Here is a 1,153,433-nt window from a genome sequence, read left to right as displayed (position 1 = left end):
CACAAGAGTTATATGAAGTAATTTAGGGTACTTTGCTTTCCTGCTCAACCCAGAGGTTATACATTCATATTATTACAATGTGAGTCCAGTATTTCCAACCTGAGCAAATAAAGAATTAAGTAAAAGGGGCCGGGCGCGGTGGCTCATGCCTGTAATCCCAGCACTTTGGGAGGCCGAGGCGGGTGGATCACGAGGTCAAGAGATCGAGACCATCCTGGTCAACATGGTGAAACCCCGTCTCTACTAAAAATATAAAAAATTAGCTGGGCATGGTGGCGCGTGCCTGTAATCCCAGCTACTCAGGAGGCTGAGGCAGAAGAATTGCCTGAACCCAGGGGGCGGAGGTTGTGGTGAGCCAAGATCGCACCATTGCACTCCAGCCTGGGTAACAAGAGCGAAACTCCGTCTCAAAAAAAAAAAAAAAAAAAAAGAATTAAGTAAAAGAAGGCTTCAAGAAAGTACTATTTGAGAATGCCTTTTCTCTAATAGTATGCAAATGCACTTTTAAATATGTGAAGTCTTGCCTGACTCTGCATGGAGCCCCCAGTTCAAATATGTTGGTTCAAATAATATTGAGGCAGAAACAATTCCTAAAATATCATTTCATAGACATTAGAATGGTTTGACAGGTAGATATTATTAGTATGGTGATGTTGGGTATTTCTACAATCTCCTGCCTCTGTGTGGAATTTAGTTGGATGGGGAAGGGAGGGGTGATCCTGCTGTCTTAGTTCAGATTCCCTAGAGGCAGAGCCTGAAATAGACAATTTTGTGCAAGTGGATTTTTGATGATGTGCTTCAGAGAAAGGGAATAAAGAAAAAATTAGGCGAAAATATGACCTCAAGGTAAGTCTAGTCTTAGCTGAGTCCCCCAGGTAGCTGTGGATGTGAATTACCCTACAGAGCTAGCCCACCTTGAGTCCAGGGATTTAGCCTTTGTAGCCTCACACTAGTGAATTCATGAGTGACTGTAGGCTTTGAAGAAAGGTGGACAATCTCCAAGATGAGATGGTTCTGCTTTCTTTTGTTTCCCCCAAGACCAAGTCTTGCTCTATCTCCCAGGTTGGAGTGTAATGGTGCAATCTCGGCTCACTGCAACCTCTGCCTCCAGGGTTCAATCTATTCTCCTGCCTCAGCCTCCTGAGTAGCTGGGATTACAGGCACCCACCACCATGCCCAACTAATTTTTTTTTTTTTTGTAGAGATGGAATTTTGCCATGTTGCCAGGCTACTCTCAAACTTCTGACATCAAGTGATCTGCCTGCCTTGGCCTCGTAAAGATTACAGGCATGAGCTACCATGCCTGGGAGATGGCCCCACTTTGACCCAGGACAATTCTCAGAAGAAGGGGACACCTGAAGTCCAATACAAACAGAAACTGGGGGATGAATCCAATAGCCCAATAAAAAAAATCTGTGTGTGATACCAATATCATCTGCTATTCTCACCTAGGAAAGGAAAAAGGAAGAACAAATGACAGGCTGGTTTATGAACCAAGTGCTATAATAAAATAGCACAAATAATGACATTGCTCTGATGAAGTAGTCTTGGTTACAAGGACATTTTGGTTCCAGTTTATTACTAACCTTTTCCTTTAGAAGTAAGTTAAAAATTAATCCACTTATAATCCCATACTTGTTCATGCTGGTCTCAGCTTAAAATATGGTAATGGCTGTTACATCTTTGGAGGAAGTTGACTAGGGAGGAACAGCCTCATGCATCAGATGACAGAACTGAGGGGAGACATTGTAGTAAGTAGATGAATCCTGGGTCACTGAGGTGAGCCCATCCCTTCCTTGCTGGATGGAAGTCTTCCATAACAGGAGAACTCCTCTTAACATTTCTCAGACATAACCTAGGTAAGAGACAGAGCCTTTAAAGCTCTGGTCCTCAGGGGTAACTAATACTGCCATCTGCTATCAGCCACAGCCAAATGAAGGAAAACCTAGATGGTGGAAATATCCTGCCTGGGAACATGAGTGCAAGGATTGGTGACATTTTTTTTCTTTGCCCATTATCTTATCACTAAGTAGTCCTCTATTTTTCTTTTTTTAAATCATTTAGGATTCACAGGTATCTCTCTCATCAGTCTGCAGCTGCAGGTCAAAGAGACTTGGGGTAAGTCCCCTGTCTTCGGTTCCTCTAGTTAGAGTGGAGGGTGTCCACAACAGTAGATGTGGTGCTTTTTATAGGCTGATCATCTTTCCTTTTTCCTTCCCTTCCTTCTTTTAGTCTTTCCTTGTTCTCCCTTTTCTTTTGTTTCCTTCCTCCTCCCTTAAATAAATTAATTTTGTTTGTAAATTACTTTACCTCTCTCTTTTATTCTTGCCATCTCTTTTTTCTCCTCTCTTCTTTCTTCCCTATTTTCCACCTTTATCTCTTTCTTTTTTCTCCTCCCATTTTGTATGTTAAGTTCCCCCTTCTGCTCCCTCCCTCTTCACTCCCCTTTCTTCTGCTCATTCTTTCTCTCCTTTGCTTCATTCACTTCCTCCTCTGTCTTCCCCTCTCCCTGCTTTGGTTTTCCCAGCACGTCTGTCAGTTCCCATGCAGCAAGTATACCTGCCATATTCAGAGCTTCTACTCAGGCTCCAGTCTGACCCAGAGGTTCAGGAAAAGGGACAGGGCTTGTTATATTTAATTTGGCAAATAAGATACAACCAGATGATCTAAATGCTTATGTTTGATAATTCAGGCAAAGACATAGAGAATGTGAGGGCAAGGGAGGTAACTCAGCAGGGCTCTGGCCTTCCTTTCTCTGGCCTTCTTCCCACAGGGCTCTGGACAGCCTCCCTTAGCATAGGCTGAGCTCTACTGGCCCCTGACCCTCCAAGTCGCCAGCCTTTCAGATGAGCAGTTCTTCTATACTTAAGGATTCTTTGTCCAATCCCCCAATTCTCAATGCCTGGTGTTCTTTGCAGAGCTCAGATCATGCTGATGTAAATTCACCATCCTCACCAGCCAGCATTGAGCAGGATCTGCCTCTGTTGCTTCACTCTCATTACACATCCCATCTGTCTGTGGTGCCTCTTTGGCAGTCAAAGAGCTTAATGCATTATGCATTTCACAGTATTAGAGAGATTATTTTACCACCAGGCTATCAAAACCAGAAGACCAGAAATAATGGCAGCATCTTTTTCAAGGACTTTCCCTCAGTTTTAATGTCAAGGATGATAAGAGTCTTGGAGAATTTTGAATTGTGGAGAATAAAAACACACAATTATGGACACATAACATACACATAACCTCCTACCTTTCTAAGGATTGACTTTGTCAGTTTGGTTTAAGAAAGTAGAAGTATTACATGTCTTTTGGTAAGAGCCTCCCAGAATCAATTTTGTGATTAATCAATTTTGTGATTCAACAAAAGCCCATAAATTGCCAAGGGTATTGCCAGAAGGAGGTAGTTTATGTACAAATAGATGGAAATAGAGGATACTATCTCTTTTATGGGTGGTTTAGCGATACCCTTAGGGTGATATGTTAGTCATTCGTGTGAATATATAGAAGGAATAAACATAAATAGCATTGTCAACTGTCTACTTTGACTAGGTTAGTCACGATTTTATACCAGAATGTTTGTCACCTGCCCTGGGAAAGCATCACTTCAGGCTGTACTTCACTCTTTAGATTATTCTAATTATTAGGAAGAACCAAGCAAAATAATGTATAGCAGGGTCTTATCAACAGTAAGTAGGCATAAATTCGATGAACACATGTCAAATGTTGTAGTGCAGAATATGAATACTAGGTGTTCAGAGGAGCAGGGCATCAGAAAATCTGATAAGGATGGTCACTAAAGTGAGAAAGGGTGCTTATCAAGACTTCAATAGCCTCAAACACAACCCTAAAAATCCAGCGTAATTACCTTATATGGTTGCAAAATCTTTATTTGCTAAGTTCCATCTTCCAACATTCAGGTGTTGGTTATGGTTTAGAAATTTCTCACAGAATTCAGCAGTACGCACTTTGGTCTCCTGCAGTACAAGAATGTTATTAGGAGCCAAGCATTTTTATTTTCACCTTCCTCTAGAGCTACAAGTTATCTGCCTCTTTCTGTTTTCCACATTTACTTTCAGAAGAGGAAAGCCTTCTTCTTCACCTGTATATGAACAGCTACAACTCCCCTTAAAATGGTACTTTTGGCCAACAAATTCATATCTTCTTAGAAGTCTCTTTCCATAGACAAATGTCTCCATCTTTCCCAACACAAGTGTTCAAATAGCAAGGTAAAACATCTGATTGGCTCAACATGGCTCATCTAACTACCTCTGGTCCAATCAGCTATGGCCAAGAGACAGTGCAATATGGTATACCTATGGCTGTGCTTACCTATTTTGTGGAAGAGAGAGTAGTCTTCAGGAAACATAGTTGTGGCTGGGAAGATACCTCAAAAGATGTCTACCAAATTATTGTGATATTCCAAAAGTTGAGATAAGAAACAACATTCCAAAAGTTGAGATAAGAAACATCAATGATAATGAAATAGAATTGTAAAAGATGAATGAACTTGGAATCTTCTCCTAATTTAAAAATAATGTTCTAAGAGCCTTAAGCTCTCTGTGAATACGTGAGTTACACACAAATTTTAATTTATAGGAATTTAACATAATCCTCAAGGCAATGTTCACAAAGGCAAAAAACTTTCTATTTGACACTAAAACAGTTCCTTTAAAGTAAAAAAAAAAAAAAAAAAAACTATTTGATAGTGTTGAGTGGATTTTGCTATGCTGAATTAAATGTTTTTAAAATCATATTGAACAATGAACAATATTTCTAATTTTTTGACTATTTTAATTAAAAAACGTCCTCTCTTCTCTCAATATCTAAGTTAAATTACCTTCTCATTTTCTAGCCCTCTACATTCCCCTTGAAGAAATTGTGTTTAATTCTCTACCTTTCAGGTTGACTTCATACTGAGCCAATAACTTCTTAAATAACAAAAATGACCTGCAATAAGCCCTGAGATATGAGTTTTATAAATAACATCTATACCTCTGTCATTGCTGCCATTCATTCAAGTGCACAAATCCATAACTCTTCCTTCTCCAACCAAAATCAATCAGTCACCAAGTCTTGCCAATTTCTCTTTCTTGATGTCTATCAAATCCATCTCTTAAAATATCTTTTTCTTTTGATCTTTAGTGCACACTGCTGCTCCACGAATATACCTAAGGCACAGCTTTGCCTTTATCCTTTGTGCTAACAAATTTGCAGTAGTTCACCATTATTTTCAAAATCAAGTCCATTTCTACCACTTGAGTGTGCCAGAATCTTCCTAACTCTCAACCCTTACTTCCTTTTGTCCCCTACTCCCAGCCCCCTTGCTGGATAACTCAGGAACATACTTTGAATGTGTAGGAAATCAAAGATGTCAAAGAGTATGAGTAAAATCATTTTTGAAATAGTTTTATGCCTGTTAAATTTTTAAAAGCATCAAAGTCACTAAGGAAAAAATTAAGACTTTTTTAGATTTCTTTATGCTTCTCATACAGTTCAGTATTTGGAGTATGTATGAATTGCTTATATTAAAAAATCATGAGTAACTTCTAAGAGCTTTGGAAGTTTTTAACTGGACTATTTCCCATGATCCTTCTTTAATAGTAAAGTCTTTGACTAAGTGAGGTCTTTAATTTACTGTTCCCTAATCATTCTACACGTAGAGCTTCATCGTGGAAACTTTCTGCAGTGCATCCTCCCAACTCCCATCTAGAATTTCTCACGTCCTTTGGCTATCTGAGTCCTTCAATTCCTAGAGCTTAGGACTGTGTAACTACTTATCAGACTCCCACTCTCACCCTTTCCCTACAGTCACTGTAGATGATCCATGGTTCTTAATACGTGAACCATTCATTTGGCCTAGAAAGGCACTTTATGTTGTTACTTATTTGTTTTTATAAAGCAGTCATTGTGAAGTGGAAAGAAAATTCCATTGTGAATCAGACAGCATTGATTATCAAGGTTGTTTAATACATTTTACTTTCCTAGAATCCATTGCCTCTTCTGGATGACTGAGCCCTGATCTCCCTCCAGTTTCTTCTTTACTACATTTTGTCCTTATGCCTTTGGGTAGAAAAGATGTCTGTCCATCCTTAACCTCCAGGGGCACTTCCCATTTGGCATGAGCCAATTATCATGGGTATCGTCCCCCCTGCCTGGCCATATGGATCAGTCAGGGATGTGCTTTGCAAGCAATCAGAACCAGATAAATGCACAGAGGCACTGGGCTTCTGGGAAAGAGAAGTCGGCTTCACCCTCAAGCACCACAGAGAATCTCCCATGCTTCAGTCATCAGGGGAAGGACTGGAGCAGCATAGGAAACTCTGTGGAGCCTGAGGATGATGTCAACACTGTAAAAGGCAGAAAAAGAGAGAAACAGTGTTGGTGTCATGGGTTGGCCTGCTAACACACACCCTGGATCACACATCCTCCCTAAAGCAGGTAGTTTTGACACTTTCATTTCTACGAACCAACTAATGGTCTAGGTTAGGATGCTTGTCTTTTATAAAACATAGATTCCCATTGGCTATAATGGTCTCGGCAAACTATCAATTTCCTCCTCTGTAAAATGAACGTGGAGATATGAATACTTTCTTCAAGACTGCTGTGAAGATTAAATAAGGCAATACATTTGAAAGTATCTAATAAAATGGGTTCTTAAAACATTTGCTGTATTTGTATATTTTCCTTTTTAAGCAGTAGAAAGGCCATGGAATTTGAAGTCATATAGAATAGACTTGAGTTTAAAGCTAGTTCTGCCTTTTTTTCTAGTTAAGTAAATGACTTCCTATCTCTGAGCCTTGATGTCTGCTTTTGAAAAAAAAAAATGGGCATACTAATGATATTTATCTTGAAATGTTGTAATTTCTAGAAACAGAGTACACTGTTTGCCACAAGGTATGTATGCAACAGGTACTATTTCTCTTCTCTTCTTACTTCTGTAATTCTCCCTACCCATGTATATAACTGTTTCCCTAGATGTACTAACCTCTTTGAAGTAGTGCTAGGAACTTAAATGTTTGTTCACAGTAGAACATGGCAACATGAACATTGAGAATAAGAATTACTAATAAGAATTATGTAAGAACTATATTCTATACACATACATTATTATTTTATCTTTATATCAACTATTATCTGCTAAGAAATACCACAGTTTATAGATGAGGAGGAACTTGCCCATGAATACATAAATATCACACTCAGAACTAGAATCTGAATATAAATCATCTTTTTGATTGAGAAGCTCCTATTACCTTGCCAAAGAGAACAGAAAGTGGAAAAAGAAGAATGGAAAAGAGAGGCAAAGTCTGGTATGGAATCATGTGGCTGGCTCAGGTAATGAAGCTATATTCGTGCAGCCAAATGAGAAGAAATCCACCTGTCTTTACATGATTTGTGTTGTTTCACATTTCTAGTATCTTTCTTTATTGACATACTGCTCCCTAAAATGATTTCAGAGCTTCTCAGTAGCTTCTGAATGAGCCTCCTCACTGCTTTGCCTCCTTATCCATAACATATCATGTTGCTCCGTTAGGGGATGAATCAGGCAAGAGTGCCAGATTTGATTTAAAAGCTTTTCCACTTCTCCTCTTAAAATCCCTGGTTCTATAATAAATGTTAGTTTACATTTGCTCATAAAGGTATTTTATGGAGGAAGTGCTTTGCAGTTATTTCATTATTCTTCCAACTGTAGGGAAGATAAACTTTGATGTCTTTGTTTGTTCTCACATAGTCCTGTGTGTACATTTAAAGTTCTTTTTTAAAAAAGGTAAATATACAGAGATAAATTAATTTATTGTAAGAAAAGAATTGAGATCAGAGATTGCCCTGGCATCTAGCTTGTGGTGGGGAATACAAAATCTGTTTGCTTTGTAATTAGGAAGACCAGGTATGGTGGCTCATGCCTATGATCCTAGCACTTTGAAAGGACAAGGTGGGAGGGCTGCTTCAGCCCAGGAGTTTGAGAGCAGCCTGGGCAACATAGCAAGACGCTGTCTCTAAAAAAATATTAAAGAAAAAAATTAGGCAGGCATGGTGATCTGCACCTATAATCCCAGCTACTCTGGAGCCTGAAAAGGGAGGGTCACTTAACCAGCCAGGAGGTCAAGGCTGCAGTGAGCTATGATTGTGCTACTGCATTCTAGCCTGGGTGACAGAGTGACACCCTGTCTCTAAAAATAAAAAAGAAAGGGAGAAAGAAATAAAGAGGAAAAAATTAGGGCCCTGAGCTTGTTCCCATTCCTTTGCTCTCAGTTGAAAGTATAGGGTGTGCATAATCACCTTGAAAGCACCGTGTTCCTGGAATGTGCCAGCTCTCCCGGTTTCTTGATTCTCTAATTTGCAACTCTTGCAGAGTTGACTGTATCTACCATGGATTCATTCAGCAAATACCTATTTCGAGCATCTACTATGTGCCAGCTAGTCTTCTATAGGTACCAAAATCAAAAGTAAAAATGAACATGGAGGAATTGAGATGAAGTTTTTGTTTGTTTTTTGAGACGGAATCTTGCTCTGTCACCCAGGCTGGAGTGCAGTGGAGTGATCTCAACTCACTGCAACCTCCACACTCCGGGTTCAAGCAATTCTCCTGCCTCAGCCTCCTGAGTAGCTGGGATTACTGGCACCCACCACCACGCCTGGCTAATTTTTGTTTTGCCATGTTGGCCAAGCTGGTCTTGAACTCCTGACCTCGTGATCTGCCTGCCTTGGCCTCCCGAAGTGCTGGATTACAGGCATCAGCTACTGCATCTGGCGAGGTGAAGTTTTATACACATATAATTAAATCCCAAATCTGTTTTCTATTAATTAACCAAGTTCTCAACATGTGGTTTACATACTCTCAGTGCTTCTCTGAAAATGGGGAGTAGAAATAAAAGATTAGCCAGACATGAAGGAGCCTCCCACATACAGATAATCAATACATGGCCAGGGCCTTCAGCCTTTATTTATTCTGGAATTTGTCTACAAGTACCAATGGTAGGTAGAAACAGGCATTGTCCAATGTGTATCCCTCTAATACAGAACAAACATTCATTAAGCCCCAACTGGGGACCGAATATCATGCCAAATGCTAGAGATGCAACTAGAATCGAGACATAGGCCCTTCCTTTAAAGCTCTCACAGTCCATTAGTTGCATGGAGGAAGGAGGAATACACATACATGAACAAATACATATGTGGCCAATAGAGTCTTATCCACTTCCTGACACTTCCATTTCTCTCTATTCTTATTCCTGGTAAGGAGGAATGTCTTTTGGCATAATTATTCTTAAAACTTATAATGTGAGAGGTGATTGATATTTCTACTACTTTAATATAATTAACAATGTAACAAATAATAACTCTCATTTTTGAACATGTATGTGACTGACATTGTTCTAAATGCTTTCTGTATATTACCTTCTTTATGCTTCTAACTACTCTATGAAATAGGTACTTTCATTACTTTTTTTACAGTTATGGAACTTACAGCACAGAAATATTAAGTTTGTTGCTCCATAATTCAAGAGAGTTTGTCTTATACAATGTGAGGATTGACTCTTGCCAGCCTTGGACACCTGAGGCCAAATCCACTCTCCATATGAACTGCTAAGTGCAGCTGAAAGTATAGGTTTTTATACTTTAACGCATAAAGTTAAAGTACACCTCTTTAAGCATGTTTTGAGTAGATCAAAGAAGAAGAAAGATACCTAACCCATGTTTTTGTGCCTTTGAACTTCTCAGAAAATGGCAAACTGTGTATTGCTCCCAGAGCAGATGGAAGAACACTTGCAGTTTATATTTACATCTCTGAGAAATCCTAACGATTGAGTGGTTTACCAGTACTTCTGTTTTGTGTGCAGTAAAAGTCCATTGGTCAAATCAAGTCTCAGTGCTGACTATGAAGACAAAATGTGCTGATCTATCTCATCACTTTGTTATTAATGAATACCAATTTCATGTCGAATTACACACTGCATAGGTGTTGTACTAATCACTGTGGAAGTTGTAAAAATTACTACTACTAATACTACTAGTACTACTACTAATAATATGATAGGAGACAAAATGTATTAAGCAATAACTTGTGTCAGACATTTTTCTAAATGCTTTACATGGATTGCCTAATTTAATTCTCTCAAGAAAATGCTAAAAGGTAGACGCTGTTATTATTTTTATTATACTGATGAGAAAACATGCCTGGAGGGATTCAGTATGAAATTACACAGCTAGTCACACACAGGTGTGGCTGGGATTTTATATTTGTCTAACACTACAGCCTAAGTTTTTAACTTGACACACAAATAATTAGGATTCTAATTGGGGATATAAGCCAAGGAGATAGGGAAGCAATAAAAATATCACAAGAAAGATGCAAATAAGTATAAATGGCTTCAGAAAAGAAAGGTGACCATGATTAATTTGGGAAGATTAGGGAAACCTTTGAATGGGAGAGAGTACTATGTCTTAGGTTGGGTTTTATTAGAAGCAAAATCTGAGATGGAGGGTAAAGTATAAGTAGTTTATTTTGTAGATGATCCTAGAATATTACAGCAGGGAACTGGAGAAGTCAGAAGGGAAAGCAGACCATTGTGAACATTTCTAGAACAACTTACTGCTGGGGACACCTGAGGCTCAATCCCACTGGGAACTCTAGGAGGCAGTGCAGAACATATGCTTCAGAGTAATTCTATCCTAAAGGTAAGGAAGCTGTGCTATTTATTCCCCTGCACCAAATCTATAATTGACTGAAGGCTTCACTAACTTCCAGCATTTCCAGCCAGTCCCAGCCCAGAGAACAGCCTCAATGCAGTGAGTATCCAGTGCTTGCAGTAGGATGGGGTTGGAATTTCTTGGAATGGTGACGCCTGAGGGGAAATGAACCAGGCACCAATAGTGTCAGTTATTATATTTGAAGTATGGACACTCCTAGTTGAAAAGGAGGTGAGATATGTAGTCTTTTTTTTATTTTGGCCCAACTGTGTGCCCAGCTAAAAAATCTGGGGTTCTGTTTCTAAAGAAGAAAGAACGAATATATAGTGATACATCTCTCAGTCTCTGCCATGATGGTGTTAATGAAATAGTTCACAGGGGAGATGTAATTGGCTTAGGAAGACTAGAGATGGTTTCCCTGAAGAAATGTTAACTGAGCTGAGCTCAGAAAGCTGAGACCAGCCAAGGTTTCCTGTGTGTATATGTGTGTGGTATGTGTGTATATGTGTGGGGTGTGTGTGTGTGTGTGTGTGTGTGTGTAGCAAGGAATGATGATAGCAGCTAAGAGCTTGAGGCAGAGGAGAAGATGGTAAATTAGAAGACTTGAATAAAAGCCAGCATGACAATAGTCAGGAGAAGAATAGTTACAATGGAGACTTCAAAAGATGGGACACCAAACAGGGCCAGGTTAATATGAACTAGCCTGTGAACCTGATGTCCTTAAATATTCACCTCAGATAAGGAATTATGTTGTCCTAGTTAACAGTCAGCACATCAGAAGATCCTTAAGGAATGACTGTAGTTATAGGTACGGGAGGTTCTGTAGCCAGCCACAGGTGAGATACCCAGATGCAGTCTGCCACTCAGGGCCCCTGAACACATACCAATTGAATTGCTTGCCTACATTCCTTAAGGATGCATTTGGCTATAAAGAAACTGTGGCTTAAATTAACTGAAATCCAAAGAAAATGTATTTCCCATAAAGAGGTATGTGATCAAGCTCTGGTGATCAGGGATTTGGATGCTTCTCTCCTGTCCACTTAACTCTTTCCTCTATTAACTTTGTATCAGCTTGGCTTTCCTCAGAGTCGCAAGATGGCTGCCAGCAGCACCTGGGGCAAATGACTGTGGTTATAGTGGGAGAGAGATAATCCTTTTCTCTCACTCTAGGATAAATATTCCTCCCTTCAGTCTTACTGAACTGACTGATATATTGAGCTTATCCTGGAACCAATGATAATGACCAGGAGAATTTCTAGAGTAGGTTGGCTCAAGCTTGATGCCCAGTCGCCATCAAGACTAGGGTACCACATTTGGCTTAGACTAATTAAGGACCACTTCTGGAGGTGGAGATAGAATTAATTATTGGAACAGCGTGAATATCTGAACAAGAATAATTGTTTTGAAAGGAAGGAGGGAAGAAAACATGATGCTAGGTTGACAAAAATATTCACTCCACTACGAATTTAATCTATTCTTCAAAATAGCCACAGAAAATACAGGACTGATAATTGATCAATTTCAAAGCATAGCTTTCCTTGAAGATACTCATCTGTAGCAGCTAAGCAGTACGGTTAAATGCCAGAACTGTGGATCTGAGTGCTTGGCTGCAAATCCAGGCACTACCATGTACTGGATGTATGATTTTAGACAATTAACTTAAATTCTTAGTTACTAATTACTTATATACTCTTCCACAGTGGGTTGTGCAGATGCTGAAATGAGATGATGTTTCGCTGGAACAGTCCTGGGCTTATAATAATAACTCGATACATTTAAGCTAATATCATCACCTGTTTGCTTAGTACAAAATGCTTCTCTGCCACTTAAGCTAAAATGAAACTAGAACTTGGGATAAGAAATTTCTAGCTTGAAGACATCTTTGGGAATTGGCAGAATTGATATGAATTTAAAATGATTCCTTCTAAATATCCAGTTTCCAAATCTAGGTTTTGAAAATGCGATGAAGGCCGTAAAAAGAACCTTCTCAATATGAAAACATAACCAGAATATTAGAGTTTCCAAGGGTAGACATTACTGAGCCCCTTCAAGGAACAGATGGACTTACGTATGAATGAATGAAGCGATAGCCTAGGTATAATTAGTGGGAAAGCACAATGACATTGTTATTAGACTGGGGACATGTAGAATTAGAGAAGGTTCCAAACAACTTTCTTTCATTGCCCCAAAATCATTAAAGGAGGTTGGGGCTGGGAGAGCAGGAGAACTAGCTTCCTAAGATGATTCCATTGCTTATGCCAAATCACAGCCAGCCGTTGCATAGTTTCGCAAATCTCCCTCCTGAGAGAATAAGAAGATAATTTTCAAAGCAGCTAAGATCACATAAACACTAAAATGGAAAAGAAATTAATGGAATAGATTTATATTCCCTCTTACACTCATCTATAATAAATCACAGAAAGCCACAGCATTTCTGCATTTGTCACACAAATAGTCCCTTTCCTCCTAATGGCCATGCTCTGTCTTTAAATACAGAGAAATAGATTCACTGCCTAGAGTCTGGGAAAAGCCTGCATTTGCTCATAAACAGCTATCAAAGAATAATGCTCGTGTACTCCAACTGGCATTTGCCTATGGAACTGTTAGGCTGTGGGAGGATGTTCAAACAAGAGAAGTGCAGAAAAAGGCCCAGCCTTCCTTAGAGCTTGGGGCCAGTCCAGCAATTGAAAGTGTACTCTTCCACTGTCAACTTCTTGAGAGAATCCACATCTCAAAGCCATCTCTTTTAATCTTTCCCCTCATAACTTACATTGGAAACTGAAAGGATCAGACCACTCAGAGGCTCTTGAAAAAAAGTACATTAGTCCAGAAGGAAACAAATGGAAAAGCTCTCCAAGAACAGTAAATATTCTTTGTACTGATGTACTACTTTCATCTACAATGTAAAAGGGCTTTGTGTATAAGAAAATATCACTCTCATTTCCTACCAGAGGGCCAAGGTAAACCCAGACAAGAGGGCTGAAAGGACTCTCACTTGTCCTACTTGGTCTTTAGAGTTTAATTTGCTCCTAGGTTGAAATTAAGCAAAGAAAAAGAATCTTGGATTGGAAATCAAGAACGAAATTGTTTGAAAATGGTGGTGTTTGCCCAAGGCTATATTTCTCCAACTCAGGTGCACATGCTCCCTGGGGGGTCTGGCCTGGTGTGCCTGGTGATATGTGAAATCTCAGGATAAAGTAAGTCTATTTTATGCGACTATCTGTTCTACCCAAAGGTTACCATGTCAAGTAAAAATGTATTTGGCTGCAAGTAACAAAAACAATGGTTTAAGCAAATAGGGGCTTAGTCTGACCACATAATATCTCCAGAATTAGGTGTTTGGTGTTTTTAGCGACCTAGAGTCTATCTTTTCATTCTTGGCAGCCATCCAATAACCATCCTTAGCATATCAGCTTTTGCCCTATTTCTTGCCCTTTTATTGTATGACTTTTATACTTTCAGGGCTGGAGTCTGTGTAGAAGATGGAAAGAAGAGAACAGGTTGTTGAGTAGCACTTGCTGTCTCCATCCTCTTTTTAAAGAAAGCAAAACTTTCCAGAATCCTCCCCATAAAAATTCCACTTCACTTTCAGTTTCCAGAATTAGATCATATTTCATTCTTGGTTGTATTGACCATTACACATCAGAAATCAGAATTTCAAAAAAAAAAAAAAAAAAAAAAGAAAGAAGGAAAAATTGCCTCAGTTGGCTTAGGACACTGATGACCCTGTGTTTGGGACTTATATCACATCACCATCTTTAACAAAATTAGGGCTCTTTCAACAAGAATAAAATGTCTATTTGCTACTCAATTAATGGGGTTAGCACCAGTGAATAATTGAGAATATTTTTTAAATGCTAGAACATGGCAGTATACGTAACATGTCAAAATGCAAAATTTCCATTACATTTTATGACAATATTTGAAAAAAAAAACGTATGCTTTCAACATGCCACAGCAAGCCCATGTTTGGGATAACTGATCTCCCTCAGCCCTTGCCCTTGACCCACTTCCCATCCAGAAACATGGTAATCTTTGAAGATACCCTCTGAATATGTTGCTCCTTTGCTTAAAATCCTTCGATACCATTCCAGCAGGGCTGGAATAAAGTCTAAAATTTTCCTGTGACTTTCAAAATCCCTCAGAGTCTAGCTTCAGACTTCTCTCCAGCTGCATTTCTTACCACTCTTCCTACTCACTTTTGAAGCTCCCATTGCTCAATTTTTCAACAGAACTAAGCTCTCTTGCCATTGAATCTGGTGCATGCTGCACCTTCTGTCTGCATCCCTCTGCTCCAACCTCCTGAAATTCGATTCCCCTGGCCAACTCCCTGCCATCTTTCCAGATGTTACTTCCTCTGGGAAGCCTTCTCTGATGTCCCCCAACTGCATTTGATGTTCCTGCCTTATGGTCCTCAGTACCCTCTCATTGCATTTAGAGTTCTTTATCAACATTGCTGTACATTCCTCAGAATATGGACTTTTCCATCTTCTCCATCTTGTTCACTATGTTTCCTCTACATTTAGCATATTGCCTGGTAATCACTAGGTGTTCCATAAATATCTTGATTTTTAGTTTGTTTCTAGTTGCTTGAAGTTTGTTGAAATAATCCCAACTTACTGACAGCATACTAACTCTACAGGGGAAGCTCTATTGTTTTTTAAAGAGTTTGAATAAACAGATAAACCTAGACCTGAAGAAAGGAATATAGGATATTCAGAAGCAGAAAGAAATTTGACCAGTGGTCTGTGGCACAGGTGCCCCCATTATTAGAAGGATTTAGTGGAGGATAAGCATTTTATCCTAGTCACTCCTACAAAAACTGCCTTTCTTTTGTTTTCCTCCAGGTTTACAAGTGAGGGTGTGAGGCCTAGAATACTCATTTATGTGGTGTTTCTTCTCTAAATTCTCTGACCATTTTTTTGTGAGCCTTGTTAGCATCTCTCTCAGGCAGGCTGGAACTATGTAGAAGGAAAGGTGGCACCTGAGAGTTCCCAGGGAACGTGCTTGTTGTTGATAACTCCAGATTCATGGTTCATGTTTCAGAAGGAAGACAGACAGAGAAAGGATCATCTGAGCTCTCCAATCCAGCCATATCTGAACCCAGTAGCTCCTCAGGACTTCCCAGGTTTATGAGTCTGCAAATGTCCTTTCTGCTTTAGCTATTTGAAGTTGAGATTTTGTCATTTACAAATGAATAGTGAATGCAGGATTTGAAATTAGAAATGTAATAGTTAATTGACTTCATGTCTCCTGTCAACCCCTGTGGCTCATGGTGGGAAAAGTGTTATTCCTACCAAAACCACTGAAGTCTTCATTACCAGAAAATGGAGAAAGAATGTCAGGAGACAAAAAGCAGCTAAAACAAAGGTGTCTATTTTGTCCATGTGACATTGATACGGAAGAGGGGAAGAGAAGTGCTAGGAAGAAAATGGCATGGCCCCTGGTGGGGGCTCCACTCCCTGCCTGTGCCCGCAGACCCAGGTGAGGATGGGCACTCCTGCCTTTGCACCCAAATGTTGCATTCCCCAAGACTACCCTGGCCTGCAATGCCCCTATCCTGTGCCTTTTATGTCTATAAAAACTCCGAGGTTCTAGTAGGCAGACACACAAGTCGCTGGATGTCAAGAGGAACACACTGGCAGAAAAAGACAAACATGGCTGGATGTTGAGAGGACATCGAAGGGAACACGCTGGCAGAAAAGCACAAGACAAATGTCATGCCAGAATGCCAGCAGGACATGGACTGGCCCTGGACTTTGTCCGGGGCAGTCAGAAAAGAGCCCAGGCCACTGAGTAGCCTGACTCCAGGGTAAAACCACCTTCCCACTCCATCTCCCTTCTGGCTCCCACATCTGCTGAGAGCTACTTCCATTCAATAAAACCTTGCACTCATTCTCCAAGCCCACATGTGATCCGATTCCCCCTGTACACCAAGGCAAGAAACCTGGGATCCAGAAAGCCCTCTGTCTTTGCAATAAGGCAGGGGTCTAATAGAGCTGACTAGCACAAGCCACCTACAGACAGCTAAACTAAAAGAGCACCCTGTAACACATGCCCACTGAGGTTTCACCTGTAAACATTCACCCCTACTCACTGCCGAGGGGTTGGAGCCTCACAACCTGCCCATCTGCATGCTCCCCTAGAGGTCTGAGCAGTGGGACACCAAAGAAGTGGGCCACTTCCCCTGTCACATGCCCTGAGAGGGAGACAAGGGAACTTTTCCCATTTCAACGTGTCTCTTTTTCACTGCAGCTTCAGTTAGCATTTGTAAGCAATTAGTAAAATTTCCTTTATTTCTGAGACCTGGAACTTTCTTTGGGACAGTGGAAGTGGACAACTTTCTGAAAATTAATTTTCTGAATGTTAGTTTGATAAGGCTAGTGCACTGATAGCCAATTTGTCAAAAGCCAATTGTAAGCTTTAATTTAAACTCAAAAGTAAATAAAAATAAATAATAATGACCCAAAATATAACATATAATAAATCAACAGTAAATAAACATTTCCATATTCATACTGAGCATTTAGTGCCAAGCAATAAAATGTATATTTTTCTGACTATTATATTTGATAGCCAAAGATGAACATTTATGTTAAGATGGTTAAGTCTTTTAAAATTTTTACAAAATTACAATGGGAAAATTTGGTATATTTGGCCAATTGATCATTCAATGACTAAGCTTCTTCCCTTGGCCAACAGCTAGAGTAGGTGGCTGGAACCACTGACGTTCTTCACAGGTTTATTTGAAAAACTTGAATTTATACCAATAAGCAGGTTTTTTTTTTTTCTTTTCTTTTCTTTTTTTTTTTTTTTTTTTGTGGACAGGGCAGGAAGCCCAATGCAAGTGGAAAAAAAAGTGCAGACAAAGGAGGACATCTCCATAGGGAAAGGTCTACTCAGGCCACAGCCATTCAACACTGCCCTCCCTTCACCCCACCGGCCAAGTCTCTGATCTGATATTAAGTTGCCCCATTTTTAAGATAATTTCCACCTTCTATAAACACTCTGTTGTGGTCAAAGGGTCTGTTTTCCAGTACTGACCCAATGTTTTACTAACAGTGAATTTGTATAAGTCAGAAGAAGCTAGGTTATGCTGTAGTAAGGAATCTCTCCCAAGTCTCAGCACCTTAATGCAACAATGTTTCGTTTCTTGCTCATGTTACATGCCTGTTGTAATTGTCACTACTGACAGATCCCACATAAGCTGTATTAACATAAAGCTACACAACTTGAACCCCTGGCTTCTTTGGTCAGCTCAGCAGTGGAAGAGGGGGCACAGAAGGTCAAACAAAGGCTCTTAAATACTTCCACTTAAAAGTGATAGTTCATGTCCACACACATTCAACTGGCTAAAGCACATCATAAGGCTAACTTCTACTTCAAGTGGGCAGGGGACTGTAGTCTTCTTTGTCCCTGATTAAAAGAGAAATAAATATTGGCAAACATTAGTATTGTCAAATGCAGATAATTAATTGTTCTGTGCCTCTGTTAACACATCTGTAAAATGAGGATGATAATATATCCATGTCACAGAGCTATTTATGAAATGGAAAATGAAAGAATAAATATACAAAGCCTGGCATTATACTTGGTAGTCACAAAACAATAAAATTACCTATGATTCTTATTATTAGCATTAATATTTATCTTTAGGATAGACTATTACATTGAGTAGCTTCATTCTAGGTCTTTTAAAAAAGTATTTCATATATAACGTCAGATTAGTTAGTTTTCTTTGGAATAAGTTGCATAATCACGAAATTTGTTTCTTTTCTTCTTTTCTGTAAATGACATAATCACCTATCCCATTTACTCAAGCTAGAAATTTTGGCATTATTCTTGATGCCCCTCTTTCCTCACCTCCTTAATTCAATCAATTCACCAAGTCCTATGAATTCTACTTTATGAATAATTTTCCACCCCACCGCTCTCCCCTATTTCACATTACCATCATTGTTACATACTGAATTTTTGTGTTCCTTCCCACTTCAAATTTCTATGTTGAAACCCTAACTTCCAATCTGACAAGCATAAATGGTTTTTTTTTTTTAAAGGTGGAAATGGAACTTTGAGAGATAGATTTACATGAGATCACAAGGGGGGAGCCACCACGATTAGATTAATACCCTAATAAAAAGAGAAAGATATATCAGAGCTCTCTGCCCCCTATGTGAAGACACAGCAAGAAGGCGGCTGAACGCAAGTCAGGAAGGGAGCCCTCACCAGAACCTGACCAGGCTGGCACCCTTGGGCTTCCACCCTTCAGAACTGTGAGAAATAAATGACTGCTTTTTAAGATATGCATTCTATAGTGTTTTGTTATGGCAGCCCAACCTGATTAGGAACAATCATTTTTTCCATAGACTACAGCAATTCCCAACTGGCTTCCCTGGTATTAATTCTGCTCTTCTCTAACTCTTATTCACATAGGAGCCAAAGTGATTTTACTTTTAGCTTAAACATGGTTAAGCTTCTCTCTGGATGATATCTTTTAATAAGTTGTCATTTTATGTTTTATGAAGGCCTACAAAGCTCTCTATGGGTATAAGAAACTTTTCTGCCTTAAATGACATTCTAGTTCCCCAGGGATGAGGGAGTCATCCATATCAGAATCCCTCCCTTGAATTTCTATGATTGCTTTAATTATTTCTTAAAGAGAAGATGGGTTGGTGGACAGGTAGAAGAGGAAAGAGAAGGCTTGGGGAATCCCATCAAATATTTCCTGCTCCTTTTTATCTCCTGAGTACCTTCCTGATGAAGTAGTAGTTCAAACACTCTCTAGTTAGGTGTTTGAATCTGAAAGAAGAAATGACAGTGTCTTTCATTTTGTGCTTCAATTTCAATCTGTTGTTAGTGATTTCTCAAAGGATTAAGGTGAGAGGGTTAAATGCAGCTCGGTGTGAAAAAGCATTGAGATTATTTAGTAATGTCTGCCACTGGTGAGAGAGTAGTGAATAGTGACTAGTTTTGTCACCATCATCTGAGCCCTCCAACCTGAATAGCCTTTCTCTGACATCTGAGGAATTTTTTTTTTGAAGAGCTTTCTCTCAAAACCATTAGAAATCCTAGTGACCACTTATTTTCTGAGAATGTCAGAAGGTTTAAATGCTGATAAAGTTTAAAGAAAGTGCATCATAATGCTAGACAGGTGTGATATTCATTCCGTGTCTTGTAATCTGCTTTCACTGCTGGAAACTTTTATTTCTCTCTTACGTGGCACAAGAGCAACAACAACATTCTGGTTGAAGCAAAGCTTTTTATTCAAAGGTCTTAGGGTGTAATGGGTAAAAAGTTGGAAAATGCCTGCGGGAAATTAGCAGCACAACTTGCTTACTCGCTTTCAGCCTATTAAAATTTTCCTGAAACTTATAAATGGAAAATGTTTTTCCTCAAGGGTCTGCTTGTATCTTGCTTCAGCTTTTAGAAATAATTCAAGAAAAGTAAGCACAGGACCTGGGAAATCTGCAGAAAAGTTTCAACTAAGATGAAAAACTCAGTTAATTTTATTATTTTGTTTCCTTTCAAAGCCCATAGATCATACCACACTGTTCTTTCTGTAAAACAGTTAAGAGTTAAGAGTAATTGGGGGTGTTTACATTCAATGTCATCATGACAGAAGCAGCATTATTATATTGCAGAGGGATGATTAATATATGGTGGGGATTAAAGATTGCATCGCAGCAGGTAATCCTCTTGTCTGATATGTCATTTCACTGATTACAAAGGAATGCAAATTGTATAAACAGAAATAATGTTTTGCTCTTATGCTAATTTTAGCCTAGCCCACCTGTGCATTAACTCATTTTCAATTAACTGGAGAAAGGTAAATACCATTAGGTTTGCCAAGGTAGATTTCTGCCTTGTCAACCCACCACAACTTATTTTAAAAATTATTATTTTCTCTCCCATTTAAAACTTGATGTAAAATCTGAATTTTGCATGGGTAAGAAAGAAAGAAGACTGAAATTTGGGGAAGATAATTAAGCCCCAGAATCTGAGGGATGTGGTCGAAGGCAGAAGAGAAGGAAGGGACAGAGGAATTAGGGGATATGATTTGTATAAAGATTCAAATCATTCTTTGGGGTAAGTTAACTAGACAACTGAAGAGGGATGACCATAACCAGGGAGGGTGTCTGAGGCAGAAGGAATTGTGTTTGTTCTGCTCTAGTTCTTAAACTCCATAACCATCATTTCGACAGAGCCAGGCGCAAAGCATGAAAAGCAGGTTTTATTAAGAATATTAACAAAGGAGGAATTTCTGGTTCCTCTTCACCAAATCCCCAGGCATAATGAGGCACACTCAGCCAGACCGTAGCGCATATTCACCCAGAGTACAATTAGAAAACAACTGTGAAACAATACTTATTAGATATAATACACAAAAGACTTGGCTACCAAGATCTTCTGAAAACACTAATTAGATGTCAGCTTAGACCACTTCCCTACACAGTTCCCTAGACGGCCAATAGATTGGAGCTAGCATTAAAAGATAAAATATTTTTGCTCTCCCTGGTCTAATTATCATGCTAGCATGTTAAACCATTCTCCCTTACTCTGTCCACAGAGATGTGTCCTCCACTAACTTCTATATGTTGCTGCTAGTTTAGACCTTTAAGACACCCTTAATAAGTCTCTCTCCTCTCTGAGATGTCTTGCCAACGTTAGAAAATTTATGTGTGTAAAAACGGGGGGACAAAAAGGATTTTAATTGACTTAAAAAGTTGATACGGAAGGGTAGGGGATTACTGGGAAAGTTATATTTTTTAGAATATGATCTCATTACGTTTGTGTAGGTTTTTATTTTTACCAAAAAAACAAGGCAGGTGTTACCAGCATGGCAAACACTAGAAACTAGAAGTCCCTTCACTGAAGTGCTCCAAGCAGTTATGAGTCCATGTGGCTGTCTTTTCTGGAGCTTAGCCTGCACCAGTATGGAAGTAAGTTCTACTTCTGGCCTTCCTGAAGCCCAGGCACACTGCGGAGAAGCCAACACACAACTCTGTTGGGTGAGCAAGCCTTTTAAAGCTAGCCCAGCAGCACTGAGTATTCCAGGTACACTCAATTATCTCCTGATGAAGTCTCAAATTCCCCGTCTCTCATTACTCTCTATTTCTTCTCCTCTGATTCTTCTCCATTAGTCTACACACAAACTTGAGACTACTATTTACTACTTTTGATTCTGGACAAGTTCCATAACCTTACTAAGCCATTATCAGGAATTGCACAGATGAAGATGAGGTAAGCCAGACCTTTAAAACTGAGTCTGAAAAGGGGAAAGCCTGGGAAATCAGTGCGTTTTAACCAGCAGGCGGTTCTAACAATGGAGAAAGTTTGGAAAACACTTTTCCATTAATGTCATAATGCTTTGTTAATATGTGGCTGAATCACCTGAATACTTTTTAAACAGGCAGCTTCCCCTGGTCTCTCCAGACTCGCCTAAGACCCACTAACGGACCAAGGCAGACTCTCTTCATATGTGCATATTCTGATGCAAGGCATCTGCAGAAAGCACTTTGTGGACGCCTAGTTGAAAACTGACAGTGTGCTCCTTGTCCATCAGCATCAACATCACCTGGGAGTGTTCCAGAACTACAGAAAATCCTAGGTCCTATGTCTTCTGAATCAAAGTGCATTTTAGCAAGACGCCACCTCCCTGCCCCAGGCAATTCTTATGCACGTTACCCTTGAGAATGGATTTTAGTTAGGGTTCTCCCGAGAGACAGAACCTACAGATGTATAGAAAGATATATGGAAAAGGATTTATTAGAGGAATTGTCTTACTTGCTTATGGACGCTGAGAAGTCCCACAACAGACCTTCTGGATGCTGAAGAACCTGGAAAGCCTGTAGCATGGCTCAGCCTGAGTTCGAAGACCTCAGAACCAAGGAATTCTATGGTGTAATCTCAGTCCAAAACTGAAGATAAGAGAGCCTGGTGGCACACTGGTGTGAGTCTTGGAGCCAAAAGCCGGAGAACCTGGAGCTCTTGTCTGTCTACAGGCAGGGCTCTTCTCTGCGGAGACTTCGTCCTTTATCTGCCTTTTTGTTCTGTTTGGAGCCTCCAGCTGATTGGATCGTGCCTGCCCACGTGGAGGGTGGATCTTCTTCATTTAGTCGAGTTTCCCTCAAAAGCACCCTCAGGGACGCACCTGGGGCAGCCCAATTATTCTAATCAAATGCTAAACCACCTGGGTTTCCCTTTCACCAGAAGAGGGAAGGGCTCATTATCTACTGAAGCATGGAGAGTAAATAATGCTTTCCCAGGTAAGTATCCCTTAACGCAGTCAAGTTGACACCCAAAACCAACCATCAAGAAGCTGTTAATTAAGCCCAATAGTGAATCCAGAATCAATATTCTAAAAACGATTCTGTTCTCAAATGTTCACAGGCTGATTTAAAATGTCACTTAACCTACTTAATATCTATCTCTAGATTTTAAAAGTTAGTGCACAGGAAACTTTAACAGGTAAGTAGTTGTCTATCTTCAGAGCTGAGGTCTGTGTGGCCAGGTGAACTGTGTCTGGTCCACGTTCCCATTTGGAATGCCAAGAGCTCTGCCTACCAGCTGGTTTGGGATGTCTATGCCATTTGGACCTTGACAAAATAAAAGTTCCTTAAAGGGAAATGACTTCTTATCTTAGGTCTCAGTTTCTCTGTTTGTACAGGAAGATTACCATGCCCACTTCATAGGTTTGCAGAGAAGATCCAAATGATGTATGTGAAAAGCAAACTCAGTATGAAGCACGAGGCCATGTTTTATTTGTGAAAGGGAATGGGTAACCATGGAGGCAGGAAGTAGTGGTGAATGTCTCTGGAGCTATGTTTTAAGGCCTCACTAGCAAGTTCCCTCTGCCTGGCTATAGTCAAAAAAGGAATAAGCAACAATTGTATCCATGCTTCAGTAGATAATGAGCCCTTCCCTCTTCTGGTGAAAGGGAAACCCAGGTGGTTTAGCATTTGATTAGAATAATTGGGCTGCCCCAGGTGCGTCCCTGAGGGTGCTTTTGAGGGAAACTCGACTAAATGAAGAAGATCCACCCTCCACGTGGGCAGGCACGATCCAATCAGCTGGAGGCTCCAAACAGAACAAAAAGGCAGATAAAGGACGAAGTCTCCGCAGAGAAGAGCCCTGCCTGTAGACAGACAAGAGCTCCAGGTTCTCCGGCTTTTGGCTCCAAGACTCACACCAGTGTGCCACCAGGCTCTCTTATCTTCAGTTTTGGACTGAGATTACACCATAGAATTCCTTGGTTCTGAGGTCTTCGAACTCAGGCTGAGCCATGCTACAGGCTTTCCAGGTTCTTCAGCATCCAGAAGGTCTGTTGTGGGACTTCTCAGCGTCCATAAGCAAGTAAGACAATTCCTCTAATAAGTCCTTTTCCATATATCTTTCTATACATCTGTAGGTTCTGTCTCTCGGGAGAACCCTAACTAAAATCCATTCTCAAGGGTAACGTGCATAAGAATTGCCTGGGGCAGGGAGGTGGCGTCTTGCTAAAATGCACTTTGATTCAGAAGACATAGGACCTAGGATTTTCTGTAGTTCTGGAACACTCCCAGGTGATGTTGATGCTGATGGACAAGGAGCACACTGTCAGTTTTCAACTAGGCGTCCACAAAGTGCTTTCTGCAGATGCCTTGCATCAGAATATGCACATATGAAGAGAGTCTGCCTTGGTCCGTTAGTGGGTCTTAGGCGAGTCTGGAGAGACCAGGGGAAGCTGCCTGTTTAAAAAGCATTCAGGTGATTCAGCCACATATTAACAAAGCATTATGACATTAATGGAAAAGTGTTTTCCAAACTTTCTCCATTGTTAGAACCGCCTGCTGGTTAAAACGCACTGATTTCCCAGGCTTTCCCCTTTTCAGACTCAGTTTTAAAGGTCTGGCTTACCTCATCTTCATCTGTGCAATTCCTGATAATGGCTTAGTAAGGTTATGGAACTTGTCCAGAATCAAAAGTAGTAAATAGTAGTCTCAAGTTTGTGTGTAGACTAATGGAGAAGAATCAGAGGAGAAGAAATAGAGAGTAATGAGAGACGGGGAATTTGAGACTTCATCAGGAGATAATTGAGTGTACCTGGAATACTCAGTGCTGCTGGGCTAGCTTTAAAAGGCTTGCTCACCCAACAGAGTTGTGTGTTGGCTTCTCCGCAGTGTGCCTGGGCTTCAGGAAGGCCAGAAGTAGAACTTACTTCCATACTGGTGCAGGCTAAGCTCCAGAAAAGACAGCCACATGGACTCATAACTGCTTGGAGCACTTCAGTGAAGGGACTTCTAGTTTCTAGTGTTTGCCATGCTGGTAACACCTGCCTTGTTTTTTTGGTAAAAATAAAAACCTACACAAACGTAATGAGATCATATTCTAAAAAATATAACTTTCCCAGTAATCCCCTACCCTTCCGTATCAACTTTTTAAGTCAATTAAAATCCTTTTTGTCCCCCCGTTTTTACACACATAAATTTTCTAACGTTGGCAAGACATCTCAGAGAGGAGAGAGACTTATTAAGGGTGTCTTAAAGGTCTAAACTAGCAGCAACATATAGAAGTTAGTGGAGGACACATCTCTGTGGACAGAGTAAGGGAGAATGGTTTAACATGCTAGCATGATAATTAGACCAGGGAGAGCAAAAATATTTTATCTTTTAATGCTAGCTCCAATCTATTGGCCGTCTAGGGAACTGTGTAGGGAAGTGGTCTAAGCTGACATCTAATTAGTGTTTTCAGAAGATCTTGGTAGCCAAGTCTTTTGTGTATTATATCTAATAAGTATTGTTTCACAGTTGTTTTCTAATTGTACTCTGGGTGAATATGCGCTACGGTCTGGCTGAGTGTGCCTCATTATGCCTGGGGATTTGGTGAAGAGGAACCAGAAATTCCTCCTTTGTTAATATTCTTAATAAAACCTGCTTTTCATGCTTTGCGCCTGGCTCTGTCGAAATGATGGTTATGGAGTTTAAGAACTAGAGCAGAACAAACACAATTCCTTCTGCCTCAGACACCCTCCCTGGTTATGGTCATCCCTCTTCAGTTGTCTAGTTAACTTACCCCAAAGAATGATTTGAATCTTTATACAAATCATATCCCCTAATTCCTCTGTCCTTCGACCACATCCGTCTCTTCTGCCTTCGACCACATCCCTCAGATTCTGGGGCTTAATTATCTTCCCCAAATTTCAGTCTTCTTTCTTTCTTACCCATGCAAAATTCAGATTTTACATCAAGTTTTAAATGGGAGAGAAAATAATAATTTTTAAAATACGATAAATGACAACTACTCATTACCTTGTAATGACTTTCCTCATTACCTTGTTCTAGACTTTCATTTTACTCATTACCTTGTTCTAGACTTTCCCAATAAGGATAGTTCTAGACGTTTTCTTTCAGATTTTGAATTTATACTGAGATTGACAAATACCGATTATATTTTAATTATTTGTTAAAACTTGTTATAGTAGTTAATCTTAGCAAATGTTTTATTGGTGGGCTTCAGGTGAATATGAACTCATTAATAGTTAAACTTATTTGTATTATTCAAATTTTGTGTATCTTTACTAATTATATTTGTCAGCTTTATCTCTCAATTACCAAAAGCTATGTGAAAGCCTAAGGCTATGTTGGTAAATTTTTGATTTCTTCTTAATTATAGTCAAGTTTAGAACTAATGTAGCATCTTAGTAATTGAAACTTTATGATTATGTGATCTTCATTGTCCCTAATATTTTTACCTAAATGCTATTTTGACTGATACAAATACAAACTCCCAGATTTTTGTTTTAGCTAGTATTTTTTTTTTTTTTAAGTATATGCTTTCCATCCTTTTTCCTACCAATCTTTTAATTTCCTTATGTTTTGGCGTGTTCCTTCGTGGCATAAAGCAGCATTATAAATCCACTATCTGCCTTTCAAATGACAACACAGTTGATCAATCTTAGTTGTGATTATTGTTGTTTTAAACTTTGTTTCCATTGTCTTATTTAATGTGCTTTCTTTTTGTATTAGTTTTTAGAAGCTTTTTTGACTCCTTCCTTGTCTCTTCTTTTATTTTTGAAAATTCCATTTCTCTACTAGTTTGAAAATTACATAATCCATTTGTAGTCTCAAACTTGACATTTCCCTATGTATTCCTAATTTTTATGAAGCCTGAGGTCAATCAAAACTTGTCTCACCTCCTGAGCAATATTGAAACTTTAGAATGTTTAAATTCTGATTGTCTAAATTCCTTCAAGTACATATTTTAAAAGATTGTTTAACGAAGGTTTGTTGTGCTGAACTCTGTTTTTGTTTATCATATCATTTTGTCTTAAGAGATTTTTACCAGAGACATTTCTAATTGACAGCTATTTTCTCTCACACCTTGGGGCATATTATTTGAACATTTTATTTGTTATTTTTGTGGGCCTTTTTCCTTAGTTCAGCTAGAGATGAGGGTCCTTATCACATGGTCATGAAAAATTAGACTTGCAGACAACTTGAAGGGTCAGTAAGGCAGGCTTTTATTGGGTGAAAAAGAAGAAAAGGGGAAACAGGGACTCTCTGCAGACTGAAAGTCCTGCTTGTATTAGTACCCTGTTTCCCTCCTGGCAGATTGAATCCTAGGATCCACCCAGGAAGAGGAGGGGCCAGGCTCCTCCTGGCTGCAAATGGCCGGAACTTCTGTGGCTCCACCCCAGTACGTATTCCTTGAAGTATGCAGGCGTGCTGAAGTTTCTCTGGGGAGTCGCTTTCCACCTGGGTGTCTCATTATTATGAATGCTTCCTGATTTCCATTGTACTTTAAAGAAATCTTCTATTTATTACTCCTTTTATAAATGATTTGTTTTCATTTTAGCTGCTTTTAAGATCATTATCTTTAGTGTTTTATAGTTTCATTACAAATATCTAACTTTTGATTTGTGATTTACTTTCTCAAAACTCCCTGTGCTTCCAAAATTGGAAAATTCATGTTTTTCCCCCCTCAGGCATTAGTTTGGTGAGTGAGCCACGTGCAGTTGAAATAAAATATGCAGTCTGACATGCATTGTAGTGTTCTATACATGTCAACTAGATGAAGTCGTTTGATAGTGTTGTTCAGCTATTCAATGATTATTAATGTTTCTGTCTGCTTTTTCTCAATTTTTGAGAGGAGTGTTAATCTCCAACTCTAATTGTAGATAGATCTATTTTTCCTATTAGTATTGTCAGTGTTTTGAAATTGTTAGGTGCATATACACTTAAGACTTTTATGTTTTTTTAATAAACTGACCTTTGATATCATTATTAAATATTTTTTATCTGGAAATTACTGTAACCCAAAGTCTAGTATGTCTACGTCTTATCTAAGTCAATGTTCTCATTATTAGTGTCTGCATGCTATATTTTTTCCATCTATTTTAACCTATTGGTGGTGGTGTATTTAAAGTGCATTTCTTTCCAACAGGATGTAGTTAAGATTTGATCTTGCTTGGGAGAAACTATCTGTCATTTGGAATTGGTCCAAAAGGTGTAACCAGATTACCAGCCAGATTATAATCTTTTTATGTTGGTGATTAGGAATTTGAGACTGAGAGAAAGTTACTTGGTCAGGATCACACAGCTAGTAATTGCAGGTATGAGCGTAGATTTAGACACATGATGCTCAACTCTGTGGTAATCTTGTTGCTGCACCGACCTTGTTTCATTGTCTTCATTGATATTGGAGGGTTCCCTAGTTTTCTCACTTCTGATTTTCAAAGGTGTATTTCAACATTATGGTCAGTCGGATGAAAACCATTGTTCTAGATTCATGGAAAGCCTTTGGTTTTACCTGCTTTAGTGACTTATTCAGGATATTCACTCCTTAGGGTTAAGTAACTCCTCTTACAGCTTCAAAGATTTTTGGATAACTCCAAACCTTTGTAGTGTAAAACCATGCAGTCCAGAAGCCAAGTGTCCCTTTAAAGGAAAGAGAAAAGTCTGCCCAGGAGCACACTTGGCCCCTGACCTCTTTTGATGTTTTTCCTCTGAGAATGCAGATCCTGTTGATTTTAGCCCCTCCATACTGATAGGGCTTCAGAAATTTCTCTCAAATCCTCCATTCCTTTTTGCGTCTATTTAAAATAATTTAAAAAAACACTTAAAAAATTTTTCTCGGATGAGGCATTTGCTATGTTTTGTTAAAGGTGGTTGTCATGGATATAAAAACTTGTCTGCCTTTTTGAAGTTGAAATTAAGAATCGTTCAGAAATTAAGGAAACTCACAGTGAATGCAAATTTAAGTAAATTATAAAGTATCTGAGCTACTTTAATTTAACAGGTAGTCTCTCCTAAACTCAAAACATTATTTTCATTACTTTTATACCATTGCTCAACTAACTTTGGGAATTTGGGGAGGGATGCCTCATACAGATCAATGAGCATGCTTTTCAGAAAACATACTTGACTTTCTTTGGTGTGTCATTGGCCCTTCCTAATTATGTCAGCAATGTACATGTAAGCTATGCTACTGCAGTGGTAGAGGCAGGAATCAGTGCCACAAATAGTTTACTGATAGCAGATTCCATTTCATTAACATTCTAAGGGTGGAAAAAAAATCACGTACTTCAAAATAATACCTTATTTGGGAGAGTGATCATGGTGAGCTTTAGAGTAAACTTTGATTTGAAACTTGGCTGCTATGAATTAGCTTTGCATCCAAGGAATAGAGACTTGGCTAACTTTACCAGGCTTTCATTTATTTATATGCAAATAGGAATAACAAAATCTAATTCTGCATGTTCGCTATATGGTTAAATGACTTGATGTTTGGTGAATTACATCTTATGTTTGGTATAAAGGTCACATTCAAATGTTCATTCCTTTTTTTTGTTGTTGTTACCCCTTTAAAAGTCACACATTTTAACATTGGAGAATTTGGAAGACACATTGGGAACTGCATGGGTCTCAGTTATAGGAAATATTGCCTTGTTGTTTTAGTTTATTGGGGAGCTTGGGAGTGGAAGCTTTTCTCATGCTCATGATTTGGTGACTCTTCTAAATGCAGATTCATTAGGGATAAATTCATACAGTGGATGTCAACTGGTTGTCATGATAGGGTTGGGGCAGAGCGTGAGTAGCAAAGAGAAAGAGACAAAAAGGGTACGGGCTCATGTAAATTAATGAAGCCTTTCCAATCAGGATGGTTCACAAAAAAGCTGTGAGATCCACAGTTACAAGTGACAGGCATGTATACATGGAGATCCACAGGGGTCCTATTGAATGGAGCACACTGAGGGGAAGCTTCCCTCTCGCAGACCAACTCAGGAGGAGGTGGAAGACAAAGGGTGAGCATGGGTGGAGAAGGCAGAGAGCTGTTATTCTGTTCCATTTAATGATGTGACTTCCTTCAGTTATTTTAGCATTAAAAGGAAATAAGGGGTTCAGATTTGAAAGAGGATGGTGTGGGTGGGGGTGGGGTGCGGAATTGTCAACAAAGAACACTGTAATGTGAGAAAAGTGTATTTTTGTATTAAATATTGTTCGATTTTAAAAAAGTCACATGGCTGTAGTCATCAATTATGATTCTCAAAAGCTTTTTTTAACATATGAATTAGTGCTTCAGACTATCTGGTTTCTTCTCCTGAAGTAGTGTCATAGGATTCATAAGTATGACAGAGAAATTCGCCTGGAATATGTCAAGAGAATTTGGAGGCTACATTTGGAACAGCATAGATCTCAGTTGTAGGAAATATTACCTAGCATGACAGGGACTGAAAAGAATCAGGTAGCCCTGTTTTTCCTGTCTTTTTCTGGGCTATCTGTGCTTCTATCTCTACTTCTCTGAGATTGCTCTATTCTTTTATTTGCAGATACGAGTTAAACAAAACTTTATTTCCTTGTTGAATTGTATTTTTCTCTTCTATGACATGGCACTTCTCTAGTGTTTTTTTTTTTTTTTCCTTACCTAGCCTCATTTTCTCAGTATTGTCTTGCTGCATTCTTTTCCTCTGCCAGACCTGCATGTTTATATGTCCTAAGGGCATGGGTGTCACCCCTGTTATTCTCCAAACACACAGTTTCCCTGGACAGTTTGATCTACTGCTTTGTCCATTGCCTCTCAGGTTGTTTTCTGCCGCCCCCTAGTCCCTGAGCTCCAGGCCAATATATCCAGCCTCCTACTGATATATGTAGTTGAATGTCTAATAGGCCCCTCAAATTGAACAAGGCCAAAATAGAATTATTGGTCCCCAATCTCCTTGCATCAACTCTGTTTCTTTCTTGTAATTCAGAGAACCCAGTTTCTCAAGCCAAAAGCAAGAGAATCATTCTTATTTATTTCTTCCCTTTACCATTACATGAAACTCATCAGCAATTTCTGATGACAAAAATGTAATCTGAAGCCATTTTTACCTTTCTGTTGCTACTCTGGTCACCCATATGGACAAAATTATCATCTGTCCCCTAAACTTTTACTGTGCCTCTTAATTTGTCTTCATACAGCTATTGCTGTCCCCTTAACAAAATTCACCCTCCATACCTCTTACTAGAGGGATAGGGTTAAGATTGAAAACCTTCCAGGATCATTCCCCTGCTTAAAACTCTTCAGCTGCCTCTTATTACATTGAGAATAATGGCTATTTTTTTTATTTTTTATTTTGGCACATCAGGCCCTACCTGATAAGATTTCTGTGACTTCTATAACCTAAAATGAATGGTTTCTTTCCTTTCTTCACTATAATGCTCCGGTCACCTTCCAGGCTTTCATTTTGTTCCTTTATTTCTCTTTTATTATTTTCTTTTAAAATAAGCAACACTCTTGAAAGCATCAGGGCATTTGTATTTTGTCTCTGGCTTAAGTTCCCACCTCATAGATCTTTGCAGAGTTGTCTCTTCATATTATGAGACCATTCCAGAAAACTTAGAAGAATAAATTATACAATGATAAAGGTTAGCAAAAGGAGTGGTATAAGGTATGAGAGCATAGATGCAATTACTGAGTTTATTTTTTAACATTCTTACTTTGAAAGTATAAATTTTAAAATACAATTATGTCAATGACAAATATAATCTCTAAAATTAAAAACAAGCGGAAGCCACTAGCAATATACAGTGGGAAATGGAAATTAAAAAGCAATTCTAGGGACTTCTACTTCCAGACATGATGGAGTAAGAAAGACCATATTCCTTCTTTCTTTAAATAACAAGAAAATAGACAAAACATATAAAACAATGGTTTACATACAATCATTGGAAAACATAGTATAGGAATGTGATCCCAGAGCAAAGAGAAGAAGCTGAAGACAGTCTATCAGCCTGCAGAGAGTTTCCAAGTAATATCACAGGAGACATAATTCAAGAGGCCAATATGGCAGCTATTTGTTGGGGCAGAACACCAGAGAAAGATGGAATTCATAGAGAGAGGGCATTCTGGTAATTTGCAGAAGCATCCCCTCTGGTTTTGGATTGAGTACTGGTTTTAGAGTGTATGAAAGGGAACTCCTTAAGACTAGGGATAAAACTTTTGGAAAGCAGTTTAATAATGCTAGGAGCTCCTTGCAAGCTGGGAATATTTTCTGTTCTAATAAGGAGTTTGGAAAGGCTTCCTATACATGGGCATTGGTTCGAGTCCTCCCATAATTACAACTTCAGTGTTGGGATAAGTTAGCCTTAGACCAAATGCTGCCTTAGATCTGTCCTAACAAAGCTTAAGTGCAAGCCTTAATACATTAAATTATTTCCGAGTAACTTAACTGTGTACTAGAAAAAAAATCCCATAATGTTGAAAGGAATAAATCTATGTCCAGGAACTGACAAGATAAATTTCCAATGTTTAACATCTAATAAAAAATTACCAGGCCAGATGCAATGCCACACACTTGTGGTCTTAGGTACTTGGAAGACTGAAGCTGGGAGTATTTTTATTATTATTTTGTAAGGTAGGGTCTTGTACTGTTGCCCAGGCTGGAGTGCAGTGGTGCAATCATGGCTCACTGCAGCCTCAAACTCCTGGGCTCAAGTGATCCTCCCACCTTAGTCTTCCAAGTAGCCAGGACAATAGGCACATTGCTACCATGCCTAATTTTTAAACTTTATTTTAGAGACAAGTGTTGCTTTGTTGCCCAATCTGGTCTTAAATTCCTGGCCTCAAGTGATCCTCCCACCTCAGTCTTTCAGAGTGTTGGAAATACAGGCATGAGGCACCCTTCCTGGTCACTGGGGGATCTCTTGAACCCAGAAGTTTGAGACCAGCCTGGGCAACATAGTGAGACCCCATCTCAATTTTAAAGAAATACCAGACATCCAAAGTAACAGGAAAACATAACTCCTAGACATAAGAAAAAACACTCAGCAGCAACAGACCCAAGCACAACAGATAACAAAATTAGTGGGCAGGAGTGCGAAAATATCTATTAGAAAGTATGATGTATGTATTCAAAAAAAACAGAAAAAAAGATGTAAATAAGTTAAATATATACTTAATACATGACATCAATCCTGCTCATTTAGAGGATAAATGAAAATTTATGTTGACATGAAAATCTGTACTCAAATGTTCAATGACTCCAGTGTAATAGCAAAAACAAACAAAACTGGTAACAATGCAAATATACATCAACTGGTAAAGGAATAAGTAAACTCTGGCATACCTATACAATGGCATAGTACTCAGCAATTACAAGGAACATAATATGATACATGCAAAAGCCTGGATGAATCTCAAACTGATCATCTCAGTGAAATAAACCATTTCAAAAGGCTGCCTATTGTATGATTCTGTCTATGACATTCAGAAAAAGAAAAAGACAAAAAATACCTTAGGGGAACACAATTGAGATCAGTGGTTAACAGGAGCTGGGGACAGGGGAGGGCTTGACGATAAGAAAGCCAAGAAGAGTTTATTGTGATAGAACAAGTCTATTTATGGATTTTGATAATCCCGTGATTATACCTTTGCCAAACATAAATGGAATCCAGAAAAGGTAAATTTTAATGTATATAACTTGTATACCATTAAATTTGATTTTAAAAACAAAAAATATCAAGTGTAGGTAACAACATGGAGCAACTGGAGCTCATGCTTCTGTGGGGAGTGCATTAATAGCTACTTTGTATAGCCACTTTGGAAAACAAGGCAACATTTCTTTTTATTCTTTTTAAGTTCTGTCATTCACGTGCAGGTTTGTTACATAGGTAAATGTGTGCCATGGGGCTTTGCTGTGCTATCAGCTCATCACCTGGGTATGAAGCCCAGTATGCATTAGCTGTTTATCCTAATGGTCTCCCTCCTCCCACCTCACAGGCCCCAGTGTGTGTTGATTTCTTCCCTATGTCCATGTGTTCTCATTGTTCAACCCCCACTTATAAGTGAGAATATGCAGTGTTTTGTTTTCTCTTACTGAGTTACTTCACTGATGATAATGTCTTCCACTCCATCCACGTCCCTGCAAAGGACATGGTCTCATTCCTTTTTATGGCTGTGTAGTATTCCATGGTGTATATGTGCCATATTTTCTTTATCCAGTCTATCAGTAATGGGCATTTGGGTTGATTCTATGTCTTTGCTATTGTCAGTAGTGCTACAGTGAACATACACATGAAGGTATCTTTATAATAGAATGATTTATATTCCTCTGGACATATATCCAGTAATGGAATTGCTGGGTCAAATGGTACTTCTGGTTTTCAGTCTTTGAGGAATCACCACACTGTCTTCCTCAATGGTTGAACTATTTTACGTTCCCACCAAAAGTGTAAAAGTGTTCCTATTTATCCATAGCCTCACCAGCATCTGTTGTTTCTTGACTTTTTAATAATCATCATTCTGACTGGCATGAGATAGTGTTTCATTGTGGTTTTGATTTTCATTTCTCTAATTATCAGTGGTGTTGAAATTTTTTTTCGTTTGGCCACACAAATGTCTTTTGAGAAGTGTCTGTTCATGTCTAAAAAAGGGAACTTTTCTTATGAAGCTGCACATAAGCCTACCATACAACCCCATACTCCCACATATAGGTATTTGTCCAACTGAATAAAAATATGCAGTTAAACAAACACTTATATGTAAACATTTATAAATTTATCCATGTAAACAAAGTACACAAACACACACACACCCACACCCCAAAAGCAACCAAAAACTGGGAAATCCCAGATGTTTACAGCTGGTGAAAGAATAAACTGTCACAGAGCCATACAATAAAATACTACTAATTAATCAAAATACATTAACTACTAATATAGGAACAATATGGATGATACTGAAAGGTTACTGCCATAAGTTATGTATAGTCATACGTTTTTCTTTAAAAAATTTTCTTTATAAAAATATCTAGAAAGTAGTCTATAGAGCCTGACAATAGGTCAAAGGGGAAAAATGGAGTGTTCCTGTAAAGGAGCATAGATGACCTTGGGTAATGAAATTAGTCTGTATTTTGATTGTGGTGGTGGTTTCAGGAGTGTTTTTTGTTAAAGCATATCAAATGAGTGAATTTCAATGGGTTTTATTGTTTTTAAATTATGTCTCATGTTGATTAGAAAATAGATGTAATTAGAGCTAACTGTATAATAAACACAAAAGAAACTACTATTGGATAACTTTAAATCAACTAGATTACAAGTTGGTAGGATATTTTTAAGGTTTCTAAACTTAAAAACAAACTAGAATATATTAGCAAATGAATCTAAGTATATATCATCTGTAAGCAAAGAGCTAGTTCAAATGATTTTTGATGTATTACTGATTGCATCTTTAGTGAGAAATAATATTCTAAAGAAAAAAATTGCAAAATTATTTAAACAACACAAAGTAAATTTGATTTTAGGAATAATGTTGGTTTTGCTATCTAGAAGCTGCTATATTTAAGCTACAGAGTAAAGTAAATAAATAATTTTACTTGTAATTGAAATATTGTATATTGTAATTGAAAACCATGATTTCCAATGCAAGCAAAATGCAATATAAGCATAAAATGTTAAGTCAAATTATGCACTAAAAGTTGACTTGTCTCAATATGAACATTGTAATTTTTAAAAGATAAATTTCCTAGATTCATAAAACAAACAATAGCTTCCTAGGACCAGTGATCACTCCTGACATTTAGATTTTGTTCTCTAAATATCATTTCTTTCTTTTTTTTTTTTTGAGATGGAGTTTCGCTCTTGTTACCCAGGCTGGAGTGCATTGGTGCGATCTCGGCTCACCGCAACCTCCACCTCCTGGGTTCAGGCAATTCTCCTGCCTCAGCCTCCTGAGTAGCTGGGATTACAGGCACACACCACCGTGCCCAGCTAATTTTTTGTATTTTTAGTAGAGATGGGGTTTCACCGTGTTGACCAGGATGGTCTCGATCTCTTGACCTCGTGATCCACCCGCCTCGGCCTCCCAAAGTGCTGGGATTACAGGCGTGAGCCACTGCGCCCGGCCAATATCATTTCTTATTAAGAGAATTTGGATTCCAAGGAATCACTGATTTCAGGCCTAATGAAGAGAATGCCCTGGGTATTGGGATATTCTGTTGTTCTAGAGAGCAAAGAATACTTAAAGACTAATATGATGACTTAAAAAGACACAAGAGTGCTCATTAGTATCCACAGTTGTTATAATCCAAATGACAGTAAGAATGACTATAATTGATTAAAGTATAATTACTATATGAAATTCCATGGTCCTGTAGTTATTTTCATAAAAGCAATCCACATTAAAAACAAATAATGACAATTTAAAAATCCAACAAGGATTTAAAGACAGAGAGAGGTATTCTCCCTTTTCTCTGCAAACTGCATGACAGAATAATCAAATAACCCCGTTTAATGAGAGAAGGCTCTTTTTTGATTTTTGTTTTTAACAGAAGACTGTTGACTGATAAGAAATAAATGCATTAGAAAAATTATATCTTTGAGGGCTGGGCCTGGTGGCTCCTGCCTGTAATCCTGGCAACTTGGGAGGCTGAGGCAGGTGGATCACCTGAGGTCAGGAGTTCCATATCAGCCTGACCAACATGAAGAAACCCCATCTCTACTAAAAATACAAAATTAGCTTGGCATAATGGTGCATGCCTGTAGTCCCAGCTACTCGGGAGGCTGAGGCAGGAGAATCGCTTGAACCAGGAGGCGGAGGTTGCGGTGAGCCAATATCACACCATGGCACACTAACCTGGGCAGCAACAGGAGCAAAACCCCATCTAAAAAAAAAAAAAAAGAAAAAGAAAAAGAAAAATTACCCCTTTGAATTCTCTAATGGAATAACTGAGTCAGTCATTCAAAGATCATCAACTAAGCCATTTCAACAATGAAAGACTATTAAAGAATTGGATACCTGTGTGCTGTCATATTCCATACATAATACATTCTGCTTTCAAGTCAGGAAATGTCGCTTGCCGAAGGCAGGATCAGTCTGTCACACCTTAACCTAGAAGGTTTAAGGTTGGTGGAGGAACATTTGGATGTGATATGTGTTGTGAGGTGATTTAACATGAAGTGCATAGAATGACCTATGAAGTAGTCTTTTAAAAATTTTTTGAGTCAAATCAAGCTGCTATACCTAACTTCCAGTGTATATAAAATACATAAGAAAGAGCAGCTTAAATGGTACCATTGGAAACCATTAGGCAAATCCAACTATCCCAGTATTTTAACTAGTCAATATCATGGAGAGAAACAGAGTAGCAGGATTCTTAAAGAGGAAAAGATGTTGGATCTCATTTGAATCTTTTAACAGAGTAGTTATAAAATATTTTGGGGGAATTAGATTGAATATGGTGTGAGAATTTGACACTGAGAAATCATCAATTGTGTTTCATGTGTTAATAGAACTGTAGTTATGAGGAGAAATGCCCTTGTCTAAGATTACAGAATTTAAGGGGTAAAATATCTGTAAATTGCTTTAAAATATTTAATAAAAATAATAACATATATAGCAAAATATTCTATTTTCCTGAATCTTTGAAAATTTTCTTAATAAAAAGTTGAAACCTCTACTTATAACCTCAGAACTTTTCTGATTATCCTATCCATCACCCTGTCACATCACTTTATTTTCTTTATGGCACTAACCAAGGTTATAAAATCTTTTATTTACTAAGGATTCTGACACCCTCACTAGGAATGTTAGGTTGATCAGGGCAGGGATCTTTTGTCACTAGTCACCAGTGTCATCTTAAGAATGGTACCTGACACATAGCCATTTTTTAAAATATTAAATAGAACAAATAACTATGACCAATAAATAAGAAAGGAGAAGATGACGAAATGCTAAGAACAGTAAGATACAAAAATTAAACTGTAGTAATTAGGCAGTGAGAGGTCTCTGAAGATTTTCAGCAGGCCAGTGACATGATTTAAATTAGAACACGATCTTTTCACCCCTCCAGAGATTTTCAAATCATTGATCCAGGTGCTTTGCATAGGAAGCATGGCAGGTAGACACCAAGTTTTTTGGGTATTTCCATCATGACTTTGTAACAGACAAGTAATATTTTATGGAGCCATTTAACATTGTGTAGCAATTGATATACTCATAACCTATGCAAATACCAAACCAAAAGGGACTTTTGCATTTCTGATTGAAAAGTTGATGAAAAAAAAACAAGTTTTAGTTCAAAATAAAAAACCCAGGTAGACTTTTTGAAGTTGTTTGTGGGTTTCTAGTCCTTGGAGATAGCCTCTCAATTTTGTACAATTGTAAAATGCCAAGCACTGTAACCTCCAGTCCTACCACAAGGTACTTTTATCTCTTTCAGTGATTCTTCTGAATACCCATAATGAATTCTATTGGAGTGAGTACAAACTGTCTTCCTGCTCCCTTTAATCTCTTCTGACACTCCACCCTATATACTCTTCCCCAAGATAGTTGACATGAGCAGCAGACCACCAGGGAAGGGAAGAGTACCATAGCCTAGAGATGGAAAAAAAAAAATCTCCTTAATTTGCACTTTTAAATTGAGATGAGATAAATATTCTAATTTATTTCTATATAGCAAATCACTGTAATAGTGGCATAAAATAACCACTTAATTATGCTCACAATGTGTGCAGGTCAAGAATTTGAACAGTGCAATAGGAAAGGCTAGTCTGTGTTCTACATACAAGGTCTGGAACCTCAACTGAGAAGGCTTAATGTTTTGGGGATGGAATCATCCACAAATTTTCTCATTCATATACTAAATCTGGGATGACTCAACAGCTCATCTCAGCTGGAACTGTTCAACACAGTGCCCACATGTGACCTCAGTTTCTTGGGCTTTCCCACAGCATAATAATATATATGTGGTTGGACTTCTGACCTGGTACCTCAGTACTCCAAGTGTTCTAGTGACCAGGGGTAAAAGCTGCATGATATGGGCACACGGTGTCACTTCTACTGTGCTATATAGTTGAAGCAATCATGAGTCTGCCCAGATTCAAGAGGAAGAGAGTTGAACTCTCAGGAGGAGGAGTCAAATTTGCAATCATGTTTTACAACTGCTGTGATTGAAGAAATGATACACAACCAGAAATGCTACCCTGGAGTGACTGCTTAAAATCAGCATGGTTGTTCTCAGTTTCATGCAGATTTGCTGTGAGGCAAAGCAAACTTGAAGCAGAGCTGTCTTCAGCACATTTTAGTCTTCTGAGCCTTAGTTCTTGTTCTGTTGTTTCCTTCTCATACAGTGAAGAATAGTACATAAATTGTATCATTTAAATAGGATAACTAACAAAATTTTCTAATTACAAATGAGGATGCAACAAATTCTGGAAATCAAACGTTGTTAATGGGTCATTTGATCAAATGACTAATGAGCAATGGTTCTTCTCAGCTGTAGTCTCATTTTTGAACTCACTTTCTTCAAGACACTTAAAATCAATTGTAACAGCTCACATAACCTGGTATTTTGCTGTACATGGTTCAATCATGATGCTTCCACTCTGGGCTGTTGGCCTTCAGAAGCATGGACAGTAAACAGGGACTTTTCAAACTGTACCAACAATCCAGCCTAGTACGTTAATTATTGAACAGTCACTACCAAATGCTGTAGACGTGTGCAGTTTGACAAGGCTGCTATAATGTCCAGCCCTTTCAGGAAAGTAATTCTGTAAGGAAATTGCCTGCAATAGAAGTTATGGGACTCAGCTGGATGACAGCCATGTCGTGGCAATCAATACAGAAACAAAAAAGTCAAATATTAATGAAAGATGGATTTGTTCAGGCACAGGATTGGTATTTTTCGTAAATGCCATTTTACTTCCACTGTCTGTTTCCAGTCAAGGCTTAGTATAAGCTCACTGACACTAAACTCAAGGTGACATTTCTCATTTCAATTATTTCCTAAAGTGTCTTCCTCCTCCTTTTTCTCCTACCTCTTGTCAAGAACTGCAGGCAACATAATGAAATACTCCATCAACTATGGAGTCTAGGGTCTGAAGGGGCAAGATAGCATTTTCTTGTGATTTCTGAGTATAGAATACATCCTAATTTGAAAGCCAATGTGAGTTTTGGAGGAAGATCTTGGCTTTAGGAAAAAATTACCAGGATAATTGGAAAGAAGTCTGAATACTTAGCAAATTCACTGTTAATTACGTATAAGTTGGCAGATTTCAAGATATGAATCATAGGGATGACTATAATAATAGCTAACACTTATTGAGCACTTATGCTAGTTGTTATAAAATCTCTTGTTTTCTGAATAACTGGTGGCCAGTTTTAATCATGTTAATGGGATCTGCCAGAATTTTGCTTTTGATTGCTTGTTCTGTATAATATAGAAACACCCAGAAAAATTTATGAAGGGGGAAAAGACGATAAGATTAATTATTTGATATTTCTTAGGCAATACCTCCTTAAATATTTTCTGATTTGACTGTTTTGACTCACTTGAACAATTAAGTAACTGTGTTGAAGGACTATCTAAAGGAATTGAGCTGGTTGATTCCATTAAAACAAGTAGATGCCACCAACCATTAGAAACATAGAATACTTGCCAGTTATTGCTATTTTGGTCAGTTTCTCAAAGACTCCTAAAATAATGACTTTTCACTTGATTTGGAATAGATGATTATTACTCATTTCACATGGAATGTACAAAAGGAAATGGTTCTTTACATCCTTAACAATGAAAGATGATATATCTAATTAACAGAGGACAAAGAAAAATTTGGACTGACCATACTGTTTTGTTAACTTCAATTTGACTTAAAAAAAATGTTAGTTGAAGATAAAAGTGGCCAATAGGTTCAGGAATAGACAGTGTTGCAGTGCAAAAATCTTTTTCAGGCTTTTACTAGTAGCCTAGTATAAAAAGGAGAAATTGGGAGAAAATTCCTTTTTTTTGTCCCTTCCTTTCTCTTTGTCTTCCTGGTTGTGGTAGAGAGTGAATAATGGCTCATCAAAGATGCTCACATTCTAATCTCCATACCTGTGAATATGTTACCTCACCTGGTAAATGGGACTTTGCAGATCTGATTTAATTAAGAATCTTGACATGTAGAAATTATCCTGAATTATTGAGGCAGGCCCATTGTAGTCACAATGTAACCAAAATGCAGGTTCAGTGGATCACTGCTTGCAGAATCCAGTTGACAAGAGTGAGGTCTGGTATAAAGAAGTAGTACAGGCTTCCTGCCTTAAGGGTGCCACCTTCCTTTTGGAGTAAAAAGCAGGTGAATTTGAAAGGGGACATGGCATGAATGGCATATAGGAGAGCGGAATAACAGGTGGGAATCCATGTGACTTGCTTTGGTGCCTTTTCTACTGGGTGGTCAAGGTGGCACCATCCAGGCAGAACTAAATGGCACTTTTGGTTGTAAATTGACTTTTATCTTTTGAGGCAATCTCCTAGTGGGAAAGAGTTCTGCTGTGGTGCTTTTAAGTAAGCAGTTAGAAAAGCTTGTCCTGTAGGGAGTGTCTAGTGAGATGAAGGTAAAAGGTTATAATTGCATTTCTAATGAGCTAAGTAGAAAGTCAGAGAGAGTAGAAAAGAAAAAGAAAAAAGAGAAGAGAGAGCAAAAAATAAAACTAGCTCTTAGTAAACTGGATGTACTTGATTACAACAAGTGTTCTTGTGAAAAGGGAGGCAGGAGAGTCAGAGTTCAAGAAAGGGGAGAATAGAGGAGGAATGGATAGAGAGGGCTATCGCAAGAAGAAACCCAGGGATGTGGGTGGCCTCTAGAAGCTGGACAAGGCAAGGAACCAGGGTCTCCCTTACAGCTCCAGAAGGAGCTGCCGACACCTTGGTTTTGGCTATATGACAGCCACTTTCGGACTTCTGACCTACAGAATTGTAAGATAAATCCATTCTGTCTTAAGCCTCTAAGTTTTTAGCAATTAGAGAAATATTAATACAATTTCAGTACCCTCCCTTCTCTTCCCTAGCCCACACCCTCTGCTCTCCTTCCTCTTCCTTCCCACTTACTCTTTTTTTCTTCTACCAAAATTTCTTAAAATATATAATAGTGGAAAAAACCAGCTAACACTTGAACCTTTGTAGGTAAATGAAGTAGAGTATTTGGACAATAAGCAAAAAAGCAGGAAGTATTACTTTCTTTGGATGCTTTGAAGGGAATAAACAGCGGGGAGAGAAAATGGGGATTGTGCTTGCTTTATTTACGTGGTGGTTTGTGAAGATCTTGCTAAGGAGGTGACATTTATGTGACGATGTCCACACTGAGAAGGAGCTACATAGAAGGAGCTGTGAGTGGGTGGAACGGGCTGCGTAGAGGGTGTTGACTATCTTGAGAAACAAGGCCAATATGAATCGGGAAAGAGTGGGAAAAGGAGTTCAGGTTGCTTTCTAGGAGTGAGACTCAGTCTTGTTAAAGTAATCTCTCTTTTAACCATAGTGAGTATAAAAGTCTCTCTCTCCTACACAGAGTTTCAACATTAAGCTCAAGCTACCAAAATTCTTATTCCTCAAGAAATGGAGGATGTTTGATTAGACTGGTCCAATAATGTCTAGTAATAGTAAGGTAAAGGTATAAGAGCAGCAGTGAAAAGCTGACTTGGCTGGCTTGGCTTTGAACTTCACTGTTAAGAAGGCTATGGCTGCTAAGCATGGCCTCTTATCTCTCACCCTGCATGATTAGGGGCTCAATGGATGATGTAGTAGATTATCTTTCTATTTTTTTCCATATTTGAATTTTTTAGTTTTCAGTTGTGTTTGAACTTCTGTAATAGAACAATCTCTAGAGGCTTCACGTTCTCTTGATGAGAGTTTTTATTCCAGTATGGTACCAGGTAAAGGTTCTGATGCCATCGCCCAGGCTGGAGTGCAGTGGCACCATCTCAGCTCACTGCAACCTCTACCTCACATGTTTAAGTGATTCTTGTGCCTCAGCCTCCAGAGTAGCTGGGATTACAGGCACCATACTACCACACCAGGCTAATTTTTGTAGTTTTAGTAGAAACGGGGTTTTACCATGTTGGCCAGGTTGATCTTGAAGTCCTGACCTCAAGTGATCCACCTGCCTTGACCTCCCAAAGTGCTGGGATTACAGGAGCCACAGTGCCCAGACTTCACCTCAGCTCTTAATTCTACAGCATAAAGTGGGATTTGAGGGGATCATGGATAATTTAAGTCACTGAATGCTTTCCTTTGTATTATTAAAGTAATTGTAACCAATGGGTGCTTTGAGTTGAGTTACATGGATAATAATTGCCCTCTTGTTTAATTTTATATTTCAGACTTTGACTTATTCTTGCAACAGATAGCAAGGTATTACATATAAATAATAAAAGAACTAGAATAACCACTGAAACTAAATCAGGTCATTTATAACCTAACTTTGCATTAATTGCGTTAATGCATAATTGCTTTGTTTCTCTTATTACAGTCTTGAAATTGTCTTGTTTAGTAGTTGAACTGTCAGCCTCACCACCCACTTACTGCTTGACTTTTCCTGTTTGCTCAAACTTTTTTCTAAAGGTCTAGGATGCCCACCTAATAATAAAATTTGGTAATGTTACATCTCTCAATTCTCATAATTTATTTTACATATGACATTACAGATATCCTTTTCTTCTTAAAATATTTTCTGCCGATAGCTTCTCTGATGCTTTGTTTTTGTTACATATTTACTTTTCCGGATTTTCTTCTTCCTCTTTGTATGTTCCTTGTCTGGCTCTTCTTCATCTTTAAATACAAGGATTCTTCTAGGATCTATCTTTGATTACATTTTTATATCTTTGACTTAACAATTTCATAATATGGCATTTCTCTGTATGTATCACATTGCCACTTCTTTTTTTTCTTTTTTTTTTTTTTTTTTTTTGAGACAGAGTCTTTTTCTGTCCCAAGGCGCTGGAGTGCAGTGGTGTGATCTTAGCTCACTGCAGTCTCCGCCTCCCAGGTTCAAGCAATTCTCCTGCCTCAGCCTCCTGAGTACTGGGACTACAGGCACGTGCCACCATACCCAGCTAATTTTTGTATTTTTTAGTAGAGATGGGCTTTCACGAAGTTGGCCAGGATGATCTCAATCTCTTGACCTTGTGATCTGCCTGCCTTGGCCTCCCAAAGTGCTGGGATTATAGGCTTGAGCCACCACACTTGGCCCACATTTCCACTTATTATTTCCAATATTAACTCTCAATAGGGCTGCATTTCTCGCTGCCTGTATTAGGTTTCTACATCCAAGAGTCCTTCTGGTGCCTGTTAGGGGCTTGAAAAACTCTTACCATTTAGCTTTCAAGTGGATCTAGCCCTCTAAGCAAGCTATTCTATGGCACAGGTTTTGGTATCCTCACCTGTATATTTGGAGTGCCATGTGGCTTAAATTTTAGGGCTCCAAGCACCATGGCCTGGAAGCTTCATCACAGGAAGCGTCTACAGTTTTCTGTAGGCTAAATTCTGCAAAATCACTAAAAATGATTGCAGGAGTTGTCCAGTGAGAGACAGAAGCATATAGGTATTATGGCACTGTGGGCACACACAATGAATATATCATTTTACTCCCAAGTGGGGAGCAGTTTTATCTGGGCCTACCCTTGATAGGATGTGTTCTCTCATTCTTTTCCTGCTTCATCTTCCCAAGCCACTTCCGGTCACAGGTTGACCACGTATACATAAAAGAAGTCATACAGTGCTCCTTTATCTCCTCTTTTCCTGTATCTTCCATTATGAATGAAGGAAATTGGAGTTCCCTGGAATGATGCAGTACATGATAACTTGGCCTTTGTAGACATGGTCCCATGGAACACAAGTGGTCAGTCCTACAGTGGGTCTCTAGCTATATAGTGCTTTAACTCAGTGTTCCTCCAAATAAACTAATGATTTTACTTCCTAATAGGCTCCCCAAGTGCATTTCTTATTTTTGTCAGTGGAGTGATTGACTATCCAACCAATTTCTTAAGCTGTTAATAGTAAAGCTGTCTTCGTTCTCATTAGCATGCTATTAAAATACTATCTCTGTGTGATAGGATTCTGTCTAAACTGAACTGAAGTCATGACTATGGGAATGGAGAGGGAGGAACAAGTGCACAAAATAAATTAAATGATGAACCTAATGATACTTGAGAGTTCATTATGAAGAAAGGATGAAGGAGAGGGTGGAGTTAGATACCAATAATATTTAACAGTCACTGAACTTTTATGTATGTGCTGGGCATTATTCCAACTTCTACCCATATTCTCTTCATTAAGGAATTGTAGATTAGTTAATGTTGAAGTTTTAACCTGAACCAGCTAGTGGCAAAAGTCAGTGCCACTCAAAAGAAGGTTCACAAATCAATGTAGGTCTGTAAACTGCACCAATCCATGACATAACTGTAAGACTGGCTGCCTCACCGGGAGTTAAATGGACACACTTATCTCTCCCCATGCCAGCTTCTCCATGCTGACACACTTATCTCTCCCCATGCTGGCCTCTCTATGCTGGTTCCCCATACCCACTCCTATCTGTTCTCTCTATGCAGGCTCCACACACCCGCTCCTGCATTCCTTACTCGACCCCTTCAAAATTTAAAAAGCCCACCAAAGATTTGTCCAACGGCAGCTTAACATTGACCTCTCCAGCCGGTCAGCCCACCAGTAGTCCCGCCTGGCAACCAATGGCAGCTCACCCCATCAGCACCTTGACTTCCCCTCACCAATGAAACTCTCTGCTCTTTGTTTCCCTAGTAATCAATCAAACCCCCTCACCAATAAAACTCACCAATGAAACTGTCTTCTCTTTGTTTCCCTAATAATCAATCAATCCTCCTCACCAATGAAACTGTCTGCTCTTTGTTTCCCTAAAGACCAATCAATTACCTCCACTTCCTATAAAACCCCACACCCTGAGAAGCCCAGTGTGACTTCTCTGGCCCCTTCCCGGACCACAGAACCTCGCCCGGGAGCTGAATAAATTGGATTCTCATTTTCTCACACTGGCCTCAGTTTCCTCATTTTAACTCAGCAATATACCTTACAATAACAAGCACAGTAACTGAAAGTAAGCATTAGAAATGTTTATGGCAAGTTGATGGAATGACTTTATGTCTTTTGAATGTAATGGTAAACATGTTGTCTTACGTTTTATGCTTTTGTTTTTGTATTTTATGTTTCATGTCATTCATTTTTATGGCATTTCACACATGTATATGTTAAATTTATATGCATATGGTATTCTGACAGGGATCATGACACGTGTCATGATCAGAGAACAGATTATTTATTACTCAGAATCTTGGCACCAGTTCCCTCAGCCTCAGTCCTTTGTGGATGATACAATGAGAACAGGTGTAGAACCCTGAAATTAAGAGACTTAGAGCTTACATAGAGTGACTGAAATATTGGCCTAGCCTACCCTCCAGAGAGAGAGAAACCTTTATTCTGAACTATAAACTAATATTCTCCAGGGAAGCAAGAGGAATGTGGTCCATAGCTTCCCTAGCCTGGAATGTAAGTCAGTGGTTCCAGGAGAGCTAAATCTCTGTATCTCTCCAGAGAAATATGCTATCTTCAGCTTCCAATGTATATGTTCCATTAAATCATCTTTTATTTAAGCTCACCCCAGTTAGCAGAAAGTTCAGACAAAACATAAATGTGAAAATATTCATGGAGAAGAATCTCCCAAGAGCATAAAAAAGTCCCACTCAAGTAGTTTGTGAAGCACTAGAGTAAGTAGCAGACAGAAGAAAATTAAGATGTAAAGCTCAGTTTGCTGAGGGTCAGGGTGAAGAGTTTGAGTTAGATGACATTTCCTAGAAAGATAGCCCAGAGCTGAGAAGAGAAGAAAGACAGACTTTTACAAGTCATCCTTAGAGTGACATTTGAGACCAGAATGAGTAGAAAATGCCTCTAATATACAGAGAAGAAGAAAAAGAAGAATGTTAAGAAACAAAACTTGGATAAGCATTGGGGTTAATGGCAAAGGGGTATTTTAAGAGGAGTGCCCAGAAGAGGTTAGGGTGGGTATCTAGACAGAGCCAAGGGAGGTTAAAAGACTGTGGTGTAGCCATTGTCAGAGGCCTGGGAGCAGACCATTGCCTTTAGCCAGAAGACTCCTCACTGGATACTTTAAGATACCAATTGCAATTCCTTCAGCCCATGTCATGAAGTCCTCTCTGTTTTGAATGCTGTTAATAATTCTGGAAATTAAATGTCTGCCAGAACTAGTTCTCAAATTAGTTTCCTTTGGTTAACATTTGAAAACCTAGAGCTTTCTCATAAAATTTTACATTTTTGGCTTCTCTCTCTGAGAAAAGAGAGATCTATCACACTGAATCTGCATTCTCATTAGATAAGATTTCTGTTATCCACAGTTTTGTTACCTCCAACAAACTTTCTATGGCCTTGAACCTGAATGTCTCCTGCCAAGAGATAAGCATCACGTTTTCTTTCATGCTAGCTTTACTTATACACATGATTTACCTCGCCACTTTAATTAATACAGTATTTTTCCCTAGAAATTTTCCTTTTAACATATACATTTGTATCTTTAAAAGTATCCAAAACAATTTGATGACAGAAATTGATCTAGCAGTGACTTGAAGGGGCTAATGTTTAAATCTCAGCTCTAACATGCCGCATTTCTGCAGACAGGGTGGCATATTGCTAGAACTGGTAGCTTCTGCTCAGAGTGGTGAGTTATTGCTGGAAAGTGGTTGCCCAGCCAGATGTCACTTTTTTTTTTTTTAAGCTCTTTTGCATCTAGGGAAATCCATGTAATTTGTGCTGGGCAAAAAATGTGTGAGGCAGTCGCATGTGTCACATCATAATCTAGGAAGTCTAAAAATTGGGTGTGTTTTCTCCATACTCAATGCTTAGCAGTGGTGGTCTCAGGCCATATGTCAAAGCCTTTACCTTCATAAAATGCACCAGACATTCATCCCTGAGTCATTGCTTGTAAAAGAGCTCTCCAACAGGGTTGGAGTTTGCATGACCTGGAATATTTGAAATGGACCACACTGGAGAGAGAAATACATGTTTAGTATGTTAAGTCACTAAGATTTTAGGATTGTCTGATATTGTAGTGAGCCTCTTGGCTAAAATACCAGTTATATTATTTTGGATGAGTTAATTTACCTCTGTGCCTCAGTTTTCTCATCTGTAAAATTGAGAGGAAAAGACAGCATACCTCATAGAGCTGTGAAGATTAAATGGGGTGACTTGTCTAAAACACTCAGAAGAGTGCTTGCCAGAGTGTAGGCATTCAAAAAGTCTTAGCTGTTGCCATTCATATCTCTGTTATTTCTGCTTCATTACTGTAGCCAAAGATGGTCTTTATAGAAATGGGACTCATTCTATTTCTTCCCAACATATGGTCAGACCATACAGCCAAATTAGGCAAAGCTTAACATTTCCATTTAGAAATCAGAGTAGGTATTTCCACCAAGGACGTAGAAAACTTTGTATTTTAACTTGCCACAAGAATCTAGGTAACTGGATAGGATTTGAGATGGCCATTCTCTCTACATTCTTTACTTTTTGTTGTTTGGGTCTATCTAACCACCAATGGGGAAAAATGTGTCAGAGTCTGATGGAGAAATCCAATTGTTATTCTCACTGTTGGGCAGGGACACCACCACCAGAGAAATGACCATTGTGTTGCCTGTCTCAAATCTGATCTTCCTGTGCCAGGAACCTGCATTTAGGAGATATGGGACCTCAGTGTAGAGGACTCTTCTCATTAGGATGACTGACTGAGGGCTTGGGCATCCTCAACTCTGAAGCTTGTGAATTGTTGTCTTGTCTCACACATTCTATCCTGCTGCCATCCTGGGTGGTTCCCGTGGTTCTCACAGGTATTGGCAAGGATGGAGCCAGGGGACAGCCCTTCATGAAACTCTGTGCAGCTGGAATGCCTTCCTGTGATGTGAGAAGATATGAGGAAAGAAGAACATGGGGACATTTAGAAGGGCCGCTTCTAGAAACTCCAACAAGTTGTAGGAACCTATCTCATAGGATAAAACCTACCCATTTTTTCCCTAGTTAGGCTGAGTCAGGACTGTGATTATTTGAGCACTGATACCCCGTAACTGACTCAACCCTTTTCTTCCCTTCAAGTTGATTTTAATCCATGTTTCTTCTTTAAGTGAATGTACTTTTCTGTAGCTTAATTTAATTAAAGATCAACCCTGGATTTACATAAGCTCATATGGAACTCGCAAGTAGTCAACATATCCATCACTTCATTTATGATTTGCTTATTTGTTAAAGGACCATGAGGAATGCTCCTGAGCTGGTCAGGTAGCCTCCGAGCCCTGACCCCAGCAAGTCTCTTGTGTCCTCTCCCAACCTCACACTGGTTTCCCCCCAGCTGGCAGTTCTGGAAGAAGCCTGTCAGCACTGGGAAGGAAACCAAGTAGATCATCAGGAAATCAGATGTTCACCAGGAATGGGTATTTCGAGTCAGCAAGTTCAATTTGCCAGATAATTTGCTTCCCACACTCAGCCTTACCTACAGCACAATGAAATACATTTCAATTTAAACTGCTTCCCAGCTCCAATCAGCATTAATTTAATAATACATATTCAACAGATATAAACACTTCAAATGGTTAGAAAATGTGAACAGATCCACATGTTTATGCAGATATTGATGCCTAAATATGATATTTATCAGTGATGGCAATGGAAATGTTTTTCCTTTTAATTCCCCGCTCCCAAATAGGAATATGAAATCATCTGCAAGCTGCTAAGGGATTTACATACTGGCTGGGGTAGGAGAGTTTTTGGCTACTTTGCTTTGCATTTCTGTGTGTTCACTAAGGTTTCCTCTGCTGGCCTTCACTCTAGTCTGATGCATTTCTTCTCTGGTCAGGACACAGCCTTTCCTCTTGTAGTTGGTCTAGAATAACTCAGCTCAACCCTCAGGGGTGCTTTTTCTTCCTCCTTTGTGGAACAACAAGGGCAGCTGTGGAGCTTTAGAACATTTTTACCATCAAGACAAGAGGGCCACACGACGGTTTTTAAGACAAAGAGAATGTCCCAGAATAGACTGCAGGATTGTCTGAACTGGAGAAGTTATCCTGGAGGCTGTGCCTCTCATGTTGCAAATGGAGAAACTGAGGAAAGGAGGCTGGCCTAGAATGTTAGGGAAAGCAAGGACCAGAAGTCAGGCTTCCTGACTCTAAGACAGCAGACATCCCAAAATGCAGCTTTCACTCAGGTAAAAACAAACAAATAAACAAACAAAAACCAAAACACTTAGAGTGCATGCACAACAAGGGTTTTGTTTGGTTGTTTTTTCTGAGATGGAGTTCCCTCTTGTTGCCCAGGCTGGAGTGCAATGGTGCAATCCCGGCTCACCACAGCCTCCGCCTCCTTGGGTTCAAACGATCCTCCTGTCTCAGCCTCCCGATTAGCTAGGTTTACAGGCATGCGCCACCATGCCTGGCTAATTTTGTATTTTTACTAGAGTCAGGGTTTCTCCATGTTGGTCAGGCTGGTCTCTAACTACCAACGTCAGGTGATCTGCTCATCTCAGTTTTCCAAAGTGCTGGGATTACAGGCCTGAGCCACCTTGCCCGGCCTTTTATTTTTTCTTTTTAAGCCAGGCTCAGAACAGTTTTGTTCAAAGAAAATAATATAGCAGTTGAAAAAAATAATTAAATTTGAGAGTTTAATACAAAAGCTAATGGTAGTAATAATGGTGGAGGGAACTATACGTTCTTTGTCAAAGCATGATTTTCAAAATGTTAAAAACATGACCCTGATACAAATACATAACGTCAGTTTCAATTCATTAATAAAGGAACAAATGAGATGATAAAGTTGGTTGCAAAAGTATTTGAAGTATAGGGAATTTATAGAAAATTTTTAAATATGAGCATACATTTGCTTGGTTATATGAAAAAAAAAATACTGGTTAATGTTTCACAGAGCAATAAACCTTAAAACCCTGATGTTTGGGACATCTCTCTTACTAGACATAAATCAACAAATTAACACGTAACTTCACACTGTCTGGGCTCCTGTCAAATACTAAATAGCTATATCAAACACAGATACAGGCTTCCACAGAATTAAGTAATCCTTGAGTAAACCTTTTAGGCAAGACCTTGGTATGTTATTGATAAAAAACACCCCCTTCCCTCACTGCACACCTCCTCCATCAGCACCTTACTTCCAAGTGTTGAGTGATTATTCAAAGCAGATATCTAAGTTTTGGATCACAATCATAACAGAACTTTATAATTACACTACATTTTTCTGTCTCTCATACCAAAAACTGCCTCCCCAGTCTCATGCATGCCATTACTGTCTTTCCACTTCTTTAGACTTAAATCTTTAGGCTGCTTGGGCTCCTACCTTTCCTTCTTTATCTCACTGGGTCCTATCTCCACCATCTTCTTACTCAGTAGCTCTTTACCTTTCCACTGTTACTCTTATAGGACCCTCAGACTTTTAAAATCCTTCCTGTTCTGGATCTCCCTGGTGATCACAAGGTCAAAAACTTTCATGCTAAAAACAATTTAGTGATAAAGGTGAACAGTAGGGTCCATCCTAAAAAGCAAACACAAATTTTGGGAGTTGAGGAAGAAGGAAAACGTGGGAAAGAAGTTAAGAGTATGCAAACGTTAGATAACTTATTGTGTTAACTGTGTTACACCAACACAATTCCCACCCAGCAATGAACCTCTCAGAAGTGCAAGATTCTGGGAAGGATGCAAGATTTGGCTTTCCCGGGCCAGTGTACTGATTCAAAGTATCATCAACCCGTTCCTATCAGTGGTATACCTTCTCGAATTATCCCTGTATTTAAAACCACTTTGAGGCCAGGCGCAGTGGCTCACACCTCTAATCCCAGCACTTTGGGAGGCCAAGGCGGGTGGATCATGAGATCAGGAGATCAATTGAGACCATCCTGGCCATAGTGAAACCTTGTCTCTATTAAAAAATACAAAAAATTAGCTGGGCGTGGTGGCGTGCACCTGTAGTCCCAGCTATTTGGGAGGCTGAGGCAGGGGAATCACTTGCACCCGGGAGATGGAGGTTGCAGTGAGCCGAGATCGTGCCTCTGTACTGCAGCCTGGGCAACAGAGCAAGACTCCATCTCAAAAAAAAAAACAAAAAACAAAACAAAACAAAAAAAAACCCAAAAAAACACAACACACACTTTGAAAATTCTTGGCTTTCCAGAGTAGTTTCTTTGAATGGTTGTGTTTATTTTACCACTCAGTTTTCATGGATATATAGTTATTGACCATTTGGCTCCCTTATGCAGGCACATAAACATCAATGGCAAAAGCAAGTTCTAATATTTTTTAAAAAGTGATTTTGAAGAAGACATTTCTTTGGATTTCTTTCAGGATTGAAGACATGGAATGCATTTGCCGGGTGTAAATAATTAAAGACATCCCTGCTTTCAACTGGTGTCAGTAAGTACAGAATTTATTTTTTTAAATAGATCAAAGAATTGGAAAGGGTGTGAGACTTGAGGTTGGAAGACCTGGGTTGTCATCTGGAAAGACTCATGGGTAGCTGTGTGGCCTAAGCAGGCCCAAGAGAGGAAGTGATTCCTTCCTTGCATCGCACAGGGAGTAAGTGATTGAAATTCTTTGTGTGTGAAGTAGACGGAAAGATAGGGCATTCATGGAAACCCACTCTCCCATTTCTCAGTGCATGGTTTCTTGGAGTATTGCACATTATCTCTGGAGAAGGGATATCAAGGATTCTCCTGCACTTTATTTTTATATTAAATGTAAAAGGTATCATTTAGAAAGCTGTGTTTTGACTGATCGGCAAAAGCTGTAGGAATAGGCAATGGCTATGACCTCTAAACATTCAAATACACAATTTACTGGAGGCCACTACCCTATCCCTCTCCCTGTTAATCCTGAGAGTTCCTCTCCTACCCCTGAGAGAATGATGGCTTTGAGCAACGGGACTAGAAAGAAGCTCATGGACTCAGTTCAGTCCATGAGTTTCCTAGACTGGATACCATGTTCCGGGTGTATTATGAGAAGTCTTTCCCACCTGTGGGATGTCCAGCCCCTCAGCCAATTAATTCATTTAGAGAAGTTGTAGGCAGGGAATGTTGAAGTGCTGCTCAGTGATGCACCCACAATCTCTGCAGCTTACATTCCTCATCCCCCTCATTGTAGTCAATCCTGATGAGCGTGTTTTGTATTTCCTAAAAGGAACATGTATATCCCCCATAGGTACAAGTTACTGGGATTGTGATTCTGGAAATTTGCTGAGCTCAGAGAACTGAGGCTGATTATCTGGGCTCCATAACAGTGTAATCCATTTCTGTTCTGTATTTTCTGCTATTTGGTAACTTTCATATTGGAGATTCTGAGTTCTGGCTCTTGACCAAATTTTGGCACAAATGACATGAAGTCATCTCCTATCTCTGTGTTGCAACTATTAAAGTATATGGGATGCATATGCCATTAGAATTTGTACAGATCAGCACATCATGGCTTGGGGGAGGGTGTCTGTGGTCTTTAAGATTTCTCATGAAAGGTGAGTGCAAGCTGTTTGTTACATAGAGAAATACTTTTCAAACTGTGATAAAGGGCCTTTTTTTAAAAGAAAGTCCAGTCCACTATATGCTAACACTCTTACAATACAATAAAAGTAAAAGAAAAATGAGACCGGGCACAGGGAGGCCGAGGTAGGTGGATCATGAGGTCAGGAGTTCAACACCAGCCTGGCCAACATGGTGAAACCCTGTCTTTACTAAAAATATAAAAATTAGTGGGGCATGGTGGCTCATGCCTGTAGTTCCAGCTACTCAGGAGGCTGAGAGAGGAGAATTGCTTGAACCCGGGAAGTGGAGGTTACAGTGAGCTGAGATTGCACCATTGCACTCCAGCCTGGGCAACAGAGTGAGACTCTGTCTCAGGAAAAAAAAAAAGAAAAGAAAAATGAAACAAAAATCTATACAAAATATAATTTGTTTTTATTAGGCATAAAATTATTCTTTCAATCTCTATAAATTCTGATTTATTTTTTCCCTCAATGTCACTACTTGTTGCAGACCAGTAATAAACAACTGATAGGCCAGCACAATGGCTCATACTTGGAGAAGCTCTGGTTGAGAGAGTACATAGGAAGGTTCCATCTTTTTTATAGTGTAGGGGAAAGGTTGCCTCAAAGTTGTGAAGCCCGCTACCCTACCCATTCCCTCCAAGGGTTAGAACCCATATACATAGTCTATTCTATGCAACTACCATGCAGAAAGACATTGTTTATACAAATGAAATTGAGTTGAAGATTCTTGGATTCTCTTGGAATCTTTCATAAGAATGAAAATAAGTGGCTTTCACCATCCAGACAACCTTTATTTTAGTTTATCCATTACAGTCCTTCTGGAGAACCTGATTCTTTCTTTTCCTAGCCAAATTTACATTACCTTAAATTACCTTACCATGACAAATGGCTTAGGTCTGAGCACTGCAGCTTCAGTTTAGTGGCCACTCAAATGAAGGAAGTGGGAATCATTTAAGTCAGCCTGTGTTTTCCAAACATGCAATTTAAGAAGGTGGCAAATTCAAATATGTAAATGTTATTTAAAATATAAAGAGATCTGTGTAGAAGCCAGGCACTTTGAAATGGAAATAAAAAAGCCAAAGACTTCAGCTAAGTGCTTCAGATAGCAACTCAAATATTACATGAAACAAGGAAGATAAAAAGGAGAAGCAGAATTCTGAAACTTTGCAACAGCTGATGTCCTTTGAAGGAGATGGACTTGAGTAAGTACTAATCTTTAGAATCAGATGCATTTACATTGTTAACGGTATCAGAATCACTCAAATTCTTTTGTCACTCTACTGAGCACTTTCTTGATGGTTAAAATACTATATCATAGCATTAACTAAGTGTATTTACCCATTGCCTGAAATTAGTGAAAAGTCAAGAAGATTATAACTGATTTCGTATAGAATTAGGGGAGATTTACTTCTGAGGCTGAACTATGTAGACCAATTAAATGAAAAGATAATACCATTATGTGAATAAACTCACACAAAAGAAACTATCACAAAGATGAAGGTGTACAATGAGGTTTTGTGAATTATCAGAGAGAATTATGTAGATGGGCACACTGCAAAAGTGTTGTTTTTAAAAATCTAACTAGCCATACTGAAATGGGAGAGTTCCCTGACCCCTCTCACAGGATTGTGACAGGGGTGTGGCTTGTTGCTGCTCAAACCCCTTACAGGAGAGGGGAGCACACAGACAGGTGCAGGAGCCCAAATGGGTGTGTGTTACAGTGCGCTCTTTTAGCCTTACAGTTTGTGAATGGCTTCGGTATTAACTATCTCAGTGGACCCTCTGCCTTTTTGCAAGGGCCGGGGGACAGTGTGACAGCTTTCTGTATCCTGAGCTCTTGTCCAGTGTCCCAGAAGAATAAGGTCACACACAGATTTGAAGGATGGTGAATGCTAGGTTTTATTGGGTGGTGGAGTGGCTCTCAGTGGGAGAGATGTGGAGGGGAGTTGGACAGGGGATGGAGTGGAAAGATGATCTTTCCTTGGAGTTTGGACATTCAGCTGCCAATCCTCTGATCATCCCCAGCTGAATTCCTCCTGACATTCAGACGTTCTTTCTCTGCCATCCCATTCTGCTGTTCTTCTGCTCATCTCCTGCTTCTAAAGCCTAGAGTTTGGGGTTTATATGGGTACAGGATATGGGGCATGGCAGACCAAAGGGCAACTTTTTGGGCATATAAACAGGAATGCCTGATCTAACTTAGGGTTGCAGGTTTTCAGGCTTAAGGGTGTGGCCTTTGCCAGGGAACCACTCTCTTCTACCCAGTATTTCCCTATCTCCTGTCCATATCAATACTTAGCAAGACTAATTAATACTGAATGCATGATGCCTGCCTCTAAGCAAGACTAATTAATACTGAATGCATGATGCCTGCCTCTTTGATGCCCTGACCAAACATAACTTACTTTACATTTACACAAATGATGTGATAGAGATAATGCTATAAAATACTTTAATAGAATGAAAAAAGGTCTTGCAGTTATTAGTTTTACTGGGCTTCAGAGTCACTCAGGAGGCTTATCAGTTAATGTAGATTCCAGGGTGCCAAACCCCAGATATTTTGAGTCATCAGATATGGGCCAACATAAACTGCCTTTCTAAGCATACCAGGTGAGTTTGACACAAGTGACTCCTAGAACACGCTTTCAAAATTCACACAACTTCCTCACTGTATGAATGAAGAAATGGAAACTGCTTGGCTGTGTGACCTTGGTGAGGCCACTTAAACTCTTAAGAGGCAGAACCAAGACTAGAATACAAGGATTCTGTTCAATTCCCCATGCTGGATCTGCAGCTAACCTGTATTTCTGTACATTGCCTTGGAAGCAAACACATCTTTCTCAATTTATAACTAGAAGGATTTACCCTAACCAGGGGTGACAAAATAAGTCAAATATACAGTAGGTCATTGAGGTTGCTTTTAAAATTCTGCTTTAGATTTTTATGGTAACTGCTTTGTATCTCCATAACCTCAGACACAGCCCGAGGATAGAGGGTGCAGACAACCTCTCTGTTTTTGCTCTGGGGAAATCTATTCATCACAAGAAAAAGTAGAACTAGAGAACTCTTACCAGCTCAGTTACCAACATATAAATGAAGGCTCAAAATGAAAGCAGCTGTATTCTGTGTCATTCCAACAGCAATGGAATGACACCAGCTGGAGTCTTCAATTCAATTCAGATAGTAACTACCCGGAGCTAGCACAGACCCCATAGGATGGGGGGCTCAGTCCCCCTACTTCACATGCCAGCTCTCAATTCCAGATGTCCCCAAGCCATCTGTACTTCTGCCCAGCTGGTGACATTTGGAAGTTTTCATGAAGTTACCCCATTAGGTTTGATGATTTGCTATAACATCTCACAGAACTCAAGAAAGAGCTGTACTTATAACAGTTTTATTATAAAGGATATAACTCAGGGAAAGCCAAGTGGAAGAGATGCAAAGGGTAAGATATGGGGCTGAGGGAGAGTCTCAGCGCTTCCATGCCCTCTCTAGGTGTGCTAGCCTTCTAAACACAATGTGGTCACCAAGGGGGGCTTTCTACAAGTCTCAGTTTTCTGAATTTTTATTGAGCTTTGATAATGTAAATGTGATTTTTGAAGTCGCTGGCCATATTATTGAACTGAATTTCCAGTTTGTCTTTTATCTCCAGTGACTGGAGGATAGGGCTAATAGTTTCCACTCTCTAAACATGTTTGGACTTTCTGTAACTAGCCCCTATTGTGAAGCTCATTGAGAGGGGCTTGTCATGAGTCTCCTCATTAGCATAGAGGCAGGCATGCTCTAAGGGGCTAATTGTAAATCACAAAAGATATTTCTACTGCTGAAGAAATTCTAAAGGTGTTAGGAGCTTTGTGCCAGGAACTCTGGGACAAAGATGAAATATATAGTTTATACTACATGTTTCTTATGTGTGTGTGTGTGTGTGTGTGTGTGTGTGTGTGTGTGTGTGTGTATATATAAAACTGCGTTTTAGGTTTTGGGGTACATGTGAAGAACATGCAAGATTGTTGCATAGGTACATACACGGCAATGTGGTTTGCTACCTTCCTTCCCATCACCTATATCTGGCATTTCTCCCCATGTTATCCCTCCCCAAATCCCCATCCCCCACTATCCCTCCCCTAGTTCCCCCCTACAGACCCCAGTGTGTGATGCTACCCTCCGTGTGTCCATGTGTTCTCATTGTTCAACACTCGCCTATGAGTGAGAACATGTGGTGTTTGATTTTCTGTTCTTGTGTCAGTTTGCTGAGAATGATGGTTTCCAAGTTCAGCCATGTCCCTACAGAGGACATGAACTCATTGATTTTTATGGCTGCATAGTATTCCATGGTGTATATGTGCCACATTTTCCCTGTCTAGTCTATCATCGATGGACATTTGGGTTGGTTCCAAGTCTTTGCTATTGTAAACAGTGCTGCAATGAACATTTGTGTGCATGTGTCCTTATAACAGAATGATTTATAATCCTTTGGATATATACCCAGTAATGGGATTGCTGGATCAAATGGAATTTCTATTTCTGGGTTCTTGAGGAATCGCCATACTGTCTTCCACAATGGTTGAACTAATTTACACTCCCACCAACAGTGTAAAAGTGTTCCTATTTCTCCACATCCTCTCCAGCATCTGTTGTCTCCAGATTTTTTTAATGATCGCCATTCTAACTGGTGTGAGATGCTATCTCAATGTAGTTTTGATTTGCATTTCTCTAATGACCAGTGACGATGAGCATTTTTTCATATGTTTGTTGTCCTCATATATGTCGTCTTTTGTAAAGTGTCTGTTCATATCCTTCGCCTACTTTTGAATGGGCTTGTTTTTTTCTTGTAAATCTATTTTAGTTCTTTGTAGATTCTGAATATTAGTCCTTTGTCAGATGGGTAGATTGCAAAAATTTTTTCCCATTCTGTTGGTTGCTGATTGACTCTAATGACTGTTTCTTTTGCTGTGCAGAAACTCTGGAGTTTAATTAGGTCCCAATTATCTATTTTGGCTTTTGTTGCCAATGCTTTTGGTGTTTTAGTCATGAAGTCCTTGCCTATGCCTATGTTCTGGATGGTTTTGCCTAGGTTTTCTTCTAGGGTTTTGATTGTATTAGGTCTTACGTTTAATTCTTTAATGCATCTGAAGTTGATTTTACTGTAAGGTGTCAGGAAGGGGTCCAGTTTCTGCTTTCTGCACATGACTAGCCAGTTTTCCCAACAATATTTATTAAACAGGGAATCCTTTCCCTATTGCTTGTTTTTGTCAGGTTTGTCAAAGATCAGATGGTTGTAGATGTGTGGCATTGCCTCTGGGGCCTGTGTTCTGTTCCATTGGTCTATATCTCTGTTTTGGTACCAGTACCATGGTGTTTTGATTACTGTAGCCTTGTAGTATAGTTTGAAGTCAGGTAGTGTGATGCCTCCAGCTTTGTTTTTGCTTAGAATTGACTTGGCTATGCAGGCTCTCTTTTGGTTCCATATGAAGTTTAAGGTGTTTTTTTCCAGTTCTGTGAGGAAGGTCATTGGTAGCTTGTTGGGGATAGCATTGAATCTATAAATTACTTTGGGCAATATGGCCATTTTCATGATATTGATTCTTCCTAACCATGAGCATGGAATGTTTCTCCATCTGTTTGTGTCCTGTCTTATTTCATTGACCAGTGGTTTGTAGTTCTCCTTGAAGAGTCCTTTTACATTCTTTGTTAGTTATATTCCTAGGTATTTTATTCTCTTTGTAGCAATTGTGAATGGCAGTTCATTCTTGATTTGGCTCTCTCTAAGTCTGTATTGATGTATAGGAATGCTTGTGATTTTTGCACATTGATTTTGTATCCTAAGACTGCTGAAGTTGCTTATCAGTTTCAGGATATTTTGAGCTGAGAATATGGGGTCTTCTAAATATACAATCATGTCATCTGCAAATAGAGACAATTTGACTTCCTCCTTTCCTATTTGAATACCCTTTATTTCTTTTTCTTGCCTGATTGCTCTGGCTAAAACTTCCAATACTGTATTGAATAGGAGTGGTGAGAGAGGACATCCTTTTCTAGTGCCAGATTTCAAAGGGAATGCTTCCAGTTTTTGCCCATTCAGTATGATATTGGCTGTGGGTTTGTTGTAAATAGCTTTTATTATTTTGAGATATGTTCAGTCAGTACCTAGTTTATTGAGAGTTTTTAACATCTAGAGCTGTTGAATTTTGTCAAAGGCCTTCTCTGCATCAATTGAGATAATCATGTGGTTTTTGTCTTTGGTTCTGTTTATGTGGTGAATTATGTTTATAGACTTCTGTATTTTGAACCAGCCTTGCCATCCCCGGGATGAAGCCTACTTGATCGTGTTGGATAAACTTTTTAATGTGCTGTTGCAATCAGTTTGCCAGTAGTTTATTGAAGATTTTTGTGTCTATGTTTATCATGGATATTGGCCCGAAGTTTTCTTGTTGAGTCTCTGCCAGGTTTTGGTATCAGGATGATGTTGGTCTCATAAAATGATTTGGGAAGGATCCCCTCTTTTTGGATTGTTTGGAATAGTTTCAGAAGGAGTGGTACTGGTTCCTTTTGTATATATGATAGAATTCGGCTGTGAACCCATCTGAACCTGTGCTTTTTTTGGTGGGTAGGCTATTAATTGCTGTCTCAACTTCAGCCCTTGTTATTGGTCTATTCAGGGTTTTGACTTCTTCCTGGTTTAGGCTTGGGGGAGGATGCAAGTGTCCAGGAATTTATCCATTTCTTCAAGGTTTACTGGCTTATGTGCATAGAGTTGTTTGTAGTAATCTCTGATGGTGATTTGTATTTCTGTGGTATCTGTGGTGATATCCCTTTATCATTTTTTATTTTATCTATTTGATTATTCTCTCCTTGCTTTTTTATTAATATGGCTAGTGGTCTATTTTGTTGATCTTTTCAAAAAACCAGCTCCTGGATTTATTGATTTTTTTTTTTTTTTTTTTTTTTTTTTGTGTCTCTATCTCCTTCAGTTCCACTCTGATCTTAGTTATTTCTTGTCTTCTGCTAGGTTTTGAGTTTTTTGATCTTGCTCCTCTAGCTCTTTCAATTTTGATGATAGGGTGTCTATTTTGGATCTTTCCTTGCTTCTCATGTGGGCATTTATTGCTATATATTTTCCTCTAGACACTGCTTTAAATGTGTCCCAGAGATTCTGGTATGTTGTGTCTTCATTCTCATTGGTTTAGAAAGACATCTTTATTTCTGCCTTCATTTCATTGTTTATCCAGTTAACATTCAAGAGCCAGTTGTTCAATTTCCATGAAGCTGTGCGGTTCTGAGGTAGTTTCTGAATTCTGAGTTCTAACTTGATTGCATTGTGGTCTGAGAGACTGTTATGATTTCCATTCTTTTGCATTTGCTGAGGAGTGATTTACTTCCAATTATGTGGTCAATTTTAGAGTAGGTGTGATGTGGTGCTGAGAAGAATGTATATTCTGTGGATTTGGGGTGGAGAGTTCTGTAAATGTCTATTAGGTTTGCTTAGTCCAGGTCTGAGTTCAAGTCCTGGATATCCTTGTTAATTTTCTGTCTTGTTGATCTAATATTGACAGTGGAGTGTTAAAGTCTCCCACTATTATTGTGTAGGAGTCTAAGTCTCTTTGTAAGTCATTAAGAACTTGCTTTGTGTATCTGGGTGCTCCTGTATTGGGTATGTATATAGGATCATTAGCTCTTCTTGTTGCATTGATCCTTTTACCATTATGTAATGCCCTTCTTTGTCTCTTTTGATCTTTGTTGTTTAAAGTCTATTTTATCAGAGACTAGGATTGCAACTTCTGCTCTTTTTTTGCTCTCCATTTACTTGATAAATCTTCCTCCATCCCTTATTTTGAGCCTTTGTGTATCCTTGCATGTGAGATGGGTTTCCTGGATACAGTACACCCATGGGTTTTGGCTTTTTATCCAATTTGCCAGTCTGTGTCTTTTGACTGGGGCATTTAGACCATTTACATTTATGGTTAGTATTGTTATGTGTGAATTTGATCCCACTATTTTGATGCTAGCTGGTTGTTTTGCCTTTTAGTTGATGTAGTTTCTTCATTGTGTCAATGCCCTTTACCATTTGGTACATTTTTGGAGTGGCTGGTACTGGTTGTTCCTTTCTATGTTTAGTACTTCTTTCAGGAGCTCTTGTAAAGCAGACCTGGTGGTAGTGAAATCTCTGAGTAATTGCTTGTTTGTAAAGGATTTTATTTCTCCTTTGCTTATGAAACTTAGTTTGGCTGGATATGGAATCCTAGGTTGAAATTTCTTTTCTTTAAGGATGTTGAATATTGGCCCCCCACTCTCTTCTGGCTTGTAGGGTTTCTGCTGAGATATCAGCTGTGAGTCTGATGGGCTTCCCTTTGTGGGTGACCCAACCTTTCTCTCTGGCTGCCCTTAGCATTTTCTCCTTCATTTCAACCCTGGTGAATCTGACAATTATGTGCCTTAGGGTTGCTCTCCTTGAGGAATGTCTTTATGGTGGTCTCTGTATTTCTTGGACTTGAATATTAGCCTGCCTTGCTGGTTGGGGAAGTTTTCCTGGATAATATCCTGAAGAGTGTTTTCCAGCTTGGAGTCATTCTCTCTGTCACATTCAGGTACACCTATCAAACATAGATTAGGTCTTTTCACATCATCCCATATTTCTTGGAGGCTTTGTTTGTTTCTTTTTCTCTAATCTTTCCTTCTCATTTTATTTCATTGAGTTGATCTTTGACCTCTGATATCCTTTCTTCTGCTTGATCAATTTGGCTACTGAAACTTGTGTATGCTTTGCGAAGTTCTCGTGTTGTGTTTTTCAGCTCCATCAGTTCATTTATGTTCCTCTCTAAGCTGTTTATTCTCATTAGCATTTCATCAAACCTTTTTTCAAGGTTCTTAGTTTCTTTGCATTGGCTTAGAACATGTTATTTTAGCTTAGAGAAGTTTGTTATTACCCACCTTCTGAAGCCTGTTTCTGTCAATTCATTAGATTCATTTTCCATCCAGCCTTGTTCCCTTGCTGGTAAGGAGTTGTGATCCCTTGGAGGAGGAGAGGTGTTCTGGTTTTGGGTATTTTCATCCTTTGTGCACTAGTTTCTTCCCATCTTTGTGGATTTATTTACCTGTGGTCTTTGTAGTTGGTGACTTTCAGATGGGGTCTCTGAGTGGATATCCAGTTTGTTGATGATGAAGTTATTTCTTTCTGTTTCTTAGTTTTCCTTCTAATAGTTAGGCCCCTCTGCTGTAGGACTGCTGGAGGTCCACTCCAGACCCTGCTTGCCTGGGGATCACCTGCAGTGGCTGCAGAACAGTAAAGGTTGCTGTCAGTTTCTTCTTCTGCTATCTTTGTCCCAGAAGAATACCCGCCATATGTCAGCCTGAGCTCTCCTTTGTGAGGTGACTTTTTATATATGGAGGTCTGGGAGCTGCTTGAGGAGACAGTCTGTCCTTTATAGATGCTCAAGTGCTTAGCTATGAGCTCCATTGTTCTGTTCAGAGCTGCTGGCAGGTATGTTTAGGTCTGCTGCAGCAGAACTCATAACAGCCTTTTTTTTTCCTCCCCCCCTCCAAGGTGTTCTGTCCCGGGAATGTAGGGCTTTATTTATAAGTTTCTGTCCTGCTGCTTCCTTTTTTCAGGGATGTCTTGCCCAGTGAGGAGGCAGCCTAGTCACAGTCTGTCAGCTGAAGCGTTGCTGAGCTGCTGTGGGCTTCACCCACCTACTGTGTGAACTTTCCTGCAGTCCTGTTTATAGGGGTATAGTTAGAACTGCCTCAGCAATGGCAGCCCACCTCTGTAATGGTGGACTCTCTCTGTAATGGTGGACTGCCATATTTCAATTGTGTTTTGAATAAATACTTGTCAGAGTATTTGTCAGAGCGGGCCATTTGTGTTGTTGGCTAATCTGTAGCTTTGTGCAAAGACATATTTACTATCTAGGTCTGAACTGTGATACATAAGAATATTAGAAAGGATTATGTGTGCAGTTTGCATTTCTTATATTAAAAATGATGAGAAACAAGATGGCTTTTGTAACTGCCTAAATGCTATTATTATATGTAAGGGATAATAGATTTGTATAGGATAGTACCTTGTTAGGAATATTAGGCTGTAGTAATAAATAACATCCAAATGGCACTTCACAGCTTATAATGTACTTTCATAAGCATCATAATAAACTGCTAACATTTATTGAACACATCCTTGGGTCATATTCTGTATGAAGTGTTTATATGCATAATAACTCTAGCTTCTATGCTTCATAACTCTATTAGATAGGCAATATTACTGTCCCCATTTTGCTAATGAGGAAACCAGTGTACATACCAGGTTAAATAACTTGTTTAAGGTCACAAATTAGCATCACAACTTGAACCATAGTTCATTTGACCCAGAGCTGTAAAATATACTTGCAATCCCTATGCTATATAGCCAGAAAGTAGAAAGCAGAGAAGAGAATCCCAAACTAATAGGCAGAGTAGATTCTAGTCTTCGTTACAGAGACTTTCTATTTGACCTTGAGCTTCTGAACTTGTGATTTCTCCTTTCACTTTCTTGGGCAGGTCACAGGTTGAGGTAGATGCTCTCTAGCATTTTGAGCTTTGTCATTGGTGATCTGAAGTCTGAGGTTGGCTTCTGCTCTGGTTTTGGGGGTGGTAGTGAAGCAGCGTTGTCGTCTGAGTTAAATACTCAAGATCAGTTGTCTCACAACCACAGAAAACTAGGATGTGCACACTTAAGCGTGAGGTTCAGAGCAGAAATGTAATAGGCAAAAGAAAGAGAAAAGCTCTCTCACTACAGAGAGGTCTCAGAGAAAATGAGTTGCTACTTCCACAGTGAAATGCAGAAGGTTTTAGAGGTGAGCTTGAGCAGGTGGTGTCTAATTTACATAAGGCACGAAAGGTTGGTTGGACCAGGTGTGTATTTGTATAGCATGTGAAAATCTGGCTCATCTTTTATCATGCAGATGGGTTCTTTACCTGGCTGGTGCCATGTTGCCTGTTTCTTATTGTACATGTAGTGACAAAAAGGAAGATGATGCTTACATGTTGAATATGCCTGTCTTCCAGGTAGCCCTTTTCTATTGGCACAGCTGTCGGCATTCCCCCATGAAAGCTTCCAGCTTGCTTATCTGTCTGCAGCTCTATTTTTCAGGCTGCTCTTTGTTAGAAAAGAAATGATTTGGGGGCTGTTTTTTTTTTTGTTTTTTTGTTTTTTTTTACAGAGCACTAGACTAGTTCACATAGATCTGAGGTTTTGCTTTCTAACTCTTTTACCAAGAGCCTTGATCTTGGGCAAGTAGCTTAACTACTCTTAACCTCAATTTCTTCATGTGTCAAATGATAACACCCACCTCAAGGGATTATCAGGAGGATAAATGAAAGAGCTTGCTAAAATAAAGGTTGATGACTTAAATCTGGCTTGACCCTTTTCAGAATAACACTTTACCCCCTGCCCTTCTCCCTTTCTCCTAAGCCCATAATCAGGAATATGCAGGGGGTCTTGGGCAGCCTGCTGGACCGAGGTGGGGCCTGCACTTGCTCTTTCCTCTTTTATTTCCCAAGCTTTCACCACACATCTCAGCAGGACCCTATTAATAGATGGAAAGGAATATCCTTCAGATTAGGTAGATAATTATTCCTTCCTCTTCAGTTCAGAAGCAGACTTATTTCTACCATGGAAACTTTTCCCCATTGCCTTAAATGGCAAAATAAGAAGCTCACAGGTGCTCTGAATGAAAGATGATCTTGAATCTCCATCCTTATGGTAGATGTAACCTCTGAGGAGAGCCTCGGGAACATGACACATACCTGTATAGACTTCTAGGGCTTCAATACCCTCAGAGGGTACCTTTCTACCACAGCAGATACGAGAAAGCCCAGATCCCCTTGCTGAGGAAGGACTGATGCCTCACCAGAAGGCAGTGTGATCTAGCAAGTATTTGAACTCTGATGACAGACTCCCTGGATTCCAGTCCTGGTGCTGCACTTAGGTTACTTACTTCACTTCCCTGTGCCTCAGTTTCTCATCTGTACAATGCTGATAATGGTAGCTCCCTCATAGAGTCACAAAGAGAAATGTCTGATGTGTTAAACAACATGTGCTTTTGCTACTCAATATTTATACTAACATGAAGTAACCTATTTCCCTAGTACTCTTCATACTTCAATAATATAATAGTAACATTATCAAGAATCAGAAAATTATGGCAAAGTAGAGTTTGTACAAGCTTTATTTGGTTTCCTCAAAGATGTTATAAAAGATGATTCTGGTTGATATGAGCACAGACTTTGTTTTTCTTAATTTTTAATTTATTGTACTTGGAAAATTTTGAATAATCTATCTAACCCATGAGTTCATGGGTTTTCTCTGGATGAGGCCAAAGTTTGGTGGTGGGAATATAAGGCCCAATTTGAGTGAGGAAGAATTTCCTTTGGAGGATTTCAGGTTGTGCGATGTTCTTGATTGGGATTTATGGCTTTGTCAATTTTGAAAAGTACTTTGAGAAGAAAAATGCCATCTTTGTAGCTTAATAAATAATATTAGTTTTTGTTTCTGGTTTCCCCCCCCTTGGGCAGTGTTTCAATGACACTAAACAGATTCTTTTCCCAAGGCTAGTTCTCCATTTGCTTAATGGTAAAAACACCTAAGTAGAATCCCCTTCATTGTTGCTAAAATCCTGTTTCTGAGGATAAACTGTCATTTCAAAGTGAAAAATAATGCAGGCATGATTGACTGAAGGACACAGAGGGCTTGGTGCAGTGTCATTCACATTTACTACTTCTTTCTACCCATTTCCCAGAGGATGGCCTAATGGTGGACTTGCTGTGATATGCTGGAAGAACAGTTGCTGAGAAAATTCATTGGTTGTCTCTTCTGAAGGCAGGGATATATAGAGAGCATGAGATTGACAGGAGACCTGGGTTCTCTTTCCAGTTCTGTCCGCTAAGTGTCTGACCTTCGGTGGATCACTCAAATCTCCTAGGTGTCCATGCATAGACAGGAAGTAGAGCTAGCACAGAGTTCAGAGGCATCCAGGTGTTGTGTCTTAGATGGTAAAGTTCCCCACCCCACAACCGCGCTGTGAAATGCTTTTGTTTCCCCCTGTGCAATGCTATAAAAAGAAATGTCACATGAAACATTTGAGAGTTTTCCCTCTCTTTGAGACTTGGAAGATACTATGACCTTGGTCCTACTCAGCAAAAACACACTAGTGATGTTGCCCATTTTGGATACTGCATCCTTGGTCCCCATCATTCCTGTTGACTCGCATGATTCACATGCCACATCAACCTGGCCTCTTTGGTCATGTGCATTTGTGACTTCTAGAAATCTTTTTTGATTGATCAAATATTTTTGATCTACCTTCTTGGCTGCTTCAAGAATAGACTGAATTTGCCAGGTAATCAGTTTCTGGATAAATAAAACACTTGTATTAACATTTCACAATTTTTCCATATACATAATAATTGGTCTTCATAATAATGCCTATTAACTTTAAGATAAGTTCAATTAGGTTTAGTGTACTTTAAAAAAATCTGTAATTTTTATGATGCTGGAGTTTTCACTTAAAAATGATTGTTTTGATGTAACTTTGAAATAAGATCCAAGTTTCTTTAATTCTCTTAAATTATCAAAGGAATAATAAATAACTTACAGAAAGTGGCAGGGATAGGGGAAGCACTGGAGCTCACTGTTATTTGCTAATGTATTGCATTCCTGCTCTCTATCTTTGGGGAGTCTAGGAAAATATAATTGTTGAGGAGAAAGAGCATCAGGTAGGAGAAAAACCAAACAGATAAAGAAAAATAAAATGAGAAGCACTGATTTAATGATGGAACATTATAACAATATTATTCTATAACATATATGTGCTTCTCATTTTATATGATTACATACTGTATATTTTATATAGTTACATATAGTGGAGAGAGGGTTATTTTTAATTTTAATTGTAACAGGAAGCAAATATGGCATCCACTATGATTTCAACTCATTTGAAAGTTCTGAAATTTGAGCAATATGCTATGTTACACAGTTTTTTTTCAGGCATATCTTTGCTTTAGAATTTAGAATAAGAGAGTTTAAAATTTGCCGAACTCCATATGTTATGCAACTTTGTCTCAACTTCGTATATGACTTTAGTAACCCAATACAATGCTCTTGGAGTCTGTATTGCTGGGTGGAGAAAATCACTGGATTGGGTGTCAAATTGGACCTCTCAAAACCCTGGCTCTAATACATGTAAGGATCACAGAGACAGTAAGTTCTTAAGGCACATTGAGCATCAGTCTCCTCCTTTGTAAAAAGGGATAATATTGGGATTTACAAAGGTTATGAATACCAAATAAATCAATCCTCCTAAATCACTTAACATAGTGTCTAGCATTACAAACAAACAAACAAACAAAAAAAAACCACCATTAGATGTTTTTAAATTGGGCCCAGACAATAATTATTAGGACTTTTATACTACTTCAATTCTCACAACTTTTAAGAAATCATCTTGTTTTATTTACATATATATTTTGACTATTTTTAAGCAACAAATGATATCTGTTCGTGATTATTGCTTTCTCCTACCAGTAGTGCATAATCAAAATTTGTGAGCAGGTGTAGGTTACATTTATCCTCACGTCCGAACAAGATTTTATCATATAATAGCCTCCACCTATTGTAGAAGTCTAATATTTTGCAGACACCCACTGCTAAGTAAGAGATGCTGACCTGCCTGATCTCACACAGCTGTTAGAATATCCAAGTGGCAAGGTCAGGAACTAGAGGCAGGCAGGATGTTTCTTTTGTTGAGATTGTTGTTAAGGTTGCCTCTTAATACTAGTAAGCCCTTAGGCAATGGTGTGGTATCATGGAGGCAAAAGATCTGCTTGGCTGCATCTTCCACCTGCCATCTCATTGTTATCGTGTCCTATTATTTGGTATAATCCCAGTTTTCTGAATTGTTAGGAAGAATTAAGCACTAGGTAGATCAGTATGCTATAGGTATGTAAACTGCTAACATCCTAAATCCAAAGCAATGAGAAGTACTTTAAGAAGTGAAAATTCAGCATGTGGTTGCTCTTCAGACTTACAAAGAGCACTTAGAAGTAAAGGTTGCAGAGAAACCTCAGAAAACAACAAAACCCATAAAATTCACTAGAGTGCAAATCAACACTTTTAACTCCAGCCTTTCAAGTTACTCCTTGGTTTCCTACTCAATTTGATTCCTAAGTTGCTTAAAGAAGAAAAAGTTGGCCTGGCGCAGTGGCTCACGCCTGTAATCCCAGCACTTTGGGAGGCCGAGGTGGGCAGATCACGAGGTCAAGAGATTGAGACCATCCTGGCCAAGATGGTGAAACCATCTCTCTACTAAAAATACAAAAATTAGTTGGGTGTAGTGGCATGCGCCTGTGGTCCCAGCTACTCAGGAGGCTGAGGTGGAAGAATCGCTTGAACCCCTGGAGGTAGAGTTGCAGTGAGCCCAGATTGCACCACTGCACTCCAGCCTGGCAACAGAGCAAGACTCCATCTTGAAGAAGAAGAAAAAGTCAACAGTAAAACATCTATAGAGGCAAAGGGAACCATTCTCTTTTGGTTTTCATTTGGAGGAAGGCCACATATTTATTTCCTGTTCTGTAGAAATATTGAAGGTATTTCTTTATATTTTCTTTGTTCCTTATTTTGTTTTAACCTTTCTTTATGCTTTGTTTCAGTTGTATATATTATAGGCATCCTAGAGCTAGCTATTATAAAAAAAATTGTAGTGATTTTTTTTGCTCAGATTATGTTTATTTTTGTATTTTCCAAACTTTGCATTCATAAGGTTGATTAGTACTTTTTATTATCTGCTAATTTGGAATTTTAACTACAGTTTATATTTTGTTAGTGCTTAGTTTTATATTTTAAGTCACATTTAACCTGCTTAAAAACCTTTTTCCCACATTTTATCTTGAAAAATTTTTATGCATATAGTGTAGTTGAAAGTACTTATAATGCACATCTGTATATTCTTTACCTAGATTCTACAATTAACTATTGTACTTGCTCTAGCAATGAAGATATTCCCTTATGAAAACTTACTGGTACTGTTTGCAATGGTGCTTCAACATTTTTCCAACTAAAAAAAAAGTGCATTCAGACTTTCATAATGTCTATCCAAAAAGGGGTGGTTGGGTGGCTGGGAAGATGGTCGAATAGAGATAGCTCTGGTCTGTAGCTCCCAGCAAGATCAACACAGAAGGTGGGTGGTTTCTGCATTTCCAACTGAGGTACCTGGGTCATCTCATTGGGACTGGTTAGAGTATGTGCAGCCCATGGAGGGTAAGCCAAAGCAGGGTGGGGTGTCGCCTCACCTGGGAAGTGCAAGGGGTCAGAGAACTCCCTCCCTTAGCCAAGGGAAGTCCTGAGGGACTGTGCCATGAGGAATAGTGTACTCTGGCCCAGATACTATGCTTTTCCCAGGGTCTTCACAATCTACAGATTAGGAGATTCCCTCGGGTGCCTACACCACCAGGGCCCTGGGTTTCAAGCATTCAACTGGGTGGCATTTGGGCAGACATGGAGCTAGCTGCAGGAGTTTTTTTCATGCCCTAGTGGCACCTGGAATGCCAGCTAGACGGAACCGTTCACTCTCCTGGAAAGGGGGCTGAAGCCAGGGAGTCAAGTGGTCTGGCTCAGTCAATCCCACCCCCATGGAGCCCAGCAAGATAAGATCCACTGGCTTGAAATTCTCACTGCCAGTACAGCAGTCTAAAGTTGACCTGGGATGTTGAGCTTGGTGGGGGGAGGGGCATCTGCCATTACTGAGGCTTGAGTAGGTGGTTTTCCCCTCACAGTGTAAAAAAGCCACTAGGAAGTTTGGACTGGGTGGAGCCTACTGCAGTGCCACAAAGCCAGTGTACCCAGACTGCCTCTCTAGATTCTTCCTCTCTGGGTGGGGCATCACTGAAAGAAAGGCAGCAGCTCCAGTCAGTGCCTTATAGATCAAACTCCCATCTCCCTGGTACAGACCACCTTGGGGAAGGGATAGCTGTGGGTGCAGCTTCAACAGACTTAAATGTTCCTGCCTGCTGGCTCTGAAGAGAGCAGCAGACCTCCCAGCACAGCACTTGAGCTCTGCTAAGGGACAGACTGCCTCCTCAAGTGGGTCTCTGATCCCCATGCCTCCTGACAGGGAGACATCTCCCAGCAGGGGTAGACATACCTCATACAGGAGAGCTCTGGCAGGCATCTGGCAGGTGCCCCTATGGGACGAAGCTTCCAGAGCAAGAAACACAGGCAGCAATCTTTGCTGTTCTGCAGTCTCTGCTGGTGATACCCAGGCAAACAGGGTCTGGAGTGGACCTCCAGAAAACTCCAGCAGACCTGCAGCAGAGGGGTCTGACTGTTAGAAGGAAAACTAACAAACAGAAAGGAAATGAAATGCTAACAAACAGAAAGCATCTACATAAACAAAATGAACGTCCATGCAGAAATGCCATCTGAAGGTCACCAACGTCAAAGACTAAAGGTAGATAAATCCATGAAGATGAGGAAAAAAACAGAACAAAAAGACTGAAAATTCCAAAACCAGAATGCCTCTTCTCCAAAGGATCACAACTCCTCACCAGCAGGGGAGCAAAACTGATGGAGAATGAGTTTGAAGAATTGACAGAAGTAGGCTTCAGAAGATGGATAATAACAGATGCCTCTAAGCTAAAGGAGCATGTTCTAACCCAATGCAAGGAAGCTAAGAACCTTGAAAAAAGGTTAGAGGAATTGTTAACTAGAATAACTGGTTTAGGGAAGAACATAAATGACCTAATGGAGCTGGAAAACACAGCACGAGAACTTTGTGAAGCATATACAAGTATCAATAGCCAAATCTATTGAACAGAAGAAAGGATATCAGAGATTGAAGAACAACTTTCATGTTCAGCCAAACTAAACTTCGTAAGACAAGATTAAAGAAAAAATGCAGAGGAATGAACAAAGCCTCCAGGAAATATGGGACTATGTGAAAAGACCAGACCTATGTTTGATTGGTGTACCTGAAAGTGACAGGGAGAATGGAACCAAGTTGGAAAACACTCTTCAGGATATTATCCAGGAGAACTTCTCCAACATAGCAAGAAAGGCCAGCATTCAAATTCAGGAAATACAGAGAACACCACAAAAATACTCCTTGAGAAGAGCAACCCCAAGACACATAATCATCCGATTCACCAAGGTTGAAATGAGGCAAAAATATTAAGGGCAGCTAGAGAGGAAGGTCGGGTTACCCACAAAGGGAAGCCAATCAGACTAACAGTGGATTTATCCGCAGAATCCCTACAAGCCAGAAGAGAGTGGGGGCCAATTTTCAACATCCTTAAATAAAATAATTTTCAACCCAGAATTTCATATTCAGCCAAACTAAACTTCATAAGTGAAGGAGAAATAAAATCCTTTACAGGCAAGCAAATGCTGAGAGATTTTGTCACCACCAGGCCTACCTAACAAGAGCTCCTGAAGGAACCCCTAAACATGTAATGACAAAACCAGTACTAGCCACTGCAAAAACATACCAAATTGTTAAGACCATCAACACTATGAAGAAACTGCATCAACTAACAAAATAACCAGCTAGTATTGCAATGACAGGATCAATTCTCAAATAACTTTATTAACCTGAACTGTAAATGGCATAAATGCCCCAATTAAAAGACATAGACTGGTAAATTCGCTAGAGTCAAGACCCGTTGGTGTGTTGTATTCAGGAGACCAATCTCGCATGCAAAGAAACACATAGGTTCAAAATAAGGGGATGAGGAATATTTACCAAGCAAATGGAAAGAAAAAAAAAAAGCCAGGGTTGCAATCCTAGTTTCTGATAAAACAGACTTTAAACCAACAAAGATTAAAAAAAAGACAAAGAAGGGCTTTTTACTATTATGTAATCATAATAGTAAAGGGATGAATGCAACAAGAAGAGCTAGCTATCCTAAATATATATGCACCTAATACAGGAGCACCCAGATTCATAAAGCAAGTTCTTAGAGACCTACAAAGTGACTTAGACTCCCACACAATAATAGTGGGAGACTTTAACAGCCCACTGTCAATAGTAGATCAACGAGATAGAAAATTAATGAGGATATTCACGACTTGAACTCAGCTCTGGACCAAGTGAACCTAATAGATATCTACAGAACTTTCCACCCTAACTCAACAGAATATATATTCTTCTCAGCACCATGTCGCACTTATTCTAAAATTGACCACATAATTGGAAGTAAAACACTCCTCAGCAAATGCAAAATAACAGAAATTGTAAGTCTCTCAGACCACAGTGAAATGAAACCACACAACTATATGGAAACTGAACAACTTGCTCCTGAATGACTACTATAAATAAATTAAGACAGAACTCAATGAGTTATTTGAAACCAATGAGAACAAAGACACAATATACCAGAATCTCTGGAACCTAGCTAAAATAGTGTTTAGAGGGAAATTTATAGCACTAAATGCCCACAAGAGAAAGGAAAGATCTAAAATTGAGACCCTAACATCGTAATTAAAAGAACTAGAGGCTGGAGATGATAGGACATGCCTATAATCCCAGCACTTTGGGAGGCAGAGGCAGGCGGAACACGAGGTCAAGAGATTGAGACCATCCTGGGCAACAGGGTGAAACCCTGTCTCTACTAAAAATATAAAAATTAGCTGGGTGTGGTGGCATGCACCTGTAGTCCCAGCTACTCAGTAGGCTGAGATAGGAGAATCACTTTAACCCAGGAAGCAGAGGTTGCAGTGAGCCAAGATCATACCACTGTACTCCAGCCTGGTGACAGGGCAAGACTTCATTCATCTCTAAAACAAACAAAACATTGGAGAAGAAAGAGCAAACAAATTCAAAATCTAGCAGAAGACAAGAAATAACAAAGATCAGAACAGAACTGAAGCAGATAGAGACACAAAATACCTTGTAGAAAAATCAAGGAATCTAGGAGCCAGTTTTTTAAAAAGGTTAACATAATAGTTGGACTGCTAGCCGACTAATAAAGAAGAAAAAAGAGAGGAGTCAAATAGACACAAATTAAAAATGATAAAGGGAATATCACCACTGATCCCACAGAAATAGAAACTACCATCAGAGAATACTATAAAAACCTCTACACAAATGAACTAGAAAATCTAGAAGAAGTGGATACATTCCTGGACACATAGACCCTTCCAAGACTAAACCAGGAAGAAGTCAAAACCCTGAATAGACCAATAACAAGTTGTGAAATAGAGGCAGAAATTGATAGCTTGCCAACCGAAAAAGCCCAGGTCCAGACAGATTTACAACCAAATTCTACTGGAGGTACAAAGAGGAGTTGGTACCATTCCTTCTGAAACTAGGCCAAATGATAGAAAAAGAGGGACTCCTCCCTAACTCATTTTATGAGGCTGGCATCATCCCAATAGCAAAACCTGGCAGACGCACAACAACAAAAAAATTCAGGCCAGTATCCCTGATGAACATCAATGCAAAAATCCCCAATAAAATACTGGCAAAACAAATCTAGCAGCACATCAAAAAGCTTATCCACCACAATCAAGTTGGCTCTGTCCCTGGGATGCAAGGCTGGTTCGACATATACAAATCAATAAACATAATCCATCACATAAACGGAACCAATGACAAAAACTACATGATTATCTCAATAGTTGCAGAAAAGACCTTTGATAAAGTTCAACAGCCCTTCATGCTAAAAACTTTCAATAAACTAGGTATTGAGGGAACATATCTCAAAATAATAAGAGCTATTTATAACAAACCTACAGCCAATATCATACTGAATGGGCAAAAGCTGGAAGCATTCCCTTTGAAAACTGGCATAAGAAAAGGATGCCCTCTCTCATCACTCCTATTCAACATAGTATTGGAAGTTGTGGCCAGGGCAGTCAGGTAAGAGAAATAAAGAAAGGGTATTCAAATAGGAAGAAAGGATGTCAAATTGTTTCTCTTTGCAGATGACATGACCATATATTTAGAAAACCCCATCGTCTCAGCCCAAAATCTCCTTAAGCTGATAAACAACTTCAGCAGTCTCAGGATGAAAAATCAATGCACAAAATATCACCAGCATTTCTATACACCAATAATAGACAAATAGAAAACCAAATCATGAGTGAACTCCCATTCACAATTGCTACAAAGAGTACAAAATACCTAGGAATACAACTCACAAGGGATCTGAAGGACCTTTTCAAGGAGAACTACAAACCATTGCTAAAGGAAATAAGAGAGGATGCAAACAAATGGGAAAACATTCCATGCTCATGGATAAGAAGAATCAGTATTGTGAAAATGGCCATACTACCCAAAGTAATTTATGGATTCAATGCTATCTCCAACAAGCTACTATTGACTTTCTTCACAGAATTAGAAAAAACTACTTTACATTTCAGATAGAACCAAAAAAGAGCCTATATAGCCAAGACAATCCTAAGCAAAAAGAACAAAGCTGGAGGCATCATGTTGCCTGACTTCAAAGAACACTGCAAGGCTACAGCAACCAAAACAGCATGGTATTGGAATCAAAACAGAGATATAGACCAATGGAACAGAACAGATGCCTGAGAAGTAATGCCACACATCTACAATCATCTGATGTTTGACAAACCTGACAAAAGCAATGGGGAAAGAATTCTCTAATAAATGGTGTTGGGAAAATTGGCTAGTCATATGTAGAAAATTGAAATTGGATCCCTTCTTTACACCTTATACAAAAATTAACTCAAGTTGGATTAAAGACTTAAATGTAAGACCTAAAACCATAAAAACCCTAGAAGAAAATCTAGGCAATACCATTCAGGACATAGGCATAGGCAAAGACTTCAAGATTAAAACAGCAAAAGTAACGGCAACAAAAGCCACAATTGACAAATGGGATCTAATTAAACTAAAGAGTTTCTGCATAGCAAAAGAAACTATCATCAGAGTGAACAGGCAACCTACAGAATGTGAGAAAATTTTTGCAATCTGTCCATCTCACAAAGGGCTAATGTCTAGAAGATACAAGGAACTTAAATTTACAAGAAAAACACAACCTCATCAAAAAGTGGGTGAAGAATTTGAACAGACACTTCTCAAAATAAGGTATTTATGTGGCCAAGAAGCATGAAAATAAGCTCATTATCACTGGTAATTAGAGAAATGCAAATCAAAACCACAATGAGATATCATTTCATGCCAGTTAGAATGGTGGTCATTTAAAAAGTCAGTAAACAACAGATTCTGGAGAGGATGTGGAGAACTAGGAATAATTTTACACTGTCGGTGGGAGTATAAATTAGTTCAACCATTGTGGAAAACAGTGTTGCAATTCCTCAAGAATCTAGAACCAGAAATACCATTTGACCCAGCAATCCCATTACTGGGTATATACCCAAAGGAATATAAATCATTCTACTATAAAGACACATACACATGTGTGTTTATTGCAGCACTGTTCACAATAGCAAAAACTTGGAACAAACCCCAATGCTCATCGGTGACAAACTGGATAAAGAAAATGTGACACATATACCATGGAATTCTATGCATCCATAAAAAGGATGAGTTCATGTCCTTTGCAGGGACATGGGTGAAGCTAGAAACCATCATTCTCTGCAGACTAACACAGGAACAGAAAACAAAACATGCATGTTCTTATAAGTGGAGTTGAACAATGAGAACACATGAGCACAGGGAGGGGAACATTACATACCAGGGCCTGTTGTCGGGTAGGGAGCTAGGGGAGGGATAGCATTAGGAGAAATACCTAATGTAGATGATGGGTTGATGGATGCAGCAAACCACCATGACATGTGTATGCCTATGTAACCTGCACATTCTGCACATGTATCCCAGAACTTAAAGTGTTTTTTTAAAAAAGAGGTGGTTGAATTACAGTATGCTTTGCTCATTGAATTTATGGAGGGACACCTAACCAAGGCCTACACAATTCATCCTCTCTGTACAGTGACCTCAAAAAAGATTAATTATCCCAATACCAGGCTTTCTGAGCTAATATTATGCTCACTGGCAGACCAGGCTTTCTCAAATTTTCACCTTGTGAAGTTAAACTTGTTTGTTAGATATAATTAGATAGTCATCTGCCATTTCCAGGGAAAAGCCAATTGATCAAGATGCTTGGCTTTATATATTTGCCAAAAATTGATAAATTTTTTTTTTTTTTGAGACGGAGTTTTGCTCTTGTTACCCAGGCTGGAGTGCAATGGCGTGATCTCGGCTCACCACAACCTCCGCCTCCTGGGTTCAGGCAATTCTCCTGCCTCAGCCTCCTGAGTAGCTGGGATTACAGGCACGTGCCACCATGCCTAGCTAATTTTTTGTATTTTTAGTAGAGACGGGGTTTCACCATGTTGACCAGGATGGTCTCGATCTCTTGACCTCGTGATTCACCCGCCTCGGCCTCCCAAAAATTGATAAATTTTTAAGTGAACTTTCAGATGGTAAAGTATCAACCTATTTTTTTTTTGCTTCTTAGAAATACCTTCTTTGTAATAAGTTTGAACTGATAGCATTCATTTAATATCTCTTAAGAACATCACTATGATATTTAACAAAAAATTAAATCTGCATTGTTAGATGTTTAGAATGAACTAGAATTCATCAAATTGTAAAATGTAGCATCTGGTTTCAAATACTGAAACACACATAAATATTAAAACATTGTAAATAGAATCATGAAGAAAAATAATTAACATGTCAAATGTTACTTAAAAGCAATGTCATTTATAATCAACTACTTTAGCATCTCATTTTCAATATAGTGAAAAAATATAAAAAGTATAATCTAGGGAAACTTTATAGATGTGTTTCAATAGTCTATACTAAAATTAATAAATAAATCCTTTAAATGCATTTATGAATATACATGAATATAAAAGTCCTAGGTCTGCAAAATCACTATATATACCAGATTCCCATTCTAGGCCAAAGATAAACTTGATTTTCCTATGTAGCCTTCAAATTCTGTTTGACCATAGCTTTTACAGTGTCTTTGAATGGTGGCTAGACTTGGCATAGAGTATTTTTTTCTTTTGTTAAAGTAGCATAATCAGAATAAAGGAGACAAATCAAAGTCTCTTGTCTTCCCTTTATTATAACCTCTCCTTCAACTACTATTGTATCTTTCCTATTCTTTACAGCCAACATGCATGAAATTGTCATTCTTTGCCTCCATTTCCTCATCCTGCAATTACTTGTCAATCCACCATTAATCTGGTCTTTGTATCCTAAAGATCACTGAATCTGGTCTTGCTAATGCCAAATTTGCTTGAACTTTGTGCAGCATTCAATGGTGTCAATGGCAACCTTTTTTTCTTAAAAAAAAAAACTTAAAAAAATGTTTTTGGGATTCCACATTGTTGCTTCTCATGGGTTTTTCTCCTAATTTCATGCCTGTTCCTTCCCATTCTTTTTCATAGATTCTGCCCAACCCTTCAGTGATGGTTTTTCTTATGAGCTCTGTTCTAGGGTGTCTTGTCAATCAACAATTATCCTTGAATAAAGTCTTTAATTCTTTCTCTGCTCTTGGCATTCATTTCTAAATCACTAACTCAGGCTTCTTTCTTCAACTTAAGACTTATATATCCCAAAGCAATATTGGCCATATCCACCTAGATGTCTCCAGGCACCTGAAAGTCAGCATGTCCCAAATGAATCTATTTTCTAGTTTCCCTCATCCAGAAATTACTCCCTCCCATTGCTTTCATATTCCAGTAAGTGACTCTGTCCACCTCATAGTCTCCCCCTTTTCTATTTTTTTCTTTGAATAGATCATTCAGTTCTGTTAACTCTGTTCCCCACATGTATCTTAAACACTTATCAATTTTCATCATTGAAATTCCCAATATCCAACCGCGCCCTGCCCCCCCGCAACGTGTCAACTCCATTACTAGTTAAATTGTTTTCAAACAATATCTAGTTGCTGTCTTCATGGGCCTCCAAACTATTCTACATATTGCACCCACTGAGTTTTTGCTAAAGTATGAATCCAACTACAATTCCAAAATTCTTCAGAGAATGTTCATGGTTCTTGAGCATTTTTACAATGACACTGTATGAATTCACTCCTACCTACATTTCCAGATCCACTGCCCACTGTTGTCATTCTCTACCTCAGCACCCCCTATACTACATGGTATTTATTCTAATAAACACTCTGAATGTAGCTCACTTCCTCCAACCTACATGCCCTCTTTATCTTCTGGCCCTTTACACATTGTTTCCCTCTACCTTAGCCATTCCCACCCAAACTAGCTGATTCTTGTTCGTCCTTCAGTGCTTGCGTAGACATTGCTTGCTCTGGGATAATTTTTCTATGTAGCACATCTTTTTTGTAATTCAGATTTGAGGAATACACATGAAATTTTGTTACATGTATATAATACACAGTAATCAAGTCAGGATATTTAGGGTGTTCATCATCTGAGTATAATACATTTTCACTGAGTATAGTTGCCCTACTCTGATATAAAACACGGAATTTATTATATCTTACTGTTTGTGTCTGTTAATTCACTTCAGCCTCTCCTCTCTCCTCCATACGCCCTTCCCTGTCTCTATTATCTATCTTTTCACTCTCTACTTCCATGTGATCAAATTTTTTAACTCCCACATGTAGGTGAGAACCCATGATATTTGTCTTTGGGGCCTGGCCTTTCATTTAAGATAATGCCCTTCAGTTCATACATGTTGTTGCAAATGAGATTATTTCATTCTTTTTTATTGCCGAGTATTACTCCATTGTGTATATATACCACATTATTCATCCATTGATGGACATTTAGCTTGATTCCACATCTTTGCTATTGTGAATAATGCTGCAATAAACATGCAAGTACAGGTCTTCTTTTGATACATTGATAATTTGATTTCCTTTGAGAATATTTCCAGTAGTAAGATTGATGAATTAAATGGTAATTCTGTTTTTAGATTTTTTGATAAATCTTCATACTGTTTCCTGTAGTGGCCGTATGAGTTTATATTCCCACCAAGAGTATCCTTTCCTGCACATTCTCACCAACATCTGTTATTTCATTTTGCCTTTTTAACAATAGTCATTCTGAATAGTGTAAGATATTTTATTGCGGTTTTGATTTGCATTTCTCAGATTAATAATGTATTGCCCATTTTTTTCTTACACCTATCGACCATTTGTATGTTGTCTTGTGAATTTGTGTGTTATTTGACCACTTTTAAATGGTTTTTTTTTTCCCCCAGTGAATTGACTTCCTTGTGTATTCTGAATATTAGTCCCTGTCTAATAAATAGTTGGCAAACATTTTCTCTCATTCAACAGGCTGTTACTTTACACTGTTGATTATTTTCTTAGCTGTGAAGAAGCTTTTTAGTTTAATTCCCATTTGCCTATTTTGGCTTTAGTTGTCTGTGCTTTTGATGTCTTAGTCATAAATTATTTGTCTAGGCTAATGTCCAGGAGACTTTTTTTCCCTAAGTTTTCTTCTAGTATTTTTATAGTTTCAGGTGTTATCCTTAACTGTTCAATCCATTTTGAGGTGATGTTTGTATATGGTGAGAAATAGCAGTTCACTTTTATTCTTCTGTATGTGGCTGTCCAGTTGTCACAGCGTCACTTAATGAATAGTTTCCTTTCCCCAATTGATAAAGTGTAAATTCTTGTCAGCTTGGTCAAATATCAGTTGACTGAAAATATATGGCTTTATTTATGGCTTCTTTATTTGGTTCCATTAGTCTACGTGTCTATTTTTATACCATGCATTTTGATTAGCCTTATAATATATTTTGAAGTCAGATTGTGTGATGTCTCTAACTTGGTTCATTTTCTTCAGGCTTGCTTTGGCAATTTGGGCTCTTTTTAGTGCCATGTGAATTTTAGGATTGGTTTTTCTAATTCTGTAAAGAATGAGATTGGCATTTTCATAGGGATTGTATTGAATCTGTAGATTGCTTTGAGCAGTATGGTGGTTTTAACAATATTCTTCTGATCCATGAGTGTAAGATATTTTTCCATTTGCTTACCTTATCTTCAATTTCTTTCATCAGTGCTCTACAGTATTTCTTGTAGAGATCTCTCACCTCCTTTGTTAAATTCATTTATAGGTATTTAAATTTTTTGTCACTATTGTAAATGAAATTGCCTTCCTGAATTCTTTCTTGGCTAGATTACTATTGTTGTATGAAAACACTACTGATTTTTGTACACTGAGTTTTGTATACTGCAACATTATTGAATATATCAAATCTAAAAGGTTTTAGGTGAAGTTGTTAGGTTTTTCAAGATGTAAGATTATATCATCGGAAAAGAGATAATTTTACTTCATCTGTGCCAGTGTGGATACCTTTTATTTCTTTCTCTCCTCTGATTCCTCTAACTAGGACTTTCAGTACTATGTTGGAGAGGAGGAAAGAAAGTAGACATCCTTGGCTTGTTCCAGTTCTTAGAGAAAAGGCTTTCAGCTTTTTCAAGATTTTTCAACTGCATTTTGTATTTTCTTCTGTGAATTCTTCAGTTCCAGAATTTCTATTTGGTTCTTAAAAAAATCTGTTTCTTTGATGACTTTCTTAGTCATATCCTGAATTATTTTTCTGACTTTTTAAATATTTTTCAGAATTCTCTTGTAGCTCATTGAGCTTGTTAAAATCAGTATCTCGAATTGCTTATCTGGGATATTGAAGATGTCTTTTGATTAAGATGTATTGCTAGAGAACAATTGTGTTTTTCTGGAGATGGCATATATATTTGCTTTTTCATGTTTCCTGTGTCCTTATGTTGATAACGGTACAACTGGTCCACCAATCACGTCTTCCTATTTTTGAATTTACTTTTGTAGTGTAGAACTTTCCTGAAAATGTATCTTTGGTGTTGGCTGGGTAGGGAATGTTTTGATTCTTGTGTTTGCATTAGCGTAAGCTCTGTATGATTTACTTGGCTGTAAACAGTGTTTGCTTTCTGTGACTTTTTCTCATAACGTTAGGGGTCAGTTATTGGTAGAGGCTGTGAAGAAGCTGCACTGGAGACTAGGAAGAAAAGTGGGCCAGTTAACGGCCCTCAGTGGCATCAGCAGTGGGCTTAGCATGACTATCTTTGTTCCCTAGATTAGTGTACACTGGCATCTGGGTTGGCAGTTACTGGCAGGTGAATTCTTCGGCCTCCAGGTGGTTTGCTCATATGTGAGTAGTGGCAACAGTGGGCCGGGCAAATGAATAGGTTCTTGGGTCTCTGAGCAAGTGTGATGTAGACAATGTCAATAACAGTGGTGGGATGACCCTCTGCTGTGGGCTGGTATTGGCAGTGGCTGTGGTGTGGGGTTGCAGTCACCACTCACAGCCCCAGTTAGCCACTGGTTCACCCATCCCAGCCTGTAGCAGATATAGGCGCTGGTATGCACAGAGAGAAGAGGGGCTTCCGTTATCTTCTTGAGACCAAGCATAGAGGCTGCTCCACTCATGGGAGGGGATTTCACTTTTTATGTGCAAAGCGTAGCACAGAGCTTCTGCTGCTGGTGGTAACCGGGCCATTACTCATAGCTCCAGACAGGGAGCTCTTGAACTCTGAAAACACATGTCTTGGTTTCCTTTGTCCCAGAAGTTTACCTTGGTGCACTGAACTATCCTTTTCTCAAGGATGAGTACTCCCTGTGGTTAGAGCAGCAGTCCCCAATCTTTTTGGTACCAGGGACTGGACCAGTTTTAATGGAATATAGTTTTTTCACAGACCGTTGTGGAGTGGCTTTGGAATGAAACCATTCCACCTCAGATTGTCAGGCATTTGCTAGATTCTTATAAGGAACCTAGATCCCTTGCATGCACAGTTGACAACAGGGTTTGTGCTCCTATGAGAATCTAATCTGACAGGAGGCAGAGCTCAGGTAGTAATGTGAGTGATGGGGAGTGGCTATAACTACAGATGACACTTTGCTCGCTTGCCTGCCACTCACCTCCTGCTGTGCAGTCCAGTTCCTAACAGGCCATGAACTAGGCTGTACAGCCCAGTTCCTAACAGGTCAGTACCCGTCACCACCCAGGAGTTTGGGGACATCTGTGCTAGAGCACTGGGGACTCTGTAGCAACTTTGGGTCTGACCAGCACTATGCTGCGAAGCCATTTCAGTGGATGCTGGGATATGTCAGTGGGAGCACCCAGGAAGTGGATATATAGAGGCTGTGTTTCCCAGAAAAGAATGTAGTCCAATGACAGCAGTGCTCCCAAAAATGGCGTCCTGCCACAGATGCTCAGGTCTCAGGGTAGGGGTGAGTGCATTGCATCAGCATGGGTTCCCTCTCTGGCACAATGCTTTCATGGGGTCTCCAAATCACTACCCAAACTAGTGTTAGGGTTCCTATGGGTAGTGGAGCTCTCCTGTGGTTCAGTGCACCGCAGTGTATGGCAGAAATATGAACCACCAAAGCTCTCACTTACCCTCTCCTTGCAAAACTTAGTCTCTCTGGGCTCTGAGGCTGAGCTGGCTGCTCGGTTTCTTTTTCTCTTTCTTAGGTATTTCCTTTAAGTTCTCTGTTATACTTTACTGTGCTCTCCTCAGTGTTCTATTTGAGGCATGATTGTCTGTTTATAATTTTGTTTCCTCTTTCTGGAGAAGGTGTGTATCTCATGTTTCTAGTCAGCCATCTTGGACCAGAATCCTCATGGTGCATTTCTTCAATGTTTTCCTGTATATCCTTGCTTACAACACATCAAGTTGTATGATGTTTCCCTGTTCCCTTATCTGTTGCTGTCTTCGCAGGCCTCCAAACTATTCTACATATTGCAACCAGTGAGTTTTTGCTGAAGTATGAATCCAATTACAATTCCCTCTGCTTAAAAATTCTTTGGAGAATGTTCATGGTTCTTAAGCATTTTTAAAACAACTCTGTATGGTATAACTCCTACCTAGTCTAACATTCAATCAAACATTCTGGTAATAAATTTTAAGACAGCAACTGCTACTAATGCTTACTGAATGCTCCTTTCAAACAAGCCTCTGTTCTTGGTGATTTATGTGTGAGGATTAAATGAATTAATTTAACAATTGTATATGGCAAGTGTGAATAATATTGTGGTACAGATGAAACGGGCATAGAGCCAGTAAGTCAATTCCCTAGGGTCTCATAGCTAGAAGTGGTAACACCAGTATTTATGCCCAGACAACTGGACCTCAGGACCCACGGTTTCAACCTGTTAAGACTGGGGTCTCATCTGCCTTATTGCCACTTCCTTAGTATCTAGCATGGCTCCAAGCGCATAGCAGGAACTCAATCAATAGTTAAAGAATAAATGAGTGATGGCTTGGGGCAGAGTGTTAAAGTCATCAGAATTTACATACAAAAAATTACTGCACACCATGCCTGATACCTTCTTGTGTTACCAGGTTGCTAGGTAAAACATTCTTAAGCACCAGATACCATAGTTTCCTCTTGCTTCCTCCCAAAGCACATATTGCCCTGTAGGAAACTGGGCAACTCTAACTGTGTGTTGGCACTTTTTCCTACCAAAATATGCTCTTATTGGAAAATAAATGAAACCAACTTTGATTTAATGAATCCCAAAAGGTATCCTCTCAGAATGCTTTTGGATAGTACATAGAATCAATGGGAAGGGAAGGTTTGCAAAACAGGCCAGAACCAAGACATACTGGGAAAACAGGTATGCATGTGATCCCTCTAAGTGACCAGTGTGTTCATTCACTTAAAACTGCTGTTGCTGGCATCTTCTCCATTGACCCTTATCCACCATAGGATACTCATGTGGCTGAGTCATCACAAGATTTTTGAACCTCCTGTTGCCATCACCCTGAAAATGTCTTTATTGGTAATAGATACTTACGTTGATTCTTTAAAATTCATTGTCTTGTTCAAGTGCCTATGATTGGCTACTGTAATTCTCATGACTTTGCCCTGCTCTAGTCCCCCCTCCTATGTCCCACCTGCTACTGTTTGAAGATTCTTCAAATAAAAAATAATGATAATCTAGATGCCTGATTGTCCCATTCTGTCCTCACCAAAATATATAGGTGGAGACTGTGAATTCTGTAACATTGCAAAGAGAAAAATGGTAAATTGAAAGAAATTTTATACTGCTACCAATTCTTATTCATTCTCATTTAAAGTCAAGGTATTTAGTCTGGAACAGTCCATCCTCAGTAACATGGTCTTGTACTGTAATAAGTGCTTCTGTCACTACTATGTGTATATTAAGTAGCTCGTATATGTTAGACATGACTCTTGATGCCTGGTGGAAAGAAAAGACGGTGTTCCTGTTTCCATGGAGCTTGTATGGACCAATGAACAGTGAAGTTCACTGTTAACTTCATTAGCCATCAGAAATCAAGCAGTCTTACCAGAGTGCAGTTAAACTTCAGTGGAGTGTAGAGGGTTCTGAAATTCAGATGACTAGTTTAACAAAATACAATTCATTATTTTTTGTTTAAAAAGATCTGGAGACAAGTTATTAGATTCAGTCAAAGACTCTAGAAGGTTATTTCTGGCTCCTTTGCTGTGAGGGAAGTAGCTCACTATCTTCTCAGCAGGCTAAAAGCCATTATGGCAGATGGTCCTGAGCTGCATGTGCCAGACACAGAACATGTGCCTGGGTATTTGAACATGGTGCTGCTCTTGTCTAAACATCAGTCTATCCAGGTAGAGTATTTTCTGGTGCTCTCCAACAGAGGATGGGGGATAAGGAAGTGTCCATGGCAGTAGGTCTAGAAGTGTTTTTTCATTTCTGGTCCTCTGCAAGCAGGCTCACAGCTTGGCAAGCTCAAAGCAGAATGAAGGGATAAACAGAATCCTTAGAAGTCCATGGCAATTGGTGAGCCCAGACACAATATCTGCTAGGCATATTTATTGGCAACTGATCTTCTGGCTGTCCCTGTATCTCTGGGTTGTGTCTTATCTGGAGTCAAACTAAGCATTTAAATCCCAAACTACTACTCAATCACTGTTTGTGCCTGACATCTCAGCATTACCATGCAGCTTCTGTTTTAAACCTGGTCTCTTGCCTACTCCACTGGACCTGTACTACAAGACTTCATTTAATAATAAATTAAACTATTATTTTCTCTATAACATTATTGACTACTTCTGGTTCAGATTTTAGACTCAATTGTTGTTATTTAATTTAAGCTCTTCACTTAACTACACTGAACTTTGGTCCACATCTATAAAATTGGAAGAAGAAATCTTTCTCATTGGCTATTGAGAAGATGGAAATTAAATAGGCATAAAAGCATTTGTAAATGATAAACTGCTTTCCAAATATTCATGTTGCAACTATTATTACTATTAATCATATGATGAAGGTAACATGATTTAAAGATAATATGACTAAAGGAGACTGGGTGAAAAAAACACAGGGCTCTAAGGGATGCATGCATCTGAGCTAGTTTTCTTTTCTGTATTATGGGGATGTTAACATCTAGGCCATTCTGAGTGACATGATCACTCAGATTACTGGGTTTATATGTGAGGATTAGATGAGATTATTATTAAAACTAACCATAAATCTCTACTCTCATTTCAACTCTGGCTCTGGACAAGAGTCATTTAATCTCTCTGAGACTTCTTTTTCTCATTTTATTTATTTTTATTTCAATAAGTTTTTTGGGGAACAGGTGGTTTTTGGCTACATGAATAAGTTCTTTAGTGGTGATTTCTGAAATTTTGGTGCACCCATCACCTGAGCAGTATACATTGTACCCAGTACGTGGTCCTTTATCCCTCATCCCTTTCCCACTATCCCCGCTAAATCCCCAAAGTCCATTGTATCATTCCTGTGCCTTTGCATCCTTAGAGCATAGCCCCCACTTAGGAGTGAGAACATATGATGTTTGGTTTTCCATTCCTGAGTTGCTACACTTAGAATAATGGTCTCCAGTTCCATCCAGATTGCTTCAAATGCCATTATTTCATTCTTTTTATGGCTCAAGAGTATTCCATGGTATTATATACCACATTTTCTTTATCAAATTGTTTATTGATGGGCATATGGGATGGTTTCCTATTTTTTGCAATTGCAAATTGCACTGCTGTAAATATGCATGTGCAAGTATCTTTTTCTTACAATGACTTCTTTTATTCTGGGTAGATACCCAAGAATGGGATTACTGGAACAAATGGTAGATCTATTTTTAGCTCTTTAAGGAATCTCCACACTGTTTCCCATAATGATTATACTAGTTTACATTCTCACCAACAGTGTAAAAGTGTTGCCTTTTCATCACATCCCCCCCCAAACAACTATTATTTTATTTTTTGACTATGACCATTCTTGCAGGAGTGTAGTGGTATTGCATAAGGGTTTTGATTTGTGTTTCCCTGATAATTCGTGATGTTAAGAATTTTTTCATGTATTTGTTGGCCATTTGTTTATCTTCTTTTGAGAATTCTATTCATGTCCTTGGCCTACTTTTTGATGGGATTTTTTTTTTCTTGCTAATTTGAGTTCCTGTAGATTCTAGATATTAGTCCTTCGTTAGATGGATGAATTGAAGATTTTCTTTCACTCTGGGATGCCTGTTTACTTTGCTGATTATTTCACTGAGAAGAAGCTTTTAATTTAATCAACTCCCATTTATTTTTGTTTTAGTTGCATTTGCTTTTGGGTTCTTGGTCATCAAGTCTTTGACTAAGCCAATGTCTAGAAGGGATTTTCCAATGTTATCTTCTAAAATTGTTATGGTTTCAGGTCTTAGATTTAAGTCTTTGATTTATCTTGAGTTGAACTTTGTAGGGTGAGAGATGAGGATCCAGTTTCGTTCTTCTACATGTGGCTTGGCAATTATCCCAGCACCATTTGTTGAATAGGGTGTCCTGTCACCACTCTGTTTTTGTTTGCTTTGTTGAAGAACAGTGACTGTAAGTACTTGGCATTAATTTCTGGGTTCTGTATTCTATTCCATTGGTCCATATGCCTCTTTTTATACCAGTACTATGCTGTTTTGGTGACTATGTCCTTATAGTATACTTTGACATTGGATAATGTAATGTCTCCAAATTTGTTCTTTTTGCTTAGTCTTGCTTTGGCTATGTGAGCTCATTCTTGGTTCTGTATTAATTTTAAGATTGTTTTTTCTAGTTCTGTGAAGAATGTTGGTGATATTTTTATGGGAATTGCATTGAATTTGTAGCTTGCTTTTGGCAGTATGGTTAGTTTCACCCTATTGATGCTACCCATTCCTGAGTATGACATGTGTTTCCACTTGTTTGTGTCATCTATGTTTCCTTTTTTTTCTTTCTTTTTGTTTTTTTGAGATGGAGTTTTTATCTTTACACCTGATCTCTTTCCTACTCCACTGGACCTGGAGTGCAGTGACATGATCTCAGCTCACTGCAGCCTCTGCCTCTTGGGTTCCAGTGATTCTCCTGCCTCAGCTTCCTGAGTAGCTGGGATTACAGGTGTGTACCACCACATTCAGCTGATTTTTTCTATTTTTAGTAGAGACAGGGTTTTGCCATGTTGGCTAGGCTGATCTTGAACTCCTGACTTTGGGTGACCCACTTGCCTCAGCCTTCCAAAGTGCTAAGATTACAGGCATAAGCCACCATGCCTGGCCATCATCTCTGTTTTTTTTGTTTTGTAGTTTTCCTTGTGGAGGTCTTTCAGTTCCTTGGTTAAGTATATTCCTAAGTATTTTTTTTTTTTTGCAACCATTTTAAAGGGTTTGAGTTCTCAATTTTATTCCAGCTTGGTTGCTGTTGGTTTACAGCAGAGTTGCTGATTTGTGTACATTAATTTTGTATCCTGAAACTTGGCTGAATTCATTTACCAATTCGAGGAGCTTTTCGGATGAGTCTTTAGGGTTTTCTAGGTGTACAATCATGTTATCAGCAAACAATGAGAGTTTGATTTTCTCTTTACTAATTTGGATGCCATTTATTTCTTTGGTCTAATTGCTCTGGCTAGGATTTCCAGTACTATGTTGAATAGAAGTGGTAAAAGTGGGCATCCTTGTCTTGTTCAAGTTCTCAAGGGGAATGTTTTCAACTTTGTCCCATTCAATGTAATGTTGGCTGTGAGTTTGTCGATTTGTCATAGATGGCTTTTGTTACCTTAAGGTATGTCCCTTCTATGCCGATTTTGCTGAGAATTTTGATCAGAAAGGAATGCTAGATTTTGTCAAATGGTTTTTCTGTGTCTATTGAGATGAGCATGTGATTTTTGTTTTTAGTTGTGTTTGACATTTGACTTGCAGATATTAAACCATCCTTGCATCCCTGGTATAAAACCCGTTTGATCATGGTGGATTATCTTTTTGATATGCTGTTGGATGGATTTGGTAACCTAGAATTTTGTTGAGAATTTTTACATCTATGTTCATCAGGGATATTAGTCTATAGTATTCTTTTTTTCTGGTATGTCCTTTTCTCATTTTGATATTAGAGTGATACTGGTTTCATAGAATGATTTAGGGAGGATTCCCTCTTTCTCTTTTGGAATTGTGTCAATAAGATTGGTACCAATTCTTTGAATGTCTGATAGAATTCAGCTGTGAATCCATGGGTCCTGAACTTTTTGGTTTTGGTAACTTAATCACCATTTCAATCTCACTGCTTGTTTGTCTGTTCAGAGTTTCTATTTCTTCCTAGTTTAATCTAAGAGGATTGTATATTTCCAGGAATTTACCCATTCCCTCTAGGTTTTCTAGTCTATATGTGCAAAGGTATTCATAGTATCTTTGAATAACCTTTTATATTTCTGTGATATCAGTTGTATTAATAATATTTCCTGTTTTGTTTCTAATTGAGCTCATTTTGATCTTCTCTCTTTTTATTTGGTTAATCTTGTTATTGATCTATCAATTTTATTTATCTTTTCAAAGAACCAGCATTTTGTTTCTTTTATCTTTTGTATTGTTTTCTTTTTCATTTATCTTTTGTATTGTTTTCTTTTTGTTTCAATTTCATTAGTTCTGCTCTGATCTTGGTCATTTCTTTTCTTCTGCTAGGTTTTTTTTTTTTCTTGTTTCTTTAGTTCCTTGAGGTGTGACCTTAGATTGTCTGTGTGCTCTTTCAGACTTTTTGATGTAGACATTAAATGCTATGAACTTTCCTCTTAGCACCGCCTTTGCTGTATCCCAGAGGTTTTGATAGGTGGTATCACTATTATCATTTAGTTCAAATAATTTTTACATTTCCACCTTGATTTCATTGTTGACCCAATGTTCATTCAGGATCAGGATATGTAATTTTCAAGTATTTGGCTGGTTTTGAGGGTTTCTTTTGGAGTTCGTTTACAATTTTATTCCACTGTGATCTGAGAGAGTTTTTAATGTAATTTTGATTTTGTTAAATTTGTTGAGACTTGTTTTGTGACCTATGATGTGGTCTGTCTTGGAGAATGTTCCCTGTGCTGATGAATAGAATGTATATTCTATAGTTGTTGGATAGAATGTTCTGTAAATATCTGTTAAGTTTATTTGTTCTAGGGTATAGTTCCCATTGTTTCTTTATTGACTTTCTGTCTTAATGACCTGTCTAGTGCTGTCAGTGGAGTACTGAAGTCCCCCATTATTGTTGTGTTGCTGTTGATCTCATTTCTTAGGTCTAGTAGTAATTGTTTTATAAATTTGGGAGTTCCAGTGTTAGGTGTGTATATATTTAGAATTGTGATATTTTCCTGTTGGATAAATGATTTTATCATTACATAATGTCCCAGTTTGTCTTTTAAAACTGCTATTGCTTTAACATTTGTTTTGTCTGATATAAGAATAGCTACTCCTGCTCAGTTTGGTGTCCATTTTCATGGAATAACTTTTTCCACCCCTTTACCTTAAGTTTATGTGAGTCCTTATATGTCAGGTGAGTCTCTTGAAGACAGCAGATACTTAGATGGTGAGTTCTTATCCATCCTGACATTCTGTATCTTTTAAGTGGAGCATTTAGGCCATTTATGTTCAATGTTAGTATTGAGATGTGAGGTACTATTCTATTCATCAAGCTATTTGTTGCCTTAGTACCCTGTTTTGTTTTTTTTTTTTTCATTGTTATTATATTATGGGGCCTGTGAAATTTATGCTTAAAGGAGATTCTATTTTGGTGCATTTTGAGGATTTGTTTCAAGATTTACAATTCCTTTTAGACATTTTTACAGTATTGGCTTGGTAGTAGCAAATTCTCTCAGCATGTTTGATAAAGACTGTGTTTTTCCTTCATTTATGAAGGTTAGTTTTTCTGAATACAAAATTCTTGACTGATAATTGTTTTGTTTAAGGAGACTAAATCTAGGATCCCAATCCTTTCTAGCTTGTATGTTTTCTGCTGAAAAATCTGCTGTTAATCTGATAGGTTTTACTTTATAGGTTACCTGATGCTTTTGCCTCACAGCTCTAAATATTATTTCCTTTACCTTGACTTTAGATAAGCTGATGACTATGTTCCTAAGCGATTATCTTTTTGGAATGAATTTCCCAGGTGTTCTTTGAGGTTCTTGTGTTTGAACATCTAGACCTCTAGCAAGACCAGAGTTTTTCACAGTTATTCCTTCAAAATGTTTTCCAAAATTTTAGATTTATCTTCTTCCTTGGGAATACCAATTATTCTTAGGTTTGGTTGTTTAACATAATCCCAAATTTTGGGGGGTTTTGTTATTTTTTATTTTTATTTTTTGAAATGGAGTCTCACTCTGTAGCCCAGGCTGGAGTGCAGTGGCACGATCTTGGCTCACTGCAACCTCTGCCTCCCTGGTCCTGGCTCAAGCAATTCTCCTACCTCAGCCTCCTAAGTAGCTGGGATTACAGGCACAAGCCACCATGCCTGGCTAATTTTTGTATTTTTTTAGTAGAGATGGGGTTTCACCATGTTTGCCAGTCTGGTCTTTAACTCCTGACCTCATGATCCACCCACCTCAGCCTCCCAAAGTGCTGGGATTACAGGCATGAGCCACCGTGCCCAACCAACTTTGTTAATTTTTTAAAATTCTTTGTTCTTTGTCTTTGTCATAATGAGTTAATTCAAAAGCCTTGTCTTTGAGCTCTGAAGTTCTTTTTTCTACTTGATCAATTTTATTGCTGAGATTTTCCAGTGCATCTTGCATTTCTCTAAGTGTGGCCTTGATTTTCAAAAGTTATTTTTTTATTTATGTTATTTCACTGGAGATTTTTCCATTCATATCCTGTATATCATTTTTTTGATTTCTTAAAGTTGGACTTCAGCTTTCTCTGGTGCCTCTTTGATTGGCTTAATAATCAACCTTCTGAATTCTTTTTCTGGCAATTCAGAGATTTCATCTTGGTTTGGATCTATTGCTAGTGAGCTAGTGTGATCTTTTGGGGATGTTAAAGAACCTTGTTTTGTCATATTACCAGAATTGTTATTCTGGTTCCTTCTCATTTGGGTAGACTATGTCAGAGGGAAGATCTGGGACAAGGGCTACTGTTCAGATTCTTGTGTCCCACAGGGGTGCTCTTTTTATCTGGTGTTCTCCCCTTTGCCCTAGGGATGGGCTTCCTGAGACCCCAGACTGCAGTTATTGTTACTTCTCTTCTAGATCTAGCTACCCAGTGGAGCTACTGGGCTTTGGGCTGCTCCTGGGGAGTGTCTGTAGAGTCTTGTGATGTGATTCATCTTCAGGTCTCTCAGCCTTGGATACCAGCACCTACTCTGGTAGAGGTGGGAGGGGAATGAAGTGGACTCTGTGAGGGTCTTTAGTTGTATTTTTATGTGTACTGGTTTTGTGTTGGGTGGCCTCCAGTAAGGAGGTGGCACTTCCAAGAGCACATCAGCTGTGATTGTATAGGGAGGATACGAGCTTGCCCTAGGGTCACCTTTGGATAAGCATTCAGGTTTCTCAGGTAGTAGGCAGGGTCATAGATCTCCCAAAAGATTATGTTCTTTGTCTTCAGCCACCGGGGTGGGTAGAGAAAGACCATCAGGTGGGTGCAGGGTTAGGCATATCTGAGCTCAGACTCTCCTTAGGCAGAGCTTGCTGTGGCAGATGGGGATGTGGTTCATGGGCCAGTTCAATTATGTTCCTGGGGGGATTATGGCTGTCTCTTCTGCATCACACAGGTTGCCAGGGAAGTAGGGAAAAGCCGGCAGCCACAGACCTCACCTAACCTCATCTGACTCCTTCTCAGCCCATGCTCCCAGCCCCACCCAAAAGCACTGTGTTGATTTCTGGGCAGCTGATGAGCAGGGCTGACAACTTGCCACAGGCTACAAGCCTCCCAGCTGAGAACGCAAGCCGACTCACAGTTCCTTGGTTGTCCTATGGAGCCTGCAGTGGCAATCTATCACCTCCAAAGTGTCTGTGGATTATCTCGGCTTTCCTGGTATGTTCCTGTGATAGTTCTTGCAGAAAAAGTTGGCGATGTGGGTCTCCACGTGCTGCTCTGTCCCTCTGAGTAGGAGCTGCAAGTTTGTCCTGCCTCCTCTCTACCACTCTCCCTTCTTTTTCTCATTTTAGTAAGGAAGAACAGAATATCTACTATTAATCTCTGCTGAAGGAACTAACCAAGATAATTCACAGAATATGTCTGGCCTAGAATAGAATTTTAATAAATATAAAGTATTTTCACCTTCTAGTTTTATTTATCAGAGGGAAAAGCATTCCCAGAGTTTTCTGAGTGATCATGGCAGAAGTAGGCATATAACCTCATCTTATTTTATTTTTTAACTTTTAGTTTCAGGGTACATGTGCAGGTTTCTTATATAGTAGGTAAATTATGTGTTGTGAGGATTTGGTGTATAGAGCATTTCATCACCCCAGTAATAAGCATAGTACTCAATAGGTAGATTTTCCTCACCCTCTTCCCACACTCCACCCTCAAGTAGGCACAGTGTCTGTTGTTCCCTTCTTTGTGTCCATGTGTACTCAATGTTTAGTTCCCATTTGTAAGTGAAAAAATATGGCATTTGGTTTTCTTTTCCTGTGTTGACTCACTTAGGAAAATAGTCTACAGCTCCATCCATGTTGCTGAAAAGGACATGATCTCATTATTTTTGTATAACTGTAGAATTCCTTCATGTATATGTACCACATTTTCTTTATCAAGTCTACTATTGATAGGCATTCAGATTGATTCCATGCGATTGCTATTGTGAATAGTGCTGTGATGAACATACACGTGGATGTATGTTTATGGCAGAATGATTTACATCCCTTGGGGTATATACCCAACGATGAGATTGTTGGGTCAAATGGTAAATCTATTTCAAGTTATTTAAGAACCTGCCACACTGCATTCTACAATGGCTGAACTAATTTACATTCCCACCAGCAGTGTATAAGTGTTCCCCTTTCTCCACAACCCTGAGAGCATCTGTTATTTTTTGACTTTTTAGTAATAGCTGTTCTGACTAGTGCGTGATGGTATCTCATTGTGGCATTGACATGTATTTCTCTTTGTGGAAGATCAAATGGTTGTAGGTGTGTGGCATTATTTCTGGGCTCTCTATTCTGCTCCATTAGTTTCTGTATCTGTAGCCTTGTAGTATAGTTTAAAATTATGTAACATCATGCCTCCAGTTTTTTTGTTTCTGCACTATTTAAATACTTTTTTTTTTTGGTTCTACATGAATCTTAAAATACTTCTAATTCTGTGACGAAAGTCATTTGTAGTTTGATAGAAATAGTATTAAATCTTTAAATTGCTTAGGGCAGTATAGCCATTCTAACAATATTGATTCTTCTTATCCATGGGTATGAACTGTTTTTTCACTTGTTTGTGTTGTCTCTGATTTCTTTGAGTAGTGTTTTGTAATTCTTGCTGGAGAGATCTTTCACTTCCTTAGTTAGCTGCATTCCTAGATATTCTTTTTGTGGCTACTATGAATGGGATTTTGCTTTTGATTTGGATTTCAGGTTAAATATTGTTGTATAGGAATGCTACTAGTTTTGTACATTGATTTTTTTTTTTTTTTTGTATATTCTTAAACCTTGCTGAAGTTGTTACATCAAGAAACTTTTGGGTAGAGACTATGGGGCTTTCTAGGTATAAAATCATGTCATCTACAAACATAGTTTGCCTTCCTCTCTTCCTATTTGAATGCCTTTTATTTTTCTCTTGCATTATTGTTCTGGCCAGGATTTCCAGTACTATGTTGAACAGGAGTGATGAGAGTGGGTATTCTTGTCTTGTTCTGGTTCTCAAGGGGAATGCTTTGAGCTTTTACCCATTTAGTATGACGTTGGCTGTGGGTTAATCATAGGCAGTTCTTGTTATTTTGAGCTATATTCCTTCAATGCCTAGTTTGTTGAGTGTTTTTAACATGAAGGGATGTTGAATTTTATCAAAGGCCTTTATGCATCTATTGAGATGGTCATGTCCTTTTTGTTCTGTTTATATGATTAATCATACTTGTTGATTTCTGTATGTTGAACCAACCTTGCATCCCTGGGTTAAAACCTACTCGATTGTGGTGGAATAGCTTTTTGATGTGCTGCTGAATTTGGTTTGCTGGTATTCTGTTAAGGATTTTTGCATTTGTGTTCATCAAGGATATTGGCCCGGAGTTTTCTTTTTTTGTTGTGTCTCTGCCAGGTTTTGGTGTCAGGATGATGCTGTCCTCATAGAATGAGTTAGGGAGGAGTCCTTCCTTTTCAATTTTTGGAATAGTTTTAGTAAATCTAGTTTCAGCTTTTCTTTGTACAGCTGGTGGAATTTGGCTGTGATTTCATCTGGTCCTGGACTTTTTCTGGTTGGTAGGCTTTCTATTACTGACTCAATTTTGAAATTATTAGTCTGTTCAGGGATTCAATTTCTTCCCGATTCAATCTTGGGAGGTTGCATGTTTCCAGGAATTTACCTATTTCCTATAGGTTTTCTAGTTTGTGTGCATAGAGGTGTTCATAGTAATCTCTGAGGGTTGTTTTTGTATTTCTATGTGGTCAGTGGTAATGGCCCCTCTGTCACTAATGATAGTGTTTATTTGGGTCTTCTCTCTTTTCTTTATTAGTCTAGCTAGGAATCTGCCAATCTTATGTATTCTTTCAAAAAACTGGCTTTATTGATCTTTTGTATGGTTTTCACATCTCGGTTTCCTTCAGTTCACCTTGATTTTGGTTATTTTTCTTCTGCTGGCTTTGGGGTTACTTTACGCTTATTGCTTTAGTTCCTCTTGGTGTGATGTTAGCTTGCTAATTTGAGATTGTTCTTATTTTATTATGTGACCATTTAGTGCTATAAACAACTCTTTTAACAAGGCTTTAGCTGTGGCCCAGAGATTCTGGTATGTTGTTTCTTTTTTCTCATTAGTTTCAAAAAGCCTCTTGATTGCTGCCTTAATTTCATTGTTTACCTAAATGTCATTCTGGTGCAGCTGGTTAAAATTTCCATGTAATTGTATGATTTTGAATCATTTTATTAGTATTTATTTCTATTTTATTGTGCTGTGGTCCAAGAGTGTGGGTAGTTTTATTTTATTTTTATTTTTTGAGATGGAGTCTTGCTCTGTCACCAGGCTGGAGTGCAATGGCACAATCTCTGTTCACTGCAGCCTTTGCCTCTCAGATTCAAGTAGTTCTCCTGCCTCAGCCTCCTCGAGTAGCTGGGACTACAGCCACGTGCCACCACACCAACTAATTTTTGTATTTTTAGTAGAGATGGGGTTTCACCATGTTGGCCAGGATGGTCTTGATCTCTCAACCTTGTGATCTGCTTGCCTTGGTCTCCCAAAGTGCTGGGATTACAGGTGTGAGCCACTGCTCCTGGCCTGATTTCATTTTTTAAAAAATTTCTGAGCGTTGTTTTATGTCTGATTGTGTTGTCAATTTCAGAGTATGTACCATGTGCAGATGAGAAGAATGTATATTCTGTTATTTGGGGATGGAGAGCTCTGTAGATGTCTGTTAGGCTCATTTGGTCAAATATCAAGTTCAGGTCCTGAATATCTATGTTAGATCATCAAAGCAGAAAACTAATACTGTCAGTAAGACATTGAAGTCTCTTTATTGTATGATTACCTAAGTCTCTTTGTGGTTCTCTAAGAACTTTATGAATCTGGATGCTCTTGTGTTGGTGCTAGTATTACTGTGTGATTACTAAGTCTCTTTGTGGGTCTCTGAGAACTTTATGAATCTGGGTGCTCCTGCATTGGTGCATATATATTTAGGATAGTTAGATCTTGTTGAATTGAACCCTTTACCATTGTGTAATACTCTCCTTTGCCTTTATTGATCATTGTTGGCTTAAAATTTGTTCTTTCTGAAATTAGAATAGAAACCTTTTTGTCTGTTTTTCATTTGCTTGGTAGATTTTTCTCCATCTCTTTACTTTGAGCCGATAAGTGTTGTTGCAAGTGAGGTGGGTTTCTTGTAGACAGCATACAGTTGGGTCTTGCTTCTTTATCCAACTTTCCACTCCCTGCCTTTTAATTGGGGTATTTAATCCACATACATTCAAAGTTAATATTGTGGAGGTGTGATCTGTCATTGTGTTGCTAGCTGGTTATTATACAGACTTGATTGTATGGTTGCTTTATAGTGTCAATGGTCCATGTACTTAAGTGTGTTTTTGTGGTGGCTGATTATGATCTTTCCTTTCCATATTTAGCACTCCCTTTAGGACTTTTTGTAAGGACAGTCTGGTGGTAACAAACTACCTTAGCATATGCTTGGCTGAAAAGGATCTTATTTCTCCTTTGCTTATGAAGCTTAGTTTGGCTGAATATGAAATTCCTCGTTGGAGCGTCTTTTCTTTAGTAATAATGAATATAGGCCCCAATCTCTTCTGGCTTATAGGGTTTTTGCTGAAAGGTCTACTGTTAGCATGATGAGGTTCCTTTTGTAGATGACATGCCCCTTCTGTTTAGCTGCCTTAAACATTTTTTCTTTCATTTTCACTTAGAGAATCTGATGACTATGTGTCTTGGGGATGGTCGTCTTACATAGTACCACACAGGGATTCTCTGCATTTCCTGGATTTGAGTGTTAGCTTCTCTAGCAAGGTTGGGGAAATTTTTATGGATGATATCCTCAAATATGTTTTGCAAGTTGCTTGCTTTCTGTCCTTCTCTTTCAGGGATACCAGTGAGTCATAGATTTGGTCTCTCCACCTAATCCCATATATCTTGGAGGTTTTATTCATTCCTTATTTTTAAAAATTTTTATCTGAGTTATTTCAGGAACTAGTCTTCTAGGTCTAAGAGTCTTTCCTCAGATTGGTCAGTTCTGTTGTTAATACTTGCAGTTGTATTATGTAATTCTTTTATTTTGTTATACTTTAGGTTCTGGGGTACATGTGCAGGTCATGCAGGATTGTTGCATAGGTACATACATGGCAAGGTGGTGTGCTGCCTCTATCCCCCTGTCACCTGTATTTGGCATTTTTCCTCATGTTAACCCCTCCTCAACCTGCCCACTCCCCACTGTCCCTCTCCTAGCCCCCCACAACAGACCCTAGTGTGCAATGCTCCCCTTCCTGTGTCCATGTGTTCTCATTGTTCAACACTCGCCTATGAGTGAGAATATGCAGTGTTTAATTTTCTGTTCTTGTGTCAATTTGCTGAGAGTGATGGTTTCCAAGTTTAGCCATATCCCTACAAAGGACACAAACTCATCATTTTTTTATGGCTGCGTGGTATTCCACGGTGTATATGTGCCACATTTTCCCTGTCCAATCTATCATTGATGGGCATTTGGGTTGGTTCCAGGTCTTTGCTATTGTAAACAGTGCTGCAAGGAACATACATGTGCATGTGTCTTTATAATAGAATGATTTATAATCCTTTGGGTATATACCCAGTAATGGGGTTGGTGGGTCAAATGGAATTTCTATTTCTAGATCCTTGAGAAATTGCCACACTGTCTTCCACAATGGTTGAACTAATTTACACTCCCACCAACAGTGTAAAAATGTCCCTTTTTCTCCACATCCTCTCCAGCATCTGTTGTCTCCTGATATTTTAATGATCGCCATTCTAACTGGTGTGAGATGGTATCTCAATGTGGTTTTGATTTGCATTTCTCTAATGACAAGTGATGATGAGCATTTTTTCATATGTTTGTTGACCTCCTAAATGTCTTCTTTTGCGTAGTCTCTGTTGATATCCTTCACCCACTTTTGAATGGGTTTGTTTATTTGTTTCTTGTAAATCTGTTTTAGTTCTTTGTAGATTCTGAATATTAAACCATTCAGGCCATAGGCGTAGGCAAGGACTTCATGACTAAAACACCAAAAGCATTGGCAACAAAAGCCAAAATAGACAAATGGGATCTAACTAAACTCCAGAGCTTCTGTACAGCAAAGAAACAATCATTAGAGTGAACTGGTATTTTGCAATTCTTAAGCGAGTTTTTCAGCTCTGTCAGATCAGTTTCCTTTGTTCTTAAAATGACTATTTCATCTTTTATCTTCTGTATTGCTTTATTGTATTCCTTAGAGTCCTTGCATTGGGTTTTGATTTTCTCCAGAATGTTGATGATCTTTATTCCTGTTCCTATTCTGAACTCTATTTCTGACATTTCAGCCATTTCAGCCTGAATAAGAACCATTTTCAGTGAAGGGTACAGTCATTTGGAGATCAGAAGATACTTTGGCTTTTTCAGTTGCCAGAGCTCTTGTGCTGGTTTATTATCTGTGTGGGCTGATGTTCCTTCAGTCTTTGAAATTGCTTTCCTTTGAATGGATCTTCTTGCTTTTACCTTCTTTGGTGCCCTTGGGGGTTTGATTATGGTATAAGGTGGGTTCAGTCAACTGGCTTTAATTCTAACCTGTTCCTAGGTCTTGAAGGAGTCCTCTTTGGTTACTGTCTTTGTGACACTGTTACTTTTTTGAGGTGTGGTCCACAGGGCTCCCTTAGGTTAGGGGCCACAGTTGGTAGATGGGCTATATCCTTGCCAGATCAGTCCTATTCTACTGTTCAAGTGCTTTTCAGAGAATACAGGGTTGTGCCTGCCCACAGAGTTCAGGCAGGAGTAGGACTGCTAAACTGGAAGCTCTAGCAGTTGTAGTTTGCCCAGCTATCAGCAACAGAGGTGGGTGGGGACTGCCCACACTGCCATACAGTTTCTTCTTGGGACACAGGAGGCTGCACCCACCTGTTGAGTTCACATAAAATTGGAACCACTAGGCTGGAAACTCTAGCAGACATTGCCTGCTTGGCTACCAGTAGCAGGGGTGGGTGGGGTCACCCCACCCTGCTATCTGAGCACTTCTCAGAGGAACCAGAGAAATGTATCATCTGGCAGTGTCCACACAGCAGCAGTATTATTAGGCCAGAAGTTATAGCAAGTTTTGCCTGCCTCGCTACCAGTGCACAGGGGTTTCCTACCTTGCCACCCAGGCACTTTCTGGGACAATAGGAGGCTGTGGCTGCCAGCTGAGTTCAAACCAAAGTAGAACAGCTGGGCTGGAAGCTGCAACAAGTCCTTTCTGGCAAGGGCATGGGGTGGAGCAATGCTCTTGTTCCCAGACACTGTGACTGCAGCCTCTACTGAGGCTGTGGTGCCAGTGCTGTTCTACTCTGGGGCCCAAGGCTTGTAGAGATGCTCTTGAACTTGAATTGCCCCTATAGAATGTCCAGAGGGCTCTCTACCCCAGTCTAGAAGGAAAGGTGCAGGAGGTATAGGGGGAATCTCTCATTCCCAGGAGAGGGTCCCAGACAGGTCCCTGTAGAGGGTGGTGATCTTTCATTCACTCACCCTTTCCGGCTTTTGAGAGGTCCTCCCAGCTCTGTGCTAAGCCGATACAAGCTGGTTCCCAGGCTAACTCCTCTAGGCTGTCTCTATTCCTCTGCTACCTTGATGGAACCTGACGTAGTTTCTCAGATGATTCGTCTGCAGGGTCAGTGTTGACCACCCCTCTTGTTTCTTCTCTATGAGAGTGGCAGACCTAACTGCTTCTAGTACACCACCTTGGCCTAACCCCCACCTCATCTTTCTCCTTCCCTGCCCTTTTTTTTTTTGAGATTAAGTCAGATTGTCACCCAGGCTAGAGTGCAGTGGCACAATCTCAACTCACTGCAACTTCTACGTCCTGGGTTCAAAGGATTTTCCCAACTCAGCCTTCTGAGTAGCTGGGAATACAGGTGTGTGCCACCACCCCCAGCGAATTTTTATATTTTTAATACAGACTGGGTTTCAACAAGGTGCCCAGGCTTCAGAGCTCAAAGAGATCTGCCCCCCTCAGCCTCCTGAAGTGCTGGGATTACAGGTATGAGCCACTGTGCCAAGCCCTTCCTTTCCAAACATTATAGGAATTACCTGTCCCTAGTAAGCTGTTTATAGATAGAAATAACTGCTCTTAGCGTTATTAACAAATTCTTTTAAGGTAAACTCCATGAAGAAAGAACAGTTAGATGTAAAAACAAAAATTGGCTCTATGTATTTCACCACTATTTTTCCACATCTCCTGTTATACTCTTCCTAATTAACTGACAAATTATCTTGCTATGTTTGATCATAGACTTAGACATTGTGATTACAAGACCCCTCAACTAGTCGTATATAACTAGCCCTGAGTTCTGGCATTTTTCATGGATTGCTACTGGCACTTTCATTTTTGTTATGCAAATAAACTCAAGGCAGTTGAATGACATTTCCCTCCATCAGCTTAAAACAGGATGAAAGACATGATTCAATAGCTTCCTTCCTATACCCAGGCTCCACACAATTTCCTGTTGCTGTTTTGTGAAGACGCTTTGATATGGTTTGGCTCTATCTTTCCACCCAAATCTCATCTCAAATTGTAATCCCCCAAGTGTTGAGAAAGGGACTTGGTAGGAGGTGATTAGTTTAGCCGGGCAGATTTCCCTCTTGCTGTTCTCATGATAGTAAGTTCTCATAAGATCTGATGGTTTCAAAATGCGGCACTTTCCTGCTTGCTTTCTGTCTCTCCTTCCTCCATGTAAGAAGATGTTTGCTTCTCTTTTGCCTTCTGTCATGATTGCAAGTTTCCTGAAGTCTCCCTAGCCAAGCAGAACTGTGAGTCAATTAAACCTCCTTTCTTTATAAATGACCCAGTCTCAGGTCATTTAAAGCAGTGTGAAAACAGACAAATACCAACTTCATTAACAATCTATTTCTTGACATTTGTTCTCCCACCACCCCACGCATCTTCATTATAACTACCCTCTTCTTAAATACCCACATATCACAAATTTACTGCTTAAACATAGTTTTTTCTCAAGTTCCATGTGCTTTATTTCTGCAATAGTGATAGGATTTGTGAATCTTTATTTTTTTTAAAATAAATGGAATTTAAGAGAAAAATGAAAAGAAAACCATAAACATTTTTGAACCATCTGAGAATAAGCTACATATGATGTTCCATGCAATATGTTGAATACTTCAGCCCAAATTCTCCGTGAACATTTTCCTTGTTTATAGAATAATCATAGAATTACCACCAAAATCAAGAAATCAACATGCTACGTTACTAACAGTCATTCAAGTTTTGCCAAATATCCCAGTAATGTCATTTATAGCCAAAGGAACCAATAAGAGTCACATTTGACCCACAGTTTCATATTATTTTAGGCTCCTTCAATTTGGAACAGTTCCTAGTCTTTCCTTGAAACTTCTTGAAGAGTGTAGTAGAGTTATTTTTTAAATAGAGTCCCTCAAGTTTATCTGATGTTTATTTCATGATTGAATTCAGGGTTTGCCTGTTTGGCAGAAATGCCACACAAATGACTCCTCCTTCTTCTTGCATATTATCAGGGAGTACGTGATTTCAATTTGACTCATCAATAATCATGTTCACTCTAATCACTTAAGGTGGTGTTTGCCAGGTTTCTTTAGTATAACGTTTTTTTTCTTCATGTATTTTATAAATACAATTATTCTTCAGTAACCCTGGGGGATTGGCTCCAGGACCACCTGTGAATACCAGACTCCACTGGTACTCAATTCCCTGATAGAAAATGGTGGAATGTTGGCTCATAATAAGCTTGTCCAACCAGTGGCCCAGGATGGCTTTGAATGCAGCCCAATACAAATTTGTACACTTTTTTAGAATATTGATTTTTTTTTTTTTGGAATTTTTTGAAAAATTTTAGCTCATCAGTTATCATTAGTGTTAATATATTTTATATGTGGCCCAAGACAATTATCTTGCAATGTGGCCCAGGGAAGCCAAAAGATTGAACACCCCTGGGTTATAAGCTGTGCACATCTTCTCATATACTTTAAATCATAACTAGATTACTTATAATACCTAATATAATATCAGGGTTATGTAAATAGTTATATTGTATTGCTTAGGGAATAATGACAATATTTTAAAGTCTGCATGTGTTTAGTACAAATGTAACCTTCCATTTTTTTTTTCCCTGAATATTTTCAACTTGTAGTTGGTTGAATACCCAGATGTGGAGCCTATGGATACAGAGAACTGACTGTGTTTGGGGAAATATATTGAGACTATATAAATACCCTATTACCCATCAGTCTTTTACCAACTACCACTGGCATTCATTTCTACATTAGTTAGAATTCTCCTCTGAGGTAGTTGGTTATTTCCCTTAGTTTCTTAATGTATTAACATACTTATATCCATATAGACTCATGGATGCTGATTTTATCTTCAGTAGATTATAAACCATTACTGTAATTTATTTTGATGCTCAGATTGTCCCAGATTTGGTCTGTGGGCATTACTTTGTTAGCTCTGGTGTCTAACACATCTCCACCATTCTTTGAATACATCCTTAGATGCTGTCACAGCAAGACGTTCAAGTTCTTTGTGTACTTTTCCTGTCCCAGGTCTAGAATTAACTCTATCTAAAAATGCTGGTTCTTTTCGGCAAATAATTGCTTTTATAAACCAAGACACAGGTATAAGGTATGCTTATTGGTACCAGGTTCTCATTGTGGACAGAGTTAAGATATAAGTGGATATGTGTGTGAATACCCACATTTACATCTGTATTTCCCCATCTTTCTAATCTATCAAACCATGAGTTACTATCATTCGGTTCCAATCTAACATCACAGTGTTCATTCTAGTTTTTCTCCCTTTCTATGTTTGTAACTCCTTCCTTCAACAGTGAGAAACCTGGCTGCTGTGATCCTCTCCTCCATTTTCTTGGCATAGATTTCCTTCTTGGAGCCAGTCTTCCAAATCTTCTGGAGCACCACCTTTCTTATTTCCCTTGCACCTGCTTTGACCCTAATAACTTTTGAAAGAAGAGACAGAAAGGTAGGCAGGCTAGCTGGCTCCTAGTGCATTTGTATATCAGTATTTTGACGCATTGCATTATGGCAGATTTGACTATATGTGTACATCTGGCTCTTTCCATCTCTTTTTTACTTCCATGCTATGGTTGGGGTAGAAGTACCCTAGAGCATCTTCTTCCCTTTTCCTTCTTGATACTGGCTTTTGGATTTATACCATGCATGAGTCGTTTCTTTGGACTCTAATGTCGCTCTCTTCTTTGATATGTGGACATTCCCTTTATGCAGTATCTCATTTATTTTTCATGTCATAGATCTTATGATATTGCAACATCCCTCTTAGAACATTTAATAACTGCTCATTTAGGGTTTTCAAAGTTTTCTCTTAGAAGTAGATACTCTTTTTCAAATGACATCACAGGTGGAGGACCAATGTAAAACAAAGGCCTTTTCATAGCAAGGCAGTCTTTCAGACCATTCTATGAAAACTGCCATCTATATAAAAAATATATTTTTCTTTTCAGTTGTTCCACAGTTGCATGGCATTTGTTTATTCTTAATAATTGGCTCACAACACACTTGTATCATTAGTCTATACATGGCCTGCATTTATTCATTTATTTATTCAATTTATTGCTTTTTAAAAATAAGCACCTACAAACTCACCACCCCAAACAAAAGCTTAACACCTTAACCTATATTAACCTTAGTCTCTTATCCCACTACATCCTTTTATTATTCCCAAACTAAAAATTCACTATCCTAAATCTTTGTCCGTTGTTTGCCTTATTTTTAATAGCTTTAATGACTCTATATGTACTATTATAAAATACTATTTTATTGTAATTCCTTTTCACTTTATTATAAAAGATATATAACTTTATTCACTTAATATTATATAGCTAAGATTCATCCAACTTGTATATCTCTCGTTCATTTGTTCTGACTGATGCATAATATTCTGTTGGGTGAATACACCACAATGTATTCTGCCATTGAGAGGCGTTTGACTTATTTCTAGTCTTTTCTCTTGTGAGCAGTGCTTGTATAAACATTTGTGATGTCTCCTCTTGTAAATGTGCAAGCATATGCTGGGTACTTATTTAGGCATGCAATCTTGATAGATAACTAGTCTTTAATAAAAGGTTTCTCAAACTTGGCACTGCTGAAATTTGGGACAGATAATTCTTTGTCATGGGAGCTGTTGTGTGCATCATAGGATGTTTAGCCGCATGCCTGGTCTCTATACACTAGATGCTGGTAGTGCCACCTCCAAGTTGTGACAAACAAAACTGACTCCAGACATTGCCAAATACCCTGGGGCAGGAGTTGCGCGTATCACAACTGGCTGAGAAACACAACTTTAAAGGATAAAGCTGAGGCAGCTTTACAAAGTGATTATAGCAGTTGATACACTTGCAAGGAATGTGAGTATATCTTATGTATCCCTACTCTTTGTGACACTTACTTTTGCCAGACTTCTGCATTTTTGTCAATATTCTTTAGCATGACAATTTATATTCCTAATCCTATGCGTAATTAGCCAACTTGTTCTCCTTTGATTCAATTAACTCAATATACTTATTTGTTTATTCATCCTGCAAATATTTGAGTAGAAACATCATATCCAGTACTGGATAGGCATGAGATAAAGTAATAGCAGAAAACAATGCATGCCTGCTCTCAAGCAGCTCACACACCAGTGGAGGAAATAAGCATTAATACATTTACCACACTGTTCAATAGGAAAAGATGAGAATCTAGTGCTGAAGATCTGTAATGGGGGAATTTGACCCAGACAGCAAAATTGGGAGCTCACAAGAGAATGGAAGAGCATGAGTGTTTCTGGTAGATAAGAGTGACGGTGATTATTTTATGAGGTCTTATAGGAGATGGAGGGGAAGGCCAAACTGTGTAGGGCCTCTTGGGTCAAATTGAGGAGTTTGGATGTTAGTATAAGAAACATGAGAGGCCTTTGTACTAGTCTGCTCAGGCTGCTGTGATACAATACCACAGACTGTCAAAACAATGGAAACTTCTTTTTTTTAGAGTTCTTGGGGTCCAAGGTCACCTTGTTGTCATGGTTGGCCTCTGGTGAGGCCTTTTTCCTGGTTTGTAAATGGCTTTCTTCTTGCTGTGTCTTCACAAGGCCTTTCTTCTATGTGCACACACTCCTGGTATCTACTTATTCTTCTTATAAGGACACCAGTCCCTGTTGGATTAAGGCCCCACCCTTACGAACTGTTTAGCTGAATCACCTCCTTCAAGCTTCTATCTCCAAATACAGTCACATTGAAATTGGGGCTTAAATACATGAATGGCTTCATTCATTTTTTAAAATTATTCACTCACTAATTTATTCATTTAATAATTCAGTCATTCATTCAGTATCTGCTAGGTAATAAGCACACTTCTAGGTGCTGGGAATATAGCAGAGAAAAAAAGCAGATAAAAATTCCTACCCTTGGAGGACAAACCAGGCTCCAAACCTGAGCAACGGTCTGTTAGTGATGCCCAGTCCCAGGTGGATGAGGTCAGTAGCTTCCTCATTCTTTTAAGCAGAATTTGAGAAGAAATAGGAAGAGATATGAGAGCAAAGACGGTGGTCGTGATACTGGAAGGAAAAGAATGCAGATTTATGAGAGGGAAAGATGTGGAAAATAAGTCTGTCCTTGGAAGTCATCACACAGGGCAACAAGAACATGGTACCTGCCTAAGGGGTGACTTTAGTGAGATGAACTGTTTCCGCCTCCTCTGGTACAGAAGACACTAGTCTATGAGAAGAGTAGGCCAGTCTAGCTGATCTCTAAGGCACTCAACCTCTTACAATTCCTCTCGTGATGTTGTGAACTATGGAAAATGGGCATACATAAACCCTTGCATTACACAGCAAGGGCCTAGGAATCCTAGACGGTCATTAGTTATCCTAAATTTAAATATTTACTTTCCAATAACCAAACCACCAACTCACTTTCTTGATTGGTGCCCCTCCTCAGTCCTTCTCAGAATAAAAGTCAGATGACAGTTGATTAAACATCTAACATTAAAACAATTAGGCTTTAAAAAATGCTGCAATGATGTAATAAACAAGATAGGATGTATTTGAAATTCATTGAAGCATAAAACTAAATTAAGTAGATAAGTGTGTATTTTTAATTTGAAGCTACATAAAGACTGCTATTTAGGCATTAGTTCTTAAACAAAAGGCTGCTGTCAGGGTCCTAAGATAAATAGCATGTGTTCAGAGGTAAAAGGAAGCCCCAAATTAGACAAATTTAAATAATCTAGACTGCTCAAAGAAGACATAAATATGCATTTGCCTGCATTCCTTGGGAAGTGAGATGAATGCCTGCAAGCTCTGAATAAAGAATGTTGACATTTTCTATCCATTCATGTTAACTCAGATGTAATTTAACGCTTCACCTCTCATAGTATAAATCTCCCCTTCTGTTTATTTACTCACTAATGTGGATTCCAAAATAATTACTTCAAAAAATAAATAGAAAGCATTCTCTATAATAATTTAAGAGGAAGAATCTTTTCTTGAGTAAAATATATATCACAAATAACAGATCTTGTGAATCTCTTTCTTGATGTTTAACTGGTGTTGGGGATCTGTACTGTAGCACCTCATTAACATAGTTTTTCTACTTGACATTAATCATTGGGAATTGGTGCAGTTCCCCAAACTGACTTTCCTAGCACCAGAAACATGATTGTTTCAGAAAAGATACTGATACTTCACATATGTAATCTGTGGGTGGTAAGGCTAAGGTTATGTTGTGAAAAGTAATTAGGAAGTCTGGGTTCTTGCAGATCGTAAAATCTACTTATGCTGATTGAGCAGAAAAAAAATTATTACAGAGAATTAGGTAGCTTACCAAATTTCTGGAGGACCAGGAATCAAGCTCAGATCTATGTAACCAAGAACGTGAAGTCAAGAGAAATGCCCAACCATCGCATAAAATGTTCTGACCCACTCCAGACCTTCACGTCACTTGGTACTAGTGTGAAGGAAGCCTGTCTTTAGAATGAAACCAAGTAGGAACAAATAGAGATGAGAGTGAGAGAGAAAAGAGGAAGGGTTGAGGGGTGGGGGTAAGAATCTGTTCTATAGACCCTCAATCCCAGCTCCAGTTCCAAAGGCGTGTACCATCCTGGAACTCACGTTTCCCAGCTTAGAAACCCCATGAGAAAGAGTACCTCTTTCTCTGTAAACTGTATTTCAATCCCAGGAAAGCACTCTGATGGACCCTACTTGAGTTATATGCCCATCCAGTTCAATCACTGCTACTGGAAGATGGCCAACACCAAGTAGCTCTACCTGGATCACATGTCTTCCTTAGGGATGTGTGAGTACAGTATTTTATGATTGACTGCTCCATTAAAGCCATATTTCATAGATTCTCTTCTGGTGGGTAATGTGGCTATCAATATTACTGTATTCACATTCTCAGAGTATATCATCCCCATCAGACTTTAATGGAGTACCTGTAATGCTTGTTCAAGATACTAACTGTGAGAAAAGTATACATTTCCTAATCCATTAATATCAAGTTTGGCCATTTGACTTGTGGTACCTTTTTCTGTGGAAGAATTAAAGTTTTCACTTCGTTGATACCAGATTTGGATCAACAAAGAAATCTTGATTTTGAAAGCCATTGGGGTATGGTACTTTGTTACAGCAGCATAACTGAGCCAAAGCTAACTGACAGAGACAACTTTTCTTTTTTTTTCAAACCTTTCTGTATTAAACTCCTAGAAGAACTCTATTGGTTCTGCTGTCCAGATCTTGACCCAAATACCATCTTTGGAAAGTAGCAGGAAATAATTGGCCAGCTCAGGAGGACACTTGTAGATTCCTTTCACCAATGAGGAAAGCTTTAGTTGTTTGTGGGTGGGATGTGGAAAGGGCTCTGTTGACAGCAACAGAATTTATTGATGAAGGAGGGAAGTTATAAGATTCTCAATGGAAAAGGAAGCATTGGTGGCTAAAACTATGTATTCATTAGAATTTCTTCCTTTCTCATATGTAAAATTCCAAAAATTTCCTCACCTCTACCTCTCAGAGTTGCTAGATTCTCTCCACCTATTCACAAAGGGTCATAAACAGATTGTTACTGAAATGGGTTTTTTTTGGAATAGAAAGAGAAATACTATTTTGTTTGGGATTGGCCTGTCCTGTGTTAAAAAGGCAAAAGTTTATTCGTTCTTTCTCTTTCAGGAGGCCAGAGCTGTCCTACATTCCACTTTCTGATTTATATCAAAGACTAAGGGACTGTTTCATCTTCTTTTATAAACAGGATCCTCGTTCCCCATTTCAGTTCCCAGAAGGCTTGATAAAAGCTAAAGCTGCAACCTCGAAGAAAACACAGCTGTGGATTCTTCCCTTCACCTCCATAAATATAACCCTGCTTCGTACCCTGTCCTAAGTGTCTTTACCTTGCAGAAGCCCTGAGACTGGACCTACTTTGAGTAGAGAGTGTGTGCTATCAGCATGCTTAAGACCACCTTGCCTCTGTGGCAAACATTCCCTTCAACAATTGTGCCTTATAGAAGACTGCCAGACTGATGTGGGACTACTAGTTTATGCTGGCATTTGTGGTCAGGGAGAAATTGCACGCTAGCCTATTGAAAACACAATTTTAATTAAAATCTGGACCCTTGTGACATAGGACATAGGTTCATGTGACATAGTACATGAACATCAACTGCTACTTTGTATTGTTGGAGCCTTCAGTCTACCAAATGCATTTCCTTGGGAGTTGCTTTTGGGATTTTAAACCTGAATTGGATTATTGTTGGTAAAATGTAAATTTAGGCTTTTTCCCCACAATTCAGCCCAATGTATGCAGGATAGGTCTGTTTTCCTAGCAGGGTCAATCTTATTCTTAAGCAGAGGTGATTCAATAGCACAGAGTCCTTACTACCTTCCTATATGTAGTCTGGAGCTTGTTCCCCTTTAAGCCAGGTGGGCCCACAAGTGCTCACAGAAGGGCTGGGATGGAACAATTAAAAGATGGCATTATATTTTCTATTCTTACTGACGTTAATGTTCAATCCATATGGGAGCTAAGTTTTTTCTTGGACTGTGCTGTATTTCAACTTATTATATCTTCCTTGCAGAGCAGAAATGTAGTAAGACAGGTTTTAACTTCTGGAAAATGGGAAATAGTCTAATAATTCCACGTATATTATACATGAGGAATCTGAGGTCTAGAAGGAGGAAGTACTTGTGTGAGGTAGATCTGTGGCTTAGTAATAGTCAAACTGGAATAGGTATCCAGTTATTTTGTCTCTTCTTTCTGCTGCACCAACATTCCCCAAAGTGTGGGCTTCCTATTACTGGTAATCCTATGGATTTGGAGGGTTCCATGTCAGAGGAGGAATTTTCTTTTCAGTTCTTTCAGGCTTTCAGACTCCACCAAGAATGATCTTAGTTCAAGGTCATAATTTATCTTTTGTGACTATTTACCAATCTTCATATAACAGAGACAGTGAGCATCATTAAATTCTGCTAAACAATATAGCTTTGTTTCTCTTTATTCTCAGGTATGTTCTCTGTATAAGCGATACTGCTTTTTATTTTCAATATGTAGTGCTTTTGAAATTTTAAATAAAAATAAAATTTTAAAATAAAAATATTTTAGGGCCGGGTGCGGTGGCTCAAGCCTGTAATCCCAGCACTTTGGGAGGCCGAGGCGGGTGGATCATGAGGTCAAGAGATCGAGACCATCCTGGTCAACATGGTGAAACCCCGTCTCTACTAACACAAAAAATTAGCTGGGCATGGTGGCGCATGCCTGTAATCCCAGCTACTCAGGAGGCTGAGGCAGGAGAATTGCCTGAACCCAGGAGGCGGAGGTTGCGGTGAGCTGAGATCGCACCATTGCACTCCAGCCTGGGTAACGAGTGAAACTCTGTCTCAAAAAAATAAATAAATAAATAAATAAAAATATTTTAAAACAAGATTGTAAAATAAGATACATTTTATTTTAAAATAAAGCAAGTTGATATAAAGAAAAACATTAAGAAGTAGAGGTAGCCTGAAAATGTTAGTTTCCCCAGGGATCAAGATTAGGAAACAGAGATTTACTATATTGTTCTTCAAATAGACTTCATAAATAATTGGCTATTAGTCCTTACCATTATGTATATGTATATATAGCCATAATGATATATAGATAAATTAAACCTTTCTTAGGCTACAGCCCCAGTTTTTTCCTGATTGGATGAATTTCATCCAGGCTTTGCTCCTTTCATGGCAACCTCAAGGCCACTCTCATATGTAATTGCAGGAGAAACTTTAAGCAAACACATCGGCCAAAAAAAAAAAAACCCAATAAATAATGGTTTTGCCTACTTAAAAACATGTGCGTGCTCATTGGGATGTAGAGAAAAGAAAATTTTGCGAGAACTTTGTTTCCCAAGATCTGCATTTGTATAACTAGGCTTGCCACCTCTTCATAGCTCCCTCATCCATGATCCCATTGTGAAGAATGACTGAAATGAATGGTGTCCCCAGTAAGAAACTCTGCCTAACTTTCCTGAAGCTTTCAGTAATATTTACTCAGCCCCCAGGAAATAGGAAGCTGCTCATCTGTGTTTGGTAGGAGTGGAGTTTTAGGTTGGCCCCTGTGATAGTAGTAGCACCAAGGTACAACTTTTTATTTTTATTTTTATTTTTTTAATGGAGTTTCACTCTTGTCACCCAGGCTGGAGTGCAATGGCATGATCTTGGTTCACTGTAACCTCCACCTCCCAGGTTCAAGCGATTCTCTTGCCTCAGCCTCCCAAGTAGCTGGGATTACAGATGCCATCACCACACCCAGCTAATTTTTGTGTGTATTATTAGTAGAGATGGGGTTTCACCATGTTGGCCAGGCTGGCCTCAAACTCCTGACCTCAGGTGATCTATTTGCTTTGACCTCCCAAAGTGGTGGGATTACAGGCATGAGCCACCGTGCCTGGCCAAGGTACAACTTCTAAAAAGCCCATGTAGCTATAATTTCTGGAGTGCTTTACTGGTCACCATGCTCAGAGATGAGCACTTGGCACATGTTGTCTTGCATAATCATCTCGATGTATTTATGAGAGCTCTATTCTTATTTTATAGCAGTGGAAATCGAGGATCCCCACTCATCGTATTGTCTCTCCTTTTTTTCCAAAGACCATATTGCTACATTTAGATCATGGCTACAGTTCTTAGATTCTGTCCTAGGAATTTACCCATGACCCATATATAGGCTAAACAGTTTACTAAACACTTGCTAAGTGCAAGTGGGCTGGGAAAACAGAGACAAGTCTTGAAACCAAACTCTCAGTGACTGAGCTGTCCCAAGACACAGGAAAGTAAACAGATTCATCACAATACTGCTTGGGTATAATTTGAAGGAAGTCAAATTTGAACTTGATCTTGAGAGAAGATAGTGGATCAGGTAAAGAGAAAAGGAGGAGCAGTGAAGGTACAAATTGACTTTCTGTGTCCAACAGCCACAGTCATGCTGATAACAGCCATTTGTTGAATGTCTACTACTTTTCTAAGCTGGCACTAGGCACATCACATCCTTTGCCTCATTTAAGACTTTAACTCCTATGAGTTAGTATGTTAGCCCAATGTGCATTGCTATAAAGGAATACCTGAGGTTGAATAACTTATAAAGAAAAGTTTATTTGACTCACAGTTCTACCGGCTGTACAGGCATGGCGCCAGCATCTGCTTGGCTTCTGGTGAGGCCTCAGGAAGCTCTTACTCATGGAATAAGGTAAAGAGGGAACAGGTGTGTTACATGGTGAACGAGGGGGTAAGAGAGAGGAAGAGGTTCCAGTCTCCTTTAAACAGCTTGATAGCCTCTAAACTCATTACCATGAAAAGGCCACCAAGCCATCATGACAGATGCACCACCATGATCCAAACACCCCACACCAGGCCCCACCTAACACTGGAATCACATTTCAACATAGGATTGGAGGGGACAAATACCCAGGCCATATCAGGTATCTAGTAGCACACCCAATTTTTGAAGAGGAAAGTGATGATTGGATAATATAATCCAAAGGTGTCCTTTCATAGAGGAGACACATGTAGGTGGCAGCAAGATGCTAAAATCTGTGTCACCAGACAGTTTCTGATATGCTTGAATGGGAATAACTTCTGGAATCCTGTGTTGAGAGGCACGGTGAGGTTGCGTCCAGTTCTCTAGAAGGGGATGTCGTAATAACCCTCAGTTTGGGGAGTGAAGAGTAACAACGTAAATGGTGTATGATCCCAGAGAAAAGTGACATTGTGAATGGCTCATGCAAGAACCATGAGGAACAAACCTCCCCTGAGAAGTTGGAAGAACGGAACCTCCCATGAACTAATACCCCTTTCAGGCCTGACCATTTCATGTTCACAGTTCTCTTCATCCACCAGTCAATCCCCCTGCCCTCCATCTCCTTCTCTAATACATTCTCCCTATCTCCACCAGCTCATTCTTTCAAAAGTACTGCTTTGGCCAGGCATGATTATAGGTTTATGTGTGTAATCCCAGCACTTTGGGAGGCTGAGGCAGGTGGATCACTTGAGGCCAGGAGTTTGAGACTAGCCTATCCAACATAGCCTATCTCTACTAAAAAATATACAAAAATTAGCCAGGCATGCGGTGGCACATGCCTGTAATTACAGCTACTTGGATGGCTGAGACAGGAGAATTACTTGAACCCAGGAGGCAGAAGTTGTAGTGAGCTGAAATCATGCCACTGCCCTCCAACCTGGGCAACAGAGTGAGACTTCATCTCAAAACAAACCAAAAAGCACTGCTTTGAGAGTTTCACTTCCCATTGACTAAAACCTGGACTTAAATCTTACGAGATGAATCTGTGGCCCCTTTTCTTTCACTGTGAAATGTAATTCTCTAGTAAGTTCTTCAGACATTGGCTGTTTCTGAACATCTTCCCCTCCGCCCCCCATCACCATAGAAACACCAAGTCAAGCAAGCCTTTTAAAAGTCATTGTCTAATTTCCTCTTATTTCTAAAGAGGAGCTTTTGGTTGCACTTTGTCTTGATGTGACAGACATTATAACCTGTGATTGAATGTCTAATCAATTTATACTTACAATTCCTCGAAGGTAATTTCTGTGATATTGGCAAAGATAGAGAATTAATTTCCATTCATTAGTCAGGAACTTTGTGAACTGTATCTTTCTGACTAATGTCAACAAAGTGAGCTGCTCACCTCTGAGGGGGTTTCCTTTGCTGTCCTGTTCTGCCCTGGTACAGTGTAGGTAAATCTATCTAACTGAGAGGGATATTACAAAGAACAAGCTGGTCCACAGATTAAAGCGACAGTCTCCAAAGAACTTTGTCAGTAATACATGTGATGTTTTGATCTCCCTCTGTGCATCTCCTGTGTCTTAATCCTTATTTGATTCCTGCCGTGGTCACTTGCTTGTTTTCTCAGTTCTTTCTCTTGTGCATTCCCCCGCTTCACTGTAAGTGACCTGACCCTTTGAGCTACCCTTTTAGCTTTGTCGATACTGACAGCCTTTTTACTGACTTAGCCAAAGATAGAACCAGCAGGATGTAGGAGGACAGGAAGGGAGGAGCTGTGGTATTCTCTCTCTCTCTCTCTCTCTCACAGCCCAGGGCAGAATGTGCAGCAACAGCTGCTCAGATACCTTGGTTCCAGCTCCCATCAGCCAGCCACTGCCTCTAAGGGTTGATGCCTTCGATACTCCAGTGTCCACTGCAGATGCCCACTCCTTGACTCCTCTAACACAGTCTCTTCCTTTGTCTCTGCAGTCCTCGATCTAGTGATAAGTTCCTCCAGATGCTGATCTGTAGATCACAATCCCTTTCCACATCTGTTCTTCTTGCTCTGCAAAACATGGCAGTATCCTCATACACAATCTTCTCTACTGTTACCTTGTGAGGGTTTTGCTTTCCTGCCTGGATTTCCTAATGAATACAGTTTCAAATTCAGGAGGAGGAAAAATGGATTCTGAACACTTAATTAACCACCTATAACCCCATCAATATCTAATCCAAAGTCCAGACCTGTCTGGTGTGATATGACATCATTGACTAAATCCAATTATAATCCATTTATCATGCCCTAAAGGTGGGCCTGGAAAAATGTGTTGTATTAATGGTTTAAATCAAAATGTATACATATACAAATAGTATGGGAGAGCATTTTTGTAATCATGGCAAGAAGACCTATAAATCTTTATTTCATTTTATAGCAGGTATTAAGACCCTGCAAAGGCAATGCTGGTCTCATGCATCATCTATTTCTGGAAAGCAGCATCAGGCTAAGCACGAGGTGATGCAAAATATTCTCTTTGAGTAGATGATACAGTTCTGTGTGTCTATCTGTAACCCTCAGGTGTCACAATAATGAAACTTCAATGATAGCTTTGGAACAGAAAGATAAACTTAAATGACACATTCCATTTGAGAGAAGAGAGGGGCATCCTTGACTTTCTAATAAGAGTCTTTCATCCTACATTTTAATGTATAATTCATGACACTTGTGAATGTATTCTTAATTTTTATACTGATTTGGCTTCACAGGTGCTAGCTGACATTTATTAGGCAATATTAGTTAGCATCTTCCTTGGTGCAATTGCTCAGTTTTATTCATCCATTGTGAATGAAATATAACTGTGTATATATATTTTCTGATATAGTGAGCATGTGGAGTTTGCCAGCCTCTGCGCTAGCTCTGAAATGAATCAAATGCTTGCTCTCAGTGAGCATTCTGTATTCTGGACATTTTATTCTTGCCGCCAAAATATTCATTCTCCATCAAATAGTACAGTCTTACGGTAGCACTTTACTTTTCCTTCATAAAAATGTTACAGCATTTTTGAGGGGTATAAATTATTTTCCCAGGATAGGCCCCAGAATCTGGGTTTGAATGATCAAATTAGAGGTCCACCAAGTCCTTCATATGGCATGGTCAGGAAGTGTTCTTTAACTCTCGGACTTTTCAAAGGTAATGAAAGGACTAGTTGCAAGTGACCAGACCCTTAGCAACTGTTGTCCTACATTATGTGATTATGATAATTATTTAGCTATTTAAGAAATAACACTTTTACAATTTCTTTTCAATAAAAGGTGGGGAAAGGCTTTGGCCTACACCAAACTATCTTGGCCAGATTTTTCTTTGTTTTCCATTGCTGTACCTCTGCTGCTCCTTCAGTGTGACATCATGCTATCCTTACTCTGTCTTCCATTCAGGAGCCACATTCCTGACTTGCAATCCCGCCCACCCTTTTTCTTTATTTCTTCTTAAAAAAAAAAAGATACATGTACAGAATGTGCAGGTTTTCTACATAGAAATATGTGTGGTATAGTGGTTTGCTGGACGTACTTACCCATCCTCTAAATCCCCTTCCTTTACCCCTCAACCCCCCAAAAGGCCCTGGTGTGTGCTGTTCCCCTCTCTGTGTCCATGTGTTCTCATTGTTCAACTCCCACTTATGAGTGAGAACATGTGGTGTTTGGTTTTCTGTTCCTGTGTTAGTTTCTTGAGGATGATGGCTTCCAGTTTCATCCATGTCCCTACAAAGGATATGATCTCATTCGTTTTTATGACTGCATAGTATTCCATGGTATATATGTACCACATTTTCTTTATCCAGTCTATTATTGATGGTCGTTTAAGTTGGTTCCATGTCTTTGCTATTGTAAAGAGTGCTGCAAGAAACATATGTGTGCATGTGTCTTTACAGTAGAATGATTTATATTCCTTTGGACATACATACTCAATAATGGGATTCCTGGGTCAAATGGCATTTCTGGTTCTAGAGCCTTGAGGAATTGCCACACTATCTTCCACAATGTCAACCCCCCTTTTCTTAATCTCTGATTATTTATTTTCTCACAGCTCATTTTAAAGCAAATATTCTGTATTTGCTTTAAATATTCTGTATTCTCATTTATATTGCTAGAAAGATTTGCTTTTTTCCAGTTGTACCCTGAGAGGTGCTCCTGAGTATGCACATATTCTGTGGAAATGGCTTCTCTTTCATTTTTTATCTTGATTTTTAATTTAATTTTTATTATATCTTTTGATAACATATACATGGTGAAATTAACATATCCATAGTCTCACATGATTACCTGTTTTTTGTGGAAAAAGTACCTTGATATGGTTTGGGCATGTTCCCACCCAAATTGTAGCTCCCATAATTCCCACGTTATTGGGGGGACCTGGTGGGAGATATTTGAATCATGAGGGTGGTTTTCCCCATACTGTTCTTGTGGTGGTGAATAAGGCTCATGAGATCTGATGGTTTTATAAGTGATTTCCCCTTTCATTTGGCTCTCATTCTCTCTTGCCTGCTGCTGTGTTAAGATCATGTCTTCTGCCTTCCACCACGATTGTGAGGCCTCCCAAGCCATGTAGAACTCTGGAATGTGGAGCAAGGAAGCCAGTCTGAGTCCCAATGCTGAAGGACTTGGAGTCTGATGTTCAAGGGCAGGAAGCATCCAGCATGGGAGAAAGATGTAGGCTAGAAGACTAAACCAGTCTAGTCTTTTCACATTCTTCTGCCTGCTTTTATTCTGGCAGTGCTGGCTGCTGATTAGATTGTGCCACCCAGATTGATGATGGGTCTACCTTTCTTGATCCACTGACTGAAATGTTAATTTACTTTGGCAACACCTTCACAGACATACCCAGGAACAATACTTTGCATCCTTTAATCTATCAAGTTTACATTCAGTATTAACCATCACACCATACGCCTACCCCATGAGTTGTTCAAGATACCCACATTAAAGGAATGGTTATGCACCCATATATTGTGGTGAAAAGAGGAAGTTGAAATTGGGTCTGAGCTGCAAATGTGTTCCCCGCCAACCACCACTGGGCAAAAGCAAGAGCCCAGGAAGCACATGGGATACTAATCATCCTATCTGGTGGCTATAATTTACTGTAACCATTGCATGCCCATCACAGATCCACATGTACTGATAATGGTGCTACCTGGAGTTGGCTTGAAATTGGATTTGGGTTGCAAATGTATTATCTCCCCCACTGGACAAGAGCAAGAGCACCAGGAAAAACATGACATGTTATCATCCTATCTGGAGGCTGTAATTTACTGCAAGCATTGCATACCTATCAAAGATCCACATGTATTGATAATGACATTACTGGAGTTGGCTACTGTGCAGTCCTGGTGCCCAGTGTCTTTTATAGCACACATGGACTTGTGGTTGAGTATGTTTGCATGCCCCTATGTGTGTGTGTATGTACATATACACACATATATGTATGTATATACATATATCTACATATATAGAAAGATTTTCTTATATTTACCAAGTACCTACCCAATTGTAATGGTTACAGACAATTAGCAGTTGGGCCCACAAATATGTATTATATACAATAAGCATCTGCTTTGTGCCAGGATTTGTTAGGCGATAGGGCCAGGAAGGGGACAAACAGGTCCCTGTTTTCTTGGCGCTCACATTGTGGATGTGAATCAGCCTTAACCTGGGAGAAATTCAGGGCATGTTGATGGGACTATGTTTAGTGTACTTTTAGTGGAAGCAAAAGATGTGTTTACAACATGAAATAAAAATGTAAAGAAAAGTTGTGGGAATTAGGACTGAACTGATTGGTTGGGAGTAAATATTGAAGTGTCTTGAATGGTGTGAGAATCACTGAAGGTTTGCTACTTTTAAATTGTTATTAATAGTATCTGTATTTTTAATATAACAAGGTCATGGAAATTGTAACATGGGCATTTTCTTGCTCTTAGATTGAAATTAACAGATCATTTTGACAGCTGTCTAACTACATTTTATTCTTGAACAATAGCATATGCATCAATTTAGGCATATTTGCCTAAAATGAATATTTGTGATTTTTGTATTTCAAGTATATGTTCAAATAGGAGTCAGAGTTCTGCATTAATTTGTCATTAGTAAAACAATGTATTTTATGGTTGACCTTCCTGGAAATACCACTATAGAATTAATTTCTATTTAAATGAGACTTAAAAAAAACCTAAAACTGACATAATTTTGATAGAAAAATTTATTCTTGTGAAATGAACTAAGTCTATTTTTTTCAGGACTATAAACTAACCAGCCAGTCAAAGCAGAATATTGATATATGAAGCATGGATTTAACTTAAAATTGTCAATATCAGAATAGTAAAAGAAAAAAATCTAGGTACTTTCTCCCGCAAACTCTGCTTTATGAGCAGGAGAGTGACGTATTCAAAGCTCTCTCTTCCACATGATAGTACTTCAAATATTTGAGAATGACTGTCATATCTCTTCGAAGCTGTAATGTCAAACTGAAACACACAGATTCACAAATTTAATCACTATGGCTTTGACTTATATATCCAAGGCACCACATCATTAACATAGGTCATTGAATATTATCTGTTGAGATGCTGGCCTTTCCAATGAATTCTCATCCTCCACAGATTCCTCTTTCTACACATTTCTAGAACAGAATTTCTAGAATAGTGCCGTGAAATCTCAGTCTAATTTCAAAGTTTCACCTTGTTCATAGGTTTCTTATGGATGAAGTACATTGGTTGTGTTTTTGAATAACCATGATTTGTAGCAGGGGCATAGCATCTGTTTGGCAGGTTAAAAGTATCTGAAGAGCACTAAGACCCTATTCCCTAACTGTGGAGGACTGAGAAGCAGTTATTAACTAGCAAACATAGACTTTCAAAACAGGAGCAAGTAATGCTAATCAGGAAATATAAATACCAGCTTGTTTTGGTGAAAGCCTGATTGATTTCTCCCCAGGTGGGCAGAGGCAATTGGCCTGCAGTTTTCACACTGTATTTTGTTTGAATTGTTGAAGAAAAATAAAGTTGTTCATTGATTAGCGTTTGAAAAACCAATTAGTACTTAGTTTTCTGAAAGACAAAACAAGTGCAAGGTATCAGAACCAGATGTAAGCATTTCCAGGACTAACAAGCTCTCTAGGACTACTAAACCAGCCCTAAAATATCGAAGAAACTGTGTTCAAATGTGAACTTGATTTCAGCCAGAGCTCCCAGGCTTGAGTTCTCACTTTGGGGGCCAATTTTTGACCCTTTTCATCATTTGGCCATGGAGTTAATGCACTATGCATATATCTTTGGGAAACACAACAGTTTTTTATTTGTTTTTATTATCATGTATTTTTCTATATCACCTTTCCTCCCCTAGTCTCTCTATCTTAGTAGAACATGGTGAGAAAGTTGCCATGAATGTAGAAAAAACCTGGAAATCAGCAATTTCTAAAATATAACACATGAACACTAGTTCCAAGAGATTAAAAAGTTATATGAAGGAGAGTCTGTAAACAACGAATTTAAGAAGTACTGGGTTAAACATAGCTTACTAGAGAGCTTTGCTGAAAGACCTATAGAGAGCCTTTAAAATGTTAATGTAAATGGTGGCTCTCAAAAAAGAATTTAGGGTTTTCCTAAACATTTGAAGCTTCTTAGAATACATCTTACGGGACCAGTGTTGCTAGGAAGCTGCTTCGGGAAATGCTGTGGTATATCCTGGATAATTTTAACTTGCCATGAAAAGTTTGGGAATGGGTAAAATGGACTGTCTTATATATATTCTTTCCTTCTCCTAGTCCTGTCTGTCTATCCATCTGTGTATCCATGCATCCATTTATGCATTCATCAGTTCATCCATTCATATGTCCATCCATCCAATAAACTACTGTGCAAGGGGTTGAGATGACTTATTGTGGGGGCAGAGAAGAGGTAAAAGAAAGAAAACAAAACTAGGCCTAATCCTGATGGTATTCAGGACTTCTCTTTTGGAGGATCTGTCTGGTTATGCACAACTTTTGTTCCCTGAGAATGTTAAGGTTTTTGTTGTTGTTTAAATTTAGATTAGAGATACTTTTTTAAAAAATTATACTTTAAGTTCTGGGGTACATGTGCAGAACATGCAGTTTTGTTACATAGGTATACCCATGCCATGGTGGTTTGCTGCATCCACACCCTGTCATCGACATTAGGTATTTCTCCTACTGTTAGCCCTCCCCAACCCCCCACCCCCTGCTATCCCTCCCCTAGCACCCCGTACCCCTTGACAAGCCCCGGTGCGTGATGTTCACCTCCCTGTGTCCATGATACCTTCTTGTAAGCACTATTGGCAGTGGAACTCTGAGTTGGGTGTGCCTGGAGAGAGTGCAGCCAGGGATTCTACCTCTAGTTTCAGTGGTGTTTAATAAGCAATTTAAGAGCCAGATCCTGGGGGTCCAAAGGTGATGAAAACCCAGCCCTGGCTCAACTAACAGAGTCTGAGGCTGTCTATTGCCCAGGAAGCTAAGTTCAGTAGGGGAGTGAAGAGGAGCCAGAGAGAGACTCAGGGCATAAGTTCCCAGCATTTATTATTGTTTATGTGTGCATGTCAGATAAGAGCACAATGGCAGGAGCCCCTTACCCTGTACAGGTGAGCAAGACTACATGTAATGATGACGTAGAAAAGAATTTCCATATCCATTAGAAAACTCAGCTCCTAGATAGCACAGACTGAAAACAGACATGCATATTAATTCTTGAAATGAAATGTTTTGAAGTGGATAATTTGGTAGCAATAAACCTGAAAGGACTCAAGGCTTGCAAAATGCAATACATTTGAAACTTCATTGTTATGAGCTTAAATAAATCAGTAAATAGGGATTGTTCCAACTGACCCAAACCTGAATCCACTTGTCCAATCCAGGGGCTAAAGCGAAACTCCCCCATATTCACCCAAAGTTGGGTTACCCAGAGACAAATCTACTCTCACTCAAGAATGAGAAGAGTGGGACCCTCGTGGGCCAGGATCATCATGTCCTATAAAAACAACATACTCACTCTAGAATCAATTGTGTTTTGTCATTACTTTTTTGATTAGGTTATTATAACTTGAGCTGTGTGTATTAATCAAATTAGTCCTCTCCAAAGAGTTTGTCTCTTGCTGAGTAGTTAATACTTTTGTGTCCTGCTGAGATTTGGAAGAAATGCCATCTTCTGAGGCCCAATGAGTTCTGGGGAGAAGGCAACTTCAAAGCTTTCTAATTCAGGACAAATCAGACTCCAGGGTTTGGGTCTTGCAGATAGCACAGTGACTATGACCTCTTCAGTATTTTAATGTGTTCAGAGCCCGAGGACCTCATATGGCATCTTAAAGTGGGCAATTGCCTACTTGATGTTTTTGCAGGGTTACCAAGAAAACTACCTTTGCTCCTCCACAAATCTGCTGGCTGACTCTAATTCAGTTATCTTATTGATATTCTCACTCACGGCGTTGATCCTAGAGAACATGAATATGTGCCAGGGCTTTGGATGGAAAGCTACCTATTAGTTCTTCATACTATAGTGTAAATGTGCTTCATAGCACTTCTCCATGTCAGTGAACCCTCATTTGAAAAGTACATACCGATCTGTGCTAAGATACCTTATTAGGCACCTGGGGATATGTTAAGAACAAACAAATGTGCCCCCTGACTTCATAGGCCCTTCTATTTCAATGATTTCATGATCCTTTAAAACGGGTCAGCAAACTAGAACCTCTGGATCAAGTCCAGATGGCTGACTGTTTTTGTAATTGAATTTTATTGGAGCATAGCCAGAACGATACAAAACCATTTGTTTATGTATTTTTATGGGTGCTTTTGCACTACAACAGCAGAGTTGAATCATGACAGAAAGCACAGTGCCTGCACAGCCTAATTTATTTATATAATATTTGGCCCTTTACACAAAAGGCTTTCCAACTCCTGCTTAACATTCCAGGTCTGGGAGCCCCATCCCAAGGTATTTTGAATGAGTTGATCTGCAGGTGTGTACCTGTTGGCATGCATAAAGCCTCATGCCTGCAGACCTCTACTGTACACCTTCTTTCTGTGCAGTGGTTCTCTAAATTCGCTATACCTGCCTTTGATTTTTCCTTCAGCAGCTTCTCCTCCCTCGCACTCTACTTCCTAGGGTGAATGTGCCCCAGCAGCTTATTGTCTGTCTTCCACAATTCTCCTTGGCATTTTCTATGTCTTCTACTATCCTCCTGGTGTTAAACTATTCCTTGGTGATCTCTCATAACTGCATTTTTAACCCTCTTGTCTTACAGTTTCCTCCCTATACTTCTGTTACCTGGATGAGAGGACCCTCTGAGCTCTTAGTATGTCTGAAATAAATTCATCATCATTTCCCTTAAGCCAACTCACAGTTTCCAATTTTCTGTTATTGGTAACATCAGTCTCCCACTTTTAGATCTGAGTCATTAATAATAATGATCATATTTGTTTCAGATTTTACCTCCTGGTCCTGAAAAACAAATCTAGTTTCAATTGGAACCTAACTAAAAATAATGAAGGGTAAAACTCAGTATAAAGTTCACAAAGCTTACCTGATATACAGACTTCTTTTTCTTTTCTTTCTTTCTTTTTTTTTTTCTTTTGAGACAGAGTTTTGCTCTGTCACCAGACTGGAGTGGCGCAATCTTGGCTCACGACAACCTCGGCCTCCAGGGTTCAAGCATTCCTCTGCCTCAGCCTCCAGAGTAGCTGAGACTACAGGCACATGCCACCACACCCAGCTAATTTTTTGTATCTTAGTAGAGACTGGGTTTTACCATGTTGGCCAGGATGGTCTCGATCTCCTTACCTCATGATCTGTTTGCCTCAGCCTCCCAAAGTGCTGGAATTACAGGTGTGAGCCACAGCACCCGGCTGGTATACAGACCTTTTTTTTTTTTTTTCAAAATAACAAATTTTTATTTTATATATATATATATTTTTAATTGTGTTTTAGGTTTTGGGGTACATGTGAAGAACATGCAAGATTGTTGCATAGGTACATACATGGCAATGTGGTTTGCTGCCTTCCTCCCCATCACCTATATCTGGCATTTCTCCCCATGTTATCACTCCCCAACTCCCCATCCCCCACTGTCCCTCCCCTATTTCCCCGCAACAGACCCCAGTGTGTGATGCTTCCCTCCCTGTGTCCATGTATTCTCATTGTTCAACACCCGCCTATGAGTGAGAACATGCGGTGTTTGATTTTCTGTTCTTGTGTCAGTTTGCTGAGAATGATGGTTTCCAAGTTTGGCCATATCCCTACAAAGGACACGAACTCATCAATTTTTATGGCTGCATAGTATTCCATGGTGTATATGTGCCACATTTTCCCTGTCCAGTCTATCATCGATGGACATTTGGGTTGGTTCCAAGTCTTTGCTATTGTAAACAGTGCTGTAATGAACATTCATGTGCATGTGTCCTTATAGTAGAACAATTTATAATCCTTTGGATACATACCCAGTAATGGGATTGCTGGGCCAAATGGAATTTCTATTTCTAGGTCCTTGAGGAATCGCTACACTGTCTTCCACAATGGTTGAACTAATTTACACTCCCACCAACAGTGTAAAAGTGTTCCTATTTCTCCACATCCTCTCCATCATCTGTTGTCTCCAGATTTTTTAATGATCGCCATTCTAACTGGCATGAGATGGTATCTCAATGTGGTTTTGATTTGCATTTCTCTAATGGCCAGTGACAATGAGCATTTTTTCATGTTTGTTGGCCTTATACATGTCTTCTTTTTCCCATCTCTTGGTTGCTGATTCACTCTAATGATTGTTTCTTTTGCTGTGCAGAAGCTCTGGAGTTTAATTAGATCCCATTTGTCTATTTTGGCTTTTGTTGCCAATGCTTTTGGTGTTTCAGTCGTGAAGTCCTTGCCTATGCCTATGTTCTGGATGGTTTTGCCTAGATTTTTCTTCTAGGGTTTTTATGGTGTTAGGTCTTATGTTTAAGTCTTATAGACCTTTTTAAAGAAACTTTTCCTAAGGAAGAAACAAGGAGGAAAGGAAATCGACCCTCAATAGGCATCTACAATAAGCTTGATGCTGTGCCAGCCACTTTTTCTACAAAATACACATAATCCTTCCAATAATCCTTTGCTAATTTTTATGATTTAATGAGAAAGCCAAGTCTCAGAGATTAAGTAACCTTGCCAAGTATCACATAGCTAGTGACTCATGGCCTGGGAGACAGAGGGTGCCCACCAGCCTGGGCTTCTGGGAGAATCCAGGCTGCTCCGGTTCTGACCGACTTCTTCTCGGTCTGCACCCCATGACAGTGTCCTGGGATTCCAGCTGCTTCTCCAGAAGGCCCCTTGGAAATTTGCCAAAACTGTGAATTTTGAATTTTGCTCTGGCAATGTGGCCAAAGGGAGACTGTAGAGGTGAGGTTTTGGGGCATCCTAGCTCTCCGTCCCCTGAGGGTCTGGAGCTGCCCCCTCCCCCGACAGGGTCTCTCCCTGCAGGTGGCCAGTGATTTAGGCCTAGGAGGAGGCACCTGACAGACCCTGGAGGAGCCCGCCTTTCCTGGACTCCAGACGCACTTTGCTGTGAGAAGAAGCACTAGATCCAGATCTCACTTTTATTTCTCGTCCCCTTGTGGCATGTAAAACACAGATTCTAATCTTTAAAAATATCTCGGTTTTATGGAATTGGTATATTGACTTGGTTTTTGCTAAGTTTCTTTTTTAAAATATATATGAATCAAAACTGACCAAATTCAGTTAGTAGTGACTGTAATTTTAAGTGTTCTTGTTCTCCACTAAGAAGTGATGATGATGATAATGATGATGATAACAGTTGAGTTTTATCGAATGGTGCACTGTGTAGGCACCCTACCGACCACATTATATGAATGCATAGTTTTTATTTTCATTTTTATCCTGTAATGCTGGGTCTTTTGATACCTCCATTTGACAAATAAGGACACTGAAGCTTGAGAGATTTAATAAGTGGCACACAGTTACATAGCAAGTAAGTGGTTGAGTGTAAACATAAGGGCTGATAGACATTAGACTTTAACATTATTATCTGTTAAACAAGGATATGCTGTTATATGTAACTAACGCTTGTTTGGGAGGGAGGGCAACTTGTAGCACTTACCAACTTCTATGATATTTATACTATTACTCAACATGGCTAATTTCCAGCTATCAATGTGATATCACTGGCTCATAGTAAATCTGAAAATTTAACAATCTGCTCTTAGGATCTTGCCTTAACTGGCTCTGCATCACTCCAGAGATATGTACTGTGTTGACTTATTAGGGAAATTTATTAATTTGCTTAGTGATTCAATATGCTAATAAGACAGAATATGCTTCAGTGCCATGTAGTTGGGTAATATTGGTGTGAACTGAGTTGGTTAGTCTTGGAGCGAACAATGGAAGACCTTTAGGGAGGTAGAAAGGGTGTCCCAGGTGCGGTCATGAGCCAGTGGGAGGTTCTCAGGAGACAGTAAGAACATACTGGCCTGGAATAGAGAATGGCTTGGGAAGAAGAGTCTAGAAAGAAGCCCATTCAACAGAGGAACATGTCATTTAGGGTCTTAAAGGGGTGGGTGACTGAGATCTTCAGCTTCTGTGGTTGGTCTATGGAAGAGGTCGTGATACCCACCTAGGGCAAGCACCTCTGAACATTGGCCTTTTATGTTTTCCTGTGAACCACTTTGAGTGCTCAGATTTGCAGCATCACTTTGAACCAAAATCTTCATTTTCACAGGGTTGCTTTTCATGCAGATATGAGTGATATACATTTGAAATTAACTTAAGGCAAAAAAATTTTAAAGATGCTCAGTGCCTCAAATTTCAAAACAAATCCCTAAGTTGATCTATTTATTTTTTATTATGGTTTTAAAATTTTAAGCCATCAGGATACAGAAAGTATAAATCATGTTAATGTTATTATCCCATGGGTGTACCACTTGAGTCACTGAAGTGGAGAGAACCCATTTCCTTTGTTAGAATTCTATGTATCATACTGTCATTTATAGTCTCTGAATATTCTGCAAATGATAATGATGTTTAAGTTAAAACTGCAGCAACTGTTAACATGGTCTTTTTTATATGTAATAACAATGTCATGTATGTGGTAATATTAATTTCAGCCCTAGATAATACATCCATAGAACTAGCAACCCTGACCTGGAAGTTGAATTTGGTAAATCAGTATGCCATGGTGTTACTTGAAGACCAAACAGTCTGTACAATATAAGAAATGTACTATAAGACAGTATTAGGTTAGATGTCTATATAAATTGGCATGGCTAGTGAGGTTAAATGTCGTGTGTGGTAGTATTAATTTCAGCACTCGATAATACATCCATAGAACTAGCAATGCAAAACAATTCTGTTTTCTGTTTTTTTTTTTTTTTAATCCATAAAAACAGAATTGGACAAAAATGCAATCATAGCTACAGATTTATGGTCTGGGAAAATGTGTTCCTAATTTTACCTAATTATTAAACTATTTAATAACAAATACCAATTTTGAATTAGAGTTGTTAATTATGTGAGATCTTGGGGAATGCATGGCTCCTGTTGTGACCACCACATAGTTTTGTCAAGGGGGTGATTCTGTGCCTTGTAGGGACCACTCTGTTACTCAGTAGAAATTTTGGAGCTTCCCCCCAGGTGACGTCTCTGCCAAGGAGAAGCTAATAAATGTGTGGCTCTATAATCTTTGCATATAAAACTTAGATGTTTATTATGAAAATGTTCATGGACTGTGACCATTCATTCTCTTCCTAAGATACGTTTCTTGCATAAATCTTCTGATACAAAGTTGTCTGCAAAGTGCCAGGGAAGAGCTGGGCTTCACACAGTTTGCAAGCACCTGCTGTGAATGCAGTGCTACTTTACCCACTGTGCTTCATGCTGGGAGAAACCAGTAGACAGCAGGACGTTGTAATTGTAAGGAATCTTCTCTCCCTCTTTAAACTCCTGGCACTCTTAATTATTAAAAACGCATTGTTTTGGCTTGTTAAGAGCTACTCAAAAACAAAGAATTACCACTGCCCCAGACTGGGTGATAACCTCTTTGAGGACAAGGAGTCATTCATGTGTATATCTTTTTATCTGATCCAGCATTTAGCATGATGCCTACTCAGATACTGACTACCTGATTGTTTTTTCTATTAGACATTATTTCCAAAAGGATTGCTTACTGATACTTTTACTTTTTTACTTAAAAAATACTTCTTTAATAAAAAATCCGTATGTAAGATTGATTATTATGTAACATTTTACAGACATTTAACCTCACTCACTAGCTATACAGATTTATATAGACATCTAACCTATTTACAGACGGACCTGTTTACTCATTTGTAAGGTAAGGTGGTAAAGCTTAGTATTGTATGAGAGGCAACTTGGTCTCCAGAGATGCCCTGTGGAGCTCCATCTGCTCAACACTTTTATGAGCCATGAGGATATGGAAGGCATTCTGATAAACACTGCAGAGGATGTGGAGCTGGAAGGTGTGGATAATGTTGGAATGATAAAAGCAGAAGATAGAATGATTGCAGCAGTTTGAAACAATGGGCTCAACATGCTAATTCTTCCTCTAAATATAAAGCCTTTAATGTCAAGTCTTCTATAATGGTGTGAAATGATTAAGAACAAGACAAGAAGTTCTGTCTTATCCTTAATAGTTTCAGAACAAGCTTCAAAATAACATCAACTGGTGAGACTTGGAAAAATTAGGCAACAAAGTCAAGGTATAATAGGGCTTCAACAAAAAGCTTCACTTCTGTGAGAACATCAGATCAAGGACATAGGATGCGACCAGATCAAGTTAATTTCTCTAAGACTGAGGTCTTCACCTCTAAAGTGCAGATGGTCATCATAACCACAATTTTGTAATTATCTCCTATGAATCCTAAGTACCTGCCACGTGCTTTGCTTTGCTTATCTCAGTAATCTTCACCAAAGTTCTGTGAGAGGTAAGTGCTAAAAGAATGTCCATTTTATGGATGATGAAGAAACTGAAGCTTAGATTATTTAGGTAATTACCCAATACCACACAGGTAGAGTTTGGACAAATATCCAGCTCCTTTTTACCTCAAAGCCTAAGCTGTAAAGTACTATTCTTCACATCTCTCCCTAATGTTTAAAGCATAGAGGGATAAATGTGGCCATATATTCCTGGCATATGGTGCCTGTGTTCAAGTGTAGAGTCAGTGCTAATATTATTCTCTCATGCTCACTCCTCTCTACTTCCATAATGACAGAATTTTAGCCGAGCATGTACCTCTGGGGATTATTTTGAGTCTTCAAGGGTAGATCCTTCTCACACACAGGAGCAATCTTTGCATGGCTTCGCCTACCTAGTTTAATTCCTTTTCCTACTTCAACACACGTCATTTGCACCCAGCTCTGTTGGAGACTAGCTAGTAATTCAACAATAGCAGCAATACTTACCTCTACATGTTCATATTCAGGGGTTGCTGAAAACATCTGTGAGGGGTTTGAATTTGTGTTGCTGAAAACATCCCATGGAGGAAGCTAAAACCTCTCTGCCAATAGCCAAGTAAATGACCTCAAGAGAAAATAATTTGTTAATACCATGTCAAAGATGCAGTTTGAGTCATAGGCATCATCAGTGTCCCTACAAAATAGAACAGCTTAACTCTGAGGAATATCAACTCTGTTATTTTTTCTATTTTTATTTTTTTTCAATTTTATTTTTATTAATATATTTTATTGTGTTTTAGGTTTTGGGGTACATGTGAAGAACATGCAAGATTGTTGCATAGGTACATACATGGCAATGTGGTTTGCTGCCTTCCTCCCCATCACCTAAATCTGACATTTCTCCCCACGTTATCCTTCCCCAACTCCCCACCCTCCACTGTCCCTCCCCTAGTTCACCCCAACAGACCCCAGTGTGTGATGCTACCCTCCAATGTGTTCTCATTGTTCAGCATCCACCTATGAGTGAGAACATGCAGTGTTTGATTTTCTGTTCTTGTGTCAGTTTGCTGAAAATGTTGGTTTGCAGGTTCATCCATGTCCCTACAAAGAACATGAACTCATTGTTTTTTTATGGCTGCATAGCATTCCATGGTGTATATGTGCCACATTTTCCTTGTCCAGTCTATCATCGATGGGCATTTGGCTTGGTTCCAAGTCTTTGCTATTGTAAACAGTGTTGCAGTGAACATTTGTGTGCATGTGTCCTTATAATAAAACGATTTATAATCCTTTGGATATATACCCAGTAATGGGGTTGCTGGGTCAAATGGAATTTCTATTTCTAGGTCCTTGAGGAATCACCACACCGTCTTCCACAATGGTTGAACTAATTTACACTCCCACCAACAGTGTAAAAGTGTTCCTATTTCTCCACATCCTCTCCAGCATCTGTTGTCTCCAGGTTTTTTAATGATTGCCATTCTAACTGGCATGAGATGGTATCTCAATGTGGTTTTGATTTGCATTTCTCTAATGACCAGTGACAATGAGCATTTTTTTAATATGTTTATTGGCCTCATATATGTCTTTTGTAAAGTGTCTCTTCATATCCTTTGCCCACTTTTGAATGGGCTTGTTTTTTTCTTGTAAATCTGTTTTAGTACTTTGTATATTCTGAATATTAGCCCTTTGTCAGATAAGTAGATTGCAAACATTTTTTCCCATTCTGTTGGTTGCTGATTCACTCTAATGATTGTTTCTTTTGCTGTGCAGAAGCTCTTGGAGTTTAATTAGATACCATTTGTCTATTTTGGCTTTTGTTGCCAATGCTTTTGGTGTTTTAGTCGTGAAGTCCTTGCCTATGCCTATGTTCTGGATGGTTTTGCTTAGGTTTTCTTCTAGGGTTTTGATGGTGTTAGGTCTTATATTTAATTCTTTAATCCATCTGGAGTTACTTTTACTGTAAGGTGTCAGGAAGGGGTCCAGTTTCTGCTTTTTGCACATGGCTAGTCAGTTTTCCCAACACCATTTATTAAACAGGGAATCCTTTCTCCATGGCTTGTTTTTCTCAGGTTTGTCAAAGTTCAGATGGTTGTAGACGTGTGGCTTTGCCTCCAAGGCCTCTGTTCTGTTCCATTGGTCTATATCTCTGTTTTGGTACCAGTACCATGCTGTTTTGGTTACTGTAGCCTTGTAGTATAGTTTGAAGTCAGGTAGCATGATGCCTCCAGCTTTGTTCTTTTTGCTTAGAATTGACTTAGCTATGTGGGCTCTCTTTTGGTTTAATTTGAAGGTTAAGGTGTTTTTTTCCAGTTCTGTGGATAAGGTCATTGGTAGCTTGATGGGGATAGCTTTGAATCTATACATTATTTTGGGCAGTATGGCCATTTTCACGATATTGATTCTTCCTAACCATGAGCATGGAATGTTTCTCCATCTGTTTGTGTCCTCTCTTATTTCTTTGAGCAGTGGTTTGTAGTTCTCCTTGAAGAGGTCCTTCACATTCTTTGTTAGTTGTATTCCTAGGTATTTTATTCTCTTTGTAGCAATTGTAAATGGCAGCTTGTTCTTGATTTGGCTTTCTTTAAGTCTGTTACTGGTGTATAGGAATGCTTGTGATTTTTGCACATTGATTTTATATCCTGAGACTCTGCTGAATTTGCTTATCAGTTTCAGGAGATTTTGGGCTGAGATGATGGGGTTCAACTCTGTTTTTTTTTTTATTTTTTTATTTTTTTTATTGCATATTAGGTTTTGGGGTACATGTGAAAAACATGCAAGGTTGTTGCATAGGTGCATACATGGCAGTATGATTTACTGCTTCCCTCCCCTTCACCTATATCTGGCATTTCTCCCCATGCTATCCCTCCCCAACTCGTTTTTTTTTTTTTTTGAGAATTTGTGGCACTACTTATTTCAGAGAATTGGCGAGATTAGTTTCTGAGAAAAGAGTATAATATCCGAATGTCTGAAACAAACTTAACTATCAGCTGCTATATTTCAAGGAAGGCCAAAATCTCTCTTACTCAGTCCTGGTTTTTTAAAAAAGTCACAGCCATAGGTTTGTCCCAAATCCTGAGTAGCATCTACCACTAAGGGAAGGGTGCATGTGTTTGGGGTGTAGCCATGAGGGAACTGATCACTCTCGGAAACAGCAGCAGAGCCAAACCTTCTTGATGAAATGATGTTCCTCCAACTGTAAGAGATTTGCCTCCACCAGTAGCTCCCAAGATTGTTCTCTGGAATCAAACATAGGGATAAATCAGAGTTTACGTCCCTTGGGAGACTGAGGGCTCCATGACTTCCCTGTCCAGAGGTTGAAAAAAATCATATTTTTCCCATACAGGAAACAAATTTTCTAATGCACATAAGCAAAATAATTAAAAAAAAAAAATAAACCAGGGCCAGACACAGTGGCCCACACCTGTAATCCCAACACTTGGGAGACTGAGGCGGACAGATCACAAGATCAGGAGTTGGAGACCAGCCTGGCCAATATGCTGAAACCCCATCTCTACTAAAAACAGAAAAAAATTAGCCAGGCATGGTAGTACATGCCTGTAATCCGAGCTACTTGGGAAGCTGAGGCAGGAGAATTGTTTGAACCCAGGAGGTGGAGGCTGCAGTGAGTCAAGATTGTGCCACTGCACTCCAGCCTGGGTGACAGAGTGAGACTCTGTCTCAAAACAACAACAACAAAAAAAGTAAACCAAACTTATAAACGAATGAAAAAGAAACTCTCTTTCTAAATATCTTAAGACTGTGAGAAAAGAGCAAACTGTTAGCAAGGGTTTCCTCTATGTTCATTGTAGGCAGTTTAAAATTTTTTTCCTTATTTTTATTTTCCAAATTGTCTGCAATAAGAAAAACATTCTTCTATAGTCACAAAATATAAATGTGTTTTTCAAAATAAGGTCTTAACAGTAATAAAACAAGCTGCTGTACTTATGCCTACAGAGGACCAACGAACTGGCCACAGGTGACACAAGCACACTGGGCTCCTATGTATCAACTCTCTGACCTAGTATAGCCTTTTGAGTAGGAACAAGCCTTTGCAAGGATGGCTGTGCTTGTGTGTGTGAAGTCACCTGTCAAAAGGCACTTAACAGTGAAGATTTCTTTCTCTCTTTTGGAATACTATGGAGGCTGTCAGATGCTGCTGAGGAAATCTATTAACATTTACTCTTTTTTTTTTTTTTTTTTTGACAAATCATGACAATTTTTAAGGAAGAAGACTAGTAGGCCTTAAAGAAGAGATGCTAAAATTTCACAGTGTACCTAGTTTGGATGATGGTAGAGAAATATCATTGAGATGCTGCTGCTATGGTAAATGAGTGAGATGAACCTCTCCCAAGACTGTATGTTGATGGAGCAGCACATTTGGTACCTGTATTATAGAAAACAAAGACCTTGCATTGGGCAGCTCAGTCTGAGAAGTTAAACTTGAGTAAGATTGCATTAAAATCTGAAGTTGCTGTGTGGGATGACAGTTGGCACTTAGTTCACAGAGCACTGTAACTTACTTGATCTCTCAACCTCGTTAACTAATGTTATCCCACTGACAGTTTATAACACCAGTGCTTCCTAAGATTTTACAAATGATTTTTGAAATGTATTACCCAATCCCATACAAGCTTAAGGGGCCTGCAGTTACTGCTATTCCCATTTTACAGCTGAGAAAAATGACACAGAGGCATTGAGTCCCTGGCCCCAAATCACCCAGCTGGTGAATACTGAAATTAGGATATGAATTCAGGTTTTTCTCACTCCACACTCTGCACTCTGTGCTATCTGCCTCCAGCTAGCAGAGAGAAGGGAAGTTTCTTGAGGAAAAGGGGCTGTTCAAGGACTTAGTGTGCCTCAAGGTCAGTCTGACAAAGAAGAGAGTAAACTTGAACCTTTCTTACTGTTTTTGCCACACGCCCATTCTGGAATTTTTGCAGTTGGAGAAAGAAAGAATGTGTCTGCTTCAGACTGAAACTGCCTGAACATTTTTTTTTTTTTAATTCTTAGCTTTATTAAATTTTCGAAACAGACCAGACAGTAAAAAAAGAGGAAAAGACAGAAAATCTAACTATTATTGTTTCCAATTCTAAATGAGAGTGAATCTTGTCATTGGCAGCTGATGAAGCACCTCCCAGGTTCCTCTCCTGATGCATAGATGAGAAATCAATGTCCAGCAGAAATTACTAATGATGTTCTTTATGGGTTTTTAGCACAAGTACTCAGAAAGTGACCCTTCCTGCATTTTTTTTCACTGACTTGCTCATTGCCTGCTATGGGACCTCCAGGCTTCTCTGCACAGCATGCATGCAGCATGCCCAAATGCTGCTCTTACCTCAGCTCTGACTTCTCCCAGCACATGCGGTAGACCCATCAGTCTCTGTGGTGCTGCCTGTGCTCTTTGCAGATGTGTCCACTTGGCCATGTAGCACCTTTCTTTCTTGATCCTTCTCCATTATCACCTCTATCCCCCAGGGAAACTTTTCTAGTGAAAATTTAAAGTTTTTTGATTGCCTCCTTGTGAGAGATGTGGAAAGAACAGCAGGTGTTACAAGTAAGAGTATGGAGAATTTACTGACAAAATGATCACTGAGGTATTGCTGAATATGTTTGGGATGAATGAGGAAGTATGCTTAGTTTTATAACTTTATGTGGAATGCAGATCATCTTATTCTAGTTAGTATAACATGGTTTTAAGAACTTTGGTTTTTTTTTTGTTTGTTTGTTTTGTTTTTGAGACAGTCTTAGTCTGTCACCCAGGCTGGAGTGAAGTAGTACAATCTTGGCTCACTGCAACTTCCACCTCCCAGGTTCAAGCAATTCTTGTGCCTCAGCCTCACAAGTAGCTGGGATTACAGGTGCACACCACAATGCATCTGGGATCTTTTAATATCAAGATATGTAGTAGAGTAGTAAGGACTTGATTTGGAATAAGATTTGTAAGTTCGAGTTCTAGTTATAGTACTTATTCACTGTGAACCTTAGTTTCCTCATCTGTAAAACAGAAATAAAAATAATACACCTTTATAGTATTTATGTGAGGCCAAAGAGATTTGAAACATTTTGCAACGAGTTAAGTGCTTTATGTTTGCTATTAATGCCAGTTATTTAAATTTTAGAGAATATCTTCTGTCAAGAATGTGTTTTTGGCTGGGTGCGGTGGCTCACACCTGTAATCCCGGCACTTTGGAAGGCTAGGGTGGGTGGATCATGAAGTCAAGAGATCGAGATCATCCTGGCCAAGTATAGTGGAAACCCATCTCACATGTACCCCAAAACCTAAAATGCAATTAAAAAAAAAACTTTGGAAAAATCTAACACCTATTAAAAACCCATCTCTACTAAAAACACAAAAATTAGCTGGGTGTGGTGGTGCACACCTGTAGTCCCAGCTACTTGGGAGGCTACGGCAGGAGAATTGCTTGAATTCGGGGAGGCGGAGGTTGCAGTGAGCCGAGATCGTGCCACTGCACTCCAGTCTGGCAACAGAGCAAGACTCCATATCAAAACAAACAAACAAAAAAAAAAACGTGTTTTTTTCTGGGCTTGACTTCATGGTTTTCATGATCTAAGTTAGGATTGTTGCATCTTTTGATTGGTACTACAGAGGAGACAAGAAAGTGCCCATAACTGATGAAAGAAATGAGCCAAGTTCATGGAAGCACAGATCATCATAATCCATGTTGTTAACTCTTATAACAGGCTGTTTCATATTGATAGACACGAATAGATTTACTGCAGCCTTGTCCATCACTTCCAATGCGTGTTGTGCTAAGTACTAACATTTAACTTGAAGATGGAGAGTCTGTGGTTAGACTAGAGCTGGTGGGAAAGTCCCTTTAGACTTGATGGCCTTGCAAAGTATGGTTTCATATCCTCTATGGCAATCGGCAGTTTTGTTTCATATTAGGCAAATAGAACTGCTTACTTTGTTTAGAGATTGCTTTCTTCAAGCTGCAAACAGAAGCCTTTTATGTCTCAGGAAATCCAAGTCCTATTCTTACCAGGCTGTGTTACCTTGGGGCTAGTTCTATAACCTCACAGTGTTTGTGTCTCTGCTGTTTTTAAAAAACAGAGAGTGAGTCAGATACAGATTCATCGTTGTGAGATCCCTTTCAGCTTTAATACTCCATGAATCTACAAAAGCTATGAATGTGCACTGATTTCCCTGGAGCTGTGCAACGTAAGGTGCATATCCAGGGCATTGTTATAGAGCATGCTTATTGGCTTTTCTGCAATGAGTCTTAGAGTGTCAGTGACTCCATGTTTACATTTCACAGTATGATTAGATTGTAAGGGCACAAATCCAATCCTGGTCAGTGAATATTGGGCTGATTTTAGCTTGTAATACACTCTGACCTCTAATTTTTTCTCCAACCTGACCCATTTACTCAAAACTGGTCATCATCCACCTTTGCTCATTTTGATTTCCAACATTCAATCTATTTTAATGTATCTGGAAAGCATCATTTTGCCTTATTATTCAAGATTACTTTTAATTCCAGTCTTTTTATCTAAGCCAATACTAACTAAAATAGTTGAAGGACTGGGTTTTTGTTTCAATTTTCAATCTATTATGGACCTATACTTATGAAATCTTGCATTTGGATGCTGTAGCGATGCCGAATTACTATAAATCTTTCTAAATGCTTCCTCTCAATTTTGTATATTTTCTACTCATATGCATGAATCTGTTTTCGGATTCTCTAATTCTGTTCTGCTGGTCTATTTGTCTGTCTGTACTCACATTACACTGTCTTCATTACTTTAGTTATATAATGAGGCTTAAGATTTGCTAAGACAAGCTCCCTCTCTTCCTAGCCAACTTTTTGTCAGGAATAACCAGTTTTTTCTTGTTTTTGTCTTGTCTATGTAAAATATAGAATTAGCATGTCAAGTTTCACAAAGAACCTTAATATGATTTACACTGGAATTTAATTCTTTATCAGTTTGAGGAGAGTTTCGTTATTTTCAATGTGTGTTTTTTTTTAATCTATAAACATAGTTAATTTTCTAGTTAATGAAACTTTCATAAAGTTTTATTTATTTTTTTCTTTTAAAAAGTCCATGCATGTCTTTTGTTTATTCTTAGGTCACATATAATTTTGTTGCTATTACAAATGCTATATTTATAAAAGTTGTTAGAAAATACACTCATATTTTTGTGGCAGTTTAACAAGTTTGCAATTGATTTTGGTAAATTAATTTTATGTACAACCTTGCCCAATTCATCTTCAAATAAAACAACTTTTCCCTAGATGCTTTGTTCTTTATATAGTTGTAATTTGTGAATAATAACAATCTGTTTCTTTCCAGCCCTGGTATTTAAATTTGTTTTCTTATTGCAAGTATGGTAAAATACTGTTGTAATGTTGAGCAGTGACTCACACCTATAATCCTAGCACTTTGGGAAGCCGAGATAGGAGGTTCACTTGAGTCCAGGAGTTCAAGACCAGCCTGGGTAACATAATGTGACCCCAGTCTCTATTTTTTAAATAAATAAATTTGTATTACAGTCTAGGGCTGCCATGTACAATTTTGCCTCTATCTTCACATGGCCTTCTCATTCTCTGCCTTCTCCTTTTCTGATAAGGATACCAGTCATTGGATTCAGGGTACACTCCAAATCCTGAGTGATTCCATGTTGAGATGCTTAACTAATTACAACTACAAAGCCCTATTTTTAAATAAGGCCACATTCTGAGGTTCTGGGTAGACATGCATTTTGGGAGATATTACTCAGTCCACTTACCAAGAAGACCTTCAGTTGAGAAATAGGAGGGTTTGGAGTGGACATCCTTATCTTACTCATAAATCTTTTTTTGTGTGTGTGTGTGTGTGTGTGTGTGTGTGTGTGTGTGTGTGTTTTATGGCCTCATCACAGGTCACTGGAGCCTCAACCTCCTGGGCTGAAGCCATTCTCTTGCCTCAGGCTCCCAAACAGCTGGGACCATAGGCACGCACCACCATATCTAGCTAATTTTTGCATTTTTTGGTAGAGATGGGGTCTCTCTATGTTGCCCAAGCTGATCTTGAATTCCTGGGTGCAAGCAATCTTCCTTCATCTGCCTCCCAAAGTGCTGAGATTATAGGCGTGAGCCACTACACCAGGCTTAGTCAAATATCTTAAAAGAATGCTTTTACTATTCTAGAATGACCATTGTTTGTTGATTCGAACACAGATAATTTTGCCCATTTCAACAGCTCTGAAGAGCATCTTAAGAATTCTGATCAGAGATTACCACAGTCTAATTGGTAGCATTTTTTTCTTTCTTTGTGGTATGTTTTATAAGTGGTACCTTAGATTTGATACAATACAGTTTGTTTTTCTGTAAAATTAGTAGATTAAGAAGTCCCTCCCCTTCTGTATTTATTTTCATCAATTGTTTTTTGGTTTGTTTTCCCTTTTAATCATGAGTAGATGTTGAGTTTTATTGAATGCTGTTCTCTTCTCCTTTTCAGGTAATTATGTGATTTAATAATAAACATTTTAACTTTAAATTGGCTTTGTATTCCTTTGGTAAGCCCGACTTGGCTGTATGTATTACTTTGTAATACATACAAAGCATTGTTGGCCTCATTTTTGCCAATTATAAAATAGCTTTGCAACATGTTCCTGAATGATACTATCCTATACTTTTTCGTCATCTTGTTATTAATGACTGATTTTGCAATCAAGATCATTCTACTAAATATATTCGATGGAATTTTCCCTTTTTATTCTTTGAAAAGTTTAGCATTGAAATTATCTATTGACTTTCATTCAACTTGCCTATAAAACTATCTGGGCCTGCCTCTGTGTGTGTGCGTGTGTGTGCATGTGTGTGTGTAGTGAAGATGTGTAAATATTTGCTCAATTTTTATAACAGATGAAATATTGAGATTTTGTTTTCCTTTTTGATTTAGTTTTGTTAAGTAGATTATGTCATTTTCTGGTTTTCAAATTTGTTAACATTGAATTGGTCACAGGACTCATGTAAGATTCCTCCTGTGTCTCTAGTGATGCCTCTTTGGTGGTTCCTGATTTAGTTGCTCATTTTATTTCATTTATTTACTTTTCTGGCCAGTTTAACTTTGGTTTGTCCGCTACTTCATATCTTAACTGACTCCATGAAGGTTTAGCTCATTGCTATTACCTCTTCCTTTTTCCTTCTTTCTGTTTTATCTTTAGTTATGCTAATAGCTACTTGTGTAATTTTAAATAATATAAATACTTTACCTTTTTAGTTCTGTCACCTTTTGAGAGGGGTGATTTGAGACAATGGTCCTTCCTTATGTCCTTCACGTACTTACAGGTTACTTGCCCAGCCCACCGACAGTAACACTCTATGTTCCCTTACTTTTTCTCTCTTTTAAAAGCACTCCAGATACAGCTAATGTACAATCAAAGCCCAAAGTAATATACAGATTCAATGCTATCCCCATCAAGCTACCAATGACCTTCTTCACAGAACTGGAAAAAACCACCTTAAACTTCATATGGAACCAAAAGAGAGCCCGCATAGCCAAGTCAATTCTAAGCAAAAAGAACAAAGCAGGAGGCATCACACTACCAGACATCAAACTCTACTACAAGGCTACAGTAATCAAAACAGCATGGTACTGGTACCAAAACAGAGATATAGACCAATGGAACAGAACAGAGGCATCGGAGGCAACACAACATATCTACAACCACCTGATCTTTGACAAACCTGATAAAAACAAGCAATGGGGAAAGGATTCCCTGTTCAATAAGTGGTGTTGGGTAAACTTTCTAGCCATATGCAGAAAGCAGAAAATGGACCCCTTCCTGACACCTTACACTAAAATTGACTCCAGATGGATTAAAGACTTAAACATAAGACCTAACACCATAAAAACACTAGAAGGAAACCTAGGCAAAACCATTCAGGACATAGGCGTAGGCAAGGACTTCATGACCAAAACACCAAAAGCATTGGCAACAAAAGCCAAAATAGACAAATGGGACCTAATCAAACTCCACAGCTTCTGCACAGCAAAAGAAACAGTCAATAGAGTGAATCGGCAACCAACAGAATGGGAAAAAATTTTTGCAGCCTACCCATCTGACAAAGGGCTGATATCCAGAATTTACAACGAGCTAAAAAAGATTTACAAGAAAAAAACAAACAAGCCCATTCAAAAGTGGGCGAAGGACATGAACAGATACTTTACAAAAGAAGACATACATGAGGCCAACAAGCATATGAAAAAATGCTCATCATCACTGGCCATTAGAGAAATGCAAATCAAAACTACATTGAGATACCATCTCACACCAGTTAGAATGGCAATCATTAAAAAATCTGGAGACAACAGATGCTGGAGAGGATGTGGAGAAATAGGAACACTTTTACACTGTTGGTGGGAGTGTAAATTAGTTCAACCATTGTGGAAAACAGTGTGGCGATTCCTCAAGGACCTAGAAATAGAAATTCCATTTGACCCAGCAATCCCATTACTGGGCATATATCCAAAGGATTATAAATCGTTCTACTATAAGGACACATGCACACGAATGTTCATTGCAGCACAGTTTACAATAGCAAAGACCTGGAACCAACCCAAATGCCCATCAATGATAGACTGGACAGGAAAAATGTGGCACATATACACCATGGAATATTATGCAGCCATTAAAAACGAGGAGTTCGCGTCCTTTGTAGGGACATGGATGAACCTGGAAACCATCATTCTCAGCAAACTGACACAAGAACACAAAATCAAACACCACATGTTCTCACTCATAGGCGGGTGTTGAACAAGGAGAACACATGGACACAGGGAGGGGAGCACTATACATGGGGGTCTGTTGTGGGGGAGTGGGGGGGACAGCGGGGGGGTGGGGAATTGGGGAGGGATAGCATGGGGAGAAATGCCAGATATGGGTGAAGGGGAGGAAGGCAGCAAATCACACTGCCACGTATGCACCTAAGCAACAACCTTGCATGTTTTTCACATGTACCCCAAAACCTAAAATGCAATAAAAAAAAAAAAAAAAAAAAAAAAAAAAACAAAGTTTCTCTTTATTTAGAAACAGGTTAAATAGAATCTCATTTTCAGCAAGTCACTAGTTGTATGTCATAGATTGAGTTTCACCCCTTCAGGCTGTTTCCTCATCTGTAAAATGAGAATACAGCTATTTTTGCATGTTTCTTGTAAGAATAAAAGTAGGTGATGGTTAGCATACCCTTCATAGAGTAGGTGCTCAAAAAATGTTATTTTTCTACCTACCATGATGTAATTTCTCCTATTACAGCATGCTAACATTTGCCTGATAGTAAAAATTGATCATTAACGTTTTTTAACAGTACTTATTTAGTAAGCTAATTAAATTTGTAGGAGTGAGTGAAGAGAGATCTTTTCTCTGCCTATGTATATATATTTTATGTAGCAAAGGAAAAATTGTGAAAAATCTAAGTAGTTCTTTTATATGTTTTGTTATATTTAAGAATCATAGGTTATAATATCTTGTGTATCACAGATGCCTTTGAGAATGAAGTAAAATCCATGGATACTATCTCCTCCCAAATGCAAAGGTATACATTCTTTTTACATATAGTTCTATATTTGATATCTGGAAGTTAGAAATCCTTTGAAGAATATCCATGAATGGAGAGGTAAGAATCCCTGTTTTAGAAAGTAACAATTTTCTTTAAGGTTAGCTGAATGTCATATTTTTGACAACACTGATGTTCTCATTCCACACAGACTAATATATCCTGATTTAGAAGGTGAGTTTGAAATGGACAGGTATATTTTTTTGACATTGTTATTCCTTATGATGTCAGTCATAATGACCCTGAAAGGAAACTGGAAACGGCTTATGAGCTTAAACAGAATGTGAAGACATTTTTCAATTCTTAGGATGTTCTAAAGAATGTGCCCCTTGTGAAGTCCTAATAAATCTTAAACTGAATGCATTTAAAACTTTTAAAACTCTTCTTCTTCCCTTTACTTTGAATTCCATATTTTCCTTGTATGGCTTTGTATGAAAGCAGCATCCAGGTGAGGACTGTGCTCAGTATGTCAGTAAATAAGAGCAGATGCCCTTTATTTCTGTTTTAAAAACAATTGGTGTTTGTTAAACAAATCACATGTACATACATACAAAACAGAATGAAAATTGATAATGGCACACATTTTGGCCTAATGCTCAGAAATAGAAAAAGTCCAAATCCAAAACGTTTTCAAATAGCTAAAACAATGAGGTATATACCATAATGTAAAATGCAGAAGAAATGGATTTGAAGCCTTTAGTTTGTCTTTAAAAATAATAAATGACTATAATATATTAATGGTGTGGGTACTGTGCTACAGAGATTTACATGTATCATCTTAACCTTCACCACAACCTTATAAAGTATACTCACCAAGAATGTCATTAATTCCTCTTACTAAGAAGATATTTGTTTATAAATCACTAGGCTCTAGTGTCTCTTGCTGCTGCTTTTGTAAAATGAATAGTGAAAATATTTGTGCTTGGGAAATGGTTAACCTTCTCAAGTGAGAAGGTTTGTTTCCTAGAATTTGAGAATTTGATAGAACCATTTGTTTATGAAAAAATTGTTTGTTAGAAAAATATCACACGAAGTAGTTATGAGCACAGAGTATAGGCTTCTTTAATCTTTAAAGATGATTGGAGATAGGATCAAATCTCAGAGAATCTTCAAAGGCAAAATTAGGCTTAGTAGTGGCAGTCCTAAGTGGGGGCACAGGAAGATTGACTGTTGGGGAGGTGTAGGGGATGGGAAAGGACATACTTAATAAAAATAGCCACTGATTTACAACTATTAGAATCCAGGAAACTTATAAGATTAAAAAAAAAAGTCCCATTCATGAAGGACTTAAATAATGGTGGGCAGAAAGTCCTGCATTAAGAACCAAGTCTATTCCTAGTCACTAAATTGTTCTGGTGTGCAAGCTGATCTTCTTATAGCACTGCTAGACTTTGTGTTCTAAATTTATTAAGGCGCATCCCTAAAGATGTTTACTCAGAGACTCCCTTAAAAGAATCAGTGGTTATTATTGTGTAGTAGATAAGAAGACAAACTTGGATTTCAGAACCAAAATCTAATTGTGAACTTTTATTTGGTAGCTGGATGCCTTTAGGTCAGCGGTTTAACATTCTCCAAATCTGTTTCCTCATCTGAAAATGAAGATTATAAGATCACTGACTTGATAGGTTTCTGAGAGCATTAAATGTGGCTCTATAATGTTTAGTGCACATAGCACAGTGTATTAATCTGTTTTCACACTGCTATAAAGAGATACCTTAAGACTGGGTAATTTATAAGTAAAAGAGATTTAATTGGCTCACGGTTCTGCAGGCTGTACAGGAAGCATAGCCGTTTCTGCTCAGCTTCTGGGGAGGCCTCGGAGATTTCAATCATAGCAGAAGGCAAAAGGAAGAGAAGGAGCTTCCACTGGCTGGAGCCAGGAGGAAGTGGGAGAAGGTGAGGGTGCTGCACACTTGTAAACAACCAGATCTCAAGATTACTCATTATCAGGAGAACAGCACAGGGGATGGCGATAACCAGTTCCTGAGAACTCTGCCCCTAGGATCCAGTAACCTCCTACCAGGCCCCACCTCTCATACTGGAGACTGCAATTCAACTTATTTGGGTGGGGACACAGATTCAAATCATATCACACAGTATGTAGTACATAAAAAGCACGGAACATATATTAGCTGCTATTGTTGTTGTTGTTTTTATTTTTAAGCTGGAGTCTCACTCTTGTGCCCAGGCTGGAGTGCGATGGCATGATTTTAGCTCACTGCAACCTCTGCCTCCTGGGTTCAAGTGATTCTCCTGCCTCAGCTTCCCAAGTAGCTGGAATTACAGGCATCCACCACCACGCCCAGCTAATTTTTGTGTTTTTAGTAGAGATGGGGTTTCACTATGTTGGCCAGACTGGTTTTGAACTCCTGACCTCAGGTGATCCACCCACCTCAGCCTCCCAAAGTGCTGGGATTACAGGTGTGAGCAACCATGCCCAGCCCCACTGTTGTTGATTAATTTGACTTTAATCAATCCTTAGACCCCAAGGAAATTAGTTGAGAAAAAAAAATAGAAGGTAAGATAAGCCTTAAAGGAGTAAATACACTTATTCCCAGATATCTAAACAAGGAAACAGGAGTATTGCATACATGACTTGCTACATACAGAAAGTGTAATACTCAAGTCAAAAAATGAGGTGAGAAAATTCATAGTCATTTCTTGAAGTAGGTAGGAGAAGGTGAGGAACATTTAATGGTCTTCTCAGAAAGTAGCACTGGATGCCTTTCCAGGAGTAGCATCACCATGGACAACCCACAACATTTCACTATTCATTTGCTTTTATCAGAACCAATTGAAAAAGTCATAACTATATAATTATGGTGGTTGTAATCAAAATTTTAATGCCTTCAAGATGTGTGCAATGGTATTTTTACAAATATCATTTCTCTGTCTTAAGAGGTAAACATAGGAAGATATATTGGAATACGTAAATGATTCGCTAACTCTCAAAGGAGAGTTGAAAAATGCATTTATATTGGTCATTTACCATCCATTTAATACTAAAAAGCAAGTTACATTTATCTCACACTTCCCATGTTAAACATTTAAACTATTCCTATGTGAGTGATTTTTGTTAGCAGTGATACTCGGGGGTGGGGCAAGAACCAGCTGATAGAAGACATCTCTGCACCTTGACACCATACTTGCTGAGCAACTGTCTCCTATATTTCACGAACATAGTGTATGCTATTATTATTGTAAACTTCTATACTGGTTCACAGATTGCTATGCTTCCTAGACCCAGAACCTAGTAGAAAATACCTTGACCTTAAAAGAATAGTGCTTTAGGAAAGTGAGAAATTAATAAAATAGAAATTATAGAGGATAGCACTGGGGCAATAATAGTCACCTTTGCCTTCCGTACATAACATGCTTTGTCCAAAATCAATTGTAAATTGACACATGAATTAATTCAATCAATATTTATTGAGTACCCAGTATGTACTGGATAAATCATGTATATTGAAACCTTATCCTTGTGTTTGAGTGTCATTTAATACAGTGGTGGTGACAAAGTTACAAGCAGAAATTACCGAACACTAAGGCATGTGTAGTGACAGAGATGGGCACAGAGTATATCAGGAGGAGGGACACCTAACTTGTCCTGAAGTAGTCACAGTGGAGATGAAGCTTAGAAATGATATTCAGTGTACATTGTTAGGGTTATCTGTTGTTTACAGATATATACACATTGTTAGGGTTATCTGTTGTTTACAGATATATACATAATGGTGCCTCTCTGCCAGTGCCACATGAAATTTAAAATAATTTTAATATCACAGACTAAATTTTATGGACAAAATCTTAAAGAACTTTTAGTAAAATTTGGTTAGGTAAAAAGAAAAAGTGGTGGAGTATAAGGGCGTTTAAAGCCAAGGAAATGGAGTGAGCAAAGGCTGGGAGCCAGAGACAGCAAGAGCGAGTGTAGAGAATTTTAACTCGTTCTTACTAAAGTTTGAAGTATTAGATGCAGAAGATAAGGTTGCTAATGTAGTCAGGGCAAGATAATGGATGTCCTTGTGAGCCATTGCCTCTGGTGTCCTTTTTCATGTTTGCCCTATTTTCTCGATGTCAAGTTTGTCCATGTGAATTGTTTTGGTCAGTAAGAATGTGAGCAAGAAGTGAGTTGTGCCAAATCTGAGTGGAAAATTAAGACCCATTCTATAATCGTGTCACTGCTCTTTTTTACATGCATCAAATCAGAAGGCAACCCACGATTAACATATACATGAATGAGAAAAAAATGTTTGCTATTGTAAGCCACTGAGATTTGTGGGGCCATTTGTCAATATAGTTGATCTAAGTTGACTATTATAGTAATATTAGACTCTGTTGGGCAATGTAGAGATTTTTGTATCTTTGTGGTTTTTTTTGGAGACCGAGTCTCACTCTGTGCCCAGGCTGAAGTGCAGTAGTACAATCCCAGCTCACTGCAACCTCTGCCTCTTAGGTTCAAGCGATTCTCCTGCCTCAGCCTCCCTAGTAGCTGGGATTACAGGTGTGTGCCACTATACCCAGGCTAATTTTGTATATTTAGTAAAGATGGGGTTTCACCATGTTAGCTAGGCTGATCTTGAACTGCTGACCTCTGATGATCTGCCCGCCTTGGCCTCCCGAAGTGCTGGGATTGCAAATGTGAGCCACTGTACCCAGCCGTATCTATTGTACTTTTATTGAGATATGGCAATGTGCAGAATTTGAGTGTACAGACTGAGAAATTATGCAAGAAGCATATTTACATGATGTTCATCCTGGTTTAAAAAAGAAAGAGAAAAGTTACCAGAAGTTTGAGTTCTACATACACCCTCTCTTTTACATTAACCACCTGTTCACTAAGGATAACCATTGTCCCAACTTCTATGTTACAGACTAATTTCAACTTCCTATAAATATAAAGCTTAGATTATCTACTCTCTGAATACTTTCACAAACATTTATGAGATTTAGGTCTATTTTACATAGGATACATCGTCCATTTTATTCATATACAGTTTTTCATTTTATTAATGTGTCACATTTATGCTGCTAGTCATGGTTGTTTCTAGTTGTGATTATTTAAAATAGTGCTGTGAATGAATATCTTTATATGTGATTTTTGATGAATTTATGTAGGCACTTCTATTGTGAATATACTATGGAGTATCATATAGTATGCCTATCTTCAACTTTAGTAGATATAGCAAAATAAATTTTCCCAAGTGGTTGTACAAATTTCCATTCCCATGAGCAGTGTGTGAGTGTTCAAGTTGCTCCATAGTTGCCATTGTTCATTCATTTTATTTTTAGGCAGTCTGGTTGGCATGCAGCTATATATATATATATGTGTGTGTGTGTGTGTGTATATATATATATATATTTTTTTTTTCATTTCTCTGATGACCAGTAAGCTTAAGGATCTTTTCAGCTATTTAGTTGCTATTTGGATATCTGCTTTTGTGCCATCTATAGTCCATTTTATTGTGTGTAATATTTTTCTTGTTGCTCACAAGAATCTTGTACATATTGTCAATTGATATCTTCATCAATAATATGTATTAAAAACACATTTTCTTTTTTTTGGCTTGCCTTTTTACTATCAATATGTTTTTGATATGTGTAAGTTCTTAAAGTTAATGTAGGAAAGTTTATCTACTTTTTTTTCTGGATGATAATGCCTTCTGTGTCCTGTGTAAGACTCTTAGCCAAACTCATCAAAGAAATATTTATATATTACAACTCATCTTGAATTAACTTTTGTATATGAAGATTGAAAACTATCAATCAAGATTTTTTAATTCCATTAGAATATCCAGTTGACTCAGTCATGTTTGTTTAAAGCTCTATCCTTTTTTCACATCTCTATATCAGTGTTACTTCTGTCATAAATTTAATGTATCAATATGTATGGATTTATTTTTAATTCTTGTACCAATTCTATTGTATCTAAATTACTGAAGCAATATAGGTCTAGTTATCAGTTAGTAAAAATCAACAGCTTTATTCTTGAAAATGGTTTTGAATCATCTTGGCCTTTTGCCTATCCACTAATGGAATCACCTTTTGAATTTGCATACAAAATCACAACCCTGCCAAAATTTGATTGTAATTGCATTGTAACTATATTTCAGCTTGAGAATTGATATAACAATATTGACTGTTTCAGTTAATAAACATGATATGGCATAACCCTCCATTATTTAGATATTTAATTAAATCTCTTAATGTTTTGCTTTTTTATTTGATTTAATTTGGATTGGTTTTCTATGTAGAGATTGCATATCTTAAATTCATTCCTAGTTATTTGGTTAAAAAACTTTATGGTATTAAAAGTTTGTCCTATAGTTTTATTGCTGCTATTTAAAAATTATACACACACTCTCTTGCATTCAACAATCTTGCTCAAATTCAATTATTCTACAAGTTTAGTTTTAGTATCTCGAGATTTCTAGGTACCCAAAACTATTATTTCCAAATAATGATGATTTTAACAATTTTTAAACTTTTTAATTGGAAGTAATTTTAAACTTACAGAGAAATTGGAATAATAAGTGCAAACAATAATACTCTTTACAAATTCATTTCTTGTTAATACTTTATCCTATTTTATTTGCTCAGTCCTTCTCTCTCTCCCTTTCTGTCATATGGGCATGTTTCTTTCTAATAAAATTGAAAGTAAGTTGCACACATAATGGGCTTTTACCTCTAAGTTCAGTGCATATTTCCTAAGAATAGGGATTATTGTCTTATATAAATACAGTGTAATTATCATCTTTAGTTAACATTGACAACATATTTTAATTTACCAAATGATTTCAGTTTTGTTTATTGAACCAACTGTATTATCTGTAACCCTTGTTTTTTCCTCCAGTACAAGATGCCATCTCAATTGAGAAACATTTTTGACTTCCATGTCTTGTTAGTATTTGATGTGGAATATTTCCATAGAATTTCTTTGTCTTTTAGAACACTGACATTTTTGAAAACTATAGTTCCTGGTTTCGGTAATAGGATGTTTCTCATTTTCGGCTTGCTTATGTTTTCTCATGATTAGATTCACATTACATGAGGGAGGTTATGTCCTCAGAGCATCATATCAGGAGGCACATGGTGTTCATTTGCTTCTTGCTGGTGATACGAACTTTATCACTTTGCCAAGGAATTCAGTTTCTCTACTGCATAATTGTTATTTCTTCCCTTTTAATTGATAAGCATTCTTTAGGGAGACACTTTAAGGCCATTCAAAGAATCTGTGCCTTGTCACAAATTTTCCCTGGGATCTATCCATTGATTTTTGCCTAAACCAGGCTCTAGGCTTTCCTATGAAAACTGCGAAATGGTAACTTTAAGTTAGCATTGTCTCTGTATTTGCCAGTTGGTGCTGAGGATTCTAGTGTATGAAAGAGCCCTTCTTCCTTTTTTTAAGTTTATGTATTTGGGCATTATCATCATGGACTTGAAGATTCCCATTCTCTCATTGGCTTAACATTTATTATAGTATTTAATTATTTTGATGTTCAAATTATCCCAAATTTGGCCAGAGGATATCTGAAAGCTATATTTTGTTTAAGTTCCTCCTATCCTGTACTGTTTTCTCTGTACATCCACAAGCTTGCTATGTGGCAAGCAAAAAGGGGAACTTCGTTGGATTTCTTTTCCTCTTATAGGTAATTATTATTATGACATCTTCTTTTTAGTAAAAATGAAGGCAAAGTGTATGTGTGGTGTGTGTTCTTCTTGATTTTAAGATTATGGGAGGGCTTAAGGGAGATTCCAAATCAAGTAGCTACCATTTTCTACAAATTCTTACGTCCAACATTTGAAATATTTCCGGTAGTTTTATTTTTTCAAGTTTAATTCATTCATTTTCTTACTATAAATGAATATATTTTCTTACTATATATTTCAATAACATTGTTAACTAAAAATGATATCAGATGTCTTCATCTCATTTCTTTCACAATCTCAAAAAAAAGATGATGTAGGCCAGACATGGTGGCTCATATCTGTATTCCCAGCACTTTGTAAGGCTGATGTGGGAAGACTGCTTGAGATCAGGAGTTCAAGGCTGCAGTGTGCCAAGATTATGCCATCACACTCCAGCCTGAGTGACAGAACAAGGCTCTATCTCTTTAAAAAAAAATAAAAGGATAAAAACAATGTAAATATTTATATTTCTTCATTAATTATAAAATATTTTGTAGGCTTTTGGCATATAATCATAATTAGGTCAAGGAGTTATACTATCCAATGAAGCAGTTATTTGAACTCTGGAGTTTAATTTTGATAGGGGTTTTTGTTGTTGTTGTATATTTGTTTTTAATTTTCTGACTTAATCTCTTTCCTATACATAACTCTATTCAGATAGTCTGTTTCATGTGTCAATTCTAGTAAACTATTTTTTCTTAGATTTTGTCTTTTAATAAAAATGTTCAAATATATATTCAAAACAGTTTTTTTAGTCATTTCTGATTATCTTTGTAATATCATTAAGACTCCATAGTGCTATATCCCTTCTAATGTCTGTAGTTAGTGATTTTTCCTTTTTTCTTCTATTGATACATAATAGTTACGGGATCCATGTAAGTGTCGCATGCACAGAATATGTAATGGTCAAGTCAGAGTATTTCATATATACAATACTGAGTATTTATTATTTTTATGTGTTGGTATCATTTCAAGTTCTCTCTTCTAGTTACTTTGAAATGTACAAAATATTGTTGCTAACTAATTATTTCTTCTGTATCACTGTATGTGTGTACCTATTAAACTACCTCTCGTTATGTCCCCTCCCACCTACCCTTCCTAGTTTCTGGTATATATCATTCAGTTCTTTATGTCCATGTGATCAAGTTTTTTAGCTAACACACATGGGTAAGAACATGCAGTTTCTGTATTTCTGTGCCTCACTTATTTCACTTAACCTAACGACCTCCAGTTCTATTGATGTTGCTGCAAATAACATGATTTAAGTCTTTTATGGGGCAAATAGTATATACACATATACATATAATGATGTGTATGTGTGTGTGTGTGTGTGTATATATATATACACACACACACACTATATTTTCTTCATTTGTTAATGGACAGTTAGGTTGATTTCATATATTTGCTATTGTGAATAATGTTATGATAACCTTGCATGTACAGCAATCCCTTTCTGATACACTGATTTATTTTTCATTAGATAAATATCCAGTAGTGGGAATACAGGATATCATGGTAGTTATTGTTAGTTTTTTGAGAAACCACCATGCTATATTCTATAGTGGTTGTACTAATTTACATTTCTACTTACAGTATATGAGTTCCCTTTTCTCTGCATTCTTACAAGCATCTGTTACTTTTTGTCTTTTTAATAGCCATTCTAACTGGAGTACATTATGTCATTGTGACTTTAATTTGCATTTCCCTGGTGATTAATAATGTGATCTTTTTTCACATATCTGGTTGGCCATTTGTATATCATCTTTGGAGAAATGTCTACTCATGTTCTTTGCCCATTTTAAATCAGATTATTTACTTTTTTATTGTTGACTTCTTTGTATATTCATATTAGTCCTTTTGTAGATTAATAGTTTGCAAATATTTTCTCTCATTCCAGAGGTGTTTTCATTATTCTGATTATTTCTTTTGCTGTAAAGAAACATTTTAGTTTAATATAGTTTCATTTGTCTGTTTTTGCTTTTGTTGCCTATGTTTTTCATCCTTAACCATAACATTTTTGCCTAGACTAGTGTCCTGAAGAATTTCTCCTGTTTTCTTCTAGTAGTTTTATCATTTATGTCATTAATTCATGTTGAGTTGATTTTCCTATATGGTGAGATACAGAGATTGGGTCTGGTTGTTTTCTTCTACATTGGTTATTTGGTTTTCCCAGCACCATTAAAGGAAATGGGTGTCCTTTCTCCAATATATACACTTAGCAGTCTTGATGAAAATCAGTAGGCTTTGAACGTACAGGTTTATCTTTCAGTTCTCTGTTCTGTTCCATAAGTCTGTGTTATTTTTATACCAATACCATGCTGCTTTTGTTACTATAGACTTGTAGTAAGCTTTGAAGTCAGGTAGTATGATGCCCCCAGCTTTGTTTTTCACTTAGGGTTGCTTTAGCTATTCTGGCTCTTTTTTGGTTACATACGATTTTGGAATTATTTTTTCTGTTTCTTTAAAAATGATGCTGGTATTTTGATAGGGATATGCTTCGAGCAATATGGTCATTTTAATGATACTATTTCAGTCCACGAACATGGGATGTCTTTCCATTGTTTGTATTCTCTTCAGCTCTCTTTTGTGGCTAGGGTAAACAGAATTACATTCTTGATTTTTAAAAAATATAGTTTGTTGTTCATGTGTAGAAACACAACTGATTGTTGTGTTGATTTTTGTATCTTGCAACTTTACTGAATATTTTTCAGGTCTATGAGGGATTTTTGTTAGGTTTTTACATTTTTCTACATATAATACCATTTTGCCTGCAAACAGGGATAATTTGAGTTCCTCCTTTCTGATGTGATACTCTTTAATCTTTCTCTTGCTTGTTTACTCTGGGCCAGTACTTCCAGAAATATGTTTAATGAAAGTGGTGACAGTGAGCATCCTTTTCTTGTTCTAGTTCTTAGGGAAAAGCTTTCAGTTTTTCCCCAGTAAGTATGATGTTAGCAGTAGGTTTGCCATATATAGCCTTTATTGTGTTGAGGTAATTTCCTTCCATACCTAATTTATTGAGAGTTGTATTATAAAATGATGGTGAATTTTATTACTTTTCTACATTCATTTAGATAATTGCGTGGTTATATTGGCCTCACAGAATAAGTTAGAAAGAGTTCCTTCCACTTCAGTTTTCGGAATAGTCTGAGATAAACTGGTATGTATTATTTTTTAAAGGTATAGTAGAATTCACAGGTGAAGTTACACAGTCCTGGATATTTGTTTGGAGAGTTCTTATTACTGACTCAATCTTGTTATAGGTTTGTCTGTGTTTTCTGTTTTTTTATTGGTTCAATCTCGGTATAATATGTATCCAAGAATTCATCCATTTTCTCAAGGTTTTCCAAATTACTGGCATATAGTTGTTCACTGTGGTTTCTAATAATTCTTTGTATTTCATTCATATTTATTGTGGCATTTCCTATTGGGTTTCCATTTACATTTTCTCACTTTTATTCTTATTAGACTAGTAATAATTTATTGGTTCAGTTTATCTTTTCAAAAAAGCCTTTTATCCTTGATTTTTGTACTTTTTTTTCAGTTTTTTTTCTGCTCTGATCTTTATTATTTCATTTTACTAATCTTGGGTTTGGTTTGGTTGGTTTGGTTCTTGTTTTCCTACTTCCTTGATATGCAGCATTGGCTTTTTAATATAAAATATTTCTAGGTTTTTGAGGCAAGCATCTATTACTGTAAAATTGACTTTTAAATATGGCTTTTGCTCTGACCCATAGTTTTTGTCATGTAGTATTACATTTATTTCAAGGAATTTTTAAGTTTCATTCTTAATTTTTACCATCAACCATTGGTCACTTAGGAGCATGTTGTTAAATTTCCATGTATAATATTTACAGAGTTTTGAATGTTTTTCTTGGTATTAATTTTTAGTTTTATTCCAATGTGGTCAGATAAGATACTTGATTTAAAAAAATTTTTGAGACTTGTTTTATACTGAGCATGTGGTCATTTCTGGAAAATGTTTCATGCACTGATTAAAAAAATGTGTATTCTGCAGTTGGTGGGGAAAATGCTCTGTAAATGTTAGGTCTGTTGTCTGATGCAGTTTAAACCTGATTTTTGTTGTTGTTGTTGATTTACTGTCTAGATGATTTGTCTGATGCTGAACGTATGAGCTCAAGAAATAATTTAAAAGGCCAGACATGGTGGTAAATGCCTGTTTTCCCAGAAAATTGGGAGAGTGAGGTGGGAGGATTACTTAAGCTCAGGAGTTTGAGACCAGCCTGGGAAACATGGTGAAACCCTATCTCTACAAAAAATAAAAAAATTAGCCCAGCATAGTGGTATGTGCCTGCAATCCCAGCTATTTGGGAGGCTGAGGTGGGAGGATTGCCTGAGCCTGGGAGGTTGAGGCTACAGTGAGCCCAAATCCAAAATTGCATCTCTGCACTGCAGCCTGGGTGACAGAGTGAGACCCTGTCTCAAAAAAAAAAAAAAGTGTGTTGAAATACCTAAATATTATAATATTGAGGTACATTTATATTTCTCCCTTTAGGTCTAATAATATTTGCTTTACATATCTGGGTGCTCCAGTGTTAAATGCATACACACACACACACACACACACACACACACACACACACACATATAATTGTTATATCTTCTTGTGAATCGATCCATTCATTATTATATTATTACATAGTGGCCTTCTCTGGCTCTTTTAACAGTTCTTGACCTGAAGTATGTATTGTCTGATATAAGTATAGCTACTCCTTGTGGCTATTGGTTTCTATTTGCATAGAATATCTTTTCCATCCCTTCACTTTCAGTCTGTGTTTCTTTACAGGTAAGGTAAGATTTTTATAGGTAGCATATAGTTGTGTTTTTTCATCTATTCAGACAATCTATATCTTTTAAATGAAGAACATAATCCATTTACATTAAAGTTTATTATTGATAGATGAGGACTTACTCCTGGGATTTATTGACTGTTTTCTGGTTGTTTAGGTATATCATTTTTTCCTTAAGTGCCATCTTATTTTGCAATTGGGTGGTTTTCTGTAGGGATAAGGATTCTTTCTCTTTTTCCTTTTTGTATATCAGTTCTACCGGTGAGTTTTATAGTTTTACATGTTTTTATGATGGTAGTTACCATTTATTCACTTCCAGATGAAAGAATCTCTTGAGTATTTCTTGTAAGGCTGATCTAATCATAATGAATTTCTTTTGTTTTTCCTCATCTGTGAAAAAATGTATTTCCCCTTCATTTCTGTTGGATAACTTTGCTTGGTATAATATTCTTGTCTGGCCATTTTTGTTTTTGTTTGTGTTTCAGTACTTTAAATATATCATCCCATTCTCTCCTGGCCTGTAAGCTTTCTGCTGAGAAATCTGCTGTTAATCTATTTGGGATTCCTTTATATTTGATGTGCCACTTTTCTATGGCTGTTTTCAGAATTATTTCCTTGTCTTTTGACAATCTGACTGTGATGTCATTGGAGAGGACCTCTTTGGGTTGAATTTATTTAGGGAGTCTTTGAGCTTCCTAGATCTGGATGTTCATATATATCCTATGACTTGAAGTTTTCAGTTACTATTTTATTTAATATGCTTTCTATACCTTTTCTCTCTTCTTCTGGAGCACCCATAGTGTGAATTTCTGTAAGCTTAATGGTATCCTCTATATCCTGTATGCCTTCTTTATTATTTTAGCTCTTTTCTTGTCTGCTTGTGTTTCTTTCAAAGATTTGTCTTTCAGTTTAGAAATTATTTCTTTGACTCTATCTACTCTGTTGTTGAAGGTCTCACTTGTATTTTTTATTTTCTTCACTTAATTCTTCAACTCTAGGATTTCTGTTTGGTTCTTTCTTATTATATCTATTTCTTTTGTTGACTTTGTCATTCAAATCATAAACTATTTTCCTGATTTCATTGAATTTTCTATCTCTGTTCTCTGCTATCTCACTGTTTTCTTAAGATGATTATTTTTAATTATTGTTCTGGCGTCTAGTATATCTCCTTTTCATTGAAATCTGTTACTGGAGAATTGTATTCCTTTGGAGATTTCATGGTTCTTTACTTTTTTATGTTTGATTTGTTCCTTAATTGACTTCTACACATTGGGTGTGACATATGCCTCTTCCAATTTTATGAAGTAGATTTTGTAGGAAAAGACTTATTCATATAGCTGGATCTTGGGTGTTGTTTTAGTGGAGTGTGTTTGCTTTGGTTCTAAGTGGATGTAATAGTGTATCTTCATGTAGTAACTTCAGCTGTAATTTGTTCTATTGACATTTGTCAGTGTCTCAGTGGCCTAGGCTGAGAGATTTTGTGGTGGTGATGGTGTAGCTTTCCTGGAAGAATGATTTTCTGTGTTTTTCAGGTCAGGGGCACATGTGTGCATAGTGTGGGTCAGCCAACTTGGGATCTGGCTTGCTGGGTTTAGGATCATAGGCATTTTCTCTGATGAGGGCCTTGGGTATGTGGTTGTTCCACAGGCCTAGGGGTACACTTGCCAGGGGTGGTTCACAGAGATGATTTGCAAGACTAGGACATAGGTTTACAGCTGCTTGGCTGGCCAGGGGTCATTTCTATTGGAGTCAGCCCATGGGCTTGCTTCTCAGGACTGAGATGAAGATCAATTGCTGTTTGGTTGGTTGGGGGCATGTCTGCCAGGGACAGCCCATGAAGCTGTTTCTCAAACCCTCATTAGAGGCACAGGGCCTTTGGGAAGGCCAGGAGTATGCCCACAGTGGGGGAGCTGGCTGACACATAGCTGTTTCTCAATGGCTCAGTGCATAGCTGCTATGCCAGTCTGGGGCATACCAGCTGCTTAGTGACTCAAGAAACATTTATGCTTTGGGGAGAGCACACAGTGGTTTGGCTGACTCAAGTCAGGTTCACCTGCCAAACTGTTCTCCTGGCTGGAAGTGTGGGTGACATAGATTAGCTTCCCTGCTGTGCAGGATCAGAGTCATAGCTGATTGTGGGTCCAGGTTGCACAGAGCTGCGGTTGTGGCTTTCATCCACCTGTGTAGGATTGTTAGAATGAAGATGGAGGCCCTCTTCCCCACAGTGTTGGAGAGGAGCAGTGGCTGGCCCCCTGAGGAGAGTGTGCTCTAACAGTGGCTCTCATCTCAAGGTCACAACATACTGCCACAGCTTGGCTCACAGGGGTTGGATCGAGAGTGGGAGTGTACACCTTGCCCTACTAACCAGGGTTTTTTGAATTCCTTTACATCTCCCCTAAACTGGGTTCAGGGCCCATGAGGACTATGGGATTTTTGTTCAGTGTAAGAACTGTAAGTGTTTGCAGTGACAATGGGGGCTCGTGGGGGTTCTTCTGATTAACTATTCCTTGCAACAGGAAGTCTCTCTTGAGTCTGGGTGGATTTGATCTGGATGGGAGAGGCAGGGTTGTAGGGGTTAGATGCCTCCGCACTGTCTTCCTGATCACCACAGGTACATCTCTACTTCCCCACTGTACTGCAGCACCCTCCCTTCAGCATTCCAGTCAAATCTTGACTGTTTGTTTATTGTCTTGGTCCTTTCTTGTGTGGGGAAAATGAGTGCTGAGTATCTCTAGTAAGCCATATTTCTGATGTCCTATATCCTCTCTTTTTGAGGGATGCTTTTGTGGGGTACACAATTCTAGTTTGGCAGTTATTTACTTTCAACTCTTTTGACATATTTCTGTAATCTCGGTTCAGAATTCATTTATCTTTTGTTATTTATCTTTTTTATATTATTTCTCCATTGAAGTTGATATATTCGCACCAGTACTTGTAAGATTTTTCTTTCTTTTTTTTTGTTTCCAGAATCTTTACTATGAGGTCCCAAAGTATAGTTTTCTATATCTTTATCAGCTTAATGATTGTAGTGATTGCTACAATCATTCTTAATTCTTTTTCAGACTTTCTGCCAACCCTAATAACATATAACATTTTTGCCAAATCCCTTGTCTTTTGTATTTCTATCTGTTAAAAGTTTTTTTTGCTTTAGTATTTATTTCCTATTCATTGATCTAATTTACATATTCTCTCTTCAGCTTTATTAAATCTAATTTCAGTTATTGTATTTTTACTTCCATGACTTCCATCTGAATCTTTTAAATAGATTCCAGTTTTTTCCTGAAATTCTTCATCATATCTTCTAACTATCTGGCATCACAGTTATTTTCCGGTACCTGATAGCTTCAATATCTGAGTCTCTTTTTTTTATATAGTTGTTTGCTTTTTTATCCTATTGACTATTCAGTACTTAGTCTTGATTACTAGTAAGTTAAATAATATACATTTTTAAAACTTTTTATTTAATTTCAGGTATTTTGTATGAAGAAATGTAGAGATAATTTAGTGGTCTGATAATGTTACCTTCTTTCAGATAAGATTGAAATTTGTTTCTGTCAGTTGGGAGAATTGATCTAGTTTGCTAAAGCTGGAAGCAGAACTGTATACCACTGATTTATGTGACAGTATCAGATTATAATTTTAGAAAAGATAAGGCTGGCTAAATCTGGGGCATAAGGTGAGACCCAAGATTAGCTAGAAGCATTCACAGATAGTCACATTGCATTTTTATTCATTAGCAATGTTTTTGATTAAAACAAAGATTTTAAACCCGTTATAAGGTGAGATTCTTTTCATTCTCTTATTTTAATAAGTCTTGAGACTTTATATTTTCTTAAGTGAGACACATTCGTTATTTCTCTACCTCTTCTTGTTACCATTAGAGATTTTAGAAATCTTTTTAAGTTTAAGAGGAGAACCTGATTTAAAACAAAACCCACTCAGGCCTGTGAAAATATTGGAGAACCACATGACTTTCTTTTTTCAAATCAAGTGTTCCAGGAAAGATCCATTTTTGAAAGATGATTTGCTGACACTTCGGATCTTGAATCCAAGGTGCTGATTCATGCAGTTTGAAGTTCAGGGAAGTGCTTAAAGTTATAGCTTCCTAGAAAATAATCATGTTGATGTCAGAGGAAGTTTGTAGAGCTATGAATAATTGTAATTACATAGTCTACTGCTAGGTACCACAGTCTGATAGACAAGGGACAGATTTAACAATGGTGCTGACAGCTGAGCTGTTATCGATCTTTTGTTTTTAAAGCTAGCAATGATGTATCCTGTGCTATAACTTCAATCCAAATCCACATAAATATGAAATTGCTGAGGTGAGAAGAGGACACAGAGCCAAGAAGTTAGAAAATGTGACCATCTATTTAAAACTACATGACAAAAGTGCATCACTGATAGCTGGAATCAATTATTGAGCTAATCTTTTCATATTAGATATTTGTAATAAACTTTATATTTTTCTGGGATGCTTTTTTTTTTAAAGCCAATACATAATATTGTTATATTATTAAGTTATACATTAATCAAAAATGTAATTGTTGGGCAGCTTCTGAAAAATTGCTTAAAAATATCAAATCTATCATATTTTTTCTATTCTAAGGTATTTTTCCACATTTTTGTCATCCCTGAAATTAGTACATGTGTTTGTATTTGCTGTGATCTGAATTCATGTAATCACCTAATCACCAATATGATATTAGAAAGTAAGGTCTTTGGGACATTTGACGAGGAGAGGAGCGACTTCATGAATGGGAATAGAGCCTTTATGGAAGAGACCCCTGAGAGCTGCCTTGCCCCTTCCACTATGTGAGGACACAGTGAGAATATGACAAAGGGCAAGGAAGACACCTGATCTGCTGGCATTTGCTCTTAAACTTCCCAGCCTCCAGAACTGTGAGAAATAAATTTGTTGTGTACAAGTCACCCAATCTGTGGTATTTTTTATAGCAGCCTGGATCAACTAAGACAGTGTCTCTTCTGTACTTCTTTGGAAATAAAAACTGTGAAATAAATTCTGCCCCACAGATGGAATAAATCAATATAATATAAGAATAAGAGGGAAGCTTACAGTTCTTCCCTTTGCAAAAAAGTTATTTAATTTTGTTCATGAACCATTAGGGTAATTATGTTGTTAGGACTTTTAAGTTCAGTAAATTTTTATTTTATTAAAAAATTTGTACACAAAAATGCACAAAGGAAGACATGTATCACTCACAAGCAGCTAAATTACTATTTTATAGTATTTTCTTACAGCCATTTTATGAAGTAAAACTTTACAAATGCAGCTAAAGTTTATTTTTTTCATTATTTCTCTCTTTTTTGCTTCTCCAAATAGAAACTATTAAGGTTGGTGACCATCGATTCTGTATAAAATCAAGTGAATTGTATATATTGAGAGAGAGGGGAGAAGGGGAGGATAGAGAGAGAGAGAGAGGAGAGAGAGAGAGAGAGAGAGAGAGAGAGAGAGAGCGAGAGGAGCGGCTGAAGTTTTAAGCTTTGAGTTATTCCCTCCCCATTCATTTCTTGTCCAGTGTGAGTAGTTCTTTCAGACTTCCTCTAGGGTGATTGATCTTTGACTCTGATACCAGTTTGGCTACTTGTTTTACAACCCTGAGTTACAGACCCCTTCCTCCCACAGCTTTCCATGGGAATTTGGGGCCAAAGAGCCCTACCTGGCTTTCTCCCTCTGCGGGCAGATCAGACAAAGAACTTTACCTGACCCGCATGGAGGAGGTGCTCAAAGAGCCTCAGCTGCTGAGGCAGGAAGTGAGGAAATTCCTGCATTTGAAACCATGCCCCTCGTGGACCCAGGAAGAGAAGTTTCTTTAACACTGTCCCTGGGTAGTATGTTGCATAGCTTAAAATTATGTAAATAGTATGATGTTATATGCAACTTGTCCTTTCTTCCATTATATTTTTGAGATTGACTTATGTAGATGCATGTACCTCATTAATTTATTGCCTCATAAGATTGAATTTATGAATACGCCTTTTAATTTTTATCTTCCCCTAATCATAGTCAATTAGATCGTTTACAATTTTTCATGTTTCAAACATTGTAATGAATATACTTGCACAGGTCTCCTTATGAACATTTGTGAGAGCTTCTCTAAGTTATTTACCTAGTGGCAGAATTCAGTTAGAAATTGCTAACTTGCTCTCTAAAGTGGTTGTGTAAATTCATACATCACTGCATGATTTCTCATTTCCTTACATACTCACCAGTGCATGGCTTCTCAATAAAAGAAGCTTTCAAGACACCACCACCCCCAGCCCCTGCTTTGCCCATGACCAACAATCAGAATGACATTTTTAAACATAAAAAGTAGAAGAAACAAAGCTGTATACTTTAATTTTTACATATTAACAGAAGACCATTTCTTTTCCCAAGCAGGCTTTCCTGGTTAGAAAAGCAACATCACATCTCTCATTGTTCGACAAATGGTCATTGCTGGCCTTCTTTCTCTCTGATGATAACACAATTTTTCTCTGTAGTCGTGATAAATATTTTATCTGGAAATATATTTAGCCAGCAATTCCCCAAACATACAGTTTATAACAATAATCTGAAAAAAATTTTCTCTAAAAAATCCATCTGGGAAATGATATTTGCAATATCCTTTTTCTGAAATTTAACAAAGCCTCTGATAAGTCCTACAGTAAGAAAACCTGTCTTATTTAACCCAATATTTCTCAAACTTAAGAAAAAAGATCTAAGCCCTGCTAATAGGAACACACTGAGAGACACTAATCTAACCTCCTTCAGCCTGTGTTAACACAGAATTGAATATTAGAAACCTGGGGTTAAACTCGGACTTTACCATGTTTTTTCAGTTTTCTTTTTTTAACTTCAAAAAAATTGACAAATAATAGTTGTACTTATTCCTGGGGTACATAATGGTGTTTCAATGTAATTAGCGTATCCATCATCTCATTTATGATTTCTTTGTGTTGGGAACACTCAGTGTCGTCCTTGCTATTTGAAACTTATAGTTATTGTTAACTATAGTCACCCTACAGTGGTATAGAACGCTGGAACTTATTCTTCCAATCTAGCAGTAATACTGTATCCTTTAACAAATCTCTCCCTATTCTCCTTCTCCCTGCCCTCAGACTTGACCATTTTTTGGTTCTTTTATCTTAGGCAAGTTATTGGCTCTTCATGTAACTTGGTTTTCTGATCCATAAAAATGAACATCAAGTTGTCTTTACCAGTTAGGGTAACTAAGATTTTACATGAAGCACCTAGAATAACCTGGCACATAATAAACACTTAATACATGCAGAATTATCTCTATTTCCAACTTTCTGAGATAGCCTTGTGCGTTTTGCTCTCCATTGCAGCGTAGTCATTTCATTTCTAAAACTATTTTTCTCATTCATATATACGCTGTCTGCTATAAGTTGGCCAGGATTTAGAAAATCATAATGGGTTCATGATTATATAGACCTTGGTCATAAAAGCTTTAATCTTTTCATTCTGTCCTAGCAGGGCAGTCCTCAGGCTTTCTTGATTACAATTTAGCTTCTGAAGATTTTTTTTTTTACTTTTTTATAAGTTGTTAGATCTGCAGTAATAAGGACTGCCTTCAGTATTTAATCATTATATGGTATGTTTCAGAGCCTCATGAAATAAACTAAGAGATTCCTGCTTTTATTTTTTCATTCCCATAATTTTCAAAAAGAAACTGAAGTTCAAACAAGTTAAATGAGAACATTTATTTAAGGAAATTATTTGTTGTTAACAGTTCCATGCCCTGTAGCTAATTGCATGGGCCTTCGACTCAATCTTGATTCAAATATCAACCCCTTCACATGTGACCCTACAAAGGTTATATAAACTCTCATAGCCTCGATTTCCTTGTATGTCAAATGGGCAAATCAATGTATGTACTCCAGTTTGTGCTGCAAGGAATGAATAAGGTAATGGAGCACCAGGCATGTCAAGGATGCTTAACAGATATGTGTTACTCTATTGGAGATGCTTAACTTGGGGGGCCTCGCTGTGCTCCAGAAGTCTGTTGAACTCCTATTGCTTTCAGACCCTTGAGTTCAAATTCAGTATCTAAGTGCTAGTTGAAAGAATAAATCTGGCGAGGGTCTTGGAACAGAACTGATGATGTTGCATTTAAGTAAAAAGTGTGTTGTGATAATTATCATAAAGCTAATCCTGATGTCAATAAGGTGTATTCTAAGAATAGGAGGAATGCATTTGATAAGATTGATAATCAGAGCACTGTATTACTGTGTGTAAAACAGCTACAATTTATTGAGCATCTGCTATAGCTGGGCACTATGCTAGAAACTTTCTTAGAAGTATCATTCCCCATGGTTTTGTAGAAATTAAAATAGGGAAAAAAATATCTCAGCACAAGATACTGTAATAGACTAGGAGGGAGGGGTTGGTAATTCCAACACTAGTGCATCTTAGTTATTTATTGAGTGATCATTATTTGACCCACATTATGATTAATATCTAACGTACTTTATTAAATCTATTAAAAATATACAATACAACCTAAGTTATCACAGAGGGGGAAACTGAGGACTAGACAGGTTGAGCAGTTGTTCAATGTCATGCTGATAATAAATGTTGTAGCCAGCATTTGAACCCAGCTCCCTCTGACATAACGGAGGTGGCTGCCAACTGAGAGTCCTTGAAATATGACATCCACAGCCTTGATGCTTTTTTCTTAGTCCTGCATTGAGCACTGAGGTCTATGAACTTAGAAAGTGGATTCTATTTACCCCATTAATTCAGAGACGTACTTTTCTCCACAGTTAACCTCTCCCAAATCAGTATGTGATTCAGTGCCTCCTGTCACCCCCATCCACCCACACACCTGGTATAAAAAATAGCAGTGCCTCTAGCATATTTGATTCAAAGAAATTTAATAACTCATTAATCCTTAAGTCAATGCTTTGAGAAGTACATATCATTATCCCCAATCTGAAATATGGAAACTCAGGCATAGAGATGCCAGTGGACTTGCCCAAGGGCAAACAGTCAATGAATGGCAAGGTCAGGATTCCAACTCAGGTAGCTGAATCAGAAAGCCCTGGCTCTCACGAATACAACTGCAATACCTATAACATTGTGTTAATAATGTACAAATTAAAATTTATCAATGATAAGAACCAAATCATTACAGTTCAGCAGTTACATGCTATCTTGGCTTGAGCTCTGATTAACATCCCCCTTCCATTCTTACCAAATACTTCCACTATGTCTTCTTAAGACGGTGGAAGATTAACAAGTTCATGAAACACATTGAGTTTCAGAAAGTACAACTGGGAATTGAGTTCTTCTCTATCCATAATGTGATGGCAAATATTCTGTCTTCACCAGTGATTAATTTATAATAATGGGGTCCACTGTCATTTCCTCCTTTAGATTTTCCAGTTTAAGAAACCAATGGAGTGAATGTTGCATGCAAAAGAGATTCAGAACAGCCTTCAAGGGTTGGAACACAAATCTTAAAGGCACGCCAGAGAATTTCCAAGGGTGATAAATGTAAAAACTCAGCATCTCTTAATGAGGGCAAAAGGGAAGGTTACAATTTATTGTAAGGTCTTTGATGCTTCCTTTTTGTTAGGAACTTCTCGGCTTTAAACAACTGATCAAGACACCGAAGCAGAGGGAGCATATGGCAGAATAGAATGTAATCATATCAGCAAGTACTATTGAAATGACCACTGGTAGGAGCCATCTTGCATGTAAGAATGCTCATTAACTCACATGATTTATTGAGATAATACTTTAGACTATAGCCATTTGTGGGATTTTTAAAGAAAAAAAAAGCATGAAATTGTGTTTCTCTTATTTGGGTAGCCTATTGTTTCCATTTTCCTAGCTATTTACAAACAAAGGTTAAAATACCAGTTATATGTTATTATAGCAAGAAGATGTTTATGATTTTTGTTTTTTCAATTGTTTTGTTACTTTGTACCTCATGGTAGATTTATTACTGCATAGAGTTCCTTGAGATATTGTGTTAGCTACAGACATAGTGTATATTATTTAGCTTTCAAAACTGTAATAAACCACCCTAAAACATAATGACTTTGAAACAATACCTATTTATTTAGTACATGGGTCTGCAGGTTGACAATTTGGGCTAGCCTTTGCTGGGTAGTTATTCTGGTTTCAGTTGGGTTCACTTATGTACCTTTGGTATATTGTTCGGTTTGAGCAGGGACTGGCTTATCTTAGATGGCCTCAACTTCAATAGCTCACCTCTGTTATATGGGGTCTCTCAGGTTATAGCAGGTTAGCCTACAGTCTTCACATGACAACTGGGCCAGTTTCTAAGATATTGAGGGGAAGCTTGTAAGCTTTTAGGCTTATGCTCAGAACTGGAGAAAAAAATGTCATTTCTGTCCCATTCTTTTGGCTAAAATCACAGTGTCAGCCCATATTCAAAAGGAAGATAAATAGACTGCATTTTAATTGGTAAAGCTTCAAGCACACGTTGCAAAAACAAGGATATAGGGAGATAAAGACAAATGGCCATTGTTGCATTGTACCACACTTAACCTTTCATTCGTCCTGTTCTTTCTTGGTACCATTCATGAGTTTATTCTACAAGACCGCCTATCATGAGATTTGTGTGTGTTGGGCAGGGGGAGTGGTGGGGAGAAAGGGTTGAAAAACATAAAGACAAGTTTCTCAAATGGACAACTCTTTGTACAATGCCTTGCTACCTGATGGTGTCAGTGATTACATAATCACTACAAGTAATCCTATCATCAATTCAACCTCTTCCTCCAACCTACCACAGTAGCTATAGAAAAGCACCATTTCAAAAGATAATGGGCCCCCTATGGAAGATGAGTTCTTGACATGGCAAAGGAATTGGGGCCCATAAGATGTGAAGGGCAGTTGAAGGAACCTAGGAACTAGTAATTAAGGGAAGAGAAGTCTCAGGGTAAACACGGATATCTCAAGACATAAATTAGGCAAGGTTTAAATTGGTTTTATTTGGTCCTAGAATACTGAGCTGGTACCAAGTAGCAGAAATAACAAGTGTCAGGTTTTGTCTTATTATACTGAGTGTTTACTTCAAACAATTAGTATTTTTCAGAACTGAAAGGGATGGTATCAGCATTGGTTAATACCATGGTAAGCCTGGAGTCAGACTGATCTGGCCTCAAGTATGTTGTGCTTCTTAGCTGTGATATTGGTCATGCTGACTAAAATCCATTATCTTTGAAATGGACCTAATAAGAGTGTGTACTTTCTAGTATTATTATGAGGACTCAATGAGTGTACATGGAAATCCTCATTGTAGTCATTGGCAACATAAGTGCTCAATAATGCTTAATAGTTAACAAAAAATATCTACATACCTAAAACTGGCTAAAGCCTCTGCAAACAGGGCACAGTAAGTGAAGTACCAGGCAGTCAACGATACTAGCGCTTCCGTGCTTCCTGGGTAAATGACAGCTGTCTATGTTATTGGAGATTCTCTCCTACACTGTTACAATTGCCCCTGGCAATTCAATAAAAATCTGCTTTCCTTTCAGTCTATAAAAATACATTATTATTATTTTGGTCCAAGTCTAATTACTATGGACTGAGCTGTATTTCCTCTTGTTAGAGTAATCAATAATTCCTAGTGTGCAAAGATGTCTACCTCCAACTATGACTTTATATAAAAAATCATTATTTTAATGATCATAACATTTTCTTCCTTTTTGCCAATATCATTCTTCACCAGAACATTGCTTTAGGTGACTTAGAAAAATCAATTCGAAGGAGAGAATTCAGTGTCTACAGGAGGGCAGAGTAATGGTGGATAGTGCCCAAAGCAATGGCTTCTGATTACCAATCTGCTAGAGTGGGCCTTGGGATTGGAAACAGATTATTCAGCCAATGGCTGCCTTATCAGTTTGTTTGTAAATTGGGGCTATTGGAGTCACAGGACATTGCAGAGCTTCAGCTGTGCTCTTAATGTGCTTGGGGGACTTGGTTGAAAGATGCTAATAGCATTACTGAGCAGGCCAGGGCATTTGAGTGATCACCTGCTGACTTTTGTTAATATAGGCCAGCAATCAGGAGAATTCAGTTGCAGGAAAAAATCCATTTCCTGAATCCAGCCTACACTGCTTAGAGAAAACTCCTGTGAAAATGTTCATGTCATACCAGACAGAAAAATACCATAGCAAGACTTTGAATAAAAGCTGCTATTCTGGGTTGCGTGTGTGTGTGTGTGTGTGTACACACACATACATATTATATATATATGTATATATATGTGTGTATATATGCATATATATGTGAAAAATAGACTAGTCATCAATTTACAAAAGATGCTACAAAAAAAGCATAATTGTTATATTGCCCTAAAGGTTGCTTATAAGAAATAACACTCAAGTTGAATTGCTTGAAAAAGAGCAGCCAATAGCTTGGATTTTACAAGTGTAAAGTCTTAGTTCTAAGGCTGCACACTAGAGCCACACTGATACTGCTGCACTGACCAAAGTGCTATCCTCTAGCCATAGATAGCTACTGAGTGCTTGAATGTGGTATTTCAAATTGAGATATACTTATATGCATATAACGTATGCTAGATTTTGTAGACTTAGGACAAAACAAGCTGGCAAAATATCTCACTAATTTTCCATGTTAATATTGAAATGATACTATTTTGAATATATTAGGTTAAATAAAATATTATATTTCAATAGATTTTTTTTTTTAATGTGTCTACCAGAAAATGTAAAAGTACACGTTTGGTTTGCATTAGTGACTCATGTTTGATTTCTGTGACACAGTGCTGGGCTAGAGCATCATTACTCAGTAAGGGTCCTTCAGACCAGCGGTCTCAGCATCCCCTGGGAGCTAGTTAGAAATGCAGACACTCAGGCCCAGTCTCAGACCTACTGAATCAGAATCCTCATTTTAACAAGATCGTTGGTTGATTCATATGCACGCATGTGAGAATCACTAGGCCAGAGTGTAGTAGGGCTAGCGTGATTGAGAAGAGAGGGCCTCCTGAGCATCTCTATGTCCTTGCTTCCTCTGAAATGCTGTTCTTCCACTTTCTTCCGGGTGTGTCCAGCCTTGTCCACAGGGATCTTCCATGAAACCCTGTTCATGATTTTATGATGGAAATCAATGGGAAAAAAATGAGGCTCAAATAGCAGAAAATGCACCTTATGGTCAACTTTTTAAGAGTGGCTCTTTCAGAAAGCAGAATTTTGACTTGCTTTTTCTGGCTGTCCTGTTTGATGGCTATCTAAAAAAGGCAGGACCCAGGTCTCTTTGTTAATCCCTTTCATCTTTTGAGTTTTAACTCTCATGTCCAAAAGGCCTTCCCTGACCACACCTTCTCTTTCCCGCTACCCTGTCACTTCACATCCCATTAACCTGTCTTAGTTTCAAAGCACTTCGCTTTTGCTGAAATTCATATTATTTCTTTACATGCTTGCCTTCTTTGTCTACTAGAATAGAAGTTTCATGAGGTTAAGGGCTTTTTCTTGCTCACCCCTGCAACAACTTCTGACACTACTGTAACTTAGGCCATAGCTTACGGGCATGGTCCCTATAAACTGCCCTCCCTTCAGATACAGCTGAAAGTTTGGGGGTCCCCAGACCACTTCACTTTTGACCAGCTGACCTCAAATTTGGGGGTTCCCACTATCCCCTCAGGTTTGACACTGCTAAAATGGCTTGTAGTAACTATAGCATTTTCCTGAGTTTTATGACAGTTGTGTCACAGCAAAAGGATACAAATTAGGACAGTCAAAAGAGGAGACACATGAGTAAAGTTTGGGAGAATTCCAAATGTGAAGCTTCTGTGTCATCAAGAGCACGTCACCCTCCTGTCACATCAATGTGTGACAATACTCAACAGAATATTTACAACTACGAAAGCCTTCTTGAGCTTTAGTATCCAGAGATTTTATTGAGGTTTTATTATGTAGGCATGATGAATTCAATCAATGGCCATGGGGTTTAACTCAGCCTTTAGCCCCCTTCTTCCTTGCAGCCCCCAGGTTGACTGATAATACGTGGCTCAAAGCCCTAGTCTGCCCATCACTCCCATCCTGAGTCATCTCCTCAGCTTAAACTATCTACGGTCCCACTGCAAGTCACCTTGTGACCATAAAGTCAGGCTCACCATGAATAACAAAGATCCTTCTATCACTTAGGAAAGTTCAAGGATTTAACCTTCTTCCCAGGAACTGGGAACAAAAGCCACAACCAAACAAATTATTTATTACACAGGCACCTCTCTATTCCTAATGCCTATAACAGTGTCTAGAAGCTGTCAAATATTTAGATAAATGAGTTCCCAGTGTCTAACAGTGCTTTTCACTAAATGAGTGCTCAATAAAATTCTGTTGGTAGAGTGAGTATGCTCTTAACTCTTAGACAGTTACACATACTGTCTCAGAGTCAGACCAAAGATTCAGTCTTCTTAGCAAGTAGACTTCTAATACCTCACAGAGATATAGATTATTAAACAGAATTAACTACGATAATAGAGGTTAAGTATATCAATCTTTTACTACTACTTTTAATGCCAGTACCATGTTAATAGAGGGAAATTAGCTCTATAAAATGACTGCAAAATGGTGTTTGAGCCTTTTTCTTCTGTAATTAATTATTGACAGTTTACGCTCATTACACACTTTCAGGGAGAAAAACAACACTAATAATTAATGTTTCAAGAAAACTCCCACAGATGAACCGTTTTTGATGAATATTTTGTTGTCCTCAAAAACAACATTGCTGTATCAATAAATAGTTGCTATTACTTTTTTCATTCGCAAATTATTGGTTGGAGTTGCTTAAATGCTGACTCTGTCAGTAGAGGCATTGAGGGCGGAGGGGGAAACAAGTTTTTGGTTTAAATAGGATTAAACCAGGCATGATATTGAATCTGTGGCCTCATGAAGGTTCAGAACCCTCAATAATTTCTGTGAAAGGAAAGAGAGTCTACAGAAAATAGGAGTGGATTGGAAATCGGGGCAAGGGTAGGATGCAAGGAGAGTCACAGTGTGTGGTTTGGGGAGCAGCCTCCTACTGTTTGTTAGTCTAGATCAAACCTACAATACAGTTTAGGAGAAATAAACAATTGAATCCTTTTGTGTTTATAAATCTAAAACCTTGCTTTAGCACCTGTTGTTTAAGTGACTTGAAGTGAGCTACTTAAAATCCTGACATTGGTTTCCTCATCTGAAAAATGGGGAGAATAATTCCTATCTGAAAATAGCATCTGCCTGGCAGGACTGTGGTGAGAGCTCAATGGGCTGTGCACATAGTGTTCTTAAACAGCATGTGGTACAGAGCTGCAGCTCCATAAACATCAGCTCTCTCCTTTTTGATTTTCACATGTTCTCTTATTGGGATTTGGATGGTAGAGCTCAGCAGGACTTCATGACACTTGGTGAGATGTGGATGTTGAACAATTCTCTAGAAAATTTTCAGTTTAGACCCTTTTTTCCCTATCACTGCTTCTTACCACTATCCATTCTTCATTAAGCCTGGTATAGATATTCAGGTTTACCAGCTTCTTCACATCTGTATATTTTATGTAGTTTCCTGTGTCACATAAAACTTGCATTAGATAAATGTGTATGTGTTTCTCTTACTAATTTATCTTTTGTTATAGGGGCTTTAGCCATGAAACTAGAATGAGTAGAATGGAAGCTATTTTTCCTCCTCTATAGTAGCTAATATTTGTCCACTGTGAACTTTCCAGTGGTAGCTTTAACCACCAAAAAAAGGACATCACAATTGTGTTCACATCGGCTTATGCCCGTTCTCAACAGCAATGCTGAGAATGGGAAGGCTAACTGAGGAGGAGTTAACCTTGAGGAATCAGGACACTGTGATCAAGGTAGAAGGGGGCATGAAGGAGGGGAGAGGGTGGCTGGTGGTCCCATAATAGAGAATACCATACCGTGATGGACATGGATGGTGCAGGCTGAAAGAAGTTTGGAATTGTGTAGAAAGTGAAGCTTTGCAAGAAGGGAGCAAGTTTGGGGCCAGTAAGGGTGTGTGTAGTCAGGTTCACCATGAGCAAATATCAAGTAATGCTTCCATGGGACCCAGAACTCCATCAGGAGAATTTAGTTTATTTCGGGAGGAATTAGACAAATAGCATAGGGAGCAATCCTTTATCCCTCCTTAATAATGGCAGTTGGTTATTGAAGGGATCTGTAGGACATGAAGCAGGGAACATAGAGTTCGGACCTGTTACTAGAGCTAAGATTCAAGGTGAAACTCGTGTTTATGGGAAATAGTAGAGACTCAGTTATTATCCATGTGTTGCCAGATAAGAACAGATATTTATATTGAGCCATTGAGCAAGGTCTCTTAAATCCCTCTGTGGCTATTGATCATATTGGTCAACAGGAGCTAAGGGGATCAAGGAGTAAAGCCATTAGGTGGAATCTAGCAAGAACCTGCTTCCAGTTGCTTTTCTTCCATGGACATCTCACGGTGTCACTTGATAATTTACTGTTATTTCAGTTTGTTTTCTCTCCTTGTGTTGTCATTCTTTGTAGACATTTTTAATAATTTTTTTGGGGGGCGTTTAAGGTTATGTTACTGAAATAATAACATATATTACATGATAGTATGTTCCCTTTGGGGCTTTTGTTTTCCTAAAGCCCATTAAAAAAAAATTAGATATGACCAAGGAAGATGCAGGCTAAGAGGAGAGATGTCACCAGAGAGAGGAGATAATACGAGTCTGCTATGCCTATAAACCTTGAGGACCCATGACCTGCTCCCTGACATTACTCTGAGGAGATATACAAGTCTCCACAATGAAGAAAATTTGGAATAAGCAAAAAAGAGTGCTGGGTGATTCCAATGGGAAACAATGCATATAATTGTTCAGTTATATCATTCCAGATTTAGTTGCTTTTGAGCTATTTTGCAAGTTGTAGATAGTTAATAGTAATGTGAAAACTTTTCTACATGCACGCAAATAAATTCTGTCCTGTGAGAGGTCTATTGGCATCTTTCCCCCCCGCTGCATCTATTTGTAAATTCACTTCAAATTTCCTTTACTCTATATAAATGTATGCTTCTTTGACTTCTCCTTTGAACTTGTAACGGCTTCCCAATCCCCTCATTAATAATGGATTAAATAAAATCTTTAACATGACTTCATTTTATATCAGTTTAATTGGTAAAGTTGTGATTTTGCCTTTCCTTAAATGTATTATTTAACAGCAGGATGGTGGCATGATACATCTAGTGTGTTTAGGTGGTATCCCACAAGGGAGCCTGTTCCTGTTTCAACCTTACATAACCCACTTGAATGTCATGTTCTTTTGGAATATATCTAATTGTCCCCAATAATTACATTCAAAGAGTAGCTTACCTCCTTCCTTATAACCTAACTGCTAGAGAGAATGGCTAATGACAACCAGTCCCAAAGAGACTGTGCCACGTGTGCAAGCCTTGTTGGCAAATAGACACAAGGAGGAATCGCCAGTTCCTAGAAACCCAGTGAAGTATTCACTTGGTCAAGCACCTTGCAAGAGAGTTTCACATTGAAGCAGATGAACCAATATTCTCAAAGCTGGATCAATTGGCCTTCTGGTTGAATTCGATGATGTCTTAGTCCATTCGTGTTGCTATAAAGGAATATCTGAGGCTGAGTAATTAATGAAACAGCAGTTTACTTGGCTTATAATTCTGCTGGCTTAAAGATCAGGCATGTGGTGAAACCCTCAGGCTACTTAGGTGGAAGATAAGAGGATTCAGCATGTGCAGAGATCACAAAGTGACAGAGGAAGCAACAGAGGAGAGGTGCTGGGCTCTTTAACAACCAGCTCTTGTGGAAACTCAGAGAACTCACTCATTGCCATAAGATAGCACCATGTCATTCTTGTGGAATCTGCCCCCGTGACCGAAACACCTCCCATTAGGCATCACCTTCAACACTGAGGAACAGATTTCAATGAGGTTTGGGAGAGACAAATATCCAAATGACAGCACGTGACAAGAGTTTCCTGTGAAGGAGAAGGGAAACAGGACCATACAGATTATTCTATCCTAGGATATTACTCCAGAGTTAAACTACTGGGGTCACCAGACCCTTGAACATTGCTCATTGAGGGCAGAAGTTCTCATTCAGTCTTTCTAGTTTCATGTGTTCTAGCACTCCTCATTTCAGCAAAAGTTCCTACTATCATCCCTGATGCTACTTCTCAAACCCTTTGTTGCCAATTTGGTTAGAGATATTTGAAGCTCTTTCCATGGCTGCCCTTGAAGTGTGATGTCCTGGTCCTTCACATGTCAATGGTCTGTCTGTAGGGTGTACAGTAAAATGAATTGGCACACCCATATGCATGTCACTTTGTACTGATATCTGTTAAGATAAATTTCAGAAGAATTTTTGAACAAGAGAGTAGTGTGATGTGTACTTAAGGGCAATGTTTGTGCTACCTCAATGCCCCCATGAATGAATATACTTAGGTTTTTATTAAAATACATGATTGGATTCAGCAGTCCTGAAGTGGAGCCTGATACTTTGCAATTCTAGCAAACTTTCAGGTGCTGCTGATGTTTCTGGCACATGGAGCACACTTTTGAATACCAAGAGCTTAGAATAGGGATCTGCAAACTTCTCTGGAAGGAAGGGGCCAGATAGTAAGTATTTCCAGATTTGTGGATCATATGGTTATTTTGTTGTTACCACTTGCCATTATAGCGTGAAAGTAGCATTAGACAATATGTAAATGAATGGATATGGCTGTGTTCCAACACAATGAAAAAAAAAAGGGCAGAAGGCTGGATTCAGCCTTCAGGCCATAGTTTATCAGTCACTGGTTTAGAAATATCATTCTGTCAGTAGTATGTAAATGAATTGGAAGGATGGAATGGTCATTGGAGACAGGTAGCCCACTTAAGAGGAAGGAAATGCTCATAAACACTTATAGACTAAGGCAGAAAGATGGGAAGAATAAAATGAAAAGAGAATTGATAGGACTTGACAGAGATGGACAAAATATGCAGAGTTGACATGAATCTTGGATGATTTTTGGGTCCTCAAGTAATAAAGCATGAATTTTCCTGGGCACCTTTTTGGGAGGATTAGTTTTTGGCTTGTTGCTTCCAGGATTTGACAACTTCTGTTACTGACATTCTTCTGGATTTATGAAAGCCCAGAGAGCTTTATGCTCCCATTAATGACACATAATTGAAAAATATTTAATATGAGGTTTCAAGAGAAAAAAATCATTTAATTACATTATATTTCTACTGTTATATGAGCAGATTTGTTTTCTACATTAACTGCGGTTTTTAGAGTTAAACGATTTATGGCAGATGTTAAATAACTGAGTTCTTCTGTTCAGGGACTTCTGGTAGGTGATAAGGTATATTCAAAACAAGCATGAAGTGTTTATTGTGTTTCTGTAGTAGGTGCTTATGATTAAAAAGATGAACTTTACAGACATGCCTCAAGCTTGAGAAATTTAGTGTCTTTGAGGGGAGTGAGTATAAGACAACTATCCTCAAGCTGAATAATAGAATTCAGCTTGGGGAAACGTTGCAATGCAATATTTCCCCAGTTGAGTCTCAATAAATACTAGTCCTGAAGTTAAAAATTTAGGAAACATTGCTACGTACTTCAGCTTTCAATTTAAAAAATGGCATACTTCTCCATGACTAAATACTACTATCTACCCCATGAAAATTTAAAAATCCCATAATATTTAACTTCCAATTTTTTCTCCAGATTTTCCCAATAGGTCCTATAAAATCTTATAGTTTGTATATTTTAAAATATGTGTCTTGTCTAATTTCATGTATCATATCTAGTTGTTACGTCTTTTTAGTGCAGTGTTCTCAGAAGTTAATTACTGGACCAGCAGCATCAGCATCTTCTGGAAACTTGTTAGAAATACAAATTCTCGAATTTTACCCTAGGTCTACTGAATCAGAAACTCTGGAAACTCAGCCAAGCATCTGTGGTTTAACAAGCCCTCCAGCTGACTCAGAGGCTAAAGTTTGAGAACTACTACTTTAGTGCAATCTTGATTCCTAGTCTTGGCTGCTTAATAGAATTGCCTAGAGTTATTTTAAGAAGACCCAATATCAGTTGTAGACCAGGCCAGTTAGATTAGAATCTCTGGGGGTGAAACTTGGGCACAGGCATCAGTATTTCTTTTCTTTTCTTTTTTGCAACAAAGTCTTGCTCTGTCGCCCACACTGGAGTGTAGTGGTGTGATCTCGGCTCACTGCAACCTCTATCTCCCAGGTTCAAGAGATTCTCCTGCCTCAGTCTCCCAAAGCTGGGATTAGAGGCACATACCACTGCGTCTGGCTAATTTTTTGTATTTTTAGTAGAGATGGGATTTCACCATGTTGGCCAGGCTGGTCTTGAACTACTGACCTCTGCCATCCAAAGTGCTGGGTATTTCTAAAATTCCCCAGGTGGTTTCACTGCGTAGCCAAGACTGAAGACCCTTGCCTAGTTTCTGTTAACCTTGAACTGTCCTTGCCCCTTTCATTGAATCACTCTGACTTTTATCTTGCTAATTTTCTTGTAGAAGGGCCCATAATGTATACTTGTTTGATCATATGCCTGTTTTTTTGTACCCTATTGGGAATTATGTGTCTCTTCTAGTGCCTTTCCAAAATAGATTCGGGCTTGAATATGCCTTTCAAGTAACTTAGAATAGATCAACTTCCTCCATCTCTTTGTATTTTTTTTTTCCCAACCAAGTGCATCTCCTCTCTGCCACCTATTTGTTCCGTCTTGCTAGGCTGGATTATTACCGTCTTGCTAGGCTTTCAATTCTGTTTTTCATTTCCAAGTTGACTTTTTGTGGAACATGTCTTGCAAATTTTGCCCTTTCTGGCTTTTATCAACTTTCTCCTGATAGCACACACTCATCTGTTTCACTTATCTTGTTCTTCTGTTTCAAGCTGTGCTTTATTAGAGGATTTGTTTTCAATATCATCTGGCCATCCTATGTATAGTATGGAGTCTTTGTTCTCACGGGTTTTTGTATTTTCCTTTTTTCTCCAGCTGGTCGGTATAGATTCACTGAGATGCCCACTCTCAAAACTGTTTCTGCAGCATCTGTCCTGACAGTTACACTGAATTTCTTTTTGTTCAGATTTGCAGGACAAAGCTGTTTAGAGTTAATATGTTTCTACATTCTCACAGGTCTCAGCAGTTGACCCACTTTTTTTCAACCTAAGATGTGGCAACTCTTCAGTATTATACAATGCATGCCACCTGCCTATGAAAGTAAATCAAAGCATCATTCTACCAGTTTACATCCACTATAATAAAGGTGGTTGAATGTAATGAAAGGGAAATCAGAGTCTTTGATGCCTCATGTGCTGACAGAGTGAGTGAGCCAAACAAAGTGAGATTTTTTTTATTCTTTCATAGTAATAATCAGCAGTATTAAAGGATAATTTTCACATACCAAGATGTAAAATCATGACTCTCCTACAGATATAAAACAAGCACGTGTTAAAGATTGTACTTAACTCATTAATGAGGAAATCAGACAGATATTATAACAGGTTCTCAGGAGAAGTCTAAGAAGCACAAAATGATATAATGTACAGGGAGGTTGAAATGAATGTGCAAATGGATGCCACACTGTTTCTTCCCCCAGTGGGAAAAGGAGTGAAGTCAGCTGAACCCTCTACCAGATGTAATTTATTTGAAAATCTATAAACAGGATTATTTTGCATTATTTTTAGTTATTTATAACTTAGAGTTGTAACAGAGCTCTATGGCAATGAAAGGCTAGAAGCAGATAATTTAGAAAAGTAGGCTCTAAATATTGCATCATAGTCCATGGAAGATACCCAGTAATTGTTCTTATATTTTCAAATGTCTTTCCAGTGACATCATTTGTAAGAAACTTGATGGCTTATGAAGCAGTCTGAAATAGATGCTTTTGACCACCACTTCAACCTAAGCAGATAGTTTAGTGCATCTTCTCATAACTTACCTCAGGGAGTTGAATGATGAGAGCATCTAGCATGGTGCCAGGCACAGGATAGGTGCTCAGAAATTCGTAGTAGTTGTTAGAAGAGAGATAGTGTTGAGTAGGGGTTAACAGTGAGGACTTTGGAATCATTTTGTAGATCGTACCTTATTCCTCTCATCTGTACAATGGTGACAGTAACAATGTCAATCTCCTAGAGGTGTTAAAAAGCAGTAAATGAGTTAATTCGTATGACATACAGTGAATACTGTGTACACTGTGGCCCTGAAGCCATGTGAAGAGCCCAGGGAGCCTTAGCAGAGTTGGCACCAGGGCTAGAGAAGTGCAGAGAATGAGTCTCGGGCTACATGAGTCCACACCACACCCAGCCATCAAGCAGGAGGTCAATGGATGTTGTTATTGTGATGGAAGGAAGCCTGCTGTTTTCCTGGCTCATAGAACTCTGTTGCTTGTTTAATTAGAGTTTTGGGGCCAGGGAACAGGTATCTTTTATTTCTCCAGGTGAGAGTGCTATCATGCATAGACAATAGCAGAATACATTTGTAGGGTAGGAAAGGTTTGATTGATACCTTTTCTCACCTATCATAAAGGTCATGGCCAGCACTCCTATAACAGAAAACAGGTTGACATGAGAAAAGCATAACAAACTTATGTAACGAAAGTTTTTACATGGCATGCCTTTAGAAGTAAAAACCCCAAAACTCAGGGAAAACCATCTATTTTTATGCTTAAGTTCAGTGTAGAAAGGACAGCCAGGTAGAAATGTGATTGGATGAAAGTGGAATATTCTCGTAGTAATAAACTGAGTGAAAGAACCTAGCAAGTCCATCTGCCCAGATTCTTCTTGACCTCGCTGCACAGTATTCCTTACTCTCAAGCATAAAGCAGGACTCCTCTGGAATGAGGTCTTAGAATCTACTGTCAGACAAGCCGAGTCAGAGAATTTCTTTATGGTCAGCTCCTACACAGAAAGATGTAGGGGGAAGGTTAGAGTGTAATTTCTAGTTTCTATGACTCGCCATAGGGAAGAGAAATTCCAGTTTCTATGACCTACCTTAGTAGAGAAAGAGCCGGAGAAGGTCACAAAGAGACTGCTTTGAGGCCCTTTCAGTTTTTCAATTCGACGTACTCAGCATAATCAGGAGATCCTGGGTTTGAAACATAGGATGCCAAAATGCCATACTCTGAAGTATCATTTTTGAAGCCCTAGAATCTCGTGGTATCAGAGCTGAGCCTTAAACCCAGTGTGTGTTTGATTCCAAAGCCTGCGTGTATCTCCCAGTCATATCCTAGCAATCATTTTTTTCTCTTCAGGCTCCCTTGTACTTTCCATTATTCAGGTTTTCAGCATTTCATCCTAATTCTTTGTTCCTTTATCTATGCATCCATCATTTAAATCAAAATATTTAGTGCTTGGCTTGCTGTGTGCAAGGCACTGAGCCTATAATGGTGCTTGTGAGCAGACAGAGACTTGGCCCTGATGAACCTTCTAGTCGAGGGAATGAGAGACAAAGTGAGTAGACAGATGGATGAAGGACACACAAACTATACTTAGTATGATGAAGGAGGAAAACGAGGTTGAGATAGGGCAAGAGTGGTGGAGGAATACTTAAGAGCAGCCAATAAAGATATCTTTGAGGATGTAAAAGCTGAAATGAGACTTAAAGAATGAGACGTGATGTCCATGGAGACCTGGAAAATAGTTCCTTAGACCCAGGGAGTAGCAAGTGCTAAGGCCCTGAGGCAGAAACCAGCTTGGCACCTTTGAGAAGCAGCTAAGTGGCCAGTGTGGCTGGGAATTGGAGTCAGGCAGGAGAGACAGGGTTGGAGATTTAGGTAGGGGTCAGATCTTGCAATGCCATGGAGGAAAATTTGAATTTTAACTTATGTTAACAGATGACATCTATTGAAAAACCAACAACATGCTCATGATAAGAATTTATTATGCCTACTATATGGCTATCATGTAACCAGGTACTTCTCACAAATCATGTCACTTTTTCTCCCCCAAATTTGAGAGATAGAGATTTCGAGCTGTCTTAGAGCGTCTGTTTACTCTTACATTTATAGCATTTATACAGCAGATTCCCTCTTCTTCTTCTTCTTTTTTTTTTTTTTTTTTGAGACAGAGTCTTGCTCTGTTGCCAGACTGGAGCACAGTTGCATGATCTCGGCTCACTGCAACCTCTGCCCTCCAGGTTCAAGTGATTCTCCTGCCTCAGCCTCCCAAGTAGCTGGACTACAGGTGCACGCCACCACGCCCAGCTAATTTTTGCATTTTTGGTAGAGACGGTATTTTACCATGTTGGCCAGGATGGTCTTGATCTCTTGACCTCATAATCCACTTGCCTAGGCCTCCCAAAGTGCTGGGATTACAGGCATGAGCCACCATGCCTGGCATGTTCCCTCTCCTTAAGGCAAAATGCTAGACCCTAGAAAGATGATATTTGTTCTTAGGGAGCACACAGTTTAATAAAAACATCTGGTGACCAAGGCCCATGCTAGTAGCTCTATGCCCTAGCTTCAGCTTCTAGCCACACTAGGCTTCTCTTTACTCCAGTGGGGAAGTAATAATTTCCCCATTGCAGGTGATGGTGAAGATGAGAAGGGTCAACAGGCAAGAAGTGCCTGGGCCACATAGAGGCTTATTCACTGGGGATTGTTAGGAAAGTCTTGATGGTGCTCTGATTCAAGCCTGCTCACAGTGCACATGGCAAATGAGAGGTAGCAAGATCCTCTGGGAAAGAAGAGACAGGAAAGGCTTGGAATAGAAGAGGGAACTGAATCTTGAAAGAATGGTGGGCATTCCCCAGGCAGACAAGGAGGAGAATGACAAAAATTCTATTTTCATCAAGCCTGATGCAAGATAGTTCTTTTAATGAAAATTATGGGTGAAGAACAAATGCACCTGCGATTTTGGTAAAAATGGGCTATGCATCTTAATTTAATATCTAAAATGTCGACACTAATTTGTAAAAGATACCACTTACCAGTCATTGTTCTGCATGTAGTTTTAATCAAGATGAGAATAATATAATAAATATAAGCTTATTCAAAGGCTTTCTGTTTCCAAAAATGTAGCACTATCTTTTCTTTCAATAAAATAAATAAAATGTATGTCAACTTGCCCTCTAGTGACAATATTTTGTATTTCACTCAGGTTCAGAAAATAAGCTGCTCCTCCTCCAACAATGTTCTTTTTATAAGGCAGAAACTCATCCTGTATAGATAATGCTATACAAAAGAAGTAGAAAACAGTAACCTCTGGGAAGTTTCTTCGTGGTAGCCTATCATGGTCACTTCTAGGCTGCTTACTCCTGAAACTTTGGGCAAATTACTGAGCAAGTAACTTTGAGCAAGTTGCTCAGGACGTGGTCTCTCTACCTCGGAAATGAGTTAGCCAGAATGCCGTATATTTACTTCTCTGTTATGCCTGCTAGAACGGAAGAATGCAAGCTTTGTGAGCACAGGGGCTTTGTGCACAGAACAGTGTCGGGCTTGTAGTTGGCACACAATACATGCAATGTAAGAAAAACGAACAATGACAAGTATGAATATTGAAAACCATGAGTTACAAAAATTGCTGGAGTGTGGTCAAGTAGTTAGTGGCTGCTTTACCATATGATGGTGTCCTCGCTTCCCTGGCTCCTGTCACTTGTGTTTTTATTTTGTTTTATATCAGTTAGACTTACTTCTCATGGGCTGTTTGTTTCGTTTTGTTTTGCTGTGTGTCTAGGTGTGTGTTTTTAAACCCTTTTGAGCCAAAATTTGGAAGAGACAGGGAAGAGGGAGTCAAGGATGAAGGTTGGTTTATTTTTTCAGATTTGAAAGACAGGTAGACAGTTTGCTGACCTTTCCTTCCAGTTGATGACATTTCAAATTTAACCCCTTCCAGAAGGCTGTCTGTGTTTCTTCATGATGTGCTTTTGTGCTAAATTTTACACACATGCTGGATTCTGGAGATCTACTAGATCTGTCTCATGGCTGTTCACTGGTCAGTGTCCCTGGATTTTTTAAAAAGATTAATTTTTTTTTGTTTTTAGTCACCCCATTCATAATTGTTTGGTTCCTTTCACTGCAGGTTTGTTACTCACTTCTACTTTGAAAAGCAGGACCTGAGAGGCTTTAGAGATGAAAAAAATGCAGTAGCACTTTTCCATGATGATGGATGAACATGTTGCTATTTCAAATGCTTTTTAGGAGTGTTCATGCTATGGTGTAAAGTAGAGTGAAGAGAGGAAGGGGACAGCTCTTCATGTGTTTTTTAAAGGTCTTAAGGGTCCAAATCCTTCCTTACACAGTAACACCCCTGGAGAGAAGAGAATGTGTCTTTTAAGTTTCTACCCAGCATCTAAAAGCCCTCAGAGTTCTATCAATTTGGAAATGATGGTGAAAAGATACCCTTTGAGAAGTGATGGTGAAGAATGGATATTGATTTATCCTTTTGATCCATGATGGTCTGCAGCTTAGAAACAAGTAATGCTTCCCAGTGGGTAGAAGATGAAGTCCAAACTTCTTAACTTTGAATTTAGAGGCTTTTGCGAACCAGCACCAAATTATCGTTTTGACCTCCTCTTCTAAAATTCCTGCCATGATGTTCTGCTCAGATTATGTTCCCTCGCTGACCTCCAGCTAGGCTCTGTGTTTTAGAAATTTAATTACATTTATTGGTCAGGGAAGGATAGTTTTGATTGTTGGGAAAGAAATCTAAAAAGTAGAAACAAGTACAAACAGAAGATGACATTCATAATTCTATTTGGAATTAATCTTTGTTGGTAGTTAGCCAGTCATTTCCTGTTTTTTAAAATACACAAGTCTATGTATAATTTCTATGTTTATAATTTTTTATTACAAAAATGATACAGAAAATGCATACTCCAAAAGAGAATATTACAGATAAACTAAATTTTTGTTCAGTTACCATTTCCAATCCTGATTCCCTATCACCTTCCCCTGAAACAACCACTATATTAGTTTTGTTGTATATTTTTTCCAGTTTATGTTTAGAGCAAGTAATTGATGATATTCTATGTTTATTTTGGCTCACATAGATAACATCATAATGTGTTCATCCTTCCATAATTTGCTTTTTTACTCAATTTGTTTACATGTTTAGAACAAGCTTGTCCAACTCATAACCCATGGTCCGCGTGCAGCCCAGGACAGCTTTGTATGGAGCCCAACACAAATTCATAAACTTTCTTAAAACATTGAGATTTTGTGTCATTTTTTCTTTATTTAGCTCATCAGCTATTGTAGTGTTAGTGTATTTTGTGTGTGGTCCAAGACAGTTCTTCTTGTAGTGTGGCCCAGGGAAGCCAAAAGATTGGATACCCCTTGTCTAGAATTATTACTAACCATTGTATATTCTGTTTATCCATTCGCCTACTGATGGTATTTGGGCTTTTTCCACATTTTTGTAAAGCAGCAGAGAAAATGAATGTGATTATTTTTATGCACACATGCAAATATTTCTCCAGTATGCATCAGAGGGATATTGGAGGGTCATAGTGTCTGTGCATCTTAGTGTTCGTGGGTGTTGCTAAATTTTCCTATCACTTTGCTAGCTTACATGCCCAAATAGAGTGGGCAGAGGGAGAGATTTCTCAGGCCGTTCCTTCTTTTCTCCCTCAAATTTTCCCAGCTTAGTATTTCCTTTATTCTTTTCTCTCATGGAAACTGTCTGTTTTTCAAAATTCAATAGAGATAACATTTGTTGTATATTCCTCTCACTTGACAATAACTCTAGATTTTGACTATTTTTATTTTACTTGTTTATGTCTCTGGCCAGGTGAGTAAGTAAGCTTAGAAAGCACACAGGCTGCACACTCCTTTGTATTCCACAGTGCCTAGCCTACTCTCTTACCCATGGTGAGTGCCATGTACAGCAAAGTCTGATGTTGCTTGAAATTTAGGTATATAGCCAGTTGAAAGGTGAATATCCAATATAGTAAAAATTACTCTCAATTTAAAAAAATGCCTGTAGAATTTCGTATCTAAATTAGCTACTTGGCACTTTTTTTCTGCAGCATTGCACTTAGTCAATGCAGTTAACACATAAAGGTGATAGACCCTATGTATGACAAATACATCCTGTAATTTTTAAACACCTTTCACATGTATTTCTATTCCATCTATTAGGAGAAGCATGCGGAAAGTGTAACTGACAGCACATGCAGCAGATGAACATTCACCTTGTCCTCCTGTAGGGATACCTCTGCTTGCTCACTGGAGGAGAAGGAATCACTTGCATTATCTAAAGTGCAAAGTCCCATTTTTCACCCCTACATCTCAACACACACACACACACACACACACACGCAAACACACATGCACATGCACACACTCCTGTACTCAGTGCGCTTTGTGGTGTGGCCTCCCTGATCAGCACCACAACACAGGCAAACACACTTCTGCCTCCTCCTTCTTGCCCACTCTCTCTTTGTTCCCACCGAGAGAGAAGGAGGGGACTGAATCAAGCAAATACGGCAATAGAGCAGCTCTTCTGTAATTAACATCCTAACTCCCTGGGACTTGATGAGATGAAAATAATTTGGTCTCAAACACCTTTTTTAATTGTTGTTGTTTTTTATATGACACAGTATCTTGCTATGTTGCCCAGACTGGTCTTGAACTCCTAGGCTCAGGTGATCCTCCTACCTTGGCCTCCGGAGTAGCTGGAACTACAGGCATACGACTTTATGTTATCTAAAGGTCATTTTTCACTTGCTGTTGTAGGGACCATTTTGTATGAAAGCCCCAGGAAGCATCCCTTGGTGAGGTGTTAGTGAGGGAGTAAAAAAGTGCCCTGAACAAGAATAGGGAGTGTTCTTCTGTGCTTCCAGCACTCATAGTCCCAGCTTATTCACACAGTGTGGGAGAGATTGTTCATTGATTATTTTAAAATGTTTTATTTTTATCTTGGTATGGCCAACAGATCATGAGATGACTGCCATTGAAAAGATATCTCCTTACCCACGGATCTCAAGAGGAAAGCACACCCACCAAATGGGCCACATGGGAAAGTACCAGGGTCCTTCAGGAGACAGGGGAGATTGAAGGGAAAATGGAGGCGAGAGCTCTTATTGTAATTTCCGTGGGAAGGAATGGACAAGGCTAGAGATGCAGGATTAGGATTGGCTAGTCTGAACAATTCTCTTGGGCTGTGGAGTGTAGAGGGTGTCTTTAGTTTTCTGGTACCTCGCCCTGGGGTGATTAGAGTCAGGGAATAGTGACCTGGAGTGTGAAAGCCTAATCAAGGAGGTGGTGGGGGGTGTGGATTAGTTGTTTTGCATATGACAGGCAAACTTCCATGTGAGCCTTGGCTATCTCTAGGAATTGCCTAACCCTGGGAAAGGCTACTCCTCAAAGGTCAGCAAGGCCCCAGATGTTAAGGTATCAGAATACAAAAAAAAAAATAAAATCAATGGTATTCTCCAGGGGATATTTCTCTGGGTGTGACTTGGTCTCAGGTATCCATGTATTGTGTTTTTTGCCCTTCTGTGAAGGATTTAAGTTGTTAAACAAATGAGCAGTGTGAAAGGCCACAAACTGGGTATCAATAATGGAGATACAGAGGAAAGGCTAAGGGGGTGAAGCAAAGACCATGATAGCTGCATAGGTTCTGACCACCTCCGAGATGCCTTCTGTACTTAACTGTCAGAAACTTCACAAACTTATCTGTTTTCATCCAAATTATTAAAATTTTTGCACAATTATTTTTCTTTTTATGAAAAGAGATGGCACACCAAAATTAGGAATGAAATCGGGGACATTACTTCCAATTCTACAGTAAAATTATAGAATGAAGAAGTTTTATGAAAAATGTGATGCTAACAAACTAGAACATTTAGACAAAATAGACAAATTACTTGAAAGATACAAATTACCAAAAACTCAAGAAAAAGCAAATCTATTCATACTCATCAAATGAAGAAATTAAAAAAAAAAAAAAAAGCCCTTCACAAATAAGTCTAGGCCCAGATTGCTTCATTGGTGAATTCTGTCAAACATTTTAGAAAAAATAATACTAATTATATGCAAACATTTTCAGAAAAAGAACAAGGAAACACTCCTCAACTAATTTTATGATGCCAGTATTGCTGTGAAGTTAAAACTGGACACAAAAGTCTTAACAAAATTAGAAAAGCAGGTCCATAAATATATGTATAAAACATTTACCATGACCAAATGAGTTTATCTCAGGAGTTCAATGTTGCTGTAACACTTGAAAATCAATTAATGTAATATGCCTTAAAAATTGGAAAAAATCCAATTTTTATTCATGGTAAGAGAAAAAAATTCTGAACAATCTTAGAAGTTAACTTTTTCAACCTGATAAAGGGTGTCTATGAAAAGACTGCAGCTAACATCATTTTTAATGATGAAAAATTGAATTCTTCTCCTTTGATTAGAAAACAAACAAAGCTGTCCTCTCTCATGACTTCTACTTAGCAATGTACAGGTTGCTCTAATCAGTGCAAAAAGGCAAGAAAATAAAGCCATACAGATGGCAAATCTAAAAACTATCATTATTTGTAGATGACCTAATCTTGCATGTAAAAAATACTGAGAAATCTATAAAATGGCTATAATTAATAGTTAAGTTTAGTAAAATAGCAGGATTCAAAATAAATAAGCAGAAATCAGTTTTATTTCTACATACTAAAGTCTGAAAACAAAACTAAGAAAACAGTTCAATTTACAATAATATAAACAAGGATAAAATAAACAAGAATAAATTTAACAAAATGCATGGAAGACCTATACGGTGTAAATTATTAAACATTGCAGAAGAAAGTTAAGATTTAAATAGACATACCATGTTTATGGATTGAAATACTTGATATCATTAAGATGGCCTTTCTCAAATTTGTCACTAGATGCACTGCAGTATCTATCAAAATCCTAACAGGCTATTTCTGACTAGGATACGTTTTGGTTACATTTAACATGTGTTCTGTAGGGACTTTTTTTTTTTTTTTTTATAACAGAGTCCCTGTCACTCAGGCTGGAGTGCAGTGGCCTGATCTTGGCTCACTGCAACCTCTGCCTCCCTGGTTCAAGTGATTCTCATGCCTCAGGCTCCAAAGTAGCTGGGACTTTGTGCGTGCCACCATGCCCGGCTAATTTTTTTTTTTTTTTTGTAGTTTTAGTGGAGAGGGGTTTTGCCATGTTGACCAAACTGTTCTCAAACTCCTGGCCTCAAGTGATCCTCCCGCCTCGGCCTTCCAAAGTGCTGGGATTACAGGCATGAGCCACTATGTCTCTATGGGCCCTTTGAATACATGGATTCAAATTTTCTTATGTCTAGAAAGGTTTCTTGTAGCTTTAAATATTCATTGGGTCCCCAATCTTCATTATGTTTTCTATTTCAAGCTCAATTTAACTATTTTTCAGCTTATTATAACTTCATATTTTTTCTCAGTAGAAGCATCACCCAGTTTCCTCCTCTCAAATATTCCTGCTATGTAGAGCTAGCTAGAATAATTATGGATCAGTGACTGATATTTCTTGGCTTCATTTGTGTTATTCCTCATTGGTAAATGATTATCCCAAAGAAAGGATCCAGGAAATTGGCGATGGCATTTATAACCTTTCTTGAAAGTATTAGTCATCTAAAGCTACCATAACAAAATACCACAGACTAGATGGCTTTAACACCAGGAATTTATTGTCTAACAGTTTTGGAGGTAGGGAGTCCCAGATAAAGGTATTGGCAGGGATGGTTTCTCCAGAAACCTCTGCCTGCGGCTGGCAGACAACTACCTTCTCCCTGTGCCCTCACATAGCCCTTTTCCCTGTGTGAGTTCCACGGTATCTTTTCCTCTTCTTATGAGGACACAACTTCTGTTGAATTAGTGTTTCATCCTTATGACCTCATGTAACCTTAATTACCCATTAAGTCTTGCATCTCCAAATTGACTCATATTAGGGGTTAGGGACTAAACATACGAGTTTTGGAGGAAGATATTTCAGTCCATAACACTGAAGGTAAGTGTTTTCTGATGAAACCCTCGGTGTATTCATGATTCCCTTCTGTGTTCAATGGAGTCTTCAACTGGTTCTCCTTCTCTCGTTATTCCACATTAGGGCACCTCAGTTGTCCTTAAGTAGCTAACATACTGCTCTTATTGTGATTGTTAGGTACTTCTTGAAACATTATAAATATTCTAATGCATTAAATCATTTGTTACTGTGGTTTTGATTTCTAGCATTTCCTTTAGATTTTTTTTTCTTTTTTCTTTTTTTTTTGAGACAGTCTCTGTTGCCCAGGCTGGAGTGCAGTGGTACGATCTCAGTTCACTGCAACCTCCACCTCCTGGGTTTAGGCGAGTACATCCGGTTGATTTTTGTATTTTTAGTAGAAATGGGGTTTTACCATATTGGTCAGGCTAGTTTTGAACTCCTGACTCCTGATCTAACCACCTTAGCCTCTCAAGGTGCTGGGATTAAAGATGCGAGCCACCATTCGTGGCCTCCTTTAGATTTTTTTCTTAGCATTTCCATCTCTGTTTTCATTCTCCATCTGTTCTTGCATGTTATTTACTTTTTCTATCAGGGTCCTGTCTTATCTATTCATGATGCTATAAAAATGGAGACTGGGTAATTTGTAAACAATATTTATTTCTCACAGTTCTGAGGTTGAAAAGTCCAAGATCAAGGCAGTAGGTTCCGTGTCTGCTGTGGGCTGCTCTCTCTGCTTCAAGATGTGTCATTGAATGCTATGTCCCTTGGAAGGGATAGACACTGTGTCCTCGTGTAGCAGAAGAGATGGCAGGGCAAAGAAAGTCTGAATGCCTTGCAAAGCCTCTTTTATAAGGGCCTTAATCCCGTGTATGCGGGAGAAGCTCTCATGACTTAATGACTTCCTAAAGGCCCTATCCCTTAATACTATAACACTGAGGATTAAGTTTTAAGATTAATTTTGGAGGGGACAAAACATTTAAACATTAGTAGGCCCTTGCCATATGAATCACAGTTATTTTAAATTTCCTGTGTCACGTAAACACAGCCTCTGATTCTGAGACTTGCTTTGCCTCTTAAGACTTTTGTTGTTTTTTGACATGCCTTGCAATTTTTGTTGAAAGTCAGATACATTGTATTGAGTACTAGAAATTAAGACAAACAGGCTTTCATGTGAGATTTCATGTTAATATGGCTAGGAGATGGACTGTGTTTAATCTTTTTTGTTAACTATAAATGCCAGGGTTGACATTCCTCTTGAGATGTCTTTGTTTCTGTCTTCCCTATTGACCTTGAGCCTCCTTAGGTTTACCACCTCAGAGTTGGCACCATACTCGCCTAATATGGGAGCCCTGTTGATGCAGTGCTAGCGTGTGGGGAGGGAGAATGTTTTTTAGTCTTCTGATTAAATCTCAGTTTTTTAGTGAGCCTGAAACTCTGGGGTATGACTGTAACAGAAGTGTCTCCAGGACTTCTGCCCCCATCCCTTACCCCTTCCCTGGATGCAGTATTCTGAATCAATTTCCTTACAGCCCTGACCCATGTTGACCAAGTTATTTATTCCTTTCAGTCAAACAGGATGGCTAGATGATACATAGGAGAAATGCCCTTCTCCAAGCTGAAATAAAGTCTCCAAAATCTTTAATGCTGTAGGGAAGGCCTTTCCGATGGATTTCATAATGGTCACTCTTGACCTGCTTCTGTTGGAGCTCAGAGAAGAGTTTTCTTGGATATTTAGCTTGAGAATCTCTTAGCGTTCCTGGAAATAAAGTCCAGAAAGTTTCTTTCTGCCAACCGAAACTGCAGCCCTTAAGGAATTAAAAACAAAAAGGAAATTTTCACACAAAAATGTCTAGGTTCAGATAGTTTCACTGGTGAATTCTATCAAGGAAGAAATAATAGCAATCCTACACAAACTCTTTCAGAAAAAGATAATGAAGAACACTCCCCAACTTTTTTTTTAAATAATGCCAGGATCATTGTGATATGCTAGTCCACAATAGACCTCCAGCCATTAATCAACCTGACCATTTGAGTGTTTCAACCAGTTTGTGTCTCCATTGGCTCCTGTTCTAGGCAGGGAGATCTTAGCTGTGATCCTCTATGTGCACCTGACTCTCCAGCTTTCAGGGTGGTGGTTTGCTCTGCAACCTCCGTTTTCCAGTAGGTCCAAAATAGGACACTAATTTTTCATATATCCAGCTTTCTCCTATTAGAAGGATGGGAATGATGACTTCCAAGTTCTTTTCATGTCAAAGTTGAAACTGGGAACCCATATATACTTTTTGGTCCTGTAATCCAAAGAGGGAGATAATGTTACTATCTCCATTTTACACCTGTGGAAACTGAGTGCAGAGAGATTAGGATTTTGCCCTTGATGGCACAATGGTCAGTTGCAGAGTCAGGTTTTAAATTAATTATATTTATTTCCTTTTACTAAGTATCCTGAATACATTCCCTGTTTTCTATATACTAGATTAACTCCATTAATTCTTCCTATGGTCATTAATGCCTAGTCAATGCTGTTTTCTAGTGAGCATTAAATATGTTTTTAAGTATTTAACACAGTATTTGACACACAGTAAGTGATCAATAAATAATGGAAGTGCTGTCTATTGCTCTTACTACATCATTTATTCCTCACAGTGACTCTAGGAGATAGAGTTCTCTACCTGCCATTTACAGGAGAGGTACCACCCCCAGTGTCTGTTAGAATTGGTCTGAGATACACCCTAGGTATCGCAATTTTTAAAAGATGCTTGGAAAATTCAAATGGGAAGCTAAAATAGAGAAGCGCAGCTCTAAAAGGTATGTTGATCAGCTCATCTCATTGGTGTCAAGAGGAAGGAAGGACGAATGTCGCTATATTTATATATATATATTTCTAAAACAGATGCTAAAAATTTGAGTCACAATGAGAAACTTCCTAACTAAAAGCTGTCTCTAAACTTAGATTTAACAACACATAGAATTCTGAAAGCTCAATATGGGACCGATACTTGGCAAGCGATGTATTTGAAGTTAAGTTGTAGAGCCCAGTTGTCTCCCTGATTATATTAGAACAGTGGTTCTTAAAGCATGGAACATGGACCAACAGCATGAAGCTCAACTGGGAGCTTGTTAGAAAGGCAAATTCTCAGACCCCAGCCCAGACCTGCTGTTACAGACATTCCCACTCTGGGAGTGAGACCCAGAACCTGTGTTTCCACCGGCCCTCTAGGTAATGCTGATGACCACTGAAGTTTGAGAACCACTGGATTTTTATTATTTATCATTTTATCATGTTGTTCTTGCTTCCATAGTAATAGAGGCAACCAATGAAAGAACAAACAAAATAGTCATCACAACATCAAGCTTCAACTGAACCATGAACTGTGGGAATAGGGAGTTGCAGGAGAGGCAGAGCCCTGCTTTAAATCAGGTTTGAAATCCAAGTCAGAGAAAGCTGTACTGAAATAGATAGTGGCACTTTAATTTGTTCAGATCCCACCTCTGCTTTTGCATCTCAAAAGGCCTATTAAATCAGCTCAGTGCAAGATCTGCAGGAAGCCCCCTACCATTTCAGCTACTTGAACTACAAAGGGAAGGGAAGGAGTGTGACTATGGTTAGAGCAGGGAAGATTATGCTATAAAGGAGGTGAGCCATGGAAAGTTTTTACAAGCTAAGTAATAAAATATTTAAACAGAAAAGTGATAATTGAACTGTGTATTCCAGACTCCATAGTTTCAGTATATTAACTTCCCAGGTTAAACACACAGACACACACACTCACAAGATCATACTCACAAACATACACACATGCATTCACACAAATATATGGTGTGTAAGATGTGTGTGTGTAGGGGAATGCATGTGGAATATTCTATAAGAACTGTGAGCAGCTGATGTAAACTCTTCAAGCCAGAAAATGTTTCAGGGTACAGAATAAGAGTGCTGACAAAATTTCAAAATCAAACTAGCATGTGAATTGGAGGCTTGACAAGAGCACATTGCCATTGGCTGCTTTTAGCCAGATCTGTGGTGTTGCATAGTAGTTAACTATGGGTGCTTTGGATTCAGACATCCAAGATTTACCTTTTGCTTCTTCTTGAGGGGTAATTGAGTTTGGAACAGGTAACTTATGCCATCGGTAAAACTAGACTAATAAAAAGTTTTTGAAATTCTGTGTGTGTGTGTGTGTGTGTGTGTGTGTGTGTGTGTGTGTGTGTGTGTATGGTAGCAGCTACCAGTTAGCACTTACAGGGAAAAACACTTACTGAGTGCCTATATATCAGACACAGTGCTAAGCATTTGGGATACTGCTTGCAGTAGCTTATTCGGGAAAGATATAGGCTAGGCAAAGAATTATAGATATACAGAGTGTTTTTAAAAAGTGAGGCTGCTATGGGATTGCAATGGGAAAACAAATCAGAGTCTGGAAGTGACGTAAACCTTAGTAAACGGTATTGGAAGGTAAGAGAAATGCTAGGTCAGTTGCTGTCTACCTTTGGTGAATGGCAGAATCTCCTGAAATACTTGTTAGAAATGCAAATGACTGACTGCTTCCAGTGCAAGTGCCCACACCTCCAGTTGCTAACTCCTGAGAACAAGTAATCTAAAAAGGCAACAGGATCATTAAGGTGTTAAAGCTGATCAGAATCTTAACTGTGGTGGTGGGTACCCAAACCTACTCAGATGAGAACATTGTATAGCATGAAACACACACACATGCACACATATATGTCAGGATAAATACAAATGGAAAAATCTGAATGACAGCTTAAAAAGAATCCTGTGGGCAGATCTTCTTCCTGGAGATTTGGGAGTTAGAGTGGGGTGGAGCTGGGGTATCATATTTTTTAATATCTCAGATCATTCTAATATTGATCCAGAGTTGAGAGTCATTGTGAAGAGTAATGGAAAGCCACAGTAAAATTTAACCAGGGATGTGTCTTGATCAGATTTTTGTTTGAACATCACTCTGGGCATACTGAGAAAATGTAATACAGAGCAAGAACAAAGAAGGAAGTAGGAGGTCATTAAGGTAATCCAGGGAGTGATGATGTCTTGCAAAAGCAAAATGAGAGTAGGGATAGATATGTGGGTTTTTAAATGTTATGACTGACTGATCTATTAATTGATATGAGATTACAGAAGAAGAGTTTTTGAGACCCACCTGTTCTGACGCTTCCGAGGAGACTGGAAGTTAAAGAAGAATGATTCTGAAGTTAAAAGTGAAGTTTATTAATCAATGAGAAAGAAATGCAAAAGACCCATTTGAGTCTGTGACTCGCAAAGTCCAGAATCAAAGGAAAGAGACCAAGATGTGCCACTGAGGCATGAACTCTACAGCCAGAGGCCAAGACAAGTGTTTTAGGGGACTTGGACTATGACTAGGGAGAGTCTTGATCCTATAGCTTTCCCTAAAATGAGCAAGAAGAGGACACAGCATGGTGAAAGTACTGTATAATCGTGGCTTGTTAAGAGGTAGGGTTCCCAGAGGAATGGACAGAGGATAATTAGAAAAGGGAAACTGAAACTGAAGAGAGCTGCAAGGAAGCTAATTATAATAGCAAGGTGTGGAGTCATTACAGGCCAGAATTAGAGGGATAGCAATGAGACTGGAAGGAAGGGGGTAATTACAAGTGGAATTATAAGGGGAAAATCAGCAGGACCAGATGGCTGATTGAAAGTGGAGAGCCATGGGAAGGAGGCCAAGAGCCAAAAGGACATAGAACCATGGCAAGAGCACAGAAAAACAGGAAGTAGGATGGGGGTAGGTTTTGGCAGGACAATAGAAGAGTTTAGTTTGTGATGTGTTAGTTGGAGGTGATGGTGGGGGAGACAAGTGAAAGTGCCCATTCAGGATGACAGCTAGAGAAGGCATGGGGTGGTGGCCGAAGGGTGTCCTCAGGGCAATGGCCAAGCACACAAAGAGCCCAGGTTAAACACCACGTGTGCTCCTTGTGTTCACTGTTGGTCTAGCACCACATGAACTAGAGAAGGCCTGATTCACCAAGATTAACAAGGATGAGCCTTTGCTGGCAGGTTTCTGAGCAGTTGCAGGATAGCAGATGCTGAGGCAAACAAAAGCAGAGGTCGTCATTTGCAGTGTAGGTCTTCCATGAATACATTAGGGAAAATGCCAAAGAACAGCGGATGCCCATTTGAAGTGGCAGGGGAGGAGGCTGGTTTATGGTGCTGCTGCTACCCACCATTATTCATGGCTGCAAAACACAAGTTTTGGTGTTAAGTTCATGGGTTGGCAAAGTACTGCCGATATTCCAAATCCAGCTCACCCCACGTTTTGGTAAATCGTTACTGTGACACAGCCGTGCGTGCTCATTTACATATTGCATGTGGCTACTTTTGTGCTACAACAGAAGTTAGAGATGCTACAGAGACCATATTGTCTGCAAAACATAAAATATTTACTACCTGGCCCTTTGCAGAAAATGGTTGCTAGCCTCTCTATTCATTGATGTCTACTCCAGTATGTGGCTTGGAGAGTCTTCAACACTACCAATTGCCTCCACCGTCAGTTTACCCAGTACTATGTCCGTCTGTTCATTCTTGTCCACCAGATTATTTGCTGTACACTAGGCTTGTCTAATCTTTTGGCTTTCCTGGGCCTCACTGAAAGAAGAAGAATTGTCTTGAGCCATATGTAAAATACACTAACAATAGCTGATGAGCTAAAAAAAAAAAAAAAAGAAAAAGAAAATCGCCAAGAAATCTCATAATGTTTTAAGAAAGTTTACAAATTTGCGTTGGGACACATTCAAAGCTGTCCTGGGCTGCCTATGGGCTGCAGGCCGCTGGCTGGTCAACCTTCCTGTATACAATATTATTTAAAATTTTATGCAGACTAAGTCTCCCAACCTGTGTGCATGGAGCAAGTGGCTGCCCCTCAATTTTCATCCATGTTTTTCCTATTTGGGTGGGGTTGATCCTGTGACTAATTTCCACTGTTACTAATTTAGAGTCAGCTCTTGACCCTTTAGGGTGAAGTTCAGTTTGAGGAGAGTAGAGAAACATTCTCTCTTTCTGTGTATGTGGATATCAAAGGGTTTAGCCCCAGGAGCTGCTGAGAGACCCCAGACTGAGAAGGCTGGAGGAAAACACCAAAAGAATGTTAGGGAGATTGAGCCATGATTCCTAAACCATCAGAAACCTCAGATCAAACTGAACCCTGCCTAGCCTCTGGGCTTTATGGTTATGGTTATGTGAACAAATAACATCCTTCATCATTTCATTCAGTTTGGACTGGATATCCAGTGACAGGCCATATAATGTTGAAACCACCTTTGCAAAATTATAACGGAGGAAGTTATGATAGTGAAAGAAATCAGACCTAACCAACTCCATCTTCTAATTTAAGCTGTTCTTGTTCATTACTGGACATAGGCTGAACTACCTTTGGGAAGGAAATCAGTTTATGGTTTGACCCTGACACAAAATTGATAATAGCCCTTTCCTGAAAAGACACCCTTCTTGCATAGGGGCCAGTCTGCCTTTGCAGGACTAACAAATTAGCTACAAGATAAGAAATTACAGTTTAGGGGTCATGCAGCCTCTGGCTGCAAGAGTCTGAACCTTCCCAAACTGCTCCTAGAGATAACATCACTATTGTAAAACCTAAGATCAGTGCTTGAGATATTTTGCAGACCCTGCAGTCAGTGAATCAGCTGACACCACCCGGATCCGTAATCTGGCTCAACCAGTTACGCCATGGCTTTCAGGAACAGAAGACAGGAAGAAAGCCTCACTTTGACCCCCTATGATTCCATCTCCAACCTGACCAATCAGCATGCCCCACTTCCAAAGGCCCTACCCACCAAAGTATCTTTAAAAACTCTGATCTCCAAATACTCAGGAAACTGATTTGAGTAATAATAAAACTCCAGTCTCATGCACAGCCGGCTCTGTGTGAATTACTCTTTCTCCATTGCAATTCAGCTGATAAATCAGCTCTGTCTAGGCAATGGGCAAAGGGAACCCAATGGGCAGTTCCAATGAGTCTTAAATGACTACCATAGATACATCTAACATAGATACTGCTCAGTTTACCTGAGTGATGCCCCTGGGGAAGCCCCATCCCCTCCCCAGTGCTTAGCAGGAAACTTGTGAGAGCCGTCCTCACAGTGCTTTTCCTGGGCTCAGCCCTCTACCATCTGCATTGGCCTCCATCCCTGCATGTGGCTCAGAATTGCTTCTGGCCTCTGTACCACTACAGGGTTTATTTTGGTCAATGCTTGGATGTTCCTCCTGCAGGTTGGTCTTACTGAACAACTTAGCATCAGCATTCCTTCACTGTTCAGGCACTTGGTCCTTTCATTTAGTTAAAACATCGTTGGTAAGTTTCCTGTGGTTCTAAGGAGCAGCAACTGACACTGGCAGTTTTCAGGGGAAAAAAAAGATCTGTATTATGGAAGGATACTGGGTAGCTCTTATGATGGAGAGAAAAGCTGGATCATCACTACAGCTTGGAAAGGGCAGAATCATGGAAGCTCTCAAAGACCAGTAAGCAAGAATTAATGGACATATTATTTAGGATCCAGGTGTTGAAGCCACCCCAGCCCTCTTGTTCCCTTATGTCTGTGCTCAAAGTTCAAGTTCCCAAAGGAAGAGAGGCATTGGGTTATGTATGAAGGCAGAGCTTTGTGGCTAGACTCTCCAAAATCATTTGCGGTGGAGGAAAGATGGTTAGCCAAAATGAATTTTGCCATACAACCAAGAGAGGGGAGGTGGAGGATGTGCAGGAAAAGAATTGCTGGTGATAAAACTCTGATTGCACAGGGGCCTTGTTCAGGGATACTTTTGTCACTTAAATCAGCAATTCTCAAACTAGTATGCCACAAGATGGCCTGGAGGACTTGTCACAACAGAAATGCCTGGATTTCTCACCTGCATTCTGATGCAGTCACCCTGGGGTGAGGACCTGAGATTCTGCCTTTCTAGGAAATTCTTAAAAATTATACTGATGTGGCTGGTCAAAGGCACAGACTTTAAGACTCACTATCTTGTATACATTGAATTATTTTTCAGGATTTTAGTTAAAAAAAATTTCCTAGGAATAATGCGTCGACATTTGTGCTTTGAAGTAATTTAAGCTCTCTTCCTTGTTATAGCTCAACAGTGTTTTAACTCCATCTTTTACTTGTTAGTGGTAGTGGGTGGGTGTCTTTTAAATTTTCTCTGAATATACCTCATGTAATCTTCTTGAGAAGGTGCCTTTGTTTTTACCCAGCTTTAATGTCCATGTTAAAACCTATGGTGTGAAAATCAAGTCCTCTGGTGTGTTGAAGTCTATCCATTTTGACAGCTACAGTCAAACTCCAAATAACTTCACAGGACTTGAGGGAATTTGTTCCTGAAGATATTTTAGCAGGGGCTTATTCTTTAAAAAAAAAAAAGACATCTGAAAAATATCTCCTCAACCATACAGATTATTTGCCATTGTCATAGAAAGAGGGAAAGTAAGTTAAGTTGAAAGTGCTACAAATTTTAGTGAATCTCTAATAGATTGCTTGATTTATAGATGATGTTCAAGGCCCAGGAAGGAATGCTGATGGTGCTCTGGTGACATCATCTTTTTGAAGATAATGTCCAGAGAGGGAAAGTAACTTTTGTTTGTTTTGCATTGCTATAAATTACCTAACTGGGCAATTTATAAAGAAAAGTAGCTTATTTGGCTCAGGGTTCTGCAGGCTACATGGGAAGCATGATGCTGGCATGTGCTTCTGGTGAGGCCTCAGGAAGCTTGCAGTCATGGCAGAAGGCAACAGGAGAGCAGACATGTCACATGGTGAGAATGGAAGCAAGGAGGAGAGTGGAAGGTGACAGGCTCTTTTAAATGACCAGCTGTCACATGAACTCACAGAGCAAGAGCTCACTCATTACCACAAGGAGGGCACCAAGTCATTCGTGAGGGATTCACCCCCATAACCTAAATACTTTCCACCAGGTCCCACCTCTAACATTGGGGATCACATTTCAACATGAGATTCAGTGGGGCAAATATCCAAACAACATCACAGCTTGATCAAAGATCACAGTAAATAAAGGTTCGAAGTGCAGCAGGATTTCATGTCCCTGGTTCCAGGCTTTGAGGATGATGGCAATAACAACAATGGTGGTGTGATTACTATCGCCACTATCATTCTTATGGGGCACAATAGCAGTGGTAGTTACCATTTACTGAGTTTACAGTTTGTCCAGATTATGTTAAGTGCTTAATATATCTTTTATAGGTCAGGGGCCAGAATACAGTGTCTGTGTCCCATTTCGGTAAATAAATCTTCAAGTGGCACATGGCCACGTTCATGCTTTTGTGTATTGTTCTCTGCTGATTTCATGCTACCATGGCAGGGTTGTATAGTTGCAGTGGAGACCATCTGACCCTCAAAGCTTGAAATATCTACTGCCTGACTGTTTATGGAAACAGTTTTCTGACTCCTGCTTTGAGTCGTTTCTGACATCAGCCTGTGGAGTCAGCATTACTATGCCATTTTACTAATAATGAAATAAAATCAAAGAGAAACTTGCCCCCAGATTATGAGCATCATAGAGATGGGATCCAAATTAAAGTCCATCAGCCTCCAAAATTAGTTTCCTGTATTTCTGCGCAATCCCTGATGAATTTGGTTAATTGTATGGATCATATCTTATTGCGGTAATTAATGGATTATAATGTCGTGACATTTTTTTCTCCCTTGAACAAAATAAAGTGACATTTTAAAACCAAATAACAAGAACTGGTCTTTGCAGGATAATCACATCACATTGGCATATTTACTTTTAGGAGTAAATGATGTTTTATGGTGGTTGCTAAGTTAATGAAATGATCATACTACCAACTAAGTGGATTTTATTATCCCAGGCCCCAGGCTTTTTGCAGGACACCTGAGCCTTGACTGGTGCTCAACAACATAACTGATTGCCAAGAGGGAATTTGAACCCTGAGGCGTGACTCACCACGGTAGCTGTATGCTTGCATCTAGGTGGTGCTAATTACCTCATTCAAGCAGGTGTTCTGTGTTGCTTTTAAAATTTCTAGCTTGATCTTTTAATTCAGGGAATTTCAATCTTTATGTTCCATCACTGTCATATGGGAATGATTTACTTTAAAAAACATGTGTATATGTATATTTATTTCAATGTGAGGCCAGTGCTGAGGAACACTATGAAGAATGCTTTTAGCAATGGCATAATATTTGAAGTCCTGCACCCTGGGTTATGATCCCCTTGGTAGCAGGCAAGTTAACAGTTTCTTACTTGAATAAGCAGCAAGGGGATTTTACATATTGTCATGAAGTTTTTATTTCCCCCTCTGTGCATCTATTTCAATTTGTTCTTATCCGTGGTCCACGTTCACTTGATCATCTTTAGGAAAAAGGACTAGATAGTATAGATTGGAAATGTAAGTTAGACACAGTCAGACACTAGTTATCAGGGGAAGGAGAAGGGGTGAATAATCCAAAACCCAAGGAAAGTTAGAACATTGTTTCTTAATTTATTAGATAGAGAACAGCTGCTTCCAAATTACTAGGAGCATTGGTTAAATTGCAGATTCCTGGGCCCTACTCCAGATCTACTGAATTAGAATTTCTAGGGAGGGGGCCTGGGGAACTATATTTTTTAAATGTTGTAAAGGTAGTTCTGATACATACTAAGTTGTGAGACTAGAGTATATCAAGACATAAGTTTCTATTGCTCTGTGAATGTTCCTATGTTGAAAGAGGGAAGGAAAGAAAAGCACACAGGTATGTTCAGCTCACAAAATGTTCCATTCATATGTATCATGTGTTATGTATCTGCACATACACATTACACATACATCTGCATGCACACACGAGTATATTTCATGTGGTCAACACGAATGTGCTCATACATTTGCACTGTACTTTCCTCTGCCTAGAACAAGCTTTTGTATATCTGACTCATCTTATTCAAGTCTCAGCTCAATTGTCACTTCCATAGAAAGGCTTGACTACTGTGATAGATTTATTGCAAACAGAACCTTAATCTTCATTCCTCCTGGTATCTTTGCCTTTTGCAATGTTACTCTGTAGCTTCTTTCATTAAGAGGTGAAGTCAGTTTCCCCTCCTTTGGAATCTAGGCTGGCCATGTAAAATTACTTTGTCCAAAGAGCAACCAAACTCCTAAGGTACTAGCTACAGACCTCAAAAGATATATGCCTCTCTTAATCTCTTGAAATCCTGTTTCTACCATATAAACAAGTCTAGGCTGGCCAGCTGAATGGTAAGACGCACATGCCCAGTCATCTTATCCCAGCTGACAGTCAGCCAACCTCCAGACACAGGAGCTGAAGCCATTTTATACAAGCCAGATGATACCTGATGACTTACCTGAGAGCAAATTCATTAGTGAGCCCAGACAAGATCTGTCATACGTGGTCCAGAACAACAGAACTTCTTAGTTTATACCTAACTCATAAGAAATGATAGTTGTTATTTTAAGCCACTCTGTCATGGGGGTGCTTTGTTGCACAGCAATGGCTAACCAGTACAACTATCTTTTCAAAAGGCCTCACTTCATTGTGTCACCACTTATATATAGTCCTCTACTTCCCTTTCATTATTTGAGATTATCTTGTTGTTTTTTTCTTTTGCCCTATAAATACCTTTATATCCTTATCTTGCTCTATAAGGATATAAAGATATTAAGGATAGTCTTTAGCTTGTTTACTGATAAACCTCCAGTACCTAAACAAAGACTTATTGAATCAATAAATGCATCTAGGCATCCCTGGCAGATTCAGCTTCCAAATTCTGTATTCCTATGGTTTATGTTGAATTTACTCATGTGGAGTCTAACATGGGAGCTAATGGGAGGTTTTAATCTAGTATGTATATCAGGTCGCTAAGAAATGCCAGTTTGGTAGCTAGTGTGATACTTAGAAGGTTGAAGAGGGAGGATTACTTGAGCCCAGGAGTTTAAGGCTGCAGTGAGCTATGATTGTGCCACTGCACTCCAGTCTGGGAGACAGGGTGAGACTCAGTGTCTAAAAAAGAATGTCTATGTATATATATATGTATATATATATGTGTGTGTGTGTGTGTTTATACATATATATATATATATATATATATATTTTATGTAATATGTATGTAGATATATATAAAAGAAATGCCACTTTGGGAAACTAAGCAGGCTACCCTCAAGGCACAAAGCTCCCCAACTGAAATACTGAAACACACATGCTTACCTTGTATCCCAAGTGGGTCATGCTATATTGTTTTAATCCCAAATTCTTTCTGCTGCATTGGCTTCTATTGACTCTTTAGATGTTGAGAAAATTTTTCAAAGATATTAAATCCAGAGCTTTATGTGTTCCAAGAAACTCATTGTCAGTGATACTATGTCCAAACCTTGTATTACTTGTTTTCTGTGCGTTGAACAGAAAATCTCATGGTATGGCTTATCTTCAGCAAGTATGTTAAATACTGGATCAGATTAAGCCCTTTTCTGCTGGCTATGTGTGTCTGACAGTGTGTCTCTTCTCTGGGATACATGACTCTCTTGCCTCCTCTTCCCAATCTGTCTTCTTCCAGAAGTGAGATATTATAATGGTTGAGGACTTTCCTTTGGAAACTGATTTCCAGAGTGGACATAGGCGCTCCACTGCTCATTCTCTGACCTCAGCCAAAGGACTTAGCATTTCTGTGCTCCAGTGGGGTAAGAGTACCTACCTTACAGGAATATTGTAAAAATGGACAATCTAATATATGTAGATCTCCAACTAGAGACTGGGAAGATAGTAAATACTATGTAAGTGTTAACTGGTGATAGTTTTTTTTTATTGGCATTCATTATCAGTCTTATTCCTGGAGAATAGTTTGGTCAGAATTGAAAAATCGATCTTAGAATCTTAAGTTGATGATCAGATTCCTATAGTGGAGTTATTAAACATGATTAATTTTATTAGTGACAATAATTACTTTTGCTGTCTGCTTACCTTGTAACAGATTGGAGGCTGAAATACTTTATATTCTTACATACTTGGTTCTTTTCACAGTCCCATGAGGTTGGCAAGATTGTTGTCCTTTTACATATGAGACAATCAAGGCTCAGATGGACTAAGAACCTTGCTCAAGTTCACCCAGACAGTAAGGCAGGATTCCAGCCTAGGCAGTCTGACTTAATACACCACCCAATCCACCCACTTTTGACTACTCATAAAGGAAACAAAATATATTAAGGTATAAAACACCTCACATGAGAGACCTGTCTTACTGATGATCCTGTTTCTATAGAAGGATGGCCATTTACCTTTACAAAGGACTTTGCTGTTTGTGAAATGTTTTCACATGTGCAGTGTCATTTACTCCAGTTCTCACAGCAGTATAGGAAGTAAATGAGTCCACATCTTCAACACAGAAGGAACTGAGGGCAGGAGAAACTCAGTCACTTTAATTCCCCAGCCATCAAGTGACAATATTTTGACCATAATCTGGAGGCCCTACATCCAAGTCCTACCTTCTTTTGATGATGACTTGCTGTGCTAATATACTACCAGTGGCTATTTTATTTGCATTTCTGTTTCAATCTGCAAGGTTAGGAACATATGGAATACAGTTTTATAATTAGGACAGCAGGCATTCTTAAAATGCATATAGGCTTAAAATATCACTCTAAAGGGGGATTTAATCTACTGAGAAGGACAAAATATTTTTAGATACTTTAGATAATGTATTGTCTATATCTAGCTGACATTTTATAGAAGTCAATTTTTAAAATCTGTTAATGAAGTAAAATCATTAACTAGGTCCTAAGTCTATTTTTTTGGTTGTCCCTCTAATGTCATATGCTACAAAGACGTGTTTTCTCAAAGGCTGTTTAAAATAGACTTTAGATGGGAAAAAAATATATAACTTGTTAAGATATGGTACTAAACAAATTTCTTAGTACCTTAAGAGCCTTTTCTGTGTTAACATGTGCTATGATGCTCAGAAAGCTGATGGCCTCACAAGTTTATTAGACCATGAAAACCCCTAGGATGGGGAGTGGCAGACTACAGTGTGTGGGCCAGATCCAATCTGAAGCCCGTTTTTGTTTAGCCTGTGAGCTGAACAAAATAACTTTATTATCTAATCAGTTTATTTAAACAAAGAATATTCAACGGACTGTATGTGGTCGATAAAGCCTAAAATATGTACTGTGTGACATTTCATAGAAAAAGTTTGTCAAACTGAATTCTACCCTGGAATGACAGTATCATCACCATTGCCAGCATCATGCTAGCTTGACTCTAAAATGACCATCAATCCACCCTCTTTAAACATGCATGTGAATCTTCCATCAACAGGTGGTGGCTATCCTCCCACCCCTTGAGTCTGGGCTGGCCTTTATGTTCTTTGATAAAGTAGAAGGGTGACTTTATGGCAGTTTTGGACCTTGCCATAAAGAAACTACAGTTTTCACCTTGGTTTGTTGTCATTCTTAGTCACCGTGTAAAAATGTCATTTGGCCAAGAGCATCTAAAATCTAGTTATGTAACAGCCCTAGTACAATACAATGTGATTAACTCTCTACATATCTGCTCTTTTGTATCCTTTAACCCACATCTCCCCATTTCCTTTCCCTGTCCTTTACCATGATAACCACTGTTATATTTTCTGTGAATTTGAGCTGTTGAAAAATATTCTTGTCACAAAAAATAACTATGTGAGATGATAAATATGTTAATCTGTTTCACTTTAGTAACCATTTTACTATGTATGTGTGTGTATATATACATAACATTATATTATAAGCCTCAATTATACACTGTAACTTTTTAAGGCTATTGGAGATGGTGAGTAGCCTGGCCCAACCCAGCTTTCCAGCCATTCCCATCAAGGTACTAACTGTATTAGTGAAACCAGCCTAGACCTTAAAGACCAGTGCAAATGCCAAAAGGTGTCACCCAACTGGTCCTGCCTGAATAGACCTCCACAATTGTGAGATATGATAAATAAGTTGATATTTTAAGATACTAAGTATGGGCATAATTTGTTACATAGCAATAATTGAAGCAATCCTCATGTTCGTTCTCATCATTCGCTTCATCATCATTTTGCAAAGAATCTCTAGGGCTAGTATCCCATGGCACTCACTTTGAGAAAAATCTGATTTTGAGAGTACAGTGCTGTCTTCACAATTAGGTGTTTCTACTAATTTGCGTAGACTATTCTATGAAAGGTCTGAATTGGTGTACGTTGGCTTAGTAATAAGTCATTTTGTCAAATATCATCTTATGTAGGGGACTATGTCAGCTGTGATACACCTGCAGAGATAAGATAGCAGCCCAAACATCCGAACCCCTTCATCTCATATCTCCAACCATTTCTTACATCCTCAAAGTGGAGGATTTCAAAGAGTGAAACCTCGGCTATCTAGCTATAGGAAAATCTCTTTAGGGGTTACAAGATCACATCAGGAGAAAAAGATCTCTACATATGCACCAAAGCCCAGCACACTACAGATGTTCAATGATAGTAACGTGTGGATGTTAATTTCAAATTCAGGAGAGCATCTTCCTTTACTGCTAGATGGTTGATGTTTTCTCCCATAGTTGATGATTCTGCTACACAAGCCCTGCATAAGCCACGGGGTATCCTGATGGCTTGTTTTAGCTTGTCACACTCCTGATTACAAATCTTTAGCATCCCCACTGTCGGAGAACCGCTCATTTCTCCAGCTGTGCACATGTGCCCTTCTGCAATCTAGCCCCAGCTTATTTCCCCATCTGTTGCCTAAAAAATGTTACTGAGTTTTTTATTGTTCCTAAAATGTACCACACCCTCTCATATCGCCATGGCTTTGCCCATGCTATTCCCTCTCCCCGAACTCAAGTCCTGCTTTTCCACCTAATACATGTCTTTTCACCAGGGTACTACCATCATCTCCTACTCGATTTGAAAGTTTTTCAGACTCCCTTGGGGGAAGTCTTCTAGGTATGTATGTATACCTCTGTTATACCCCTGTTACAGTGTTTAGTTTACATAGTTGGTTAAAATTTATTTTCCATACATAAACTTTGCTTTTCTAGGCTGTAATTTTTTCATCTGTGAAATGAGTATCCTATGGCTTGCCTGCAGGCTTGTGTGAGAATTAAAGCTGATGTAATATATATGTAAGCACCTAGCAGCTGCTAAGGAAAAGACCCTTTATAAATCTTTGCTGTCTTCACTTTCTGTTTATGGATGACAGTCTTTCCCTTCCCTACCTCCTCCGTCACATTCTGAGCTGCTCAGGAGCAGGCAAGACACTTCTGATATTGTCCTATCCACAGTGCCTGGTGAAGACCACATGCTTGGTAGGTAGGTGTTGAATGTATTATTCCATCTAGTCTTCTTACTTATCCTGACTAGTTGCTGTATTTTGTTTAGGACAGCCGGCTGCCTGTGAAGGAAATGAAAGAGGAAAAAAAAATCCCATACAGTTGCAAAAGCCTTTCATTTAGTTCAGGGACATTGTAATGTAGGGAAAACACCACAGCATATGTGGTCATTTGTCCGTCCCCGTTGGTGGCAACCATGCACAACACCGTTTGGCTGTAAGTTGTTTTCCTGTTGGAAGGCCAAAGACAAATTTGGGCCCAGTCCCAATTCCCAAAAATGACTCAGTGCACTCCTTGCAATGGAAAAGCAACTGTGAGGACATACCACGCTCACATTTTTTTTTTTTTGCAGGAGTCCAACTGAAGGATCTTCATTGTGATTTATCCTTTCTTGTTGTGTTACTCCTACCTACACAGGGTAGATTAGAACAATAGATTGAGGTTCAGCTTCATTTAGATGTTCTTGCCTTCTCTACTAATTGATTTCAAGATTTGTCTTTTTTTCTTCATGTAATTTCTTATAAACTCAGCTGAGGTTTTACTTAACACATTTTGTTCTTCATTATCTTGTGAAATGACTTGGACTGAATACCAGGAGAGTCACCTGGTGCGGGTTGGCTTTGTGGGCAGAAGGCAGACAGTTTGCATGGGCTATCTGGCCCCTCAGCATCCTTCAGTGACGGGGTGGTTGGGCTGGAGAGCAGCTGGGTGAGTGAAGGGGCTGTGTAAAGGCAGAAGGACCTACTCCTTGTTGCTTTCCCTTTTCTTACAGGGCCACAGACAATCACATTGTTTGAACTCCAGTCAGCCTCAGCTTAGGTGCCAGAAGTGTAAGTGAGTGCTAGGAGATACCAGCTGCAAAGCACTGGGAAACCTGGGCCAAAATACTCTGCAGCAGACCCATTAAAGCAAGGTGGATGCTTGAGGGGCTGCAATCCCACGATTGCCCCTCCAGTTAAGGTAGGGTAGTAAACATCCTAGAGAGCTTGTTGCCAAGAATCTCAGAGAAGGAACTAGGAGAATTCTCATTCATTGGAGAATGCTGCTTGTCTCCATATGAATTTCTGTTGTTGTACTCCATCATTTGTATATATAAATCCAAAACAAGTGTCTCTTAAAGTCTGATCCTGTAAACACATATCACAAAAGCCAGAGTTCAAATAGCTTGTATACAGGTAAATACAAGTGAGAATTTTAATATTTTAAAACTGAACAGGTACCACAAAGGGTAGGTGTAATAGATGTGAATTTGCAGGAGAAACTCCAATTTTTAAAGCCCTCTCTCCCATTTTCTTGCTTTTTAAATTTGACTGGCCATGGTTATTGTATTGCCTTTGATTTCTGTGATGTTGACAGCATAGTTAATCAATATGGATTGCTGAGTTCATATATTATAAAGTAGGACATTATTTGTAGCGGTAGAACATATACAGTTACCATCACTTATTGACATCTGTAAATAAGCTAAGGCGCTGTCAGGAAAAAATGTTAATTGCAAATGTAGCACCCAGGAGCAAAAGGAATTGGTGTTTGGCCCATGTTCTCTGGGCCCTGCCATCATAATTTGATGGTTAATATTGAGTGTCAACTTGATTGGATTGAATGATACAAAGTATTATTCTTGGGTGTGTCTGTGAGGGTGTTGCCACAGGAAATTAACGTTTGAGTCAGTGGACTGGGAGAGGCAGACTCACCCTCAATCTGGGTGGGCCCCACCGTCTAATCAGCTGCCAGTGCTGCTAGAATAAAAGCAGGCAGAAGAACATGGAAAGAGCAGACTCACTGAGTTGTCTGGCCCTCATCTTCCTCTTGTGCTGTATGCTTCCTGCCCTCAAACATTGGGCTGCAAGTTCTTCAGCTTTTGGACACTTGGGCTCACACCAGTGGTTTGCCAGGGGCTCTCAGGCCTTCAGCCACAGACTGAAGGCTGCACTGTCAGCTTCACTATTTTTGAGGTTTTGGGATTCAGACTAGCTTCCTTGCTCCTTAGCTTGCAGACGCCTATTGTGAGACTTCACCTTGTGATCACGTGAGTCAATTCTCCTAATAAAATTCTTCTTCGTATATACATCTGTCCTTTTAGTTCTGTCCCTCTAGAGTACCCTAAAACAATTGTGCTTTCTGACTAACTTTAATTTCATATGTTAGCATCTGCTTCTCTGCATAAAGAATTTTTTTCTAATGGGCAAGTCCATTCTGCATCTGTGCATGGTAGACTGACGCATTAGAAAATGAATGCCTCCTGAGAGCAGCTCTCAATAAACAAGCAGTGGAGACTCCCTTGCCTCTGGTGGAATAATTCTGAGGTACAAATCTGTGTGGTTCTCAGAGATCACAAATGAGATTACCCTCCACTCACTTCCAGTGGTGAGTTTCTTGACAACACCCTCTGTCTTCTGGCTACTCCTGTTTGTCTCATTTCTCCCTTAACTAATGGCGATGCACGAGATTCCCTACCAACTAAACTACTAGTTTTCTTATTGTTTCCTGAGTGTCTGGCTATGAGGGAAACCAAACCAAGACTATGTAGCGAAAAATTATATGTGCCTTGAAAGGGAGTCTAGAACCTAAAGAAATTGAGTGGAATGGTACCATGAAAAGGCAAAGTGACTGAAATACCAACCTTAAGAAGAAATCTAGGAACATGGACTGATGGTCCCAGTGCACTCCAAATGTACCCAATTGTGAGGAGAAGAGAAACTGGAATCACTCGAATGGAGCAACTTTGCAGATAGATTCCTTTCTAGGATCTGGTTCACAGCCTATAAAATCTGGGTGATGAACAATGAGAACACATGGACACAGGGAGGGGAGCATCACACACTGGGGTCTGTTGGGGAGGGCAGGAGAGGGACGGGGGGGTCTGGGGAGGTTGGGGAGGGGTAACATGGGGAGAAATGCCAGATATAGGTGACGGGGGCATGGAGGCAACAAACCACATTGCCATGCATGTACCTATGCAACAATCCTGCGTGATCTGCACATGTACCTCAGAACCTAAAGTGTAATAAAAAAAAATCTGGATCTTTTACGTCTCCTAGTGTTGGGAGTGAGTGGGAAAGCCTATCGCCTTCCCAGCATTAGGAAGGCCCAGAGCTACCCCAGAACTTGTACATTCTCTCCTATACTTCTTCTCTTGTTTTTAAGTCACATAAGGTACTGGAAGAAAAGTACAACAAACCACTTTTCAAAAGACTACATGGCCCCTGTTGGAAAAAGTTAAATAACCCTAACTTGTATTTTGGAATTTGAACCTAATAATAGGGATACAGAATTACAGAAACTCAGTTTTAGGAGGGATCTAGAGGCTCCTCCAGCCCAAAGCTTCATTTTGTACCTTCATACCTTTCTGATGCACTGTTATATACTAGGTAATTATTAAATATTCTCTAAGTGTCTATTTGAATTAATTAAGTGTCCTTCTGACAAGCTTGAACACAGTTCATAATTGAGAGATGGCTCCCTTCCAGGACAATGGTCTCCATCCCCACATGTAGTAATCAGCAATCTTTCCTTTTGCTCTCCTGTGGCTTCAATTAATTCATCCTAATTCTACTATTTAAGATCCTAAAAAAGAGAATTCAGTGCAGCTCCATCCTTCAGCAACATCCTTTTAAGTCTATTTTCTAAGAAACACATCCACTAATATATTAGCTGTTCATCAAGTGATCTGCTCATGCATAATTTTTGCCACATCTCTCTGAACATATCTCTCCATACTTAATTGCCCTTAAAGTATAGCTCCAGGTATTAAGTAAAGTGCAAAAGGCCAAGTGTGATGCTGGGGTTATGGATTAAAAGTGATAGAACCATTCACAGGGAGAGAGAACACTGAAGGAAGACCACGTCTGGGCATGACTTTGATGAGTTTGGTTTTGGATAGGTTGAGTTTGAGATGTCTTGGAGAGATCCGAGAAGAAATATGACAAATGTATTTGGACATATTAATCCTGAGCTTTAGAGGAGGGTTCTCAACTGAAGAGAGACATTTATGAATCATGTGCAAATAGGTGATAATGGATATGATAATTTAGGAATACAGTATATAAGAGTGAGAAGACCAGAGGCTCTTAGACCAGGCCTTGATGAAATCTTACATTTATTTTCTGGGTAGAGAAAAACGAATTCATTTTAAAAATAAATATCAATCAGAGAAGTAGAGAAACTACATGAGATTTCTATATCACAGCAACTAAAATAAAATATTATTTTAAAAATAAGGGACTGATGAGTACTGATGAATATCCCTGAGAAACCAAGTTAGAGTTTCAAAGAATGCCCTTGGAATTTAGTGGTAAGGAAGTCTTTGATCAGCTAAGCAAGGTCATTCTTGAAGGTGAATAAAATTTCCAAGCTTTGCTGTTTCTGTACGTAAACTACAGGAGTTCTAAAACTGGCTCTAAAAGCAGATCCCACAGAGAACTTTTTTGGATATTGAGACCATGGCATCACCATTTGAATAAAAATGCAAAGTGCTATGATTGCCTGGAAGGCAAGGATGCTTCTGTTATTTATGAATTCTGGTGAGTTTAGGAATTTATAAATTTTCTAGCTAACTGTCCCAAATCAAATTAGTCATTCCTTTGCTCAAAAGCCTCCTAAGCCTCCCTTTTGCTTATGGTCCACTTAATTTTATATGGATTTTGTAAGCTGCTGCTCACCTTGTTTGTCTTATTTGCAGTAGTTACCCAGACCCCCTCTGTGGAGCCATACCAAACTTTCTCATGACCCCATGCATTTGCTGTTCTATTCCTTTTGCAAGGCATATGTGTATTAGTCTGTTCTTATGCTGCTAATAAAGATATTCCTGAAACTGGGCAATTTATAAAGGAAAGAGGTTTAACTAAGTCACAGTTCCACATGGCTTGGAAGGAATCAGAATCAGAATCATGACAGAAGGAAAAGGAGGAGCAAAGTCATGTCTTACATGTCTTACTTATGCAGGGGAGCTCCCTTTTTATAAAACCATCAGATCACATAAGACTTATTCACTATAATCAGAACAGCATGGGGAAAAACCACCCCCATGATTCAGTTACCTTTCACCAGGTCCCTACTATGATACATGAGGATTATGGGAACTATAAGATTTGGGTGGGGACACAGCCAAGCCGTATCAATGTGTATTAGTTTTTGCATTGCTGCTGTAACAAATTGCTGTAAATTTAGTGCTTAAAATTATACAAACTTGTTATCTCACAGTTCTGTAGGTTAGAAGCCTAGATATAGTGTACCACAACTGGATCCTCAGTTTAGAGTCTCACTAGGCTAAAATTGAGCTGTTGGAAAGGATCCATTTAATTTTGGAGGCTCCGGGAATGAATCACTTCCAAGTTCATTCAGGTGGTTGGTCAAATTCAGCCTCTTACAGTTACAGGGCTGAGATTTTCATTTTCTTGCTGGCTTTAAGCTGGAGACCAGCTTTTGTTCCCAGATGCTGCTCACATTCTTTCTCATGCTTTCAATGCCCCTCTACTCCAGTCACCCATAAATGTCAGCTTGTGTCCCTCTCTGGCTTCATATCTGTCCACATTTTTCTTTTCTCTCTTGGGGTCAAGCCAAATAGAAGCCCTCTGTTTTTAAGGGATTTTGTGGCTAAATTGGGCTATACAAGATAATCTAAAATAATACCTTTACTTAAAGATCTATAGTGTTAAAAAATTAGCCCCCCACCCCTTTGACAAGTTGGGTGACATTCACAGGTTCTAGAGATTAGGGCATGGGCACTTGGTTGGTAGGATGAGTCTGCCTACCATAGCATACCTTTCTTCCTCTTTCTCTCTTCATGTGCACCTACTTACCTTTCAAGTCCTAGCACGAATACTACTTCCTCTATATACATTTCTACTACTGTCCCCACCTCCAGGAAGAACCAATTGCTCTCTATCTGTGTCTCCTCAAACCTTTGATCATACTTTCACTTTTATCTTAATGTGTAATTCTTATGAGTGCATTTGATCTACTGCTAGTCTATTGATGTTTTGAGGACAGAGATAATGACTCATTTGTCTGTCTCCACACCTCAGTGCATTAGAGTGGGTTCTGTGGGATGTGTGAGGTATCTTGGATTTTATCTCTCCATTTTTCTACATTTCCCTGTCTTTTCTGTCTCCCTTCTTTCTGTGACTCCAAATTAATCACGACTATGAAAATGCCCCATTCTTACTCCCAGAAGACATAAAACTGTGTGTTGAGTTTCCTTCTTTGGTTTTTATTCAGTCCAGTGTTTCATTCCATCTCAAATTCCCTACAGGTCAAGTGACAGAGAATCAGGATCTGCAAATCACCATTGAATAAGCTGTTGAATAAGGTGGTTGTCCTTCTAACAACCTCTTGCAATGGGTATAGACTTTTCCTCCTCCTCTTCCTTTTAGATAAGGAAACTGAATTGTGAATGGGTAAGGAGGTTGTCTGAGCTCATGAGATATAGTTGAAAAAGTGGTTATTCTAAATTGAGGCTCCAGGTTTCTGGGTCCATGATTCTTTTTTCTATCTATAGTATTTCAGCATGCATTATTTTCTGTATTATTCTCTTGGCCTCCAAAACGTCTCCACTCAAGTGCTCACTGTCATTTTTGTCACTGTGTCAACCAAGTGTGAAGTTTGGAGTTGCCTCCTGTCATCCTTCTTTTCCTACTGGGCCTCATGACTCCTGGATTCATTGGTCCAGGTCCTACCTTTCCATCCCAGCAGGTACTTTTAGATATGTCTGGTTCATTATGGTCTTCACACCTCAGTTCATCAGACTGGGTTTTGTGAGATGTGTGAGGAATCTTGGATTTCAGGACAGAGTATGCCAGAAGTGCAAGGCATGTACACTATCCACGCAAGGGCTTGTTAAGTCTCCTTGGAGCAAGAAGCCCTGAAAATGACCCAGATCATTCTGTACACACAAGTGTCTCAGAAGGAAAAAAGGAAAAGAAAAGTAGAGAAAGGAGCAGATTTTGTCTCACATTATTAGGCAGCAAACTCCTGTTTCAGTCTAGAAGGAGAATGGTGCCTTGAGTCTGTCATAAAAGTTTCATTTTCATTTACATTTTAAACCTTCTTTATCATAGACAACTTTGGTAAGGGTGGTTTGTTTTTTTTTTCATTCTTGAGATGGAGTTTTGCTCTTGTTGCCCAGGCTGGAGTGCAATGGTGAGATCTTGGCTCACCACAACGTCTGCCTCCCAGGTTCAAGTGATTCTCCTCAGTGGAGGAGGTTTTCCACTTATGAATACCACATCCTGTTAGTTGTTCCTCCTCCCAAGTAGCTGGGATTACAGGCACCTGCCACCATGCCTGGCTAATCTTGTATTTTTAGTAGAGATGGGGTTTCTCCATGTTGGTCAGACTGGTCTCAAACACCTGACCTCAGGTGATCTGCCCACCTCAGCCTGCCAAAGTGCTGGGATTACAGGCATGAGCCACCGCAGTGCCCAGTCCTTTTTAATTTTTTATGTTTATTTATTTATTTTGCTTTTAACTTTCTTTTAATATAAATAACAAATTTTCATTTTTTAAGCTGTTGTTTTCAAAGTTGATTAAATTGTCCTTGAACTTTTGTGCAACTTTAGTCATCTACATAGCATACTATGTTTTCATAGAATTTTATGATCTGTAGGGCGCTCCTTCTTTACTCCATTTGGAGATGTGCTAATGTAATTTTCTTGGTTTCTCACTCTCACAGCTTATTGGTACTTTCACATCAAGGTATATAGGATATAACACTTAAAACTTGCCCCAGAAACTGCGTTAACTGGTATTTATGGCATAAAAGGGAGAGGTTAAATTGTTCCATTTTCTGTATAACTTTGAAATGAGTGTAACTAACGGGATGCAGTATTCATGAGTGCAAAGCCTCCTCCAGATAAATAAAAAATCCTGTTGACTATACTGTGATTAAGGAAGAACAGGAACCAGAAGTTTATACATTTGATGCTTACTAATGCAAGTTCTAAAATTTCGTTTTTGCTGCATATGCTCATTTTTGTGTGCAGTTATCCACTGTGGAAAATCAAAATGCACAATGGGAGAGGTAGAATACTAATTCTTAGATCTAGTCTGTCACTAACTAGATGTGTAGGGCCTAGGGCTGGGGACATGCAACCTGTTAGTGACAGAACCAGAATCAGATTCTGTTGAGCCATATGGAAAAATGCATAAACTTGAGTGGAGGTTGGACCAACCCAGGGGTCTTGAATACTTATTGTAGTAATCTCTTATTCCCCATCTTTAGTCTCTTCTTTTAATCTGTTTTTTTCTTCAAAGTAACTATAATACATGCAGAATTTATGAGCTGTTATTCATGGAACTCAATCATCTTGTGTTTGGAAGGGTTTTAAAATCATATCCAACTTGCATCATTGCCCCAGCATTACTGGGACTGCTGGCTGAGGAGCTAAGACAGCTTTTGTATGTGAAGCAAGGGTGATGCAGATGAGAAGAGTGTGGCTGGCCCATGGCTCTGTGAGTCTCTTCACATTTCCCAGGGCACTGCCACAGATAGGGACTCTATGCACATGGATGAAAAGAAGTCAGCTCGCTGAACTTCCCAAAAAACCAGAAGGCTTTTGTGCAGTTGGATGCCTTTTAGAAACTTGGTGACATGAAAGGATGAAACACTGCCCCTTGAAGAAATGGCAGCTGTTAATGTAAACTGGATAGAGTGAGGGTAACATGCGTTAGCACCAGCTGAAGCTGGTAGAGCTAAGTTGTGACCTTCACATTCCTGATTTCTACTGCCTTATAGAGATGCCCACCCAGGTATCACCCTGTGCACTATATTACAAATCCATTTCTTCTCTTGCTTCATATTCAAGATGTTATCTCTTAACATACAACTTCTCAGAACACCCCCAGATTCTTTAGCAAGTATCATCTGTCTCCTAATGACTATGGTGCAATATGACACTTGATTTGGGATTAGGCAGACCTGATTTTGAAGCTCCAGCTCTGCCATATCCCTGAGCATCATTTTCAACTTGTTTTCTAGTTTCTTCATTCATAAAAAGAAATGATGACCATGAGGGCAATCATAGCAGAATATTCCATTTATTAAATGGTTACTTGATGCAAAGAATTGTAGTAAGCTGAGTACAGAGATTTTCATTTAATTCATTAAAACAAAATCTATGTCACATTAGATGGCATTACATGCATTTTGAAGATGGGAAAACTTGAGGTTTATTACACTTACATACTTTATATAAGGCTGCCCAAATAACAGCAAAGCAAGAACTGAAACCCAGTGCTGTCTGAGTTTGGTTGTTGTGTGAGTTTCCTGGGGCTGCCTTAACAGAGTATCAAAAACTGTGTGACTTAAACATGAGAAATTTATCCTCTCGCAACTTAGGGGGCTAGAAGTTCAAAATCAAGCCTATGCTCAGCAAGCCCATGCTTCCTCTAAACTATGTGGGGGAGAGTCCTTGGTGTCTCTTAGTTTCTGGGGTTTGCAGGAAATCTTTGTGTTCATTGGCTTATTGATGCATAATTCCAGTGTCTGATGCCATCACTGCATGCCCATCCTCTCCTTTTGTGTCCAAATTTTTCTCTTCCTATAAAGACATGAGTCATATTAGATTCAGCGCCCATTCTACTCTAGTATGACTTCCTTTTAGCTAATTTTACCTGCAACAGTCCTATTTCCAAATAAGATTCCATCCTGAGGTTCTGGGACTTAGGACTCCATATCTTTTTTAGAAACACAATTCTTAGTGTATAGCCTCTTGAAACAACTGCCTGCAGGACTGCCATGAGGAAGAAATGAAATAATACATGTAAAGTACCTGGTAGGCAGCAGAACTCCATAAATTGTAATTTTTCCAATAAGGTTATCTTAGGAAATAATGTCTTAATCCAAAATATATATTCAAAAGGTAGGAACTGGAGGCTTGGTGGCTGGCCAATAGGGAAGGGTTTTTGGACATGGAGTCTTTTGATCCCCTTAAAATGTAATGACATCAGGAAGGAATGACATATTTGATCTTTCTTTCATCTATATAGTTTAAGACACTGTAACTATTGAATGCAAGCCCATTTTTTTCTGTCTTCTTCAGCAACTCTCTTTGTAAAGTTAAAAAGAGGAAAAACAAAGTTTCCTAAAGTTATGAACACTTTTCTTTGACCATAAGATAAAATGGGAATGTAGACATTCCAACAAGAGGAAACATGTAAAAGCCAAGAATGTGTGTGACCAGTTTAAGCATGAGGTCATGGCCAAGAAGATGTGGTCCAGCCATCAAAAGGTAGTTTCAAAATAAATTACTCTCCTGAGTTTCTAAATTACCACAAAGGAAGAAAAGAATCCATTGCATTATTTCTTATAATCTCCTTCCATTTTCCATTTATTTCCCTCATGCCCCAAGCCCCTTTGCTTCTTTCTCTTCTAAACTTCATAATCACCTCCTCACCAGGAGCTTGCCTGATGCCCCTTGTCCCTTCCCTGATGCCTTCCGGTTTTGTCACTTTCTTTTGATTCTTCAGTTTCTACGTCACAGACTCTCAAACATCCAACCTAATAATGACAGAGCCCTGAGTAAAAGTTCTGGATGATAAGAAACAAATTAGGCAAAATCCACAAGCCTCTTGAGTCAGCAGAAGGCAAGGGCGTGTGGGGAATAATTGCAGTTGCTTTGCTTCCTCACATATGAAAGGGAATTATCCTGGGCTGGAGACTATGTTAAGCTTGATTCATCTATCCACCCTGCTCATTTGCCAGGAGGCTGGAAATAAAGGCATCTGTGGAGCATCAATTTGGCGGCTGTTGGCATATGTTCTCCATGCAGGGCACTGTGCTAATCACTGAGGATGTCCAGAGACTTTGTAAACTGGCATCACTGCTGTCAAGTCCGAGGCTTGAGGCCACAGTGAGTTCCCTGAGCCTCGTGTGTGTGCCAGCCCTTAGACCCAGCTCAGAGCAGTATGACAACAGAAGCAACTATTAAGGTCAGGTGCAGCACTCCACCTAAGATTCAGAATGTAACACGAAGGGATGTTCTTTATGTTTGTGCCACAGACTCTTAAGTGGATCAGACTTCATGAATTGCAAATTTGTGAATGACACAAGTTTTGAAGGAATTGTGAAATTATTAGATTCTAGAATCAGTTTCTAAAATGATTTCAACTGGCTGGGAAACGGGTCCAATGTAAGAAGATTAAATTTAACAGGGATGAGTCTAATTTCTTGAGTATAATCCCAAAGAAAATTTTAACTAAGTCCAAGAATGAGGGTAGAAGACATCATTTTGAAGCATCCAAGGTTTAACAATGACATAGAGTTTACATTTGCTGTTGGTACACTGATATTCCTTCATTGGTGTTATGCAGAACAAATGTAAATGTTATCTGAGATGTTGTTGATGCTCACAGAATGGACCAGCTACTTCCAAAGTAGTTTGGTTAGTTCTCTTTGTTGTGCTTGAAAAGAAACATGTAAAAAACTGAGCTTGTTTGGTGGAGAGCATTGTAAGTAAGTGGTAGACACAAACTCGTCTGTGTAGAGCGAGGATGGCTTGGCCCGAGAGTGAAAGACCATCTGATGGGTGGTCCAGGGTCATGCAGTCTGGCCTGATGCAATTTCAAAGGGAAGAATTAGTACCAATAGGAGATGATCTAGTAGAAGTAGACTTTAGCTTAGAGAGCAATGGTTTAAATGCAAGCTGTATATCAAGGAAGATTTTTTTGCCTGCTCAGTGTGTCAGAAGCCTGTTTCTCTGCCTGTGGGAATGTCATGTTCTCCCCAGAAGGTGTAGACTCCCTCCCGTTTGGTTTCAGATGATTCACTTACAAGGCCTTGGTGTACATAAGATGCTTGACTAAGCAGCTAAAAAGATGAAGAAATTTAAAGCACACAATTAAAAAATAATACTTGTTGGGAGGCTGAGGCAGACAGATCACAAGGTCAGGAAATGGAGACCACCTGGCCAACATGGTAAAACCCCGTCTCTACTAAAATAGAAAAAGTTAGCTGAGCATGGTCGTGCGTGCCTGTAGTCCCAGCTACTCAGGAGGCTGAGGCAGGGGAATTGCTTGAATCCAAGAGGCAGAGGTTGCAGTGAGCTGAGATCGTGCCACTGCACTCCAGCCTGGCAACAGAACAAGACTCTGTCTCAAAGGAAATAATAATAATAATAACAACAACAACAATACTTGAAGTTCAATGCTCTATTTCCTACTTCCAAGTACTCCTCAGTTACTTTCACGGGTCAGGATCTAGTACCCCACCTGGTTGCTCAATCTCCCTTTCTCCCCTCCTTTCCTTTTCTCTGTCCCCTCTTTCTTTCATGCAGACATATCTGGCTGTGTCTCTTCTTGTCTTATTTCTCACCAATCCTGAGCACAGGGTCTTGCCTGCTTCCTCAGGTAAGGAGCTTCTCAAGATTTGCCTAAAGAGAACGTTACCTCCCTATAAGGATGGCTGGTGTGAGCCATAATACTAATTCATTGTTCAATCCCATTCCATTTCTAAGTTGATTTCTGTGAAAGGGAAATGAGGTGCTTCAGGAAGTGCCAGCTTCCTCAAAAGGGAACTAACGAGAAGAGCTTGTACATCATCTTTGTGACCACCCATCTGGAATCTGGTAGTTGTGCTTCAAGGTTTCATTGAAGGGTGAGACTTGGGCAGTCTCCAAAATGACCCTTGGTCCTGACAGACCCTTATTCTCTAATTTAGGTCTATGTTACGAGTGGCTGATCATTGCTTTGTGTGGACCATAAGGCAACTTGGTGGGGGCCACTGTTATATTGATTAGGATTATTCGTTCAATAGGTATTTGTTGAGCCTTCCCATGAGCCTTCTATGGTTCTGTAATGCTACAGTGTAAAGTAAGAGGACACACTGGACTTATTTCTCATGGAAAATAAGGCTGGTGTGTCCTCTTATTTTACATAACACCATATCACATGGGAGGGATTCACATGGATCTTTGAGAAAGACCCATGATGGAAGTTTGGTGGGAAAGAAACTTATTCCACCGAAGGAGCCAGGCTTATGTGACTTTTAACATTGTTCATTGTGGATATGTGTTTCCACACTCCTCTATTCTTTCCTAATGAGACATGGGATTAAGACCACTCTGGCCAAAATTTCTAAGTTTTATATCCTGTTTGTACTATGTTAGATGGTGAGTTAGTGATCATGCATTCATGTTGTATAGTTATCAATAACATATCAATTGACATGATCAAATCTATTAACCTATGGGCTCTGTGAATGTGAATGTTGTTTTCAATGGAGAAGCCATACCTGAAGTTAGGAGCTTAATGTTGTTATCAGTAAGATTCACATTCACGGAGCCCATAGGCTGATAGAACTGACAATGTCATCTCAGGAAGCTCCCCAGTGCAGGAATTACAAATGCAGTACAGTAATTCTCTTCCTTTAGAAACATGGCGTATGTAGCCTTGATGACACAATTTCCAGAAAAAGTTGTTGGAGTACTTTGTATTAAAGGAATGTAGTAAGGTGAAATCACAAACAAAAATGGAAAGTAGCCCTTTTGTTTTGGGTAGAGAAAGCATAAAAAAATAATTAATTTTTACATTCCTAAAATGTAAAAATGGCAGTGTTCTTTGATTGAAAAAAGGAGAGGCAGTGACCTCAGAAGGGGAACTAGCTTTTTAAAGGTGTATTAGTTGGGCTTTCATGAGAAAATCCCTCTAAGTATTTTAGCAGGAAAAGATTTAATCCAAGGGCTTAGGTGCTTACAAACTCATCTACTGGGCTACAGGAGTGGTTTTGACTGTGTCAAGAAATATAACCTCACTATCAACCAGTGAACTGTAGGTGAGGGACCCCTCATGTTCATGGCCTCCTTCCTGGGTTCTGGGAGGTGCCCTGAAAGTTTTCTATTGAAAATGTATATTCTTTTGCTTAAAGGGACTTATACAAGTAAATATTAGCCCAGCAAACTATGGCTTGGACCCTGCTCCTAGGACAATAAAGAGCCAGTCATCTCGCTGCTATGTCTGGAGCCATAACTGAAGTTAGGAGCTCAAGATATCTCCTCCATAATAACTAGGACACAGAAATGAAGTCTCCAGAACTACACAGTGTCCTCTGCCACTATTAAGGCTGGCTCTTGGCCCCCAGGAAGGAGAAGAATAGACACTAAAAAGCTGCTTACAGATAACTTTGTGATCCCATGACCTTACTTCTAGGAGAAAAGGCAAACAGCAGAAAAATAGCTATACTTTCTTTTCCTTTTATCATTTTGAAATAACTGCTTCTCAAGTAAGAAACAATACTAGAGATATGAATATATAGTTACTCCAGCTTTCTTTTGGTTGGTTTTCCAAGGTCTATCATTTTCTATTTGTATTGGTTTCCCAAGGCTGCTATAACAAATTGCCACAAACTTGGTGACTTAATGCAGCACACTTATTCTCTGACAGTTCTGGAGTCTCGGAAGCCTGAAATCACTGGGTTGGAAAATCAAGGTGTTGGCCTAGCTCTGTTCCCTTCAGAATCTCCAGGGGAGAATTGGGTCCTTGCCTCTTCTGGTTCCTCTGGCTGCCAGCTTTCTATGCCTTGTGGCTTTATCACTCCAAGCTCTGTCACCATGGTCACACTGCCTCCTCTTCATCTGTCTATGCACAACAAATGTCCCTTAGCCACCCTCTTAAAAAGACACATGTGATGACATTTGTGGCATATCACGGAATTACATGATTTGGCTGTGTCCTCACCCGAATCTCATCTTGACTTGTAGCTCCCATAATTCCCACATGTTATGGGAGGGACCCAGTGGGAGATAATTGAATCACGGGGGCAGTTTCCCCCATTCTGTTCTTGTAGTAGTAAATACGCCTCAAGAGACAATGTGGCTTTATAAGGGGAAATTCCTTTTGCTTGGTTCTCATTCTGTTTGCCTGCTGCCATGTAAGACATGCCTGTTACCGTCTGCCATGAGTGTGAGGCCTTCCCAGCCATGTGGACCTATGAGTCCATTAAACCTCTTTATCTTATTACCAGTCTTGGGTATGTCTTTATCAGCAGCATGAAAATGGACAAATACACATAGACACATGTGACGGCATTTATAGCCCACCCAGATAATCGAAGATAATTTCTCCATTTTAAGAACTTTAACTCACGTCTGCATAGACACCTTTTGCAAATAAGAGAGCATTTACAGATTCCAGGATTAGGACCTGATATCGTTGGAGCCATTGTTCAGCCTATCAGACCATTCTTTGACTTGCAACCTTTCTATGCCCTGTATTTAAGGACTGTCTCTTGCAAGAAACTTAAAGTTGTTTTTCTTTTATTTTAAAAAATCTAGTAGTCTCTTTAATTGGCATACATAACTCATTTATATTTACCAAAGTTACCGATTTACTTAGGTTAAAGCCAAACATCTTACTAATCGTTTTCTTTTTGTCCTACCATTTTATGTTATTTTTCCCTTCTCTTTTCTTGCCTTCCTTTGGATGAATAATTCTTTTTTATTATCTACCACACTTCCCCAAGTTCTATATGTGTGCTTTTAAATTATGAAAACTAATTTGCATCCAGAATCTTAGCTGCAAAGGCATCTGGGAAATGTATCATTTAACTTTTCCACCCTGCCAGTCAGAGGAAGCATAGAACATAGTTGAGAGGCATTTCACAGCAGCCAGCACACATAGTGAGTGAACAGTGCTGTGACTTTTCCCACTTACCCTTGCCATCATTACATAGCATGAGTCCCACTGTGTGTTTACAAGCTTTCCAGTACAGAATATACAGCATGAGGGACTTAGATGGATACATATAAGCCCAGGCATTGAACTTGGTGATAGGTAAACTGAAGCATCATGACATCTTCGTATTTTTGTAATTCTTCAGTGGTTTACAGAGTGAAATGAACTGGGAAAATGATTGCATGTCTCTTGTTTTGACTTTGATGGGCTGTCAAAAAGTCTAGTAAGGTGATTAAAAATGAGAACAGAAATCAGTAAAATACTTTTAAACTCTTTCAATCAGTGGACTATCTACACAAAAACTAAGGTCTAGGCATCTGCTTGGATGAAGATGAAAATGCAATTCCTTTACCATATCTTTAGTTCTGCCTCCATTTTAGATGAAAACATATCACCTCAATTTAGGATTATACCTAATTTTAATTTTGGTTACAAAGCAGTTGAGAGTGGACTGCAGCAGGGAGGGGCAGAATTAGATCCATGCTCAGTTCTGTTCCAAGACAGTTTGGCACAGAAATCACAGCCTGAAATGGGACATCGCATTGCAATTCCTCATGTGCTAGTAATAGAAACTGAATAGAAAATTTGCCTTAAAATACAATCCAGAATGGGAGTGAATCTGGGGACAATTGCTGCTACCCAGAGAGTAAGCAGGCTTTTGAAACAGCCTAATTATCTGTGCAACATGAATTGGAGTAGTCCTTACTAACCCTGATATTTTCTTGTGCTGAGTTTTAGTTAAGCAACTCTGGGGATGGTATACACTTAAGCACCCTTCCAAAGACAGCTCTGTGAAAAACATCCTGCCCAGACCATCCTCTCTGTGGAATTCTCATTGCTATTTCCTTCAGAGTCCACATATGACCCTCTCTTTGCTCTCTGTTTAAACACTTAAATTCTTGGCAAGTTTTATAGAATTTAATAAGTTGTTTGGAGATCTCCAAGATTTATCTTATTGGCATTAGTGACTATGTGCTGAGTCTTGTTACCTGCCAGATTAAAGAAGTTGCTTAGGCTGGGCGTGATATAATCCCAGCGCTTTGGGAGGCCTAGGTGGGCAGATCACCTGAGATTGGGAATTCAAAACCAGCCTGACCAACATGGATAAACCCCCGCCTCTCCTAAAAAAACAAAATTAGCTGGGTGTGGTGGGGCATGCTTATAATTCCAGCTTGGGAGACTGAGGCAGGAGAATCACTTGAACCCAGGAGGCAGAGGTCGCAGTAAGCCGAGATCATGCCATAGCACTCCAGCCTGGGCAACAAGAGCAAAACTTCATCTCAAAAAAAAAAAAAAGAAGTTGCTTAGGAAGAGTTTCTATGACATCTCCTGGGACATTCGTTTGAGAGTTTTCTCAGCTAAGATGCATTTTCAGTAACTTACTTCTGTTATCTACTCTATAATTGGAAGCAGCCAACATTCAGGAGGGGCTAGGTGATGTGTTTGGGGTCAGAAAAATTATAAAGACTGTGTGAGAAGGGTGTCGTTTCCTGAATAAAAATATAAAGCCTCAGGAAGAGGGAATTCTGTAGCTTTTTAAAAATGTTTTTCACTTGGATCATGGATGTGAAGTCTGGAAGTGCAGCAGTCATTTCATGAATTGAGGATAAAAGTCACGTGCATCAAAGAGAGCAAAGCAGGAAAATACAAATAATTGGGCCAGGCGCAGTGGCTCATGCCTGTAATCCCAGCACTTTTGGGAGACTGAGGCGGGTGGATCATGAGGTCAGGAGTTCAAGACCATACTGGCCAACATGGTGAAACCCATCTCTACTAAAAATACAAAAATTAGCTGGGTGTGGGTGGTGGGTGCCTGTAATCCCAGCTACTTGGGAGGCTGAGGCAGGAGAATCGTTTGAACCCTGGAGGCAGAGGTTGCAGTGAGCCAAGATTGTGCCATTGTACTTCAGCCTGGGCAACAGAGTGAGACTCCATCTCAAATCAATCAGTCAATAATCCAGGTTATTGACATTTACCTTAACCAGCTGCAACAGACCTCAACTGTTTGTCTGAAGACATTACCTTGTTTCAGAAAAATAAATTCTTACGTGTTCATTGCGTTTTCTGTTGCTTGCAGACAAATGCAGTCCTATTTGAAACACTTTGTTGAATACTTTAAACTTCTTTTCAGATTTTTATTCTCCCATATGATACTTCCTCAATAACAGCTCCTCACTTAGTTCACCCCAATACATTCTACCTCCCATCACCACACTGAACCACTGACAAACCCATCCCCAACCCTATAACACCCAATGTTTAAAATTTTTAACATTTTCATGTGTGTCCCACATACATTATTTCAATTACATAATTCCTTTAAAAACTTGAGAGGAAAAATATAATTCATTTAAAGTGAAGGTATTCCTGTGTAACTCCAAATATGCCTGGAAAAAAAAAAACCAGCTTATTGGAGGTTGGATATTTTTCTCCCTGAGATTTCAATATAAAATTTTGAAGCATATAAAAGTAGAAAAACTATACAGTGAATACTCACACGTTATGCATAACTTCCACAGTTTACATTTCACTGTATTTGTGTTACTGCATGACTCTCACTCAGGCTATCATCACTTGAGAGTTGATCATCTAAGTGCCACTAGCAATAGATGGGTAGAACTCCATGTTTGTAAGTATTAAGGAATCTTTAAGAAGTATTTGCAGCTCTACCTTCCAGAGGTATATATCTGGACTTGTTTAGATGTGAGACCACTGAGCTTGGGGAAAAACATTATTTTCCTACCCCTTCGAGTGCACTGTTTTCAAAGTGTGGTCTTTCCTGAACAGGATCAGCAATAGGTACTTGCTAAAATGCAAATGTTGGGTTCCATTCCACTGCTAGTAAATCAGAAGCAGTGTGCATTGGCCCAACAACTTGTCTTCGAACAGCTTTCTATCTTAGTCCATTTGGGGTTCAATAATGAAAAACAGTAAATGAATTAGCTTATAAACAACAGAAATTTATTTCTTACAGTTCTGGAGACTGGGCAGTTTAAGATCACATCAGCAGATTTGGTGTCTGGTGAGGGCTGTCTTCCTGGCTTAAGAAGGTACCTTTTCTCTGTGTTCTTATGTGGTAGAAGAGCCAAGACAGCTCTCTGGGGCCTCTTTCATAAGGTCATAATCCCAATCATGAAGGCACTCACCTCATTACCTGATCACTTTCCAAAAGGCCCCATGTCCTAGTTCTATCACCCTGGGAATTAGGATTTCAACATACTAATTTGGCGGAAACATAAATATACATATCATAGTGTCTTCCAAGGGGATCTGATATTCCTTAAAGGCTGAGTATTAGAGAGAAATCAACTGTGCCATTGTAGGTAGTGGAGGTAAATAGATGGCTTGTATTACACACTTCTTCTATAATTAATATTCTTTGAAATATGCTACACAATGTTTTCCTTATAAACATCATCATGTCAGACAGCTTGTTAACATTATATGAAAAGGAAAGTGCAATCCTATTGGTTCCAGTGGATTCTCTGCCTGTGTGACTTCTGTAGACTAGGTACACCCCTATTGCCAGATCTTCCTGAATATTGATTATCTTCATTAGTGCAATTGATTTTGTTGTCTAGATAAAATGTAAAGCAGCAGGCTTGGTAAATATATAAACCACTCCCTCTTGATTGCAAATGAGCTGGGGACAGGTGTGGCCTTAGTTTCCTGATATGACAATTTGGGGGGAATTCCTGCTTATATATCATTTGCTCAGGGATATTACATATATTTTAAGTTCAGGGATATAATTACAGTTTTGTTACGTATGTAAACTTATGTCATGGGGGATTGCTGTACAGATTATTTCATCATCCAGGTATTAAGCCTCGTACCCGTTAGTTATTTTTTCTGATCCTCTTCCTCCTCTCACCCTCCAATAGACCCTAGTGTATGTTGTTACCCTCTGTGTGTCCATTTATTCTCATCATTTAGCTCCCACTTTTAAGTGAGAACCTGCAATATTTGATTTTCTGTTCCTGTGCTAGTTCACTAAGAATGATGGTCTCCAGCTCCATCCATGTCCCTGAAAAAGACATGATCTCCTCCTTTATGGCTACATAGTATTTAATGATGTGTATGTACCACATTTTCTTTATCCAGTCTATCATTGATGGCATTTGGGTGGATTCCAAGTCTTTGTTGTTGTGAATAGTGCTGCAATGAACATACATACACATATCTCTTTATAATAGAATAATTTATATTCCTTTGGGTATATACCCAGTAATGGGATTGCCGAGTTGAATGGTATTGCTGTCTTTAGGTCTTTGAGGAATCACCACACTGTCTTACACAATGTCTGAACTAATTTACACTCCCACCAACAAAGTATGTTTTTCTCCACAATCTCCTAATTTTAATCTTTTAGGGATCACCAGGTAGAAGCACAGGATTCATGCTTCTGTATGGGACATGGCAGAATGTTAGGCTAATGAAACAAAGGACTGAGGCTTATAAAGGGTCATAATTTTCTCTCATTAAGAAAAGCTATAACTTTCACTCTTCATTGCTTCTTAATCATGAGAGTGAAAATGATGCTAAAGATGATATAGATCCAGGTGATCTGCCTGTTGTTGACCTGGTGGCTCTGATCCTCTTTCATAAATACACACAGACCCCTTCTAGCAACCCTATCCCCCATAGAACCTCTGAGATGTCTTAGAAAAGAGAGTTTATTTTGATTTACAAGTCCTAGATTTAAACTTTCACTCTTCTACTTACAAGCTGTAAATCTAGGGTGATTGGTATAATTAATTTGATTGTTCCTCAGTTTTCTCTACTGTCAAATGGCAATAGAACCACATTGTTAACTGTTAAGTCATTTATAGGAGAATGGCTCAGTAAATGATCCCAGAAGCCCAATAATCATTATTTATAGATGTAGAGGAGGAAAATTAGAATCTTAATTGTAATTACTATGTACATATTTTGTGTGTTGTCTCAAAGGCACTTGACGTAGTCCTCATCTTTGTTATGTGAAGCATTGTCATTATTGGTCCACACGCACTCTTCTTTATGTTTTAATAATATAGTTAGAACCTGCTAACATATCCCCAGCCCAAGAACTATAATAGTACCAATAATTCATATCTGTCTATGTACTTCTTTCTTATCCCATCTCCTCTTTTTCTTGTCTTAAGAGGTAACTATGGTCCTGAATTTTATAGATAGTCTTTTAGGACTTACAGATCGTCTTTTAGGAAATTCAATTTATAGTACTGGATTTCACCCCATATGATGTTGCTATGATTTATACAATGATTGCATTGTTCCACTGCTGCATAGTATTCTATTGTATTACGGTACTGTGGCTTACTCATTTTCCTGTCAATGAATTTTGGGTTGTTTGCAGGTTTTTGTCATTATGAACAGTACTACTACAAATACCTTCATACATGTCTCCTGGGACACTTAAAAAAAAGCATCTCTTGGGTCAGTGCTAAGCAGGAGAGTTGCTGGGGCTTGGAGAATGTGAAGGTTAAACTTTATGAGATGGAAATTGTTTGCCAGTGGTGCAGTGAATACTCAGATTAGCACTATATGAGATCCCTTTGACTCATACTTTATATACTTTCTCTTTTTTTCTTTCTTTTATTTTTCTTTTTGAGACAGAGCTTGCTCTGTTACTTAGGCTGGAGTGCAGTGGCACCATCTTGGCTTACTGCAAACTTTGCCTCCTGGGTTCAAGATACCTTCCAACCTCAGCCTTTCAAGGAGCTGAGATTACAAGCAAGTGCCACCACATCCAGCAAATTTTTTTGTGTGTTTTTGATAGAGACAGAGTTTCCCCATATTGGCCCAGCCTGTCTCGAACCCCTGGCCTCAAGTGTTCTCCTCGGCCTCCCAAAGTACTGGAATTACAGGTGCGAGCCACTGTGCCTGGCCTCGTTTATTTATTTTTTTCCAACATTGCCAGTTAAAGCAGGAGAGATAGCAAATGCTCTTTTGCTGTGGTCTTGATTTACATTTCCCTGATTACTAATGAAGTTGAGCATCTCTTTATATGTTCACTAATCATGTGATTTTCTTTTCTGTGATGCAACTGTTCTTTGTTCTATTGAGTTATTTGTCTTTATCTTCCCGATTTGTAGGGGGAAGATATTAGCCATAAAGGAGGAGATCATACATATTTATAAGATTTTATGTGCATTTGTGTGTGTCTATGTGTGCATTCCATATATACACATAGTCTTCTTAGCCTGGGGCTACTATAAAAATGTGCATATACTGCATGACTTATAAACAAGAGAAATTTCTTTCTCACAGTTCTAGAGACAGGAAGTCTGTGATTGGGGTGTGGGCATGGAGGAGTTATGGTGAGGGACTTCTTCACAGATGCAGATTTCCTACTTATGGTACCCTCTTTCACGTGGCAGAGAGAAGAACAGAGCAAGTCAGCTCTCTGGTATCTAAAGGACCCACATGACTGCATCTAATCCTAATCATGTTCCAGAAGGCCCGCCTCCTAATAACATCATGTTGGTGGATAGAGGTTCAATACATGAATTTTAGGCAAGCACAAATATTCACTCCATAACATATATATATATGTACAACACACAAATCCTAAAGTTTATGTTCCATGATTATATGTATGTTTATTCCTAGAATATATCCTTAATGTAATCCTTTATTGGTACAGGTATTGCAAATATCTTCTGTATTAGTTCATTTTCATGCTGCTATAAAGAAATACCTGAGGCTTGGTAATTTATAAAGAAAAGAGATTTAATTGGCTCACAGTTCTGTATCACTGGGGAGCCTCAGGAAACTTACAATCATGGCAGAAGGCAAAGGGGAAGCAAACTTGGACCTTTTCACATGGTGGCAGGAGAAAAAAGAGTCAATGGAGAATAATCCCTTTTAAAATCATTAGCTCTTGGACGATCCAAGATGGCCAAATAGGAACAGCTCTGGATTGCAGTTCCCAGCGAGAATGCAGAGAGTGAGTGATCACCACGTTCCCAAATGAATTTTTACTGCCCACAGACCACGAGATTCCCGGGTGGAAAAGCACCTTGAGTCTCCAGCATGGCTGTTTCAGCTGGCGCAGCAGGGCTCTGCACAAAAACTCACACAAATCCCGGCACCTTTTCAACTGGTGACTGGAACACCTGGAAGACACTTGCCTGTTCAACTGAAAAAAAAGGGGGCTGAAACAGGGAGCCAAGTGATCTGGCTCAGCCGATCCCACCCCCATAAAGACTAGCAATCTGAAATGCTCTGGATTGAGAGTTTCACAGCAAGCACAGCTGGACATGGGGTGGTCCAGCTCTGTGGGGGCAGGGCGTCTGCCATTACTGAGGCAGTCCACCACTACAGAGGCAATCCACCATTACTGAGTCAGTCCGCTATTACAGAGACAGTCCGCCATTACAGAGACAGTCCACCATTACAGAGACAGTCTACCATTACTGAGACAGTTCTAACTATACCTCTATTAAAAAAAACTGCAAGGAAGTTCACACAGCAGCTGGGCAGAGACCATGGCAGCTCAGCAACGCTTCTTCTGGCAGACTGTGACTAGGCTACTTCCTCGCTGGGCAGGGCATCTCTGAAAAAAGGCAACAGCACGTCAGGAACTTTTAAATAAAGCCCCACCTTCCCAGGACAGAGCACCTGGGAAAAAAAAAAAGCGGTTATGAGTTCTGCTGCAGCAGACTTAAACGTACCTGCCCAGCAGCTCTGAACAGAACAACGGATCTCACAGCTCAGCACTTGAGCTCCTATAAGGGACAGACTATCTCCTCAAGCCGCTCCCCAACCCCTGTATATCCAGAGACACCTCATAAAGGAGAGCTCAGGCTGACATCTGGCGGGTATCCTTCTGTGACAAAGATAACCGAAGAAGAAACTGGAAGCAACCTTTACTGTTCTGCAGCCACTGCAGGTGATCCGCAGGCAAGGACATTCTGGAGTGGACCTCCAGCAGTCCTACAGCAGAGGGGCCTGACTGTTAGAAGGAAAACTAAGAAACAGAAAGGAATAACTTCATCATCAACAAAAAGGATGTTCACTCAGAGACCTCATCTGAAAATCAACTACAAAGACCACAGGTAGATAAATCCACAAAGATGGGAAGAAACCAGCACAAACAGGATGAAAACACCCAAAACCAGAACACCTCTCCTCCTCCAAAAGATCACAACTCCTCATAAGCCAAGGGAACAAGGCTGGACGGAGAATGAGTCTGATGAATTGACAGAAACAGGCTTCAGAAGGTGGGTAATAACAAGCTTCTCTGAACTGAAAGAACATGTTCTAATGCAATGCAAAGAAACTAAGAACCTTGAAAAAAGATTTGACGAAATGCTAATGAGAATAAACAGCTTAGAGAGGAATATAAATGAATTGATGGAGCTGAAAGACACAAGAACTTTGTGAAGCATACACAAGTTTCAACAGCTGAATCTACCAAGCAGAAGAAAGGATATCAGAGATTAAAGATCAACTCAATGAAATAAAATGAGAAGGCAAGATTAGAGAAAAAAGAGTAAAAAGAAATGACCAAAGCCTCCAAGAAATATGGGATTATGTGGAAAGACCTAATCCACGTTTGATGGGTGTACCTGAATGTGATGGAGAGAATGAATCCAAACTGGAAAACACTCTTCAGGATATTATCTGGGAGAACTTCCCCAAACTAGCAAGGCAGGCCAATATTCCAGTCTAGGAAATACACAGAATACCACAAAGATATTCCTCAGGAAGAGCAAACACAAGGCACATAATTGTCAGGTTCACCAGGGTTGAAATGAAGGAAAAAATGCTAAGGACAGCCAGAGAGAAAGGTCAGATTACCCACAAAGATTAGTCCATCAGACTCACAGCGGATCTCTCAGCAGAAACCCTACAAGCCAGAAGAGTTGGGAGCCAATATTCAACATCCTTAAAGAAAAGAATGTTCAACCTAGAATTTCATATTCAGCCAAACTAACCTTTATTAGCAAAGGACAAATAAAATCCTTTATGAACAAGCAATTGCTCAGAGATTTCATCACCACCAGGCCTGCCTTACAAGAGCTCCTGAAAGAAGCACTAAACATAGAAGGAACAACCAGTACCAGCCACTCCAAAAACGTACCAAATAGTAAAGATCATCGATACAATGAGGAAACTGCATCAACTAATAAGCAAAATAACCAGCTAGGATCAAAATGGCAGGATCAAATTCACACTTAACAATATTAACCTTAAATATAAATGGGCTAAATGCCCCAATCAAAAGACACAGACTGGCAAATTGGATAAAATGTCAAAATCCATTGGTATGCTGTATCCAGGAAACACATCTCACATGCAAGGATACACATAGGCTCAAAATAAAGGGATGGAGGAAGATTTACCAAGCAAATGGAGAGAAAAAAAAAGCAGGAGTTGCAATCCTAGTCTCTGATAAAATAGACTTTAAACCAACAAGATTAAAAGAGACAAAGAAGGGCATTACATAATGGTAAAAGGATCAATGCAACAAGAAGAGCTAACGATCCTAAATATATACACAGGAGCACCTAAATACATAAAGCAAGTTCTTAATGACCAAAAAAGAGACTTAGACTCCCACACAATGATAATGGGAGACTTTAACACCCCACTGTCAATATTAGGCAGATCAATGAGACAGAAAATTAACAAGGATATCCAGGTCTTGAACTCGGACCTGGACCAAGCAAAACTAATAGACATTGACAGAACTCTCCACCCCAAATCCACAGAATATACGTTCTTCACAGCACCACATCACACCTCCTCTAAAATTGACTACATAATTGGAAGTAAATCACTCCTCAGCAAATGCCAAAGAATGGAAATCATAACAAACCATCTTTCAGACCACAGTGCAATCAAATGTGAACTCAGAATTCAGAAACTAACTCAGAACCACATAACTTCATGGAAACTGAACAACTATCTCTTGAATGTTGACTGGATAAACAATGAAATGAAGGCAGAAATAAAGATGTTCTTTGAAACCAACGAGAATGAAGACACAAAGTACCGGAATCTCTGTGACACATTTAAAGCAGTGTCTAGAGGAAAATTTATAGCAATAAATGCCCAAAAGAGAAAGAAGGAAAGATTTAAAATCGACACCCTATCATCAAAATTGAAAGAGCTAGAGGAGCAAGATTAAAAAAACTCAAAAGTTAGCAGAAGACAAGAAATTACTAAGATCAGGGCAGAACTGAAGGAAATAGAGACAAAAAAACCCTTCAAAAAATCAATAAATCAAGGAGCTGGTTTTTTGAATAGATCAATGAAGTAGACCACTAGCCAGATTAATAAAAAAGAAAAAGAGAATAATCAAATAGATGCAATAAAAAATGATAAAGGGGATTTCACCACAGATTCCACAGAAATACAAACCACCATCAGAGATTACTACAAACAATTCTATGCACATAAACCAGTAAACCTGGAAGAAATGGATAAATTCCTGGACACTTGCATCCTCCCAAGCCTAAAACAGGAAGAAGTCAAAACCCTGAATAGACCAATAACAAGATCTGAAGTTGAGACAGCAATTAATAGCTACCAACCAAATAAAGCCCAGCTCCAGATGGGTTCACAGCCAAATTCTACCAGACATACAAAGAGGAGCTGGTACCACTCCTTCTGAAACTATTCCAAACAATCCAAAAAGAGGGAATCCTTCCCAAATCATTTTATGAGACCAACATCATCCTGATACCAAAACCTGGCAGAGACGCAACAAGAAAAGAAAACTTTGGGCCAACATCCATGATGAACATAGATGCAAAAATCTTCAATAAAATACTGGCAAACCGATTGCAACAGCACATCAAAAAGCTTATCCATCACGATCAAGTAGGCTTGATCCGGGGATGCAAGGCTGGTTCAATGTATGCAAGTCTAGAAACGTAATTCACCACATAAATAAAACCAAAGACAAAAACCACATGATTATCTCAATCGATGCAGAGAAGGCCTTCAGCAAAATTCAACAGTCCTTTATGCTAAAAACTCTCAATAAACTAGTTATTGACAGAATATATTTCAAAATAATGAAAACTATTTACAACAAACCCACAGCCAATATCATATTGAATGGTCAAAAAATGGAAGCATTCCTTTTGAAATCTGGCACTGGACAAGGATGTCCTCTCTCACCACTCCTATTCAATATAGTATTGGAAATTCTAGCCAGCGCAGTCAGGCAAGAAAAAGAAATAAAGCGTATTCAATTAGGAAAGGAGGAAGTCAAATTGTCTCTATTTGCAGATGACATGATTGTATATTTAGAAGACCCCATCGTCTCAGCCCAAAATCTCCTGAAACTGATAAGCAACTTCAGCAAAGTTTCAGGATACAAAATCAATATGCAAAAATCTCAAACATTCCTATACACCAATAACAGATTTAAAGAGAGCCAAATCAAGAACAGACTGCCATTCACAATTGCTACAAAGAGAATAAAATACCTGGGAATAGAACTAACAAAGGATGTAAAGGACTTCTTCAAGGAGAACTACAAACCACTGCTCAGCGAAATAAGAGAGGGCACAAACAGATGGAAAAACATTCCATGCTTATGGTTAGGAAGAATCAATATCATGAAAATGGCCATACTGCCCAAAGTAATTTATAGATTCAATGCTATCCCCATCAAGCTACCTATGACCCTCTTCACAGAACTGGAAAAAACCACCTTAAACTTCATATGGAACTGAAAGAGAGCCCGTATAGCCAAGTCAATTCTAAGCAAAAAGAACAAAGCGGGAGGCATCACGCTACCTGACTTCAAACTATACTACAAGGCTACAGTAATCAAAACACCATGGTACTGGTACCAAAACAGAGATATAGACCAGTGGAACAGAACAGAGGCCTCGGAGGCAAAACTACACATCTAAAACCATCTGATCTTTGACAAACCTGACAAAAACAAGTAATGGGGAAAGGATTCCCTGTTTAATAAATGGTGTTGGGACAACTGGCTAGCCATGTTGCAGAAAGCAGAAACTGGACCCCGTCCTGACACCTTACACAAAAATTAACTCTAGATGGATTAAAGACTTAAACATAAGACCTAACACCACAAAAAGCCTAGAAGAAAACCTAGGCAAAACCATTCAGCATATGGGCATTGGCAAGGACTTCATGACTAAAACACTGAAAGCCTTGGCAACAAAAGCCAAAATAGACAAATCAGATCTAATTAAACTTCAGACCTTCTGAACAGCAAAAGAAACAGTCATTAGAGTCAACTGGCAATCAACAGAATGGGAAAAAAATGTTGCAATCTACCCATCTGACAAAGGACTTATATCCAGAATCTACAAAGAACTAAAACAGATTTATAAGAAAAAAACAAGCCCATTCAAAAGTGGGCGAAGGATATGAACAGACACTTTTCAAAAGAAGACATCTGTGAGGCCAAGAAACATGAAAAAAAGCTCATCATCACTGGTCATTATAGAAATGCAAATCAAAACTACATTTAGATACCATCTCATGCCAGTTAGAATGGTGATCATTAAAAAATCTGGAGACAACAGATGCTCGAGAGGATGTGGAGAAATGGGAACACTTTTATACTGTTTGTGGAAGTGTAAATTAGTTCAACCATTGTGGAAGACAGTGTGGCAATTCCTCAAGGCCCTAGAAATAGAAATTCCATTTGACCCAGCAATCCCATTATTGGATATATATCCAAAGTATTATAAATCGTTCTATTATAAAGACACGTGCACATGTATGTTCATTGCAGTACTGTTTCCAATAGCAAAGACTTGGAACCAACCCAAATGCCCATCTATGATAGACCGGACAGGGAAAATGTGGCACATATATACCATAGAATACTATGCAGCCGTAAAGAAATGATGAATTTGTGTCCTTTGTAGGGACATGGATGATCCTGGAAACCATCATTCTCAGCAAACTGACACAAGAACAGAAAATCAAACACCACATGTTCTCACTCGTAGGTGGGTGTTGAACAATGAGAACACATGGACACAGGGAGGGGAGCATCAGACACTGAGGTCTGTTGGGGGAAAATAGGGGAGGGACAGCAGCAGGTGGGGAGCTGGGGAGGGATAACATGGGGAGAAATGCCAGATATAGGTTATGGGGATGGAGGCAGCAAACCACATTGTCATGTATGTACCTATGCAATAATCCTGCATGTTCTTCACATGTACCCCAGAACCTAAAGTGCAATAATATATATATTTAAAAAGATATCATTAGATCTCATGAGAACTCACTCACTATCACGAGAACAGCATAGGGGAACCACCCTCATGATCCAATCTCCTCCCACCAGGTTCCTCCCTTGACACATGGGGAATATGAGGATTACAATTGAAGATGAGATTTGGGTGATGGTATAGCGAAACCATATCATCTTCTCATGGGTTGTATCTTTATTTCCACTATTTTTAAAGTATTTTTTGATGAACACTTGTCTTGATTTTAATGTAATCAAAATTTCCAACTGTTCCTTTTATGGTTAGCTCTCTTTATACCTTTTCAAAGGAACCATTCCCTATATTCAGTGTCAGGAAGATACATCCCCAAATTTTTTATGAAAGGCCTTTTGTTTGTTTCTCTTTTGACATTTTTATTCTCAGTCCATCTGGAATTGATGATTTTGAGTATTATAAAGCAAATATTTCAAATTTTTTCACATGATTAAGTGCTTTCTGAAATTTCTGTCATATAACAAAGATTCATGTGTACAACTAAATCTCTGGATCTCATTCTTGCCCACTGGGGGTATTGGCCTTTCTGGCAATATTTGCTTGGAACAGGTAAGAGCTAGAACTCTGCTGGGTGGGAGTGGCTCTTGTTCATAATCTGCAGTGTCCATGCAATTTTTAGTCCCTGGTAACCATGTTTATCTTAAGAATATGCTCTGGGGACTTATAAATATATATTAATGCCTAGGTCTTCCCACCAAATTTCTGCTTTAGTTTGGCATGAAGCCTGTGCATCAGTATTTTTCAAAAGCCCTCAGGCAATGTGATTGTAGCTGCAGGGTTCAGACCAGCTGCTCTCGAGTTTGTGTCCAGAGATGACTTTGAGTTGGGAGCCAACATCCTTTGTGTGCTATTTGCCATTTTAGCAGAAATCCATTGAATGATTTTAAAACTAACTTTTTCCTCTGAGCATAAATATAGCACATGCTTATTGCAAAGGAAATGAAAAGTACAGGGATAAAATTGAGTAAATAATACTTCATAATTGCATAAACCATTTTGTGTATTTCTTTCAAACTTCTTCTTGGCATGTATATGTGCATTTATGTGCTTAAGATCATCTTGAAAACAACTGTGTGAGCACTTCTCTATAACATTCATTCTTCTGAATCACTTTCAGTGCTGTTTAATAGTCAGTCTTAGTACAATCGTTATTATGTTCTGTCCACACATAGCTTCTCTTGTAAAAAAAAAAAAAAATCTTATTTCATTCCGGTTATAGGTTTATTACTTTATATATGTTGATTGTGATTGCTATTCTTGGGCAAGTAAGAAATCATGTTCTGGGCATTCTAATTTAGTGATAATATAGAGTTCTGGGCCGGTGAGATATGAGTTCAAATCCCAGCTTTGCAAATTTTTCATCTGTGTGACTTTATGAAAATTATTATGCCACTTTGTCCTTTTATTAAAATTAGAATAATATTAGTCCCAAAATAGAACTGTTTTCTTTCGGGTTTAAATGGGGTGATGGATATGAATTGTTCGGCACAATGCTGAGTACATTACTCTCTATGCTGTCTCTATGAACCAAATGTCTGGGTAGTTCCAAAGGCAGCTCCGCCTCATTGGCTCAGAGACCAGTCTGAGTTGCCTGACCCAGTTTTACTTAGTTGTAAATATTCACTGGGAGGATGGCAGTTACTAAGATGTACTCAGTCATTGTTCAGCTCAGTAGCCAGATGCAGATTTTGCAGGAGAGCCCTGTTTGTTAGAAGAAGAAGGTTAAAATAAAATGCCAATTACACCAACAATGGATGCTGCTAGCTGGCTGGCTGACTCAAAGTTAGAATAATTGCTCCCTAGGAAAACACTAGTTCTCTTTCTCATAGTGAATAGTTTCCTGACGTTGAGAGACAAAACAATTTCTCAACTATGAAGCCAGGTGTATGGACAGCTGGGGATCTGCTTGCTTGGATCTTCATGTCTCTTTGGAGCCCTCAGGATGGTGGGCTAAAGCATAAAGTAATAGCAAACAAAGCATTGGCACATCCAAGTTTTCTAAATAGAAGTGAGAGCACAGTAGAGAAATGGGAGAAATACAGTAAGGAAAGTAGAGCTCTGAGTTGGAATGTTCTTCAGTGGATCTGATTTTGCATCTTGCAGCAGTCACCTCTGGATAAAAGTGGATAATTTGAGAAATGCTGACCATATCCTTTAGAATGCCAGCTGCTCTATGGCAGGGGATTTTGTTTCTTATGTAACTGCTGTGTCTTCAGGAATGAAAGAGAAAATAATTGCTTTTTCTGAATTTTATTTGAGCCAGCAAGGAGGACCTAGTGAGGAGTAATCTTGGAGGAAAAGACCAGTGCCATCAGAGCTCCATAGCCAGGAGGTAGTGGCCTGGGCATAGCCAAATGGACAAGTGATGCTTTGGAGAGACAGATTTCAAAAAGGCAAAAATAACTGTGGTAATGAACTTGAGACCAGAAGCAGGAAGATGGCAGACCTAAGGGAAAGAGAGGGCACTTAGGAGTAGAATTCTAAATCTCTAGTCATGACCCCAGGGAATAGGAACAGAGAAAGGATTTAAAGAGATAAATGTGGATACACAGCAAACTTTCCGTGGAGCCATGTTAGAACCACATTCTACAAAATCTGGGAAGGGCTTAAATGCAGATTCCTGTAAAACACTGACAAGAGACTACAAGGGTGGTGTCAGGAAGCCTAAAGTCTGGGAGTGAAGGTTTGCAAGATGTGTTTGAGTCAATGAAAATATTAGGTTTGGGTTTTGGTTTTATTTTATTTTTTGCTTGATTGTTTTAACAATGTGTGCAAGGTAGATGTTGAAAGAGGAGTTTGGTAGCTTGGATTTTACCAAAGTATGGTCTATGGACCACAAGCAGCATCACCATCATCTGAGAGATTGTTAGGAACGTAAATTATCAGCCCCATCCCAGACCAATTGAATCAAACTCTGGGCATGGGACCAGCACTGTGTTATTATAAATCCTCCAGGAAATCTTAATGCTCACTGAAGTTTGAGACCCACTAGTTTGGAATACTAATCCTCATCCCTCAACACATTAAAATCACCTGGGAAACTTGCAGAGAATAAAATGTCCAGACCTTATCCCAGACCAACTAAAACTGATTCTTTGAAGTAATGTCTGACCATAGGTATATTTTAAAGCCTCAAGGTGAATCAAATGTACAAACCAGGGAAAAAGCCAAACTGTAGTTCAGGAAGAAGCAATGTGAACATCTCCAGGGAGCTTATTAAAAATGGAAAATCCTGGGTCCTTCTTGTTGCATCAGAATCTGCATTTTACCTTGATCTCCAGGTGATTCACAGACACATTAAAGTTTGAAAAGCATTTGTATATGATACAATTTTTAGGAAATAAATTAGAATTTGTATTTTCCCTTCACCTTCTCTTTATTGATCTACTGACCTCTTTTAAATAGGAAAGGTACTAGACAGGAAAAAGAAAGAAAACTCAGTGGTGTGTAAGTCACAAAGCAGTGAAGGGTGAAGGTCAAAGAAAGGCAATTACCAGGTAGAGTGCATGAATGAGAGAATTGGGTGCTCTGTACAACTGACTTAGTTATTGGAGTTGCCTACAGCTCTTTGGACATTGCTCACATTACCAGATAGCCTAGCAATATGCAAACAAAATAAATGCACCAGGTAAAATTCAGAGGCAGCAACCAATTTGTGATTTCAGGCATTAGTAAGTTTGTGAGTATGAAGATAAGTTTGCCCTGTATACCATGAGATATACCCTGTCCTCTTCCCTTGAGAAGTCTTGGAGAATGGGAGCTTTGTTCAGTCAAAGGGGAAAATCCTTGGGAATAATGTGTGAACTTGATTTTATTCTCTGGTGGGATTCCAGTGAAGAATATCAGGCAGATTATTTTGTGAACACTTGGAGAGAAAAGAAGGGAACCCTGAGGTTTTCAAGGTTAATTGATAATATTGTTGATCTGATTTATTCTCTTTTGTGATGGAAAGTCAGGGAAATGTAGATACAGTGTCTTCATTTTCACAATGCCTGATAGATGCCCCTTGTATTGGTGTGTTTCACTATTACTATGTGCAAAAGAAATAGACTGTTTTTTTCCTGTAGTGTTTTGGGTATTGTAAATGGCAAAATAACTAAACCTATACCTGTGTAATGATGATGAATGCACCAAAGTCACTGGTTTCTACTGGTTTCTGGTAGAAGCTTCTGGGACCCTATGGTAGGCACCATCATCTTCCAGAATGTTATCTCTGTACCTTAGCTGATGGTTGGCAAGGCAGATTTATCGCTAGAATAGAGGTTGGAAAAATAGAGAATGGATATGCACTTTAGGATCTAAACAGACATTGTGACAAGGTATGATAAAGCAAATTTTACAAAAGGATAAATTATAGTGAAATGGGGAATGATAGAGCAGTAGAAATTGGCAGAGGGATTATGGGATTTTAGTCCATTGGAGCCTGGTTGTTTTGTTTGTGTGGCTGCCAAATGCACCGACGGATACCTTAGGCTGCCTTAACTGTGTTCACAGCAATAGAGTGACTCTTCTCGCTGCATGGGACTCCAGCTCCTGCCTCCAACATGCTTTACCTTATTATGTTCAGTCTTGATTAGCACATACTAAAAGCAAAGCTAGCATCCTGGAACAAGTCCACATAGAGTCAGCCGGTTAATAAAAGTACTTGAATTCATGTCCTACTGCCACTGTAGAGGCGAATATACAGAGAATCCCAGGGGTGCATGGATTAACTGATATTGCAGAGCTGGTAGGTAGTGGAGCTTAGTGCTCTAATGCAGGCATTCTGATCCTGAATCCAGTGCCTTCCTACTGTAACACCTTCCTGTCTTTTCCCTTCCTTCTTCAGATGACAGTGTTTGTGATTCAGAATATCTATCAAGTTCCCACTTTATTTATCAAGAAGACTGGTTCATTTTCCAATGAAAAGAAACCCCATCTAACAGCAGTAGCTTCTTCCTTACTACTGAGGCTGAGTGTAAAACGTGCACGCCTTTTCTTTCTTTTCCTCTTTGTTACCTGAGTCTTGTTTGCCCTGAGTCCCAACTCTAGTCCTTCTTGATGTGGGGCTGGCTAAAACTGTTTGGCAACACAGGCTCCCTCAGCCTTTCTTCAATATTCTTGAGCTCTTTCACTTCATCTATTCATTCTTGCTTGCATCCATTTACTTGCAGATATTTATGGAGTGCCTACTACTTGTGTTACAGGTAGTTAGACAGGCATAGGCTGGGTTGAGTAGGGGAGGGAGGGTAGGAGAGGGCTTTCCCCCCACCAACCAGGGAAGTCAGGCAATTATCAGGTGATGATTCAATAGTTATCACATTGCCTCTCTAAAAATGATAATTTGGTAGCCGGCACCAGGGGAAGACTATCTCCTGATGGTCCACAGCTGTCACAGTAAAGTGTTAATTAAATACAGACACCAGGGAGGGACAACTTCCCTGGCATGCACATTAAATGACAAAATGGTAGCGTATAACCTTCTGGGGGCACTCCACCAGAAAAGGGAAGAAAGCCTCCGAAGGGCATGCATAAAACTTCCTCACACAGTGCACATGCTCACTTCCCAAGGGTGAGGAGGGCACTGTGCATCTGGGCAGCCCACCCTAAGGGAAGAATTATGGGAAAGGGGCTCAAGACACTGGGAGTGGGCCAGCCTATAGAGTCCTAGAATCAAGGTTAAATGCTGCACTTGACCTTCTCAGTACCTTCTTCCAAGTGCACTTTCCCTTCTTTCCTGCTCTAAAGATTTTTTAAAATAAATCTCCATTTCTGCTCTTGCCTTGATCTCTTTCTCTACCTTATGCCCCTCAGTCGAATTCTTTATTCTGAGGAAGCAAGAATTGAGGTAGCTGCAGACATGTATGAATTAACTGCTGGTAATTCAGATACCTTCTGCCCTTAACACTTGTCAAGCATTGTTGTAAGTGCTAGGATATTATGGTGAGCAAAACAGAATATCTAATTTCCTGGTGAATACTGTAGAAAGGGACTGATGAAAACAAGAAAGCAAATCTGAAAAGTAAGATAATCATAAGCGTTGTAAAGAAAAATGAAGCAGGTTAATGGGTTCAAGCAGGTTAATCATAAGCGTTGTAAAGAAAAATGAAGCTGGGTGGAGGACTGTACTTTTAGATATGGTCAGAAAAGACCTTAGACATGATGATTAAGCAGAAACTAGAAATAAATGAGAATATTGAATCATGCAGCTATTTGCGGGGGGCAGTGTAGTGTGTTAGCCAAGAGAATCATGAAATGTCAACAAGACTCTGAGGTAGGGTATGCTTGGTATAATTGAAGTGCAAGGAGACCTGTGTACCTGAGGGGAGTGGGTATTCATTATACTGCCTGGTATTAATAATGTTACCCAAGCGATCTGTTCTATGGCTACAGAACACCTTAACTACTGGGTTGGAGATTCGTGTTGTGGAAGATGATTGGAACTGCATTTTGAGGACTAAATAAATTGATATACAGGGTATGCATTGTAATATATGTAGTATGCATAAAGTATCTAAAGTATATTATACATATAAATAACAATTCCTTACAGTGCTGCAGAAGTTTTAATTTTTGTTATTGTCACTATCAAAATCAGTATCTCAATTCACCCTTTGGAATCCAGAGGAAAAGCAAAGGTCTTTGAAAGTAACACTTTTCAATTTTAAATGGAATTGCTTTGCTATGGCCCTGAATGCGTGGTTGCACATTTGAGTATTTGGGAAAGACTCTTAGGTAATTTCTTTTTGAAGGAAATGATTTCTACCACATGCCACAACACAGCCTAGCTTACTCATGTACTCTTTTAGATTCTGTTTCCGTGTGTGGAATGCGAAGCATAGCATACTTGATTTTATTTTTAAAACAATGTGTAGCAACCATGATGATGCTGATAACTGGTGGTCATAGCTGGGGTGGTCATAATAGCTAACATGTATGGAGAGTTAACCATTTGCCAGGCGCTGTTGTTAAGTCCTATGCATGGATTTTCTCTTAGCCCTCGTAATATTATGAGACAGGTAGCATGATTAACCTGTCATCTGCCTGAGGAAATGGAGAATTCAGAATGTTTATGTAACTTCTCCAAGGAAAGTTGGCAGGAAGAAGAGCCAGATTTTATACCACTTTGGCCTTATGACTTGAAAATGTGGATCACCCAAAACTCATTTCTGCTTTGATTTCTATTTTCCCATGGCCTATTCGTTGAGGGGTATTTAAGGAGTAGGGAAAATACATTTGATTTTCTTTAGTTGGATATTGAAAAGAAAGAATTTCTAGTGTCTCTAAGCACATTTCTTGGGCTGTGAGAGCTAGGGAACAGTAGGAAGAGTTTGGCAGATGCCAAAGTTGAGAAGCTGGTATGAGTTTTATTAGTCATAGCAGAAAATAAGTCACAGTTAGATCCACCATAGAACCTTTAAATACATTTTACTGTTTGGGACTCAGTCCTGAGTACTAGGAACCAATGTTTTCCCCTGAAAATAGACAATCTTCTGAGTTCCTGATGGCCCAAGGTGCTATGGATTCATTCTGAGGATACTTTCTGCAGTTGAGTTTTGAGAATCCCAAGTCTGAATCTCACCACTGACAACATTGCCACCATATTTGTTTGCAAACACAGACAGAGGCAACATAGTAGCTATCTTTATTTACTTATGTCCTTTAGATAAATTTTGCAGAAATATTTATCTTTTCACTCACTTGCCCCCAGACTATTATTTGCTTAAGCTAATATTTCCTCTTCATTTTCCTCTTCTCCTACCACTTCCGGTGTTTTTGATAACTTGCTGAGTAAACATCTGAGAGTTACCAGGTTTTAATTTCAATTATGAAGAAAAAAATATTGCATGGACATTGTGATAGTTTTTTTTCTGCGAGACAAAATAGCAGCTCTGAGTTTTTAATATATCTTTTAGAAATGGCTGTAGTTGGGAGCTAAATCATGTTACTTTAAAAAGTTGGGCTGTCCATATGGCTCTCTAACTTAAGACTTTATGAAATAAACTGTAACTAAAAGGGGAAAAACAACTAAAAATATTTATTGCAGAAAATAAAAAAGTTAACCAAAGTATTTTATTGATACATTCTTGGACAATATCACAGAATTGAAAGAGAATGGAAAGAGGGAATTTTTCAGCAAGGGTTGTTTTTTCCACTAAATTGGCACATAAGCAGCAAGATTAACGAAAGTACTTATTACAAACAGTAAAAAACATACATGCTTTTTTTTTGAAGTCCTTATCACACTGATCAGTCAAAGGGGGCATGAACAAAACCTCAAGACATGAAAAATCCATATTCTTTCCTTCAAACAGCTTAATAATTATTAAAATTATTGCAAAATATTCATATACCCTAATTAAAATAACAAAAAGAACACAAATACAAATATTGAACATAATAAACATGTACTGTAAAATACATTACTGGCATGCATTCCAAAGATCAAGACCTCTATTCAGTTCAGCCAATACCTTCCTTTTGTGTAACCTGTCATATACCAAAGATAGGTGGGGCATACTTTCTCAGCACAGTTTTTGGTCTTTAAACATCTTTTTTGTCTTAAAAAAATAACATGATGTGCAGTGGTACTATAATCATAATTATACAGTCATGTACAGATGTACGGTTTTTTAGTCTGCCGAGATCTCTTTAAAATCTTGTTTTAAAATTTTTCCAAATATTCCACCTTCTGAGAGAATAGGGCTCTATGAAAACAAGGCATTCGAAAACAAACAGTGAACCGAGGTACAACATCAGATGGCAAAGTGCAAAAGTCCTCACAAACTGTACAGAAAATTTCAAAACCTTGCAACCTAGAAGTACATACGTAGTAAGACAGGTCAGCCCCAAAACGGTCCTGTGGCTCTCAGCAGTCCATCCTAAAGAGCCGGGGCGGGACTTAAGTTTCAACACTCCCTTTGGTAGGGAAGGTCCAAAATTGCAGCCGAGTTGGCAGTGCTGATGTCAGTGACTTATTAAGCCAAGATAAAGTAAGGATATTTCATAAAGCAGCTGTTTAGGTCACTTGGATCCTCTAACATTGGTCTCCCGGCCGGAAGCTCCTCCGGTGATGGGAAGCGGGTAGGACCAAAGAGTCCTATGCCAGGTTGGGTGACAAAATAACTGAGGGTCTTCCTCCTCCATAGTTCCATGGGATGGAACAGGTTAGATAACCAGGTTATTATAACTGACATACTTCTTTTTTGCAGCAGGGCCTGAAAGAAAAATTAGAAAGTGTCAGTTGCAGTAATAACCCTGTTTGCAAAGGTAGAAATAGAAGTAGAACTTTTCACTTGAGGTGCGAAGTCAAGTGGGGTGATACAGCTCTGAAGAACACACACATAACCTTGGATTCCTCTGACTCTATGGCTTTGGCCACCAAAATCTGCAGTTCCCAGTGATTCTCAAATCTTCTGCCTTCTCTTTTCTGAGATGTCTCCAACTTCCCTCTTTATACTCTATAAGTAAATTTATCAGTGTTTGTTATGCTTTCTAATCAACCAACCCTTAACTTAAAGGGTTCACTCACATTATGGTATATTTCTTGTGTGATCTTCTCACAGACCTTTTCATAATAAATGGCCTTTGCTTGGAAGAGTTCTGTCCTGGGTCACTGAAATTAATTGAGGTTGAATTCAGATGAGGTCAGAGTGTCTCCTTCAGTGCTGATTCACACAATCAAATGACTACATATGGACTTGCATAGTGTTATCATCAGTAAGTTGTAAATGGTCATTTGCAGAACTATTTCCATGAAGATGAAAGCTCACTTAAACCTGTCAGGTGTCTGACACATGCACACTCTACATTTATTTTCCTTAAATGTAGAAATTATTTTTCCACTTGGTACCGTGACTTTAGGACTCACCTTCACCCACTCACTCATGTAGTAAGTATGTGTCTACCGTATGGCAGCCACAGGGCTAGGCACTGATGACCAGCCAATGAGTACAGCAGATTTGATGTCCTCATGCTGGAAACAAAGACACCAGGATCCCAGAGTGTGCCTTTGCTTCAGGTTCTAGTCCTCAATACCAAGTAATACAGTTGCATTCTTTATTCATTAAATCTTAGTAGTTTTGCATCAGTTTCTGTTGGGCACAAAGTAACTTTCATGTAGCATTTACAGAGGGCTTATTTTGCTTACTGTTTTTAGGTTCTAAATAGAATTATTCACTCAAGACAGAAATGTCAAGAGCTCTTCAAGAACTCCTAAGTAAAGATTCATAGACAATTTTGGAGGAACTGAGAAGTCATATTAACATACTAAGAGAGAGTTTGTATTTGAACTTTGAATAATACAAGTAGTATGTTACAGATGCTTAATGCTTGTAGATATTACACAGGATACTTTACATTACACAACAAGTCTAATCCTTTCTGGATTAAAAATTGGGACTGTGGCAAACTGACTTAAAGACCCATTTTTATTTGAAACTCATTTCTATATTAAACCATACTGTATTTATGAACTAAAATATAAAAAAGGTAAATAAGAATAGAATTTTATGAAATTCAGGGCCTCCTAGAAAATCTGGTTAATGGAATTGAGTCACTATATGTCCTCATTTGATAAACGCATGGCCTCAATAATGCACAAATCTTCCAAGAAGTTTCCCATTGTCACAGTGTTGTCTTCATTAATATGCTTGGTTTGGACACAAGGAGGAAAACTTTCAAAAGATGGTTCTTGACTCAATCTTATTTTCAGTGTCATAGCTAGAAGATCTCAGCTGACAGTTGCAAGTAATAGTCACAGCATGCCTTGTAAAATGCCAATACACTAATTATCCTTAGGACAAAAGTGGGGAAAAATGAAAACCCAGAAGCTGACCTAAATATCTGATACCATCTTTATTGTGTGATTAATTAAGACTGTTTTCTATAGCATAACTGTCTAGTGAAAACAAAAATGAATTTCCTTAAATTGGTTACTATAAAATGCTAATTACTCAGGAAGAGTTTTTACCAAAAGAATAAGCACGTTAGAAAATATTGTTCCCAAATTGTCAAGCTGAGCATTTACTAGGATTAAATTAAAATCAAGATGAGGTTATGTTTAAAAATGGAATGTAAAAATAATGGCATTTCATTGATGCTTTGCTTAGATTATCTTCTTGTGTTCCACACAGTCTTGAGATGAGTAGTCTTTATGATCTCCATAGGAGGGGTCTGAAGCTCAGGGGAACAAGCATTCCAAAACTAGGCTGCCTGATGCTTGAATCTGTATTTCTGTCTCCATGCTATAATAGGAAGACCATACTGCAGCTGGGCTCGTCTGACCTGGGTTCTGATTCAGCTTCATCACATACTTGAAATGTAACCTAGCCGAGTGCCTTGAGAATGAACTCCTTGTAGCCTTTGTAAATTTGGGAGAATAATTGTTACCTGGTGCACTGTTGATATCACCAAAGTGCAAAATACCCCAGATTCTCATCAGAGAATATAATGTATACATGTATTTTTAAATTACAAAGTTCCATACAAATGATAAGCCTCGGTACACACTTTCCTTGCAGAATTGCTAGGAACATTGTCCCAAAATTATAATGAAGTTTATGCAGGTCCTAGAAGGGCAATTTGTGTACTTTTCACAATGTATTATGTTTATTTTTAAACCATCCTAGTCCTGTGAGTAAATAAAATAAGTGCCTGTAGTGTCTGATAATTCCATTTATTTGACTAGCAATGTAGTTTATGGTCAGGAAAGAAAATTACTGAGCTCAAAATAGTTGTGCAATGAAGTACTTGCTAAGGAAATATACTTTTTAAAAGAGTATGTTTTCTCATATAAAGTTACAGATTTTAAAGAAGAATAATAGTATATAGCATTGTCCCTATTAACTTTTTAAAGTTATATCTACTTATCTACATAAGTAATTTTCAAAGCAAGGTATCGCGAAGAGTTGATGTTTACAGTGAGGTAGTGTTAAGAATATTAGTCGGTGAAATGAATTAATAATACACCATTGCTACTTAAAAAGGTGAGACATTCCAACTCATTCTTGATGTCTTGTCAAAACCAACAATCAGTTTGACATTAACTTTATTGAGCTACTTGTTTTCTCTTTGCTTTTCCCTGTCTTACAAAAATTTCATTCCATGAAGTGCATTCTATGGAACACACATAACCCAGATTCAAGGAAGGGAAGAAAAAAATAAAAAAGAAAGCCTCCTGATACTCTGTTGAGAAACACTAAATAAGTAATATTAAACAGGATTCTTTCCTGTTTCCACCCCATATTTAATTTCTTTTTATTTTAAGTAATAAGAAATATTGTAGATTATTAGCTACATACCATGTGTTCTCTTCAGCTCTTTCTGAAAAATGTGTGTATAGATGTGTATATGAATAAGAACATGTATGAAGTGACTTAAACATCCAAAAAGGATAAGAACCAGATGAAACTAAATATTATATAAGCCCTGAATAGAACACATTAACATACCGACATCTTGTTTCAGGTGCTCCTCCATCCATTCATAGGAAATAAGATGCAGTCAAAGTCCTTCACACTCCATGTTCCTCCCTGTGCCCCTGTGATATCTACTGTCCTGAACTTGGGATGTCCTACTGCTAGATAGTATTGATTTATGTGTTTTAAGTTGTGCAAATGATTCCATGCATATCCACTTGAAATCTGGTTTCATATTACATTGTGTTTTTAAGATTTACTTATGTTGATTTAATAATCATAGTAACTATGTAGCTTTCTATATGTTAATGTTAGCATAACAGATTTTCTGTAACTCTTTTCCTATTGACAAACCCTACTTTCCAATGTTTTTGAAATAATAAGCAATGCTGGAGTAGATGATATCTGCAAAACAATATTTTTAACAAAGTTGAATGACAATGCTATAGGCCAGGATAAAATATTTGTCATGTATTTAACTTACAGATAATTGATATGTAAGTATTATTAACTTATACAAAGGAATAAATAAGAGACAATCTAATTTTTAAAAACATAGATGCAAGATAGACAATTTTTAGATGAATAAATACAAATAAATGAAAAATGTTCAACCTCATCAACTAGAGAAATGCAAATTAAAACATTAATAAGATAGCATTTCATGCCTGTACCATTACAAAAGAAAAAGTGAACTAATACCAAGCATTGGTGGGTGTGAAAAAGTGAGAACTTTCAGACCACACTAAGGTAGAAATATAAATTGGTAAATTCATATGGGAGAGCCATTGGAAATACCTAAAAAACCTAAAGGTATGCATACCACTGAATCAGCAATTTCAATTCTAGATCTAGACCTGAGATACTTTCACATGTACACATAGACATGCTTAGGATTTCAGAAGCCTTTAATATAATAATTTCTCTGTGGATGCTCCAAGAAAAAAAATTCTCTTATAGAGGCTAGGCACATAAAGGAGCAAAGTAGGCCAGGTGTAAGATATTAAGGAAGGATCCAGACCATAGTGAACTAGAAAACACCTACCCCATCTAAAAGGCATAATTGTGTGGGATGCTACCACAATCGGAAGATAGTACATTTTTTGAGGAGGAGCTTGACCCTATAATTTTATGTAAAAGTTCATTTTTTCACTTAGCCATCTAACAAATATTTATTGGGCACATATTATGTGTTGGACCCTATTCTAAGCATTGGAAATACCTCAGATTTTAATAAAAGTTTTAAGATCATATTAAACTCAATTAGCAAGTCAATAAAGGAATAGAGACCAGAGGCCAGAGAGCATCTCTAGGCTGCTTGTTTTCAACTCTGTGATCCTGCCTGCACTCCGTTCTTCAAATCTACTTGATTATAAAGCACCCTCTCCTGCTCCCCCGTTTTTAGTAGGTCATTTTGCATTATGTAAGAACATACTTTTGGAAATACATGGGGATATTTCTTAAACCTTAACCCTGCCTATCACTTTAGTCATTTGTAAACCTCACCAAACTTGTGAATATTGGTTTATTACCTCATAGAACTTTGTCCAAACTAACTTTCCTATACAGCCATTCAAAGCACTGTTGGTGCCTTTTGCCCCACCAACTCCGCCAACTATTGCTTCCCTATCAAACACGATTCAGAGTTGTTTACTTATAAATATTTCAACTGGGAGGGATTCTTTATATTATGGTTTTCAGTTACTAAAACAAAAAGAAATTCTTTTTTTTGTAATTACTTTGTAATCAATAGCCTGTTTTCTGCTTGTTCATTAGTAAATTGCCCTTAGCCCATCACTTAATGGCAAAAGAGCAGATGTTATCTTCAACAGTTAATTCTCATTTGAGATTTCAAAAAAGCTACTAAACTTCCTATATTTTGCAAAGAAGTAGTAATTCATTTTATAATGATTTATCTTAAAAACCTTTTTTAAATTTGCTACTCAGTGTAGCACATTACTCAACTTGAGAAGATACAAAGCTGAACGAGAGTGAAGAACATGATTACCAAAAGAATGAGGCATTCCCAATTATACTGGTTCAACTCTGAACTATAAAACAATTGATACTTTCTACATCTCCCAGGAGAATGCTAAGCTATTGCTCTTATGTTCAGAACCTGGATTTGTTGACAAAAGAATCTTGGCAGGAGTAAAAACATGATCAGTCAGAAAAACAACTCAGTATTTCAAATCACCATTGTTTACAATCCAGTTGCAAAAACTCCCAAATCTGGATTTGTTGATCTACTCAGCCATTCATCTAACGAAATATTATTTAACACATATTTAGTACCAGGAACTTTAATAGATGCTAATGTTAAAGCAGACATGGGAATCTGCAAGCTGTTTACTCCTCATTCATTGTATATTCAGATTATTTAACAAATATTTATATAAAGCTGCCATGTATCATCAGCAAGGGATTGGCGTATCCTTTTTTTTTTCCCTACTTAATGAGATAAAAATAAAGCATGAATATATAAACTAAACTCACATTGAGAGGAAACCCCCAAAGCAAATTGGCACCCCTCCCTAATGCTGAATAACAGAGGTAGCTCAGTGGACCATGAGGCAGCAAACCTGTTGCCATATTTGGAGACAATAGTGATCCAGTTCAAGAAGATGGAGAAGCATCAGCCTAGATAACCTTAGAGAAAATTTGTGAAGTGTTTGCCCCATTTTTACCAGGGACACAGAAATGAGTCGTATACAGTTTTAATTGTTGTAGAACTTATACGATAATGCAAAAAACTATTACATATTTTAATGAGTGCTTAAACATATTTTACAAAGACTAATTTATCTTACAAGAAGATGTACTGTGCTAAGCCTGGGAAGGCTTTTCAGTGAAAGGAGCATTGATTTGGCCCATACGGTATGAGACAATTTAAGAAGAGGACAGGGCAATATAAAGGTATACTTTATTTCCAAAGGTACATGGAGAGGAGGGTTAGACAGTGCTAGAACTTAAGGCTGGAAAGGTAAGCAGAGCCACATAAATTACTTTAATAAATAAAACTTCAATAAACCTGCAGGTTGTCATACCAAATTCAGGTGCTGTCAGAGGCATTTGAACCAGAGCAACTCCATCTTGAATAAGGACTGGGTAGAAAAGGCTGAGACCTGCTGGGCTGCATTCCCAGGAGGTTAAGGTATTCTAATTATAGAGGCAGGAGGCAGAGAAATGCCTAGGCAGATCGAGAAGGGTCCTCAGAAAATCTGATCCCGCCCCGCAAGTGTTTACAACAGATGTTTTGTGCAGACAAGGGAATCTGCATAGGTGGCTTCCCTGGAGATCCCTGCCGTGGACTGGAGACCCACATGCACTGGGGAATGGGGTGGAGCCACCAGGAACAAACATCTTATTCAGGGGAGAAGCCTGGCCTCTTCAGCTCCTATGTGGTGACCCTGGTATTCAATTTGTGAGGTGGAAATCTGCTTGCAGGACCCCTCTCTTTGCTGAGAGCTTTCCTTTCACTTAATAAATTCTGCCTTCTCACCCTTCAGTGTGTCCACATGCCTAATTCTTCCTGGTTGTGAGATAAGAACCTGGATTTAGCTGGACTAAGGAGCAAAAATCCTATATCACTAAGTCACAGGATGAGATAGGAGGTCCGCACAAGATATAGGTCATAAAGACCTTGCTGATAAAACAGCATGCAGTAAAGAAGTTGGCCAAATCCCATCAAAACCAAGATGGAGACGAAAGTGACCTCTGGTCATCCTCGCTGTTACCCTCCCACCAGTTTACAAATGCCATTGCAACATCAGGAAGTTACCCTATATGATCTAAACAAGGAGTGGATGAATAATCAAGCAGATAATAAATAACCATAAAAATGGGCAACCAGCAGCCCTTGGGGCTGCTCTGCCTGTGGACTAGCCATTCCTTATTTATTTACTTTCTTAATAAACTTGCTTTCGCTTTGCACTGTGGATTCACCCTGAATTCTTTCTTGTGAGAGATCCAAGAACCCTCTTTTGGGGTCTGGATCAGACAGTACCAGTAACAGTCTGGTCCAGGAGCAGTACCAGAAACGGAAGACTGAACAAGTCAAAATTCCTCTGATTATTTAGCTTTCTAATGGAGGTTCTCATAAAAAGCCTTTAATGCTAAGCTAAAGCAATGGTACTTGAGAAGACACAGGGGAATGTTTATGATTTTGAAGAGGATCCTCACACTTGTTTTTCCCTCTCTGCAATGTTCTTCTCTGCCATTTTTCCTTAATTGGTTTCCTGTTCTTTGGTCTGGTTGGTTTTAGTTTCTAGTCACTTGCCCCAGGTGGCCTTTCCTATCCCTCCAGACAAGTGAGATGTTCCTTTTCTAGCCTCTCGTGACCTCTCTACTATTCCCTCCTCATATACAACCAGGGTGAAGCACTAATTTCTCATATATGTCTCCAGTATTAGAGCCTTAAGTATCAGGATGGTAGAGGCAATTTTTTTCTAGTGCTTTGGAAGTGTGCAATGCATAGTTGGTGCTCAATATTTTTGGGATGTGTCACCATAGAAGAGCTTTTTGTAACTGCCGTTCCTGCCCACTGCATAAAGAAAGACCACGACATTGTAGTAGAGAAATAATTCAGTAGACACGAGGCTGGCCACACCACGTAGGAGACGGAGTTTGCATTCATATCATCTCATTCAGAGCTCACAGGCTAGGGGTTTTTCAAAGGCAGTTTAAGGGAATGGGTGGGGGTGGCCAGGTGACAGGTGCTTGCTGCTGATTGGTTGGGACAGAGATGAAACAGTGGGCCAAAGCTGTCTTCCTGAGGATGGAATTGCTTCTGGGTGGGGCCACAGGAGCTGGGCAGGGCGGGGTGGGGGGCCGCTAGTGATCCAGGGGGAACCATGAGTGTCAGACATATCAAAAGAAAAAGAGAAAGATACCTCAAAAGGCCAGTCTACAATCGTCATGTTATTTGCAGGTGTAATTGGGGAAGTTTCATGTCTTAGATCTGGAATAATGGCTGATAATCATTCATGTCTACACCTTAGCAGGACTCAGTCTCCTCTCCTCCGTCTCCCAGCCTGGTGCCCTCCCTTTAGCTTTACAAAAGTGGTTGAGTTTTGGGCAAGGCCTATTATCATTTAAATTGTAGCCTAAATTTCTTCCAAAGTTAGCTTGTCCCAATAGCCCAGCAATAATTAAGGGAAAGGCAAGATTGGAGTTGAGTTAGCTCATTTACTGTTAGAATTTTCTCACTAACATAACTTTTGCAAATGCAGTTTCATTTTGCTCCCTGAAGTCATTGTCAGCTCTAGGAGGGTCTTAGAGATGAATAGAACGAAAAAATCTGTGGGAACTTCATGAGCTTTGCCATCTTTTTTTTTCCATCCCTTTTCTCACTATTCTCCTAGGGTTTACTGTATTCAAAGCTAACCATTATTATAACTCCTCAGATTTCCTTTGTAACTTTTCGACCACAGTATTTTTTTTTCCCCTCTCCTTTTTCATCTAAACGTGGCCAAAACAGCCTGGCTAAACTGAGAAATCAATTTTCAATTCTGTCATGAAATTTGTACATTCTAGTGTTTCTTAAAAAAAAGAACAAACAAAAAAAAAGTTTGAGTGTTTCTTAAAAAGTAAATGAACATTCTAGTGTTTCTTAAGATGAAACTAATTTGTACTTTAAGATGTAAAGCATCAAACAGAGGTTTACATCATTCTTAAATGACATATTTGAAACAAATAGACAAAGTATCTATCTTAAAACATCTTTAAGCTTGGCAAGTTAAAATCTAGGTAATTTGATGCTGTATATGTTTTACTTTGGACCAAAAAGATACGTACTAAATTACTGCATCAGATTTCTCTACTTTTTCTTATGCACTTTGGGCACTGAAAAGCTTTTGTGCATTTTACAATTTCAATATATTATAGATGCGAGCATTCTGGAGGATATTATGAATGCAGTGCAATCATACATCAAAGATTGAAGCTATGAACTAAAGTCTGTCTTAAGGCTAATGTTACAAATAAGGCAATAGTGACAAAATAGCAGCAGAGTGTTATTGGTGTTCGTGGATGAAAAGCTCCTGCTGAAATTCAGGCCTTGCTATTTCTGGATAGGACATTTATAGTCTCTTCACTCATTCCTTAATACATTTATTCAACTTTTACTAAGAACTCAGAGTGTACTAGTATAGCCTGGCTACAAGCTAGTGGCACAGAGGTAAGAAAAAATAGTTCATACCCTTGAACAATTCTGGTTCAGTACAATTCACATTATCTGTTGAGCACCTACTATTTGTCAGATACTGTTTTTGGCAATCAGGATGTAGCCATATTACTGTGCTGGTTCAGTTCCTGCTTTCATGGAGCTTAAATTCTACTTGGAAAGAGATCTTAAAAAACACAAAAGTAGATGCAACCAATTCTCTTTATTCATGGCGCTCAGTCTATAAAGTCACCACAAATACTGCATTACTGAATACTGAACCACTGCTCCTAGAGCAAATATGGCGTTAGTTACCTGCAAGCCTCCAGTCACAACATAACCTTATTTTATGCATATGTTTGGTTAAAAACACTTTATTTAATACATATCGTTGAGTCATTAATACTGAATTCAGAGCTGATGAATGCCTATAAAAAGCTTCTCTAACACATGTACTTTCTCTAGAAGGCTGTGGCACATTATAGCCTTCTTGTGCTTAGGAATACGTTACAGAACTTTAGTATATGTATGGAAGTTTAAACAGTAAAACCATCAACCAAAGGCACAGGTGTTACATAGACTGAGAAAAGGACACTTGTTCAAATATGAAAGCTGAAATAAGAAGGTAGAACATCACCTTTTTTTTTTCTTTAAAGACAGAGTCTGACTCTGTTTTCCAGGCTGGAGTGCAGTGAAACAATCTTTGCTAATCACAACCTCTGCCTCCCGGGATCAGCAATTCTCCTGCCTTGGCCTCCAGAGTAGCTAGGACTACAGGCATACGCCACCATGCCCGGCTAATTTTTTGTATTTTTAGTAGAGACAGGGTTTCACTGTGTTGGTCAGGCTGGTCTCGAACTCCTGACCTTGTGATCTACCTGCCTTGGCCTGCCAGTGTTCTGGGATTACAGGTGTGAGCCACCGCGCCTGGCTGCATCACTTTTTTTTTGACCTCAACTGCAAATGTGTGCATTGGGTGACTCAAATAGTTTGCTGAACTGTACATTCCTGTGAATGCTGTGAAAATGCCCTAAGTATTGATGTTGAAGTTACCAATCAATTTCAGGGTGTAGGTGAATTTGCAAATACAAAAATCACTAATACTAAGAATCATCTGCATTATGTCGGGGAATCCCCCAAACTAAAAAAAAAAAAAAAAAAAAAAAAAAAAACAGGCTGAGGGCATTATACTGAGGTTGCTGTCCAAGGCGCAGAGAGGATGACTGTTTCTTACTTATCTCCATAGGTAGGAGGTGGCAATTACAAAAAAGACCAGATAGGAATTGATGGAATAATTAGGACTATGTGTTAAATCAAATTCTGAGTCAGTACTACAGTGAGGTTCTAAATGAACAGGCATATAGAGATGCCACTGCTTTCAGCAACACCATGTGGTGTGGCAGGCCAGTTCTTCCTAACAGCCACGCAGACAGGCCTCCATAACACTCCAGTTATATAGGCAAACTTCTGCAGCATCTGCCTACATTAAGTTAATAACTAAGCCTAGGAAAATCATTGCCTGGGCACCAAAGCCAGAGATGAAATGTGTTCAGTAAGAGCCTTGCTTAGGCTTCCTATGAAACCTGGGGCAAATCAAGATAATAAAGAGAGCCCTGTGTTCCTTGTGCCGGGACCTATCTTGGGTTGAATAAATTTTGGAGGGGGGTCTGAAGTAACTCTCCAGACCCAAATTGTAGGTAAGATAAGATAGAAGTAATCCCTCCAGTACCAGGGCCCTCATAGGTTAAGTAGATTTAGGGAAGAATTCTGGCCTCTGACCTTTTGGTTACAACAAAATTAATCAGCTATAGACACTGGTGAGTATGATACTACACATAGGCATATAGTTTGAAACACATATAAGCACTGGAAAAAGTTTAGGATTCTGAGTTGGTCGGGTGAATTATCTCCAACCTTCTCCCTGTACCTGGTTACAGACATAAACTCTCTTCTTCCTCAGTTTGCCTGCATCTTGTTATTGGGCTGCAAGAACATGTAGCCAGACCTGGTTTGGTCTGGGAACAATGTCCTTTTATGAAAGCATCCTTGAGGCTGCAGCTGTTTTTTATTTTGTTTGTTTTTAACGTGAGAAGGGTATGTGTGTGCCGTCACAGTCAAGTCCTGTTAAGATCAGTGGCTTCTTGTTTTGACTGCAGATCTCAGAGGACCAAGAGGGCTCAAAGGAGAGGAAACCAGAAAGCTTCTTAGCTAGGAAAAGAGAAGAGATGAAGGGAACATTAACTATTTTTCCTTTCTTGGAATCCAACTGGGTTTAACCTGACAGGCAAAAGATAAGAGCCTCAGAACTACAGCTCTGTCTAGGATTGAAGATGGCTGGAGATTCCCAAGGACTGTGTATTTTGGGATCCTGGCCATGGGAGATGGAAAGATTGAGACCTGGGACAGATAAGAGAAGTCAGACAAAGCTCGACCAATGTAAAACAAATATCTACTAAGTTTTAAACGCAGGTTGCTGGGAATACATTGGGAGTAAGACGTCTTTGTCCTCAAAGATTTATCAGACCAGAAACCTATGTGATTAAATTGGATTGGCATTGACAGTGAAGTTTGAGAATGTAAGTCACTTCTCATACATAGGCTCTTCTGTGTATGAAATTGACCAGATCACACTCAGTCTGGGACCTAATGTGTCAATCTCAACACCAGAACTTTGGAGTGATGGAGAATTCCTTTCTTGTTCTGCTGATATTTCAATTTGTTAATTTATTTAATAGCAACTCCTTTGAGTCAAAGAAATTAACATTAAAACAACAGTGAATTTCAGAGTATCTTACTGTTTTTTGTTTTAATGTGAATGAAAATAGTTTTTAAAAACGTAAATAATCTATGATTTAGTACAAGCAACATGCATTTGAAAAATAGTACGTATTAAGAATGTTAAAAAAGGACCTGTTATCTGCATTAAGATGTTCATGATGATGTACAATATAATTTGCAATTTTAAATAACCCAAATGCCTAACATTAGAGGGTGATTAAATTCTAACACTTTTTTTGATGGGGCATTTTAAACCTGTCAAAGGTGATAATGATGATTAAGAATATGGAACAACATGGAAAATGCTTAAGCTATATTGTTAATAATATTTAGTACAAAAGGATAGGTTTGAAAATTGTAAGTATTCTGTAATTATAACTGCATCAAAAATATGAAGGAAAATAAATCAAGATTTTAAAGGCCATAAGAAAACTGGTAACCTTTTCAAATATTTCAACATTGTAAAAGAAAACAAAATGTTGTGAGACTGTTTTAGACTAAAGGAGACTGAAGAAACAAAAAGATTAAAAATGCATGAACCTCGATTATATCAGAGATTTTTTAAAAAGGAAATGACCATATTGGGAAAATCATATTTTGATTTTATAGCAAATAATAATACATCAATATTAAATTTATTGGATGAGAAATGGTATTGAGGTTTTGTAGGACCAAGTTGTTCTTAGGAGGTACATGGTGATGTATTCGAGGGTATTAATGTCATGATGTGTGCAACTTGCTTATAAACAGTTATATGGGGAAAACATATATAGAGAGAGGAGAAAATGAATATGTCAAAATGTTAGTGAATGTGATTACATACTGTTGTTATTCATTTCAATCTATTTGTAGGTTTTAACTTTCAAAATAAAAAGTAGGGAGACTTACAAAGCTCTATTAGGGTAGTTGAATTATAATTTTTTTACTTTATATATTTTACTTTATACATTTACTTTGTAGATTTTACTTTTAACTACATTTTCTATAATGCTATATTTTTATATTGAAAGGAAATTAACTTAGTTTTTTTTTAATGACAAGATATAGGTAGATGACAATGACTATCTCTCAGGCCTGAGTAGCCACATCCCTTTTCTTCTTCTTCTAGAGTTGCTTTAGGATGAAGGGGAATTTCTTGTTCTACCAATTTTGTCCTGTAGCTCCTCCAAAGTAATCTCTGAAGAGGCCTCTAAGGGGTGACTCTTATACAGTCTAATCCCCCCATTTTGTCTTATGTCATTTTTTTTGTTAGATTGACCAATAAAACCACTGTTACATATTCTGACTCATTATTAATCACAAAATCACCTTTTCTTCCAGGCATTTGGGAAAATAGCCCTAAGAATTTTGTCTAGTTTTCATTTTTCCCCCCATACAATGTATGTCTACTTTATATCATAAATGGCTTCCTAAAACGTTTTCTGAGGCATTCATATGTTGAATACACCTATGAAAGACTTTTCCCCCTAATGTTAGAATGAAAATTTTTTTTTCAATTAAATATCTCATAACTTTAGCTTTTAAAATATGTAAATCATGATGTCATGTCGCAGAAGGAGAAAGTGCTGGAATGGATTGGTAATGTCTATTGAAAATAGGAAGTGGACAGCATCAGCCAGGTAACTGACTAATCTGGACTAAGTCATGCATCTCTTAGTACGCTAGAACTTGTTGGCTTATCCTCAGAAGAAACACAGGTGGGCACATTTATCTACAGAGGGTTGGCTTCCCTCCCACAGAGCAGTATCACTGAGATGCAGTGACAAGTAGAACTGAAAATGTAAATACCATGCCCTGGGTCAGAAGGATAATCAATGTCTACGACCTTTCCTGGCTCTCCCGAGCCAAGGCCTTTACTTCTGTGTGCGTGTGCGCCTGTGTGATGTCTCAGGACTTGATTTAATTAAAGGATTGAGAAAATGTACAAATGGAAGGAAGAAGTGAGGAAAGAATTCTGAGTTTGGCCCCAAAGCTTATACAGAGAGAATTACTTCTCCATAAAACCCAGGCCAAAAGTATTCACAGGAGAGGAAAAGAGGCTGTAGAGGCAGAGATACCCTTTAACTATCTGTTCCAGAATGTTCTTCCCCAAGATACTCCTGAAGATGGCTTTTTCTCTCTCTTCAGGATTAAATTTGAATGTTACTTCCTTGGGGAGGCCTTCCTTCATGCCTTCTGTAAAATAGCACTTGCCAACCCCCAAGCTCCCTAGTTAATTACAGCTTATTTTTCATCACATCACTATCACTCTCTGAATTGTTCTAATTTGTTTACATTTTAATGTATTTTCTTGGTGTGCCCTCTGGAATGTAAACTGTTCATGTCTTGTCTTGATGAACATTATATCCACAGGACTCAGAACTGTGTATTATTGCTTGAAGCTGGGAGTTCGAGAACAGCCTGGGCCCTAAAGTAAGGCCCCATCTCTGTAAAAAATAATAATAATAAAACCAATAGCTGGGCATGGTATCAAGTGCACCTGTTGTCCCAGCTACTTGGGGAAGCTGAGGCAGGAGGATCGAGTGAGCTCAGGAATTCAAGGCTGCAGTGAGTGAGCTACGATTGTGCCACTGCACTCTAGCCTGGCAACAGAGTGAGACCCTGTCTCTAAAGAAATAAAAAGACAAAAATAATGGAATGGGTAAAAGGTGAGAGGTCCTTGGTTTGGAATTAGTAGGAAATAATGACAAACAGCCCCCAACTCAACATTCTGTCTTATATTCCTTAAAACTCGTGCCTTTGAATGTATGCTTTCACCCAGAATTGTCACCTCCTTTTTGAGATAGATGCAAAGTGTTGAGGAAACTGACAATGCTGTTCTTATCTGCTTCCATGAGTAGGAACAGCCTCTGATTCTCCTAGCTGCTGAGCATTTCTTCTAGTTACCTAATCAGAGGAGAAAAGAGTTATTTATTGCAGGGAATAATCAAGAGTATCTAAAATTATTGACTGAAGAAAGTTGAAAAGAATCTGTATTCTGATAAAGTATGGATAGAAAAGGTTCCTAAGAATTCCATGCCTGAATTAGGAGAGTGGCTTCTATTGGATACATAACATTAGAAATAGGTTATGGCTGTGGATGTTTCAAGCATGGTGAGTTGAGGGAAGAAATTGAGGGCAGCTGTGGCGTGGGCCTCACTAACAAAAATGTCCTTGCTTCATTGTTGCTTTCTCATGGAAAGGGGATTTGACAGAGTGTTTAAAACGGGCAGGCATGGTTCTACAACTTGGGGCACCCGTGGCTGATCAGAGCAACACAGCCTGTGCCCAGCCGTAATAGACTCACAACAGTTCCGTATTTTCCATCTTCACTGTTCTCTGTGGATGTGCTTTCTGTCCTCTTCTCATGCATATTGCCAGTCTATTGCTTTGAAGCAAGCTTAAAATCCAGGTAGGTGATGGTGGATTGAAATTGGCTTGCCAATAAATATATTAGATTCAAAGAGTTTTAGACTACTTAAATTATTTTAGGGATATCTATCAAATTCCTTATTTTTTTGTCTTATTTTAAAATCTTTTTTTTAGGAGGCACTCTCACTCTGCTGCCCAGGCTGGCGTGCAGTGGCCCAATTATAGTTCACTATAGCCTCAAACTCCTGGGCTCAAGCCTTCCTCCCCGCTCAGCCTCCCAAGTTGCTGGGACTACAGGTGCATACCACCATGCCCGACTCATTTTTAAATTTGCTGTAGAGATAGGGGTCTTACTATGTTGCCCAGGCTGCTCTTGAAATCATGGCCTCAAGTCATCCTCCCATGTCAGCCTTCCAAAGATCTGGGATTGCTGGTATGAGCCATGTGTGCCATTGTGCCCTACGTAAATTCCTTATTTTAGATTGATAGTGTTACAGCCTTTCCTTAAACATACTCTGCTTGCTGTGGTGATGTCTAGTGGGCCTGCCCACACTGTCCATTCCTTTTTGCAGTTAGAGCCAGACCACTTGTGATGTAATTTGAGGGATCTAACAAGATCCTGGAATTCTCCATCAGTAGAATTTAGCAGAGGTCTTACAAAAGTGAGCACTTAGCTGGATTGAAGGCATTGAGTCTGGAGAGACTGGATTGAGGAAGCTTAGGAGTGTCTTCCATTAGGAGGAATAAAGAGATCCTGAAGATGAGAGCACAGGGGTATTAAATGACATCAGAGAATTACTGTTAACTAGGTTGGATATGATAATGGTATTATGATTATGTTGGAGAATTGCTGTATTTTGTGATAAGCTAAAATAATTTGGAGTACTGGTGTCTGGAGGTAACTCTAAAATGTTTAAAAACAAAAATACATAGGTATAGATGAAACAAACATGGTAAAACCTTAAAAGCTATTAAAGCTTGGTAGACAACATGACTGTTCTTTTTACTTTTCTGAATGTTTGAAGTCTCATGATAAAAAAATTTGAAACCTCCTGTCTCCAAAGCAAAATTTATACTTCACAACTTTTCTGGAGCTTGTCACACTTTTATCTCCTAACATCTACCACCAAGAATTAATACTGTCAAGGCGGTTTTCTCTACGTATCTCAGAGTGCCACTGCATTCCAGCCTGGGTGACAGAGTGAAACTCTGTCTCTAATTCAGGAGTGACCATCAAAATAGCCATCAGGATGAAAGAGCAGTGGTAAAACACAATGGATTGGGCGTGGTGGCTCATGCTTGTAATCCCAACACTTTGGGAGGCCAAGGTGCCAGATCACTTGGGCTCAGAAGTTTGAGACCAGCCTGGCCAACATTGTGAACCCACCTTTACTAAAAATACAAAACTTAGCCGGGGTGGTGGTGCATTGCTGTGGTCTCAGCTACTTGAGAGTCTAAGGCAGAAGAATCTTTTAAACCCAGGAGGCAGAAATTGCAGTGAGCTGAGATAGCAACTGCACTTCACCCTAGGCAAGGGAACAAGACTCTGACTCAAAAATAAATAAATAAATAAATAAATAAAAACCCACAAGCATTGTCACCATTCAGTTGTATGACTCTGAACGAGTTACTTTATCTCTTCATGCTTTGATTTTCTCATCTGAAAAATAGACAAAGTAATAGTACTATAGTATAACAACTCTAAGGTTGTTCTAAGGATTGAAGGAGTTACTCTATTTAAGGAAATTAGAACAGAACAGGGTTTGGTAAGACTCGTACTCAATATATTTTAGCTATGTTTCGTCTTCTGATGCATTTGGAGAATTTCTCTGCATACACATATTACACTGACATGTGTTTGCAAGTACTTTTCCCTTGACTGAAAGGGGTCCTTCCAAAGCAGGTCAGCCTGCCTATGAAATGAGACTAAATTAGTTGTTTGTTTTTTGGACCCTGTTAGGGTGCCAGCAACTGTCCTTGAGAAGGTTTAAGGAGCTGTCAGAGCACCTAGTGCATTCTATTCATTTATTGAAAAAGGAGCCTGTCAAATCATTGTCAACATGTTTTCACTTCCATGCATGCATACTGCCATTATTAGCTACTGTTCTACCTCTGTGAAAGTGTGACCGACCTCGAAATCTTGTGCTTTGAGAGGTTGTATTATTCAACTGGACTCAAAGAGGAAATCAGGAAATATATGATAGTATTGTATACATAATCAGTGGCCCCTGCTAGTCTTGCATACAAGCATGTCAACTCTGCAGTATTGGAACTGGAATCACTGAGTTTGAGAACTCTCATTGTAGTGGTGATACACCATTTGCAAAATCAGTTACTGGAGACTATAATTGACCATTTATTTAAATATTTTATCCATTTTGGTTTAATAAATTGGATATCTACTGATTAGTGCTGGAAGAATGTCAGTTCGATTAGCTGAAGTAAGTTTATTCACTACTCAATTGTGCAGTGAAGAATTGATCTGTGTCTACATTGACAAAGTGAAGACTGGGACAATTACTAAACTGATTCTGTCAAAAACACTATAATCAAAGCTATCCATGCACATCTCTGGTGTATGTCTGTATATACATATTGAGCCCATATGGCTTAGGTTGATTATCAAACAGATTCAGCAGTGATCACTCAAAATTCCACATTTCCCAGTAAACTGTATGTCTCCAACACCCAAAACAATTGTTACATCCCAAAGAGAAGTCTACCCTATAAAATTTGACCAAAAACTGAAAACTGTGTGGGGTGAATCTTTGTGAAAGAAACCAACATTGCCAAAATAATGGAACACTAAAAAAATTTTCTCTTGATAGTGTTTGTTCCTAGAAATTAAGAAGTTAAATATGCATCCTGTTAAGAACTTAAGCATGAGTCCTAGACGATGCAATAAACAGTACAAACACTTGCACTCTGAATGTAGTAGCATCTGTTGAGCATTTACTATGTGCGAGAAATGGTGCTAAGCATTTCATATTCACAGGCCCTTTGAATCCTTCCAGCAAGCCCTATGAAGTAGGTACCAGCATTATCTTTACTTTACCAAAGTAGTCTGAGGCTAAGAGAGGTTAAGGAATACATCCAATGCAATTTCAGATATCCCACCTTTTCTGAATCAATGGTTTTGATAAAACAAGAGAGGGCTAAGAGAGAAGGTGCTGACCTCAGGAACCAGAGGTAATTCTCATTCAACAAACATTTTCAAACTGTCTGCTATGTGCCAGACATGACTGGACAATAAATACCAAAAAGTCACGGACAACATTATTGTTGCTCAGTTCTTTTTATCTTTAGCACCTATCACCTCTTGATTACTTTTCTGAAATTTTCTCTCCCCAACTTCCATGAATATTCAGGTTGTTGCAGGAAGCAACAAATTCTCTGAAGTGGTCAGGGAGTTTTGGTGGTGGAATTATAAGCATGGATATTTAGATTACAGGAGACTGAGGAGCACCCTTATAGGCAGTGAACCCCCGGCAACAAAGCCTGGCACGTAAGATTCCACTGTTCATCATCACCTTTCTTCTCCCTCAGGGACCAGTGCAGGACAAACACTTTGAAAAATAAATGCAGGATTTGTTTGGGCTGGGAGGGAAGATCTGAAATAAAGAATGTAATCACGGGCCAAATTTAAATTTCTCTTGAACTTTAGAGAAATTGTTATGGCTGGAGGAATAAAAAAAGTTAAAGATTGCTTAACTTTTACATTCCTCAAAAGAATATGCTATTGTCTAGGTCACTGATGTGAGAGGCAGTATGAAGTCATAGTTAAGGTGAGGCTGCTGATGTCAGAGTTCCTGGATTTAAATCCAAGCTTTGCTGTGATCTTGTGAGAGATCATCAAGTCTTAGGTTTCTTGCCTTTAAACTGTCTATAAGATGAGGACAATGATAATAGTGCTTGTTGGGAGGATTCAATGTGATGCTGTATGTGAAATGTGTAGTATAGTGCTGGATAGTTAAGAATTTGCTCTTATTATGATCATCATCACCATCACCACTACTACAACCACTATCTCCATTTCCTTTATGGTATCACCATCGTAATTATTAGGAAAAGCTAGCTATCTATATGAGACAATCCAATTCAGAAGAGTGACCATAAGAACTCAACAGGAAGTTCTTGTTTTATAGGCTGAACTCCCTTTGTAGGTTATCATTTCAACATGAAATTGATGGAAGACTTAGGATTGCCATCCTTTGCTATTCCTTACGAGAAAGGTCTTAACTCTGAAATTGATCTTCAATATAATCCCTTAGGCCTTTGGTGAGAAGCTTTCCAAAACTGTAATAGTGTGTAAGAAGACTGTTCTTGCAAAGAAAACACAGGAGCACAGTTAGACAGTAGACCTTCATATCACTTCAGAGAGTGGCCATCTATCTCTAGATTATAGAGTTTGTATAAAGAAATATTTTACTTTTAGAGAAACTTCCAGTTTTCTGTGGCAGCAACACGGGTAATTCTTAATATCCAGGCTGTCTAGAAGAAGCAGGGTTGTTGTATTGCTAGGGAGAAAAACACTCTCTTTTTTGACAAGTACTTCCAATAGTTAGCGTTCCCCGGGATAGTCACCATACCCTGGGGTCTGTCATCTCAAGCCATCTCATTGTGAGAAAGAGGCAAAATATCAGACAACAAATATTTACCAAATCTCCAATGTGAATATTATACCAGGTTCTAGCACTGTGATAGTTGCACAAATATATGAGGCATTGCACCAGTCTTCAAGAGACTTCTAAGTGGGACAGGAACTAAACCACTTATGAACACACGAAGGTCTCCAATGTTAGCAAGATCATCATCAAAGACCCTGATGTTCTAGGGGCAGTGATTTCTGAAAAATCAGTCCTACATGACCTTCTGCCCAGGAAGTTGTTTCCTGAAGCAGATGTAGAGGCCAATATGTCAACCGCCTCCCAAGTAGGAAGTCTAGACTGTTGACTTGGCAGATGGTCTTTGGAGAAGTCTCCTCCCCAGGTAGGCCTGGTCATCTGCCTGGCTGGCTTCTGGCTTTTTAAATTTCCATATTTATATCTGATTCTATTCTTTGTGTGCTGTGAGTGAGCTATCTCAATTTTCAAATCCCTGGTATCTAAGTGAATAATTTTCTCTGCTTTTTGGCTGTATTCCATTAATGCCACATTTCCAAGTCTGACCTCTTCTGGAGGCTTGGGTTTATTTTTCTGCAATCTTTTTAGTGTTGGCTTGGTCAAAGGCTTTCTCTTTTCTTATCCCTAACCCCTTTATAAACAGTCAGTGAGTTACAGAGTTCCTTTGTTTATTGTAAAAAAAATATACAGGGGAGGGAAGAATGGGATGAAGCTAGACAGGTCTCAAGGACTATTTGAAATGGAAGGGAAGAGATTATATTACATGGTTGATGAAAGAGAGTTTGCTTAATAGGAGTGATGGTTAGCATTTATAGAGTGTGTCCTATCCTGAAACATAGTACTAAGCACTATGCACAGACTGCCTCATCAACTCCCTGAGAAGATGCTTTCATTCTCCCATTTTGCAGATGGAAAAAGAGAGGCACAGAGAAGTTAAGTATAACTCCCAAGGCCCCAGGTTTGGCTGATCCAGGCCATCCGACTCCAGAGTTCATGTCTGAACCCTGCAAACCTCTTCTTTTAATAGGAGATGTCACTCTTGCTAGTCCACATCATTTTGGAAAATGAAAATATTGCAAGGCAGAAGGGTGAAGGAACTGAGCAGATTTAAGGACATTTAAGTTCCTTTCTTCTGGCTGTGCCCTACCATACCTCTGATACCACAGTGAGTGATTTTGATAAAACACAGGAATGGGTTTGAAAAGCAGAGAACAGAGTTTGTCCATAGTAAACATCTTTGGCAGAATTTTCTATCTTGAATACTCTCTCCTTCCTCCCTGCCTCTGAGAGACCTCATACTGGGGCATAAAATCTCATTTCTGTCTAGTACTGGAGACCCTCTGCTTCTGCTGCTGATGGGCTATTGCATCTGGCTAGCAACAGGTTGCCAGCAGATATCAAGAAATAAAGACGTATCAGTTGATGGTACAAAAGTTTGATTTACCTTTGGCCACCTTGTATTTGAATCAGGTTTCCATTTAGCTTGTTATATTTTCTAATTTCTGCCTTTGAAATAGTATATCCATTGCCTCTCTAAAGACCAGTTCAGACAGATGACATTGAAACAGTCATAATATGAAAACCCTGTGGCTGGATGGCTGACTCTTTGTTTCCTGGTAGAGTAAAAATACATACCAGCATTTTCTAGACCTTCCATAATCACCTGTGGAAATTTTTTTTAATCAACCTGATTTTAGCTTTCTAAAACTGCAGTCAGCAAGAGGATTGTGCTGTGGATCTGTCTCCTGGAAAATAACTTTGTGTGATTTAATTTTTTTTAAGATAAAAGTTTTGGAAGTCTTTTCTATTTTTTGGTGATTTCAAAATGAAAACTAAAACTGACCCATCTATAATTCATCTATTTTTAGATAGGAAAGAAGAAAATGAGTCATAGTCACCATTTTGAAAAGGGAAGGGAAAAACAACCTAGTTTGAAGAAATTAAGACAATCCCAGGAAGATGTACACTATTCTATCCTTCCATACTTAAAGTCTTTGTACAGTTAGCACCAGTGATCAGAAAAGTGAACTAGAGGCCCTTTCAGAATTCCTACTTGAGCAAAAATAGATTAAATAATGCTCAGCATGCCTCATCAAGTAAACAGAGCAAAGCGATATATTTTTGAAAACAAGGATTTCAGTCATGTGAAATGAAACAAAGGGAGGATTTGGGTAACCCAAGGTCAACCAGAAAATTCAATAAATCTCAAGCACACAATTTCCTTTGCTCACTACTTACTTAATCAAAGTGTTATTGGAATTGGTTTGAATGAATCTGCTTACTTTTCAACTGACTGTACTGTTGTCCTGTAAATACAGCCCAAATATCAATTTCTATAATAGAGCCAACCATAAAAACAAAATAAATCAACAGCATCATTCAACCCATGGGAGTAGGATGTCCAAATGTTATGTATTCAGGCTAGACTGGGGCTGTTTACTTTATTCCATTTTTGCATCCTCTGTGACACTCTGTAAAAAAACTCAATCACTGCTTTGTCCATGCCATATTTTCTTTTTCATAAAAACCTATAGATGCTTTCCGATATCTTAATATATGCCCCTAGCTTTGAAATGTTGACAAAGTACTAAATATTGGTATCACTTTTGCTGGAAATAGTATTAGATAATGTTCAATTTACAAACTCTAATTCATATTCTGAAAAGTATTATTTTTCCTGTAGGCAGAAAGAAAGGGAAATGAGGGCAATATATGTATGTCAGCCCTTAGGTTATGGAACAAGTTAGTTATGGAACGAGCGTGGGGAATTGCTGGCCAAAGGAGCGGATGTTTTAGAATGGATTGTAAGAAGGAGACAGCTTGTGTGCCATTAGCAGAATGCAAATGGACATGGATACATCCATCCCATATGTCTCTGAACTAGGAAAACATCCCCCCACAGCATGACTAGAAAGCTCTCTATTGGCTAAAGATTCAGACCTCTGAATTAGACCTTGGGGTTTTCTCAGATACCCCCACATTCAAGACAGGTGATGGGTTCCTTGGAAGGGGAGAGCGTGGTGGTGTGGGAGAGGAGGCTGGTAAGGAATTAGATGGGGAGAGAATAATACTGGGGAGGAGAACCTGGCTTGGGATTAGGCATGGGCTGTTGAATCCCTGCAGCCTCTTTTTAGGAATAGGTAGAAATGAGCAGAGGGGGAGAAGAGACAAAAACTCGCAGTAGGAAGTGAAGAAGAAATAGAAAAGAGACAAATGATTCAAAAAATAAAGGCTGAATTTGAAACTTTTATGTCACACTTATTTCTCTGTGTATGCCAGATGTATGAGTGGAGTGTTCATATGTGAGATTCAGGAACCCAACTGTTGGGAGTCTGAGTCCCTGTTCTGCCATTTACTGTGTGACTTTTGGCAGGCTGGTTAACCTCTCTGTACTCTTCAAGAAGAGTTTATTTAGCTCTTTAATAAGAATAACAACAGAACATTCTCACTGAGTGGTGCTGAGGATTATATAAGTACAGTGTTTTATAAACACAGACTCTTAGTAGACATTTAGTAAGCACATGCTATTAGTATGTCAGTCCTTGATAAATATACGTTACCGTTTCTCTCCTCCATTGCTTTCTTTTCTTATGTTTGTTTTGAGACAGGGTCTTGCTCTAGTGTGGAGTGCAGTGGCGTGATGATTGCTCACTAAAGCCTTGAACTCCTGGGCTCATGTGATCCTTTTGACTCAGCCTTCTAAGTAGTTGGGATTACAGGCACATGCCACCATGTGTGACAATCTTTATTCATTTAATTTTTATTTTTGTAGAGATAGGGTCTTGCTATGTTGACCAGGCTGGTTTTGAACTCCTGGCCTCAAGTAATCCTCCTCCTTTGGCCTCCCCAAAGTGCTGGGATTACAGGTATGAGCCATGCACCCAGCTACCATTGCTTTCTTTTTGTTGTAGACAGAGCAGGAGATGTGACACAGATAATTTCCCATTGGGTCATGCAGTGAGAATTCCTTTAAACCTTACTGAAGCAGAAAGTGAGAAGAATGGGCTATTTATCTCCCAAATTGAAAGGCATATTTATGTTCCTGCAAGAGCCGTGAATGCCATGCTTTTGGCAAGAAGAAGCCTTGGTTCAGCCATTGCTTTGGCTTGGAAGAGAAGCTACCAGATGGGTGACTGTTCATTGCCATTGGCATAAGAACAAGGTCAATTTAGCATTTTGCACCTGCAAACTTTCATAGGTGGGAACAAAGCTATGTTCCAGTTTAACACTGTTGCACCAATAGACTCCTGGTTTGTGATGGTGTCCTTCAGACTTGGAAGGAAACGAACTCTGTTACAGTACCCAAACTGTTCTTGGATAGAGGATTTATCCACAGAGGAAATTATGTGCTGGTGGGCTCTTGGCTGGTGCAGCCAGGCTGCTGAGTAGATATATGCACACGAAGTCAGCATTAGGCAAATTGGGAGAGCAAACTTATGCCAAAGAGCATATTTCAAACTGTAATGTGCAGAAGAATCACCTGGGGATCTTGCTAGAGTGCAGATTCTTACTTAATCCGCAATGGCACCTAAGTGAATACGTTTCTAACAAGCCCCTGGTGACACTGATGCTACTGGTCCACAGTCAAAACATTGAATGTAGCGAGGTAATAGAGAACATTTCTAGAAATTCACACCACTGTCAAGTTCTGTTTATCACTCTTGGCCTTGTTGGCACACACAGTTCAGAGGAGAACTGGCAGTTTTCACATGACTATTTAAATCTGGGAAGTTGAGACAACTGAAGAGATCCAGGTTGGATTTCATTGTTTGTTTGGAGATAGGGAAAAAGTTGCCTCAGTTGTCCTACTCTTTAGTACATATGTGTGAAGAGACCTTGTGCAAATACCTTCTCCCCAAGTTTGATTTGTTTAATAAAGCCTTCAGGTTAATTTCAAGCCTTCCGTATGGCACAGAATAGTGTTTTGTTCTCCAACCCAGCTTCTTTCACTAGATAACCTTGGCAATACATATTCATTGCAATGGGATTTTAAAAACCCAGAAACCCAAAACAGAAATGCATGCTTAGCTGAGACTGGTTTTGCCTTCCAATTTTGCATTGTAAGGACTGATGCAAGTGGCTCCCTCTGCTTACTTTCAGGAAAGAAGAGACTGTGGATGTTTCTTAGGAATGCCCTTTTTGTTCCCATCAGCTACTTGACTAAATGTGTGCTTCCACTTCCCAGGCAATGTGTGGGTGGATGGCTCAAGGCCAACTCAACACATTGCTTTAAAAAAAAAAAAATGCATCCATGACTCTTTCTATTGAGAGCAGGCCAGGAGCAAACTCTGTTTTATACCTTTCTTTTTTTGCAGCTTTATAATTGTTATGTGGTTAACATGCATTATTCAAAGAACTTGATTTGGTACTAATCCCTGAACTACTCTCTGAGCTGGCTATTATTTTCCCTGTTTTAAGATGAGAAAACTCAAATTCTGATCAGGGAACTCATTCAAGGCTGCTGTACAATGTGGAGGTAGAACCTGGATTTACACTTATATCTGCTCTACAGCTCTAAACTCTTACTACTACTCGGAGTTTGACAGAGGCCACATTATGGGTTGAATTGTGTTCTCCCCCAAAATATAGTGAAATCCTGGCTGGGTGCAGTGGCTCATACCTGTAATCTCAGCACTTTGGGAGGCTGAGGCAGGTGGATGAATTGAGGTCGGGAGTTCGAGACCAGCCTGGCCAACATAGTGAAACCGTCTCTACTAAAAATACAAAAATATTAGCTAGGCATGGTAGCGGCCACCTGTAATCTCAGCTTCTTGGGAGGCTGAGGAAGGATGATCACTTGAACCTGGAGGCAGAGGTTGCAGTGAGCCAAGATCTTGCCACTCCACTCCAGCCTGGGTGACAAAGCAAGTGTCTCAAAAAAAAAAAAATCCTAATTATCTCTATCTGTGAATATGACTTTATTCAGAAGTAGAGTCTTTGTAGATAAAACCAAGTGAGAATGAAGTCATACTGGATGAGGGTAGGCCCTAATCTAGTGACTGACATCCTTACAAGAAAAAGAAACCTTGGACACAGGCAGATGGGCACTGAGTGGGAAGGCCATGTGAAGACAGAAGCAGAGACAGGAATGATGCAGGTACAAGCCAAGAATCACCTGGGGCTACTAGAAGCTGAAAGAATAAGTAGGACCTCTAGTAGAGGCTTCAGAGGAGGTACGGCCCTCCCAACACCTTGATTTCAGACTTCTAGCCTTCAGAATGGCATCCAGTTCATTATGCTCTCTTCAGGTAACACAGGGAAACTAAGATAGGCCAGGATCATACACTTAACACTTTGTTAAGTGTATAGATCTTAGCTTGTGTTCTTACTACAAAAAAATTAAGAAAAAATAAAACAAAAATCAAAATAAAACCAAATACTTAACCAGGGTGAGATTGAAGGAAACCAGCAGTTGATGGGGCCTGTTATTAAGTAAAAATGTACTTGGATCTACTGTAATTCAGGAAAGCAGAAAGGAAAGAAATTGTAGGGGTGAGGGTGGGAGGAGAGGGAAGGAAACTACAAAAAAAGTTCAAGGGTAAGAGAGAGAAGGAGAGAGGAGGGAGAAAGAGAAAGTCATCTTTACACAATAGACCTTTCTGCTGGGGATGCCATCAGGTCAGGCCCCAGCACAGTCCTATAGCCCCCACCCAATCTATGTTAACAAAGTATCTAATAAATGGCGTGCACTTCATAGGTCTTATTTATATAATACACATTTTGAGAAAGATGTGATTTACTTTCATTCGTTTTTATAAATGTGAAAAGTGAGGCCTAGAAAGATTTACTTGCCCAAAGCTTCCTAAATGGCAGAAGATAGAGCTGGGTTCCTTCCGTCTGGCACTCCCCTCCACTGAGCCTGGCATGGGGAACAGGAAGGCATGCCCTGCTAGGGAGGCTGAGTTTCTCCTGGAGTGCCCATAAGTGAAAGGAAAAAGAGCTATGGTGGGTACAGTGCAGTCTGCTGTGGCTCATTCACATGTCATGATGGCAGAAATGCTCTTTTTATGACAGTCACTAGCTGCAAAAATCTTGAAATATCTTCTTGAGCCTATTCATTAGTTTAGTTACAATGTAGCTCAAGTGGGTACAGAAAGAACAGGAGGTAAGCCGACTGTCTGTGCTCACTGTTTTGGGAGCATACGAAACACCTTGGACCGGCTTGTCAGTTTCTGCTGTTCACAGACATTTCTGTTTGGCTGGAGCTGATCTTTGAAAGGCATCTGTGAGAGTGGTGATAATGCCGCATGTGTTACACACAGGCGAGGCATCGAGAGAACTGAAAAAAGGCGGATAGGGAGCCTGGCCCAAGGTCAGTGGTTGATTCACTGATTCGGAGTACAAAGCTTTGGTGCTGTCTGAGTTCCAGGCACCATGTCTTTGAGAAATGCTGTAACGGGAGTTAGAGGTAGCTTAGGTCACATTACACTCTTGATTATAAGGCTCCAATGGCTTCCCCTTAATCTCTGGAACACAGACTGAATTTTTCTCACTGCCAAGTGGGCCAGTTTCTACCTGAAGCTGAGACCTCATTCTGTTCCACTTTCCTGCTCACTCACTACGCTAGCCTCCTTGCCATTTGGGTGCCCACTAAATCTGTACCTGCCTCAGGGCCTTTGCACTTGCTGTACATGAATCATATCTTCACTGCCTGAAATACCTTCCCAGGTATCTTCCCATGATTTGTGCCTTCTCCTCATTCAGTCTCATCTCAAATGTCACTTCCTTGGTGACATCTTATAGAAAATAGCAACCCCAGACACACTCTATCTTGATCCACTGCACTTAGGATTTTCTGCATACATATTCTTTGTCTTTTTCACTGAACGTAAGTGCCGCATGGGTAAGGATTTATCGTGGATACCACTGTGTCTAATACTTGAGGACAACTTGCCAATGATGGGTTGAATAAATGAAAGAGCAACCAGAATAAAAATGTGAGAGAGGTAGGTTAAGGGCTATGGGAATGTGTAAAAGGGATATTCCTGACTTAGGAAGTTAAGATCGGAGACATGCCTAGATAAAAATGAATCTAAGCAGAGTGCTGAAGCCAACATGAGGTAGAGATAGGTGAAAAGTGTAGGGAGGAACTTGGCACAGACAGTGGGTAGTACATTTGAAGGGATAAATACGATATCACATTATGGGGTGGAGATTATGGCATTGAGAAGGGGAGAGATGAGACTAGGGTAAGATCTTTCAAGAGTTTTATATCCTGTGCTGATGAGTTTGGGTCAATATATTGTATGCAGTGAAGGAAAGAGCCCAGCATCGTGTGGTTTGTAAAGTTTTCCGGGACAGGATCAACGCCTCAACCTTCCTCCACCCTGTCATTACTTAGGTAGAAGCTGTCTGGTCTGAAATACTCAGTGAAGCCTCAGATTTATCCTCCGGTATGGGGCTCAGGTTGCTTTCCTGATATACACCTCGTGCACGATCTGGCAAGTTTCCAGGAACATGAGTGACAAGGCAAAACAAGGCACCCTGAAATTACCTATAATGAAAATGACTGGTAATCTCCAGCGATTACTGTGTTTGTGAGTGACAGGGCTGCACTTTGTGCAAAATCTGTTGCTAGGGCAAAAATAAGTTCTGTGGCATTTTCAAGTTGAGGTTTTTGGGTTTTGTTTTTAATGAAAATAGCTTCAGATCTTTAGCATTATGCATTCTTCGGCCTTCATAATGAGTCTGATTACAGATATCTAATGTGCTATTTGAAGAGATATGTGTGTAAGTCTTAAAAAACATAAACCCAAGTTAAAATGAAAGCAATAGTATAATTCTTACACTATTAAGAATAGTATACCTTTTATACTGTAGTATTTTTATATATAACATATACACACACGCCATATATATACTTATGCATAGTACTTTTATACTATATTTATAATTACAAACAGTGGGGCAGCATTCAGATTCCAGAGGTCCCACCCATGACCTGTCTGAATTTTTGGAGCACCCTACAAGTCACAGGAGAAAAAAGGGAGCTTGGGTCAGGAGGGGGCCTAACGTGCATTCCAAGGCTGAAACATGGGGAATGAAAGGTATATCTGGATATCCTGATTGTCTGTCTCCACTGAAACTCATGGTCTTCTGTGGAAGGCAGCTTCCTATAATGGAGAAAAGGGGTCCAGGAATAATCGGGCACATTCCCTGCTCCCCGACTCCAGAAACACAAGTTCTTCCAAACCAACACAGGAGTTTGGGGCTGTGTTGATTTTTCCTTGAGTTTAAGAATACTGAACTGCTTATTGAAAGCAGAAGTTTTCACAGTTGTTTGGAAGCCTTACTCAAATGAGTCCTACTGGGGAACCCAAAATATACAATGGATGATGGGGAACTTGTTGTGGTTGACACAGAGGGGAGGAGCCCACTCAGCCACCCACATCCCCTCACTCCCTGGTCCACTTCCTGATGACCCTAGACTGTTTTTCTATCAAAGTTTGTAAAAAACATATACATGCATGCATATACACAATTTTAAAATTATATATAACATATGTTTTATATAATTATATTTCTATATTTGTTTATGTTTAAATTATGTTTAATTTTGATGAAAACATAAATGCTACATGAGTAAGGATTTATCATGGATACCATCTTGTCTAATACTTAGGGACCACTTGCCAAGATGGGTTGAATAAAAGAAACAGGACAACCTGTTAAGGTTTTTTTCAGAGGATGGATGTTGACTTTGACTACAGAAGTGGTAAAAGGAAGTGGGAGGAGATAAACAATGTAACAGAGGTAAAAGTAACAAGACATAGTGATTGAATTGACTTTCAATTTCACTTTTACACAGTCTTCAAAGTCTCAATTTTATATGCATACACAATTTTTAAATTACATATAATACATATATTTTATTAATATTTATATTTTTATATTTGTTTACATTTATATATAAATTGCATTTATTTTTTCTGGTAAAGAAATTCCACCCTACCCCCAAGCCATCTCACATCTCATCTGAAGTACTTCCCTGGGATCCTACCAGGCTGCTGAGAGAGCTAGGGAAGATCATCCAACCACAGAACGTTGGGATGCCATGCTATTACGAGTGACTGATTTCCAACCTCTACTACTGCCTTCAAACTCTCCATGCCAACTGGCGTCTGTCCCTCTTCCTGGCGAACTCCTTTGTTCCTATGAATGAAAGTTTAGGCTAGCTCTCCAAACCCTATTACCTTCCGGTCCCTGTCCCTGTATAAAGTTAAATACACCTTACCCTTTGGGTTCTCCAGCAGACCATGACCTTCCTCTCTGTCAACCCTGATCACTTTGAGACACGGATCAGGTGCCACCTCTCTCAGGAAGCCTCCTCTGGCTACCTCCGGCAGAATGAGGACCTTTCTCCTCCCTGCGCCTATAGCACTCTGTGATTTCCATGCAACTGGCCAATCTACCACCTTTGTGATTATATTTTGCCATGTTTGCTTACTTATACTATTATTTGATGACTGTTTTCTGCATATTAACCTTAAATCAACTCATATTTTTAAGGAAAGTAGGCTTTTATAACAAAGTACATGAAAGCATGTGCTCAAAAATTAAATAAGATTTGGTGAGGCATATAAAATGACAGAAACCAGTTATATCCTGTAAAATCCTATAATTATACAAAATTAACCAAGACGAGTGTTCCATGATATTCTCAATTTTATAAGCACTCCAAATTCAATTTTCTGAATTTGGAAGTTAAAAAAGGGCTTGCTTTATAGAGCATGGGAAGTTAAAGAAAAAGGAAATCTTTACAGCAATATTTTCTATTGTGGTGCCATAAAAGTGAACTCTGATAAGAATGAAGTTAAATGGCACATAGGGCAAACTATAAGCATACAGCACAGGAGAGCACAGTAAGTACCATGTGCAATGGTTCTGGCTTGGTCAGAGAGCTCATAGTAAAAGAGAGGACAAAAGGAGCTTGAAATTTTTGTGGCAGAGACAGTGAATGGTAGACTAGTTCCTGGGATTGTTTTGGAGGCATCTGACCTAGGAGATTTTGGAAATTTCTGGTAATCCTAAAGGCTCCACCATCTGCTGCATTTTTGTCATTTTTTTTTTGTTTTGTTTTGTTTTTGTTATTTTTTTGTTTTGTTTTGTTTTTAAGACAGAGCCTCACTATGTCACCTGGGCTGGAGTGCAGTGGTACGATCTCAGCTCACTGCAACTTCCACCTCCTGAGTTCAAGCGATTCTCCTGTCTCAGCCTCCCAAGTAGCTGGGATTACAGGTGCATGCCACCATACCTGGCTAATTTTTTGTATTTTTAGTAGAGACGGGGTTTCATCATGTTGGCCAAGCAGGTCTCAAACTCCTGACCTAGTGATTTGCCCACCTCGGCCTTCCAAAGTGCTGGGATTACAGGCATGAGCTACTGCGCCCAGCCATCTGCTGGTATTTTGTAAATAGTATTTTCATTTTCCTTTAAAATAAATTGTTTCAATTATTTAAAAAAAATAGATGGCAAACCAATGACTATGCCAACTTAACATGGTGATCTTGATGATTGCTGTCACTTAAGCATTATTCAAGTGTCAGTCTCCATGGAAACTGCTCGATTGTAATGAATGGCAAAGCATACATGGGTAGTCATGCTAAACAGGAAATCAACCTGCCTGTCAGTTCCCTTGTGACTTTTCCTCAGATACAGGAAGGGAAGACCTTAGGATCTGGCCCATTAACTGACTCAGTAGGCAAGAAATGACTGAATCAAGAAACTCAGACTGTAGAGAAAGGTTAATGCTGAAATGTAGCCCAGCTTCCTGTTTTTGTCAATCTTCTCAAGAAATGCATTTTTCTCTTACTTGGCAACAAGATAGAATTTTTGAGGCTAGCAAGTGAGGAACCATAGAGAAAGAAGTTTTCTATCTAAGTGGTGCAAAACTTAGTTCTGGGCAAGCTAGAATGTAACTTCAGTTAATTTAAGCTGCTTATTATGAGAAAAGTAACATGTTTTTCTATAAGCTTATACTCTCATTTCAATTCAGTATTAATTTTTAATTTCATTTTCAATGTCAGTCACATAAATCATTGATTTTTGATGTTATTGGTGTATTATACATAAAGAATTTAACCTTTTCCAAAGAGAGGTCTGGCTCTTGGGAGATGATCTTCACTGGTCTGTGTGTCTCCTCCAGCCAGATAGTGACAATGTGATTTAGGGTGGTGATTGGTCATGCAGAAAAGACCACATTGTGATTTATGGCAGAAGCTTTGGGTCACATGGCGTCGGTCAAACTAAAGACTGAGTTCAACCACATAGGCAATTAATCAATCATGTGAACATAATAGAGCACCAATAAACACTCAGAACTCTGAGGCTCAGTGAGCTTTCCTGATTAGCAATACTCTGTGCATACTGTCACACAAAGATACAGGAAAGTAAGATGTCTATGACTCCTTGTGGAAAGGACCCCACATTTGACACTTCCCTTGAACCCTGTCCTATGCACTTCTCTTGGTAGATTTTAATCTATATCCTTTCCCTGGAGACAAATTGTTAAGTATAACAGCTTTCACTGAATTTTGTGAGTCCTTCTAAGCCAATTACCAAAGCTTATGGTAATTTTGAAAAAATCTCCTCCCCAGTCTTGTAATTGGGGATAGTCTTAGGAAGTGTTCCTTTTAAAGTTTGTAGCTCGCTTAAACTCTTGACACACATACAAAATACGACTTTCTGCATAGGGTCATACATGTAATATATAGACAGAGATATCTTTGAAAAGATCTCAAAATAATGGCCTTGTGTATTGGAGAAATTTTCCTCTTTTCCATAGTACAGATAAACGATCAAAATACAATCAACTTAATTTAGGGAATATGGCTCTAAAGAGATATAAGCAACCTACTTGTGTTTTCTATGCCTAAGGGTATAGAAGTCAATCTGAGTATGTAGGTAAGCTCTGAAGTTCAAGTCAATGGGATTTATTATGGGTGGTGAAGTGGAATTGAAAGTTGAAACCAGTGTTGTTGCTTTTACCTCTCATAGATCGTGCATCTCCTTCTGCTTCTTTCCATCTCTACCACCACCTCTGCAGTCAAAGCCAACACTGATACTTCAACTTATAAAATATTTCCAAGCTGAATTGTTCCATGTGTCAGCTAGAGTGATTTATTTTAGAAACATAATTTAGATCATGGTACACTCACCTTCTGTGTTTAAAACTCTTAAATGTCCTCCCAGTGCTCTTAGAATAAAGACAAAATATTCCTGAATTTGTCTGCAAATATTGGTGCCACTTGATGCATATCAATGTCCCAGGCTTTATCTTGAACCACACTCCCTGTGGCTCTCTTCTGTCTAGTCACACTGGCCTTTCTGCAGTCTTTTACATTTACCATATTTCTACAGCACGGTCTTTACACAAGTTCTCTTTGCCTAGCTTTCCCACTCACTTTGTGTTTACTAATGCCTACACATTGTTCATGCAAACCTTTCTTTTAAGAAAACTGCTTTGGGGCCAGGTGGGGTGGCTCACGCCTGTAATCCCAGCCCTTTGGGAGGCCTAGGTGGGCGGATAACGAGGTCAACAGATCAAGACCATCCTGGCCAACATGGTAATACCCCATCTCTACTAAAAATACAAAAATTAGCTGGATGTGGTGGTGTGTGCCTGTAGTCTCAGCTACTCAGGAGGCTGAGGCAGGAGAATTGCTTGAACTCGGGAGGCAGAGATTGCAGTGAGCTGATATAGTGCCACTGCACTCTAGCCTGGTGACAGAGCGAGACTCCACATTAAAAAAAAAAAAAAAAAGAAGCTGCTTCTGACCTCTGTAGCTTTGTTTTATAATTCCCTATACTTCTTATTCAGAGGTTTTTCACAGTTGCAGTTTTGTATTTGTTATCAATTGGTAACCTGTGTCCCCAGCTAGAATGAGTGCTTTGGAGTTGGGTGGATCCATGGTTCTGCACTTTTCACAATGATCTCATGTCATTTTTATGTAGGTAGGCTTCAGACTGAACTTTGTTTAGATAATTATTGTGAGGTAGGATGCTAGCAGCTGCCACTCTGAAGTTATTAGCTAGAATGAGTAATCATAGACTAAACATTGCCACCCAGAATCATAATTTGTATCTAAGAAGTTCTTTCAGATGTGTTTTGCCCTGGTTGATTTTCCCTGAGCATTTTTTTTTAAAAAGAGAGACCTTGGCATTCCAAGGATGACATGGGTAGGAGAGTTGGCCAAGGTGGTGCCATTTTGGGCTTCAGTAATATGCAGAATGTATAAGATACTGATCCCTCTAGACCTTGGCATGGCTAGTAAAGGACTGGGATAACCTTGCTTAACATGTCAAGCCACCAGAAGTCTTGTCTGGGGGTCTGGGCTCTCTTGAAGGCGTGAACAGAGAAGGAACTGGTGATTTGTCCCAGGGTTTCCATAATTAAGCAGAACAATTAGGATATCCAACTTTTGCTATTCTGCCATAAAGTGTGGCCAAGGAGGTACTCTATCCACCTGGACATGAGGTTCAGTACATGTGTTCAACTGCCCAGGGTGAACAAGAGCCCTGTGGATCTCCAGGATATGCCCAGAGAGCCAGGCAGTTGGGAACATCATGGCATGATGGCTGGATGGGCGTTCTGGCAGGTCTAGGTCCAGTTGCTGATCCATATATTTGTGTTCACATATATATCCAATACTTCTTTCTATTGCAACTGATGTACCATTTTAATAGTGTCCTGTCTAGCTCCATGACAACTGCTGCAATAATCCAATGTATTCAGCAAATTAAAATATCATTATTTTAAAAACTTGAAAGAAAAAAATGCTTGACTAGGATTCAAAATTCATTCATATTATCAAAAGATATTTTAATATATTTTTCAATAAAAGAGAAGCTATTGGATTGTTCAAATATAAATTCAACTGTTACACATTTCTGAATTGTAGAAAAAAACCTTCAAATTTTTTATCATTCACTCAGGAAGTTTTTCATTTATGCTCTCTATAAAGAATTAGAAGAGAGTATAACCAAAAAGTCTTGACAAGAAAATTTTTATAACCCTTTATGTATATAAGTTGATGTTAAATAGCTGTTCATGGAAGCAAGCCTGAGTTTTCTTTTAAAACTTAGAAAATGTTAGGTTTTGAAGTTTGATACAAAATAAATATTCAATCAGTTCTTTAAAACTTTTGAATTTAGTAATCATAGTTAAATAACATGTGACTTTTTTTCAGCAAGCTTTACATAGTTTCCCAAAATCCTCTCCAGTTTACCCAATGTGCTTTATTGATATTATCATTTTTGTATGAACTAAGACAGGAAAAATCACTGTTTTAATGGATGCATGGAATGCACAAACGACCTAGTCTATTTTGTGTGCTGGTCTATAGAACCCAGCAGAAATGATGGACAGGGTTAGAAATTGGCTTCAAGGAACAAGAGCTACTTATTTTGGAGGCAAGATAGTATGAAGGGACAGTTTCATTTTGACAACAGCTTGTCGGTAATCATTTTTGAAAATGAATTTTGTAGGTGGCCTCAAGATACAGAACTTGGTGCAAGCTTTATAAGAAGCCATGTGACCTCAGTAAATTATACAGCTTCTCTAGGCCTCCATTTCTGCAGGTGTCAATTATATATTATAACAACTAGCCCAAGGGTAATTGTCAAGCATGAATGAATTATCTTTGTAAAAAGCATGGTATAGCACCTGTGCCTAGTAAGCAAATGGGAAAGACTGGGCCAGATGGTAGTATGTTCCCTATCACTAGAAGTACTCAAGCATATTATGGAAGGTCACATTTTTAGACTGGCACAGTTGCAATCAAATCTTTAATAACCCTAAGAGCCTCTGTATAGCTGAAACTCCCAGACTGGAAGTGGCAGAGCTGTCTCTAGAATAAACACCACAGCCTGGGTTGTAGGTTTTCCACCAAAAAAAAAAAAAAAAGTCTTAATGTGAAATCTTTCAATGAATCCCCATGAGAATTTTTTAGTGAGAACGTTGATGAAGACCCTTGCCTTTCTTAGGAAAGAACTTATAGTAGCATGCATTAGACTTACGTTGGGGGCTCATTAAAACACAGATTAATGGATCTCAACCTCAGAGTTTCTGATTCAGCAGGTCTGGAGTGGGACCTCAAAATTTGAATTATTAATAAGTTTACAGACGTTGCAGATGCTTCTGGTCCTGAGATCAGAGTTGAGAACATTAGAGCAGTGCTACATTGAAACAATACTTCTCAGGTGTGGCTGACATTAGAGTCACCTGGGAAGATATTTAAACTTAAATCTGTATGGAAATTTACCCTAAACCAGTTATGTAGAATCCTTGGTGATGGAGCCCAGGCACAGGTGTATGTTAAAAGGTGTCCAAGTGATTCAAATGAGCAGTCAGTGCTGAGAACCACAGAGACAGAATATCCATATTTTAGCTAGTGATCATCTTGCCACTAGATCCTAATGTTGGGTTAATTTTTCCATTAGTTTTTTTTATGACTGTCTTTCTCTTTTGTATTTCTTTGTCTTTTTTTTAAATGTCACAGTGACATTTGCGAAAAGAAGTGTTTTTGTTCTCTGAGTCTGTTCCAATAAGTTGCATCCCCTCCTCTTCCTAATTATTCAAGAGCTGACTTACTGTTAGCAATTAGATGAAAATCTGTAGCCTGTAATTAAGATCAGTATATATGACAGTACAGATGGAGTTTGAATATTTTATTATTTATGCTTTTATTACTTTGTGTTTTTAAATCATTGTGCTTATATGAGTAACTTAAAGCATCTTTTAAGTGAAATTGTAACTTGCAGTATATTTTGTTTTCTGCTAAGACAGAAACACCTTCAGATAACAATAGCCAATTGAATTGCACCAAGTTTTCATATTTCATTTTTAAGGTAGTTATACAACAGCTCTTTGAAGCCAGAGTAAAATGTTTATGACTAGTGGACTCACATCTGCCATAGGGGTTAGGTTTTTAAATCAGCACACATGGCAAAGGCTGTACATTTCAAAATTTTCTTTCAGAATCCTTTAAATCTACATTATCCAGACTGTGCTCCCAAGACCCACATTATGGGCATCACCCAGGAGACTGTGAAAAATGTGGTGTCTCCACAACTTATTGGATGTACACCCACAGTTTAACAAAATCCTTGGGTGATGTTATGGACATTAAAATTTGACAAGCATTGTCTTATTCATTAATCACTAAGGCCTGAGTTTTCAGTAGCTGAAGAGTTCACAATTATTTACTTGGTTTCTCTTTGCAGTTTAATTGAGGCTTCATTTTTCCTTTTGAAATGGAGGCCTGACTCTGGGTTGGACAAGGAAAGTAGGAAGAACAGGTTTTTTATTTCTTTCTTCCCTGTGCTCTCCCTTTTCTTCTATATTGATTTTATGTGGTCCAATACATGTTACCTGAAAATGCATGCATTGAAACTCCCTTGTATTTTATATGATTGTGTAAAAAATGGATTGCCCATCTACAATAGGCTTGCTGATGAAGATGCAATGGCAAATGGTTCCCACTGTCATGGAGCTTAGTGTTTGAAAATGTCTAATTGAAGACCATCAGTGCTTAGCAGCCCTTCAATACATGAAGAATACTGTGTTCTGTTCAATTTAGTGTTCTGTTTCCAAATACCTCTAGTGAAGACCATCTGTTAGGAATCCCTGTGAACCGACCATCCATTATTTTCGCCAAAAGGGAGTTTTCTGAGTGAAGCTCCTACCCTACTACCACCAGTTTAATTATACTTCTTCAATTCTTACTGAGGCCTGAAGGGACAACTTGAAATAAAGGCAACCTCATGTATCTTCTGTATGAGCTTCTAGAACCAGGCATCCAGTGGTCAAGGACAATTAATGGCATTGAGAATGAAAAGCATCTTTGGGGACAGACTGGGCAGTGTACCAAGGGGGTGCCCTTTATCATTGTGCCAAAGCTTCTTACTCATGCCCAATCCCAAGCATGTCAGGATGTTCACGGTGCCAGTTCTACATCTTATATCGGCAGTCTCCAAATATTCTAAAGAACTTCATGCATCTGTTCCCCGGGGAAAAGGGAAAAAATGGGCTTTATTTTTCACTACCCTTATGGGATTTTATTGATTGCATTTTTTGGATTCTTGCTTTCTGTTAACAACTGTCTTGAAGAAGAAAGCTTGTCACCTATGAAGGGAAGGAAAGAATGGCCTGTGAGATGAGGACTGATCACCTAATCCCAGGATCTGAATTTCTTACCTCTTAAAACTATTTACATTCCTGCCAGCTGTTGGCTGTCCTTAAAATGCCGCAAGATACTTGTCAGTGTCCTTTCTTTCCTAACAATGTGTGGCAGATGTTTGGGGTTTCATGTCTTTAAATACCTTTCATAGTGCAGAAACTGCATTTCCTGGTGGCTGTTATCCCGTACAATGGCTGTTGTATAATGATTTATCGTGTTTAATAAGAAATTACAACTTGCTTCTGAATAAAAGGAACAAAGCGCATATTACAGGATATTTGTGACTAAATCTATTTACTATTTATAAAGAATGTAAAAGCTTAGCAATCTGCTTCAAAGACAAACTGTCAAGCTTGAAAAAAAAAACTGCAGTTGTTTAAAATTTTAAATCTTTAGCCGAATGACTGATCTAGACTGAGACACTCTATTTGAGTATCTTTTTAAAACAAAGCTGTTGAAGACAATTTTCTCTGTTACCTATTTTCTTTACTACACCGCAAGCTGAGAGCTTGGTGGTGTTCCCAGGAGAATTGCTGATGTTGAGATGCTTAGATCCTACAATTCCGGCTTACACAGTCCTTCTGGCTGTCATTGAGACCACAGAGATGTGTTGTTGGGAGAGAGGGGCAGGTTTCTGCTTTGAGTTCAGGGGCATTCACTGAGTTGTGGGGATATGCCCTTGTTGAAAGCAGGTTGTTTTCTTATTTGAACACAAGAGATTTCTAAGAGGTTCCAAAGGAGATCTGATCTCCCAAAAGTAGTAGACGATTCTCCTAAATGCTAGTTGACAAGGGATACCAATTTCTGAGTATCAGGTATGCATCAGATCATATCCTGGGACTTTAGTCTGTGCCATCTTACCCAGTCTTGAAATAACTTCCTTACAGAGGGTACTGAAACCCTGTGTTGACAGATGAGGCAGCCTAGATGGGAAGATGTTTGTTTCAGTGTTGTGCCCGGTCCAACTCCAAAGCCTATAACTCTGACCCTAGACTGGCTCTCTAGTCAAAGATAGCTCACTTGCTTCCTCTGGGATCGAATAACTGTTTTTAGGCAATTAAGTTATTCTTTTTAAGAAAAAAAATCTGTTTTGAAACTATAAAGTTGGTTAGAAGCTTAGAACTGCACTAGATTCAAAATGCTCATAGCAGTCTTACAAAGAGGGCTAAGAAAATACTTCTTTGTAATCCTTCCCAATAACATGATTTAAAAAAAAAAAAGGAGTCAAAACAAGTAGCAGGGGAAAAAAAGCTGATTTTTGAAAATAGATGATTTTCATGATTAGGTCAGTGTTGTCTACTCACCACCAGAGGCATAGTTCAAATGAGATCAATTTGAATCACAAATTTTCAAAGTAAAAAAAAAATTGTTTCATAAAAGTAACTCATTTATTATAGAATTTAGAAAGTACATAGACTTTTTTCCTGATTATAAGAGCTGCTCTAAATACTTTGGTTTGAAATGTGTATGTAGAGAGTTGAAGGGAGAATACATCTATTTTCTCCTATTGTCACCAATTTCTAGTAAATACTTCTGTAGAGATGTCCTCTCTAAACTTTATGTAACTATGTTCACATTTACATGGTGACCTGGGGTCTGATGATGGGGCTTTCTCAGAAAACTAGGTGGTCAGTTTTTCCCCAGACATAGCATCTTTCTTACCTGAAATCAAACTCTGAGCTTTGAGCTTTCAGGTCAGGATTGACTGTAACCCAGGGACCACTAAGGTGAAGTGGTTGCCTGAACTTTTCCACTGTTCTGAGAGATTACCCTTTGCCGTCAGTAGCTTTGGGATTTTTGAGCATAGATTTTTATAAAGTCTGTGGACATACCCTCTTCCTAAGCTAAGATCTGCACATGTACCCCAGAACTTAAAGTATAATAAAAAATAAATAAGTGTAGAGTCTCTGAAAATACCTCCTGCCCTAATGCTTCTACATACTATCTTTTCTGCTACTCATCAGTTGTTAAACCCCAATTGGCCCCTTTATCTCTATGGGGTAGATTCCTATAGCCTTCAGAAGAGAATTTGTGAATATTCACAGCTGAGTTCTAATTGTTTTCTCTGCTCTTCTCCAGGCTTACACATCATATAGTAGCCCAGTTGTACTTAACTGGGAGTAATTGTGCCCTCAGAAAACATGAGGCAATTTCTGGAGATGTCCTTGGTGCTCGGCATTGGGGTGGAAGTCAAAGACACTGCTAAACACCCTATGATGCAGAGTACAGCCCACTGCAACAAGACTTGTCCAGGCCCACATGTCAGTAGTGTCATGGTTGAGAAGGCCTGTGGTCTAGCTGTACTGGAAAACAGACCTTCCACAAACACACCATGTATTTACCAACCACTGGAAGGTAGTCCATTCCTTAGAGCATGATCTCTGGGCCCAGACGGCCTAGGTTTGTCTCCAAGATCCCCTACTTATTAGCTTTGTGACTTTGAGAACATTATTTAATATCTCTGTACCTCAATTTCCTTATCTGTAAAAGGAGCCTAATGATATCTATCACATACAGTTGTATAATTAAATGAGTTAATACTTATTAAGTACTCAGAATAGTAGCTGGTGCATGGGAAGAACCCAATATGAGAGCCCAATATAAGAACAGCATAGCTGCCACTGCTGCTGCCACTTTATGTGTTTGGACTTTATTTAGGACGATTCTTCTGCGCAGAACACCCTCTCCCGCATTGCCTCATTCTTTAACCCATAGTTAGAATTTCCCCTTGCAAATGGCCCCCGTCAGCCATCTTTACATACTTCTAGTATAAGTGGATGTATAGTGCCTGGCAAGGAGTAATTTGTTCTCCCTTCACCTTTTAACTGTAAGCCCTTGGAGTAGCTACAGCTGCTCTATCTCAGCTTTACATGCAGAGTTTCTCACAAGAGTAACCACTCCATAAATTAATAGCAAACTTTTCTTTCTTTGCAGACTTAATATAACCATTTTAGTAAGCCCCACAAGGCTATTTTTTGAACACAAGAAGCCTGGTTTTAAGTAGAGCATTTGCAGTACCTTTATAACCCCTGCGGTAATGGCAGAACCTCCTTAATAGTTGGCACTGAAAGCCAGAAGCATAATGAAAGTGCAGAGTGGAATGCTATTTCCTCCCTCAGACACAAGACAGACACTCATCTTCAGCTATGTCAGCCTTCTGGCCTTGGGGAGGCATACACCATGAACTTCTATGTAGAGCTAATAATTTGCTCCTTCTTTTAAAGCCCTCTATCTTGATTCTCCATTCTGGTTTGAGCTAGATAAGGCAACGAGTGGCTACTCACTGCAATGATCATCTGTGAGTAGAAGAAACCAAAATAATTTTGTATACTGCATTGTAAATCTGAATCTTCTATAATGAGATAACTTTTTGTTCTTTCTTTGGCTTAAAATTGTTTTTTTCTGTTCAAAAATATTATGGCTCTTTAATGAAGAAATGCTGAGGTATAAAGGAATCAGAAAGATTTCTAAAACTTCTGTCATTAATACCTTGGGTCATTTTCTTAGCCTCCCTGAACATTACTTTATACTTCTATAAATGAAGATAATGACACCTAACTCAGTGAGATACCCTGAAGATAAAATGAGATGCTGAATTTACAAGCACATAATAAAACAAAACTATAAAATGTTACATAAGGGCAAGTTGATTGTAATAGTTAATTGATATAATTTTAAAAAGTTATATATATCTTTCTTTTTGCCTATTTTGTACTTCAGGACACAAACTCATTGAAGCTGTTTCATTGAGAAGATTTAGAAGTCAATACTTTTTTGCAATGTATAGCAGATATACAAATTCATAGAAAGAAAGACATCTTTCTCTCTCAGTCCTTTAGCCATTTAACAGCTTGAGTTCTGTCTGGAATGAGACCTGAGATGCTGAGGGAGGTTTCTCTTTAGCTGTAGTGTACTCAATCCGATTGATAGGACCGGTCTGGAACTGGGATTAAATATCTTTTGCTGGTTATTAGTAGCTTTCCATGCTAGTTTTAAATAAAAACTCTCCCAATATATAAATTGATAGCAGAAACTCCTCTAGTCAATGTATAACATTTCTAACTGTTCATGATTCACATAAAACTTCCAATCATTGAAAAATAGCCATCTTCAGTCCTCAGCTTGAATTGTGTTTTCCCTTTCAAACACTTACAAAGCAACTGCCAGACAATGTTGCCAAGGGCTAACCATGCACAGAAAAATATAAGACATGTCAATTTGACTTTTTGAGGAAAAACAGAATTTTGCAGCTGACACCAGAATCCCAAAGTTGGCCAATCACAAGTGAAAAGTGCTTGAAAATGCTCTGTTTGAGGTTGGGTGAAGCCTCTGTTCATATCCTTGAATATTTAATTTGGCTTTTCTGCTACTGAGGAAACATGGCATGACAAGTGAATATGCACATTACTTCCATTTGGGTGGTGACTAAGAAAACCATTCTCTCTTAGACACAGGGCCTTACTGTAGTCATTCTTCATGTGCTGACCACAAACTTGCCATCTTGACTCCTTTTCAAGAATTAGGTTCAACTATAGAATGAATAAATAGAAAGCATTATAAATAGCTTGTGAAAGGAATTAGGGAAACCTTCTCAACTAAGAAAACATTTCTGGTAAACTATTTTTGTTAGCTCACAGTATATATTGTACACTCTACAATATAAATGGCTTTTTAGTAGAAGCTACAAAAGAAATGGGTCTAAACACTCTGAGAGACCTATAAACAATACTCATAAGCAATGGAGAGTGTTAAAAAAAACAAGAACTCTTCTATAAAAGACATTTTTATCCCTCTTTTTACCTTCTCTAAGCTATGGCTCAGCGCTGTTTAACTTTTTGTGACAATGGAAATGTTCTTTAACTTTGCCGTCCAACATGGGAGCTGCTAGCTATATGTGCCTATTGAGAATCTGAAATGTGGCTAGTCCAACTGAGGAACAGAATGTTTAATTTTATTTAATCCTAATTAATTTAAATAGCCACAAGTATCCAGTAGCTACTGTATGGATTGACAACTATACCTCAGTTGGTGATAGTCATTAAGGAATAACAACAAATTATTTAGCATTCTCTTACATGACAAGCACTGTTTTAAGCATCATTTCACATGAATTAACTAATTTAATCCTAATAACTGCCCCATGCAGTAGTTACTAAGATTGTACCAATTTTACAGATGAGAAAACTGATGTACAGAGTAGGCAACATGCCCACATCACAATCTGGAGAATGACAAAGTTGGATTTAGAATCCAGGTGTATGGGCTTAGTCTTAACCTGGGCACTAGTCTTAACCTGGGCACTAGACTGCTTCTCCACAAGATCATGACTGATTTATTAATAGCAATAATTACTGAAGACTGTCCTGACCATTTTTACTACCTGATTGGGCAGAAAAGCATAGAAAGCATAAATGAAGATTTAAAAATCATAATCTCTTTGGGGACTTCAGGGCTAAAAAAAATGTGGAGTTCCTCTGCTGAGTGACTTGATATGATTGCATAAGGTTTATCAACACACTTTGCCTACAAAGGGCCAGGCCTTGTGGCCGACTGAGTGCAGAAAAAAAGAATATTGACCCAGCTTCTTATTGAGTGTTGTCATAGAAATTCAGTTTTAAACAAAGATGATGCTATGTTTTTCTGCTCCAGTCACAGAGCTCAACAATTAGCTTCAGCTTTATTTAGTCTACAACACCAGTCTAGAGAATCTCCTGAGAGAGGACCTTGATATAGCTTTCACAGTGCTAGCCTACAGTGAGGGGTGACTTCTTGGGGATGTGGTAGATGCCACTTGTGCAATAAACCAAAATAACTTTTCAAAAATCAATCACTTTAACACCTTGGAAAACACTTTGCTCTGTAAGTGATCACCATCACACCAATACCATATTTCACGTTTCTTATCAAGGACAATTTAAAAAATAAAAATGTTTCCCAAGCCTGGATGTGCATCAGTTTCACTGGGGAAGCTTGTTAAATACAGGTGACCTTTTGATGCCCACCAGGTTGGGGGAACAAATGATTTAAATTAGACTGACGTATAAACTGAAATGTACTTTAGAAGGTTTGCTTTTGGCAAATATCTGCCATACATAGGATTTTTTAAATTGGTCATTGGCTTTTCCTTAAATATCTGAGTACTAACAGGTACTAATTTTTAAACATCACCATGATGGTGAAAATGTTGAATGTATTTCTGCCTAGAGTCAGGAAATATGTGTTGTGTTATGAACTTAAATGAAGACTAAATGTGTTTAAATGTGATTTCCCAGATAGCTCATTTGACAATACAGCGAAATTTTGGCTTTAAGGCACCATTGCTCCAAAAATGATCAATACTAAGTAGGTTGAAGACAAGACGGGAGATGTATTGATATTTCAAGATGTATTAGAAAATCCTGCAGGTTGTTCCAAATAAAAATTAGATGCAGATGGATTGCTTGACATTCTTAAACTTTATTATGTGTGGTACAGGAAGACAATGGGTACAAGAGATCAAATAGAAGAGTATCAGATGGGAATCTCCAAAATCCTTTCCTAGAGGAAATAGAAACAGAAAATCCAGTTAATTTCAGGTGACACCATCACAATACTGATGGTTAACATTTGAATAGCTATTGTGCCAAGTTCTGATCTAAGCCCTTTACCTTTATTTATTTCTCACTACTACCATACGAGGTTATATTTTGCAGATGAGGAAATTGAGACACAGAGAGATGATCTTTTCTAAAGAGTCAGCATTTTCTTGTTTGGCATTAATGATAAAGTTTCACCTACTGAGCCCTTATTTGATCTTTCCCCACCTGAATGCTACTCTTCCTGCTGACTTGACCCAGAAAAGACTGAGAATCCGGTACCTAGGAAGAGACTGGCTTTTCAGTATTGTATCACAGTAGATCACAATAGATTACAGTAGGGATCTCTTCATCATTTGGTATCATTGATCTCTTCCTTAAATAAAGCTCCTAGACAAGATTCTACTGCACCATGATCTCAAGACATCTTTAGTGCAATTTCCTTAACTATGTTGGAATATTGAGAGGATGTTACTGGCATGAGAACTGCCCATGACTAAACTCATGCAAATAGGATAAAGTATCTTTCATTCATTAAGTTCATTGGTGGGCTGGGTGGCAAAGCTTCCTCAGGACACTTAAAAGGATAGACACTTGCCTCAGACAGTCACTTGACTAGATGGCAGCTCAGATGGTTAGTTGCAGTTGCACCTTACACCTGAATAAAAATAACAGCTCAAGTCTCAGTCTGGACTTTGGCAAACCATGGGAAATTAAATGCAAATGAAATTTGCAAACATGACAAAAACAAGGGAAAGAGGAATTAAGTTCCAAGAACAAAAATGTAGCATTTTTCATGCTAACCCTAGGATACCAGCTTAATCAAATTTTCAGCTCAGATTGATAATGACCCTTGCGGTCAGTTTCTTTTATAGAGTTTTCCCATGGCAAAAGCAGAGAGAGAAGCAGGTGATGAAGGGGTGTGGGGAATTATCTTTTCTCATTTTTGTTCCAGGGAATTGCCATTTTTTAATGCTAGCATATCTTCTGAGTTTAATTACCTTTGCTCATGTTTCCATGCCAAACTTGATTACCTGAAGCAGAGGCAAGTCTGCTTATAACCATCTGTATATGAAGACTCATGGTTTGATTTCTGAATGGCTGAACTTCATTCCAGATGACCAGTAGATGTCAAATATGATCATCAATAGATGTCAATGAATTCGGAGAATTAAACATTTCCAGCTCTAGGAGATGATGTTTTTTGTATAATAACAGGAACTACAGTGTTAAATTTTTTAGACTACTAAAAAAATCCAAGAGGAAGTGAAATTATATCTAGTGGTCTTTGCAATACTTTCCAAAAAGAAAAAAAAAAGGAAGATGCATCTCACTTTGCAGTGGCCCTGAAGTCAGATTATGTTTCCCTCCTTGAAACCCTGGAGGACCTAACTAATCTTTAGCAAATTGAGGGCCTCTAGAATCAACTTATGAGAGCAAGAAATGATGATGAGCTAGATGATGTAGACTGGGACATTTTACCCTATTCCATTCCATTTCAGAAAAATTCACTAGAAAGACCTCTGGCCACAAGACCTGAGTACAGGTGTCTACTCTGCCACTCACTGGTGTGTGTTACTAGGAAGTTAATTCACTGCTCTAAGGCAGTTTTTCCACCTGTCAATAAGACCTGCCTTAATGGATAGTTGGGTACATTCTAAACTTTGCAGCAATAGTGAAAATATGATGAAATTAACATAATTAATATTATTATTAAATTGCTGTAAATGACCATGATAGGCCCTTAGAAGACTGAGATAAATGAGTCTGGCCTTCCAGGGCAGTCCCATATTTAATATAAGTGCAATAAAAACCAAACTTCAGTGTACCAAGGAAGATCTTTGAGAAGTTTTGTTTATTGATTTTTTTGTAGGATCTTAGCCTCTAAAGGAAACCGAATGTGTTTTCATGAGCTAGGATTAAGGGAATCTGTTCCGCTCAGTCATTATTCTATCACTCAAGACATACCCCAGAACTATTATTTGTACTTAAAATGTTTTTCAGCTTGCCAGCCAGCCAGGAGCTACCTGTCGAAGTTAATCACATGTAGTGGTTCATATATCAGACGGTATGAGCCTCTCTGTGCCATAGCACCCTTGCTGAGTGACTGATAGCCTTCTCTGTCAATTTCACCAAGCCAAAAGACTACTAATGATGCATCAAAAGGCTCCAGTAAACTATCTTGAAAATAGAGATTGTTGTACCTAGAGATAAGGTTGCCTGACTTTATTGGCAATCTAGATATCATGGCTTCCAATTCTGAGAGTCTATGATAGACAAAAAATGTAACCAAAACAAAAGGAGAAAGGAAAGCCAATTAAAACACAGATGAGCAGAGACCAACAATGTTATTTTATGTACCCTGTCATATCCGCAGCCAGCTCTTACAAAAGAGGGTTTTCCTATACAGAATCTCATGTTACCTCTATGGTACCTCATCAAGATTAGCTTATTTCCATCTTACGAAAGAGGAAACTGAGGATTGGATAGCATGACTTATCCACAATCAGAGATCCATTGCATGATGAAGCTTATGCTACCCCAAGTAACAGAGCCAGAGTGGGACTCCCAGTTCAGTTTTTCTTATTCTTGACCAGAGAAAAGGATAGCACATGCAAGGCTATAACCGATACTTGGACCAACACTTACAGAAAATGGGGTTGCTGATCCATGTCATATTTTTCTAAGTGTTGGGTCAGCTCAGGAAGAACAAGCTTTGGAAATGTTTTCTCAATCCTCTTTGTGCAAGCTGAGTCCTCAAAGGTTACTATGAAAGAGGGCAGAGATATAAAGGGAATTGAAAACTAATCTTCAACTTGAAATGAATGAGAATAGTCATGTAGATCATAGAGAGAAATAATGATTACCTTTGATTCCTAGAGAAAGTTAATTTAAAGTGTATCCAAGTTCCATTGTACAGCCAAAAAAAAATCTGCAAAGTTGAGATACATCTTTAGTAGATGGAAACAAGAGTCACAAGGGTCACCATCTCTTGAATATTGGGAAGATGCTCATTCACAATAATTGGGGGAAAGAAAGATTTCAGAGATTAACTGATCTTGGTTTAGGATACACAGTTTTTTAAAATGCAAATGACATTTGATAAAAGACAAATCTGTCCTACATGACAGTCTTTAAGGAAATGCACTCAATAGTCAGAAAACCACCAATTTGATTGCTTATGTTTTTGTGTCTACCATATTAAAATCCATAATTATTTGAAGCAAGTCCTGAGGATCCATGTCCAATGGAATCTTTCAAGTTCATGTTCACTTTGAAAGAAAAATGGTATAGATATCTGTAGTCCATGAAATAAAATAGGCATAAAACTTTCTTGGTTTATAAATAGGTTTAGCACAACAAAACAAATTAATTGCAGAAGCCCAGATGTAGCTCTGACACCCATTTTAGGAGCTGTACATTACAACTACATCATATTTTTGAAACTTGTGACATCAGTTTAAACATTGTCTTTTTAGAATTGTCTTTGTGTCCTTATAGGCTTTATTTGGAAGACTATAATTCCACGTGCTCAGGTTGTAGAGTTGATATTTTATTATTGCTAGTAAATATTTTCTTATAAATGTTTACTGTGCACCTACCGAGTTCTAGGTAATAGGAGCCTTTGGTATGGGAGGTATTGTACTGCACTCATTCCAAGCACATTTTCTCACAGCCTGGTGCTTACTAGCTCTTGTACTTAAAGGCACGAAGACAAAGAAGACTCAGCCTTTCTATGCTCAGTTGCTTTCTGCATTTCATTCCCTAAAACTATCTGCCTCAAAACCCGATGGTCTCACATAACTGTTTTCTAGTACCAGAACGTGTCATACTCTCTTCTACTTCAGGTTCTTTGTGTATACTTCCCCTACCTTGTGTGCCATTCCATATATGGCTGCCTTTATTTTTTTATTTTTTAAAGCAGCTCAAGCAAAGCATACTGGGTGATGCTCTCCACCTGTAGCTTGATGATACTTCGTACATACCTTGAGGAAGAGCCCCTGTTACCTTTGAATCTATTACTTACCTTCAAGTCTTCCATAAGATCTGAGCTCCCTGAAGGCACTGTCCCCTCCTGTCCCCGACTCCTAGTCAGTTCAGGGATGGCCCAGAGGAGAGGTGTTTTGCAAATATTTCTTTGATTGATTCAATTTAAGGACACTCACACAGTAAACAGTCTTGACCAGATAGGGCAGTGCAATGCATATAATGTAAAACTTGACATAGTTTTTGTGACTTTGAGGTATGATGTGTACATTTCTTTTATGCAAGGAACGAGAGAAGTAGTATCCATATAAACATTCATCCATCCAGTTACGTTGAACTCAAGTTGCAGAACCAAGACAGCAGATATCAACTGAATTTTGAAGATATGCTGAGATATCAAACCTTGGCGAGAGAAATGATGGTGTCTCAGAAACCTCTTAGGCAGAGAGAAATATGCCAAAATGATTTATAGCTGCATTTATTCCCAAGGTGATTCAGTGTCAAAGGTCAGATAACATGTATTCTTTGCTATACTTACAGTGTCCCAAAATGAAGTTTAAGTGGAGGTGGTCTCCCGTTACAGCAGAGATATCACATTGAATGCTAAAGAGGGAGAGTCCCAACATGGTACTAAAACTTGCACTGCACAGTTTCAAAATGCTTAAAATTGCCAAATCTTCCCATTCGTTATAAGAAGCCAAAGATTATTAATTTTTGTAATACCATTCAATAATGGATGTCAATAATATAATTCAGGTACTTGGCATTCTCGCAAGGCTCAATTATACTCTCAAAGGTTTTTTAATCAAAATACCATCCTAGAATGTGAAAATTTACCTCTTAACAAAACTTATTTCCTGACCTGGTGATGGTGATGATGCCAGGTGCATTGTGCTTTTTATTTTGTACCTAATTGCATTTCGACATAATGTCATTAGGTTGATAACACGTTGCAGAGTTTTAAAATTTATAAATATTCATGTAAAGGACGCAGAAAGTATTGATTCTGCTGATGACTTTTAATAACTAATACAAAGGTGAAGTGGCTCCTCCCAAGTAGCAGTGCTGCTGGGGCCTGGCCCAGCCCCAAGCTCACCTCTTAAGCTCCCAAGCAAACCCTGATGCTCCTGCCCCAGGGGGAAACTTTTCCCTTTAGAGGTTCAGTGTCCAGGGAGCTCTATGATTGTGTGAATGAGGTGTTTGTCACATGAGAGTGCTTTTAAACAGAGGCATGTTATGGAATGCATTTTTAAATCAGGCTTAGCTTATGTTCCATCTGAATTTGAACCTACTTCCTTCAAATCCCTATAAGCAAATGTTTGATTTGCTATATATAGCGTTCCTTTGTTGAGACATGGTACCTGACACTGAATTTTAATAGTGCAGTAGTATGAAAGTTTACTCCTGAATTTATGGTTAGCTTTTTACTGTTTTGTCTCCCTGAAAGCAATCACTTAGAAATGGATTTGAACACATAACATTAAGAGACTTCTTTTATTGGTCTCACAAGTTTACTAGTCTCATTATTGACCTGAACAAGTAAATCACCTGCTCTTTGAATTAATGTAACTTAAACCAACTTCTATTCCAAATTATTTTGAAATAGTTCTACAAAATGTTTATCATTAGTTTCTAAAGCCATATTTAAATTGGTCAGAAAAGGAGACCAAATACAGTTATTATTTGTATTTGGAATACCATTTCGAAACAAAGATGAGAAGAAATAGAATAATGAACTAATGAAAGCCCTATGATATCAGCATAGGAAACAGATCAGTCCACATTATTAAGGAATTATTCCTCTCTCTTGGTATGACCTGCTTTCTATCATCAGAATCTCTGAAGTGAGACAATTCTAGCTAACAGTTTGAATTTACTTCTTAACCTGCATATCCTGAAAGTATTTTTTAACCAAAAGATTGACTTAAAATATTTTCATCTGACTCCCTTTAAACCAAAAGGGATCAACTTAGAAAAGAACAAAAGAGAATTTTTAATGGATTGAGATTAAATCTATCATTTTTACTCAGGGAAAATCCCTTCTTATTTAGTCTCAGTCAATCTCATGTAAAAAAGACTATTAAAGTGATGAGCTACAGTGTTTTGACAAGCACTTGTACTGCAAAAAACTTGAAATCTCACTGGAATACAGTTACATATTCACTAGGAGAAAAGAATGCCCTATTTAAAAACTAGGACAGATCATGTTGATAAGGGTAAAGGAAACAACTATCTGAACAATATACCCTAAATTAAAGGCCGAGTTGCTGGCATCCGTCTAAAGTCAACAGAAAATGTAATTACTCTTTGGAATTACACTTATCCTGTCTTACCATGCTAAACGGATAAAAGAGAGAGAGAGAGCAAGATATTATTTGTATTTAGAATACTATTACACAAACAAAGATGAGAAGAAACAGAATGGTGATCTGATAAAAGTCTCATGTTATCAATGTAGGAAAGAGAAAGACTAGTCTACATTTTTAAGCAATGTTTTTCCCCCTCCTGTGGTATGACCTCACTGCTTACTCTCTTGGAATCTTTCTAGAGACAGGACTTGCTATTTTCTAAGTACAATAGGAGGTTCAGAGAAAATAAAAAGAGAATTTTTTATTCAAAGCTACCACGTGACTCTAATAACTTAATCCATGTTCTCTACTGTATGTTTTCCATTGTTTAGAATGCCCTGTTCCATGTGGATGAGAATGCTTGCCATAGCAAGTGTTGTTTTCCACTGTCTTGTAATATTGCTTAGGCTGAAACAGGGTGAGGATAATATTCTTTCAGAGTATATATTCTTGAGTGAGAGTCTAAAGCAATATAGAAGCATCTGTGGTGAATCCATTATTATTCTTATGCTAGCCCACTCATGCGGCTGGTTCACACATCACACAATACAACATAATTTTCTCTAATTTATTTATTTGAACACCCTTGGTATTTCTTGGTATTTCCTGAGCGTGACCAATATTGAAACTAACCTTTAGACCCTTGTGGTCTTTCATTGACCCTTTCTCTACTTTTGTGTGATGACTAAAGTTGTTTCAGTGTTTGTCAAAGGCAGAACTATGAGCCACAAATCATCATCAACATATTATCAATCCAAAACAGTAAACCTATTTATTTTCTGCAGAGAAGGAACCAAGACAATTTTGGGTTAAAGATGGTAAGGCCATTTGCTGCTATTTCAATGGATACTTTTCTGGGAATGTATACACTTCCTTGAATGTATTTAGTAAAAATAAACCAGAACAAACATTTTACTAAGATTGCATTTATTAAGCATCCCCCTTCTCTCCTTGTAAGTTTTCCACATTACCTTCTAAACCCAGAGTAGGAAATCATACATTGAGAAATAGTTTCTCACCATGGAAGTTTTAAAGTAGAGAATGTGTCAGAATGACTTGCACCAGTTCTCTGCAATTACTGCCTGGTTGTTCAGGAAAGACAAATGTGTACATACTCATAAACACGTCCTTTAGAAAATTAAGCAAGCATATTACCAATGGCAGCTGCTGGCACTAAGCTTATAAAATAGATCATCTTTGAAAATTCATTTCTTCCTATAGACATACTTTCAGGTAATCATGCACAGTTTCCACTGAAACATTTCTAATTCTCATTGGAGACAAGAACACATAAATAAATAAGAATTAGATTGTTTTCTTACCTTTTGGAAAGCAGTCAAAAGCTATACTGTTGGTGGGATAGTGTACCAAGTAACAGACTTTTGTACACTTTTTCTTACTGGTGGTATACAGTCTACAGGAAAAGTAAATATATAGGTATGTATAAAATAAATGTGCATACAATATTACTTATTATTATTTTCCTTTTGGGAAAAGGCTGCGATAGAGACCATACACATTATGCCCACTCTTTTGGTGGGTTCAATAGCCTTTAGTAGACCAGGTCACCTCAATTCAGGTACCTCTGAACATGGGAGTACTGGTGCCTCTTGAGTTAAGGGAGTTGGGTTTTACTTGATTGAGTTAGAACAGCTGTGGGAACCAGCCCAAACATAATTTATCTACCTACTCAGAGCATTATTTTCTTCCTGTTGCCAGCCCTTTTTTCTCAGCCTAGTCCAGATACACTTTCCAGCCTGTGTGGTTAGTCCAAAAGGATGAAACAAGTAACATAATGTTGAGAATGTTAGGGATCCAAACAAATGAAGAAGCAAAACAAAACAAGAACCATAACAAATTAACACAGCACAGAAGTATGTTCTAGAATTTTCTAGGCACCATTATTTGTGTAGAGTTTTGGTGCCCACATCCATTTTCCAGCAGTCTGAGTTGTTGTTTTTTTTAATCACATAGCTCCTTATATTGACAGTTTTATTTTATGTAATAAATTTACTTTGTTGATAACAGCACAAGTTGTTAGTTATGTATTCTCCTTATAGTAGATGCAAAAATAGTAGGGCAAGAAAAACACCATCAGAATACAATTCCATATTTTAAATACCTTATGTTATATTTTAGGTGCAAATTGTTACTCTAACATGTGCTTCATCGTACAACATGTCAATTGACTTCAACCAGTCTTTTATGTAGTATATGTCCAGTCTTTCTCCCAGAGTGAGTTCATCAGTCACATCTCCACATTCAAGAAAAGGGTGTGTCCCTCGCTGTCCACCCACCTACCATCTCTACTTGCTGCTGACCTGCCAGAGTAAACTCTCTGTATCTAGCTAAGGTCGTTGAAGTATTTCTCTGCACTGCTTGCAGGGCATTAGCTTAGAAAATGGATGGTAGCTTAAGACAAAGGTAGCTTAGGGCCAGGCCTCTCTTCACTGTGCACTGTGATCTGTTACCAAAGAAAGCATGAGAGACAAAGACAATTTACAGAGCATCTTCTAGTTGATACCAGTCCAGGTGAAGAAGGCTGCAGTTCTTATCCACCCATCCCAATAAAGCCATGCTGCCTCTTAGTTAATATTATCCATCCAACTTGAAAAGGATTGTCGTGGCCATCCATAAGCCATAGCCCAAGCACAACCATGGCATCTTGTTTATCTGGCATCTACAAGTTGGCCATGAACATACATCTACCAAGTGAACTGTGGAAAGTGCAGGGAAACGTGCCAAATTCAGGATGCAGGTGGGAGAAGCAGTTTGGGGTGCCCTTCTTCTTACACAGGAATGTGAGAAGGCATCATCTTGGCCAGATAGAAAGCTATCCAAATGAGGCCAGGTTCTTTGAAACTTCTAGCCATGGAAGTCTTATTTGCATAAACAAAATTCTCTAAGTAGTTGAGCTACAGCTTTATGCCCTCTGAGCTTGCTATTTTTCAATCTAAGTGCAGGGACCAGAAAGCATTGGCCCGACTCTGGGTATCTAATATGCCAGCAGTGCACAGATACATTAAAATTTTGAGATTTACTTTTTGTTTATTCCACACATAATGGAGTTTTTCTTTCATACAATGGACTGTTAGCTAAGGAAGCAAACTAAGAGGATAATTACATTTCTTGAGGAAAAAATATGGTAGTTTAAATGCCTGCCCATATTAAGTCAGCAAGCAAATTCATTTTTATGTAGACATGTAGTTGCAGTGTGAAGTTGGATGAGTAGAAGCATGCATGCACCAGATGGCAAACTGCAATGATGGAGCAGAGCTGTTAAAAATGAAAACACTGAAGATTGAAGTACATTGAGACTAAGTGTTTAGAGCAACAATGAATAAGAGGACATTTCTGTTCCACTATTTACTTTGTAGCTCATAGTATAAACTCTACTTCCTCTCAGACACCCTCCCTCAGAAAATATTCTACAGAATTTGCCCCTTAGACGAATTCCCTTTTTCAAGTGCATGGGCTGTTTTTGTTTGTTTTTAAGCAGTCAGCTTAAATTCAGCAAATAATGTCATTCATCTTGGTTACCAAAGTTTAGATATGGGAAATAATTTTAGCTATATTTGGTATTAGAATATTATAATGTTACCTAGTGTAGCATAGTCATGTCTGTTTTTATTAATTGAATTTTTCACTATTGTTCTTTTCCTATATACAGGCATTTTTGCATTGCTGGGGACTGGTTTTCCAAATGTCATTGCTGTCTGTGATGTTACTTTTTCCTTATTAGCGGCTCCTTATGAGATCATTTTAAATGACTATATGTTGTATGTTTGTCTCATCTCAAATGCTTTATTTCTTTGAGTTGACTTTGTCCTAGAACAGTATCATTGCTAAAACTTTGTAAGCTATATCCAATGTGGACTCAAATTGAGTGTCCTAGAATAAAAGCCTTGTCAATTTCTAGAGTTACACTGTCCAACATAGTAGGCACAGCCACAAGTGTGTTTTTAAATGCACTGAAAAGTTTATGTAATTAAAAACTAAGTAAAATAACAAATGTATTTTTTCAGTTGGGTAGTCATATTTCAAGTGTTCCACAGCCACATGTGCTAGTGCTTACTCTATTAGACAGCACACACGTAGAACATGACCATCACCGCAGAAAGTTCTATTGGACAGCTTTTGTGCAGATAAGGTCTTTGGATTCTTTTTTGGGACCTTTGAGAGCTGGGTCATCAGAAACCCCAATGTTTGGAGGTACATGAATCTCCTCCTATGGTTCAGCAAGTATCTAGTTAAAGTTTTCATGGTGTTTTAGGGCGTGTCTACACAATAACAAAAGAGCTAAAGCAATTAAAAAATCTTTTCAACTGGTGGTGAGAAAAAGGCTCTATTTTATTTTATTTTTCTGAATTGTTTACCTTGGCTCTATGTAGACACTAGAACAACAACAACAACAACAAAAAACCCAGTGAAACTTTTTCAGGGGAAGAGATACCAAATGAATTCCAAATGGAATCACTGGAATACAATTTTTGAATTAATCAGATGAGGCCTCTACCTGGGCAGCCTTCTTTGAGCTCAGGTTACTCTTGTCTTTGTAGACAACACAAGCAGTAATACATTTTACCGTATGTTTAAAGAATCTCCCACCAAGCATCATTATATTCTGCATATACAAACTATATTACCAAATAAGGAAACCAAAAGAGTAATTTCTGCATTAGAATTTTGACATGCCATTCATATTCTAAGAAACAGAGGAGCAAAGAGGAACAAGCGTGGGTTGAAAAGTCAGACCTGGGTTTTAGTCCAACGTCTGCTGTTAACTACACGTGTGGCTTTGGTAATGTCACTTAATCTTGTGAAGCCTAAGTTTCTTCAGTACAATGAGAATAACAATTTCTATTCTATAGATATACTGTGAGGAGTAAGTGAGATCTTCCACACAAAGCATTCTGCATAATGCCTATTTCAAAGGGTACCTTAGGCTAACATTTAGATTTTAACAACCAATGTCATACCCCAAAAAGTCTCAACAAGGATTGTACCTCATAATTAAATAGCAACAGTAGTAATGTTTTTTGAAAGTTAATAATTCTGAAATAGCATAGTATTGAATTGTCTAAATTCAAAACTTTTAATTTGGTCTCTTTTTCCCCAGTACATATAGGCTTCCAATTATGTTTCCTGCTTATTGACTTTAAACAGTATCTAGTTAAATTTTGTGTGTGCTTGTGTACAAAAATAAAGCTGTTATTGGAATATTTGTAAGATAAGGGTTTTGTGAAATGCAAATTTGACAAGACAACCTATAATAAAAAGCCACTAATTTTAAATAAACAGGTATATTTATTAATACAGGTATAGGTATAATACATACACATGTGTTCATGTAAATTCTTCTTTTGAGGAATTAGTTTTGTCTACCCCATGGTGTTTAATCTACATTTAATTGCACCTTTATATCTACTGTATCTTAATAAATTACACTGAAATTTATTTCTAAGCAAAGCTTTTTGCCTCTTTAGGAATGGAAGGACATTGACATTTAGTTGATATAGTATTTTCTAGAAATAATATTTTATGATACACTTATGACATAATTCTTATCTCTTTTGTAAATAATTATGTTGAGTTTTAGAAAAGTTCAGTGACTCTTAAAGCCACACAGCTGGTAAATAAAGTGGTTTAGATTTGAACCCAGGTATGTCTCAACCCAAAGCCTCTTCCTGTATCACACTGAATGCCACAGCAATTCACCATCCACTTGCTCCCCTCTCAATGGCCCACTTTCTCTGGAGACACAACAGAGCCTATCATTCATTCTGTTCCTCCCTTCTCTCAGTACGTTCCTTTAGCCTTGTCCTAGGATCTCTTCTGTCAAAAAGTCAACGTGGAGCCCACAATGTTGTTAATTAACTTTGTTACTTTGTCCACATATTTTCAAAGTATTTCACAACATTCACTCAACTACTCATAAATAGAGATGGGCCAAAATCATAGATCTTTATGTAGTATTTGTCAGGATCAAACCCAGTTGGCCTCTTGGTTTTTAAAGATCTCTCTCTTATTTGCACAGCAACAAGGATTTCCTCAAGAGTATTTAAAATTGAGACTTCCTTCTGTTTGGCATTAAGCCTTTGACAACAAGATTAACTTATAACTGAAATATAATATGTCATAAATGGCTTAATGAATAACCTGAAATCCCTTCTGCCTTAAAAACAAGAATTATCACAAATATTTGAATCTGTATCACTCTACATGCAACTAGCCAAAATATTCCTGGAAAACAAATCTTAGAACTAGTATTTTAAATCAAAATTTATTCTTATCACCATATTGTTAGTAAAGTTAGCAATTGGGAATACTAAGCATTTAACCTTTGAGCTTGTCTGGTCTTGTGTTATTTACAAAGTGATAGCTATGTATCCATTTACCTGGGCACATTTGCAGGCATGACTAAAGGCTGCTAGGGTTTTGCAGATGTGCCATATAATAGCATCTTAAATTCAATATTTTTTCCTTAATTTCTTCCATAAGGTTTGTCTTGCACAGAATAAAACTCTCCTCCAGTGATGTGGTAGATGTTTCTCCCTCAGGACGATGCCATTATCATGGTAGTGTCTGGCCCTGTGTACCTGGATTAAAGTTTGACAACTTTTTCCAATGTTTTATACGTTTGTTTCTAGAAGACCTACTTAGTAAAAAAAAAAATAGCTTTCTCAACATGCATGTGCTAGGAGAAAAAAGATATGCTTCCAAAATTCTTATTTATTCCAATTTTCTTTCTATGGATACAGTTCCTTAAGTATGGAAGTTTCCCTAACACAAAGTTGTTTCCTTAGAGGAAGGGTGCAGGAACGAGCAATCTGATAGGCACATTTATGTCAGCTGTAGGATTCAGTACCAGAGGACAAGCAGCAAGGGAAGCGGGAGGCTTCACACTTCTGAAGCAGAGCCTCCAAAAGCTTCTTTCCAACAAGGAACAAAAAGAAAAGGAATGAGTCAAACTCAAAAGAGCAAAAGTTAGTGTTCACCAAGGCAAACCACTCCATAAGACAAGAATGGTCATAGTATTTCTCCAGAGAGGCAAACACACCCCACATCTTCTAGAGCTTCCTGATGCAGGATGGGAAGATGAAAGAAAAGGAGAGTTACTTACTGTTTGGGTCTACGTTTTCACAGAGCTCTGTCTTTGCCTCACCGTTGGGTCTGTCACTGGGTTTGTGTGACAGCCTCGATGACATGGTGGCTGCTGTGACTACCGCCTTGAAGCTTCGCTTCCGTTTCTGGACATTGAGTTCAGGGTGAAAAATGATGATGTACACTTTCGGCATGTATAGCATCCCCAGCGCCACTGATGCACTTAGGTTCATGGAGATTGTAAGTGTGGTAGTTTGTATGTAGAGCTAGGAGACACAACACACAAGGCACTATTACAAATAAAATGACCGCAGAGGGAGTCTGAACACTTAAAATGATGTCAAGAACGACTATGGCTAGAAGATAAAGCAATCTTCCGGGCATTTTGATAAAGGAAGACACAATGACTCTGCACAGTTATTGAAGCTTATATGCATATATTAATTGATCGAATGCCACTAGGTGAATCCATGCACATGCTTGCCCTGGAGAAGTCTTCTATATTAAATTTCAGAGTAGACCTTTAATCATATTTGAAGGACTTCTAATCAGAGCGGCAGCTAAATATGAAGACATGAAGACCATAGAAATCTGTAATCTTGACCACTTGTGGTCAGCTTTTATCCTTCATACACATAAAAGAGGGTTCACACTCCATGATTTCTTCCTACATTGAGATTCTGGGGTCTTTTGAGGAGTCTTTATCTTATGTCTTTTTTATATTGTTCTTTAGAAAGGTATACCTTTACCATATCTGCTGAGTAGTGAGTCGAGTTTCTCCAAAAGCTCAGACCGTCTTGCTTAATTCTGTCTTACAAAACACAAATGACAAGTGAACAAATCTAGTAATCTAGTGATGTTGTCTTGTCCACTCTTTATATTGTCAGATTACTAAGGGGATGCAAAATTTCATTCTGGAGTTGGGTGATTTGTAGTTTGGATGGTGCCCCTATTTCTGTCCTTGTCTCCTTTAGTTTCCTCAAGAAATCAGTAGATCAACTAATTGCTTGCTGTCCGACATGTCAGATCATTGCCTTGGCTGTAAATATGAAAAAGTGATGGTAGAAGGATGTAGGGAGGTGTATGATCCTTAAGAGCAAAGCTACAGACAACTTGCCTTGGTCTAGTTGTCTACAACATGCCCTACCATGATCCAGATCCCCCACTGACCCCACTCCCAATGTGTTCAGGCACATTTGTGTTTTGCATGACTTCTAGAGGCTATTTAAATGGAACAACCAGCAACCATTGCCTTTCTGTCCATGGAGAGCCTAGTTCCTTGACAACATATTCAACCATGGTATTCCATAACTATGCCTTCTCATTGATCTGATGATAAAAGCCCAATTCTTAAGAGAGTTCACAAGGGTCCTCATGGTTTGTGCTTGCCTGCTTTTTTAGACTAATTGTCCACCATTTCCCACCTCCCTGACTCCCAGTCCCCTGCTTTGCCTTCCCAGGGCTCCATCCATTTGGGCTGTCCTTTAGCTTGCAAATAAACTGTACTCATTCAATCACAGAACTTTGCTGCATGCCCCTTTGCTTTACTTTTGTTTTCCTACATATGGAACACTCCTCCTTTTCTTCTTAGCACCCATCCCAGGCTGCCCTCACTCACAGCCTCAAGTCTAGGCCAGCTTCTTTACTGACACACTCTCAAAGGACTTCTTTAGATCATTTGTCTCAGTTGTAATTATGAACTCAAAACCTCGATCATTTTTTTGTCCCTTGTTTCTGCTAGGCCTTAAGTTCCATGAAGGCAGGATCTGTCTCTCTGGGACACTATTATGTCTGTGAAGAAGGCCCTTGATAAACATACAATGGATAGGCTCATGTGTTTGTCTAACTGACACCTTTTTCCTAGCTATACGTCAGTGGTTAAACAGCCTATCTCTAAATATCCAAAAACTTCCATCAGACCTATTGGCTGCCTGGATATTTCTGATCTTAATTGTTCAAACTGAGGCTCCAGTGAAATCAAAGATAACTTTGCCACCTTGTCTAGAAGGAATACAGTTTTCCAGCTAACATTAATTTGAATATGTATGTCTCCAAACAGTTAAAAGGAGCTGCCAGCTGCTGAGTATAATACATAATGAATGTAAAATAGAAAGAAAAAACGTTGAATACATGATTCTTCAAATTGTGAATTAGTTCATATTTTAAATTTCATATTTCCCTACTAGCATACCTTTAGACTTTTAATGTCATTACACCCTGCCAGCCTACACTGTTTAAGAAAGACTTAACATGGTCACAGGGCTTTATAGACATAGAAAATTTTTTCACCACTATCACTGTACTTATGGGAGCTTTGCAAACTATGGCTTAGTTCAAAAAGGAAAGAGATGTCAAGAAAATTATGGGATCTTAGGTTTTGTTTGTGTTTCTCTGCTCATGAGTGAATTTTGCAGTTGATGAAATTATTCAGAGTTCTTATTTCATTATTTATATATAATTATAAATTATACAGGCATATATGCTTATGTATGTTTGTATGTGTGTATACATATGTTTTCTTTTTTCAACTTTTAGATTTGGGGGAACATATGCAGGTTGATTACAGGCGTATATTGTGTGATGCTGAGGTTTGGCCCAATATTTACTTTTTCAACCCTTACCCCCTCTTCTATTAGCCCCCATTGTCCACTGTCATCTTTATGTCCGTGAGTACCCAATGTTTAGCTCATCCTTATAAGTAAGAACATGAGGTTTTTCATTTTCTGTTTGTGTTAACTGGCAGAGGAAAATGGCCTACTACAGCTCAACATAGTTCAGCTCAACATAGTTTTGTTCTTTTTTATGGATGCATAGTATTTCATGGTATATATGTGCCACATTTTCTTTATCCAGTCCACTGCTGATTCCATGTTGTTGCTGTTGTGAATAGTGCTATGAGTGCATGCATCTTTTGGTAGAATGATTTGTTTTCTTTTGAATATATACCCAGTAACATACATACTTTTTCTTAACAAAGACTACTAAGTAATTTAGAACTCTACAACTATGATGTTTATTTTATGAAGTGTTTAGTTTCATCATTTTTAAACCAGAGACCATCAAGACTTTTTGTTTAGAAAATTTTGCAATCTCTGGTGACACTTCAGAAGTATGTTGAAAACCAAAATAAACTTCACTGATCACAATTTTTCTATAGCCCCTCCACCCCGAATCCTCTTTACACAGCATACCAGATAGGAATGTAGATTCTAGAGATAGTCTACCTGAGTTCAATTCTCATTTACTAGTTTTGTGACAAATTACTTCTTCTCAGCTTCTACATCTGCAAAATGGACATAATAATAGTACCTACCTCAGAATGTTGTCTTGCTTGATGATTAAATATGTATGTGTAAAGTGTTTAGTGTAGGATCTGGCAAATAGTATTATTAATAAGTACTATGAAAGTATTTTTAAAAAATACAGTCACGCATCACTTAATGACAGAAATGTGCTCTGAGAAATGCATTATTAGGTAATTTGTTATTGTGCAACCATCATAGTATACGGACACAAATCTTGGTGGCATAGCCTACTAAAGTCAGGCTACAAACCTTCACAGCATGTTACAATACTGAATCCTGTAGGCAGTTGTAACAATGGTATTTATGTATCTAAATATAGTTAAACATAGGCCAGGTGTGGAGGCTCACACCTGTAATCTCAGCACTTTGGAAGCCTGAAGCGGGCAGATCACCTGAGGTCAGGAGTTCAAGACCAGCCTGGCCAATATGGTGAACCGCCCCCCTGCCCTGCCCCGGGTGTAGTGGTGTGTGCCTGTAATCTCAGCTACTCAGGAGGCTGAGGCAGGAGAATCACTTGAATCTGGGAGGCAGAGGTTGGAGTGAGCTGAGATCACACCACCACACTCCAGCCAGGGGAACAGAGTGAGACTCTGACTCGAAACAAATAAAATGATAATAAATATATATATATAAACATAGAATAAGTACTGTACAAATATATTATAATCTAAGGGACCACCATTGTATGTGCAGTCCTTTGTGTATCAAAATGTCATTATGTGACACGTGACTGTATGTAGGTATGAAGGCTGAGAAGGCTTCAGTCTACAGAGATCTTGGAGGTATTGGTCCACAGGGAGCTGCTCCCACTAAGCCTAGAAGAGAAGATAGGCCACTGACTCTTTGGCTTTTGGTGAGATGGGAGGCTCACATTGAAGTTACAAGTTTTCATCCCAGCATCTTTTTAGTAAATTCTTTCAGTAAATTATAGCATATCTATATTTATTCTTATGGTTGTTCTTATTTTACCTGATGCGTATTGTATAATGCATTACCCTGTTTAAGCTTAGGTATTTCACATCACTTTCTTATATTTGTAATTTCTTTAGAAATATAAAGGAGTTGGTGATCATTATCAATTCCTTTTGTCAAAGTATAGGTAAAGGGGTTCTTATGTACACTGTTTTACTGAGACCGGCCTCTCCCCCAGAGCTGTCCTCCAACTGAGCTTAATCCAGTTTTGGATGTCCGAGGATCATTCCCAAAGGAAAAAAGAGCTTCCCCACCCTGGCCAATTATGGATGGCCCAGGCCTGTGGGAAGGACATAGACTGCCTTGGAATTTCCACATCTTGATAATTAAGCCCTAATTTTATCATCAACCTAAATGAATTTTCAGAATCTAGTTTCCACTCCTGGGTCACATATGGCTTGTCTAACTTAACCCACTATGCATAATTTAGGTCAAATAACTAAAGAACATTTAGGCAAGGAATTCAGAGCCAAACCAGCAGTGAGTTATGTTCAATGTTCTAGAATAGTTTTCTTAAAAGTCTGATGTGCAGAACCCATAGCTATAACTATTCTCTCTGTTTTTCAGTTTTCTGAAGTGTAAAATGAAAATCATAATAGTTTGTATCCCATATGGTCATTGTGAAAAAGTAACTGATTAATATATGAAAATTATTTAGCAGAGTGCCTGGAAAATAAGTATTCATGAAATGTTATCTGCTAATATTTATGTTCTGCCAGGCTAGGTTTCTGGGGTTTAGATCTAAGGATAAGGTTTCCACTGTAACCACTTTTATATATTTCAAATTTTTATGTATAGGTTGTTGATTAAGTTATAGTGTTTATAAAATCCACTCCTATTCATGTCTAGCCAGATAGAAATGTACCAGCAAATATACTATCGGAGTGCACAGGGATGTGGTGAATTCAATGTCAGGCAAAGCTCAGTTGAATGTGCTCCCTGGCCTTTTCTCATCTTGGCCTAAATAGTTCATTGTTGGATATAATATGAATGCATATGATGAGATGCCTTTATTGCTTTATAAGATGGTATAACATTTAGTGCTAGCTGAGTTCCTTGTCTAATTTTCAATTGCTAAGATGTTAGATAGTGCTCACAACCAACTCTGGAATTTGCCAACTCTCCTGTGTAGGTTTCAGAATCAGTTTAATTAAAGAATATTTTGAGAGATTTCAAGGAAAGCTGTTAATAGTTGTAATAATGGTGGGTCTTCAACTTTGAAAACTGTAGTATTGTTAGTACTATTCAAGAAAACAAAAAGGAACTCATGAAAAAAAATTTACAGGGCATAGAGATAGATATAAGACTTGAACTATCAGGAAAACAACAATTTCACATTTTTGTGAAATCATCTTATTTCTACTGATGTCTTTAATAATTATTATATTTTATAAAAATGAACAATATATAAATACTAATGAATCACCACTTTTATCCATATAAAAATTTAATTAATTTACTCAGAAAAGTGTTATGCAGCTATTTGGTGGTGTCAAAACATTGGGTTAGGGGATGATTAATGCTTGACCATGTTTGGTAAATCACTGTTAATTGTAGTTTTCAGATAGGCTGTATATGAAATACCTTACTTTCCACTACTTGTACATTCATTCATTTATGGGTTTTCCATTTTTTAAAATTTTTTAGTTTGGGTGAAGAACTCATGATGCACTATTTGCTTCCTAAATCGTTTCTTCATAGTATACATTGTCTCTTGTTTTTCCTTCCTCTTGTAGTGCAGTCTGCTCACTGCTCGGTCCCTGACACTCTGCATATATGTGATGCTCAATCTACAGGCATCCTCTGCATAAACCATTCCCCATCTCCTGAGTCAGGACAATTTCTTTTTTTTTTTTTTTTTTTTTGAGACGGAGTTTCGCTCCTGTTACCCAGGCTGGAGTGCAATGGCGCGATCTCGGTTCACCGCAATCTCTGCCTCCTGGGTTCAGGCAATTCTCCTGCCTCAGCCTCCTGAGTAGCTGGGATTACAGGCACGCGCCACCGTGCCCAGCTAATTTTTTGTATTTTTAGTAGAGACGGGGTTTCACCATGTTGACCAGGATGGTCTCGATCTCTTGACCTTGTGATCCACCCGCCTCAGCCTCCCAAAGTGCTGGGATTACAGGCTGAGCCACCGCGCCCGGCCCAGGACAATTTCTTTGTTTGTCCCTTTCTGTAGTTATGGCTCAGATAATATTTAACCTGGGCTACTTAGGAGAGGTCAGTCTGTGTGCTGTGAAGTTGCTTTGAAACTGCAAATTCATCCCGAAGAAATTGATCTATGAGGGAGCAATTTGAAAATACCAAAAAGTTCATGTTTATAAACATGTGATCTCCTCTGCAGGAAACACTAGGTGAACATGGTAAGCTGCTTCCTGCAGAAGTCAGCTATGTGGGAATACACAAAATGCACACCCACACCCATGCTTCAAACATCTGCCTGCTAGCCCCTTCCACAGTTTTATGGTCAACTTCATCAAGCAATCCTTCTGGCATCCACTTCCATAAACAAACTTTAGATCACTTTTTATCAGGTAAAGTGATATATTTATTGCAGTATTCATGAGTTTCTTAGCCATTAAACATGTAAAATCATGTCACTATTTTGACTAGGTTCCATTTTTGTTGTTGTCATTGAGACCAAGTCTTGCTCTGTCACTCAGACTGGAGTGCAGTGCACAATCTCAGCTCACTGCAACCTTGGCCTCCTGGGTTCAAGCAGTTCTCCTGCCTCAGCCTTCTGAGTAGCTGGGATTGCAGGTGTGCCACCATACCTGGCTAATATTTACATGTTTAGTAGAGACAGAGTTTCATCATGTTGGTCAGGCTGGTCTTGAACTCCTGACCTCGTGATCCACCCACTTTGGACTCCCAAAGTGCTGAGATTACAGGCATGAGCCACCATGCCAGGCCCTGGTCTTTTATCTTTTTTTCTTAAAGTGTCACTGATGATGTTTCTCCCTGTTATGTCTCTAACCCGGTTTCCTGTAAGTCCTATGTTTTTTATGGCAAACTTTTGCATGGCATGGTGATCTTTTAAGAACACCTATGTCATGCTACAGAAGAGATGACTGGAAAATAAACACAATGTCTGCTGCAGAGTGTGTATTTATTAAATTCTGGTGAATCAGAAAGTTCTACACTTGAAGAAAGTATTAGGTATGATCGGTATTCTTGGCATTTAGCACTGTTTCAAGAAAAGCTATTATTTGTAGTCTGTTAGTAGCTTTTTTTTCTATTATTTGTGTTCTTCTGTTTCCTCATTACTAGATTGGAGATGATAGTAACATCTATCTCATAACGTTGTTGGGATCAAATAATGGTCTCTGTGAATACACAGAAAGGTTACTAGCATGTGACAACCACTCATCAATGATGTTAGTGTTATTGATTTATTTATTGGCTGTAACATGCACTAACTTATTTTCTACACTGTTATTTTTTGTTCAATCTTAATATCTCTTAAAATGATTCACTTTCTATGAAATCTACTAAAAAACAGCCTGTTTTAGGGGAAAAATCTCACTTAGTTCGCTTCCATTTGTTTGAACGTTTATTCAAACTTCTGTTTCATCTGTCATTATTTTATGAGAAATAACCAATTTTGTATGTTCCCAGGTGACAGTTGAGAATTGGGACAAAAAGGCTTTAATGGAGTCTATCGATGTTATCAGAAAAGTTTCACAATTCTCATGAAATCCCAATGACTGTGTAATAAAAATAAAAAATGTAGCCCATGTTGTCACAGTAAAGAGGAAGTGTACATTATTATCTGACAGATGTTTGAAACATTCACATTATTACATTGAAATGAAAGTTCCTAGCAGTTAAGACCAGTGTTTTCTGTCTTCACTACCTGTATCTGTTGCTTCCTAATTAGAGTGCTCACATATTTGAGAAATATGTCACATAGCTGAGAATGAGACAGAATGTTTGTAATTGGGATTCTTTCAGCCATCCTGAAGGTCAATACCCTGAAGGTTTTTGCTTAGGTATGAAATAAAACATGATGATGGAAGAATCCAGTATATAATGGGAAAAAATTACTGTTTTCCACCCCCAACCCCCGCTGGGGCAGGGGCAGGAGTTTGCATCCTTTAGAAAGATGATTCAAGGGAGGAAAAATATTTTTGTTGTTAGAACTGATTTCAGATTTTTGACTTGGATTATTAGTGGGTGACTTGGGCAAGTTACTTCAGGCAAGTGATAAAATCAAGGTTCATTGCTAAGAAGTTTGTTACCAGAGTGTCTGGTATAAACTCCTACTCATTTAATATTGCCACAAAGACTTCCTTACAGTTTTGAAGATTAAAAGAAAGCATGTATAAATATTAAGTAACACAATCCCTGTTACGTGATGGTGCCAGAAATTGCAAGTGTCATTACTAGAGTAGAAGGACTTATACTCTGCAGATAATTTTTATGCTATTCTACTTAGAGCTCCTAACTTTGAATTGATGCCAGATAGATGACAGAGAAATAGAGAGACAGAGAGATGATTGACAGATAGACAGATAGATAGAGATATACTCACATACCAAATAGCATGGGAGAGTCATCTGGTCATAGAATTATAAATAATGGAGGGAACTAGATGAGTGTTGGACAAGACCTAGTTTTACTGTGTTTTGTTTTTCTCATTTAATATCTCCAGGCAGACATGATATTAAGGCTACACACAATTGCATTTTTTATTTGGATAGACATAAGGCAAATGCTCCAGGTGAATGCAAATCAGTTTCTGTAGCATGCAATAAGTGATTATGTTCATGCTTGAAATCACCTGCATCTCAGTGCCTTGCTTTCCTGACTGGAAGCCTGATGCAGTGTTTATTCCCAAATAGTGTAATCAGAGAGATGCTGTTATTCCAATTGACCACATCCTTGGAAAAGTTTAGTGTTCATCCCCACCCCATGCCCTCCTAATAAGCTGCAGGCCATCCTGATGGCCAAGTCTTCCAGGAAAGTCACTTCTGATTTTGCTGGGTATGTGCAAGCACAGCCTACACACTCAGTGGTACACAGAATTTCTCTTCCCTAGCAGCAGCAGCTCTCTGACTCCTCAATTTTAATTTCAAGATGTTTTCCCTCTACAATTGCAAAGTAGGAGTTTTACTCTTTTACATAGCCAATACTGGGTACTATTGGCCCTTTTGTGTTATCTAAAAGATTATTTACCATTGCTGCTGGTTTGAGAGCAATAAAAATGTTAGATCTCTGCCTTGCAGTGATTTAATGTACACAGACACAACATTTTCCTTATAGTCAGCCTGGAGAGATGACTTCTGCCAGAATCCATGGGCTCCCTTTAATCCTCTGCCATATTCATCAAAATAGAACCTAACAGCCTTTTTGTAGGAAGCTATGTCAGACTCTGTCTTATAATGTGAAAATGCTGTCTTGTACCTCACTGGGGAATACATTGGGTAATATAGCATGACATTCTGTATTACTTTACAAGTCAACCAGTAATTTAAAAAGAAATTTAGTCTGAATTTAATCAGCTTCTAAAGATGTGAAATATTCCATTTGTATAAGTACAATGCTGTCAAATCTTGCCAAATTTTAAAGTAATCTTTATAGTTCTAATGAACATAAAAAGAGAAGAATCAAATGGAAAACACTGATGTCAAATAAATAGTTAAAAAGCAAATGTCCTAAGCATTTCTTGGGCCTTTTCAACTTGTACAGGGTTCATTAAAACTAGATCCAACAGTGCCATTGACAAGAAGACAATGTCCAATTCTCACAGAAACAAAGTATGTTCTTAACTCAGTTTTCAAAGTCATTGACAATGGCTTTCTGATGAGCTTTGACAGGCTTTGATGATCATACTCAACCCAGCCTTCTCTTTCCTCCTTTTAGTTCTGGCTGTTTGTTGATCGCGGTTCTCTGTTGCTTTCGGACTATATCTTTCCTGTCTTCCCACCATCTACGATAGCTCCCTTCCTGCTCTTCAGCTTCCTCTTTTCACCTTGCACTAGTCCACACTTTTTCCTGTGTATGTCTTCACTTTCCTGCCTTTCCATGACCACCACTGTGGCAACATGGTTACTGGTAGAGGTAGGCTCCCCTGTTCTCCACCCTGAGCTCCTGGCACACTGAAGCACCCCTAGTTAATGTGCAGTTCATGACTTTGATCATGCCTTCCCAAGACCCATTTTTCTTTCCTCTTGTTACCAAGGTGTTAGATCAGGGATCTAAAAAGTCCTATTTCCTAACCACTTACTCGTTAGGGCCTGCAGTCAGGCTTCTATCCCTTGACCTCCTCTGAGTTTGTCTTCCACAAATTCTTAGACTCCTTGCCAGAACCTGAGAGGCAGGATTCTTCTAGGTCTCATTCTTTTCTTCTTTAAAACTGTCCTGCTGCAGTAGCTCAAATTTCCACCACACTTTGGATGAAGATAAAATTCCTTAACATGGCCCAAAGAACTCAGTGGGATCCCCCTTCTGACTTCCCTCACCTTCTCTAAATCCCTAAAATAAGCCATGCGCTATCCATCCTGAAGTCCTTTGCACATGCTGTTCCTTCCACCTTAGATGATGTTCCCACCGTCTTTACCTAGCTGCCTCCTACTTGTCTTTCAGGACTCAGCCTTACTTTCCTGGGGAAGCCTTTTCTAGCTGTCAAGTCTAAATTGTGCCTATCTTGTTTTACTTGCTTATAGGATGTATTATATCCCTTTGTTCCACTAATCACAATTTATGATTATTAATTCATTGCCTATTTCTTTTATAGGTGTCCCCTTGCTAGACTGATCATTGCATATGTTCTACATACTGCAGAGCAAAAGATAGGGCAAGTGCAATAGAATTGGATTCAGGCATGCTGGATTTGGATGCAGGCTTTTGCCACTTGCTAACTGTGTCATCTCTAGTCTGGGCTTGAATACAAAATGAAAAGTAGTAACATATAATAGGTACAGAACCAGAATACATTGCAGGAGTTAAGGCTTGAGGGAGCATCTAGAAGTGATGAAATCAAAGGCATGGACCATGTTTAATTTATCTTGCATCTTAGTACCTGGCACTAGAAACAAGTTCAACACATGTTTGATGAATGAAGTGGTCCTCATTCATTTGAGAAATCCATGCAAAATTCAAAGTCACTCCGTTTCCATCTCTCAGATCATGATGTCCCCCACAGCTACACTGTCCTCTTTCATATTCCTAAATATGCTACACTTCCTTCTGCCACAAGGCGTTTGCTTATGCTTTCTTATTCCCCTGGTATGTTCACCCACCTCAACCACCTTATTATCTTCTATTCATCCTTCAGATCGCCACTTTAGCTTCACTTACTCAGTGGAAACTTTTCTAACCAAGACTAGGGGATACTGTTATTTTAGGCAAGTGCTCAAAGCAAATTTTGCCATCCACATTTAAACATGTACATGTGTGTGAGAGAGGGAGAGGGAGAGAGAGTGAGTGAGTAAGTAGTATCTCTCTCCTCCACCAGGAAGCATATCTGGTTAGTTCACCATTGTATCTCCAGTATCTGTCACTGTGGGTAGGAAATAGAGGAACTTAATTGGTGAAGTTAAAAAAGGAAGTCTTGGACACAAAGAGATAGAGATTCCATTTCCAATCTTTGGCTCCATGCCTGGCATAATCACAGAAAACAGAGAGGCAAAAGGTATTAGGTGGGAAGGAGAAAGAGCCCGAGGCTCCCAAGGCAGGCACCTTCCCTGCAGTAAGTATGTCCTGAACCGGCTCCAGAGGAGGAGTGTACTCTGCTGTCCTGGGGGTGGCCACCTACAGTTTCTCTAAACCATCTTTAATATATTCACTAAACGATAAAGCATAATTATCAATAATAACTCCTATAGAGGCTGTGGCAACAATGAAAATCCAACAACTCTGCCTCTTTTGTAAAGACAGGAGTTTATCTTTCAAACAGCTTGGGCTAACACCCAGGTTAGCACCTAATTGTCTCACAATAGAAAAATGAAATGGTTGTCATGACAACTCAGTGATGAGTTCAGGTACTAAATTTTTTTTTTTTGACATAAAGCTGCTGACTTTCACTTAACTGAGACCCTATATGTGTTTTGTTTTTGTAATGCTAATTTCTCATAGAGTTTTAAAGAAATTATTAATATTTTAAAAACTCGCCTTCATTAGATAGTATAAAAGTGATCCACAAAAGAATAAGAATGTGAGTAAACTGCTGTCTTGCCACAACTCGGATCTCTCCATAATATCTAGGTTCATTTTATAATTTAGGAAAAAAAACTTAGAAAAAGTTCTGTTGTTTCATCTGACTTCTGAAGTGAAACTACAGGAAACTCTGATGTAATTCTAAAAAATTGATGGGTGAATTTTTAAAAATAAATAATTTTAATGGCAAATTCTCTATTCAAGTTTAGCTTATGGGATCACCATGCTGTTTGTGTGTCGGTGGTAGAGGAAGGAAGAGACATAAAATACAAAAAGTCTCCTACCTAGTGTACTCAAAAATGTCTATAGGGATGTCAGACCAACCCACCAGAGTGCCTGCAGAAGTGCCTGAAAACGTTATTCTCATTTCCGTACAACTAGATGCTTATCTTTTTTTTTTTCTTTTAAAAGACAGAGTCTCACTCTGTCACCTAGGCTAGAGTGCAGTGGTGGAATCATACATCACTGCAGCCTTGAACTTTCGGGCTCAAGTGGTCCCCCCCTTGTCTCAGCCTCCCAAGTAGCTGGGACTACAGGCATGCGCCACCACATCTGGCTATTTTTTTGTTTTTTGTAGAGACAGAGTCTTGCTATGTTGCCCAGGCTGGCCTCAAACTCTGATGTTTATTATCTTTAGTGTAGGGATGATCATCTCCAACCTCACAGGTCTGGTGAGACAATCAAACAGACATCTAGCTCTGCAATGCGCCTCTCCACAAATTTTCCTTTTCTTGGGAACTGTTACCTCCATCTACCTGGTTGCACAAATTGGAACCTTAAGTGTTATTCTTTAACACTTGTATTTCCCTCACTATTTATACCTCATATCAGGTCGGTTTTCTGGTTGGCTAATGTTACCTGTATTATAAATAATGCAATATATAACATATGTAATAAGTAATAAAACTCATACGTGTAATATTTCTGGAATTTGTTCCCTTCTCATCCAGTGCCCTCACCTGTCTCAAATATGTTTAAACAGTTAATATACGTAACACACAGAGACCAGTGCCTACCATTTTTAAGTTCTAAAGTTTGGGCTATTATCATTGTTATCATTGTTCTAATGCATTTGCATCATGCAGAGGATGCTATAGTAGCATCCCAACTGGTTTCGCCACATCCATTTTTGCCTCCCTCCAAACAATTCTCCGCAGGTCTAATGTAAAACATCCTTCAAAGACTTCCCATGGCCCTATAGTCTCTGGCCTGGCTATGTTTCAAATTTTTTAGCTAGTCTCTCTTGAATATGACTTATCTATCCTGGCATTCTTGGGGGATCCAAACTCAATTGCTGTGAAAGGACTCAGTGTATATTATTCCCTCTGCAAGGAATGTTTTCTGTTTGTTTGTTTTGCCTCAGTTCTCCTAACTCAGCCTTCGTGTATTTTCTCTGATGAAGAAATGTAGACCACATGCCACCCCACCAATTTGAATTTTCTCCTTTCATGATGTTCCCTAAGAGCAGCCTGCTCTTTTCATTCACAGTATATATAATCACCAGGAATTTTCATTGCAGTCATAGGTTCAGTTATCTAGAGTCCTACTCTCTCACTAGAATTTAAACTCTGTGATGACCAGGGGTACACCTATCAAAAATGAAGCCTTCAAAAAATAATTTTTGAATGAATAAAGAGCATAATAATTCCAAAATACAGTACACATTAAAAAGTCCTAATGACTAAAATCAACCCTCTTTTTGAGGTGTAACTATGTAATTGGTAGATTTAGAGTCTTAAAATGAATATACATAGAGAATATATGTTCAAAATCCTAAGTTTGCAGAGAGGTTACATGACTTGGGCAGAGACACAGTAATCAGGAGCAAAGCTAAGAAGAAAGTTGAGGTCTTTGGGATTCTAAAGCTCATTCTACTACATAGATATTCACTTTCAACTAAAACGCCTATTTAATAAAAGAGTAAATTGTAAAACTGTTTAATTTTTCATTCCCCATAGCTTTAATTGCCAGTACTTAGAAAAACAAACACCTCTAAGTATTTCTAAAGGGAACTGACAGAAAATTCTGATTCTTTACCATAGAGTACATATTTGTGTGTGTGTGGTTTATATTTAAATTCATATTTCCTGTTAAGAATCATGGGCAAACACTCTCCATATGCATTTGAAACCGTGTCCAATTCCCTTAACAAATACAACTTTTTGTCAAGAGAATGCATCATTACTGTCTTTTCCACCAATGGTGCAAACACACCCAGGCAGATGTCCCAAATGATAAAAGATGTGCTTGAGCAGGCAGAAAGAAAAAAGAATGAAAAATAAATAATATACAAATTAAATGGAAATATGTGAAGCATGAAGACGTTGCAGTACCTGATGGTTCTGCTGATGTGTGGTTCTATGAAATTTACTAATTTGAGAAGGTCAAGAGTAGACTAAGAAAACTAGGCATAGAGCAGGAGGGAGGAGCTTAAGTCACATGAGGTAGATGAATTGGAATTATCTGAATTTCAAGTAAGCATTGACTGCCCCAGTATCTTCATGATTTTCTTTCTGTGGTAGAGCAGTACTACCTGTCTCTATTCATTTTCTAGCTATTTAGCTTATATATAAGATGGAATAAAAATAGAAGACAATTCCAAAGCAGAGACTTTGCCCATAATGCATGAGATACTCGGAAAGGGGCCCCAGCTCTCCAGTGAGAAAAGTCTGACCCCTTTACAGACATACAGAATGGATCTGAATCAATACCTATATCAGAATGAGGAAAAGGAGTGGAATCCTGTGAAGTAGAGCCAAGGGAATTACAGAAATGACAAAAAAAAAAAAGGATTTACTCCACAATGACAACAAAAGTGGCTGCCAGAGGGGTGGCCTCAAATAGAAAGACCCAGGCCTGTTGAGGAATTGAGGGAATGAGTTGACTTTAGAGGAGGAACACTGAGCTCCACAAGAAATAGGACTCTCATCTTGGGTTGAGAATTGTGGCTGTAACCTTAAAGAAATGACCATTTTACACATCCTTGTAGATTCTGGAAAGTTTGACTGGGTAATTATAGGATTTGTAATAATGAACTATCCATTCTGTTTCTTCCACTATAACCCTGTAGCACAGGCTTTGCACCCATCAGAGATGTTTAAGGACAAGCTTTCCTTGTCCTGTGGTCAGAAAGGCAAGACTAAAGTTTGCATTAAGGCATACGGTTAACAGATATATCCCAGGTATAGGGATGAAACCACTGGAATCAGGTGTCAGAAATCCTAAATTCTAGTTTTTACTCTTTCACTTAATATTTGTGGGAATTCATATAAAGGCTGTTTATAAACCCTTATGTGCCAATGTATTATCTTCACTTTGCCTTTGAATATCAGAAGCATATGATTGTTTGATAAACCTGAAAAAAACAAGCAATGGGGAAAGGATTCCCTATTTAATAAATGGTGTTGGGAAAACTGGCTAGCCATGTACAGAAAGCTGAAACTGGACCCCTTCCTTACACTCAAGATGGATTAAATATTTAAACATAAAACCTAACACCATAAACACGCTAAAAGAAAACCTAGGCAATACCATTCAGGACATAGGCATAGGCAAGGACTTCATGACTAAAACACCAAAAGCAATGGCAACAAAAGCCAAAATAGACAAATGGGATCTAATTAAACTTAAGAGCTTCTTACAGCAAAATAAACTATCAATAGACTGAACCGGCAACCAACAGAATAGGAAAAAATTTTTGCAACCTACCCATCTGACAAAGGGCTAATATCCAGAATCTACAAAGAACTTAAACAAATTTACAAGAAAAAAACAACCCCATCAAAAAGTGGGTGAAGGATACGAAAAGACACTTCAAAAAAAGATATTCATGCAGCCGACAAATATAAGAAAAAAAGCTCATCATCACTGATCATTAGATAAATGCAAATCAAAACCACATTGAGATACCATCTCACACCAGTTAGAATAGTGATCATTAAAATATCTGGAGACAACAGATGCTGGAGAGGATGTGGAGAAATAGGAACACTTTTACACTGTTGGTGGGAGTGTAAATTAATTCAACCATTGTAGAAGACAGTGTAGCAATTCCTCAAGTATCTAGAAATAGAAATACCATTTGAACAAGCAATTCCATTACTGGACATATACCCAAAGGATTATAAATCATTCTATTATAAGGACACACGCACACATTTGTTTACTGTGGCACTGTTTACTATAGCAAAGACTTGGAACCAACCCAAATGCCCATCAATGATAGACTGGATAAAGAAAATGTGGCACATGTACACCATGGAATACTATGCAGCCATAAAAAGGATGAGTTCATGTCCTTTGCAGGGACATAGATGAAGCTGGAAACCATTATTCTCAGCAAACTGACACAAGAACAGAAAACCAAACACTGCATGTTCTCACTCGTAAGTGGGTGTTGAACAATGAGAACACATGGGCACAGGGAGGGGAACATCACATACCAGGGCCTGTCAGGAGGTGGGGTGGTTAGGGGAGCGATAACATTAGGAGAAATAGCTAACGTAGATGATGCAGGGATGGATGCAGCAAACCACTATGGCATGTATATACTTACGTAACAAGCCTGCACATTCTGCATATGTAACCCAGAACTTAAAGTATAATAGTAATAAAAAAGAAGGATGTCTTCTTTCTCAAGCTAACATATTTATTTTTAATAAAATCCATGGTCTCTATAACATGCCATGAATTGAAGAAAGTTAAGACACATGCTCAAGACAATTAGAATTTTGAAATAATATGTTAACAATGTATAACATTTATAAATGATATGTCAATCATAAGTATTACAAGCAATTATTTATGCATGCCTTGTATAAAAAGCATTACCAATATAAGAAAGAAACCCAGAAGCAGTTTGGTATGAATGTTGTGCTGCACCCTCCAGAGGCATTCCACTTTGAGGACTGAGGGATCTATTAACGCAGATGCTGGAAAGTTCATTAGCTGATAGCTCTCTTTGGGAATTGCCTTGACTCAAGAGATTCAGCTTGCCTAAGGTTATACCCCCTTCCCCTGGGCATCCTGCAAATCGTGACTGGGAGATACTGGTAAATAAAGGCTTGGTCCCTTGTCCCAAGTGGGATAGCACTGTAAGGCAGCTTCTGAGCTCCTGGAGGGATGCCAGCTGAGACCTGTTGAGTCTGCATCCCAGTCCAACTTCTCTGTCAGTCCAGTCTTGAATTTTTCCCTTCTGCTCACTGGTGCTGATACTAAGGGCATTTCCAAATAAATCTCCTGCACTTGTGTTCCCTGGGAGTTTAGCCAGAATTAGAGTGTCACTTAGAACCCTCATGGGCATCTTGGTTCCCATTAAAATCAAGAATATTCTAAATACATTTTATTCTATAATTCCCTTTCCAGCACTTACCTCAGTGATCAACTGAGTACCCTGCAACATTTATAGCAAGTACTAAGTCACATCAGCATCTCTCAGAAAAGACACATCCTTTCCCCAAAACTTGTTTCTCTATTCCCATGACTATGAACTGAAACATCCCATGTCACTTTTTGTGCCTAGATACATGTAAGCATATACAATACATATATTTTCCCCCAACTTTTATTTTGAATACTTCCAAATTTTTCAGAAACTTTGACATAGGACAAAGAACATCTCTTCATGCAGATTTACCATCTGTTCATTTCCTGCTAAAATTGCTTTCTCTTTACTCTTTTTGCTAAACTATTTAAAAGTCATGTATATGATAATACTTCACATTATTTCTGTATGCATCACCTAAGGAAATAGACATTTTTGTGCATAACCACAGTACCATTATCCCACCTAAGAAATTTAACAGTAATTTTATATCATCCAACATGATACAAAGTCAAATTTCTCCATTTGTTCTAAAAATGTCTTGTATGAATTTTTTCTCAATCCAAAATACAATCAAGGTTCATGCATTGCATTTGGTAATGTCTTGTTACACTTATAAATTAGAACAATCTCCCTGCCTTTGGTTTTTACACAGATTTGTTGAGGTATACCCAATAAGCTGCACATATTTAAAGACTAGGACTTGATACATTTGACAGATGTACACCAGAGAAATCATCACTACAGTCAAGATAGTTATCAGCATCACCTCCAAAAGTTTCCTCATTCCTCTTTGTAATTCTCCCTCACCCCTTTCCACCTCCCCCACCCCCAGCCAACCATTAATTTGCTTTTGCTCGCTGCAAATTTGTTTTTGTTTTCTAGAGTTTTATATAATTAAAATCCTATGATATCTCCTATTTTTGTCTGGCATCTTTCATTCAGCATAATCATTCTGAGATTCAACCATGTTATTGCATGTATCAATATTTCATTACTTTTTATTGCTGGATAGTTTTCCATTTGAAGGATACACTACAATTTGTTTTTCCTTTCATCTGTTACAGACATTTGGGTTGCTTCCAGTTTTGGCAATTACTGTTGCTAATATTCACGTGTAACACTGACTTTTCATTGCCCGGGAATAAATACTTGGAAGAGGAATGACTGGATCATATGGTAGGTGTATGTTTAACTTGTTAAAAAAAACTGCCGAAGTATTTTCCAAACTGATAGTAGCATTTTACATTCTTACTTGCAGTGTATGAGAGTTTCAGTTCCTCCAAATCCCTTCTAACATTTGATGTGGTCGGTCTTTTTTAACTTCAGCCTTTCTAATAGGTGTGTAGGAAAATTCAATTATGATTTTAATTCTTGTTTTTGTAACAACTAGGGATATTGAGAAAATTTCCTGTTGCTATTTGTAATATCTTCTTCAGAGACATATTCGTTCAAATCTTTTGGCCAGCTTTTTATTGGGTTGTTTGCCTCTTGCCAAAATTTGAGGGCTTTTGATTCTGAATATAGGCCCTTTATCAGATACACACTTTGCAAAAAACTTTCTTCTGGTCTGTATCTTGTCTTTTCATTCACTTAACACTATCTTTTGAAAAATAGAAGTTTCTAATTTTGATGAAGTCCAGTTAATGTGTTCATGTATAAATCGTGTGTCTGATGTGACACCTAAGAAATCTTTGCCTAACCCAGCGTCACAAAGATTTTCTTCTAGTCTAGAAGTTTCATAGTTTAGGTTTTGTGTTTAAATCTATAATCTACTTTATGTTGATTTTTATATATGGCACTAGGTATTGATCTGTGTGTATTTATTTATTTATTTTGGATATTACTATCGCCCTAGGATCATTTGTTGAAAAGGCTCTTCTTGCTCCATTGTATTGCCCTTCCACTCTTGCCAAAACCAGTTGTTCACATATTTGTGGGTTTACTTCTGGACTCTACTCTGTTCTATTGAAATATTTTTCTTACATTCTATTGTTTTGATTTCTAGAGCCTTATAATAATTCTTAAAATCAGATTATATTAGCCCTCCATTTTCTTCACAGTTGTTTTGGCTAGGTTTTCTGTATTTTTGTATAAATTTTAGATTAAACATGTCAGTTTCTATAAGAAGCCTGTTAAGATTTTGATTGGTATTGAATTTATATTATAATTTGAGGAATGGATATCTTAACAATATTGAACCTTCCAACCCATCAACAAAGCCCATTTCTCTATTTAGGTCTACTTTAATTTCTTTCAGAAATATTTTATAATTTTTCATATGTATACATCTATAATATTTTGTTTCTCAAGGCATTTGACTTTTTTGAAGATCCCAGGCCCATGCCAATGTCTTATAAAATGTCCTACCTTCTAGATTCTTTTGTTCTTTCCTAGTTAAATTCAGGTCAAATGTTTTTGCCAATGATGCTTCATGGGTGATACTATAGGCATGTGAATGTATCTCCTGTCAAGAGGCACCAATTGTTAGGCAGCCCTGCTATTGGTGATGCTAAATTTGATCATGTGGTTAAAGCAATGACTGCCAGATGTTACCATTAAAAAGTTACAGTTTACCTTTGCAACCGGGAAATAATCTAGGGATGATACATTCAGACAAAATGTATTTTGAAAAGTTAAACCATAAGGTTTTAGTTGATATTTTCTTTTTTAGCTTACATTCTATACTTTATCTGTATATTTTGTTTTTATCTATTCTGCTTGGTAAACAGAACTTCAGTTTTCTCTGTAGATTAGAAAACAGATGCTACTACTTCTTTCACCCTCACTCCCCTGAAATAATGTACCATTAGAAATAATATACCACTGGAAATAATACGCTGCTAGGAAATGTTTGTCTAGCCCCAGTACCAAACACCCAGTGATTATAGTATTAATAGTGGAGTTAGTCTGAAGGAAGTGTGGGATGAGCTCCCAAGAGATTAGAATAGGGAAAACAAAATCCTCACCCTCTTTAAAACATCTAACAGTGTTGATAATACACATTCTCATCATATCTCAGTGACACCTTGTCACTGTGGAGCCGGCCAGAGTTTGATCACTTTTACAGATTTATAAGCTAGGAATCAACCTGTTTTATAGGCCCTCAATCAACATTAAATAAAACCAGATGTCTCACTTACATAATGGTGTGTACTACCTGTGAACAGATGGGGCTTCCAATTAGTGATTACTTTTTCTTTTTCACACAGCATGTATTTTATACCCTGTGAGGAGAATTCATATCTATTGAGATTCTACTATGTGTCAGGCTTGGTGCTGTTTGACTTACATATGTGATTGCTTTAAAATAGTCTGGACGTTACTGAAGTTACAAGAGATGCCTTGAAATGATCATTGGGGCCCCACTAGAAGCCTCTTTCTCTTTCCCAATACCTCATCTCCCATAGCTATAAAACATGTTTCTGTATAATAACATTCCAACTCATAGGCTTTCTCCTGTACTGCATGATGCATGTGTCCCCATCCCTCTTTGTCCATGAAAATGGGAGTAGATAGGTATTCTGAAAATTGTATGGAAGCAGCAATATGCATTTCTGCTCATGGGGAACATTTCCAAGATTCAATAAGTTACAGCTAACGTTCATTTAATTTGGCTTAAATCAGAGCAGGACTTGAAATGAGACAGCTCAACAGAAATATGAGCAATTCAGACAAAGGAATATTCAGTTACAGAGTTGATAAATAGGGATTGCTTCCAGTATTTTAAAAGTTTGGTTTGCAGAAATCTTAAAATCTTTCTGAAAAATGCGAAGAAATTTTTGGTATATAAACTCTCAATATTTATGTAAAAATGATAGTATTCATCTTTCAAAAACGTTCCTGCTTATGATATTTTTATAAATTAGAATTGCAAAAGTAAAAAAAAAAAGCTGAAAAGCATATAAACAAATGGGTGAAAAATTGTTGGAAGAGTTCAAAGATTCAAATTGAATATAGGTCATGTATTTATAGTCACTATCTGATGTTTTCATTTTATTTGGTGTTTGACATTCTGTGGACTATTCTATAAACAATGGTATGGATTTTCCTAAGATGTTATTCCTATTTACAGAATTCTTTATTTCCCTAACATAAACTGCCAAGGCAGCATTTTTTCACAGAGGGCATCGTTAACTTGCTTTATATCAGCTCTCTAAAAATTGACTGTGGGTCAATTTCACTGGATTTTGTACATGCTTGCTCCTGGGAATTTTTGCTGCAGCTAGCTTTCATTAAATGTCAGGGATTTCATGAGTGGGAAAGGTAAGATGAAGCCAACTAAAATTACTGCCAACTTTTATCTAGGCAAAAGGCTACCAAATAATGGCAATGGAATCAATCTTCACTTTCCCAAAACTAAGTGGTTCAAGTTTTACACAATCAAACATTTTCCCTCTCTGACTTTTCAGAACATTCTGTACTCAAAAGCTATATAGTGAGCACTTATTTGGAGTTTTAATACTGCATGCTTTAAATTCATTAGCAATGTATTGAATTTGTCTTATAAAATTAACCATGAGATCCACCAAGACTGAAGGAAATGTAGGATGAGCTCCCAAGAGATTAGAATAGAGAAAAGATTCATTTACATTTTCAAAGATTCATTTAGATTTTAGTGTGTTTATATGGATGTATACACACATACCCATTCTTCTTCCATGCAGCCATAAGAAATACCTTTTGATGCACATAAACTTGAGAATTAAATAGGGAATATTTCATGATAGTGTTCTTTATCCTTAACAATTCTGGCTTAGTAATTAATTTGTGATTATGGTCTTTAGTAATTCTGTAGGAGTGGAGACATATACTCAAAAGCAGAATGCCCTCTCTAGGCCTCACTTAATTGCTTAGAAGTGAGTGTTTCCTTTAGCTGCCAGCCTGGTCCGTATATTGAGACTAGTGTTCCGACTCTCAGTGGCCAGGACTGAATGTCAAAAGCTAGCTAAAGTTCAGGTTTTCTTCAGTATCTGAGGAAGAGTAAAGTTTTCCCTCTATTATCATTACAATAATTCATAACTTATCTGTTTCTGCTCTCCTCACAACCACCACTACACTTAATTGTGAGGCTCTCCAAAAACATGTGATTCATTCTGAAAGCTCAACTCTTCACATTCATAACTAGCAAAGTGATGGGCACTCACTAAATGTTTATTTTTTTTAATGTAAATAAATTCCTATTTGAAAAATATGAAGGGAATTCTTGTTCTCTTTGCCTTGATATTTCATAGTTCTTTTCTTCTTCAGTGGTAACTAAGATTAAATGAAACCCTCTTCCAAAATCATGTTGTAGCTGCTTCAATACTTTTTTTGGGGGGTTGAATTAATGGGATTGGATAAATAGTAACACATGAACGCTGCCCAGATGTTCAAATCAGGGTTTGTATCTGATAATACAATTTCCTTTGATTTCTAACAAACATATTCTGACATGACAGAGGCATGACTCAAATAATTACCATTTATCTTCTTTTCCCCCAATTTTGACTGTTTCTACTTAACATTTTTTTTCTCACTTGGAGAATGACAATGATATAAAAAGGCATGAACTCTATAAAAACACTACTACTACAACCAGGGTATTTTGGGTTCTATAACAATACTCAGGTCATCACTTCTGCTGAAGAATGTAGGGAGTGTGAAAAATTGGCTTTTTTTTCACACTCCCCGATGCAGAAAGTTGCCATTCTCTTGGCACTCATTACCTGGTTATTAGTCACATTAGTGTGTAGAAAAACAGTGTATATTTTCCTCTGATAATTTTAAAATATCTTTGTACTTCACTCAAAGAAAATACTTATTATGCTTTCAGTAGAATAAGTGTTCAAGTGACAGCTGCCAATGTGAATTCACTTACCTCCTCCATTGCTAGGGAATTATGTCCATTTTAGGTAATCTCATACTTCAGTTGATAAAAATAGCTTGATATTTCAAGGCACAGTGTGAAAACCCCAGTTATTTTATTTGATTCTCTAGGACCTCTCCTTGATCATTTTTTTTAAAAGTGCTTCATTTTTCAAATGAATTTCCTGAGGTAGGTGGCAATTTACACTTTTAAGTGGAGCATCAAGTAGCTTGACTCAGTTATAAATGAATGCTAATGTTCCCAGAGAGAGACTTTAACCTCCCTGCTCTTGGGGACATAAAACACTATCTGCTTTTCCTCTGTCTGCAACAGCACACTTTGTGTGTGTGTATATGTATGTATATATGTGTGTTTGTAATTTTTTTTTGACAAAATCTTGCTCTGGCTCCCAGACTGGAGTGCAGTGGTGTGATCTCAGCTCACTGCAACCTCTACCTCCTGGATTCAAGTTAATTCTCCTGTTTCAGCCTCCCAAGTAGGAGGGACTACAGGTGCATGCCACCACATCCAACTAATATTTGTATTTTTGGTAGAGATGGGGTTTTGCCATATCGGCCAGACTGACTGGTCTTAAACTTTTGACCACAGGTAATCCAACCACCTCCACCTTCCAAAGTGCTGGGATTACAGGAGTGAGGCATCGCACGCAGCCAAGAAATGCACATTTAGCTACACACGCTCACCCACAGGTTTTGATTAATGGACAGGATAGAAAGAACATCTGAAGTAAAGATATGTACCCATGCACTGGACAGAACCCCTAAAAGATCTCTCTTCAAGTTGCTATTATATGCCAACCACAGTGCCAGATGGATTTACATTTATTATTACCCTTAATCACCTGAAATAATGTCATCATTCTCGTTTTATGGGTCGGGATGCTTAAGTTCTTTATATTACATGAATATGATCACATAGATGTAAGTGGTAGGACCCAGATTGTTCTTACACGTGGTTCCTTCATAAAGAAATTATGAAAATTGATGCATTTATTTTAGATTTTTCCACATGTCCAAAATTCCTGAAAAGTGCATGGATGAACAGATTTCTATTCAAGATGAGAAGTTGTTTCTCCAGTTAGAAGCCAAGTAGTGCTCTGGGGAAGCAGAAGTTCATAGAGGGTCTCTTTCCTGTTACAAAATCCTGGGTATCTAGGAGGCATGACAATTGGCAAACATATGTGAAGGTGATAATAAGGGAGATAGATGCCTCACCCTCAGATCCCTCTCTATGGGCAATACACTTTTTCAAAGATACCTCCAAGGCATAAAAGTGCACTCTCAAACAAACAAGTCATTTGGAGGTTGGCCAGTATGATGGATTATATAGTGACCCTCAACTCCAATCCTGAATCTTTGAAAGTGACCTTATTGGAAAAAGGGACTTTGCAGATATAATTTGGTTTTGTGGTTTTAATTTGCATTTCTGGGATGGGTTCTATACTTCCAATCCTGCATAGCCATCTCAAAGGATAGAGCCACGTGCTTCATCTTGTTATTGAGTGAAGAGTTGATAACTTTGAATCTTGGGTTATTAGACATGGCTATCTTGATGACCAATACAAAGCTGCTTTTTATAGCTTTGAAGATTTTGCAAGAAATTATTTTCTCTTCTGCCACAAATTTGACTATACATCTCATTTAGGTCTTTGAAAACAAGGTAAAGCAAATTCAATTTCCTGGTGAAATTTTGACATCAATTTACCTGTTTTTCTATTTTTCTTTGAAATAACCCACCATAGATGTCCTTAGGGCTGGCAGGTCACAACCAGGCATGAGCTGGGCTTGTACTTAGCTGACCTCTGTTATTAAAATGGGTCTGTTCACAGAACTAGAACCACAGACAATTGAGGCCGCTGTTAAGAGAATCCTCATGTAAGTGCATTGAATTCCCACTCCAGTGTAAGAGGAGAGGGAAGAGAGGAAGGTGGGAAAAGGGAGAGAAAAATATGTGTGTGTGTGTGCGCGCGCGCGCGCGTGTATGTGTGTATAATTTTTTTTTGAGACATAATCTTGCTCTGTCTCCTAGACTGGAGTGCAATTCCAGTCTTCTTAGTTACTAGAGCTGATCAGAAGTAAAATATAAGTGTGGGCCACCCTGTGTGATTATTTCCTAATACAGAATTGAGAGTTAAGTTATGGATAGTATTTCATAAAAACAAATTTTTTGGCTACTATGCTTAAACATTTACTATGAGCCAGGCACTGAGATTTGTATAATGTACTTTACAGATTAGCTCATTTCAGTGCTATGTTATCAATCTCAGGTGAGTCTCATTTTTTCAGATAAGACCCATAGATTTAGAAGGTGGAACTAAGTTCACACAGCTGAATAGTGGAGAAGCTGGGCTTCAAACCCAGAGCTTCCTAGTTCCAAAACCTATGTCTTAACCTCCTCACTGGACTGGAAACAGTCAAAGTAATAAAATGGAAGTGTTACTTGTGAAACAGTGCAGCAGTAGTAACAAATCCAGGAAGGACAGCTTCTGAGTGCCTCCATTTGATACTTTATTAATTTAAGAAAAAAACTTCCTAAGGCTATTCATTTATAAACAAAAGACAAAGTAAGGTAGAATAATTATAGAGCTAGCGCAGGGGCTAAAGATGTCACTCAACAGATGTGGGGGTGACAGATGAGGCTAGTTACACTGTGCTTTGTCATTATGATGTTGAGGAGGCAAGTTTACTGAAAGGACAAACTCAAGTCCAGGTTCTGTGGCATTTTCACAGTATCAATTACCTTGCAACTTATTTAGGAATCCTCTCTACTTGGACAAAGGTCTTTTTCAAAGGTGTTTTGAAGTGGCTTACCACAAAACTATATGAACTCAGAGAAAGAGACCAGAAATCAGCAATATAGAGGGAGTGGGGGGAGAATTTGAAGAGGAACCTAAGGTACTACAGCTATTAGCTATTAGCGTTAGGGCATGATTGTAAGTTTTCTGGCAAAATATGAGAGAAGGCAGAAGCAATGTCACATCAAGATGATTTAAGGAAGGGGGCAAGGGAACACTGGGGATGCCAGTAGCATTTGGAAGCAGCACTAGTCTTAGAGCCCTGGCCCCATATTTTAGGTGAATTATTTGTCCTGTTTCTTTCTGTATCTGTAAAATGGGTGTAACTTTACCCACACTGCCTACTCTACAGAACCAAGATGAGACTCAAAAGAGTCAGTATTTGTGAAAGCCCTGCTCTTGGGCAGGTTTGATTTGGCCAAGGCTGTCTGTAAATTTGAATCTGAATGCCTTTCTTTGGAACATGCACCATCCACTTAATATTCAGCACTCATCTTGTTTTGCATCCTGCTGCTTCAGGAATTTTAGCTTGTGGACTCAAAACCCTTGGTTTAATGAGACTAGCCAGCCATGTAATGTGAGCATATTAATCTGTTTACATCTGATGGCCATAGAGAGACTTGAGGGGCAGGGGTTAAAGGCAGACTAGTTCCGAGGACTGGACTTTGAGATAGCCTAAAGCTCTAGGCAAGAGTGGACATGACCCTCAGAAACAGACCTTCACCAGATAAATCCAGTGGGTCCTCAGATCTGTTACACTTTGTAGATTTCCTAAGTATCTGACCCTGGATTGTATCTGAACACAATATTCCTATCTGGATCTGAACCTCAAAATTACATATTTTCTGAAGACCAGCAGAGAAGCTTTAAAAAAATTAATCATAATCATCATAAATTATGCCATTTATTGAATAATGCCTGTCCTAAAAGTATTTATAGTTATGTAGACTAAGAGGGGAGAAAGATGTAAAAAAATAAAATAAAACAAAAAAGATAAGTATATAGTATGCTACAGTGGAAAGTGCTATAGAACTATAGACTGTAGGACTGAGGAAAGCAGGCTAAGGAGATGCTGGAAGGCAGAGGAGGTTTTGTGGTATTCAGTAAGGGTAGGAGCTCACTGCAAAGGGGTAATGTGAGCAATGATGTGGCAGCGAGATATTTAGCCAGGTAGGGAGCTGGAAGCAGGACATTCCAGAGAGAGCCTATGGTTCAACAGGGATGTTGGGTTCAGCCTGAACCAGGGACGTGCCTGATGTGAAAAACTCCATTGTCCTGTGGTGCATCTGGTCTCAGAAAACACTCTAATTTTTAATGATCTGGCCTTTATTATCATAATTTCTGTAAATTTACTGAAATGGGTTTTGCCTATTTTGACTGGTATGGCCAACCATAATGGGTGGTTTCAGTCAACTTAATTCCTTGAGAAAACATATCCCTACAAAAGAGCCATAGGGTGCAAACTGCAGGCTGGGTGGAGTCCCATCTAGGGTCAGCACTGAGTGTTTCTGATGGCAAACAACAGCCTTGTGAAGGGAGCTGTGGTTTGTTCTCCTCACTTGACAAATGAGGAAACTGAGGCTGACAGCAGTGAAGGGACTGACTTGCCTCATGAGAAAGCAGCAGAGCTAAGCAAACACACATCTTCTACCCAGAGCTCTTCCATGAGTCCATTTATTGAACAAATACACTTTAGCAGGTACTGCTCTAACCCTGCCCAAAATGGCCCTCTCTTTCCTTCTGAGAACTTTCCCTATCCCTTCTTAACTTCCCAGTCCTTGGGCTGAGCAAGTGGATTCATGCGACATAAGTAGAATGACTGTCCCTTTTTGCCAGGGATGGCCCTGTTTATACCCGTGTCTTGGCTTGATTGTTACTGTTTTCCCCCTTTACTCTCAAACATGTACCAGTTTGGAGGACTAACTTCATAGTCATTCTGGATAAAATATCTCTATGTTATTCATAACAAGCCAGCTGCCATTCACGGACTTGGTGCCTTAACTTAAAGCATGGTTTGCTCAGGTAAATGTACCACTCCTCACAGTTAACGTTTTATTTTTTTTTCCCCAAATGTTGGCCAAAATGTCCTGTTAAGAACTTGTTCAATTCTAAAGGAATTGAGGTAGGAGAAGACAGGGACAATATTCAAGATATTTCCCAACCTTGGCAGGGGCCTAGAACTTGAGCTGTATGTGTGCAGATAGGCTTGGCTGGGGAAAGGAAGAAATTTCACTCCCCACCTCCAATATTTCTCCACTGGCTGGAGCTTTTGCTGTGGACTTGCCATTGGACCACATCCGTTAAGCCTCTTCCTGTCTATGAACTGCTATTTCTTCAGCAAAATGAGGGATGGAACTCTGTTATCTCAAAACCCCACAGTGCTGTGTATTTACAATTGCAGCAAGACAGAGGTGAGCACCAAATGTTGGGATTTGGTTGAAATTTCCTCCCTGGAAACTGAGGAGCAATTCCTCTCACAGAGCCAAGACTGAGGATTCTTTGCCAAGGAGATATAATGAGATGTATGTAAATAGCTCTCCCCTTCTTGCTCTTTCTGCCTTCAGCCTCCTCAATTGTAGAGCAAGAGCGTTGCCAGTTCGCCTGAGTTCTAAAAATTCACCTCTTCGGTCCAGCAAAACAAGCATTAAGAAGTCTATAAATAATCATCTTATTCTCACATCTCTGTAACAGCAGGGAGGCTGGTGCTGCAAAAAATGAATTGGCAGTTCATAGACAACTCAAATGAATATTGAAGGGGGAGCCTTACAGGAGGCATTTGGAAGTATTTTTTTCCCTTAATACAGGAGAATCAAAAGCAATTCCCCTTCAGTCCCACCTATCTTGTGGCTTTAATTCTTTTCACAGTATAAGGATCACAGCTCAGTTTCTCTCTTTGAGATGCTGAAGCTAAACATGAGAAAGGAGAAAGAAACCCTTTGGGTCCCTGAACTGTGGGATCTTGTCATTTATCAGGATAAGATGTGAACTGTATAAACACCCTGTGCTATTTAAGCTTCATGTGTTGAATAAGAAAGAAGCTGCCTTCTTTCCCCCTAATTTTCCTTCAAATCCAAAAATTACAGCCAGAGCTGGGGTTTGAGGGTAGGATCAGGAGGCAGTCTTCATGAATTTTCATTAGTGCCCTCACTACAATATTTTAAGAACCCTCTGACTGTTCCTTTTTAAAATGAGGCCAAATATTATTATGGACTTTGAATTTTCTCAATCTATTCCTAGAAAATGACCTGTTTGCCCTCTGTAGACAGAAAGGAATGGCACACTTCATAGTGCTATTCTAATCAATAATTTTACTCATCTGAAACGAAGTTAGAACCAGATCCTCAACAGGTAACATAATTCCTTCTGCAAGGTAAATTAAACACAAAAATAAAAACAAAACTTTTTAACCTTTTTAACCAGCAGCAAGAATTATTTAGAAACTTCCATTTGGCTTGACACAAAGCACAAAGCCATCTTTTGGTATAGTAACTAGTAGTGGGTTCTGTCCACGGTGGCTTATATACAACATCTCACTTACACAGCATAAGAGATAGGTAGATGGGTATTACTATTATCACCAGGGATCAGATCAGAGAGGGAGGCTCAGAGGACTTATGTCCTCATTCAAGACTATAAAGCTGGGAAGGGGCAGAGCCAGAATTCATACCGGAGAGAGTCTTTACTCTGTAGCTCATGGGCTTATAGGAAGCAGCTTTTGACAAACACTAATGTTACTTAATAGCACTGACCTCAAAACATCATTAAGTCATTTTTTAAATGACCATATTTTCCTTGTGTAGGATAAAAGGTTTTTCTTCCTTTGCTGAATAAGCTAGATATCTAGACACAAGCATTCAAATACAAATAATGCAGAAAGGAATATAAAAACAAATAACTCACCCTATAATTAAGTCCTCAAATTTTCCATTTGAAGCCTAGATAATGATGTGCTATAATTATAATAAAAATAACAATCTATTATCACCACTATGAAATTAGCTGTTATTATAGAATTCTTATTGGCTTGGAACATCTCTTCTTATTAAAGAAGTACCCTCGCCACAACCCTGTTCCCTATTTTTTTTTCCTTTTACTAGGAGTAGAAATAAATTTGGGGGAAAATTATTGTTACATGATTAGGAATAGTTTTGGGGAGGAGGATGGTAAATAGTTGAATTCAGCCAACAATCATTCTTTACCTAATTGTCAATGACTCCCCCATCAAAAGACAAATGGACTGTGTTACAAATTTGATGGTGTAAAAGTAGTAAGCTCATGCAAGTTAGCAAGGGGGTATGTGTGACACTGTAGTATATACCAATTTTATTTGTGTATCTGTCTCTGTCACATTGAACCACTTAGCAAAAAAAAAACCTAAAAGACAAAAATAACCACTATCAACAAGAAGTCAAGAAATTTAATTTTATCTGAAATCTTTATCAAAAAGGTTTATTTTACCATCCTGGCTGAATGAAACACACAGTAACTTAAGGAAAATCTGAATTTCATCTGAGGCTGTCATTTTCCCTGTGGCATGAACTCGGTACTATCTGGCAGACACACAGTGCCAAGGTGCCCAGGGGGAACCATGAGTGCTTCTTTCAGTTTGTTTCTTTCACCAAACTCTCAGGCCACTCTGACTGAACTGTAGGAGACACTGGCCTGAGTATTAGCAAGCACTACTTGACTAAATCCACTAGTCAAAAGGAACACCACAAAGTCTGGCTTTTGCCACGTCCTAGAAGACCTGTTTTTGTAGTCTTAACATGACTGTCACTTTGGAAAACAGCACACTTTATGTAATGTTTGGCTTAGCTGCATCTGAAGCTATTTGATATTTTGATATTTTCACATTAGACTTCTCTGCCTAGGTACAAGGGGAAGTTGACCTCTTCTTGATCCTTCTTTTTTTTTTATTTTTATTTGAGACAGAGTCTCACTCTGTCACCCAAGCTGTATTTCAGTGGTGCAATCTCAGCTCACTGCAGCCGCCACCTCCTAGGTTCCAATGATTCTCCTGCCTCAGCCTCCTGAGTAGCTGTGATTACAAGCACCTGACACGATGCCTGGTTACCTTTTGTATTTTTTAGTAGAGACAAGGTTTTGCCATGTTGACCAGGCTTCTCTTGAACTCCTGACCTCTGGTGATTTGCCTTTCTCGGCCTTCCAAAGTTCTAGGATTACAGATGTGAGCCACCACGCCCAGGCTTGATCTTTCTGGTGTCCCAGATATTCAAGTCTTGCTTAGACTATCAAGATGTTTTTTTTTTCTTCCTCCTCATGACTAATTTTTTTTTCTTTTACAAACATCAAAAAATAAAGAAAAAAAAAACTATCCATAGCTACTATTTAAAATAATAGCCACATTAAGAGAAAGAAGGTAAGGGGTACTCTCATTTCTTTCCTTTTTAGAATCTTTTTTGGGAGTCCCCAGAACTCTCAAAGGAGAATGAAAGCTTTAGGTACCGCTCTGGAGGTCACTGCCACGCAAATAAGTTGTGTCCTAGTTTACATCTAGGCCGTCTACTCAACAATGGGGGCACTGTTGTAAAATGCAGTTAGGCCTAGTGAGCTTCAAAGGCCAAAAAAAAAAAAAATCTCCTCTGGTGGAAATACTCCTTTTGTACGGCTATATAAAAACAACAACAATGAAAATACAGGGAATATTAATAATGGAAATGGACAGCATCTCAAGGAGACTTGGGCATTTTTTATTTATTTGTTCTTTTTCCTGCTAACTCCAAATCCATTTCTCCCTTGGTCTACACTATCTCTCTAAAAAGCAAGGTCATCTGCTCAAGTGACTCTTTCCATCCTCCATTCCCCTCCCCACCCGTGGCCTGGAGCACATTTGTTGTTTGTTGACTGTTGATTCCAAAACCACATCTCTTGAGTCTGTCTACTTAACCTTCACTGCCACCATCGCTTGTCACCACCTAGAATACTCTTTAGTGGTCTCCATTATTCCTTCTGTCCCCTCTATAATTCAGAGTGATGTTTTTCCTTACTTTAAACAAAATTATGTAGCCCTCATGCTTCCAACTCCCCTTTGGCTTTCTATTATATTTGCCTTAAATTCCAGCCTCCTCAATATAGTCCACGTTGCTTCTGTACAATCTGACCTCAACCTCTTCGGGTGCCTTTTTACCTGCTCTGTCCTAGTATACCAGCCTCCTTCTAGTTTCTTTAACAGTTCAGTCCCTTTCCCAGTTGAGTTAGTTGGTCAAGCTGAATATGTTGCATGTATGGGCCAAGTGGGCTAAAGCAAAAAAGAAAGCTGCTTTCTCAGAAGTGGGAGGAAAAGGGAAGTGTCTGCCCCCATTCTTTGTAAGAGCAAGGCAGGGGCCAGTGTGAAGCTGACCAAAGAAGAAGTCAGAGTTAAGCTCTAATTCTTTGGCTTGGAAGCACAAGGAAACAGAGGTTTTCCAGGCTGATTCTTACTGGCTGAGTGTCCACACTCACTTCCTCATACCCACCTGGGTTCTTTCCTTCCATCTATGTAATCATCCATTACCTATTTAGCAAACTTCCATTGAGCATGGACTGTGGGCCAGCAGGATAAAATGCCAAGGGGACATTATTAGGATAAAATGGATACACATGGATCAAATTTTGGCCCTTGACCCAGCTCACCTCTACAAGCATATCTGGTAATGCAGCCCAGTGACACAGACCCTTTTCCTGCCTCAGCCCTTGAGAATGACCTCCAGAATACAGACTTCACATGACTGCCTGAGGATATGCTGTTCTGATTAATTAAAGAGCCCAGCTGTGGAATTACTTCTTTTAGATGAGAGTCTTTTTTGGCCTGAAGAGGAATTGCAATCCAGAACCATTCATTATCATCAGAGACTCTAACTCCACCCTCCAAATTTGATACATACACACGTATACACATAACCTTCCCCCCAAAATCACCATGAAGCACAGGAAGATTTGTGGCTATCGTTTTTTGAATATGAGAAACCAGGCAAAGGCTGTCGACAAAATATTACAAGCATATCTTTGGGCCCACGTGTACTACATGACACTAACAAGGACCATCAAGAGGTTAGATATTGGAACTGACAGGACTAACTGCACCATGATGACTTAAAAATTGACTGTGGTCCACCCAGGCAAACACATTAGAATAAGGGAGAAAGCAACCAGTGTGACAGCCATGGTGCAAGGACCCTGCATTGACACAAGACTTCTCTTTTGTATTAGGTTGTGAGCTGCTCGTTAGACTTAAGTTCAAAACCAAGAGAAAGAGAAATGAAGAGATGTAATATGCTGATAGATATTTAAACATGCTAATGAGGGCTTAGCAAAAAGTCCTTCTGATTTAAAACATCCAAACAGACACTCCCTAAGTAATGACAAAATAAAATAGCTTATTTACTCAAGGACTGGGAGTGTTAAATTCTATCTCAGTGTACTCCTAAACAGCAGGAGGCTTTGGACATAGAAAGGAAAATCGGGGTCAGATTGGGGAAGATTACCACCTGCAGAGGCTAAATGCAAAGGCTTATAGCTCAGTCATAAACAGGTCCACAAGAGCTTATTTTCAACACTTCCTCCCAGGAGCACACAGAGCCACACTGCTGCTTCCAACACTGCACTCCGGGAGCCAAGTTAAGATTCTGACTTGACTCTATGACTATGGCTCATAGAGATTTGCTTGTCAATTAGGTTTCATGGGTCTAGGGAGATAGGAAATGTAGCCTTTTTTATTTTATTTTTCTCGGGATTGGCAGTAGGAAATTCAGCTTCTTTGGAGTTTGCTTTCCATGATCTCTTTTATTCATCTAGCTCAGTTTAGGAAAATGTGAGGTACAGGGAAGTAATCAATGGTTTCTGAGCCAGGGTCTGAGTTATTCCTCCTGTCTAGTGGTAGGCAAAGCTCATTTTTGGGAAAATAGGCAGGAAAGCCAGAGCTTTGAGTAGGGATGTGAAAACTAGTTCTTTTCTATTCACTATTTCCATGCTCAAGGCACAACCGAAAGGGCATCTGCAGAAAGATGTTCCTGGTCAGTGAAGCTGCAAGGGCAGCCTGTGAGTGAGTCTCAGTGGAGAACCAGACAGGAGGCTGATGGGCAGGGAGCTCTGCTAGGACCAGGCATAGGACACTATGCTCTGGTCCTGACCCAGAAAGGGAGAGTGAAGTCAGTGCAGAGTCCTTTGGGGTGGGCAAAAAAAAAAAAATAATAAATGCACAAATTTATGTAGACTGTCCAGACGGTCTGGAAAATTGTCCCCAAGACTATAGATTATCAAAATCTTGGGGACAACTTTCCAGATAAAGTTGGCCTCAAAAATCTACATGGAAAAATCCAGATAATTGAGGCTAAAAATTTTTCGGTGATAATTTTTCAGGATAATGGTTCACATTCTCATTTTCCCCAGCTAGCATTCCCAGGACTACCCTTTCAAAGACTGAGAAGGACAATACCATGTTACATTATTCAGCATGGTGAGGAATGAAGATTGAGGAATAAAGATTTTTCCTCAGTTTCTGCATGTGTTAATATTCTAAGAACTTATCTGGGAGGGAATTGAATTATTTAAACAACTTGACAGGAAGAATAAAGAAAAATCATATTACTCTCTAACATAATATACATCAAATCACAACCAGGAGATAGCTGAGGAATTAGGCCTGTGCTATTAAAACTATTTCTGCAAATTATACTATCAGAAGGTCTGTAGTCAGAGAAACATGTTCATGCATGTCCACAACTTCCTCGCCATTCTTATTTGTGTTCTTTTGCATCTTGTTCATCACACAAACTTTACTCTAAATCATGCCATATATATATATATACACATATATATATATCAGATTGTGATTGTGATCTGTGATAAGATTATATATATATATGTGGCGCACATGTGCACACACATACATACACAATCTGATTATTTTATCTCAAGACTCCATGTAGAAAAGCAAGACCATGGAATGGCCCAGCCCCTTAAATGACCATTATTCATATCTCACACAGAAAAGATATGATAAGGGAAAGAACGTACTGCTTCTAATGTGAATGGGTAAATGGATTTTAGAAAGAAATATCCTCCTTTCTGTCCTCCACATGTAAAACACTTAGGCACTGTGGGACAATAATTCTGATGGTGATAATGATATTAATAACCTCTTACTTTGATGCTTGATGATTTATAAAGTGCTTTTCACTGACATTGTCTCTGACCCCTGCCACACAATTCTGTATGGTAGGTGTTATTAGCCTCATTTGACAGTTAAAAAAAAGAAAAATTAAGGATTTAAGATAGAGTCCCTAACCTGTTGGCCAGTGGACAGCTTCTGACCTATACAACAATATGCACAGTGTTTTAAAAATTGTGGATAAATGACTAGCATTTTAAAGTCCCAACTTTTTACGTAAAACTCTGGATTCCCAACTTCTCTTTAAAAATCTCAAGGCCTGTCCACCCTTATTCTAGCGGGATGACTCTTTTAAAGCAGGGCATGAATACTTCAGTTTTCCAGAGTCCGACTGTGCCCTATCACCCATTAGTGCCCTGTTTTCGTTTGTTTGTTTTTCATTAGGCTTCCTGCCTAGCCCTTGTAGATACTGAAGTTGCAACCAGTTCTCAGAAAGCATCAGAAATACGCTTAAGATCAAGCAGCCGATAAATGGCAGAAGGAGAAATTGAAGCCAGAGCTCTGGTACCAGGCTTCTGTCTCTGACGGTGGCTGTCAAAGAGAATGACCTGAATTGGATGCTGAAATCTCAAGTATGGGGTATAGGGATCTGCATGTTGAACAATCACCTGGAACATGATGTGATTGAAATCCTTGCAGTCTGTGACAAACTGCAAGAAGCACTGTCCTAAGGACTCAGGAGGCTTGGGGATCTCCTTGATTCTCTTACTAAACTAGCCTGTCTCTCAGTATTGAATCGTCAAGTATTTGGGCACTAAGTTCTATGTTCTCTGCTTGTGGATAATGTAATTGCTGGGGACCATAGATTCATTCATGACCTATAAAATGAATCCATAACATGTGCTCATTTCTTTCCTTGTTCTCATCAATGAGAAACAGATTTTTCTCATTTATTCACCAAGTATTTACTGAATGCTTACCTTGTAATTTGTGTTATGTTTGGCTGTGAAGATCAACATGCCAGTTAAGAAGTGATTGTTCAATTGAGTTCTCCAACTAATGAATTCAAGTGAGACTGAGCTATCGGCCTGAATTACCTCAAAAGTACTTTGATACTTAACTTATATTGGTAAGCACAGGCTTTTTAGAGCCTGCATGGAACTCACGTGGTTAATACAGTCCTATGACCTTATTTCTTTCCTAGTGGCCATTGTATTTAGACTTACTTGACTACATGTCTTTTACAAAAGAATTTAAGTATTTCATTTTCTAGACAATGCATGATGAAAGCAGGAAACCACTCAAAATGTCAGATTTTAACCGTCGATATTTCATTTGTTTGTATGAGATTGAGAATAGCTGAAATATTTTTTCTTGTCTATGAGAGTACACAGTGCACATGTCTACATTATGTCTTACATCTCCCTCTCCCACTTTTTTTTGAGATTCTTAGGGAAATAAAAGGCAGATACAAACTCTAATCTCTCTAAAGTTTTGAAAGTTGACTAAGTATTTGCTACTCAAAATGTAGTCACAGGACAAAGTGTGTTGGTGCTTCCTGGAAGTTTGCTAGGAATGTAGATTCTTAGGCAAAAATGTACATTTACCAAGACCCCACGTAATTTCTATGTACACTAAATTTAGAAAAGCAAGCCCTGAGTTAAGTTCCTTGTTAACAGTTCACTAGATGTGGTTGTTTTGGTATATAGATTTATTTCATAAGGACTTTTAGATGCAGAAAAGCTAGGCAGTACAAAATAGGTGGTATGATGTAGGTACACACTAAACTGTCTGGAAAATGTTGATTTTTTTTTAGTGACCTTTTTCCCTATCTTGGTTTCAAAATAAACATGGTAGGAGAGTGTGAGCAGAAAATACCAAAACAAAACAAAAGGAAAATGTAGAAAATGTGATCTTATGAATTTATAAGGATTTCTTATGTATTAGATATTAAGACTGTGTCATTCATCTGTATGTCCAGTATTGCCTCTATTTTTGTTTTGTTATTTCATGTTTTTATGTAGTCACATCATTGGGCATTATTTTCTTTATTATTTCTTCTTTTACTTTTAAGATCTATAGTTACTAGCCTTGGCTGCACATTGGAATCATCTGGGGAGCTTTGAAAACCATTGATGCTTCGATTCTCCCCATCCTCCTCTCTGCTGGACATCCCAATTTGATTAATTTGGTGTCCTACATGGGTATCAAGATTTTCAAAAGTTCCCAAAGTGATGCTATTGTGCCACCAGGGTTAAAAACCACTGTCTTAGAAAGTCCTCCTCTATAGCAAGATTAGATAATGTTCAGCCATAAATTTCCATGGTTTTATTCTTCACCTGTTTCTTAGTTTGTTATATAGTATGAATTTGGATTCAACCCAGGACACATTGAACACTTTGAATAATATACTGTCAGTTCTTCTTTGTAATTCCTATTTTATCTTTTCCTTTTAGTTCCAACAGATAATTGACCTCACAATCAAATTCCAGATGACTTATTACAATGGCAGAGGGTCAGAAAGTAACATTCCAGAAGTAAAAAGTTCTAGACATTTCTAGTCTCAGAGTTTTGGGGAGAAGTAGGAAGAAATTGAGTTTACTGCTTCATCTGCAAACAATCACTAGGAAATTTTGCCTTTCACTGACTAAATCGGTTAACGATTGAGTAATTTATTCAGTTTAGATTGAGTCAACAACAATCTTAACAATAATCACCAGAGAGATGAAGTGGAAACTTCCAGGGATTTAAACTTTACTCTTTAACAGTTTCTCTATAATTATGATTCCTCTACTGAGTGGTTTGTGAATGGACAAAATAGCTGTCAGAGGCAGATGCATCTAGTGGTCATTGTCATGGCTTAGTTGAAAGTCAGAGGTCTTGACATGGAATTATATAGTCCTGACTTCACTTAGGAGACAAAGCAATTCATCCTTTACCCAAAAATACAGATGATATTACTCCAGAAAGCTACACATCATTTTCATAATTTTTATAGTTTTTCAAGTCCCATTAGATTGCCACTCAGTCCTAAGACTTCATAAGCTTAAAGTGCCAGGCTATAGCTATTGCTATAAATAATATTTCTCAGACTTTCCTTAGATTCCATTTACATACAAACTCAAATAGCAAATGGAATATATTTTCCTTCTATATGCTTGACTGGCATCATTTGGATTTTAAATTTTCAACATGGATCACATTACATTATTAATAGAGAACAAGTAGAATTTTTGACATTTTAGTTTAAAATTTGTGCTCATAAAATCCACAGAATGCAGAGCATGGTAACCTATTCCAGGCATGTGAGCCTGTCAAAATGCAGAATTTCATCACACAAAGCACTGAGCCTTTGCCATCAATTCTCACAGAATATAAGGTACTGTAGGTACTGCACTGTCTTTCTCTTCACATCATGCCCAATAAACCCTCATTGCTATAGAACACCTGTCCCAGTGGCATGTTTGTTTGACACAGATCATGCTATCTTGCTTCCATGTGATCTTTATAGCTGAAATCCTCTAGTGAGCTAAGAATGAAATTGATCATTTACACAACATGTGTTGGTCATCAACTATATGTACAACTCTGTATAGGGCATTGTCAAAGACAGGAGGATAAATTGGTGTGGAACCTTGCCCAAAAGAGGTCATTTGTTAGGCAAGAATGTCTTATACAATGGGGCAAAAAGTATTTCAGGAGTACAGGACTGTATATACATTGTGACATGATGAATCTCGAAAAATAAATTGAGTGTAATTATCTAGACACAAAAGTGTATATACTGGATGAGTTCATTCATATGATGTTCAAGCACAGGCAGATCAAATCAGAATAATGGTTATCTGAAGATGGGTCCTGAATAAAAAGGGACATAAGAAACTTTGAGTGATGGAAATCTATATCTTGACGTGGGTGACAGTTACATAAGTGTACACATTTGTCAAAATGTATCCCAAACACATTTAAGACTTGTACATTTCACTGCTTTATGATATAAATGTAAAATATACACATACTGCATACATATATCACATGTACTTTTCATTAGTGATGCTGCATATATAGCATCACTAATTTAAAAAGGACATAGAAGTTTAAAGGAAGGAGAAGTTTTACGCAAACTTGTGAAGACTTAAAGAAGGTGATAATATTAAAACAGGCCTTGAAGAGTGAATAACATTTAATAGAGAGCACATCTATGGGAAGAAAGAAAACAAACTAGAGAGTGTTTACTGAAGGGTCAGTAACTCTGTAAGCCTTGCACTTTCAGGGCAGTTTTGAAAGGAAATCTTTGCAATACATTAATGGAAAAAAAAGAAGGGCAGCTTGGGGAATTACACTAAAATCCCTAAGCTGTTCTTCCTTCTCTCCCATTAATGTATTGCAGATAGTTCCTTTACCTAATGTATTGGCAAATGGGAACCAGTAAATGTTTTTGGGCAAGGGAGAAATATGACTGTAACTGTGCTTGGGCAGGATGGGTCTGGCCACATGGTGTCCACAGACACTCATAGGAGGGAGAGGAGTGACAGAAATATATTAAAGTTAAACTCTAGAGAGCTGCTGGAGTTTCTAAAGAAGCAAAATTAGTGCTGGACATATTGAATAATAGCAAAGAAAGCGGGAGATGTAACACCTTTAATACACACTGTGTAGGATTGTCTGAATTGTCTGCATATTGGAGGTGAGGGAGACAGAGAGGCCAAAAGTTTTAAGTTTGGCTGTCAGGAGGGGGTCAGCAAATTAGGAAATATAGTGGAAAATAACCAGTTCATGAGAGGGTGTTGGACATCCTAAGTTAGAGAAAAACCTGGGAAGACAAGCAAGCACATTTTGGACACATATTCAACAGCCGGCAAAGCTGAGAAGCTCAGACCAAAAGCTTTTGGGAGATTCCGACAAGTCATTAGCTCTCTCTTCCCCTTGATTTCTCTTGACTTCCAATCCTTGACCGAGCCCTTAGATACAACCAGTGCAGGGAGCATACAATAGTGGTGTCTTTGTTTCCACATTGTCTTCCTTGTGCTATGATCCCTCTTGATATTATGATGACTCATCTTTCAAACTGTTCAGGGCAATCCAAAAGCTTCTTTTAAGAGCATACCCTGAAATGGCCTTCCATCTGGATTGCGGCAAAAGTCCAAACTCATTGGCAATAGCATGCCAATTTCAGAAAAATTGACATATCCAAACACTAGGTCCATTTTTTATTTAGAAAGAAAAGAAGTGCTCCTACAGGAAGGCATTGTTGCCTTAGGGTGAGGTGGGTATGACTGACAGTAGGAATGTGGAGACCTTAGTGGGCATCCCACCTTTATTATCATCAAACTGGATCTTGAGCAATCTTTTACAGTCTACGATTTAGCTTTCTCTTTCACAAAAGGGGATACTGATGTCTCCATTAGATAATTATTTTGAGTATCAAGTAAATTGATGTCAAAATGCATTACACACTGGAAATTACTGAGTAAAACTGAATAGTGGGTATTCAGTTTTATAATGACGTAGTCCATACATGTTGTGGAGCTTCTACTTTCTTCATCATTGAATGCATTCCCAGGACATTTCAAAGGCAGATTAATCTTTGCAAAGATTAATTTGTGATTCTGGAACTTGACCTTACCCTCCCCCCAAACAGTGTGGCCCTATCAAGGAAGTGTGGAAATAAATGAGGAAGAAGTAGATAACTGTTGAACTTACAATCGATCAATACTCATGCCTCTTTCAGGAAGATTTTCTTTCTCCTGGATTCTTAACTGGTGTCTCAACTCTCTTCCATATGCCAGAGAGAAATTACAGAACTTTGCTCAAAGGAATAGTCAGTACCTGGACACTGGTGTTCCTGTAGTGGCAAACACAGTTTACTGAGTCTGCTAAGATCAGTGTCAGAATTGTCAGATCAGATTCCGTGACTGCCGCTTGTGACTAAAGAATGCCAAAGAGGCTCCTGTGGGAGAGGCTGCTCAGAAACACAGCCTACTGGTCTTTGCCTTTGCATTTCACTGCTAATATTGCACTAGCTGTTGCTGTCATTCTTGCATCAAGTTCACATGCCTCAGTGACAGGGCAACACCATTGTTTAGGTTGACCAACCTGTCACCACAGCCAGTGGTCCACCATGAGCATGTCCCCTGATAGGTGTGTTTGCCTAAAATGACTTCAAATCATATTTCAAACAGGTGTGCCTCCTCTTTATCTAACAAGTGATAGGCTCCTGCAAAGCCATGTTGGAGAGAATTTCTGTAAACCAAATTTTATTTTTCCATTGATTTCTTATGGAAATTTAGGGAAGCTTCATGTCTGATGGATATTTTAATAGAGGGTTGTGCCTGGCATCTCAGGATTGCTGTTCTTTGTCCTGAATGACAACAACAAGAAAGTCATGTGTTTCTTTGACTCAATGTCTGTCTTAATGTGATTCATTCTTTTGTAAGGAAACATATGATCAAGCCACCTTCTACTATACATCTTTTCAGGAGTTTGGATGCTATTTAAAGTGAGCATGGTGGCTCATGTCTAAAGTCCGAACACTTTGTGAGGACAATGAAAGAGGATCTATTTGAGTCCAGGAATTCAAGGTTACAGTGAGCTATGATGGTGCCACTGCACTTTAGCCTGGGTGATGGTATGAGACTTTGTCTCTAAAATTTAAAAAATAAGTAAATGAAAAATAAAAGGGACATGTCTGCAAATTTTCCTCTTCCTGATTACAACATCTCCCCATGCATTTCTACCAATCACTCTTAAAAAATGGGGCAAAAATTTAGAATGCCTCAAGTCATCTGGAGTACTCTCATGTCATGACCACTAAGTTAAAGGATATTTCCATAATAGAGAGGAAAGATCATTTCAGGGTATGCTTTTTGAGGACATAATTGCATCTTATAGAAACCATTGATTTGTTCCATGAAATTCTTTCCAGGAAATAGAATGCCTAGTGTTTTTATAATTTGCTAGTAACCCTGACAGGTCTGCAGCATAAGATGGGGTTTGTCATTTTTCCACCATGCAACATTGAATCTTGAGCACTGAGAGCTTTGGGTGTGATCAGTTAGGGCATGAGCTGAGCTTTTCCCCAGCACTCAAAACATTACAACCATAGGGTTCTCTCTGCATCTACACCCACCTGCTTTATGGGGAAGAATGTCAAAAAGTGCCTGTGATTAGAGGATTCTCTAAAGCATCTGAACATTTGTGTCTTGAATGCCAATGATCAATTACATTTTTTAAATAAAAATTCTTGAATAAGATTTATAGGACCCCGCATGGTCTATCTCCCCAGTCACTTTCCTGATGTGGACAAACAAGACTCTCCTTACTACCTGACCCTTGGAATTTTTCTATCATGTTCTCATGGAATTATTCTCAATGTTCTTGTAACTTTAGAGTGAACATGTACTAAGTTTTCAAACACTGACAGTGTGTGTCCAGGCACCATTAGATGCTCAGGAAAATAAATAGTACAGGGTCGCTCTCTTCATTCAGCTAAAGTCCAGTTAGGGAGATAAACAAGAACAGTCATTGCCGTGTCTTGTTATCTTACCATGATTTGGGACTTGGGAAGTGGGGTAAGAGAAGACATTACAAAGATTTAGGCTCAAGTTAAATCTTGAAGAACGAGTAGAAGTTAGCCTAGTGGACACAGTTTAGGCAAAAGATAAGCATGCATCAAGATGAACAACCTCTAGTTAGAATTCACCATAAACCTATTTTAAAGAAATTCCTGCTCTAAAATTGGCTAGTTTTGATAATATATTTTCAAAGCGATGAATAATTTAGATGTGCTATTTTGAAGCAAAGTGAATTAGCTTGTAAAGATGTGAAGCATCCAGATGCAATGACTCACACCTGTAATCTCAGTTCTTTTGGAGGCTGAGGCAGGAGGATCACTTGAGGCCAGGAGTCTGAGACAAGCCTGGTCAACATAGTGAGACCCCATCTCTACAAAATATTCTAAAGAGTTAGCTGTTTGTGATGGCATGTGCCTGTAGTCCCAGATACTCAGAAAGCTGAGGCAGCAAGATTGCTTGAGTCCCCAAGTTTGAGGCTGCAGTGAACTATGATGGTGCCACTGCACTCTAGCCTGGGCAAGACCTTTTCCCTAAAAAATAAAACAAAATAAAAAAAGATTTGCAGCCACTCTGGGTTGGCTCAGAGTGGTGTTTGATAGAGGACTGTGGGCCTCGGATCAGTGAAACAACTCCCAACAAGGGTTGAGGTAATTATCTACTGAAGATACTACATGCAAAGGCAGTGGGGCAGACTGTAGCTTTCAGTGGACAAATAGTGAATGTCATCTTAAACATGAGTGATGATATCATATTGAATAGTTAATTAAAGATGCCACTTTATTAAGGAGTTAGATTGGTATGACAATTCCATACTCCAAAGATCTCGATGAAATGGAGACAGTAAACATCCCTCAAGTTCTGCTTGACGTCAGCCTAAGTTTTCTTTCGTCACAGGAGAGATTTAATCCATGTTCATCTTCCAAATCCACTTTCTGAGATTTTCCAAGTCCCATCTACTCTCTGATAGTTATTTCCTTAAAGTTATAAGTTCCTGGTTTCTTCTTACTTTTATTCCAGGAAACTATCTATAGCTGTGCTGTTCCAGATGGCAGCCATTAGCCACATGTTGCTGTTTAAGTTTAAATTTAAATTGATTAGAATTAAGTAGCTCATTCTTCAGCCCCACCAATCTCATTTCAAGTGCTCAATACCCACGTGAGACTGTGGCTGCTACATGGGGCAATTCAGATAGAGAACATTTCCATCATCACAGAAAATTCCATTAGGCAGTGCTGATCTATGTACAGCTGTGGTTAATACCACCTGTCCATATGTAAGAATAGTTTTTTGGTATCATTATTTGATGCTCTCTGAGAAAGCCTTTATATCTTGTATTGGTTTTTGTGGCTAAAATATTCAAAATTTGGCTGAAGTACCATAGCCTTGAAAGATCTGCAGATTTTTTTTAAGTGCAAAGGTGCATTTCCATCACTCCTACCCTTAGTGGAAATTTGACAATGTGTTTAATGGTATAGGCTTTCAGTTGGCAATGGGAAAAACGCTTGTGAATGTTTTTGTTGCTGTTTGTTCAAGAAATAGGCTCCTAATTGAGCTAGAAAAGAATGAGATGATATGTGACAATTTAGCTGATCAGCAAGCAGTTGGTGGGAGTAAATAGACGAGGAGTTTTGGCAAACTACTTGCTTTAGCTAACTTTACTAAGATAAGATTAGTTATTCCGTTTTGAGCTCAAACTCACTTTTGAATTACTTTATTAGCCAAGTCATCCAAGTGTAATTCTGAGCATGGAAAGAAGGGAAGCAGGAAATGGACATTTGGGCAAAATACCATGTGCTGAACACAATGTAGGAATTTCCACATATGGGATTTTATTCCAGATGAAGTGAGATCTACAATGCTTTTTGAATACCAAATTAATAGAAGCATCTTGTGAACAAAAGGCAAGCATAGCACACAAGATAAATCGGGTTATTTTCTCTTAAACTGCTGACAATGTCTATTGTTATTTGTATGCCCCAAGGTCAAGGATTAGGATGCTGTTAATTAAGAAAAAGCCCTACTTATTGGAATGTCATTAAGTTGATGAGAATGAGAAGTAGCCAAAGAAGAAAAAAATTAAAAGGTCAGCTTGGATGGGTCTTGTTGATAAATCAGACAGTACATATAAACAAATTAAGTAATAGTTATGCCTTGTGGGGAAAGAACATCAATAATCATTTTGGAAATTTTTGTTAGTATCTTCTATTAGGCTATTGTTCATAGCAGACAAAATGGAACCAGTTTGGCTTGGAATTAGAAGCTTCAGGAGTAGTGGAAGATAGAAGGGCTTCAGTATTTAGGACTACACTAATTCCAGTTTCATTCCTCCCTCCTCCTAAACACCCCTCCTTTTCCACACACCCTGCTATGCACACCAGCCCCACTGGGCTGCTTGCAGTCCCAGTTTGTTCTTCTCACTCCTATTTTCCTCTTTTTCAGGAGTGTATCTTAATGGTTAAGGCCCAGACTCTGGAACCAAAGTTCTGAATTTCAAACTCTGGCTCCATATCTTGCTAGCTCTGTGTTTTGGGACAAGTTACTAAATTTCTCTAGGTCCTAAGTTTCATCAATAAAAAGTGAGGATAATAATACCTACCTCATTATGAGCATAGAATGAGTAATAGTATCATGACTAGTTCTTATCACATGACAAGTGTCTAAAGAGTGTCTACCATTGTTAGCAAAATGTCTTCAGTGAAGCTTGGCAGCACTTGGCCAGAAATCCACATTTTCGTCCTGTGATGATTACAAGAATGCATGTCTCCTCTACCCTTGCACTGGCCCAGGCCATATTTAAAGTCTTATACCCATTGCACCCCAGCACCAAGTATGTACTTTTTTCATAGTAAGCATCAATCCATATTTGTGAATCAATGACTGCTTGGGACAAATTACATTTAGATTCTGTTTCTATCAAAAATATAATCAAGTTTTCTTTTATGGTTCTTTAAAACCGGCTATCAACACTACACATTATATTAAGAAGTAAAATTATTCAATTGAAGCAATTCTTTGCTCTATGACTACTGTTTAAAGACATAGTGAAATCTTTTTTTTAATGTTTAAAATAATTAAATGCAAATTTTCATTGCAAAGCCCAGCTGGGAAATACATTGTAGGCTGACAGTGCTCAGTACATATAGGAAGTAAGATGTGATATTTACATGTAAGAGATTTATGCTATTGTTATGGATAAAAACAATTAAAATAACTATATTTGTAACTACCATTTTAGGGATTTGCTCCCATCACTACAATAAGGCTTCACTTAATTATCTCAGTCTTCATTAATCCATGTGTAATACATTCTATTTTGATCTTCATTTTACAGATTGGAAAACAGCCCCAAAGCAATATTCAGATGGCTCTTATCATTTTGCCGCTTTGATTTTGTACCATCAGCATTTCCTTTTAAATAATGGTATTTAAGATTAGCTTTTGCTGCACATTAATTTCTCCATATGGATGAGGTTCTTCAACATTATCCTTTATTCCTTTACTTTTTGTATTCCCCTAAGCGTCCTTCGTATGTACACAAACATGCAAAGTGCCATCACACAACGGACTGAGAATAATAATGGATACTCATGTCCACTCCATTCCATCCTTGCCAAATATATTCTCTATACCACAGGGGAGATCTTATTGTCCTTAAAGTGTAAATCAAGTCATGTATCTTTCTTGCTTGAAACTGTCCAGTGCCTTCCCACCATACTTATGATAAAATCCATACTCCCTATCACAGTTTCTAAGGCCCTGCATGATATGACCTTCACCTGCCTCTAGCCCCTGCACTTACACAGGCCTGCATTACTTTCCTGAATGTATCAAACTCTGTCCTCCTGCAGGGCTTGTGTACCGTTCTTTGTCTGTTCTAGAACATGCCTATATTCAGTTATATTCCCTATCTATATTCAGTTTGGTCTCCTTTTTTTTATTGAGATGGAGTTTCGCTCTTGTTACCCAGGCTGGAGTGCAATGGCGCGATCTCGGCTCACCACAACCTCCACCTCCTGGGTTCAGGCAATTCTCCTGCCTCAGCCTCCCGAGTAGCTGGGATTACAGGCACGCGTGGTCTTCTTTTAAATATCATCCCCCTAAAGAGATTTTTTCTAACCACCTAAGTTACTTCCATTCTCTGACTCTCTCTCACCTATTTTCGTGTTTGTTTCCTTAGTGATACTTGTTATAAATTACAGAGACAGACACCGACATACACATTCTGTTTATTAGTTTCTCTGTATTACAGCATAGCTTAACCCAGGGCAATTTTACCCCTACTCTCACCCTGGGGAACATTTGGCAAGGCCTGGAGGCATTTTTAGTTGTCACATCTGGGAAAGAGGGGTTGCCAGTAGCATCTAGAGGGTAAAAACGTAGAATGTTGTTATATATCCTACAGCGCACAGGACAGTTCTCCTTCCCATCCCATGAATTACCTGGAGCAAAATGTCAATAGTGCAAAAGTTGACAAAGCCTTGTTTATTTCACCACTTCCAACATTACACTTAAAGCTTCATGAACACAGGTCTCTTCACTGGCTTCCTAAATAGCATGGTCCTAGAATCTAGCAAAGAATCTACTGAATGAATGAGTGAATGGGATAAAGGAAGGGGAAAAAAGTAACATCCTTAATATCTCAAGGATCTCTAGGGGCCTTAGAGTCCACAGTGGCTTCAGTTCCCCTGTGGTGGTCTCTGTTGAAATAAACATCCTTCTGTGCAGCTCCTGAATAATCCCCACTGCCAGGCTTCTTCTACCTGAGGCACCAAGTGTCCCTCTGTTTGAATCTTTATCTTGTACAAAGATTTGCAGCAGAAACAGGCTTACTCGAAAGTAAAACTGCAGGGTATAAAGAGAAAGTACAAAGAGCCCAGCTGGCTGACTGCCCACTGGTGCGCTGGAGCAGCAGTGTCACTGGAAGGGTGATTGTACTCCTGCTGTCTGGTCGCCACAGCTGAAATGACAAATGTTCTCTGACCCTGAGGCCAGAGTGTTTGGCAAGCAGAAATCTCTGCTAGGAATCAGAACACAGATCCAGAGAGGACTGAAGTGATGGCTTCAGAGTAATTTTTTTTTGTTAACATCCAAGGGTTGCAGTGATAATTACAGTAGGCACTTCTAGGAAAGTCACATCATCATTCAACAAAAAATTAATCCTATATTTTTTGGACTTAACACGTAACAGCAATACAGATGATCAGACAGAAGATTAATCTATGTAACATCTACCAAATGCCGACTAATGCTCCATATGTACTTACTTCCTGGGAGTCAACGGTTTTCTCCCAAATCCATTGGTCTGTGATTTAGGGAATTGTGTCACATGCTTAACTGTTTTTTTTTTTTTGTTCCACTTTTTTTTTTTTTTTTTAATACTTTAGGTTCTGGGGTACCTGTGCAGATCATGCAGGATTGTTGCATAGGTACATACATGGCAATGTGGTTTGCTGCCTTCCTCCCCCCATCACCTATATCTGGTATTTCTCTCCACTGTCCCTCCCCTAGTAGCCCCCAACTGACCGCAGTATGTGATGCTCCCCTCCCTGTGTCCACGTGTTCTAATTGTTCAACACCCGCCTATAAGTGACACCAGGTGGTGTTTGATTTTCTGTTCTTGTGTTAGTTTGCTGAGAATGATGGTTTCCAGATTCATCCATGTCCCTATGAAGGACACAAACTCATCATTTTTTATGGCTCCATAGTATTCCATGGTGTATATGTGCCACATTTTCTTTATCCAGTCTATTGTTGATGGACATTTGGGTTGGTTCCAGGTCTTTGCTATTGTAAACAGTGCCGCAGTGAACATACATGTGCATGTGTCTTTATGATAGAAAAATTTATAATTCTTTGGGTATATACCCAGTAATGGGATTGCTGGATCAAATGGTATTTCTGTTTCTAGATCCTTGAGGAATCGCCACACTGTCCTCCACAATAGTTGCACTAATTTGCATTCCCACCAACAGTGTAAAAGTGTTCCTATTTCTCCACATCTTCTTCAGCATCTGTTGTCTCCAGATTTTTTAATGATTGTCATTCTAACTGGTGTGAGATGGTATCTCAATATGGTTTTGATTTGCATTTCTCTAATGACCAGTGATGATGAGCATTTTTTGTTGGCATGTTTTTTGGCCTCATATATGTCTTCTTTTGAAAAGTGTCTGTTCATATCCTTCGCCCATTTTTGAATAGGCTTGTTTGTTTTTTTCTTGTAAATCTGTTTCAGTTCTTTGTTGATTCTGGGTATTAGCCCTTTGTCAGATGGGTAGATTGCAAAAATTTTTTCCCATTCTGTTGGTTGCCAGTTCACTCTAATGATTGTTTCCTTTGCTGTACAGAAGCTCTGGAGTTTAGTTAGATCTCATTTGCCTATTTTGGCTTTTGTTGCCAGTGCTTTTGGTGTTTTAGCCATGAAGTCCTTGCCTACGTTTATGTCCTGAATGGTTTTGCCTAGGTTTTCTTCTAGGGTTTTTATGGTGTTAGGTCTTATATTTATATCTTTAATTCATCTGGAGTTAATTTTAGTGTAAGGTGTCAGGAAGGGGTCCAGTTTCTGCTTTCTGCACATAGCTAGCCAGTTTTCCCAACACCACTTATTAAACAGGGAATCCTTTCACCATTGCTTGTTTTTCTCAGGTTTGTCAAAGATCAGATGATTGTAAATGTGTAGTGTTGCTTCTGAGGCCTTTGTTCTGTTCCATTGGTCTATGTCTCTGTTTTGGTACCAGTACCATGGTGTTTTGATTATGGTGGACTTGTATAGTTTGAAGTCAGGCAGCATGATGCCTCCAGCTTTGTTCTTTTTGCTTAGGACTGTTTTGGCTATGTGGGCTCTCTTTTGGTTCCATATGAAGTTTAAGGTGGTATTTTCCAGTTCTGTGAAGAAGGTCATGGGAAGCTTGATGGGGACAGCATTGAATCTATAAATTACTTTGGGCAATATGGCAATTTTCACAATGTTGATTCTTCCCAACAATGAGCATGGAATGTTTTTCTATTTGTTTGTGTCATCTCTTATTTCCTTGAGCAGTAGTTTGTAGTTCTCCTTGAAGAGGTCCTTTACATCCTTTGTTAGTTGTATTCCTAGGTATTTTCTTCTGTTTGTAGCATTTGTGAATGGGAGTTCACTTTTGATTTAGCTCTCTGTTTGTCTGTTACTGGTGTATAGAAATGCTCGTGATTTCAGCATGTTGATTTTGTATCCTGAGACTTTGCTGAATTTGCTTATTAGTTTCAAGAGATTTTGGGCTGAGACAGTGGGGTCTTCTAAATATACAATCATGTCATCTGCAAATAGAGACAACTTGGCTTCCTCTTTTCCTAATTGAATACCCTTTATTTCTTTTTCTTGCCTGATTGCTCTGGCTAGAACTTCCAATACTATATTGAATAGGAGGGGTGAGAGAGGGCATCCTTGTCTAGTGCCAGATTTCAAAGGTAATGCTTCCAATTTTTGCCCGTTCAGTATGATAATGGCTGTCATAAATAGCTTTTTTTATTTTGTGATATGTTCCATTGATACCTAGTTTATTGAAAGTTTAGCATAAAGGGCTGTTGAATTTTGTTATAGGCCTTCTCTGCATCTATTAGGATAATCATGTGATTTTTGTCTTTGGTTCTGTTTATGTGATGGATTATGTTTATAGACTTGTATATTGTGAACTAGCCTTGCATCCCCAGGATGAAGTCTACTTGATCATGATGAATAAGCTTTTTGATTTGCTGTTGCATTCTGTTTGCCAGTATTTTATTGATGATTTTTGCATCGATGTTCATCATGGATATTGGCCTGAAGTTTTCTTTTTTAGTTGTGTTTCTGCCTGGTTTTGGTATTAGGATGATGGTGGTCTCATGAAATGAGCTGGGGAGGAGTCCCTATTTTTGTATTGTTTGGAATAGTTTCAGAAGGAATGGTACCAGCTCCTCTTTGTACATCTGGTAGAATTCAGCTGTAAACCTGTCTGGACAAGGGCTTTTTTTTAGTTGGTAGGCTATTAATTGCTGCCTCAACTTCAGCCCTTTTTATTGGTCTGTTCAGGGTTTCAACTTCTTCCTGGTTTAGTCTTGGGAGAGTGCAAGTGTCCAGGAATTTATCTGTTTCTTCCAGATATACTGGTTTGTGTGCATAGAGTTATTTGTAGTAATCTCTGATGGTACTTTCTATTTCTGTGGAATTGGTGGTGATGCCCCTTTTATCGTTTTTTATTGCATCTATTTGATTCTTCTCTCTTTTCTTTTTTATTAATCTGGCTAGCTGTCTATGTATTTTGTTCATCTTTTCAAAAAACCAACTCCTGGATTTGTTGATTTTTTGAAGGGTTTGTTGTGTCTCTGTCTCCTTCAGTTCTGCTCTGATCTTAGTTATTTCTTGTCTTCTGATGCTTAACTGTTTTTGAGACAGTGTCATGCTTTCCTGTGATAGAGATTGCTTGGCTTTGCTGATAACATTAAATGAGCTCGTCGGAAACAGAGGCAGAATGGGGCCACCTTCTAATGGATCCTAAGGTCAAGCCAAACCTGTCTTCCCCATTCTAAGTGATTTCCAAAAGCCCAAGTGAGAGAAGACCTTTTAGGGTAGTAGCAGTCCCTTCCCCCCGTTATCTTTCCGCTGAAGGAAGAAGTGCATGTGGCAGGTCTGGCAATACAGGGAGTGAGCTCAACAGAGATACAGGTCACCACTGACACCTGAGTTTACAATCACAGTCATTTTTATATTTGCACAACATCGTTGCCAGGTGTTGAAAACACTGTGGCAGCTGGGATGATTCTTTTGTTGTGCTTGTTTGTGTCTACTCAGACATCTCAGGGAAGATTCCTTAGCTTAATAGAATGGGTAAAAATTCTCTTTTCCTGTAATCTGTTTCCTAAGGGGGCCTTGTTTCATGAGTTTCCCCCACACCACCACCACCCCCAGCCCAAATTATGTAAATTTGAGCTTGGAAATAATTCTTGTCATCTGAAGTGTTAATAAAAAAAAAATACATGCAGAGTATCAAACTTATGTCTGGCTGTGTGCCTGAGGCTAAATTTTAGGTGTCGGAATTTACTAACAATGTAACTTGCTTTAAATACCTCATTTCCAACTCTGAAGAGAGTCTAGTGATTAATTCAAATTAAACTACTCCAAAGCCAAAGTGGTATGTGTTACAAAACACGAAGGCAAACAGGCTGAAAAATTTTAATTTTCCCTACTTATTAGCTATCTGTTCTGGGAATAAATCAAAGGTGCTAATTTCCAGGGTTTCAAATCTATTTTTAAATGTACTAGGCTGAGAGATTTTTTAAAAATTGGAATGTGAAGCAACTTTTTTATCTTTGAAACAAACTTAAGAAACTTGGTTATATTTTCAGAATTGTGCTTGCTTTTAAGATACCGTTTTAGTGTTTAGATGGCAAGTTCTGGCTACCTGGTCCAATCCACATGATACTTAGTATAAGGCAGTGCTTAAAGCTTTGTATCAAATTGCTATGGATGAAACTGTCTCCACACCATTTGTATGTGGAAGCCGAAACCCCCAGTACAAATATATTTGAACATAAAGCCTATAAGGGGATAAATGGGGTCAAAAGGGTAGGGCCCTGGTCCAATCTGTCTGGTGTTCATATAAAAAGAGGAGGAGTTTGCAGAGTGCTCTTTTTGCACTGGGGAAAGGTCATGTGAGGACACAGTGAGAAGGCAGCTATCTGCAAGCCAGGAAGAGAGGCCTCACCAGAAACCAATCCTGCTGGCACCCAGATTTTGAACTCCCAGCCTACAAAAGTGTAAGGGGAAAAAAAAAAGCCTACCGTTTAAGCCATCCAGTCTGTGATATTTTGCTATGTCAGCCTGAACTGACTAATACACAACTCTGCTTACCTCTTTGCTTTGGTTATATAGTATTGTCTATTACAGTAAAATCTCATATATATCATGAGTTTCTTGGGCAATTTAATCTACCAGGAAAACCCAACATTAATGATGAAAACAGCTATCCAAAAGCCCACGCATTTTAAGCTGTAGTGGTCAAGTTATCTCCTTTTTTGTAACAGAGTCTTCATAAATAATATTACCTGTTAGGCTACTAGAATTGTGCCTTTTCTAGATTATTGCAAAGTTTGAGGATGGGGTAGGTAAAGATCTGCAATATGTATCCTCATGCCTACTCTAACCAGGATATAGTAGAGAGTGAACAAAAACGAACAGTGAGTATCACCTAAGGCCAGTGATCTACAGGGCCAATTGTGATACACAGCTAAGCAGTCATTGTGTAGTTAGTTACCTCTGCATTTTCCTGGAGGCAAGCAGTCTTACGTTGAAATATCAGCATGGCTGCTGAGACCTGGGCCAAGTTCTGGGAGCTCACTAGCACTGCTATCACTTTTTATCCTCCCACTGCCAAGGGTGCCCCTCTCTCAACTCGCACTTATTCTTGGAGATGACCCTCAAATGCCTTCTCCTACAGGAAGGTTTCTTGGACTCCCAAACCTGAGTTAGACATAGAATTATTGGAAGTAACCTTAGAGATTTCTGGCCCAAATTATTTTTTTACAATAAAGAAACAAGGTAAGTGATGTTGTTGGCAATATAATATAGAATAAGGATTCACAGTTCAACATGTTCTTCTCTCAACACTTTGAAATATTTACATCCAAAATAGTTTTAAATATATAATTGAGAGAAGGCAAGAGACTAGTTTGCAATGATTGCTAAGTAAGTTCCAGGCACTGAGGTACAGAGATGAATAAGAAATGGTTCCAGTTCTTTCTGAAGTTGTGACCTAGGCAAGCTGTGAAATATGACGGAGGCTGTTAGAACTGAAGACGGCATTCTCCAGGCTGGGCACAAAGCAGGCCCTGAGGAAACGTGTGTCAAATCAATTAGCTACTATTGATGATATAATTAAAGTGTATGCTACCGATTTTAAGTGGAAGAAAAGAAGACCCTAAATATCTTGATATTTCTAAGACAAAATGGCTCAAGTTTTTAAAAGATTTTGAGAACTCTGCTTTGAAGTTCAAAGTAAATGGTAAATGTATTTTGTGTATCAAGAGGAAAAGGACATGAATTTGCATGGGTGGCAGAGGGTGGAGTGTTACAGGCTGATTTGGCTCTTACACAATTCACATGTTGAAGTCCTGTTTCCTAGTACTTCACCAGAATGCTATTGTATTTGGTGACTGAAACTTTTAAAAGGTAACTGACTTAAAGTCACTAGGGTGGGCCCTCATCTAATATAACTGGTAGCCTTATAAGAAGAAATTTGGACACAGATACACAAAGGAGAAAGACCATGTAGAGGCACAGGTGGAGGCAACCGTCTGAAAGCCAAGGAGAGAAGCCTCAGAAGAAGCCTATTTTGCTAATACCTAGATTTCGGCCTTCAAGCTTCCAGAACTGTGAGCAAATAAATTTCTGTGGTTTATATCACCCAGTTCATCATAGTTTGTGATGGCAGCCCTAGCAAACTAATATAATAAGAAACATATACTTTGAGATTCAAGTTCAGGTGTTTTCCAGTGAACTACAATAAGCTTTCAACTCTAGCTAGTGGAGAGATTGTGGTTTTAATACCATGTGAATGTCTGTCATGCTGACCTTTCTGCACCTACAAAGGAAAAATTCTTAACATTTTCTGGGAATATGAAATGTTACTATTTCAAATAAGAATCATTATTTCCACATATATCTAACTTTAGTAAGCTAATGAGGACCTCTGAAACAGGGGACATGATCTCTGTTCTACATCTGCAGTAAGATAGAGTGCTAATTTGTACTCCAGGTAACAGTTTTGAGATTAATTTGCTACCTAAGGCATGAGCATGATCTCAAACAGGTGCTGATCAATAAGAGGAGAAATAAAAGTCACAAAGTTTCTTTTTGTTTTTGTATTTATAAACTCAAAGTGATTTTAAAAATCACATTGCTTTACAGCTCTTCCAGTCTCTACTTGCATTTTATTTGGTTTGGACCACAATACTTCGAGTTAGAAGGAAGAATTTCTAATGTATAGATGTGGAGGCTGAGACCCAAAGCTCTGCAGCCTGATTATGGTTGAATTAAGATATCAGTCCAATGATCTTTCTTTTTTACCCAACAATCAGCCCTTTTAAAATGTCCAAAAGAAGGCAATATAGTCATTATGTGTTTCTAGAAAATGAAAAATAAAAGAGGTGTTCATGTAGGCTTTTGGACCTGGGCTATTGCAAACATTAATAATGTTAGGTCTTGACATGACAAAATATTTGATCTTTTTTATGCACTGAATTGTGTTGCCCCAAATTCATATTTAAGGTCCTAACCCCTCATGCTATAGAATGTGACCTTATTTATAAATAGGGTCATTGAATATGTAATTAGTTAAAATGAGGTGATTAGGGTAGGCCTCTAATCCACTATGGCAGGTATCCTCATACAAAGGAAAAATTTGGACACATACACACATATGGAAGGATCACCACTATGTGAAGGCAGATTAAGTTAGAGTCATGCTTTTCATAAGAAACACAAAGCATTGCTGTCTGCAGCTAGGGAGAGGCATGGCACACGTTCTTTTTCACAGCTGTCAGAAGGAGCCAACCCTGCTGACACCTGGATTTCAGACTTCCAGCCGCCAGAACTGTGAGACAATACATTTCTGTTGTTTATGCCACCCAGTTTGTGGTATTTTGCCTCAGCAGCCCTAGCAAACTAATACAGTCTTTACAAAGGATGCCTACATGGTGATTTTAGAGCCTATAGAGAATTGTCCAGCCTGTGACCCAATAAGTCTAGTTGTCTTTTGGATGTTCCATGTTAGAAGGTTTAATGCATTTACTTATTCCATAGAACTGCTATTTCTAGAATGGCTAGCTTCCACCCAGTAGCAATTGTTGAGCCACAGTGTCAAAGTTAGGCTCTGGGAGGGAGGCACAGGGGCTCAGAGGACTCAGGCTGGATGACCTTCAGAGCAGGAGGTGCTGCCTGCAGGAATCAGCTCCTGATATACTGTCTTTGTCTTTTGTAATCTGGCCTCTGGCCATACTAATGTCCTTAAACAGCTCCCCTTCTTCCAGAAAAATGGCTCTCGGCTGCCTAAGAACATGCTTCCCATGTTTTTGAAATAGTTCCTTTCTCAGGTCTAAGGACAATCTGTAACCTGAATGTTTTCTCCTTTCTTGGCTAATTCATTGTTCTCTTTTAACCCTAAGTCCTTTCTCATCCTTTTCTGTACTTTCTGATATCTTCAGCAAAATGCTTTGAAACAAATGCCCTTCTCCAGCCATGTCCTCTCTTTGGAAGTCCTACCTTTTAACTGCATATGATATATTCCTAATTGGATATCTCATCATCACTGTAACGTGCCCCTATAAAGCTAGGCTGTGGAGAAGCCAGAGCAGAAACAGAATATTTTTCCATCCCTGATTCTTTTTAAAATTTATTCATTTTAGACACAGGTCTTGCTCTGTCAACCACGCTGGAGTGCAATAGCACCATCAAAGGTCACTGCAGCCACAAATTCCTGGGCTCAAGGGATCCTCCCATCTCAACCTCCCACATAGCTAGGGCTACAAATGTGTGCCACCATGCCCAGCCAATGTCCCTGTTTCCTGACCTCATGAGTTGGGCGATTCTTTGCAAACCACTTCTGAAACTCAATTTCCCTATCTATGCAATAAGCAAATAATTTATAAGGGCTTGTTTAGCTGTAAAATTTTGTCATTAAAAAAAAAATTCCCCTGTATGAGCTGCTTGCTTTTTGTTAGCATTTCATTATTATTATTATCATTTTTTTGCTCTGTAGGCTGTGAACTTTAAATTCTTCCCATTACTGCTTCTTCTAACAAATTTCGTTTGTTACTTCTTTGAAAGGCCCTTTGCATGCATTGGATTCAACATTCCAAAGGCACCACTGCATTGCTGGCCTCACTACAACACGACAGCTACCAGAGGTTTCTAAAGAGTCTCTTTCCTTGATTTTTGCCAGTGATCTAAGGGGCCAATTGTGATACACAGCTAAGCAGCCATTACATAGTGTGAATATTGCGTCTGCATTTTCCTGGAGGTGAGAAGTCTTGGGTTCAAATACCAACACAACTGCTGAGACCTGGACAAAGTTCTGGAAGCATCTTAGCATTGCTATCACTTCTAATCCTTCCACAGCCAACAGTGCCCCTCTCCCAAATCTCACTTATTCTTGGAGATGACTCTCAAATGCCTCCTCCTCCAGGAAGGCTTGATATGTGTAAACAGCTCTTTCTAATGCTTTGCTTTTTTTTCCTGCTCAAATCCTCCTAACGTTGCCAACCAGATGAAGTCTAACCTTTGAAAAGACAAAGGGGAACAGCCAGAAGATTAACGTTAAGCTCATCTACAGTAAGATTTCTAAGAAAAACTAACGTTTATTGAATCCCTAAGGTGCTTCAGACCCTGAGTTAGGTACTTGCCGTATATTATCTTATTAAGTTTTTATAATTACTCGGAGATTGTAGATTTTATCTGAGTTATGACAGAAAATTACGATAATAACTAACTTTGTAGAATACATAAACTCTTCTCGCATGTACCATTACATTGCAGTTTTGTAGTGTCTGAGAATTATTGTGCATCCTGGAAGTACTATATGGGTTTTATAAAAGTATTAGAAATTTTTGTTATTATCAGAAACTTGATTATTTATATCTAAGTATAATTACATAGTTTACCCAAAGTCAAATGTAAATGACCTATAGTTTTGGAGTTTCTCAGTACGTTACAGGTGTAATTATGGTTTTCTCTGTAGAATCCTACTTCACATCCTTAACCCCTGATCTCTACATGGCATCCCTCATGCTAAGATAGCATCTTCTTGGAGATGCCTTCCCAACTCCGTGTATGAAACTATAACCACCCCACTCTGATCCTCCAACCTGGTTTACTTTTCTTCATAACAGTCATCATCAGCTTACCTTCTACATCATTGCTTGAATATAACATCTAAGACTATTGAAATTCTCAAAACAACCTTCTCAGTTAGAAATTAGTTCCTCTATGTTATAGAAGTCCTAAGTTCAAAGGGCTTTAGTGACTTGTGCCAAGATTCTAAGCTCAATCTGATAAACTAGGCCGCAGATGCTCATCTTCTGTACCATATGACACTTTCAAAAGTCAACAGGCTCTGCTTTCTGGAATGGTAGCCAGGTTCTTGACTGGAGCTGCAAATACCCACCTAGGAAATTTTGTACATTGCCCTTCTAGGTCATGAGGTTTCCCCTTCTTTTCTCTGTATAATAAACTACCATTCATCTTGTAGGATGCTCAGTCTTCTTGGGACTTGTAGATTATGTATATTATTCCATCATACATACCATAATGTGTGTAATAGTTTCACTAGTGCACATCTGATTATGCTGGCAAGTTGATAACTAACACCTTGAGGACTGAACTCCCATGTCATGCTTGGTGTCCCCTCCCATGTATGTCCTGGTGTAGAAGATGCTTCAAGACAGATGGTTGGCTTGATCTGTAGTCAGCCACGTGAGCAGGTTGAGCTCATGAGAGAGACTCAATAGTCTCAGAGTCAAACTTCATTGCTTCATTGTGTGCATTCAGTAAACATGAATCTAGTGCCATTCAGCTTAAATGAGTTCTGATTCGATTTCATTTTGGCCTAGCTTTATGAAAATTTTGCTAGAGGGATTCTAAGACAGCAACTGAATAAATTGCAGTATTTTGTTTGTAGTTAAAAATTTAAGATTCATGAAGGAGAGTTTATTCTCCAAAATCTTCAGTGAAGAAACATTGGATGGGTAGAAGAAACTACCTATGGGAACCAGCAGTCTCTGTTTCTCTTTAATTCTGCACGCTGGTCCCCTTCATTCCCTCCATGGCTGCACATCATCCTTCAGGCCAGAGCCTTGAACAAATCATTACCTCTACTTCTTGTGTGTGCCTTTGTAACATGTCAACTCAGCTAGGCTGAACTGATATTTCCCAGATTTCCCTTCCCTAGATGTTTCCAGTTAAGGTAGATCACAAGAAAGACTCCTACGTGGGATTTGGAGAGCAGGAGTGAAGCATGCACAATTTCTTGGTTAATCCCTATAGTTACCTTATCTTCTGGGTCTGCAACCCTCCACTTTCCCCTGGATCATTCCTTCAGCTTCTTTGACTTATAGGTACTGGGGTGTGTGGTTAGCACTATGACATCTCATCAAGGTGAGAGGAAATAACAGCAACACAGGTTTCAGTCTGCCCTCGTGGACTCTGGTTTGTCCTTGCTCTCCTTCACTTTACATCCCTGCTCTAAACTTCTTCACTGGCTGACTTGTGGGCTTCAAGTTCCAGCATCAGACACCAAGGCAGCCTTACACGCAGTGTTTAACCGGCTCCTACAACCACCTACAGGTTCTACCTCCCTTACTGACCCTGGCTAAGCTTTCTTTGGGACTGCAACTCCATCCATTATTGAAAGTATGTCAATTCCACCCTATTTTATATGCCACAGTGCCACATGCCTCTCCTTTATGGCACTTAACACAGTTGCATTTTTGTATTTGTGGGATTATATAAAGGTCAGCTGTCTCTGCCATCTGACCACAGCATCTTGAAAATGAGAGCCATGTCTATTTCACCTGTCATTATAATGCATCCAACTGATATCTGTAAAATGTTTGAACACGGAAAGCAGATCTGTTCACAGCTAAGGCAGTCTGTTGCATTTAGAAAGAAAAGGCATCATGACACAGAGACAATATGAAGGGAAGGCTCAGGACTGGAGTTTTGCTCACCTTTTTATCCCATGTGCCTACCACAAAGCGGGTGCTGAATGCCAGAGTTTGTTGAATGACCCAACAAACTGACACACCTAAAATCCACCCCTGGCTCTTTACAAACTCTGGTCTGGAGCTTTTGGGCCAGGAATGGCCCTGGCACGGTGATTTGGGTAAATCATTTTGCCTCTTTAAGTCTCAGTTCCCTCATCTGAAAAATAGAGCCTGTGACATCTTTGTTCCCAGGACTGCGAATGCTGAGAGATAATGGATGTAGACAAACACATAAAGTCTGATGAGGATAGAGTAGTTGTTCTAGCATTTGCCCAGATTCATAAGTAGAATTAGCAACCCCACCCTCATTTATCTCAACCCAGTCTATCATATTCTTGCTACTCTTGATGTAAAGCCCACCAGACTTTCAATGATGTCAAGACATAGCTGGCTGCCAAGGTTATGCCTGTGTCAGCTTTTTCCATTATAAATTCCTATTTTCAGGATCTCAGTGTGTTAGTGGCAACTCTGTGGTTTCATCATTTTCTGTAATTGCTGTGAGCTATAACCTCCCTCCATGTGAAATTTCATGTATTTTACTGGTCAGAACAGCAAAAAAAAAAAAAAAAAAAAAAAAAATGCCGCTTTCATCAGTGCTGTTGTGTTTCATTTGAGGATGCATCTTAAAAATAAATTATGAAATAGTCCTGTAACTGGATATGGTTAAGAAAGACATGTTTAGAATACACAGGCATTTCAGCTCCCTCACATGTCTCCTCCCCCAGCTGACAGGACTAATGCAATTCACATTTTACAGGTGCATTCCGGTAGATGCTAATTTCATCCATAATTCTTTTGGCAGAGTCCACGTTTGTGTTTAATTAACTAAATGACTTGAGCCATCCAATTCTTGTTGCTACTAATGTATCACAATTAGTGCAAACGGTAGCCATGGAAACCATTGGCTTCATCATAATTCCTAAAACAAGGATGGCTTACTTCTGAGCCCATGCAATTCTCGACTCTCCACAGCATACATTTACGGTTATTGCTAAATTGGGATCTGGTCACTTTGGAATGTAATGTGTAGCTCCTCATTTCAAACAAATGTCATTATAAGGAGTCTGCCATTTCACTGATGTTTGCCAAGTTCCAATCACTCCCATATCCCTAGTAGTTATGTTCAATTAGGGAGACATTGCAGTCTATAAAAATAGGTACGAATTCACTGTGGGATGAGAAATGCATCCCTTTTCTACAGTATAAAAAGGAGGAGATGAAAAGTCTGTGTTGGGCTAAGACTGTGACAACCTGGAAATTAATTATTTACCCCCTCCTCTATAACAGGCTTTTCTCCCCACTCTCCTGTGGCAAGAATATTAAGTTGGTACAAAAGTAAGTGTTGTTTTTACCATCACAAGCGTCTGCTCCTCCACTGGGAAAAAGAGGTACACTACTGAAATTCTGGACAAGGTTGAGCTAGCAAAAGAGGCAAGAAGATGGAGTTTGGTGCTCCCAAACAAGAGTTGCTAATGGTAGTTTACAATTTGGGTCATTTTAAGGCAATTTTTGTACTGTATAGCCAGATGTAAAAATGAAAAGAAAAGTAACACATGCCACGTCTCTACCAGCATATAAAAGTCATTTTGGAAATAAAGCCACACACATGTCTTTATATATACCACATATATAATATTGGTTCTGGGCCCAAGAGCCTCACTGCCTGGTATGGTGTAACTATAAATTAAGACTGCTTCAAACATAAAATGAGGACTGCCATTCTTCTAATTTCATTCTTCTCAGTGTCGCTTTGTTTCTGAAAGTAATATAACTGTGGCTATAAGTCATAATTCACTGAGACCTTCACTTAATATTTAATCTTTCTAGTAGCCTAAAAAATAACCCTCTTTCCCCAACATGAGTTCTATTTAGTTGAGCAAACAGATAAAATTCTTATTTTATTTGTCAGATACAATAGTGAACATTCTATTAAATTAAATTCCAGATAAACAATGGATGCATTTTTAGTATAAGTGTCCCCTCAATAGTGCATATTTTACACTAAAACATTATTCATAGTTTTATTTGCTAAATCTGGCAGTGCTGGAAGCAAAATTTTTGTTCAGATAATGTTTCTTTCAGTCCCAAAACGCTGTTAATGAGTGTTAATCATCTTTCTCATCTACTTCTTCAAACCACTGGTGAATAGTCAGCTCTCCCCAGAGGCCAAGCAAGTAAGTACGTGTATAGTTAGACTTGGATGAATAAAGTCTAAGGAGTGGTCAGGAATTCTGGTCTATATTCAGTTCACAGGCTGTCACTTCTAAAATAAGGCAAAGGCAGAATTTTAAGAAAAACGTCATTGGACTGCAGAAATACTTTGCCAAGAGCTCTCTCACTCGTCATGCACAATTAAGGACAGAGCCAATGAACACTGAAGAAGGTGAACTTAGAATAGAAGGCACAAAATGTTGGGGACTGTTGACAAAACACAAAGCGTCAATAAGCCTTCTTTGTCCCAACTTTTTTTTTGTTTTGTTTTACTGTAAGTTCTGGGGTACATGTGCAGATCTTGCAGGATTGTTACATAGGTATACACATGCCATGGTGGTTTGCTGCCTCCATCCTACCATCACCTACATTAGGTATTTCTCCTAATGTTATCCCTCCCCAATCTCCCCAGCCCCTGCTGTCCCTCCCCCAGGCCCCACCTCCCAACAGATCCCAGTGTGTGATGTTCCCCTCCCTGTATCCTTGTGTTCTCATTGTTCAAAACCCACTTATAAGTGAGAACATGCGGTGCTTGGTTTTCTGTTCTTGTGTCAGTTTGTTGAGAATGATGGTTTCCAGCTTCATCCATGTCCCTGTAAAGGACATGAACTCATCCTTTTTTATGGCTGCATAGTATTCCATGGCGTATATATGCCACATTTTCTTTATCCAGTCTATCACTGATGGACATTTGGGTTGTTTCCCAGTCTTTGCTATTGTAAACAGTGCTGCAATGAACATATGTGTGCATGCGTCTTTATAATAGAATGATGTATAATCCTTTGGGTATACACCCAGTAATGGGATTGCTGGGTCAAATGGTATTTCTATTTTTAGATCCTTGAGGAATTACCACAGTCTTCCACAATGGCTGAACTAATTTACACTCCTATCAACAGTGTAAAAGTCTTCCTATTTCTCCACATCTTCAGCATCTGTTGTCTCCTGATTTTTTAATGATCGTCATTCTAACTGGTGTGAGATGGTATCTCAATGTGGTTTTCATTTGCATTTCTCTAATGACCAGTGATGATGAGCATTTTTTCATATGTTTGGTGGCTGCATAAATGTCTTCTTTTGAAAAGTGTCTGTTCATATCCTTTGCCCACTTTTTGATGGGGTTGATTTTTTCTTGTAAATCTATTTTAGTTCTCTATAGATTCTGAATATTAGCCCATTGTCAAATGAGTAGCTTGCGGAAATTTTTTCCTGTTCTGTTGGTTGCCGGTTCACCCTAATGTAGTTTCTTTTGCTGTGCAGAAACTCTTAAGTTTAATTAGATCTCATTTGTCTATTTTGGCTTTTGTTGCCATTGCTTTTGGTGTTTTAGTCATGAAGTCCTTGCCTGTGCCTATGTCCTGAATAGTACTACTTGTTTTTGTCAGGTTTGTCAAAGATCAGATGGTTGTAGGTGTGTGGCATGACTTTCGAGGCCTCTGTTCTGTTCCATTGTTCTGTATCTCTGTTTTGGTACCAGTATCATGCTGTTTTTATTACTATAGACTTGTAGTATAGTTTAAAGTCAGGTAGCGTGATGCCTCCAGCTTTGTTCTTTTTGCTTAGGATTGTCTTGGCTCCAACTTTATCAGTTACGCATTCCATTGGTTTCTTTAAATCTACCTTCAGTAAGCACCCCACACTGAAACTAGGCATAAGTAGGTATGTGTGTCCCCCAGATAGATTTGCTTCCTTCAAGCTATATCTCTGGATAATTGCATGTTCACTGCTCTTGCTCAGAAGACATGAAGAAAACGGCAGTTGACAATGATCCTTGCAGGAGTATACACTCTACAGCTTTTGAAGTCACCTCCAAAGTTTGCATTTTGTTCAAAAAATCCACTGTTACATTATATAGTTTAGTAAATAGGCCTGGAATGTCTTGGTCTGGGCCTTGGCTTAATCCCCTGAGACCAGTCATATCTTTCTATGCCAAGGCCGGCCTTTTTCTGAAATCTACCCATTTCTCCCTACCTTGTAAGTGTACACAGTCTGACTTGGAGCCACTGTGCTGTCCAATTTAAATTTTTATTGACACCTGACATTTGAGTAACATCCCAGTTCTTCAATTTCATCAGTTAGAGCCAATTTAGTCTTCACATTATGTTGATAACCTAAATTGTTGGCAGGAGCTGTGTCACCACTAGAGAGGAGAAACTTGTCTTCAAATTACATTTAATTATCTTCATTAAGCACTACAGCATTTCTTGACACATATTTGCAAAATGGGCTGAGTAAAATAAGCCTAGTGCTTCTAATTTCCTGAACATCTAAGGCTCCACCTCTTCTCCTGTCCCATCTGTGTCTATCCTTGTCCTCTCTAGCATAATAGTCAAAGGAAAAGCCACCCACATCCCCATTCTGGGGGAAGATATAACTATTTTCTGAAAATAAATTCTTTTTTTTTTTTAATCTCTGAACCTCTGGTGATAAAGACTTTTACAATGCAACACTCACTAAATAGCTGCATTCTTCTAACAGACTAGCAGTTGGCACTTTCTACTTGCAGGTAAGTTCAACAGAATTGGACCTTCTAATGGCTTTTCTGTATTATCAACAGGAAGTTGTTGTTGGCACCTCCAGCCTACTGTAATTGTCACTCTTCCAGGCCTGTTCTCCTAGAGGAGTGAGGAGATTGAGCAGTTGCTTGATAGCTTCTGGGAAAGAGATGTGCCTTTGTGTTGGCTAGCCATGCAGGGAATTTTAGGTTATGGTCAAAAGAGACTTTGCAAAAGAACATTCATCCAGACTCAATTTAGTAAAGTCCACTATTAATTTGTGATAATTGGGTTCCTTAAAATCACAGATAGTAACAGGAAATAAACTACCATTAAACACAAATTTAAAAAAATGCCCCACCCCCAAATAAAAACCCAAGTTGTCTTATTTCTTTTCCCTAAACATTTTGAGAGTGGTCATGTTTTCTAAATGTTCCTTTACCATTTAAGCTCATATTTTTGATTGCTAGAAATATTTTTGGCTAGCTAGCCACAGTATTTTTCTTTTAACAAACACAATTGGCACTTGCTGAATACCATGCAAATACAAAGGTAAAAGAACTTACTAAATATTAACTCATTTAATGATCATACTAACCCTACCTAACCTTATTTCTCCGTGTTACTAATGAAGAAACTGAAGCCTAGAATGATAAAGTGGTTTACTAAAACATACCCCCAGCTTCTTAATGCAAGAGGAGTTTTGGTTCTTAGCTCTAAATAAAATTTAAAAATGAAAGTAATAATTATATCAGCCAACAGCTATGCACTTGTTTGCTTGCCTCTTAGCTAAGCATTGTTAGCTCTTATCTTTAATAATTCTGTGCTACAGGTATTTCTAACCATTGCCCCTCCAACTGTGTATGAAAACTCTATGAAAACTCTAAGGCATAAGAGGGTTTAAAATATTTGCCCAGAGTCTGTATTTGCATTCAGACACAGGAATTCAGCACTAGCACTTTTAATTGCAACATTTGAAGCCCCTTCCTCCACATTGTCCTGAGCTATTTATTAATAGATTGAAGTTGTTTTGACTGATTTAAAAACAAATCTTATTCTTTAATAAAGGTCAATATTTGGAATACTTTGTCATAGAGACTTCCCCAAGTCCCCTCCAAATTCTTTCCTATCTCTGGTAAGATATTAAATGTCTTGATACTTGCACTGTTTTATTCATAAGGCCATACCAACACTGTTCACTCTATCTCAGAGTTTTGTTTCATTTATTTACTTTCCTTACTATATTTTGTTTGCCTCCCTTGCAGGAATTCTTTATTTTTTCTTGTTTCTTTTGTTTGCTAACAATATTTTTGTTCATTCTGTTGATCATTTGCTTTATGGCTTCTGGGTTATTATTTTTCTTAGAAAGTTATTCTGATTCCAATACTTCCCCAAATTTGTGTTATATTTCTGTGATTTTCTCTTTACTTTTAGCTGTTTCATCTAGCTGTAGTTTCCATTTTCTGCAAGACATGAATTATGGGTTGAAATTTTTCTCCCTTCCTTAATGGCTATCTAGCACACCCAACATTATGCATGAAGAAAAACATCTTATCTTTATGATTTGCAAAGACACTTTTATTATAAACCAGACGTTCTCATTTGCATGAGTCTGTTTCTATACCCAATATTATGCCTGGTGTTCCATTATTGGAATGCTAAAGTTGGGGGGGGGTTATTTATAGCCTAATGCTCAAGGTCATATCCAAGGTCTGATTTTTTATACACACAAAAATTTGCAATTTCCGGCATAAACAGGTTAAGCCATTAATCCATCTTTAAACCAACAGTCTAATTATGCTAGCTTTGATCTATCTTCACATGTAATTCAATAAGTCACTAACATTATTTTTCAATTTTATCTTTATTATTTTTTAAATGTATTTATATATATTTTTCCAGGTAGCTGTATTTTTTTTAATATATACTTTAAATTCTCAGGTACATGTGCAGAACGTGCAAATTTTTTACATAGGTATACATGTGCCATGGTGGTTTGCTCCACATTAGGTATTTCTCCTAATACTATCCCTCCCCCACCCCCCAACATACCCCAGTGTGTGGTGTTCCCCTCTCTGTGCCTATGTGTTCTCACTGTTTAACACCCACTTATGAGTGAGAACATGCAGTATTTGGTTTTCTGTTCTTGTGTCAGTTTGCTGAGAATGATGATTTCCAGTTTTATCCATGTCCCTGCAAAGGACATGAATTCATTTTTTTCTATGGCTGCATAGTATTCCATGGTGTATATGTGCCACATTTTCTTTATCCAGTCTATCATTGATGGGCATTTGGGTTGTTTCCCAGTCTTTGCTGTTGTGAACAGTGCCACAATAAACATACGTGTGCATGTGTCTTTATAATAGAATGATTTATAATCCTTTGGGTATATACCCAGTAATGGGATTGCTGGGTCAAATGGTATTTCTATTTCTAGATCTTTGAGGAATCGCCACACTGTCTTCTGGATATTAGCTCTTTGTTGGATGGGTCGATTGCAAATTTTTTTCCCATTCTATTGGTTGCCAGTTCACTTTAATGGTAGTTTCTTTTGCTGTGCAGAAGCTCTTAAGTTTAATTAGATCCTATTTGTCTATTTTGGCTTTTGTTGCCATTGCTTTTTATGTTTTAGTCATGAAGTCCTTGTCTATGCCTATGTCCTGAATGGTATTGCCTAGGTTTTCTTCTAGGGTTTTTATAGTGTTAGGTCTTATGTTTAAATCTTTAATCCATCTGGAGTCAATTTTTGTATAAGGTGTAAGGAAGGGATCCAGTTTCAGCTTTCTGCACATGGCTGGCTAATTAATTTTCCCAACACCATTTATTAAATAGGGTATCCTTTCCCCATTGCTTGTTATTGTCAGGTTTGTCAAAGATCAGATGGTTGTAGATGTGTGTCATTATTTCTGAGGGCTCTGTTCTGTTCCATTCGTATATGTATTTATTATTATTTGTTTTCTTTTTACCAATTAACTTCAGAATTAGTTTAATTCCATTACAATTCTTAGAAGAATTACATTGAATCTATGTATTAATTTAGAACTAATCATCTTCTTTTCATCCTGAAAGCCTTTCAATTAATTAAAAATTTTCTGGTTTTTCATCCTGAAGTCATTATTTATCCCAGTAAAATTGTAGTAAACCTATTAACTAAGTTAGTGTTTCTTTTAATTAGTAATTTTAGATTTTCCATTGTTGTGATCATAAGATTTTTGAAGCCCTTTTATATGTCTTACCTATTTTTAAGAATTTTATTATAAATCCAAAGAAAAGGTCAGCTATACATAGTTTCTTGTTTCAAAAAAGCAAAACATCCAGAAAAGAACTGTATGATTCCCTAGTGAATGAATGAACACTTGATGATTGTAGCAGGAAAGCTCAGTGTGTCTGGAGTCATAAAAGATAGCTGCATAGATGATCAGGAAATTAGCTGCTTCCTGATGGACCTATGGAAAGTTTTGTGCAGTGAGTGAAACTATCTAAATATTAGTTGGACCAGACACAACATACATTCCAGATTATCATCCTGAGACTCACTCAGTATTTCACAAAGGAGAGGTCTATGTTAGGTGTAGGAAGCACATGAAACATGGATTTATGCACTCAAAATTATTCTAAGTGGTAAAAAAAAAAACTTAATTGGTGGGGCAGAAGGGTGCACTAATGTTTAAAGAATTGTATAGTTTTCATTGAAGAAGTTTCAAAAATTTGTGCAAAATGATGCTGGCAGTAAAGACTTTTAGCATGAGACATTGTTTTGTCTACTTAGAAAGCAAACTTGTTTTTTCATTTGACCTTCAAATAGAATAATTTCTAAATAGAGCATTATTGAACATTGCATTTCAGGACACTTCTAATAGCATACTATCTACTAAGATCAACCTTTCTACTGGAGGACAACTAGAAACCTGAAAAAAATTAAATATATATCACCATTTATCTACTTATATATATACCTGTATATATACATATAGTATATATGTACATATATATACATATATATACTTGTATATATACATATATATACACATATATATACTTATATATACATATATGTATATATGTATGTATATATACACATATATACGTATATATACTATATATATGTATATATACACATATATATACTTGTATATATATACATATAAATACACATATATACACTTATATATACATATGTGTACATATGTGTATATATACATATATATGTATATATGTAGTATATATACACATATATACGTATATATACTATATATACACATATATATACTTGTATATATATGTGTATATATATACATATAGTGTGTATACATATACAGTATATATATACGTGTATATATGTATATATATACACACTATATATATACTTGTATATATAGTGTGTATATATATACTTGTATATATAGTGTGTATATATATATACTTGTATATATATACTGTGTATATATATACACTATAGTATATACTATATATATACAAGTATATATATACACTTTATTTTATATAAGTATATAATATATATTATATATAAGTATACAAGTATATATATACTTTATATCAATATATATTTACTTGAATATATATACAAGTATATATATATACAAGAATATATAAAGTATATATAACTATATATAGTTATAACCATATATATAACATACTATGTATAAATTATATATAACTATATAACTATAGTTATATCTATATAAGAATATATGTACTAGTTATATATATAGTTATTTATAACAACTATATATGTATATATAACTATATGTATATATCTTTATAACTATATATATATAACTATGTATATATATGTATAGTTATATAGATATATAACTATATATATGACTATATATGTATATCTATATATACATATATAGGGTTATGTGTAATTATATAACCATATATATCTATATATATCTATATAACTATATTTAACTTACATATACTTATATAACTATGTATAACTTACATAGGTATACTTTTATATAGTTATATATACTTATATACAATATATGCATGCATACACACATAAAACCTTCTTAAAGGCATTGAAGTGTTAACAAGATGGAAAGGAATCACAGGGAAAAGATCCCAAGCCAGAAAAAGAATCAGAGAGAGGCAAGTTTGGTATTTTGAGTAGTGCCTCCTCCCTCTCCTTTCTATTTTGTTTTTCCCTAAGAGCCATCTGCTTATTCGGGAAAACCTTGTAAAATTTAGGCTTTGGTTTAAGACCTCAAAGGGCCATAAGCTAGGAAGACTACATAGAAATATAGAAATATATACACCTTCATAAAAACTAGCCTTACTCAGAAGCAGAAGTCAGTCTTCTATAGGAAAAATATTATCTACTACCTCAAATTATCCATATAACCTATGTTATACAGTATTCAGCAGGTATTCAAGATGATGTGATTAAAAAGAAATGGCAACAAATTCAGAATTTAGTGTAAAGATTCTAATGGCAGAATAAAACAGAGCTCAAGAGAAAATGAGCAAAACCAGAAATGTGTGAAACCGTAAGGGAGAAATAAGTAAGGCGTTTAAATTTACCTAAACTTAGAGTCCCAGTAGAAACTGAAAGTGGGAATGGAGAAATAATATTTAAATAGATAATGGCTGAGAATAACCAAAACTAATAAATAATGATGAAAGATAGTGACACACAGATTTAAAAAACGTTACAAACTCTAAGGGAGGAAGGATACACACATATTCATGCATATGTACATATACACGCATGCATACATATAAAAAAGATGAAATCTTAAAAACAGGCAAATAAAAAAAGGCATATTACTTTCAAGTAAAAAAGAAATTGACTGAGTTCTCAGTACAAACAATGTAGTCAAAGACCCCAAGATGCCACCTTTAAAGTGTAACTAAATTTCCAAACAAACACTGCCCAAAGGGTATGACGCAGATAGAATGAAAACTGAATTCAGATCACAGCTCAGAGATTCAAGAAGAACTGGAGAGTCAGAAAGAATAAATAGGTGGGTTAATACAAATGAATCTATTTTGCAATGATACTGACTTTGGGGTTTAAAGTGTATGGCACAATGACATACAAATAAGGAGGGGGGTTGACTAAATTACTCTTCCAAAATACTAGCATTATCAGAAAATTGATGAAAGTAATTATTTTTATTAGAATTGAAGAATTCTTGTAAATTATAATTTTCAGAGTAACGAACAAATGTGTCTAACAGGTTAGTGTAGAAGAGAAAAATGAACAAATGATATATTTGTTCAATGTTTCTATCTTGCTTTCTGTTGGATTGCTCAAGAATAATAAACTCAAAATCAAATATTAAGTTTTCTGTCTAGACTATAAAATAAAACCCATCTATGTTTTAAGCATAAGAACACAGTTGAAAAGAAAGCACTAAAAAAAAGATATTCTTCTTGAACTTGGCCATTTCCTATAAATCCATCTGAGGAATGGGCCAAGATTGAAGATTCTGGGTTCTTCCTTGCAAGTGCATTCTTCTCCAAAGTACTGAGGGATGGTGACTGGAAGTTGGGGAAAAAGGGCACCTCTGGGATATTAGCAATGTTCCGATTATTTACCTGGGATGCCGCTTATTAGGATATTTCTATTTATTTGGAGACGGATTCAGTCACCCAAGCTAGAGTGTAGTGGCACAATCTCTGCTCACTGCAACCTCTGCCTCCCGAATTCAAACAATTCTCTAGCCGCAGCCTCCTAAGTATCTGGGATTACAGGTATGTACCACCATGCCTGGCTAATTTTCATATTTTCTATCAGAGAAGGGGTTTCACTATGTTGGCCAGGCTAGTCTTGAACTCCTGACCTCAGGTGATCAGCCCACCTTAGACTCCCAAAGTACTACTGGCATTACAACCATTGTGCCCAGTTGACATTTTTATTTTTTAAAAAGCCAATGACTGCCTGTATGGTTGAGGCAATTTTATACAAGTTAAACAACAGTGGTATCAAAACCTTGTTCTAAAAATGTTTTCCCAGAGTTTCCCTACACCAGGACTTACAAGATTCAGTATGTATATCAGTCAAAATGCTGCAACATGAGGTCTTGATGACAGAAACTGAGACTTAGTATCTTCAGAAATAGTTTAGAAAATGCTATCCTAAGATGCTCATCTGGAAGGGGCCTTGGAGAGGGAATTAAGGCCCAGATCGTCTAACTTCCCCAGGAAGGGGTCATATAAGTTCAGGAGAATGCTCAGAGATGTCCTTACTTTGTCCTTCCTTGTTGTTAAAGCAAAATGTAAACACTCTGAAACTTCCAGGGGAAAACAATGCTATACACTGAGGAAATGTGAGCATTTTCTTCTCCACTTCCCTGCCCTGGGAGAAGTGGTGCCTTATGTTTATTTTCCAAGTGTCAGGGATGAATAATGCCACATATTTGGAGTGTTCACCAAAAGCCCAGCCACCATCTGGGCTAGAATCTAGCCGCCTTTACAAATGTTTTGTCAGCTATAATTGAATCTTGTTGAAATATGCATGACATATGTACATTAGGGCTGGAAATTTGAATGCATAGACTCAATCCTATCTAGCAGTTTGAGAACAGCAATGGAGAGAAATCTCTTATTGATAAACCAAATACTTTTTTACTATTTATATGTTTATTATCTAAGCAAACTTTACTAAACTGGTAGCCACTGACCCTAAATTCATGCCCATGGAGACTAAGTGAAACAAGTAGAATTTAAGTTGGCTCATGAAAAGTGTTTCCCGGGAAAACTCAAAGGGTAAATATGTTGGGAGATAGTTTTTAATATCTTTACATAACATAAATATGTTTTAAAAAAAGACTTAGAAATCTTATATATTCATGTTGCTGATAATTGTTAACATTATCTGCTCATTAAAGCAGCTTATTAGTTTACTCTGTAAGAGTAATTGGTTCAAGTTACTCTGCAGAATTGAAAGAAATGAAATCCTGCTTCTTTAAAGATAAGCAATGGATCTTTCACTGGATCTAATTGGTCCCCTTTACAAATTAATTCAAGTTCATGCAGTTTTACTGAAGCTGTCTTCAAGAATTCTTCCTTGGTGCCCAAATTACTTTTTCTTCTCTAAATCTAACTCTTCTCTGATATTAACAAATCTGGATGGCCATTTCCCAAATATTTACTAAGTTATCCTTCCAAAATCCCTTTTACCCTTCATGCTAATTCTTCCCTCTGATGCCACATGGAGAAGTCTGAGCCTTAACTTCATGCCAGCCCACTGTTTGTTTGAAGGCAGCTATTACATCTTTTCAGCTTCCTTACCTTCTCCAAGTGAAATATGCCCCATTTCCTCCATGAGTTAGAGGTTAGTATTTTCCTGATCCTCCTGAACATGGCTGTGCACTATAAATCCAGACCTACACTAATGCCATTTGTTCCTAGAAGGTTCAGCTCAGAGCTTCTTCCTCAAAGGCAGGGACTCATCTTTGACTTCTACACAACTTAGTCCAGGGCCTGGCATAGGAAATGCATGTTGTCCAGTGCTTTTAGGCACTTTATGATATATCAATTTAATTCTGAAAATAAACTGCAGGAAGTAGTTACTACTGTTGTCATACCTATCTTATAGATGAGACACAGAGAGGTTAAAGAAACCTGACTAAGGGCACCTAACCCCTAAGTGACAAGCTGGTATTGTTGCCTTTGGAATCTGGCTCTGGCATCCATGCTCCTAACTGCTGGGCTACTTTCTAGCCATTTTACCATGCTGTATTACTAATATCATGACAATAGAATTACTACTCAAGACTTTCAGAAGGGTGTGAGAAGGCATCTAGTAAAACCATAAAGATAGATGAGACGTCTGAGAGGACAAAGGACCTCAAGATAACAAAAGTCAGAACCAAAATTCTGGGCTATTGGTTTTAGGTCCATAGCTTTTCCAATAATACTGTTCATGAGCATTGTGAATTTTTACAGAGTGGTTCATAGATTCTTAAAAACATGTATGATTTTGTATTCTCATGCTATGAATTGACTTCAGTGTTTCACATCTCCAGATTTCGCTTTGCAAGATGAAGCTGTGCATTTCTGCCTCTAACGGGCATACGTAGATCACCTGGCGATCTTGCTAATATGCAGATTATGATCCGGTAGTTCTAGTTAGGGCCTGAGAGTCTGCATGTCTACAGTGCTCCCAGTTGATGCTAATGCTTTCAATCCATGGGGCAACTTTTATGAGCAAGAACAGAGCTACTCTAGTTGGGCTCCAGTTTCTTTATCCAGTTATTGGGAAGCTTGACCTCAATAAATAATCACAAAGGCCCCTTTCAGCTCTGGCAAGTCTATGACAATTGTCCCCATTTCTCTCTGTCATCTATATCTTCTTGGTTGACTATTAGGCACAATGATGATAGGTGGGAACAGTGGAGATACGGAGAACAGAGGGATGGCAGATACCTTGGAGGAAGCACTTGATCCAAGGCCATTGTTTCATAAGGAGTCTTCTGCAGCCCCATGTTTTTTCCCTATATTCCTTCTCACTACGCATAGTTCATTTCTCTACCAAATTATAGGCCCCTTGATATAATAAGACAACAGTTTGATGATATAATGATTATTGGCACTCACTATTGCCCAGGCACTATTCCAAGGCATTTAGGGGTATGGATTCCTCAAATCTATTACAATAATCCAAGAAGATAAGTACTATTAGCATCTCCACTTAACAGGTGAGAAGTATGAGGCTCAGCAAACTTAACTAATGTGCACAAGGTTTGAACTCATCTACATTAGAATTAAATTGGATGTCATCCATGAGGTAAGACACAAGGCCTTTCTACATATTCTCTAGCATCACTTTGCATATAAATGCTATTTACATATTCAAGGACAGACAGAATACCATTGGCTCAGCTATGCCTAGGGAACCAAAAAAAATTATACATTAACTATCTTTTTGTGGTTATTTGTTCTTATTTTTCAGCTGGTTGGCCCAGGATGGCCAGAGTAATGTTTCAGCCAACCATATCCTGTTGGTTGTAATTTTTCACTCCAATGCATAGTGTGATGACTACAGGGAAAACTGAAAAAAAAAATCTTTCACCTCTAAGAACACGTGGCCTTGGGGATTATCAGGAGACCGTGGAAGCCTAAAATTTGGAAATAATGTCCGGAATCATAAACATAAGAAACAAAATCATGAGATGCTTCCTTTGGATATACCTCATACCTAATCCATGTTACCACTTTTGCAATAGCTGATGTTTGTCCTGGTGTGGTTAGGTGAGTTATCCATGGAAAACTAAAATTTCCCTCCAAATATATAGTAGGTCATTTAATTCTAAATAGTTAATTCAGGGCCATAGCTATATATTTTAATAGAAATGAGAACATAAATGAAAATACCTTATGATACTGCAGCAATTAAAAAATCCTATCTGATTGTTATTTCATCAACAGAGTAATTACTTTGTTTAACTAGACTGGAACCAATGACAACAAACAGGGCTGCTGGCAATGCTTGGTAATGAGCTGTCATATTAATTGGTGTTGGGGGGGTCCAATTAATTTAAAAAGCATCTCTATTATGGCCAATTCTTTATTCAGCAGACAATTCATGAGTGGCCTTGCACATTTTTAAAGAAATGATTCCAAGAGATAACTGCCACCGCTAGGGAGTAAAGTCCCACACTACTTTAGACTTAAAATTTAAGCACCTTTTAGTCCAAGACAGTTAACCAAGAATCCTTCCAAGTGCCTAACCTTCAATAAGACAGATGCTCAAAAGTGCTTGTTGAATGACCACTGCTCTTTCCAAAATGGAAGAAGGAAAATTGAAACATAAACATCAAGCATACGAAGGCACTCAGGTCTATTTTATTTAAGTAAAACCACGCCAACCAAGAACCAGCATCAAAAGCTTGGGCATCTATTTGTCATAAATACCCAGCTATGAATTGAATGGCTACATCCAGAACCTAATTCTTTCTGGTGTCACTCCATGATCATACTATATTTCTAGTCCTGCATGCTTTTATTCTCTAGGTGATTTCATCCATTGGCCCCTCTCCTCAAAAGCTCAGCATCTCCTTCCCTGGCCTTGATTCACTGTGTTTATGCTTCACAGAACAGAATTTTTTCCACCAGCTTCTAACCCCACCTACCCACACCTATGCCTGCTCTGTTTTCCCTTCTGCTAATGTGAAGGAGCTGCTCATCTTCAGTTCCACGAGCTCTTCAAGTTCCACTTGTGGTCTAGAGCTTCTCTACTCTGCCTTATTCAAGAATATCATTCCAGCAATCCCCAAGTCCACCCTGAAGCAACATTTCTTCCTCTCTACTGGATTATCCCCATCTATATACTAATGATGTGCTGTTATTTCTCCCAGCATTAAATTGCATTTATGGACCCCACTTTCCTCACGATCTAAAATATGACTTCCCTGCTTCTCTATGGTTTTAGATGTCTACATCATTTCTAAGAACAGTGAATTATTAACTTCTTTCGTTCCTCATTTAGAGGCTCTATCTTTGGTCCCTGTAAATAAATGTGTTCTTTCTTACCACTTTGAGTTGTATGAGGGATGCATGTAGCAGTAGAAAGTTAAGTGTATAAAATGCTACAGTAACCAAAACAGCATGATACTGGTACAAAAACAGGTAGGTAGACCAATGAAACAGAATAGAAAGCCCAGAAAAAATAAGGCTGCAACTGTATGACCATCTAATATTTGACAAAACTGACAAAAACAAGGAATGGGGAAAAGACTCCCTATTTAATAAATGGTGCTGGGATAACTGTCTAGCCATATGCAGAAAATTGAAGCTGGACCCCTTCCTTACATTATACATAAAAATCAACTCAAGATGGATTAATGACTTCAATGTAAAATCCTAAAATATATTAAAAAAAAAAAAAAAAAAAAACCCTGTAAGACAACCTAGGCAATGCCATCCTGGACTTAGGAACTGGCAAAGATTTCACGACGAAGACACCAAAGCAAAAATTGACAACTGGGTTCTAATTAAACTTAAAAGCTTCTGCACAGTAAAATATACTATCAACAGAGTAAACAGAAAACCTACAAAATGAATGAAAATATTTACAAACTAAGCATCTGACAAAAGTCTAATATCCAGCTCCTACAAGAAACTTAAATTTACAAGAGAAAAACAACCCCAATACAAAGTAGGCAAAGGGGCCAGTTGCAGTGGCTCATCACTTTAATCCCAGCACTTTTTGGGAAGCTAAGGCGGATAGATCACCTGAGGTCAGGAGTTTGAGACCAGCCTGACCAACATGGAGAAATGCTGTCTCTACTAAAAATACAAAATTAGCCGGTGGCACATGCCTGTAATCCCAGCTACTCAGGCAGCTGAAGCAGGAGAATCACCTGAACCCAGGAGGCAGAGGTTGTGGTGAGCTGAGATTGTGCCATTGCATTCCAGCCTGGGCAACAAGAGCAAAACTCCATCTCAAAAAAAAAAAAAAAATGGGTAAAGGACGTGGACAGACACTTCTCAAAAGAAGACCTAAGTACAACCAACAAGTATATGATAAAAAGCTCAATATCACTGATCATTAGAGAAATGCAAATCAAAACCTCAATGAGATACCATCTCACACCAGTCAGAATGGCTATTAAAAAGTCAAAAAATAACAGATGCTGGCAAGGTTGCAGAAAAAAGGGAATCCTTATACACCGTTGGTGGGAGTGTAAATCAGTTCACTTTTGTGGAAAGCAATTCCTCAAGAAGCTAAAAGCAGAATTACTGTTTGACCTAGCAATCCTATTACTGGGCATATACATGGAGGAATATAAATCATTTTACCATAAAGACACATGCACGTGAACATTCATTGCAGCACTATTCATAATAGCAAACACATGGAATCAGCCTAAATGCCCATCCGTGACAGAGTGGATAAAGAAAACGTGGTACATACACATCATAGAATACTATGCAGCCATAAAATGAATGAGATCATATATTTTGCCAGAACATGGATAGAGCTGGAGGCTATTATCCTTAGCAAACTAATGCAGAAACAAAACAAAATATGGTGTGTTCTCACTTTTAAGTGGAAGCTAAATAAGAAGAACTTATGAACACAAAAAGGAAACAGACACTGGGGTCTACTTAGGAGGGTGACAGGAGAGAGAGGAACAGAAAAAGTAACTATTGGGTACTAGGCTTATTTCCTGGGTGATGAAATAATATGTACAGCAAACCCCTATGATACTTGTTTATGTAAAAAAAAAAGCTTCACATATACCCCCAAACCTAAAAGAAAAGTTAATTGCTCATAAGCTCTGTGAGTCTGCTGAAATGATCGTGCATGAGCGGCCATCCTCAATCAGTCACCTCTCAATTTTCTCTGTGCAGCAGTGGCTATTTACTTTGGATACAAGATAAAATTTATGTAAGTGGTTGAGACTAGTCTTAGGAACACTAGTTTCACACAAAAAAATGAAACTATAAATATTTGTGTTTTTTCCAAGGCAAAGAGTAGTTTTGCCCTAAGATAACAGTAATCGGTATTTTTTTTTTGCTTCTGTTTTGTTTTGGTCTTCTTAACACTCTTAAACCACTTTATACTTTTCACATACCTTACTCTCTTGTACTCTTAAAACTTATTGAAGACTCCAAAGAGGTTTTACTTCTATGTTGTAAATATCAGTACTCACTGTTGGAAACTGAAACAGAACCACTATTACAATGCTTTTATAATGATGCAAGGGAAGATAGCAAAGATAAAAGCATTGCATATTAATAACATCTCGGTAATAAGATAAAATTAGTTCTGGTCTCATGGACCTCCTGAGATCTATCCTAAAATCAAGTGTCAGTTTTTTCCAGAATATGAAAGAGAGGAACCACAGATACAACTTGGAAAGTAGAACTTATTTGCCTTGGATTTTATAATACCTAAATCTGGAAATCTATAAAACCTGTTAAAATCTGAGCGAGGCTTTCTCAATTTTGATGAGCTTATTTTCTTTGTTTAGTAATATCTTCATCTGCATATAAAGTGTTAACATTTTTGTTGTGTGTAATCTGTCTAGATAATGAAGATTCTGTTCTCAACAGAGTGATTTCTATGCTTTACCTTGACATCATTATCCCCTTGATTATTAAGAAAACAAGGCCTGATCAAGTGGTTCATGCCTGTAATCCCAGTGCTTTAGGAGGCCAAGGCTAGGGGATCACCTGAGATCAGGTGATCCCAGCTACACAGGAGACTGAGGCAGGAGAATCGCTTGAACCTAGGAGACAGAGGTTGCAGTGAACTGAGATTGCACCACTGCACTCCAGCCTGGGTGACAAGGTGAGACCTTGTCCCCCCAAAAAGGAAAAGAAAATAAGCAAACATTCCTCAGTCATGAAACAGTTAAGGTTTTCCATAATTGTATGATTTTCTATGCTTACTTGTGTGTTTTACTGTCATACTTAGCTGTCCAAATCACCCATCTCTGATTTTTTTTCTTAATTTTGCCTTCCTCCAATCAGATTTTTAATGTATATTTAAAAAAAAAGCTATCAGGACATCTTTTACATATAAAACTATCTTTGAAATTTCTTACAGGGTTCCTGGAAAATCACAAGGATTTGTTCTTTAGTCTTAGTAATCTGATTCATTTTCTCTATTACTTCTATGAGTTGTATGGGAAAAGTCAAATTAGAAGAGTTGCTCTGCCTTCCTGAGATGAAATTTGCATAGAAGAATATTATTAATGTCAATATTCAGAAATTATATTCCTTAGGGGAAGTTCTAAGAGATCTGTCACTGTCTTTGCTGTGCATGATGTGTTTTTATTTGTCAGAGTCTTGGTTATGCTTTCTCTGATGACTCAGCCACCGGTCAATATGGACCATCGCCTGTTTCTATAAAGTTTTATTGGAACACAGGAAAGCCCACAGATTTGCATATTATCTATGGCTGCTTTCGCACTACAACAGCAAAGTTCAGTAGTTGTGATGGAGATGTTATACCTCACAAGCCTAAAATATTTACTAATTGGCCTTTTACAGAAATATTTTGCTGATGTCTCAAATAGTGTTATATGCATAATTTTAGTTATTATTAAAATGCTTACTTGGCCACAACCTTACTTTTTAAATTTAAGTCTAGCATGTTTTAGGCCAATAGACTTCAACTGGGGATGCACATCAATGTTACCTATGGAGTTTTATAAAATTGCAGTTATCTAGAATCTACTGCAGACTTATGTAATCTCTTTACTTGACATTCTTGCTATATTCTTGGTATGCTAGGTATATTATGCCTCAGGATTATTACATGCTATATATCAAGATTTTTCTCTGCTATGAAAATTATGTTCATTATTTATATAAATCACATATAGCACTCCCTGTCTTCTTTGAAAATAGCCTTAATTGTTATTCTTAGTGACATTTTATCAAAAACATTTTTCGATTGCCTTTATTATCTTGTTTTGCATTCCACAGAAACAACCAGATTTCCTTGTCAACCGTATTACTCTTGATATGAACTCTCATTAGACCTTTCACGTTTGCAAATTGCCAGTAATAAAATAACCACAGCCTTTTTGGGTCTCTGTCATCTACAGATAGCTTTTGTTTTTCTGTGACTCTTCCCTGAAAGCTCTACAATATCATCAGCTCTCAGGGCCCTGAGGCAAAGGACTGAATCAGACTCGCCATCATTTGGGCAATTTTTCAGACTGTACCAAAATTTTCAGATTTCTTTTTAATCAAAAGTATGCTCCATGATACTGCTACCCAAAAGGCCAGTGGAGCAACAATTAATTACCTAGGACTGAATGAACTAATCAAAGAGATGTTATTGCATTATTTGTTTGCAATATTTTTGCTGTTAGCCTAATATCCTGTTTTGATTAGATAAGGAAGCACTTTTCTATTTTCTTAAGCTTTTGATAACTCATAACAATTTGGTAGCCTCTGTTTTTGTAAATTGAAATGAAACATTTGCAAAGGATGTCTTATTTCTACTTTTTCAGGACTCTCCTACCTTCAATTCAGAAACTTTTACTGAAGGTATGTTTTACTTTACATGACGATATGTTTATTTGCATGGCTACAATGAATCTGTCTTCCTTTTCTAACAGAACATAATATGAAATATTGGTGTGCCTCCAAAGCCTTGCCTGGTATATCATATTTGAGAATGATGTTCTTTTAATCAGGTATACTAAGCCACATGTAAGGAAGTAAGATGGACTTTTAGGAAGCCTTTGTAAGAAAACTGAGTATCTGGTTTTACAGGGTCTGAGCATTATGGGTAATGAATGTCATTTTCTAGCAGGTCAAGAGTGTTGAGGTAATTTGGGAACCTTGAGAAGGGAGAAACTTGCCCAAATTCATAGATAATGCCGGGAAAAACAGAGAATTTCTTGGGCTTGGCCTCCTGGTCTTTGGATAGCAAATGACAGAGCCTTTAAAAATCCAGTCTGAGAATCCTCATAAAAACTTCCCGCAAAGCAAACTTAAGCTATCCTGTATAGTAAATGAGTCCTTCCTCTACCTATGTAGATAAATTAGGGTAGGCCTGAGACCAGTCTTATTTTATGATCACAAAAGTAACCTTTTTTGAGATTATTTTTGGTCAAAAGGAGGAAGACGGTACGAAACTGGTAATAAGCAAACTAATGACTGGTATTTCCAATGGAAAGTTAGGCTTTTTTTTTAGAACAAACCCTTCTAAGTTATCGAATCTGTCCTCTTTCATTACCTTTGTACAATTTTATGAGTCTGTAACTTGTAACTAATTTACAGTAATGAAAAATGTCTTATCTATAGACAAACAGATAAATTCTGCCAATATATTTACAAAGTCCAATTGACTTCTCTGTCCCCTATCCCAAGGCAAAAGCAAATTTTGTGTGTATTTACACATTTGTTCCAATGTTCTCTATTCCATATAAATGTGTGCTGCTTTTATTTCTCCTTCGGATTGTAACATCTTCTTTGTTCTCATTAAAAATTAGTAATATAATAAAATGTTAAACATATATTAACATTTTTAAAAAATTGCCTCCAAAGTTTCTTTTCAAATTATCAAATTAACTTGAATCCCACCTCCCAATATAATTGAAACCTATGACAAATACAGTAGTAGGAGGGGAAAAAATAAAACAAAAATCCTAACATTCCAGATGTTAGGAGAAAATAAACACATAAGTCATACAGTGTATTTGAAGGTGATAGTGTTATAGAGATAAATATAAGTCACCAACTCTGTGAGCTGCTGTTCTGGAAATTTAACTTGCTTGTACAGTTTTTCCCTGGGATGTAACAAAACCTAGAACAATAACCCTTGAAAATCCTCAGTGCTACTTACGGCCTATCAGGGGTCTTGATCTGTGTGACATATGTCATAAAACAGTAGAAATTTGGGGTCTGTGGGTACTAAGACAACAGCAACAACAATTTTCAATAAGTGACATAGTATACCAACTAGTGATAACCTTCCTCCCCTTAGGTTACAAAAGACATCATCAGGCATGTGGGTTTGAGTGATTATTTGACAGACTGAGAGGTTTTTTTCTTCATTAAATGACTAAAAGTTTATACTTTACCATGTGTGCCCAGTTCTTTAAGAAAGAAATCTAAGCTCACTGTTATCAACTGAAAATAGACAAGTGTGATTGAAGGTCATCTATCTGGCATTAGAGCAAAATTCAATGGTGGTGGCTCTAACTGGGCAGAATTATTAAGTACAGTCTGCATTACACATTTGTAGGAAATCGGAGGCCTGTGATTTTCTTTACCATTTCTCCTAATACAATGCATTCATAAAATATCCCTCAGTCTGTCAGTATTTTGCCAACCAGAATAACACACAACGTCTAAAAGCTTAACTTACGAACTCATACCTCATATACCAGAAGGCCTTTGGAAATAGTATAAATGGATAAAATAATTACTAATCTGTGGTAGTGATGGCAGAATCACCTGATTTTAATACAAGACACATCAAAGCACAAAACTTTCAAACTTCAAAGAATTCCTCATTGACTACCAGCCTACCTTAGAGAACTCTAACTTCTAAAAAAGTAATTTCTTCTGAAATAACTACATTATGAAACAGTAACAGACAAATTACCTACAATCACATCTTCATAAAGATTTCTAGTCTGAGGACTACATTTTCTGGAAGTCAATGGAAGGCTAATTATGCCCAAGTAGTCCCTGATGCTGAAAGCCTGGGTGCAGGGGAGAGCACAGAAGAGATGTGGATTGTTTCCTCTGTGAAATGGTATCTCTCTTTTTAGTGGTAGACATACGTATCTGTAAGCAATTACAGAGAGAAGCATTCTGACTTTCAGTTCTTTCATCTCTGTAGATGATAATCAGAGAGATGGATACTAAATTAACATGAAGAATAAAACATGAGAAAAGAGAAAAGAGCTGTGTTAAATTTTGGTGTTCATGCTACAGCCTTTATTTCACAGGCTGTAAAACCTGATTCACAAAGTGTCACCTGACTAGGTGGAGGGCTGGGGAAGCTTTCTTCAGAAGAATGGGATGCCTCTACTTTCCTTGTCTCTTCCACGTGCAATTCCATTCCAAGGGCATCAAAGCCAGGGCTGCTCATAGGCATTATCCCTTTATTTACATGCTCTCCCTTTATCCTGTTTCCCGAAAATAAGTGTTTAACAAACAGAATGACTGTTTTTTTTTCCCCTGCTAATAAGTGTCCTCTGGTTGAGACTTCCTGAAAAGTTGTGTGCCATTTACTCTGCTGGTTTTCTTCCCAGTATTTCTCCCTTCCTCCTTTTCAGCATGCCTTGTTGTTTATTATTATTATTCTCCTTGGCTGCAGAGATGGACACTGATTAGTCCTATCCAATGAACACATGGCATTACCTTGGCAACTAATATTGGTCAAGGAATGACACTTACTCTAATTCGTCTCAAGGAAGCTGATAGGAAAATTTATTTCCCCATGCTTGAAAGTTAGGGTCTCTCTTTTCTACCAGACAGAAACGAAGAGGTACATGGCTTCATTTGCTCCCGCAGCATATTTTAAGCATGAATTCTTGAAGACTCCTGGAGAAACTGACCACATAGAAGCTAAAACCTGACTTCCTATACATGAGAACACACACATCTCCTTGGTACCTTGAGCCACCTTGAGCCATGTTTTTGTTCTTTGCAACCCAGAACACTTTAAATAGAGACAAGATTTGGTGTACCTTTTCTTCTAAGAACTAAGCCTCAGAAGGTTAGGTCAAGTAACTAGATCTCTGATTGAAGGGTTATCTATTCCATTTATTTACTACCTGAAGTCTACCAAGAACCTTGATGAACACAGCCAGATAGAACCCTTGTCTTTCTCACGTATGGTCTAATGTAGAGGTTCTTGGTGCCAAAGACCTCTTTGGAAACCTGGTGAAACCTATGCACCCCATTCTTTGAATGCCTTAGATGCATAAGACAAAATGTACAGCATTACAAAGGAAGTCAGAAGTCAGGCATGTTGAAAGACTAATCAAAATGCTTTAAGAATTGTGAGACAGTTATATATACATGCTTCTCTATTAATGCCTTAAATAACAAGATCAAGGCATCAGGTTTAATAACCAGCATAATTGTAATGATGAACATAAATGATATTTTGAGATAACTGCAACAAATGTAATGTGATGTGAATCTGTGAGTTTTAACATGTGCAAAGACTCCATGGAAGGGAAAATCACAGCAAACACTAGGGATTGAAGCCAGTGTGCCTGTATCACAGAGAGTGGCAATGAGGAATATGAATGAAGTTGCATGATAGACATTGGCTATCTGTTTTATTTCTGTCTGTTTCTCTCTCACACACACACCTCCCACCCCCAAAATAACTATAGCAAGAAAATTGCATACAAAATAACAATAAAATAACGGTATACAAGAAATCCCAGATGTAGTTTTTGAAATGAATGTGCCTATCTATTCCATTAGATATAAATTTCCCCAGAGATGCTATGCTGTCAATTATAATAAAAAAACTCATATGGGCAAATTATAAGACATTTTAACAGGTAACTTAAATTCTTAAGTCATGCATTAAGGCACTGTTGAAAATCCATTTTATGATGGGGAAACTGGTATCTAGAGAAGAGGAGACTATCACCAGAGGGCACACAGGTAGACGGGCAGAATTTCCTGCAGCCCTGGCTCTTTGACTCTATTTTGCTATACTCTTTTGCTTCTAAATACCCCGTTCAACAGGACAGGCATAACTAGGTCATTTGTGTTACTTATCAAGAGCTTTTATTGACAACTAAGAGCTCTAAGGAGAAATCCAAACAGAATTATCAAATTCTAAACTTGTCCCTCTGCCAGTCCCATCTCACAACCTCAACCTCTGGGATCTAGAATGAGAATTTTATTTGGTGTGTCTCATTTATTCCACATTTCTCTGTGATAAAGAAAATCCATTTCCCACTAAATTAAAATTGCTTTTTCATCCTAACAAACACTATACCCCTGGTACACACCAGAATAAAAATAAATTGATTTTTAAGTATCCACTGGAAAAAAAAAACAAACAATAAGAAGCATAAAAATCATGGTGCCTTTGTGTGCCTTTCGAACAATTTAGCTATGAAAATGGATTCCTGTCCTGCAGATAGCAAGTGTGTCTATGACAGCAACATCTTTGGGCAGTTTAGTAGCTTCAGTAAAAACTTCAGTCTCTCAGATATTTTTCATTAATGATGCTAAATGACCTGTTTGAATTATTGCTAAGGTGATAACACAGCTAATGAAATAAACCACTGTATCACTCAAAAAAGAGCAACTTCCAAAGGGCCTCAATAGCCTTATGTCCTCACTAGGACCCCCATCCCCCTCAACCATGTACATCTGGGTCTAAAAACCAAGCATTCCATTTTGTACTTCCAACTCAACAGCAGGTAATTGACACCTTACTTAGGGCTTCATGATTTCAAGTTGTCTTTAGCCACCTGATTTTCAGGAGAATAAGATTCTTTGTCAGTTAATCTTATCTTTCCTTCTGACAATCCCCCCTCCATAATAAGGCTGTAAAATACTTTATCAGTCAAACAAACACTGCCTCTTTATGCAGTGTTTTCCTAGTTACAGAGTGGACATCTTTCTTTGGATGCTGAAGCAGGCACAGATGTCCCTATGTCAACCTAAGGATATAAGACCAGAGACAAGCACCTACTTCTGAAACCCACACACCAGGTGTGACTGTGAAAACTGAATACAAATATTTTGAGGACTAGGATTTCTCATCACTCGGGATTCAGGGACTAAAGCTTAAAAAGATGTCCACAATAGATCATCAAGTGATCTTCTGAACCTCTTTGGAGACCTACAATAGGTAGGTTGAAGTAAATGTATTTCAGTTTTAGGAAAAGAAACAGACCAATAAAAAGATATTTAAAATTCAGTGTTGAATTTTGTATGGCAAACATTAATTTTGTCATAAAAAATCAGAACTAAAAATAATGGAAATGTCAATATGTAAAGACATCAAGGTACTCTAAGTGCATTATGGGAAACATACTTTGCATATATCCCATTAAATGAAATCAGTTGCTGCCACTGATGATGGGCCCCTAGGAAAGTCATTGAGATAGAAGTCTCTGTTCTCAGATCTGTATAATAAAAGGGCTGAAGTAGATCATCTCTACAGTCCCTTCCAGTTGAAATACCTGAGTAGAAATTCTCTTTCAAGAGGAATATATGGAGATTTAAGAAAAATATTGAAGTCCCTGCATTCTTGCCCTTTAGTCTCATTAGCTATAGATATCAAGGTATGTCTGTATCATTATATTCAAGCTTGTAGTTCTTCTGGAAAGAAATTCGTGTCTCAAGTCATCAATGGTCCATTTTTAATCCACCCAATTATTGATTATTTTACTATTGATGCAAACACTTATTTTTTCATCATGAGGCCCTCCTGTGCTGTCAAGAAGTATCTGTACCCAGCACACCTTGAAGTGTACCTCATTAAACACAGAATTGCCAATAGGATTTTCAAAAGCTTCAGCAAAGATGGCAAAGTATTTTAAATTAATTTTATAATTATTCCAAGGATTATAAAGTCCTACTTAATTTTCTTATAAAGGACAACTTCAAGACCCTTGCAATCAACCCTCACAAGCAAGAGATTCCTTTCATGATAACTGATTAAAAATATTTTAAAGAACGTTTCTTTACTCTATTATAGCATTTGGAGTCATTGTATCTTTGCTGGGGAGAACACTGGATAAATGGGTTAGATATGCAAGCTGAATCCACCTGTGTTATGAAAAGACAGGTTGTTGGTGTCAACATTCGTTATGGCAGAGATAGTGCTCACCAGATATCCATGTGCTCCTCAACCTCCCCCAGGTATTCTCTCACTGCTTCTCTCACTGCTCCTCTACTCCTGCAACCTTGAAGGATATGTGTCCAAATAGCACAGCTGGAGGACAGAGAAGAGCTACCCAACTTTCATGAAAGTTTACTTCATTATCTGCCACTGGAATGTGGGGATTTATCCCTGACTGCATCATACCTATGCAGCTCTCTGTTCCTTATCTGCGATATGTCAGAGTAAGATGACCAAAGAAGAGAGTCCTAACCAGAGAGGCTTCTAATTTGCATGCAGGTTTCACTGTTTACCAGGATACAAATACCTGTATCCTAGGGTCAAGGAATTTGTTCCTTTGGTCTTCCTGAGAATGAAGCTTTCCCTCATGCTCTGCTTAGGAAAGTAGGAAATGGGATGAGGAGAGAACACTGCCTCAAATATAATAAGGGATCTGTTGTTCATTACCAGCTTCCCATATTCCTCATTTATGATGTGTCTTGGTCAACTGGGGACTATGCTGCTTCTTAGCCTAGCCTTCTTGCATTCTTGGTACCTGCCAGCACTATAGGATCTATTTGTTGAAACTTGTAATTCTAACTTCTAATGGCATCCATGATCCCAGCAAAAAAGATACGTTAAGATCTCATCCTCATGGAAACAAACAAACCAAAAATGAGCCACACCAATAAACAAAGGGACCCTGGATCAGAACCCTTTTTATGTGCACTAATAGATGGAAACATCATATCCTTCACTTGCACAACCCCAGGACTGATGTGCTAAAACGAGTATATTCAATTCTGGTAATGGAAGATCATGGATAGTCTTCTGGACTGCAGGGGTCAGCAAAGTACAGCCCATGGGCCACTTATAGCCTGTTTTTATGTGGTCTATGAGCTAAGAATGGCTTTCACATTTTTTAAAAGGTGGTATGGTTTGGATATTTGTCTCCTCCCAAAACTCATGTTGAAGTGTAATCCCCAGTGCGGGAGATGGGGCCTGGTGAGAGGTGTTTGGATCACTGAGGCAGATTCCTCATGGCTTGGTTCTGTCTTTGCAAGAGTGAATGGGTTCTCACAAGATCTGATAATTTAAAAGTGCACGGCACCTCCCCCCACTCTCTCTTTTGCTCTTCCTCCTGCCATGTGAGATGCCTACATCCCCTTCGCCTTCCACCATGATTGAAAACTTCCTGAGACTTCCCCAGTATCAGATTTTGCCATGCTTCCTGGAAAGCCTGCAGAACCATGAGCCAATTATACCTCTTTTCTTTATAAATTGCCCAGTCTCAGTTATTTCTTTATAGCAGTGCAAGAATGGCCTAATATGGAAAATGTCACAAAAACAAGCAAACAACACTGTATTACAGTGATATTACTGTGATACACATATTACAATGATATGTAATGATCTCCTCACTCTTCTGAATTTCTCCTCTTCTTGCAAGATTACTGTCTTCACCAGACAAACATTTAAAGACACTTTCCCTTGATCCTATAACCCCCTCCACCAACTACCTGGGTTTTCACAGCTGTGCATGTGCTTTATGGAATCATGGCAGTGAAACCCCATGAAACCCTTTCCTGTGCTCAAAGATGGAGATCTCTCTCCTCCCATTCTCCCTAGCACCATTCTAGCCAGGCTTTCACTGACACCACTATCAAATCACTCTTGAATTTTCCAGTAATGACCCCATTGCTCAATGTGATGTTCATGTACTTATAAGCAGCATTTGAAGAACAGTGGTTTAATCTCTCTTCTTCCTTACCTTTTCCTCACTCACTTTCTGGGTAACTTTTTCCTCCCATTTCCCCTCCTCTCTATTGTGATATTCTTTTTCAGCTCCTTTGCTACTTCCTCTTCATCCCTAGTTCTAAATATTGGAGTATCTTGGGCATCATTCTTATTTTTCATAGAAAAGTAAGAATGATTTCATCTAGTCTCCAGGTTTCCTGTATCATTTGCAGTCGGATAATTCCCAGCATCTCTCCTGAATTCCAGAATTGTATATTCAACACCTAGCTGATATCTTCACCACTGTTCATAGGCATCTCAATGTTACCATGTCCAAAGTTGCCTCTCTCCTGTCAAACCTTCCCTCTCCTCTAGTCTTTCCTTTTCAAAAATGACCCTACTGTTGGCACAGCTGTCCACACAACATCTGTGGAGTCATTTGGATCTGTCCCTTTTGTCTGTACCTCACATAGCATCAATCACCAGATTTAGTCTAGCTTATCTTCACATCTCCCTAATCAAGTCATTTTTCAACACCTCTAACTCATTCCTCCACCCCAGGCTACCATGGTCTTTTGCCTTGATTACTGTAACAATAAACAGTACCCTGGCTCATCTTCCTGCTTCCACTTTCACCTATAGGGTCTGTTCTTCTCCAGGACAGAGTGGTCTTTTTAAAATGTTTAGTCAGATGATTGGCAAAACCATCCACTGACTTCCCACACAATGCAAAATAAAACTGTAATTTCCTTTCATGGCCTATACAATGTCAAGGGATCTGGATCCTGCTCCCTCCTGGACTCTTTCTAGCCTGTTCACTGCAGACACAGGAGCCTCCTTACTGCTCCTCGTGCCAAACATACCCCTGCCTCATCGCCTACCTGTCCTTGCATTTGCTCATCTCTGGCTGACACTCTTCCCTAACCCCATCCCCAGTTATAGTCATGACTCCTTCTCTTGCTTTATTCTCTATTAAAGAATACCCCCACCTCCTAGGTGGCCTCCCTGACCACCCTCATACTCTCCCTCCCATCATATCACAGCATTTAAGCAATTGACATATTACACACTCATATTTGATTTGTTTACTTTATCCCATAATGTACACGTTCAACAAGGATTTGACAAAAAAGAAGAAGAATGGAGAGGAAAGTTTCTAGCACACCCATGTAAATAAAGAAGTTTAACCCATTATGTTTGCTTCTGGATCCTTCTCATCACTAATTCAGCTCATGTGTCACCTCCTATCTGAAGCCTTTCATGACTACCAATCAGAAGTAGCCCTGCTCTCTGCAGCCATTCTCTATTCCCATGCCCCTGCTTTTGTCCCTTCAGAGCACATATCATTATCCAAAATGTTCTGTAGCTTTATCCAATTAGTATATAGATTTCATGAAGCACCAACCTTGTCAATGTTGTTCACTGTCTCCAAGGCCTAGATAGTGCCAGGAACAAAGCTGATATATGTAAATACATATTGAATAAATGAATCAATCAACAATTGACTGAAAAGATCATTTCTTTGCAATAGAAGGCACAAAAGGACATAAGAAAATGAGGACTGTATCAGAAATACACATGTACACACACACACACACACACACACACAGAGAGAGAGAGAGAGAGAAAGGAAGACTGAGTAATAGAAGGCATTTTTACCCACCCTTCCACAATGATGAGTTGACACTTTTAACCTAGTAAGAAGTCTGGCAACTCACCATCTGCTGGCCTCTCCTAGACCATATATCTCTTCTTGCTCTCTGTGTGAGGGCCCTGAGCTTTGAGAAGAGCCTGCAGATGCTTTCGCAGAGGCCCAGATGGTGGTCAGGGATGTGTCTGGAATCTCAGATCAGCCCTGGCTGCAGATCACCTCTTTTACCTGCTTTGATCTGAAATGCTTCTGATGGGTTTCCAGAATGAATACTGCTGAGGCCTGTCAAGAAGACAGGTTTGGAGGTTTTGCGTTTTTGGAAGTGCACCCTGCTGTCAGTACCCGCCACGTTTTAGTTAGAGGATGTTGAAAAACAAATGACCACATTAGGAAGCCAAGTAAAAGGGCAATCACTCTAACCTGGGTACATGGTGAACTGAAAGTATCATGTCTCTGTCGTCCCTATCCCCAGTGCCTAGTGCACTGGCAGGGCTACAGGGTGCAGTTGTACGGGCAACACATGGTACAACTCCATGGGGTGGCATTCTCATCATAATCTATGTGAATAGCAGCCCCTGGCATTATGCAGTACACAAAATAAAACCTGCATGGTCCTACATTTTGGTTATGATTCATGGCATCTGGACACAACAAGGTGCTGAATAAAATTCGCTGAATAAATGAGGGATTGAGAAAAAAGCCTAGGAGGTTAATTTGCTGTCTGGGGACTATCTCAGATGGCCACTGGACAAGTAAATGAGACTTGGAATAGTCACATCTTTTTAGAAGAAAAGAAGAAAGAATTGGGGTCAGTAGCCTTGGGCTACTGCCTGTAAGATTTGTCCACTTCCTGGAAGTTGTAGAACCTTACCTACATAATTGATTTTATAAAAGGAGTCCCCAAAGCTAGGAAAGTATGATACTTATTTTGTGAGTAAATCACTTTCAGTGTTTTTTTTTCCCCCCCTTTCTGTAGATTGTGTCAAGAATGTAATTTTGGAAGCTCTATCTAATGTGCAGGTGCTGGGAAACTTCCATCTGGCCTTCCTGATCCTACTCTTGCTCCTCCACAGTTTTCTTCTTAGCAACAGTCCAAGTGGTCATTCTAAAACATAAATCAGTTTCTAAAGCTTTCCATTTTTTCCAGTGTTGCTCAGAACAAATTTCAAAGCCCTACATAAATAGCCACTGGCTACCTCCACCACATTCTATTTTCTACCTCCATCCTCTACACTCCAGCTTCTGATTCCTCAAGCCAATCACATTCTCCTCTGAGCGCCTTTTCTCTTACTTTTCGTTTTGCTATCTCATTTCATGCAAGTTTCTGCTTGAAAAGCACCTCTTCCAAGAAGCCCTCCTGACCATTCACATCTAATACAAAAGTCCTGGTAAGATTTATCTCCCATCTTCCTCTACTTTTCCTATGTCTTCCTATCATTTTCTATGTGTTTGTTTGCACATTGTCTCACTTTTCCATAGAACGTGATCTCCATGAGGGCAATGAATTTATCTTGTTCACCTTTCCATCCCTGGCACCTAAATACATACCTGGCACATAGGTGGCTTTTTGTAGACATTAGTGGGATGCATGAATAAAGGTTTGAAAATGGAAACTGCCAAAACCCAGTAAACTGGATATAACCACAAAATCACTGGAAAATAAGCCTATGAATATGGGGCCATTCTTTCATTATCTGCTACCTGATAAAATTGTACTTTAATGATACCAAAAGGAGAAAATTTGTGAGGCAACTGCCAGAAGAAATGATCTCATCAAAATAGTATTTTAAATGCAAAAGTATTAACGTTGAGTCAGAGCTGTACAGAGGAATGCATTTTGAAAGATACTCTATCTGCATGGAAGTGCTCTTACTAGATGCCGTTACATTATTGTGTAATTATGTGTGGGAGCCTCATTCTCTCTTCCAAGAAAGAGGTTACCAGTCCACTTAGGTCTCATGTTTTAACTGTTCCTAGGCTAAGTGCAAGGGTAGGGCTGGTGCTAGAATTCAGTTTCCCTGTGTGTGTGTGTGTTTTTTTTTTTTTTTTTTTTTAACACAAACTAGTTTCTCTCCATCATCAGTGGACAAATGGCATATACACAAGCCTGTAAGGGAATGAAGGAAGGTGAAGGTTTCCCTGTTCCATATATATATTTCCTGAAGAAATTGTGGGAAATGTATTGAAGTTAGAGGATGATGATGTTAATACTGCAAATAAAAACATGTAACCTTTATTGGCCTCTAGCTAGGTACCAGACACAGTTTTGAGTACTCTACATGAAATTATTGAATTTGGGAGGATCAGTAAAATCGTTGTGAAATCTGTCAGATCATGTTGTGCCTCCATCCGAAATCCTTAAAGACTTTGCATGTCATCCAGTCTGATTCTGCATGAGCTGGTGCTCTGCCTGCCACCTGACCTCCAGGCTCATCTCCTACCATGCCTATCCTAGCTCACACTACCCTTCTGGTCATTTCTCAAATAGCATTGACATGCTTCTGCCTCAGGACTCTTGCACTTGCTGGTCTTTCTACCTGGAATGCCCTTCTCTTAGATCTTCTCATGGTTTGCTTCCTATGTCTTTGTTCAAAAGTTGCCTTCTCAGTGAGGCCTGCTCTGAGCCCCTATTCCTTACTGCAGACTGTGTGCCCCATCATGGTATTTCCTCTCCTGTCTACTGTTGTTTTTTTTATTTGCTGCAGTCTGATATTCTCTTTATGTGTATTTATTCATTTAAAGTCTGTCTCCATCCCCTAGAATGCAGACTTGGGAATTTATCTTTTGCTTGTTGATGCCTCCTCTGCATGCACCACAGTGCCTAGGACATAGCTACGCACACATATGTATGTGCATATTTTAATATAGATACATACAGAATGAATTAACTTATTCAATCCTCATGATAACCTTATGAGACAAATGCTATTGTTATTCTCATTTTACAAACAAGGAAACTGAAACACAGAAAGATCAAATAATTTGTCCAGGGTAAAATAATTGATCATTTTTATTGTCCATATCCCAGAGCATTATGTGAGTTGGGTCCTAATAAACAACTTTCTTTGTTCCTTTCTTGCTCCGGGACCTTAGAAAAGTCACTTTACTTTTGTAATCCTCTGTTTTCTACTCTGTAAATGAGGATGATATCAGTCCCAATTATAGTTTGGTGTAGAGTTTCCAAGAAGTAATCTACATGAAGTGTTTGGCCTGGTGATTGATACACAGAAAATATTCAAAAATTGGTGTTCTGGACTCTGATTTGCACCATCATTTTTAACAGTTCTAAGTAGTATATTATGTGGAAGTTCTATAATACACTTAACCAGTTCCCTTTTGTTAGTGACTTAAATTCTGGTGAACATTTTGGTACCTCTATCTTTGAGAATGTTTCTAATTTCCCCCCTTACTAAAAATTCTAGAAATGGAATTACTGGGCCAAAAGTTACTCATATTGTAAAACCTTTCAGTATGCAGCATAAATCTACCCTCCTTAAAAGATTTAATCAGTTTGGACATTCATTTGCAATAGATAAGTATATCATTTTCCCACATCCTCACCATCACTGTATATTAGTGTATTTTTTTATCTTTACCATTCTGAATACTAAAAATTATGAGATTGGACATTTTGATGTATTCACTGGTAATCAATTTCAACTTCAAAATCAATTTCTTAACTTTAGACAGTCTTTTTTACCAGTGCTTGGTCATCCTTGACTATTAGCTTTGTCTGCACAATTTTCATGGACATACTTCCTCAGCAAGACTGATCTCACTCAAGGCTGTTTTTGCTATAAAGCTATTTTCTTATTTTCATAGACATTAGTGTAAGACATTAGTGTACATGGCTCTCTCTACTTCTAAACACTTTATTGAGGGTAGGAACGGTATCATACTCCACAACAGATTTATTCATTCATTCCTTCATTCTCCCATCCATTTCACAGGGATTTATTGAGCACTTACTAGGTACCAGTCACTGCTTGGAGCTCTAGGGATACAAAGCAGAACTAGAGACAGACCAAGGTCTTGTATTTAAGGTACTTTCATTGTAATGAGGAGATACAGGTAAACATGAACAAACCAAAAGGGAAATAAGTTATGATCAATAGGAAGAAACAGAACATGACTGGAGTGGTGCTTACTTGAGCTGGGATGGAAGAGAGTTAAGGAAATCATGATATGTGTCTGCAGGCTGAGCGTTGAGTAGGGAGAAGAACATAGCATGAGAAGGTTTGTCTGACAGCTTCCTAAAAAGAAGGCACATCCTGAACAAAGGTCCTGGGAAGGATATGGCCCTGGGGTTTTTGGGAGCAGAAATAATAGCAGCAAGACTGAAGAGAAGCCAGCAAGGATGAGAAGAAATTGGAAATGAAGGTCAGAAAGCTAGGAAGGTAACAGATTGTCTAAGGTAGGTCCAGCAAGCTTTTCTGGTAAAGTTCCAGTTTATAAATATTTTTAGCTTTGCAGGTCATATGATCTCTGTCACAGCTATTCAACTCTGTCTTCGTAGCAATAAAAGCAACCATAGGCAGTACGTAGATGAATGGATGTGGCTGTGTTCCAATAAATCTTATTTATAAAAACAAGTTATTCACTGGACAGGCCCATGGGCTGCATTTTGTGATCTTGAGCTAAACCTCATGGGCTCTAAGAAAGAGTCTGAATACTGTCCTAATTGTAATGGTGGCAAGGAGGCAATGACAATAATAGTAACAATGAGAAGCCACTGGAAGGCTTTTTTAAAAAGCAAGTGATGTGATTCTCACTGGTTGTGGTCTTAGGTCATGATACAGGTGCTTAAAAATTGATTGTTAAATAACAGAGGGACATTCTGAACAAAAGGGAAATAATTTTAAAACTCTCTCTCCTAGAATATCTAGCTCAGGGGTGGTAGGCACTGAAGGAATAAATATAGTATCACTATAGAGAACAAAAACCTTCCATAGTTGCTGTTTCAGTACATCTATGAGTCAGGTTTTTTTTTTTTAGACCTCCATGAAGGGAGGCCTTGCATCAAAAAAATCACCGTTGGTTATAAGCCAAGCAATCAATTGGAACATAAAGCTGAATGGGAGCACATAGGCACATTAGAGAGACAATTTTCAATTTTAGGCATCAGAGGACCTGTTACAGACACTGGTGCTTCTGCATCAGCCAGACTGATTGTCAGTGTCACCATTAAGAAATCATTTCCTTACATTTTCTTTTCCTAACAACTGCAATGGGAAACTGGATTTCTATGAGAAAATCAAATGATGATCCTGTTCATTTCCCAAAGCCCTTTATTAGGATCTAAAATTAAATAAGCTTGCTTACCAATCATCCGCACAGCTATCAACCCTGGAATAATATGGGACATCTCCTCTTATATGGCCATTTCTAGAGATTTCAGTCTATGACTGTGCCAGCAACTTGCCTCTACTGTTTATTCACTGTGGCCATACTCTCAACATTGAAGCATCTTAAGATTCTGACCCATTCCCAGTACACTGTAACTGGGTAATGTCCCAGTTTAGAAATCCATACAAAGGTGCCAAGACCTTATAAAATCCTTATCTCTGTGCCATATACTCACTGAAGATTTGAGGGGAAAAAAATCAGCATTTAAGTTGAACCTCAGTATATGCAGTAGAATCCTCTATGTGGTTCCTTACTTCTCAGTTAATTTCTTTAAGAAATGATGTACAAGGGGGATTCTGCCAAGATGGCTGAATAGGAACAGCTCTGGAGCACAGATCCCAGAGAGAGAGAGATGTAGAAGGTGAGTGATCTCCACATTTCCAACCAAGGTACCAGGTTCATATCAATGGGACTGGTCGGACAGTGGATATAGCCCAAGGAGGGCAAACTGAGGCAGAGCAGGGTGCTGTCTCACTCGGGAAGTGCAACTGGCTGGAGGATCAGGGACTTCTCCCCCTCTGGCACTCTGGTTCAGATACTACAACTCTCCCACAGCCTTTGCAACCCACGGACTAGGAGATCCCTGCTGGACTGAAAAGTGCCATGAGTTACCAGCACAGATCTGAGTGGCAGCTTTGGCCAATGCCAAGGGTTGTCAGCAAAGACCTGGGCAGGCATTTTGACTAGCGCCTAGAGTGCCTGCAGGAGAGAGCTACCCGCTCCCCAGAAAGAGGGGAAGCTGAAAGCAGGGAGACAGGTGATACAACCTGGCAGGTCCCACCCCGACAAAGACCAACAAATTGAAGTCCTCTCACTTGAGAGTTTCACAGCCAGCACATCAGTTCGAGCTTGACCCAGGACGATTGAGCTCAGTGGGGAAAAGGGTGTCTGCCATTGTGGAGGTGGTTCTAATCTCACCTGTGTAAACAAAAGCCAGAGGAAGCTTACACAGCAGCTGGACTGAGTCCTTGGCAGCCCAGCAGTGCCTCTGCAGGCAGACAAGGGACAGACTGCCTCCGCAAGCAGCTCCCTGACCCCAGTATCACCAAAAAGGTGCCTCATACAGTAGAGCTCTGGCTGAAACCTGGCGGTTTCTCTTCTGGAATGAAGCTACCAGAGGAAAGATCAGGCAGAAAATCTTGCTGTTCTGCAGCCCCTGCGGGTGATTGATTCCCAGGCAAGCAAGGTCTGGAGTGGACCTCCAGGAGTCCTACAGCAGAGGGGCCTGACTGTTAGAAGGAAAACTAAAAAACAAAAGAAAATAGCTTCAATATCAACAGAAAGGATGTCCACTCAGAGATCCCAATTGAAATCACCAACTTCAAAGATCAAAGGTAGATAAATCCATGAAGATGGGAAGAAACCAGTGCACAAAGGATGAAATTATCAAAGACCAGAACACCTCTCCTCCTCCAAGGGATCACAACTCCTCACCAGCAGGATGGAGAATGAGTTTGATGAATTGACAGAAGCAGGCTTCAGAAGGTGAGTAATCACAAACTTCTCTGAGCTAAAGGAGCATGTTTTAACCCAATGCAAAGAAACTAAAAACCTCGAACAAAGGTTAGACAAAATGCTAACTAGAATAACCAGCTTAGAGAAGAACATAAACAATTTGATGGAGCTGAAAAACACAGCATGAGAACTTCACGAAGCATACACAAGTTTCAATAGCTGAATCAATCAAGCAGAAGAAAGGATATCAGAGACTGAGGACCAACTCAATGAAATAAAACGAGAAGGCAAGATTAGAGAAAAAGTGAAAAGAAATGAACAAAGCCTCCAGGAAATTTGGGATTATGTGAAAAGACCTGATCTACGTTTGATCAGTGTACCTGAATGTGACAGGGAGAATGAATCCAAGTGGGAAAACACTCTTCAAGCTATTATCCAGGAGAACTTCCCCAACCTAGCAAGGCAGGCCAATATTCAAGTCCAGAAAATGCAGAGAACAATACAAAGATATTCCTCGAGAAGACCAACCCCAAGGCACATAATCGTCAGATTCACCAGGGTTGAAATGAAGGAAAAAATGCTAAGGGTAGCCAGAGAAAAAGGTTGGGTTACCCACAAAGGGAAGCCCATCAGACTCATGGCATATTTCTTGGCAGAAACCCTACAAGCCAGAAGAGAGTGGGGGCCAATATTCAACATTCTTAAAGAAAATAACTTTCCACCTAGAATTTTATATCCAGCCAAACTAAACTTCATAAGTGAAGAAGAAATGAAATCCTTTAAGGACAAGCAATTGCTGAGAGATTTTGTCACCACCAGACATGCCTTACAAGAGCTCCTGAAGAAAGCACTAAATATGGAAAGGATTAACCAGTACCAGCCACTGCAAAAACATACCAAATGGTAAAGACCAACAATGCAATGAAGAAACTGCATCAACTAATGGGCAAAACAACCAGCCGGTAACAAAATGGCAGGATCAAATTAGCACATAACAATATTAACATTAAATGTAAATTGCCTAAATGCCCCAATCAAAAGACACAGACTGGCAAACTAGATAAAAAGTCAAAACCCATCAGTGCGGTATATTCAGGAGACCCATCTCGTGTGCAAAGACACATATAGACTCAAAATAAAGGGATGGAAGAAAATTTACCAAGCAAATGGAGAGAGAGAGGAAAAAAAAGCAGATATTGTAATCCTAGTCTCGGATAAAATGGACTTTAAACTAACAAAGATCAAAAGAGACAAGAGCATTACATAATTGTAAAGGATCAATGCAACAAGAAGAGCTAACTCTCCTAAATATATATGTACCCAATATAGGAGCACCCCGATATATAAAGCAAGTTCTTAATGATCTGCAAAGAGACTCAGACGCCCACACAATAACAGTGGGAGACTTTAACACTCCATTGCCAATATTAGATAGATCAATGAGACAGAAAATCAACAAGGATATCCAGGACTTGAATGCAGATCTGGACCAGGCAGATCTAATAGACATCCACAGAACTCTCCACCCCAAATCCACAAAATATACATTCTTCTCAGCACCACATCACACTTACTCTACAATTGACTACATAATTGGAAGTAAATCACTCCTCAGCAAATGCAAAAGAACAGAAATTATAACAACCAGACTCTCAGACCACAGTGCAATCAAATTAGAATTCAGGATTAAAAGACTCACTCAAAACCACACAACTACGTGGAAACTGAACAACTTGCTTCTGAATGACGACTGGATAAACAATGAAATGAAGGCAGAAATAAAAATGTTCTTTGAAACCAGTAAGAATGAAGACACAAAGTACCAGAATCTCTGGGACACATTTAAAGCAGTGTCTGGAGGGAAATTTACATAGCAATAAATGCCCACGTGAGAAGCAAGGAAAGATCTAAAATCGACACCCTATTGTCACAATTAAAGGAACTAGAGGAGCAAGATCAAACAAATTCAAAAGCTAGCAGAAGACAAGAAATTACTAAGATCAGAACAGAACTGATGGAGATAGACACACAAAAACCCTTCAAAAAATCAATAAACCCAGGAGTTGGTTTTTTGAAAAGATCAACAAAATAGACAAATTGCTAGCCAGACTAATCAAAAAGAAAAGAGAGAAGAATAGATACAATAGAAAATGATAAAGGGGATATCACCACTGATTCCACAGAAATACAAACTACCAACAGAGATTACTACAAACAACTCTATGCACATAAACCAATATATCTGGAAGAAATGGATAAATTACTGAACACTTACATCCTCCCAAGACTAAACTAGGAAGAAGCTGAATCCTGGAATAGACCAATAGCAAGGTTAGAAGTTGAGGCAGCAATTAATAGCCTAGTAACTAAAAAGAGTCCAGGTCCAGATGGGTTTACAGCTGAATTCTACCAGATGTACAAAGAGGAGCTGCTACCATTCCTTCTGAAACTATTCCAAACAATACAGAAAGAGGGAATCCTCCCTAACTCATTTTATGAGACCAACATCATCCTGATACCAAAACCTGGCAGAGACACAACTAAAAAGGAAAACTTCAGGCCAATATCCATGATGAACACTGATGCAAAAATCTTCAATAAAGTACTGGCAAACCGAATCCAGCAGCAAATCAAAATGCTTATGCACCACAATCAAGTAGGCTTCATCCCAGGGGTGCAAGGCTGGTTCAACATCCACAAATCTATAAACATAATCCATCACATAAACAGAACCAAAGACAAAAACCATATGATCATCTCAACAGATGCAGAGAAGGCCTTTAAAAAAAATTCAACAGCCCTTTATGCTAAAAACTCTCAATAAACTAGGTATCGATGGAATGTATCTCAAAATAATAAATACTATTTATGACAAACCCACAGCTAATATCATACTGAATGGGCAAAAACTGTAAGCATTTCCTTTGAAAACTGGCACTAGACCAGGATGCTGTCTCTCCCCATTCCTATTCAGTATAGTATTGGAAGTTCTAGCCAGAGCAATCAGGCAAGAAAAATAAACAAAGGGTATTCAATTAGGAAAAGAGGAAGTCAAATTGTCTCTATTTGTAGACAACATGATTGTATATTTAGAACACCCTATCCTTTCAGACCAAAATCTCTTTAGGTTGATAAGCAACATCAGCAAAGTTTCAGGATACAAAATCAGCATGCAAAAATCACAAGCATTCCTATACACAAATAACAGACAAACAGCCAAATCATGAGTGAACTCTCATTCACAACTGCTACAAAGAAAATAAAATACCTAGGAATATAACTAACAAAAGATGTGAAGGATCTCTTCAAGGAGAACTACAAACTACTGCTCAAGGAAGTAAGAGAGGACACAAACTGATGGAAAAATATTCCATGCTCATGGTTAGGAAGAATCAATATCGTGAAAAGGGCCATGCTGCCCAAAGTAATTTATATATTCAATGCTATCCCCGTCAAGCTACCATTGACCTTCTTCACAGAACTGGGAAAAAAATGACTTTAAACTTAATATGGAACCAAAAGAGAGCCCACATAGCCAAGACAATCCTAAGCAAAAAGAACAAAGCTGGAGGCATCATGCTACCTGACTTCAAACTATACTACAAGGCTACAGTAATCAAAACAGTGTGGTACTGGTACCAAAACAGAGACATAGACAAACGGAACAGAACAGAGGCCTCAGAAGTAATGCCACCCATCTAAAACTATCTGATCTTTGACAAACCTGAGGAAAACAAGCAATGGGAAAAGGATTCCCTGTTTAATAAAAGGTGTTGTGAAAGCTGGCTAGCCAAGTGCAGAAAGCTAAAACTGAACTCCTTCCTTACACCTTACACTAAAATTTACTCCAGATGGATTAAAGATTTAAGCATAAGACCTAACATCATAAAAACCCTAGAAGTGAACCTAAGAATACCATTCAGGACATAGGCATAGGCAAGGACTTCATGACAAAAACACCAAAAGCAATGGCAACAAAAGCCAAAATAGGCAAATGGGATCTAATGAAACTTAAGAGTTCCTGCACAGCAAAAGAAACAATCATCAGAGTGAACCAGCAACCAACAGAATGGGAAAAAATTTTTGCAAGCTACCGATCTGACAAAGGGCTAATATCCAGAATCTACAAAGAACTAAAACTAATATACAAGAAAAAAACAAACAACTCCATTAAAAAAGTGGGTGAAGGATATAAACAGATACTTTTCAAAAGAAGACATTTATGATGCCAACAAACATGAAAAAATGCTCATCATCACTGGTCATTAGAGAAATGCAAATCAAAACCACATTGAGATACCATCTCATGCCAGTTAGAATGGCGATCATTAAAAAATTTGGAGACAACACATGCTGGAGGTGCTGTGGAGAAATAGGAACACTTTTTATATTGTTGGTGGGAGTGTAAATTAGTTCAACCATTGTGGAAGACAGTGTGGTGATTCCTCAAGGATCTAGAAATAGAAATTCCTACTGGGTATATACCCAAAGGGTTATAAATCATTTTATTATAAAGACACATGCATACATATGTTCATTGTGGCACTGTTTACAATAGCAAAGACCTGGAACCAACCCAAATGCCCATGAATGACAGACTGGACAAAGAAAATGTGGCACATATACACCAGGGAATACTGTGCCACTATAAAAAATGATGAGTTCATTTTGTAAGGCCATGGATGAATCTGGAAACCATTATTCTCAGCAAACTGACACAAGAACAGAGAACCAAACACAGCATGTTCTCACTGAGGCAGGTGTTGAACAATGAGAACACATGGACACAGGGAGGGGAGTATCACACACTGGGATCTGTTGAGGGTTGGGGGGCTAGGGGAGGAACAGCAGGGGGTGGGGAGGTTGGGGAGGGGTAACATTGGGAGAAATGCCTAATGTAGGTGATGGGGGATGGAGACAGCAAACCACCATGGCATGTGTGTACCTATGCAACAATCCTGCAAGATCTGCACCTGTACCCCAGAAGTTAAAGTACAATAAAAAAAATAATAATAGTGTACAAGATACTTCCATACCTCAAGATCTAAAACATAAAACAAAAAGATAATGATCTGGTGGCTGGGTTAAAACCAAGGACTCCATTCATCTGGCATTTGGTGTAACACCAGGCAGCAGCCTTCACCTCATCAACAATGTAATTTGGCCATGATGCCTTAACCTAGTCACTTTGACAGGGAACTGGGAAGGTTACCAGAGAAACACAACAGAATTGATAGAATTGGAAGGCAGATTTTGCCAGCCTAAATATCGGGCTTTGATGCTAAAACCCAATCATTACAATCTGATATAGGGCTTTGGGTCTGTTAGCCAGAATCTCCTAGGTGTGAACAACTGACTCCTTATGTGTAAATCAAGGCTGTTTGGAAACAATCGAAGTCCTTTGCAAGTGATAAATCACTAAGGCGAGATCACATCTAAGTTGAAAGGGAGGATGAAGAGCCTGCAATATGAGAAGGAAATGGGATGTTTTGTTTCAGTCATTCATTTGTTGGTGGCAACAGATTTCTACTGATGACTCACTGAGTGAGTTTCCTCCTTGAGGTATATAGAGACATTGATAGCCTCAAGGGAGTGCTACCAATGAGATCAGTGGCATTAACCTGCCTTTTACATTCCTTGCCACAGTATACCTCTCTCTATGATCTCTCTATTGACTATCTGTAACCCTTTTACTTCCCCAACACCATCATGTACACGAGACTTAGATGGAAAATGTGGCTTTTGTTGAGTTGGGATATTCCACTGGGTTCCTCCTTGAAGCCTGCAATTGGATGCCTATTTATTTGAGGTTGCTCACCTCTCAATGGCTTATGACCAGAAAACTTTATGGCCAAACCCAGTCGGACCAAGAGAGCCAAATGTGGTCCTGAGCTGGGTGGGTAGAGAGCAACCAAATGTATTATAAAATGTAACAAGCTGAGCCATCTGAAGGTGTGTAACTCCAGAGCAGGTGGCGTGTGCCCTGAACTCTTACACCCCACGTGCCAGTCATTTGAGGATAGCTTTATTCATTAGGAACTGCTTGCACTTTAACAGCCAGAGATCCATTATACTCAGAAGAAACTAGTGTTGTGGTAATGCAGTGAGAATATACCAAAACAAGGAAGGCTGTATATGGGCAGTATTTCTAGTATACGGATACTCTTCGACAACAATTCTTATGATTCCCTGTAATATACAAACATTATTATGGTGTTTCAGTCTCATTCCAAAGTCTCATGCTTTACTTGGGGAGGGAGGGTATAGACTGAAGCCAGCGTTCACGTTTCCTCCCCACCAAACATCCTATGAAGCAGAGATGAGAGGAAGATCATATGCTGAGTTCTCATCTAATGTTCTTTGCTATAAGGGGTTTGCTGGCCTCTTTCTGAAGGGGGAAGTAAAAGTACTATAGGTGACTTCCAGCTCTGATTCAATTTTTGCTCCAAGAGACTATTCTCATTCTTTCTCACCCTTGAGGTTGTGCACTAACCTGGGTCTAAAAATATGAACATAAAGAAAGTCCATTTAAATCATGACTGGTAGCCACTGCCTGTCTTCCCAGGGTAAAATTTCACATCTTAACTGTCAAGCAATTCCTTACTTACAAGCAATAAGTAGTTTTCTAAAGTGTAAGCCCAAGCGTGTTGCACACTGTCCCATAAGCCATTGAAACACTTCTCCCCTTATTTGAAAAATAAACTCCAAGCTCCTAAATATGGCACACAGGGTCTTCCAGAGCTTTACCTCTACCCACCTCTCCAGTGTCAGCTCTTACAGTCCCACTAACTTAAAATACAGCCTCTACTGACAGTTCTCCCAGATATATGACTATTTTACCTTCTGAGGACATATTTTGCTGCCAATGCCTAGATAGATGTATTTTGCTAAGGGGAACCTAGGGTAGAAGAATAAAGTTATCCTTTACTGAGCATTTACCAGGTAGAAAATGTTTAAAGAGCTTTACATACTCTCATTTGCACAATTCTAATATCATTACAAATATATTTCTAGGTTCAGTACTGTGCAAATAGGCCAGTTGGCATAAGGCAGCTTAATGATTACATTTCAAGTAAAAAAGAGGAAGAGGAGAGAAAGAGAAGGGTTCTGAATAAAGCAATTTGTAATGGGTTTATGGAGATATAGTTAATATATAATAAACTATTCATGTTGAAGTATGCATATTGATCAATTTTGACTTATAGATCACCACAAGCAGGAGAGTGAACACATATTACCCCCAAAATTTTCTCATGCCCCTTGTAATTCATCAGCCCTTCTCTGCTTATTTATAGGCAACAACTGACTTTTCTGTCACTATAGATTAATTTGAATAATTAAAAATTAATATAAATTGAATCATACAGTATATGTTCCTTTATGTCTGGGGTCTTTTAATCAGCACTTTTTTTTTTTTTTTTGAGACAGAGTCTCACTCTTGTCACCCAGGCTGGAGTGCAGTGCTGTGACCTCAGCTCACAGCAACCTCTGCCTCCCTGGTTCAAGCTATTCTCCTGCTGCAGCCTCCTGAGTAGCTGGAATTACAGGAACCCCCTACCACGCCTGGCTAATTTTGTACTTTTAGTAGAGACAAGTTTTCGCCATACTGGCCAGGCTGGTCTCAAACTCCTGACCTCAGGTGATCCACCCACCTCGGCCTCCCAAAGTGCTGGGATTACAGGTGTTAGGCACTGCACCTGGCCTTAATCAGCATCATTTCGAGATTTATCCATGCTGGTGAATGCATCAATGATCCATTGCTTTTTTTTTTTTTTTTGAGCTGGAGTCTGGCTCTGTTGCCTATGCTGGAGTGCAGTGGCGTGATCTCAGCTCACTGCCAGCTCTGCCTCCTGGATTCAAGCAATTCTTGTGCTTCAGCCTCCCAAGTAGCTGGGATTACAGGCATAAGCCATGTTCTCAGCCTGGTCCATTGCTTTTTACTGCAGAGTAGTACTCCATTTTGTGGATAAACCCACCCCCAATTTTTTATCTATTTACCTTTTGAGGAACACTTGGGTTATTTCCAGGGTGGGGCTATTAGAAATAAAGCTACAAAACAAAACACAAACCTCACGTACAGGTCTTTATATAAATACACTATTTCTTTTCTCTTGGGTAAAATACATAAGATGAATGGCTGGAGCGGTATGGTAAGTATATGTTTAATTTTTAAAATACCTGGCGAGCTGTTTTCCAAAGCAGTTGTAGCACATTTTATATTCCTACTGGCAGTATATGAGTGTTCTGGCTGTTCTTTATCCTCATTATCATCTTGTATCATCAGTCTTTTAAGTTTGTATGCCAAGCAATCTAAAGATTTTATTTTCTCTTAAACCTAGAGGTAGAAACGAATAGACCCATGGTGAAGAGGAAAGAAGTGAAGACCAAATAAGTTAAGTGATACATCCAGAATGTACAATGATTAGGATCAAAGCAGTATAGGATGATGGGGTTGAAGAAAATGCCCCCAACAAACCAGCTTCTAGGACCAGAAGAAAAGAAGGCAAAAGAGGCTGGCAAGAATTCACAGTTGGGCCAGTATTGTGACCTATATCTATTGAGCCCAGGATTTGACAGACCCCTGACTGCTCAAGAGCAGGCCATGCTCTCTTATGGTTTCCTGTGCTTTGAGAGAGACTCTTTCTGAAAATGAGAGATGGTTTCTGATGCTTTGATAAAAGCTAGAGAACAGAGATGTGTTAGTTTATCCTAGTTCTGTTTATAAATGTGAGGCCTGGGTCCCTATGGCTGTGTCTCTTAGTGGCTGAGTTCTCAAAGTGCAAGACACCTATGGGGAAAAGTGAGCTGCAGGGAGTTCTCCATGGGAGGTGGCGGGAAGATTCAGGTCTGTTGTTGAGTCTTCCCTTTTAGCAGGAATTTCTCTTTCTGAGTATCACTCTGTTCAAACTTCCACTGATTAAAGCCTTTCTTTTAATGTAGTAAGTTATTCCCTTTTTAGTTCTAGCTCAGTTCAGTTTTATAAAGGCCCTTTATTTTTACCTGCTGAAGTAGCTATTCTAGCTAGAGTAATGGTCCAAGATGGTTGAGACTCCAGTTATCCTAAGTGGCTGAATCTGAAGTTAGCTGATGCATTATGGCAGGAAGAAAGAAGACTGCACCATCCCAAGCCACTGGCTAACACCAGCCTTGTAAACAGCTGGCTTCTGACAGCTGTTTAGAGAGAAGCTCAGTTATCACCAAAGTCACAGCAGGCAACAGAAAGGAAATAGTTTCATAGGCTTCTGGTAGGAACATGAACAGACCAAACCAAACGGCAGAAGCAAAATCTCTAAATCAGTATGAATTCCTATCGCGGCGTGAGTACACAAATGGCATCAGCAAAAACTATGCACGGGGACACCCCTCACTCCTGTGTTCCAAAGCAAGGTGAAGGTTCTTACTAAGCACACTAGAAGAGAAAATATGGATTTTTGTTTTCAAATAAGTTTGGGTATGTGTGTAAATGTGCATATGTTTATATGGCTAGATGTTACCACAAGATGATTGGACAATGATTGTCTCTAGGGTGTAGGATAATAAGAGTTATCTTTCTTTGCTTAGTTGTTGTTGATTAAAGAAAAAAAAGATTAAATAGTAGGCAATGTTATTTTCAGAATTAAACAAATTTTCAAAAATGTATTTCTATTGACATAACAAATCAACATAATTCACATATTTTTTTAATGCTTAAAAAAGTCCAAAATAGCTTTCAAACCTACTCCATCCTTTCCCATCCCTGGTTTGAACGATTTCTTCAAACCAGTGCTATCTACCTTTTGTCAAATTATTATAATAGATACTCAACTAGTTTTCTTACATCTAGCTGCTTTTCACCCTTGTTCATCTTCAAGCACTGTCTCTAAAATTCTCATTTCAAAATACCTTATGCTCACGTTTCTCCTACATTTAGAAACTTCTGCTGACTCTTCGTAGATTTAAGGAGAAAAGTAAAACAGAGCTCTTCACAATTTGGCTTTTGCTGCTTTTTACTACATCTTTGCCTCTGCTATGAAGTCCAGCCCCACAAAACCACAGGGTAGTGGATCGCATCAGAGGAAAGACCATGCAGAATTCAACATGCACGTTAAGTCCATATTTCTTTTTAAGGTAGACAAAGAGATACTTCAGCTTACAAGCTAGAATATTTTAAATTAACTTGGCCCACTACATGGAAAATATATGAGTCTTGCCAAAAGTTTAATTTGGGAGAGAAACAGTGGGATTCACATTGTTCCAAAATTTGCACATAAAATGAGTTTCATTAATTCTGGTTATTATACTCTCACATTTTACAAGAGTCAAAGTTGTGTAAGTGCAATCTGTCTCCTCTCTGTGTCATGTGTTGAAAACATTGTCCCTCCCTTTTTAACATGTGATATAATTTCTTACTACATTGTCATGCTACTTTCTCTGCCTCTAAACTTTCTCTAAATATGACAATTCCACTTGTCATATTGTCTGTGAAGCATAAGTGGAAGCTCTTTCTCCGTGTTTCTGTCCTTTACTCTTTTTGCTACAACTGTAACATTTCTCACCGATTCAATGTTTGTTTGAAGACCTATGTTGACCATTAGTGTAAGAGTTCCTAATGGAAAAGAACACTGTTTTCTTTATCTCTGTCTGCATCACAGTCCTAAACAGAGTACCAGGGGCAGAGTACATGTTTTATCATTGTAAGTTTAATTACTGAAAGACCATGATAAAATTTTAATCAAATCAAATAGTATGGAAGCATAAGTAGAGTAATCTTTATAAAAACTATCATTGCTTTTCACACAATGAGAGCAAACAGCTGAATGGAAAGTGGTATCAAGAATCTGAAACTAAATCAGAAATAGCATATGGATCTCAAATTCATTCCAGTTCTGTTTTGTTAATAGTCCTTGTCTTAAAACTGTGTTGAAAAAGATTTAAAGACCATACCAGGGTACAGGGGAAGTGTGCCATAACTGATTAGTGATGTCTGCCTTAGGCATGTAGGAGAAACCTTTATCTACCTGCCAAATATTTCCGATCCCTGTATTAGTTCTAGGCAGATTTTACTTTGTGTTCAGATTCTGAGGGGCTGTCTGTTACATGCAGAAGATCAAAAGTTCTTGGTCTATATTCTCAGCTCCCCAAGAAATACCCCTGGGGAACACCAGTGTCTACCTACTCTATCACTATCTCTGGTCCCAAGGCCAGTGACTTGGTCCTGACTTTTTAATGGTCTCTGGCTAAAGTCTTGGGAGTGATGCTTCATTCAGATATTCTAATCCTTGGCTTTGTCTTTGACTGTGGATTAGTGTCTTTCTGATCTCCTGGTTCCTTGATTTCTGGACCTCCCCTTTGCTTGAAATGAGAGTTAATTTATTCCCTAAGGTTCTGAAATTAAGAATCAAGTAAATATTTACAGGATGTCTTCTGTAAATGGGAAGAAAGTAGTGAGGCTTTTAAAAAGCATGGTTGGCATCCATTGGCATTTTTCCATAAAGCTTGAAAAGTGAGAATATAAATTAGTTCAACCATTATGGAAGACAGTGTGAGGATGCCTCAAGGATTTAGAAATAGAAATACCATTTGACCCAGAAATCCCATTACTGGGTAAATAAAAAGGATTAGAAATCATTCTATTGTAAAGACACATGCATACTTATGTTTATTGTGACATGGTTCACAATAGCAAAGACTTGGAAACAACCCAAATGTCCATCAATGATAGACTGGATAAAGAAAATGTGGCACATATACACTATGGAATACTATGCAGCCATAAAAAAGGATGAGTTCATGTCCTTTGCAGGACATGGATGAAACTGGAAACCATCATTCTCAGCAAAATGACACAAGAACAGAAAACCAAACACCACATGTTCTTACTCATAAGTGGATATTGAACAATGAGAACACATGGACACAGGGAGGGGAACATCACACACTTGTTGAGGGGTGGGGGACTAGGGGAGGAATAGCAGGGGGCAAGGGGATTGGGGAGGGATAGCATTAGGAGAAATACCTAGTGTAGATGACGGGGTGATGGATGCAGCAAACCACCATGGCATGTGTATACCTATGTTAGAAACCTGCATGTTCTGCACATGTACCCCAGAACTTAAAGTATAATAAATTTAAAATTAAAATTAAAAAATGACAAATGTTTAAAGTGAAGATATGGTATTATCCCAATTTGATCATTGTATTATCTACATGCATTAAAACATCACATTGTACCCTATAAATATGTACAATTTTTATGTCAATTACAACTTTGAAAATAAAATAGTTTTTCCTGAACAAAAAAAAAAAGAAAAATGAATAGTTCTATGCCCCATTCTAGACCTGCCAACCAGTAGGGGATTACAGGGTTGGGGAGACAGGCAATAATTTGTTAAAAAAATTCCTCAGGGGATGATCATGAACACAACTTGAAGAACCACTGAGATAAGAACCCTTAACTGGCTGAAAGTTAGCCAATAATTGCCCCAGTTTGGTCATTTAGAGACCGAATGCTCCAGTGGAAATCAAATTATGTTTTTAAGTTTTACATTTTACCCTGGTTCTGTTATAATATGAACAGAACAGTGACCTGTGGGTGTCATTTTAGAGGACATGATTCTTTCTTCAAGCCACTATTCCTTTTTAGCAATTTTCTCTGCCCTTCAATTGCCTCAATCTTTTTGTTTTTCCTCTTCTCACCATCCTCCTATCTAAACAAACACACTTATACACAAAGAAAGACCACTGAGAACCTCTGATCCCATTCATTATGTATCAAGATCTATTTTCCCTTTGTAGAGTCACATTGCAAAAGCAGTGTCTCCCTGCCTGTGTATAAGGATATGTTAACTCACCTAAAAAGCTTGTCTAGCAACAACTGGCTAGAAAGCTCTAGATGAACATATCATCTATAGACTTTTTCAGATTTTAACAGGGTAACCTGTATTTTCTCTACCTAAAGCATACTTCTTTTTCTAGATGTGCAACTCCCCATATAGATACAACCAGAAGGCAAGCTTTTGCTTTTTATAGAAAGCATTCTAGTCTTCAACAAAATAATGGGATGTTGTCACATCACACTGGGCCAGCCAGCTTCTACTGTGCTATTGATGTACCAGTTTTAGTGTGTTCTTGCATCATTACAGTCACCTAAATATAATTCCTGAAGCAGGAATCATTCTCTTGTGGTTAAAGTTCACCATTTCCATCCCTGGCCATGAGGTGAGATGCTCATTCTAGAAGTCATGGAATTAACAGTGATAAAACAAGATAGCAGTAGTCTCCTATATCCTCCTTAACAAAAGCAAAAATAAACTTCATGGGGGTTAATATTTCACAAAAAAAATAAGAAAAAGAACACTGCTTGCTCTTTATGTTGTGCTAATAAATTTGACAGAAATTTTTACAGATATTCCTAGCATAATCAATGTAAATTCAATTTCTTGCTTGAACTCACTGCCTAATCTTATTTTTTTGTTATAATATAATTCTTTGATTTAAAACACTTAAACTGTTAGATCTAAACAAAAATGAGAATGTTGTGATTCTGTAGGTTGCTGGCTTAGCAAAAATCCCTTTTGCTATGATCTCCTTGTTACATTTGATAATTTGCCACTTTCCAAAATTTAAATGCCATGGTTTCATGTATATGCGCTGGTATTTTCTCACTGGTTGTTCATACTTCTCTAGCCATATGCGTATGAAAAGTTCATGTGCATTTTTATATAATTTACTGTTTCCATTTGGCAATTCTGTACCTTTAATTGTGTCAATCAACCACATAAAACTTCATAATCCATCAAGAATACACAAAGAAAAACACGTTCCTTCTAAAACTCCGGGATAAAAAGCACACTACTCGAAGACAGCTTAAATTTCCCCACACTCCAATTCTACAAACACAGTGTTCTCTAGAACAACTAGAATTCAACTCCTGATACCTTGTTTCATTTTCAGGTTTTTAAATGAATGTGTAAATTATGCCTGTGACCTTATTGAAAGATCCATAATCATGACTAGAAATGAAAAATGAAATGGTAGAGACATATATTGTGAAATAGGCATTATAATCAGACTCATCTATAAAACCGCTATAATTATTTTTCCTTCTTATATTCCACAAGAATAAACTTACGGGAAAGGTTTTAATGTCTTTAACTTGTTGCATGAGGTATTGAGTTGTTTTAATAACAAAACAATTATCTCCATAGGCTTTTATGATACTCATCATTCCCTATAAAAATCTGAATAGTTATCAACTTACCGGCATATATATATATATTTTCTTCTCTCTATTGTATTTTACTACTCTAACTCTAACTCATATTTTACTATTTCTGTGGCTCAGGAATAGACAGAATAAAATGATATTCAAGTTGGTTTCACAGACAGTAAACATGCATTATGAAATTGAAACATGCTATGCTTATTGAGCATATATTTTAGAAGAACTTTCTCTAAAATACTTTATGACTAAAACTATAATCTGGAATCATTCACTGTCCTTGATTTTAGAATTCTGTGTGGTTTCATGAAAATTTACTTTTTTAAAAACATGGTTCAAAATTATAGCCTCTGAATTACACAATTTAGGTAAAATATATCTTTTCAGCTGGGAAATTAGTAAAATACCATTAATCTTTTGCATGATTATATGGAGAACAGAGGTAACAATGAAAAACTAGATTAATCTAATTTCTGGATACACAGACTGTTACAAATTTTTAGACAGTCTAAGTCAATCCCTGTTTTCCCGTTTAAGTCCCTGAATGTTTCAGAGATTTGTCCAAAGTAACATGAAACCAGACTAGACCCTCAATGCCCTAACATCTAGTCAAGCTATCCCTAGATCCTCTTGTGCAGAATATGTCAGTTAGAACTCTTAAGTCACAGGTGTACCAACCTGCCAGAGCTGCCTACATCCAGTGAAAGATACCATATCTTATCAGTATCAATATATTAAGTTGATATTACACAACACTACAGCCATGTAGGTGAGTATAGGAGTCAGATATGTATAAGAATCATGTCTAGAATCAATGCCATAGGGCTGTCTAAATCAAAGATTCATAAGACTTATAACTACTCTGAAGGTGCATGTGCACTAGCAAATATGTTGGCCACAGAGTTTCACAGCTTGATGACACTCCCTCTACACCAAATACTGCCTCTTCCTTTTTTAGAAAGTTGCACCTCTGATCTCACTATGAATTGCTGGACATGATTAATGTCTATCTAGTTGTAGGGAGCCTATGGTGAAATGCTAACCAAATCTTTCCTATATTCACCCATCTGGGTATATATTGTGCATATACAATTGGGCAACTCTACTTTGTTGTATAGCTTGAGTGCTAGATCCAATGGACAGTGATAGCCTAGGTAGCCACTAGGAAGAGAGAGAGAGCATTTACACTGGTGATAATAATGACCATCACACATTCTCACCTGGAGGAGAAGGCACTATGCTCCTCTTTTCCCATCCCCTAAAAACACGCGTGTAAGTAGAGAAGGTGGGGAATGAATGATTATGAAGAGTTGTTTTAGGTAGATTAGACAATTTTATGCTAGATAATCTCTCATTACATTTAATAATTCTATAATAAATGTTAATTTGAAAAGGCTACATCTGGTTGGTTTCCAGTGGAATGAATGTGGCACAGTTTTAGATTCTTGTAGCACTGAAGCCTACTAAGCCTTGAGTTAGTTCTCTACTCTTGGGAATACCATTCTGCATATACAAAACTTTCTTACTTTATACAATCAATTTAGTTTCAGCACTTACAAATATAAACACATTTTTAAAAAACATGTTATGATGTGCATTTTCACTTACCTTTTCCGCTGATTGAGCAGTGCCAAAAAAAATTGGAATGAAGGCAAGCCATACTATACACGTCGTGTACATAGTGAATCCAATGGGCTTGGCTTCATTAAAATTCTCCGGTACACCCCGAGTCTTGATGGCATACACAGTACATGTGACCATGAGAAGAATGCTATATCCCAAGGAGCAAATGATTTGGAGATCTGTAATGTCACACTTGAGAACTCCTCTGGCTTGCTCAGGGTTCATTGTTTTATGCTCATCATAGTCTATGATGATATTGGGTGGATCAACACCAAACCAAATGAAAACCCCTAGAAGCTGAACTGATATTAAACTGGAAGTGATTGCCAGTTGCGATGTTGGGCTTATGAGTCTGGGAGCTGTCACTGATTTCTTGCCCTGCTCAAATATGCGGTAAATCCGATTTGTTTTCGTCAAAAGGGCTGCATAACTGATGCACATACCCAAGCCCAAGAAAACACGCCGGAATGAACACACTGCCACATCGGGTTTGGCAATCATCAGGAAAGTGATGATGTAGCAAAGAAAGATGCCTGTCAAAAGAACATAGCTGAGTTCCCGCCCAGATGCCCGGACAATGGGCGTGTCATTGTAGCGGATGAAGGTGGCCATGACAAAGATGGTGGCAATGATCCCCAACATCGCCAGGAAGACAGGAATCACGGCCCAGGGTGAGTGCCACTCCAGTTTGATGATGGGAATATCCTGGCAACCGGTTCGATTTTCATTGGGCCTCTGGTCATAGGGGCAGTGTTGGCATGTCATCTCATCAAACTGATACTGGTAACCATCACAAGGCTCACAGGTCCAACAGCAAGGAGTTCCTTTCTGTGTCTTCTTTCTCTGTCCAGGCTTACATGGTAGTGTGCACACTGAGGAGGGTATCTCTCGGACTCCTTTACCCCACTGCATATCTTCTATCTGTAACATAAGAAATAAGAAGGTGAATCAGGCAGATTCTTCAAGAGAATAGAAAAAGAACACCAGCAAGAGATGGTACTCATAGCAAGTGACATTTGAGGCTTGACAAGGTTGAAAAGCTTACCTCCAGCTTGCAATAGTTACAAGCATGATTTGAGCCCATACCAGATGACTCCAGCATCCTCACTCTTCACCATTAGAGTGTTTTCAACATGCCAGGTCTTAAGAATTCCCTGAGACAATACAAATTCCCCCTTTCCATTCCTGACTTTATAAATATGAATATCCTGAAAAAGAATCTTAGGGACTGTATTTATAACAAGTGCCCAAATGATTCTTGTGAGCAGATAACTTGAAACGCACTGGCATGCACTCTGCTGTCTTTCCCTGGACAGTAAGTGTAAATGTCCCAAATCCAGTAAAAAACAAAAACAAAAAAACTTTGGCAGTATGAAAAACTACACTCATCTATTTTGTTAGGTGTTTTATTTTAAAAATGTTCTAAAATTATTTTGGATAATACTACAGTGCTGGCCACCTTCCCTAAAATTCTGTAAGCATTACTGTTACTTTCACTGAGAACTTTTGCAGCAATGTGAATCTATTATCACAGGGGAGAAGTTGGGCTTTCTAGTGAAAGCTTTAATTGTATTAGTCTATTTCCTCTGAATTTGGGAAGTATTTGATAAGAAAATAATATGGTCAGGAAACCTTTCAAGGTTGGCCATCCCCTATTTGCAGATGAAATTTAGACTATCCTAGAGGAGAATGTATTTGCTTAATTGAAACTTTGGTTTTCTGGAGGGGAACATAACCAGCAGTGTTCTGAGAAATAATGGAATTAGAAACAACGGGAAACCTTACTATTGGGCGGAAATCTCATTAGAGTAGGCATCTCTCCTTTTTGTCAGCACAGCATCTGCTCTTTATCTTCCCTGGTATCAGTTCCTCAGATTTCTTTTCTATATGCTTTCTGTGGGTTTAAACTTACACTGAAACTCTTGGGTTGCGCACATGACCCAGGTCTAACCAATTAGTATATTGTAGTGGTTTTCAAAATTGAGAGTGCATCAGAATCATATGGACTTGTTACAATAGAGTTTGCCAGATTTTCTGATTCATTAGATCTGGGATGTGGCCTGAGAATATGCATTTCTAACAAGATCCCAGGCAATGTTGCTGAGGATTGTTCAGGGACCACATTCGTCAACCACTGATACATTCCAACCTCCTAGCCACAGAGATTGGGTCAGGGATGGTATCATTATGTCCCAGATCATAAAATTTAATTTCATGACTTCTTCTGAGATCACACAGGATAAAAATCTTTGTTTTCACTGGACTGAGAGTTTCCAGGATATAAAGTGGCTAGAGCTGATGGCTAAAAGAAGTAGTTTATTACAGAAAGAAGCCGACGCAGAGTGGAAAGTCCAGTGAGCTTGTTTGAGCTCCTGGATATAGCTATGTCTGAAGCAAGAATTTTCCTAGACCATGGCATTATGTAAGCCAGTAAATTTATCTGTACTAGAATACTGTGAACTTCATTTGTATTACTTGCAACCAAGAGTCCTGAGCAATATATTCATGAAATAGTTTTAGTATCCACAAGTTACAAAAGATGTACTAAGTCTGCAAGTTATTATACAGAATAATTTCAATTAAAAATTATGGCTGATTTTTCCCATACCTAGTTAATTTAATTTTAATACAATTGAACTAAACAATGGATTAGAAAGTTACTGGAAAGTCTCAGACATTTTTTTAAGTACATAATTTTAAGAGACAAAAGGGAAAGAAAAATAATATACTGCATATTGGAATTTCAGATTTTTGTTAATATACCGAATGAAATACATAACAGAGTGTGATTCTTCCATCAATATTTGAATGTGAACTACATTCAAATTCTCAATTGAATGTAGCTAACTTGGAAAAATAAATGGCTCAGGAGTTAAACTTGGTAAAATAGCACAACCTTCTAATGGTTAAATTTAAACTTTAACCAGAGAACCAAGAATGTTTCAAATGACTCCAGTGTTTGCCTAACTACAAAACCTAAATCAGCACCAATAAATCACTAATTACGAAGCACAATCTTTTCTTTCTCAGTATCATTTTTGAGACAATACGTCACTGGAAGCCATCTCAAAGTCATAAAATTAGGGAAATAACTTATAATAAGAGAGAAAGATAGGCATTAATTTTACAAATGTCAAACTCCAAGAGTTGGAACCCTAAACAATTGATGGTACTAATACCAGTGTTTTCAAACATCAGAATGAAAGGTCCTCCTCATGGCTACCAGGAAAGATTAACAATAACAACAACAAAGATAAATACACTTTATTAGCTAAACTGGAGATTGCTTGATTTCAACACTAGTGGCTACTAATGTGCCACATAATTAACTTTATCTATAGGAATAAATGTAGGGCCCATTCAAATACATAAACAAATTATCATTAAATGTAATAGTTTACAGTCAGTTTCAAATGCTGCCAACTCACTATTTTTCCCTCTTGGAATAAAATAAAATATCTGGCAATGCGGCACAGCTTTTTTTTTTTTTTCTCAACATATCCAAATATACACAAGAGCTATAACCACAAACATCACATTGACTGATCATTTAATTTGTTTTCAATTTTTGTTTAGAGCAGATTTCAACTCGATTTAATTGTGTATGTTGAATCAACAAAGTTTCCTCTCGCTCCAGAAGGACAAAACTCTAATTTACTCACTTTGCCAACAAAAATCATTATTGAAAATATAATCTCTGTCCCATGAAGGTACTGACTAACCTTAAAAGCTCCAGTAAATGACAATTTTGTTAATGTGATGTATATCATTTGTATATATCTCTACCCATCCACACAGACAATGTGCCTTGTTTCCTAAGAATCAATCAGCTGCAAATGCCCATGGGCATCTATTTTAAAGGAGGATAATTATTTAGCGCTCTGAAAAATCAAGTCTAATATCAATTTACTTTGCAAGAAGGCTAACAGGAATGTAACTTTCAAGTTTCTCCTGAACTCTGCAAAAAAACTGTTGCGGTTAGCTGGAAAGTCAGATGCAAGGTGCAGAAAGATTAAGAAAAAGACTGGTGTGTTTATCATCTTCTTCATTAGAAATTGCAAGTTTACATTCCTCCATAAGTATGCATTTTCCTAGTACATCCAAAGTTTATGGTTTTTTGGTATCTGGTCTGCTTAATAGGTGGCTCCTGGGGAAGAGCTATTGAGATCCTAGCTTTTTGCAAGAGAACAGAACTTTACATCTCCATCTCCTACCAAAAATTGACATTCTACATGGCAAATAGATTGCATAAATAGGTGAATCAATAGTTTAGGAAAAGAGCAAATTATGCAGTTCTGGTCAAAGAAAGCAAGAGTAAGCTTTGTAGAGTCTCAGGAAAAGTGTTGTAGAGTCCCAGGAAAGTGTTTTTCATTCTTAAATAAGAGGAACAAAGAACGAATATGCTATTGTTAACTTAAAAACTCAGACAACAGACAGGCTGTCTAGAACAAAATATTTCATTTGAGAAGACCAAAGGGTTGTCACCCAGGGTGTGCAGCACACCCAAGGAAAACTGAGACAAAGGAAAGAAGCCCACACAAATCGCTTTGAAAGAAAGCTCACTGGTCTCAGAAACTCACTGCAGGAGTTGTCATTAGTTCACTGGGGGAGATAGTCATTGGTAGGCTATGGTCCTGATCTGAGGTTCTTATTTGAAATACTACAGGCCAGAGAAAATTCCTATGAGAAGCTCTTCTTGCTTTTTCCAAGCTATGAGCAAGACATTCAAGGTTTTCAGGAATGCAAGCATGACAGCTTCTTTTTTATGGTCCTCACTAACTCTATTTTGGTTAGCGTTTTGACATGTGACTCTTTTGTACTTACTTCCATACTGCCTTCAGCCTTTGAACTTTGATCTGTGTAAACATGATGCCTGGAGCTATAGTAGCCAATTTGCAACAAGAAAAAGACAAGACTAAGAGACAAAACTCATATTGCTGAGGATGGCATAAATATAAAGAAGTCAGAAAGATAGATGAAAAGAATTTACATCTTTGATAGAAAAATTATGTCTCCAAATTAAGTAACACTAATACAACTGTTTCCCAAAATTTTGAACATGAAATGATAAACTGTCTTTAATGGCTAATCAATTCTCCATGGGCAGTCTACCAATTGCAGTCAAGCATTCTATCAAATATATTTTCTCTTATTTCTGCATTTGGTACATGCAAACCTTCTGAGAGTGTCAGAAAAATTCACTAATAATTTAAGTTCTTAGCTGGATAGTAGGCAACTCTAGAAAGAAATGGAAACTTAGAATCGTATGTAATTAGAAACACCGGTGTTTGTCTTCTGAGAATGCTCAGAAAAATGTGTGGTAAAGTACTGAATTCAGGGAATCAGCATTGACTCCATTGCTTCAGACTCACACAACAACAGAGAAAAAGCACCGCCAGCTAAAGTTTTCTAGCACACGTGTTGGGGTTAAAAAATGGTGTCTGGCTCTAGTAGAGAGACAAAGCTACTCCACAGGGAATGTGCAGACCTTATAATCACTGGAATTTTAAAAAGAAACTAAATTAGTTGCTATCTTACTGTCAAACACAATGACCAAAGAAATGGAATTGTTATAAACACTGTTAGTGCATCCATTTTTATGGAGAAGAGATCTGTTCCTTTCCCCACAAAGATGCACTCTAAAAGAAAATTTTGTCACTTCAGGGATATTTTTCTTGGTGAAATTCCATTTGCATATTTCCAAAGCTTACTCCATAGACCAACCTGGCTGGTGCTTTTATTACATAATCCTCTGCAATATTATTTTTACTTGTTAGAAACTTAATAGAATGAGCTAATTTTAAAAAAGAAATTTCTTATTAAAATGCCATTTGTTCATTAAGATACATTTGTCCTGTCTAATTTAAAGAAAAAAAAAAAAAGCTTTTTAAGAAAAAATTTGTAGGAATGTTGAATTTTCAATGCTAGGAAAGAGTCAGGTTTTGGTTCTGGCGAGGAGGGGTGAGGGGTGAGGAAGAGGAGCTAGCAAGTGCTTGGCAAAAAATTCTGCAGCACTTTGAGACCTTTTTAAATTCAGCCCCTGTTTTTAAACATTAGTAGCATAACTAGACTGTGAATGTAATTTGGGGACTCTGTATTACAATAAAAACATTGCCAGTTCAGATTCTACTTATTTAAAATTTATAATTATAAAAATCATCCTTTTTTAAATGTACTCCAGGAAGAAAAAATTGTATACAGCATTATTGGAATTTTTTTAAATGCAGTAGACCCTGGACATCCATGGAAGGATTCAGAACTTTATTTCACTGCAAAGCCCTAGGGAATCCTAGATGGAGAAGACTTCCCTAAGGTTTCTGAGCCTCGACTTTGAATTGAGGCAGTAATTCCTAATTTTGTTGCACATCTGAATTACTTGGGGATCTTCTATAAAATTCCAGAGCCTGTACTACACCCTAGATAAATTAAATCACAACCTCTGAGAGGTAAATAATAGGCATTCATGTGTTTCAAAGTTTTTCAGGTGATTTCAGTATGTGGGCAAATTTGGGAACCACCGAACTAAGCTCTCCAAAAGGCTGGGATGCAGAAGAACATCTTTGTGCTGTTAAGTGAAATAGTGACTATAAAAGGACTTTGGCTGATATGGTTTGGCTGTGTCCCCACCTAAATCTCATCATGAATTGTAACTCCCACAATTCCCATGTGTCACGGGAGGAACCCAGTGGGAGGTGACTGAATTATGGGGGCACATCTTTTCTGCACTATTCTCATGATAGTGAATGAGTCCCATGAAATCTGATGGTTTTAAAAATGAGAGATTCCCTTCACAAGTGTTCTCTTTGCCTGCTGCCTCCATGTAAGACATGACTTGCTCTTCCTTGCCTCTCACCTTCTGCCATGCTTATAAGGCCTCCCCAGCCATGTGGAACTGTAAGTCCAATAAATCTCTTTCTTTTGTAAATTGCCCAGTCTTAGGTATGTCTTTATCGGTAGCACGAAAACAAACTAAACAGTAAACTAGTACCAGTAGAGCGGGGCAGTGCTGAAGAGATACCCAAAAACGTGGAAGTGACTTTGGAACTGGGACATAGGCAGAGGTTGTAACAGTCTGGAGGGCTCAGAGGAAGACAGGAAAATGTGGGAAAGTTTGGAACTCCCTAGAGACTTGTTGAATGGCTTTGATCAAAATGCTATAATGATATAGACAATGAAATACAGGCTGAGGAGGTCTCAGATGGAGATGAGAAACTTGTTGGGAACTGGAGCAAGGGTGACTCTTGTCATGTTTTACAAAAGAGGCTTGTGGCATTTTGCCCCTGCCGTAGAGATTTGTGGAGCTTTGAACTTGAGAGAGATGATTTAGGGTATGTGGCAGAAGAAATAGCAGCAATGCATTCAAGATATGACTTGGGTGCTGTTAAAGGCATTCAGTTTTATAAGGGAAGTAAATCATAAAAGTTTGGAAAATTTGTACCCTAGCAATGCCATAAAAAAGAAAATTCCATTTTCTGAGCAGAAATCCAAGCCAGTTGCAGAAATTTTCATAACAAAGAGCTGAATGTTAATCCCCAAGACAATGGGGAAAATGCCTCCAGGGCATGTGCGAGCTATTCATGGTAGACCCTCCCATCACAGGACTGGAGGCCTAGGAGGAAAAAGTGAGCCAGGCCCAGAAACCCATGCTGTGTGCAGCCTAGGGACTTGGTGCCCTGCAGTCCCAGCTCTTCCAGCCATGACTAAAGGGGCCAACGTACAGTTCAGGCCATGGCTTCAGAGGAGCTTAGCCTTAGGAGCTTTCATGTACTATTGAGCCTGTGGATGCACAGAAGTCAAGAATTGAGGTTTGGGAACCTCTGCCTAGGTTTCAGAGTATGTATGGAAACTCCTGGATTTCCAGACAGAATTTTGCTGCAGGGGTGAAGCTCTCATGGATAACCTCTGCTAGAGAAGTGCAGAAGGGAAATGTGGGGTGGGAGACCCCAAACAGAGCCCCTACTGGGACACCACCTTGTGGAGCTGTGAAAAGAGATAGATCCACTGACAACTTGTACCATGTGCCTGGAAAAGCAGCAGACACTAAACATCAGCCAATTAAAGCAGCCAGGAGGGAGGCTGCACCCTGCAAAGTCACAGGGATTGAGCAGCCCAAGGCCATAGGAACCCACCTCTTGCATCAGTGTGACCTGGATGTGAGACATAGAGTAAAGGAGATCATTTGGAGCTTTAAGATTTGACTGCCTGCTGGATTTTGGACTTGCATGGGACCCTTGTTTTGGCCAATATCTCCCATGTGGAGTGGCTGTATTTACCCAATGCCTGTACCCCCATTGTATCTAGAAAGTAATTTTTTTTTTTTTTACAGGCTCATAAGCATAAGGAACTGTCTTGTCTCAGATGAGATGTCGGTCTGTGGACTTTTTAGTTAATGCTGAAATGATTTAAGGCTTTGAGGGACTGTTGGGAAGGCATGATTGATTTTGAAATGTGAGGAATATAAGATTTGGGAGGGGTCAGGGGTGGAATGATATGGTTTGGCTGTGTCCACCCAAATCTTATTGTGAATTGTATCCCCCACAATTCCCATGTGTCATGGGAGAAACTTGGTGGAAGGTGACTGAATTATGGTAACAGTTCTTTCCTGTACTGTTCTTGTGATAATGAATGAGTCTCATGAGATCTGATGGTTTTAAAAACAGGAGTTCCCCTGCACAAGCTCTCTCTTTGCCTGCCAACATCCATGTAAGATGTGACTTGTCCCTCCTTGCTTTTCCCCTTCTGACATGATTGTGAGGCCTCCATGGCCACATGGAAGTGTAAATCCATAAATCTCTTTAGTTTATAAATTGCCCAATCTCGGGTATGTCTTTATTCAGCAGTGTGAAAACAGACTAATACATCGGGTCTTTAATTCCTTGATACTATGATGAACTATTGAGACGACACAAGGACCCCTCTGGGGCTTGCCTGTCTCCCTTCTTCCCAAGCATGGAAACAAAGAAAAATTCTGTGTCCCATCAAGGGAAATTCCAGGCACCTAGCTAGCCCTGCTACCAGCAATTAGGGAAGTGAATGAATAACTTACTAAGCAAGATGATTGCAATAGTCACCCAAGTAAGTCAAGAACATATGTTCCTGAGTTGTTTTTCATAAACCAGGACCCCCTGCCAGATGAAAACTGCTGACTGCTCTCATGTAGACCTCACACAAACTGGAACTGAAAAATAAATGCAGAAGTTCCCAGAATGCCTTCATCCTCAACTCATTTTGAAAACCCTCTCATCCCTGCCTTTATAAACCCTTGCATATAAGCATATAAGTCATCGGAAGGTCTCTGGGCTTAAGTTTCATGTTATTGGTTAAACAACTTAAAATGCCTACAGAAGCTGGGCATATAAAGTAAACAAATGAAGTGAGTGTGTGTAAGAAACATTTTTCCCCACCTCAGACAACCAAGTCTAATGGAACACAAGTTTGTTAAATTATACATCAAGAACGGATTTCATTGTAGTTCTTCCTAAACAACCTGTATTTACTGTTTTCATGCTTGATTATCCTCAAAAACAAAAAAACTTCCCGTCTCTACTAAAAATACAAAAATTAGCTGGGTGTGGTGGCGTGCACCTGTAGTCCCAGCTACTCGGGAGGCTGAGGCAGGAGAATTGCTTGAACCCGGGAGGTGGAGGTTGCAGTGAGCTGAGCTTGTACCACTGCACTCCAGCCTGGCACCTGGCAATAGAGCGAGACTCTGTCTCAAAAAAAAAAAAAAAAAAAAAAAAACTATGAGGTAGGCTCTTTTCTTAAATTTGCAGAATTCAAAACTCCAAGACGAATTGAATAGTTGGCCCCAAAAGTAAATCTAGGTCTGTCTTTGTAAAACCTTTCTATACCCCTAAGTAAAACAGACCCATTTTACTTGATTTCACAACTTTTTTTTTCCTGGAAGAATCAGGGGAGCCTTATGGGAAATCTTCAGTTTTTTTTTTTTTAACAACTTCTATGCCTTTTTAAAAAATACTATATAGATATCTTTTTTTTTAATCAGTGTCACAGCTTAAGTTACCCCTTAATACTTCTTCCAGTAGAGAAGCCATCTCCTTGAAAACAATTTATTTGCTAACTCTAATGACCTCCTATTTATTTTGCCTCTGTGATAGTTTCCTAAAAGATGTTTAACAATCAAAGATAGATATTTCTTATTCTAATTATTAAATACATTTGAAGATACTTCTTTAAAAGCCTGAATTTAAGAATAATATTATAGTGTAAACATAATTCACATGAATGTCTCAATGGGAAAGAATTAGGTGGGTTCTAATATTCAATTTATTTCTAATTAAATTTGTTCAAAACTGGACTCATAATCTGTACCAGGGGCTGACAAACTGGCCTATGGGTCAAAACATGTCCATTGCCTCTTCTGGAAACAAAGTTTTATGAAACACATCCATACTCATTGATGTACACATTGTTTATGGCTGCCTTTATGCTACAACCATGGTAGAATTGAATAGTTGGGAATGCATAGCCAGAAAAGCCTCAAGTATTTACTATCTGGTCCTTTACAGAGAAAAAAAAAAAGTAGCTGATTCAGATCCAAAGAAAACAGAAATACAAATCCCTAGTGCAAGGTAGCTTTATCTATTCATAAGCCAGTAGTTAGGTGTCATCTTTGGTATCTCCCTTTCCCTTAACCACACGTTTAAGTTACCAACAACTTATGTCAGGTTTATGTCATGCAATAAACTATTTATATCATCCAAAAAACTATATATGGAGTACTTACTAAGTTCTGGACCTGGTTGAGTTGCCAGGAACAAAACAGATAAACGTTAGTTCCTTAGAGAGTTGAAGGATCTTTTCTAATCTTTGCTACCACACCCTCTTCAGCAAAAGCTTTCAGTCCAGTTTCCTCACCTCCCTTTCTGCTGGTCTTCTCCTAAGCCAATTATTGCACAACATCCAGCACGATCTTTTTAGTAGGCAGGTCTAATCATGTTGTCCTTTTGGTTAATATCATCAATTACTTTTCATTGCTTTTATACCTCCTATATAACTATGCATATTCTGGCTGACACACCCATCAACTGGCTTCACTGTCCTGGTTTTATCTGAATTCTATGAAGTTTCCTGGCTCACGGTGGCTTTTATGCTGCAATATACTGCTCAGCAACCCTTAGGCTCACCTAGGTTTTGTTCAGTAAGTCTCTATACCAACTGGAATGAACATTGTTTTATTAATTCATAAAGATTCCTTTTCATAGCACTTAACACAATCTGTATTTACCCACAGATAAGAGTCGATTAAAGTTTATTTTCCCAACTAATGTGTGTATGCTCCATGAGAGTGCAACCTCCATCCTCTTTACCCATTATTGAAATTAAATATCTGGGAAGGGATGCAGTAGCATTGTTAGATTCAATAGGTAAATGATGGCATGAAGGAAAGAACAGACTGACCGCTCTTTTAGAAGTGATTTTTCTCTACTCAAAATTTGAGTTTAAGTGTAATTAGAAGTGATGAAAGGATTCATAATTACTTGTGTGAGTCTCATCAGTTTTCTGATCACTTAATGCATATCTATGTATAAAATGAATGTTTGCAGTTGAAATGTCCTTGACATTTTTTTAAGGGAAGGAAGGGAATTAAATATGGAGCACTCAATTGCTAGATAGAGGACAAATGAACACAATTAGCACATTAAGAGGCAGGAGAAAAACAAGTCATGTGCAATCTGCGGCCAAGGACAGAACATGATTTCAAGAGTCCCTGACTTCTCTGAACACTCTCCTTCAGTAAGCTTAGGTACAGCTCAAAATAAAAAGAGTGTAAGTTAGGAAGTCAGGCTGTCCTGGGATCAAAGCCTGGCTCCCCCACCTCCAGAAAGTATGGCCATAAGCAAGTAGAGAATATGGAATCTCAGTTTCCTTGTTTTTTAGGAAGGAAGACTAAATAAGATGACATGTGTAAGGAACAGCATGATGCCTGAGACATGGCAGTTACCTAAATAATTATTAATTTTTGTTAAAATATATTATGACTCCAATGATCAATATATTTCATGCAAAGGACTTTAATATGAATATTCCTCCTCCTCCTCTCTCTCTCGAGCTTCAATTCTTCTAGATGAATAGTGCCGGTATTTAACATCATAGTGGCCTTTCAGACCCTGGAGATGTAAAACTGAACACATCTTCTTCCTTTTCTTTCTCCAGATCTCCCCACAACCCGTCAGCCTGTCTTGATGGACTAGAGTAGATAATAACATGAGCACTAGAATCAGATGAATATGGGTTCAAATCCTAGCAGGGTGACCTTGGCCAAGGTATTTAAGCTCTTGAAAGCTCATTTTTCCATCTGTGAAATGGAGACAGTAATAATTACCTCCTAGACTTATTGAAAAAAGACATGCAAGGAAGCATATTGTCTGACACATAGATGAGTTCTATTAAAATTATTATTAGTGCCAATACAGTCATCTTTGACTCTATACCTTGCTCCCTTCAGAGAATAACAACTGTGAAAATTTATTTATGAGAGAAAGAAAGTTTCTCCCATAAACCCTTTTCTTCTTTGTCCCCAGTGATGACCATTTATTAAAACCATCCTTATTGGGTCCACTTAACTGCTGTCTCTCTCTCATTTTAGGTTTTCCCTTCCTTCTTATTCCTTTACTCTGCTTTATTTATCTTCATGATAATAGCTATCTTAAACATCTGGGTGCTGAGTTCTGTGTCCATCTCCCTCTACCTGAATATGGGTCAGAGATCACATCAGTGTTGTTATCTAATGTTAATCTGTGATTAAAAACAGCAGCTCACAATGACTATTTGCCTGAAGTTGCCAGACTGCCTTCTTGGAAAGCAAGTGTGAGTTTACTACATCCCGGATTAAAATCTTAAATGTCCCCAATTCCCACCTGAGATAGTGCAGACATTTCATTTGATTGTTCATGTCACTCCAAAGCAGACCTCTACAACTCCACTCCACTATCATCTGCCTCTTACAGAAAAGGGCAGTGATTGGGTTTCCCTTTAATACCAGAGTCGCTATTTATATTATTTTATTTATACTTAACCTTTCAGCTGTCACTTTTCCCCCTAATTCTTCAGCCATTATCTTAAATGTCCAAATCTTTCCTGATGCCTTCAAGCTGGAAATGGCCTTTCCGTTGATTGAAATCTCTTAGCATTTCATCTGTTATTTCTCTTCCCTGTACTTACACTTTGAAAACTGGGGCCATTATCTGTTTTGTTTAATCCCCTACAGAGCTGAAAAGTAATATGGAACCTGGGACAGATTCTATCCTGAGAAAGAACTTTTAGGATTAGGATATAAAAGGATAAATCCTCAGTGGAAAAAAAAAGTCTTCTTTTTATGCCTTTGAACACTTGTTATTCTTCTTTTGTGCTTGAGCCTTTTGTATCTGACTAGCTTTAAATATGACAAACTATACAAGCAAGAACAATAGAAATCCTCAAATCACTGAAACTAAATCTTCTTTTCTAACCAGCTCAGCCATTCATCTTAGGTTTTCACACTCAAGACAACTTGCAAATTGCTTTTCACCCACTCGTCTGGGTTGAGTCATGCGGTCTGCCAGGTAAGTGAAGAGTGGCTTACTAGGACAAGAAAGGCTTTCGATTACTTTTTTTGGTCAGTTATTCCCCGCTCCTTTCTATTTATGTAAGTCTTGAATCTCTTGTTTCCCTTTTCTGAACTAAAGGATAGAAACTGTTTTCACACAGGTTATTTAGGGTAGTTATCTCACATTTCATTATAATGAATACTAGCCCTGCAAATTATCTTTTGAGAAAAAGAAACCACTCTATCCAATACAGACACATCAGAGAAGGCAGGATGCATATTACTAAATAGAAGACTTTGAGATGTTTCACTATTAAGGAAAAACGAGGCCTTCTTGATTTAATCTAGTGCTTTCTAATCCATTTGAGTATAGAATAAACCATTCTTTCTTTTCCCCGTATAATACCTATCTACCTCTCAACCTTCTGTGGAATCTATATTTCTTCAATAACACTGTGGAAAGCAGTGATATTGCTTAATAATACTTTGGTTGGGATTCTAGCATCAGCTTTCAGGCCGCCTTTGTTCCTGGGCTGGAAGAACTTGTGGGGTCATTGCAGATCTTAGAAAACATGAACTGGGTTGTGAATGTTCTCAATTCTAGCTGGACCACCTTGATCAAGTCATTTAACTTCTGTGAGGTCAATTTCCTCATCAGTAAAATGGAGTTACAGAAAAACCAAATATGACTGTATATATGAGAGTATTTTAAAGCAGTAATAGTCGATTAAAACTAGTATTTTTATTTTTCTCTTTAAAAAATATAAGGGGGGAAATAAACTATCATTTCACATGGATTTTAGCTTTTTTTCTGGCTCATTGCATCCATGTCTTTGTTCATGCACCTCCTGCCGACTGGCAAACCCTCTCTCCAGTTCAAGTTAGCAAGACTGAGCCAAATACTTCCTCCTGCTGAACACCTGGCAAGAAAAACTAAAAAGTCAACCTCCATCTTACCAGGCAATGGGTTAATGCTCCCTACAAAAAAGCATAAATCAAAAGCTTTGTTTTAAAGCATGTGCTATTCAAAGATGAATTGGGCAATCAGTTCTTTAACAGTTAAGGAAACAAGTAGTTTGAATTTCAAACTCAGTTGCCAGCTCAGGGGATGTGGCAATGACATATTTGGGTTAGAGGGTTTGTAGTATCCTTCATGTCACTTCTATGTGAGTCACCACCCACTGCCAGTGAATTCTGTCCCATGCCCTGTGGAGTCTGGCAGAAGGCTGTTGAAGTGTATGTTCACTGATGCTAATGTTTACTTTACATGAATATATTTAAAAATTCAATCAGACTATTTAACAGAATTTACTATCTCACAACCTTTAAGTCCACGAAGCTAAGAGAGAAGCGGCTTCTAAACGAAACAAGCATATCTGCATATATTTTGCATTGAGAAGTTAGGTTAACTTCACAGAGTGAGACAAATATAGTGTTTATCTGATTCCCATTATCTTCCAGGACCGCTGGAGGACTAAAGGGATATAAAACGTTGCTTTTTCGTCAAACAAACATATGCTTACAGTACAAAGGGGACTACGATGTCCTGGAAGGACCTTCCATGCCAACATTCTGTAGCAGGCACAAATGGACTTGATCCCATCCTTCTAACATCACCTTGTAATTCTCCTATCTCATAATTCAAATGCCACTCACTGAGAAGTTTCTGTGTTCCATGCACTGTATTAAAAAAAAAATACAGGTATGAGAAACACTTATTTTCTTTCCCTCCATAGGATCTCAGTGTCACACCAGAAATTTGCTTGTAACTCATACTAAATTCAATGTAGTTTAACAGGTAAGTGTGGCCCGGTTGGTCCTTAAGCACCCTTTTCTGGAATATTGCAGCAGAGACTCTTAGGATGAATACGAGTGCTTTAATGAAACAAGATGGTAAAAAGGCATTCAGAAACAGTGAGTAGCTTCAGAAAATGCAAGAAGGCATGAACGCACTAGATTCACAGATGGTGATGAGGATGAAGATCTGTAAGTAGTTTCAGTTGAACTGCAATATAAAGTGCGTGCAAGGAAGAAGGAAGAAAACATTGGAGACTAAGACACAGGCAGGCAACAGATTATGGAAAAGCAATTTGCTCATTATTCATTCAAGAACTATCAGCCAACTATGCAGTATGTGCCTTATGATATCCATTAGGATACAATTGTTGAACAAATTGGATATGATTCCTGACCTCAAGGAACTTAGAGTAGGAGAGACAGCTAAAGCAAAAATAATATAACAAATTAATAAGATGTATTATAATAAGTGTTAAGCAGGAAATAAATTATGTGCTAATAGAAAAAATTACCTGAAGGCAACCTTTCCAGTAGAAAATGAGAGAAGTAGCAAAGGTGATTTTTAAGCTGTGATCTGAAAGGTGAAAACATGGGAAGTAACAGGGCATGTGTGCAAAGGTCCTGAAGCAGGAAAGTCTCCGGGTATTGGAAGAGTGCTTCTCAAACTTGAATGCACCAACAAATCTCCTGTGAACCTTGTTAAAATGCACATTTGGAATCAGTTGTTCTGGAGTGGGCTTGAGACTCTACATTTTTAACAAGCTCCCAGATAATGTTGTTGGTCTGGAGAGCAAACTTTAAAAAGCAAGGTGTTAGAGAAACAAAAATCAGAGAATGTGTCCAGAGCTCAGTGGTGAAGATAAAACACTCTACATGAGAATTAAGAGAAATAAAAGTGAGCTGAGGACTATCACATATACCATTGGGAAAGATATGATTAGCAATAAACTGGCAATTCATTCTCCTCCTTCACAGGGGACGGGAGTGAGGAGGATATGGGAGCATTCTCCAGAAAAACAGAAGAAAGGTAGCTTGGTTGCACATTCTTTTTTGTATGTAGACAAACACATTACTTACAGACCTAACTTATTATCCTAGGTTAGACCAAAAAGGAGGTAAACACTTAGGTATGATATGGTACTCCTGTCTGTCTCCCTACTTTGCCTGTGTCTCACAATTATTTGAAACTCTGGAATTAAGGGTAAAGTCTGATAGTGGGGATTATGCATTCAGTTGTGTCCTCCTACTGCAAAGTCATAGGTGAAATTCCTAGCCCCCAGTATGACTGTATTTGAGCATGTTGCCTTTAAGGAGCTAAGTAAGGTTAAATGAGGTTCATACAAGTGGGGTCCTAATCCAGTAGGTGAAGAGATAGAAAAGGCCATGTGGGGATGACATGAGAAGGAGGCCATCTGCAAGCCCAGAGGAGAATCCTCACCAGATACCAATGCTGATGGCACCTTGATGTTGGACATCTAAACTTCAGAACTGAGAGAAAATACATTTTTGCTGTTTAAGTCACCAAGTCTGTGGTATTCTGTTATGGCAGCCCTAGCAGATCAGTGTACTAGGTAAGGCCACTGATTTGTACAAATCAGATTTGACAGTCGAACTGTTTGTGTTCAATCCCCTTCACAGAGTGGAGGAATAATACTGTAGAGTGATTGATGGCTTAAAGCAATGCTCCTTTCCCCAGGATATGTATTAGGAACATACTGAGAGACTCTGAAACACATCCATGCCAAGATTCTCTCAGAAGGGTTCATTTTACTGGTCAGTGATGGAGCCCAGGCACTGGTATGTTTCCAACCTTCCTATGTGGTTTTTATGTGCACCCAGAGCTGAGAAATAGCAGGAGAAATTATGCTTTTAAAGATGCTTATGGCCACCCTGGAGGCAGCAGTAGTAGATAATGTGCTTGTAAATAAATGTAGGGTATACACCTTGGTATTTGTGCTTCTCCAGACCTGACAGGTGATAAATAAGAAGCAAAGTTTCCCTTCCCTTTAATCCTCAGCATGCTCACACTTCTAGAACATCTGACTTTATCTTGGATGGGAAGCCAAGCAGCTGTCTTGGGCCACATATCCTGTTGATGCCCTCAGTGCCAGGCCCCTTGGTAATTGCTCATTTTTATGAAAAAAAAGTCACTGTTAATATACATGCATTATTGAAATGCACTCGCCAATCTTTCTTGCCAAACTGCGTATTTTTATAATAAGCCATTTGTTCAGAGCTCAAGTATTTTCTGATGTTTGATTAAACAAAATCAACACCAAAATAATTCCATTAGGGTTAATTGACATCTTCTTACAGGAAAATTAACCACTTTGCTGGTCATGCTTTTAATAACAAGGTTCCCAGATTTCAATGGCCATATTTGAACACAATTCTTGTGAACTACTTCAAAGATTGAATATAATCTTACAGATTTCTTTTAACAAAACAGTTACTATGTCAACAGTTCAAACAATTATTCAGCCTTATGGATGGCACTGCAATATTCATAAGGCTTGGCAGCTAGGATTTTACTATTAAAGCCTTATAATTAGTTTCTTAATCTAGAGCTTGAAAATGATAAGAGTTTAATGCAAAGACTATGTCAATAACTTTTAGGGAATACAATTTACCAAAATATGTGGACCTCTAATTGTCTTATTAAATATACTGGGACAAAAATCAAATTAGCATTGGCCTAGGTCAAATAAACTTTCTGAGCATTATAATGGACCATTATTATTTTGTTCCCTTCCCTCCCACCTGGATAAATTTGCTGCACTTGCAGAATTCTCCTGCACCTAGAAGTACTACATCAAATCTACAGGCTCTTCCTTTCTTTTCCTTTTTAAATACTAGGTTAGTGTTTTACTTGAAAAACCTTTTCAGAACTAAAACTTAGCCACAGCATTTTATTTCACTATAGTATATCAAAAAAGGATTTGCTTTTCAGTAATAATTGAACATGCATTCTATGTCAGGTATTAAATACACACTGTCTCTAATCCTCATTAAAAACTATACAAGGTAAGAATTATTCCCCTGAACTTGGAATGAGCAAACCCAGGCTCAAGAATTAAGCATCTGAGGCCATGTCGGTGCCTTTTATGCCACAAAAACAGCAGATTTTAAAAGATGTATCCAAGTCATACATCTTCTACGATTTCATGAGGTACATAGTCGCATACCATGGAAAGATAACCTTCTTTCCATATTTGCAAACAACTTCTCCAAAAACAAATGCTGTTACCACTTTTCTATGCACGTTTTAATGCATTTGTGACAATATCTTCACTAATTGCATTGCTTATGTTAATTTTAATGTCACTCCCTTCACTCTCTCTTGAGGAGAGACAGGAGAAAATAAAACAGCTCCAAGGCATTCAAAACATCCGTGATTTAATACTGATCATGATTATTTCTGAGGGACACTCCCCATGTTGCTCAACTCTAATATTCTCCCGGGTGATCCTGCCTTATTTGGAAAAGCCTGGCTTAAGAGAACAAGGAGGAGATTTACATTTTCATGTCTCTATTCAGAATTATTTTCAATAATATTAGTTATACATTATTTGAAGATTGTTAATGAGCTTAAGTTTTTTACTATTGCCAAGTATGTTTATTTTGGTTTTCGGTTACTGTTTTCATGAGCAAAGTTAGGTTTCTAAAGATGGGAAAGAGCTCTAGCAGCACTAGCATGCTTTTACTTAGCTTCTTTCTTCTTCCTCTCTCCTTTCCCACCGTCTCTGTTTGATGTGTCTATCTATCCCACAGGGGCCCCGGTGACATCTGCCCCTTCATGTATCCTTTAACCCTGTCCAAAATGGATCTCTTTCTTTGGCTCATGCAGAGTCTGTCATCTCCAGAAGGTGTGGAGCAATCCCAAACCATCTCCTCTATAGACCCAGGGCATCTTGTGTGAACATCCAGTGTGGAATTCTAACCAGCGTCTTCCTAAGAGATCACTGTAATTCCTTGAGGCAGGTCAGGACTCCCACATGTCCCTCATAAAGTAGTTACAGAGGAAATATTCCATGGTGGAAAGACTGCAGTAGGTTTTTATTTTATACAAGCTTGTAACAGAACACATATCTTCCTTATTATTAACTGCATGTTCTTAGGCCGGTCACTATATCTTTATAATCTTTATAATTTTTTGATGTGATTGATCCCTGAGGACAGTGTCTGAATTAGAAGTTGACCAGAGGATAAACCCTGAAAAACTAAAAGCACTCAAAACATGAGGATGATAAATACATGGCAAATTTATTTCCCTTTTCTTCCTTGCTCAATACATGTGTTTGAGTTGACAAATACTGGTATTCTAATTTGAAATTAACATTAATTTCAAATTATATTCAAACTGGAAAACTACATCATGATGTTTCCTCCCAGACCTATCAATATCTCCATATGCCATTTAGCAAATCAGAATTTTAGGGAGTGTCTTTCAACATTTCCTCTTTGCATCTTCTATGTCCAACACAAGACCAAGTCTTATCTATTTTATCCTCGAAGTACCTAGAATAGCCACCTACATTTCTCATTTTGCACCATTACCTTCCAGAGATTGAGCCCAGTGGATTCCTCATGCAGGCCCAGAGTTTTAGAAGACCCTTCATTCTGGTTCACACACATCTACTAGATTTAATCCTCCAGACACAGAGGTCTTTTCAGAAGGCAAATCTAATCTAGTCATAGTAACCCTACTCTTTTCTGTTTAAAACCCATGAAATGGGTTTTCATCACTCATAAGTTAAAAACCCTAATTCTTGGCATGGCCTATAACATATGCTTCATCCCACATGCTGCAATTCTAGACATCCTTCAAAGGTTCACCATAGCTGAGCTCTACAACCAATTTTTCTTTTTATGTTAGAGACCTTGGTGGACCCATTTATGAAACACATACAAGAAGAGGCTGGAGAAATGGGCCACCACCCATGGTCAGAGGCCAGCTTGGGAGCCCGCTCCTGTAGACGACCTCAGTGCCCACACTGGGAGAGCAGGGAGGGGCTCTGCACTCCAGCTGTACAGCCCAGCTCAAGACAGACAGTTCCTGAATCTTCAGAGGCAACTGTGCCTCTTGGCTCCGTATCTGGCTGGAATGTCTCTGGTCTGGAAGGGCAGGTGCTGTTGGAGCCCTGCTGAGACACCTGTCAATCTGCCATCAAGTATGGGCAGTCTGTGGGCTTGCAGCATCTGGAGTGCTTTGGAGAGCCCCCAAGGGCACAGCAGTGCCTCCCAGCTGTGTGTTCAGCTGGGGTTGTGGCTACTTCCACCTGGCAGGTATGGTAGGAGTTTACCTGGGACTTCCCTGCCCCACCAGCCTGGTACAGCTACACTTCCAGGTCTGCTTACCCTCTAGTGAGAGCTCAGAGATGGAGAAGGACAGGGCTGTCTAGAGAGCATCTTAAGGGGCTCTGAGGTCAACTCATAGGCTCAGGTCCCGCCACACAGAATGGAGGCAGTGGGGCTCACAGGAGGCAGGAGAAAGCCTGATTGTCAAGGGGAAGTAGACAGCATTCCTACTCTCTATTCCATTGTTAAAAAGTGTGAGGGCTCAGGGTGTGTGTGTGGAGCGGGGTGCAATTTTGATTTTGATTGTCTCTCATGGATGGCTTTTCTTTCCTTTGCCCAAGTTAGCTCCTGCTCCATCCTTCATCCCTCAATGCCTCAGTCACTTCTGCCAGGATACCATTTCTAATCTCTCATTTAGGTGAAACTGCCTTAAAATGGAGTCTCATACTATCATTGTCAAAGATGTAGTTTCATGCTATACATGATTATCATCTATTCTCCTTGCCAAGTGCCAAGTTCAGTGAGGGTAGGTACAATGCTTTGGTTGACCAGTTGACTCCTCATCAGCTAGTACAATGCCTGGCTTCAAATAGACAACCAACCAATAAGTATCAGTCAAATAAATACCAAAATAATTGCTATTTACAACAGAGGGTAGCAATTACCCCTAATAGCAGGTAGTTTTCTATGTGCCATGCAATTTTGGGGGCACTGCAAACATGCAGTCTCATGATGAATCTTTGCACTAAATATTATATCTCTTAAGCCCAACTTTACGGAGGTGAAAATAATGAAACCACAGAAGTTGCTGTGGTCTGAATGTTTATATCCCCTAAAATTCACACGTTGAAACCCAAGCACCAATGTGATGTTATCAGGAGGTAAAACCTTTGGAGGGTGATTAAATCATGAGGACAAAGACTTCATGAGTGAAATTACTGCCCTTATTTAAAGAGAGGCCCCAGAGAAGTGCCTTGTCCTTTCCACCGCATGAGCATCCAAGGATAAGGCATTGTGTATGAACCAGGAAGCCAGTTTTCAATAGACTCCAAATCTGCCAGCACTTTGATCTTGGACTTCTGTGAGAAATAAATTTCTGTTGTTTATAAGCAGCTCAGTTTATAATGTTTTGTTACAGCACCTCAAATGGAATGAGACAGGTTAATTCAGAGAGTAATATATGCTAATCACCTAAAATACCAGTTCCCCTTTAAACATTTAAGTTAAAAAATAAGTTTTACTAAGATTAGCAATGCTTTTGGCCCTTCCTATAGGGTGTCTTTTAAGTAAGTAGATATAGTGGCTTCTCACTGCATAGTGAGACAGCTGCACAGATGGCAGGCGTGTGAGCTGGGACTACAGCACACACACAAAAAGTTAGCAGAGTAATGACTTGAGGTGCTGCTGAGTGTTCCACTGTTATGAGTAATGTTTTTTGAGTTACTACTTAACTGTAAGCATCTGCCTTAAATATAAGTGTCAGTGGGTAAAAATATTTGCCAATTCAAGATTCCTACTGCCAAACCCAAATCCTAAAATTCAGGCAGTTGTAACAATGTTTTAATTTGCCATTGAAGGGTACACAGATTGTTAGGACTAAAAAGAATCCCGGAGAATAGCTTGTAGTTGAACACATCATTTGACAAGAGAGAAAAGCAACAACAGCTATTGCAAAATGTGAGTTAAAATGAAAATCATGTATCTACCCCATCAGAGTCCTTGTTTGGAGGCTGTCATGGGGGCCCTGAAACAGAAATGTAGGGGAAGAGATTCTATAGAGCCAGTTAACAAAGGATCAGGTGAAAGTTTACATTGAGATGGCTTGCGGGGAATAGTAACAGAACTTAGACAACAGTGTTTTAAAATTTCAAAATTCTAATTCCTTCAGATCCCATCTTATTACTACTAATGACAAACACAATAATAATTTAACAATAATGGTACACTTAGAATGAACCAATCAGACCTGTGCTAAATGTTGCTTATGGATTGCACCAGTTATTTCATTTAATTTCTCACAAGTGCTCTATTGTTTTCCACATTTTGCAGCTGAGAAGAATAAGGCATGGAAAGACCAGGTAACTTAACCAGAAGTCCCCAGCTGGCAAGGGGCAGAGTCAGGCCGAGACCCTGGACATCTGTCTGACTTCAGTATATGCGCTCTTAAGAAATCTAAGTCATTTCCTGGGAGATGCCTTTTCTGACCACCCTAAGACATCACTCTCCTTATTCACTACCACTCTTCCCTTGGGGCAGGAGGCAACTTGAGACTCTTTTAGACATTCAGCTGAACTGCATTTCCAAGCCCATCATGGATTTATGCTGTAAGCAGCAGTGACATGGACCACTGGCAGACCATCCATGGGCTTTCTATGTCAATGCCCTGCCTTATGGCTATCAACTTGCTGATTAAAGAGAAGGGAGGAGGCCCTCAAAATGGCAGCACCAACTAACAGAGTCTGGGTTCATGAAAAACTGAATGGAGCCCAGGTCCTACCATCCCCACACCAACCCTAATCCCCACTGTCTGTCCACACTAGACTGTGACATGCGTATAAGAGATAAATCAACTTTTATTAGGCTAAGCGGCTGATATTTGGGAGTGGATTACTTACCCTAGCTAATTTCACACTGTTTTTTTCCTTCATAGAGCTGATTACAATTATATTTGTATTTTACTTGTATATCACTCATTCAATATTGTCACATTTGCTCAACTGTAAGCTTCTTAAGAGAGTGATTGAGTCTATTTCATCTACTATCATAGCGAATGCCTAGCAAGAGTCCAGTCTGAAGCACACATGTATTTGTTAAATGGATGCTGGGAAGATGGAAGCCAGTGCAACAAAATAAATGGGTATACCTGATCACAAAGTGCTTCCTCCCCAGTGTGATGTGGCTACCTTTAACAGGGTTTAGGTTCAAGAACCAGGAGTGCCAGCATCTACAAGCATATTCCTAAATAAAAGATTTAGGTTAAAGGACTGTATATACTCTTCTACAAGATAGATATTTCTGTGGAATCAAAATGCAGGACCAAATTATGTTTCTGGATCTAGCAACATTCTGCTTTGCATGGCTTCATCATAGCTTTGCAGCAAAGCTTTGCACAGAGGTTGGGGCACTGGAATGATGCACTGAGACATAAGGCCCCAACCCCTTCCCTATTGGGCTGCTCTCCATTAGCTGAGTTCTTGAAAACACACTGATAACTTAATCTACGTTTATAATGTGTTCATGGCTCCTTCCTTTCATAGTTTCCTCAAAAAGATACAATACGTGAAAAGAAAGCTCTTCTACATAAGAGCTGATATGGGTTAGGCTTTGTGTCCCCATTCAGATCTCATATTGAATTGTAATCCCAATAATTCCCATAATCCCCAGGTGTCAAGGGAGAAACCAAATGGAGATAATTGAATCAGGGGGTGGTTTCCCCAGTGCTGTTCTCATGAGACTGAATAAGTTCTCATGAGATCTGATAGTTTTATAAAGGGCTTTTCTCCCCTTCTCTCAGCATTTCTCTTTCCTGACACCTTGTGAAGAAGGCGACTTGTGCTTCCTCTTCACCTTCCACCATGATTGTAAGTCTCTGGAGGCCTCCCAAGCCATGCTGAACTGTGAGTCAATTAAACTTCTTTCCTTTATAAATTACCCAGTCTCGGGAAGTTCTTTATAGCAGTATGAAAATGAACTAATACAGTAAATTGTTACTGGGAGTGAAATGCTGCCATAAAGACACTTGAAATTGTGTAAGTGACTTTGACACTGGATAACAGGCAGAGGTTAGAACAGTTTGAAGGGCTCAGAAGAAGATAGAAAGATGTGAGAAAGTTTTGAACTTCCTAGAGACTTGTTGGATAGCTTTGACAAAGATGCTGGCAGTGATATGGACAATGAGATCCAGGCTGAAATGGTCTCAGATGGAGATGAGGAACTTGTTGGGAATTGATGCAAAGGTGACTCTTGTTATGCTTTAGCAAAGAGGCTGGAAGCATTTTGCCCCTGCCCTAGAGATCTGTGGAACTTTGCTCTTAAGAGAAATGACTTAGGGTATCTGGCAGAAGAAATTTCTAAGCAGAAAAGCATTCAAGCAGTGACTTGTGTGTTCTTTTTTGTTCTTTTTTTTTTTTTTTTTGCCTTTCCTTTTATTTTTATTATTTTTTATTGCATTTTAGGTTATGGGGGACATGTGAAGAACATGCAAGATTGTTGCATAGGTACACACATGGCAGTATGATTTGCTGCCTTCCTCCCCTTCACTTATGTCTGGCATTTCTCCCCATGCTCTCTCTCCCCAACTCCCCACCCCCTGCAAAAGTTCCATACTAGCGTCCCTGGGTGGGCTTGAACCACCAACCTTTTGGTTAACAGCCAAACATGCTAACCCATTGCACCACAGAGATGGGTGTTCTTAAAAGTATTTGGTTCTGTGCATTCACAGAGATGGTTTGGAATTGGAACTTATGTTTAAAAGAGAAGCAGAGCATAAAAGTTTGAAAAATTTGCAGCCTGATGACAAGATAGAAAATAAAAACCCATTTTCTGAGGAGAAATTCAAGCCATCTGCAGACATTTGCATAAGTAACTAGAAGCCAAATGTAAATCACCAAGAGAATGTGGAAAATGTCTCCAGGGCATGTCAGGGGTCTTCACAGCAGCCTCTCCCATCACAGGCCCACAGGCCTAAAAGGATAAATGGTTTGCTGGGCCAGGCCCAGGGCTTTGCTGCTTTGTGCAGTCTCAGGACTTGGTGCCCTGCATCCCAGCTGTGACTAAAAGGGTCCAATGTACAACTCACACTGTTGTTTCAGAGGGTACAAGCTCCAAGCTTTGGCAGCTTCCACATGGTGTTGGGCCTGTGGGTGCATGGAAGTCAAGAACTGAGGTTTGGGATCCTCCACCTAGATTTCAGAGGATGTATGGAAATGCCTGGAGTCCAGGTAGAAGTTTGCTGCAGGAATGGAATCCTCATGAATAACCTCTGCTAGGGCAGTGCAGAAGAGAAATGTGGGGTCAGAGTCACCACACAGAGTCCCCACTGGGGCAATGCCTAGTGGAGCTGTGAGAAGAGAGTCACTGTCTTCCAGATCCCATAATGGTAGATCAACTGACAGTTTGGATTGTGCACCTGGAAAAGCCACAGACACTCAACACCAGCCCATGAAAGCAGCAGTGTGGGGGTTGGAGTGTGTGCTGTACCCTATAAAGCCACAGGTGTGGAGCTGCCCAAGACCATGGGAACCCACTTCTTGCATCAGCATGACCTGAATGTGAGATATAGAGTCAAAGGAGATCATTCTGGAGCTTTAAAATTTGACTGCCTGGCTGGATTTCAGACTTACGTGGGGGCGGTATCCCCTTCATTTTGGTAAAAGCTCTCAAGGAAGAGACCAGGTAGAGGTGATTGATTTATGGGAGTGATTTCTCCCATGCTGTTCTCATGATAGTGGGTGAGTTCTCACGAGATCTGATGGTTTTATAAGGGACTCTTCCCCTTTTCACTCAGCGCTTCTTCTTGCCACCTCGTGAAGAAGTTGTCTTGCTTCCTCTTTGCCTTCTGCCATGATTATAAGTTTCCCGAGGCCTCCCCAGCCATGCTGAACAAATAAACCTCTTTCCTTAATAAATTACCCAGTCTCAGGCAGTTCTTTATAGCAGTATGAAAATGGACTAACACACAAGCCTACCATGTACCAGGCACTATGATACCATCATTCACATTTATACTTTTATTGATTCTCTGGTCAATCCTCTGACCCAGGGAATAAATAAGAAAAATTGATATTTATAGCTCCCACTCATTGTGCAACTATTATGGACTAGACATAGACACTGTCGTATGTACTTTATGTAATTAAATGTATATAATAATATACTACATTTAATTATTACAACAAATATATGAAGTAAATGTCAAGAATTGTGAAGGATCTGAGATTTTACCGTACTTTCAAACTAACAAGTTAGCTTGCACAGTCTCATGAATGTTGGAAGAAGACATAAGTCTCCTCGATCAGAGACAAAGGACAGGTTACCACTCACAGGAATAGCAATAAACAGTGGCTTGGTTTCCCAAATCTCAATTCCCACAGAGTGTGAAAAAGATCCAGATGTGTGCTGTACAAGCTGTAAGTTGTTTTGTAAGTGGAAAAACTCTGAGTTTAGGAAACCACATTATTTTATAAGGGGCCTGCATGTGAAACTTTGCACTCTTTAATGTGGGCATAATTTTTATTATCCTTTATTATTAATGTGGGCAGAAACCAATTTTTCCTCTGCTCCATAAGGAGAAACTTACCTCTATTTTCCACAGTGTATGCTATGTAAATAATCTTGGAAATATGGGTTTCAAAACAAAAGCTGAATTTCTTCATTCATAAGACATGCAGAAACGTGAAAAATTGATGGAGAATTGTTCCCATTTTATAAATGTGATAACAAAGCTAAGAATCACTAAGTAATTCACCTAGTTAACTAACCCACAGGAAGATGAATGGGGATTCTAACCCTGATGTATCTAACTCTAAAACCCACACTAATATCCACTGTGAAATACTGCTTCCACATTTTATCAAGCAGAAGACTTGGGCTTAGAGAAATTAAAGATTATGTCAGTTGAGGTTGAAGGAGCTTGTAAGCAAGGGAGCTGGGATTTAAGTCCACATAATCCAACTACAGACCTGGTAGTCTTGTCACCGCACCACAGCTGTTGACCAAACACCAGTGTACCTGAGTTTGCTGGGTGACCCGGAACATTTCAGGAAAAGCACACAGAGCAAAGAAAGGTCTGGAGAAAGCAGGACGCCCAGTTTGCTCAAGTGAGGTGAGGAGGCCTCAATGTGATGGAAGTAGAAAGTATACACAGTGAGAGAGAGAGAGGGAAGAGAAGGAAGAGGAAGAAGAAATAAGGGAGGGAGGGAGGGAGGGAGGAGGAAAAGGAAGAAGAGGGAGATGGGGTGCGGGGAATAGGAGGAGGAGGAGAGAAAGTGGCCAGAAATGAGTTTAAAGGTTGCTTTCTACCTTCAGGGTTTTGGGTTCTGGGCAGTTACCCAATTCTTAAAAAATGAAAAAGCTCTCTATGCACTTATATGGAGAGCACTTAAATCTATTACTAAGTAGGGAAAAAGCAAGGTATAGGAGATTAATCACATTACACTATACTTTATGTAAAAAGGGGGAGGATGATGGTGGTAAAAAATCCATATTTATATTTACTTGGATATGCAAAAAGAAACTGGAAGGATATATAAAAAGAGCAGCAGTGATACTGGTGGTGTGGGTATCAGAAAGAGGGCAGATACGTTCATTTCATAGCTTTCTAGACCTTTTGGTTTTCTGGACCATTTGAATACATTTAAAAAACACAAGCACTACAGATACGTGTCTCTTCCACAAGGTCAATTTTTAGGATTAGGAAAGTTTGTCTCCTCGGATTTTCACAGGCGATTTCAAAATCTTCTGGCATCATCGTCACTTATAAAAACAGCATTGATTTTGCCGTTAGAAAGTAGGGCATGGACTCTGGATAGTTACCAGATTTCCTTTCTCAGCATCTTGCCGATTTTGAACAAGATATGGAGAGAAGGTTTTTCTACCCATGCGGTTCTGTAAGTAACTTTTGGAAAAATCTTCCAAGTCGTAACCTACTGATGTCTTTCCTGATACTAGTTAAGGTATTTCAATTGTACTCATATCTTCTCTCCTCCCCACACAGCAGCCCAGAAGTGTGGTAGTAAATGTTTAAAACTAGCTCCCTGAGAGAAAACACAAAAATAAAAACACCCTGATTTGTAGCATTTCTTGATTTCCATACTATAAACTCTATAATTGATTTTAAGGTGCCCATGTGCTATATGAGGCAATGTAGCTAGTATACAATTATACAGTATTTCTACCATACAAATTCAACAGTTTCAAATAAACTCAGGGGAAGAGAAAAGAGTAAAATATAGTGAAATAATTAGGAAATGATGAGTTTTGTTTATTGCTTTTGCTTTTAACTTAATGTATTAAACTGTAATTTGATAGTATTTAATTTTGATAATGTTATTTTTATAAACTGACAACATTTCTAAAAATATAATTGCTCTCTCATAGGTTAGTATGTTATGGTAAGAGCTGGGTCCAACCTGCTACTGCCAGGTCCAAATCTCTCCTCAAATACATATACTTTCTCACTCTCTACTCTGCTTACCAAGAAAACTTTGGGAAAATTGAATAAGACATCCCAGACAGGCTGAGTGACTAATAACCACCACCACCATGTACTGAGTCCTGCAGAGTTCCAGGCACTGTGAACAGTGTCCCTAATGTATTTAATCTTTGCATTCACCTTGAAAACCTTCAAATATTGGTTCCCATCACAAAATGCAGAGTGAGGCTGGCAGTTCTTAGAAAGGGGGAACACCCAGAAATGCAACCCAAGCCATGCACTTGCCTCTTCCTGAATGTTCACACACTACTGCCTTAAAATGGCCTTAAGAGTTGATTTATATTGAGTTAGATAAATGAGAGGTAGTCCTAGGGGATCACAATTGGAAGAAGAACCAAAAATGTCTTTACATGATGTAACAGATGCCTCTGCTTCCCCTCTCCCCAGAAAACACATTTTCTAGAAGATGCATTTTGTCTGAGATTTTCCATTAAAATATAGTCTGGATTTTCTCTCAGAAATATTTCTTTCAGACATTGTCTTAGTCTGTTTGTGTTGCTACAGAGAAATACCCAAAGCTGGGAAATTTATAAAGAGGTTTATTCAGCCCATGATTCTGCAGGCTGTACAAGAAACAGGGCTGGCATCTGCTTGGCTACAGGCAAAGGCCTCAGGCTGCTTCCACTCAGGGCAGAAGGCAAAGGGGAGTTGGAGTATGCAGGGGTCCCATGGCGAGGGAGGGAGCAAGAGAGAAACAGGGGAGGTGCCAGCTTTTTCTTAACAAACAGCTCTCATGGGATTTAATAGAGCTGGCACTTATTACCTCAAGCATGGCACCAAGACATTCATGAGGAACCTTCCCCTGTGACCCAAATGCTTCCTGTTAGGCCTCACCTCCAATGTTTGCAATCAAATTTCAACATCAGATTTCAAGGAGACAAACATCCAAACTATAGCAGTTATGCTCTGGGGTGCCAAGTGCTGGCCAGTTGTTCAAGATCCAGACTTGCCCTTGCCCGCCTCGTCTTCTTTTCCCATTCATGCCCACTACTCTGCCTTTTTTGAGCCTCATTTCAGAATCCATAGTCAGTCCTCTCTCTTTTCCAAACAAGCTCTTCTGGAAAGGATCTCCAGTTAGTGAAATGATTCACTTGCTGTTAAATCCACTGTATTTTAAATATACAAAGGAATGACACTTCTTACAATGGTAGGTTAGGGGAGCATTTATTCTTTTTCCGGTTAATTTGCTTTTGTTATTTTGCTTGGTTATTTTCCTTTTGTACATGCGAGAGTCAGATGGGCAAAAGGATAATTTTCAAGGCCACCATTATCCAAACTTTGCTACATATTGGAATTATCTGGGGATCTTTAAAAACTACTGATGTCTGGCATACACCCTGACCTGGAATTTCTGATTTAATTGATAAGGTGTTGGACCTGGGCATTATTTTTTTTGAAGCACCATAGCATTTCTTATGTGCACCAAAGTTTAGCAAACATTCTTCTAGCTATTAAGAATTCATTCTCTGGGGGCTGTGCTGAGAAAGGCCACTGTGCCAGGGGCTTTCTCATGGATGTGGCATAGGATGGGTTCATTAATTAACATTTCAATTAATTGAATTTTCATTGAGGCCTCCTTTCCTAGTTTAGACCTCTGGGGCTCTGTCGGATTCAGATTGCATTCTGATTTAATTTCCCAAGGCCTCCCTGCTTCAAAACAAAAGAACACAAGCATCCCACCTCCCAAAAAAGAGCTGTTGACTAAATAGAGTGTAACTCAACTGGCAAACAAGAATGTTTTTCGATGGCTTATTAAGTTACTCTAACATCGACATTTACATGCAAATAATTAATGGGCCAATTACAAATTATTTGGTTTTGTTCATTAAAGCAGAACCACGATTTATTAAAGTGGGAACCAAAACAAATGCTCTTATTGTACAAATGCTACATAGTTGTTACGGAAAAACTAGAAAATGGAAACTCAGCTTATTTGCAAAAAAAAAGAAAAAAAAATCTCTAGGCTTTTCTGTATCCATTCAGTGGAACATATGACTAATTCAAGGTCAGTGTTAATTTCTGAATTAAAAAACTCTTGGGGAGTATTTACGTCTGCTGCATATACTCTTAGGCAAGCCAAGGTCAGGAGAAGGCTTTGTTTTTCACTTGCTTCTCTGCGGGGCATAGTAGCCTTGAAGCTGTATTACCCCCATCTCCCACGGCAAGTTCTCTTGTTTACGGACTGCTGAGAAGTATGAATATGAAGGCTTGAATTATTCAACAGAAGGTGGCCCCATTGGGCAAGTTCAGCCAGTCTTCCTGAAACTAGCACAACTGTTTTCCTTACTGTTTCCTTAGTAGTCCCCATCCTAGGGCCATGATCAGGTGTCTGTAACAGAAGTCCCTGAGGGATGAATAGATGAATGGCTACACAACGAAGCAAATCTAGCAAAATGTTAGGTACAGAATGCAGATTGTGAGTCTAAGAGCATTCACCGTACCATTCTTTCAACTTTTCTGTATCTAAAAAATTTTATGATGAAATATAAGAGGATAGGGGAGTATCACATCTTACCCTGTTTTCTGAATTTAGACTTACTGCATATGAATTAACAGTGATGGACACTTTTAGTATGGTCTTAATAAATTTGGGCTGAGTTAATAATGATAATAACTAATTAGTAATAACTGATAATTAATGAATCAGATACTATACTAAGTGATTTCTTTACTGTATTTAATCCTCACATCAAACCTGAGAAGTAAGTGATATTATTAGGAAGAAACTGAGGCTCAGAGAAGAAAATTGACTTGCCTGAGTGTCTGATTTTCAAAAGGTTAAGACCTTATTCATTGGCCTCATTATTCTTTCTTTTAATTGTGCCTCTAGAAAAACACACAAATTTTAAGTGTATTATTGTGAATTCTTACAAAGTGAGCACACCCATATAATCAGCATCCAGATCAGGAAATAGAACCTTTCCGGACCTTCAAAATTCCCTTCTTCTTTCTCTCCCAATCACTACTCCCTTCCCCCAAATCACCTCCTCTGTTGACTTCTACCTCCATATATTCAATTTACTAGACCTCATTCTTCTTGTGTTCACATTCCTGAGGCATAGCTCTCTTTATGCAAAGCAATAGCATTCTTATCCGAAAGACTTTCTGATTAAAACCTAAGTTGAACAAGCCACTAATGTATTGTGCAAGGTTGCTTTGTCCTTTGCCTACAGAGGGCTTTCAGGTAGCAGAACAAAATAATTGTAATGAGACAGAAACAGTGCCTGTGAGCTAAGGTATCATGTCTCCTTCACTAGTGGGACAAGCACTAGACTCTTGGAATTGTTCCAATCAAGGGTGAGTTAAACCCTACATTTTAATGCTTCCTTTCATTTATTAATTCATTAAATACTTAACATAGTACAGAACACAAAGAGCATCAGGCAATTGGCACGTGCACTCAATGTGTCAACAGTCAGATTAGAGATAAAAAGAGGAAAATAAAGATCTGAAATAATTTTGATCAACGCTACTGGAAGATTTTGACAGGTTTCAGAATTGGAAGCAAATGTATATATTCTATGTGCTCTGTAGCAGGCATAAGTCTAAGCAATTTTTTTTACATGGCTCTGTTAATCCTCAATCCATCAATTGATTTATCCACTCACCATCCAATAAACATCACTGTGCACATGCTACGTGCTAAGGATACTGTTCAAACAAGACACATATTTTCTGTTGATTCACAACTTGCAATATTAAGCATGCATTTTTCAACAAGAAATGATAATGTCCCCAAAGGGGCAAAAATTGGTTTTAGAGGGGCAAAAATTTTTAGAACTTACAATGCTTTATATCCTTCCAAGGAATCACATGGCAGAAAGTGATATACAAATTCATATCTATGGTATTTAAATCATAAGGAGGGGAGAACAATTAGGGGAATAAATATCAATAATACTGCTTAGGGGGTAGTATTGAAAAAAAAAAGTAAAGAAATACTTGCCTAAGGAGGAAAGAAACAACATAAACATATTATGATTACCATTAAAAAGTGGGCAAGGGATATGAACAGACTCTTTTCAAAAGAAAACATTCATGCAGCCAACAAGCATATGAAAAAAAAGCTCATCATCATTGGTCATTAGAGAAATGCAAATCAGAACCACATTGAGATACCACCTCATGCCAGTTAGAATGGCAATCATTAAAAAATCAGGAGACAACAGATGCTGGAGAGGATGTGAAGAAAAAGGAACATTTTTATACTGTTGGTGGGAGTGTAAATTAATTCAACCATTGTGGACAACAGTGTGGAAATTCCTCAAGGATGGAGATAGAAATACCATTTGATCCAGCAATCTCATTACTGGGATTATAAGGATTATATAATCCAAAGGATTATAAATCATTCTATTATAAAGACACATGCACACATATTTTTATTGTGGCACTGTTCACAATAGCAAAGGCTTAGAACCAACCCAAATGCCCATCAGTGATAGAGTGGATAAGGAAAATGTGGCACATACACAACATGGAATACTATGCAGCCATAAAAAAGGATGAGTTCATATCCTTTGTAGAGACATGGATGAAGCTGGAAACCATCATTCTCAGCAAACTGACACAAGAATAGAAAAACAAACACGGGATGTTCTCGCTCATAAGTGGGAGTCGAGCAATGAGAACACATAGACACCAATAGGGGAATAACATGCACTAGGGCCTGGGGGGTGGGGGCTAGGGGAGGAATAGCAGGTGTGAGGGGGATTGGGGAGGCATAGCATTAGGAGAAATACCTAATGTAGATGATGGGGCGATGGATGCAGCAAACCACCACCACAGCACGTGTATACCTATGTAACAAACCTGCATGATCTGCACATGTACCCCTGAACTTAAAATATAATTTAAAAAATGAAAAACATATTATTATTATTAGACTCAAAGAGGTACAGTAACCAATGAAAACAGGTAACTGCGAGTCCTGTATAAGCTGAGACTTAGAAGTGATCTTAGCTTGCCACCTGAAGGGATTCTTGGAGTATCAGCAACTTTGATGTACAGATGGGACATCATAGTGCTTAGCAAGGTTGGGAACTACCCAGGATCTTCCATCCAGAAGGTAAGAGGCAAATCTGACTTCAAACCCAGGGCCCTGGAAGTTGGGTGCTTCTCCAACTTCTCCTAATTTATAATCCCGGCACATTGGGTGGCCAAGGAGGGAGGATCACTTGAAGTCAGGAGTTCAAGACTAGATAACATAGTGAGACCTCATCTCTACAAGAAATTTTAAAATTAGCCAGGGATGGTTGTGCACATTGTAGTTCCAGTTACTCAGGAGGCTAAGACAGGAGGTTCCCTTGAGCTCTGGAGTTTGAGTCTGCAGTGAGCTACCTGCCACCTGCATTCCACCTGGATGACAGAGTCAGACCCTGTCTCTTAAAAAAAAAAAAAAAAGTAAAAATAAAATAAACCCAGGGCTCATACTGCATGATTTATGCTCAAGTGTGAGTGTGCTCTCTTTTCTTAGAAGCAATAGTACTGGGATCCTATCTCGTTTGTCCTCTCTGAACAATGAACTAGCTCCCTCCTGGCTTGAAATCAATCAGGAGCTTCATGTCTAGATTTCCTGACTTAATTGTGGAATTTATACAAGTGCCTTTTGATAGTGAAAGCTCTGATTAAGGAAAATCTATTTTTCTTGCCCAGAGAGTACGTTCAGACTCAGCTTTTACTAGGTCAGTATAAGCCCGGGGTTGAAACTGTACCTCTCATTTAAAGGTAACTCAAGTGCAGAACCATCCCCAGACTTGTATTTTGTCTTCTGTCCCTTGAGGCAAGCGCTCACCAAGGCTACAGGTTTTTGTGTTGATTTATTGCTTTGGAAAGGTATACGTATAGAATTCTCTCCTCCTATTAAATTTTGGCAAAATCTTCCTTCACGACCTCTTGCTAAGTTTTACTCCATAAAAACAGAAGTGTAGATCTTTCCCAGTTCATGGATTGCTGTCTTTTCACTTCAAGGATGTGAACTATTATCCGAGAGGGACAGGTTTCCAGGCCTGCAGCATGGTGGCAGAATTGCTGCCAAAGCAATTAGCTGAATGAATGGCTGGAAAGGGAAAACGTGGCCTCAGGATGATGCTGTCCTCCAGGTTTTCAGAGGAGGCATGGAAGCTGCATAAGACAGGATTGGTCTTTTGGGAACTTCCTGGCCAGCCCATCTTATATATTTGCTTTTTGATACATTGCCAAATTTTCTTCTCATTGTCACCTCCACCACCACTTGTGCTACGGCTACTTCACCTCCTCCTAATTTACTGGGCCAAATTGGTACTGTGATGAACCCTGTTTTATAGATACTACAATCAAGACTTAGAATAGTCAAGTACCTTGCAGTAGGCACACAGTAAGTGGTGGAATTTAAAGTTCTGTCTCCTATTAACCTCTCTGCTCTGAACCATTTATGTAAATCTGACTCCCTAATAGGGATGTATATTTCAGATAAGACACATCATAATTGCTTCTGGCTTAGTCATTCATTCATTCGTTCGTTTGTTCATTCATTCATCCATTCAAATAAAAACTTACTGTGACAAGCACTGTGTGACAAGCACTGTGCTGCAATTGTGAACCAAAGAGTCATGATGCCGTCCCTTCATAGAGTTTATGTTTGGGGATATGGTGAGGGTGGGAGGATGGGGAGCAGAAAATGGGCAAGTCAATAATGAAATATTTACAAATAAATGTATAATTTATAACTAAAAATTGCTATGCACGAAACTCAGGGAATTATAAAGACAAAGAATGAAAAAGTAGAATAAAGGCATGCTCAAAGAGAGTAGAATAGAAAATGTATCTCAGAGGAGGTGTTATTTTAAATTAAGACCTAAAGACAGAGAGGGAGCAGGCTGTAGGAAGGTCATGGGAGTTTGTTCTCAAGACATTTTGAATTACTAACCCTCAGTACTTCAGAATGTGACTTTATTTGGAAATAGAGTATTTGCAGGAGTAATCCAGTTCTAGTGAGGTCATACTTGATTAGGGTAGGTTCTAATGCAATATGACTAGTGTCCTCATAAAAACAGAAAATAGAGACAAAGAGACAGACACACAGGGAGAACACCATATGATGCTGGAGGCAGAGGGTGCCAGGATGAACTGTGAGTCAGCGGATGCCAAGGATTTTCAGCCACCCCAGAAGCAAGGAAGAGGCAAGGAAGGTTTCTACCCAGAGTTTCAGAGAGAGTGTGGCCATGCTGTTGATTTAAGACTTCTAGCCTTGAGAACTGTGAAATAATATATTTATATGCTTTAAGCCCCTCTAATTTGTGGTACTGTGTTACAGCAGCCCCAGGAAACTATTACAGCCTTGAAGAAACCAGTAAGAAATGCAGATTTCTTTCTGAGTGACTGAAGGAAAGCCAAGGCAGCCAGGGGAACACCAGAGATTTGTAGTAGCCAAGACAAAAAGATAATGGTGGATTGGATTAAGGTTGTCACAATACAAATGGAGAGAAAGGGCCAGTTAGGTTTTTTATGTTGGAGCCAGTTTTCTGCAGAAGACAGTGGAAAACACATATAAACCACCACTAACCCACTCAACATCACTTCGGGTAAGTTCTTAAAATTGAACTTTAGATTTTCTCTGTAAAGGATGAATCATAGAGTTGCTATAAAAATGTACATAGTGGCTGGTACATAATTCACATCTAATAAAAATAAGCTATTATTACAAATATTACTACTATTTTAATTTCACTCCCACTAAAATCTAACAATGTGTGGTATAAAATATGGCACCAAAACATGCCCTGAGTTGAATTTAGTGTTAAGTTTTGCTTGAAATCTCTATTTTACTTACTTAAAAAAAAAGTTTGAATAATATATAATTTCTGATATTTGACTATTTTGACTAAGAAAAATAGCATTTTTACATGGTTTTTTACCTAATGTCATACTACGTCTGCATGCAAAAAACGTACACTATGAAATGATGCTTGATCTCTAGCATACTTACACTTCATTTAAGAACCTGAATATTGCCAAACTCCTGACTTTTCCTGACCCTATATTACTGTAATCACTAACCCTTGGTTTTATTTTAAATATACATATTTTTTACATACAAACATATCTGTGAATCTGTTTCCAAGCTTTATTAACACATTGAATGATCTGTATGTACTTCTTCAACTTGATTTTTCTTCTACTGAATGTTATGTTTTGAAGATTCATCTAGGTCCTTGCCTATACCTGTAATTCTTTCCTCTTTACTGCTGTGTATTATTCTATTGTGTGAATATGCTGTAAATTTTTAATAATCCATTCTTCTGCCAATGGATATCACTTGCTGGATGAACTAAATAATTTCTCAGGGATTCTATTTTGTCTTTTTTTATATGCCTTTTTGTAGTTGATATATAAATCACATACATCAAATTTGCCATTTTAAAATATGCAATTCAGTGGCTTTTAGTAGTTCCAAAGTTGTGTACCATCACTATTATCTAATTTTAGAAAATTTCATCACTGCAAAGAAAACCCCATCTTCATTAGCAGTCACTTTCCATTCTTATTTCACCTTAGCCCTGCCAACCGCTAATCTCCTAACTTTATGGATTTGTCTATTTGGACATTTTATATGAATGAACTCATATATATTTTTTGTGTGTCTAGGTACTTTTACTTAGCATAATGTTTTCAAGTGTAATTCCTATTGTAGCATGCATCATTGCATCATTCCTTTATCATCAAATATTTCATTGTATGAATATACTACATTTTACTTGTTCACTCATCAGTTGAACAATTGGGTTATTTCCACTTTTTGGCTGTTATAAATAATACTGCTCTGAACATTTATGTACAAGTTTTGTGTGGACATATGCTTTCAATTCTTCTGGGTAGATACCTAAGAATGGAGTTGTTGGGTCATCTGGTTATTCCATTTTTAACCTTTTGAAAAAATAAAGAACTGTTTTCTAAAGCAACTGTTTCATTTGGCATTCTCAAAGTGACATATGTGAATTATGATTTCTCCACATTCTTGTCAATACTTGTTAATGTCTATCTTTTGATTATAAATATGCTTATTTTTATAATGGAATTATAATAAAATCCATTTTGCAAAGTTATTAAAAGGAACATATATGATAATAGAAATACAAGTGCTTTCTAAATTACTGGTTAGCCTCACTGATGAAGGCAAGGAAAGTCCATACAGAGGGTATTTCTTTAGTGTGCCACAGAGATAGACACAATATTTTAATGATTCAGTAAGACAAGCCACCTTTGAAATTCAATTCAGTGCCAATATCATTTACACTTCCAATGAACTATTGAAGGTAAAAGAACCCTTGTGTTTAAAGACTTTAACACCTCCTCCTGCATTTCAGTGGTCTGCTTTTACCAGGTTGTCTGTGATGGATGAGAGACTGGTTTTAAAGAAAGCACAAAGAACTTCAGCAAGACTTTTAGAAGAACTTCCTAATCCTAAAGTGTAAAGCACATCTTTTTCACGGAATTATGCACAGTGTTCTAGTGACATTTTTTCAGAAACTCACATAAAGCCTTGCCAGAGGCTGTGGAATAAATGCTAGAATGAGGGTTTGGTGGAGGGCAGTGTAGTCTACCCAACTATTGCAGCCTCACAGTTCTCTGCCGATCTAGGTACAATAAATCACCCCAACAGGCATGGTCTATGGCCTTTGCGTATTTAGAATTCCAGATCTCATCTATAAGAATCAACCATCTGAAAGTTAATTTTAGAGGTCTATGAAGAGGAACCAAATTTTGCATCATTTGGCAAAGGGACAGTTAAGTTTGGAGTGGGGGCTGCTAAGAGTTCCTCTCAAAAACATAAATGCACAGTGCAGTAAGAATTTGGATTTTCTCTTACTAGTTGCAGTCAAGCATAAAATCACATCCTATCTACCAAGTCCCTATTCTGATAACCTGCTTAATAACCTAAGTTTATCTGGCATTTGTTCACTTGATTTTGTTATAAAAAGGACAAAAACAAAAACAACAAGATCCATGATAGCTAGCACCTCCGAAACAGCCAATATGCCTCCTGAATCTTCGAAAACCGATTAAACAGTGTTTAACTGTACATGCTTTTTATCTTTTTTTTTTCTTTTTTGGTTGCTGTGGTACAGCATATTGCTATAGCACTCAGACAACCTGCAGGCACTCAGTGATGTTTACTGATTTGAATACACTTTTACCAGTACTTGAAAAACTGCCAACATGTCTATATGCTTTTACTAATGAAGGCTTCTGATTAAAAACCCCATCTCTACTAAAAAATTACAAAAATTCACTGGGTGTGGTTGCACATGCCTGTAAGCCCAGCTTCTCTGGAGGCTGAGGTAGGAGAATCACTTGAACCTGGGAGGCAGAGGCTGCAGTGAGTCGAGATTGTGCCACTGCACTCCAGCCTGGGCAACAAGAGTGAAACTCCATCTCAAAAAATAATAACAAAAATAAAATAAAATGCAGTAATGACCTAGGCAGGAACCCCTATTTAATCATGGAATCAGCATAAACAAGTAGATGATAAGCTCAAACCAGTTAAATTTTGGATACTGCTGCTCAGAACACTCCTTCCAAATACTATTTTCATCTTGCCCAGACTATTCTAGGGAGAAACAAAACAAAGCAAAACTAATCATAGCTCAGCTGAAGCTTGATTTTTTGCCATGTTGATTCAAAGTGTAGACCATCCTGGCCTACATCAGTACTTCTTACACTTTGGGGGGTCTATTAGTCAAAAGCGATAGACTTTCTCTTCTAAAGATATACATCTGCATGCCTAGTTGAATAGTCTACACTAAAACACTCAGTTCCTGAACCACCTTCCCTGCCAGTCTGAGTTTCAAAGGCGAGTAAACTTATGCATCCCGACTTTGTGGAATAGGCCCTCCTAACCCAGTGCCTGCACAGATTCAAAGTACTTTATGGAACTCACCTGAAGTCTTATCCATGCAGCAATTATATTGGTAAATACAACATGAAAAACAATTGCTTGTGGACCTTTACATTGAGACTGGGGTAGTAGTTAAACATAATCATTTGCCTTATAGATTGACTAATTGATAGATTTATTTTTGGAAGAGTTCTTGCCAAGTTCCTTGAATCTGCTATGGTGGACACCACTGTCTGTCCCAAACCACGCAGACACACTGAGGTTCTAAAGCAGCTTCTTAACAGAACCAAAGATTCACTGTCGCTTTGCTTAAGTAGCCCTTTTGGGTTAGCCTGAGCCGAGAATTGAGAACCCTAGTTTTAGTTAAGAGGGTAAATTCCTTCAAAAGTCAATCCATCAATAAATAAATAAAGGGGAGGAAAGAAGAAGAGAGTAAAATCAGGAAGTGGAAAGGAAGAGTGGGGCAAAAAAGGAGAGAAACTCAAGCTCAGAGGTGTGAATAATCATGATCAAGTTTACACAGCTGGCCTGGTGCCTGTCCTCTCACAGTCCTCCAGACATCACCTGCAACTCTGAAGAGCCATTCTGGTATGTGCTGTAAACATTTTCCTCAAACATCTGAGCCCCTTTGCCTGATGATGTTCTCTGGTCACAGGAGCTTGTCTTGCCCATGGAAGCAACATTTCAGAAATGTTGGAAAGTTAATACCATGTATGAGTTATCTATTATTCCACAAAATGTACCCCAAGTGTAGTAACTTAACAAATATTTATTATCTCACACCATTTATGAGGGTGAGAAATCTGGGCAAAACCTAGTCAAATGGTTTTATCTCAAAGTCTCTCATGAGACTGCACCTTGAAGGGCTGGTCACAGCTACAGTGATCTGAATGTTGGATTGGGGCTAAAGTATCCACTTCTAAGATCACTGACTCAAGGCTGTGGGCAGGAGGCCAATATGAGCCAAATGAGCCTCTGCACTTGGCTTCCTCAGTGGCAGCTGGCTGTTCCCAAGCTAGTGATCCGCAATGCAGAAGTCATGCAGTCTGTTAGAACCTAGCCTCAGCAGTGACATTCTGTCACTTCTGCCATATTCTTTTGGTGGCACAGACCAATCCTGGTACATTAAGGGAATAGATTACACAAGGGCATAAATACCAGATACTAGAAGGCAGAGATTTTTGAGGGTTATCTTGTTGGCTGGCTTCCATATGTCCCCAGATTAGTCCTTATTTAATAAGAAATAGGAGTCATTGGATTAAATACCCCAGTTTTTGTTTCTTGCTGAGACAATTCCAAGTTGTGTCCTACAAAGCCCTTCATGTAGATCCTGGTGAACTGAAGTCCTAGCTGCCAATAGTGGTAACAGTCATGGGTTTTCTTCTGTTCCCCATTATCTTACCACATTTCCTGGGATTATCTAACAAACTGGTATCTGATCTCAAACTTTTACTCAGAAACCCATATTAAGATAGCAAAAAAGGAGCAGAATTCAGAAACCAATTCCCAGCATTCTGATTCCAGTGCCCATTGTCTGAGCCACCACACACTTTTGGTACTAGAAGTGAATTAAAAAGAGTTAGAAACATTTGCCTACCATTCTTGTACACTGTCTCCCAACAAGTCCCATTAAAGGAGCACTAGTTTCTCTCCTTAAATATCTTGAGGAGCAGGGCTCCTATGAACCCACACGTAGATTTTTAAAAGGCACTTCCCACCTTGTGGAGATGCAGAACCCTGGATTTGTGGCTTGAAGGTGGATAATATCCTTGTAGGATGATGCTTTCCTCAGGGTGGACACAAGTATCTGCCAAGGCGCATGGTTTGACAAGTAAAACACGGGCTGGATCTAAATCCCCTTGTAGTTTGGGTAACCTTACACAGTACCTTTATTGAGTATAAATCCCCAGGTATGTTTTCTGCATAATTGTATGGTTAGAGAACTAGTTGGTCTCCCTGTGCATGGAGAGTAAAGAGTCCAGTTCTTCAGTGCCTGACAGAGACTTCTACTATGCAGGGAAGGAAATTAGAGCACATGGAGGTTAAGTGTTCTTCCCAGTACTGCAAAGGCAGTAATTGGAAGAGCTGTCAGTTGAATTATGGAGGAAGCAGGGTGAATGGAGGTGCCTCCTGTGTCTATGGTTCTGAGCTTCCCTTGGGCCTACCATAATTTCCAAGCCTCCTCCACACCCAGTAGTGGTCACCCCAGCCAGCTCCTAGGACTACTTTATAACTATATTACATTTCTTACTGAAACAATCAATCCTCTTGGCCATCCTCCTAATGTTCATTATTTCCCATATCTGTTCCAAATGAAACTGTTTTTTTTTTCTTTTCCTTTTCTTTTTCAGGTATTCATCCTCTTCTAGTTGCATCAGCCTTGTCGGGTGGGTCCTCTAAGTCCGTTATGATTATCTCATTTCCTGAGACACCAATAGTTTGGGGAATTGGTATATACAGAATTCTAACAAAAGGCTCCCTAAAACCTGCAAAGAATATTTGGGAAAAGTTTTCTCACTTTAAAAAGAAAGATACATAGGAAGAAATGGTATTTGATCCTTCAGTGTATGGTCATTTCTGGATTTAACACCTGATACTCCCACAAACATTCTGTAACAGTAAGAGAAGTTAGCTGAAGGACAAATAGCAAAACAAGAGTGGAAGAGTGGAAAGAGTGAAATAACCTGCATATGCATTCTTATGGCATTGAAATGTGGAATCAGCCGGCCCCTAAAACACCCTATGGTCTTCCCGTTATATAAGAAAATGCATTTTTTTAGAGTTTATGTCTATCTAAGCCATGTTTTTCTGTTGCCAAAGGTGTCTTGATAGATTCGTCAGTTGTGACACCTCTGGATTTCCACATATTGTATTCTGTTTTTACTTACTTGTCATAGTGCCAACAAGTAGACATATACTCTGTAAAAATAAGGAGTGGGTCTTCAACTATATAATCCCTATGGAATTAAATAAGGGCCTTGTTTATTATAGCTCCTTAATAAATAGGACAATCACCACCACTGAAATTTAACTCACACTTTAAAGGGACTTTTTAAGGTGAAATAAAACACTTAGATTCTGTGTGTGGTCTTGGAAATATTATTTCTGAGCCTCAGTTTCCTCATCTAAGAAATAGGAGGTAGTAAAGAACAGTGGTTAAAAACACAAGATATGGAATTACACAGACAAATCTTGATTCTACAATGTTAATAGGGCAGGTTTTCTCACTTCTCCAAGCCACAGTTTTCTCATGTATAGAATTAGACAATAGTACAAATCTCAATATGTGGTTGTAACGCTTCAATGTGATTGTATATTTAAAGTATTTAGCACTTTCGGCTGTGTGCCGTCGCTCACGCCTATAGTCCCAGCACTTTGGGAGGCTGAAGAAGGCAGATTACTTGAGATCAGGAGTTCAAGATCAGCCTGGCCAATATGTTGAAACCGTGTTTCTACTAAAAAATACAAAAATTAGCCAGGCATGATGGTGTGTGCCTGTGGTCCCACCTACTTGGGGGGCTGAGGCAGGAGAATCACTTGACCCAGGAGGCAGAGGTTGTAGTGAGCCAAGGTTGTGCCACTGCACTCCAGCCTTGGCAAAAGAGTGAGACTCCATCTCAATTAAAAAAAGTAGCACTTTCTATGCCACATTTTAAATACTCAACTAATAAATCACTGGTTGGTTTGCTGTATGAGCATGGTAAAAATGTACAACATAACATCTGCCATGTGGTAGGAATGTAGTAAATCAGTAAGGAAAAAAAATTACAGGCATGAGTCTTGGCTATGAGACTGAGATGGCACCGTTCCTATTACCCTTTGGAATTAGGGAAAGTTGGCAGCTGAACACAGGCCATGGCAGTATCTCTTACCAGTGGGAATTAAATATTGATTTCATTTTCACTTCATTGAGTCTCCTATTGATTTCAACAAGGAAGATGACAGTCAATCACTAAACAGACACTCAGTAAATATCAGGAAAGTTTGCTTTTCCTTCAGGATTGGGGTTTCCTCTGGATTGCCAGAGCCCTTTTGTGAGGCTACATGGCTTATTGGAAAGCCTGGCTTGCTCTTTGGAGCCAGAGGCATAGAGACGAATTAGCCACCATAGTTGCCCTTAAGTACCTAACATGCTCTAAACACTGCTTTAGCTGTGTCCCAGAGATTCAGGTACGTTTTGTCTTTGTTCTCACTGGTTTCAAAGAACTTATTTATTGCTGCCTAATTTTGTTACTTACCCAGTAGTCATTCAGGAGCAGGTTGTTTAGTTTTCATGTCGTTTTGAGTGAGTTTCTTAATCCTGAGTTCTAATTTGATTGCACTATGGTCTGAGAGACTATTTGTTATGATTTATGTTCTTTTGCATTTGCTGAGGAGTGTTTCACTTCCAATTATGTGGTCAATTTTAGAATAAGTGTGATGTGGTGCTGAGAAGAATGTATATTCTGTTGATTTGGGGTGGAGAGTTCTATAGATGTCTATTAGGTCTGCTTGGTTTAGAGCTGAGTTCAAGTCCTGAATATTCTTGTTAATTTTCTATCTAATATTGACAGTGGGGTGTTAAAATCTCCCACTCTTACTGTGTGGGAGTCTAAGACTCTTTGTAGGTCTCTTAGAGAACTTGCTTTATGAATCTCGGTGCTCCTATATTGGGTGCATATATATTTAGGATAGTTAGCTCTTGGTGTTGTGTTGATCCCTTTACCATTATATAATGCCCTTGTCTTTTTGATCTTTGTTGGTTTAAAGTCTGTTTTATCAGATATTATAATTGCAACTCCGGCTTTCTTTTGCTTTCCACTTGCTTGGTAAATATTCCTCCATCTCTTTATAACACTAAATGCCCACAGGAGAAAGCAGAAAAGATCTAAAATTGATGCACTAACATTACAATTAAAAGAACTAGAGAAGCAAGAGCAAACAAATTCAAAAGCTAGCAGAAGACAAGAAATAACTAAGATCAGAGCAGAACTGAAGAAGATACACAAAAAGCCCTTCAAAAAATCAATGAATCCAGGAGCTGGTTTTTTTTTTGAAGACATTAATAAAATAGATAGACTGCTAGCCAGACTAATAAAGAAAAAAAGAGAGAAGAATCAAACAGACACAATAAAAAATAAAGGGGATATCATCACTGATCCCACAGAAATACAAACTATCATCAGAGAATATTATAAACACCTCTATGAAAATAAACTAGAAAAATCTAGCAGAAATGAATAAATTCCTAGACACATACACCCTCCCAAGACTAAACCAGGAAGAAGTCAAATCCCTGAATAGACCAATAACATGTTCTGAAATTGAGGCAGTAATAACCTACCAACCAAAAAAAAAGCTCAGGACCAGACAAATTCACAGCCAAATTCTACCAGAAATACAAAGAGGAGCTAGTACCATTCCTTCTGAAACTATTCCAAACAATAGAAAAAGAGAGATTCCTCCCTAACTCATTTTATGAGGCCAGCATCATCCTGATACCAAAACCTGGCAGAGACACAACAACAACCAAAAATTCAGGCCAATATCCCTGATGAACATCGATGCAAAAATCCTAAATAAAATACTAGCAAACAGAATCCAGCAGCATATCAAGAAGCTTATCCATCACGATCAAGTCAGCTTCATCCCTGGGATGCAAGGCTGGTTCAACATATGCAAATCAATTAACATAATCCATCACATAAACAGAACCAATGACAAAAACCCAATTATCTCAATAGATGCAAAAAAGACCTTTGGTAAAATTCAAACCCCTTCATGCTAAAATCTTTCAAGAAACTAAATACTGATGGAATGTATCTCAAAATAATAAGAGCTATTTATGAAAAATGCACAGCCAATTTTATACTGAATAGGAAAAGCTGGAATCATTCCCTTTGAAAACGGGCACAAGACAAGGATGCCCTCTCTCACCACTCCTATTCAACATAGTATTAGAAGTTCTGGCCAGCACAATCAGGCAAGAGAAAGAAATAAAGTGTATTCAAATAGTAAGAGAGGAAGTCAAATTGTCTCTGTTTACAGATGCCATGATTATATATTTAGAAAACCCCACTGTCTCAGCCCAAAATCTCCTTAAGCTGATAAGCAACTTCAGCAAAGTCTCAGAATACAAAATAAACGTGCAAAAATTGCAAGCATTCCTATATACCAATAATAGACAAACAGAGAGTCAAATCATAAGTAAACTCCCATTCACAATTGCTACAAAGAGAAGAAAATGCCTAAGAATACAACTTACAAGGGATGTGAAGGACATCTTCAAGGAGAACTACAAACCATTGCTCAAGGAAATAAGAGAGGACACAAACAATTGGAAAAACATTTCATGCTCATGAATAGGAAGAATCAATATTATGAAAATGGACATGCATACTGCCCAAAGTAATTTATAAATTCAATGCTATCCCCATCAAGCTACCATTGACTTTCTTCACAGAATTAGAAAAAATGACTTTAAATTTCATATGGAACCAAAAAAGAGCCCACATAGCCAAGACAATCCTAAACATAAAGAACAAAGCTGGAGGCATCATGTTACCTGACTTCAAACTATACTACAAGATTACAGTAATCAAAACAGCATGGTACTGGTACCAAAACAGAGATATAGATCAAAGGAAGAAAACAAGAGGCCTCAGAAATAACTCCACACAACTACAACCATCTGATCTTTGACAAACCTGACAAAAACAAGCAATAGGGAAAGAATTCCCTGTTTAATAAATGGTTTTGGGGAAACTGGCTAGCCATATGCAAAAAACTGAAACTGGACCCCTTCCTTACACCTTACACAAAAATTAACTCAAGATAGATTAAAGACTCAAACCTAAGACTGAACACCATAAAAACCCTAGAAGAAAACCTAGGCAGCTGCATTCAGGACATAGGCATGGGCAAGGACTTCATGACTAAAACGTCAAAAGCAATGCCAACAAAAGCTGCAATTGACAAATGGGATCTAATTAAACTAAAGAGCTTCTGCACAGCAAAAGAAACTATCATCAGAGCAAAGAGGAAACATACAGAATGAGAGAAAATTTTTGCAATCTATCCATCTACCAAAGGGCTAATATCCAAAATCTACTATATCCAAATTCTACAAGGAATTTAAATAAATTTACAAGAAAAAAAAAAACAGCTCCATCAAAAGGTGGGCAAAGAATATGAATAGACACTTCTCAAAAGAAGACATTTATGCAGTCAACAAACACATTTTAAAAGGCCCATCATCAATGATCATTAGAAAAAGGCAAATCAAGGCCGGGCGCGGTGGCTCAAGCCTGTAATCCCAGCACTTTGGGAGGCCGAGGCGGGTGGATCACGAAGGTCAAGAGATCAAGACCATCCTGGTCAACATGGTGAAACCCCGTCTCTACTAATACAAAAAATTAGCTGGGCACGGTGGCGCGTGCCTGTAATCCCAGCTACTCAGGAGGCTGAGGCAGGAGAATTGCCTGAACCCAGGAGGTGGAGATTGCGGTGAGCCGAGATCGCGCCATTGCGCTCCAGCCTGGGTATCAAGAGCGAAACTCCGTCTCAAAAAAAAAAAAAAAAAAGGCAAATCAAAACCACAATGAGATACCATCTCATGCCAGTTAGAATGATGATCATTAAAAAATCTGGAGACAACAGATGCTGAAGAGGATATGGAGAAATAGGAACGCTTTTACACTGTTGGTGGGAGTGTAAATTAGTTCAACCATTGTGGATGACAGTGTGGGATTCCTCAAGGATCTAGAAAAAGAAATCTCATTCGACCTAGCAATCCCATTACTGTGTATATACCCAAAGGATTATAAATCATGCTATTATAAAGACACATGCACACATATGTTCATTGCAGCACTGTTCACAATAGCAAAGACTTGGAACCAACCCAAATGCCCATCAGTGATAGACTGGGTAAAGAAAATGTGGCACATATATGCCATGGTAAACTAGGCAGCCATAAGAAGGATGAGTTCACGTCCTTCGCAGGGACATGGACGAAGCTGGAAACCATCATTCTCAGCAAACTAACACAGAAACAGAAAACCAAACACTGCATGTTCTCACTCATATGTGGGAGCTGAACAACGAGAACAGAAGGACACGTGAGAGGAACATCACATACCAGGGCCTGTCAAAGGTTAGGGGGGCAGTGGTCTCCTGATTTAAAACAACAAAAACAACAACAATAGCTTGAGTCTTTTGAGAATGGCCATAATTTTTCAGTCATGCCAGGAGTAGTCATTCTTAGGACAAGGCTAGTAGGGGTACCAAGATCAAGGGTTTTATTTGGAAGATGGAAAGTAGAAACAACATCTTAAGGCAGGTTGATCAACCTTAAGCAACATGCAAAAGTGTTCAGATATTCAGGGAATCATACAGGCAGTAGGCTAGGAACCAAGTTATAAGAACCAAGAAGAGCCTGCTAAAAAGCCATGGAGCAAGAACATTTGACAATAAGTATGCATTAAGAGTCTCTATAATGTTAATGACCTTGATCCAATAATTCTACTCTTGAGACTGTCTCCTAAACAAATAAGGAATTTTTGCCCATATAACAAACTCTTCTTGTAGTGTCTCTTTGCTATGCCAAATCCGAAAACTTGCATGGATGTACAAATAAACAGCTGGCTTGCTAGGTGGACAGATGGATTCTTTCATTCCAAAGTGCCTCTTAAGAACCATAAGCTATCATAAAGATTCATTCAACAAACGTTAACTGGAACCTATCATGTGTTAGAAATTAGGCTACATACTGGAGATATATTAATTCATTGCAATAATTATTTGATGACTATCAGGAACTGGGCACTATTCTAGAAAATATGACACTCATAATAAAGGGCTCTTAAACTTTATCACAAAATATTTTTGAAAGATTCCTGTCAAATTTTCAGTTTCCAGGCTTCAACACCCCACTGACAGTATTAGAAAGATTGAGACGGCAAATTAACAAAAAAGTTTTTAAGTTTGACACTTGACCAATTGGACCTAATAAATATCTATATAACATGCTACCCAACAATTACAGAATATACATTCTTCCCACCTGTATATGAACATACTCTAATATTGACTGTGTGCAATGTCATTAAATTAAAAAAAGCTAAATCATACCAACTTATACTCAGATCGGACTGGAATAAAAATAGAAATCAATACAAAGAGGAACTCTCAAAACCACACAAACTACATGGAAACTAAACAACTTGTCCTAAATAAATTTTGGGTAAACAACAAAATTAAGGCAAAAATTTAAAACATTATTGGAAAAAAACAAAAATGCAGACACAACATACTAAAATCCCTGATATGTGGCAAAAGCAGTGTTAAGAGGGAAGTTTATAGTGCTAAATGCCTACATCAAAAAGAAAGATCTTAAATTGATGATTTAAATTTGCATCTAAAGAAACTATAAAAACAAGAACAAACTAAACCCAAAGCTAGCAGAAGAAAGGATAACTAAAACCAGAGCAGAAATAAAACTGAGATCCCAAAAATCATAGGATCAATGAAGGAAAAGTTGGTTCTTTGAAAGTATAAACGAGATCAATAGACCACTCTGGCTAGATTAACAAAGTAAAAAGAAGACTCAAATGAGCAAAATCCGAAATAGTGAAAGTGACATTACAACCAATTCCACAGAAATACAAAAGATCCTCAGAGACTATTAGGAATACCTTTATAAACAAAAATGAGAAAATCTAGATGAGATTAATAAATTCCTGAAAATTCACAACATTCCAATATTTATTTGGGAAGAAACTGAAACCCTGAACAGACCAATAATGAGTTTTATAATTGAACTAGTAATAAAAAATCTACCAACCAAAAAAAGCCCTGGACGAGATGGATTAACAGCTGAATCCTACCAGATGTATAAAGAAGAGCTGGTACCAATCCTACTAAAAGTATACCACAAAATTAAGGAGGAGGGATTTCTCTCTAACTTCTTCTGTGAAACCAGTATTATTCTTATACTAAAATCTAGCAAAAATGCAACCAAAAATAAAACAATGGGTCAATATCCCTGATGAACACAGATGTAGCAATTCTCAACAAAATACCAGCAAACTGAAACCAGCATCACATCAAAAACCTGGGGTCTGTTGGGGAGGGCTAGGGGAGGGACCACAGGGAGTAGGGAGGTTGGGGAGGGATAACATGGGAAGAAATGCCAGATATAGGTGACAGAGGGGATAGGGGCAGCAAACCATATTGCCACATATGTACCTAGGCAACAATCCTGCACGATATGCCCATGTACCTCACAACCTAAAGTACAATTTAAAAATATATATATATATATGCCAATTCAACACAATAAAGTGGGCTTTATTTCTGGCATGCAACTTTAGTTCAACATATGTAAGTCAATAAATGTGATTTACCACATAAACCGAATTAAAAACAAAAATTATACAATCATCTCAATAGACACAGAAAATGCATTTGATAACATTCAATATCCTTTCATGATTAAAACCCTAAAAAACTAGGCATCAAAGGAATACTCCTCAAAATAATGAGTCATTTATGACAAACCCATAGCCAATATCATACTAAAACAGCAACAAATGGAAGTATTACCCCTAAGAATGGTAACAAGGCAAGGATGTCTACTCTCTCACTCCCATTCAATGTAGTACTGGAAATCCTAGCCAGAGCAATCAGGCAAGACAAAGAAATAAAAGGCATCCAAACTAGAAAAGAGGAAGTCAAATTATTTCTCTTCACTGGTGACGTGATTCTATACCTTGGAAATTGTAAAGACTCCACAAAAAGATTTCTAGATTCAATAAACAACTCCAGTAAAGTTTTAGGATAAAAATCAATGCAAAAAAATAGTAGCAGTTCTATACACCAATAACATTCAAGCTGAAAGCAAAATCAAGAATATAATCCCATTTATAATAGTCACAAAAAGAATAAAATACCTACAAATACTGTGTATATTTGTGTTATATACAAATATAACCAAAGAGGTGAAAGATCTCTAGAAAGAGAACTACAAAACATTGCAGAAATAAATCATAGAAAACAAAAACCAAAAAGTCCCATTTTTATGGAATGGAAGAATGGATGTTGTTAAAATGTTCATACTGCTCAAAGCAATGTATGTATTCAATGCTATTCCTATCAAATTACCAATATCATTTTTCACAGAATTAGAAAAACCAATTCAAAATTTTTTATGGAACTATAAACAGCTAGAATAGACAAAGCAATCTGAAGTAAAAGGAACAAAACCAGATGAATCACATCACCTGACTTCAAACTATACTATGAGGCTACAGTAACCAAAACATAGTACTGGTAAGAAAAAAAAAAGGACACATAAACCAATAAAACAATATAGAAAACTCAGAAGAAAAGTCACACACCTACAATCAACTAATCTTTGACAATATTGATAAAAATAAACAATAGGGAAAGGACTTTCTGTTCAATAAATGGTGCAGAGAAAACTAGCTAACCATATGCAGAAGCATAAAACTAGACCTCTACCTCTCACCACATACAAAAATTAACTCAAGATGAATCAAAAACTTAAAAGTTAAAACTTCCTACTATAAAAATCCTGGAAGAAAACCTAGGAAATACTCTCCTGAACGTCAGCCTAGGCTGATGTTTTTATGACTAAGTCCTCAAAAGCAAACAAAAAGAAAAATTGAAGAACTAGTTAAACTAAAGAGCTTTTGAACAGCAAAAGAAACTACCAATGAAGTAAACAGACAACCTACGGAATCGGAGAAAGTATTTGTAGACTATGCATTTAACAATGGACTAATATCCAGAATCTATAAGAAACTTAAACAAGTAAAAAAAAAAAAAAAAAAAAAAAAAAAACCACTAAGAAGTGGGCAAAGAACGTGAACAGACACTTCTTATAAGAACACATACAAATAGCTAATACATACAGGAAAAAAATGCTTGACATCACCAGTTATCAGAAAGACACGAATCAAAACCACTATGAGATATCTTCGCACACCAGTCAGGATGGTTGTTATTAAGAGGTCAAAAAATAACCAATGTTGGCAAGTTGGCAAAGAAAAGGGAATACTTATACACTGTTGGAATCATTAGTTCAGACACTGTGGAAAGCAGTTTGGAGATTTCTCAAATAACTAAAGATAGAACTATCATTCAACCCATGAATCCCATTACTGGGAATCTACCCAAAGAAAAATAATTCATTCTATCCACAAGACACATGTACTCATATGTTTTTCACAGTATTATTCACCACAGCAAAGACCTGAATCAATTCTGGTGCCGATCAATGGTGGATTGGATTTAAAAAATGCAGTACATAGATGCCATGGAATACTATGCAGCCATAAAAAAGAACAAAATAATTTTCTTTGCAGGAATATGGATGCAGCTGGAGGCTATTATCCTAAGTGAGCTGATACAGAAATAAACAACCAAATATCATATGTTCTCACTTATAAGTGGGAGCTAAACATTGGATACACATGGACATAAAGGTGAGAACAACAGTTACTGGGGAATCAAAAAGTGGGGAGGATGAGAGGAGGGAAAGGACTGAAAAACTTCCTCCTGGGTACTGTGTTCCTTGTTTAGGTGATGGAATCAATAGAAACCCAAACCTCAGCATCATTCAATATACCCTTGTTAACAAATCTGCACAGGTGCACCCTAAATCATTCATTCATTCATACATACATATGTACATAAAAATGTAAAAATTACATTCTTAGCCAGGCTCTGTGATGGATGCCTGTAATCCCATCTACCTGAGAACTTGAAGCAGGAGGATAACTTGAGTCTAGGAGTTTGAAACCAGCCTGGGAACATAGGGAGATCACATCCCCCCAAAACAAGTACGTTTCCCATACTCCATTCCCAAAGATTTGGATTCAGTTTACCTGGGTTTGGACCCAATACACTATTTTTAACAGCAGAGAATTCTGACACATGTGGCCCATAGACTTTCTTTGAGGATCAGTGAATAGTGATTCAGAGTGTTATCTGAATTCACTTAGGGCTCATGCTGAATTCTCAGATCCAGTACCCTCCTAATCTCCATGATCTCTCTAGGAGCAAGATAGAAGAGGGGCTTTTTGAGACACACACTGGAGCTTATTACCTTGAAAAAGTATTAACACCAAACCCCAGAAATTTATGTTGAGAGACTACCCATAGTTACCCTTAAAGTCTTGTATAAAGTCCTCTGTTTTTCTCAAAGTCCTATTTCCTGGAATCCTTCTTCTCCCCATCCCTGCATTTCTATAACTAAGTCCTTAATCCCTACTATCTCTTGATCCACCCATCTGCTAATGCAACAGTGACCATGCCAGTCACAAAGGCAAAATATGATGACTAGCAGTAAGATGACTATGTGGTAAGTTGAATAAGAAAAACAGTCTCTTGTTGAGATCTTGAAGATTTTCTCCCCTTTCTTAATGTCTTTTCTTGATGATATTATTGTCAGGAAAGTACATCCCTTGTAGTCTTCCCAGATTTGTTCATTTCCCTCAAATTTAAATGATGCATAACTGTAAAGCAGCACATTTATTATTTAAGTGCTATTAGACCTAGTCTTTGATCCACACAATGGAATACAGCAGGAGTGCACCCTTCTACCAGCTCAGAAATGCCTGCTTACCAATATGCATTAAAGTCCAGCCCAGCAAAACAGTGCACATTGCCAGCAAAACGTACTTCTACATTCTTTTATGTTGTTTGCTACAAGCAACCATGAAGCTTGGTTTCAAGGATTAATTAGGGGAGAGGAAATAGTTGAGCAATTTTACTATGGAGAAAAATTTTTCTAAATATCAATTGCACCTTCCCCTTTTCTGATCTAACTTTTTGTTGAAAGGCACAATGGGAGACAAATGATGACAGTGTCTTATCATGTTTTCTGATTCTTAGATGTTGCCTTCTCACTGTGACCTCACATGGTGAAAGGGGCTAGGGGGCTTCCTTGGGTCTCTTTTCTAAAACCACTAATCACATTCATGAGAGCTTGCCTTTCATAACCTGATCATCTCCCCAAAGGCCTCACTTTCTAATACAATCACCTTGGGGATTAGGATTTCAACATATGAATTTCAAGAGGACACAAACATTTAGACCATAGCAATGACCAAGAACGGTGGCTTTATGTGGCCATGCGCCAAGGCTAGGGGAACATCTAAGGCACTGGGAACCTGGGAAAAGATGGGAAGCCAGGAGGCTGGACTGCCCAACATCAGGTTCTACCACACAGTGAAGCAGGAAATATATGTTTATTCATTCAAAAATGATTTTTTGCACACCTGAGTTTTTGAACTGATATTTCTATGCACTGCAGCTGAACAATTATTATCAATTTGACTCATTAGGAACAATAAAATCTGGGTCGGAACCCACCTACATCTGAGTTGGGAGTTGGGGAACATACAGTAGGCATCAAAGGAAAATGGAAAGAATCTAGGATATGTCAGGAAGGGAAATCCTCAAGCTTTAAATGTATTGCAGGGTGTGCAGCAAGGATGTGAAAACTAGAGTTGCCTTCACAGTGAAGTGTCATACTACATATAAGCTGACAGGAGCATTTCTGATGCCCTACTCAGGAAAATAGACGAGTTGGATGATTTCTCTCAGGGAAATGGGATCTATTTTAAATGGGGATTTTAATGCTACAATTACAGCTCAGTTGTCTATGTAACAGCATTATGAGCCTTAAACAAGGGCACAATATGAATCAGGCCCCAGGAAACCTGTCTTCTACACCCTGATCCACCTTACAAAATAAAAGAGAAATAACTAGTAAAATGTGAACTTGAGTTAGCGTCAGTCTCAATTCTGAGTTTTAGGCATTTTAGCATGACGAACAAGATTAAGAGTCCCATGGTGTTTTTTTGGGGGGAGTGAGGGGGTCTAGGGAGTCACTTGAATTTCGAACATAAGCCAGAATACAGGAGAATTAAATAATGCAAGAAAGACCAAAGTTAGTAGGATTAATAAGGACAATATATGACTTTATGTGCCTAAGCTGAATACATACCTGGCTGACCACAAAAGTGACTGTTAACCTATTAAGTTCAACAAGAACTTGTACGTCTCCTTCTTGTCTTCTTGCCTTTCCTTTAGGACTCCAGAATCCATGGTTAATGAGATTACCCAGCTCTTCTCGGAAGACAATGTATTCTAATGATGGCCCATTCCACATGCTGTCTTTTTTAGTGACACTCCTCTCTATCCACAGGTAAGATCTATGTACCTTTCCTTAGATCTGGGTGGGGGACTAAAATTACTCCATCCAATAGATTATGGTAGAAATGTTGCTATATTGTTTTCCAAGGCTGAATCCTTGGGCTATAGCTTCCACCTGTCTCTCTTGATCGCATTCTTAGGATGTGTGCCTTGAGCAACCAGCAACCACGCTGTGAAGAGGAACAAATCAGCCTAGACAGATGAGATGGATAGGCTTACATGGAGTGGAACTGAGGTCCCCAGCCAGCAGCCAGCATCAACCACCAGCCCAGTGAGTAAATGAAGCTCAAATGACTCTACCACTCAGCCTTTGATCCACTTTAACTGTTGCAATGTAGAGCAGAGATAAACTATCCCACTAAATCCTGATCAAATTACAGATTCATGAGCAAAACAAATTTGTCTTGTTTTGAGTTACTAAGCATCAGGACATTTTTATCACACTTCTAAAGGTAACTGTGACTCAGCAACAGGTCTCAGATGCCCGACATTACTCACACAAAATGATAAATTCATTTTGAGACCGTTAAAAAGTGACTAATTTTGCTTCATTGTTAACTTGGAATTATCTATAACCTCTTCAACCTCATGCCTTCTGCCCCAGTAAATCCCAAATAAATGAATATTATTATCTGAATTGAATATTAACATTAACTGAGAAGTCTCATATAACAGCAAAAATTCTAGACGCAGCCTGTTTCACAGATGAACATACAGATTTCCAGCAGGAAAGAAAATATAATGGCCAAATATATTTTTTTCTTTTTTGACAAGTTCTCATTCTGTCAACAAGGCTGGAGTGCAGTGGTGCTATCTCAGCTCACTGCAGCCTCTACTTCCCGAGTTCAAGTAATTCTCCTGCCTCACCTTCCCAAGTAGCTGGGATTACAGGCATGTACCATCACCCCTGGCTAGCTAAGTATGTTTTACAGTGGAAGTAAAAACTGTTAAGTTCTATCAAAAAACAGCTTACTTGAATGAAAAGAGAAGTAAAAATATAGTGAAAAAAACTGGATTGAAATTTTCACACAGTCATTTTCTAGCTGAGCAAGTCACTTAATTTAGCCAGGCCTCAGTTTCCTCAAAAGCAAAACCCAGTGGGGAATAATAGCTCATTGGCACAATTCTTGTGAAGATTTAATTCAATGGATTAACAGACAGAAAAGTGCTCTAGATTATTACATGAAAGAAAATAGTGAATAAGAATTTTTTTAAATGATATTTTCAAAAAGCACCAGCTAAATCTTACATGTTAAAACAGCCAGCTAAATCTTAACATTAATCAGAGGTCTACTTTTCACTAAGGAAAATTAAGGACTTATTTCATTAACCTATATTTAGAGGTAGTACATGAAATTTATTTTCAATTTACTGATAACCATCTTACTAATTTCTATTTTGGGCAGCTGTGGTTTTAAATGTGCCTGGCTTCTTAGAGTTTCATCAGCTGATGCTTGGCAGTTATCCAAAACATAAGCTACAGGGAATGAGAGCTGGCAGCGTGGTATTATATTCTTGATGTTTGAAAATCCCAACCAGTTTAGAGATTTCTTTAATAAAGCATTTTAATATCAATGAATTAACAGCTTAATTTCAGGAACAAGGTAAAACGAGAGAGAGAAACCTGGATATAAAACCTTTTCCTAGGAAAAAAGATCCCAGTAACTGAAACCTTTTTACACTCTTGTTTAAAACCTATCATACCTGAATTAAATAAAGTGTCATGGTGGACAGAATTATTCTGTGATGCTTTCTGGTGCACTTGACATAAGAATCATCAAATGGCATTAACTTGCAGCTGCCTTCACCCTAGGCTTGATTTCGCAGAACTTCCATTATCATACTCACAATTCCCTGACCCCTCGGAAATGCTGCCAAGGCTTTCCTGGTTGAAGACACTGAAGCCTCTTGCTGAAGAAGAAATCACACCAGAGCTGTGCTCCCTTGGGGCTTGTGCTGTGTTGAGAACTAAAGCCCCACAGTTCTTACAAGGGAGGTCCAGGAACCATGCCTATGAGCTTTTTGAGACTGTTTGAGAAATCAGTTATCCTCACTGTAATGCACAGAAGTAGGAGTGAGATTTCAGCTGACTACCGCCATTCCAACCAGTCCTCTTTTATGACAAAATGAGTGAAACATCACACATTGGCATTTTAGAGGCTACATCTGGGTTTCACCAGTTAGATGTAAGGGTCCTGAGCCACCGTAAATATGTGCTTTGGGTAGCAGTTCAAATCCCACTTTGGTCATGTGTCACATGGATAAGCTCAGGAAAACTACTTAAATTAAAATCTGCTGTTAAAAGAAGTTTAGAATTTATTGAACCATTATGAAGATGAACTAGGATAATCCTCAGACAGTTTTAATACCTGACCCATATAAGCCCTAAAAGGCAATCAGCAGTTAGTACCAAAAAAAAAAAAAAAAAAATTTAAAAAAATAACCAGCCAGGCATGGTGGCTCACAGCTGTAATCCCAGTACTTTGGGAGACCAAGACAGGCGATTACTTGAGGTCAGGGGTTCGAGATCAAGCTGGCCAACATGGTGAAACTTCATCTCTACAAAAAATACAAAAATTAGCCAAGTATGGTGGCAGGTGCCTGTAATCCCAGCTATTCGAGAGGTGGAGGGAGGAGAATCGCTTCAACCCAGGAGGCCAAGGTTGCAGTAAGCTGATATCATTCAACTGCACTTTAGCTTGGATGACAGAGCGAGACTCTGTCTCAAATAATAATACTAATAATAACCACTGTTATTATTACAATATCATACATTTGTTTATTCAAACAAACATTTTCTGTACAACAAATGTTTATTAAATGCTAATTACATGTAAAGCAAGGACAAAGCAACTTCTAAGAAATTAATACAAAATAAATGGCCAAAAATTTATCTGCATCTACCTCAATTTTACCAGGAGAAAAAGATACAGGACATTTGGGGTCTCAGTGTGATTTGTGTAGCTTTGACTTTTCCACTTTCTCCTGTTATCTTGTGAACATGATGCCAAGAGAGAGGCAGAGTGTGAAAGAAAGCATCATGCCATAGCCTTGCTTGTGAAAAGAGTATTTGAAATATCAACTGTGCTGAAGGGCGGGTGATAGCAGAGAGACTGACTGTCCAGTGGGTTGGTGGGGTCAACAGGAAGGTGCATCTCAGGAACCTAGAATTATGGTTCATCTATAAACCACCACCAGTTAGATTCCTATAATAATTCACAAAGCCATCCCAATGCAAAGAACAAAGCTCTAAGTCTAACAGGACCTGATTAAAGTTAAGTGAAAAAGTACTGAAATGCTTGGTCATCAATGGAAGCAAAGAGTCAGGTTGCAGAGGCAAATATTGGCAATCCCCTTCACAGAACTAGCCAGTGTGCTTCTCTGGTCCACATCCCTATTGTAGAAGGAGACAGCAGGCTCTGATAGCTTGATGCCATTCAACACATCAGTGCTCCAGCTCATGCCTCTAGTTGTCACTAAATGCTCAACAAGGATCTCCCTTTTTGATATTGGCTTGGTAAAACACTGAAAATATGATTTCTTGGTTTGATTTTACAACTTAATGCCCTAAAATTACAGGCCAAGAACCAGGACAGTGCTCCGTAATGGGGTGATTTTTGCCCTTGAGGGAACATGGACAATGTCTGGTGACATTTTTGATTGTCACAACTGGGCGGTGCTACTGGCATTTAACGGACAGAGGCCAGGGATGATGCTAAAACTAAACCTGCTACAATGCTTTGGCACCTTTCTCCCTTCCTCGCTCAAACACAAAAATTATCAGGCTCAAAATGTCAATAGTCCTGAAGTTGAGAGAGTGAGTTAAGAGAAAATATTTGGTGTCTTATTTTTTTCTTTCTACATTTGATACTGCACTCATGTTTTAAAGGAACAGAAAACTGGCATCTCCTGAGTATTTCACATGTGTAACAGGGGCTCTCAAGTGTATTCCTAATTCTCACAACACTCTTTGAGGTCTTTATCAATATCTCCATTTTACACATGGAAAAACTGAGGGTCACAAAGGTTGAATGACTTGCCTAAGGTCACAGAGAACCAAAAATCAAATCCAGTTCTATTTGAAGCATGAGATATCTTCTGTGACTCCACAGTCACAACTTGAATTCAGAAAAAACATTCCAGCTAACTGAAATTAGGTGGAATTTTAAAACCTAGGAGTTAACTGGGAATTTTAAAATCTGAGAAAAGTTTCATTGAAGTGGACTCTGGAGAATAACATCATCTCCTTGCGCTTTGCGGAAAGTATTTCACTGAGCTCTACAGTAGGTAAAGGGTCATGCTGCTGCCTTCAATCATGGTAGACACTTAGATCAAGATCAGGCTTACAGTGGATTTATATTGTACCATGCAATGATTTATGTTAATTATTCAATTCTGCAAATGAAATAGCCCTATAGTTTTTACAAGGGAGGTCCAAGGAGCCATGCCCATGAGCTTTAAGAAATTGAGAAATCAATTATCTTCACTGTGGTGGATAGAGACAAGAGAGGGATTGCAGCTGACTGTACCGACCCCAAGCAAGTCCTCTTTGATGACAAAATGAGTGAAACATCCCACATGGGCATTTTAGAGCCTACATCTGGGTTTCACCAATTAATACACTTTCCTTTGACCAAACTTCTGAAAATGTAGCTTGTATCGGAATCATCTGAGAAGCTTACTAAAGATACAGATATTTTGAGATTCTATCCCAGAGACTCTTATTCGACAGGAATTTGGAATATTAATAAGCATTTCATGTACTTTTATTGCTATGGGTCTTAAACCAATCTACCCTGCAAGTTATCTAGAGTAAGTATCTATCTCCAACTTTTTGTTCCTTTCTAGGATTTCTCAATAGAATTACATATTTTTATATGTGTTTCAATTATTTCTTAAAATAGACAAAAAGGATATAAAAATTGTATTAGTAGCCAATGTCTGAGTTCAAACTGCACACCAGAGTCTTTTCTGGATGGTTCATTCTCATTAACTCAATACTCACTGCACACCTATAAATTGGTGACCCCCAGCTTACAGCAGAGGAAACAGACTAAGTCACTAAAGGCACACACAGTTAGTAGTGAAGTGATTTAGCTCTAATAAAGTGAAATATTCCCTTTAAGCAATTTTATACTGGTTGAAAGATCAGGCAAATATGAAAATAGCTATAGATAGGAAAGATGAAGTGCAATAAAAGAAATACTTTCTTTGCTCTGGAAGTTCAGAGAAGCAAAAGAGAAGACACTGAAGTGATCAGGTAAGAGGTGGTTTTGGCTTATGGTTGCTGATGTTCTTCTCTAATTTTTAAAAATTTTTAATTATTCATGGTATATCAGAGTTACATATGTTTACAGGGAATATTATGTTTTGTTATGTGCATACAATGTTTAATGATCAAATCAGGGTAATTAGGATACCCATCACCTCAAGCACTTATTATTTATTTGCAATAAGTATATAACAATTCAACTCTTTTAGTTTGAAATATACAATGAATTATTGTTAACGGTAGTCATCCTATTGTGCTACCAAACACTAGATCTTATTCCTTCTATGTAACTGTGTTTTTGTACCCAATAGCCATCACCTCTTCTTCACTGATTATTTTAATCCATGCAGTAACAACTATTTTCAGGGTCCATTCCTCCTATGAAAACACCAGGAGAAAGGTGAGAAGGTGGAAATTGACGACACTACTAACTGCATAGTCCTAGAGGGAAATATTTTTCAGCCTTTATAGGGAATCTGTTTTCTCTGCAAAGACTTTCTTAGGCTGAATTCACCAGTGCCTTTTCTGCAATACTCCTAGGAATTGAATGCAATTCCCTACTCCCTGGACTCATTAATTTTCTCCAGGCACTGCCTGGTAGCCATCTGTAACTGTAAATAATAGTTCCATTTGGGGCAATTAAAATTGATTTTCTATTATGCTAAACTCACTTAATTGGTATTCGTTCCTTCTCCACATTGATGAATTTTTTAAACATGGCATCGGGTGTCTGGACAGGGGAAAGACACCATCAGAGTCCAGACTGGTCACCTCACGTATCTCTCCTCCTTGTCCCTTCTCCACTCTCCCAAGAATATCTTTCTTCTTCTTCTCAAGGCACCCGCTGCTAGGTCCTTTCCCAAGTGTGCTCCAGGTTGTATAAAAACATTTTCCCCAACATCAACTAAGGGCTTTTCAAGATAAAATGACTTTATTTCATAGCTTGACATGAAGAAAGAACCCACAAGCACTTTTGCATCAATCTCTCAAATTCCCAAAAGTCTCTCTTCGGCTTAAAAAAACAAAAAAATAGACAAACAAGATCCCTACATATCCATTTTCTTCCAAAAAGATTTTTAAAGTATTTGTCTTTATCTGATAATCAAAAATAAAGAATAAATATTTTACTATTGCATACACATACACAGAGGCTCATTCTCTTTGCTGTGTATGGGCTCTGCAGAAATGGCATTTCATGCAGAGAAACTCTGACTCTCACACTAGAAGGTAATTTATCAACCTCTTATCTATCTGTTACACTTCACTTAAAAAATAATAACTGAATTTTATCTTTTTTTCAAGCTTAAAAATTATATCTCCTCATTCTGCTTAGCATAAGCCTCCAAAGAAGCAAAAGTAAAAAGGAAAATAAGCTTGCCACTGAAACTGCTGCTCATAGACTTTCTCATGGTCACTGAACAGTCGTTTCGTTTTCCTTTCCTTTCCTTTCATTTCCTTTTCTTTCATTTCCTTTTGTTTCCTTTTGTTTTTATTTCCAGAGCAGGGTCTCTGTCACTCCGGCTGGAGTACAGTGGTGCAATCCTATCTCACTGTAGTGTCCAGTTCCTTCCTTGGTTCAAGTGATCCTCCCACCTCAGACTTTCAAGTAGCTGGGACTATAGGAGTGTGCCACCATATCTGACTAATTTTTTATTGATTTTTTTTTTTTATGGAGACAGTATCTCACTATGTGGCCCAGGCTGCTTTCAAACTCCTGGCCTGAAACAATCCTTCTACCTTAGCCTCCAAAAATGCTGAGGTTACAGGCATGAGCCAGTGATCCCAGCACTGAATGGTCATTTTAAATTTTAGGCAATAGCTCCTGAGGATAAATACTGGACATACACTGCTGATGTGATACCAAGACATCCTGTTCTTCATCTTACACCTATTTAGACAAGCGCTAATGCCTTTATAGTCTCATTGAGAAATCTCCAGGATAGCTCTATTAACAGGTAGTTTACCACAGTTTTGGAACTAGGTTGAGAAAGTCAAAATAAATTTTTGAAAAGGGGCTCCCAGGTGTTCAATCACTTTGGCATGAGATGGTACACGTCTGGATATGATCATCTTCAACAAAATGAAGCTGAAGAGATGAGAGGTAACACTCTGATGAATGCAAACACAGTCTGTAATGAGGGGTCCACTCAGTCTTAATGACAAGCAGTCACAATGTCTGTGGTGCATTCACCACTGTGCAGCAGCCTCTATATGTGACCAGGTAGCAAATGACTTCTGTTTATGTTTGAAGGGAAAAGGGAACAGGCTCAGGTGTGATTTTATCTTGGCCTCACTGTTCAAGTACTGTAATGATTATGTGTTCCTTTTTCTAAGTTTCTGTATAATGGGGACATTAATCCTTCCCCACAACCCCTATAATCAAGGAGCAGACATGTAACCTAAGTTAAGCTCCTTAGGCTCACTTTTACTGGAATTTGGAAACTGAGTTGAATGAAATTAGGAGGTGGGTAATCAGACTCACTCTGCCAGTGACACCCCAAGTAATTGTCTCTTCCTTTCTGCTACCTAGATTCCAAGGCTTATCTTGGTTTCTTAATTCCCTAAAATATTCTAACCACGCTAAGTTCTTGTTGCCTGGTTGGATTCCATGTGCTAACTTAGGGATTGGCAAAGTTCTGAAAAGGACCTGGGAGTAAATATTTTAGACTTTTCCAGATGTGCATTCTCAGTCACAGGTATTCCACTCTGCCACTGCAGTGCAAACACAGCCATAGAAAATATGCAAACAAATGGGCATGGCTGTGTTCCAATAAAACCTATTTAAGGACACTGGAATTTGAATTTCATGTAATCTTCATGTCATGACATATTATTCTTGCTTTGATTTGTTCAACTATTTGTAATTTTAAAATCTATTCTTAGCATGTGGGCTACACAAAGATAGACAACAGGACAGATTTGATCTGACCTCAGAGCTATATTCTTGAGCTGACCCATCTCCTTCCAATAACTTCCTTTATTTTACCTAATCTTACCCAAGGCAATTTTTGTTGCCTGCCTCTGAAGAAAACTGACTATAATGTGTCTTCAATTTGTTTGTATCTAAACAAGATTGGCTACAAGGTTCCCCAACACTATTCATTTCTTATTTGTTCATTCATGCATTCAATCTGTGTTGAGCACCTCTTATACTCAGGGGACTGTAATAGGCACTGAGAATACAGCTATAATTTAGGCTAATACAGTCCTGCCTTCCTGAGGGAGCTTTCTCTGTAACAGGCACAGACAATCCTGATGAGAGACAAAGGAGGGCATTTAAAGAATTATTTGTGGCTGTATGGGATGTTCTCAGGGGAGGCTGAATGTTCAAAAGACATGCTCTACAGAAAAAGAAAAAAACGACAAAGTCCAAGATGGTAATAATAGGGTGACCACAGTCAGGTGCAGTGACTCATGCCTGTAATCCCAGCACTTTGGGAGGCCGAGGATCACGAGGTCAAGAGTTGGAGACCATCCTGGCCAACATGGTGAAACTGTCTCTACTAAAAATACAAAAATTAGCTGGGCATGGTGGTGCATGCCCATAGTCCCAGCTACTTGGAAGGCTGAGGTAGGAGAATCACTTAAACCTGGGAGGCAGAGGTTGCAGTGAGCCCAGATTGCACCACTGCACTCCAGCCTGGCAACAGAGTGAGTGAGACTCTGTCTCAAAAAAAAAAAAAAAAAGAAAGAAAAAGAAAGACAAAAGGTGACCCCAAACCTCTAAAAGAGGACCAGAGAAGTTTGGCTCTGAAATAAGCTGAAACTTACTGGGGGGAAGGTAGGGTCTACCTTTTAAAGCTCTTGCTTGTAGAGAAGGAATAGGAATAAGCTATTAAAATCTCAAAAACCAATGTACACATGATGCACTTGGTTTAAGGCATTATTTTGTTCATTAAAAACAGAAACAAATAAATATTACAGATGACACTGGCTTACCTTCAAAGTTCTCCAGGTCCAGCTCTCTTTTTCCAAGATAAAAGATAATTAAAAAGGCAAAATCAGAGTTCTTACTTTTCAAGTTTTCATTGGTGATTCCATATCCTTCCTCTCCCCTGTTATTTTTTTAATCCCCTGATACTCAGATTTTGGAGGTCCTAATATTAAAAAAAAAAAAAAAAAAATCTCCCCAGCTAAAAATATAAACCTTGCCCACCCCTGTCATGTACTCAGAGAAAATGAGTTGTGGCCGCTTTCTCTACCACGCCTTTCTAAAGTGCTACTAAAGAAAAACTGTTACTTGCTTGACCCTAAGGCTATCATTTTCTAGGCTTGATTCACTTCGGTTTCCTAGAGGAATTATAGGGAAAGTCCATTATGAAGTGGCTTATCAGATTGTATCTTACTTAGTTTCCCCTTATCTGCAGGGGATACATACATACATTCATACAATACATCTAATTAGTTTCCCCTCATCTGCAGGGGATACATACATACATACATACAATACATCTTATTAGTTTCTCCTCATCTGCAGGGGATACATACATACATACATACAATACATCTAATTAGTTTCCCCTCATCTGCAGGGGATACATACATACATACATACAATACATCTTACTAGTTTCTCCTCATCTGCAGGGGATACATACATACATACATACAATACATCTTATTAGTTTCTCCTCATCTGCAGGGGATACATACATACATACATACAATACATCTAATTAGTTTCCCCTCATCTGCAGGGGATACATACATACATACATACAATACATCTTACTAGTTTCTCCTCATCTGCAGGGGATACATACATACATACATACAATACATCTTATTAGTTTCTCCTCATCTGCAGGGGATACATACATACATACATACAATACATCTAATTAGTTTCCCCTCATCTGCGGGGGATACATACATACATACATACAATACATCTTATTAGTTTCCCCTCATCTGCGGGGGATACATACATACATACATACAATACATCTTATTAGTTTCTCCTCATCTGCGGGGGATACATACATACATACATACAATACATCTTATTAGTTTCTCCTCATCTGCAGGGGATACATACATACATACATACAATACATCTTATTAGTTTCTCCTCATCTGCAGAGGATACATTCCGAGACCCCAGTAGACACCTAAAATCCCAGATAGTACCCAGCCTATGTTGCCCAGTTGGATTTCATGTGCTAATTTAGGGATTGGCACATGTCTACTATGTTTTTCCAAACTCTATGTGAATACTTATAGATAAGAATCATAAAATAGAATAATTATGACAAAATACTGTTAACAAAAGTTACATGAATATGGTCTCCCTTTTGTTCTCTCTTTCTCTCAAAATATCTTATTAGACTGTACTTACCCTCTTCTCCCTGTGATCTGTTGATCCGAAAACTGAGATAGTTACTAAGTGACGAATGGGTGGGTAGCATATACAGGATGGTACAAGGGACAAAGGAGTGATTCACATCCTGGGCGGGATGAAGCAATACAGCCCCAAATTTTGCCATAATATTCAGAGTGTGTGTAACTTAAAACTTACTATTTCTGAAAATTTCCATGGGTTAGCGAAACTATGAAAAGTGAAAGCACAGATAAGGAGAAACAATTGTCATAAGGAGCAGAGAGTTCCAAATTTCTGGTCTTGGCTTGCCAATGCAGATGAACTTAGGAATACTTATTTCATCAAATGGAGATGGTGCTGGACTTACAGCAAGAGCTAAAGAAATAAATGGTAAATAATATTTTGAGCTGACTCTAATATGACATTGATACATTCCTAAAGATTTTTTGAATGCAGAACCTCTTTTTCATTTTATCCCCTTTAATTCTCTTGCAGGAAATGCCGTAAGAACCATTTTCCAAAAAAAAAAAATAATTTTTCAATGTACTAAAATGAAAACAATCTAGCTAAACAAAGATGACTAAAGATACACTTGGAAATATATTCCAGCCTCACCATGATATTGCTCAATAATGGAATTACAGAGTTGTAAGAAAATCATTCATGAGTATTTAGCAGATCATGTGACCAATAACCTTTTTATCATTATGACATATATATTCATGTGTGTGCATGTGTATATAATTATACACTAATATTATTTACTGTATAAGTGTTTATTGACCAAAAATCCTTTGTGTTTTTAAATATAAAGTAAAATATCACTTGAAGGAGCATTAAGAAAATTAACTTTAAGCCACAGATGGGTGCCTTCTCTCAAAAAATCTCAACTATTATTTACCACTCCCTGGTTTAATCTTTATTTTCCATTTTTTCTCACATGGCTAATTATAAATCTGATTTTGACTTCCAATGGTATTTTATTACTAAACCCTATCCCACGTATTCTGGTTTTGAGAGGCTCACTACAGCTATCACCCGCATCATTTCTATTCACAGAATCAACCAGCACTAAAGAACTGGCAAGTATCTGAAGAAAACTATCAAGATCAGAGCTTTTAGTACACAGACATTCAACATGTGACTTTAGTTTTTAATCCTCCAGGTAAAAGAAACAATATTATAGATTATATTTTTTCTGCTCTCAGAAGCTATGCATTTATTCTTGGAATAAGCATGGGGGAGAGGAGTGATTTCCCAAAGAAAAAATTCAAGGTGTGTTTATATGAAGAATGGAAATAAGTGTTGAGCAAGCAAAAGCTCACCAGAACTCACATATATTCTCAGACCAAATTAAGGCATAAAAATATCGAAGCATTATATCTTTTTGGAAATAAAACTGAGCCCCACATTTCACAGTACAAATTATTTAAGAGAGAAAACACACTGAATTATAAAAATAAGCAGTATTTTTAAAAGCACAACAACTAGAATAATCTAGTGCTTCCTCAATGATAACTACCAATTAATAATCAACTCAGGTCTATTCACTCTGTCTTGAGTATCAAAAGTTAGTAGAACTATACCTGTTCTAAAATTGGACTATGCATTAAGAGAGGATTTGGCCTTGGCTTTTATCTGCTGATAGGTTAATTGGTTTAATTAGCTTGCATACCTTATCAGAACCAAAATAGTTTCTTTAGTCTGACAAATCTTTGGAGCACAGCAAAATTTTTTTTTTTTTTAGACGGAGTTTCGCTCTTGTTACCCAGGCTGGAGTGCAATGGCGCGATCTCGGCTCACCGCAACCTCCGCCTCCTGGGTTCAGGCAATTCTGCCTCAGCCTCCTGAGTAGCTAGGACTACAGGCACGCGCCACCATGCCCAGCTAATTTTTTGTATTTTTAGTAGAGATGGGGTTTCACCATGTTGACCAGGATGGTCTCGATCTCTTGACCTCGTGATCCACCCGCCTCGGCCTCCCAAAGTGCTGGGATTACAGGCGTGAGCCACCACGTCTGGCCAGCAAATTTTTTTTTTTTTTAGAAGCAAGTTTTTCCACAAGATAGATACAAAATGCTGTAGCTTCTTTCCTTCTTAGGACTCAGTTTGACTCCCATATGTTCACACTTCTCTATGTGGAAACAATTCTAGAAGTATCCAAAATATATAATTGGTATTTACTTGTCCCTGTAGCTGTGTCCTGACCAGACACTCTGCTATGAGCCCACTGCTGTGGTTCCTCTTTCCAAGTTGTCTAGACTGTATTTTTCCCTGCCTCATTCTCAGCCTGGTTCTCTAGGCTCAAAAGGGAAAATTTCATTTAATCCCCTTTTCTGAAATTAACCAGAGTCAATTTCTGCTGCTTACAATAAAATATCCCTATCTGACAAATCATTTATCCAACTAATGTTTTTTAAATGCCTACAATCTGTCAGGCACTTGTGATTCACTGTTGGGTAAACAATAGGTCTCTGCTTGTAGGTGCTCACATAGAAGACATAATTATAAAAATGGTGATATAAAGGCTATCTGCTAAAAGATAGTAGGTGTGGGAGCTATGGTATGTTTCTTTAAATATGGTATGATGGTTTGAATGTTTCCCCCAAAAGTTCATCTACTAGAAACTTAATCCCTCATCTGTCACTAATGGATTAATGTTGGCTCTGCCCTCATGAATAGATTAGCAGATTAATGAGGGTTCTGCCCTCATTCATATTGTTATCACAGGAGAGGGTTTATTAGTGGGGAATAGATTTGTTGTAAAATTAAACTGTATCTGGCTCTCCTGTTCTTGCCTTTTTGCCATATGATGCCCTCCGACATGTTATGACACAATATAAAGGCCCTTATGAGGTGCAGGCACCATGTTCTTGAACTTCTCAGCCTCTAGAATGGTGAGCTAAATAAACTCTTTTTTTCCTTTGTAAATTATCCAATCTGTAATTTCTTATAGCAACAGAAAACAAATTAAGACAGAAAATTCTACCAAGAAGTGGGATTGTTGGTATAACAAATACCTAGAAATGTGGAAATGGCTTTGGAACTGTGTAATGGGCAGCTGGAAGAAATTGGAGGAGTAGGCTAGAAAAAAGTCTTTATTATCATGAATGGAGCCTTAGAGTGAATCTGGTGAAAGCATGGAATAAGAGAAGACTAAGGAAAGTCTGGACCTTCTTTGGGATTACTTACGTGGTTATGACTAGAATGTTGATAGAAATATAGACAGAAAGGGCTATTCTGATAAGGTCTTAGATGAAAATGAGAAAGAAGGTGTTGAAAACTGAAATCAAGACCCGTTCCCAGCCTTGTTATTAGGTAACAAAGAACTTGGATGAACTCTGCCTGTGCCTGAGAGTGTTTTAGAAAGCAGAATTCAAGAGTGATAAATTAGGATATCTGGTCAAAGAAATAACTAAGCTACAAATCACTCAGGCTGCTTAATGTCTATTTTTAACCACTTACAATAAAATATAAAGGAAAGAGCTGATTTAAAGACAAAATTTATAATTAAAAAGGAAGTAGAGTGCAAATATTTGGAAAACTAGCAACCTGATGAAGTGGTAGAGAATGAAAGAACATGGGACCAATTGAGAAGGAGATTAATATGTATAAAAGAAAGCCAGAGGCTATCCATCAAGACATTGGGAGAAAAACTTGGAAGGCATTTTAGAGATCTCTGAGGCTGCCTTTCCTATCATACGCCCAGAGCTCTAACAGGGCAGAACGGTTAGGGTGATGGGCAGCTGCAAAGGGCCACCTCAGGTCTCTGCTCTCTGCATTCCAGCACATGTTGGCCTCTCCATCTGTGGCTCAAATGGCCCCAGTACTTCAGAAAGTATAAACTGTAGAAGGTATAAGTCATAGAAGGCTTAAGTCATATATCTTGGCAGTGTTCATGTGGCTGTAATTCTGCAGGCATGCAGAAAGCAAGAGCTGTGAAAGCATGGCTTCCTCCACCTGGATTTCAAAGTATATCACAAAATCCTGGAGCTCAGATATAGAACACATAGTGGTTATTAAAGAAGTAGAATCACTGCAGAAAGACTATAGTCAGGCAAAGCTGAGATAAAAGTTGGGATTGGAGTCTAAGCTGCCACAAAAAGCCCCATCTAGGGGAATGCCTGCTAAAGCCACAGGGTCAGGGTCACCCTCAAGACTCAAGAACTGTAGAGCTACCAGTGTGCAACACCAACCTGTGAAAACTGCAGGCAATGGACTCAGTCTGTTAGAACTGCTACATAGGAGGAGCCCTCTAAAGTCACTGGGGTAGATGTCAGAAGCTTTGTGGAAAAGGGGATCCTAATCCCTACTGTGTCCCAGAGGCAGCAGAGTGAGAAATCATTCTGAAGCTTCAGTGACTAATATTGTTTCTCCTGTAGGATTGTTGGCTTACTTAGAACCACTTATCTATCCCGTTTTTCTTGCTTCCTTTCCTCCTTTTGGAATGGGAATGTTTATCTTATGTGTGTCCCACAGTTATATTTTGAAAGTAGATAACTTGTTTTGATTTTACATGTTCACAACTGGAAGAAATTTGCCATGGGATGAATTATGCCTTGAGTCACCATATCTTATTTAAATGAGACTCTGGACTTTGACTTGATGCTGGAATGAGTTAAGACTATGGTGCTATTAGGATGGAATTAATGTATTTTGCATGTAAGAAGGACATGAATTTTGGGGGCCAGAGACAGAATTCTATGGTTTAAATGTGTATTCCAAAGTTTATGTGTTGAAAGTTGAATCCCTCTATTTTCATGAATGAACTAATAAATTAATGAGGCTCTGCCCTCATGAATGGATTAATATTGCTATCATAGGAGTGAATTCATTTGTGTGGGACTGGCTTTATTATAAAAAGCAAACTCTTTGTGGTTCTTTTGCTCTTGACTTCTAATCATGTGATGCTCTCTGCCATGTTATGGCAAGCAAGAAGGTCCTTAGCAGATGCAGACACCATGCTATTGAACCTCTCAGTCTCCAGAACTGTGAGCTAAATAACCTTCTTTTCTTTATAAACTACTCAGTCTGTGGTGTTCTTTTATACTAAGGGAAAGTAAACTAAGATATATGCTGATAGAGGAATTACTCTAAGATGGGGGAGTGTAATCTTAGAGCTCAGATCTATCTTAGGATAAGGAGGCATTTTATTGGAGAGCTGAGGCATGAATATTCTACTCGGAGGGAAGAACAAGTACAAAGAGCAGGAAAAAGCTTGGCAGTTTCAAAGAAAGTGGTTTAGCCATCTGATCTATTAATATGCCCTGGTCTCTCCTTATTCTCGTTCTTCTCAGTTACTTGTGGTAATAAAATCCGTATGAGGTAATCCTACTCCAAAAATGATATCATCTTTCTCCAAAAGTATTTTACTACAAAATTTTTATTGAGTCTCAAATTTTTTTTGTACATTTGCAGTTTTCCACCCAAGATAATTTTAAGTCTTTTCAGAGTTGCAAATATGTCAGATAATTTGTTTATATTCTCATATATTAGGTACAAGGGTAGTTAGCCTATAAAAGTGCATCCATTGATATATTCTCAGTGTCCATCCACAGAGAACAGTTTATTGTTAGTCTGGTACCACGTGAGGCAATAATGCTATAACAGTGTTGCAGTATTTTGCTCTATGAGTTGCCTTATCTCTGAATTCATTAATTAAAGCAATTAGAATGAAGATTCTTTATATATCTCATCTGGCCTCAAAAAGCTGACAGTTCAATTGGAGTCACTGGCTAAGTCCCTAAAGTTACAAGCTTTTATAATTAGCAATTGACTTCAGAGGATTTAACAAACAATGACAAACATGCCAACATTTACAGTCCCTTCTAACACACAGAAGTGATCATCTATAATACACCACATTAGCATCCTCTACATAGAGTGCGTGTACAGAGTGGGAGATCCACTCTGTAGTGAATGATTAAAAGATAATGTTTTCAGCAGAATCAATTTGAAAAGAAGGAGTAATCACTAGAGAAGTACCAAATGGTGGGTATGTAATTTGCCTGGAATAATTCTGGAAGTCAAAAGAACTAAAATATATTGCATTTGATATGATATGTAGGGAGATCTCAGGCAAATCCTGAGAAATTGCGTGTATGTGTGTGGGGGTGTGTGTGTGTATTTTATCCTACTGGTGGAAAGACCACTGTCATCTATAAAAGAGCCATTCCCTTGTTTTGTTCCCATGACACCGAGAATCTGGACAGGAGAGATATGACAGAAGAAAATAAAGAAGAGAAACATTGTCCAGTCTCTCTTTTCTCAAGAATTATTAATTTTCAATACATTTTGAAATTTCTTAGAACATGTGATTTTGCCAGAAATACTGATATGGGGAATTTGCTTGCTTCTGGGGAAGCAATCACATCATCCTACAGGGTTTTCTTCTGCCCAGCTTTCTAGACACTCCTTGTGATAGTAAGAAGACAAAGTATAGTGACAGGAACATTCATAGCCCATAGAGCAAATTATGTGTATAAGTTATTACTAAGTCTATTATACAGGCAAAGAAGTGGGGCAGAAATTTAAACTGATAATCCTAAGTCACGTTTTAACACTCAATGGAAATCATCTAGGCACTTGGCCTCTCAGTTTCTTCATCTGTAAAGTGGAATTTGTCACACTTCAGGGTTGCCTTAGAATTAAAATGATGTTGATGAATATGCAAACAACAGCAACAACATAAACTGCCATCTATTACCACTAACATCCTCATCCATTTAGGAAACAGTAGCTATTTATTGAGCAGTAGAGAAGTATTTTAGTGTATGCTGGTTAAACACCAACATACCATCCATTTTCTCTGAGTTTCTCAGGACACAGAACATTCTGTGAAACAGAAAAAATAGTGACTCTATTAAGTAGGGCAATCATACATCTGTGCATGTGTATGTGTGCGCGCGCGCACACACACACACACATACACACGAGAATTAAAATTTGCCCAGATTTTTCATCTTTGAATCATGTTTTTTTGTTTGTTTGTTTGCTAGTTTTGCCAGTTGGTTTGGTTTTTAGACCTAAAAGAAACCAAAAGTTTCTGATACCTAAATGTCTCATTTTAATGTGAGGAAACCGAGACCCAGGGAGAGAAAACAGACTTGTTTTGTGTCTTGTGTACTCTCAACTGGTATTGAAAGTCAACTAGAAGAAGGTGTTTAATTCTAAGTGGGATATTTTTAGGAGTAATATCTTCAAAGAGGAATATATCCAAAGATAAATAATGAGGGGACTGGATATAATTCCTTTTAAGAGTTGTTGTTGTTATATGACTTACTGACTGTTTATTGTGGCAGTCATTGAGATGAGGGTTTTCATACATTTCACCCTCTACTCTCTGCAAGAGTGCAATGTTAGCTCTACACTTAGGATTTCATAGATAAGGATAGTGAGGTTTAGCAAGATGACATAGCTAAGTGAAATTTATATGCAGCAGGAAGGAGGGCCAGAATTTCAGTCCAGTTTTGTCTGACCTCAAATCCAACTTTATACAAAGTGAAAAACACAATGTAAGGCTGCATTATTCATGAAATGAGGCAATAAGTTCTTGGTTAGGATATAAATCTCAACTGGAGGTTTTATATGAAGTCCCTTATTCCTTTATGCTGTATGACCAGGGGACAGCAGAACCTGGATTTTCTGACACCCAGTTCCAAACTGTTTCCAACTGTTTATTTCCATTACATTGCAGTGCCTTGAACATAGTACCTTGTGTCAATCTGTAATTGCAAAAGATGTTCAAATGGCTTGAATATGAAATATATCCTTCCTTCAAAGAAAATGGTTATGAACAACCTGTAGGAATCATGGTAAATCATGCAGCAAAGGAATAAGTACCATAATAGGTAGCTTAGTGTAGTAGATAAGAAGTCAAGTCCTGTGTTAGAATTCTAGATGTCAGCAGCAATCTGTGTGACCTTAAGTACATTGCTTAACCTCTCCAAACCTCAACTGTCCTTCTATAATATAAGCGGATAAAACTAGTGCCAAACTCAGATGGCTATTGTGCATTAAATGACATGATCAAAGCATACAGTCTGACTCAAGTAGTCAATGAATGGCAGCCTTAATCATGCCATGCCTACATGATACTGGCAAAATCAATTCTTAAAAAGCTGATGCTGTAAGTTTTCCTCAAGAATTTCAGAAACACCTGCTTTTATGATCTTAGTAAGAACATCCAAATTTCATTTTAGTGCCATGTTCAAAAGAGCGAGTTTTGATAATTATTTGAATCATTTTCATCAAAGGCAAAAACTTAAGCCTCTGAAATGAGGATAATGATAGCATATACTATCTAGGCTTGTTTTGGAATCAAAACAGGTAATGCATGGAACATGCTTAGACAGTATCTGGCATCATATTTTAGGTACTTAACAATAATAATAAAGTCAACACTCTATATAGTCAATAAAGGTTAGCTGTTACATTAGTTATCTTTTTATTTCATTGATACTGTGAAACAAAAACCTAAAATCCTCAGTGTCTTGCATGGATGAACATTTCTTCTCACCCTCACAGATCTGTAGTTTGACTGATTTGGTTGAGGCAGCTTGCTCAGCGGGACAACTCCTTCATGAAGTGGGATGACTGGATTTAGAAGTAGGGTGCAGGTTGGGCTTGAGTCTGTACTAAGTATTTCTCATCCTCCTTGTATCCCCCATGCATGTCTGTGGCATGGCGAATGTCAGGAGTGTAGGCTTCAGCCAAACTATACCTCTGCTCTAGTCATGCTTGATAAGCGTCCACTGACCAAAGCAAGTCGTATGGTTCAACTCATGTCAGCAGGAAGTGAAGTACATCTGCCAAAGGGGCTGAGAGATGTGAGTTAAGGTTTGACAAACAGTCCAATCAATCACTGTTGGATTCCAAGTATCCATGATTCAGATAAACAAATTTAATCAGTATCATCCAATATCAAATGAATTCCCTCTAGGCCTCTGGACAAACAACCAGGAATGGAGATGACTAGATAAGGTCAGGTTCAATTCTCCTTCAAGATCCTCTCCTGCATACCAAATTGAAAGAAACTGGCCCTCTGGCATAAAAGCTGAATTTGGAATTCCATTTAAAGAAAGCTACAGCTTAGGGCAGTGCATCTTGAAGCAAATACCGACTCTGAATTCTTATCATCATTGATGGGATGACACTTCTAATACAACTCAAACAAAAATAATTTCCTTCCAAATTTGATGATGACTGATACATAAATAGAAGGCATTTGATGCAATAGGCTATTTTATATACAGTGGACCCAAAGGAAGCTAAAAACAAAAGAGACAAGAGCTTTTATGAGCTTCATAGTGAATTCAAGAAGATACCTTAACCTGGTATGCCAAAACAAATTTGTAAAAATAGCTTATAAGTAATAATGTGAGAGTTAAAGATGAAAGGATGCAATGGTGGAGGGGAATCAGAAAGAATGGTGTCTAGGCCAGCTCTACAGTGAAACTGTTAGATTTTTGGCTGAATCGCTGCTATTTCCACTTCAACAGTTTTATCTTGGGAGTGTTCAAGAGTTGAACTTTAATTGCCAACTCTGCCTTTACACTCTGTGTAATCTGGAAGCATTTTCATCTCCTGTGACCCAGTTTCCTCATCTGAAAATAGGTACCTATGCATAATTTTGTGAGAATAAACATGTAAAGTATTTAAAATAGAGCCTACCAGAAAGTAATCTCCAAGTAAACATTAGCTTTTTGATGTCGGCAGCATTATCATCATTAAGCATTATAAATGGATTTACTCCATCAGGGATCTCTAGAATACAGCATTTGATGGTTTTGTAAAAGGTCTGCAAATTCATTGATCATCAAAAGGCAGTATCTGTGCCATCTCCCTTTAAAACTGGGTGGTCCTTTGAGACTACCCAGAGGAACAGCACATTGTGGAAACTCCATGTGTCTCCCAAGGCTTGGTTAGAAAAGGTCTGCATCTTCTGCTGGTTTCTGCTGGGATACTCTCTGGGAGCGTGAAAGTGCCATGAAAGAAGCCCAGGGATTTTTAGGCCACCATACAGAAAGATTATCTATGGGAAGTAAGACATGTCCAAGGCATCCCAGTTCTTCCCACTCAGACACAGACATGGAGCAAAGAAGCGTTTGAGATCTCCCAGTCCCAGCCACCAGGTGACTGCAACTGCATGGCAAAATCTGAGTGAGGACTGCCTAGCAGAGCCTAGTCAACTCCCAGATTTAAGGCAAATTCAGCAATTTTTAGTGTTTTCAGTCACTGTTTTCCCATTATTTGTTATATAGCAATAAATAACCATATTGCAGCAATTCTGCACAGGTGACTCTGCATCCACCCCAGTGGAAGGAGGCAGCCAAAGATGACAGAAAGTGGAGGGCTCTGGCCTAACCCACTTTAAGTCAAACAGAATGGCTCACTTTTACAGATTGAAATTCTATGTACATTTTTATATAGGCAAAAAACTTTTTATAGCTAAGAGGAAATGTTTGAAACCACTGAACTAGATGATGTCTCAAATGCCTTCTAGAGCTACAGTTTCATAAAAGAAGTTATGTTCAAAATACTGACTATCTACTGCTAGCCATAAACACTGATCAAGTGCTTTATGTACACTGAATCGTTAAATCCTCATCATGTCCCATCAACCTAATATCAACCAAATGTGAAACAGGAGAGTTAGGATTCAAACCTGGGCAGCCTGGCCTCAGAACCCACACTCCTAATTAGAACACAAGAACTAAACTAAGCTATTTTGCTTAACAAGAAACAAGGTTCATGCTTCTCAAGGATACTTGTGAATGAGGGCCAGGTCGACTTGTAAGTTAAATGTGAGCTACATGGCACAATTGGCTTTTAAAGTATTGCCCAACCCAAATTACTGTCCCCAACGCTACACCCTGTAGGGCAAACGCATTGCAGGCTATTGCCCCATGAAAGAGGTCATTCATTAAGGTATTTTCATAAATTAATTACTTCAGTGCACAAACAATTATCTGTAGGGACTTCAATTAAAATAAAAAGGCAGACAAGGTTTACTTGTGGGAAATACTAGGAAAATATTTTCTCTGAGCAAGCTATAGAAACCCAATAAGCTATTTTTGTATATACTTGAAGAGAGTATACTTCTTTTGTGTAGAAGAACTAGATGATAAGGAAATCTGGGACTAATAGAATTAAAGAGTTCTTTGAACAAAATTTCCTTATGGATTGTTTTCAAAAGACTGGACTTCCTGGAAGAAGAATCAATAATACAAATATTATTGATGTTAGTAATATCTGTTGAATTCCCACCATGTCCTACAATTTTAAATATATGATCTTTAATCTTTACAGTCACCCTATGATATGGGCATTAGTATTTGCATTATGCACAAGAGAAAACTGAGGCTCCAAAAAGTTAAACCTTTGTCCAGGCTACAGAGCTAATAAATGGTGAAGACAGCACTTAAATTCAAGATTCAATGACTGATTTCAAATTTATGCTCTTTCCTTAGAGACACCAAGGGTGAGATTATCTCTATTTAATTATACAAATGAGGCCCATATGTATGTCAAACACCCAACTCTCCTATTTCTTCTTATAAAAGGGCACAAAAGAATTACATGAAAAAGAACATTCAGACATTCTTTGCAAACTGGAAGTGCTAACATATAATCTGTAAGAAAACATGAATCTGAGAGAAAAAAAAAAATCGAGCCAAGCACTGAAACCTCCCATGTTGGTAGAGACAGTAGTAAATCTAGAGAAATCTAGGATCAAAACCAACTGGGAAGAAAGAGGGATTCATGGAACATAATAGGTGGGTTTATACTCCATGAAAGAACTATATGTGGTTTCCAAAACACCATGGGAAATGTTGTCACTTTTACTTATGGCCTCATATGACAGCTTGGCTGTGACTTGATGTCTGGACACCTCTAAAGCATCTCAGTGCTTATTTATTGAGGTGACATAAATTGTAGGTTTACACATGACCGAAAGTAGCTCACATCCCTACCCAGGGCTCTCAGACCTTCAAAGCCTGGCCCTAATTATGATGGCCACTTCATGACCAAGAGAACCACTTCATGACCATGCTAGACATGGCTACAAGTTCTAAAGAACCCGATGACCTTCTCTAGTGCCTGGTAAATCTTAAGTGGATGCAGCAAGGGCCAGAATGCTTATTCCTAGATTTTTCTATAGTGTCTATGAGAACAGATGTATTAGTACTGACCATATTTTTGATCTTTAATTTTTATTTTTCAATATTTTAAAACTTACATAAAAGTTGCAAGAATGAAACAGAAAACGTCATATATCCTTTCACTAATTAACATTTTGCCACATTTTTTAACACATTCTCCTTCTCTCTCTGTCTCTTCTAAGTATGTGTGGGTATAATCACATACATCTATATCTATATCTATACACACACATACATCTATATCTATATACTTTTATATCTATAATTATATTTTTCTTAAATCAATGCAGTTGCCTCTCTTTATCCCTTTAAACGTCAGTGTATTTTTCTTAGAAACAAGTGCATTCTATTACATAACCTCAGTAAAGTTACTAAATCAGAAACTTCAACAGTGACACTCAATGTTAATCTACTTCCGTGTCACAAATATTTTATTTGTCCCAAAAATGCAATAATGTTCTTCTTAGCATTTTTCCCATTATAAGATCTAATTCAGGATTGTGTTTTGCTTTTAGATGTCATGCCTCTTCAGTCTCTTTCACTCAGGAAAAAGTTCCTCAGCTTTTTTTTTTTTTATGTTATTGTCATTTTTAAAAAAATATGGGCTCATTCTTAAAAAAAAAAGTAATTTGTCCCTTGTTTTGACTTTGTTCTAGTGTTTTCTGATGATATGAGTACTCTGAAGGTATTCTCAGTATATCATGTCCAGAGGCTCACAGTATTCAGTTGTCCAATTGATAATGATAAATGAGCCAAGATGTTATTGGGTTTCTTCACAGGGTAGATGATGTTTTACTCATGCAATAGAATACATGGTCTATGAAGAGATACTTTAGTAGTGCTGATTTTTGAGTACAAGATTAAAGGTCAGACCACCTCCTCACAATACACACATCAGTTGCTTACAGGTCTTTGCCAAGAAGCTTCCACATTCTACTACTGATAAGAGGGAAGCAAGATGAGCTCCATGGATAAAATATTGGGCATCACTTGATAGAGGCAAAAAGTGACAATAAAAATATATTTTATACTTTCTTTCTGGACAAGTGGACATAGACCCATTTTTCTCAACTCTTCCTCATTAAGCACAACTATAAACTCTGAAAGAGGTGCAATTGAATAACTTTAAAAGGTCGTAAAAGAAAGTGATCTGCTTTGGGAACCGAGGACTAGAGGAAAAGCCAAAGGGCAGACCACTTACGTCCTCCTATCTAACAGAAGGTGACCCAGACTCAGTATTTCTAGACTCATAACCTAGCAACAGAAGACATTCAAGGTATTATTCCCTCTTCCTGTAGGAATCCCTCTGACAACATCAAGTGAGACTAACATCTGTCAAGGGAGACCTACTGGGAGTCCCATGAGAAATAAGCAATCAGGAGAAGGACTCTTTTACCTTGCTGGTCCTGAGATTCTTCTTTTTCCTTGAGAGTTACTGAGATGGGCAGGGGAGGCCAAACCAGCAAGAGAGACCCGGCTGCATCAAGAGTTTGGTCCAGGAAGCCTCTTTGTCAACACGTGTCTAAGCTTTTTATTCCCCATTCAGGGACACTGAGGAGGGTGAGTGAGGGACCCAGTAACAGCAAGGAGCCTGGCGCCTTTGTCCCTGAGCCTCTTTGAGCTTCTTTGTGCCTACAGGCCCATGACTTTTCTATTTCTTTGCTCCATGACCTAGAAAAATTGGGGTTTGAGGAGAAATAGGAAGACCTCATCACAGCACTCCCCACCAAGCAGCCTGACCTGGGAAAATTGCTCTTCTCTCTCTAGAGTAGCACCATCAGGAACTAATGGGAGCCCGAGCAGTAACTTATAAACAAATCCAGCAAAATTAGCTCTGCGAAGACTCCAGAAATTAAACTGCCATTGGAATGGCAGTCCACAAAAGTAGGCCAACACCCACACACCAAATTTTAACAGTGTCTACCTCCTGCTAAAATATATGTAAGACCCATTACCTCCCAACATAATAAACAAAATTTCAAGCATAAAAGTGAAAATCACCCACCATACTAAGAACCAAGAAAATCACAACTTGATTGAGAAAAGATAACCAACTGATGCCAATACTGAGACAAAGCAGATGTTGGAATTATTTGACAAAAGTTTTAAAGCAGTCATCATAAAAATGACTCAACAGTTAAATGAAAAATTTCACACTTTCATCAAGGGAAGTAAGGTTATAAAAAGGAACCCAATGAAAACAATCTAGATTAAAATTACAGTGATAACAACAAAAATATTGGCTCAATAGTAGAGATGACAGAGATAAGAATCTGTAAACTAGAGGACATATCAATAGAACTTACCTAATGTAAAAACAGAAAACAGACTGAAAAAAAATGAACAGAGCTTCACTAACCTGTAATAACGAAAGATTCAATATTTGTATTATACGAATCCCAGAAGGAGATGAGTGAGTGAAGCTAAAGGGTATTAGAAGAAATAATGGCTGGGCACTTTCCAAATTTAACAGACACAATCCTAGAGACTAAAGAAGCTGAACTAATCTCCAAAAGGATAAATCCAAACAAACATGTCAAGACATATCACAATTAAACTTCTGAAAACTAATAAGCAAAATACCTTGAAAGCAAAGAGAAATGATGTGACCTGTAGGAAATATCAATTTATTTGACAGTATATTTCTCACTGAAACCATGTAGGCTAGAAGAACGACGCTTTGCAAGTTCTGAAAGAAGATAACTGCTCACTGTAAGTTCTGTATCCAATGTACTCTTCAGGGATAACAGAGACATGGAAGCTTTCTAAGATAAATAATATTAATAATGTATTGCTAGTATATCTCTGAAAGACAGCTCTTTAAACAGAAAGGATATGACAAAATAAGAACTCTTGGAGTATCAGGAAATAAGAAAAAGTAGAAATATGGGTGCATAAAATAGTCTATCATTTTTCTTTTAAGTTTCAGAAACCCTATTTGATAACTGAGACAAAATTATAATACCATGTGACACCCAAGATAATGACAAAGTGGAGAAGAGAAAGGGATCTAAATGGAAGATTTCTAAGTTTCACACAAAGTAATAAAATGTAGACTTTAGTAGACTATTAAAAATCATGTACATATATTTTAATACCCAGAACAACTATTATGAAAAATATACAGATACACTCACAAAAACTATAAATAAATCAAGATGTAATCCTAAAAAATGTTCAAGTAACCAAAAGGAAGACATAAAAGAAACAAAAGAGCAAGTACCAGAGAAAACAATAGAAATACATAATAAAATGGCAGAACAAAGCACTAATATATTAATTACCTAAAGTTCAAATGGTCTAAATATGCCAATCAAAAGACATATCTTAGTAAAATGGATAAAAAATATGACCCACTTATATGCTACTTAAAAAATGGAAACTCACTTCAAATTCAACTTTTAGGTTGAAAGTATAAAAGATGTAAAAAGATATACCATGTAAACATTGTTTTTAAAAAACAGCAAGAGTGGCTATATTAAAATAGACTTCAGAGCAAAGACAATTACTAGACACACAGAAAAATGTTACAATAATGAGAGAGAAAAAAAAGGATCAATCAATGAGGAAACATCATGGTTTTAAATATGTATGCACCAAAACACAGAACCTCAAAATATATAAAACAAACACCAATGGAGCTGAAAAGAGTAACAGACAAATCCAATTACAGATGAGGAGTTCCATATTTCCTGTTTAGTATTAAACAACTAGACAGAATTCAGCAGTAATATAAAAAATATGAACAATATAGTCAACCACAAATATCTAATTGACATATATAGAACACTTCATCCAATAAGAAAAAGATACGCATTTTTCCCCAAGTACTCATAGAACATTCACCATGGTAGAACATGTTTTTTATAAACATACTTCAACAAATTTGAAAGAAATAAAATCATGCAGAATGCTCTAGAATAGAAATCAAATAAATTCTACACTCTAAAATGAAATCAAACAGAAAAATCAGTAACAGAAAGGAAACAGGAAAATCTTTGAATGTGTAGAAATTAAACAATACACTTGTAAATATTTCATGAGTTAAAGAAGATTCTCAAAATAAAAAATAAAATATCGTGGAAGTGAATGAAAGCAAATATGACATATCAAAATTTGTGGGATGCAGCTAAAGCCCAGCTGAGAGGGATATTTATATGATTAAATGAATACATCAAAATGAGAAAAGTTGTCAAAATAATACTCTGAGTTGCTACCTCAAGAAATGGGAAAAAGAAGAACAGAATTAACCCAAAACAAACAGAAGAAATATTAAGAGCAGAACTCAAATAAACTGAAAATAGAGATCTATAAGAAAAAAAATCAATGAAATAAAAAGGTGGATCTTAAAAGTATATAAAATAGACATCACAAAACTCATATAGAGAAGACACACCAAATCACCAATATCAATATTTTAATCTATTACTATATATTCTGCAGTCATTAAAATATAGATGAACAGAACCAACCAACAACTTTATATTCATAAATACATCCAACTGAAAAGAAACACACAAATTTTCTGAAAGCCATAGACTACCTAAACTCAATCAAGATTGAGAAAAGATAACCAACTGATGCCAATACTGAGACAAATCAGACAAGCCGGGCACGGTGGCTCATGCTTCTATTCCTAGCACTTTGGGAGGCCAAGGCGGGAAGATCATGAGGTCAGAATTTGAGACCAGCCTGGCCAACACAGTGAAACCCTGTCTACTAAAAATATGAACCATTAGCTGGGAGTGGTGGTGGACATCTGTAATCCCAGCTACTACGGAGGCTGAGTCAGGAGAATCGCTTGAAGCTGGGAGGTGGAGGTGTCAGTGAGCTGAGATTGCGCCACTGCACTCCAGCCTGGTGACAGAGCTAGAGTCCATCTCAAAACAAAACAAAAGATTAAGTAGACAAACTGAACAGTTCTATAACTATCAAATACATTAAATTTGCAATTAAAAACCAAAAAACAAAAAGTAAACTTTTAGGCACAGATGGTTTCATGGGAGAATTCTACCACACATATAAATAAGAATTAATACCAATTTTGCCTGTTTTAGAAAAAAGAAGACAGGGAAGCTCATTTATAAAAGCTAGTATTACTCTGATACTAAAACCCAGCAAAGACAGTACATTAAACTATAACCACAGACCAATATCTCTTATTAGTTTGGATGAAAAATCCTCAACAAATATTTGCAAATTAAATCTAACAATACATAAAAAGAATTATATACCATGACTATGTGGGATTCATTCTAGGTATGTAAGGCTGGTTCAGCATTAAAAAATCAGTCAATACAATCTACCATATCAACAAGCCACAGAAGAAAAACCATATGATTCCACTGTCGCTCCTTGGTACCTGGGTCCTTGCCAGGTAGAACAGGGCAACTCAAGAGACTTGCTGAAAAATGGCGTGTTCTCTTATATATGTAGTAGAATCTGTGAAATGCTGCTTCTCCTTCAGGCATTTATAGATACTATGTACTAAGCACTGTATCTGGTGTTTTCATGTTTTATCTTATTTAATCCTTTCTATTGTCTTTCCAAATGAAGAAAACAATTCAAAGAGGAGAAGATGATTTGCCTAAGATCATACAGCTCTTGTGTAGAGGAGCTGGTGTCCAATTCCAACTGCCACAAGAATCAGAAGCTAACACATCATCTGGTAAGTTTAAAAGCTGAAAGGACATGTAGAGTTTAAGAGGCCTCCTTTACCTTGTCAATGAGAGGCGGAAGCAAAGTCCCAGGCTTCCTTTTCGGGAGCTCAGGGAAATGCCATACACACAGAATGAACACATATTTTATGCAAATTAAAACTAGAGAAACTTACTTTGAAAGGCCAATTCCTAATAATCTCACTATATATAGCCCATCTAAATCATTTTCTTTAATATTTTATTATGCAAATAGAACTCTAAGAACTAGATAAAAAGTACAAAATAATCCATCCATTGAGAGCTCCAACAAACAGCTAACAAATCATTCTTCTTATTTATTTCTACTTCTGATTTACCTGACTATATCATTTTTATAAAATTATTTACTCATTTGATACATTTTAATTGAATAAGTAACATAAGCAAAAAAACTTTGCTGGACTTAGGGAATATAATGAAAAGCAAAAACAGACAACCTCTACCCTCATGAAGCTTAGTGATAAGTAAATTTTTATTATAGAAATGTTTTTATTTGTCTACATAATTAATTTTGAACCACCAAAACATAGTTCATTCAGGTAAACAATTTTCTTACTTATTTGTAATGTAAACTATTTTAATTATTTTCATATTTTTTCTACTTTAGATAACACAAATTTTTGCTTGTTTTTCTTTTGTTTTAGATTATTTATCTTAAACTCCAAGGAGTAAGACTGTAGAATTTCAAGGCTATCAGTATCTTTATAGCATTTACACATATTGCCAAGTTTATTCCTGAAATACTTGTCCATACTTTACACAGCTACCAGGAAGATACAGTGAGTCTTATCATATCTGTCACAACTCTTGGTATTATTGAAGTTTTTGAAAACTTTTTTAACAGAAAACCTTTTCAAACATAAACAAAAATAGATCATCTAATAGATCCTCATGTCTAAGACATTCAACTTCAATAATAATTAATAGCACTTTTTGAACTATTTCTTTTATATTAAGGGGCACTAAGGGGATCCATTTTTCCCCACTCAAATCACAATAAACATGCCACAACAAGTGATATTTCAATATTATAGTTTCAGGCTAACACAAGTGTGGCCATTTACTCAACAAGCCAGTTTCCAGTTAGAGAACATCACATGGAGAACATTTGAATTGCATCTTGTTCTGGATGAATCTGAAATGGTGCTTTGCTTATGTATGCCCTAGAGGAGGTTTAAAGGAGAATAATGTGTGCCTCTTCAGTTCATATATTTCAGACTGTTCTTGTGTGTAGCTTGTATTTTGCCCTAAAGCCTATACATTTTGTGCTATATCTTTATTTTTAAGTGAAGTTTAAGTGCAAGATGCCTATGTTACCCCAAAGGTAAAAAACACTGGGAAATAAAATGGTTCAGAAAAAAGAAAAATAACAAATTTGTATTATATTATCTTTTATGTATAAACTTTGTATATTAAATTTCAATTGACAGTTTATCAGTTTTCTAAACTTGGTTTTTAAAATTCAATTGATATTTTCTGTTATAATTGTATAAATGATAATCTTTAGTTAAGATGGATTTCAACATATTTTTGTCAGATTTTCACCTGTTAATATTATAGTATATATACATATTTTAATTAATAATATAGAGTATGTAATGTTATGCTCCATTTAATATTATATGGTATATATTATACATTAATGAATGCGTTATATGTCATATATATATTATTCATGATATGCTCTTGTGAGCTGCCTGTATTTTTGTCCTAAAGATTGTATATTCTTTGCTATAACTTTAAGTAAAGTTTAAATTCAAGAAAGCTGTGACTTCAATATATGAATATATGGAGAACATATATTCATACTATATAATAGCTAATAATCAATTTATGATATTGTATAGTAGGCAATACTATACATACACACGAAATGACTCATGCTACTGTGCATCCATATCTTCTACTTAAAGAAACTGACTAAACCATAGGAACACTATACAGCAAGCTACATAGTCACCTGAAGCACCAACCTTACAGACTGATGTCATGTCTGCCATGGCTTTACAATGCAGGGTGAAAGAGCCAATGTTTTAAAATTGACAGATCTGGGTCCAAATCCTGACACTGCCTCCTATTAGCTGGTCAGTACTCATGTGTGATTTAAATTCATTTTCAGAGCTACACTTGTAAAATGGGAATAACAACAGGTGTATCCCAAGGATACTGTGGATACTAAATTAGATAATGTAAAGTGGTTTCAACAAATGGTGGTATCAGTGGAGGGGGAATAAGATGAAGAAGAAGAAAGGTATAACATTTTCCAGTTCATAACCAATTTTTTAATGAAAAAGAGCAGAAGATACTTTTCTTCTAATGTTTGTATTTGGGTCATGTTGTGAAATACATTTCTTAAGGTGGACCACAGGCAAATACGTTTTAAAATATATATCCATGAAGGCACTTTGATACTGTGAGGATGGTAGATGTACTTCCCTCAAAGTGGCTATTAAATGACTTTAACCAGGTAAAGTATTCAAAGCAACACCTGCACAGGGCAAGCAACCAAAAAGAATTAAGTAAGTATTACTACTTGTTGTGGACAGTGTTGGTGTTAGTGATATCTATCACCCTGTCACCGTCTATGTGAAAAGTATCATTTGATACACACTCTATGTCGTAGTGCCTTCTTCCAAAAAAAAAAAAAAACCTAAAAACTGTTCTAGATCAGTGGTTTCCAGAATGTAGAACAAAAAGTGGGAAGGAAAGTCTGAAATAAGACAACCAACTTTTTAACTGGCTAAGAACACAGTCTTAGTCTGCTTAATGTTGTAATAACAGACTATTTGAGGGAGAGTAATTCATAGAGAAAAGAGACAATTTCTCTCATTATTCTGGGGCTGGGAAGTCCAGGAAGTAATGCAACAGCATCTGCTTGCTTGTTGGTGGGGGCCTCATGCTGTATTACAATGTCATGGAGAAGTGGAAGGTGAAACAGGAATGTGTAAAGAGAGCAAATATGAGGGCCAGCCTCAACTTGCTCTGCAGAAATGAATTCAGTCCAGTAAAAGTGAGAAGTCACTCACTCCTATGAGACTATTAATCCCTTCATGAGATTAGATCCCTCATGACTCAAACATCTTTTAAAGGCATCACCTCCCAACACTGTCACATTGGAGAGCACACTTTAACATAAATTTTGATGAAGACAAACCATATGCAACTATACACCCTTTGCCCTCCACTGAGGAAATTCACGATCTCTTCACAGTGCAAAATACAATTATTCCATTTTAATAGTCTCCAAAGTCTTAACATAGTCTAGCATCAATTCAAAGGGTCCAAAGTCCAGGTGTGGGCCTGTGAAATAAAAAATAGGTTATCTAGTTCCAAAATATGATAATGAGACAGGTATAGGGTAAATATTCCTATTTCAAAAGGGAAAGACAGGAATAAAGAAAGGAGCAACTGGAACAAAGTAAGTCCAAAACCCAGCAGGGCAAACATCAGCTCTTTAAGCTCCAGAATAACCTTTCATTCCATGTGCCAACTTCTGGACACACTGTTACAAGTGTGGGCCTCCTATGGCTTTGCTGGGTGCAGCCCACATGGCTGCTTTCAAGGATTGGGGTTGTACACTGGAGCCTGTGGTTTTCTTAGGCTGGCATTACAGACTGCCAAAAACTCTACAATTCTGGGGCTGTGAGGGTGGCTTTGGCTTCAGCCTTGCATATCCACTCAGCATTGCTTTAGTGAGGGCTCTCTGGGGTGGCTCTGCCTCTGCCACAAGTCTCTGCCTGGGGCTCCAGTCTTTTCTATCATCCTTTGAAATTTGGATGGAGGTGCTGTGTCTCTTGCATTCTGCACATGTGCAGAATTAGCACCACTTGATAGAGAATGGCAACAAGGCTTACACTTGTGCCCTCTGGAGCAGTGGCCTGAGTCACACTTGGGATCACTAGAGCCAAGACTGAAGTGTCTTGGATGTGAGTTGGATGTGAGGAGCAGCAACTAGAGGTGGCCCTGGGCAGCAAATTTTTGGAGCACATTCTAATCCTGTCCCCTGAAACCATTTTGTTCTCCTAGGTCTCTGGGCCTGTTTCTCATTGTCCTGATGCACAACATGTGAATCCCTTTTATCCACGCTAATATCTAGCGACTTGTTGCTGGGCCACACCCACCCTCAGCATTCTCCTCAGAACATGCCTTTTTACTATTTACACAGTCAGTCTGTATATATTCCAAATTTTCACACTCTACTTTCCTTTTAATTATAAACTTTGTCTTTAAATTACTCTTTTGCTCCTGAATCTCAGCTTAAGCAGCCAAAAGTAACCACACAGTTCCTTCTATATTTCGCTTAGAAATCTCTTCTGCCAGAAATCCTAGTTCAACACTCTTACGTTCTGCCTTCCATAAAGCCCTAGGACAGGGAGGCAATGGTTCCAAGTTCTTTACAACTGTGTTTTAGTTCAAAATCCCAATAAAACATCCCTTATTTCTATCTGAGACTTCATCAGAATGGCCTTCACCGTCTATATTTCTATCAAGATTTCAGTCGCCACCACTTAAACAATCTCAAAGGTGTTCCAAACTTTCCCTAATATTCTGTTCTTCTAAGTCCTCACAAGAATCTAAGCTTTTTCTAGTCTGTCACTTTAAACTCTTTAAATCTTGGCAATTACCCAATTCCAGAGCTACTCCTACATTTTCGGGTATAGCATCAATCCCACTTCTCAGTCTCTATTTTCTATCTTAGTCTGTTTAGTGTTACTGTAGTAGAATACCGGAGCCTGCATAAGTTATTTTAAAAACAGCATTATTCGTCTCACATTTCTGGTGGCTGGGAAGTCCCAGAAGCATGGTACCAACATCTGCTCTGCTTCTGGTGAGGGTCTTGTGCTGCATCAACATGGCAGAGAAGTGAAAGAAGCAGGTGTGTGCAGAGAGACCAAACTTGTGAGGCAGGCTTGCTGTATAGCACCCTACTTTTTCTGGTAAATAATCCAGTCCAGCAAAGCAAGAACTCACTCTCTCCCCCAGTGACTGCATTAATCTCTTCATGAGAGAGAACCCCTTATGGCCCAATTACCTCTCAAAGGTATTATCTCCCACCACTGCCACACTGGAGACCAAGCCTCAGCATGAGTTTTGGTGAGGCCAAATCATATTCAAATCGTAGCAGAGATAGAAACAAATAAAATAGTCTTCCTACCTTTTATCACCATCGTCGCAGTTATAATTATCATCAATTCTTAGGAAGCAAGAACACTTAAATACAAATAAAACAGGGGAAATAGAAGTAACCAAAAAAAGTATACAAAACTCATGATATTTTACTTGTTTTTTTTCTATTTTTAGGGCAAAATGAAATATATTCTAAGATCAGAGTCAGTTCAAGAAGCAGTATTTAAAATCCATATTCTTATCTCATCCTTTGACTCTTTGGAGAACTTTAAAGTTCATCTCAACTTCTATAAGATGTGGTGCCTATTTCTAGAGGATTTTATCACATTTACTGTATTTGTTTATATATGTACACTTACACATTCATTTATGTCTTAACAAGTTAAAGTCACCTTAAAGTACAGCTGCTGTCAGCTACTTTTTAATTGCTGGGAAAAAATATAAAAATTTAAATACTTCAGCTTTTCAGCTTGACTCTTACATGTGACCAGAGGTTTTGAACATGAATTAATAATCTGTGCCATTAACTTCCATGCAGTGGCATCAGTGATTCGCTTGCTTTGTTTCAAAGGACAAGCAATATAAATATTTTTTATAGTCTCTGTAAAAGCAAAACTTAAAACAGCAGAAAGGCTCTCTGGGAAAACAAGGAATACTGCCACATCTATTGGAAGAATCAGAAATTCCTGAAATCTCTTAAGTATTTTCTGATATTTTGGGAGGATTTTATGTTTTATCTTGCCTTTGAGTTTGAGTTTAAATCTTCTGTATTTAAATTTCTTGAAATAAATTTTTCCAACTTATTTGGAAAGGAAAAGGTATGTGTAACTTGAATGGCACAATAAAGCAATTATGAACAGATCTCTCTCACAGAAACTTAGGGACTTGTGGTATTAGAACTGATGAGGCCCCTCCACCTGTTTATACTGTAGACTTCTCCAACTTGATGAATCTAGTTGATATGAACAGTTAGGTGAGTTGAGAAACTCCTTAAGGAACATTTCACTGATAATTTCTAATTCTCTTGATACTGTATGCAGTAAAGACAGCTAAATGAAGGCATATTAGTTATTGACTGCTGTATAACAAATTGCCCCAACATTTAGTGACTCAAATCAACAAGAACGTATCTTCTCTCGTTTTCTGTAGATTAGAAATCTGGACACATCTTAGTTGGGTTCTCTAGTTCAGAGTCTCTTGTATGGCTATAGTCAAGGTGTCAGTGAGGTCTAAGCTTCATTTCACGGAACAAATGGGGAAAGATTCACTTGCAAGCTCATCATGTGGTTGTTGGCAGGATATAGTTTCCCACGCCTATTGAAATAAGGGCCTCAGTTCCTTGCCATATGGGTCTCTCCATAGGGCAATTCACAACCTGGCAGCTAACTTCTTTCAAACCAAGCCAGAAAGAGTATGCAAGAAGGAACCAAAGACAGACACCACAGTCTTTTTGTAACCTCATTTCAGAAAGGAGCATCCTACCACCTTTGTCTATTTCATTTGTTAAGAATGAGTCACTAGCTTTGACAGATACACAAAAAGAAGGGAGTGCACATGGGCATGGATCCCAGGAGGCGAGGAGCACTCAAGACCATTTGAAAGGCTAAATCAGAAAAGGAGTTTAACAGGGAATTATGCACACATACTAATACCAGGCATATTTTATTTTCTGTTTTATTTACTATTGCATTCCAGTTCTAAGAACTGTGTCTGGCATATAATTGAATAAAGGAATGCACAGAGGATGTACCAAGCCACATCCCCTGTCTGGGCCTTCCTTTCTTCGATTATCTTCACAATTAGGAGTTTGGAGTGATATAATTTCTACTCTATGGTTCTTACAGCTCTGAGCATTGGAAGAAATGTATTCTTACACTTTATGGGTATTGACACACACTCTACTCACAGTGTATTGATATTATCCAGTGTAAATTAATCCCCAGTATGAAGGAATGGATTTTTAGCAGACAGTCACAACAGAACCTTGGAAATAAAAAAATATTACTACTGGCACAAGTGAACAATTAGAAAGTGGCAAAGCCTCCACTTCTCTCATTTCTTCTCCAGCCTCACTGAAGAGTATATTCTCTCCAACAAGACCTGACAAAGTCCACCAAAAAACAAACCCACAATGTATCAGAAATTGGAAATACAGATTGCTCCGCTCTTGTTAAAATGTACCTTACCATAAGTCTTTATTATATATTTATGGATTGTTTCTTTAGAAGGTACTTTCTCAGTTGTGACAACCATTAAAAATTATTCTAGAAATTATAGAATCAGATCTTTAAATCTTTGCATCAAAAAGTGTGAAGCTAAATGTTTTTTTAAAAAGCATATTCAATTATATTACTCTCACTAGAATATTAATAGCACTTTCAATAGTAACACATTAGTATAAGCACATGTTTTAATATGATAAATCATGTAGAATGTTTTTTCTCTTTAGTTGACAATTTTTAATGTCAATTTTTGCATGTTTTATAATATTCCTAAATAATATAGTATTCCATATATAATACATATGATAATATATATTATATGACATCTATACATAGATACAGATACATAAGCATATCTATCAATATATATCTCTCATCTGGAATAATAAAACTAACTGGATTTCTTGCTGTTGCTTTTAGCCCCACAACTCCATCTCCTTCCTCAAACCACAGATTTAACTGAGATCATATTGTTTTCCTAATTACAATCACCATATGTCTTTCTACTGTACTTTTAAGAAAACTCAAACTCTTCTCCAGGCCCAAGATAGACTGGCCTTTGTCTATCTCTGAGTTTGTGACCTGTGCCCCTACCTCCTATTCACCTTCTCCTGTCAATCACATTGGCTTCTTTCATATGCCAGGCCTTCAGGGCTCTGCACCTCTCTTGCTTTCTGTTCCTTTCAACAAGTCCATTCTTTCTCCAGATCAGTAAGCCTGGCTTCTTTATACTCACATGTCAACTCAAATGTCATGTTCAAAAAGAGGCCTGGCCTTCTAAACCAAAATATCCTTTGATATCACATCACCTTATTTTATTTTCCTCACAGCACCTATGTCTATCTCTTTATTTATTTATTGGTTTATCACTGTTTTGTGCACTCAAATATTATCCTCCATATGAGCAGAAACCTCCTCCCTCATGTCCAAGGTTGCACCCTCAGTATTTACAATGCTACTTGGCATAAAGTAGTCATTCAATGAATATCTTCTGGGTGAATGGGTGACTCACTGGATATGCTGAAAAGAGACTCATTATTCACCTCCTTGTTGCTTCTTTCCTTATTTGCAAAATGAGAATTCCAGAAAGACCTATTGCTTAGAATTGTTAGGAGTATTGAGCGAGATAAGTAATTTTAAGTAGTAGGAAAATAAATGTTAGCTCTTTCCTTTCTCTCCCCAAGGAATGTGGAATTTATTTAATGTCATTTATTTTTAAAATTCTCCAAATGACACAACACAGCACATGAATCCTCAGAATCAGAAGAACCAGATCCTGAATGTTTCCCTAAAACACTTCTGAGAGCTCCTTGCTTAACCTCACACTAGTAAAGGCAGTTCATTCTCTCACTTTCCACACTTGAACTTTTTCTTTGAAAACTTTTATCTCTAGATCAACTTTCTTCCAGGAAAGAGCCCAGTCACCCAAATTTGCTATAGAGTGTCTTTCACAATTGGGCTCACAGCTGACCTATACATAGCATTGCCTCCTTTATATCTTCTAGCCTCTTATACCACTTGCTTTTTCACAAATCCGGGGGGGCTTTATAACTCCCTCTCTAAGGACATGCCTCCTGGCATTGTCTCCCTTCAAAAACTACATCTCACACTGACTTGCCACGTACCTTCCCTAGGTCCTCCAGAGTTCAATTGCTGGTACCTTAATGGGACATGGTTATCTACATAGCAATTTTTCCTCCCATCTGCAGCTACAATGAGGTAGGTACTTTTCTTCAGCTTATGTGAGTTTATTTGGAAGCAATCAAGTGGCAGATTCTTTGTCTAGAGCAGGGTTAGTGTCTATGGGATTGAGACGCATGTAATCAAATTTACAGGGTTTATGGGATCTGACTTGCCTGTCATGGTGTGAAATACTAATTTCTAATTAGCAAAATGTTTTGACCTCTGAAGTGCATTCACACCTTCTATGCTTTCTGCAGCGCACAGCAGGCAGTTTGCATTGCTGAGGATAGATGCTCAGCTACACTGAGAATATCTCCTCCATGTTATCTAAGAACCTTACATAGAGAGTATGTACATTTAATATCTACATTAATAAGCAAGAGTTCTTTTCCTTTCCTGAGACAGGATTCCTCCCCCAAATTACTGTAAAATATACTGAGGACTTGGTCACACATAGTGATAAGGTTATCATTAATCCTTAAAACAATCCTGCTACCTAGGTCTTATTTCTCCTTTCTCAACAAAGGAAACTGAGGCTCAGAGAGGCCACATAACTTTTCTTAAGGCCTAATAGCCATTATTAACAAATCTGGAATTCAACTCAAGCTTATCTTACTTGCTGCCTACCATTTGCATCAGATTAAATAATGCATTGAACTTGCTTTGAGAACTATGAAGCCTGATGTATAAAGACTTTCTTGGCCAGGTGCAGTGTCTCATGCATATAATCCCAGCAGTTTGGGAGGCCAAGGCAGGATCCCAGGAGTTCAAGAACCCACTCAAATGCAGGAGTTCAAGACCAGCATGGGAAACAGGGAGATCCTGTCTCTACAAACAATTGAAAAATGAGCCAGGCATGGTGGCTCATGCCTGTAGTCCCAGCTACTTGAGAGGATGAGGCAGGAGGATCACTTCAGCCTGGGAGGTTGATGCTGCAGTGAGCTGTGACCCTACCACTGCATTCCAGCCTGGGTGACAGTGCAAGACCCTGCCTCAAAAACAAACAAACAAACAAAACAAAAGAAAAACCAAAAAACCCTAAAGACTTTGTATTTACAATCAAATCTTGCAGCCCAATGGCCCTGCCCATGTTTGCCCACACACTTGCATACTTTCATATTACTCTCCTCTAGGTAGTCATGTTGGACTTAATATATTCTCATTTTTAAATGTCTCCTTTTAAATATATTTTGTTTTTCCATGGGTAAGCACTTATTTCATGATGATTAGCTGTATGCAGCTTAATTCTCAAAGTGTGGTCCACAACTCATCTGAACAAGGTTGCTTCAACAGAATCAGAATTTTAGTGGTGGTGGTAGGCTCTGGTAACTTCCATTTCAACATGCATCCCAATGATCTGAATGTATGGCAAAGTTTGAAACCCATAGTTCTAAGCCCTACATTAAACACTAGCAATACCCACATTCAAATCTGCAATAGTAATACTCAACAATTTATCTCTGCAAACCCAATGAATTACTACTCCCAAAGTGCAAGCAAATAAATAGATATAATATGTATGAATATTGTATGCCATTTTGGTCATTTGCTTTTTAGTTAATGTTGCAACATATTGGTGAGGTGGATGTTATGGAGCCGATTTCAGATTCTGATGGTAAATCTCAGAGTGCTTAAGTCAATTTTAAGACAATTCTAAACCTAAAGTCCCAATTTAATTCAATTGCTTTGGGGCTAGTTTACATATAACCAACTTTCCCTTCTGTAAGTGGGGAGCTTGGTCCCTTCCTTTTTCTATATACCACTCCCCTTAAGACTTCTTTTTCCTGTGATGTTGCTCTAAATCTGCATTTCTACCAGCTAGAACCTGAAGAATACATTGCAGGAGAGAAGGAAGTCCCCAACTCTTCTACCTTGAGGGGGCCTAACTGAGTTGTACATGCATAGTTCTCATTTTTCCACCTAGGTAGATAACTGTGAGCATGTTTCTTGATTTCTTCTCTGGTTAGACTCTGTGATGGATGGGACTGTCTCCCCCACTTCTTCTGCATCTCCTAACAGCTCTGAGAACAAAGCAGTGCACACAGGAGACCTTCACTAACTGTTCTTGGCTAATGACTGCATCTGTGTCTGACAAGCATGGTATCCATTGTGCACTGCAAATGAATGAGCTGAGTTTAAATTAAGAAAAATGTCAAGTTGTTCCTGTGGTCATATAAGTTGCACAGTAGCAAGGTAAAAACAAGAGTTAGAGTTAGTTAACTTTTATGTGAGTTTAAAAATCTTTCCAGCCTTTTTTTTCCTATTACTGATGGAGAGTTAGTATACATAGCAGTTATGACTGTGAACTATGGAGCCAGAAAACCTGGTTTTATTCAGCATTTATTTATTGCCTATAAACCTAGACCAATAGCATTGTTGGAGACTTCAGGTTTCTCATCTGTAAAATGGGAATAAAAATAGCACCTACCTAATAAATGAGCTGTGAGAGCTACCTAATAAGTAAGCTGTGAGACAGCATAGTGACTGGCATACAATGGGTGATTAAAAAGTTAACTATTTTCAATTATTGTTCATCAATATATATTTAGAAGGCCCTATAGGTTAGACAACAAGCTAGCTCCTTTGCATACATTATCACAGAAATTCTGGCAGGGAAGTATCTGTAGCATGTGCTGTCATCTGGCAGGCATTTTCTGTACAGGTCAACATACTCAACATATGTGCTAACATGGCACACTCTTGGCCTCTCTGCTTGAGAATGGTCTCTGGCTATTGTTAGGTGTAAGTGCTGAGGAGATGACCTCCAAGGAGTATCCCTCAAATAGTGAGGCATGAGAGTTGCAGATAAGTACCCCAGCTTCCTTACCACAATTTTGAGGTTTTTCTAGACATTCCCTACATCTCATGTCACCAGTGAGATGCAGCTCTAGGTGCCCAGAGTGACAGCCTCCTCATCCTCACACTCTGTCCTGGCCTCTTTCCCTTCCTTGCCTCACTCACCTACTTCCTTACATGTTTGTCAGGATCATTTCCCAAGTTCTTGTCTTGGAATCTTCTTTTGGGGAAAAGCAGATAAGACAGTATAAATGTCCCGAGTTTACATACGAGTACACTGAGGTCCAGTGACTTCTGAGCTGGACTTCTGAGGCTATGCTCTTTCCACCTCTGTACTATAATTGTCTTCTGGTTCTCAGCCTATACTCTTGGTACCATAAAGTCATGCTTAGGGTGCTCTGGGGACACTGCATAGGGACCAATTAAGAATTAGGGAAGGTATTACGGAGTGAGTAAAACAGGAGCTAACCCATCAAATATGTGCAGGTGACTGCATGCCTGTGGGGAGGTGGGTCAAGACCGGAATAATAACTAGTCATGTACACAAGAGTGACCTTCGGGTACTAAAATGCCTTCACACTGGTTGATAAGTAGGACTCCTCACCCTACTCCAGTTATCCCTATTGTTCTACATTCCCAACCTTTCCCTGGGATGCCCATGGCCTGCCCATGATCCAGTAACTTATAGGTTAATAAGATAGGAGGCTTCAGGACCCTATTTCAGCAAGAGATATTCATTATATTCATTGATTGGCCCCCAGCTTTTACTGATTTTTAAATATTTGAAATGTAACCCTCTTGGCAAAAAGAATGAAGACTAGCAAAGATATTTGCTGATTAAATTCCATGCTTTTTTCTCTCCCCTTCCTTTGCAAAATGCTCCAGTCATCTCTCAGCTGAAAAAATAAATGTCTACTTGATACATGGGCCAATATAAATTTTTAATGGCATGAGCAATTACCCAGTGAGTACCATATGACAAGAAGTGATAAAACAGAGCCCAGCGCTTAGTGGGAAAGACTTCCACCTAAGACAGCAGAAACATATGGTTTTTCAACAGGTCAGTGGGTCCCCAGATTTCCCTCCAGTTGGCATGGGAAAGACTAAGCCTGTAAATTCATGGTTCCTGAGATGTGCTGTCAGCATGAGCTTCAGTGAGCAGAACAAAGAAAAATGCCTATAAGGAAGGCATAGTCACAACAGAGTAACAAGGAGGGCCAAGTTCATGTTTCAAGCTGGGAGAGAGAAGAATGATTATTGGAGCTTTTAAAAGCACCTCTGGTGAAAATTCAAAATAATGCATTCCCATTAATAAAGTGATCTTTTTGAACTTGCTCTTCAGGAAGGGCACATTGGATTGTGAATAAGGACAAAGAAAGTGCCACTTATAAATGGTCACCAAAGACCCTTTGATACCATGCTTTAGGACAGAAATTGACATGGACCAAGTTATGCTGAATATACACTTGTGTGTGATTTTACTTTTTAACTGGAGATAGAGTCTTCATAAGGAGAGATGGAAATTAGCAATTCCATGAGAAATGGCTAGAAGAAAGGGTACAAAAACATTCAAATGATATATATTTAAAAAGAAACATACGGTGATGTTTCTTTATGTTGATCACAGCAAAGAGAAACAACAGGAGAATAAAGACATACATCTCAGAAAGAAACAAGCAAAGTGAGATGCAGCCCCAAAGTCTGGTACTCGGTGGAGCCTTTGCTCTTACAGAAGTCATCTAACATAGCTAAATCTCTTACCTCTGGTCACAAACTCATGAACGCCTTTTTGAAAATAATTATCTTGGGTAGTAACTGATCTCTACCTATTCATTCTGGAAGCTAATTTGCAACAGGGTTGAAGAGGTAAGATTTCTTAAGTATACACCAGAGTTGGGAAGGGTGAGAGAGGTGTGGTTAGTGCTTCCTTAGTGTCTGTCTAAAGAAGACTTTCTGTGCCCTCTTAGTCCTCCCTAGGGGTAAGATTGAGCTTCGAGGTCCTGATGAATGAACGCACACTAGGCAACTGGTTACTTTGCTCTTTTGAGTGCATTTTTTAAAAAATTTCCACCAGAGGTGCTTTTGAAAACTCCAATAATGACTCTTCTTTCTAAATTGTAGTTACAGAGCTCTCTGGACAAGGAAAGTTAGTAACAAAGAAGAGATTCAAGTTTTTACCACTTTACACTTTCATTTTCAAGCATCAGTTTGATGTCTAACACTCTGCTAGGCCCTGGAAGAGACAGTGCTCTGAAGAACTTCATGGAAGTGGTTAAAAAACATTGTTGACATAGCAAGATGGAAATTTCCACTAGGGACGTTAAGGAAGACACAATCATTTATATGAGTCTTCACAAGTAAGGTGGAATGTGTCCAGTGGCCAGTGTTCAATTTGGTGGCAGAATATGGCATTTCAGATGATATGTACAAGACACAGAAATGTCCGAGAGAATGTGACAGATTCAAGACAGTCAGAGAGGTCTTTGAGACAGAAGCATGGGTGTGAGCAGCAGAACCAGGGCAGAGAGGTATGGGGCAAAGGCAGGAGGTGGGAGTGGCCATCTGATCTTGGAAAGAGGGAAAAGTGGTGGGAAGTTTTGACATACAAGAGTAACATGACCTTATCTGTGTTTCAGAGAAAGCGGCAACAACAATATTAGTCTCAGCAAGTATTTATTGTACCAGCCACTGTCCTAGTCACTTTTCATGTCATTAACTCTCACAACAATCTTGTGGGTTAGGTCCCAATATTAGTCCCATTTTGCAGATAGGGGGAATGAGGCATGGAGAAAGGAAACAAGTTACGTCGTAGAACCAATAGGTGGCGAAACGTGGGATTTAAACCCCAACAGCTTGCCTCCACAGCCCACGCTTTATAACATTCTTCATATCACCCCTTCTGAAATAAGTGTCAGCCCACACCTGTGAATACTGATCTACTAACTCCTCTCCAGTTTTCAGAAAGTAGAATTTAGCCAAAGAAAGCAGATTTGACTCAAGAAATTTTCACAGAAGAATCAATAGCATTTTCTGTTTAAAAATAATCCTATCACCTCCATAGTAGCTCCAGATGTTTTTTTAAAAACAAATTTAAATATAGAGCAGAGACCAGTGAAAGAAGGCATTTCAACAGAAGTACCTAAATCTTGAATACACCATGATAGAAATGCTCACAATACTGGATATGCCTAATAAGATCTTGACAGTGAAATTTGCAAGGCATCCAGAAAATCTTCAATAGTTGTGCAGTAATGTCAGGTAATGAGTATAAAGCAAATCAGTTAGTCTTCTGCTCAAGCCTCCTTTCATTATAGACAATCACCACAAGTGGTAATGACACTCATTTGTGTAACAATAACAGTGATGAGAAAGTAAAGAGCTATGAGTTCCACCCCTTCTTCCCAGACTCCTGCCATTGTAATCTGCCATCCTTGATTGAATCCTGTAAACTGGCACTTACAGCCAAGGTGATCTACACAGTTAACGGAAAAAAATTAACTTTCAGGAAATATGCACACGAATCATGTAACTGACTATTTACCAACGTCAATGTTAGCTTCTTATTGAAGCATAAACGATTTCAGGGCAATTTCCAAAAGCCACTTACCTTTCCAATGCATATCCATCAATGTATTAAAGCTCGCTTTCAGAGTGTGATTTCAAATGGCAGGCATCAAATTCCCTGCTAAGATAAAGGTGCTGGTATCCTATTCAGTCATCGTGAAGGCTCCCTTACAGTATCACCACAGAATTAATCAAGAACACATTTGTTATTGATGAGAAACGTAGACTTCTTTGTATTTTCCCACCACATCCTTTCTGTCTTCCTTGTTCTGAGCTTGTTACTTCTTTCTCTTTGTCAGCCGCAGGAAGACTTTCAAGTAGAGCAATTGAAAATAGCCCCTACAACTGAATAGTTGTGTGTTTGTTGAGAAGTTTGTAAGGAATGCACACCTATTGGCCAGAGAGCTGTGTTTAAATGTGAGGCTATCTTCAACACACAAGACCAAGTCAACACTTTGTATTTTACAATTTACAAAATCATTCTTTTATATATGACTGGTTATTGGTTCTACCTCTACCTGCCTTCCCCCAGGCATGTAATTGCCTATACATCTTTGAAGGAGCAGCTCTTATTTCACTTACCCTGTAAAATCTTCCCAGATTCCCTATTGGTTCCTATTCATGTACCCAGAGTACTGTAAACATGACATCATGGCACACAAAAGTATATGTGAACTCATTTTCCAAGAAGGACACATATTAATCTTTTTGGGCTTCAAAATCAGTCAAATCTAAGAGTTTAAGGATGACACCACTTTTATGCTTAGTAAAGGGAAGTTAGTTAGCTGTACAGCTGTGCGAAGATCAGCTGGAACTTGTTTCCAGGAGTGGGAGACTCATTTACGTATGTGTACAACTGAGGGATCAAGGGGTACTTTGCTCATTTCAGTTTTTCTTTTGGTGGGGGGTTACTACTCTCAACTGTAGATTTTTTTTTGAGAAACTATTTGTATAAATGATGCTACATAAAATGGCAGAAAGAAAGGGGGACTGATCAAAGCATCCCTAAGAATAGTAGGGCCTACCTGAGAGGACAGGGCATAGGGTAGGGGACTCTAGCTATGGTTATTAGAAAAATGATCTCTTTCAGACCAAAGCCCCCACTGAGGACATGAACACTAAAATTTCAACAGAGGAATGCTATGACAACGCCAGTTATAGAATTGTCTTGCTTAAGCAACAACAGTATATTGGGATGACATATAGCTCAGTGGCTGTGCTATTTTGGTTCAGAAAGTTATAGTAGAAAAGGCAGATAAATTTGACTTTTTATTCTGGCCATAAGTGATGACATCAAAAAATCCCTCACTAGGTATCACAGAACTCTATTGAAACTGACCCTGCACAAAGCTGATACCATAGATTAAAAGATTCTAACTTGGCCTATATCCTCGGAACAAATTTCCTGCAATCACTCAGCTAAATAGGATCAAGGAAACAAAAACTGTCTACACTAATAGGATTTTACTATTATAAGAAATTCTTACCCAGGAAGATAAAGTTACAAATAATTTTATGGTTTGTTGTTGGAACTTCCTGAAAATCCACTTATTTGAATAATCAGTCAGGAAAATAAGTTAGCAGAGGGAAAACAGTCCCTTTTGAGAAATATCACTCAACTGGGCCAACCCCCAAAGAACAGTTTACTCAAAATGACTTATTTCAAAATCCCCTTTGCTGTGTTCACCAATGCAAAACTATAACATCACATGCTTTCACAGTTCTGATCAAGCTTCCCTCATTGAAGGAAGTGTCTTAATTCAAACCTCCAAATCTTAACAAATATCTGCACTTGACTTCCTTTTTCTGAGATATTACAAAAACTCTGTAAGGTGGTTTTCTCTTACTCTCTCTCTCTCTTTCTTTAGAAACAGGGTCTTGCTCTGTTATGTAGGTTGGAGTACAGCAGTGCAGTCATAGCTCATTGCTTTCTTGAACTTCTGGGCTCAAAGGATCCTCCTGCCTCAGCCTCCTGAGTAGCTAGGACTATAAGCATGTGCCATCACAACCATCTATATTTTTATTTAAAAAATTTTTTGTATAGATGGGGTCTTGTTTTGTTATCCAGCCTGGTCTCAAACTCATGGCCTCAAGTGATCCTGCTGCCTTAGCCTCCCAAAGTGCTAGGAGTACAGGTGTGGGCCACTACCCTGGGCCTAGTGTTCTCTCTTACTGCAGTAAGCAATAAATGTGACTTTGTTTTATCAATAAGATATTTTGGTAGCTTTCTCAGGGACTCAGCAATCAAAACTCCAAATCCCAAGCTATTAACTACTGTGTGCTATTGCTACATTGCCTTTCACAGCCAGAGAATGTGAGAGTTAGGTATATACCTAGAAGTGGAACTGCTAAATCACATGCTCACTTTATGTTTACCCATTTGAGATACATTTTGAGGAAATGCTCTGCATTTATGTTTTGTCCTTGAAAGAGATCTAATGCAACAAAAGCAAAACATTGATGAATCTGGGGACTAAAATAGGAATAAAATATCTTAACTGGGGGCAACGGGATTGGAAAACATTGGCATCACCAAGTTATCCTGGTTTAAATGGAAGCTGTAAATGAGTTAACATAAGGTGAGATCAGAGAGATGAGAGAGTATTGTTATTGTCTTCCTCATTTTGATCAGGTTTCTGTAAGTGGTGACTTTGTGGCTTCATCTCTCACTACCCTTTTGGGAGTTCCACTCAGTTTCAGTAGATGGGGCCATGCCATCTGCAGGGAGCCTGAAAAATAGCTAGAGTTAACAGTCCTCTTTCTTCAAGCTCATCTAATTCTCCTATGATGCTGGCATCACTTACTCTTCCTATTAATCTTCAATCTTGCCCTGCTACTCAAAGGGGATTCTATATGTTTATCATGAAAGCTAGGGTTCTTTCCAAGCTTCCCGGAAATGTGAGTGAGAAATTTATCAAACAGACTAGTTCAATTACATATCAAAAGTATTTCAGTATAAAAGCTTCATAACATTCCTATTTACACAATTATGTTAACTCTCTTCGTTTGTTTTATGTTTCTATACAGGAACACCTGAGACTAATTTATAAAGAAAAAAGATTTGGCTCATGATTCTGATACATGAAAAAATCAAGACTGGGCATCTGGCAGGAGCCTCAGGCTGCTTTCACTCATGGCAGAAGGTAAAGAGAAGCCAGTGTGTGCAGAGATCATAGGGAGAGAGGAAGCAAGAGAGAGGGAGAGGGGAAGAAGGTGCTAGGCTTTTTAACATGCAGCTCTTTTAGGAACTAATAGAGTAAAAACTCACTCAGCTCTGAGGAGGGCATGAATCTATTCATGAGGGGTTTGCACCCGTGACTCAAACACCTCCTTTAGGTCCCCCGCCCACACCACCCCACTAGGAATTAAATTGCAACATGAGGTTTGGAGGGGACAAACATTCAGAATATAACACTCCCCATTTAAGAATGGGAATTTGGGGAGTGGGGGAGAGATAGCATGGGGAGAAATGCCAGATATAGGTGAAGCAGAGGAAGGCAGAGAATCACACTGCCACGTATGCACCTATGCAACAATCTTGCACGTTCTTCACATGTACCCCAAAACCTAAAATGCAATAAAAAATGGGAATTTAATATGGATGTTATAGATCTCCCAGAAAAATAAAGTTATTTAATACAATAAAGAACTATGGTAGGCAAAATAATCCATTCTTCTCAACTCCCCACAAATATGTCTATGTTCTAATTTTTGGAACCTGTAAATATGTTATATTATATGGCAAAAGGGACTTTGCAGTTTGAATATGGTCACATACCTTAAAGTAGAGAGATTATCTTGAATTATGTGGGTGACCCAGTACAATCATATGGGCCTTATAAACTGGAAGAGGAAGACAGAAGAATCAAGGAAAGAAATGCATTGACAGAAAAAGAGGCAGAAGAGACTAGATGCTCAGAGAAACTTGACCTGCCATTGCCAGCTTTGAGGATAGAGGAAAGGGGTCACAGGTCAAGGTGTCAGGGCAGCCTCCAGAAGCTAGGGTCCATCCACCGCTGCCAGCAAAGAAACAGGGACCTCAGTGCCATAACCAAAGAGGACTAAATGCCTCCAACAACCCAAATGAGTAGAAATAGATTCACCCTAAGAAAGAGAAACAAAGAAAGAAGCATAGCCCAGGTGCCACCTTGATATTAGTCCTGTGAGACCTATGTTGGACTTATAGCCTACAGAACTATAATAAACTTGTACTGTTTTAAGTCACTAAATTGGCGGTAATGTTTTTATAGCAGCAATAGAAAACTAATACAGGAAACATAACCACAAATCTCATATGCATTCTTGTATCAGGGAAGGTATCACTATTCATTTTCAAATTGTTCTTATGAGGTACATATTTAGCTTGACTTGTCTTTATTTTATTTTACTTTTTTTTAAATACAAAAGGGAACTGTGGTTCAGGAATGTCAAATGATTTCCTCAAGCAACAAGCAGCAAAGGCAGGACTCAAACGGGAGCCTTTTGACGATGCCCCACTTTATGAAAAAACTTATGAAAATTTTTTCCCAGTTGAAGGGAAGCACTTTAAATCTACTTCCTATATTTTCATTTGAAAATAACCAGATCATTCTAGAAGGTTTTTGCTTCCCAAACAAAAAAGACAGATCATACATTAACTGACTTTCTTTCCTTTCGTAATTTTGGGTTGGTGATAACGAGTGAGTCTGTGTATAAGAGTCCAGCTCTCCAAACTCATTCATCTTGTTGTATTTCTTTTTTCATATATATTTTGTCTGAGCCAAAAATACAGATAGTAATGGCATTCAACAGTTTACAAATAATCTGGAGTTTATTAATAAACATGAAGTGATTTGCTTGAATGTCTAGAATGCAAACAAGTATTTATGGGCGTTTGGGCTCTCTAATGTACATGTTTGTGGAACTATATTGATAATTATAGATATTATTAATCTTCCAGACATTCATAGAAATAACACAGTTATACACCATTGATTCCTAGGAGAGATGCTGACAAAAGAAGGAAAATCTGTTTCTTTCATCTCCAATGTTTCTCAATACGTACAAATACATGTTTCCAAACAAAAGCACTTTTATTTTTCACTAAGGCGGTCTTCTCTTTCAGGCTGCTAACCCTTTCAGGAAAGTATTATTGCATATCATGGAGTGTTTTTTGGATATTAATAGTATTGATATATTATTGTTGATTTTTAGAAACCAATTTCCAGAGACTATCAATAAAAATTAAGCATACGTTCAAACTAATTTCTGAATTAGTGGAAACAACTTAGAATTTACTCAAAGTCTAGATTAGGTGAATGAAATAAAATGCTAGTGGGAGTTAGGCGGATTATGTAAGAGAGTGGAGTGGTAGGAAGTGGGGGGTCTGTGGTAACACAGAGAGCACACAGCTTGTATCAAGTAGAAAGCTGTTCCTTTGATTTAGCCAGCGTGTGCTGCCTGGGAAGTAAGGGCACATCACTGCCAGATCTGATTTTTTAAAGAGAAGTCAAAAACATATTCATCTGTTATTTCCCGATGTTTAAAATATTGGCAAGTCATTAATTTTTGAACCACACCTGCTGTCTGTAATCAGTTTGGGGTCTCTCATCTCAAGTTAATCGACAAATGGGAAGCAGTACTTAATTTTGATTTATAAATTAACATAGCAGTACTATTTTTGATTTATAACTATCTTTCATAAAATATCACAGATTCAGAGATGCTGACAAATAAAAATAACTCTTGTTACTCTGGTGTCAGGTTGAATGCTTTCTTTCCAGAGAGACCTTCCTTGTCCCGGTTCACAGATATGATCAGTAACAGGCAGGGTGTGATTAGAGACCAAATCCTAAATTCTTTCCTGTTTTGATGCTTCCTGTAATGTAGCATTAAATTGTAGAGAAGCAGGTGGAAGATACAACTAGCTTCAGTGGTCTGATGATTAGTTAACTTTAACTTTAGCAATAAATGGCCAATGAGTCCAGAACCTGATTCCACAAGAGCAGCAATTTCACCTCCTGTTCTCAAATAGCCACTGATGGGTTTCTAAAAATAATAAAACAAAAACTAATTATTCTATCTCTTTTCCTCCTTTTCTTCTGATGTACCTTAACATTTCAACACCCAACTAGTCTAGTTTTGCACTTGGAACAAGCTTACAGACCACTTAGGGGACCCTTAAGGAACCTATTTGGAAAATCAAGTTCTCAAATGAATCCCTGAATCATGCAGAATTGCTGACTCAGGTAGATGTTCGGTTGAATCCTCTGATCCATTCATCCAATAGGCACTGGAATGCTAAGTTAACAATGACACAGTCCCAGGCTTTAAGTAATTCATATAATTCAATTGTTTGTTTATCTCTGTCTATTTAATATTTAACAAGCCATTTCTATATGCTCAGCATTATGCTTGGTGCTGGGGGATACAGAAAAATAATCCAGCTAACTGCTAGTAATGATGTTTTGAGCAATTGTGGATCGTGTGTATTAGTCTGTTTTCACACTGCTATAAAGAAATACCTAAGACTGGGTAATTTATGAAGGAAAGAGGTTTTATTGGCTCACAGTTCTACATGGTTGGGGAGGCCTCAGAAAATTTACAGTCCTGAAGGGAAAGCAAGGATCTTCTTCATATGGTGGCAGGAGAGATAAGTGAAAGCAGGGGAAATGCCAAACACTTATAAAATTCCAGATACTTATCATCAGATTTCATGAGAACTCACTCACTACTATGAGAACAGCATGTGGGAAACCACCTCAGTGATACAATCACCTCCCTTCCTCGACATGTGGGTATTTCAGGTCCCTCCCTCAATATGTGGGGATTATAATTCGAGATGACATTTGGGTGGGGACACATGAAACCATATCATCATGTGATAAACTAAGGAAGTGAAATTATTGTTATTTTTGTTGCTGTTGTGGCTAACATTTGTTGGACATTTACTATGTGTCAGGCCCTGTTTTTAGCATGTTACACATATTATTTATTACATGTAATGCTAACAATAACTCAGTGAAATAGGTACTACCATAACCTTGCTTTATAGCTAGTAATGAAGAATCTGGGACTCAGATCCATTTAATCAGTTCAGCTTTAAAGCCTGCTGCACTAATTACTAACAATAAAACTACAAATTACAAGAAAAGAGCTGCTAATTATGATGGGCATAAAAGAAGCCACTAGATTGAAGCTGAAGAAGTACAAGATTTTGACACCTTACATATGTTTCTCTTTGTCAACATTGCCTTGATTATTGCTATTACATACCTCATGTAATACATTGTAAATTATGAGTACAATAAGATTTTAAAAACATTTTACTGTTGCAATTATGAAACAATAGAGTGATTAGCAGTTTTATAGACAGGCATAAGTCCATATTGATTTGGAAATATGTAATTGTATTAAATAGTGATTCTGGCAATCAACTGTTTCTCTTATGTCTTCAGTGTCTGTGACAGCCTAAATTCTAACAAGTATGAAAGATTCAATATGGAACAAACATTACAACTTTTTAAATTAATTTTAATTACCTCAGTTTAATAAAATCTAAAAATTTTCTACTTAAAAGGGGGTAGCTGATATTTTTTCTTTTCCATCCTGGGCATACTAAAACAAAAACCAATTCCTATTTTTTAATTTTTGGTTACTATAGTGAATAAGATTTTAAATAGAGTATCTTACATAAATTGTCTTAATTTATTGATAACTAAACAATCCAGAAAGCATTACAAATGGCTTCTGGTAAGGATTTCCTAGGGAATAAACAATATGACCTAGATCTAGTTTCTCTTTTCAAGTTTTGACTTCTCTTCCCTGAAGCTCCTACATGGTGGCCTCAAAATGGCTCCCTAGGAAGCCCCTGCCTCCAGGAAGAGCATGTTGGTGTCTCAGATTGGCCCTCAGACATCCAGTGGTTCTTGTTGATTAGACAGATGTAGTATGGGGGCCCATCCCCATCACTAGGCCAGTGATTGGCTTAGACTGAATTAGTTGACTTTCCTGGACTTGGGAAACACCCAAGGCAAATCACATGGCTAAAAAGAGAAACTTGGGTGCTCTTCTCAGAAGGAGGAAGAGTGACTAATGGCTGCAAATAATTGCCATCATTTAGAAAAAGTACATGTTCATTATACATGATTTTATATATTAACAAAAAAATAACAAATGCCTACTGTGTGCTAGGTACTGTGTTTGCAGGCATCCAAGCAATGACTAAAACATGGATCCTACCTTCAGGGAGCTTTCAGTCTCTAGGTGTGAAGTGTAAGCTCAACAGAGAAAAAAAATTACTGAAAAAGTTAACAAGCCCCATATACCTCAGAAGATCACAAAGTTGGTCTATCTTAAACAATGGCAGAAAACTGAGGTTTGCAGGACTTCAGTTATCCAGAAAAGAGGAAGTAATATTCATTTAGTCTTCTATTTAAGAACATACGCAGTTCACTGCAGGAAGCTGCAATTAAGACTACTTTCTTTCTAAAAATGCTTTAATTAACATTTTGGTATTTTAGAGAATTCTAGTTATTTGGAAAGTGAACATTTTTAACACACCTGAGCTTCCTGAACTTCTGAATTTCAGCTAAATAAAAGATGACAAAGTAACCATCACAGTTTCCATCACACATAATACAGTTTACTTACAACATAAATTTAGAATTTTTTAGGCATTCACATTCCATTTCTTGCCTTTTTCAGAAATATCCCCCTACCCTAATTTTTAAATATTATTGCATTATTCTAAAGCATTTTTTTAAAACTTTATCTCAGGAACTACCATTTAAACTTCAAAAGATCCATTTCAAATATAACTCTGTGGTGGATGTATCTAAACCAGTGCCTGCATGTAGCCCTAAAATGCAATACATCTACTACAGAGCCCTCATCCTAGACTGTGAACTTTGAGTGCAGGATCTGCCCCTATTTATTCTAATATCTCCACAAGCTATCATCTCTCCTGACACACTGCAGAGAAGCAATCATGTTTGTTGCACTGTTGCTTCTTCTTTCTCCCAGGAAGAGTATTTTATAAAATCTCTAGATAGTTGAATAGAAACCTAAGCAATTAAATTAGGGTTATTTCTGAGTAGACGTTACAACTAGAAGAGTGAATGGTTTTGTTGGTTATGATTTCCTTCCGCAGAATTCTTGTTCAGCAGAAATATCCTAGTAGCCAACCATTCAGTCATCTCTTGGGTCACGGAGGAGACAGTGTAGTGAGGGTACATGGGCGTTCTACATCAGACAGCACACTGCTAGGCACCTGAATTCCAGAAATTGCATGTGGAACAGTGGAGCAGTCTGATCTACAGAGCTGGAATTCTAAGAACGTAAAACTGATTTCTTGGCTCAGAAATTCATTTGCAATTACAGACCACAGAGAAAGCTACTCCTGGAAATTTCATTTGCTTAAGAAGGTGTAACTCGGCCGGGCGCGGTGGCTCAAGCCTGTAATCCCAGCACTTTGGGAGGCCGAGACGGGTGGATCACGAGGTCAAGAGATCGAGACCGTTCTGGTCAACATGGTGAAACCCCGTCTCTACTAATACAAAAAATTAGCTGGGCATGGTGGCGCGTGCCTGTAATCCCAGCTACTCAGGAGGCTGAGGCAGGAGAATTGCCTGAACCCAGGAGGCGGAGGTTGCGGTGAGCCGTGATCGCGCCATTGCACTCCAACCTGGGTAACGAGCGAAACTTCGCCTCAAAAAAAAAAAAAAAAGAAGGTGTAACTGAGAACTGAAAAAGTACCCATGAATCTTTGTGAGCAGATATACACTCTTGACTTGAAATATATATATTTTGTTGTTCTGTTGACTACAAAAGCAAATCTACAGAACTATTTGCCCAAATTTACAAATTATAAAGACCATTTATAGTACCTTTAACAAAAACACAGCAAAAGGAACATCAAAGGCAGGATGATGTTGGAGAGGAATGAACCATTGCAGAGGACAATTGAGCTGTGGCTCTAGGTCCCCAGGTGAGAGGGTTAGGGTACCCTCTGGGTACTCTACTCAACTTTTATTTTCTTTTTTATTCCCCTGCATACAATTCAAATTAAATTTCACAATAAAAGGTTTCAACAGGGTGACATCCTACCAAGTCCAGTTATCTCAGCAGCCACACTAGTTGAATTAAACCTATCCTCTTATCCCTCTAAAAATGACCCCTTCATGGCTGTCATTCACTCCTTTAGGTCCTATGCAATACTGAGTACAAACTACTACATCTACCTGAGGGTGCTTGTGTTTCCTAATACTTCAATCTCAGCATGACAAAGTAGAATGAAGAATGCTCCCACTTAGTTTCAAGCCAAAAAAAAGCCCCTGACTCAGCTAGCATGAACACAAACAAAAATTGAAAAAATCGCAAGTATAAGTTAACCAAACTCCCTGGGAAAATTAAACAGAATATTTTGAACGGGCGCTTTTTTTTTTTTTTTGGGAGAGAGACTTAGAGGGGCTGGAGTACAGTGGTGTGATCTCGGCTCACTGCAACCTCCGCCTTCTGGGTTCCAGTGATTCTCCTGCCTCAGTCTCCCAAGTAGCTAGGACTGCAGGCACCTGCCACCACACTCAGTTAATTTTTTGTATTTTTAGTAGAGATGCAGTTTCACTATGTTGGCCAGGCTGGTCTCGAACTCTTGATCTTGTGATCTGTTTGCCTTGGCCTTCCAGAGTGCTGGGATTACAGGTGTGAGCCATCATGCCAGGCCGGAATTATGTCATTTTCTATGAGGTTTTCAAGGCCTTGGGTTCTCTACTCTTCTCTTATCTCTCTTTCTAATGGATTTAAAGGCCATGTATAGGTTAACAGTTTACACTGTCTTGTAATTATGACTCAAAACTATTGTCGGAGCTTCAGACCTAAACCCATGTCATTTTGGCTATAGTATATTTAAGAAGCCTCACATATGTAAGTATCCCAACTAAAATTCTTGATTTTCTCCCTTCCACTCCCAGCAGCCTCCCTCATTTCCTGTGTTGCTATCATCCACACAGTGCCTCACGCCACATACGCATTCCATTCATTTGGCTTCATCTTCACTATCACATATGTCTCTAAACCAGAGGTTCTCAAAGTGCCGTCAATATTGCCCAAGGACTTCTGAAAAAAGCAAATATTGAGGCTTCCTGCACTTCTATTTCTTCTAAATAAGCTTCTTTGAAAGTAGGGCCCAGTAATATATGCTGTTATAAGCCCTCCAGAGGGCTCTGATGCACACTGCAGTTTGAGAACCACCTCACTTAGCCACCCTATTCTAGCTAGACACCTGCAACAGACTCATAATTGGTCTTTCTACTGCTACTTTTGCCCCCTCCATTACCTTCTCAGCAAATGCAGTAATTTTATTCCCAAATTTGATGCAGCTACTCCCTCTCTTCCTTGCTTAGTACTTCTTAGTGGCCTTTAAATGCACACAGAATAAATTTTTTAAAATGTATCATGACATATAAGGGGCTGCATGAATATGCTTCTTAACTATTGCTCTAACATCTCCTCTTACCCTTCCTCTCATCTCCCTTGCTGATCAATCCATTGCCACATCAGCCATCTGATCTGCTGGTCATTCTACTTTTCACATTGCTGGCTTCTCTTGTAGAAGGTCCTTCCTTTCCTACCTCCATTATCCTCTCTACCACCTTCTTCATTATCACACTTCAGAATTTGCATGTACATATCTGTTTACTGAGTACCATGTAACTCTATCCTAGATGCTGAATTGTGCAAGAATAGGGACCACATTTGTGTCATCTCCATTATGTACCTACGCATTGACTCTCACAATTATTATAACATGATAGGTATTTAAACAACAAAACCTTGTTGAATGGCTAATCAAATGCAATCCTTATAAAGGATAAAATACAAACCAAACTAATAAAAACAAAATCAATCCCAGCACTTTAGGAAGCTGAGGCAGGGGGATCACAAGATCAAGAGATTGAGAGCCTACTGGCCAACATGGTGAAACCCTGTATCTACTAAAAATACAAAAATTAGCTGGTCGTGGTGGTGCACACCTGTAATCCCAGCTACCCAGGAGGCTGAGGCGGGAGAATCGCTTGAACCCAGGAGGAGAGGTTGCAGTGAGCTGAGATTGCGCCACTGCACTCCAGCCTGGAGACAAAGCAAGACTCCGTCTCAAAATAATAAAATAAAATAAATTAGTGTTAATGTTGGTTCTTAAAAATAGCATGCTTAAGAACTCCCACGTAAGATCCGATCTGAAGTTGGTGAATGCTACTTGGGAACTTTTATGGATATTGGAAAAATTATATGTGCCAGAAATTTAACAATAGTGCAGGGTTTATGCTGGAAAAGATTAATGAACCTATTTAATCCAATTGATCTTACAATAAGCCCTGAGCGCTTCACCTATGTACCATAGTCCTTGACTCTCTACCCTTAGTTTTGGCTGACTTAGCTTATAGCACATGGCAGCACCCAATAAAAACACACTTTCAGTGTCATCCAGGTTATACTGCTTTGATTCTGCTTTTGATTACTACCCCTTGAGTTTACCTTTTAGGTTTCTGTTTTGTTTTTATTTTCCCTTTTTACTTGCAAGTTTAGCATGACTTGGATTCAGAATAATCTTAACTTCTTTTTTGATCTTGGCCGTTTGCGTTTATATAAGCCATGGATGGTATCTGTTGATTCCAACCATTCCTGAATGCCAGAGCGTAATTCTTTTGACCCAATTTTAGTGCCAGTTCACATGTATGGTGCACCTCACGATGGGGAGAACTGGATAGGTGCAAGCAGATCTATGCTAAGGCTATGTGCAGATGAAGTAATTGGCCTGTAGTGACTTCACCCCTCCCTATGTGAACAACTGTTTCTTCTTAGAAACCCCAACATAACCTTCCACTTTCCAATAAATGGATTTGCTTTCTACACCCAAGAAACCTTGTTCTCAATAATTCCAGAAGTGTCTCCTAAGGTATAGGATACCTATAATAAAGGGTAATGACATAATTTATTGCTTTACAAAAGACATTAAAGGAATTGTCTAGGATACAGACTGTGATGGTTAATCTTATGTTCTACTTGACTGGACCATGGACTGTCCTGATAGTTGGTCGAATATTCTGGGTGTGTCTGTGAAGTTTCTGGATCAGATGAACATTTGAATCAGTAGGTGAGTAAAGCAAATTGCCCTCCTACAGTATGGGTGAGTCTTACCCAATTATTTCAAGGCCTGAATAGAACAAAAAGGCTAAGAGAGAAATTTCTGATTGTTTTGAAGCTGGGACACTGGATGATGGATTTGATTTGACATAATCTTGCGAAAGGAAGTGGCTGCTTACTTAAGGTCACATTTTACAGAAAGTGGGAGAGGTTACAGAAATGCCTAGCACTGCAATTACTTAGATTATCTAATTATAAATATCACATAAAGTGATACACTAAATGTCTGAAAAAATAATAAAAAATCACTATCACCAAATAAAGATGGAAAAGGAAGGAAGAAACAGTAGGGAGGCAGAAGAAATAAAAAGTATAATCAAGAGAAGGATCTTGTGAAATTGTTAGATGGTAACAATTTTACCTAATCCATTTGCTAAGTAATCCTAGTCTCAGATTAAATGAGATAATTCACACAGGTGATGAATATAATGCACAAAATTCAATACACATTTTCCATCATCATCATCACCATCATTATTATTGGACATCAGTTTCTGCTGATGCTCACAACAAATTGCATGCCCTCTTGTATATACACACAAACATTAAACAAGCAACACTTGTTTAACCGACCAAATTAAAAGTCTGTTCATTCATCTCAACAAGGGAAGAAAGGAAGCAAGCAGAACTCACATTGAGTTGAAGTTCATCTGTCCACTGCCCGATCAGACGGTAACCAGGGTTGCTGGTGTTTGTGGTCTGGTACTGAAAGATGTCATAACGCCCAGGTGCATCCCCGTTCTTGTTAAACATCACTGGAGTGCCAGCACTACCTAAGGAAGACAGAAAAAATGAAAGATTCTAAAGTTAAACAAGATTCCTTTTATCTCTTGTACTATGAGTGACAGGCTGGAGCCCTGCTGAGGAGCAAGGTAGTTAGTAGATATCCCCTTTAATAGATTCCCCTAAATGGCCCCTGGAATTCATAGGCAAGTTATCACTATGTCCTGTGGATTTTAATTATAGAAGGTGGAAGACTACTTCCCCTTTTGAGTAGTTTCACTGTTTCTCGATATTTTTTAAAATTTTATGCTAATCTCTTCCCCTCCTGACAAATAAAAACTATATGCATTATTTTTAAGAGACAGCCTTAAGTTTTATTATGGTGCTGCTGCTGATAATTTTAACTATTATTTTAGTTTCCATCTAACACTAAGTTGTGGTCAATAAAGAACAATTTCAAAAATAACAAATTAATATTAAGAGAAATGCAATTTAGAAAACAAGAAGTAAATAAGAAAAAATATATTTAAATGTACTTTTCTACTCATTGTATTTAAAATATCTTTTCTGGCGATTTCTAATTTACTTTATATGATAAACAGGGTAAAATGTTTAGCAGTGCGTTTGGTGGGTGTTCAAATAAATATTAGTTCCTTTCTCAATCTCTCATTCGGATCTTCTTAAAATGTCTATCTTATGACCAATTATTTTGGCAGAATTGGACTTTGGAGTTAATTTTAAAGGGCCAATGTATTTATTGAGAGTGTGTGTGTGTGTATATATATATATTCTCTCTCTCTCTCTCTCTATATATATATATACACACACACACACACACACACACACACACACACACAATACATTGGCCCTTTAAAATTAACTCCAAAGCTAATTTATATATAAAAGTTAATATATATATACACACATACACTCTCTCTCTATGTGTGTGTGTATATATATATATATATATCTGTATCTATCTGCCCATACTCAATATATAGTGTATATGGTTGGATGAGTAAAGAACCCTTAATATTAACGACACAAAACAACTGGAGAACTATACACAAGTAATGCAAGACATGAGTTTTGGTTACTTTCAGCAACAGTCACAAAAGAATCACAAAACATCAGTAACTGAGTGCTATTTCTTTCATGATCCTCTGGAATTGGGAAAAAATACCACTGGCCACATGCTATATGACTGCTATCTGTCTATAGCCTAATACTGGACCAATATTCCTACCAGAAAACAATGCTCTATTTCCTGCCATTTACAAATTGAAAAGGTGCTTTGGCCACACACAGATTCAGCCATTGACTCAAACTAGTGGGACCAAAACAATGTTGCTCTGAGAAGATCAGGTCCACTCCCAACGTGAGCCCCAGCTTGCTATTTGGAAAATAAAAAAAAAGAAAAGTTTTTAGTGACAGAGAAATTGAAATTAGATAGAAGAGGGCAACTCTGGTGCCTTGAAAAATACATCTGTCTGGGTAGCTGAAAGCACTGTTATGTCTGGTTTTGAGGTACAAGCAAGTAAAGCAATTATAAAAATGAAAATTATAAAAATCATTATTGTCTATTAAACATGTATTTTAGCAACATTCTTGTGTTAATTGTTTCTGTGGGGACATTCTCAATATCATGTCTGCTTCTTCAAGGTTTGGCATCTTTGTTGTTGTCGCTTTTACCTCTTTTTTTTTTTTTTAAAAAAAAGCTTTTTGGCTTTTAACTTTTTTTTATTTTTAAATTGTACTGTTCTGGTGTACATGTGCATATCATGCAGGATTGTTGCATAGGTACACCCATGGCAATGTGGTTTGCTGCCTCCTTCCCGCCATCACCTACATCTGGCATTTCTCCCCATGTTATCCCTCTCCAGTCTCCCCACCCCCACTGCTGTCCCTCCCTCCCCTAGCCCCCCAACCCCCAACAGACCCCAGTGTGTGATGCTCCCCTCCCTGTGTCCATGTGTTCGCATTGTTTAACACCCACCTATGAGTGAGAACATGCGGTGTTTGATTTTCTGTTCCTGTGTCACTTTGCTGAGAATGATGGTTTCCAGATTCATCCATGTCCCTACAAAGGACACGAACTTATCATATTTTATGGCTGCATAGTATTCCATGGTGTATATGTGCCACATTTTCCTTGTCCAGTCTATCGTCGATGGGCATGTGGGTTGCTTCCAGGTCTTTGCTATTGTAAACAGTGCTGCTATGAACATATGTGTGCAGGTGTCTTTATAATAGAATGATTTATAATCCTTTGGGTATATACCCAGTAGCGGGATTGCTGAGTCAAATGGAATGCCAACAAATATATGAAAAAATACTCATCATCACTGATTATTAGAGAAATGCAAATCAAAACCACATTGAGATTCCACCTCATGCCAGTTAGAATGACAATCATTAAAAAATCTAGAGACAACAGATGCTGGAGAGGATGTGGAGAAATAGGAACACTTTTACACTGTTGGTGGGAGTGTAAACTAGTTCAACCATTGTGGAAGACAGTGTGGTGCTTCCTCAAAGACCTAGAAATTGTTTTTACTATTTTAAGCATACTTTTCCCTGTCTGGTTAAGATGCTGTCATAACTTTCATTGACATGAATATTGCCTTGATATCCATCTCGTCCTGTCTCTGTCTTGTGACCCTTGACCTACATATTTGAAGGCAGTCTTCACCCATCTCCTGCTTTTGTCTTCTAGACAAACCAGGCCCTATAATCTGAATCAGTTGAGAGCCTTACTCTGCTCCTGGAGGTCCCAAGAATGGGCTTACTGGGTTCCCAGGCTTATACTCACATACTCTTCAAGTTAATACATCCAACTTTGTCACAGGAAACATACCTAGGTAATACCCTGATATGGTTTGGCTGTGTCCCCACTCAAATTTCTTCTGATTATAGCTCCCATAATTACCATGTGTTGTGGGAGGGACCCAGTGGGACATAATTGAACCATAGGGGTGGTTTCTCCATACTGTGCTTGTGATAGTGAGTAAGTCTCAACAGATCTGATGGTTTTAAAGGGGGTTTCCCCTTTTGCTTGGCTCTCATTCTCTCTTGCATGCTACCATGTAAGACCCGCCTTTTCTCTTCCACCATGATTGGGAGGCTTCCCTAGCCACATGGAACTGTGAGTCCATTAAATCTCTCTCTTTTTTTTTTTTAATAAATTACCCAGTATTGGGCATGCCTTTATCAGCAGTGTGAAAATGGGTTAATACATGCCCTGAACCCCGGTGAAGGCTTTGGCACACCGGCTCCTTCTGCCCTCTCTGCTCCCAACCTGCTGGTTAAGTGCTTATACCTAACTGGTATCTAATTCAAATTTCTCCAACACTATAAATATTTTTTATTTTCCAAACAGCAAGCTGGGGCTCTCGGAGTGAACACTGATCTCCTGCGAGCTACACTGCTTTGGTCTCGCCAATTTGAGTCAATAGCTGAATCTATGTGTGGCCAACGCATCATTTCAATTTTTTTTTTCTGTCTATTACCTAGACACTATCCCCATAGACCACAAAGACACCTACTTCATCATAATAGGGATCTCTTAAGCCCACCCGCTGTATTTAAGAATCAACACAAGTCTTTCTAGTATAGGGAGAAAATAATAACAACAAAACATCAATAACAACAAAAGATTTTTAATACTGGCTTTCTGCTTTCAACAAGCCTTTTGAGTATATAGGAAGAAAAAGTGAAATCGGGATTTCACATGTTATTAGCAAAGAAATGAGAATCCTGTCAGTTTGCACAAAGACATTATTATTCAGATACTCACCTTTTTCTTTCACATTGGATACTAGGATTCATGTTGTGCTTTGCTGTAATTCTACAGCTACTATTCATTAAACAATATGATTTGAGCTTTTCATAGTCTTTGAGAGGAGAGAAGAAGAATATTGGAGGCCTGGGGATCCAGAGGAACTCAAGTGTACCAGCTACATATTCATCAGAATGGGCCCCATCACCTAATCTTTCTCCCTTTTTGCAATCACTGTTAGAAGAAATGTTTCTTATCATGCCCTTTCCATTCTCATTAAAGTTCAGGTTTTAAAAAAAATTAAAGCAGAAGGGTTGAATACTTCTTTATCTAACTGATGACTTGTAATAGCACATTGTGTGGCTTTGACCTTTTTGATGGATTCTCTAATGCAGCTGGCTTATTATTTCCAGTTTTTTAAATCCCCACATCTCCTTTTTAACAGCATCCATGAACTTCTTAAAAGAGAACAAGAAGCATTGTGTTCAATGAACTCTATATTTTAAAAAAGTCCAGAGGACATAAAGAATTCACCAAATGGGAAGTGATTCCCCACAGAGATGTCCATAAGGCATTGGAGTAAAAATGCTGGCATGTTAGGGCAAAAGTAATAGGGCCACCTGACAAGATGGGTAACAACAGACAGTAAGGGACAAATAGGGTGTACTGAAGACTGAAATCTCCCCTACTGGATGAGAGTATCTGAATGGCATTTCTTTCCTCTCAGACAGAGAAGGAGTATGGATTCAGATAGCCCAGATAATGAAACAGTCTCTTGCATCAATGTGTTTACCTGACACATTTTCTGTTCTCATTTTATTATGCCATGCACAGATTCCAGGAATGTTGGATTTATTCGGGCTCCTGTTATATCTTTCTGCCCAGGAAACCAGCCTGAATATTAGTACTCAAAACAACATTTATTTTGTAATTTGGTCAGAGCTCTGTGGGGACAGCAGCTCTCTGGTCCAGTCATGTCAGCTGGGGCTGAGAGTTGATATTGGCTAACAGGTGGGACCTCAGCTGGGGTTGTAGCCAGAACATGTGGCTACATGTGGCCTGTCAGTGTGGCATCTAGGCTTCCTCCCAGCATGGTAGCCATGCCCATATTTCAAATGTTCCAATAAAACCAGACAGAAATATTTTGCCTTAGAAGTCACAATGCTACTTCCAAATTAGTCACAGCCTCACACAAAGGGCGGAAAAATAGATCTCACCTCTTGATGAAGGAAGGTTAACATCATATTGCAAAAAGAGAATCTGATATCTGCCATCTCTACAAAATATAACCTGCTCCAATTTGTTTTCTAGAAACGAGTAACTCGAAGTACAGACATGCTTCAGATTAAATCCTTCATTCTATGGCAATTATTTCAGATTTTATATCCGAGACACCAAATTTATATTTACATTTGTAAGTATTGCCATCTGTTTGGATGGGCCAACATAAAGATAACTAAAATGAATTTAGGCTTGGGACTTTGCATTGAGTTGGGATGCAGGAAAAAGTGTCTAGGCATGATAAAGACTAAATTGCCAATTTCTTTCCTCAATGCATAAGAGGAGGCTAAGTACTTGGTGAAACTGTAGCAATACCTTTAGGGTACTCTATTATCGTTTCTTAAATTGCTACTTTGGTAAATGTGAATATCAGAGTTATTAAATTGTACTCTGCTGTCTGAAACAAACCTCCTATCTATACAGCAAATTTTGTATTAAAGTTATAGTGAAACATAATCTCAAGCTTTTGAGACAAAGAAAAATCAAAATCCTCATAGAACATGGAAAATAAAGGTTAAATTTTGCACAATAGATTGAAAAAAATACTTGAGTTCTAGATCTACCTCTATCCTTTAGTAGCTAGGCAGTCTTGGACAAATATTTTCTTTTCTTTAGGATTTGATTGTTTAACCCAAGATCAGAAAATTGAATAAGTAAAACATGTCAAGCTTTTTTTTCACCTTTAATAGCTGCTCACTTAAAGTGACATGGGACTCACTAATTAAATTTGGCACAGCTTCTTTGCTTTACAAACTATTGAGCCCTGTCATCCATGAATATGGCAGTGTCCTGGGAGCCAGAAGTCACTCTTAGCTGCTATATGGAAGAAAGAGTCTCAGGAAAGAAGATTATGTTGACCATGGAGTATGATTATAATGATGACCAAAAAATAGAGAAAAAATTAGCCCTTCCTGTAATTCCCATGTAACCTCAGATCTAAGAGGAGGCAGCAGGAATGATGATGCCATAAGCCTTTCAGCAACTCAAAGAATAACATTTAAGAAAGCAGATTGTGGACTTAGTTGTCCTGTGTCCCAAGTATAACATCATCACTCTCTAGCTGTATGGATTTTAACTTTGCAATACTTAAGTTCCCTATGAATCAGTTTCCTTATCTGTAAAACAAAAACAAAAAAAAAAAAAAGGAAAAATAATAAAATAATAGTATCCTAAATCATCATGATGTTTTAAAGATAAAATAAGCCAATGCATAAAATGTTTAGCAGTTTTTTTAGCAGTTTCTAGCACCACAATAACTGCTTAATAAACATAAGCCCTATATATAGCAAAGCTATTCTGGCTTGTCAATAGTCAAGACTATCTTGACAAAATGGGTCTATAATCATCCTCTAAAAGAAGAATCAGGGAAAACCATCAAGAAAATTCACCAAAATAAATTTTATTTTTGTCACTAGTGTAAGAATGGTCACATATATCCAAGAACCAGAATAAAAAGTCCAGAAAATGACCTCAGTATATAAAATTTGATGCTTGAAAAAAATAAAGTTTATATTTGTTTGACTGTGGGAAAATTGACTATACAAATATTAGGAGATTCTGTAACATGAAGAAAAAAATACAGAAAGAACGTAACTTGTAATTGACCTTCTTTCTCTCCATCTAAACTAGGAAACTATTGGTTTCCATATTCAATGTGGTTCCTCTTTATTCAGATAGTAGATAACTTCTGAAAGATTGATACACTGTTGTGGGTTTTAAAAGAGTTGTTATTAAAAGGAAAAAGTAAAGAGTTTTTTAAAACCGTAATATACACTGTTCACAACAGCAAAGACTTGGAACCAACCCAAATGCCCATCACTGATAGACTGGATAAAGAAAATGTAGCACATATAAACTATTGAATACTATGCAGCCATAAAAATGCATGAGTTCATGTCCTTTGCAGGGACATGAAACTAGAAACCATCATTCTCAGCAAACTGACACAAGAACAGAAACCAAACGCTACATGTTCTCACTCATAATTGGGTGCTGAACATTGAGACCATATGGACAAAGGGAGGGAAACATCATACACCAGGGACTGTCGGGGGCTAGGGGAGGGATAGCAGGGGGGTGGGGAGATTAGGGAGGGATAGCATTAGGAGAAATACCTACTGTAGATGATGGGGTGATGGATGCAGCAAACCTACATGGCACATGTATACCTATGTAACAAATGTGCACATTCTGCACATGTACCCCAGAACTTAAAGTATAATAAATTTAAAAAATAATCTCTTTCAAAAAACAAAATAAAACAAACAAACAAAAACCATAATATAACTATCTAAACCAGGAAATTAACACCAATAGAATGCTATTAAAACTAATCTGCAAATGTTATTAAAATTCCTCCACCTTCCAATTAGTGTTTTTTCTAGCATATGATTAATCAGTATTTCCACATTACATTTGATAGTAACACCTCGTTGGTGTCTATGAGTTGGAAACAGTTCTTTTATCTATTATTCTCATGACCTGGACTCTTCTGAAAAGTACTTGCCTGTGATTTTATAAAACATCTTTTAATTTGGATTTGTTTGATATTTCCTTAGAATTAGATCGAAGGTATATTTTTTGGCAGTCAAACCTCAGAAGTGATGCTGTGATTGTGCCAGTGTATCATATCACAAGGCACACAATGTTCATAAGTCTCACTAGTGATGATGCCCACCTTGATCACCTGTTTCACATGCTATCTCCCAGTTTCCTCCACTACACAGCTACTATTTTCTTTTGGTTACTAATATGTATCTTGGTGGAAGGTACATTGAGACTATGCAAATATCTTGTTTCTCATCATACTGTAACCCAATACTTTTAGCATCCCATGATTTTTCCCCGAAAATAATTACTACTTATGTCTTTACAAAAGGGTGACTGTATTTCCATCTTAACTTTATTCTATCATGCTACCTATTCTCTTGCATTTGTTTAAGTAGGTCAACTATTTATAAATTTTTATCAGTATGGACTCATGGATATTTGTTTTAGTCTATGAGTTATAATACACTAGGGTCCCAGAGTTGGCCAATGGAAACTCTTCCAATTTCGTTTCTGTGCCCTTTCAACATGACCCCTTTAGTTTCTAAGAACTTTCTTATATTCTGGCATAGCATATCTCAAGCTTATCTTGGGCTTTCCCTGCCCCAGCCCTGGTTCCAACCAGTTTTTAAGGGCTTTTTTATCTTTTTAATGTAACAATGGTATTTATAAATAAGATCTGTGTGCTAGATGTGCTCATTTTTTCCAGTGTACCATTGCTCTCAGGCCCTCTCAGAGGACAGAGCCAAGTAGAGTTGGCATATATAACACACATAAAAAATTTGCTTCTATTTTCTATATTCCCACTGCATGTATATTGAAGACCATACATATTCTAATCCAACACAACAGGGTTCATTCTTTCTTTATTAGCAATTTCTATCTTGGATAATAAAAAACCTGGCTTTCATTATCCAAAATATAAAATTATTTTCTCAGTCCTATTATATACACAAACCAGCTTCAGAAATGTGAAAAAACACAAATTTACTAGATACTGTTCAATATATGTGTCCAGTTATTTTTGTTTTTAGCCTTATATAGTCAAATACTATTTTCCAAGATTACTTGTGTTCATTATTTCTGCCTCACCCTCCTTCACTTCAGTTATGTAATTTATTTATAATATAATTAAGATTATTTGTTTCTGTCTGTGTTGAATGCTGCATTGCTCATGTACTCAAGTTTACTTATTTACTTCTTGGCATGGTGAAACATTAAGATGTTATAAGAGTCAGCCAGAAGCGGTAGCTCATGCCTGTAATCCCAGCACTTTGGGAGGCCAAGGCAGGTGGCTCATGAGGTTAGGAGATCAAAACAATTCTGGCCAACATAGTGAAACCCCATCTCTACTAAAAATATGAAAATTAGCTGGGCAGGCATGGTGATGTGTGCCTGTAGTCCCAGCTACTCGGGAGGCTGAGGCAGGAGAATCACTTGAACCCAGAAGGCAGAGGTTACAGTGAACCAAGATGGCATAACTGCACTCCAGCCTGGTGATGGAGTGAGACTGCATCTCACACACACACACACAAAAGATGCTGTAAGAGTCAAGACTATTGAAACAGATATTATCAGAGTATGCTTTCTCCTATGTCTTTTATCTCATTGGCCCATTTTTTCACCTATCTCTACTCACCTCTTTTAGGTAACCTATCAGTTTATACAGGAGTTTTGTACTTTGAGAAATAAATTTAGAACTTGAAATATGGTTGATGTGTCAAATTACAAACATTACTTCAAGTAACTTGAGTATTGTAATGCTAGTTTATAAATATGTGTGTGTGTATGGATGGATGTGTATCATTTACGGTTCTTGGGTCATAATGTTGAGGTGTTTTATGCCTCAGAAACATTTTCTCTTTCTGAACTTCCCCTGCCCTCGTTTTACCAGCCCAAGGCAGGACTCTAATCTTCCTCCACCTTTTTGTTAATAGGCCATAAGACTCTCATTTCAGAAGAGTCCTGCCCCATACCCTGGAGGAAGAAATGCTGAACGGGTAGAACAAGAAGGATCTGGACAGACAGGCCTCACTGGATATCCCCACTTAGCCTATTGGTATTAGATTATACCCTTTGTGTCCAATCACATTTCTTCATGGCTGTTAATCATGCCTATTCAATGAAATCTTCATAAAAGGCCCAAGAAGAAAAGGTTCAGAGAGCTGAACACGTGGAGGCTGACAGGAAGGTGAGCAAGAAGTCATCTGTATGCAGGGGAGGCCAGTATACCCTAACTCCATGGGCAGAAGCTCCTGCTTTCAGGACCCTTCCAGGCCATACTCTATATAATCTCTTCATCTGGAGGTTTACTTGTATCCTTTAAAATATCCTTGGTAATAAATTTAAGTAAGTGTTTTACTGAGTTCTGTGAGTTGCTCTAGCAGAATAATCAAACTTGAGATGGGGATCGTGAAAACTCCAGTTTATAGCTGGCCTATCAGAAGCACAGACAAAGCAATCTAGGGTTTGCCACTCTCATTGGAAGTGGCAAGGGGAGGAGTCTTGGAAACTAAGCCTTCAGCTTGTGGGGTTTGACAGTATGCCAGTTAGATCGTGTAGAAACTGAATTAGAGGACACTCAACTTGTGCCCACTGCAGAATTTACTGCTACCTAGGTGTGTGGGGGAAACCCCTCCCCGGACATTTGGTCACAGAAGTCTTCTGTGTGAATTGTTGTTGTGGTATGAGAGCAGAGGAAAAATGGCTTGAGTTTTTTCATATTCAGAAGCACTTACAGAAATTGCTCCTTTCCCTCACCTTCCATCCCATACCTAATTAAATTCACCAAAGAAGAATTTGGCTTTGTGCAAAAATAATATCTATCAAGACAACGAGATCAAACCACAATCCCCAAATATATCTTAATTATTTCATTCATTTGCTCATTCATGCATTGATTCAATCATTTAAAGTTCTATAATTGAGCAAGTTTTGACACATATTTTAAAGTAAACAATAATAGAAATTTAACATTTATGAAACAGAATGCCAAACACTTAGGATTCCAAAAAGGTTGGAATTTTGGAGACTCACCATTGAAGTTAACATTGCGGATATACTTCAGCAACTTCTTGCCTCCAGCTTGCTCCATCTCTGGGCAGACACCCCGGTAGTCAGCACAGAGATCCTTGTTCATGTGATGAAGGGCATGAGCCATAGCATAGACTGCATCAATCACGAACTGGACTTTACCCTCCTGCTCATAGTTAGAATCTTTTCCAATTCTCTCCTGTCCTGCACATTAAAACAAGAAACACACACACACACACATACACACACAAAAATTGGCACTGAGTAGAATGTCTAAAAGTAAATTTTCAGTTATGCTTAAAGAAAACACTGTTTTGATAAGTACAATAATTCAAGCCACATTGGCTACCATGTGATAGCCAGTTGGCATCCATATCCAGCTACCATGTTAGGTTTCTCTAATAGTTTGTAGCATTTTACTTTGTGATACCTTACTTGCTATTCAAAATATAATGGTTCCTTAGAATAAAAGGATCTTTGAGATGAGAAGCTGGGTTGCCACATTCAAATCTGAAAAGCTCGCTTACTCTAGAAAAGCCAAATAGATAAATGACAGAAAGCAAAGTAAACTCTACACCTGAATTCATTACCTTCTATACACCTATCGTACCGTCTGTGTCACCTGTCTCAATTGTGAAGATGCAGATGCTCAGGCTAGAAACACTGATGTCAGTTTTCTTTCTCTCCTCTTTCACAATCCCTGCTCCTCCATATGTAAGTCTAATAAATTCTATCAGTTCTACCTGTGAAGTACTAAACAGTTTCAAACACTCCACCGATGGCCTATTTATGCCTCCCACCATTTTCCATCAGGTGCAGTTCTCAATGTCTCCTGTCATCTATTCATTCCTCCATGTTCACCTTTGCAAACTATAGATCTAATCACCCCATTCCCTTACTAAGAATCCCCCAAAGGCTCTCCACTTCCTAGATTAAAGCTGTATCCCTTTTACTGGTAACAGTGGGTATTTATCATTTTGCTCCCATCTGCCTAATAATGACAAGAACTGATATTGTCTAAGTGCTTACACTGCATTCATTGAAAGCTGTGGATGCGGGATTTTTATGTCATCATCACTCTGAGAGGTACTTTTTTTTAATCCTTATGATACTGATGGGAAAGCTGAGACTTATAGAGATTGAATCACCTTCCAAAGATCATTTACAGGTAAAGCAATGATGATGGCCTAGGCTTGTCAGATCCGAAAGCCCATAGTCTTCTCATTTCCTGGGCCCTGCCTACCCTCTCACATTTATTTTCCTTTATTCTGTCAGATAGTTGGGACTATTGTTGCTGTTAAACTATCTTTGCTCATGCTGTTCACTTTGCCAGGGAGATCCTTCTCTTTAATTCCACCATCATACTTAATTCCCAACTGTTTGCCACACTGAGGCCCATAATTGCAATTCAACATTCCCATAAAACATTTCAAACCTTGCTTATAGCATTGTCAATAGAATCATATTTTAATGCTCTAGCAGGTGTCCAAGACATCTTTGTTGTTTTTACCCTTGTATACCCAGCATTGAACACAGCATTTAGCATCTAGGTGATATTAAATAGCACTTGTTGGATTAAATTATGCATTCATTAAGCACATGACACTAGTGGCTCTCTCTAGACCTCTTGTCCCTCTATGAAGAATAATTATTCACAAATTGCATTTCACTTTCACAGCAATATTTTGCAAATTGTTTTCTATGGCACACTTATGTAGTAAAGAAACAATGAGGTCTACAAACCTCAACCCCTTTTCCTGCAAAACACACAAAGGTTTCCCAATAGCCACTGTGCTAAAAAGTTTTAGGTTTCTTCACAGAGAGATTTTTCCAGAGCATTTAACATTATAACATAAAATACAGTTTACAAGAGGGAAATTCAGAATTTTCCAAATTTACTCAAATTTGCATTTTTCCATTTCAGATCACACATTAGTATCTCATCTGCCAGAGACTTTCTGCATTTTATATGTATTTCATTGAAATACCAAATCAATTTTATACTCACTGTGTGTCACTGGATCTAGGGGTTTTCAGTGTATATAGTGTAGGATTTTTTTTTAAATATAAAAATTATTATGAATTTATGCAGCTACTTCCCATTCAAATTCAGGACTACAGAGTTTTTGCTTAACCTTGACACTCTTAAATCTCTGCTTCCTTTCTCTCATGAGGAAAAATCTTGGTTCTTAATGATATTGCTATGATTATTCATTTGCTTTATCCCATAATATACAGATAATATACAGATAACATTCTTAGAAGAACAGTCATGTCTAACAAATAGCCTAAAATTGTAAAACAGCTGTGTGCATATGTATGTATGTGTTTTTCAATTTTTCCCTGAATATTTTGGGGAAGAATTTTGAGAAGTGGGGAAGCTTTGTCCAAGGGTAAATTCATGTGTATTTTTTATGTATATTGGCAAATTTGACTCTAAAAGGGTTGCATCATTTTACTGTCCTACCAGCAATAGATGAGAATGTTTGTTTCCCTGAAACCTTAGCAATAGAGTATGCTGTCAAACTTTAATTTGTGTCAATCAGGTATGTGAGAAATGCTACCCCAGTATATTTTTATTTTCTGACAACCTTCCAGAAGTTTTATTTTTTATTGAACTTTAAATTCTAGGGTACCTGGGCAGATCTTGCAGGACTGCTGCATAGGTACATACATGCCATGGTGGTTTGCTGTCTTCATCCCCCTGTCACCTACATCAGGCATTTCTCCCAGTGTTATCCCTCCCCAATCTCCCTGCCCCCAACTGTCCCTCCCCCAAACCCCCACCCCCCAACAGACCCCAGTGTGATGTTCCTCTCCCCATGCCCATGTGTTCTCATTGTTCAACACCCACCTATAAGTGAGAACATGCTGTGGTTGATTTTCTGTTCTGGTGTCAGTTTGCCGAGAATGATGGTTTCCAGATTCATCCACGTCCCTACAAAGGACATGAACTCATCGATTTTTATGGCTGCGTAGCATTCTATGGTGTATATGTGCCACATTTTCTTTGTGCAGTGTATCACTGATGGGCATTTGGGTTGGTTCAAGGTCTTTGCTATTGTAAACAGTGCTATAATGAATATATGTGTGCATGTGTCTTTATAATAGAACAATTTATACTCCTCTGGGTAGATGCCCAGTAATGGGATTGCTGGGTCAAATGGAATTTCTATTTCTAGATCTTTGAAGAATTGCCACACTGTCTTCCACAATGGTTGAACTAATTTACACTACCACTAACAGTGTAAAAGTGTTCCTATTTCTCTACATCCTCACCAGCATCTGTTGTCTCCAGATTTTTTAATGATCACCATTCTAACTGGCCTGAAATGTGGTTTTGATTTGCATTTCTCTAATGATCAGTGTTGAGTTTTTTTTCATATGCTTGTTAGCATCACAAATGTCTTCTTTTGAAAAGTGTCTGTTCATATCTTTTGCCCACTTTTGAATGTGTTTGTTGTTTTTATCTTGTAAATCTGCTTTAGCTCTTTGCAGATTCTGGATATTAGCCCTTTGTCAGATGGGTAGATTGTAAAGATTTTTTTCCATTCTGTTGGTTGCCAGTTCACGCTAATGATCGCTTCTTTTGCTGTGCAGAAGCTCAAGCTTAATTAAATCCCATTTGTCTATTTTGGCTTTTGTTGCCATTGCTTTTGGTATTTTAGTCATGAAGTCCTTGCTTATGCCTATGTCCTGAATGGTTTTGCCTAGGTTTTCTTCTAGGGTTTTTATGCTATTAGGTCTTTGTTTAAATCTTTAATGCATCTGGAGTTAATTTTAGTGTAAGGTGTTAGGAAGTGATCCAGTTTCAGCTTTCTGCATATGGCTAGCCAGTTTTCCCAACACCATTTATTTAACAGGGAACCCTTTCCCCATTCCTTGTTTTTTTCAGGTTTGTCAAAGATCAGATGGTTGTGGTTGTTTGGTGTTGCTTCCAAGGCCTCTGTTCTGTTCCGCCTGTCTGTATGTCTATTTTGGTACCAGTACCATGCTGTTTTGATTCCTGTAGTCTTGTAGTATAATTGGAAGTCAGGTAGCATAATGCCTCCAGCTTTGTTCTTTTTACCTAGGATTGTCTTGGTTATGCTAGCTCTCTGTTGGTTCCACATGAAGTTTAAAGTGGTTTTTATGCTAAAAATCCTCAATAAACTAGGTACCAATGGTACGTATCTCAAAATAATAAAAGCTATTTACAACAAACCCACAGCCAGTATCATACTGAACTGGCAAAAACTGGAAGGATTCCCTTTGAAAACTGGCACTAGACAAGGATGGCTTCTCTTACCACTCCTATTCAGTATAGTACTGGAAGTTCTAACCAGAGCAATCAGGCAAGAAAAAGAAATAAAAGATATTCAATTAGGAAAAGAGGAAGTCAAATTGTCTCTATTTTTGTAGATGAAATGATTGTATATTTAGGAGACCCCATCATCTCAGCCCCAAATCTCCTTAAGAGGATACAAAACTTCAGCAAAGTCTCAGGACACAAAATCAAGGTGGAGAAATCACAAGCATTCCTATACACCAATAACAGACAAACAGAGAACCAAATCATGAGCAAACTCCCAGTGTATTTTTATTTGCATTTTTCTTGTTATAAAGGAAATTGAGCTTCTTTCATAAGGAAAGATGAAACTTTTTTTTTTTCAAACTCTTCATAATCTAGCTAATTCTGATAAAAAGTTATTGGCCATTTTATTCTGTATTTAATATTAATTAGATATATTAACTCTTTGAGATTAAGTTGCAAATATTTTCCCAGTATGTCATTATTCTTTTACTTTCTTTAGGTATCTTTTTCCAAATAAAGTTTATTCTTTTTTTTCTAGTAAAATCAATTGATTTAGTTTTCTCTTAATAAATCTGGATTCCGAATTACAGTTAGAAAAAATGAGCCCACTTCCAAAGTACAGAAGTTTTCATCCATGTTTTCCCCTAGTACTCATATAATTTTATTATTTTAGGTTAAATATTTGACCAACTTGGAATGTATTTTGTTATGCAATTTGAGAAATGAATCAAATTTTTTTTCTTTTACCATACAGCTATGCAGTTATTATAATATATGACACCTCACCTTCTCTGGTTGATCTGAGGTTTTAGTCTTTACTATATGTTAAATTTCCATATGTGATTGGGTCCATTTCTGGATTTAAAAAATCTGTTTTATGGTTTACTTTCTCTATCCATGCACCAAACCAGAGTTTCAATTATAAAGGCTTTGTAACATATTTTAATAACTGATACAGCAAGCCCCTCTGTGCCAGAATTATTGATTTTTAAAGATTTTCCTGAATAATTTATTTCCTCAAGTGAAATTTATTAACCATCATCTTCAGAAAGAAAGTATAGTAATTTGGTGGTCCATTTATTGGGTTTTTGTTATATTTAAAAATAGACTCGCTTAGAACAGAAATCTTGCAGAGGTTGAATTTTCCTATCTGTGTCTTCATTTGCTCAAACCTAGTTTTGCTTCCCTTAATAGTGTTTAAAATTTTTCTCATATAGGATTTGAACACTTCTTGCAAAGTTAGCCAAGATGTTTTATTTATTTTGCTATTATAAATATGGTGTTATTTTTCATGAATAGTTTTACTGGTATTTCATTGTATATATAAAAGCTATTCTTTGTTATGTTATGGCTGTTTTACTGTTTCCAACTATTATAAAAAATTTCAAAAATAGAACAAGGTTAAAAGAACTTTAGATTGAATCCACCAACTAAATTCTAACATTACCATTTTACTATACTTATTTGATAAGGCTATTCATTTTTAATATTAATTTTATAACCTGCTACTTTACAAATTTCTCTTATTTTCTACTGAACTTAGAAAAGGCAATCTCAGAGGCATTTTGATTATTATAAAATATATACTATGAAATAGGTTCAGAGTAATAATTGAGGAGAGTCATTTCTAAACCGCACTAATAAGGACAGTCATCCTGGAAAGAATATCTTGAAAAATAATTGCATTATTTTAAATGATAAAATATTTTATTATCTGTGAAACATTGCAGGCTTTATCCCTTTCTCAGAGTCTCCAGGTTTGTTAACATATTAAAGTCTCTAAGAAGATTTTGCATTAAATTTGTCTTTGGAGCTAATAGGACTTGAAAACATAGCCTTATATAAAGAAAGTCAGAAGTGACAAGTTTACATTTTATAAAAAGGACTCAAGCTTTATTTTCCCTTGTGTGGCAGTCACAATTATTTGCCAACCTCAGAGTATTTGGCTACTCATATACCACCCCTACATCTCTTCTCCCAACTGAAATCTAATTCTATTCAGATATTGGAGGTCACTAATGAGAGTGAGGATTTCTGGACTTTTCACTGAGTGGATCCTGATTTGTCTAAGCCAATCCAATCTTCTCTGCAAGGACTGATTTAGGAACACGAGATAGGATGTAATTCTAGCCAATGAGATATAAGGAAATAATTTGCTGGGGAACTTCTGAGAAAGTTTATTCTTACAAAGAGATTAGTTAATTGTATGAAAACTCCCCCACACCACACCCTCCCCACATACCCTGAAACTACTCTAGTCATCTTGTAGTCCTGAGGAGACCATAGCATACTGATGACAACAGGATAAATACATGATAGGGAAGTGAAAATGCAACTGAGCTGTGAGTTAACCAAGCCTGAAATCACCCTCCACATGGTTTTCCAAGTAATATAGGAAACGGTTCAGGCACTTACTAAAACTTGATCATCAATATTTTCCAGGTTTATTTAACTACTACACTTCTTATTCATATACCTATTTAGAAAATTCTAAGGAACTACCATTAAACACACACACACACACACACACACACACACACAGAAATATGGTGTTAAGAAGTATTTTTGACAACACAGCTTGAAGTGGACCAAAGAAAATGCAACTTTTTAAAATTAGTTCTCCATTAACAGCACATTTGTCTGCTCTGATTTAATGAGACATTACTATATTTTTTATTTGGAGGAAGTTCATCCTTTTCATCACGTTTTCTAGGAAAGCGTCTGTGGTTTAGATAAAACGAGAACTCTGAAGCATTATCTTTTACCTCTCTAGCATGCAAAGAAGCTTACCTTTTCAAGTCTTTTGATTTTTCTTCTCCATTATTGCTTTTACCCAAAGAGTCCAGTATTTATCTTTAAAAGGCACACTCTTTTAACCTTCTGTTAAATAAATTGTCAACTGCATTACACAAGAATAATCCATAAATTATTTTTTCACTCTCAGAAATTCGAATGTTCATGCTACGGGGAAGATCTTCTCTTTGAAAGACCTGTTTAATTTGCCCATTTCAGCATACTGCTTCCTCAGAATATATGCCTTAGCTAAAATGTATCAGCAACTTTTTAGGACAAAAGATATACAGAAAGTGAAAGATATAATGGATTTGAAATTGTTAATATATAAAAAAAAAATCCTAGCTGGTCATAATGGCTCACATTAATAATCTCAGCACTTCGGGAGGCTGAGTGGGCAGATCACCTGAGGTCAGGAATTCAAGACCAGCCTGGCCAACATGGTGAAACCCCATCTGTACTGAAAATACAAAAATTAGCTGGGTGTGGTAGCACACACCTGTAATCCCAGCTACTTGAGAGGCTGAGACAGGAGAATCACTTGAACCCAGGAGGCGGAGGTTGCAGTGAGCCAAGATCACTGCACTTCAGCCTGGGCTACAGAGTGAGACTCTGTCTCAAAAAAAAAAAAAAAAAAAAAAAAAAGAAAAATCCTGTTTCAACAGGAAAACCAAAAGAAAGAGATGGAGTTATGGTTAGGTGAGAAAACAAATCAAAGATGTTTAGTAATGTAGACTGAGACACACAGATGCTAGAAAGGTTCAGCAGACTTGACCAACTGGCCTAAGGCTTCTCATGTGTTTTTAAGTGAGTGAATAATTGAAATTTCTATATCAAATATTAATTGAAGTGATCTGCTTTGGAAAGTCTGATCTGAAGCTGTGTACGCTTGTACTGGCAGTGCTTTTAGACTTTGCATTACACAAATTTATTTCACTGAATGTAAAGCCTCAAACTTAAACATTTCTTAAGGTTGAAGTCTTGAGTAGTAACAGTGTATAATTAACTTAAATATTAATGTTTGGATCTATTATAAATGATAAATGCCTTAATAAATAGTAAATGAGTATATTACAAGAGCTTTGAAAAGAGAGTCGGGCATATTTTACTTGTGACAAAGCTGCTATATCCTGGGTGAATGGCACACAGGGACAGCAGGGTGGATATCCTAGAGTGTTAGAGAATGTTGCCAGGTTCTGAAAGTGCTATAGTAACCCACCAAGCCTTATTACAAAGCTGTTGCAGCTTTGCAATATTTATAGATAAATTTAAAGATAAATAAATAACTCTGTCGACTGGATATTGTTCCCCCTCAAGGATATGCATTTCTCTTTATAAAATAAATACTAATGGGAAACTAAGATTCTGTGTTATACTGAAGTTTACTTTGGTGCCATCTTTTATAGTGTCCACATTTAGAAAACCCCAGAGTAAAATCCTATGGCCTTGCGAGAATTATCAGTAGAAGCAAAGTCAGAAGGTCTGGAATGAACCAAACTGTCTGCAGTATTGCCGTGCCTCTATTTGCAGGTGAAGATAAGTGAGAATTGAATGGGATGAGTGACTCCTGAAAAGAATGCTGGGGCTCGCAGTAGATCACAGCACCACTGGCAGCATGTGTTAATTACAAACTTTCTGTGTGCCAGGCCCTGTGGAAGCAGTTTTCCTGGTTTGACTTTTAACCCTGACAGTACGCTTCTGGGGTAAGTACTATTAATATTATTTTCTCCATTTGTCTCTCATATCTTGTCTCTGTTACTTCATTGCTATTATAAAAATGAGCCAAATGGTTTCTTCCCTATCCACACAGGGAAAAGTGATAAACTTGCACTCCCCCATCCCTACCTCCCTTTAATTCTTTTCATTTTCAATATCAGTTTAGAGCCATAAGTAATCTAAAAGTTCATACTGGCCATGATTTATATTTACAACAAAATTTGAGAAACATATCAAATAAATGTAGGATGTGGAACATATTTAGATCCTGATATGAAAAAAAGCAATTTTATAGGGGCTTCTGCCAAGATGGCCAAATAGGAACAGCTCTGGAGTGCTGTTCCCAGTGAGAGTGATGCAGAAGGTGACTGATCTCCACATTTCCAACCAAGGTACCAGGTTCATCTCAATCCAACTGGTTAGACAGTGGGTATAGCCCAAGGAGGGCAAACTGAAGCAGGGTGGTATGTTGCCTCCCCCAGGAAGTGCAAGGGGTGGGAGAAGTCCCTCTCATGGCCAAGGGAAGCCATTAGGGATTTTTCTGGACACTCTGGTTCAGATACTGTGCTTTCCCAAGGCCTTTACAACCTGCAGACCAGGAGATTCTCGCAAGCACCTACAATGCCAGCATACCAGGTTTCCGGCACAAAACTGGGCAGCCCTTTTGGGCACCCGTTTTAGCCAGTGGCTGGAATGCCATCAAGATAGAACCGCTCATTCCCCCCGCATAAAAGGGGGCTGAAGGGAGGGAGCCAAGTGATCTGGCTCAGGGAGTCCCACCCCCACAAACCAGCAAGCTGAGATCCACTGGCTTGAAATTCTTGCAGCCAGCACAGCAGTCCGAGCTTGACCTGAGATGGTCGACTTTGTTGGGGGAGAGGTGTCGGCCATTACTGAGGTGGTTCTAACCTTCCTGTGTAAACAAAATTGCATGGAAGTTTACAAAGCAGCTCGGTGGAGCCCACAGCAGCTCAGCAAGGCCTCTGAAGGCAGACTGTGACTAGACTCCCTTCTTGCTGGACAGGGCATCTCTGAAAAGAGGCAGCAGCCCTTCAGGGACTTATAAATAAAGCCCTACCTTCCCTAGACAGAGCACCTAGCAAAAGCGGCAGTTGTTCCACTTCAGCAGACTTAAACATCCCTGCCCAGTAGCTCTGAAGGGAGCAATGGAGCACCCAGCACAGCACTTGAGCTCTGATAAGGGACAGACTGCCTCCTCAAGTGGCTCCTTGACCCCAGTATATCTTAAGAGACATCACATACAGGAGAGCTCTGGCTAATATCTGGCAGGTACCCTTCTGGGACAGAACTACCAGAGAAAGGAAAAGGCAGCTGTTCTGCAGTGTCCACGAGTGATTCCCAGGCAAGCAGGGTCTGACTGGACTTCCAGCAGTCCTGCAGCAGAGGAGCCTGACTGTTAGAAGTAAAACAAAAATACAGAAAGAAATAGCTTCAACATCAACAAAAAGAACATCCACACACAGACCACACCTGAAAGTCACCAACTTCAAAGACCAAAGGTTGATAAATCCATGAAGATGGGAAGAAAACAGTGCAGAAAGGCTGAAATCGCCAAAAACCAGAATGCCTCTTCTCCAAGGGGTCACAACTCCTCATCAGCAAGGGAACAAAATTGGATGGACAATGAGTTTGATGAATTCACAGAAGAAGGCTTCAGAAGGTAGATAATAACAAACTTCTCTGAGCTAAAGGAACATGATATAACCCAAAGCAAAGAAACTAAGAACCTTGAAAAGAGGTTAAATGGAATGCTAACTATAATAAACAGCTAAGAGAAGAACATAAATGAGTTGATGGAGCTGAAAAACAGCAGAACTTTGCAAAGCATACACAAGTTTCAATAGCTGAATCAATCAAGCGGAACAAAGAATATCAAAGATTGAAGATCAACTCAATGAAATAAAATGAGAAGGCAAGATTAGAGAAAAAAGTGAAAAAAAAGAAAGCCTCCAAGAAATATGGGATTATGTGAAAAGACCAAATCAACGTTTGATCAGTGTACCTGAATATGATGGGGAGAATAAAACCAAACTGGAAAACACTCTTCAGGATATTATCCAGGAGAACTTTCCCAACTTATCAAGGCAGGCCAACATTCAGATTCAGGAAATATATAGAACACCACAAAGTTACTCCTCAAGAAGACCAACCCCAAGGCACATAATCATCAAGATTCACCAGGGTTGAAATGAAAGAAAAAATGCTAAGGCAGCCAGAGAGAAAGGTCAGGTTACCCACAAAGGGAAGCCCATCAGACCCACAGTGGGTCTCTCAGCAGAAACCCTACAAGCCAGAAGAGAGTGGGAACCGATATTCAACATCCTTAAAGAAAAGAATTTTCAACCCAGAATTTCATATCCAGACAAACTGAGCTTCATAAGTGAAAGAGAAATAAAATCCTTTACAGACAAGCAATTGCTGAGAGATTTCGTCACCACCAGGCCTGGCTTACAAGAAAGAGCTCCTGAAGGAAGCACTAAACATGAAAAGGATTAACCAGTATCAGCCACTGCAAAAACATACAAAATTGTAAAGACCATCAACACAATGAAGAAACTGCATCAACTAATGGGCATAACCAGCAGTTAGCATCAAAATGGCAGGATCAAATTCACACATGACAATATTAACCTTAAATGTAAATGGGCTAAAAGCCCCAATCAAAAGACAGAGACTGGCAAACTAGATAAAGAGCCAATACCCATGGGTGTGCTGTATTTAGGAGATTTCACATGCAAAGACACACATAGGCTCAAAATAAAGGACAGGAGGATGATTTACCAAGCATATGCAGAGCAAATAAAAGCAGAGGTTGCAATCCTAGTCTCTGACCAAACAGATTTAAACCAACAAAGATCAAGAGAGACAAAGAAGGGCATTACATAATGGTAAAGGAATCAATGCAACAAGAAGAGGTAGCTATCCTAAATATATACGCACCAAATACAGGAGCACCTAAATACATAAAGCAAGTTCTTAACGATCTGCAAAGAGACTCAGACGCCCACACAATAACAGTGGGAGACTTTAACACTCCATTGCCAATATTAGATAGATCAAGGAGACAGAAATCAACAAGGATATCCAGGACTTGAACGCAGATGTGGACCCAGCAGATCTAATAGACATTTACAGAACTCTCCACCCCAAATCCACAGAATATACATTCTTCTCAGCACCACATCACACTTACTCTACAATTGACTACATAATTGGAAGTAAATCACCCCTCAGCAAATGCAAAAGAACAGAAATCATAACAACCAGACTCTCAGACCACAGTGCAATCAAATTAGAACTCAGGATTAAAAGACTCACTCAAAACCACACAACTACATGGAAACTGAACAATTTGCTTCTGAATGATGACTGGATAAACAATGAAATGAAGGCAGAAATAAAGATGTTCTTTGAAACCAAAAAGAATGAAGACACAAAGTACCAGAATCTCTGGGACACATTTAAAGCAGTGTCTAGAGGGAAATTTACACAGCAATAAATGCCCACATGAGAAGTGAGGAAAGATCTAAAATCGACACCCTATTGTCACAATTAAAGGAACTAGAGGAGCAAGATCAAACAAATTCAAAAGCTAGCAGAAGACAAATAACTAAGAGAAGAACTGAAGGAGATAGAGACACAAAAACACCTTCAAAAAAAATCAATAAATCCAAGAACTGATTTTTTGGAAAGATCAACAAAACAGACCGCTATTCAGACTAATCAAAAGGAAAAGAGGGAAGAATCTAATAGATGCAATAAAAATGATAAAAGGGATATCAACACCAATTTAACAGAAATAGAAACTACCATCAAAGACCACTACGAACACTTCTATGTACATAAACCAGTATATCTGGAAGAAATGGATAAATTCCTGGAAACTTATACCTTCCCAAGACTAAACCAGGAAGAAGTTGAATCCACGCATAGACCAATAACAAGACCTGAAGTTGAGGCAGTAATTAATAGCCTACCAACTAAAAAATGTCCAGGACCAGACAGGTTAACCAAATTCTACCAGAGGTACAAAGAGAAGCTGGTACTATTCCTTATGAAATTATTCCAAACAATACAAAAGAGGGAATCCTGCCTAACTCATTTTATGAGACCAACATCATCCTGATACCAAAACCTGGCACAGACAAAACTAAAAAAGAAAATTTCAGGCCAATATCCATAATGAACATTGATGCAAAAATCTTCAATAAAATACTGGCATACTGAATCCAACAGCACATCAAACAGTTTATCCATCATGATCAAGCTGGCTTCATCCCTGGGATGCAAGACTGGTTTAACATATGCAAATCTATAAACGTAATCCATCACATAAACAGAACCAAAGACAAAAACCATGATTATCTCAATAGATACAGAGAAGGCCTTTGAAAAAATTCAACAGCCCTTTATGCTAAAAACTCTCAATAAACTAGGTATTGATGGAATATATCTCAAAATAATAAAAGCTATTTATAACAAACCCACAGCTGATATTATACTGAATGGGCAAAAGCTGGAAGCATTCCCTCTGAAAACTGGCAAGGGTGTCCTCTCTCACGACTCCTATTCAGCATAGTATTGAAAGTTCTAGCCAGTGCAATCAGGCAAGAAAAACAAAGTGTATTCAATTAGGAAGAGAGGAAGTCAAATTCTCTCTATATTCAGATGACATGACCGTATATTTAGAAGACCCCATTGTATCAGCCCAAACTCTCCTTAAACTGATAAGCAACTTCAGCAAAGTTTCAGGATACAAAATCAATGTGCAAAAATCACAAGCATTCCTATACACCAAAAACAAACAGCCGTATCATGAGCGAACTCCCATTCACAATTGCTACGAAGAGAATAAAATACCCAGGAATACAACTAACAAGGGATGTGAAGGACCTCTTCAAGAAGAACTACAAACCACTGCTCAAGGAAATAAGAGAGGATACAAACAGATGGAAAAACATTCCATGCTCATGGTTAGGAAGAATCAATATTGTGAAAATGGCCATACTGCCCAAAGTAATTTATATATTCAATGCTATCCCAATCAAGCTACCTTCTTCACAGAACTGGGAAAAAAAAAAAAAAAACACATTAAACTTCATATGGAACCAAAAGAGAGCCCACAGAGCAAAGACAATTCTAAGCAAAAAGAACAAAGCTGGAGGCATCATGCTATTTGGCTTCAAACTATACTACAAGGCTACAGTAACCAAAACAGCATAGTACTGGTAAAAAAAGAGATATAGACCAATGGAACAGAACAGAGGCCTCCGAAGTAATGCCACACATCTACAACCACCTGATCTTTGACAAACCTGACAAAAACAAGCAATGAGGAAATAATTCTCTATTTAATAAATAATGTTGGAAAAACTGGCTAGCCATATGCAGAAATCTGAAACTGGACCCCTTCCTTACACCTTACACTAAAATTTACTCCAGATGGATTAAAAATTTAAGCATAAGACCTAACACCATAAAAACCCTAGAAGTAAACCTAGGCAATACCATTCAGGACACAGGCATAGGCAAGGACTTCATGACTAAAACACCAAAAGCAATGGCAACAAAAGCCAAAATAGACAAATGGGATCTAATTAAACTTAAGAGCTCTGCACAGCAAAATAAACTATCATTAGAGTGAACCAGCAACCAACAGAATAGAAAAAATTTTTGCCATCTACCCATCTGACAAAAGGCTCATATCCAGAGTCCACAAAGAACTTAAACAAATTTACAAGGAAAAAATAAATAAATAACCCCATCAAAAAGTGGGTGAAGGATATGAAAAGACACTTTTCAAAAGAGGACACTTATGCAGCCAACAAACAGAAAAAATGCTCATCATCACTGGTCATTAGAGAAATACAAATCAAAACCACATTGAGATACCATCTCATGCCAGTTAGAATGGCGATCATTAAAAAATCTGGAGAAAATAGATGCTGGTGAGGATGTGGAGAAATAGGAACACTTTTACACTGTTGGTGGGAGTGTAAATTAATTCAACCATTGTGCAAGACAGTGTGGGGATTCCTCAAGGATCTAGAAATAGAAATTCCATTTGACCCAGCAATCCCATTACTGGGTATATACCCAAAGGATTATAAACTGTTCTATTTTAAAGACACATGCACACGTATGTTCATAGCAGCACTGTTTACAATAGCAAAGACTTGGAATCAACCCAAATGCCCAGCAATCATAGACTGGATAAAGAAAATGTGGTACATATACACCATGAAATACCATGTAACCATAAAAATAGATGAGTTCATGTCCTTTTGAGGGACATGGATGAATCTGGAAACCATCATTCTCAGCAAACTGACACAAGAACAGAAAACCAAACACCGCATGTTCTCACTCATAGGTGGGTGTCGAACAATGAGAACACATGGACACAGGGAGGGGAACATCACACACTGGGGCCTGTTGAGGGGTGAGGGGACTAGGAGAAGGATAGCATGGGGTGAGGGGACTGGGGAGGGATAACATTAGGAGAAATACCTAATGTAGATGACAAGGGGATGGAGGCAGCTAACCACCATGGCATGGGTATACCTATGTAACAATTCTGCACGATCTGCACATGCACCCTAGAACTTAAAACATAATTTTAAAAAAGCAATTTATAAAGACATTTATGAGAAGTGAGAAACTAGGCTATTCAATGCTGATAATAAACTATTGTCTGTTGTGTGTACTATACATGTTTTCAAAGCAATTATTTCTTAAAGTTGCATGCTGAAATATTGAAAATAAAATTCTCTGAAGAAGTCTACTTTGAATTGGCCAACAGTAAGGAAAAAATATGTATAGGGTATGTACAAAAATAAATTGGCCAGCTATTGACAGCTGTTGAGGTTCAGTGATGGATACATGTTGCATCATTACACTCTCTGCTTTTGTTTTTGTCTGAATGGTCACATGATGCTCATGACAATAAATCAAAAGAAGGAGAAGAACAGAAAAAAAAACAGAAGGTGGAAGAAACAGAATAAAAAGAAGAGAAGGAGGAGGATGGAAAGGAAAATGAAAAAAAAATGAAGATGAAATTTGCATCTAAGGATATCTACCATGTACCAGACACTTTACTAAAGATGAGGGATACAGATATAAATAATTATATAACATGTTGTCACCTTTCACAGTTCTACTCAGATATCTGCTGAAAACCAGGGTTTCCAACTCTTGTGTCAGGTCTTACAGATGCCCTCTGATTAATCTGCTGCCCACGTATCTAATTAATGGGCACAGGTATTGCAGATGCTATAGCATGTGGGAAGGTTCATCTAACTCCCAAGGGACTTTAGTCCCTTCCTGGATACAAGGTAGGTGTGTTGTGGGGATGGAATGATTGCATCTCACTGGTACCATGCCCCTTTGCATTTTTAAGTACACAGAGAAGGCATAAGGGAATTCATCTCACTTCGGAATTTGAAATAACATTTCAGAATCATCAATTTTATCAAAGTTTATTTTTAGAAAAATCATGATTGAAAGTCCTAGTTAGAGGAATCAGGCAAGAGAAAGAAACAAGAGGCATTTAAATAGGAAATGAGGAAGTCAAACTATCTCTGTTTGAAGATGCTGTGAATTCATTCCTCTAAGACCCCATAGTCTCAGGCCAAAAGCTCCCAGATCAATTTCAGCAAAGTTTCTAGATAGAAAATAAATATACAAAAATTGGTATCATTTCTATATACAAATAGCATTCAAGCTGTGCCAAATCAAGAATGCAATCTCATTCACAATGGCCCCCGCAAAATACCTAGGAACATAGGTAACCAAGGAGGTGAAAAATCTCTACAACAAGAATTACAAAACACTGCTGAAAGAAATCAGAGATGATACAACAAATAGAAAAACATTCTGTGTCCATGAATAGGAAGAATCAATATTGTTAAAATGGCCATACTGCCCAAAGCAATTTGCAAATTAAATGCTATTTCTACCCAACTACCAACTACATTCTTCACATAATTAGAAAAAAAAATATTCTAGAAGTTATATGGAACCAAAAAGAGCCCAAATAGCCAAAGCAATTATAAGCAAAAAGAACAAAACTGAAGGCATTACATTACCCAACTTTGAGCTATACTATAAGGCTACAGTAAACAAAACAGCATGGCACTGGTACAAAAACAGACACATATACTAATAGAGCAGGATGGAGAGCCCGAAAATGAAGCTACACGCTTACAACCATCTGATCTTTCACAAAGGCAACAAAAACAATCAATGGGGAAAGGACCCCCCCAATCAATAAATGGTGCTGGGATAACTGGTTAGCCATATGCAAAAGGTCAAAACTGTACCACATCCTTACACCAAATACAAAAATTAACTCAAGATATATTAAAAACTTAAATGTAAAACTTAAAACTATAAAAACTCCTTAACAAAACTTGGAAATACCATTCTAGATATAGGCCCCGGCAAAGATTTTGTGAAGAAGGTATCAAAAGCAACTGTAACAAAGATTGACAAATATGACCTATTTAAACTAAAGAGCTTCTACAGAGCAAAGGAAACCATCAATGGAGTTAACAGACAACCCCCCAAAACTGGAGAAAATATTTTCAATGTATGCATTCAACCAAGGTCTAATATCCAGAATCTATAATAAATGTAAACAAATTAACAAGCAAAAAACAGATAATCCTATTAAAAGTGCACAAAGGACATGGACAGTCCTCAAAAGAAGAAATATTCATGGCCAAAACACATATGAAAAAATGCTCAACATCACTAATCATTAGAGAAATGTAAATAAAAACCATCATTAGATGCCATCTTACATCGGTCAAATGGCTATTATTAAAGGGTCAGATGTTGGTGAGGTTGCAGAAAAAAAAGGGAATGCTTATACACTGCTGGTGGTAATGTAAATTAGTTCAGCCACCGTGGAGAAAGCATGTTGGTCATTTCTCAAAGAACTTAAAAGAGAACTACAATTTGACCAAACAATCCCATTACTAGGTATATACCCAAAGGAATATAAATTGTTCTAACAAAGACACATGCACACCTATGTTCATGGCAGCATTATTCACAATAGCAAAGTGTTCACATGGCATTGACCTGGATTCCCATGAATGGTAGACTGGATAAAGAAAATGTGGCACATATGCACTGTGAAACATTGTATATCCATAAAAATAAAAAAAAAAGAATGAGATAATATCCTTTGCAGCAACATGGATGGAACTGGAGGCCATTATTCTAAGCACACTAATGCAGGAACAGAAAACCAAACATTAAACTTTCCCACTTATAAGAGGAGCTACATATTGGGCACACATAGACACAAAGAAGGAGACAATAGAAGCTGGGGCCTATTTGAAGCTGGACGCTGAGAACTGAACAAGTACCTGTTGGATACTATGCTTATTACCTGTTTGACAACATAATATGTACACCAAACCCCCATGACACTCAATTTATTGAACCAAGCTTCATATGTATTATTGAAACTAAACTAAAATTAAAATTAAAAAGCCATGATTTCACTACATTTAATCTCTAATTGTATGTCTGATGGATATATTGGACTAGCTCTAGTGATTACAACTGTAAATAAGAAGGAAAAATAGATATGCAAGTACATTGAACACCCTAAAGGCAGGTCTGGGTCTTTAAAATTGCTATATTTCCAGAATGTAAGACCAGGCCTGGCATACAGTGGACATCCAGGAAAGGTATGTTTGATAGAAGATAACAGAATAAGTGAATGCCTTGAAAAGGAAACTAAAAAAGTAACATCTGTAAAAATGTGAAAAGTTACAATGCTTCACCTTAGATAGCTGATAGCTTGGATGAAGAATTTAATTCCAGAGACCAGGTTATTTCAAGCAAAGATGGAGAAAAAATAGAAGTATATTAAGCCTTGATATTTGAGCCCTTTATCATGAATTGGCTTCTTATATGGCTAAGGACTCTACTTTTCTACCTGTCACTGCTTTCACTTTTTTCAATGAATTTATTCAAGTTAAGATTTTATAAATACCCTGTGAGCTTTTTTGGATGACTAATTTTATACTTAAGACAATTAAATATATACATTTACCTCTTCACATATACTTTTGACCATTTAGTTACAATCATTCAAAAATCAAGTAGATGGGTTTCTTCATCATGAATCCTATTCATAACTGAGTAAAAAGAGTCCATATTTTTCCCAACACAGAGGCTCTGAAGGCTCTGAGCTACTTAGGCATGTCACATTTCACTTGTCTCAATGAAAAGAGAACAACTGATCTGACCAAGAAATATTTGTAACCATCTGCTAACCAGAAGGTTGAAATGGACAGCTTACCAGTTAGAACAAACTTGATGATTTGCCTGACAAGCAATTAACCACTCCCTGATATTCACAGGAGGAAAGTTATTCAACAGTAGTGTAAGGGCCATGCTTTGTGGAACAGTATTGAGAACACTGTCTTGAAATCCGGGCTCAGTTTAAAACACTTTCATGTCACCACTATGGTTTAATGGGTTAAGAGTCCTTCAAAAATCTTGACATTTTGAAACTAATGTAATGGCACTTCCATCTTTCTTATAATCAATCCAACCATTTTAAAAGAGTTAGGAGCTTGCAGGCTGGTATAAAAAACCCGGGTTGAAACTCTACCTCTGCATGTATTATATTTGTGACGAAAGTCAAGTTATATAGCATCCCCAAACTCACTTCTTCATCTATGAAAGGTAGTCATCTCCAAAGAGAAACATCATATTCTCTGTATGGCCCAATGCTGTGAAGAACACTGTGTTACTTCCAATGTCTCCAAGCCCATAGTCAGAAATAAATTTCCAAAATAAGCGCCAAAACGTATCTCACCATTGCTTGAGTTGATACCTTAACACTTGAAATTCATTTCTGAAGTTCACTTGCATTTTCTTAGGCTCAAGTGACTGCCCTCCTTTAGAACATTCTCAGAAATAAATCATTCATACCTCCCTTTGAAGCTTTGCTGCTCACTGGACAAGTCTCTCTGATCTCATTCCTATATGCCAATTCTCTATTGTTCAACAACCAGCTCCCTCCATCTTCCCGAATACTTTGTGCTCTCTGGAACTCTTAATCCACACTGAACACTCCTCAATACAACCTTATTCCAGTTTTCAAATACTTCCTTAACTAAAACCTGGAGGTTTACTAAGAACACTGCTTCCCCTAGGGCTCTTTGAAGTAGAAGTATTTCCCCCTTTGCATAGCCCCATGTACCATGTATCTCAGTGTCCTTCTTATTTCCCACTTGCATTCTCTAATGTATTTCTCCCTGTGTAAAATGGCATACACTGAACTCCTGTTCCTTTCATTCCTAACCCTTGTACGTCTTGACTTGTTTGTCACAAACTGTGAAGGGTCTGGGATTTTATCATATCTGAAGCCTTCAAGTTAGCCTGCCACAGTTTTAGGTGTTGCTGGAAGATATAAGAATCATGGGGCAGGAATGATATGTCTTATTTTTCACAGAAACAGTTGTAGCCAGAGTATCAACCTTTTCTAGCTCTGGTTCCTGGAACCCTAATTCACATAGGCTGACAGAAAAAGAACCAAGTGACACCATGGGCTACGTTACAGGAGAGGACTCTGAGCTTAGAGAGCTAGGTCTTTGATCCCAGACAGTAAATATTGCTGAACTTTTCTCTGAAGAGAAACATTATCTCCAACTTCCAAAGTTGTTTGCTCTACAAATGCCCTTGGAAAGGTAGTCTGGAACAAAAGCGGACGTTGTCTTTGCTCACAAGATGTTCAGAAACGTGAGAGACCCATGGACAATTTTCTTCCAATCGTGTTTACATTCTTCTTTATGAGTATCAGAGTTTGGGATCCGTGGACAATTTTTTTCCAACAGTGTTCACGTCCCTCTTTATCATATGAGTCTCAGAGTTTGGGATCCATATTTTCCTTCTCACATGCATTGCTTCCTGGGCAATTTTATTCATTTTAATGACATTAACTATCAACCACTGATGAACTAATACTTTGTATGTGTAGCACAGACTTCTGAGTTCTACACCTATACACTGACTTGCCTTCAGAACCCTTCCAGTTGTATGTCTAATGGATATATTGGATTCAACGTGTCTACAATTAAACTCTTGTCCCTTCAACCCTCCAGATCTGGGCCGCATAAATACATGACAGCTCCTGTGCTGTATATATTCTGTGTATCCCCCAGATGAACCTGGCACCATTCTCTACACCTTGAGAAACTTACTCTGATGAACAAATATGGATCTCTCTTACCTTCTGACATCTAACTAATTTGGTCGATGGGAGTCACAGGCAGAAGACTAAAAGGGATGAAGGGTGGTTTGGTGCTGCTCTTTATTGGTCTGGCTACCTCCCTGTCAGGTAGTATCTCCGTACATTTGTTCTCCCAGGCTTCTCGTAACCACTCTGTCTGCTTGCCCTTTCTAGTTTGGAGTGGTATTTCTCCACGTTATTAGCCCAGAGGTACTGCACTATCCTTCACTGCCCTCTTACGAAACTCTTCTGGCACCTTTGGACATTAACCCTTTGTGAGACTCTCTTTAAGTAATTCCCTTTGAGTGAGCCATCACTTCTGCTTGGATTCTCACTGATACATCCAGCTGTGTAAGCCAGAAATGGGGGTGCCATAATTGGTCTCATTTCCCCATATGTCACTGATGACCAAATTACAGATATTCTGATTCTCATATATTTAGCACAATTGTCTCCTTCTCTCCATCTCCACAACCACTGCCCTTCTCCAAGTCATCATCTTGTCTCACCTGGACTGCTGTATGGCCCCCTCACTGGTCTCACAATGTCTATCCTGGCACCTTTTTAACACAATTTTCATACAGTAGTCAACCTATCATTAAATGGCAAACTAGGCCGTGCCACTCCCCTGACTGAAAGTCCTCACCCGTTCCCCACTTCATTTACTTAAAAATCAGAAACTCAACATAGTTTATGAGGCTCAGTGTGATCTGACTCCCTTCAGTCACATACTAGAGCCACACTCCTTCTCATTATATATCACGTTCTGTGACCTTTTCTTTTCTTTTTTTTTTGGTTATAAATTCCACACATATTCCAATTTCCTCTCTCTTCTATTTGAAAAACTCTCATTCTGGCTAACTATTACTCTCAAATTCTAGCTTACATGTCATATTATTACAGAGACCTCTACTAATTCCCAATGTTTGATCTCTCTGCACAGTTTCCCTATTTGCTCCTAGCCTAGCATTAGACTATGCAAAGACACAAAGAATTAAATAATTATACTATGGTTGTTGAGAGAGGCAGGTAGCTGGAAGAAATACAGGAAGAGAAGAAAAGGAAAGAAGAAGTAAAAGAAGAAAGCCAGGCAGACATGAATCAGCTATAAACAAGGACATAAGACCAGGCAAGATGCAATTTTAGAAAAAAAGAAATAATAGAGACAATAAACATTATGAGTTAAGAAATGAAGAAGACAATAAATTTACATAATCAATTAATTTAGAATCTAGGACTGGAGGCAATAACTCTAGTTAGGACTATTTTAAAAATTGAGGCATGTGGTGAGGCTGTTTTGGACTGCAGTGGTAGCAGTGAGGATTATAGACTCCTCACAGAATCTAGCACAATATATAATTGACTTAAGAGTGGCATTATTTTGTAGAAAGATAAGTGGGACTTAGTAACAGAGTGGATAGGGGAGAGAAGTGGATAAAGGATGGGAAAAAAGGAAAGTGCAAACATTTAAAAAAATCTACAAAGAGAAGGCACCAGATTTGGGACTTTAAAATTGAACTCACTTAATTCACAACAGTACTATGAAATAGACTGCATTACCTCACTCTTTTAGAAATAGGAAATAAGAACTTAGGGTAGAAGAGACTGGGTTTACAGTTAGTCTCAAATCTTGGCTCTGCCACTTACCAGCTGCATGGCTAGTTATGCTAGGAAACAAAAATGAATAATAAAAGTACAGGGTTGTTGTGAAAGGAAATAATAGTTGTAATGAGTATACCTTGGACTTGATGTCTGTTGCATCCAATGAAATCATGAAGTGATCTCCAAAAACTAAAGCAAATAAAATATATAAAGGGTGAAATGATGATGATAATAATAACAATAATAAAAGATGTGAGGTCAGAATATAGAATCCAAAGTCAACAGAGAAACTGGAAATTAGGGGTGTTTCTGCAAGCAAGGAAACAACACAGAAGGTGAGCCCAATGTGTGCCCAAATACTTGACTGACTGCAAAGTTCATAGGCACAGGAGAGGCCCATAGAAGTCCAGGCTGAAAAGAGCAGAAGTGGGAAATGGCAAGTGTTGGAGAGATATATAAATAGCTGCAGACCTCAGGAGAGGCAAGTTTGCAGTTCGATTCCAGGAAACTATCTTCTAGAAAACAGCATAGTCTTCAGAGGAGCATGACAGAATTCAGAGTTGCTTTAGCCACATCCTATATATTTTGATAATGAAAATGGGAAAATTTGCAGCATTAGATGTTACATAATGAAAAAAATGAAGGCTGCAAATCAATGAGCTAAGCCAGGGATAGACAAAGTATGGCCCACAACAAGTTCTTCTCTGTCCCACAAACTAAGAATGGCTTTTAAATTTTAAACAATATGGTTAAAAAATAGAAGAAAAAGAAAATAATGTAAGACAAAGACTGTATGTGACTCTAATCCTAAAATATGTGTTATCTGTTTCAGGATAAGTTTGCTGAATCCTAATCTAAACCTCTTCTTAACAACGTAGAGAAGAAAAGAAAGAGGAGAAAAAACTAAATAGTTACCAGAAAGAGAGATATAAAGACAACAGCAGAAATAGACGAAATAGAAAACAACAGAGAAAATAAAGAAAACAAAACTTGTTTTTATAAGGTTAATAAAATTGATAAGACTGGGAGTGATGGCTCACACCTGTAATCCCAGAACTTTGTGAGGCCAAGGCGAGTGGATCACCTGAGGTCAGGAATATGAGACCAGCCTGGCCAACCTGGTGAAACCCAGACTCCACTAAAAATACGAAAATTAGCTCAGTGTGGTGGTGGGTGCCCGTAATACCAGCTACTCTGGAGGCTGAGGCAGGAAAATTGCTTGAACCCAGGAGGCAGAGGTTGCAGTGAGCCAAGGTTGCACCATTGCACCCTGGCCTGAGGGCAACAAGACTGAAACTCAATTTCAAAAAAAAAAAAAAAAAAAAGAGATAAATTTCTAGGACAAACTAACCAAGAAATAAAGATAAAAAATAGAAGGCATGGCTGGGCACAATGGCTCAACCTGCAGTCCCAGCACTTTGGGAGGCCACGGTGGGTGAATCTCTTGAGCTCAGAAGTTTGAAACCAGCCTAGGCAACATAGTGAAAACCCATCTCTACTAGAAATACAGAAACACTGCCCAGGTGTGATGGCACACACCTGTAGTCCTAGCTACCTGGGAGGCTGAGGTTGGAGAATTGCTTGAGCTTGGGAGTTCAAGGCTGCAGTGAGCTAAGACCAAGACCAAGGCCTAGACAAAAGAGTAAGACCCTGTCTCAAAAATAAATAAATAAATAAATAAAAATAAAAACAAATAAAAGATAAAAGAAAATAAAGAGAATGAAGGAAGCCTCATCACTACAGATGTGACAGATACTAAATAATAAGAAAATATTATGAACAACTTTTTGCCAATAAATTAAATAATTTAGGTAGAATGAAAAAAAATTTAAGAGATATAAATTACCAGCCTCACTTAAGAGCTAATATATAATCTGAATGGCTTTGTATATGTTAAATAAATTGAATATACATTTGAAAATCTTCCCAGAAAATAAACTCCAGGCTGAGATGATTACCTTTGTGAATTCTGCTAAATATTTTAAGAATATACAACATTACTAAAATATGGATGAATTCTTTCAGAGAGTAGAAGAGGTGGGTACATTTCTAACTCATTTTTTTGTGGCCAACATAAATCTCATACCAATAACAGAAAAAGACACTACAGAGAAGAAAACTATAAACCAATACCCATGATAACAATAGGTATAGTATTCCTTAGCAAAATAGTATCCAATCAAATACAGAATTATATTAAAAAAATAGATACATCATGATCCACTATGGTTTATTCTAGGATTGCAAACTTAATATCTGAAAATGAGTCAATATACTTTATGATGTTAACTAAAAAATAAAAATATTATCTCAATAGATACAAATATCCTTTGACACATTCATCCATTTGTGATAACAAAACTCAGCAAGCAAACAAAATAAAAAGAAACTCCTTCAACATGATGTAAAACCTCTACAGCTGTGATCATATTCACTGGTGCCAGACTGACTTACCCTAAGATTTGGAACAAGGTAAGGTACTAGCATTATTACTTCTATTCAATATTGTATTTGGAATTCTTGATCAGGGCAATAAAGCAAGACAAAATACACTGAAATAAGAAAGCATGATGTCACAGATAATGTGATCATCTATATAGAAAATCCTAAGAAATCTACAAATGAGCTACTGTAACTAATAAACATTGAAAATTTATAATATGCAAGGTCTACATACAGTATTAATTCTATTTCAGTTATGGTAGCATTAACAATTAAGAATTATGAAGACACTGTTTTACAGTGGCATGGCAATATGAAAAACAGGGTTGAATTTAACAAAAATATATACGAAATCTATATAATGAAAATAACACCATAAGACAGAAATCAAAGATTTAAATAGAGAGGTATATGATACTGATGAATTTAAAGGCTCAATATTAAGATGTCCATTTTCTCCATATTGGTATATAGACTGGATGCAACTGAAATAAAACTGATGCTTCTCTCATTTGTATATGTACAAAAACTTCACAGATGAGACAGGATGAGAGCATTGTTATCATGATCCAGACCAAATTCTATTTTCAACCCCATTTTTAGTAAGCCTTCTACAGATATTCAGCATTCCTTAGGGAATATATTTTAATTGTGTCAATAAATTTGTCATGGGTATCTTTGATCTAGAACAGTCCTGGAAGAAAATTGTTCATGAGAAGAGATTTTGAAAAGATAAATGGACCACCACCTACAGAATTACTTAAGCCTCATTCACTTTCATGGCATCACTCACATTATTTTTAACCATGTAACCCTTTATACTAAAACAGATTAAGGCAATATGACGGGATTCACTGGTCTGTCTCAACACATACCCTTCTACCTGGCCTAACAAAAATGACAGAATAGTTTACTGAAGACTTGGTTATTGTGCCAGCTGGTCGACAACACACTGCAAGGTGGGGACAGCATCCCACAAAAGGAAGTATGTGCTCTTAACTGTAATCAATATACAGTGCTGTTTCTCCATCAGAACACTGAGCTCTGGGAAGGAGTGAAAGTATAAACAGGCTCATCACTATTATGCCAAATGACTCATGCAAACACAGTGTTTTCCATGGGTGTACATTAGATCGTGGCTTATGTAGATGCCTTGATTCTCAAGATAACAACATTTGCACCAAGGTACATAAAAATGATTCCAGTCAACTGGAAGTTGAGACTGAAACCTGGCTATCATAAAATATTCTCTTTGTCTTGGGAATCATGCACTTTTACCACTATTGTGTCCATGGAAGGTTTCTTTCTTCCCTGATCTCTTCTATTACTCTCTACTTTTCTTCTTTATTTATTCTGGTTGACATAGTCTAGCTTTTCTTGATCTATGGACTATTGTCCTTCTTCAGTTGTGAAAAATCTTTACTCATTATCTCTTTATAAATTCCCTGTTTTCCATTCTTATTGTTCACTTCTGGGATCCAGTGCTGATTAGTGTTGCATTAACTCCCTTATCCTCCATATGCTTTCATATTTGCTCTTCTTTATTGTCCTGTGATGGATTTTCTTTCAGATATATGTTCTAGTTTATACATTCTCTCTTTGCCTATATCTAATATTTTTATAACCCATCCATTCAGTATTTTATCATTTTTGATAGCCTTTGGTTGGTAGAACACTTTGGCAGGATTCCACATTCATTAGTCTATTTTATGCATGGTTTTATTCTAAATCTATTATTTCTAATTATTTTTTTAAAACTGAATTCCTTGGTTTATTTATATATATTATCTTTGTTTATGTTGGCTTTCACTCATAGTGTTGTGTTTTATCAGCTTTAATTATCATCTAATAATGGTTGATTAATTTTAATTTAAAAATTTTGAACTCCTGCAGACTAAAGACATATTTTTTTGAAAATAATATCTGCTGGAATCCAGAAGGCAAAACCCACCTGCTACTACTTTATTTCTCCCAAAGTAGTTTCAGCTTCACACCTGAGTCTCAGATTTAGCAACTGTACCTTGTAGCCTGTAGATATCCTTTGGTGTATCTGGAAAGCCACACTGCTTAAAGTCAAATCAGTTCCCTAAACTAGCTACGTGGCCCATCGGGCTTCTTCTCAGGACTAAAGAACAACAAAAACATTGTGCCAGGTATTTAAACCTTAACAGTTAGCATTCACAGTTAGCATTTGAATGCACATTTACTGATCTATAATGAAGTCTATATATTGCTCCACACACATCTGTCCTTACTCCCATAACTACCAGATTCAGGTTGTCTGACGTTTGTAGAGAGTATTGCAGTGAACAACAGTTAACATTTGTGCAATGTTTTCTACACTCCCAAAACTGTTCTAAGCACTTGACATTCATTATCTCATTTAATAAAATAATCATCCAATGAGGTGTTTGCTATTATTATTATTGACATTTCATGGGCAAGAAAACTGAGACTTAATTTAAATAACTTACCCGAAATTATACAGATAACAAGTGACTAGTCAAGTTATAGAACTCCAGCTGTTTGATTCTCAATCCAATGTGTGATTTATCTTTTTTTTTTTTGAGACAGACCCCTGATCTCAAATAAATATGTAAATCTAAAATTAAAAATGCTCAGCCACCCAGGCTGGAGTGCAGTGGTGCAGTCTTGGCTCACTGCAACCACTGTCTCCCGGGTTCAAGTAATTCTCCCATCTCAGCCTCCCGAGTACATGGGATTATATGCACCCGCCATTATGCCAGGCTAATTTTTGTGTTTTAGTAGAGATGGGGTTTCACCATGTTGGCCACGCTGGTCTTGAACGCCTAACCTCAGGTGATCCATCCTCCTTGGCCTCCCAAAGTGCTAGGATTATAGGAATGAGTCACCACGCCCAGCCAAAAATTTTTAGTAGAATTACATTTGGCATACAGTTATAAGTGAACCGTTTAATCAGTTTTGACAAATGCATATTAGTATGAAGAATATTTCAACCCCCAGAAATCTCCACCCATTAAGGAGGAGCTTTGCTTTGTAATCTAGCATCATAAATTAGTTTTGTCTATTCAAGACTTTCAAGTAAATAGGATCATACAATATGTAGTTTGGGGGTCTGGGTTAATTTACTCAGACACAAAATTTTGAGATTTATCCATTTTGTTGCATATATCAACAATCCATTCTTTTTTTAAATGATAGATATTATTTTACTGACTGGATATACTAGAGTTTGATAATTCACTTTCCTTTTGATGCACATCTGAGTGATTTCCAATTTGGGGTTTGTCAAGAACCGTGAAGGGTCTAAGAGTTTACCCAACATGTGTCAAGTTAGCTCAACATAGTTTCATGAGTGACAGCTGAAGATATGGGACCCCTGGGTCAGAGCCAAGCATGGGAACAAGCACATTCATTATGTTTGCACTGGGCTCCTCCCCACAACTCCCTCAGATCCACTGGGGGTAATGCGCAGAGTGGTCTATGTGGATGAAGAAGGCACAATGGGTTTGTGTTATATCAGTCAAACTCTGAACTTCAGAAACTCAAATTTTTTATAAAGGAATTTAAGAAAACCTATCTGACCTTATTTCTAGATAGAGATATTAGTTTATTATAATTGCTAGTAAGCAAACTTCCCTGTGCTCCATAGGGATACCCTATCTGTATCTTCTGAGACTATTTGCTACAGAAACATCTTAAAAAGATAATCAGTGCCCCTACTTGCAAAATAAGCAGAAACAAGAGAGGCCAATGGAGGACTGCCCCCACCCCCAACAGGGCTATTAAGAATAAGCCGATGTGAACATTTCTGAAGAAGAGTTTTGTAGACATATGTTTTCATTTCTCTCGGATAAATGCTTAGGAGTAGAGTTGTGTAGCACAGATCTGTATGTGCTTAACTTTTAAAGAAGTGTTCTAAAGTCATAGCATTTGCATTCTAATAGCAACACATAAAATGCTGGCTCCTCCATATCGTCTCTGATGTTAGATGTTATCAATCTTTTTCATTTTATTCCTGTGTAGTAGAATTTCATTGTGGTTTAATTTTCATTTCTCTGGTGAATGACAACGAGCATTTTTTCCTGTATGCCTACTGGCCTATTGTATGAGATCTAACAGCTTTCCTTGCTAAACATCTTAGAAGCTGAACATCCTAGGTTACGTAAATCTTCTACTGGAAGGACACAGTAGTTCAGGAGGCCACAGGTTAGTGTCTGAATATGGCCACAATTTTATTATTTATTTTAAAAAGATATTATTGGCTGCAATCATTAAATTATACTTCATAAGATCACAACTACTTTCAAGTAGTTTTTCTTTTTTAATTTTAGATTTACATATTTATTTGAGATCAGGGGTCTCTCTATTGCCCAGGCTAGCCTTGAATTTCTGGGCTCAAAGCAATCCTGCCTCAGCCTTTGAGTAGCTGGAACTACAGGCACGTACTACCATGCTCACCTCACTACTTCCAAGTTGTAAACTGCAGCTAATTTGGTGCCATTTAATAAATATTTTAAGGAGCCAGTTAGAGCATAATTTCTCTTTTGTGGTTTCCAAAATGAGCTGAAGGAAACAGCTTATAAGATGTTTAAAGCATATTTTCCTAAGGGTTTAAACTTTTTACAGGGAAAAATTAGGCATTGCTTATGTTTTATTTTTAAATTATGTTAACTCTTTAATGGTAGGGAGATGCCACTTCTATGTATCATTGTTTACTGTTTACAAGAATGAAGCAAAATATTTTGGTTCAAATTCCAGTGCTGCCAGATACTAGCCAAGTGACTGTTTGGCAAGCCCCTTAATAAACTTTGCTTTTATCTTTCTGAAAATTTTGCTTTTATCTTTCTCTTTAGTAGATTGAAAATATTACCAGCTCTGCCAACTCTGAGTTTTAGGGAGGATCAAATGACACAGGGGTATTAAAACAATTTAAAGACTCTAAAGTGTATCTCATAAAAAAGATAAATCTGTACTCAAACATATGGAAAAATATTCTATCTGGCAAGTTTTCCAAGAAATACAAATCAAAATAGAGATAACATTTTAGTAGTTTCACCAGTGGCTGAATAAATTAGTAGAATACTTTTAGAAAATGGCTTAGCAATATATTTCAATTGTCCAAAAATGTTTATACTCTGAATTAGTAATGATATAAATAGGTCATGTGCATTTTATTGTCATTTACCAAAGACTTCCTATGTCAGGTATTGGTCTAAGCACTTTAAATGTATTAATTCATTTTGTGCTTCTCCTTAAAACACAAAACAAAACAAAGCTCTATGAAGTAATTATTATCATCAACATTGTACAAGTGAGAAAACAAGCACAGAGTTCTAAAGTCACTTGTGTTAGGCTTCATAGCTAATGAGGTAGGAACTGAAATTGATTCAAGGGGATTTAGCTTCCAAGTCCATGTTCGTTACTACTCTATCTAACAACTTCTAGAAATGCATCCCAAGAAAGCAATCCTCCAAAAAAGAAGAAGCAAGAGGTACTGAGTTTTGTCCTGATGTGTTTTAAACATACTTGCAAACTTCATGATAATTTTAGTAAAATTTCTGCAAACAATAGTATATGAAGTCACTGGGTTATTATATAACATTTTAAATAATCAAGAAAATTAACAGCAGGTATAGTGTATATGTTTCATAAAATAAAAATTAAAAAAAAAACATTTAAAGGTACCTGAATTTCTTCTTATTATTATGCTGGGGTGACAGGATTATCAGAATTGGAGGTTCTGCCTGTGCTAACATTGTAAGTTTCCCCATTTTATGTTGAAGTGTATAGAAATCATTAGGACAAGTAGTTATTGGACATCTAAAATCTGACTGCATGGCTGTTAAGGACCACACAGGACCCTAAGTGGTATGCAAACACTTCCCATGAGTGACAAGACCAGGACCACAAATCCGAGCAATACAATGAGAAGTTACTTCTTTTCATGAGTAAGCACTCATGAATAGTTTTTTATTTTTGAGATGAAGTCTTGCTCTGTTGCCCAGGCTGGAGTACAGTGGTGTCATCTTGGCTCACTGCAGCCACACCTCCTATACTCAAGCAATTCTCCTGCCTCCATTTCCTGAATAGCTTAGTAGCTGGGACTACAGACGTGTGCCACCATGCCCAGCTAATTTCTGTGTTTTTAGTAGAGATGGGGTTTCACTATGTTGGCCATGATGGTCTTGATCTCCTGACTTTGTGATCCATCCCCTTCGGCCTCCCACAGTGCTGAGATTAGATGCATGAGCCACCATGCCCAGCCCATGAATAATAAACTCTTCATGAGTAAGCATTCATAAATAGTACAGTCATTCACCATTTGAATGAAAGAACACACACTATTGTGTTAAAATCACAAGAAAATTCAAAACGAGTGAACGATCCAACAGGCTGTCCCAGGAGACGAAAAGTCAACTCACAGGCATGCTCCCAGATTTATGACATCTGCAAATTTCTCCATCAGAGAAGTGAAAGCTCTTTTTCAAGGACAGTCTTTTCTTTTGCCCACATTCTTACCCCTACTCTGGGATAACAAAATAACTAGTCATTGAGTGGCAGAAATAGACTCCTTGGTAGACCAACTCAAAAGAGCGCAAAGCCTAGAGCAGTGAGCTCCTTTCAGAGACTCATGTTTTCTGTCCCAAAACACAGAAGCCTGTAGACATGTATGTCACTACATATCTTTTCTTTGCTGCTGTAGTGGGTGATGCTGGGTCCTAAATGTCTTGCACATAATTTTGACTATGAGGGGTCTCAACCCAGGTGGACAACTTGGAACAAAAGGAACAAAAAGCAACTTAAGGCTTTGAAGTCTGCCAGACCTTGTTTTGGGTTCTGGCTCTCCCACTTTCTAACTGGCGACCAACTATAAGCATGTCATGTCATTAACCTCCCTGAGCCTGAGCTGCCATTTTTTGCTGTATGATCCTTGTGCAGATTGCTATGCCTTCCTGCGCTTCCATTTACTCATTTATAAAATAGCAAATATAATCTCAGAGGGGTGCTGTGAGGAGTAAAATAGTTCAAATGGGCTTCATTTTTCTCAACTAAAAATTATGGCTAAAAATGGGACTTTTGAAGATCACTATCATCTGTGCAAAGTGCTTAAGTGAGTGACTGACATAGCAAAGTGTTGAATAAATAGTGCTTACTGTACTTTTTAAAAAGATGCACAAAATTATAATCTTCAGTGTAAAACTTGTAAAAATATAAAATGTTTATTTATTTTGATTTGTATTCACCTACAGGAATAGGTGCTTACAGGGAGACACATCATCATTTAAAAAAGTACCTAGTAAGCATGGGTTATTTTATTATTTTTACTATCAGAGTTTTAACCCTGTAATGTAATTTTTTCTTCATAACACATAAAATGCAATAATTCTTCACTTATAAGTGTAAAAATGATCAACGCGGAAAAAATGTGGTCAAAGCTGAGAGGCTGACACATTTCTTAGTCCTCTAGTCTCGTAAATTCATTTTAAAGAAAAAAATGGTTACTATATTACAGTTTATTGAATTTTGGGATTTTCACATTTTTCCTTAAAGTAGAACACTTGTCAACTCAAATATATGCAGATGTTGTTCATTTCTTTTCGTGTCTTGTAGAAAAGGACATAATGGGCTTATGAAACATTTATCACATGCAGCCCAAAAGATCCTACAAAGCCTCTGATTGAATCCATTTGCCCAGGATAGTCTTCAAACAAAAGATGACACTTCAGTGCTTGTAAGTGCAGCAAGCTGAGCACCTTTACGAAAACATAAGCACAAATTACCTGCTCCTCCTCCTTCAGTCTGATCAATTGCATTGAAATGTTTTATGAAAAGCAGATTTTTGATTTTAAGCGTGGATAGTAAAATTGGTAGTTTCTCAACAACCACTTGTAGTTGGAAAACAAGTAGCTTCTCACCAACTACTTGTTAAACTCCTGCTCTAAGCCTGATACTGGCCTAGGGGTGTAGATGTGAAGATGGGAATAAACAGAGATGTGAGCAGCTGGTTTTATGGAGCTTGAAGCCAGGTGCTGGAGAGAGACATTCACCTCATATGCACACTAAGGAGCAAAGTGTCACAAACAGGCAAGTGTCTCTCAGAAGGAAAGGAAGGTGGGAGAGCAGATAGTGAAGAACCTGCCCGCGATCACTGGCTCAGGGCAGCTCATTTACCTTTCACTTGTTGAGTAATTAATTAAATGAGGAACAGAGTACATGATTAAATGAATGTATGTGATTAGTCATTGGGATTATTAAATTTTTCTTATTGGTAGCTACACTCTCAGGCCTAGATCTTAGACCTGAAGGAGCTTCAGTGGAGACTTCCTTAAAGAGGTGACACTGAGATGTGAAGGGTGAGTGATTGTCAAAAGCTGTATTGGGAAATAAAAATCCAGGCAGAGGAATAGCATATACAAAGGCCCTGTGGCAAGAAAAATCCAGATGCCTTCAGAGAACTAGACCATAGAGTCTCAGGAGTATGAGACAGGCCCTTGCTACCAGGTGCCCTACAGACTACGCTGAGGTTTTAATCTTGTAGAAACAATATGGCCACTGAAATGTCTTAAATATTGAGGAATTAGTTTTACATGTTAAAAATAGCACCAATCTAGATTTTCAATGCTTCTTAAAACTCAGTAACACTTATTTGGCAATCTCAAAATTCATCCAAGGATAGAAAGAAGAGGAGTGATTTATAGTCACTTTAAAAGCCACACAGTCAGACATTAGAAGTCCAATAACTACTTGTCGTAGTGATTTCTGTAAACTTCAGCACGAAAGGAGAACTGTTTCAGCTTGGTTCTCGGCATCTTTTTCTTTGTACTCTTTTGTATTTTTTAAGATGTAACTGTTAAAAACTTGACCATAACTTGTGTGTGACAGGTGCATTTTTTTCTCCAAGAAAAAAGCAATAGCATCTTGTAATCCAACATTTTCCTTCCATAGTAAATTGCCCACTTCTGCCAGTGCATTGGACCACTTTGGTAGCTCAATTTACAACTGCTACTCCAAAACTGCTATGAGTTTCCTTAAAGGTATTATTTTGTACCACCTTGGTTTCACACTATTTCAGGCTCCACCATCTGCTTTAACAAGGCTGCTGGCTTGTCTTTGCCCTACCCTAAATGGACAGAAAGTCCCAAGGGAATGAGATATATTCAGATAGAATTTTACAGTCAGGGCTACAATTCCCTGTTGTATAACTATGCTGCCTCTGAGACAAGGGGTTTGAGCTCTGTCTTTTCTCTTTGTACAAACTGCTAGCTTTTTATCAATATAACAAAGTTTGAATGTAAACTGGAAAACACGGCCCTATTTCAATTTCAGGAAAGCAGAGAAGAAGCAAGGTCAGCTCGCTTCGCCATAACAGCTGTTTATCAGTGAGAACCAAAAGGGATCCATCCAGGATCATTATCAAACATGTTCTCCTGAGAGCCTTTAGGTGCCTGGTGTCACAGACTGAAAAAATTGCTATAAAAGCAAAACTACGAAGACACTGAAAAATGAGAAAGTACCTATATGTGTTCAGTATTCCAAGTATCTCGGAAGGCCACTAGGCATGAGAGGAGAAACAGCATAGGGAGAAATAAGCTCTATGTAGCATTGGGTTGATCCAAACCACAATTTCATCATATATGTAATGGAAATAAGAACCTCTCACGGACAGTCAGGGCTGCTGTGATCATCTCTGCCGACTACATATTCCTGGAAAAATTGTTTACTGTTATTTTCTAGCTCGGCCTCTTACTTTTTCTTGTAATTATTTTCCACATCTGCTTTTGTTTTTTTCTTCTGCCTCCTGTACCGGAATAAAAGCTTCCTGAAAGCAAAAACCTTGCCTGTGTCGTCTGGCTCAGCAGAGACACTGGCCCAGTGCAGCTCACTTGTCATTCACTTGCTGAGTAATCAAATGAGTGACAGAGTAGGTAATTAAATGGATGTATGCAATTGGTTATTGGAATTATTAAATTTTTCTTGATGGTAGCTATACTCTCAGAGAAGTCATAAAGTATCTCCACGGTTGTTGTCTTTTGTATTAGCCTGTAAAAAAGAGGGCATTACTTACCTGACTATCTCACAAGGCTGATATGGGGATCAAGTAGAATAACATAAACATATACAAGTGTTTTGTTATAAGGCAACAGGTATTTAAGGTAAAGGAAGAATAATGTTTTATATGAAAATAATGTTTTATAGGAAAGATGGTCTATTTAAATCATGAAGGGGCCCTGCTTTTTTTTTTTTAAAACAAAAGCCAAAAGTAGGATCAGTCACCACTATCAACAAAGACAAGCACAACAATGGCACCTAAACCCATTGAGTACCCTCTGTCCCTACCAGATATTGCTCTATTTAATTCTTGTGAATGAGCCCATATAGTAGGGACTGTTGTTATCCCTGCTTTACAGATGAGGGGATGGGAAAGACCATTGAGAATTGCCTGAGTAACTTGCCCATGGTGACACAGTAACAGAAACAGCTGGGATTCAAACCCAGGCAACCTGACTCGAGTCTTAACTTCTTTCATGAACCAATTAGTGAGACTGAAGCAGGCAGCTTGAATACTGTCTTTCTACACCAGAGAGGCTGTACTTAAAGCCAGCACCCAGCTTTCAGTGCCCAGGATGGTAAACAATAAATACTATTTGAGGATGAAAATGAAAAAATTAGCCTCCATATGTGTTCGCCCACATACCTGGATCTCCTCTTCACAGAATCAAGGAGACAAAGTTAGAAGTGGCTCTAGAAAGTTTTCATCTGGGTTTATATATATATAGTTGATATTTATTTCGTGATCACATTTTAATCTGTAGGAAAATGAATTTTAAAGCTGCACACATCATTAAAACCTAAAATGCTTTTAGTATCCATATTTCTCTTTGGTGGGTGGGGGTGGGAGGAGAAAACCTCTATTGCTAGAAACTCTTCTAAGGAAGGCTATAATCTACTCTAACTTGCTTGATGATACTTGATAAGTCATTCCACAACACTTTCTTATACCTACTAAAATGACTCTAAACATCCAATTTATAATATTTCTATTGCTTATAAGAGGCACTTTGTTTACAAGAACTGTTGCTGAAAAGACGCATATGCATTAATTCCCCTAGTTCAGGAATTCCTTCTCATTAACAGCCAAGCCTGACAGACTTTCTGAATATGGAAAGGCCATAACTCCCAATTTTAAAGACGCTGCCTGTTGGAGTTAATGAGAAAGAAATGACACACAGCTCAAATAATTATGGCTTCTAGCATTTATGGAGAGAGCTCTGCCTGAATACTCCCAGGCTTTCAAGTTGGTGTTCCACTGCTTGGCTTGATACTGCACAGAATTAAACACAGTTGCCATGGGTGACTTAAAGTGCTGTGTGGCAAGGAAAAAATTGAGGGCGCATGCTCTGAATTAAAATGGTATTCAGTAGAGACCCCTTTTTATGCTTTGAAGTATTAATGGCAGAAGGAAAAAATTCATTTACTGCAGGGTCCATCTATAAACCTCTATTCCATAAGGCTGAAGATAACCAGTCTCCACTTGGGCATCTGGTCAAGATTTGGGAAAACTAAGTTTGTGAGCAAATCAAGGCTCTCGCTTGCCATCCATCTACTTTGGTGGTACTTTGGTTAGTGTCATATGGTAACATTTTAACATATTAATATATCAACAAATGTGCCTTTTATTTCCTCTCCACTATTTATTTTCTAACCATGGTAGTTTCAGAACTCTTCTTCATTGCTTTCGGGAAAAAAAGGTTATAATAAAACACAGAAGAACAATGGAAATAAAAAGAAAATAATAATAATTTAAAAAGCACACTTGTGTTCTAAAAGCTAGTGTTATGTGGTCAGTACTTGGCTCTGCACTTCAAAAATACTGAAGTATTCGGGACATGAAGTATATGCCATATACAAAAAATTTGGAAGAATATGATTGAATCTAAATTAGTCTCCTCTCCAAGCCTATAATCAAGGCATTCAGGGGCAACCGATGAGAAGAGAAAACTAATGGGTTATGTAAAAGTTAAATGCTGGTATAAGCTCCTGAGGAGTTTCTAGTCTCTGCAGAGCTGGTCAGTACAGTTGCCACTAGGCACACGTGGCCGTTTACATTTTAAATAATTTAAAAGGTCAGTTCCTTAGCTGCATTAGTCATGTTTCAAGTGCTCAACAGTCAGATAAAAGATTTCTGTCATTGTGAAAGTTTCCATTGGCCAATGCTGGTTTAAAGTAAGGGATTGTTTGTTTATTGTTCACTTGTTTATATATTGTGGCTACCTTGTGTTATGGGAACAGAGTAGTTATGTCAGAGACAGTCTGATTCATGAAGCCTAAAATATTTACTTCCTGTCCTTGACAGGGAAAGTTCACTGACCTGATCTGAAGGGATAGAACATTGAGCAAAAGTTTTACCGTGATGGCCCTATTTTTTGTGTGTTTGAGACAAGGTCTTGCTCTGTCACCCAGGCTAAAGTGCAGTGGCATGATCACAGCTCACTGCAGCCTCAACTACTTGGGCTCAATTTATCCTCCCACCTCAGCCTCCTAATGTAAGTAGCTGGGACCACAGATGCGTGTCACCACTTCTGGCTAATTTTTTTACTGTTCATAGAGGCAGAGTCTTACTATGTTGCCTGGGCTTTGACTCTATTTTTTAAATACAGTATTAAAAAGTTATTTTAGGCTGGGCACAGTGGCTCACGCCTGTAATCCCAACACTTTGGGAAGTCAAGGGGGGCATATCACTTGAGGTTGGAAGTTTGAGACCAACCTGACCAACATGGAGAAACCCCGTCTCTACTAAAAATACTTAATTAACTGGGCATGGTGGTGCACGCCTGTAATCTCAGCTACAGGGAGGCGGGGGCTGAGGCAGGAGATTCAAGGCGGAGGTTGTGGTGGGCCGAGATCACACCATTGCACTCCAGCCTGGGCAACAAGAGTGAGACTTCATCTCAAAAAAAAAAAAAAAAAAAAAAAAAGTATTTTACTCCTTTAAAAAAACGAAAAACAAAAAACTGAAGAGCTCCTAGGCTCCAGAACCTCCAGCAACCTTGGTCATAGGAAGGACCTGGAGGTCATCAGAACCTTAGCTGTACCTGGAGAGGCTCTGAGGTCGGGACCAAGAATCCATGATACAGTAACCGTCACATCTTCACTACTAAGGGCAGGAATGGACAAGATGCATTCCTGGAGATGGATTCATGGCCAGTGAAAAATCATGCATGCCAAAGGCTCAGAGCAAAGCCTCATAGAAAATGTTCATGTCATGGGCTTTAAAAAAATATCTTTGTATAACTAAGATCCAGGCTTGCAGACTATGTGAGATAAGGAATTTTAAAAAGATTGATTACATTTCTACTAAACATTGGAATGGATATTTGAAAAACAAAGTGAAGTTATAGAAAAAAACCAAAAGTTCAATTTTTTGCACTCGTAATTTTATGACCTGAGGTTTGTATCTATTACAATATACAACCATACAGAAGGCTATGCTAATTATTGCTCTCAGAATTACGAACTGTCTAATCATCTTGCTATCTTCTCTTAGACCTACCCAGTGGAATAACTGGCAATTAACATAGGTGGTGACATGTTTCCCTTGAAAAGAGGTTAAATTTTTGTTTTTAAATGCCTTTAAAAATGTTTGTTGATTTTTAAATAATACAAGAAGATAAACTTTCATATTTAAGTGACTTAAAAGCAAAGCCATAGACCTAGCATGATATTTAATATGATTTAATATTATAATAAAGTCTATTTTTTAACAATCATTTATGAAAAACTGAAGTCTAGAAATATAATCACCTTTTATGGGCATGGAAATTTTATTCAATATCTTATGTTCCAAAAAGCATTTAAAGAGGTTTCCCAAAAACAACAGGGATTTTAGATGTGGCATTCAGACCATTTTAATTTGAAGTATCCTATGTTACTTGGCATTTCATGTATCTAAATGTTATTAGCAAACTTACCCAAATATTTGCTGTAGAATGTCTTACTAAATCCACAAAGTTATATACATTAGCCTTTCTACGAGGATTTAGTATTTATTTAACATTCATTTTTAAATAAATGAATTAATTAACAAGCAAAAATTCTTAATAATTTGTCACATTTCCAGTTCCCACAATTAGAAACCAGCAATTTATGGAGGTATGTAGGGGAAGATTTAAGGATGATGGCAGCAAGAGAGATGTCAACCAAGACTCTGATATTTAGAGATGAGTCAGAGAATAAAAAATTTAACAAAGGACCATATTAACACATAATCCTATAATGCATACTCCCAGAGATTAAATCATAATTAGTCTGTGGCAAGCCTCTGTTTAAGAAAGCACAAAGGTATAAAGATGCATTTGACATTGCTTCTCATCAAAAAGGTTTCAAAAAGTCTTAGAGTACCAAAGGGTTAGACATCTATAACATTTTGTTGTGGATTTTTCAATCATGCCAAGTAAATTAGCAATAAAACACCTATGTGACAATTAAAGGTCAATTCAAAGTAGAATAATAAAATGAAAGTGAGTATAAAAACTAATGAGTATAATCATCAATTATTTCTGCACATATATTCTGAGCACTTGACTTTAAGTGTAATTCCTTTGTCTTGATAGTCTTGTTAACGAATTATATAGGCTTTAATGAGCCTGGGTCCTGGTGAAAAGAAAAGATAAGAAATACATGGCTTATTCATTAACAGCATTTATCAACAGGCTTGTTTCTAGCTCCACTGAAAAAGAGAACTTAAACTATTAGCTCTGAGAAGTGAAGTGTAAAGAAAAACACAGCTTAAGAATACTGAACTTCCAAAATGTAGACATTTATCTGAGTACACTCTTTAGCCCTTGATATCTTTCCACAGTAAACAGGGGTTGATTAGGGACACAAATCAAAACTGAATTTGCTTATTGTGTGACTTGAAAGCCCTAGCAATGAAATATGAAGGATTGCTACAAAAAAAGGTCACCATTTTATTCATCTTCTGTCATCTCAAAAGGAAAACAAATCTCTGAACGCTAAATTGTCCCATCATCAGATGATGGATTTGTAAATGGTGAGTTCCTACTTTTCAGCAAGGAGGTAACTCTAATAAATCAGTAATCAAGTGGCATTTCATACAACAACGATATTACTTAGACAAATGTTCTGCGTAAGTCATGAGTTATGATTGATATGTCATAAGATGTTGCCCAGTCATAGGCAAACATATTCATGTTCTCAGAAGCTTCTTCTGAGCTTAAAGAATGCATTTGGGAGCTAAGATATTCTATGCTATTAGCTATGTAAGGATAAAGCTTCTCAGAAAATGAGTAAACTTTGGGATAAGATGGGTTGAGTGTTAAAATCTTATAAATGCCATTAGCTATGTAAGGATACAGCTCATCAGAAGAAAATGAGGAAACTTTGGAGTATAACACTTTCTATAATGCAGTTTGTGTCCTAGTGTCACTGAGCCTTGGACACCCACTCTGTGTTACAGCACTAAAATTCCTTAAGCCTTGAGCTTCATGTTTCACTCATAGCATAACATTGTATGATGCCTATCTACAAACTTTTTGATACTCAATACTTCACCCCATAATGTGCACCCCAGTAAAAATTCTTGTCTATACTTATGTATTTGTTTTCTTATTGGAGTTGATACACATCCTGATCTCTAAGGAATGACAGACAAGAGGATCTTCATGAATTCCTTACAGGCCACTAAATTCAGCTCAGAACAGCAGAAAGCAATTTCCATTGTTAGCTATTACTGTGTGCTAATAATATTTCAGACCCTTTAAATTACTTAATCCACTCAACAATTTCGAATGGAAAGTTTGCTATTCTCACTTCAAAAAAAAAAAAATGGCTTTGAGAGGTTAAAAAAAAGATGTTATCCAAGCATTCACAGGCATGAGAGGTCATGGATGTCCTTAGAACAGAAGCGAGGTCTTTTTTGTTACAAAACCTATGGTTTCTTAACCACTGTGGTATAACGATTTTTCTTACTCCAAGATGGCCTCAATCTCTTTTTTCAGAAATGTCACTTCATTTGTGTAATGTTCCTGCTTTCCTTGACCATTAGTATCTCCATAGAAACATGTTATTCTCAAAGAGGTCATACTCTAAACTGGTCTTTGTGCCAGCAGCACCCTGGCAAGTCTCAAGGGTAAACACACTCAGTTGGTGGGTTGTGGGTAGGGGAACATAAATACAACCCAGAAAAAAAAATCACATCTGATATTTCTGCTTGCAAATGACAAATAGTATGTGGCAAACTCTCTAGAAGAGATGACCGTGTATATAGCTCGCACTGTCTCCATGAGAAAATGTAGCTCGTCCACAAAGTAGCATGAATGGCTTTAGTGACTGTCAAATGGAGGTTGTGTTTTCTATGATAGCTTGGACAACCATATACTTGCTGAACTGCATTTCACACTGTGATGACAGCCAACATATCCCATGAGTAGGATGGCTCACTGCCAATGCTCGATCTACATCAGTGCTTATTAGGCTACTCAGAAGGTAAGGTAAGAGGAAGAATGTCTAGCTCTCGGGTTGGCACACCCTGGGATTCGGTATCAAGGAAAGTGGGGATGTTCTTGAAATACTAAAGAATGTGATAAAATCCCTTGCTTGGAGGAAACTTTAAGTGTGAACATGGATAATTTACAGAAATAAAGATTACATAGTTTTCCAGGTCATTTTCTATAAGAATTCATGCACATTTAGCCCCAAGTAAAATTATGATATATGAACAGCTTATCTCATATTTTTAATGAATATTTTTCAATAATTATTATTCCTCTCATGACTTCGCATTTTCTTGTGATTTTAGAACTCATTGTTATACTCTGACCTCAGGAATTTGCTCTCTTTAAATAGTATGTGTCACATTTCTCATCTTTAAAATTTGTCAAATGGCTGATTCAGTGCTGGTCTACTTGCAGCTAATATACAACAACTGCAGTTTGGTATGGCTAAGAAGACTACCCAGCCCAAAAGAAAAAGAAACGTTTACATTTTAATTTGTGCTCACATCTTAAGAGTGAATGTTGTATTAGTAAGACTTCCTTATTCTTTAGCAGAGCTGAGTCACAGAGAGAGCTCTGTGAATGGAGCTATGTTCTGCAGTCCTCAGATCAAAACATTCATTGTCTTCACAGTGCAGATCTTCAGTGCTGGACTGCTAGCCTCCTCATCTGGTTGCCTTTTCTAATGTGTCCGTTCTGGTGTCTTAAAATCCAGTTACCAAAGCATGTAACCAGGTTACCTTTCCCTCTGATTCTTCACTTCCAAATTGAAGTATACATAAATGTAATGATTTTTTAAATAGTATTTTTTGGAACACTATCAAAGATGTACATATGGTTGGATGTGGAAAAAGGAAGGACAAGAAAAACAAAACATGACCACCATATCAACAGGTGGAAAAGTAAGAGATACGGTGATGGTAACAGTATCCAACTCCATTCCATATGGCAGAGCTCATCACCAAGAAGGTAATGAGGAGGGAAGAAGAAAGGAGAGAACAAACACATAATTTGGGGCCACTGGTAATTTAGAGAATGTGATTATAAATATCCACACGGAGGAAGCATGTTAGTTAGGAAGACATAAACACTTCTATTTCCATTTTTGTAAGGTAGAGGTTTGCATAATGACCTTACTAGTTTGTAGAAACCCAAATTCTCAATAATCAACCTTAAAACATGGCTCCATATGAAACAGCCTGTGTTAAAACTCATGAAAGTCAGAGGTATGTCCTCAGATTGGGACAATTCTAATGTCCATCAATCAATTCCACCTTCTAGACACTCTACAGGAAACGAAATGTCAGAAAGAACCGAGGAAAACTGTCATCAATCATCTACATACTTCTGGTACACTTGAATGTAACCCCTGTCATATAGACAAATTATCCAGATGTCAAACTAATTTTTTCAGTTTCCACTTGAAAGCTTTGTGTCACCTAGGTCTAGTCAACATTAAATTAATATTTTCCCTTTCCCCCCACTATTCTAAGGACCATCACTCTGAACTATTGCTATACAGTATGAACTGGAAAAAATGGTTAATTTGACATTCCAGTTAACTGAATGATAGCTTTAATATATGTATCATATTGATTTTGTATCATTATTTTTATTCATGTTTCTGGTCACGTCTTATGTATTGCTCCTGTTTCTCGGAAACCTGCTTGAGACTACATTTAAGTATCCTCATAGATGTCATGGTGTTCCTAATACCATGCATCACCTGATTAATAGATGCTTGTTGAGTGGATTAATCTACAACATGTGGGTGACAGGTATTCAAAGAGCTGCAATGCAAAGACGGACTAGAGGCAGAAAGTATGTTCCACATGAATGTATGTATCTTTATTGATCACACATAAAACATTTCAGCCCTATTACCTTATTATACCTGAAGGTCATCATTACAAATCTTAAAGGCTATTTAAAGAGGTCTAGTTGATAAGATGGTAAATCATGCCATACTCTGTGTAACACCCTTCCACGGTTGCCACTGCTCTTAGGATAAACGCCATGGCCTACATACATCCTAAAATGACTTAGTTCCTGACTGTCTCTCTACATCTGCAGCCTTGGCTCGTACATTCTATCTGTGTACTTTGGTCATGTTTTTTTCTGTTTTTCACATCCTCAGAAGCATAAAAATTCCTCCTACTGCAAGCCATTTACCATGTTTAATCAGAATTATCTAACTTCTTTTCCTTCCCCAATAAGCCAATGCCTATTCCTTCATTTTTTCTTGACTCAAGTATCATGCTCTCAAACGGGTCTTTTGAGACACCTTCTACCTTCAACATGAGTAAACTTCCTTAGTTATATGCCCTCATAACACTCAGAACATGGACTGCAGTTTGTAATTATGAATTTGTTTGTGATATCACTGGAATAAAGTCAAATTCCTTTCATCAGACTCTGAGCAACATAGAAGCAGGTTCTCACTTAGTATGCTCACCACCGGACCACCAGTGCCTGGCACAGTACATAGCAGAAAGGAGTCATCCAGTAAATATTCGTGAGTGAATAAACGAATGAGGGTGTGATTTTTCTTCTAACTTAAACACATATTTTTCACTTGCAAGTTTACATATAAGGAGCAGTGAATATTTTAAATAGCAGGTAACTCATTAACTTAGACGTTAGAAAAATTATTTGGAATTCTCATTATTCTAAACCCAATCACTGTTTCTTTAATCAAGCACACTGTTCATGGTAACAGTTAAATCCAGCAATGGCATGGGATTTGTTAGAGATTTTTGTCTCTGTGAAAATGACTTCATACCCCTCGCTGGAACGTGAACTAACATTTATGATCGAGAGCATTCAAAGCAACATGACCCCTTCTGAATTCAAAGAATCACTGAATATGTCAATTACTGCTCGACAGACAGGCAGAAAAGAATACATTCTTGTCTGTACTTCTTTTGTCCTGCAAGATGTATGCTCCTGTTCCATTTTCTGAATAATCTAGTAAAATTTAATTTACTTTTTCAATTTGTCTCCAGCCAAGCTTCCTTCTGTCAACTATGCAGACATTTCATGCTAGCCAAGTAGAGTAATAGGAGAAGGACAATGAGAATTAAATTACCTGTGCATTTGCGATCTGTGTCTTCTTTTTTTGACCCACTAATCGTCAACTTGCAGTTGAAGTTTTCCTCCCAGTATTCAGCAAACCATACATTTCTTCTGTTGTTTTCAAGTGTGCGGGACGTAAAGTAGGCATCAAACCCTAAACAGAGTTAAATGAAAAGGTCAGTGCTTGCAGGGCACTGCTGGCACATTCAGGAATAAAAATAAAAGTGATTTTTTTTCTTTGTTTTAGTGGACTAGATCCTCTTGTGTGTCAACCAAAAAAAAAAATTGACAGAAGATGGAAAAATATTCTAATTGCACTAATCTATGACTAAATTTCTAGTTCAATCTGACAGGTAGGTAGTTACTAGCATAATATCCATTTGTAGATGAGAAAACAGAGGGTGATAAGAAATAGTAACATGCCTAAAGTCAACCATTAAGCCACACTCTGCATTCCTGACCACGTCAGCTCCTGATCCATATTATTTTAAGAACCTTCTTTCACTTAGCAATATTCTATTATGTAATTGACTTTCTAGTCAAATATGAAGGAAAAGTTTTTGAAGAGACTGTAGGTGAACTGAGCCCAATATAAACCTCAATCCTATGTACAAAGAGTGTCCAGATGAGCAGGAATGAGGAGGCCAAGCCCCAGGGGACTCTCTAGCTTCCAATTTAGAACAGTGTAACTTTAAATGTTCCTATGAGGTCACAAGATCTTGCAAGAGCCAGAGTGGAAAAAGAGATTAGATTCAGTGTCCCAAGGCCTAGGCTCAAATCCCAAATCTATGAATCTCACTCAGTCATGGAAACACGAGCAGGTACACACTTAACCTATCCAAATTTTCCTTTTGTCCATCTGCAACAATGAAGATTGCACCATCTCCTTCCCCTACAGTATCTTGTTTGTGGCAATGGAAAGATTTTGGAAACTTACAAAGTTGAGTTCTATGAGCAAGAACCAGAGGGGAAAAAAATGAACTTACTTTCAGATTACTTAAATTATTCAAAATTTTCCCTTATCTGTAAGGCCATAAAATTGCATACTTGTTACAATTACAAAAATAAGAAGTATTTTATGTACATTTACTCATGAAACATCACATCAACCATAGAAAGTAGGTTGTCTCAGGTCCACACTCTAAAGTTAGAACTGAAGGCTTAGAGAAGAATTTGAACCCACATCTGTCTAATTCCAGAACCTGGTTTCTGACATCCATGCTATAGGCAGTGAGTCTCACATTTTAGTGGGCGTTGCAATCATTTAGAGAGCTGAGAATGCAGAGTCCAGGCTCACTGAGGTAGGCAGTACCTGAGACTTTTTTTTTCTTTCAAGTTCCCTAGCAGATTCCCTTAAATACCAAAGGTTGAGAACTATTGTTATAAAGCTCTTCTGTGGCCCACTTACCAAGCCACTTCTCTTTCTCTGCTAGATGCCCTGTCACCAACTTACTGTATCAGCAACTGCTCTTACAGTAAGAAGAGCAAAATCATCATGTGTTCAGGTTTTGAAATGGAAAAGTCCATCAAAATGGTAAAATCCACTACAGAATCTGACATCCCCGAGCCAAAGCCAGTTTCAGAAAATGGAGCTCCTCTTAAACAATTCAAAGAAGCAGAAGCAGAGGTCAAATGGATATTATTCTATTAAGTTACTTCTTGCTGACTTGCCTCTTCTTTGCTGAGTCAGATTCTTTTAGGATCTAAGAGTCTGTTTATTCTTCTAGCTAGGGCAAAAAATAAATTAAGTCTTGAAGTTTGCCTCTGTTTAATTTCATTCACAAAGAATAAAATTGTCCATGAGAGATTTAAGTTTTTAAGAGAGATCTTGTTGTAGCCATGTATTTACAATGCCTTGGAAGGTACTTGGCAGCTCTCTGGGTTAGGCACACACCATCCCTCTTCTTTGTTAATAGCTACAGAGCTTCTGATACAGAATGCTTTAAAGTTTTCCCTTTGGCTGAAGTTACCAAGACATCACTCTTGGCCTGTTATTCATTATAGTTTCTGCAGCCTAAAGATTCTACCTATCTTGTTTTAGAAATAGGCTGTCCAATACAAGATACACAATTACTAAGGTGGAACAGAGGGAAAGTCAGGGGTAGAAGCAGAAATTAGACTAACTATTAATATATGTGTGTGTGTGCGTGTCATACTGAATTGAGATTTTCTTCCAAACTTCCTACTAGAGCCAAAAAGAAAAGTCATCTGAGCACATATCCCATTACTATTAAATTGTCAGAGTATTTAAATGTAAACCAAGGCACCAAGACCAGAGTTTTAGTTCACTGGAAACAGAATCAGAGTCATGTTAAAGGAGGAAGGTCATTCTTTTATATGGGGCAGATGGTATTTTTAGTATGAAATTGCTCCTTATATTAGACAGATAAATTTTAATTTCAAAAATTAACCTCCAGGTGCTTCTGAAGCAAATGCCCCATTGGTTACATGTCGAGCAATATTCCTGTAATCTTGAAAGTAAACTTAGAACAACATAGAGAAAATGAAATGGAATTTAGCTGGTGTTAAGACCATACCAATCTGGTTCTTTCCTCTTTTAACTGGGTTGCTGCCCTCAAACACTCCATGAAATTTGTGGTTGAGACAAAAAGAGTACAAATCAATAGAAACATAACTTATCCCAGGCGGCATGTTTGGGAGGTGATCTTTCCAGGTGAGAGAGAGAAAAGGCTCTTTTAAGTGTGCAGTATGAAGGGAAACCTATCAGAATGTCAAGAGGGGGTCAGAGGACACAGCTGCCTGCTCTGCCAGGGTGATGGGAGCTGACAGATATTGATGGGACTTCTTGTGGCCCACCAATATCAGAAAATGACCAGGATTCCTAATGGCTGCCTTCTCAACACTAGTCATGTATTGGAAATTAGAACATCCCTGTTGGTCTAGGTGCCAGGGGACACCCAAGGCTTCATTTCACCAGCCTATAAACAGAGAGTCTGCTTCCTTCTTAGGGAGAATGGCCCAATGATTCAGAAAAATAAAGCTCCTAGCACATCATAGGCATATGACACTAATGGAATCAGTGAATGAAGCAATTAATAAAAAGAGAAAAAGGAAAGGACATCAGGGAGAGAGAGAGAAAGGAGAGAGGAGAAAGAGAAAAGGGAAAAGAGGTGATGTAGGAAAGGGGAGAGGAGGGGAAAGAAGAGAGAAGATACAAGAGAGAGGCATTGATTAGGGTGAGAAACAGGGAATTCCCTGTTAGTATAAAATTTTGAAAATAGGTCAGCATTATCTATTAACACTGCTAATATGCATACTTTAAAGACCAGCCATTCTACTGCTAGGTACATGAACTAGGGAAAGTTTACACACATGCACCACAATATACATTCAAGAAAGTACAGTGTGGTAACACCTGCAATAACTAAAATCTGAAACAATACGAATGCCTATGAAATACACAGAAAGAAAATGCTGTTCACAAAAACGTGTATGGATCTCATAACAAATGTGCACACCAGGAACAAAAGAATGCATTCAGTATCATTTATGTCACATAAAGTTCAAAATTGGGCAGAACTAAGACACATTGTTTAATGAGGCAGTCATACATGGTTCAACTACAAAGAAAAACAATAAAAATATTGCAGTGAAAGTAGGATATTCTAAAAAAATAGATTATTTCTGGTGGTACAAGAGAGGACAGACATATGATGGACAAGAACAGGGTGTAGGGGCATCTATCCTTCTGCTAGCGTTCTTGACTGGGTGGTAATGTTATAACTACTTTTAAACCCTACATTGTTGTTTCATGCCCTTTTATATTTCTATAATATGACTTATGGCAATGTTTTAAATTTGGCTCTTAAAAAATGTCAATGTCCTAACCCCCCAAACTTATAAATATGACATTATTTGGAAAATATATTTGTATTGTATAACAATATGTTACATCACAAATAAAATTAATTTAGGGATCTCTAGTTGGGATGATCCTGGATTACTCATGAGGGCTATAAATCCAATGACAAGAGTCCTTATAAGAGGCATACAGAAGAGAGACACACAAGAAGGCGGCAAGAAGATGTGAAGATGAACACAGAAGGTGTATTGCAGCCACAAGCCAAGGAATGCTTGGAACCAGCAGAACCTGGAAGAAACAGGACAGGCTACTCTGCCTAAAGCCTTCAGTGGGCAGCATCCCCAGCTGACACATTGACTTTGGATTTCTGGCCCCCAGAACCACAAGAGAATAAATTTCTATTGTTTCAAAGCACCGAGTTTGTAGCCATTTTTATGTTATCCTTAGGAAATGAATACATCTTAGTAAATAAAAAATCCTGTTGTGGTATACCTTACTAACTTCTCTTTGATGCAAATGATAACATTGTTCTCAGATGTCATAAAGTGATGGCTTGCAAGACATATTTAACATATAGACTTGTCTTGTCCTTTCTCTTTCACCACAAAATGTATGTGTGTGTGTGGGGGGGGGAGAGTGTGTGTGTGTGTGTGTGTGTGTGTGTGTATTTTTGAGACAGGGTCTTGCTCTGTGCCTAGGCTGGAGTGCAGTGGCTCAAACATGGCACACTGTAGCCTCAACCTGCCAGGCTCAAGTGATGCTCCCACCTCAGCCTCCTGGGTAGCTGGGGCTACCGGTGGACGCCACCATGCCTAGATTATTTTTGTAGAGACAGGATCTCACCATGTTTCCCAGGCTGATCTCAAACCCCCAGGTTTAAATGATCCACCTGCCTCAGCCTCCCAAAGTGTTGGGATTACAGGCGTCAGCCACTGCAGCCAAACCCAAATGTTTTTAAAACCAACTTAAAAGTCAGAAGATTTTACTTGAAAGTCCAGATTTCCAGCTTTGCTTATAAAGTTAGAAGATCTAGTAACACAGACTCCCAACTCCATGTGGCAGCAAATGTTCAAAAAATAGCTATTCCCTGTAGGTAGTCCTGAGCTCTTCAGCTCACAGTATTTCCTCACCACTCCTGACTGCCTTTAATCTGGGTTACATTTCTCATTTCTGAGATATACGTGGTTGTCAGGGTAGATGCCAGCTTTCCATCACTGAGAAACACATCTCTCTCCTTAATATGCCTTTGCTGTAATTTGAGTAATCTAAAAACTTCACTGAAATGAGAAATACCATGTCAGGCCCCTAAGAATATATCCTTGAAAAAGCTACTAAAAGCAGAGAAGTTGGGAAAGGAGCAGGATATAAAATTTACACAGAGAGATCATCCATCTTTATATACACAAACAATAATCACTTAGAGACATAGTGAAAAAGGGCATAATTAAAATAGCTACCCATCCCCCCCAAAAGAGAGCATACCTATCCAAGAACAGGTGATAACTTTCCATTTATCAAGGCTTTTGTCTTTCAGGAAAAGTTGAAGGTTTCTCTTATGTCAATTCCCTTCAAGTTAATTTATAGATTTTACATGATCTCATTATAAACTTTTCTCGCCTGGAGATAGACAAGTTGCTTTTAAAGTTCATATGGAAAAATATCAGAACCAAGAAAACACTGAAAATGAAGAGCAAGTATACATGAGCGTTTGGTAGTTTGGGGAAAGGAAGTGAAAAAAAGTACAGCAAGCGCCAGAAGATTTTAAATTATCACTGAAAAAGGGTAGTCCTGGCACATGAATAAAGAGATCAAATTATCACTGGAACAGAATAGAAAGTCTAGAACTAGACCCAATTGCATATGGGAATTTAATATAGTGGAGAAGAAAGGTAGTATTTCAAATCATTAACAAAACAATGCGCTTTTAACAATTGTCTAATAAACAGCAACCAGTTAGATATTTGGAAAATAATCAAGTTGGATCTCAGTTAGGAATTTAACATCTAATGCCACGAGAAATATGAGGAAGCATTGCATGGATTCAACCACAGCAAGTGCATTTGGGTTTTCTGTCTCAGCAAAATGATGATTTTTACATGGTTGTAGGAATTGGCTGTCCTGCACCCTTGATTCTATGCCATGTGCTGTGTTCTCAGGATGTGTTTTGTAGGTAGCCTTGTTAGCACTTGCACAATGTTATAGGTGTCAATTTTTTTTCTGCCTCTCTTGAGAATCTTTGAGGTCGTGGAGGCCACAGACTGTGTGCCAATCACTGCCCCTTCCCCATTTCAGTTCCTATAAACATTAACTGTTGTAAATTGAAGTTAAAGACATGTAAATCAGCTTGACTAGAAGATCATTACTGATGTAATGAGAGGAGTCTAGGGTCTCCTAGAAATTATGTACCCACAAATTATCTGGCTGTGTCTGTTGATGAGAGAGGTAGAAATCAGACATTATTTTTGAGAAAACAGATAAGAATTATTGCAATGAAAATTATTCCACAAAGAACAGAAATCTCACGGGAAGTGTTTATGGATGAGGTAGAGAGAATAATGTCTGCAATGTTATTGCACAAAATGTCTCCAAAGGGCTATTGCATGTTATATAATACCAGAGTGCCTGTCATTTTTTATTCCTTTAAACTGCCTGGGAAACAGAAGGGCATTTATGTAATCTGAATATACTTATATGGGAATATAGATATAAATGATACACATTAAATTGATAGTTTAATAATTAAAAGTCGACTCTGAAACTAGAATTCTAGGGTTTGATTCCTAGCTTTGACACTTGCTAGCTAGATGACCTTGAGCAAATGGGATAACCAGTTTAAATTATTCAACTGATAAAATGGGGATGATGATGATAATACAGACTTCACAGGATGGTTGCAACTTTTGAATGTACTAATATATGTTGTTTTTAGAACAGTGTCTAGCACATAAGTGTGTAAATGTAAGCTAACTTAATAGAAAATTTGACATACATGTAAGGTGAGAAAAAGAGAGAGAGAGAACAATAACAAAAATTTTAAGAAACTTTGTACTTTAACACTAGGAATTATGCATGAAATATTCAGCTATTAAAAGCCCTGCTTTGCAGTCAGATAGACCTGAGTTTGAATCCTGCCTCTGCCAACTACTAGCTGTCTTATTTAACCTGTCTTACAATAAGTCTATCACTTAGATTTCTGCTGCTTTTGTTTTGGTATCAAACTATAAATTTTAATTTGCTTATTATTTTATTCATTTATTCATTCATTTCTTCATATATTCCAAATAAGACTTAAAGTGGCACCTACTTTTTCTCACTTATAAATTTAGTATAGTAGTACCTACCTTACAAATGATTTTTAGAATTTTCAATATGAAACATAAACCAACATTTTAAAATTGTTCAGTAAATACATGTTTCTTTCCTCTTGTTAAGGTAAGCAGTTTTAATATCAATTCCAGGCACTGTGAAGTAACTGCCCTCTACCATTGAAAGCCTCTTATCATTTTCCTATGCTATGTGCAGCCATGTGAGCTTAATGACCCACATATGTATTGTTCTGAGGCTGCTCAGGATGCACAAGGTCAGTAGAGATGAAAGATAAAATGACCATCCCTATAGTAGATGGTTTAAGAGGTGAGGTTGGAAGAGGCATGTACCTGGAGTCCACAGGCTGTTTCAATAGGGTGTGGAATGGGTGATGGATCAGCCCTCGGTGGAGGCTCCTGCAATCCTTCCTTCTACCCCACCTCATGACAATGCCAACTTGAACCTCTGCTTTAGTGGTTATATATTCTGTGCAGAAATGTGGTGAGGGTTTCACTCAAGAGCAGTGATCCCTCACAGTATTACAATATTACTTCCAGGCTTGGGCTTTAGTTGTTGCTATAATTTCTTGTCTTTCTAATCTTTTAGTTTTCTACCCTTCCTCTTTCCATACGATGTTGTTTTAATGATATCCCATATTTTCATACCCTATTTCCCCTCTAGTAATAATGAGTCTAATTGTCACACTAAATTGTGCGATCTTGACTGCAATACACACTGGCACTTGCCAACATATATTGAAAGCCATAAAAAATGTGCAAACTTTTTGGTCTAGCAGTATATTTCAAGGCATTTATCTTAATGGAAAAAGTATATGCATTTTTTAAAAGGCATTTAAAGTACTAGGTGATTTAAAAAAAACAAAAAACAAACAAATTTTACCAGATATAATAGCCTGGTGATATAAAGAATAGGTTCCCATCAGTTAGAGATACATTCAAAATATTTTAATTAGGAAGACTTAATGTCTCACATTTGATCTAAAATGCCCCATCACAACAAAAATTCAGGAGAGAAATTACAGCCTGAGAGCAAAGTATTGATACTGTTAGAAACTGGGTTTTCTATTCACGTGAGTTGATTATATGATTCTATTTTTATGTATGTTTAATAATTTTTATGACAGATTCTTTTAAAAGTAGTTGTAAGGAAAATCCTTTGAACACTATTTAGAACAATTAAACTATAAAATCATTGCAAATCCCCAAAACACATAATTGAACATATGTATTGAAGTAGTATGCAGCCATCAGACTACAGAAAGTGTATGCTAGAACTCAAAAAATTCCTGTTTGCATGTTCTATTTTAAAAGTTAACAATACTTTGATAGTATGACTATTATATATATACTACATATATGATAGTCAACACATTAATATCAATATGTCAAAGGTAACAATGAATATGTCAATAGTAACAATGACTATGTCAATAATGTCAATATGTCAATAATCAATATGTCAATAGCAATAACCCACTGTTGACATATTAGGTGATGTGATGAATAGATGGATGACAGGTGGTGTTTATTTTACCTTTAGCTCATTCATGTAATTTAATTACATTTTTAATCTTACACATCTATAAAGCAAAACACAGACACATGCAACATAAAACAAAAAACATGTATATAAAATATTTACCTCTCCAAAATAAATGCCATTCAATAAATATTCAGTCTTTTGCAAATAGTAAAATTTTGTAGAAGAGCTGTTATTCTCCAAGATACATTAATTCCTATTTCTAAACACACATAATTTTCCCAAATCTATAATCTATTATTTATAACTATCTGAAGTAGGTATAGTAAATATGCTCATGTCACCACTCCAGACATCTACAACCATAGCAGACATCAATAATCAATTTTAAATCTTCCCAGTACAAAGAAATGATACATTTGAGGTGATGAATATGCTAATTATTGATTGATGACTACATATAATGTGTATGAAAATATCACTACATATCCCAAAATAAGTATGTGTCAATTATAGAAATAATGAAATAATAATTAATCATAATAATCAGTCTTAACAAACTTGATCTCCAGTCCCTTTCCAGCTTAGTGTTTTGAAAAGCTAATATTCTTCTAACGTTTTAAAACATACAACTTATACACTATCCTTGATATGACATATTTTCAAGAAATGATTCCTGAAAATTTATTATATATAAAGTGGTATTTTCGATAGAAACATTTAGATAAATTAATGGCAACATAATCTCCTACTGTATAGGTGACTACTATGCCCAGAGCTTTGGTTTAAACGCTTTGCATGGATTTTAACTATTGAACATAAATGCACTGTTCTCTGGCTCTCCTAGAAGTCCCAGTTCAAAAAGCTCTCTTGGAAGATACCAAAGCAAAACACATGGTGCTTTAACTTGATATAATATGTTCAGGATCTTCATAAAAGAAATGTGGTAGGTGGTAGATTGTTTACCAAATAAAACAAGACCAGTAGGGTGGTATGGCAAACACTGTTTATTGATTATAGAGTGTCTTTGACTTAATCTTGTTTGCTTTATTTTTTTTCTGTAGGACTCAAAAGAGTTCAGAACTTTCTATGATCTCCAACCAGGCCAACAAGAGGCTTCCTGGTGGAAGAGACGGACAAGATTTTAAAGGGAGAGTATCCGGAACACACAGTTGTTATTTCCATATGCTAAACTGCACGGAGCACACATCTTGGTACTGTACTCCTGCTGCCAACAATGGTTTAAAGCTTACCATAGAATTGGTAGATTCCAAGACACTATTTTTAAACTCCTTTTTATAAAAGCCAGGCCTCAAATAATCTGTCATCCACTAGAGTCTCTTCTCTGTTCCCTGAACTCTAAGACCTCATCTTAATTTCTCTATCTTCTTCAATTTCCAGGAAGATGCCTGATGCTTAGTTGCCAGAAAGGCTGTCAGCCTAACTAATTAGTTGAAGAAGACCATAGGAAATATAAACCAATCACCAAGAATCTACCAGGGAATTAAGTGAGATCTGCCTTTCTTAGAAGACAGCCTTTAGATTAGAAGAGAAGTGCTCACCTACACCTGATGCCTGCCTCCAAACGCTCCTCCCCAGGAGGGTGCTAGAACAATCCACAACTACTGATTTGTATAGAGACCCTCTTTCTAGGAATTTATCCCTGACACAAAGGAAGTATATGCAGAATACTTATATCTAGAACAGTTTATACTCCGGTCTACACACTGGAATTATGTACAGAAATTTTAAAATTACCTCTGCTTGGACTCTAAACCAGACCAGCTAAATCAGAGACTCTATTGTTGGGCCTGAACATCCATGTTTTTAGCTTCCCAGGTGATTCAGACATGCTGTCACAGTAAACAACATCTACTCTACAATATGATGCAATTTAATCACTCATATATTCATTTTATACATAGCCCTGGAAGAGCTGTCCAAGGAGTAGCAGAAAAATGAGATAAGGTCCCTTTACTTTGAGCATATCTGTGTGTGTATATATACACATATACATATATATACACACACACACACGTATTCATATATATGCACACATATACACATATGTATATATATTCTAATATATACAAATATATTCACATATATACACATATATATTCTTATATATACAAATATATTCACATATATACACATATATATTCTCATATACATTCTTATATGTGTATATATACACATATAAGAATATGTATGTGTATATATTTATGTGAATGTATGTGTGTTTATATATATATATATATATATCGGAATTATTCAGATAATATAACATGTTCAGATGTCTTTGGGAACATCAAATAATGGATATACGTTTACCATAGCTGACTGAATCTTGTTGCTATTCTTTGAATATCATTTATTATGTGACAGCTTTCCAAGATTTAATGAATAATATTCTGCTACATAAAGATTATACACATGATAACTGCAGCTTGATGTTATCTTAATTAATGTAGGATGAAATTCATGTTTCTATAGTAGACCATGAATATTGTAGCTATTACAAGGTACACAATCATACATTTGTAATATATAATTTTTTGTGTAGAAATGTCTAAGGAGGATTTTTTTAGGAATTATAGTAAATTATAATAATCACTTTCATGTGTATATCACTGTCCATGAATCATAATCTTACAGAATAATGTATTTAATGCATATAAATTATTAATCAATTCAGCAAATGGGACCTACCCATTTTTCCAGGCAATGACAGAAAGAAAACCAGACAAACTTGTCAGAGAATTATTCTGCATTGTGGAAGCTTCACATTTTATTTTTAATAACTATACAAGAATCATGTTGCTTAGTTACCAGCTTCATTTTGTACTCTGATCTAAAAATGTCTCAGCAGCCAGAGTTTTCAGTGAGCTCAACATCTAAACTTATATAATCAAACATCTATAACAATTGAAAAGGAATTTTACCAAAATGATATTTCATTTTCTTCCTAATCACAGATTCAGTCACCACCTAATGATTGAGAGGGGAAAAAAGTAACCTTTTGAAGGAAAGACTTTTTATATGCAGATCTGAGAGGAAAAAAACAATCTTAAAAAAAAAAAAGGAAAACCAACTCAAAGAAAATAATACCACTGTCCCAAATGCATGACCACATAGTATTTGAAGTCCTGTGAAAATAGAAATCAAAAGAGAAAATATTTTGGACACCTAGAGAAGCTTAAATTAATATTTAAAATATTTTACAATTTCACATCCAAGGTCACTTTTATTTGCAGATATTTTCACGTTTGAGAAGAACTCTCTAACGTTCTAAAACATGCTATTTTGATGTATGTTACTTCTCCATGGCTTTCTGGAATATTAAGACATCGTATTTGCAGAAATATAAAAATAAGATGAAAATAGATGGCTCATGTAAATAAATATCTTCATGTAGGATAAAGTTCAAGCAGCAAATTCAGATTATATTCATTCTCTCACCACCTGAGTTACTAAGACATTTCTGAGAGGGAGACATTGCATTAAGTGTGATAATAGGAAAAGTAAATTGCCCTCGCTTCTGACCTCTTATACTTTTAGACAACTACATCTTGTTTTCAAGGAAAACAATGACATACTTATAGACTTGTAATGGATACCAACTGACTGGGTTGGAAGTGAGTACCTAGCCGTATTTTTGCCAATCAGATTCTCTTCCTCGGTAACCTGAAACTGGAAATAATGAATTCCTGTCAACCAGGACTCCTCCCTTTAATACAACATGTAAACTCAGGAGTTGCTGATAGCAGCCACATAGACTAAGAAGTAGAAAAATTCAGTTTGCATGGGGAGATAAGTCAATTAAAGGCCTAGAAAGAAAAAACATGGAGGGAGAAGAGTCTTTTACTTGAGCATTTTCAACAATGTTCAAGTACCTGGTTCCAATCTGTTTCTAAGGCCTGATATATTCCTTGCCCTTGGGTTCTATAAGACATCCATTCATTCTTACAATAAACTAACACCCTTCCTTTTTTACCTTAGGAAAATCCCAATGTTTGTCTGTCATTGGCCACTGTAAGGGTCACAACTAATATTGATGTGGGGATAAGTCAGATATGGATCCTGTTCTCAGAGAGATGGCCAAGAAGTAGGACATACACACACAATTTTAACAGAAAGGGAAGAGACTCAGAAGTTATAGAGAGGCAATGATCGAAGTTTCACAGTAAGAAGCAAACATTCCTGACTCTGAACAAGGTGAGTTCAAAAAGTTTTTGGAGGCAGTGATATTCAGTATATTTGGAAATGCTTAAAATGATGACTAATGCTTTATTTTTTTCTTTCAAAGTTTTTTTTCTAGGTAATTGGTGTTGCAGAAATATAACTTCAATCTGCTGCCAGATTGGTACAGACACAGAAATCCTTGCTTTTATCTCAGCGTGGAGTGCTGTTAGTAGGAGTGCTTCATGCTCTGTGTTTTATACAGAGCAATGGGATGGACTTGGTATTCAAGACATATGACAACATCATAAATACAATCTTGCCTCGGACATGATGTTTCCAACAACAAAACATGGTCGACACTGTTAGCACTGCAGCCCCACTGAAACCTTTCTGTTCCTCTAAGGAGCAGGTAGCATACTGAGTGCTAGATGAGTTTTATGGCAGTTATGGTAGTTACCGGATACTGTTGCTGACCCTGTGCTTGCTACCTGGGTCAGCAACAGTATCCAAAGGAAATGCAGTCTCATTTTAGTCACCAGGGATTGCTTCTTTGTCATACACATTTAAAGTGTGTCTTGGATGAAATTAGAAAATGGCATAATAGAGCAATTAATTATAGTAGAAATTAATTAAAGCAAAAGGCCCCATGGTAGAGAGATTCTGAAAGCATATAATATACAACTTCTGCTCCAAGACACTTTCAATGTTTGAGGGTAGATAAGAAAATAAAAACAGAAACAATACCAATGATTCTGGCTACTGCTTACTGAAAAAAAATTAAATGATTATACTGGGCTAAGAATGATGTGTTATTTCAATTCTCACAAACATCCTAGGAATTAACCATTATTATTATCCACATTTGGTGAATGTGCACACTGACACTCAAGGAATAAGTAATTAGCTCAAAGGCTCATAGCTAAAAAGCAGAATCTGAACGCAGTCTACCTGATTCCAAATGGAAAACCACAATGCAAGAAGAAATCAAGAGAACAAAGCCATCTAAAAATTCAAAGGTAGCTTATGAATGTTAACAGGATTTCAGGGATGAAGAAAAGTGCCAGGATAGAATGATATGCATTTATGCCATGGAAGAGCTGTGATTTGAGTTCAGCCTAGAAAATGCAGAGTTCCTATAGATAGGAAGGACTGGAGAGAGTGGAGGATTACAGCAAGCAGAAAGTGGGAGCTGGTTATGTCATGTGTGTTTCCAGATGATGAATAGACTGATTTGACTACAGTGGTTGTTTGATGTATGGGAACCAGATTGTAGAGTGCCTGCAGGATAAAGTGTCAGGATGTTATCTCACAGGCATTGTGAAGTCATTGAGGGTTGGCTCTTAAGAACGGATACAGTGATAATAGCTGCATTTGAGGAAGAATATACTAGCCGGACAGGGAGGAAGGTTCCTATTTGTTGAGTGACATTGCTATAGAAGCTTTTTATAATCATGCATGACACTTTTTATATCCTTACAACATTTAGAAATGTAGAACCACCATGTCCATGCTTAGATGAATGAGCTAAGGTCTGTCAGGGAAGATGCCTGTTCACCAGATGGAAAAGATGGACACAGTATTTTTGTCCTAGTCTGTTTACTTCAAAGCCCATACTCTTAACAACTCAATGTGAAGAACAAAAGTAGTAAAGAGATACTGCAAATATTGAGCCTTAACTACTTCTAGGTTCTAAGAAATTTGCATGCAATAACTTACATAAACTTTCTGATATCCCTGAGATAGGTACTTGTCTTTGTGCGTTTTTGTGATGCTGTAAAGGAATTCCTGAGGTTGCACAAGTCATAAAGAAAAAAAAGGTCATTTGGCTCATGGTTCTGCAGCCTGTACAAATAGCATGGCTCCAGGATTTGCTTATGGTGAGGGCTTCAGTCAGCTTCCACTCATGTCAAGAAGGGAGGGGGAGCTGGTATGCAGAGATCACATGGTGAGAGCAAGTGGGGGCAGGGGCAGTCGGAAGGTGCCCAGCTCTTTTTAAAACCAGCTCTTATGAGAATTCTGAGGGAACTAATAGAGCAAGAATTCAATCATTACAGTAAAGATGACACCAAGCCACTCATGAGGGATCTGCCCCTGTAATCTAAGCACCTCCCATTAGGCCCCATCTCAGACACTAAGGGTCAAATTTCAACATGAGACTTGGTGGAGCCAATCGAACCATATTCAAACCATAGCAGTACTACATTATCCCCATTTCACAGATGAGAAAAATGAGGCAGAAACAGCATGGGTCATTTGCTCATTACCAGAGGAAATGAGATTGCATTCAGATCTTTGGCCCCAGAGCCTGGGCTCATGTTTCTGCTCTGAGGCCCTCAATTACAGCAGCATTTGGCTAAGAAGTAATAAGTGTGACATCTACAGCCTAGTTGAAAATTTTACAAAAACAGACCAAAAATGATAAAGAAAAAAAGTAAGATGGGGTGATTGAATTTATAGTTTAGAGAACAAGGTAGAGGGTGAATTCCAGAAAAAGTTGAGGACATTTATTGTTGTTATTATTATTATTATTATTATTAACATTTTAGTGTTTTTTAAAATACTTTAAGTTCTGGGGTACATGTGCGGAACTTACAGGCTTGTTATATAGGTATGCACGTGGTTTGGTGGTTTGCTGCATCTATGCCCCCATCATCTACAATAGGTATTACTCCTAATGATGTTTTTTAAATAGGAAGGTGGTATGATTTCCAAATCACTAAGTTTAAGGGGATGGTAGAAGCATGAAAGAAAATGCTCTGAAGGTTAAAGCTGTAGATTCAGAAGCCAAGCAAATGCCTATGATGCTGGGAATTAGAAGGACAAAATTATCAATGGAAAATGTGTAAAGAAATAAGAATGGTGCATGAAGAGAAGAGCTATTGAGAAATGCCCACATTTGAAGATGTCAAAGCTAAAAAAAAAGGAGCCATCAATGGAGATAGAAAGGACTTGTCAGAGAGAAAAAGGCCAAAGGGTACAGAATCACAGAGTCTCAAAGCTTAGTAACAACCAGAGTTGGCTTCATGGTCATGGGATCTCAGCACTCACAAGGGCCCCCAAGTTCAGAAAAGCCCCTGCACATAGGTTTAAGGCTTTTATGTCATTCTTGAAACTCTCAATTTTTGAACAAATCAAATACCCTCATATTTTTCTTTTGCACTAATCCCCCAGCACAAAAACAAGTATATAAATATATACATATACATACATATGTGTGTGTGTATAGTCAGTCCTAGCAAGATTTGGGAATCACCTTTCTTCCAATTGCCTTTAAAATTTTTCCATGCATAGGCTACCAAATTTCTCTATACAGCATCTATTACAAGAAACTTGCCATATCTTAGGGATAGGCCATTGCATTATCAGATTTAAACTATAGGAGCTCTTCCTGTACTAAGCCAAAATTTGTTTCTCGGCAATTTCTGTGCATTCATCCTGGTTCCCCTCTTAATGATAACAAAGAGTTAAGTATAATTATACTTATATGTTCTCTATAACTTCCATAAATTAAATGATTTCAAACTTTTGTTCCATGGAACTGACAAACTGTTCAGTGCCAACTGCCAAGAATGTGGTTAGCACATAGTAGGCACGCAGTAAATACTGATGCATTGAAGCAATTCTGAACCATATTTCCTAAGTGCTTTCTCGCTTTCAGAAAAGACATTTTAAAATTTATTTATAGTCTAAGTCCCTCAACTCAATAATTCTGAATATGCAGTCATTTTTAAAGTCATTCCCACATGACAACCATGAAAACTTTCAGAAGTTATGCCTCATTGAATCTTCTTTTTTTTTCATCTTTTCCTAAAATTATAAGGTATTTTTTGTTTGTTTTTGGTTTTTTGTTTTTATCACATGGGTCGATTGTAATTCGGGTGCATCTATGTTTTGGTTCCCTTTAAAGCAGTGTTTCTCAACCTCAGCACTATTAACTTCGTGGCCAGAAAACTCTATTCTGGAGATGCATTAAAGATGTTTAGCAGCATTGCTGGCCTCCACCCCCTAGATTCCCTAACTGTACCACCACCAGCCCCCAAGTTCTGGCAATGAAAAATATCTCCATACATTGTCAAGTGTCTACCTAGAGGAAAATCTCCATTAAGTGAGAACAACTGATTTAATGCTTTTTAATTTTTAATTATGAGTGCATAATAGTTGAATATATTTATGGGGTATATGTGATGTGATACAGGTATGCATTGTGTAATGATCAAATTAGGGTAATGGGATTATCCATTACCTTAAGCATTTATCATTTTTTGGTGTATATTAAGAACATTCAAATTCCACTCTTTTGGTTATTTCAAAATATACAATAAATTATTAACTATAGTCACCCGATTATGCTACTGAATGTTAGGTCTTATTAATTCTATTTGTATTTTTGTACTCATTAATTATCCCCACTTCATCTCCCTCTCCCCACTACCCTTCTCATCCTCTAGTAAAGCAACTCTACATGATGGCTTTAAGTAAAGGGATAATGTTTCCTTCACTGAATTATGGAACTTTCTTCTAATGGTGAAAAATTGATGAAAAAAGTCATGCATATTGTATGACACAGTGTTCCTTAAGTTGTGTATGAGTATTAAGATGTCTTGATGATGAGTCAACAAAATTTCAATACGATAAACTTCCCTGGGGGATAAGTTTGTTTCTTCTTTATCTAGTTTTATTTACTTATTCACACTTTTTACACTCTTTCCATTATTAACAATCAGAATGAATATGTTTTATAATCAGAGTAAAATGGTGCTTTCAGTTTGAAATCAAACAATGCACATGTGAGTGGTAAGCAAATGGAACCCATGGGCATAGACACATCCAAGGGAGAGTCACAACAAAGGCTTGGGTACTTTGTTTTCTTCCTCAAAAACTCATATCTTTTAATTTATGGGAAAGGAGAATTATATTAGGTGCCATAAAGTTCTTCTATTTGATGATACAAAACTATTTTAATATACAATATAATAAGCTAGAGGTAGCACTTTAAAATGAAATGGCTAAAACCAAATACAGCTATTCCTAAGGAAGAATAATAATGGCGCCACTTGCATCAGACAACATGCACAAAGAGGGTTTCTGCATTTCTCATGAAATAGGACACTGGACTGAGCTCATCTTATACACCCAGCTACCCCTCCATCCCAAATGCAATTCTTAAATAACTCCTATTTCCAGTCTTAATGACACAAAGAAGAGAAATTGCACAAAACACTGTTCATGCACATCCAAATGCTTCCTACAGACATTCATACTAAAATAATAGCAATAAAAATATAAATTATGGGCAAATCAGAATGTTTCCAACATATGTTAATTTAAAATGAAGATGAAAATATACTGAATTTTAGGGTAGGCTAACTGGAGAGGATTTAACAGATGTCTTTCTTAGTTTGTAAAGTATTTCTTTAAAAGGAGGCAAAAATAAAATAGCAAAGGCGTTCAAGGGACACATTTTTTTTTTCGCTACCTCAGAAATCTCTCTTCAGATTCACCTTTTTACTGTGAGTGGCTGCACTTTCACTTCAATTATTACAGTTTGAAAATATAGGTCATGTTAAACCCAACATGTCATTATGAGGACTTTTTTTTAAAGGTTCTTACTGTTTTGTCCAAAAATTTCTCCCAGGTATACTTGGATCTCATTGATGATTTTGATATAATTTTGACCAAATGAACCCTGTCAGAGATAAAAATCATGAATAAAGAGAAAATATAAAATATTGCTTTTAATTTTTTCAAGTTCAAAAAATTGGTAAGTAATAATTGTACCACCACCAACCCCCAAGTTGTGACAATGAAAAATATCTCCTTATATTGCTAAGTGTCTACCTACAGGAAAACCTCCCTTGAGAACAACTGATTTAATGTTTTTTAATTTTTAATTATTATGAGTGTATAATAGTTGAATATATTTACAGGGTACATGTGATATGATACAGGTATGCAATTTCACTTCATTTATTACAGCTTGAAAATATAGGTCATGTTAAACTCAACATGTTATTATGAGGGTTTTTTAAAGGTTTTAGATTCATGGGATCCATAGTGATGTTTTGATACATGTAATGTATAATTATCTGATCAGGGTAATTGGCATATCTATCATCTCAAACATGTATTAATTGTGTGAGAAAACTGAGCAATCTCTTTCTAGCTATTTGAAACTGTAAAAATGTATTATTGTTAACTACAGTCATCCTACAATGGTATATGTATTAGTTTGTTCTCACACTGCTAAGACAGACATACCCAAGACTGGATAATTTATAAAGTAAAGCGGTTTAATTGACTTACAGTTCCACATGGCTGGGGAGGCCTCATAATCATGATAGAAAGGAAATGAGAAGCAAAGTCATATCTTACATGACAGCAGGCAAGAGAGCTTGTGGAAGGGAACTCCCATTTATAAAACCATCAGATCTTGTGAGACTTATTCACTACCAGGAGAACAGTATGAAGGAAACTGTCCCTATGATTCAATTATCTCCACCTGACCCCACCCTTGACATGTGGGGATTATTACAATTCAAGGTGAGATTTGGATGGGGACATATCATATCATCATATAATACCAGAGACTATTCCTCCTCTCTAGTAGAAATGGTGAGAGGACATGCTATCTGAAGTGGAACCCCATACTAGACTTGGAAAAGCAAACTAGTAAAGTAAAACAATTATTTTAAATTTATTATGAAAATAAATGCCTATCCGATTTGAATATATCATCATAGATACATGTGAATGTAGATACATGTGAATCATCATAGATACATCATCATAGATACATGTGAATACATAAATACAGTTTGGTGAATAATACATCATAGACGTAACAAATGGATGACAGAGTAAGTGGAGCTGTTCAAAGTCTATCTTGGATCCATATTTTGGTTCAAGAAACATATTTAAAGTGGAAAGGAAGAAAAAAATCATAACATGGGAACTGAATCTCCAGCTGTAATTTCTAAGTTATAAGATGTCCTTATAACTATTTTTTTTTTTTTAATTTGAGGAGGAGTTTCACTCTTGTTGCCCAGGCTAGAGTGCAATGGTGCAATCTCAGCTCATTGCAACCTCTGCTTCCTGGGTTTAAGTGACTCTTCTGCCTCAGCCTCCTGAGTAGCTGGGATTATGGGTGCCCTCCATCATGCCCGGCTAATTTGTGTATTTTTAGTAAAGACGGGGTTTCACCATGCTAGCCAGTCTGGTCTTGAACTCCTGACCTCAGGTAATCTGCCTGCTTCAGCCTCCCAAAGTGCTGGGACTACAGGTGTGAGCCACGCCCGCTGTCCTTATAGCATTTAATGAGTTCAAACTCAGGTCCAGACCACTTATACTATAAACAAGACAATAAGAAGTTGCTGAAAATCATAAGAATTTGAGTGCTGCTGCAAGATCTTACATGGAAAAGTATTTTTCCTATTTTAAAAATGGGAGAATAAAAAGATAAAATGTGAAAAAAATATTTATATAATCCTCAAAAAATTTCTATATATTTATATAACAATTAGCATATGAGCACAAGTAAAGTATGTAATAATTGCTCAGAGAAAACTATTTGTCTTTAGAAAAACAAGGTGACATCAAGTTTCTCTTTCAGTGACCAGGCCAGATCTCACAAAAGATCTAGAACACTTTGCATGTCCTCTCTGGATGTCTATTTCTCTGCAATCTTTTACAGTATCTTTGTGAACTAGCAGAAGAAATGTTATGTGAATGGTACTACTCACCTATGTGAGTAGGAGGATTTACAGCAGACCTAACTGAAGACTGTTAAATAATGGTTCAAAACAGAACAAGAAGTTAGGACAAGAGAAAGGAAGAACAGTTTTTGAAATCAGACATATGTGGGTTCACATTTAGGTTCTAGTCTCTTATAGCTGTGTGGGCTTGGGCACGCTATTTAAATTTTCTAAGCCGAGGTTTATCTCTTAAGATTCAAAGAATGATAATGACTTAAAAAGGATTTAACATAATAATACTATGGTAAAGATTATACAAGATGACATAGGTAAAATGCATACAGAGTGCCTAAGCTGAGAAAATTGTACCACTTAACTGTTATAATTACGATGGGTAACACTACCACTTCAACAAGAATCTGATAGGAAGGCTCTACATGTACCAGGTGGTGCTGATCTCTTCAAGATTCTAATCAACAGCTTATTGAATGAAGACTTAGTTGATACACTTACCAGTTTCCTACACAACTCAAACTTTCAGAAGAAAGTTGCTAGTGATAAGAGACACATAAAAGTCTGAAATAAATGAGATGAAATTTATTGGAGCAACCGTGTATATATGTAAACCCATTTTTATTCTGAAGAGACAATCACGATGGCCGGCTACACTCAGGTAGTATGTGCCTTCTTCACAGAAAAGAGCCAGAATAACAACTAGATACTCATATTTCGAACACATTGTACAGGAGAGAATGCTTGGATTCACCAGAGAAAAGACAGGAAGCACCAGAAGTAAGGAGAGGTTCCTGGTAGCTTATCCAGCCAGAAACCGATTGAGATCTGAGAGAGACCCTTAGACACAGGGAAACAGTAAGCGAGAAACACCCGGAGCTCCAACATGGGCTTTTACGATCTTGGCTATGGGAGAAACCTTTGACTCACTAGGGCCTTGTACCTGATATACAGAGCCACCTAAAGCTCACACAGAGATGATGCTCCAGAAAGGGAACCCAGACAGAATTCCACAAGCACCTGAGCCTGGATTAGCCTCAGCTGGGAGCCATTTTGAGTGCCTAGATACTGGGAACCTATAGACACAGCTGCAGTCACTGTACCGCCTCAAGGAGAGAGAGGGGAAAAGGGGGATGGCCATGCATTCCTGGGAGAGTACTTGCCACCTTACTATGAGGTGATTTGGAGAATGAGACATGAGCGGACCTCACTCCCCACCACACAGCTTTGTGCTCACTCTACTTGCCTGAGTGGTAGCCAGCCCTCTCTGGTCTTGGCCCAAGGTGCATATTGAGAGTTTAAGTCTGGGCTGCACCCTGACCTTGGCCTGAGTTCAGGCTGATGTGTCTGTGGCCACTGCCCAGCCAAGGACCCATGCGGAAACCTGGCTACTCCAAGTATGTCTAGGACAATACCCACTGTTCTGCAACAGGCTGCTGTGAGACTAAGATGCAACTGGACTGCATTTCTCACAGCTTCTTGCCCACAAAGTTTGCCTAGGTAGCACCCTGCCTTTCTGGGTCATAGGCCCAAGATATACTTTGATAGTTTAATGCAAAACTCCTCTTACCTTGGCCTGAGTCAGGTTGATACAGACGCAGCCACCACTCAACCAAGGAGGAGCAGGGACGCCAGGCTTGTCTACACACATCTAGGACGATATCTGATACCTTGCTACCAGCTGCTGGGAGATCAAGACTCAAACAGACGGCACTCACCACAGTACTTCGCCAATAATTCTCACCTGAGAGGTGCTCCACCCTCCTTTGGCCACAAGCCCACAGCTGGCACCATTTGGGGAGTCTAGAGACATGATTTAGCAACCTGGCAGCAGCAGCCACAGCAGGCATTTTAGTCTTCTATCAGAGATTGCTCTGGAGTGTGGGAAGGGCTTTCATAGCCAAAACTGAGCAGCAAGTACGGAGAACACCCACAGCAATAGGTACTGGAATTAGACTTGTCCCTGTTTCAGGACTAGAGTGGGAGGAGAGTTGCTGAAGCTAAGGTTTCTTCTGGGCGACCAGACACGCAGCTAGAGACAGCTTTGCCACCTGGAACTGGTCTGTGAGTGTCACTGCTCAGTGCCCTAGTCTGCTCCTTGGTCAGTTGGGGGACAGTGCCTACCAGCTCTGAGGGGCAGAAGGGAAGCAGACTCCACTCACCTGGAGATCTAATCCTCAGTGCAAACCACCCCAAAGGAGGGGACGACACAGCCCACCAAAGGCCCTCTTGGGTCAAAGAAAATGTGAACCTGCACCAGCTACTGAAGGTAGCACCACCAAAACCCAAGAATAGGTGTAGAGAGGGGGTCATCTCTTGCCTACACCCCTCAGTTCATTGTCACAGACTTGGCAGTGTCTCTTCCCATCAGGGCCTGGGGAGCCTGAGCTAAGACAGCTTCCTTTTCTGGCTTCTCCAGAGGTTCCATTCCCACTGAAGGTGAACATGCTCTGGGGGTGGGTGCTTTTCATCTTTCTTTATTACCTCTCCCTTGACCCCTACCTGCCAGCTCTTACTCTTAAGTGCCATCTGCTGGACTGCAGCCTGAATTATACCACTAAATAGAATTAAGTCACAGCAGGCAACGTCTGAGAAAGCCACTGCCAAACCTATCTGCAACCGAGGAAACTGTACGGCTCCTTGGCACCCCGAAAGCACCCAGAAATAAAGCCAATCGATCATATACAATATACACCACAATCATACCTCCAAGGGGGAAAAAGAAGAATAAAAAATCAAGAAGCCCCATCCACATGATAGTCGATTCAGAAAACCAACCCTGTCCCCCCAAAAAAAGTGTTCAGCTCACTCAGATGAAAAGAAACCAACACAAGAATGTTGGCAATAAAAAAAAAAAAAAGCCAGAGTGTTTTGTCACCTCCAAAGGATCCCAGTAGCTCTCAAGTAATGGATCCTAATCTGAATAAAATGTCTGGAATGACAGATATAGAATTTAGAATTTGGTTTGCAAAGAAACTCAACCAGAACCAAGAAAAAGTTGAAATCCAACATAAAAAAGACAGAAAAAGATCCAAGATTTGAAAGATGACATAGCTATATTAAGAAAGAACTAAACAGAACTTCTGGAATTAAAAAATTCACTACAGGAATTTAAAAATACAATTGGAAACCTTAACAGACTAAGTGAAGCAGAAGAAAGAATTTTAGAGCTCAAAGACCAGTCTTTCAAATCAACCCAATCAGACCAAAATAAGAAAAAAAAAAAAAAAGACAAAATAATTTTAAAAGATGAGCAAAGCCTTCAAGAAATATGAGATTATATAGGTTGAGTAAATCTATGATTTATTGGCATTCCTCAGAAGAAAAAGCAAACAACTTAGAAATCAGATATGAGAATATAATTTTAAATTTCTTTAACCTTGCTATAGAAATCAACCTGTAGATTTAAAATATCCAGAGAACCCCTGTGAGATACAAGACAATCAACCCCACGGCACATAATCATCAAACAATCCAAGGTCAACACACAGAAAAACCTTAGAGCACCTGGAGAAAATGGTCATGTTCCTATAAACTAACCCATCAGAATAACAGTGGACTTCTCGGCAGAAACCTTATAATCCAGAAGAGACAGGGCGTTATTTTCAGCATTCTTAAAAAAAAAAAAAAAAAAAAATCAGCCAAGAACTTAATTTCCCACCAAATTAAACTTCATAAATGAAGGATAAATAAAGAATTTCCCAGACAAGCAATCACTAGGAATTAATCACCACCAGACACATCCAAAAAGAGATGCTTAAGGAACTTACAAACATGAAAATGTAAAAACAATACTAGCTACATGCAAGAACATAGCCCATGGAACCCAACTGCACAAGCAATCAATACTAAAAAGTAACTACACGATCAATACTATGAAACAAATACAACACCATGACAAGAACAAAGCCTCACATATCAAAATTTAACCTTGAAAGCAAATGATCAAAACATTCCCCTTAAATAATAGAGTGGTAAATTGGATTAAAAAAAAAAAAGATTCATGCTTCTTCAAGATGTCAATCTCGCATGTAATGACACTCATAGACTTAAAGTAAAGGGATGAAGATTTGTCATGCAAATGTAAAACAAAAACAGCAGGGGTTGTTATTCTTGTATCATATAAAATAGACTAAACAAACAACAGAAAAAAAGAACAAAGAAGGGCATTATATTATAATAAACTGTGTAATTCAACAAGACTTAACCAAAATGTACACACATCCAATATTGGAGCACCCGAATTCATCAAACAATTACATCTATACCTAAGAAAAGAATTCCATAGCAACAAAGTAAGAGTGGGAAACTTCAACACACCCCTTAAAGCATTATATAAGTCATCAAAGCAGAAAACTAAGAAATTCTGGACTTAAATTCCACACTTGACCAATTGAACCTAATAAATACCTACAGAATACTCCACCGGACAACCACAGAATATACCTTGTCATCTGCCCATAAAACATATTCTAACACTGACCGTTTTCTCAGTCATAAAGCAATTCTAAGTAAGTTCAACAAAATCAAAATCATATCAAGCATCTTCTCAGACTGCAGTGGAATAAATATTGAAATCCATACCAAGAGGAACTCTCAAAACCACACAAATTTGTGGAAAGTAAATATCTTGCTACTGAAGGACTTATGGATAAACAATAAAATTAAGACAGAGATAAAAATTATTGGAAACAAATGAAAATAGACACAACATACCAAAACCTCCGGCACACAGCAAAGGTGGTGTTAAGAGGAAAGTTCATAGCATGAAAAGCCTACATTAAGAATATAGAAAGATCTCAAATTGACAACCTAATCTCACACTTAAAGGAACTATAACAACAAGAACTAATCCTAAAGCTGGCAGAAGAAAAGAAATAACTACAATCAAAGAAAACTAAATGGAATTGTGACCATACAAAGGATCAATGAAATGAAAAATTGCTTCTTTAAAAATATAAACAAGATTGATAGGCTAGATTAACAAAGTAAAAAAGAATACCCCAAAAGCACACTCAGAAATGACAACGGTAACATTACAACCATTCCCAAAGAAATACAAAAGGTCTTCAGAGACTACTATGAACATTTCTATCTAAACAAAGTAGAAAATCTGAAGAAAATAGGTATATATCTCGAAACACACAACCTCCCAAAATTGAACCAGGAATAAACAGAAATCCTGAACAGATCAATAATGAGTAACACAATTGAAGCAGTACTAAAAAAATCTATGAACCAAAAAAAAAAAGCCCTGACTGAGACAGATTCAAAGCCAAATGCTATGAGATGTCCATAGAAAAGCTGGTATCATTTCTACAGAAAATACTCCAAAAAATCGAGGAGAGACTTCTCCCTAACTCATTCTACAAAACCGGTGTCATCCTGACACTAAAATTTGGCAAAGAAACAACAAAAAGGTAAACTATAGGGCAATATCACTGATGAACACAAACTCAAAAATCCTTAACAAAATACTAGCAAACTGAATTCAGCAGCACATCTGGAAGTCCTAGCCAGAGCAATCAGGCAAAAGAAAGAAAGAAAAGGCATCCAAGCAGGAAAAGAGAAAGTCAAACTCTTTCTCTTCACTGATGATATGATTTTATGCCTAAAAACCCCTAAAGGCTCTGCCAAAAGGCTTTTAAACCTAATAAATGACTTCAGTAATATCTCAGAATAAAACATCAGCATAGAAAAAGTACTAGAATATCATACACCAATAACATTCAAGCTGAGAAGGACATCAAGAACACAATTCCATTTATAATGGTCACAAAAACAGCAAGATACTGAGGAATACATCTAAGAAAGGAGATTAAAGATCTATATGAGGAAAACTATAAAACACTGCTTAAAGAAATCACAGATTACACCAACAAATGGAAAAGCATTCCATGCTCATAGGTTGTAAGAATCAATACTGTTAAAATTTCCTAACTGCCCAAAGCAATCTATAAATTAAACATCATTCCTATCAAATTATCAACATCTTTTTTCACACAATTAGAAAAAAAGTATTCTAAAATTCATATAAAACAAAAAAGATCCTGAATAGCTAAGGCAATCCTAAGGAAAAATAATAAAGCTATAGGTATCACATTACCTGACTTTAAGCTATACTACAAGGCTATAGTAACCAAAACAGCATGGTACTGGTAGAAAAACAAACACAGACCAATGGAACAGAATACAGACCCATGAAATAAAGCTGCATACCTACAAATAACTGATCTTACAATGTCAGCAAATTAACAATAGAGAAAATATATCCTAGCCAATAAATAGTACAAGGGAAAGCGGATAACCATATGTAGCAGAATGAAACTTGATCCCTACCTCTCACCATGACAAAAATAAGCTGAAGATGAATTAAACACTTAAGAGTAAGACCTAAATCTATAAAAATCTTAGCGAGTAACCTAGAAAAAAATTCTTTTAGGCATTGGTCTAGTCCAAGAATTTATGTTCATTTAAGTCCATTTCCCAAAAGGAAATGAAACAAAATTTAAAAATAGACAAATGGGACTTAACTAAAGAGCCCCATCAGCAGAATAAACAGGCAACCTACAAAGTGGGAGAAAATATTTGTAAACTGTGCATCCGACAGAGGACGAATATGCAGAATGTATGAAGAACTTAAATAAATCAACAAGAAAAAAACATGTAACCATTAAATGGTGACCATTAAAAAGTAGTCAAAGGACATGAGTAGACATTTCTCAAAACAAGACATAAACATGACCAACTAACTTATAAAAAATGCTCAAAATCACTAATCATTAGAGAAATACAAATGAAAACCACAATGAAATACAGCCTCACACCCATCAGATGACTATGATTGAAAAATCAAAACAGCAGATGTTAATGAGGTTGCAGAGAAAAGGGAACACTTATACATTGTTGGTGGAAATGTAAATTACTTCAGCCACTGTGGAAAGTAGCTTGAAAATTTTTCAGAGAACAAGAAACAGAATTACCATTTGACCAAATAGTCCCATTATTGGGTATATACCCAAAGGAAAATACATCATTTTACTAAAAAAACAGCTGCACTTGAATGTTTATCGCAACAATATTAACAATAGCAGAGACATCCAATCAGTATAGGTTCCCATGAATGGTGAATTGGACAATGTGGTACATGTACACCATGGAATACGATGTAGCCATAAAGAAGAATGAAATCATGTTCTTTGCAGTAACATGGATGTAGTTGGAGGCCAGTATCCTAAGCAATTAATACAGCAACAGAAAACCAAACACCATATATTCTCACTTATAAGTAGGAGCTAAACATTGGGTAAACATTAAGAGAAAGATGAGAAAAATAGACACTGGAGATTCCAAAAGGGAGGAGGATGGAAATGAGACAAGGTTTGAAAATCTAACTATTGGGTACTATGTTTGCTACTTTGGTGATGGGTGAATTAGGAGCCCAAACCTAAGCATCATGCAACATACCCAAGCAACAAACCTGCACGTGTACCCCAAAATCTAAATTTAAAAAAGAACTTTAAAACATTAATTACATACAACTTAGTTGCTGGCATAATTAACAATTTTTTTTTTTAAACATCCATGTAACCAACACTTAGATAAAAAAATAGATCTCCAGGAGGCTGAGGCAGGAGAATTGCCTGAACCCAGGAGGGGGAGGTTGCAGTGAGCCGAGATCGCGCCATTGCACTCCAGCCTGGGTAACAAGAGCGAAACTCTGTCTCAAAAAAAAAAAAAAAAAAAAAAAAAAAAGATTTCCCCACAAGAGCTCTTCCTTTACCATCAAATTCCTGCCTCAGTCATTATTTTGGCTTGCATGGTAATCAGCTCAATGTTTTGTTTCGTTTTGTTTTGTTTCCTTTATACTTTAAACCCGTTATATACATAGCTAAACGGTACAGTAAATTTGTTAACTTTGTGTAAATGCAATCAGACTGTATGCACTTTTTGCTTTGCATCTTTTGCTCAACATTTTGTCTCAGTATGAAGCATCATTCCTATGAATGCATTCCATCAGAATTCATTCATTGTCATTGCTGGTAGTTTGCAGGATATGAATAAACCACAATGTCTTTATCCATTCTATCACTGTTGAGATATTAGGTTGCTGTTAATGTTTGGCTTCTGCCAACAAGAATGCTATGAATGTCTTTGTTCTTGTCTTGTAATGCATTTGTGTATGCATGAAATAGTATTCTCAAAATATATTAAAGTTACTATCCAAATTATTTTTCTATATTGCATTTTGCCAAGCAGATATAATTTAACTTATACAAGTTAAATCTATTGCTTTGATACTTCTGTATTTAAAAATCCACACAGAAATAAGATTCAAGAAACTTTGACGTTAATAGGTGAACCTCTTTTGTATGAATTCTGGTTCAGCAATCCACCTTGACCACAAACAAGTGCTTTTTTTAAATCAATATGTCTAAAATATTCCTTTTAAAAATATATAAATTATATTAAAAGAAATGTCACATTCTGTATGGTCAAATGTATGATTTAATCTCCTGGAAATGCATTTTCCCTTATTTTGATGAGAAAGATTTTTCAAGGTATTGTTTGCATATTTTAAAAGGAGGCTTTAATTTCTTCTTTAGCCATAAGGGGAAATGTGTACACTGGATATTATTTGGAGCTTTTCCAAATGAAATAGATTTCATTTAAAGGCAGTTTACAAAGGAAAGTAAAAATGTTATCTTTTTTACAGTATTACACCTATTGTTTAAAATGTATTTGTAAGATATTTGATCTCCATAGCACATGTCTTAAGTTTCTGACACTTATTGGAAGAAAGAGAGAAGGGAATTGTGGGCACTCAGGTTTTTTTGATCAGGCAAAGCTGATAGATTCCCTTGTAAAGGCTCCCCAGTCTCTCTGCAGCTAGGTAGAGCTAAAGTGTTTAGTGACTACGCATACACCTGCTCTATTCTACTTGGTAGCCACCAGCTCCATGTGGCCATTCAGCAAATGAAATGTGTCTTGATCAACTTAAGATGCTCTAAATGTAAAAGACATCCAGAATTTTGAAGACTTAGTATAAAAAAATGTAAATATCTCATTCATAATTTTATATTGATTATATATTGAGATGATAATTTGGATACACTGGGTTAAATAAAATATATTTTAAAATTAATTTTATCTATTTACTTTTACATTTTAAAAAATATGGCTACTAGAATATACGAATTTGCATGTATTATTGCATTATATTTCTATCGGACAGCATTGGTACTAACAATTCCAAGATTCTAAATGTTGGTGGATGTTTTTTCAATGACTCAAACATTTAATTTATATTACTCCAAAAATTGATATAAATGTATTATTTGGCAAGGTGCAGTGCCTCATCTCTGTAACCCAAGCACTTTGGGAAGTCAAGGTGGGTGGATCAACTGAGGGCAGGAGTTTGAGACCAGCCTGGCCAACATGGCAAAACCCTGGCTTTAGTAAAAATGTAAAAATTAGCTGGACATGGTGGTGCACACCTGTTGTCTCAGCTACCCGAAGGCTGAGGCACAAGAACTGCTTGAACCCAGGAGGCTGAGGTTGTGGCAAGCAGAAATTGAGCCACTGCACTCCAGCCTGGGCAACAGAACAAGACTCTGTCTCAAATAAATGAATGAATGAATGAATGTATGTATGTATGTATTATTTATTTTTGGCCTAAAATTCATTAAAATTTCATTTTACATTTAGAGGAGGGTCCAGATGACTTAGCTGGCTTTTTTATACCTAATGAGCATTTTAAATATACTCAGGTTAAAAAGGTAAACTTCAGGAAGCTAAAGAGGGACTAGAAAAAGTATAGTTCTACTTAAAAAGGTAAACATTAAAGTTAATTAATATAAACCTTAAGATAGATTTCATATGTGCCAGGATGGTATAGATATATTTTTATATATTTCATTGGGTTAATATTTGGATGGCTTGAATGCAGATGTTTCCATTTTTATATCCTTGCCTTCCAGTATAGAAGGGAAAGCCAGAAGATTAGTTTAAGTGGACTCTAGGGGGGAATCTAGGACATTTCACATTAAACTGCCGCTTAATGGTGTATCTTAAAGTAATATATTAAAGTGTGTTAGTCTTTAGAGCATCTTATTTGATAGGTAAATATTAATCTGTAATAATTCCATAGAGAAGTATGTAAATAAACAGTAACTGATTTTGTGTCCTTTTTTGGCATGGTTATGTATACAAAGTATTTTTTCTAATAACATGAAAATGGCCGACAAGTTCACTTTTAAAAATATGTTTGGATCACAAAGCTTAACTTCTATCCCTCCATGAGCCATCTTTATGCCCATCCCCGATGTGTTATCTCCTCTCGGATACCACAGTTCTATAAGCTAAAAAGCCAGAGAAAAAATGACACACAGGTACCTACTCAATAGTCTGAGCACCTCTTAGGTATAAGGCACTGCAACAGCAATTGTAGGCATCCAGATATTTATTATACCTAAATGAGACATCTTAAATAATTTTCCATGAGAACCTATGAAAAAGAAGAGAATATGATATTTTCTGCAGGATTAATGCCTTGACACCCAATAGCTTCACTCTGAAATTTGGAGGTGGGGGCTAGAGTGTGGATCTGGGTTGTACTGATATTCAAGATCAGTCAATAAGTAGCACAAGAAAAATCAATACAAACACATTACCTACTTGGTATGGTTAAAAAAAAAATCTAAATTTCCTCTCCTTGCAGTCACAGTCTGTGGATAGCGAGTGTGAGGCATCCAGTGTATTAAGGTAAAGTACGTGTGAAGTGAGATGTAAATGATACGCTCCAAAGTCCAGAGACGACTGAAATTGTGGATGGTAGTTTGGTACTCAGATTCATTAATTTCTCCCATCTCCAAGGTTTGCTTCTTTAATATAGCTAAGAGGGCAGTTTTCCCAACTTTCATCAAATGTCGTTTTCAGTTAGCCACATGTAAACTAATTAAACACAATATATAAACACACTCTCAGACTCATTTTTTTTTCTTTTCAATCCCTACTCTTCCTATTTATTCTATTGTTTCTCCTTTTTATTCAACAAGCTTTTATGAAGTGTCTTCAATGTTCCAGTTATTGTTCAGAATGAACTCAAACATGAGCAAACAAAACATGAACATTTATGCCTTGCAGAGTTTACATTCCCCTTAATGAGTCAGAAATGGGTTTTGTTACTTGCTATAATAAAACTCTGACGGTTCGAGGAGCATTCCCAGTAAATTTCAGGAATAAAGCCAAGGAATAAAACACCATCACAGCCCTGTTCTGCACAATGATGAAGAGCTTCTCTATCAAAACAAAGAAGAAAAAGCAACAAAAGACATGGAATAGAATTGAAGATACAGAATCTTCACACTTCACATTTAATAGGCCTATATACATAGAAAATCCTTGATAATCTAAAGGCAATCAGAGTTCATAAGATTATTTGATAATTATCATCAATTTGGGTACAGAAATAAACAGCTTTCACTCATCGTAAGAACACTCTAAAATCTGCAAAAAAAATCCAATTTAAAAAAAACCATAAGGTAATCAGGAAAAAAAGTTTTTAAAGAGAGAAACAAAGTATCATTATAAAGAATTTCATAAAACATTATTGATAAATGGCTGTTGCCTTTCTTGTCTTGTGCAGCATTTGATGGTGACTTAACACACTTTGGGTCATGGGCTTTAAATAAAACAAACATGATTTTTATGTAACTAATGGGTAATCATCTTAGAAATAACTGCACACACACATAAAACACTGTGGTGTGTGAGACTGCCTAGTACATGAAGCCCACTTACCCAGAGCTAGATAACCTCAAATGTGCCTCCAACTCTAAAATGATTGATTCTTCCCTTATTATCACTTTAAGATCACATACGGATATAATCAAAACCAAAAAGTAGTAAATGTTTAAATTAATGAGATCCTACAATTTTCAAGGCACTCTCCTAAGCACTTTTATTACATTATCACATGTAATGCTCACAACAAATTGATAATAGTGTAGTCACTATTATTATTCCCAATGTATAGATGAGGAAATGGAGGTTCAAAGAGGTCAAGTAATCCCATACTTCAATGTGGTCACGCTCCTTGGATATACATATTTTCATAAAACCAACTGATGTGTCATATTTGCTTTTTTCTAGAAAACTTATCTAAGTTTATACTTATATACACCTTAGTATACATGCTTAATGCTTGCCTCCCCAATGATCCATAAAATCAAAGAACAGAGACCTTAATGAGTTTCATTCAGCAACGTAACCCCACTACAGGCACATGATATAGGACTTAGTTATTACTCAATAAATACTGGCAGAAGAAATTAATGAGTAGGAGAAAGCATGAATGAATTATGAATAAACCTATGCAAAATTGTGTAGCTTTTGAGTAGAAAAGCCTGGATTTTTGTCCAGAATTGCATGCCTTCAGAGCCCCATATACTGTAAATGAAGTTATAAAATAAATAAAAGCAATAAAAATATTTTAAAAGTAAAAAAGTTGAACATAAAAAAACCTAAATAATAGCATTAAATCAAAAAAGTAGATGAAACTCAAATGTACTAGGGAAAAGTATCATTGGCTTTGAGCCCTCTACTGAGCAAAGCTAAAAGAAAAATAAATTTCTTCTGCTTCCAAATTTGAATTCCTCCATCCCATAATCCCTCTCTTATCATAATTCCTTATTTTTGCTCAACTTGTCTTATGACTTCAAAACACACAGTCTTCCTTTTATATTCTCCATTTTAATAGAAATTTTTCAGAGACTTGGATGTTACAATGGAAAACACCAGTTTCCCCAGGGTTATATACTGGAAGGAATATGTAAACAGAGGAGCAGAAGTGGATTTGGCTAAGCAGTTCTAATAGGGTATAGGGAATTCTTATCTCAGTGCTGAATCTTCATGAGCTGGAAGAATACAGAGGACACATTCCTTTAGTTTTAACTTTGCTACTTCAGGATAGTTGGTACATTCAAAATTGGGCAAGTCTGAAAAGGTTGTATTTTACCACCTGGTAGGCTAGGAGGGGCTGGAGCCCTCATTACCTCCTTCTCACTCATCTTGATTTAGTATATCACAGCCAAACAGTCAGTTCATTGATTTCCAAAGAAGCTGTTTATATTGCCAATATGTGCTCAATCGCAAGCCAAAGAATAGGGTTGAGAGAGAATAAATGTGCACAGGATCAACCAATGATGCACTCATTCATTCTCCATCAGGAAATTCAATATTTCAACTCCAGTTAATGCTTATGGTGACAAAAATATCACGAACAAAAGAACAACACCCTCTGAACTAAACAGAATGTGCAGAGGACAACTTCTGTGTTGTCCTATTGTTCCAAACTACTCTTACTGCCTTAATAACACAGATATTCCAAAATAGAAATGTTAAAACTTCTTGAGGGCATGGCCAAACTAGGTCATTTAAACCATGTTATGCATTCATGAGAGACACATTCAAGACTTCTCTGAACAATTCTTTATTTCTACTGAAATGTCACCAGCACTTTTTTTATCTAGCAAGTAAATATTAACCTCCCATATTTCAAGCCAAGCCAAGCTATTCTAGAACTGCTTGTTGTTCCAATGGCTTTGAATAGTTTTGAAATATCATTTAGAGATAGAGTAGAAGCAACAAAAACACATGCAATGCCTTGGTACAGGGTTATCTGCCAGTGGAAAATAAAGGCAAGAAGAAGATTTGGAGAATTGGAGACCCAGGGTGATGACGAAGGGAAGGCAGCAGAGTTTGAAGTGACCCTGCGGAAGTAGATAAGGAAGAAGAATCAGTTTCAGCCTCTGTGGGAATGCTGTACTCTGTGCAACTAAAAATACAGGTGGCAAGAAGGAGCCAAGCAAGGATGTAGGGCAACCTCATATTCCTAGATACAGAAGGAACATATGTAAAACATGTTTCCAAAAGTGGTTATTTAAAATCTCCACTAAGGGTATATGTTTCCCCCAAAAATGAACATACTTGCATTCTTTACAGATTTATAAAAAACATTGGTCAATTTTACATCAAAAAGATACAAAAAACTATGTAAGGAAAACAGAATAATCTCACTGTTTCATAATTTGTAAGAAATTAAAGAATAAAATTTTACTAATAAAGCTTTAGGAAGAAATGAGATGTTATTGTTAGCAGACTAAGGCTCAGGATATTGAGTTTGATAAGTCTTAGGCAAATCATTAAATATCTCTGATCTTTAGAGGTTGTTATGATGTCACTTGTGAAATGCCCAGAAGAAGCCAGGCGCAGTGGCTCACGCCATTCTAACACTTCAGGAGGCCTAGGTGGGGAGATTGCCTTAGCTCAGGAGTCCGAGACCAGCCTGGGCAACACGGTGAAATCCAGTCTTTACTACAATACAAAAAATTAGCCAGGTGAGAAGGTGGGTACCTGTAGTGCGGGAGGCTGAAGTAGGAGAATTGCTTGAACTTGGGAGGTGGAGGCTGCAGTGAGCAGAGATTGTACCACTGCACTCCAGCCTGGATGACAGAGTGAGATTCTGTCTCCAGAAAAAATAAAAATAAAAAAGTAAAATGTCCAGAAGATGCCTGGTACATAATATGTATTATTTATAGTTGATGTTATAAAGATATTTTGTAGCCAATCAAGGAAATCTGATAATGGACTGGATAGTGCTTCTGTTGGATGTGATAGTGGCATTGTAGGCATGCACTGGATGACATTGCTAATTCTTGGAGAAGCAGACTGAAACATGTAAAAGAGAAAAAGTGGGATGTCTGGGATTTTTTTTTCAAATGCTGAAGTAAAGAAAATTTTAAAAGATAGATGAATCAAATGTGGCAAAATCTTGATAAGTGTTGAAAGCAGGTACTGTATACATGGTGGTCTTCATAAGTTTTCATAATAAAAATCAGGAGTTTTGATATTAATGCATATTTTAATGAATATTTTATTATATTAATATTTAATGTTAGTTAATACAATATTTTCTAGATAACTGGTTTTTAGAAGTCTCTAATATATAAACTCTCTTGTCACAAAAAGTATTATGATATAGCATGAATTTTCCCATGGCATTTTCTATAAAAAGAAGGTCAAGAAGAGGCCATCTGAGCAGTTGCTTCACCTGAATGACACAGGACTTCCTTAACTCCCAAGACTGTTGTAATACTTAGGACTTCTGTCTTTCAAGTGGTGGAATACCCAACCCAGTTTAGCTTAAGCAAGTAGAAAAGTATTACTTCATATAAATACATGTATCTAGATGTCCAGTTATTTTCAGGCTTGGTAGATTCTAGATACAAAATATTGTTAAAGAAAATCAGTGTTTCTCTATTTTTTATCTCTATCTTTTTCTTTGGAATTTCAGACTCAAACCTCATGTGGTACCAAAGTCAAGGTATCCATTACAGCTCCTACAACTTATTTGAGAACTAGAAGATGAGAATATTTTTCTCTAGAAATCTAGGAGTCTATTGTCTGTTCCTGGGCTGTGCAGCCATCCCACACCCAGTCACCAAGAGGCTGTATGGAATGGCTTAGCTTTAAAGTCATATGCTTTTGTCTAGAATTGAGGTTAGAGTCAGCTCCAACAAAACTACATGAACTGGGATTCAGGAGGGCTTCCTAGTGGGAGACAGATGTTGGTGACTGGATTCTGGGAAATGAAAGGCATAGTAATTCCACGTGACTGAGAACCACCATGTTTGCTTCTACAGATACATGGAACTATCAGAGATCTTTCTGCAAAGACCTTTTAGTATTGTTTAGTTAACTAAGTAGCAACCTCCAATAACTTTAAGAATAAATGCATGATTTTTATGTTCTATGAACACTAGTATTCAGTATTTTGAACTCTATAATTTCCTGTTATGTAAATATTTTTATTTGTTCTCTTCAAGTTGCTGCTTGAAGAGTTGGTGCCTTTTACTAAAAGATGTAGTTCACATCTTACAGGGAATATAAGCACGGCAATCCCTGCAGGAGACATCAAAGATATCAACATCTGAGGTCACCTTAATGTTTTTTTCAACCTTAACACATATGATTTTAATGTTTCTTTCTATCACCCCACAGGGTGCTTTGTGAATATCAGTTTTTTATTTCTCTCCTCTTTTTTCCTCCTTTCCACCTTCATTACCACCACTCTGAGCACTGCTATCCCATAAGCACTCACTATTGATGCCAGATGCTGTCTTAAGTGGTTTAGAAGAACATGCTCTCATTTAATTCTAACATTTTACAAACAAGAAGATTCAGATTCAAAGAAACAAAATAGTGTGCCCACATGTATAGAGTAGTATGTTGACAAGGCTCAGACTTAAACTTAGTTCAGGCAGGTGTCACATAGGCTGTGCTCAACACCCCTGCGGTCATACTGTCACTCTACATATTTGACTTGAATTTATGGTGGAAAGAAAATATTAGGAATCCAGCCGGTAAATCTCAACATGTTCTCCTTTCCTGACCATGCAGATTGAACGGTATTGCATTTGGCAGTAAAATTTGTGCAATGAGTTTGCCAAAGGAAAGTAAGTAGTTGGTGCATCTGACACCCTCATGTTTTTCAATAATTGATTTTCCCTTCCTTTCTTCTACAATGTATTCGGGTCTACTTTGTCTCAAGCAGTGGTTCTCAACTGAAAGTGATTTTGTTCCCCAAGGGACATTTGGGAATATCTAGTGACATTTTTGGTTGTCACAAGTGGAGAGGTGGTGTTACTGTATTTGTAGTAGTGGGCAGAGGCAAGGGATGCTGCCAAATATCCCATATTGTACAGAAAAACCCTCTTTGCCCACTTATCAGCAAATAATTCTGCTTCTAATGGTAATAGTACTGCCTCAGAACAGAGGTCAGCAATTTTTTTTTTCAGTAAAGAGCCACATAGTAAATATTTTAGGGCTTACAAGTCACACAGTCTCTTGTACAATATTGTAGGGTAGAAGTATCCACAAGCAATACACAAATGAGCATGGTTCAATAAAACCTTATTGACATACACATGCTTGCAGGACAATGGGTCACATCCATCCTGAGATCTGCACATTGCAAACTTCTGGTCTAGAGTGCCTCTGAATCTGCTCAACTTCAACCCACAGGTTGTTGAAAGCTCTGTATATTTGTTCTCAGGAAGACATTTTGTGGTAAATAACCATGTAGTCGCTAGGGAGCAGGGCTCCCTGTTTTTAGCCCTCAATTGTGTTTTCCTTAAGAAACTTAAAGGTATTTTGCATGGGTATGGGGTACATGCAGAGCATTCAAGAGGAGAACAGCTGTGTCTGAGAATTACAGCATCTATAAGAGCGGACAGTTATCAGAGTACCTGCAGCCACAGAGCAGAAACTAGTAAGTGAGAATACAGAGAGGAGAAGCAACATTTTGTTTGAAATAAAGATGTTTGGCCCACATGGTGAGAAACATGCAGTCAGCTAGAACCATGGGCGTAAGAACACTGCTTGTCATAAAGTTGGGTCAGCATGATGCAGACACTAAGTCAGCAGAAAAATTTAATTAAAACATCGCTACCTTATATCTTGGGAGTACTTTGCCATTTTGAAAATGCTTTCACCTACATTATTTCACGGTATACCTGGGACAATATCACCTACTCAATAAGCCTCTCTGAGTTATAACTCATAGGTGCTTGGATTATAGAGCAAGTGAGATGCACGCTTTCCTCACTGGGAGATGTTGGTCTAGCGGGGAACACAGATATAAAGAAGCAGAGAAGCCCAACATCAGCATGTGTTCACTGAAAGATCTGCACCTGGTAGAGGCTGGAAACTTGTGCTGTTAGGGAATTAGGCTAGGGGAAATCATAGGCAAGGACATTTTTCTGAGGTTATTTTGCTTGGGTGAGTGCTAAAATAGAGGAGAATGAAACTAGAATTAAGGGCGAGGGTGAAGTTTTGCAGGGAGGGGCGTATGAAGAATTGGTCAATCCAGAGATGGGGTTGAATGAAAGTGGAGAGAAAGAGAAAATTGCAGGCAAAGGAAGAGAAAAGCTGTGGAGGTGAGAAACAGCAGGGCACGGGCATGTGGTAAGAGAATGACAAGAAGTTTGGGGAAGGCCGAGAGCAAATTCGGAGAAGGAAACATAAGTAAAGAAGGGATGTTGAGATGAGAGCAAGTTTATAGTTTGGCCTTGGTTACCGTTCTAAGGAGCATAGATTTGATTATTTAGTGATAGAGAATATAGAAGCCAAATTTCAAAATTCAAGTCATGATGCAAAGTCCATATTTGAGAAGAGTGAAGGCAAGGAGACCTGTTAGGAAGCTGATGTGTCATCCGCCTGAAAGAAGAGGCAGTCATTGTGGGTGAAGAAAAGGAAATAAACTCAAGAAACATTTAGGAGGTCAGTTTCAGAGTTTGGTTATCTCCTAAAATAGGCAGGGCAGGAATTATAATCTCCATTTTACAAATGAGGGCACAAACTCAGAAAGCTGAAATCATTAGTTCACTATCTCAATTAAGGAAGCTTAGGTTTACTCCAAATTCTTTATCTCATGTTTATTAAAACATCAGCCAGGCACCATGGCTCAAGTTTGTAATCCCAGCACTTTGGGAGGCTGAGGTGGGTGGATTACCTGAGGTTAGGAGTTCAAGACCACCTGGCCAACATAATGAAACCCCATCTCTACTAAAAATACAAAAAAATTTAGCCTGGCATGGTGGTGCATGCCTGTAATCCCAGCTACTTGGGAGGCTGAAGCAGGAGAATCACTTGAATCCAAGAGGCAGAGGTTGCAGTGAGCCGAGATCACACCATTGCACTCCAGCCTAGTCAACAACAATGAAACTCCATCTCAAAAAATAATGATAATAAAATAAAACAGCTCATATCCGTAATCCCAGCACTCTGAGAGGCTGAGGTGGGATGATTGCTAGAGGCCAGGATTTCTATACCAGCCTGGGCAGCAAAGCAGGATACGGCCTCCATAAAAATATTAATATTAGCCAGGGATGGTACATTGGCCTGTAGATCCAGCTAGAGTAGAGACTGAGGTAGGAGAATCGCTTGAACAGCATAAAACATACATAATTAATAAAGCATACACACACACACACACACACACATGTAACTAATATTCACAGAATATAAGTGCTGGACCTTGAAAAAGCCAGTTTCATTCATGTTATAGCTTAATAATATCTCATGCAAGTAAGTGTTGCTATTTGGACTTTGTTTAGTGTGGAAACTGAGGCCCAGAGACTTGTCTAATTTACCTAAGGTCTCAGAGATCAAAATGGAAGAGACTGGATTTCCATGACAGTATGCTGCCTCTCCCATGGAACATGTCCTTGACATAATCACTCTTCAGAACTGCACTTCCCCAATACAGTCGCCACTAGTTGCAGATGGTTATTTAAATCTAATTAAAATTAAGGTTAAATAAAAATGCAGTTCCTCTATCATACAAGTGACATTTCCAAGGTTTGATAGCTACACGTGGCTGGTAGCTACCATATTGCGCAGCACAGATACTGACTATTCATCATCACAGAAAGGTCTACTGAACAGTGTGGCTACTTCAGAATATTAAATCCCAAAGATGTTGGCCACAATCCAAAACTATCAAAGTAGAAACTTGGAGCAGAATTTTCTGTCACAAGCCCAGAGCAATGGAGATTAGCTGTCATTTCGTTTTCTTTCTCTTTATGCCTCAGTAGTCATTCCAGACCCATTTACGGACACAAAAGTTTCACCTTAAAACAAGGAGAAAGAATGGGAGAAATAAGTAAGGGCTTAAGTGAAGATTCTCTGGGCTTTCCTTGTGGGGACTGGCTTCTTGGTGCTGTGTTTATTAATGTAGTTTAATAGAAACTGGAGATTAACTGGAGAAGACTGATAAAGAAGCTAGACCTAGTAGGCACCAGAAGGGGGATTAAAGCTTAGCCTAAGCATCCACATAATCTGATTTATTTATACATCCACATGTACAGAAATAAAATAAAATACAATTAGCCAAGATTAAAATCATTTGGAATAATGTCATAAATAAACCTGGGCTAACTAAATTAGGCAGTTCTAGAAAATTAGTGAACCAACTACTGGGTACCGATTATAAAAGCAACTTGTGATTCTGAAAGAAAAACTTGGCAAATAGGATTTAGAGAACAGTGTATATCAGTGGTAACCAAGATAAGGTACCACAAATAATTAAGGTATTAAGCAGATAGTGGTAGCTTTTCTTTGAACTATGTACTTCATGCTGAGTGTCCTTGAAAGAGGATAAAACCATTTGAGTGCCTTCAAATTTTTAAATAACTGGATCATAATTCCAAATTTCAAAAAGATTTCAAATACACTGTTCTAATTGTGCTTCCTAAATGATAACTTGAACTATACTGGCTTAGTGATATATTATATGAGGCTTCTCATTTTTCAAGAAAAATAAATAAAGAGAGGAAATATAACCGCTTTCTACTGCCAATGATAAAATTCCTATTAAAAAAAAATAAGCTTTCTGCTGTTTGCTTCCCTTACACCCTCCTATCCCTCCCTTGGCACACACCTGTCCTATACAACACATATAAAATTTGATGTTGGTCGAATTCCTGTGATAAGATATAACATGGCTTAAAATAAAATGATGAATTCTTCATTGTCCTTGACAAAGATGGCAAGTATCAACCTGTACCTGTTTGGTGCTAAAGTGCAAAATTCTAAAACACCTGTTACTTCCAGGGACCTTTTATTCTGAGTCCTGCAATAGATCATAAGGATGATCAGAGGTTGAAATATCATGGAGTCTAAACTATGGCCAAAGTGAATGGCATACAGTTAAGACCTACAAAGTTGTCTGTACCCCAAGGCTAATTAGGAGACTATTTTATGCATGCAGCTGCTCTCTACAATTCTGGTTCTAAAATCCAGCATGTCTTAAGTGTTCTTCGCTTATAACTTCACATGTGAGATTTCCGTGTTTACTCAGTGTTGTAAGATTGTATACAACCTGAGGACCCAAGGTGGATACTGCCAGCACCTAGCACTGCCTGCCACAATTAAGGGTTCCAGAAAATACACATAAACTTCCTTACATGATTGTTTTGCTAACATCTAAAACTTGACAAATCCCAGTGTGAACAGCATCTTCTGCCAGAAACCGTTCCTCCTTACCTAGTTATTTCTTAACCAGTTGGCAGGCACTCCTTCCCACAGTGCCCAGACTTCCACCCACCTCTCCTGCCCTACTTTCATAACTTGGACTGTAGCAACAGTTGAGGCCCTTATCAATAGGTACAGAGTGTCTCAGTGGGCCTCTCTTGTATCAGACCCTGATGTCTCTGCACACAGCCCCTCCTCCAGCAAACTTAACCCATCTCTCTCCCTTTGAGCATCTTACTTCTTTAAGATTATCTCCAACTGTATCTTTAGGTTCCCTGTTTCAGAACAAGGGTCTACAGCCACCAACCCGACCCACTCACTGACTCTGCTCATTCTGTTTGTTGTGCCTGTTAGAAAAGTATTCTTTTTTCACAACTGGATTCTTCTTTTAAATCATTATCGCAAAGAAAGGGATTAAACTCATGGGCTGTTCAAGTCACAAACACGGGTGCAAATCCCAGCTCTACTACTTAATAAATACGTCCATGGAGGAAAAGAAAGGGTGTCAGAGAGACAGAAACAGAAAAGAGAGACCGAGCCAAGTGTTTATTCACAGAATGCACATAATTGTGCATTGCTCGGAATTAAATTACTTGATACATGCACTTAGTATTGGCCCTAGCACATCATAAACAATCAAGAATTATTAGCTGTCACTATTAATAACATCTAGATTAACCAACCTCCGTTTCATTGCCTTTTTTTTATCCTCATACTTTTTTTATCCTAAGTGTTGTAAACCATCTATTACAATTATTATCTATTTTGGTTATGTTTTAATTATGCCTAAGTCCCTCACCAAGCTGCAAGCTATTTGAGAGATGAAATATTTTACTTTTTACATCTCCTAGAAGAGTGCTTTCTAAGTGTGGTCTGTCTGCAAACTGTGTGCTACAGGTGTCCATGGCCAGCTAACTTCAGAATTTGAGTCAGTTTTTAGAAGCTTCCATAGCAATCTGCCATGGTTACATTTTTCTTCTATGTCATTCTATTTTGGTCTGCAATGTATTCAACTGTTTTTGTTTTTTTTTAAATAGTCCTTTACTATAGAATTTGAGTTACACTGTCCTAGAATATATAGCCTAAGCAGTGACCTACAGTAGATGCCCACTGAATATTCAATAGTCTCTGTACAAAGAAAAAATACTGAAAATAGTGTTTTACTGGGAACTTTTGCACTTGTTCAAGTTAGCAATATATATAGATAACCAATGAATCAGGCTCCTAAAATCAAATTCAAGACTTGAGGAAATGTAAGCATATATTAATTTATTGAGTCCTAAACTTCAGAAACTTTAAAAAAGTTTTAAAACATCTTCTACCACAGTTCAGGCACATTATCACCCTGCTGCCTGAGAATGGAAGTGGAAACATGAATTCTGATTTTTAATTTCTCTTACACCAAACCTATTAGCTAAAGTACCAACCCTGACACTGATGCACATGATAACGTCTATTAAGGAGGGTGAGGGCTGAAGGCAGGGAAGGAGGGGAATCAGTTCTAGTCATATTTTTAATTTTCATATTTCATATTTTCTTTATGTCCTTCAGTTTCTAGATATTTCTGGAGACATCTTTATCCCTTTCCTTTTATATTAGTCAATTTTCACTCTGCTGATAAAGTCATACCTGAACCTGCCTGAGTGATTTATAAAGAAAAAGAGGTTTAATTAACTCACAGCTCCGCATGGCTGTGGAGGCCTCACAACCATGGTGGAAGGTGAAAGGCACATCTTACATGGCAGCAGACAAGAAAGAATGAGAGCCAAGCAAAAACTATCAAATCTTGTGAGACTTATTCACTACCATGAGCATGAGAAATGAGGGAACCACTCCCATGGTTCAATTATCTCCTACTAGGTCCCTCACACAACATGTGGGAATCATGGGAGCTACAATTCAAGATGAGATTTGAGTGGAGACACAACTAAACCATATCACCTTTCTCCAACCTAGATCCCTATCATCCAAGCCTATGGGGTACCTGGATAACAGGAAAGTGTCTAAGGAGGAATTACATCAACATTTGATATTGATAGGCATTGGGAAATTTATTAAAGGACTTTTAATTTACTAGTTTGTGTAAAAAATTCTCAGTATCATTTATTTAAGCCTTAGCTTCAGATACCAAAAAACCTTTTAGTACTCTGAGAAAGCTAATTGGAAATTTTTATTTTTAACCCTGGAAAGTAGGCACTTTCAACAGAATTTATTTTATACATTATGCAGTTACCCAATGGCCTGGGCGTTGCAAAGTGACTGAATCAACCCTCGCCTTGCTATTATTTTTCCCAGAGCAATTTCCCATGAGGGATGCTTGCATCTACTTAGCTGCTTCTGTTATCTGTGGGATCCTCAACTGGATCGGAATCAATAGAAGAAAAATATTGTAAACCAGAATACTGTCATGCTATTCAAAAAAATCTTATTTTACCATGGATTCTGAGGTTTCTCATGCATTTAACAATTATTAACCGAATACCTACTCTGTGTCAGGGAGTATGATCAGCATAGGTAATAGAATGATGAATGAAACGTATTTCCTGCCTTCAAAAAAACTTCAGATTTTAGTTGGAAAAAGAGAACAAAATAAATTGGCAATGACTCTTCTGGGAGAACAGTTTTACAAGGAAAATTATGAAAACTCATATGGCAATAACTGCTCATTATTCCCTACCGTCCATTCCCCTTCTTTCATAACAGAACTCCAAAGTTTTAGCTACAGACATGTCTAACCAGCTAAAAGTTACACTTCTCAGCTTCCCTTGCAATTGATTGTCCATCTGGCAAAGTTATAGCCAAAGAAATATGAGAAGTGAGACTCATCTTTTTGGAAAAAAGAATGCACGTGTCCACACACCTCCCTGGCCTAGGCCTGTTCTCCCTCCTCCTGACTCAGGATGAGACCTGCTCATATACGGAAGACACATGGTGACAGCATCAGAGCCATCATTTTAGATTCACTTGAGGCCAAGAGTTCAAGAATAGCTTGGGAAACATAATGAGACCCTGTTCATCACACCAACTATTAGTTGGCCTGGTAGCATGCACCTGTAGTCCTGGCTACACCGGAAGCTGTGGCAGGAGGATCACTTGAGCCCAGGAGTTCAGGATTGTAGTGAATTATGATCACACCACCATACTCTAGGGTGACAGAGAATGACCCTGCCTCTTAGGAGAGAAAAAGGATTTCTCAGGTTGTGATGTGCAACAGGGAGGGAGAACAGTATGATAGCAACAACAGACTAAAGAATTAAAGATGACTGGAACGTAGTAAAATTTTTGAAAAGTAATGGGATCAAATAGGTGGATTCAGAGTGTGCATGAAAAACACTGATTACTATCACTGATTTTTAAAAATTCAACACGTTTGTAATTGGCAACTTTTATGTGCTAAGCACTATAATGGATGTTAGAGATACAATGGGAATCAAGAACAAGTGTAGTCCCTGACAGTATGAGGCTAGGAGATTAAGGGACTACTATACCAAAAACAGTCCTGCCCTCTGTGCTTCCATCTGATTGTCAACACAACCAAACAGTAGTGCTCACTATAATAACACATTTCCATATTAGGAGACTAAGGCTCGGACAATTTTTAAGTAACTTGATCTAAATCTAGCTTGTTTGCTGTTAAAGCTCATGCTCTCTCAACTGAATCATGCAGCTCCCTAAGAAATACCACAAAACAAATAAAACACATACTCCCTATTTTCAACAGTGAATGCTAAAGCAATCCAAAGGCATGAACTACATTTTAAATAGGAAAACAATGAATTATATAAAGTAAATTATCCATTTCCATCAACGAAATTATGTGGGTCTCATTTTACGTATTGCCTAAGGCATAATCTCTAAGAATTTTATTACTGAAAAAAACGTGTAATAGAAAATAAACTTGACATTTAAATAGTGTTTAAAGAAAAATCTAGCTCATTTTGTGATGTGGTGAGGAAAGATAATCATAATATCACTCCAGTTTTCCATATCACCTTCGTTTTTTAATTAGTGGTACAATTATCAGTTCCAGCTTGACAATCTCACCTCTGTATCCCAGGAAACAAGTTTCAGAAATGCCTTCTTAGTCTTTGTAAACCAGTCTCTAGGGGAGATAATAAGTCTACACAGCTTAAATATTTTCTTAAGGTGTGATGGTCTTACACTTAATATGCATCTCTTACACTTGTTCTATTTCCTCCAAATAAACATTATTTCTTGGCTTCTCTTAAGACTTCTTAGAATTTTTCTGGGGGATCTGTATCACTGTATTTTTCATTTCTCTGTGGGTTTTTTATTTGAGGATTAATGTTTCTTTTCCCTAAATAGTCAGATTTGGGAAATACTTATGGCAAAGGCAAGAATGTGGAATGTAAGGTTTCCAATGAATGCTTCGATCAGCTGTACACACGGCCCCATCTAGATGGCTGACAGAAAGATCACAAGGGAATTTTATTCTCTGGACTCTTTTCAGAACATTTTTCAGCTTTGAGTATGAGTTTTTCTTTTTTTTTTTTCTTGTTCTTTCCTAGAACTACTATTCCACAGTACACTGTTAAAACATATGAGTTTCTTAATAAGATATTGGAAGAATTATTTTTTGGAGGGTCAGATATTATTACACAGGGCCTTCATCCCTCCCACATTTATTCTTCTATAGCAGTTCAACTTGGTGTAAACAAAACAGAAGAGGAAAAGGGAAATAATAATATTCATATTTTACTAAATAATATTCATATTTTACTAAGTAATATTCATATTTTACTAAAAATTCAAAAACATCCTTCTTAGTATCTTGTCAATAACTAAACATATTTTGTTTATCGAGGCAGTTGGAATATAAGAAATATTGCTTTTTGTTGGATCTATTTAGGTTTTAGACCATTACCATTCTTACAAACAAAATACCCTCCAACAAAAAGAATTCAATGATATTAAAATCCATTTTCAAGATAAAATAAGGGCAAAAAAATCACTGAAAATATAGCAATGATGTATACATACAGAATAAACATTTTTTCTGTGTTAGAAAAAAAGTGTGAAGTGGGAAAAAAGAGCACTACATTTTATTCTTGATCCTCTAACACACTTTTAGATGATTTTAGAATTCTTGTCTAGAAAGAATGTGGAAAACAAATATCAACAGTTTTGAAGTAAAGAGATAAATATGATGTAAAAACTGATAGACTAATTCCAAGAAAACCCTAAGTAGCACAACTGCAGAGATGACCTATAAGCTATTGATAACATAACTTTATTATATTCCTACAAGAATTCTAAGGGCAATTAATAGTAAGAGTAAGAAAAAGGACTTCCAAGTTAATTTTAAGATTCATTAAATAATTCATTAAAAAGTATAATATAACCAAGAATTATAATTTATCTTACCAGTTCCTATTAAAATTTATTTTTATTAAATAGAAATTTCAATGACCCATACCTTTCATAATTATATTACTTTTACAAGAAAAACTAAATGTAAGAGAGTGGAGGAATAATTAATATACAGAAATCCTAGTTTCTGTGATTCAGAATACATACAGCCATCTCTCACCTAGTTTTCTCCATCTCTTTTCTTTTAATACATTGAGATACTGCAAATGGCATATATGAGACAATATAAGAACTTTCAATACCAGAGAAAGATTTAGGCTATTAAATGGTATGCACTTAGAGAAAAATAAAGAGAATCATTTAAATAACTTCAAACCGTATTATTAGAAATTAATAAGAAAATAACAATTTCAAAATTTATTACATAAATCTAAATTAAAGATATTAATATACTTCCCCTCAAAAAGTATAAAGACATTGAAAAGACCTCTGCTTCTATTTCCAGCAACATGGTGGACTGAAGAAATGCAAACTTTCCAATTATTATAATTTTAAAAACTTGGAAAGTGTGGATAACATGAAATTTAACATTCTTTAAATACATAAATAATTTTGAGAGAGTAAATGGAAAGTGTCAAGGTGTCAAAAATAAAGAGGAAAATTAAGGTCAGACTTGTCATTCTGCTGAGGACAGAGAAGAGTTACAGGAGAAAGTAGAATCCAGATCTAGGCTATAATAGGTGAGGGTTGGCTGTCAAAGTCCTCTTGGGAATGGAAGATATGACTTTAGATCTATAGGAAGTAAGGGGATCTCTGCATAAAGCTAGAGCTCAGGAAAGGTAGCTGCCTCCATTCCAATGAAACAAAACAATTTGACCTTACAGTCCACAAAAGTAACAACGGAAAAACATTTCAAACTTGGACCATACATGGTTTTGTAGCCTAAATGCATTCTATTAGTATAGTATGGGATTATCGCACTGAAAATTTAACATAGATCTGGCCCAGAATGGTGAAACTCTCAGTCTCTTGGAAAATTAAATATTATTTGGCTTTGTAGCCACAATTCCACAGAGAAGGGCATCCTGATCCTTTACAGAAAGAGCAACCTCCTCCAAAGACAACTCTGCAAGCCAAATTATATACCCCAAGTGTGAAAGAAACTACAAAATATTGTGAAAGAGGCTATAAAATACTGAATTAAAATGACTAAAGAGATAAAGTATAGATACAATCTATATACATATTAAATCAGAATACTGTAGGGACCATGAAAGACAAATTTTTATAAAGATGATTATCTGAAATGATAAATATGAGAAATAAAGATTATCGGCCAGGCACGGTGGCTCACGCCTGTAATCCCAGCACTTTGGGAGGCCGAGGCGGGTAGATCACAAGGTCAAGAGATCGAGACCATCCTGGCCAACATGGTGAAACCCTGTCTCTACTAAAAATACTAAAAAATTAGCTGGGTGTGGTGGCGCGTGCCTGTAATCCCAGCTACTTGGGAGGCTGAGACAGGAGCATTGCTTGAACCTGAGAGGCAGAGGTTGCAGTGAGCCAAGGTTGCGACACTGCACTCCAGCCTGGTGCCTGATGACGGAGTGAGACTCTGTCTCAAAAAAAAAAAAAAAAAAAAAAAAAGAAAGAAAAAGAGACAATCAGTAAACTGCAAGACCATTTGAGAACATTTCATTGAATTTAGCACAAAGTGATAAATAGAAGAGAAAATGAAATATAACTAGGCATGGAGATGGAGAGTGTGTGAGTACAAAAGGTTTTAATGGGGTAAAGAAGTCATTGAAACATTAAGAAAGGGAAAACCCAGGAAGAAAGATATCAATTCTGAATGTGATATATATATCTAACAAGGCAATTCTTTCTCTCAAAACTTCATAAAATTACATAGAGAAATAAAAAACAAATATAAGGTAGAACATTTTAATACACTTTTCTCAAAAAACATGCAGATGAAATAGAGTTATATCTATTAAAGGTAAAGAAGTGGCACAGTTTACAAGATTTATCCATATAATCTTGTAATACATAGCACCCAACTTTTAACAGTCGGAGAATAAACTTTTTTTTTTAATCATGAGTAGCTAATCTATCAACAGAAAAGTTGACAAAGAATGTAAACAGTAAGTTTCCAGAAGAGAAAATTAGAATAACAAAGAAAGATGGAAACTGATTAGGTAATGCAAACTAAAATAGTAATAATTTTACCCATCAGAATGGTAAAAATGCAAAAATCTAATGATATCAAGTGTTAAAGATATAGAATTTGAAGAACTCTTATTAATTGTCGGTGGAGTGAATCATCTAACTGTGTCAATTAAGTTGAAGATGCTCATATTGGGGAAGGTGCTCATATTGGGTGAGACCTAGTAATTCTCCTTTTATGTGATTTATACTAGAGAAACTGTCTTATGTATATACATAGATGTTCGTCATCTTCATAAGTGTTAAAACGAAATATTGGGAAATACACTAAATATACTTCCATTAATGATATAATGCTTGTATATAATCATAAGCAATAATTAAAAATGAGTAAAATAAATGGTCAGGTTTCCTAAGGTGTACCATGATTTTGGTTATTAAATAGTGTTCGTTATACTGTGTGGCCTGCTCCTTTGGTAATGCTGATTCAAGTGGTAAATAACAAATTTTTCTCTAACTTTGCTTTGTCTTGATCTCTAGATTGAGTATTGCCAGGTGACTTATTTTAAATGATTCATTCAAGACAAATCATCTTTAAGCAACATAGCAACCATGACTTTGTGACTCACAAAGACTGTTATTTAAACACCACAGTAACTCTGAGTGATACATTTTATCACTATTAACACTTTATTTGTTTTTATATTTATATCTATATATTTTTATTTTTAAATTATTTCTCTTTTTTAAAATATTTCATTTATTTTAGAGACAGAGTCTTACTCTATAGCCCAGGATGAAGTGCAGTGGTGTGATCATATAGCTCACTGCATGGGTTCAAGAAATCATCCCACCTCAGCCTTCTGAATAGCTGGGACTACAGGCATGTACCTCCATGTCTGGCTAACTTTTTATTTATTTACTTTTTTGCAGACATGTGGTCTTGCTATGTTGCCCAGACTCCTGGCTGAATGATACAGGAGACCTGAAGTGGCTCCAACTTCCAGAAACAGGACAAGGTAACCTACAGGGGGGTCTCTGAACCACAAGAAAGCACAAGTAAGAAATACAACAGAAATGTGAGTCTTAGCAAGAACTGTTTAGGAAACTGGAAAACCAAATAGTTATGCCATGTAAAAAGAACAGGAATAAAACTATGTGCAGAAAATGGAAAGGCGGTAGGAGTCAAGAGGACACTAGTTTGCAACAGAATATGGTGAGGAAGTAAAGCAAAGATGTCCCTGAGTGGCCTTCTGTCCAGACTTGCTTTGTTCTTTTTTGCAGGCTGGTGTTTGGAATTCAGGATAAAGTAAATGCATAGAGTAGAGGTGACTACAGATAAAATTCAGAGAAGCTAGTTTCAACTTTAAAAAAAAATCCAGTTGAAAAAATCACTTATTGTTTATAAATCTAAACTGACATTTTGGAATGTCAAATCTCTTTTTGGGTCAGAAGATAATAAATAAGTGAATAAGAAAAGAAACATAAATATAAATAATCATTAACACTGGTTAGATAATGGCACTTGGAAGTACTAATTAATCACTAAAATAATTCAATTATTTTAGTGATAATTTTTGGAATTAGGCAGCAAGACAGAAACCACAGATTAGGCAGAGAATTTCAGAACCCCTGAAAAAGCATGTCCAAGATGGGACTGTTGTTGAACATGAATGCAGGAAAACCTGGTCTTTCAAAACATAAGATTTCATGGGAAAGGAAAAAAAAAAAAAAAGAATAAAGAAAGAAAGGAAGAAAAGAAAATCAAACCTGTAAGGACTAATAATTTAGTTCAACTCAAATACTATGCTTGAATAGTCTTTATCACATTTTGTTGATTATTTGCCCATAATCAGGCTGTATTATCTAGCCATGACATGTGTCCCACAAATTGATAAAACCAGCCTGAAATACAGTTCCAACCTTATTCATTTGTGTGGAGAAATGGTTAAGCAAATTTTATTTATTTCGCTAGAATATTATTGATCACAGCTGGACTGGAGTTCCTGAAGTTGAGAAATGAATAATAAAGATACCAATAGAACAATACTAGAAACATATTTTGCAACTATAAACAAAAAAAATAGTGTTTTATAGAAATTTGGGGACAATTTACATAATCTTAATTGTTATGGTAATCCCAATTATTTTTTTACCTGATGCATTATAGTTCAAAAGGTAATTGTCATGTTTCATTTCCTTAAAGTATATGTTTTTATGACTTTTTACTAATTTTAATTGTCTTTCTTCCTTAAAAGTCCAAATAAAGACTTTTAAAATCACAGCCTTCAGACGTTATTTTCTAAATATCTGCCGATATTCTATTTCCTAATAAAAATGGATTGTGAATAAACAAATTTAGGTTTATCCAAAGACATACTCACTTATCTATTCTCTCTTCACACACATTCTCTCTTTCACACACAGGCACACACAAATTGAAAGAGAAAGAGAGAGAGAAAAAAAGAGAGAGAAAGAAATGTCCTCATGCTTGCCAAATTACAAATTTGAGATTTCAGGATACAAATGAGTTTTCCCTAACATCAGAGTGAAACAATCATGGTTAAACATTGCTCTATCAATAGCAAACTTTTGCTGGTAATTTATGTCTGTTAACGAGCTTAGTAACTGATAGTCTTTACCTGTCCTGCTAATTTACTTCTCAGTGATTAGAAACCTCAAGAACAATCTGTTTGAGACCCAATTCTTAAAATGAAATGACCAATAATGAGAAAACAAGAATTGTTGAGGTAAGTACTTTGTTTAACAGTAAGTTTATACTTTGTTCTATACAATTCCACAAACGTTTTCTGCACACCTATCATGTGCCATGTGCTATACTCATTTACCATAATGCAGAGTTAACTTCAAAAAATTGGATTACAACAAAATAAAGAGAAGAAAAATGTCTGTTCCCTAGATAGCGACATTTAAAGAGAATAGGATTGGCCTGGCATGGTGGCTCATGCCTGTAATCCCAGCACTTTGGGAGTCCAAGGCAGGTGAATCATTTGAGGTCAGGAGTTCGAGACCAGACTGGCCAACATGGTGAAACCCCATCTCTACTAAAATACAAAATTCAGCCAGGTATTGTTGCACATGCCTGTAATCCCAGCTACTCAGGAGGCTGAGGCAGGAGAACAACTTGAACCCGGGAGGCGGAGGTTGCAGTGAACCAAAATTTTGCCACTGCACTCCAGCCATAGGCAACAGAGCGAGATGGTCTCAAAAAAAAAAAAAAAAAAAAAAAAAAAAAAAAAAAGGTGTGTGTGTGGGGGTAATATGATTCAGTTATTTTTTTGAGGTGCCTAATAAAAGAGAAAACCTGAGTATAAAACCAAGCCGCCCCCACACACAGACCCTACCAAATGGTAAAGGCAAAGAAGTTATTTTAAATTAAAATACATAGACCTAGACCTAAGGCAATTCCATTCTTTTGTTTGTTTGTTTGTTTTTGAGATAGAGTCTCCCTCTATTTCTCAGGCTGGTGTGCAGTGGCATGATCTTGGCTCACCGCAACTTCCTGGTTCAAGTGATTCTCCTGTCTCACCTTCCGGAGTAGCTGGGATTACAGGCATGTGCAACCTTGCCCAGGGAATTTTAGGTATTTTTAGTAGAAATGGGGTTTCACCATGTTGCTTAGGTTGGTCTCAGACTTCTGACCTCAAGTGATCCACCCACCTCAGCTTCCCAAAGTGCTCTAATTATACGTGTGAGCCACTGTGCCCATCCAGGAAATTCTCTAAGTTTATAACATATTTACACATTATAGGGAAGGACAGAGTCATAAAAAATAAATTATAAAAATGGACAGTCACCTATAAAAAATAATCTCTATTCAGTAGAGAAGCGTATCTCAAAAGGCATTCAGTGAAATATTAATTCCACAGGAAGTTAAACAGTTTTATTTGCAAAAAAACAGCTCCCAGTGAAATAAAGTTTGCAAGCAATGCATTAAAGTTAAAACTGGTTTACTTATTTGGGGACTTCTCAGAACCTTTAGGATATTAAAATATATTGTGAATTTTTCAGAAAAATAATAGAATACATTTTCCAAATATACTTGGTGATGGGATACTTTTAATGCAGAGCATTTTAACATTAGTGTTCCACAAAACATTCTTAGGAAACGCCGGTTCACACGATCATTGAATTTTTTCAACTCTTATGAATGTTTGTTATTTGTCAAGTGACTATGGTTGATGATCTCCCGGGACTCGGTCCATGCCTTGTTGTTTGCTGGACCTAATTAACCAGACTTTTGTAATAATCTAAAGTCTGCCCTTTCTTGTCTTATCATAACTTGGATTCCACAATCATAATTTCCCACATATTAAAGGTCTCCCATTCTTACTTCTCGATCTTTATAGACTTGCTTTCTTCCTCAGTTTCCACATAGCATCCCTACATTGCCAACCTAATTTTCAACTTCCAACCCCTGAGGAAAGTTGTTTGTCATGTGTATTCTTAGCATGGGTTGGAGGACAAATGAAGCAATGGAGGAAAAGAGGGGATGAGAGGAAAGTAGAAAAATATTGTTGCTTTGTATTCAAGATCATAATGTCACAAGTCTGCAGGGACCAAGCAGGTAACAGACATGAGTTAAGCTCATGAGTCTGAGTATTGGGCTACTGGATTGAAAGTAATTATTTTTTCATAGCTATAAATAATTGCTTATTTATTATGGGCAATCTTCTTGGCCAGTCTTTCCATTTCCCACTTTTGATAAAGACATGAACATAGAGCAAGGTTTTTTTAAAAAAATTATAGGGAAATAGTGAATGCAAAAGCTATGACACAAGGTGACCTGTCAGCTTGAGCAACAGAGAGGCCATAAAGGACAGGGACTGTGATGAGCTGCAAAGGAGAATCGCTTTTGCAGGAAGCAATTTAGATCTGTCACCAGCTAGGAAGATGGCAGTGTAGTAAGACAATCTGATATCATTTTAAAATAGCCCAGCTATTTAGATTTTACAGAATATCTCTTACTTTTAAACATTGGCTCGATATTTTTATAACAACCTGGCAAAAAAATATGTTTGTAGGAACTGCAAGTTTGAGACATCAGGTATGACCATGGAAGGGGGTAAGAGGAAAAATGAGTTTTATGGTGCTGGGTAGGAAGGACATTCTTGGAAAAGTGATGGTAATTAAGAAGTTCTAAATTTTTGGAGTGAAACAAAACAGGAGAGAGAGTGGTGTCATAGAACCTTACAAGCTGCTTTTCCGTTCTGGTGTCAGTTTGCTGAGAATGATGGTTTCCAGTTTCATCCATGTCCCTGCAAAGGACATGAACTCATCCTTTTTTATGGGTACATAGTATTCCATAGTGTATATGTGCCACATTTTCTTTATCCAGTCTATCATTTATGGGTATTTGGGTTGGTTCCAAGTCTTTGCTATTGTAAACAGAGCCACAATGAACATACGTGTGTCTTTGTCTTTATAATAGAACAATTTATAAACCTTTGGTTATATACTCAGTAATGGGATTGCTGGGTAAAATGGTATTTCTACTTCTAGATCCTTGAGGAGTCATCACACTGTCTTCCACAACAGAAAATGAAATATCACGTGTTCTCACTCATAAGTGGGTGTTGAACAATGAGAACATATGGACACAGGGAGGGGAACACCACACACTGGGGCCTGGGGGGTGGGGACTAGGGGAGGAATAGCAGGGGGTGGGGAAACTGGGGAGGGATAGCATTAAGAGAAATACTTAATGTAGATGACAAGGTGATGGATGCAGAAAACCACCACCATGGCATGTGTACACCTATGTAACAAACCTGCATGATCTGCACATGTACCCCAGAACTTAGTTTAATAAATAAATTTAAAAAGAAAAAAGCTGCTTTTCCTTGTATATTCTTTAAGAACAGGAACAAAAAAAACAAAATTTTTTATTTATTTTTGCTTCCTTGGACAGTGTATAAGTCAGCATTCTCTAGAAGATAGAAATATTATATATATATGAAAATGAACATATATGTTATATAATTTATATATTAAATATATATTATGTGATATATAAAATGTTATATGTCTGAAATATATTACATACAATAATGTGTGTGAGTGTGCACGTGTGCACGTGTGTGTGTGTGTGTGTGTGTGTGATCAAAAAGGCAAAGTTCCATAATAGTCTGCCTACAAGCTGGAAGATGAGAAGCCAGTAGGGTGGTTTTGGGAAAGTCAGTAGCATAGCTAAATGCAAGTTCAAAAGACTTAAAAACAGGGAAGCTGACAATATAGCCTCTAGTGTGAGGGCCAAAGGCCTGAGAGACCCCAAAAAGCTGCTGGTAGAAATCCCAGAGTCCAAAAACCAAAGAACAACATCAAAGGCTCTGATGACAGAGGGGGCGAGGGAAAGAAGCTGAGTGGTATCTTAGAAAGGGTCAGCCTATCTATTTGATTATTAAAATCCTCCTCTGCTGACCAAGTGTGGTGGCTCATGTCTGTAATCCTAGCGCTCTAGGCTAAGGTGGGCAGATGGTTTTGAGCCCAAGAGTTTGAGACCAGCCTGGGCAACATAGTGAAATCTCATATCTACTAAAAATGCGTGGTGGTGCATGCCTGTAATCTCAGATTCTTTAGAGGCTGAGGCAGGAGAATTGCTTGAACCTGGGAGGTGAAGGCTGCAGTGAGCCAAGATGACACCACCGCATACCAGACTCTGGTGAGTGAGACTCTGTCACAAAACAAAAACAAACAAACAAACAAAAAAATCCTTCTCTCCTGATGTCACCCTTTGATGAACATTCATGTGGACAAATACCTTCACATCTTCTGCCCACTCAGAGAAGTCTGTTCATATATTTCTCCCAATTTCCTTGTTACAAATTTGTCCATCATGCTCCTTCCAAGTCCCTGATCATCCAGCTAAAGCATTAGCTACAGTCCATATATCAGTATAAAATCACATGTCTGATTATTTCTCCTAAGAAAAGTGCACAACCAGGTGCATTGGCTGAAGTTCTGCCTATGGGGAAGATTTTCCTTTACTGATGTCCTCCGGGGATGTCACAGAAAGGGGCTGTAGTGCTACAGTGTTCACTTCTGGGTGGCACCTACGTATCATGCAGAAGCATCCTGAGTAAACAAGACCCGAGTCTTCCCTTTCTCTGTCAGCTGATCTAGGAGACTCCCCATGAAGCCACAAGTGCTGTTTGGGAGGAAGAAGGCAACACGGCAGGAATAGGAACTGTGGGCATTTGGGCCACTTCATCATGTAACTTACTTGTGCCTTCACAACCTGCTCAGGCCTGATCACAGATACACTACTTCCATTTGATGATGGAATCCTGCTGTGCACACCCAACATTATGTCTTGCGTGGGATGGCAAACAGCTCAGGTCTCATGGTAACTTGTTAGCCCATGATCACGCGCTCAGTCTATACTAAGACTTAGTAGCATGCCAAAAGCTGTCTCTCAAAAGGAGAGTAGTTATGTGCAAACGATGGTAGTTCTTTCCTATGAAATTATAACAGCCTTTGCTGCGACTCACCTATAGAAGCCTTCCAAATGCTCCAAGCAGCACTTCTATCTGTCATTGATATGACGAGGACCATGGGGTCTGGCGAATCATATGGACCAAGGGGCAGAACAGCTTGCACAGGAGCCTGGACCTATTGCAGAGATTTTTCTGTTCTGGGCCCCACGACAAATTAGCAGCTTTTCAGGTCACACAATAAACAGGCTTAAGTAACACCCTCAAAGAAGCAATTTGTTTCCTCAAAAATCCAAAGAATCCCACTATAGGTTGTGCCTCTTTCTTGTTTGTTGGAGGGGCCAGATACAACAACTTATTCTTCACTTTACAAGAAGTATCTAGGCAGACCCCACACAGCTGGACCCCTAGAAATTTCAGTGAGGCTGAAGACCCCTGACTTTTAGCCTGATTTATCTACCACCCTCTCATAAGCAAATGTTTTATCAGTAAGTCCAGAGTGGCTGCTACTTCTTACTCACTGTGTCTGGTCAGCATAATATCATTAATGTAATAGACTGTTGAGATATCTTGTGGAAGGTAAAAGCAATCAAGATCCCTGCAAACTAGACTATGACAGAGAGTGGAAGAGTTGATATATCCATATGCAGGACAGTGAAGGCATATTGCTGGCCTTGCCATTTGAAAGCAAACTTCTCCTGATGGGCCTTACAGGCAGATATGGAATAAAAGGCATTTACCAAATCAATGGCAACATACCAGGTACCAGAAGATATGTGAACTTGTTCAAGCAATAAAACCACATCTGGTACAGAAGCTGCAATTGGAGTCACCATGTGGTAAAGCTTTGACAATTCACTGCCATTCTTTAGGATCCATCTGTCTTCTTCCCAGGCCAAATCGTAAAGTAGAATGGGGATGTGCGGATCACCACCCCTGCATCTGTCAAGTCCTTGATGGTGACACTAATCTCTACAATCCCTCCAAGGATGCAGCATTGTTTTTGTCTTATGATTTTCCTAAGTAGAAGCAGCTCTAACGGCTTCCATTTGGGCTTTCCCACTATAACAGCCCTCACTGTTCAGTGACCAATGTGGAGATTTTGCCAGCAGCTAAGAACATCTATTCTGATTATGCATCTGGACCTGGGGAAATAACCATAAGGTGGATTTAGGGACACATGGGCCCATTGTAAGTCAGATATGAGGTAACACTTCATTAATCACCTGAACCTCAAAAGCACTATAGTAATTGGAGGGCCACTGGACCTTGCAGGTCTACTGGAATCAATGTCAGTTCAGATCCAGTGTCTGGTAGTCCCCAGAGGTCTGATTATTTCACTTTACTCAGTACAGTTATTCTGGAAAAAGTAAGGAGTTCCTTTGAGGAAGGACAGCAGAAGGATTCACAGTACAAATTTTTAATATTATACCAAGAACCTTTCTCAAGGGAAACTGGCTTCTCTTTCATTCCAGGGTTTCTGGGTCTGTAAACTGACTTAAGACTAAAAATTGATTGAGGGGTCATCATTATTTGTTTTTATTATTTCGATTACACTTTTGTTCACTTGATCTGGAAGTTCTCTGCTTATACAGATCAAAAAATAATGTAATAGGTGTCCTATCTTTTTCACTTATAGAAACACCATGATTAATTAGCCAATGCCATAGGTCTACACAAGTCACACTATTCTGATTGTTGCTTTGCCTCTGCTGTCCATTACAGTAATTATGTCTGCCTTGCTTTTGGTGGTGGAGTGCCACCACTTGGTACCTGCCACCCCAGGATCCAATTATTCTCATCACATTTATGTTTTCCAATTAAGTGACTGGGGTTCCCACTGTAAGGTCCAGAATGCAGACAAGAGCAATCACAGAGCTCTTCAAGAATGTCTGTACTCTCTATTCAAATCTATTTTTCAATGAATTGGAGAAAGTTATGTCTTCTGGAGCCTCCCAGTATGGCTGGTTTTATATTACAAATCAACACTGTAATTCCAATCTTCTTAAGCCTGTGAATCAATTTATCTACAGTAAACCAAGGGAGATCAGGCATCTCCAGTTCACTCAACCTACTGTTAAAGTGAGGATACCGACTGAGAAAGAATGGGATCCTGTAAGTTAGGATAGGGACATGTGGGAAGACCCTGATGAAGCCAGGAATATTGACTTCAGGCGACACAAAGTTAATCCCCTCAGACAGATGTGAAAAGACTGATATCATGTGGGTGGAGGTGCTGCTGCCCCTAGGGGTGGGGAAGTTGTTTTTCCCCAGGCAAAAATGACTCATAAGAATTTAAGAGCTCAATATTCATGGCTTCATCAAGGTCCTCACCCACATCCCTATTCTCTTATGAGAGTCCATTCTTTCCCAATCAATGACCTCTCTTTAACAGTAGACACCCTGTGGGGCTGAGAGTTCACTTTTCCTTGTAATCAGCCAATTGCGTGTTTGATTTTCAGTAGTTTCAACCATATAGTTAGAGGAGCAAAGACTCTCCATTAGGGTATACTTAGAAACATTTAGGCTATGTATGTGCATCTGGAGCCTGGAGTTCAAATCCCATAGTTCATCATTTTATTTTATTACTTTGCCCAGTGATGTTAGAAGCAACCAACTGACTTCATTATATTCCTTGGTTTTCCACAAAGGCTTAAAAATATCATATATAGAGTCACTGAACTCCTTGCCTCTTTAAAGTGGTGATTAGGAGTATCAAATGCATTTGTTTTGCATATCTCCATAAAGAGTTCATAACAAGAACTATCAGTGCTCTCAGTACTATAAAAAGTAGAATCTTTTGCAGGTTAGGTCTCATCAATTTATAAAACCAATTCCAGAAACACCAAATATTAGTCAGTGTTCTCCAGACAGAATCAATAGAATGTGTGTGGGTGTGTGTGTGGTGTGTGTGTGAGAGAGAGAGAGAGAGAGAAAGAAACAGAAAGAGAGAGAATGAATTTACTAGGGGAATTGGTTCACGTAATCGCAAAGGCAAAGTCCCATGATAGGCCATTCACAAGCTGCAGAATGAGAAGCCAGTAATGTATCTCCCAGGGAAACTGTTAATATAGCTGAGTCTAAGTTTGAAAGCCTCAAAAGCAGAAAGCCAGCCCTCAGTCTCAGGCTAAAACCTCAGAGCCCTGAGGAGTCTGTTGGTGCAAGTCTCAGAGTCCAAAGGCAAAAAAAAAAAAAACAAAAAACCATGAGAAAGTCTGATGTCTAAGGGAAGAAGGAGGGGAAAGAAAGGTATTCTGCTCTTGAAGAGAGAGCAGTAGTGCAAAATAGAAAGCCAAGCAAGCTGAATGCCCTACTTCTTCTGCCTGCTTTGTTTTAGCAATACCCACGGCCCGTAGGATGGTATCCACCCATATTGAGGTCATGTCTTCCTTTCTTTGTCCACTGATTCGTAAGTCAGTCTCCTCTGGAGATACCCTCACAGGCATACCCAGAAGCAATCCTCCATGCAACCTTCAATCCAGTCAAACTGATACCTAAAATTAACTATCACAGACAGTATGACTTACAGCTTTCATAGGGTTGCAAGGATATGAAGATGATAGCTTTACAATGACGGAGGAGGGTGGGTCAGTTTATAAGTCAGTTTTTTACCTGTGAGAATAAGACAACTGAGTAAAATATTGGGAGAAAACAGCCTGAAAGTAGAGAGAGGGCAGCATGTAGCCCCTGCTATGTCTGTATTTTCTGGAACACAAGATGCACGCATGTCTTCTATCTACTCTGGTATCTATTGGCAACTGAAGGGCATGTGACTTTTGTCTGATGGAAACAAATAACTTGTTTGCATTAAGATCTCTTTTCTATGAGAAAAGACAGACATAATTGGCTTCAGAGTGAGACCTGACTGTATCGTTTACTGGCAAAGAACTTTGGGAAACTAACTAACATTTTAGGGTTTTAGCATCCTCGAGAAATGCCCTTCTCACAGAGTTTTGATCTAAGAATTAACCAGTTTCAATAATGAAGGAGATTTACTCTGATCTTCTATAAATCTCAGAGATCATCCCTTCAGTTCTATCATTTGGTCATAGCGTCTTGCACTTTATGCCTCATAACAGAGAAAGCTTGCTTGTGATTTAATCCTCATGAAACTATGCATGTGACAGGACATTCTCTGGTTTACTTTGGAATATTAGAGCATCATCGGAGAAGACTCTAACCCAAAACAACCTCAATGCTAGTTTGGGGTATTATCAAGTTCCATTAAAAGAAGGAGAAAAAAAGAGCCAATGAAATATAACACATAGTTACGGGTTATCTTTGGTGGTATGATGTAAATTTTATAACTATTAGTGCATTATCTATTATCACACTGCTATAAAGAAATACCTGAGAATGGGTAATTTATAAAGAAGAGAGGTTTAATTGGTTCACAGTTTTGCAGGCTGTACTTGAAGCATAGCAGCTTCTACTTCTGGGGAGGACTCAGGAAACTTACAATCATGGTGGAAGGCAAAAGGGAAGCAGGTACATTTTACATGGCTACGCCAGGAGGAAGAAAGAAAAGTGGGAGGTACCACATGTTCTTAGACAACCAGAGCTCACAAGAACTCACTATCACTATGATAGCACCTATGGGGATGCTGCTAAATCATGAGAAACCACCCCCAAGATCCAATCACCTCCCACCAGGCCCCACCTCCAATATTCAGAATTACAACTGATCATGAGATTTGAGTGGGGACACAGATCCAAACCATATCAATTAGCAAGCTCAAAAACACTTTTCCTCAGTAATTCTAGAAAACAATACAGTGTATGGTCGCATTGTAGAGAAGTACCCTAAATACTTAAAGGATGAAGCAAACTTTAAGCAGTACAAAACAACATTGTCCTTATGTTTTGTGATTAGGTACTTACAGGAGGGTCAACAATCCCAGCAACGACCTTCTACACAGATCAAATAAGGTCTGTATTTCTGACAACACTGGGGGTCAGGTCTAAAGAAAATATACAAGATTATTCAAAGGTAGGGCTAGAGAAAACAAATTGGACTTAAAGATGCTTATAAAGTCTTTGAATAGAATTGCTTTATGAAAAGGAAAAAAAAGAGAAGGACTCTAACCTATGATTCCATATATGAGTAAATACATATATGGAATAATTAGTAATTTAAACTTCATGAATACATATTTAGTCATTTCATCTATCTATACCCTTGATAATTACACATGCAATTACTCAAATATAAGTTTATTTGAAGCTTGTTATTGGTAAAAGGGAAGATTGCTTTATATCATGTAATAAATAACACGCCTGGTTTCAGAAAGATTCAGCCATCTCCTGTACTATCTAAAGTTCCCCAGGGGCTGGACCTAGTCATGGCAATGAACTTAACTTATTCAATTTTACAGGAGTAGAACATCCAGGGATGTTGCACTTTATCTACTTCGACACCACAAGTTAAAATATATTATCTTCTATCTATGAGTATCTTCGAGATTGAGTACCAATAAATATCAGGGCAAAATACAGGTGGAGAAGACAAATTCCAAATTAGAAATGTTCATACTGTGTTAAGGAACAGCTAGCCATTATGTCCTGAGCTCTGCATGACAAGCCCATCAGCTGGGCCACTTTATGCTAATAGAAAATAAGCTGACATGTTACAGCAACCTGAAATAGAAAGTGCAGTGGCCAGCCTCTTAATGAATAGAGAAATAAATTTATGTCAAGCTGAAAGGAAGTAAAATGATGAGGAAAATCCAACTACAACGAGGAGGGAAGAGGAATAAAAATGTTCGTTGCAAGGAAGTAAGCTGACAGAAGCACAGAAATAGACTGTCAGAGCCTGTCAGACTGCGTTCTAAAAACCTCTATGAAAATCAGGGATGGAAGATGGTTTAAGAGGACAATGCTCACATTTGTGTATCTACATATTATTAAAAGGAGGACCACAGGGACCATGTTTTTTACCCCCCTCCTTACATAAAGGCATGGCTATCTAATTAGTACTCATCAATAAAATAAGAATGAAAATAATGTACATCCCTCTTGATCAATGCTGAAAAAAAGGACATGCATGTTGTTCACATTCTCTTTGAATTTCTGTAGACTGGATATAGGGGACTAGCAAGCTACAGAATAGTAACTCTCAAACTTTAGTGTGCATCAGACCCACTTGGAGGGTGTGTGCAAACACAGATTGTCAGGCGCTATTGCCACCATTTCTGATTCAGTAGATCTGAGGTGTAGCCTCATAATTTTTATCTCTGATAAGTTCCCAGGTGATGCTAATGTTGCTGATGTGAGATTGGACCAGTCTTTGAGGGATGGGGGAGCCATGTGACCAGAGGAGTCTGGGTCCTTGAATCATCGTGTGGACAAATGCCACCTGCTGATCATGGATGTACACTTCTACTATATTTGCAACTTTATACATTTGGGGTCCATTTGGTAAAGCAGCTATCATTACACCAAATAAAAGAGAGAACATGAGTAAGGAATATTCTGGGAAAATATGAGCATTTAATTGGTACTTGAGAGAAACAAAAAAAAATTCCTAGTGATATAGAGAAACAAATATAAGCAGGGCATCAGTATAAAAGGGAAAAAGGAATAAATTAGATGTGACAATGGAAATTAAGATGCTGGAGCTTTTGGGGCATGCCAATAAGGAGACGGACTTGGTGGGAGAAGAAAAATTGTATTAGCAAATAATGGAGGTCCAAGTGTCAAGACATAAAGTGAAGTCCATAGACATATGGCCTGGAATGCCAGATTGAATAGAAAATTTGACCAAAAAGGTAGTTCCTAAGCAAGAGATGACCCAGGTGGATAAAAGTCACTGTTTACATTTGAGGGCTAAGGACATGGAAGGAGTCCATTGCTATAACTCAGAAGCACACAGATTTTACCACTAGGCTGACCTTGGGACAAGTCATCTGATCAATCAGAGCCTAAGTTTCTCCTTCTATAAAATATAAATAATGGCCTTCCATAGTTATTATAATAATTAAGTGCAAGAGTGTATAGGAAGCATTCCACACATGCTTTGCTGTAAACCCACAGTAACTATTAGCTAAAAGATCAGAATTGAGGTGGAGAGAATCCAGAGAACAGACTAAAAAGTCCAAGGGACAAAGTCAGAAAGCACCTTGAAGATCAATTACATGTGCTGGAGAAGACATATGGAACTAAAATTAATATTTCTAACCTAGGATGTCTGAAAAGATTGGAATAGGAGAGAGAAATGGTGAACATGGAAAGAATAATGAAGACAATAAAGTTTTTGTTTTATTTTTAATTTCTTTATGTATGCCTTACATTTGATCAAAGGCATATTTGGGAAAGCCTTAGAACAAAATGGAATATTGAGATACTGAGATACTGCAGATCTCCAAACAATCATGGCAAAAATATGCTATGGTTGGCATACTTATTTGAAAAAACTCACAGCCTGACAATCTGCACGGGTCCTGTGATAGAAACATTTTACACCAAACTTAATTTGCAGCACTGAAAAAACAGTTTTCTAGTTAAAATGGCTCACTCCCAGGAAAATCTTACTGGCATATCTGCGAATATCACAGGTGAAATAAAAAGCGTTCAGAAAGTGGATCCTGTTGGATTTATCTATGGCTGAAGAGTAGGGTTCCAAATATCCATTTGCTCAAGAACATAGTATGACAGGGGTCTAAGCAGGTTTTATTAAACTCTAAGGCATTATAAGGAGTAGCCTTGAAACAGTATTAAGCGTGTTGTGTTAGCACTGTAGTAACAACACTCTATTTAAATTTCAGAGCCATCTTTCTCTCTAAACATGCTTGAGGGCCTCTCTGAAACTGCGATGATTTTATCAATTTCACTAAGTGACCTGGATTGATTGAAAACTTGGAGAAGTTTAAAACACTGAAAGTTCCTCAAGGGCATTTTTTTCCAGGTAGATGTTCTGTTTATTTTTAACGCAGTGTTTTCACTCCATAACCAATCTGCCTTACCATTTTATCTGTCTGGCCTCTTTTAGAAAGTATAGGCATAGCACACAATCTCACATGATCTGAAGTTAAGTCGGAAGTCCCAAAGTAGGTATTTGGAGCTGTCTTACAGATGCACAATCTCATGTTATAGACTTACAGTATTTCTAGGTGCCAGGGCTCACTAAGAATTCTCAATTTACAATAAAGCATCAGAATAGATCTAATAGGTGTACTTAAATGATTGGATCACAAGAAATTGTTAAAATGTATTTTAAAAACATGTATGTTCTGAGTTCACCGGTAGTACATTTTCCAGTGGGTGCTTGCATTGCTCACTTAACAGCAGTACGACAATCGGGAGAGTAAAGAAAATATGAATCTTACAATTACTCATTTCCAGAGGAAACATAAATGAAAACATGGTTCTCTCTTTTCTCCCATACCATTGCAGTTATAGCTAGACATCCCCGGCAGTAATCGTTCTCTTAGCATCTCACTGGAATATAATTCTTCTCACAAGGAACATGATTCACTGGAGAAATCACAGAAGTGATCCCAATAAAATTCATCAGGTTTTCCTCAGTATTTTGGTAACTAGGTTAACTCTGAAGAAGAAGAAATTCATGCCATCAGCTTTGTAAGCAGACTGAAAACATGAAGACCTTCACATGACGTTTAAAATTCAGAAATACCAGCATTCGGAAAACTGGGGTGGGTTATTAAAATCGATATAGGTCCTGCTGGAATACATCGAATTGATATGCTGGTAACCACTTGGTTAATGGTGTTAAAATCTGAGATCAATACTTTTATAGTGCTGAAATTACCTACGAATAGGGTAGACAAGTGCCCATGAGTAGTGAAAGTGTATAATAAACATTTTCCTTCTCAACTATGATTGCCATCACCTAATTCAAATAAAACACACGAGAGTATTTACCGCAGGTCTCCTAGATATAAATATACCTTAATTGGAGGGTAACTCTTAATTTGTACCATTTACAATTAGAAGTCAACATATTTGGGGGAAAGAAATAAAGTTTGATTCACAGTTTATAACTACTTGTCTGCATTGATGTTGCTAATCATAATGTCTTTATACTCTGCTTGAAAGCTGCATCCATACATTACGTACATTAATACATCTACATTTTTAAAGCTTAAAAACATGCTCCAAATTGATTTTGACTTTTTTTTTTTTGAGTCTCTTTGAGCATGAACACATTTTACCCTCAGCTTCTGGCAGATCTCAAGTTTACCCAAATACTACAGGAATGAAAAATGGGGAGCATCTGAAAACAGGATTAATTAACACATTCTAGTAACTGACCAAACACTCTGTAATCAGACAGCTGACATTTATTCAAATATGTATTTATTATGTGTGCCTAAAACAGTCTGCAAACAGTTTCTTCCAGGCATCAGAAAGTCAGAATAATTAAGAGGGCTGGGCTTGGTGGCTCATGCCTGTAATCCCAGCACTTTGGGAGGCCAAGGCTGGAAGATCACTTGAGGTCAAGAGTTTGAGACCAGCCTGGCCAACATGATGACATCCTGTCTCTACTACTATAAAAATATATATATACAAAAACTAGTAGGGCATGATGGCAGGTGCCTGTAATCCCAGCTATTTGGGAGACTAAGACAGGAGAATTGCTTAAACACCCAAGAGGCAGAGGTTGCAGTTAGCCGAGAATGTGCCACTACACTTCCGGCCTGGGTAACAGGGAGACTCCATTTCAAATAAATAAATAAACAAAACAAAAGGAATAATTGTTAAGATATGTGACAGAGTTAAAATCATTAACATCATTGTTATTATTATATTACATTTCAATTTATGGGGTACATGTGCAGATCTTGTAGGACTATTATATAGGTATACACTTGCCTTGGTGGTTTGCTGCCTCCATTCCCCTGTCCCCTACATTAGGTACTTCTCCCAGTGTTATCCCTCCCCAATTTCCCAACCCCCTGCTGTTCCTCCCCTAACCCACCACCCCCAAATGGACCCCATTGTGTGATGTTCCCCTCCGAGTGTCCACGTGTTCTAATTGTTTGCCACCTGCCTATGAGTGAGAACATGTGGAATTTGGTTTTCTGAGACTGATGGTTTCCAGATTCATCCATGTCCCTGCAAAGGACGTGAACTCATCCTGTTTTATGGCTGCATAGTATTCCATAGTGTATATGTGGCACATTTTCTTTATCCAGTCTATCATTGATGGGCATTTGGGTTGGTTCCAATTCTTTGCTATTGTAAACAGTGACATGATGAACATACATGTGCATGTATCTTTATAACAGAACAATTTATAAACCTTTCGGTATATACCCAGTAATGGGGTTGCTGGATCAAATGGTATTTCTATTTCTAGATCCTTGGGGATATGCTACACTGTCTTCCACAATGGTTGAACCAATTTACACTCCCACCAACAGTGTAAAAGTGTTCCTATTTCTCCACATCCTCTCCAGCATGTTGTCTCCAGATTTTTTAATGATAGCCATTCTAACTTACATGAGATGGTATCTCAATACGATTTTGATTTGCATTTCTCTAATGACCACTTAAGATGAGTATTTTTTCATATGTTTGTTGGCTGCATAAATGTCTTCTTTTGAAAAGTATCTGTTCATATCTTTTGCCCAATTTTTGATGGGGTTGTTTTTTTCATGTATATTTGTTTTATTTCTTTGTAATTTCTGGATATTAGCCCTTTGTCAGATGGGTAGATTGCAAAGATTTTTTCCCATTCTGTTGGTTGCCAGTTTACTCTGATGATGGTTTCTTTTGCTGTGCAGAAGCTGTTAAGTTTAATTAGATCCCACTTGTCTCTTTTGGCTTTTGTTGCCATTGCTTTTGGTGTTACAGTCATGAAGTCCTTGCCTATGCTTATATCCTGAATGGTTTTGCCTAGGTTTTCTTCTAGGGTTTTTATAGTGTTAGGTCTTATATTTAAATCTTTAATCCATCTGGAGTTAATTTTTGTATAAGGTGTAAGGAAGTTGTCCAGTTTCTGCTTTCTGCGCATGGCTAGCCAGTTTTCCTGACACCATTTATTAAACAGGGAGTCCTTTCCCCAAAGCTTGTTTTCTTCAGGTTTGTCAAAGATCAGATGGTTGTAGATGTGTGACATTAATTCCAAGGCTTCTGTTCTGTTTCATTGGTCTCTATCTCTGTTTTGGTACAAGTACCATGCTGTTTTGATTACAGTAGCCTTGTAGTATTGTTTGAAGTCAGGTAGCATGATGCCTCCACTTTTGTTCTTTTTGCTTAGGATTGTTTTGGTTAAAGTGCTCTTCTTCGGTTCCATATGAAGCTTAAGGTATTTTTTTCCAGTTCTGTGAAGAAGGTCAATGGTAGCTTGATGGGGATAGCGTTGAATCTACAAATTACTTTGGGCAGTATGGCCATTTTCACAATATTAATTCCTCATAACCATGAGCATAGAATGTTTTTCCGTTTGTTTGTGTCCTCTCTTATTCCCTTGAACAGTGGTTTGTAGTTCTCTTTGAAGAGGTCCTTCACATCCCTTGTTAGTTGTATTCCTGGGTATTTTATTCTCTTTGTAGCGATTGTGAATGGGAGTTTGTTCATGATTTGGCTCTCCGTTTGTCTGTTTTTGGTGTATAGGAATGCTTGTGATTTTTGCACATTGATTTTGTATCCTGAACTTTTCTGAAGATTTTTATCATCTTAAGTAGATTTTAGGCTGAGACTATAGGGTCTTCTAAATATACAATCGTGTTGTCTGCAAGTAGAGACAATTTGACTTCCTCTTTTTCTAATTGAATACCTTTTATTTCTTTTTCTTGCCTGATTGTTATGGCTAGAACTTCCGATACCATGTTGAATAGGAGTGCTGAGAGAGGGCACCCTTGTCTAGTGCCAGTTTTAGAAGGCAGTGCTTCCAGTTTTTGCCCATTCAGTATGATACTGGCTGTGGATCAATGCAACAAGAAGAGCTAACTATCCTAAATATATATGCACCCAATACAGGAGCACCCAGATACATAAAGCAAGTTCTTAATGACCTACAAAGAGACTTAGACTCTCATACAATAATTGTGGAAGACTTTAACACTCCACCATCAATACTAGAGAGATCAACAAGACAGAAAATCAAAAAGGATATCCAGGACCTGAATGCAGATCTTGACCAAGAGGACCTAATAGACATCTAAAGAATTCTCCACCCCAAATCCACAGAATATACATTCTTCTCAGCACCACACTGCCCTTACTCTAAAACTGACCACATAATTGGAAGTAAATCACACCTCAGCAAACGCAAAAGAACAGAAATCATAACAACCAGTCTCTCAGATTATAGTGCAATCAAATTAGAACTCAGGATTAAGAAACTCACTCAAACTGCACAACTACATGGAAACTGAACAACCTGCTCTTGAATGACTACTAGATAAATAGTGAAATGAAGGCAGAAATAAAGATGTTCTTCGAAACCAATGAAAATGAAGACACAATGTACCAGAATCTCTGGGACACATTTAAAACAGTGTCTAGAGAGAAATTTATAGCACTAAATGCCCACATGAGAAGTGATGAAAGATCTAAAATTGACACCCTATTGTCACAGTTAAAAAAACTAGAGGAGTAAGATCAAACAAACTCAAAAGCTAGCAGAAGACAAGAAATAACTAAGATCAGAGCAGAACTGAAAGAGATACAGACATAAAAAACCCTTCAAAAAATCAATAAATCCAGAAGCTGGTTTTTGAAAAGATCAACAAGATAGATAGACCACTACCAGAATAATAAAAAAGAAAAGAGAGAAGAATCGAGTAGATGCAATAAAAAATGATAAAAGGGATATCTCTATAGATTCCATCAAAATATACACTACCATCAGAGAATACTATAAACACCTCTATGCACATAGTAAATCTAGAAGAAATGGATAAATTCCTGGACACTTACATCCTCCCAAGACTAAACCAGGAAGAAATTGAATCCCTGAATTGACCAATAACAAGGTCTGAAGTTAAGGCAGCAATTAACAGCCTACCTATCAAAAAAAGTCCAGGTACAGACGCGTTCACAGCCGAATTCTACCAGATGTACAAAGAGGGGCTGGTATCATTCATTCTGAAACTAATCCAAACAATACAAAAAGAAGGAATCCTCCCTAATTCATTTTATGAGACCAGTATCATCCTGATGCCAAAACCAGGCAGAGACACAACAAAAAAGAAAATTAGAGGCAAATATCCAAGATGAACATTGATGCAAAAATCTTCAATAAAATACTGGCAAACCGAATGAAACAGCACATCAAAAAGCTTATCCATCATGATCAAGTAGGCTTCATCCCTGGGATGCAAGCCTGGTTCAGCAAAACAAATCTATAAATGTAATCCATCACATAAACAGAACCAAAAACAAAAACCACATGATTATCTCAATAGATGCAAAGAAGACCTTCGACAAAATTTAACAGTGTTTTATGCTAAAAAAACTCTCAATAAACTAGGTATCGATGGAATATATCACAAAAATAATAAAAGCTATTTACAACAAACCCACAGCCAATATCATTAACATTATTTTATAGACAGCCTCATGTAATATGAGTTCAGATCAAGTTCAGACTATGATATTTATAATGGAAAATTCAAATGTCATTTCTATAATAGGTCAGCTTATCTCTACAACAATCACACATTCTAGATTATCATCATATATTATAAAAAAATTAAAAATTATTCTTAATTGACACAACTGTACATATTTATGGGGCATGGTATGATACTTGAATATATGTGTATAATGTGTAATGATCAAATCAGGGTAATTAGCATATCCATCACATCAAACATTTATTATTTGTGTTGGGAAGATTCAAAATCCTCGTCTAATTTTTTGAAAATATACAACAAACTGTTAACTATAATCATCCTAAAGTACAACAGAACACCATAACTTGCTCCTCCTATCTAGCTGTAATTTTGTATCCATTAACCAATGTCTTCCCTATTCTACCCTCCCCTAACCTTCTCAGCCTCAAGTAACCACTATTCTACTCCCTACAGTGAAATCAACATTTTTAGTTTCCACATATCAGTGAGAACATGTGATATTTATGTTTCTGTGTCTGGCTTATTTCACTTAACAACTGTACTTCAGGCTCTTCCATGTTGCACAAGTAACAGGAGTTTATTTTATTTTTTACGACTAAATAGGCAAATTATCTGAATAGGCATTTCTCAAAAGCAGACATTACTCTTTTTATAAATTTTTATTATTTTTTTAAAAACCTAAATGCCCACCAATGATAGACTAGATAAAGAAAATGTGGTACATATACACACGGAATACTATGAAGCCATAAAAAAAAAAACAAGATCATGTCCTTTGCTGGGACATGAATGGAGCTGGAGACCATTATCTTTAGCAAACTAACACAGGAATAGAAAATGAAGTACTGCATGTCCTCACTTATAAGTGGGAGCTAAATGATGAGAACACATGGACACATAGAGGGGAACAACACACACTGGGTCCTGTAAGAGGGTGGATGGTGGGAGGAGGTAGAACATCAGAAAAAGCAACTGATGGATACTAGGCTTAGTACCCAGGTGATGGAAAGATCTAAACAATAAACCTCGTGTCACAAGTTTACCTATGTAATACACCTGCCCTTGTACTCCTGAACATAAAAGCTAAAGAGACAAGAACAGAATATCAAACATCGCATGTTCTCACTCATAGGTGGGTGTTGAACAATGAGAACACATGGACACAGGGAGGGGGGCATCACACACTGGGGTCTGTTGGGGGGAATAGGGGAGGGACAGTGGGGGGTGAGGAGTTGGGGAGAGACAGCATGGGGAGAAATGCCAGATATAGGTGATGGGGAGGAAGGCAGCACATCACACTGCCATGTGTGTACCTATGCAACAATCTTGCATGTTCTTCACATGTACCCCAAAACCTAAAATGCAATAAAAAAAAATAAAATTTAAAAAAGCTAAAGAGACATGATTTGATGAATATACAATTAAAGGCAGGTATATCTTTTTATATGAATAATTTCACAAGTCAGAGAAAAAGAGTTTTTGCTGATTTGAGAGTTCTAAGTTCAGACAAACAGTCAACCCCTTAGCTCCAGCCACCAACATCCAGGCACCAAACTCCTGGGCCTCATTTCCTGTTTGCTGCAACAAGTTGCCAGCTGAAGGGCTCAGAAAAAATATGAAGGAATATCGTGGCAACTCCATGACTTTGGACACATGAAAGAACAATGAAAAGAGCAAAGTAATTCAGATGACAGATTTCACTCATCATCAAGAGAAATGCCAGACATAAAACCAAGCCACTGTCTGGTGACAACACAATTAATTCAAAGCTTTGTCAGTATTTCTAAAAGGAAGCATTTTGCTGCATGGTTAAAAAACATTGCTGAAGGAGATTGAGCAGTTTAGTCTTTCTTCCCTATGACAAGTGTTGGCCTTTCTGAGCATCAATAACTGTGCAACTGTCGACCTCTGTTTATGCATCAATTTGATAACACAAAAATCAAGCAATTGGTACCACAGTATGCAAACAAATATTTTTAACAGGCCAGATTCAGTGTGGCTTATGCCTCTAATTCCAGCACTTTGGGATGCCAAGGTGTAAGGATTGCTTGAGCTCAGGAGTTTGAGACCAGCCTGGGCAACATAGTGAAACCCCGTCTCCACAAAAATAAAAATACATCTCTGTAGTCCCAGCTACTGAGGAGGCTGAGGAAGGAAGACTGCTTGAGCTTAGGAGGTGGAGACTGCAGTGAGCCATGACTGGGCTACCACACTCCAGCAGTTTGGGCAACAGACTGAGATACTGTCTCAAAAAAAAAAAAAAAAAAAAAAAAAAAAAAACTTTTAAAAGAGCTGTAAACTGCTATATAAACTACTATAACCTCTGTAAACGTCTTCTGCTGCTTCTGTCAGACATGTTATTCTATGTCTGGATGCTGAATTCCAATGACTGAGCATTTGGGTATCCACCATGTACAGAGCCCTAAACTGAGTCAATAACCACAATAAATAAATAATATTAGTTAACATTTTTTCGGTGGACCTTCTAAGTTCCAGGTACTTTAAGTACTTAACGTTTGTGAACTCACTTGGTCCTTACAAGGATACCCTGAGAGAGGTTAACTATACCACATTTTACAGATGAGGGATGGCAGTCACCCAAAAATTCCATAACTTGTCTGAAGCCACAGACCTCTTAGGCGGTAGAGCTGTCATGTCAGCAGGCTGTCTGGATCCTAATTCTATTTTCTCAACCACAACAGTACTAATTAAACAGCAGTAGTTCTCAAAGTGTGGTATCTGGTCCAGTCACATCAGCACCACCTAGAAACTCTTTAGAAACAAAAATTCCATGGCTCCAGCCCAGATATGTTGAGTCAGGGTCTCTGGGATGGAACCAGGGAACCTGCATTAACTTAACATTCTGCAGATAATTTTGAGGTAGGCTAAAGTTTAGAAATGATTAACACAGGGTAGACAGACTTGAATAGGATAGGTTCTTCCCTCAGTATGCTCTGGAATTAAAAAAGTAAGTTTCATTTTTAATGCTAATGAATTGTGCATTCATTTTTAATGGTAAGAATTGTGTTGAGAGGAACCCTGAGGCCAAATGTAGATGCAGTAGGAAATAGCACTGTAATTGATCGGTGATGTCTATCTTGGACTTGGAAGGATGAATGGGCAGTTTGCAGACTGTGTGATTTCCACCCTGTAGAGACATCAGAGAATCTAAAACCTAGACCTTTTTGATGTTTGTTGGCAAGTTTTGAGGTCTGGCTTGAGATGAGGGTACAGCTAAAAAAGGCAGTTGAAGCCAGACTGAATATAACTCATAGTTTTTTCTTGAAAATCACCATGCAATGGAGTCAGGGAAAATATCATCTCTGGGTCCCTGAGTCATGGGGGACATAAAACAATTAATTTCTTTGTCTCTCAAGAAAGTAAGGCTCAGATCTAGCAAGGAAATGACTTGAGAGCTATGAATTCAAGAGAATGGGGCACATGAAAGGAATGCTGTGTCTGTTACATCCTACACTCATGAATATATATATATATGTATATATATATTTTTTTGAGGTGGAGTCTTGCTCTTGCCCAGGCTGGAATGCAATGGTGTAATATTGGCTCACTGCAACCTCCACCTCCAGGCTCAAGTGATTCTGCTGCCTCAGCCTGCCATAGCTGGGATCACAGGCATGCGCCACCGCACCCAGTTAATTCTTGTATTTTTAGTAGAGATGGGAATTCACCATATTGGCCAGGCTGGTCTTGAACTCCTGACCTCAGGTGATCCACCCGCCTCTGCCTCCCAACATGCTGGGATTACAGGTGTGAGCCAGTGTGCCCAGCCATGAATATTTATTTTTTAGGAGAACTTGTTGTCTGGTATAATCTACCTTTCCAAAAATTATCCTATTATATAATCTATAATTTTCACTTTGTATTTTGGGTATAGCCTTGTCTTCTGAATGACAGTAGCAATAGATTAATGGTTCAGACCACTGGTTCTGGACTTAGACTGAGTTCAGGTTCCAGCTCATTTTTCAACTTAGCATGCAAACTTGAGCAAGTTATTAAACTTCTTCTAAGTTTTAGTTACCTCAATGTGGGGTCCTATCAAATAAGTTTTATCTAGAATTAAATATATGTAAAACACACAGTAAACATAGTAGTAATTTCATTAATAGGACAAACTATAAGTACCTTCTGTAACTTGCTAAGTGCTATTAGACTACAATAGTTTAAAAAAGACAAAAAGATTTTGGTAAAGGCAGTTTTTGCTTATCTAATCAACATGCAGAGTATGCTGCTTACAAAGTTCACCTCTGTCTACTAGATTGCAAGCTCTTGTAAGAGAGGGACAATTTTCGCAGTGGTATTGACTCAGACCATGTGCTGGGTTTGCAAAGGTTCATAAAATAGTACTCAATCTAGTAGCATATGTTTTCTTGTTTTAATAAACATTTTTTTGTTTGTTAAATAAACAAGAAAACATGAGTTGAATTTTACCATTATTTGTATTATATTCACAACCCCTGCATACACAATCTCCTTTTAATAATAGTTGCCTGTCATTGCTTAAAGTCACATTTGTTGAATTTTCATCCTCATGTAATCTCTAGAAGTAATCTGAAATCTGAGAATTATTCTTTTCCATAGCATCCATTGACTGTGGCCTTTGACTTTCACTCAGAAATATTTCATATGTTTTGGGTAAGTCATTTTCCTCTAAACCTCTCTTCTCTTCTCTGAGCCAGAAGTTGTACCAAAATTAACAATGCTAAAGAATAAAAAGAAGCACTGGATGGCCTTTCTTCACTTACAGCCTTAAGTTGTGTTTGATCATGTTTCCTCTTAGCTACAAGAAGCTGTGAGAGGCAGAGCCTGTATCTCTGCAGGTGCCAGGTACAAGCAGGGGAAGCAACAAATACCAGCCCTCACTACCAGTTCTAGACTTGATGCAGACCCATAATTCCTACCTTGCACTGTCAGAACTCATTGCAAAGATAATTCAGGCTGGCTTTTGTGACAGAACATTGATTTCAGTTAAGGCTCTTGTTCAGAGATTTGCAAATACTAATTCTTTTGCTTCTCATGGATACTTATTTGTTCCTTTCTCCAGAATAAAATGGCACAAGTGATTAATCCAAAGCTGAGATAATACTATGCTTGAAGGCAAGGGTACATTCTTCTGGGGATGCACTCTTTCTAACCACGACTGGATATCATGGAAACCCAGTAACAGATGTGATACAATTAGACTTTCTGTCCCCACCCAAATCTCACTTGAATTGCAATCCCCAGGTGTTGAGAGGGAGACCTGGTTGGAGGTGATTGGATCACAATGGTAGTTTTCCCTATGCTTGTCTCATGATAGAGAGTGCGTTCTCACAAGGTCTGATGGTTTTATAAGGGGCTCTTCTCTCTTCACTTCCCATACACACTCTCTCACCTGCTGCCATGTAAAATGTGTCTGCTTTGCCATGATTGTAAATTTCTCACCCTTTGCCATGATTGTAAGTTTCCTAAGGCCTCCCTGGTCATGTGGAATTGTGAGTCAAATCTCTTTTCTTTACAAATTACCCAGTCTTGAGCAGTTCTTTATAGCAGTGTGAGATATATTACATTTTCCGTAAACATCTGAATGAAAATATAGTATGTTCATGGGCACACTGAACCTGGACACTGTAAGACATTCAAAGAAAATAAATATGACACAATTCTTGTTCAAAAGAACCTTATTATTTCACAGAAATATTAAACTAGCCAAGTGACTATGATATGAAACCATATATTCAACATATAAGGTCTCTTGACCTTTTGAGTGTTAGAATAAATATAATGATATTATTATACCCTAAATAGTTTAAATGATTTTTAGAAAAGTTATTTCTCAGCTCTGCAAGGATTCAGAGTCATAGATCATTATATTTAAAGCCAAGAATTTATTGTTCCCTGGATTATATGTATTTTTTTTCTGCTGCTCTCGAAATGAACACAGTCAACAGTCACTAGAATCTTTTCATACTTAGTAGAATGCTACTAAGCATATGTACAATTTTATATGCTTGTTTAGAAGACAATAAGCTACCTTTACTTCTACAATCATGATATCAAATTTTTGCTGTAGTTGAAACAATTTGACCACTCATTTAGAAAAAAGTCACAAAGCTCATTCCTCCAAACGCTCGGAGAGCATTCAACAAAGCTCTTCAATTCACTCCTCCCATACTTAGATATGATTGACTTTGTTCCTTGCCATGAAGAAGCAGGTTTTCCCTTGGATCAATTTCTTTAAAACAGAACCTGCACACCAGGCATGCTGATCTTCTGAGCAACTTCTGCTTAACTATTGCTCTAAGCCAACTTTAAAACCCTTTGGAGGGTGGAGCTCTGAGGTCCTAGGAGGCCATTCCACAATTGTGTTAATGCCCTGTGCAAAGGAACACTATTCATACTCCACAGGTAGTGTTATAGATTTATCAGAGACCAGAAACTCTTGATCATTTGTGAATTAACATAGGATGCCATTGCAACTGAAAGTTTGAACCCTGTGGCTAATTACTGTACTTGCTAACAAGATGTATTTCCCATGTCTCAGGCTTCCTTGACAAAGACAAAGGGTGGCAAGCCAGCAATGAAACAAAAAAGCTGGAACCTACTAAGTGTCTTGATTTCTGTCTTTTTGATTGCTTTCCAATCTCTTCCAGGTATATATGACATCCAAGCAGACTTTGAATGGCCACTGCGACTTTGGCAATTCATAAAGGATAAAGTAGATTTCTCTGGAGCTTTTCTTTAAAGAGATTCCAAGTATGTAATCATATCCTTACCTAGCACATATTTGAGACATGACCCTTTAATCCAATTTGAATTATCAAATTATTGCTAATTTGTAGCTTGATAATTTCTGGTTTTTAATGTCTGACATTTTTATAAAAGACACAGATTTGAGAAGGTGATATTGTCAGGTGCTGATGCCAGGTAGAAGTTTTTTTTCCCCCCCCTAGCCTGGAGAGCAGTCTCTGTTTATGAAATTACAGCAAGCCTAGAATTTAACTGATGAAAGGCCAAGTTTATAGGCCTCAATTTATTTCTATTATCATGAAACCAAAGGGAGATAATTTGTTGGATTCAACACTAGTAAACTCCAACTGTATATGCTTGTTTAAGAGACAATAAGCTACCTTTATTTTTACAATCATTGCATCAAATTAAGAGAAATTTCCAGTTTCAATACCAGTGGGCCAGTGATCCCAAGTAATACAGGTATTTTCACAGAACATACAGGGTAGTGAAATTCAAAGGGCAAGTGTCCCCCAAGTGTCCCTCATGAAATGTTGTCTGGACTTTCTGAGAACCACCTAGAGTGGCTTATTGTACTTGAAGATTCATGTAAGAGGAATGTGTCCTTTTTTAAGGTTAATACATTTTTAATTGTTATATTATTTTTATTTCAATACTTTTTTGGGGAACAGGTGGTGTTCAGTTACATGGATAAGTTCTTTAGTGGTAATTTCTGAGATTCTGATGCACCCGTCAAAAGCAGTATACACTGGACCAAATGTGTAGTCTTTTACCCCTCACTACCCTCTCACACTTCCCCCCAAGGCCCCAGAGTCCATCATTCTTATGCCTTTTCATCTTTATAGTTTAGCTTCCTCTTATAGGTGAGAACATATGTTTGGTTTTCCATTCCTGAGTTACTTAACGTAAAATAATGGTCTCCAACTAGATTCAGGTTGTTGCAAATGCCATTAGCCATTATTTTGTTACATTTAATGGCTGAATACTATTCCAAGGTATGTGTTTATATATATATATATATATATATATGTGTGTGTGTGTGTGTGTGTGTGTTTATATATATATAAGGTGTTGATATATATATAACATTATATATATGTAACGTTATATATATGTAAAATTATGTTATATATAAGCAAATAATAAGCAAATATATATAACATTTTATATATATAAATAAAATGTTATATATTATATATTTTATATATATGTAATATATGTAATATAGATTATATATAACATATATTATATATATTATATATAACATATATTATATATGTTATATATATAACATATATAATATATATGTTATATATATGTATATATATAAGAAATATTTTATTTGCTCATTGGTTGATGGGCATTTAGGCTGGTTTCATATTTTTGCAATTGCAAATAATGCTGCTATAAACATGCCTGTGCACCTGTCTTTTTCACATGACTTCTTTCTCCTGTGTAGATACCCAGAAGTGGGATTGCTGGATCAAATGGTAGTTCTACCTTTAGTTCTTTCAGAAATCTCCATACAGTTTTCTATAGTGTTTGTACTAGTTTGCATTCCCACTAGCAGTGTGAAGTGTTCCCTTTTCACCACATCCATGCCACATCTATTATTTTTTTATTATGGTCATTTTTGTAGGAATAAGGTAGTATTGTATTGTGGTTTTGCTGTGCATTTCCCTGATAATCAATAGCTTTTTTTCCATGTGTTTATTGGCCATCTGTAGATCTTCCTTTGAGAATTGTCTGTTCATGACCTTAGAGCAATTTTAATGGGATTCTTTTTTTCTTGATTTGTTTGAGTTCCTTAAAGATTCTGGATGTTAGTCCTTTGTTGGATGCATAGTTTGCAAATACTTTCTCCCACTCTGTGGGGTGTCTGTTTGCTCTACTGATTATTTCTTTTACTGTGCAGAAGCTTTTCAGTTAAACTAAGTCCTATCTATTTATCTTTCTTCTTTGTTGCATTTGCTTTTGGGTTCTTGGTCATGAACTATTTGCCTAAGTTAATATCTAGAAGAGATTTTCTGATGGTACCTTCCAGAATTTTTATAGGACTTAGCTTTAAGTCTTTGATTCATCTTGATTTTTGTATAAGGTGAGAGAGAAGGATCCAGCTTTATTCTTCTACATGTGGCTTGACAATTATCCCAGCACCATTTGTTGAATAGGGTGTCCTTTGCCCATTTTATATGTTTTTTGCATTGTCAAATATCAGTTGGCTGTCAGTAAGTGGCTTTATTTCTAAATTCTCTATTCTGTTCCATTGGTCTACGTGACTATTTTTATGCCAATATTATGCTATTATTTTTTCTAGTTCTGTAAAGAATGATGATGATATTTTGATGGGAATTGCATTAAGTGTATAGATTTCTTTTGGCATTATGGCCATTTTCATAATATTGATGCTGCTCATCCATGAGCATGGAATGTGTTTCCATTTGTTTGTGGTGTCTATGATTCTTTTCAGCAGTGTTCTCATTCATGGCAAAGGATTTGATAAATGAATAAAGATTCTTAAAACACTAAAGCAATATCAAATGAGCAAAATTAAAGATGAAATGTAATATTCATCAGAACAAGGATCACTGAGAAAAATATTCAGAAACAACTTTAATAAAACCAGAATTGAAATAACTGCAAAAAAAAAAAAGTAGTTTTCCTTGTAGAGATATTTTGCCTCCTTGGTTAGGTATATTCCTAAATATTTTATTTTTTATTTGCAGCTGTTGTAAAAGGGTTTAGTTCTTGATTTCATTCCCAGCTTGGTCGCTCTTAATGTATACCAGTTCTATTTATTTGTGTGCATTGATTTTGTATCCCGAAACTTTACTGAATTCATTGATCAGATCTAGAAGATTTTTGGATGGGTCTTTAGGGTTTCCTAGGTATACAATCATATCACCAGTGAACAGAGACAGTTTGACTTCCTCTTTACCAACTTTGATGCCCTTTATTTCCTTCTCTTGTGTGATTGCTCTGGTGAGGACTTCCAGTATTATGTTGAACAGAAGTGGTGAAAGTGGGCATCCTTGTTTTTTTCCAGTTTTCAGGGGAAATAGTTTCAACTTTTCTGCATTCTGTATACTGTTCACTGTGGGTTTGTCATAGACGGCTTTTATTACCTTAAGGTCTGTCCTTCTATGCCAATTTTGCTGAGGGCTTTAATCATAAGGGAATACTGGATTTTGCCAAATGGTTTTTCTGCAATTGAGAGGATCATATGAATTTTGTTTTTCATTCTGTTTATGTGATGTATCAAATTTACTGACTTGTGTATGTTAAACCAACCCTGCATCCCAGGTATGAAATCCACTTGATCATGGTATATTATCTTTTTGATATGCTGTTATATTCCGTTTGCAAGTATTTTGTTGAGAATTTTTGCATCTATCTTCATCAGGGATATTGGTCTGTAGTCTTTTTTTTTTTTGTTATGTTCTTTCCTGGTTTTGGTAGTATGGTGATACTGGTTTCATATAATGATTTAGGGAGAATTCCCTCTTTCTCTATATTTGGAATAGTTTCAGTAGGATTGGTATCAATTCATCTTTGAATGTCTGATAGAATTCAGCTGTGAATCCATTTGGTCCTAGACTTTTTTTTTTTGGCAATTTTTAAATTACCATTTTAATCTCGCTGCTCGTTATTGGTCTGTTCAATTTCCATTTCTTTCTGGTTTAATCTAGGAGGGTTGTATATTTCCAGGAATGTATCTATCTCCTTGAGGTTTTCTAGTTTATGTGTATAAAGGTATTCATAATAGCCTTAAATGATTTTTCATATTTCTGTGGTATTTGTTGTAATAGCTCCCATTTCATTTCTAATTGAGCTTATTTGGATCTTCTCTCTTCTTTTTGTGGTTAATTTCACTAATGGTCTGTTGATTTTATCTTTTCAAAGAAGTAGCTTTTTGTTTCATTTATCTTTTGTATTTTTTTTGTTTCAATTTCATTTAGTTCTGCTCTGATCTTTGTTATTTCTTTTCTTCTGCTGGGTTGGCTTTTGGTTTGTTCTTGTTTCTCTAGTTCCTTGAGGTATGAGCTTAGATTGTCTATTTGTGCCCTTTCAAACTTTTTATGTAAGCATGCAATGCTATAAATTTTCTTCTTAGCACTGCTTTTGCTTTTGATAGGTTGTGTCACTGTTATCATTCAGTTCAAAAATGTTTAAATTTCCGTCTTAATTTCATTGTTGACCCAAAGATCATTCAGGAGCAGACTATTTTTCATAATTTGCATAATTTTGAGAGTTCCTCTTGCTGTTAATTTCCAACTTTATTTCACTGTGGTTTGAGAGAGTACCTGATAACATTTTGGTTTTTTTTCCTTTTTTTTTTTTTTTTTTTTTTTTGAGACGGAGTTTCACTCGTATTACCCAGGCTGGAGTGCAACGGCGCAATCTGGGCTCACTGCAACCTCTGCCTCCTGGGTTCAAGCAATTCTCCTGCCTCAGCCTCCTGAGTAGCTGGGATTACAGGCACGCGCCACCATGCCCAGCTAATTTTTTTTTTGTATTTTTAGTAGAGATGGGGTTTCACTACGTTGACCAGGATGGTCTCAATCTCTTGACCTCATGATCCACCAGCCTCAGCCTCCTAAAGTGCTGTGATTACAGGCATGAGCCACCGGGCCTGGTCATTTTGGTTTTCTGAATCTTAAATTTATTGAGACTTGTTTTATGGCCTATAATATGGTCTACCTTGGAGAATGTTTCAAGTGCTGATGAAAAAAATGTATATTCTGTAGTTGTTGGGTAGTATGTTCTGTACATATCTGTTAAGTCCATTTGTTCTAGTGTGTAGCTTAATTCCATTGTTTCTTTGTTGACTATCTCGATGACCTGTCTAGTGTTGTTAGTGGTGTACTTAAGTCCCCTACTATTATTGTGTTGCTCTTTATCTTATTTCCTAGGTCTAGTAGTAATTGTTTCATAAATTTAGGAACTCCAGTGTTAGGTGCATATATATTTATTATCGTGATATTTTACTGTTAGACTAGTCCTTTTATCATTATATAATGTCCCTCTTTATCTTTTTTAACTGTTGTTGCTTTAAAGTTTGTTTTGTGTGATATAAGAAGAGCTATTTCTGGCCGGGCGCGGTGGCTCAAGCCTGTAATCCCAGCACTTTGGGAGGCCGAGGCGGGTGGATCACGAGGTCGAGAGATCGAGACCATCCTGGTCAACATTGTGAAACCCCGTCTCTACTAACACAAAAAATTAGCTGGGCATGGTGGCGCGTGCCTGTAATCCCAGCTACTCAGGAGGCTGAGGCAGGAGAATTGCCTGAACCCAGGAGGCGGAGGTTGCGGTGAGCCGAGATCGCGCCATTGCACTCCAGCCTGGGTAACAAGAGCGAGACTCCGTCTCAAAAAAAAAAAAAAAAACAAAAAAAAAAAACAAAAAAAAAAAAAAAAAAAGAAGAGCTATTTCTGCTCACTTTTGGTTTCCATTTGCACAAAATATCTTTTTCAACCAATTTCCCTTCAGTTTCTGTGAGTCCTTATGGGCTATGTGAGTCTCTTGAAGACAGCAAATGATTGGTAGATTTTTATCTGTTCTGCCATTCTGTATCTTTAAGTGGAGCATGTAGGCCATTTACATTCAATGTTAATATTGAGATGTGAGGTACTGTTCTATTCATCATGCTAGTTGTTGCCTGTGTACCTTGTGTGTGTTTTTTATTTTCCCATTTTGTTATTATTTTATAATCCCTGTGAGATTTATGCTTTAAGGGGATTCTATTTTGGTGTATTTCAAGGTTTTGTTTTAAGATTTAGGATTCTTTCCAGTTCTTGTAGTGCTGGCTTCGTAGTGGGCAAAATCTTTCAGCATTTGTTTGTCTGAGCTGACAGACTGGTAATTATTTTGTTTAAGGAGGCAAAAGATAGGACCCCAATCCCTTCTGGCTTGTTGGGTTTCTGCAGAGAATTTTGCGGTTAATCTAATAGGTTTTTCTTTATAGGTTACCTGATACTTTTTTCTCACGGCCCTTAAGATGCTTTCCTTTACCTTGAATTTAGATAACCTGATGATTATGTGCCTAGGTGATGATCTTTTTGCAATGAATTTCCTGGGTGTTCTTTGAGCTTCTTGTATTTAGATGTCTAGATTTCTAGCAAGAGCAAGGAAGTTTTCCTTGATTATTTCCTTAAATAAATTCTCCAATCTTTCAGATTTCTCTTCTTCTTAAGGAACAACAATTATTCTTAGGTTTTGTTTTTTAACATAATCCCCTTGGGGGTTTTGTTCATTTTTTAAAATTCTTTTTTGTCTTCGTCTGATTGGCTTAATTCAAAAGCCTTGTCTTTGAGCTCTGAAGTTCTTTCTTCTACTTGTTGGATTCTATTGTTGAAACTTTCCAATGTATGTTGCATTTCTATAAGTGTGTCTTTCTTTTCCAGAAATTTTGATTTTTTATTGATATCTTTTTCTCCATAAAGTCTTTTTCATCCATATCCTGTATTTTTTGTTTTAATATCTTTATGCTGGTTTTCACCTTTCTCTGGTATATCCTTGAATAGCTTAATAATCAACCTTCTGAATTCTTTATCTGGCATTTCTTTTTGGTTTGGATCCATTGCTGAAGAGCTAGTGTGTGATCTTTTGGGGTTGTTATAGACACTGTTTTGTCATATTACCAGAATGAGTTTTCTGGTTCCTTTGTTTCGGTGGAAAGATCTGTAACTCAAGGACTGCTGTTCAGATTCTTTTGTCCAATGGGATGATCCCTTGATGTGGTGCTTTTCTCCTTCCCCTAGGAATCAGGCTTCTTAAGAGGTAGGTTATTGCTATTGACCTTCTGGATCTAGCCCCTCAGTGGGGCTACTAGACTCTGGACTGTTGCTAGGGAATGCCTGCACAGACTTGTAATGTGATCCATCTTCAAATTCTTCCAGCTGTCAATACCAGCACTTGCTCCAGTGGAAGTAGCAGGGGAGTGAGGTGGCCTCTGTGGGAGTCTTTGGTTATAGTTTTTCTTAGTGCACTAGTTTTTTCAAACGATGGTTATGCTAGCAGTTGTCATGTGGGGAGACTCAGGACCTTTGGTTAGCCAGGGTGTTGCAGGCAGTGGAATTAGCTGTTGTTTTCTTATTCTTTGGAGCAGGGTTATTCTGTTATGAGTTGCTATAACGGCTTGACTTGATTGGCCTCCAGTCAGGAGGTGGCACTTTCAAGAAAGCACCAGCTGTGGTAATAGAAGGGGGATATAAGCTTGCCCTACATTGGCTCAGAGAAGTACCTGAGTTTCTCAGGTGATGGAAGGAGCCACAGAGCTCCCAAGAGTTTATGTATGTTGGCTTTGGCTACCAGGGCTGATAAAGAAAAACTATTAGGTGGGGGCAGGGTTTGGCAGGTCTGAGCTCAGACTTTTGTTGGGTGGGGCTTGCTGTGGCCAAGTTTTTCAACTGTCTCACAGAGTTTGCAGCAGTAAGCCCCTTCTTTGAAAGGGTCTGTGTATTCTTTCAGTTTTCCTGGTATATTCCTGTGGTGTGGTTCTTGGAGCAAAAGTTCACAGTGTAAGTCTCCACACGCTGTTCTGTTCATCCAAGTGGGAGCTGCATGTTAGTCCTGTCTCTTATCCACCATTTTCCCCCTTAGAGAAACGTGTCTTTAAGTGAAGGAAAATATCTTTCAAGACTTGGTTGTTGTTGATTCTGATATAGATTCATATATAAACTAGAGAGGAATTAGGCAAAGACATATTCCATGATTTCAAAGCTTATTTATGTGTGCTACTTAGAAACATGATTTGATGCAGTGTAGATAGTTCATTGCCTTTCTCAAGACAAATTTTCTTTGACCATAGTTGTTTGGAAACAGAAGGCTGCAGTCCAAGTCCAAACCTCACTATTAACCAAGTATATAATCTTAGATCTACTTCTTTCCCTAAGATAAATTGTCTCTTTTCCTCCTCTCCCCACACGACGTTGGGAGAATATTAGATAATGAGGAGGAATGAGTTATGTAAGTTCCAAACATTTGTGCAAACTCAGAAAAGCAGTAACTCCTGGGACACTAGGCTGCTGACCTTCACTTTCCTCATTGACTATCCTGCTCAGGTGTGGTGTCACTGTTATTTTACTTAGGGCTGTAAGGATGTGAAGTCTACTCTAGACAAAAGGAAAATTTCTGTTGTATACACCTGTAAAATATACTTACAACTTGACCATTTCCTACCATTACTTCTGTTCCCACCATAGTCTGAGTCACAATCCTCTCTCAGCTCCTTTAAATTTCCACATCCTTTCCCAGACATACTCAATAGAATTGCTTCAGTTTGTTCTACTTGTCAGTGTCAAACGTCATGGGAACCTTTACAAAATATTATTGACATTTAATCTTTTGATTCTTCTCTAATTCTTTAATAATGGTAGAGTCCTTAGAGGGCTACCTCTATGCTGTTTACCTATGGGGAAACTGAGGCTCAGCAAGAAAAGAGTCTCCTTTTATGTCATACAACAATTATTAAGCACAAGACAAGACCCCAACACCTGGGATGCTGTGCTATGATACAGGTTTTCCCAAAAGCTCCTGGAAAGATGTGGAATAATGAGGCCTGCATGTCCACAACTCAAGCTGCAGAGTTTTGAGTGCTTTGGACCATGCTGCTATCTCACAGAGATTAGCTAGATGGCTACAGAAGGAAAATTCGACTATGCTTTCAGAATGGAGTATTTTGTGTCTTACACAGAAATTTGGGCAGGAGCATGTCCACTTGGAGTCTCTGCTTCTGTTGCATTTTAAAAATATGCCTCAAATTGTCTGATGTTTTAATCTAAGCTTTTGATAATTTAATTCTCCTCTTCAAGAAAATTCTCCCATCTTCTGTTTGTACCTGTCAGGATTCCACCAAGTTCCTTCTCCATCATGACACTCTTTTGATTGCCCTTTCAGATATACTCAACTCTATAATGTTTTTGAGATTTGGCCATAAACCATCATGCCCGTTCTTTATTCATTCATTTAAAAATATTTATTTAGTGCCTAATGTGTGCTGGCTTGATTTTAAAAACTTTAGTATAGAAGGAATACAGTATTTACTAAAAGAGACATAGATCCCTGATCTTCTGGAGTTTTTGTTCTCCTGTGGAACACAGGTAATATATAAAGAGATTTTCAGATATTGATAAGTGTTGAAAAGAAAAACCAACAAAATAAATAAGATAGCAAGCTTTTACAGGGGCTCCGGGTAGGAGGAGACTCTTCAGATGGGGTGTTCATGAGATGCCTCTCTGAAGGGTGACAATTCAGATAAGATAAGGATAATTGAAAGAAATCATCCCTAAGAAAATAAAGAGAAATAAGACTCCAGATAAAAAGAGCATCTTGCCTCTAGGTCTGAAAGTAGGAACAAACACGGTTCCAAAAAGGGGTATTAGTCTGTTTTCACACTGCTAGTGAAGGCATACCCAAGACTGGGTAATTTATAAAGAAAAAGAAGTTTAATGAATTCACTGTTCCATGTGGCTGGGGAGGCCTCACAATCATGGTAGAAGGTGAAAGGCATATCTTAAATGGCAGCAGGCAAGAGATAATGACATCCAAGTGAAAGGGGAAAGCCCGTCTAAAGTCATCAGATCTTGTGAGACTTACTACCATGAAAACAGTATGGGGGAACTGCCCCTTGATTCAATTATCTCCCACCAGGTCCCTCACACAACATGTGGAAATTATGGGAGCTACACTTCAAGAAAAGATTGGGTGGAGACACAGCCAAACCATATCAGAAGGGAAAAGAAAGGAAGAAAGCTTATATGGCTGGTACAAGGAGGGTAGATAGAAGAGGGCTAAGGTTTGAGGATGGAGGTAGCTTGCAGTTCCTGTAAATCAATACAGAAACGAGTTTTCTTCCAAGTGGGACAGAAAGCACTGGAGGGTTTCATGAGAGGCTCTTCCTTATATCATTATAGGATAATTGAAAACATCAAGTATATCTTGAACATGTCTGTGCCCCTAACATATCCAGATGATGCCTTATAAACAGCAGGAATTCAATATATATTTGACAAACTGGCTGAAATGTACTTTTATGAGACCTTTTAGGTCCATTTACAAAAATATCCTTTTATCTTTTGAAGTGGATACTCCATGCCTCAATCTCTGTGATTAGGTAACATGAACATTACCTTATGTGTTGTTTAATTACCTTTCTTCTTCTCAGTGGCATTCTTAAGAGTTGAGCTAATGATACTATCTAGTGTCTCCCAAATACGAGTCATTCATATAACATCCTCAAAATATTTGCTAAATCCATGACTTCTATACATGGATAATTAATATATTTCTCTATAATAAAACACTGTTTACTCAAATAAGTACATTTTAAGAGGAAATGGATGCATATATGTTATACATATGTAAGTATAGATACATCTATGCATATATATCCCTACTCACAGATATATGAACATAGGCTAAAAGGAAATATAAACACACACACATATGCACACATAATGCTACTGAACACCCATGAAATCATAGATGTGCATATTAGGTATTTTTTTTAAGTTACATATAAAAATATACTACTACTGAAATTTTTTAATTGTTCATTTATGTATACCTAAAAATCATCTTATTGGTAGTATGCATATCACTGTTTCAGAAATGACAGTCTAATCCTTTCACCTGGCTTTGCTCTGAAAAGGTTGAGCCTCTGCTCCTTAAAGCAGGACAAAGAGAAGAGTTTCCCATCGATAGGCAGCTGCACTCACTATTAACAAAGAATAAATCAGGTGGCAACTTCTCAATTATTGGCAATGCAGTCTTGCTCACTGTGGACCAAGTAGCTTATCCAAGGTCCAGTGCGAGTGGGTGGAAGGGTGAAGCAACTAATGGTGAGGCATGGTTGAAGGGACCCTGCTTGTTAAATGATGGATGGAACAGTTTCCAGTCTAGCTGTCCTACTAGAATGAGCAACTTGGGAACCAGTCTCTCTCCTCCTGGAAGCAGTAGCAAAGAAATAAGGTTTAGGAGAAAATCTGTCATCAGAATGTTCCTCTAGTGATTTTGTGGCCTTGGTTCAAATACTTTGATGATGTCTTTCATGGCAGAAGGCAGGTTATAATTAATACTAATGTCAGAGAACATCCTTAACACAGGCCAGGTTTTAAACATAAGCAGCAATGCGGGGAGGGTGCTGAGATTTTCTTTTACTTATGATTCTTTATCAAAGCTAACTCTCAGACAACTTTAAGTTATGTTGAAAAGGAAGAGCACCTGCAAAGAGACTAACAGGTCCCATAAAACAGAAGGTAGACATACTGAAATCCACCAAAATCCATGCCACATATATTCATCGCCACAGAAACTTCCCAAGGTTTCTACTGTCTGCAAAACTTGGCTCTAGGCACCATAGAAATAAAGACAAAAAAATCACCTGTGAGGGGTTTATAGTGCAGTTTGCTGTATCTAGCAAAATTCAAGTCAGAGAAGAATGCATTAATAATAGAATTAGTGATTCACAGACCTTAAAGAGGTACATTTGTCTTGCCTAACAAGTATTCTAAAAGCAGAAAGTCTAGGGCTGGCACTAAAGCTCAACAATTACCGGAGGAGACACGGGTGCAATCTGAGTTTCTGGTCTATTGTCCTTGCCAGGTTAACTTAGTGACTCACAGGCAAAGGCAGCTCCAGACATCACATCTACCAATAAGGTATAGAGAGGGGGTCAAGGTTCAAAGGGTTGTGCTATCGCTAGCATCTTATGGGCTGGAACTCAGTCACCTGGCCATCTCAAAGCAGCAGGGAAGCTAAAATACTAATTGGGAGGTAACCTAGCAGTGAAGGGTTGGAAATGGTTTGGGGGTACATAAATCAATAGTTTCTCTTACGTCAAACCTTTCTTCAAAGACTCTGAACCAGACTACATTATCAGGGTACGCATACTGTCAAAAACTTTTTAATCAAATAGTTTAGGACACAAAAGCCATGATGATGAGCCAGAAAATGTTTCCTAATCTGTTACCTTGGTAAATCAGCGATGTATAATACGTCGTTTCATGGGAAAATCTTTGCTAATTCTAAAGTTGAGAGAAGCCTCAGTTACTGAATTTTAGTGCTGTAGGTGGCTTTGCAGCAGGAAGAAAAAAGCAGAGATTTCAGCATTAAAGGGTCCTGTATTCAATTCCTGGCTTTGGAATTTTAAGCTAGTAGCACTGACCAAAATCATCACCTCTCAAAGCCTTGTTTTCCTCATCCACACAAAGAAGTGAATATCACTTATATTTTCAAAAGTTTCTTGTAGGACTTACAATGTTCTTATATATTATTCAGAATAGAGTCCTGCTCAACGCAGAAGTTCAATAAATGGTTCCTTTTGAAACTAGGTGAGTTTAAGGTCAGCTTTGATTATACATCAGGATCACCTGAAGGATTTATTAAAAATGAAAACATTATGATATCTCTTCCCACCTGGTCCACCTTGCTTCATAGGGCTCAGGAATGTTTACAGCTTAATAAGCTTCATTGGAGATTAAAGAGCAAAGCTTGGTATAAAAATCAAGAGGTCCAACTGCTTTCTCATTGCAGGAATACTTTCTACTAGGGAATAGCAATGAGATTTTGGAAGGCAAATGTAGAAAGATAATTTTGCACTTAGATAACACTATAAAGGTCAAAATGTTAAATATATGAATAAATACAAATATGTAAATATGAATATGTTAACTGGAGTTTAGAATCAACTTTTCTTTGTTGACCCCAATTGGGTTTCACGTAAAAGAATTTTTTTTTTTTTTTTTTTGAGACGGAGTTTCGCTCTTATTACCCAGGCTGGAGTGCAATGGCGTGATCTCGGCTCACCGCAACCTCCGCCTCCTGGGTTCAGGCAATTCTCCCGCCTCAGCCTCCTGAGTAGCTGGGATTACAGGCACGTGCCACCATGCCCAGCTAATTTTTTGTATTAGTAGAGACGGGGTTTCACCATATTGACCAGGATGGTCTCGATCTCTTGACCTCGTGATCCACCCGCCTCAGCCTCCCAAAGTGCTGGGATTACAGGCGTGAGCCACCGTGCCCGGCCCCTCATAATAGAATTTAAATTGAGGAAAAAGACAGCAATAGTTCTTTTCTTATGCTTTCTTTTCTTTTTCTCTCCCCTCCTCTTTTCCTTCCTTCTGATAGAAAGCAAAGGAGAGTCAGCAATATTTTAGATTGGTAGAATAACAACAGGGGAAAGGTACACTCTGATATTGGGCAACGAAGAAAGAAATTCATGAATATTCACTCAGAGCCCATGTTTAAAATACTCAATATAAGAATATTTTTTCCTCAATGAGTTATAATTATTTGATAAAATGCAATTTGAGCAATAAACAATAACTTTGCAGGCACGCTCAGGATTAGTTTTAGCTCCAGAGATATTGGGCAATACAGAGAAGCACTTTAATTACTTAACCAGTTAATGTCTTCAATAGTTTCTTTAAGCATCTGTTATGTACCAGGCACCATGGTAGTGATGAACGAGAGAGATGCCATCTATGGTCTCATAAAGCTTACCAGCTAGAAACACAGATGTTAAACAAATCTTTATGTAAATATTTAAATATAATTTTGATAAGTGTAGTGAGGAGAAAATACAGGTGCCTTTAAGGAATTTTAGTGTTGGGGGTGGATTGTGGGCAAAATATTTAGGAGAAACTTTTTCTTTCTTTCTTTTCTTTTCTTTTTTTTTTTTTTTAAGAGAAGGGTATCCTCTGTCTCCCAGATTGGAGTACAGTAGTAGAAGGATAGCTCACTGTAACCTCAGATTTCTAGGTTCAAGCCATACCACCTCAGCCTCCTTCACTATGTTGATCAGGCTGGTCTCAAACTCCTGGCCTTCAGCCATCCTCACACATGGGCCTGGGGATTACAGGCACATAATCCCCCAAAGCCCTGGAGATTACAGGCATGAGCCACAGTGCTAGCCAGTATAAACATATAAGGCAAAGAGACTATCATAAGCAAATGCTAAAAAGTAAATGTATAAATTTATAAAGATCTGCCATCATAAATATATAAATTTATGAAGATGTGCTATCTTAGAAACATCCAGGGAAGGCTAATGCGTCTGGAGTTCAATCCAGAGAGATGAGTCATATTTGGGATGGAGAAGAGGGAGGTCAAATCATTCAGAGCTCTCATAGGTTACAGGTGAGAAGAAACCATAATCTGACATATATCTTCTCAGTGACATCCATGGCCAGATAGTGATCCGTAGTGATCTGTATTTTTTTGTCTGATACCCCAAATTCATCATGGGTTCCTTTAAAATAGGAACAGCGTCTTATTTCTTTATAATAAATTATAGAAAAAAAGAAAAATACTTCCCCTTAGCAGAAAGCAAAATAAATGGCAATGGTTGTACAATGCTGAGTGTGTAAAGCATATTTCAAATGCTATAGGTTATATATACGCAGATGGATATGTGATGGAAAGCCAGCCAGAGAGACACTTAAAAGAGACAAAGGATGTGCTGAAAATTTTGCAAACACAGAGACAAAGGATGGTTAGGGGCATGGATAGGTAGTCATGGGTGGGTAGTAAGTGGTTTTAGAGGTCAAATAGTGAAGTAGTGGTGGTGGTAACTGCAGCAATAAAAATAAAATTTGAGGATTTACTGGGCGCTAGGCACTGTCCTAAGCACTTTTCATGTATGAACTATAAGCATGTGATTATTGGCAATAAACTAAAAAGCTACGTGAAACCAGTTGTTACTACAGGCAGGTAAGACAAATTACTCACCAACTACTTCCCAAGTCCCTTCTCTCTTTGAAATAGAGCTGCTCGGAGTGTTGTTTCTGCAAAGCTTCCTGGAAGAACCCATCCTCTCCACATACTGGGGACTGAACCCTCCATTATGGCTGGAGGCCACAACCTGGCCCAACCTGAAGACCACCAGGAAGCAGGCAGGCAAAGCTAAAGTGAGTGTTTCTACAGCAAGGCAACCACGTGAGAGGGGAGAGCCACAGGACCTCGGTCTCCCAAAGCAAGCCTCTTGTTAACCAGGAGGGACTGTATTAAACACTTAAAGACAAAATGAAATACTATATCTTCTCCACTATAGCAATTTGCCATTGTTAAGTGCATTGTTCTATGACTGGGTGTATAATGTATATTTGCCTAGAAAAGTTCCTCTTCTTTTCGAAGCATCCGTACACAAACCTCACTCTCCACTCCCCTCTATCTTCACTTCCTATCCTCTTCAGCACAGTCTTAGAGCTTGACTTTACATTCTCCATCTGCCTTTGTCTCTCTCTCTTTCTCCATTCCCCACTCAGTGTCCCCAGTGGCCCCATCCGCTGCCCCCCACTCCCTCTTGTCTTGCTCTGTCAACCCGCCTCGGTCAGCCCATTTCCCAGGTCTCAGTCCCAGTCTGCTTCTCTAATTGTCCTTTACTCCTGCTCAATGTCTTTTCCTTTCCCTTGATACACAGGGTGCTTAATTAAACCTCATTAACTAATGATATGGTCTTTAATGAACAACAAAAACCACCTGGGAATACTTTTAACTTTGAGCTCTTTAAAGAAAAAATGTTATAATCACTTACTATGATGCGTTACCATCTGCAGTTAAAAAGAATGTAATAGTAACTCACCTGCCATCCCACCTAAGATGTTCTCAAGACAAAATTAGCCTAACACTGACAGAAGTAAGACGCCTAGTCAATAATTACAATTTGAACTTTTAAGAGGCTTCCTTATATAATACCACAATTAGGCTGTTGTTTTTCTCTCGAAATAAGGTGTTTGCCTACTGTTGTTCAACAGATGTTGATACCTTTAATTACTGTGGTTGTCACTTAAATCTAATTTCAAAGCTCTTTTCACTTTGCCACGAATCAAGCAGTGTTCATGCTTTGGGGAGGGTAGAAAGGGTAGTGTATTTTCTTAGACAAGTTGGGTTTGTTTTTATTATAGATGTTTCCTTAAGCAGTTACTCATTACGATGAAACACATGCTCAGGTCTGGTTTTGGTGCTCATGATCTGATGTAGGCATGTATTTGTTCACTGCCAAGAGAGAGAAAACAAAACTGTAAACTAACAAATTTGGAGGCGGCTCATAAATGCCCAGTGTTTTAATTGCTATATCATTTGGAAGAATAAAAGTATCCATATTAATTTTGTTAACACTGCAAATATTAAAAGACTCAATATATAGAGATGCATCTAGACATGGCGTTCTGAAATAAATTACATTTGATCAGAATGGTATGTCAACACCATTTAGATTTATGTGTCACTGATTGTGCTGGACAGTTTGGTACTCCCCTGGTCTGCTTTCCCAGGCGGGGATATCTATCCCTCATTTGCTGAGTGTGTTGGCTGCTAAATGACTCAGGACTGCCCCTTTCTCCAGAGCAGAGATTTTCAAAGTGTGTTCCCTGAATCAGCTGTATCAGCATCACCTGAGAACTTGAATGCAAGATTTTTATCCCACTCCAGACATGCCAAATCAGAAACTCTGGATTGAGGCCCAGCAATCTGTGTTTTAATAAGCTCACCCAGTAGGTGATTCGACAAATGCAAACATTTGAGAAACTTTGCTCTAGAGAATGTCCTGTAATCCTTTGGTCAAAATTCATTTGTGGTTTTGCTCACCAAAGAATTCCCTTTAGGTAAAACAGGACCTAACAAAAGAAGTCACCATCTCCCTCACCTCACTTAGCATGGTGACAGCTTGGTAAATATATTTGAGAACTTTCAATACCCAGATTCCCCCGAAACCTCTGGCCCACTCTCCACGTTAGAAGAGATCTCTTGCTTAAAGATTCTGGGAAGGCTTAGAAGGAAGCAGGTGGTCTGCAAGGCAATGCTTAGACTCCTCAGGCTCTATCTCTTCTCCCATTCTGGCAACTGGAAAAATCCACTGGTTTTAAATCTCTGTGTGGCCCAACTGAGAAACTGCTGGCCTGCTAAGTGAGGAGATAAATTATACGTTGGGAAAGCTGCAGGATCTGGCTAATATATACTGGAACAAACTAGGGGAGTAAGTTTTAAAATAGATTCTACAGGTGCTGGGCCAAGGACAGGAGAAGCCAGACTATAAAGCTGGGTATGAGAGAATTTGCGGATAACTGGATATTTGTCTATGACTCAACACATGGACAAGGATTCTGAGGGCCCCCCTATGTAGGGTTGAGATAGTTCCTGGAAACTTGAAAAAAGCAATGGTTTTAAATGAAGTAGCGATGCCAAAATTCCATAGCAGAAAGTGAAGGAAGAAATAAAAATGCTCAGAGTAAAAAAAAAAAAAAAAAAAAAAAATTCTAGTATATGTCAAGTAAGACAGGAAAACACAGAGACAAACAGACAAACTAGGTCACTTGAGGGGACCTGTAGAGCCTTTTATTCTGGCAATAAAGAATATGCTGCTAAGAGGAATCCATACTCACTGAGCAGACCAAGAGAGACTGTTCTTTTAAGTTGTGACTAACAGAAGATACTGTTATAGAACTGGGCTGAGATCAGCAGATCCAAAGGAAAGTCACAATTCTTTGCCCAGTTTCCAGATTCAGAAATCATTGACTTAAATTTCCCATGAGGTAGGACCTTGCAATATTTTAAGTAAACAGAGAAGTGATTCCTTCACTTCTTCCTTAAATGAACCTATCACATTAATTTTGAAAACTATACACTAAAGAGAGTAACTAGATTTTTCCAGGACTCTTTCAAACAGCTGAGTTGAAGCTCATATACAGGGATGAAAATCATTATGATGACCACCATTGTCTGAACACACACATGAGAATGCAAGCTCTGGATCAGGAAATAAATAGAGTCCACGTCCAGGTTTGTTCACAGGTGGTCCATGGACTCACACAGTACTGGTTTCCCTGGGTCCTAGTATATAATTAAAATGAACTATTTTACACCTGTGAGGGAAGGCATGAGAAACTGGTGTCACCTATAAAGATTTAAAGGCAGCAAGGGTAGTGATACCCATCATATCCATGTCTTTACTAGCTTGATTCTTTTAAAAACAGCTGAATTTTGATAGATAAGAGTGGACTGCTGCAAACTGAACCAAGTGGTAGATCAAATTACAGCTGTAACGTAGTTCTTACTTTCAAGATAGTACCTGGCATATTATAAGGGCCCACTAGAAGTTCACTATTAATGTCATTATTGTTGAAGTATTTCCATAACAATGAGATTATATTATAGAGAAGATTAAGAAAGCCATTACATGTTATGTGGCTATTGACTTGGCAAATTAGTATTCTGTGTTTTTCTAATATCTATAAGAAGCAGATTGCTTTCACATAAGAGGAATAACAGTATATATAAGCTACAATATATTTCAACATTGTGGCCATTTGGCAAAAAATCAAATGAAGCCACTATATTGATGATATCATATTAATCAGACATGTTGAATGATAAGCAGCAAGTTCTCCAGATGTCTTAGTAAGACAGATGTGTTCCAGATGGTGAGAAATGTACATTATAAAGATTTGGGATCCTGCTATGTCAGTTACAGTTTGTTTTTGTTTTTGTTGGAGTTGTAGGGTGCAGAGGGGCTGGTAGCCTGGGACATGTGAAGACTAACCTTTCAAAGTAAAAGTAAAATTACCGTGCAGTTTCCCTCTTACTCCTAAAAAAAAGAGGTACTATGTGTGAAAGGCTGCTAAAGATTCACAACTATCTCCTCCTTTGGCTAAACAGGAGCTAACTCCAAAGTTATTTATATCTCATTCTTAGAGACAGCTTGTGGCTAATGAATGACTGACCCTGGAATAAACATATCCACCCCTCTTACCTTTTAGTGACCAATTCTCTGGAGCAACTTATGCTCCAGATATCACTGTGTGTTCAGGCGGAAGCAAGACTCCAGTGGTGACCATGTTCTTGCTTGTTTCCTTTGTTCCATGAGCAATGCCTCAATAAGGTATGCCCCAGGATCCCAGAGTTAGACTTTGCTTTTAAGGATGTCAATCGGAGACACTGATGCCATTACAAAATGTACATTTTTAATGACCATATGCCACTCTCAGTACTTCCCCTAGCTCATTTTTAAAAGAGAGTAACAAATTCTGTGCATCAACTTGTAAATCTCCCCTTCCCTAAATAGAGTATAAAGTAGTAGTTAAGAAAGTTGTGGTATGTGGCATACTACTCAGCCATAAAAAGGAATGAACGAATGGCACTGGCAGCAACTTGATGGAGTTGGAGACAATTATTCTAAGTGAAGTAACTCAGGAATGGAAAACCAAATATCATATGTTCTCACTTATAAGTGGGAGCTAAGCTATGAGGACACAAGGCATACGAATGATTTAATGGAGTTTGGGGACTGGAGAGGGGAAGAGGGGTAGGGTTGAGGTAAGGGATAAAAGAATACACATTGGGTACAGAGTACACTGTTGGGGTGACAGGTACACCAAAATCTCAGAGATTATCACTAAAGAACTTAGGCATGTAACAACAACAACAAAAATTGTTCCCCAAACACTATTGAAGTAAGATAAAGACATACATAAAATTTTTTTAAAAAGGGAACAGTGGCTGGGATCAGATAACTTTTATACTGAAATTCAAATTTTCTTATGTAACCTTGGGCAAAATATTTAAGCCAAGCATCCATTTTTTAATCTATAAAATATCAATAAGGTAGTTCTTACTTTTAAGATGATATTTCATATACCTGGCATATAATAAGTGCCCACTAGAAATTCACTACTAATGTCGTTGCTATTGTCATCACTAACATTTTATAGAAATATCTTCATGTAAGTATTTAACAACTCTATTCATGAAGGAAAAACAATTAAAAATTTCATATATTCCATTTTTATTTTTTACACAACTAATTTCAAGGGGATCCTATTTTTGTTTTACCATTGACTATGTTCATAATATTCTGGGGTTTTTCTTGGAATCACACACTAATTTGCCAGAGGCCATTCACACTGATGTTGACATAGGGAGGTCAGATGTAACCTAAGCATAGCATAAGTCACGAGCACCTGCATGAATGATGTTGATAGTTAGAACAATCAATTTGAGAAAGGAACATTTTTTAGAATTCTGTGGTACTTCAAAGCAAGTGCCAATATGCTATGCTTCACTTGGCTTATATAGAAGAAATTCCATAAAACGTTTTTTAAGACATCAGACAAATTTTTAGTGCTCAATTTACTCCTAAAAAGCAAATTCCCTGAGGTTAGAATAAATTAGTGCTCCAAATGTCAGTGTCAGAGTGATTGACTTTAGGAAAACTGGTATTTGACTAGGAGAAAAAAAAACAACTGCCACAAACCCAAGAGTGTTAAACTATGAACTAAAATAGAAAAAGAAGTTTTGTTCCTCTGTGATTTGTTGTATAAGAACAGGGAAAAAAAACACATACACAGCAGAGAGATCATAAACAGCTAAGAATCTACCTATTTCCTAAGGAGGAAATTTATGTAATTAAATATACCACTTTTGGGGACTGGTCAGAGGTTAGTTTCTATATTCATCAAAATCATCAAATAATTGAACTCTTTGCTTCCATATTATGCCATGTCTACACATAGGTCATAAGGCATTTAAGTTTACAGGTATAAGTACAAATAGGATTCTCTTCTAAATTTAAAACTTGCTGGTATCATTATTTGTATCAGAACATCATGAACTCTATGTGACAACTCAGAACAAAAATAATTCATTTCTAACACTGCCTGCATTATATAGCTATATCTTTCTGCCTTATCTAACTCTCCCACTGCCTTTTATCTATCGATCTATCTATATATTATTTTTCTCTGTGACTTGTCTGTACGTCTGTATCGAAGCTTATCAAGGGACTCAACAGCAGTGAGGCCAAAAGAAGGTGGAAAAAAGCACTAGGGTACTTCATTGAAATGGTACATTAGCTTAAAAAATGTGCAAAAATGTGAATTCGCTCAGTAAGACAGCTTCTTCAAAAAGTAATAAAAGAAGAATATTTGTGTCTTAATAAGATCTTTCAGTTTAAAATAGAAAGTATCAGAAATTACCTCTACAGAGCCCTCATAAAACAAATGTTTGTGATGTATCAATGGATAAACGCATCATGGTATATTTGTACAATGGAATATTACACAGTAATAAAAAGAATTACTGTTACATGCAACAGTATGGATCCATTTCCAAAACAATATGTTGGGTGAAAAAAGTTGGACACATACACACATGCTCATGTGCTGATCATGCACTGATGAGGTGCAGGACATGCTACCCTCAAATATGGTACCTTGTCATTTGAGGAAACAGAAAAAACAGGAGGGTTACTCTGACTTTTTCCTGTTCTTCTCTGAAGCAGGTCATACAACTCTCACTCAAAAAGTATCCTCTCTATATCTGGAGGACAGAACTGCCCTTATCTCCAAAGACTAGGGATAGAGAAAAGAATCTGAACAAACAGAGCTTGCTATGTTTTCCCAGTTTATTACCATTAGATCATACCCCCTTTGTCCAATCATACTTCTCCACAACTGTCCACAACTGTCCACTTCTTTATCATACTTAGTATAAAATATATTGGTTTCCCTTTTTCTTTGGGTTTTCATGGCTAAAGGCTCCTGTGTCACATAAAACTTGTATTAAATAGATTTGTATGCTTTTCTCTTGTTAATTTGTCTTTTGTTATAGGCGTCTTAGCCATGAGTCCAGCAATAGATGAGGGGGAAAAAACCTTTATTCCCCTGCTAGGCACAGAGATATACACAAACATGGAGATACGCACACAGATATAAACAAACACACAAACACAGCAACAACATGTATATATGATAATTCTTTGAAGTGCAAGAATAGAAAAAATGTATTTACTGTAAGATAAATAAATAATTGTATTTATATAAAGTGAAAGATAAGTCAACAGTAACCTCTTTGAGGATGGTAGAATTAGTGACAGGAAATGGAACTCCATCTTGTGATAGGAATATTTTATGTCTTGATTTGTGTAGTTGTTACCTTGGTGAATACATATATAAAACGCCATCGAGTGGTACACTTAAGACTTGCATCTTAGTCTATGCTAATTATACTCCAGTTAAAAATTTAACAATAATCAAAGGTAACAAGATACAAAAATAAGTATCTTTACATCAAGAAATGTGTCTAAAGAACAGTTAAGAAAAAAAATGGTATATTTTGTCAGTTTCTTTCTTTAGCCATAATAAGTAAAGGAACCTGTTGGCTTTTGTGTAAAGTTTACTAATGGCATCAGGCAGGCTGGGCCTAAATAGATGCACTCAAATAGCAAATGAATCCTAGACTCTTTTGCTATACCACAGGCATTCTGCTTCTCTTAGGATAAATTCTAGACTCCCCTGAGTATCTCAGAAAGAACGGTCTCAGCTCTAGGTTGATATCAAGGGCTAGAACCCATATCACAAAGGCTCAGAGTGGTCCATTTGGCTATAGGTCTCAAGAAGGCATGAACACAGAATCTTCATGATTTGGGTCCTGCCGATATCTCCATCACATATCTGAAGTCTTTCATACTCTCCAGCTTGTCCTACCAAACATGCTGACACACTGTTTGATACTTTTGGCTCTTTGTAAATTCTGTCCCCCTTAATTGAATCCTTCACCCTTATTTCTTAGTTCAACTATTATGTGTTCTTTAAGGCCTCACTCTGACGTTACCTACTTTAGTCAGCCAATGCACCCTCTACCTACTGGTGTACACACAACCCCCTAAGCTTATCTCTATTAACACAATCCATCCTCTGACATTATAGTGATCTGTATTTTTTTGTCTGATTCCCCAAATTCATCATGGGTTCCTTTAAAATAGGAACAGCGTCTTATTTCTTTATCCCTAGTACCTGCTGATATTTCTAGGTTGTACACAATTAAAATGTGTTGAAGACAGGTTCAATGAAACAACTTCAAAAACTCACAAGTTGGACCACCCTATGTCTCTTGCCAAAACCTCCTAAATTCCAACAAGACAAACTGGCATTTTTGTCTGAAATGTAAATTCAAAGAAAAAAGCAGTCAGCTCCTTTTGCAATATTAAAGAGGATGGAGTATTAAAAGGTTAGGGAAGTAATTTTCTTAGACAAATTACAAACAGTAGAGTAAATTTAGTCTTTGGAAACAGTATGTAAAACATCCCATTTTTACAATTGACTAAGGAAAAAACAGTTTCTACTTAAAGTTAGAAGAAGGTCATTTTAACTTTAAAATTTCAATTAACCTACAGCACACACCTAATATCAGGAACATACTGAGCCTAAAAAAAGCTCATCTTATTTAGAGGGTTTTTTTCTTCCCTTTTTCAAATAAGAGATTAACCAGTATCTAATTTTTGTTAAAGAACATTAAAAAAACCCCTTCAACCTCCCGAATTTATAAATGATTTTTCTTCCAGCCATTCCCTTGGCTAATAATGGCCCTTTCCATTCCCTCTACTGATTTTCTTTCATATTAAGCCCTGAACTTAATAGTTTCAAGCACTTCTTTCTTATTGTTCTCACTCAATCCAAACTAATTACACTTTCTTACTGCACTAGGTACAGTTCTTCATAGCCCATAGGTGGGTTTGCAAGCTCCTGGGATGACCTACTGCTTGCAAGGAAGAAAAGCCTTAGCCTCAGTCTCTATTGAATTCCTTCTCCCCAGGGATGGACCAAGTTCTTGCTTTCCTAAACGGTAAAAACAGATGAAAACTGTTTTCTTGTCCTTGTGATTTAAAAAAAAAATAACAAAAAAGAGATAGATTTTGGACAACTTTCAGAACAATTTGTTTTGGCAGCAGTTGATTCCAAAGATAGGACATTTCAAAATGTTAAGACGTCTGTGATTTTTCCCCCTTTTCTTTACTCAATTTGTAGCTTTCTTTTTTCAGCTTCAGATTTTAGATTTCACCTTTACTTGGCTTTCTTTCTTGTTATTCTTCAACCTCTCCTCTAATAATGCCATCGCTGTTTATCCTCCACATGAACAATATCAAGATAGGTACTTGAAAATCTTAAATTTATTGTTTAATCATCTTAACTCTTTTGTACCCATAACTTCATGAAACCTCTAATTCCTTCTCTTCATTCCCTCATCTCTTCTTCTTAACAGCAATCGTTCAAGTTCTTTTGTCTACCTTGCACAATTTTGTGGTGGTGGTGTATTTTTGCAGTAGAAAATCAGAATTCTAGGGTGAAGAAACATTCTCAATAGTCACTTAATCCTGTTCACTCATTTTCTATATGACAGCACAGGAATAGACTCAAAAAACATCTCTCCATGCCTACTTAGGACTCTAGCTAGTTTTTGTCACAACCAACACTGGAACTGATGTGGTTTAACTCTAAAACCAATCTGTTTTCTTTCTATTTAGCAATACAGAGTAATTGATGGTGATTATAGGACTAGAAGTAAACTGCATCATGCTGTTAAGATAGCAAAATACCTGCCCCATTTAAGTTTCTCTTAAGTTTTTGTTCAATCTGTATGTCTTAATATGACCTCATATGAAAAATTAACTTGGTATTCTACAGAATGGTATTATTTATTCTATATAATTATGACTTTTGTCATTTACAATGGTCTATTCTTCAAACATACTCAAAAGTTCTAGATGACTATAGTTCTCCTTCCTTGAAGCATGTGGTATGCACATATAAAAATTTGGAAGCAGTTGGTGGGAGTTCTAGGGGTTGATGTTAACTGTAGATACATCACCTCTTTCCTTTTTATATCCGCTTCACTAGACTTTTTTCCCATCACTCATATGTAATCTATGTAAAAATCACCAATGATGTAGAGACTTGTCAAATTGAATGGTCAATTCTCAGTATTTCTATGTGACTTCGCAGCAGTACATTAATGAAGCTGATTAAATGGCTCCAATCTAAAAACAGTTACTTAACCTGGTTTCCAATAAATTATACCCACGTTAATTTTTCTTCTACTTCACTGGCCAATCTGGTTTCTCTTTTTCTTATCCTCCTGATGACAGAATATTCTAGCAAATGTTCTTTGGTTCTCTATTTTCTATATTACTTAAAAATCATCTATATTTCAAAGGCCCTGTAAAATTGAATTTTGTCTCCAGATGTCTCTCATAAATTCCAGGCTTATATACCCAGTTGCCTACTTAATCGCTTACCTTCAGATACTGAGATACTTGGATAGATACTCGGATGTCATTTAAGTATCTCAAACTCAACACATCCAAAATTGGCATTGCTGTTTGCTCCCTGAAAACCTGCTCTAATGACAGTATTCTCAATCTCAGCTGATCATAATTCCATCTCTCTAGGGTTACACAACTAAAAACCTTGCAATCATTCTTATATATTTTTTCCTGTCCTAAACCTGTTGACTTTAGCTTCAAAATATATTTTAAATTCAGATATATCTTGTTATCATCACCATTACCACCCTGGTTTACTCTATTATCATCTCTCATTGTTTTGTTGTTGTTGTTGTTGTTGTTGTTTGTTTTTGGGAGAACAGCCTCATTACCAGTCTTCTAGACATTATTCTTCTTACTCTGTATTCTATATTCAGCCTAACAGCCAATATGATCCTTTAAGTACATAAGATGGATCAGGTTATTTCTGTGCTCAAACCCTACAAAGGTCTTCTAAGTTACTCGTAATGAATAACAAAGTCCTTGCAGTCACCTGCATGGTCTCGTGAGATCTGATCTTCCTATTACATCCTGACTTCATCTTCCTCACTCTGTCCCAGCTTACCAGATTCTGCGCTGTTTCTCATCCTTGCCCGGCGTGCTCCTGCATTAAGACCCTTGCACTGTTTTCTAGACCCAGTACACTCTTTCCCAGATAGATACTTGCATAATTCCTGTATTTATTCAAATCACTTGTCAAAAGTCATCTTGATGAGAGTATCTTGACCACTCCATTTAAAATTACAGCACCCCTGACCACTGATGATCTCCCTTTTCCTGCTTTACTTTTTCTTACTTTATAGCACTTGTCAGGTGTGATGCTAGCTAAATAGCAGAGTAGGCAGCTCCAAGCACCTGTCCCTCCACAGAAATACTGAAAACAAGTATAAACTGTCAAAACCAATTTTGTTAGAAAGCTGAAAAGTCAAAGGTTTACAGCAACCAAGTGAACACTAAATCAAGAAAAAGACAAATAGGATGGGAAAGCTTTGTGATGTTTTTACTTCTCATTGTCCCACCGCCTACCAGGCTTAGCAATAGCCCTGAGAACAGAGGCCAATGTGCCCATTGTGGGATCCTAATACAGGGTTCCGGAGGGAATAACGATGAATTTATTCACAAATTACTGTGTTTATCTGTTCTAACTTGTCTGGGGATACCTGAAGGATGGGCAAAGTTTATTTGTTTCTTTTTCACCTCATTCAGAACTTCTCAGGGTAGAAAAGAGTCAGGCATTTCTTGAAAACATTGTGAGGTGAATGAAAAACTCACAGCCACCTGGGGCAATGGATTAGAGTTGAGGCATGCAACATACAGTATTAAGACTAGGAGTAAAAGCCAGAAATAGTTCTTTTGAAACATGAGAGCATTGAAAAGCACCTGTGTATAAAAGAGAATTTAGAAACTCACATACATGTCCAGGGCAGGATGTAAGTTCAGAAAATACCTGAGAAGACTGTGAACTTTCACTGGTGACTGACCTAGGTCAGTGCAAGCAGGAAGTGAAAGATAAGGCAGAGTTACGCGGGGCCTAACCAAGGATTGACGGAGTGTCCCAGCACATGGCCAATCGGCAAAGATAGGGAGTGATTTTTTGTTTGTTTGTTTTTGTTGTTTTGTTTTCTTTCTAATGGTTCTAACATTCAGAGAAATCTCTGACAAGACGCTAGTTGAATATAAAGAAACAGATTTCAGTAATTACACATGACAAAGAATACAATCTTTGCAGAAATAGTTTGGAAAAGTCACTAAACAGATGCTTGTAGCCTTCAACAATCAAGAACATTACACTAAAGGGAAGGTGGGAAATCCCATTTCTAGAGCTACTACATCATAAGATTCCAATGCCAAGGTTTGACAACAGAAATTTTTAAAAATACAAAGAAATAGGAAGATATGGCCTATTCAAAAGGAGAAAAAAACGGAAACTCTATTAAGAAACCCAGACATTGGACTTACTAAATAAAGAATTTAAATCAATTATCTTAAATATCTCAAAGAGCTACAGGAAACCATGGACAAAGAACTAAGGGAGAATAGGAAAAAAAAAAAGATATAAGCAAAATATAAAATACCAATAAAGAGTACAAATTACAGCTTTTACCACCTCCTGTTATTGTATATAATTTACTTATGTATTATACCTATTGATTATCATCTGTCTACTTCTGCTAGAGTGTAAATCTCTAAGTTAACAAAGATCTCTCTTTTGTGGTCACCAGCAATAGAGCATAGTCAGTGTGTGACAAACAGTAGACATTTAACATTCGTGAACTGGATGAATGTTATCTTCCACATCCAACAGCCCATTACTTATGACTTTGCAAAACGTGGAGATGCTAATGATGATGTGATGACAATGAAATCAATTTTTAGGGGAGTGGGAGAAAGATGAGGGATGGTATATTGCCATGTGGATATGACAACTTAGGGAGAAAGTCACTGCTGACATAGTTGGATGAACCATCTTGTAACCCCGAGCACACGTTATACACACACTCAGTTCTCAGTTGGGCAAGGGTCACATGAAATTTATGATTTTAAGCCGTGAGGTATTAGATGATTTTAAGGGAAAAATCTACCCAGGGTCAGATGTGTCAATTCAGTGAAACACTCCCCAGTAATAAAACTGGTGTCAAATTCCCTAGACCTGAGTAATGTTTTATCAAGACACTGGCATGCTGCTTTTTTATTCAGAATTAAAATTTAAGATATCAATATTTATACATTTCTAATTTCAATGCAAAGGGTATTTGTTTAAAATATTAAATCTCTCTCTTGCTCCATTTTACAATTTTGTTGCCACTCAATGATCCACAAGCTGTACTGACTTCATGATTGCAAAAGTATTCCTTAGTTTATATTTTACCTCAGGGACAATTCTTGCATGGATATTTTCACATAGTTCATAATTTCTATTAAAAAGGCATGTGAAATAGCTTCACTTTATAATAGAAATTTACCAAAATAATATTACCTGTGGTGATAAATATAGGAATATATATTAATAGTAAAAGCAACAATCTGTCTTGAAGCTATCTGAACTTTTACTCTACAGTAATATGACTTACTTTATAGTCCATATTTTTAAAAAATCATCATTTTGTAAAGCCTATTTATTCAACAAATATCTTGTGAGAGGCCATTAATTTACAGGTATTATTCAAGTGCTGGGTATACAGAAGTGAATAAGACAGGTATTTTATTAATACCTTAGGCTGGATATAATAAAATATCCAGCTTAAAAGTGGCTTAAAGATAACAGTAATTTTTCTAACATAAGAACAAATACCAATGTAGATAATTGCAGGATTGGTTCGACAGCTTAAGCAGCAATCATGGGCCTAGGCTTTTTGCTTTTCCCATCTGTTTTTTCTGCCTTCCTCTGATACTAATATTACTTCCTTTCTGTGAAGATGGCTACAGCAGCTCCAAGTATCCTGTCCTCACATGATAACACTAAAAACAGGAGGAGAAGGTAGGAGTTTTTCCCATGTGAGAAGGGTCACTACACATCCTGGTTTGACAATCACAGTTTATGGCCCTTTTCTTCTAAGGTGTTCTGGTTTGGATAAAATATTATTTAGTTGCCCTAATAACCTGCCTCTTTTTTTCCTAAGGGACTAATATATCTCTATGAAGTTTCCTCAGATTATGTCCTTATACATCCCAATGGTCAGGATTAAATCACCTGCTCATCCTCTAACTGCAGAGAGGTTGGATAAGTCAGCATCTGGCATTTCAAACCAACATGAAAAGGCCAAGAGAATGTTAAGAGCATCAGTCACAAATGACAAATCCACAGTCTCCCAGAAGTAACTGGAATGTCACCAAGCTGCAGTCTGCAGGAATAAATGGAATAATATCACTATACCCTACCAAGCCCCAGGGACACTTTCCCACATGGCTCTTGCAAGAATGTCCCCAAAGGGTGTTCACATTCATTCTCTCGAATGAGTCCCCTGATTTTCTCCCTTTCTTTTGAGGAACTGCTCTCTTCCTCTGGGATCTTCTGGCCACAGTAACATTGCCAAGATACTGCCAAGTAGCACGTTTTCTACTGATCCTGGAACCCCCTCCTTTGTACTGTTGCCAAGACACTGAAAGTGGTATGAGAGCTATTCAGACATCTGTGGCAAAGTATAGGACAGCGTATCTCTCATCATATTGCCCTCTGTTAGAAAGTTCCAAAGCACTGGTGCTAGTGCCCTAAAAGCTACTAAAGATTACAGTTAAACAGAGCTTGAGGGAGATATGACTTAGGTTCATCAATATTCAGCTGTCCTTTATTTTCATCAACAAGCTTCTGAAGAGAAAACTTGCTATGACTTCATTATTAGTAAACGATAGAGGAGGAGAAATCAGGACTTTTCTCTTATTCTTGACCTCCAGCACTTGTTCATAAAGAGTAATTAATTATACATGACAGATGCTTCAAAGTGGAATAGACACAGCACATCTGAGAGGATGAGATGTGGAACGAGACTGATGTGGTGAGGGAAGGAAAGCATGGGAGGGTAGATGAGACTTATAATGGTGCTTAGAGAATGCAGAGATCTCTTGAGAGAGGAATAAGAAAAGGGAGAAAAAAAGAGAGTGGCAATGATGTGGGGTAAATGGCACTTGGATAGGATATAACTCAGAAACCATAAAAAGTGGCACAAAAGGCCCCAAAGAAGCTTTCAACCATATTTTCTAGTAGTTCGGTTTCGACCATATTTTTTCAAGTAGACTGGTTTGCAAGTGACAGAAACCCACTCTATCACAAATAGCAGGAGTGTAGGTTTATCATGCAGTATCTGACTGCTCTCTTATCAAACAAGGCGATAGGGCCAAAAGGCATATGTATTGTTTAGAAACAGCATTGTGGTTCAAGGCAATATTTTCTTTCTTGTTTTTGCCCATTCACCTAGAAAACCCCTGTGACACAGGTGGAAAATTGCAGGCAATCAAGGGAAGCTAAAGTAGAGCATATCTAAATTGGAGCCAGAAATATTTTAGTTCAGATCTTCATAGCTTTGATCTTTCCAGTTTTAGGAAAAATAAAGAATTCATTCAATCACAAGTAAAAATCATGAGTTTTTTTTTTTTAAAGCTAGTTCTTTAATGCTCGGTCCACAGTATTTTTTGTCTGTCTATTCCTATATATATTGCAGATTTAATTCATAACCAAGCTGTTCTATAAACCCATTTGAAAATCATCACCAATTGTGAGAGTCATTACAGTTAGCTTTGAAAATATACCCTTCATTAGACTAGCTTCCTAATGTTAATGAGTATGGCAGAGATGAAAAGATGCTGGTCCTTGACCCTTATTGGCCGTAATTAGAGGACGCCTAGGACAGCCTACTCTCAGAGAAGCAGAGCACTTTGGAGGATGAAGAGTTGAAGGCGACATGGGCCATTAGTACTCTGCAGACTCACTAGATGCTGGAGAGGATTATTAAGAGTCTAGTTAATGGGGCAACACATGAGAGAGGAAAATGCCAGGGATTCCTTGGCTCATCAGACAATGCAGACAAACTAAAAATTACACAAGTGTTTTGGCTCAGGAGCTGGAGGAGTGCTGCCAAGTTCTGGAGACATTCCCCATAAACACTAGGCAGCCAGCCGGACCACAGCCCACCCTTCCAGGAACGGGCTCTTTTCATCATTAAATCGAAAGGGGGGAAATGACACCTTGGTAAAGAAACATTAAAGTCCCTTTTTTCCATAAATGGAGAATAAGTACAAATAGATGATAAAGGCCACTGTCAAAGAGGCAATTAATTTGCCAGCATTTTAGCCTAACACAAGTTCTGGTTATATTGATGTATACTCAGAAAATGTCAGGAAAAATCCAGATATTTGCTGAACATAGTCATGATATAGATCTAAAGGGAAAAAAGGTAGATTACAGAATGACTTTTCCCTTACATTTGAGGATACAGCATCATGCAACGTAGTCAAACATATAGGAATGTAGCAGTATCATGAATATTTGAAAAATATTCTAGCCCAGCATAATTCAATATGAAACCTCTGCGAAACAGGAAAAAAAATGAAGAGATACAGACAAGAAAACAAGCAAATGGCTGTAGGGCAGGATAGAAAAACTTACTTGCGCACATAGGCTCTGCTCCATTTATAGCTTTATTTTGGATATTTCATAATTTTGTTCAGAAGCTTTGGCACAACTGAATACATTTTTTTTTTTTTTTTTACTTTCATAGAAGTGACACTATAAATGCATAGCCACTTAATGTTCTGTTTGCTAGGAAAGTGAACAAAGATTGGTTGCTCTTTGTAGAAAATGCATGCACCTAGTCAATATGGCTAGTTGGAAGCCACAGCATTTTTTTTACATGGCCACAAAAAGTCTTCACTTTTCTCTGGGTGAGATTAGAAAATTTCGTATGAACTGTTTCTATTCCATCACATTCTAGTCTTGTTTTTCTTAATAACATTTCTCTCCAATTTCATTGTTTGGAATCATAATTTTTATTTTGCTAGTTCATGATGCTATTCTTTGATTTTGTAAATTTGTATATTTCTATATTTACATGAAAAAAGTATTTTCTCTCAGTAATTTATGAAACCTTTGAGATAACCCAGTGAGTTCCCTAAAATATCAGGCGTCAGGGGTTAATCACCACGGAGTATGTGCATTGTGTCTACACGGCATCCACAGTAAGAAGAGAGGACCTCAGTTGAAGCCCTGAAAGTTCTCACTTTGCCTTGAATCTCACCCAACTCTTGCCCTTCACCCCTCCTTAGAGTCACCTGAGTTTCTATCCTTCTGACATCCCCCCATCACATCTTGCACACTCAGATACTCTTCAGACTTTCAGCATAAAGTACGAACTCCTTAGTATAGCTTTCAAGACCCTTTGCAATGCAACTTCTGGCCCACTTTCAAATGTATTTTGTGCCAGATCTTCATATGATCTGCGATTCCTCCATCCCTCTGGACATATGATCACTGAACAATGTGTTTGAGCACCTCCAATTTTCAGCGAAGAACCATGTGCTGGGAGTATGATGGTGCACAATAGAGATATTTCTAGACAGAGACAAGTAAAGAGGTAGTTTCAACAGTAAGTGATGTGTGTGGGATGCCATAGAACGAATGGAAGGAGCTTCTAACACAGACTTGGTTGGGGTGAGATGGCCACAGATGGCTCCCATGCAAAATTAACACCTAAGATGAAACCCTCAAAATAGAAGTCAATCAACCAAACAGTGTAGCAACAATTAATACTCTAGAAGAGAAAAGGGTCTCCCTAGTGTCTTGTAAGTACGAACATTCTTAAAGAACTGGAAGGATTTCAAGAAGAAAGGAGTGCAGGACTGCGCTACAGAAAGAATTATTTGTATTTTCCCCAATGTGTCCTGTTCCTTCACTTCTCTTCATCTCCCAGGGAACTTTCTTCTCAGTTATCACTTCTCGCATCCAAGGATATCTTCCCCAACCACAACATTACACCCTAAGAAAACTTCCTTGGTAACTCTCTCTTTGTGCTCTCTGTACTTCACTTTCTGTGTTTCCCATGTAGTCATTGGTTGTTCTCTGACACCTTCACTCAGTTCTGTATACTTTGAGGGTGAGAATTTTGAGTCTTCATCTTTTGTTTTCCTGACTCCTAGCACTGAGCAAGGCACACAGTAGATACACAGCTTTTTCAGTGCAAGGAATGGAGATAGTTAAAATACTGTCCTTCATTCTTGCAACTCACCTGGAAATGCATTGGTCTGGATTGTAAGACAGGCAATCTTTTCTGGATCTATATTGGGGAATGAAATTAATTCAAAGCCTCCCAATGGAAACATGGGTGACTCATGGGATCTTTATCTCCGCCAGATAACAGAAAGGAAACAGTGACAGAACCACAACCTGATTTGTCTAAAAAGCCTACACAGACCACGCAGTCTTCTGGGGAGAATAATTAATTAGATATGAGTGGAGAGAAAATAGAAAATGCAAATATTTGATCACTTTTTGAGTGAAAGGATAGAGTTCTTTTTAACGTGCAAAGCATGTTTTAGAGAATCTTTAGAGAAATGGCCCATCAGAAAAGGAACACGAAGCAGGCTATTAGCAGAGGAGTTCCTTTTTCTTTACACAGTGTCTTCTTTTAGAAATAACTTTTCTTTCCGAATTAGAGAATAACATAAATTATAATCAGCAAATTTTCTTAGATTACAGGGTAGCAACAGATATTCTTTCATACTTCTACCTCTTAAAATATCTTTGTAGTAGCAAGTAAGGCAAAGAAAGAGGCATAAATTTAGAAAGATAAGAGAAGGAGAGAGTGAAAACGCTCTGGGAAGGTGAGGGGATGCTGGTGACTGAGAGAGGCGGTGTGCTGTGTTATAGCCTCCCTGAGCTGGAAGGGACCTTGAGAGGTAATAGGGGAAAGATTCTTGCAGTTCTGCTAAAAAAAAAAAAATGGATGCATTACAAAGGGAAAGTATTCTCTTGGAAAATGTAGATCATTTATACACACTTGGATGTGTTATTATTTTGCTTCTTATTAACGATAATGCTCTCCTCTCAGAAAGCTTCTGTGGCAAGAATGAAAAAGAATAATTGCTAATGGTGATATTATGAGAATAATATGATCTATTCAAAGGAGGATTTCAACTAAAAGAACAGAGCAAGTTTGTGGCCTCATTTGCAGTTCATGGCTACAAGTTTGAATCAACCTGCATGAGTTTGGTAAAAATGGTAAACCCCCAAAAAGTCACATGCTTGGCCATTCATCATGACACCAGAACCCCTCTCAGCAAACCTGCTGCTGACGAAACCCCTACCTTCCACCGTGGCTCGCTTGGGCTGAATGGTGATGGCCCCTTCTGCTATATCTTCATGTTGGTGCAGTGGGTTTATTTTGGATCCCCAGCTGTCTGATCCCACCCAAAGAAAATGGCCAACTTGGTCAGCTCTTTTGGCTGCTGCAAGGATCTGTCTGTGGAAAGAAATATGGAAAGTTATATTAATTATAAAGAACATCAGCTGAACCTGTGTATATTAAGAGTTGGCAAAAGGAAAGGTACTATTCTTTCTCAAAAAGTAAATAACTACAAAAAACATGATAAAGAATTTATATCCCTAATATATAAAGATATTTTATAAACAAAAAAACGATAAAGCATCTTGAGAAACATGAGCAAGTAATAGTAAACGTTAAAAGATAAAAGGAGAAATACAAGTGTCCAATAAGGTGAAGATACATATTTACATATGTTAGAAAAGATGGAAATGCAAATTAGACCAAGGTACCAAATTCATTTCTCATATTGGCCAAAATGTTTGTTTTATGAGTTTTGGCTTGTGGCTGGAGAAATGAGCACTCTCATTCACTGCTGGTGGTATATATTGTCTCTGAAAAGCAATATAATTATGAATTAAATATGTTAATTATTTACTACAATAAACAACTCTGTTAAACAGGAAAAGTTTACAACTTGTATATGAATAAAACTATTATATGTACATAATCAGGACAAGGAGTGCAAATAAAAAAGGAAACTAGTTATTAATGAAAAAGTTATTGCAATAGTATTTTTGAAAGAGGGGATTCATGAGATGTAACTGCATTTGTAGAATAGAAAAAACTACAACTACAACTGAAGCCCCTTTGGTGGGTAAGACCACAGATACGTGATTTGTGTGTCTCTCAGGACTTGGGAATATCAGGCACCACAGAGCTACAGGGCCAAATGCAGGAAGATAGGGTGAATGATTGTGGATAAGGTGGCAAAAGCCAGTTCTACACCTTTTTCTTCCAGGCAGGAAATGGCAGTTAAAAAAAAAAAAAAAAGCATAAGGAATAGGTTCTGATATTGTAAACACCAAAATGGTAAAAGGTAGATAAGATATGGTGTGATAAACCTGGAGTTGGAGCTAGGAGAGAATGACTAAAAGTCAGTACAATAGAAATTGAAATTTTAAGACACTCTAGGAATCTTAAACTTCTGCTCACAAAATGCTGGGAACCAGGGGTATGTCACCCCAGGCAGAAAACAATTTTTCTGTAAATATCTGATGTATATTAAAAAGTAGACTCTAGATATTGTTAAAGAAGTCCTCTAATGGAATGGCTAATCTGATTCCCCGGGAACCCCATCAGTTTTCATGCATCTCCCATGGGCACAGAGCTTTTTACTGCCTTACTTATATGTGAATTGCCAGAAGACACTCATTTTTAAGGAAAATCTCCATTATCAAACAGAAAAATTAACAAGGAAAAAGAAATGTGTGGGGTGAAGCAGAGACAACATATGGAAAAAACCAAAATAATAAACACATTTAAATGAGAATTATCATATCTGTAATCAAGAATAAGATAGTAAAAAAGTGGCCAAGAGAAACAGCTCTTATTAAAAAATATGAAATGAAAATTACATTAGCATAGATACAAAGTGAAGAAAATTCTCCATATAGCAAAACAACAACAAAAAGTTTGAAAATAACTAAGAAGAAATGATTCTTTTTCCTCTTGTCAATAATCAATCCAGGAAGACCTATATCCAGCTAATATTAAGAGAAAAAAAAGTACACAGAAAATAGAGTAAATCTTTAAATATTATTTGTAATGAATAAAAATCCAAAAAATTGAAAATCTAAGTTTTCAAGTTTAATAATTCAACCACATAATGGGAGGAAACTCAAGCATATCACAAAATATAAAATCTCTGTAAATAATCAGAATGTTCTAAAAGCTCTTCGAGAGAAAATGAGAAGACCTGCAGAAAAATAAGAAATTATATTGTTAACCTCTCAAGAGGCAAAAGAAAAGATTATGGATGATGGAGCAAAGGCTTCAAAATTCTGACAAAAAGACTTTAATCTAGAATTTTAATATTAACACACAAAGAATCCCAGTACAAGTAGAATTTGCATATTTGTTCAGTAACTCTTTTAGATTTTTCCATCCACAATTAGATGGAATTAGAACCCTAAGTTCCCTGTAAGTTAAGAGTTCGGTAACTCATTAGTCACCAAAGCTATTTGTTGTAAATCACTTCTTTACCAGTTATGATGCATTTATTAATAAAAATATGAGGTCACACATTACCACACTAAGTGCTAATTAAGGGTAAAGGCAGAATGAGAATATTTTTAGATATAAAGTGCACAAAAGAGTTTTCCTTTAATTTATCTTTAAAAAAAAGCTACAGGATATGCACCAGCAAAATGAGGAAATAAACCAAGAATAAAAATCAGTTAGCATCCAGAAAAAAAAAGGAAGTGATGAAACAAAAGAGAAAGTAAGATGAATAATGAATAAACTCTTCAAATGATGACCCAGATTAAACAGAATGATGGAGATTTCAGGAAAGAAGTATTCATGAAAAATAAGGCAAGTCAGATAATGTTATATATGAACATATGGAGAAAATGAAAGGCCTATAACAATAGAAAAGATATTAAGATAATGATGAAAGTATGAAGACTGTCATATTAACTCCATAAAACAAAAAATAAATTCTCCCCCCCAAAATATACCATAGAAAAAATACTTGACACTATAGTGCATGATACATAATCACAATAATGTAAACACTGATTTTTGTTAAATGAAAACCTGATAGAATATTATGATTATAGGGGAGATAGAAATGATATAAGTTCTATTTAACATAAGAATTAGACAATATTTAAAATAGTTCCAAAGTTGTAAAATGTGTACATTATACAGATAACACCTAAGAAATAGTGTAAAGAATCAAAGTAACTGCCAAGAGAACAGAACCAGAAAGTATGGTGAGGTGGAACACGAGACTAATGTTTTTCATTCAAAAGGGCTTTAGTCATTTACGTATTTTCATAAAAAATGAACAATCAAATATTTATATTTTGGCCTAGACATACCACTTTGATAATGTATACAAAAATGATCAAAGATGCTGTCAAAATGTTTATTACCGCAGTTAACGTAAATACAGAGCAATGGGAAACTGGTTTGAAATATGACAATACACCCAAAGGATGAATTCTAGAGCAATTAAAAATATACTTAGTTCGATTTCCACAAAGTATCAAACTAGATACCAGATGTTAAAAAAGAAAATTAAAATTAAATACATGATAAAAGATTAATTCTCATAGAACAAAAGCTGACCAAAAATTGCCTGTATATGTGTATATATGCATAGTTCAAAGAAGAGAATCATATCAAATCACAGAAAATATGGAATGGCATACAATTTTTATTGACAAGTTTGAGGAGGTGCTGATGAAGTTCGAAGAGGATAAAAAAGGTAGGGATAAGCCAAGTAAAACAGGAAATGACAGTCAAAATTGGTATTAACAGAAAAGTATGTTCAGTTTAATATATTTGTGTAAAATTTAGGGGATATAAGGATAAATATAATTAAAGCATTTAAAAATACGTGTGATAGGAAATGATTAATCAATGATGAATTGCAAAAATAGTATGAATTGCAAAAAATGACATAAAATTCTATGTCATCTTTATTCTGTTGGAGAAAACTTGCATATGGATAAAAAAATTATTGCAAACATTAAATCAGAATTTTATTAGCAGTTATCTCTGAGTGTTGGAATTGCAGGTTTTATAGAAGATTATTTAAAATTATTGTTTGTGATTATTCTCTGTTTAACCTTTAATTTTTTTAGCAAATTGTGGGCAAAGTAAAACGTAAGGGTTCCTTTTATTAAAAAAAAATTAAAAAATCTTTCTTTCCCAGTGGATTTACAACGAGCATGTGTTTCTTTTATAATCAGAATAAATTATTGCCAAAAAAGAATCTACTCTTGTCTAAAATCCAAATTATCAATACCCATGACTGATTTAGCACTTATCTTAGCTTTAAAATGTTGGTATTAATGTCTTCTCACTGCTATCCTCTGTCAAAGTATTTGAAGTTAATGTTCCAAGAAACCTCAAATTTCCCCATCTACAGTGTAAATCTTCCAAACAAAGAAATAACGTTAACATTACAGGTTATCAGTAGACTTCAGACATTAGTGTGTATAAGATCATGTTTTAGAAGAAATTTTTATATGCTGTTGGCTTTTAGTACTGTGCTCAAGAATAACAATTGTCATCACTATTATGAATGACAATATAAAATACTATTTAACACACAAACAAGCCTAATGTAAAATGAATGGGCATAATTATTGAAAGGACTATACACATTTTACATCCAAACATGAAAAACTCACACTACCTGCAAGTCAAGAGTATTATAAACAATTAGTCACCAGAACTATTTGCAGTAGATCTTTTAGGTGTCTTGTGCAACCTATTTAAAAATAAACATGAAGGCAAATCTTACTAATGCATTACGTATTTAGAAAAAGTGTAAAATAGGTATTAAAAAGACTTATGAGAAAGAATGGTATTAGCAGAACTTTTTTTTAAAGTACTGGAACAGAAAGAGTAAAATGAAAACAAAAATCTCGTAGATACCTAAAATACAAAGTGAGGGAAAATGCCCTAAGAGAATTTTGTAAGGATAGAAATGATACATTTAAGGGATGATCATAATCAGAATCAGTTCTTCACAACTGGAGAAGGGAATGCTTGAAATAGACCTTGAAGAAAAGACATAAGTTAGATAGAGAGAAAAAAACATCATGAGCAAAGACCATGATGGAGAAGTAATCAGAACAAATTGGAAGGTCAGAGTTATGCATTTTGGATAGAGAGTTGCATGAATGTAGATGAGGCCTAAACTGTAAAAATGAGACCACATTTTAAATCACTATGAAGTTCAGAAAAAGAAGCTTATTGTTAAATTATTAAATATGAAGCATTAGACTAGGAATTCCATTCACTTGTTCAACGCCATTTATTGAGCTTCTACTATGTCCTGAGCACTGGGACAGTTATTGAGAATATAAAAGCAAGCTGGAAACAGTTTCATTTCTGCCCTAATGTTTACAGACTAGTGAAGAATACATACATGAATTAAACAATCCAACAATAAAAACAACACCATTGACATAAACAATGAAACTGATTGAGTATGAAGAATTTTCCAAAGTAACGTTGATCAGAGATATATTCCCTCAGATTGGAACTAGAGATAGTGTTGAGGTGATGAAGCAGGAAAGGAAAGGTGGGCCAGGGTGGGGGAAAAGAATGCATGCAGACCTGGGAGGGAGATTATATCACAGCACTGTGTTTGCAGTAGGCAAAATGTGAAGGAATTTGGAATAGAATAAGACTAGAAAGTGATACAGCCAGATCACCCAAAAATGAACTCTAAAGGATGATCATTTTATTGGTAGGAGACTTGAGGGCCAAAGAACCTGGAAGGCAGTGGGAGGAACTTGCCCAAGGTCAGACAGCGCCTGTTATCTAAGTAGCAAATAATCCTCAGTTACAAATTCAAAACTCTTTTCATTTAACAGCCCTGCCACCACACCAGTGATCAGAGTTTTATACTGGGAGATGGATGGATTCAGGGGCAGTGTCTCAGATACACAAAGCAGGGCGAGAGACAGGTTTGAGACACTGGTGGTAAAGACACGGAAAAATCCAAGCAGTAATTTAAGGGCTCAAGTCATTAAACTTTACCCTTGATAAAAGATATTCACCTTCAAATCAGTGATATATTATTTTGAACTATAAGATAGACAAAGATTTAAAACACACACAAATAGCTCTTTTGCACCAATGGAAGTGTAAATTGGCATGACTTCTCTGGGAGACAATATTTATATATTTTTAAGAAGAGACATATCTTTGTCTAGAAATTTTTAAATAGGAATTTATTTTATAAATATGATATATAGTATATTTGCATGTTATATGTTTATATCACTTTATTGTAAATTTATATATTGTATAATACATTGTAGATTAACATATTTTTCTATTTATGTTTATATACATATTTATGCAAATGGAAATTAGTTGCAGCATTATTTATAATTTCAATAGTCTGTAATCCAAATTAAATGTCAATTAATAAGTGAACAGTTAGAGAAATTACAGTACTTATGTAAAATGAAATTCTGCCTGTCTATTGAAAAGACTGAGTAGATGTATAGGTAGTGATACTCAGTGATTGTCATGTAAAATGATAAGCAAAGTGCGGAATAGGAATACACATAGTATTCTACTACTATTTGTGTAAATACAAGCCGTACATCCCTTTAGTATATATACGGAACACCTCTACAAGGATATACAAGAAACTTTTAATTGGTTATTGTACCTGGAGAGAACTTAGTTATGGGACAAGATGGAGATTATATGTTTATTTTAAATTTTGTAATCATGTTTATTTACTGTTTATTCTAAAAATAAAAAATATAAAAATAGATATCCTAAAAATTCTAAAAATAAGGACTGTGGACCAGGTTGGTAGTGGTCAGAAAATAAAGCAGGAGACATTTACATTGTGGAAACATGTCAAAGCTTGCTTCTATGTGGCTTCATCAACAATGCAAGGAACGAGGGAAAAAGGAAAGTCAAGATTACAAGCAGATTTTTGAGTCCAAGAATGATCAAGGTCTGAAAAGAAAAAATAAAAAGTGGATTGGAGAATGTAGAGGTATGACAAGTTTTTGATTTGAGCATACTGAAATTAAGGTACTAGCAATAAAACCAGAATTTTAAGACATTTTTCTTTTACATTAAGAGAACCATTTTCTGGATAAAAGTCTGTTATTAATATATTTGAAAAAGATTTTAAATAAAAGCACCTTTAAAAGTTCTAGAGGTTTTTTTTCCTGTTTTTTACAAATAATTAAACACATTTATTTTGCTAACAGAGGGAAAATAAGTGACCATAACATACTACTCCTTCCATGGTTGACTATGGCTATATGTGTTGGGGTAGAAGCCAAGCACACACTTTGCCGCTACATAGTTACAGCTTTGATCTTATGCTATCTTTTCTCGTCTCAGCCAGCAGCCTAATCTTTCTCTCTCCTTAAGTTGCAACATGCATATTAACAAATTTCACCAGTTATTCTTACTTTATATCCTCGTCATTGGCAAAAATCACGACGGCCCTGGAGTTGGGGGTGTCCAGGAGCTGTTTGATAATTCTATCAAAGTCAATGGTCCTGTCTTTGCGTTCTTGGGGGATTCTCACGGACTGGGCAATGCAGAGTCCGCCTGTTTAAGAAAAGAAAACATAGTGTCAATAATGTTCAAGATGTCAAAGGAGCTAAGGAAGGTAGACGAGGAGGAGATTTTGAATTCTGGATGCACAGTACTTCCTTGATGCTGTTGCTGAGCGAGGAAGGCATAAGACATCATGCTGAGTCCCAAGTATGAACAACGTACTAAATGCACTTTCCATGGTATTGCACATCATTCTCTTCATAGAACGCTTACAAATGTCTAATTATTCCCAGCAATACCAATGATATGAATTCTGAGGAGGCAGGTTTAGGTAGGAAAAAAAAGTGGGTGGGTTTAAGAAGATTTTTTAAATGAATGCAATAGCCCTTACTAACACTACAAAAGGTAAACTACAATAAAGAAACTAGAACAGGTAGCTCTGTGTATCTCTGTGACTTTTGTGGTGTTTGCATTGCCAGAAATTTTTGTTACCTTTATACCCATCTCTATTTTTAAAGATCAACTCCAGTGGAATAAATGGAATAAAACAAAAACAAAGAACATAATAACAAACTCTTATTGACAACATACTATGTGCCCAAGTCAACATTAAGTGTTTTACAGATGTCATCTCATTTAGTCTTCTTAAAAATTTTATGAAGTATTTAGTATTGCCGATTTTGTGTTAGGGAAAGGGAGGAATAGAAATGTGTTAATTCCAAACTTGTCAGAGCTATTATAATATTAATTGACATTATGAATTTCAAGATGGAGAAATATGCATCAGTTTACCAAGTAATGTGTATACATCTTATTTCCCTGCTTCTTGCTTAGTATCATTTTATAAAACACACTTAGAGAAAAGCCAGTATTGATGAAAAGGGTAGAGGAAATATTTGTAGAAAAATCCCAACAACCATCCAAGAAGCACAAGACCCAGGGGCAGAGACAGGTAAAAAACCCCTATTCTAATGTGTAATATGTTTGGGAGATATTTGTAATCAACAAGCTCACTCCTAGAACATGGACAACTGGGTGGGAGCTTCTAGGCTTCCACAAACATAGACAAATATAAAATCGAATATAAAATTGAGCTTCCATTACACTAGAATACTAACCAGTGTTAGCTCACTCTAAGTAGCTCTCAACTTACAGCATGCATGAAATCACCTGTGTGTCCTTCTTTAAAATATAGACATCAAACAACACTATCAATCATCTTGACCTAATTGACAACCCACACAACAGAAGAGCACATATTCTTTTCAAGAACAAATGCAACATTTATTAAGATAGACCATATTTTGAGCCATACAAATAATTTTTAAGCATAGAAATAACATATTTTCTCAGACTATAACAGAATCAAAGTAGAAATCAATAACAGAAAAATAACAGGAAAATCTCCAAACACTAGGAAATTAAACAATATACTACCAAATTACCCATAGGTCAAAGAGGAAGTGTCAAAGTAAATTTAAAAATATTTTGAGTTAAATATAAATGAAAGTACAATATATCAAAATCTGTAACTTACAGCTGACACAAAGTTTAGATGGAAACATAGCATTACATGCTTACATTAGAAAAGAAGAAGCATCTAAAATCAGCAACCTAAACTTTCACTTTAAGTAAGAGAAAATAACTGAGTAAATACTTAAAAAAAAAAAAAAAAAAAAAAAGCAGAAAGGACATAATAAAAGGTAAAGCAAAAAATCAGTGAGTTTGAAAACAGAAACAGAGAAAAACAATGAAATCAAAAGCTGCATTTTTAGCAGAGCATAGTTGTGAAAACCTACAGTTCCACTATTCAAGAGAGTGAGGTGGCAGGATCACTTAAGCCCAAGAGTTGGAGACCAGTCTGGACCAAATGGCAAGATCCCAGCTCTTAAAAAAAAAAAAATTAAAAAGAAAAGAAAAAAAAACTTCTGTTTTTTGAAAATGTAAATAAACTTGATAAATATGAAATGCAGACTGAGACACAAAGGGAGAACTAACAAATGACCCAATGATCCTATTTAGGAATGAAAGAAGGGTAACCCTGATGATCTCAGGGATACCAAAACATAATATGAGGATATTAGGAATAACATATCAATAAGTTCAGCTAGGTAAATGATATGAAAGAATTCTTGAAAGATACAAAGTACCAAAACTAAAGGCATAATCTGAATAGTGCTATATACATTAAAAACGTGAAATTCATAGTTTAAAAATCTTTCAGAAAATAAAGATTCAGGCTCAGATGCTTTCACTGATGGATTCTATAAGTGAATGAAGACATAAAACATAATCTCATTCAGAAATCTCTTTCAGAAAATGGAAGAGAGAATGTAACTCATTTTATGAGGTCAGTATTACCTAATATCTAAACCAGGAAAAGATATTATCAAACAAAAATAAAAAAAACAGACAATATTACTTGGAATATATTTTCAAATATTCTTAAAAATGTGTTAACAGAACAAATCCAGCAATATATTTTTAAAAAGATAATACATCATGATTGAGTGGGTTTTAGTCAAAGAACAAAAGGCTAATTTATTATTTGAAAAATCAATCATTATTATTCATATATTGTCAGACTAAATAAGAAAAAACATGAGCACCTTAATACATACATATAAAGTATTTAACAAAACTCTCTCTCTCTCTTCTCTCTCTCTTTCTCTCATAAACTCTGTAAACTAGAATTAGAAGAGAATTTATTTAGCCTAATAATAGGTAACTACAAAATGCCTACAGCTAGTGTCACATTTAAAGGTAAGAGACCACAAGGCAAAGTTGCCCTATCCGGTTCAATATTGTACTAGAAGCCCTTGCCAAAATGGGAGGTGGGGTGGGGGGAGGGGGAAGAAACAATCTATATACATGTTTCAAAGGAAAAAGTAAAATCAGTTCTATGTACATAGGACATAGAAATCCCCCCCCAAGAAAAAAAACTATCAAAAAATCTCCTAGAATAAGTGCCTTATTATTGTTAAGTGCCACTTATTCTAGAATAAGTGCAACAAGGTTGCAGGATGTGAACTCAAAATACAATAGTCAATCGTATATCAGCAAGGAACTACTGGAATTTTACCTTGGAACACAATGCCATTTAACAGTATCACCGAAAAAACAGTCCTGCTTAGGTAACAAATATGTGCAAGGTCTGTATCCTGAAAACTGTAAAACATGGCTAAAAGGCTTTTTAAAAATGTAAGTAAGTTCTTCTTAAATCTATCCATAGATTTAATGCTATCTATATCAACTCTCAGCAAACTTTTTTTTATTTTTATAGATTTCAACATCTAATTTAACATTTATATGGAAAGGTAAAGGAAATAGAAAAGCCAAAACAATTCCGAAAAATAACAAAATTGGAGATTCACATCACCTAAGTTTAAGACTTACTTTCAAGCTACAGGAATCAAGCAGTGTAACACTGGTAAAAAGTACAGATAGTTGAATCAAGAGAAGAAAACAGAGGCTCAGAAGTATACCAACACAAATATAGTCAACTGATTGTTGGCTAACGTGCAAAGGCAATCAAAGGAAAAAGGATAGTCTTTTCAACAAATGATGCCGAAATAATTGGATTTTCTTAGCAGAAATAATAAATCTTGCCTTATATCTTATACAGAAGTCAAACCTAAATGGATAATAGACCCAAGAGTTAAATATAAAGCTAGAAAACTTTTAGAATAAAACAAAGGGAAAATCAATATGACCTTGGGTTTGGCAACGAGTTTTTGAATATGATATTCAAAGCACAATTTATAAAGAAAAAAATGGTAAACTGAATTTTGTGAAAATTTAAACCTTTTGTTCCGTGAAAGACAGCATTGAGCAAATGAAAGCACAAGCCAGAGACTTTGTTAAAAATACATGTTTGATAAAAGAATGTATCCAGAATATACAAAGAACTCAAACTCAGCAATAAAAACAAACCAAACAAAAAAAGTCTGAATTCACACTTACAGAAGAGCTTGTGAAGCACATTTCTGGACCCCCACTTCTAGAGATTCTTATTCAGTCAGTTTGCGTGAAGCTTGTGAATTTATAGTTCGAACAGGTTCCCAGGTGATGCTGATGCTGTTAGCTTAGGACCCACACTGCTCTAGGTAAAACTGCTGCAGGTGGTCAGATTTGGAGACATATTCACCTGAGTGTCTCCATATTAGTTATAGCTTACTCAGGTGGAAGTAGAATTTGTACGTTGATATTCTAGCCAAACATTTTTTTAGGGAGCTCTTAGGTGGCATAGGGAAAAGGAAGGGAAGGGTGGATCATTATGCTTTGTTATAAAGCTTACAATGGTGCAGAGAGCCAGCAACAGACATATCCCTGGGCAATGGCAACTACGGTCTCAAAGTCGTGATTCCTCCAAGTCTGAAAAGCATCATGGACGATGGAAGGATGAAACCACCTGCAAACTGTTCTGGCACTCCGGGGGAGAAGAAATGACTACTTTACCACCTTCTCAGTAAGAGAAGGGACATAATTTTGGATGGAAACCCAGCTTCCCATCAGGATTCAATTACAGCTGAGTGATTAAGCAAATTGGAGCAAACTCCATTTGGCAATATGTCTAGTAGAGGGGCAGTCTGCACACATGGATTGAGGGCTCATTTGGTGTACACTGGGGGAACGTATTCATGGAGTTTCATGATTGCAGAATTGAGATGCTCATCCCCTCTTACATGCAATTGCCCGCAGGTGAGCAAAATTAAACACCTCAACAGAAGAGAGAGATTGGCTATTAACATGGTAATGGGAATAAACCTGTTCATAAAACTAAAATGTAAAAACAAAAGAAAATTGGAAAACAGAGAAAGAGAAATAAACATGCTGCTTTGATCAACGGTTCTTGGAAGGCTTGAATTGTACCTGCTGGAAAGACAATCCATCCCCTATTTGCCTCAGATCCATAAGAGAATGTGGCAGGTTTAAAAATTCACTTATATTGTAAGTAGATGACTTCAACATAAACATTGAAGCTATACCAAGTGTGTCACAAGTGTGTCACTGTGAGACAATAATCATGGTCCCAAGTACTTACCCGTAAAATATGGAATTGTGCACTGCACACAGACACACACATACCTGGTATTTGAATATCAGTTAGCCTATTTCTCAGTAATGGTGATAATTCAGCACACTACATTCTCCTCTGACACATGGAAAAACTAATCAGAATTTGATGGTGCCCGTTGGTACTGCAACTGACAAATTAATTCACACTTCTGTGGGGAGTAAACATGTAGGGAGAACTGGAAAGTTTCATTGTAAATGTGGCAATTGAAGAGCCATGACAGATAGGACAACTCCATTCATAGCACCTCAGCTTTGTCTGAGAATGTCCCCTGTCAAAGGCTTGAGAGTGAAACATACAAGAGAGATACATACAAGCCACTGAAGTAATGAAAAGAACTTCAGAGTCCCAGAAATCAATCTGCTTCTTGATTCAGAGCTGAAAACTGGTCAGTTTTCTGTCTACGCATGGTAGCTAGCAATCTTTAACAGCAAGAGGACTCTCAGAAATCAGACCACAGATGCTTTCCAATAAAACACTTTTCTTTCCCAAATGATTATGAATGTTTTTCAATCTAATAAGCAGATACAACAGGCTTTAAAAGCGATTTAAAGCCTGGAAATCAGTCCAGAGAGAGTTGATACACAATAAAATTCTATTGATGATTCTATTATTTAGATACGCCAATTCAATTTAGCAAGTATTTATTGAGACTCTATATAAGAAAGCTCAATTTATTTTTCAAAGAAGTAATACATGTAAGCGGTAGAAGAAGCCTTAGAATACCCTCATCCAATTCCCCATTACACATGGAGAAACAGAGATCCAAAGAGTTTAACAGAGATAATATTAATCATAGTTGAAGTATGGTGTCTTATGAGTTCTATCTACTTGTTGATGCTAGTCTAAGTACTTCTTGTCTATTAATACATTCAATGATTATACTGCCTTATGAGTCAGGAGAAAACAGAGGCATTCTGAAGTTAAGTAACTCACCTCAAATCACAAATTGAATGGCAGAGTAGTACCAAGGTTTTCATCTTTCAATACTTTAAGTTAAATGACAAGATAGTGATCTGTTCTCACATATGCCACAGATTAAGAGGAGAAGAGGACACATATTATAAAAAGAGATAAAGATGCATATAACATGCCTTGTTAGAAGAATCATCAAGGTTTCATAAAAGAAATTCAATTTCAGATGGGATGTTTCATGCCTGTGAAAGGAAGGATGCTTAATGGAGGGAAGAGAGGGGTCAATTTTGAAAGATCAAGGTCATTGTGAATAAGATTGTCCAACCCTCCAGTATCAGTGTGTTTTTATGCTGCCAACATAAACATACCCGAGACTGGGTAATTTATAAAGAAAAATAACTTCAATGGACTCACAGTTCCACATGGCTGGGGAGGCCTCACAATCATGGCAGAAGGCAAAAAGCACATCTTACATGGCAGCACACGAGAGAAAAAATGAGAACCAAGCAAAATGGGTTTCTCCTTATAAAACCATCAGCTCTCCTGAGACTATTCACCACCATGAGAATAGTATGGGGGAAACTGCCCCCATGATTCAATTATCTCCCACCAGGTCCCTCCCACAACATGTGGGAATTGTGGGAGCTACAATTCAAGAGGAGATTTGGGCGGGGACACAGTAATCCATATCACTTCCATTTTCCCTCCTGTCTTTGCTGATAGATTCTTGGTTTAAGGGTGGCGAGGTAACCAGTAGCATGTAACAGCTCATCACTAATCACAGTCAAAAGGGGTCAAGTATGTTGCCCAATCTCCCAGCCTCTTTTCAAGTAAAATTAATCACATGACCCACAAAACAGGCAGAAATTTTCGGGAATCAGCTCTGGGAAAAGTTTTACTTTCTTGGCAAAAATATAAAGAGAAAAACTGGCATGACTTTTCAGCTAACCTTGTATGTATTATGATGTCTGCACTATTACTGTCCTCTTGGCACCACTAGGCCACAGCAAAAGGATGAAAATCAACTCCTTAAAACTGGTAAACCAGAAAAAGAGAGAGAACCAGAGTCCCTGATGTCCTGCATCATTGAGCAGAATAAATACTGTTAGCACCCACCTACTTCCTGATAGGGGAGAAAATGAAACACCTTTTTGTGTCAGCTCACCGCAAACAGTTTTCCTTATTTCCAACTGAACATAGTTCTAAATGATCTTTGCCCCCAAACATTCCAAGCTTAGTATAGAAGAGAAAATTCCTGAATATTAAAAAAAAAAAGTCAAGAAAATTACAAAGCTAAAGAGTCCCAAGGAATCACTCCTGCAGTGAGGATGCTGGGAAGATGGTGTGACCGGCACCTGAATTAATTTGTGGACAAGACTGTTAGTGAGAGAGGGAGACAGTGGAACAGTGTAAATAGCCACAAGGAAACTGGAAACAGCACCTGGGGCTGGGGAGAGGTGGACAAAGATTTTGGTGATATAGGCATAGTTACTGGAAGCCTGAGAGTTAACAGTTCAGGGTTCTTGATCTTTCTTAGCCTCTAACTCTATGCATGATCTTTGACACATCCATACCTCTTCTGGATTGCCAAGGGAGAGAGATGAAATAAAATTGCCAGGAAGCAAGGACAGATGAACACCACAAGAAACTATTTAGCAGCCAGAATGTAGAGAGCATTCTGGGGAGCATGGAGAGATAAGCACAGTTTCAGTAAAGTATAATAAAGAGCAGAGGTTATGAGGGTGGGGTTGGGGTGGAAGTACACAAGACTTCCTAAGACAAACCACAGGAAACTGAACACTTAGACAAGAAATTCTCTGTTCCCTGCCAGCGAGGACCACACCTCTCATTCTGAGCAGAACACATATGCTATCTGCACATGCTAATGAGAAATGAATTCATCATATCTTTTGGCCAAGAAATGTTGGACAGCAAGTCTCTATAAAATGTGTTCAGGAATTTTATGCTTTTGTCTCAGGCAGTATTTTGCCTGAGAAACATTTGCATTATACTTTGGGACATGTTGAGGTTTAAAGAAATCTTGGACACAGCGATATGTATGTTAGCTGACTTAACCTTAGAATCTAAGAACTAAAAGAACACTTAGAAGAGCCCTTCCATTTTACAGATGGTGAATTGTTCCAGAAAGGGAACTCAGGAACAGAGCTGAGGCTGCAATTAAGTTTTATTGATTTCTTATGTCATACTCCTTTACTTTGTGATGACACTTTGTGAGTTACTTTATTTGCCATTTTTAGATTCATGTATTCATTTAAAAATATTATTAGGCAACTTTCATATTTCAGGCACTCTTTTAATTGCTATGAGGGGGTATATAAATTAACATAAAATACAAACATCTCACTCTCACAGGGATATACACCAATAAGACAATTTTTTCTTTTTAATTCTCTTTCAAGACTATAATGCCCTCTGCAAATGATCTGAGCTTAGGTGACAAAAAAGATCCCAATAAGAAACATGACATTCTTTTCAACAGCTGCTATCTTGGCAGGTCAAGAGTGGGTTAATCAAGTTTGTGCCCCAATGCAGGAAGTCTGTGGAAAGCAAGCTGTTTCTCTCCCTGAACAATAACTAAAAATTGGTTGATTTTTTACACTCACTGGTTTTCCCTGTGGCTTGAACAGCCTTGGCAGTCAGAATCAATTGTCACTGGTCTCCAAGCAGGTTCTCTCTAGGAATGTCCCACTATGTATCCCTGGACAATAAAGAGGAGGTCAATTCATGAGGTTAAAACAGGGCAGTTATTCACAAATGACTGTTTTCATTTATTCAGTCTCACCAGATGTACGTGAAGAAAAAGAATCAGGCATTTTTATCATTCATTTTAAGTCATGAATATTAGGGGATAATGGGATACCTTGTTCATGTGGGATCCATCCAGAGAACTTCAAATCAGTGGGAGTTTAGAGCAAGTATATATGTACACTATTTCATCACATTCTAAGACAGTGGTTCTAAGGATATTATCAGATCTTTATGAAATTTCTAGTAATCTGTGTGTACATTTCTTATAGCACTATACTACAGTAGTTTTAAAAATTATGTACCACTACTTTCCATTAATCATTTAGTAAGTACTTCTGTCATTTTTCATTGCTTCCTTCGCTAAAGTCTTATCTCTCCCTAGTAATAACTGCTTTTATTGGTTCCAAAGCATTTTTGATGTCTCCATTCTTATTTGAACACAGCCACGTAATATCAGAGATGGACAGAAGTGGGGTATGGGTCCACTTTACAGGTGAGATGACTGGAGCTTGGAACATAGATTTGTCCAATGTTACATACCTAAGGGCAGGACCAGGGCAAAAATTGAGAAACTTGACCCTCAGCCTAGAGCTATGTTCCTACCAGTTCTTATAAATTCTGATAGGATTTTCTTCACTTCCTACCCCTCACTCTTTCCTGAATCACATTCCTATCAATGAGCCAATAAAACAGAGTAAATGGAAAGCTGGTAACTCCCGTGTGGTCTTCTAGGCTATCAAAATCATCTAAATGATAAAAAAAAAAAAAATTGTTAACTCTTTTGTAATAGTATCTTTTCATTTGGCAAATCCGTGCCAGATATTTTACCTCAACTCATCCCGACAAACAAATACATCTCCCTTTGTATATCCTTAAAGGAGAAGGATTGAGTCTTTATCCTGTCAATAGGAATGGTCTTAACATAGATTCAGATCTCTAGGCTTGTTACATATAGTACATGTAATGTTTAAACACACAGAATCTAACTTTGTAAAGAAATATAAAGAAAACATTACTGTCATATGATTATACTATCAATTTGGATAACTGCTTGCCTGCCACATTCGATATCAAAATTAGAGCTGTAAAACATGATTAGTCTTCATTGAATTAGGGACCTCTGCATGCATGCTAAAGGATACATTTAGCTTTAAGAATTGTGTTTTCTTCAGCATCTTTAGCTGCATCTCTTTTTCCTCTTACCTTTAGTGTCTCTGCTAAGATAATATTAGTCCCACAGCAAACTATTACCTCTCTTAAGACTTGAAACAGTACATGTATGAATAAGGGCATTTTTTAAAAAAAATTGAGATTTATCCTTGTTAAGTAAACCTTGCTATTTATCAGTATGCATGTCCCAAACCAAATAAGTGGAAACAAATAAATCCAGCTTTTAGTGGCTTAAAAAATGTATCACTCTCATCATTTTTCAGAAAGTCCAGAGAAAATTATTCCCCTTCTTACTGAGGAGTGAAATATTTAAGACTTTTATCAGATATGCTGCTGCTTCTTCTTTTTTTTTTTTCCTATGAGATAAAGAAAATAAGAGAAAGAAAAAGGGGGAGAGAGAACAGGATTCTTGCTCTATTGCCTGGGCTGGAATGCAATCTAAAAATAGGTATTAAAAACCTCTTTTATGCCGATAATTGTACTTAACAACGGAGACAGGAAGGAATAAGGGAAGAAAATAACAAACAAATAGCCAACCAATATTTCATTTAAGTCTGTGAAATACTATGCAAATGCTGAAGAATGATTTACTTCCAATTATGTGGTCACTTTCAAAATAGGTGTAATGTGATACTGAGAAAAATGTATGTTCTGTGGACCTGGGGTGGACAATTCTATAAATATTCACTAAGTTTACTTATTCCAGGTCTAAGTTCAAATCATAGATGTCCCTATTAATTTTCTATGTCGTTGATCCATCGAATATTAACAATGTGGTGTCAAAATCTCCCGCTATTATTGTGCGGGAGGCCAGGTCTCTTTACAAGTCATTAAGAACTTCTCTTATGTGTCTGGGTGCTCCTGTATTGGGTGCATATATATTTATAATCATTAACTCCTGTTGTTGCATTGATCCTTTTACCATTATGTAATGTCTTTCTTTGTTTCTTTTAGTCTTTGTTACTATTAAAGTCTATTTTGTAAAAGACGAAAGTTACAGCTCTCATTTTTTTTTTTTTTTTTTTTTTTGCTCTCCATTTAATTGGTGAATCTTCCTCCATCCCTTTGTTTTGAGTCTTTGTATGTCGTTGCCTGTGAAATAGATCTGGATACAGTGTACCAATGGGTTTTGTCTTTTTATTCAATTTACCTGTCTGTGTCTTTGATTGGGGCATTTAATCCATTTAAATTTAGAATTAATATTTAATATTTATGAGTTCAATATTGTCATTTAATACTAGCTGGCTATTTTGCCCATTAGTTGATGTAGATTCTTCATTATACAGATATGCTTCTTAAGCATAACAGGTAAACAAAGATGCTAGTTAACATCACAGTCTTCATCTCTGTGATCAAAGCAGATGGCTTTGGGTAAATGCTTCCCAAGTCCCAGAAGATTGATTGAGTTGTTAGCAGTAGAGGGCAAAGAGTTCATTGAGTTTTCTAAGCGTATGAGATAGAACAAGACATTTGAAGCCGATTTCTCCATCTTCCAATTTACTGGCCTTCTCTTGAAGTCTTGCTCATTGTCTTTCTGTTTCCTTCAGAAAATTCCAATAGAAGTCAAGCCACAAAATGGGCTACCAAGCTTAATAATCCAATACTTAGGTTCTTAGGTCACATCTGAGAGCATGAAAGACTTTTTCTGCACTAAATATCTCCAGATGATTTTAGTATACTTATTTGCAAAATAGATGTGAGCTTACTGGCAGAATCATTCTGAAAATAGCTTTATGTATCTATAGTATCAACCATGCTAGTTTGGAGGGGGAGCAATTTTTCTGTCCAGGAATCAGGAAACAAAGTAAATTACCCAAAACGGTGCCTGATAAAGCCAAAGTCCTATTTAAGATGATGCTAACTGTTCATACTAAACCAATGTAACATTTTTTGTCACGGTTTGCAAATATATTTGTCTTTTGTGGCATATTCAATGTTACTGTGTTTTGATAATATAAATGAAAAATTTTTCATTCTCTAAAACAGAGTATACTCAAAAGAGAAATAAAATCATATCTTTAATGACCTCAATATAAATTTGATCAACCATTTTTGATAGTCTTGAAAGAAGAGAGGAAGAGACATGCATGCAGATATCCTTAAATTCTAGAAAGAGACACAAGTGATTGAATAAAACATGACCAGTTTTTAAGGTTTTATGTTTGGGGTCACAAAAAGAATTCAAAAAGAAAGAATAAGAGAGGATGAGACTATTTTCACCTCTGTCATCGCATATTCAAAGGGTTATTGAAATTTAGTAAATGAAATAAAAATTAATGAGAAGGCTATGTTCTATGCATAAAGATGAAACCAGTGCTTTTGAAGCAGCTGAATCTACAAATCATCTGCTCATGATAAACAGCATTTCACATTAGCATCAAAGCAAAAGCCCACAAGAAAAGAACATGAGAGGTGAATGTTTGTGGATATCATATAATTTCTCTTCAGAGTATAACAAGTCAGAAATTACATGAACCTCAGGTTTACCAACTGGCCCGACAAACACCAAATTACATTTTGAAATGTAATTACTCAAAACCATATGTTAAATGTTTAATGAAAAATATTAACAAAAACATGTAATCTTGTACCAATGAATATGAGTTTTAATTTAGGTTGCACTAAGCAATCATCTTTATGATTATCAGTTTTGAGCATTAAGCTAGCTCTAGCAAATTTCCTTCCCACAAGGGGAAAGTACAGGTTTCTTCTCATTCAGATATCTTAATTAGAGACCAGAATCATAGCTGGGTTGCTACCTATCTGACAATGCTGTAAGTTAAAGAAATCAAAGGAATGCACATAGTCATCCAGATTTAAAGTGATTTGCTATATTCCTATGCGGTGTGTGGACTCAGCCCATATTATCTGCCAATATTGCCCCATGAACTTGAGCTCAAAAGCTCTATTCACCCACACTAAAATCACCTTGGGCTTCAGAAACTAAGAGATAAATTAGAAGGAAAAACATTCATAAATAAATATAATAAGTAGAAGGGTGGAAAGGCATAAAGAACCAAGAACTTTCTTTTCCTCTCAGACCAAGGTTAGAGCAGACTTACCAATAGACAATTGGCATCACAGTGCAACCAAGAGAGCAAACAACTATTTGGAAGGTAGAGACTTCCTAGAATGCACACAGTCTGGCCTGGCCCTCAGGGAATAGTGGAGTTTATATGGATGTTGAGAGTATATGCACACTGTAACATACAACATTTTATCCCCAGTCTGGAGTTCCTCTATAACCTGTATGTTTTTGGACAACCACCCTTTACACTTTAGGGCTCTTGGAAGAGAAGGCATACTAATAATATTTATGGGAAGTTTACTAGGTACTAGGTCCTATTTGATTGTCACGTATGATCTTCATTCAATAAAACACACAATAACACTACAGGTTTGATTGTAGACACACTGGGATGGGGGTGATTGGAATGATCAGGCAATAAGAGGTTCACTCTCTTTAGGGGGTTTTCAAAAGAAACAACTAAAATCCATCTGCCCTTTATCTTAATCATATGATAACAATTCAAAACAACGTCAGGGGAAAAATACTATTCTTCTAAAAATCTTTTGTTGTTCTAAGTTAGGAGTCAGCAATCTTCTTCTGTGAAGTGCCAGATAGTGAATATTTGAGAGTTTGCAGGCTGTATGGTCTCTTTCACAGCTACTGAGCTCTGTTGCAGCCCAAATCAGCCAACTGCCCTTGACAACACAGAAGCAAATGATCATTTCAAAAAAACTAAATTTACAATGATAAGCAGCTGGACAAATGTAACCTGCTGGTCAAACTTTGCTTATTTCTAATATAAATTCTAAACAACTGCTGCAGTGACTATTAAGTTGTAGTGATATATGCATAAGCTTCAAATTAGCATCATTTTTATTGCTTATCCCTTAATAAGCACTATATTATATAGGTAAGCGAACTCAGAGAACTCCAAAATGTTTAATTTCATAATTATTATTGAAAACAATTTTGTAATATAGAGGAGAGAGTTGTTATAAAGTGATTTTAGTTCATAGAATGCCCCTAAGTAAACAATAGTTTTGTTTTATAAATGGACATAGGAAAGTAAAAAATGATTTGCCCAAGACCAACCAGTAGATAAATTAAGCCTAATTTCAAAACTAGGTTTAATAATAAAACAAAAATATGTAATTCCCTCAGGTTAAACAACAGCCATGGCTTGGAGTAAACCTGAGTCAGAGAATGAAAATTTAGCCTTAAGCGTCTTACACAGGGCTCTATTGAATGTTGATTAAATCTACATTGCGATAAAGAGGCAAGATGAATTTATAATTCATCCTGTCTAGAATTCCTAAACTATTAATAGATCCCTCGATTCAAAGCAGATGACATATTTTATACCATTAATTATCTGATATTCTGTTGAAGTTTTGAATTGATCTATTTATCTTGATTGTTAGTACTGACTGTACTAGTGTGCAGATCCAAGAAAGCTCAACACACACACACACACACACACTAGTGAGCATGCACACACCACACACTCCTAACTCCTAAAGCCAAACACTCTGATACTACACATGTATCTGTGATTGAGTATTGTCATTTCTACTTAGCTAACTAAATCTGAAAACTTAGTATGTTTCTCTCAATTTCCTTCAAAGCTTATTTTTCTATCACAATTTAATTGAGTTATTAGGTTACAATAGAGGCAAATTAAGATTCTTGATGATGTTCTTCTCTCTTGGTAAAGATACTGACACTGCCGTTCCAGTTATATTTGAACTGTCACTTTGTAAAGTTATGGACAGCACTTTTAATTAAAACACCTAATCTTCTGAGTTAGTTTGATTTATATGTTGTTTGAATCACCTTTCAAATAAAATTGGATTTATTAGAATTTTAAAATAAAATATCATGCCAGAAACCCCATTTATTTTCTTTTTACAAACCTGCTTAAGTGTTTTATGTATGTTAATAATTCTTCTTTGTGAATTTTTTAACTGCCTGTAAAGTCCATGTGTAGAACTTTAAAAAATTTTTCAATGATTTGGCTCAAGTAGGTAATAATTGTGTAGTGATTTTTCTGAAAGCATATTCTTGATAAAAGCATTTTCTGCTAAATAATGCCTCCAAAGTCTTTAAATTAAACTCCTTTTTTATTCAGTCAAATTCCTCTCCAAATCTTTCTCCTTGCTTTGCATTGAACAGAAAATCTTAACTTACAATTCTTCCAGTTGTTTAGAGTCTATTTCAAAGCAGTTTTTCATATCCATTAAATCAACATTCCCATGAGAGGTCTTATCTTTTTATGCTATTTATTTGTTTGCACAAAACTTTGGTGCTTGCAGTAATCATAATAGTAACAGGAACCTCATCAAAACTTTGAGTGAGCATTTAGGGTGTGTCAGGCTTTGCATCAGCTATTTTACATGCATTATCTAATTTAAATTCACAAAAATGTTTATGAGTTGAAACTACTCTTGCCTTCATTTTAAGGATGAGAAAACCCAAGCACAAAGAGGTTAAACACCTTTCTCACTGAGTCACACAGCTAGGAAGTGTCCAGTGTCAGCATTCTAACCTAGACTGTCTGACTCTAGACCCATGGTCTTCACCATTCCCTATAACGCAGAACTTCGAAATTAATGTTAGAGAGATTAAAATGGAGGTCATGTAACTAGCAAGCAGTAGACTCACAATGTGAAAGTAGGTTTCCCAATAAATCAAGCAGAACTGAAATAGAAGAGTAATCTGATCTGCCAAAAATTAAAGTTACTTAATATTAGGTTCAATGATAAAAACTTAGTCCTAATTCTCAAAGCCTAGGGCTCCACTGTTGATTAATCCTTGGAGAGAATGGAAAGAATAAATGTAAGTTTCTCTGGTCCACATATTCCAAATGAGTTTGCCCCTTATGGGAGATCTTAATAAAGGGTACTATGATCAAACACATTTGGGGAACATCCCACAGTATATCTTACTGTTGATGTTTCATAATACATCTTTAATATATTAAACATTTTGAGAAGCACTGCCAAAAAGACACAATCTTAATTAGGTCTAATCAACATTATCTACATTTATTAAGTCACAGATCCTTTTTGTGGTAGGCAGAATAATGGCACCCTAATGATACCCAAGCCTTACTCCTCAGAATGTATAAGTGTGTTATCTTACATGACAAGGGGGAAATAAGGTTGCAAATGAAATTAAGGTGGCTAATCAGCCGACTTTGACATGGGAGAGTATTCTGGATTATCTAGTAATGACAAGGGTCATTACAAGTGAAAGAAGAAAGCAAGAGGGTCAGAATCAGAGAGACAGATTTCAAGATGCTGTACCGCCAGCTTTGTGACTAGACAAGAGCCATGGGCCAAGGCATAGCAGCAGTCTCTACAATGTGGAAAATAATTTTCAAGAGTTTCCAGGAGAAATGCATCCCCACCAACATGTTGATTTTAGACCACTGAGAAATGTTTTAGACTTTTGACCTCCAGTACAGTAAGATAATGTATCTGTATTATTTAAAGCCATTGATTGTTAAGTTAGTCTGTTATTTCAAGATACATCTTGAAAGTTTGGAGAACATGAAATTCTCGTGTTTTAACATGGCACTTCTGAGATTGTAATAAGCATAGGAATTATGTAGATACATTTTTAGAGTACAGACTCTGATTCCTTAGGACTGGTGTGGAGCCTGAAATTCATATTTCTAACAACCTCTTAGAAGATGCTGATGCTGCTGGTCTGATGTTTACATTTAGCATGACAAAATTTAAAGGAAATATTTTTAAAAATCTGCTTTCTTAGGAAAACTTTAGTGAAAGGAATCCCATGAAGTTACAAAAGGAAAATGGTTAGCTGCAGATAAATGATCATTGAAATAGATTATTAAATACTGTCCCATCTGTCAATGTGACACAGATAAATTTCTAGGGAAAAGGGGATAGAAAAAAAATTCACAACTTATTGAGATCTTCCATCTCTAACATTTTAGACACAATCTCCCTCACTAACAAGACAGAAGATATATGAAACACAAATGGAGGTTTTATGAAATATTCTCAATGTAATTACAAAGTCATATAAAATACCTGTTCTAGCACTGCAAAAAAAAATAGATTTATATGGAATAAAATGCAAGATTGAAAAAAGAAACTAGAAATTTCTGCCTTGTTTTCTCTTTCAAATGATATTTTAAAATACACTTTATTTCCTATGTGTCATACTTATTTTAGAAATACCCAAGTGCATGGAACCAGAAAGCCTCATCAATTATCTTATTTCTTACCTGCTTGGAAAAGGAGAAAGAACTTAAGAAAACTTGAGAGTGTCAAAGAGAACCATTCCTGACTACCTCTGCCAGCACAAAAAAGAACAGACACTTTTTGCTCTTTCTCTTTTCAGAGTAAATTTAGTGTCCGTGAAAGGTGCCAAGTTAAAATCCCTAGAAACACATGCATTTCTCCTAACCTGAAAGTCTGGGGATGATGATAAAAGTTTTTTCATATACCTGCTCAGGCCCACAGGAGAGCATGTTTCTCCACCATTTTTACTTATCTAGTCTTTATAGAAGGAGATACAAATTACAGACTAAGCCATTAGCAAGTTATCAATTGAAAGCACTTTGAGGATTAACTCAAAATATATCATTTTGTGCCTCAAGAAACTTTTGTTTAAACCAGATCACTCATATATAGTGCTGTAGAATTTTACAAAGCACTTTATGATTGTAAACACTTACTGCAAACATTTGTCTGAGCTTCTACTATGTGCCAGCACTACTGGGCTTTGTATCAAGCGCTGTATATGTTCAATGATATTTACTTCCCATGACAGCTTACAAAATAGGTATTATTCTGGTTTCAGTCTTGCAGATGCATGAGCTAAAGGGCAAAGTCATCACATACACTGCATATGTTGCCTAGGGTTACACAGCTAATAAGTAGAGAAGCTAGGATTTGAATCACAACCCTGGTTCCAGAACTTGCCCTAAAAATTTTATGACACATTTCTCATGATAATTTTAATAAGCTGAAAACTGCATTTACCAAATGAGAAAACTGTTACCCGGGAACGTGATATGCCAAATATCATGCAAAATGTATGACAAGAAGTCACATTTTTAACTCAGCTGTACTGTTTTCAGAGACCAAGGACTTTCCAATTGGTCCTGGTATTCCAGCTCAACATGCTACCTTTTACTGAGTTTTGTGAATATAGATACATTAAACTTTGCCCCAAATAATAAAGAAGGGGTAAGGCCTTCTTACGACTAATGAGGATATGGAATGCTAAATATCCCTTGCTTTTCAAGTAAGCAGTAATTTCACTTTAATTTTAACAAAGTAAATATTGCTGTTTCTGATGTATCCAGACCTTGGAAATAACACTGGCTAGAAAGATTCTCCTGTGGTCACCAGTCTCCCTTCCTGACACCCAGCACACATGGCAAGATTTTGTAAGGAATGGCACAGGCTGTTTTCAAAACCAGGAAATATCTGAATATGACCATAGCAGGGAAAATCTTCACCAAAACTGAACTGGCATTTCAGAATAGCAGTTCTTTTGGTTTCAATTGCTTTAAGTCTCTCTTTCTCACACACACAAACATAAACACATACACACACCCGCAAGTACACACACCAAATAGATATGAATCCTTGAAAAGCATGCAATGCATGGAAGCAGAATTCAGCTGTGTCTTATGGAATTAGAGCTGAGAAGGCATGAAGGTCTCAGGTAGCTCCTCACTGACGACTTTTTTATTGCAGGGCTGTTTGGTCTCTTACCTCTGCTTACTTATACACATCTATTGAATTCTATTATCCACAGAGAACTTCCTCTGCTTACTCATGCATTCTGTTTCCTCATAACCTTAGTTCGCCTGCATCTGCTGGTGGATGTCATGCCAACTCTCAGAGCCAACTCCATGGCTAACTGGCTCAGGGTCTCATCTGCTCCATATGGTTTGGTCAAATGTCCAGTCTTCATGCAATCCAACCACATTCTTTTCAATAGCTATTGGTATCTGGACTTTCTATAGTTGGAATTATGGATGAAGTGAGAGGAGATGTAAGGCGTGCAGTCATGCCAAAATGACTTTATTCCCACCATGGTAAAATGCATCCATGTATGTTCATATCTTTATTATGTAAAATAGAGAGAGATTTGCTTAGATTTTAAGACTTTCAGAGAGTAAGATTTTGATACCTCTACTTAACAAACCACTCCAGTATTTGGTGAACATCAACACATCCCTTATGTCAACTGTGAGTAAATCTGTATTATACTGCTTTCTTATCTATGTTGAAAACCTAAAGCATTATTTTATATTTTATTTAATATTCACACTAAAGTGGATATTAGAGTCATAAATTCTCAAGGTTGAAAAGGAATTACAGAAATCATCTATATAGGACCTGTCACTGTTTTCCCCTGAGAATAAAGCAGTAAGATTTCAATAACATTGAAATTTATAATCTCCAACCTACCGAAAAGCTAAATAATGATTGTGTCTGATGTTTCTTCTCTGCTTTCGAATTACTTAGCTTGTATCTAACCTTTCAGTGAAGACCTGAGAATTCTCTGTATTCCAAGCACAGTGTTAGAACTCAGGTCTTTTCTCTTAATGTTGTTGCAAATTCAGTTCTATTCTTGATCATGGTTCTTAACATAATTTCTGAACTTGCTCATATGCTTCTTTTGACAGTGAGTACCTGATTCCAAGAATCACATCTTATGCATGATAATTTCCTTAACACAAAGTAAATACCAAGTATAAACAGGTGCTCAATATGTATTTTTTAGAACAATGAATAAATAAATCAATTTAAACATCTATCAATTAAATAATGAATGAATAAGTTTAAAAAAAGAAAATGTATAAGAAAGGAAACAAGATGGTCTTTGCTCTTAAGAATAACAAGATGAATTAATTAAACAATGACATCTTTTTTAAAATGCATGTATAATTCTTAGTTATTAATTTAAAAACATGTTTTATTTCATTTATCTGAGCAGTGATCTGCTCACATGAAACAGATTCTAAAGTTTGGGTTTTCTTAAGCCTTTATTTTTATATGCATTAAGTTTAACAATGATATAACTAAACTCAAGGACAAAATAAAACTTAGGACCCAATGCTAATGCTTAATAAATTAAGATTTTTGAGTTCAGAAATAGCTTCAAGGCATCTTCTATTAAACATGTCTTTATAGTTTTGAGTATATCTTAGATATAGTCTTCATGAATCTTATCACTGCTAAGAGTGTTTTTATTATGCTAACTAAATCAAACTCCCCATAAAATAGAAGATATGCTACTGCAGACTTAAAATAAGAATTAATATAATATTCAACAGTGATTGGAAGGCAAATATTGAAAAGACAGCATATTAATTCAGTATTTGTCCTCAGCAATGTATGACTTTGGAATTCTTAACATCTTAAAAATTATCAATTATTACTTAGTCTCACAGTGGCCTGAGGAAGAAATATATTCAAAATATAAATAGGTACCACAAACATCTTCCTTAGCTAATAGCTATGAAAAATGTTAAACACTTCCATAGTACACTTTTCTGTTTATTTTTCCTTTGTCTTCACCTTACTCTCTAACTTCCCTTTCCATTTTAACATACCATAATCCAAAAACAACCTGTACAAACACAGACAATGCAATAAAATATTCACAATGTATAGGAATAACTATTTCTTCTTAATATATAGTGGTAGCTCCAAATAACTAGATTCATATCATCTGAACCTGTACCCCATGCCACTTCTGATTGTTTCAAAATGGACATCTTGATAGAGTTTGGCCATTAAAAGACAGTCCCCCTTTATGAAATAATAAGGATAAAATTGATTTTTCAAAAATTGTCTTACTTTGTTAAAAAATTTATTAATCTTATATTAGCCCATATATTTTCATGTTTTTAGAAGATTTTTTGGTCCATGAAATTCAACAGTCTAGGAATAACATCCAGTTTAGTTGGAAGGATAAAGCTTTCCCTTTGTGGGAAAGCAATCTGAGGTTAAAATTGGACTCCAGGGTAAAGTAGATATAAAGCATCAGAGATGAGTTCCCAAGTATTTCCAAATTCTTCCATGCTGAAACCATTTAAACAGTGGCTATGTGCATTAGTTTGGTCATGTGATGGATAGAATACTTCCTTTGACTGGACTACCTACCAATTATAACATTGCCTTTAATTGGTTCAAAACAAATAACCCTCAATGCAGTATCTGACTGTAAGGTGGAAAACACTTGCACTTTCACAACAAATCAATTTTTGTTAAGCAAAACGATAGTAATAGTAACTAATATGTCTTACTGGCATGTGGTCATAATACAACTAATATGTCTTATTGTACAACATGCAACCCCACCACGAAAAGAAAAGAAAAGTAAAGAGAAGAAAGGAAAGAGGGAGGGAGGGAAGGAAGGAAGGAAGGAAGGAAGGAAGGAAGGAAGGAAGGAAGGAGAAAGAAAGGAAGGAAAAAAGGAGGGAAAGAAGAAAAAAAGAAGCAAGCAAAAAAAATAAACAGGAGTTGCCGATCCCTAAACGCTAAGGCTGTATTTCAGTTAGGTGAAAACATGAGTTAGTAATCATTAATTCTTGGTTTGGGATGGTCTGAGGAAAACCCACAAAGAGCTTCACATTAGGATTTTAAAAGTACATCCCTTATTTTTTATATTAGTCATTGACACCACAACCATTTTCATCTAAGATTATTATGAAGCATGCCACAGTAGTAAATCCTAGGCAAGAAATGAAATTAAACTAAAGAATATTTCCTGGTTTGTACCTTACATTGTACCTAGGGTTGGGGAGACCGCCATGCAATGCTTCTTCAGGTGGCTACTGCATATCTTGGCAGGGTACCAAGGGATAAGGAAAACAAATTAGCCTTTTTCAATTAACTAGATTGGGGATGGAACTTATGATTTTGGAATACTAAAATTTTAAGCTTATTCATTTGCTCTTAGATCAATGTTTCTACATTTAAAGGACAATCATATATAGATATAGATATATTTCATTTATAAAATAGTGATTAAGATTTTTGATTCCTTCTCCAGCATTCACTTTACCCTAGTAACAAGTTAAAAACTTAAAAAAAAAAAAAAAAAAGAAAGAAATACCAACAACTCTTTTTAGATTCATAGAAAAGTAACGTCATGGGACAAACTGCTACCCCCTAACATGGGGGGACCAACAAGTGAATACAGAGAATCACTGCTTACCAGAATGAAAACTCATGAGCTCAACCTTCCAAGGGAATCAATGCTGGGGTAGGAAAACCTGAACTGTAATTAATGAATTGCTGGAATGGCAATGTGGATAAATCTGAGAGATAAACACTCAGGGGGACCTTGCCATCTACTCACAGAGCCCCTACTTTTGTGGGTTTTACCTCCTGGAGCTCTATTTGGTTTTTACAGTAAACATATGTGAGAAAAATCCCCTCATGTCTCCATCCAGAAGTGGGAGAAAGGAACCATTTGGAAATACCCCCAGAGCATTCTGTTACACTTAAATCTGTTCTCAGAGTAAACTAGCTAACCAGAACCTAACTTGCTTGGGTTTTATTAGAACCTAACTAACCTGGGGGAAGGAAAATCCCCAACTACCACCAACTCTAAGAAATACCCAACTGTAGCTCATACTAGTTATATTCTTCCTAACGAGGAAGGACAGAAGATGATAGAAGCACATGTGAAGTTCACATTGCAGAGGCACAGGCTTACTGAACAACTGAGACATAATCATAGGAATATAAAATTCTTTCCCTTTCCTCACACCATACCAAAATATTAGTAGTAAAGGCCTACTTACAGCTGTTTCTCTTACCAGGTACATCTTGCCTGGCTATCAGGAGAAATAATTATAAGAACATTGAAAAACAAACAACACAGTCTGAAGACACAGAGTGACTATCAGCACCAGACTCAGGTATTTCATTGATGTTGGAATTATTGAAGCAGGAATTTAAAACTGCTGTAATTAACTAAAGGTGCTAATGGATAAGGTAGACAGCATATAAGAACAGATGGATAATGTAAATAGAGAGATGGGAATTTTGAGAAGTTTTGTTAAAGCTAGAGATCAAAAATACTATATAGATATGAAAAATGCCTTTGATGGGATCACTAGTAGACCTGAAGTGGCTAAGGAAAGAGTCTTTGAGTGTCAGCGTATCTCAATAGAGACTTCCAAAACAGGAATGCAAACAGAAAAAGACTGAAAAGAGAAAAACAGAATATCCAGGAATGACAGGAAAACAACAAAAGGTATGATATACACATAATGCAAATACCAGAAGAAGAAGAAAGAGAAACAAGAACACAAGAAATATTTGAAACAATGTATAATTATTGAGAATTTCCTCAATTTAATATCAGACACAAAACCACAGATTCGGGAAGCTTGAACACCAACCAGAATAAATGACAATGCAAAACAACAAAAACCTATAACTAAACATATTATTTTTAAACTACAAAAGAATTTTAAAAAAAGAATAAAAAATGAAAGAATCCTTGGGGGAAAAACACCTTACATTTAGAGAAATCATAAGAATTGCAGACAATCTCTCCTCAGAAACTGTATAAGCAAGAAGAGCATGGAGTTAAATACTTAATTTGTTGAGACAAAAACAAAAATAAAACATCTACCATCAACCTAGAATTTTATAATGTATCAAATTACTCTTCAAAAGCGTAGGACAAATGAAGAATTTCTCAGATAAAAACAAACTGAGGGAATTTATGGCCAGTAGGCCTGCCTTGTAAGAAATGTTAAAAGTTCTTTTAGAGAGAAGAAAGGTGATACAGGTCAGAAACTCAGATCTAATTGAAGAACAAAAGAGCACTGGAGAAGGACTAAGTGAAAGTAAAATAAAAACTTTTGGCCGTGCGCAGGGGCTCATGCCTATAATCCCAGCACTTTGGGAGGCTGAGGCAGGCAGATCACAAGGTCTGGAGATGGAGACAATCCTGGGTAACATGGTGAAATCTCGTCTCTACTAAAAGCACAAAAAGTTAGCTGGGTGTGGTGACACACACCTGTAGTCTCAACTACTCGGGAGGCTGAGGCAGGAGAATCGTGTGAACCAGGGAGATGGAGTTTGCAATGAGTTGAGATTGTGCCACTGCCCTCCAGCCTAGGTAACAGAGTGAGACTCTGTCTCAAAAAATATATATATACAAAACTTTTATTTTTCATATTCTTTATTGATATAAAAGATGACAGTTCAAAATAATAACAACAAGGTATTCAAATATTTATCTATGCTAGTGTATAAGTTAAATGAATGACCACAATGATACAACAAACTAGAAGAAGGGATTAGAATTATTTTGATACTATGAGGTACTTGCACTACCTCTGAAGAGATATTGATAGTAATAGCGTTATTTGAAAATCAACTTGGATTAGTTGAAAATCTATTTTGAAAATTCTAGGGCAATAACTAACGCAAGTAGAAGGCAAAAAATAATATAATCAGTATACTAAGAAAGAAAACGGAATCATATAAAGTCTTCAATTAAAGCCACAAAAGACAGAAAAAATAGAAGACAAAAATAGGAATAAAAAAAACAAGGACAACAAATAAAAACAGTGGCAAGTATGGTAGCAATTACTCCAACTATATCAATATTCACTTTAGACATCAATGGTCTAAGTGTACCAACTAAAAGCCAGAGGTTATTAGAATGGATGAAAAAGGAGCTTCAACTATATGGTATCCACACACACGCACACACACTCCAGTTTAAAGACTCATATAGATTAAAAAGTACATGAAGAAAGATATACCATACTAACATTAATCAAAAGAAAAGAAGTCACTATATTAATTTCAGACAGAAAAGACTTCAGAGGAAGGAAAGCTATATTTTATGATAAAGGAATCAGCTCTCCATATAGACATAACAATCCTTATGTACCAAATAACAAAGTATCAATCTATGTGAGGCAAAAATTGACAAATCAAGGAAAGACAGGTAAATTCACAATTATAGTTGAAGATCTCAACAGCTGTCTATTAGAAATGGAGAGATCTAGCAGGCAGAAAATTAGTAAGGACATAGTTGAACTCAACAATGCTATCAGTCAGCTAAATAGAATAGACATCTGTGAACTACTTCATTTATTAGTAGCAAAATATACATTCTTCTTAATAACATTCTCTTCAGAATTTTATTTTATTTTAAAACATCATACAGTGTCTGCTTTTAGACCACAATAGAATCAAACTTGAAATCAGTAACAAAAATAGCTGGAAAATACCAACATGCATGGATATCATATAACACGCTTCTAAATAGCACACGGATCAAAGGATAAATCCCAGGAGAAAATTAAAAATATTTAGACATGAAATGAAATATTTTGAAATGAAAATTAAAACACAACTTATCAAAATCTGTGAGACGAAGCTAACTCAGTACATAAAGGAACGTTAACAGCATTTAATGCGTATATTTAAAAAATAAAAATCTAAAAGCAATTATCTAAAATTTTATCCTAGGAAAGTAGAAAAAAAGAGGCAATTAATTCCAAAGTACATAGAGGAAGAGAAATAATAAAAATTACAGCAGAAATCAATGAAATTGAAAACATATCATTAATAGAGAAAAGTCAACAACAAAACCAAGAGCTGGTTCTTTAAAAACACAAACAAAATTAATTAGCCTGTAATTGGGCTTAAAAAAAAAAAAGACAAAGAACACAAATTGCTAGTATTAGAAATGAAAAGGAACACATTACTACAAATCCCAAGAACATTAAAATAACAGTAAAGAAATTTTATGAACAACTCTGTGCCTACAGATTTGATAATATAAGGGGAATGTACCAATTCCTTGAAAGACACAATATGCCAAAACTCCCACAAGAAGAAATGGATAATTTGAATATGTATATATTAAGGAAATCGAAGCAATAATTAATAGCCTTACAAAATAGAAAACACCAAGCCTAGATGGGTTTACCAGTGATGTGTAATTTTCTGTAAACAATCACCCGAAACATGTATTCCTGTTTCCCGTGTATTCCATGTTCTAACTCATGACAAATACTTAGCACTGACTCATAGGGAGGTTACATTAAACACTTTATTTATAGAGAAAAGATCACTAAATTGAGTGTTAGAAGCCTCAGTTTCTTTTGTGGAAAATGAACACGCATATTCTTTGGCCTGAATTGCATGGCAGGTGAGAGTCCAAAGAGATAATGTATACTACAAAATAAGGCTGTAAAAAGGTCAAGGAATATGACGTAAAGAAGGGGAGGGGATATGAAGGGAGAGAGGAAAAACATGTACTAGAAGGACCAAAAAGATAGCAACTGAGAAATAAGATGAAGTTGAAAAGTAAAAGTATAATTGTATTTTAACTACACAGAAATGAATTATTTTTCAATAAAATATGTGTATGATTTAAAGCTCCCTGATAGGCCTTCTTCCTCCATGAATCTGTCACAATATTTCAGATTTCTGTTTCCTTAATTCTTTCAGATTGGGCTTGGAAAGACCCTGTTAAAACAGAAACATGGATCTTGGAGAAAGGGCGCACTAAGCAGTTACCAGCTGTCAAGAGTGCAACACAAATGTGTTGATAGATTGAATAGTCACTCAGCTGAGAAGGCCTAGCTTGAGAAAACAGGAAGCAGTTCTCTTAAGTTGCTTTTGTTTTGTATTTTGCCTTTTTTTCCTATAATTGTTTTTAATCCAAAGGTACCGTAGACTGAGGACCCTTTAGGCTAATGAAGAGTTTTAGGGATTTTATGGAACTTTAAAATGCATAAGAATTAGCTAGGGACCTTGTTAAAATCCAGGTTCTGATCCAGTGAGTCTGGAGTAGGACCTGAGATTCTGCATTTCTAACAAGTTCCAGGTTATATAACAAGGCAGCTTAACTTCAAAATGCATTTTAAAACATTTTTTCCTCTTTCTGCTGGGTTTCAAGATATAACCTTGAGGCAAACTGCAGAAGCCTTTATTCTTAGGCTAAAAATAGACCTCACATCCCTCCCTTTCTTACCATACATACTCCCTTCACATTTATTTAACTGTATGCTAGTATCTAATTCTGTTTTGTCTTAGAAGTTTCAGGGGCTAATCTTGAGACAGACAGCCAAGTCTAGAGATGCAGCTGCAAAATTCCAGAGATTACTTCAAGGCATCTAGTTAACAAGTAGGCTATTGTGGAAATGACACCAGTCCAAGATCCAGGTCGACTGGGACGAAAATAGCTACCAGAACACACATTGTGTTCAGTCCGACTCTCGTATACCTTTCTCATCAAGTTTTTCCTTTTTAAACCACTGCCTTCCCCTCCAAAACCAAAGCGACAACCATTGTGGAAGACAGTGTGGCGATTTCTAAAGGATCTAGAAATAGAAATTCCATTTGACCCAGCAATCCCATTACTGAGTATATACCCAGAGAACTATAAATCATTCTACTATAAAGACACATGCACACGTATGTTCATTGCAGCCCTGTGTACACAATAGCAAAGACTTGGAACCAACCCAAATGCCCATCAAGGATAGACTGGACAAAGAAAATGTGGTACATATACACTGTGGAATACTACGCAGCCATAAAAAACAATGAGTTTCTGTCCTTTGTAGGGACTTGGATGGGTCTGGAAACCATCATTCTCAGCAAACTGACACAAGAACAGAAAGCCAAACACCATATGTTCTCACTCATAGGTGGGTGTTGAACAATGAGAACACCGACTCAGGGAGAGGAGCATCACATACTGGGGACAGTTGGGAGTTGGGTAGGGGAGAGACAGCGGAGGGTGGGGGTGGGAGGGATAACATGGGGAGAAATGCCAGATATAGTATGCATCTAAAGTAAAATAAATAAATTAAAAAATTTATATCAAGAACAACAAAAAATAGAGAAATTGACCATTTCCCCTTCCCTCCTTTTGGTTGACAAAGTCATTTTCTTTCTGCTAGATCTCGCTCTTGTTACTGGGCCATGCAAGTGGCCAGCATCCACACCTGAGTTTGTTTACAGTTACGCTAAAGCTGCTGGTCTTCAAACTACATGGATAAGAATATGTAACTGGGACAGGAAGCCATTTTTAAAGCCAATCTAAGGCATCATGGAAAAGATTCCTGTATAGTAAGAAGCAACATAATACATTGACTAGTGAGAAAAATAATAACAATTCAAAGAGAAGGGGGAGATGCTGAAAAATCTATACATTTAAGGTGAATGCTTAACAACAAAATGTTTATCCACTATTCAATACTTATGGCCCATCATCAATACCAAATGCTAAAGATACTATGGTAATACCAAAGACAGAAAATCTTTTTCTTAATGAAGTTACAGTCTAGCTAGACTCTAGTGGAGCACTAGTCAGTATCAAAACCATCAAACACACAAGTGGAAACATAATTATGATAAGTGCACAGATCAGAGGTCCCTGATGTGATTAAAAAAAAACCGTAAAGAGAACGCAGATGTGCTTCAAAAAAGAAATGACAACATGCTAATAAAGCATTGGTTCTCAAAGTGTGGTTTCCCAGATCAGCAGCATCAGCATCCCATGAGAACATCTTAGAAATGTAAATGCTATGGTCTTTCTCCAACATCTACTGAGTCAGAAACTCTGTGCATGGGACCTAGCAATAGGTGTATAAACAAGCCTTCCATGTGACTCTATGATACACACTAAAGTTTGAGAAATACTAATCTAAAGAAAGTGTAGGAGTTGAAACACAAAAGATTAGGGGAGAGGGAAAGTTAGAATGAGGTGAAAAGCTCTTGCTAGTTAAGAAAACAGCAGGAGTGAAAATGCCAGTAGGGAAAGGTGGAGCTGCAGGAGGTCTCAGAGTCACGGAGTGAGGGAAATATAAAAGATGAAAATAACACCAGAAAGCCTTCAAAATTACAGGAGCCAAATGGCAGTCCAGAGACTGGATTTGCTCCTAGTCCTGTCTTTCTTAGCCAGCAGAAAAATAAACTATAATTTGAATGATGAGAAGGAGCAGAATCTTCATGCATTTACATCACCTGCCTGGCACCCTAAGGCCGTTGGTTTTGCAGCCTTTGCTGAATCATCAGGGGAGAAGTAGCTGGGAAGTAGTACACAGCCCTTTAGAGCAGTAGTTCTTACCGTTGGCTGCATATTAGAATCACCTGGGGAGCTCTGAAAAATTAAGATGCAGGAAACCAACCCAGAGCAATTAAACAAGCTCTCTAGGGTGGGGTTCAGGCATCAGAATTTTTAAACCTGTTCAGGCGATTCCAATGTGTAGCCAGGGTTGCTCGAGCACCGCTCAGTTTGGAAAATAAGAGATAGTGAGGTCATAGTTCTGGTAGAATTTCTCCAATGTTTCAGGCAGGAAAGAATAAGAGAGTGACCATTTTGGCTTTCTTGTTTAATTTCTTCTGTTCACATTGGAAAGGGTATCTGTTAAATTATGTATTTGTTTTCATGAGCATAATGAATTATGGATTCCTACCATATGATGGTAGGGGAAAACAATGTGCTTTGATTGAAAACCATGTCTTCCTTTGAGCACAGCTTTCCAGGTCACGTGGTTCTGATTCTGCGGGTCTCTGTCTTTTTATTGCCTTTGAGCTATTATATAACGGACAGCAAAAGGAAATGATTCTTGTCTAAAGACATGCAAATAAATTCTGTCTGATGGAGTGTCAATTGACTACTCTCTTCCTCCCCAAGCCAATTCTACATCTGTTAAATGAAACTCATAGGAGGACATTTGTTTAGACTGAGCTCCTGGACTAGGTCCACCAGACCAAACCGAAACAGCACTTCATGCTGAAGTTCTAAGTCATTAAGCCAAAACTAAGTTGTTTATCTGATCTTCCAAGAAATGAGGAGAGAAACAGAAATAACCAAATCCCCAAATTGGCCAGTTTTAGCCAGAATGGTAAGTCCTCTGTGTTTTAATCCTTTTAGTAAAGGAAATTTGAAACAACCAATCCTCTTTTTGTTCACTATTTCTGCTTTCCTAGGTCCTTTTCTGTCTTCAAAGTACAGCTTCTCTGCTCAGCTCATCAGAATAAAATAGAATGATGTTACCCGATTCTGAGTAGCAAATGGAGGCCAGTTAGATCTTAAAACTAAATTTGTTGTAATTTTGTCTATTGACACATCCATTGTGAGTTTATTTCAATACTCCTCATCTATAATTTTTTTTTTTTTTTTTTTTTTTTTACGATAGGGTCTCACTCTGTCACCCAGGCTGGAGTGCAGTGGCTCAATTATGGCTCACTGCAGACTTGACCACCTGGACTCAACTAATCCTCCCACTTCAGCTTTGCAAGTATGTGGGACCGCAGATGCACATAACCACACCCATCTAATTTTTATTATTATTTTTGTAGGGATCCTCCCTCCTTGGCCCACCAAAGTGCTGGGATTACAGGCGTGAGCCACCTCACTCAGCTGTGTCTCCCTTTTGGATTATCTCTGAACCAGTTTTAACATCTGATTCCTGTATTAATAATTAGTTACATAAGCATTTTAGCATGTTAATTTTCTATCTGTATGGGAGTCATGGGTTTCCCTTTCATGAAAAATTATATTTGAACACAACTTTTATTCTAAATGAGTGCTGAGGGCATTGAGATATGGAGGCATGATAGGTTCTCTCTACTGAGGCCAGTGCAGAGCAGAAAGGTGCGTTTGTTTATAATGGCACTAACTGGGCCCTCTGAAACTGAACCAATTATCCTATAGAAATCATATTTCTGGGCTTCTGAAAAAAACATAGAATTTGACCCTCTGTCTTGAAACTTAGATTTGTTGCATCTGAGTGTTTCCTCAGGAAACCAACCCTCAGGCAAAGAGCCAAAACTCACCACGTTGCTGCATCCAGACAATGAGGCACCAGGCCCTCGTCCCACATGATTCCTTTCTTATCCCTCCCTAGTGCCTGTTTTCCCTCTTTCCCTCGATATATAAAATCCCCAATTTTAGTCAATGGGGAAGAGGGATTCGAGACTTTATCTCCTGTCCTGCTTAGCAGCAACACCTGATTAAACCCTTCTTCCCTGGCTATACTCATCTCAGTGATTGGCATTCCGGGCTGCGAGCAGCAAGACCTACACCGAACCCCTGGTGTTTCAGTGAAACCTCTATTCTCTATTCTTTCTCTGAGTCTACAAAACCAAGCCATCACAAAGGTACAATTCTAATCCCTGCTTCCCAACTCCTGATTAGAATACCAATTGATACAACTTTCTCATTTATCCATTCCAATAAAACAATCAGTTTCAAGAGGGTCTTGGGGTAATAACCATGTGATTTCATTAGGAAAGAGAATACTCTTTTTCTTATTAGCTTTTTTCTTATTGGTGATCTTCATTCACATATCTTCAGCTTTCTGTTCTCCCAAACCAAACACAGTGAGTTGGGCCTAATCAATAGTTGCCAAAATATATAACACTTTCTACATGGAGCTTTTGACTTCCTGTAATCAGTATCAATCGGTGAACTTCAATTTTCTACAGAGAAGCAATTTCCACTTTCTTTCGTTTTTTTGACTCAAAAAAAAAAAAAATTGTAGTTAACTACAAATTCCAAATGCACAGTAATATTTATGGTAAGTTTCTTCAAAACAACATACAAAAGCACTGGAGAGAAATAATCAGCAAATATCTTTACTCCGTAAGGAAAACTGCCAACCAGTGTTGCAAATTAAGATAAATGACCTTTTAAGACACTAAAGGGTTCTCCTTCCAAACCCAAAGTCAAAGGGCGTCTTCAGTGGATGTAAAATAAGTTAAAATACATTTAAATATAGAATAACACTTATTTTAGAATACTTGGGAGAAAACCAGAAACTGGTTGAAAATATGAATTATCCAAATTTAAAAAGCAAATGTGATTTTGTAAGTTTAGGTTCAAGTACATTCAGCGACTGAAAATTTGATACAATGCCCAGTTTCTGTTTGAATTGTCATAAAATAAATGTTTCTCTGGGTCATATTAAATTTATATCAAAAATTGTGAGCTGAATGCCTTGCTGAGTTGAAAAATAAAGTAGAAAACATTTTGTTTAGTTAAAAGGAGGTATTTTGTTTTCCCTATATAAGGTTTTCAAGGGTGAGTAATAACAGTATTCAAGCACTGCTAATTCAGAGATTTCTTTGTTGCATGTAATTTCTGGGTACAACTGGTCAGACTCAAACAATTCTTTCTGATGTCACTTGGGTGGCCTTGCAAAAAGCAATTTCCAGCAACCTCTACCTGCACTGAGTAACTCCACATACCATGACAAGATTTTACTTTTCTGAACCAGCTCTTGTAACTTCATGCAGTAATTTAGGTGATTGTCAAACATGGTATATTCAAACTAAATGCTTTCTTTTAAACAGTAACACTTTACTGAATCCTTCAATGTCTAGCCATAAAAAGTGGGTTTTAATAGCACCGGCTTGAACCTGTACTTGAGATTTTTTTCCCTTGAACAATGGACTAGTATTTTTTCCCCTATTGTATTATTGTACCTTCATTTGTTCATTTTGTCATGGTGAGAAATATCAGAGGTTTTTTCTTTCTTGCTCTCTTTTTTTTCTTTAAACCACTTTTCTACTTCATTGTTGTAGAGATGCACTGGGGACTCACAGGCTTATACATCTCCCCTGGAATCAGGATTAAGACATTGCCTGTGCCCAGAACTGACCACAGTCTTGCTGAGCTCCCAAAGAAACATTAGATGGCTGGATACCCTCCCGAGTAACCCCACCAGGCCTCCAAGGACGCTTAGGAGGATTAAGAAGATAATGCCATCAGAAGACTTGCATCTTCTCAGCAGGGCCTTTAGTGGAAACTGAAAAAGAAAAGCGTTGAGGCTACTCAGAAAGGAACAGAGAGAGGTAGCCTGTCATGTTTTGTATGGCAAGAGTAGAGCAAAGTGCAACCCTAACAGGACAGGAAACAAGAGGACAGGCTCCCCTCATACTCTTTAATCTCTGTCCACCCTCCTCACATCCATTCTGCGCAACACTAGACTTGGTCAGCTCAAACTGTTCTCTCTCCATTGCCTTTACTTGCATTTTTGTGGATGGAATTTTAAGTTAAGCACCACTGCTTTCTCTTGGGACCAAATGCCTCTGGATGTCAGAATTGTGACATCACTTATAGCCGTCTCTCAAGGTCATGAGATAGAATTGCTTTCCCTATGACAAGAAAACAAATTTATTTAACATTTGTCCCCACTGATCATATGAATAATAGTAATATCCACCTTATAGAATTATTATGAATTATAATGAATAAAGCTCTTAGAAATAAGCCTGGCATATGGTAGGCATTATATGCATTTTCAAATAAATAAATTACATAAAGACGTTCTTCAGATTTCTACCATTACTTTAAAGTCAAGTCAGATCAAAAGTCTGGACCGAAAGGTTTCTATTCCAAATATGTCCAGAGATAGCAAGAATATTAGATGCAAGTCGTGAGGTTGCTGGGTTGTATCATTTCTGAAACCCTGATAACATAGCACGTGTTTGAATATGTCCCTAGTCCTTGGGGAAGAATTCACAAATTTCTAGCTGCCCTCTTGCCCAGAAAATATTCCTGCTAAGGGGTATCCAAGTGATTTGAAATTTAACTTTGAATATCTGCCCCTCCACCAATCAGGAAATACAATCTTCATTGAGAAAGATCCACATAGATCCGATGAAAATAGACTTATTAAAAGCAAACTAGTAATGCAATAATCATTGACTCTGAACTCTGAAGCAGGAAGGCTTAATGCAAGCTACTTTAAATATATTTGCTCTCTCTAGGAGACCCTAGGTAACTCTGTTATAGTCTTTGCGGCCCTGTGAGGTTCTGGGAGATCCACAGGGAGGATGCCAGGATACCCTGGACACTGGGAAATGAAAGCAGATGTGAAGAGATGGGCAAAATGGACAACTAGGCACAACCAGGAGGAGCATCTGCCAAGACTGGCACACTCCTAGCAGATATTCAGAGGGAAGGCATTGAGAGTAGAAGGAGGGAAGACACAGATGCTGGGCTGAAGGGGAAGAAGCTGGGAACTCTGCATGTGGCTACCATGTATGGGGACTTGTCCCTGGCCCCGAATGACTGTTGGGGAAAGGGTGAGTTGAACAGGCAAGGAGAAACCTGATCTTACGACAGGCTTCTGGAATCCTGGCAGGAGGATACTCCATGACCACCACAGACACTTGTGTTGGCAGGGATAACCGCTTAGAGAAGTAGTAGGGGCAGAACCCCAGGCTGGTGTGGAGCCCAGAGGGTATGGTGCAGGAGCGTTTGTAGTGGAGCACAGCCAGCAAAGCACATCCCCTTGGCTCCACTTGCTCCCATAAGAGACTTTGGCCCTAGGGAAAAAGTCTGATCTGAATTCTGCAGGGCGGTCTTGACCATGAGACGGGGACGGTCTGGGCTGAGCACCCCTCGGTATGCTGGCCTTTTCCAGGGCCCCACCCTGGATGCATCTATTTGCAGTGCAGCCTGGAGTACATAGAGGGGATATCTCCTGAGGGCCTGCATCATAGCTCCTGTACTGATGAACTAAGGCTGAACTGTGGAGAGCTCCAGTAGAGCAGCCCCCACAGACACACCAGCCTGCCTGAGCACCCTCCCATGCAGCCTCTCCCATGCCACTTTGCCTGCATGCACTCACCCAGGGCCACCCCCACATCACTTTGCTGGCACATGTCTATGCAGGCAAACCTTGCCTTACCTTCACCACCAGCATGCCTATATGCATGCATCCTGCTGTACCACCACTACCAGCATAAATAAACCCCCGACCCACTCCACCACCATTGCTGTGGGACTGTTGGTGGGCATAGAGAGCGCCAGCTCTGTTCCTGCTAGTACCCCACCCCTGCCATCACACTACTACCAGCACAAAACTAAGCATGGAGAACAGCAGACCCAATTCTGCTCTGAGCAGCTACCATCACCCACATGAATGCACAAGAGGGCATACCACAGAGGTCACACACAGGCCTGTGCCCACCAGTGCCCCACCCTTATGCTAACATTAACATGCACAGTAGATGTCAAGGTGAAGGTAGGGCCACCCCAGACCTGTGCTGTTACCAACACAGCTGCAAATTCCCACACAGGCTGGCACTGCATCACCTGCTAGCACCCTGTCGCAGCCAATGAGGATGTTCCCTGCCATGCTGATGCTGCCACTGCTGCTGGCACATGTGAACCATGACATATCCCATTGCTACTGCCCTATAAAGTGCTTTGTCTGGCACCTCCCATCAGAGTGTTGTAATCAGTGATCTGGTTGCACCACTGTCTCTCCAGTGCAGCAAGTTCTCAACCTTGAGGAGTCAAAAAACAAAGCCAGGGCCCAATACCAGTCCCCCAAAGTTAGACTATGCAGTCAAAGATTTCTAAGCTGAGGCTTGGTCTCCTAAAATCTTCCAGAAACAGAGCCAGTTGACTGAACCCACCTTATGTCACAACTAAGCCCCCAAAGACATCAAATAGAATAAAATAAAATAGCTCATATAAAGGACAGCAACTTCAAACATTGATGGAAAATCAGCCCACAAAAATGAGAAATAACTAGCACAAGAACTCTGACAACTCAAAAAGCCCAGGCCAGGTATGGTGGCTCAAACTTGTAATTCTAGCACTTTGAGAGGCCAAGGCAGGTGGATTACCTGAGGCCAGGAGTTCGAGACCAGCCTGACCAACATAGTAAAACCCCATTTCTACCAAAAATACAAAAATTAGCCAGGTCCAGTGGCATGTACCTGTAGTCCCAGCTACTTAAGAGGCTGAAGCATGAGAATTGCTTGAACCCAGGAGGTGGAGGTTGTAGTGAGCCAAAACCATACCACTGTACTCCAGCCTGGGTGACAGAGCGAGACTCCATCTCAAAAAACCAAACAAGCGAACCAAAAAGCCAGAATGCCATCTTTCCTCCAAACAACTACACCAAACATTCTCAACCAGGCTCAGATAGCTGACATGACAGAAATAGAATTTAGAATATGGATATGTACAAATATCATAGAGATTCAGGAAAACACTAAAACTCAATCCAGGGGAGCTAAGAATTGCAATAAAATGATACAGAAACTGACAGACAAAAAAGCAAGTACAGAAAAGAATGTGACCTGATAGAGCTGAAAAACACACTGCAAGAATTTCATAATGCAATCACAAGTATTAATAGCAGAATGGACCAAGCTGAGGAAATAATCTCAAAGCTTAAAGACTAGCTTTCTGAAATAAGACCGTCAAACAAAATTAAAAAACAAAAATGAAAGAATGAAAAGGGACAAAGTCAACCTCTGAGAAATATGGGATTATGTACAAGACAAAATCTACAATACATTCACGTCACTGAAAGAGATGGGGGGAATAGAATCAACTTGGAAAACATATTTCAGGATATCATTCATGAGAAGATGATATATATATGATATATATATATATATCTTATATATATATATATATATATATATGTATATATGATATATTGTCCTCTCTTCCCAACCTAGCAAGAGAGGACAATATCCAAGTTCAGGAAATTCAGTGAACCCCCACAAATTGTTTCACAAGAAGATTATCCCTAAGACACATAACCATCAGATTTTCTAAGGTTGAAATGAAAAAACAACAACAACAACAACAACAACATAGTCAAAGATAATAAGAGATAAAGGTCAGGTAACCTACAAAGGGAAGCCCATCAGGCTAACAGTAGACCTCTCAGCAGAAACCCTACAAGCCCTAAGAGATTGGCGGCCTATATTCTTAAAAAAAAAAAAAAAAAAAAAGAAAGAAAAGAAAAGAAATTCGGACAAAGAACTTTGTATCCTGCCAAACTAACCTTCATAAATGAAGGAGAAATAAGATCATTTTCAGACAAGCAAATGCTGAGGGAATTTGTTACCATAAATCCTGCCTTGCAAGAGATCCAGAAAGAACCACTAAGAATGGAAAGGAAAGACCATTACCAACAACTGCAAGACACACTTAAGTACACAGACCAGTGATAGTATAAAGCAACTACACAAACAAGTCTGCATACTAACCAGCTAACACGATGACAGGATCAAATCCACAGATATCAATAGTAACCTTGGATGTAAATGGGCTAAATGACCCAATTTAAAGACACAGAATGGCAAGCTGAATAAAGAAGCAAAACTCCATAGTCTGCTGTCCTCAAGAGACCCATCGCACATGCAATAACAGCCACAGGTTGAGAGTAAAGGGATGGAGAAAAATGTACCAAGCAAATACGTCCATCGCAACACTATTCACAATAGCAAAGACATGGAATCAACTTACATTCCCATTGATGGTATACTGAATGAAGAAACTGTTGTACATATATACTGTCTAATACTATATACCCATAAAAATGAACAAGATCATGTCTTTTGCAGGAACATGGATGGGACTAGAGGCCTTCATTCTTAGACTAACATAGAAACAGAAAACCAAATACCACATACTCTTACTTATAAGTGAGAACTAAATGATGGGAACACATGGATACAAAGAGGGAAACAACAGACACTGGGACCTACCTCCACTGGGTTGAGGTTGGGAGGAGGAAGAGAATCAGAAAAAAATAACTATTGTGTACTAGGCTTAGTACCTGGATGATGAAATAATCTTTACAATAAACTCCTATGACATGAATTTACTTACATAACAAACTTGCACATGTACCCTTAAATCTAAAATAAAAGTATTTAAAAAATAAATAAATATATTTGCTCATTTGATCATCTTCACTTTACAGATGAGAAAGCTGAGGCCAAAGGAGTGAGCTTAATTAATATGTTTTGATACACATCTTGTGTTAAGTGCTTTTCATTTATTTACATTGTTGGTCTTCATAGCAATCCTTGGCTTATAGAGCAGTGCACTGTAACTCCAAAAGGTGATTAAGCTAATACCTGCTAGTGTCTGAATTTTAGTCTTTGAAACTCAGATGCTTATGGTACTTTTAACCAGAGCATGGAGAATATAGAAATGCAGAAAAACAGATCTAAGGCTTTTCTCTAACTTACGTTTACATAGCAACTCAGTTAGTCCTTTTGAGTCTCACCTCTGCATCAGCAAAACGAGGTGAAAGCATTTCAAGGGCTCTCTGTGTACGTGGAACTAACTTTCCATGACTCTTAGAAATCAGCATGATTGAAAATCAGAAGCTTTCCCAAGGAAAGCAATGACAGAAGAGCCCTATTGAATTCTCTCACCAACTGATAATCCACTTTGTTTTTAACTATCACATGAGGCACATAGCTTCTCTGTGTGGCTTGAGTGTTTTCCAGGCCTCTATTTCACAAACTACCATTCTTTGAAAACTGCAAAATTTATCAAGCAGCCAATGTGAGCTTTGAAATGCCAATTTACCAGTGTTTGGCATGCTGGCCAAATGGTCAATCAAAAACGGATAGAAAAGAGATTCCTAATGGGTCTATGAAAGGCTGTGATCACAAATGGATCATTTATACCAGCCTTTAAGTGCTCCATCTGGCTCTAACCTAGCAGGAGGCCAATGCCAGTGCATTAATTTGGAAAACACTGCAGAATACACACCTTGATTATCACACATATCTTAAGTTAGCTTTGTAAAATAGTTTACAAAACTCTTGGGATTTTTTATGCTCATCTTGGATTGTCACATGTACCTGTCCTTTCCTTCAGCACTTGTGTGCCTGCTCAAGACCCCCACTTCTGCTATTTTCCTTTTTTTCTGATGCTTCACAAGTTATTAGGGTGACATCAATGTCCTCCGAGTTCACAACACAGCTTTCCTTGAAACAAATCAGAAGGAGATAACGGATTGTGGGAAATATTCCTAGGCCTACTATTTAAGCCAAAGGCATAATCTTGTGGCTTATGGTCCAAACTCAGCCTTCAGGAATCTTTTATACTTTGTTTAAAACGATTTAAATTAGTATCTACAATTTTAAAATTGGAAATATCTCATAAGAATCAAGATTTCTAGCTTTCCTTTGAGGATCAGATAATTCAACCCCAGTGAAACCATTTGTCTGTGGCTACCACTTTTAGAAGGACGCATATCTCTTTAACAAGGATGTGTGCTCTCTGGTGCCCTTATTCCTACCCCTCCCTTCCTCTCTTAGAGCCTATATGCTTTCTTCAGTAATGTTACCTCTTTGCATCTTGGGCCTTTGTGTTTTCAAATGTTGACATAAAGCCTACTTTCTCAACCTGATCACCCATTCCACATAGTCCCCTATACTCTAGGTTTGAGAATACTTCTGTCTAATCTCCAATCACTCTAGAAGGTATGATACAAGGAAACCCTATAGTATGATGGTTAAATTGCAGACTTTGAAATCAGGTTGTGCCACTCACTAGGTGTTACTGTACTTCTCTGTGCCTGAGAACCCTCAACTGAAAAAAAAATATGATGCAAATACTACCTAACTTTTAGAGTTGGTGTATAAGGATAAAAAGTTGATGGATGGCTCAATCACTCAAAACTCATACATTTGAGTAACATGAAAGTGACTGGAAAATACTCCTTGCAATTTCTTGAGGCTAATCACCATTGTCCCTAAAAAACAAGGAATACAAATTTTACAAACATTAATTATTCACTAAGGGAATATCCCAGAAGGACCAATGAATAAAACTTAAGTAAAGATTCGCAAGATCATGTGTAAACTAGAAGATGCTTCAGGTGGAAAAGTAAGATGCTCAAGGTCTGATCCATGCTGTTAGGAGGAGTTCAGCAAAAGCAGGGATTACTTTTGTTAGTTATGATATAGAAATAAAATTTACTTGCTACTACTAGGTTTCTATCTAAGGTTAGTTGGATATGCATGAATTGCATACTGTGATAGATGTTAGCGGTTTATATTCACGGTTTTGTCCTTACAATATACTTTTGGGGAGAAAGAAAAAGGAACAGAAGACAAAATATAGCAAAAGCAGCTTCCATCTCTGAATGCTGCCATCTGATGAGGTATTGAACTTCTTAAGGTATTTAGTATGAGGTGAGAAGATTGTTATGGCTATTCAGAAAGATTAGGCCTGCTTCTTAAAACTCTAAACTGCTTTTTATTAAAACAACTATTTTGATCTGGAATTATCAATATATCCTCAGAGAATACCTTTCTGGGTAATGTTGGAGGATATAATGGACAACATGTAGACAAGGATGTCATAAAAAGGATACTTCCTTCTAGGAACACACACCTGTTAGCAGAGAGGTCTTCCATAGAAAACATCCTTCTTATAAGGTCCCTCACGTAACTTGCCTTTATCTGAAAAGCTTCCTTGGATTAGTCCTCCCTAAAAAGGGAGAATCTGAGGATTAACAAAGGGTTGACCTATTTTAGTCAGTGGACTTAACCTTAAAATTGGAGGCAGGAAATGGGAGACAGAATCCCATATGTAACTCCTACTTTCACTTTTGAGCCTTTGCTTAAGCAGATTCCTCTGTCTGAAATGGCATTCTCATCTTTCCTATATAGCAAATTCTAGTAATCTTTCAAGACTTGGCAACCTAGCCAAGGCTTCTCAAATACTCCTGAAAAATATAATCACTTAGGTTCTCTCGCAATTTTTTTTTTTTTTTTTTTTGAGACACAGTCTTGCTCTGTTGCCAGGCTCCAGGCTGGAGTGCAGTGGCTCGATCTCCGCTCACTGCAACCTCCGCCTCCCGGGTTCAAGCAATTCTCCTGCCTCAGCCTCCCAAGTAGCTGGGACTACAGACGCACGTCACCACGCCCAGCTAATTTTTTATATTTTAGTAGAGACGGGGTTTCATTATGTTGGCCAGGATGATCTTGATCTCTTGACCTCGTGATCCGCACGCCTCGGCCTCCCAAAGTACTAGGATTACAGGTGTGAGCCACCGTGCCCGGCCCTTCTCTCAGCAATTTTTAACAGTATCTACTGGAAAATTGATTAAGTTGTAGCTTCTTTATTAAACTGTCTCTGTTTCCCTACAGGATACACACCATACTTATTCATCTTTGCATTTCCAAGGCCTAGAATATAGTAGATGCTCAATAAATAGTGCCTTGAGCATTTCCCTTTAGGGAGTTGGTCTCTCTCTCTCTCTCTCTCTCTCTCTCTCTCTCTCTGTGTGTGTGTGTGTGTATGTGTGCATGTAGCTAGGAAGTCTATAGTTTCACAGATAAAATACCCATAGTACTACCTCCAAGTAGTTTCTTCACTATAACAACTTCCTGAACATCTTACTGGAGCATAACAGAAAGCTACACAGATACTCCAGTCAGCATCCAGTCTTTTTTTCTAAGACATAAGTGAAAAAATTGTGAGCTGTCAAGCTATGCTGCTTATTTAAATATGTTCCTTCAAACAAACTACAAATCAAAAATTAATTTTATTTATTCACTTATTTATTCGACTTATTGAACACCTAACAGGCATTAGACAATGTTCTAGATGTGAGGGTGAAAAAGATGACCTTCAATAGTGATTTCCTGCAAGTAGGGGAAACTATAAACTTATAAATAAAATAGAGAACTTCCTAGAAGAGTAAGTGTTATGTGATAGCTGAGACGAACCCTGAAGAATAAGGAGACAAGCATGCAAAGCTCAGGGAAAGTTCATTGTAATGAGAGGAAAAGCCAGACAAGGGCTCTGGAAGGGGTAAGTGTGGTGTGTGGACAAAGCAGAGAAAAGACCAGCATTATAAATAAGGGGCAGAGGGGCGAGAGTCCCAACAAGAGTCGGGCAGTGACACCTGTATCAGGACTGTGGGCTGGTGAAAGGCATGCCTTTTATCTAAGTGTTAATGGAGCAATTTAAGCAGAGAGTGGCATGGTTTGCTGAATAGTTGTATAAGCTGTGCTGCTTCATGGAGAAATAGACTGTATTGGATATCCAAGAGCAGATACACAGAAACCCCTGAGGAGGCTGTTACAGTAATCCAGTTGGGTATGACATATTATTGCTGGTTAGTGTGCTTTGTGAAATCCAGATAGAACTTGTGTCAATTATAAGGAAATTACACAGTTCTCATCAACATTGTCTTCAAAGCAGAAACCAAGCTATCACCACTAGAAATTTCACCCAACTCACTTCTCTCCTCCATTCCTTCTATAAATAGGAACATGATTTAAACACCTTGAATGAGCAGAATTATTGTTTTTAGGTCATTTTGGATTTTGTTCTTATCTGAAAATTTAGAAGCAAACCATATAATTAAAATGGGAACATTTCTGAGCAGTCTTTTGTAACATGTCAGTTTTAATTCAAAGTCATGTTTGGATTGTCAAGGCAATGTGCTCATGCCTTATTTCATGCATGAAGGATCCAACAACTGAAAAGGAAGTGAGGAGGCCATTTACTCTAGAAGCTAGAAAGTCAACAACCCTTGTGAGATCCACTGAGCATCACAAAGCTATTGACTAGTGGAGATGAGATTTAAAACCAAATGCAATTCCAGAGTCTAAGAGCACAATGTTTACACTCTGTGGCCCTTCCAATTTGTAAAAGAACTTGACCATTATTCTAATGCAATCTCTTCATTTTATAGATGGAAAACTGATGTCAAAGATGATAGATTCCTTGAAGACAATCTACTGGATGTTTTGACTGCTTATTGACTAATTTCAGTTAACACAGGTCCTATATAAGGAACAAAACCAGTACTTTCTTACCATAAAATATTTACAAAGGAAGATGGAAAAGTCACTTGGCATATTTAACAAAATCTTTTCTCATTCCTCAAAACCTGTCTAGCAAAAGAGCTGATGAAATTGTCCTATATGTGTTTATTATCTGCAGACCTCTGAAAGTCAAGCAGTTCTTAATAATGATTATAGAAGTTGTACCAACAGCAGTTGAAAGGGTTGTAATGTGTTCATCTGTTCCAGATGTCCTTTATGTATTATCTCATTTAATCCTCACCATTGCCCTATTAGGAAAGCACTTCTATTATCTCATTTTTCCAGAAAAATAAACTGAAGCTCAGAGAGGTTAAGCCACTTGCCTGAAGTCAGAGAAAATGGTGGAGCCAGGGTTGAATCTGAGTAGTATGAGGTCAGCAAACTACAGCCTGTTGGCCAAATCCAGCCCATTACCAATGTATGTCAATAAAGTTTTATCAGAACAAAGTGGCACTCATTCCTTTCTCTACAGTTATTGCTGTTTTTGAGCTACAATGGCAGAATTACTCTGTTGGGCAATTACAACAGAGACCCACTAGCAAAGAGGTAATATCTGCTACATGGCCCTGTACAGGAAACTTTTCTGACCTACAGCTTATACGTGGAACATTCTTTAACAAATATTCACTGAATGCTTACCATATGGGAGGCACAGTTCTGAGTATTCAGTAAACAAAAGAGGTAAAGTTCTCTGCCTTTCTGGAGTAACACCCTAAGACGTGCTGCTTCCTGATCAGGACTGGTTACAAAATTGATGGGACCCAAAAAAAAAATTAGTGGGGGCTGTTTGTTTGAAAAAAATATTCATACCATCAAGATGGCAAGAGCAGAGCCTAAACCAAGCACAGAGCCTTTTTAAAGCATGGGCCCTGTGTGACTGGACAGGTTGCACACCCATGAAACTTGCCCTGCTTCTGATATGAACTTGCTGACATTCACTGTGAAACAACAGTGCTCAAGAAAGCCTGCAAGGTAACCCTGATGTATAAAGAAGAAACCCTACCTCTCCTTCCTCTTCTGGTCCTGTGTGACCTCCAAGGTTGGAGGAAGAAGGCTGTGAAGACATCCACGTGGACTGCATCCCACAGGGGCTCACAATACTCAAAGCCGTGCTCCTTGTACTTGGCAGCACCAACTCTCCTGTCATCACTATTTTTGAGCAATTCTTATGAGCCATCACTTGTTGGATTTATATAAATGAGAAATAATTTCAGTTTTTACATTCTGACTTAATCAATCATCATACAAAGGATGATGAAAAAACTCAATTTTCAGTTTCCATGAATGTCTACTTCAGGACAAACTAGAAGTGAACATTTCTGAAGCATTCTCTAAGGAGGTCTTTAACCCAGCGTCCATGAAATCTTTGTAAGTCCCCAGGAAAGGGGATGTCTCATCAATTGACTCTGAAATGATGGGCAAAATCCATGCATATATGCATAAGAGGTCATTCAGAACAGTTTAAAAGCCCCACCTCTGCAGTATACATGCTTACATGCTTACTTCAGAAGACTTACTCGATCACACTCTAGCACTGTGAGCTTGGAAAAGTTCTTAAACTTCTTTGTGCCTCAGTTTCCAAGTGGGAAAAGAAATAGTAACTACCTCATAAGGATGCTGTGAGAGTCAAGTGAATTCAAATGTGTGAAATGCTTAGAATAATATCTGGAAAATGTTAAATGCATACATTGTAATATTATCATCATTAGTATTTTTATTATGTGGAGAGGGTATAAGGAAAAGATGGTAAACTACTGAGGCCAATGTAAGTTGACAAGGGGTTGATGTTAATGAACGAAGTTGGTATTTAAAAATAGAGTGCTAGGGAGCATGTGAACTGAGGAATGTATGCTGTATCCATACAACCATCTACCCTTCAACTTTAGCTCCTTGCTGCCACGTACACCATTATTTCTATGAAGTCAACTCTCTTCCTTTATTTTTTTAAAGAAAAGCCAGAAATCTAGATTTTGGTAGGAAACTCCCATGTTTTCCATGTTGACAAATAATTCAAACTTTCTTTAAATATTCTGGGCTGGCCAAACAATCCCTAACTTAATCCTCCAGGCAAGCATTTTACAAGCTTTGCTCTGGAGCCCCCCTCAGATTCTCAAAGGAGTGTGAGTGCCAGAAAAGGGTGAAAACTCCCACTTTAGAGCATCAACAGGCCATCAACATCCCCGTGCAGATCATTTTATCTGAGATGGTCTTCTGAGAAGTTGTGGGGCTCTGCATCTGAAAGAACTCCAGGGCTATGGAGGGAACAGGCAGACAGGGAAATAAAACTTGTCCTCAAGGAAGCCTCTTAATTTCCCATATCATAGCCTCTTCCAACCACCTTACAGCAGGATGAGCTTAGAATTAAAGCACTTGCCTCTTGGTAACAAATTCTATTCTCTCTGCCTGCTTTTCTTTTGGGATCTTCTCCTCCCTCTTTCACTATCAAAAGCTACCCCAGGAAAGAGTTATAATTCAATGTGAATGTAAGTTGGATATATTCTATTTTATGAGGATTCTTTGTTTAGTAGGGGAAGGTGGGTGAGGAAGGCAGAGAATGGATTCCCTGTATCCCAATCCCCACTTTAAATATTACTTCTAATAATTGGAAAAAAGCCTTTGTTTTCTGGTTAATGGAGTTTACTTATCCATTTTTGGCCTCATTTCCAGCAACAAAAATGGAATAGTAGTAACTATCTTTGATAATTTGCTCTCAACATCAGGTTATACTTATGATTTTTAATTCATACAAGAGATTTAAACACCTTAAATCTCAGTTGCTAGAGAACATTTTGGGGGAGTCACTATACTTGCAGGATGTGTCACAGGGTTGGGCACACAAATTGAGTTCACAGAGTGGATTGAATATCTTGGAACTGTACTGACTGGTAGTTAATGTGCTTTGGGTGTTTTTACACCGCCACCATCTGAACCAAATAGTCAGTGGTCTATGACAGATCTGTCTCACAAGTATCACAATAAAAATACAAGGATGATAATAGCCCAACCTAGTACTTTAATGTAGTTGTCTACTATCTATTCTATTATAGTGATATCATAGTACTAATTCAAATGATTCATGAATATGAAATTTAAATGGCATTTTGAATTTTTATGCATATTTTCATTATATTCCCATACTATATTTTTGTGAAAAAAATAACAATACCTTCACAGTGATACTGAAACTATGAAATGTAAATAATTCAAGGTTAGGCATTTGAGAGAATAACTTAATCATCTTCACTCCTAGCCCAGTACTTTTTTTTTTTTTCTAAGTAAATGAACCACTTTCCTTTTCCCTGCATTGAAAGCAGAAAATTCTCTCTTGTTATCCACACTTTTACCAGTCTCTTGTTGAACTGCATCAACCCTGGCTATATCCCTTTTGATACTCGTTAGTGAAGACCTAATAATGTAATATTAATTCACCTTAAGTCTCCCAATTGCCTAAAGAGTCATAGCCCAACACCTTTCCAAGCCTTAGAAGACACTTCACAATCTAATCAGGTCAACCCCTCCACTGTTAGAATCTTCCACTTTTCACTCTGTACCTCCATTCTAGGCATACTGATCTTTTCTCCATCCTTCCTTTCCTTAAGCTTCCCTAATTGGTTTCTCTAGCTAACAATCAAAGGCCTTATCCAATGCACCCATAAGTGAATGAGATCTACTCTCAACTTTTCAAGTATCTGCCATGCAAAGGCTTTAAAAATTCTCACCAGTTGGTCATTATAAATATATATAATATTGGCCAGACATGGTGGCTCATGCCTGTAATCCCAGCACTTTGGGAGGCTGATGTGGGTGGATCACTTGAGGTCAGGATTACAGACCAGCCTGGCCAACATGGCAAAACCCTGTCTCTACTAAAACTATGAAAATTGCTGAGCATGGTGGTGGGCACCTGTAGTCCCAGCTACTCGGGAGGCTGAGGCAGGAAAATCGCTTGAACCCAGAAGGTGAACATTACAGTGAGCTGAGATTGCACCACTGCACTCCAGCCTGGGTGACAGAGTAAGACTCTTCTCAAAAACAAAAAATAAAAATTATATACACACACACACACACACACACACACACACACGTATATATAATATCAATAAATGTTTAGCGAGTACTTATCAGCACAAATTATTTCTACAATTAAATAATATATTATAAAATATACTTATTCTTTAAACTACTTTCACATACTTCCAGCCAAAATCTAAAAGAACAATTATAACTTCTGGCTCTCGATAATTATTACTAATTCTAAGAAATGATGTAATCTTTTCAAGGAAATTTCATATAAGAGAAGAAATCATCTGAGGCATTTTGGTTTTTTATTTTTCATTCTTGGATATTTGCAGCTCTGATTATTTAGGGATATCTGGTTTCAAATACAGTGTTTGCCAATATACACTCTTCTCCTTCTCAGCAGAATATTTAGATAAGCACTTGGTCAAAATATTAAAGCCTCCATTTCCTAGCCTCACATGAGGGGTGGGGAGCATGTGACTAAATTCCAGTCAAGAGATGAAGGGTAATGGTGTCCTTGACCTCTGGCCATCTCCTTGAAAGGAAAGTATATTCTCCACCCTTCCCATTTTGTCCTTTCTGATTTGAATGAATACCTGGTGATGTGCCATCCTGATCTAGCTGGTGAGGGTAAGGCCCTTGAGAATTGCAGAGAAGATAGTATTAGTGCAGCCCCTGATGACTTGCAGGCAGGGGCACTCAGACATTTGTGAGACAGATAAGCCAGTTTGGTATGCAATTTTTGGTCTTTCTCACATGTAGCTATATCTATATTATAACAAATACAGATGGCTAATTCCTTGTTAATTTCCATAGTATTTTTTCATGTGGCAAATTCAGGAAACAACTTCATTCTAATGTGATGATCTGTCTGTGTCAATATATTTCATTTTTATGTTTCAGTGATTTGTTTAGTCATGCTCTTTTTAGTTCTATATCCAATTTTGTTTCCCTGATCAGAGACAGCTTCTGTCATTAACCTATATGAATTTTGTAAAAATCATATACCACTATAGTTTTTAATATAAGCATTCAAAATGTTTCCTACCCACATTTCCATGTTGTGTCTCTAGTATGTGGCTGATAACACATAGAATTATTGTGTCCAAAGTAATACTGAGAAATCTTCAACTCTTCCTTCTTATTTACCTTCACTCCAAGAAATGGTGAAGAAATTATAAAGGCCAAAAAAAAAAGCACGATAAAAAATGCAAAGAAATTTGCAGATGGTACACTAGCATTTACATATATACTCTAGGGTCCTTTTGGCTTTATTTTCAAAAGCTGGGTAACTACTTGGAATATAAGTAAATTACGAAAGGTAATTTCTGAAGAGGTATAATTCACTTTTTGGGAAAGGTCACAAAACCTCTTTGAGATTCTCAAGAAAGCCATGGAAGTTTTATCCCAAACAATGACTATATATATATATATATATATATATATATATATACACACACACACATAAAACATATAATTCAATGAGATCACTTCACAGAGACTTCTAGAAGATTATATGTGAATTTCAGGGTAAAAACCTAAAGTTAATGTAAATATCTCTATCTGTGTTCATATCTGTGGCTATCTACTGATCTATTACTGATCTACATTTATTTTCTTCTGGATTTAAATATGTTTACTCTTTAACAAACTATTGTGTTCTCTAACTGATCTCAGTATGAGTGATGATAAAAGTGACAGTAACAACAATCATAGGAGCAGCTACCTCTATCGATGACCTACTATTGCCCTGGTACCAAGCGCGTATGGTCTCATTTAGTCTTCTAAATAAATCACTTACATAGGTGATTTGCAAGTGGGATATCTGAAGCACAAAGAGTTTATATCTCCACAGAAAGTAACAGGGCCATTATTTGGCACTAATATTTTATAATACGGAGCCAGAACTGAAAACCCCAAAAACCCCATTGTTATATTGGAAAGAAATGAACCCTTACAAGTTAATTTCAATCCCAACAATGTTTTTTTTAAATAGAAGAAAAATGTGCATGGCATAAAATGCACATTTTAAGTAAAAGGTTCAATAAGCTTTGACAAATATGAAACCACCAACATAAACAAGATAATCATTTCTGTCATCCAAAAAAGTCCTTTTCTTAGTTAACCCACCCCCTCTGAAGGCAAGTATTATTCTGATATTCGTCACATATTATTAGCTCTTCAGCTGCTCAAGAATGTCATAGAAATGAAATTATTTACCATGTTCTCTTTGCATTTGGCTTCATTTATCTGAAATATGTTTAAGATTCATTGATATAGTTGTATGTATTAGTAGTTCATTCCTTTCTACTGTTGAGTAGTATTCCCTTATATGAACACAGCATAATTCTTATTTGCCTTCCTCCTTTTAATAAACATTTGAGTCTCTTCTAGTTTGGGTTTTAATAAATAGAGCTGCTACTGAGCAGCTTGTACTCAAATAGAGTATTGAGTACAAGTCTGTAAGTGGACATGCTTTCATTATTTTAAAATAAATATTAGGAACATAATTTCTGGGTTACCAGCCAGATATTGGTTTAACTTTATAAAAGACTATTAAACATATTTCTAAAATGGCTGTAGCATTTATACTCTCACCAGTAAAGTGTAAGAGTTTTGATCTGTGGACAACAATAATATTATTGGTTTCTTGTTATTGTCACTTCTGTGGCTGTTGTTTGTAGTTTTCATTTTAAGCCTTCGAGTGAGCATAATGTGGCATCTTATTATCATTTTATTTGGTACTTTATTACTTTTTGAAACGCTTATTTACTTTTTACATATTTTCTTTTGTGAAATGTTCACAAGGTCTTTGACTTTACTTTATTATTTTTATTTTTGATTTGTAGACATTTTTAAAATATAAAACATTATGGAGATGAGGATATATATTGTTTTCCTCCTAATTTGTGGCTTGCCTTTTTGAAAAGCAGAACTTTTAGTTTTGGCAAAGTTTATTTTTTCTCTCTTTCTTCTTTCCTTCCTTCCTTCTTTCTTTCTCTCTCTTTCTTCTTTCCTTCCTTCCTTCTTTCTTTCTCTCTTCCTTCTTTCTCTTTCTTCTTTCTCTCTTTCTCTCTTTCTTTCTTTCTTTCTTTCTTTTTCTTTCTTCTTCTCTCTTTCTTTTTTTCAGATAGGGTCTTAGTCTGTTACTCAGGCTAGAGTGGCATAATCATAGCTCATTGCAGCCTTAAACTCTTGGGCTCAAGTAATCCTCCTGCCCCAGCCTCTATAGTAGGTGGCTCGCAGATGTAGTTTTGTTTTAAATATTCTGCCCAAGAAATTGTTTTAAATATTTTGTAGAGATGGGGGTCTCATAATTTTGCCCAAGCTGGTCTCAAACTCCTGAGCTCAAGTGATCTTTGTCCCTTGGCCTCTCAAGATGCTGGGATTACAGGCATGAGCCATGGCATCTGGACTATCAATTTTTTCTTTTGTAGTTTGTGCTATTTGTGTGTTGAAAAGTTTTTGCTTACCCAAAGTCATGAATATGTACTCGTATGTATTTTTTTCCTAAAACTTGATAGGTTTAACTCTTAAATTTAAATTATGACTCTGATTAATATTCATGTATATTGAGAGGTAAGGATTAAGACTTATTTTTTAATATGTAAATTTACCATTGTTCAAGCAAGGTAGATTGAAAAGATTTTTCTAACCCTATTGGATTATCGTGGTGCCTTTGTAGCAAATCAGCTGATACATGTTTGTCTATTTCTGAATTCTCCTGTACTGAATTAATCTTTTTTCATTCCTTATGCCAATATAATACTCTTTTGATTACTATAGATTGATGTTAAGTCTTCAAATCTGGTACCGTAAATCCTACAGAATGTTAATTCTTTTCAATATCATTTTGGCTACTGGCTGTTTAGCTAATTTCCATTTCTGGATACATTTCAGAATCAGCTTTATAATCTTTGCAAAGAAAATTCTGATGGAAGTTTGACTGGAGATTTCATTAAATCTACAGATTAATTTGGAGAGAACTGGGATAGCAATGCCTACTAGGGAGACTTCTAAGGTCTATTCATGTCTCATTCAGACACACAAGGCCCATGTGGACAACACACAGTGCCAGTCTATATAGAAAGATTTAGATTAGGCAAAAACTTGGCAACAGGGTAGAATCAGGTGTTTCTGCTCAAAGTAGTACTTATATCCATCTGATAGCCGTCCAGGAATTTTCATCTTTGATCTACCAAGTGATGACAACTGAGGTGAAAAGGGACAAGGTCCCCACTGTAAATATAAGGTCTACCTTCTTTAGAAGGTCTATGCACACAGGAGCCAATCTCTCTTGTAAAAACTTCACAGACAAAGTTTCCAGAGCTCCTGCAAAAGATATGCCAACATATAGAATTTGTTCACTAAGAAAAGCTCAAATTTAAGGCTTCCCACCAGGCACTTATAGTACTTCCCAGGTAGATGCAAAAGGCTAATCTGGAGCCACATTTACCATATAGCTGATGTTTCATGTGGTTTTACATTTTCTTTGGAGAAGAGCTAGAAAAGGATTGTATAAATCTAGTAATTGTGGCTTCTATAAAAGTTCCATTGTAATCAGATACCATACTCTGTTTTTAGATGAAATTCAGTTTCTCATGTCAAAGAAGAAAAATCTTGTTAAAGACGCACTCAAAGAAAAATTAGTAATATGCTTTTCAAACTATGAATACATTCTATTTCTTCAGTTATTTACATTCTTTTAAATTCCTCTAATCAATGTTTTGAAATGTTTAGAGTAATAGTCATGTTCATATTTCAATTTATTACTAAATGTTTTATTAATTTGATGCTATTTCAAATGGCACATTAAAAAACCTTACAAATGAACAATTTCTTCATATGTTATATGCCTCAAAATACATTACTATTATGTTTAACTGTCAATTATAATTTAAAGAATAGAAGAATAGAAAAAAAACAGAGAGAGATTTCTATTTGTCCATATACTTATATTTCTAAACTCTATTCTTTTCCATGGATCCAAATCATCATTAGGTATCATTCCCCTTATGTTTATCAAATTCCATTTGTCATTTTTCAATGTAGGTTTGTCAAGATTAATTCTTCTCACTTTCATATTTGACAGTGTCTTCATTTTCTCTTTATTTTTAAGGATATTCTCCATGGATATAGAAGTCGAGATTGATGATTTTACCTTTACTTTTTGTTTTCCTCTCTTTTTTCTCCCTAATTTGGCATTTTAAGGATGCTTCGTTACCTTACGGCTTTCATTGTTTCTCAGAAGTCCAGCATTGTTTATTGTTTATTATTATTTATTACCAGTTATTGTTTATTATTTGTATTACCCTGCCTGAGATTCATTTGGCTTCTTTGATCTAGAGGTTCTTGTTTTTCATCATTTAAAAACATTTTGTCATTTATTTTAATATATTTTCTGTCCCTTTTATCTTTTCTATACTTTAGGGAATCCAAGTATATCATGCTACTTGATATGATCACACAGGTTTCTTTTTTTAAGTTTTTCAATCAGTTTGGGTTTCAGCTGAGATTTCTGTTTACCTTTCCTCAAACTCACTGGTCAAAAGTTCTGTTATATCCAGTATGCCATTAGTCCTATTTGATAAATGTATGACATTAAATATTATATTTTTTAGTTCTAGATTTACATTTAGTCATTAAGGTTTTTTTATATACCTATTAAAATTTGTGTCCCTTAATTCACTGTATAATTTCTTTTCCTGTAAGTTCTTAAACATAGTTATTACAGTTATTTTTAAGTCATTTAATGCCCATTCTAACATGTGCAGTATATCTTGATTTGCTTCTATTTTTCCTTCACTTGTTTTTGGTCAAATTTTTCTTGCTTATTATGATGGATTTTTTTATTGTTTACTGGAAATTATGAATGATATGTTGTCAAAGCTATCAACTCATTTATATTTTTTGAAGAGTATTGTTTTGTTCTAGCAGTGGTGAAATGACAGGTTATCTTAATCTTGTGGGAGCTTAGTTGAGAGTTCATTTTACCCTTAGTTCTGAGTTCCAAGGCATGATATTACTTTTGGAGTTTTAATTGTAAGATAAGGGGTTTACAAAATCCTTCTAACTTGGTAGGATTTGAGCTCTAAGCCCTGTCTTCAAAAAAATGGACAGGTTGCTGAAATATCCACTGAGTCATCGAAGTCTTTCAGTTGTTGTTTTCTACTGAACTTTTTAGAATCTTGTCTCATACATTACATTTTAGCAATCAGCATGTAATTTAGAAAGATTTTTGTTGCTCCATGTTCTAATAATGATATAATGAAGATGTTGTCACCACTAGTTGATTGGGTGAAGTATTAACAGTTTTACCAAGTAATCTGAGAAATGTTGACAGAGCTGTTCATAGCTGTACAATATGTCTGTGCTTTCAGCTAAGTGTTACTACATACAAGTCAAAAGTTAAAAAAAGTTAAAAGTGTATAAAATAAAAAAGTTACTGTAAACTAAAGTAAACTTATGAGTGAAGAAAAAATAATTTTCATAAATTTAGTGTAGCTTAAGATTTTATACCACTGTAGACTCTACAAACATTGTACTAAGTGTACTTAGCAAGTACTAAGTAAGCTAAGTACACTTAGTACAATGTTTGTAGAGTCTACAGTGGTGTAAAATCCTAGGCCTTCACATTCACTCGTCACTCACCCACTGACTCATCCAGAGTAATTTCCAATCCTGAAACTCCAGATATGGTAAGTGCCCCATACAGGTGTACTTTTTTTTTTTTTTTTTTTTTTTTTTTAACATTTTTTATGTTATATATTTGCTGTACCTTTCCTATGTTTAGATTTCTTTAGATACAAAAATACTTATCATTGTGTCACCATTGACTACCATCGTATTACAATTGCCTACAGTATTCAGTACAATAACATGCAAAACAGGTTTGTAGCCTAGGAGCAATGGAATGGGCTATACCATATAAGCTATAATAGGCATGTCACCTGGGGGTGTGTAAGCACACAGTATGGTGTTCACACGATGATGAAACTGTCTAATGATGTGTCTCTTAGAACAAATGTATTCCCCTCATTAAGTGATATATGAATGTATTTGTGCTTACACTCACATGAAGGTAGAGCACATGACCTTAATCTAAGGCAATCAATGAACTACATTCTCCTGAGCATAGTGATTGGTTTAGAATGGGTTCATGTCCCATTCAGAACCAATTAGATGTAAGAAGCATTTTTATAGAAACTCTAGGAGTTTTATAAAAACACTCTCATTATTGTAGGATTTTAACCCAGGAGCCTGAATAGTCTGGAACTGCTGAAACCATTTTGCCATCAGGAGATTGTCATCTTCCTGAGAATGAAGCCAACACACATGGGAGACAAAAGCCAACTTGAGCTAGAAAATTAGGTTCAAGGTGAAGTTTGATCCACTGGATCAAGCCTCACCCTTACCTATATTGTATAAAACAATAAATACTGTTTTACCTTAAGCCAATAGAGATTAGGTTACTGGTAGCTCTGCTACCAGTTGAATTTAGGTCAGAGATTTGCAAATGGTATATTATAGAATATACCATAAATGAGTTAAACTATGTGCTTAAATCTTGATTTTTTTAGCATTTAGAAGGGCTAGGAAAAGGCCACTGGAATCCTTGGGCTGGCCTGCTGTAGCCACTAACAACCTCAAAATGTTAGCCCCATGTGCCTTAGAATGACCATCACCTTCTATCTTTGCCACGGTATGAAAACATTTGGAAAGCATTGCCTTCAGCACACCACTTAATATTTCTGAACTGCATTTTTATCATTTGAAAAATGAGAAAGCTATAATAGGTTACCTTTAAGGGATTTTTAATCTACATCCTTTTATGGCTCTACATTGTCAACTTTGGCTGCAGAATTACAATAACAAAGTTCAAAACCATACTGAACAGCCAGGAGGGGAAATGGGCTATGGGCTATGTCAATACTGAAAGAAACAAATGGAAAGGCATAATTAACAAATGGAGAGACACTTAATGCACAACCCTGGAACACATCAGAGGCACCAGAGATTGTTTTGCATAAAAATAATCTTAAAATGGACTAGGTCTCTTCATCTGAAATCTGGGTGGTTTAACTTGAAGAAAATCTTAAATTCAAAACTCCACACAAGCCACAATTGATAGAGAGATTGAGCCTAAAAGCCCTGAGGATATTAAAGTCTTCATCACTTGACTGATACCCGTCAGTTTCAACAATTGCATTCCTATGTGCAACATAATTGTTCAGAGTTAAAAAGGCAATGCCATGCAGTCTTAGGCATAGTTTGAATGTGGGCAAGCCAAATTTTTCAAAGCAAGATGCACTATACTGCAAGAGATCTTATGCAACCTCTAGTCTAACTTTGCCAGTTTGAAGTTGAGAAAGACCATTCCAACTATGATTATTTTCTGATGAACCAAATGGGTTATTTTGCTACATTACACTCAACCACAGTCATCTAATTTAAGGTATGTACCCTGTAAAAGATCCCACATTATGAATCCATAGGCTCCCTGTGAGGTAAATAGCATGTGCTATTTCTCTGGACCATTTAACTCTAGCCAGTCACAGAATCATTATTTAAGTTGACATCTTTGTTTAATCTTGTCCTGATGCCTCGATATATCCTGCAGGGAATCAGATAAAAAGATCTGGCACAAAAAGGGGTTATAAGTTAACGGCTCAGTTGGTGGTAACAATGACTGTTCAGTTTCCTCAGAGATAAAGATGTTGTTTCCATCCATTTCATTGAAGCTATAAAAGAAGTTCCATAAGTAAAAACCAAGAATTTCAGCAGGGGATATGTATAAAAAACAAGTATAGCTGTGGTCCCTCTGTGCCAGCTATGCTGAGAAACTTGCTCCTGGGGCACGATGACAGAACTGGGACCCTTGAAAGCTGGCAGATCTCTGAAATGTTTGATCAACCAACACACACATCTGCGCATAAATAGAAGCCTGGAAATGTGCCCTGGAAAGCTGGTTAGAGAAATCATGGGACATTGCTGGCAAACCTGAAGTATGCACCAGCTTCCTAATTCTCCAATTTTTCATGCTGATAGAATATTGGAACGCCTTTGGAAATCAATGGTCAGTCTCTCTTCTGTTCACTTCTATACTCATTAGCTCATCCAAGCAGGTAGCCTGGCATTTAGCAGAGTATCTAGCACAGAGTCATATCTGATATATATTGATTTAATTTATGTAATACAAAACTAATAATGTTTTGTTTAAATTAGACTTTTCCTGGTGTGACCTCAGATTGATGAGATGGTGGTCTTAATTATTTTATATATTTTTTTAATTCCTAGTTTAAACTTTAAAAAAGTAAGTTCTATGGATAAAAATAATGCCAATTATGAATATTATATTAATATGTGTAAAACATTCAAAGCAGGATATGGCATGTACATTATCATAGCATTAACTATGATGATGATGATGATGATGCAGATAGTGGCTACTACCACTACTATTATTCAGATGTTTGTAGTCCATATAGACACCCTTATTCACATTCCATATAGAAATTTAAATCAAATGCTTTTGGTCAAAGGAAGCCATGTTCTATGCATTGAATAAGGCTGCCTCAAATTTGAAGTCAAGCAAGGAAAGGATAACTTTCAAATAAACTTTGGCTAAGTCATATTTGAATTAATCCAGCAACCATATACAGTCAATGCATCTCTTAACAATGGGGCTATGTTCTGAGTGCTGCATCACGAGGTGATTTTGTCAAACATCATAGAGTACAGTTACACAAACCTACATGGCAGAGTCTATTGCACATGTAGGGTATATGGTATAGCCTATTGCTTCTAAGCTACAAACCTGTACAGCATGTTACTGTCCTGAATACTGTAGGCAGCTATAATACAGTGGTAGGCATTTGTGTATTTAACATAGAAAATGTACAGTAAAACTACAATATGATAATCTTATGGGACCACCATTTGATATATGGTCTGTGGATGAGTGAAACATTGTTTTGCTGCACAATACTCTATATTTGTGCTTATTTATGTGCCAGGCACTATGCTAAAAAACATGCTACCTTCGTGTGGAAGGGGGGGAGTAAAGGGATTGGCAGTCAGGAAAGAGACTGAAATCTTCCCGAAAAGCAACGGAAAAGAGAAACAGATTTTTAAATCCTATATCTGTATTAAAAGTGAGAGATGAATATTTCAGATTTGAAGGCTGAGACATATGCCTCTTCTAACAAGTTAGATCTTTGATATATGCCAATATCCAATTATATCTTAGTAGTTGTATAATTCTTTCATTCATATTTCAAATTACCCTGAATATATTGCAAAAATAAAAACTATTTTAGAGGTCACAAACTGTAAGTCATTTGGCTAAATTTACTCCCAGTAGACATGTTTATTTGGTGTATTTTAAAATTAGAAGATTTCTGATTTAAAACAACAATAACAACTCCATATGTCTAGATGCTTTAAAACGCTACAAGATGTGGCAATGTGGTGCCCTCATTCTTGAATGGCCACAATCAGCTGGAGAGAAATAGCAGTTGCTTTCTTTAGGAAAAGTTTGTGCTCTCCATGCTTTCAGGGTTCCTTCATTCACCCTGTGAATGTGCATGCACTTAGTTCCTTTCACTTTGCAAATCACACGCTTAGCCCCTCGAGGCATTGGAGTGTGTGACTTCTGCCCTAAACCCATAGGGTTCTTACATACACCTACTTGATTATGATGTGCTCCAGAGATGATGAAGCTCAAACTCAGGGACCCTCACTAGCACAGCTCCATGCAAGCCCTGTACTTAATTTTATGTTTTTATATTCTTTTTCAAGAGGCTTCACCACTGCACTGTGTGTTTCAGCCACACACCACCTAGATAGGCCTCTGCTTTCTCCATCAGATTGCCAAATCAGAATGAAATTAAGCCACTGGGAAGCAGGGGAACCGCACATGCTAAAAGATTACTGGTACTCCTTACTCATGCACATTTGATGGGATTCCACATGGGAAAATGAATAGCGATTTTGTTGGACATTATCTCTAGTAGGGCATGGAGAATTAACTTATAAAATGATAGATTCCTTTTATTCTTAGGATGTTTTTAAAATGCAGGGGAACGCTAGCAGCCAAAAGTAATTAAAAATATGGTCAAAAGTTACAGCCAGACAACTTTGTATAGTATACGATGCTCTGATTTCAGGACAAGGGCAGAACTAACTTATTCATCAAAGCCTTGATAGAAAAACTCTGATGCTGAAAGGAGTGGAGGCCTGAACTCTTAAACTTCTTCTTTCCAGATGTCTGCTTTCAGAAAACCAGTTAATCAAACAGTATCTTTGAGAGGCTTCAGAAAAATTCCTCAGATCAAAAATGTCCCCCTCTAGCCTTCGATAGACTGGATGATGCCCACCCACATTGGGGAGAGCAATCTGCTGTACTGAGCCTACCAATCCAAATGCTAATTCATCTAGAAACATTCACAGACACACTGAGAAATAATATTCAATCTAGGCACTCTCTGGCCAGTGACACAAAACTAGCCCTCACAGCTGGGTACGGTGCTACATACCCATTTTATCTCTATTGTCAGCCCATAAAGTAGGTAGGATTAGTCATATTTCATAGATGAGCAAACTACGACATCAAGGAGAGCAACTTCCCAAGCCTCCTGGATAGTGACTGATAAGGCCAGCTCTGTCTTTCGCCAAAACCCATGGTGCTTTTACTACATCACATTTGGACTCTACATTAGAAATGTGGATGTGACGCCGTGTAATCCCAGCACTTTGGGAGGCCAAGATGAGTGAATCTGTTGAACCCAGGAGTTGGAGACCAGCCTGGGCAATATGGTGAAACACCATCTCTACCAAAAAATACAAAATTTAGCTGCACATGGTGGTATATGCATGTAGTCTCAGTTATGCCGGAGGCTGTGGAGGGAAGATCACTTGAGCCCAGGGAGGTCAAGGCTGCAGGCTTCTGTGAGCCGTGATTGCATCACTGTTTTCCAGCCTGGGTTACAGAGTAAGACCCTGTCTCAAAAAAAAGAAATAAAGAAAATGAAAAGAAAAAAGAAAAAGGAAAAGGAAAGGAAGGGGAAAAGGAAAGGAAAGGAAGGAAGGACAGGAGAGGAAGGAAAGGGCAGGGCAGGGCAGGGCAGGGCACGGAAAGGAAAGGAAAGGAAAGGAAAGGAAAGGAAATGGAAAGGTGGATGTGTGTTGTGAGGGACCAGGGAGAAGGGGAGTATGAGCAATGCTGGCCAAAGTCCTATCTTACTTTTGAATTTGTTGAATGGCTTTAGGCAATCCCTTTAACAAAGATTTATTGAGTTTCTTTTGTATGCTAATCCTGAGGACACAGACTTGAAAGGAGAAAAGGTCCTCATCCTAAAATAGTTTATATGTTAGTGGCAATAGACAAAAAAAAAAAAAAAAAAAGTTTATTAAAAAACATGAGAACTGATATGAAGAAAATAAAACAGTGGGGAATGATGGAAAACAGCTTTCTAGGATCAATTTTAGACAGAACCCTTCTCTGAAAAGGTAGATTCGGCCCTGTCCTTAGTGACTGGAAGCAACAGCCCTGCAAGGATCTGGCAAAAGAAAATGCCATGCAGAGCAGAAGCAAATATGATGAACCTAAAACAGAAATAACTGAAGAATAGCAATGAATCAGTGTGGCCTGGGCTTGTTGGACAGCAGTGAACAGTTGAAGTTGATGCAGGGAAGGAGAACAAGGAGTTTGGATAAGATCAGAGTTGCAATGAGAAGTGCTACTTAGAATGGTGGTCATGTAATTTGAAGAGTACTATTGCTGATAGAATTTTGAGTCAATCCTATCATGCATGCAGTATATCCCTTAGTGCTATGGGCTTTGACTTTAAAGGGAAGCATAGGGTTTGGTGTTCTTTCTACCATCTGGGATGGGCCCAAATGCAAGGGATATAAAAAATAATGATTATTCGCTAGTTATTCTGTAGGATTTCCAGGGAACACCTAATAGAAGAACTGCTTAAAGTTGAAGGGATTCTCAAGGCAACTGCTAAAATTCAACATCAGAAAGGATAGAGGTAAGAGAAATGGAAAAAGGGAAAGAATGTGGACTTTTGACTTGGGCTTAAATTCTGGCACTGCCACAATGACAGAGTGACTTGCTAGCAGGCACCTCTTGTGAGCTTCAATTTTCTTACCTGTGAATGGAGATAAGAAATTCCTCCTGAAATTCGCTAAGGACAAAATGGGTTTACATGGATACAAGTACTGATGACAGGGCTGTACAGACAGAATTATTTAGTATTAATAATTTATTTCCTTTTTTCAATAACCACATCAGTATACAGGATGACTGAGAAAAAATGAGTAAATAAAAGGAAGGGTCCCTTCTATATCTGAGACCCATTGCTGCATAACAAACAACCCCAAACTCAGTGGTGTGAAACCATATGAATTTATTGTTGCTCAGGAATCTGTGGGTGGTTTTGCCGATCTGAACCAGGTTTGGCTGATTTTTTAGGGCTGAAGCATATGTCTGTGGTCAGCGGGCACAGAGGCTGGGGGCTGGGTGTTCTGGAAAAGATATCACTCGCATATCTTGTGATTGGATGGCTCTTGGCTGTGGTGAGGGTACTAGCTTGGCCCTGGATCACTTATCATCTACCTGTTAGCCTAAGCTTGTTGTTTTGGGCAGGATTCAAAGACAGAAAATAAAAGAGGGCAAGATCACTTGAGAGTTAGATTGGAAATTGGCCAATTGTCTACTTCCACCACATTCTATTGGCCTGGTAAGTCACAAGGCCAGCCCACATTCACACACTAGGGAAAAACTCCATCTTTTGATGGGAGGAGCTGTCTAGTCACATTGCATAGGGCATGGATATAGGAAGGCATGCAAAATTAGGACCATAACCAATCTACTACTTCCCTTTTCTAAAAACTAGAAGAAAACAGTAACTTTTTTTCAGGCTTGTGATAAAGATAAAATAAGACAAAGCACTACAGAGATTTAGAATACTGTTTGGCACACCCTAGGCATCAGGCAAATATTAATGTCTACTATGGTTTGCATATATGTTTCTCTCTAACATTCATGTTGAAACTTAACCCTCAATGCAATGGTATTAATAGTTGAGGTTTTTAGGGAATGATCAGGTCAAGAGGTCTCTGCTTTATGAATGGTATTAGTGCCCTTATAAAAGGACTTGAGGAGGGAGGCAATTAGTCCCCTTGCCCCTTCTACCATGTGAGGATGCAGCAAGAAGGCATCACCTTGGAAGCAGATCGCAACTCCCACCAGATGCAGAATCTGGAGGCACCTCGATCTTGGACTTCTCAGCCTCCAGAACTGTGAGAAATAAATGCCTTGTTGTTCATAAATTACCCAATCTAAGGTATTTTGTTATAGCAATAGGAACAAACTCAGACAGTACCTTTGCTGTATCGATCTACTGTATGTACTATCATTTAACCAAACATTTTCTTCAAAGCTTGTTTCATTTATCTCATAAGAAAAGTGAAAAATAGATAGACTTAATTCTGGGTATAGAAAAAATTGTATGTATGTTATGTTCTTCACATCTCATTTAGAAATGATGAATATTATCCATGTAGGCAGCTCAAAAATAGGATGTATTTCCATTGTGAGTTGAATGCATTTGCATCTTTTCTGCCATGTGTTAAATAGACAGGCAAGATATAAATGTAGGATGAGGAATGTGCTTCCATTCTCTGTAAAGAATCTCCTTGGTGGCTTAGATCAAATTATCAGGAGGTGTTGGGGTAACTGCTCTATCATAGCTCCTTAAAGAGTGGAGACAATGCCCAATTAATATGTGAGCATAATTGGGAACTTAGGGGTTCTTATCAATACCGCAGAAAATTCTTTATTGGTGGTGGCCAAGTAACTAAGAGAAACAGATCTTTGCAGAGATGCTTAAGAAGTGAAAGACTTACCCATGTATGGAATATACTGTACCAAATATAAGGAATGACTTGGCATATGTACCAAAAGCTGAAAAAATGCTATTTACAGGAGCAGAAAATTGCAGAGGCACAATGCGTGAAGGGCTCTGTACACACACTCAGGACATCCACATGGAAACGCAGAGGAAGGGACACACTGGCAGATCCTGCATATTACTGTCTAGTCGATATGTAATAACTAGTAATAACATAGGTTTAATGTGAAAAGCTCTAAAACTTGGTTTCTAACTTTAAGACTGGTAGTTTACCTTTTGATTCTGATGAGGGAGATGCTTAGAAAATAATTAGGTATCAAAAGGGATCTACAGAGGGGTGACAAACATAAATATTATAAAGAGTTAAGTTTCAGTACAAGCAAGGAAATGACAGATGAACATTATTTTGCAGAAGTCTGTTGTAAAATGGGTCAAAGAAAAAAACTATAATGAGTTTAATGAGGGACTCTTTGATCTGGCGCCTTTCAAGAATATTAAATAGTAAGGCAAAACAGAATCTCTAATGGAGAGCATATTCTGGAAAACTATCAGGAATCTTTTTTATATCTTGACCATTACATTAACAAATTATCTCTCTGTAACAGTTTTTTTGCAATTAAGTCTTTTTTTTTAAACTAATGATCACTCTCTGGAAACATAAACAATTTTCTTTGGGTATTGCCAGAAAAATATGTGAAAAAAATTCAAATTTTATTTTCTGAAAACATTTAATCATGCAGTATGACCTCTGGATCCACTTCTTATGTAAGATAGATGATACATGTGCTATCAATAAATATTTGTGGAACGGAGATTTTATTGATGGTATTTTATGGACTAGATCCAGGACTAAGTAATTCATAAACATTATCTTATTACAGCCACACATTTCTATGAGGCAGATACTTTATTACTGGTAAGGAATCAGAGGTGCAGAGAGGGAAGCAACTTGACAGAAGTCACAGTGCTAGTTGGTAGAAACAATGCAATGAGAATCCACATCTATGAATTAACCACTATCTTCCTTTGCCTAATTGAGTCTAATAATTAACACTAAAGAGACAGGTAAATGTTTTCTAATGAACCTCAGAAACTACATTAAAAGGTCAAATTTGGTTTTTAACTCCAAAAGTCACCTTATTTTTTAAGCATTTTATTAAAACATTGTTTCTGGGTAAATATGAAACATAATTTTGTTTTCTTAAATCCTATTACAATTCCTTGAGCATTCCTTTTTTGGCTATTACAAAGATTTACATTTTATTCTTCTAAAGCTATATTAAAAACATTAAAGTGTAGGGCAATAAAATTAGGGCCAATAAGTAGCAGTTATGGGAAATTTTTAATGTTCTAAACTATTTAAAAATTCCATGAACTGCTTTAGATATAATAAATTACTCATTATGAGATGTATTCAAGAGAAACCTAGGTTGCCACACTGAAACAATGCTTTAGATTAGAGATCTTAAAGTAAAAGGTAGGGAGGGATGGATCAGGTGTCCTCTTTTCCAGCCTGGACATTCCGTGGGGATCCAAAACTTGGGTTAACTTATTTGCCATTTGGAGTCATTTTGTAAAATAAAAATTTTCACCTGTTCAAAAGTCACACTCCGTGCAAACTAAATAGAGCAGTTCTAGTCATATGACACTTTTCTTCACTCAAACAATGTGTCTTGCACAGAGCAGGTATTGAATAAATGACTATTTCTACATTACTCATAGTTGGTGCAATTACAAAAAAACCCATATAGCCTTTCAAAATAGCTGTTATAGACTTTTGTTATCTCTCAGATTAAATAAACTGCAAGGCTTTAAGAAACCTCAAAGTTACAATAGCTGGTACAATCTGATACCATAATCATAACTTTGTATGATTCAAACCAATCTCTGCATTCTTATCCCTTTATTTTCAACCAATTACAGCAGTGGTTACTTGCCACTCTATTAGAGGATTAGTCACCAATATTTAATCAGTGAAAGGATCATAATTAATCAAAATGCCCATTTAGAAAACCATGCCAGTGATTAAGAAGACTTTTTAGCCTTCTGACAAATCTTATCTTGGAACATTGCAATAAGCAGATTACATATATTGGGCTTCCTCTATTCAAAATGTAATTCTGTAATTTCAATTACAAAGTTGCCCAGAATTCTAAACTAGGACATATATATTCTATTCTCTTTTTCAAGAACATATAATCAGTTTTTGAAGTTAAGAAAAAAATCTTTGATATAATGGTCCAAATCAAAACTTGGTAATAGCTTTAAATGTATTTAACACAAAGAACTATTTTAATACCACTCTTCATATCGTCATACAAATATTAAAAAATCTGTATTCACATGAGCTCTCTATTAACTAAACATTCCCTTCAGGGTACCCATAAGTACCCATAAGTCTACATTTCATTAACATCTAAAGATTCACAAAAAGAAGTCACCTGGAAGAAGTCCTAAGAAGACTATGTCAGTAGACCTAAAAGTTCATCTTAAGCAACCCTAAACTGAGTGCATCAGATTGGAGTTAGAATCTTAGCTCTGCTACTTACTAGTTGTGTAAACTTCATCTACAAAATGTTGCTAATGAAAGTAACTATTGTAATCAGGCTATTGAATCAACAAGTTAAATTAAAGCTTGTAAAGCACCAGACACAGTGCTTGACACATAATAATGTACCTAAATGTGAAATAACCTTTCATGAAAAACTCAAGATTACTATCTTTCAGAAGTTCAAAATGATGCTGATTGACTTGCATCCCTTTCATACAAACTGACCATAAGAAACAGTTTCCCCTCTGTCACATTTCTCCTGCTATCATCTGATACTTCAGCCCATCTTCTCCCACTTCCATCTAGATTTTTCTGGCTTGATCTGATCCAGAAGGGAGGCTTTGATGGGCAAAAAGGGATATAAATGCTTAGGGTCTCTCCTGCTCTTCGTGGTATCTCAACTCCCATGACAACAGTCTCAGTCTCACTTTGAAGCATTGACCTATGTTTTGTCAAAAGTTAATCTAAAATTTGATTCAATATAGAGCCAACACAGTGAATTCAACTTTTTTTTTTACAAGATCTGAGTGAGCAAAAAAATGTTGGAAGAGAGTTCACCCATATACTCAGGACAGAGCTGTTTTAGGCCCCTAGCATATATGTGTGCTATTTCTCTCACTTGTAATAATTCTTCCCATCATTTGTCAAAACTCCTACTAATGCATCAAAAGTCATCTCAGACATAACTTTATCCAGGAAATCTTTCATTTCCTGCTTCTCCACCAGGAATTAATCACTTATTTTAATGTCCTTCTCAATCATCTGTGTACTTCTGTTCAACACACTGCTGTAGTTATCTGTTCACATCTCTCTCCCTGAGCAGCTTCCTATGGGCTGGAATGGGATTCTTTTGTATCCCCAGCACCTAGGACAGTGCCCAACATAAACTGGGTCTGGATAAATGTTAAAATGAAACACTGACCAGCTGGAGGGCAGTAAGGGGACATCTTTTGCTGGACTGCCTAAATTTTAAACTCAACTCTGCCTCTTCCCAATTTAGAGACTGGACAATCACCTAAACACTAAATGCCCTAGTTTTCTCATGTGTACATGTATGGGCAATCTTACTCATCTATAGAGATGTGAGAATTAACTAAATCAGTGCATGCAAAGTCATTTGGTCAATGTCTCATACATCATGAGCCAGCAATGACAGCCATTATGATAATTGTTGTTACTGTTAAAGTGATTTTCCTTCACACAACTGTCAAATCATAGTTCAAGAACATTCTAGCAGAGATGCTTTTGTTGGTTAGCTTTGAGACTTGACCAATATGGATAGTGTTTCTGGAGATTACATATATATATATATAGGACCATATATATATATACACACACACACACACACACACACATAAAGACACTTTTTGATTGGGTACTGAGTTTATTCAAATCATCTTTGTAATGCACATGTCTTTGGTTGGGTTACGTGTGTAACAGAAAAACTTACTGAAGTCTAGGAATCACCATCTCACATGTCAGATGCCTAATTCAGTGTCCATAGCTCACTCCCAGAAACTTCCAAGAGAGGGATAACACCTGAACTATTTTTTCTGCAGTTCTGCTAGACAGAGCCCTCTTCTCTTTCTCTGGCTGCCTCCCTACCACCAAATTCCTTCCCCATAATGCAAACACACACACACGCACACACACAATTATAGCTCCAAATGTAACCCTATTGGGTATGTGGTTTTTCAGTGCTCTTGTGAAGAAGTGGATGGATGAGTGAGTATGAATGCTGTTTCTGGTGGTCCAATTGAGATGGTAATGACTTATAACATTATCCTCCCCTGTAACCCTCCAAAATTCATAAATATACTAAAAGGGTTTTACACAATAGCTGCTTCCCAGAATTACTCCTACCTTCACAACCCTTGTTCGCTCCATTATTTCTTCCCTGAGGCATGCTTAATGCTGTTTGCAAAAATGTATTAACATATCAGATTTTAAGTCTTTCCAGATTATGGTCAATTCACAATTCACAAATGCTCCTGCCAAGAAAATTCATTCGTATACACACAAAATCTCTTTGAAAGCTGCTTTAAACCACTAACCCAACTTCTAATCTATGCCCTAGTTTTTCCTTACATTTTACTGTTCTCTTTGACTTCCAAGGAATCTTAGACATTAGCAAGAGAAGAATTAAGGTTATACTAAATGTCTCTTTCTTTCAAATAATGAACCTTCACTCAGCCCTAAAAACAAAGAGTTATGTGTACATTCCTAATCAGATGTCCAGTATTCAACACACTTTCTACTCAAAAGTAACCTGCAGCTCCTTGACACATGGGATGAAAACCCAGCAGTATGTGACCGTGCTTGCTCTTGAGATTCATACTCCTATGAAACAATAAGTTTCCATGATGCCTAGTATATTAGAGTTTTCAACTCCTTCCAAGTGTTGGGTATACAATTTTGTCTGTTTCTATTCTAAAATGGTCGTAAACATAAATGTATTTATTTCACTATTAATTTAATCTATTTGAGTAGGTAATTTTTCTGATATAAGACTTCAATTAGAAGATGGAAGATTGCTGACCCATAAAGTCTGGAAACATAAGAAAGCACTCAACACCTCTCAGTGAGAAAAAAAATGTCTCTAGGGTGAGCAGGGTTGGGGAAGGAAAACAGTTCATTTGTTTTCTGTCTCTCTTACCATTGTTTTCTTCTCCAAAGAGTATTTCCCACTGAAATCCACTTACTCTTCAATTATTCTTGCAGAATAGTTAAACTACCTCAACGTTTGCCAAACTCCTGTTGAGCCTTCTAAACAAATAATGGATAAATGACTAGTATCTTTATATGTGGATGAGAGGTAATTTAACATAATACTTTTAAAATGTTTGGGTTTGAGGCTCACTTCTGCTACTTCTAGGTAAGGCACTGGCCTGTTACTTAACTCTGTGCCTCATCTTCCTCAGCTATAATGAGGAATAATAAAAGAGCCTCATAGGATCATTTTGGGGATTAAATGAATTAATATGTGGAAATAATTTGGTGCTTGTTAAATGGTAAATCCTCAACAGTTTATCTAATAATAAAAATATTTCTACAGAGTATTTTCTGTTTCTTCTGTCTGTTTTATTGTCATGAACGTTAACACTGAAAATGTTAACTGTAAAGTTAACCCATGAAATACCTCTCCCCGACCCCTCAACTTAATAGCCAGCATTAAGAAGACTAAATGACCCCTCCCAATTGGTCATATAGTTGATCACAATGGACATTAGAAACAAGCACTGAAATCTACTAATTTCACTTTATGATTCTTTCCACTTTGTGATAATATGAGTTCTTCAAAGAAAAAGCTTGATATTTTCATTTGTGTAAAAATACACATTCACTACTATGTCAACATTTCTCAAGTTATTTAATAAAACTATTAATGCTTTACCCAATCAACTGGTAGTTGAGCACATCTTCATCACATCATTATCAAAGCTATTATTCTTTCCCATTTTAGATACCTAAAATGTAGGAACCAATTATATCCACAACAAAAAAGCAAATTTAATAAATGGTGTTGGGAAAACTGGCTAGCCATGTGCAGAAAGCAGAAACTGGACTCCTTCCTGACACCTTACACTAAAATTAATGCCAGATGGATTAAAAACTTAAACATAAGATTTAACACCATAAAAACCCTAGAAGAAAACCTAGGCAAAACCATTCAGGACATAGGCATAGGCAAGGACTTCATGACTAAAACACCAAATCAGTGGCAACAAAAGTCAAAATAGACAAATGGGATCTAATTAAACTCCAGAGCTTCTGTACAGCAAAAGAAACAATCATTAGAGTGAACCAGCAACCAACAGAACAGGAAAAATTTTTTGCAATCTACCCATCTGACAAAGGGTTAATATCCAGAATCTACAAAGAACAAAAACATATTTAAAAGAAAAAAACAAACAAACCCATTCAAAAGTGGGCAAAGGACATGAACAGACACTTTTCAAAAGAAGATATATATGAAGCCAACAAACATATCAAAAAATGCTCATTATAACTGGTCATTAGAGAAATGCAAATCAAAACCACATTGAGATACCATCTCACACCAGTTAGAATGGTGATCATTAAAAAATCTGGAGACAACAGATGCTGGAGAGGATGTGGAGAAATAGGAACACTTTTACACTATTGGTGGTCGTAATTAGTTCTACTATTGTGGAAGATAGTGTGGCGATTCCTCAAGGACCTAGAAATAGAAATTCCATTTGACCCAGCAATCCCATTACTGGGTATATATCCAACGGATTAAAGACACATGCACACATATATTCATGGCGGCACCGTTTACAATAGCAAATTCCTAGAACCAACCCAAATGCCCATCAATGATAGATTGGACAAGGAAAATGTGGCACATATATACCATGGAATACTATGCAGCCACAAAAAATGATGAGTTTGTGTCCTTTGTAGGAACATGGATGAAGCTTGAAACCATCATTCTCAGCAAACTGACACAAGAACAGAAAATCAAACCCCAAACACTGCATGTTCTCACTCATAGGCAGGTGTTGAACAATGAGAACACATAGACACAGGGAGGGGAGCATCACACACTGGGGTCTGTTGAGGCGGGGGCCCAAAGGAGGGACAGTGAGAGGTAGGGAGGTTGGGGAGGGATAACATCGGGAGAAATGCCAAATATAGGTGATGGGGGAATGGAGGCAGCAAACCACATTGCCATGTATGTACCTATGCAACAATCCTGCATGATCTGCGCATGTACCCTAGAACCTAAAGTGCAATAAAATATATATTTTTAAAAAAGGAAATATTAAGTAATGTGCCTAATATCACACATCAGGTAGTAGACCTATGATTAAAACTCACAAAACTTGATTTCAAATTTCATGAATCTCTACCTAATCTTATAATAGAGTCTCTTATGAAAGAGTTTCTTATTCTCAGTAGGACTGTTACAGAAGGTAACCCCACAATTCTTTTCACCCATATACAAGGGACATAAACATGATCCAAGCAAGAGTCATCATTCATTCTTTCTCTAGAATGTGATTTTCCATTCAAACAATAAAAGATCTGGAACAGATTCTCAAAGGTTCCTTAAGCAAGGACCCAAGAGCATCTTCTTCTGGGATTTCTGAAGATGTTGTCTTCTGAAATTCCTGAATCCTGTTTCTTCACCTATTTTATCAGATTTTTTTCCAATCCTTTATTCTTTCAATATATTTGATTTTTATTAATGCTATCCAGAATTGATATCTATTTCTTACTACCAATTAACAATAACTGAAATATAAACAGCCATTTGCTTTAAACATATCTGTACTGAAAATATGCTATTTATTGATGCAATGCCTGGCTTTGCCCATTGCCTTATGACATCAGCACTTTCCCTTATCCATTCTCAGTTCATGTGCCTCCATTCGGATTCACATCACCCACAGGTCTGAGGGTTGGGCAATCCTAGCAGGAATCTCCCCTCACCAGATTTATAGGCTCAGCAATGGATATGTATATGACATACGTTGATAACATTAGAACTAATCACAGATAATTTATTGGAACAAATTGAAAAGAAATAACTTTCTAGTCATATTCAGAGAGAAGAGTACCTGAATGAAAACCATTTATGATTAAAGTAGACATAAGACACTGGAAGATACCTAATTCTGACAATGTTTGGGCCCAGGGACCCAACTATCCCTAACCTAAGAACTACTCCTGGAATTACAATAATCCAAGCCTTTATGTTGCCTCTCTCTTTTTTATAAGTATATTCCTGTCACTTGCAGCCAGAGAAGCCTTAATCAATATAATACCCAGTGAAAATCCTCTCACAATTTGGTTCTAGTGCTAACCAACATGTTAGCAGATAATGCTGCCCCTTTATACCTTTTAAGAATAACTATATTTTTTAATAAAAACCTTCAATTTGTTGATTTATTATGTGTTTTTATGATAAGCACTTTATGTTTACCATTTCATTTTAACAGGAGTAACAGCCAAATGAGGTAGGTAGTGTTTCTATTTCCATTTTGCAGATGAATAAAAAGAAAATGGTCAAGTATTTATGCAAAGATATACAGGAAAAAGTAGGCATGAGATATAATACTAGGTCTCTGTGAACTCATTGTTGCTACCTTCTATGGAGCAATATGGTGAATAAACTGAAATAGAAATGTTAAAAATAGTGGGGTAGGGTAGACACTCTCAAGGCAACAGTTACTCTAGTATCTGCTAGACCTCTCATAAACATATCATATACAGATGCCAAATTCTTCTAAAATAAATTGTCCTTATTTTCCAAATGCCTCAATTATGAACCTCTTGCAATTTGCCACTGATTCATATAAATGATGAAATCACAAATGGTCAAAGGTAATCCAAAAAGAAATTATATCTACTATAGCAAATGGTCACCATATTACATTCAAGTGAGACTTCTACAGTTTAACAGGCTGAATGTTGCAGGAGAGGTACCTTAATTACATAATTTAAATAAAAATTGCAACCAGGTATTCCAGTTGAATTCTATTTTCTTCTAGTCTCTAGATAATTTTTTAACCTCCAGCAAGTCTTAGCAAAATCAGAATTTCCTTGGAAATGCCCTTTGAATACACTTAATGGTAAAGTGACATTTATTTATGGGAGAAAATCAGAGCAATGCCACTCTTAGGTTTTGTACGGTTCGAATCTGAAACAAATGGTTGTAATGAAATAATAAAAACACTTAAAATAGAGTTTTATTTTTATGCAAATTTCCCGAGAGCTGATTACGTCGTGTAACACAGCATGAGTATGTTCAAAATAACCAAGTAGATAAATGGGAAACCCAATTAAACGGAAGAAAGAATAGGGAAGGAAGCTCGATGTAAGCAATTTCAAAAAGGAAATTTAGAAGATAATTTTCTCAGTATCTTCTGTGGTGGAGACTCCTAAGGTGGCCCAATAAGTCCCACCATAGTATAATCCCTTCCTGTTGGTCCAGGTACATCATGTGACTTGCTTCTAACCAATAGAATGTGGCAGTTAACGTGATGTCATTGCTATGATGGCGTTATTTTATACAGGACTCTATCTCTGACTGGAGTTAGACTCTTTTGCTGGCCTTAAGAAGTAAAAACCATTGAGAAGATATGATAGGGAACTGTTGGGGCCTCTAGGACCTACAGAAACTCCAACCAACATCCAGAAAAAAGCAAGAGCCCTTAGTCAGACAGCCACAGGAAATAAATTTTGTCAGCAACCTGAATGAGCCTCAAAGTGAATTCTTCCTCAAATCTCAGATAAGATCCCAGCCCAGGCTGACACGATGACAGCAAACTTGCAGTTTTGCCTAGAATTCTGACCTGTAACTGTTAGATAATAAATACGTGTTGTTTTAAGTTGCTAAATGTGCAGTGATTTGTTACACAGCAATAGAAAATGAATAGACCTTCTGCTCTAAAATTCATGTTCTGCTACATACTTGAGACTTAGGACCTATCAGAGAGTAGACATATAGTAAATATTAATTGACTAAAATAGATGAAAATTATTTTTTATAAAGACAGAATTGTGAATATTCCCTTACCAATAAAAGGAACTAATATTCTTTACTTCATAGAAGACCATGATTATCGGAGGATATGATATAAAAATGTCTAATTGTTCATAAGTAGTTTTGTTTTTCTCATAAAAATCCAGATAAAAAGTAATTACAAGTACATTATTAAATGAGGTTGATATTCCAGGTACCATTTGCACACTAGCATTTGAATTTCAAAGATTCAGAATCTTCCCTGAAATAGTTTAGGGGGCATTCCTAACTTGTAATTGAAAGAAAAAAATTTTTTTTAACTATTATACTTTTGCTTAATATATAAGCAAACTCATAACACCTAATAAAAATAATTACCTTGGCAACTTGGAGATGCCTATTTCTAAGTAATTTAATTCATTTCATATATTAAAGAAATTATATGTTAATTTAGAAAGTATATGTTAATTTCTATAATATTGTCCATAAAAATATTTATATATCATACATAATTTCTTATATCTATTTCTTAAAATGCAAATAAATTATTTATATTTATTTTATATTTATATAAATATATTTATAATTATATAAATAATTTCTTTAATATTTCAAGAAATTCCAGATATAAATAATTTAATATTTCAAGAAATTCCAGATATAACTATATATATTTATTATAAGTATATAAATAATTTCTTTAATATTTTTAAGAAATTATAGATATAAGAATTTGCATATATAATAAATTATATATTATAACCCAATGTTTGAGGTGAAAATGAAAGTCACATATTGTTGAAAATATTGTAAATTGGTATCAGTCTTTCAAAAAGCAATTTGAAAAGTATGAGTGAAGGATAATGAAGTTAAGTCCATAATCTACAATGCATTAATCCTACTCCTTCTAAGAATAGATATAATTTTTTAAAAGTCAGGGGATACTAAAAGTAAGACATAAATTTCAATATCCTCTGTAACATCAAAGAGAGTAAACAATCAAAATGGAGTCAGCAAGGAGGTAGTTTAGTATATTATGGTGCACAAACTAAATATTAAATAGCTACAAAACTAGAGCTGTAAAAACTAAAGAAAAATATTAACAACTCTTACTATCAAAAATATGAAAATACACAAGGCACAACACAAGGGTACATGCAGCACAGGCAAAACTCTTGGTCATGGAATTCATGAAATGCTTCATATTGGGGGTGGGCAGTGCCTTAGGTGCATGTGTCTAAGATTTTGTATGACTTTGCACCCCACCCACTACACATGGCCCATCACACACACATCCACCACTCTGTCAATATTTACCAACATGATCAAAATACTATAAAGAGACAGGACATTCTCCATAACTTCTTGAAATTAAAGCATATGCCATGTTTATTTCAAAGTTTAAGGTATTTTTCTACGAGTAGTAGTTTGGAGGATTAATTTGAAGGAATAGAATTTTCTCAGTGAACACCATCCACTATGCTTTTCACTTCTCTTACATTTCTTAAATAGGCATGGGTCAGCAGTTAGAAGTGGCATCTACAGGGACCACAACTATGGAACTGTGTTTTATACTGGAACAACAGTAATACGGTTTGGACCTGTGTCCCCACCCAAATCTCATATTCAATTGTAATTGCCGATGTTGAAAGTGGGGCCTATGAGAGGTGATTGAATCCTGGGGGCGGTTTCTTATGAATGGGTTAGCACTATCCTCTTTGATACTATCCATACGATAATGAGCAAGTTCTCATGAAATCTGGTTGTTTAAAAGTTTATAGCACCACCCCTCCTCTCTCTTTTTCTTACTCTGGCCATGTGATATATGTGCTCCTCCTTTCCCTTCAGCCATGATTGTTCATTTCCTGAGGCTTCCCCAGAAGTGAGCAGATTCTGCCATGCTCCCTGGGCAGCCTGCAGAACTGTGAGTCAAATAAACCTTTTTTCTTTACAAATTACCAGGTGTCATGTGTTTCTTTATAGCAGTGAGAGAATGGACTAATACAAAGTTGAATACAGCTTCTCTAGGATGATTAAAGGCAAGAAAGACACCAGAGAGACTTCCAATAGATATTTTGGATAATTCCTTAGTCAGCAGATGAAAGCAACAGAAAGAGTCCATAAATAGTTATGCTGTATATTCAGAAACAGAGACTAAGTGGACAAGAAAATTAAGTGATAGAACAGCTTCACCAATACTAAGAAACCATTAAGAGATCAAGTTCCTTTGTATAGCAGCCTGCAACTATAGCTTCTGCCCCATAGTCTTCCATCTGAAAAATCTCTAGACTGGCCATACACATTTCTAATATTCAGCTCTCCAGATTAAGATTTGAGATTTGAGATTTTAAGAGTATCCCTGTGAGAATGAAATAAGGATAGGAGGTTCTTGTTGCCGTGTTTGTAGACAAGATCAGGCCAAGGGTCAACTCTCACATGTACAGATGAGTATATAGAAAATACCCAAAATAAAACATAAAACATTTCTATAAAAAAGGAAAAATGAGAACATATAACTCAGGAGGGGAAAAAGGAGCTTTTTTGATAAAGAATTCTTTAGGCAAAAAAAAAAAAAATTAGAGAAATTATGCCTGGTGATTTCCATAAAATTAAATATAAGTATAAAATGAGAGCTGAACTAGAAGATAAAATCTACTGATGACACTGCAGAAATAAAAGTAGACTCAGAAACTAAAGAAAAAATTAATATTGAATAGGAGTAAGAGATGGAAGCTTAAAACCTGTTTCAGCATTTGGAGGCAAAAGACAAAGATAAATAAAATATAATCAAATTTATAAAATTATAGTATGGATAAGACCATATATAGTATATATAAGACAAATATATAGTATAAATATAATACAAAACAAAACCAGATAATTTGTAATCCCAAAGACCAGAATGAAAGGAAACCAAATATTTAAAGTCTAATATAAGAAAATTTCTGAATGCTGAATGCAAAGATCTTACTAATTAATTGGCAAGGGTAATGGGGGGAAAAAGCGCCTTTATATAAGTTAGTCAATATCTCAAGAAAAAGTATCTAAATATAAAACTACAGTTGTTGAAGGGAAAAATATATTTTCCCTCCAACATTAGATTAGTAACATGAATCAAATTATGAGAAAGAAAATACATAATTTCAAAACTCACTATCCAGATATGCTGTCATTTATGTTGATGACAAGAGATAAATATTCTTACACAGTCAAGTCTAAGAAAACAAACTAGAATTGCTGAAAACACTAACATTGAAAAAAACAAACTGGAATTACTGAAAAGACTGGCATTGAAAAAGAAATAATTTAAAAATATAATTATTCCAAACTACACTTGAAATGTAATACAAATCTCAAGATTAAACCAACAAATCTAGGACTGTGTATAAGCAAAACTGAAATTGAGCCAATTTCATTGCCTTCTAAATTAATTTCTTGCTACCACAAACCACAAATTTAGAAGCTTATAAAACCAAACATTTATTATTTCACAGTTCTGTAAGTCAGAAAGCTGTCAGGCTCAGCTAGTTTCTTTGCTGAGGGATTGCACAAGGCTGAAATCAAGATGTCAGCATGGCAGTTTTCCTTTCTGAAGGTTCTGAAAATGAATTCACTTCTAAATTCATTCAGGCCATTAACTGACTTCAGTTCTCTGTGGTTGTAGGACTGAGGCTCCATTTCTTTGCTGATGCCGGTGGGGGACATTTTCAGTCTCTGGAGCAATCAGCATTCCTTGGTACATGGAACCCTGCATCCATCCTCAAAGCCAGTTGTGGAGGTCAAGTCCTTTTTACCGTTCAAATCTCTCTGACGTGCCTTCTTCCTCATCTTTCCTATGCCTTCTGTCATTATCCTATCTCTTTGATTAATTCTTCTGCCTTCCTCTTCCACTTATAACAGCTCTTCTGATTGTGTGGGGACTCCTCAGATAATCTAGGGATTATTTTAATATCTTCTCATAACATCTGCAAAATCTCTTCACAGCACTATCTTAACCTAAGTAGTGTTTGATTGAATGACCAGTGGATAGAATCTTAGGGATACATCTTGAGAACTCAGCCTATCATACCTGGCAAAAGAGGCATTCAGACCATTCAGACATATTGTCATGTTGTTGATGATGATTCACAAATATACTTTCAAGAAAGAGGGTTGTTTTTTTAAGACTTAAAGGTAATTATTGGCTAAGCGCGGTGGCTCACGTACCTGTAATTCTAACACTTTGGGAGGCTGAGCTGGGTGGATCCCTTGAGGTCAGGAGTTCAAAACCAATGTGGCCAACATGGTGAAACCCTGTCTCTACTAAAAATACAAGCAAAATTAGCCAGGTGTGGTAGAGGGTGCCTGTAATCCCAGCTACTTAGGATGCTGAGGCAGGAGAATTGCTTGAACCCAGGAGGTGAAAGTTGCAGTGAGCCAAGATCACACCACTGCACTCCAGCTTGGGTGACAGAGCAAGACTCCATCTCAAAGAAAAAGGTAATTATTGAGAAATTTAAAAATCCAATGTTCCATCTCCAAGTACCTCAAGACAAAAGAGAAAATAAAACAAACCACAAGCAAAAGATATCGGAATAGAAGGAAACATAAAACAGAAGGAAATAGCTAGATTTAAAATTAATAATTATATCACTAGAGATAATAAATGCAAAGAAGTATAAAAAAGAAACTATACAATATTACATTAAAAAACAAAGTGATGGTGGAACACCCTTGCAATATAAAATGCAGAATCCATAGAAGAATCAGTCATCTAAATAAAAAGCAAATATTTTTGCCTATCAAGAAACAACAAAGTCAGATACAAATAAAGTAGAAAACTATGTGCTGCATGGCTCCTATAAATGGAAGAAAAACAACCCAATGGAAAAATAGCAAACAATCAGGATTGAGAGTTGAGAGAAAAACACACAAGTTTTAAAAATATCTGAACAGCTGCTCAACTCTACTCATAGCAAGAAAAATAAGAATAAAAATTACACTAAAAATCTTATTTTATCCTATCAGAGTAGCAAAAAAACAAATGTTTAATAAACATTTGGTAAAGAAAACATTTCTGACACTGCAGATGACAGTAAAGATGCACATAACCTCAATGGAGGATGATGTAGAAAAGATTTTTTTTTTTTTAGAGATGGAGTCTGGCTGTCACCCAGGCTGAAGTGCAGTGGTGCAATCTCTGCTCATTGCAACCTCCATGTCCCAGGCTCAAGCAGTTCTCCTCCCACCTCAACCTCCTGAGTAGCTGGGAACACAGGTGTGTGCCACCATTCCCTGCTAATTTTTTGTAGGTTTGATAGAGATGGGGTTTCGTCATGCTGCCCAGGCTGGTGTCAAACTCCTGAGCTCATGCAATGAGGCCTAGACAGGCCTCATCTGCCTACCTCAGCCTCCCAAAATGCTGGGATTGCAAGAGTGAGCCACCATACTCAGCTGCAAAAGTTTCTTGTTTTGAAGAAGCTATATTTTAGAACAGTTTTGAGATTACAGAAAAATTTTGAAGACAATTGCAGGTACCTCACACCAACTAGTCTCCCCTACTATTTTTTTTTTCCTGAATTGTTATATTTATAAATAAACAAAAAAATGACATAAGCAATTCCAATGAAAATCAAATTCACTTTAGTGAGCCCCTACCATTCCACCATTAAATGAGATAAAAGAGACAGTACAAGAAAATCATGATTTTAAAAAAAAAAATCTGACTCAACCAGAGTTCTTTAGCATCATGTATGTGAAATTCATATTGTGGTTACTTTTCCCAGTTGGCCATTTGACAGGGTATCTAAATAGAAAACTAAGTATGGATGGCTATCTGATCATGGAATGTCAGGAAATTATGGACTTGACTTTAGGATCAAAAAATACAGATATTCAAGTTTCCCCAAATTCTTCCTATGCAGTCCACTGGGATAGTATATCTTTTCTGCAAGTAGAAAGTATTGAAACAAAGATCCCATAAACAACCACTTAAATAAAGTCACGGTCTTTTCACCCATTTAATCAAGGCTTATATGATATGTGGGTACAATTATTATTTCTGTACCCATATTATTTCTTTCCCTACTATTAACCTCTAGCATTTATTTATTAGTATGCAGCATTTGCCACAATTAATGAACCAATGTTGATGTATCATTAACTAAAGTTCATATTTTAAAAAATTATTATACTTTAAGTTCTGGGGTACATGTGCAGAACGTGCAGGTTTGTTACATAGGTATACATGTGCCATGGTGGTTTGCTGCATCCATCACCCCGTCATCTACATTAGGTATTTCTCCTAATGCTATCCCTCCCCTAGCCCCTCACTCCACAACAGGCCCCAGGGTATGATATTCAAATGCCCTTTTTCTAATCCAAGATCCATCCAGGTAAAAATTTTACAGGGAGTGATCACCTCTCCTTAGGCTCCTCTTGGCTATGACAGTTTCTCCAACTTTCCTTGTTTTCTACATCCTTGGTAGCTTTGAGGAGTGCTGGCCAGGTATCTTGGAGAATGTCCCTCAATAAGAATTTGTCTGATGTATCTCTCACGATTAGCCTGGTCTGGCATTTTGAGGAGAAAGGCCACAGAATAAAGTGCCATTCTCATTACAAGTGTCAAGGGAATGTAGTGTCAACATAACTTATCATATGGATATTAACCTCGTTTACCTCACTGAGATAGTGTTTGTCAGGTTTCTCCACTGTAAAGTTATTTTTTCTTCCTTTTCCAGGCTTTCTTCTTTGAAAAGAAGTCACCATATATAGGCTACAATTAAAGAATTGAGGAGTGATACTCTAACTTTGTGAGAGAAGAGTATATACATAAAGTATTTGAAATTCTTATGTAGAAAGATTTGCCTAGCTTTCATTTATTTATTAAGTCATTTATTTATATCAGCAGGGATTTAACGGATATCCATGTTATACTTTAGGTTACAGTCCAATACTACTTTATTTATTTTTTTTGTTCAAATTATCTCTGCTTTGGACATTAAGAAACCTTAGTTGATACTACATCCCTTTGACATACTTTTACCATCATGGAGTTTTTAAAACACTTTTTAAACTTCTAGCAACATAAGATACTCCAGAATCATCTTGAATATTCCCTGCCCTCATCATAAAATCACCCATTTCTTCAAGGAGTTCTTCAAGGAGTTCTACTCACTGGATAATGGTATTAGAAACCAAGACATGGATGCCAGGTGTGCTTGCTGCTACTGACCTATACATGCTTCCAGGCCTGCTAGGCTGACACTAACAGCGAGATAATATGTGTATGCTAACACATGTGCACAAAAATATTTATCAATATTTCTACATGTAACCATCTGTAGATATATTAAACTGAACTTGAGCTCATATCAATGTTTCAGATTCCAATCCATAACCATGTAGGTCACGAAGGCACCTCCCATTACACCTGTAAACTCCCACTCCAACAGTGAAAGCAATGTCTTTTAAACAAAAAAATACACTCTACATTTTCACTTAACAGACTAATTTATATATGTACAAAGGTATTCACTGTAGTAATGTGTATGAAAAGTCAAAATACAAAAGTGATGTAACCATCAATAGGTAACTAACTAAGCAAATTTATTCTAGATGCAGCCATTATATAAGCTCTGTCTATTCTGATTGGAAAAGATCTCCCAGGTGTAGGCTTCCGTAAATGAATGAATAATTAGATGTGTGAACCAAAGATGAATAACAGTAATCAAAGAAAAAATATAAACATCATACGCAAAATCTAGATTTAGAAAGACCTTTTAACTAAGGTAGGAAATTTAGCGGTTGGGAAAAAAATAAAGTATCTCCTCACACTATATGCAGTAATTAACTAAGGAGAAGTCAAAGGCTAAATGGGTAAAAACCTGTGTGATTTTATACATATTATTAATGATCAAAATAAAACATAATTCATACCACTAGTGGCAAAACACCATACAATCAATAGCATAAACATCATTAATTTCTTTCAGTGGCAAAAATAACCAACATATTATCAATAAATGATGGGTAGTTTTGAAAAATATGTATTTAAATTTATCTATGTAATAAAAAACTACTTGTACCCCTAAAGCTATTGAAACAAAAATGTTAAAAATAATAAAATTAATGTTAAAAAGAAAAATATGTTATGCACAAGACAAATAAATATCTATATTAAAATAAAGCTAATAAATTTATATGAAAAGACAATGAAATCAAAATGTAGAGATTATGAATATGCAATGAAAGGAAGGGCACATTCACATAGTTGATAAACATCAGAAAGGATGCTCAGCCTTCCCAATTAATCAGAAAATTGCATCAAAATGATATGTCACTTCATGCCAAAAGAGTGGGTAGAAACTGAAATATGTATACAATTACCTTATTATGAAGAGTTAGTGGTAAAATTTACCTTTCCTTACCACAATAAACATGTATTATTTACATATCAGACAAGTAAAGTTATTTTTATTTAAATTAGAAATAAAAATAAAATATGAACACATGCAATTCACAAAAGAAAAACACAAATTGAAAATAAATATATAAAACATTTTTAATTTTACTAGAAATAAAAGTAATATAAATTAAGGCAATGCCCTTTATTGCCTCACAGGTTTTCAGTTCTGAAAAATACTGATAAGAGTGAACAGATGTGACCTATACCATTTAGGCTATAAGTTAGTAAAAGCATTTTATAGTAACTTTCAAATATGTACCAAATATTTACACATGCATACTTCTAATCAACAATGGAACTTCCAACAATTTAAGCTAAAGAAATAATCTGGGATTTTTGGCTTAGCTGTAAGATTGATTGCTACAGTGTTAGTTGTATCCTAGTCAATATAGGCTCAAAGTAAAATATAACCTTGTTATTTAACAGCAAGAGTTGGCTAAATATATTTTGATAGAGCCATGTAATAAATATAACACTATTATATACTAAAATCATAATATTAAGAGAAATCAATATTGAGTAATAAGGATATGGGAGGATAACCACAGTATCACAAATAAAAGAAAATCACAAAATTATAAAATGTAGAATTTATTTTATTTTTTAAAAACAATATGTACATATACATATACACACATCTATACATCTATATCTATAACCATAACCCTATGTAAATATAAACAATGATTATCTTTGAGTGTAAGAATTTTAAAATGATTTAAAATATATTTTACATTATAATAATTTGCAAATATATTTTATCTTATAAAATATTTATATTTTATCTTATAAATGCCTTCTTTTTTTTTTTTTTTTTTTTTGAGACAGAGTCTTACTCTGTCACCAGGCGCCAGGCTGGAGTGCAGTGGCACTACCTCGGTTCAGTGCAACCACAGCCTCTCAGGTTCAAGCGATTCTCCTGCCTCAGCCTCCCGAGTAGCTGGGACTACAGGCGTGTGCCACCACGTCCAGCTAATTTTTTTTGTATTTTTAGTAGAGATGAGGTTTCACCATGTTGGCCAGGATGGTCTCGCTCTCTTGACCTCGTGATCCACCTGCCTCGGCCTCCCAAAGTGCTGGGATTACAGGCGTGGGCCACCGCGCCCAGCCATAAATGCCTTCTTACAGAAATTTGAAAGATTTTATAATGCGCATTTACTACTTTTGCAATTAGCATATGTATGTATGTGGACAGGTAAGAAAAACACAATAAAAGATGAGAAAGGATTTTAGGTAATTACTATTTTCACAATTTTAAAAATTATTATTAAATGCATTCTAAGTGAAATAGAAGGTATAAGGGCTTTGGTAATGTTTTTTTCCTTTAGGTTCCAGGTTTAGATAATCATTTCTATTTAACAAGTCCATAGCAAGAATCTGAACCAGAATGGAAAATCATCTGTAGGTAATAAAGATGAAGAGGACATCAGCATTCCATAGGGAAACTATAAGAACTCCATACTTTGCCAGTTCAGTGGGAATTAGGTCAGTCAGTACACACTTTAGTGAGTGTGCCACTTGGGCAACATTATAATTTGCCTGAATCATATCAGCAGACTCACTGGTGGCCCATTTGTAATTCCATAAGGTCTTGTCACTTCCTTTATGAATCTGGGCATCCTAATCCCTCACTCCTCTTTCAAATTAACTCCTTTTTTTTTTTTTTTATTAAGAAAGACATTTTGTCTTTTTTGCTTATGTTCCTTTTCTTTCAATTTCAGCCAAAGGTAAGCAGGCAAATTACCTTCAAGGTATGCCGGCTCACCTAAAGGAAGAAAACCATTTCCTTGGGATGAAAAAACTAAATGATGTGATTACTTAAATTACTAGAAAACCTTCCCTTCAGCTGGTTATGGGAATGTCTGAATAACATCACATTAAAGATGAACGTCTACATTTATACAAATATATTCGAACATGTTGAGGTAGCAGGATTTAATGTAGGCATATCCAACACCATCCATTAAGCAATCATTTGGGTCACTTGTGTTTCTAATGAAAGCAACATCAACAGGGAGAACAGAAACAAACCCTAAACAGCCTTCAGAGGTGTGTGAAATATTGTCAACTTGAATAACAGGAACATCTGCTATTGTAATAAATGTATGCAGTAATAGAGAACAGTTGCTTTGGGACATTTTTAGGGAGAGTGAGGGTGACAGGACTGGTAACCTACATATTGAAAGGTGTGTCCACAAAAGGTGTGTTATTTTCCAGTTTCGAATAAATCTCTAAAGCAATCTCAAATTGTTATGGATTATATAAAATCTCACCTTTTCACTTGATGGCAAATCACCATTAAAATATTCAGTCATCAGTTTAGGGATGTTCTACTTTATTTTGAGGAAATGAGAATTATAAAATATGTTTAAGAATCTCCCTTCAAAGCCTATCACAGATACATAAATACATATAGGTATATATACTTGCCTTTTATCAATTATCAGTAGAGTTCTCTCATTGTTTATATAATTATATTAACATACAATGATGATGATGTCACAAAGACACAAAAAATTAACATATTTTGCTTTCCGCAGCTTCTAAATTTCAAAAATACAGACATAAAATCACCTGTTCAATCAGGCATATTTCTATTGAAGCGACAGAAATAGCAGACAGAGATAACTTTCTAAAGCATTTTCAAAAGCATTTGGAAATAAAAATAAAATCAGAGCTGGAAAATATATTCACTTTATTATTTTTAAAAAATTGAAACTTTTATATAAAGATGAGACTATATATTGTTTTTAAAATAATGAATATTTTAAACAATTCTTATTTCTGTCCGAGTTGGGATATCTTTGCCAGGAAGATTTCCCAAAGAGAGATGACTGAATGGGAACCTTTCAGGAGATTCCAAGTGTTCACTTGGTGGGAAAGTTGAGTTTTGTCCAATTTTCTAAGAGGCTGTGTTGAAGATAGTGACTAAAAGGGAGAATGTAATGTTTAGTTCTTAAAAATTTCTTTCACAAGTTCATTTGTCTATCCTTTAAGAACCATAAAACATTTTTATGTATATTCACTTTTTAAATATACATTAACAACCCTTTCAGAGTAGAAAAGAAATTTATTTTTAATATTACTTCAAACATGTGAGGAAACAGAGTCACAGATAAGCCATGGGATTTACCCAAAATCATGAAGTAAGGGACAGCATCAGAACAGAAATTTAACTTCTAACTGCAAAATCTCTATTCTTTCCAACATATTAACCAATTTGGAATGATAGGAAATGATACATTGCTAGGGCTTGCCCCATATTTTCTAAATCAGATTGTCAGGGAGATAACTTTTAGATAAATATACTTTATAGCAAACTCCCTATGTGATGCTTGTACACAACTGTGTCACCACCTTGTCATACCATTCACCCAGTGTTGTAGAGTTCACTTTTTTAAATACATAACAAGTATATAATTTCATCAAACATAGAAATAAAATATATTTCTCACTTTGAAAAAGGTTTAAATAAAGACCTGCCATTATTTGAAATGAGCCTTTAGGTCTTTTTAAATACTAATCTTGGAAAAATTCTGGAATATATAAAGCATCCAAAATTATAAACTCTGCAACCTTCTTAGGGAAAATCTCTAGATGTCTGAGTAGCCATGCGCAGAAAATGAGAACAACAACAACAAAAAAATCAAAGCCAAGATTATTTTTCCCAGTCACTAGCCAATTGTATTCTTTTTTTTCTGTGTACTTTTAAAATCTGACAGCATTTTCTTTCCCTTATAGTCTGCCTCAGGAAGATTTATGAGATCTCTGAAATCTGGCTCGAGATAAAACAAACATTTGTTCAGTAATTAAATATTTAGAGGTGTGATGGTTGTAGCTCAAGTACTTGTCTACATGTGTAAAAGAGTTTATTATGTTTTTCATTCAACAAACGTTTATATGCCAGGCATGAAGCAAAGCACTAGAGATATTAGGAAAAATAGAACATAGCTCCATCCTCCAGAAATTCACAATAAGATGCCAAAGATGTGAAGAAAACCAACAGAATGAACTCTAAGAGGTAAAGCCTTAGGGACTTTGTCTTGTTTGCTTCTAAATCTCAAACACTTAGAACATTGTTTGGAACACACAACAGGCTCAATAAACATTTGGTGAATTAAGAATTTAAGAAACTAGGTTTTGGGTTTTTTTTTAATCCAATTAACAGGCTGTTTCTAGAAATGATTTTTTTCTCACTGTCCTGTAGATGCATTTTCGTGACTTCTACATTTATTATATGGCATCGTAGGTGACCTTACAAAATGGCAATATAAGATGCTTCATTTATGAGTTCTTATCCCCAAGAATCATCACTGTTGTTTCTTTTTTTCTTTTCTTTTTGCTGATTAATTCAGATTAGCTCTGTCAGCATCCAAAACTAACATTAAATAAAATTTTTCCGGCAACTGTATCTTTTTCAAGTAGTGTTTTTTTGGTTAGAATATGAAAATTAAGAAAATATCCAGTAATGAGAGACTTAGCAAGAAGTAAAATATAAAGCCCTTTGCTGTTCTTTACTGGGACATACTTTTTATGAAACTCTCCTCATCTGATATGGTAGATGCAGCAGTGAGCTGCCCAGACCCTCTTCAGCACCAAGGCCCTACCTCTCCCAGCTACTGAGAGTACTGGTAGCTGATGTTTCTCCTAGAATTGCTCCTGTCCAAGGCCATGCTTCCTCTCCAGGGGCAGTCCATATCTAGAGACTTGTCCAAGTGCCTCAAGGCAGGTCAGCTCTAGAAATGAACCCAATCCAGAATCCACTATGGGCTCATTTGAGGCCTGTGTTTTGACTGCATAGAAGTTCATTGTCTTCCTCTATTCTCCTGTTCCCACCGTTCCCTCACAAGTGTTGCCTGGTGTTCTCCCCAATAAACCTCCTGTATACACCTCTGTGTTTCATAGCCTTTTTTCCAGAGAACCTAACTTCAGACACCTTATATTAATGCCTATGCTGTATTTGCCTAACTATGATCAAGTCCATTAATTTCCCTGAGCTTCATTTTCATTCAATCTGTAATATTAGGAGATTGAAGTGGGTGATTTCCAAGGGCCTTACTACCTCTTAAGTTGCATGATTTGCTACTCAATAATCTTATTATGAGATAAATGAGTATTATATTCCTTAGATATTTGAAAGAAAGAAAGGCATGATTATCATCAATCTTGAAGAGAAGGATTTGGATAATACTGTTCAAATCCAATTTTCATATCAAGATGATAAAACAATACCTTCTTTCTTAGTCCTCTAGAAAAGAATTGTCTAAGAATTCTGTTTTTGACCGATTGAGCTGGTAGCTAAAGTAGAGTCTCAGCTGCCTTGAGCATGGATTGAAAGAAATAGTCGTATTTAACTTGGATCTCAGTGAGAATATGGGGGATGTAAATGTACAAAAATGGAACAGAATCAGGATGGTAAAAAGGGCCTCCAAATAGTTGTGAGTTTTGAACCAAGTTTTATAAGACCAAAACAACATGCAGTAACAGTTGCGGCTACAATAATGCTATTAACAGCCCCTTCAACCCCAACCACTATTCACTGGGCTTTACTGGGGCACACAGGCATACTCGAGCAATGGAAACTCAGCATGCAGTGTTTTCTCAATGTCTGACAGGTGATGAGGATGTGATAAATATTTATTAAATTGTTGAAGGTATTGCTTACCATAAAATCTCATTTTTAGTAGAGCACCAGGCTCAAGGTAATCACTCAAATATTTGGCGATTGGGTAGTGAATGAACCGGTGGATGAATAAAAACATAAATTAAGCTTTATAATGTTATTTTCTTGCTCCATTCAGCTTTAGCCCAATAAGTTTTCTTTCTCTTTCAGCTGTAAGCTACATTGCACAAAAATATCTTCCTTCATCTCTTTCTGTATTCCCAAGAGACCAGGTTTTCCAGTTATTAATTCTGTAATATCCTCGACATTTCTTTCTCAGTGCTCATATCAGTTTGCAGCTATATATTTTTTTGTGATTATTTCACTAATGTCTCTTCAAAGTTTCCTAAAGGCTGGACTCTTGCTATTTTGTTTTATCTTTAATTATCACTGGACTTTAGTACAATGCCTGACATACAGCTGGCACTTAATATCCATTTATTGGATAGATGATTGGATAGAATGCATGGATATTGAATGAACAAATAAATGGAGAAAAAGAGAGAGATAAAAGTGAGAGAAGAATTAGAAAAACCAGGCAGATATTTCCATTTCCTTACCATTCAGTAGAAATGAAAAACTAGGATTGGATCTAAATCTCAGTCAAAAAGGAAAAAGAAGGAGAAGGAGGAGGAGGAGGGAGGAGGAGAAGGAAGAGAGGAGGAGGAGGAGGGAGGAGAAGGAGGAGGAGGAAAAGGAGGAGGAGGAGGAGGAGGAGAAGGCGACTATGACAGGAGGAGGGGGAGGAGGAGGAAGAGGAGGACCCAAGGGAATGACAGAAATCAAAAAGCTTGAAAAACTATGCCTCAATTAAAAGGGGTATTAGTACTATTTTTGACATATGAATCTGGTACTTCAACTGGAAATTGTGTAGAATTTTGGTGTTGGTGAAGTCAAGGTTGAGGAAGTGGTTTGGTAAGGGATGTGCAGGCCTGTCCTAGTTGATCCTATTTAAAGAAAGAGCTAAGCCTGTGGGAATTGCATCAGTTAATTGAGGAAAAAAAGGTGCCAGCCAAAACCAGTCATGGAGCTAGGGTGACTGAAGAATACCAAGTCAAGGAAGTCAAAACTGAAAAAGTTTTAATGAAGGTGGCTGCGATTAGTACTGACAAATGCAGCAGAGGGGTGAGGAAAAAGAGCTGTCTCCCTTACAGTTCTCATTAATAATTTGTGCAATTAAGTCCAATGTGAAGCCTGAAGTGCAAAATGAATTTCTGCTTGTACCTGCCTTTTATAGCTATTCCTTGTTGACATCCACAATAAAGAAGTTTTTTCCCTTCAGGGTGAATTTTTTTTTTTTTTTTTTTTTTTGGTTGGGAATACAGAAAGCTAATTTTAAAAGCTGGGAACTATGTAGCCCTTTTTAATAGGTTTATATAAAATTCAATCCCTAAAATAGATCTTACCTGCTGATTGTCAAAAGGTAATGGGTTTCCTTTATTTTACCTGGTAAAAGCCAGAGCAAGGCTTTACCAATTAGGGTTTCAGACTATAACATTCCCACTCGAGAACCCTAGATGATCCATCAATAAATTCAATGCTTATCATTGTCTGGTTCTTTTCCCACCTGCATCAGAATCCCAGAGGGTGCTATTAAAAGTACACATTTTGGTGTCTTACCTGGAAGAAATCTGATTTGAAGTCCAAGAGAAGTTTCTACAAATTTAACAAGCAGCTCAGGTGTTTTGGATGGACATTGTAGTTTGCAAAATTCTATTAGAGTTTATGCAGAATTCACCTTTTTGCATTTGGCATTTAGAAGACTTGTTTAAATCATACTTATATTTTAATCAAAGGTGAGTTACTTTAGTCAAAGGTAAAGAAGAAAGTTTACTTTTTAAAACTATGAAAAATATTATACTGTCAAGAGGTCTGAACCCCTCAGTAATAAACCTAATAATAAAAACCTAGTTGGCTGGCTATTTATTTACGGAGTTGCCTTTTCACTTGGGGATGGAACTGGTGGATAATATTACTTTCCACGATTTAGCACCACCAGGGATAGAGACTTCTTCATTTAATAAGTGATTTTCATTTCCAATATTGGGCAGTTCCCATTTTATGAATTATTCATCATGCCAGCCTTCCACCAGAGTAACATCAGTTTAAAATTTACAAGGCACAAAAAAGAACATTATAATTCTTCGAAAAACCAATACACAGCATGTTCATAATTGCCTTTATTGTTGTATCTTTTTGTCTTTCCTATCATATGCCCAGAGTGTGTGAGGAAAGGGCAGGGTAGTCACAGAGGCTTTCTTAGTAAACACTATCCTGAGTATCAGCTTAGATGCTGAGACAGTCAGATATTTTCTTTTATACATTTCTTGAACATTTCTTTTATTTTTGAAGGGTGCAGGATCTTAAATTACAAATAAATTTCCATTAAAATTCCATCTGTGGTGCTTCCGGCATTTCTGTTCTTCACTTCATTCTTAAAAAACACATTCCTTCTGTAACACCTGGTCCTATGTTTTCACATCCCTCTTCTCCCTAGAGTTTATCAGATTTTTTTCTTGAAGTACTTTAAGGTTTCTCTTTAAGGATAACAAATCTTTCAAAGATATTCCAAGCCTCATCAGTATGCTGAATGGAAGACTAAGGCTTTATAAGAAAGTGACAGGAAAGCTTCTTAGGGTATGTTTCTAATGGCTGTGAAGCTATGGTAGCTAATAGATGGGAACTGAGTAAATCCTCCATTTGTTTAAGCTGATAATACTTTTCCAGCTTTGTGCAGCAAATGCCGCGTGTGAAGTTTCTTAGCTAAGACTTCTTAACTCAGCATCCAAGTCACTACCCATTACTATGAAGAATGTGGCGATAGTTGAACACAAAGAGATATTTTATGGGATTGAACTGTGAACAGCTGATGAAGATGAGGCTCCCAGATAGACTGAACAGAAACATTTCATTATCATGCCTAAAGGATCCTCTCTGGAAGACTGGTAATGAGTCAGTACATGCTGCCAGATAATCTTGCTTAAATGTTTTACTGCCTGGGTCTCTTCACTTCGTGTCTTTAGTTCCCTCTCCCCTCGTACCTGAGAGATGAGACAGGCATCTCTCCTGCCAAGACAAAACAATTAATCCTTCATCTTCATGTAAAAATAAAATTTAAAAAAATTACCCTTTAAGACTTTCTCTGCTTCTACCCACCTCATCTCTCATCCTTTCTTATGGCTGTTAGCTAATCTGGTCTGCTCTACATTCACTGAACACCTTCCATCTTGTTTGTATGCCTTCCCTTTAATCTTAAGCCCTTGCTCCTGCATGACTTCCACATGCCTTTGAGCTACCTCAGCAACAGAAAGCTTGTTACTTCCACACATTTTTCTCATACATTCCACATTGTCTATGCCTGCCATAGTGCAATCTCTACCTGGCTCTTAACTTTTGCTGAATTGCATCTTCATTCAAAGCTTTAAATCAAATGCCTGATCTTCTGGCAATGACCTCCATCATTCAGAGAACATTGTCTCTAAATGTTTAACTTCTTCATTTTCTCTCTCTGTGGGTCTCCTTACCTTATGTCCTCATTCATTTATCTAACCAAGTTAGATCCTCCACTTCATTCATTTATTCACTTTAATATTTCTCAACTTCCTAGGCTTTTTCCAGGCATTGATCATTCTTGTAAATGCAGCAATAAACAGTACAAATGGTATTCAACTTACAATGGTTTGACTTAGGATTTGTCAGCTTTACAGTGATGTGGAAGCATTACATATTCAGGAGAAACTATACCTTGGGTATCCCTAAAATCATTCTGGTTTTTACTTTCAGTACAGCGCTCAATAAATTACATGAGATATTCAACACTTTATTTTACAGTAGGCTTTGTATTAGATAATTTTGCTCAACTGTAGGCTAATGTAAGTGTGCTAACATGTGTAGACTAGGCAAGGCTATGAGGTTCAGTAGGTTAGGTGTATGCATTTTCAATTTGTGATATTTTTAACTTATGATGGTCTTATCAGGACATAATCCCATTGTAAATCAAGGAGCATATGCACAGACAATATTACCGAACTTGTGGAAGGTACATTCAACCATGCTCTTGCTGAACCCTGAAATCACATGACTACTTATCTATTATACCCTCTTGGAAAAGTTCTATCCAGGATCATATTAGATGTTCACCATCTTTGCTCTAATACTCAGATTCTTGCTAGAATAGGCAAATTGCAGAGCAGTATGGAGTAATACCATGATTTGGTTAAATGAAAGAATGTGTTTTATGGAACTACAATCAGATGTATCAACACCCATGATGCTCTGAACCCCTACAAGACCCAACACAGTCCCATGATAATACTATTATGTCAGCTAGGCTAGTGTTTATTATACTTGGTGCTGGGTGTATATATATATACTTGGTGCTGGGGGTGTGTGTGTGTATATATATATATATAATATATATATACACACACACTTGACACACACTTGGTGTTGGGTATATGTATATATATACACACACACACACCCAGCACCAAGTGGGGAGATGTATATATATCCTCTGAACAAACCTCCCTCCCATCTTGTTTGCTTTTGTACCTCCACCACCCAGCACAGTACCTGATACACAGAAGCGACTCAATATATATTTTTAAAATAAATGTATCTCACAGATGAGAAAACTAAGACTGAGAGAAGCTAAATAACTTGACTAAGGTCATGCACCAGCAAGGAGAACAGCAGCATTACCAACCTGAGAACTGTAGCTCCAGACCATCCAGCCACAAGCCCACTGCACTGAACTCACCTTTCTGTCTCCTTATGGCCAGTCATTGCTAAGGAAGACATTGAGGTCAGTGAAGGCCAGGGCCATATCTATTCTGCACTTTCTTTTAGTATTATTGCCACTCAAAAATTGTTGGAATAAATGGATGAGTGAATGAATGAATAAATGAATGAGACTTTTGGAGAGGGATCAAATGGGTGGCTGAAATGTTTATCCTCTCTGGTTCTGAGGAATAATAATGGCTGAATATGCTGCTGTAAAAAGTACTAATGTCTTTTTCTAAGCACCTTCTCAATTTATCTTGCCATATTCAATCTTAAGGCAGCTGTGCTAAATATAGAAGGCCTGGTATCTCTAAATGACCTATTTAACAGCATTTCTCCCTTGTGCTGCAGACATTTCTTTTAAAAAGAAACAAATTTGAATAAATATATTCCATTTTCATGGTTATAATTACAGAGGCTTGTGAAAGATAAAATGTGCCATTTTCATTTTGCTTTTGAACAGATGTAGCAAAACCAGTATGATTTGGAAAGAAAGTAAAATAATTCTGAAAGTTATGCTACTAGTGTTTTTAAAATCTGATGTATCTACTATAGTCCTACTGTTTCTTATTCCAGAGCCTAACATCCTACAGTTAGTGTCCTAAACTGAAGCCCAAAAGAGAGGATGCTTCACTTGATACAGAAATCTCAGTTTAGGAAGACACTAGTCTTAGAAATTTGCTTCTAACACTCCACTTCTGTCTCCCCTTGTATCTGAGAAAGGAGATACATATTAGGATGAGTATTGGGTATTAGGATATTATATCATGCTATTCAGGTTTCTGTTGATGTTAGGACAATGTATGTGAAGGGGATAAGGTGATGGGAAGAATAGGAAAAGTCAGCTTGAAGATGAAAAGGAAAGTAAGACACAGTGAGAGAAGATGGCATTAAATGAAATTTGCATATTTCACAGAAACAGTTGGCAAGCTCAGTTGTTTTTGAGAGCCACCTGGGCCACTTTGCAAACTCCTGATGCAGAAGCCCTGCCCCGTCTCCATCAACTAAGAATCTCAAGGAATGGGATGCAGGCATGAATATATTTCCAAACTCCTTGCGCATTTTCAATACTCAGTCAAGGTAAAGAGCCACTGTCCCCATGTCTCTAATGTAGAAGGCTGTTAGAAAGTTAGCATTCCAGAACACATTTCTTCATCTTTTGCATGCTTCCCAGGGAACATTGTTTCCTTTCTGTTCTTCTATTTGTCTTTCAGATTACACTTAAGTTCTCATGCTAGCTTTCTTTATTGTTACTTATTTCCATCCAAACTGTCCGTACGCAAATCATCTTTCGCCATAGCTCTGACTTCAGGTTACAGATATATCTTGTCCAGATTTTCAACAAAAACTTCTCTGACACTGTGTCCACATAAGCATCCCCCAACACCTGGGGGTTCTGAGTCTATTGTAAAGCCAGCTCTTTGGAAGCAAGCATCCATTAGAACCCGTGGAATGATAAGGAAAGGCTTAAGTAGCTTCTCATTTCCTTTACATCACCTTGTTCTGTAGTGTGACCAATTATAGTCACACTATAATGAGCTGGGCCCTGAATGCTACCAACACCTCTAACTCTCCTAAGGTGCCATTCCACCTTTTGCTTTTCTTGCAAAGATTTAGCAGATATAAATATAGACTCTCCTGTCTTGCACCTCAGAAACAACAGGGTTATTTTTTCCTAGTCCAAGATAATTCAATGTAGCCATTGTTAGCACTATCAAATGTCCCAGGGAAGAAAGGAGGTTACTTTGTGAGGTCATGAACCTTTCTTCACTAAATCTGAGGTTTATTAAACTTACAATACTTGATTTCCTTTCCAGCAAATTTTTTAACCATTGGTATCTCCAAAAAAGGAACACCTGACATAATTTAGTTGTGCAATATATTGGTTTGCCTAATTATCAATTATTAATGAGTTAGCAACAGTTAAATAAATTTCATAGATTATCCCTCAGCTTCATTTTAGTTAGTAGTGATAGCTCCTTCTCCCACTGAACATTTAATAGGAACTGCTAACAAGTTGAAGAATTAGCAGATTTAAGTTTCATTACCTTCTGATTTCCCCATCTACCTTTTAATGAATGATCTAATAAGCAGGGAAGTAGCCAAGAGCAGACAGTGAAAAAGAGAAAGAGAAAATAAAAGAAAAAAGACTAAGAAACATAGAACGAAGTGTATTTTCATCCCTCCTTATCACAACACACCAGAAATGACATGACAGAGGCTCCTCTCCTGAGTACAAGACTTTAGTGTATACTCAGGTTACAACCAGAGTATTGAAACAATGTCATGAATAAAAAGCATTATGTCTAATATACTGAGGTCCTTGAGGAAAATTTTAAGAATGACTTAAAGACACATAGCCCAATTCTATTAATTTCTAATTAGCCAGGGGTCTAAATTTGCTGGAAAGGAAATCAAGTATTAGAAGTTTAATAAACCCAAATAACACTTAGATGGTTCAAAGGAGTCTTCCCTCCATGTGGTAACAATTAGCATATTACCAATATACATTTCTCTTTTGAAATTGCCTTTATGGCCAGCTTATCAGTCACACGTAAAAATGAGTTTTATTATGCTGCACTCATGTCTTGGTGTTACCTTCCCTACTTCCCTGCAGTGAATCACCATACCACATAATTACCCAGACATCACACTGAACAGCTTTGTTGTATTTTCAAATGTTAAATTCATCCTCAAATAAAGACTTGCCATCTCAGACAATTATTGAAATCAGTGATTCTTATTATTGGAAAGCAACATCAAAAGGAAACATTATATGAGTATCAAACAAAAATGGCACAGCCTAATAATCACATGTTGTGTATGGTTCTGATTGAATTATGTACTTCTGAATTAAGGTCAGCCCTTGAAGGTAAACTGTGTTCCTTGGCACCACCAGAAGTCTATGTTACTTGGTTGACTGAGTTGAAGCAAACAATTTCATGGTCCCACCTAAAGATCTTTCCCAAATTAATTCGCAGTTACAAACTGCACTAGACAATATGACATTAAATTCAATGCACCATCCACAACCAGATCTTCAGTCTTTTGCAGTTATTATTTTCAATAAGTTTCTGAAAGCCAATTCCAGTTTACCCAGTTCATATGAATGTTGGTGTTAACTTCTACAGACTGCATGTGATGTTTGGAAACAACTCTCTTAAATTATGAAAGAACAAATCGAAACTGACGTTGTCCGAAGCCAAAAACCCTAGTCTTCACAAGCTCGTGTTTCAATCCCAATGCACAGAACAGTCATTCTTCCACACTGCTACCCTCCTTCTGTACTTATTTTTAGAGATAATACTTAAATAAATCACCCATTAAAACAAGATGGTTATTAATTATTTACATATTTGGAGCTAAGCCTTTGGAGTTTTCATTGAATTATTTACAAATGAAAAACAGCTCGGAAATCCCCAACACATTGACCTAGAACATAAATTTCACATCTTTTTTTTCTCTTACAAAGTTATTTTTAGTATGAGTAATTACAAATGCATGGCGGTAAAAAAAAAAAAATTCTACAATTTATGCAATACTGGATTCAGTATTTTTCCACTTCTGTTAAAAAGCAATGGTCTGTCTGGCAGTCTCAATGGGGAAGTCAGAATGTGATGGTACTGCAGAGAACACTTCTAATACTTTACCCAGGTCTTCTTCCTATTTTTGCAGTGGTTATTTGCCCACCAGACATTGATTTCTGCTATGTTTTTATGTATGTATGCATCCTTTTCCACAAGGTAGCCTGTGTGCTTCAGGAAGAACCAGCCTAACCTCCGGACCTGACTAGGCTAAGAGAATAATTTTCCCTTTGTCCACAGTGGACTCAGGAATGCACAGCTAAGCCAATTGGTTTCATTACATGTTCTTGACCAAAGAGACTGGTTAAATAATTGATGGGTAACCCAATATTAGCTGATAAAACTCAGTGGACTTTTGCTCTGGGCATGGAAAAGAGATGTTTTCACTCTTAACAGAGGATCTCTGGAAGAGATAATCTCGGTTCCTAAGAGAGAACCACTGGAAGAGTTAATCTCTCCTCCTCTGAATTTAAATACTGACATGAGGCATAGATTTGTCTTTTTGTCAGACAATCATTGTCTTTTTGTCAGACAATTAAGCTGTCACATGTTGGAGTGGTGACCCAGGTGGACAGGGCCAGAGTCCTTGTCAAAACAGGCCTGACCTCTGTCCACACCTGAACTTCTTCTTTTAACTGAAGCAATAATACAATGCCTATATTGCTTGAGTTTAAATTTACTTTCCTAACATTTATAAAAAAATGATATTTGAAATGTTTCCAAACACAAATATTATATCTCAGCTTCCTCTAGATATTAAAAAAAAAACCTGTTCTTTTATAACTGACTGTATCTGTACTCTTAACACAGTTAAATTTTCATCTTCTCTAGAGGGTCTTTCCTGGTTGGCCTAGAATTAATCTAACATAAAATATCTAAATTTGCAGTGATAAGAATATGAACACACAGGAGTATTTATTTTCTGTGTATCTGAGAATAAATTGTTTTGTATAGCCTAAGACGTTCAATATATTCAGAAGTTTCATAATCTTATTAAAGTCTAGGCAAAACACATATATATGTATTTGGTGGGAATATAAATTAGTGCAACCACTATATAAAACGGTGGGAAGATTTCTCAAAAAAAACTATAAATAGAACTAACACACAATCCAACAATCCCACTACTGGGTATTTATTCAAAGAGAAAAAAATCTGTATATAAAAGGGATGCCCACATTCATATGTTTAGAGCAGCATTATTCACAATAGCCAAGATATGGAATCAACCTAAGAGCTAAGTGCCCATCAACAGGTGAAAATGTGAGCTATCTATCTATATCTATATATACACACATACACACAAACACACATACACAATATGGAATATTATTCAGTCATAAAAAATAATGCATACATGTCATTTTTAGCAACATGGATGAAACTATAGGTCATTATGTTAAGTGAAATAAGCCAGATACAGAAAGACAAATACTACGTATTCTCACACATATGTGAGAGCTAAACCTGATCTTGTGGACATAGAGAATAGAATAATGGATACCAAAGACTAGGAAGGGTGTGTAGATGGAAGGAGACATGAAGAGAGGTTGGTTAGTGGGTACAGACATATAGTCAGATAGAAGAAATAAGTTCCAAGATTTGATAACAGAATAAGTTGATGATACTTAGCAATAATATTTTGTGTATTTCAAAGTAACTAGAATAGAGGACTTGAAATGATACCAATACATAGAAATGATAAACACTTAAGGTGATGGATATACCAGTTACCCTGACTTAGTTATAACACATTCTATGCATCTGACACACACTCATATGTACACCATAAATATGTAAAATGTGATGTGTCAATGAAATAATAAATTTTGAAAGAAGACTTCAATAAGAATCATTTTGGAAAACACTGGTGAGCTTCTAGACAATTGTAGCTCAAAGTCCAGATTGTGAAAGTAGAGGTGAATGTAGAGGCTCAAAGTTTCAGAAAGGTAAAAAGACAGTTTTCTAAACCCCTTCCCTGGAGATTTTGGCTTAGATTTGGGAGTTAAGTGATTTTATCCTTGATAAAGTTGAAAATAAAGGATGAAATTTTTTAAATCAGCAAGAAATTTTGCATGGATGCTATTTGTTTTTAAAGATTTTGTGCTGGCCAGTCTCAGCGGCTCACGTCTGTAATCCCAGCACCTTGGGAAGCTGAGGCTGGCAGATCAGTTGAGATCAGGAGTTTGAGGCCAGTCTAGCCAACATGGGGGAACTCTGTCTCTACTAAAAGTACAAAAATTAGCTGGTCATGGAGGCAGGCCTGTAATCCCAGCCACTTGAGAGGCTGAGGAAGGATAATCACTTGAACCCATGTGGAGGAGGTTACAGTGAACTGAGATTGTGCCTGGGTGAAAGAGTGAGACTTTGACTCAATTAAAAAAAAAAAAAAAAAAGATTGTGTGCTTTGACTTGGGAGTAGGAAATTGAGGAATGCCAATAAACAGGCTGCTTGAAAATTTACCTAAATGTAGTATTTAGTGAGAGAAGATAATAGATGATAGAGAAAATGCCTATCTTCTACATAGTCATGGAGCAGAAAACCAGATAACCCTGAAAATAGCTTTTAATCTGAGACAAGAAGACTACAGACTTTTTTAGCTAGCCAAAATCACTACTGGAGAATAAATAGCAGCATCAAGAGCACCAGATTCTAATAGCAGGATAAAAATAATACATTAAAGTTCCAGTAAGGTTAAAAAAAATGCTGGTAATATAATTAACCCTAGACAGATAGCAAAAACTGTTAGTCATGGCCACATCCTGTCAAAGGAATACATTAAGTCTTGTTCCAAAACATCCCCTTCCTTCATTATATAGAGAGGGCATTCCATTCGAACTATTGTTTTAGCTAAGAATTAGTTTTACAAAGCATAATTAAATACAGATGCCCACATCCTATTTCTGAGGAATCAATTGCTAATCAGATCAGACAGGGTGAAAATTCTGGCTGTGATATTAACTAGCTATATAATCTTGGTTAAGTATCTTAAACTTAATATGCCTTAATTTCTTCATCTATGTGTTGAGGATAATAGTACCTGCTTCTGAAGGTATTACTTAGTGCATTATATGAGATTGAACTGGGAAAATTTACACAATACCTGGTATAGAGCAAACCTTCAAGACAGTATAGCAATGGCCGTTACTAACAATATTTTGTTTAAATTGGCAACAGAATCCAACTTGTAGCTTCTACAGAGAATGTAATAACACAAACTCAAAAAGAACTGAGAGACTGACCTAGGAAGAAAACGTAACTTTTAAAAATAGTACTTTTGATTCTAGCATATAACCCACAAACAACTTTGATAAGCATAAAACTCTCTTCCACTATTTTCATGTTATATGATATTTGAAAACAAATTCAAAATGACCATTAGGAGCAAATTAAACTGATTATAAAATTAAATGTGTTTTTTCTAAACTACGCGCGTTCCTCCCCGAAACTCAATATTCTAAAATGTTTCCCCCAGGACAGTGTTACATAAAGTGCATTCCTGGGCCACTGATATAAGAACCATCCCAGTGAGGCAATTTATTAAAATAAAAACTACTAGGTTCCCAGCTCAGACTGAAGTAGGAAATATGATGAGGAGTGTGGAGAGTTTGAGAACCTATAATTGTTGCAGTCACCGGAGATGCAGTTCTATGTGCATTTAGATGTACAAAATAACAACATGAGGCAGTGATCCTCAAAGTGTGGTCCCTGAACTGATAGCATCAGTATCAGCTGGGAACTTATTGGAAATATGAATTCTCATGCTCTACCTCAGAGCCACAGAATCCAACTCTGGGGGTGAGTGCAGCTGTCTGTTCCTTTCAGGTGATTCTGATGCATGCTAAAACTTGCATCATCTTGCTCAAGAGCCAAGAATGATCCAAGGAGCAATGCTTTGGCATCATCTGGGAGCTTGTTAGAAACCAGAAACTTGGGCTTCACCCCCATCTAAGTGAATCACATTCTACACTTTATCAAGATGCCCACATTATTTCTACGCACATTAAAATCTGAGAAACCCTGGGTAGGGCAGAGTTTTTCAAACTTTCATGAAAGTAAAAACATAACTTCCCAACCCCCTTCCCCGGCTATTCTGATTTATTTAAAGGTGCAATGATTTGGGTGTGGTTTGTTCCCACCAAAAGTCTTGCTGAAATTTGACCCCCAATGGGGCAGTGTTAGGAGGTAGGACCTAGTGGAAGGTGTTTGCAACATGGCGGAGAACCTCTCAAGAATATATTAATGCCTTCCTGCCAGGGTGAGTGATTTCTTGATTTTCCAAGAACATGTTGTTAAAAAGAGTGTGACTTCCTCAGTTTCTCTGCCACCTCTCTCATCATGTGAACCCTTGTCACATGCCCGTTCACTTTTCCATTTTACCATATTGTGACCAGAATGTGTCCTCACCAGGAACCAAGCAGGTGCAGCACTATGCACTTGCACTTCCCAGGCTGTAGAATTGTAAGCTAAATAAACCTCTTTCCTTTTCATATATCACTCAGCCTCAGGTTATAGCAACACAAAACGGACCAAGACAGATCTGGAATGAGGTTAAGATTCTATAGGTATGACATGAATCCTAGGTGACTAATATTATGAGGAAAGTTTAGGAAATAAGGCTTTAGAGAAAAATTCTTGGGTACCACCTAAGTTATAAATCATTGCTCTATGTCAGCTTTCTTCAACCATGGCACTATTAACATTATAGGCCAGAAATTATTTATGGAGGTACAGTGTAGGATATTTACTAATATCCGTGTCCTTTCCCAACTAGATGACAGTGGAAGCCTCTCCAGTAGTGACGATTACAAATGTCTCCAGACATTCACAGAGACCCTGTGGGGGTGGGGGTGGGGGGTGAAAATCTCTCCATCCTCCATAAAAAGCCACTGTTCTAGAAGACAACTGTTGCAATTATTGACTGCTGCATAACATGGTACTCCAGAGCTCAGTCATTTAAACGAACCTTATGGAATTTTTTTTGTGTGTGTGAGTCAGCGATTCTGGAAAGGACTGGCTAAGTGGATGCTCTGCTTCATGTGGCATAAGCCCTCAACACTCCCACTGTTGCATTCCATTAGCAACTGAGCTTGAAGGCCCATGAAGACTCACTCATATATGTGGTCACCCAGATCCCACTTCATCTACATCATGTCTCAGCATTTGGCATCCATCTCAAGCTTCTTTACAGCATGGTGAATAGATTCCCAGGAGAGAAAACAGAAGCTACCAGGTCTCTTAATGGCTAGACCTGGAATTATTAGTGTTATTTTCACAACCTTCTATGAACCAAAGCAAGTCTAAGGTCAGCCTAAATTTAAGGAGTAGATCAATGGACATTATCTACTTTACAGGAAGGGAGAAATTTATAGCAGTAGCTTTTGAAGACTACTGACAACAATGAGCCTTGCAGATATAGTCCATTTTAATAACAGAAAGGGCCATACGTTTATAAATCCCATTAAAAAATTTTTAAAGATACACCATGGAAATAATTTTTTCTGTCTTTCTGATTTCATTGCTTCTATTCAACCTCACCACCCTTTTGAGGAGTAAACTTTTTGAGTTAAACACAACCTGAATGTACAGGCAGTCCCCAATTTATAGTTCTGGGCTCCCGAGAGGCCGGCATGTCTGCCGGGGACTCTTGGCCAGCAAGAGGGTTCCAACCTGAATGGGGGAGTGTGTGGGAAGAAAAGAGAGAGAGAATTGCGAGGTCTGGAGGGCTGAGAAAGCGATTGCTCAGCTATGCTTAAACAGCAAATTTATTTTGCACACAGTATATATATCTTTGTGCTACTTCATTTGCAGGAACAGACACCATTATCTCATACATCAAAGGGAACAGAAAGTCCTCGGGATACAAGCTTAGGCAGCAGATAACACAATAGTAAAATCACATACATAATCAGATACAATCAAGTCATCCAGGTGGGTCTCATTATCAGGTTGGGGAAACCTAAAGTTAAAAAGTTAACTATCTATGCAAGGCACCAGAGAGGCAGTAAACCTGTTATCTATGCAAACAGCAGTCACAAGAACAAGCACAGGACCCAGCTAATGGGTAGACAAAGTCATAAAATGCAGAAACAGAAAATAAACACAATGTCTTCTCAGACCACATAGGTATCACCTCATCATCTAGCAAAGTTGTTTTTAGATATCCTTTGATCTCAGTTTAACTTTCCCAGATCGACTGCCTCCAACGGGAAACTGTGTCCGGGCTCAAGCTCACCATATGGTGAGGCCCAATTCCGAGGGGCCTCACATGGGAGCATCCCCACAGCTCTCCCTTCTTTATTCTTTAGATGCAATTCAAATATTTTGAGCTGCAGCTGTTGGAGGGAGGCTAACACAAGGCAAAAGAGAACTGGTAAAAGGATAATTAAAAGGAGTACACACACTCCTATGCCAATTAGAGATGAAAAATAAGGGATATGAAACCCAAAAGTCCAGGAAGACAAAGTATCTACTATATCATGAGCAATTGAATCATCTAATGCAATTCTTTACGAGAGATGTCAATAGCATGAATTTGATGTTGTAGTCTTATGACATCTAAAGACAAATTATTATGAGTCCAAATGCCTTGTAAATGTGCCTTAATTAAAGGCCACTGCCACTCTGTGTCATTGTAAGGAGTATTGGTTATTAAAGTTTACATGGCATCGCAATGCCATGCGTTTTTGCATATTATAAACCTTATCACCTAGAATACTCACTGTTTCTTCCAGGGCATTTAACTTCGCTTCTAATTTTTTATCAATATCCATTTGAGTGCCCATAGAAACAGAAATATTCTTTGCAAGATGGTTTACGTAAGTTGCTGTTTGGACACTATGAGCAAGGCCTACTGCCGCTGTGGCAGCTGATGCAACAATAGTTACAATAGCTAAAATGCTGGCAATTAAAATTCCTATAAAACGTTTAGGTCTAATCATTAATTCTCTCATTTGATGCAGTACTTGAAGTCCTCTTTCATCATACCAATAACCAGAGATATTAACAGGAAGCATAATATAGGGAGGTTGATGTACAATGAGAATAGTGGGTGTAGGAAACATAGAGGAATCAAGACAATTAGTAAGAGTGCAGTTAGCACAGGTAATTGAATAATGACCGTTACTTTCAAAAATCTTCACATTACCAAAGACAATGGCATATGGAGCTGCAACACAGGCTTGTACATAAACCTTTTGAGTAAAGGGAAAAGAAGAGCTCCTAGAGCTGGCGCTGACAAAACTTGGGGCTAAAGCTGTAAATAGTCTCCAAAGAGAGGAGTACATTTGGCCAGACGCTGTTGTTAAAATAGGAACACTCCATCCTCCAGGCATTTCATAGTGTTCTAGCCCTGTACTCAAAGGGAGAGGAAGGGACCAATCATACAAAGTCAATCCTGTAGGAAGGGAGTAACGTAAAGCCTGTTTTTGCTTTGGGTAACAAAGTTTCCAAGGCGGTGTTGGATCAAGAGGTATATTACTAGGACGACACCGCTTTCTATCTAAGAAAGGGAAGTCAGGGGAAGAGATATTGTTTGATTCTCGAATCCCAAGATAAAACAAACTCCGATCCCTGCTGAAATGAGATTCACCAGACTTTAATTCGGCAGGACCTTCAACATGGGAGCGATCCCCACAATAATGTCTCAACTTACAATTTTCAATTTAATGATGGTGTGAAAGCCTTACTCAGTCTGTAAAAATTGTACTCCAAGTACTCATACAACCACTCTGTTTTTCACTTTGAGTGCAATATTTAATAAATTATAAGATATTCAACACTTTATTATACAATGGGCTTTTTAATAATTTTATGCTCAATAATTTTTCCCAACTAAAGGTTAATAAGTGTTCTGAACATGTTTAAGATAGGCTAAGATAACTTACGATGTCCAGTAGGAAGGTTTATCAAATGTATTTTGACTTAAGATATTCGCAAACTTACAATGGGTTTATCAGGACATAACCCCATTGTAAGTCAGGGAGCATCTGCACATCTCAACTTCAGAGTTAGGTGAGTTTTTTTTCCATCCTGAAATAAGGATATAGAAGGTTATCAGCACCCCAGAAGCCTCCCAGTCATTAATTCTCTCCAAAAGTAATCACACTGAACTGTATCACTATAAATTAGATTTTCCTACTTTTCAATTTCACATAAATGAAATCAGAATATTGCCCCTTTGTGTATGGCTTCTTTTGAGCAACATCATGTCTGGAAGATTCATCTGTGCTGTTGCATATATAGTCAGACCCATTATATCTCCCTTTAACTGGTGTGCCTGTTTTCCATTTCTTTTTTTAATATTTTATCCTTTATTCCTTAACCCCATTAATCTTCTTTAAAAGCTGATTCTACAGTGCTTTTGATTAAAACACATCATCAGCCCTTGGCTCTCCACTACTTCCAAAACAAAACCTAAATGCATAGACTCCATAATCTGATACCAATCTATCTTAAAATCTTAAATTACTCTCCAACCAGAATACCCAGCTGTGCCCCACTTAATATTTCTTTAACCTCCACCATATTTTCATTCAATTTTACCTGGGCCCTGTAATGAAAAAATGGGTCTTTTCTCAAGGTACTATGTTTTGTTTTTTTGTTTATTCTTGCTGACAAGAGTTGGCTGGACTTCTAATTATGAATTGTTAAGCATGACAATAACTATACACACCACTAACTGGCCTATAAGGTTCTCCCTAACACCAGAAACTTGAAGTTGTTTCTTGACAAACTAGGAAAAAAAAAAAAAAACTTGTGGTAAAAAGCATTTTTTCCTTGGGATGTTGATTTACTTAGCAGAAATCTAATTGAGCTCTCAAAAACACAACCTGATTAGGAAAAAGTAAGCTAGAGGGAGTAGAAAAACAATTGAACAGAGGTTTATATGAATAGATTATATCATTCTGAGCAATTAACAATCTTTTAGCATTAGGCATACGTCAGGATAAAGAGTACTGATTTAATCTAAAGAACACAGCTTTGAAGAAACCATCTACTAAAGACCTAAAGGCATCAGAAAAGGATAAAGGTCTACACAGAAGTAACATTGAAAGAATTGGAATGATTTTGAACATGAAAGAAGAGTAGAGATAAAAGATGTCTTTAAATACTGAAAAGAATGTTATTTACATCTTTACTGAATCTAGCTGGTGAGTGCCAAAGTGGCACAAACAACGCAAGTAGACAATGAGCATCCAATGACAATATCACTGGAGTTGGGAATCTGTACTTAAGCAAAAGTTTGGGCTAATATAAGTGATTTCCAGCTATTGGTTGATCAACCACAAACATCAATGTCACCAGAGCACTTGTTATTAATACAAAGGAAAACTATCCTTTCCTACTTCCTAATCTGCTGAATGTTATGGGACACTGTGGCTAAGAAAGTACATTTGTAAGAAGTGGCTGATCAAGCTCTAAGAGCTCCTTTTATTCAAGAAATGTCTACCTTTGATAGAAAACTAGGTATCAAAGTGTTTCAAATTGACCCTGATTAAAAAGAATGCTTTCAATTACCTTAAGCTTCATTTGTTTATTCGTTCATTTATTCAGTATTCACTAGGTAGCTTTCATGTGTACTGACATAAAGTGAACACAGTAAGTCTGGTTCCTGAACTCATGGAGTATCCAAATTAAAAGAGAATGCAGATACTAAACTAATGAATACAGAAGACCAATTTGAAATTATAAATATGTCAAGTCATATAATTGTGACAAGTATAATGAGAGAAATAATGGTACTTGATGCAAAAACGCTAAGGGGGTCTGATTGAGACTGGAAATCAGAAACATCTCTACTAAAGTAATGCCATCTAAGCTGAGATTGAAGGATGAGAAGAAACTTTCCAGGCCAGCAGTAGGTGAAAGGCCATTTCGGGCAGAAGGAACAACATCATTAAAGGTCCAAAAGTAAGGAGCAGAAATTTGTGTTTGTTAGGACTGGAAAGATGATCCCCGTGTTTGAAGCAGGTAAATGGTCCAAAATGAAGGTGAGAGAGTCAGGCAGGGGCCAGATTATGCCCAGTGGGACAATTCATTTTCTGTGTCAAATTGGCTGGGCCATGGTGCCCAGATGAGTGGCCAAACATTACTCTGGATGTTTTTATGAGGGTGTCTTTGGATGAGATTAACATTTAAATACGTGGAATTTGAGGAGAGCAAATTGTCCTCCACAATGTGGGTGTGGATTACCTAATCAGTTAAAGACCTGAATAGCACAAAAGACTCTTCTCTGGAGCAAAAGGAAATTCTGCTAGAAGACAGTCTTCAGATTTGAACTGCAACATCAGCCTTCCCCTGGATCTGTAATTGGCTGACCCACTCTACAGGCTTGAACTTCTTAGTCTCCACAATGCATAAGCTGACTCATTAAAATAAATATATTTTTCTCTGTAGGTAGGTAAGTAGGTAGGTAGGTAGGTAGAGAGCTAACTAACTAGCTAGATAAGAGATCCTCATAGAGATAGATATACAAGTGTACCTGTATATTTACCTTTATATCTACACATCCTATGGTTCTGTTCTCTGGAGAACCCTGATTAATACAACAGACCTTAGAAAGTTTATCCATTTTATTTTGCCCAAGGTTAAAATGGGAAGCCACTGAAAGTAAATGCCTTTAGCAAACATTTGTTATTATGTATTTAGTTCTTATACTTTTTTAAACCCTTCTATCTCAGTATGGACTTCTAAAATAGACTACTAGATTCAGTCTAGCCATAGTCTATCTCTTTAATATTCTCTGCGGTGCATTTTACATCTTTTCTTTTTCTCCCATTTTTTATTTAATTTCAATCCTAAAAGTTCTACAGATTCCTGCTTTAAGGATTTTACTGGATAAATCACTAAAATAAAACATCTTTGAGGCCAATTTAATTCCATTGCTCCCAGGATGCCAACTACATATAGTCCAAAATCCCAACTTTCTCTTACTTTGGAACTTGCATGAAGAGTATAGTTGAATGACAAGAAAAATTCAGTCCAGATTCCGAAGTTTAAAAAAGCATTCTTTTCCTTTTCAGAAATAAATCTGTGTCATACTTTCTTTGAATTGGGGTGCACAATAAGCGATTTTGTTGCAAGTTGTTTTCGCGGCTCCCATCCAACAGATGCCACCAAACTAAATCAAGTGAGACAGAGGCAGTCTTGCTGGCTTACTGAAGCATGGAGGGAAGTCAGAATCCTTCTCAAGAAATTTACACAGTTCTGAGAGTAATTAAAAGTGCTCCGTTTCTCACTATGCAATGCCTGTAAGACTTCTGTTTAAAAACAGTGTGAACAATACTTGGGTTTTATCATCATCACATATATTTTGGTAACCTATTATGCATAATTACCAGGCCAGGTATTAGGGACTGAATGACGGATTGCAGACATCACTCGCTTATTTAACAATTACATGATAAACGTCAAGCCCTGTTCTGGCTTCTGGGATACAGCAGCGAATAAGGAACCAAGAAAGATGAATCCTTCCCTCTTCCCTCAGATCCTCTTCCATTCTGTTGAGGTAAGATAGACTATCATAGGATCACTGAGCAAGATAATTTCACAAAGCAGTAAGTGCTGTGACTATAATGATGAAAAGAACAAATGCTTACTATCTATTTTGTGCCAGAACTCTACTAAGTATTTTACTCATTTTAACTCATTTTACTCTTACAACAACCCTGTAAGACAGGTCCTAACATTACCTCTGTTTAATAGATTAAGACAGGGAGCCATCAAGAGGTTAAGTAACTTGACTTTAAAGTAGGTGGAGCCAGGATTGTCTTAAGGCATCCTGACTGCAGTGTTTCTGTTTCATACTTCCTATGCTATGCTGATTGCTGTGAGAGGAAGGTGTGAGGGTCCACTTTAGATAAGACTGTGAGAAACGCCTCTCTAAGTATTAACATTAGATCTGAGACATAAGTAATACGGGGGAGACAAGGATTTAAAATGTTCCAAAACTCCAATAATTTATACTGTAGCTAGGAATAAGATATTTAAAAAAATAACAACAACAATCATAGTATCATTTAATGTTTTAGCAATGACCCCTGTCTGTCAAACACCGTGTTAACATAGTGTATGCTTCACCTCATTTAGTTATCACAACATTCCCATGAGTTCCTGCCACAGATCTCTATTTCAGTGAGGATAGAGATCTTGGCTTGGATCAGCAAGAGAAAGGATTGACTCTGTGTACAGATATCCAGGACAGTTTGGTGACCGTTTAGCGAGTAAACTGGAAACCGCAAACTGAAGGAGGAAAGCTGATTCACATGATAGAAAATACATTTTATACAAGAATTTTTCTCTATTAATTAATGGAGATAAAATGTTTAGCTTAATAGATGATGTGTAAAGCAGAGAGAACTGCTTTTCTCTTTGAAAAGTAATGAGACAAGAGCTGACATTTATTATTATGTATTAGCCACTGTAGTCAGTCCTTTTAGAGCCAGTGGATCATAATTTTTAACCTTGAAGTAATCAAGATATCTGCTGGCAGCTCCAGGTTTGGCAGTGGTATCCACACTAATGGATGTCATCTGACTGACCTCTGGTGCTACAAGGTTTCTTTCGGTTGTCAGTCTGGCCTCTGGTTGTACATTTGCGTGAAAAAATTTCTATATGTTGTAGTAGCTTACATTCTAAAGTTCTTCTGAAAATATTGTTTTCTTAACTTAACAAATTACCCTAATATCTGTTCTTATGTGGATGTGAGTGAAAGATGGAAAAAGGGAGGGGGGGAGAGAGAGAGAGGAAAGAGAGATACAGAAACGACCATGAATGAGTATATCATGAAACATCTTAGATATCATAGATGTTTTAAAGGACGTGATGCTCATGCACTAATAATTACTATTTATTATCCCATTAATTATGAGCTTTATTTTTGAACTTGCACGATGGAAATCAGACTCTCACAAGAAACAAAAGGAGTGAGAGGTCCATGAAATTCTTAGCCCTCCCACAGAGGTCCAATGGTCGATAAGGTTTTATGTTTCATAGTGGAATTTCTAAGCTAAACACAATTGAGTATTCTGATTACTGCTAAATGCTTGGTAGAAAAATGAAAAAATTAATGAAAGCCAATACGCAACTATATGGATGTCTCTACCTATAAATTAATCCACACAATCAGAAATCAACAATCTGTTTCCTTTTGCTGTGGTGTTTTTCTAGTTCACCACCATTCATTCAGCTATCTACCTATCCATGCACCCACCCATTTATCCTTTAAAGAAACATCTACTGAGCAGCTATGATCTTATTTGAGGTCTATGACTCTAACCAGAGGTACAGGTATAAGAGTTATGAGTCTAAAGGTAGTAGTTAAAGTCATGGACATGAAAGAGATTCCCCTTACCAAAACAAACAACAAAAAAAGTAAAAACAAACAAAAAAAAAGTAAAATGAAGTGAAATGAAGGCCAAGTATAAACCCATGGAGATGGCATTGAAAGGGAGGAATGTGAGGTAGGAAATGGAAACTTAGAAGAAATGATCGGAAAATCAGGATGGATCCAGGGGATTAGTACCCAAGAGGTTACTGGCAGGATTCACCAGTGACATCTCATTGCAGGGTTAGAGGTACAGGCCTCATTATATTGGATTGAAAAGTGAAAAACAGGCACTAAGTACAAAATGTCATCAAAGATTACCTACTTGAGAAATCTGGCTGTGAAGACAAGCAGAAAAGGTGAGAAATAAAAGAATATTCTAAGTTAAAGGAGAGTTGATAGTGTAAGATGGAGGTGGCTTGAGCACATTTACAGGCTGCGTGGAAGGAGCCAAGACGGAGGGAGAAATCAGAACAGAAGGAAAGCGAAAGAAGAGCATCAACAGCCACTTAGGCACATCTTCTTCCTCAGGCGCTGGAAAAAAGAGAATGAAACTCAAGGCAATGCCATGTTTTTTAAAGTATAAGAGCAGCAAATTGAAGGAAAGTACATATAAAAATGCTATTTTTCTAGGTGACAAAGTCAAGGTCAACTAACTTCTGGGGGAGTGCAACAGAAAATTTGAGGAAGCTCGTTCAGGGATAAGATACTTATGTTGGAGAACGGGAGAGGAGGCTGATCCAGGACATGTAGAATTACTGGGTGGAAACAAACAGTAAACAGTCTGCTCTTTATTTGATGAGCTAGAGTGGCATTTCTCAAAATCTATTCCTTGTACCATCTGAATTAGATGTTCTTGGGGTCCTTGGTAATAACGCCAATTTCTGGATCCCATCCCAGGACTTACCAGGCCTTCTCAATTGATTCTGGTTCACATCGAAGTCTGAAACCAGTTACCCAGAGCAGTTTCTCAAACTTTCTCTATCCCCACATCACTCAGGCTTAGCTCTCATTACAATTTATGTTCTTAAACTTCAACCAGTCTACAAAATGAACATCCTCAGCAGAGAGTTCTGAGAATCTGCACTGCTCATAAGAGGGCTGGGTGCATCTGGTGATCAGTAAAGTTTAAGAATACTTGCAAAATTCAGATGTACCTGGTGGGAAATATTAATAGAGGTATATGAGTTCAGCAGAGATAGGTTTTATAAGATTTATTTTTAAACATATAGTAACATTTATTTGTGCATGTATAGTTCTATGAGTTTTAGCACAAATAAAGGCTTATAGAATCACTATTATAATCAGGACAGTTCCTCATCCAGAAAAACTCCCTTGTGCATTAAAGTCCACTTTACCCCTGATGAGTAACTTCTGGATACAACTGATCTATTTTCCATCATGCCTTGTCCTTTCAAGAATTTCATATAAATGGAATCATGTAGTGTGTAACCTTTTGAGACTGGTTTGTTTCATTCGGCATGATGCATTTGTGATTTATCCAGGTTGTAACTTAAACCAATATTGTATTCTTCTTTACTGGCAATAGTATTCTAAGTTTGTTTGGTCATTTACCCATTGAAAAACATATGGGTTATTTCTAGTTTTTACTATTTTTAAAAATACTATAATAACTACATACATAGAATTTTGTATTAACATAAGCCTTCATTTGTTTAGCATAAACATTCAAGAGTGGGATTTCTACAAACTATGATTTCTTAATTCATTAACAAATAGTTATTGAGCAGCCACTGGATATAAAGGAGAGCTTTGGTTGTCTTGGTATAAAAGAATTGCTAAAAAAATGAATAAGATGCATAATGGGTATCAATATGAAGTAGAAGAGATGGATATATTCACAGTTATTACGAAGGAGTCAAGGATGAGGTAAAAGGCAGAGACTCATGGAGGAAGCACCGACTGCAGCTTGCGTATTGACATCTTCAATTTCAATTCTCCTCTCACTGCCATGGCTAATATTATAGAATCCTGTGGATTCAAAAGCGATGGGCAATGTAAATAAAATGTTTAAAAGCTTATATAGATATTATTGTCCCTGTTATATCCAAAGATTAGCATATAGTATGCAGTCAATAAATGCTTGGTAAAGAAATAAAGGAAGAATTATCTCTCTATATATATTTATGTAAGGTGGGGGCCAAAGGGTTGGTGGTTAGTAGTACTGTAGGAAATGGTTTTAGATGATGGAAAATGGATATCTCATACCTGGGACAGCTTTTATCAGATTCCTGCCTTGTCTCTAGCTAGAGAATGCCAGCAGGGGCACCTGCTGTTCTCCATGTCTAACACTTCAACTTAATGGTGTGCATTAATTGCGAGTTCGGCCACACTGCTGCTCTCTGCTTAAGAACCCCAGGATTTTAAGGAAAAAAAAAAAAACAGTATTAAACTGCTTGTAGGAAGAATAGACCCAAAACAGTAATGAGCTTGCAAAATGGTGTTCCCTAGAGCCTGGTCCCAAGTCAGAAACCAAAAGAATTAGCAAAAGCAGGCCGGGTGCGGTGGCTCAAGCCTGTAATCCCAGCACTTTGGGAGGCCGAGGCGGGTGGATCACGAGGTCAAGAGATCGAGACCATCCTGGTCAACATGGTGAAACCCCGTCTCTACTAAAAATACAAAAATTAGCTGGGCATGGTGGCGTGTGCCTGTAATCCCAGCTACTTGGGAGGCTGAGGCAGGAGAATTGCCTGAACCCAGGAGGCGGAGGTTGCGGTGAGCCGATACCACGCCATTGCACTCCAGCTTGGGTAACAAGAGCGAAACTCTGTCTCAAAAAAAAAAAAAAAAAAAAAGAATTAGCAAAAGCAAAGCACCTTGTTACTAGGAGTTGAGTGTCCATGAGCAACTTGACAGAATAAAGCTAGAGGAAGAAGAAAAGATCAAGATTTGTCTAGTCCTGCCTTCAAATTGAGGCAAACAGGGGACTTTAGAATCTCCCTTAGCTTTAAAATAGTGGGCTCCCTCAGGAAGCCCACTATTCTAAAAACAACACACGTGTGTTTTGAAATCTGCTTCTGCGTATTTATATTTGACTAAGACAACATCCGTTTGGGCACATTACCAGAAGAAACACTGTACGCTGAGAATAACTAACAGATAACTTTAAGTTAGTTAAGGAATAACTAGGCTTACTAATAATATAAGATGAATGCCAAATACCTGCCTTACTCTGGTCACCATGCTTCTAAAACTGTGCATACTAAATAATACCAGTAAGAAAGCACAGAGAGAGGATATTTGCAGCGTCAAGGGATGTGTTACTTGACTAGCACATACTCACCACCTTGACCATGGCTCCTGGCTTAGGGCACAAGACAGAATAAACACAGATAAGAGAACTTTATCGTTGTTCAACCACCTTGCAGAAAAGAACAATTTGCTTATTATGAAAGTTGTTTGTGGAATATGTATGTATGTATGCTTCTCTGTACGGGTCTGTTTGTGTGTGTGTGCCTACATTGCTTTTATATATGTGTGTGTAAATAATGCAATAGTCTCAGCAAAAGAGTCAATGTTTAGTCATTCTAATATATTTCTAGAAGAATCTCTATTGCTCATGTTGCAATGTGACATTTCTATGATGCTTTATGTTTGCAAGATAATTTGTTACCATTAAATTGCCAAGTCTCTGAAAAGAATACAGGTGACAAGAATTATTTTTATTACTGTTTCTCCTTGCTTATAGGTACATATTTTAAATTTATCCTGCAAACCAGTTATTTCCATCTTCCCTGGGTCTATTATGTCATAATGTAAGACAAAAGGTTGAGGTCATCTTGCACTGGGTCTCTCTTCTTTTTATCTATAATCAGCTTTGGCCAGGCTCCATAAATATCTCTTAGAATATTTTAAGAATATAAAAACAGTAATAGTGACATCAGCAGCTATAGCTGACAGTTTTTATTGAGCATTTGCTATATGCCAGGCAATGACCTAAAATATTTACACCATTAATCTTCACTACAAATCCAAAGCCAGATCATCTTCATTTGATAGATGAGAAAAATAAAAGTGCATTCATTGGAAAGGATAACACTTTGTTCAATATTATAACTAAAAGACAGGAGACCCAGGAATTGTACCCAGACTCTCAGTCCACAAATCCTCTTGATTTGTTGCTTTTGTGTGTGTGTGGCATATGTGTATATGTGTGTATATATACATATGCATATATATATACACATACATATATATATATATACACATATACAGGATATATTGAGAAACATGAATACATGTCCACATATATACATACATTTATATCTCAATATATAAATGTATGGCTTCTCCTGTCACTTCTAGGGGAAGCAATCAGCTCCCAACTGAGTTAATCGCCACAACCACCTCTCACTCTGGCAGCAATGGCTTGCATAAAGCTGGTGGTCCTATGGTAAGGCTGCAACTGGTCAGAGTCCACTCAGCCAGAAAGTACAGCTCTCAGGCTCTTTGTTCCTAGATGAGGACACACACATCCACTCAGCTATTGCCAACAGAAAGTGAATAGAGGAGCTGTGCACTGCTTTAAAGCCAAAGGTGTTAAGAAGCAGGTGTGTCTTTCACTCTGACTCTCCTTTCACTGCTTGGGTGCAATGAAGACACTACAGAAGGTCAGGGCCACAGGAGAAACAGAGCCTGAATCTCAAAATTGCCATGTGGGAGAAAGCTGCCCACCAATAGAAAACAGATGCCTTGAATGGTTAAAGGAATGGGAAATAAACTCCTCTGCTAAACTGTTGAAACTAAGAGATCTGTGTCACCACTGTCTCTCCTAACCTTAAACACTCAAGTAGATCCTTTATTCCAGTATCTTTCCTCATTATTCCCCAAATCTTTCAACTGCAAGCATCAGGAAACTTTTTCTGTAAATTTCCAGATAGTAAATATTTTAGGTTTTGAGGGTCACAAAAGGCCTCTGATGTGTATTTTACTTTACTTTTCAATGCTTTAAAAATGTTTTCACTGGAGCACCGTAGAAAAACAAGGTATGAGCTGGATATGGCATAAGATCATATTTGCCAACACCTAGAGTCTTATTGTCAGACTAAAGTTTTAATTACAGATTATATTATATCACAAATCTACTTGTGAAGCTCTTTGGATGCATAATTTCTATTTTATAACCTATAAAGTTCTCTGCCTGGAGTTTTGGCTCTTCTGCAGGCTGATAATGCTGATCCTCCCTCTTGCTGCCAGTGAGTCTCTAAAATAAGAGCTTCTCTTCATTCCTCACTTCCCACGTTTCCCTTGTCTCATGTCATGGCTTTTCTCTGTCCTCCTGCCCAAGTATAATGCTAAGTATGAGGCCAGTCAGCCAATACCTACCCCACATCATTCCTCCTCTATGAAACTCACCAGGGAACTCGAATCCTAGGTGTGCCTTTCTTTTAAGCTCCTGAAAAGAATTTTTAAGTCACATTATTTGGCTTTTAATGATATCCTTGGACATCAATTCCTAGCTATAGTACTAGGCATTGAGACAACTGAGGTAGGAGGTGGGACTTGACTCTGAAGGTGGGGCACGGACACCGGGCCACATTGAAGACTAGCCAAAACAGGACTGGGGAGGAAGCAGATTTCCATAATATCCACCATTGTGCCATGTCAGTTTACCATTGCCATGACAACACTGGAAGTTATTGCCCCTTTCCATGTCAATGACCCAGTGACCCCAAAATTACTACCCCTTCCCTAGAAGTTTCTGCACAAACTTCCCCTAATCTGCATGTAATTAAAAGTGGGTTTAAATATGACTGCAATTGTCCTGAGCTGCTACTCTCTGTCTATGGGGTAGCCCTGCTCTGCAGGAGCATCATGGAGCTGTAACACCATCAGTGCTATAATACTATTGCTTCAGTAAAGATGTTTTCTTCTATTCTACCACTGACTTACCCTTGAATTCTTTCCTGGGCAAAGCTAAGAACCCTAAAAGTCCCACTTTGGGTCTCACCTATCTTGCCTCACAACTACAATAAATATTTCCTAGTCCTTACCTTGAGAAACTTATGGAGGAAGAGAGAGACAAACAAGCAATGATAATATAAGGTTACATGTGCTACTTATAGGAATCTGAGAGTGGAATGGGAATCAATAGGGAATATTGTGTTTCATGACATTTTTTATTTTGTTTCAAAGGCACATCTTGTTGCTAGCCAGAGAAAAGGACAAGTGTGTGTGTGTGTGTGTGTGTGTGTGTGTGCATGCGCATGTGTGTGTGTGTTCTCCCCTCTTGCAGCAGTATGAGCATATTTCAGAAAACCATTTAATTGATGAAGATCTGAAAATTCAAATCAAATCAACTGAAAATTTTTTAAGGGATGGGGTCTCACTACGTTGCCCAGGCTGGAGTGTAGTGGCAATTCAAACCAGGGTGATCATAGAGCTCACTGCAACCTTTGCTGCAACCTCTGGAGTCCTCTACCCAAACTCCAGTGATCCTCCTGCCTCAGCCTCCCAAATAGCTGAGACTACAGGCATGTGCCACCACACCAGATTCCATTTATTAACTTTGACATATGTGTATGAAAGATATTGTCTTATATACTTAGAGTTACTAAACAAAAATAAAACTTTATTTGTAATTATACTAGTCCCAAGTAAACTTTGAAATTACTAACAATAGAAGACTAATTAACACTGGGATCATTTAGATAAAAATAAAAATGGAAAAGTAATATAGCACAAGGGAGACTATAATTATACCAGAAAGACAAACTAAAGATGGTCATGACAATGAATCTCACAGCTACGTGATAACCAAACATGTCTCAGAGCTGCATGGTAACAGAAAATCATACAAGATAGATAGATTAGATAGTTAGACAGACAGACATTATTGTCTGATAAAAACAGGGAATCAGTTAACCAGCACAGTTGAATTGTCTGGTGAGATATTTATTTTTACAAATAACTATGCCTAGCCTTACTCCTTTTAATGAACAATCAGGATTAAAGCCAGGGTAATCAGTACAAACCAAAATTTTTTGCCCAGCAGGAAACTTTAAACTGAATTTACTGCCTGTGTTCTTGTACAGGAAACATAAAATGTTCATTTGTAACACTTTTTAATCCACTCTATGGAAAAAGTAACTTTAAAGTATAGGTCTATATTTTAACATCTTAAGGGAAGAAATAAGAAGAACTATGCACATGTGCTAAGCACTCAAATTTTGTTGATTTATGTTGATACAGGGTTACAACCAAATTGAAATATGGTGATTACTTAGTTCATAGCACTGCTTCTCTTTAATTGCAATGGATATAAGAAGATTTGTGGCAGGGGCTAAGTAGCCACAGTTTAGACAGTCAGCTTACCATCGAGTGCTGGGAGAGTAGGCTTTGTCTCCTGATGATGAAAGACATTATCTATACTAGAGCAGCCAGATATGTCCATGGTGAAGCTGACATTTTCTTAGGAAAACGGAAGATATTGACATGCAGTTTTAGTTAAGCAGGAGGCCATATAACTTCCATCTGAAGATGGCTTAGAGAAAGCAGGAATCAAATGGGCCTTACAAACATAATTTGCTCAATTTCTGGGTGAAGTATTTAGATCTAACCACAGATATCTAAACCCAGGCATGATATGGAGACTTTGAAAGACAAGAGTTCCCAATTAGCTATGCAAAGCATCAGTTATTAGTTTTTCTATGTTGACCTGTACCAGAATCTCCTCAACAGTTTGTTGAAACAGACTGCTGGGTCCCCTTCCCAGAGTTTTTGATGTAGTACACAGGATGAGAGGCCCAAGCATTTGCATCACTTACAAGATCTCAGGTGATGCTGATATTCTGGGTACCACATCTTAAGTACTACTTCAATAATGGAACAGGAAGGTGCCTAGACAACATCTAATATTGAACATTACTGCTTTCTAATGGTCTCACCATCATTGGTTAGCAGCAAAATGGCCTCATAAATCGAATTAATAGGTCCACATAGAGTTATATAGTGGGGTCTATCTGAAAATTGATAAAATCTGGCCAAAATGGTTATTTAGATTTGGGCATAGATTGTCTTGAGCCCTTCTTTGAGGTTTGTAATCATCCAATAGATGCACATGAACTTTTGGAGATAATAATAAATTATAAATAACACAACCAAAGCCAACATATAATCAGTTGTTCCAAATTCCCTATAAAGGTGTTGATGTCGATTTTGGAAGAAGTAAATGTCAGGGGTCACAAACATAAGCTGCTTTCTTTGCCCTCATATAACATGTCCTAGTAATTAAGGCCACAGTGGTTGCATTCACAGAGATCAGTGTTTAAATATTGGATTTTGCACTTACTAAATATATTACCTGGAGCAAGCCATTTTGACTTTCCAAACCTCTGTTTTGGAATAGTTACGAAATGTGTAAAAATACTTGGCATAGTGGCTAATACACAGTAAATAATAAAATTTCCCACTAATAATTTTAATATTTTCTTTCTCTTCTGGTCATTATTACTATTATTGGCAATTAGGTGAGAAGAGAGCAACAATAATTATAAACACAAGTGTGAAATGGAAATGTATCAACAACAGCGGTATCAAGTCAGCAAAGCGATGTCAAATGAGTAATGTAAGGAGTATCCACCACAACAACATTGTTCATAAAAGTAAAAAAAATTTGAATATATAAATATTATGAGCAGACTGCTTAAATATGTTTAGAGTTCACATGATAGAATACCATCCTGTCCTTAAAAATGATAATACAGTTCTAATTTAAGTATATGAAAGATACCATCATACATTTGTGGGAAGAGAAAGCGGTATATAAAACAGAGGAAAAGATACAAGCTGAGGAATAGAGAACAGAGAAGAATTATATCTGAATAGATCTATATACCACAATGTTATTAGTGCATCACTAAGCAGTGGATTAATATATTTTATTAATATATTGTTGTATATATTTGTCTTACATATGGAACAATTTTAAGGTATTTGTTTTTACTAGTACTACATTAAAAATTGATAAATTTGATTAATACATCTAATTCAAGGAGCTATATTTAAAAACAGATCACAGCAGGGGCAATTGTTTAGGAAAGGATAAATGGAGACTATACTTACAAAGTTTTACTTTTTCAGAGAGAAGAGTTTATTTTTCATATAAGCTGCATTTTCTACTCCAAGAGTATGTTATATAGTATATTATGTACCTAATAAAACAGCTCTCTCCAGTCTTCTCATTCTCTTTCTCTTTCTCCTGCCTATTCATTCTCTCTTTCTCCTCTTTAATCATCTTGCCCCTTGTCATAAGATTAAATAGTTCCAAAACATACATTTTATGTCATCTTTTTCAAGTGGCATCTTCCATCAGGGCTACATATATGAACATGGCATTCAGGACGACTATCTCTACTTTGTCTTCAAAGTATCATTTTTCTATGTGTTCAACTTCTAATCCACCCTAAAGTTCCAACTTAAATCTCTGTTCTTCTCTGAAGATTTCCTCAAATTTTTTATGCTGATTTCTTTTGTTTCTTTGAGTTTCACAACACTGTTTGTGTGTGGGCATATATTTGGCATGGTATTCATAATCATCTCCTTTGTTAATAGCTCCAACAGCAACCACAATGAAACCAACGGTACAACTATAAATGAATATTTACTGAGCACTTACTTTATGCTAGACCCATGAAAAGAGCTCTTCATGCGGCATTATTTTTTCATTTTCTTTTTTTTTTTTTCCAGAGACGGAGTCTTGCTCTGTCTCCAGGAATGCAGTGGGGTGACCTTGGCTCACTGCAACCTCCACTTCCCGGGTTCAAGCCATTCTACCGCCTCAGACTCTTGAGTAGCTGGAACTACAGACATGCACCACCACATCAGGCTAATTTTTGTATTTTTAGTAGAGACTGGGTTTCACTATGTTAGGCAGGCTGGTCCCAAACTCCTGACCTCAGGTGATCCAATCATTTTGGCTTCCCAAAGTGCTGGGATTCAGGTGGAACCACTTCACCCAGCCTCATTATTTTTTACATCATTATTAAATATAAGCGACCAAGTGCTCAAGGCGTGAGTTATTTTGCTCCCCTGTACACAGCGAGATAGTGTAATAGGACACAATTGTTTTGTCCTAACTTCCTAGTCTTTGAAGTTAATGCTCATGATATTGAAATTTATCCTTTGTCATTTGATACATATGTGAAACTTTGAAAAATATGCATACTTAGGCACAATCTGGAAATAGAGAACCAGAATGTCTTCAAACAGGACAAGGGCATAGATATGAAATGTCCATAATTCATTTGGATGCCCAGCCTGTTTAAAAGCCACCCCTACTATGCTATTCTATTTGTACTCACCATGCTGTGATGAATCACATTATGAGTATAGTCTTCTCAAAAACTACTAAACGTTCCAGTCCACTGTCTTTTTCATTAAAAAAAAAAAAATTCCCTTCCATGTTAGACCTAAGACCTAACACATAAGGTCACAAGAAAATCTTCAAGATAAAATTGTGTATGAATTCTTCTCCCTTGTGGACTTCAGTAATGGAAGAAATCATCAAAGAAAGACTTCTAATCAACTTCAAGGGGAATTTGTTTATCCTAGACATGGCTTCTTAGTATTGATGAGATTAGGAAAGGTTTTTCTTCAGAAGAAATTCTTATTGTGATTAATTGAGTTGTTCCTACCTGAAGACCTGGGAGAAGAAATGAAACACACAAAGCCACTTTCATGAAGTTGGTATGATATCTGAATCTGAGGTTTAAAAAGAGCTAAGTGCAGAAACATAAATTGCTAGATTTACTGTGTTGTAACTTCATCTTTTTTTTTCTTTGAGATGGAGTCTTGCTCTGTCACCAGGCTTGAGTGCAGTGGTGTGGTCTCAGCTCACTGCAACTTCCACCTCCGGGGTCAAGTGATTCTCCTGCCTCAGCCTCCTGAGTAGCTGAGACTACAGGCATGTGCCATCATGCCTGGCTAGTTTTTTGTATTTAGTAGAGACAGGGTTGGCCGGGATTGTCTTGATCTCCTCACCTCGTGATCCACTGCCTTGGCCTCCCAAAGTGCTGGGATTACAGACATGAGCCACTGTGCCCAGCCCATCTTTTTTTTTTTTTTTAACGGAGATAATTTTTCCTTTATTATTGAGAAAAAAGAAAGGTAAAAAAAGAAACGAAAGAGAATGAAAAGCAATCTTCTTCCAAAGATATTTATTGAAGCAATAATATTTTTAAAATATCCAAAAGATACCAGAGGGAAAAAAATTTGCCAACTATACAAAATAGCTAATTACAGGGCAGCTGATATTACAAAATGCTTGAATACTAGCACATTAATGAGTGAAATGCTTAAGGCTATCTCAAGGTTAAAAGTTATTAGGATACTCTTTTATTTTAATAGTTATTTTTGCATTATCAGTAAATTCAGAGGCAAGTTTGTTTAATAACCTGCATAGTTCTCTGAACTTGAGTGTTGCAGGTATGTAAGAACAAGGACAGGGAAGTAAGTAGAGAAAAGGAGTCAAAAAAGAAAAGTTATAAGAGGAACAAGACCACACTATTTTTGGTTTCTACTATTCTTTAGCCTTGAACTTGAAAAAGAAAGTAACAGACTGATATTGTACCAAGGCGACTGCTAATCAGATTTCTGTATACTTTTAGGCATTAAACTAAAATTCTACTTCTTTTCTTAAGTTTTATGTGACTTAACATTATTTTAGCTGAGAGAAGTGGCTCACACCTGTAATCCCGGGCCTTCAGAAGGGCGAGGAGGGAGAATCACTCAAGCTCAGAAGTTTGCGGCCACCCTGGCCAACACTGTCACCTCATCTCCACAAATTAAAACAAATAATAATAATTGGATGTGCTGGTCCATGCCTGTAGTTCCAGCTACTCAGGAGGCTGAGACAAGAGGATGACTTGAGCCTGGAAGGTCAGGGCTGCAGTGAGCAGAGATCACACCACTGTACTCCAGCCTGGGTGACAGAGCAAGACACTGTCTCAAAAATAAACAAACAAACAAACAAACAAATAAATAAATAAAAACTTAAGAAACATTATTCAATAGTGTCTCTAAAGTACTATTTTGAAAGCTGGAGGAAAGATACTTCCTCTTTAATAAATGGTACAGCTTGTAAAATACAGAACTTTGCTTTCTTTGCTACTTTTAATGCCTTAAAAAAATGAGAATATGGAATACTATCAATTGGCCAACAAGTGAGTGTCAAAAGATGGTGCCTGGATTTTTAAAAATTACGGAAGATTCCAGAATAGTAGACTACAGAGAGGAAAAGAGAACCCTTACAGACTGGTAAGAATGAATCTGCATTGAAGGGAGACAAATGTGATTGAAAGGCCTCTAACAGAAACCTAAAAAATAGTATGGAAGACATGCCATTATAAGTGATGGAATGCCATGTGTCCCCTCATTATGAAGGCCACTGGGTATGGAAAGAAGAGAAGGGTAATTTTTTAAGAGCTTCACTGTAATGTATAACAGAATATTGGGAAGAACTGGAAAAAGCATTTGAAATCTTCTCCATTTGGTTATCTATGATAAAACATGATTGATGAAAGGACACTCACTGAGCCTGTAGCAGAGAGGGAAATAATCTCAGAAATCACCAAGATTTAGTTAAATGAAACTCATTATTGCAAAAATGATCATGGGATGTTTTATGCAATTCCAAAATAAAATGACTCTCTATAAAGGGAAGTAAATTGGTCTGTACATTAAGGATAAAATGGACTGGCTTAAAATTTGAAAACTCAAAGTTTGCAAACTATGGTAGAAGAGTTCACTAGAAAAAAAAAAAGGAACAAAAAGAATACAATGGTAGGTGTTAGCCGAAAATTTCTGGTCAGATGGAATATTTCTTTGTTGCATTTCACTTACAGAGGTCTTTATAATTGGCATAAAGACAAGATTTAGGGACTTAACAGAGAGGAAAGATGTAAGTTTGTCAATTATCTGCTAAAGTGCTTCTTTGCTAAAAAGACATATTTGGTACATTCTTCCTTAACTTCGGGTCTATTCAAAAAATAGTATGAATTTTGGGGTCAAAACACAATAGATTTGAACCCAGCTCTTCAAATTAGAAGCTGTGATATGAATAAATTATACCCACTAACGGTGACTCTGCTGCAGTTGCTGGGAGATATTAAAATGTGGGTCATTCTGAGCACCACCCTAACCTGCACTATTGAGCAGCCAGTCTAATACTGCAGGTCCACAGATTGCTGTTTGGAGTGTGCTAGGCTTTTATGAAAAGTGAAAGATGTAAGAAGTATAAGCCTCCAGCACCCAAGAATGCAATGTACAGTGATTCTACCATATTCTTTGCAGTCAGCAACGCAGTAGCTATTAATATCAATCCTGGCCAAAATTTTAGTACAAATTAACAAAAGGATTATTTGTCAACAGTTTAAAAAAAAAAGTGGTGGCCACCAGATTCCAATGTGGCTTATTACTTAGCAACCTGTACCAACTAATTTCTGTGATGATTTGTTTTAGACTGATTTATGCTATTTTCACTGTTTCTATATCATCATTTTCAAGCCATGTTCTGTGAATGTCAGATGCTAATAAAAGAAGGTTAAAAAAAGTGGAGAGTGGTAGATTCTAAGGTCAATTCAATTTGGAAATTCCCTGTTAACCATTTAAAAGGGTTTCTAACTCCGGACTTCTTAAGGCCATTGATATGCTAATGGAAGTGAATCTCTGGGAAGGGAAAGAAGTCTGGGAGATTTTTCAAACTTTCACTTTCCTGTAAATTTTTTTTTTTTTTTTTTTTTTTTGAGACGGAGTTTCGCTCTTGTTACCCAGGCTGGAGTGCAATGGCGCGATCTCGGCTCACCGCAACCTCCGCCTCCTGGGTTCAGGCAATTCTCCTGCCTCAGCCTCCTGAGTAGCTGGGATTACAGGCACACGCCACCGTGTCCAGCTAATTTTTTGTATTTTTAGTAGAGACGGGGTTTCACCATGTTGACCAGGATGGTCTCGATCTCTTGACCTCGTGATCCACCCGCCTTGGCCTCCCAAAGTGCTGGGATTACAGGCGTGAGCCACTGCGCCCGGCCCCATATTCCTGTAAAATTTTAAAAGCCAAAGTAAATTAAGTGTTTCCCCTACACTATTACTCAGTTATCCCTATACCAAATACACTTAATTCTTGGCCAGATTGCTCTCCCTTAAATATGACATAGTGGCACTTAAAGGACTTAAAACAAATACTAGCTCTGGCTGGGCGAGGTGGCTCACGCCTATAATCCCAGCACTTTGGGAGGTCGAGGCAGGTGGATCATAAGGTCAAGAGATCGAGACCATCCTGGTCAACACAGTGAAACCCCGTCTCTACTAAAAATACAAAAAAATTAGCTGGGCATGGTGGCATGTGCCTGTAATGTCACCTACTCGGGAGGCTGAGGCAGGGGAACTGCTTGAACCCAGGAGGCGGAGGTTGCCGTGAGCCGAGATCACGCCATTGCACTTCAGCCTGGGCAGTAAGAGCGAAACTCCGTCTCAAAAGAAAAAGAAAAAGAAAAAAAAATCACACTGAATTATTGTATGTAATAATGCAGGTGGTTTGAGCTCTTTAACATTTACATACCTACCCACACACAGATAGATAAAGATTAACCAACAATGAAGATACTGCTTCAGCTTTTGGTAGGTTTGTACTGACTCCTCTAGCAGAATTTTTCTTTTACTTTTGATGATGCTTATCGATAAAATGCACACTTTTGGATTATGCCTGTAATCCCAGCACTTTGAGAAACCAAGGCAGGCAGATCATTTGAGGTCATAAGTTCAAGATCAGCCTGGCCAACATGGTGAAACCCTGCCTCTTAAAAATACAAAAATTAGCTGGGTGTGATGGCACATGCCTGTAGTCCCAGCTACTTGGAAGGCATGTGAATTGCTTGAGGCAGGAGAATCACTTCAATCCTGGAGACGGAGGTTACAATGAGCCAAGATCATGCCACTGCCCTCTAGCCTGGGCAGTAGAGTGAGACTTTGTCTCAAAAACAAACAAACAAACAAACAAAGCAAAATTTCAAGTTGATTCAAGTTTTTATTCATCAATAAACAGTTTTTATATGTGCCCTACGCTCTGTGTTAGGCACCAAATCAAGAAGTGACACAACAATCTCTTCTACCTTCTAAACAAAGTCTGATATTGTTTCTTTGTTTTATGGCGACATGACAACAGTGTCAGCCAATCTTAAATTATGAATAACTCTGTTAAATATTATAAAATTAGGGCAAGCTTTGAAAATTTGACTGTGCTCAGTTGATGGAGGGAGACTATGGTATTTGCACAGAAGAGGACTGCTGGGAGCAGCTGCTGGCTGCATTGCAGAGAGCTGTCTCTAGCTGAATATAGGAAAGTTATCATTTCCATTCAAGTCTTCAAGAGTTTAAATACATGTTCCAAAAGCAAAACTGAAAACATCAATTTGGAACCAAGTACAACACATACTTTTCTTGGTTTTTCTCCATTCATCTCCTTTTCTATTGCCCTCAGTGGAGTTTGGGGCCTGATCTGTCTCCTTATTCCAAAGGATGGATCACTTATGTTCTTGATACTGTGCTGGGACATTTAATGTATTACACCATTATTCATCATAATTAGCCTATATATTAGCTGCTATTGTCATTCTCATTTTACTGAAAAAAAAAAAAAAAGCATAGAGTATGTCACAAAATTGGCTGACTACCAACCAAAAATTCAAACTTCTCTTTCCATTGAGTAAAGTTGCCCTAGAAGGCAGCTACGCAGCCAAGAATTTTATCAGCATCCTTTGCCTCTAGACAAGGCCACAGGACTAGTTTTCACCCATAGAAGGTGAGATTGGAGCTTTTGTGAAGCAGGTAGCACTTCCCTACCTTCTCTCCTATTCGCCAACCAAACACAGTGGACTCTGAAGCTTTAGGGTGATTGTAGAACAAGATACAGTGAATAACGACGAAGGACTATTGACCAAGCCCTCCCATATTGGACAACAACTAGAAATAAACTTTTGTTGTAGTCAGCTACTGAAACTTCAGGATTTGTTTGTTATAAAAAGGACTGCCCTAAATCATACAGGGCTTAAATAAAATGTCCAAGAACACACAGCAATTAAAGATGAGAGCGATGATCGAAACCTATCATGTTGATTCTAAAAGAATTCTATTTTAAATGTGTCTCTGTCAAATAATTCTAAATCACTATGAAGTTACTCTTATCTTTAATATGTTTTAAGTGGTTTCTTTTTCTTTGCAGAATAAAAGTACGACTCTTGGCTCTCCAGTTTTATCTGAGCATAATTATTCAAAATTATCTTCTGATACTCCCCATCTTCTAATCTATATTTAAATAAATCCACACTCTTCACCAGCTACAAACATTGTGTTTTTCCACCACTAAATTTTTTAAGTGAATTCTGCTACCTGGAAAGACGTTGTCCATACTCCCACCCCTACTCTTATTTAGAAACTTCACCCTTCAAAATTGAGATTAAATACCACCTTCTCAATGCTGCTTCACTTTCTGCCTCAAAAGAAATATTTCTCTTACTCTGGGTATTCAATAGAAATTCGGCAATTTAACCATGCATGATTTTATTTGGGAAACAAAAAGAAATAAAATTCCTAACCTAATGAGCTTGCAATTTAGAGGAGAGAGAATAATCAAAATAATGGCTTAATGGCAATTAGGATAAAGACCACACAGAAAAGTATAAGCTGTTAAAATAATCTATTAAAGAGGAAACTATCTCAGTCTGGTGGAGGAGGTTGGGCTTCCATGAGGTAGTAAAATCTGAGCCAGCCTCTGAGGTCCAGGAATTAACTGAGTAAATAAATGTGGGGTAGGGCTGGGAACACCTAGGAGAGTATTTTACGCAGAAGGAATACGATGTGTTTGAACCATGAGTCTAAAACATCAGCATGTATTTGAGGAACAGCAAAGAACAGAATATGTAGGAACCAAAATGGGCAATGTGGAGAGGGCCCTTCTAAGAAGCAATGTTGAGCCAAGCAGGACCAGGTTACTTAGAACCTTGCAGAAATATTCAGGGTCGTGTTCCTCATCCAGTGATAAATGATAAAACATTGGACAAGTTTAGGAAAACGTAACATACGAAATGCATTTTATAAGACTGTTAGGGCCACCAAATGGAGAAGCGGTGAAGTCGGAGAGGGGTGGGGACAGCAGTTGGTAAACTTTTGCTATTGTCCCTGTGAGACATTACATTGGTCCAGATCAGGGGAGTGGCAGCAGAAATGTAGAGAAGTGGTGAAATTCAGGATTATAAGTAGTAAAGACGGGAGAACTTGGTGACGAATTTGAATGTAGTTAACTTCATTCTTAAGGAGCTTAGTCACGCCTTTGATGGGCATTGTGATTAAAACATTAATTATGAAGTCAAATTATCTGCCAGTGTTTAAATACTGGCTCTGTTACTTCGTAGCTTTGTGACCTTGGACAAGTCCCTATACCTCAGTGTCATTATCTGGAAGATGGAGTAATTAATAATACTTACCCTATAAGACTCTTCTGAGGTTAAATACACACATATATAGCTATATTTAGATGTATATCTATATCTATATATACATACACATACATACAATGAATTATGTATATTTGTGAGCATTATTGTAATAGCAAGGATATATATATATTCTCCTCTGCTAAACAATATTCTTAACAGTGGGGCTAACATAAAGCATAGTATCTATATCTATTAGAGAGCCAATACATGTCTATTAAACATCCATAGTTCACTACTTATTCAACATTTTTAAAAAGTTCACGTTCATGGTATCACTGGATGTAGTCCTTCAAAGGAAGTATCAACTTTCAAGTAGCACTTCCAAGGTTTTTTTATCTTTCCAACAAATGCTCAAAAACTGTTATTTTCCAAAATTCAACATCAGAAGTTAAGTTTATAGCCATTGACACAATGTGTCATGGCTATAAAAATATATAAAATAAATAAAAATAGCACAATGATGCTATTTTTGGGGATAAATATGTAATGTTTACATATAATTACATATATATGTGGTGGAAGACTACATATGGACTTTCACAGACGTCCTGGGGATGATGAGCTCTAAGAGATGTGAGCACTCTTTGGGAAGCTTCTAGCAAAAAGAAATAGATGAATCCAGCTCTTGAAAATGGACAATGATTGGGATTGCTATTGTCAGATTTAAGGCTACAATGTCATAGATACATAGCTAGAAAATCATCAAGTTCACGTCCTTATCTTTAAAACCTAGAGGAATGTGAATCCAGCTCTTTTATTTAACAACTTTAAGTGTCTACCACATCACTTTGTAATTCCTCCCTCCTAGACTTAGTTCTCAATTTTGTTGCTTAAAAAGAAATGTAGAGATCTATCATATAAAACCCCAGAGGGCATCTCAAGTAGTCCTTCGGCAAATCCTTTGGGTGTTTAACAGCTCATATCTTACTTACATTGTATTATTTTTGAAAATCCTGTGCTAAAACAATGTATGTGGAAATGGAACACACTGACAATTTCAAATACCAGCATGGAAGTCCTTTTCCCACATAAGTGCTGACAGACACACATATTTCTAGTGAGATTATGTTCTAAACCTACTTCTGCAGCAAGAGAATAAGTGCACTGTGAAACTGCATGCTGTTTTCATTTCACTGCCGACGTATTATTTTCCTAGGGGAAGCTGTAGAGAGAATGCTTTAAACTGTGAAGCTTTCTTGACTGCACATTACCCTCACCCAACAGCATGTGATGCACTTGGCATTTACTTGTTGCTGATGTTTAGGGAGGAGGTGGTGTTCTCATTTTATAAATCAGAATTTTCATCAAGTCACGCCTCTACATCTCATGGCCCACATGACAAAGACCAAACAATTTAGGCAGGTATGCAGTAAGATTTAACTTCTGTTTGTTTAACACACATACACTGGCACTTCTAAGATGCTGACCTTGCCTTCTTAGAGAGTGATTTAATGGAGGAGGTAGATATCCCCCCATATTTATTTATGCAGATAGACATCACTGCATAAATAAGAGTAAAGCTATAGCTGTAGTATATTCTGAAAGTGGAAGTGTGTGGTGCTATAAAATCTATAGCTGTGAGTTGAATTGTGACTCCCATATAAAGATACATTGACGTCCTAACCTCCAATATCTCAGAATGTGATCTTATTTAGAGATAGCATCTTTAGAGAGGTAATTAAGTTAACATAAGATTATTACACTGGACCCTAGTCTAGTATGCCTGATATCCTTATAAAAAGGGGGAAATTTGGGCACAAACACAGACAAGCATAGAGGAAAGATAAGGGAAGAAACAAAAGGAGAAGGCGGCCATCTACAAGCTAAGGAGAGAGGCCTGGAGCAGATCCTCCCCTCTTGGTCCTCAGAAGGAACCAATTCTGCAGACACCTTGATCTTAGACTTCCAGAGTTCAGGACTGTGAGTTGATAAATTTCTGTTTTCTAAGCCTTGCAGTCTGCAGTACTTTGTGATAGCAGTGAGGAAGCTGGGGGAAGGTCTGGAGGAGGAGGTGAAAATTGAGCTAAGAATTAACCTAGAAAAAAAGGAGGATAAGAGCTTCAGATGTGGTGAGCAGCATGTATGTAAGACTTGTGTCTGCGTATGTTATGCTTTGAAAAATGGCCTGCACATCTGCAGTTGAAGGAACGGGGGAAATGAAGGGCAAGATCAGGCTGGAAAGAGATTTTGCAGCCAGGTCATATAGAATCATGTGGGTTTCATCAAGTATTTCCTTTGTAACTCAATCTTTTTCTCATTTCTTCTCCTAATCTGACAGACTACTCTTACCCTTTTCTTCTTAATGGAAGCACCTAAATATGTGTAAAATCTCCCTGCAGTGGACACGTCTCCTGCATGCAGTCTTTTTTGAATAATCTTACTATGTATAAGGATATGTTAAGCCTTTTAGTATCACTTCCCCAGCTTCCTTCACATCTAATTTGTGTGATAAGGATCCACCCACCAAATTTCACCATATGACAATTTGCTCCGAAATTAAACCACTGAAGTAGAATGCTCCACATCAAACCCAAGAATGGGGAAAAACAATCTGGCTTTCAGGGAAGATAGTCATCCTAAGACGTGGCATCAACATTGGCGCAATCACCACTGCAGCAAAGTATATTCCTGGCAGCTGTGAAACTGTGCCAAGTATGCCTTACTCAAGTCTTGGTGGCCCTTTACCCATCGGGCCACTTGTATGTGGCTTTGTGATTGTTTCTGGAAAACTGGCCTCCACAATTTCCCCATGAATCACTGAGTACCCATTCAATATACTCTCCTTCTACTTAAATGGCTAAGAGTTGCTTTTTGTAATAAAGAGTCCTAGCAATCCATTCACTTCCCCAATCCTCCTCTGGATGGATAGAAAACACTTCCATCATGACTTCACAGGTTGCTATGTCAGTGGCTCTCAAAGTGTGGTCCCCAGAATATCAGCCTCAGCAACACCCAGGAATGAGTTAGAAAAACGAATTATTAGGCTCTACCTCAAACTAACTGAATCAGAAACTCTAGGGATGAGGTCCAGGAATCTGTATTTTAGCAAGTCCTTTAGGTGATTCTGATACAGATTAAAGTTTGAGAACCACTGTCCTATATATACCTCTATTTTTAATATTTTAACCAGTGTTAAAAATGTTTGTCTCCATCGCTTAAACCCAGGATGCCGAGGTTACAGTGAGCGGAGATCACGCCATTGCATGCCAGCCTGGGCAACAAGAGCAAAACTTCACCTCGAAAAAAAAAAGTTTGGGGCCAGGCGCGGTGGCTCATGCCTGTCATCCCAGCACTTTGGGAGGCCGAGGTGGGTGGATCACGAGGTCAAGAGATCGAGACCATCCTGGTCAACATGGTGAAACCCCGTCTCTACTAAAAATACAAAAAATTAGCTGGACACGGTGGCGCGTGCCTGTAATCCCAGCTACTCAGGAGGCTGAGGCAGGAGAATTGCCTGAACCCAGGAGGCGGAGGTTGCGGTGAGCCGAGATCGCGCCATTGCACTCCAGCCTGGGTAACAAGAGCGAAACTCCATCTCAAAAAAAAAAAAAAAAAAGTTTGTCGCCCTATGAGACTCCTGAGCTTCCTAGGGGAACTATTATATCTTGCCTATATATAGATCTTCAATGCACACATGGGGCTGGTACGATTGCTTAATTATTGGCAAAAGAATGCCTCTATTCTTCTCTTTATCAAAATAAGCAAACCATTGCCTCAAAACCTTGTGTACCATGTTTGTATCATAAGGGGATGAAAACAAAAGAAGCTCTTTCCCCAAGGAATATACATAAGATGAAGCTAACTTACAGTTTTACCTGGGATTCTAGCTGCCTTCATCACTATCTGCTACCCTTTTATTCCATTTCAGATAAAATTTTACATTTCATTCAGTGATATAATTTTCACAGTGTTTCCCACTATTCCACAGCCCTTCTGTGTTTTTTGGTGGTCCTGAAATTTAAAATTTACATGAGTCCCATGATAGCACCTCTGAAGTGAAGAGGAGAGTGTCCCCTGGCTACCCCAGCTCCTCATTTGCCCAGGATTAGCTGGGAAAATAGTAAAATTTGTTGACTGAAGACAGTAACCTTTACCAACAAAGGGACAAATGATATTTCTACCAAATGGATACACTGTGGTACAGGATGAAAGTCAGGGTCAAACTTTTGATATTCCTTTGCTTCCATCTTCAGAGATGAAAAATTCCAGACAACAAATGCACCCCTATGCAGACAAGATGATCTCAACCTGCGAAGTTTTGAATGACAGCAATTCTAGGCAAAACTGTTGAAGCAGCTAGAATATTAATTAATAGCAAAGGACACATAGACTGGGGTGGGTTAGGGAGGCTAAATACAAGTTTAAATTTATGGTTTATGAACAGTTTATGAAGTTTCTAAATGCATACATACATTTAGACAAAAACAATATGTATGCATATTCATGCACATATAAGAATCTAGATATTTTTTCTGGTCTGTTCTCATTCTTTTCTTCCTTAATTTTATACGAGTAATGTAGAGGTGATTAAACTGGAGAGTTGTCCGCTATATAATGAATACAAAGACAAGGTGAAATCCTTTCACAAAGGAGTTGGCCGTTACCCTAGGACTAGCCTTGGCAGTTACTCAACAACACTTCTGAATGTTGAGTGCAGTCTCTGGGTGTAACTATGTATTTTCTTCCCTTGGAAAATGGCAGCTAAATTGTTAGTATTGTATAGGATATTTAGATTATATTAACAGGAATATATTTGAATCGGGGTGTCTTAGCTTGGGCTGTTATAACAAAATGTCATACACTGAAGGGCTTAAACAACAAACATTTATTTCTCATAGTTCTGGAGGTTGGAAAGTCTAAGATCGAAGTGCTGGCAGATCTTATGTTTGGTGAGGACTCTTTTCCTGGTTTGCGGACCACAGCTCCTTGGTGAAAGATGGAGAGCTCTCTCCTGTTTCCTGTTATCAGGGCATTAACTTCATCAGGAAGTCCCCACCTTCAAAACCTCATCTAAACCTAATTATCTCCCAAATGCCTCACCTTCAAATACAACCACACTGGGGCAAGAATTTCCATATGAAATTAGAGAAGAAAGAATTCAGTCCATAGCAGGGATGAAGAACCTCAACAATGGGAATTATGTTAACTTTCACAGAAACAATAGTGGAAACGTAATTGCACATTTGCAAAGTACCAGGCATTGTGCTAAGTGTTTTCTATGAAAAGGCAGTGCTTGTAAATGCTGAGAAACTAAAGGGGTGGAATGTGGGAGGCAGCTCTTGGGTTGACTGCTTAGCACACGGTGATCCCCTTGCTCTCAGTACTGTTGCCATGATCTCATGAAAGAGTGAGTCTCAGACTTTAATTGGGACAGAATTTCTCAGAAATTTGGATTCTTTTTTTTAAAGAGACAAAATGACTTTTAGAATCATCGGAGTTGAGCCATTTTAATGACTGCAACCTAGAAGGAAGATTCCTAAGTACCCACTGCTAAAGGAGCTGATGTGGTTTGACTTTGCATTATCTGAGGCTTACTTGCTCTAGGCTGCCTTGAACACTGACACAGGCCAACACCTTTTTAGTAAACTCAATGTTTCCCTTAAGCTAGGAAGAATTAATCTCTTATCTGGCAAGCAAAGAACTCTTGCCTAACTACAAAATGGCCCTCTGCAAAGGCACATGCAGGGATGTGTGGAAACCCAGGTCAACTGTCAATCTAAAGTAGGGCTAGTAAAAGTGAGGCTATCATCACAACCTACTGATAAGGACCCTGTGTCAAAGGCCCCGTAAGAAACCAGCAAGCTTCCAAACTGAATGCCTACAGTGTATGCCTAATGCAAATTACGCTTGTTAGAGATGGTGTTTCTTATTTTGGAAATAATAAAAACAAGAGAAGCTGCCATAGTATTTTTGCTTAGAGTGCTGAGGAGGAAATATTTGATTGATTGAAAACAAAATCACTTTCTTAAAGCTCTATTACCAATAGAACAGTGAATATTAAAATACAAAAAGCCATGTTGTCTATGTTATTAAAATACTATTCTACCTTTTATCACCTCATTTGAGGTATAATGAGTTTCCATCTCATTCAGCTGGGCAAAGCTTACCTTATTTCATAATTGAAATATAATAAAATACAAAGGCTGCCATGATGTACAAGACATTTTATTTAAACACAAATAGTCAAATTTTATTCATTTAATAAAGCCAGATAAATGCTAAGGCAACACGGGCATTTATTATTAATAAAGCAGTAAGCAGGAATCCTGGGACAAGGCTTACAGTGGTGACTTCTGCTCTGCCCAGGGACTGATTCAAGCAGAATCATTTTCTCTGACGGATGTCAGTGCCATCAAGTGACATCTGTTCGTTAATAAGCAGATGCCCTGGAATTGGCTTAGACAATGCAGAGATTTGGTGTACATGGTCTAGTGGTTAGAACAGCAGACTGAGCATCCACATTTCTGGGCTTGAGTCCCAGGTCTATCACTAACACTTCAGGCTCTTTTGGAATGAAATTCAGTCTATATGACACCAAAACAATCTCCCAATTGGGATGGAGGCACTGGCTGGGGAAGGGCAAAAGAGGGTTCACATGAGTTTGGTATCTCAGAGAGAATATCTCATTTTAATGAGTGGATTATTTATTCTTCAGTTTATTGGGACACAGGGAAACAATTCTATCACAGAAAAAGGTCAACAGCTATTATGCAAAATGCCTGTTTAGCCTATTGGCTAAATTTGGTACTTAATTTTTCTGTTAGGAAAAATATCACAATGTTACAGTTATAAGACTAGGAAAAATAATTCATAAATGCCACTCTTAGAAATTAAAAAAAAATTGATTTAAACCTGGGAATAGCTCCTTTTCCTAAAGAAAGTTCATAATTTAAATACCAGCTCAAGTACTTTGCCCTCAGTGCAAAGAGGAGAGACTACTACTTATAAAATTACACATTATCTCTCTGTCCCAGTTTCTTTAATTCTAAAACTAATACCATAACCCTTAGCCAAATCAATGAACTTTCAGGATAGCATATTACAGGTAATAGTAAGACAAAGAAAAGATGACATTCATATTGATGAAAGTCAAGTTTTTCTCTTTACATTAAAGAAAGAATACATTTCCAGGTACTTGAGAATTTAAAACTATTTTAAAAGCAAAATTTAATATGCAATTGCTGAACTAATTTGTTGAGAATAAAAAGTTAATTGTCAATGCCGACTAAATAATACAAGTATTGGCATTAGAATGTAAATTTGAAACTCAGATAGTACAACTTTAATTATAAACATGCAAACAGAGCTTTAAATAAGTGCATCAACAATATATAGTTAAATGGTAAATGTTTTCAAATAAAATCTCCGGAAGAAAGAAACCTGTCCTAGCTAATATTTTTTTCCCTAATGTTATGATAGTAAGTATTTAAGTCTTAGTATTTTGATTAGCTGTATAGATACTGAATTGGCTAACGTACCCTATTGGAATTATTCAATACATATGGCAATACCAAAGTTACTTTTTGTTAGTGGAAATTTTTCTTCTTTTCTAACAGAAAGGAGAAAACCATACAGAAGTGGAACCAAACATTTATAGCAAACCTGACACAACTAAAAATATGCATAAAATATACTTATATTTTCAAATAGTAAAGTGAATAGACACCAGGTGTGAACATTTTATTCTAAATTACTCTGATAGTTTAATTTTTCTTCTATTTTTTCTTCCCATGTCATACATAGCCCACCAGAGGGTGAGAGGCTGACCCTGCATGAGCAAATTTAGCTTGAGATTGTCCTGTATTGTACACTTAATTCTGAGATAATTGAAGGTGCCTACACAAGAAATGCTGGCATGTGCCATGGGGTGGTTAATCAGAAACAGAGTTGCAGATGGTGAAGAAGTTAGGAAGGGTGAAAATAGACAAACCTGGAAAATGCTCCTGCAATATCTCAAGTGAGGAATAATAAAAGTCTAAAGTGGGTATCAGTTACGTGTGGCTTTCTGGATTCATTCTGCATCTCATAGCATTCTCCTCTCTTCATGGCGAAATGTACAGTAGCGCTGTGCAGTAAACACAGATGTCAATCTTTCCACTATGGAAGCCATATGAACTCCTGAAGACTCTTTTTCATTTTCTGTTCTCAGCTTGGTCATATATTACATTGGTCTCACCCAGAGATGAGCAAGGGATCTGGTGGACCTAACTAGATCTTCTCTCTTAGACTCTGCCTTTGAGTCAATCATTACAAGAACTGAAGAAATGCTTAAATGTATTCATCTTGAATGCAGTGTCCTCAGGAAGTGGGTGACTTACTAAACCTTTTAGGAGCTATCTGATTCTTTTCAGCTACTCCACTGTTTTTATTTTCAGTTCATTACTTTATATTTAAATTAGTTGGTTTCTGTTACTTACAACCAGAAAATATTGTCTGATTCTTAATGGCAGCATCAATGAAAAGAAGACAAGATAATCCAGCCACTCACTGGACTTGAAAGGGAGAGGTGAATGTGACTCCAAGTTAATGGTGAAGTTGGAGACATAGTGAGGATGTCACATGGAACAGAGGGTTCCAGGTAAGAATAACAACTATGACGAAGTGCGGCTTTGAGAAGTCTTAGCATTCTTTGTTCCTTCATCAGTGCAAGTGTCCAGAGATATAAATAGGTTAAGTTAGACTCTAGGTTGTGATTTTATTTTTAATATTTTGAGAGGGAGTCTCGCTCTGTTTCCCAGGCTGGAGTGCAGTGGTGTGATCTTGGCTTACTGCAACCTCGGCCACATCAGTTCAAGTGATTCTCATGCCTCAGCCTCCCAAGTAGCTGATACTACAGGCCTATGCCACTACACTGGGCTAATTTTTGTATTTTTAGTAGTGACAGGGGTTTTACCATGTTGGCCAGGCTGGTCTCGAACTCCTGGCCTCAAGTGTTCTGCCCACCTTGGCCTTCCAAAGGGCTGGGATTACAGGTGTGAGCCACTGTACATGGCTATGATTTTAATTTTTGATAAACATGGAAACCATGGATGGAATAATCTGTAAGATGGCCACTTGCATGTTTATCACAAAGGCTTTAAATAAGTTCTCTGATAGGGATGATGTCAAGATGGCGAACACTGGAAATGTGGTTAGACTAGTATCTCAGGAATTAGCATTATCTTTCAAAGATTCAATAAATATTTTAAAAAGAGATCAAAGAAACTTTTTAAAGAGTGGGGCATAGGCATGACTTCAACTACATCATTCCGCATAATGAGATACTTTCTTTGAAAGTAACAAGACATTCTTACATCAAGGTTTTGGAACATTGCTTTTTCTTCTGTCTGGAATAATTTCTCCCAGTTGTTCACATATTTCAGTTCCTCATTTCACTCATCTCTTTGTTCAAATATACCCTCCTCAAAGAGGTGTTTCCCAACTATCCTCTCTAAACTAACATCAAACACACAGCACTTCTCCTGTCTCCCTTTAACCTGCTTTATTCACTTATTGTTTATTGTCTTTGCCTGTTAGTATAAACTCCATGAGGAAGCAAACTATTCACTATTGATTACTCAAAACCCCTAGCTGCGATGAGCACAGAGTAGGTACTCACAAAGTACTTGGTGAATGAATCAATAAAAATTTCTCTCTCTTTCTTGGGTTGTGCATCTGTTTTCTTCAAGAGAAAGGCAGTGCTTCCGGTTACACTGTCTGAGCAAGACTCTTTCCCATTTCCATTGAATTGGTATCAGGAAGCTAGCATCCCTCAGAGTTCACTCAGACAAACACCCTGGGTGCCATTTGGGAGCCCTGTCTGGCTACCTCTTCTGATACTTCTGTGAGTTCTAAAGCACAATATGCTGTCATGCCATTCACATGGTCTGCCTCTAGACAACAAGCTCTGTGAGAGACAGGCCTGAGTCTTTTCATGTGTGTAATCCTTAGTCTGATATTTTCCAGAGCAACAGAAGTTTGGAGGTGGAGAAAGATGAAGAATAGGTGTGAAAGGAGTAGAAAAAATTAGAAGAGAAGACTGGGCACAGTGGTTCACGCCTGTAGTCCCAGCACTTTGAGAGGCCGAGGTAAGAATATCACTGAGGTTAGGAATTCAAAACCAGCATGGGCAACACGGCGAAACCTTGTCTCTACTAAAATACAAAAATTAGCTGGGTGCTGTGGTACACTCCTGTAATCTCAGCTACTCAGGAGGCTAAGGCAGTAGAATCACTTGAACCTGAGAGGTGGAATGTTGCAGTGAGTTGAGATCACAACATCTCAAAAAAAAAAAAAAAAAAGAGAGAAAGAAAAAAGAAAAGAAAAGAAAACTTAGGAGAGTGAGAAGATTAAAAATGAGAGTAATAGGAGAATAGGAAGTAGATGTAGAAAACAAATATCCCCAAATTGCCTTTTTAAACCCCTCACACCTCTTGACAGTTCTATTTCTCTTATCTCTATTAGTGTTTCTCCTATTAAGTTGTCTATTCACTATGCCCAATATCTCACCTCCCATGAATTCTTAAGCCTATTCCACCGGGGTTTTGGTCTTGATATTCCACCTAAAATCATCTTTCTAAGCCACTGAGCATCTTCATGTTGCAAAACTCAATAATTAGTTCTCAGGCCTCACTGGACTTTCATCTTCCTTGCTTTTTTAAACACTTTTTTACCTGGTCTCTGACACCTTAACTCCTGGTTTTCTTTCTACCTTTTCAGGCACTCCTTAGTTCATCTTACTAGATCTATCACCAATTTGCGAGTTCGACATGCTCTGTTGGCTCAGTCCCCAGGAATCTTCTCCAATGAAGTGACTGCATCCCATCTCACAGCATTTATGTCACAGATCTCAAACTTAGGTCTCTATTGTGGACTTCCCTCTTAACTCTAGATTTGTACATCTACCTACCTGCTCAACTGATTCACTTGGATATACTATAGGCATTTCAAGCTTCACAAGTCCAAAACAGGACTCTCGATTCCTACCTGATTCTTCAAATCTGCTTGTTAGTAACAATCATCACCATCCAATTCGTTGTTCACAACCTTAATCTATGCATCTCCTTCAACCTCTGCAGCCAAATAATTAGCAAGCTCTACTGGCATTACATTGGCCATATCATCAGATGCTTGTTGCCATCTCAGTTCCATCACCCTGTTTCTAAGCCATCTAGATCTGCCAATATAATGTAAGCAACACAAATGAAAGGACTTTGTCTTTACTGGGCACAGATATGTACCTAAAACTATATGGTTATTTGTTAGCAAAGACTTGGAACCAACCCAAATGCCCATCAATGATAGACTGCATAAAGAAAATGTGGCACATATACACCATGGAATACTATACGGCCATAAAAAAGGATGAGTTCATGTCCTTTGAAAGGACGTGGAAACCATCATTCTCAGCAAACTAACACAAGAACAGAAAAACAAATACTGCATGTTCTCACTTATAAGTGGGAGTTGAACAAGGAGAACACATGGACACAGGGAGGGGCACCTCAAACACTGGGGCCTGCTGGGGGTGAGGGGCTAGAGGTGAGATAGCATTAGGAGAAATACCCAATGTAGATGGTGGGGGATGGATGCAGCAAACCACCATAGCATGTGTCTAACTATGTAACAAACCTGCACTTTCTGCATATGTACCCCAAAACTTAAGGTATATATAAAAAAACACAACCATATGGTTGTTTACTCTGTTCATCTAACCTGAATTCACAGGCAAGGTGTGGGTCTATCTTGCTCACCCCTGGGATCTAGAATAGTGCTTGACACCAGTAGGCACTGAACAGATATTTGTTGAATAAATGAATAATAGAAATAATGAGCAAGGAAGGACCATTAATATTGTTACTAATATATTCACATAATTAGGGTAATAATAATCATTATAATAATCATCACAGTAGCTAATGTTTATAGATTTAATCCATGATGAGTATCATGCTAAGAATTTGCATGCATTAATATCTCACTTATTTCTCAAAAAGGTTTTATTTCTGTAGTATAAACAAGAAAATAGAAATGATTTGAGTAAGTGACTCACACATTTCTAATGTGAGTAGAGCTAGTATTTAAACATAGGTATATCTGGCTTCCAATTATGCTACCAACCAATGGGAAATAGACATAGTCAGGTGTTTGGCCGATGTTTGGAGAGATGATGAAAATGGAATGAAAAATGAAAGAGAGGGAAGGTGGGAAGAATGAATAACAGGTATTAAACATCTATCCATCTCCTGCTAGCAATCTCTGTCTTTCTCTGTGAAACGTAGAATGAAGCTTGATGTCCCTCCCAGACTCATCCCTTTCACTCTGGGGGAAAATAAGAATAAGGAAGTTAGTCTCAACCTTGTTTCCTGTCTGATGAACTTAGTCCTTGAATGCTGTAAATGCTAAATAAAGCAAATTGATCTTGAGCCAGGTAATATTCCTGTCCTATAGAAAATATATTTCACCCGAATCTTAGTGTTTTATTGTATTTCATGTTAACATAGCTCCTTATAATTTAGGGGGAAAATACTCATTTTTCATCTCTCAATTCAATAAAATCAACATTTCTTTCATGTTTTGGTTTAAACTATGTCTCGTCTCTCTATTTTAATGTTACTCTTTCTCACACACACATAACTAATCTATAAAAATCTATTTCATGTATTGGATACATAAAAAATAAACAATCCTTTACTACGTGGATGGAATTAGTGCAAGCTTCAATTTTAAAACATAATTACATTAGATCTTGCTTTAACAAACTCAACAGCACTGACAACAAGAAAACAACTACTATTGCAATCTGAAACCTAGCATTAACGTTATGTACATTTTGTAATCTGTTATAACCTTGTAGTTAAACTACCTTTAAGGAATGAGGGAATATATGTTTCTCTACCAGATTACCATAGCAGTTTGTCTCGAATATAACACAGGTAGGCTAAAAGACTCTCTAGAGAGGTAAGATTTACAATAAAGTTTAAATTAAAAAGGCAAGTAGATTTATGGACTGGAGATGCCAGAATTTTACTACATCAACAAATGTTTATTTAGTATTTAATATTTCCATGGGACTGTGTTATAAGCTCTGATTGGCACCTGGACTGGGAGAGATGCCCAGTAATATTTAGTTCATCTTCCCTATTTTTAATATCTGTAGCTACGCTGAAAGAGTGTATAATCTTTCATATTATAACAGTGACAAAATTAAATATGTGGCCGTGGATATATGTATTGATGGCAGGAACACTACAGGGAGTGGGGAGAAGAGGACGTATTAGAGAAACTTCACTAAGGGGAGCGTTTACCAGGCAACTGAGTTTCAGAGGGGATATCTAAGCAGAGGAAACTGCTTGAGTACAAGCCTGTAGAGATGCAAAATTTGTTGGGTGTAGACTATCCTGTCAAGAAAAAAATAAAAGACAAAGGAAAAATAACTAAATGGCCAAAGAGAAGCTGAGAGAGGAGGGAAGACATTTAAAGCAGAGATCTTCCATCCTCTTTCCCTGTGTTAGCCTACTTGTTATGACAGAATATTAACCCCTACCTAAGTTTGCATTTCAGTTCTATCCTTTGCATTCTTTTACCTACTCACATGTCAGAAAATAATGCAGATGTGTGTTAAATAACTCCTCTTCCTACAGTTTGCATTTTCCCAACTGAACAGCAAATGGCAGGCTCTATAAAGCTAGTTTTACTAAGAACTTTTCTTTCTGCAATGCTCTCCCACACAGTTTTTGAAAAGAGTTTTTATTAGACTGCATGGCAAGCACCACCAGGAAATTCTCATCCTTATCCCAGCATGCAATGAGCCCCAGTCATTCAGCACAGATTGTTCTGCCACCTTGTTAAATCCATGTCCCTGCAGGGAAGAATGCAGGAACAAGGTCTGTCTTCTGCCTTTTCTACATTTCAAAGAATGTTTGTTTACTTCCATTATCAAAAATCCACAGGTTGCTTGGAGGAATTTGGGGATTGTAAAAAAAAAAAAAAAAAAAAAAAAAAGTAGCATTTCTTTATACAAACTGTTTAGCACAAAGAAGCAAAAGCCATTCTTATCATGCAAAAAAAAAAGCTTCTGTTGACCCTCAATAACTGAGGGCTCAGATACTGTGGGACTTTCCAGTAGCAGAAACAAAACATCCCCCTACTCATTCCTTATATCTCAAGTTATGGGTTGGGTTAGAGCTAATGGATTACTCTTAACCATATCACAAATGTAAATCTTGGAAAATTACATTTTCTATCTTTTTAGAAACCTCGTAGTTTGAAAAATCCTCTACATGTAGTTAAAGTTGTAATGGTTTCTTTTGAGGATCTAGTTAGAGGAAAAAAAAAGAAGAAAAATCCCTTCCTTTCAAATTTGAAACTTTTAACAGACTACTTTAACTAGAAAAATTTATATCACTATTAACTTTTTTCCAAATGTGTACTACAAGAACAGGGAAGAAAATCTATTTTATCACACTTCGTCCTGTATGTGTATCATGTCTTTCTTACTATTTACCCTTTGAGTATCAAGATCCTATATTTATCCTGCGATAGCCACAATAAACATCTTATGAAATTGTCAGTCAACCACCCCACTTTCCTGTAGCCATGGGATGACCATATGATCAATGGCAGACAATGGGGTGCTTTCTTACTTGATGCTGAGTTTAAAGCCCAAAATTCCATGGTCTCCATGGAGCAGGAGCTGACTCATCCCTCTGGTGGTGCCCTGAAGACACAGTCCATCATCTTCTGGTTTGAGTCACTACAGTAGCCTCTTTTCCTCTCCATTCCAAACTTCTTGATTCCTTACATCTTCCTCAATTTTTTTGCATTGCCTAATAATCTTTCAAAGAATTCTGATTTTTTTCCCACTTAAGTACCCCATGTTGGTCTATCTCACTTGCACTTTTTGGGGAGAGGTTAATTCTCAAAAATGTTTTGAAAAGGTGATTTGAACATCCTATAAAGACTAAACAAGTGAAAACAACAATTTAAAAAATCTCACACAGATTAAAAAGAACTTCCAAAATAACTAGAACTTTTACTGTCGTGATACATGGTACCACTTCCTCCATTCTGGAGCGTAAGACAAGGAAATGACATAAAAAGGCAGGTCCTCATTATTTCACTGTGAACTAATCCATGCAGTTTACACTTAGGAAGCTGACTTCAAGGCTGAAGTTGTTTTTTGTACACAGTCAACTGTAAAGAAGTTTTTATGTTTTCACATAATAGATATGGAGATGCATTCTCCCTGTGAAGGAAGTGAACACAAGCCAAGGAGCAAATAACAATTATCAGTCAAAAGCCAGTCAAAGTGGGACTCAGACAGCTCAATAGAAGTATCTTATGTTATTGATCCAGTTGCCACCCAAAGCCATTACTCTACCTGAATGCAGTCATCTTAGGCTGAGTGAATTTGTTCAGAGAAAATAAGCTCCATCTAAACTTTACCCATATTGCATGAGGAAATGGAAACTTTTCGTTCAGTAATATTAAAGGAATATTCCAGATAATACGAAAATCCAGAGAAAACACATAAAGCAGTTGATTACCAGGGCCATCCTCTCCTGACTGTCCTGTGCCCCATGACTTTTCCCTCATACTTACCACCCTGTGACTGTGACTCTACTCTCGTGATTTATGTTTCACGACTAATACTTGGTCTCCTACTAGAACGTTCTGTGGCTCTTGTGTCTTCTCACAACCTACACACTAATTTCCCAAGGCACACCCTAATATCATTGCTTTTAGAGTGTAATTATACTTGACAATTGCCTATTTAAACAGGAGCTTGTTTGACAACTAATGCCAACTGTAAAATAGTAATGCATTGGAATAATACTGTCCAGTAATTACTGACAATATGGTTTAAGTGCTCGCTTTTAAGTCCTCTGGGCAAAAGAGTAAAGAACAATATGAATAACTGGGAATAGACAAATTTGGAGCTACATGAGGTCAAAGTATTTCAAAGTCAGTCAATGCAGTGTGTTTGGGATGGCTACTATTACTGCCAGATATGTTTATCATCTGCTCCCCTTCAGTTTGACTGAGAGTGCTAACGCAATTAATGTGGAGCTTTGTAGAATTTTCTATAATCTCTTGAAAAATTTAACAGCAAGTATCCATTTGCCAAATTAAAGGAAAGCAGATCCCTTTGTGCAGGTCTCAAAGAGGCTGCATTTACACATATCAGGTTGTTCAAAATACAAAACAATGTAGGAAGCAGTTGAAGTCCAATAAATAGATACTTTGCAAGCAACCATTTATTAATTTAATGTTTCTTGGATTGGAGTATCTACTTGTTTTTCAGAACTCTCCATGTGACTAATTCCGGTGCCCATTTTCGTGCCTCTGTTTTAATGAATACCACATTTTGTGTGCGTGTGGCCACAATTCAAGCTCACTCCTTTTAACTTGTCTATTCCAGGGGTTGGGGTGGAACAGTGGGGAAACTTTCGTAAGGACAATCAAAAAGATAGCATGTTTTTTTACACTGTGACTACCCAATTTTTGGTTACAACACTGAAATTACATTGGGAAATACATTTTCCCTATTTTGTATGACCTTGGAGAGACTCAAAATCAGTGTGTCCTATTTTCCCACAACCCAAACATAGGCAAGTGCCATGAATCACTAGTTCACTTTCTCTCAAGAGATATTGAAATTTGATATAAATGGTCCTCCACCATGATATGAATGGAGGACATATTGAATATGGTAGGCTTTAGTAATGACACTAAGCATTTAAGTAACTTACTACTCTGACATTTTTAGCTACCCTAGACCTGGATATCCTTGAAACTTTTTCTTGGTACTTTCCTCCCATTCTATAAACTAATGAATATCCTTCCAATATACATATAAAATTTTCCTACTGAAATTTATCTCCCTTGCTGACATTTATCAAAACCTATGAGATACAGAAATAGGAATTTCTTTCAATGAATATTTTTGTGAAGACTAGAAAGAAAAAGCTTCACCTTGAAGGCTGAATGCAGATTTGTTGAATAGGGAAGACTAAATGTTTTGCTCCTAAAGTTTATTGATTATAATATTATTACAAAAGTGTGGCTACTTCCCAATGTAAGCTGTCACAGAAAAATAATGCTCTTTCCTCTCAGCCTATTATCAAGAAATTACATTGCTCAATAAAATTCTCCATATTTAAATCTCTACCCCTCTATGTAAAGATGAGCTATGTTTCTTTATGCTGCATCTTTAACCACTCTGCCAGAATCCTATCACCTTTTTCTCCTTAGCACATGCATCCTATGGCAGTCATTTCTAAATAGGCAAGTAAAGGAAGAGTTCACTTCAACTTTAGCTCTTTTTGTATCCCCTAGAATTTATCAAGTGCAATGATGGCAGGCAGAAGAGATGAGAAGGAATTGCTGAGATATGATTTTTCACTGTCTATTTTCTCATGCAGCAAAAATGCTCTGTCACTATCTATTTCTAGCCGACGGCAACAATGACAATCCATAGCCTGGGAGAAACCCATCCTTTGTAATTAGGAAGATACACATCTGAGAATTGACCCAAGAAAGACTAGTTTTCTCAATTAATATGTGATGACTTTCCAACCCAGAGAAAGAATATGCTAGCTCCCAGTGAGTTATTGAGGCATTAGGGCCAGAACCTGATGCTCTTGGTTCAAAAGCCAAAAATTTTTTTGGAATGATTATCACATTGATTGGAAAAAATTTTCCATCATATTAATTCAAAAGTCACATAATTTTTCAAAGCAATAGTATTTCTCTTACAATATTCAAGTATTCAATTACTATCAAGCAATTTTATTTTGGACTTTCAATGTGGTTTTCTCTTCATTGCATGTCATCTACAAACCTTTTAGGTTAGCTTTGTCTGGTTGACAATACCTTTGGGACTTAGTTAAGATCTACCTTCTTTCAGAGTCTTTCTTTGTCATATGCCCTAACCAGGCTGTGTTCATTGCTCTAATTCTATATTTCTACTCTTTAAAAACAGAGGGGATTTTTTTGTCCTATTGTTGTTACTACTATAATTATTATTTGTCATTATTATCCTGAAATAGCACCTACCATAAAGAAGGTGTTCAAAATACATATTACATAATTACAAGTCATATCACCAGATTTATTGTCCCATTTTTCCCTCCTATAATCAGAGCAGATCAATGATCATTTCAGAAAATTCAAATTAGAAAAACTTCCAACAGCTTTACTGTACTCGCTATAGCCTCAAAGACATCATCACTTGTGTCACTAACATATCATTTTTAAATTCAACCTGCATTTATTGAACCTAGTCTGTGTTGAGCACTGCTCTGGGTATCAAGTGTTGAAAGTCAAATGCAACATACTGGATAGCCTCACAAATTTTACTCTCTAATGGGAGAGAGTAACTAGGCAGATGATTACAATGAAATGCAACAAAGTCCATGAAAGAATTTAAATAGGGTATTGTGGAATTCATAAAGAGACACCCCTAGTTATATTAATGAACATTGAAGGCAAACAACAGAAGTCATTCTGTGTAGATTAAGTGGAAAAATAATTTAAGCTATGAGGGATAATAAACATATTCCCTCGGAAGGCCAGGGAAACAAAATCAGAAAATAAGCAGAAACAAAGGGAGGCTCAGTTATCAGAATCAAAGCCAAAAAAATAAATAAATAAAATCCACAGAACCCAGCTGACTGGGCACTGCTATAATTTCTCCTAGAAGAGAGGCTGGGGATTGCTGTACTGCAGCCATCTGATGCTGGATACCACATTTAACCGTGACAAATGAAACTTACTGCTACTGTTGTTACTGTCAATGAAATGGGTTTTCCATCACCCCAGTCTTTTTGTGTCCCTAGATCTTATTTCATTCATGATAGGTATGTCTGATTAGCTAAGGCTGAATTAACAACAAGCTTCAAGGGAAGCTAGGAACATGAATATCTGGCATTTTTTTTTTTTTTTAGCTCTACAGTGATGCAAAAGCTTTTTCTTTCATCAAAATTTACACTATTGTTGATTCTGTGTTAATTTATTAATTGGAATAGATGTAAAAATGTTATGCTTTTAAAAACATGAAGGTGTACATCACAATACAAAAGGGGACCATGAATTTCAAAAAGAGAAAGACTGAGTAAGAGATAGCTTTCTGTAAGGTGTCATGTTTTGAAAAAATAAAGTAAAGTTAGCTGGTAATCCAGCAAGAAAGCAGAGCCTCTGCAAAGGCAAAGAATATCCACAAACACACTGAAGATTGAGTACGGTAGGGTAAAGCGTACATGTATGGGGGCTAAAGGTGAACATGAAAAAAGGATAAATATGGGAATGAGACTGGAGATTAAAGCAGATGCCAAGTCATGAAGGACCTTATGTTTCATGCTAAACATCTTTTTCTTGATCCTCTGTGGAAGGGGAAACAAGGAACAGATACTGAAATGATTTCATTTGTGTTTGAGAAAGATGATCTAAAAAGCTGAATGGATAATATGTTGGAGGGATTATTCTGGAAGAATGGATGATAGCTATAAATGAAGGTGAATAAAGTGGGTCTCAGAGGTCACTCTAATGATGGGAGGAGGGGACATACTCAAGAGGTGCTAACAAGCAAAGCAGAAGTTAAAAGCTAAAATGTTGTGCTAACCACTGAGGATCCCAAAACAAATAAAATGCAAAGTCTTTCTTGAAGAACTTACAGTTTATTGTTTTAAATTGTTTATTATACTTAAAGATCTGGGGTACATGTGCAGATCATGCAGATTTGTTACATAGGTATACACATGCCATGGTGGTGGTTTGCTGCATCCATCACCCCTTCAGCTACATTAAGTATTTCTCCTAATGCTATTACTCCCCAGACTCCCACCCCCTGCTATCCCTCCCTGAGCCCCCCATCCCCCATGCCCTAGTATGTGATGTTCCCCTCTCTGTGTTCATGTGCTGTCATCGTTCAACACTCACTTATGAGTGAGAACATGCAGTGTTTGGTTTTCTGTTCTTGTGTTAGTTTGCTGAGAATAATGGTTTCCAGCTTCATCCATGTCCCTTCAAAAGACATGAACTCATCCTTTTCTATGGCTGCATAGCATTCCATGTTGTGTATGTGCCACATTTTCTTTATCCAGTCTATCACTTATTGGCATTTGGGTTGGTTCCAAATCTTTGCTATCGTGAATAGTGCCTCAATAAACGTATGCGTGCATATGTCTTTATAACAGAATGATTTATAATCCTTTGGGTATATACCCAGTAATGGGATTGTTGGGTCAAATGGTATTTCTAGTTCTAGATCCTTGAGGAATTGCCACACTGTCTTCCACAATGGTTGAACTAATTTACACTCTCACCAACAGTGTAAAAGCATTCCTGTTTCTCCACATCCTCTCCATCACCTGTTGTCTCCTGATTTTTTAACTATTGCCATTCTAACTGGCATGAGATGGTACCTCAATGTGGTTTTGATTTGCATTTCTCTAACGACAAGTGATGATAAGCTTTTTTTCAGGTTTGTTGACTGTATAAATGTCTTCTTTTGAAAAGTGTCTGTTCATAATTTAAATATAACTAAAGATAAATGACATTATAAGAATATTTGCAATTTTGTGTCTTAAAATTGAATTCTCAAATGTTTAATATCTACATTTAAGCTGGAATCATCAAAAACCTCATTAGGAAAACAATCCACCTAGTTTTTAAAATATGTCAGAGTTTTCCATAATCACCATGACATAGAAAGGAAAAGAAAACAGAATGCTTGAATTCAATATAGTTGGTGGTGTTAGGAATTACAGCCTGGTTGCACCATAGTGCTGTCAGTTTTATACAGGAATGTCGAGAGGAAATAATGGTGTAGATTCAGAGTGAAAGCAACTATGATAAACCACAAAAAATAGACCTAGGATATAATATTTTATGGCCTTCTAGCAAAGTTAAACATTGTAAGGTCTTTCTCTACATGTTTCCTTTTTTCCTAAAGGGCAAAGGGGAAAAATACAATTCTTCCTGCCATTAAGAAATAATCATGGAATGCCTTCTATGTACTAATAATTATCTTAGATAATAGAAACACAGGACAATGTCCTTGCTCTCCTGGAGCTTACAGTAAGTTGCAAAGACTGGCGATGGGCAATGCACACAACAAGACAGAACATTGCATCTGTGAAGGAGAGTACAGAGTGCTCCAAAATTCCATAGTAAGCAAATCCATCTAGCTCTTTTTTTTTTTTTTTTTTTAGATGGAGTCTTGCTCTGTCGCTTAGGCTGGATGGAGTGAGGTGGCGCAATCTTGGCTCACTGCAACCTCCGCCTCCTAGATTCAAGCAGTTCTCTTGCCTCAGCCTCCCCAGTAGTTGGGATTACAGACACGTGCCACTATGCCTGGCTAATTTTTATATTTTTAGTAGAGCTTCAGGTCTAAAAGCTGAAGGCTAAATAATAGTTAATAATAGTTAATCAAATCTTCCTCTAAGTATTCTAGGAAAGAATATTCTAGATTATGGTGAAATATTAATTAAAAACAAATTCTAGAGTTTATCTGAATAATAATAACTACTTTATAAGAACAATTGAAATATAACTATGTTAAGTGATCACTGTGAAACACCAAAAGGATAATTTCTCTAAGTTTCGAGAAGTCGACACGTATCATGGTAGCATAGCAGTAACAAATGTTACTATTTGTGCTATATTGTGAAGCAGTGTCTATGAGATTTTCCTGGAAATTGTCTGCTGGACTGTAAAAGTCATATATGTAGTCCTTAGTCTTATAGTGCTTGAATCAGATTTGGTTAAAAGGATTTGGAACTTATTAATGCCACATGCTATCACAGAGATTCACCTTGACCCTCACTTAGATAAAGGAGTTTTTAATGTCTAATTTAGGTCATTTATGTTGATCTGAATTTTAAAGCACATTGAGAGTGGATTTTCTCTCATTCCCTGAAATATTAAGAAATAAATTGCCTTTGTTGCTGTTGCATGTGCATTCATTCAAATAAACAGGGCAATTTATGCAAATATAACTGTTTTACAAACTCTCATCATCTGAGAAAATCATGTTACAGTTCTGTTTGAAAGTTCAACTAGGAACAGCATCCATGCATATTTAAATCTGCCAGGACTATACTCGAAAGAATAATTATTGAGGTTTTCTTTGACAGCTTAGAGAAAATGTGCCTAGACTTCCATGTTTTAAACCAATTACATGGCCTCTGGGATGCCTTCTTTTCTCTGACATCATTGTCTTGATTTGTTCTATCAGAAGATAATGAAGAGGCACCCATCCGTGCACTGTGACTGTGTATGTGGTGGAGACGTTTTAGGCTCTGGTGTAAAAGTAGCCTCTGCCTCAGGATTTAAGTCTAAAGTAAATTTTGAAGCTAAAGCATTCTAAAAGGGTGAGGAGGAAAAGAATCACAATCTTCAAAGTCAAACTGTTCAGAAAGAATGCAAATAAATCCTTCCAAGCTGCCAGTGGGACACAGAAACAATGCCATTGAGTCTATGCACCCTCTCTCTCTCTTTCTTGCTCTCTCTCTCTCGCCCCCTCTCTGTCTCTCTCTCTCACACACACACATATACATACACATATTCTACATACATAGGACAATACAAATAGCTCACTTCCTTTTCTTCTTATCCGTCTTACATGGTAAGAGCATGTTAATAAGAATAACAACAACTTAAAAATAACCCTCTAATTACAACTCAGGGCAGATAACATCTATTACTCAAGTTACTTTCAAAGTTTTCAGATTCAAACAACTCTACTTATATATAGGGACCCAGTGTGATGCACTGTAATCAGATATTATTCGGTATTAAATGCTTCCCCACGCATCATCTTATATATTCCACCAACCTGGTGAAGCAGAAATCATTAATTTCATTCTTTCTATGAGGAAGTTCAGGCTTGAAAAGTTAAATCATGTGTCAAAATTGTTAAAATAAGAAAATGATGGAGTCCATTTTCAAATCCAGGTCTTTCCGACACCATAACCAATGTGCTTACTTATGTTAGTGCCACGTCACCTCACCTAACCATACACAGTGGGTTTGTAACTTTTTCGAGGGTTTTTTGAGCCTGCAAGGTAAAGAAAAAGTGAACATTTAAAATTACCCTGGAGAATTCCCTAACCATGTATACTGCCCAGAAATTCCAACAGATAAATTTTTCTTTTATTTTCATGTTCAATTTTTTTCTTCAACTGAATATCAGAGGAAGGAGATGGATTCTTTTCAGAGGTCAAGGGATGTGTGTCTTTAAATACCAGAATCAGCTTTGCAGCAGCAAGATACAGGCATCATGAGAGGCCCACAGAAATGAAACTCACTGAATGTAGTTCACGTTTTCTCTGGGCCATACCAAAACTGAGCAGACTTACTCTACACCATTTAAACTAATTTCCTCTCCTTCTTTCCTTTAAAAGAAGGGATGTTTGCTAAGCATATAAGTTAATGCATCTAAATCACTCGCACATGTGATATAGTTCTGATGAATTTTATATGTACCAAATACCATAATACATATAAAAGAATACTTATTAAACTTATGATAAATACATATCAAATACTATAATACGTACAAAAGAGTACTTATTAAATGGTTATTATAAATACATGCCAAATACCATAATACTTATTATTAATACCTTGAAAAGGTATTAATCTTCAAGACATCTCCTAAATGTTCACTGTTTCCTTGCATTTCTGCAGCACCAGCTGGCTTTTTAGCTACTCCTGTCCTCAAGGGGAAAGGCTCTAGGATGGGAAGATTACATCCAAAATGGCTGCCACTGATAGAATCTTAATTTTTTAGCTGGGGTAGGATTAGCCAAAAATATAAGTTGGAGAGTTCAGATCATATAATAGCTTTTCCTTTTTGAAGAGTCATTATATGTAATAGCAAACTCAGATATTAATGTCTTAAGTTTCTACCAAATGACACCAGGAATAAACAACCATATGAAAGTCACCATTGACCTGTCTATAGAATATAGTTTTTTATACAGACCCAGAGCAAACATTTTTCTTCATCCCAAGGCAAGGAAAGCTGTACTTTACAGAATTGTCAACTCAATTTTTACCTCATGAACACTGTAAATCTTGTAACAGAATGGGCACTGTTTTGCCTTTGCTTCATCCAGTTAAAAGACATGGATGAACCTGGAAACCATCATTCTCACCAAACTGACACAGGAACAGAGAATCAAGCACTGTATGTTCTCACTCATAGGCGGGTGTTGAACCATGAGAACACATGGACACAGGGAGGGGAGCATCGCACACTGAAGTCTGTTGGGGGGGACTAGAGGAGAGACAGTGGGGGGTAGGGAGTTGGGGAGGGATAACATAGGGAGAAATGCCAGATATAGGTTTTGGGGATGGAGGTAGCAAACCACATTTCCATGTATGTACCTATGCAACAATCCTGCATGTTCTTTACATGTACCCCAGAACCTAAAATGCAATAATATATATATATAAAATAAATAAATAAAAATAAAAGCTCAGTGTTAAATTTGAGGATCACTTTTAACAATTATATAGTGCAAAATGGCATCTGCCCTTTATATCTAAAATTTACCTTATTATTTTACCCATATTTTCATCATATTTTATCTATTTTATTCTATCCTGATATTTTAAATATTTTTCAAAGTCAGCCTCCAGCCTTAGTTTGATCAACACAGGATTCAAAAAAACAAAGAAAGAAATAAAAACATAGTCATAAAAAATGATTAGATACCTCTTTGGGGATTTATGAAGTCAATTGTTAATGAGTCCTATAAATCACAGAATGCCACAAGGCCAGAGTTAAGATTTGTTTCCTAATGAGAAAGTTTCTAACTGAGTTACAGCATAAATTTTTCCCTTAAGAATGTAGCACCTGGGGCCATAGTAGAAAATGAGATAGACATGGTCTTCTATAGTCATGACGATTAGATAGAAAAAAACCAACCAACTAATAAAAAATTATACTAACCTGTGATAAGTGCTGTGGGAGAAGACACTAGAAATGTAAGACCAAGTCAACAAAAGAAAGGAAGTTTTTGTGAGTGCTGCATTTGAACCTAGAAATGCTGGTCAGGACAAGACTTGACAATTATTAGAAGCTATTTAGTCAGCTGTGTTAAGTCAGAAGGAAGAGTATAAGAATGTCACAGATCTCCTGTAAGTTCTGAAATTACCGCTAATGATGCACTGAATTAAAAACATGGGATTGGCCAGGCACAGTAGCTCACGCCTGTAATCCCAGCACTTTGGAAGGCCAAGGCAGGTGGATCACGAGGTCAAGAAATGGAGACCATCCTGGCCAATATGGTGAAACCTCATCTCTACTAAAAATACAAAAATTAGCTGGGTGTGGTGGCCCATGCCTGTAGTTCCAGCTACTCAGGAGGCTGAGGCAGGAGAATCGCTTGAACCCAGGAGGTAGAGGTTGCAGTGAGCCAAAATCACAACACTGTACTCCAGCCTGAGTGATAGAGGAAGACTCTGTCACACACACAAAAAAACCATGGGATTTATAAAATAGTCCTAACTTCTTTCTTTTACTAACATCCATGTCTGGAGGCATTATATTTGTCTGAGAATATCTGTAGTCTGACAGTCAAATACTTGAAGCTATATTTTCAGAATTTATTACATCTTTCCTTATAACATGGAGCTCTCTATTGTTTCGCTTGTTTGTTTGCTTTCATGGTCAGTAAACTGTACTGGTAAATAACAATTTAAATGGCATGAAATGCTTACAAACAACACTGAGCACCCAATTTTAACATAAGAACTGTATGGGAATATCTAAGCACGCGTATTTGTATGTATTTACCATATCTAATACCTCCATATGAGGAAGCCTGAATAGCTATTGTCAGAGTCCTAAGTGTGAGAATTTTGTCTCATTTTTCAAAATCTGCCCAATGGAAGGCAGCTGGCCAAACATTTGAACCCATTGCTTCCAATCTGAGCTAAATAAACAACATAAGAGAATCTTCTCCAAGTGCTGCTAAAGAGAACTGTCTTAAAATAATCTGAAGTTTGAAAGACTGTTTGTCTAAATACATTCTACTGCCTGGATAATTTATTTACTTTTGTTTTGGCCAAGTCACTCAGAGGAATTCCAGGTATTCTTCCAATCAAAGTGGCACTGTGATTGCATTCACATAATTCTAAATGATTCGCTCCGTTTTGGAGAGAGGCAGAGAGAAGAGTCTCCATGGCGGAAGCACATCCAGCCACATTCTCCCACGTTTTCATACACAGGCTAGAATCCACCCTGTTACCAATTTTGCAGAAGTAAGATGTTAACTTTAGTGTTTATTTTCTTCATTTATTCTATGGTACTCAAGGGATCTCAGTTTCAAAACTTCGAAATCTCTTCAAAAAAAACCCAATTCTTACAAATGAAGACGTTACAGGTGTACTTCACAGGAGTCTGGGAATGTGAGAGTCTGTAGTGTTTATTTAATAAAGTCTGAAGAGAACTCTACAAGCCACAGGCATTTGAAGAGAGCCAACTTGATCAGAACAATCTCATCCTACCTGCCTCTTTGGAAATCTGCGTGAAGGACTCCACACCTTTCTCTCCATAACTTCCTTCGGATGCGAGAGTAGACACATAATTCCAGCCAAGCGCCTTTACAATGTCTACCATGGCCTGAGCTTGGAAGGAATCGGGCGGCACCACGCGAGAGAAGAAGTCATAGCGCCGGTCATCACTTAGCTCGGGTGCCGTTGATGCGTAACTAATCTGGGGGATCTGCAAAGACAAGAAAGCATCATGTGAGAGTGCACCATCACAACGTGGAAGACTCATGTATACTTACGACATTTTATTCAAAATAAAGGGCTTGAGCTGCAAAGGGGATATATGTTTTGCCAAACACCACTATGTAACTTTAGATCACCTAAATGCAACCATCTACTTCTTCTTTATTATTATTATTATACTTTAAGTTCTGGGGTACATGTGCAGATCATGCAGGTTTGTTACTTAGGTATACCCATGGCATGGTAGCTTGCTGCATCCATCTCCCTGTCATCTACATTAGGTATTTCTCCTAATACTATCCCTCCCCAATTCCTCACCCTCTGCTCTCCCCCTGCTAGTATCTTTGACCCGCAACAGACCCCAATGTGTGATGTTCCCCTCCCTGTGTCCACATGTTCTCATTGCTCAACATTCACTTGTGAGTGAGAACATGTGGTATCTGGTTTTCTGTTTTTGTGTCAGTTTGCTGAGAATGATGGTTTCCAGCTTCATCCATGTCCCCGCAAAGGACATGAACTCATCCTTTTTCATGGCTGCATAGTATTCCATGCTATATATGTACCACATTTTCTTTATCCAGTCTTTCATTGATGGGCATTTGGGTTGGTTCCAAGTCTTTGCTATTATAAACAGTACCACAATAAACATACGTATGTGTGTGTCTTTATATGTGAATGTTTTATGATCTTTTGGGTATATACCCAGTAATGGGATTGCTGGGTCAAATGGTATTTCTAGTTCTAGATTCTTGAGGAATCACCAGACTGTCTTCCACAATGGCTGAACTAATTTACACTCCTACCAACAATGTAAAAGTGTTCCTATTCCTCCACATCCTCTCCAGCATCTGTTGTCTACTGATTTTTTAATGATCGTCATTCTAACTTGCATGAGATGGTATTTTGTTGTGGTTTTGATTTGCATTTCTCTAATGACCAGTGATGATGAGCTTTTTTTTCATGTGTTTGTTGGCTGCATAAATGTCTTCTTTTGAAAAGTGTCTGCTCATATCCTTTGCCCACTTTTTGATGGGGTTGATTTTTCTTATAAATTTGTTTAAGTTATTTGTAGATTCTGGTTATTAGCCCTTTGTCAGATGGGTGCATTGCAAAAATTTTTTCCATTCTGCTGGCAGCCATCTACTTCTTAGCAGCACAAAATTATTGACTTTAATGTCTTGCCTTTTTATTTCCTCCTCTTCGGAATAAGGGAAGGAGGTTCACACGGGAATTCCAAGGTCAGGGTCATGGTTATTTAGAAGAAAAAGATTTATGACCATTCTACCAAACATGGTGAATCATTCTTTACTACTTATAAACCAATGAAAATAAAAATACAGTCACCTGACTGGAGTGTATATAAAGATTGGTTTAGTTGGCACAGTTTGTGAATACTGGGTGGATATCATTAGCCACCTAACATCGATTGATTGCTGATGGTCTCCAAGGAAATATCTAAGTAAGTCACAAGGATTTTCTAATTTATTCCTCTTAAGAACATTTTAAAGTAGCTCAGTAATATTCTCTGCCCCAGAAAAGGGAAATTCCCCACCCCCACAGCACTAACTCTGGTGGTCTTTGCACTTTGACTGGCTTTCCTCAAAACTTTCCAGATTGCCTTGGATTCTGGGACAGAACTGGCAGTGCTGTCTGAGTGGAGTCCACAAGGGTCTCTGATTCCTATATTTTTCCTTCAGGGCACCCTCTGACCTCTACCCCACATGGCATTTCCCAAATGTCCTGAAGAATTCTAGAACTTTTGCCTATACGGATCATCTTAGGACTGCACAGGCTCCTTGAAAAATCAAATTACTTCCCTTAGCCTCTGTAGTATTTATTTCTTAGGATCATTGGAAATTGGGCTATGTGAGTAGTCCTAACACATCTACTTTGCTAAATCAAATTACACATATGGAAAGAGCTGCAAAAAAAAATGTCTGCCTGGGGTCTTAAGTAGCCTAAGGCTAGCGCCAAAGTACTCACAGATGAGAAATCTGGCTTGGCCCCTAACTTCCGGACTCCTATGCTAGTTACCTCTTCAAAGCATTGTAACATTTACCCACTTCTTGGTCTTAATTCTACCAAGCAATAAACAATGAGTGGTACAATTAATTTTCATGTAAGAATGATCAACTCTGACAAAATTCTGCTTACAGACTTTCCCAGGACTTACCCCTGCTTTATCACAAAAGGTTTCTCAGTTGTCAAAAGGCCAGTTGATCTTTTCTCAGACCAAGAACAAAAGTGCAGTGGAGCTCAAATATGGTAAAACCACGCTCAAGTTGATTCTTCGAGCCCTGAAAATTCTACTCACTATTAACCTATTTATCCTTCCTTTGTAGTTTGCCTAAAGTGTACACATTTGCCACTGTGTAAAACTAGTTACCGCCTCTGTAAAGATCATTGCTCCACCAACATTTCTAGGTCAGCATTAGAGTTAAGTCCTGTGGACCTGAAATCAGAGGATCCACCATTTTCCATGAAGCCTGTCCATGATGCAGTTCTGCTCTGTGACCATTGGAGGGCAGGCTTTCTGCCCCTGACAAAATTCAAATCCAGTGTGAGAAAGCCTGCATGTCTCCTGGTGGGTGTTTTTACCTGAGCAACTTCTCAATTATAGTAAGGTTTAGAGCAAGTAAAATAGGATTTGGTATTGACAAGATGTGAGATCAGAGTTTGACATTTCTGTTTGCTAGTGTTTAATTTGGTGAACTATTTTACTTCAATGAGCGGTTACATCATTAATAACAAGTTGTTCTGAGAAACAGGGAAAATGAATGCGCATTGCTTTGTGTGATGCCTGGAACAGAGTGGGTGCTTAATTCAAGAGAATAATAATCATCAAAGAATGGCATGATTTTCCTTCCTAAAGTTATCCATCCCCCACATTTGACTTCCAAGTTCTCTGCTGCACATTATCACAAACATTCTCCACCTTGCCCTATGGCAATAAAATGTTTTCACATATTCCTATCACTACTTCTTTCAAAGTAATACGTATTGTTTATCCAACTCTTTATTTTGTACCAGCCATGTTCTAAAAGTTTTATATGCATTGCCTTATCTAATTGTCAGCAAATACTCTGAACCGTACCATACAATACCACATTAGACTATATTACAGTATTATTAACTCGTTTTACAAGGGAAGAAATTGAGGCTTGGAAGAAGAATATTACCTTGCCTCAGGTCACAAAGCTATAAAACACTCACAACCATAATGCTTTGCTGAATTATTTCTAAAATATTTTTAAAATAAGCATCAAAAAGGAAGGCCAGTAGATTAATGAAATCCAGGCTGACTCTGTCCACATCACTGACTACATAGCCACTAAAAGTTATTTTACTGGTCACTCTTAGACTGCTGTCCAAACACCTTATATAAACGCCTCAGTAAAGCTTACAAATATCTTAATAGAATGAGTTACCTATGTGTCGATTGTAGTTTGGAGGTTTTAAGTTTTAGGTAACAAAAATATCAACTGAATAAAGGCTTTGGACATAAAAATAGAGAGAGGAAGGAAAAGAGGGAGAAAGAGAGAGAGGCTTTCCCTCACAAGAAATAGAAAAGAAGCCAAGCATGTCAATACATTTCCATCAATTTCAACTTGTAGAAATGTAAAAACTTCATGCTGTTGCGCAGATGCCTTTCCTGCCAAAATCCCTCTGTATCTTTGAAAGAGTGCTAATAAAGATACATTCAGCCCTCTACTTAAATTTGCATTTATGTAGCTGCTGTAAAACATCAGAATTGTGAAGTGCCCAATGCAATGCATTTTCTGCACTGTGCCCCAAATTTTAGTAATGAAAATCCTGGGGAAACAGATTTCTTTCCTCATTACTGAGCACTCTTTGAAAATGGTTACTATCTGTGGTCTCTCCCTTCCAGGGTAAATAAGGAATATCTCCTGTGACTTAAGACCGATATTTCTCTTTAGGATCATGTGTATACCCTCTATCAGTGGTACTTATTTAGACACTATGAATATAATGATGCAAGCATAAGGAGTGAAAGACAAAATGGAATTTATTCTGCGATAAAAATATGGCTTTATAAGGCTATCCCTTGTAGCAATAGAGATGAAGGACTGGAACAATTTATGTAACCTATGAAATATGATGTTACTTATTTTCCTGGCTATTATGCTTCATGTTTAGTTATTTGTTTTCAAGTTAACATTAAAGCCTACATAGTAATTATTTTGAGTGTTAGTACTGGTACCTACAACTGATCAAATGATAATTAGTCATCTTTAGCAATTAACTTTCATATTCATTCTAATATATAGATATGCTTTCTCTTGCTGCTATTGGAACTTTTCTCTCTGGCCAGTCTTCTTTGGAAATGGAGGCTTGATCGTTTGATAAAGACAATTTAGCGCAATAACACTCTAGCTATATAAAAAGAGATAGTCCGTCTCTTGTTAGGCCTTTTGTCTTGAACTTAGAAAGCTAAAATACTTTTAATCTTTATCACAGGACCACATTGTCATCTTACTATTCTTTTCTCTTCATAAAAATTTGCCTTTTGCACAGGAATGGTTTTGTTAATAATGAGCATCAAATAGGATTGCAAAACATCTATAACCTATTCTATTTAGAATGTTTATGCTTTTTAATAAAAATTAACAACATATGTTATTTATTAAAAAATGAAGAGAAACAAGCACAAGAAAGCAGGTTAATTGTAATGCCTGGATCACTGTCAGCATTTTGTTTTTATTGCCTTTGTGTGTATATTTGGTTATGCACACACATTGATATGGTTAGGCTTTGTGTCCTCACCCAAATTTCATCTTCAATTATAATCTGGATAATCTCTGCAATTTCCACCTGTCCACAGACCAGGTGGAGGTAATTGGATCACGAGGGCCGTTTCTCTCATGCTCTTCTCGTGATAGTGATTGAGTTCTCATAAGATCTGATAGTTTTATAAAGGACCCTTCCCCCCTTTGATTGGCACTTCTTCCTGCTGCCTTGTGAAGAAAGTGCCTTGCTTCCCCTTTACCTTCCTCCATGATTGTAAGTTTCCTGAGGTCTCCCCAGCTGTGTTGAACTGAGTCAATTAAACCCCTTTCCTTTATAAATTACCCAGTTTAAGGCAGTTCTTTATGGCAGTGTGTAAACAGACTAATACACATATATAATTATTATGAGCTTATAAATATTAATTATTAAAATATGGATATTAGTCTCCCTTTCCCTTCCTTCCATCCTCCTTTCTTTTTTCTCTTTCTCTTTCTGGTTGTGTAATATTCTGCTATATGAATATTTAACCTAACCTAAACCTAACATTCATTGTCAAATTTAAAACTTTTCCAAGTTTTCAGTCATTATAAGTTGTAACAAAATCCTCAGAGCTAATGTAAGTCTTTATACATACCCATGGGTATTTCCTTGGAATTATATTTAAGTCCCTCCACCTGAAAGTGACAGAATCATTTGAGGTTTACATTTAAATCTTTCTCTATATAAAATTACTTTGGGCTATTACATACAGAAGAACAATAATCTAAACTTTTTTCCTTCCAAATGGTTAACTACTTGACTTAGTATCATTTATTAAATAATTAATCATTAATGACAGAAAAGAATATCTTTTGTTCTATATTAAATTCTTAAACATCCTTAGGTCTTTAGGGTGTATTTTCTACTATTTCATTTTTTTTCTTTTTTGTCAAGTCTTGGGACAATGTTTTACTATTTTAGCTGTTATGAGCTTAGAGTATTTCTTTTTTGCTTTTCCAAATACTTTTGCAAATATTGTATTTCTTGTTATGTATGGTCACTGTTATGTCTCAGCAGTTCACCAGTCATTTGAAAGATATTTTCTTAAATGTTTGGAACCAAAAATAAGATGAAAAATAACTTAGTGGCATCTGCAGTCTTTGCAGATTATTTTTGAGCGGGAGCATTCAATGAGTAGCCAAACCACCTACAACTCTGTCTTAACCTCTACCCTCCTGCTTCTGTAGGGCCCAAAGATTGGCAAGAGATGCTAGCATCAAATTATCCCATATCTTTCTGAACACTTATTCAGAGCATGCACATGGCTCTCTGGATTCCCTGATATATTCAGAAGTCCTTTAATGAGAGTCTTTATTTCCCCATGAATCTTGATCCTCAGCATCTTCATTCCTGGGTTTTTTGTCTGTCTGCTGCTTCTCCCATTCTCTACCCCTTTCTCCAGGTGGCTGTCCATTGTATAATGCCCTTATGTGCTTTTGACAAATTCTGTCCAGGAGGCCTCCAGTCGTGACAGAATTCAAAGTGGGGTAAAACAAAGGGAAGCCTCTAAGCCAGCCTCTCAAGGAACTGTCAAAAAGGTTAAAATGTACAACCACAGTTTATTGATAACAAGGTCTATGTTGATCTTTCTGGCACTAGCAACTAAACCACCAGGAACATGGCCACCACCAAGCTAGGGTACAGGGGTGATAGGTGGATAAGCAAAAATGCTATACAATTTCTTACGATATTTAGTAGTCTCCTCTTTATTAAGCACTCCCCTGGTTGTTGTAAGATTTTGATTTTTTACTTTCAGTTCTGGGGTATATGTGCAGCTCATGCAGGATTATTACGTAGGTATACACATGACATGGTGGTTTGCTGCATCCATTCCCCCATCGTCTACATTAGGTATTTCTCCTAATGTTATCCCTCTCCAATCCCCCCACCTCCTGCTATCCCTCCCCAATTCCCCAACCCCTGTTACCTTCCCTTAGCCCCACCACCCCACAGCAGGCTCTGGTGTGTGATGTTCCCTTCCCTGTATCCATGTGTTCTCATTGTTCAACACCCACTTAGGAGAGAGAACATGTGGTGTTTGGTTTTCTGTTCTTGTGTCAGTTTGCTGAGAATGACGGTTTCCAGCTTCATCCATGTCCCTGCAAAGGACATGAACTCATCCTTTTTTAATGACTGCATAGTATTCCATGGGGTATATGTGCCACATTTTCTTTATGCAGTCTATCATTGATGGGCATTTGGGTTGGTTCTAAGTCTTTGCTATTGTAAGCAGTTCCACGATGAACATACATGTGCATGGATCTTTATAACTGAATGATTTATAATCCTTTGGGTATATACCCAGTAATGGGATTGCTGGGTCAAATGGTATTTCTAGTTCTAAATCCTTGAGGAATCACCAGACTGTCTTCCACAATGGCTGAACTAATTTGCACTCCCACCAACAGTGTAAAAGCATTCCCATTTCTCCACATCCTCTCCAGCATCTGTTTTCTCCAGATTTTTTAATGATCGCCATTCTAACTGGCATGAGATGGTATCTCAATTTGGTTTTGATTTGCATTTCTCTAATGACCAGTGATGATGAGCTTTTTTTCATGTGTTTGTTGGCTGCATAAATGTCTTCTTTTGAAAAGTGTCTGTTCATATCCTTTGCCCACTTTTTGATAGGGTTGTTTGTTTTTTTCTTGTAAATTTGTTTACATTCTTTGTAGATTCTGGATATTAGCCCTTCATCAAATGGGTAGATTGCAAACAATTTTTTCCATTCTGTTGGTTGCCAGTTCACTCTAAGGATAGTTTATTTTGCTGTGCAGAAGCTCTTAAGTTTAATTAGGTCCCATTTGCCTACTTTGGCTTTTGTTGCCATTGCTTTTGGTATTTTAGTCGAGGACTTCATGAACTTAGAGTATCTTGAGGCCATCTTAGTTGCAACATACTCCCTTTTCAGAGCTGTCCTTTTAAAAATGATCATGGATAATCACGTTTTTAATTTTCCTCATAAGCCTTAGGATAATTACTTTTAGGTTCAGAATAAAGTTCCATTAGGATTTGATGAGAATTATACTACAGCTATAAATAAATTTGGGTAAAATTTATATATTTACAACATTTTATCTTCCCCCATGGGAAATTATCTATTTTTATCCGTTTGGTGGTTCATTCTTGCTCTTCCAAAAATATTATCATTGTCTCCATGTAAACCTTGCACATTTGTTTTTAACTTTATTTCTAAATAATTGTTACTTTCATTGCATTTTGTATAAGATAAAATATTCATTTTGTAATCTATTCATTGCTGCCATATAGGAATCTATTAATTTTTATAGATTTTCTGTGTCTTCTACCCTTGTTATAATTCTTGTTAGTTGCAATAGCTTTCAGTTGATTTTCTTGGGATTTCCATGCAAGCAAGTTACAATGATTCAGTTAGTTTTCTAATCACATCAGCTAGAGTTTCCAGAAAAACAAGAGTGATAATGGGAATAATTACTTTTTCTTTTTCTATTTTTGAACAGTGAGCATTTAAAAACCAACTAGTATTATTCTAATTTCTTAACTTGAAAAAATATATAGTTAAATTAAGAATTAATCTTATCTTTAAAAAAATTTTATTTTGTCAATATAAAATCTTAGCTAGAACACTTAGAACATTTCTTTGGATTTAGAAAGACACTTTTAGAATTGAAAGAAAACTCCTAGATCATAAGGCCCAAAGTCTCCCCCACCACCAATAAGTTTAAGTTTCACTTCAAAAATACTGTGGAGACCCTTACACAATCTCTGTGTCACCGTCTACAGCCACATTTCTTGAAAGCACTTTTTAAAATATTTTCTATTGATACAGGATGCTCTTATTCTTACTTGAGATATAGAGCTGTAATTCCTCAGGATATCTAGCTAAAGCTAAGCTATTCTATGAACAATAGCAAAATAACAATGCTATAAATTATCATTTACTGTCTTCCCATGTATGAAACATCATGCTAAGAGCTGTAATGCATTATTTTAATCTTCACAATAGCACATTAACATAATTTCTGTTTTTCTGATTTTACAAAGAACCTATGACACAGAGAGATCAAGAACCACTTTGAAGGTTACATATAAGTAAGTGACAGATCTGGAATTCACTTTAAGCACATCTCTAAATCTTTTACTCATAAGCCCTGTGCTACAATTCCCCTTTAAGAGAAGATCATTCTGATTAGAAGGGCTTACAATTTGTTTTATTTCCCCTTCCTTTATAACATGTTCTTCTACCTGCATTGTGTGATACTAGTTAAGCATTTCTGTCTCCTTCTATGACTTGGAAAAGTCAACCACTTCATTTTCTTTCTGACATACTACCTATCTTTAGTCTTACAACTTCTCATTCTCTTTCATGAGAAAGATAATGAAACACCCAAAAACTTTTTCCACCTATTTAAGAGGGACCTTCTCTCCACATCCTCACTAATGCTTGTTATATTTTGTATTTTTGATCATAGCCATCATAACAGGTATGGGGCGATAACACATTGTGATTTTGTTTTGCATTTCCTTGGTTATTAATGATGTTAAACATGTACTTGATGGCCATTTATATGTCTCCTTTGAAGAGATGTATATTCAAGTCCTTTCCCCATTTCTTAATTGGGTTGTTTTTCTGTTTTTGATTTGTGTGAGTTCTTTATATATTTTGGATATTATCGCCTAATCAGATATTGGTTTCCAAAGATTTTATTTAGGAGGTGTCTGTTTACATCATTGATTGTTTTCTTTGCTATGCAGAAACTTTATAGTTTATGTAGCCTCATTTATTTATTTTGCTTTTGTAGCCTGAGCTTTTGGTGTGATGTCTAAAAAAATCATTGCCAAGGCCAATATCAGTGACCTTTTTCTTTTCTAAATCTCTGCTGACTCATCACCTGTGAAAGTATCTTTACAACCAGCTATGTTGACACATCACTCTAAACTATACATGGATCTAGACTTCTGTTTGGGGAAGAAAATGTATTTATTTTATTGAAGATCTTTATTATAATGTAGTCAATTCTTTTAGAGCAAAGATCTATGCATGAATTCACTCTCTTATATCTGCAATACATTTCCCAACACCTAAGCTATCTCCTCTACAGAAATCAAATTTTCCTCTATGTATTTTTTAAATCAGTACTTTTCAGAATGCTATCGACCTTTTGGCTTCTACATCACTACATAACTTTAATCACTAATTAAAACTAAGTTTTTCATTTTTACATTAATACTTCAGATTCATTTACAAATCTGAAAGCCATAAGTTGCTGTGTTATGCTAGATGTTGTGATTATTCTAATGTCACAGAACCAACTATTTCCAGCATCCTTGAGGTGTTCATACAGTAAAAAGAAAATATGACAAAACACCCAAATTTGTGTGGTGTTCTTCCTTTCTCTCTTTACCAATTAAGAAAATCAAATATCTATAACACTTAATCCCTTTAGAGATTAAAAATAATAGTATATATATATATTTATACATATATATATAATTAGTAATATAAAAAAACTAAAAACAGCAATAAAAATCATCCTCTTTCAAGTCATCAGATGTAATGTTTCCCAAATTCAGATTTTACTCTCAAGATAGAAAAAAAAAAAGCCCAATTCTCTATTTATAATTTTACCTTTAAAATATTTACACAGATTTATGGTTCTAAGAATTCCTGTAAGTCTAAGAGAAACAATGCTAGAGGAAAAAACAATTTTAAGAGTAAGTTAAAATGGGCACCTAAATAACTCATATCGTATACACTTTATATATACTTTTGAGACATAAATATTCATATCTCATCATTAAAATTTATTGTGGTCATTGAATTACTTTGGTGGACTGAATGATCAAAAGTTAAATTATATCCAACAAGCAGCACACATTAATCACTAAAAGGCACTGAGGCTCTGCCCTAACCTCTGCAATGTTTGCCCTAGAAACCACAGTGAATTTATAGGAAGGGCAGTTGATGGGCTCTTCTGGAACATGGTAGTTTTCTTTGGTAACCAGTGCCACAGTTCTAATTAAACAATTATCTATATCATTATCTGTTTATTGTTCTTTCCATTCCCTGAGAGTATTTACCTTTATGGAAGACAAAGACCTTGCTTATCATTGTTTCACCACTGGATACAACTCTACTGGGAACAGAATAGGAACTGTTCAGTATTCATTGAAGAAATAGGTATGCCAGGAAATGGGTAAAATGGAATAATCTAAGAGAACAGATTTCTTTGACCTGGTCCTCATCCACAAAGTTGGTGTGGCCAGAGAGACTCACAGCATTTAGGAGTTTTTCTTGTCCTGAGTAGGTCTCCGATGGGCCGCTTTAGGCACCAGGGCAAATGCTTTTTCTCATTTTTTCTTTTCCCTGGCATAGTTTTTTGGGGATTTTCTTCCTGAACATTGGAATGTCGGTGAAAGAAAGCTATCGTTTGGATGGAAGATCAAAGGTGAAGCAACCAAGGAAGTCATTTAGGAAGCTGCTCACTCTGTTTTTTTCTTAGGCCTTAGTTTCTGACAACCGAGGCAACATAAACTATGGTGTGCCAGGAATCAAACGTTGCAAGTCATAACTATGATTTGTCATTTTAAAGAGGCAGATTCTGCCCTGCCTTTTCCTTAGCTTCTCTCCCCTCAGTAAACAGGCTGCCAGGCCCAGGTAGAAAATGCAGTGTTTATGGTTCTGGGTCCTCATTTTTAACTAAGTGTCTCTACTTTATGTTAAAATTTATACTGTCAAGTTAAAATAGAGAAAAATGAATAAAAATAATATATTAAACAAATCCAGAGAAAATAATTACATGTCATTTCTAATACAAAATGAAATATTATGAATATATGATGCACTTTCTCTTTTTAAATGTTGACAAGATGGAGCCAAGTCTAATTTTATTCTATAATTATTACATAGTAAACTGCCACTAGGCAGAAGGATCTCTTAGGCTTAGAAACATATTCCCTTATGCATCATCTTACCATCAACTTTTGTCACTGAAGACTCAAGTCCAGATGTCTTCTAGAAGACATTAATACAAATGTTTAAAAAAATTCAAACTTTCCACCACTGCTTCATTGCAAGCTTAATTCTCATAATCTAAATATTTACATAAAGGAAGAAATTATTTTATTTATCCAGAACACAATGAATGTTCTGAAATTGGCTTCATACATGTTAACTTTCTTTCTTTTTGTATTCTTCCTCTGTATATTTTCTCTCCTTATTATATTCTTTCTCAGTATATTCTTCCTTTGTATATTAGATTCTTTCTCTTTTTATTGTATTCTGCTTTAAATTATAAAGGCAGAGCCTATAGCAAGGAAGTCACCTGAGGAGTATCTTAGTTTTTGGAAGACGAATGTGGTTCATTTGTTCCTGAGGGATTTGCATGTTTGGTCAATACAAAATTGTAATACAGAAAGTCAAAACAAAATTCACTAATGCTAGTTCTAGAGGTAGTTTCCACAAAACTTGTAAAAGGCAAATTTTTGAAAGTATGATGTGCAATTAAGATAATGCTTCAGTGTACCTGTCGAGATATTAATGAACTCCCAGTGGGGCATTATTAAGTTCACAGTTAGCAGTAATTTCACTCTTAGTTCTTACTAAGCTTTATTGATATGGATCCCCCAAAAGGAAAAACCATTGAAGAACCATTTCAGGCTCATTCTTTGAAACATCACTCCCTTCGATTTATACTTATTTCCTCTCTAGATATCATCTCTGCTCACATTAGGACACACAGCAATTCTATTTTGGGAGTAAGTTAATTTTGATTAATTTATTCCAAACTACTGAGGTATAACTAATAATTTTGAATTAGTTTAAAATGTGGAGTTTTAAACAACTTTAAATTACTCATGATGGAGATTATCATCAATTATTGTAACTCTTTTTTTCTTCACTTTTCATCTCTCTAATTACATAACACCAAACACCTTCAACATTCTGTGAGTGGTTTGTAACCATTTTCTTGATATCCAAGTAGTTTTGTGTGTGGAATGCAAGTCATATTTGTTACAGCACATGTTTAAAAGCATGCTTATTGCTTTACTGAATCTTTGTATGTACTAGGTATTGTGATATGTGGTACTTCACATATACAGTCTCATACATTTTTGCAACAACCTGTTATAGGTACAGATATTATTGTCATATTCACCGTTTGTGCCCATGTAGCATACATGCACCTTTCTCTTGGTTACAGTTCCCATGTTGGCCTGAGGAACCACCTTTTCTCATCCCTGAATTCCTATGTTAGGGAGACATGGCTGTACTTCAGAATCTAGATGCTGGTCTATGTGACACAAGTTGGCCAATCAGAACATAGGATTTTTTTAGCCACAGGATTGACTCAAGAGATGTTATATGGCCTGATCCAGACCAATATGAACAAGTGAAAGTTTCATCTAGAAAGAAACTTTTTTAAAAATAAAATGCCTGAGAGGAAACCATATAAGTCTATGGTTACCGATGATGATGATGATGATGATTTTGCCGGGTGATAGTGGGGAAATTTAGTTGTCTTACATACCTCACAGTTTGGGAATATTAGGCTCAGGACTAGAAATAGAATGTCACTTAAAATTTTTCTCATCCCATTTTTTTATAGAATATAGAAAATAAAGAAAAAGCTGCAACTTTTGTCTTATGGTTAATAGCTGCTAAAATAGCAATAACATGTGTCTCTCATCAAGCTAGACAAACACCCCAGAACTGATTCTCTATCCAGAAAAATGAGGTCAATCTTATGATTCCAAGATATATCACAGGATAAATATGAAATACTTACAAAATGAAAGTTGCACATGCCATCCTAACATATATAGCTATTTTGTCCGGTGCTCTTTGCTTAAATAAACATCCTATTTATAAGCATGGGAGGGGCTGCATGCATGTGTGTAGTATGTCACTAGGCTTTTTGAGATCATCTGTAGATAAGAGAAATACTTTCTTCTGTATTCCCACAGCATTCAATGACATAGTACAATAGAGGTCTTTCCATCCCAACATGGTATCCTAGAAACCATCAGCATACACTTACCTAAAGGAGCAGAGAGAAGCCAAAGAGAAATAAAATTTTTTGACCTCTCAGCCTCCTTCCTAACCGTAATTGTCTATGAACCCTCACTGGTCAATAATCTAGGATTAATCCCCATAGACAACCATATATTATGAAACAAAAGCTAAACAGACTGAAGATGTCTATTAATATTTTTATATTGATTTAATATGATCCTAGACTTTTTCCCGGCCTCAAGGGCCAGCATCTCATACATAGAAGTTTGGCTTACCAAACACTAAAGATTGACTTTTTAGGTATTTTGCTAGCAATATAAATGTCAAATCTCTGTAGAGCAGGATTTCTCAACCTTCAGGTGATGTTGACATTTGGGCTAGCTAATGCTTTGCTGCAGGGGCTACAGGGACCATCAAGGGCAATGCAGACTCTGTGGTAGCACCCTAGCCTCTGTCTACTAGCTGCCAGAAGCATATTCCCCAGGTGTCAAAGCCAAATAATTCTTTTGACAATGCAAAATATCACCTCATGTGCACATGGTATTGGGGGTAGGGGAGCATTGTCACAGTTGGGGACTACTGGGCTGGAGATATGTCTGTGCAAAACGGAAATCTCAATCATCACTCTGTTAGTCACAAAATGAAAACAAAATAAAACGCTATTTTTCACATTTTATATACTCTCTCTAGTTTTCACATTTTGCTTTGTACTTGCCAAACTTTCCCAATTATCAGAGCTCCTTGTTCTTCCTAGCCACCTTCAATCATCTGGTGTCTCAGTAGAATGCACAGTGACAATACCGCTACAGTGCTGAGTCCGTTACATGGACACAGCCACGAACTTCTTAGAGTAGAGACAGCTTTTCCAGGAGAGAATGAGATTAAATCCACATAATCTTCTGAAAGCAATCACTACTTTCTTAAGTATGTTCTAGTAAAAAAAAAATCGATTATTTGGGAGGGTTGAAAATGGAGTGTTGTGGTTTATTGAATATTCAAGTAAACTACATGGTATGCTGTATGCCAATTCCAGTTTTCAAAAAGTTAGTGAACAATAAAGTGCACCTAACAGAAATGCTACCGAACATGGTGAAACCTTCACTTAATGATTCAGAAGCCACTTTCAGAGTCAAGCAAGCCTTGGACACATTCATTCTCGTTGCAAAAGACCACAGATGTAGATGTTCCAGAAGGTGAAATTAAAACTGTGTTTATTCTTTGATTCTCTGAAAGAGGCTCACTTGTCATAAATTTTTTATTTACTTTCTTTATTCTTATATAAAGGAGGTTAGCTATGCTTTCTTTCTTTTGTTAACTTTTGATATGCCTCATAGTCTAAGAAAATAAGCATTTAGTGTTTCTTACTACCAAAAAAAAAAAAGATTTATATGATTTCTGCATGGTAAATAATTCCCTACTATTTAATTCAGATAATACAATACCGCATATGTAGCGTATGACCTTTTTTTCCTTAATATTTGGATATCTGATGCACTGCGCATATAGTAATTAATGAGGTAGACCAGCTCTACATAAGCTTGTGGGAACCTAGGAATTATTTAAATAATGAATTAATAACTCCATGAGTGTACTTATGTGTTTTTACTCACTAAGTAAGGAATATAATACCTAGCTTGTACAAAGCATATTTTACCCATAATCCCTTTCCCCCAGAATATATATTTTAATCTCATATGGCTATTTTTCCTCAGTAACCACATTGTTCGGGGAGGGGGGCACCAGTCTAAATAAAATATTAAAATGTCACTGAAGAGAGAACAACTCTTCGAAACTGGTGGTTTAGGAAATATATGAGTAAGAGGTGTTGTTTAAGCCAATCAGGAGAGAGGAGGCAGATTTCCTTTAGCAAAAGAGCAAATGAAAGCCTTTCCCAATGAAGAGAAATGGTGAAAGCAAATTCATAGAGGAATGAAGAAGTCTTCCTTTGAAGAAATGAGAGGAACTATCCTAGTTTGAGGGTAGAGTCCATTGTCCCACTTGATTTACAGCTGGAGAAAAGGATGTGGCAAGATGACAAAATAAACAAAATTAATCCCCATCTAAATTTACTTTATTCTCCTATCATAATAATTATTCTTCTGGACTAATAAAATATACAGAGTATTTGTAATATATATTACTGTATTCTTGTAAGAGTATGTAAGGGAGGCACAGACACCTCAACAGCTACTGAGGCCTAAATACTCTAATGTAATATCTAAGAGGCCCTTCCATGACGACACCAGCATCACTCCCCCAAGGATTCAATTAGACAAAGTGTCATTGATTCTTCAACAAGGGCCCTGTGACAAAAGCTTTTCATGGTTCCATTTGACATTTGAAGCTGGTCACTCCTTGCTGTTAGAGAGAAGAACTTTGCTCACTTTGGTAATAAGAATCACTCCTGTCTACAGATCACAGGTCATGGTGGAAGAAGCAAAGCTGAGCATTTGTCTATGTTTTCTTTCTCAGTCCTTCTTCCTAGGTCCTGGATGAATATGTAAGAATAGAAAAGGGAAAATAAATAATAAAGCTTTGGAAGGGAAATGTCTTAGCCTTAGAGTCACAATGCTAGTGAAGTTCATTCAGACCTAATAGATCCTGATATAATTCCATGTGTGTATGTGTATGCATATGTGTATGCATATGTGTATGTGAAGAAATATTTACTGGAAAATTTCCAAGGTATTTTCAGGCTGGAGTAGGCTGGTAGGTACCCTTCATTGCACATTGTTGGACATATTGATTTGTTCTAGAATCAAACATTTTCAATATTCCTTCCCTACAGGGAGAAACTGACTTTTGTTATCACATCACCTGCCACCATATCATCTTCCAATTACCATGATTGCATCTTTTTTACATGCAATTGCATTTTAGGTTGACTGCTTCCCAGGGAGATTGAGGGAGAGAGAGAATGTCATCAATGCCAGCACCACTAGCTGTATTTTAACAAGTTTGCTTCGGGGAAGATTTTGAGATAGAGCTACTAATCCTCTCCATAAGGCATGAATTCTTAATAAAGGCAAATCTTGACTGGACTTGGGAATTTTTCTCTCTTCCTTATCATGGCCTTTAGACTCAAGGTTCTGAGGGACATTTTTGCCAGGACAAGGTATCTCAAAGGGTCAAGGATGGGATGTTAGTGCTAACGGAGTCAGATCTCTACTTTTATGGAGGAAAACAATGCTCAGAGAGGAAAAATAATTTACCAAAAGCCACACTGCCATAGAGTTAACGAGAAACAACTCGAATCACATCTCTTGACTAGGTTGTATAGTGATGTTTCCAAAAATCTATACTGCTCTGGCAAAGCGTTTAGTCCCTCTGTATATTCAATTTCAAAAATTTCAAGACTCCTTTTGATGATTAAGCAATACCAACTATTTACTGGTTTGTTTGCAAAAACAGAAAATAAAACTAACAATTGTTTGAAAATACGTTTATGTCTTTCTCACATAAAGTAAGTTGACAGGTAAAGAATTCAGAACTGGTATGACAGTTCCAGTTACCAAGGACCAAGGCGATTTCTGCTGCTCTGTCCTAGCATGTCAATTCCATTCTCAATGCTGTTCATAGTTCCAGATGTCTGCTGAAGCTCCAGCAATCATGACCTCATCTCAAGCAGTAAGAAAGGGGATATGGAAAAAGACAAATGGACAGTTGTTTTTGTTGGGTGAAGTCTTTCCATGTCACTTTCCCCCTTGGCATACAACTCTTCCACCTATATATCACTGTCCAAAATAGTCTCCTGAATAACACCTAGTTGCAAGAACAGAGTTTTGAATAATGCAATTTTAAGCCAGTATATTGTCACCTCAAATCAAACTTAGTTCTTCGACTAAGAAAGACTAAGGAATAGAGAAGGAATGGACATTATCTGCCACAATCATGAAAGATGGATAAAGGTTCATCGTGTGCAGCTCTAGGCTAGAGAACTTATAAACAGATACAGTTGACCATTTATGTGTGGCTAAATCGATCTTTGAAGTATTTGTGTAGAAGGCAAAGAAGACAAGTAGGCAGGCAATAATCCTCTAGTAGGCTATCAATTGCATGTTGACCAGAGGCAGCAAATGATGTCAAAAGAACAATTTCATTAGGGCCATTTTGCAATGACCCCCAATAGTGCTTCTGTTTCCATGAAAGCATTCCAGCTACTAAATGGGTGTACTCCTAATGATACTGTCTTTATAACATACCAACTCTGCCATGAACAACCATGAATGTGTACTAAGCATGTTCAACTTTCTCCTCCCAAAGGCTCCTTTTGAATTTTTAACATGAGCAAGTTTAAGAATCTTGCAGAAAACAACATTTTCTCCCAACTTCAGCTTAAAAGTAATGTTGTGATAGTTTCTACGCCGTTTTCTGCCATAATGTTTCTCCATGGATTAGAATGATAGCTTTGGTAACCTGCTCCAGTTTGAGCAATTAAGAAGTCTGTACTAGGTGCAGTGGCTCATGCCTGTAATCCCAGCACTTTGGGAGCCCAAGTGGGCAGATCACCTGAGGTCAGGAGTTCAAGACCAGCCTGGCCAACATGGTTAAACCCCATCTCTACTAAAAAATCCAAAAATTGGCTCGGTATGGTGGTAAGTGCCTGTAATTCCAGCAACTTGGGAGGCTGAGGCTGGAGAATTCACTTGAACCTGGGAAATGGAGTTTGCAGTGAGTAAAGATGGCACCACTGTACTCCAGCCTGTGTGACAGAGCAACTCTCTCTCAAAAAAAAAAAAAAAGTCTAATTTTTAAATTTTTTCTGCTACTAAGGGCAGAAAAATACCTAGAGCTATAAAACATAATCGCAAATAAGAACCCATGAGATTCTATATGTCATGATGATCAAACCTTGCATCCTGGGGCAATGAACTAAGGGTATTAGGTGTCTAGTCTCCAAGAGTCAAACTTGAGTCATGTTTATGTTGATGCATAGAAAATGAATAGAAAGATAACTTCCATTTACAATATCAAGCAAAGTGATGAGATGCATTTTATTTTTCACAGTGAATGGATACACTCTGAAAAACAAGTGTTGCAATCAAATTTTAAATGGATTCTGGGAGATCAATACTTTATATCCACCAGATTTTTAAAGTAAAGGGACCCATATAAATATTCTTATAAGTATTATATATATCATGAGTAATATAATATATATATAATACATATATATATATTTCATTTTGAACCCTTCTAGTCCTTTTTTGGCCATCTTTTACCTTTATCTCTCTAAAATAATAGTGTGTGTTTCCTACTCATAAGAAATCTGTTTACTCAGACTGGCTTTATACCACAGAAAAGGGTCCACTTTTCATTCTGATCTTAGTCTATTGCCAAAAGAAAATCAATAAGCATATGAAAAAGTTTTGACTTCACTTCTCAAAGATAATTCACCTAAAATTCTCCAAATTTGAAAAACAATAACTGGGGTTAGACAAAAGATCCCCAAATAGCTTCTCTTAGATTTGAAACAAACGCATTTGCATGTGTCTCATTTATGGGTGTGTAGTATATACATAAAATTTGCAATTATTCTCTCGATATTACTAATTACAAAATTATTGTATACATTATGTATGACTTTTAAAATGCACTTTTCTAGTTACTATTAAGAGAAAAAACAAAAACATTTATATATCCTAAGTACTATGCTAACTAGAAGCTTCACTAAAGAGTACTAACATGGAATAGAAAGTAGCAACTTGGAACTTAGCAGATATTGCTAAACTGAAAAGTGGATGCTGAATTATTAACTCAAATTTATCTAAGATACTGCACTGTCACTAGGGTTATCAGGGTTAGATGCTATAGATCATTTTCTTTGTAGTGGTGGGGAAGCTATCCACATCAACTGGTCTGATCTTTTCTATGCCCAGTTTGTTTCCTGAACAATTCACTGGAGTCATCTTGCGGAAGATGTTAGAAAATCAAACAGATGTAATCCCTCTTTTCCAGGTGTTTAGGGGAGAGAGAGGTGTGACCCTGCCAATACATAGTAAATGTGGTTGCTGTCTAGAACTGTGAATGGAAAACTCTCTCTCCATATATATTCTTCTAACCTTTCTGGAGAAGAGTGTTAGATAATTTTTACAAATGACATTACTTTTCAGTAGAATGAGCTGTTTTTAAGAAAGGCATCATGCCAGTTTGGGGAAAGTTTTAGGTACTAGTCAAGGGCTCATGATTCTGGCCACTGGCCACCTTTGCATAACTTCTATAAAGTAGAACATTTAAATAATTGAAATTTACTCAACTTTTAAAAATAGACTTGTGTACACCTTGTTCTCAATATCTCGGGGACATACTGTCTAAATGATTTCTTCACAACTTTACTTCATTGGCTATGAGAAAAAAATGGAGAAATGTCATAGCAGTGAGAAAGGGAGACAGAGATATATGTGGGGCCATGAAGAGATTAACAAAGTGAAAGAGGTGGAATAAAAAGAGACTAAAGGGGAAGAATGAGAAGCAGAGAGGAGGGGGAAACTCCAATGGTTTCTCACAACGACAACACGCTTATCTTGAGATAGTTAACTTTCTGTTAATAAGGACACTTAAAATTCCCCATAATATGAGTAGTAGTAACTAACTCAGTCCTCCTCCTCACCCCACATAGCACAGGAAAGAGTAAAAACTCATATATAAAACAACGCAATGAGAAGTAAAATGCCTAGGCATTTCCAGGCACTATCATTCATTCAACCACCGGTTCATGCTCCCACTGAGGTTGACAAACCTTCGGGGTTTCATATATGACTAGGGTTTATTGCAGCATGCTTTCTGGAGCAAAGCAATTAACACATTAAGGGGGATTTTCAATGTACTGCTCTATGCCTGAGTGCCACACATTTGACTTCTGTTGATCTACTTACAAATGGATGTTTCCATGCAGAGTTATGGTAATAAATAGCACTTTCAGAAAGGTAATTTTGAATCTTAACAAAGTACGAGAGTAGCAGCTTATTTTGGGATAGAAATCACTAGGCCTATCATTATTCAAGTTCACTTAAGGTCCTAGGCAGTTTGAACCACCTGAGTAACCTTCCCAAATAGCCCATATTCACAACCCACCAGTGCCTTTGAGCTATTTCCAGTGTGATTTTCCTTGCCTCCCAGGCTGTCCTGATCCTGTTTGCTTTGCAGCAGTAAAAGAGATTCTGATTTTCTATTCTTCTGTTTCCTGACACCACACAGAACAAATTATAATTAGGAAACCACCTGAGGGGAAGGTGACCATTCAGTTGTCAATTTTCATGGATTAATCCCATTTCCATCAACAGAAGCAAAGCAAGCCTCACACCCTCGAAACAGACACTCAGGAGATGCTGTAGTTAGCTGGTTCACTGCCCTGAGAAGAAAAGCAATCACAAAAATGACAGCAACTACAACAGAAAATGTGAACAAAAAAGAGAAACCTCTCACTGTAAATATTTTTACCGCCAACAGGTCTCTAGTATGGGTTTAGAATGATGTGAAACAGTCATTTTGCAAAATATCCCTTCTAAAGCTGACGAAAAGCTGTCATGTCACAATATGGAAGGGTACCCAGAGTTAAATGACTGTAAATGTTCAAAAGGCAGAAAATAGGTAAATATGCAGCTTGTGGTGAGACCAGATTAACTCAGCATGGATTAAGAAGACATTATAACCTTATCTTCAGTCATCTGGATGCAAGCTCTAAAAATCTGTTATGCAAAGGGATTCTTTTAAATCTCAGATTAATTTTTCCCCAAACAGGCAATCTTGATTTTATGCATACTCTATGAAGGACATATGAGGGGAGTGTGATTAAACCTAAAATAAGGAAAATGTTTTAAGTTTTGCTTTTGTTTTGTTTTTGAGACTCTTCTTGCTATATTTCCCAAACTGGCCTCCATCTCTTGGGCTCAAGTGATCCTCCTGCCTCAGCCTACTGAGTGACTGGGATTAGCCTCCATATACAGCTAATAAAAAAACTATTAGGCCGGGTATATGGTGGCTCATGCTTTTAATCCCAGCACTTAGGAGGCCAAGGCGGGTGGATCACCTGAGGTCAGGATTTGAGACCAGCCTGCCAACATGGCGAAAGCTCATCTCTACTGAAAATACAAAAATTAGCTGGGCCTGGTGGTGGGTGCCTATAATCCCAGCTACTTGGGAGGCTGAGGCAGGAGAATCACTTGAACCCAGGAGTCAGAGACTGCAGTGAGCCAAGATCCAAGCCACTGCAGTCCAGCCTGGGTAACAGAGAGAGACTGTCTCAAAACAAACAAAAACTATTAATCTTAGACTAGCATAGTAACATTTCAGATACAAAAGGAAACATTAGATGAGTATGTAGGACTGGAACATGACTGCATTTCATGAATGTTTTAAATCATGAAATATAAGACATCAGGAAATATATTATGAATATAATACATCATTAAATATATTTCATGATATATCTTTCTCGGGTCCATTTTCTTTCTCTTTACAAAAAATTCTCATGGTGAGGGGGAGAAAGCTCTGGATAGAAGTAGATCTACTAATAAATGACTGAACCACCTCTCTGTTAATAAGAAAAAAGTATCGTTGTTATAATCTGAGACATTATTAAAACGCTAAATTTTGTTTATGTCCATCCTGGCAAAATAATGAACATTTTATCAATTATTAGGAAACTGTAATTAAAATTATTCTGGGTTCGTCAGGTTCCAAATCTGGTTTTCAATCACCCCCACCACCTAAGTGATATTTTCTATATCACTCTGAATTTTGTGCAGCTCTACTCTGTGAGATAAAAGGATCTGCTCTATCAATATATTTAAACCTAAGCATGCTATGCTCCACATTTGAACGTTCCTAAAACTGGGATGTTTCTTCAACTAAAGCACTTTCAGAATCAGAAAGCACCATTATTGGTCAGAATATAGAACATCTGATTTAATGTCTTTTGCTTTGACTGTATCCTTAAAAAAAAAAAAAACATAAAAATAAACATACCGGTGACAGTTCCATCACAGATGATTCTGGATCAGAGTCTAAGCAAGGTAAGGAGTGTGAAGAAAGGGAAGAAAGAGAAATAAAATTTCTAGTCTAGAACAGGCACTAGATCAGTATAAGGGCAGGCTGGCAAGGGAATATAATTAGGCAAAGGACAAAATTTATTCTGAAAGCTCCAGAAATATATTCAAAATACAACCGAGCACAACAAAGACTCCAAACTCAGGATGGAGAAGCAGCAGAGCAAATTGATCTGCAGGTCAAGAAAGAGTTTCTCAATGAAGCAAAGCGAGACTTCGACACAAGCGTACTTATTTTATTCTTTTAGAAGCGTAGGCAAATCCAGGATGTGCTCACCTCTAAGGCTATTGATAGAAATTTTTGAGAAGCCCCCACTTCTCAAAAAAAGTGTAAGCAGAGAGTGCGTTAGGAAGGTAATCTCTGATGTAGTAGACTCCAGAACAATGCATCCCACTTTCTTTTTTTTTCTTTCTTTTTGAGACAGAGTTTTAGTCTTTCCAGGCTGGATTGCAGTGGTGGAATCTTGGCTCATGGTAACCTCTGCCTCCTGGGTTCAAGTGATTCTCCTGCCTCAGCCTCCCAAGTAGCTGGGATTACAAGCATGCACCACCATGCCCAGCTAATTTTTTGTATTTTTAGTAGAGACAGGGTTTCATCATGTTGGCCAGGGTGGTCTCAAACTCTGGACCTCAGGTGATCCGCCCACCTTGGCCTCCCTAAGTGCTGGGATTACAAGCATGAGCCACCGCACCTGGCCCCACTTCCTTAAAAAGAGCGCACAGCAGCCAGTCAGGATGGGTAGTCAATTACAAGCCATGGTTTCAGTACTCTGACCACCCCGTCATCGGTCATCTTCATCAAGGCAGCTTAAAGTACTGCAGACTACATCTAAACATTTTCAACACATGTAACTGTGAAAATAAATAGAAGTGAATTTTAATGGAGAAGGGAAGAGATGAAAAGAGCAGATGATGGATACATTATTTGCGTGAATAGTGCATTTACCACTGACATGTTCAAAGATGAAATGTTTCTGATTATAGTGATTCTAATTTACCAATTTCACTGTAAGTAAGGGTGCATAATTTTCATATGTGTCTCAACAGGGAAAAGGAGGCCTTTTCAAAAACTCCCAGGAATGCTTGTTTTACAGCTGCCAGGTTGTTCCTACCCTGATATTCAAGGTTAAACAGATGCCCCTCCCCACAATAAAGTGCCTGTTAAGAGCATATTAGTTGCTTTCACCATTTGATTTTTCTTAGACATAAAGCAAACTATTCTTTTTGAAAAGTTATTTGTGACTGATGGCAGGTAGCTACCCCGACAGATGTTTGTTAAATAATATGTGCTAGATGCAGAAAATGTTCTCTTCCTATTTTCAACAATTTAAAATGTTAGCACTGAAATATCTTTTGCTAACAAGTATTTTCAAAGTAGAATAAAGTTAGGTAATTACCGTGTAGGTAAGTCAGCCAAATTTTTTAGAGCATTTTACCACCATTTTTTTGCAAAAGAAAGTCAACCTGGTAAAAGCTACAGTTTTACAAAATTAGTTCATACCATTTGAAGAGCTAATCATATTAAAACACAGGCAATAACATGTTGATTCAGTTTTAATATTTGTCTTAATAGTCATTTTATCTTTCAGAATTAGGGTTTTTCTTAAAAAAATCTTTTCTTGACAACCTATAAATGTATTACTTACAGTTTTCAGTGCATTTTCAATCATCATTTAGTCTTCAAAATGTATGTAATATATTCTTAGGGCTTTTTACCTCTTTTTTCATGACAAATAAATATAAGTTTTAGGCAAAAACGCATACATACATCAGGATGCCTCCCAAGATGTCTGCAAATAGCCTGCTACCAGCCGCATATCCAGACCGGCACAGCCACAGCTACAGGTGAACCATTGCTTATGGAGCTTAGGGTTGGTCACTGTCTTAGTCTGTTTTCTGCTGCTATAACAGAGTACCACAGACTGGGTAATTTATAAAGAAAATGGTTTTATTTGGTCCTCAGTTTTGGAGGCTGGAAGGTAACAGAGCACAGTGCCAGCATTTGGTGACGACAACCCTTGGCAAAAGGATGGAAGGTAAAAGTGAGCAAGTGAGACAGAGAGAGCATGAGGGGTGAACTCTCTTTTGTAATATGTTCTCATGATAACTAGCCCACTCCTTCTATAAGGACTTTCACACATTCATGAGAGCTCTATCCTCATGATTTATTCACCTCTTATGAGGCCCCACCTTGCAATATGTTGCCTTGGGGATAGAGCTTCCAACACATGGATTGGGGGGCCACATTCAAACCATAGCAGTCACTATACATTGGCATTGTTTTCAGCTTTGTCCATAAAGTCCATTTCTGCTTCCTCATTGATCTTTGCACTACTGTAACCCCCAGTGGCTTTACATCTATAAATGGGTAATAGATGTTCAGTTCCTCTTTGAGAATGAGTTAATCTTTCAATGAGACTGAGAGAGATAGAAAAGAATCTAAAATGGCAGCAAGGGGGGATTATGTTGAACCCTTGGTTGTAAGAATCTATGGTGGAATTTGATACTTGAATATACTAGAATGGGGAATAGGTTTCAGTGAAGCATAGATAACTCATAATAACTTCAATAACACATTTATATATTCATTAACAAATTCATGTGGCAGGTAAAGTACCATAAACACAATTCCTTAAAATCAATAAATGGTTGCATCGATGGATGGAAGGGTGGCTGAAAAAACATCTCAGAGAATCTAAAACCACAGAAAAAGTCAAATAGTTCTGCTTTCTATGAGTGAATCTGGGACTTATGGTCAATTAGTCACTGCCTTTTAATGGAATCTGCCATAGAAGGATACATTGAGTTGTTGACCAACTTTAAACGAGTTTTCCTGACAGTCACAGAAAATCTTCATGATAATACTTTTCCACCTATAGCTCAACACAATAAACAATTGTTGGAATCTATATATGTCAAAAATCCTGCTAGGGCCAGAGGCACCATGATGGGTAAGGAGATTATTGTCTGGATTTGGAGAAAGAAGTTAGAAGAATAAAACCCCACAATAATAAGGTGTGATAAGTGCTGGGATTCAGGTAAGTGCAGGATGCTAGTGGGGACATGTGTAAGCTGTGACAGAGCTTGGTGACAATTTAGGATTCCCTTATACTTGAATTTCAGAAATCCAACCCTTCTAACAAATAAAAACTATTATCTAGAAAATTATAAAGTAACATTATTATGGCCCATGTGTAAAACTGTCTCCAGAGAAGCACAATATGAGATTTTAAAAACTGTTAATGGGTCAAACACTTTTGATCCAAATAATTTAAGGATTTGTGATTTTTGTTGGTTTCAGAAATAGAAAATGGCCTTTGGTCCACATTTGTTGCTTAAAATAATTGAATATTTAATGTAGAATTTTTTGGGCAATATATATAAATATATGCAGTAGAATTCAAGTACAATCTTGCATAATTTGCTCACGGAGCTGATTATTACATTGATCTTACTATGTTCACGAAAAACTATAAATACCTGATACACAATGTGTACTACCTAAGGGAATTATCACTTCTATAACAAACAAAGTATATTGTTCAACTCTTTAGAAAACATTAAAATTAATATAATAAAATATATATATAATATAATATAACAATATAATATAATATAATAAAAATACTTATGATAGAGAGTGGATACCCCAAATCTTTCCAGTTTCTCACTCCCTAAAAATACTATGAAATTAAGGTAGAGTTTCACAATTACATCTAATGTGGATTTAGGAGACGGATTGTAGATAACGCTAAGTTTTAGTCTCTTATACATTTCTATTTTCCCACTTGTGACTAGTAGGTTTTTGCTTTTGTTTTAGGCTTTCTTGTACATGAATATTTCAGTCAGTGTGTAAATCAGCTTTTTGTAATACTCAGGATTACCTGTTTTTTCTAATTTTCCTCCCGAAGACAAATGTCTGAAATGTCTTCAGTTTTCTTAATATTCTGAGACTTTTTGTGCTTGTTTATTTTATCTCTCAATCTCCTAGGATTTATTTGTAGGACTGAGAGGAAAAAGAGTCATCATTTGCTACATTAATGAAAGATTGTCATCTCTAGAAAACCTTACAAGGAAAAGCCATATTAAATCAAAGCAAGACAAATACCATGCAAACACATATTACAATGGGAGGAAATGAGCTATGTAAATCAGAAGCAACCATAATTTTGAAATATGAGCTGAAGTCATCTTCTAAGATATTGACCTGATTTTGTTCTACATTGAATAAACTTAATGTGAATTCATCTATAAAATAAACTACAGTGTTTGTGTATAAATGCCTAATTCCCTGTTCTAACTAGAACAGAGAAAGAGCTTACAGCAACAATTAGGTTAATCCTTTAATATACCGGATTTGGCATAACATGAGTGACTACAAGGAAATATCCAGTCCTACATTATGAATGTTAGAGCACATTTCAAATAATTCAAAGTATTCACTTTATAGTTCAAACATCTAATAATGATGAAAAGTATAAAGTAATATATTTTAGAGTATAATTGTTTTATGTTTGTTTGTTTTGCTAATGCTACCACAAGCACTTTGTGAGGTTTACAAGGTATATGGACTATGAGTCTAGTCATATACATGAAATCTCAAGAAGGCAACATGAACTGCAACGACTCAGCAAGAATAGATCATTGATACCCAGCAGGTATACAATTTCCAACAGAGTTGTTCAGTAAAATCATCATGCAATTTTTTTTCAAGGTACCAGTTTTGAAAGGGCCCAGGGAGGTGAAAATAAATGTAAAAATAAAATTCTCATAAAAATGTGAATGTATCATATGGGAAAACAATACTGAGGAACGTTTAATAAAATGTGGAAGCAAAAGCATACAGAGTCTTGGAATGCCAGAATGATCTGATTGGTCACACACACACACACACACACACGTACACACACACACGCACAGTGTCTAAAAAGGGACTCAAGGTACAATGAACAGAAAAGAACTGGAAAATATAACTGATTTTTAAAATAAGAATTCTGTAGAAAATTTGTTACTATATTTTAAACCCAAAATTAGAATGCTCCTAGTTAATTAAAATAGAGAAAATAGAGATTAATTATTATTTTAAGGCAAGACAAGATATTCTTTATAAATGTCACACTTCCAAAATATAGGTGTAACCACCTAGGTAAGACACAATGTAAACATGGAAAGATTTTGGAAGGTGGAGATATTGATGTTCTTTTGATTAAAAAAAACAAAACAAAATAAAACCTCATTCAGTTTTTTGATTCTCAGTGTTTTTGGATCTAAAAAAGACAAAAACATTCTGTAAGAAGTTTCCAAATGCACTGGCCCATTGTCTTCTAAGATAACATCAAATCACCCCATGTGAAAAGGGGTGATTTTTATCTCACTAGTATAATGGAGGAATCAGATCAATTTTTAATTACTTTCTCTGGCTTTTTTAATGGAGAATTTGGAAGGATTGAGCCTCCTATTTTAAAATTAACCACATATAATGCCACCTTATACTATATATATAGCAAACTATTATTTTCTGTAATTTTTTTTTAGAGGATAGTACTAAAGGACATATTAGATTAAATTTTATTCTTTATCTAAAAGGGATTTTAGATAATGGTGAAATTTCTTTTCTTTTTTTTTTTTCATTTTTTCCATTTTTATTTATTTGTTTTGAGACAGGGTCTCATGCTGTTGCCCAGGCTAGAGTGTAGTGGTATAATCACAGTTTGCTGTAGACTTGACCTCCCTGGCTCAAGTATCTTCCTACCTCAGCCTCCGGAGTACCTGGGACTATAAATGCATACCATCACACCCAGCTAATTTTTATTTTTTGTTTTTTATAGAGACAGGATCTCACTATGATGCCCACGCTGGTCTCTAACTCCTGGGTTCAAGTGATCCTCCCACCTTGCCCTCCCAAAGTGCTGGGATTACAGGCATGAGCCATCACATCCAGGCTTCTTAAGGGTTTTTATAAATAATTATGCATAAGAAAAATATTTTTCCTTTTGACAGAAATTGTTCTATTTTTATAATTCACAGTAATAGTTAATGAGTTTTCTGTATTCATAAATAATTTTTTATAAGGGACATGCCCCCATGGTACTTGATAAAAGATAAACCAAAATGGTCCTATAGATCTTTAGACGGTAAGAAACTGGAGTTTTTGTTTTATAAAGTAAAGAAGGGAAGGATTCATTACTGAGGAACTTCTATGAGCCTAGCATAGATGGAACAACATATTATCCTTACCATCCTGACCATAAAGGTGTAAGTAGTTACTACTGCCACGTCTTACAATGATGACACAGAGGCCTTGATTGACTAAGGATTTGCCCAACTTCACCCAGCCCATAAGCATAGAATTCTGGATTTTAAACCGAGACTTTTTATCTAACTGTCGTGTTCCTTCTTTGCACTCTGAGATGACTGAAGAACTGACTGGGTGAGCATGAGGATAACTGATGGTAGCCACTGGACTCAGGTACAAGTCTTCTGATGCCCAGGAGGGCCTCAGGGTCAGTGGATAGCTTAGAACACATGCTGCAGGAGTCCAGTATCCCCTTCCAACTGCAGCATGCTTTACAAGGAAAGGATGATTGCGTAAGTAATCATTCAGAGATACAAGTGGGTTAGTCTATGGATACAAGGGAAAGGACAGAAGGTGAAAGTCTTGGTTTAGAATTTTGTGGCGGCCAAGGGCCTAGTTAGGCAAGACCTGTATTATTTGCTCTTTTCAGATTCTTCAGAAAAGAAAGGGAAAGGAAAAAGATTGAGTATCTTGACTTGGACTTTTTTCTTCAACATCTGAGTCATGAGGTGGTGGGAATCTTACTGCCAGGGCACAACGCAACACCAAATTAAACAGCCTGGCTCTTTGCCTTGCAAGGCTGCCACTGTGGGTTTTTCCCATCCCCTCTACTCTTTGAGGACTGGAGTTTATTTCTCTGTGTATTTCTAAGGCTAACCAGGTTACCGGGCATGATGAAGTCAGTGCTTAACCCCAACACTTACCAAACTATTCCTAATTCCTTCATACACGTTTACCTTTAAAGCACAAAATCAAATAGCCTGAGTCAAAGTTTTAGTCCCTGACTTGTGTTTAAGCTCTAATTTTATACAGTAAGTGGTCAAATATTGCCAATAGAACAAAGGATTCATTTCCACAATCTCTAGCAATTCAAACTTGAACACCAAGAGAGAACTCATTGAATGCCTGATTCCTTTCTCAAAACATATCCAAAATATGAGTATTATGTTGTATGCATGAAGTTATTTTCCAACAAAATAGACCTCAAAATTTTTTAAAGGAAGAAATAAAATTGAACATCATCTAAAAATTGAGCAAATCTAAAAAGGGAAGGTTGAGATTTTGAGCAAAATCTTCATAGTACAATAACTGAGAGAATTATTTTTTCATGGCACCACTCCAATAATTCCTTTTTGGTTTAGAACAGAATCTGTTGCCCTCTTGTAACAGGAAAGTCACCATATATATTTTTTTAATAAACATAACAGTACACTTTTTAAATAAAGGTATAAGTAGAGACAGACAGTATGTGACTGGTGAGGAACTGAAGCCCCAGAGGCAAACCACCTGGATGAAAATGTGTGACTTTTCCACTTATCAGCCACATCTCTCTAGGCCTCAGTTTCCTCATCTGCAAGCATAATGACAGGTTGTTTTATATAGCCAATATGCAAACGGAAGTGTCTATGACGGTGCTTGCACATAATATACTTGCATCCCTGTTAGCTGCACCTCAGTTGTTATAATTCACGATTTCAACTTATGGTAAAACTAGTAATGCTTTGAGAGAAATGGCATTAGACAATTGTTCCTGCGGTCACCAAGTTGACAACTATCAACTCTCAAAGGAAGAAATTATATTTGCCACCATCACCACACTCTATTGGTACAGTCTGAGTATCCCAATCAAACACCACAGGCATGCATCCTTGAAATATGCTAATAACGAATCCAGGAAAGCAAACCTCCCAATTTATAGCATCTTCCTTGTAAAGATCGCAGTTTTATTGCCAGGGGTTTTGCATAAGAGCCTTCTGAAAGAATCTAAGTATTGAGATGGAAGTAATGAGACATTTGAAAGGCAATGTCTAAAAAAGGTAATTTTCTGGTCCTTGTTTTGTACCCAAATGCAGTAATGCCAGATTGTTGATTTGTGAAAGCTAGACCTTTTGAGGAGGATGAACAATTCATTTCAACCCTCTGACAAATATACACTTATTGATTCACGTTCTCTCTTACTAAACCTTCTATTTGTACAGAATAATCGGGAATTAATCTGGAGTAATGTATTGTCTTCCCTTCTAGGCCCTCTCCATGATTAGTCAGGGCAGGCATCATTTAATTAGATGATCTGAGTGACACTATTACAGCTGCCTGTCCTGAATGACTTCCCATAGAAGTCTCCAGGGAAGACTAACATTTGTAATAGATTAGCCCTTCCCTTTATTTGGAAAGCTGAAATGGAGTTATCATCCATCAGCCCTTTACAGACCTGAACTTGAGAAAAAGGCTCTTGTCAACATTCTTATAGCATCCATCTGTATATCTATCTCATTGGCAGGAGGAGCAAGAAGATATTGGCACTCAGAGCTACACAGGAAAGGGGAGGTTTGAGAGAGAAATTAGCATGTTCAGAACACCTACGATTTTTTTCAGGTGCTGGTTCAGTTGCCTGGCATATGTTATTTTGCATCGTCCTTAGACAAGTTCAGCAAATCTGTTATCACTAGCAAACAGAAGCTAAGAAAATTGCATACAGAAGCAGAGTGAGTTTAAGCAGATGAAGAACCAACACTGTCTTAAAGTTTGTATTTGTTAAAATACAGCATTGTGGTTCAGATCATGTTCTCTCAACTCAAAAATCATTAGATTTAAGTCACCCCTCAGGAGTGAAAATACTGAATCACAGAATAGCAAAGATGATGCATGAAAATCATCTTCATTCAGTGCTTGGCACACAGCAAGTCTTCATCAAATAGTGGCTTTCACTGCCTTATCAGGGCTCCTTCTCATGACGGCCACTTGCAGAGAAGCAAGGGATGATAGCATGTCAGCTGCCACCACGAGAGGGCAAAACATGGGGTGGGCGGCAGTGATGATCTCCAGTTGGTCCTGAGATCAGCAATTAAAGGAAATCACCATGAAACTGGTCATTAAAAACTGGAAAAACTTGGTCCAAATCTGTTTCTAACTTTTTCCCTTGACCTACTATGTTATACTCCCAATTTATTCTAATTAGCTATATACTCCAAGCTTTCCAAAAGTGCAGCGTTTAGATAGTCCCAAGAAACACAAGTTCTGTGGTGATTCCAACAAAATCAGGTAAGTAGGGGAAAAAAGTTTTTTCAATTGGTCTTGTGTGTTTATTTCAAAGCAACAGACTAATTAGCTTTATTAATCCTTTTTGTGGCTGTATTAGAGGAAAGAGGAGACATTTTCTTCTCTGCAGAAGGAGATTACATTTTCTAGATGTGCATGTTGAATCCTTAGTAAAGTTTATGTATTAAAACATGTATTCTATTGTTTCAGAACAAAGCTCCTACATTTATCAGGGGGTCACCAGATGTGAATGTATAATCCCGAGTTCAATAATTGGAGAATGGATTTTAGTGGAATGTTGACTGTATTTTATAATAATAATTATTTTTAACAAAGTAGGCTTTGAAGTAAGGTATGTAAAGGGACTGAGCATCTTTCGAATGGGTTGCATTTGTGTAATGACCTCATTGCTCATTAAACCATTAAAATGTTAAGCAGCCTGACAGCAAGTTCCACTTACAGTAAGTATTTGCGATTGTTCATATTTGCACTAGAGTACCCCAAGCATTATAAAAGTCATCGAATTTACACATTTTCCCCAAAGTGTTAAGCTTTATTTCCATTAAGTCACACATCTTTATTTGCCATGACACAGCTGATTTTTAAAAAATTTAATTATTATCTGAGAGGCAATGTGCATAGTAGCTGTATTTAGGGCATCTGAGATTAGATAAACATGTGTTAAAAATCTAACTCTGTCATTGAAGTCCTGTGTCATCTTCAAAAACCTAATCTATAAAATGAGATAATTTACAGAGATGTTAGCACTAAAAAATAATACAAGTAAATCACTTACCAGAATACCAAATGCATAATAAATACTCAGATGACAATTGCTATTTTCACTTTAGTTGTGGCTATAGAAAACCGTACTGTTGAGGGCTTGCACCAGAATTCTGGTGATGGTCCATGAGTTGGGAGTAGGGACAGCTACCATATTTCATCACATCTTATACCATTTACTATAAGATGCACCATTATTTAATATGCCATGAAGGACAACAATGACAAAACACAAAAATAAAAACCCCACTGCAAATATAAATATGTCCAAAGTCATAGAATGCACAATACCAAGAGCGAACTCTTATATAAACTATGAACTCTGGGTGATGATGATGTTCATTGTAGGTTCATCAATAGGCACGCCTATAATCCCAGCACTTTGGGTGGCCCAGGCAGGAGAATTAATTGAGCCTAGGAGTTGGAGGCCAGCCTAGGCAACATGTTGAAACCTTGTTCCTAGAAAAACTAAATACATTGGACCAAATGTACCACTGAGGTGCAGGAGGTAGATAAGGAAGGAGGCTATGTATGTGTTGGAGCAGGGGATAAATGAGAACTCTCTGTACTTTCTGCTCAATTTTTCTATGAACCTAAACCTGCTCTAAAACAAAAGATTAACAAAAATAAAATAAAGTCACTGCAATTAAACTATGACAATGCATTCTTATCACTTAGAATTGTTTTGTACATATTTTAATTTTTTTATGTATTTTGAAAGAAACATTTCAATTACACAATGCTTTTTAAGTGTGTTTTATACTGTTAAAAAAAAATAAAAGCAGTAACAGTATTCCTAAAACTTCATCACATTCAGGACCCACCTCTTCTCAATCACTTTTTTCCCTTGGAATCATCAGTCTGTGTTTCATTATTTTTCTACAGAGTTTTCATCTAAGCTCAGTTTGAAAGGTTTGATGCTAGTGCTCTCTTACCTGAACAACTCGGTTTTGTTTCTTTGTCTATGGAGTCACAGGCTGCTGAGAGGGAAGGAGCTACAGTTCAAAATCAACAGGAAGTGGTATTCCTATTGTTTGATGTGTGGCCAGTACCCCTGCTGAATCAGTCATGCCAGTCACTCATGACTTTGAAATTTCTTTCTTCTATTCTGAGGGATAGGAAAATTTCTCCTGCCGTTGGTAACACGGCTTGGCATGTGGCATCAGTACATGTACTACCAGTTATGCACATGGCTTAATTGAAGCAATGACAGTCGTGGCCACAATTGAGTGCAAACCAAGGGATGGCAAAGACAAGTGAGTGAGGGCCGCCGCATACGAGGCTGATGGCAACTGCAGGTCAGCATCCATCACAAGATAATTCTCACAGTCAGAGACGTAAAAATGTGAAGCAAATGCATTTTAAGAATCATAAAATATGAAATCTCAATTGACAAATTATTAAGGAAAAACATACCCTCTCCCACAAAAATGGCTAACCAGGTCCCTTCTACTAGGAATTCAAATTAACTGCACAACCCCTGCTTTCTCTGAGAGGTGATCTTTGCCATGTGCAGTGTTAACAGCTCCAAAAAATCTCCTGCCTTTTGCACTTCTGCCCACTTAAATTCCAACTTCATCAATTATTGCCTTTTTTCAAAATAATGGGCAGCTGAGGAATATAATTTCATAGATAGTCAATCTCAGGCTTAATTTTAAAAGACTCTGATATGGGACTCTGGGGGTAGGCGGTGTGCTGGTAATATATTCTTAATTCAGGTGTTGGTTACATAGATGCGTTCACTTTGGCAAAAAAGAGAAGGGGCTATGTAAAAATCTTAAGTTTACAGAGAAATGATTTTTTCCCAAAATGAAGATAACCACATAGCTAAGGTATGATACATGCACTTTACTGGATGCATAATATAATTCAATTAATAGTTAAAAATAAAAATAAAATGTGAAGAAAAATGCAGTTGAAAACAAATGGCAATAATCAGATAATAAGTTTATCCAATTATCTTATGTTTTAATCATAGATAGAGTCACAGCTCAACCTCTGCTCCTCAAAATCAGTCAGTTAGAGGCAAGACCATCTCTTAACCACTTACGTTAGAAACGGGTTCCTGATGCTTTCTTCTGTTCCCTTGCCTCTCCCTAATTTGAATCAGATACTAAGACTTACTGATTTTACTTCCTAAGTGCATCTTGACTTGGTCCTTTTACATGTGACATACTCCTAGTACCAGACCCTCACAGATCCTTGTCTGGACCTCTGCAATATAATGCCATTAAGAATGATGCTGGCCCCTAGCCGTGACTACTTTCAATTCATTTTTTCACCATGTATATCCTGAGGTAACCAATTCCAATGCATGTGAGGCGATGTGTCATCCTGCTTAACACCCTAATTTAGTAGTCCATCCTTGTGGCAGGCTCTGCACCAGAGTATAGACATACCATCACCCTCCTTGAGGGGCTATGATCAACCCCTGCAGCCTATCTCTCCTCACTTCCTGCTTCAGGGTTTAAACTCTGACACCTGCTGTGGTTGACCCCACTTCAGTCCATTTCTCCATTCTGCGCCTCTGTCCAAGTTGTTGTAATGACTTGAAACACAGTTCTTTCCCTTGTCCTATCCCATCTCTCCTTCCCCCTCCACCCATCCCATGTTCCCCTGGCTCACAACTTGTACTGCAACTTGTATCTCAGACATCAGTCTTTCCAGGACTCCCTGCATGCACTCTGTGTTGAACGTCCCTCATCTGTGTTCGTCTGCATGGTATACACACCTCCACTGCAGATCTTGTCAAACCTTGATGTTGTTAATTTAGACATTCTTCTCTCCTTCCAGACCATTCATCAAATATATCTCTATGCTTTATCCATTCTGACCCTCTCAACTTAGCATCTGGCACTTAGTAGGTGATCCATTAGTTTTATGAATGGAGATGAATGCCATAGGACTCGGAATGAGAAGGCACCTCTAGCAAGAACTTAATTGCTGTATTTAACCTGAGGCTTAAGTAAGCTAATACAATTAATTTCACTGTATGTGTGTGTGAGATTTTTGGCATATTTTATTTTTATTTCTGTGAATCAGTATATATATATATATATATATATATATATTTCTTTTTTTTTTTTTTTTTTGAGGCAGAGTATCCCTCTCTTGTCTAGGCTGGAGTATAGGGAGTATAGTGGTACAATCTTGTTTCACTCCAACCTCCACCTCCCAGTTTCAAGCGATTCTCTTGCCTCAGCCTCCCGAGTAGCTGGAACTACAGGTGTCCACCATCACACCTGGCTAGTTTTTGTATTTTTAGTAGAAATGGGGTTTCACCATGTTGCCCAGGCTGGTCTCAAACTCCTGACCTCAAGTGATCCACCTACCCTGGTCTCCCAAAGTGCTGGGATTACAGGGATGAGCCACCTCACCTGGCCTGAATCAGTATTGTAATTTACATTATAGTTTCCTATAAGAAAAGATACATAATCAGTGTTTATATAATGTGATTGAGTTGGACATCTGGCATTAAAGACTTAAAAAGTTTTCACAGAAATCAAAACCTCTTGAAGATTTAGGTGGTATATTAAATTACTTGGCTACTAAATGATTTTTCATAGTAGGTATATTAAAGTTTTATATCTTCAATATTTAAAATAAATGAGATTTTATTTCAGGGGCAAAATTTCATATTACATATGTTTTCTAAAAATGTGATTTATCATTAGAAATACACTGAAGTATATTTTTAGGTTAAAATTGGTTTGGCTTTGATTTTTGTTCATCCAATTTAGGGGACGCTAAACATATTTAATTTAAAAGTACAAGATTAAAACATATAAAAAGAAAAATCAATTCTACATGAGAAGATTGCATTTATGACAGAATCATGAACTTGCTCTTTACAACAATGGATAGAATGGAGAAACTGTAATAATTGTTTGCAACGGTATTGCTGTTCTCTAAATTGGTATTACCTGCACATAATTAAAAAGAAGAAATATACAGATGGAAATTTTCTTTTACTAGCAAGTGAATTGATTCATTTGATATCAGCTTTTATTTTTAGCACATAGAACTCACTATAGCAGATGAATTGAAAAGGAGTTCAACTTCTTCCATGCTGAACTGGAACAATGGAGGAAAATGCTAGAGACTCTCATAATTAAGCTGTACCATTTGGGGCCATCATTTACCCATTCCTGGAGAGTAAGTCCACTGGCAATGATTATTTTTCCTACAGGTATTGCATGTCTTAGCCCAAAATAGCAAAGGATAAAAATGGGTGAGAATTAATTTAAGCCCATACTGTGAACAATGGATTGGTAGGGTGGAGGGAGGAGCACAAAACATTTGTCAGAGTTGACACAGAGTTTGGTAACAGCTCTAGTCTTATAGCAACATTAAAATAACGTAACCTCTAAAACTTAAAACCAAGACTAATCTTTTGGCTTCTGATTCTTTTTATACTTATTTATCTTCATAGTTTTTCTTGATGATCAAATTTCACAATACCCTCTTTCTTAAATTCAACCTTTCAGCTGAGTTCTGGTTCCAGTTAGACATATGATCAACCAAAAACATGAACAAAACTGTACCCCAGCAGAAGTAAAAGGAATGAAGGAGAAGAAAGAGTGTATCTTTCTTCTCATTTCATATCAGCCTCTTTTATGCTCTGCACTTGGCCATGGACGCTTCCCTGAGGATTCTATCCACTCAGATTTTTATTACTTCCTCCACCCCAAAAGAATTCTTTAAATTAAGAAAAAAAAATAAAAACTTAACATTAATCTGGGGGAAAAAACCATATTTTGAAATCTCCAATTGCATGCTATCTCTGAAACGTATCTGCTTATAAATCCTGCTAGTATGTTGAAACTTATCACACAGGAGAAAATTGTGAAACTTTATCTGCATTGAAACCAACTGCCTATATGACTGCAACCTCCCTCTGGAAAAACCACCCCTGGTTGTTTCTTCCACATAAGTGGTCATTTTGGTATGCTACATGATTTCTTATTTTGGCTTTCATAGATTGACTCAGAAGACTACTTACTTGCCCAAAGTAGCTATCAGCAACTAGTAGCCTCTAATCTAGTGTGGTGTAAGATGTCAAATGAGATGGTCCATAATGAATGGGGACTGACTGCACCATTCTTTCCTCTCATATGGTCTTGAACATGAGACAGAGAAAAGACTATATAATGACAGAGAAGCAGAGAACTCAAGAGGGCAAGAATCAAAGAAAAAAGCAGCAAATAGAAATGGCTGAGTCCAAGGTACAGTAAAGTTACAGTAGAAGCAAGCACCTGCTTCTAAGGGAATACAAGATCACTGGTTCTTCACAGCCATGGTAGTGGACCTGTGTTTAATAACAAATCAGTACCATTCCAATTCTCCACAAAGCCTGTCCATACATGTGCCCAGACTCCTTCATCATTTGCCTTGCCGAAGGCCATGCAACTATATCACTTCTTGCAATAAGACAGAGCCTAACACAGTACTCTTACATGGATGTTGATGTTCATTTTGACTCTGAAATATATACTGTAGAAGGCTCTATGGTTTGTTGAATACTTGAATACTCTATAGTGCAGCACTTAACTTATGAAGTTAAACAATCTCCAATCACAGCATAGACACCATTTTCATTAAAAATGGCACAACCTAGACAAACAACCCCACTGCTTGGTACAGTGAATTACAGTTAGTACTAGTCTGTAAAGGCTCTCATATTTCCCTTTTCTACTTACACTCAAACTGCTTCTCTCTCCCTGCTTCTTGCTTTTACTCTCAAACATCTTATGAATGCTCAAACATCTGCCTGTCTCCTTTTTTGTCTTTTATTCCAGTTCTCTGATATTGGGTCTCTGGCAATATCCTACCCCTTAAACCAGGATAGTAAAAGGCCAAGTAACTTCTAATTAACAAATCTAATTTTCCTTTCTTTCGTTTCCATTTTACCTGACCTTTATGTAGCATGGTAAAAATGACTACCTTTTCTTCTCTGAAGCTCTCTAAATAACAGTTACCTTCTTGAAAAACACTTCTTGCCAATCTATTTTTAATCAAGTACATTATGAACTAAACTTTACTGGCAACTAATTTTACAGGTGTCTCTTGAAATATAAATCCTCAAAACCACTGGCTCTACTGGAACTTTTATCCCAGCATCTGTTTCGTAATATTTATTTCCGATCAGCGCTATTTTACTCTGTGTTTTTCCAGGGTTGGATTCTGCTGGGGCTAATGTCCTATCTGGTACACAACTTTGTTATATTACTTATAGAAAAGTACATGGTAATTGTAAACTTTGTGGTTCTTAAGAAGATCCCTCTTAAAGAATGTTCATCCATATAATAGATTTATGGGACAGGACCACTTGAGAAAACCTGTGTAGACTTTACTGTAGAAGGTATTACATAAATATCCACTCGGCAAACATTTATTAGGCTCCTACTAGGCATCAGGCACCTATCTAACTGGGAAAAGAACCAGACTGTATACTCCAGAAGTGAACAGGGACCATGCATGTCTGTTTGGCTCGCCAATGTTTTCCCAAGGCTTGTAGAATAGCTCTATCCTAATGAGTGTTCAGTAACAGTTTGCTGGATGAAGGAAAATAAATGTTACATGGTTTGAGCCTGTCCTAGCCCATCAATCTCAAGTCGGGCTATACTGTCCCTCATGTGCCATAGCCCCATAGGTTTTATGTGAATTTAAAAAGGTATCTTTTCTCTAAGTCGATATCTTACGATGTTTTGATTTGGTCATCATTATATTGCTAGCACACCACCTGGCCCAGCACCATGTACTCAATATATTTGTGTAGGGAATGGCATGATTTTACTCTTCTCATTTGCTAGATGTTGTCTTGGGCAGGCAAAACTGGGCAGGGCTTCTTCACCTGTCAGACAATTTGTCTCCTCATAGCCATTGTAAATAGAAAACACAACATGCATTTGCCTTAGTCCAGATCACTGTTTCAAGTTTATCCCACAAATAGTTTGTCCAGCATCTGAAAGCAGCAGTGACAAATGCAGGTGGAACTAGGTCACTGGCAGAAATAAAATGTGGTCCCAAATGCTAGACCAAAATGGACCCAATGCCAAATTAGTCCAATTGTAGTCTTTGCTTCAGCTGGATCATCCCGTTTGTTAGAGCTCAGCTGTTGCCATTATTCATTTGCTGATTGCTGCCCCATTCTTGGAAGTGCATAGGCATCTCATTCATTTGAAGCTGTTTTCTTAAAAATAATCATTCACATTTGCTTTTTTTCCTTTTTGGCTGCCCAAGATAGAAATTGAAGATGTTTAAAAACTCGGCATGTGATTAAAAAAATGAGGGGTATTGGAATATGAGTTGGGTCTATAACGAGGCAGAATGGTCCCAGAAAAGAAGAAGAAGAAAAAAAGAAAAATGAAACAAATTGTTTTATTGACATTGTTCCTGACTTTTTCCAATTTTGCTTCTAATTTAATTTTCTCAGAAATTTTTGTTTTGAAGAAAATATCTCACATTTTTATTTTACATAGAAATTGACACTATTAGCAATTTAAAAGCTTGCTACTTTGTAAGTATTAGTTAAGTGAATGAATAAACAAAGAAACAAATGGACTGAATTAAGTTGAATGGTTAAAAAAAAGCCTATGTACATTTTTTAAATAGAGTTTTTGAGAAGTTAGAACTTCTCCAGGTGAAACTATATTATACTATTTGACTTAAATTGTGAGAAAAAAGTATAAGTATCAACAAATACCAGTATAAATTCCAAATGGGAACATTTGAAAGAAAATTTAAATTATTCAAAATTTAAATTATTTTTCTAAATAGAAAATAATTTGCATATTATTGTATATATTCAATAATAACCCAATTCTTTCATCTTAAAAATCTCAAATACTATATATAGAAAATAATTAAAATTTCTCTTTTCCACCTAATTTTAATTGTTCACCATAATTATATATTAATAATTCCACCCATCTCACAAAATACCTGAAAGAACTCAAAACAGAGAAAGAAAATGAAGGCAAAGTGAATATGGTAACTAACAAAAACAATAAATTAGAATCGTTTAAATTTCCAACATCTCACAGCAAGTCTTAAATAGGTAAGAAAGGGAATTGTTTATACAGTATTAATCTTAGAAAGATTTGAGTGAAGCTATTGCTCCCCAGAACTGTAGATGTCTGATTAACTTGGTCTACTAAGGTAGGCAGGAAAAAAACAGCAAAATTCATAAATATCTAACACTGTTGAAACAAAAACTTCTCTTGGAGAGACTTAAAGAACTTGCTACCATTGTACTTAAACAATAGGCAAAGCTTCTAATAAGTCTTGCAATTTTGCAGGTGGATCCTTAGATAGATGGTTATAGACAAAGGACATGAGTAACTTTTCATTCATTTTGGATAACCAATCTCTGGAACACATTTGCTGGATTGTTCCGGGTCAACATATTTGGCCATCTTAAACTAGGAAAAGTCTACACATTACTATATCATGACAAAGAATATTAGAATTGAAGTAAAGAACATGTTAGGTTTTGAAATCTGAATACTTCAGATATTGGCTTAAAATGAAATATGTAAGTATTTGTTGGTAATATCTTGTACCTACTAGTCAAGGAGAATAAGATAATGCCTTCATGCTCAGGGAACTATTCAACCACGTATTACTAAATGGAAATAGGTTAAATATTTATAACAGTGTTTAAAATATAATTAATGCCATGTGTATATAAATATATATGTGTTCATATATTTATATTATATTGATTAACATTCTAGATGCTGGACCAGAGAGACATGACTTTGAATCTTAGATATGCCAATTTTTATCTGCATATCTTTGTAAATGTTGCTTCATTTTGTGAGCCTGAGAAGTTTTCTCTGTAAAACGGGGATAATACCAGCTCTTACCTCCTAGGGTTATCAGAAGAATTTAATTAATTAATGTTTTTCACAGAGCTTGATGACTGATAAAAATGATAATGATTATAATAGCTAACAATATGAGATATTTGATGAGTTCCAGGCATAATACAAAACAAACATTAAAAATGTTTAACAAAAAAACTGGCAATTATTCTTGGTAAAGATAAATTGTGGCATCTTATGAAGTCACCAATATTTGAGAGTTGTTTCTGTAGCACTGATAATGGATTCTGATTGACAGAGTAATATTTTTTAAAAAGAAAATATTCGTAAGCAACCAGATTACGGAAGTAGAGTATCTTAGTCAGTTCAGTCTAAGACAATATACCTTAAAATTGGTGGCTTAAAAATCAGAAATTTATTTTTTCACGGTCTAGAAACTAAAAGACTGATATCATAGTGGGAATATGGTCAGGTTCTGGTGAAGTCTCTGCTTGGTTTGCAGAGGGCAACTTTTTGATCTTTCCTCACATAAAAGAGAAAAGAAAAGACAAGACACTTTTTGGTGTGTCCTGTTTTCCCAATAAATGCTTAGTGTGTGCTCACATGAAAAGAGAAAGAGAGAGAAAGAAAGAAATGTTCTCATATATCTTCTTGGAAGGGCACTACCCTCACGACCTCATTTAAACCTGATTATCTCCCAAAGATCCCATCTCCAAATACCTTCACATTGGGGGTTAGGGCTTCAACACAGAAATTTGGTGGAGATAAAATCACAATGGCACAATGAATTAATGTGTTTAAAACATTGTCTATAAGCATTCTTAATTGGTGGGTTCTGGATTCACAGATCTAAATATAATGATGGTCACTTCTCAGAAAAGGAAGGAAGAAAGGAAAAGAAAGACTAAGGATCAGTACACAGTAACACTGTTAAGAGGCCATGCAATTAAATGTTACTATGTAATTAATTATGAAAGCAGAGATAGGAAAATAGAAGAGGCTGTTGGACAAAATAAGATCCAATGTTGGAATTAAAAACCTACAGCAATCAGAACAGAATGATGCCATGTGTGAGTGCATTGGAAACACTGGCCAAAAACAACTTTATTTTGGCAATCTCAAATCCTTGCTGATTCCTAACCTAAATTTGTGTGGGGGGAACTCCAATGATTCCAGCAGAAAACAACAGCTTGAAGTTTGAAAAAGCTGAGCAGAGATTTCAGCTTCTGCCCACTATTGGGGAGGCAGAATATAGAATTTGAATCCTACCAAATTAGAAAGGCTTGGTGCTGCTTTTGAACCAGACTTTAGAAACAAATACTAAGTTCTCACCCTCGACTAAAAGATAGAAGCAATACATGAAACGGTCTCCACGATTCTAAGCTAATCACTCAGGATTTTTAATAGTATGCTAGGACAAAAACCAATATTCTTAGAAGAAAGATAATAGAGGCCCGGTGCGGTGACTCATGCCTGTGATCCCAGCACTTTGGGAGGCCAAGGTGGGCAGATCATGAGCTCAGGAGGTCGAGACTAGACTGGCAAACATGGTGAAACCCTGTCTCTAGCAAAGATACAAAAAATTAGCCAGGTATGGTGGCCTGTGCCTGTAATCCCAGCTACTTGGGAAGCTGAGGCAGGAGAATCCCTTGAATCCAGAAGGCAGGAGTTGCAGTGAGTTGAGATTGGGTCATTGCACTCTAGCCTGGGCAACAGGGTGAGACTGCATCTCAAAAATAAAAGAAAACAAAATAACAACAAAAAAATAAAGATAACAAAATCTGGAACCTCTACAGCATATTAATCTTAGTTTTTAGCATAATAAAATATGAGACATATAAGATGAAAATGGTTACATCATCAAGAGGTAAACAAAATCAATGGAAACAAGCTTCCAAATTACTCAGCTGTTGGCATTAGCAAGAGCAGTGTATAGAGCAGGTATTATAAATATACCAAAGCCTTAAAGGAAAAGATGGTCAAATGAGAGAAGAGATATGAAATATCAGTAGAGAAAACTATATAAAAGAATAAAAGAACAGAACAGAAATTCTAGAAGTAAAAACAAAACAAAACAAAACCAATTTACTAGAATGGCTTAATAGAAATTGCAGATAGCCAAAGAAAGGGCTATTGAAATGAAAGGGAGATAAACAGACTATTCAATTTAAAAGAAGACCAAAAGATAGAAGAATGATTAGGCAGAGCCTTAGTGACCCATCAGACAGTCTAAAACAATCAAGTATGTGTTTAATTGAAGTTTTGAAAGCAGAAGAAACAGAATGGTGTAGAAAAAAATGTAAAGAAAAACTAGATAAGTATTCTCCAATTCAAGGACAACACCTCAACTTGCAGATTCAGGGAGCTCAACAAACTCTAAGCAGGATAAATACAAAGAAAACCACACTTAGGTACATCATGCCATTGGTATGAGGGCACATCACAGCCAAACTTCTGAAAACCAAAGACAAAGAGAAAATCTTGGAAGCAACCAGAGAAAAATAGCACTGTCTATAGCAATGAACACTGATTTGCAGATACACTGACTTCTCTTCAGAAGCAGTGGCAGCCAGGATACATTAGAACAATGTTGTTAATGAATTATTAACCAAAATTCCACGTCTAGGGAAAAAATACATATAATGGCAAAATTAACACACGAACAACAACACTGAGACAAATAAAAAAAGGCTAAGAAAGTCGGCAGCAGAACTGCAGGCAAGAAATGCTAATACCAGTTTTTTAGGCTGAAGGTAACATGAGGACTGAACATAAAAGAAAATGATAAGTGGGTATACTGTTACTTTTTTCTTAGTTGCTATGAAATATAACTAAATTTTGAATGAAAACATTTTAACATTATGAGATATATAACATACATAGACGTAAAATAGTGACAACAATATCACAAAGGATACTAAATGAATTTATAATTTTGCAGTTCTCTTACATTTTAAGTGAAGTAGTACAATGCCATTTATGAATGATCTGTGATAAATTAAGGATGCCAATTGTCATCTTTGGAAACACCACTAAAATATGTATATATATATACATATACCTTTATATATATATAAAGCAAATAGAAATATATATTTATATTTAAAGCTTTATATATATATTTTAATGAATTATATATTTACATGTATATATAAAGCACTCTCCCTCTATATATAGATAAAGCAAAAACTATGAAAACAATTTAGTCAAAAGCCACGAATACAGTTGAATAGATATTTAATTGATCCAAAAGAAGGGATAAAAGGAGGAAAGTAGAATTTAAAAAAATCAAATAGAATAAATATATTAATAAGAAAATGGCAGACCTTACCATGAGTATATCACATGTAAATCTACTAGTCGTTCAAATGAAGCGAGTACAAACTAAATGTGTAATTATATCCTGTTTACAAGATATTCACTTTAAATATAAAACACAGTAAAAAAGTGGGAAAAGATACACCACACAAACAATAAGCATAAGAAAGCCGGTAGCAATATATTCATATATGACAATCAAGTTTTCAAATAGAGAAATGCAACTTATAATGCAAAATAAGAGACAAATGCACACCCAAATAAGATAAAATATCTGCCCATTAGGCTAAACTTTAAAAAATACTTGCAACATCAAAAGTTAGAGAATCTGTGGCACAATTGGAACTCTCAAGGATTGTTTGTGGGAATAAAAAATGGTACAACTACTTTGAATAACAGTTCGAGAGTTTTTAATAAAGTTAAACATAAAAGCTACCCTGTGACCCAGCAATTTGACTTCTAAGAATTTTCCAAGAAAAATGAAAACATGTATCTACAAAAAGACTTGTACAGGGATATTCACAATGGCTTTATTCACAATGAACAAAAACTGTAAACACCACAAATGTTCATCAAACTGGAGAATGGATAACATAATTGCAGCATATTAATAAGATGGCATGTGACTCAGCAATGGAGGAAACAAACTACTAATGCACACAACAAAAGAGACGAATCTCAAAAACATGTTCAGCAAAAGAAGCCAGATACAAACATACAGAGTACATTTTTCCCTTTACATTATAGATCACAAGACTAGGCAAACCAAATCTATCATAGTAAATGTCAGAACACGGTTTGTCTTTGAAAGAGAAAGGGGTGATCAGAAGGGAAACACAGGGAAGCGTTTTGTGCAGATGGAAATATTCCATGTCCTGATAGGAGTAATGATTATATGGGTGTATACATTTACCAAAACTCACAAAATTCCTCTCTTAAGACCTGAGCATTTCACTGTGTGTAAACTTTTCTTCAATTAAGAAAAGTTGCATTTCCAATAATGACAGAGTTGAAATTTTAGAGCTCATAAAAATTCAAGCCCCACGTTTTTGCACTCTTCCACGGTGCACTCATTAACATTAAACTGTGGCAGGGATTTTAGTCTATGATTTAGGTTGGTACTTTTGCCCATGAAAAACTACCCAATTTTTGTTTTTCTATTAGCAGCATCTTCCCTTTGTACCATTTTCTTTCTGAGGGGGAAAAATAAGTGAGCTTCTTGGGGAGCTGCATCAAGCTCTTTACTACTGCAGGGGTGCCAATTAACACAGTTTCAGAAAGTGTCTGAACTGAAATCCCAGAGCGACATTCCCACATTACCAAGTACACAGCCCATGAAACACCATGTTGTTTCATAAAGCTTACATTTCAACAGTCATCTAAAACAAATGAGAAGCGCACAAAAAATATAAAAGTTCATGACGTCAGCATGTTATAAAAGTTTAGGCTCTTTGATTCTGTGCCATTTTTCTATTGCACTTTTATATCTACTTCAAAGATTTAAGAGGCGAGTCAGGGCCTATGATCTTCGGTAGGGAAAGTAAATTACTTTCACAGGTTCATATATATATATGTGCAATTAAACCTGTGAACTTCTTTAGGCCTAATATTTCCTTCACTTCTTGGTTCTTCTTTATTGAATCATTCATTCAATTATAACAGTTACTGAGCTATTACTATAAAAGAACACTATGCATGAAACAAGCTCTAGCACAAATATGATATAAATCTTGGCTTTAAGGAACTTAATCTAACAGTGGTTAAGGATAATTAAAAAGATAATGCTAAAACTTCATAAGTATTGAAATAAAGGCCCATAGGCAGCAGAGAGCATATTTGATAGCCACTGAAGTATGCTTGTGCATATATGTTATTTCTCAATGGGAGAAAGAATTATGCATCTAATACATATGCACACCAAGTCTCATCTCATCCTTTAATGGAAAATGCATCGGATGCATAACCTGACATTCTAATGAACCAGAACAGATTGTGACACCACCTTGCAGTAGAAACAAATGGAGTCCCTCATATGGTTATTATCTGTCATAGCTGTTTTTTATAAATGGCACCTAAAAATATTTCTTAACAGCTTTCTCTGCTAGAGCTATAATTATAGTCCTACTGAAGAGTAAAATAAAAATGAAGGACATATATTTTCACCTTGAAGTTTTTTTTTTTTTCAGGATAATATCTTCCTTATTGTTTGATAGAACACATAAATATATGGGACAAGTAATATATGAAATTAATCCATAGCTGAGAAAAAAATCTCCTATCTGATTCTATAGTGTGGTGGTGTTGGACATTTGTTAATAGCATTATCTGCATTGGTTTGATAACTCCAAAGTGACCCTACAAGCCACTAGTTTATCCATGGAATTGTGTTATGTAATTGTAGGTGAATTAATTATGTTATCAAGCTACCCTAACCTATATTTCTGGATTCCTATGTCTAGGTTTTACTGTAAATACTTTAACAAAATTTCTGGATTTCTATATCTAGGTTTTACCATAAATACTTTAACATGCAAGGACCCAACAAATAACTGTCTATTGGGTTTCAAATGGTTAATTCATTTATCAAGTTATTTAAAAGGCTATAGATTACATTTCCTGGCCTATCATTTCAATATTCGTAACACACAAAGTTGAATGATTGGAAGACAGCTGTTACTAGGAAAATAAGGGAACACCGTAAAGAATTTAAAAACCATTCTGGGTAATCAGTTACAGTTTTAGAAATTAACAGCTGCTTTGAAAACACAAAATCCATATGTTTCAGAATTTATTTTTCTTTTGTCCCTTTGTCATTTTAGTGTTTGTCATCAGGATATAATAGCTGAGAATACATAGTATATTGGATTTTCTTAGTTACCTAGCTCCTCAGCAAGATTCCTATTGCTTTCTGCAAGTCAAAGTTATGGCAAATGGAAACATTGTTGGTTAATAATTAAAAGAGGAAAAGTTCCAATTAGAAAAGTGTGGCTTTGAATGTTAAATGAGGCAAAGGAGTCAAGAATTTTGGTATGTGAGACAAGATTATTGAATTTGCCAATCTGGAAGTTCTGGTGACCTCACAGAGAAGTTTTTAATAGTGTCCAGACTATATAGACCAAACTTGTGAGAATGATGGAAAAATGGAGACAGTAGAGAGAATCTATTCATTAGAAACATTTAGTAAAATTAAAGATTCTTTATTTCAGCACTCATTCTGGAAATTCTAATTTTCTTTTCTTTTCTATTATTCTTTTGTTAGTGGATGAGTTCAATGCTATCTTCAAGTTTTCATAGAGCAGAGGCATTTAGATTCTACCCCATAGAATAAAATGTTTTAGGTACTATTTATGGACCTCTATCTAATACTTGTTTCAGGCCAAGGTTAAGAATCAATTCACCTAATGGTTATAAAAACTAGTATCCATTGACTAATATTTTTTGTTCCTGAGTAGACAGTTATTGTATTGAAAAACATAGCACTAAACATTTTCTGGTCATCTCACATCCTCTTAGATGTGCCTGTGTGTAGGTACAATATTCACCTAGATTATCAATTTAAATGGTAAGGGGGATAGGGCTCCCGTCTCAGTGAGGTCAGTCTACCACTCTCCATCTTCTTTACCTGTTACTGAGTAATTGATCAATTCAGCATTAACCAGCATGCATGGGTGACCTCAATGTCAACAGAAAAGTGTGGGAAACTAAATGGGGCCCCAGACTCTGATTATATCCTCAATTAAACTTATTTAGGTATTTTCTGTTTATTATTAACCAATTACAATTTAGATGGAAGAAAAGATAAGAGACTGATGTTTCACACTTCTACTATGAATTTTCACTCGTTTTTGCCTTCATTTCACAACTACATAATGATTTTAATAAAGAGTATCTGTAGTATAATAAAGAATATATCTGGTCTTTGTCCTTGGTTCCTACCATAGAGCTTCAAAACCCATTGGAATTTACTGAATGATAGGAGTATCTTTGTTATTGTAATGAAGTAACTCCGGATAAACCCCTAAACAGCTTTCACATGGGATTGGTCAATGGGAAGAACAACCATGAAAAGAGTATTGGAATTTTGAGCCATTCTGACCTCCTTAGAGGGTACAAGGGCTGGAGATTAAGTTCAATCATGGGGCCAATGATTTCCCCAATCATGCATATGTATTAAAACCCTGTAAAAACTCCAGACGCCAAAGCTCAATGAAGTTCCTGCTTGGAGAGCATATTGATGCATCGAAGGGTGGTGCATCCTCACAATGTGGGGAGAGGGCATGGGAGCTCTGTGCTCCCTCTTAGACTAACCTAAGTAAATCATTTATACTAAAATTATAAGGACAGCACTTTCTTGAGTTCTAGAGTCATTCCAGAGGATTATCAAACCTGGTGGGATTATAAGAACCTCAAAACTTATAGCCAATCTATCAGAAGTACAGGTGGCCTGGGGACCCTCAAAGTACGGCTAGTGTCTGAATTAAAGACAGTCTTGTGGAAGACTGAGCCCTTAACTTGTAGGATCTGCACTAACTCCAGGTGGTTAGCATCACTGGGTATACTGCCGTACACCCAACTGGTGTCAGATTAGGGGAGTTGGTACAGGGTAAGGCTTTAAGAAGCCAACTAGCTCGAGTTAGCTTTACAATAGGGAAGAGCAGAATATTTTTATTGGCATGATGTAACTTCATAGAGAAGATACTTGAAATGTATACATTAAAAAACTGATCCATATAACGGTAAAGTTAATATTGTATATTCAAGATTTTTACTTTCAAACAATAAAAGCAATAAAGTGTGTGAATATGTATATCTATAAACACACTGTATACATAAAATATATGTAATAAAACATATATAAAATATGTAACATTTTTATAATATATACATATATATAATTTCATAATATATAAAAATATATATTTATATATGATATATATAGTATATATGTATGTGTGTAAAGTGTGTGCACTTTTTTAGTATAGACTTCTTTGACTAGTAATTTGCATTTTCAACAAGGCTGCTACTTTTTCTTGAGAAATTGAGCATCTTAGAGAATCAAAATAAGAGTTCGTGAAGAAATTTAACCAGCAGACTAGAAGAAATCTGACTAGATGGGCACAGAAGTCATAATTTTTTGCGAACAAAATACTGATCCCACTCTCTATGATGTTTTATATTTTATATAATCTCTGTGTTTCATGAAGATAATGTACAATATTTTACCCCCCAAAAATAGTTATAAAATATGAAAATGTCTATCCTTGACATAAAAGAAAACATTGACTTATTTTTTTAAGCAATTATTGGGAAAGAATGTTGTTCTCATATTCCAAAGCTCCATGTACTCCAGAATACAGAATCTCAATGTCAATGTGTTTTTATTGTACAAAATAAACATTCAAAGCAAGGGAAGAAAAAGTAACATGATACACTAAACCTAATCATTCCTTAAAGAAAGGGTGTGAATTCAGTGATGAATTGCTCACTGAGTCATTCCAAAGAGGAATGCTTGAAAAAGAAAGTAGGAAGTATCAAGGTAATGAGTTTATAGATGTAGTCAAGGCACTTAGTAATCCGAGCAAAGAGTGGAATCTGGAGACTCATTGCTTCCGTTTCTCTATCTGTCAGATAATTAAAGCTATTTACCTTCTTTTGAGAGGTTTAGGGAAGATTAGTTATTTCCTGAAGTACGCTGAAAGTGAAAACTCCTTTTACTTTCAGCAAGTCTTTCTTACATTTACTAGGTTGGGCATTGCTATAAATCAACACCAGAGACCAAGCGATTCTACCACAGCAACCCAAGAACATATTTTAGGAGATGGATAAGAAATGAAAGCAACAGATATGGGCCACCAGACTCCCTAGATTTAAAAAAAAAAAAGTCTATCAGTCCACTTTTATATATTTTTCATCAAACATTAATGAATATCTTCTACATGCTAAATACTGTAATATATTAGTGAAGTGTCCTTGTTTAAAGATGTATGTTTTAGCATTTACTTTATACTAGGCTATATGCCAAGTGACTTACATGCATTAACTTATTTAATTTCTGAAATTATAATTATTGAATACATTTTATTATTCCCACTTTGCAAATTAGGAAATGTAGGCTCAGCAAGTTTAATTACTTTTCCCCAAGTTACATAACTAAGAGGTAGCACAGCCAAAATATAAACTCTGTAGCCTATCATCATAGTTATATTGCCTACAAAATCTGTATGACATATTTTCATGTGATAAGTGAATTTTAGGCAAAAGTATTGCCCAATGGGGGTGTAACTAAGACAGGGAAAAGAGTCTTACATCTGGCAGTAGGTAACGGATCTCAAGCTCAGTTTTGCTGTTACTTATCTTTCTGGTTTTGATCAAGTTATTCTTAATTTTCTGTCTGCAAACTAAGAAGAATGGCCTAGAAAACTTATTCCTTGTTCTGGGCTCATCCTTCTAGAGGTCAATAGCCAATTCCCATGTGAAATGATATTGTGCCATAATTTGACAAAATCCTGGAATGCATGAAGTCTTATTATAGCCAATTATGTAGGTTGGCTATACAAAATTAAACAAGATAATCTCTTATACTCATTATTTGTTTTTTAAAAATTGTGGCATTTTTTAGCTTGCTCTCCTTAGCTTCAGAGACATTCCCACTACCTGACATTAAATCAGTTACCTGTTCATTGTCTGTCTCTTCCACTGAAATGTAAATTCTTTGAGAACAAAAAACATATTTACATTATTTTCTGCTGTATTTCTACTTAGAATGATGCCCAACAGATGCTTAATAAATAGTTGTTGAATCAATAAAGGTAGTAAAGAATTTAATAGTAAGATGGAAAGATGGCTACCCAAACTGTCTAATTAGTATATAGCAAGAAAAATACATATGCAATTTAATCCCATAAATAGCTTTCTAACTCCTGCATTTGTTCTCTGGCTGTTAGTCTCGAAATATACTACTTTAAGTGAGATAACATTGGTGACAACATCTATAAAAGCTTCTAGTACATAGTATTAATTCAATAGGGAAGCTTAAGTATTCAACTGAAGCTTAACAGAACTATCTGCTTGATTCTAGTATCTTAAATGTAAAAGACCAAAGGCCACTAACTACTTTTATTGAATAGTATAAGAATTCCCTCTTTTTCTCCAGCGCTCTCTCTCTCTCTCTCTCTCTCTCTCTCTCTCACACACACACACACACACACACACAAATGCATATGTCATGAAGCCAGTAATACTTGCCTCCTCCACCGCAGTCAGTCAGTAAGACTTTGAAAAGTAATTAACCACACTGGGTCTTAGTTGCCTCACAAGAAAATTTAAAGTACATATCATAATTGCCTGCCACTTCCAAGTAGAAGAGAGTGAATAGTAAAGGTCTCTGCATCTTTCCTAAATCAGAGTTGAATGAATGATTTAGTAATTTGTTTTTTATTTTTTATTTTTATTTTTCATTGAGACAGGGTCTTGTTCTGTGACCCATTTATGCCTCACTGCAGCCTTAACTTCCTGGGCTCAAGGGATCCTCCTACCTCACCCTCCCAAGTAGCTGGTACTACAGGTACATACCACCACACCTGGCTAAATTTTGAATTTTTTGTAGAGATAGGGTATCACTATGTTGCCCAGACTGGTCTTAACTCCTGGCCTCAAGTGATCCTTCTGCTTTGGCTTCCCAAAGTGCTGGGATTACAGGTGTAAGCCACAGTGCCCAGCCAGTAATTTATCTGAAGCCTAATATGGCAGATAGTGGGAGAGGGTCACCTTCTTACCAACCCCAAATATCTCAGTGTGATTCTGATAAATATGTCATCCCCCTTCTCCAAAAATAGCAGCAGGTCTTCTGACTTGAGCATACCAGAGCCCTCTATTGCTTCAGGATCTCAAGTGACTTGTAATCTAATTGGACATCCACATTCAAAGAACATTTTTACAACTGAAAACATCAATATAAAGAACAAACAATAAGACGAAACTCTGAATACTAAGTGTCAGTCAGCATTTGACTATTTAACACTGATTGGCTTATTTAAACCTTCCAATGAACCATTTTGTAGAAAAGCAAAGTGAGGTACAAAATGATTGTCAATTGTCCAAGACCCATTAAAGTACCAAGTACTGGATTCTGGATTAAACCAAGAAGTGGTAACTAAAATGTTTGCTCTTAACACAACAGATAAAATAAGAAATGTGTCAGATTTATAATCAAATAAGAACTATCTCTATTTAGAAGTTCTATCCTGAAGATAGCTAATTAGGCATAGAAAAGGTTAATTCAGGAGCTTCTAACTAGATTCTGTTCTGATGCATCATTAATTTCTTTATTTCATGGATTAAAATAAACTTAAAAATGGTGCATGCCTGTAGACCCAGCTACTCTGGAGGCTGAGGCGGGAGAATAGCTTGAGCCCTGAAAGTGGAGGCTGCAGTAAGCTGAGATCATGCCACTTCACTCCAGCCTGGGAGACAGAGTGGGATTTCGTCTCAAAAAAATTAAAATAAATAAGAAATAAATAAAAACTAAATACATCCTTCCATTTTACAAATGAGAAAACTGAGGTTGCAAGCCGTAAAGTGATACCGTGTGATTACTTACAGTCTGATAATTGCAATATCACTTAGAAAAGAACTATCCTACATCGTGCTAATGCAAAAACTCCACACAAAGTACCCTGTAGCATAAAGTAGCTACTGTATCATTCAGGGCTTCTAAAATTATCCTGAGTTTTAAAACTCAGTCCGCACCATGCTGTCAAAAACATTCATTCCTGACATTAAATGTCTGGCTTTAATTAAGTTATTTATACAGATTTTACTCCAAATGTATTTGCTGAAAAGGTAGAGCATATCAAAAACAAATTGTGGGATTTTGCTATTCACTACAGCATCCTTCCCCCTGCACATAAATGATTTAATGAGATAATGGGACTCTGGAAGGGAGTACAAATCCAAAAGGGAGTAGGCACTGCCAAAAAGGTCATTTCTTGATGTCTGCAGCAAAGGGAAATGTTCAAAATGGACTAGCATAAACACACCAGGAGGCACTTCATAATGTGCTTTGCAGCCATTTACAAGGTATTTTATGTGTTGTGTTTGATGAAAACAATATACATCTTATATCGAATGGTAGAAATGATGTCTTCTGGTTCTGCTACCTGCTGTGGCATCACATTAAGTCACTGGAGAAACCTGGAGGATGTTTAAGTCCCAAAAGAAAGCCTCTAGTTGTCAACATTTAGCAAATTCATTGGTTGCTCTAGCATAAAATTTTTCTCCGCTCCCCCATTTTTTTTGTTTGGTATTTCACTGCCAGGCCTACAAATCAATCCTTTGGACACCTATTAACCTATAAAATTCCTCTATTCTTCTGCAGAGCTAAAGAATTTATATCACTCAATTTGTACAGAATGCAAATTCAAAATAATGTTCCAAAGTAGAAAGTATATGATATCAGTTTGTTGAGACAAATAAATCATGACAGATACATTTAATATGTTAATTATTTGGAATCAAATTTTTAATGTTCATCACAGCATGTCTTCTCTATTCTATTTCTTTCTCTTTATGTAATTTTCTTAAATGGCTGTTTTTAAAAATCTCTGTAATAGAATTCCCTGAAATTTTAGGATATTAAGAAGCTAAATTCATTTTCTTAAGCACTTCAAAGACTCATAGCTGACCTTGAATTAACAACCCATGTATGATAGATGATCACTTTCTAAATCTTAGAGTTTCTGCCCTCTCTTCTGTATCTTTTTTATTTTATTACCTGTCATTAGTTTCTAGTTTGAGTTCCTTAAACATAATCAATGGCAGAAACAGAGTTTTCTGTATATATGCTCATGGGATCTGATTCTCTTTCTTTGGCCAGGAATACTATCAACTCTCTATGGCCACACTAATAAGTTTTGTCTATTGATATTTTAAGAATAACTCAGGCAATATCAATGAATTAGGCAGTTATCAGGGCTGAGTGTTAGCTGATTGAAGCCTTCAGTTTGAGAAGGGGGGTTGGAGGCCTCTAGTGGCATCATTGTGTGGGAATATTCTTGCATTTTGAAAGAATGCTATAAACAAGAAGCTCTTCCTTATTTCATTCATCCATCCTACTATCTCACTCTCAATGTCACTCATTCAAGCCAAGACCACATTCTTGTGACCTCCTAATAGGTCTCTATCTCCAGAAAGGTCTTTCCTCAGTTCACATTTTTCAAACTAATCTTTCTCGGTGGCTTCCCCTTGTCACAAACAAACACCCAAATATTCATTTTCACATCACCATTCTCAAATTCTACTTACTACAGGTTTATTCATTTAAAATATGCTTTACCCCTCTTTTAATCCATCTATTTTTAATTCAATATTAATTTAAGGCCAGGTATGGTGGCTTATGACTGTAATCCCAGCAATTTAGGAGGCTAAGGCTGGTGGATCACTTGAGGTAAGGAGTTCAAGACTGGCCTGACCAATGTGATGAAACCGTATCTCTGCTAAAAATACAAAAATTAGCCAGATGTGGTGGAGCGCGCCTGTAATCCCAGCTACTTGGGAGACTGAGGTAGGAGAATCACTTGAATCTGGGAGGTGGAGATTACACTGAGCCGAGATTATGCCGCTGCACTCTAACCTGGACAACATAAGGAGACTCTATCTCAAAATAATAATAATAATAGCAATTTAAGCATTTAATGTGGTCTTCTAGCATTACTCTAGTCAGGGATATCTCACAACAGCCCTTGAAACGTAGTTAGTCTCTAACTATAAGCTCCTGCCTTATTGGTATCTTTCTCTTTCTCTGACAACTAAAAATGTAAGGTTGTAACAGATGTAGCTTAGTTTACAAACTCTTGAACAACATTTTTAAGACAATTCAAATGTTACTGTTTTTCCTGAATGAGTATATAATTCCATGCTTATGTTAACTGTCATGGTGCTTAGTCACTTACTGCCTTCAATTTTAATTTTCCTTTGCATGTTCCCCCACATTTCTGCTTGAAGAGCAGCAGATAAAATATACACAACCCTTCTGCTTCTCCCACAGCTCATAGTCAGCATTTTCGCTGAATGAACACAATTAAATGAGAAACAATATCCCTTTACAGTATGTTTGGAGAATTACAGAAGAAACACAAACAGCCTCAAAAGAAACTGGATATACAAAACAACTCTATTACATGGAACTGCAGCTGATGCAAGAAAATTACATAATAGTATTAAGTCTCTACTTTTGTAGCTTTCTTATTGATTTTATGACCTGATATTTTATTTATAACATTTCTTTATTCTATTTTCTCTCCTATAGATTTTATGCTATCCCTGATACTACTGAATTCTGTAAGGCGCTGGGTGCATGCTCTTTGAAATAAAATAAACTCTACCCAATGAAACTGGAATTTTCCAAAAGAGATACTTTTAATGAAAACAATTAGAAAACAGAGATACTAAAACAAAAGTAATGGGAAGTATCCAGATCTTTTGTTGTTGTTGTTTGGTAATCGACATTTGCTTTTGGTTGGAGAAAACTGGGCTTGTCTGTTCTCAGCTTGAGCAATAATGGAAGCAGTCTTTGCTTTTAAGAGGACAGCTGTACGTATACCCACACAGGATATCGTCTTTGCCAAAGTAGTCAGTTTAGACTATTTAGAAAAGGTGTAACGAAATTCTTCTTACAAATTTCTGTGTCATGCCTTATGAGTTCCTCCAAATAGTAGTTTTCAATCCTTAAAACTTTGGGTCAAGAGGTGGAGGGCACTGTCACTCACACCCCTTTCTCCTGCTGTTAAAACTCATACCACTGGTCCATGAATGAGAAATCAGTGAACCTCCAGAGTCCTTGTGGCTTCAGTTAGTTTTAGAGGCAGAAGGAATGAACAAAAGGATTCATTAGCAATCCATGTTTGTTTTTAAAGTGGAGAGGTTGTAACCAAGTGTTTCCTAAGGCCACACTTTTAGATGATCTCTGGCTCCTATCTCTCATCACTGGCACTACAAATGTAGCCATTTTAAAAGAAAAAAAATTAGATAATATCCCATTTACAGTCAATACACTATTTTTGTCATTTAAAAATTCCATTTACATCCCAAATTCTTAACTTCATAATCTATTTTAGATTCTTGCTTACAGATGTTTTGACTGAAACATTCTCTTAGCTTTTCCTTCAAGGAATAGTTGAGTTTAATACCCTTTTTTGCAATCAGTTTCACATTTACTTCCCTGATTCTGGCAACTATGAAGAAAGGAAGGACCGACTTTGTCTTCTAGCAGGAGTGTCCTCTGCAGGACAGCTCAATCCCATGTCCTAGGAATGGAGAAAAGGTACTGAAGCCTGGAAGACTGGACTGCACATTAGTTAACAATTAACTCCTATAGATCATCCACAGGTTCATTGCTAAATCCTTCACAGTAATTTTCTTGGTGTAACTGTTAACTAAGGACTGTCATTCTCATTTTATGGATAGGAACACTGAGGTTTAGAAATGTTAGCTAGTTTGCCCAATGATTCACAGTTATAAGCAGCAGAGAACCCAGGCCTGTCTGGCTGAAAAACTCACTTATTTATTTCATTGTTTTGCCCTCTAAACCACATTGCCTCTCTTATACGTATTAGACAAAGATGGCAATGATGGTGTCTTCATAACAATACTAATAAAGTCATTACAAATCTACATAATGACTTAATTCTCACTACCTTTGAGATAGGTAGTAAGGTATCATTGATATGTTATGGATAAAGAATTAAATTTTATAAACTCTGTTGCTACAGAGTCCTTGTACCGCATCTACAAAACACCTGCCCTAAAGAGCTCTCAGCTCTCAGAACATGTATTCATTTACTTCCTTTCATCTCTGTACTCAAGGCTTTGAAACACAAAGTATCGACTTATAATAGTGCTTAAAATTTTAGTTCTGGGGACCAATTTTATCAAGGAATAAAGATATTTAAAAGTCTATGTCTTTCTTTTCCTTCAGTTGCCTCTCAAGTCCCTAGATCCTGAAAGTTATTTTCTTTCAGCTATAAATAAACTTGTCTTTTCCCTAGCTATTGAGAAAAGGTCATGAGACCCATAAGTAATTTTGTAGTTGGGGCAAAAAAATGTACATATTCTAGAATAGAAGATATACATTAACTTAGCAGAGAACATGGCACAAATCAGGTATAATCATTAGTTGCATCCAAAAATTGTAAGTACTATAATGTAATTAAGATAAACATGTATTTGCAGGAGGGGAGTGATGTATTCCAAAAAGTTTAATATTCCAGGAAGATTACTCAATCTAGCAATCCAAGAATAATAGCCAAATATCTTAACCATTAAATACATTTCTTAATCATAAGAAGATAGGACATGCTTATCAATCAATTGAAGGTTGTTTTTGAAAAGTTACCCCGAAAAAAAGGGAGTTTTCACTTTCTTCTGTTTTATTGTGGCCCCTATAATTTTTTTTTTTTTGAGACGGAGTTTCTCTCTTGTTACCCAGGCTGGAGTGCAATGGCGCAATCTCGGCTCACCGCAACCTCCACCTCCTGGGTTCAAGCAATTCTCCTGCCTCAGCCTCCTGAGTAGCTGGGACTACAGGCGTGCGCCACCATGCCCAGCTAATTTTTGTATTTTTAGTATAGACGGGGTTTCACCATGTTGACCAGGATGGTCTCGATCTCTTGACCTCGTGATCCACCCGCCTCAGCCTCCCAAAGTGCTGGGATTATAGGCGTGAGCCACCGCGCCTGGCCTGTAATTTCTTCTTCTTATTTTTTTTGGCACTCATAGCCTTATCCAGGAAATGTGTCTGTTCCATGTCCTTACTTACTGCTGGAAGGAATACAAGAATGGCAGCTACACAAACTGAAATCCAAATTGGCCACAGAAACAATAGCATTGGCTTCTCCATTTGACCACAGCCAACAGCCAGAGAGTGACCTCTAAGTGAAGCGAACTTTCCATTCCTGAGATTTTGAACCTGGATCTTTCCTTTTTTCAGTCTGTTATCTTTTTCTTAAGCAAGTGTAACAAGAAAGGGCAAAAATGAGACTAACTCTTTATTTTCCTCAATTCATGAACACATGCTAAAGTCTTGCTGCTTTCTGCTCTTCCAACTCACTAGAATCTTTCAGAGCTCCTCTTGGGTAAGAAAAATGAAGAAAGCACTGGGCAGGATATGTTGATGTGGAGCTCTAGGGGTTGGCAAACATCAAGTTGCACAGAAGTCACCAGGGTATTAAGCAACTATCACAAAGTATGTCAAAGATATCCTTGGAAATATTTTTCTTTTTTCATACATTCTTCAGTTTTGCCTTCTAGAAACCCAGTGTTCTCACTATTTTAAGATAACGAAACTCCTGAATACTCAAATTTAACTAAGCTTCACTGACCTGTGGTTTAAAAATATAGTGTGTTTAAAAGGAACACTAACTTGTGTTTTTATAGGATTTTTTATTTTAAAATACACATTTATAAGCAGATACAAATTTATACAAACATATACCTTCATACATATTTGTTTATTCTGATAACGAATCATTTGGCATGTTCATGCTAGAAAAATTCAAAATGCAAGCAACTTCAAAAGGTAAGACAGTGATTCTATAGACTCAGTATAGCTCCAATGAACATAACTAGAATCAATCCAGTGATACTAATGTGTCTAATGACTGCTAGTGTCTGTGGTTGCGCCTATCAATCATTAAACATATTAGTATCTCTGAATCTTTCTTCAAATAAAATAATTTTTACAAATTTTAGACCAGGAAAAAACGTTTACTATCTTCATCAAATCAAAGACAAGTCATTAGTACTCAAAGTTTACCATAATAATTTCTACCACATTGTATTTTATTAACTATATATCACCAATTGTTTATAGCTATTCACAAATTTTCATCTTTAAAATATTCTGACATTTCTATTGGGTTTGAACAGCCCATAATAATTTCTAACAACTAAATAAGATCCATATTCCAAGAGGATGGGAGTAGGTTTCACATCTAGCTGAAAGGTTATGCGTGTTTTTCTAGCACACATTTCCTCAGTAAGAGGTTTAAAGAAGCCACTGAAGCCCTCCAAGTATGTTTAACTTGATAGTTACCTACTATGCCAACCACTCAAATACTTCTTACTTAACTTTTGAGTAAAATGTTAATTGAACTAAACAGATCTTTATTCACTTTCAAAGACACTAAAAGTAAGTATCTCTAAAATTATTCTAGTTTCCAACTCTTCCTTCTTAGTTTGCCAGTATGGACGCTCTAGATCATCAGAACATACCAAAACCATATTCAAGACAGAGCTATACAACTACGATTATTATTAATTATGCAGAGAATAATGTCATTACTTAGATTCTTAATTCTATACCAAGTCAAATAAAACTACTTATCTTATTATAAATTCAGGCATATTATTATTTGAAAAATAAAGAATATTTTGATTATTTAAGAAGAAAGATATATTGTACTTCAAACAATGGGGAAATAGATAACATGATACATAACTCAGGTATGTAGAGTTGATAAAAGATGAAGTTATATATCAGCAGCCAATATAACTCTCAGCCCAGGCTGTTTAAAATTGAATTAATTGGTGCAAATTAGGCTGAGCTAATTCCAAAACGGTCTGATGTGAAACAGATTTCACACACTATTAGGATCCTTGCTACCATCTCCATTAAAATGCCACTCTATGGACCCAGGCCCTCAGCAAGCTATTAAATCAGACATGGAGTACTACCTGAGGATATGACATGCTCCTGACACCTTTGTCTTTCCAGGTAATAATGGAATAAATTTTAATTTCTGGGCTCATTAAAATACACTTAACCATTTAAGAGATTCTATTAGGTGATCCACAGCATATGACAAGTTGAAGGAATTAGTCTTGGGAAAAAATTATCAATTCACTTTTCTTGAGCTAATTTCTAAAATGCTGCCCTAAATAGTTCTTTAATCTCTACAGGTCCACTTCAAATTTCATTTCCTGAATAAAGAAATCCCAAATGATAAAACATAAGTCAACATACAACAATTTAAACAGATTTATTAAAGAGTGACTCCAGACTTGAATATCCAATCACCTACCCAACAGCTCTACTTGGGTATCTAATAGACACATCACAGTAAGGACACCTAGAACTAACCTGATTTCATTTCACCAGCTCCTCCCAGGATCAACCTCACTGTTATCCTTTTCTCATACATACCTCACACAAAACTATCAGTCAATCTGATGAGCTCTAACTTCCCCATATATCCCTAATATTACTACTTCTTATTCCCTTCCAAGCTATTGATGACCCATGGCAAGGTTCTCAAACTTTGATGAGCATCAGAACTTTCTGGAGGCTTGCTGCAACACAGATTCCTGGCCCCTACCTACCTCTACAGTCTCTGATTCAGAAGGTCTGGGATAGAGCCCAGGTGATGTTGCTGTAGCTGCCCCAGAAACCATGCTTGAGAATCTCCATCCTGTACTAAGTCACCATTGCCTGTTGTCTATACTATTTCATATATGTCCTTCTGACTTCTCTTTTTCAGCCCTTGCTCCCTTGGAGTCTGTTTTCCAGAGTAGTCCAAATGATTCGCTTTAAATCTAAGTTACATTTTGTTACTCCTCTACTCAGATCACTGCCCGCTGCCTCCATGGATCCCATCTTATCCAGAGATGAAACCAAAGTCTATATAATGACCTACGTGACTTTATGGAATCAACTTCACCTTTTATCTCTCTAAAATTTCTTATTTTTCTCCAGCTACACTGAAAGATGCTTCATGGGCATTCAAACACATTCCCATTTCACTGCTGCTCAGGTTGCTGGTGCTTCTACCTCATAACCCTCAGTCTCCACATTTTGGAAAGGTGCATTCCCTCAGCATGCTCATGTGACACCTCATCAGAAAGGCCTTTAATTTTCTTCATGGCACTCACAGAGAATATATTTAAAATTAAGTAAATGTATGTGATATTTATTTCTTGCCTGTCTCCTCCTATGAAAATATAAGTCATCACAAGAACAGAGATTTACCCTTTTGATCATCGCTAGAGATCACCTGGAACAGGATCTCAAACAAAGCAGCTGGTTACACATTATTAGATGAATTAGTGAAAAAAAAAAAAGAATGTAGGCCTATAGAAATAGTGATGAATTAGCAAGAACACCTACTGTGTTTTCGTATCAAGAACTCTGTTAGATACTTACGATATAGCATTCTAAGCATGCCTAGGAGATACTGCAGGTTTGGCTCCAGACCACCACAGTAAAGTGAGTCACATGATTTTTGTTGTTGTTGTTTCCCAGAGCACAGGAAGATTGTGTTTACACTATATTGTAGTATATCAAGTGTGCAATAGTACTATGCATAAATATGTGCATACCTTAATTTTAAAATACTTTACTGCTAAATAATCCTAACAATCATCTGAGCCTTCAGCAAGTTGTAATATTTTCGCTGGTGGAGGGTCTTGTCTCGATGTTGATGGCTGCTGACTGATCAGGGAGGTGATTGCTGAAGGTTGGGGTGACAGTGGCAGTTTCTTAAATTAAGGCAACAATGAAGTCTTTCTTTCATGAAATATTTCTCTGTAGCATACAATGCTGTTTAATAGCATTTTATCCTCGGTAGAATGTCTTTCAAAAGTGGAGTCAATCCTCTCAAATCCTGCCACTGTTTTGTTAACTAAGTTTATGTACTATTCTAAATCCTTTGTTGTCATTTCAACAATATTTACAGCATCTTCACCAGGAGTAGATTCCATCTCAAGAAACCACTTTCTTAGCTCATCCATAAGAAGCAATTCCTCATTCATTCAAGTTTATTATGACATTGTAGCAAAGAAGATTAGCCACATCTTCAGACTCCACTTTTAGTTCTTGTTCACTTGCAATTTCCACCACATCTGCAGTTAACTTCTTCCACTGATGCCTCCAATCCCTCAAAGTCATCCATGAGGGTTGGAATGAATTTCTTCCAAACTTCTGTTTATGCTGATATTTGGACTTTTCTCATGAAGTATGAATGTTCTTAATGGCATCGAAAATAATAAATTCTTTCCAGAGGGTTTTCAATTTACCTTGCCCAGATCCATTGGAGGAAGCACTATCTATGGCAGCTATAGCTTTATGAAATGTACTTCTTTAATATAAGTCTAAATAATAAGATTTGAAAGTCAAAATTACTCTTTGGTTCATATGCTATACAATGAATGTTGTGTTAACAGCCATGAAAATATGAATTTCCCTTTAAATTTTCATGAGAGCTTTTGGGTGACAAGTGCATTGTCAGCACTAATGTGTTAAAGGTAATCTTTTTTTTACTGAGCAGTAGATCTCAACAGTGGACTTAAAATGCTGTAAACAATTGTGCTGCCAACAGGTTTTGTTGTTTTGTTTCTAGAGCACAGACAGGCAGAGTAGATTTATCATAATTCTTAAGGACCCCAGGATTTTCAAAATGATAAATCAGCATTGTCTTCAACTTAAAGTCAACAGCTATATTAAGCTCCTAACAAGAGAGTCAAGCTGTCTTTTGAAGCTCTGAAGCCAGGCATTGATTTCTCTATACCTATGAAAGTCCTAGATGGCATCTTCTTCCAACAAGAGGCTGTTTTATCTACAGTGAAAATATGTTGTTTAGTGTAGTCATCTTCCTTTATTAACTCAGGTTTTCTGGATAAATTGCTGCTACTTCTACATCAGCACTTGCTGCTTCACCTTGCATTTTTATGTGATGGAGACGCATTTTTAAGATTTTTTTCCTTAAATCTTATGAACCAACTCCTGCTAACTCCAAACTTTTTTGCCACAGCTCTCTCAGTTATTTCAGCCTTTGCAGAACTGAAGGTAATTAGGAACTTGTTCTGAATTAGGCTTTCACTTAAGGAAATATTGTGGTTGGTTTCATCTTCTAACCAGACCACTCAAACATTCTCCATTTCAGCAGTAAAGCCGATTCACTTATATATCATTTGTGTGTTCATTGCAGTAGTAGTTTTAATTTCCTTCAAGAATTTTTCTTTTACATTCATAACTTGGCTGTTTAGCATAAGAGACCTAGCTTTTGACCTGTCTCAGCTTTCGACATGCCTTTCTCGCTAAGTTTAATCATGTCTAGCTTTTGATTTAAAGTGAGAGACATGTGATTCTTCCTTTCACTTGAACAATTAGAGGCCATTGTAGGGTTATTAACTGGTCTCTCTTAATTATCGTTGTGTCTCAGAAAATAGGGAGACCTAAGGACAGGGAGAAATGCAGGCACATCCAGTCAATGGAATAGTCAGAACACACACAGGATTGATTAAGTTTGCTGTCTTACATGGATATGGTTTGTGGTGCCCCAAAATAATTGTAATAGTAACATCAAAGATCACTGATCACAGATAATCATCATAGGCATAATAAAAATGAGAAAATTTTAAATTTTTTGAGAATAACCAAAGTGTGACATAGAGATATAAAGTGAGCACATGATCTTATGAAAATGGTGTTAGGAAGTGGGCTGGCTTGACACAAGATTGCCAGAGACCTTCAATTTATAAAAAGTAATATCTGAAAAGTGCAAAAGTGAAGCATGATGAAACAAGATATGCCTGTACTTATGTCCTACAAGGACTCTGTACCACAATTATTTTTATAAATGGTGTGGAGACAACAAGAGGGGCATTCAGGGAAGTTGCACAGAGTAACTTTTAATAACACAGGCGTAAGTAGATGCATAGGAAATCACATGAAGTCTCTCTGATTGCGTAGCTTAAGCCTATGTTGTTTTTAACTCCATTATGCAATGAATGAATGAACTGAATTTGATTATTTCATTTGCTCAATATTTTGAGCATCAATTAAACATCAGGCCTTATCTAGGTATAGGACACACAAGGATAATTTTAAAAAGAAGTCCCTGTTTATAATCTGGCAGAGGGAAAAGACAATACGATTGACATATATGTATGCCATATTTTTGATTTATGTATGTGTGTGTATATATATATACACACACACACATAATATTCATGTATATATAAAGATATACATAATATGTATGTATACATAAAGATATACATAATGTTTATATATAAATATACGTATGTGTGCGTTTATATATATGCATACACACATATATACATATAGGTCTACTTATGAGATGAGGTAAAGCTCAGATAGAATATAATAGTCCTAGAAAAATACAGTGTATAAGAAAGGGCATTGTGCTAGATTTGGGAATTTAATTTTGACTATGAAACATCTAAGAAAATATGCCAAGTAAATCATTTTGCCTATCACTTTGAAGCTCAGAATGAAAACCTGACTTGAAGATCCACATTTCAGACTTGTGGTAGGAGAGCTGGTAAATAATTTCATGACTGAGTCACATCACCAAAGCGAAATGTACACAGAGGGGAGACAGAACCAAATGTGGCAAAGGGAAACGCTAGGAGTTTAGAGTCCAAAGGAAATGTGTTTCCTGAAAAGCATGTAACCGTGTTAGACGTGCTGAATATTAAGATTGAGACTTTGGAAAAAGTCAGTGAAACTTAAAAACCCTGCAGTAATTGATGATCACATATTTTGGGAGGAGTTTTCTGGGAAAAAGACAGTTTAGAGAGGTTTGTGGAATGAGTAGGAAGGAAAGAAATAGAGACACTATAAAATAGATTTTAATGGGACAGCTTAAGGAAGTTGCAGAGAAATTGTTTTTAGAAGCTTGGCTGTAATGAGTGGAAAGAATTGGGGCGACTATATTAAGGAAATTCATTAACTCTTTGTTTCACATAAATGCCATTCATTAAGTAAACTCTGACATCAGAATTTCCAGCTAGAAAAACAAATGACTGAACACTTTTTGAGCACTTGCTCCATGTCAGGAATTATACTAGGTTCTCCTGTAAGCATGACCATCTGGGATTCACACATGACACCAACGTGTGTGGAGTTACCAAAACCATTAAATAACATAACTAAAATTACTTTTCTAGAAATTACAGTCCAGGACCTCTATTCAACACATATCTCAAAATTCTTATTCTATCAACCCTGCTAAATATTTCACCATCACAGGTTAACTCATCCTTATCCATTTCTCTGTTCCAGTTAAATTTTTCTCCTGCCCACTCCAGTCCTTTCCTTGTTACTTCTATTCAATTATTGTCTAATTGCCTACTAGGCATGGTGTTTAGTTACCCATATCCAATTCAGAAATACTCTACAGTCAATATTAATTATTTTTAAATTAAAAAATGTGAACTGTTTCAAACTTACCAGTCATTCGTACAGGTATCCAGTTTTTATTCCAACAGTCATTGCTACCTGCTTAAAAGGTTGAAATAAGATGTTTCGATTTTAGTCCTATCTTGAATTTATAAAGTATCATTCTTTTAAAGAGCACAGTGACCTTTATCATCTATCCTCACAATATCTGTAGAAGAACAAGCATTATTCTCATTTAACAGCTGACAAAATAGATACAGAAGGTGAAGTGACTCCATTAGACTGTGTTCCTTTACTCTTGTTAAGCAGTGACCTTACACTGTAAAATTCTTTCTACAATGTGTGACTTTTAGGAAAAAGAGGTATTCTAATTATGGTTAACAACCAAAACCTCGAGGTCTGGGCCATTGCTTTAATATAGAACAGAAGGTTAAATGAACATAGAGAACATAATTCAGATTACTACTAATATTACACAGTATATAACAAATATTAAAAGAATGTAGCATTCATGATTTCTTAAGTTTCTGATTAACAAAGAATTTGTTTTTGGCTTAGGTCTTTAAAACGAAATTTTCTCGCAAATGATATTGTATTTTTTATACCTTTCTCACTTCGAAAATAGTGACTACCTCGTTCAAATAGCATCTATTTACTTACCACAACCAAGAAATGAAAAAAAAAAAACACAAAATCTCAGAACTCCAAGAGGATTCAGAAAATGCCAATAGGTGGGAAGCCTACATTTCCTCCCCATTTGATTTCACAAAATTCCTTTACTAAGTTATTCATTATTCAGAATATGGCTACACCTTACAAATTAAACAATTTGCAATGACCATAGTATGCTGTAGCTCCTGTTACTCCATGAGTAAATTCTATCCATCATTCCATATGGTTTGGCCGTAATTTTAATTAAGTATGGTTTGGTTTGATTTGATTTTAATTTCAAGTAAAACCTTCCTAGATTTCACTAAATTCTGAGTTTTCTGAGAAATCCTAATACAGGTATGGCTGAGCAAAAACATGAGGGAGTGATTATTGTAGCTCTAGTATGCAAGCACTTTGAGGGTAGCATCTCAATTAACCACACAATTCAGTAACTCTCTACATTGCTGTACTAGCATCATCAGTCGTAATCTATCCCAGCACTTCTCCAACTGTAATATGCAAATACCCCAAGGGGCTTGTTAGAATGCAGATTATTGGATCCATAGGCCTTAGGTAGGGCCTGTGATTCTGCATTTCTAACAAGTTTCTGGGTGATGATGACGTGTAGACCACAAAGTGTACTTGGCCTACCTAGGCTGTCACTGGGGAAATCAAAGCTGAGATAATTTTATACATGTTACATGGCTGACTACAGAACTGTAATGATACCAGAATTCATCACCAGCTTTAGTTGGAAACCCTCCACTTTCCACCAGGGTTCAGCAAGCTATGGTCTGCAGGCAGCACTGAAACACAGTCAGGCCCATTCATTTACCCAATGCCTGGGCTGTTATTTGTTCATACTACCTGAGGGCAGAGTTGAGTTGATTATGACAGAGACAGTATGGCCAGCAAAGCCTAATATATTTATTATCTGGTTCTTTTCAGAAAAATTTGCCAACCTGTGTTTTAAATCATAGCAATGGATTGTCATAGTAATTTGTTTTAAATTCCCAGAGCCATATATAAAGTGATATGGAACAAATGTTTAGAATCCATTAGTTAAAAATAATAGCTCCCATTTTTCACTTCCTATCATCTACAACTTTTATAACACAATTTTCTTTTATTTGTGCATAAAATCTTTTTTATTCTTATAATTTGAGTTCTGGGATACATGTGCAGAACATACAGGTTTGTTACATATGTGTACACATACCATGGTGTTTTGGTTCACCTATCAACCCATTATCTACATTAGGTATTTCCCTAATGACAGACATCTCTCACCTAGCCCCTCACACCTCAACAGGCCCTGGTGTGTGATGTTCCCTCCCTCTGTCCACGTGTTCTCATTGTTCAGCTCCCACTTAAGAGTGAGCATATGCAGTGTTTGGTTTTCTGTTCCTGTGTTAGTTTGCCGAGAATGATGGTTTCTGGCTTCATCCATGTCCCTGCAAAGGACATAAACTCATCCCTTTTTATGACTACATAATATTCCATGGTTTATATAGGCCACATTTTCTTTATCCAGTCTATTATCGGTGGGCATTTGGGTTGGTTCCAAGTCTTTGCTATTGTGAATGGTTCTGTAATAAACATACATGTCCATGTGTCTTTTTAGTAGAATGATTTATAATTTTTTTGGTATATACCCAGTAATGGGATTGCTGAGTATTTGTTTTTGGTTGTACTGTATTTGGTATTCTGTTTTTACAGAAATACCAAATGGTATTTCTGATAGATCCTTGAGGAATCGCAGTATTGTCTTCCACAATGGTTGAACTAATTTATGCTCGCGCCACAGCGTAAAAGCATTCCTATTTCTCCATATCCTCTCCAGCATCTGTTGTTTCCTGACTTTTTAATAATTGCTATTCTAACTGAGGTGAGATAGTATTTCATTGTGGTTTTGATTTGCACTTCTCTAATGACCAATGATGATGACCTTTTTTTCTTATATGTTTTTGGCCTCATAGATGTCTTCTTTTGAGAAGTGTCTGTTCATATCCTTTGCCCACTTCTTGATGGAGTTGTTTTTTGCTTGTAAATTTGTTTAAGTTTCTTGTAGATTCTGGATATTAGTCCTTTGCCAGATAAATAGACTGCAAACATTTTCTCCCATTCTGTAGGTTGCCTGCTCACTCTGATGATAGTTTCTTTTGCTGTATTCAATTTTCTATTTATGATATATTTACCTAATATCACAGTGATCTTTAGAGTGGAACATACTTGCCTAAGGAGTGTTTACAGTGGTTCGTTGGTGTGCTGTATTCATCTGTTTTTACAGTGCTATAAGGATACCCAGGACTGTGTAATTTACACAGGAAAGAAGTTTAATTGACTCACAGTTCTGCATGGCTAGGAGGCCTTAGGAAACTTACAGTCATGGCGGAAGGTGAAGGGGAAGCGAGCATGTCTTACTTGGCAGCAGGCAAGAGGCACGAAGGCAGGGGAAAAACTTCTACTTATGAAAACATTAGATCTTGTGAGAACTCACTTTTATAAGAAAGTCCCCATGATCCAGTCACCTCCCACCAGGGCCCTTCCTCAACATGTGCGGATTACAATTCACATCACAATTCAAGATGACATTTAGGTGGGGACACAGAGCCAAACCACATCAGGCGTAGGAAGAAAACAATGGAAGCACTATTCAATTTATGTTTACATTAATCTGTTCAAATTGTGTATTTGTATGTGCTCTAGGATTATACATAATGTGTATTACAGTGACCTTCCCAATAAATACTGAATGAGGAAATAACCCATATTTGGACTCTCCCCATTCCCAGCAAAATGCCTCATACATGGCAGGAACACAGTAAATCTTTACAAAATATTTGTTCATTTAGTAAAAATGTTTTTTTCTTCCTTTAAAAACATAGATGAGATAACTTGCATTAAGGTTTCAGAATTTGGGATGGAGGGATGCAGTGAAAAAATAAAAAGTCCGTTTTGTGGCACAGAGGATAGATGAAATAGGCTGGCATTTGAACCAGAGTTTTCTATGAAAGATTCTTTCTAGAATATCTTATAAAAAATATATGTATATCTGGCCAGGCACAGTGGTTCAGGCCTGTAATCATAGCACTTTGGGAAACTGAGGCAGACAGATCACCTGAGATTAGGCATTCAAAACCAGCCTGGACAACATGGTGAAACCTCACCTCTACTAAAAATACAAAAATTAGCTGGGTGTGGTGGTGTATGCCTGTAATCCCAGCTACTCAGGAGGCTAAGTCACAAGAATCACTTGAACCTAGGAGGTGGAGGTTGCAGTAGGCTGAGATCATGCCACTCCAGCCTGGGCGACAGAGTGAGACTCCATCTCTAAAAAAAAAAATACATAGACACACACACACACACACACACACACACGTGTACATTCAGGTCTTACAAGCAAGAAGTTTTGGATAGTGAAAAGAGTTGAAGAGGAACTTATCCATGGGATATCGAAGGAAGGCAGTGAAGAGGCCTGGGAGGTATAGAAGTTATAGAGAAGAAAGGAAGGCCCCAGAGAAGAGCCTGGCAAAGCCACACAGCAAGCTGCAATCCCTGTAGGCAGCAGCTGATGCTGCTTCCCAGTTGCTCAAACCCTCCCGAGTGTTCAGCATCAAGGTCTTTACTTTGACAGTTGTAACCCTCTGAGTGCCTGAATCATCATTCTAAAGCATCAGTTTTCACTGTAAACTACTGCAGAAGATTCATCTGAATTCATAGAGCCTCCAGAACCTTCTAAGCAAATTCTTTTTTGCATAAATCCCCTGACCTGCACCTTTTTTCATCTAACTTGCCTCTTTATTCTAGAATTGAATTATAAAGACTGACTGACTGAAAGAGGCCTTGATAGAAGAGAAGGTTCAACTCCAGTACTGTTCCTCAGACTAAAATGATCACTGAAGTGAAATGTAGTGAAAATGCTATTAACCTACCCTTGGTTTTTATTCTCATGGTTACAAGTTCAGCTAGCTTTGATTGAAAAATCCACCATGTGCTAAGCACAGTGGGAGATGCTACCTAATATATTCTTGCTTTTAAAGTTGGCAGCCATCCTACTAGGTAGATATTAAAACCATTGCAAACTAATATCTGCAACTAATAGAACCAGGATGGTCTTTATTCTACATTGGTATTTCTCAAACTATTTTCTGGAAAACACCAGATTTTTGTTCTTGTTTTAAGCTCTCCATTCTGTCACTGCTTATTATAGAATAAAATAAAAATAACAATTCTAAAAATATTAAATGTAAAACATACAAAATACTGTCTCTTTTTGTTGTTATTAGTTTCAACAGAAAAAAATACTATCAAATTGCTGTAAGAATTTTATGGTGCTGATTCTTAAATTTTGTATTTATATTGTCACAGAAGAGTAACACAAATGAATCACAGACTAGAATAAATTCATGGACCACACTTTAAGTAATGCCCTTCTATATCACACAAGTCTTCTGAGAGCAGTGTTGCACACAGCATGGCCCACATAGAATGCTTCCGTTCTTATCTACTGTTGGTAAGCTTGCCATGTCTTATGGTTCAAGCTTAATGAACTTAACCCTGTATTGATGCTAACAAGATTTATCAATATCCTTTTGCAAACACATTACTGTGTTCTGTAATGTTCTGCAATGTTGAGGGACATTACACAACTTTAGTACCTTGAAGTGAGACCTTTATCTTATTTTGTTTTTTTAAATTTTTTTGAGACAGGGTTTCACTCTGTCTCACAGTCTAGAGTGCAGTGGTGTGTTCACAGCTCATCGCAGCCTCAATCTCCTACTCTCAAGTTATCCTCTCACCTCAGTCTCTGAATAGCTGGGACTGTAGGTATGTGTCACCACACTCAGTTAATTTTATTATCTATTTTTTGAGAGACAGGGTCTCACTATGTTGCCCAGGCTAGTCTCAAACTGATGGGCTCAAGAAATCCTCTTGTCTCAGCCTCCTAATTGCTGGGATAACAGGCATGAGCCACTACACCTGGCCAAAGTGAGAACTTTACATATGAAATATACAACAGATAAATAAGCATACTGAGAATAATTTAATTAACTATTAAACTGACAGTAACTTACCAAAAGTATTTAAGGGCTGAGAGGTTCACAGAACCCCATGTATGACAGATGTCCTTTCTAGCTTCACTGTAAGAGTTTAGGATAACTAATGAAGTGTGAGGGGAAGGGATTATACAACTGCACCATACTCATGAGAGATACTTCGGGTTATGCCCATAGTAAAAATCCCTCCTCAGTAGGAACTGGGCATATTGTGGTCACCTGGAGTGATCCAGACTACCAGGGGGAGCAATGCTAAGAGATAATGTGAATCCATCCATGAAAGGGAAGACACATTTCCTTGCTTCCTTGCTGTTGTCATGGTAATAGTAAGACTGAACTTAACATTTTACTCAAGCATTTCCTTCCTATTTTTTTTTTTTTTTTGGTAGAGAGTTCTCTGAGATTAAGAAAAATTGAATAAATATTAGCTATTATTATAAATCAGTAATAATGCTAGTATAGGTTTCATGTGACAAAACAAATTCTATTTCCACAGAGTCTCAACACTAACTTCACTAATGAGCTTATTATAAACAAATCTTTTAAAAATACTGATACCAAAAATAATATTTAATACAGTGATTGTCAAGAAAATAAATTTGGTGTGACTCTGAATCAACAAATATTTTACATACTTGGTGAAAATTATTCAGCCTCACTAAAATATTCTTATTTCACGGGTCTGTTGGTGACACGTCTTTCTGCCCTCAGAGTGGGAGACAGTAGCCATTAAGCTGTTAATCTATCTCTTGTATATAGCTCACTCAAGAACACAGAGGCAGCAAGTTCTTAAAGCATGCCAACAGTGAGGAGAAAGCATGAAGGAAGCTGGGTAGGAATGTTTATAAAGTGGAGGACAGCATTGCTTCACATCTGGAATGGCTAGAATATTTTTCCTCTTTAATAATAGGGATGGAACCTGGAAGTTTTGTCCAGATAAAACTAGTTGAATCCCTCAGGCTCATATGTTCCTTTGAGAGAAGTCAAAAGTTATTCTAAAAGTGACCAAAAAATGCTACCTATTTGACTCTCATCAACTCTTTCTAGGCCCTTTCTAAGACTGAAAGATGCTACTCCAAGGTGGAAAGCAACTAAAAAACCAATACCACCTATTCACAGAGAAACTGGGTTAGGTAAGAATCAAACAGAAGAAAGTCACCATCCCCTGATGAGCTTGACTCTAGTGGGACCTACTAAAAGAGTTTTGTTCACCTCAGAAAGGGAGGCAAGCTTTTCAAAGGAACACAATGCGTTCACTTCTTTTATGGAAAATAAACATTGCGTCTCTCCAGAGGATCTGAAATGGAAAACCCCCAGTGTGCTCTTGAAAAGTCTTAGATAACAATTTTAAAAAGCAAATTAAAGTAAAAAGAACTTTTTTTTTTAGCAAAGTTGAACGAGTTGACCACTCATGAGCCAGTTGTTAGAGTAGAACTCTTAGAAAGTTTTTTTTAAATCAATAAGCTTCTAGCTTCTATTTGATGTGCAAAATTTGCATTAGTTCTGTCTACAATTCTCAGTTCTTCCACCCTTCAATCATTTCAACTTGCATTATCACAAAGCTAAACAAAAAAAATTATAAGAGCAACCAACTGTACTAAGACATTCAAAACTCTCTCACAGTACAAATTCTTGTGGGGAAAGGGAAGGGACAGAAAGAAGAATCAGCTTGACATCCGTTATATCCCCATAGCGACTTAAAAAAAATGTCATGTGGATAGTTCCATCAAATCAAAGGAACAATATTGTGAACAATATTATTCAGTATGTGAACAATAGTGAATAATGTACTCAGAACAGTGTTTGAAAACTGCCATTACATGTTTCTGAAGCAAAAACATTTAATAAAAATAAATTTATTTGCAATGAATACTTTTTGTTTTTAGCATTCATTTGTAATTAAAGCAAATCATTCAACCAGTAGAAAAGTGTTAAGCATATGGAGTATGGATTATGAGACTACAATATCTCATAATTGAGATAAAAAGAGCAGGTTATTTTTTTATTTTCCTCAGCTACCTGGATAATTCAAACAAAATACACTTTGGAAATTGTTATTCTAGTTATCTATTTTATTAATTATTTATTGAGCAGCTATCCTTTTCCAGATTTGGGGTTAGATTTAGAGGATATAATTATTTGTCAAAGGGTGAGGATGAATTCTCTTTCTCCATCTTTTCCAACTGCTTCCCTAGAAGAGAATTTAGTTTGTTTTCTCAAAGGAAAATACTATGGTAAATAGGTATAGTTTCACCCTCAGTATTTGTTCCTCCTCCATGGTGGAAAGTAAATCATTTGACTCGGATGAGTATAAAGTACTTACAAATCTACTGGGTTAAGTTACTGCTAGAAAATTTGTGTCTGAAAACCAGACCACAGCACACCTTGTTGCTCTTCATTTTGACAGCTACACAGATCTATAAAAGTATTTTGAGCCAGGCGCGGTGGCTCACGCCTATAATCCCAGCACTTTGGGAGGCCGAGGCGGGTGGATCACGAAGTCAAGAGATCGAGATGATCCTGGTCAACATGGTGAAACCCCGTCTCTACTAAAAATACAAAAATTAGCTGGGCATGGTGGCGCGCACCTGTAGTCCCAGCTACTTGGGAGGCTGAGGCAGAAGAATTGCTTGAACCTAGGAGGCGGAGGTTGCAGTGAGCCGAGATCGCGCCATTGCACTCCAGCCTGGGTAACAAGAATGAAATGCCGTCTCAAAAAAAAAAAAAATGTATTTTGTTTGACTACTCCTCCCCAACCCATGTGATCCTTGTCAGTGTTGTTAATCACACTATTCAGACATCCACACTATACAACCAGAACAGCAAATTTCCCTGCCTACTGTGTATGGACATATGATCCAAGCCAATGAACACTGTCTCTAAAAATCCTAAGAGGCCATCGGAAGAAAAACTATCTCTTTACTCAAATGGATAAATTGAGCACATTGGATATTCTCCCTTTTCCCCTCCATGCTTAATTCTTATCTTGCTCCATTGGAACTAACCTCTATGGACTGCATTAACTCAGTTCTTTTACATTCAATTAGCTTTGGCCCATGGAAGGGAGGCACTGTTAAGATCAGAGAAAATGAAGAAAGGGTGGAGCGTTTATTCTCCCAGTTCTTTCCCTTCTGGGCTGCAGGTTGGCAGTAGCTGTTTTTCTACTGAAGGCCACAGCTCTGATTTGGTAACCTGTCCTTCCACCTAACTCCTTCAGCCTAGGAGTGCAAACAATCTCCCTTCTACTGGCCCAGAATGCTTTATCACCCCTTGTGATAAAGCATTTTAACCCGCCTGGAACTTGCAAATCATTTCAATATTAAGGATTCCTTAATTATCCTTTTTGACTATGCTTTTTTTTCTTGAAATGTATTCCAGATTGATATATGAGATATTGATATATGAGATATATATATATATATGTCATCATTGTATATATAATGAGAACAAGCTTTAGGCTGATATGACCTACTTATCTACCTTATAGAGAAAGCCTGCAATTCAAGCTGAAGTCCACTGAGAAAAGCAGAATGAAAGAAAAGAAATAGTTACATAAAAACTGTCTTTTAGTCATGAGTGAAACCATGCCTGAAGCCAAGAAGCCACTAGGCTTTCTAGTTATATAATTTAATGTATTTCAGAGTTTTTTTGAGGCAGTTTGGATTGGGTTTTTTACAGTTGAAGCTGAAAAGAGAGGCATATCTTCTGTAATGAAATATGTGTATTGCTAAGAATTTCAAATTCCTAAACAATAATAAAAATAATAGGGTTTAGGAGAAAACTAGGATTGAGAACAGCGCATGCAAACCCTGTTCAACTCTGCATCTTACTAGCAAAAATAGTCCTAATATACTATCTCAGTTTAACAAACAAGCAAAAAAAAAAAAAATACATTTCCAATGGAAATCAACCACAGTAAACAATGTTGTACACAGCATGCTCAAGGTAGAGTTTAAGATCAAAACCGATTCTTACAGAAGATCATGAAGTACATGGGTACTGCAGACAGTAGAATAAAAATTTGCTGCAATCAGCTGTGTAGAGTACTTTGTATGTAACTATTACTTGATGGTGCAGGCCTTTAAATCGATGGGATGTCCACAGTATGCTGATATCATTACCCTGTTTACAAATAATATATGAGTTAATTCACAGCATAGAAGTATGTATTGTACTAAAACAGAATGTAGTTCTGTAAAATGTAGCTATCATTTTTCCTTTGCTCAGTTGTTCCACTGGTCATTTAGAAAGGTGTACATGTTGCATTTATTCTATCAGTAATTACTTCAAAGTATTTTAAAACACATCTGAATCTATTTTTTATTTCCATGCAGTCTCTCAGTCTCAGGTGGTTTGTCTTAAAGACTTCTTGCATCATGGATGCAATATCTTTATACACTATGAATTTTCTAAAATGTTCTTTCATTTCTTGCAATAACTACATTATAGAATGGCAATTGTTCTAAATGTTTGGCTGGGATGCAAGGTGAGTTGATTCTTTATTTTTTAATTGAAAGAATATGCATGAATAATATATTTATATATGCAGCAATAGACTTCAGTTTAACAGAGAGGGTATTTTAAGATAATCCAATACTAAAAGTTGAGGTATTATGATACAAACTGGCTAGTTGTTCTCTGACCTTTTTTTCTTTCTTCATGGGCACATAGCTAGACTATATTCCCCAGTCTTACTCAAGTCAAGATGACGTTACAACTAAATTCTGGCCAGTAGTCTTTAGACATAAGTGGTTTACGGTCTTCCCAGACTTGACCCATGGAGTCTTGTTTGTAGTATCCCAGTTCTCTCCTCTCCTTGACTCTTGGCTGCCTGCCAACAACCAGAGTATTCCTGAGAGTCATGCGTTAAAAACAGCAAATCCATGAGCATGGGATATGTTTCCATTTGTGTCATCTATGATTTCTTTTAGCAGTGCTTTGTAGTCTTCCTTGTAGAGGTCTTTCAACTCCTTTGTTAGGTATATTCCTAAGTATTTTATTTTTTTTCAGCTATTGTAAAAAGGGTTGAGTTCTTGATTTGATTCTCTGCTTGATTACTGTTGATGTAAGAGAAGAGCTAATAATTTATATACATTAATCTTGTATCTGGGAACTTTGCTGCATTCTTTTATCAGTTCTAGGAGCTTTCTGGAGCAGTCCTTAGGATTTACAAGGTAAATGATCGCATCATTAGCAAACAGTGACAGTTTGACTTCTTCTTTACCAATTTGGATTCGTTTATTTCTTTCTCTTTTCTGATTGCTGTGACTAGGACTTCCAGTACTATGCTGAAGAGGAGTGGTGAAAGTGAGCATCCTTGTTTTGTTCCAGTTCTCAGAAGGAATGCTTTCAACTTTTCCCCATTTAGTTTTATGTTGGCTGTGGGTTTGTCATAGATGGCTTTTATTACATTAAAGTATGTCCCTTGTATGCCAGTTTTGCTGAGAGTTTTAATCGTAAAGAGATGCTGAATTTTGTTGAATGCTCTTTCTGCATCTATTGAGATGATCACATGATTTTTGTTTTTAATTCTGTTTATATGGTGTATCACATTTGTTGACTTGCATTTGTTAAACCATCTCTGCATCCCTGGTATGAAACCCACTTGATAATGGTGGATTATATTTTTGATGTGTTTTGGATTTGGTTAGCTAATATTTGTTAAATATTTTAGCATCTATGTTCATCAAGGATTTCTGTCTGTAGTTTTCTTTTTGGTTATGTCCTTTCCTGGTTTTGGTATTAGGGTGATTCTGGCTTCATAGAATGAATTAGAGAGGGTTCCTTTCTTCTCTATCTTGTGGAATAGTGTCAAAAAGATTGGTATCAATTCTTCTTTGAACGTCTGGTAGAATGCTGCCGTGAATCTGTCTGGTCCTAGACTTTTTTTGTTGGTAACTTTTAAATTACCTCTTCAATCTTGCTGCTTGTTATTGGCCTGTTCAGGGTATCTAACTCCTCCTGATTTAAGCTAGAGAGTTCTATTTTTCTAGTAATTTATCCATCTCCTCTAGGGTTTTCTAGTTTATGTGCATAAAGGTGTTAATAGTAGCCTTGAATGATCTTTGGTATTTCAGTAGTGTCAGTTGTAATATCTCCTGTTTCATTTCTTGGTGAAGTTATTTGGATTTTCTTTCTTTTCTTGGTGAATCTTGGTAATGGTCTATCAATTTTACTTATCTTTTCAAAGATAGACCATTAATCTTGGTAATGGTTTATCTTTTATTTATCTTTTGTTTCATTTATCTTTTGTATTTTCTGTTTGTTTGTTCCAATTTCATTTAGTTCTGGTCTGATCTTGGTTATTTCCTTTCTTCCACTGGGTTTGGATTTGGTTTGTTCTTATTTCTCTAGTTCCTTAAGGTATGAGCTTAGATTGTCTGTTTGTGCTCTTTCAGACATTTGATGTAATCATTTAGGGCTATGAACTTTCTTCTTAGCACTGCCTTTGCCATATCCCAGAGGTTTTGATAGGTTGTGTCATTATTGTCATTCAGTTCAAAAATTTTTTAAATTTCCATCTTGATTTTGTTTTTGACCCAATCCTCATTCAGGAGCAGGCTATTTAATTTCCATGTATTTATATGGTTCTGAAGGTTCCTTTTAGAGTTGATTTTCAGTTTTTTTCTACTGTGGTCTGAGAGAGTGCTGATACATACATTTTGACTATTGTCAAAATGACCATACTGCCAAAAGTGATTTACAAATTCAGCACAATCCCCATTAGAATATCGCCATCATTTCTAATCACAGAATTAGAAAAAACATTTATAAAATTCATATAGAGCCAAAAAAAGGCCCACATAGCCAAAGCAAGACTAAGCAAAAAGAAGAAATCTGGAGGCATCACACTACCTGATTTCAAACTATACTATAAGGCCATAGTCATCAAAACAGCACAGTATTGGTATAAAAATAGGCATATAGACCAATGGAACAGAAGAGAGAACCCAGAAGTAAACCCAAATACTTATAGACAACTGATCTTAGACAAAGCAAACAAAAATGTAAAGTTTTCAACAAATGGTGCTGGGATAATTGGCTAGCTGCATGTAGGAGAATAAAATTGGATCCTCATCTCTCACCTTACACAAAAATCAGCTCGAGCTGGTTTAAGGACTTAAACCTTAGACTTGAAACTATAAAAATTCTATAAGATAACATTGGAAAAACCCTTTTAGACATTGGCTTAGGCAAGGACTTCAAGACCAAGAACCCAAAAGCAAATGCAATAAAAACAAAGATTAATAGCTGGGACCTAATTAAACTAAAGAGCTTTTGCATGGCAAAAGGAACAGTCAGCAGAGTAAATAGACAACTCACAGAGTGGGAGAAAATTTTCACAATCTGTACACCTGACAAAGGACTAATAACCAGAACCAACTCAAATAAATCAGCGAGAAAAAGAAAACAACAACAACAATCCCATCGAAAAGTGGGCTAAGAACACGAACAAACAATTCTCAAAAGAGGATATACAAATGGCCAATCGACATATAAAAAATGCTCAAAATCACTAAGGATCAGGGAAATGCAAATCAAAACCATAATGCAATATCACCTTATTCCTGCAAAAATGACCATAATCAAAAACAGTAGATGTCGGCATGGATACAGTGAACAGGGAACATTTCCACACTGCTGGTGGGAATGTAAATTAGTACAGCCACTATGGAAAACAGTGTGGAGATTTTTTAAACAACTAAAAGTAGAACTACCATTTGATCCAGCAATCCCACTACTGGGTATCTACTCAGAGGAAAAGACAACATTATTCAAAAAAGATACTTACACATGCATGTTTATAGCAGCAAAATCCACAATTGCAAAATAATGGAACCCACCCAAATGCCCATCATCAATGAGTATTCTATCATATATAAAGACAGCCATAAAAATGAATGAATTAACAGCATTTGCAGTGGGCTGGATGAGATTGGAGACTATTATTCTAAGTGATGTAATCCAGGAACGGAAAACCAAACATTGTATGTTCTCACTGATATGTGAGAGCTAAGCTATGAGGGTGCAAAGGCATAAGAACGATACAATGGACTTTAGGTAGTTGTAGGGAAGAGTAGGAGGGGATGATGGATAAAAGATTGCAAATATGGTGTAATATATACATGGGCAACAGGTACAACAAAATCTCACAAATGGCCACTAAACAACTTACAAATTTAACCAAATACTACCTGTGACCCCCAAAAAATACATGAAATAAAATCAATTAGAAAGTAAAATAAATACATACATACATACAGCCAGGAAATCCTGTCAGCCTAGATCCCTAAATGACTATATGGATCAGAAGACCCCACGCTACATATCCACCACCTTCTGCTCTACATGAATTAAATGTCCATTGTGTTAAGTTGCAGAGATTTCCACATTTGCCTATTATATTAGATAGTGTTGCTTAATCACTATGGACAGCTTCTGTTGGATATTACATACATAGGTTCTTATGAAAAATGTGCAGACTCAGATGGAGAGAAAAGGGAAAGTTGATATTTTTTCTTGTGATACTTTGCAAGTAATACAGCACTCCATTGGAATAGGGGGTGACCTTGGGTCTGTCCCAACTGGGAGTTTCACCTATAAGCCAGCTAATTTCTTTTTCCAGTTGGTACAGTGTCGGCCCAGCTACTTCCAGATGTGATTATAAATCTATCCAAATTATTTCATGTAAAAAGGGATTATCTTAGAGCTTATAGAATGTTATCAAATTCTTGGGCAAGAAAATGAGCTTTGTGTACAGTAATTAGCATCCTTCAAGAACTGAGAAATTAATTGAAAGTTAATTAAATAAAAAATTAATCTTTTGCCTCTGAAGTGTAGCTAGTGTGCTGTTTCTGCATGTCCAGCTTATTCTCTCTCTAACTCCCAGCTTTACCTGCTTAGTCTTCCTGGTCCAACAACTCAACAATCACCATCAGGACACAGCAGTCTCTGAGCTCAAATTCTAGACAGAATGAAAATGCATGAATCTGACAAATTAAGATAATCTCTGATTCACTGGAGTCATGTATAAAAGCCTTATTTGTGTTCTTGATTGTCTTCGGATTGGTGATATGGTAACCTCTACACCAATTAATTTGGGCTGGCGAGGGATGCATCACAAGACCCAAACCCATGCATCAGGGAGTATTTTTAGTATTAGGCACCAGTGGGCATGCTTAGAAATATTGCATTCAGCCGAGCTAACCTTTGGTTTGTGCCACTTAGGAAAGAAAAGACAGGAATAAATGCTGCTAAGTGGTTTTCTTACAGTATGACTCCTGGTTTCTACCAAAGCTCCCTCAAACACCAATGGGAATAAGATGGTACCTTGGAACATTATTATTCCTTTCAACTAGGAGTTTTATTGTGCTTCTTCTAGGAACATAGCCAGCCAAGGATAAGCTACTCCTTTTATAGAGCTATTCTACTATGAATAGGCACAGCTAAGATAAATACTTTGTAAAATTCAATCTCTTGTGCACTGCATTTGACCAGAATCACCCAAATTTTTAAGTGTGTTGATGACAACCATCTAATATTGATATGGGTTATCATCATTTTTGCATAGGTTAACAATTTAATAGAGTACAGATGTGGAAAGAGAGGGTTAGACAAAAATGCTGAAAATCAAATTTTTACATGGAATTATCCATTGCTCATTATCACTGTCAAATTACGCCTTGGGTTGACCCATTTTGTGAGTCACAGTTTTTCAAAATGGCAAAATCCCTGGGGAGACTGGCAAAATTAAAGGTATTGAATTGCAGAGACCACTTCTTATATTTATTTGTATTTATTGTTCCCTCATAGCTAACTATACTACAAATATTAGATGCTGTATTTTTTAATTTATTCTCATTCTCAAATTCCTAGAGTGAAACTCTGCTTTTGTCTTGGATCCTCCCTTCTTCCTTCAGTTGCACATGGATGCTTCTTTTACAAAATTCAGCCCCACACACTGAGATTGTACAGTGTCTCTTTATGTTCTTTGAACAAATACAAACTCCTCAGTGTACTGCTTTATGCCTTCCATTCATTACTCATCTCCTTACTCCCATTCCTCTCCCCCTTCATCTCCCAAGATCCTTGTACTCCATACAATCCAAGATGCCGAATGCTTACCATGCCAATTTCTGTAAGTGTTCCCATATTACTCTCTCTCCTGGAAGGTTTTTGTAGCATGTTGATTAGATAGCAAGTTGGAGGTGGGGAATATGCTATTTTAAAGGCCTAGTTCAAATCCCAGTGCTTACATCTACTCTTAGTTGGACAAGAAGTTTCTTAAACTCCTTGAACTTTAGCTGCCTTGCTAAACTCAATGATGAAAACAATTTGACTGGATGGTCTTGGGGGTTATTACATGAGGTTGTATATGCAAAGCACTCTATATGAAAGCTTCTCTTCTTACTCTTCTGTCAGTCCTGGCTTATCTTATCTGGTACCAAGGTTAAGTGTCACTATTTCTTTTTAATTTGCTCTTTCATTATTTTCTTTATTGAGGCATTTATTTCATGTATATGCCTAGTTTTTCCCCAAAAGAAAGGGCAATATATTCTTTCCTATCACAATTTTCAGATCTGAATTGCTAGGTACAATGGCTACCAACAGTGAACTCCAGGTGTGAATACCAGCTTACTTCCATGGAAGGTTAGGCATATTTCTTAACTCCTGTCTCCTTCTTTTACTCATCTGTAAATGAGAGTAATATTAATATCCTACCTCGTACATTTTCTATAAACATAAAATGAGTTATGAACTTTAACATTATTCGGCACATAGTAAAGTCTAAAAAATATGCTGGCTATTATCACAGTCACTGTTAGTAGTACTATTACAGCCATGTTTATAACCACCAGTTACACTGCAACTACCTAAGAACAATTCAACCAATATAAAAGAAATGCATCCATATTTTGCTGAATTGTATGAACAGCCTTATTAAGATTTATCTTACATACCCCAGATCCTAACATGAGGGGTATGTTCTTCAAGAGTCTGCCCACATGTAAAGCTTAATAGTTTTACGAAAGCACATCACAAAATGCCTGTACTAACATGACAGTGAATTGCAAATAAACTTTAAAGGGCATTAAATTACATTCACAGAAACAGCTTGGGAAAAGGCTTATGGATTCAACGGCAATGTGTCCTATAAATCAGTTACACAGTAGGACTGTGAAAGAGGAAGATGCAGCTCATGTGAGGCAGGAAAATTTTTTGAGAGATAAACAGTGATAGGACACATAAACATCAACATATGCTTCGAAGACACTGCCTTTACCTTTCCCCATAATATTTTATTATTTCCTACCTTTCTCAACAAAAATAAGGCTATTTCTTCATTTATAGACATAAGAAAACACATCTAGGCAGTTAAATAAATAAGTGTATTATTTTTATTAGACATGATTAATCTAAGAAGCCATTTGAGTCAGCACAATATTGGTAGCTATATTAAATAAATGCCCAAACTTGAGTGGCTTAACATAAAAATAGTTAATTCATCATTCTTGTTCACTAATGATATTCCTGATTCATGATCAGCTCTCTTCCCCAGTGTTTCCTTCTACTCTATAGATTCGTAACCCCATAGCCACAGATTTCCCTGTACTGAAGTCAATAAAGAGAAAAAGAGAAGGTAAAGAATGGTAGAGACAGCACATTTTTTCACCATCTTGTCCTTACAATGGTGTAACCTTTCTGCCCCTACTCAGTCAGTGAAAACTAGTCATATAGCCCCACTGAAATGCAAGGAGGTGGTGGTGGTGGAGGCTATGAATTCAATATCCTATAACAAAACCATGTCCAGTAGCTTTATACTAAACCATAGCAAATGGATTGCAAATATTGGTAGGATCTGGGCTCCTTCTGTCATATTTAATTTGACTGGAGCCACTGAAGGAGATACTTGAAAAATGAACCCAAGGGCCTTGCCAATTATTTAAAGATATTAGTTCTAATGGACAGAAACAAAGTCCAAGTGGACGGAATCCCCTGAAAAACTTTGGTCTATCATCTTTCAAAAACCTCTTCTCCTCTGTACCCCATCCCAAATTATTATATGATACGAAGAAGGAATAGACATTGGACTTCGCCTGGAATATGTATACTCTACTCCATTCTAAGAATTACGCTGCAGTCCATCTGGGCTGCTCTAACAAAATACTATACACTGGGTGGCTTATGAACAACAGAAATACCTTTCTCCTAGTTCTGGAGGCTGGGAAGTTCAAGATCAAGGAATTAGCAGATTCTGTATCTGGAGAAGACCAATGGTTTGGTTCTTAGAAGACATCTGAATGCTGAGTTCTCACATGGCAGAAGGGGTTAGGTAACTCTCTAGAGTCACTTTTGTAAGGGCACTAATCCCATTCATGACTCAATTACCTCACAAAAATCAAACCTCTTAATACCATCACCTAGATGTTTTAGGTACTATATGGGGTTAAGATCGTAACATACAGATTTGAAAGAGATGTAAGCATGCAGACCATAGTAAATGGGAGGAAAAAAACAATTTAAGAAGGATTTAGGTTACCTTTCAAGATCTTTAGCAATTTTTTTTTGGAATATTTAGGCTAATAATGATCAATAGAGCAAATAAGAGCAAGTTTTTTTTCACATATGAAACTATTGAATAAGAATTTTTATAAAGACCTTTTTAGTTATAAAAATCTGTGACTCAAACAAAGGTAGAGGAAAAGGAGAAGGAGAGACAGTGTATAAACAAGTAGTAAATATTGGCTTTTTAGATATGGTTCATTGATAGAAAAAGACAATTTTTGCTTTGGAACATTCAAATAGTAACTCAGTTTCTAAGTCCTGTGTAGATTTATTTCGTCCTACTGAAAACATATATTAATGAAACATTATCACATATATGTATAGGCATACACATAAATATGTATGTATGTATGTGTGTATATATATATAAATATAACACAATTATATATTATATAAAATAAACACCATCAATATGTTAATGAACATAAACTCTAACCAAATGAATGAATATTCCCAACAATCAAAAATTGACATTGACATCTAGAAGCATAAATAATTTGTTTCTCTCAGTAGAAAAAGTTGAGCCAACTCTTCCAAACCTAACCATAATCAATGTGATATTCTATATTAACCAATTAACATGGTAAAGAAAACTTTAGAATAATATTTGTGCAATATACTTTCAATTTTGAATACACAGATCATAAACATGCAAACTAAAAAATATTTGTTTGAGATTTCATATTTGGTTGATTTAGAGAGGCAACTGTATCTAATTATATAGAACTTTATGGAGGTAGTTTCCTAGATCAATCATCTCATAAAGGCCAAAAGTCTGTGTCTGGACTCCAATACAAAGTCATCTGAAATTATAAAAGATAAAATTCTGTATGTATTCATAAACATATAAGTTAGAGATTATAAAAAATAGTTTCAGGAGATTTTATTGGTTCAGGGAGAGAAAATTGACCAAAGATTAACTGAATGCTTAAGAACTGAAAGCCACATTTTATACAAAATATGTTCTACCTAGATACCTGATGAATCCAGGTTCTTGCTTTATAGGCTTCATTTGCCTAAGCAGATCAATTGACTAATTTGAAAATAAACATACAGAGAGAGTATGCAGTAGATCAAGAGACCATCCTGATATATGAAGAGGTGCTAAGTCCCAAGCATTAAACTACGTTGCCCATCCTAAAACATTAAGCCTACATTTCTCCAGCTGGAAAGTAAGAATTGGAAAATATTTTAGTGATTTTTTCATCTAACTCAAACATTAAGATATTCTAAAGTAGATATACTATAGATCTTTCATTTTGTAGAAGTATGAATTGATTTTTTTTTTTAATTTTTAAATGCAATGATTTGCCACAATTCAATCTGGGAAAAAAAGAAAAACAACATTTGATTTGTTGAAAAGGCAGCTGTTGGATATTTTTATCTAAGAGAGATGAAAATTATTTATTTAGGCAAAATGTTATTAGATGTATAAAAAGAAGTGAAATAACATCTGAAAATGGAAATTTAAAACTCTCATATTTTTACAACCTAGAGATAACCATTGCATTACTTTGTATCTACTAATTTAGAATAGGTTCGTTGAAATAAAGGATGATCTATAAAACAAAAGGTAGGTATAAATACAGGGGTAAACAGATTTCAGAGGTAATACTCATAACTATTGTAATTAAATGAACTTCTCAAACATTCCCTTAAGTGCTTCGGAAACCTTTATTTGCATAGAAACAACCCCTATGTTAATTGAAAATCATTACAATCTACTAATTTCAATAAGTTTCCTAGGAATCTATTACAGACAACACTTACTTTTTTAGCCTAGCTTTTCATACCAAATGGTCTTGAAATGAACCTAATTTCTTTCAATATTTGCATTAATTCACACCACAAATATATATATATATATGTATATATATACAGACTTTCCCTACAAAGTGCAAATTAGTATGTTTAGTTATACCACAGAGTGATTTAGAAAATTAAAGCAGATAAGAAAAAGAAAATGAGATTTTTAAAACCTTTAAAGTTAATAAGGACATTTATGAGGACTACAGGCTACAGCAAAATCAAGCTCTTAGTTATAATATTAATATTATAACCCAAATTCAAGTTAATAATGTCACAAAATATTATACTACTATTAAAAAGGAAATACTTAAGATTTTTCTCTTTTTTTTAATTCCACTATTTAAAATGGGTACAAGAATTTAACCACATTTGGATGGTATAACTAATAAATATAGGTAATGTAGTACACCCAGTTTTCTTTGGAGACCTTATAATTATCATGACGGTAAGTAGATCTCACAGAAATAAGTAATTATCTTCCAGAGTAGCTAGAAAACCTGATTCACCTCTGACCTGCTTCTCACTTGCACAACTAGGTATACTTATTCCAAAAAGTGAAGCTTTATTTAACAAAGCTGATATGTAATTTTTGTGGTCCTAAATGTCTCCAAATGGAGTTACTTATGACAGGTAACTCAGCTTACAGTGAAATTGTTGGCCTCAGAGTGAGCAGCATATGTATGGTGGACTGAGGTGATAAGCCAACACTGGCTGTGACCAGGCACCCTGAAACCTGATGAGAAAGTGAAGCTAAAAGGCAGCTGAGGATAATGGCAATGGACAGTCCCAGCCATTAAAAACTGCAAAGAAACTGACCATGGCCAGGATGCCTGTAGAAGCTCTGCCATTGAGGACTCTGAGGCCTCTTTTCCAGAAACTGCAGCTGCAGAAGCCCTGCTTGGGAGAAGAGAAGGGACCTCTACCCGGACTGGCCTTCCAAGGGAAAACTAGACCTGCTGGTTAGTCAGTCAGTGTGCTGGTCTCCTAAACTACTTGCTGTGTTTTTTTCTCTATCTTATTACTGCCTGTGTTATTGACCATATTTGCATGATTGTTGATGTGTGAAGGCCTCACAATAAACTGTGCATCTGTAAGGATTTAATTGGCTACTGAGTCATAGGGAAACTTCCTGTGCCCCCATATCGTCTACCAACCCTGTGGAGTTAGCACAACTAGGTTAATTCAAACCGGACACAGAAAAAGCCTAACACATCTCCTGATCAATACTGAGAGGAAAATGAGTGTATATATGTTCAGTATATATTTAAAATATTTATCTTTAGGCTGGGTGCAGTGGCTCATGCCTGTAATCTCAGCACTTTGGGAGGATAAGGCAGTGTCAGATACAGTAAGTTCCACTTCAAAGGTTTAACTTTTAAATTCCTTGTTCTTTGTTCTAGAGATCAACTTACTTTTCCGTTCTCCTAGGTACCTCCTCTGTAAACAACTTGTTTTGCCAGTCCCAATCTGTAACTCACATCTCTTCCTTATTTAGAAAAAGTCCTCTTGGCTCCTAGCTACTCATTCTGTAAACTGCCCCTCCCACCAAAACAGTTCTTCCTGCCACTGTAACCCCACATCCCTGCAATAATTGAAATAGCCAATTGGGATCAGTTCATATTGTGTAGTTTGACTCTAGCAAATGGGAACAAGACACAGAAGGAGAGACTAGCTGCATTAGAGATAAAAAGCCCTTCCCTCCTTTGTTCAGTGTGCTCTTGCAGTGGCCAGAAGTGACAATGACATCCTTCTGCAGAAGTAAATTTGTCTTGCTGAGAAATCTTTGTTTGAGTGCTTGTTCTCTTTGTGATTCCAAGCTCTTATTTCCAAAAGCAGGTAGATTGTTTGAGGCCAGGAGTTTGAGCCTGGCCAACATGGTAAAATCTAATCTGTGCTAGAAATACAAAATTTGCTGGGTGTGGTGAGGCATGACTGTAATCCCAGCTTCTTGAGAGGCTGAGGCACAAGAATTGCTTGATCCCAGGAGGAGGAGGTTGCAGTGAGCCAAGACCATGCCACTGCACTCCAGGCTGGGCGACAGAGTGAGACTCTGTCATATATATAATATTTTTTATTTTATTTTATTTTATTTTATTTATTTATTTATTTTTTGAGATGGAGTTTCGCTCTTGTTACCCAGGCTGGAGTGCAATGGCGCGATCTCGGCTCACTGCAACCTCCGCCTCCTGGGTTCAGGCAGCTCTCCTGCCACAGCCTCCTGAGTAGCTGGGACTACAGGCACACACCACCATGCCCAGCTAATTTTTTGTATTTTTAGTAGAGACGGGGTTTCGCCACGTTGACCGGGATGGTCTCGATCTCTTGACCTCGTGATCCACCCGCCTTGGCCTCCCAAAGTGCTGGGATTACAGGAGTGAGAATATTTTTATATAAAATGTTTAAATTCTTGATTTTCATAAGAGAGGAAATTGTTAGCCTGAGTCCAACAAAATGGTCTTCCACCTATGAAAGAAATGATTTGAAAAAGGAGGTTGCAGCAACTTCTCCTCACCCAGCTTGTTTGGAAACTTAAGAGTAGCTATTGGTATTAACAGTCTTGAAAAATAGCTAATTTCAAACAGCAGCCAGCCCTCTCCAACTTTAAAATAAATAATAAAAGAGAGAGAAGAAGAAGAAGAAGGAGGAGGAGGAAGAAAATGAAGGAAGAAAATCCCAATAGATTTGTTAAGTAGAGATACAAAAAATGTTTAAAAGGTGAAAATATAACTTTCAGAGATCAAAACTGAAATGCCCAAGAAAAAAAAATACTCCAGATAAAATTAAAAGTGTATTAGACATGATAAAAAAAAAAACTCACACACACACAGAGAAAAAGAAAGAATGGGGGGAAACAAGCAAACAGAATGAGTGAGGTATGGAACAAAGGGCAGCCAGTTTCTTATAAAGCTAAGACCATTACATGATGTGGTCTGATGACGTAGGAATAAAACCAAAGCTTATTTTCTGTTCTCTCATTCAATACTAATCAACAAAGTATACTTCTGTGACCTCTGATCACTAAGAAGTGTGTGGAGATTTCTCCCCACTAGCAAGCAAGCAATTAATTCTGCAGTGGAGACGAGCTTGTTGCTCCTACTCCTCCAATTCAATTCCTGTGCTTTTACGTGTGTTTCCGACTGACTACGTACAAGTTAAGAGTTCTCACGAACCCCCTCCTTGGATTGAATTTTCTGGAGCACTCACAGAAGTCAGAGAAACAGTTTCATTTGCAGGTTTATTATAAAGGATATTTCAAAAAGTACAGATCAAGAGATGCATAGAGCAAGGTTTGGGGGTAGGGAAGGGCAGCTACCATGTCCTTACCAGGCACATTACCCTTCAGCAAACTCCATGTGCTCAGTTATTCGAAAGCTTTCTGCAGTCCTTTGGTGTTTTTATGGAAGCTTCATTATGTAGGCAAGATTGGTTAAGTCATTGGCCACTGGTAATCAACTAACCCTTCTGCCTCTTGCCCCTCCTTAGAGGCTAGAGGAAGGGGCTTAAAGCTCCACCTGTCTTGTTTTTCCCATGGTGACCAGCCCCCACCTGAATCTACCTAGGGGCTGCCAGCCATCAGTCAACACATTGTCATTCCAAAAAAATCACTGGAGATTCTGAGGATTTTAGGTGTTATATTCCAGGGAATAGGGAAAAAGACCAAATACATGTTTCACAATATCACAATTGAGTATTCTACTCTAGTTGTTTACTCAAAACAAATTAAAACATATGTTCATAAGAAGACCTGGGCATAAATATTTATAACAGCTTCACTTGTAATAGTAGAAAATAGAAACAATACAAATGTTCACCAAGCCCTGAAAGAATAAACAAATTGTGGTATGTTCATATAATGGAATACTACCAACGAAAATAAATTAGCTATTAATACATGCATCAGCAGAGGTAACTCTCAAAAGTGAAAGAACCAAAGTTATTTTTTGAAAGTACATGTTGTGTAATTTCATCTATTTTTAAAACTCGAAGATGCAAATTAATTTGTAGCAGAAAATGGATCAGTGGTTGCCTGGGAATGGGAAGATAGAAGGAGTCAGGAGAATTAGAGAGAGACAGGAGGAAACACTTGGTGGTGATGACATGCTCATTATCTTGATTGTGGTGATATGTACACACCTAAAAAACAAGACGAACCTTTATTAAAGTGCTCACTTTATTTGTGCTTAATTTTATGTGGACTTGATAAAGCTCGCTGGCTATTTTTAACATGAAATCACCACATCTTTTTTTTTTTTTCTTTGAGACAGGGTCTCACTCTGTCACTTGGGCTGGAGTGCAGTGGCTCAATCATGGCTTGCAGCCTCAACTTTCCAGGTACGGCTGATCCTCCCACCTCAGCCTCCTGAGTAGCTGGGACTACAGATGTACAGCACCACACTTAGCTAATTTTGTTTGTTTTTTGTAGATACTGGGTTTTGCCATTTTGCCCAGGCTGGTCTTGAACGCCTGAGCTCAAGCAATCCACCAACCTTGGCCTCCCAAAGTGCTGGGATTACAGTCATGAGCTGCTACAACCAGCCTGACCTCATTATTTTTAAAATGAAGATTCTGAGTCAGGAACTTGAAATGGCACCCAAGGATCTGCATTTCTAACACGCTGCACAACAAGGCCCATGCTGCTGGTCCCAAGACATGCCTGTAAGTAGCAAAGGACCAGATTCATACTTGGATCCTAGAGAACAGAAGTAGGCAATACAGTTAAGAGTTTACGGAGACAGACAAGGGTCTAATCATAAAACACACTCCACCATGGAGCAGTGAGGTTTCTGTTACAAGAGGTGTTGAGTTATCAGTATTCAGCTATGTTGCAGAGAGGCTGAAACTAGAACATTCCTAAGCTAAAATTTGATGATTCACTAAATTTGAACTTCGAGTAAATATATTATATAAACTGGCAGTCTTGGAATGGGGCCCTGAAAAGGGTATGCTGGCCTAGTGGGAACTCCACAAGGGCTGTGGGCTATGGAATAACCTAACTAATGAGAAAAACATTGGCCATTTGTCCAACAGATAATTGTCAAGCAATTGCTAGATTCCGGGTTACAAAAGATACAGTTCTGAACTCAGCAAAAATCATTATCTTTAAAATGCCATTGTTTTGTTTTAAAAAATGCCAAGGAAATTAGATATGTGCTCCTACTCACTCATAAACATTCTAAAACATTGAAATGGGAAATAAGCAGTCTACCCATTCACAAGAGCCACATAGCTACAAAAACCTAATCAGCAATAACAGATCAAATGTTGGTGGTACAGAATCCCTAATCTAGGGATTCTCAGAGATTTTTTTTCTCAGTTACTCTGCCAGAATATTATAAGAATGACACTTTCCCTGAACTGCATTTTAGCTTTGTATTGATTGACATTCTCTAGATGGAAATTATGGGTCCTTTGATTTTTCTTATCATGGCATATCCAATATTGTACATGTAACATGCATTTGATACACTGTCATATTCATAAGCAAAATGATGTCGCTACAGGCTTATTAGCATATGCATTGCTCTAATCCCTTGAAAGGGAATAAGCTGTCACAAATGTTCAGGATAAGGAAGGTTACTTTTCCTCTGTGCACTTCATTAGAAGAATAAAGACATAAATAGAATTTCTTAATCTGTGATACCTGTCATAAAACATTAAAATTAAAAAAAAAAAAGGAAAACTTTCTCATTTAAGACTAAGCCAATTTTCTCCACATCATCTGCCTTGCTATATGGTTAGGACTGTGATAGAAATTCAGAAGTTGGGTTTTCTCCAAGTTTTTCTTGACAACCTGTTCTTTCTTGAAAGGAAACATGCAAACTCCACAATTACAGGCTTGTAAGAAACTCAAGAAGCTCAGCTACGTTTTAGAGATAATTTTTGGATTCTTGAACTAAAAGTTTTTGCTCTATTTTTTTTTTTAAATATGAGGTAGTAAGTATAAAGCAGTGGTCCTCAAACTTGACCATGCACCAGGATGACCCGAAAAACGTATTGAACCACAGGGTTCCACTCCCCAAGTTTCAAATTCAATAGGTCTGGGATGGAGCCTGAGAATTTGCATATCTAGTTTTCAGGAGATGATGCCCTCTGGTGACCCCACTTTGAGAAACCTGTCAGCATACAGCTTAAGTACACGGCTACTATATTTAAAAAAAGAGAGAGAGTTGGAATCTTTATTTACTAACTTAGGAGTTGTTTACAAGCCCCTTGAGAAAATTATTAAAATGTGAATCTCCATAAATAATATATAGTACTATCAATGTTTAATCATACACAGTACATTTTCCCATAAAATTACATAAGAAATTTCACATACATGCATATAAACATGAATTAAATTCCTTCAATCAACTACAGTACATCTACTACTAAAAACATATTCAAACCTTGTCCATATTAATATTGTTCTGTATTAAAAATCCTTGCTACCACATGGTACATAATAACATCATTCATCAAACATGGCACATCCCAGTCAAGACATTTCTAAGTCTCAGATTCCTCAGCTTCCTCATAGTAAAATAAAATAATTGTATTAATCTCTTTTTACTGTTCAGAGCATTAGAACAATGCTTGTAACAAATGTATCATTGTGTGGCAGGCTGCAGGCAGTAAATAAACATCACCCAACACATCACTATGAAAGTAATTGCAGTAATAGATTCATGTAGGTAGCACCGTTTTGGAAAGGACATCCAAGGTCTTGTAACCCAATGAGTATTTTCCTAGCTCTTCCTTCCTTATCTATGAGCTCTGACCCTTAAAGCTAAGGATTTTCGTAGGCAGCAGCTAAGTCAATGAACTTTGCCTTTGCTGTCTCTCATCTGTTGATAAAATCTGCCTAAGTTCAGCGCCAAGAGAAAAGGAAAGCGGAAACAAGCAAGTCTATGGATAGTGTGCAGGATATCAAGGATTTTCAGGGTAGAGCAAGAATCTCAATTCTTAAGAAGCCTCGTCTGTATGGATGTGTGTTAATGAATACTTTGGATCCTCCCTTCTCGGCTAGCTATAGAAGAGAAGGTGGTTGAACAGAGATCTTTCCTGAATATGCCTTAAGAGAGTTGAAAATTTTAAAAAGAATACCTTCAATTATGTTGTAAGGGTATCAGGCATCAGTGTGGTCTCTGAGGTGAGAGTTATGATTACACTGCAATGGACCAACCTGTCTTTACTCAACAGAGGGGTCTCTCTACACGAGAAGAAAACTTTTACTCATTAGAATGCCCTTTTACTGACTGAAATAACGCTATTTATTATAATTCATCAGCAGAAGAAAAAATGCCACCTCTTTAATATGGAAAGCAATTAGACTATTTAAAGTATTATAGAAGTTGAGTACTTTATGTTTAGAATGAATCTCCATGTTTATGATGTCTCAGTTTATTATTTAATAACTAGAGACTTGGAAATCTGCTCAGAGCATAATTTCCCCTTTGTGGTTTCTATGACTACTCTGTCTTTCCTTTTATTTTATGAACACATTGTAGTCAGATGTGTGACTGTTGCTGCAGTAACAGGTTCTATTTCTCGAGGAAATTAAAATATTTGTACCAAATATATTTTCCCTGTTCCTACAGGCATTGAGCACACTATCAAATCCATCACATGCTTGTTGCTTCCTTCCTTCAATCAGACGTGGTATATTTAAAGCTCTTTTCTTTTCCTCAGGAGGTGAAGAAAAATATTTTATCTCCGTAGAAAAGCACCTCAGTTCCGATTAAGGTGAGAAAAGTAATAGCTAATGTTCATGGAACACGTGTGCCAGGCACTATTCTAAGCCCTTTACATACACTCGCTCACTTAATTCTTAAAATAATTCTGGATGCAGTGTCATTATTCTTGTTTTTAAGATGAGGAAATGGAGACACAAGCAGAGTAAGTACTGTATCCAAAGGTATACTGCTAATAAGTGATATAGCTAGGTTCTAACTCTATGTAATTTAGCGTACTGTTTCTTTCCTAACTTTGTAATGTATTAAAAGTATTAATGTAACATATGCATTAAAAGTGATGACAAAAACCACAATTACTTTTGTGCTGACCTATTATAATGTATATTTCTTCCAACCTGACAAACATGTCTTTTTTCTAGAAAAATGAAGCTAATGGGAAGCCCATTAGCAGCCAGTCAGTTGGGTCAGCTGGTAAACCACAAATAAATCACTGAAAAACTCACATAGCTATTTAAACACTTCTAAAAATTCACCCAAGGCCAAAGTTATTCCAAAGTACTTGAAGTATTATTAGAAACATTAATAAATATTTTAATTCCTAAGATACTCATCTCTTGACACAGATGGAGAAATCAGAGATTCAAGGCAGACTGCTCATCCATTAATCACTCATTGTGTCATGCCCTCTTCTTTGTGTAAATTGCCAGGACAGGGTGGACAGACTCATTCTGTAGATGGAGCAACTTGAAACACAGGGTAACAGCTCATGATTTGCCTGAATCTTATTCAAAAGTTGTGACTGAGTTTGTAATTGCTATAATATTTAGGATGATATAAAGCAAGAAAGACTTTTCTACATTTTTAGAAAAACAGTGCTTTAAAACTGCAAAATTATCATGCACTAGCAAAGAAAATAAAATTTTGTGTAATTTCTGCGTTAAACTGGGGACCTTTTCTATTCAATCAGCGATAGTGAAGCATATATAATTTTAATGAAAAAAACTCACGCCCAAATAAAATGTCAATTTCACAGTTAAATTAGCTCTTCATTGAATTATAGTTGGATTATACCCCATCTTTTCTCCTTTCCTAGATGATATTTTTAATGAATTAGATGTAAGAGTTGGAGATTCTATAATCACATGTGACTTTGGTTATCTAGATGTGATTCTCAAGATGATGACCTCCAGATCTTTCCCCATTTTCGAAATTACTGTTCATGGCATAGTCAAACAACATGAGGCACATCTTCACCCACAAAGCCAGTGAAGTAAGCTCACTCCCATAAGTAAAATTAGCTGTTGAAGTTATATTTTAATCTCCTTATTCTGTAGGATGTTTCTTGCTCTTTCCTCTTTTCTTCAACCTACTTCAAATTATTGGCCATGATTCACTTATCAGCTGCTGTTTTATCTCTCCTTTACAGGATTTTTATTATACAATTAAATGAATCATAATGCCATAACCTCTATAGTGTAGGCTGTAAGAAAAATTGGTTTGGAGTCTGCAAGACATACATCTATGTCTCTGCTTCGTCCTTCTCCAGTTTCTGACCTTAAACAAGTTAATTTATCTCTCTCAGTCTCAGTCTCGTTCTCATCGGCAAAACGGGAGTAATAAAAACACTATCATTTGCTGTCAATAATATAATGCTGCATGTCATAACTTTAGCAACAGAGCCTGGTACATAGTATATGCTCAATAAATGTTAGCAAAGAAAAAATACCAATTTAAGTTTAAGCCACATTTGTGTCCTAGCTGTGCTAACGGTGCCCATAAATATTTCCAAGACATGGGGGCTGAGAAGGGAAGGTAACTCTGGGTCTTGTCTCTGAGATGTCCCTGAATCTTTGATACATTCTCATATAAGCCACATTTGTGCCTTAGCTGGGCTAAAAGTGCCTTTGAATATTTCCAGGATGGGGGCTGAGAGGGTAACTCTGGGACTTGTCTCTGGGATGGCCCCAAATCTTTGATACATTCTCATTTTCACTTGTCTATAGGCTCAGTGGAAGGCAGATCATTATTACAGTCTGATATCTCTAAATGACATCTAAAAGGGAGTATATCATTCAAACTGTTTATTTCAGATAGCCACCCCTCTTATGCAGCTCCTTGTATAGTATTCTCTTGAAATAGTATTCTCTCTTGAAGTATTAGGCTCTTGAAATAGTATTCTCTCACTTGAAAATTTCAGTCTTGCTCCTTCTGTATTGAAATAGCATTGTCTATTCTCTATTTTCCCCTGTGCCTTTTATACTTTCCCTAGTCTCACATGACCATGTTTTATTTCAGCAAAAATTCTAAAGTACTGACTAAATCACCTGAAACATTCTCTTTCCTAACTAAGCAGCAAGAAACCTTAATTTGGCTTCTTTGCTTCCATTTTTGCTGCAGCCATTTCAGTAGACAAAAGCTCTGGTGTCTCAGGCGGGGCACATCTCTGATTTCACAGATAAGCCTTTTGTCGAGAAGCAGCCCACCCTTTCCTACCACAGGGTAAACCAACCGTTCTTGGGGGTGTAGCTGCTTAGTTCCAAAGAGACAGCCATGCAAAGATGTATACTTCCACCTGCTCTCCCAGACCTGGCCCTCCCCATATCCAGGGGCCTCCCTTAGAATCTAGGAAAGGTCAAATCTCATGAAGTCATGTTCTCTGTACAAGGCTGACTCATCCGGGTCTTCATCCTCAGGATCCTTCTCTTTTCTCCAGGGTTTGATCTTTTCTGAAAGTCTAAGACATTCTTCTCCACACTCCCACCCTGTCCCAGAACAACCATTGCAACACTTTCACTCTTGAGCTACTGGAGCCTAGAAGGACAGGGAATTGATCTCACTCCAACTGTGTTCAAGCCTAGAAGGACAGGGAATTGATCTCACTCCAACTGTGTTCAGCTGACACAGATTGCATCAGTCACTCCTTAAGGGCTTTGGGTTCCGGCAACTGTACACAGCTCATGTGACTTCTTATTGCTCTTCACCACAAATCTCTGTTCTTGGTTCTGGAGTTTATACTTCCCAAAGCTGAGAAAAGAGCATAATTTTTGATGGACTTGTAGTTCTCCAATTATATGACTACTGGAGTCTGGACAAAGTAATCATGAAGTTCACATGTGTGTATGTGTGTACGTATATATGTACGTATGTATGTATATATATGTTTACATATATATGACTTTTTTTAATCATAAGGTAACTGTAAATCAAGTAGCAATGCTTCTATTGGTGGGAGTTACCCCTAGTAAATGCTTTGGGGTGGTTCTTTTTTGATAATTCAGATGTAGTCCAAATATTTCAGTAGTTTAAAACTGTTCCTTTTAAAGTTGGTTAATTATCAGAATCACCTGGGGCAGCTTCTAATAAACACAGATTTTTTAATCACCACCAGAGACCTATTAAACTTCTGGGGATGGGATCAGAAAAGCTATTTTTCCTCAAAATGTTTAAAGTGACTTGGGCAATGAGACCAATTTAGGAGCAAATGATCAATGATGGAATGAGATCATTCAAGGAACCTAGAATAAACTTACCCAGAGGATATTTTTTCCCTCAGCCTACCCTTGACCAGTTTCTATATCCTTTGTATGGCTCTTCAGCTTTGAAATGTGTCTATAATCAAATCCATGATGGCCATTAGGTGAAAGATTCATACCACAAGACCTGCAATTGGTGCTTAGGCATAGCTGCAGACACCTGCACTTCAATATTTTAATCAATGTTCTATTGTATTTGTAAAGTAAGGCAATTCCCAGAAGGAAAGAATCCCAGAAATATAATAAATTAGCAAATTAATACTACTTAGTTCTCTTCTTCACTTCCACACCCTTGAGTCACTTTCCCCTGAGACCCTCTGCTAGGGTGACCACTGTCCCCATTTTCCTGGGATGGAGGAAAAGCCAGGATTGTGGGATTTTGAATGCTAAACTCAAGACATCCTGTTCAAACTGGGATGGTTGGCCAGCCTATTCTGCTTATTGTTTTATCGGGATAGAGAAAGGAGACTAAGAAAGTAAGAAGAAGTTAATTTGACCATGAGAAGGTCACTTGCAGCTTTAGGGGGAACATACCTTTCAGAAACATTTTGTGAGTGGCTAGGTTTGGTAAGAAGCATGTTTCAAGAAGAATGAACTTGAGAAAATATATGTTGAGTATGAAAATAAGTTATACAGTTATATTTTGAATGTGTTTTTATAAACGTGGTTGCTTTTGATGTTTATCCCTACATAGCAACATGAAACAGAAAAATTGATTTTAGGCTTTTCATATTACAAAAAGTTGAAATAATTTTCTATTATATTCTATAATATGTTATATTCCACAATATTCTATAATATTGTGAGTTGAATAGCATGATCCTGAATTCATGTCCACCTCAAATCTATTTGGATTGTAACCTATTTGAAAATTGGATCTTTGCAGATATTAGTTATGATGAGGTTATACTAGCTTTAGGTGCACCTAAATCCAAGCACTGCTGTCTTTAAAAGAGAAAAGACACAGATACGTAGACACACTGAAGGGTGAAAGTGATGTGAAGACCGAGGCAGAAATTGGAGTGATGCATTTATAAATCAAGAAACACCAAAGACTGTGGCCACCTGCAGAAGCCAAGGAGAGGTAAGAAACAGATTCTCCCTGAAGCCTCCAAAGGATGCATCCCTATGGTTGCCTTGATTTCAGACTTCCAGCCTCAAGAACTTACAGGAAATACAGTTCCACTCAGTTTTTGGTGATTTGTTATGTCAGTCCTTGAAAACTAATAAACCATAGATGTGGGTAAGTTAAAGGACATTAGAAAGACACTTGGAATGAGAGATCAGAAGTTTAAATTCTAATCCCAGGTTTGCCTTTGACTCACTTGGTGTCTTGGAGTATGTTACATAGTAGATTCTAATTTCCTTATTTGAGAAATTAGAGAATGAACAGCTATGTGAGCACTAGAAGATTATCAAAGGATCCCCCTCCCTCCCATAATCTATGATCTGAGTAAAAATAAATGTACTTTTCTTCATTTTGTATTGCATGCATAGTTTTACTAGTTAGGTCCTATGAAAAACTCATGCCATAGTATCTCCTAGCAATCTGAGACCCTAAAGATCTATTAGCCCATATCTTAAAAATTACCCCAGGAATTCTGATGCAAAAAAAAAAAAAATGGTTGGGGTAATTGTTGTTGCTTGATGTAAAGAAGAGAGGATCTGTCTCCAAGTACACTTCTGGCTGATTTTCTCCTAGCATGAAAACAACAATAACAACTAACATTTATTGAACATGTATTAGGTCCTACTCTCCTAAGTGCTTTTTATGCATTATTTCCTTTAATCCTCACATAATCTTATGAAATTGTAGTTAAATATAAAGTTGCCTAACTACAGTACTCATATCTAACCAAATAACTCACAGGATACATTTCAGAGCATATAAGAACAATTTGGGCTGAAATCCACACTTCCCACAGCTACCTAATCAGTTGTGCATTTGGGAAAGTACAGATTCTATATTCTTCTCCAGCAGAAGCTCTACATACATTTTAGAGAGCAAAATCATCACTTAAAGCATAAGAGCACATTGTTCCACAAGCTGGCTTACCAAATTAACTTCCATAATGGCTGACATCTATGTGAGATGTCTTTGGCATGTTTTAGGATATTAGGTACTTCAAATGTAATATCAATCTACAAAACCTTCCCTTAGAAATAAAAGCATTGATTGTCATTTCCCTTAATGCCTGATCAACATTAGAGGACAGGTAGGTTAATGGATAGGAAACAGGTAAGAAGACTTAGTGACTTCCAAGGAAACTCAACTATGTTACCATTCATAGTTGAATTTCCTTGGCCAAGTCACTAAGTTCTCTGTCTTGCTGTGATTCGTTTTCATATGTATTTGCTGCCTGCCTGTTTGTGCTTGGCCTTGTGCTACATAGTGGGGATAAAGTAGTGGACAAAGTCAAATCAGAGCATACGGTCTACATGGGACATAGAAATTACACAAATAAAATATATGAATATGTTATTATTAACACATGAACATACAATCAACCTACAATAGTAGCAATGCAAGTGTAATAAAAAAACATATTTGGAGTAACATCATGAAAATGTATTTGGAATCCAGGTTTTCATGGGGATTCAAGGAAGGTCACTGTGGGGACGTGAAGGCAGCATCTGAACTTAATCAAAGGAAATGAATCCTAAGCCCACAAAAGAGCATTTCAAGGGAATTTTAGGTGTGCAGCAACTTAGCATTTTGATTGTAGCAAAAGACAGCAAACATACTGAGTATAAAACAAGGAGAGAAAGACATGAGATGAACTGACTGGATTTTATCCTGATTTATAATTGTCAAATATTGAAAGCTTTACATTTGTAAAATGAGGAGAGTGGCATTTATTTCACACTTTTTTTCTACCAAAGGAATGTGATAGTGTTTATTAATATGCCTTATACGAAGTCAAAGTATTTCTTGCTACAAACATATTTGTTCAATAAGTGTAGCATAGACTTCATTCTTTCGTCTGGTCCAAGATTTGTCTAAGGAAGACCAAGGGAGGAGGGTGCTTTCACATTACACTTCAAGAGAGCCAGAATTTTTAGTAAACTTAATTCTGAATCATTTGCTTTTAAATAATAGATGTTAGACAATTTTATGACAGACATATTAATTATTCATTCAGCTAATTTAAATTGATTTTAAATTATACTATATAATTTTCTATTAAATTTCAATAAGACTGCAAGGAATCCATTATATTTCAAACCATTATCATTCATTTTCATTAAGATACATGGACACTCAATAAATGCATTCTATCTTCTAAAGCCAGTGATTTCCAGGATCCATTTTATCAAATTACTGTGAATACGATCCAGATCTCAGCTTATGTCCTTCATAAATAACAATGGCTTTTGGATCCAAAGGCCAGCCTATCCATATAGATACTGTTGCATTGGTACTGTGTTAGTTTACTATTTTAAAAAACTCTTTATTCAGGTATAATTGAAATCAAACAAACTTCACATATTTAAACTATTCAATCCAGTGAGTTTTATGTATATATCTGAGAAAATCACCAAAATTAATATAATAAACATAATCTCACACCCCCAAAGGTTTCTAGTGACTCTGTGGCATACTTATACCCCACCATGTCTTATGTCACCATTTCCTGCAACCTTCTCATACACACACGCAAACCCACAGGCCGCCACCGATCTGCTTTCTGTCACTATAGATTCTACAGTTTTATGTAAATAGCATGCTAGAGTGTACCCCTTGTTCATATGTATTTTTTTCATTCAGCATTATTACCTTAATGTTCCTCAATGTTGATGTGTGCCTTGATAGTTCATTCTTTTTCATTGCTGAGTATATTTTATCTATGGATATACCAGCATATATTTATTCATTTACCTGTTGCTATATATTTCTATCGTCTCCAGTATTTGGCTACTGCAAGTAAAACTGCTATGAACATTTGTGTACAAGTTTTTGTTTAAATGTATACTTTCTTTTCTGTAGGATAAAAGCCTAGAGCAGAATGAATGCTTAGATATGATTATAGGCAAATGTATAATGTTTTTTAACTGTACTAAAATATACATAACATAAAATTTATAATTGTAATCACTTTAAGAGTATAGTTCAGTGGTATTAAGCATGTTCACATTATTGCGTAACCATCACCAGCATCCATCCACATAACTTTTTCATCTTCCCAAACTGAAATGCTGTACTCATTAAAAATAACTCCTCATTCCTCTCTCCCTACCTACAGCTTCTGGCAACCATCATTCATCCTTCTGTCACTAAGAACTTGACTACTCTAGGTATTACATATAAATGGAATCATACAATATTTGTCCTTTTGTATCTACCTTATTTGCAAGGTGCTTCAAGATTCATTCGTGTTGTAGCATGTCTCAGAATTTCATTCCTTTATAAACTGAAGAATACTGCATTGTATAGACCACATTTTTTCTATTTATCAATGGACATTTGTACTGTTTTCATCTTTTGACTATTGTGAATACTGCTGCCATCAACACTGGTGTACAAATACCTGCTTGAGTCCCTGCTTGCAATTATTTTGGATACATACCGAGAAGCGTAACTGCTTAATAATGTGGTATTTTTTTTCTTTTTTTTTTGAGATGGAGTCTCATTGTCGCCCAGGCTGGAGTGCAGTGTCATTAACCCAGCTCACTGCAACCTCTGCCTCCTGGGTTCAAGCAATTCTCCTGTCTCAGCCTCCCAAGTAGCTGAGATTACAAGTGTGCTCCACTACACCCAGCTAATTTTTGCATTTTTAGTAGAGACAGAGTTTCACTATGTTGGCCAGGCTGGTCTTGAACTCCTGACCTCAGGTGATCTGCCCTCCTTGGCCTCCCAAAATACTGGGATTACAGGTGTGAGCCACCGTGCCCGGCCTTAATCATGTGGTAATTTGATGTTTATTTTTAGATGAACCACTATACAGCAACTGCACCATTTTACATTTTCACCAACAGTGCACAGCGTTCCAGTGTTTCCTAAAGGTCTAACTTCTAAGAAACTGCCAAGCTGTTTTCTAAAGTGGTTGCATTATTATACATTTTTCTTAGCACATCTTAATTTGTTTGTATCAATATAAACTCTTGGTATGGTCAGTCTTTTTTATTTAGCAATTCTTTTTTTTTTTTTTTTTGAGACGGAGTTTCGCTCGTTACCCAGGCTGGAGTGCAATGGCGCGATCTCGGCTCACCGCAACCTCCGCCTCCTGGGTTCAGGCAATTCTCCTGCCTCAGCCTCCTGAGTAGCTGGGATTACAGGCACGCGCCACCATGCCCAGCTAATTTTTTGTATTAGTAGAGACGGGGTTTCACCATGTTGACCAGGATGGTCTCGATCTCTTGACCTCGTGATCCACCCGCCTCGGCCTCCCAAAGTGCTGGGATTACAGGCTTGAGCCACCGCGCCCGGCCTTTATTTAGCAATTCTAATAGGTCTGTAGTGGTATTTCAGCGTGGTTTTAATTATCATTTCCTAGTGACTGATCATGCTGTTCATCTTTCCATGCATTTATTTGTGTAGTAAACTAACAGAATCATAGGGATCACACTGTTTGTTTCCCATCCCTTGGGAACTTATGTCCTTAATTGCCTGATATCTAGTGTATTAAAAATCGTTTCACATATTTTATGTGTGTTTTTTTTTAAAATGGTAGTTTTAGGCAATCTGGTATTGGTTACTCTATCTTGGCTAAAAGTGAAAGTTTAGATTTCTTGTTTTTGAGCCAAGGTTATTATTATCTGAAAGTTTTAAAACTAACACACAGATTGCCTCATCCTGGTTTTTAAAATCCACTCTTGAACCATTCAATAAAGATACTGTCAGATTTCTATATATACGTATAAAAACTGCTTTGTATTTTTAATGGGTTTATTTAAATATGCAAAGCCAGGTGTTCATTTACAACATGCTTATAAACTCATTGGACAGAAAAAGCACAAATGTCTATTATATGACATTAAGCCAGGAGTCCAGTAGATGCACACATTTATTAAATAGTAAGCTGACTTTGTAAATGTTCTTCACTTAGGATTACTCTACACTAGGCTAAGCACTGGGAAACTAGAGAAAAAGACAGAACATTCCTGCCCTCCTGGAGCTTCCACTCTAGTGGAAGGAAATAGGAAAAACAGGTAGTCAAATACATAAATAGAATCATGTTAGATAAGCCGTAGAAGAAAATAAGATTTACTATCAGTCATTATGTTAGGTATGTGATTAGGCTGATAAGACAAAAAAAATTTTTTGAGACTAAATATGTGGTGATTTTTTACGGGATGATCAAATAAGTCCTAAGACTTCAATGATGGAAAGAACTATCCATGTAAAGATTCAGAAGGAAAACAAATGTCTAAGGAAAAAAATGAATGACTAAGGAGTGAAAAACTTGCCATGTTCAAGAAAGAGAAAAAGAACAATGGTTGAAACACAATGCATACCTGGGAGAGAAGACTCAGGTGAGGGAGGCTATCATAGGAATGTATAATTTATCTAAATTCAAGGAAAAATATTTAGAGGGATTTAACCAATGAAGTGACAAAAACCTCTTATAAGCTTTTTCTTTTCCTTGATTTAAGGTCATTTCAGCATATATGTGGAGAGCGAGCAGAAGAGAGGCAAAACTAATAAGTAAAAGAAAAGCTCAAAAGGGTGAAGGTAAATTTGTAGGTAATTGCAGTGTCCTCAGAGAAACAATAATAAAATGACATCAATGAGTAAAACTCGTTAGATATAATCAAAAGGGTATGCTGTGATCATTAGCAAACTGAAGAATACATTCCCTAAATAAAGAAATGGCTACTACTCAGTTTTAGCCAATTGTTCCCCCTTTAAATTTTGGCACAATATTGCTAGCCGTTGTCATTTTTCAAAGGTCTAGTTGTTTAGCTTTTTAAGATATTCTAATTTTACAATACTGCATGGGGTGCCTTATAATGTCCGTGGGATAGGTTAATTCCGTGGGCCAGCTGTTTGTGGTCCCTGGCGTCAGCTAACAATACAAAAGAGGTTGAAAGCAGGATGTGGGTACCTGGAAAAAGATAGGCTGGATGTGAAGTGCTATGATTTTCACAGATTAAAAGCTTGCCACAAGAAGACAGGGGTCAAAAATTACTTCAATAAGAGGCAGAATTTGTGGTGACCCTTGAAAGCTATGTGATCTACAGAGGCAGAACACAGTGGGGAGGGCATTTGAGGGGAAGAGTATGGCATGAGCCAGAGCAATGAGGTTTGAAAGCTCAAGAGATATGAGAAGATGAGTTGATTGGCCAGCGGGAGAAATTTGGGCATGGAACAGAAGTAAATCAAGCTGGAAAGGTCAACTGTGTCAAATACGTTAATTTGGGTAGGTTTGAAATTCATTCCAGAAGTACTGCACTAAAACCCCATATTTTCTGGTGTGATACACTCAGGGAGAAGTGGCTCAACAACTGTGTTTTATTGTGAGTCATTACATTAGGTATTTATATCAGCAGAGTGAAGAGTAAGAGAGAATCTAAGAGTGGAGAAAAATTGAGTTGACATCATCAGATATTATTCTTACATGGGTAAAATTTCTGGGAATGCATTTGCATAATTGAGCATTTTTCCCCTCTCTTGGGTGCCAGGAAGATGTTTCTCTTTATATTGGTACCGTGATGATAAGTATTCCAAAGTGTTTTATTAAAGACAAATTTAATCCTCTTTTTACAAACACAGCAGAGAAAACTCCCAGGAATAGAAAAGTCCTTGAATTTTCAACATGACAAATACCCTTATCCCCGCAGCATTTGTAAGCGAGAGTAAGTGAAGGGGACCTCAAAGAGGCATTTTATTAAGGATTGGGTCATTCTCCCTAATATGTGATGACAAAAGCTATTCATATGATGGCATTTCTTCTAAACAGCATAGATCTGTTGAGCAGAGTCCTTACTATCGGTCCTGATGTCCACAGGGCGCTAGACCACTTGTAGGTGGTTGATAGTTAACAACCTCAGCTGCTGCCTAAGGTGCAACCCAGTTTGTCTTAGACAGTGAGGCTGCATGAGTCATGGTTCCAAAACTGCTGGGTTATGTCAGGTCCCACCATGCTCTCTAATATGACTGGTATGACACTGCCACAATCCACTCCTCTTCCCTGCATCTCTTACTTATGATGTAAATTAGCTGATCGGCTCTAAGAAGCTGCAGTTGAGTCATCATCGGGGGTGTTGGGGGATGGTAGTTATAGGTAGTCACCTAGCTGCATTCTTTTAGCCATGTATGGCTTTGCAGGGTAGGTGTCCTGAGCTATAAAGGCTATAAATACATTGGTGCATTACTTTTGATGCCAGAGGCTCCTACTACTTGTAACTAAATGGTAGTTCCCCATGCACAGTGGGATTTACCTTTTGAATAAAGATGCAGCCAGTGCCATTCTCTCAATTATGGTCACTTGCTAATCCCCTCTAATGAGATCTTTGGGTAATGAGGCTTCTAAAACAACACAGGAGTCCAGTGTTAAAGTAAGGTGTAGGCAAAGCAAAACACACATGTCAGAAGGCTATTAACAGAAAATACCAGGGAAGACACAAGAGAGAAAGACAAAAACCACATTGAGATACCATCTCATGTCAGTTAGAATGGCGATCATTAAAAAATCTGGAGACAACAGATGCTGGAGAGGATGTGGAGAAATAGGAACACTTTTACACTGTTGGTGGGAGTGTAAATTAGTTCAACCATTGTGGAAGACAGTGTGGCGATTCCTCAAGGACCTAGAAATAGAAATTCCATTTGACCCAGCAATCCCATTACTGGGTATATATCCAAAGGATTATAAATCGTTCTATTATAAGGACACATGCGCACAAATGCTCATAGCACCACTGTTTACAATAGCAAAGACCTGGAACCAACCCAAATGCCCATCGATGATAGACTGGACAGGAAAAATGTGGCACATATACACCATGGAATACTATGCAGCCACAAAAAATGATGAGTTTGTGTCCTTTGTAGGTACATGGATGAACCTGGAAACCATCATTCTTAGCAAACTGACACAAGAACAGAAAATCAAACACCACATGTTCTCACTCATAGGCGGGTGTTGAACAATGAGAACACATGGAAACAGGGAGGGGAGCATCACACACTGAGGTCTGTAGGTGGGAACTAGGAGAGGGACAGCTGGGGGTAGGGAGTTGGGGAGGGATAACATGGGGAGAAATGCCAGATATAGGTGATGGGAATGAAGGCAGCAAACCACATTGTCACGTATGTACCTATGCAACAATCCTGCATGTTCTTCACATGTAACCCAGAACCTAAAATGCAATTATATATATATTTATATATATAATATAAATATATATAAATTTATGTATAATATATATTTATATATTATATATAAATTAAATATATAAAAATTTATATATAACTATATAACTATATATATATATATATATATATAGAGAGAGAGAGAGAGAGAGAGAGAGAAAGATAAGGGAGAGGAGTGCACCAATAATCCTGTTCTTAAAAAACCTGCACATGTCTGCATGCATGACTCAGGGATTTGATGTCCCAGCCTTTACAGAGATGACTGAGAAGTCTGGGGTAGCTGAAATGTCATATTGTGAAGACACTTCTGCAAATCTGTTCCCAGATCTGTATAATGGAATTTCTATAGTCATCTACTCATGCTACATATTAAATCCTGAAACAAACTACGCTTTAATGTCTTCACAAGGCAGAGATGCATTGGCCTGAAGTCTCTATTTTACTATCTCCTCCTGGTGGACAGAAGAATGCTTCATCTCCAGAGATGCCTACATCCTAATTCCTGGAACCCATGAGTTTGTTCATTATATGGCAAAAGAGAGTTAAAGTTATAGGCAGAGTTAAGATTGCTACTAGCTCACCTTGAGATGAGGAGATTATTCTAGATGATCCAGCTGGGCTCAGTAAAATAACAAGGATTCCCTTAAGTGGAAAAATGAGGCAGGAGAGAGTATTTGAATGATGCAAAAAGAGGAAGAATGAGCCATCCATTGCTGACTTTGAAGACAAACAGGGACCCATGACCTAAGGGATGGAGCAGTCTCTAAAAGTTGAAAAGAAAAAGAAAACAGATTCTCCTCTAGAGCATCCAGATTGGAACACTGCCCTGCCAACACATTGATTTAGCACAATGAGACCCATTTCAACTTCTAACCTCCAGTAAGGTAATACATTTATGTTGTTTTAGGTCACTAAGGTTGTGGTAATTTGTTACAACAGCCATAGAAAACTAATATGCACCTACTTCTACCATAAAAATCTGCATTATAATATCAATTTAACCAGGATGACTTTTCTGGGACAGAGATAGTTCTAGGAAAAGATTTTCAGTAAGCCTTTGTTTAGAGTTACAGGAAAATGCTATCTAACCAACTGCCCTTTCTAGGCTCAACTCTTGTTCTGCTGTCCCACACAACCTAGTCCTATGGCTACACTAGACTGATTTTGTGACCAAGTCATGTGTTGTCACATTCGGCATCTCCATGCGTGCTGCAGTCTTTGCCTGGAAGGCTCTCCTGATGCACCTTCCCCAGCAGTTATCTCTCTATGCCCAGCAATCTTCTATTTGCTCTGGAAAGCCCAGTTCAAGCACCACTTTCTACTATGTTTACCGTTTTTTATCTTGGGAAAAATTAACTTTTCTTTCCTCCATGTCATGGTGCTAATGTCAAAGTGTGCATCATCTATTTGCTTCACTTGGACACAGCAATTGCATTTGGTGTGGCTGGTTTGACTGGGTTTGTTCTGATTTCCTTTCCTTTGCTGTATAGCAAGATGGCATACATTACCCTTCCCTCATGCGGAAGGTTTAGACATTAAGCCTTCCCTGACCTACATGAGAGGAAACTAGTTTGTCTGTTGCTAAAGATTCTGGCTTTCAGTTAAATAGGTCTGTTGTAAATAAGATGAAAGGAGGATTTGAAGAAGAACCACCTCTGCCTGAAAGAAACAAGGGGGGAGATAAGATTTCTCCAAAACTGAGGAGACTGGAAGAGAAAGAAAAGTTACCGGAGCCACTTGGACAAAATTGTCCTGTAAGTGAGTGTGCCTGCTTGCCCTGGTTTGTGTATCTTCCATAAGATTTCAGAACCTGCCTGGAGAGAACAAGCCTGGTCTCCATCACCCACCTATGAAGATTTTCATTAGCATCGTGTGTTGACTGCCACCAAGAGCGATAGTATCCATGTCACCACACTTTGTTTAGCCCCCTCCTGATGACCCTATGTAAATAATCTGTTGTGGATTGCATCCTGTCCCCCGACTCCAAGACATGTTGAAATCCTAAGCCCCAGGACCTGTGAACATGATCTTATTTGGAAATAGGGCCTTTACAGAGGTAATCAAGTTAAGATGGGTCTTTAGAGAGACACAGGGAGAACGCTGTGTGATGACAGAGGCAGGACTGAAAGGACACAGTTGCAAACCCAGGAACACCAAGGGCCTCTGGCCATCCCAGAAAGCTGACCCTACTTCAGAAGGAACTGGCATAATTTACTCCTTGAATTTGGACTTCTAACCTCGAGAACTGTAAGGGAATAAACTTCTGTGGCTGTAAGCTACCAGTGTGTGGTACTTTGTTACTGTAGTCCTAGAAGATCACACAATCCCTTAAAAGGAAGCCTAGAAGCCAAGGAAAGGAAAGGAGTCCCCAGGATACCTACTTGTGTAGTGTTGGCGCACACAAAATGATGCCCCAACATAAGGCACCTGGGCATGCTGAGTGCCTTTGAAAATCAAAAGGCCTTAAGAAATAAGCCTCAGAACCAAGGTCTCTTTCTGACCTATTTCCCTCTACCTGACTCTCTGATCTTCTTTCCAGAAACATCAGGAGGGACTCTCTCTGGAATTATTATTTTTTATCTGACCAGCCAAGGTTCTTTCTATAAGAAATGCAATTGTCTTAAGATCCCTTCTCTTGGGGTCTCATCATATAACCAGGAAAGATCAATCACTAGAGAAGAGACTAGGATTAGTCATCACCAGGCCCAGACAGATTTTTCATTTATTTTTCTGAGGGCAGCTCCAAGAGATGACCTGGAGGACTCTATCTGCATAATGAGACAGACAACCCTTGTTTCTGTGCAACTCCATACTTCACCTTCCCATGATACCTGCCTCCCTGCTCCCATGTCCATTCATTCTCCCTCATGATTTGCTGCCCCTCCAAAGAATTTTCTACACTTCCCATCTCCACTCTCCCCTAAGAAAATGGGTATATAAGCTTCCTTCTATAACACATTGTGTTATTGGATAATTACTCTGACCACTGCCCGCCACCCATGTACATCAATAAATTTTGTATGCCTTTTTCTCCTACTAATCTGTCTTTTGTCAGCTGATTTTTCAGCAAATCTTCCTAGGACAAATGGGATGCTTTCCTTCACCCTGCAACAGGGACCAAGAAGACCCCTGTTTCTGCTGTCCTGGCTGCAAGAGGACCCTCCTGGGCTCAAGGCACTTTCGCTTTCATGGGCCTTTTCTTCCATAAAAAATGTTAAAAATTACATTTTACTATTGCATTTACAATGCATTTGCAACAGTATAAACGTAAGGATGAACATATTAATATTTATATAACATTTTCTTTAACCTAAAAGGTCAGTTTTTTTCTGATTTTAAAAGAAATTAAAATATTTTGGGGGGTGCTAGAAGTATTGTAGGCTGTATGTAGGGGGCCTCCGCACCCTGTGAGTCAGTACTGACTACTATAGAGGCAGAAAGATTGACGCTCTCCGAGGCGGATAGACATAGGCACTATATAGAGATATCATCGATCACTGGTGTGTGTATGCATATGTATATATACTCACAATTTTTTTTTCTGAGACAGTCTCACTCTATCAACCAGCTGGAGTGCAGTGGCACAATCTTGGCTCACTGCAACCTCCACCTCCCAGGTTCAAGCAATCACCCCACCTTAGCTCCTGAGTAGCTGGGACTACAGGTGGGCACCGCCACACCCAGCTAATTTTTGTATCTTTTGTAGAGACGGGGTATCACCATGTTGCACAGGCTGGTCTAAAACTCCTGGGCTCAAGCAGGTCTCCCAACTCAGCTCCCAAAGTGCTGGCATTATAGGTGTGACCCTCTACCTCTGGCCTAGAGTGCATATATTTTTGTATGCCTATTTTATAGTCTTCTTTTATATCATATTTGGTTGACTACACAGTTTATACTGCGTATAATTTATTTCTGTATGAAAAAGCCCTCAGTGTAGTAATGCATTAGGCATCACTTTCACACCAAAGGTCGAGCAGTGCTATGAGCTACAGAAACAATAACTGCCATGTATCTTATTTTATATGAATTGCTCAGTACCTAAGCAGTCTTGTACATAGTAAGCATTCAGAAAATGTCAGATAAATCAGCAAATGCATAAATGGAGCATGATCCATTTATAATGATCTTATTATAAAAATAAATATTCCTAATTTATATATAAGATCATTAATAATAAATGGTAATTGTGAACCATGTTAAGAAGCAAAGATAAGAATATTATACAATTAATACAATTAAAAACTACTTTGGCTTAATATGGTTTAAGCCAAGGTTTTCTCTATGATATTCTAGACAGGGTTCACCTCTTTAGTTTATTCATCAGAAATGTTCTTTTCCCAAGTGAGTCCTGGGCAGAATTGAAATGTGAGAATGCATCACAGTTTTTAGATGTTCAGCTTCACAGTCCTCTAGCAATTACCACATAAGTGACCTTTTCTAGGCAAGGAAGGCACTTCGATCCCTCAAAGTCCAGTATAACTTAAAGTTCATTCACTTAACCTTCTCTTCCATGTACTAAGTGGACAGTTATGAGCAATTTACATCTTTCCTACTCCAGGGCAGGGTGAGGGGAGGGTATAGAATCAACTCAAATCAATTGCTTCTGCTTCATTAAGATAAAAAGTTCTACTGCCTATACAGGATCTACTGCCTATTCAGGATGTTGCCTGAATGCCACTGGGAACATACAAGGGAAATAAAGCCTTGATCAATTTAAGGGGCATCATTTGCTGGGGAGGAGAGAAAAAGAAGTATATTTAATAGCTCAAAAATCATATAAAGTATCATGAATCATTAAAATTAATGTGTATAAGTAACATAATCTGTCAGAGTTTATTAAGGTGATCGAACTACTTTGCTTGTATTATATGAAAAATAGATTCAGCCTACTTCCTTCCTAAGAGACCCTATCTACAGTCATAGTTAGGAATGTTTTCATCTTGGCTCTTCAGAAACTGTTTTACATTATGTAACTTGACTGTCAACAAGGTGAATTATAACTACATTCTGTCAACTGGACTGAGCATTCTTAGACAAGAGATTGCATCTTATTTTATGATGAATTGCCCAGTATCTAAGCAGAGTATTGCACAGAGTAGGTACTGTAAAAAGATTTGATAAATATGCAAATGCATAAATGAATCATTAACAAATTAAAACTGCAAATATACATCTGAGATCACCATGATGATATTTATAGTGCTGTAGTCACCCTATAAAAGGAGGTCTTCTGCAATAGATTTTTGCAATTACATTCCTTTGAATTGTGGTATTCAATCTTTACTAAGTATAATAATTGTGTGGATACCTCATATAAAATTAAGACTCTCAAATTCTTAGACATTATGATGCCAGTAGGTGTGGGTTGGACTCCAGGAATCTGCATTTGAACAATGAAGGCCAGTGTCTGATGAACAATTGAGAAACACTGCTCTAAATAGCAGGTTCGCCATCGTGCATTTGATTGAACATCTGGGTTATGATTTAGTTTTTAGAAAAAAAATCTATTTTATATAGTAAAATAACGATCACCTGAGCATCTTAAATAAACAACTTAATTGAATAAATTATGATGTAGTGGAGCACTTCTGAAACATCAGTGTACATACGAATCACTTGGGATCTTGTTAAAATACAGATTCTCACCCTGTAAATCTGAAATAGTCCTGGGACTCCACATTTTGATGCTGATGCTGCTGGACCACAGAAAATGCCTTGAGTTGCATAACAATAATGTAACACATCTCTTCCCAAATTCTGATACACAAGTCTTACAAGGTACACCTCACTGAAAGTATTCCTTGGACAAATAAACATTTTCAAGGCTGCATGTTATAGCTCACTCTTGCAAATCTCCCAATACCCTATAGAATCATATATCAAAAGGTAGGATGAAAATGCTTATGACTAAGTGAAAAAAGCCAGTCTGAAATGGCTGTATACTGTACGACTCCAACTATATGACATTCTGGAAAATGCAATGCTATGGAGACAGTAAAAAGATCAAGGATTGTTCAGAGTTAAGGGAGAGAGAGGGATGAATAGCCAGAGCACAAAAGATTTTTATAGCAGTGAAAATACTCTGGTGGACACGTCATGATGCATTTGTCCAAACCTGTAGAATGTACACCACCAAGAGTGAACCCTAACATAACATACTGACTTTGGGTGACAATGATGTGTCGATACAGGTTCATCCATTATAATAAATGTGCGACTCTGGTGGGGGATGTTGATAGTGGGGGAGGCTGAACATGTGTGTTGCTGAGAATCTAAATTGCTCTCAAAAATAAAGTCTTCAAAAAATTGCGACAATTCATGCAATAAACAAACTTTAAATTCACAAAACTTACTTTTTTTTTTGCGACGAAGTCTCCGTTATCTGGCTGGAGTGCAGTGGTGCAATCTCAGGTCACTGCAACCTTCACCTCCCGATTTTCTGCCTCAGCCTCCCGAGTAGCTGGGATTGCAGGCATGTGCCACCATGCTGGGCTAATTTTTGTATTTTCAGTAGAGACGGGGTTTCACCATGTTGACCAGGCTGCTCTCGAAATCCTGACAGCAAGTGATCCACCCGCCTCGGCCTCCCAAAGTGCTAAGATTACAGGCATGAGCCACTGCACCTGGCCCACAAAACTTACTTTTTAAGCAACGCTATTAACTTTCTAGAGAATTGGCATTGCCTAGCATACAGGACATCCCTTGTGCCACTCAGAGCCTCACATTTCCACTCCCATTTCAGCCACTGCTGTATCAAGTATTTCATCCTTGCTCTGACTAGCTTCCCTCAGGTGCACACTAATAGCTCCTAGCTTTGGGGCTGCACCATTTCACCACTCAGTTCCTGCCCTCAAGCTTCTTTGATGCCTCTGCAAGGTACCCCTGTGGAACTTGCTTGGTCCTTAGAATGAGCAGCTCAAAAATACAGTATGGGGCAGTCAGGGCCGTGGGGCCACCTTTGCATAAAGAGTAATAGATAAAAGTTTTTCTGTTCACCCCCAGGTAGAAGTTCCCAGACACACTTAGAAAGTTCCACCGAGTCAAACACCAGACACCTGCGGGTGCGGACAATGTGATGACACAGATTTGCCCAGTTCTCTGTAATTCTACCCCTCTCTTCATTCAAAATCTCTGGAATCACTTCCAAAGTAAACTGGCATGAAATTGGCTCCTGTGAATTTAGTTGCGCTGTAAACATAAAATATGCACTGGGTCTCAAAGACTTCATATGAAAAAGGAGTGTAAATACAGTACTTCTTAATATTTGTTATATTGAACACGTGGTAAACTAATATAAGGATATATTTAGTCACTTAATATACACTATTAAAATTAAAATTTCTCCTGTTTCTTGGTACCCTTTTTTTTATCACCGTTGTTAGAAATTTAAAATTAGATCAGTGGTTCACATTTCTAATGGATAGTGCTTTCTTCAGCTTTATGGAATAGCCTATATCCTTGCAATAAATTGTCTTTCCCTTTTATTTGGCTTACAAGTAATTAGGTGCTTGGAGCTAAAGAAACTAACCAGTAAGTCTACTAGGACAGTAAGTAAGAGGTGATTGTAGAATGTCTCATTTTTTCTTCACTATATTCATTCAGTTAACATTAACTGAGAAATCAAGTAGTACAAAGACAAACCATAGCTCACGGTAATTCTCTAGGTCAGTGGTTCTCAACTCCAGTTGTAAATGAGAGCCATACGGGCAGCTTTTTAAAAGTTTGTGAGGATGGGGCTTCAATTCCATATCGCAAAATCAGGATCTGTAGGGGATAGGCCCAGGTGTCAGTATATTTTAGGACCTTCCCAGGTGATAGTAATGTACGGCAGGTGGAGAATCAATAGCACGTCGACATCAGATTTGGAAAAATATGTCTATTAATGAAAAATGATGGGCATAGCATTACTTTTTACATACTTGCTTCTGGAGTTTATAAGACTATAAACTTTTCCTCAGTTGCTGCATTATTCTGTTCAATACTGATTTGACTCGCTTGCCCAGCTCATAGCTTATTGACATTCTGTGGGTTTAAACAATAAAATTTGTTTTCTTCTGGGTGTGGAGAAGACAATTTTTCCCAAATCTCTGTTTTTGTAGCCCAGCTTAGTTGCTTATTAGTATAATTATTAAAAGCACAATATAAAATTGTTTCCTTTTTATAAAGTCTGACTGGTTCTTAATTTTGTTGAAAATTGTCAGGAAAAGGGAGGTGTGGAAACACCAACAATCTCATTATACTAATGAGCCCAAAGGTCCCTTGTCTTCTATGTGCATGGCTTTCACATGGTTATTAAATGTACAAAATTTAGAATTATTGTATGACTGGAAGGCTCCTTAGAGACATCAATAGCATGTTTCATTAGAGCAGTGGCTCCTAAGTTTTAAGTGCCTCTGAATCAGCTGGGGCTCATGTTAAAATGCAGACTCTGCTTCAGGAGGCCTGGAGTGTGGTCTGAGACTCTGTTTTCCCTCTGGGCTCCCAGATAATGCTCATGCTACCAGCCCCAAACAACAAGTTAAGGAGCAATGGTTTAAAACTGAGCTATCGAATAAAATTGCAATCACCAGAGTCGAGATTCTGTTGCCACCAGTGGGTGATGTTGGGAAAGTTACTTAATCTCCTCAGGTCTCAGTTTCTTTGTCCCTATAACAATACCACAGTGGCCACCATGTCATATATTGTACTTAGATTGTTGGTGCTATAGCATGTATTTGATAAAGGTGGTTTTATTTTATTATTACTATCATTACGGAAAAATTTAATCACCTACCTTTAAAACGTGCCCAATTGTTCCATAGAACCAATATTTACAGTGTTTTAAATCAATGAAGAAATTGACCCTCCCTAGTCTTACAATTTGTAACTTACACTTGGCTTGAGTTCCTGCCTCAGGTAAGGGGCTGCTGAAACTCACCAGATCACAGCATACAGACAACAAGCGGCATCCATCATGACTGCTCCTCATCCCTCCCTAATTTATGTTTTCCCTGCATGCAGCTACATCCCTTCCCTAGCTCTATAAACCCCGAATTTCAGTCAACTGGGAAAGATGGATATGAAACTGATCTCCTGTCTCTGTGAGTGATTTCACCCAAATAAAAAGCCTTCTTCTTTGGCAATACTCATTGTCTCAGTAATTGGTTTTCTGTGCGGTGAGCAAGGGGACCTAGACAGATCTCCTAGTGTTTTGGTAACACTTTTTCAGTTGTCAAAAATGTGACCCAAAGAAAGAAAATAATTTACCTCAGGCCATGCATTTAGCTAACAATAGAGCTAGCCAGGATTTTAGCCCAGATTTCAAAACCCTTAATAAACTGTGTATTCCTCTGCAGTAGCATTCCATTTACAGCTAAATGACTTTGGACAATTCTTTTCTGTAGTGTTCGTTGTACTTTGTGGTAATTATTACCTCTGTGTGTTTAAAAATATATTTAAAAATCCTTTAGAACTCCCTTCAAAGGGTGTAGCCTGATTACCCTCCCATTGACTGTGGGCTGGAATTAGTGATTCATTTCTAATGAACACAGTAAGGTAGGAGTAACAATGCATGACTTCTTAGACAAAGTCATCAAAGGCACTCTGGCCTTCTTCTTGCTCTCTCTTACATCACTGACAATGGGAAAAGCCAAGTTGTGAGGACACTCAAACAGCCCTGTGCAGAGAAGTTCACCTGTCAAAGAACAGCTGGCAGGGAAATGGGACTTTCTGCCAACAGCCACATGAAGGAGAAATGTTGGAAATGTAGTCTTTTGCTCTACTCAAGCCTGAAAATTCTTACAGCCCCAGCAGACAGCTTAACTGCCACCTGATAGAGCTTAAGCCAGAACCACCCAGTTAAGCTTCTCCTGAATTTCTTGCCAGTAGAAACTGAGATAATACATTTTTATTGTTTTAAGCTGCTAATTTTGTGTTAATTTGTTATGCGGCAAGAAATGACTAGTGCATTATCACTCTCACACTCATTCATCTACCCATCAAATATCTATTGATATCCTACAATATCTCAGGTGATGCTTCTAGATGTTGGGGATACAATGGTTGAACATGATACTGTCTCTATCCTTAAGAAACTTACAATCAGGGAGACAGATACATAGTAATAAATGACAAATGACTTGAAGCAGAACACAGTAAATACGGTGAAATCTTAGTTATTATTGTTTTTAAAACATGCTAATTTTGGCCTGGTGTGGTGGCTCACACCTGTAATCCCAGCACTGTGGGAGGATGAGGTGGGCGAATCACTTGAGGCCAGGAGTTCAAGATCAGCCTGGCCAACATGGTAAAACCTCATCTCTACTAAAAATACAAAAATTAGCCGGGCGTGGTGGTGCACATCTGTAATCCCAGCTACTCTCTGAGGCTGAGGCAGAAGAATCCCTTGAGCTCTGGAGGCAGAGATTGCAGTGAGTTAACATTGCAGCACTGCCCTTCAGCCTGGGAAACACAATGTGACTCTGCCTCAAAAAATTTAAAAAAAAAAAAAATGAATAAATAAAATATTGCTAATTTTGCTGATTGAAACCCACTGAGCCAAACTCTGCCTACTTCCTCCCTGGGTTCAAAGCAAGAAAGTCTAGGGTAGAGTCATAAGCTTGTGATGATGCTGTCCAGAGATTTTTGTTTTGGTTGGTTTTTTATTCCCTAGTAAATTAACAGACTTAGCAATGATCATTAGTACAGATAACATTACTTTAAGATAGGCATCCACAGCCCATATGCATCCAAATAGAAGCACACAAAAGCACCAATGGTTGTACACACTTTCTCGCCGCCCCCACCCAAAAAAACTACCAGAATTAATTAAGCCTTTATATCTAATTGTTTTTATATATTGCAAATCAAGGGAGGGGCAGAATTGTCAGTTAACACCACAAAAAGCAAAATCCAAATTGTGGAAAAATGTATACAAAATGATGCAGATCCTTCAACAAATTAATTACAAAAAAAAAGAGAAATAAATGAGAAAAGATAAAACATATGAATAGATTAAAAATAAAAGATCTGAAAGACATAGCAAACAATTGCAATTGCTTTTATTTGGATTTAAAAAAAAAATTTAAGAGCGATTTCTCACTATTTTGCTCAGGCTAAACTGGAAGAGCCCCTAGGCTCCAGCAATCCTCCTGCTTCAGCCTCCTGAGTTGCTGGGACTGCAGGCACTCACAGGCATGCACCACCACACTAGTTTATTTGGATCTTAATTCAAACAAACTCATATAGGAGAGATGATAAAGACAGAAATAGATATGTACTTAAAGAAACTTATAAAAACAATAAGAAAATGTAAACATTGCTAATAAATTTGATAATTTTAAAATATGGTGTTTTGATTGTTTTTTTCATGAAGAGAGTCTCTGACATTTAGAGAAATCTACTGAAATTATTATGGATAAAATAATATGACATCTGGAGTTTGCTTCAAAATAATAAAGGCAGAGGGGAGGAGGGAAACAGGAAAAACCATGTTAACAAGTTTTGAAGCTGGGTGATAAAGGATAGGGAGAAAAAATATTTTTTCTCATACATTTAGATCATGGTTAAGGTCCTTATAAAAAATGATGGATTAACAAGAGCAGAGCATACACATTTGCTTTTTGCAATATAATTTTGACATGTCACAGGAGCCTTTATAAGGCCATGTATTTAAGTTTCTTTTTCTTACTGTTTCTCAGCATTTTTTTAATGGTAGGGTTGATGAAGAATGGATTGCCATCCAGAAATATGATAGGGCAAAATGTATGTGGTCCAATGGTAAAAAACTGGGGGTTGTTGGGGAGGTCAGCTACCATTGCTCACACCTGTAATCCCAGCATATCAGAAGGAAGAGGCAGAAAGATTGCTCAAAGCCAGGAGTTTCAGACTAGCCTGAGCAACATAGTGAGATCCTGTCTCTATAAAAAATAAAAAAATTAGCTAGGAATGGTGATGCATGCCTGTAGTCCTACTTACTCAAGAGGCTGAGATGGGATGATCACTTGAGCCCAGAAGGTTGAGGCTGCAGTAAGCTATGATAGTGACACTGCACTCCTGCCTAGGTGACAGAGTGAGAACCTGCCTCAATTAACAAATGAACAAATAAACTGGAAGAAACTTACAAGGCCTGTTTGCTCAGATTCTTAAAGGTCTGTGTCTCTGCATCTTTGGAGGTAAGGATGTTCCTTTTCTCTGGGAAGGTACCTCTTAATAAGAGTCTATGGTCCTTCAGTGAAAGGTCAGAAAATTCTTCCTAGATTCTATGACCTGCTTCAGTGGAGATGAATGGGGGATGGTCACAAAGACCTTTCTACTTCTGCCTTTTCCTCAAATATTTTCAATTTAAAGTATTAAATATGTCAATGAGGGCTATTTTGGGGTAGTGTTTCCTGAACTCCGTCATAGGCATATGGGATTTCATTAAATATTACTTTCTGCTTTTAAAAATGTTTGAAATTCTAAAGAACAGTTTTTAAAATCAGAAGATTTTACATAATTGAAAAAAAAGATTTCCAGGTTTTCAAATGCACTTTAAAAACCAAAGTATCAGGCAAGGATTTGGAGCTGAGAGCTGAGATTGTCTCCTTTGATAAACCATGCTGTCTCCAGTGAACTAGGGTCCTCACTCCCTCCTATCCTCTTTACTTGGCTGGCATCATGTACAGGATTCTCCTGGGCACTCAATGCATTTGATCTCTAGGGAAACAGACTTTTCCCAAGTACCATCTAGAAAACCAAGAGTCAGTTATGATACTCCAGTGGCAGGGAAAGAAAATGCAGCCCAAGAAGCAGCTCGGAGGCACGGTTAATCTGATTCAGCAGTTTAACCTCTTTGTGAGGTTAATTCAAAAGCTTATTTTATTTTAGAAGAACCTTCATTTGCAAGACAAAGGACAGAATAAAAATGAACCACATACACCCAAATAGCTGATTTGCTATTTCCTAAGGCTTTTGTGGGAGCTCAAATATAAAATGATACCTTTCCTACTGTTTCTATTACAAATTCACTTAACATTTTAAAATCTCTTTTTAATCCTTCAAGACTGAAGAAAAGAAACTTCCATTATCATACACATGGCTCTCAGTATAGGTAACTCTGCCTCTTTCTGTTCCCAGGTTTGCTTTCAATTGTTAGTCAATTAAAGGAATAAGTTCTTGGTGTTATTAAATGGATTCCATTTCAGATAAAACAGATTTTGTACTTAGCTAAAACCACTGGCATTGAGTGATAGCTATGTAAATGAAAAGTAGGAGATAATTACTCTAGCTCTGTTCTCTATATTAAACTAAGTATAAAAAATGCATGCAAAGAATAAAAATGGCCACCACAATCACCTCCTGATGGTAAGATACCACCAAAGGCATAAAATGCTCATTTAAAATTAAGGCATTTGGTGCAACATGAGCATATAAACTTAAAAATGCTATTAAAAATACAACTTGGCATTAAGAACATCAGAGTAGAGATTTACCAATTCACTAATGGTAATAAAGGTTATTTTCTTTTATTTACAGAGCGTTTTTCTGCATATAAAGTTTCAATTTATGCCTACATTAATAATATTATTGATTACTATTATTATTGGTAACATTAATATATGTGCCGGGTATCATTATGATGTGTATATGAGTCAGCTCATTTAATTTACGTAACAATTTTTCAAATTAGTTATGACTTTTGTCCCCTGTCCGCCAGTATTTTTGTCAGGTAAGAGATCCAAGGTTATGAGAGGACACAAACCATATGTTGTAGAGTTAGGCAGAGGGGAACCAGCATACAAACCGAAGATTTCTGACTCTAGCTTCTTGGTCTGGATCCTCTGCACTGTTTCTCAAGCTAGCTCTCAACTCATGTGCTTTGAGGGACCTGGAAGTCCCTATCTTTGCCCTGGCTCTGCTTTTGCAGTTCTTTTCCTGACTGGTCAATGCCAAGGGAAAAAAGATTTGTTAGCTTTTTTTTTCATTTTCTGGCAGTTCCATGGTATCAAGCTATCCATGATCTTGCCCAGAAAATTTCCCACAGAAGGGACTGAACCTTGCAGGATGGTTTCTACACTCTGGCTCTCCACCCTGTACTGCAAGTGACAAAGATTCTCTCCTGGACCAAATCCTAACCAGGCTCCTCTGAACACTCTTCTCAACCAGTCCCTGATTTTCGGTTTCTCTGTTTGTTTCTAATGTATTCTATTTAAGGAAAAAATCTGCTAAATCAGTTCAGCCTTTATCTTCCATCCTCGATGTCTTAACACCCTCAATATCTGATTGGGTTATTTTTTACTGTCCCCAGGCAATTATCTGATCACCTTGAACTTGCCTTCAGACTTCAGCAAGAATCCTATTAGATCAGTCTAGCCAGAATCTCCTGATTTTTTTTTTTTTTTTTTTTTTTTTTTGAGAGGGAGTCTTGCTCTGTCATCCAAGCTGGAGTGCAGTGGTATGATCTCAGCTCACTGCAACTCTGCCTCCCAGGTTCAAGCATTTCTCTTGCCTCAGCCTCCCAAGTAACTAGAACTACAGGTACATGCTGCCATACCCAGCTACTTTTTTTTTTTTTTTTTTAATGCAGAATCTCACTCTGTCACCCAGGCTGGAGTGCAGTGGCTGGATCTCAGCTCATCACAACCTCCGCCTCCCAGGTTCTTGCAATTCTCCTGCCTCAGCTTCCCAAGTAGCTGGGACTACAGGCACACACTTCCACGCCTGGCTATTTTTTTGTATTTTAGCAGAGATGGGGTTTCACCTTGTTGTCCAGGCTGTTCTCTAACTCCTGAGCTCAGGCAATCCACCCACCTCGACCTCCCAAATGCTAGGATTACAGGTGTGAACCATCCACTGGCCCACACCCTGCTCCTTAGCTATAAATCTCCATTTTTCCTATTATATCTGTATTACATTAACAGGTCTGAGTTTGAAGGGATAGCTGAAAATCCAATTGTTATTAATACCAAGTTTAAGGAAAAGTTTGCTTTTGATAAAGATCAAAATTGCAAATGGACTTCAGAGTATCTTCTTGGGTCTTAACATTTTGAAGTCTGAGTTGAGAATCTGTGAAAGATACTTACCTACTGCAAGATATTGCACTCCATTTCAGGGGTTTCTCAGATTCCCAAAGCCAATCTAAAGGATCTCCTGGAGGCTAATGAACCCTAGTTAAGGACGTTTTCTGTGATAACTATCCAATAGACACATATCTGAAAGATGACAGCTATTTCTAGCAACTGAAGGCAGATAGTGTGCAGAGAATTAGACAAATAAAACTGCATATTGACCTGGGCCCTGTCACTTATCAGCTGTGTGACCTTGGGTAAATTCTACAAAGCTCAATTTCCTCATTTTAAAAATGAGTTTATGTATACTTCTTGTAATATAATTGTTGGAGGAGTTGACTATATTAAGTAGTTCCATATTTAGCACCCAGAAAATACTCAGTACATATTATCAAGATGTATTGATGTATAGATACAGTGATACAAATATTCTTATTATCACTGCGACATGGAAACAAAAAACCTTAATAAATCCAAGACAAAGATGAGAAGTTTAGGAACCAGTTGTTTTATATCTGAAGACGGATTGATAGGAACTGGCTTAAATGAATAAATCAGATCTATTTGCCTTGGGATAAACAAAGGCCTCCATGACAGCAAGAATTGATAATTTTGAAATTATTTCTTTAAGGAAGTTACTAATTTCTATTCATAAAGAGTCAACATTTTGGAGAAGGTCTTTTTACATTCATTACTTCATCTAAGCCTCACATATAGTTTTGAGATAGTCATTATCACCTGCATTTTTCAGATAAGAAAACTGAGTTTGACAAGAGTGGGGTGTTTTAAATTTGTTCTATTAATATGGAACACAAACAGAATTTGAGTCCCATTCCCTAGCTCTAAGCTCATTTCAAGAAAGAAAGAAGGACAGAGGAAGAAGAGGAGAGGAAGAATAAAATCACAGAGGAAATTATTGAGTGAGCATACCAAGGCTCTGAAAGCCACTTATGGCCCCAGAATGAGGTTAAAAGCAATTGAGTACTTCATTTGGAATTGTAGATATAAATCTCAATTTGAGAGGAACACAAAATCATCATCAAGTAGTTTTCTTCTTTTCATGAAAATCAATTTTCTTTTAAGAAAATGCTATTTGAATTTTTTTCTTTTTGTTTGTTGGAAGAGATGCAAGTTTCCAAACAATTGAGTTTCTCACTCAGCAACTTTCTCCTGGTTGAAGAGAGTTTTCTTAATTAAATGTAAACACATTTAGCAAATCAGTGTAGTAAGTGTCTAAAGGCCTCCTAGGATGATGTGAATTGTCATCAGACTTTTCCATCAGTTATGAGTGTTTGATTTGAATGCCAAATAATTTCCTTAAGGACCAGACCCCAAACAAAAGATGAGCTTGAATCAACAGCAAACTAAGTAAGCCATTCCTGACAATTTCCACCGATGCACCAGGATGCTTCATAAATGCTGCATGGCCAATTAGCTCTATAACTCCTTCTAGGTCAGAGACAGGCATTGTCACAATGAGAAAATTCATCCATTGTAGGTGACCCTGTTAAAAAGGCCAAAGGACACCAATAGAGGAAGACACTAAAAAAAAATGCATCCCCATTGTTATTTACAGGTGTCATCCAAATAAACACTGTAGCAAGTCTATACCCCCTTTTGTTTGCTTGTTAGATGTTAGGACATTTGCTTTAGAAAAGAGTTATAATTTACCTTACTTTTAATAGGAGACAGAAGGAACATTTTGAATATTTCTTGTGTTGTTAGTTCTGCAGGTAGAATTGGGCCAAGAACCAAATGTCACTGGTGTCAACAGTCAGTTAATGGGTGAATGGCCTGTTTCTGAAATCTCTCAAACCTCTGTGCAGTTTCAGAATTTGGGATAAACTGGAAGCTACTGATGACTATTTTATGTCACATATTTAGTGTTTTCTTCTCCAAAAAACAACCTAGAGAGGAACTTGAACATTTTGTGGGCATCAGATCATTTAAAACTCTTCCATAAGTAAATCAAAATTTAAAATAAGAGGAAAATACAAGCCAGATTTTCCAGGGCAGAGCAAACTCAGACAGGAGTTGTCAATTCAGAACTTTCCATCTTAGGTCATGAGGGAATGAGAGATAATATGTTCTTACAGACTCTGAGGTATTCCAGATATCGAGAGGTATTTGCTAACAGGCTTCCCCAAATCTCTGAGAATGGGTGAAATAACAGATATGATTTCCATCTTTTGGGATATAATTTCTGCTATAGGAGAGTTACAGGGAAGGTCTAGAAGGCAAAAAAATACGAATAACAAACATTCATATTAATGCTTCCAACTCTTTTATAGAAACTGTTCCATTTAATATCACAATACAGGTTAGATATGGTCATCATTTGCATTTGATTGATGGAGAAAGAGGCTCAAAGAGCCAAAGGAACTTGCTGAAGGACATACAGCAGTTGTTAAATGGCAGAGCCAAAAATCAGGAGTAGGGCCCCTGCCTCATCCTGAGCTTTTTCTTCCTTAGCCATACCATCACTAATCATTTGAGATTGCAAATTTAAGCTGGAGACCCGAGTAGAAATATCTCAAACCAATATATTCAGTCTATCCAGAAATAATAACCAAATTAGCTCTAGCAAGCTATCAAGCTTTGTTTTCTTGTCTAATAAACATATTTTATACACATTGAGATATTCTGTACTGTTTGAATATTTTCATATGCTTTATTTATCATTATTATTTGTCAATTCCTTTGAAGGAAAGTCACCTCTCTTATCCCTACATTTCCTTCAGATTCTAACACATAGTAGGTGCTCAGCAATATTTGTTTAACTTAATTCATTAGAAATATTTCAAGATTGTAAAATGAAATCAGTGTTCCTCTTGCCTTTTCAGTTATACACACAGCTATTTCATTTGTATGAATTAGTTTTTCAATTATGAAAATCAATTAAAATTTTCTGATTTCTCCTCCCAATATGATTTACCATGGCTTACACTACTACTGCAAAATTACACACTGAATAACAGCCATATGAAAGGAGAAAAAGGATTTAATAGCCACAATTCAGGAAGACATTATTACTATGGCAAAACAATAACTTTTTCTCTGGGCTTCCCTGCAGCCAAAGTAAAAAGGAAAGATGATTAGATTAACAATCTTTACAATCTCATGGAAGGAAGAACATTAACTTATTAAGACATGACATTAACCAGAATTTATTCTGTGGGCATTCCCATTGAGTGACACTACATTTCTTAGATGATAGCTCCCTTCACATAAAGACAGTTCTTCACACACTTTCTGCTAGTGATCTCGGTGGTATGACTGTGAAACTCACAATACCAACTGAGTTTCAGTAAGAACAGGACTCTAATTAGGTTTCTATCTATTTTCCTATATATCTAAAAACGATAAGGCTATGATATAAAGGAGACCAGGGGTTCTTCAATTTCTGGGGGACTCCTTCAAAATATAGATAGAAAGTCTTACTCCTCTGAAATTCAGATTAACAAACAAATGGATTTGGAGGAGAGCCAGGAGGGAGGAAGGTTGTCAAGTAACCATTTTCCTTCTGATTACAGCGTCCCATTTCTTTTTTTTTTTTTTTGAGGCTTTATACCTCGCCCCTATCTTAGCCATATGGTTTGAATGAGTTTGGCTGTATCTCCTTTGTTATCTGAGCAGGTATGTGACACAATTCTGGCCAGTCTGAGCATTCCTAAGCAACAAAGCAATGAGACTCAACACTGAGCCTTTTGTTGAAGCTACTGAAAAAGAGGCAACCTCTCCATGCTAAACATAGTGTGAAAATAGGTACTCAGCCTTGACTCCCTATAAAAAGAAGCAGCAGAGATATATATAGAGTGCCAGCAAATAACTTGATGTCATTTTTGGTGCTTCTGGATTTTTCTGTATCTGAAGTACGACTGGAGTTTTGAATTTAAATTAAAAATTTGACGCTTGCTATTGCAAGAGGCATACTAACAATGGCTAACTATCAATATTTGAAATCATACAAATCTGCCTGGAGGAGTTTCATGATGAGCCAAGTTAGAAAACCACTGCATGAAATGTTCTTATGAAGTATGTCTTAAAATATATCTGCAAATACCTAAATTAGCATATGGTACTATCGAACATAAGTTTATTCATAGAATTCAGTAAGTATTACTGAAAACTTTAACATGCTTTCAGAACTTCAAAGGTGCCAGGATTATAGGTTAAAATTGATTTATCAGACTCTGAAAATAAAACGTTACTCATATGATATGAATGAGTTACAGATTTGACAAAAAATATGAATCCCATGTAGTTGGAGATAGAGGTAAAGCCAATCAAGGCCTAATTAGCCAGAGTCCCTGGATGGCCACATCTGGCTATGAACAGAGTCTCTGAGCTTTCATAGAAGGTAGCCTGACCCTGAGAGGAACTACTGAGTAAGCTCATGGTCCTTACTGGCAGTGAAAATCATGACTAGTATCCAGTATCTGCTGCTCCACCTTGACATGTGACTTGTTCAAAGACAAGAACTACCATCTAGCCATCTATCTCAAGAGCCAGCGGCGAAATACAGACCTTCCCTTTGGGCATAAGCTGCACCAGTGAGCTTCTTACTGAGTGTGATGTGGAGCTAAAGTGCAATTTGTAGAGGGTGCTGTGCCTGGCAATGACAAGCAAGAACTCCTGACATGCACAAGTCCAGCCAGCAGCCTGAAATCTAAGTCTCATATATTGATTTGCCTGCCTATTGTCTGCGTTTTTCTGAGGCATTTGTTGGATGCGTTTTTTGGAGTAATCCAAGTTTTTTGTAGGGTCTCTAATCAAATAAGACAGTGCATCTTGTAAATTAGAGCTTCATTATTATTTTGAAATACTTGGCATGAAAAACATGGATTGGATTTTTAATTCATTCACATTTTCAGAATAAATTGAAAAGAAAGAGCTATTACAATCTTTAAACATAATTTGGTATATGTTTTAAATTGTTATAAAATGATTTAAATTATTTTATTATCTACTTGTATGAACGAAGTTTCTTGTTAAAGATATTTATCAAGAATATGAAGAGATTGTCATTTAAAAAGTTTTGATCAGACATTTCATGTAACTCTTTCAAGCACAAGATGAATTCTTAAAAATAGTTTCATTCTCAATGGGAAGTTCAAGTTTCTCATTAATCATAACCAAAGAGATTGTATTTGAAAGTTTTATCCAATTCATATTTGTCCTAATACTTATATTTTATAACCAAAGTTATAGAATATATAAAAACAACTGTTTTCACCAAGCCTTGTGTGTATACTTCCAAATTTTCCCAGTTCATCTTAATACATCATATACATGTAATTATTTTTTACTATGGTAGCAAGCCTCTAAAATGGGCCCGAATTATTCTCACCTCCTGTTATTCATACTAATTATTTATTCCTCTACCTCACTGAGCTTGGGTTACATGTATAATCATGACATATTGAATAAATGATGGCATATGACTTACCATGTTCTGAGCCCTTTGGGATCACTTATTCTGGGGGAAGCCAGCAGCCATTATGCAAAAACACTCAAGCTTCTCTATGAAAAGTTTCACATTGCAAGGAACTGAGGCCTCTCTCCAGCAACCACAGCTTACTTGCTAGATATGTGAGTGTATCATCTAGGAAGTAGAACCTCCAATGCTAGACAAGACTTTTGATTACTTCATCTCTAGCTGGCACCTTGAGTAAAATCTCATGAGATACCCCGAGTTAGCTAACCTGCTCTAATTATTCCCAACTCAAACAAAGTAGATGAAATGTTTTTATTGTTGCTTTAAGCTGCTACATTTAAGGAGAACTTGTTACATAGAAATAGATCCATGTACTATTGGATTATATCATTATTATAGTAATACATTGCATTACTTACTACTATAGCAGCAATCACTCTGCACTTAGCTAAAATTGCAAAGGAAAGCAAAATTAAAGCCTATGCTTAACATAGACATAGACTCATTCACTAGCTCAGTGACTCACTTCCACCTATCACTCTTATAGTGAGCGAAAGTTATAGTCGTAGACCAGCAGCGTATCATCATCTTATCAAGTTTTGTATGGTATAATCTTTGAAGACCAACCAAATATGTTAAATCATTATACTGTGACAATCTATTCCATGTGCTCCTTGTAGAGCATTATAATTTTTTAAAAAAATACATATTTATGGCCAGGCATGGTGGCTCATACCTCTAATTCCAGCACTTCGGGAGGCTGAGACTGAAGGATCACGAGGTCAGGAGATCAAGACCATCTTGGCCAACATTGTAACACCCCATCTCTACTAAAAGTACAAAAATTAGCTGGGTGTGGTGGCATGTGCCTGAAGTCCCAGCTACTCAGGAGACTGAGGCAGGAGAATGGCTTGAACCTGAGAGGCAGAGATTGCAGTGAGCCAAGATCTGAGATCAAACCACTGAACTCCAGCCTGGTGACAGAGTGAGACTCCACCTCAAAAAAAAAAAAATTATCTTTAAATGATAAATGTTAATTGCATATAAGGTACAATGTGATGTTTTGATATATGCATATATTATAGAAAGAATAAATGAAACGAATTAACATATCCTTTACCTCACTGATTTATCCTTTATTTTTTGTGGTGAGAACATTAGAAATCTATTCTTTAGCAATTTTGAAATACACTATATGTTATTATTAACTGTAGTTACCATGCAGGGCAATAGATCACTAAATTGTGTGCCTTTAGTCTAACTGAGTACTCTTTGATCAACATCTCCAGATTGTCCATCCCACTTCCCCTCAACCCACAGCCTCTGTAAACACTTTCTGCTCTGAGTTTTGTTGAGATACACTTTTTTCAACTTCAACATATAAATGACATCATATGATATTTGTCTTTCTGTGCCTGGCTCATTTCACTTAGCATAATATCATACAGGTTTATCCATGTTGTTGCTAATGATTGAATTTTCTTCTTTTTAAAGACTGTATAGTATTCTATTGTGTAATATACCACCTTCTTTACTCATCTGTGGATAAACAATTAGGTTAATTCTGTATCTTGGCTATTATCAACAGTACTTAAATGAATCCAGGAGTACAGACAACTCTTCAGCATACTGCCTTCAATTTCTCTGGTTATATACCCCGAAATGGGATTGCTGGATCATTGGGTTTTTCTGTTTTTTAGTTTTTTAAAGAATCTCCATACTATCTTCCAAAAATCCTACACTATTTCCATTCTCACCAACAATGTACTGTAGCATTACAACTCTTAATGCCTCTAGCATTAGGCTAGGGACCATTCCTATTTTTACATATATCTATATCTGCAGTTGCTAGCAGAGTACTCAGGATAAAGTAGGTGTTCAATAATACCCTTTCATTTATTTATTCTAACATGTATTTAAGTTTTTCATATGTATATATTAGTGATTCTTCATCAGTATATGTGTATTTTTGAACATCATGCAATCTAGTAAATGGTACATAAGACCTATTTTTTAATGAATAATATTATCTGTTAGGCACACAGTTCTAGTTTAATTATCAGAGAAGCCCTATGGTTATCCAGTTTTTCAGTTGAGGAATCCTAGTCTAATAAAGGTTATACAAAATTTGTGAAACACAAATCTAAAAAGCTGAGAAGTGAGATTTAAAATGTGGCAGGTCTGTTTGATTCAGAGCCTGTGTAGCTAACCACTACACCCCTAGAAAATACCTTCCCTTCAAAATTCCTTATGATTCAGTCTTCAAAGAGGATTATTTGTCTTCTTCCTACTTCCTTTTTTTAAAAAAAAAAAAAAATACTGAAACAATAGATATAAGAAAGTCTTCCAAATTGTCTAGACAGTTTTCCACTAATTAATATAGAATGTTGCAGCTATAACATAAGGTTACTTTAACCATTAATCAAAAGCATATAATTAAAGATTAAAATGAATTAAATGTCTCAACTCAGTAATTGGCAGAGGGGACTTAATGTGTACTACTGTAAGAGTCCATACACACATATGTCATTTGCTGAAAAGAACTGATGTGTTGATGGGACTTCCATCTGCAAGTGGTATATAATTCATATTTATTGTACATAAAAATTTGATACAGGGCTACAAATATGAAAAATAAAGTTTTATAATAGATTTGGTTTTCATTCAAAAGAGTTTGTCCAAAGACAAATTCATAAACAAAACTTACATTGAGCACATTCTGTTAAAAAATAAATTAATTTCAAAGCCCTTAATTTAGTTTTTGAAAGTGAAATCACTTTCTTTAGTAACTCAATTTATCTGTAACTTGCAGTTTTTCCAACTCATTTTAAAAGTTAATCTTATTATATTTCAAATTCTGAAACAAGCTGTTCTTCATATGTGGGAAAAGCTTATCTGCCAGTTTACAAATAGGTGTGTTTTCCATTTTGTTTTAACAGATCTATAAATAAGCTCATAATTAAGTAGCTCATCTATAAATTACCCAAACATAAAGTTAACACGTATGTTTTCTACCAACTAGAGCATATTCACATGCACAAAAAGATAGTCTTTATTTTTAATTTTTTTTTTTTAATTTTTGAGACAGGGTCTCACTCTGTCACCCAAGTTGGAGTGCAGCGGTACAATCACAGCTCACTGCAGCCTCAACCTTCTAGGCTCAAGTGGTCCTCCTGCCTCAGTCTCCCAAGTAGCTGGGACAACAGGCATGGACCACCATGCCCAGTCAATTATTTAAAATCTTTTTGTGGATATGAGGTCTCACTATGTTGCCCACGCTTATTGTATTTAAAAAGGGTTTGCATGATTATAAATTCTCAAATTGTTTCCTTCATTTTGGGTTATGTTGGATGGCTAGGGTAGCCGCTATTACCATTCCCTATATGATTTTCAGCATAAGGCTATTTATACTACTGAGTAACCCTCCAATTGGCAAAGTAATTCAAGCATATGCTATTTTTACTAATCTTTGTTCCTCTTGTTTCTGTCCATTGATGTATGTCTTGAAGCATATTGGTAGTCAGGGTTCATTCACATCTCTGTTCCATTGTCTAGCCCTATCCTCTCACTTGCTCTTGCCAATGGAATGTGAGCAGAGGTGACATATACCACGTTTGAGCCAATCTTTGGCTCTGTCTCTTGCTTTTTCCCACTCCAAAGTAATGACTGTCCCAAAAAGTAGCCACTCCTTGAGCCTGAGTCCCAGAAAGAAAAGAAATGACAAAATGCATCAGTCAGTCCACAGATGCTGACATATTTCACAAAGACTTGTAATTGTAAGCCACTAAGATCTGAGGATTCTTCATTAAAGCAGTTGGCACATACAACCATCCTTTAATAAGATTGTTATACAATGTAAATAAGATGATGTTTTTGAAAGGGAAGTTATCATTTATTAATGGTCGACTGTCCCATTTAATACAGACAATAGTCACATAAGAATTTGTATATCTGTTATACAGACAAGAAAACTGAATCTCATAGGAATTAAATTTCCTCAAATCACTGAGCAAATGAGGGACAGAGATGGAATTTAAAATCAGTTATAATGGACTCTACTTGTAGTGCATGCTTGTCTTATTATGCTTTGAAACCTCAGAATGTTCTTTTTAAAAATATCATATCCTTGGACATGTGTGGTGGCTCATGCCTGTAATCCCAGGACTCTGGGAGGTCAAGGCAGGTGGATCGCCTGAGGTCAGAAGTTTGAGATCAGCCTGGTCAACATGGTGAAACTTCATCTCTAGTTAAAAAAAAATTAGCTGGGTGTAATGGCGGGTACCAGTAATCCCAGCTACTCAGAAGGTTGAGGCAAGATAATTGCTTGAACACATGGGTTGGAGGTTGCAGTGAGCTGAGATCGTGCCACTACACTCCAGTCAGAGTGACAGAGCAGGACTCTGTCAAAAAAAAAGTCACATCCTTTTACGTTACTGTTGTGATTGCATTTATATTGATGAAAAAATGTTATAAAAAAGTTTAGCATGAGAGAACAAATCTTGAAAAATATTATGTAAGCTCCTGTGCTATATTCAGGTAGAATATAATGAATCCAATACAGTTTATTATTGAAAGTACATATTATGTTCTAAATCTTAATTTGAAAACAAAATTAATACATCTTTTTTAAAAAACTAAAAATTATATTCATTAAGCTATGAAAATATTGATATGGTTTGGCTGTTTCCACCCAAATCTCATTTTGAATTGTAATTCCCATAATCCCCAATTGTCTTGAGAGGGATCCAATAGGTGGTAATTGAATCATGGGGGGCAGTTATCTCCATGCTATTCTCATGGATAGTGAGTGATTATCATAAGGTCTAATGGTTTTCTAAGGGACTTTTCCTCTGCTTCACTCTGCACTTCTACTTGCTACTGCCATGTGAAGAAGGATGTTTACTTCCCCTTCCACCATGATTGTAAGTTTCCTGAGGCATTCCCCAGCCATGCAGAACTGTGAGTCGATCCAGCTTCTTTCCTTTATAAATTACCCAGTCTCACGTAATTCTTACAGAATGGACTTATACAGTAAATTAGTACTGCAGAGAGTGGGGTGTTGCTATAAGGATACTCAGTTGTGGAAGCAACTTTGAAACTGGGAAACAGACATAGATTGGAACAGTTTAAAGGAAACAGTTCTGAAGAAGACAGGAAAATGGAAAGTTTGGAATTTCTTAGAGATTTAAATAGCTTCAGAAGACAGAAAGTTGTGAGAAAGTTTGAAACTTCTTAAAGAATTATTAAATGACTTTGACCAAAATGCTGATAGTGATATGGACAATGAAGTCCATGCTGAGGTGGTCTCATATGGAGATGAGGAACTTGTTGGGACTGTATAAAGGTGATTCTTGCTATGCTTTAGCCAAGAAACTGGCAGCATTTTGCCCCTGCCCTAGAGATTTGTGGAACTTTGAACTCAAGAGAAATGATTTAGGGTATCTGGTGGAAGAAATTGCTAAGAGGCAAAGAGTTCAAGAGAAAGCAGAGTATAAAAGTTTGGAAAGTTTGCAGCCTGACAATGCAAAAGAAAAGAAAACCCATTTTCTGGGGAGAAACTCAAGCCTGCTCCAGAAATTTGCATATGTAACATGGAGCTGAATGTTAATCACCAAGGCAATGGGGAGAATGTCTCCAGGGCATGTCAGAGACCCTTGTGGCAGCTCCTCCTATCACAGGCTCAGAGGCCTAGGAGGAAAAAATAATTCCATAGGCTAGACCCAGGGCCTTGCTGCTTTGTGCAGCCTAGGGACTTGGTACCCTGCATCCCAGCTGCTCCACCTCTGGCTAAAACAGGCCAATGTACAGCTTGGGCCATGGCTTCAGAGGGTGCAATCCTCAAGTCTTGGCAGCTTCCATGTGTTGTTGAGCCTGCAGATACACAGAAATCAACAGCTGAGGTTTGGGAACCTCCACTTAGATTTCAGAGGCTATGTGGAAACACCTGGATGTCCAGGCAGAAATTTGCTGCAGGAGCAGCCCGCATGAAGAACCTATGCTAGGGTAGTCTAGAAAGAAAATGTAGGGTTGGAGTCCCCACACTGAGTTTCCATTGGGGCACTGCCTAGTGGAACTAGAGAAAAGGACCACCATCTTCCAGACCTCAGAATGGTAGATACACTGACAGCTTTCACTGTGCTTCTGAAAAAGCCACAGACATTCAACACCAGCCCATGAAAGCATGGGCTGTGCCCTGCCAAGCCACAGGGCCAGAGCTGCCCAAGGTCATGAGAGCCCACCTCTTACATCAACATGACCTAGAGGTGAGACATGGAGTTAAAGGAGATTACTTCTAAACTTTAAGATTTAATTACTACCCTGTTGGATTTCAGACTTGCATGGGGCCTGTAGCCCTTAGCCCCATTGTTTTGGTCAATTTCCCCCATTTGGAATGAGCATATTTACCCAATCCCTGTAACCCCATTATATCTATCTAGTAGATAACTTTTTTTTTTTGATAGACATTTGCTCTTTTTGCCCAGGCTAGAGTGCAATGGTGCAACCTTGGCTCACTGCAATGTCTACCTCCCAGGTTCAAGTAGTTCTCCTGCCTCAACCTCCCAAGTAGCTGGGATTACAGATGCAGGCCACCATGCCTTGGCTAATTTTGTATTTTCAGTAGAGATGGGGTTTCACCATGTTGACCAGGCTGGTCTTAAACTCCTGACCTCAGATGATCTGCCCTCCTTGGCCTCCCAAAGTGCTGAGACTACAGGCGTGAGCTACTGTACCTGGCCCTAACTTGCTTTTGATTTTACAGACGCATAAGATGAAAGAACTTGCTTTGTCTCAGATTTGACTTCGGACTTGAATTTTTGGACTAACGCTGGAATGACTCAAGACTTTGGGGGACTGTTGGGAAGGTGTGATTTTGAAATGTGAGGACATGATATTTGGGAGGGGCCACGAGCAGAATGATATGGTTTCGGGATGTCCCCACCCATGTCCCCATGTCTCATCTTGAATTGTTGTTCCCATAATCCCCACAAGTTGTGGGAAGAACCGAATAGGAGGTAATTGAATCATGGGCGCAGTTGCCTCCATGCTGTTCTCAAGATAGTGAGTGAGTTCTCATGGGATCTGATGGTTTTATAAGGAGCTTTCCCCCACTTCGCTCTGCACTTCTCCTTGCTGCTGCCACGTGAAGGACATGTTGCTTCTTCTTCCAGCATGATTATAAGCTTCCTGAGGTGTCTCCAGCCCTGTGGAACTGTGAGTCAAGTAAACATCTTTCCTTTTTAAATTACCCAGTCATGGGTATGCCCTTATAGAAGGGTGAAAATAGACTAATACAAATATTAAGCCAAAGTTTCTATTAAAGAGGATAAAATAAATTATCACTTTAGAAAATTGCCCCCTGTAATGGCACCTGACCAAGAAAATATTAATTATTGAAAGTAGCTAATAAAACTAGCTTAAAAATAAAAAAAAGAAGAGACCAAATGAGCTATGGAACAATTAATTTAGTGTGTTCATATTAAATGTTTATCCTCTCTCACAAAGAGGAAAAATAATTAAATACAGCATTCTAAGATTATTAACATTTTTCTTGCTTTTTAATCATAACTTCTTACTACATTGCAAGTACCTGATAATTTTCTGTTCTGAGGTATTTCATCTGGATTCCCTATATTTGTAGGTAGGTCAGGGAATTGTATCAGTGTTTTTCCTTCCAGACTTCCTTTTGTGCTTGTCAATTCCCTAGCTTTTCATTGAGCTTCAGGGATTTGTTTGTCAGGGATTTTATTCTGGTGAGTAAGACCCTCAAGGTCCCATAAGGAATCCTTGGCTCAGGTTTCCTTTTTTTTTTTTCTTTTTCTTTTTCTTTTTTTTTTTTTGGAGAAGGAGTTTCACTCTTGTTACCCAGGCTGGAGTGCAATGGCGCATCTTGGCTCACCGCAACCTCCGCCTCCTGGGTTCAGGCAATTCTCCTGCCTCAGCCTCCTGAGTAGCTGGGATTACAGGCACGCACCACCATGCCCAGCTAATTTTTTGTATTTTTAGTAGAGACGGGGTTTCACCATGTTGACCAGGATGGTCTCGATCTCTTGACCTCATGATCCACCCGCCTCAGCCTCCCAAAGTGCTGGGATTACAGGCGTGAGCCACCACGCCTGGCTCAGGTTTCCTTTTGCAGGAAGAAGGAAATCAGCTACATGAATGACAGAAGGGAGATAACAAATAAAGGCTGAAGAGAAGGAAGATACCCTTTGCTTTTATGAGAGAAAATTTGAGCTATCCAATAAATTTGGCTGAGATGGCTCTCACCACTCATGGGAGGAGAAGTTGAGGCATTTTATCTTCAAGAGATATCCACGAATTGTGAGGTTTTACCCAAAAGAAGCACATTTTTAGAAAATAGAGTTCAGGAGCAAACTCCCACTGCCTAGAGAGCTCCTGACTGCATCACAGAATGCTGCAGTTTACTGACATAACAGTTGTACTTTACAAATCACTCTAAAATAAATTGTTCATTTATTATGAAACATTTCAGAAATGATTTTCTTCACTTCTATTTTTGAAATAATTCTATTAAAAATTTGTAGAAATAAGCTGGGTGTGGTGGTTCACACCTGTAATCCCAGCACTTTGGGAGGCCAAGGTGGGCAGATCACAAGCAGGAGATCAAGACAATCCTAGCTAACAGGGTGAAACTCCACATCTACTAAAAATACAAAAAATTAGCCTGGCGTGGTGACACATGCCTGTAGTCATGGCTACTTGGGAGGCTGAGGCAGGAATATCACTGGAACCTGGGAGGTGGAGGTTGCAGTGAGCCGAGATCACACTACTGCACTTCAGCCTGGGTGACAGAGTGAGACTTCATCTCAAAAAAAAAATTGTAGAATTATATACACAGAAAAGGAAATGTCATCAGGCATACGGCTGGATGCATTTTCATGAAGTGAGCATACCTATGCAACCAGCATCAAACTTAAAAAATAGAAAATCAGTAGTGTACAGAAGCTTCCCTTTCACTTCTTTTCAAACCTCTATAATTATAATTTGAACTCAATTAGTATTAAAATTAGGGTTTAAGTGAAAATGAAAGAAGTCAGGAAATTTCTTCCCATGGTCCCTTGCTTATACGTGTTCTCTTGGTACTACTTTTCTGATGACCACTATAGCCTTTCAGAAATAATTTCTTTTCCTTTTTTCTCTGTTCAATTTTGGGAAAATTTCTAAAATGTTCAGGCTGCTTTAAAAATAGCTATTCCAATTCAATTTTATGTCATTATTTCTTCGATATTTGGTATGATTCAGTTATATTAAATAAAGCTTCAAAATCAAATCAATTTCACATGGTTCTATTTTAACAAATATTTTGATAGAAAAGTACAAAATTGCCATTGCATCCTAACAGTTCCCCAACAAATTTCCTTTGTAAAGTGTAATGGATGTTAGGCGTTATAGTCTTGAGGTTTAAAGCAGCCTCAACACCTCTGAGGTTTAAAGCAGGTGTCAATACATTATGGCCCATGCACTGAATCTGACTGCTGTCTGCTTTTATAAGAAAAGTTTTATTGCAACACAGACATGTCCATTAATTTAATTTTTATCTATGGCCATTTTTTGTGCTACCCTAGCTACAATGACAATATTGAGGAGTTGTAATAGAGATCATGTTGCTTACAAAGCCAAGAAATATTTAATATCCTGTCTTTTACAAAAAAGTTGGGGGACTATTTCTTATACAAATAAAATGTATTTATTGCTCATGTCTCATGACAAACATAGGTTGGCTGAGAAATATTATGTTCCTTAGTTATCAGGAATGAATAAGTTGCCATACTTTTATGATGTCAACAATCATTTACCAATGAAAAAGAGAGCATGGAAAGTTGGGTACCAACTCCGAAATGCATCTCTTCTACTTGCTTTTTATTAGCCAAAGTCACTCATGCGATTCTGACTAATTGCAGGATGGTGAAGAGTAACCTGTGATGTGCAAGTGTAGCCTGTGAAGAACTGGAAATAGCTGTGGTACATCCTTAAATAAAATCTCCCTTTCAACATAGAAAGACAAAATCCAACTTGACCTAATCATCCAAATGCACAATTTCACCATGAAAGACTTCAGAAAAACAATAACAATTATTTTTTAAAGCAGCTAGTATATGATCAGGTGGTATTATTATTAAAAAGATTTTGGAAAAGATTGTATTTCTATCACTGGCTGAAGTCCACGAAGGGAAAAAAACACAAAAATCTGTTTATCAAGCAATAAGTTGTTTCTAAGAAAAAAAAAGGTGTAATATTTTAAAGAATCAACATATCCAGAATAAACATCTGACCAATGTTCTTTTTTAAAAAAAATTTCAGGGTCAGGTACAGTGGCTCACACCTGTAATCCCAGCACTATGGGAGGCCAAGGTCGGTGGATCACCTGAGGTCAGGAGTTCGAGACCAGCCTGGCCAACATGGTGATACTCCATCTCTAATAAAAATACAAACACCAGCTGGGCATGGTGGCACACACCTGTATTCCCATCTATTCAGGAGGCTGAGGCAAGAGAATTGCAGTGGAAGGTGGAGGTTGCAGTGAGCCAAAATCTCACCACTACACTCTCGCCTGGGCAACAGAGTGAGACTCTGTCTTGAAAAATAAAATAAAATAAAAAAATTCAACAACATAAAAGAGCTTCAGCTTTTTGCCTTAAGCATTGAGATATTATGGCAATTGAACTACTCACAGGGTCAGTTTAGAACGTAGTGTCTCCTTTCTGTGGACTCTTAGAACATTGTTACTACAGTTTATTAAGGACAACTAAGGCTATGTTTCATTAACACAAAAACAGGCAGAAAATATGACAATAAGAGAATTGTTTCCCCTCTCCCAGCTAACAAACTCAGATTTCCTTTATCACAGAAACAAAACCACATTCTTTCTCCTGTAACCTCCCTGCCTAGGGTCTATAGGTCTCTACTCACATTGCTCCCTACCATCAAAGTCTCTGAAATAGTAATTTACATAATTGCACTATCCAAGGATCTTTCTCAGTCCTGATTCTTTTTAGAAATATTTTACCTTGAAAATGCCTCTTTTGATGGCTTCTATTGATTCAACATTTTCTTCCTTTCTTCTACTTCAAAATATCCCTTTTCTGTATCTTGCATTGCCCTTTATATAACATTACTAAGATGTTATTTGCCAAATTTCCACTAATAAATCAATTATTATTTTTTTTTTTTGGCAACTCTATTCTCTTTTAGGCAGCTATGATTTCTATGTAGCTGAGTCCTAAATGTACAACTTCAGCCTATGCTCCATTCCCAAATCCTGCACCTACCAGCACAAATAGCTGAAAATGAATTCATCCCTTCTTCCCTCAATTCTATTTTTTGCTGACTTCCTTCTGTGTGCCATGGAAGAACATAAATTAAAGCCCTTATTTTTACATCTCCTTCTACATGTAATCTATCGTTAAGCCCTGTTTGCTCTAAAACCATAATTTCATGATTTCTTTCCACCGCCAACATCCTTTTCAGACCAACATAGTTGCTTAGCTTCAAAGCTGCAATATGCTCCTGACTGGCTTCTCTGCATAGATTCTCTACCACCTCCAGGCTGTCTTCTCTGATACCAGATTAGTTGTTTCAATATGCTTTTCTTTTAAAGTTAAGACCATTTAACCACCAACTGCAGTACAAGTCACCCAACTGGGCATCCAATGCTTTCTTCTACTCTCTCTTATGACCATTTATCTGACACACATCATGTATTTGAGCTAATCTGAATTATTGTCTTTGAGTTTCCACTTCCTTGCTTTTTCTCAATTTGTCTACACCCCTGGGAATGCCCTCCCCTGGAATTATCACCTTATATATGTTCCAAGGCTTCTATCATACCTGCTCCTTTTTGATACCTCCAAGAAAGGGTCTGATATGGTTTGGCAGTGTCCCCACCCAAATCTCATCTTGAATTATAGTTCCCATAATTCCCATGTGTCGTGGAGGGACCTGGTGGGAGGTAATTGAATCATGAGGGCAGATCCCCCATGTGATTCTCATGATAGTAAGTTCTCATGAGATTTGATGGTTTTATAAGGGGCTTCTCCTTCACTCAGTTTTCATTCTTCTTTCCCTTCCTGATGCCAAGTGAAGAAGGATGTGTTTGCTTCCTTTTCTGCCATGATTGTAAGTATCCTGAGGCCTCCCCAGCCATGCTGAACTGAGTCAATTAAACCTCTTTCCTTTATAAATTACCCAGTCTTGGGTATGTCTTTATTAGCAGCATGAAAACGGACTAATACAGGGTCTCTATCTGCTTATCCTCAGGTCTCTGTCCTATCTTTCTCTGCCCTGCTCTGTGTCCCAGGGTGCTGCATTATCTTACTGACTGGGCTATCCAGCTTCTCAAATGAGCTGACTTCACATTTGGCTTGACCAATGGGACCCAGCAGTAAGAGATCAGAGGGTGGGAGGAGAAAGAGCTGGAGGTAACTCTCCATCTCTTATTGTTCTAAGCCATTTCTTCTAGCGGTGTCTGCTTTTCTTCATAGTTATGACTCCTGAGGGGCAGCACTCTTTTATGTCTCTTTCCCTTACCGGGTTTCAGGCACACTATTTCCTCTCTTGGCTCCTGTAAGGCCAAGGTTGCTAACAGCTTTCTTTAATTGCTAGTCTCATCAAGCTCATCTCATGTTATCTCCCTCGAACCTATCCACAGTTCTGTAAATACTTCCTTCATTAACGTTTTCTGAATCATCTAAATTGGATTCTGTTCCCTGCAGGCAGCATTATCGATATGAAGGAGTGGCTTTACCCACTTATCAGCTCACAAAGGCAATTTGCTCTTGTTTTTGTGATTTGTGTCCAATTCTGCATAACATTTCAGTTAAATGTATGTGCATGCTATCTCTCCTACTTGACTGTAAGTGATTTCAGGTTAAATATTTATCTTTGAGGACTCCAGATAATCAAAGCACAGGATGGCTTATGTGGAGATGCAGTAAGTACTTGTTGAATTGAGTGTATTGAATAGTAGTAAATCATGTCAAAGAACATGTAGCACAATAAACAGGGCAAGAAAGGAATGCTAAGAGTCATTTTCCTGGACAAACGCCAATTTTTGAGATTACAGCACCCTCAGCCTATGGCTGCACCCCATCTTCCCCATCTCTTTCCGCTTCTGCCTTTCTTTCTGTGACTGTAATTGTAAATTAGTCTTTCCTGTCCTTATGTGACTTCTCTGTGGCAGCTGGCATTGACAGTTTTTTTCTTTTTTGAACAAAAAACAAACTGGTTGTGAGGAGCTGGGAGGTAGGGAATAGGGAGATATTGGTCAAAGTGTACAAACTTTTAGTTAAAAGAGGAATATATTCTAGAGATCTAATATACAGCATAGTGACTATAATTAGTAATTATCTATTATATACTTGAAATTTACTAAGAATAGATTTTAAGTATTTTCACCACACACACACATGCATGCACAAATGATAACTATATAACAGGATGAATGTGTTAATTAGCCTGGTTGTGGTAATTGTTTCACAACATATATTTATGTCAAATCATCACTTTGTATACCTTAAATCAAGATAACTTTTGTCAATTACTCCTCAATAAAGTTGGAACATTTATTTTAAAACTCCATTCTCTTGGCTGGCGGGACATACCTCTTTCTTCTTCTTTCTCAAATGTTGCTTGTGCCTCTTGTTTACTGACTCTTAACTTTAGCTGTATTGCAGTGATTTTTAGTCTTCTTTCCTCACCTTACATATCTCTCTTCTACAGTCTTATGTTCTCATTTGCTTCAAATACTGAATCTATCCTTACAACCTTTATATTTTTTGCTTGCAGTCAAGGGTTTCTCCTTGGCTCTAAGGACTAGGTCCCGAGGTTCCTGAAAGCAATTAGTCTGGTGGGAAAGGGTGGAGAAAGAGGTTCCCCTGACACGTCTGCAATTAAAGACAAAGAGCAAGTTTAGGGGCTGCAAAGGTCTCATTCATATTTTCATTCTTTCTTTACCAGCGCTTACACATTGGCTGCTCTTACGGAATTTCAAATCTAGAGTGGCAGGCAGGGAAGAAGTAATCTCATGTACAATGAGAGTTAACTAAGGGTACAGGTTGGTAAGAGGGCATTTGTGTGTGTGTGTGTGTGTGTGTATGTATGTATTAAGGACAGAGTCTGGCTCAGTCATCCAGGCTGGAGTGCAGTGGTATGATCATGTCTCATTGCAGTCTGGAACTAAAGCAATCCTCCTATCTTTGCCTCTCAAAGTGCTGGGACTACAGTCTCCTGCCACCATGCCTGGCCTCTTGTGAACTTTAAACAGTCCTGGGCCATAGGAACATAAGCCTCCAAGGAAGAATCCCACTCAGTCTCTCAAAGTGATTTACTTAAGACTTTGGAGTTGATTAACTTTGTTGAACATTAAAAACTAAAGAGAAAGCACATCTTACTAGGAAAGGGGGAATGTTAGAAAGAAATAAGGGAATCTTGCAGAAAGAACCCGTATTTTATGGCAGATCATGAAAAGAATGAGGTACTGCTTGGAGAGTGTGAAGATAATGAATACATCTATGTAAATAAAAATGAAAAATTGGGATTGAAAGACACTGCAAACTCAGCATTTGTTAAAAATTCGCAATAAGAAACATCTCACCCCAAGCCAGCTCTGCGCCCTTCCATGAAACACCCCTCCCTCCACGGAGCCAAGTTGATAGTAGTAACTTAAAAGCCTGGATGCCTAGTGATTTGCTAAGGAGAAGAAAAATGAACAAAAAATTTTTATTTTGTATTTATATGTGATTCCTAACACCCATCTCCCAACACAGTATTAATGAACTCAGAGAAATAAAAAGATACCATTAACTAACTCCCCTGGAAGAGTCCATGAAGTACTGCCATTAGATTTGTTTATTTGCTTGCTTTTAAAGTTTTAATTTTCTTCTCATGAAATCTTCAAATATTAAGGAAGCAAGGAACTAAAATACAGGGCTGGAGGACTAGCATCTTTCAGAGATTTGGGAAAAAATAGCTATCATATTTCGAATTCCACTTTCATGTAATTCAAGGTAAAGGGAGGAAGTTGGGAAGGGCTGCCTGTCTCTAACATCCACAGGGAGCCCCTGTTGGCATAAATGGTAAACAGCCCTCTTAGGTGCAGCCCTTCAGGAAGGGAGGAATATAGGTAATTCAGAAAGAATATACAGAGTCAGCTAGTATCCTGTGTTCTTGGAAGTCACAAAATCAGAGCAACTGAGGAAAGATGAGCCCTGAAGATAAAGGGAAGCAACAGCTGTTCACATTTCTGAATGTTTTGTCAACATCCAGGAAAAGAACCATTAGCACATAGTAGAGAGAGGCTGCTGCCTCTGCCTCTTTTACTCTGGAGATTATATTTCTCTTCCTGGATCTCAAGATAACACTAACTCTTTTCACACAGATGTTACACTGATGATTCATACTGAGTAATCAATGAAGACACTACATCCCTCTAACCATTAACACTGCTCAAGTCATGTGAACTATCAGCTTTTTGAACCCAAAGGTTGTATTTTTCCATTATTTCTATTTAGTTTTGGCTTCTTAGGTTTATCAATTTCTTTTACAACACTCTTTGAATCTGGATTCAGATGTCTTATATATTTGTCATTATGGTTGTACATAGTTGTATGACTAGGAGTGATAATTTGGAAAAAGAAAGGTTGTGAAGGAAGAAAGAAAGTCCAAGATAAGAGTAAGTTTTCTATTTATACATGATAGCCATGAACATAGAAGTTAAAAATACAGAATACAAAATAGAAGACTGGATCCGTCCCCTAACTATGTCACCCTAACGAATTCACTGCCCTAATGCCTCTGAGTTTTCTCATTTATAAGCTAAGGATAACCTTTAAAAATGCAGATTTTATGGATCTTCTATTTTGTTGTTGTTGTTGTTGATCTGTTTTTTTCCTAATAGCATTAGCTAAAGTGTTGACATACATAAAATATATGAGAGGAAAAAAGTACATTATTTCTTTTGGACCAAAGAATGGCCTGCCAGACTGCTATTTGAGCACCAAAATGCTTTTAAAGGAAATTTCTTGATGTATATTCCACAGAACACTACTTCTAAATGCTTTGTGTAAAAAGGTTCTGTTGTCAATTTATAGTTGCTTTCAGAAATGTGATATATCCTGCTCACCCCTGGCCACTTAAAGAGCTCGACAGCAAAATTTTAAGCTGAAAGATTTAAGAAATCCTACCCTAAAGAGAACTGATTTTGTTTGACCTATCATTTAAAAGTGATAGAAAATAGAAGGGTTTTTTTGCAATAATACTGATTAATATCTCACAAATCGAATTAAGCCTCTGAGAAACATTGCCTTAAGAATATTTACTTATGTGGCCAAGAAATAACCCTACCTTTGGTCTATATATAGTGAAGGAATAGCCAACTTTCATAATGGTTTGAAATTCAACAATATAAAATATAAATGATTTGGAAAATATACTATATTTCTTATGAAAATTTTGGCATAGTCAGAGTACATGTTCTTTGGAAGATTTGCAAATGAAAAATAAATTTTAAGACTTTAATTTATATTGTTGTGGTATGAAATAAGAGAAAACAATGATGTGAAATATCACACAATTTTAGTATGAGGGAAATAACCACAATAACCAGTACGCTTAGTTCACAGTAGATACTTTAGTTAGAGCTGAGAAGCCCTGATACTCTAAACTTGCCATGTTAGTCATCACAAGGATAACATTAAGACCTGCCACTATGTGACTGTCAGTAGAAAAATAAATGCATTACTCTGAGAAAGGTAATGCCCTGAGTGATTGAGCAGCATTCTTGGAGAACACTGGATGCATCTGGTATCTGCTGGAACTCCTGAGAACCACCCAACAGATGTGCTATAAAGTCCGAAAAGAGTGGTCCATGATGACCTGAAAAAGCTCGAGGTGATGTGGCCTCCTAGATGTCATACTGATTCTCAGGGACAGTTCATGCAGAGAGAGTCCAGCTCCATGGACCTGAGTTACTTTTGAAATAATATTCTGTTCTTCTGGAATGAGAGTAACATTATCAGAGATGATCTCTACCTCCATTGCTACCACTGTCAGATTTCCCATAGGCCATGTCCAGAGCTTCCTCGTGTCTGTTTCCAGGAATCTTGGTCCTCAATACTCCACTCTTCATACAGCAGTCACTGTGACCTTTTAAATATAGTGACCCAATCATACTACTTTCCAGTCAAAATCTTTCTACTGGCTTTCATGTCACTTAGGAACTAGTGACCTATGAAGAACTAGCATGATCCAGCTTGAATAGCTCTCAAACTTCACTTCAGCATACTTCCTTCCTTTCTGCTCCTCGAATGCTCAAGTTCATTCCTAACTTGAAGTTTTTTGCACTTGCTCTTACCTGTGCCAGGCAATACTGTTTCCTCTCATCACTGAAGTCACAACCTGTGTCTTTAAGATGTCTTCTCTGACCACCTTGTTTAGAGCAGTACCAGATATTTTCTGTAACTGTATCAGTTTTATTTTTGCCTTTCAGCACCAATAATTTCTAAATCTGTCTTATTTACTACTTGTTTGTTAGCTTTCTTTCCACACCACAAGAATGTTACGTGCTCAGAATGCAGGAAAATTGTCTGCATTCTTTCATTATTTTATTCTTGCAACAGTTAATTTTCTCTGCCACATAGTAAATGCACAAGAAACACTTGTCAATACAGCACCACAGAAGGCTAGAAGAAAAAGGAGAAAGGGCAAACAAGGAGGGAGGTAAAGGGAAAGGGAATTAAAAGGAAAGAACAGAGGAGAAAAGAAACTAGGAAAGAAGGGGATTAGAATAGAAGGGCAGTAGGTAGAACTACTGCTGAATAGTATGAATTAACTAAGTAACAGAAACCAAGATAAAATTTTGGAAAAAAATGCATCATTTCTTCCTTCCTTCGTTCATTGCTTTATCATTTACATGCTTATTAATTAACAGGTACTAATTAACATGCTGAGAGGTGAAAGCATGGAGAGGATGAGCCTCATACCCCCAATCAAGCATCTTGCTTGCTCACAGAGAGAAGAAAAAGTGAGTGTCAGAGCGCTGGTGTTGCTAAGACAGAAACATGAAAGGATGGCTGTGGAACTTAGAAGCCACTGCTCAGATACAGAGGAAGCCAGGACCAGATTGGAACAGTGGCATCCTGATGAACACCAGAAGCTTATTTTATGCAGAGAGCTAAAAGGGAGAGAAGTCGAGAGCTCAGAAAATCATCACGGTTAATTCTGAGATCATGAAATACGTGAGGGTGTGCAGCAGAAGACTGGGTATGAGCAGTTAGAGAGTGAGCACTAGAAGTTAGGAAAACAAATAATCCATTTCAAGATGCGGAGCTGGAACTAAATGAATGCTTACAGGGGAATTACTAAGAGGTGAGATTATTTTCAACCATTTTTTTGAGGCATAATTGATATACCAAGAACACCGCACATACTCAATTTGTACAATTTAATGAGCTTGGACATATGAATATACCTGTTATACTGTCACCATAATAAAGGTAATAAACATAACCATTACCTCCAAAGGTTTTCTTGTGTCTGTGTGTGGGTTTTTTTTTCATTTTTATATTTGCTTTTGTGTTAAGAACACTTAATGACTAATCTACCCTCTTACCAAATTTGTAAGTGCATAATGCTGTATTATGAAGTATAGGTACTGTGTTGTACAGCAGGTCTCTAGAACATATTTGTCCTGAATAACCGAAATTTCATACCCATTGCGGCCACCAGGTGCATGCAAAGGCTCTCATCGTTACTAGTCACCAGGGAAATGCAAGTCAAAACTACAATGAGCTTTCACCTCCCGCTTGCTAGGATGGTTATTCTCAAAAAAAGCAAAAAGTGGGAATTTGTAAAGATTTCAAGTAAGTGAATTTAAGTCTTGAAAACATCCTCAGGAGGGTCTTCTTATACATTATTTTAGACAAATATTAGTACCTTAATATATGTCTCTATAGTTTACTCCCTTTACAGTCAAGCTCATTTCCAGATTTAATAACATGGTTTTGTTCCTGGTAGGCCCAAGTGCTTCAGCCAGATCATTATCATTTTCTTACCACCTCAGCACCAGCAGATGTGGAACAGTGAACAGAGAAGTGGAACTTAGTTGGAAAATATGGATTCACATACAGCGTCTACTTCATATTAGTCATGTGACATTGGGCTATTTTGCCACTTTAAGCTTCAGTTTCTTTATCTATAATACAAGATCCATAAGGCATACCTGCAAGACTATGGCAGGGATGAAACGACGTATTTGTGAAAATGGCTTGATAACCACACATTGAAAATATGATAAATGGCACAGAAAGACAAACATCACATGTTCTCACTGTAGGGCCGGCTGCCTCACCGGGAGTTAAATGGACACATTTATCTCTCCCCGTGCCGGCCTCTCTATGCTGGCTCCCCACACCCACTCCTATGTGGTCTCTCTATGCAGGCTCCACACACCCACTCCTGCATTTCTCACTCGACCCCTTCAAAATTTAAAAAGCCCACCAAAGATTTGTCCAACAGCAGCTTAACATTGACCTCCCCAGCCGGTCAACCCACCAGTAGTCCCACCTGGCAACCAATGGCGGCTCGCCCCATCAGCACCTTGACTTCCCCTCACCAATGAAACTCACCAATGAAACTGTCTGCTCTTTGTTTCCCTAAAGACCAATCAATTACCTCCACTCCCTATAAAACCCCACACATTGAGAAGCCCAGTGTGACTTCTCTGGCCCCTTCCCGGACCACAGAACCTCGCCCGGGAGCTGAATAAATTGGATTCTCATTTTCTCACACTGGCCTCAGTTTCCTCATTTTAACTCGGCAATATACCTTACACTCGCATATTTGTGGGACCTAAAAGTCAAAACAATGAGCATATTGATACAGAGAGTAGAATGATTACCAGAGGCTGGGAAGGGTAGTCAGGTGTGGGTGAAGATGGTTAATAGAATACAAAAAAAACAAAACAGAAAAAAATGAATAAGACCTACTATTTGGAAGGACAACAGAGTGACTGTAATTAATAACTTAATTGTACACTTTTAAATAAAGAATGTAATTGGATTTTTTACAACTCAAACGATAAATGCTTGACGGATGGATACCCCATTCTCCATGATATGCTTATTTCACATTGCATGCCTGTATCAAGACATCTCATGTACCTCATAAGTATATATGCCTACTATGTGTACCCATAAAAACTTAAAAACTGAAGAAAAGGAAAGATAATGTGATAAGTGGTGGAAACATTGGGAAGTGTGAGTCTTGTTTATAGAGGCGATCTCAGCCTTGGTGCTCTGTCTGACGCTGAAGAAAAAGCTGAGGAACTGAAATGGACTGCTTTTTCAATCTGCACTGATACACAAACTGTTCTGGCACACGCACACCCGTTGGAATAACACATTAAGTCAGCAGCCTCCTTTCTCAGTTCCAATGGGAAAAGGCTTTATTCTACCCTAGGAATGCCTTCTTTATAGTCTAGGACCTTACTTTTCTTGCATGTAATTTTTCAGGAAACTCTGACTCATCATTGAATGTATCAATGTTCCTGAAGGGTGGTCAGCCAATTCACCTCCATAATGACTAAAGAAAACATTCAGGATGACTACAAGATCCAGAAAAACATTTGTGTCACCAAAAGACACATGTAGATGTTAGTCATGTTCAGATAAACTCTACAATGTTCACAGAGTAGAGAAAAAAAGGTCATTCATAATAAAAATTAATTTCTGGTAGCAAATGCATATCACCTTTTGCTGTGATTACTATTAAATATCTGCCAGTAAATAATTATTGAAAAAAATAGATAATGCATAATTCCAGTAAGCTTTGATGGAATAAAGTCTATGTAATAACATCTATGTAATTATTCCTAAGGACTAATGGATCAGCTTTCAAAAGAGTTGGGGTAGACTTATCAGAGAGCAATTGGAGAGAGTTTAATGAAATAGTTTTTTCTCCCCAACAGTTTTGTACTCTGCTTTTTGTCATAAAAGAGGTGCCGGCTGGTAAAAATAATAAGGATAATAATATACAACATTCATTGAACTTATGACTTTAGAGTTCATCTTCTTAACCACAAGGTTCTACTAGCTTCAAGATGATGTGCCAATAAATTTATGCATATTTTGGCAGAAGCTAACTGAAAATGTCTTAATTCAAGGAATACCTAAAAGTCCTCAAATATTAAAAGTGACAGGGTAGTGGGAAAATGTTTGTGAGTAGGTGAGCTTTGATTTGTTCTTCAAGTCATTCTAGGGAAGTGGTCAGCTGTCAGTGTCCTATGCCTGGCATAAGCTCTTTGTTTTATGATGAAAGAAGAAAACAAATGATATGGAGGGTATTGTGATTGTTTTGTGGCTTAAAAACACAGATAGATTGTTAGATATTGTTAAATATCTAATTGTTAGAAAGATACAGTTAGACATCTTCATAAGATCGATCAAAATTTTGGTACTCAAAAAACTGAAAACAAAAAAAAAAAGTCAAAACAAAATGTCATCTGAGGTTGGATTGTAGAAAAAAATAATGTGCTTCAGTTTACAAATAATATTATTACAAAAGCTGGGTTCTACCATAATGTTTAGTTTGTAGATGAACTGCATGGTTCAATGTCAAGCTAGAAAACAGAAATATCCCATAATAATTTATAAGTTTGTAGGGCTCTAGCAAAACATGAAACTTTATGTTTCTGAATTAACCTTGAGTTTATTTTATTTACGAAAATTATGAGGAACTATAACTGGACCTCAGTAAACATATAATTCACCCAATGTCATTGATACATCCCTTTCTGGCCCTTAAAAAAAATCCATTAACTTCCTAAAACCATTAAGGATAGTGACCCTTTTTCCCATTCATTCCCTAAAGTTTGCTTACCGCAGAAACCTGAGAAGCTTTCCTCAGTGGGTTTATAACATTCAGGCTGAAGATATCAGGCCTAATTTTTCTTGCGTATGAACTATTTATCAATTATTACCATTGCTTCCTTTCTATTTAGTCTCCCTGCATTCGCTAATTTGGCAAATTTTCATTTCAATCTTGGATTGTCAGAGACATATGTGGTCTTTTAGAGGTTTGTGGTTGTGCCTAAATTTTCCAGCCTGTCTTGCTTTTGCAACCCTTCATTTTGTTTATTGAATACAAAATAAAAATCAATAAAAATACTATTTCTAAGGGAAAAGCGGAGAGGATTTGATAATTATAGATAATTCAAAAATATCTTTGCCTACTGCATTTTTTTTTCTTCAAAAACCATGGTAAGGGCTGGGCACGGTGGCTCACGCCTGTAATCCCAGCACTTTGGGAGGCTGAGGCGGGTGGGGTGGATCACGAGGTCAAGAGATCGAGACGATCCTGGTCAACATGGTGAAACCCCGTCTTTATTAAAAATACAAAAAATTAGCTGGGCATGGTGGCATGTGCCTGTAATCCCAGCTACTGAGGAGGCTGAGGCAGGAGAATTGCCTGAACCCAGGAAGCAGAGGTTGCGGTGAGCCGAGATCGCGCCATTTGCACTCCAGCCTGGGTAACAAGAACGAAATTGTCTCAAAAAAACAAAACAAACAAACAAAAAAAAACCATGGTAAGCAATTCCATTATTTGGCATTTACTCTAAAAAATGAAAATTTATGTTCATACAAAATTCTCTACAAGAGTGCTTTTAATAGTTGCATTTGTTATATCTGAAAACTGGGAACAGTCTAAATGTTCTTTGCTAGAAGAATGAATAAATAAACTGATTTGAAGATGATCATGCAGCCAGAGCTTCACCTGTGAGGAAGATACTTTCCCTCCATTAAGAGGAATGGTAGGACACTAAGTAATTATCCTGCAATACAAGTTTTGTGCTCAAGGTAGACAACATACACCAACGTTAGCCTCTGGATACAAGACAATTATTTAGAAAAAGGAACAAAGACACTGATAGAGCCTCATTTCGATTTTTTTTAGCAGGGATGGGAGATTCCATTGTCCTCTTCAAAGTCCTTTGTTCACCTTCAACTGCTGGTGAAAACATCCACACAAAGAAAGCCCAAAAGTTGTGGTGAATTACATAATATGCCTAATTTTAGACAGTGCATATAACTATACTAGAGTACTTAAAGTCAAAATATTTTTTCTTTAAAAGAACACATCTAAATTATAAATGAATCAAACATTTATAATTTAAATATAAAAAATATGCAACCCAGAAATCAGCTGTGTCTCACTATCCTTCTGAGGTTTGCTAAAACTTATCTGAACTTCATTCCATGGCCTTTGCAAATTTTACAAACTTCTGATAATTCTTGGCAGAACCCTTGTTTTCACCTCTTCATCCATTCCCTCTATCTTGGTTCTTCCCCAAGGTAGGCTAAAGATAAAGCTTAGTTCCTTTAAGGCTTTGCATTGGAAAAAAAAAAAAATCCCTTCTACTTTAACATTTTGTAACTTCAGTAATTTCACCAGTTTACTTTGGATGGGTCATGAGGAGGGTTCATCTCACCTAATCTATAGCGTTTTCCTATTTTTCTAGATTCGTACTTTACTCTCCATCTTCTATCATCTTCTCTTTGGGGGTAATAAGCAAGTTATTTTCTTCTTTCTCTAGCAGGGAAGCTCACTCAAGTCCCAGTGAGTAAATAGCTTTCCTAACTTGTTGCTCTAGTAAGAACTTGCACACGAGTGGCTAAGAGACCTGTGAACATCTCATTACAAGTATATTGGGTATGTATTTGCTTACCACTTATGGTATTCAAAGTATGTGTTCATACTGCATACATAAAACTAATTCAATACATATCCTTATAAGGAAACAATAGAAGTCCTCAAATATAGCGAGCTAATCTTTTTAAAAAACTAATTTAATTGGATTTCATAGGGGAGAGCTAGAGATCTAGGCTTCCCAAGTATGCAGCAGACAAAGAAACTTGTCACTGGAGTCTTTCATTCATTATTAAAAATTGTTGGGAAGACAAAGAACAAGCTCATCCATGGCTCCATTACCACTTTCTCCCCAAAATTATATACAAAATATTGCATATGTACATTTTTTGGAGAGAAGATCAATAATTTTCAGCAAATTCTATGAAGTTCTATGGCCTCAGAAATATTAAGTCTGTATAATCATTAAGTATTGTACAATCATTAACATTATGCTCTGATTATTTAGGTAAGTTTTATTTGCTTTTCCTTCCCAAGGCCTCTTCATTAGAACTCAAGAAAGAAAGAATGAAAGAACAAAAGAACAGAAGGACAAAGGAAGGAAATATATGAAGTTGAAGTTAGCAAAATATATGCCTTTTTAACATTTAACTTTAAAGGACATTAATTCTAACATACTAAAAGGTAGATGGTAAACAGAAAAAATTCCAGTTGAGATTCAGGGATTTTTCAACAAGAATTAGTGATTACATATATTATTAATATGTTTTTATAAAGTGGAATGTTACCCCTCACAGAATGACATACACATCAGTATATATTGGAGAAAAAGAAGAAAATTGTAATCATCTGAAACTGGCCAGACTGATAATCACAGGTAACAACCTATTATATAATTTTCTTGTTCATTTTCTCTGCATGTATTATGTTGGTGCAAAAGTGATTGGGGATTTGCAATTAAAAATAATGGCAAAAACCACAATTATTTTTGCACCAACCTATTTTTTTTAACAAAATAAGATGATGCAATAAATAATGATTTAGAATCTGTCCTTTGATATATCAATAATAGATCTTGGTAATCTTGTAACAGTACTATTATTCTGTGATCTCCATGGGCAATTTTAAATTAATTTCTATATTTGGGTATTGTTTGACTTTTTCAGCTATTAATAAATATCACTGAGATGAACATCCTCATAGATAAATCTACATGCACTACTACGATTGCCATGAGTCCTAGAAATGTGACTGTTGGGTCAAAATATCTGCAAAGCATATGTCTCTGAGTATGTTTGTTTCTAGGTTTCTAAGGGTCATGGTGAACACCAGAGATACCAAATGTATTCCTCTAGCCATAGGCAGAAAGACCTTGGGTTGTCGGGAAGTCCAGGCCATTCTACTTCCCTTGAAGATTTTACTGAATGTAGCGTGGCTTGAGATGATCATGACTGACCTACCCTGCTGTGGGAATTACTCCCTCGTTAATGTTTAGATTAATTTCCTTATTATCTGAAAAGAGAGAATTCGTTGAAGAGAGAAAATCTTAAATCAAATGGTGGGTCTTTTTGATTAATTTTGCTGGGAAATATTTTAGTGCCAATACTTACTAATCAACGAAAGATGTTTTTCAAGAACACAGTGGGTATGTTGGAAGGATCTGATTGTCTCTTTATTTCCTTACTATTTGGCCGAGGGCTACCCTGAAACATTTATACACTCTCCCAGCAATTTCTTTCTATAATAACTTGGATAGAGTGAAATAGTTTTTTTTTTTTACTTCTCGCTTCATGATTTATTTGTAGGCTTTAACTTTTAAACCATTTTTAAATATTACCTTTTTAAAAAAGCTAGTTTTATTTTAAATAAAAAAAGTTATTTTGCAAAGCAACAAAAAGAACATATAAATGTTCCCCTAGGAAATTGTTTTAATTATCTATTCCTAGTGCCGGTGACAATGTAGAGACAGAGAGAAATTTTTCAGAAATATTTTATTACATGAAATTTGAATAAAATTTTTAAAGTTGTGTGTGTCCTTTGATCTAGCAATTCCTTGTCAAGAAATTAATCTTAAAGAAATGATCTAAGCTCTGACTAAGTATATTTTACCCAAGTGTACTTGTAACTGCTTTACAGTAACTAAAAATACAATTTTTAGAAATCTAAATGTTAAACAATAATAGGTTAATTACTTGATTGTTACTTCCATATAGTGAAATACTATGCAGCCAGTCTAAATCATATTGTGAAACCTCACTTATTCACTTGAACTAATTATGGTAGATAGTTAAGTTTTAAAACATAATGATATATGTCACATTATATCACAACTCAGAGAGCCATAAACCACTGGATATATATGCTGCCTGAAAACATTTTTCTAGAAAATGGACTTACCAGAAAAAAAGTTTCCTTTAGACATTCAAATAGTTCTACATTTAGAATGAATTATTTTATGATAAGAATATACATTTTATATATAGTAAACAGATATTTAGTCCTGCATGTAAACTATGCCAAAACAATGAAAGTAATTTTACTGAATTTAATAAAGTGGGGAAACAATTCATATAAATAATAAAAATGAAATTTTTAATTTTTAATCAAACTATTATGCATCCTGAAAATGTCCTCAACACACACATTCATGACTATGGTATATGGTTATGTACACATATCTATATCCATACATTTATATAATACACAAAGCATATGTCAAAATATTCATTATTAAATAATGTTTAAAATAATTTTACTCCTAAAGCCATTGCTATTCCATGCTTCTTAGATTTAAAACCTGCCTGAAAGAAGGGCCACTCTTACTGAATTCAGTAGGACATAAGAAGAGGTAACAGGTCAGAAGTGCAATTCTACGCTACATTCTGAAAACTGGCTACATTCTTAAGAGCTCAGAGAACTAAAAATGCACAGATTCAACACAATCCAGAGTCACCATTCTATTATACCTGGGATGAAGAAAGTATGTAGTCTATTCCTGATGAGTAGGTGTCAATATGACGCAGCAAATGCTATGGAAGCTTGTACCTAATTGTGTTTCTGCCTGTAGCATGTGAGATGGCTTAGATCCTGCTTCAAGATCTGGCAGCCCAGGTAGACCAACAGCTGAGGGGAGAGGGATCACCACTGCAAAAGCTTCACCATCAGAGTGACATAGGGAAGGAGGGTTTTTAACGGGAGCATTCAAGCAAAAAGTAACAGCCCCAGTGTGTGATGTTCCCCTCCAAGTGTCTATGAGTTCTCATTGTTTTAAATGGATCAGGATTCATCTTTTGGGCCTGGAATTATTCATCCGATTGGACAGACTTCTGAAGCACAAGATGCCCAGTACCTGAATAGAAATGGGATTCTGTTATGGAGGACAAGAGGAAGAATGGCTATTGTGTAGGTGAGCAGTGATGTTAGAAAAGCCTATGGACTTGTCTTGCCAAGAATTCCTGCCCTTGTTCTTTACTCATAGGTCTAACTCATAACTTAAATCTAAGAAATATAATTTTATGACTGTCCATACCTCTTCTCTCTAAAGCCTCCTTTATTTTAAACCACTATCAAGGATGAATAATTATTCTGGAAGTATTTGGAAGTCTGTCTTCTCGACTTGGAAGAGCAGACACATGTCCTTAGGTTAATACGCCTCCACCTGTTAACAAAGTTTTCCCCGTAATTTTTAATAAGGAAAAATGTTTTAAGAGGACCTTCCCTTTCCTGTTATGTCACTATGTTATCCTTTAATAGAAATAATGTAGATAAGCCATCCTCTCCCCTACTCACTCCCATCAAGGAAAGTAATAGGATAAAAAGCAAAATCCTCATTTTTTCAGCGTAATTTTGCCTATCTCAGCATCCATTTGATTAAATAACTTCTCTGTTAGTAGTAAATTATTCTGGAAAACAATGGCAATCAGTGCCCAGAGCAATTTAATTGTTTGGATCAAATGAGGGGAGTACTAAAACAATAATTTCCAGCGCCCTTGCTATATTCATTTTTTACTATTGCAGCCATTAAAAAAAAATACCACAAACTCAGTGGCTTAAGACAACAGAGATGTACTCTCCCATAGATCTAAAAGCTAGAAGTTTATAATCAAGGTATTGACAGGGCTTCATTCCCTTCAGAATCTCTAAGGGAGGTGCTTCCTTGTCTCTTCCAGCTTCTGGTGGCTCCAGGAGTTCCCTGGCTTCTGCTGCATAACTACACCATCTTGCCTCCATCTACACATAGCCTTCTCATTTTCTCTGTGTCTCTTATGCTGTTCATATTTCTGCTGGATTTTCTCTTCTAGGTCTACTCATCATTGAATAAGTCCTCGGTCCTTTATCTTACCCCATATAAATTATGATGCTCTCATTTCAAAATCCTTAATCATTTCTGCAAAGGTTCTTTTGTGAGCCAAATAAGCTCACATTACAGGTTCTGGGGGTTAGAACATGAACACATATTTTGGAGGGCCACCATTCAACCCACTACTTTTGCTCACTTGAGGTCTTTAAAGTAAAATGTAATAAATTTATTGACATTGGCCAAAAACAGAATTTTATTTTCCCAGTTTATTTTTAGAGAAACGTTATTATTTTCCTGGAATCACTCTACTATTGGCTGAAACACTATCAGTTAGGACTACTTTAAAAGACAGGTTTCCAAGAATTTATGATGGCTCCTTAAATGACTGAAGTTGTGTTAAGTCCAGCATTTGGCAACGCCCAAATATTTCAGTGTTACTAATGTCTCCTCTATCAGTCTACACATTTGCCCATTCAAGTAAAATCCAGCAAGGTACTGGCCCACAATGTAAGGGATTGGATTGTTTTAAATGATACTTCTGTTTGGAGAGTTCGTTTGCTTGCTTATTTTGCTTTCATTTATGGAGATGGCAAGGTCCTGCCACTTAGTGGTGGGTTGTCATTGCTGTATCAAAATTTAGACATCCTATCTTTTGTGACTTCTGACTTTGAAGAAAAGAACAGTTCAGGGAGTTGTAATAATACCTTAGGGAATAACGATCTATTATAATGATCTATTTCAATCATGTATCCAAAACAACACAACATACCAACACACACACACACACACACACACACACACACACACACACACACACACACCAGCTTAACTGCTATTATAGATACAGGAATAGTAAGTGTCTCAGTACAGGATTATAGCAAGTGTCTCAGTACAGGACTTTAAAAATAAGGATAAATTGTAGAGTAAAAGCACACTTGTTTTTAGTAAAGATAACTTCTAATCTGACATGCTTGCTTGTGATGCCAACTAAAGTGACAAATGGCAGTAACTAACCCCCAACCCTCCCTGTAGCTTCATATTTGGCCAAAACTTGGTTTCACCACAACCTCCTGGCTTGCCAGCAATTAGAGGAGGAAATACGTCATGTTGCTTAGATAGATGAATCAATAAATGGCCAGCAGTCATTCTGAGTAGCAGTTGCCCAGTCAGTAACCATCAGTTCTGATCGCTTCATATCATAGCCCAAGCCTCCTCATTGATTCTCTTCACTGCATTCTAGGGACCGGATTATTTACCTTAGAAAGCAAAGATGGGGTAAAAGTATGAATTAAAAGGAGAGCGCCCTGAGAGCCTGAGGCTGTCACCTGCTGGATTTTTTTTCCTGCTGTCAACAATATCCTTTTAAATAGTGTTATAAAACATCTCACTTAAGTATTTGGCAGTGGGGATAGCAGATCTTATTTCAGCACACTTGTAAGAGAAAAAGTGAACTCATGGGTTATGAAGACAAAAATGCTGGTCAAATAATCAAATTAGAACCCCAAATGTTTTTCAGTTAGAGAATTGAAGGTGAGCATGATGGAAACTCCTATGGCCAACTGCATAATAGAGGGACGAAAGCCACAAATTCTGTTTTTAGAATTGGTGCTCAAACAAACAAAAGAATACATAATAAGATTAATCCTTAGTTATAATGACTGTATAAGATATTGCAGAAACCAGGTAACAATTGAACAATAAGGTGCAGACTGACACTGCCCTTGGAAAAGTGGGATTCAGGGCCTCCCCATTTTTAGACAGGTTTCTTTTTCTGACATAGTACTTTCACATGAGTGTCTATATTTTTATTAAAATATTATAGGTGAGTTGGAATCTTGCAGAATGAAGTCACTGAAAATTTTTATTTTCTCTATAACTTCAAATGTTGGGCCTTTTTCAAATGCTCAATAAACATTTACTTATTGTAATTTGCTTAAGGAGATGCCTCAAACTTCGTGTTGTTCTTAAACTACAGCATGGGTTCCCAACTCCTATGGCTACAGGGGCAGAGCTGGTAACCAAAATGAATGAAGAGGGCCAGGTGTGGGGAGAGTAAATAAACTGGAAAGCTCAGAGAGAGACGAGGCCAAGCATGCCAATTCTTCTGATTGTTTCAGAGGCACCAGACATCTAAATTGTAGAATCACTCCATTTTGAAATCTTGGTAACTAGCCTTTTTATTTTTTCAGCAAAATCAGCATATGGTCCAGCTCTTGATTCTGATCACATGTTCCTAATGTGCCTTCTGTGGCTGAGGTCACTTTATCCCTTATGTTCTCCCTAGGAGTTCATAGAATCCATAATTAAATAATAAGAGGCACTTAAGGAAATGACTTTTCAAACTGTGAGTGCTTTTCAAGCTGTAGATCATGACCCATTTGTGGGTTGTGAACCTTCTTCATAATCAGATTAGCTGGCTTAAAACAAACAACAACAAAATAAAATATATTAGAATAAATGTATTAGCCCAGAATAGAAAACATCAAATAGCATCATAAGTACATATAAAATAAAGGTAAACATTGTTTTTTAAACTTCAAGTTGGCAAATACATAGGTGTGTACTTCACTATGTGTGTTTAGTGGGTTATGACATAAAATGTTTTAAGGAGACTCATGGTCAAATAAATGTGCATGCCCTGATTTTGCCTAATTCTTATAAGACAAATAAATGGAAACCTAGAGAAGTAAAATCATTTTCCAAATCTTGCACAGGTAGAAAGTGGGAAACTTGAAACTCAAGTTAAAATTCAGGATCTCCTTGTTTAAAATCTCTTATTAGATAGAGCCTTCCTTTGGAAAGAAACTACAATCAGAGCAGTTGCTTTGTGATCTTTCAGGGAAGGATTTGACATCTCCTGGTAGATTTTAATCTGACCATTTCTTGATTCTTTTCTAGCCTCAGGTTTCTCTTCTAAGACCTAATTATCTGATTGTAAATTTTTACTAAGAGAACAGAAGAATTCAGGAGATTCTCCACATATTTTCCCATTGCAGGTACTTACCCCCATGCATCTGCACTCCCAAAATATGTGTTTCTACAGATATCATACTCTTGCTCCTAATGCCAACCCTTCTCTATGTATTATAGCCCACATCCTTTGCTTCTCAGTAATTCCTCTACTAAACCCGTGCCAGTATCTCCTGCATCATGATATCTGCCTTTACTGGATCAAACACATCAATACATAAGAATACTCTAATATTTTCCAATATGCTCCCAAAACACAATTTATTCTGCATCTCCTCCACCATGATGTCATTTCCCCCTCTTTCCAGCAAAACTCTGTGAATAATTTTTCTACACAATTCCTAAATTTTTCCTCTACTTTTCTAAAAATCACAGTTCAATCAGGTTTCTACCTCTGTCTTCCACTTCTCCCCAACAGCCCTTGTTCTGGTCACAAAATAAGTTTCCTTTGATATGTCTGATGGGCCACCCTCAGTCCTTATCTTACCCCACTGGCAGCAGCTCTTAACACAGTTGATCACGGCCTCTTCCTTGAAACATCTCATGCACCTGGACTCCAAGAGATGACTTTCTCTTTTTTCTCTTCCTACCTGACAAGAGGCTCCTCTTCAGCAACCTTCCCTGATAATCTCACATTTCACAGGCTGCTAAATGTTGAGTTCCTAAGCTCAGTTCTCACATGTCTTCTATTTTCAACCCAGACTTACTCCCCTGATAATCTCACTATCTCAACAAAAGCATTCTCTAGGCATTAAACATTATTTCTAGGCTGACAGCTCCCAAACTGCTATCCTCAATTGGACCCCCAGAGCCCTTTCACTCAACTGTCTATTCAACATCTGCACTGGGATGATGGACAAAACATGTCAAATTTTTTTTCTCCAAAACTGAGACGCTGATCTTACCCAGTCACTATCCCGACTGGCCCCTCAACACGCTACACATTTTGGCTTTCCCCGTCTATGTTAGTGGCTTTCTTTCTGTTGTTCGGGCTCAAGGCTTTGAGGGATTATCTTTGCCGCTCTTTTACTTTCATGTTTTGCATCCTCTCCCTCAGTAAATACTGTAAACCTTACCTTAAACATGTGTTTAGAATCCAATCACTTCATTTCAAATTTAAAGTTTGCACTCTGGTCTGAGCAATCATCATCTCTCTCCAGGCTTTTTGTAGGAGCTGTGTAACTAGTCTCTCTTCAGTTTTCCCTCTCATACAATCAATTCTTAACACATCAGCCTATCAGATAATGCCCATATAGGATCTAATTTCTACCATGGCTTTCCCTCTTATCAATCAAAACTCAAGCCCTTACCATAGCTGCTAAGGCCCCATGTGAACTGCACCTTGACTGCTTCTCTGGCTCCACCTCCTTTCACATTCCCTTTGCTCAAGCACTCAAACCACATTTTATTCCTTGCCACACCTTGAATATTTTAGGCACATTCACACTCAGGGCCTTTGCACTTGCTGGTCTCTCTGCCTAGTGGTTCCTCCTCCAGTAAGTCTCATGAATCACTTTAGTTTCTTCCTGTCTGACTAAAATATCACCATACCAGGGAGATCTGCCTTGGTCATGAAACCCACATTCCTCCTTTATCTTGCTTTATTTCTTCCCAGACACTTATCACTTGATATAGTATATGTTTATTATTTTACTATATCTATAAATACACAGATACATATATGTGCACACATATACACACATTTATGTGTGTGTGTGTATACATGTTCCATACCACTGGCATGCAAGCTCCTTGTAAACAGGGATGTCAATTATTTCACTAATCATTAGTACTGAGATAGGTACTAAAAAAGAACATGGTACATAGTAGATGTTCAATTAAGAGTTGCTCAAAGAAAGAAAAAGAAAGAATGAATGAATGCCATTAGGGCATAATAACAATAATAATTATGATGATGGTGATAACAATAATAACCACAATAAAAACTCAAAGCACTTGTAAAACCAATCAAAACATCTGCATATGCAACACCTTATTTTTGCCTTACCGCAAGTCTTTATGGTTGATACATACTATGTTACCTGTTTACAGAGGAATAAAGTAAGGCTCAAAATGCCCAAAGTGCCATAGCTAGTAAACAGAGAAATCAAAACTGACACTCATATTATATGACTCTAATTCCAGTTCTCATTTCCCCAAGAAATATTCCGTGAATATATCCCTCTGTGTCAGACACAGAAATGTGCCACTGAGACTCTTCAAGAAATGCCTTCCTGCTCAGCTGCAAGAGTGAGGTTTGCCAATGGCCTCAGCTGTTAGCCCTAGCATGACTCCCCTCAGCTTTTGAGATTAAGTCAAGCTATTTTGGGGGCCCATAACTGAGTGAGGTAGTGGCACCTACCTTGCCTAACCATCTCTGCCTGACGCAAGATGATTCTAAAGGACAGTCCTTGCTGCAGAGCTCTCCATTGGCCTGGCAGAGACTTTGTCAGTCCTAAAGCACGATCTAATGCCCCATTCACCCCAATCTGCTTCCTCTCTTTTCCTTTCACAGGTTCTTGCCAAGAGACCTTTTTGTACTACTATCTGTATTTCGGCTTTTACCCTCCGGAAAATCCAAACCAGCAATGGATGATACACAAGGCACACTAGAAATGGCCCTGGATGAAAAGCAAGTAAAAGCAAGGCGCCTCACATGATTCGTATCATTACGTATTTCTGAGCTACCCTGCAAGAAAGACATTTTCTCTTCCCTTACCTTCTGCACTCTATCAGAAGACAAAGAAACACAGACAATCGGAACGCTCTCAATGGAAAACCCAGTACTGCTGAGGTTTGAGGAACGGTCTGGGTATTCAAAATCTAACGCAGAGAAGTCGAAGGAGTCTTTTTAATAAATTGACTTCCTGCCCTGCATTACAAAAGCAAATGGCACTGTGTGCTCTGACATCAATGAAGTGAGAAAATGCCATGACACAACTCATATATCTCTCAGAAATTTGTATTGATACTACAAATCTCCTTTCTACTGGAAATGAGGACAGATACAGTCAGTTATCGCAACAGCAAAACAGAGAAAATAATAATAATGTCTGCTAAGTTGTCTGAGAATTAAGTTAGATACATTATAAAGAGTAAAATATTCAATTAATGTTATTTGCTATTATTAATCATTTCTAAAATGCTATTATTAATCATTTCTTTAAAAGAAATGCAATAAATATTACCTTTTAAAAGTCGTATTTATTTCTAAGCTTTACTTTTAGTTTTAATAAAACAACTGTGATGAGCTCTGCAAAAAATTAGTTAAGTATCACTTCTTTTATTTCATTCAATGTGACTTTCTCTATTGCTATAAGGAATTTCTTAACCCACATTATCTACCTCAATAGAGTGAATAAAACAATGAATATAAATAAACTGTATAGGAAGAAAAAAGGAAAAATTTGAGGCTAAATATATACACATACAAACATGAATAGTAGCTGATATTCATCTGAATAAAGGATGTCAAAGTCACCCATTTAGCAATGCACAATCCTAAATTATACTTTTTTACTATAAAGAACACTTTGGGGAACAATTGGTGAACCTGGAATTGGGTCTGAGATTTAGACAGTAGTAATATAGCAATATAAGTTTCCTGATTTTGATGGTTATATTGTGGTTTTGTAGGATGACTGTCCATGTTCATAAGAGCTGTACTCTAAAATATGCAGGGGGTGATGAGAATTAGGTAGACAACTAACTCATTGGCAAAAGGTTCAGGAAGAAAAGTTCTTTGAACTGTACTTGCAACATTTCTGTAAGGTTGTAATTGTCTCAAAATAATTTTTAAAAGTTAAAATATTCACCTGGTTGTAGACTTTTATTGGTATGTATGGCTTTTAAGCTACCAGTTTTAAAATATGCATCCTGATTAGGCTCAATCAGCAAAGTGTTTTGTTGTTATTTTTAATGTTTTTTTTAATTGCACTTTAGGTTTTGGGGTACATGTGAAGAACATGCAAGATTGTTGTGGAATCATCTTTGCTGCTCTTTTACTTCCATGTTTTCATCCTCTCCCTCAGTACATACTGTAAGGTAAATACCTTACCTTAAATATGTATCCAGAGTCCAGTCACTTCATTTCAAATTTAAAGTTTGCACTCTGGTCTGAGCTACCATCATCTCTTTCCTGGCGTTTTGTGGGAGCTGTGTAACTGGTCTCTCTGTTCAGTTTTCCCTCTCATACAATCAATTCTTAACACACCAACATAGCACATAATGCCCAGCTATGCTCAAATTCCTAGCATGGCTTTCCCTCTTACCAACCAAAACCCAAGTTCTTACCATAGCTGCTAAGGCTAGGTGTATATTTTAATGCTTAAAGTCAACAACTAGGTGAATATTTTAACTTTTAAAAATTATTTTGAAACAATTACAACCTTACAGAAATGTTTCAAGTACAGTCCAAAGAACTTTTCTTCCTGAACCATTTAAACACATCAATTAGCTCTGAAAACAATATAGTAAGTTTGAACACAGTGATTTAGCTGGGAGGCCTATCAAGCTCTGGTTTGATAGGTTAGCCTCTAATTATGCTGCAGACACTTAGACATTAGCTGCAACCTGTAGATCAGAAGGAAATGTCTTGAAGCAGTTTTCAGGAGAGGCTAGCTTTCTGCACTGGAAGATGACCTGAATCACTTTTGACTAGGGACTAGGTTAATCAGAGTAAACTTCTTTTTGGAAGTTGTACCTAGAAATGTAATTTTACAAAAAGATGTACCCTCTGGCCCAGTTCACTTAGTGCAGGCAGTCGGGTGGTGTGTAAGGTTAAATGTTTCTTGTGCACTTTCACAACTCAGGCAGGAGAAAATTGCCTCCAGGCCTCAGAAAAAGGCACATGCATTTCTGCTTTACATACTCTGAAGGTGTTAGTGGGGAAACAAAAGTCGACAATGCCAGTCACACCCAGTACTCTGCTTTTCCTGGTGACTCCCTTGTACTCTGAGAACATATGATGTGTCAAGTCTGCCTGGGGATGGAGATTCCCTGTACCCTTAACCAAACCACCACCACTTCCTGTCTTTAAAAGGCTGGGCCTTGGATATGGGTGGAATTGTTAACTTCCTAAGAGAAGGAGTAGGCAGGGCAAAACCATGGAGACCATGTGACTGAAATTTCCCATGAACTCTCAAGAACTGATGGATTTGCTTTATCCTGACCCATTCATTCATTAATTATTCATTGAGGTTCTGTAGTGCTAGGACATAAAACACAGATTTTGCGACCTACAACAGCTCTTTATAATTCCCTAAACATGAAAGAAGGCACAGTGGGGGCAAACAATGAACTGAACATTAGTAGAGTTGGATTAAAATCTATCCACTGAATCACAAACCATTTACTATGTGACCTTGGAAAGTTCAATTAACTTCTCTGAGCAGTTAGTATCTTCATTTATATAATGGAAATAATGATAACTACCTTCCATTGTTATTTTGAAGATGAAAGCAGACACTATAGCCAAACATATTTCCTTGAAACGTAAAAAAACAATGTATATTGCAAAATCACCTATATTAGGCAGAGATATATAATTTTCAGGACATTATTAAGTCATACATACTACCTAACCTGCCCTGATAGGGGCAACTTTTAAAACTATAAATTTAAAAAATTAACAACAAAACCAAACAAACGTAAAAGGATGTGCTGATAATTTTAAAACTACTGGCTCACAAGAAAGAAAAAAAAAACCCTGGTTTATAGAGCTTTCTGATATTAGTGGTGCAATGCAAATACTCCCAATAGAGCCAATTTTATGCTACTAACATGACATCATTGAAATTGGAGTGAGTTAGGCAGGAATGAAATTAGTTGTCAACATTCAATTTTTGGTAGATTTTTACATACAAATTGAATTTCTGGGGTACTCAAAGAATTAGAAAATGTGACAACCCTGGGCCCATATTCTACAGAGCAGCACATATATTCCGGTAAACGTATAGAATGAGTAACGATGGTTAAGTGACTTGCTTTGAGACAGTTTTCATGATGTCTTGAAAGATATGGAGGGAAACTGTCTTGAGTCAGTTTTACTTCTTGACCCCTCAGTAAAAACTTCCCCTGAGCCAAAGGAGCAAAAATGTCTTGGTTATTTCTCTGAAAAGGAAGGGACAAATAAAAGAGTACAGAATGAATAATGATAGCAAGAACAAAATATTACAATAAATGATCCTGATACGGAGCAAATATTAAAATTGCTTATTTCCAACTTAATATTGCAATATGCATTTTAAATAAATGATCCCACTTTATTCTCTCAATAAAATGAAAGAGATGTAGTTATTATTCACATTTTCCAGATGCATATAATAAGTGGTGTCATGGGTTGAATTATGTCTCTCCAAAAATATATTTGAAATCCTAATCACTCTCAAAATGAGAGTAGTGTCATGGGTTGAATTATGTCCCTCCAAAATATATATTGAAGTCCTAACCACTCTCAGAATGAGACCTTTCTTAGGAATATGGTCCTTCCAGAGGTAATCAAAATAAAATGAGTTCATTAGGGTGGACCCTATTCTAATGAGACTTGTGTTCTTAGCAAGAAGAACTTTGGACACAGAGACAGACATACACAGAAGGAAGATGATGTGAAGAAATAATGGAGAAGACGTAGCCATCTGAAAGCCAAGGAATCTGTGAGACTATCACAAGCTAAGAGAAAGAAATGAAACAAACAGAGACATTTTCTAGAGGCTTCAACGAGGGAAGGGCCCTGCTGGCACCTTGATTTTGAACTTCTGGCCTCCAGATATTTGTAGACAATACATTTTTGTTGTTCAAGGCCACCCGGTTTATAGTGCTTTGTCATAGCAGTCCTAGGAACCTAATACACAAGTCTCAGGGTAAATCAATGTCCCTAATTCGCACAGCTACTAAACTCTCAACTTGGTTCCAACGAGCTTGTTTGTTTTTGTTTTTAACAAATATCAATGCCCAGATTTCTTGCCCTCCTCCGCTCCACACCCTAGAGGCTGATTTAATTGGAAGGACACCCACAGAGGATTTTGATGGGCAGTCAGCTCTGAGACCCACTGTATGAAGTAGCAGAATAAGGATTCTAGCTCATGTCTGCCTGGTCCCCAGCCCTGTATTGAAATAAAGCAGTGACGTTCAGCATTTCGCATGGGACACAATAGTTTTATTTTACATTTATTCTATATCAATATATAACATTGTTCATCCTTATTGACTATATAGGTAAAATACTCTCCAAACACTGTATTCTTCATAAAGACTGAAAATATATGACAATTTATATGTATATTACATAAACTCATCCTAACTTTCATGATGAAGTGAGAAGATACTGTGAGAAACAAAGAGACAATTAGGGGAAATCAGTAAGGTCTAACCAGGCGTGGTGGCTCATGCCTGTAATCCCAACACTTTGGGAGGCTGAAGTGAACTGGTTGTTTGAGCCCAATAGTTGGATATCAGCCTGGGCAACATGGCAAAACCTGTCTCTATGAAACACATAAAAAGGAGTAGCTAGGCTTGTGAGGCATGCCTGTAGTCCCAGCTGTTCAGGAGGCTGAGCTGGCAGGATAACTTGTGCCCAGGAGTTTGAGGTTGCAGTGAGTGAACTGTAATTGTGCCACTGCATTCCAGCCTGGACGGCAGAACAAGACTCTGTCTTCAAAAATAAATAAATAAAAATTAAAAAGGAAGTCTTATTAAGGCCTTAATATAGCTTGGTAACACAAAGCAAAGTCTATAATGATTACCAACACTGGTTGAAAGCCAATAAAATACTGAGGTGGGAGGATTGCTTGAGGCCAGGAGTTCGAACGTCAATAAAATACTTCAGCAGTCACTGTGCTGTAATACAGGCACATGCCTGATATTATTTCATCAACTCTAATCCTCATAATCATTTTTAAAGATATTATTATTCCTTATAGGAGAGACAAGCGAAGATGAAAGAGGTTAAGACTCATCATGGCCAAAGATTACATAAATTATAAATGGTAGGACCAAAATTTACACTCCCAGATATGTACTCCAAAACTCGTGCTCTTTCAACCACATCTGGACACAATAAATTTAGTTTATTAGTGATTACAGAAACACTTTTGTTTTACTAGTCATTTATTGCCAAAGTTTTCATATCTGTCTTTAAGTCACTATTCTCTTTGACCTATTTTTCATTATGGCAATTTTTGGAACTTTCTAATAGATACACTGATTCATCATATATCTTAAACATAGGGCTTTCAAGTTTTTTAAGTTTATTTGCAAGGTAAGGATAGGAAGACAAGGAAATGGTGATAGGAATTCATGCCCGAATGATAGTTAATGGGCAATCTTAGGAACGTTCACCATTTGGTAAACACAGTTTCTGCTCTCTAAGAATATGTATTCATTGCAAGAAATATAAACTGCAAAGATATAACAGCTTCTGCTTGTTAACTGGAGCTCCCAGAAAATCCCTAGCTTAGAAGGTCTCAGAAGTACTAGTCCAACCTTGCATCCTTACATTTTTCTCCTTCTACTTAAGATTATTCTGTTTTGATCTGCAAAACAGAACAACCAAATGTGAAGGAGGATTATATTGTCACAACTCTTTCACCTCCTGCCTACTCTAATTATGTGGTCTGATAAAGAAGGTGATTAAAACGATGCCACCAAAATACATAAAATAAATTCTAGAGATATAAAAAAATTCCATGAATCTAGCTTATACTGATGAAGTCACAGTAAATTCTTGTTAACATCGCAAGGACCTGGGCTGGGAGAGAACCCCAAGGGCATTTCGTATGCCACTGGTGATACGTGCATTCCCTCTAAAACATTCCTGCGAAGTAATTATCCACCCCAGATTTGAAAATCTTTCAGATCACTTTGGTGCAAAGGATAGGGTGTGGTGACAGGGATAACCAAAACACTGTCTCTTTTTCTTAACTTGAGTGTGCCTTGTTTGTGGAACTGCTGAGAGGTTGCTGAACTTCCTTCTCCTGCCTATCTGTAATCAGCAGATCCCTTGATAGCACCACTCAGATGGATGCAAGAAGAACCTTGCTCATCTGTTCTCCACAGAGCATTGAAAAGTCATTTATTCATCTGTAGGCAGAAATTGAGTTGGAGAGAATTAAGAACAAAGTAAGATTTTAATTTTAAAATAAATGTTGGGCCGGGCGCGGTGGCTCATGCCTGTAATCCCAGCACTTTGTGGGGGCGAGGCGGGTGGATCACGAGGTCAAGAGATCGAGACCATCCTGGTCAACATGGTGAAACCCCGTCTCTACTAAAAATACAAAAAATTAGCTGGACATGGTGGCGCGTGCCTGTAATCCCAGCTACTCAGGAGGCTGAGGCAGGAGAATTGCCTGAACCCAGGAGGCGGAGGTTGTGGTGAGCCGAGATCACGCCATTGCACTCCAGCCTGGGTAACAAGAGCGAAACTCCGTCTCAAAATATAAATAAATAAATAAATAAATAAATAAATAAATAAATGTTATATTGTCTACCTGAGTTATCAGGTACAGGCAGGAAGTGCCTGCCAATAAGATGAAAGGCAAAGCCAGGTATGGTGGCTCACACCTGTAATCACAGCACTTTGGGAGTCTGAGGCAGGAAGATTACTTGAGTCCAGAAGTGTGAGACCAGTCTGGGCAACATACTGATATCCCCATCTCTACAAAAAATAAAATAAAATAAATTAGCAGGGCATGGTGACACATATCTATGCCACAAGTCCCAGCTACTAGGGAGGCTGAGATGGGAAGATTGCTTGAGCCTGGGAGGTTGAGGCTGCAGTGAGCCATGATCAAATAATTGCACTCCAGCCTGGGAGACAGAGTAAAACTCTATCTCCAAAAAATAAAAAATTTAAAAAAGAAGAGAAAAAATGAAAGGAGAGAAGATAACATCGATAAGCGAATATCATCCAATCCAGCTCTGGAACAACATTTCTCCGACCTCTCCGTGCTTCAGCTATACTAGTTTTCTATTAGTTCCTCTTCAGTGGGAGGTGGCAGGCTCTCTCCCACCTAGAGTCTTTTTGCTCATCATTTGTTTCTGAGTACTAGGGAAGCAGCATGATGTCACCCAGCTCTTGACCTTTACTTGCTGCTTCCCTGGTACCCACATTTCCCACAATCATTAATTGGTCAGAAGCATGGATCTGGGTCAGAGAGGTGGCAAAGAAAGTAGAAATGAAGTCCAGATAAAATAGACATTTGGAAGAAAGCACCCAGTCAATAATCAAACATAAAGTCGAGGGACAGAAAAAAAGAGACAAGCGAAAGTGACACTGAGATATTGAACACAGAGACAGGGAGAACACTAACCGCATTGCTGTCAGATACCAAGAAGTCTGGAGGGGCAGCTGGTACAAAAGAACAATCATGAGCTTGATTTTCTGCTGATGTGAATGCAGAAAAAACATTTGCAAATATGTCAAAATGGTCATCTTAGAGAAACTATCTTTGAGGAGAGGAAACTGATAGAAATTAACCTTTTAGGATTACTATACTTCCATACATAGAGACTATAATTGCAGATGGGAGATTTGTTGATTTCTGGGGGAAGTGCAAAGAATTGAAGGCTGAATCTTAAACCACATTTATATTATGAAGCCACGTGGAAGAAATAGAGTAAGGAAGGAAGGGACTGGATATGTCTGAGAAGTAGGACAAGTCACCACGGGGGGCAAGAGAGTTTGAAGAGGAGTGGTGTTAGGGACTTACTGTTTAAGTCCCTACAAATGCATAGTCCCCATGAATGGAATTAGTGCCCTCATAAAAAGGATCCCAGAGAGCTCCCTAGCTAACTCTCTTTCTACCAGGTGAGGATACAATGATAAGTTTACAGTTTGCAACTCAGAAAAGGGCCCTCACCAGAACTCCAACCAGACTGGCACTCTGATCTGGGACTTCTAGACTACAGAACTGTGAGAAGATTTCTGTTGTTTATAAGCCACCCAGTCAATAGTACTTTGTTATTGCATCCCTGCGGACTGAGACAGGAGGGATGTTTAACAGGGTCAAAAGCTGTCAAGAGGACATTAAATTTGTTGATTAAGAGGCTATTGCTGATCTTCAAGAGAACAATTTCAATTAAGCATTGCATAAGAAAATGGGGTGGTGGGTGACGGTGTGAATCAGTGGTGATAGTATGAAGGCAGAGAGTGTAGATGGCCTAGTTTGGAAATTAAGTAGTGAAATGAAGGCAGTAGCTTGAAGGCACTGAAGTGTCAAAAACAAGCTTTCATCAAGTAGAGAAAACTCCAACAGAACTTCAGCTTGGCAAATCTGATGTGCAGAGTGGAGATTTTTTTTTTTAAAAAAGCATATATTTCTTACTCATTCTGAGAGTACCCTTAATATTTGTGTTTATTTCATTGAAATGAGGACAACATTCATATCACACCATTATTTTACATAAGAAAGGAATAAAATGTTACCAATTAAGCTATGACCCACATTCATTGTAAATTATACCGTGATTTTTAAAATGCTAAACATATACACACATTTTGGAATGAATGAAATATACTGGGATAAAATTTTCTTTATTTATTTAGAGGCAAGGTCTTACCCTGTCACACAGCCTGGAGTGCTCACTGTAACCTGAAACTCCTGGGCTCAAGTAATTCTCAGCCACTGGAGTTTCTGGGACTACAGGTTGCACTGCCATGATCCGGTTATTAGTGCATTCTTTTCTTCAGTTAGGTTGGTTTACATCATTAGGAGACATATATTCTTTATGCAGTAATTTACACATCTTTGTGTATGATATGGCTCCAGAAACATCCATATTCTGGCAGTACTATTTTACTCAGATGTTGTTTTTAGTTATATAGTAGATATTTGGGGTTGCTGAACTAAAGAATGCAGAAAAATCAGCCTATAAAAGTTCTTAGGAACCTTCCACTTCTGAGTTTTCCACATGGTTCTATTTTGGCAAATAATTTACTTCTCTCCTGGCAAAATTGCAGAGCTTTGTGTTTATGCTGAAGCAGCATTTATACCCACATTGCAGAACACTGGCCACCTGAAAACCATCTCCAAAGAAAATAAGGGTTCCTATAGACTATCAAGGCCCTCTTTTAATCTTATTTATAAAAGCTGCAATTACACACTGCAGAGAAATGAACTATACATGGGCCCTTTGGCAGTTTTCCAGAAACGAAGGCAGTTTCCCTTTGCATTTAACCTTGAAGAATACTTCCTGACAATCACTTCATGATTGATGATAGCCAGAGACAAGTAAACAGCTTAAAACTTGAAATGTTACATGATTACAGCATTTACTCCTTTTTTTTTTTTAAGGAAGAATTATCTCCACTTTTCTCCTATTGGGCAGTTAGTCTTCTTGATGAAACCTGGAACTATCCTCCTCCTTCACTCCCTTGGTGATAAAATTCACACTGCAATATAGCATAGTAGTTAAGAGCAAGACTTCTAGTGAGTTCTGGGTTTGAATCCCACTCTTGACACTACGAGTTGTGTGACCTTGTCAAACTACTTACACTAACTGAACCTTGTCATATTTAACCACTTCTCACCTGCATTATTTGTGCCACTGATCGAAACAAGTATATGTCATCATCATTATTCATTTTCATATCATTTTTGTCCTCATTGACTGTTGAAGAGTATCTCATTATATTCATGCTCCCTAGGTTTTATCTTTGTAGCATTAGTAAGTTTTCCTTTCTCATTTTTTATGTGGACCACCTTTTTTTCTCTTTTTGATTAATTCTAACAAACTGTTTCCTGCTTAGCGTTCTTCACTTTGCTGTATTCTCTCTTCCCTGAATTCATAGCTCTAGTGTCGGTAGATATAATTTCTACAGATATCACTAACCATGATACTCCTTTAATTTTGTCATGCATTTATTCAACAAAAAATTTATTCAGCTTCTACTATAGACCAGGATTGTGAAAGGCTATGCAAGTGCAGTGACAAAAATGATAGTCTTCATGTTTCCTAAATTTAAGTGGGAGTAGACAAATAATTACAATACAACAAAACAAATGCTAAGGGAGATCTAGCTCACATGGTATCAAAAGCATGCATAAGGTAATGAATGAGGATGGACCATAAAATTTAGCAAGATGGAAGATGTGGAGATGAAGCCTCAATTGCAATGAATTAAGGAAAAACTGGAAGTTGAAGTAGTTTGGACAATTTTTTTCAAGGAGTTTTTCTATAAAGAGAGAAAAGAGATATGAAACCCTGGCTGTAGGAAGTTTGTAGTTAGTTTATTTTTTTAGATGGGGTGGTGCAGTGTAGTAGGTTTGTACCTCAGCAGGGATAATCTAGTACAGACTCATACACTAAGCGTGTAGAAAACAGAAGAAATAACTGCATGAGGATAGGGCTCAAGTGGGACAGAAGGGAGGGACTGCAGGACGTGAGTGGATGGTTTTGCTCTAGTTAAGAACAAGGAGGTATTATCCATGGTAAAATGGAGCTGGGTCAGTAGATTTGGTTGTAGGAAGGTAAGTTTTCTTCTGATTGTTTCTATGCTATTTTTAAATGAAATAAGTAGAATCAGTGAGAGTGAAAAGAAGACAGATATGGTGAATGGTTAAGTGGAGAGGAGAAACTGTGATTGATGGAGGGTGTGGAGTAGAATTTCTGGTCAGTGTGAAGGTAGATGGAGACACTCATGAATGACCAGTCAGTGATACTTGCGTATTTTTCTCAAGCCACATTCTACCTCCTCAATTCAGTGGTCTAATAGGTGAAGAGTTATGTGATGGTTTGCTGGGAAAGTCAACAAATGGAGAAGAGGCAAAGAAGCTGAAGGTATGAGCAAGGGAATGATTATGGCAAGAAGAGTAGCAGTTCAACTGGGTAAGGAGGCATTGGCAGGGTTTTCAGAGGTCTGAAAGGGGCCTGCAAATTGTCAGACTGGGATCTTCAGTGTGATGTCATGGAGAGAAGGAGATGGCTGTGAGAACATGAGATGCTAGTGATTGAGATTTGGCAAATTGTACTCTCATTGGTGACAAGTTATAAGATATGTCCAAAGGAATGAGTGGCTGAAGTCAGGTGGAAGAGAAGATCTCACATGTATAGACGTCAAGGAAGTGAGAGAGACTGGGATTTTGGGCAGATGACCAGTGTAAATTTTGATATCACCAGATATAACAACAGAAATAATGAGAGAAAGACAGAAGGATACAAGCAAAAATATTCAGAAAATAAGGAGAAATGAATAAAATTTAGCAGACAACTATGACAACGAGGATAGTACATATTCTTGGCCTGTGCTTTTAACACAGTGAGTTTTTTGAATTAGAAATATCTGAGAAACAGCAATAAGAGAGAAAGAGAATGACAGTCCAGCCTCCAGGCCCCAACATAGGTAGAAGGGAGCAGAAAAAGGCATTCTCCTCTTAGGGGACAATACGGGAACCTGGGTCATCAAGGGAAATCAGTTTTTTATTCAAGCCAGAAGAGTAAGGAAGCAATAAGAGAAAATATTGGAGATTGGAAATTTTGCTAATGACAGACTGCATGTTCCAGGGAATACATTGAAAGTTTTTTGGGGACTGAGGAATTGGAAAGAAATGGAAGATTATGTTATTAAGGAATGTAATGGGTTATAGGGATAAATTCTGGGTATTTAAAATCCTGGAATGCTTGAATTTTCAATGGTCACAGAGTAAAATGTGAATAAAGTCTTGGTGGGATTAATCTGGTAGTGTTCTGGTGGAAGATAAATTAGTGGCAAAAGCACAGGAAATGTAGAGAGAGGTTGATGTGGATTGGGTTGAGGGTTGGTGAGCATTGGTTATATGCATTGATTAGTGGGCTTCAAAAGTGAAAAGTGATGTCATAGCTGGAAAAGGGCATCTTTATCAGGACCACAGAAAAGAAGGCACACTGAAAAGAGGTTGGGAAAAGCACAGGATTGCCTGCGGTACATGTTGGGGGCTGGAGGCATCCCTTCAAAGAGAGGTCTGGGTAGTTGCTATTTGCCTGATTTACCACTAGAATTAGTCTTTAAGCAAAGTATGTTTAGGATTATAGTAGACATTGGTTTGGTGAACTTATTGATACAAGCAGGGACTTCCTGAATCTAATCTTCTATTAGTCTGACCTATACCAGTTTCTACATGTTCAGCCTCTTTTCTGATGCTACAGAATGAAACAGCTTCAGATAAGAGGCCAAGAGACAGAGAGAAAACATACTTCTCCATGAGTTTCCATTTGTTACAAGTGTGAAAAAAATTAGCCTGCCAGTAGAGAAACCACATTTTAAAATCGCCATACGGACAATGAGCGTTGATGGAGTCTGCATGATCATGGGCTGATGATCCATAATACATATAGTCATAAAGATAAATGGATTCTAAATGAATCTGGTGATAGATTCTATTTACATGTCTGGTACTCCCTATTTAAAAAAACTATGGACTCATTTGAGGGATATATGTTCTTTGTAACTAAAGATGATAACTGCAACCCTTAATGAGCTCAGATGGGGTAATATATCGTCCAGTATTAGCATTAAACTCTTGCCACTTCTCAAGAAGCCAGGTTTCCTAGAGTATTTTCATAGCCTCACAGAGAATCACAAAGGGTAATGTTATTATTAGAAAGCATGTATAGAAAAACTTCATTTATTTTCCATGATTGGGGAATAGATGTTTCTACTTCAATTGCTATTTTACATACCTTAACCATCTTCCTGGAGAATTCAAATTTTGAAGGAAAAAAATCTAGTTTTGATGGAATTCTTTTAAAATTTATTATTTTTACATAGGTAAACATAGCATAATTTAATCTTTTCTTGATTACTTAGGCAGGCTAGAGTCATAGCCAAGAGCCATATAACCAAAGCCAAGATATTTAACTCCTCTAAGCTTTTCTTTCTTCCTCTGTAAAATGTATCAACACCTACTTTATAGGGCCATTACATGAATGAAATGAGATCATATGTAGAGAGAGCTTAGCCTTAATTCTGTCACATACTACACAATCAAGCATAGGTATCATTATCAGATTAGCATTTTAATTTTCAACATCAAAAATTTCCTCCACTTTAATCAAATGATGCCTACAGGGCCATGTGCCCCTGGACACAATGGCCTTAAAGTACAATTTTGAATTATGGGTTTGAGTTACAATTTTATGTTTTTCAATTTTTTTTTTTTTTGCTCTGGTGTGTGCTTTCACTTATCTGCATTAACTCTCCTCTTCAACCACTGGATTTTCTGCTTCTAATATGCTCTGGTATGCAAAACTTGGTACCTGGATTTACTTGAACTGTATAAAGCAGGTAGAAAATAGATTTGTGAATGAGAGCCAGAAGGACTCTCTTATAATCCAAAGTCATGGATTTTAGGGTATGAAATTGGTAACATCCATATTAGTTTTTGAGAAAGCTTTTTTTGTATTTAGTTTAACTCAGCTTCAACTCTCAGATACATGCCAGAACTTTATTATATAAGGTCTAGACCACTGTCACTGCCATTTATTCAATGATCAGATGTTTTAGAAAATGAAACTATGTCCCGGCAATTCCACTCCTAGATATTTACCCAGGGAAAATGAAAGAATAAGGTCCACACAAATACTTTTAGACAAATATTCGTAACAGCTTTACAAAAGACAACCCTGAAAGTTCTCAAATGTCCATCAGCAGGTGAACAGATAAATTGTAGTACATCCTCACAGTGGATTACTGCTCAACAACAAATAAGTAAATAATTCATCAATTAATCAATCAATAAGAAGAGTAAACTACTGATAACATGAAATAACACAGATGTATCTCAAATCATTATGCTGAGTAAATTAAGCTAAACTCCTTCTCCAAAAAAAAGCATGATGCCATTTTTATAAAATTCTAGAAAATTTAAACTAATATATAGAGAGTAAGAAGGATTGCATGGGGGCACAAGAAAACCTTGGGGATGGTAAAATTTGATATTTTGATTATGATGATGTTTAGTGGGTGTTGGTTATTTTATACACATACACGTATATAATCAATAATAGTTTGTGCACATGTGTGAAGTGTATCATATGTAAATTTTACCTCAACAGAGTTATTTAAAACATGCTTCTGTGTTCCGCTGATCATTGACTACCAAATTAGGTGAGCTCCTGTTTGCCATAGTATGTCATATTGTAACAGTCTGTACTTTATCTTTTTAAAATGCATCCAATTGTCTTTTAGAGTGAGTGGAATACCTGTTTATATAATGTCGTCCTTCCTCTCTGGATTGTCAACTCCAAGAGGACCAGATATATGTCCCTCTTTTTTTTTTTTTTTTTTTTTTGAGACGGAGTTTCGCTCTTGTTACCCAGGCTGGAGTGCAATGGCGCCATCTCGGCTCACCGCAACCTCCGCCTCCTGGGTTCAGGCAATTCTCCTGCCTCAGCCTCTCTAGTAGCTGGGATTACAGGCATGCGCCACCATGCCCAGCTAATTTTTTGTATTCTTAGTAGAGACGGGGTTTCACCATGTTGGCCAGGATGGTCTCGATCTCTTGACCTCGTGATCCACCCGCCTCGGCCTCCCAAAGTACTGGGATTACAGGCGTGAGCCACCGCGCCCGGCCTCATCGTGTTTTCTTATCACTTAGCACACTGAATAAAAGAATGAAACATTGAAAGTGTTACTTGTGCTGGTAAATATCTGGGAATTAATCTTCTTTCTTTTCAAATAAAGGTCTCTGAGAGTAGAGCAGTAGGGGATGAGTTGACATGAGGAAAGATGTCCCCTTACTGTGTTACCGTGTGAAAATGAGAGGAGGGTCAGTCAGAGTGGGAACGAGATAGGTCTGCAGCAATGCTTTACCTTGGGACATATGCAGAAACCAGTAAAACAAACCTACGTGAAGGTGAAATTCAGCTTAAAATAATGTATGCAAGATGAGCTGCCTGTGGGACACTAAAGAACAAGGCTTCCATTTTTTTGTGTCAGTGTTGAGAGTGCAAGTGCTGAGGGACAGTTTTGCCGATGTCAAATGCAACCCTCAGGGAACACTCCTTCTGGAATGAAGCAATGCTACACATCACACCGGGCTTTGGCTGCCATTGAGCTCTGCTCTGAGCTCCCCGCCCTCAGCAAGCTGACTAGACACCTCAATCAAGAATGGAAAGCTCTGAGTCCTGGGAGAAATTTCTTTTACAGAGAGATTAATTTTAACTAAATGGAAACAGCTTGTGAAATAAAAGCAAAAGTGAAACTTTATGGAAAATTTTAGGATTTCACGTAGTGGCAGTCCCAAAATAACACCAGAATCCAAAGGCAATCTTAAAAAGACACTCATAGGGTCACTTAAGTCACTGAAAGGATCTATCATATAAAATTAAATTCTAGTGGGAAAATTTTTATGCTATATCTATACAAGTCATCTAGCTATTTTTAGATATTCAGCATGATATAAACTTGATGTTCTTCTCAGAAATATTTTTGTAAAGTATCATTGCATGTTATTTTAATTGAGTTTATATTTATTTAGCCTACCTGTTTATTACCATGGGTTGTAAACTTTAATTTAAAATATAATCAATGACTGCCTTCAAAGATTAGTCTCTGCCTTCAAACTGCATTTCCTGGTCCCTGTGCTACCTGAACAAGACATAGTAACACTCTAAAAGTATATGAAAGACATTCTACAATGGAACACTCAACTGTGAGATATAAACCTTTTTTCAGGTATTTGGAGATGAGAGAGATTCACGTGAGCAGTACTGAGCAGGTGAACATGCAAAGAAAAGATGAACTTGAGCTTACTTTTGAAGGACATTTAGGATTAGGAAAGTGAGATAGGATAGAAAGGCATCTACCTAGGAGAATAAAAGAGGTATGAAAAATTTGCCACAGAAAGCGGTGATTTTCTTTTCATAAAATAACAAAAGAAAAGAAAAAAGATTTAAAAAAATGGTGTCCCTGTTTGCCCAAAGTATTAGAGGGAAAGGTCTGAGAGGAGCAGGGCTTCTCTGTAATGATGTACCCTCTAATGTGAATGAGAAACTACATCAGAGGAGAGCGAGGGTGAACAGGCAGCACAATGTCATCTCTCCCCACCAATACTCATGGTAGAATATTATTTGCAGATCAAAACCCCTTATAACTGTTGACTTCAGACTTGACCTCAGAATCTTCCCCACCACAGTGCAGTGCGTGAGAGTTGGCCCATAAGACAAAACTCATTTGGGATCTCTGCCTTAGAGAGTCACTTTCCCTCCCGAATTGCCTGAAAATATCATATTCCATGGCATAAACAAGTTGTATGTGTTGCTGAATTTATGAGTATACTTTTCAAAACGTTTGTATTGAGATTCTCTAACAAGGTACTAAATATCCCAGTGAAATTTGTCTTTACTAATAACTTTAAAATTAACTTGGGGTACGGCTTACAGGATCATATATATTATTATTTCTCTCCTTTGTGATTAAAACTATTTGTGCCATATACAATGTGTTTCAGAAACGTCACTGCGCAAATCCAGCAATGGTCTTTCTCCATAACTTCAGTGGTCACATCCTTTCAGGAAAAGAATGTTATTCTTTTTTTTTTTTTTTTTTTGGAGACAGAGTCTCTTTCTGTCACCCAGCTGGAGTGTAGTGGCATGATCTCGACTCACTGCATCCTCTGCCTCATGAGTTCATGCAATTCTCATGCCTCAGCCTCCCAAGTGGCTGGGATTACAGGCATGTGCCATGACACCCAGATAATTTTGTGTTCTTAGTAGGTTAGGGATTTTATCATGTTGGCCAGGCTGGACTCAAACTCCTGACCTTATGATCTGACCATCTCAGCCTCCCAAAGTGCTGGGATTACAGGCATCAGCCACCGTACTCAGCCCTGTCACTCTATTCTTTTTTTTTTTGAGACTGAATCTCATTCTGTCATCCAGGCTGGAGTGCAGTGGCATAATCTAAACTCACTGCAACCTCCAACTCCCATGTTCAAGTGATTCTCCTGCCTCAGACTCCCAAGTAGCTAGGATTACAGGTACCTGCCACCACACATGGCTGATTTTTGCATTTTAGTAGAGACAGGGTTTCACCATGTTGGACCAGGCTGCTTTTGAACTCCTGGCCTCAGGTGATCCACCTGTCTCAGCCTCTCAAAGTGTTGGGATTACAGGCATGAGCCACCGTGCCCAGCTGTCATTCTATTCTTAAATAATGATACTATATACAGTATTATTCTTTATAATTGTTTAAAATCTTGTTTTGTTCTATTTTATCTTGTTTTAATATTAACTACAGTAGGCCAAATAAAAGGCATGATTTATGTGAAAATAAGGTCAACTTGCCTAAGGTGACAGATACTATAAATGAGGTAAATAATTTTTACATGCAATTAACTTTTTAGAGGTTTGAGGCAAGGTTTTATTTACTTTCACATACTTTATAATACAAAAACTTCTTCAACACCTTGAAGGGAATATTATTATCCCCATTTTATTGGTGAGAATACTGAGGCTCAGCAATTAAAAGCAACAAAACCTGGACATAAATTTGAGTCATCTCGCTCCAATCCCAATATTCTATCTACTACATTTTACTGCCTCTTCTTTATAATCATATTAATTATAATAACATTTATTAGGCACTTACTATATGCCATCTTCTCTTCTTAGTACTTTACATATATTATCCCATTCCCACGATAATGTTCCTATGAAGGAATATCACTGACTAAATTTCACAGATTTGCAAAGAGGTTGCTGGAGCTCACACAGATGGTAAGTAATGGAGCTGGGCCTTGAATTCAGAATTCAGAACCAAAGCTGTTTGTTGGTATTCTTTGCTGCCTCTTTCTGGGTGGTGAAATGCTATTAGCAGATTCAGTTACAGGTGTTCAGACCTTATTTTAGGGATATGTGACAAGGGGAGGGGGAAAACCCATTTTCTTGAAGAATCAGACAGCAAGCACATAATGAAACCTTATTATGCTTTCACTGCAGCATGAGTTCTAATGGTTAATAGAATAATAGAGTGACTATAGTTAAAAACAACGTAAGTTAATTGCAGAATAATGTAAAATGTTTAATGGAAGAGAAGGGTGACTATAGTTAACAACAAGGTATTATATCTTTCAATACAGCTAGAAGAAAGGACTTTACATGTACAGAACATATATATAGGATAAATACTTTAGTGTTGTGTATCATGACTTGATCATTACACATTCTATGCATATACCAAAATTTCACATGTACCCCGCAAATATTGAGAAACATAATATATCAATTTTTTTGTTGAAGAAAACAATACAGGCATAACTTTTTCAATATATTATCACCTCCACAGGAAAAGCACTTAAATATTTGCTTAAAATCCTACACTTAACTAATAATTACAAGAGCTTTGATTATTGATGGCTTTCTATATGTGCCTGGGACCATGCTTAGCACTTCACATGAATTATTTAATTCTCATAACCTCCATATTTGGCTTATGATTTCTTTATGTCGCTGGAAGGAGCAGTTTATTAATCCCAAAGAAGTCCAACAGGTACTGGCCTACCTGGGTAAAAGGGAGCCATGCAGGTCTGCTTCACAAATGCTTTTGAAGCTAATCATGGCTTCCTTTCGTATGGACTCCACAGTCCATGAGATTATTCAGCAATCACCTGGTGAGATGTGATGTGTGGTTTTGATACAAATGTGGGGAATGGGCTATTAAAAGAAAGCTTGTGTGCTTTTTTTTGTTATATGAAAGACAAAGGCTCCCTTAAGAGCATGAGTGGATGAATGAGATATTGAGGCTGCTGCACAGCCTCAGAGTTGGAGGCATGGGGTTGGGGGGAAATGAAGCATATATTTTAGAAGGGGTTAAAAGACCACAGAGGTCTTTATGTTTGTCAAAAGATGATGAGCAATTCAGCAAAGAGCTTGCTTGCCTTCTTTTGGGTACAGCTGTTGCTGCATGTTGGCTTATCAGAGCTACAGTTCCCAGAATCTCCTGCATCTAGATCTTGCCAATGGCATGTGAGTTGAAGTAATGAGTATCACATCTGAGTTTAGGTGATTGAGAACAGTGCGCCTTCTGCACCCTCTTATCTGTCTTCTAACTACATGCAAAACAAAAACAAAAATGAAACAATAATCTCTGAGGCACTGGGAAATGACAGAGCCAGGGGATGAAGGAATCTGGGTCCCCAAGTCATTTCATCAAAAAAAAAGTCTGCAGCAAATTGGAAACACCATGTTCTACTCTTATGTGAACAAGAAATGAACCTTTTCTTTATGTTCAGTCACTAAAATATAGAGAATTGTTGTTATACCAACTCTTATTACATTCACTAATATAATGCAGAAATGTGAATCTTCTTTATTTCATTAAGAACAGATGTTGTATTGTGCAGTCAATTATTCATTGTCGTTGGAATTTTGCTTCATGACTGCATTAGAAAAATCCACAGGGAAACCTAAAGCTTCATTTTAACCATGAGGATGTTGGTAATAGACTAATATATGAAAGAAAGTCATATGGTACTATTATTTCAATTTTGCATCCTCTTGTACTCCCTATTCTAGCTAAACTAGAGTAATAGGGGCTGGATTTGCCTTCTTACCTGAAACATTCAAAAACAAAACAAAACAACAAGCAAACAAATATATAAAACAAAATTTTAAGTAATTAGATAATTAAAGTCAGTTTTCCCCTGAGAGATGGGAAACAAACAAGGTGAGTCCTACGATTGCCCCAGCTTATTGCATTCACAGAGATTTTAGGCCAAAATGCAGAAAGGGAAATAAGGCAGAGCCCAGCAGACTTCTTAAGTTGAAGAGTCACAGAGACGCCTGGGGATGTCACTGCAGCCAAATAGGACAGAATACCAGAAAGAACAGAGCTGGACAGAGAGAGACCTCCAGAGATCTACAAAGAGTTTCTTCCTCAAGCATATAGCAGAGTACTGTTTGGTGCATGCATGTAAAAATAAAAAATTGAATATCAGAAATCAGAAAAACAAGGTTTAGAGGTAGCAGAGCCATGTGTACACAGGTCCTGAAATAGTACCTGTTCCCACTACCCAGAAAGGAAAATCTCGTAATTCATGAGATGGTTGGTAGAGGACTCGAAAGGGTCTGGCCCTAGGTTGTGAGGAATATCCTTAGACTAAATATGATTCTGTTCCTTCCTAACTACTCTTAGAAGCAACACCAGAAAGAATGAAACTATTTCTCAAGTAGAATCACTGCATCCTCAAACAAAGGTCAAGAATATTTGAAATCTGAGACAAATAGAAAACAAATAGCAAGATAATAGACATAAACCTAACAATATCAATAATCACTAGTAAAACAAAAAGCTAAGTGGTTATATTAAAATTAGGCAAAGTAGATTTCAGAAAACAAAATACTATCAGGGATAAAGAAAATTATTTCATAATGATAAAGGGGACAATTTATCAAGAGGACATGATAGTCCTCAATCTCTATGCAAAAAATAACAGAGCTACAAAATACATGAAGCACAGTAATTAAAAGAATAAGCAGATAGAAAAGTGAGTAAGGGAATATCGAACTTTTACTCCACTATCAACTAACTTGACCTAATTGACATTTATAGAACCTTCCACTGAACAATAATGAAACACACATATATTTTTTTTTCTGAAAGGGCACTTGGAACATTTACCAAGATAAGCCACGTTCTGGACCATAAAGCAAGCCTCAATAAACTTTAAAAGATGAAAGTTCTGCAAATTAGAAATCAATAACAGAAAGATCTCTAGAAATATTCCAAATACTTGTGAACTAAATAATATACTTCAAAGTAACCCAGGAATCAAACAAGAAATCACAAGTGAAATTAAAACTATTTTAAACTAAATGTTAATGAAAACACAATACATCAGTATTTGTAGAATACCACTAAAGCAGTACTTGAGGGGAAATTTATAGTGCTAAATGCCTGTATTAGAAAAAGAAGAAAGATCTCAAATCAATGACCCCATGTTTCACACTAAAAGACTAGAATAAAGAGAAAAAACTATGCCCAAAATGAGCTGAAGAAGAAAATAATAAAAATAAGCCTGAAATGATAGTATAAAAAATTTTAAAAATAGGAAAATAAATCAGGTACAAAGTTGATTCTTTGAAAAATTAATAACATTCATAAACTTCTAGTCAGACTGATCAGGAAAAACAAGAAAGAAAGACAAAAATTACTAATATCAGAAATGAGAAAGGCAACAGACATTGCACAAATATTAAAAGGATAACAAAGAAATTTTTGAATACTTTGTGCCAACATATTTGATATTTTAGATCAACGACATGTTAAAAGGGCTGACTTAATAAATAGAAAACCTGAATAGGCTGAAATTGAATTTGTGATGTAAAACCTTCTCACAACAAAAAATCCGGGCCCAGATGTCCTTATTAGTAAATCCTTCCCAATGTATAAGACAGAAATAATACCAATTCTACCCAAAGTTCAAAAACTTGAGGAGCGGCAAATCCTTCCCAACTCATTCCAGGAGGCGACATTTATCCAGATAGCAAAATTAGGGGGGAAAGGCATTATTTAAAAACCTACAGAATAAAACCTCTAGGAATAAATATGCAAAAACTCAACAAAATTTAAGGAAACTAAATCTAACAACATATAAAAATGATCATATGTCATGACCAAGTAGGTTCATCCTAAGAATATAAGGTTGGCTTAGCATTTGAAAGGAATCAAGATAATTTAACATACTGACAAACTTTAAAAAAAAAAACATATAAATCAATCATCTCCATAGATGCAGAAACATCAGTTGAAACCAACATCCATTCCTGATAAAAATTATCAGAAAACCATGAGAAAAAGGGAACTTCCTCAACCTCATAAAGGGTATCTATGAAAAATCTATGGTTAACAACATACTTATTAATGAAAGGTTGAAAGCCCTTTCTCTAAGATCAGGAACAATACAAGAATATCTCTGCTTGCCACTTCTATTCGATCTTGTACTAGAGATTCTAGCCCAGGCAATGCAGCTAAAAGAAGAATGAAAAGCATGCAAATGAAAAACAGAGATTAGTTTATTTGAAGATGTTATGGTCACGTATATAGAAAATTACATGGAATCCACAAAAAAAAGTTTATAAAACTAAAAAATGAGTTTATGAGAATTGCAAAATAAAAGGTCAATATACAAAACCAAATCTACAATATTTCTATATGCTAGAAATAAAGAATTGAAATTATTTTTCAAATAGCATCAGAAATTTAAAATAGGTATAAAAAGCAACAAAAGATGTATAACAGCTGTACACTTAATGATCAAACATTGCTGAGGAAATTAAAAATTACCTAAATAAATAGTTACCTTTTTCATTAATCAGTAAGCTCAGACTTGTCTAGAAGACAATTTTGCCCAACCTGATCAATACATTCAGTAAAACTCCAAACATAACCCAGCAAGTGATTTTGTTACAATTGACAAGCTGAGTCTAAAATGAATGCGGACATGCAAAGTATTCAGAACAGGCAACATAACCTTAAAGAACAAAGCTAAATGATTTATGTTACTCAACTTCAGTATGTGTTATAAGGCTACACGAATTGACAAGGTAGGGCATTGGCATAAAGATAAACAGATGTACAAATGAAGCAGAGTAGAGTCTATAAATTGACCTATGCATACTCCAGCAACAGATTTTACTTTTTTGGCATCAGATTTTTAACAAAGGTAATTCAATGGAGATGTTGGTGCTGTAATAATTGGATTTTTGTATGCAAATAATCAACTTTAATTCATAACACACACTGATTACAAAATTTTATGAAAAAGACTATAGACCTAACTTTAAATTAAAACCATAAAACAACTAAATCAAAATATAGAAAAAAATATTTGGCAAAGATTTTTTAGACACCACACAAAAAACACAATCCATAAAAGAAAAACTATATATAAACTGGACTTTGTCAAAACTAAAAACTTCTGTTTTTTGATAGATTCTGGTAAGAAAACTAAAAGATATGCTGCCATCTGAAAAACAACTTCAATGTATGTGTCTGATAAATAACTTGTCTCTAGAATATGAAGTATTTTTAAAACTTGACAATAAAGAACCAGCTTATCAAAAAGTGGATAAAGATTTGAACAGACACTTTATCAACAAAAGCATCAAGATGGCAAAATAATCTAATTATATAATAAAAATCATTCAACATCAGAAAATTAAAATCAAAATCACAGTGAGATATCACTCCATGCATATTCGAATGACTAAAATTTAGATAGACTGCTTATACAGTTCGTTGGAGATAAAGAATAACTGGAAATCTCATACAATACTGATGGAAAGGTAAACTGGTACAACTCCTTTCAAAAACCTTTTGGCAATTTCTGAAAGAGTTAAGCATATCCTACTGTATGATCCATCCAGGTATTTACTGAAGAGAAAAGCAGGCACCCACACAAAAGCTTGTACAGAAATATTCATGGCAGCTTCAATTTTTTAATAACTAAGGTAACTGGCAATAACCTAAATTCCCATCAACAAGTATATGAAACAAATGGTGGTATGGACTATACAATGAAATAGTATTTAGCAGTGAAAAGAAATATACTAATAATATAGTCAATAACATGGATAGATCTCAAAATTATTATGTGAGTAGTGGCAGTCAATAATGACTATATGAGCACTTTTCAATAACATTTTAGAAAATATAAATAAATTTATATTAACAAAAAGACACAGGGGGAAGTTTTTGTGTACATCAGATATTGTGGTGATGGGTTTTATAGATTTATACATAAATCAAAACTTATATTGTGCATTTTAATTACATGTAGTTTATTTAATGCCAATTATACCTCAAAAAGCTGTTAAAAATGAGGCCTTTAGATATATTTTTTAATCCTCTCAATCTTACTGGTAGTAATTGTGGTAGTATTGCTATTTTACAGAAACAAAATCCATACTTACAGGGAAGGGGAAGGTAAGGAGGGATAATAAAAAGTAGCTGAAAATATATTCAGTAAGGTATAGTTACTTGTATGCAAAGCATTTGATAATACAACATGCTTAAAACAAAAGTGATTAGCACTTGGATTTACCCATCAATATTACAGCCTTTATTGGAAATTTTTACATGTTAAACAAGTAAATAGTCAAATATATAACAAAACTGAATGAAATTGTTGTTCCTGATATCCTATTCTGTTCATACGACTAATATGGTACTTGTCAAATTGTGCAATAGTTATGTGTTAACCTACAGGATTCTGCACAAGACTGAGAGGGCCTCCAAAGTAAAGGTAATGACTTGTTCACTGATTAGCCCAGCACCTAGATCGATGCCAGATATAGAGTCCACACCAACAAATGCCCCATGAATATATAAATGAATATTTACATGAATGAATATATGAATGCAAGTACAAATGAATCGATGAATGAAGAGACCGAAATATACAAAGAATAAAACTATTATTTGCATATCAAGATCACTCAAAATAAAATAATTTCCATTTGACTGTAGAATACCTTTTTGACCTGTATTTAAATGTGGTTGTACCTAAATCAGTTGAAAATCATTCAAACAGTAGAATTAAGTCACAAGATTAGAAGTCAGATCCAGCAGATAAAACTAATCTGTTTTGTTCTTCATCCTCAATTTCTTTTCATAAACCTTTCTGACTAGGGAAAAGCACCAACCTAACTTTTCATCCAAAGTTTGTTACCTTCCTGCTGATTGTTTTGAATAAAAGACAAAGAATAAATGCCCATTCAATATAAAAAGTCAACGTTTTCAGCTCCCAAAGACTTCAGATTCAGTGTAGATAAAGAAAGGGTAAAAATATAGAGAAGTTTGCCATTTTTGTATTACTTTATAAGTGCTTCAAGACAGTTCTAAGTCATATACCTAAAGCAGAGGATTCCAGTCAGTCTGCTGAGGTACACAGTATGGGAATTAATGTGTGTGAGGGCACATAAGGTAATGACTCCCTTAGCCTTTGGGGCTCCCAGGCGGAAAGGCTGGTTTACCTGGAATGCTGGAGGTACTAACATCCAGCCATGAGTAGCAACTCCAGAGTCTTCTGGTAAGGTGACTCAAGAGAGGCAGGGACTGATGGAAGCTTAAGTGGCCACAGATGGCAAACACAATGAACAACATCTACACCAATGGGTTTACCATAATTTGTTCAACGTTCAACCACATGGACATCAATTTCTGCAGCAGCCAGCTACAGTGTGTGCCAATGCTCACTGTGAAGAAGGGACTGCAGGAATTTCTAGGAAAACTCATATTGCAGGGTAGAGTAGGTGAGGGAGAACTTAGGTGGCTATCCCATATCTCTGTCTTCACATGAATGTGGTATGACTGTTCAATAGATATCCAAGCTACAGAGAAATGGGGGTTCAAATATACTCTTGTTCCTTCTACAGCACCATCATTATTGTGACATACATATAAAAACAAACTTGGACTGAATTTAATTTCCTACACATTATCAGAAGATATTTCAATTGTCTATGTGTGTGAAAGAAGAAATTGTAGATTCTTTTAAAAAAATGAACTCGTAAATTTCTCAGTGGTTATAAAAATGATTAAAAATTTTTATTGAATATGACTATCAAAAATTGGAAGATAGCACTATTGAAGAGTTAAAGCATAAGATCTGATGGAAAAACTTATGTTTGTGGAGTAGGGACAAATTTCTCATTAAAAAAATTGAAAACATGATTTAAAAGTTCTATGTAAATTAAATATTTATTTCCAAATACCCTATATTGTACTCTTATTATAGTTGTTTGATTTTAAAAGATATAATAAGATTTTCACCAAGTTTCATTTAAACCCCTCCAGTTTACGCCAGTGTGGCATATAAATATTATCCTTTTCTATGCCATGAAATGAAAACAGCAAGCACTATAAGCCTGGAATATGAGTAACGTGTTAACATTCACAGCCGGAAATTTGCTCTAGATTTGAAGGGGACAGAAACCAGAAAACATCCTTAGCCTGCTAATTAGGTAAATATTCAATTTAAGATTATATCTTCCCTAGACTACACAAACAAAAAATAAGTACCAGGATAATGATGGGGTTTGAGTTCCTTAATTTCATCTGGCAATGTGGGCCTTTAGGACAGCAATCCCTGGTGTTTCATGCATTAATTGTCTACTGTGGAGCTTTTTGACACAGAGTTGAAATTAATTTGTACATCTCACTACCTAAAATTTACATTTTTTTCATAACAAATACAGAATCTAAAGATTTATAATGTGAAATATATATGCTTTCTATTTAAATGTGGCATTCAACTGTTACTCTGTGCCCAAAATAACAATGTGAATAACTGTATTTTTTAAAAATCCAGATTTCCTTAATTTCTTTATCTTTTCCCTCATCCACATGTTTGGGGATGGTAGGAGGTGTTACCCTATGAAGTCAAGACAAAGTATTCTGCATTTGAAGAATCAGATTTATTGATTGATAGTGAGGTGAATCACTATCACGACTCACAAAATTGGGAGGGAGTATAACTGGGTATTTCTTATTACGACTAAAGCCTAAAGCCTTAATTTTTTTTTATTGTGTATGTATAGATCAAGTACCTTTTCTTAACTAAGCTGGAGTTTCCTCATATCTAAAAAAAGGTTTGCATTAAATATTTATTGAGTTCTGTTGCACATCTTGCGATTTTTGTCATCCCATATAACTTGTGCAGAAAAAAAGTAAAAGTTTATAAAACCCTAGCAGTAGGTATTCTGCTTATACATTCAAGAAAGAGATAGAGAGGTGTTAGTTTATGCACTGAATGAATTTGATTTTATGCCACAATGCCTGCTAATAAATAAACAAGAAGTGCCTTAACAGAGATTTTATAATATGAAGGAATATCAATGGATTTCCCAAGTAGATTGACCTTCCCTTGTTAATGAGATACAACTTCACGATTTCTACCTCCATTACATCCAGTCTCCATTTTTTTTTTCAGACTTTTCAAACTCTGAACGAAACCTTCACAGTCCAGAATTTCCCAGAAGTGACCCACCTTTGAAGAGCAGAATTCCAAGAAACTTGAAAATGGGCCTTGCTAACACGTCCCTCTTCTCACTCCCCTCCTTTCTTCAGTGCCTTAAGATTGAAGAGATTTTGTCAATGGTGTCAATGCCTGCCTCTCTTAGGCTGTCTTATGATTTTTAAATCCCTTCTAAGCCTACCACAGTGATCCAGCCTTTTGCATGTTAATGGTGCTCAAGATATATTTGTTAAGCCAGCACATCTTTCTCCATTTTACCAGACTGTAGCTTCTCAACTACACACTCCAGGATCAGTGGGAGACAGAGGAGTGGAGTTAAAGCTGGCCTGAAAGACACTGTGCAAAAAAACTACAGATTTTGACTTTGTGTATTACTTCTGGACAAGCATGTGGTGGACTATGATACATGTGAATTTCATTCGTCAAATGTGTTTGTGATGGGAAAGAAGTTGACAATAACAATTCCAGACCATATAGCACTATAATACATCCGAGAAATCCAAGCAATTTCATTTCAAAATGGTGAATTAAGGGGAAAAATCTAATCATTTGACTCGATAATAATCCGTGATGTATTGTTTCTTAGAGACTCGAATAAAAACCTAAAAGAGTTGATTGAAGGTGCTCAGGCTACTGTCATTGGAGTTAGGCAACCTAACTTATGCACTGGCTGAACAGACGAGTACTTGTGTCAACATAGCCAAATTCTTAACTTTTCCCCCCTCAGCATCTTTATCTGTAAAATGCAAATGTCATTGGTATTTACTTATTAAGAGATTTGTGAGGATTAACTGAATTAATTATAGACGAGAATCATGTAGTCTATACAGCAGGTGCTCAGCAAGAGGCAGTGTGTTGTTAATAATGATCATGACCACAACAACAAGTTGCTACATGCCTGTCTCTTTTTATGATTATATTGTGATAATAGATAATATAAATTACACCTCCTTGTTCTGAGATTAGCACAGCATTTCTTACAAATCTTCCAATGGCTCACTAAAGACTGGTGTTTCTAAAGCTCATTCAGAAAACCCCTGTAAGCAAACCAGAAACATAAATGTTGAATTAAGATGACCACTTTCAGGAAGAGTCTTGGAGGCATATTTGGTTCCTTCCTGGTGGGAGAGACTTCTCAGTAGTTACCAATCAGGATCATTCCCTCACTTGTTCAAATTAATCTGAAAGATCCTCAGCCATTCAGGAATGTTTAGCTCAATATTCAAGACTGTTTATACTAGGGATGCATTCATGTCAAGAAAACAACAACTGGGCCAGTGGATTAGGCCTTCCAGATGAAGCTACAGGGATCTTTTCTCTAAGCACAGGAAATCAGCCAAACTCAATTTGTTTAAGATGTTGAGGTTAACAATTTGTTTTCTTTCTCAAAGCACTTGCTTCTAAGAATAACCAAGATACTCTAAATCATTTAATCTGTTCCCATTTTCCATTCTTCTGATGAGGTGGATTTCCCAATTGTAAAACACAAGGAAAACATTTAATCAAAGAAGCACCAAGAAGTGATTTATGATAATTGATGTTTAATGGCTCAATCACAAATCTTGTTTCAGTTCTTGTGTTACAGGAGAGATTTTTTTAAATTCCTGCTATGAAAGTTTGGCAGTAGAGAATAAATACCATAACTCTCTTTCTCCTTATACTTCTACATGATGTTACATTATACCACTAAATAATATGTTCAAAATTCCCCTGGAATTACATAAAGCACTTTACATAGTGTATTCATCATTTCCCATTGACTAGAATGTCCAAATGACTAAGAGTTAATTGCAAGGAAATCATTATGGATGAAAACAACGATTTAGGTTCAAGGGTGTACACCTGAGCATTGTTTACAATTTGAAAACAGTATATATGTCTAATGATAAAAATAAAACAATATATACGTCTAATAATAAGGGATGGAAAAATGATGAAGTATCTACTACTATCATGGACTACTATGCTGCCATTAAAATAATAATATAGAAACTCATAGAATGTCATGGAAAGGGGGCTTGTGATTCTTTTAAATATTAAAATAAAACATGCAAAGTTTATAGGATTAATCAATTATTCTGGGTCCAATCAGGAAAAAAAAACTTATATAATAACTCCAGCATAAAAAATTTAATTAAAAAAAATGTTTAAGTATGGCCAGGAATTAGAGTAATGAGAGAATGAATGGTGATGAGTAAAGAGAAGTCAAAAAAATAGAGGAATAGCAGATCTGAGGAATAACAAGGTCCCTTCAGGCTAAGAAGAAATCCAGACCTTGTTGGAGAGAGCATGACTGTGGCTTACTGGATAGCATAGAAGTTCCTGTGGTGCCACACTGGTAAAACTTTACAGAAATATGCTCTTTGGAACTTATTGGAAAACCACTCTCTAGGCTTCCAGGAAAAGATATTTATGGGGAGGTGTCTTACCAAAGACACTCTATTACAGAACCTCTTAATAAGAACTGTGAGAGAAGCTGCTGACTGCCCTGTACTGCTGAAGGTAGCTATGGGTGTTGTGTGCACTGCAAGAGTAGAACACTAAGGGAGACCTCAGAGCTGTGAGAGCTGGGTGCTGGAGGAACCTTGAATGCTGGAGAAAGTGCATGTGTTGCAGAGCTGGGTGCTGGGAAAGTCATAGGTGCTTTATGAGCTGCACACTGGAGAGGTCTCTGGGAGACTTCCAAGCAAGCACATTAGAAACAGAAAGCAAAGACTGGCACAGTGGCTCACCTAGCAAGGCCGAAGTGGGCAGATCACCTGAGGTCAGGAGTTCGAGACCAGCCTGGCCAACATGGCAAAACCCTGTCTCTACTAAAAATACAAACATTAGCTGGGCATAGTGGCACATGTCTGTAATCCCAGCTATTTGGGAGGCTGAGGCAGGAGAATTGCTTGAACCTGGGAGGTTGAGGTTGCCAAGTTCACGCCATTGCATTCCAGCCTGGGCAACAGAGCGAGACTCTATCTCAAAAGAAAAAGCAAACAAACAAAACCAGAGAGCAAAGCCTTTCCTTTTGGAATGTCTCTCTAGTGCCATCTGTTGGTAAACCAAATCATGCCAGCTGGCGAAGGAAACATGTAGAAGCTCAGATGTGTTTTCACAGGGCAGGTAAAAAGGGTGACTTTAGAGCTTGAGGGGCGGTAAATAAGAAACTGTAACAAAGAATATATATTAAAATGCTACCAATGTTTTTCTTAGGGTGGGGAATTTCAGGTTAATTTTACATTATTCTTTGAGTTTCGCCATGTTTCTACAATGGAAATTTTAATAAGTAGACTTCCTTTGTAAAAAAAAAAAAAAAAAAAAAGGAAAAGAAAGAAAGAAACCTATCAGCTTTACAATACGCTTAATTTTCATTTAGTAAATTTTATTTTACATTTAATTGGTTATAACATAAACATAAGTACAATGTGGATACTACAGATTTAAGGCATAATCAGTAAGTCTTACTCATTGTGTGGAATCAAGTAGAAGGAATGATTTAATTGTCCCCAAAAATTTCTCTTTCATTCTACTACATAAAACGCTCCCTCTAACTGAAGACATAATATGAATCATGTTCTAATTCTCCAAATCAACTATGTTTCAATGTATATTCTAGGGTTGGTGCTGAGGGCAAGGGATGCAAGGTGAAATAAGTTTGGGTAGTGATCAATGAACCAAAAAGGAACAAATTTAAATATTAGTGAGTTTCTCAGAGCTTCTAAAATGCTGGTGTTCATTGAGAACCTTGAAGAGGGATGATTATCCCATTAATGTTTTTTGCAACATAATTCCATTTGGGGAAAATTGTCATATTCCAATATTCTTTTTTTCTCAGGGCATGATGTAAACATCATGTGAGGCAAAAATCTGGGAGCCCATCTCAAAATTCCCTTACCTCCAAACTTCACCTAATTCTATTGATATTTCCATCCTAAATATGTTTCTGAATTGAAAAGAATCTCACTTTGCCCTGCCACCATCCTCATTTAGACTAGATCATGTCTCACCTGCACTAAAGAACCTAGTGATCTCCACCTCTACTCTTCTCCCACCTCTATCTGTTCTCCACTACTATGGTCAGTCAAATCTCTTCCAAAAATATATTCAGTTATACCCTCCTGCAGAGACATACAAATATTCATATACAGTCATTCTAGTGTCTTCACGGTAACTTTGAGAACCATAATCTTCAAGATTAACTATGAAATGTAATGATACATTCTCTGGTTGGTTTTGTTTTCCAATATTGTTCTTTCCTAATGTAATCAAGAGATGGGGCAGGTGGGGGCGCAGTTTTTATGGTGCCTTACTATTGCATCTGTGCCCAGCACAGCCCTGGTATAGAAATGATATCAAAAAAAATTGTGAAATGATGAATGAAAAAAAATAAATAGAAAATACTACTGTGTGTCTCCTAGCAAAGAGATTTTCTTATGGTTCATCTAATCATTCAAGAGATATTTACTGAGTACCTAAATACCACGCTAGAAGTTTCAAGACCTTCCATCCCTAGTGAATCAATGAATGAATAATAAGTTATAATTAGGCTAGACATATTCAGTGGCCAGTTCTACCCTGGTTTTATTGAATGGACCATGGTGCTCACTGGTAGACGTGAAGAATGATTCTCCTCATACTCATGAGTGAGTTTGCCAGTCATGCATTGGAACTGGCTTAGCTCGGAAAGCTCTTTACTTTCCCTCACTTGGCCCAACCTTGTCCTTATTTAACTTTTCACCCTGATCTTATTGGTTCCGTCTCTAGAGAGTCTCTTAGTTGAACAAAAGCTTTTAAGTCAATATTTCCTGCCATTTGCCTAACTAAAAAAGAAAGATAGTTACTATTCTGGCTTATTCTTTTCTGAGTAGTAGAATCAAGCCCTGATTACCACTCTGACACAATTTTGTAACTGAGTCTGAGAATGGCTAGCGATTTTTTAAATTATTTTATTTTATTTTATTGTCAGATTTGGTAAAACATGGCCTGTTTACAAAACAAGTATTAGGCACATAATTAATCTTTATTCTTTCAAGAAGAGGACACTTAAAACTGCTGGTTTGATCTTGCAAGTCATGGTTTGCAGTAGTTACCCTTCTATTTTAGTTTTATTTTAAACTAGTTGCAAGATGCATTTTATATCAACATCCTCCCATATTTCATAAAAAATAGGGGTTGACTTTGCATAAATTTTTCCACTTTAAAATTCATTCGATGGACTTCATCTTAAAGTAAGCAGCATCAACTGGATATAAATACTGTTTCTGCTTCTATGAATACATGCTGTGTAGGTTTATACAGAACTACAATCAGTTTAGAGTCCAATTAAGCCTGGATATGATCCTGTTTTACCAATCTAACAAGGAAACTGTCCTTTGAGCATGATTGAGTCAAGGAGAATGAACATGTTTTGGGGAAATGATAGAGACCTACACAAAGCACTACATCTCTCTCAAGTGCTATAATATAATTGTAAAAGCTTTTGGCTTATAATAACGATTATCTTTCAGCCTTCCTTCCTGTATTTTATTAAACTCCACCTCATTTTAAACGTGATTTAAGTTAATGTTTTGCTTTATTATTTTTTCATTTGTCCCTCCCTTTCTTTCTTTCTAACTTATAAAAACATTAAAGGCCGGGTGCAGTGGTTCAAGCTTGTAATCTCAGCACTTTGGGAGGCTGAGGCAGGTGGGTGGCCTGAGGTCAGGAGTTTGAGACCAGTCTGGCCAACATGGTGAAACTCCATCTCTATTGAAAATACAAAAATTAGCCGGGCATGGTGGTAGGCACCTGTGATCCCAGCTACTTGGGAGGCTGAGGCAAGAGAATCATATGAACCAGGGAGGCAGAGGTTGCAGTGAGCTGAGATTGCACCATTGCACTCCAGCCTGGGTGACAGAGGAAGACTCAATCTCAAAATAACAATAATAATAATAAACTTAAAAAAATTTCCAGCCAATTTCTAAAAAACTTTAACTGGAAAGTTATATATGACCTCCTGCTATGATTAATATAATATTCAATAATCTATCATTGAAGCTGTAAGAAAGTTAGTGGCTCACATATAGCCACCTTTATTTTAAATATCCCTTGTTGGACTAGTAATGACGTTTCCTTTATCATTCCCAAATTATGTTTTTAAATCTAAAAGACAAGTACAATTTCATTTCTCTAAATTATTTCACTATAACAACATGTCCCCAAATTGTAAGAGATGCTTGGATCGTTTTCTGCTTAAAATTTCAGAAGATTCGTGCTCCCATAACTCCCACCGACCTTTGCATATGGATCAAAAGCTTCCATCTAGGCTACTGGATCAGAGGAATTGGCAGATATATCCACTGAAAAGCAGGTAAAAGGTTAAGACTAAGAATATCCTCAAAGGAAAAGCCTAATTGTGGGACCTTGGTAGGCTAAGTATCCATTATATTTCTTTTAAAATACTTTTAGGATGATACTATAGGTACAGGTTAAAATATCTAGTCATTTGATTCAAAAAATAAAACTTCAATGGTAGAACATAACATTCAAAGAGAGAGCAGTAGTTGCAGTGTTTACACAGAAATTTTTGAGGTGTATTTTCAATTCTTAGTCTTCAAAACCCAGTCTTACCATTACATCTGTGATGGTATGTCTACACTTGTCACCCTACCCAAGGAGCAATATTCCCTTATACCTGTATTGCTTTTGTCTCCTGGTATCATAATAATTGAGTTAATCAACTTTCTTCTTCACTAGAATATGAATGCGGTCTATGAAGTCAGGAACCTTATTTAATTACGTTGGAATCCCCAAACTTTAGTGCATTCATTTTTTCCAGTGTCTCAAATGCCTACTGCCTTCCAGGCATCTGTGCTGAGTACAAGGGAATAGCCAAAAGGAGAGATATGGTTCTTGAGCTCACTGAGTTTAGCGTTCAGTGCAGGGGATAATAAATATACAAGTAAACATATCAAGGAATAATTACAAATCTATATAATTTATATGGCACAAAAGAGGGAAGTGCTACAACATACAACAACCTGGTGTCATTTCTTAGAGTAAATAGAGTAGAGCCTTCTTGCAGAGGGCACTTTGGAGCAAAGGATCCTCAGCAAAGCATCCTGACTGAGGGAACGGAATGCATGAAGTTTCCGAGTCAGGAGGAGTGGGCAGGAATTAATGGGAAATTGAAGGAACAAATGAATAGTTTGGAAATTAACTCTACAGCAACATGATAGAAGGTGGGAATATGATCCCAGTCTCCAAGAAGGGTGCTAAGAGCAACAACGAGGAGCCTGAGAGTGGCCGTCCTTGCAGTCCTTCTATGTCACTCTTTCTATTTCTATTATTTTCCCTTTCACCCAGGGCAGACATTGCTAATAAGTTGTGGCATTCTCCACTAAGGCTAGACGAAGCCTTGACATCTTCTGAACTCTTCTCTCATGAGTGTTTCTGGCAGCCACTGCTCATCATTCAAAAAGGGCCCTCGAGATGATACTGTCTTGCCCTCCCTGATTTAAGTGGTTCATATTTTTAACTAATGAATGAAAGACTGGTATCTGTTTGATGGAGAAAAGAGCTAGTGCAATTTGAGCTAATATAAAGTGAACAATGTAAATGAATAGGAAGCTGTTTTCTTTTGTAGGTGTTGGAATTGATAGAAGTGATTATGAGTAAAGAGGTAATGATGGTAGGAAAGAATGGGGCATCCTAGTACCTGATAACAGTTCACATTTGAGGCTACTCCTGAAGGTGAGAAAAATGACCAGTTAGGAAGCATTGAGTGTCCTTTAATGACTTCATAGTTTTTACATGGGCCAGCAGCTAGTATATGAAATACAGGAAAAGAAGCATTCTTACACTCAAGAAAATAAGACTGTCTACAAGTGCCTATTGCTGCTGGAAATTGGCATCTTGATCCAACCCAAGTAAACTTAGATATAATCAACCTCTCAGCTCAGCCAACTACACCCCTTGGTCTGTGAACTGAGACCAGAACCCCAGCAAGCCAGAATCAGTCAGTCAAAAACATCTGTCTTTTCCTCACCTGCATTGGGTAAACTATATATTTAGGTATAAAATGAGTGTCTTTATAATTTTTGTAAGAGCTAAACTCAGAGGTACTCTAGTCCATTATTAAGATTAAAAAATCAAACACTAAGACACCAAAACATTATAAAGGCTTAGTTCTTATAATTAATTGGAAATATGTTCCCTACACTACATATTGAGAATCTATTTGGATATAATTTGATGTGTTATAACCACAGGATTTAGACATGAAATCATTTGACCTCTTGCCTACTCTACGTTATTCTGGTACGTTTTTATTAAATATTATAGGGTGGTCTATGTTAGATATAATACTCTTCCTGAGTTATAGAAATAGCTACCACTTTTACTGTCTTTTTAATATCAGTACTCTGATTGGCTTTTTATATACATTATCTCAAAAACTACAATAACCCAGCAAGGACTGACCCTATTTCCACCTACAGACAAGGCAACTGCAGTTCAGAGAATTTCAAGAATTTGTTCAATTTACTTAACTAAATCAATAGTAGGGTTGGGATTTCCACAGTCTGTCTCACTCCAGAGCTTGTATCATTTTCACTACCCTTTGTTTGCCTGAATATTAGCTTTATTTCATTCCACAGCCACATATGGGTTGGGGAAAATCAGATGATCACTCCAGACACTACATTTGTGGGGACTGCCATGTAAAAATTTGCATGAGCGCGGTGGCTCAAGCCTGTAATCCCAGCACTTTGGGAGGCCGAGGTGGGTGGATCACGAGGTCAAGAGATCGAGACCATCCTGGTCAACATGGTGAAACCTCATCTCTACTAAAAATACAAAAAATTAGCTGGGCATGGTGGCACGTGCCTGTAATCCCAGCTACTCAGGAGGCTGAGGCAGGAGAATTGCCTGAACCCAGGAGGCGGAGGTTGCGGTGAGCCGAGATTGCGCCATTGCACTCCAGTCTGGGTAACAAGAGCGAAACTCCGTCTCAAAAAAAAAAAAATTTGCATGAGGTATTGATCTCTGGAAAAGACAGCGTTGTTCCCATCCGATGTGGAAAAGATCCATGGCAAGACTTGTATACCCTCTGTCAGCCCCTAAAACATTCTGATAGCACCTGGACAGTGTGTGCAGTCAGCATCTTTCACCTTCCCTACACAACTCCAGGCCACTTAGGATTGTAATCAATGTTTAATGTTCTGATAGATACTCATTTTAACAAGTCTGTCATTGTAAACAGGGCTGGATGTGGGGCCCATTTTTCTGTTATATCCACCTTATTGACAGTCAAAGCCTGCATCAATATTCCGTCCCCTAGCTTTATCTTATAATGGTAGACAAGATGCCCTGGCAATCCCAAGCATGAACAGATAGACATAATTCTATTCTCTTTCCCTTGGGAAAAAATAAAATATATAAACTGTGTTAAGACACAGTAGGTGTGCTTTTTTATATATTTTAGTCTGTTACTGTATCATCTTTTTTTTATATATTTAGTCTGCTACTGTATCATCTTCAAGAACAAGGTGCACCATATAACTATTCAATTTTAGCTCCCATACCTTTCACTAGTTTCTGGATGCTCATTTCATTTTGGGCATCTCAGTGCTGTCTCCAGTAGATATTCCAAAGTAAGTCCTGAGATGAGCAGCTGCTAAGAGGGAAGAGGCAGTCAGGAAGGCATGGAGGTTTAAACAGACTAATTATGAGGATAAGGAGCAGGGGTTGATGCTCTGTGAGAGTTATTAAAAATGAATATGGGCCCTCTTGCCAGCCAGAGGCACCATCTTTATAAAACAAATACTCCTTTCTCACACCTCCCTCAACTACTCGGAATGCTTTGACTATAATTTTTACTGACAACTCAGCATGTGTTATAATACCAGTATCGCACTGAATGGAACAGATTGAAAGTCCTACAGATATTACTGTTCTTTTCCAACTGTTTCTCATCTTTCCAAGCAGGTCGTGAGTGGTATGTTCAGCTCTCTCATTTGCTTTCAGAAGCCACGTGGTGGTGCAAGATATTAACTAAGCACCAACCCAAGGCATCTAATCAAAACTGCAGCTAGAAAAATCACTTTAAAATACTATGACTGGCGTTTTATGCACCAGTTAAAATATGGGGGAACCTAATTATTGTGAATGACAAACAAGTGTTTGAGAACCCACTGCTTATTAGCACAGCATGCTCAATTTAAAAGAACATTTTGTAACAGTAAATATAGCAAAAGGCTACAATTACAAACTTTCAATGATTGCAATCCATGGAAAAGCCATTTAGTGATAAATTGGAGGGCAAGAGAAGATTATCACCTGCTTAACTAAGCTTCCATTGATTCTACCAAGTTGTTTGCCTGGCAAAATCTGGGCTATGATGAAAAAGTTGAGAAGAACTCATTTCCCTCCATCTAAATATATATTAATTACAAACATTTATTTTAAAAAGGTATATAGCAGTTTGGTAGAAAAAAATCTGCTTGACAACTATTAATTATACTTAATAATAAATAATATTTATTATTTATTTGCATAATAATTTTCACATTTAAATCCTTTGACAGATTTTTCTTCCTCATATGCCATGATGCATATATTGAATATCAATACAAATTCACTATGTGAGTAACACTGCCATCTTCCTGCAGGACCAGTGCCAAATAGTAAGCTTTCATGGGAAATCTGTGGGGCTTAATCATATCTATACGTTAACAAATCATTACAACTGCATTTTTTAGTACTTAAGAAAGAGAGTGGTATTGAGCAACTCTCTTTGGGAGAATTCCAAGGGATATATTGGGAAAATGCCCAGTTAATGCAAACCATACAAAGTGCTTGGAAGAGGCAACAGGATCAATGAAGGATGTGTGAAAATACATATCTCAGCAGTGTAGGAAAAAAAAAGCAAAACAGATACAAAGAATATAACTGAAATAATCTAAAATGCGAAGTCTACATTTAAATTTTTGAAAAACTGCCTATGTGAGTTACAAGTGGACTTGTGACCTCGTGATTCCATTTTAGAAATGTGTTCCAAGTGTGAAACTAGAGGAGGTAACCACGGCACTAACTGGAGCATTATTTGTAAAATGAAAAACTTGGAAATAACTTGTGTCCAATAATAGGAGATTATTGGACACAAGTGATCCTATCATTGGCATATTCAGCAACTTACACATTATCTAAATGAAGAACATTAGATCATATGGGAAACAGTCATGTTATGATGTTAACTGAAAATGTAATATAGATAAAAATGACATAAACAGCATATCTTAACACTATTAAATTGTGTATAAAATGAGTATATTTACATATGCATATGAACATAAATGCATGTAACAGTGGAAAATAGAAATGATAATATTTATTCTCTCTAAAGCATATTTTTTCTGTATTTAATAATTTTCCTAATTTTACTAGATCTTTCTTTTTTCTTTCCTTCCTTCCTTTTTTCCTTTCTTCCTCTCTTTCTTTCTCTCCCTTTCCTTCTTTCTTTCCCTCCCTCCCTCCCTCTCTCTCTCTCTGTCTTTCTTTCTTTCTTCTTTCTCCAAGAGTCTAGCTCTGTCACCTAGGCCAGAGTGCAGTGGCATAATCTGGGCTCACTGCAACCTCGGTATCCTAACTTTAAGCACTTCTCCTGCCTCAGTCTCCTGAGTAGCTGAGATTACAAATGTGCACCACCACACCTGGCTAACTTTTTGGATTTTTAGTAAAGACAAGGTTTCACCATGTTGGCCAGGCTGATCTCAAACTCCTGGCCTCAAGTGATCTGCCTACCTCAGCCTCCCAAAGTGCTGGGATTACAGGCGTGAGCCATCGTGCACAGCTTTATTTCTCTAAAAATTCTATTTACTTATTTTATTGAACATATTTAAGTTGTAGAACATGAAGTTTTAACAATTCTGTTACATATGTCTACATAAACGTGGTCAAATTTTGCTTAACACAGTGCAAGTAAAAAATGCAGGCTGGTTTCTGTGGGCCTGACCATGATAAAAATAACAAAAGTGGCTCTAAAAGATTTCAAATCTTTTTTGGCTCAATGATTTCAGATCCAGTTTAGAATTTCATTACAAGAAATCAGGTAACTGGGTGAATATGTTGTACAAAGATGTTTGCTACAACTGTATTTAAAAAAGGAAAACTATGGAACCAACATTAAGGCCTGTCAAAAGGAGATTTATGAAATGAATCCTGGTTTATCCCTTGCATATAGTTCTAGTTATTAAAATAGTGATGTTCAGGGGACACTAACTCAACCCTAGGGGGGTTTGCACCAATTTTTTGCAAGAAGCAGGTCAAACTAATGGCTAAACTCTTCGGAGAGCACCTGCTCATTGTCAAGAAGACACCTGCCTTTCAGTTTCCATCACATCCTTGTAAGACTACAGACTCAATATTACCACATTATCCTCTTTGCAAGAGTAGCTGCAAAACGTCATGGCTTTTAAAATGTTGCCCAGGTCTATGGGGGAAGAAAATATCTGTGGGCTGCATTTTAGGCAACATTCATGACTTTGCAAACTTTAATGTGGAACTAATATTATTGCCAGGTAATAATGCTCAGTACTTATAATACGTCTTGAAACATAGGATTAGAACACTATATTTTTATTTAGGTAAAATTATGTGTATATGTTTGTATTTGTATTTATGTGATGTTCACACAAATAAATGCACACATAATATGTAGAAAAAAGCAGATAGGTCAATGGATCTGAAAGACTCTGAAAGGGCTTATCTTTAGGTAATGAGCTATTCTGAATGATTTTTCATTTTTTTCTTTATGCTATTCTATATTGCTTTTATTTTTGAAATAAACATATGCAGATTTTATGATATAAGAATTACATTGACTAGACATATGGTTTTCCTTGGGTGTATGTGCATGTATGTGGGGGGTTCTGGGGGGTCCCTCTGGCTCAGATGGACCACATTTGAAGCACTAAAGCCAGGTCTGAGCATGATTTGGGGGAAGTAACTTTAGGAAACCAAAGCAAGTGAAAACAAGAGTAAACAAGATGGTAAAGAGTCTAGACATACTCTTACATGCTTTATAGGAAAAACACTAGACTACCTGACCTGAAGAGACTTTAGGGATGTGATGATGGGCTACAAATATCTGAAGTGCCAATAAGTGTATGTGAGACTGGAATATTTTTCATTCTAGTTCCACCAGGACAAGGTAGTATCAATGGGTAAGATGCTTCAGGGAGCCAGATATAAGGAAGAACTTCATAGCAGCTATAGCTATTTATATATGGTATGCGTTACATCATCAAATAGAACATTCAGGTCACAAGAGCTCTCAAAATGAGACTAGATGACAACCACTTGATTTATAGAATAAATTCCTACATTGAATGAGAAAAGAGGATATGACTTCAACTTCTAAAATCAAGATCATGGTTTCCCTTTTAGACCTAATGATATGACAATGTAACTTTCTCAGGTATGGTATAAAGTAGGTAACTCATTTGAGAAGGGTGCTGAGTTTGAAGTTAAATTGATTGATTGATCCATTCATTAATTCATGCATTCATTCAACAAATGCTTATTGAAGGACTTATTGAATGCATTCATTGAACAAATGCCTAAGTGCCAGGGATCCAGAAAACAAAATGCCAGCAGACATCAGTTTCCTTAATGGAACTTAAAATATGTGGAAGAAAAACTATTAAATGTGTACATAGAGTAAAGCATGAAATGGAAGGAAAAAATAAAGCTGATTATATGATGAGGGCTTGCCCCAAGAGTAAGTCTTCTCCACATGGATTACTTTTGCTTTTCTCTTTCTTTAGTTCATTCTCCCCACTCATATCACTATTTCCTTCTTCAGTAGAAAAATATATCAAGGACTAAACTCAGATCTGGATCAAGTGGACCTAATAGACATCTACATAACTCTCTCCACCCCCAAACGACAGAATATACATTATTCTTAGCACCACATCACACTTTAAAATTGACTGCATAATTGGAAGTAAAACACTCCTCAGCAAATGCCAAAGAACAGAAAAAAATAACAAACAGTCTCTCAGACCACAGTGCAATCAAATTAGAAATCAGAATTAAGAAACTCACTCAAATCTGCCCAACTGCATGGAAACTAAACAATCTGCTCCTTAATGACTACTGGATAAATGATGAAATGAAGGCAGAAAAAAAGATGTTCTTCGAAACCAATGAGAATGAAGATACCAACATACCAGTATCTCTGGGACACATGTAAAGCAGTGTGTACAGGGAAATTTATAGCATTAAATGCCCACATGAGAAGCAAGGAAAGATAAAAAATTGACACCCTAACATCATAATTAAAAGAACTAGAGGAGCAAGTTCAAACAAATTCAAAGCTGGCAGAAAACAAGAAATAACTAAGATCAGAGAAGAACTGAAGGAGATAGAGACACAAAAAAACCCTTCAAAAAATCAATAAATCCAGGAGCTGGATTTTGAAAAGATCAACAAAATAGATAGACTGCTAGCCAGACTAATAAAAAAGAAAAGAGAGAAGAATCAAATAGATGCAATAAAAAATGATAAAGAGTATATCACCACTAATCCCACAGAAATACAAACTACCATCAGAGATTACCAGAAATATCTTCATGCAGATAAACCAGTAAATCTAGAAGAAATGGATAAATTCCTGGACACTTACACCCTCCCAAGATGAAATCAGGAAGAAGTAATTCCTGAACAGACAAATAACAAGGTCTGAAGTTGAGGTAGCAATTAACAGCCTAGCAATTTAAAAAAGTCCAGGACCAGATGGGTTCACAGCCAAATTCTACCAGAGGTACAAAGAGGAGCTGGTACCATTACTTCTGAAACTATTCCAAACAATACAAAAAGAGGGACTCCTCCATAACTCATTTTATGAAACCAACATCATCCTGATACCAAAACCTGGCAGAGACTCAACTGAAAAAGAAAATTTCAGATCAATATCCATGAAGAATATTGATGCAAAAATCTTCAATAAAATACTGGCAAATTGAATCCAACAGCACGTCAAAAAGCTTATCCATCATGATCAAATTGGCTTCATCCCAGGGATGCAAGGCTGGTTCAACATCTGCAAGTCTATAAATGTAATCCATCACATAAACAGAACCAAAGACAAAAACCACAAGATTATCTCAACAGATGCAGAGAAGGCCTTCCACAAAATTCAACAGCCCTTTATGCTAAAAATTCTCAATAAACTGCATCGATGGATCATATCTCAAAATAATAAGAGCTATTTATGACAAATCCACAACCAATATCATACTGAATGGGCAAAAACTAGAAGCATTCCCTTTGAAAACTGGTGCAAGATAAGGATGCCCTCTCTCACCACTCTATTCAACATAGTATTGGAAGTTCTGGCTAGGGCCATGAGGCAAGAGAAAGAAATAAAGTGTATTTGAATAGGAAGAGAGGATATCAAACTGACCCTGTTTGCAGATGACATGATTGTATATTTAGAAAACCCCATTGTCTCAGACCAAAATCTCCTTAAGCTGATAAGCAACTTCAGCAAAGTCTCAGGATACAAAATCAATGTGCAAATATTGCAAGCATTCCTATACACCAAAAATAGACAAACAGAGAGCCAAATCATGAGTGAACTCCCATACTCAATTGCTACAAAGAGAATAAAATACCTAGGAATACAACTAACAAGGGATGTGAAGGACCTCTTCTAGAAGAACTATAAACCACTACTCACGGAAATAAGAGAGGACACAAACAGCTGGAAAAACATTCCATACTCCTGGTTAGGAAGAACCAATATCGTGAAAAAGGCCATACTGTCCAAACTAATATATACATTCAATGCCATCCCCATTAAGCTATCAATGATTTTCTTCACAGAATTGGGGAAAAAAAAAACATCTTAAACTTCATATGGAACCAAAAAAGAGCTCGCATAGCCAAGACAATCCTAAAGCAAAAAAAGCCAAGCTGGAGGCATCATGCTACCTGACTTCAAACTATGTTACAATGTTACTGTAATCAAAACAGCATGGTACTGGTACCAAAACAGAGATATAGACTGATGGAACAGAACAGAGGTCTCAGAAGGAACACCACACAACTACAACCATCTGATCTTTGACAAACCTGACAAAAATAAGCAATGGGGAAAGGATTCCCTATTTAATAAATGGTGTTGGGAAAACTGGCTAGCCATATGCAGAAAGCTGAAATTGGATCCTTTCCTTACATCTTATACAAAAATTAACTCTAGATGGATTAAAGATCTAAACATAAGACCGAACACCATAAAAACTGTAGAAGAAAATCTAGGCAATGCCATTCAGGACATAGGCATTGGCAAAGACTTCATGACTAAAACACAAAAAGCAATGGCAACAAAAGCCAAAATGGACAAATGGGATCTAATTAAACATAAGAGCTTCTGCATAGCAAAAGAAACTATCAATAGAGTAAACCAGCAACCAACAGAATGGGAAAAACGTTTTTGCAATATACCATCTGACAAAGGGCTACTATCCAGAATTTATAAATCACTTAAACAAATTTACAACAAAGAAACAAACAACCCCATCAATAAGTGAGCAAAGTATATGAACAGACACTTTTCAAAATAAGCCATATATGAGGCCAACAAACATATGAAAAAAAGCTCATTATCACTGTTCATTAGAGAAATGCAAATCAAAACCACATTGAGATACCACCTCACACCAGTTAGTATGATGATCATTAAAAATCAGGTGACAACAGATGCTGGAGAGGATGTGGAGAAATAGGAACACTTTTACACTGTTGGTGGGTATGTAAATTAGTTCAACCATTGTGGAAGACATTAGGGCAATTCTTCGAGGATCTAGAACCAGTAATATCATTTGACCCAGCAATCCCATTACTTGGGATATACCCAAAGGATTATAATTCATTCTATTATAAAGACACATGCACACCTATGTTTATTGTGGCACTGTTCACAATAGCAAAGACTTGGAACCAACCCAAATGCCCATCAATGATAGACTGGATAAACAAAATGTGGTACATATCCACCATGGAACACTATGCAGCCATAATAAAGAATGAGTTCATGTCCTTTGCAGGGACATGGATTAATCTGGAAACCATCATTGTCAGCAAACTGACACAAGAAGAGAAAACCAACTACCACATGTTCTCACTCATAAGTGGGTGCTGAACAATGAGAAAACAGGGACACAGAGAAGGGAACATCACACATCAGGGCCTGGGGGGTAGAGGGCTAGGGGAGGAATTGCAGGAGGGGGAGGGATTGGGGGATTGGGGAGGGATAGCATTAGGAGAAATGCCTAATGTAGATGATGGGGTGGTGGATGCAGCAAACCATCACACGGCACATCTATACCTATGTAACAAACCTGCACAATCTGCACATGTACCCCAGAACTTAGAGTATAATAATAATAAAAAAAGACAATTCAGAAAAGATTAAACAAACAAACAAAAGAAAATATTTGTCCTTTCCACTTCTAGCATATAAGAAGCCTCAGTTACAGCCTTCTTATGTAGCTGTGGGTCCCTATATTATGAAACAAGAGTCAAGGGTCATGAGCCCCAATATCACGACTTCCAAAGGAATCAGGATTCTCTCAAAATTTCAGTGATTTAGGGGTCTTTTCTATGTCTCTCTCAATGTTCCAGGTATGGAGGCACCCATAACACAGCCCTAGAATCCCTTCTACTAACCGTGTTTTGGAGATGTGCTTTTAATGCTTAAATACTGTGAATTTCTTTAATTAATGTCTGGTAGCCTCTTACATTGTGTGTGTGTGTGTGTGTGTATCTCTGTGCGTGTGTGTGTGTAAAATTGGCTTCCATTTAAAATTTTTAAATACTTCATGTTGCTACTCATTGGCATAGAGTTGCCCATGTAAGGAGCAGAACTACCCTGTCACAACATCCCCTTTTGGGATACTTCAGCTACAGTATCTTAACATATATAGTAGTCCTCAATCTTCACTGCATATAGGAACAACACTACAAGTCTTAAAATATACCAAGGTCTTGGTGCAACTCTCTAGCCCCAGAAATTCATATTTAGTTAGTGTAAGTAACTGGGTTTTAAGATTTTTAAAAGTTCCCTAAGGGATTCTTGATCTATAGCCAAAGTTAAGAACTACTGACATCATAGATCATCTCTTTCCTGATGAGCAGTCAAAATGCTTCTCATTTTATCTTTGTCTTTGATGATCTTGGAAATATTTGTCTATCTCTTTGAAGTGTCTTCAGAGGGTCTTCATAGTATCCCATTTAGCTAATATTTTCAAAAGGACCATTGCAAACCTCCAAATCTGATGAAAGTCAATTTAACTATTTTTCTCCAATATGAGAGGAAGAATTTCTTTTCTCTTTACCATTCTAACTATGTTGTGCTATAGGCATAATTATTCACATTTTATACAAGAGGAACTGAGATTCAAAGAAAATAAGTAAGGTATGCATTGTTATAAAGCTAGTAAATTTAAAAGTTAGAGAAAGCTCAAGTCTTCTGACTCCAACTTAAATAAGTATCAGGTGTCATCATTTTATTTTTCCACTGACACTGTTGTCATGAGTGAACAGAAGAAAAACAAATAAATGAAAATATGAACAGGCCTGTGAACAGAAAGAGAAATCACATCCTTCACTCAAAGGACATGCTATGTGTTCAGACATTAAAAAGGTTTTGTCAGCTGCATTTATAGTCCCATAAGCGGGAAGAAACATCATGACAAAAGAAAATTTTATGAATGCAGAGAAAAACACATCAAATGAAATAAATATTCATAGATAGAGCAAAGTTCACAGAATGGGTCTGATAAAAAAGTATCTAACATAAGTGTTGATGTGTTTCTTTAACCATTCCATCTGCCAGTCCAGGTGCAGGGGTAAAAAAACAAACTATCATAGAGCTAGTAAAAGTTAAAACAAAAAATAAAAACCAATAGAGGAGATGAATTCTAAGTTGGTGATCCTTTGAACAATCCTCAAAAGATTTCATTTGCTATGTTAATCAAATGTTACAGACAGTTTAGAAATAAAAGAACTTATTTTTGCTAGTTTATGCAATCCAAGTTGCTTCTAGAATTATAGAACTAAAGATAATAGATTATTATTTTTTAAATGGCCACTTTTTCATGTTACAGGTGAGAAAACTGAGTTAGAAAATGTTCATGTGGGCCAGGCATGGTGGATCACGCCTGTAATTCCAGCATTTTGGGAGGCTAAGGCAGGTGGATCATCTGAGGCCAAGAGTTCAAGACCAGCCTGGCCAATATAGTGAAACCGTGTCTCTACTAAAACTACAAAAATTAGCTGGGCCTGGTGGCACCAGTAGTCCCAGCTACTCCAGAGGCTGAGGCAGGAAAATCGCTTGAACCCTGGGGACAGAGGTTGCAGTGAGCCGAGATCGTGCCGCTGCACTCCAGCCTGGGCGACAGGGACTCCATCAAAAAACAAACAAAACAAAACAGAAACAAACAAATAAAAAAAAAAAAAAGAAAAGAAAATGTTCAAGTCATAGGCTAAAAGTAAACTTTATTCCTCTCAGTGGCCAACACAAGGTTAGAATGCAGTTCTCCCATTTTTTTCTTCACTTAATTTATTCAACATTCTTTATCCATTTAAGCACAACTAATGCACTGCCGTTTGAAATCAGATCATTCCAATGGCAGTCAAAATACCATACCTTTAACAGTGCTCTCATCATCTTTGAACAGAACATTAAACTGACAATCATAATTTGAGCTTCTTTTCAGATGAATTATAATGCGTTAAGCTCTATTTCAATATTGATTTATATTATATTTTCTAGTACTTTAGTTTTCTCTAATCTCTATTCAAAGTTCTGTTCTATATGCATGTTAAAGTTTCTAAAATTTGTAATCTAATGAAGGATTTCCTGTATCTACCATGTCCAACAATTCAAAAAAAGTCACTACAAGAAAAAAAGAGGTGATAAATTTAAAAACTGAAATCTTGTATCCATTTCAAGAAACCTATTTGACAGAATCTGAACTCTAGAAACATGCATAGGGCTTAGGAAAATATAACAGTCAACTGTCTATGGAGTATTATAGTTGGAGAATGCTTGGCCATTTTAATCAATTGAAGCACATCATTAGTTACTTATGGCCACTAAAATGGTAGAAGACTTCGCTTAAAATATCTTCAGTAATGAAAATATAAGTGCACTTCAAGTGTCTTTATGGTTGTTCATTTCTATCTGGAACTGTGGTCAGTTTCTCAGCCTTCAGGAGAAAAAGAAAATTGGCAGGTGAGGAAGTTTAAGTAGTATAATAGGTTAAAAGCGTGGGCTATGTGTTACGGGGATGTTACTCAGCTTCTGCTTCAGTTGCAAATCTATAAAACAAGGAATAAAACATGTCAGAAAGAGGTGTGCTCAGACAATGCTTCAGTCTTCACATGTTTGTGAGGGAATAGAAAGGCCAACCCCATTGCCCTCCATCCTGTTCTTGGAAGAAGAATTATAAACTTTATTGACCAACAACCATGATATCTATCGAGCAGTGAGAGGAGTTATTGTATTAGAAAGTGGCAAGTGTGTTACACAGTCAGTCCCAGCATCTCGGTCTGTGATTCAGTGAGAAAATTACATTAGCTTAGGCTTGTCCTGTGTTCTAGTCATCTGTGATTTGTGGGAGAGGAGAGAGAGAGAGAAACTGTTCAGAATTCCAAAATGAGATAATAGGGCCAAGCTCACTTTTAACAGATAATAATTTGGTCTTTTCTGGCTATGGTTTCTTGTACACAGATCACTTGGCAGGAATCTTCAACACTCATTTCAGAGGTCTGTTACTCAATAAGACACAGTATAGAGAGCAACACAGTGCAGAGCTTGGTACACAATAAGTTGTGAAGGAATACTAGATAGATGTCTTTGGATTTGTACTTAAATGTTTGTTGTTGAATCAGTTTATATGAGGTTAGGCACCCTGAGCCTTAGTATAAAATGAATCCAAGTGTTTTTTATAGACATAAGCTCTTTGAAATTCTAATTAGTCTGTCCTACTATTTCAGGTAAGTAGAAGCTGTTGGCTGGGCATTCCCTTGGGACACAGGTTCTGACAGAAGAAGGACTCAGGGTATTGAAACCAGCCCGGTATTAGATGGTAAACTATCTCCCGGGCACTGCTCCTCCTGTTCAGCAGAAGGCTCTCATGGAAATTGCTTTCTGAATCATTAGCTGTCACCTACCCCCATCTCTCCTCTCGCAGCTGCTCTTTCAGATTCTGCCTGCAAACTTTTCACATTGGGCATGCTCCCAAGCCAAGCAAGTTGCCTCTCGGCAGCTTTTGTTCCTGCTGGGAGCTAGAACCAAACCACACAGATAAGCCAAAGTAAGGATGCAGCATGGACTAATACATTTGCGGAAGGAACAGTCTTCTCTAAACCAATGTGATGGATGCCTTCGGAAGTCATTTTCATGCTGGTTCACATAAGAGTGTCAGTCAGTCTCCAGAAGCATATGCTGCTATTTTAAAATTATTTGCCTCTTTAGATTTTTTTAAGGTTTCCATCCTCTCAAATGTATCTTTAGATCCTGATCTTCCTATTGGCTAGAGACATGCTGGTGGTATTTTTGGAAACATGCAATTCTGAGAGTATATCTGGGTCCACTCAAGCAAAATAAAATAATATATGAAATACAAGAAGCTCATATAGAAGTCACTTCTCAGGTAACTATCAACAGCTCACGAAGTACGACTCAGTCAGATCCAGGCATCTAAAGGGAGAAGGAGACCCAGCCCCAAGCAGTGGAAATCAGGAGTATTACAGTGAATGAAAACAGGCTGGGAATTAAACTGGACAACTCATGAGAGTAAAATATAGACAGTAAACTAATTTGAGTTGATCTGCAGAGGTATGATTCAAAACTTGTGAGAAAAGTCATCAATCATCTTTTTTTTTTTTTTTTTTTTTTGAGATGGAGTCTTGCCCTGTTGCCCAGGCTGCAGTGCAGTGGCACAATCTCAACTCATGCAGCCTCCACCTCCCAGATTCAAGTGATTCTCAGCCTCCCAAGCAGCTGGGATTACATGTGCATACCACCATGCCCAGCTAATTTTTTGTATTTTTGTAGAGATGGGGTTTCACCATGTGGGCCAGACTGGTCTCCAACTCCTGACCTCAAGTAATCCGCCTGCCTCAGCATTCCAAAGTGCTGGAATTACAGGCGTGAGCCACTGCTCCTGGCCCATCAATCATCATCTTTGTTAATTTAGGGATTGATAAAAATATATTATTGCTATGTCACTAATTAAAGCTTAGCAATCTCAAAACTCTTCTATAAAAAATAAGAAGTATAAATCCATTTAAATTGAAATAAATGAGAAAACTATGCCTTACATTTAAATCATATTTTATAGCTTCCGCTGGTTATATGTATTATATATTAATCAATTGGCAGAGCAAAAGAATAGGAGATATCTTTGTCTCCCTAAGCCTTAACCATTGTGTTACATTCGACTCTATAAAAAATGTATGGCAAACACTGGCTTAATAATTACCATCTCATTCAGATAGAATGAGTAAGCAGAAACTAAGCTTCACTTCTGGTTTTAGCATCTCACCTGGTTGAGCATCTCAAAGTGGAATAGGCACATTCCTGTGTGAAAAAGCCTAAGGTACAGGAAAAGGAAGGGAAATGTTGTAATCAAATCCTAATTTCCTACCATAGTTAAACATAATATTGAAAATTAAATAATTTAGAATCTTCAAAAGTTATCTTTATCCACATTTAAACCCTAAAGTTGATGATTACTATGAATCTAAATTGAGTAGGGAAAGAACCCCATGCAGAAATCAAAATTTTACTGTTTTCTTCAGATTCTGTTTTACCTACGTACAGAGGTAAAACTCGCTGATCAGCATATCCAGAGAAAAATGACAAATAATACAATAATGTTTTTCACATTTTGAATCATAAGATATAAAATACGGTTCTGGCCAGGCACGGTGGCTCACGCCCAGCACTTTGGGAGGGCAAGGTGGGTGGATCACCTGAGGTCAGGAGTTTGAGACCAGCCTAGCCAACATGGTAGAAACCCTGTCTCTATTAAAAACAAACAAACAAACAAACAAAAAAAACAAAAATTAGCTGGGCGTGGTGGCAGGTGCCTGTAATCCCAGCTACTTGGGAGACTGAGGCAGGAGAATTGCTTGAACCTAGGAGGCAGAAGTTGCAGTGAGATGAGATGGTGCCACTGTACTCCAGCCAGGGTGATAGAGCGAGACTCTGTCTCAGTAAAATAAAACAAAATAATCAAATAAAATACATTTATTTGAAGATTTCCTTTATTTATGCCTCCATACATAAAGAACCAAAATTAAGTGATATTAGACCAGGGAGGCCAGAATTTTCCATTGATTCAAAAAATAAGATCTGCCGGATGTGTCAATGTTAGGCTCAACCAGAAAATTAGAGTGCTGTGATCATTTGTTATGCAGTGGGTTCATAAAGATTGTTCCTTTAATCCCTACCAAATGAACTCTGTGAGATATGTTTAATCAATCCATTTTCCAGATTTGGAAACTAAGACTGGAAGTGTGGTATATCCAAAATCACAACACACTGTGGCTCCAGATACCTCCAGGCCTACCTCTTGGAAGTGCGTGTGAGTCATTTCTCCTTCTATGATTACCTGAGTCTTTTATCTTTTCCTATGGTCGGTTTCGATCTTACTTCTCATCTCTACAGACTTCTGCTATCCACTGAAAAGTGTTTCTGGCACTCTAGGGAACTTAACTGGTCTTGGCAGAGTACTTGGCATGTAGTGAGTTCTTAACCAGTATTTGTTGGATGAATGAACAAACATATAAGGAAATATTAAAATTGACACTTAATGGAAGGGGAAATAGGCATCAAGAGGTTAAGAAACTTTCTCTAAGGATACACAACTAGTAAGTGATGGAGCTGGGATTCAAATTCTAAAGCACATGGGATCAGCCATCAGGATGTTAAAGTTATCTTCATTAGAATAGAGTATGTCCAATGTAAATGGCCCACTAGACTCTAACTAACATGAAGGAGGAACTGGGTACCTAATATACTTTATTCCCCATGTCATCCTACAAGGTGATAAGCAAAAGTAATCGTGTAAAAATGAACTGAAGGCTTATGCTTTCCCTGCTGTATTCCCTCCTGAACTTTGAGTCATTCCTGCAATGAAATCCTTTTCTAGTTCACAGAATGACCTTGAGCAAGCAGCTTTCCTTTACAGCCTTTGTTTCTTCTTCTGTAAAATACTGTTGACAGGACTTGTTCTACCTGACTCAGAGATGCATTGAGAAAGCACTTTGGAAAGTACAAAGCTTTCATTCAAAGCAAGCAAATATTTTAAATGTCATTCTTATATTAGCACTTAAAAGGGACCTTTTATATGGTGAAAAGAAAGCTTAGCTTATCAATTGCGAAGCTAAACCATACAAAATTTAAGGCAGAATGGTATTGCTATAATAAGTCCAAACTGATCAATTTAATTAATAGGTAAAGAGTAGTCAAAACTTCTTTCTGTACTATTTTGATTGACTATGGAGGGCACCCCTTAAGGAGTTATGAAAATATAGATATGAGCCTCAAACCCTAGTTTGCAATGTGACATTTTTTTCTGAACTTCATCTGCCAGTCTTGCTATCAGTTCAGTTGCAATCCAATATATTACTGCATTTCATTTCTAGGCAAGAACATTATTTACTCACAGGAGAAATACTTTCCTGAGGAAAGATTGTCTTTGGGAACTTTCAAGGACATTTGAGAAATGCTTCAGCCCAAGCCACAAAATTATGAGCATTTGTTTGTGCCACTGCATTTCCAGGGAACCATTTTTTAAAATTCTCATTTAAGTTTATTACAAACATCCATCTTCTCTTTCCAAAAAAAAAAAAATTAGCAATTAACAAAACTTCATTGATTTCCAGATTCCCTAGGTGCCATTTTATAATACATATATTTTAATCAATTTGCATTATTATTTTTGCCTCTTTAAACATTTTTCTTGTCTCTCCCTCTAAATTTTAACCTTATATGAAAAGTTTTATCACTTGAAATTTACTTAAATCTATAGTCAACATTCACCATTACTTAATTACATTTATTTTTCTCAATCTATATCTAATTTAGAAACTGAGCAACAATACCATAATACTACAATACCTAACATTTATAAAGAGGCTAAATGCTGGGTAGAGTCCTAACCTCTTATCAAATCCTCCCCCAAATCTATAATGTAGGTATTGTCAACATTATCAATGGACAGATGAGAAAACGGAGGCACAAAGAGCTTAAGTAACTTGACTGAGTTCACACAACTAGTGAGTGGCATGGCTGGGATTCTTCTGAATTGAATCACTAGGAAGTATCTGTAGCTCCCACTCCCAATAAAAAGGAGACATCTATATCTGAATTTGGGACACTACCACGGGTTACTTACAGTGATTGTTCTGAAACCATCTCAACCTGAAACATTTTCTGCTGCCACCTAGATCCCACTTCGGTTTTTTAGAAATATTCTTTTCTTCTTACGTATCAGGATTGAGAATAGTATAGACACATAGCAGGTTCTTAATGAAAAAAATAAATGAATTAATAAAGTTTTACCTCTGCTATGATGCGAATGCTTGTGTCTCCCCAAGATTTATATGTCAAAACCCAATCACCAGTCCAATAGGTACAGTCTTTAGGAGGTAATTAGATAATCAGGGCAGAGCTCTCGTGAATGGGATTCTTGTCCTTATAAGAGACCTGAGGGAGCTTGTTCCCCGCTTCCACCATATGAGGACGCATAGAAGGTGCCCACAACTCCATGAGCCTTCACCAGTTCCTGAATCTGCTGATGCCTTGATTGTGAACTTCCCAGCGCTGGAACTCTAAGAAATGCATTTCTGCTGTTTATAAATTACTCAGTCAAAGGTATTTTGCTCAGTCCATCCAAAATAGACTAAGACGACCTCTTTTTATTGCTCATTTCTCTGACTCCTCCTATACTGCCACTGCTTAATTAATGTATTCCTTTGTTCTCAGTTCAAATAGCACTTAGGAAAGTCTTTCTTGGAACTCCTGATAATGTTGGTTCTTTCACTTGCTTTTATGGCATCACATATTTATTGTACATTTTACATATATCTGTGTGATTGTTTCATTAATGTCTGAATCTCTCCTTGCTGTGGGTAGCTTTAGTACCATCAAGCTTTTCAAAATATAAGATTCATGACTATGTGAGCTCTGTCTGTTTTGCTCATTATTGTGTCTTTAGTATCTGACACATACTAAGCCTCAGGAAATTTGCTGAATGAACAAAAACAGGACTTTGTAAGAATAAATAAATATGTAACCACATCAATGATTTTGGTTGGCTGTAACATTAACAATGACAGTGCCAATTTGAAAGTTTACTCCGAGTATACTCCCAGAATTCTTCTCAAACTGAGTTCTTATTTGTTGTCTACACCACTGATTAGAAGAGACAAAAAACAATCAAACTCTGATTTTGCCATTATCCACACAGGCTGAAGCTCATGGGCTAGGAAAGAAAGGATGCATTAAGCATAATACTTCTGCTTGGAACTACATATAGAACTGTCTTTGGTAAAAAAAATTTACTATTAATATGTTTGTGTGAAAGATAAAATAAGAGTATCAAGTCCATTAGTTGTAATACCAAATTTTGTTGTCCCATTTTTACATTCATTTCCATGAATTTGGATGCCTTTTGGTCAAACTCACCTAAGCATTTATACCACCTTGATGAATAGTGAAATATCAATGAATATATAGAAAGACAGTTTCCAAATTTTGCAAAGAAAACATATTAGCATGAACTTGAAAATGTAACACACAGGTTCATTGGTATGCATAGAACCAGGTGATTTTTGTTAAAGTAAGAAATTTGATGACAGTATTAAAAGATGAAAGTTGAGAAAGTGCTTTCTATTTTAAAATCAAGAACTCAGAAATATTGTAATGATCCACATTACTTTAAATCTGCCATCCAAGTGACTGTAAAAAATCAACATTTATACATGAGATTTTAAAAGCCCATCATCTCCAAGGTACAATATGGGATTAAAGAAAACCATAACAGAGCACAACATCAACAACAACAACCAAAAACTGTTATATTTTGGCTCTTTTTAATTGTAAAATGATTGTGGTATACAGAAAAAGAAAAATAAAACTTTCAAAAGAATTGCACTCTGAAAAGTATTTGTAAATATAAATGACTACTTTATATGTAATTCATCACAAAATCATAAAAGCATGACTCTTCATTACATATGTTTAAAAACACATTCATAATTCTGAATAAGGACTATGCAGTCCTGGAGCACAAAGTCGTAAGTAAGAAATATTTAGTCCTGGAGCAATAAGGAATACGTCCTGAAGCAAATGCATACATTGGCCTTAGTCTCGAAACATGCAGAATTTTTTTCTGTCCTCTTGAGTTTATGTCAAAAACATCTTCCTAGCTGCTATAACCAAATAATGTTGTGCAAAGAATAGTAAGAGTCACACCGGTTTTAAATAGAGATGGGGAGGATTGAGAGAAATTTTCTTTGCTCTCTAAAATTTTAAAGTCAAATTTATTGAACACCCACTAAGTGAAACACATGGCAAGATACTAGAAGACTGAAAAAATTGTTAATAAATACTTTATGGCTTCAAGAAACTGGTATCATAGAGATATAAAAACATGAAAATAGCTAAAACAATGAAGAATATTTTAGTATCATGTTAGCTAGCACAAAGTCAAGTAAGTTATTTTTAGAATACATGACTATGGAAGCTATATAACCATCACTAGTAAAGACTGACAACTTTTATTTTTAGTGGGCGAGAAACTTCATTGAAGCAACTTATGAACCTACTAATGGTTTATTGATTAATTGACTTGTTGATCATGGAAAGAATAGCATTTTCTAAAGTACTTGAAGGCAAAAGATTTAGCGAATAACATGAAGGGATTTTCTAGGCAGAGAAATGTAGATACATTGGAACACAAAAGAAGAAAGCAACTCATACCCCAGGAAATTAAATATAGTTCAGGTGAATGGATGTTAAATATGTGAAAGAAATAAATGAGGAGTAAGAACGGGAGTGAGTTTTTGAAGATAGGATAATGTAGTATCTTGAATATCAAGATAAAAAATGGTATTTTATCTGGCAGACTGTTTTTGAGAAGGGATGGCATGCCAAGAAGGCCTAGGTCACAAAATGTTGGTCAAAGTTATAGACTCTGTCATTCAGTCTGGTTGCCTACCCATCTATTGCATCAAGCTGATCAGAAGTAAGGTTACGTGGAAGACTGAGTGGTTAAGAAAAACACATACCTACTCTTGCTACTAAAACTATGAGACTCTAAACCTTAAACAGAATAACCTCTGGCTGGACTAGAAACATAACTTTATAAATAAAGGATGAAAACAAAGGTTCATTATAACTAGACCCAGAAATATGGAGGTATGCAAATAGTCAGAAATTCAGTGTTACTGGAAAGTTAAGAACTTCATAACCAAGAACTAATAAAAGATAAGAATAGAGTACATCAAACTGGTAAAGTTCATTGGTAAGTATTTTTCATACAGGTTTCTTGTCATCCAAGTGTTCATTATTCATATTCTTACAATTTTAAATTGCCACCAAAATCCAATTCTTCTAAGTTGGTAACCTACTCATTTTGTTTTAGTCGATTACTCATTTATGAATGCAAGCTATGAACATAATACCACACAAAAAATAAAATGTAAGTTAAGTGCAATGTGAAATCCTAAATTTTGCAGACTGGATATCATCTATCTATCCATTTACATTGATAAAGCCAATGTAAATAATATCAGAAATATTCTAGAAAAAACATGCAAAGTCATTGCTTAATGGGGGTCTGGCAAAAATATATTTAGCTAAATATTTTAAAAGATAAATGGACACAATAGAGGTTACAAAAGATATTTATTTCAGTATCAAATGATTAGGAGAGGGCTTAGAAAAATTGATGAACTCCTTCAGTGAATTTTTACCAAAAGGATCCTCTTTGATTTGAACTACTAATGCTGAATATTCAGTGGAGGGAAGGGAATAATGCTATAATCCAATTTTGTTGTAATAATCACTCAAAACAACATGTAATTATTTTTTAAATTATTGCAATTTTGCATAAGTGGAATTTAGCCTGAATTTATGAATCACAAGAGAAAATGTGCTGGTTTTATTCACTTAATACCAACCTATTTTGACACAAATTTCAAATCACAATTTATTTTTAAAAATTATTTTAAATTAATTGTTGATCACTATAACTTGTTTCAGTATATTTTTCTAGGTAGAAATAGAAATTGTCTTTGGTTAATAAAGATTCCTTTACTTAGTAGGATTTTTTAAATCAGAGAACAGATCTATGTCCAGTAAGTACACTTTTAAAAGTTAAAATTTTCTAACTGTAAAAAAGACATTGAATTTAAAGTTTCCTAATAGAAACGCATTCCAACTATAGAATCAGCTGATCTGTAAGGCATTGAACATTCTGTTATAAAAATATTCATCCACAGCCAAATGAGAGGATAGCATGGATATAGTGAAGATTTCTATATTAGAAATTGGATGAGCTTGTTGGTGGGCCTCCCTCCAACTGCTAAGATTTCAATGGCACAACTGAAAGTAGGACAGCATTTCCCAAAGTTGCTAGAAACAAGAGTCCTTTAAAATGTTCCCCCAACACAGGGTTGCATAGCCAAATGAATTTTTAAAATTCTTCACACCAACACCTACTTCACATAGAAATTCACAGGGCATATTATAGCTCATTCTACATCTTAGAAGTCCTGTAGTGAAGAAATATATTTAATTTTGTCTAATGCAGCATTTCCCAAACATGTTTCACTAATTATAAAATTCTTTTTTATTACTTTTCTTTAATTGACATCAATTAATATCCAGTGGAAGCATAGGTGATATTCAAAATATTTAATCACCTTAAGGAGAAGGCACTAAACAATCAGCTGCCTGATAAAACTAGTGTTCTTAGGAACATAGGTGGGAGGGGGAGAATGTGGCTTAACACTGGGATCTTATTTAGTAACCTACTATAATCAATCTTCAAAGCTGACTTAATTATTGGATTATTTTTCTTACAGTTGATAGAACTGAATGTGGCAGACATGATGTAAATCATTTTAGAAAGGTCTAATGCATAAGATTGTCATATGTTCCTAGTTTCCTATCAATTCAACTAAGCTTAAAATAATCTCCCTTTTAAGAATATTTTTTAACTTTTGAAGATTTAGTCTTCACTTAGACAAAACTAAAAAAAAGTTTGAAACTAAATAAAAAAGTTTTAAAACATAAATAAGTGGAAATAAGTAACAACTAAAGTAGAAGTTTTCATTAGCCATGAAAAATTCCTTCTTAAATCCGATTTGAAAAATAAGTAGCAAAAATGGGTTATTTGGTTACTTTCCCCAGAGGCTACCACTTGTAGTACAAACATTTACTGAGATGACTTGTTCCACTTTCCTACTTCTGTAGTTTTATAATATAATAACCTTTGAAACATACATATGTGTATTTGCATGTATACACAAAAAACCTCTGATGGACACATAAGAAATTAATAACAGTTGTTAAGGGGCAAGGGGTCTTAAAATGGTTGGATGAAGGAGCAGAAATCCCAAAAGAAATTTCTACTATTTATATTTTTATATTACATGATTTTAGAATTCTCATTAGATATTCTAAAAAGTAAATAAGCAAAAGAAAGATTCTTTTAAGGGAATGGTGAAAGAAAATGTGGTTATATACTTTGGCCAAATAAAGGCTGAGGGAGAATTTGATTATACTGCTAAGTAGGCCAAGAAACGTGAAGAAAACAATTATTTAAATGTGACCAAAAAAGTGCCAGATTATAGAAGGTACTTTCTCACAAGCAGAGAAATACAGTTGCCCTCTTTCCTGTTGTTTGGTTAAGGATGATTAGAAGCTCCTGTGAGGGGGCTAATGCCCACATCATGTTAATTGCTCATGTCCTGATATCAAATACTAGAAATCACCCAGGGCCCAGGAAAAACATAGTGGTAGGTTGCCATTGCTATTACAGTGCTTGGTAGATACAAATATTTGGACCTGATTGGTGGTTTCTAGTGGATGACTTAATTTATTGCAATATAGAACTCTGTTCAATGGGACAGTGCTCTTTCATGACTAAGAAATAAATCTTTCTCAATTTTTACTCATCACCATCTGCAAACACTGCTCTTCTCTGTCACAGATTACCCATCTTTAACTGTGTCCTAGAAAGTGAGATGCATTTTATTTTCCTCTTCCTGGGCAGAGAAGAATCCTTTTGTTTGTTTGTTTGTTAAGAGGTGGATTCTTGCTATGTTGTCCAGGCTGGCCTCGAATTTCTGGCCTCAAGAAATTCTCTTGCCTCAGGCTCTGTAGCCAGAGCTACATGTGTGCAAACTAAAGAGAACACTGAGCCCAACTAAAGAGAACACTCATTTTATAGGCTTACTTGTATTTAGGTGAAGATTATGATTTTGCTTTCCGGCCAAAAGGATATGAGTCCTCCATTTCTAGACTTGGCCAGGAAACCTTGCATACTGCCTGTGTCCCCTTCTGTTGTAACTGAGGATGCCATGTGTTTAAGATACCAACATTCTAAGATGGAAGAGACATGGGTTCCTGATTCATTACTTGAAGATGATCTGCTAAGAAAGAATTACCTGAACCATATTTGCCTCCAGCATGTGAAATAAACATTTATCAAGTTATACCAGTTGGATTTAAGGAGGGTTTGTTACAGTTTCTAGCATTGAACACCCTAATTCATTGCTACATTAGCATGCTGGTGATATCCATGGATTAGTGATGAGTCTATTCAATGCAAGCCCTCTCCATTTCTCATTGTCCATTTACCCTACCTACTAAATATCATTTTTCACATACTATTTATTGTTGGCAATACCAGCCTTGAATTATCCCATGTACCTCTTGATTTTTTCCTTCAGCCCAACTTGTCAATGAGGAAGCTCATATCATGTATCTTATATAGATAAAATCCTATTTCAGGATTTTATGTAGAAATTTTATATATGCAGGATCAGTCCATGAAGGAATCATATCTCGAGGGGCTCTCAATTTGTCCCCTAAAGTCTGTATTAGGTCAGTTCTTGAAAACTACCTTTTCTATTCTATAAATCTAAATTTTTACATAAAAATTTACGATTTTCCCTAATTTCTATGTCATGGATGGAAACCAAGATTTTTCTTGTGTCCCGACTCAAATCAAATGGGAATGTGTGGTTTATGTTGTGCATAAGGATCCTGATATTGAGTCTAGACCCAAAGGGAAAAAATGTCAAGATAGATTGGTGATAACTGTAATGAACATGGGAATGAAAAGCAGTGGCATATTTCCCTGATTTCGACCATTTCTTTTTTATATACAGTGGAAATCTCAGTACTTTTAGTTAATTTGTGTGCTGCAAGACACGGACAATTCATCCACCCATCTAATTAATATTTCTGAGATCTTAATCTGAGCCAAGAAATGTGCTGTCTGCTGGAAAGATAGTGAAAAATAAGGTCTCAGTTCTGTCCTGAAGGAGCTTATAGAGGAAGACTTAACTTACCCCAATTAGTAATTGACACAAGATAATTAGGAAGGCAAATGGGTAGTTTCCTTTATTGTACACTTGAGGGATAGAAAGCAGAGAGGAAAACATCTTCAAAGAGTTGGACAGTTTTATTATCATTGATTTTGGAGTAACCACCAATCAAAGGGCAGGCTTAGCAGTCATAAATGATCACCTCCTTAGATGACTACAAGAGCCAGATACAAAAATTTTCCCTAATCTTTCAGTTCTATTTTCATTTTATAAAGAGACAAGTAAATCAGAGGTCATATTCTTGCATGTCCATAACAGGGATAATTTAACACTTCTAGTAAACTACCTGCTGAGTTAAACCTAGGGTAATACATTTTGGAATCCATGGAAGGGTTTAATGGCTAAGGCAACTTTGTTTACTGGAAGTACATGCAAGATGGATAATGAATTGTACTGAATTATAATATATAGTGTCAATTATGAGTTTAAAGTCTCTAAGAAATGGGGAGAAACAATTAGCAAAGGGCATTCTTGACTTACCTAACCAGAAATCCATCTCTGACTCCCAAAGCACTCATTTTAACAGTCAGGCCACGAGTCACATCTTTAATTTCTGCAAAATCTGGTTCTTGCTAGCTCTAATAGAAACGTGATCTTAATGGATATCTCATGTTTCTCATACAATGTGGCTATGGAATTTTATGGCATAGAGCCGATAAAAAGACTGGCCCTTTTATATAGTATTCTTTGTGTCTGATTACTCTTGCCATAGTCTTAATTTCCTCATAAAAGGACACTTCAAGGACTCTGTGAGGACAGATAGAGTGAATTTTAGCAGTCAGAGTGGAACAGTGGCTAGAGAATCACCTGTGAAAAGGCAAGCGCATAGGGGAGCTATTTCTGGTACTGGCATCACCACAATGAATGATCTTGATGGAAAATTTAGCCTCTTTGAACCTCAGTTTTTTCATCTGTGAAATGAGGGAAAAACACATCTGCCTTTTTGCACTTTCTCAGGATTGCTGGAGAATTAAACAGATCATTGCTGCAAGCTTAAGTGCATTGAGTCCATGAGACAAAAAGAAAAGAAGACATCATCTAAGTACACAGTATTCTTTTCATCATTATTAATTTTCAAAGGTGAAGATAACTGTGAAAGAACCAAATAAGCAGATTGTTGTCCTGGAAACAAAATAAAGCCTCAGCCAGAATCCCTACATTAGAAAGAGAGCTGCTACCTTGATATCTACTTTTCATATCTACTCAAAGACAGAAAGGACCCAGACATTCCTTCTACTTTCTCAAGATTCTGTAGCTGAAATATTTTCTTGCTTGCTTTGTCTTTTTATTTTCTTTGTCTTCTCTAACAAAAAGATATTAGCTACATTTTGGGTTTTGTTATTGCATAGTTTAGCATATATATGGTATCTGTAATCTTCTTTCCAATTGGCTAATAGTAGGGGAGTAAGAGTGAGACGAAAGAGAGGGAAAGAGAGAACAATACATTAAGAATAAAAACACAGCCTAAAAGAAACTGACTTCTAAATACAAAGCAATTTTATAACCTAAAATACTACATAATACAAATAAACTTAAAAATGTGTTTGCCCTGAAGAAGGCTGAATGAAAGAGGACTGTTGTGGTTTTCTAGATAATATCCTGTATTTCCCTACTTTAATGGGACATTTGTTTCTAAGAGAGCTTTATCTCCCAGAAATGATAAAATCAATAATTGTTCTCTCTCCATAGTTCCTTAAAACAAAATTGGTCTTATTTCTTTTCATTCTTCTCCCTACCTCCCCTCTTTATCATGGTCAAACTAGGGGAAAATAGCATTGTGTAATTACTTAGAAATAAGTAGAAATCATTTAATGATTTATGATTTTCAGGTTCCTGATATGAATAAATGTGAATTTGGACCCAATGATCTCTAACTTTTTCTTTAGTTTTAGCTATAGTTCTTTGACTTTAGACCTTGCTGTTAGAGCACCACTTCTTGCCAATAATTTTTGAACAAGAAATCATACTGTTACTCATCTTCTTCAACATAACTCTTTAATGATCAAATGTCTCCATGGTCCTTTTTTCAAATCATTTTCATCTCATGAACTTTTTAAAACTGGTATCCTAACTTTACAGTAGTTTCATCTGAAAGGATGTGAGACAGGGACGATGAAGAATTTCCCCTTTTTACTTTGTGTTTTTATTTTTTCAATAATTTCGTATTTTTTAATTAAAAAATAGCCCAGGCACAGTGGCTCATGCCTGTAATTCTAGCTCATTGGGAGGCTGAGGTGGTTGCATCCCTTGGATCCTGGAGTTCGAGACAGCCTGGGCAACATGGCCAGACACTGTATCTATAATAATAATAAAAAAGAATACATCTCAAGAGATGTACCCATCTTTAGTTTACTTTTCATGCTATTGATTATAAAAAATGCATTAAGGGAATATTGGGAGGTGCTGAATATGCCTATTACCTTGATTGTGGTAATGGTATAAGGAGTGTTTGCATATGTCCAAACTCATTAGATTGCACGTGCTAAATAGGTGCAGTTCTTTATATGTCAATTCTACCTAAATAAGGATGTCAAAAAATGCATCAAGGTAAAAATATAATGTATATTTAGATAAACTTTTTTTTCATCTCTGGAAATACTTTCAATTTTAATTCTTTGTACAGTAGTTAAAAACATAAGAAAAATGCTGGGATGGTATAAATGAGACACACTGTATATTATGCTCCTTCAAAATGCTTCATGCACATATGGGTTCAAAAGTCGACTGGGAGATCAGAGCCTTCTGAACATCCTCAGTGCATGATGGGACCCATTTGTCTAAGTCTATGCAATCTAAGATGTAATACTCATTTCTATTCCCTTTAATTCTTTTAAATGCCCCTAGGCTGGAATGAGAGAATTGAGATAAAAAGAGGGCATCAAACTGAATACGAATTTTTTTTGAAAGTCAAATTTCCCTTATAAGATAGAAGCCAAAAATATGATTATAATATTTTTTCACAGAATTTTGAAGAATATTAAAAATAATGTGAATATTAAGAATATTAAAAATAAATTTTGAAGAATATTAAAAATATTAAAAATAATGAAACATTAAAAAAAGATGTTTCAAAAATAATGGCATAATCCCCACTCCTGTATCTTCGTCCCTGGGTCACCCACTTCAGCACTGACTCAGCTTCAGCATGTAACTTGTTCCAGCCATGCAGTGAGATAACAGCAAAGGAGCGTGACCTGTCTTGCTGCTGTTGGAACCCAGTTGCCATGGACTAGCCTGCCAGATCCTAATGATATTACACATGAACCAAGTGCCCCCATTGCCCAAGCCAACCACCAAAGAGTAAATGAGGCTTCCTCTGACGAGACCTCCCCCTACTGATTCATCAGCTAACTGAAGCTGTATGAATGAGCCCAGGAGAAGCCAGGAGAAAAATGTTCCCAGTTGAACCCACTCCAAATTGTCAAATGATTGCTATTGTAAGCCAAACAAAGGTGAGGTGGCTTTTAATGCAACAAAAGCTAACTTAATGATAAAACAATATGGCCATTTAGGTTTATCCCTGAGAATGCAAGTTCAGTTCATTATCAGAAAATCATTACTATGACTCACTATATTAGTTAAATAAAGGATGAAAACCATACCACCATTTTATTAGATATAGGGGATACGAACCATCCAATGAAGTTCAAAACTTTTGAACAGGATACATTTTATAAATATAGATCCAGATAAGAATTATCTTTTTTTACCTAGAAATAGAAATTCCATTTGACCCAGCAATCCCATTACTGGGCATATATCCAAAGGATTATAAATCGTTCTACTATAATGACACATGCACACGAATGTTCATTGCAGCACAGTTTACAATAGCAAAGTCCTGGAAACAACCCAAATGCCCATCGATGATAGACTGGACAGGAAAAGTGTGGCACATATACACCATGGAATATTATGCAGCCATAAAAAACGAGGAGTTCACGACCTTTGCAGGGACATGGATGAACCTGGAAACCATCATTCTCAGCAAACTGACACAAGAACACAAAATCAAACACCATATGTTCTCACTCATAGGCGGGTGTTGAACAAGGAGAACACATGGACAAGGGGAGCACTATACACGGGGGTCTGTTGGCGGGGAGGGGGGATAGCGGGGGGGGTGGGGAGTTGGGGAGGGATAGCATGGGGAGAAATGCCAGATATAGGTGAAGGGGAGGGAGGCAGCAAATCATACTGCCACGTATGCACCTATGCAACAACCTTGCATGTTTTTCACATGTACCCCAAAACCTAAAATGCAATAAAAAAAAAAAAAAAAAAAAAATTATCTTTTTTTGACAAAGGCCATAATACAAAAATTATGTGGCATATGTATAATGCTAATTAAAATTAGCATGCTAATATTTTTTTAAAATCTTATTACTTCCCTAAAGGAGAAAAACAAAATAAAGATTTTCAAATTTACTGTCTGTCTTTAATATTATCTTTCGAAACTGACCAACATAAGATGGAGAGGGAGAGAGAGACAAAGACGGAGAGAGAACTTTTCAAATAGTGTAGATTAAAATGTTATTTTACAAATATTTTGATCATTCATTTAGTTGAAAACCCAAGAAAACAAACAAGCTATTACATCTGAGAAAAAATCTTAAAATGGTGGCAAGACAAAAGATCAATATAGTAAAATCGATAATGTTTTCCAATAGCATCAATAAATATAGAATATAAGATACATTTGCAATATCAACAAAAACTATAGAGAATACAAAGCTTCATATAACAAATAGTACATAAAGTCTTCTTAGTAAAAACTTTAACTCTCTATCAAAGAACACATGAGTAAAGGAAATCCATACTAGTTATGGATGAGATGACGTAACACAAACAATATCAATCTTTTTATATTAATCTATAAGCTAAATGCAATTCCAATAAAAATTCAACCTTTTTTTAAGGATAGCATGAAAAAGCAATTTGGAAATTAATTCTGGAAGAATGAGGTTCTCTATACAACTAAGGCAGTTTGGGAAAGCAAAACCAAGATGGAGAATTTGCCCTGCCAGTTATTAAGATCTATTAGGAGTCAGGTGTGGTGGCTTGTGTCTGTAATCTCAGCAATCTGGGGAGCTGGGACAGGAGAATTGAGGCCAGGAGTTGAAAAGCAGCCTGGGCAATGTACCAAGACCCTGGCTCTACAGAAAAATACACAAATTATCCAGGCAGGACATTATGTGCCTGTATTCCCAACTACTTGGGAGGCTGAGGATGGAGGATCGCTTGAGCCCAGGAGATAAAGGCTGCAATGAACCAAGATGGCATCACTGTACTCCAGCCTGGACAACAGAATAAGACTTCATCTCAAAAAAAAAAAAAAAAAAAAAGACATATAAAGAAGTCATGATGATGAAAAACATTGTGATGCTTTGCAAGAAATGGAAAATGCAACTAAACAGATGGTCTAGAAATAGAACCATAGAAAGATAGGAAGTACACGAAAGAAGGCCTGTTGAGAACGTTAAATTACCAGCTTTAGGGAAAGAGGTTCATTATATAAAAAGGCACAGAGCTGAATCCTAACCTAATGATGTAACTTATATTGTGCTGTCTTATATAACTTGCTTAATTTTCAAAAAAATTCCTATGAGACATAAACTAGTATTCTACTTTATAGGTGAGAAAACTGAGGTGTGAGAGTAAAGTGACTAACCTAAGACGTATGTGGCAGAGCTGAGAATTAAACTCATACAGTTTTTCCTCAGAGACCATTCTACTAAATACTATAAATACAATCCTGCACAGTAAACACCGTCTCTATTAAAATTACAAATAAAAATTAGCCAGGCATGGTGGTGTGTGCCTGTAATCCCAACAACTCGGGAGGCTGAGGTAGGAGAATCACTTGAACCTGGGAGGAAGAGGTTGCAGTGAGCTGAGATTGTACCACTGCACTCCAGCCTGGGCGACAGAGTGAGACTCCATCACAAACAAGCAAACAAATAAACAAACAAACACAAAAGCATATAAGCAAAATGGACAAATTTGGCTGCATTAAAATTAGGGATTTAGGTAAAATAAATGGAGCCAAAGTCAGAGTTAAAAAGAAGTGACCTATAGATGATATATACAATATCTAAAAATCAATAATGGATTTATATCTGAACAAAAATGAATACCTACAAATCTAAGTGAAATTACAGAACCTTTATTAGTAAAATGGGCACAGATCATAGATGAGCAATTCACAGATGGGAAAACATTAATGGCAATATCGTATATGAAGACTCAACCTCATTAGAATCACAAAAAAGTGAAATTAAAACAAAAAATTATATATGAATTTCTATATGCCAGATTTCCAAAAGTTAAAATGCAAACTAGTATTCTTTGTTGGTTAAGGATATGGTCAAAGAAAAACTGCTGGTGAGAGATAAATGGTGAAGGTATTCTGGTGAATAATCTGTGAATTAAGGTAGATATACAACTTCTACCTCAGCCATTCTATATCTGAGTATAAACCAGAGAGAAACTACACCCTGTTCCTCAAAAAGAGTTGATTATTGCTTTATAATAGAAGGAAAATGTTGAGAACAGCCTATGTTCTCATCACTAGGGTAATGGACGAGTAAAACTTGGTATTAACTTATGTGAAAACGTGAGACAGTGCCAGAAGCAATAAATTAAATTCATATGGAGCAACAGAGATACATTTTAAAACTATAATTAGAAAAAAATAAAACATAGGATGTGATTTGTAGTCAATATTATTTTGTGCAAATTAGTAATCACAAAACAATCCAATCAGTTTTTTAAAAATCCACACAAAATAAATACGGAAGATGAGTTGGGAGATTGCATGTCAAATGACTCAAAGAATGCAATAATACTATACAACAGAGAAAAAAGGAATTAAGCTGGCAGAGGAATGCGAGGACCAAAAAATAAAAACCCATAAAATTTTGGGAAATAGAGGGATCGTATACATTGATGATAGGGCAACATTAACTTAGGTATATGGTCCAATTTGTCTAAGTATCCTAAAAATGAACTAAAGATAAGCAATATGTTCAGACTTATAAGCACTATAAAAATTTGTAACACAATTGCAGGACACAGGAGAAATACATAACCTCTCAATTTAAACCGATACAATACTGATTAAATATCTCATCATTGTTCTCGTGCCACCCATGTAAAGAAAGCAAATAGAAATCAGCTTTTAAGATAGAGGCTGGTTTTTAATTATTTTAGAATCATTAATTAGCACATCAAGTAAATAATGGTCCATCTGTATCCAAAACATATAAAAAGTTCTAACTCTTAAAATTCCAGGCGCTAGAGTAAGGGTGTGTGTGTGTATGTGTGTGTGAGAAAGACAGAGAGAGAGAGAGTGTGTGTGTTTTTGTGTGTATGTGTTGTTTAATAAACTCAAGGGGACATACTAAATCTTACTGCACTCAACAATTCTTGGGCAAGTCAAAAAGAAGGTCAAAAGTAAACAGGTAGTTGCTGCTTGAATGACACTCCAAATTATTAAGTAATCTGCACATCTGGCTAGACAATCATGTTTTGCTTTCAGACATAATATATTTTTATTTGCTTATAAAATGCCATTGAAAGACTAAATCTTAGAAGCATTTGTAATTAATAGAATACATGACACCATAGCAATTGAAGAGTTTACAAAACAAGTTTATTCAAGTTTCTGGGGCAAGTGGACTCTTGTTTCTAAATGTTAAACCCATTTAACTTGAATTTTCTATAACTCAAATTTTTATCTATAAAATGGAGGAATATACTTCAATAACCCTAAAAATCTATAAATTTGGGCTTTGGGTTCCAAATTCTTCCTCTAAAGGACAGAAAGTTTTAACCCAGACATTGGGCTTACCTAACATTTTTCATTTTCTGTACTTCTTTCTACACAATCTTCCAGCTTGCATTTGGATAGCTGTCACTTTTAAAAATTGTGCGAAAACTAATGCTTTTCAAAAGACAAAACAATTTCTCTTGGACTTAAAGTAATACAAGGCAATGCCATGTATTGAAAGTGTGTGCTTCGTGGTAGACATTAATCTGGAGGTTAGCTTAAGCACAAGGTGGTCTGGTTGAAGTACATAAATTAGTTCAAATGTACATATAACATTAACTCACTCTGTAATAAAATCTTTGTCTTTTCATATAAAAATTAGGGTTTTCTTTTCTGTTTAAGGTCAAGGAAATCCCCATAAATTTTATCTCCAAAGGGCAAATTAAAAAAGTTCTTAAGACAGAAAAGTTCTTATCAAACATGTAGAAAATTAAAAACATACAGAAATGTAGAGTCTAATGAAAGTTTGACAAATAGAAATTTAAGAGGACTTCACTGATATTACACTGCTGAGAAAAATACATTAATTCTAAATAAATGGAAACAAAAAATACTAAAACTAAAATAAAAATTTTAAAATAACAAAAATATTAGTCAACACAAAGTTAAAAACTCTTTAATTCTGGTGTATTACCAAAGGCCTCATAAAATATTTCACATATATTATAAATCAAAACAAAACAAATAAAACAATGAAAAGATTTCTCTCTTCAAATCATTCTACATATGTCTTCTTATTGCTAAAGTGGTAGAAAGAAAAATTCTCGTTGAACAACTGAATTATACTTATTAATGTTTTTACTTCTCAGATGGATCTTGTATAAAATGCATGATTAAAATAACTTGCCTGTCATTCATATTTTGGCATCTGTCATTAACTTATATTTAATGACTTTGTCACCTCTGGCTAACTCCTAAATAAACGCAAATATAAATGTAATATACATCCCATTATTAATTTCTGAGCTCTAAGACAGGAAAACTCAACCTGGAGAATAAACTTTAGTTTCACTGAATGAAGAAAACTATTTTCCAGTTTTTTTTTTAATGAGGGGTTATTCCATCTGAGTAGAGCAGGCATCACAAAAATGCAAACAAAATGAACTTTGCCAGGTTCTAATGCCAGAAATACTGTGAGTGTTGCACTGGATCTTATAAAAATAGCCATAGTCTGGTGCTTGCAGGGCTGGGTCGTGGTGTGTTAAACAATAATACCTAGACCTGATGGAACTCCCTTGGGCCAAAAAGCTTTCACCTGCATTATTCTTTTAACCTCACTGCATTGTTATGGGAAATGTGTTTATTTTTTGAAATGACATCCAGATATGTACTTAAAAGAATGCTTTCAATCTCTCTACAAGCTTCTTCTCTCTTTCAGCCAACACATTACCTTTTAAAAATCAATAGTCGACTTCTCTTTCTTTATATCATCACATTTCAAATCTGATGTAGATAATAGATGTTAAAATAATTTTTTTTTTCCAAGAATGCTCTCTTTCTGAATATCTATGCCCTCATCTTCATCCTGCTTATTCAGGGCAAAGGTTAGCTTTCCTATTTTTTTTTAAATAATCATATCAAGATCATGTATTTTGTTCAATTTTAGTTTTATGTGGTGCCTTAAGTGTATAAATTAATGTCAGTGCAAATAATAGCTTGTATTATTTGCCAGACGGTCGGATTAATTCTCGTGTTTTTAAAACAGCTGATTTCATGCCTTCCAGTCAGTCCAAGTATACAGAAACAGAAGTTTACAGTGATGTGACTTTTCTGTAACACTTTCCAGACTGCTGTTCACATGTCAGCCCCTTATTTTATTCTTAAACTGTTGTTGTTGTTGTTGTTCAATCTATAAACTCTGTCTTAAAGGTCCCCACACTGCTTGTAATTTGACCTTTTACTTTTGAGGACTCACTGTTTTCAAATTGCCATCTCTAACCATATTCCCCTTCCAGATGATTTTCAGATTATCTTAACCAATACTTACTTTTTTACCTCAATTTTGGGATTCTTGAATTAGCTCTTATATCTGTATCCATTATTGCTCCAATTATTTTGTTAAGCATTTTTCCCGGGAGTAAGTTCATGCTATTTTTGACAAGGACATATTTGACTTCTGTAAAGATACTGACTTGAGAATTTTAGAAATGGGTTTATGTCTCCCACATACCTCTAATTAAATGTGTGACCTTGGATAAAATCCCCTTAACTTCAGTTGCTCTCTTTTCTCACCTCCAAAGTTGATTAAAAGTATGAACATCTTGATGTTTAGGCTTTTTAGTCTTAGTTTGGTCAGTGAAGCTCTCAAAAGTCTATCATACTGTCTTTATTTTTATCATTAGCCAGTCTATCTAAAATAAATTACCATTTATGAAGCCAGAGATTTTCTTTTTTTTCTGGCACCTAATCACTGTAAACATTTCTCATGGAACTATTTTAAGAAGGCCTATGAGTAACTTGACCTTTTACGACTTCCCATTTTGTTGTCTTAACAGCTTGGTTTCCCCATAACTTTCAGAAAAATCTTTTCACCTTTTCCTGGTTCCCCTTTTGACCTCTAGAGAACTTAGCACTTTCAAAAGACATCACACTAATACTATTATTATCACATGCCCTCCAAAAATCCTTAACCTATTTTTGCCTGTTTATTAAGTTAATATTTTATCAAAAGTTGTCCAGTTGAGCATTTTATGCCCAGCTCTTTGTCGGATATTTTACATGCCCTGTAATAAAAAGCTGAGAGATTCATTAAGAATTAATTTCCTGGTACATTTTCACTTTGATACTTTCTTCATTAATGAGTCATCAATTGTGTCTTACCTATAGAAATAGACAAAACTAAGTGAGAAAAGATGTGTAAGAGAACTAGTGCAGAGTTCCCTCCTTTGTTATATCAGAGATATAACAAGCATTCAATAGATGATAGCTATTATTCTTAACATGATCATTATCACCTTAGCTCATGTGTTTTACAACTTCATTACTGGACTCAGCTCTTACCTCTATGTCTTATTATATCCTCACAGCAACACTTGAGGAAGCTAGATTTTTGTCCCCATTTTACTGATTGGGATATGGAAGCCTAGAGAGTTTAAGTAAATTGACTGGTCAAGAGTCAAGAACACAGTCTGAATTTGTCACATCCACTTGTGCATACTCTACTGTGGCAATACCACCTGTCATGCGCCCAGCTTCACCAGTCCTATCAGTGCTCTTTTCTTTCTTTCTTCCTTTTTTTTTTTAAAAAAGTGTTTTTAGATAGAATCTCTTACTGCTGCCCTGTAGTACAGTGGTGCAGTCATAGCTCCTGGGCTCCAGTGACACTCCTGCCTTAGCCTCCAGAGTAGCTGGGAGGTTGGCACCACCATACCTGGTCCTCCCTGCATAGCCAAAATAGATACCCCCAGCCAACCTATTTTTGGGGAGTATCTTTTCCTTGACACTGTCATCCTTGTCCACCAACTTAAGTTCACTTTTGTTTTCCTATTCTTGGCGAAGAGAGTAGAAGGTGGAAACTGAGGTTAAAGGAGGGAACTCTAATGTTATCCAAATACTGACTTCAGTCACACACAGAACAGTCACTGTTTCTACCATATGCACTGCCCTGCCTTTTTTTTTTTTTTTTTTTTTTTTTTTGATCTTTGTTGCATTGCTTTATCTCTGCTTGGAATGACACTCCTTTGTCCTTGGTCTCTCACCAATCCCTACTTCATAGTCATCATTAAAATCCAAATCTTCCTTTCACACCCAATTCAAATGCCAGTTCTACCCTGAAGCCTCCTGTGTCTACCAAGTAAGCACTAATTACTTGTCAATGCTTCTATAGTGGCCATTACATGAAAATGACAAGTAATTTTACAGCTGGCAATAAATACATATATATATATATATATATATATATATATATATATATATTCTATCAGCCTTTCCAAATTCTTTCTCCATGGCCTAACCTGATGGACGTACTTGCCTTCTAGTTTCTTATTGGGTTCACTAATGGAGAACACCCATGGGAGATTGGGGAAAAGGTGAAAGAAGAGTGAAGTCAGGGTGTTTATTCCATTGGTTTTCTCCCTGCTAAGTTGCTGAAGGATGGCTGCATCCCTCAACTTAAGGTCACAGCTTCTATGGGGAGGCCCCCACTGTCCAGCAATGCCTTCCTTCTCTTTCCCTTCTAGACAGAGTGATAAAAGTAGCCAAGCTTTACTGACACACTAATGTTACACTATCTCTGTTTCCCTACCTTGTGCTCAAATTGTTCTTTTCAGGTTACCACAGATTTCCTGCTGAACTTCGTAATATATTTCTTCTAAGCTGCTAACTTTACAAACATTATTACCTTTATGTGAAGTGGGTCTTCAGGATGAGTCAAAACTTTATAAGTGATGATAATGGTAACAGCTAGCATTTATTGAACACGTACTATGTTTCAGGCACTCTCCCCAATGAACTATTCTAATGTAATTATCCCTATAACCTAAGCAAGGTACAAAAATTGTGAGAAGGTACCAGAAGTAACTTGCTCAAGGTCATTCTAGTAGCTGAGTGGAGCTTAGGAGTCAGGTGTGCACCAAGCTTAAAGCTTAAGCTCTGGATCTAAACTGGTGGATAACTAAGTATTCAAGAAAGAAGAGTTATTTTCCATGTGGTTCCAGAATAATTTGATAACCAGTGGTTCTTAAACTTGAGTAGGCATTGAAGTTACCTGGAGCATTTGTTAAAACACAGACATTGGGGCTCAATCCCAGAGTCCCTGACTCTTCCCATCTAGGGCAAGGCCCTAGAATTTGTAACTCCCTGGTGATGCTGATGTGCTGGTCTAGGTAGCACACTTTGAGAACTGCTAGAACACGAAGAATTGCTTCCCATACACAATGACTAAAAAGCTGCTCAACAGTGTGAGTTACAGAAATTTCCAGCTGATTTCCTAGCTGGAGGTCAAAAGAACAGTGAGATATTATTGTCTATATATTGGCAATAAAATGTAATTCAATTCAGCTAGTATCCTAGGAACACCCACTATGTGTTAGAGTAATTTGCTCAGGAAAATTGTCAAACAGAAATACACCACACTCAAGAATTCTTCCCAATCTTTCAAACACTTAGGCAAACAAATAACTATGATGTAATATGATTGCTGTTATAACAGAGCACACACATACATTTATATAATACATGACTGGTGGAGTGCAGTTGAAGAAGAAATAAATTTTCTTTGTCAGGGGTAATAATCACAATCTCAAGCAGTCAATAACAGGACTAAGTATTCAAGAAAGAAGAGCTATTTTCCAGGAAAACAAGTGGAGATAGGCATTTTAAGGAGGAAAAAAAAGAAAAACCTTCAGCCTGCTCACAAAGGGAAATGAAGAATAATGTATAAAGATTCTGGTACCCAGTGTTCACCGGACACAGGAGTGAGTGAATACCCTGCCTCCCTCTAAAGGTGGGAAGCAAACCTCACTACTACTTATTGAACATCTCCTAAATGCTAGACATTGAACTCAAAATAGGTCACACTGATGATGCAGGTGCAATGCTTGCCTTGCAGGGACTTGCATTTTAGATTACACACATCAGCTAGGCAGACCGAATTGCAGTTCATATATTAAGTAACAACTTATCTCAAGCAAAATCTATTCATGAAAATGATCCAGGAGTCAAATTACATAAGACTTCACTTGCAAATCAAATGTTCATTTTATGAAATGGTAGGTAAAAATTATTTTATATGCCAAATAGGCTTGGCTTAGAAGAGACACAATTCTTCCATTCATACTATATGAGCAAGCCCATAAACATGTTGCTTTTTTCCAGAAGAAACTTCCCCTTCTTTCCTAAGAAGCCAGAAGTAAGGGGCAGGCATGGGAATACTTTCATCAAAAGCGGAATCTCATTGCTACGGCTCAGCACAGCTCTAATTCACATCCTTCTGAATGGCTTGCAAACTAAGTAATTTAACAAACTGATGAAGAAAAAAATGGCCTATTAATCTTTGCTGCATTTTATAATTTAACTCAGGTTTAGCATAGGAAAATATTATTTGCATTGATTAGAAATATGCTTTATGGTTGCATTTATTATAGACTCAAAACATTTCAAAATTATTGACTGGGCTGACATGATGAACTACATAAGAGGACTACTAGACGGCATCTCAATGTCATCTGCACCTCATATTATATTGGGCTAGGAATAAATATGAATTTTACTCAATGGGCAATCTTATTCTAAACAGCAAAATATGTTCATTTCTATTCAGTTGTTGTAATCATGAAGCTATCAGCTAAATATTATTTAGATAACTTAGATGCAAGTAAATTCTTGTATTTACAATTCAAATATTCTTACACCATTTTCCCACTTTGCTTAACCTAATATAATCACCTGATCAGTCTGATTAGGAGGGCTTTTTAAAATTAATTTATTCAAATGCTCTAAGGTAGATTCTGAAGGACTTGAATTATGGTCTTTGGCATCCAACAGAAAGGGTTCAGACTTATCTGTTACTAGCTGTGTGACCTTGGCCAAATGACAGCATCTCAGCCTCAATTTCCTAATTTGTAAAATGGAAATAATAATAGAACTTGAGTTGTAAAGTTGAAGGAAAAAATAAGTTTGGCAATGTGTTTACCATATGGCAGAAAAGAGCAGTTATTCTGATAATCATTACTACACATGTGGTTGCTAAGATTATTGAAAACCTATTGTTTGTTCCCTGGTCAAAGAGCCAGAATTTTAAGGCAGCTTCCCATCCTTTCCCCCGATTTCACCCCTAATATTCTGTCACACACTGGCAAAAACATGTTGGCATTTCTGGGGAAGGGGTCCACTGAGGTGACATCTTTGTTGTACCAAGTATATAAGGTATAGAAATCTTTGGAGTCTTTCTTTAGACTTCTATTTACTTTCCACTAGATTGAGGGTTAATAATCATCCTGTCTCCTGCTGTGGATAGCTGTGACCTGGTTCATCTATTGGCATCTTCTCTGGTTCACAGACAAAGGGCAGGAACCCAGTAAGAGAGGCCTTTCTTTTCTACTCCTATTGCTAAGAACCCTCTTGGATAAAGACAATCTTAAACAGGTTATGAGATTGCTACTTGTTATAGGATCAAAGCAGTGTCCCAAAAAAGAACACTGGCTTCTGTTTATTATACTTAGATTTCACTTGAGATACCTTTCCATTCCCAAGAGAAAACAGATGTTTCAACATCTTCCAAGCACTAGAATAATACAGTCAGGACATCTCTACAACTGCATGTTTAATCATACTGTTCCAACCAGATGAATGTTTTTCCATCAAGATCAGACTAACTGACCAGTTGAAATGCTTGATTTTATCCAAAAGTCAGAATCAAGTAAAGATTCAGAAAGCCTACCCAGTTTACATTCTATCTTCTCTGCAAAACATGCTCTGAGCATGGAAGTTGAGATTGCACTTCTATGTGTGCATATGTGTATATGCAATGTATATGTGTATGTATTTATATATACATACCTATGTAGATATGTACACATATACACAGTATGTGAATTATATTTCATGTATATGTATGTATGTGTGTATATTTCTTTAATAAATTATAGCTCCATGTCTTCTCTTTCTAACTGGATTCCTTTGTAATCACAGTGTTCATGTACATTATTATATTCTCCAAAATATCCAGAATAATGTCATATGTTTGGTACCTGTTTGATTAATAGAATATCATTAGCCAGTACAGAACACTATGATCTCTTAATGTGTTTTCTGGATTATGACTCCTGGGAGAGTGTCTATGAAAGAAAAGATTCAGAGTCCAACAAATCTGCGGCCTGCTGCTGATCACATCTCCTACTCAGATTCATAATTCACTATGACTCTTTAAGAAGCTCTGTAGCTAATAAATGATTTGATTTCATTTAAACCAATATTTCTCTTATATCTAAATAGTAGCTCCAAGGGACAAGGGCATTCTCTACGTTGAATGTAATATCTCTGCTGCTTAGAGTAGTATCTATACTTAGTTGACATCTAATAAATATTTGAATGCTTTTGAACAGTCAAGCCATATATTGAAAATAATGTATATTTTTATTTATTTTAGGAAGTATAGTTATCTACTATGTTATAAAGATAAACAGATAAACTAATACAAAATCATTTTTTAAATAATATATATGAATATGATAGTGTTTTATTTTTTGTAAATCTACACAGTAGCATACTTACTATTTAGTGGTGATGGTAAATGGGCTACATTTGCCGTAGAAACTCACTAAGAATGGCTACTAAAAACTACAACTTCAATCCAAAACAATTAATTTAGTTCATTTGTCCCCATTCTAGCATTTTTAGGATAGAAACAATAGATGATATAAATTCCTTTTCTGCCACAATATAATATCACCTAAAGAATCATGTTTTATTAGCTAGAAATAGGATTTGCTTTTGTTATTGCAATGCATTTGATAACATAAGAATATTTCTGTTCTTAGTGAATGTCATAGCATCTTCATCTAAAATTTACCTTGGAGATTCAGAACAAATGTCATATCAATTTCCTATACTACTTAATATGTAATACTGCTACAGATTGTAATCTCTATGAAACAAGGCGAAAAAACAGAGAGAAATGAACCAAGTGTGCTCAGAATCACTCTCTGCTATTGAAATTTCCCCAAATCTGAGAGGTTTCATCTATACATAGAAAGATTTTCACTAAGGAACGTATAGTGGTTGAACTTTTCAAGAAGAGTTGACTTATTATCTAAAAGTTTTTCATATTTCCTTTTCTAGGTTTGCACTCAAGGACTGCTATTTATTTTAATGGAAACTGTTCATGTGCCCCAGGAAAGAATAAACAATTTAATAGAAAATGCTAAAGGAGTGTGATATTAGGATAGCCTCTCATGCCAACTGAAAGAAAAACATATATAGATTTTCTACTCTCTACTTTATTTCCCATCTTATTTTCAGGATGTAGGGATTAAAAATGTAAAGTCTAATGAATTTTTAAACAGCTTATAATTATTAGTGTTATTGTTAGAATAGCAGAATATAACTAATAACCATATGTAAAATGTTTGGTAAGGAAATGCTATGTTAAAAATATACGTTGGATTGGTGTTAGTAAATGCTAAAAGGGATTGACAATATAAAAGGTATAAAAATTGATGAGTGTATTTCAAATTCTGAGAGATATATTTGTGTGTCTTTTTCTCTTTCTCACTTGTATTCAGTACCCATACAACTAAAGGCATATATTTACAAGACGGTGGGTATGTTTTGCATGCTCAGTTTACGTCTGTAGGAAAGAAAACAACACAAAGATAATTGCCTCAAATTAGATCAATTATTACATAAAAGATGAGTTAGACACGAAACTAGGATTCATGTTATGAGTTTCTCAACAGTTATCAATAGAACCAATGACAGATGTGAGTGTAGTGCAATATATGCCAAGATACTTTAAAGTAATTTACTTTATATTATCTATTAAGATATCTTAGTTCAACCACACTCAGCTGCTCTGCAATAACAGAGTCAGAATTAGATACAAATTTCATTGTTTTAGCAGTAATTAAATGGCTCTGCTCATACAATATAATTCAGGTAGATCCAGTGTCCAGTAATTGTATTCTAACACCTAATTGTGATCTAGAATAAATTCCTTAATTTTTGATCCTTAAGGACACTGAAATAATAATGCTTACTTCGTAGGGTCATAGTGGAGATTAAAGGTTATTAAGATAATATGGCCTTCATCTAGGAAACATCAATAAATGTTACTGATGCTATCATCATCATCATCATCATCATCAAGGTCATGACAGAAAGAGGACACATTACCACATGAAATCTCAACTTTGTCCCTGGGCCATGCACACCTTTCTCTTCAAAGACTTATATGTCAGATCCCAACATTGTCAAATGACAGAAAATATAAATCCTTATGCTTTATTCTGTAGCTAATTGGCATCTTTCCATTTGAGTTTTTGGTTTATATCCCACACAACAGAAGCTGATCTCTAAAGAGAGAAATGATGTAGCCTCAAGTGACAAAGACATTAAGTGAAGTCTTTCACATCCCGGGATGGCTGTGGCCCAGCACACATGGCTGCTGTGTTGCCAGCACAGAGTTTACCCCTCTCGTGTCTGTAATTGGGTAAAAAGATGTGAAGCTTAGCATGTGATATGTAAAATGGGTAGCTACAAATACAATTGTAAAACAAGCAGAATTGGCTTCAATTCTCAACTCTTCCTTCTTTTTCCCCACTCTCAGATGCTCAGGAAGCTTTCCTGCTCTTGCCCCTGACAGGAATATATTATACCTTCCTGGATATGTAGGTGGATATCAAGAAAGTGCTTGTTTTCAAGCAACAGGAGCCAGATATGGCTGATTTGAGCAGAAAATAATTTTTGAAAGGTTATTGGTTAAGTTTCAGTAAGTAGCAGCAGACTAAAGAACCAAAACCAGACACACTATCAAAATCACAGAATCATGCAAAATTGAAGTGTATGTGCAGGCCTGCCCAGCTGCCCCGACAGGAACAGGATATGGGCTGCTGACCCAGGAACTGCTGCTATCACAATTACTCCTGTAAGGGCTTCTCTGAAGCCCTTGATTTCTCGTATCATTTGTTTCTAATTCAAAATCTAAGACGTGAGTGTAATTGGCCAATCCCAGGTCATCTGACTGTCTTCTGAGTGCAAGGAAGATTGATAAGAGAGTCAAGTTTACTTTACATTGTTTACATAAAAATGTGTCTGGTATTTTCAGTTTACACAGAGGGAGGAGGGCACTGTCCCTCATCAAGACTCATAAAGTTCCACATATATATAAAAGAATTTCAAAACAGATGTTTGGAAGTTAACAACAAATTCAGAGGTAGAATTATCGACATTTTGTAGTTTAAAAATATATGTTTAGAGTAATTCTGACCAATTCATATGTTAAGCAAACTACTCAATCTTGCTGATCCTTAATGTCCTCTGAAAAAAACAATTTGGAAGATAATATCTATATAAAACAGTGTCATATAGATTAAATGAGATTATATATACAAAGTGCTTAGCACATCCTAAGCATGTTATTAAACTGTTTATTATTATTATTGTTACTGACCACTTAAATGACTGCAAGAATTAACAGAGTAATGATATAACACAGCATTAAATGTCACATTTATCATCTTAGTTAAGCATGTGTTGATTCAACAAATATTCTATATATCAGATAATTCATTAGCATATTTATTTAAAAGGAAAAACATCATGATGAATATGAAGCATAAGCAATGGATCAAAAGCCACACAATTAAGACATATTGGAAGTGAGATTCCAACCCATAATTAGAATTATTGAGCTTGAGAAACAATAGTCTTAACCATAAAAATATGGTACCCCGCAGATCGAATGTACAATATGGTGACTATAGTTAATAATACTGCACTGTTTGCTTGAAATTTGCCAAGAGAGAAAATCTTAAGTGTCCTTACTCCACACACACACACACATACACACACACACACACAATGCTAACTATGTGTGGCAATAGACATGCTAATGATTTAGATTGTGGCAAACATTCCACAATGTATACATATATCAAATCATTTTGTGGTACATGTTGAACATATACAAATTATAATTATCAATTATATGTCAATAAAGCTGGAAAGAAGCTCAAACTGCAAAACAATATAGCATCTCTTAATATGTTAATGATTATAAAATACTTAATAGATTGGAGATCTTCAATAAGTGATACTTATTGTAAAATAACTATTATTACTTATTAGCTGTGTGGCATAGTTTACTCCTAATGACAAGGATATAAGATGGGGCTTGCTGCTACAAAACCTCAGAGCCCTGTGGGCATTTGTGTGGTAAACACAGCAGGAAATGAGGTCTCTCAATTCCCAACATAGATACTCCTCAAGTCTGTTGGTCTTCATAATACATCCTTTATGATATGAAAATAATGCCTTTCCTACATTTGCACTGGGCATGGGAATCAACACATATTTCTGGGTGTGAGGTAGGAGGCAGGACTAGATTTTGGGGGTGGGTCTTGGATATCTGATCAAATGAAGGACTAGCTAAAACAGGTCAGGTTGGAAACACCTCCGCATATGACACTCCCACCAGTGTGTCATCTTGATTTATCATTGCCATGGCAATACCCACTAATTACTGCTCTTTTTCATGGCAACAACCTAGACAACCTGGAAGTTACAACCGTCATCCTAGAAATTTCTGCATAAGTTGTCCCTGAATTTGCATATAATTAAAAGTTGGCCTAAGTATGATGGCAGAATTGCCTCTAAGCTGGGCACAGTGCCTATGGAGTAGTCCTGCTCTGCAAGAAGCAGTACCTCTGCTGCTGCTGCTGTAGGTTACTGCTTCAATAAAAGTTGCTATTTAATACCACCAGCTTGCCTTTGAATTCTTTCCTGGGTGACTCTAAGAATCCTCTCCGGCTAAGCCTCAATTTGGGGGCTTGCCTGTCCTGCACCAGGTGTGTATAGAACCTTCACTTAAATTCTCATCTACTCAGACTTATTATACTAAGAATGCTTTATTTCATTAATGCAAATTAGCTATAGAAATAAGGGATACATGTGGAGTATTGGAGGAGTTCAAGAACATCACCACTCATCTTTCTGTAGTCTTTAAATGCATGTGTTATTTCTACCTCACATAAAGAAAACTGTCCTGCCAGGCACGGTGGCTCATGTCAGTTATCCCAGAACTTTGGGAGGCCGGGGCAGGCGGATCATGAGGCCAGGAGTTTGAGACCAGACTGGCTAACATGGTGAAAACTCGTCTCTACTAAAAATACAAAAACTAGCCAAGTGTGGTGGCAGGTGTCTGTAAACCCAGCTACTCGGGAGGCTGAGGCAGGAGAATTGCTTGTACCCAAAGGCGAGAGGTGCAGTGAGTTGAGATCGTGACACTGCACTCCAGCCTGGGAGACAGAGCAAGACTCCATCTCGGAATGAATGAATGAATGAATGAATGAATGAATGAATGAATAAAACAAACCTGTGTGACTTGCCCAAGACTACACAGTTAGGTTACAAAAGAAAATAAAGCCATATTTAAATGGTCAAAATGGTGATTTTTTAAATAAGATTGTGTCTAATCAAATAAAAATATTTAAAACTGTCCTACCACATTGTGAGGAATTCTTTATACTAACCTGAGTGTCCTAGTGTGTGCACTATCACAGAAATAATAAATAGGATCTTTAACTTGCTGGTTATACAAACCTATTTATTACTTCCAATGACAAGGAACTAACTACTTGATGAAGCAGCTTCTTCCATTTTTAGACAGCTCCAGGGGTCAAATGTGGTAACATCTCACTGCCTGCCATGTCATCTAGTTCTACCTGGACAAATAAAACAGAACAAGTAGCCACTGTTCATGACAAATGGATATAATTTCAGTTTTTCAAAATGTGAGTGCCAGAGATTCATTCATTGTACTGAATAGATCTGTCAAATGGCTTTGCCCATTTACCAATGGATGGCATACTGCAAAAACATGTTGGAATTTTAGAGGACTACATGTCATCGCACTGATACTGTCATCAATATAATATATATGGACATTTTGTCTCACGCTGACTTTAAGGACTGTAGGGGAGTTCCAAGTCTCCAAATCTTGTGTTGACCATCTCTGCCCTACACAGTACTTTTCTGTTCATTTCCAGAGGAGACCAAGGATAACTTCTCAGACTTCTCAAATCTACTTTCCCTACTTGACAACACATGTTGGGTGGGCTGACTGGATCGAGATCCTATTAGCAGGATCCTCATGGTTTAAAGTCCTTGCTGTTCTGGAAGAGACAGAGGCTATTTCCTGCTCCTATAACCACTCACTTCTTGCTGTGAAGCTTTCCTAGGCTGTTTTTGCTAATGCCAACAAAATTAATGATGCTTATCAGATGACAAGTATACAACCTAAAATGCCATCTTTATAAATAAGGCAATCACCAATGGACTGTGATTTATGGCCTTTCATTTTTCCTGTACGTTCTATGTGTCCTATAAAATCCCGCTTTACAGCTTCATAGAGGCTATAATCCCTTTCAGAGGGAATAAATTATTTCCAACCATAATATAAAATAGGGAGTTATATTCACATACTGGCAAAGGAAATACATTAACTATAAAATGTAAGAAAGTGACTAATGATTTCTCCCTGTGTCTGCATTATTAAAGTGTTTTGTAATAGACTGGACAATATTAAAGAATTTCTATAAACATGAGATTATAATTTATAAATCAAAAAAGAAAAATTACATTGAAAACAATATAACAAAATTATTTAAACACTTTAATATATAAAAAGTTACTGTAAATCAATGTGAAAAAATGGATAAAGGTCATAAACTCACAAAAGAAGAAATACAAAGAGCCAATAAATATATTAAAATAAGTTTAATCTCACTCTTCTTAACCAAAAAAAATATAGTTAGAATCATGTAGGTCTCATGTTTTACTCATCAGAGTGGCACAAATGAAATAAATGGATAATGCTGGTACAGGAGAGAGTGTGAGAAACTACACATGATGTTAAATTGCTGATAGAAGGGTAAGGTAGTGCAACTGTTCTGCAAGACCATATGTCAATACGTACCCAAATTGAAAAGTGGCCATTTAATGTCTAAAAAGTCATCGTAAGGAAATGTATAAGTGCAGAAAGGCATATGAACAAGAATGTTTTTCTCATTTTTTGTACTGCCAAAGAAAAGAGAGAGGTAAACCTAAATTTTGAGTGATAAGAAATTGGTTACATAAATAATGAAATGCTGCTGAACTATTTAAACTTGTGATACAGTCTTATTAAATGACATGGAATTATGCTCAGTATATACTATAAGTAAAAAATGGTATGAAACATTTTTATGATTTGATCTAATAATTAAAGGTATCATATATTTGCTTGTATTACGCTTTTGTGTACCCCTACAAACAAACAAACAAAAAATTCAAGAATGTTATGAAGATCATTTATTGGAAATGGGATAATGGGATTTCAAGTTATTTATACTTTTTATTTATATATATATATTGGATACAAGGTCTTGTTGTATTGCCCAGGCTGGAGGGCAGTGGTCCAACTATAGCCCAGAGGAGCCTGGAACTCACAGGCTCAAGCAGATCCAGCCTTAGGCTCTGGAGAAACTGAGACTACAGGCGAATGCTACCATGCCTGGTTATACTTTTTCCTTTATATCTTTTTAATTTTTGTAGTTTCCACAATGAGTTTATGCTACTTTTATAATTAAAGGTATCTTAATTTTCAACAAGAAGCTTTAGATTTCCCTAATTTTCCAATTACCCTGCACCATGACTCAGAGTATTTGTGCAAAAGAAAATCAGCCTTTTTTTCTGTGTTAATTTTCCACAGATTCATCATTTGGAATTGGTAAAAGTTGTACAGAGTAAAACTGTTAGGGTCTGGGTATGCTATACCTTTTAAAGCATTGGAGACCTTGGAATATCTTCCTTCGGTTTTTACCACAATATACTAAGGTGGATGTGAGGTAGAGGATGAAGGAAAACAGTAATCATCTTCAACTGGGAAAAATAAACAGTGAACAGCAATTGGATCTATATACATTTTGTAAGGTGGACTTCCTTAAGTTTCAGCTCACACTAATACACACACACACACACACACAATTCAATTGCCTGAGACTAATTGATAATTGTGGTAGAAATGACCACCTATTGACTAAACATTTTTAGCCCCCACAGATTGTAGAGGTGTTGTGATAAGGATGCCTAGGATAGTATTCCCCATCTCCACGCACCTAGGTATGGTCACATTACTGCTTATTGGCCCACAGAATGTTACCAGAAATTTTATAAGAATGCATATTTAATTTGCATTTCTCTAATGATCAGTGATGTTGAGCTTTTTTCATGTTTGTTAGCTGCATAAATATCTTCTTTTGAGAAGTATCTGTTTGTGTCCTTTGCCCATTTTTAATTAGGTTTTTTTTCCTGTAAATTTGTTTGAGTTCCTTGTAGATTCTGGGTGTTAGACCCAATGCCTATCAACAACAGACTGAATAAAGAGAATGTGGTACATATAAACCATCGAATACTATGCAGCCATAAAATGAACAGTATCAGGACCTTTGCAGGGACATGGATGAAGCTGGAAGCCACCATCCTTAGCAAACTAATGCAGGAATAGAAAACCAAATACCACATGTTCTCATTTATAAATGGGAGCCGAAAAATGAGAACACATGGACACAGGGAGGGGAATAACACACACTGAGGCCTGTCAGGGGGTGGGGTGGAGGGAAGGAGAGCATTAGGAAACATGGCTAATGCATGCTGAACTTAATACCTAGGTGATGGGTTGATAGGTGCAGCAAACCACCATGGTACATGTTTACCTATGTAACAAACCAGCACATCCTGAACATCTATCTCATAACTAAAAATAAAAATTTAAAAAAAACATAATGTACATTTGAGGAATAATGAGCTTACAATTGATCTTGCAATTTCCTCTCTTCTTTCCCTTTTGAGATAATGTATAGGCACATAATGGAAATGGTAGGCTCTTGAATCATTGAACAGAAAACTGATTGACAAGCCAGCGAAGTACAACCTGAACTACAGAGTAACTGAGAGATAAACATATAATGAATTATAACTTATAATAAATAATAGACTTTTAATAAATTATTAAAAGCATTACACGCATTGCTTAATTTTTGAGTTAATAGCTCTATGTTTTTTTGCAAAGGGAAGTTCTCCAAGCTTCTGGAAAAGCCATAGCAATCTCCTTTTTTAGCTTAAGAGATGAGTCCAAAAATGAGATGAGAAAGAATAAAGACCCTGAGAAATGTTTTTGACAAAGAGGAGTGAGAGATGGAATGCTGAAGAATTCTTAATAATAAAGAATTCTGACAGGAGAAGTGAATGGGGTGATATCAAACAGATTTGCTCAAAGGCATTTTGGGAAGGAAAATTTGTGAAAATATAGAGAGAGGAAAAAACTCAGTCATAAATGGCCTTTTAGTCCCTGAATAAATTTTTCTTCCAAAAGATTCATATTGTTTATATGCGAACCGTAAGAATTCTCTGTCCACTTCTTCCAGAATTTTCTAAGCCCGACAGGACATCTGCAGAGAAAGAGAATGTCATTCCAGGATAATCAACTACAAGTTACTAAATTAAGATCAAAATATCCTCAACCTTGAACATTTTTCAAAGAGTTTTTAGAAGAAAGAGGCTCTCTAGGGGGTTGAATAATTATATAATTGTACCCTTTGCAGGAGGCTATTTACAGATAAGTAATTTTCCCCACTATTCTTCAAAGTAAAATGTATGAAATAAAGTAGAATTTGGGGTTATTTGTCGAGGAGACTGGGAAGGAAGTCTGTGCAGACTCTGCAAGCTGTCTGATTAATAACCCACTCTCCCCTCATTTCCTGCTATCAAAACCCTGATTGTCAAATCCCTAATATCCTTAAAACTAAGGTGGCCAGTTTAAAGCCCTAGCTAATGAGATCTAAGTGAAAGTCGGATGATGATATTTGATAAATACTTTGCTCCAGGATTTAGATGCAGCTCCCCTTTTAAATACTATTTCTTCCATCTTAAACATTGGGAATGCAATTGCAGATTCAGTAATCATCTTGCCACTATGGAGGTCACTGTGAGATGCTAGAGGTGAGAGGACAGAAAGATAAGAGAACCTATTCCTTTATGGACACCACGTAGCAGCTGAATTAACACAGAAACAATCTCCAAACTGTTACATGAGGAAAGTCAGGTCAGTAACTTTTAATTAGGTTCTATTATTTCAGTCAAACTTGTTATAAATAGATACTGAATTCTAACCTCAGGTTTCCAGAATTCTTCCCAGCATCCCATAGTTATCTCCCTATTCTAGACTTTGATCATCAGATTTGCTTGAGGTAGCTGTGTGGTGAGGTCTGGCTGCTTTAGAAGTCTTGATACTATTCACAACATCTTTTAAAAAATAGTAATACTTTTATGTCCACTCATCTTCCTAATTAGACTCAGAGGTCAGTTCCTCCAGAAATCCTTGGCTGACAACATTTTACCCCTATATAAGCAAAATGATTAAGCAAAATAAGTAAAACAGAACGATTAAAGGTGTAGTGTGTTATATGTTTGAAAATAACTAAGAGAATACATTTCAAATGTATTGCCATAAAACAATGTCAAGTAAGTGTAATTAGCTTGATCTAATCACTCCACTGTGTTCATATATCAAAAACATCACAATGTAATCTATAAACGTAATACAATTCCAATTTTTCAACTGAAAATAATTTAAGCCTAAAAAAAGTGTCTGGGCTCTGAAATCCGCCTTTCTAGATTTGAATTCTTAATTTGCTACTTACTGGTTATAAGACTTGGGTAAATTAATTTATCTGTAAATTGGGGACATTAAGTAGGACTTATGTATCTTATTGAAAATATTAAATGGGGTAATTCAATTAAAGTTCTTATAAACTTGCTTGGTTCAATAAAATCTAGCTAATTTTTAGATTACCTTTGGCCAATTTTGGGTAGAGGCTCTTTGCACTCCTGTGGTTCTCTGTATACCTCTCTTTCGTGAAACACACATCCAGTACTGAAAGTATTTTCTGCAAGCGAGGGGTTTTTTAAGTGTGGTCATTGGACCAGTGACATCAGCAACACCTGGGAACTGGTCAGAAATGCAAATCTAGTGATCCGGAAACTCTGAAGGTGGAGACCAGCAATGTGTGTTTTAACAAGACTTTCAGGCAGATCTGATACAGACTAAAGTTTGAGGACAACGGAAAACACCCATCTCAGAATCTCCTGAGAACATTCAAGAAAAATATAGTTTCTAGAGCATTATACCTGTCCAGCAGGAGACGGGGTCTGGAACCTGCCTGCTTAGCATGCCTGGGATGTGATTCGTCAGAACCATAATGTTTAAGAGCCTTTGCTATTTTACTAGTGTGTGATGTATCGGTCCATTTCCCCAGTGGAATTTTCTTCCATGTCTAAGAGGATGTGTTGTTGTTTTTGCATTATTTTTATTATTTTATGTTAATCTCTTAAATGTCTAGTGCATACTGCAGTCCCAGGCACAAAGTATTGGCTCATTAGACTAGGTGTCCCTAAAATCTTAGTAGAGCTTCAAGATCAATTTCTTCAGAAGAAAAAATACTACACACACACACACACACACACACACACACACACACACACACACACACACAAAATCACCCTTCGAAAGTCTAATCATTTCAATTTCTTGGTCACCTTTTTAGTTTTCATAATTTTGAGTAACACATATTTAGCTACAACTTTTTGGTCTTCAACTCAATGTTTGCCATCTTCAATTAGAAGGACAGAAACAAACAAATACAATTAAATAGTGATTTTTCAAAATACACAAATATAAATACATAGAGAAATTTAAATAAACTTTCAAATGATTTTTTGGGGACATGTTTGTAATTTCACACTTCGGAAGCTATTAAAATTTAAAATTGTACTAAGGCATTTGGGACATGCTGTATTAGACTTAAATGAATAGAATTTTGTTGTGGAAGGCAGAAGAAATATTTTCTCCAGCAAATGTATCTGTAGATAGAATTGTAACCGCAAATTCATAAAAAAAGTAAGTTATCAAATCAAATCTGATCAGCTACTTCCCTGCTTATATGTGTATACAGAGCTACTAATAATTTCATTTGTTACTTACTAGCAGAAGTCATAGGTGTGTGTATGTGTGTGTGTGTATCTGTGGAGGCATATATGTGTGTATATATCCTCAATTTAAAATTGTTCATATACATCTACATGAAAATTTTTAAATTGAGGAAATTATATCCAATGGCTTATTTTATTCCCCATGAATTATAAAAGAACACAATTTTCTACTCTTACACGCAATCTCAATCTACCTCAGGAGTCTATCAAAGAGCAAATTTGAAAAACCACTTATTTAGTCAGTGATATGGTTACTAGGTGATGCTAGGCCCCATTGCCATTGTTAAAATCTTATCCATAAGTGAGATGAGAAGGCCCTTGCTTGGCATGTAGAAGCAGGAGTAGCAGGAGATGACAATGTGGGAGCAGCTAGGCTCCCAGCATCAAATCCCTCCGTATAGCAGGCGAACGAGTACCAGACCTTTCTGCCTGCTTGGGAAGTTTAAGAAAGGGGAGCTCACTAACCTGATTCATGTGCTGAGAAATGCCTTTGCACATAGTAGATACTCAATATATTTTGAATGAATGGATTTGTTGGTGTCACAAAACAGCCCTCACCCATATTGAGGAAAATTCCATTCAATTGGCTGAAATTCCTCCCCACACTCCTCACCTCCTGTAAGCTTGCAACCAGACAAAAACTTAACTAAAAAGAGTTGAGGAAATTAGAGAAGCTACCTAATTCACTCTCGTAGGGTCACACAACTTTAATTTAGTGGTAGGCCAGGTGTGATGGCTCTCGCCTATAATCCTAGCACTTTGGGAGGCTGAGGTAGGTGGATCACCTGAGGTCAAAAATTTGAGACCAGCCTGGCCAACATGGTGAAACTCCATCTCTACTAAAAATACAAAAATTAGCTGGGGGTGGTGGTGGGCACTTGTAATCCCAGCTACTCAGGAGGCTGAGGCACGAGAATAGCTTGAACCCAGGAGGTGGAGGTTGCAGTGAGCCCAGATAGCACCACTGCACTCTAGCCTGGGTGACAAAGCAAGACTCTGTCTAAAAAAAAAAAAAAAAAAAAAATTAGTCATAAAGACCTCTAACTTGTCAGTCACATGGACCTGAGTTCAAATTCCACCTTCGTCATATTTTAACATGAGTATATATGTACTTCAAAGGCTCTGCTCCATGAGTGCAATGTGGGGGTCATAATACCATGCATTTTCACTGTATGACTCTCAAAAAGTTTGGATGAAACAATCCACTTGCCACAGCCAGCAAAGTGTCTTGTACCCAGAAAGCACTCAACGCATTAGCTAATATTAATAGGGAAGAAATAAACAAGCAGAAAAGCCCAAGGCCCTGACACCTACCCAGTAACCTTTGATCTTGGCTCATTGCAACCACTGTCTCCCAGGTTCAAGAGATTCTCATGCCTCAGCCTCCCGAGTAGCTGAGATTACAGGTGCCTGCCACCATGCCCCATATAGATGGGGTTTTGCCATGTTGGTCAGGCCAGTTTTGAACTCCTGACCTTAGGTAATCTGCCTGCCTTGGCCTCCCAAAATGCTGTAATTACAGGCGTGAGCCACCATGCCTAGTCATGCCATAATAACTTTCTTCCACTCATCCTAATAGCTTCCCATCAAGACTGAGGAGAGAAAGATGAACAAATTGAGATTAAACCCTTTTAAGATAGCTTTGTACCTCCTGAATGAATAAAACTATAAAAATATGACAATTAATGAGTTTTACAGAAATATGAGAGAACTCCAGTTCTTTATGTTACTTTTCTAGAAAACCAATTTATGGTTCTAAAATATACCTCCCCTCCATGCTATACCTCTGACATGATCAAATGCTATCTTTGTAAATGGATAAGTTAACAACATAATCAATAAACTAAATTATAAGCAAGTGAAACTTTGTAGTATTGATGAAGAAAACTCAGTTGATTAATCTGTTCTCATGCTGCTGATAAAGACATACTCAAGACTGGATAATTTATAAAGAAAATAGGTTTAACACACTCACAGTTCCGCGTGGCTAGGGAGGCCTCACACCTGTAGGAAGGCGAATGAAGAGCAAAGCCATGCCTTACATGACAGCAGGCAAGAGAGCTTGTGCAGGGGAACTGTCATTTATAAAGCCATCAGATCTCATGAGATTTATTCTCTACCATGAGAACCTTATGGGGGAAACCACCCCCATGATTCAATTTACCTCAATCTGGCCCCACCCTTGACACGTGGGGATTATTACAATTCAACATGAGATTTGGGTGGGGACACAGCCAAACTGTATCATCAGGCTTATCAGTACATATTAAAATAAGGTAATATGAAATACCTAATCATAAAAAAAAGTCTGCAGAACCAAGACCTCTGTGATCCTATATTAAAAACAGCTACAATTTTAGTTAGAATGTTTCCCTTATGAGGAAGTATTTTCTGCATAACTTTTAATGTACTGTTGATGAGCACAATTCATCAAAACTCAAATAAATATTTGCAGAAGTCCTGCAAGATGTAAAGCATAGAGTTAGATGCTATAGAGGATAATTGTACTTCAGGATGAGTAAGACCTCACACTTGACCTCAAATAAATTAACTTTAAATAGAGTGGATGACTCATGTGCAGAATGTAAGAATAATAAAAGGTCAAGGTAACCAGCAAAAAGGAACATGTGGGGATTCTTAAAAAGGAAATAAAATATTAGTTGATTCAGGAAGGGTTGAAAGGAGAGAGTTTTCCTTGAATGGTCTTCGAAGAGGTCCCCTTCACTACCTCCTAGTACTGAGACTAGGGTGTCATAGGCTATAGAAAGATATGGAGAGCAAGAATCTTCTCTACTCTTATAGGAGTGGCTGAAAGAAGATTTTCTTACCAGGATGTAGTGTAATAACATTTAAGGGCTTATAAAGTCAGAGAGACAGGGGTTCGAATATCCTAGCTCCATCTCTCTCACTAAGGGTCAAGTTGCTTATCCTGTCAACACCTCAGGGTCTTTATCAGTAAAATGTTAAGAATTTTTCCTACCTGAGTGGGAGAAGAAAATGATTCATTCCTTTGGGAGGCCAAGGTGGGCAGATCACGAGGTGAAGAGATCGAGACCGTCCTAGCCAACATGGTGAAACTCCATCTCTACTAAAAATATAAAAATTAGCTGGATGTGGTGGCGCACACCTGTAATTCCAGCTACTTGGGAGGATGAAGCAGGAGAATCACTTGAACCTGGTATATGGAGGTAGCAATGAGCCGAGATTGTGCCATTGCACTCCAGCATGTCAAGACAGACTCTGTCTCAAAAAAATAAAAATAAAATGATGCAATCCATATACAGGGACAAGCTTGGTATCTGACACACAGGAAGTACTGAATATGACTAGTTGATGGATGATGATGGCAATGATGATGATGGTAGCGGTGGTATTGATGTGGCCTGCCCAGAGCTGGCTCTGACTGGGAGTACAGTGAAAGACTTCTGGGCTCCTGAGGCTTTCCATATAAATGACACTTAATAAATGTAAACTGTCCAAAAGATCATGTGAAATTTAAGAAAAGGAAGGACCTCAGAGTTGTTCAACTACTTATAATACGAATAGTGGAAGCAGTTATGGCAACTAACATTTATTGAGCACTTACTATATGCCAAACCTGTGCCTAGTGCTTTAGAAGGATTTCCTCATTCATTCTTCACAACAGTATGCAGCACGTCCTATATCCTAATATTAATATTTCTTTCTTTCAGAGGTAGACACAGGCTTAGAGAGGTTACGGTAAACACTTAAGTTCCCCAGTCAGTATATGCTGGAAAGGAGTTAAAATTCAGTCTCTCTGGCTTGGTGTCAATTACTAAACTATGTAATTAAGCATTTTGCCCATTGCCTGATTCTCCTTCTGATGTGTGAATACTTGGCTCAATCCCCTAGGTAAAGAAGAGAGAAAATTCTCTCTCTTTGACCCTGCTTTGTCTTAACATCCAACTTCCCTTCTCCAACCAGGGATTATTTCAATGCACAGCAATAAATGCCAGGAACTGGCCCAGCCTCAGCGATGACTAGAGGTCAGATACCAGCAGAGGTAAAAGTCTGTGACAACCCCACCCTTGTACAGGGTGCGTGACAGGAATGGGAGTTAGGGGATAATGGAAGAAGGCTAGGAAAGATAGCACTAGGCATGCTGAAAATACTGACACTAATAATATTAATAATAAATAATAGGCCTCACTGTGCTGTAGGCATTCTATTAGGAAGACCTTTATTTAACCCTGAAAATAGGCCTATCAGACAGATCTATTGTTATCATTATTTCACCATTTGGGATAGCGAGGCCCTGATAATCAGATGATTGCTCAAGCTCACATGGTTAGCAAGTGGAAAGCAGGAATTTGAACTATGTTCAGCACCTGCATTCTTAATCATTATGCTATATTGCTTTTCATAGATACAAAAATTACTGTCGGCCATGGTGGCTCACACCTGTAATCCCATCACTTTGGGAGGCTGAGGCCAGCGGATCACCTGAGGTCGGGAGTTCGGGACCAGCCTGGCAAATATGGTAAAACCCCATCTCTACTAAAAAATACAAAAAATTAGCCGGGCATGGTGGTGGGTGCCTGTAATCCCAGCTACTCGGGAGACTGAGATGGGTGAATCGCTGGAACTCAGGAGGTGGAGATTGCAGTGAGATGAGATCATACCACTGCACTCCAGGGCATGACAGAGCAGGACTCTGTCATCTAAAAAAATAAAAATTACAATGATCTTTTTCCATAAGCCATTCTTTCACTCCAGACTCCATGTAAGTCCATGAAAGAGAGAGAATGAGATGAAGACAGAAAAAGAGCGAGATTGGGAGTGAGAGAGAGAGAGAATGTGAGCATACAAGCTTGGAGAGTAGCAGTTGAAGAAACAGCAATCATTTCAAAACAATGGACTTTGCCTCATATAATACAGTGTTTGTGATAATCTTCTCAATGAAACAGGGTGCTATGATTAGAGTATAAGTATGACCCTCCTCATGAGGATGAAAGGATAGTATTTTTGACCTTTAGCTTAACTGTTAAAGAAATTGTGGTCCCAGGAAGGCACACAAACTAGTGGATCTTCCCCACCTCCCAAATCCAAAAGTAATATTTTATTTCCATGTTTCTTTCCATAGTTTCACGCTTCTCATCCTTATCATTCATTTATTTGCCTGTTTTTTTCTTGTTTTCTATACAGAAAGATGCTACCTCTGTGTTCTTTGATGTACAAAAGGGTGGAGGAGAGGGAACTATGATGCCTCAATGGTTTGGGGATTTTTTTAATCTTAATTTTATTGTGCCAACTCCACTGAACTTAATTATGTTAAATACTGAATTACACAATCACCCTCTGTTTCCTTCTTCAGAAGCCATATTTTGATAAAATTCACTACATGCCACTTTTCCCCTGAACACTAGAAATGGATGTGTGTTGATATAAAATGTGTTATAATAACAATTAAAATACAGCTTACATAATGATAGTATCAAAATAAAATTATAGGTGTATCGAGACAACACAGTCATGCATTTTTATTATAAGCACATGCTTGAACCAATATCTGGTAGCCAAATGAAAAGGGAACAGAATTTTGGTTAAACCACAAAAGCTGTTGAATGGTTTCCAAATACCTAAAGGGAGCTGACAACCTATGAAATAAAATTTCCCCAGTCATATTTTTAATTTAAAAAGTCAAGGAAATACATGAAACGTCTGGTGTAATTGTTCAAAGTAAGCATGCATATGCATATTTTAACATAAGCCCTTTTTTTTCTTAAATACCTGTGTAACTGCCTAAATTTCATCATGTGCATCATTGACGACAAATTCACAACTAAGTTTAATGAAAAGCATAAAATAATAATAATAACTAGGATGCTATTACATTAACTAAGTAGTTCAGAATAGATTCTCATTAAAAAGCCACCCTATCATAATGAACTTAAACCTTAGAAAATATGGTTGCAATTACAACATCAGAGAGAAATGCAGGAAACAGAAACATTTCTTCTAAATGTTTGTAGTTATGGTGTCTGACTAGAATAACTGTGTCACAAATATTATTAAAATAATGAGATATCATTTTGTTCAGTTTTACTGCAGAAGCAAACTACAGAATTTTCTTTTCATTTCAGGTAATTATTTTTCACTAATTAATAAGTGTTTTTAGAACCTACAGTGCTAATTCCACTTCCTCATTTAATCTTGAAAATAACACTTTCAGATAATTATTCCTAATATCTCTATTTTACAAATGTATCTCTAGTTTAGATCTTCCTTCAGACGTGCAGACTTCTGGGACCTTCTGTCTCCAAAGCTGATCCTTAACCCTCAACCCTGTTCCACCCCAGTCTTTTCAATTTCAGATGGTAATAAGCTCACCTTTCTGGTTGCCCAGGCCCAAAATCTTGGATTAACCCTTGATCTCGTTCTTTCTTTCACATCCCACATTCTATCTGCCTGGAAATCCTGTTTCAACATTCAAAATGTTTCCCTTCTTAGAAGCTCAAGCCACCAAACCATCGATCTTACCTGGAAATGCCTCCTATCTGTTCTCCCTAGAGTAGTATGATTCTACTTTTTGCCCTTATCCTTAATACAACTGAGAGTGTTATCCTTTTCAAAAAAGAGAAAGCCCATGTCACACCTCTGCTAAAATCCTACCTCTGGCTGTCTACAGTTAGATAAATGACAAAATGCCTGTGATTGCCCTGCATGAACTAGCCCCATCACATCTCTGACCTCAAGACCTCCTGCTGTCCCTCCTCATTGACTCTACTTGGCCACAATAGCCTCTACACTACTCCTCCAACATGCCAGGCCCATGTTTGCCTTGGAGTTTTGGCACTGGTCATTCCTACTCCCAGGAAGTGGTCTTCCCGTAAACCCACCGCACCAATTCCCTCACTTCAAGTCTTTGTTCAATTGTGACCACATCAAGTCTACCCTATTTTCCTACTTAAAAGTAGAGGCCACATTTATAGCCCTTAGCACTATCAGCCTAACAATCTTCAGCAAGTACCACATTCTCTTCCTTATCCCATAATGTTCACCAACTTGTAACATGCCATAGGATGTATTTATAACATCCATCTGTTTTCACACATGAGAGTGTAAGCTGAGAGATACAGGAGGGAGGAGAGAGGGGAGAAGGCAGAAAGGAGAGGGAGAAGAAAAAAAGGAAGAGGAAAGGAGAGAGAGAAAAAGCTTTTACTTTTATACAGGTGTGTCCAAGCACTTAGAAAAGTTCACATGGAAGGTGCTTAATAAATATTTCTAGGAAAAAATATAGATAAGGAAAAAAGGAGTAAAGCTTACAAAAGTATAGGTAACTTTCCCAAAGCTCTGCAGATAGAGGGAGTGTACAACGGAATTCAAGCGTGAGGCTGCCAGACTTCCAATGCTCTTAGCCTTTCTGTTATCTTAAGTCCATGAAATTCATGATTTGCTTTAATCAGTTCCATAAAAATTCTCATTCCACTGAGTAACATTGCCAAAATGTTCTCTCTCTCTCTGTGTGTGTGTGTGTGTGAGTATCTCTCACTCTCCATCTCCCTCTGTCTCTCTCACTGTTCTCTTTTGCTCTCTCTCTCTTTATATGTGTGTGTGTGTGTATCTGTCACTCTCCATCTCCCTCTGTCTCTCTCACTGTTCTCACTTTTGCTCTCTCTCTCTTTGTGTGTGTGTGTGTGTATAAATTTTCAGTGTAGCAGAAGAAACAGAGAAGAGTGTAATCCGGCATAACTACTATGGTAATTTAACAGCAAAATTCAAACTTAGCAAATAATGATTATTTAAGGAATATTGACAATGACCACCTAGTAACTTAAATGCAGCTTTTAAATTTATTAAACATGCTAATCTCAGTGCTAAAATATTTCCATGCTTATTTCATGAAATCCTTGCAATTACTGTATTAGACAGGTACATTTTTATTGTACCCATTCCAAAGATAAGACAATTGGTGAAAGGTGTGGTACTTTTTTGATCCATGTCAGACAGGCAGTAAGTGGATCAGCTAACACCTTCAGAACATAGTCAAGTTTAAAACATGACAAAAATGTTTAAAGAGAAATTTAAAAATGGAAATATTTTTATTTAAACTATAATGCAGAGGACTACACTGAGCCCTTTAAGTGACTTTCTTGCTACCATCTATCAAGAATAAAAGAAAGAGTCAGCAGCCGTGGAATGGCAAAAGCTCAACACTCAAAGATGGAGAATTCTGCAAATGACCAATTATAAGACTATTAAGCTGCAGCTCTTTTAGAGCAAGAGGCAAAATAATCCATTAAACTGAAAACTCTCCTACCCTTCCGTCCAAGGCCCACACAAACATTAATGTTGCATTTATTAGGATGTACTTCCTAAGCTCTACAACTTGACTTTCAGCAATTGTATTAATACAGTCCTCTCACTTTGCACATATATCCGAATGATGGATCTCCCCACTTGAGGTTTGTAGAAAGAGTGGAGTGAATGAAATAAAGTTTAGGAAGAGCCATCATAATCCATAATGGTGGGCACTGAATCAAGACAAGAAGAAACATCTTTTCTCATTTATTTGAATGAAAAGTCTACAGTATATTTATTGTCTGCATTCGGGGCTACTTGTTGCATAATGGAGAACAAGCATGTTTCATTTGGAGATAAGGGTTTGTGTGCTCAAGCTTCTATGGGCCTACAGAATTAGTCTTGTTTTAGGATTAAAATAAAGCATATATTTCTGTAAATAGATATGTTTAAACAATCAGCAACTGTGACGTCTCTAAACCACTATACATTTAGGATAGAAAAATCTATAATTACTTTAAGCATTTATGCATTTGTGCAACAACTGAACAGTGTACATAGTGATTAACAACCTGGGTGTTGTCAGACAAATCTAAGTTTGAATCCAGGCTTTGACACTTACCAGCTATGTGACTTTGGGCTATGAGAAAGTCACTTTCCTTAGCTCAACAATAGGGATGAGAATATGAGCATTGCAGGACGACTGTGAGAACTAAATGAAATACTTTTAGCACATGGCTCAGTGACTCATAGTAAGGACTCAAATTATTATTATGGTTACTACTACTTTTATTGAAAAAATATTAGAAAGTCTGTTTGCATAAATGTGATATGTATCCTATATCACTGAAATTTCATCTATTTAGTTTTTTCGACCTTATAATCTAATAATGTAATTCAAAAAACATTTAGTCATCAATATAGTTGAAAGCAGGTTACTTGTCAAACATGGAAATATAATATGAAGAAGGCTGACTCAATACTCTTTCAGACAAATATTTACCTGTACATAGGTTTTATTGTTTTGATTTTTTAAGTGCAGAGAAAGTATATATTGACTATGTCAATTCACAAAAGGTCCATTAATTAATCAGTCTGATTATACATTGCATAAATGTCATTTTACATAAAGATCATATGTGCATTTTAGTGATTAGGAAATATGTTTGCAGCTGTTTTTCATTGCCTGATTAACGTAAAAGGGGACAAGAGGCAGAGTTAGGCTTGTTGCTTACTGTAGAGTGACCCAGGAGTTTAATGTACTTTATATTCCATTATGCCATGAAAATGTTTCTGTGCCCTGGGGATTTCAACGAAAAATTTACTTTAATGAAAGGAACCAAATATGGTTCCAAAGCTTTCAGATAGGAGGCCTATATATCCTGCAGTTTACATCAGAAGTGTCCACCTTCTCTCTCACCTGCATCGAGATAGGGAAGATGTAATCACAAAGGCTGAAAGCAATTACAGTAAATGTTGGGAAGAGAAGGACATCGAGTTTTGAATATCCCAAAGCTGGGCTAAAAGAATTATGTTTAAAGTAAAGAAAGTGTCAGCTACAGTGTGATTTTTCACTGAATGAAGGCCAGTCAGTGAACCTTACATTAATGTAGAAAATCGGCTGTTTTTGCTATAATGCTTTCAACTGCACATGGCTAAAATCAAACTCAAAATAGTAAAAAGAAATGTGTTTCAGAAAATAACATGTCCTAGAAACTCACAGACACATCTAGATTCAGATATAGTTGAATATAGGAGTTCCAGAATATCAGCAGGGCTCGCCCTGTCTCCCACCACTCAGCCCTGCTCACATCTACTTGACTTTATGCTACAGCAAATCTCTCCTTGTGCTGGATGGCCACTGGGAGCCACAGAATCACATCTCCCCAGCTTAGAAATTCCAGAGAGAGGAGATAATGTTCCCATTTATCTCTGAGAGAAACATCTTGAGGAAGATTCTAATTGGCCTACATGAGGTCAAATGAACTACAAAGGAACCAATCACCTGCTTTGCTTGACCTGGGACAGATACCTCATTCCTGGGGCCAGGAAGATAGGCGGGATGTCATTTTTTTCTCAGTTTTAGGAAAGGTCTAATATTTTTGCAGGATGGAAGGGAATAGGACTATGAGATATGAAAACTATAGCTTGCTGCTACTGTAAATTCCACAATTATCACCCCCTGCCTGTGTCTTATGATCATGCAGTAAGCTGACCTGTGAGATCATTTTCCCTATCAGTAGACTTGATATATATGATTGAGAAGCAAATTGTAAAATAATACAGAAGTAGTCTGAATATAGGAAATTAACTGGACTAGTAATGACCAAGATAGCTGTGTGAAAATATATTTTAAAAGTTCCCACAAACTCACCAAAAGTTCAAAGTGGGAGCTGGAAGTGCAAAGACAGTTTTGACAAGAGCAAGTTTTTTTCCAAGCTAAACAAAAAAGATTACAGACTTTTAGAAACTACATTTTTAAAGAAAAAAGGAAAAACAAAGAAAGAAAATGAGGCCTATTAAATTTAAGAGATTTATTTAGGGTAACTCAGCCAGTTAATAGCAGGATTGAAACAAGAACACACTGTATAATCCAAGTGTGGTCTTTTAAATCTATGATACAACCTGTATATATGTAGGAAATACAACACTTGTAATTTGTTAATCTCTAAATGTTCATGAAGTTGAAGTAAATATATTCATTGTTCCAATTATTCTTAAAGAGAAAAATGCCCAAAGACATAATTGGACGGGTATGTATACACGAAATACACACGGAGATATCTTCAAATATAACATGTGCATGTCTTCATTCCTTCCCTCTGCTCTTTTTAAAAATGCCCCTTTAAAAATTTCCCACTCACCATCTGTTAGGTAAATTTCCTAAAACACAGTAAATGTGGAGGCAGGGATTGTTATAGAGACTATTCCAAACGGCAATGACACCTATACTTATGAAATTATAAAAAGTGTAGGTTAAAGTTGTTTTTTTAACAAATTTCACCACTGTAGTAATGCCACACCACCTATGTGCTCAGCTCTACAAGATTACAGAAGATGGAGAGAGAAAAAAGAAAAAAAAATTCTAGGTATTTATGTATAAAATGTTATCCCTAAAGTTTGATATTACATTCAAGCTTCAGTTAACAGAAGGAAAACACTGACAGATTCACTAAAGCATTTCATTTATGGTACAAGGTCCACAGACTTAGATTTGCATTATTCTCCAACAAGAGTAGAGTTGACCCCTTTTTCCGTCTACTTCCTTTGGGAGAAAAAAAAAAAAAAATCCACCTGAATCAGATGCCATTCAATTCCAAGTCTACAGCTTAGACCATGTCACTACACATGAAATATTATTCATTCAGAGTCAGGATGTAGCAAGAGTAATTTATACTCTTGGAGTGTTTGCTCTCAAGTCAATAACAGAGAAGCCTTGAATAAAAATGTTCCCATTACTTTCCGCTATAATATATCTTACTTACTGCCCATAAAACAGTGGTCAGAGGAGATTTATCTAATGGTTACCATATTATATAACCTCTCCACTTTAAGCCATCCCACCTCTGTGATGATTTAAAAAAAAAATACATTACTTATAGTCAATATTAATTTATATTTAATCTTTCTTAGCATTAGGAGAGTATTATTTTGCACAAGCTCAGAACAAATCTCCAGAAATTCCTCCCTGATGTTTCTTTGAGGCTGAAAATACATTGCAGGGCAGTTGCAGTGATTTAATTCTAGTTGGCAGAGCCCTGGCCACACACTAATTTTATTAGCCTCAAATTTCTGGATTGATTTGAAGACCCACTGGATATGATTCCTGTCCTCAGACATGTCATTTACTAACCCACTCAGTGTGTAAAGAGAGGAAAGGAAGAGGACTTGCTAAGCTCATATCTTCAATCTGGTATACCAGCATGCCCATGAAAATTCAAAGTCATAGACACTATTTATATCTCAGTAGTCATTCTTGCCCAGGTCCAAATTTTCAGGGAAGAACTTCATTCCTGGCTTTGTCGGTGGCAGCAGCATTTGTTACATCTATTACCATCTCATTTCTCCCTCCTTCCCTGCAGTGCTCAGCATCCCCATTTAAGTCCCTAAGTATTCCTTCTCCTAGCCTACAGGCTTAATTTACTACAAATGTATATCTCAAGTGATCCGTTTGGCATGATCCCTACAGCAACCTGCAGGGACCAGAGGAAAAAAGAAAACTCACTGGAGAGCTAGGAATTCAATCATTTGGAGGAGTTTCTTTTATATAGGACAATCTTAATTGAACTGAAACTTGGAATCCCAGAGAAGATTCACTATGTCCTTTTTCTCTCCCTCTAAGAGTGCCTTTGAACAATGGGTATGTGTACCATTATTCTCTGTACTCATTTTGCCGGCTTATGGAAACTGGAAAAGTGGGGACTGGAATTACATGACAGGAACTTCTAAGATCACATGCCAAAAGGGCTACTGGAAGAGATTGTTGGTATACGAAATGCAGATTCTAACATTGGCAGTGATTAACCAGGACACACAGCAACCAACTGTTTTATCTAGCTTGCATGCATGCTAAGCTACAAGTTGGTGCATTCCTCAGCCTACCAGCCTCTTCTCAATAAATGCAGGTGAAAACTGGAGGCTCTTTTTTCCTCAGCTATTCAATCCAACATGAATAGCTGCAATTTGCAAATTAGAGGAAAATGACTGTGTTTTCTTTGGATGGTTATAGTCCCAAGTCAGAATGCTAACGCTAGCCTTGGGTTCCTTTCTACTCAGTTCAGGGAATGGAGAAATTAGTCTAAGGCCAGCACTCCCCCTCCTTGTTCCCCGCTAGCAAGTTGCCTCCGGTTCACACAACAGGAGGAATCAGCTCCCCCTAGAATCTTTTTCAGCAAACACAGTCCCTCAGCCTAATCTGCAATCCCTTTCTTGACTTTAACATTTCACTCTTTTTTTCAGACCGAGACAGACTCATCTGCAGTACTGCTCATGGTGAGTGAAGAAACAGGCAGCAAAATAATTTTAAAATTCTAAACACAAAACATTTTTTGCCTTTAACCCCAGGGGCTAACAGGGAAAACACTGTAACTTCCCCAGTCCCCAGTGGTTCTCAGGTAATGTCTCTGACCTCACCCTCTCCCACTGCACTGCTACCTCAACTTGTCTAGCTTTAAGCTCAAAGATGAAGGAAGCACTCTGGGTTTCAGCTACAAATCAAGTTCTTCCTTAAAGCAAGGAACTTAGAGTGATGGCTAGCCCCAAAGCATTTTTGGGTTTGCAAACCTTTAAGGATCTCCATGATAGCACTCAGAAAGTGTCAGGGATGCTCAGAGGATCAGAGGGACCATGCAAGCCGCAGCCTAGGATGAGCACTCCTCCCTCCTGAACGCAAACTTCACACTCCTGGAGGTGATGTGGTGACAGCCCTGGGTCTCAGAGTCCCCTTCTGAAGCCCAACACCTTTCTGGAAAGCACTTGAGAGGGGCCGCTTCTCTACATATGAGGAGCATAAAGGTGCCAGGATCAATGTGTACATCTGCGGAAGAGATTAGCTGGGTTTGGGTACCACCAAGCAGGGAGAGAGCCACTAGGCATTAGGAAAGGGTCATATTAATACTGAGATGAACCAAGAACTTGAGAGTGAAGACAGAGGGGAAAAGGAGGCAAAGATTGAAAGGGAGGGGAAAAAAACAGCAAAGGAGACAGAGACAGAAAGACAGAGTGATGCACATATAGGGAGACACAGAGGAGGGAACCTACAATCACGGAGACCCTGAAACTCAATTTCCAAACCCCAAAGCCACTCATTCCTACCCAATGTAGATCGGGAGCCATGGGGCAGAAGCTGCGGGAGCAGGAGGCAAGAGAACACTGCGGTAGAACCCACCGCTCAGCCGCCCCGATCCGCCTTCCTCCCATTTTTTCTTAGTCGCCCTCCGGCACAGGAGCGGGAGGACCAGGGGGCCCTGCTCCACGCACCTCTCTGCCTCCCAACGGGCGCCTTCATGCCTCGCTCCGGGAATCCTCCTCCAAACCGAGAATTTGGCTTGGGGTCTGCATCAGGGAGGTGGTGGGTAAGGGGGGGCGGAGGGAAGAGGCAGGGAGAGCTATTTGTTTTGCAGTTAGCATGAGCTCATCTCTGGGCTGAGGTCTGAAGTGGCAGGAGTGGAAAGCTGATCGCCCAGCTGCGGCCAGTGGCCAGATCGCAAATGCAATTTAGACGGTGCAAAAAATTGCCCGGAGCAAACCAACTGAGGGTCACGTCTGAGGGCAGCATCTCTCCACCTGAGGAAGGTCCCAGCACCTCAGGACCTAGGCTCTTGCCGAGGCTGGCTACAGGTCAGGAAATCAACCCAAGGGAGATGGGGTCTTAATATCCACTTCTAGGTTAAGACCAAGCCCTCGATTTAAGAAGTGCCTCCTTAAGGTCGTCTCCAAATTTTCCAGGGGAGTGCAGGTTTGCAGGCTGGCTTGGGGGTGGTGGGAAGCTGGGGAGTTGGGAAATGCCTGGTTTCCAGGCATCTTCTCATCTTTCCTATTCCATTCCTCTTAACTAGCTCTCCTAGGAGCCTGGCACTTTCACAAGCCTGTTTTCGCACCATATTTCACTCTAATGCAAACCCATTTAAATCATCGCCTTGTTTTTCGCAGATTGCTTCTTGTAAATGGGGCCATAAATCCAAGATGTCAAGCCGGATGGAGTGGAGCGTGGACAGGGAGAGATGGAAGGGAAATAAACCAAGCAGGGAAGGTGTCTCCTTGGGCGGGGTGGGAGGGATTCGGCAGGATCTCCAGGGTGGAAATGAGCGAAGGCTGACCTGACCCGAACCACCGGAGTCCAAGCGAGCTTTTAGGGTTAAGGGCGCAGGTAGCCACGGTGTGCTCCGCCCCAGAGGGAGCGCCCCCCTACCTGGAAGAGCCTCAGGATGTTGGCTACCATGATGGAGACCGAACTCCCCGAAGCCCCAATCACTCCAACTACTTTCTCCGGCTTGACGAAAACCGGGGGTTCACCGTTGGTGCAGCGCACGTCGGAGGTGTCCTTCTGGATGAGCGCCTGGACGAAAGTGAGCGACTGTTCGAGCGCGTAAGTGTCCCTGGAACAAGTGTCCAGGATCCGCGCGCCCAGCGTCACGTTGGGCAGTAGGTTGGGATCACTGTTGATCTGGTCCAGGGCGTAGAGCATCGCTTCCAGCCTGTGGATCCCGTTCTCCCTCTTGATGTCGCCGCAGGGCACTCCGCTGGGACCCTTGGCGTGCACGGGGAACAGCCCCCCAAGGGTGACGTCCCCCTCGATCCGGATTGAGTGCGGGGCGTACATCTCCTGGCCACGCGCCGCCGCCAGCGCGCACAGGAGCACCTCCAGCACGCAGCAGGGGAACTTCATCAAAGTCAGGACGCGGAGCAGCTTCCTCAGCTGGACCATGCTGCTCAGGCTGCTGCGGTGGTGGTGGCGGTGGCGCTGAAGGGGACGGTGGTGAGGTCCGGGCCCCTCTGGGCGAGCTCCTTCGGGAAAGCCCAGGGGCTCCTCCAGGCAGGAAGGGTGAGGGAATCCGGGGAGGGGCGACCGGAGAGGGTGAGGGGTCCCGAGGCGCCTGCCAGCCTGGGGCGCCTCGCGCTCTCTGGTTCGCCGGCCAGCACGCCGCTCTGGCGCTCACCGGCGTGCAGCTCGCTCTCTCCAACAGCCCAGCACTGGAGAGAGGGCAGGGATTGCTATCGCTTTAAATGGTCGTTCGGCTCCCTCTCCTCCTCCTCCCACTCCCTCCCTCCCTCGCTGGCTCTGCTTCTCTCCCCACCCTTCCCAGCGCCCGCCCTCCCCACTGGTTTGCATCATCACGCAGGGAGGGGCTGCGTGCTGAGGTAAGGGGGGGAAAATGGGTGGGCGGCTGGGGAATGGGGGGAGGTTTCCTCGGAATGGGAGTTTCTTGGTCCCCAGGGAATCTAGGGATTGCGAGCTGGGCTCTCGCCCCCAACTCACTGTGGAAGCCTCTTGCCCGCCTGCACCCACACCCACGTTCTGGGCATGGGTGTCATCAGCCACGGGATAGGGCGAGGACGTTGGGCTGACTGCTCCCAAACCCTAGGTCCGGAGCCTAGGCTCTTAGCTCTGGGAGAACGTGAGGGAGAGGCAGAGAAGCCAGTGAGGGAGGGGCGCGGGAAGACCCTAGCTAGGCTCTATTCCTCAGCCGCCTGTGCTAGTTTTTGCTAAGAAATGCACACAAGAGCCCGATTCATGACTTAAAGACGCTTTACCCAAAGGGGTCTCCAGGGCCAGACGCTGAGCTTGGCTGCAAGGAAACAGAAGCCAAGAGGAGACACCAGGCATGGGAGTGCATCCTTGGTATTCAGTGGTCGCTAGAGTCAGAGCTCCGTGAACTGACGCGTTTCCCCAGCACTTCTGTGTCGGAAACCTCGGACACATCCCTTCTCTTTTCTTCTTTGCAGAGATGGAACAACTGAGAACTCCACAGAGAGTACTTTCTTGTCTAGTACTGACAGATGTAAGACTCCCTCCTGTTTCTAGAGATGTATCTGGTGCACCTGGTGACAGTTTTTGCCTGTAAGAAACTGTAGGAAAGAGATGATTGCAGGAATAAGAAAGAGGGGGCAGGCAGAAGTGTCCCCATAGATTGGAAATGACTTTCTCTTTCACTGGCTGGGGTTTAGGGACAATGTCAGGATGCCAGAACAGGTTGCAGTGCAATTGAGAAGCTCTTTATGAAAGGTGCCTCCTCCTGCAGGTCCAGATACATTTGGCCTATTAAAGCAACAAGTGGCTCTACTTCCAAAACAAGGAAAGTGATTGTCTCTGTCCTTGGGGATGGGAGTGGACTTGAGGAAGTTAAACCAACTCTTGCTGAGGCTTTCTGTTGGAGTGCAGCAAAATCATATTATGCAGACATTAGGGTGGAAAGAAAACCAGAAGCAAGACTATACTTTTTGGTTCTGTTGATGATGTAACAAAGAAACCTATCATTGTAGGGGGAGAAAAAGTCAAAAGGCACTTAGTTGGTTGTCTCTGCCACCAAATACTTGTGTGCTCTCAGCACTTCTGTTCCTCTGTCTGGGTCTTAGTTTCCCCATCTGGAAAATGATGAGATTGAATTGGATGCTCTCCAAGTTATCTTTTAACTCTCAAATCATCTGTTAAAATAGGTCATGTCCCTTTGGCCATGGTGCTCTTTTCAGGCCAATATTTTCTATTGTATTATGTGTAGACCAGTTTTTGTATATCCGAAGAACACTATGAAGATTTCTTGGTATAGAAGGATTTTCTTCTTGTTCAGTATCTATTCTTTTTTCCTGTCAGGGACATCCCATCAATTTCTTTTTGGATATGCCCCTCTTGCTTGTTTAAATGTTTATGGTTTCAGGAGAATTGATTCCACTCCCTATATTCAAGTCTTGGCTAATCAGAACATCAGATCCTTCTGTCTGTAGTGATGTTCCAGGATGGGCAGTAAGTCCAATCAGAGCCACTCAGGGATAATCCCTGGACTTTAGCTGGGGCAGTCGGGATGGAGGCATAGGGGTACCATTATCACATAGGCAATCTCTGTTTAAGTCAGATAAAAAGGGGCCCCTTCTACAAAATACTGTTTCTTTTTTGGAAAATTGTTGTGCTATTCTGATTTTGTCAAAACAAAATATTTTGTGTCGCCTTCCAGAAAACAGTGCTATAATTAAAAAGTTACTCTGTGTACAATGTGCCTATGAATCACCTTCAGACTCAATGCCTTGCTACGTAAACGCACAAGTTGAATTACCATATGCCGTGATGGTCCCTGCTCCTTCTTGCATGTTGTGGAGCTGTGAGAATATAAGCCTGAAGCTGTACCAGAGGCTTCCACAAGAACAGGGAGATATTTGAACTCCAAAGTAAGAGAGAGAGATACATAGAGATAGAGATAGATAAAAAATGGGAGAGAGAGTGAGGCTTAATTAAAACATTTGCATTCCTGGATCCAGGCATGCTTTAAGAATTGCCTCTGGACTTTTTAAATTATATAGCACTTCCTTTCTGTTGGAAGCCAAAAGGATCCTCTTCTAATTCACCTGTTCTAATACACAAGATCAAAAATGTGAGATGGCTGAACAGATATTCTGTTAGGGCAGCATCAACTCATTTGGAAGAAGATATAAATAAAGCAATAGAGAGGCATGCTTGGGAACACATGTATTACGATCCTAGTATTTAAGCATTAGCACCTAAGTCTGTCTTTGACAGATACTATTACATCCTTATTTCTTTTTAATTCCAGTCTATTTATTACAAACTTGGTGACAAAAATATTTGGAGAATTGTAGTAACAAGTAATGTCACTTGGTTTTTCACCTGAACATGCCTCGCTTCATGCTCTGTGCTTCCATTTGCATTTCCCATCCAATGATGGCTCAATAAATATTTCTCGGCTGACTGTTGGATGCTGCCTTATTCTGCCTTCTCTCTTTGCTCTGCTCCTTCTCCCCAAACACCTGGCAGTGATCATTATCTTTCCTTTATTGCTATCATCTGAGTGCATGTCTTATTTCCCTTGCCAAGTGGTAAGATCTCTGAGGGTAAGGGCTGGGTATTATTTATCTTTTTATCGGGACCATGTTTCAAATTATGTTTTGTGCCTAAGAAACAGTCATGTGTTGAATGATTCAGAACTAGTTTTGCCATTCTCTACTGCCTTTATTTGACAGTGACCAAAACTTAGAGTGGGAAGAGCAGGAATGCTGAAAGATAAATCACTTCCCTCTTAGTCACTATAGACAGTTTCTAGAACTTAAAGATAATTAGTAGATTTTGAAGTAATTTTGTTTTTTAAAAAGTGTGCAGGACAAAAATATTCTAACCTTAAAAAACTTGATTAACTGTCAGGTAAAGCTTTGATTGGTCAAATTTCCTGAGTTCAATGCTCACTGAGGGTTCAACAGCTGTGGCCATGCCCATAGGCTGGTTCAAAGAGCTCAGAAGCATAGACCTATTTTCTAGCCAGGTACCACCACCTCTTAAACTACATGGAAAGAGAACTCTGTTACCAGAAAAACTGGAAAATGATACTGAGCTTGCAAAATCACTACACATCTACTACATATGATTTATAATTTGTATTTATACCTTTTGCCATGGCATAGGATCTGGCACTTGATAAGGAACATGGTATTTTTGTTTTGTTATATTTTCTGAGATTATAAGGATTGAAAATCTCTGTGTAAGATGGGTTTATGTAAAACAGGGCCAGTCATTGTTCTAATGTCAGATTTAATTGGAGGAGAACCTAGTTTTACGCACAAAGATTGTAAGCTATAAAATGTGTTCATAGGCTTGGTTCTATTTAGTAATCAATCTGTCCTCACTCAGGGGTTAATAAAAAATAACTAAACTTAAGGTCTCAGTCTTACTTCATATTCTTTTATTTTCTCGATCATCTTAGTTTTACTTATTTTCTTTGTTGTTCTGCTGCCTGAAGATGTTCTACTCTTCAACATTTTCTGCAGGAAATAATGTTTGCCCTTCCAGTTCACACTATATTTAAATTCAATTTTTAACACACAAGTGTGTCTTCCTTAACCACTGCTACTTCTGCTATGGCTGCTAATGCACTTTGGCTCTTCTATCCTTATATGATCTTCATCCGTAACTTTTCAAAACACAGTCTCACATTTTATTATACTTTTGAATGGAAGTTCACTTTACCTTGGTGACAGAGACTATTCCATTTCCATCTGTTATACTTTTTTGCTTTATCTACTTGTAATAGATACCTTCTGTCACTTAACTAGCATCCGTTCATCCATTTTCTGATCCCATTTGTTAAGAAACCTTGGCATTGTGCAGATAAATTCATTCCACAGATCCCGCAATGGGTGGATTGAAATTGATTCCTACTGGTAACCCTTTCTTTCTTTCTGGTAGTTCATTTAGGAATTCAAGCCAGTGACATCTAGGGAAAGGCTTGATGGGGGTTTCTGAAAGCACTTCTTGCCTCTGGCAGGATTGTGTGTAGATATGAGACCCAGGATTATTGTAGTTATTTCACTAGTTGCATGAAGATGAGTTCAATACACAGAGCTTCCCTGCACCACTAGATCAAATCAACCCCAATGCTTCCTCTTTTGATTTCCAGTTACATAAGCCAAGAAATCTGCTCATTGCATAGGCAAGTGTTAGTTGAGTTTTCTGTAACTTGCAGCCAAATTCATGCTAGGTGTTAATAAAAGTGTTTATACTATTAATAAATAGGATATTAATACATTTACATTAATGTTATACATTTTATATGAATAATGAATATTACCAAAAGTTCACATTTTTTCATGTGCTTACTGGGTACCAGGCATTATATATATCAATTCTCAAGATAACCTCATTTGATATATATCATTATTATTATTGCTATTTTATAGATCAGAAAATGGAGGCCCAGGAATGTGAAAAGTACAGTTTTATCAATATGCTGTCATTTTTTACTGCTTCGTTAGTTTATCTGCCTTACCATCTTGTTACCTTGAAGCTCTCATATCTTAAGTCCCAACTCCAGATGCTCTATGAGTGCTTTGTCTCATCAAACACACTCAATTCAGAAAGACCTCACTTGTTACATCCCTCAGATCTCATTGCCCTTTGGATGCAGTGTCTGGGAAGCCACAAGGAGAGTCTCACCTAAGGACCAAAGGAAACCTCACTCCCCAGTTTTCTTTCTTCCCAGGTCTCAGTGATTCCACTCATTTCTTCTCTCAGTACATAGGGAGGACTATTTTATCCTGCCCTTTGGGTAGGTGAATGAAACAACACCTTTGGGGCAAGTCACTCATACGCTAAGTGATTCTCCAGGTACAAATCTCTCTCTATCATATTTTGTACTACCATTTAAAAAACCAGTTGTTCCCTCCAGAGCTGTGAGTCAGAGAACAAAATGGCTTTGACTTACTTAATAGGCAAAAACAATTCTCTGCTTTCAAATTGCTAGACAAGACTGCCTAGAAGGTCTTGAACCTCACCCTACCCCTAAAATTTTTTCAATCTCCTTACAGTGTCCCCTAGGTTTGCAGAGCATGGAATGTCCCAACCCTCCTTTTGGTAACATCATCAGCCATTCCTTTGGGAAAGCACCCTTCTCAGTCTTTAGGAATTGAGATGGATCCTAATACCCCATCTACCCAAACTCGGATGTGGGCACACATCTAGGGTTAGCTGAACTGAGTTCTTTCTTCCCCTGGTGGGGCTGATGAGTCCAAAGATAGGTAAAGAACTTGAATTTTATGTATGGATTCTAGAAGGCAGATGTACTTCTCCTAGCTAAATACATATGAAGATAGAGACCTGGGGCTTCTAGCAGGTGTTGTTTCCACAACATGAAGAAAACCTGTCTGAGAATAAAATCAACCTCCATGGCTGGACACAGTGACTCATGTCTGTAATCCTAGCTCTTTGGGAGGGATTTGAGACCAGCCTGACCAACATGGTGAATCCCTGTATCTACTAAGAATACAAAAATTACCCGGGTGTCATGGTTTATGCCTGTAATCCCAGCTAGTTGGGAGACTGAGGCAGAAGAATTATTTGAAGCAGGGAGGCGGAGGTTGCAGCGAGCCGAGATTGCACCACAGCACTCCAGCCTGGGTGACAGAACAAGACTCCATCCATCTCAAAAAAAAAACAAAAAACAATCAACCCACACAAGTAAACGAATCTAAGATATGAAAAGAAAACTAGAACTCTGACAAAGTCTCCTGAGACAGAGGATCCAGCAATGTCTGCAACTGTATTTGCCTTTGAACATTTCCTTTTGTTATCCAGTATATTTTATACTTTGCTTAAGCTAGTTTGAATCCAGTCTCTCAAAATTCAGAGCACTAATTTAGATGGTTACTGTTTCAAGATAAGCAGGTATTAATTCTTACTTACTGATTCTTATACTCCTCTGAGAATGAACAATGGAAAGTTTAGAACTCTATAACTTAAGAGTATAGTAGCCCTGGAATCTGTTCTTGATTTGACTCCAGACTTTGAGCATATAATATCAAGCTCCAAATTACAATGGCTTTAAATGACCAGTGAAGTGGGAAGTAAAATTGAAACTTAAAAGGTATTGAGTGTAACTGATGGACTTTTAAATTGTCTTAAAACCACAATTTGTTATGTTCATTTCATGATAAGAAATGTAGCAATACTACAAAAATATACAAAAATTAGCCAGATGTAGTGGCGTGCACCTTTAGTCACAGCTACTTGAGATGTTGAGGATGGCTTGAGCCCAGGAGGCTGAGGTTGCAGTGAGCCATGATTGTGCCACTGCACTCCAACCTGGGAGAAAGAGCCAGACCTTGTCTCAAAAAAGAAAAAAAAGGAAAGAAAAAAATGCAGCAATAGTATAGATTTGTATATGTGTGTGTTAGATATGTGGGATATATTTTGCCTATTTAGAGCTGGTGGTAACTGTAAAGTAATACAGTTTGCTTTACTGTAAGAATCAAACCACATAGCCCTTGCATTCTAAAGACCTGCTTATTTATGGGCAATGGAGGCATTTGAATATGCTGATTGAACCTCATGTATTTCTTCAATCAACCCTGACTAGTGTGTGAGGTTTATGCTGTTTATTGAAGACCTACTCTGTAATAGGCACTGAAATGAGCCATTTATATGCAATGCATCATTTAATCTCTGCAATGAATCTATAAAAGTTTTTGCTATTATTAATATCTTAATTTTAACAGAAATAATGATAGTAAATAACACTTTTCTGCTACTTGCTTTGATCCAGGTACTGTTCCAATTATGTACACATGCTGATATATTTAATCCTCATAGTAAATTAGGGATTTATTTAATTCCCAAAATATATAAGGTAAGTACTATTATAATTACCCCTATTTTTCAGATAAAGAAATTGAGCTGTAGAGCTGTTAAAAATTTTACCAATCTCATAAATGTAATAAGTGCCAGAGCTCAGATTTGAACCCAGAAAATCTATCTCCAACATCTGTGTTTCAGCCACTATGCTTCCTAGCTTGTGGATAAAGAAGCAGAGCACTCCCACATGTGGTCAGCAGACATGACTTTAACTGCTGTACTCAATTGCTTTTCTGTGTATCAGTAGATGCTGATATATATCAGCTGGGGGGTCCTGAATTTTTACTCTTTGGGAAGGCACATTCATGGCATGTCTAGTGAACCACTCACACTTGTTCAATTGCTGCTTTTTTTTCCCCTGTTCCCACGGTCACATGCATTGTCCATATAAGAAGTAGAAAATGTTTGTTCTCTATCAGTCTTCTAGGCCTTCATATGGCCATGAATACCTGTACTGTATCTTAAGGTTTTGGACAAGCTCCTTTGTCTTTGTGAGGACCTTCTCCCTATGTGATGTCCTGTTGCAGCTTATTGAGATGCTACTCTCAACCACCCCTAAAACCCTGAAAATGTCAAGTTCAAAACCTACCTGAATCAAGCTCAAGTTCAGTGCCTTGTTTGAAGTGAGTTGAGGGCATGTTTTCCTTTCTGGTTATTACTTGATTCAGTAAATATTAACTGAGTACTTTAGATTTTATAATAATACTATTTCCACAATACCAAAACTTGGCCATCCAAATAAGCTTTGTGTCTTTCAGTGTAGTCAACTGAGATATTATAGATCTATTTCTAAAATGTTTGAAATATTGGGCGATTCCCTCTGGCAAATGTCTTAGTATGTTCTAATATGTCTTATGAGACCATTTACTGTATTGTTTAATATTCCCCTCATTTAAGAATCAACAATATCGCTTTAGTTATTCATGTATGTTTCTTACAAGTTTTGATTCTTTGTGATTTTGGCCCATTTTTCATTATCCTATCTACATAGAAAATACGTAAGACATTTTGCTGCTAGTGTCTTAGCCATACAAGTTCTTTATTTTACTATTTTGATTGTTCAGTCCCTCAGATCCCCACAATAAAAAAAAAGAAAAAAAACCAAGGTATGTATAAATCATAAAAATTGGGATCTAGCCTCATTTCTGTGGGAGATGGTAGAAGGTTAGCTCTTGTGCACATTCATTCAGCCAATCAATCTCAATTGAGAATGTTTGCTTCATCATGGTAAACTAATTGGTCCCAGACTTGCCCTCTCACTTACTCCCAATCATTAGAAAATCAGACAGAATACATGAAATAACTTGTTTAAGCCATTGGGTTAATTAGCAACTCTGGACCATGATTCCCAAAGAAAAGGAACAAATTAGGAGAGCTCTATGAATGTCATGACTTTCTGCATCATGCCACTATTCAGACCTAAGCTGACCAAGATAAATTTGAGGGGATAGAGATCAGAGTTCAGGGAGGTTAAGGAGGCTATCCCTGTATTTTGATGAAGGCTACACATGCAAGATAAAGGCTACACACAAGATACACAAGATGAAGGCTACAAACAAAAAGAGGACCAGAAACCTGTATGAGGTTCCCTTGAAGTTTATCTGAACTGTGAAAACATAGGATGAGGATCTGGGACACCAGGAAAATAACAACTATTTGGGAACTGCATCAGAGCTCATGCAGTACCAGGAGACATTTGTGCTCTGATCCTTGTTGACTAGGAGACATTTGTAGAGCCTGTGTTGAATCCTCAGAGCATTTAGTAGAGACTCTAGAAAGATTACACTTTAATAATAGGGCTAAATATCCACCCTAAAACATCTTAGAAACAAGCCTGGAAAGGTTCATGCTGTTCTGCAAATAATTTAAGCCTGCTTAAACAAAGTTTAACAATTTTTAAAGGTAGACAGTGAAATACTGACGCTTAACCCTGTTACGTTTACGTTGTGCAGAATCTAATGAAAATTATAAGGCATGTTAAAAAGTAGGAGAAAAATAAAAACAGATTTTGGGATTACATATTTTGGAATCAGCAGACAAATAGAATAGAACAGCAAGGTAGACAGAATACTAAATTAACCCTAGTGGTTCTATTACTGACAATAGAGCTTGTACAGACATAATTAAGGTTATTAATCAGTTGACTTAAATAGAGAAATTTTCCAGGTGAGCCTAACCTAAACACATGAATCCTTTAAATGTGGAGGCTTTTCTCTGACTGGTTGCAAAAGTGGAAGTCAGAGAGATCCAAAGCACAAGAGAGATTTTACTCTGTAGTTCAGCCTACAGAACTGTAAGATAAATGACTGTTGTTTCAAGCCACTAAAACTAATATAAACAACTAGTTTAAATATTCTCAAGAATTTGAGGAAAACATGAGCATAATGAGAAGAAAAGTGAAAACATAAAGAACCAATGGAAATATCTAGAGCTGAAAAATACAATAGAGGAAATAAAATGTCTGAAATTCATTGCTTGTATGTAACAGCAGTTGCACATTGCAAAAGAAAAGATCAAGGAACATGAAGATACATGGAATACTGATCAAAATAGACTCTATATTATTCTATAAAATAAGTCTGAATACATTAAAAAATTGAACTAATTTTGACAATGAGGACATTAAATTAAAAATGAGAAAATATCCTTGCATTTAAAAATGAAACAATATACTATCAAATAACCTACAGTTCAAACAAAATATTTATTTCTTTAAAAAATACCAGAAAATATTTTAAATGACATAATAAAAGCAACCTATCCTATCTAAATTTGTAGTGTGTAGCTAATGTAGGTCTTCAGAAGATAGTGAAAACTTAAATCCTTATATTAGAAAAACATATTTAACCCAAAGTAGAAAAAAATAATAAAAAGCACAACTCAATAAGAAAAAAAGCGCAAAAATAGAGAAAAAAATCAATAACATGAAAGCTGTTCTTGGAAAAGAATAGTAAAATTGACAATGTATAGCTGGACATACTAAAAAAAGAGAGAAGAGAAAAAATGACCAATATAAAATGAGTGAACATTGCTCTAGACTCTAAACTCATTCAAAAGATGCGAAGGCCGGGTGCAGTGGCTCACGCCTGTAATCCCAGCACTTTGGGGGACCGAAGTGAGCAGATCAAATGAGGCCAGGAGTTTGAGACCAGCCTGGGTGACATGGTAAAACCCTGTGTCTACCAAAAATACAAAAATTAGCCAGGTGTAGTGGTGCATGCCTGCAGTCCCATCTATTTGGTGGGCTGAGGTGGGAAGTTCGCTTGAACCCAGAAGGTGGAGGTTGCAGTGAGCAGAGATCACACCACTGCACTCCAGCCTGGCCAACAGCGAGACTCTGTCTCTAAATAAATAAGAAAATGTTATGAGCAATGTTACGTCCAATAAATGAATAACTAAATGAAATGAACAAATTTATTAAAAGGTACAATTTACTAAAACTGCCACAAACCACCCGCCCAAAATCTGAAAATGTTGATGTCTCTTAAATTACAAACCCACTGTTTGTAATCATAAAGTACATTTAAGAGACATAAACCTTTTCCCACTCTTGCCTGGGGATGGTGGTGGGAATTAGAATTAACTGTAAATGGATATGACAGATCTTATGAAGGAAATAAAAATGTTCTAAAACTAACTATGGTGATGGTTTTACAACTTGGTAACAGTAGTAAAAATTATTAAATTGTACGGTTTAAATGGATGGACTTTATGATAAGTGAAATAGATCTCAACAAAACTGTTAAAATAAGGTAAATAAAATCACATATATATGTATAGTTTCCACAAAGAAAATTTCAGGTCTGGATAAATTCATCAAACATTTAAGGAAAATATGTCAATCCTGGACTCGAATGCCTGACTTCAAGTAATCATCCCACTTGGGCCTCCCACAGTGCTGGAATTACAGACATAAGTCACTGCACCTGGCCCATCCTCAAGACTCTTAGGAAAAATAGAATGGAGAACATTTCACAAAACATATTTGCTAATTATTGTGTACAGTTAAGTTATATAATATACACATAGGCACATGTGCAAAAAAAAAATAAAATGTTTACTATGCAGATGATAATAGCCACACAAAAAGATGTTCAACATCATTAGTTATCAAGGATAAGCAAATTAAAACCATGAAGAGATACCACTACCAGTTAGAATAGCCAAAATTAAAAAAAAAAAAAAAAAAAAAAAGACTCAGCATTCCAAAAGCTGGCCAGGACTTGGAGGCAATGGTCGTTTTATATACTACTAGTCAGACTGCAAAAGGGCATTACCACTTTAGAAAACGCTTTATCAGTTTCTTAAAAGGTTAAACATACGCTTGCGATGCAACTCAACATTTCTGCTTTTACTCAAGGACATAAAAATGTATATCCACACAGGTGTCTATTTGAATGCTTATAGTAACGTTATTCAAAATAGTCACAAAATAGAAACAACTGAAATGGCCATCAACAGTATAAATACACTGTGTTATATCCCTACAATGGAATATTACTCAGCTATAAGAAAATAACAAACTGTTAATACGCACAATATAGGTAAATCTCAAAAATGTTATAGCAAGTAAAAGAATACAGATAAAAAAAGAGTATGTGCCATATAAGACCTTTTATGTGAAATGCTGCAAAAGTCACAATTAATGTTTAGTAATAGCTGATCAGCCCAGGTGTAGGGTTAAGAAGTGGATTGAGTAAATAAGGGTAAGAGATAACTGTACAGGAACTATGCTATACCTTGTTTGTGGTAGCTGCTATGATATAAATTTTATCTTTATATAGTTATAAACTCATCAGCCTATACTCTTAATGTTTGCTTTTTTATTTATCTAAATTATACCTCAATAAAATTGATGTAAAATGTTAAAAATATCTTATGGTCTTATACATTTCTCTCATTTATAAACTGAAGGGATTTTTTTACCTCTGAGTTTCAATATTTCTTTCAGCTGTAATTACATGTCATGATTCTTATAACTATTGATAAAATATAAACTCATATAATGTCTCCTCATGAACTTTTATACTTATATTTGTGCTGCTTCTTGTAAAACACATTATTTTTCCATAAATCTAACAGCAGTTAATGTTATAACTACAACTTGTAAGAAGGCATTGATAAAAACCGCGTTAGAAATCTCTTTCCCACATTGATTAAGTCTCACTTAGGAAGTTAGGATCATGTATGTCTTGCTCCTACTTCAGTGACTAAAGAAAAGAGCACACCTCAGAAATATTTGAATATAAAATATCATTCGATTCTCTTGCTTTCCTTACTCTTTAGAAAGTAACATTCCGTACTTTCATCACAAATAGCTTACTCTATGCCATATTTGCCAAAGTCATGCCAGTTTTTTCACATTCTTTTCACACACTCAGCAGTTATGAGGTAAGCTATTGGTTCCTGTGACTTATTTTGTTAATCTTTTTTTCCTGACAGAATTAAACTTTTGCTTATCATCAATTGATTTTTCTTTTCTTTTTCTATTTCTTTTAATTTTTGTTGAGATGGTGTCTGTGTTGCCTATGCTGGACATGAACGCCTGACCTCAAGCAATCCTCCTCCCACAGTGCCGGGATTACAGGCATAAATCACTGCACCTGGCTCATCCTCAAGTTTTTATATATGGGACAAAGTTAAAAGTCGCTGGGATAGTAGAGCTACATTTCCTAGTTAATCCAGTCTGGAAAAATAGATGGAGAAACACCCAGTGGGTTAAAGGTAACCCAAAAGAATCAAGTAGTTAACAACCAGAATATTTATTTCCAGAGCAACTCAAAATGTGTGATATGCATGACAGAGTTTGGGCACTTATGACTCAATTATAACTAAAAGAATTCTTTAGCGACTTCATGAAATCAAAAGATTGAATTATGAAGAGTTAAAACAACTTTAGAGGGTTGATAGAAATGTTCTACATTTTGATTGGGATAGTGGCTACCTGGGTAAATCTATCTGTCAAAAGTAATGTCTTTGTGCACTTAAAGTGCATTTTCTTCATATAAACTAGACTTTCAATAGGTTAGTAACCACTTTAAAACAGTAACAGTGGAGAAACATGTCATACTACCTCAGTTGACTAAAGTTAACATAAACAGTGGTACACCAGGTTGATAGTGCATACCCTTGACATAATGTGATAAAATTGTCACATTACTTCTGTGGTCTTCCTCCTACAAGCCCATAATCCTATTTTAATTATGAGAAAAACATCAGTGAGATACAAATTGAGGGACAGTCTACAAAATACCTGATCAGTACTTCTCAAAAGAACCCATGTCGACTGGGTGCAGTGGCTCATGCCTGTAATCCCAGCACTCTGGGAGGTCGAGGCAGGTGGATCAAATGGGGCCAGGAGTTTGAGACCAGCCTGGGCAACATGGCAAAACATCGTCTCTACTAAAAATAAAAAAATTAGCTGGGCATGGTGGTGCATGTCTGTAGTTCCAGCTATTGGTGGGCTGAGGCGGGAGGCTGGCTTGAACCCGGGAGACTGAGGTAGCAGTGAGCCAAGATCACACCACTGCACCACTTTACTCCAGCCTGGGCAACACAGCAAGACTCTGTCTCAAAAAGAAAAGAAAAACAAAAAAGAGCTCATGTGACTAGAAACAAGGAAGGCCTGATAATCTGTCATAGGCAAGAGGAGTCTAAGGAGACATGATGACTAAATGGAATATAGTAGTCTGGGTCGGATCCTGAGTCAGAAAAATGACCTTAGGGAAAAAAATCAAGAGAATTTGAATAAAGTATGAAATTTAGTATCCATATTAGTGCATTAATTATGATGCATTAATAAAAATGTTAATAGGAAAAACTAGATGTGGAGTATATTGGAATTCAGTGCTATCTTTGCAACTTCTCCATAAATCTTAAGCTCTAAAGTTTAAAAAAAAAAAGTTAATTAAAATCACTTTGAGTAAGACATATGTAAAGCATATGGAAGTTCATATATGTACACGGAAGAGGCAGTATTAGGTGATCATATAATTATTGTCCAAACCTGGACATGTGTTGTTAATAACCATTTAAGGATAGGAAGATAAAATATGGGTCACCCTAAATGAAAAGCATATTAAATATTCAAGTTTTGGTTTTGCACTTCCAGTGTTTCAGTCCAATCTCTGCCACTTGCTTGTTTTTATAAATTATTCACTGAATATTATTTCCAATTTGGGAAGGACAGTAATATTTTCCTTACAAAGTTTGGGAGGACAAGTAAGGCAAAAAAGTGTTTACTTAACACAATTACTGGCACATAATAAATAATAAATCATAGATGATATTTACGCATATCTAGACCTTAGTCATTTTGCTAAAAAGTACCTATATAACTACACAGAATTCTATACTAATGTGTCCTCTTGATTTTAATCCTAACCCAAAATGGTCATATGAATACTTAACTCTTTAACAGATAGGACAGGTATTACCTGACAACATACATGCTCCACCCAGTATTTGCTAGGACATTTGCCATAACGCTAATGAAGACAAAAAATAATAATAGTAAATAATTTTGGTTACATGGCCTTTTTTCCTTTGGGTCACTCTCCCCATCTTACTTCTCCTGATCTTGTTGGATCTGACAGTCTGAGTTCCAGCACCTAGACGCAGATGTAGCACACGAATGTGACTGAAGCATAACCTCTTAGAAACAATGATTGGTTCAAAAATAAACCTAAGACTACAGGAGAGTCCATCAGACTCATGTCGGGAAGAGAGGTAACCCTTATCATTGGATTCATGACTTGTAATGATGTTAACCCCAGGCTGACAATAGTCTTCTTTGCCACAGTATGAAGAGAAATTTCCTGAGGATGAAGCCAATGCAGAAGCAAGCCAAACTAAGAGGTTGGCCCAGCATGGTGGCTCACACCTGTAATCCCAGCACTTTGGGAGCCTGAGGCAGGCGGATCACCTGAGGTCAGAAGTTCAAGACCAGCTTGACCAACATGGAGAAACCCAGTCTCTACTAACAATACAAAATTAGCTGGGCGTGGTGGCACATGCCTGTAACTCCAGCTACTCGGGAGGCTGAGGCAGGAAAATCTCTTGAATCTGGGAGGTGGAGGTTGCCATGAGCCGAGATTGCGCCATTGCACTCCAGACTGGGGAACAAGAGCAAAACTCTCTCTCAAAACAAAACAAAATTAACACTGAGACGTTAAGAGAAAGATAGATAAGAGTCCTGGGGTCACGGTTTGAACTCCTGGGTCCAGTTGTGCCTGAATGCATTCTGCCATGCAAGTTGTTTCTAAGCCCCAACCCCCCACCTAAGCTGACTTGATTTTTTTCCATCTCTTACAACTGCAGAAACCATAAGTAATAAGGCACATTTCCAATTTCACTCTGTGCTTGCCCACACTGTGATAGCGATCATACTATGCATGAATTCTTTCACTATTTCTTTCTTCCTTAGACTAAGCTCTTTTTAAGTCCAGAGATGCAGTCTTTATCAAATTAGAATCCCTCCTTTTTAATGAACAATGTATAATGTTGGCAGAAAAAACTAAATTATAACATTTTCACACAGTTGAGTTGAACAATTGGTCTTCGATCATTAGAATGTGCAAACAGTAGGTGAACTAAAGGACAAAGTCGTCAGTTTGATTCTGGAAATTTTTCTCCTCCATTATCGTCTCTATTTCAATCTGCTATGAGGTCATTTTTCTCTGATGCCTTGTTTGTCCTTGAAGAACAAGCTTGCAAGATAACCCATCACTCCCTCTTTATTTGTTCATTATTTCTGCATTAAAATTCAAGGGGCTTTGTACCCCTTCTTGTTAGACCTGTTTGTCTTTTATCTGTGTATCTGTCACTTTGCTGTCTATTTGCATTTCTAATTTCTTGTCCACATTTGCTCAATGAGAATATTCACTGTAATCAGCAGATCTCTTTCCTCTGCAAGTGATGGAAACCTAGTGCAAACTAGATGAAGCAAAAATGGAATTTTGTTGACTCATGTTACCAGATAGCCAAAGGAAAAAACTAGCTTCAGATATGGCTGTATCTAGGTGCTTGAAAAAGTTATGAGACTTTTTCTTTATCAGAGTCCACTTACCTTTGCATTTCTTTGCTTGTTCACTCGATTCCTTCTTGTAACGTGGCCAGGCTCTCTGCACCTGCATGCAAGACAGAAAAGAACAGTAGACAGCTGCCTTACGGAGTCCTTAAAGATCAAAATACAAAGTAGTAGAGATCTCTATGCCAATGTCCATAGAAAAGATATTTAAAAGTCATAAACATAATCTGATTGGGCGAAACTGAGCCATATTATCCTCCAGGAAGTGATCAGACATTGTGGTTAAGACACTCACTAGAACTCTGCTCATGATAGAAGAGCAATTCCACACTGAAAATAGCAGGTGTTTATTCAATATAAAGTAAAATGTGACTAAAAATAAATAAGCCAACAAATAACTTACTTTTATTATAACTACGGGAAACTGATTTACAAATTTCTCTGATTTTAGGTAGTAAAGGAGTAAGTTCGAGATGGAAGCTACATAGAATACTATAGCCTTCTGCAAGACAGTCCTTTCTTCATGACATCTTCCATTTTCCACTATAATACATGTCTTGCCCAGCCATGAAAGACAAGTACTTAATTATTTATGCCCAACATTTCTAGGGTCACATATAGAAATTACCAAGAGCTGAGTTCTATTAAATTACCATATTAAACATTTTTCCTGACTTACCACACCCACCAGGCATGTAGTTAACTCACATTCAGCCTGCTTTACCTCTTTGCATTAAGCCATGATCCCACACTTTCCTCACTTCTTACAGTCCCAACTATAATTCTTAGAATTCCTAAAATAGCTTATTGTATTGCTTAAAACCCCGGAACAAATGGCCATGAATGAAAATGATCATATGGTCAGATATTTCAGTTATGTCTCTTAATTCTAATTTAGATCTTACATCATCAAGATTAGTGATTCTCAGCTAGGATGATGTCACCCCCCAAATATATCTGGCATTGTCTGGAGACATTTTTAATTATCGTGACTGATATCTTTCCTGGTATCTAGTGGGTTGAGGGCTGAGATGGTGCTAAACATCTTATAAAGCAAAGGACAGCAACAACAAAAAAGGATTCAACCCAAAATTTCACTGGTGCTAAGTTTGACAAACCCTGATCTAGATTAATAACCCCAGGGATTATGAACAAAATTATCATATCTCTATCACTTCATTCAATATGCACAACATACTCAAATAAGTGGATAAATAATTACATGAAGGCAAAGTGCAGTAGAGAATACTAACCATTAATGATCTCAGTCTTCTATATGGTTTATTTCTTTCATTTTTTTTTCTATTTTTGTCAAGCCTTCATGTTCTATTATGGCATTCCAGTTGAGTTCTTAGATCATCAACAGAATAGAAAAGTGAAATAAAATCATGGTGCACTAAAACTCAAGAAACTCCGGTACTAGGTCCATATATGTCTTGTACTAGAGTTATAACTTGGTAAATTAATTTACTCTCTTAGAAACATATTTTCTACTTGTTTAATATAAAATATTTAGATTAAATCATTTTAGTACTTTTTCATCTAATAAAGAAAAACAAAATGTAAAAAGAAACCTACAGAAACACAATGGTGAAAAAAACATTCAAGAAACCAGAAGCCCTATTGATTCAGCTTCTCTCTCTTTCCCAACAATAACACCAAAAGGGAAATTCTTCTAAATTCCTTTGGTTAATCACTGAATTGATTGACTTCTATTCTTCTTTTGAGTTCTAGTGTTTGATGAATAAAGCAAAATTTATTCATTGTCGTTCCATTTTTATAATGAAGCAGGACATTTCCCTTTACCCCTTTGGGGTTGAGAACTGGAGTGCAGACAATGGGGTTAGCTGGCTGCTTTGGTGCCAGCAAGGGCAAACTCCACTCACTTGAAGGCATTGCTCTCAACCCCTTGCAGGAGGGAGCTTGCAGGTGAGAAGGTGCAGAAGCCAGGTCATTTTGGGCACCAGCAGGAGCAGAAACTCCATGTAAGCCCTGTGGTAGTGTCTAGCAGGGAATACCCACAATCCTCAAAGCCCCAGAGGGCATATGTTACAGTGCTCTTTTAGCTTTGCCATCCATAGTGGTTTAGGTGTTAACTCAGTGGGCCCTCTGGCTTTTCACATGAGGTGATTGTTCTCCACCAGTGAGGGCAGCGGGTCAGGATAACAGCCTTTAGCATCTATACCCATGACACCCAAGCTCTTATTTGGCATCCAGGAAAAGTAAGGTCACATGGATGAATTGAAGGGTGGCTAATGTGGAGGATTTCATTGCTGATGAAACTGACTCTAAGAGGGAAAGGGAGCTAAAGAGGGAATGGAGCAGGAAGGTGATCTTCCCCTAGCATCCAGCTGTCCTCAGCAGGACTCCTCTCCAAAGCAGCGCTGTCCCTCTGAAGTCAAGCTGCTTGTCTCTGATGTCATCCCATAGTTTCTGATGTCTATCTGCTTTTCCTCTGCCTCTCCTCCTCTGCTGGTGGAGCCTGGGGATTTTATGGGTTGCAGGATGGGGGATCGGGTGGGCCATGGGTAGTTTTAGAAAAGGCAGTGTGGGAGCAGGAGAACAGGAATGCATGTTCTCACTTGGGGCTGTGATTCCAGGCTTGAGGGTGGGGTCCTCACCAGGGACCTGCCCTCTTCTGCCCAGAATTTCCCTGCCTCCTGTCTCTATCAATAACACTTTGCTCACTATTTAGAACTAAGTCTTACCTAATAAAATAACTAAATTATCTTAGATACCATAATATGGTAACATTTCTGAGGTCAATATATAGAGGCTTCTTCAGAAATTATTCTAAGACCTATAGTCTCATGCACAATGCCAATCTAGTACAGGTGACATTTCAGGTGAGAGCACCATTTTGCTTCTGTCAAATTATTTGAGAAGAAGGCTTATTCAAGATTTGCCTAAAAGGAACAATTCTAATATGCCAAGCCACAGAGAAAACCATGTTCCAGAGACAGGAAAAAGAGATAGAAGATTTTTTCCAACAGCAATCACTTGATACAGGAAAAAATATGTTTGGCAAATAAAATCCTTCTAAATTCTAAAATAATCAAACAAAATTAAAATTACAAAACAAAATTTCCTTTGTTAACCAATGGATCCTTTTAACAATGTTTACACAAAAATCTTCAAATGAGATTTTGGAATGCCAGAAAATTAGCAACAGTGTAAGACCAGCAAGAGTATTTACTGAGATTTTTTTTCTCTCTGTTTTCTCTTCTCTTAATAAGCCTTAACAATTATATCTAGTTTAAGAGTGCCTATTAGATTCTCCCTTTGTTACATCTTTCCTTGATATCTTGATGAGGAGAATGAAAATCAATATAAATTCTGTGGCATGGCCCTGGCCATGCCTGTATGCTTGGCTGCAGAGGTGCTTTATTTATACTGAATAAAAAGTGATAGTGTTCAGAACATGCTATACCCAAAATATGGTGCTTTGGCATATTTAATGTTTTAAGCTGAAGGAATGTGAGAAACAAGAGGTACAGTAAGGACCTTTTCACCTTCCCATGGAGCAATTGGAAGACCCTCATGTGAGAAGGGCCCTCCTTAACTTTAAGACAGAGGAAGTTCTCTTAGCTCACTACTCATGGCTCCTACCACTTTGTCCAACCACATTTTTTCATGGCTTTCTACTGTTACTGCCCAATGGGGTTTTTCCTTGCCCATTGCCCAGATAAAGCCAATTTATCAAGGCAGGAGAATTTCAGCAGAGAAAGAATTTTACACACATAGAGCCAGCCATATGGATGACTGGAGTTTTATTGTTACTCAAATCAAGCTCTCTAACCCTGTAGAGACTAGGTTTCAAAGGTAGTTTGAGGGAAGAGGCTGAAGTGGCTAGGCAAGAGGTGTTTGCTGCTGATTGGTAGAAGTGCAGTCATAAGGGTGTAGGAAGTGGTCTTCTTGTGCATGGAGTGGTTTCTGGATTGGGCCACCCAGGAGCAGTTGGCATGTCCAGGTGGAGACATTGGGAGAAGGATTTGCAAAAAAAAAAAAAAAAAAAAAAAAAACCAGGAAAAGCTATTTCAAAAGTCCAATCTTAGGTTCTACAATAGTAATGTTATCTGCAGGAGTAATTGGGAGAGTGTCCTATCTTGTGACCTACAAAATAATGACTGGCAATTGTTCATGTCTATACCTCAGCTGAATTCAGGCTTCTCTTTTCACCTAGCCTGAAGGGCTCTCATTAGCTTTACAAAGCCAGTTAGTTTTGGGGAAGGGCTATTATCATTACATATCATTTAAACTATAAACTAAATATCTCCTATTAGTTTGCTTGGCTTAATCTCAGGAATAATTAAGGGCAGCTTGAAGGCCAAAGACAAGATGAGGACTGGCCAGATCAGCTCTCCCCAACTGCCATAATTTTCTCACTGATATAATTTGTGCAAAGGTGGTTTCACTACTTTTTTTTTTTCTCCAAACCTAGTATGAAAACACTCAGGTTTAGCTATTTACTTGGGTTTTCATTTCTTTTTGAAGCTCCAGTGTTACATAAAACCTACATTAAATACATTTGTATGCTTTTTTTTCATTAATTCATCTTTTGTTACAGGCCCCAGAGGAGAATCAAGAAGGGCTGAAGGAAAATAATTTTTCTCCCTATAGTTTCTGATAATAAGGATGAGATACCATTGACCAGGACATCTTTTTCTGTCCAGAAGCTGCAGTTGAAATCTGGGAACTTGGCCCAGAGTGGTGGCTCATGCCTGTAATCCCTGCACTTTGGCAGCCCAAGGCAGGAGGACCACCTGAAGTCAGGAGTTCAAGACCAGCCTGGCCAACTGTAGGAAATAAGAATATAAGGTTTCTCTTCAAAGCTTTCCTCTTAGTTCATTATGAATAAATAATAATTTCTTCAAAGGTCAATTTAACGCTCTTGCTAATAATCTTAAAGTAGCTGTTAGTCATAATAAAGAAATAAGTGTATCCTGTGTTCTTAGTTTTTACACCTTAACCTAGTTATTTTCCCTGACATGCCTGGACAAGCGAGGCAAGTCTTAGGTCATAGCTTATTCCCCTTCCTTATTTGGAAATGTTATTGCTTCTCTAGGCATTCCTCAAGTTACTTCCTCTTTCCCTTTGTTCTCCTCTGCCTTTACCTCTTTAGAAAAGTTTTAAGTTGTTAATCAACTGGGTGAAGCCTAGACTCTGAAGTCCCGTTCCAGCCAATGGAATCAAGACACAGCAGTAGGGCAGATGGTTAGATATAAATGGCCCTGCCTCGTTTATTCAGTGTCCTCTTGTGGCAAGACGGCTAACAGGAGCACCCTTTCTGCAGAAAGTAAACCTGCCTTGCTGAGAAAAATTAAATTTATGTTCAAGTGCTACTGCTTTTGTGGCACCAAAAATTTACATATAACACCATCATAGTGAAACCCCATCTCTACTAAGTACAAAATTAGCTGGGTGTGGTAGCATATACCTGTAGTTCCAGCTACTTAGGAGGTTGAGACAGGAGTATCACTTGAACACAGGAGGTGGAGGCTGCAGTGAGCAGAGATCATATGATTGCCCTCCAGCCTTGGTGAGACAGAGAGAAACTCTGTCTAAAAAAAAAATACAGAAATCTGGAAACTTTGACAATGTTGGCCAAGGTAAACATTTGATAAAAGGTTTATTGGGCTTGAATTTCATTCACAATTGGAATAGGTATACTTTGAAGATTTGGACTTTTACATCCAAGTTTTCTTTCTTCAGAGTTCTCATTATAAACAAATGTCCCATAAGTATCGATAGGATATCAGATTGAAAGAAAGGAAAAATGAAAAAGAAACAGAATTTCTTGACTGGTCTGAGAAAAACATGTGAAAACACCAAAACAAAACAAAACAAAACAAAACAAAAAACAATAACAAAAAAAAGTCCCTTTAAAAAGATTAGGAGGTAGAGCTCAGACTTAGAACAAAAGTTATGAATTACAAAAGGCACTAAGACAGGCTGAGACTTAGGTTAAAACAGATAGCCGAGAAATAGCTTTGAAAAGGGCCCCAGGGAACCCAGCAAGGCTGTTTTACGGTCCCTTATAAAGTCCACTTATTTCATGAGACTCTATAATCTAACATGTTCAGCTCTAGGCCTTGCCATTCAAATTATATTGCAAATGTACTTTGGACCCCCATCATAAAAATTTACTTAATGGGGAAAAAAAAGATCTTATATAATAATTACCCTAGATATCTGACACTATAATAAGCAAATACGTTCCTGAATTCCTTCTTGGAGAAAACATACATCATTTCTCTTTCACTTGGAGATAAATATCTTATCACCTCTTTGAAAATGCAAACTTCCAAGAAAATAACACTTGCATTCAACTCAAATGGAGAAAGAAGGGAGATTTTGGAAATAAACTGCTTGATATTTTCACAGGGTCCCTCACCCCAAATTTAGTCCACAGCTTCTATAAGATTACTTATCAAGTTCATATGAAATTCTTTTAAAAGTCTTTTGCACAAATATTGGTAAAAGAAACTTTAGCTACCATTGAGCAAGTAATCTTGACTTATTTGGTCCATCTGCTAGAAATGTAATAAGGCAAAGATGAGAATCAACTCTTACACAAATGAGCAAATTTTTTATTTCTGTGTTTGCACCTAATTCATGGCTAAGATTTAGAATGAAATCTATAAAATCTCTATTTGCATCTGTCTGTATATTTATGCATATATGTATTTATGTATACATAATACTTTCTGTCCTTGAATGGCAGAAAATTAATTTTAGAAAATAATTACTTTCTACCCTAGTAATTTATAAAATTCTCTAAAGAAATTCTATTCAAATTGGCTTTGAGATAAATGCACACTTATATAAATTGTCATAGGTGCATCTGGCTGGGACACGTGTCCTGGACAGTAAAATAATTTACCAAAACAGTCATGGATAAAGAAAGGCAGATTTATTAGAAAAAGCATGAAGCTATTGTAAACAGTGCTGCAATGAACATTCGTGTGCATGTGTCCTTATAGTAGAAGAATTTATAATCCTTTGGGTATATACCCAGTAATGGGATTGCTGGGTCAAATGGAATTTCTATGTCTAGGTCCTTGAGGAATCACCACACTGTCTTCCACAATGGTTGAACTAATTTACACTCCCACCAACAGTGTAAAAGTGTTCCTATTTCTCCACATCATCTCCAGCATCTGTTGTCTCCAGATTTTTTAATGATCGACATTCCAACTGGTGTGAGGTGGTATCTCAATGTAGTTTTGATTTTCATTTCTCTAATGACCAGTGATGATGAGCATTTTTTCATGTTTGTTATAAAAAAAAAAAGAAGAGAAAAGCATGAAGCTACATCGCAAACCTGCAATAGGCAGCACAGCAGAGAAGGGGCTGTCTGCCAAGAGGCAAGGTCTGAAGGGAAGTTTTATAGAGTTGTACTGGAGGGGCTGTGTGCAGATAAGGTGCGCAGATAAGGTCCTGCTCCTGGGGCTATATGGAGAACGAGGTATTTGAGAATAGGATGTCTTACCAGTGGGCTGTCTGTGATTAGCCATTTCTCAGAACAATTGCTCTTTTCCACCTGGGACCTCTTCCTTGTTGCTGCTTACTTATCTTATCAGAAATCCACATTTAGTATTCCTAAAAGTCTCAGAAATCTAAAAACTAACCCAAATGCTTTTCAAGTCCATGTGGCTTGAACAAATCTTTAATAAATAAGGTTTAATATTGTTAGTGTAATAAAAACAGCTATGTCTTCTGAGTTGTAAACATTAACACATTTTTTTTCTACTTGAGTTTACCAGCCAAATGAGGTTAAAATAGTTAACAAGGAAAGAACATAAGATGATGACTAGCATTGTTTGGTGTTATAATAATTTTGCCTACAAAATACCTTCCCAAATTTTTTTGGTAACTAGCATCATTGAAGTTACACTAAGTAAAATTAAATAATAGATATTAATTAAATGTCTGGGTCAGTTCTCAAATAAGTTACTAAAACATTACTTTTGGCATCTTATTTTTATATGGTATAAAGAAGTTAAATATATTTGGGTCTGTTAATAAACGTGAAGAATTGTATTATAAGAAAGTATATTCCCATAAAAAAATAGGAGATAATATATTAACAAAATTTGATAGTCTGCTATAGACTCCTAGTATTTGGGAGACAATTCACAGTTGTCTACTTTCTAGTTTTTTCAGTTAAAAAAAGGATATCAATGGCTAAAAATTTTAATCAATATATAAAATAAAACTACTAAAATAAAGGAAACAACTTTGTATGCAAAGTATACAACAAGCATAGGATATATTTTCAATAAAGAAATATACAAGATATGAATACAAGAAAGCATATAAGATATAAAAAATGAGTTATTATTAAGGAAAAAAAGAGCAATTTTATTCTAAAGAAAGGTGACTAGTTTTTCCAGAATTAAGTAAAGACAAATCCTGAATAGAAAGTTGTAAAAGTCTTGCATAAAAGATACCTTATCTCATGTAGTTAATTAAACTGGCTAAGACTTAAATGAATTTAGTATAAGGTTTTAAAATTAGCTTTTAAAACAATAGAATACCTCTGCAAAGCTAAAATTTAACTTTCTCTGTTAAAAGGACAAAGATTTCTTGGATTATTTAAAAAATATTTTTGTTCACCTATTAAGTAATGTGCCTAAGAAACAAAAATTCTTTTTAATCAAAAAAATGTTTTCTCATGCTTCATATTATTTTATCAGACCTTGATTACTTCAAAAAGCTCAGTCTCAATATTAAAAAATAAGACTTGGGGTTTTGTTTGCTTGTTTTTTAGCAAGTATGTTACTTTCTGTATTTGCCTTTAAAATAGTTGTCACTTTGGTTAAATGGATAACTATTGTTTCATAGTAATCTGTGATTCTACTTAATCAAGTGTTCAAATATTTAAATATTTTTTGACAAATTTCCCAAAATCAAACGCTAAATGTAGTCTTTTTGACAACATACTAACTTTGAGATTTTTCAGAGAGTCCCTAGAAAATAGCAAATAATTTCTCAACTTGTAAAGAGAGAAATGTTTAAGTAGATTTGATATGTTAAATTACATAGTTACTAAATGTTTATTAATTACATAGTTACTAAATATTTAACTAATTAGATTTATTTGATATTTTAAATTACAGAGCAAGGACACTGACAAATTTCTAGGAATTTCCTACAATTTGTGATCCATATATTAATAACATATCTATACAAATATGACATGAAGGTTTATAATCACTTCTTATTTGATAATGCAATTATGGGTTACATGGGACTAAATTAACTGAGAAAAAAAGGCTTATGATTTTCATGGCCCTTTTGTTAAAAACCTTGTGGTTCTCAAATATTTTGTTTTCTAGATTTAAGGAATTCTTCTTCCCTTTCCTCTTAAGCTATCTACAGCTTAGAGCTATTTGAGAAATTATGCCTTTATATTAAAAAAAAGAAATATTTTCTCTTTCTCCATACCTGATCCCTTTACAAATGAAAAACTACTATTGAGCATTCTTATTTTTCTGGCAATACAATTATTTGTGTTAAGTTTAATAAGAATCTGTTCTCCTTGTAACAGAACATAATTGTCAACATTGGCTATATTACCTGTAATGCTGTGTACAGAATTAAATACAACCAGAGAGTTTTAAGGAACTAAGGCTGATTTTATAGAGCCAATGCTTATAAAATCCCTTGGAATATGGCGTGATACCTGGTTACAGGATTCACAGCCTTATGAGTGAGTAAAGGAGCTCACTTTCTGCCAGGTCAAAGAATCTCAGATTATGTTGGAAACCTCAAGAAAAGAAGGATTCACTCAAACCTGTAAGTATTGTAGGAAAAACCTAATGTCCAATTCCTGGCTTGTCTTTATAGCCTCAAGAGGCTTTTCAAAGTCCAATCTGAGATTCCTTATAAAAAATTACAGCAAAGCAAACTAAAAAATTCCACGTGGTAAATAAATATTTTTCCTATACATATGTAAATAACAGGCCATATATAATGAGACAAGATTTAGTTTACAAACAAATTAGTCTTACTTTGATTATCTTTGATAGAAATGGAGGTGACTATAGAGACAAAAATTGTGTTTCAATGGTAAATTATATCACATCATGTGAATTAATACAATTGCATTCCTACTGTTCATTGGATTTGAAGTTTTGTTATCTACTGTAAACTGGATGGATTCTGCTCAGTTCTTTTAGCTTCCTTGAAAATGTGGTTACAACTCTTTAACATTTTACATTATTCTTTTATCCTCCTGATTTGGCACCACTGAGAGCTAAAACCTGATTGCTCACATCCTTATTTGGAATACCTAAGCCTTGCAAGCGGAAACCGGGCACTTCCATACTTTGCTCTAAGAGTAAACTTAATGGTGTGGTACAGTTTGGAGGTATGTACCCTCCAAATCTCATGTTGAAATTCCATCCACAATGTTGGAGGTGGGGCTTAATGGAAGATGTTTGTGTTATGTGGGCAGATCCCTCATGAATGGTTTGGTGCTATTCTTGTGGTAATGAGTGAGTTCTTGCTTTATTTGTTCCCATGAGAACTGATTGTTTAAAAGAGCACGGCACTTTCTTCCCCTCTCCTTTATGATTCTCTCTTGTCATGTGACACGTCTGCTGTCCTTTGCCTTCTACCATGAGTGGAAGTTCCCTGAAGCCTTCACTAAAGGCATGCTGGTGCCATGCTTTTTGCACACCCTACAGAACTTTGAGCCAAATAAGCCTCTTCTTTAAAAATTATCCAGCTTCAGGTATTCCTTTATAGCAACACAAATAAACTATGACACAGTGCCATAACTAGAGGCATTCAAATGGCAAACCAAGACATTTGTTGGATGTCCACTGTTATTGTCACTCCACTATCTCAGGATACTTTCAGCTCAAAATCTAGAAATTTTTTTTTTTCTTTTTTGAGACAGAGTTTCACTCTTGTTTTCCAGGCTGGAGTGCAATGATGTGATCTCAGCTCACTGCAACTTCTGCCTCCTGGGTTCAAGTGATTCTCCTCCCTCAGCCTCCTGAGTGGCTGGGATTACAGGCACATGCCACCACGCCCAGCTAATTTTGTATTTTTAGTAGAGGTGGGGTTTCTCAATGTTGATCAGGCTGGTCTCAAACTCCTGACCTCAGGTGATCTGCCCTCTCAGCCTCCCAAAGTGCTAGGATTACAGACGTGAGCCACTGCACCCAGCCTAGAATTTTTTAATTGCACTCTGGATTCAAAAAGTAAGTTTGTAGCTTGTTTTAACAATTAACCTTTTTTTATTTGTGTTTTCATAGAAATACCCCTACTTAAATGCCTTCTTGCTCACACCTCATAGAGGTTTAGGTAGGCATCCTACTTCTGCCTATACTACTAAGTCCAGAAATAAGACACAACTGTTTAAGTAGACTAATCAAATCCCAGGACTGAGAGACTGGTTCGGTGACATATGGGACAATCTGCCAACTCAGTTTCTGGGCTGTAAAACCTTTGTGGAAAAGTTTCAGATGGGTAAATAATAGGGTTCAGAACATACTACCCAAAAATATGGTGTCTTGATACATTAAATGTTTTAAGCTGAAAGAATTTGAGAAAGAGTAAGTGCAGGAATGACTCTGACTTTATCTGAAGAAGTCATAAGACCTTTGTATGAGAGGTGTCCTTCTTATACCTGGGAGAAAGCAGCATCCTTATCTCTGAAGATGAAGAGGCGCTGAGAGGTATCTAAATCAACAAGCCTTGATACGTTAACCCCAGTTTACTACTCTTATCTCATTAATCTTAGTCCTACCATATTTTTTTAATAACTTTATACTCTTCCTCAAACCTAGTATAAAAATACTCAAGATTTAACCATTTTTTCTTTGGGATCTTCATTTCATTATGGAGTATCCTATGTCACATTAAACTTATATTAAGCAAATGCACCAGGTGTGGTGGTGCAAGCCTGTAATCCAGCACTTTGGGAGGCTGAGGTGGGTGAATCACTTGATCCCAGGAGTTTGAGCCCAGTCTGGGCAACATGATGTAACCCTGTCTCTACAAAAAATACAAAAATTAGTTGGGTTTAGTGGTGCATACCTGTAGTCCCAGATACTTGGGAGGCTGAGGTGGGAGGATTACTTGACCCTGGGAGGCAGATGTCGCAGTGAGCTGAGATTGTGCCTCTGCACTCCAGCATGGGAGACAGAAGGAGACTCCATTAAAAAAAAAGGGTTTTTTTTTTTTTGTTTTGTTTTTGTTTGTTTTAGTTAATCTGTCTTTTCTTACAGGCCTCAACTGAGATCCTAGAAGTGTATAAGGAAAATATTTGTTTTCCTTCCCTACAAAAGTACTGAAATGTTAATCCTTCAAATCTGGTTAAACCTATTCAATGCTAGAAAGAATTTGTGCCTCAACTCACACAAGGGTCTTCTTCAAGCTGTCAAATCTTCTCTCCTTCCTTCCTTCCTTCCTTCCTTCCTTCCTTCCTTCTTTCCTTACCTCTTTCCTTCCTTCCTTCCTCCCTCCCTCCCTTCCTTCTATTCTTTCTTTTCTTTCCTTTGTTCATTTTGAGACAGAGTCTTGCTCTGTCACCCAGGCTGAAGTGCAGTGGTGCAATCTCAGCTCACTGCAATTTCTGCTGCCTCCCAGGTTCAAGCAATTCTTCTGCCTCAGCCTCCTGAGTAGCTGGGATTACAGGCATGAGCCACCACTCCTGGCTAGTTTTCGTATTTTTAGCAGAGATGGTATGTCACTGTGTTGGCCAGGCTGGTCTCAAACTACTGGCATCAAGAGCTAAAGAGATCTGCCTACTTGGGCCTCCCAAACTGCTGGGATTAAAAGTATTAGCCACCATGCTGGGTCTCCTTCTCTCTTCTTTTCTTTCCTTTCTTTCTGTTTAGTGTCAAATACCTTGGCTTTCTTAAAATTCCAAAAGAAAATTTCCCAAGTAACTACCGTAGAATATTAATCCCCAAATATATTCATTTATTAGAAACTAGATGACCAAATATACACTCTTGTGGATATTTTTTCATTCCCATTTGCCAAAAGAACTTTCTGGGAAGTCTTGCAGTAAAAATAATGTTAAATTGTTTTCCCAAGTTATTTCACCATGGGACTCTGTCCCAACCTTTTCCTGTGTATTTTTTCAAGTAATAGCTACTAATACCTGTGATGGTAGCAGGAAAAATTGGAAAATATTGGTCTTTGATTTTTATCTTCCTTTCCATCTTTTTTCTTTCTTTCAAAATCTTTTGAATCTGCACTTTGGCCCTTCAGTATGCTACTCCCTTAGTAGCAAAAGCACTTTTGCAAGAATCTCCAACAATTCTGAATTTTTTATTTAAATAATGTCTTTTAATTCTCCACTCTAACTGGGCCTCTGTAGTATATAAAATCATCCATTACTCATTACTTGATTATCTTGTGCCCCCCCACCCCAAGATTTAAATATATATATATCTATCTTTTGATTTTCATCCTTTATGTCTCCTTTCGGTTTGAATGTCCCCTTTAAAAATCCTGTTGAAACTTCATCCCAATGTGGAAGTATTGAGAGACAGTATTATAAAAAGTAACTGGATCATGAGGACTCTACCCTCATGAATTGATTAATCCATTCATAGAGTAATGGATTAATGAGTTGTCAGGGGAGGGGAACCAGTGGCTTTATATGAAGAAGTGATCTGAGCTAGTTTGTGAGCATGCCAAGCCCCCTTGCCTGATACCTGCGTCATCTCATGACCCCTTAGAGAGTCTACACCAGTAAGAAGGTTCTCACCAGATGCAGCCCTTGACCTCGGCTTAGCCTCCATAATAGTAAGAATAAATCTCTTTTCTTTATAAATTATCTAGTTTTAGGTATTCTCTTATAAACAACAGAAAGTGAGCTGACACATATCTCCACCAAGAGCATGTTGCCATCAGAACTCCATCCTCAGATCTATTATTTCTTTTGTTTTATTCCCTTTCCTTGTGTGATTTCATTCACTACATGTTTTTAGTTATAATGATTGGATGGTAATGACTCTTAAAGAAGTATTTCCAGCCCGTACTCCAGTCTTGATATTGAGAATCAAATTTCAGTTGTTCCCAAATACTACTCAGAGTTCACAAAATCTTTCTGAGTAGAGATCCTCTCCTTCTCCTCCTCCCCAGCCCCCTTCTTCATCTTCTTCCTCTTGTTCTTCCTCTTCGTCTCCTCCTTCATCTCCTCTTTCTTCTTCTTATTTCTGTCACCCAGGCTGGAATGTAGTGGTATAATTACTGCTCACTGTAACTTCAACCTCCTGGGCATCAGCAATCTTCCTCTCTCTGCCTCCTGAGTATCTGGGACTACAGGCATGCACCACCATGCTTGGCTATTGTTTTTTGTAGAGACATGGTTTCACCGTGTTGCCCAGACTGGTCTCAAACTCCTGGGTTCAAGCAATTTACCTGCCTCGCCTTCCCAAAGTGCTGGGATTACAGGCATGAGCAACACTTCCTTCCTCCTTCCTCCCTTCCCTTCCTTTTTTTTTTTTTTTTTTTTTTTTTTGCAGCACTTAGTATAATGCCTTTATAATTGCACAGACCTAATATTTGTTGGTTAAATCAAAATTTAGAACCAAACAAACTACATGGATTAGTAATTCATCTAAGAATTTGAACTCAGATTAATTTGCCATTGGTCAAATCACTTAATTTATTCAGCTGTGAGTTTCATCTGAAAATTGGAGAAGGTGAACTAGATGATTGTTATGCTCACTATTAGCATTATATTTCTTTTTTTAAAATTTTCTATTATCTCTTTTAAAAAATAAAATGTTAAAAATTATTTAAAACGAGAAGCTTTGCCTATGAAGTTATGGTATTTCAGTATAAATATATTCAATTAATAAACTTTTCTGAATGCCAAATTAGTGTCAGGTATTGGGATAGACATTTTAAGATGAATAAAACATGCTAAGGATGAGGAGAAAAAAAATTCTTAAGAAAGTGATTTACATTTCTATTTAAAGTTTACATTCTCCATACATAAGTTAAAAAAATATGTTCCACCAAGTCTTAATTAAAACTAAAAAGAGCTTAAAAAGTGATGGAAAAACATCATAAATTTACTGCTAGGCGAGGTGGCTCAGGCCTGTAATCCCAGCATTTTGGGAGGCCGAGGCAGGCAGATCACCTGAGGTCGGGAGTTCAAGACCAGCCTAACCAACAGGGAGAAACCCCATCTCTACTAAAAACACAAAAAATTAGCCAGACGTGGTGACACATGCTTGTAATCCTAGCTACTCAGGAGGCTGAAGCAGGAGAATCGCTTGAACCCAAGAGGCAGAGGTTGCAGTGAGCCAAGATCATACCATTGCACTCCAGCCTGGGCAACAAGAGCAAAACTCCATGAAAGGAAGGAAGGAAGGAAGGAAGGGAGGGAGGGAGGGAGGGAGGGAGGGAAGGAAGGAAGAAGGAAGAAATGTATAATACTAAATAATAAAAGCTTTTATAATTTTGAAACATCAAATAAAATTTGTCCTAGTTGCAAAGACTTAAGAATACAGTTTTCTTAAAAAAATATTTGGACCACTTTAACCCCTAAATAATTATTTCATTTTTTGTTTGTCATAAATTTTGAAAAACTTAAGGAAAGTCAGAGAGAAAATAATATTGGCCTAATATTAATCAGAAATGCTGGAACGTCAAATAATGTCACCTGCCTACTCATTATCCATGTTAATGGAGGGGTTATGAATAAGTCATGTTGCATATAGTAGTTCATAAGTGAAACCATCTGTAATGGCATTGGACAGCCTGCTGGTGTAAAGTATCACAGTATTTCAGAGCCACGTATATAAACCAGAAATCTCAGGGGATTGAGAGAGATTTCAACTTAACTCTTCACACTGGAGTGAAGAACAATAAGAAAAAATTGTCACTGATATAGATTGACAATCAGTGGTAAGGGCACACATTTTATCCAGCTATTTTTATGTTTTTAAAACTTGGTACAAATTATGCATAAAATATTACATAACATACTGGAAGAAAAAATACAAAAGTAAGTGAGATGGGACCTATTCCTAATAGTCGAAGCCATATGTTTTGTTTTTGTGCTTTATGGAATTCTAAGCATAGAAAATATTGATGGTGTTTGTTATCCCCTTTTTGGAACTTTATTGCATTTAGGGACCAAATCTTATTCAACATGAACTTCTCAATACATAGCAGAGTATGTGCCCATGAGAAGGTGCTCCAAAAGCTGTTGAATCTAGTTAAACTAAAAGAAAACAAGAGGGAAGTATATGATATATTCATGATAGTTATTACCATGCCAAAAATAAGTGTGTAAATACAGTAGAATCTCTTTTAACAGGTCCACACTTAAATAACACGTTGGATTAACTAAGGATTATAATTTTTATTGCAAAACCTAAAACCATGTTCATCATCTAAGGAATGCCCAAGGCTACTTAATTATATTCTAGTATTCTCACATTTCTGCTACTCCCAGATAAGCTGCATACGTACCAAGAATCATTTTTCCTCCCAGATCTGTTTTTTTTCCAAGTCCACTTTTTATTACTTCCTTCATTATTTATATAACCTAGTATGAGCATGGAAAGAGAGCAGTTCCTGTGAAAACTATGTTTAATGGTTTCAAAATACTAATAAAAGCAAGTTACAAAAAATATTCTTGAATTATGTGCAGAAAAAAGAAAAATAAATAAGATGTGGGTGGGAATATAAGATATCTGAGGATTGTAATCTTGCATTGTTTCACAAATATGTCTGAGTTCTCATTTCACTTAAAACAACAACAGGGAAATAAATGACAATACATTATGAGTATAGTTCATACAAGGAAAAGAACATAGCTCTTTAATCAGCAAACTCATTAAAATACATGTAGTCCTACTTCAAAATATTGGAAAATGAATGACAGCTTAAATAGTGTATCTTTATAAAACATTTCATGATTTATATGACTTAAATGATTTTTCTTATTAATTGACCAATTAGACTAATTATGTTGAATAGAATACTTCCATTCTATCCAATTTACGCATGATATATGATACCAAAAATCTATTTTAAAACTACTTCTCCCAGGTACCTCTTCTTCCTAGTAAGTCCATTTCTTTCTTTTTACTCATTCTACCATGATAACTTGGCCATGAAATTAATTACCCCAGGTAAAAATAGGGTAAATTCAGCCTAGAATAATGTAATCACTGTTCAGTTTCAAGTTGACTTCAAAGTGACTTGCTTTTCCCCATTGGCAAAAACAATTTTTATATCCTGACTATGTCAACAGCTACATCAGAATCTCAATATTCCAAAGAATATTGTACCTAGTAAGATAAATGCCAGTGTTGCATCAAAGGTATGTGTCAGCTATGCTTTAGTTAGTGACCTTGGAATCATTTATGGATAATTATTTTTTAAATTCTGTTCTTGCTAAAAAACTACTCAGAAAATTTTATTTGTGTTGCTTCTGAGGTCTGCTTTTAAAAATCATGTTGTGATGCCTTTTTATCTGCTAAATACCTGGAAGGTTCTTTCCTCTGGAAAGAAATTGCTAACAGGCATTTGCAGCTTGGGAGAGAGAGAGCATATTGGTATGTCTAAGAAGAAAATAGACATGAGAGAGCATCAAGCCTACACAGAGTGGGAGAGGGGTCCAGAAGTACTGAGATACCCCCAGAGGAGGAGCTGAGGCATGAGGGCCAAGCCTGTGGAGAGGCTGGAGCCATTATGGTGAGGGAATAGGTACACTTGGCATGGATACCTTGACACGGATGGTCTATGTTAGGACCTGAAGGGTGGCATTTCTGAGACTCAGAAGTTCTGAAGTATCAATGGGGCAAAGTTACTGGGAAAAGTGAACGGCTATACCATGAATAGTACATGAGTGATAATTTCACAAGCCTCAAGATTCAGCAACACATAAGGCAAGATGTGAAACCACAGCTCAGAGTTCAGATGAGTTGTGAGTCATCGGCCTTTAACTGAAAGAAGAAAGAGCGGAGCAGGTAGACTGGGGGCCGTTTTCCCAAATCGAATGGAGATAGATAGGTATCTCTATGCACCTAAAGTAGACCTGCATCGGGAAGGGGAATGATGAAACACCCTTTGCGATGAGTTCCCATAAATCCATTCTCCCCTACAATGAATTTATAGGAAATTTAAGTTTTTCTGAGATTCACTTATGGAGAAATAAGGAATCTGTATTCTATTATTTCCAATATGAGTGGTGGGGTATACATCATTTTATACACATACACACACACTCAAACAAATATGTATACACAAACCTAAGAAAAGGAAATGAAGATATCGGAGAGGAAAACCACGTTGATCTCTTCACAGAGAAAGCAATATGTATTCCCTTGATTCTGTAGAAATTGCAGTGAACAAATATGTGTAGTACTTGCCTTTGTTTTATTAAAATGATTTATGAGAAGTTCTGAAAAATAAAAACTCTCTAATATGCACCCTCAGAATGTCTTTATTTTCTATTTATTTATTTGAGACAAAAGTCTCGCTCTGTTGCCCAGGCTGGAGTGCAGTAGCATGATCTCTGCTCACTGCAACCTCCGCCTCCTGGGTTCAAGCAACTCTCCTGCCCCAGCCTCCCAAGTAGCTGAGACTGTAGACATCTGCTACCACACCCAGCTAATTTTTGCATTTTTAGTAGAGGCTGGGTTTCACCATGTTAGTCAGGCTGGTCTTGAACTCCTGACCTCAAGTGATCCACCTGGATCTGCCTCCCAAAATCCTGGGATTACAGGCATGAGCCACTGCTCCCGGCCCTCATTTTCTCATTTTTTAAAGCTCATGGCTGATACATTGAGCCAGTACATTTAATAAGAATAATGCCATCTGATATAGGGAGACGTTTTATTAAAAACTTCTGTTTTGTGTGTGTGTTTGTGAAATGCATGACATGTCCCTGATAATCATACTCCACCTTTTTGAGATCACTAAAGTATATTTTAAAGAATGAAATATTTAGCAAATCAACAGCTCTGTCATCATGGTACCAAACAACCAATTTTACGCTTTTTCTCTCCAAATTAATTTTTTCATTATCTTGGAGCAAAGAAAGCAAATTGTTTTCTTATATTCTGGTATTAGCAGAATAAAATTTTTCATGTTCAAGCTCCCAAATTTGCTTAATATTTTTTTCTTAAACTGGTCATTTAAAAAAAAAAGTCCTGTTCTATAATATTGTCAGAGAAATGTAGCAGTGGATTTAAAACAAACTTAGAATCTGTGAAGATGCACCTTTCTAAGAAGAATATCTTGTCTGTTATCACGTTCTTTTCATAACCTTCATGCTAATCAGACATGAGTGTTTTCTAAAAGATATGCAAGCCTGAGTCAATTATATCCTATTTGGCATAAGTGAGAATTGCAGATTAATTCTGAAAAATCCAAGAGTAATAAAGTTCTTTCAACAAAGTTACTTTTGTTAAAAGAAATCGTTTTCACATCCTCCACAATTTATATTATTATCAATCTAATTTTCTTCTATTACACTTTCTAGTAGTTAATAGAACATTCTCTAGTTGCAGTTTGGTTGTTCTCCCAAATGTGTTTTATTTCCTGATCTAATGGGAAAATAAAGGCTTGCTTTTTTGCTAGCACTACATTTTCCGGGTAGCCATGGTCTCCCCTGAGGTCACTAGAATAACACAGAGATGTATCATGTTGTATTGACTTGGTTCTCATTATAGCTGTTCAACTCAATGATTGTTTTTTTTTCCCTAAAAATCATTAGTAGTATTCAATTTCTACTATATACTGATAATTCAACCTTAACAAATGGATATAATTCTGCTTCTTGTGGCAACTACATTCTAATGAAAGAAAGAAATGAAAAGTAAAAAATACATATATAGAAATATAACATCATTTAAATAAGACTTAGAAGCAAATTAGATATTGAGGCAGATAATATCAGAGGGTATGGTGGGGAAACCTATTTTAGATGATGGGTGGGGCCTGGAGGTGAGGAAGGACTAATTATAAGGAATGAGAGAGAGAGAAAAAGAAAGAAAGCAGGAAAAAGAAAAGGAGTGTAAGAGAGGAAGGAAAATGAAAGGGAAAGGGAAGGGGAAAGGAAAAAGCAAAGGGAAAGGGACAAGGAAAGGGAAAAAGAAAGGGAAGGGAGGGGAGGGGAGGGGAAGGGAGGGGAGGGGAGGGGAGGGGAGGGGAAGGGAGGGAAAGGGAGGGGAGGAGGGGGACGGGAGGGGAAATTAGTGTTTTTTTCTGAGGAAAAATAAGAGTCTAGATGTAGGAAAAGAGCTTGGAGTAAAGAACTAAAACAAGACCAGGGTAGCCTCAGTGCAGTAGGCAAGGCAGAAAGCAACCCTGGATGAAGCTGGAGCCTTGGTAAATAGCCAGGACATAAGAGTCATGATAAGGCCTGTCTATAATCGCAAAAATGTTAGAGCTATTTATTATTGAAATATGAAGTGTTCCTACAGGACAAAATAATGGGTTCTTTGTTACATTTGTAGAATTCTGTAATGGCAATTGCCTTCCAAACTCCTAAAATCCCGCTTATCACAAACACATCTCCACTTGATGTCTCACTTGAGGCCATCCCTATGGTCAGCTTCCTAAAAATGTGAAGATGCCCATCATGCACGTTGTACAATGCACAGTACATTTTTTCTAGCCGGTGCTGTTCTCTTCAGTAGGAACAAGATCTTTCTGAGGTACAAGACTGTGAGCACACACAGTTCAACAGAATGACTTCAGAACACGCACCCAGTGTAGCTCTCAGATCTATGCTTCTAGCCTCCTAATTGTGGTCTATCATAGCCACAGGCCATGAGTTCTAAAAACTGTGTTCTCACTCTAGTTTTAACTATAATTTCCATATTTATCTCATTTGTTATAACTTTCAAATCGATGATCCAATCTCCCATTCTCTTATGGATAAATCAGCCAACCTATTTTATACTCTGTTAACATTAACCTGTTTTCATTTTTCTAAATCTCACTTTTGTAAGCACAGTTTGTTAAATTATTTCCAAGAACAGTCAGAAATAATTGTGTTTATAACCAGAAAGTTTTAAGTGAAATTCATTTCTGAGGAATACATAAATTTCTCATGGTGGGGGGCCTATGATGAGTTCATAGACCTTTTCGCAAAATTCGGCATTTAAGGAAATAAATTAGAGATTTCAGCGTTTTATGAGGAAAACAGCAACAGCAACAGAACAAGTCCAAGCACTATGAAATATTACGATTAATAAAAGTTCAAACATCCAAGAGTTATGTCATCTTTATTTTGTTACTATTATAAACAATTATAAAACATAATGTGTTTTGGAATTCTTTTGCATCCATTAATTGTATTTACACTTAATAACCACTGGAGCTTGGGAACCTCTCACTAGACTATTTATTTTTTCCATTTTATAAGGTCAGATTATAGCATACTAAAAGATGAATGAGCTATCTCTAACTTCTACTAATGAAGATGCTTAATTTTTAGACTGATTCTCCCTCCCCCTTTTCCTTCAAGTGTGCTTTGCTTAAAGTTATTTTTCAACATAAGATAAACTTTTCCAAAATTCTAGTTAGGGCAAGTCCAGCCGAGCTAATTTTATTTCAGACATGCAATGAATAGTATATTTTTCAAACTTCCTAGTAGCAGTAAATTAAGAAGAAACAGAGAACACAGCATACTGAGCCCCAGTGGTGTGCCTGTCGTCTAGGCATTGTTCCTGTCTACCCAACAATCTATAGGTATTTCTATAGATGGCTCCTAATAAATTTTGTCATAGATTCCTATTCCAAATACTTAAGGAGTGAAAAATTATCATGGTCAAATGAAAAGCTAAAAACCAAAGCTGCATCAGAACCCCAAAACTGGGAATATCAGGATTGTTAACTCACTTTCTGAGTATGGTTTCCAGCAGGAAACCAATGTGTACTTCACGCCTAGGCATGAGTATGAGCAATTATCTTGGCTGGAGCTTGATGGGCAGAAATCCAAGTGTCATCACTGTATGACACTGAGAATATAGTGACATTTGGTGGCTGAATCAAGCACTACACTAATCTTTGATTCATGGTTTTTGTCTTGCATCCTGGGATGAGCTAAGAAATTAGTGTGTTCCCTTTCATTACTGAAATGAGCAGTCAGTTCTCTGTGGGTGGTTTCCCATTAGGAAGTGGAAAACTCACTGTCCACCAGAAATGCGCAGCTATCCTAATTTTTTATAGAATAAATTGGACAACATCATTGGGGTGATACTTCTGCATGGAGTGAGCCAAAGGCAATGATAATGTTGCATCAAAAAATATAAATCCAAGTGCATTGGAGTTAGTGACCTCACAATCACTTATGGATAACCTTCAAAAATAGTCTCTTTTTTCAGAAAAGGTGCCTCAAAGATATTGTTTGCATTTCTTCTCAAGTCACCTTTCTAAATAAGGATGTCATGTCTCTTCACCTCCTAAATACCCTGAAAGTTCTTCCTTCTGAAAAGGATTTGCTAGAAGTCATTTACATCTACAGTGAATTAAAGTCACTGAGTTTCCCAAGTAAATACATGCTTGTAACCAGAATGCAGGACAAACTATTTTTCCCAATGAGGAGGGCACAAGTATTGAAAAGAGGGAATACAATGTAAAAAATATGTTGTTTACTTAAATTTGTTAAGAGAATAAATCTTAAATGACTTCACCATACACATACACACACACACACACACACACACACACAGTGCATGGTGATGGAAGTGCTAATCAATTCAATTGTGGTAATCCTTTCACAATGTATAAACATATCAAATAATCACAACGTACATCACATAATCATGCTGTACGTCTTGCATATATACAATTTTAATTTGTCAACTACAGTAAAGATGGGAAAAAAAATAAATAAATGAAAAATTTAAAAAGAAGAGATGGGGTTGAGAGGGAAATTAAAAGGGAATTCAGGGAAGGAGAAAGAAACTATTTTTTGAACACAAAGTAAGAGAAAAATGTGAAACTAATAACTCATATTCCTAATGCCATTTCATTCCCCAACCACAGTTAGCATCTCAGATGAATTCTGAGCTACAATCTGAGATTTTTCTTATCCTGAATTTTCTTGTTGCCCCGAGATCCTTCACCATTTGCATCGGTGACAGGTACTGGATTATAGGCCCTACAGGAGATTGTCAAGGTAGCAACATGTCAATTCGTATCTTCTGAGCTTCCCAGCTCATCTTTGGGATTCTGTTGCACAAGCAGTAACTTTTAGGGAAAAGATCTTTTGTGAATCAAGACTCAAGT

General features: G+C 37.5%; 1 protein-coding gene and 1 non-coding gene across 4 annotated transcripts; both read right to left on the bottom strand.

Moving 5' to 3' along the window:
• Window positions 1-239,505: 239,505 nt before the first annotated feature.
• GRM7 (glutamate metabotropic receptor 7) lies at window positions 239,506-1,114,013 on the bottom strand. Of its 3 annotated transcripts, XR_010337226.1 has the most exons (14): window positions 1,113,230-1,113,745; window positions 849,334-849,550; window positions 697,871-698,012; window positions 690,718-690,872; window positions 579,990-580,130; window positions 535,279-535,479; window positions 524,547-524,686; window positions 411,914-412,849; window positions 299,030-299,276; window positions 293,229-293,320; window positions 288,439-288,503; window positions 288,221-288,338; window positions 286,170-286,229; window positions 285,344-285,533 (listed from the first exon to the last, which is right to left on the bottom strand). XR_010337226.1 is itself a non-coding variant. In XM_064361953.1 (11 exons), the coding sequence occupies exons 1-10, from the start codon at window positions 1,113,743-1,113,745 to the stop codon at window positions 293,250-293,252; spliced, it is 2,766 nt and encodes a 921-aa protein (XP_064218023.1). In that variant the 5' UTR covers window positions 1,113,746-1,114,013; the 3' UTR covers window positions 239,506-240,702; window positions 293,229-293,249. The 3 variants fall into 3 exon arrangements, 2 of the variants coding, with proteins under 2 accessions (XP_064218023.1, XP_012326442.1); XM_064361953.1 differs by lacking the exons at window positions 285,344-285,533; window positions 286,170-286,229; window positions 288,221-288,338; window positions 288,439-288,503 and adding an exon at window positions 239,506-240,702 and having other exon boundaries at window positions 1,113,230-1,114,013; XM_012471019.2 differs by lacking the exons at window positions 285,344-285,533; window positions 286,170-286,229; window positions 288,221-288,338; window positions 288,439-288,503; window positions 293,229-293,320 and adding an exon at window positions 239,506-240,702 and having other exon boundaries at window positions 1,113,230-1,114,013.
• TRNAN-GUU (transfer RNA asparagine (anticodon GUU)) lies at window positions 436,902-436,975 on the bottom strand. The gene has a single exon. It is a non-coding gene; the product is annotated as a tRNA-Asn (tRNA).
• Window positions 1,114,014-1,153,433: the final 39,420 nt, after the last annotated feature.

The sequence above is a fragment of the Aotus nancymaae genome, unplaced genomic scaffold (assembly GCF_030222135.1).
Source record: "Aotus nancymaae isolate 86718 unplaced genomic scaffold, 86718_ANA_hifiasm-v0.15.2.pri h1tg000046l, whole genome shotgun sequence".
NCBI classification, from domain to species: Eukaryota; Metazoa; Chordata; class Mammalia; order Primates; family Aotidae; genus Aotus; species Aotus nancymaae.
Note: the sequence above shows the minus strand (reverse complement) of the source record. Positions and strands in the feature narration are given on the sequence as shown.

What these genes read in the sequence shown, in the direction of transcription:
- GRM7 (XM_064361953.1), bottom strand. Translation starts at nt 1,113,745, where the DNA reads ATGGTCCAGCTGAGGAAGCTGCTCCGCGTCCTGACTTTGATGAAGTTC. An exon ending in CTGCTCAATCAGCGGAAAAG is followed by an intron (nt 299,277 to 411,913) that starts GTAAGTGAAAAT and finishes TGTGTCTCCTAG; the next exon opens with CTCTACATACAAACTACCAC. An exon ending in TGAAAACGTAGACCCAAACA is followed by an intron (nt 293,321 to 299,029) that starts GTAAGTAACTCT and finishes CTTTTCCTGTAG; the next exon opens with ACTGTATACCACCAGTAAGA.